At 41.5% G+C, this 1,153,433-nt stretch overlaps 3 protein-coding genes, 1 long non-coding RNA gene and 3 other non-coding genes across 28 annotated transcripts; 5 read left to right on the forward strand and 2 right to left on the reverse strand.

Annotated features, from left to right (window-relative positions):
• The first annotated feature begins 6,319 nt into the window (after nucleotides 1-6,319).
• LRIG1 (leucine rich repeats and immunoglobulin like domains 1) lies at nucleotides 6,320-117,622 on the forward strand. The gene is made up of 19 exons (XM_045514415.2): nucleotides 6,320-6,546; nucleotides 42,607-42,678; nucleotides 52,313-52,387; nucleotides 81,354-81,491; nucleotides 83,731-83,874; nucleotides 85,420-85,563; nucleotides 87,836-87,979; nucleotides 90,907-91,050; nucleotides 93,081-93,161; nucleotides 98,647-98,718; nucleotides 99,528-99,599; nucleotides 103,357-103,520; nucleotides 110,709-111,029; nucleotides 112,369-112,650; nucleotides 113,234-113,653; nucleotides 114,074-114,199; nucleotides 114,730-114,879; nucleotides 115,656-115,898; nucleotides 115,993-117,622. Exons 1-19 carry the CDS (start codon nucleotides 6,320-6,322, stop codon nucleotides 116,250-116,252), a joined length of 3,279 nt encoding a protein of 1,092 aa, XP_045370371.2. The 3' UTR covers nucleotides 116,253-117,622.
• Nucleotides 117,623-118,431: 809 nt separating this feature from the next.
• SLC25A26 (solute carrier family 25 member 26) lies at nucleotides 118,432-231,415 on the reverse strand. 6 transcript variants are annotated; one of them, XM_045514418.2, is made up of 11 exons: nucleotides 231,080-231,385; nucleotides 220,371-220,527; nucleotides 217,099-217,208; nucleotides 214,358-214,471; nucleotides 198,485-198,589; nucleotides 197,303-197,350; nucleotides 145,235-145,279; nucleotides 130,066-130,135; nucleotides 123,937-124,001; nucleotides 122,858-122,931; nucleotides 118,432-118,795 (listed from the first exon to the last, which is right to left on the reverse strand). In XM_045514418.2, exons 1-11 carry the CDS (start codon nucleotides 231,110-231,112, stop codon nucleotides 118,678-118,680), a joined length of 939 nt encoding a protein of 312 aa, XP_045370374.1. In that variant the 5' UTR covers nucleotides 231,113-231,385; the 3' UTR covers nucleotides 118,432-118,677. The 6 variants fall into 6 exon arrangements, with proteins under 6 accessions (XP_045370374.1, XP_045370378.1, XP_010950244.1 ...); XM_045514422.2 differs by lacking the exon at nucleotides 220,371-220,527 and having other exon boundaries at nucleotides 231,080-231,397; XM_010951942.3 differs by lacking the exon at nucleotides 214,358-214,471 and having other exon boundaries at nucleotides 231,080-231,345.
• On the forward strand, nucleotides 214,399-214,471 carry TRNAT-GGU (transfer RNA threonine (anticodon GGU)). The gene has a single exon. It is a non-coding gene; the product is annotated as a tRNA-Thr (tRNA).
• A 3,542-nt stretch (nucleotides 231,416-234,957) lies between the features above and the next one.
• LOC141573769 (uncharacterized) lies at nucleotides 234,958-363,557 on the reverse strand. The gene is made up of 12 exons (XR_012499894.1): nucleotides 363,292-363,557; nucleotides 362,907-363,089; nucleotides 358,690-358,889; nucleotides 349,026-356,332; nucleotides 322,826-322,955; nucleotides 274,580-274,704; nucleotides 272,940-273,097; nucleotides 257,099-257,267; nucleotides 253,002-253,208; nucleotides 251,572-251,676; nucleotides 251,273-251,486; nucleotides 234,958-235,305 (listed from the first exon to the last, which is right to left on the reverse strand). It is a non-coding gene; the product is annotated as an uncharacterized LOC141573769 (long non-coding RNA).
• Nucleotides 266,611-266,717, forward strand: LOC123615969 (U6 spliceosomal RNA). Its single transcript, XR_006723827.1, has one exon. It is a non-coding gene; the product is annotated as a U6 spliceosomal RNA (small nuclear RNA).
• On the forward strand, nucleotides 363,342-941,175 carry MAGI1 (membrane associated guanylate kinase, WW and PDZ domain containing 1). 17 transcript variants are annotated; one of them, XM_074344506.1, is made up of 25 exons: nucleotides 363,342-363,360; nucleotides 364,047-364,784; nucleotides 709,870-709,986; nucleotides 823,666-823,785; nucleotides 836,997-837,203; nucleotides 844,023-844,224; nucleotides 848,417-848,499; nucleotides 852,936-852,974; nucleotides 858,375-858,432; nucleotides 860,889-861,007; nucleotides 863,392-863,484; nucleotides 868,870-869,052; nucleotides 869,596-870,216; nucleotides 897,357-897,388; nucleotides 907,117-907,333; nucleotides 910,962-911,045; nucleotides 913,897-913,988; nucleotides 915,791-915,983; nucleotides 918,734-919,027; nucleotides 922,029-922,232; nucleotides 929,816-929,909; nucleotides 930,044-930,104; nucleotides 931,072-931,215; nucleotides 933,392-933,530; nucleotides 937,596-941,175. In XM_074344506.1, exons 2-25 carry the CDS (start codon nucleotides 364,469-364,471, stop codon nucleotides 938,348-938,350), a joined length of 4,467 nt encoding a protein of 1,488 aa, XP_074200607.1. In that variant the 5' UTR covers nucleotides 363,342-363,360; nucleotides 364,047-364,468; the 3' UTR covers nucleotides 938,351-941,175. The 17 variants fall into 17 exon arrangements, with proteins under 17 accessions (XP_074200607.1, XP_074200622.1, XP_074200623.1 ...); XM_074344521.1 differs by lacking the exon at nucleotides 363,342-363,360 and adding an exon at nucleotides 935,583-935,671 and having other exon boundaries at nucleotides 363,815-364,784; nucleotides 852,939-852,974; nucleotides 937,596-937,798; XM_074344522.1 differs by lacking the exon at nucleotides 363,342-363,360 and adding an exon at nucleotides 935,583-935,671 and having other exon boundaries at nucleotides 363,815-364,784; nucleotides 852,939-852,974; nucleotides 922,032-922,232; nucleotides 937,596-937,798.
• Nucleotides 614,307-614,381, forward strand: TRNAD-AUC (transfer RNA aspartic acid (anticodon AUC)). Its single transcript has one exon. It is a non-coding gene; the product is annotated as a tRNA-Asp (tRNA).
• Nucleotides 941,176-1,153,433: the final 212,258 nt, after the last annotated feature.

The raw sequence follows: 1,153,433 nt of genomic DNA on the forward strand, positions 1-1,153,433 counted from the left end.
GATGTTTTGAATGCTCCTCAGTTAAGGGGCAATAATGCCAACCACATGCTTGCCTATACTTTTGAAATTATTTTATTAAGGGCCTGTGAAAGTATGGAAAATGTAAACACAGACACACAAGGACATAAAAATGCTCAGAGCACACAGAGAATGGTGTATCCTGACAGCAGTGATGGGAAAGACAGTCACAGGAGGCGTGTATATGGGGTACATGCGGTGACCTGGTGCTTCTTAATCGTTAAATGTGCAAACGAATCGCCGGTGGGCCTTGTTTAAAAGCAGACCTTAAAAAAAAAACAAACAAAAAAAAACGGCAGACCTTGATCCAGTGGGTCCGGGGTGGGAGCTGAAATTTGCATATCTGACATACTTCCGGTGCTGTTGGTGCTGCTGGTGCATGGAATTGAGGGGCAAGCTTGCATAAGATGGGGGACAAGGAGGGTCCATGGTATGTTTCCTTCCTCACGAGCAGACAAGGGTCAGGCAGCAAGTGTTGCCTCTGTGCCTACCCTGATGCTTGAAACTGTGCTAGACAACCAGACTCCCCAGACGGGCTGAGACTCGGGCTCTGAACCTAGTGAGCTGCCATGTAGAAGGTAGTGATGGACACAAAAAGTCATTCCAAAGGAGAGTGCTGAGAGGGTGGCAGCTTCACTATTTTTTGTTTGTTTGGGGTTTGTTTTTTGGGGGGGTGTGGTAACTAGGTTTATTTATTTATTTTTAATGGAGATACTGGGGATTGAACCAAGGACCTCATGCATGCTAAGCACACGAGGAGTTCTACCGCTGAGCTGTAACCCTCCCTGCTTGGGTTCACTGTTAATTTGCATGGGCTTTGGGTACTTACCTAACTCCTGGCTAGGATATGGCTTAGGTAAGTTGATTGACTAGAGTCTTAGTATCTTCGTTGATAAAATGATCTTTACAATGCCTGCCGCATCGAACTCTCATGTGACTTCAGTGAAATTAATCCATAAGGGGAAATAACGCCTAGCGCATAGTAAGTGCTCAGTAATTATTAACCTTTACTACTGTACAAGTTCTGCAATGTATGGTTGGAAACAAAGGCCAATATATTTATCTTAAAATTATTTTGCTTGTTAATCATAGAGGAAATTCAAGAAACCTCTTAGCTACTATGGAAAGGAAAAGAAATGATGTCTATTCTCTCAAGATCCCTGGGGAGCAAGCATCATGACACATCTCCTTAGACGTTTATTGGCTATAAAGTGTGTGTGTTGATGGTTGAGATGGAACTTTGATTTAAGGCTGTATTCATTCTTGACCTACTAGGACCCTGACACATCATTCAGCCTCTGCTTTCTCATCTGTAAAGTGGGAGCAATAACAACCGTCGTATTCAAAGTTTATGAGGCTCAAATGTCATAGTGGATCTTTGGTGTCCTCAGAGCTGGCTTGACATCTTGGCCTTGTCATGTATGAGCTTGCGTGGCCTTGAGCATTTTTCTTAACATCTACCTCATTGAAAAAAGTTTATAAAGCACTCCTCCATATGACAGACACGGAGTAAGTGCTCTGTAAATGACAGCTGTTGTTATGATGTGACACTGCTTTGAAAAATATAAGGTATATGACTTCATGAAGATTACTATTGTAAATTAGGATAAATGTGCTGTTCTCTGTAAATGTTGAGGTGTTGCTTCTGAGTGGCTGGCAGTATAGCATAAACTTTGATTTCCCTCTCCTTCCCCTGCCCTCCTACTCCTCTTTCACGTGTGGCTCCAAGTGATAATTGGAAAGGTGGCAGGTTGAGGGGAGAGGTACGGTCTCTGGTGATGATATAACTGGCCCGACCCTTCGTCACTGGAGCCAAGAGGTTGCCTCTTACACTGAGCTTCACTCCAGAATCTCAGAATTTTGAAATGCTCCTAGTTTTCCTAAAACTTGTCTTTATCCTTTCAGTGAACCAGTTAAAAGTGCAAATTCACAACGCAAGGACAAGTATGCAGGTTCTGGTTTGTGTTGGAGGGTGGACCCAAGTGGTCTGGGGGCCCCTGGTTGACACTGCTCTATAGAAGCGGGCAGGGATGCGTGCAGGGACATCGGTGGAGATGCAGCAACTGCAGTTTGGCACTGTTTGGGCATTAACCAATATTCCAGTCGCCAGAGATCGCGCAATGAAACACACCTCTCCCCTACTTCCACCAAGGGAAAACGCTGGGATGGGAGAGAGAGAAATGTCAAAGTTGTGTCTTCTTATATTCCGCTTCCTCTTTTACCTCCTCCACCCATCCATCTCATTGACAAGATTATTGCGAGAAAGGAGTTAATGAGTACACAGCTTTATTTTCCTTGGAAGAGAGATACAAAACAGGCTCAAAGCAGGGCTGTCATCACTCTGCAAGTCTTCAAGGGGTTTATAGGTAATTATTAACCCTTTGTGGCATGCCTGGGGTAGGGGGGAATCCTCTATGCTGAAAGCACCTAAGATTTTCCATCTACAGTCCGTACATGGACTCACATTTTTTTAGAGTTAAAATTCAATAATATTTTAAAAACAAGCCTCTGTTGTATGTAGCCCTAAACAGCTGAGATAGCCCCTGTAGTCCTACGTCACCATGGATCCCTCCTTCACTGTCTTTAGTACTCAAGTCGGAAGTACCATTCTCCTTGTTTTCCATTTGAGAAAACTGAGGCTTAAAGACAGGAAATGACCGGGCAAAGGTTTCATGGGTAATAAGGCTTGGCTAGAATCCAGGTCTCCTGAATACTGCCCTGGTGCTCTTTTAATGTGCTGAACATAATGTAAAATTCCTTCTAGCAGTAAGAAAGCACATCTGAATCTCAGTGTTCTTTAAAACCACCAATTATCACCATCTAGAACTGCCATAAACCGCCACTATTTGGTCCACTGGAATTTGTATTTTTTAAAAAATCCATGTGATCAACCTGCTTTCTGGTACTTTTATCATTTGCTTCTCTCCTGCTTGGTGATTTCAGGCTATTTAGATCTTGGGTTTCTCTCTTGCAGTGGGTTTGGGATGATTAACTGCTAGAGCTCCTGTGTTTAAGAGAGCCCTGCAGGGACTTTTTTGTGGGGGATTTGATTCCATGCTGGCCCTGGAGTTTGGTCTCTAGTAGATTAAAATGAATGGGAAAATCTAAAAATCCGTGAGTGACCTCTTCAAGCAATAAGTAACTCTTCAAAATTGGGTAAATGGCAGTGGAGGAAAATGAGAACCCACAGTGCCCAAATCAACTGTCACTGGGTGCTGAAAGGACCAGTACATGCTCTTTGATAAGCGGGGACAGAGACTCCCTTAGAAACTTGTCCTTGCTGTTACTCAGGTCTTTGTGAGTTTAGCTTGTGGCCCCAGATGAATTCTCCCCTGAGCTCTCCAAGCCCACACTCTCCTTTCAATCACAAGCAGGTTGCTAGCATATGGGCAAACTTCCATACATGGTACGGGGAGCAGACATGACTTCATGCTCTGCTGTAGACGAGGGTAACTGCCAAGGCTCAGGCGCCCAGTCCCCGCAAGTGTTCCTCGGTCTTGGACTCCTTCTCTCTGGCTGCGTGGTAACCAGACCACAGGGGCTGCTTTACATTTGCAGGCACATCCTTACCTTGCCAATTTGCAACTCCTGTCCTCCCATCCTCCAAGAAAACATCCCACAGGTATACCCACAAACATTTGGAAAACACCTGACAATAAGTCTGCATTTTACCATACTGATAATGAAACAAACGCGAAAGATCATTTTAGGTCAGCACATTACGGGGTTCTACGAGTTCAATTTATTTCTGCTGCACATGCTGTTTCATTTGAGGTGAGGTGAGGCGAGGCAGATCTGACAGTTCGTTTAAGGAAATGCTCCTGGGTATTTTGCATTAAGTTACTGTCTTGTGTTCTTTGGTCTTGAAAATTTTAAGAAATCTGGATGTAGAGGACTATATCAATTTGGGGTCCTTTAAATTCCATCCCTCCACTTATTATTATTACTTTACCAAAAGGCATGACAAGAAAAAGATGTATTTCCTCTTCTCCTGGTGGACAATGTATGTTTAACGTGGATTACAAATGAAACATAAAAGCTGGCTGAAACCCTAGCTGGAACGGGTCAGGTACAGCCTGATGTTTCTTGGGAATCTTATTTGGATTGATTTACAAACATATTTGAGCATTGAATTGGGCATCCCTGCTGAGATCATGCAGAGAGAGAGAGAGAAAGGAAGAAAGAATGGAAGGGAGGAAGGGAAAAAACGAGGCACCAGTATCTCATAGCATAACAAATCTGAGAGAGGAGGAGGAGGATAAAGAGGGGAAGGAGGGAATAAAAAGAAAGGAACCCAGCAACCACTTGACTAACAAGCCCAAACCCAGTTTTGGTTAAAGAGATGACTTAGGGCTGAGGAAAAGTTTAACATGTCAATTAAAACAACCCTTACAATGTGTCAACAATGGAACAAAACTCTTAAAAATTTGTTTTTCTTTCTGGGAATATCTCCCCTTCGTTTCTGTAACACAGAAGTCAGATTTCATTTGTTGGAGCAAATGTTTTTGAACAGACATGGCTTGCTTAATTTTCCTGACAGTGTGTGCAGTGGTATTAGAAACTTGGATACTCCTGGGAAGGGACATGAGACACAAGCAAACCAAAACACCAAGAGGGGTAGCTTTATCGCATTGTACTAACCTTTTAACTTTTTCACACTATGTGTGTACGTGTGTGTCCCCGTCTGAGTGGCGTGCCTGCCTTATGGTTTCAGTGCACTGTTGTAATACATGGCTACTATGTTCAGACCTGTAGGAGCCAAAGTTAGTAGCCTTGTAACAATTATTATTTCTTTTCTTTCTGTCTCTCAGGAGTACTCTATCCATTGCTTCTCTAAAACTGTCTTTAAAGGGCTCTGATTTAAACACACAAAGCAACCCATTTATCGAAGGCTGGAATGGTTCCAGAATTATCTTTCAGTTCATTAGGGCGGAGGTGGGAGTGGGAGTGTGCGCGCCTTTGGGACCTGGTTCTGCGGTACACCTTCATTTTGGTAATCAAGGACATATTGCTGGATTTAAGAGGTCCAGAACAAGTCAGGAGTTGAAAGGAGCTCCAGGTTGTGAGAGAGGAAGGCGGCCACCCCTAAAATAACTTAAGATGATCGGCAGGACATTTGTAAAGTTTTAAACCTGCGTTTTTGCTTCGAGAGGGCATCTGGAAAATGGGCGCAGACTTGCTCTAAATCACCGGCCCTATTTGCCGTCTGGGGAGGAAGAAAGAAACCTTGAGGCCGGACCGCTCCAAAGCGGGGGGGAGGGGGGGCGTTACCCAATTAACCAACTTTTTCTTCTCTCCTAGACCCAGAGGGCATACCTTTACTCCTCTCCCCAGCGAGCTTCCCCCTTCACCGTCAGTCGGCACGTCCCCTTTAAGAGCCGTAGGACATCTCTTCTTTTCTCCTCCTAGTCCCCCGCCCTTCACACCTTGGGTGGGAAAAGGGAGTGGGGTGGGGTGGCCAGAGAGGCGGGAGGGGCGGGATCATGGAGAACACTCCAATGGTCGTCCGAGCTGGCCGCCGTGGAACCCAGGCAGCCAATGAACAGCAGGCGGGGGGCGTGGTGGGGCGCTGTTGCAAAGCATCCAACGTGGGCCGGCAGGAGGCCGCGGGGTGCGGAGCCCAGGGGGTGTGTGAGGGCGAGCGGCTGGGGGCGGGGCCTGGAGGACTGGCCCGGGCTGGGCGGTGGGGAGGCGAGCGGCGAGCGGCTGATTGTTCGGCCGCGAGGACTGTGGGATTCTCGCTGCACGGAGGAGCCGTGCGGAGCCCGGAACTGCGCGCGCGCACGCTCTGCCTTCTGCTGTGGGACAGCGAAGCGCACCGGGCCCTTGGAGCAGCGTGGGGGTGGCCGCGCCATCCAGCCCGAGGTCTGCAGCTGGGCGCTCGTAGCCGCGAGGAAGATGCCCACGGGCGCGGAGCTCCGGTTGTGAGCCTGAGCGTCTTTCCCGCAGTGGCGGCGGCACTTGGCGTGCGCGGGGATTCCGGAGCCCGGCCAGAAGCGCAGCGGGAGGAAGAGGCTCACCAGCCGAACACCCACTGCCCGTGGGGTTCGCAGCGAACACGGGGTGGGGTCGGCCTGGATGGGCGCGGGGTTTGCGGCCCCCTCTGGGCGCTGCGGAGCGGCCCGGACGCCAGGGGCCCGCTGAGCGCCGGAGTCGCAGCTGCGGAGTGAACTTGTGCGGGCAGCCATGCCCCGGCGCGGAGCCTAGTGCCAAGCGGAGCCCCCGCGGGCCAGCCCGCGCCTGCAGTCGTCCCGGACCTCGCAGCCCCGGCCCCCGGAGTTCACAGCGCTCTCCAGACAAGATGGCGCGGCCGGTCCGGGGAGCGCTGGGGGCCCCGCGCCGCTCGCCTGGTCTTCTCTTCCTCTGGCTGCTGCTGCTGCTCGTGCTTCGGCTGGAGCCCGCATCGGCCGGGGCCGGCCCTCGGGCGCCCTGCGCTGCCGCCTGCACTTGCGCTGGGGACTCGCTGGACTGCGGCGGGCGCGGGCTGGCGGTGCTGCCTGGGGACCTGCCCGCCTGGACGCGGAGCCTGTAAGTGCTGCCCTTTGAGCCCTCCCTGCACTCTGGGACGCTGTCACTTGGGGACCGGGCGGTGGGGGTGCTTCCCCGGGAGAGGGGTGCGGATTGAGTTGCGTGTGTGCAAAATTGAATGCGCTGGAAAACTGTTAGCGTGGAATCCCGCAGTGGTGAGACCGTCCATGGGGGTCCGGAGGAGAGAGGGCGTGCGGGAGAAGTCTTGGTCAGAAAAGTGTGCGTCTCCTGAGGGTCCAGAGGTGAGCGAACGTGAATCATGGGGTCTGGAAGTGAATGAGTGGATCTCGAGGTTCTGGAAGAGAAAAAAAGTGTGTGTCGTGGGGGTCTGGAGGTGAGTGAGTGTGGGTCATGAGGGCGATCTGGGAGTTAGTGAGGTGTCTGGAGGTAAGAGAATGTGAGTGAGAGTCTGGAGGTGAGGGTGTATGTGTGTGGGTGGAGAGTGGGAACCATCTGGAAAGGAGAGTGTGAGGAAGTCTGGGGGTCCGCAGGTGTTTCTTTTTTTTTTTTTTTTCCATCTCCTATAACCCAGCTGTCTTGTGTCTGAGCTGCTGGGCCTTCCAGAGGGTAATGAATGAAGGTGACTTTTGGCTCCAGTCTTCCATTTACATTATTTATTAGTGAGAGTGTGTAGCCACGTCCTCATCCCCCAGGACCTTTGTGGCCTGATGTGGCTCTGGGGCCGGGGAGAGGTGGGGAGCCTTCTCTGGAGGACCAGCAGTTAGGGGGCTTTGAGTGTTCCTGGAGATCTGTGACTGTTGGAAGTTTGTCCTTTTCCGCCTGGTTGGCATTTTAGGGAACTGTTCTAGACCCTTCCTGTCTGTTTCCTAAGGGACCCGTTAGTCTCGGTGATCCGGTGGAGTGGGGCCCACCCTCTAGCATTTCTCCTCTGTAAATGGCGCAAATCAGTTTTGGAGTAGTGCTACTACAGGAGAGGGTGCCAGGGACTGGGTTGGTTTAAGCAGAGTTTGTTTCACTGGAAAGAGGCTCTTTGCTCTCATTACTTTGGCCTATCTGGACTTAATGGGGCACCTCTTACAGGAGATTTGGCAGGAAAAAAAATACATTAAGTTTCTGTAAACATGGTAGAATATAATAGCCTTTAAAATTTTCTAACAAATCTGGTTCATGAGTCAAATTATTATCCAGTTATCGGTAATTGGCATCTCTGCAGAACTTTTGGTACCTTCCAGAAGAGGCCTAGCTTGAATAGTCTGCTTTTTGGTCGAATAATTGGACATCTTTCCTACACTATATTCGAGGCACAGTAGTAACCTCAGGCATGACATTCACTGTTCAAAAAGGAGAAAAAAAAAAAACTGGTGACACAAGTTTTAACCAACACCTGTGGCTTGATCTGAGAACATGTGGTCTGGGAATCTGGCTGCTGTGAGGCGAAAGAAGGGAAATTCATTCCTTTTAAATGTGAAGATCCTGCAGCTTTGACATTGGGGCACGGGTCTTTAACTTGGGCTCTGCTATACATCGCTTTGTGGTCAGGTGCTACAGAGTTCTGAAACTGGACCCTTCCCTTATGGGTAGGATTGCTCTTCAGTATCCTGCTGCTTCTGTGGAATTCCCTGACTGAGGGAAAACCATTGGTCACAGTGTGGGTTTTAACACAGGCAGTGGCTGTGTTGAGTAGTGGCAGATAGAGCCCAGCATTGCTAGTATTTTCAGGTAGTATTTTATTTAGTTGGTGTATTGTGGTTTTTCTTTACATACTCTTAAAGTAGCTTTATTTAAAAAATAAAATGTGCTGAGCATCAGAGTAACTTCTTGAGTGTTCACCTGTTGGAAGAGTGACCCCCAGTGCCATGTGACAGTGGCATTGTGGGCAGGGCACTTAGTTCAGAAGTCGTGGCTCTCTGGAGAGGACAGGGTGTCCTCTTGTTTGCATTTTCCTACGGTGACAAGATCCACTTTGCCTTGCTCTTTAATTTTTGGAGCAAAACTTCTAGTTGTTATGGGGGCTTTCTGTCGCCTAAGGAGTGACATTTCACATGTCATAAATACCTTTAAAATTGCAGTGTTTTCTCTTTTCCTTACACATTTTATGATCAGTAAATACCAAACTGGCTATTTTGAGCTTCAGTAGTCTTGGTTATACTGATTACAGTGTTAACTTACTAGATTTTGAGATGTGAACAGTATGGCTTCTGGTTAGTAGGTGTCAGTACAAAATGGGTATCCTTTGAAAAATAATTGGGAAGTTATTTTTTTTTCCTGATTAAAGAAAAATCAAGGAAATGTGGGATTTTTTTCCACCTACACTTAAGATTTCTCCATTTAAGTCTTTAGTCTTCTTTTGAATTTTCCATCAGGATATTTATATGTTTTATATTCCTGGCTATGATTCAGTGAGACTTCAGGGGAGAAAGTCTCTGTATGTAATATAATAAAATGTCTTAGAGTTTCACCAAGTTTACACCCTCTGAGTCTATTGTGTCTAGAAAATGCTTTGAGCTAGTTTATAACCCCATGAACTAGATTTACGGCAGCTACTTCAAACAATTTCAGGCTGTGGGTTTGAGATAGAAGGGGACCTGTGGCTTTATGGAACTTTTTTTTTTTTTTTTTTTTGCTTTTGTAAACAGTGTATCTAATTTTGGAGTTGCTCCTAGGCCCAGCATAAGGAAAGTAAAATTTCTTAATAGCGAATGTAAATGCAGTTGGAATAGAAGAACGGGAATGGCGCTGGTAGAAGGGAAAATATTTTCATTCCTGGGGCCTGAGGATAACTTACTCAACACAATAACTTATAGTCGTAATCTTTGGGCCATCACCAAGTCTGCCATCCCATTACATAGGTGCAATTGGCATAGTCAAACCAGCACATTCATAAATAGCTCCCAGCACTGCCAAACCCTGTTTCAACTTCCCAGAACCTTAGAAGAAGTTGAGCTTCTTAGAACTCGGATGTTGGCTTTCTTTGAAATTGTGAGAGCATGGCTTCAGAAGCTGTTGAAGAAGCATTCAATACAACTTACCTTAGACTCTGGTCTATGGCATAAAGCTGAGCACAGCGTTGCTTGCTTAAATGGTCGGGCAGCTACATGATGCCCTAATGGAATTGTGATGGGAAGACAAGCCCAGGTGGCAGAACAAATGATTCTCTTTGTCAGTGTAGAGGGAACGTGATGTGGCCTTCAAAAGCAAGGACGTTCCCTAAAGGTCACCAAGTGTGGTTATTCTGAGTCACATTAAGACGAATGGATTGATTTGGGTCTCTTTGTATTACTTCTCATTACGGGTTTATGGTACCAAACCCAGGTGACTTAAATCGAACCTGGTCGGTTAAGGCGCCTCAGGGGAGCTGATGATCATGTTAGAAAATAAACACGAGGCCCGTGGTTGCCATTGTAGTTGAAAAGCAAGGAGGGCCTTTGTCTTTCAAATTTTCCAGCTGTGCTGGAAGGCCCAGGTGTGCAGGGTATTGTGAACTAAGGGTTTGGAAAATACTTCCCATCCTGTTTATGCAAATTAGAATTAAAGCGCAGATGACCAAATTGTACCAGAACCTAAGCTGAGATTTGTGTGTGTGTGTTCTAAGAAGTAGGTTATTGTTTGCATTGCCCTGAGGTCTCCCCTCTTGCACATTTTCCTCTTTGTGTCTCTACACCACTTAAGAAGAACTCAGCCAACCATGAACATCTTCCCATTTCTGGGGATGGGCGAAGGATTGTTCTGAATAGGATGCCTTTCAAACACAGGGTCATGGCAGAGAGAAAATCTGAAAAGTGCAAGTGCTTTTAAAGTTTTCAGGAGCTTGATCCTGAGCTCAGAGTCCCTTTCTTTGCAACAAGGGTCAGAATCCTGGCTTCACTTCACCTGCATAATGGAGTGCTTAGGTGACACTGACTTTGAGTAAGGGGACTTCTCTGGGAAATAACTTTGGTTGGCTTTTTAAGGCACACAGTTTAAGTCCCTCTGATGTGAAATTATGGCCATAATATCTCATTTTTGAGGACTGTGAAATTAGGAAGTGCCTGGAGACCCCCAGGGCCCAATACAAATGAACTATGTTAGCAGTGCCTCTTGCCCTCAGGGTAGGTCAGATAAGTTCTTGCCTCTTTTTTTTTTAAGGGACTTTTTTTTTTTTTTAAAGTGCTCATCTCTCCATAATCATGTTGGGTCGTGGGACTTCCCAAACTGTGGACTTTTGAATGTATTGTAGGCACAATTCTTTACCTCCAAAAAATGATGATTCAGTGCAGAATAACAAGAGAGCTGGTTCCCAGTGGATGTCCAGGATGCTCAGGCCCTCCCCCTCTGCTCCGAGGGCTGCAGTTTCTCTCCCCGCCGTGTGAATGCCTTGGCCTGAGTTCCCCACGCAGCCTTCCCTGACAGAGCACGTTGGGTTGGCCTCTGCCTGACCTTCTCTCCCTCAGACACCGTGCTCACAATGAAAGAGCCTCTCCCCCATTCTGCAGAAGTGTCTCCCTGGTGCAAAGCCTTTTCAGCATCCTCTCCTTTGGGGTAGACAGGAATGCAAGAGTCACTGGAATTTTTTGTGACTTAACAATGCACCTGGCCCCGTTCTGTGCACCTGCTCCAGCTCCGAAGGTCTGTTACCCAGGGAAGGAGGTTTAAAAGTGACACCCACCAGCGAGGGAAGTCTGGAAAAGGGATTCAATGAATTGAGTCACTATAAGCAATAAAGGATGTTGGTTGTACCAGGACCATTTATTTGAAACTCAAAGGGATTCCTCTGACTTACCCCATAAGTTGAAATACTTCAAGTTTCATGAGCAAACCTAATTTTCAACTACTTTTGAATGAGCTTGGTGACATCTACTCCCTGGGGACCTTCCCCCTCCTCAGCGACTGCAATTTGAAACCCTGGGGGTCTTTTAGAGCAGGACTGGGGCTGTGTTAATATTCAGAGCTGTTTACAATGGATGCAGTTTCAAAGGCTGAAGGCATTGTCTTGAGACAGAAGGGAGAAGGGGTGGAAAGAAAATTCCCAGGCAGAGGAGGGGAAATATCTAAAAATCCCCAATGTTCCCTGGCTAGTGGGAAATTTAGGAACTGTTCATGGCGTTTTTTGTTTTGTTTTGTTTTTAATGACTTAAGCATGACGTTGAGCCTGTGGGTCTGTTCCATGTTCCTCATGGCTTTCGTTCATGATGTGTATCAGTGATGGGAGTGTCTTCTGCTTTTGTTTCAAGTCAAAGTGTAGGAATCAGTCAGAAATTCAGATCTGTTCTTACCTCCCCATGAAAAGAAGTAGGACTTTGAAGACCAGAGCTTTAAAATTTTCACAATAGTTTACCCTCTTGGAACCTGCTCTTATTTTTTTTTTTTTAGTAACCGCAGGGTTTATAATAGCAATCCAGACTGACTTACTAATTGGCCAATTATATGACTAAGGTGGAGAAATTTTCTACTGAAGAACTTGATCCATGACCATTGTTGCCATGAAGCAAAATGGTTAAATCAGGATTGTATTAAAAATGAAAATTGTGCTTTGTATGTGGTCTAATTGAAAGTTGCCAGTTTGTAGCCTTTTTTTTTTTTTTTGGAGGAAGCATGCTTATGAATTTTTCTTATCAAAAGGCTTTATGCTTTATACATTTCTGTACTATTATGCTTTACATAATTTAATATTTCACATGTGGTTTCAATCTAAGTACTTTATGCATACCTTCTGAAACACAAGTTATAAACCCAATCTGCTTATAGAAATCACTCTTTTTTTAGAAAGCTGTTTCCCCATTTCTCTGGGTTTCACGCTTTTCATGTCTTGCCTTCAGCTCTTTTTGTCCCTGAGGTGGGCATTCGTTGCCCGATTATACCCCAAGTCTTGGGTTGGGTTATTAATGGGGAAAAGAGTGGGAGCGGGTGAAGCTTCCTTCACTCTTATTTTCTTAATTATCCAGATGCCTCATCCCATATGATGACACCCAGTGCTCACCACTCACTAGGGGATAGTCATGAAGAGAGTGGGAATTATTTCTAGGGTCCATTCCTGGCTTCACCACCATACAGCTATATGTGTGATTTGTGGCAAACCTCTTTCCTTTATTTTCTAAAAAAGAAAAGGATCATAATAGTCTATCTTTAGCTGCTGGGGAGACACATATGTTCATCCCAATCCAACATGGATCAGTCAACTTGCTAATGATTCTAAGTGCAAGTCACAGATTAAGGGCCGGTAGCTCACATTTTGCATCTTCTCATGGCTAGTCTCTCCAAGTCGGAGATCCTGGTGACAGAGGCTTCCTGGGAAAAGTTGACTTTTCTGATATGAAGGACTCTTGGAGTAAGCAAGTGGCAGGGCTCACAACCCAAGTAGCCTTCTGCCATAAAGTTTTTGGTGATCTGCATAGAGTAAAACAAGTGAAACTTTATGTATCCTTGGGAATCTCAGGCAAACTCTGGAGGGACAGGCTATGAACAGTTGCAAAAAATTATACAATTAGCAAAAATTTTTGAGGTGGTTTATAAATATATTCCAGTTGTGCAAATATTTCTGTCTATTAAGCATTGCCTGGGAGGTGGGGTGTGGGAAGGAGGCAGAGAAGTGAGAGGGCCTTAAACTAATAATTTTATCCCATTATTTCCCAGGGTTTCATTGAAACTGAGCCCCAGGAGATGCTCAGTCAATTGCTTGGAAACATGCAGGTGTGCTCTTCCAAACAAGGGTTAGGTTACAGACTTTGGGGCCAGCTGAATCCTGCTCTGTAGCCACTTCTCTTTGGAAATGTTTGAAGGGAGGAGGAGGTGTGAGGGGAGATGTTGTTGGGTTGAATGCAGAGGGCTGGAGAGCTCTGACATTTTTCGTTTGTTTTGGTTTGTTTGCCATCCTACAGTAACTTGGTAGGGGACACGGGCAGTGAGCATAGGGTCATCTGAGGAATCTGGCAAGGATGCCACCTGAAAAGCCGTTTGCTTTTGCTCCTGCACCTGTACCTGCATCCCTTCCCCAGTGAATGGCCGTGATTCACAGCCTTGCCCACATGAACGGCTACGATTGTTTGCATCTTTATTACTATTTAATCTAGCATAACCGGTAAAGCCCATTGTGCGAACAACCAATCCGTTCATCTCTGCAAGTCCTAATACATCTCGGTTTCCTTATAAACCAGGATGCAGGTTCCAATCACTGCTTGTTCAGTTTGTTTTGGCCAAAGGTGGCATTCAGAGTTTAAAGAAAGCATGGTCTGTCTCTTTTTAAGCACTTTGCATTGATTATTCTTTAAACTTTTATGGTGCCTGTGTCTCTAATCTTTAATGATCTTCAGGTTTTTGTTTTTTTTTTTTCTCAAGGTCTCTTATTAGGAGGAAAAGGAATGGAATGAGTGAGGATCTATCCTGCAACAGAATTACCTAAAGGTTGTGAAACAGGGTTGTGATTATGGAGGATTTTTTTTTTTTAGCTGATTAAAAACAAATCACACAGCTTCATCTTTTAAGACTCTTTTATGTGGCATTTAGCAAGTGCCCCCACCTTCACCTCCACTTCCTGTCCTTTCCTCCTTCCACCAGTTGATAATTTGCCGTTCAAATAATTTGCTGCTTGTCTTTGTCAAAGCATACGTTGTACTGGTAAATTCTTTCTCACTGAATTACCTATTTGATGTAGCCTGTTAAATACAGTGAGAAGGACTGAGCACTTTTGCACCGGGGGATAGATAATCTTGCTTTAGTTCCATATTTTGTAGTTGGCGCGCTCTTGGTAGGAACGCAACGCATTTATACCTCCAGCATTAGCACTTTGGGCTGGACGGAAGGAAATTGACACGCTGGCCTCTGCCTGATCAGTGACAGGTGTACAGACTGATTGGGAGGTAGGCAGCTGCAGATATAGCTGCTTTTTCTTGTGAGGGGAAGATCTGAAAAGTCTGATTTAAAAAAAAAAATTCTGAAGTAAGGGAACACTAGCTCTTCAGCCAGGTACTTGAAAAAACTAGCTCACTTCTGTTACTGTGGGGTGTTTTTTCTTACCTTTTCATTATAATGGAAGATAGCAGACATCTGTCTACAGAAGTGGACAGGGTACTGTAACAAACTGTGTACTGTCCTCCAGACTCCACATATGCCAGCTCACGGCGTCTCCTGTTTGATCTACACCCTAATACACTTGTCCCCTTCCATGTTTTTGGGAAGCAAATCCAAGCATATCATTTCATCTGTAAATGTACATTAAAAAATTAATATGTAATTATTTTTGAGATATAATTTAGACATCATACCATTCACTATGGGATGGTTTTAAGAAATGTGAACCTGAACAATCTTTGAAAAAAGTCAACATTTATTTTAATTTTTTGGGGGGTGGGGAGGGAGGTAATTAGGTTGGTTGGTTGGTTGGTTTATTTTAGAGGAGGTACTGGGGATTGAACCCAGGACCTTGTGCATGCTAATCATGTACTCTACCACTTGAGCTATACCCTCCCCTCTACCTTTTAAAAAATTTATTTCATTACTTTTTAAATCAATATTTAAGTGCGTTTTTCAAAGGGTATTTTGGTAAGCTATACATTTACAGAATGTTTCTTGAGCACACACTGTGTGCACTCTTAATTTATACGTTCTGTGAATACAGTTTTTTTTCCTTGCCTCTATCTTGTGGGAGGTACTTAGAAAGTTCTTTTGTCCTAGAGTCCTTTGCCAGAAAAGCAGTTCTGATGAACTCTTCCCTCCCTGTGTAGCTCTTAATTGGGAGATTTCTACTGTGCTATTAATTGGTGATTAGAATCCTTTAGTGAACAAGCGTAATTCGGAATGGGTCATTTGAAAAGTGGTATTTCAGATATTGCTGGTTAATAGAGGGCTAATGAGCCATTGGTTGTAGTTAAGTCGTGAGTCTGAGTTGAGTTAACTCTTGTTCACTTTGTAAGGCCTGCCCCTCCCACTGCAGCCGCTTGAACCTACTTTAAATAGAATCAGAGGCACCCTGTAAGAAAAGCCCCCAAAAGCAAAGAACCGTGTTCCTGGACCCCTGTCTGCTCGATTTAAACCTTGAAAATGCCTTTCTTCGAGTAGCTGCAGAATGGTTTTGTTTTGTCAAAGTCTATCGTTTCATTTCTCCACAGCTTGTTACTCTGTTAGGAGTACCCTTTTAGAATAGATTTCATGCTGGTTGCCACTTAATTAGGAATTCATATGGGAGTTTGATAGTCATCCACTTTATCCAAATTTATGGAATGATTTCCATATTCTATTTGTGAAAATCTAATTCTCCGTGGATTATGTAGTGTTCATTGGTTTTAAAGGCTGTCCAACACGGTCGGGTTAAACTCATGGATGTATTAAGCTTAATTAAATTTATGACATTTGATTAGATACCATCTTACAGTGGATTCCATGTTTAGGAAAATGGAAGCAAACAGCAAAGGATTTAAGAAAGATTTACAGGGAGGGGACACTTAAAATGGAGAAAGATCGACTATGAATTTAATTTCTGTTTTGCAAATTAGGAGAACTTCATTCTTTCGTTTGATTTCAGCAGTGCAGTACCTTGGTCCAGCACCATGCATCTTGCCTACATGTTAGTTTTCGTTTTATTTTTAATTAAAAAAAAATTTTTTTTTTCCCTGTGATTTCCTCCCTCCACCTGGGCTGGGGTGAGTTTCTGGCACACAGCTCCCAGGGCTTGCAACCCTTATAAACAGCCAGAAGAGCCTGTTGCTTCCAGGAAGTTGGTTGTTGATCCAGCAAAGTGATGGATACAGAAGCTGGAGCTCAAATGGGATGGGGTTTCCTTTCGTCTTCGGAGGAGAGGAGAGCCAGAAAGCAAACCTAAATGCTCTGTAGCTGCTAAGGTCTGTCCCATCCCGAATGCCTCTGAATGTTTTCTCAGATCTGGTGTCTCTGTAGGACTCTTGGCCACAGTGGTTTGGCCTCATTGATGGTTGTGTTTCATCCAAGAGAAAAATCTTCCATGGAGATTTTTGGATTCTTTTACAAGTTCATTTGAAACAGTCCTTTGAGATGATTAAATTATATTGAATTCCAGGCTGTCCTAAAATAAAGACTGGCTGACCCCAAATACTATTTTTGGGGGGGAGGGGTCTAGGGAACTTTATATGTGAAATCTTAAGCCTAAGTACATCTTTTCATTAAGCTTCTTAAAGGTGTTATTGACCAAAGAGGGATAAAAACTATTGAGCTAAAAGGAAAAATAAAGTTGTCTTATAGCTGTGAAGGCAGGAATGTGGATGGATGAGAAAGTGGCCCATGGCTGGTTATCAGGAGACTTTGGGGTTTTGACCCAGTTCTTCCCCTGGTTGGCAGTGTGACCTTGGGCTGATTAATTAATGTCCTTTCTGTAAAGAGATGCATGACTTCTAAGGCTGCTCATTTTCAGATTTATGATTCTGTGTGAATTGAAATGAAGAGGGGGTACACTTACTACTCATTGGATGGTAAGAATTAGTCAATTAATCTGTGTCTCTAGAATATTTACTTAAAAGTCATCTTTGCATGTTTCGTGCTTCTGAGCTGAATCCCTCAGGTGGATGCCCTGGGCAGCAAAGGTAAACTGGGTGTGTGTGGAGGGGAGACTTAATGAGGGAACCTTTTGTGGGCCGTTAGGTGTTATTGAAGGGGAGCAAATACTCTACCATATTTCTTTCTTTGGTCATTGCCTTCTTTTTCCCTTTGGCCTAAGGAAAACTATGGAAGCTGGTGCAGACCTACTTTAGATCTTTGATTTAGCTTTTTCAGATCTTAGGTCAAAAAAGGCAAACAAAGTAAGGGCTTATTTTCCCAAAGACTCTTTTATCTCTGCCTTTCTTGGGGCCACTGCGGGCAGCATCTCTCTCCAGCCAGGCTTCAGTGCACAGTTCCAGTGAGTGAAGTTGTAGGCGATTTTGATAAGCTGCCTTAAATGACTAGATGGATGGGCCACCTGTGGCAGATGCACTGGTCATTGCCAAAGGAAGGGCAGCTACGTACCACCTTGTCCGTCCTTTCTGAGCTGGCTTGCCAGTGACCACGTGCAGGGAACATGGTGGATATCAGAGGAGCTTTTAACCCTTTTACCAGGGAGACCTTTCATTTGTACTTTTCAAGGTGGAAACTCAACAGCCTAATATGTGTACAGTCCAGGACTTGATTTCTCCAATTTTGAAGTCTCTCATTCTTTTTAATTTCCGGTCAAGTTCATACTAAATGATTCATCTGCCTAGGTTTTCATTGGTTCCCTCTTGGTCGAACACTGGTCTTGAAAATCGTGATCCCTGTCACAGCTCGACTCCTGAAAAGACTATCATTCCGAGTCTGGTTGCTTTTATTTTCTGTGTTATGAGTAACCACCTTTCTTCTGCGTGGAGCTGAGTAGTGCTTTCAGAGAAAATCCGTGGGCTCTTCTCCTGCCACTCATTCTTTGTCACATACACCTTCATCAGGTGGAACCTTTGGATTTTTTTTTCTCTGTTTTTCCTTTAGAACTAAATCTTGGAGTTTGGAACCTTGTTTGGGGATACAGCTAAAATGCAATGAAGTTGGAGGCACAGTTAGTGGTTTGGAACTTCACAGAAGTTTCACAGGAATTAGAGACTACTTTAGGGCTAAAAGAAATAGTCCAAAGAGCTAGACTTTTTTTTTTTTTTTTTTTTAACATTCTCCCTTTAAGACTGAACGATGGCATTTTCCCATGTGCTTTTTGAGGTCAAAATAGGCCAGAATTTCCTCCTACCCTTCCACGAGTTTCTTTTGTCAATGTTAGACACTCTGTTATTCACTTGACCTTCTTCCAGTGGATTTATCATCTTTATATACTGTCTTCTCCCAGAGGATTCTCAGAGTCTGTCTGGTTAGGTAAGTTTTCACACATCACTATCTTTTTTCCTCCACTTAGCTTTGAAAGCAGCAGGGATTGTTAAATTTCACATCCCTAGGAATCCCTTGCTAATTATTTGTTTATTGCCTTAGAGCTCTCCTTCCTGGGGCTTGGTGCCTTTTTTTTTTTTTTCCTGGGCAGAAAGGATCCCATGTTTTCATTGTTTCTGAAAGGGGTTCTGAAATTTACCCCCGAAGTGTGATTACTCTTAATTGACCTGTGTGGAACACTTGACCAAAGTGTGTTTGAAATTTAGATAGAAGGAGTAAAAGGTCATTTTCTTTGTGTTGAAGATCTGTTTTCCCATGAAAAGTCAGCTGATGGGTAAAGAGCTAAATTCAGGAGCTTTCTTCAGTGTGGACCTTCATGAATAGGTCATAGCTTGTGGTGTATGTCAAAGAGCCCTTTTGGAGAGAACATTTGACCTAAAACAAAGGTTATGGATGGGCCTCCCTTCCTTTCCCCTTTCTCCTTATTTCCTACCCTCTGCTTGAGAACCACTTCAAAGAATCAGATGTGTTGGTGCCAGACGCCATGCAGTTATTGTTCAAAGAATTTGGAAATATAATTGAAAACAAACTTTGTTGAACAGAGCAGATCTAGGCGAGCTCTTACTTTGAGGGAGAAGGGAATTCCAAGTTTTTGCTCTATTTGGAGCTGATGTCTCCGAACACTTGTTCTGCGAGATGAATCATCTGTGAATTCTACATCTGGGAGTTATATGCTGGGAAATGGCATTCTTTTTACATGTAGAAGAAACACAAATGCTTAAAGTTACAGCGTAGTTGGAAAATTCTAGTCAGAGTTTTTTTAAAAAATGAGCATTGAGGTGAAATTGGCAGGATAATCGGACATGAGATTGTGATCCCTAAAATAGACATGTCCATACATGGAAAGCAATATGACGGCCACACTTGTTTATTGAGACCCCTCTCTTTGTTTTGAGACAGATGACATTTAAAAAAAATTTTTTTTTAAACATCAACTAATCAGAATCATTAGTTAAGGCAAATGTGACTTGAGAGTCTGAATTTATTTTAGCATTTGTCTTGAACTTTTCAAGTAAATTCAAACCACATTAGCCAACAAAAAGGCCAGAACAGTGCAGTGTTTCAGGGTCCACTGGGGAAGATAGCACTGTACCCTTGTCCTCTGCAGCGCCCCTCCTCATTTCACCTGTGTGATGATGAGGCCTGGGGGGGAGGTGGCCATGTTTGCAGGTGGCACAATGGTAACAGTGGTGGTTCTGGGGCCCAGCTTCCTGGGTGACACCGTGCACAATTTACTTAGCTTCCTTTTGACTCCGTTTCCTCTTATGTTAAGTGAGGATAGTTGTAGTGCTTACTGCAATAAACTTGCTATAAATGACAAAATTGAAATAATTTATAATTTTCAGAAGAGGGCCCAACACATAGCAGATGCTTGAGGAAGGTTAGCTATTACTGTTCCAACTCTAGCAATACTACTTGGCGTGTTTGCATCAAGACACCTGGACATGAACTAACTGAATTATCATCTTAACTGGGAAATACATTACCTCTTTATCATACGTGAAGCCCAGAGTGGTTGAATAACCTGCCCAGAGTCTAGCCAGAGTTAGAACCCAAAGAGCGATTACACTGACTGGTGTTGTCTGCCTTCTTGTTTTTGTCTTGCCTCCTTTTCTAGTCTGTCATTCCTTGAGGCCTATGATAGGCCCTTCATCTCTTTGGTGGCCTGAAGCCCCTGACATGGTTCCAGCCACGTGGGCGGTGCCCCCCAAACAGTGTCTGGCTGTGATTGGGGAGCCCCCGCATCTTTGTTGGCAGGCTGGCGTTGTCAGCACCCATTTTTGGTGTGCCCCTTTGGTGGAGGGGGTGGCAGCCGGCACACATGTCTCACCATCTGTTGTTTATTGTTTCTGCGAGGTTGTGGTTTGTGTTCCTGTTCTATGTTTCTTTGGTTTCTGGAGCAACTGCGAATATTATATGCCCGAGGATCAAAAAAAAGTAAACTATTTATAAACAGTAAAGTATCCTTGGGTTTGGAAAGTGTTTTTCTCAAATGCGTGTATATTTGATGGCTTTATTATAATCCCCCTGATGTATCGGCAGACAATTTGCAGATCGAGGCACATTTGAAGGATGGGCGCCCTTGTGTAACCGGCTTACTAACAGCCTTGGTGATAAGACCCTGGTGTCAACGCTGACCTGAGTGGGGTATTTTTAACTCAAGAACATATAAACAGTTTAGCCAGCCGATGCAGTTTATACTGTGCCTGAAATCCCTGGCGTGCCTTGGGTTGTGCGGCCCTGTGAGCTGTACGTGGTCCTGGGAGACTGCTGCAGCCATCAGTGACCCTCTGCCCCTCCCCACCCTCCCAGCCTTCATTTAGAAAGGGAGCACTCAGAGAGATGGAGAGAAGGTGGGATTCATCAGTGATTTGGTTGACAGATTTGATGTTCAGCTTGTCTTCTGTACTCTTTCGCCATGTGGTCCAGACTTTGGGGGAGGTAGGGCACTTTTACTCTCGCCGCTCTTTGACTCCGCTCCCAACCATGGGGGTCTTGGCGGAATCACAGACTGGAACGTAAGACTCCCACTGCCTAACACTCTGGCCGCCCACCTGCCTCTCCAGCTGCTTCGTTCCTTCCTACCTGGCTCCGTGTGCCCTGGCTGCCACGTGGGACTTTCTCCAGGCTCTTAGAATACTGTGTGTGTCACGTGTCCCTTACATCCCGTTCCCTCTGCCTGGAGGAGTGTTCTTCCCTGTCTGCCCTACAAACTCCTCCTCATCCTTCTTCAGTGTCTCTTCTCCAGGAGATGTTGCTGACCTTCCCTCTGGGTGAGATTCCTGCCTTGAGCCCTGCGGTGCTTCATCCAGGAGTTCCACATCCTGATGTGATTAATCTCTCACTTTCCCATTAGATTGTCAGCTCCCTAAAAGCAGGGATTGTATTTGCCTCTGGTCCACCATGGTTCCCAGAATCTAGCACAAAGTCTGGAACACATTCAGTGCTCAGGACAGGTGTTGACATAGAGGGAGCAATTGGTATTCATTCTGTATAGGCCTGGGCATCCTATGGAAGTACCTTTCCCAGGCAGGTGGGATAATTTAACCCTCCTAGGGGTTCAGATAGCTGTTGTTTCTGTTCCTTGTCTGACAGTTTCCTCCATCCTCCACCAAATGTTAGTGTTAAGGAGCTTAGAGGGAGGGAAAGGAAGAAGAAAGAAATGCCACCGAAGTAGAAAGATGACAGGCGGCTTCCGTGCCACCCAGAGAATTGATTGTCTGTTTAGTCCCCTACTGTGGGAAGGTGGCTGTTAAATCCCATATCCAAGAATTGTTCCTGAAACCCCTTTTCAGTTGAAGCACTGCGTGGACCCACCCCACTTCTGGGTCTCTCGCGGCTAGTGGGCCAGGCCTGCAGCTCAACTCCGTGTTGTATTTGGAGGAGCTCACCATGCATTTCCCAGCTGCCTGCATGGTCTCTCATCTCCTCTTTTGCTGGAGCCGATGTTTGGAGTCCTTTTTTTCAGAATTGACACTGCTGGGGAGGGTGGCTTCTAACATAGACCGAGGCTGTCTAGACGCCCTTCCCCTTGTGGTTATTCCGTGCAGTTCATGCTGAGCCCTGGCCAGGCAGCTGGTTTGGGTTGCCTGGCTCTCCCTTACTTTGCTAAGACCTCGATGTTGACAAAAAGGATGATCAGGCCAAGGTCAGTTTTTTTCTCCTTCTCTGCTGGCAGAGGGAAAGGCTGCTCTCCCTGCCCAGATGAGTTGTAAGAACACTAAGGACAGGTTTCTATGAGTTCAGTGGGTCAGTCTGAAGTAGAAACTTTGTGTGATAGGAGCTGCCAGTGGCAGGAGACCCTGGGCAGATGGATTTCTAAATGTGGCCCCTTTTAGCATGGACCTCAGGTATGGGCAGTCTCCCAGAGGAGCTGCTGAGAGGCAGTGGGAAAACTGTCTTCTGCCTGATGAGCTCTGCCTCAGATGTCTTACCAGTGTCGAGGTCTTGGGCTGTGATTCTGTAGGAAATCCCTTTTGTACCCATTAAGCTGGGGAAGGTGACTTGATTAACTCATGGGGTTTTGTGCCATTAACCTGTTAGCCTATTACCATGCATTTATTTTAATTACTTTTAATTTTCTGGTGACACATGGTAGGTATGTATATTGGATAAAAAGGAAACTGCAATAAAAAAGAATAATTGATCTTACTATCCATTGATAAATATTATCACTTTGATGTATAAATTTCCAGCAATGTCTGTAGTTGGGTACTATTTCAAGTTCTATTTTTTAAAAACAAAATTAGGGTTACTATTCATTTGTAATTTTGCTTTCTTAAAAAAATTCTACATTGAGCGATAATTTAGCATATAACATTATATTAGTTCTAGGTGTACAACATATAGCATGCTTTTTTTTTAAAAACAGTATCATGAATATTTTCTCGAACTTTAAACATTAAAAGCAACATGGTGTAAGTCATCATTAAACTTTCCCTGATACTGGGCATTTAGGTTTTTCCTTAAACTATGGTAAACATCTTTATATGTTTATACATTTCTTATTTCCTTAGGATGAGTTAAATCTAAATTGCTGTGGGCATGTAAATTCTTAAGACTTGGCATTGCTGCTCCTAAGGTTTTTGATTTACAGTTGAAATTGTGCCCATTTCCCCCACACCCTCACAAACAAGCATTACATTGCTTTTTCTTTTTTTTCCTCTGACCATACACCAGTTTAATACAAGAAAATGGCCTTGGATGACTTTTATCTGCATTTCTTCTGAAGGCGAGGCTGAAGATCTTTGCTCACAGACTCTTCCTTTTTAACTTTGCTTCTGTTCCTCATGCTCATTTGGCTAAATAAGTTATCTTAGTGCCCTCAACTGCGAACTCTGGGCTGGAACACAAATCCACACCCCTAATACTTGGAGGTGATGCGTTTCTGAGCACATGAAAAGCCCCCCTCCCCAGGTGTGATTGCCTAGAAACCTGTGCTTCTGTGTGGGCGGGTCATCAGTTTGGCCTCTGAACTAGGAAATGTCCATGTGTTCTCCTTAAACCGAAGTTGGTTGTGTGTCCCAGAGGCGAAGGGCGCAGTGGCTTTGCGGGTCCCCAGAGGTAGCCCCCGCCTGCCGCCGCCGTCCCCGCAGAGCCAGCCTGCCGGTGCCCAGCCCACCCCGTCTGTGGCCGGCCTGCCTGGTACCTCCAGCTGGTAGGAATCAGAGCAGATTAGCGTGGCGGAGAGCCCTTCAGGAACAGCTTCCAGCAAATGGAAATTATTTTAAAACAAATTGATGTGGTTTTTCTGTCAAACCTACTTGGAGCATAAACACGGTTGGACTGGAAGCTGCTTCCCTTCTCCAAACGAGCCCATGTTTAGAATGTGGCTTTCAGCAGAGTAAACACGGTCTGGAAAGTGAGTTGTCATGGTGTGTGTCTGATTTGAAAAGTAAAAGTCATGCCCTCCCCAGCGTCCGCATAGATCGTCTGATGGTGCTTGGGACGGCCCTGCTTGCTCATCTGTCTTCCTGCCCCAAATATTGTGACTTCCTATAAAGATTTTAAAGGTAAGGAGTAATTTGATGTTGAAAGGGAAAGAAATCCCAGGTCCATTTGTGTGGTCAGGTAAGCATTTTAATCTTACCCCTTTGCCACGTAGGAATATCAAAAACATCTTGTGAAATACCTCTCGGGTGAGTGTGAGTGTGTGGACCTGTCCGTGCCCTCTGATCTGTGTGCATCTCTGGATTGTCTGCCAGTGACAAGGTAGTTCCTCCATCCGAGGGTCAATGTCAGCTTTATTAAATTGGCCACAGCCTCCCTAGAAGGAGAAACAATGCTTTTAATGTTCTGATTATATATTAATGAACAACCAGCCCAAGGGACACTTGCCAAAAAAGCTACAAAGTGAGAAAGCCACCAATATCAGAGTGAACTTTGCACTCTGAAAGTGTGAATGATGTCGGGTGAAAGAAGTTTATTGCACAAGGGGAGCAGCTGGAATCTCTTTGATGTTGGTTAGCATCCTGGCCTCATTAGACTTTTGGACGTCAGTTAACTGCGTGTTAGCTGGTGAGGGCTGTGGTGCGGTACGTGAACTCTAGGGGACACGCTCTTGACCAGAAGGAACTGGGACACCTGTGTGTGTCGGGGGTGCGGCTAGGGGAATGGCGGCTGTTGGCCATTTGTATCTGCTTTCAATCAACTTGAACAAGTTTTAATATAAGACTGAAACCCCCACCATCCCAGCTTTTCCTCTGGAAGGACTTTTCCAGAAATAGCACGCTTTTTCTAAAATCTGCCAGCCCCAACCACAGAAAGGGGTCAGCTCTTAATCAATTAGATCTTAATCTGACTAATTTATTTTCTCCCCATTGTGGTGACATTTCCTCCTGCCTTCTGGCTTGTTCTTAATTTCTGAATGGCTGACCATTGGGAACCCTACTTTCCACAGCCTTATTAAATAATTACTCAAAAGAAGAAAAAAAAAAACACTCTTTGGAAATCCTGAGAATTTGTTTTCTGCGGGAGGATAAACTCCAACCGAGGCTTTCCACTTCTGATGGATTCCTGGCAGCACTGTGGTGGTGAGGGCAACATAGTTTAGGAAGCAAGCAGTTGATTGAGTGGGAGGGATTCTGGAAGGTGAGATGTGGATGTTTTGCCTGCACCTCTGCTTCATTTATCCACTAGCATTTAGAGGAAGATTATTTCTGCATTTGTGTGATATCAAAATAGCTAGGTGGCATTTTCAGTCTGCAATTTTGAAAGCCTGCCAAGGCAGAAGGTGTTGCATTTTGTTTTTGTTTTTATCACAGATTTATTGAAATATAATTTAACTATCATAAAAATCATCCTTTTAAAAACTGCATGATTCAGGGTTTTTGGTATAGTCACAGAGTTGTACAGTCATCACTGCTAATTCCAGTGCATCTTTGTCCCCCAGGGACAAACCCTGTACCCATTAGCAGTCCCTCTCCACTCTTTTTTCCTCTCACCCCCTGGCAACATCTGCTTGCTGTCTCTATGGATTTGCCTCTTCTGGACATTTCATATAAATGGAGTCATGCAATTTATGGCCTTTTGTGTCTGCCTTCTATCGCTTAACACAATGTTTTCAGGGCCCTTCCCTGCAGTAACATGTATCAGCCATTCTTTCCTTTTTGTGGCTGAATAATGTTCCCTTGTTCAGATACACCGCGTTGTGTTTATCCATGCATCAGTTGATGTACGTTGGGTTGCTGAGACTGCGTGGCTAACGTGAATAATGCTGCTGTGAACGTTGGTGTGCACGTTGCATTTCTCTTGGGTAGAAACCAAGGACTGAAACTGCTGGGTTGTATGCTTATTCTGTATTTAACTTTTTGAGGAACTGCTAGGCTGTTTTGTACGGAAGCTGCATGCCCCCTTTTGCACTTCCATCAGCAGTGTATGAAGGTTCCCATTTCTCCACAGCCTCACCAACACTTGTTACTGTCTGCCTTTTCATCACGGCCACCCTGGTAGGTCTGGAGCATGTCTTACTGTGATTTTGATTTGCATTTCCCTAGTGACTGGTGATGCTGAGCATCTTCTGATGTGCTCATTGGCCACTTGTATATCATCTTTGCAGAAATATTTATTCATTAACTTTGCCCAGTTGGGTCATTTGTCTCTTTATTGAGTTGTAAGCAGAGCACGCTTTAAAAAGGGATCATAAAATTTTGGATGAATTGAATTCCCCAGATAGAGGAGTTTCTGTCTTGCTTTTCTCAGGTGGGCAGAATTTTATTTTTAAGATTTTAAAGACTTTTAAGATCTTCAGCTAGAAATATAATGGGCACTACTTGCCTGGTTTATTTGGTTTACTTGTCCTTGTTTGTCATCCCAAGTGAAGGAGGAAACACAGCCGAAGAGAACAATCGTTGTTCTTGCAGTGAGTCCAGATTTCAGTCTCTGGGGAGCTTATCGCACGGTGTTCACCACTGGGAGACTGGGAGAATTCGCCCTCCTGTAACCTAAGGAAATTTGCTCTGCATATGCATTTATAGCCAGGTCTGACCATTTTCTGCGCACTTCCTCTGCTCCAGGGCAGGGCTGCCTCTGCCGACAGAACTCTGCAGCTATAAATTAGGCAGAAATGCGGTCCTGAGGCTGTCCAAACGCAGGCCGGGTAATTGCTCTGGACAGGTTTACAATAGGGAGGTGTGAAGTGCTTGCTGGAGACCAGAAGCTTGGGGGGAGGGACACACATTGAACCTGGGCTGCTTCGGGGTGGTGGGCTGACACAGCTAGTTGAAAACTATGGCCCTGGGTGGCTTTTAATGGGAAAGGAAGCCAAGGCTTTGCAACGGTTTCCTTTCCAGCAAGAAACCAGAGGGAGAGTGGCTGGTGGGGTTACCCAGGGGGTCAGGACTGCAGCTCTGCCAGCATTTAGAACCTTGGACCTGGGTGTAGAGGACCCACTCTCTTGTCATTTGTTTTTAATTTCTTCCTCTCCCGCCCCCTTCAAGGTGAGCTGAGTGGGTAGAGTCGGGGAGCCTAGGTGCTGGTGTGGTGCTTGAGAGAAGGCAGGCAGGTACACCTGGGGAAGAGCATTGACAGCCCACCTGTGGTGATCCACTGATGGAAGTGGACGGGCCAGTGGGCTAATCTCCCTGAACAGTGAAATAATCATTACACAGTCGCCTTCTCTTAGTCCTCCAGGCAGCCATTAGGCATTTTCTAACTCTTCCCTTAAACTTGTAGTCTGGATTTGTGGAGACAGGGCCTGGGAACCTGCATTTTAATCAGTTCTGAGGGGCCTTGGCATCCGAGTCTTCAGTGTGGACTCGCTACCCGCAGACAGTGGGCTCTCTCAGGCCCAGCTTCACGTCCTTGTGGTCCATGTCCCTGTTGCCCTCCCTCCTGCCTCCATCTGAAGTTACTTGATACCAGGCTCTTTGTGAGCTCGGGCGATGCAGGACTGGGTCTTCCTTCGCCTCCGAGCCTCTTCCTCCCTCCCGGGCCTTTGCCTGTGCTCTCGTCGCTGGGCCTTTTCTACGTGACTTGTATTGTCCTTCTGGTCTCAGGTTGAACCATTCCTCAGAGGGATCTCCCCGCACACCCAGGTGAGGGAGGCCACGGTCCCATTCCAGGGTGGCCTTTGGAATGTGTCTCTGGTCAGTGGCCTCGTGATTGCACACTCCTTGAAGTTAGAGACCACCTTAGCGAGGTGTGAACCCGTGTCCAGCACCATTCCTGGTACTTAGCAGGTGCTTAATAAACCTGTGCGTGTTCCTGAACTTCCAGACTGAATGTGGGTGACCACTGGCTTTTCTGCTGTGCAGAATTACCCCAGGCACGGTTTCCCCATGTCCCTGAAGCCCCTCTGGAGGTGACCACACACTGGCTGTCCTCTGTGTCTGCCCTTTGGGCTTTACTGTCATTTTTGCCCTTTGGGAGTCAACTCGATGCCTCTTCAGGACCAGCTGCACCCCCTGAAATCACTGCTTATTAAAAACTAAAATGAAGTACAGACCCAGCTTTGTTTCTTTCCAACTCTATGGTAGCAACTTCCAGAAAGCACTTTCAAAGGCGGGATGTAAAAGGTGTGGAGATGGTGGGGTGATAGGCTCTTGCTTGAGACTCGTGGTTAATGTGTAACCTCCTTAACGTGTGGCCTTGCAGCCTGTCATGTACATAAACCCAGGCGGTGGATCCTGGGTTTGTAGGAAGTTCATGGCTTTGCAGATAACACAGATCCCTAAGGTTTAATTTCGCTTTCCCTAGAAAAGCAACCACCACTACCCCTACCCACTGGTGACTGTCCTATCCCCTAACAGGCTAGAGACGCTCACACCGGGGCTGGAAGAGGCTGCCTAGGTTCCCCTTTTCCCCATTCTCAACATACATACCCACAATTTTAGAGGGTAAAGTTAAGTGAGATCAGGAAAGAGTGGGGAGGAGTAAGGTGTGAGCAGAGAGTGAACTGGGCCCTCCTTTCTGGGGGGGGTGACAGTCTGGTTTGAGATCCTCTGGCATGAGTGCTGTCCCGCCGACCCTCCTGCGTCCTTGTGCACTAGCGTTTGGGAAATTGTCCACCTGGAGGGGCCAGGTTAGAAACAAGAGAGCTTGGTTGCATTCGAGTCTTACCAGCAAACCAGGATCAACTCATCCTGGATTTTCGCCTTCCTAGAATTGTATAACTTTTCCACCTGAGAGAGAAATAATGGCTGTGCTTTTGAATGACACGTGAGCCCAGGGGCTAAGCGACCCTGGGTAGTGGTGTATCTGTCTTCACACATCACCTTTTGAAGTGCGACCTGCCCCTCATGGCAGCAGAAGCCATCAGTTAAATAAACCAGCTGTTAAGTAAGAGCAGGACCAGGAGTGTTTGAACAAACCACCTTTAAATTTTCTGATCCTTGATGAATGTCGGTTGGTTTGTGAATTATTAACCTCAGTGTGCCTGAGGAAATACTGGCCTCTTAAGTGTCCTGTATGTTTTTATGTAAAAATAAAACTGCCCCTGCCCTCAGCTGCTACTCTTTCAGCTCGTGCTTGCCCGCTTTCCCTCAGCAGGCATGTTTCCAGCAGACGTGGGGGTGTGGGCCCCTCACAGACCACACGTGCGCCATAGCCCGTAGCTCATCCCTTGCTATTGCAATTTTGCTCAGGAAGGAACTCAAGTGAGTTGCAGCCCGTTAGCGGATGTAAGTCTGATGGCCCTCCTTGGGCTGCACGTTGTGTTCAGAATCCTTGTGAGGAGTCTGGGAGGGGCACCCACCTAGTTGGGAAGCGCTTTGTGCATGGGGTCTGAAAAGTAGATTTAGTGAATCAGAGGAAGCTGGCTTCAGAAGTCTTTTCAGTGTCACTCCCCAGCAGCTTTGCAAGAAGACTTGAAGGCAGTTTCTTAATTTGTCACTGGCAGGAGAGCCATCTTTCTCTAGTATGTTGATTTTTTTTTAGCATGAAAACCTGGAGTCAGCCTACCCCACGAGGCCATCGCAGTGACTCTCCTTGGGAGAAGCCAACACAGCTGACGGAGGGGCTCCAGTTCAGCGTCCTTTGCAGAAAGAGGGTTTCAGGTCTTGGAGTGGCAGGAAGAAGCTTGGAGGAATCCGGTTGTGCATCTGCTTTCCACAATGCAGAGCTATTTTCAGAGGTCCCAAGGGCCTCCTACCATTGATATTAAGGGGCTAGTTATCTCTTTGGACTTCGACCTGGAAAGAGGGGTTGTGTATGGGCCTTTATTTGGGGGGCATGGGGAGGCCAAGGGAGGAAGACCGCATAAAGGGTGAGAAGGAGAAGTCTGGGAGAATCAGAGCTGACCTAACAGGGCTGTGGAAGTCACACAGGGCTTGCTTTGAGCTTCCCATACCTTTGGCGCTTGGCTGCAGGATGAAACCGTGCCGTGCGAGTAAGTCACACCTGGAAATGCCTGGGCGTGGTTCTAGGGGTTCAGTTACTTTCCTGCGAGGCCTGAGCTTTGTTCATTTCCAGGGCAGAAGACAGTCCTGCCGCGGGGAAGGGGCAAGGCAGGCGCTTTGTCTCACTTCCCCGTCTCTTTATTGTCCTCAGGGGCAAGGCCATTTGATATCGGCAGTTCTGAAATACATTGAACGCTTTCTTCTTCAAGCTCCCGGGATCATTGCTGACCTGGACCGTGGGCCCTGCCACCCGCCTCCTCTACGGCAGTGGAAGGAAAGAAATTCAAGCCGTAAATGAGTCTCTGTTTGGGGGTTTTGTAGTGGCAAACGACGTGAATGAGTAAATGGAAAAAGTGCCCGGTTTATACCACGGTGAATACCTCGGCCTTAGATAAATATTGACACCAGCAGGGTGGCAGGCCTACCATTTGTCTCATGCCCCTGGGAAGAAAAGATCTTTTCTGAGGCACTTGTGACCTTCCAAACCACCCTGACGAGTTTGTGCAGGTGCTTTGTGCAAGAGCGCTTTGGGTTTGAGAGAGTGGGTGGCTTTCTCTCTGGGCTTGTGCAAGCCTGAGCCTCCCCACACCCGGACCGGCTCGGGCTTAGCGGTCGTGGCCGAGTCTGCTGCAGGTGAAGGTAGTGGCCAGCGGAGTTTTGCAGGGTCATGGCTCGTGTGGCCATGCGGACCCAACCCGAGATTGGAGCTCCTTTTATTTGCTTTTGACTGTCTTTCAGTGTGGGTGAGTGAGGAACCAGTGGCGGGGGGAGTCTTAGCTGGAGGACAGGAGGGGTCTGAATGCACTACCCTTTATCATGCAAACTCGGCCACACTCCAAACTGTACTTTGTCTGATTCCCTATCTCTCCATGTGTGGAACCGAACTGGCCTCTAACTGAAGAGGGTTTTGGATGCCAGTTCTGTTAGTGTGAGGTCTGCAGGAGCAAGTCAGTGTCACCCCCACCCCCCACCAGAGTGAGGGAGTCAATGGACCAGGGCAAGCAGAGCAGAGACTGGGACTAGTTTGGATTTGATTATGTCATCTTTAAGAAGGAGGGATGGTGGAAGCTGGGGTGTAGTATGTTCAACAGATAACAAGTGTTAGGCAAAGAAGGGCTAGCTGTTCATAGAGCAGCTGCCTCTGTGTGGCTGATGTCATGGATGTCTGGGTTTGGTAAGACTGTGGGCTTTGATTTCCTGCTGGGGTGGAAATTGAGTGGCTTTTGTCTCTCCCGCGCACTCAGAGAGGATGTGGACTAACTAGGAGTCCACGTGGTGTTTCTGCAGTCTCTCCAGGTTGTAACTGGGACTCTCAAGGGTGTTACTTATGAATGACTTCTGGTAGAGCTTTTAATTGCCTTTGCTGGAGACCTGCTTTAAAAAGGGACTCACATCCCCATCGATACCAGTGGTCATTATTTGGTTGAGATATAGTTTAGCAGAATTTACCCCTAGGATCCAACCTTTAAGGCACATCTTTGGGAGTAAATGACGTGGAACTACAGACGATAAAGAGGCAGGGAGGAGATGGGGAGGGCGTGACTGTGAGGATGGTCTAAGGATGCCCTGGGCCTCCATGAGTGGAGATGGACCATGTGGAAGAGGGGAAGCACTTTTTTTTAGAAGCCTTGAAAAATGATTTTTTTTTTTTTTTTTTTTAGCTGCAACAGCTTTTGCAGCTCCATGATTTTCACAGCCAGTTTTCCATTTGACACAGTACAAGCTGAGGCTGTCCAGGGTGGAGATCACAGGGATCATCTGATTCTTTGTGTTTGTAATTTTGGTGAAGAAGATGCTCCGTGTTGCAACAGCAGAAAGCACTCTGTATCAGAGTTGTGCTGAAATACTGTGTGGCTGTCACACCTTGACATACTTAGTATCTATTCAGCTGTTTCAACAACCAGAGCCAGAGGAATCACCACGGCCCCAGGACAATGATGTACAGGGGCTTTTAATTTTACGGTGACGTCTGAGCATCGTGGAAAGAAAAACTTTGCCTTTTGTCTTCAGCCAGGTATTTCATGACACACATAAACTTTAAAAAGCCCAATGGAAAAATTGACAGAACGAGATCCCAAGTCGATAAGCTTGCTAATAAAGTCAGCGCCTTCACTGTTAGCCAGGAGGCTGACCTTTCCAAACTGCATTTTCTTTAAAATCTGTAGCTCAAGACGCTCGCGTGCCTTCCTGTAATACAGCGGATGTGTTCTTGAAAAGTTGTGGGTAAATTCAGTTTTTGAATTTGGCTGACTTCATTCCAGAAATCTGTTCTCTGTATTTGAGTGGTCTTAATTTTTTAAGTCTGGAGGTAGCTGGGAAAGGAGGGGAGGATAAACCTGGAAGATATTATTTGACTGTTTGAAAACTAGAGGAGGATATAGAAAACCCAGAAGAGAATGTTTGATAATATTTGCAGGAACTTGGCGCTGAATCCTTTGGTAATGCAAAGTATCATGGTAAATGCAAGTAAACTTGGATTTTTATGTTCACTTTGTAGATTGTGGACGCTTGGGCTTTGCATGGGTACAAAAAGATGCCTGAGACATTAGTGAGTCCTGGGTGTGATTTCAGTTGGAAAAATAAAAGATGCGTGTATGTTCCAGTGGAAACTGAGAGGGGTCTCCAGAGCACACCCCTGGGAACTTCTGGCTGTCCAGAAGGGTTTTTCCGTATGAGCAGCTCTATTCTGGGAAGGTAGTTATGCCTACTTATGTCATTTGTCCCTTACATTTTTTTGTGTGTGGGTGAGAGAGGAAAGAGATGCTTATAACACTAAGGGAAACTGTTTTCTGTATAGATATATTTTCTTAAAAAAATTTTTTTTGTTTTCTTCTTCCTCCCCTTGAAGGGGGGAGACAAACAGGCAACTTACTGTATATTGCCACTTTGTAACCCGAAAGTATACTTGCCTAAAATCACCCTTCTAAATACTTGTTTCAACAATATCGTTAGACTCTGATCATCACACGTCCAGAGTTTAATTTTCATCTTTTGGTATATGTTTCTGTAACGTGAGGCTTGTGTACAACTATGTTTCCTTGACTGGATTATGTTAGAGTGTGAATTTTCAGAAAAGAGGGTTAAAAAAAAGCCGCCAAATGAATGCCTTGATCCTTTCCTGGTGCTAGGAAACATCTAGACAAGAGTGTTTAGAATGGTGTGCGATGACTCAGATGGAGGGAGGTTTTTTGTTTGTTTTTAATATTTCAATGTGTGTCTCTTGTACTCAGGAGAAGTAATCCGTTATTGGAGGTTTCATTTCTGAAGAGTCTCGAGGCACTGGTATAGAATTTCTTTATTCTTTTATCCCAGTGAAATCCTCCGTTGTACCTTCTGCCAGCAGGACAGGCTTGGAATTTGGCCACCCTGTTCTTAAGACCAGGAAGGTTTTGTTTTGTTTTGTTTTGTTTTGTTTTTACGGGGGCTGCGTTAAAGTAGTTATCTTCCTCTCTGATAGTGCCATTCCTCTCAGGGCCCTCAGGTGCGGGCGCGAAGTATGTGAAATCACTTAGCGTTCAGTGGAGAAGCGTTTCAGTGTGTCGGAAAAGGAAATCGACCACAGTATCCCTTGTGGCTGGTGGTCATGCCAGTGCTTCACAGTTACATTCTGTTGGGTGACACATTCAGTCAAAGAACTGTTCCTAACGTGTTACTAGTTTGCATTTTGCATAGGCCCACCCAAAGTTAATTTCAAAGCCCTATCACTCTTTTATTTTATTGTTTGTTTGGCAGGGGAAGGTAATTAGGTTTGTTTATTTATTTTTAGAGGAGGTACTGGGGATTGAACCCAGGACCTTGTGCATGCTAAGCATGCGCTATACTGCTAGAGCTATACCCCCCACCCCCATTTTAGTAAACACCCTGTGGTGTGCAGTGGTTGGTTCCACAGGAAGTGAATCTCCTGAAAGTGGACATTCGTCGGGGCACAGGGGTACAAGTGGAGGTGTTAGGACAGGAAAAAGTCACCTGGGCGCAGGGGAGCACTGGTGGGTGTTACAGAGCACTTGGCAAACCAAGGATTCCAGAGTTATCCACCAGATTAATGTGTCTCTCACTTCCTGTCCTTTTGGCCCGACTTGTAACGACTTCAGAAACAAGAGCCTCCGTTTCCTGCCTCAGTAGAGCATGGTTTTCACTTAGGAAAATCCTCCTCCATTTTTTAACTGAAGGAACTCCAGTCGCTGAGTGTGTCGCCAGAGGGGGCGTCCTTTGGGCATGTCTGTCCCTTTGAGGTCACCATCAATGAGTCCTCTGCTCTCACCGGAGGGCCTGGTGCCTTAGGACATCACAGTTGGTGGGGGTTGTGGGAGCGCCTGGCTCTGAGGCCCCAACCACCCTCTTTTCTGCAGGATGGCCGGGCTTCCAGGAGGTGAACTTTTAAGTTGTGTGTGCAGTGGTGCCCAGATGCAAGGGTCCTCTTGGGATGGGGAGGGCTGAGTTTGGCAAGTCCTATAGAGCCTCAGGACTGTCTGGAAGGGTCAATTTGTGGTCCCTCTCCAGAGATGATAGGTTGGAGAGCAGGTGAGGAGACTCCTGACCTCCTGCCCGACTTCCCCCCCAGCACTCCCCATTCCCAAGTCTCTGCAAAGATGCTTCTCTGATAGCAAAGCCAAAGGTGGCTGCAGGTACATCTTCTCTGCTGGGGTGCTCACGGGTGGCGGGCTCTTTGTGGCAAGTTTGTGGTAAGGTCCACCTGGGGCTGGCAGCTCTGCTTTGCCCAAATTGCCCATGTTTGCAGGGTCCCCACCAGCCTGCAGAGCTGCTGGAGTGCCTCCTAGTGAAGTGAACAAATCTGTGAGGGTCAGGGATGCACGTACCGTATTTCATGAGTGACTATTACAGGAAATTTGTTGGCTTCCCTGCAGGACATCCCCCACAATCGATCAAGCGTGATATAGCTTAAATAAGAAAATCATATCATGTCCAAGTACTTTGTCTCTTTTCAGCCAAACTAAGGTTTGGGCAGGAAAAACAGGTCCTCAGATCTTCTGTTGTAAGCGCTGTTGGTAGAAAGCAAATGCTGATGGCTCTCAGCAGGGGTGGGCCTCCAGAGCGTTTTAGTCAAAACTTGAAGTAGATGAACGAGGAGATACTCTGTTCCTGTGGAAATCAACTTTAGTGACCCTGTAGATGAACGTTCGTGAGGGACCTGGCATGGGATTTGTTAAGGTTTGTATAACCCTTGACTTAACTGCTGGCTGGGTTGTGGATCTGACAACGTGGGGCCTCTTCTTGACTTTGCCCTACAACTGTTTGTGTCTTGCCTCCTCTCATTTGTAGGAGGTCCTGACTTTTCTGCTTTTTAAATTTTTGTTTTGCTTTGTTTCATGCCCTCCCTGCCTTATTTCACTTTCCTGGCCTTATTTCCTGATACTTGTCCTCGAAAACCATGCTGTTCTTCTACTGTTCTCCCAGGTTTAGGTAAGCTCTTGCGTTTTCTGATAAACCTTTCTCATGACACCCCAGTGGTACCTGTACCAGGATGACAAACTCAGATGCTTGGAGGGCCAGGGAGATACTACACATGAGTCAGGAGATCCTGGGTGAGACAGTAGGTGCGGTGAGATCTGTCCATGGTCAGCTGGGGTACTTGCTAAATAAATGTAGCTGATTGTGCTGTCAGGATTCCAGCCTGGTGATGACAGGCATACCCTGTTTTTATTGTACTTTGCTTTTTATTGCCCTTTTTTTTTTTTTTTAAACAAATTGAAGGTTTGAGGCAACTCTGTGTCGAGCAAGTTTCTGTTGGGGCCATTTTTCCAACAGTGTTAATGTTTGTTATTAAGGTATGTAAAAAAAATTATTTTTTAGACATGGTGCTATTGCTCACTTAATGGATTACAATTATAGTGTAAAGACATAATTTCATATGCGCTGGGAAACCCGAAAATTCGTGTGGCTTACTTTATTGTGACATTTATTTTATTGCAGTGGTCTGGAACTGAACCCGCAGTATCTCTGAGGCATGCCTGTATTTTCAAGAGAAACTGAAACTTTTTTTTTTTCCTAAAAACGTTTGCAAGTCCTGGTTTACCATTCATGAGACGCTTGCCATGCTGGAGCTTATGGCTGGAATTATTTGGTCCAGAGTCTTATCTGACCCAGTAGGTTGTAAACTCTTTGAGGTCAAGGACTAGATCTTAACCCAATTTGTATCAGAATTTAGCACAGTGCAGTATACACTGTAGACAAACACTCAATAAATATTTGTCAAATTTGACATCTGTTGGGTGCTAGAGGACAAAAGACTAGTAAACCATCATTCAAATTAACCCCAGACCTGGGTGAGCTGTGTGAGCAATTAAGGCAGAGAAGCACACTGAAGACGCGATGGGATTACAGAGGTGTGCGTGGCCGATTTCTCCCAGATAGTGTCTTAGGCGTTAGAATTCAGAGACCCACACTGATTTCTAAAGCTGATTTTAAGGAGTGACTGACTCTAGGAGTTTTTATAACGTTCAGTGCATATTATCTCTTTTTTTTTTTTTTTTTTTGGAATGGCAACATGTTTATTACTTGGCTGTACTTAATATAAGCAACAGTTCATAACAAAAAAAATCCAGCTCGTAACAAAATAGACACCATTGTTTGGTTGACTTGTCTTTTTAAAACATTCATTATTTTTTATTTTTGTTTTTAAGTTTCTCCCCAAAAAAAGCTAAGTTGGTTTAACATTTGCTTGTTAAACTACTATGTCTTATCTCTTCTTTTGAGTTGTTTGTAAGCCTCATTTGCATAGAGACTTATCTATGTAACATTTTCAAAAATTGGAATAACTGTGACTCATTTCTGATTTTCTCCAGTGTGACTGACCACAGGCTTACAAGGTGAGCTGTTTGGATCAAGCTGAGATAAGAGTGGTTTTACATTTGATTGTCTATGGAATGTGTTTCTTTTTCAGGCTTCAGTTTAGGGAATATGTGGTGGATCGGCTTCCCGAGGAAAGACAGCAGCAAGTCCAGAATCACCTTCTGAGTGGGAACTCATGGGTGGGGATGTCAGAGGAATGAGTCCAGTTTAAGATACAGTTTTTATCATTCTGAATATACACGTTTAATGTGTATTATCAGGCTGTTCAGTTGTGGCTTTTGGTTAATGAGGGGAAAGCATCACAGTAGGAAAAAAACAAAGATAAAGACACTTGATATTCTTGATTTAAAAGCAATCTCTTCTCATAAAACCTTCTAACGTAGGCCCAGGGAACGCAGTGTGGTGATTTTATTGGAACTTGATGTGTACAGCACATAATTCCTCAGAAGGTAAAAATGCAGCTGAAACGGCCTTAGAAGCTTAAGGGATTAACTAACTTGAACAAGTTGCATGTTCTTCCTCACTCGCACCCCTTGAAATCTGAAAGGACTGAGTGTTTTTTTTTCCACTTAGTCGTAAACAGGTGACTCCCTTTTTAATGGGTGGCCGACAGCACAGCTCATGAGGCTCAGGAGAGATGCCCAGCTGGAGCTCACAGCTTCCCGAGAGAAAAGAGGTTCCTAGGCTGGTCCCAGGCACTGCAACTGTGCTTCACACTTTCCTTCCCGACCGTATTCTTCATGGGAGCAAACATCTGAGAGCTTAAAATATGCAAAGTCCCGTGACGTTCAGGAGTCCACACAGGGTTGAGTAGTGGAAGGAGAGACTGGCCTGAAAACCAAACTGAGTGGGAAAACCTCATTCCCTAGGGAATGCCTGTCACAGATTTGGGACCATTCACGATGCGTTATTATTCTTATTAGCGCTGAAAAATACAGCCCTGCTTTACGCCGCCCTTCCCAGTGAGAGATTTTGCCCACATCGTCAGTGGTCTAGGAGCAGGGCCTATTTTTGAGGATTAAGTGCTAATTATGTTGTCCGCTGATGTTGGGGTTATTTCCTCACCACAGCTTACTCAAAAGTAAACGGAACTTTTTATCCCTCAACCTCCAAGGAGTCAAAGAATTATTGTTTGCCAGCTTTGAATAGCATTTGCCAAGTTTGTAATATGTGGTCCTGGTTGTAATCCAGGAAGATGCTGGTCAGATTATGTAAATACTGATTAAGCCTATAGAATTACATTCAGAGGGTTTTTTTTTTTTAAGAGCATCTTCCTAGTGGGTTGAGTTTTCCAAGGCCCTTTCCTCTCTTGGGGTTGGTAAAGAACTTTGTGTGCCTGAAGGTTGAGGACTGATATCCCTGCACCCCCCCATGTTTCTAACAAAGCTGTTGAATTATTGGGAAAATCAAATTTATTTTTAAAGTTTCACTTTAAATGTTTGTTGATTTCCTCGTGATTTTAGAGACAACATAGCTTAATAGCAATTTCAGGGATGATGGAAATGTTCCCTCCTTGCATCTTGCAGTCAGTACGGTAGCTGAGTGTCCAATCTGTGGCTGTTGGACACTTGGAAACTGCCTAGTGCCACTGAGACTCTGAGTTCTTAATTTTATATAATCTTAATTAGTTTGAGTATAAATATCGTAGCCATGGGGCTAGTGGCTACCAAACTGGAGAGCACAGGTTTACAAAATAGTGGGGGGTTTCTCAGCTCTTTAAAGACTTAGCTCTTCTGAGTCTGTGGAGTTGAGGTGTGGGGGTTCTTGCCAGGAAGAGGGCTCAGAGAGGATGTTGTGCACCGTTGAACCGTTTGCTTTTCAGATGAAGCAAAAACCTGAGCTGGTCTCTGCAAAGGTGCCTCTTGTGTGTTCGGCAAATGGTGGGCCGGACAGTCATCTTTCAGCAGATTAGCAGAAAGAATATCTACGGCCAGGCTCCATTGTTTGCAGATATGCGCACCCTTTGTGCAGGAACAAGGGGAATTTGTGTTATGACAATGGCTGACAGACTGTTTCATGAAAGCTGCAATTGGCAGTAACTAAATTCCCTGAGGTTTCTCCCCTCTGCGCTTCGCTCCTGAAAGGTGCAGAAATGCTTTTGACAGCATCTGTCCTGCTGACAGATGAATTGTTTTGACAGGAGAATCTGAAACCTTCCACCAAAGGCACATTCAGATGTCGGGCCTGGTGCGGGGCGATCGTGTCTGTAGGAATAAGTGAGATGCTTTAGGCTTGTGTGCGTGTCAGCTGCTACCTGGAGGAAAGGCCTCGTTCAGGGTTTCTCACTGATTAACTCTTGCGGTGCTCTTCAGACCTGACATGAGAGTTCGTACCCCTCTCTGCACAGTCCTTGGGCCGAGTAAATGGATTTCCTTAATCGTTGAGAAATGAATGTTGTCAGGAAGCATAGCAGTCAATGGGTTAAAAAAAAGCAACAACTTTATTTTTATATTATAGCAGGAAAAGAAACGGTGTTCATAGCGGCAGGATTCACAAGAACCAAAAGATGGAAACATCCCAGAGATCCATCAGCTGTTAAAGTGGGAAATTCATATATATATATATATAATATATATAAATCTCCAGATAACAGAATAATGGAATATCATTCAGCTACAAAGAGGAACAGGAAATACTGACACAGGCTACAACATGGATGAACCTTAAGGACATTCTGCTTAGTGAAATTAACAGACACAGAAGGCCAGATACTCTATGGCTGCACTGATGCAAAGTACCTGGCATGGTCAAATTCACGCAGACACCAAGTAGAATGCAGGTGGCCAGGCCTAGGGGGAGAGCAGAGTGGGAAGTTAGTATTTAGTGGGTATAGAGTTTCAGTTGGAAAAGATGCACAAGTTCTAGGCGGGGATGGATGGTGGTGATGGTTGCACAACGAAAATATATTTAATGCCCCTGAACCATACACTTAAAAACGGTTAAGATGGGACATTTTATGTTGCGTATATTTACCACCATAAGAAATAAGCATGCTGGGAGTTTGTCTCCCAGAAATGAGCAAATAAGAAGATGTCTGAGGATTTTACTCCGGGTTGTATTTATTTGTCAGGGAGACTAAATATTTCCCCCATTTCTTGATAAAGTGGTTGACGATTAGTACCTTATACCGGAATTCAGGACTGGTTTATTTCTCAGGCTTAGACACGAGGCCGCACTGCGCTCAGAAGCAGAGCTGTTCCAAGGACTGGAGCTTCAGCGCTGTCTTCTGTCTGTTGCTCCTAGGCGCTCTGAGAGTCAGGAGAATTACTCTTCAGAGCCAGTCCGCCGACACTTCCGTTTGTTGATCCATGGCTTCTCTAGTTCACTGAAAGTCGAAAGGTCCCTGCATCCAGGTGGACCCAGTGAGAGCTGAAATTTCCACTTGCTGGTATCTCAGTGTGAAGTCCTGATGCCATCTGGCTTCTTGATGAAAGGAGCTTATGGAAGCCCCCTTTCTCAAGCCACCTAATCCAAAAGCAGAATTTGTGTGTTTTTTAGTTCTTTTTTCTTTTTTTAGCTTTCTTCTTCTTTTTTTTTCTTAATGGAGTTTCTGGGGAATTGAACCCAGGACCTCATGCTTGCTAAGCATGCACTCGACCACTGAGCTATTACCTACCCTCCATACAACACTTTTGAAATGTAACTGTATTTTGTCTGTTTTTTCAGGGAAAGATGGACCAAGGGGTGTTGTGATTTAGGGTGGTTTTATTCTCATACTGAGTTGCTGAAGGATATGGCCCCTTGTGGGGTGGGAATTAAGGGCTGTGGTTTCATTTCAGATTGTTCCAAAATGGAGCCACTGGTCACTAATGGAGACCTGGAGCCTGTGAGCCCCAGCTTCAGCCCTGGTCACGTATAACAAGCCAGAAGCAAGTCATTCATTTTGAACCTAGATTGGAGATTGAAAAATGGTCGTCCTCAGGCTAAATGTGGTCTGCAGATATTTATGATATATATATGTGTGTGTATATATATATATATATCATATATAGTATACCTATATGTGTTTATAGATTTATATGTTTATGTTTATTTTTAAAATATGGAAAAGATTGCATATAAAAGTTCAGAGATTGAGCTTCTCTTGAAAATGGAGGGGACTGGCCTGTGTCACCCTTGTTTCTGGAGACAGGAGCAAATGCACTTTTCAGGTCAGTGGATGGGCATGGCTGTGTTGGCCTCATTCCCTACCTGGAAGGTGACCACTGCATTACTTGCTTACCCTTCCAGGCTCTTGCTTTTGTGGTTTCTGTGTCTTTCTCTTTAATGCCTCCTTCAGCTCAGCAACTCGCACTACCTATGATGGTATAAATGTCACAGTCATTATAAACTGTGTCCATAGACCCAGAGGCATCCCCCTTTGTCATGCTAGTATGCTCACCGTAAAAGAAAATTTCAATCTGTCCAGTCCTTTTTGTGATGGGAAAGAATTCTCTCCATCTGTGGATTTCCCGTTCCAAGTCTAACCTGTTGATTTTTGTGTCTCCCGTTGTAAATACCTCCAAGAACAGACAAGCTCACACTTGACTTGAATAGGTAGTTTAAAAATTACCACCTTCAATTTTTACGGTAACATAATCCTTGGACAAATTGCTTTTAATTCAGGCTGCGCCCTGAGCACAGATGTACCATTAATTTCAAGGGTAGTTTGACTTTTATTTAGATGAATGTCTTGAGTTGACAGTGAAATGGCTCTCAGCTCTGGGTTAGTATTGATTGGAATGTCTCTGGAGAAAGGTTAAAAGATAGTTGCCACTTAATGTGTTGCTGGGCCCCTTAGGAGACAGACTTTAGACTCACGATTCGTATCGCTTATTAATTGGCAGTAACGGCAATGGAATTAACATCTGAGATGAAGAATGTTAGCCAACCCCTTCGGCATAGACAAGACTGGGTGTATTTTGCTGGCAGGGCGTGAACACAGTACACAGTAAGAGGGCAGGGCCCCTGGGGACCACATCTGTGGCTTCTGTTCCTGATTGATTAACCTGGTCTGGGTTGAGGGGTGTGATCCGAGAAGCTCAGCTGATCAAACATAGACCACTTTGCCCCTTGTCTACCTGTGAGGGAGGAGTCTGGGATGAAGAGGAGAGAGATGTGGTTCTGAGTAATTGTGATGGCAGCTGTCATCTTGAGAAGCCTGCTGGCCTGTGAGGCTTTCACTGCGTTTGGGTAACACCAGCATAATTTTCCGTGTTTATGGCTTCTCTCCTATATGATTATCCCTTGAAATAAGTACTCATTGATGGTGGAAATGCCTCTTTCATTATAGCCTTATGATTAGACTCTACAGTGCTCACTAAACAGTCTAAACAGTCCTTTCAACTTTGACTATACATCTGAGTGATTTTTTAATCTTAAATTCTTGTTTAGACCAGGGTTTCTCAACCTCTGCATACTACTGTTGACACTTAGGGCTGGGAAGTCGTCTGCTGTTCAGGGCCGTCCTGTGCATTGTGGGACGTTGAGCAGGATCCTTGTCCTCCACCCACCTGAGGCCAGGAGCAACCCCCTCCTGCTTCCCCTGCAGTTATGACAACCAGAAATGTCTCCGCACTTTGCCAAATGTCATCCCTGGTTGAGGACCATTGATTTTTAGACAGTGAAGGGTCAGTCCCCTGCTCCTCTTTTCCTTTACTACTGCTTGATATTGTTGGATGCCTTGGTAAGCATTGATTTTAAAAATGCCATTTAGAATAGCCTTGGACTCAGTATAGTCCAGGGCCCTGGGACCAGCCCACTCTAATACAGTGTAGGAGTCCTGGCTTCCCTTAGAATGTCTTTAAAAATTATCAGGTGGCCAAATGGTATTGATGAGAATCCATTTAGATTTAGCCTCAAGTGATTTCCTGTTTTCACAGTGGCTTGTTGATGGATCCAAGTGAAGATGAGGTCTATCTGTAAGTCTCAGTTCTTAGTAAGATTACAGAAAGTAGAGCATGAGATAGGGGCGATTATGAGGGAGAAGGATGGGGTTTTTCCAGGGAGACAGGCAGACGATTCCTGAATTTGGGGTATAATGCCGAATGTTGCTTCAATTGTTTTCTCTTGTGTTTTGCTCTCCTTTTACCAGGAACCTGAGTTACAACAAACTTTCTGAGCTCGATCCTGCTGGTTTTGAGGACTTGCCGAATCTACAAGAAGTGTGAGTGCTTTTCCCCTGGCTTTGTGGATGGGTAGGGCGTGGGGAGGAGCTCTGGGTGTGGAGCTCCTTGGGAAGACCCTCTGCTATCGCAGCATCGCTCTCACTCCTGGACCAGCAGTCTAAACGTGTTAGAGGGAACGTCTCCATACAGGCTGTCGGTGACAAACTGGCCTGCTTACTTAGCTCCCTTCACTGCCGCGCCTCTCTCCTTCCTGGGCGGTCAGTGGTGGGTGTGCTGCGCTCCTGCAGGTATGGAGTTGCTGGAAGTCACCGGTTATCAGTGGGTCTATGTGAAAGTCCCCTCCCTTGTGGGAAGCCTTGTGGACCAGCTGGATTAACACACCTGGTCGGTACTTCCCCCAGTTCCCAGAGGGGTCGAGCAGCCTGTTTTGCATGAGCCTATGAGCCAGCCGCCCACCCCTCTGTTTCCCAGGAAACAAGGTGTAGGAGAGTGGACAGTAAGGCTGGCTTTCTCGCTCCCGTATCCAGACGGAGCTAGGCATTGCTGCCTTGGGAGCTCTAGGCATGCTGTCTCTTGCGATTTCCTTTAAATCAGGCCTCAGTCTTTTTCCTCTTCTTAATGTAAAAGCGTTCTGTTTTTAACATGGGTGTTAGGATTATCAGGATTTTAACTCTACAGAGACTTTAGAGAAATTTTCACAGAAGTCGTACATACATACCCACTGCAGAAAATTTGGAAACTGTAGAAATCTGTAGAAATATATATAAATCACCAGTATTATCACCAGACCTAGTAACTTTTGTAAACACTTAATGAAGAATATATACCTCTACACATACAATTTTAGAATCAAGCTGAATATATATCATGGTTTCGTATCTGCTTTCTTATTCTTACATTTTTGAACACTTTGCCATATAAATTAAGTTTTTGACTGTCTCATCTTAATTTTTATAGAAAACTACGACACATGAATATGCCGTAAATGATTCACCCAGTGCTTCTATTGTCAGATCCTTTATTAGACAGTATTAAGTGAGTGGTTTCCATATTTTACTTATTATAAGTAAAAAGTCCTTGTTCATTATTCTTTGATTCCATTATTGATGATTTATCTAAAGGAAATTTAATTTCATCAGCTGATACAATTTGTAAAATATCCTGCCTCTGTCCTCAAATCCTCCAGATTGGTGGTTATGATTTCCATGTCTGTTTACAAAGTGTTGAAACTTCCAAAGTTAAAAAGACATCAGAGTTGGAAGGGGCCCTTGGAAGTACTTTGTCCAGGACCCTCGTTTTCCCGTAGGGTCAGTAGGCCAGTGGTTGGGGCAGGGAAGTTTGGAGTGGGTCACTGTGTTAGTTTGCCATAATAAAATGCCAGAGACTGGGGGACTTACACAACAGACGTTTATTTTGTCATATTTCTGGAGGCTGCAAGTTCAAGATCAAGGTCCTGGCAGAGTTGGTTTCCCCTGAGGCCTCTCTTCCTTGACGTGTAGACGGCCGCCTTCTTGCTTCGTCTTCACATGGCCTTTCCTTTACATGCACGCTTCCCTGGAGCCTCTCCCATGTGTCCTAATGTCCTCTTCTTAAAAGGGCAGTCCTGTTGGATCAGGGCCCATTCATATGACCTCTTCAAAGACCCTGTCTCCAGGTACAGTCACATTCTGAGGTACTGAAGGCTAGCACTTCAACACAGGAATTTTGAAGGGTTACAGCTCATCACAGTCCCTCAAGATGGTAAACCCAGTCCATCAGGGAGCCAGTTTGCTTCCTAACCCATTGCTTTTCCCCTGATCCAGGCTGTCTTTAATGCTGGTGGCTATGATACTCAACTTTTTTTAAATCTCAAGGCTTAAGGGTTTTAGACTTGAACAAAACAAAAACTGGGGTCTTTCTTCTGGCATCATTCAAGCTTTCATTTAACATTTCGTTGAGAACCTACTGTGTGCCAGGCGCTGCTCTGGATCCTGGTGATACAGGAGTGAACAGGACAGACTAGCAGGGCTACGACTGGGGTCAGGTAAGTGAGGCATTTGCCTCAGGTGCAAAATTTAAGGGGCCTCCAAAAACTCAGCCTTTGAGATAAAGGATATCTTAATGCAATATTTAAAATACCAAAATGAATGGCAAAAAAACCCCGTGATGAACAAAATATAAAAAGTTTAAGTGAAGTCAGGATCAGCGTTACTGACCCCTCTCCTTTTGCCTCGGGCCCCAGTGAGACTTAACACGGCACTGTTGCTGGTCCTATCTGGGTGTGAAAACTTAGGTATTTTGTTCATCATGAGTTTTGTTTTGCACTCACTCTTATATTTAAAAAATACTGCGTTCAAATATTCCTTACCCTGGCTCCTGAGATTTTTGGTGGCCCCTTAAATATTGCTCCCTTCTCACTCCATCCTGGGCTGCAAACAAACCTCGCCTCTCATAGAACGTGCATTACAATGGGGACAGACATGCTGGGAACAAGGAAACCAGTAGGACTCACTGGTGGTACGTGTCAAGGGGGAATAGAACGGGGCCATGTGAGGATGTTCTTCTTTTGTGATTTTGGAAAGGTGATAACGGTGGGACTGGCATAGCCAGGACGGTGACGATCAGAGTAGGCAGATGTGAAGGATGGGGACAGGACGGACGGCAAATACAGGCCCCCAAGGAAGGGACAAGACAAGGGCCACTGTGCCTGGTGTGCTTGGAGGGGGGTGTGGCCAGAGCCTGTAGGGCCCCGTGGGCCACGTTGAGGTTATGATTCCAGCATCACTGACAGCCCTCCCGCACATCTAAATTGGGCGCTTGGTAGATGCTCCATTGAGCATTTCCTGTGCTGTTCTCTCTAGTTCTCTTTTCCCGTTTGTTCTTTCCCCAGACAATCTTCAGCTTTCATCAGGTTTGGTTCCCTTGACCTCCGGCCTTTAATCCCCCTTCTACTTGATGCTTTTTTGGTATTTAAACCCCACCCATTCTAGAACAGAGAGCATCTGACTTGCACCTGTCCTTCACTGGGGATGCTGGTTACGGGTCTTAAAAATAGGTTTCCCGACTCACAAAAGCCACTGCCTTCACCGCAACACGGTGCTGGGCCTTTGGGGAGGACTGCCTCATTTAATCACGACACCAGCTCTGTAGGATTTAAACAATTTTCTTTCCAGTCATTTTCTCCTCTTTACAGAGGAGGAAACGGAGGCTCAGAGAGGTTAAATGAACCTGTGCCGTGCTACCCAGTTGGGAAAGCCGAGAGTTGAACTTAAAGCCATTTGATTCCCAAACCTGTAGATTTAACCCTGAATCTGCACTGCTCTGAACCACCGCACCCTGCCTCTTAGCCTGCAGCCCTCACACCTGACGATATGCCAAGGGCAGAGAGCCCTGGATCTCCTTGTATCACTCTTCCTGCACCGGTCTTCTCTTTCTGGGTACCGAGTATTTCCTCTTATTCCTCCAGACCCGTTGTCCAGACCCACACTACCCAAGCCCAGCCTCCTTGCTCCCCTCACAGTCCTCCTTTGAACTCCTGGTGCGTTTAGAGACAGGAGGAGGCTGCTCACCCAGTCCTCTGCTCTCTCCGTGTTGTGTGTGACTTCTCTCCTGCCTCCTGCTAGCGGGCTCAGGAGTGTTGACCCTCGCTCACCACTGTGCTTAGCCCCAGGCTCCTTATTGTCATTCTACTTTTTTTCAGTGGGAGGAACCGAGGCCTGAGAACTTGGCTGGAATTGCACCTCTAGTGAGTGGGAGAAGTGGACCTCACTCCCCAGTCTAACTCCCGTCCCAAGCTCTCTGTGGCAACATGACCTTACTGGGTGTGGGAGTTGTAAAAGACATGAATTGCATCTTATGGATACAGGATGGGAAGAATGCACATTTGGTAGCAAACATTACGGGTTTGAATTCTGGTCCTGCCCCCTTGCTGGGCCTTTGTCCCTGGACAAGTTACTTAACGCCACTTCTGTAACATGGACAGAATAACACATCAATAATATAATAATTAAACACATTATCAGTGTTATAGTAATTATTCATTGGAGGGGACATCCAGGGCCTTGCACATGGGAAGGGCCCACTGCGTGTTATTTCTCTTTTCTTTTGCTGCTGTCAGAACCACACGGTATCTGTGAGCTGTGGGTGCCTTATTAAGAAATAAGTCCTCGCGGGCCAACAGGCTGAACCGTTTACCACCGTGACTGCTTCCGTTCCCTGGTCTCACTGTGGGAGGGACAAGACGAAGTCTCTGGTGCCCAGAGTAGTGGAAATTCTCGCTAATGAAGATCCAGACCTTTCCCAAAGGAAATTCTCATACATCGTGGAGGCAGAGAGGCTGTTAGGAGTGAGGGGTGGGGATGTGGGGATGGATATTGAAGAAAAGAAAAAAAAAAAATCACAGTTGACACACAGTTGCTTCTAAATTCTCGGGGCCTGAGGGTCTCCCAGGAGCTGTCAGTGCTCCTAAACCCTGCATGGCCATCCGAGTTTGGAGACCTCAGTACGAGGGGAACCACAGGCTGGTAAAGCAGCAGGCAGTGGTTTAGCAGCGGTTTTATTTTGGAGGCTGGGAACCACAGAGCATCGTGGGCCAGTTGGAGAGAGAAAGCCAGCCCATCGGAGGCCCCTGGAGGACATGAGGACACTTGTGCAGCTGCTGCCAAGCCACATGGGCCTCACCGTCCGCAGCTCCGAGGAAAGCCCACCAGGGAGGGCCTCCAGCCAGGGGCCCTGGACGGCGAGGCTCCTCTATTAATAAGAGGGGCTATTTATATTGTCGTCTTTAAAAACCTGCAGTCGGATCGCGTTACTGCTGCCTGGCCTGGCAAGAATGCTTCATGTGGGTGCTGCTGTGTGCTGTCCAGGGCCACTGACCTAAAACGTTCCTGAAGGCGGCGAGGAAGCCTGAGTGTGCCCTGCCTTTGGGTATTTATGGCTCACCCTCCTGTGTCCTGGGCTTACGCTCCCATGCACGCGCATGTGGTGTGTTTAAGGGAGGGGTGATTTCACAGAGGAGGGGGCATCATTTGAGGCCTTGCTTTTTGGCTGTGAATTACCAGCACCTGTTAAGCATTTAGTATATATCTGGCTCTCTCCTAAGCTGTTAGATTTAATTATTTCAGCCAGATCCTGCCAAAACCCTGTGAAGTTGGTGCTTGGAATATTCACATTCTGAGGGAGCAGGAAACTACGGTAGAGTGAGGTTAAGTGACATGCTGATGGCCATTCGATGGGTGCAGGGTAGGATTGGGTTGAATGGATCCTGGTCTGTCCGATTTAAAAATCCAAGCTGTATAATCCCCTCTGAATAACCCTTGATCTGCTGCGCCTAACCGGGCCTCAGTTTCTTCTTACAAGGTGAGCTGATCACATAGTACCTTCCATAAAGGGGTGACATGTAACTCAGTGGGACGTGGCACGTGAAGCCCTCAGCACAGAGCTGGGCACAGAGTACAGCGCAGGCACTTAGTACTGTTTATATAAGTGTCGACTGAAAGTAACTATATCCTATGTCATATTAAAAAAGCTGTATCTGGCCATCTGGTTACAAACTGTATCATATGTCTGGCCAAACTCATGATTCAGTCTACCTTGTTCTCAAGCAGCTAAAGTCACTAATAACTGGTGAAGTGGCCCTGACTCCAAAACCCGGGCTCCTACCTGCTGCTGACAACTTGCTGCTGCTCCGAAAACGAAACGAACTGACTTCCAACCCCCGGCCCACCTTTGACTGCTACATAAGGCCGCTCTCTGCCTTTGGAAACAGCCAAAGTGTCTGTGAGTAGTGGGTCAGCTAAATAAGATTCGTTCATACCGTTCATGCCTGCAGAGGAGCTCCCTGCCGCTGGGTAAAAGAACTAGGGGGATCTCCAAGGCCTGTGACTGAGAGAAAAGCTGGTTCAGAACAGTCTGTGCGATGCACAAGCATGTGTGTGGAAGAAGAGCACGTGTACACCTTGAGTCGCAGGCAGCGGGAGCGTCCTCCTGGACCAGAAGGCGAAAGGGCAAGGGAGCCGTGTGTTTCCATGGATGCTCCCGGTGTTCTTTTTTGAAACTGTTTGAAAATTTCATGGTGCCCTTTGTCAGCTATTCAATATATAAATAAAGATGGCCAAAAATTTTAAAAAGACAAAAAACCCCAAAAACTGAAAAGCGCTTTGACTCAAAATGACTCCATGAGTTTGATTTTCATTGTCTGTTGATGCCTAATTGGATTGAGACAGTCACAGTAATTTAAGCACTCTGCACCATCCTTTTTAACATTTTGCATCTTGCAATTTTGTAAAAACTTTCTTTAACCAAGTTGAGTAAATGGAAGTTTCACACAGAACTGAGGGGGCCCAGAAGGCCGGTAAGGGCCTGACTCCAGGTTCTGCCTGTGGATGGGTGAGTGGATGGGGGAGACAGTCCATGCAGCCCCACCTGCCTTTTTCACACCTTTTCCAGCTGCAGGGTTGGGCCATGATTTACATTCTGATGCTTCTGGAGCACTTCTTGGTCCTGAATCATCGGGAGATGTTAAGTTACAGAAGCCAGATACTGTAGAAGGAATTTTTCAGGCCTTGGATGGAAGCGTATTTGGGAGGGGGGTGGAGTGGGAAGTGTGGAAGTCTGCACCGCCTCAGACAGTCAGAAGATTGCATCAAACACAGCCCTAAACGCTGACAGTGTCCTTACGCGTGGAGACTGGGCTGAACTTCCCGGGGGCCCGTTCCTGCCCGGCTCTGGCTGTGCTATTTTTGACCAGTCTCTATTTCAGTCTGGCGAGTTGGTGGTGTCTCACAGCAGGTTGGGCCTCCGTCACCTTCTGGGGTTGGTGTTCTCGATTCAGCAGGGGACAGAGCGAACAGAGAGAGCCAGCAGTGCCGTGCGTGGAGCGAATAGACCTAAATTTACTAGCAGTTCTTTTTAAGTAGAAACGATGGAGAAGAAAGCTAGCCTCATAGGTCTTCTCCAAGCCTGACTGTCCTTCTCATAAATCAGGCAGCCCCCTTGAGATCAGAGCCTGCGATTTCCACCTCAACATGTTGACTCCAGGCTGCTCCTCCTGACAAAAAATGCCCTGTTTGTCTTTAGCACTGGTCCCAGCACCGTCCACTCTTTCCAGCATTTTTGGTCGGGATTGGAATATTATTAGGGTGCCCCTTTTCCTTGTTCATTTATTATTCCAGGAAATTGGGTGGAGCAGTTTGTCATGTGCACAGTAGGCCTAGTTTGAGAGCAAAGCTGATTCAGCCAAAGTTCCCCTGCAGAGAAGGCCATACTAAGTGTTTGGGGTTTAGAATCAATTCAGACCCTTAAGCAGCAGACACATGGCTGCCATGTTACCTAAGGGATGATCAGCTCCGCCTGCTGACCTTTCTGTTTGTGGCTCTCCTTTGACTTGTGGTTGTACTTGGGTGCAGCTCTTGTCCATGTCTCTCCCTTTGTGTCACCCTGGGGTGGCGACTTAGAAAACTTACCTGTTAAGTTAGGGATCAGTGCTAGCACCTCGTTCCCAACTCAGAGTTGTAATAACGCAGTTACATAACACACGTAGAGTTGCAGCTGTGGTTATAAAGAGAGAGGGTTCCTGGTTAAGAACCTAGACTTCAGGGCTAGACCTCCAGGGCCACGCCACTTACTGCTGGTGACCTTAGTCAAATTACTAAACATCTTAATGATTCAGTTTCCTCACTGGTACAGTGGGAAGGCTATGGGGTCCACCTCATAGGGGGTCTAAAGATGAGTTAATATATTGAAAAGCTCTTAGGACTGTGCCTGGCATGTAATAAACCCTCAATAAGTTAGCTGCTTCTGTTATCATTATGACCTCCAACATCTGGGTTTTAGAATAAGTCTGAGAAATGAGTTCTTAAGCAAGCTGCCTTCTTGGCAACAGGCCCCTAACCTTAGTTTTCCTTGTTCTGCTAAGATCTGAGGGTCTTGTCTAGTAACGCGTACGTTTGCGGTACCATGAAAAGGTATTAGTCAGGAATTAGACTGATGGAAGGTTTTCAGCATCCCTGTAACCAAGATGGGAGATGGATCACAGCAGGGTCGGAGAGATAAAAGGTGAAGCAGAAGCAATCTGATTTAGGGGGCAGTCAGATAAGAGACTGTTAAAGTAATTAATTGTCTACTTCAGCACACAAACAAGGGCCCATTAAGTGGAGAAAGGATTTGCCACATGATACGGATCTGTTCGCTCTCTGCCAGATGCTTCAGTCATGAAGCTATTGAAACAGACATTCTGTGTCCCTCGGCCCAGTAATTGGCAAGCTTCGTCTCTAACTGGCTTTGGTGCTGGAGAAAGCCAATGGGATAATCCAAAGCCTTTTCCCTTTTTTTTTTTTTTCTTCCTATTCATTTCTGTAAAAGATGGCAGACAACCAGATTATTCTGTTCAAGCAAATGCTAGCTGTATACTTGTACAAATACAGCTGTCATTTCAGTGATGCTGTCGGCACACCATACATAACAAGATGCCCTGTGGAAGACACAGTCTCTTAAAAAATGAGAATAAGAAAACCCAGCTTTATCCCCTTGATTCTGCATCTCAGATACAATTTCTTCCCAGCCTGTCACCCGGCCAAAAGCCTGATCACTGTGCTTTGGCTTTCTTAAGGATTTTTGTGCTCACTTCGCAAATCTGATTTTGGATTCTCTTCCCCGATTTGGAAATGCATGTCCTTGTAAGGAGGCCGGGTTGCAAAGCCTTTGGGGGTGGACCAGGCGAGCTGTGTTCTGGTTCTCGGGCTTCCCCTTCTATTAACAGTTCCGAACTATGGAAGTACAGAATTAGAGTGTTGGAACCGGAAGGGGGCTTGGAGAGCATCTCTGGTCTGGGGAGGATTTTCAAATTGTCTCCGTGCAAAAGTGTGTGTGTATATGGATGTATTCCTGGAAAACAGGTCTGGAGGCTTCACTGGAGTCCAGAGGAGCTGGAATCTCAAATAGATGGGAGTCTCCAAGTCCAGCTCTTTGCTGTTACACAGATGAGGCACTGGAGCAACTGGCCCACGTGTCCCAGGCCCCTGGGAACCCCACAGGCGTGTGTGAATCTCTGGTGCTGCATCCAAGCATGGCACTGTTTGGTGAGGGCAGAGCCGGATCTTGGACGTGTGAAGAACAACCAGGAGAGGGGTGGGCCTTCCTCCTCTAAATCCCCCCCCCTTTTTTATGATGTATAGTCGATTTGTGATGTGTTAATTTCTGGTGTACAGCATAGTGATTCATATGTAGATAGATAGGTATTCCTTTTCATGTTCTTTTTCATTATAGGCTGTTACAAGGTATTGAATATAGTTCGCCCCAAACCCTTTTCTGACCATTCTAGCCCATAGGGAGTGCTCTCCCTCAAGGTCTGGGATGCTGTTACTCTTCTTCATGCATCTTGGTGTGTTCCCGTGGTTCCTTGTCTGTCAGTCTTGATTTCTGAGCTAGGTTGGAAGTTTCTGGAAGACGGGCAGCATCCCCTGAATGTTTAAGTCCCGAACCGTGTGGGTGGTAAATGATTGGATTTTGTGACCTGGGATAACTTCTCTCCCACTTAAAAACTCGCTTTTAAAGTATCTTGAGTTCAGCGTTAACAATATAGCAGTCTTCCGGCAGCCAACTCAGCACGGGTTTTTATTTCCTTTGTATGTATATGAGTTCACACCACTAATGTAAATGATCTAAATGGTCCGTTTCTTCTCGTTGCCCCTACAGGTACCTCAATAACAATGAGTTGATGGCTGTACCGTCCCTGGGCGCTGCTTCATCTCACATCGTCTCTCTCTTTCTGTAAGTGGCCCTGTTCGGGAGACCCTGGGCTGTGTGGTGAGCCCATGCTGTTGTCCTGCTGACCTTTGGTGGCAGGAAAACTTGTGTCTCTAGGCTTGCTGGTGAAAACAGGCCTTTCTCCATGGAGTGCTAATGATTGTGACAATGCCCTGCTGGCCATTGTGGGGTACAGAGAATTCAAACCTGCAAGTTTTATCTCATCTCTCACTTAGGGGAAAATATGGCTTTTTAATCCCTAGAGGTTGCATAGAATTAAAGTTCTTGGTCCTAGCAGGTAAGCTGCAATTTGGGCGAGTAAGTCAGACTTCAAGAAGCTGTGTGAATTACAAGACAGCAAACTCATCCACGTGGCCATGACTTTCATGGCTTAAAAAAGAAGCTCTCAGGCCTCTGAAATCAACGTAAAAGTAAGGTATTCACTGTCAGGTCAAGTGTTAGACAACACCCAACCTATCAATCATTATAGACAACGCACTGGAAATGAAAAGTGGTATCAAGGGACTTGAATGAGAAAGAAAGGAGGGCCCTGGGGTTGGGGGTGGGGGGCACTGTCATCGGCAGAGCTGTGAAGAGCCTCTGCTGGGTAGTTAAGTTAAGCGCCATGAGTTACCCGCCTTCTGTGGCCATCAGGTGCAGGTACTCCCTTGTTTAGAACTCACTCACAGGTCTTTCCAGATAAACCAGTCATGAGTCCAACAGTTTTCTAGACTAGATTTTATTGGCCACTCCCCCAGCTCCTTCTTCATGCTGCATTTCCTTGTCGACTTCCGCCCTGCCTGATTCTATTTGTTCTTGATTTTGCTGGCGTTAGATCTCTTTGGTGCACCTGTCCGGATCTTTTCTCGACACTGAGCCAAGCACAGGGACTTGGCGGGAAGGCGTCATCCGTCCAATGGCTGGTGTAGCTTGCAGGTCTCCAATTTTTGCTGGCCACGGTCCCAGCGTTCAGAGGATGCCGTGTCCTTGTGAAACATGATCTTGGGCTTAACCTTTTGCAAGGCACTGTGCGGCTGGGGAGCAGGGTTTAGAATCGTAGCCCAACTCTGTGTTCTGGACAGCTTCATCTCTCTGAACCTCATGTTCCTCATTTACAGAATGTGTTCTTGGCCCATTGTACACATAGGGAAAGTGAGCCCGGGGTTCTAGGGGTGTACGATCTACAGGAAGGTCCTGGTGCCCTGCATGACCCATAGTGGGTGATTGACAGATGGTGGCTCCTGCTGCTGGCTGGTGCTTAGTTGTCGCCTGGCCCCTTGGACCTTGGCATGATCTCACCCTTAAGGCCGCAGGACCTGAGCATCATTTCTCATACCTGTGAATTGCGAGAATGAAGGTTGTAGCTTATCGTCCCAAAGGTGACAGTCAAGGATCTGACCTGCTTATTCTGTCCATTTGGCCTGTGTGTCTGGCATCTGGAAGGTGTTTTATTGCTGGTTGAATTAAATGAGTCACCCGTACGTGGGGCCACCTGGGGACATAACCATCCCTCACAGAGGGATGTGTGTGCTCACAGAGCAGTGCACCAGAAGATGCTTTTATTCCTCGCTATTTAAAGGACAGTTTCTGGACCAGCAGTATCATATCAGCCCTGAGCTCGTTAGAAATGCAGGATCTCAGACCTCATAGCAGCCCCACTGGATCACAGGCTGCCTTAACAAGGTCCACCGGCCATTTGCCCACTTGCTCAAGTTTGAGAAACACTGCGTTCCCTCCTCTTGCTCCTCACTTGGTTGGGAAGCCAGGGCCACAGAGAGCATATTTGCGTTACCAGACAGGAAACGGAGGCTGCCCGAGTTCCTGGAAGTTGCAAAATCACGAGGTGAAGCGGGAACTGGACACAGGTGCCCATGTGCTGCTCCTTCATCATCACCCCCCACCCCCACCCCCGCACTGGGTGCAGGAGTGTGGCAGGTGATGTGGACCCGCCCTGAGCCAGCCGCGGGCAGGGCCCCCAGCTTGCCCCCAGGGCCTGGGGCACTTTGAATCACGCCTTGCTCCGATGACTAAAAATACATTTCTGTTCCTTGGCCCAAGTGCCCGGAGCAGTGGGGTTGGCTGGCCTTGTTCCTGCTATTCCATTAGACAGCATTAAAATATGTAAAGTAGGAAAAGAAAAAAAAAAAGACTCCCTCCCGCTTTTGATTCAGTTTGGAAAATGCAGGTTAGTATTGGCGGATATCACCTCTGGCCTGAAGCTGGTCTCCATCAGGCTTGATCAGTGATTCTCTAAAACTACAAACACCGAAGTGTCTTTATCTTCCTTTTCTCTGTGGGCCCCTGGTCTTAGATACCTGGGTTTAGTGCCTGCAGAGTTGGGCTAGCAGCATGACATAGGGGCAGCAGGATTGTAGATAATTTTGCTGTCATCCTTCATGCCTTCCCATATTTCCCAAGTGGATCATGCAAGGGACGGGGAGAAAATAGCAGAGCAGGCGACAGCTGAACATTACTACTTCCTCACCTTGACCTGCACGGGGGATGAGCCTGGCATCTCCAGCCACGTGATGATTCCAGCCATTCCGGCTTTGAAGAGCATGTTTTGCTGGTGTGTTTTGTGGCTTTTCAGAACCATAGCATTAAAAGATGTCACACGTTCAACAAACATTTAGTGGGTCCCTGCTGTGCCCCTGCATTTGGGGGCCCTGAGGCTGTCCCAGTGGGACCTCAAAAAGATTTAATGCCATCTCGTGTGGGAGGCTCCTGCCACACTGTGTGCAAATGTGGTTGTTCAGTGAGCTTAATAAATGTTCCCATCAAGAGCCCTTAGTCTCCAGATTGTCTCATTTGTGGGCAGGAGGAGGATGAGATAAATAATCAGAATGTGGAAAGGGACCAGATGGCTGAGGCCATGTGAGTTAGAGGAGCGGGGACAAGTTTCTGGGGACAAGGTTATGGGCAGGTGCCAGGAATAGGGGGGACCAGGCATGTATCCAGCTGTATCTCTGATGACGTGCCCTGGGACAAACTGCCATTTTTTTCTCATTAGTTGAAATGAAGGGTTTGAAACACATGGTACAAGAACTCTTGCAGCTTTCACATTCCTTCCGTGACTCGGAAACTAAGAGTTGGGGCAGTAACGTCACAAAAGAAATACTGATGCGGCTGTCCCGTTACCACAGTTGCTGCATTCTGTCTTTTAGGAGAGGTAGCAGCTTTGTGGTTTTCAGCTCAGACACCTGTAATTAGGGACTTTTTTGCCTCAGGATTTTGTTTGCCGGTTGAGGTCAGCTCTCCATCTCTGTGTTTGGTGTTCTGTCTCCCAAGTCCGTGTCAGTAAGCCTGGTTCTTTGCTCACAAGACAGAGCGCTGATCCCCCGGACGGCAGCACCCTGTTTCACTGAGGTCATAGTGGGGAGGACTGCATGGAAAAGGGGTTTGTCTCAAGTCTGACTTTACTATCAGGGCCTCAAGACACAGTTTTTGAGAGTTTGAGGACCTGGAGTCATTCAGGAAAAAAGGTTAATACTTTCTGCTTAAAGGAATCTAATTCAATTAAAGTATTTGTCAAAGAGCGGATTTTTATTTGCATCATATTCTAAGGATAATACCAAAGCCATTTGTCCTTAATAACAAAAAAGCATTAAACTCAAGGAAAGCTTTTAATAGGATTGGGTTGGAGCGAGAGAGCTAAATTTGATAAAATAGTTCTTAGAAAAAAAAAACAGACTTTTGTTTAACGGGGGCAGAATCTGCCGGTAGATTTTCATGTTTGAGGGTTTTTTTTTTTTTTTTTTAATTTGAAGTCCAGGAAACTCAAGTTACAATTCCCACAGCAACAGTAATTTTGTGTGATGCATAAGTGACATTTCTGGGGAAGAAAAATTTCCGCTTTTCCTGTGGTGTTACTGCTCTTGTATCGCTGAGAAGATTGGTTCCAGTGGAAATGGTTGGGTTTTCTTTTTCAGTCCTAGGAGTAAAAAAGCTTGCTGTAAAATCAACTTTAGTTTTAAAGCAGGGCAGTTCTTTGTCTCATGCATATTAGCTGCAGCGTGTTTCCCATAAGGCCCTTGGCTTTGTCCATATAACTTCTTTCTCAGTTGGTGTGTTTTAGACCCTGTCCCTTAACCACTCCTGGTCGCTCCTTCTCCCCTACCTTTGGCCTGGATCGGGTAGGAGGTCTGGCTTAAGATTTGTTGCAGTTGCCTGTGACATTGTAATTGTGCTATTAAAACCCTTCAGTTTATGTTGCATTTGAAAACACGTTGAAATACCTTTCACTTTGAATCTTGAAAAACACTTTGCTGAAAACTTTCTTTTTGAGAAAAAAACTAACACAACATGAAACACTGTTATAACTATTTTAAAGTGTGCCCTTCAGCAGCTTTTAGTACATTCTCAGTGCTGTGCACCCCTCAACACCCCATTCCCCCTAAGCAATCACTTCTACTGGCCCCTTCCTCCCAGGCCCCTGGCACCAGGAATCTGAAACGTAATCTGTTTTTTTTTTTTTTCCTTTCGAGGAAAATGTTTTTCTCTCATGTTAGCAAAGGTACCTGAAAGACTGAGAATATGAATAATTTAAGTGAAAATATCAGAGGTGGATGTAACTACACAGCTGTGTATTTTGCTGTGGCCTCTTCACTGCAGAGAAACTGATTAAATAGAAGGGATGGAGTAGTTAACATCTCTTTATTGTAACTTCCGGAGAGTAAAACCTGGCTGGAAGGAAACCTGGTGTCCTGTCTGTGACCCCACTCGAAGCAAGTTAAGTGGAAGGAGCACTGGGCCGGGATGAGGGAGCCCCAGGCTGGGAAGGGAAGGACGCAGGGAGCTCTCCTTGGCTGGATCTGCTGGGAAAGTCAAATCAAAAGCAATCCTTAACTCTCCGTGTGCCGAGCAGGCCCTCTGGAAAAAGGTGGCCCAATCAGTCTTCTTTACAGGCTCATTAATGGGAAGATCAATTCACATTAAAGTATAATTAAAGAGCAAGGCTTCACGGGGAGGCTGTGATGAGCTGGGCTGGAGGGACGAATTAGTTTTGCTGAGAGTCCAGCCCAAAAGCCAGGGAGAAGGGGGCCCCGAACTCCAGAAAATTAGGCTCAGCTTGGGGACCTGAGCTGAGACTGTTAATAATCAGGTGAAAGTACACCGAGTAATAAACAGTCACATGGCATTGCTAAACTGTGTGTGTGTGTGTGTGTGTGTGTGTGCGTGCGTGTGCGTGTGCGCGCAGACAGAAGAGAGAATTGATATTAAAATCCTTTTTTTTTTTTAACCAAGATGTTTCTCCCCGTAAGTATGAAATCATAGTTTGTCTTAAGAAGCGGAGTGTTAACTTCAGACTTCAGACTTCCATCCTGAGAGGCAGCTGGACCTGTGAGGATTGTAGGTGTGTGTACAGGTGGGGTGGACGTAGCCGTTCTCCCCAGGGTAATGGAGCATCTTCCTGGGGAGGAATTTGCTGGCAGGTCCTACTCATCACCAGGTGAAAGGTAGACTTAATCAAGATTGATAGGAAACGTGCAAGTGGGCAGTTCTTTCCTCCTGCGTCTGAGCGGCATCCTCCAGCAAGAACTCAGTTTGTCCCTGCTGCTGAAGGAAGGCCAGTCAGCTTGGGCACTGGGGTAAGAGGCAACCCTATCTGGGCCATTGGCTTCTTATTTGCTGCGAGCCTTCTGACACACTGACATCGGGATGGTGGAGTTAGCAACAACTGAGACACTTCAGGAAGAAAATGAGAACAATGTTTGCGAAGTCCCCAGTCAGGCGTGAATGTCCTTGTTCTTGAGCTGCCTGTGGCCAGTTTGATTCCCAGACCCTGGAGGGAAGCCATGGCCCCAGCCAGAAAGCAGCTAACAGGAGAGTACATGTAAAATGGGGGCTGTGGCTCCTCCTGTGTCTTCAAGAGATGCACTCACTTTTCCTCCAGATAAAACATCACACCTATTTCCTGGGGAGATTGTGGCTGCCCCATCAAGTGTGTGGTTCTCAAACTGGACCGTTATGAGAATCCCCTGGAAGGCTTGCTGGGCCCCAGCCCGGTCTCTGATTGGGCAGGCCTGGGGTGTGACTGGAGAGTTTGCTTTGCTCACAGCTTCCCAGGTGATGCTGATGCTGATGGCTGGGACCCCTCCACTGAGAACCACGGCCTGAACTTACATAGTAATGTGGGGCGGGGCCACAGGCCGCGTGTGGGGTCCTTATCAACCCAGCCGCTTAGCATTTGGAGGGCAGTGCAGGAGTTACACTTACCCCACGTCACTGGCAGGGGCATGGACACGCAATTGTCTGGGAGGTGGAGCTCAAAGCCCTGGTTAGGGTATTTACTTCAGAGGAGAGTGCTGGGTGCAGTGGACACTCCGGAAGCGTGGGCGGCACAGATCTGCCTGATTGAGGCTGCAGGCTTGAGGCTCATGGCTGTTGTGAGTTTGTCTCCTCTTAATTCATTGGTGATCACGCCAGCCTCCCCATCAGATCTTCACCAGTTACTGGGAGGCAGGGAGACCTGCTGTGCTCTCCATTGTGGGTGTTCCCGCCGCCACCCCCCAGCCCTGCCTCTGTGCAGGGAGTGCTCTCAGCACCACTGACCTTTCTGCTGATAATCAGTCACTTTTATCAGATAAATCTTTGCCTGCGACTGAGACTTGAATGGTGCTGCTTTGTTCCAGGTGGAAGTTAAAAGGAGCATCTGAGAGGTGAGCAAAGGCATACTCGTCTGTCCTGACGGGGGAGTCAGAACTTGGGGCCCACACCTGCCCTCCGCTCTCCAGGTTTTGTGACCCACGTAACGCCTGTTTTTCCGGCCTTCTGCCATGGGGAGGCTGTCATCCTGGTGGTCAGGGGGCACAAGAAGTGAGAGGAAAGCGGAGGGAGCCCAGATTGGGGCCCAGGAGCTCACGTGCAAGGCCGCTGGGAGATGCACCAGTGCAGGCTCCACGGGAAGCCCAGGGTGAACAAGCTCACCCCACGGACCAGAGTCCCTGCCCTCAAGGGACCCGCGTCTAGCTGCAGAGGAAGATGAGGAAACAGTTGTCATACAGGCAAGGGCCGGGGAATGTGTCACCACTGTCACCGATGGGGTGCGAGATGGGGACAGTGCCCAGATGGAGTGACATGACGTGGACCTCCTTTCTCTACCCCGCTACAATTGACTTGTCAGTTGTAGGCATCAGACGGAGCCCCGCCATGCTCAGCTGACACGCCGGGCACTTGGAAGAGCCCCGGGAGAAGCTCTCGTTGGACATGGCTGGTTCCATTTTAAGTCCGATTTGCTCCCTGCCCGTTTTCCCCTTTGTCAGCGGGCCGGCTGTTGGGCAGGACCAGTGAGCTCCTGTTGGAAGACAGAGCAGGACCTCTGGCTCTCAGACCTGCAGCCTCATCAGACGCTGGGCACCCCCAGTGAGCCTCACAATAGGAAGTTCAACACCCACTTTACAAAGAAAGCAGCTCTCTGTCCCGGAAGCTTCCCAGGGGTTCTGCAGTGCAGACTGCCTCTTGCCCCGAGTCTCAGGGAGCCTTTCGCTGGGAAAGGAGTCGCTGAGGCCTCCGTGGCGAGCCTGCCAAATTACACACAGTCCTGACTTGTCATTTTCCTTCTCTCTTTCCTTTTTTTTTCTTTCTTTGAGAGCGGGGGTGGTGAGGCAGCCAGATGAGCAGTCCATCTGCAAATCATTTGCTGGGAAAGTGAAGCGAACACCAGCTGTGGGGTCTGGGGAGCCGAGGAAGGGGCGAGCCCATGGAATAGGAACTTGGTCACGGAGGTCACTGCCTTTTTTGGGAACTTGGTGGCGTAGGGTCTGTCGTTGAGTTGGCCTTTTGTTTATGTGTTTGGCTTTTTTTCCCCCCTCTCTGTCTCATTTTTTCTGAAGACCGTGTAAGCTTTAAATGTAGACCCAGTGGGAACAGTGTAGCTGGTGCAGCATGGATGGTCTGGGAGGGACGTCCCTCCTTCCAGCAGTGGGCGCCGGAAGCCCTGCGGGGCCATGTGACCTGAGGCCGGGAAGGGAAGCGGGGCGCTCTGTGCTTTGTCAGTTGCACAATCTCCCGTGTGAAAGGAGCTGGCCCCTGCCCATAGCCACAGCCTCCTTCCAACAGGGACCATTTCCTCCTCCTCCTCCTCCCCGCGCCCACTTCCTGCAGGTGGCTGCTCTAATCCACTTACCCCGGGGGGAGCCTCCCTAGCGTGTGCACCTAATCCGAAAATGGCCGGCTCGACTTTGACCCCCATGGTGACCTTGTGGAGAAGGCCGGGCCCATTGTGTCTGCTCACACCTGGGAGCCATTTTCAGCTTTTACAGCCCAAGTGGAAGAAATGTGTTTGCATTTATGCCGGGCCTTCCTTTCATAAGGCCTGTCATTGTTGGGCGAAACGGAGGGAATACTAGATTCACCCTGCCTGTTCAAAAGCAAGGGTTTTTAAAGATAGGATCACTTACTCAGTGTATTAAGTCGAGGCGTATGAAATTGCTGGGTTTTGTAGTTCAAAAATGGTCAAAACTCACAATGGTTCAGCTTTTGAGGTGGAAATTGGGATGGTCCCTGTATGTGGATCACTGACGTTGGCAGGCATTGCTCTGCATGCCTCCCCAGGCCTCGTCTCACTCTGTCACCTCTGCAGTACTAGGAGGCCCAGGGTCTGGTCTGTAGATAAGCACCATTTTACAGATGATGTGCCTGAGGCACAGAGAGGGCAAGACACTTGTCAGAGTTCACACAGCAAGTAGCAGAGGTGAGTCATGATCTCATTTCTCTTTACCTCTGGAGTTTTGTGTTCACTGTATATGGGGAATTAATGTGGTCTGGGAGCCTGAGAGGGTCTTGTCATTGCAAGTGCTGACATATTGAATTGAATTAGGAGGGGGAAGCCTCAGAGGTGGCCGGAAGGCTCTGATGTTGCTCTGGGGTGTGGAAGACAGGCTCTGCCCTAGGCAGGGGCATCTCTTAAAGCTGTGTGCTCGCCTCTGAACACTGGGCAGCCCTCCATACGCTTTTCATTAACTGATGCAGAGTTCTAAGAAGGCCTCCTGCCCTGAAGATTAGCCTCCCCCTCTCTTCACCCCCTAATCACACCCACAAGTTGGTTACTCTGAGCTGGTCCTGGTTGTCCGTCTTTCAAGGGTGCAGTGAGAGAGACTCATCTTGGTGTCAGGTCTCTGCAGAGCCCAGGCGTGTTGTGTTGTCTGCCCTCGAACATATCCCTTCAAGGCGAATTCCTCTGCACTTTCCTCACTGCCTGGATGCCTCTCAGATCCAAACAGCTGAGATGATGGTGCCAATTGGTAGTTCTTCCTTCCCAACCCCTTTAACCAGGAGGTGAAAATGTGTGCTGCCAAGGATGACAGGGGGGTGGGGTGCAGCCAGGTGGCACCCCTGGGGTGTCTTCTCTGGGCACTGCTGGTGTCTGCTCAGCTGTATGGCTTTGCCCCTGGGGGCAAAGAAACACTTTACCAGTGGGAAGGGGTACGGGGGAGGGGGCAGGCTGCTGGGATGGGAGTCTGTGCAAAAGCCAGCACTCCTTCCCTGAGTAGTAGAGGGAAAATGTAGGTGCCAGTGGATTTCTTCACCGTACGGTGATTCCTGCATCCCAGGGCTTTATAGAGAGGGGACGACTCTGCATAGTGGTTTAGAGAAGGCTCTGGAGTCACTGGACTCCAGGTGTGAGTCCTGCCTCCATCTCCTGTGCTGTGTTCTCTCCGGCCTCAGTTTGCTCACTCACACAGCGACATTTGCCGAGACACCCACTTGTGAGGATTCGCTAAGTACGTGTCTCAGTACGATGTCTGGTGTCTAGCACAGGTGCACCAAGTTGGAGGCACTGTTTTGCCACTGACCCACCAGGGCCCTCCGGGTGTGGGCGGAGCTGGCCTAGCTTTGGCTGCTGTTTTGAGGGCGGGGGTGTTGGTCTTCTCCAACCAGGAGGCCTGGTATTGGAGACGGGGGCAGAGTCTCTTCACAGCCCCTAAAAACAGACTGTACTTGCAGATGCCCATTGTGGCTCACAGCCTTGTGAACCAGCTGAAGCTGATGGAGAGTCTCCACACTTGTATGTGTGTGTGATCCTTCGCTTTCTGGTGTACAGTTCCTGCCGTGGGAGCTGCTGGGTGCGCCAGGAGAACTGGCTTCCTTCCCTCTTCCCATCGCCCTTTCCTCTACCTGGGGAAGGTGCAGCAGGCGGCAGAGCACCATGTGGATGTCTAAGCAGTGGCTCTCATCCTTGGCTGCACAGCGGGCTGACCTGGGGAGCCTGAAGAAACCTAGATGCTCAGGCTGCATCCCAGGCAGGTTAAATGAAAACCTTGGAGCTGCAGGGCTGTTGGGGAAGGGGCGTCAGGTGCAGGCATTGGTTTTGTTTTTGTTTTTGTTTTTGTTTTTTTCTTTTTTAAAGCTCATCACATCCTTTCGATGTGTGGTCAGAAGTTTTAATGAGCCACAGCTGGGCAGTTGCAAGTGAACATTTTTGTCCCCTTCTTCCCTCTGATACCTGCCTTCCTGCCCTTCACGCCTGCTTTTTTGTTTCTTTTTCTCACCAGGTAGAGGAAAAATAAATAGTCAGGCTGTCCTTTAGTTTAGCACTTAAGATTCTGGGGGGTCCCCAAGAGAGATTTTGTTACCTCTTTGACCACTGATTTCATGGGACGATCCTGTGACTTGGGCCATTTAAAGTGACGAGGAGACGCTTTTGCCTCAGTGGTGTGTTTGGTCTGATGGGGTGTGCCCACCTCATTCAGTGATCACAGACCTTGACTGTGCGATTACTGCCTAGTCTGGGTCGTTACTTTTCCCCTGAAAGCCAGCCCACCCACCGCTCAACTTGCATTCTGCCTGTAAATCAGAGCAGTCCCATTATGATGGTGCCAAAAAACCCAAAACCCTCTTTATAGTAGAAACTATAGGCAGAACTTACTGAAGACTCTGTAAAAACTGTTTTCTTTATAATTCCAAAAATAAGATGTTGTTCTTCTTTAAAAACAAAAAAAGAAAGAATATGTGAATAAATGCTGTAGAAAGTGAAGGGTCCCTCTGATCTCACCCAAAAGCTGTATCGTAATATAGCAAAATCCGAGTGCCGACGTTGAGTTTGTATAATCACCTGGTGGATTTGGTGAGGGTTGTGCTTGGAATTGGACCCTTCAATAAGTCACAAAGAGTAACTCGAATTTGGGAAATAAGGGGGGGAAATTGCCTTGGGGTCTTTGGGAGCCTGACGTTTTCTCCAAATCAAGCGTGATTCCTTTTTGTAAGTGGTTATCAGCACGCACAGTGACGTTTTTCTGCCTCGGAATCCACGTGTGGCAGTCAGTGTGAGAACAGGCCTTTCCAGGGGCTCCCTGTTCTCCTGGCCTTGCTGACAGCAGCGATCACCCCTGTCACCGCCCTCCCTCACTCTCTAGTGTGTTTACAAGAGCCCTGATGTGGGGCTGCTCCTGCAGTTATGCGGCTCCAGGTAAGAGCTGAACGCCTGTCTTCACTTTCCGCCATTGCCTGTAAAAAAGCTCTGAGCTCCTGGGAGGCTCAGGAAGTTGACCAGGGACATGGGTCCAGGAAGCAGCATGCTGCTGTGCCTGGTAGGTCCTGTCAGACCAGTTTCCTGGTGAGGCCAAGATTCATCCTGTCCTTCCTTGCCCTGGTGGCCTCGGGGGTCGCCTCTGGGAAGAGACAGCACATTGGTGGGGAACCCACCTCCCTCTAGTACGGCTGCTCCTTTCAGGCGTTTGATTTGAGAACCTTGGTCCATTCTCTTTCCACCTCCAGCTGGACATGGGCGTGCTAGGGCGGCTTCTCTCCTGGCGGGAAAACTGCCCTCGCCGTTCTCTCATCAGGATATCACCCTTGGAGGCGCTCCCTACCTCTTCAGCTCAGGATGCAACCCGTTCCCAGTGAGGTGGTGCTGGGGCCAGGAACAGGAAGGAAGCATCCCCTCCTCCCGCTCGGCCGCTCACCCTGCCTCTGCCAGAGACACCCTCCAGGATCTTTCACAAGTCACCGCTCCGCTTTGGGCCTCTGTTCTGCCAGCTGGTTCCACTTCGACCACAGTTAACCCGGGTCAGCAGTACACACGGCTACTTTCTCTCCTACAGACCTGGGGCGGGATCTGGGCTCTGTGTTCTTTGGAGCAAACGTCCATCTCTAGTTGAGAGCTTCTGTTGTGGGTGAGCCACGAGGTAAGGGACCCCGGGTTCCTGGTAGAGGCTCCGATGCTGTTAGTTCTGTCTCTTGGGCCCACTGAGCACCTGTGTTGAGAAGCTGCTTCAATGATGCAAGGTCAGCATCGTCGCTCTTCCTGTCCACTCCCACCCCTGAGACACGCTCCTCGTGTCTGAAGGGGCCCTCATGGCCTCGGCTCCAACAGCCTTCAGACTTGGCCCTTCTCTTCCTGTCTGTCTTCCCTCCCACGTGACCCCCACAGAGCCCTCCGCTCATCACCCCCAACTCCACACCTGCCACCCAGTGGGGAGCCTGCCTTGTGGTGGCCCCAAAGCCAGTGTTTGGTGTAGAAATGAAGGGAGGACCCCTTCTGGCTTCCCCGTCACCTACGAGATAAAGCCTCAGCTCTTTCAGAATTGGTCCCTGGTTCCGTTTCATCCTGGCCTCTCACCACTTCCTACCTCGAACTTTACATCAAACTGCCTGTGATGTGAATCCACACAGACCATGGCTTCAATTCCAAGCCTTGTTCATCTTGTCACATTGGTCTGGAATGGCTGTCCATTCCCGACCTCCTCCCTAAAAACACTGTGTCCCCATCTGTCCACGAGCCCATCACTTCTGTGTCCTTCTCCTCGACCCAGGGATGTGGTGTGTGCCACATAAAACGAGCCACCTGGACTCTTGTGCCTTGAGATACTGTCAGTTGCTTCATGAAGAAAGGGATCTCGTGATCACATAAGTTTGGGAAATGGCAGAATTGAGCAGAATGAAAGATACCTCTTTTTTTTTTTTTTTGGCAGGGAGGGTAGGTAATAAGGTTTATTTCATATGTGTATTTAGTTTTTAATGGAGGTACTGGGAACTGAACCCAGGACCTAGTAGTGCACGCTACGCACACACTCCACCACCAAGCTATACCCACCCCCCGAAAGTTATCTTTCTTACACCTGCTTTGAGGGTTGGCCCGCGCTGACCAGGGAGGGATAGATGCAGCCATTCCAGAGCCTTTTTGTGAAGCTCCTCCCACAGTCAGGGTTCCAGGGATGATGTTTTGAGAACCTTGTGTCTGGCAGTGCAGGCCTGACCTGTGTCCACCACCGTCTAGTGTGGACGCCCAGCAGGCCCTCCTGCTCCGCCGGGTGTACTGTGCAGGGGCACGGCTGAATCACAGGACACAGAGGCGCAGCAACTCCTCATACACCTGGCAGGGGCCACTGGGCCTCTCATCAGCTTGATAAACACCTTTCTCAGCAGATCCACACCACCCCCACCCCCCGCCCACCAATTCCTTCCTATTCGGTGGAAGGTAATTAAACAGTTCATGTGTGTACCTAGATTTCAGAAATTTTACAAAGCCCAGGAGTTCTGGTGCTTGGCCCTGAGAACAGAGGTGTACTGTGGACGTTTCTGCTTGAGACCAACTGAGGCAGCGGGTCGGCTTTCGGCCGTTGGATTCCGCCGTGAATTCCACCAGGGCTTCTGTCTTGATTCCATTGTGAATGTCTTGCCATGTTTCTGCTGCTGTTGTAATTAGTCTTTTTGTTTCAAGGTGACTAGTCTCATGCTGTTGTAACAAATACTGTAGAGAGGTCCTAGTATCCCCTTAACTCCATTTCCCCCAGCGACAACCTCTTGCAAAATCTCGTGCAACCAGGGTATTTACGTCGAAACAGCCAAGATGTAGAGTGTTTCCACCCTCACGAGGATCCCTTGTGTTGCCTTTTTATATTCACACCCTTTTCTTTCCTGCCCCCACGTCCCTGGCAATGTCTAATATGTTCTCCACGCATATAATTTTTCACTCAAGGAGTGTTGTATATACATGGCGCCTGCAGCTTCTCACTTTCCGGGACTTGCTTTTTGTTCGGTCGGCATCGTTCCCTGGAGATTGGTCTAGGTTGTTGTGTGTGTCAGTAGTTTTTTCCCTTTTTACTGCTGAGCAGTATCCGTGGTGTGGAGGGACCACACTTTGGTTAACCATTCGCCTCTTGAGAGACATCTGGGGTGTTGGCGGATTCTGGCTATTATGAATAAAGCTGCTGTGAGCATTTTTGAGTGACCATAAATTTTCATTTCTCTGAGAGAAATGCCCTAGGGGATAATTGCTGCATTGTGTGGTAATTGTACGTCTAGTTTTTTTAAGAAAGTGCCACACTTTTCCAGAGCGGCTGTACTGTCCCACCAAGCAGTCCCGGAATGATCTGGTCCTCCGCATCAAAGCTAGCATCTCTTATTACCAGGATTTTTTTTTTTTAATTGAAGTATAGTCAGTTTACAGTGTGTCAATTTCCGGTGTACAAAGTAATGTTTCAGTCATAAGGTTTTTTAATTTTAGCCATTCTATAGGTGTGTACTGAAATTTCATGGTGGGTTTTTTTTTTCAAAATCTGTAATTTTATATATTCTAGACTATAAATACCTAGAGAACTCATTACCACCATGAAGGTAACAAAATTACCCGTTGCCCCAAAAAGTTTGCTGGTGTCTCTTTATAATAATCTCTCCCTGTCCCTCCTCCCCATACCCCTTCCCATTCCCAGAAAAATCACTGGTCTGCTTTTTGACGTGAAGCGCTTCCCGAATGACTGATGATGTTGGTTTCAGTCACTTCATGTGCTTACTTGTCATCTGTGTGTTCTTCTCAGAGTACTGTCTGTTCATGTCTTTTGCTCATTTTTTTTCCAATTGGATTGTTTGGGGGTTTTTTGCCGTTGAGTTTTGTAAGTTCTCTGTATACTCTGCATACTAGTTTTTTGTTCGATACGTGGTTTGAAAATATGTTCTCTCAGTCTGACACTTGCCTTTTCATCCTAACAGGATCTTCCCAGAGCACATGTTTTTAATTTTGCTAGAAGTCCAGTGTGTTAATTTTTCCTTTTATGGATTGTGCTTTTTTGTGTCAAATCTACAAACTTTCCCTAGCTTTAAGATCCCAAAACATAGATTTCTCTTATGTTCTTTCTTAAAAGTCCTCAGTTTACATTTGACATTTAGGTCTATGATATGTTTTTTTTTAAAACCTGAAGCAATAAACAACAAGGTCCTACTATCTAGCACAGGGAACTGTATCTAATAGCTTGTAATAGCCTGTAATGAAAAAGAATATGGAAAAGAACACACACACACACACACACACATATATAACTGAATCACTATGCTGCACAGCAGAAACTAACCCAACATTGTAAATCAACTATATTTAACAAACAAAAACCTGCAGCAAAGAAGAAAATGGCAGCCTGTGGTTTCAGGGAAGAACAGAGCAAGTGTTGGCTCCTGTGGGAACCCTGAACGGGGCGGCAAGGCAATGGTGTGGTTGTGGGTGGAGAACGGAGGTGCTGGAGCTGGTGCCACTTTGATGTCGTAGCGGGTCTTTTCATCTTCAGAGTGGTTAAGAAGGACTGCGTTAAAGGGCCAACTCCTTAACCCCACCTGCACACATCCCTAACCCTCCCACGGTACAGTCAAGCCGTATGCTGACAGCTTGGGAAATTGCGTGGTGAGAGATATCCGGGGTCATATGATGTGGAGATCAGAAGTCTTCCAGATGGGGCAGGAAGCAGGCCTGGTTTTATTTCGAAAGGCACGTCAATGGTATCACTCCCCAGAGGGGAGGATCTTGTCCTGGGGGCCGCAGCCAAGTGCTGAGACAGCCTCCTCCGTGGTGGGACCTGCGGAGCGGCTGGGAGGCTGGCATGGGAAGCTTGGGCAGGTGCCCGTGGCCAGCAGGTGGGGGAGGATTCCTTCTTTGGCCCCTGAGAGAATTTCAGGAGCACCCCAGCACCCACTGTCCTGTCTCTGTTCTGGTAGCCACAGGCTGTCTCCAGAAAGGAGCATAGCCTGGAGGCAGAGGACTCCTGGGCATGCATGCTGGTGCGCTGGGTGACCCCGGACCAGCGTCTTACTCTCTCTGAACCTGAGTGAGCAGGTGCCTTCTGTGGCGTGGCGAATAGCAGTAGGTGAACAAGTTTCTTCTGCTCCCTGAAAAGTGCCCAGTTCTGTCTTGTCATCCTTATTGCCTGAGGGTAGGAGAACCGCTTTGACTCACCTATTTAGGGACGGCGCCAGTCATCTTAAATATAAATAGGGGAGGTCTGGTTGGGCCTCGAAGCCGCTGTGCGTGGACCTGCGGTGGGCCAAGGGTCTGGGAAGCCCACGTGTGCTTGTGGAAGGGGCGTGAGGAGGGGCATGAGTGCCGGATGATGGCAAGACATGCCCTGTCTGCCTCTGCAGTCAGCTCCTGCCTCTGCTCGGATTACAGAATCAGTGTGGGGGCGAGGGGCACACTGGCGGATGCTGAGGAGAGGCGGAAGGCACGGGGTGGTGTCCAGAGAAGCCCTTTTCCCCAGGGTGGTTCTGCCCACTTCTGTAATGAGGCGATTGGTTTCACATTCGAGTAGGAGTGTGGCATCAGGATTCGTGCCTCGGCTCCAGTCCCAGCTGCGTTGCTTCCTGCTGGTTAACCTTCCTACACCTCACCACCCCCGTCTGTGAAATGGGGATGGTAACACTATCCACCTCTTGGGTTGTCATGAGGCTTAAATCAGCTGAGCCTGAGCCTGGTTCCTGGTGAGCAGGAAGGAAATGCTAGATGGGTTAGTGCTGGCCCAGCTGCTGTTTCTCTTGAGAAAGAAAAGCATGCCTCCTCGGTGGGTGAGCAGCAAGGGCGAGCTTCCCAGGAGGTCCTGCTGCCCAGTGGGGCCGACTCTAGCCTCTAGCATGAGACCCGAGGTCCCCAGGGCGCCATTCCAGGCCTGGAGCAGGGTGTGTGCATGAGAATGCTGAGGTCCCGGGATGTGAGAGGGGACTGTGGAACCAGCACCGTCCCTGACTGGGTGAAGGGTGCCTGATAAAGGAGAGGAAGAACTCTGCGTGGCGGCCCTGGGGCCCCGCCCTGGGGCACCCTTTAAGGAAAGGCCACAGCTCCGTGGGCTGGTCACACGGCTGTGCCCACCCCTAGGACCCTCCACCTCCGAACTGTCAGGCGGGCCAGACATTTGTATGCTTAAGGATCAAGTCCCAGAGTTCAGTGTCTGAGGTCGAGATAAGTGCTTTATAAAATATCTATTTAATTCATTTACATAATTGACAAGCACATTAAAAGAATATGCAAAAGAGAGAGAGGAAATTCTGGCACCATCATCCTACGCTGTCCCAGAGCTCCGAGTTGGAGTCCTCCAGCCTTCTCCCGCTGGTATCGTTTAGAGAGTGCAGGTCAGATCTGAGTCCTGCCTTCTGCTGTAGCAGGTGGTATGGACAGTCTGAGCACCTGAGTGACTGAGGCAGCTTGATGGCCGAGGCTGAAGTGGGAGCCCGGCCCTGAGAGGGACGAGGCTGGAAATTTTGAGTGAGGCCTCCATATAGTGGTTACATTTATTCAAGTCCTGAATGGTAAGATCGACAAGAAACGAAAACCACCAGATCTGTGAGGAGCTGGTGACACAGCTGAGGGTCTTAGGTCCCTGGGTGACCGCCGGTGCTCTGCCCCACCCTGCCAGCTGCTGCCTGGCATTTGTGGACCTCAGGGAGAGGTGCTTGCTCTGTACAACGCAGCGGCTCTCTCGTGCCACATGCGGCGAGGACCCTCGTTGGTGGAAAGCGATCCATTAGAGGGGATCAGCCCACTGCAGCATCTTCTTGAAGAGGGCCTGTGTGGACACCCTTGAGCCAGGCCTTCGCGGATGCTCTGACCACCAGGTTCCTAATTGCAGCTGTCACCATCTTTCACACCTTTTTTTGCCAGAGTGGTAGCTCTGCCCCTTGGGTCTGGGAGAGTCTGTGCCTAGAACTCATGTTTAGGCTTTCTGCCAACCTTGCCTGCTCCCCTCAGGGGGCGGAGCCGAACAGGCATGGACCCACGGGCCTCCAGAGTTAGGAGAGATAGGGTGAGTCCAGTTCAGCCTTGTAGCACCCACAGGCTCCCTGCTGGTGCTGCTGCATACGGTTCACGTGGCTCCATCTCGCAGCCGGGCCCCTCCTCTCTGAGATGCTGAAGCTCACACCCGTGCAGTGGGACATGCAGGTAGCAGGTTGCCAGGGAAAGGGGAGAAAAGGAGAAGACAAAAAGGGCCAGATTGACTCACTGAGGGGAAGATCAAGCCAAGAGAAAGAACTGAGTAAGCATGTCAGTGTGACCAAAAGGGAGAAGCTCTCTTGGCTTTTCTGCCCCAGGGCTGCACCTGTGTGGATTGGAATTCAGGGGGAGGGGCTCACCATTCCTGCTCTCCATCTCCTGGACTACCTTGGTGCCAGATGGCCCTGCCCAGACCCAAGGCAGGCTACCTCCCCGTGGTCTCGGAAGTGAGTCCCCCGACCGCCTTTCCAAGACCCTGCCAGGGAAATGGCACAGCCCTTCTCCCCAGGGAGCACAGTCCAGACGGGGCTGGAAGGACTTCCTCAGGTCAGCATGTCTGGTGGGAACTCCCTGATGCAATTCCTCCTCATCCTTTTCCACCGTGGCCAAAGCTGGAGTGGGGAAGAGTGTGGGGATGGAGACCTCGGTTAGGGCCGCGCTGCCCTCACTGCTCCTGGGCCAGGGAAGGGGGACCGTTGGCCACCCTCCCACCACCACCAACCCCGGCTGATCAGTGAATGTCCATGTCTGGGGTCACACTGAACTCAGGAAATGCACAATCATCCTGAAAACCCATTTCACTTGACATTTCCTTCTTAAACAGTGTTTGACACCTTCTGTACCTGGAAAGGGCAATTCTCCGTTACACCTTTCATTTCTCTCTTAAAAAAATTTTTAGTTGGATAATTGATCTTCCCTCAGAGTGTTCTTTTTTTTTTTTTTTTTTTTTTTTTTTTTTTTTTTTTGCTAATTAACATTCCTTTATTTGGGAATGTGGTGGTGAGAAGGAGACCGAACTAGAGTTGTAATTGTTTAGCAGGCATTTATTGTCTTTTATGTTCTACGCAAGGTTTTAGGTGCGAAGGCTATGGTAGTAAAGAAAATGGGCTGAAGCCCTGGTGTAGCTTACATTCTAACGATGTAATGATCTTGGGACTGCTTAATACCTTAGGAGGTTTTGTTTTGTTCCATTTATAATTAATAGGCTTTTAGAACAGTTTTCAGTTTACAGGAAAATGGAGTGGAAAGTACAGAGACTTCCCACATGCACCCCCACCTCCAGCTTCCACTACTGTTAACATCTTGCATTAGTGCTTTGCTGATGGGACATCAATGCATTATTATTAACTAAACTGATAGAAGGTTCACTGTTGGTGTTGTACATTCTGTGGGCTTCCGCAAATGTCTGGTGATACGTATTCACTATTACAGGATCATGCAGACGAGTTGCACTGCCCTAGAAATCCCTTGTGCATCACCTGTTCGTCTCTCTCCTCCCAAAGCCTTGGCAACTTCTGGTCTTTTCACTGTCCCTGTAGTTTTGCCTTTTCCAGAATGGCGTATATTTGGAATCATAAATAGGTTGCGTTTTCCCATTACCTTCTTCCCCTCAGTAGTGTGGGTTTCCTAAGGGGTTTTGTTTCTGTGTTGGTAGTTTACGCTGCATCCTGGTGATCTGCAGGCCTTTGTGGCTTGGGTCAGTCCAGACTTCACAGAACTGTGGTGACTGCCTCTTGACTGTGCCTGAGCTTCTTCATTCCAGATCTTGGGTTTCCAGCTTGATGTGTGTAAGCCAGTGGGTGGGAGGACCAAGCAGGATCTGGTGCATCAAGGCGCCGGGCGGGTGCCGGGCACCCCCATAGGGATAGGGCCTCAGGCCCCCTTTGCAAGGAGTGAATGGGAACAGTCCATTGAAGACCCCGAGGGGAAAGTGACCCAAAAGGAAGTGAACAGGTCGGGAGGTTGAGTGACCCGGCCCAGTCCTGCCCTCGGAGGGTTGACCCCGCCTGGTGGAGGCTGTTTATCCCGCCACTGGGCCGCTCTTGTTTTTTATCCGATCTCCACCTGAATAAACAGATCCGGAACGTCATCTGCAGCCAGGCTGAGAATCGGCCAAAATTCCCCAGGGAACTGGTGATTCACCAGCAGTGGGTGGGGGGAGGGGGAGTGAGCAAGAGACAGAGGAGACCTGCACATTCCCAGTCTCATTTCCTGTCCGGCACGGAACCCAGGCGGGGCCGTCCTGACGAGGCACTGCTTTCTTCGAGCACATTATCGATCTGCGCAATAGAACAGATGGTTTTGGTTTTCATTTTTACAAAGATGAGTGTCAAGCAGGCTAGGGAGAGGCTGATGCTTTCAGCTCTCATTCTGAGATGAGAAACTTCTTCAAGTTGGCTTAGGAGAGCTCTTCTGGATTCACGTGTTGTTTTTTAAACTCTCCTTATCTTGATTTTCAAGCTGCATCTGGTCTTTGGTCCTGACCTCAGGCATTTTCACGTTTTTCTTGCCAATTTGAGACTTGGAATTATTAATTCTCTCTCTTCTTTTTCCTTTTTTGGTGCTGTTTGGCCCCCACTTAGAATAAAATTATTCTGTTTGACCCCTAGATGAGATTAGATTGAGCTTTGTTGAGCTCTGTGGTCCCAGGCCATTTCCATTTCCCTGATGCTTTTTTGGAGGTAGTGGTAGGGGGTATGTACAGGAAGCAGAGCCCACGAGGTCAGTGGCATCTGAGAATGTGGTTGGGTGAGGCAGCATGGAGCATGGTCCTTGGATCAAAGGACGTTTCAGATTCATTTCGACCTTGGGGGATTTGTCTTAAAAGGAAACCTCCGGTGTCTGCTGAGACCTCACCTGCCTGTGCTTGGGGACTGGAGCAGTGCTACCTAGACTTCACCACTTGCCAGAGGGACGTGCAGGTGTGCACCAGAAGGCACATGCCAAGGGCACGTCCCCACACATAGCTGCGATTTGTGCAGTAACCCAAACAAGATAGAATTTGGTGTCCATCAGCAGTAGATGGGAAAATAAATGACAGTATATTCCCTCAAGAGAAATATTACACAGTGATGAAAAAAATTGAGTCCTGCTAATGCACCCACATGGATGGGTCTCATCATGTTGAGTGAAAGTTGCCACATACAGAAGAGGCTATATGGAACGATTCCACATAGATAAAGTACAGAAATAGGCAAAGTTCATCTTAGGTGGTAGAAATCAGGGTTCCCTTTGGGAAGAATAAATGATGAGGAAAGTGACAGGAGGGAGCCTGCTGGGAGTTGGAAAGGTCTGCGTCCCTCACGTGGGTACGTGGGGACAGGCATTGTGTAAAACTGCACTGAGCTCTGCGCTTAGCATTTATATGGCTCTCAGTACGCCTGTGATAATTCAATTAAAACATTTGCATGTGAACAGAACAGCTGTTACCACTGGACTGCATGGCCTGTTGGATAATGCTGTATTTTTCAACAAAGGAGAGATTGTTATCTTCCTGTGGGCCCTTGACATGATTAACACCTTTTGGCGCTTGCAGTAACACAGTGAACCCCTTTGGGTAGACATCAGAGCGACTCTACTTTGCGATGAGTTTTATGCTAAATCAGTAATACCGTGTGCACCCCTTCATCCTGATCACGTTGATCAGATCTTGGAGCGCCAGGTCCACTGGGCAGCGGGGTTGGGTGCGGCAGTGCAAAGCCACAGTGAGATTTCCAGGGCAGTGCAGTGATGGGCCAGGTGCACAGTGCTGTGGGTGCTCAGAGGCTCCAGGGTGTGGAGTTTAACTGTATCTGCCAGATTCGCTGTGGGGAATGGGGTGGGTGGGGAGTTAGCTTTTACCCCCATTTCCGGGCTGGATTGAGTGAAAATATTTCTTAACCAGAGACTCAAATGAGGCAAGAGCTTACCTTGAATTTTACTGAATTGTTAAGTAAGATGTTTTATAAGTTTGATGTAGGTAGCATTATGGAAGGTCTGCTGTTTCTAGGAAGAGTCACACTCCAGGAGCCGACCACACGGGCTTCTGCGAGTCACCATAGCTGTCCGGGAGAGCCAAGTGCCTGCCTGCGTAGCTGTTAGGGCTGGCGTGTTGGCCAGCTCTGATGTATTTCTCTCTGCCTCGTTGGATGAACTAAAAAGAGTGAGACGATACAATGTGAATCTCTGTTCCCTGTAAGATCACCCTGCTCACCAGCCTGTCTCCACTGGCTCCGGTCAGGAAGGAACCTGGGTCATCTTCCAAAGAGCATAAAAATGTTGTAAACTTCGGTTCCATTTCACTTCCTGAAGGGGGAGAAAAGAGCTCATTTGGAAAGATGATGATTAGTGGTGCCTGATCTGGGCACTGGAAGGAGCCGAGAGGGTTTTCTCTGCTGAAGAGAAGCATTTAGCCCCATTTTGCAGGTAGTTAAACCACATACAGAAAGTGACTTACACGCAGTTCATACGTTACATCAGAGCTAGAGTTAGAATCTGCGTCCCTGCGCCCCAGAAACCCAAACTCCTTGCTGTAATGTGGACCAGGGCTCAGTAAACTACAGGCAGGGGGCCAAATCTGCCTCACAGCTTGTTTTTGTCAATAAAGTTTTATTGGCACACAGCCACACTCTGGTTTACATACTGTCTGTCTACTTTCAAAATTGAGTTGTCAGAACAGAGACCAAATAACCCACAGAACCTAAAATACTTAAAATCTGATGCACTGGAGAATACTTTGCTGAGCCCTGGTATAGATAGTAGGTGCATAATCTCAGCAACTAGCTGTAATCCATCTGACCCACCTTGACCCTGTCTCCGTTGATCTCCTCACCCTTTCTTCCTGGCTGTTATCTGTGACATGAGATCTTTTCCGCCACTAACGGGAATACCTTGTAAACCCTGCTTTACTGAACCGAAGTGGAAAAATCATTTCTGATAAAAAGTTTTACATGTTGGTTTCAAATGCCTCCGTCTGTTTTACTGTCTAATTTAACATCGGCTCTGAAAATGTAGCCAAGTGGAGAGAGCTTATCTTGCCTGCGGTCCGCCTTTGAAGACTGATTTTATTTGTAAAGCCTTGAACAGGTGTGGGTTTAATAGACTCCTGCTGTATTAAGTTTTCCGCGCCCCAGAGGGCAGTGCAAGGGGGAGACCAGCACAGGGTGGAGGCGCAGGCTGCGTGACCGGCCCCCACCCCCCTCCCCCAGTCCCTGTCACCACAGAGCTGTTCTAATTCTGTTGGGTGGAAGAGAAAGGGCTGGACTGCTCCTTTGATGAGGCCGGTCCGAAGTCCTCCCATAATACCATCCTCTCCCCTTCCCTCTCTTCCCTCTTTCTTGGTAAACCTAAGGGCATCCCTTTGCAGCGTATCTCAAAGGCACTGTTCTCATCTTTCCGTCCAGGATGTCCATCAGTAAGGACCAGGGCTTCATCTGCCTGACTTGCTGAGATTGGCCCTCCGCAGATGGGAGATGGGCCACTCACGCAGGACTCTGGGAGGCTGGGACCAAAGCAGGCCTGGCTGAGGCCAGTGATGCAGACCAGTCTGAGCTGGCCTGGGAAGAGCCAGCCAGCATTCAGATCCACCGAAGCTTTGCTGAAGGTTGATGGATTGAATCTGGGGAATTGCACTTCTGATTCTGCCTGGAGAGCCTCTCAGATGGGCTGGCTCGTTCCGCTCCCCTGGGTCTGTGTGCTGGCTCCTCTCGCATCCCAGCTGTGTGACCTCGGGCACAGTCCAGGAGAGCTCTGAGGCTCAGTGTCTTCACCTGTAAAGTGGAGATGATACTAGTACCTTCCTCGTGAGATACTGTGTCATTTCACAGAGCCTTCACCCAGGACCTGCTGTACAGAAGTGTTCACTCATTGGTTGCCTAGTGGTAAAAAGAACTTGGACAGGGATTCACAGGTTAGAAGGATGACTGTGGACCATCTTGGGACCTGACCGTTAGTTACTTTAAAGGAGTGACATGACCACCCGTGTTGCACATGGCATGTAACACATGGAGAGTTTTAGGAAAGTGGTTCCCCTCTCGAGGAGGTGGGAGGATTCCCCTGAATGCTGGCTCTTTGCTCTAACCTTGATGAGTGGGTGTCTGGAGGAGATGTCCCTGGTGGGGTAGGGTTTGGTGGGCTGGGGTCAGGGGTGTGGGCCGGAATCCCGCTTGCTGCAGGAGTGAGAAGGGGGGTGTAATCTAGCTGGTCAGGAACCCATCAGATCTCCAGCCCCCCCGAGTCTTACAGAAGTTTCAGTCTGGGATTTGATTTTTGAAGCACAGCTCTCTGACCAGCCTAATCTCCTGGAGGCTGGGTTTTTGACCCACTCCAGCCGGAGCAGCCTTGTTTCCATGTATGAAGCTAAGCGTGAGAATGCCAAGTCAGCCCTTTGCTCCTGAGAGAGGAGTCAGGCCTGCCTGTTTGTATTGAAATGTGGCAGAGGAATAGGGACCATTCATTCCTTCTTCTTCCAGAACACCCCCTGCGAAGTAGATACCGGGCCTGGCTCTGAGGTTCCAGGTACGGCTGATGAAAACAAGAACTTGTTTTATGGAGTACCTGCTACATGTCAGGTCACATCAGCCCACAGGCGGAGGAACTATACACCCTGCTTTACAGCGGTTCACACCTATACATGGTGCGAAGGGGATTTGAACTCTTGGCTTGTTTTTCTCCAATGCTGTGCCGTGTACCAGCTCACGAAGAACTCCTGGCCTTGGGTGGAATTGCCAGGGTCCACAGAGATAGCTACCAAGGTGTGATCCTTGTTCTGTGAGAGAAGGGGGACAGAGCTCTCCACGAGCACAGAGCTGTGCGGTCAGCTTTCCTGAATAGGAGGAATTCAGAAAGTTTGATCAGGGTGCTGGGCTAGAGCCTAGCAGAGACACCAGACCTGGGGGAGAAGATAGCATGTGCATTCTGTGAGCCCCAAGGACCTCTGAAGCCACTGCAAGCTAGGTTGTTGCCTCTGGGCCGTGCTGCCACAGGGCTGCTGGCAAACTTTCTTCCCTTCATGTTTTCTGATGGCACTCATCTGCTTACATGACTGTCTTCTGCTTAATTGCTCATGAGTCCCAAACCTGTGTCTACCCTCAGCCCTACTGAGTTCAACCTGTGTTCATTCTTTCTGATTCATTCAGCATGTTTGTTGAGGACCTACTGTGTGCCTCACAGTGTTCCACTGGTTGGAGACGCAGTAGTGGTCCAAACAAACAAACATCTCTGCCTTTGTAGAACCACATCCTGGTGGGAGAGATGATGTTAAAGTAGAAATAAGCAAAATACTGGGCATACTGGGTGATAGAGCTATTGAGAGAAATAAAGCAGGCAGGGGAGTGGAAAAGTGTGTGTGTGTGTGTGTGTGTGTATGAGGTGAGGAGGGAAAGGAAGAAAGGGGCTTGTTATTAGCTTTAGACAATAGGGCCTGGGTAGCCTCACTAAGAAGGTGACAAATGAAAAAAGATGGGAAGGAAGTAAGGGCATGTGACCTGCAGATCACTGGGGGAAGAGCATTCATTCTAAGCAATGGAAAAGAAAGTGCAAAGGTCCTGGGGCAGGAGTCTGCCTGCTGTGTCTGAGGGCCTGTGTGTGGGGCACAGTGCCAGGTGGAAGATTAGGAAGTGAGGCAGCAAAGGCAGGTGCGTGGCCAATCACGTGGGCCTGGGAGACCGTTGTCAGGACTGAGTCCTGAGTGAGACACGAGAGCCATCGTTTGAGTTTTAGCCCCACACGTCTGTGACCTGACTTGATTTTTGCTTTGTTTTGTTTTTAAGCTGTAATAAAATACATGTCATGTGAAATTTACCATCTTCATCATTTTTAAGTGTACATTTCAGTGGTGTTAAGAGTGGTCAGATTGTGTAACCAACCTCCAGAGCTTTCTCCATCTCAGAAAATGAAAACTCCATGCAGCAACCTATTCCCCCTCCCCCAGCCCCTGGCAGCCACCCGTCTGCTTTCTGTCTCAAAGATTTTGACTCCTCTGGGGACCTCACAGAAGTAGAGTCACACAGTATTTGTCTTTTGTGACTGGCTTTATTATCCATTAACACAATGTCCTCAAGAGTTATCCATGTTATAGCCTGTGTCAAGGCTTCCTTTTTAAGGCTGAGTAATAGTCCATTGTACATGTATACCACATTGTGTTTGTTCATCTGTCCGTCCGTCCGTCCGTCCGTCCGTCCGTCCATCCATCCATCCATCCATCCATCCATCCACCCACCCATCCTTTGGGTTGCTTCGCCTTTCGGCTACTGTGAATAATGCTGCTCTGAACATGGGTGTGCAAACATCACTTGGAGATCTGCTCTCCATTCATTTGGATATACACCCAAAAGTGGAACTGCTGGATCATGTGCTGGTCATTCTGTGCTCAGTTTTTTGAGGAACAACCGTACCATTTTCTTCAGCAGCTGCACCAAGATTCCAGTTTCTCCTCTTCCTCGCCCGCACTTATATTCCTTTTTCTTTTTTTTTCAAATAGTAGCCATGCTGTGGGTGTGAGGTGGTATCTCGTTGTGTTTCCCTAATGATTAGTGATGTTGCACATCTTTTCATGTGCTCAGTAGCCATTTTTAAATCTTCTTTGGAGAAATGTCTGTTCAGGTCCTTTGCCCATTTTTTAAATTGGGTTATCTGAGGTTTTTTTGTCTGGTTGTCATTGAGTTTTTGTGTTGTTGTCAAGATACTTAGAATATCTAAATATTGTAGATACCTCTTCCTTATCAGATGGATGATTTGCAGGTGTCTTCCCCCATCCTGGGGGATGTCTTCCTGGACCGGATCTCTCTGGCTGCTGGGCTGAGAATAGACCGTAAGAGGGCAAGGATGGAAGGTATAGCCTGTAGCCTGGTTATCTCAACATTTCTGGATCAGGAAATTTAGGGACACCGTTCGATGCCCATGCCTCCAGCTGTCATCTCCAGATCCCATGGATCCATCGCTGCTGCTTCTCTTGTATCTGTCTCTCTGTTGCTGCCACCACTCACCTGGCCCCCAGTGACAGGGATGCCCCGATGTGGTCCCCCTGCCCTCCCAGCTCCATGATGTGATCATGGCCTCTGCCCTGCCTGTCTGCTCCCAACATCCGCATCCCACCCTCTGGAGCTGCCCCCGCAGCCTCTTTGGGCGGAATTCCACATGGCTCCCTCCCTTTCTCTCCGGGCATGTCTCACCCATCCTCACTCCCACGCTCCTCCGTTGTTCCTCATCTCCATGGCTGCCTCTCTGGCTCAACAGGGAACTCCTTCCAGCGTGTGAAAGAGACCCGTCTTCATCACAGCATCCTTCCTCCGGCGCAGGCCTGGCACAGAGCAGGGGCTCAGAATGTGCTTCACTCGATGAATAAATACACTGACGAGACAGAAGAAGGAGGGTGTGAGGTGAAAGAGACAGGCGAGGACAGGGCAGTGGGAAAAGTGCGGGGGACTCGCAGCTGTCCCCTGGCCCCTTGGACCGCGTTCGGTCCCTCTTTGTGTGACTTGGGGCCAGCGGCGCCCTTTCCCTTTTCTCAGACCTTTTCCTGGCTCCCTGGTCCTGCATTCAGAGTTCCTGGATGAGGCTCAGCTCTTTTGCTTCTATGCCTTGTTCTTTTTTTATTTTTCCCATACTTTACATAATAAAGGTTTTTCTTTTCTTGTTTTCTTTTCTTTTTCTTTTGGAGTCAGAAAACTAAAGAGACCATCTTTATTAAGAACTTAATAAAGAACTCAAAGGAAGTAGCTTAGGTGGGGGGAGGGATGGAGGGAAAAGTCGCCTTTCATTCTGGGGAGATTCCACAGTGTGTGGAGCTGTCCCCTTGTAAATGCGTTTTTGGGTCCAGGGCCGAGGAGCGATGGGAAGGAAACAGAGGCGTGGACGAGAAGTCCCAGAGCTTCTGGGAAGGAGGGCCTTGTTGATGCCTGTTGGAACGGATTTGGTCAAGTGTTTGTTTAAAAGAGATGCCGCTTGGTTAGCAACGCCTGGCTCGCTTGGGTCGTGTTCGAGAATACTTTGGCCGGAGCCCCCGACACTGTTGACTTAGAAGTTGACCGGAGTGAGAGCCCGGAACCCAGAGGCCCAGCGCTACACGGATGCTGAAGTACCCGAATATCGGGATCGGGGCTGTGGGGGTGTGAATCTGCCAGGCAGCGCTACACCCACAAGGGGGCTGCCGGTCCCCTCCAGCCGTGGTTGGCATTTGTTGAATTTCTCCTGATTAATAAATACTGGTCAGTGGGTTGTACTGGGGGTTTTTCAGAAAGAGGGTTAAAGTACAAATAGGCCTTGGAGAGGGATAAACACTAAGCACCCACGGGAACGTCTTCCGGACGCGTCAGTGTGGTTCAGGTAGGATCATCTGTATCCCTGAAGTAACGGGTTTGGCCCCATCTTCCAGATGAGGAAACTGAAGAACGGACCTGTCAAGGGAGTGGAGTCAGGAGGTGCAGTGGATTCCATTCCCATTGGACCCAGTGCTGAGTTCCTGTTTCCCTTAGTAGCTTGTCAGGATTTTGTCTTTTGCTTCCCCCATCCTTTGTGCCTGTCACCACGCCTGGTTCATGGCATGTGTCGATAAAATTTGAGGTGTCTAATGATGTGTTAGGCTGGATTAAACTGAACTCTGGGCTCTGGTGCCTGCATTCTTGTAGGTGGTGGAGTTGGACTAGGTTCTGAAGGTTCTAGATGCGGGCTTGTTACACCAGGCACATCCTTTATGGGAAAGTGTACCTGTGAGTTCTGAGTTCTGATCCTGCCAGGCTGGTCTTCACACGTCCAAAATACCACCCATGTGTTCTTGTCCTTGCGGAGAGTAACCGAGCTTCACACTTGGGCAGACAAACTTGTCACAGACAAAGACTTTGACATTCTGTCTAGCTCCTGGCCTGCAGATTGTACGTAACTTGACGGAATGAAGGATGAGTGATCTCATTTTAAGAGTGTCACTGCATTGGTATTTTTCTGGAATTGCAAAACAGCTCAGAAAAAAAAAAAGGTCTGGAAGAAATGGAGGAAAATAGTAGTTTCTTTGCAAGATGACATGCTCAAGTCATGCCCCTCTGTGTGTCGTAGGCAACACAACAGGATCCGCAGTGTGGAGGGGAGTCAGCTGAAGGCCTACCTGTCCCTGGAAGTGCTGGATCTCAGCTCCAACAACATCACGGAGGTCCGGGGCGCCTGCTTCCCGCACGGGCTGCCCATAAAGGAGCTGTAAGTGCCTCTGTTCTGTCGGCAGAGCCCAGGTCTGGACGCGGGTGGGTGTTACCTCCTCTTCTCTGTGGTCCGGCTGCGGCAGCAGGACAGGCGCAGGCCTCCTCTGTCTTTCCCAGCAGGGCAAGGGGCAGGGGACCCAGGTCCATTGTCTTCTGTGAGCCTGTTTAGGGAGCATCTCCAAATCCAGCATGTTGTCCTGACTTTACAGGTGGGTGCGGAAGCTGAGGCCAGGAGAGGTGAAATGACCTAACAGACTGACCCCTTAAGAGGAGGATCTAGCCCTTAAAGGCAGGGCTCTATTGGCCACGAAGCCGCTTCTCTGTCCCCTTCACCGAGCTGCCTCCTAGGAAAGCTTAAGAGACATGCTCGGGGGGTGATTAGAGCAGTGACGTAGGAGGGAGACCTCTCTGCTGAGGCTCAGCCGGTCAGGACTTATCCATCCTCTGAGTTCTCTCCACCTTCTCCATCACTTTGTTGAGCTGTTTCTCTTCTTCCCATCCCAGTGCCCGTCTCACAGCTAGCCGATGGTAGATGGAAGGAAAATCTTGCTTTGAGGAAAACGTTGAAATCTCAGGCTAAAGAGACAGGTTAGGGGACACGCGAGTTCCCTGCATTATTACTGCGTATATTTGGGGGATCGATTGTGAGGCTGGTTGAGGGGTTGACGTGACCCGTCTGTGCAGAGGCCAAGGTTAGGCACACAGATTTCTGAGACCACAAGAAGAGGCATGGTTTCTTTCTCAGGCTGTATCCAGGGGCGAGAGCCGGAAACAGGTGGCCTTGCCCACTCCGTAAGCCGATGTAGTGGTGCTCAGTCCCCATGGAGGGCTTTCCAAAGGGGTCCAGCTGCCACCTGGCACTGCCTTGCTTGGGACAAAGAAACCACAGCTGCTAAACTGAATTGCAGTGACCTTCTTGCTGCACGAAAGCAGGGAGGACTTTCTATTTTGGCAGATGCTGGCCAGGATATCTTCGGCACACAGACTGTTCTTTAATCTGAAGTGTTAAGAACAAACAGTCCAGGTCCATTTGCAAAGAATCCTAATGTGCCCTGTCTTGGCCGCTGTCTGGTGGAGACAAAAAAAATGCCTTCTTCGCTGCCCTGCTCTGATGGAAAACATCCTGTCTGGTCCTTTTCCATTTTGCTTAAGTTGCAAAAAGCATCACTGGCCTGGGGAAGGCTGGAAGGAGAGAGTTGAGGGTAACTTCTCAGAGGAATGACCAAATTGTTACCCCCTTTTCTCTCTCTCTTTTTTTTTTTTTTTCTTACTTGATATAATTTACATGCAACAGAAATCTACAGCTCTTAGCTGCCAGGCAGTGTGTTTTGGGGGGGGGGGCTTGCATACCCTCTAAGTGGATGTCCTTTGCAAGTATTGCTTGTTTTTTAAAGGGACTCCATGCAGATCTCTGTTTTAAAAAAATTTTTTATTGAGATTTAGTTGGTTTACAGTATTAGTTTCAGGTGTACAGAACAGTGATTCAAAAATTCTTATAGATTTTACTCCATTTATAGTTCTTAAAGCACTGGCTACATTCCCTGTGCTGTACAATAGATCCTTGTAGCTTATTTATTTTATACACAGTAGCTTGTACCTCTTAATCCCCTCCCCATGCCTTGCCCCTCCCCCTCCCTCTCCTCCCTGTTAACCACTCTTGCAGATTTCCATAACTAGAATGTTTCTTTGACATATTTAAGATCATTAATATGAATTGGTTTATGCACATTTATTATATAAATCGTACATTGAGACCCGCTTCAAAATTAAAGGCTGTGTCCTCAAATTATCCACTCTGATCTTGCCTCGCAGTGGACTTTCTGCTAACTAAAGCTCTTCCCGCCCACCTTGAACTCAGACCCTTGCGTAGCAGGTGGTGAGGAGGGACTCCTGCAGGCCTCCCAGCTGGGGTGTGTGGACGGCTGGGGTAGAGGGCATAGCCCCACCTCCCTCTCTCCTGGGGTAGCCACACCGATAGCCACACCGACCACAAGCATGGCGAGCCCTGGGCTTCCGTCAAGACTCCCATGGGCGGTCCTGATAGCCGTGTTCCCCGGCCCTCCTGTCTGGGAGTGATGATGGGCTTTGCAGCCTTGGGATGACAAACGTCTCACTGGAAAGCCATCCATCTGGGTGTGTTTTAGCTCCTTTTCCCAGCGCAGCCAGGTCTGGTGTCTGTAGCAGAATGAGGAAGGCCTTCTCCTGACCCCCACCTTTTCTCTCCCAAATAATTTCAGCAACCTGGCGAGCAACCGGATCAGCACCCTGGAGTCGGGAGCATTTGACGGTCTGTCAAGGTCACTGCTCACGCTTCGGCTGAGCAAAAACAGGCTCACTCAGCTTCCTGTGAAAGCATTCAAGCTACCCCGGCTGACACAACTGTGAGTACAGAGCCCCGCACTTTAGTTAAGCTTGGCCAAACTTTATGGAGGCCCGATTTCCCCCGGGACCTTGTTCCAAACGCACCCCCTTCCCTGCTCCGCCCCACCAGCATGCTCTGCGTGAGCTACCACGGATGGCCCTGCGGCAACAGCTAATAAAAGCAGATTAGAAGCTGGGTCTGGTGCCTGTGGGCTGCCTCAGGTTGCTGAGAAAAGGTCACTGAGGACACACACGCTTGTCCTCGCCGGCACTTTCCAAAATGCATAAGAATCCTGCTACGTAGTGATCTCAGCCGACACTCGGCTGTGTGCATTGGGGTCCTTATTTATCTTTGAGGTTTGGGTGTTTTTTTTTAAAGGCACCCGTGTAATCCCAGCTGTGGGCGTGATGGGGTCCACTGCTCCTTGAGCAGTTTGAGAGGAAGTCAGTGTCCTCAGAGGTAGGGAGCAAGAGATGGGCCACCATCTCCATCTCCTCAGTCTCAACGTAGTTGACTGATGATTTTTATTTTTACAGAAAGGATGTGTTTTTTTTTAGTTTTTTGACCACCACAGCTGAGTGCCTTCCTATAATGGCGCAGGGTTTGGAGTCAAAAGAATGTCTATTTACCAGAACATGATAGAATGTTCGTTCCCTGTTTTTTTGTTTTCCTGTGTACCCCTCCTCCTTTTTTTTTTTTTTTTTTTTTTTTTTGAGCAGAAGGGTGTATCTCAGGAAAATAAGCTGATGTTGGAGATTTGCCTTAAACTGAACAAAACAGTTGTTCATGACCAGGTTTGGTGGCAAGGTGGGGTGCGCCCCCAGGCTGTCACTGCAGTGTTTCCCCAGCACACCCCAGGCATTGGGGCCCAGCCGTGCTCTCTCTGCTCCTGGAGAAGCTCTCTGGATGCTCAGGAGGTTGTTTGGGTCATGAGACACTGTGAAAGTATTCAGGGGAAACCCAGGACTTTCTGGTCAGGCCGTATTCTCCCGCCCCTTTCCCCTGTGTTACTGGTGGAGCCAGCCCATCCGGACTCCTGAAATCTTTTGGTTAACGGAGGTTGCATCACACCGGGGTTGGAAGCCCACATGTGTGCTTCGCAGTGTGTCAACCCGCCCCACCTCCGGAGTGTAGTCACGTCTCTCAGTCAATGGAGACTCAACTAATGCCTCGGCGGGAGGTGTTGCTGTTTGATGGCCAGTGGTTGGATTTTCCTGGGTTGAGGCAGCTGGTGGGGGTTTCTGCTGCTGAGTTAGGAGACAGCTCCCCCAGGACATTCACATCCTGAGTCACACCCACCTCCTCGCTGCAGAGTCATGGGAGTGCGGGGAGGAAGTGAGAGCACTCATCACGTGGCGGGGGGTGGGGCGTGGTGGGACTGGCCTCTGGGGAGCTCTGCGCCCCGCTTTCTCTCCGAATCAGTGCCCGGTCAGGGTCAGTGTCAGTGTGCACATCCATGCTTACCGGGACCTCCTCCTGGTGTTTTCCCCGGGGCCCTCGTGGGGATGGTTGCAGATGGGATGTGTGCAGGGGATGCTCTGAATCGCCGACTTTGTCTCTTTAGGGACCTCAATCGGAATCGGATTCGGCTGATCGAGGGCCTGACGTTCCAGGGGCTCGACAGTTTGGAGGTGCTGAAGCTACAGCGAAACAACATCAGCAGGCTGACGGACGGGGCCTTCTGGGGGCTGTCCCGGATGCTCGTGCTGTGAGTGCAGCCTGGCTGGCAGAGGGCGCCACAAGTGGGATGACCCCACCCCCTGCCCTGCGGGACTTTAGCCCCTCCCCACTCAGTGTCTTGGGGGACTTTGCCACACCTCAAGGGGTTTTCCTTGCAGTTTAGGAAAATCTCTGAGCAGGAGTGCCAGTGGATGCGGGAGAGTGAGTTGGCGGGTGAAGGTGGAGGAGAGGGCTGTTTTGCTGGAGCCGCCTCCCTATCCCCGTTTCCACTCCCCCCGCCCCTGCCTCCTTGGTGAACAAACCGTGGGCTCCCTCCCCACATCCTCTCCCTGCTCCCACTCACCCCAGGAAGTTCCTTCTCTCCCTGTGTCGGGTTTGACCGTCCTTGATGTGCAGGTGGGCCAGAAATGTCTAGTTCATCCTGAGAGATTTGTTTATGTTTCGTGAGTGAATCAAGCCGCTCCGTGCAGATGTTCCACTTTTATCAAGGGAGCGCTCGCTCCAGCCAGATGTGGAGCCTGCCTGCCACAGCCACAGAAAGCGGCGACAGAAAACCATCTAGTTGGGGGCAGAGAAGGCAGTCATGGATCTCCAGTTTTTAAACACTTCAGTGTGTTTATTTTTTATCAAAAGAAACATGTACTCGTAATTGAGTAAAATCAGATAATAAGACAAGCGGTCTTTACCCTCCATCCCCAAGCCCCCATTCTCTCTTTCCCCCAATTACACTCCCAAGAGGCTCGCCCTCACTCATCATTTCTTTTTTTTGTGTTTCTCTGTAGTTCTGCCTGTGGTTATTCCCAGTCGATACACTTACACCACTATCTTGACGTGTCAGCGTGAGATTTCTTGCTTTACAGGCAATGGTTTAACTTGCTCAAGACACCCGCACCCGCTTCCAGCCTCTCCAAGCCACATCACTCCATTTATGTCGTTCAGTTGTTACCTTTGCAACTGAAACAGAAAACAGAAACTCTAGGTCTAGTTCCATCAACTCTCTGTCCTCATTATCAGAACTGAATGTTGATGTCCACACCACACACCCACACGCCCCCCCCCCCACACCCACACACACACGGTAAAATGACGGTGAGCACCATTGTTTTGCTTCCTCCTCTCATCGTTGTTCACCCGTGAGTGGCTCTACCTCTGTTTTTACATATTCAAGAACACTTTTCCTTAACATCCTTGAAGCTGTCATTTTGGACTTTGAAACCTACATGGTCGTGTGCTGGGTGAGCTGGGAGGCCCAGAGAATTCTCAGGACAAAATGGGGTCGCACATACCGTTTAGTCTCTATGTTGAACGCATTCATACAAATTGGGGGGTGAAGAAAGAGTTGCCTTAGAGGCTGTTTGTAAATTAAGGGCTTATTTTTTGAGCAGAAGCAGAAAGTAAGGTGGGTGAAAGCGAAACCTGGTTGCCTGAAGCCCTCATAGTACTGAATGTGGCGCAGCACTTGAATTACCAGCTTGTGTTCACGAGGCCAGTCCCGTGGGGCGGCGGCGTCCGTGGCCGGGCTGTGTGGCATCGAGAAGCCGGGGAGTAGTGACGTCCTTACTTTAGAAACCGAGCAGGAGCTGCGTTCTCAGCACAGTGCTGAGATTCTGACCTGCCTTTTCGTCTCACGACAGCCCTGTGGAGTTGTTGGGCACCTCCGCTTGTTGGATGTTCAGGCTCTCCCAGCCAAGTGGCAAAATTGAGATTTAAACCCAAGGAGTCTGTCCCCAGAGCTAAAGCTGTATGTCTTGGCTTGGGAGTCCAGAGCCCAGATTGGTTATTAGCCAGACCTGGGCTTGAATTCTGGCCCCTCAGGGCTGGCTGAGCTGTGGAAGGGTCTTAGGTTACCAACCTTCTCTCAGCCTCAGTTTCTGCATCTGAAAGATGGGGATAATGACGAGAGCTTGCTCCCCGGCTCTCATCTTTCTCTTCCTTGAATGGGCCCCGCCTTCTGCTCGGAGCTCCTCTGCCCACAAGTGTGCCTGGTTCGCCTGTACTCAGCTAAAAAGTTCGCTTCTAAGAAGCTTCCCCTTGGCCTCTGAACATCTAAAGCATCCTGGGTTCTCAGCACCCTGTGCGTTGCTTTGCTTGTCACTACCCACCCCTTGCGCAGGTGTGCGCACATGCACACACACGTAGGTGCACATCTCACACATCTTCGGCACTGTTGTGGGATCCTAGGTGCCAACCGGGCTATGCTATGACTCAGGGAAGCTGCCCCTTGGCTGGCTGCTCGGGGGGTGGGGGGGTGCGCCCCTTGGGGGTCCGTCCTCACCCACCCTGTGCGGCTGTCCTTGCAGGCACCTGGAGTCCAACAGCCTGGCGGAGGTGAACAGCGGCTCGCTCTATGGACTCTCGGCCCTGCACCAGCTCCACCTCGGCAACAACTCCATCTCCCGAATCAACCGCGACGGCTGGAGCTTCTGCCAGAAGCTGCACGAGCTGTGAGTGTCCCCGCTCCGCTCTGTGGGTAGCAGTGTTCACAGACACGTGGTGGCTCCTCCAGGGAGGCTCGAGGCTGGCACATCCCCCAGCCCAGCCAGCTTGCGGGGAGAGTGGATGGAGCCCCCTAGGCGGGCCTGGAGGGAGACCCCGCGGGCCTCAGTCACTGGAGCCTGACTCCCACCTCATTTCCAGCCTGCATCCTGTTTCAGTTCAGCAGGGGCTGTTGTGAAGGACAGCTGTTCTTTTGGGAGGGGGCCTGGGGGTGAGGTAATTTTGGTTGGTTTGTTTATTGCTGTATGTATGTATGTATGTATTTAATGGAGGCACTGGGGTTGGAACCCAGGACCTCATGCATGCTGAGCATGCGCCCTACCCCTGAGCTGTGCCCTCCCCGCTAGGGACCGCTTCTCAAGAACGTCTGCGCATGAGCAGCTGCAGCAGGTGACATGCGTGTCTGTAGTGAGCGGGCCCACGGGCGGATTCAGTCCCAGGCACCACAGTAAAGCAAATACTGTGATACGGTATCGTTCCCCAGCACATGTAAAAGCATCTATAATGCTTCACTGTAGCCCATTGAGCTTGCAGTAGCATTATGTCTAAAAAAGTGATGGGCAGCCTTAATTAAAAAATACTTTATTGCTCAAAAATGCTTTCCATCCTCTGACCACACAGAGTTGCCAAAACCTTCCATTTTTTTTTTAAAGGCAGCGTCTACAAAGCACAATAGAGCAACACAATGAACGAGGTATGCCCGTATTTGGGCTCAAACACAGAAAGGACAGTGACCCCGAGAGCTGGCACACGGACAGTGGGAGAACTGCTTCAGTGTAGTTCCCCCCGTCCTTCCCTCAGACATGTAGCCCAGGCACCTTTTCTTCCCCTACTTGCGTCCCCTTTGGTCGTCTGTTAGGGAGGCTCCTGTGCCAGCAGGAATGTGTGCGTACACTTTGCATAAAGAGGTTCCCCAGACAGGCCTCCAGGCCAGGGCTGGATCTGCTGCGCTGGGGCCTACGGGTCCTGACACCAGCAGTGAGCGACAGGCTCTCTCCTGGGTGGGGAGGGCTGGGGCCTGGGCTGTCCTGCCATGTCCCGGTGGGTTGTTGCTCATGGAAGTGGGATGGCCCAGGATATGGAGGACACAGCCCCATGTCTATAAGGTTGAGATTTCTTGAGGAAAAAAGCAGCTCCTCACCATGGTTTTGGTTTCAGTTTTATATGTTCAAGGTTTCTCCATTCTAGTCTAGTCCAGTATGTTCCTTTACTTTTTTTTTTGAAGAGAGGCTGAATGGGTTTTCCTTTTTTCTAGGCTTCACTGTGGGAAAAGATTCAGCCACTGAAGTGAATGATGAAGGGGGCCAGGCCTTTGTCTGTCTTGTCTGTCTGTTGACCTCACCAGGCAAACTTAAGAATATGTTTAATGTTCATGCTGAGTCTTGCAGTTGGTGTTTTTATCTATTCATTCACGTTCTCCCCCTTTCCCTCATTCTGCCCCCTGTGCCATCCTCCCCCACCCCCTCCACACCCGCCCCACACTGACCTGGAGTTTATATCTCAGTGAGTCTCTCATTACCTAATGCAAAAATCAATAGTCCTGCCTTTTGCCTCCAGGCTCACTTTCCTTGGGTTCTGTGACTGTGCGGGTATGTTAACCCTTTGAGTTTGCCTTCCTGACCATCCAGGCAGTGCAGCTGCCCGGTATTCTCACGTGGAACGGGATGGCTTCTGAAAGGCTCTGCACTCAGTAGGCTGTGACCCACTAGGGAGCTCCCTGCAGGACCCACGTTTTCCTGCTGTCCAGGCCCAGGAGCCGGGGGAAACAAATGAGGTCTTCCCCGCCCTGACACTGAGCCCGAGCCCACGCACTTGCTCAGGCGAGGAGCCGCCCCGGGTCGTGGCGGGTGTGCGCGCCCTGGTGCTGAGGCAGTGGTGAGAGGCACGCTCCCTGTGCCCTTCGGAAGGGACGGAGAGGGTCATGGAAGTTTGCCTGACACCCAGGGAGCCTTGGAGCCAGATTTAGGGTTGTTCTGCAGCATGTGTGTCCCGCCCCTCCTTTAAGCTAAATTCTTTAATTGCAGGTGAGGATGTAACTTTGGTCTCCTGCCAGGTCTTTGCCAGTGACAGACACCATGACTTATTTCTCCTGGGGAGAAAGACTGTCACTCCCTGCTACCTTTGAAAACTTACTAATCTTCTCCAAATTTATTTTCCTTCCTCCTGCCCCAGCCCAAAGCTCCCATTTTTCAACGACAGTTGACAGATATGCTAAGTAAGCAGCTTAGGGCTGTCCGAGGTGCAGAGGGTGTGCTGGAAGGAAGGAAGGTTCGATTCTGATGCTCAGGGAAGGTGGGTGATTTGGGGGTATGTTCCCTGTCCTGCTTACAGTAGGGGGATCACGGTAAAAGGCGGGCGTGGGTGAGGGCAGGGACACCCAGATGGGAGAATCCAGTCCCTCAGGTGCTGCCCAGGTTAAGGCCTGGTGTTTGGGGAGGAACGCTTGCTCCAGGCAGTGGCTAGTGGTGCCCTCTGCTGGCCGATTTCGAGAGGCTAACCGGCTCCCTTACTCACTGTGAGAACCCTCTGGGGTCCTGTCCACAGTATCAGGCCGCAGCCATGACAGGTCTTGGCCTCAGTCAGGACCAGCCATGGACACCAGGAGCATGAAGGGGATGGAACTTTGTGGGTCTTTGTTGTGTGACCTTGTGTAGTCCTCACAGTTTACAGACCTCCTTCCGGGAGTCAAACTGTATGGGTTTCGGCCCCAGTGGGTTTCTGGCTGTGAGATCTTTTTGCCCTCAGGATTCTTGTGGGCCTGACCCTTCTCAGTCTGACCCAGATTACTGGCCAGCCGTGATTCCACATTCAGGAGAAGAGAGAGGGCGACCATGTGACCCAGTGGTCACGTTTGCTTTCCCCTTCCCTTTCTCAGGATTCTATCCTTCAATAATCTGACCCGGTTGGACGAGGAGAGCCTGGCCGACCTGAGCAGCTTGAGCATCCTGCGCCTCAGCCACAACTCCATCAGTCACATTGCGGAAGGCGCCTTCCGGGGACTCAAGAGCCTGCGTGTCTTGTACGTCCTTCAGCGTTGGGTTGATGGGAGAGCAGAACAGAGCAAACCGGCGGCTCCGCCAAATTCTCTTCTCACTGGTTTTGAGTCAGAATTGAGGCCAAAGCTGACCCTGTGGTGTGTGCAGAGTCTCAGACTTTCATGTAGTACATCAAAAAAGAGCTGGTTGAGCCGAAAAAGGTCACGCTCCCCAGGGTGGTGCCTGACATGATGATGATTCAGAAATCTTGTTGTCCCCAAGTGTCGCAGTTGCACCTGGCGGGGCGCGGGGTCCTGCAAGGAAGGCGTCCCAGGCTGTGCGCAGCCACTCCCAGCATGGGTGCCAGTGGGCCATCTTTCCATCCTGCGCCTTCCCGGGTGGCGTCTGTGTTGAAGTCCTGAGTGTTTTTACCTGAGCCAGGTCAGTGCTGAGGCGCGTGTCTCGGGCTGGCATTGCAGCTTCTTCCGTGTGCAGGACGCCCGTCTCCCAGAGAGGTGGTGAGCGAATCCTGTCCCGCCTTGAGCCTCTTTAGGGTCACTTTGACAAAATCATGTCGTCTCCATCTAAGTTCCCAACAATGTGGAAGAAGTTGTCAGAAGTTGCTGCAGGGGGCTTTATTGGGGTTATAGTTTTTCAGTTGTTGGGTTCTGAGAACTTTCAGGCAGCAAGAACAGAAGGGCGTCTGGATTTCGACGGGCAGTGGCTGTGGGTTCCGAGGCCTCCCTCCCAGGCGCGCCCCCTGCAGGAAACGCGGCCCGTTCGTGTGCGATGGGAAGGAAGGCCTTTGCACTTGCACCTGGCAGGGAGGGCAGGGGAGGCTTGAATGCCGGGCCGTTGCTGGTGGGGGGCGGTGTGAAAGGGCCTGACGCCAGGCTATTCAAGCTGAGGTCGGCCTCCGAGCCCTCGCAGTGCCGAAGAACAAGGCCAGGAACATTCAGACCGAGCGAGCCAGAGAAGAGAGAAAAACTCTGGCAGCCAAGGCGAGGAGCAGGGGGCAGGCACACAAAGCACAGCCCCATGTCCTGGGTTTTTCAGCACAAAGATAATAGGGAGGGACCCACTGAAAGGAAAAGTCCCTTCCAGCCCCAGGATCTCGGCTCTCGGAGCTTCCTGCTGTAAAATAAAGGTCAGAGCGAGTGTTTCACTTTGCAGTCAGAGCTCCCCTCCCTGCTGCCAAGAACAGCATCCCTTTCTGTTCTTGGCCTGTGCCTGGCAGGGCTTAGGAGAGGAAGGTGTAGGAGACCTTGTGGAAAGTTGGAGAGGGCCAAGCCGGGGCAGCCGGGGGCCCTGGTCGCCAGGTGGGACGTCTCCCCTGGCGCTGTGACCTGCCCTTGGAAACCCCAGGGCAGAAGCTGAGTCATCGGCCTTGTGATGTGCATTGTTGGAGGAGACTGGGCTGAAAAGTTGGCCTCATCTTCCCATCCTGGCAGGCGAGTCGCAAGTCTGACTCAGCACCCAGATGTCCCTGGCTGGGAGTCAGCACCTGTGCAGGCCCCAGGGGGAGACGGGGGCTCCGGGCTCCAAACCCACTTGCCAGCATGGTGGTGGCCCCAGGGAGGGCCCCGTGCCCGTGCCTCTTTGTTCCCTCACCGTTTCCTCCATATGCCTTCTGCGGTTTCTCGATCAAGTCCAGGAAAGGGACCCTGGTTGCTATGAAGGCACATGGGAGCCGCAGGGCACCTTTCAGGCTCACTCTCAGAGCTGTGGCCAGAAGTCCACTCTTTGGGGACAGAATTCCAAGCAGACTTCCCTCCGTGCCTGCCCTCTGTGCCCGCCCTCTGTGCCCCTTCCCCTGGGGCTGGCCTTAGCCAACAGGGGCGCAGCAGATGGAGTCAGGATGCTGTTGTCTGAGGCGTGTGTCAGGTCTGTTGAGGGGCTGAGAGAGGCAGGCCGCGGGGCAGGGTGGCTCAGTGGTCACGCCTCTCATCTTCACCAGACATTCCGTCTGTGCACCTAGCACACCCCAGGACGGTGCGAGTGTCAGGCGGCCGCCTGGGTGGGAGTCTGTTCTCCCACTGCAGACCGGATGGTGAGCTTTCTGTCTCCTCCGCAGGGATCTGGACCACAACGAGATTTCCGGCACGATCGAGGACACGAGTGGCGCGTTCACAGGGCTTGACGGTCTCAGTAAGCTGTGAGTATCGGGCGCGGGGCCGGCTCCCTGGCCCCCACACCTCCTTGCCGTGTGCCCGCCCGGGGGAGCCCTTGCACGCTCATCTTCTCTTGTTTGGGAAGAAAAGCCCGACTCAGGGCAGGAGACATGGCGACCTCTCGGGCCCGCGGTCTCCTCGCTGCCCTGGGCGTCGGTGTCTTTGTGGCCAGAGAGCCGGTGTGGGGGCTGTGGGGGCTGCTCTCCCGCTGCGCTCTGGACTGAGGCAAAAACGGCCAAAGTTTTTTCTTGTTCTTTGCTCAAAGGAGTCTTGCCCTCTCACTCAATTTCTAGAAATCCTAAACGTCTAAAACCAAGCAACTCTCAACAGTTTTGAGTCTTCAGGCAGGATTTTTGTTGTCAGTCATAATCTTAAACGGAAACAGTTATTACCGGGGGTGGTGCAGTGGCTCTTTTTTATTCAAGGTTTCCGGTGTTTGGGGTTTTTTTTTTAAGCTTCTAGAATTCAGTAGTTATTTCGCGAGGCGCACGCGCGCGCGCTTTGTGTGTGTGTGTGTGTTATATCTAACTATCTCAGGAGGCCAGGCTGTGTTATGCAACCTTCTTGTAGTTGAGGAAAGAGAGGTGAAGGAGCTTTGCCCGAGATCACACAGCTGGTAGGCGGCAGGGCCAGGAGTCGCCTGTGTGGCTCCGAAGCCCGCGTCGTGCGTCCCTCGTCCTCCCTTCTTTGTGCCTCTTACCAGCACTTTCTGTACTGCCGCCCCAAGAGCATCCAGGAGTGGGGATGGGAGCGATGATGACTCGGGGCAGGTTTGGAGGAGGACAAGACAGGAGACAGTCACCCCTCCATCTTCCCCGGCCTGTTTCGGTGACAGTGAGCCAGGCGGAGCACAAGCGTAAAGTAAATATTTGGAAAGCAGCCGTGGGAGGCGAGGCTCCAGGACAGTCTGTGGTGGGAGGGTCTTTCTGTGGAGTTAATGTTCCTAATTTGTTTTGAAAAGTGGGGTTTTTCACACCTCTGATCCTTCTGAGAGTTCCAAGTAAGCGAAAACCGTTTTGGCTCTCGGAGGACCCCATCTCTTCCCGAGCACCCTGTGTGCTGTGGGTGGGTCAGGAAGGCCTGTCAGTCTTTTCACCCCTAAAAAAAAAATGCTGCCTCCTCCCCCACCTCCTGGGCCCTTTTCCCAGCCAGCTTGGGAAGAGCCAGGACAGCAGACGGGGGTGTCTTGGATCAAGGGAGCCTGCGCTCAGGGTGCGGCTGCTGTGGGGAGGGGGCGGTGGGCACCTGGATGGCCATGAGGCACAGGCCTCACTCTGCGTGCCTGCCTGGCCTCTGCCTCTTTGTGACTAATGGATGGCTGTGGTGGGGACAGTGGACAATGCCATCCAGTCCTTCACAGACATGTCCTTCTGGTGGAACCTGGAGCCATTTCTGGGTGTCGTGGCTTCCAGGAGGCTCAGCCCTGCCATGGGGGGGAGGTGAGACCCCCGTGGGCACCAGGGCGCCTGGTTCTGCATAAAGCTGCAGAGTCCATAGCCTAGAGCCGCCTTCCTGTTGCCTGTTTCTCTCCCCTCAGTGTTTTCTCCTATTCTGACCTGCTGGACCACGTCCGGCCGTTCCACGTCAGGTCCCGGCAAGGTGGCAAGAGCGTCGTGTTCCTTGCTTGTGCTGGGCTGTTTGCCATGGGCTCCCTGGGAGCAGTGGGTGAACCTTGACCTGTGACGTCCAGTCTCCTCCCACCCAGGTTGCATAACACAGCCTGGCCCCTGGAGAGGTGGATTCTGATCAGAAGCTTGGGGCTGGCGGCTTTTGTATGCTTTTGAAAAAACCAGATGCACACAACTGGGGGAAATTGGGACAGTAATGGTCATTCCTTAATATGATTAAAGATACAGTTACTTAGGTGGGATGGTACCGTGGTTACATTGCAAGAGAAAACAAAGAATCTCCTTGGGTAAAAGAAGAAAGCTGTGTGCTGCTGATTCCCAGTGGTCCAGCCGGGTGGGGACGGAAAGCGGGTACAGATGAAGCAGGTCTGGCCAATTCGACGACGGGTGCAGCCGTGTGACAGGCACATGGGGTGCACGACACTCTTCTGTCCGCTTGTGACGGTGGATGAAATCTTCTATGTTGAAAGGGAAGAAGGAAAGCAAATGCTTTCCTGTGAAGCTGGTACACAGCTCTGGGTAAAAACCACTGTGAGCGGCATGTGGAGGCCCTTCCTGCCTTGTGAGGGGTGGCTGGTCCCCCCCAACCTCTGTTGGGCCTGGACCCACCTTCCTAATTGCTCATTGTGTTGAGTCAACATTCGCTGAATGGAGGAAGGCTTTGGTCTTGGCACAGCACTGCCTGGCACGGCGTCACTGCCTGGACATGGTGCTGACACTGCATCACCTGCCCTGTTGGAGCGGCCTGGTGGCGAGTCTGTTGGATCCATTAGATGTGGGGGGTGTCTGAGTGGAGGAAGCTGCCCCCCCAGAGCTGCCAGATCCCACGAATGCCTTCATCCCACGAGGCTGCTGTCAGGGCTCTGAATCCCCTGGACTGGCTGGGTTGGCCATGGCAGCACCTGACAGGTGGAGGCCAGGCCTCTTCCTTCGAAGGAGAAGGTGGAGACACTCTCTGGCCTGCCGTGCCTGAGGCCAGCCCGAAATTGTAACATTTCCCAGGAAAGGGACAAGTGAGCAGCAGAGCCATGGAAGGCTTCATTCTGTGAAGAGCGCCCAGCCCTCATGTGTCCTGCTGCTAGACACAGCCATTCTGGATTAGTTCTTCAACCCAGAGCTTGCTGGCAAGGCATTATCACCCTCCTACCCGACAGCCCCTTCCAGAATGTTCATGGAGCACCTGCTGGGGGCCCACCATGCGTCATAGCGTGTGAGGAGGGAAGGGAGACTTTCTGAGCACAGGGCAGCTGCAGAGAGGAGCGTCAGTCACTTGTGTACGGCGGGGATGCAGGTGTGTCCCCGCGGTTCCAGCTCTCTCCCTGCATCCCTGGGGGCAGGGGCTGAGTGACACAGCTCATGGCTGGAGGCGGGGTGCACAGGTCACGGTCACTCCTGGTCAGGGTCTGCAGGGCTGCTTTAGTGAGAGCCAGAAGGCCCTTGGCCGGGTTGGCTGGGGATGAGGGAGAGGACCTGACAGATGCTTCCCAGGGTGTCTGCTTCATGTGGGTGATGTGGGGCCCTGCTCTGGGAGCCCTGGGTCAGATGCAGCCTTGTCCCAGGAGCCCCCAGCGCGTGGGGCGGCAGGAGTGTCCTCCTGGTCCTTGGGCCCCGCCCTCCTCTCGCCACACAGTGGCCTCTGATTGGAACCGTCACAGTCGGCTAGCCCAGCCCTGCCCCCGCCCCCAGACGTCTGCTGGGGGATGTGAGGACCTAGTTTAATCCAGCAGCCAGATGATTAGTCCCTGCACAATTGAGAACTTGGGAATTTGTTTTATTGCGATTGTCACCATTAGGAGTAACAGCTTGCCCTCCTTGTAAAAGAGGTCAGTGTGACTAATATTTAATGGGTGAAATAAAGCACAGCTTTTTTCCTGAATCTCGTAGACAGAAGACTCCACTAAACAGTTCAATACGTTTTCCTGGGACCTGGAGCCTGGGGGGGGCGGTGAGTAAGTGGGAGGCTGGCCGCGTGCTTAGGGTGGGGTTCAGTGCCCCATGGGCAGTGCTGGCTGGGCGCGCTCGGGGATGGGGGCCGAGGTAGCGCAGCCACCGGGTTCCTGGGTGTTTGGCTTATTTGTTTTAGAATAAAAGCCTCAGACTGAGTGATTGTAGAAACTCTCTCAGGACGAGGTTGTTTTCACATCCGCGCAGGCGGCCTCCGAGGAGGGGAAAAGGCTAAGAGGTGTTTGATGTTTGTGCGCCTTTCCCCTACAGAGGCTGGGGACAGAGCTGGCTTTGTCTAAGGGCCGAGACCAGAGTTCCTGGTGGGGCCACGTCAGCCCAGGACCTGGAGAAGAAGCCTGTCGGGACGCAGGGGGGTTGAGGCAGCCTGGGGTGCAGCTGTGTGGGGAGCAGGTGGTCCCCCGGGTCTCCGGGCGCAGGCTAGGTCCTCTGCACGTGTGCACCCATCTCCCTGGAGGCGGCCTTCTGGTACTTGCCCACGTGTGCAGTGCCAGGCCGTCGTGCCACCTTTGTCTTTCTTCCCTCTTTCCAGGGAAGGGTTGGTGCCTGCCGTTTCCCCTCGTGGGTCCCCACACGCAGGTCTGAAGGTAGAGCTGGCCTTTAGTCGAGATCTTTCCCCTGATCCTCAGTGTGATCTAGACAAGGAGTCCCCACTCCTGGTGAGGGGCTTAGCCGGCGGGGCTTCCTTGAAGGCTTTCTGCCCTAACCACCTGCACTTGTTTCCTCAGCGTCCCTAGCCCAGACCAGCGGTTCTGAGATGTCCCAGGAGCTGACTCCCAGCAGCCCATGTTGTTCCTCACCTGCCCATCAGAGAACCCTGGTGGACACACAGAGAGCCCCCGCCCCGTCAGCCTGACGTCAGCTGTTGGCTGGCAGTTTCCCGGGCTCCCATGGAAGCACCCGATAAGGGGGAAGGGAAACTGAAACCACGATGCTTTTTATCCCCAGGGTCCAGGCGCTTAGGGGCCACCCCCACCCCACGTCCAGACACTGCCCTTCTTTCCTTTGGATGACACAGCCCGTGGAAGAGGCCGTCGTCCCTTCGACGCGTACAACGCAGGGGCCAGTCTTTGGTTTCTGAGAAAACTCTTGGCAGTCACTGCCAAGACTGTGGTCGGAGTTGCGTGGAGACAGGACCCCTTCTCACAAGCAGATGGTCCAGGTCCAGGCCTTGTATAGCCTTGGAGGTTGAGCTTTGAGGACTTGTCTATGTGGGATGGATTTAACGAACCCTGGGCCATTGGCATCATATAAAATCTGGGCTCTTACTAAACAGCTGAGGGGCCTTCCCGTAGGCAGGGATGCAGCTCACGCAGCCCATGTGCACTGAGGGTGCAGAGAGCTGGGGGCCTTCTCCATGGTTGCATGCTGTCCTTTCTCTTGACTCCTTTGGGTTCCTTTTTCCCAGAATGCAGTTTTTAGAAGTGGGTGGTAGTTTTCAGTCCCAAGAGCTTGCTCTCTAGACCCAACTTCCGCTCCCTAAAGCAGTGATGAGTTCACCCCCTGATCCACGAGACCAGGGCCATACTTCACCCTCACCCGTGGGTGGTCCCTGGAGAGAGACTGCCCGGGCTGGACCGGGTGATTCCCACTTAACACCACAAGGGGCCTTGCTAGGCGAGACGATGCGTGCAATTCCTACCTGTCATCACTGTTAAATTCTAATGAAGATAAAAGTATTTTATTTCAGAAGGGGGAGGGCCCACCTGCTTCAGACATGTAATCTCAGCGCAGGTCAGATTTCCACCTGCCTCTCTGCGGACAGACTTACCAGATAGCACCACCCTAATTGTGTCTTCTGTCTCCCCACCCTCCCTTGTCTGCTGCTCTCCCTCCCGCGGCCGCCTCACCTCTGTTCCTGGCTGTTTGGAAACTGCAGAACTCTGTTTGGAAACAAGATCAAGTCCGTGGCTAAGCGAGCGTTCTCGGGGCTGGAAGGCCTGGAGCACCTGTGAGTATCTTGCCAGACCTTCCCTGACCCGCGGGCCTGCCAAGTGCGGCTGCCGGGGAAGTCTGCTAGCAATTTAATCGCATCTTTGTAAAGCGAGAAACAGGCTATTTGGAAATGCCAGCTGCTTCCTGCTCATTATAAGTCAGCTTCATCTCTGGCCTTCGTGGTGCCCTATTATATGCCAGGAACGGTTTCAGAACGTATGTCCACTGGGTGTTCAGATGTGCCCCACTGCGTCCCCCCGCCCAGCCTCACCGCCGCCCGCCCCTGCTCGGGCCCTGCCCCCCGACACTTCCACGAGGTCGCTGTGCCCTTCCTCAGGCCGGTGCCGCCCTAAAGCAGCCCCGCAGCGCTGAGTCCACCCTGGGCGTCGCTGGGCATTCCGTCCTGTGCTCGCCGCCGAGAGCCCGGGGGGAAGGGAGGGGAAACCGGCCCGGAGAAGCTCGTGCTGTCACCTCTGAGGGGCCGCCTGTCGTGCTTGACTCCTAGTTTGTCTGTGAATCAAGTGCAACCGCAATTCTGTTGGGAATGCTTTTTGCCTGTTGACTCGCTGAGCGGGCCTCGACTGAGCGCTGATGCTCCCCTAAAGGCTGGCGTGGGTCCAGAGTAATTCCGAGTGCCCGTGTCGCTGTGGGTGAAGTAAGAGCCACCCGCGGAGGACTTAGGACACGGGTGTCCGGCTAGTACCTGTGGTTCATCGGCAGAACCAGGGCTGTCGGGCAAAATCCCTGAGCATCTTGCTGCAAACACGTGGCTGACTTGAAGGAGCACTGCAGCTTCTCTGCCTGACGGAGAGTGTTCTTTTTCAGAAACCTTGGACAGAATGCGATCAGATCTGTCCAGTTTGATGCCTTTGTGAAGATGAAGAATCTTAAAGAGCTGTAAGTACCTGGGGTTCCGTGGCCCTGGTTAACAAGAAGAGCGAATTTCAGAGTAAGAGGTGCCTTCGTTGCGTCTTGCCCCCTTTCACAGGACTGCTGTGATCGTTTATTGCTGTGTAAGTTAGATGGTCTCAGCCTGCTCTGTAGGGGGCAGATTTTGGATCGGGGTCAGCGCACTTTCTCTTCCAGGACTACAGTGAATATTTTCAGCTTCGTGGGCCGCAGGGCGAGCCTCTGCCAGGACGACTTGAGTCTTGTAGCAGAGAGCAGCCATAAACAACGCACAGACGACAGGGTGTGGGTTTGGGCCAGTAAATTCCTGTTACAAAAACAGGTAGGGGGCCTGCAGGCTATGGTTCACTAACTGCTAATAAACTCTCCTGTAAAATGGATAATCAGCCCTTTAAGTACGTCAGGGACAAGTTTTCATCTTTTGGGGGTGCCCACAATGAAGGGTCTGTATTAAAGAGCTGGGTGGGCTGTGGCCGGGGCAGAGCTATCCATGGGATGCTCACCCGAACTGTGGGGCAGCGAGGCGGCGCCCAGCCCATGTCTGTGTCCAGGGCCCCCCGGGGGGTTCCGAGGCCGCAGTGCTGCCCTGCGGACTTGCCCCGCAGGCCCACGGGTTCATGGGTTAGACAGCTTACCTGTGTCCTGGCTCTAGCAGAGGAGCCCGTCTGAGTCTTCAGGCAGCCACACCCAAGTTTCCTTCTCCTCCGTGTCTGGTAATGTGATGCTGCAGCCTTTGGGTTTGGATTCTTAAAGCTCTGGCAAGATGGCAGGTGCCAGTGGCTGTCATCTCTGCACCCTGACCTCGTCCTTGTTCCCGAGGCCACTCCTTGACAGGGGCGGGAAGGGTAGGAATGGGGAGACAGGGAGGCAGAGTCCCCGCAGCTGGAAACCACAGCAGGAAGAGGCCCCGGGGGACGGTCCTCTGGGTGAGTGCAGGAGTGGAGGGGAGGCGGCCTGGGCCCCGCCGTGCGCCGCTCAGTGTGCTGTGAGATTCGAGTCTATCGAGTTGATCAGTTCTTTCTCAGAAGGCTTGTGATCTCAGGATGGGAGTTTGTGGAAGGATTGCTCCACGGATAGATGTGTGATAAAGCAGGTATCGCAATGCGTTCATTGTACAATCTAAGTGGTGAGTCCGTGAGTGTTCACTGTGCGTTTCTTTCAGTGTTTCCGTTTTTGAAACTTCCCAAATACAGTGTTGGATCTGATTAAAGGGAAGAGGGTATTTTGAGAGAAAGAGGGCAGGACAGGGAGCGATTTTCCTTTTTGCCTCCAATAAACTCAGGTTTCCTGAGGCGGTTTTCTAATTGAGAATAACTGGACCCTTCCAGGTGCCTGGCACCCCCCTCTCCCCCAGGCTTCTGCGTGGTTCTGAGGACTCAGCCTTGGCCCCCCTGCCTGGGCTTCCCATCAGTCGCTGCATGTGCCCAGCTGTGGCGGGCCCTGGGCCCAGCCCTCTGATGGGAGAAATGGTTAATCCCACTTGGTCATTTTCTTCCCCCATCAGATCAAGGCAGGTTGTGCTGGGCACTTAGTCATCCTCTGGGTAAATTTCCACGAGCGATGATTAGAAACACACTTGGAGTTGGAACCATAAAAAATGCACAATGGAAGCCAGTGGTGCTGGGATGGCTGGAGGCGGCTGCCCGGACGGCCGTTCTGTTAGCAGTTGACAAGGCTGCACTTCTAGTTGGAAGAGCAGCAGGAGTCTGCAGGGCCTTGGGGTCACCGCCAGACCCCCGTCGAGTCATTCCAGCTGGCCCTGGTCTTGGAGGGAACGTGTGTGTGGAGGGGAGGTCAGGGCCCTCACTGTTTGCCTCCGTTTCTCTCCGGATAATCCTAACTCATTCTTTAGGACAGCCTCTTCCCCTCAAGTACCCACTGCCTTCTGAGGTCGGGACCCCTCTGTTGGAGGAGTTTCAGGTAGGAGGTTGGAGGTTCTCCAGGGAGCTCGGCCCCGCACATACCCTGAATGTGTGATATGAAGCTTAACCCTTTCCGTGCACACTACTGGTCATGGATAAATGTCAGATTTGTTTTCCCCAGTTTGTTCTGTGGTTCAAAGGAAATATGTCCCTGTCCCCAGCAGAAGTGCCTGAAGTCTCACGGGATGGCCCAGCGTCACCTGCTGGGCTTGGAGGTGCAGTGCCCAGGCCTTCCTGCAGAAACAGGCAGGCGCATCAGCTGCCCCCTTGCTGGGAAGCTGTAGGTGCTTCTGACAGTGGGAGAGGCCCTTTCCTCTCTTCACTCGGGCACCCTTCCCAGCGCCACCCACAGCCTGTCTGGGAAGCTCTGCACGTGCTGCGTGGGACGCGGGTGTTTCATCCCCCCGCCTCCGCCTCCTCCAGTGACTCCTCAGCAGAACAGCGTCCCACGTCTCTAAGGACAGACCTACCAGCCCATCAAATAAAAATGCAAAACCTAGCGCTGATTTTAAGGTCTCATGTGGGCAAGCATCCCAGTTATAATGGCTCTGAGCTCAGTTATTCAGTCTTTGAGAAAGCACTTTCCACAATGATTTTAATGGATGAAAATGCCCCGCCCATCTGGGAACGGTGAGAAACAGGAGGGAAGAGCAGATCGTGTATGTAAGTTCGTCAGCTGCGGGGCCTGTGCCGTCCAGTGCATGGCCTGGCCCGGGACCAGTTCGACGGGTTCTGTACTCAGTAGACGAAGGCCAGAGCATGAGAGAAGAAAACAGGACACGGGCCTGAGGAAGGTGGTGGGTGGAGGAGCTGTTGCTATAGCATCAGCCCGCGGGAACTTTGTGGAATTTCTAAGCATCCCAGCGCCCCGCTTTATCCCCACGTACCAGAGACAGTTTATTCCAGGGAAGCCCATGCAGTGACTCCTGTCTCCGTCTCCATCCTCGTCGCGGGCTGCCCTCCCTTCTGCAGCCCCCGGCCGGAGGTCTTCCAGGAACAGGGCCGCTGTGCTCCTCGGCTGACTTATCTTCGAGTGACTCCTCGGGAAGGAATGTCCGCTGAGATGGCGATTCCGATTTCTGTTGAAAAAGCTTATCCTCAGTTGTTGAGAAATGAAAAAGAAAATATCCTCTGTTTTGGTTGGAGCCTCCCAGAACCCAAGTTGTGCGTTCTCATGCTCCCTGGGCAGCGGCAATTAACTAACGAGCACTATTTAGGGAGCAGGGCCGGATTCTGCGGGCCTTGTGAGCAGTGCTGGTGTGGACAGACAGGGATACACACGCGCATGCACGCACGCACGCGGGCGAGCTTACATCTGGAAGTAAGAAAACACAAAGCTTTGCCAAATGGAAGTATGACAGCCATGGGGAAAAAGAGCCCTTCTCAGGACTCGTTTCAGAATTTAGACCAGAGTCTGAGCGGAGAAGCTCCAAGCGTATATCAGGAGGATGGGAAGTGGTGGGTGCTCCTCATGTGTGGCGGGGTCAGAGGCCGGAAGACGACGTCTGGGGCCCGTGAGAGCAGCGGCTGGCTGAGCGCGTGTGCGAACCCTGGGTTGTGGCTACTTGAGGTGTGGTGGCTCGTTAGACATGCAGACCCTGACCTGCTGGGCCAGAGCTGCCTGTCATCACAGCCTCCAGGTAGATTGTACGTACTCCTCTTGGTCCCCAGGGAGGAACCGGGACAAAAATCATCTCCCCTTCGAGCTTGCTGACGTTCACGACAGAAGCCGGTCGAAAGCGATGGATCACTCCGGACCCTGCAGGGGGAAATATCCCTTCTTTGTGGTCATGCCTCACGCACCCCTTCTGTTTTGCTTTCAGCCACATCAGCAGTGATAGCTTCCTGTGTGACTGCCAGCTGAAGTGGCTGCCCCCGTGGCTGCTGGGCAGGATGCTGCAGGGCTTCGTGACGGCCACCTGCGCCCACCCAGAGTCGCTGAAGGGCCAGAGCATCTTCTCTGTGCCACCAGACAGTTTCGTGTGCGGTAAGACGGTCGTTGTGATTTCTAACTTTTTTTCACCAAGGGCAAGGAGGCCAGGAGGAGCTCTTCGTTATGGGAGTGATTCCTGTGATCAGAGTCAACCCCAACCCATGGTTACCAATCAGCCGCTGGATGCAATTTATTTCCCAGTGAAACCACACGGAGTATTTACTGTGCCGTTGCCTCATTATGTGGTTTGTGGAGTGCGTGCGTTTAATCAGGGGGGAGCCTGAGTTGGTTCAGTTACAGGGAGATAGTTGTGTTGTTTCAAGACGGCGCTGGTGCCCGGGTTGAGCTGTGAATTTACTCAGCGTATGAGGCCGGGCCTTTAATGTGTGTTTCTTTCCATCCCCAAGAATGAAAGGTTAAATGCAGGAAAGCACGAGTCTCGGGAGAACAGTTACTATAGTAAAAGAATTCCTTCGTGTTGACTTGCACTCTTGCTGTGTCTTCAAAGCCCTGGAATCTGCACTTACAGCTTTAAATTCTTTTTTTTTTCTTCTGATTGTTGGAATGTGGTGCTTGCCGTGTTTTTGACCAGGGGTGGTCGGGATCCAACTTCAGTTGCAAAGAGCACAGAAAATGGTGAACAGCTGAGCACAGACACACGCGCACACAGGCACTCACTCACACATGGCACGGACGTGCACGACACACGGCTTCGTGGTCAGTAAGATGTGCTCAGAGAATGAGATCAATTTAGAGTTGTTGCTGGTTTGTGCTCTAAGCAGGAGCGAGGGGGGCATTCCTAGTCCTGGCCGGAACTGCTGGGCAGGTGGGAGTCCTGCTGCCTTTCGTGCCCCTGGTCTGCCCTAAGCCTTGGGTGTGATGTCCCGAACAGGAGCTCCCCTGGGGTAGGGGAACCCCCTGTGATCCACTTGTTACTTTTGGGGCACAGCAGTAGCCAGTGTGCCTGCCGAAGTCCAGGCACAAGGGCTCCTCTTCCACGTGTCCGCCCACCACCACTTCTGAGAGCAGGCTTGCCTTCCCTTCTCCTGATCCAGTCCAGCAAGAAGCCTTAAAAGTACCGAGCTTTTTCTTACTATTCTTCTCATGGGAACTGTGCCCACAGCCCGCATCCCCCAGGATAGCTGTGCCATCCGTGGTTCCTCGGGTTCCTGGCCCCGGGCCGTTCTGCTGCAGTAGAGCTCCCTGAAGTTGAGCCTTCGGCCCCTTCCTGCCACTCAGCTGCCGCAGGGCACGAGCTTTCCCTTTGGATGTGAGCCAAGGCAGGACTTGGGACACGCCGCACCCAGCGTCCTGCCTGTGGCCCTGGCATAGTCTGAACCGCAGCAGCTAGGACACATTGCTCAGACCCACATGCACATTGTCAGTCAGGCTCCCTCCCAAACAGTTAGCAAGTACTAACAGGTATCACAGAAACACTTGCGGGAGAAGAGAGTCTGAAGCTCTGGGGGGCTCTCCCACTGCTGCTTTTTTGTAAAATAGAAACAGAACCACTTCACACCTACTAGGACAATCAGAATCAAAAAGTCAGGTACCAACAAGTGTGATGGAGAGAAATCTGAACCCTCATACACTTCAGGTGGGAACGCAACGTGGTGTGTGTCGCTGCTTTGGAAAAGAGTTTGGAAGTATCTCAAACAAGCCCAGAGTGACGGTATGACCCAGCAATACTACCCTTAGGTAAATCCCCAAAGCATTCGAAAACTTATGTCCACATAAAAACTTGTGCATGAATGTTCATAGCACCATTCATTATACTGGCGTTAAGGTGGAAATGATTTAAATGCCCATCAGTTGATAAATGTATAAATAATATCTGGTACAGGCATACAATGGACTGAAAATTACTAGGTCATAAAAGGGAATCAATTGTACAGCATGGATGAACCTTGAAATACAAAGCTAAGTGAAAGTCGTCACAGAAGAGTGTCTGTTACACGATTCCATGCACATGAAATGTCCAGAGTAGGGAAGCCTACAGGGGTAGGACGGAGACTCCTTCCGCCTGGGGAGAGGTGGAGGGAGAAGGGATGACAGCTGAAAGGTACGGTTTCTCTCTGAGGTGATGAAAATGTTCTTGAAAATGACTGTGACGATGGTTGCACATAATTATGAATATAATAAAAGCCATGAAATTGTACATTTTAAATAGGTGAATAGTATTGTAAGGAACTTACATCTCAATAAAGGTGTTTTAAAAAAGAGAAGTGTAATTTACATACCATAAAATTCATTCCTCTAAAGTGTGCAAGTCAGTGTTTTTTAGAATACTGAAAGTTGTGTAACCCTCACTATTGTCTGACTGTGTAACATTTCATCACCCGTGAAAGAAACCCCATTGCCATTAGCAGTCACTCCCTGTTCTTCCCTGGCAGCCTTTCCTCTATGTTACGTGTCTGGTTACCTCTTCTGCACATGTCATGTAAGTGGAATCCTACAGGACAGTCCCTGTGACTAGCCTTGTTCACTTTGTATAATTTTTTTTTTATCATGTAATAGTACTTATTTTTTTAAATGGCTGAATAAATATTCCATTGTATGGGTAGACATCGAGCCATTCGTCAGATGATGGACATTTAGGTTGTTTCCACTCCTGAGTTATAAATAATGTCCTGTGAACGTTTGTGTACAAGTTTGTGTGTAACCTCTTGGGTGTGCACTAGGAATGGAGTTGCTGGGTCATACGGTAACTCTTGGCTGAAGTGTTTGAGGAGCTGCCCTGCTGCCTTCCAGAGTGGCCGCACCGTTTTACATGCCCACCAGCGCGGTGTGAGGAACTCGGTGTCTAGCCATCCGTGTCCGCACTTGTCACTGCCTTTCTAATTCTACCCACACTGTTGGATGTGGAGTCTCCCTGTGGTTTTGAACTGCATTTCCCTAATGACTAATGACCTTGAGCATGTTTTCATATGCTCATTGGGCCTCTGTATATTTGCTTTTGAAAAATGACTGTTCAGATCCTCTGCCTGAGTTATAACTGGACCATTAGTCTTTTCATGGTTGAGTTAAAAGAGTGTTTTATATATTACGGATAGTAGATCGGCAGCAGATAAAGTTTGCCGATATTTTCTACCAATCTGTGGAGTTTTTTATCCATTATTTTATTTTATTGACATTTGAAGCAAACGGTTTTTAAATTCTAGGTCCAGTTTCTTTTTCTTTTTTTTTTTTTTCTCATTTGTAATTTTGATGTCATACCTAAGAAATTACCAGAGATGAGGTCGGGAAGATTTACACCCATGTTTTCTTCTAAGAGTTTCACGACTTCAGCTTTTATATACTCCTCCAGTTTTGTTCTTGTTGAAGACTTTTTTTTTTTTATTGAAGTGTAGTTGGTTTACAATGATACGAGTTTCTGGTGTACAGTACAGTGATTCAGTTATATACACGTTATTTTTCATATTCTTTCCACGATGGTTTGCCGTAAGATAATGAATATAGTTCCTTGTGGGAGAGTGTTTTGACTATTCTGGTTCCCTTGCGTGTCTCCATAAACTTGTTGACCAGCCTGTCAGTAACCACAGGTGGGATTAGGGGGGTTACCGTGAACCTCTAGATGACTCTGGGGAGTCCTGCCGTCGTCATGTTGAGTCTCACCAGTCTGTGAACATGTGCTGTCTCTCCGTGGTTTTATAGCTCTTCTTCAGTTTCTCTTAATGAAGGTTTATAGTTTTCATTGTACAGGTCTCACATGTCTTTTGTTAAATGTATTCCTACTTTTTTTCTTTTTTGGTGTTATTTTGGATGGAGTTCATATTTAATTTTTAAATTTTTCATTGCTAGTATATAGATATACAATTGAATTTTATGTTGATTTTTGTATCCTGCAACTCTGCTGAAATCATTTATTAGTTCTAATAGCTTTTCAGTGAATTCCTGAGGATTTTTTAAAATATATGATCATGTCATTTGCAGAAATACAGTTTTCTTCCTTTCCAGTCTCAGTGGTTTTTGTTTATTTTTCTTATCTAATTGCTCTGGCCAGAGCCTCCAGAAGTGTTGAATAGAAGTGATGAGGGCAGACATCCTAGTGGTTTTCCCGATTTTAGGGGAAGAGCATTCAATCTTTCACCATTGAGTATGATGTTAGTGTGGGTTTTTCATAGATGACGACTTCTATTGAGTTGAGGAATTTGCCTTGTATGTCTAATTTGTTGAGTATTTTTTCTAATTAAGAAAGGGTGTTGGATTTTGGCAGATGCTTTTTCTGCATCTGTTAAAAGAATCATGGATTTTTTTCCCCCTTTATGTTATTGATATGGTGTATGACATTTCTGGATGTTAAAACAACCTTGCAATCTTGGGAAATTTTGAAACTATTTTTACTTATTACATCTACTAAGATTTTCTATTTTTTCTTGAGTCAGCTTTGGTAGTTTGTGTCTTTTTCATAGTTTGTGCATTTCAAGTAGCTTATCTAATTTGTTGGCATGCAGTTGTTCATAGTCTTCCCTGTAACCTGGATTGTTGCTGTACGGTCGGTAGTCATGTCCTCTCTTTGATTCTTCATTTTAGTATGTTGAGTTTTCTGTCCTCCTTTCCCACCATCCCCACTAGCGTCACTACAGGTTCTTCAATTTTGTTGATATTTTCCGAGAAGAGGAACAGAAGAGTTACAAACAAAAAATACACAAAAAATACACTGTCTTTACATACTTACTCATGTAGTTGCCTTTAATGGTGTGTTTTGTCTCTTTCTGTGGATTTGAGGGTTTTTTTAAGATTTAAGTATTGGAAAAATGTATTGAGCTCTTCCTGCAAACTAGGGTCTAAGATAAAGCACGGTACTGAATTATTTCACTTAATACTAATATTAATACTTACAACATCCCTATTAGGCATCATTCTGATTTTACACATGAGAAAATTGAGGGTCAGAGATTGTATGTAGCTTTTTTTTTTTTTTTTTCTTTTTTGGATTTGAGTTATTACGGTGTGTCGTTTCTTTTCAACCTGAAGGATTCCCTTGGGTATTTCTTGTAGGGCAGTCTGGTAGCAATAAATTCTCTCAGGGTTTTTGTTTTTGTTTTTAAATCTGAGAATGTTTTAATTTCTCCTTCATTTCTGAAGAATAGATTTGCTGGGTATAGAATTCTTAGTTATTCTCAGGACTTTGAACATCTCTTCCTACTGCCTTCTCACTTCATGGTTTCTGGAGAGAAATCAGCTGTTAATGTTGTTGAAGATCCCTTGTGTGTGATGAGTTGCTGTTCTGCTGCTGCTTTCAAGATTCTTTGTTCTTGGCTTTAAAGAATTTGACTATGAAGCCTTTCGGTGTAGATCTTTTGAGTTTATTCTATTTGGAGTTCATTGAGCTTCTTGGATGCGTAGATGTAAATTTTCCATCCAGTTTGGGAAGGTTGAGGCCATTACTGCTTCACATGCTCTGTTCCTTTTCTTCTCCCTGCGCTCCCGCTCCCGTTGTTTGCACGTGACTCTGCCTGAGGCCATCCCACAGGGCCCTGCGGCTCTGCTCACTTTCTTCATTCTTCCCTCTTTGTTTCTGGATAACTTCAGTTGACTTGTCTCAGTTTCCCTGACTCTTCTGCTAGGTCAGTTCAGCTACTGAGCCCCTGTAGTGAATTTTTCATTTCAGTTACTGTACTTCTAAACTCCAAGATTTTTATTAGGTTCATTTTTACAATTTTGGCTCTTTATTTGGTGGGAAAGTATTCAAATGAATGCTTTTCCTTTAGACACTTTCTTTGACAATTTAAAGTTTTTTCTGTAGTAAGTACCAGATCTGGACTTTCCTCAAGGACAGTTTCTGTTGAGTGCTTTTTTTTATGTGTCTTCGCATGTTTTGTATTTTTGTGTTGCTGTTGAAAACTGAGTATTTAAAATAATGTGGCAACTCTGGAAATCAGATCCTCCCTGTCCTCCCCTGGGGTTTGTTGTTCTGTTTATTGTTGAAATTTCTTTCGTGACTTTCCTGGACAAATGTTGTAAAATCTGGTTGTGTAGCCACTGAAGTCCCTCTGTGGTCAGCTAATGACCGGACAGAGTCCTTAAATCACTTCAACCAGCGTGTTGGGGATGTGCCATCCCTTCCTGTCTGCACTGATCCTCAGTGAGGGTCAGTCACAGGGAGGAGAGGAGGACCCTCTCTGTGCTTCCCTAGGCATACACCAAGCCCTGCACATGCATGTGGCCTTCTAGGTCCACAGGAACATGTTGGACCTCTTCAAAGGCCACTATTGACATTTCATTCATCTGACATCTTTTTTTGTTTTCAAGCCAGCCTCCTGTTAGTTCCAACTGATATTCCGGCCTCAGTACTGACCGCTGATGGGTTTCATCACATGCCTTGGGGATAGGGCTTCCTCTGCTGAGCAAACTGTGTCAGGTCACATAAACGCAAGCCCTGAAGATGCAGCTTTTGGGGGTGTCCCCAGCCTATCCTGCCCCCGTCAGTGGTTGCTCAGCTGCCCACTTCTCATGCCACTGCAGAACTGGGGAGAGAGGGACGGGACTTGGGATAAGTTACAATGCTGTAACACTCACTTTTCTTCCTGAGATTTGGGTGTTTTCTTGAATCAACACTCCATGGGTTGTTAATAGCCTTTAGTTTTTCTCTCAAATCCTGAAGCAGTTGATAGTGATCAGCTGTGCTGTTGTTTTTATTGCTTTAATGGAGGTGCAGATGTTCTGAAGTCTTTCTCCTGCCGTTCTGGAAGGACTTCATCCTCCACCCCCTTTGGAGGCGAGTCTGTGGATGAGGTCTGTGCAGTCACCGAGGTTGCTGACTTTAATTTTCTTTCCTTTTTATTTTTTAAATTGCAGCTATACGTTGATTTACAATGTTGTCGTAGTTTCTGGTGTACAGCAAAGTGAAATCAGTTATACATCCATATATTCTTTTTCATATTCGTTTCTATCGTAGGCTATTACAAGCTATTAGGTATAGTTCCCTGTGGTAGACAGCAGGACCTTATTATAGTAAAGCCGACTGGAACCTTCTCGTGGAAAGTGCTGATTGCTGGCCAAGTCCTGGTGGACGTGTTTGGAATCAAGGAGTGTGACCATACAGGGGTCCCTGCTCATGGATGTATAACTGGATACGGTCAGGGAGCCATGCTGCAGTCCCTCACGGGGTTTGGTGGAGCCGACGATGCGCAGGGTCCCGGCTCAGCATCTGACTCAGTTTCTCATGAGTTTCAACAGCAGCTGGTTCCTGTGTCCTCAGGAGTCCAGGTGACTTAGAGGTGGCTCTTTTCTCCCCAGATGACTTACCAAAGCCCCAGATTATCACCCAGCCGGAGACGACCATGGCCGTGGTGGGCAAGGACATCCGGTTCACGTGCTCGGCCGCCAGCAGCAGCAGCTCCCCGATGACGTTCGCCTGGAAGAAGGACAACGAGGTGCTGGCCAACGCGGACATGGAGAACTTCGCCCACGTCCGCGCTCAGGACGGCGAGGTGATGGAGTACACCACCATCCTGCACCTGCGCCGCGTCACCTTCGGGCACGAGGGCCGCTACCAGTGCGTCATCACCAACCACTTCGGCTCCACCTACTCGCACAAGGCCAGGCTCACCGTGAACGGTAAGCGAGTGCTGTCTCTTTAGTTGGGTGTCAGAGCCCTAGAGAGCCACACTCGTGATTGCCCCGACACCCGTGTGGGAGTGACGGGGCACGCCTGTGTTGTGCGATTGCCTGGGTCAGGCCCAGAACAAGCATTGTAGACTGTAGGGTTATTCTCAGTGGATCCTTTGTTTTGGGTGACTTCTTTAATCCAGTTACGTCAAGTGACATTGTAGGCTCAAGCCTTGCACTTTTTTGCACGTATTATCCTACTTAATCCCAGATGTCTGGGGTCCAGAGTCCAAGCCTGCCCTGATCCTGGGGGAGCTGCTGCCTTTTGAGGAGGTGGCACAGCCTTGGGGCCAGAGCCACGGAGGGCAGGGCAGGTGTGCATGCTGGCCTGATAGCAGAAAGGTCTGCAGGTGTTTGACAAGGATTTTCACTCCGTAACCAGCTTTGGAGCCTGTCGAGGTGGCTGGAGGACTGCTGCTTGTTGTAGGGAGTTTAGGGTAGGAGGAGAGAGGTGAGCGGCTTGAGCAGTTGGCCCACCACCCCACTAACCTAACAAGATTCTCTTGATTATTAAACTATAATTAGAAGTGATGCAGCCACCGTGATCTTTAAGCCCTTACAGATCACACACACACAAAACCCAATTTTTTTTTTTTTTTAACCGCACTTTGGCTGGTGGTCTTGGTTTATTCTGAAGGTGTCCTCACTGTTTCTCACAACCTCCGGGCCCTGTTAGACTCTCCACTAAAGCACTCCTGCGTGCACCTGGAGTGACACGGATTCCCGTGTCAGGGAACATCAGGAGAAACACGCTGGCGGAATGCTTTCAGCTCAGGAGAGTGCAGTGATGTGGGTCTAGCCCCATCTCTCCTCCACGGGTTTTTCCCAGGAAGGAAGAGGCAGCCCATTGCTTTCCCCAGGGTGAAGGCCCGTCACCCTGCCCTCTATCACTGCATCTTGCAGGAGCAGACTTTCTGTCTCCCAGGCGCTCCCATGGTGGTGAAGGCAGGCAAGCATCCGTTCCTGGCGCTTAGGGGTCCTCCTGTTCAGACTGACCGCCACGTGAGGGACAGCAGGGGACCGTTTCAGGGAAGCTTTACACCTGAGGGGGTCAGAGCCAGCCTGGCCTGCGCAGTGGGAGGGGCTGATGAAGGCAGCGCCTGTGCCAGGGAGAAGCTGGGCGGCCCTTGGAAAGCTTTGCTCCTGATTCAAAGGGGCCAGTTAGTGGTTCTAGGCCGACAGTGACAAGAAGGGTGGTGAGGGAGGGGGGAAGGTCGGCTTGCTGGAAGACACCTCTGGCCTTCCACCATCTCCACCGTGCGTGTGTGTGTGTGTGTGTGTGTTGCAGTGTTGCCGTCATTCACCAAAATGCCCCATGACATTGCCATCCGGACCGGCACCATGGCCCGCCTGGAATGTGCGGCCACCGGCCACCCTAACCCCCAGATCGCCTGGCAGAAGGACGGAGGCACGGATTTCCCCGCCGCCCGCGAGCGCCGCATGCACGTCATGCCGGACGACGACGTGTTCTTCATCACCGACGTGAAAATAGACGACATGGGAGTGTACAGCTGTACCGCCCAGAACTCGGCCGGCTCTGTCTCAGCGAACGCCACCCTGACCGTCTTAGGTTCGGCTGTTGATACGCGGAGTATATGTGCGTGTGTGAGTGTGTGTGTGTGCGTGTGCATGTGAGGGAGAGATTGCTTACGTGTTGTACGTACCTAGAGGCAAAGTTCTCAAGCTGTTCTGTGAAGCCTGGGGGAGCTGAGTGTGGTGGGCTGTTTCTTTGTTGAACACGTTGGGTTGCTTTCTAGGATTTTCTAACAAGATGCTCTACTTAGGAAAAAAAAAAGGATAGCAGGCTAACGGAGAGAGTCTTCAGAGGGCTTAGATATAAAACCCTCTACATCTCTGCCCCCTAAGTGGGCAGGAGCGGGGTGGGCTAGGTGGGGGACGAACATGGGCCTGTCACAGGGCCGTGTGAGAGCCGTAGGGGCTTCTGTGGCTGGAGGTTAGTTCACCCTCCTTGTTGAAGCCCCCCTGGAACAGTACTGACGTCATTGTGGCAGAAGGTCTCCTGCCAAGCGTGCCCCTCTGCTCTTTCATACGGCATTGCACTCATATGTTGGAATGTCCTTTGGGAGACAAGGCAGATCTCTAGTCGCTGAAGCCCACAGAATAACTGTAAGATCGCCACTGACTTCTTGCAGAAACCCCGTCCCTGGCGGTGCCCTTGGAAGACCGTGTGGTATCCGTGGGAGAAACAGTGGCTCTCCAGTGCAAAGCGACCGGGAGCCCTCCGCCCCGCATCACGTGGCTCAAGGGGGACCGCCCCCTGAGCCTCACCGAGCGGCACCACTACACCCCTGGCAACCAGCTGCTGGTCGTTCAGAACGTGGTGGCGGAAGACGCGGGCCGCTACACCTGCGAGATGTCCAACACCCTGGGCACCGAGCGCGCGCACAGCCAGCTGAGCATCCTGCCCACGCCGGGCTGCAGGAAGGACGGCACCACCGTGGGCATCTTCACCATCGCCGTGGTGTGCAGTGTCGTGCTGACGTCGCTGGTCTGGGTGTGCATCATCTACCAGACCCGGAAGAAGAGTGAGGAGTACAGTGTCACTAACACAGGTGAGCCGCGCCGGGGAGGCAGCAGCCACGTCCAGAGGGCTTTTTGGGAAGGAAGTTCAGTATATTTGGAAGTTGAGAACCCCTGGGAATATGGAGTCCTTTGGGACAGCTGAGGCTTTGGTCTCAGGGACTTATACTCTCTCTTGGGAATTGCACCTTAAAGGGGCATAAGCTCAAATGTAAGAACATTACGACTGCGGTGTTTGGAGGCCTCCCTGGCGGCTGCCCCAGGGTGACTGGCAGTGACCCCGGCCGCCGCCCTCCTCATCTCCGGCCTGTATCTTTTGTTTACTCAGACATCTGACTGCTGCACCCTTTTCTCCCTGGGTGCACGGTAAGGCTGAGCCTGTTGTGGGAAGGCTTCCCCAGTGCAGGCTGCCCACCTTGACACCCGCTCCTGGGCGTCCTATCTCCTTGCAGATGAAACCATCGTGCCACCAGATGTTCCGAGCTACCTGTCTTCTCAGGGGACCCTTTCTGAGCGGCAGGAAACTGCGGTCAGGGCTGAGGGCAGCCGTCAGGCCAACGGGCACGTCGAGAATGATGGTAAGGCTGCAGTGCCTGGGGCGGCGGCTCCTGCCCTGCCGGGGACAGGGGCTCAGCCTCATCCTGAGCGCAGCTGGGGAGCCAGCAGGCTGGTGACCTGAGGCTTCTGTTGGTTTGTTTTTGGACTTTACCCATGCAAGTTGTGCAAGGTTTTAAAGTCCTTGTCTCCCAGGAAGTCCCTCTCCTGGGCTTGGTACCTCCTAGTCAGGATAAAGTAGGACTGGCTGACGTAAGAGCCGTAGACACACTCCAGTTCCTGCTGGAGGAGGGGGAGTGCCCAGAGGCCTGGGGGAGACTGAGCGCTTGCTTGGGGGCAAGTTTCTCCTTACAAAGAACTGCTGTGCACGCTCAAAGGCCTGCCTGCTGGGAAGGCAGGATTAGAAAACGATCCTCGCTGGGCCTCTCGAATCCAGCACTGGAAAGAAAATGGTTTTAAACCATCCCCGTGCTGACAGCCTTGCCCGTTCTCCTCACTGGGTGCCCAGTGAAGTGCCAAGCCCGGCGTATCTAACTGTGTCGGGCTCTTGTAGGTGTCGGTCCAAGAGATGCAAGCCTGTTTCCAGAGGTGGAAGGTGACAGCCTTATGTGCAGGCAGCCCAGGCTCTGCGCTGGGTTTATGCAGGAGCCATGGAAAGTGATGGAGAAAGCCAACGGGACGGCTGGGCCGGAGAAGATGCCGGGTAGGAGATGCTTCCGTCAGAAGTGCTCTGTCCTTGGAATGAAAATGTGGGCTCCCAGGGTCATCAAATGAAAGGAGAAGGCGTATCTTAATAGTCAGATCTTGGCATTCAACTTACTAACAGGCCTGGTTGTGTCTTAATTCCAGAAGATGGCCTGTCAGTAATAATGGTGTGATGACAAGCCTTAAGGTTTGTATGTGATTGGCCCAAACGGGAGGAGGAGGAGGAGGAAAACTGATTTTTCCTGAGGAACCTAGGACCCAGCATACTCCCTGAGGTGTGCTGAGTGTGGGGAAAGTAAGGTAGCTAGAGAGGCTGTAGGTCAGGGGTGGAACGTAGGCCTAGTGTGTAGGAGGGCGTAGGTTCGATAGGAAAGCAGGAGAGCAGGCCGGGCCCTACTAGGCACATACAAAGAGGGATTTTAGTCACTACATTTGATTTTTCCGATCCACTTCCAGCTGAATTCATCATGAACTTCATGACATTTTCTTGGGGGCAGGGAGGAAATCCTGTCATGCAGGGTGTGTGTGTGTGTGTGTGTTCGTTCGACATCAGAGCGTATGCTCTGACTGAGGCATTGATCTGAAATGTTTAAACGTGGAAGCTCTCTTCTCCATTAAGGGCTTAGTGTCTGCCCGGTCTTGGGACAGACTCAGGGGACAGAGCTGCTGAAAGCCAGACTGAGGCCTCACGACTCTGTAGGGGCGCAGTCTGGTCTCTGCCTGGGCCAGAGACTTCAGGGCCCGGAGCTCACCACTGTGTGGCTCTGTCCGCAGAGCGCAGTGGCCCGCGGCTATGCGGTGACTGCAGCCCCGACTCGGACAGTCACTCGAAGGAGCCCGCCATCTGTCCCCCTCCGGCGCCCAGAGACGGTGCGCAGCCTGGGACTCTAAGCAGCCGGAATGACCGCCCACAGCATCTGAGCAGTGGGACTGCCGAGGGCGCCCTCTACCCCAGTAACCATGACAGAATGCCGACAGCCTGCAAGAAAAAGCCAGCAACGCCTCTGGAGGGGAAAGGTGACCAGGCGCTGTCTGGGGAGGAGCCCCTGGCAGCAGGTGGGGAGCGCAGGATGCAGGGTCTGACGTGCCCCCCTCCCTGCCCCCCTTCTAGGGTCCTCCTCTCGGACTTCGGAGTCTGGCTCTCACAGCCGAGCTAGAGACCTCCAGCCTTCCTCTGCGTTGACTCCAGGCAAGCCTGAGCTGCCAGAAGCCGCCTCAGGCTCTCCTGACGTCCCCAGTGAAGGCCAGCACTTACTTCTTTCCAATGGACACCTCCCCCAGGCCTGTGACTCCAGCCCTGAGGCCACGCCACTGACAGGGCAGCCCCCCGGGAAACGGCGCACGCCGCTGCTGTTTGCACCGAAAAGCTAGGCTTCGTCTACCTCGGCTCTTGTCGCGTCGGTCTCTGCAGGAAAGAGGTAGGAGAGGCGGTGCGGAAGCCCGGCTCCAGGCGTCCCCAGTCTCCGCTCCCACGTGCGGCACCGGGAGGGAGATGGACTCGCAGCTGCAGCACAGCAATGCAAGAGGCTATTGTGTACACAAGGCAGAAAAGTATTGGATACCATTGTACATAAGAGTTTTCAGAGATTGCATATATATTATATATCTTTTACAAAGGATATTTTAATCTTTAGTGCATGGTTAACAGAAAAAAAAATCGTACAGTTTTGACACTTATTTTTCATACCAGGTTGCTGTTTAATTTCAGAAGTGGGGAATAGTTCTGGTGCCTTAATGCATGGATGGAGTTTCTAGGAGCTACAAACCACATTTGCTTCCAGGAGCCTTTGGTGGGTGGGAAGGAAGGGGAGTCCCTGGATTTGCACTGCACGTCAGGGCGGACCCCCCAGGACAGAGGCTGGGCTGGCGTGGGAAGTGACTCCAGTCGATGTTGCGCATGAGTGGGTGCCCTTGCAGGGAAGGACTGCTCGTAGGGTTAGGTTCTTTCTGGAACAAGCGGAACAGGGGTTGTTAAGCCACCACAAGCAACTGGCTCGAACAAGGAAGCACTGCCTTTCTTCTGTGATAAAAGCAAATGTGGTTTTGTCAGTATCACTCGACTGCCATTTGAGGCTTTTTAATATGATAGAGGCTGCTGGTGTTGGTACCTGTGGATTTTTCAATAGCGATTTTAGTTCTGCCAATATAATTCTTACATTGGCCTTGGGGGGAAAGAAAAGAATCAGAGGCCTTACTGTTCAGGGCTAGCATGTCTCTCCTGAGGATCCAGAGCAGGCCTGTCCTCGTCCTGTCCTCGCACAGGCGGACCCGGGCTAGGACCCTCAAGAGGTCTAGTGCTTGACCTGGGTTCTGGGTCTCATTTGCACTTTTTGGAGACCTGTAGCTAACCATCTCGTGAGTGCCAATGTGTTTACTTCAGGAAGAATTACGTTGAAACAAACACGGTCCTTCAAAATCTCAGAAAGCAAAGTTCCTTTAGCCAAACAGCTGAAGGGGAGGTATTGACTAAATTGCTGTCCAGTGCCGTCACTGTTCCCAAAGGTAAGAAGCACATGTAGAATTTTGTTCTCGACAGTTAACTGATTTTTGTTACTTCCACAAAATATGTGAATTTGCTGCTTCTGAGAGGCAATGTGAAAGAGGGAGTATTACTTTTATGTACAAAGTTATTTATTTATAGAAATTTTGGTACAATGTACATTGAAAAACATGTAAAATATTGAAGTGTCTAACAAATGGCATTGAAGTGTCTTTAATAAAGGTTCATTTATAAAATGTGAGGGGTGTGGTAGGGTCCTTCTTACACTTACGTGAACCCGCACTGCTTCAACCCCACTTAAGTGCAGAGATCCCCTTACAAAGGCAGACATTCTTCTGCCTTTAATTACCTTTTTCCCCCTGAAAAGAAAAAAATGGTTTTAGTCAAAGCAGAATTCTCTCTGTTGCTCCAGGGATGGCACCGTTAGATTCCTGAGGTTTCTTGTTGAATTTCTCTCACACCTGGAGCCTGTTAGCTCAGCACCAAAATGGTGGCCTTCCCTTCTCCTCTCTGTGACTCCCAGTGTCGAGCCTGAAGCTCCAAGGAGCAAACTTTACCGAGGAGAGAGGAGGAAACCACCCTGTTTCCAAGGCCGGCCCCGGCCCTTGCTTAGGGTCTGGAACAGAGCCAGGTGGGCGAGCGAGGGCTCCACCTCCCCCGAGGACCCACCGTGCCCACCCTGTCCCTGAGCCATGACTGCTTTCTCCCACACGTGGGCCGCTGGACACTTCTCTGTAAAACAATACAGTTGTGATTTTAGAGGTGGAATCTGAGGGTAATTGAGAACAGCAGCCTGGCTGCCCAGCAAGAATGCTCGCTATGCACCTGTAGTTCCCTCTTCACACGAGGCTGGAAGCTTATGCAATCGAACTACCCAAGGGGAAAAACCCCCCCCACACCCCCAGCTTTTCCCCTAAGTCTCCTTCCTTTACCCATTCTAGCCTTTCTCTGAAAATTGTAACCACCTCTACCTTTGGCTGAATCCTTCATCACGTGGCAGGAAATGAAAGCTCAGATACAGATCAAACGAAGGCTCTGAAGAGTCTGGACTTAGCGCTGCCACTGATTTATTAAGGGTCTGAGAAAACTGTTCAAAGTACCGCTGAACTCCGCGGACAGGCTGAAGACGCCACTCCCGCCAGCCTGGAGCACGGAAGACAGGTTCTTGGTGTCGTAATCCAAGCAGGACTGGATTTCAGCGCCGTGTTCTGCGGTTCAGATGGCCCAGCAGCTGCTCACCGGAAGGGAGACAGTTCTCACAGCGGGACCCTTTCCTGAAAGAAGGGGCCGTCTGATTCAGGGCCTCTCTCTGCCAAGTTCCAACAGAAAGCTGCGAGTTTGGTCATAAGCACCAAGAAAGATGAAACCTCCCAGACTGATGGCTGCCATTCGAGGGAAGACACCTGCAAATAATCTAGGAGGGGGGAAGGCAAGAGGAAAGATTTTTTAAATTTTGTGTTAAAAAAGAAAAGGTTAAATTCCAACACCCACAGGTTGCTCAACACACCATGCTCATTAAACCCCACACAGCACTTAGAATTTGTGTGTTTTTCCTTTCAGAATGGCACTAAATTACTTTCCCAAGTAGACTTGTGGAAGTTGGAGCCCAGCTGTTTGCTGGCTGAAGGGGCTAAATACCAAAGAGCTGACTGAGCACCCACAATTACGTCCAGCAATTAGTCAAGTCACAGTAACTCTGTCCCCACAATAGTTCTGTGTAAAACTTTCACACCGTTTTTGGCTTGGAGAGATGAAGTCTACCACACATCCATATGCATGCGCGCGTGTGTGTATAAAGGAGTCGAAGGGCTGAATCCCAGGGAAGGCTGGAGGAGCGGAGGTGGGTGCAGGGAGTTAGGAGATACTCCCCGACCACTCTGCTGCCCCTCCCAGTGACTCACTCAGTCACATTTTATCCCTAGAGACCCACAAAATGTGATGCCACGAAGGGGAAATTGACTGCACAGATTCCTTATTTTCCTTCCCCTCTAATGAAGGATAAGAAGGCGAGTGGGCTCCAGTAGGGAGGGAGGGGAGCAGCGCCTCGTTACTGGTTCTGTCCCCGACTGCCACAGAAGGCCTGTCATCGTCAAAGGTGCATTTCATTGCTCGTTCCCAAAGTTGCAAAGTAAAAGAACAAAGTTACTGGGGGACGCAGACTATGGAGTCATTCTTTAAAACTCTCCCAACAGCGACACACGGGTATTCGTTCAAGGATGGTGTTGCTGGTAAGAGAAAACCTGCACAGAACGCCCTCTCCAGTTACACAGATCCTGACAATACACACACGGGAGACCATGCAGCTGGGAGGACAAGGTCGTCCAGGGACCAACACAGGACGGACACACAGAATGTTCTGAAAGAAGCCAGTCGCACAGCCACACGGGTAACATGACGGCACAAACACGGCTGAGCTGCATCCTCAGCTTCATCTGGAGGTAAGGATACCGGAGAGCTTCCCTGCCTGCGTTTCTGTAATAATCAAACCTTTCACCAAGAGTATTACTTTTGTAAGCAGGAAACAAAAATCACCAAGTCAGAACTAGTGGATTTATTACTGAAAGAGGATTCAGGTCAGATGTAGGGAAGAAAATGCAAAGTGAGGAGGAGATGCCAACAGTACTCAGTGTGGCCTGTACGGTCCGGGAAGAGCCTCCGTGCTCCGCTACAGGGGGGCTCGCCAAGAGAGCGGACAGGAAGAGGAACCCCCGGGGCCAGGTCACAGCGGCCCCGGCTGCCTCCTTCCCGCGTGCCTGCTGGGAGTGGCCAGCCTGCCTCCCCCTGGATGTCGCACCCAGCACTTCTGAGAAAAATGGACTGCTGGAGAGCAGTCTTAGGGGCCCGGATTTTAGTTAGCTAATGAAGGATTTAAACCATTAAGTAAGGTACTGTACACACTGAGAATCTCTCTGTTGTCCACATAAAAATTCTGTAGACCAAACTACACTTGTAAGGGAAAAAGTTGTTCAGCTCGGCCTCAAATTGTTTTCGCATGAGGTGGCAGGTCATGGCACAAACCCCACAGTTACTGCTTTGAGACCACTGTGTCCTTCTGGCCCTAGAAAGAGATTCCTCTCCCTGCCCCTACCCTACAGAGGGAAGGAGGTCAGCAGCAGCTGGGCGGGGGCAGACCCCATCTGCCACCGAGTGCCCCCCCAGCCCTCCTCCCGGACGCCGGGACTCGCTTCTACAGCCAGCGTCCTGCTCAGCGCTCACTGCTAATAAGCTCAGCTGCTCCCTGCAAGGGGCAGATGGAAGCAGTTTATGGTTTCACTAGATGACAAGTGAGTCTGTTAACATAATTACAGCCTTAAAGTAGAGTAATTTGTACAGAGAGCGCCCCAACCCAACTCGGAGGCGGAGACGCGTGCTGAGCAGGGGGCCAGGCAGCAGCTAGTCTAGGGAGGGCCTGGTGGAGAGAAAGCAAAGGCCAGCTGACGTGCCAGAGCAAGCTCACCATCCGCTCTGGCTCCTGGACTGAGGGAGCGTGCGGTATTTTCATTACGGAGAACCCAGTCTGCCCAAGAGCATGGATTCCAAACCTCACCAGGACGTGGTCCTCCCCCGTGTGAACCAACAGGGAGAGACCCACACATCACCATTTTCATTTATGCCGAGAGCTCAGCACCAGCCCCAGGCGGGTGGGGAGACTACGCACCCGGCATCTCAGACACTGTCCACCCGGCAGGATGCTCCGGGGCCGCAGGGGGAGCCCGCAGCGGCTCTGCATGGAAGGCACACAGAGGACGTGGCCAGGGACGCGGGGACCACTGTCTGGGCAGCTGCCCATGTCTGCAGGGGGTTCTGTTGGTGTCTTCTTATTACAGCCCTCCTGTCAGATCATGTGGTCTTTTATCACACTGTCATCAGCTGCCTGCGATGCTCTGCTGAGCACCCCGCTGTGCATACTACTGAGAGCCCAAGACTTAAGAAGCTTCTGGGAGATAAGCACAACTCCAGACCACCTCTCAGGGCTGACAGCAGGCACAGGGACAGGCCTCTCGGACGCCCCTCCTGTGCCTGGAACTCTGGCACTGCCTGGCTACGGAGCACCCAGTGACACCAGCACTGGGACGGGGGACATGCAGTTTCACTCATCTCAAAGACACGTCTTCTCCACAAGCTCGCGGTGACCACGGGTCTGCCAACTCTGCCAACCCCACACATCGCCACTTCCTCAGGAAGGGCAGGTAGGCTGCAGCTCCACCTGACGCCACGGGGTCAAGGTCAAGAGCAGAGGTTTGACCAACAGGTGCCAGTGACTCTCGTAAGAACTCTGTCAAAACAGGTAAGAGTGGCATCTGGGAGTCTGGCCATGTAACCTGCAACAGTGGCCTCACGCAATACCTCTCTGGCCCAGTCACTCTGTGAAGCCCTAAGAATCGGCCCTGCATTTCAGAGCTCATTTCTTCCCCGTCACACCAGTTCTTTGTTCAGTGAGGAACTGGTGTCAAAGTCAACATGCCTCTGCTGTGAGCACCCAGATTCCTATTTCCTCACCAGCTCTTAGCCAGAAATTGCTGGCTCAGGACACAGAAGCTCCCACCCTGCCCCTCCCAGGCTCAGTTACTCCTTCCTGGTAAACCCAGCCCTTCTCTCCATACCCTCTGTCCCTGAGGTGACCAGAGGTGGCACATTCCACAAAACCACAGAACGGCTCCTATTTTGCCTAGATGATAGCGCCTCCTGCAACACCTTGTCCGGGGCCTGACTGACCTGTGTCGTCCTCCCCAGACTGTCCACTAGGCTGAAATTAAACCTGTCAGATGCACAGAAAACCACAGTCAAGTGAATGAGCGACACGCTGTGGGGAAGACGGGGTGGCGCTGCAGCAGCTCTGCTGTTTCACACCAGGCCTGTCGCTAGGCTCCCCCCACCGTCCCCAGGAGGAGGCTGCTGCTCTGCTCTCTCAGGAAAATCCCTGGTAGATGATCCCAAAGCCAGTCGTGCCTTCTGTCCAGATCCCAGCCTTTCCCCAGGTGTACAGGCTCACGTTGGAAAAGCAGTGTTGAAACAGCACTCTGAAGGGAGCTCTGCGGGACCTGATGCTAGAGGTCTGAGGCGCTTGGCTGATAGCACAGAACCCTGGGTTTCAAGGGAGGTCTCGTGCACTGTGGCATGTCGAAAGGGGTAACTAGTAACAGTAAAAACTGCCCCCAAACACAAATGCTCGCTCACGTGCTATTCCTGTAATTACACCGGAAGCCGGTTTTCTTCCTGCTGCAGCCCAGAACTCAGCAGCGGCCATATATGTGGACAGCGGGATGGGAATCACCTGGCTAAAATGTGACATCAACTTGACTGCAACGGTACCTCACATAAGCAACATCAAATCTAACGTTTTGTCCAAGAAAAATAAAGACGATCTCAACCAGGACAGAAGCAGAAGGAAGGAATGGTGTTCCTGCGAAGCCGGGCTAAAGGAGGGGGAGCTGGGGAGAAGCGGAGGCAGCTGGGCCTCCCCTCCCGGCCTTACCCTGACAGCCCCTGCGTCCGCCAGACACCGTGCAGGGCGGAGAGGACGTTCCCACTGGCAGTGCTGGAACCGGCCTGCGTGGAGAGACAGAGAAAGCCATCACCTTGTGAACCGCCCCCCACCCCAGCTGGCTCTCGGGGACCCGCGGACGCACGGCTGCCCACCACCCTCAGCTAGCACGGAGCTTCACACAGACTGAGGGGTGTCTCGGGGAGCAGGACCTCTGGATCTCACTAGACCAGAAGTCCTTACATTCAAACCCACAAGCAAGCACTGATTTGGACAACTTCCTGCTGGAAGCGGCTTTTCTAGGTTATTTCTCTCACCAATGAGCAGAGCTTACCCGGATAATTCACATCCAACTGTTTAACAGGAAAAAGACTGAAAGCAGTATTGATCTGAGCAGGATGGGGAATAATCAGTATAAACGGTACAATTATGAAACTTGTCTAAGTGGCCAATAAACACATTTAATACAGAGTACTATGTTCAATTTACAACAGGCTTTTCCCTGTTTTACAATTCTGCTCTTATTTGTCTGACTTTTCCACAAGGGTGTGACTTCTTTTTATTGTTTTCATCCAGATGTGTTATAGGTATGGCATTCCCTGAAGTCTAGAGCCAGCTTTTTTGAAACCTATTTTTCTTAACGACATTTTTTTAAAAACAATTTTGAAAAATGTCCTAAGTGATAAAGGCACAGTAAGCGTGGTGGAAGTTCAGAGCCTGGGGCGTACTCGCTGCCTGGCACGAGGCAGACCAAATCCCTCAGAGGTCTGTCACCAGTAAAAACAGAGATGATAGGAAAACCATCACCAGGCAGAGGCTCTACCAGTCTTACCTGCTCACAAAATGTCAACGAAGATGATGTCGAAAAGCTACAACGCTACCCAGACAGCGGCCACAGCGATTCCCGCGGGACCCGCTCTGTCCGGTGGCAGTTTCTTCAGTGCTTCCACAGGCAGCGTAAGGCTGCTAGTTACAGGTGTCACCCTGCTCCTGTTCACTCTACAGACACGCAAGCCCCAGTGCAGACACGAGCATCTGCTGGGTCTGCGTTACGCTATTTTACCACTCACCTTAGCCAACATGATTCTTGTTTTTGCCACGTCCAGAGGCGTGGTGACTGCAGCTGCAAAGCCACCTGTGCGTATAAAAATACCCAGCACACAAGTGAGGTATTGTTTACTGCATTACACGGGGTTTTATAATTTTTCTTTTAGAATTCCTCATAACTCTGCCGAAAATACTTCTGGATCCTTATGTCTACTTGACTGATTCAAGAACGGGATGCACACGTGCAAAACCTGAAGCACGTGCTCCACTGCGTTTGCAGTGAAGCCGAACTGTGCGTGCAGGGTAATGCTTTACACACGCAGGCAAGACAGACAAGAAAAACAAGGCCCCACGATCTATCTTGCTCGCCCTGGAGCCACAGACAAGCCCACATGTGTATGTGGGGGAAACGTCTGTGGTCAGACACCCCCTCCTCAATGTGAGCAACTGCTCCCCGAGTCTCAGGGCTCCACGCCTCTCGTGGGCCACGTTCTCTAACCTGACGCCCAAATGCTGCTGTGGGTTCTGCTCTGAGGCCAAACTGGCAAACAGAAACGCGAGTCACTGTAGGGATTCCTGGTGTGAGTCGCCAGATGCTCAGGGTTAAAAGAGTAAACTTCTCTGTATTTCCAGGCTTCTGGCAACAGGTGAGTTAGAGGAACAAGATTCCTAAACTTAACTTCTGAATCTTGAGAGTAAGTCTTGATTCAAGCCCCCACTCTTCCTGACAGCTTCTTTCCTATCTTTTCTCTCCTGTCCTTTTTACTTAAATACCATAACTGCCAAACTAGTATTTTTTTTAAATCCACACATTTTAAAGGGGTCCATATCTGCAGAAAGAAGAATGGAGGACTAGCTTTTTTTTTTTTTAAACAGAAACCACAAGGGCTTTCTAAAGGTTCGGCTTCCACGCACCAGAGTGAAATGGGCAGTTTCCTAAGCACTGAACACAGCGTGTGTGAGGTGCGCTTCAGAAACAGCACTTTCCCTCTGAGGTTTGTGGTGTGTGGACAAGAAGGCCATTTGATCTCTGCCAAGTATCTTTCTAAATATGTTGCTGAACTAAGATCATTTAACTGAACCTCCTCCGTTTGGGAACATTTCCTATGACGCTGACTTTTGCAAAGATGTACCCATTTATGCCCTTTATGCTCCATTTTTGCTTACTCGTGAAGAAAACAGACGTTAGGCCTAAGGAGTAAATAACCATATACATGAGTATTAAAGTCCCTTTTCTTTTAGCCACCTGTGTGTTATGAATATGAGACGTTGTCCTCCAAAGTGAAAAGCTGCCTGAGATTCAGAGACTTGCTAAACTCCAAGTATTTTAAAATTCTGTGAACCCAATTCTGAAATCCTACTCTTTTTGGGCTTTTTTAATCACACATTCTGCCCTAAAGAAGTAAATATCCTTTTCATTATAGAAAAGGGTCAGGGAAGACTTCACATCCATAAACATTTTATTGTTTAATCCTTAGGAAGGAAGAAAGGAAAAAAAGGAAAGAATAAACCTGTAATATCTCAAACTTCCACCCCAAATCTGACATTCAGTTTTGTTTCCCTTACTGGCTGCAAGGGTTATTAGCAGGGCCCTGCCTGAAAGAACTCATCTTCAGAATCACAAAGACCAGGGCTTAACTCCTTGCTCTGCAAGTCGACTGGCCTTCAGTCAAGTTCTTATTCTCTAGTTAAAGTCCTATAGGAGACAGGTACTCTCATTGTCCGATGCTGCCAGTGGGGACACTGAGGCTCAGAAGGGCTGAACAAGCCATGGAAGGTTCTACTCAGGGCCCAGCTGAGACGTGAACTTGTCTGACAGCCTCTAGGACCTGATCTCTGGGCCGCTGGGCCCCCTGCTGGCCTCACACAGCGCTGTGACCCAGAGAGTGAGCGAGCACAGGCCAAGCGTCTAGGACTGGGCCTGGCTCACACTAGCGCTCCAAGTAATGAGACAGAGAGGGTGTGAGATTTTCCTTCAAGTCTTCAGCCCAATAGAAAACAGTAGGCACTCAGAAGTGCCTACTGGGTGTCCTGGACAAGTGACTTTAATTTTTGCAGACTGAAGATTTCACACTGTCCCCCTACAATGGAGCTAGGAACACCTGGGCCTCCTTCATGGGCACTCTAGGACTGTGCTGGTATACCCGCTGATTGCTTTATCTCACCTGCACGGGAATCACTGTTCCATTTGAAAGACAGCTTGCCCAGGGCCACACAGACACAAAGTCATGCGTATCTTGGCCCCAAAAGTCGCGCTCTTTTGCTACACGGTGACTCTGATACTTGATTAAGACACATTCAAATTTGTCTGATTGTCAACATTCAGCAGTGCATACACCGTTTTCCTATTTGAAAATGTTCACAAACTGACCTAAACCAACTAAAAAGACTTAAAAATTGACAAGGACATCATCTGTCCCCTGTCTGACCACCCAAGCTCTCACGAGTTACCTATGTTGCAAAGTATCTGCCTTCTGCTAAATTTGGATACTGCAAATCGAACTTATTTTTGTCCATTAGCAAAAGTTCACTGTTCCTTTACTGGAGACGCCTGCCAATATTCTCCCAGTGATTTCTGTTTCGGGAAAGTAATATGAAGAAAAGTTAGACAAAAACACATATGCTGAAATCGGCCCTAACTTTACTACCATGATGGAAACCGTATTTTATGAAAGTTATTAATAAGTCAACTCAGATGTCTTCAAATATCAAAGACTGCTTTAATGCACAGGCCTCACAATGCTTTTTATGAGGCTGTAAGAAGGACTTGTGAAGATCATGCCATAGGGTAACTGGTCATAATGGGGAGGGGGCAGGGGACCTGTATTTTCATTTAAAATGTAGTTATTTTCTACATTTTACTTAAGGGAACTGTAAACTGCTGGTAATAAATACAAGGAACATGCTAACATATTAGACAGGAAATAATTATTTGGTACAGCAACTGCAGGCTTATTTAGTGCTCAAATCACACGTGAAACAATTTTCTATGGGTTCCACCAGAGTGAGGTTTTTACTGAATGTTAAGCTAACTGCTTTCAAGGACCAGATTCGGGGGAAATTAGACTTTTACGATGAGACTGCATCTTACATGTCCTTAGGGGACAAATGCAGGTTCTTTGGCTTCTCCAGACAAAGGGGCCACTCTCCTACAAGAGGCCCGGAGCTGTCACCTCCAACAGCAGCTGTGAATGTGGTGGGGGGCAGCTGTGGGCAGTGCTGCCATTCACTGTCCCTCCTGGGCCTCCCCTCCCCCCAGATGCGCTGGGAGCAGGAAGAGCATCTCCACCTACCACCTCCAGACAAGCGCCCAGGCTCGGAGGGCTTCCACAACAGCAGCAACAAACGTTTTCTTACGTGTTTTAAAGACTGTATCAGGCCTTGTCATTTGTTACGCAGATAGTCCTTCACCCTAGTTTAGAATTTCAAGCCATGGGGGGAGATCTCGCTCTCTCTCCCTCCTCTCTTAGAGAATGTTAGTTAAGTGTTCATTATAACAAACTGATCAAAGAACACTAGCACAGCAAATCTCACTGTAGTAGCAGATGTCGTAATTACTTACAGTGAACGATGGTTTCATGTTTGGAAGTTAACTTGAAGTGAGCAAGTTGGCAAAGTCCATTTCCCCCCCCTAATTTAACCCCTGACCAGAAGCCAAGGGAACTTCTGAGCATGACAAGCCATCAACACCTCCAATCTCAAGGGACATTTTTGGATATTTGCGCCAAGTGGTTTATAAAGCAAGCCTGGGCACTGGAGAGTGCCGAGGACGGCCAGAGAGCAGTTCGCCCACGATGATTAACCAGTTTACACTTGGAAAAAGCACACAAGGATGAGAAATCAGATTTCTGGTTCAAGGGCAAGTGTTATCACTGCCTTTCTGGCCATTAAGGCTAAAACGCCTGAAAGTGCGGAGGGTAAGCAGATGTCAGGGGCTGCCCAAGGTGGCAAGTCAGAATTCATTTCTCTATGCTGTGCAATGCACAATCTTGCAACAAACTCGTACAGAGTATCACTTTTTCACAATTTGGAATACTTTCAAACTATGATTATCTTTCAGAAAGGTTTTAAAATAATACACTTGTTCCTCAGGATCAAAATTTATCCCAACTAAAATTTCAAGAAACGTAGGTATTTTATCTTTTGCTAAATACACATGTAGATCTACTGACAACTGATTTTTTCTGGCAACCCTTGGGCAAATTCCTATCAGAACCTCAGCTGGAAAAATAAGATAATTGTACTGGAGGAGTCTGGAAATCTACACCCTATTAGAGGAAATGATTATGTATAGTAAGTTTATTAATGTTATTTTTTCAGTGCAATTAAGAGTATGAATTACTGTGGTGATGACAGCTTTTCACTTTCTGGGTGCTGATTGTTTTTAGTGAGCTAGTAATAATTCCTTAAATTCAGTTTTAACGATTACAAAATACTAACACATTATCTCACCTATCCCAGAAATGATCCCTTAACAGAGGGAGGGTTGCTTCTACGTGACGAGTAAGAAAACTGCTGCACAGTAAGGCCCCGCGGTCTCAGCCCTTAGTTGGTGATAGACCAGAGATCTGACAGCTCTCGGACAGGTCAGCCAGCACCACATCTGTGGCCCTGGGCAAACCCCTTCTCCGCCCTGCATCCCAGCTTCCCCGCGGCCCCGGGATGACAGTGTGGGGTTGCTGCGCTCCTAGGGTGAGCCACCTTAACTGCCAAACGCTGAACGTCTGATAGCAAGTTTCTTCTTTCCCTTCCTCTTCTGACTAAACTAAATGCCTAGTATTACAAAGCACTATTCAAAAAAAGGAATTGTAATGAACGCACATTTCCTTAATACAAACAATGAATTTGCAAGCGAATCTTTGAATTAGCTACTTAAGGAACCAAAGAATATTTGTATTTATCTCCCAACACATGGAAGTTCTACAGTATGTTAGTTTTAAGAAGAGGCCTTCCTTATCCAGGATGACTCAATTTTCAGAATGGTCACTTTGTCCCCAGGGCCCAGCAGGGAGTCAACAAAACTGCACATTTCTCTCCGGGACCAGGGAGTAAAGACACGAGACCTCTGGCAAACGAATCAAGGCCACCTACCCGTTTAACACAGCTATGAGGACTACGCATCATGTGGAAACAATTACCCGTCATGATCAATCTGAGCTGCCTTCATGTCTAAAGGCAAGAGTCTTACTGTGGATTATCAATTCTGCAAGTCAGATGGGTTCCCTTATTAATAAAGAACCCTATAAAATGTACGTTTTGTTCTCATACTCAACAAAAAAACAAACCATCCAATGGCCATGAAACAAACGGGAAACGAGTTATTTTCTACCAAGGCTGATATCCTAAAGCCACACATCTGCCAGTTTATGGCTTCACCCAGGAACTAGCAGTGTACGATTTTCTGCCACATCTCCATTTCAACTTATTTCAACTATAATTCTCACTTACCTTTATTTGCGACAAAATCTAAATCTCTCTTAGACTGTTACACCTATCGCTTTATTACATTAAATTCCTTCAAGTTTCTGAGCTCTCATTAAAACCTCACTGGAACATCCACATGACTAAGTGATGGGTAACATGCTTTGCGTATTGTCACTTTGCTCTCGGTTTAACGTCTAGAAAATGCCCAGGTGTTTACATCTCTGTATTTTCGACACTGAGCAGTTTAGCCTTCAGTAAGCTGTGCAGCAGCCTCGGCTCTCCTGACACTAGGTCATCTGCAGCGCTGTCAAACATGTCACACACACCGTGAATCACTGCCTTTGGCAGGAATGGCTGAGACCCCGCAAGCACTGCTCAAGGCAGACAGCTGCACAGGGAGTCCTGCGCCCACAGCCCCTCTCCTCCCACAGAGGCCTCGCCAAACCATCTAGAAGACAATCCAGGGGCCTGAGTGAAGGCTTTAATAAAAATAAGTAAATAAAAAATTTGTCAAAAACAAATTGGCTGTCTCTCTAGCGGACACCGTTTTAGCGGGTCTTCCCCCCACCCCCCCAACCCGCCCAGGACTCTTTCTTTTCTCAAACAACTGGTGGAACTCTCTTCTAACCAATCTGGAATTTCTAAAGAATGTTGTTTTTGCATAGTTAATATTTTCACATTTTTCTCCCCGTCTTTGCTCTTTCCCAGTATAATATAATCCTTTGCACCTGCAAAAGCTCCACAGACTCCTGACTGCCAAGAATCCACCACATGATCCTGCCTCCAGGACCAGAGGGCCTGTGTGGAAGGAGAAAGAAAAATACAAGTTATTAAATATTTGAATTTATCGGAACCTCCTGTGGGTTAGCTCTGGGGATGGGAACTTAAGTGAGAAGCTATTTTGGTGGCATTCCTCACTGGTGACGTAAGTGATTTTCCCAAGGACTTAACTGCATTCTAAAATAAGTCAAAGGAACGAGGGTGACAGCTACATTAGAGTGCTCAAAGGAAACCATTTTCAGGGAATATGTGTGACGGACACATACACACACATTTATATGCATGTAACATTTTAAATATTTCCCATATAACTCTAACATACAAATACCATAATTCACAAATTAGTCCAGAGCAGTATATTCCAAAGTCCGCAGTTCTTTTTTCAATCTTTTTCCATACTGCACGTTTGAAGGATGCTAATTCCATTACTTATCAATTTAAAGTTCGTCAAAGCACTGCTTGCACTGTTCATGTAGTAAGCGGAGGATCACACAAATAAATACCCGTGCTGAGTCTCAAACTAGGCAAAAGGATGCCAGAGACATGGTGCCGTGCTTGCTGAGAGTTTACGATCTAGTAGACAAGATACAGTCATAACAAATGGTGAACAGCGCTGAGTCAGGCCCCGGTCTAATCTCTGTACCAGTACTGAAACCCACAGTCCTCACAACCACCCTCAGAGGTGGGTCCTGTTCTGATCCTCTCCCCACAAGGCTTTCTAACAGCACAGCCTGCACTCTTTGTTTTTAGCTTTACTGAGATATAACTGATCTCCAACAAACTACACGTATTTAAAGCATGCAATTTGCCACACATACGCGTGAAATCATCACAAGTAGGACAGTGAACATACCCATCACTCCAAAAAAGTATTCCTGCATCCCTCTGCCATCTCTCTTCCCTGCCTGGCCTTGCCACCCCCTGAACAATCTGATCTGTCCCTCTAGGTGACTGTGCCTCTTCCAGAACTTTATATTGATGTAATTGTACCTTCATTTCTTTAACCAGAATTCTTTCCTTCAGAATTTTTGTACAATTCATTCATGTTAGTGTGGAGATCACCAGTTCATTTCTTTTTACCTGGTAAGTAACATTCTACTGTGTAGCTGTATCATTACCTGTTCATGTATCTGCCAACTGATGTACATCTGGGACTTTCCCAGCATTTGGCCGTTACAAGTACAGTTGCTATGAACATTTATATTCATGTCTTCATAAAGACACATGCCTTCATTTCTCTTGTGGAAATACCTGTGGGTGAAATGGCTAGGCCACGTGGTAGGTTTATGTTTAACTTGTTAAGAAACTACCAAATTGTTTTAGAAAGTGGTTGTACCATTTTACAGTCAGACCAGTTCCAGTTTCTTTATATCCTCTCTAACACTTGGTGTTGTCAGTATTTTTAAAATTAAACCATTTAAACTGGTGTGTAGCATCCTGGTTTTAGTATGCACTTCTAGAATGACTAATGATGTTGAGCTGCCTTCTCAGGTACATTTTTGCCATGCATAGCATATCTTCTGTAGTGAAATGTCCCTCATGTTTCAAACATTTTAATTGGGTTGTCCATTTTCCTACTTACTGAGTTTTGAGAGTCCTTTATATATATTCTACCTCCAAGTCACTTGCAATTACTTTCTCCTAGTCTCTGCCTTGTCGCCTCATATAGTGTCCATCAAAGAACAGATCTAATTTTCAAGTCCAAATTATCCTTTAACAGATCTTGCATTTGGTGACATGTCTAAGAAATCTCTGCCCAACTCATATCACTAAGATTTTTCACCCATGTTTTCTTCTAGAAATTTTATGTCTTTTGGTTTTACCTTTAGTCTACCATTTTCAGTTGAATTTTAGGTATGCAACAAGGTTTGCATTAAAGTTCTTTTGTTTTGTTTCGTTTTGATACACGGATATGTAATTGTCCCAGCAACTGCAGATTACCCCTTCTTCAGTGAACTGCCTTTTCACTTTTGTCAAAAATCAGTTGCCCATAGATTTGTGGATCAATTTCTGGACTCTCTATTTTGCTCTCATCTACAGATCTATACTGATACCAATTCAACACTTTCTTGACGTTAGCTCTAAAATAAATCTTGAGATCAGGTAGTGTTAGTTCTCCAACTTTGTTCTTTTTCAAAAGCTTTTGTGACTATCCTAGATTCTCTGCACTTCCATGGGAGTTTTAGAATCGGCTTATCAATTCCTACAAAACAGCCTGCTGAGTTTTTGATCTGCGTTGCAATGAATCTATCAATCACTCTGGAGAGAACAGAGGTGCTAATAATATTGAGTTCTCCGCCCCATAAACATGTTGCATCTCTCCATTTACTGAGGCCTCCACTGCTTTCTGTCAACACTGTTTTGTAGTTTTCGGTATACAGGTCTTGCACATGTACTGTCAGCTTTATCCCTAAGTATTTCATGTTTTTGATGCTATTATAAATGTCATTGCTTTTTTTAAAAATTTCCGTTTCCAATTGTGTGTTGCTTAGTATGCAGAGATACAATTGATTTTTTCCATACTGACCTTGTATCCTGTAACCCTGCTAAATTTATCAGCTGTAGCACCATCTTTGCAGATGTCATCACATTTTCTACATGGGTGATCATATTGTCTATGAATAAAAACTGTTTCACTTCTTCCTATTCAATTTGGGTTATTGCCCTTCATTACTTTTTCTTGTCTTACTGCACTGGGTAGGACCTCTAGCATAATAGTAGGTACTGCAAATAATGACGAGAAGACAGACCCCTTGAACATATAAATTACAGTGGTTAAAATAGTATGACCTACTGATGGCAGCATGACATTTCTATGGGTGATGAAATGTACCACAACTGGAAGAACAGCAACAAAGTTAGTACCGGTCTTCCACTCTGATTCCTTCCCCCTGAACACACACCTGGAGGTTTGAGAGGGTGGCTTCAAATATGGAGAAGAGGCCCCATATACAAACCAAGGCACACATGGCCCTGCTTGTCAACTTTAACAACTTTTCTTAAGTCAGACACCTAACTATGCTAAGTACCTAACAAGTCAGATATATGATAATGTGCGGTGTCTGAGGACTCCAACATTTCCTTCCAACCGACTAATGAGAACAGTTACTTGGAGAGTGTATTTAGTAAACTCACTGGACTAAAAGTGCAGGTATCAAATAGATATTTGTAACTTCACTTAAGGAAGCAGATGGGCTAAAAAAAAGGTTTTACCACAAACAGCTTCCTAAAGATAGTTTTGCCATTCAGCATAGTATTTGTTTATTCCCCCCACTCCCCCCAGTTAAATGCTAGAATGTTCACAAATATATCTGTGTGCTTTTGGAGAAAACACATTTTCTCCGGAGCTCATATGAGCACTGGAGACAGCATAAGAAACAAAATTGTAAGACAGCACCTTTCTACTTTAAAGGTGGCAAAGTGTGTATCTTATCAGGCCAATGCCAATTTTAACACCATTGTTTACTTTGCTGACTTTTTAGAAACAGATACAAAACATAAAATAGAGTTTTGGCAATGAATGAAGGTCATACCTTCAGGGATTCCAAAAAGTAGAAGTTTACTCCAAACAGACTTGAAATACTACCAATATTGCTTAAACTACTACAAATAATGCTGAATTTATATGCAGTAATAAAGAACAAATAAGATGTGCATTACATGTAATGCAGGAGAAGAAAATTAAAGACACTACGTAACTCATAAACTCAACATTTACTCAATACCTACTAGATGTCAGGCAGTACAGGGTCCAGGGGAAAAACAGCCCCCCACCCACTCTCCACTCTAATAGTTGATGGGGGTCGAATGAGGACAGAAGAGGGTTATAACAGACACAAGGGAGGTGATGGAGAAGGCTTCAGAGGTGCCTGCTGTAATCTAGGGAGGAAAAAAATTGGTTGCCGGGGGAAAAAAACATTGGATCAAAATAGACTCAGATGGCTGAAGACTCAGTTTTAAAAATAGAATCTCCAGAGATAAGCATAGCTTTCCACTATCACCTGGCCAGGAGGATTTAGTCCAAGAGCATATAAAGAATCATTTTGTATTTAAAAGGATACTAATAAATACCTTAAACAAATAAACAAAAATCTCTAGAACCCAAAGGTTTAAAATCAAGTGAGAAACGTCCATGGCAAACGCAGAGCGTAAGAGAAGTAATGATTACACCAGCAACCACCACGCACACTTACACAGAACTTACTACGCTCCAGGCACCAAACACTTTACACGTATTAACTCATGTAATCCTAACCACAATCTTCTCAGGTATGTGCCATTTTATCCTCATTTTACAGACAAGGAAGTGGAGGCTCAGAGGAGTTAAGTACTTTGCCAAAGTTTAAATAGGTAGTTAGGAGCAGGACTGGGCTCTGAATGAGACAATCTGGTACAGAGTGTAGAAACCCTTGGACTTGGCATCTGTGTGTTACAGCTCTCCCAACAGCAAACAGAATGGTATTTATAAGACACTTCACTTCCAGAGAGATCATAATTTTTCCTAGAATGATATTAAAATATCCAAGTGAATAAACAAATTCTGTCAACATCCAAAACAACTTGCTTTAAATAATACGAGTTTGTAACTTTTCTTAATGAGGAACTGTTTGAGTACAGAAACTTTGGAAAAGTAATATTGAGACCAAGCTAAAAATATGAGTGCTATATACAAATGATTCTCTTGGGAGCAACTTTAAATTCATTAAACAGCAACAAGAATAATGAAAAGGCTCTGACTGGTAAAAAAGTACTGCATATGAATTATGACAGTATTTTGAAATTACACACAGGCCCACAATAGATGGAGGGATGGGGGATTGTGATCAACACACAACTGGCTGTAGACAGGAAAGACTACTCACAGGAAGTGTGATATGATTGCTAATGAATTTTAAATAACTTAAGACTAGGTTGGAAAAGGTAATAAAGATGTAGTGTATGCAACAGTATGAACAATTGCTACAGACAGTATTAATTACTACTTGCTGAGTGCCTGGCATGATCCAGGAACTCTGCAAAAGATTTCACATTTCTCATTTACTTTTGGAAGTGTGTATTATCACCCACAAAAAGGTACAGAGTGGTGCCAACAGATGTCAAGTAGCTTGCCTGAGGTCATACAGATAGAAAATGGGGGGAACTGAGGCTGGTAGTTATGGTCCCCTCAAAGCCACGTGTCCTGTAGACAGAACAGTATATATGCAACATTTATAAGATTCCTCAATACACAGCTCAAATTCTAATCAAGCTACATCATAATATGCAGGTTATTAAAGAAAGTATTTTTATATCAATAAAACTTGTTTAAATCATGTGGGTTTGTAATGGAGGATTTTTTTTCTTTTGGCCCTGTCTGAACACCAAAAGCTTTTAATTTGCCATAATTTCCCAACCTAAGTAAGTATTTCCATTGGCGCAAGGCTGAATGATCGTGCTTGTAAAGGCAAGTAAATGACTGGGGTCGGGGGGAGAATAAAGGAGGTCCAAATGTGAAGAAACACAACGTTGGACTCTCAACTGATGTGATACTTAAATAAGACTGAAAAACACGAGTGGTCATGCTTTATATATTGTTTGCTTATTTATCCCAATTCAAAGTCCTGTTTCTGTTTTCTTTTCAAATAAAAAAATGAAATTTTCAGATGAATCCACACACATCTGTTTATATCTCATGTTGATGAGACACTGCAAGTAATGAGAGTGGCAGTCAGAAATGTTACTCATTTCACTTCTGGTAGCTTTTTAAAGTCTGTTTAATACAGGATGATTGGAAGTGGTTTCTAATAGCTTATACAGAAAATTTCATCCTGAAATAATTTTAGACTTACAGAAAAGTTACAAAAATAGTGGAAATCCCACATCCCTCCTTCACCCAGGTTCCCCTAATGTTGGCGTCTTACGTAACCCAAGTTAATCATGAAAACAGGAAATAAAAATAGGTCCAATATTACTAAGATACAGACCTTAATTGAATTTCACAATTTATATTGTTTAAAGGTTCTTCAAGTTTTGATCAAGGCTGGTTTTTTTTTTTTTTTCAATTAATGCTATTTCTATTAACCTTAGGAGAAATCCTCAATACTTAGCGGTGTTGCTACAGAACAATCAAGTTGTTCTAACTGCCAAGTGAATCTTCATTCACAGCTCAAGGCAGAGGAAGAACAGCATGGAGTAATTTCAAGGCTCCCCCCACATCCCCACCAGGGGAACAGCAGCAGTATGCATTCCCAGGACAGGGAGAAAACACCAGGCCCAATACGAGGAAATGGCTGGGTGTCCAAGCCTGGGCCGGCTGTCTTCTCCTGAAGTACAGCATGAAGAGAAGACTGTGTTTATCGCTTTGAAACACCCACCCGAATGTGCACTGTTGTCTAAAGATGAACAACAAATTGAAAATGACAGTGCAGGGAACTTACATTTGGAACTTCTTCAGTTGTTGTACTCAAAGTAGTCACATGGCTTCCGATCTTGCAAGATTATGAAACTTTACCACATGACTTTTACGGTACAACAGGTATGTGTACTGAATCTTCTACTCAGTTCCAGAGTAATAACATCACGATAACGGATGATAATTTATTTAAGAAAACAGAAAAGACAATCTTCCGTGTTAGGTCTCACTGCTGTTCGTCCAGCACCAGAATTTCGTAACACATTAAAGCCAGCAGACAATTCCATGCACCTGCTCTCCTCACTGTACCTGATCAAGCGACTGTGCAGCTCTGGCATATATACTTTTAGAAACAACCAAAATGACAGTTGCCTATAATTTTATTATTCAATTAAATGAACCATCTCTCTGTGAAGTTCTCACATACTAACATGACTTTAAGAGGTTCCCAAAGCAAAGTTTTAAACTGAAAAGAATATTAAATATAATTGGAAACCATGATTAAGCTTTCACTTCTGCCAGACCAGGGCTGTAGCAATATAACCAAGTGGCTAAAGGGCCAAAATGAACTTCTCTTAAAAAGAACTAGGTTTCATAATTAAAATTGGATTCAACTAAGTAATAATTAGGAAGCACAGTCCTGAGGCTAAGGCAGTTGGATTGAAACTATTCTGAGACGTGTAAATAGCACCAACATTGTGTGGTTAACCTGTACCTTGTTTTTGATTAAACTGTTATTTGTTGGTTGAGATATTTAGACACCTTCTAGACAGGTAAAATATCTTTGGTAAAGGCAGTAAGAACCTGTGAAAAAGTCTTTAATGAACAATTGTGCTGGTAATTCAGGAAAAGAAATTTCATTTATTATTCTTGACCAAATGGGCTCAAATGCTGAGTTTGCTGAATGATAGTTAGGTTTTACAACTACAAAGTAATATTTTTGGATATGCATGGCTAGGTTTCATTGGGGAGGTGCTGATTCCAACTGGGGGTTCTCTGAGCTTCCTGGATCTGTTGTTTGATGTCTTTTATTAGTTTTGGGCAGGGACTAAAGGTCCCACTCATGCTAATATCTAAAAATATCACTAACAGTTACCATAAGACAAATTATTGTAACTGATGCTCATGATTTAAGTTTTCAGTCAACAAGAAAAGGTGTAATTATTTTTCATACCTCTGCCTGGAAAGGCACACTTGGCTTGCTAATGTTTAAATATGGAACAATCTTTTAAAAAACAGATTTTTTATCAAAAACGGTGCACAGGGAAAAGCTGAGGGGCTCGCACTAACAAGCTCCATTCACCCGGGAACAGGCGCACTGACAAGCCTCCCGCCTCAAAAGCGCCCAGAAACACGAGTGACGGGGAGTCCCTTGCTTTCCTTAGCCTTCAAAAGCTCTCTCATTGGATCCCTGATTCTACAGGTGAGGGACCTCATGACCACAGGGCCTTGCACAGTCCCCTATACAAAGAAGGCAGGCAAATATTTAGTGCCTATATGAACACTTACAATGTAAGAAGTGTTGCATAACTTTACCCTTGTGTAGAGAATGAGGGAAACATAAACTGGCCAAACATCATAATCCCAAATGTTCATTCCTGCCTCAGTAGAGAGTCATACAAACCAGGAACAGCCAACAGGTTCCACCTCAAGGATTAATCTCTTCTTAACTTCATAACTTAATACGGCTTTCCAGTGAGCAGTGCTAAGATTGTCCCAAGGTTTGGTTTAGGTACAACTGGAAGGAGGGCTATGATCAACTGGTGATGGCTGAGACAGCGAGATCAGAGCAGCACAAATATTATCCTATCTCATATTTACATTACACATACCAGACACACACCACATATACTCACAAACAACCAGGAAGCAGGTCTGAAGAACAAAGAGAAACAAAGCTCTTCTTTCTCGCCGTTTTTTAAAGGAGTTAGGTGTGATCTACAGATGGCTCCCTTGAAATCAAAGACTAGCAGGGTTTTCTATCTCCAAAGGAACTAGGAGTCATTACAGGCACTTGTAAAAAGTGCTTCTCAGTATATATATGATAATCTGATTAAAACAAAGTGTGGTGCATTCCCCTCTTTCTCACACTTTGTCTCAGCCAAAAAATAAGTCAATATGACTCATCACAGGAATGTTGTAGCTAACTGATCGTATTTATCTCATTTTAGTCACACACCTGCAAAGGCAGAAGAGAAGCATCTAAAAGGAAGAAGACAAAAGAGGAATCCTGATGTGTTTTTCACTGTTGTATGATAAAGGACCCTAACCTACTACCCTGGAGGCTGTGGGACCCAGGAGGCACAGTTAAACCTTAACTTGGGTGACAGTAATGAAAACAGCAAGGAACGTAGTAGGTTCCTGTAACTACAGCAGGACGCCAGGCAGTAGAGCACACGCGTCCAGAGGAGGAGACGGGACAGGGATCCCAGCCCCAGAAGCCACACGGTTTCCATCCAGCCTGCCAGGCCTTCGCTATACACAACGTCCCTCCTCCCATACTCAGTTTTTCGTTGTCATCTTTTTCACCATCTGTCTTTAAGAAATTCAAAAGTTCTCCTGTTTTTTGAGTTGTTAAAAGATGGCTGCTTCATTATAATGTGATTTTGCTAAAATCCTAATCAGCATCTCAGGCTGTGACTTTGCTGGTAGTCTGGACATAAAAATATTTTGCTCTTATTTTCAGGCGTTTTCTTCCATGTTGACATGTGCTATGTAATTTAGGGTATAAGCTTAGTACGGTAAAAATCTCACACACGCATTTTTACTCTTGTACTCGTTACCATTGTGGCTGGGAGCAAAACTATTTAGACCTGACAACATTCTCAACAAACCTCTACACCGCACTAACACTGACGTTAGACATACAGACACTAGAACAAATGTGACATTCTTACAGGAAATTTTATCATATCCTCTCAAAACACGTGTACTGTTTATCTAAGGCTCAGTAAGAGTACGTGTGTATGTTATAGCTGTGGTCATACTTCTAAAAGTAAGTAATTATAAATAAAACAGTTATTGTATACAGTTACCCAACTTTGCACTGACCTTCAAAAAGAAAGAATGCTAACCTTCAAACAATTAGTAAAGTTATAAACACCTGCTGTGTAAAAGACAGAATTATAAAGAATATAAACATAAATAAAAATGATCAGAAGACAAAGTTCCTTCCTCTAAAAAGCAAAGCCCTAAGGAATTAAAACACAAACACGGGAAAATGCGGTCTGGCTCCACACATCCCCAGTAACTACCTGTGCTCCACAGTGTCAGGCACTGAGCGCTGAGTCCTTCCTGAGTGAACGCTGTTTAATCCCTGCCTGAGTGCCAGAGAATGGGGTCGGAGGGGCGGTTTTCTAAGAAACATGGTAGTCAAGGATTTTAGGTTTTATGCCATCAAGTTAAAGAATCAACACAATTTGCAGAAACACCTTAAACAAGCTGATTTGATATAATACAACCTCAACTTTTTACCAACTTTTAAGCGTACAAAACAGCAATATTATTAAAGACATGGTGAGCTACTGGGCAAAGTTATGTGTAAAATGATTAAGAACATCAACTCTAGAATCAGACTGCCTGGGTTCAAGACCTGGAAGTCCCCTTAACACTGAATATTCCTGCAGCCTTGGGCAAGGCACTCAAACTCTTCTTCAGTTTTACATCTACAATATGAAGACCATAACACTCCCTCACACAGTTTATTTATTACACAAAAATAAACTCAAAATGGCTTAAAGACTTAAATATAAAACAAGACACAATAAACCTCCTAGAAGAAAACATAGGCAAAACATTCTCTGACATAAATCTTAGCAATGTTCCCATAGGGCAGTCTACCCAGGCAATAGAAAGAAGACCAAAAATAAACAAATGGGACCTAATTAAACTTAAAATCTTTTGCAAAGGAAATCATAAGCAAAACAAAAAGAAAACCTATGGGATGGGAGAAAATATCTGCAAATGATGTGACTGACAAAGGCTTAATTTCCAGAATATATAAACAGCTCATACAACTTGATAACAAAATAAACAACCCAATCCAAAAATGGGCAGAAGACCTAAACAAGCAATTCTCCAATGAAGATCTACAAATGGCCAACAGGAGCATGAAAAAATGCTCAATATTGCTAAATATCAGATAAATGCAAATCAAAACTACAATGAGGTATCACCTCACAGCAATCACAATGGCCATCATTCAAAAGTCCATGAACAATAAATGCTGGAGTGGAAAAAAAAATAATCCTCCTACACTGCTGGTCAGAATGTAGTTTGGTGCAGCCATGATGAAAACAGTATGGAGATTCCTCAAAAAACTAAAAACAGACTTACCATATGATCCAGCAATCCCACTTCTGGGTATATACCCAGAGGGAACTCTAATTTGAAAAGATACATGCATCCCAATGTTCACAGCAGCACTATATACAAGAGCCAAGACACAGAAGTAACCTAAATGTCTGGATGACTTTATCCAGATGACTGGATAAAGAAGCTGTGGTATTTTATACAATGGAATACTACTCAGGCATAAAAAAACACCTTTTGCAGCAACATGGATGGAACTAGGGATCATCGTTCTAAGTGAAGTAAGCCAGAAAAGAGAAAAAAAAAGAACATATGATAGCACTCATATGCGGAATCTTTAAAAAAAGGAAAAAAAAAGTCACTATGAACTCATCTACAAAACAGAAACAGACTTGCAGACATAGGAAACAATCTTATGGTTACTGGGGAAAGAGGGTGTGAAGGGATAAATTTGGGAGTTTGAGATTTGCAAATGTTAGCCACTATGTATAGAAATAGATTTAAAAAAAAGTTTTTCTGTACAGCACAGGGAACTATGTTCAATATCTCAATTAATAACCTTTGATGAAAAAGAATACATATATGTGTATGAATGCCTGGGACATTGTGCTGTACACCAGAAACTGACACACTGTAACAGACTGTACTCCAATTTAAAAGAAAAGAAAAAAGAAAAAAAAAAAAAAAGATGGTATCCAGAGCCAAGAACAAGATACAATAATAAGCTCTGGTTATTTGTCAGGTAATAGAACCATGTAATCTAACATGTTTCTCTTCTTGTTCTTCAGAAAGTTTCAAAGTCAACATAAATATTAGAGTAAAATTATCTTCTCAGAGGTTCTGGATATGATGATTTATTCTTTTAAATTCCCTCCTCTTCATGGTGCCTAGTCTTCTTTCATCTAAATCTTAATTTATTTTTTCTTCATAAGTATATGTACTACTGAAAAAAAAAAAGAAAACATAAGAAACGAGGTAGTATAGTCACATGACCTGGGGAGTCAGGGAGGCTGGCTCCCATGCTGCCTTGAGTGGTCTTCAATCACAGACACGCTACCTTGGAGTTATCCATGGGTATGTGACTCAGAGAGACTGAAAGCTCCTCAGGGGCATCAGCCACATCTTACTCATCTCTGAAATGCTGTGAATGGACTAGCTCACAGCAGGCAGGCAATACAGGTCTACTACCTGCATTGCTCTTTTCTGTAGGGGGAAGGGGTTGAGGCCTTATTAGAATACTCTCAGGCTTAGTTCTAAGATGTTTCAAACACAAGACAGCATATGATTAAACACCAATCGGCAACAGAGATAAACGTTAGGTTAGAGTCTAGATTGGAAGACTTAAAGCAGGACTGAGCTGGCTTTGAAAGATGCATAGTATTTGGACCTGCAAAAGCACATTTCAGAAAGAAGCCAAAGAACAGGAGTAGTAAGGAGCCATTCCGACTGGAGGGAAAGCGGGGGGAAAAAAAGGATTAGTATAAGGGGAAGGTAGCTGGAAAAACCAGATAAGGGCACAGCATGGACATCCTTGAGCTCCAACAACTTCATGTTTTAGAGTTTTAGAAAGTTATAAATTTCTGAGAACTCCAAAGAGATGTTTAAGGAAGATCGTACAAATTCAATGTGTAGAATGGATGAGTATTCACTTAGTTCAGGCCCAAGTTAGTAAGAATCTGATAAAAGAGTTTGATACAGGTGCCTAGAAGTCAGAGTCAACCCCGTCTGGTGCGTGATGTCATGTGAAGGAACGGACAATCAGATTTAATCTGGGTTTTGATCGAGGAGTCAGGAGAATAGTAACAGGACGAAGAGGAATCAGGGAGACAGCTGGAGGAGGTGATTTTAGAAGGTGATCCCACTGATTGCAGGCAGAGTAAGTTTAAAACGGTAGTGGCTACCCCCTACACTCCTTACAGCACAATGTGCATGTAATCTGCTCAAGTTCTCGCTGAGAAAAATTTTTCTGAGCACTATTTCCACATAAATGTAACAGAAAAAAGCTTCAATATAATACAATCTCTCTATGGTTGCAAAAGTGAATTTAAACAGAGAAAATACTACAGAAATAAAGGACATGCCAAAAACTGTCTACTTTTATAAGGCACTGTGACCTCATATCTAGATGTTTAAAAAAAAACACTATTATATGAAAAAATGCTCATCATTATTTAGCCCTGAGAGAACTGCAAATTAAAACCACAACGAGATACCAGTACACAACTATTAGAACGGCTCAAACTTTAATCAAATAGTAACAAGTAATGACATGGGTGTGGAGCAACTGGAACTCTCATGCATTGTTGGAAAATGGTACAGCCACTCTGGTAAACAATTTCACAGCTTCTTATAAATTAAACTTACATTTTCCCTATGACCCAGCAATCCCACTCCTAGGTACTTTACCCAAGAGAAACAAAAACATATGTCCATACAAATACCCATATGCAAATATTTACAGCAGCTTCATTCATAATCATCGAGAACTGGAAACAATTCAAATGTGTATCAACGAGTAACAGGCTAAACGAATGACAGTACACCCACACAATGGAATACTAGTTGCCCAGTGCCAGCAAGGAACAAACTGCCTGTACTAGGATAAAACAGGGACAAATCTCAAAAGCATCATGTTAAATGGAAGAAGCCAGGCACAAAATACTGTGTAGTGTGTGATTCTAGTTTATATGATACTCTGGAAAAGGGAAACCTACAAATATTTTATATTTTGTTTAAGGTGGCAGCCCTATTTGTCCAATCCTGCAAAAATGTACAATGTATGAATTTTCCTGTATGAAAAGTACTCCTCCATAAACCCAACTTAAAAAAATATTTATAGCATCTTAACATTGGCTCAAAGAAAACTGTTAAAGCTCCACATTGTTAATTTTGATTATTCTGAAAAATTCTAGACATTTCTTTACTTGCTAGAATACTGTAAATGTCCTGAATACTGAAAAGAAAGAAATCCTACGCTTTTCCCCTTTTTGGGCCTCAAAGCTTTCCTGGGCACAAGGATGTTAGAGGGTGTGCGGAAGCCATGTGAATGCTCGTTACTGACACCCTAATAAAGTGAGTCTTGTTTGCTGGACAGCTGTTGCTTCATTGTTCTTCTGTCACATGACACAAACAGTGAGCTGTTATGCTTATGGAATGTGACCTTCTCATTGGATAGCTGTTACATCACGCCTGGAAACAGTACTGGAGAAATCCATTTTCACTGTGCACCACACAGAAATAGTAAAAAACAAAAACAGAACAACCAAGAAAGACCCAAGAACCTGCATTAAATAAACTGTACTATTACTAAAATCAGGTCACTTATGAGAAGTATTTCTCAGTACTCAGTACAGCAGTTTATTTTTTTGAGGAATGTGTTATCTCATTTTATTATCTCCTTAGAACATAACCTCAACAGAGTATTTTTCAGAGTCCAAGTAACTGTTATTCCTCAAAAGACATTTTCAATGGGCACCCCATGATTACCAGTCCTATACAACTATGAGAGTCATTTCTTTATTTTTTGTATTACCAAATGCCTACCAAAATACTTGGCCATTTTACAGCTTGGTCATTTATAAACCACTTTCACTTGAACAAGGGCCTTTACATTCTTCTGATCATGATCCACAGCGAGAAACACACTCCACACTGCAACCCAGCATAGAGATGCACATGCAACGCTGAAGTCGGACAAAGTAAGGCTAATCTTTACCTCATGAGATGCTCTCTCTGATTTTATACCATGACCCACAGACTTCCAAAACCACTGCACCAGGAGATGAAAAACAATGTCTCTGCACAATTATTAGAACAAAGCCTTTTAAAATTCCATTTAATTGTTTTTAAACATGTGAGTGACCTTCCCCAAGGCTGACTGCCAATCCCTGACACCCTACCCCTTTTCACTGTGGGTTCCTAGGAGGCGTACGGGTGAGCAGCAAAGATGGGAGTGACCTGCAGAAACCATGCCCCCCGCTGCTCCTGCGGCCATTAGATGTGGCGGAGGGGAGGCTTCTAGGCCTACAAACATCCTTCCTTTTCCATTTACCCTCGACACACATGTACACGCACGCAAGCATGCGTGCGTGCGCACACACACACACCCGCCCCGAGGTGAAACAAAGTTCGACCGGGTACAAGAAGAGTTGCAATACACAGGAAAGTCAGGTTTTCCCTTAACCTCTGAGGACTTGAGTGATGCCTGTCATGCTTAGTGCCCAGTATCACAGACACCTGAGCAAGTCTGAAAGACTCAACCGGCATGTGAATTCCACTCATAAAGTATTTCCAATTGTTAATAATTTTGAGTTTTTCAACTGCTAGTCAATATTATATTCTACTATTCCATACTGAAACTAGCGGATATTTATGATAATTTGAGAGACATTTTACATGAAGATTCGGAAACTTACTTTTAAGGACTCCCACAAGGGAAATTGGACCAGTGAGAAAGGAATCTGAAAAGGAAAACAAAGAAAAAAACAAATTAGGGCAGGAATGATCAGTCTGCTTAACATTACTATATGAACCTGTAATTCTTATTTAGAAACATTATTTCATTTTCACTTTATGTACATAATAAACTGCCATTAAAAAAAACAAATTAATCAGTATAGTATGCACAGTTTCTAGAAGAATAATTAAACTGAACTGCCAATAAAATCTACTTTTTGAGCCCAAGGGACATAAAATGGTGCTGTAAAGCCCACTTGAAAGTGAAAGAGAAACATAATATGAAGAGGGTCTGGCTACTGAAAAGAGAAACAAAAATATTTTCCATCACAAGTAATAAAGACTTGAAAGACTTGACACTGTTCTGTTACAAAGCTAGAGCTGTCCTTGGCAGGCCAAGTGTCAGGGCTGGAAAGAGAGATGGGGAGGGGGAGAAAGAATGGGGTGGGGGGGACAGCAGGGAGGAGGGGAGGACAGGGAAGAGGGGAGATGAGGGGAAGGCAGGGGAAGAAGAAAGGGGAGACAGGGAGGGGCAGGAAGGGAGAGGAGTGAGGAGGGATGGAGGGGCAAGGCAGGTGGAGGGTAAGAGAGGGGAGTGAAGACAGAAGAGACAGATTTTCACAGAAGGAAGCTGAGCAACAGGCCCCGGGGACAGAGTGGGCGTGGGAAGAACAGCTTCTCAACGCGGGACAGGAGAGGGCTGTGAACAGACAGGGGTGGAGGTGGGCTGGACGGGCCACTTCTGTCCCCAGCCTGGTCAGGGAGAGGAGTCGTCTCCAGGAGTGGAGATAATCACCACGCTTACAGGAAGGCCGCACAGCTGGCTGTGTAACAGTAAGCTAGAATTACCAAGCATAGCTCATGTGTCCGGCACCGTGCCAATAAGCACTCCATAAGTTTTATTTCCCTGAATCCCCACAACAACCCTGTAAGACATGTATTACTAACCCCATTTTACAGAAGAGGAGGTTCAGAGATGCTGCTTAACTTGCCTAAAGGCACATAGGAAGTAACAAGCCCATACAATCTGACTCCAGAGCCCTATCTGACTGCTACCCTACCTAGAAGACATCTAACTGGATTTATCAACACAGAAATTCACCCACAGTATCATCTATTTGCTTCTAACTAAACTCAGATAAAATTCTAAAACAGAATCCCACCTCCCTGTTTCCTAAAATAAAAACACCTGAACTCCAAGGGACCCCGCCCATTAGCAGCGGTAATGCCCACTGGGCCTGTCAGGGATGGTGCTGCTCAACCCGGCCGGGGCCGGGGGCTGTTGCTCTGCATCCATTTCAGCTGTAAATGGAAAGTCACTGTGGACTATGGCCATTTACAATATGCGTATGCGTATGGGTGTGTGTGTGTGTGTCACAACACAAATTTGAAGGAATTAATGGGTATTTACCTTCCCACAAATTAAGGGTACTAAACTATTTCTAAAATGTTTACATTTAATCAGAAACCAAGAGTCTAGCATCATCTTTCTTATTCTGCTGGCACAGAGATGGCCCTGGGCTTGACAGTGGCCACACAAAGAAAATCTGTCTTCCATTCAGACAGGAAATGGCAGTGAGGGGAAAAAAGAAGTGTCAATAAATTAGTTTAAGTTGACAAACTAGAATCTCAGAGAAGTCTGTCAGCTTCATAAATAAACAGTACCCCAGCCCATACATCACAGTTCCATAACAGATACCAAATTTAGTTTAGTTTTTTTGACAACACAACATGAAAGCATCTGACCCTGTCCATTCCGACACTGAAGTCCTGTGTTTTCAAATAAATTATCAAGAACTCTAAAAACTGACTATAGTTTTCTAAAAGCTTTTCTAAATTTGTGAAAATTGATAGAATGTAATAAAATATCCAAGAGGACTAAAAGTTAGTGGGATAATACATGACTTTAATTTTCTTCTTCGTATTCTCTCCTCCCAAATGTAAATACATCACATTTTAACAAGAATATAAGTATCTCACATTTATAAGAAGAAAAAAGACCTTATAACTTATTGTAAGGGTCTATGCTAGCATTCTTCACTTCTTGATTAAAATAACCCACAAAACTACATCGTATGTTATTGGCACTTTTTTGGTACTTAATAAATACTACCAGATTTTGAATCCTGCAGATGAATATTTTGCCCATTTTCCTCTATTAAAAGTTAGTCATTAAATTGTTCCTTCAATTTAAAGGAGTAATTTTAAAATCACACATTTGAAATGGCCAAAACTATTCCACTGGGTATTTATTTTTAAGTGAGCCAACGGTAAATCCCAGCTTTATTTTCTAAAACAAGATTAAGTGACAGTCTCAGGTAATTAAATGTGCTGTAAATGCTTGAATAATTAAATGTATTTCTGGCTTCCGGTAGTGAAATATTCCTCATAAGATAAACTCCTCATGTGTGAAAAAGTTTCCAATATTCTTCAAGCCAAAATCGTACTGAATGTGTCTTGTCATTTACAATCTGAAGAAATAATGAAAATGTGTTTCACACATGTTAAAGTGCAACTGCCAGCAAATACGGCTCCACGCTAAGACAAATACTTCGCCCCAGCTTCTACAGGACGTGGGCCAGTCAGAGAGAGAGTCCCCTCCCCATGCCTGGTTTGGAGTTTCAAAACAGTGATGTTTCTTCAAAACGTGGAATTTTAAACCCCAAACAGATGTAAGCTGTTATTCTAAAATGTTTTATAGATGAAGAAAATGAATAGCTGCACTCAGAGGTCTTATATTCCAAAACACAACATACCCATTTTATTGCACCAAAAGTTACAAAATGGCTCACTGTTGTGACCTTTTTAATGCCTCCATTTAAGATGTTTTGTTTGAATAAGGCTGTTAAGACCCAGGGCACTAATAAGTGAACAGCAGTAAACCTAGCTACCATCAAAGAGGCAGATGTAGAGGGGAAAGAATCTGCTAAAATTCAACATGGATTCCACCAGTAATAAACTGAGCAATAATTCTATACAGGAGTACATGTGAGGATTCCACGTGAAGCAGAGAAAAACGCAATCTGGGTGGTAAACAGGGCAAGGAAGGGCTGGGCACTACTCATGGAATAAAGAATTTACAAACTAATGTTATGAGCACACTTTACCTACCACCAAGTATTTGGACTAGAATTATCCTTGAAACCAATCAATGCTTATAATCCTGTGATCTTAAAATAAATGCCTGTAACCTTACAGTCCTTTAACAAATAATGTGACTCACAACTGAGGTGATATGAAAATATGATTTCTAAGGTATTATTTACCTCTAGAATCCTATGTCTCAATGGAAAGATCAAATTAGAACACCAATACATAAAGAAAGAAAGGAAGAAAGGAAGGAAGGGAGAAAGGGAGGAAGGGAGAAAGGGGGAGAGGGAGAGAGAGAGAGAAAGAGAGGAAGAAAGGAAGAAAGAGAACCCAGAGACCTGACTGTAAGCCACAAAGAACACAAGGAACCCCACAAGGGACCCAAGGGGACACTCCTTTTTGTTGTACGACAGTGTCCAGATTCTGTGCTTGCTTTCAGGTTTCCCATTCTAGGGTTACAAAGATAACAAAGCCATTTTACCTCTTAAATACTCTCTGCCTTTTCTCATTCAACCCCAGTGGTTAACCAAGGAGAAATGAATTTGAAGATCCAAAAACATTTTGCCCCAAAGTGACTACATTTCATTAAAAAAAAAAAAAAAAAAAAAAAAAAGAGAGAGATAGAGACCCATTCAAACCTGGTCTGCTAGCATTTAACATACCAGGAAAGAATTGTAACAATATATATTTACTGATTTTTAAATTTAACAACTATAATTCATTTACATGCACTGTACACTGAGCAAAGAATGTATACCTAATAAAGGAAATTAACCTAAAAGTAGAAAAAATTTATACTGACTTACTCCTCAGGTATATAAACCATACTAAAATTGCTAAAGCATCTTTCCAAAGAAAGCACTGAATGGACGCAAGAGTATCAAAATCTAAAATAGAAAAGGAGATGAGCACGAGCAGTCTGATTCTCAAGTAAGACTGATCTCAGAGGCAGGGGCACCGAGGGTATCAAAACTTACTATGAAGCTACAGTAAGCCAAACAGTGTGGTACTGGTAGAAACACAGATACACAGACAATGGAACAGTACAGACAGCCCAGACATAAACCCTTGCATATATGTTCGAATAATCTTTGACAAGAGTGCCAAGGCCATTCAATGGAGAAAGGACAATTTCTTAACCAAGCAGTGTTAGGAAAATGGATATTCACATGAAAAGGAATCAAGCTGAACCTTTATGTTACCCCATATACAAAAATTAACTCAAAATGAATCAAAGATCTAAATGTAAGATCCTAAACCAAAAAACTCTTACAAGAAAACAGGGGAAAACCTTCATGATACTACATTTAACAATTAATTACTCAGATATTACACCAACCCACAGGCAACAAAAGCAAAACTAGACAAAAAGCACTACATTAAAATTTAAAGCTTTCCATCAAAGGACAAAATCAACAGATTGAAAACACAACCTATGAAATGGGAGAAAATATTTGCAAATCATTTACCTGATAATGGGTTACTATTTAGAATATATAAAGAACTTCTACCACTCAACAATAATGAAAAAACTATTTTTCAAATGGGCAAAGGACTTAAATGGACATTTCTCAAAAGAAGATAACAGAAATAGCCAGAAAGCATATGAAAAGATGCTCAACATTACTAATCATTAAGGAAATGCAAATTAACATCAAAATGAGGTATCACTCATTAGGAGGGAGGGAGGAAAGGAAGGAGAGAGGGAGGGAGGACGGAAGGAAATACCAAGTATGGTCAAGGATGTGGAGAAATTGGAATCCACATGCTGTATTGCTAAGAATGTAAAATAGTGTACCCACTTGGAAAATAGTATGGCAGCTACTCAAAATATTAAAAAGAGAATTCCCGCTTGATTCAGCAATTCTACTTTTAGGTATATACACTAAAGAATTGAAAGCAAAGTCTCAGAGAGATTTGTACATTTATATCCATAGTAGCATTATTCACAATAGCCAAAAGGTGGAAGCAACCCAAGTGTCTATTTATGGACGAATGGACACACAACACATGGGATATACATACAACGAAATACTGTTCAGCCTTAAAAAGAAGGTAATTCTGAGATCCTACAGAATAGATGAACCTTGAGGACATTATGATAAGTGAAATAAGCCAGTCACAAAAAGAAATACTGAATGATTCCACTTATATAAGGTATATACAGCACAGTCAAATTCATAGAAACACAGTGTAGAACGGTGGGCTGCAGCGGGGAGTGGGGAGCAGGGAGGGGAACCTGGGATAAGAGGTGAAAGGGGAGTTGTTTAATGAGTATTAAACAAGTTTAAGGGTTTCAGGTTTAAAAGATGTAAAGTGTTTTGAAGACAACTGCACAACAATGTTAAAATGCTTTATACAACTGAATTATACACCTCAAAATCATTAAAATGGCATGTGTTACGTGTATGTTACCACGATCTTAAATTTAAAAAATTTTTAAAAAAGACGTTAATAAAAAGGCAAGCCACAGACTGAAAGAAAATATTCACAAAACATATACCTGAAAAAGTACTTCTATTCAAAATAAAGGACTCTCAGAACTCAGTAATAAAAAGAAAGAAAAACTAGTAACACAATTTTTAAAATGCACAAAAGACGTGAACAAGCACTTCACAAAGAAGGTTATACAATCACTAATATAAGCACATGAAAAGATAGTCAACATTCTAAGTCATCAGGGAAATATTAATAAAACACACTGAGAAACATTTGATGGCTCCCCCAAAAGTTAAACATAGAATTACCATACAACTTGGCAATTCTGCTCCTACAATAAGTGACACCAGGGACTCAAGCAGATACATGAACACCAATTTTCACTGCAGCATTATTCACAACAACCAAACAACCTTCGTGTCCATCAACAAAGAAATGAATAAACAAAATGTGGCCTACCCATATGATGGAATATTTTTCAGCCATAAAAAGGAAATGCGGTACTGATACAGGTACGTTCAACAGGGAGGAACCCTGAAAACATGCTATGCGAAACAAGCCAGACACAAACGGACAAATATTATGATTCCACTTATATGAAACAGCTAGAACAGGCAAACTCACAGAGACAAAAACTCGATTAAAGGATAGCTGGGACTCAGGGAAGACGAGAGTGGGGAGTTACTGCTTCACGAGTACAGAATTCCCATTTGGGGTGATGAAAAAGCTTGAGGAGTAGATTGCGGTGATGATTGCACCACATCGTCAATTATAACTTAAGTGTATACTTAAAGTGGTTAAACTGGCAAATTTCATGGGATATGTTTTGCCACAATTAAAAAACTATTTCTTAAAAAGCATACACTGAGGTGCCATTATACAACCACTAAAATGGCCAAAATGAAAAAGGGCTGACAAAACCAAACAATGGTAAGGATGTGGAGCAGCCACAACTCTCGTATTTTGCCAGCGGGAACTTAAAATGGGACAATCACTTTCAAAAGGGGCTTGCCAAGTTTTTATTTGATGCAGAAATTCCATTCCTAGGTATTTATTCAACGAGCAATGACAGTATCTGTCCACAGCAAGACCTGTACGTGACTGTCACAGCAGCGTTAATCACAACTGCTAACGTGCACCAACAGGAGAAAGGCCGTACAAACTGTGGTACAGTCAGTCACACAGTGAATACTAGGGGCGAGGCAGAAAGAACTGCCGACACGCTGTTAACACTGATGATCCTCACACACACTATGCCAAGTAAAAGACGCCAAACACAAAAAGGATTTATATTACAGGAGTCTATTTATAGACGCTAGGAAAGGCAAAGACTATTTATAGTCTAGGAAAAGGCAAAACTAACCTGAGTGGGCAGAGTTACTGGGACAGAGTGTTAGGAAACATTCTAGAGATAATGGAAATATTCAATATCGTAATAGAGGTATGGATTACATGAGTGTATCCATTCTTCAAAAGCATACAACTATGATGTGTGCATTTCAAAGTATACAAACTTTATCTACAAATATACTATAAAAAATACAGTAGTAATCGTTATGCTAAGTGAAAAAAGTCATACAGAGAAAGACATACTTTAAGATATCACTTACACATGCAATCTAAAATACTACAACAAACTAGTGAATATAACAGAAAAGAAACACAGATGTAGAGAAGGAGCTAGTGGTTATCAGCGGCAAAGGGGAGGGGCAAAACGGAGGGGGATTAAGTGGCACAAACCGTCAGGTATAAAATAAGCTACAAGGCTGTACTGAACAACATGGGGAATAAAGCCAATGTTTTATAATAACTATAAATGGAGCATAACCTTTAAAAATTGTGACTCACTATACTGTATACCTATAACATACAATATTGTACATTAACTATACTTCAATTTTAAAAAATGATATTGTAAAATAAATACATTAATAAATAAAAATTTAAAAAGATAACTGCATATATTCTGGACTTTAACAAAGGTTAGTCAAGAGAAAACAATATTGTAAATCATCTATAGGGTAATTTTTCCTTAGAGATATTTTTTCATAATACAATAAGAAAATATTAAGATTTTCTTTATACATTTTAAATGATGCCATTTAGACACCAAATGGGAAATTAAGATTCAAATGTAAATGCAAAATACTTATAAAAGAATACCTTATAAGGAGAAGCATAATGGTATTTTACTGACACACCACTTATTATTGATTAAACAATGCTTAATACTCTTACAAATACATCTAAGCTATTTCTTGAACAGTGAGTTTTTAGGTAAAAAGTTTGTAATACAGTAGATGACTTTAGCAGCTCTAGATAAATGGAAGTATTGTTAAATAGGAAACGTAAGTGTGTCAGATGGCAAATCTTTCAGACACCCATCGTTAAAGGAAACAGGATTACAATGAACCATCTGAAAACATGTGAGCTGCTCAGGAATATACATAAGCCACAGCTGATTTCCTATTTACCGGTAGGTAATGCATCAGACCACATGTGCTGAGTTTGAGCCCACAAGCATCTAACACTGAGTCATATGAGCAGCACCTCATAGAAGCAGTTTTTCATATTAAATAAAACTTGGGAAGAAAAAGGGTTGAAGTCTAACTATAAAGAAAAACCTCTGCTACCAAGTAAATCATTCTTTGAATTTTCATCTTAACAGAACTTTTATCCTCTTCCCACACCATTATGGGGAAAATGCAACATCATTTCAATGCTAAGAAAAATCACCATAATTAAAAGAATCTGTGAAAACTTCGCTTCCAAAAATGTAATAATAAGAGACAAAGAATGATCAAATACTACGAGAATAAAACCATATTTTTACAGATTTACTGTTTCAAATTCATAATAAAGCACAGTATATTTATGAATGTAAATCCAAGGCATATTACCTTTATTACATGTTTTTTTCAATTTGACACAGAAGATTTTGTTACATGTTAATACCTTTACTTTCTTGATGACTAAACCATTACTTGCCTTTCGATCATTAAGTTCAATCAGAAAGAAATGAATGGAAAGGACAGTCAAGACAGAATGAACTTTGAAAAAAGTAAGAGACCTTTAAAAAGTGTAACTTTTTAACAGAAAAAAAAATTAAGTAAAGCATGATACAAAATTTCAAGAAGTCTTAGTTTACTTCTATCTCCATTAACACTCTGAACATTTACTGAAGGCCCATTAAGCATCCATTGCTAAGCTACGCCTGCAGGATAAAAGGATGATTGATTAAAAAGAGGTCTTTGGCCTCAAGGAGCCTCCATTCTAACAGTATTTTTTTCTTCTAAGAACTAATTAAAACAGATGTTCCTCTGCTGAATAAAAGTCACTGGCTCCACATCCTGTGACTATCCCAGGTCCACCGTGGGGACTTCATAAATGAGCACTGAAGTGGCCGAGCTGAGCGTGGCCCGGCCTGAAGCGGCACTGAAAGGCCAACAGCATACAGGCAGGCGCGGACGGACTTTCCTTTCTGAAAAGTTGGCCCTTCTCAAATTCCAAAGCTGAGAGAACATCGAGATGGATGTTGTAGTTTTGAGCCCTTTTCCCCATCCACAACACCACACAGCTGCAGGAGCCACTCCTTCCCAGAAGCTTCTCCTCTGAGTCCCAGCTCTGTGGTGCCCCTTGGTCAGTAGAGGCAGATGATCCCGCCGACCACAGGGAGGATAACCAGCCTATTTCAGCTACCAAGTTTACTAACAAAGATGAGAACTGGTTTTGCCTCCATGTTTTTCAATTGTTACCTGTATTCTTAGGAAGACAAGAAAGTTGGGCAGCTCACATTGTAGATTTGTCTAATAATTGCACCTCAACTTTGGTCCAAAAAAAAAAAAAAAAGAAAAAAGAATTTGCAAACAAGTAACTTTACAAAAAAATTCAAAGGAACAGGGAAAGGAGATGGGGATGGGGCAGTATATATGCAATTGGGAAGAACAAATCTGACTCCCTATTAGATCTGCTCCTTTGGCTCTAACCCTGTGCTCTGTTTTCTGTGCTTAGTCATTCTGGTTCTGCACCTTTTGTAAAAGGATGTTGCCTACAGACTGAAATATACAGGGTAGTCCATTCTCAAGGCTCTGACCTTTAAGGGCATATCACCTTCCCACTCATATAAAGATAAAAAAGTTGCAGAATAGAAAGTAGCCCTTGTCTTGTTGGAGGTTTACAGAGATACCAGGACCTGACCTACCTGGAAAGCAGCAAGAACACAGGATTCAGGGGTGACAGTTACAAAGAAAAGGCACCTCAAACAGAATTTGCAGACACTTGTTAGGAACAAGGGATCCAAAAAAAAAAAAAAAAGGTAGAGAAACCTAATTGGTAACTTAGTAACTAAGTTTCCACTGTTATTTCATGCAGTCCGTATATCCCTCTGTTCAAGGCAAAAGCAATAATGTCTAATGGTTATCTTCAGACAACAGAATCCTCCTTTAGGTGGTGAGACACACAACTAGCAAAGGTTCTTTATGTTAATTAATGCATCCTCCAGTGCAGATTTAGAATAGTAATATCTCAAGTCCTTGCCACAGCTGTAGTGGGGACTCCTGATCAGGTTCCTTCAAATGCAAACTCTTAAATTCATGTATTTCATAAGTTAATCATCTTACGATATGATTAGTTAACTTGTACATGTATGCATACACAACATTTAGAAGTACTTTTTAATAAATTGCAAATAATACGACACTGAAGTAATGGCCTCTACAAAATTATTTACACAGAACTAAAGAAATACCAATGCCTCAAGATAACAAATTCCCAATGATGTGATCCACTTCCATCAAGCCTTTGTGACTCCAACTGCCATCATCTCTGATTCCATCCCTCAGGACCCAGGAACAGTGACAAAAGTGATGTGAAAACCAGACACAAACTGTAACCAAGTAAGATGCCATGGGGCCTTCCTGGGACAGACCCCTCTCCCATATTCTCTGTTTAAACTCCTCTCTGAAGTACCCAGAGAATAGCACCTGATGGACATTTCTTGAGTTGTTTCACAGATGCTAAAAATCACCAAATGGAAAAAAATCAACTACTTGAGGACCATGAGCATCCATGTAGCATGAGCAACCATAAGGATTATGCAGCCCCCTGACCTACTGGAGCCCAAGGGTTGATAACGTTAACCAATGTGGCACTGCCCTGTTACCTCACCACGAACCAGTCAGAGAATTGCGCAGGAGCAGACCACATACACTAGGACTCCCCTCCCTCACCTTGCCTTTAAAGACACTTTCCTGAAACCCACCGGGGAGTTCGGATGTTTTCAGCACTACCTGCCCTGGATTACTAGCTTAGAGCCCTGCAATGAACGCTGCACTTTCCTTCACCACAATCCGGTGTCAGCAGATTGGCTTTACTGCACGTGGGCGAGCAGACCCAAGTTCGGCACAGTAAATATGTAACAGGGAAGAACAACTCTGACTACATGCTGTACCTGTTTCTTTTACTTTAACCTTGTATTCTATTGCTTTTGCTGCAAGTTAAGAATGTTGTCTACAGCCTGAAATATATACAGGATAGACCATTCTCAAGCCTCTGACCTTTAAATGTATAACACTTTTCCATTCACATAGAGAACGCTGCAGAACAGAGAATAACACTTGTCTTGTTGGAGGTTTACAGGAACATCATGACCTGACCCACACGGACAGCTGCAAGAACAAAGGATTCCAACACCAAGGAGCTAGCACCAACCAACCACACCCCTCTCCACCTTTTAGTATAAAAGCCTGAATTCTAACTCAGGTAAGAGGGTTCAAGAGGGTTCTTTCGAATACTACTCCACCATCTTCTTGGTCTGCTGGATTTCCAAATAAAACTGCTATTCCTTGGCCCAACAACTCGTCTCTTGATTTACTGGCCTGTCACTTGGCGAGCAGTACGAGACTGGACTCAGTAGCAAACACATGTGCATACTGGAGAACTTATCAGAACTCCAAAGATATTTATAGTCTTAAAATCCAAATGACTGGAATAAATTTAATGTCCTCTTAAGAAAATGCAACCTTGAAGGAAAAAAGAATGACACAGCATTTATCTGACAAACACAGATTTCCTACAAGACTCCAGGCCCCATGGTAGAAGCAAAGATAAGTGAGAAGAGACACAATACTCTTAAGTGCTGCGAGGAGACCTCAGGTAGAAGTGGTCATCTGTGCCATCTGGTGGGAGGTGCATACCCAGCTTTGAAAAATGGACAGTGTTTTGAAAGATGAAGGTGGGGAGTGGGATCCTCTGGCAGAAGGAACAAATAAGTAGAAAAGCAGAGAAGGAAAAGCCACCGAGGAGGAGTGACCTGTGTAGGTTAGCTGGCAAGTCGGGGACGAGGACTGGTGGGCACACAGAAGGGGAGTGTGCAGGCTGGGGCCCAACTGTAGAGCACCATGAGCACCAGTCTGAGGAGCTGTGATGCGCAACAGGAGGCTCTAGGGAGAATTCAATGCAAGCTGGAGAGGGGCTTAGGCACGTGCGGCTTTAGGAGAACGCCAGTTAGTGGGTCGCCGCAACAGTGAAGGGAGACTGAACTAGGCTAGAAAAATTAAGAAGTGGAGGTGGCAACAGGTATGCAAGGCCTTACAGAAGAACAGCAGACGGGGCTTCGGCACTTAAACGTGAGTGCTGACAAGGAAGTCAAAGATGAGATCAGTAGTGCACACTGGAAGGAGGAGGGACATGGAGTCTGATGCTTGGGCTGCATTCTGACTTTCTCATTAGCAGGCTCTGTGACCTTGAGGTCTTTGTTTCCTTATCTACAAAGTAAAGCTATTAGACATGAAGATCTTACAAGCCCTTATCTGACATTAAAGGTTTAGAATTCCCAGGTTCCGAGGTTTAAAGTTTTGCTGGCTGAGAGATCGCTGGTACAAGGGGCTCACAGGGAAGTCAAGAGCCATGCTGTTAAGAGAACATTCCAGGTATCTGTGGAATCACATGTGCTTCAGAAAATCGTTTTAAACTGACTGAAGATTATTCTAGTTTAACTTTTCTGGATTGCAACAGGATTAATGGAAAGAACAAAAGCTATGGAGCCAAGAGATTCTTGTTAAAATCCAGATCTGCCAAATGAACTTGTGAAGTTACTCAATGTTCCTAAATCTTAGTAGTTAATTCATCAGAGAGGTATTACCTGGGAGGATGAGATACAAGGAGCTGGGCATCACGTTTGGCTGGCATGAGGATATTCAACAAATGGGAGCTTCCCTACAGCTGGCACTGCAGATGCCCTTATTTTAAGCTTTCTATCTCTGCACTTTCCCTCACTGCTGCTGTCATGCAAGGTATCTCACATAAAAAAGAAGAAAAGGTTTCAAGCTGCATTGTCAGCAAATTTCTGCAATATTGGACATTCCATTAACAATTACAGGACTTGCAAAGCTGCTGCCTAAGCCAAACAGATGTTTTCTTTAAAAAACCGTCTGAAATGTCTCTCTAGCCCAGACAGCTCCTCTAGCTTCTGATCCATATGTTCACTTCCTCACTCAGTTTCTCCACTTTATCTCACAGCAACTCATTCATTCTCAGTATGTCCCACAATCTGTCTCACAGCCTAACACCCCAATCTCCAAAGCCCATCCTTCCCCTGGGTTCCCTGTCTCAGTCAACATGGCCAGTAGACAACCCGGTGATTGTGCCAGAGACCTGTGGGTTGTTCTTGGCACCTCCTTTTGTCTTCACAGACTAGTAACCAATCCTAATACGTCAATTTGCTCTCCTAGATGCCTCTTCAACCTGTTCTCTCCACTACACTCCTAATCCAAGCCACCACTACCTTTCACCTGGTCAGCTGCAACAGCCTGACATCTCTGCCCAGCCTTCTTTTCATTCTCCCCACCATGATCCACTTCCAAGAGGAGCCAGAAGCAACATTAAAACAGCAGGTCAACAAACAAAAGTGGTCACCTTCTATATAAAGCTTTCAATGACCTATTATTTTTAGGATAAAATTCCATGGTTTTTAAGGCTCTGCATGAACTGGCTGATTTCAAGCCACCTGACCCTCCTCTGTGCCCTCAGCTACACTGGCCTTTCCCCCTGAGAGCCTTCACACATGATTCCCTCTGCCTAGACTACTCAGTCTTCACTGAACTCCTTTTTCACCTAATTACTATTCATACCTTGGAACTCAGACCCAATAGCACTACCTTCAGGAAAAAGCCAGTAACTGATCCCAGATTAGATTAGGTGTCCCAACTCAGACATTCTCATACTATGCGTGCTTCTCCTTTGAAGATCATTATGTTCAAACCCATGTCTGTTTCACCTACTAGACTGTGAGCAAAGCAAGAGCAAAGAGCAGGGACCATACTTGTCTTGTTAACGAACATCGCCCTATGCACATGCTCTGTACACGTGAACGGCTGAGGGTACATTTTAAAATGAATAGATGAACTAACCATTCATCCATCCATCGGTCTGAAATACCTCGTGTAGCTGGACATAACTTTTTTTTTATTACTGAAATATAGACAGTTTACAATGTTTTGTCAGTTTCTGGTGTTACGGCATAATAGTTCAGTCATACATATACATACATGTATTCATTTTCATATTCTTTTTCATTATAGGTTACTATAAGATATCAAATATAGTTCCCTGTGCTACATGTTTATTCTATATACAGTAGTTAGTATCAGCAAGTCTTGACTACCAATTTATCCCTTCCCACCTTCTTTCCCTTGGTAACCATAAGTTTGTTTTTTATGTCTGTGAGTCTGTTTCTGTTTCGTAAGTAAGTTCATTTGTCTTTTTATGTCAATCTCCAGGTCCATCCATGTTGTTGCAAATGGCATTACTTTATTCTTTTTATGGCTGAGTAGTACTCCATTGTATAAATATACCACAATTTCTTCATCCAGTCATCTGTCAATAGACATTTAGAGGTTGTTTCCATGTCTTGGCTATCATAAACAGTGTTGCTATGAACACTGGGGTGCATCTATCTTTTTGAATTAAAGTTCCCTCCAGATATGTGCCCAGAAGTGGGATTGCTGGATCATATGGTAAGTCTACTTTTATGGACTTAACTCTTAATGTATAAACAGGGTAAGGCTCATCATCTCACGTTTCCTTAGAATTTTTTTCTTTTATTCCAATTGCATTTTCTTTTTTTGTTGAATCTATGTCTTCAATCTCCCACAAACCAGAACTGGATGAGTGTTCTGAGAGAAATGCTTGCACTGGAATTGCGGAAACATCAAAGGAGACCAGGATGAGGCAGGGGGTAAGACAATCCTCTAGCACAAAGAAAGAGAAATCCAAATAAAGAGAGATGTACAAGTAGAAAGCAAATTATTAAGCTGAGTAGTGGCACCTAGTAAAGGAATAAAGAAAATACTCAAGTCAGCTCAAAATTTCCATCAATTTTTCTTACCTTGCCCTTCAACTTTAAGAGACCTGGTTTCATACAAGCAACCTTGTAAGTAATGCATTCACACTAAGGTATGAGAACCAGTGAACTAAAGCACAGAAAAGAATCAAGTCAGTGCACATCTATGAGCATTCAAACCACTCTGCCTTTAGGACACTAGCAAATTCATAGGTGAAAAGAAGATGAAGCCATTTTCTCAAATGGCTGACTTGCCTGTGGATTTTCTCTCAATTTGTTTTATTATCAAACCTCTTCAACCTTAACATATGCTTATAGATGTGTTATGATTCAACAAGTTCCTGTGTGTGGAATGTACTAGCAGAAGGCCTGGAACATAGGAGGTATTGGATTTAAATCCATGGTTTGCTAGATCAAAACCACATACATGCTGCACTTCAGAAATGAACACAGTCAACTGCTTCCTCTCCTTCCCGGCTGGCATTTCTTACCACAGCCCCACGAAAGAGCCATGACTCTTATGACTTTGAAACCATCTCAAAGAAGTCCCATTTTACATGGGGTTAGGCTCTGTGGGTCTATGGGTAAGTTAAAAGACCACATAATTTTATTCTATGTAGTGGGACTTCTTGCCAGAAACCAAAGCAACTAAAAACAGAAGAGAAGGGGCCAAGTTTGGATTTGTGGTCAGGGACCAAGGGCACCCTACAGCATCTGTGCGAGAGGCCTGGTGCATGTGAGGGCACCGTGAGCAGTCACAGTTTGCTCCTTCTCCTTACTCTTGCTGCCTCACCTGATTTGGGGGGGGGGGGTGTCAATGCCAGCATGTCCAAGAGTGAAAAAGAGGCAAATAAATTCTCATTCATCTCTATGTCTTCATGAACGTCCTTAGGAACACAGAGGTAAAAACACAGAAGCCACTGAGCAAAATGAGGGACTGGGGATTCATCCCCCTGGCAGGGCTAAATTATTTATTCACAGAATCTAAGCCAGGGTGGAAAAAAGACCCGAGTCAGTAACTAACAGAGACGGTGGTCCCATCTTTGGAGAATCCCATGATCTTTATATTTGATTTGAAAGACATTCTAAGCACTTCCACCGTTCCACAAATAATAACACCCAAACCCCTTTCCCTGTGCCAACACCACTTGCTAAACAATTCTCTCCGATCATACCATTTCACTCACCAAGACTAAGTACAAGTGATGTGTGACCACAGCTCTCTTTACAGGGGACAGTAGAAGACTCAGATAGGTTTGAGGGTCTCAAATACATTAACGAAGTTATTTTTCCAGAATTCCAAGTTAAAGAAGACATCAGAGACAACAGACCAGTATTCTTTCATATCCTTAAAGAAAGAGTAAACCATTTTTTCATTTTTAATTGAAACATAGTAAACTAAGATATACAAAAAGCCCCTCTATGGCTGGGACATTTAAATAAAACCGCAGTAAAATTTTACCTGACAACACCCTCTATCCCACAGAAAGAATTTACATAACCAGAAATGAAGCTGTTAGAGGAATGTACTGACCTAGAAATACAATAACTGCTTTTCTTACACAACAATATTTTGAGAATGCTGGGATATGCCAGAGGTACTAGGGTCTGACTGCCTGTCATATTTCATAGAGCTGTGTTGTGTCACTCAATTACACAAAGTAGTATTTCTCACAAGGGATGTTATAGTTTGAAAGTGAGCTAAAACAGAATTTTTGCTAAAAATAAGTAAAACAGAAAGGATCTCTTCAATACGAGACCAACGAGTATGTGCTTTTTGCAAGGGAGCTGCAAATCTGTTCAACCACTTTGGATGAGAGTTGGCAGTATCTGTTAAGTTAAATACAGTCCGCCCTCTGTATCTGAGGATTCAGTCAATCAAGGATCAAACCTATTTGGGGGGAAAATTTCCACAAAGTACTGAAAACCAACCTTGAATTTACCAGCAATTATTTTCATAGCGTTTACATTGTATTAGGTATTATAAATAACCCAGAGATGACTTAAAGCATATGAGAGATACACCTCAATGTTATATATTGTACATCAACTATACCTCAGTTAAAAAAATTAAGTATATGGGAGGATGCACATAAGTTTTATGTAAATACTCCACCATTTTATGTAAGACACTTGAGCATCCAGAGATTTTGGGATCCACGGGGGTACTAGAGACAAACCTCCACAGATACCAAGGGGGTATCCATCACACCCTACAACACAGCATTTCTACCCCTATGTGTACACTCAAAAATAGGTACCTAAACTCACAAAAAATCATGTACAAGAGTGTTTGCAACAGCTTTATCTCCAAGAACCCCAAACTGTCAACAACCCAAACATCTATCAACAGGAGAACCGATACACAAATTGTGGTATATCCATACACTGCAATCTATAAAAGAAAACAAACAAACAAAAAAAGAACTACCATACATATCACATGGCTGAATCTCACACTGGAAGAAAGCTGACACAAAAAGAACACATAGTCTGTGATTCTATTTACTTGAAGGTCAGGAATAGATTAAAACATCTATGATGATGAAAATCAACACAGTAGCTAACTCCTGGGGACATGGGTGTGAACATGAAATGGGAAGGGGCCCAAAAGAGCCTCTGGGTAATGAGGAAGTGCTGGGTCTTGATCAGAGTGGTGATTATGGGGATTTGTACATAAGTGCAACACACCAAGCTGCACACTTAAGATCCGTGCAGTTTGAAATATGCAAATTATACCTCAAGGAAGAAAAATCAGTACAGGGCTTCTCATAAAAGCAAAGAAAGAACTAATGATGGAAGGGAAAATGATACAGTTATCTATATAAAAACGTAAAACTTCCATACGGAACATAAAAGCCTTAAGGAAAAGTAAAAGGCAATTGACACAACTAGGAATATATTTACAATGTACATGATAAAAGACCAATATCCTAAACACGTACCTCAAAACCTAAATAACCTCTCAGAACATACAAGGATAATAGATCTCAAACACAAAATTAATAATGGATGTCACCAGGTCATTCTCAAAGGAAACGCTAACAGGCTGGCGTGAACTCTGGGCAGTAATCTCAAGCTGAGTAAGTGAACCAATAAATACAGACTGCAACAAGGCCCCAGACGACAGTCAGTCATCTGACACGGAATCAGTCATTTTCCTCATAACAAGCTCAAGAAAATACAGTACTCTGGTTTTATTTTCTGGCTTTCTCCTAGTGGCAGATGACATTTTCCTATCATAATTGCAAGACTGAGGTAGGATTTCTATGTTCCTCCACTAGCAGCAGTCAACCTTCGCCAGCTACTCAGGATGGGGGGACGCGGGGGGGGTGGAGAGAAGGGAGGTGTTACCTGGCCCTCCTCCAGCAGGTGACTACTCTTGTATCTCAGGTTCTGGGACATGGGTGAGTTTCATGCCAGGGACAGCTGATCAACAGCTGTACCCAGGCAGGGTCCAGAGCACAGATGGGCTTTTCTGGGTTCTCCTGTTCCACCCTTAAACTCTGTCACAAGGGGACTCTGCAGGGTCTTCTGCCCTGTCCCTAAATCCTTCTGATAAGTACCTGGTGGAGTAACATGGAAAGAGCTAATCAATTGGTGCAGATGGCTGGTACCCGAGACTTCCAGGAATCCTGCTCTCTCACAATAGATGACACTGAGCCTTTAAGAAGGTGTCAAGATTTCAGTGATTTCCTTCTTACTCACTCTGGTGGCTGCCACCTCTTCCTGTCTACCAAAGATGAAACAGTCTGTGTGTCCACCCAGTCTCTTCTCATGGCTCTCTGTAATTCAGTTTGCCTGGTTACCTTGCAATCTTAGCTCTAAAGGGCTCAAGAAAAGGAACTCTGATTTTATATATTATCTGGCTTTTTTCTTGTGACTTTATACATGCTAGAAGAGCACTTGAGAAAATATTGTGAAACGAATGAAAATGAAACCACAACCCATCAGAGTTTAGGAGATACAGTTAATTTGGTGCTGAGGGGAAATTTTATAAATTTAAATGATTATTTACATGAGGGGGGAAAAAAGATCTTCATAAATCAATGATCTAAGCTTTTCAACTTAAGAAGCTGGAAAGAGAACAGAAAATTAAATTCAAGGTGGTAGGAAAAAGGAAATGATAAAGATAAAAGCGGAAATCAGTGAAATAAACATACCAAGAATACATAAAATCAATTATTTAAAAATTGTTTCTTTGAATAGATCAAGAAATTCACAAACTTCCAGCTATACTGACCATGAAGAAAAGAGAGAAGACACAAATTACCAATACTGGGAATAAAAGAGGGAACATCACACATCAAAAGGATAAGACATACAACTCAGATGAAATGAACAAAAAAATGACACAAAATAAATAGAATACCTTGATAGGCCTGTATTTGTCAAATATATTGACTTTATCTAAAGCCTTCTCACAAAGAAAACCTAGGCCCAGGCGGTTTCACTGGTGAATCTTAGCAAACAGTAAGGAAGAAATACCAATCTTACATAAACTCTTTCAGGAAATAGAAGAGAATATTTCCTAACATATTTTATGAGGACTGCATTACCCTTATACCAAAACCAAATAAAGATATTCCAAGAAAAATCTACAGATCAGTATTCCTCAAGAACACAGATGTAAAAATTCTTCAGAAAATATCCATAAGTTGAACACAGAAATACATAAAAATGAGAATACATCATGAGCAAGTGAGGTTTGTCCTAGAAATACAAGGTTCTGCCATCATTCTAAAAGTAACTTTAACAGAAGCAGAAAAGACATATAATTTCAATAGATGCAAGAAAAGCATTTTAAAAAATTGAACACCATTATAAACAAACTAGGAATAATAGGAAACTTTTCTAATCTGATAAAGAACATCTATAATCTATAAGAAGCACTCAGCTGACATAGTACTTAATGGTGAAAGACTGCATGCTTCTCCCCCTGAGACTGGGAAAATGGCAAGGATGTCCATTCTTGCATATCTATTTAACATTTTATTGGAGGGTCTGGCCAGGAGAAAAAAAAAGGAATGCATATTGGAACAGAAAAGTAGTAAACTCAGACTGACAATACCAGCTGTCAGCAAGGACATGGCACAACCAGAACTCTATACACACGTAGCTGGTAGAAGTGTATTATAGTACAATTACTTTAGAAGAGAGTTTGGCAGTTTCTTTAAAAAGTTAAATACATACCACATGGCCCAACTACTCCACTTTTAGGTATTTGCCCAAAAGAAATTAAAACATTCACACAAATACTTGTATAAGAATGCTCATAGGCGCTTTCTTTACAAGAGCCAAACACTGACAACCCACATGTCTATCTACAAGAGAACAGACAAATTGTAGCCTATTTGTTCAGCTCAATACCCCTCAACAACAAACAGGAATGAGCTACTGATACATGCAACAGCATGGATGGACTTCAAAAACATGGAGCTAAGTAAAAGAAGCCAGACACTAAGGAGTACATACTGTATGACTTCACTGATTCTAAATTCTTTAAAACAAACTAGACCTCAAGTGCTAGGAAGCAGATCAGTACTTGGCCAGGGACGAAGATATGACTTATCTGATGAAGAACCTTTCTGGGGGTGATGAAAGTGTTCTATCCTGGGCGTTGGCAAACTAAGGCTTTCCAGCTGGTGGCCTGTTATGATGAATCAAGTTTTGCTGAAACACAGCCATGCCGATTTATTTATGTGTTATCTATGACTGCTTTTATACTGTACGGGCAGGACTGAGTAGCAGCAACAGAGATTTTACGGCCCACAGAGTCTAAAACATTTACCATGTGGCCCTCTGCCTAAAAGTTTCTGACACCTGCTCTTTATTTGTATCTTACTTGGGATGATGAGGTTATAAAGCTGTACTGAACTGCATGTTTAAAAAGGACCTCTTGAAGGCAAACTATACCTCAATAAAACTGATCTAAAAGGAACACGTACTTTGAAGAAGGTTAAGTCATAATGTAAAAACAAAATATGAGCCCAAGAAGTTAAAAAAAAAAAAAGGCTAAGACAAATTATAAAACAAAAGGACTGAAATTGAGCTTATAAAAGAACTTCAACAACTGAAAACATCTTTTAGATAAAATGCATTATTTATTTTTAGGCTAGACTATCCTTTTTATTGTTGTACAGATAATTGGAAAATATGGTTTTAGAGTAGGTAAAACCTGTGAAAGGCAAGACAATTCCATGTGGCCTCTATTAACTCTCTTTCTCTCAACACCCCTTGTGTCTCCCCCTCACCGCCTGCCCCACAACCCATCTGAGGAAAAAAACACATTTACATGGACAACTGCCTCATGCTGACCCACCAGAGAGAAGTCATCTCCACACAGTCCACATATTAATGCTCTGAACAGCAACCAGACTAAATTTCTACTTCAAAAGCCTCATTTTCAGTGGGAACGTTGTAAAGTGAGTTTTTATAATATTGAAGTAATTTAGATCTTGTCTTTTTTATGCAATATAAACCATAATAATTAAAAACCAAGAAGGTAAAAAAGAGCTCTGGGGGAAATTTGTCCCCATTTAATTATAAAACCCGGCTAGAAATTTACTATGAAAAACTTGTGGAAAATTGTTTATCAACAAATGTGTGATTTTCAATCATCAATGGACACCCCCAATAACTGATGCATATAGTGAAAATTTTCATATAGTAACTGACATATTATTTAACACTGAGTGCTGTGCTATAAATCAACAAGTCATGGTATATGTATATATAAAACTTCAAATTCTAATTCAACTTTCATTTGCCCATGCTTATTTGTTATTAAAAACACGTGTTGGCACCGAAATCATTTTATGGTTCGAGACAAACATGCAGAAAACTGTGGGGAACAAATCGAGTCATAGGAGTCTGTTAAAGACAAGGTACTCAACTCCAGTGCAGCCTCAGTTATGAGGCCTTCTGAAGCCCAGGCTTAACAGTGTCCCTGCGGTTGAACAGACTTAAGACTTTGTCTTAATAAGAAAATTTCACTGCAGCTATAATGAGAGTGAAACTGTAGCAACTAATCACTAAGATTTTATTTTTATCCCCAAAATTGGAAAACATGGATCCCATTATCTGTTTATTGAGAGAATGTGGGCCAAAACTTCAAATGACATCTTCGATTAGCTGTATACTTAAATTCTGCATGGTAAAAGTGTGCTGTTTAAATATATATATATATATATATATATATATAAAGCATGTATCAAATTAGTGAATACTGATATAATTTTAATACAAAGGACTCCTTTCTGGAAAGACACTTTTCTACACCCTAAAGACAAAAACATAAATCATCACAGAATGAGTCCCCCATACAATACTTCAAAGTTCATTTCAGGCAACCTTGTATGTGAAAGCAAGTTCCTCCTGATAATTCTGAATTCTCCGTAACATAACACACTTAAAAATGAGACAAAAAACAATGAAGTGGATAGAACACTCAGCAATAAGAAAGTGTAATAAAATCCCCAAGAAAAAAAATTTTTTTTCAATTTAAAACCACCTGTTGCCATGGTTTCCACTACTCAACAAGTCAAACAACAACCGACTTCCCTAAATCTTCCCATAAACACTCTTGTACTCTGTCCCTACCCTCTGGGCACACAATTCAAATTAACAAACCTTTAAAGAACCTCTACAATTTGTTAAGCATTATGATAGATAAGGAAGTGACAGAGATGCAAATCCCTACACTGAAGGGCTTCTCGCTCCGTAGGGGATATCCAACTAACTGTCAGCACTCTACAGTATAGCACTGTGGGAGCCCAGGGCAGGAGGTGGCTGGGGTTGGGGAGGGAAGCCTTCCTAGAAGAGACAGGACTGCAACGGAGTCAAGACGTACAGACTCTGACCCTCCTATAAAAGACAAGGGAAGTACTGTAAAAGGAGAGAATGGTATATACACTTTGGCGTACAACATAACCATCTGGATTATCTGTGTCAAAACACAGACCTGGGGACCTATCTCCAGACTTCTGACTCCAGAATTTTCATTTAAATTCTCAGGGATGCTGATGCTCTTGGTCCATGGACCACACTGTGAGAACCACTGGTAAAAGCAGATGTGTATAACCTGTTCAAAAACTCCAATTAGTTTCCAATGGCTGGACTGTAGGCCAACCTGTAGGTTGGCATTAATATATAAAAGTTCCTCTTATCCCCTTCCAAAACTGTTTCCATTTCATTAATTTACTTTTCTTTTCTTTTTTTCCTTTTTTAGGTGAGACACAAACACTTAAAAGACCATGAGAACTGGGATTAAAAATGACCAGTGTTAACACAGAAAAGAATTAGAGGGTCTAACAGTAATTTTTATTTAATTGTTGAACTCAGGGCAGTTTTAAACAAAGCTTAAAGCTTTCATAAACAAATTATTACATTTACTTTTAAACATTCAAGTGGTTTATACCACCTCACACCTCCTAGGATGGCTATAATCAAAAACAGAAACGAGCAAATGTTGAGAGAAATCGGACCTTCATATAGGGTTGGTGGGAATGTAAAAAAAATTTTTTTAACATTTTTTATTGATTTATAATCATTTTACAATGTTGTGTCAAATTCCAGTGTTCAGCACAATTTTTCAGTTATTCATGGACATATACACACTCATTGTCACATTTTTTTTCTCTGTGAGTTATCATAACATTTTGTGTATATTTCCCTGTGCTATACAGTGTAATCTTGTTTATCTATTCTACAACTTTGAAATCCCAGTCTATCCCTTCCCACCCTCCACCCCCCTGGTAACCACAAGTCTGTATTCTCTGTCTGTGAGTCTATTTCTGTCCTTTATTTATGCTTTGTTTTTGTTTGTTTGTTTGTTTTTGTTTTTTAGATTCCACATATGAGCGATCTCATATGGTATTTTTCTTTCTCTTTCTGGCTTACTTCACTTAGAATGACATTCTCCAGGAGCATCCATGTTGCTGCAAATTGCATTATGTTGTCGGTTTTTATGGCTGAGTAGTATTCCATTGTATAAATATACCACAACTTCTTTATCCAGTCACCTGTTGATGGACATTTAGGCTGTTTCCATGTCTTGGCTATTGTAAATAGTGCTGCTATGAACATTGGGGTGCAGGTGTCATCCTGAAGTAGATTTCCTTCTGGATACAAGCCCAGGAGTGGGATTCCTGGGTCATATGGTAAGTCTTCCTATATGACTCAGCAATTCCACTCCTAGGTATACATGCAGAAGAATGGAAACTGGAGTCTCAAAACAGGTAATTGTACACCAATGTTCACTGTATGCTACAGTTTAAATGTGTGTGTCCCCTCAAAATTCACATATTAGATTCTTAATGCCCAATGTGATTGTTTTAGAAGGTGGGACCCTTGCAGGTGATTAGGTCATGGGAGTGGAGCCCTCAGTAATGTGATGAGTGCCCTTATAAAAGAGACCCCACAGTGGTAGCTCAGGGCAAAAAAAAAAATGTGACAATGAATATATGTATGTTCATGTATAACTGAAAAATTGTGCTCTACACTGGAATTTGACACATTGTCAAATGACTATAACTCAATAAAAAAAAGTTATATATATAAAAAAAAAAAAAAAAGAGAGAGACCCCACAGGGCTCCCTGGCTCCTTCCACCATGTGATGCTAAAACGAAAAATCTCCAATCCAGAAGAGGGCCCTCACCTGACCATGCTGGCACCCTGATCTTAGAATTCCTACTTGCAGAACTGCAAGCAATAAATCTGTGCCTTTTATAAGCCACTCAGTCTGCAGTATTTTGTTACAGAGCGCAAATGGACTAAGACACGGCAGCACTATCCCTAACAGCCAAAAGATGGAAACAACCCAAGTGCCCATCAAAGATAACTGGAATAACAAAATTTGGTATATACTTACAATGGAATACTATTCAGCTGTAAAAGGAAATGAAGTTCTGGTATAAACTATAACACGGATGAATCTTGAAAACACTACACTAATAAGCCAAACACAGAAGGACGAATATTTTATAATCCACTTATATGAAATATCTAGAATAGGCAAATTCAGAGAGACAGAAAGGGGATTAGAGGTTACTACGGGCTGGGTGCAGCAGAATGGGGAACTATTGTTTAAAGGTTAGAGTTTGTTTCAGGTGATGAAAAAGTTTTTCAAATAGTGGTGATGGTTGCACAATACTATGAATACAATTAATGCCACTGAATTAATTAGACTTAAAAATGGTTAAAATGGCACATTTTGTGTTATGTACATTTTACCACTAAAAAAAAAAAAAAAAGATGAAATATTTTAACTCAATTATTTGTTCTAAAATCCCACTAGAGATTAAATTCCTGACATCAGTACTTTGGTTTCTGTTTAGATGAGCCCTTAAATAATAAAGACATGTTATACTGGTCCCAATTTGTCTAAAGTATTTACATGCTTACAAAACCCACTTTACAGGAGGCTAGCCAACAGCTTTAACCAAATTTAGTCACACCAAGTGTGAAAGAAAGCTACAAGAACTAGGTCACTAATCAGACACCAGGAAGGTCTAAGATGTTTATCCAATCATCTTGTTCCAAAGAAAATTTTTTTAATTTCATTTTCTCCCAGTCATATAGAAAATCAACTGTCTAGTGTAAGCACATGAAGTGTTTTGATAAACACACTGACGGGATACATCATGTATCACAATGGTATCTCTGCCCACAATTTTTATTTGCTTAGCCATAATATGAATTTCCAGTTGTATGTGGTCTTACTTGTTTCTGGCACCCCTCAAGTTTTCAATACTTTTGAGTACTTAAAAAAAATTATATTAGACTCAAATTATATAATAAGGCCCCTACTATACAGGAAATGTGTAATAAGCTGTGCGTCTGACACACTTTCCTACTTCAGTAACTTTGATTCTACAACCCCTAACCTGTGTTAAACGATGCAGGCTCTTGGTTTCCCATCTCAAAGCAGTAAGCTCCTTGAGGGTGACTGTGATTCTGCCTTCACTCTTTTTATCCACAGCCTCTGGTATATACAGAATATACCAGTGTTAAATGAAAGTTCGTATCATAAGTCACATGGGGGAGTGAGGGTCACTGAAATTGATGAATCTAAAAAATCCTTCTATCCTTAATAAATAAACTTAATGTTTGTTAATATCATCGTAAAATCCTAACCAGGAGTTCCAGTTTTTATACCACTGATTAAATGATCCCAATCATTTTACTCTCAGAGAATTATTTTGAAGAAAACTATGTAGATCCACTTAGGAAAAAAAGACAAGTTCTCATATGTCTATAAATTACAGCAATACACTTAATAATGTAAAAGAACTCCTTTCTCTAAATTCAGACTCTGCTTCTCCAAATTCCTCTCATCCATGAGAAAACCAAAGCATGACATGAGAAACCAAGAAACTTAATGAGCTTGTGAATTATTATTTTGGAGGAGAGAGATAAAGATCATTTGGAAATAGGTGTGGCTTTTGACAGCTGCAAGTGTAAAATTCAGCTCCTAGGAAATTGTCAGTTGCTTAATAAAAAAAAAATCCCAGGATTTTAACAATTGATACCTCCGTGTTTTAAAAACTCTAAAATGAATGCAGTGACAAAAATTTTCAAGTTTCTTCACATTATAGCGTAAAGGGTCAGTGAGTTTAGCAGGTCTTTTATGATCCTAAAAATCATAAATTATCATCATTTTGATAATAATGCATAAATACAGCCACAAAGGAAGAAATCCACCAGCGGCCACGTGGGCCTGGCAGAGAGCCCCGAAGTATAATGAGGGTAAATGAAGAGGCTCCTAACAGATGGAATTCAGGGCATATTCAGGGAATGCTCGGGACAACAGACGGAGGGCTAGGAGCCCTCAGGGTGAAGCTACTTGATAAGGCTCCAGGATGAAGCCAGCAATGACGATGGTGACATCATAACCGTAACAACAAATCATAGCAGACTCTTCTTCAAGACTGTGTTTCAGGCACCAGCCTAGGCACTTTTTATGTATGAACATGTGCAATCTTTCCAACAATCTTATGAGGTAGGTATTATTATCACCCTTATAAAGATGAAGAAAACAAGGTAAGTGAGATTAGATAATTGCATAAGGACACAAAACAGTGAGCAGTGGAGGCGAGAGCTCAACCAGGGAGGCTAACATCAGAGGCCAAGCTCTAACCACCAGCGCTCCCCATTCTCACACTGACACCTGCAGGTATTAAGCGCATCTCTCTCACCACCTGTACCTACAGATAAAATACGTTTCATCAGTGTAAGCTCTTACCTAAGTGCTAATACTGAGATAAGAAAAAGCTGAAATGATGCTCAGTGTATTCTGTCTGAACATGTATGGAAACGCAAACATTTTTTCTAAGTGAAAATGTTAACCCTCTGCTCTCTAGAAGTTATGATGGCCTAGCAAGAGTCAGTCCTTCATGTTAGCTGAAGTCTCACTTTCCAAATCATAATTTGTGCTTCTGCTTATGTCAGAATACTAACAACCAGATATAGATGTCACAGGTTCTTGCATTTAAGAGAAAAGGCAACAAGAATTCGTCATGCTCTCTGACCAGAGTGAGAACTAGGGCAAACAATCCTAAAGTCACCAGAGATTTATGGCATGAACTTGCTCTAACACATGGCGATTGCACAGACACTACATATGGCAGCATCATTACGCAAATTCTTTTAAATGTATGTATTCAAAATCCATAACAATTTAGCAAGCAAAATTATACTTCAAAGCAGATAGTATGTCAATTAACTTACATTTCACTTCATTTTAAAACAAGAGCCCTTACTATAATAAATGTAGGGACACTGGCAGTTTTGAGCTGAATGCAAAAAAGAAAATTCGATTTTCACCTTTAAAAGCTTTGTTTGCAATTTGCTCTTCCTCACTGAGCCTATTTTCCATTTTAGAAGCAAAAGCTCCAAGAAAAGTAAGAGTTGTGATTTTATTCTGGCAGATCAAAAATTGGTCCAGTATTATTCAAATGTATAGCTTCTATTTAGACATGAAAAGGAACTCAGAGTATTTTAAATGCCATTACTGCCAAAACCGCTTAGAAACCCAAACAAAATCTCATTTGGGAAAAATAACTCTGAATATACAGAAGTATAAATACAGATTAACAAGTAAATTAAACAAGATGCTAACATGTAATACACATGTGTTGGCAATCATTTTGAAGAAAGCTCTAAAAACATGAGAACTAGTCCACCTCCCTTTAATACATGCTGCAGTCTAAAACATTTAATTTCCTACTTTCTCTCCAGTAAATAATACTGCTCAATCTTTTTTTTTTTTAAATGAAGCAAAAAGGAAGAAAAAACAATTTAGAACACCAGGCAAATATGGATAAACCACAGTGGTGCTCCTAGGAGGACGTATTCAAACCCCGAGTCAGTCTTAGATCTTCAAAACAAACAGAAAACAAGCATCAGCAACAACCAAACTGAAGGGTTCTCTAAGAAAGTAGTTTTTGGAATTTAACTGCTCAAACTGTTAGAGATGAACAGAAAAAGATCACCTGAAATATACACAGAGAGAAATTTTACTTGAGATCAAGTCAATATTTTATTTAGAAATGAATAAATGTTCAAATCATATTTACCAGTGTCAATATAACAAAATCTGGACATTTCAAAACATCTCCCAAAATACATTCAATAGCCCACTCACCTCTAGTAATATTGGTAATGGCTGAATTCCAGTATAACACACACACACACACACACACACACACACACACACACAAATAACCTACCCTAGAAGTCTACTGGAGTTCACTGTAATAGGATTTGAGCTATAATTAAATTTGATTAGTTTGGTTCAAACCTCAAGTTCAAAAGAATTATCAGCATGAATGGATGAAAAGCCCTTTTACACGGGCATTTTGAAAATATGAAAAGGGCTGACCCAGCAAGCATCAAAGACTTTAACAGCAATTGACCCTTCCTAGAGCAAAGCAGAAATGCTAACAGCTGAAACTCAGATGCTGCGTGCAAAGAAAATAAAGTTCCAGATGCTTCCAAAAGCCTGGTAGTTTATTAAATATTAAATACTATCATTTTTAACTGGATTTTGCCCAGAGATAGTCAAATGTGTCATCTAAAAAATGCGGAGGAAAAAAGTCTGACTCTCCCAGTGGAAAACTGAAGCAAATAAATGAGCCCTTTCCAAAAATCACTGGCATGGAGGAAGCTTCTCAAAGAGTTATATGACGTTCAAACAATGATGTTTAATTAAACAAACAAACAAAACACCTATAACCTTAAAAAGTCAAAACCGTTTATCTAAAGAAAACAAGACTTCACCAAATTTATCCTATTCGTATCTGGAAATAGTTAATTCTTACTCTACATTAAAGGATGATCACACATGCACATGTACACACACACATCCTGTCCCCTTAAACCACATCATATTTTTGGTGCATTTCAGAAAGCAGAAAATAATAAATATCTTTTTAAATTTTAAAGGAGAAAGTAAAAGCAATTGGCATAATAAATTTGGCGTATACAGCTTTGTTAGTGACTGAGGGTTAACAGAATTTCAGAAGCAGTTAAAAAACAGTTTTAGGGAGTTATACATATAGAGGTTTGTTACATGCAGTATTTTAAATATATATACATATATGGAAGTGTGTTTATATACATTGACAAAAATATCAAATGAACTATATATATGTCTAGGTATACATACAGGTACAATGTACTGTGTATATGTGTACGTTATATTATGCACACACACACACAAGACCAAGGGTCCCTTTTTAACAACATGAAGTTAGATAATTCAGCTTACATACCCTGCATTTTTAGATGGCACCTTTAAGTGAGCTTTTGCGTTCCCTCTTATTACCACACTGTATCTATACACTTGGGGACTTGGGGGAGGCCAAAGACTTTTTCATGAGATGGAAACAGCCTGTGCCAAACGAAGGAGGTGTGAGATACCTCCAATATGAAAGCAATTCCCCAAATAACAACGCCATCTTGTAACGCTTTCTTTACGTGTGCAATTTTGCTACTCCTCTCTTTGAGACTTAATAAAGCAGTATGTTTGTGATCTCTCCTAACAGAGATGTGTAGTCTGACTGGTGCTCATTTTGAGTGGCTTTCAGCAGTGGGAAAGTCAGTTCAACGCAGATCTGATTAAATGGGTAAGAAAGACAGCCACAGCAGACAGGCTGCTGTACCTCCTAAATGCTCTTTTCTTAAAGCATTTGCTTTACAAGCAAAAAACAGAACAGAAAAAGCTGTTAATGTAATTTTTATTTTCTTTTACCCTGAAATCTGTTTATTTCCAATCACTAAGTTCAAAATAACTCAAAGTAATCCCTCACCACCAACTACAAAAAAATCCCGAGAAGAAACCAATCATACTGGTTACTTTTCGTCCATTAAAATATATATATAAATATGCTGAAGGTAAGATAGACGTACTTTTCAGGAATGACAAAAGGTTTTCCTGAAAAAGAAAAAATATTACTTTTTCCAGTTTCTGTAATAATATCCAACATTTCATTTTTCTCCTGATTTACCAAATAACTGTAGAATTTAACTTTCTTATTTCAAAACAAACAGAACAAGAAAATCTTTTAACTGAACTTGGTGTCATCTAGCCTAGTGGTTCTCACACATTAGTGTGCATCAGAATTATCTGGAAGGCTTGTAAAGCAAAGGCTCTGGGTACCCCCATTCCTGGAGTTTCTGATTCAGAAGGCTTGGGATGGGGGTCTGAGAATCTGTATTTCTAAATAGGACCCCGGTAAAGCTGCTGCAGTTGGTCCAAGGACAACACTTTGAGAAGCAAGGATCTAGTCAATGTTTTCTTTCTCTTGATAAGTAACAAAGCTGGTAATGGGGAAAAATGACCACTGAAACATGGTACATGATACACTATATCCTTAAAAGGAATAAAGACTTCTGACCGTTAAGTATTAAAGAGAAATTGACATAAAGGAAATCTAAGATAGGCCTCAGAGATAGATCTAGTCCAAGATTCAGCAAACTTTTTCTGTAAAGAGCCAGAGAATAAATATTTTAAGCCTCGCGGGCCACAACTACTCATCTCTGCCACTGTGCTGTGAAAGCAGCCCCGGACATGACAGACACGAATGGGAGTGGCTGTGTGCCTACAATACTGTATTACAAATACAGGGTGTACTCTGGTATGGCTCACAAGTTTACTCACCACTTTCAACATGAGAAAACCAAGCCCTCCAGAGAGAGTAAACAACTTTAAAAGGCATAAGACAGTAAGTGACACTACTGCTACTAGAACCTTGGTATCCTAATACCTGATACAGTAAAGTAGTTACTATTAAAGTAATGTTTTCACATAGGCAAAACATCTAACATAAACCTTATCAATGTTCTCCTACGGCAGTCTACACAGATAACAGAAATAAAAACAAAAATAAACAAATGGGACCTAATTAAACTCATAAGCTTTTGCACAGCAAAAGAAACTATAAATAAAAAGACTGGGAGAAAGTATTTGCAAATGATGTGACTGACAAAGGCTTAATTACCAGAATATACAAACAGTTCATACAACTTAATAAGAAAAAAACAAACAACCCAATCCAAAAATGGACAGAAGACCTAAATAAGCAATTCTTCAATGAAGACCTACAAATGGCCAATAGGCACATGAAAAAATTCTCAATATCGCTAATTATCAGAGAAATGCAAATCAAAACTAAAATGAGGTATTACCTCACACCAGTCCAAGTGGCCATCATTCAAAAGTCCACAAACAATAAATACTGGAGGTGTGGAAAAAAGGAAACCCTCCTACACTGCTGGTGGGAATGTACTTTTGTGCAGCCATTATGGAAAACGGTATGGAGATTCTTCAAAGGACTAAAGAGAGACTTACCCTATGATCCAACAATCCCACTCCTGGGCATATATCCAGAGGGAACCTTAATTCAAAAAGATACATGCACCCCAATGTTCACAGAAGCTCTATTCACAAGAGCCAAGACATGGAAACAACCTAAATGTCCATCGACAGGTGACTGGATAAAGAAGTTGTGGTATATTTATACAATGGAATACTACTCAGCCATAAAAAAGAATAAAATAACACTATTTGCAACAACATGGATGGACCTGGTGACTGTCATTCTAAGGGAAGCCAGAAAGAGGAAGAAAAAGACCATATGATATTACTTATACATGGAATCTGAAAAAAAAAAAGACAAATGAACTTATTTACAAAACAAAAACAGACTCACTGACATAGAAAACAAACTTACGGTTACCAGGGGGGAAGAGGGGGAAGGGATAAATTAGGAGTCTGAGATTTGCAGACACTAATATATGTAAAACAGATAAACAACAAATTCAGACTGTATAACACAGGGAACTATACTCAATTTCTTGTAGTAACTTATAGTGAAAAAGAATATGAAAATGAATATATGTATGTTCACTTTTGACTGAAGCATTATCCTGTACATCAGAAATTGATACACTGTAAACTGGCTATACTTCAATAAAAAAATACAATAAAAGATACAACACATTTACCAAAAAAGTAATATTTTGAAAAAGAAAAGCCACAAAATAGAATGTTATGAAACCTCACATAGTTTCATGACCAAAAAGAAACTTTACTAAAATAAAAAAGTATATTTAATACTCTCTAATTAATGTAAGACATTATTATGTAATATTGCTAAGATTATTTGTAAATAGGAGGTTTAAACAATAGAGGACACTGTCTGGACTCTTGTCACACGAACCTTTTGCATCTTACACTGGGTTGGAGCACAGCCTATGATCAAGCCTTCTGATCAGGGACTGGGGAAACTGGGGAGTCATGGGTTTCTCAATTCTTCCCCTCTGGTCTTCCCCCTCTGTTACCCAATCCTCCCTTTGTTCAACACAACTCCCTACAAAAATTATTCCTGATGACACTGAAGTCTTCTACATTAAAGCCAGTAGTAAAGTGTAAAACTTAGGTTAACAATGTTTTGCACAGACAACTAGGTCTGCTCTTAATTCTAGTTATTAAATAATTATTAAAGTGAAAGAGAATATCTAGCTAACAAAAATAAATCCAGTATGTTTCTTTACCACATATAGCTAAAAGTATGGGATTATACATATATACATAAGCAATCACATGTGCCTGCATGTACACACACTTTCTGCTTTCACAGTTGTCTAAGCTTTTAGTCTTAAAACTGACATTTGAATAAGTGAATATATTTTAGCAACTGATAAAATAAATTTTATGTGTTGCCTTATAACTTACTTATGCCAGTTTATTAAAAAAAAAAAGGCCTGTGCATACATGTTGTGAAAAATAAAATATGCTGTGCTTTACGTATCAAATACAAATTCAAAAAAGTTTTTTCTCAAATTGCTGGACAGTTACAAGTGTGTATATCCAATTTTAAATACAAATGATGAGTTCTAAATCTGAGACAAAGTTTTAGACATGTTTGATGTATCCTGAGCCATGCATGAAAAAGCATGTTATTTACAGATCAAAGCAAGCCTGAGTATCCTAAAACAACTAGAGTGAAAAATGCCCAAATCTAATTTCATCCCTGTCCACATGCTTCTTTGAACTAATAATTCAGCGAATTGATCAGTATGTTGAACTAATTAGCATGCTTAACGCCTGCCAACTTTGATGGCTCCAATTCTGTAAGAAATAGCATATAAAAAATAGTTTTTGCACACACAAGCAAATCTGAGAAATACAAATGCTAGTCCAAGTTCACATATGTCAAATAATGTCTCAAAAAGCCCCCAAATACCGGTGACACCTGTTTAATGCTAAGCTATGAAATGGATTATAAATCATTTTGAGGTTTTGATTTGCATGAAACTAATTCAACAACATTTTTTTCCATTTTTTTAATGAGGTTCAGCACACATCTAACTATATTTTAACATAAGGAGTCAAAAGTAAAGTTCCTGAAAAGAGTTAGTGCCTCAGGTTTTTAATTGTATTGAGAGTCACTTCACTCGAGATCTTTGAAGTGAAATCCCACACCTAAGAGCCAAAGGCAGAGGGTATGTCTTTACTACTCACACATTTGAGCCTCAAGGGACACATCTGGTACAAAGCTCTTCATAACGCTTATTTGCAGCAATCAATGAAAAACCCGTAATAAACAGGTTACTAAGTATTCTACGCAGAATGTTAATTAGCTAAAATCGCCATGATTTGGGGAAAGGCCTAGTACTAGTTTTTTTTTTTCTAAGTTTTTCTTTTAATGTTGATATTCTAAGACCCATTCCTATAATTTACATGAAAACATTATAGACAGCCCTCCAAGCAAATTCCACCTTGGCTTGCAATTCTGCTTTCCCCTTCTGACTTGAGGCAAGAATGAGGCATTTAAAAAAAAAAAACGGTTAACAAAGATCCCAACCCCAAAAGAGGGCTCGATACATGTGATTTCAGGCAGGAAGTCCAAGCTTAATGTGTTAGTGCCACTTGAAGTATAAAAAATACTCTTTAAAAGGCAGTTAGCGTATTTTTTTAGAATGCTTCCCAGTACTGACACATGGATTCCACTACTCTTCTCTACCTTCTTCTATTCTGTAAAATTATTACCCAAAATTCAACTCCTCCAGAGGTCAAGGGTTTACTCCCTGACTGACGACTCATTCCCATACTTGCCAGCACTTCCACTATTATTTTCCACTATTGATGAACTGCTTTATAAATGCATATAACGTGCTTTTCCACACACAAGTAACAGAAGCTATCTGAGGGTAGACTCTTTGATCTCTTCTGTCTTATCCATACACTGCTAACTCCATAGCTCTGGACCCCGTACATAAGAAATGTTTTCAGGTGAGCTAAAACCACTAGGTCACCACCTCAGTAACATTATTTATTGTCCAACTATGCTGAACTTCTTCTAAGCTGCAGGATACAAAGTAAATGTCAATGATCTGTCTTTTGCATTAAATACTTCATATTAATTCCATGGTTTGTAGACTTTGCATTCCAGGAAGGCAGTGCTGGATTAAGAGTCAAATAATCTGGGTTCTCAACTTATCTTCTCCACAAGCTAGCAGAGTGATCTTGATTAGTCATTTCAGATCTTGTATTTCATAGGATTGTGTGAAGAGAATAACTCAGAGCGAAGATGCTTCATGCTTAGATAAAATAAAATACATAGCATCTTTTCCTTCTTTAAGTAAAGGTCAAGATTACTTACACTATTTGGCAATATCACAGCAACAACAACAGAGTGGTCCAAATTATATGGAAATACTACTACCTGTTGAATCACAGTCAGATGAAGAACTGTGGATCTAACTCACTGATGTTTACATATTAAAAGTACAGTAATTCAAGAAAAAGAGGCCACTCCTACAAAAATGGAAGAAAAAAAAGGACAAAAGATACATAAAGGTTTTAGAAGGTTTTTAGCCAGTTTTTCCTATCAGTTTTTTAAGAGATGGTTTATAAAGATAAAAGATGGAAAACACGTAAGTTTGGGGGTTGTTTTTCCAGACAGCCTATCAGTTAAAAGAAAAACAAAGGGGAATGTCTTTGAAAATCAGAACAATATCTTTCAAGACTGGGATGTTCAAAAATATGAACACAAATATCTGAGTAGGAAGAAAAACAAACACAGTGCTTGGCACCTAACAAGGAACCGAAAGAAATCTGTTCCACAGACAGACACACACAGATATAGCAAACCAAGTTTTTACAAAGATGCAAAGGCATTTCAATGGAGAAAAGACATTCTTTTCAACAATTGTTTTTGGATGGACACACTGCCCAAGGCAATCTACAGATTTAATGCAACCCCTATCAAATTACCCAGGACGTATTTCACAGAACTAGAACAGATCATAATAAAATTTACATGGAACCACAGAAGACCTAGAATTGCCAAAGCATTACTGAAGAAAAGGAAAGAGGCTGGAGGAATAACTCTCCCAGACTTCAGACAATACTATAGAGCTACAGTCATCAAGACAGCATGGTATTGGTACAAAAACAGACATACAGACCAATGGAACAGAATAGAGAGCCCAGAAATGAACCTACAAACTTTTGGTCAACTCATCTTCAATCAAAGACTTAAACATAAGACAAGATACAATAAATCTCTGAGAAGAAAATATAGGCAAAACACTATCTGACATACATCTCAAAAATGTTCTCCTAGGACTCTACCCAAGCAACAGAAATAAAAGCAAGAATAAACAAATGGGACCTAATTAAACTTACAAGCTTCTGTACAGCAAAGGAAATCATAAATAAAACAAAAAGACAACCTACGGAATGGGAGAAATTTTTTTGCAAATGAAACCAACAAAGGCTTAATCTCCAGAATAAGTAGCTCATACGACTTAATAAGAAAAACACAAACAACCCAATCCAAAAATGGGTGAAAGACCTAAACAAGCAATACTCCAAGGAAGAAATACAAATGATCAACAAGCACATGAAAAAATGCTCAATATCACTAATTATCAGAGAAATGCAAATCAAAACTACAATGAGATATCACCTCACACCAGTCAGAATGGCCATTATTTGAAAGTCCACAAATGACAAATGCTGGAGAGGCTGTGGAGAAAAGGGAACCCTCCTACACTGCTGGTGGGAATGCAGTTTGGTGCAGCCACTGTGGAAAACAGTATGAAGATTCCTCAAAAGACTAGGAATAGACTTACCATATGACCCAGGAATCCCACTCCTGTGCATCTATCCAGAAGGAATCCTACTTCAAAATGACACCTGCACCCCAATGTTCATAGCAGCACTATTTACAATAGCCAAGACATGGAAACAGCCTAAATGTCCATCAACAGATGACTGGGTAAAGAAAATGTGGTATATTTCTACAATGGAATACTATTCAGCCATAAAAACTGACAACATGCCATTTGCAGCAACATGGATGTTCCCGGAGAATGTCATTCTAAGTGAAGTAAGCCAGAAAGAGAAAGAAAAATATCATATGAGATCGCTCATATGTGGAATCTAAAAAAAAAAAAAAAAAAAACATAAATACAAAACAGAAACAGACTCATAGACATAGAATACAAACTTGTGGTTGCCAAGGGGGAGGGGTGTGGGAAGGGACAGACTGGCAGTTCTATACTGACAGGCATATGTAGAATAGATAAACAAGACTATACTGTATAGAATAGGGAAATATATACAAGATCTTGTGTTAGCTCACAGTGAAAAAAAATGTGCCAATGAATATATGTATGTTCATGTATAACTGAAAAATTGTGCTCTATACTGGAATTTGACACAACATTGTAAAATGACTATAACTCAATAAAAAAAATGTTTAAAGATAAATAAATAAAACTATCCAACTTTTAGAGGGAAATATGGTAGATGACCTTAAGACCTGGAGTGAGACAGAGTTCTTAGCTTGACACTCAAAGTACAATTCACAGAAGAAAGCATTGACAGACCTTCAATGGGTGAATGTATTAACACACTGTGGCATATCCCAAAAGTGGAATGATTGAAAAGAATAAATACAATACAGTATGCAACAACTGGGATGAGTCTCAACAGCATTATGGTGACAGGAACTTCTTTCAAACATTTTATATTACATGACTCCATCTAAATGACATTCTCAAAAAGAAGACACTGTACTGATGGAGAACAGATCAGTCATCACCAGGGATCAGAAGCAGGGAAACGAGTGTGACTATAAAGGGACAGCACGAGAGAGTTTTGGGGATGATGGAAATAGCTGGTACCCTGACTGTACTGCTGGTATATGAATCTGTGTATGTGTTAAAAAACTTACAGCTCTGTGTGCTAGTAAGTCAATTTTACAGTGTGATAACTTAAAAGACAAAATAAACAGTAATTGTTGTTCTTGCCTGAGATAAATATAGGAAAATGGGAAGGAGGGATAAAAGCAATGTGTTTAGTAGTGTCTCAGCCCAATAAGAGAACCTACATGCAATAATACACCTGGAATCCAGATCTTGGTTTGTGAACACCACTTCCCCACTAAAAGGAATCCAGGGCTCCTTGGAGAGGCAGCTGATTACAGGATTAGGCAGGGAAGTACAAAGGAAGACTGCGACACCTTGTTACACTAATAACAAAGTTCTCAAAGACTAATGGGGGAATGTTTTAAGAACAGAGAAGGAAGTTCAAAGAGGCCAAAAGTCGGGCAATGTGAGCATGGAAAAGTAATAATGGTAATGGATTGTAATTATTATATAACAGAGAATCCCTGACTGTGGTGATGGTTGCACATATCAGTGAATATACTAAAATCCAATGAATTGTTACTTTAAATGAGTAAATTGTACGACACATGAATTATATCTCAATGAAGCTGTTTAAAAAAAAAAAAAAAAGAATCCATCAGTCCTTAGGGATGTTTGAAAAAAGAGCTGGGGAGGGGGTGGGGAGCAAGGAGTGAGGGAGGCAGTAAAGGAGGAAAGCTCTTCTTTACAGAAGAGTGCCGACTAATAAATTTGGAGAAAAAGGACAGTGTGAGGAAAATCAGCATTTTGCAATCACCAATGTAATAAATGCTTCAAGCAAGAAGCATCCACAGATGTTAAAAGTACTGGGTGAAAGATTATTGGGGAACAGGATATTCTCAAAATATAACCCCATAGATTTCTTCATAAAAACAAAGGAGAAATGAACGTCTAGAGTACAGAAAGCCACGGAATGCCAACTTAATCAAATGATTATAAACTTAGTTTCACCAAATATGGGACATTATGTCACTCCTGGTACAATATTATGAAAGCACCCAGCATCATCTATGTGGTATCCATGCACACACACAATTTAATATATAACCTGAATGCAATCATAAGGAAATCAAACAATCCACATTATAGGAATGTTTACAGAGCAAGTGCCCCGGACTGGGAACATCAATGTCACGGGGGTGGGGGGGTAGGTTTGGGGAAACCTAACAACCGAATGCAGTACGTGATCCTTTACTGGGTCCTGGAGCAAGAAAAGTTATAAAGCTTTTATTATTGGGACAATAGGGAAAATTTTTAAACTGATCATACATTAGATAATATGAATATACCAATGTTAAATTTCTTGGGAATGACAATGGTATTGTTATGACAGGAATGACTCTATACTTAGAAAACATGCAGAGTATTTAGTGATGATCTAGATAGAATGTGTGCTACCTCCTTAAAAATGTTTCAGGAAACAAACACTGTATCGAGACAGACAGATAAAGCAGATGAGGCAAAACGTTAATCAGTGAATCTCAGGCAAAGAGAATATGTTTTAACTTTCCCTAAGTTGAAATTTTTCCAAACAAAATGTTGGAGAGGGAGAAGAAAAGAAAAAGAAGGTGTTCTATTCACTTTAAAATCTACTTACAACAGAGAAAAGGAAATGCATGCACTGATACGAAAAGAGCATTAAGAGTTCAGACAAAGCATTCAGAGCCCAACTCTGCCCTCTCTTAACTGCGTTATTTCATGTAGGTCAAATTAAACCACTGAATGTCAGTCTGCTCCCTGGTATTAAATAGGCAACTATCTGCTAGTTCAAAAAACGGTTTACAAGTTAGACAAACATTATAGATTAGTTGGGAATCAGGACCAGTTACATAGGGCGTACACACTTTCCAAGCATTCGGTTGACAATCATGACTCTTTGTAGGATTACTGTAAAGATTAAATGAAAAACATATGAAGAATTTCTGCTCTGGCAAGTGGCAGATGCTGGATAAATTCAATCCACCTCCCTCCTTCAAATAAAGTGACAAGAACTTACTGACAAGTTACTAAGTGCCAGACCCTTTGTTTGATGCTTTACTTAATCAAAACTAGTCCAAAACTTAGTGATTAAGATGTGTTATCCACACAATTTTTTCACACTCTTATTAAACACCTATAAGGACGAAGAAAGAGCTTTTGTTAACAGTTGTGTGAATCAGCATATAAATCAGCAGAGCGTAACTCCCACAAGACCTTCGCCGCTCACTATGAGATGTATCATTGTCTCCCCCGAACACAGATACTACTGGTATCGCCTACCAGACAAAAGACATACTTAAAAGAGATACTTGATTTATCCTCTGAAGAAAATTAAACTTCATTCCAAAGTGATTTTTTAAGTCGGTCATCACTCCAGCTCCCAAAACAGAAGTCTGGAATAATTCACAGGTAAACAACAAAAAGACTCCTCACACATGGATCAAGATATAGGGGAGCTTTATTAGAAAACCTGGTGTCAGTTTAAAAGATTCCTAAACACAAATTTAACGCCTTATTTCCCAAGTATAATCAGGATACACACAGAACTGGTAAGATCCACATGCTTCTCTAAGAATCATAACTTATTGACTAATTCCTTCCCATTTTAAAAAAAAAAAGAATAAATGAAACATAGCTGAGGCCAGGGAATCATCACGAATGGTTATCACAAAGCGTCCTGAGTAAGAACCCTGGTAAGCTATATTAGGAACTAGAGAAAGATAATTAACCTGACAAAACATCGTGATCAAATAAAGGACTTCAAGCAAAGGAGCTATGTATCATTACACTCATGCCTTCCAATGTTTTCATTAGATGGAGACAGTAAAGAGCCAGAGGTGTAAGCTTTGAGAGGCAGAGCTGTGGTCAAACTCAGGCATTTTGGCTGCAAAGCCCACATGGTCTAAACCACGGTGCTCTGAGGCCTCCAGGCAACAGCAAATCCAGCCCATTAGGGCGGTGAGGAGAAGTCCAGACACAGTGAATGATCACAGCGGATCAGAACAGGAAGACAGAAGATTCCAAGATTCCCAAGGGAAGAAGAAACACAGTGCTACAAAAAAAAAAAAACTACGATTTTGAGGCTGCCACACTCAAATATATGAAAAAGGCACAGTGCACCCCAAAACAGCAGTTAGAAACTCCAAGAAAAAAACATTAAAAAGTTCACGTCCCAAATGTCCCACAAATTAAAATACAGGATAAATTTTAGCAAGTGATGGAACGCAAGAAGACAGTCTATTTGTTCAGGTGTTGGAAACAGCTCTTTCAGGGTAACGCAGGGCCGACACAAAAGGAAGTATAACCCTAGCACGCTACTTGGCCTGGCGAGCACGAATGAAGTCTCAAATACTGCAAACACGAGTTCACTGGTGGTCAACTTTTAGAATCAATCCAGAAATGCCATGAAAGAAGTGACGGTGGCTGAGGAACAGGAGGAAAGTGTCAGCCGTCACGGAAGTGCAGACGAGAAAACATCACTTCTGAAAGTTAAGGAGGGTAAGGCGAAAAAAAGGACCTCATCTTACAAGAAGAAAATTATAACATACTGGGAGTTTGCGGGATAAGAAATACATGGTTTGACATTTCTAAAATAACTGGAGGAGTGAAGTTCATGTAACTGGATGGCTAGGATGAGATAAGGCTGGCAAGGGGCTAAATCCCATCTTCCACTCCAGGGACTCAACAGAGTGCACCTAAAACTAAGCAAGAAAGAGACGTATAAACACATCACTCAGAAATATGGATGTAATAAGGAGAAATAAAAAAGGAAACAGCTAAAAGCGGTTACCTCTAGAAAGTGGGACCAGGATGGAGAGGGACAGGGCAGGAGACATGCTTTTCATCATAAAAATCATCTATATTTTTTGAATCATTGCTAGTTATTACTTTGATTAAAAAATTTTTTAATTAAGTGGTAAATTTACATTTTCATTATATTAAGAGGTCATTTTAAAAATAAAAGTATTTCATACAATGCCCAAATATGGCATTTTTTTCAGCTTTTTATTATAAAAAAAATTTACAGACTTTCATACAAGTTGCTAAAATAATATAGGGAGTTCACATATATCCTACACCTAGCTTCCCTAATGTCCAGAAATTAAATCACCAGAGTATGATGATCAAAACTAACTATCAGCAGTGGCGGGGGGGGGGGGCAGAGGGGTATAGCTCAGTGGTAGAGTGTCTGCATAGCATGCACGAGGTCCTGGGTTCAGTCCTTGGTACCTCCATTAAATGAAGGAGGGAAGGAAGGAAGAAAGAAACCTAATCCCCCTCTCCTCCAAAAAAGCAAAACAACAACAACAAAACCCTACCGCTGTACCACTGACAGCTGTAATACCACTGTAATACTAACAGCTAAATCATAGGCCGTATTTGGATTTCCCCAGTTTTCCCCCCAATACCCTTTTTCTCTTCCAAGATTCAAACCAGGATCCCTCCCTGTGTTTGCTTGTAGCGCCTCCTTAATCTTCTCCTATATGTGACAATTCTCTTCATCTCGATTTTTCATGACTTCCACAGCTTTGTACAATGTCCCTCAGTTTGGGTCTGCCAGATATTTTCTCATGATCAAGTTGAGATTATGTATTTTTTGGCAAGAAGAACAAAGAAGCTATACTGTGCATCATATTGGCAGTGTATGACATCATACACCTCATTACTGGTAATGTTAACCTTCATCACTTGAACAAAGTAGCATCTGCCAGTTCTTCTAAGCGTAAAATTACTATTTTTCCCTTTGTAAATGAAAAATTGCTTGAGGGGAAATACTTTAAGACTGTGATACTCATTTTCAGTAAGTTAAATAATACTTATTGGTTCCTATATTTTAGAGATACATAATGAAGTATTTGTGGGATTATAAGATAATATTATTCAAGAATCTTGGATTGGAAAGCACTATTTATTGATCTTGGAATTTAGTTTTTTAATTCAAAACACTTTTTAAAAGGTGCCAAGCAATCAATTCAAGAGCTTTTGAGGATCAGGTACTGAAGTTTGTCACCAGTATTTAAAACACAGGCATTGCGCGCCCTCTAGTGTACATTTCTATAACACAACTTTTGCACTGACAAATTCAATTAAAAAGTATTTTCACCAAGGCAAAGAAATAACCTCCCTCACACTATTTTTCTGCTTCTCCACTAGTCAATAAATTATTTATCAATTATTTTGCCAATTAACAAAACCATCTCAATGCCAAGTATTATTGACTTCTTCCCATCTTTCGGGCTGTTTCTCCGAACACAGCCCAGCGAAGAAAAGAGGACAGAAGGCTAAAATCAAAGTATCTTTAAGCAACCTTAACGAACGAAGGCTAGAGGAAAGATGTTGAAATCAGTTTCAGTGCCTAATTCAGGAGCACAATTCATTGTGTTCTGCCTGTACACACAGCTCCACTTCCATCTTGTAGAATACTCTAACATTCAGAAATTGTGCTCCACCTCAAGTTAACAGATTTGGTCCACATCTCAGATACTACCACTTTATTTTCCTATGATTTACTGAAAAATGCGGAGAGCAATGAACTGTGAGTTTATCTGCAAAACATTAGCAGGAAGTGTAACCAGAAACACAGGCTTTGGAATCACACAGGCTGGGCCTCAGCTTCCAGACCTGCCACATACTGGCTGTACTGCTTAACCTTTCCACGCCTCAGCCTCCTGGTTTTCTTTCAATTAAAAAGAAAAAAAAGGGGGGGGGGGGGAAGGGCTAGTATCTTATGGTTTTATTTGAAGATTAGAAAAACACAAGTGAAGTACATGATCCGAATTCAAACTGTTAACTATTATCACTGTGTGATCCCAGGGAAATCTAGCTCCAGATTGTAGAACCCACAGGTTAACATTTTCAACAGTTCTTTTAAATGACTCCCTGCAACCACAATCCTTGATAAAAAATTCTAGATTTTACCTTCATATTTGGTTTTCTAAATACATATAGTTTCTTCATTAATATCCCTTATAAGACAGTGTTTGGTCAGACAACAAGATAATATACAATCCTAAGACTCTCAAGAGTAATTTTTACCCACAGTGTTCACTGTACATAATTTGCACATATCTGATAAAAGATTCTCTTCATGAATAAGTTGTTTGCTATTTTCATATGTCATTTCAGAAAGTGCTTCACATACATAAAATATTCATAGGAGCAGCCCTTAACAAGAAATGACCAAATTAAAATAAGGGCTATTTGTGGAGGACACAAGAATACCAGGAATGTGATGAGAAAAGACAAGGGGAAAATTAAGCTCGCTGTTAGGGCAGAAAGTTTAGATGGCAGAAAACACAAACTTGCCTCGGAACTGAGAACTCCGTAATTCTGGCCAAACGCATCTTAGCCTGAGCATCTGTTGGAGAATTTAAATATCTAAGTACTTAAAACCAGTCTACTTCCGTAAAGTGTGATTAAGTCATAGGTTTGTTCATTAAATATTTTCTGACTATGCTGAATATCAAGGACTCTCCTAGGTGTCGGATTAACGGAAGGAAAGAAAACATGCAGGAGGCACTTGACCTCAAAGCACAGATATTCTAGCAGGGGAGGAAGGCAGGAAGCAAGTTTACAAACGAGAAATGAAGATAATTTCAGATAATGGTACCTGCTAGAGTACCAAGCGAGTGTTGGGGATTTGGGCAGGTGTATTTTAGGCCGAATGGTCACAGCAGGCCCCTGAGAGAAGGGACATGTGAACTAACACCTGAATGCTAAGAACAAATTACGCAAACATGCAGAATAATATGCTCTTTAAGACACTATTCTCCATGAATATCACTATCAAAGCCAATTCTCTGTTTACATCCTCTGATCAACTTTTCTTTTAATGCCATGTGGGCTTCTAGTTGTTGAGAACTTATTTTCTCATTTTGTCTACTTAAAGGTTTAAAGATAAGAAAGATATAAATATGGACTATCAATTTTAAATATTTATTTTCCTCCCCAGAAAAATCTGTCTGCATATAAAATGCAAAATATACAGCTCACCTCAGGGGTTAATATCATGGGCTCTCAAGTCCTCGATCTTCTCCCTTACTGGATGCGAGACTCGGGACGAACCACAGCCTCACTAAGCCTCAGTTTCTAAAAAGCAGGGGTTGCGTTTTGGGTTACTATGAGGATTATATGAAATAAAGCATGCTAAGAACTCAGCGCAGTGACAAGCACTGTAAAGACTTGCAAGTATTAGCTATTATTTCAATTGCGATTTACGTGTTTTTAAAGAAAAGTATGTATATATGACTATCAAGACAGGTATATGAGATCTTAACTTCATATTCAAAACTATAAAAAATAAGTAACTTTGAAGTAATTTCCTGTTTTCAGAATAATAATTATAAAGAGACAAATGATTTTTAGAAAGAGGTTCCGCACTGGTGCCCGAAAGAACAAAGGTGACAGAAAAAGAATAAGAGTAGACAGACATCACAATTTATAGAGTAGAATTACATGTCCAAAAATTGCAGTCCAGACAGGTGCCCTGGATGTGAACAACAGGGTCCCCAACTATGGTGCTGAAGTCAGAGATGCATAAAAAACTGAGCTTAAACTAGAAGGACTGGAATAGACAGAAAACAGCAGGCTTTGTAGGGTGGTGACTCAGTGTCCCAGCCCCCTCTCTGCATGCATCTACCGATCACACTACAAAGCTACACACACATTCAACTTGCCAAGTCCTGCGCAACTGAGACTGAAGACACCTGGCCCAAGGAAGCTTTTGTTTCCCAGCTAAACAGAGTGACAGGTAATGCCTCCTGCCCTTCCCACTTCTTCATGCTTGGAAAGGGGCCACGATGCCTAAAAGTGCAGCAGCCATTTTGTAACCATGAGTAAATGAGCCCGAGTATTGAGGTTTGTCAAGCAGGATGAAAAAGCCTGGAGCCTCAATGCCTTTATGTAACTGGGACACCAGCCTCAGAGTGACCATCTCCAGATTTCTTGTTACAGAATGAGAAAAACATTTTTTGTTTAAGAAAAACCTTATTTACTGCAGCCACTGTAGTCAGATTTTCTGTATTTTGCAGCCTAAATGCCATCTAAACTAACACACAAAGATGAAGGAAAAGGATCCTTCACACGAGATGAAAAGCAAAAGGAACACCACAGACAAAGCTACTTCAGTATTTTGGTTTATGAGGCTCACATTTAAAAAGAAGAATTAAGAGCTAATTTATTTCCACCTTTATCCAATAGCTTTCCCGTATGTTCACACTGAAGGCGCATGCTACTGCGCGCACTTCCCAGTGAGCCCTACCCACAGGAAGTGGCATCCCCTCAGGACAGCACGGCCAACGTGCAACAACGGAAGTGTGCAGCCTCCCCACGCTGCACACTGCGAGTGAAACTTACCCACAGAATGAGGAGAGTAAATAGCAGCTGGTTTCATGTAAACAAAACATGTGAAAATATGTACCAAAGGGCTGAAGCAATTTTTCTACATTAATTTTACTAAACTGTTCCTTCTAAAAATGTTTGTTTATTTAAGAGACGATGAAAAACTGTAGGCTAACATCCCATATTTGAGAAGTAATAATCTTACGCTCTAGGATTAAAGAATGAACTATTGCTCATTCTTCATAGACCATCTCTACCGTAAAGTTATAATAATGTAAATGCAATTAGGTGACTCATTTTATAAACCGCTTGTGATTAAAGGCAGTAATTCATTTTCATTTGTTTAATATTCCCATTAATAAGAATGTCTCATTACGCATTTACGGAAAGCCTGAACAATAAAACAATGGACAGAAGCCAAGAGCAAACGGATTTTTTTCTTTTCCCATGAAGTTAACATTATGGAATTTTAACAGATGTTCTATTTGGTCATAGTTAATAAAATGAATTATGTAGGATTAAAACAAGGTTCAATGTGTTTGCATTGGATTTTAACTGAAAAGCAATTTCACATTAAAAGTTTGGAAAGATTTATCATCACTTTTTACCGCTTACTGTGAATTACTAAGATGTGGGGAAAAAAGTGAATTACTTTTTGAAAGAAACTAAGGCTTATCAAAACTAGTTTTTCAAGGTTTAACAAGATTGAGATCTTAGAAAAGAGTATGCTCTTTGGTATTTCATCACCTATAATACAGTCTAACAAAAGGCTGAGCCACCACCCCGCAAACGTCCAAGTCGCCTTAGAGCCCCCTCAGCATTCGGAGATGGTCACAGTGTCCACAGCACCTGAACAAAAAATAATCAAACTTTAAGGAATGAAAAAAACAAATATTTACTGAGTGCTGACTTTGTGGAAGGTGTTAAACCAGAGCCTCCACCTCTTACAAAGTGGTAAAAATCTAATCCCTGTCTTCAAGGGGAATATATATGCTGTCTGGAAAGACAAAGCATAATTACATGTAGCCAGGCAAAATGTAAAGACAGACCAAAAAAGAAAGGAAGAGATAAAGCCAAGAAAACCGTTTCATACACACACACACACACACACAGACATGCAACACTGATAAAGGAGGAAAATTCTCATCGTTTTCTGACTATCATGAAAGCCTTAAAAGCACAGACTTAAGAACAGTAAATAAGTAATAGAAGTTCTAGCTATAGTTGCTTGAAAACAATTTTCAACAGAAAACATTCAAGTGTTGCAATCTTAATCAGAAAGCCTTCTTCTAAGTGGGTAATCTTATTCAGAGAAAAAAAATTCCAGTAAATTACCAATCTGACCCAAAAAGGAATAATCATAATAACTTTCCAACCAGTTTACATTAATAATTTTGATCAATTCAACCATCAACTAAGGTAACTGTACATTATTATAACCAATATGTTGTTTTTCCTACAGAAGTAGCCAGCGAACAGAAAATCAGATGCAAGTTGCAATTTGTTAACTGAATAAACAATTCCATTCCACAAGACATTTGGATAAAACAGTCTCCAACTGTTAGCTGAGAAACTTTTTAAATCCTAAAGGTTAGCTGGCCTCCAGTCCAAACACAACTATTGTTATTCATCCTCCTGAAGTGGCATTCACACGTTCCACAAGGTTGCATCCCTTGACCTGAGAGCCTGGAAGCAGGCTTCTTCACCTGAGTCTCCCAGCAGACCACACAGCTGTAACACCTCCTTCCAGAGACCACAAGAACCATCTACGCGAAGTTTCCAGCGCAGAGGGGCAAACATGAGCTCAAAGACGTTAAGTAACTTTTAAGTAACTTGCCAAGAGCAGGCAGCTGGTAAGTGGCAGTGGCATTCCACACTGGGATGTCACTTCCTGTCAGAAGCCCCTTCTGTTACCAAGAATACCACCCGTTACAGTTACCATATTTTGGACACACACGTGCGACAGGGTCTGTGGAAAGCTATTCACATTGGATCTCTTCGTTCAATTCTCACAATAACTTCAATACGATTCAAGTCATCAGTTCTCAGTAAAGGAATAAAATTGTTCCCAGATATATGTTCATGTGCCCAGGCTCACTTAAAATAACAACTACAGTGAGATCATTTATCACCTCTGAGATTGCAGTGGATGAGGCACAGGAAAACAAGGATCCCCCACATTGTGGGCAAAAGGCTCGACTGGTACTTCCGTGATGGACAATGTGTTGATGTGCATCAAAATTATAAACTCCTCGACACCCTAAACCAGGAAATTCTACTTTTCAGCATGTAATCTATGAACATCCTCAACCATGTCCGAAACAACACAGGAACAGTATTACTATAGCGCATCTGTCATGCCCACCAATGAGGGAACTGTGGTACAATGATTCGTTTGCACAGTGGAGTCCTATACAATCATAAAAAAGCAAGCATGCTCCTTATACAGTGATATGAAATGATCTCTAAAATATTTTGGTTAAAGAGACAAGATGCAGAACACCTAGGATAGGGAAGCTCTGGAAAAACACTCAAGAGACTCCTATAACACAAAGACTTTTGGGGAAAAGGCACTGAGTGGGTAGACGACAGAGCTGGGAGACTTTGAAGGACGATCCTTAAGGCTTGATTCCTACATGTTCATGTTCCCAGAGACTAGATATGGGGAAACTCTTACTGAAACAGACAATAAAGGAAACTAAGTTTGGAAAGCTGCCACATCTACCTGCGAGTGAACTTTGTAATCAGAGTGGGGAATTTTGCACCTAAAGGGACAGACTGAAAGCTTCAATGAACCTATCAACAGGATGAATGGCCTGTTTTGGCCTGCCTGCGTGCTTGATTTTGAATGCATGTGTAACAGAATTTGTTGAGAGACTTGCTTTACTGAAGGCCTGGGAGCAAAAGTGGGGTGAGAGGGGGAGATTGCCACCACCTATTTCAAACCTCCGCAGTGGCTACTCTCATCCACCAAAAAGAAGCCAGGAGACCCTCACTACCAAAACGGCAACATCCTGCCACTGAGGCCTCTCCAACCAGCACCTGACTGTCAGATTCATGCAGGTGAGAGTTAGAAACCAGTCATCTGTCCTCCAAACTCCAGTGGACATAAGTCAGGCTTTTCCAAGGGCTTTTCCTATGGGATCGACTCCAGTGCCCTGACAAATATCCAGCTGGGTTGAGAGGGTCAACCTTTCCTCTCGGCAAATGCCCCACTCAGTTGAGTGCTTCCTTGAAGCGCCCTCAGCAGGCCTGAGGTAAAGGGGAATCACTCCTGACTCTTCCCTGGGCGTGAAATCCCCAGTTCTGCTTCCATAAGCAAGGTACACACAACACGTGTTCTCTCACAGCCCTGGGCCTTTTCTTGTGTTGCTACATGTGCCTGTCTCCTTGACTAGTTCTAATCGCCACTCCTTCAAGTATTAAGCCCAGACTAATTTTTTTTAACGCAGTGAAGTCCGAATACCGCTGCAGCACTGCTTCCTCGGAGCCCCAGCTGCATCTCGCACACGCGAATCACTGCAGGCCTAGCACACCGCACTGCGGTGTGCCTACTCCCCTCCTGGACTGCCCCCCAGAACGTGAATCCTTCAGGGCAGAAATGTTCTGTGTGGTGCCCAACACACAGCAGGCACTCTTAAAACAACAGTCAAGTAGAATTTGTGGGTAAAATGCACTTGATGGGCTTAACTTTTTTTGGGGGGGGGGGGGACAACTTGTCTTTCTCTGCTTTCTTTTGCTTTAGAAAGTCCTGATTCACATCCCAACATCATGAGGCTGGTCTCCATAGAACTTTTGGGACAACCAACTCTCTGAAATGAGGCTGGCTATGAAAGCAGCTGGGATTCTGCTCCCCATTTCCATCTTACTGAAATAACAGCACTGGACCACAACGTTTGGCCACATCTCATTCGGTCTAGATCATGAGGAAAATGAACACTGAAAGTGTAAGGTAAATAGTGTAATCTGTTGACCTTGCTTAGACTCCATCTCAAATTCACAGTAACTAAAGTAATTTAGGAGAACACAGGGATAAGCACGCAATCTCCACAAACATCAAATACAGAGAAAAAATGTGACAGCATTCACAAAATCTAAAGAACACACATAATCTATTTTATAATGCATGGATTCAAACTTCAATCTCATTCTAATGGACTACTGCTAGGGAGATAAAGCTATTTTGAAGGAAAAATTGTACACAGAATAAATGTGTAGGTTTCCTGGTGATTCTCACTAAGGCTTCAATGTATTTTCTTATTGAAACAATCAAACAAGCTCTTGGCAAAAAGATTAGATACTGGTGTCAGAACGATGTAAGAAGCAAAACTATTTATAATGCAAAAATTTTGTTTAAAGCAGATACATCACTTTTTATTTTACTCATTTTGAAAAGAAGCTATGTTTTATTCAGCAATAATCCTTCTCTCACTCTATCAGAGAATCTGTACAAAAGCAATATTTCAACCAAAATCAGTTCTGAAGGATCTTTTATGAAAATGCATAATGCAGAAGACCCCAATTAAATTTCCAACAAAGCACTGCCATTTTGAGTAAACAAAGTCATCTCAGTAGGGTCACACTTTCTACAAGAATTGCAGCCCAGAAATTAATTACTAGTGTGACATATGTCAAAACAGATTTTCAAAAGAACAGAATGCAGTTGTAAGCATGTGTTTTATCTATTTGTTTGTATGCACAACCAGTATTCCCTGGCATGTGAATATATTCATTTATTCAGTATCTCTCAGAAAAATAAAAAGGCTCACTGCCCCCCCCCATCCTGCACCCAGGTGAAATCCGAGTAAATAACACATGTTTAGTGAGTCAAAAAACAAGTACAGAATGAAGATACAGTGCGGGTGATATTTTTGAAAGGCAGAAGTCATCTTCACACAAATAACTAATTTTGAAACATTCAGTCTGCCTTCAAAAAAGTTTTTCAAAGATATACATCAACTACACCACACTACACTAAAGGTTACTACTTTGTGGAAATCAAAGCTTCAAAATAACACGTAACCGTGCTGGTGGTTCATAAGGAAGACTAATCTAGAGTAAAAACAAACAAAAAGACTTCCTGGGAATAAAATTAGGATTCTGAAGAATCTCAACATTCTGCTGATTATCACAATCATTATTTAAATTAAAAACATTTTTATAAATGAAAACATTTTGGCACCTAAGGGAACTCCAGACAAAACAAAGATTGAGAGCAGAGGAATGCAGACTCTCTTCTGTATTTTAACAGAAAATCACATCCTAATCCTTTTCACAGTGTATATACCTACATCAAATCATCACACTGTACACTTCAAATATATCACAATTTTATCTGTCAATTATATCTCAAAAAACTAAAAAAACAAAAAAAACCTAGCATTTAAACTCATAAAAAAAAATCTTACGTCCCAAATCAAGATTTCTCTCATATTTCAAGTATCTAAAAATCAACTTTCGAACTTCAAAATAGCCTCTTCCACATGAGGCAAAAATTAAAACATGCTTCCTGCAGTAATACAATCACTTTGCTTTTTCAACCAAAAAAAGAAGACACTGATCACATACTGAATCCTAGAGTTTCAGGGTTGGAAGGCCCAGAGAGGTGGACAGCTTGCTCTGGGGCACACATACTGCATGTCACAGGAGGGCCAGCACTCCAGGCCAGACTCAACTTTCCAGGGCATCATACTTTGCTATTAGGAAGACAAGAGCTAATGGCTTGATTTTTCACATAAAAACAGACTATTGAGACGCTTGTCCGCTAGAGTGCTTCTTTCATTGCCAATTCTTCATGAATTCTGTGTATACGGTAATTAACTCAATATTTACCCTTAGTAGTTACTTCTTAATATTTCAGCTATCACAGACATGTAGCCACCCCCGGTGACAATGAAGCTATAGGATGGAACGCTCTGACCCCTGGGACTGCTCTCTGGCCAGACCCAAGCTACCCATTCATTAGATGTCAGAGCCGAGATAAGATGAAACAATGTTTTACAAAGCGATCATAATTTCCCTCTGTAATTCTTTTAAACCAGTTTCTCCAAATACATTTCCTGAATGAAGCATATCATTCTTTGACACGTAAGTACTGGAAAGTAAGTTCCTTACCTCTCTTAAAACAGTGCTTTTGTAGCCTCTGTACAGTCCTTGTATGCCCTGAAACACACCAAAGGCCAAGAGCTCAGAAAGTTAGAACAGTAAAGACTTCTGAATGACATTCTGCATAAAGCAGATTCACCTTTTCTAAAGTTTCAGTTCTAAAACACTCATAATTGCCACAGTTCTGTAACCGGTCAAAGGTTCTGAACTGGCCTAAGGCATATAAAGCTCAAGCCACCTCCTGTGAAAATGGGACCATCTCTCATAATAAAGCTGACTAATATTAGTTAAGCTTTATTTGCTTTCAACATTTCTTCTCTTGAAAAGAATACTTGAGCAGATTTAGATAAACATATTTCTAAAACCAAATGCACAGAAAATGCCAATTATCTTTTCATATAAAAACAGATTCCACGGTTGTAATCATAAGGCATCACAAATTCACGAATAACCTCGCAGTAGTGATCGATACCTCTGAACAAGCCCGATCTATTTAATTAAATACACATGATTCAACAGGGACTTTTACTGGATTGATCTCATTCATAAGATTAAATATTTAATGTTCTCCTCACCTAGGTGACGGAAGGATCATTAAGAATAACTTTTGTAAAACTTAGACTCACTGAAATTTCCATGTGATTGATTTCCATTTTTTAAAAAAAAGGCTTCTGTATGAACTATAAAGAAAAGCAGGTACGTGGTCCCTAGTCACATGGCCAGCAAGAATGACTTCTGACCCACAGCTTAACATTAACCAGTACAAGAGAAATTACATTTTTATATAAGCATTACGACACTGGTCACAACTCAGTCCACTACCACAGGTCTCTTCCATGGCTCCTCAAGTTCTGTAGTGCTATTTTAGTACAGGAGCTTTATTCACTTTATATATTCACTATTTATTCCATATCTGACTCTAAAAGAACTGCAGGACGACTGCAACACAGGACACGTATTTAGTAGTGGCACTCACATGTGTGTTTAGAAAAAAGGAAAAATAAAAAATCAAACTAAAAATTTGAAAAAATGGGAAGGCAAAGATAATCTTAGCATAAAAAGTTGCTGTAACTGAACACTAAATTTAGCTAAGGTCTCTTCTAAGGGTTCTGGAGTTCCGTGGTGTTCACAGTAGCTGTCATAAAACCATTCTCAATAAATAAAAAAGAGAGCTTAAAAACATATTCTCACCTCTTGACATAAGATGTTAGAGAAAATGTGAAATGTTCCTGAAGAAGCAGATACCTGTGCCCTCTGCTTAACCACTTCAGAAGGGACTCGAATCAGGCAGGCAACCTGCAACACATCAATTTAATTATATCTTAGAAAAAGAAGTAACTCCTATGAAAATGAACATTTTTTTCTAAGCAAAAATTATAGTTAAAAAAAAGCATAATGTATAGGCTCAATGCAAGACATCAAAAGGTTTTTTTTTTAACCTACAACACTTAGAGCGTTACTGAACATGCACTGTGTTATCAGCCCAGAACTTTGCCTCCCTTGTCTCGTGAGGATCCTCCTGCTTCAGTGCCCCAGGCACACTGGTCCACAAGCCCCATGATGGGAAGAAGCACATTTACTCATTCTGAGCTCCTAGCACCTAGGACAGCATCCGGCTGCTCACATGACAGCCATTTCAAACAGTATGATCAAGGAGTGAAATAAAAGGGTCTTTGTTTGCTTTACTGGAGAAACACATAAACACGTAGAGGCAAAACTGAAAATCACTGGGCATAAATCCAGAAGGAACCTTACTCCAAAATGACACCTGCACCCCAATGTTCATAGCAGCACTATTTACAATAGCCAAGACATGGAAACAGCCTAAATGTCCATCAACAGGTGACTGGATAAAGAAGAGGTGGTATATTTATACAATGGAATACTACTCAGCCATAAAAACCGACAACGTAATGCCATTTGCAGCAACATGGATGTTCCTGGAGAATATCATTCTAAGTGAAGTAAGCCAGAAAGAGAAAGAAAAATACCATATGAGATTGCTCATATGTGGAATCTAAAAAAACAAACAAACAAAACATAAATACAAAACAGAAACAGACTCATAGACGTAGAATACAAACTTGTGGTTGCCAAGGGGATGGGGAGTAGAAAGGATAGACTGGGATTTCAAAATGTAGAATAGATAAACAAGATTATACTGTATAGCACAGGGAAATATATACAAGATCCTATGGTAGCTAACAGAGAAAAAAATGTGACAATGAATATATGTATGTTCATGTATAACTGAAAAATTGTGCTCTACACTGGAATTTGACACAACATTGTAAAATTATTATAAATCAATAAAAAATGTTAAAAAAAAAAACCCTGAAAATCAGCTGGTCACCCCGAACCTTCCATTCCACCCCATCCCCAGCCTCAACCAGCTCCCAACCCCTACACCCCCAAACTCCCCATCACCCAACAGCTAAAGAGTAACTCTCGGACCCTGTTCCAGCATCTGAGTTGACACAGGTCCTGACTGGTCCATACTCACATCTGACCAGTCAACAGATAACTTTAACAACTCCCTTGGTGATGGGTCAATCATATACCACCTTGAACTCACAATGCCAAGACTCTGCCTTCACCAACCTACTTACCTTCAGCAACAGTAACAATAAAGATGGTAACAATAAAGAACTGGTCAAACTAGAAGGGACTCTGCCCACTGAAGGACAAAAGGCGGGAGAAACATACAAATAGTTTCCACAATACATGGCTGCAGGGAACAGGGAGGGAGACATAAAACTGATACTTTAAACTGTTTGAAGGGAAGTCCTATATTTACACCTCCCCATGCTAAGCAGCCTGCCAAAGATACAATCTTTTTCTTCAACTTGCAATTCACACACCTGACTCCAGTGTTCAGTGTTTTGCAAATGATTGAGATCAACTTTAAAACTTTAAAAAATACACCTATTTCATACATAAATAAGCACATTTGAGGCACAGTAAAAAATGTGAACAATCTCTCTTCAATGACACATGCAGCTAAATGGAAAGAACAAGATATTTAACAAAACCATCCCATCCAACAGGGTCCACAAACTCAGACTTTTGTCTTTTTTAATCTGTATTCTCCTAACTCCTAATTTGAGATTACTGCTCAATTTGTATATTATGTAAGGATCTGTCTCTCCAACATTAAGAAGCTCTAAGGTACAAATCAGCAAATTATTTATGTAGAAGATCAAAGAGTAAATATTTCAGACTTTGCCAGCCACATGGTCTCTGTCGTAACAGTTCAAGTACACTGTGGGAACACAAAAGCAGTCACAGATGACAGGTAAATGAATGGTGTGACCATGTTCCAGTAAAAGTTTATTTCTCTTTCCCTTCCCCCGGGGCTACTGCTGGCATGTTGGCTTTTCATCCACAGGCTTGTGCTGCCTCAGGAGTAGCTCGGCTCACACAACCTCCAGCACAACCTCGGCACACAACTGGCTCGAGGCTAGAACAGGCCTCCTTTGTTTCAGATGACCCCCAGCGGGTGTGCCCCCTGGTCAGCATTATGTGACATGGCCACCCCTTAGTAGGAAGCTGAGAATATGCACATTTAGCAGAGGATCAGGGATGCTGCCACCCAAACCCCATCAAGGGAGAAGGAGGAAAGCAATTTAACAGTAACTCCCAACTTTCCAAAAAAACAATCTTTTCCCCCCACATGTTAGGCAAGATCAGTTTCAACTAAGACTGCTACTTGATACTTGAGGGGACCAGAAGTCTCAGATAGGGACTTGCAGAGCAGTGGATCAAAGGTCTGAACCAGCGCACACTTGAGGGTTAGTGGAGTTCACAAGAACGGTTTCAGTGGAGGGCTGGGCCAGGAGACCCATTACGGTGAACTCATTAGTGATTCAGAGATGGAGATGGGCAAGTGCAGACAACTACCACAGGAAGCTGGCGGAGACTCAGCAGAGATGGGCTCATAGCTAACGGCAGTTCTCTGTCTCATTTTATTTAAGATATTAAGTATCTGCACGTAGGATGGGGGAAAGTGAAGAGAAAGGCAGAGGCTGACAATCTAGGAAAGAAATGGGATAACACATGAAGACCCCAGAGGCTATAAGAATGAGAGAGCCAGGAGCCTAGCACATGCCTCCACTACCCTTTGCCTGAGCAGCTCCTCAGCATGGGGTACCATCCTGCATCTAAACTGGGCTTTTCGTGCACGGCACCCCAGGAGGGGAGGAGCAGGGGTCTGCGTGAGGGTCTCCAGACCTAGGCTCTGGCCTCGCCTGCGGAAGTGAACTCTCAAGCCTTCCTACCACCTTCCTGGGTCTAGTTTTCCTTATTTGACTTGGACCACAAACCTTTACGGAATCCTTTTAGGGTTTTGTTTTGTTTTGTTTTGTTTTTTAATTGGAAGTATAGTTAGTTACAATGTGTCGATTTCTGGTGAACAGCATAATGTCCCAGTCATGCATATACATACATATATTCATTTTCATATTGTTTTTCATTAAAGGTCATCACAAGATATTGAATACAGTTTCCGGTGCTATACAGAAGAAATCTGTTTATCTATTTTTATATGTAGTGGTTAACATCTGCAAATCTCAGACTCCCAAATTTATCCCTTCCCACCCCCTTTCCACCAGTAACCGTAAGATTGTTTACTACGTCTGTGAGTGCTCTTAGGTTTTGACTTCTGAAATCCTTTTCTTCAATCATACCTTCTCTCTTTTTTTTTTTTTTACCTCAGAAGATCCTCTATTCTCCAAATAAACTATTTCTTCATTATTCTTATTTCCCAAAATAGACCGTTTCACTGGAAATTTTTTACTAACTTATACCATATAGTTTTTTTGGGGCGGGTGAGAGGTAATTAGGTTTATTTATTCATTAATTCATTTATTTAAATGGAAGTACATGAGATTGAACCCAAGACCTGTGCGTGCTAAGCACATGCTCCACCACCGAGCTATCCCTTCCCCCCAAATTTTTTTCCTTTTTTATCTCTATTGTTTTTTGTTTTTTTTAATGGAGGTACTGGAGATCGAACAAAGGACCTTGCGCACGCTAAGCACGCACTCCAACACTGAGCTATACCTACCCCCTCGCAGTTTTCTCAACATAGGACTTTCTCTTCTACTGAACATAAACACTGTGAGGGCAAAAAGAAAACATGCATCAATGTTACTAAGCTGGAATCACCGGGGGGGAGGGTGGAGTTTTTTCCCCCCACTGCTTCATTTAATTTTAATTGAAAAAAGTGTATCTACTATTTTTTGTATTGTTTTACGTAGCAAGTAAATAAAACTACCCAAGAGGAAGGGAAATGCCAAAAATTAAACATTTCCACAGAAATACCTTACCGATACTTCAGATTTTTAAAAATGTATCTTTTTCTTTGAACTGAATAGACTATCTGTATAGTTACATAAAGACTAGAATAGAGTGAGATTACAGGTGATGCTTCTCCTTTTCTGCCCACCTACATCTTCTAAATTCTCTACAATGAACATGTATTATTAAGTTTTTTTAACATAATTTCAAAGGGCAAAAACATTTGTTATGGACTAAAGATTTTAACAGAGAGAGAAAATGAAAGGGCTAATTTGAAATAGGCTTTTAGATGCAATCCTACTTACTAGCCTTGACAGAAACAACATTTAGTTTTAATTTAGCGACAGTAACACACACACACACCAGATTAAACGCCTTACAACTATAGCCTAAAATTGGGTATAAGTTATGTGATTTTTATTAAGAGTGCTAACTTTTAAATTCATACTTATAAACCAGGATAGAAAATAAAGTTCACTGAAACTTACATGAACCTAACCAGGCAGCTCCCAGCATCCAAAACTCATTAAGGAAATGAAAACAAATAAATAAGAAAGAAAAGAGAAAAGAAAGAAAAGGGTACCCTAACTCCTAGTATTTTTCAATTCAAGAGGTCAAGAGTGAAATATGACCCCAATATGTCAAGAAAGTAAGAACTGTCCACTTTTGTGGCTTGGCATAAATATTTATGGAACTTCATGCTTCATAACCCTCCATGTTCTTACATTATGTTTTTATTTCTTAAAAATGCAGCAGCAGAGAAGAAATTCTGAAAAGGTTCTCAGATGAAGAACAATCTAACAGAAGAGGTACAAAGCACCCAGCACGGCTCCCTGACTTCCACGGTGTGGCGATTTTGGCCTGAGAGAGAGGCCACAAAGTAATGCCAGTATTTCCTTCAGCAACTCCACAGCCTTCTGTTTGGTTTTCTATTAACTCTGATCTTTTAGATTTGAATCTGAGCACCAGAGTACTTCACTGCACAGGAACAAAAACATGTTAGAGCATCGCAGTTCTATGAAAGGAAATAAAGGTAGTGTCATCTGTGGGTCTCGTGGCAAATCTGTTCTTCAGAGCATCCTTTCCTCGGCCACCTGGGGTTCAATATGAATCCATGACAGAGGAGGTGGTGGCATTTTCATTAAATCCCAAAATGTTTTATGACAAATAAGGTTTTTCATAAAGAAAATACATGTCCCCATCTTTTATCAAAAGTAAAATGCAATGCTGGCCTCGGTGGAATTTAACGTACCAAAAATTTGATGAACTTTAAATTAAAAATGACTATAATAATAAAGCTGCCACCAAGACTTTTCCTTCCTTGACATAAATAAAAACTTTTCTGATATGCTTTTTATTTGTTTTTGAAATGGAGAGTGGGATGTCTCCTTTTCATATTTATTAAAACACCAAGATGCAAAACTTTAAGTCCTAAGACTAAGGGTATGAAAGGAAAAAAAAATTACAGTGAACTTTGGCCTCACATTAGGTAAAATGAGTGAAGGTAGAGAGAAGGGGAGCGGGAGAGAGAGACTCTTAAAATCTCTGGTTCCTCCGTTGCCACAGGCAAGCTCCACACCTGCAACATCCCCTGCCGTGTTTTAGTCTCAATTCCATCTTCTCACTCTTGACATGCTCTTCAAAGTCACTGGGCATCAACCACAGTATCTTGTAGTAACACTGTGTCTTCTACCCAACTATTTCAACACTGACCACAAAAAATACCTGAATAAGAAACTTAATCAACAATCTATAAATATTCCTCTCATATTAGAAGCTAATTATGTCAGTACTAAATATATAAGTCAACCTGAGATGGAAGTTTCCAAAGGTCAGGGAGCTACCTAGCTTAGGAAGCAGGGGTAAAACCCAATTCTTTTGATTATTGTCTCCAGAATTATTTTTCATCAAAGGTTTATCATATTCACACAAAGCAAATGAACTTAAAATCTTCAGGTTTAATCATCAGCTAATTCTTCATGTTTAAACTGGCAACTCCATAACTACTTCAACAGAAACTTACATAAGTTGAATAGAGCCCATCAAAGTTTAATCACATTCAAAGAAAAAGCTGCTCTGGACTTTGCAGAGTAAACTCCACGTGTCAAACAGTAAGAGGGAGAAAGGCGGGGAGGGGAGAATAAGAATTCATGGCACCCTATAGATTTTTAAAATGCACAGTGATACTGACTTGTATTTTATTCCACATTCTTTGTGTAATTCCCAAAATTCTTTCTAGAAAGCAGGTTTCCAAATTAAGAATACCTAACATATCTTTCCTCCTACACCACCATTTGAAAACAAACCACATACAAGAGAATAGTTCATCTGTTTGTCAATTCTGCCATCTTCTGGTGACAAGTGGAATCACAGCTGTTGATAAAAGAATGCACTCAACAATTGATAAATTCTAACGTACTTTCCTCAGGGTTTATATTTAATCCACTGATACTGGGGCATAAGTTTACCACACCTTTCTTCCTTATAAGACTCTTTCCATGTATACAAGTAGCCAATAGGCATATAAAGAAAATGTTTTATTTTTTGCAGGTTATTAGCCTTCTCTTCCCTGACAAAACTAACATCCTTGATAAACCAGGCTCTAGACAAAAAGTTAATAGTCTTCTTAACAAAAACAATTATACATCTTGGGCCCTGTGTTTAAAAGTTGCTCACAGAATTTTACACAACCCAAGAGGTAAGCCTCACAGGACTTTTTCACTTTTATAACTTTCCATAACAGAATGGAGCCATGACTTCAAATTTGTGGATAAAAGCCTCATGGATGGATTTATAAATTTCTAACTATAAAATCTGAAAATGGAGATCGTTAATGCTAACTGTTTGTTTCCTATTGCTGCTATAACAGATTACCACACAATTAGTCGTTTAAAACAACACAAATTTATTCTCTTACATTTATGGAGAAGTCCAAAATGGGTCTTACTGAACTGAAATCAAGGTGTGAGCCAGGCAGCATTCCTTCTGGGGGCTCTAAGGGAGCATCCACTTCTTGTTTCTAGAATCCACCTGCATTCGTGGTTTGTGGTCCCTTCCTGCATAACGTCTTAAAACCTCACACTCCTGCTTCCCTCCTGCTAGGATCCTTGTGATCACACTCGGTTCACCCAGGTAATACCAAAGAATCTGCCATCTCAAAATCCTTAACTTAATTATATCTGCAAAGTCCCTTTTGCCCTGTTTGGTAACATATCTGCACATTTTGGGGATTAGGACATCTTGAGGAGCCGTTATTTTGCCGACCATCATAACCAAAGGCAAATTTTAGAACCATGCCTTGTCTTACTTTAAGAAACCCAGAGTAATCTGAGTTCCCCACTACCCAACTAACACACTTCCCATCTCCAGTTCTGCATCACTTCTGCCATCTTTAAAAGAATACATGAAAAGTAGCAGATGAAAGTCTAATCTTCGTCTAACTATTCATTCTGCAATGGTGTTTTATTGGCCACAGCAGCTGGGAAACCTTCAGTCACTAAACTCCTCTGAATTTCAATTTCTTCACCTTCTGAACTGATAGCCTTCCCAAAATTATCCAATTCTGAAAACGTCCTCAGTACAGCATTGTGTGTGATACGGGACGAGAACCAGTACTCACTGAACACAGTATGTATCAGATGCCAGGCTGGGCACTTTGTAAGTGTTGTATCACTTAACCTGTACAAGACCTGTGAGTGGCATTAACCTGATTTTTCAAGATAAGGAAAACAGCAGCTCAGTGAGCTTGAGTAAGCAGCCTACAGACATAGAAAAATACATGGACAAGCCACAACTCCGAGTCTGACCTGGGTAACCTGACAGCCCATGATCCATGCCCCGCCTCCTTACAGACGTTCTTAAAACAGGCTCTAAATACTGAACAAACGTATCCAACTTCTTTATATACTCAAGGATGGGGGTCAAAATTTCTTATTCCATGTTTCTTAGCACCAATCACAGTGCGAGATACAGAAGAGGCACTCAGATATCTAAAAGCACACAATTACAAGTCAAAGCACATTTGTGATAGTGGCATTTAATTTATTATGCTACCAGGAACCCTACTCTTGAGGAGATAACATGCTAAAGAATAAGGGTTTGTCACTGACAAGGTGCAGACTCGCAGAGAGAGAAGCAGCTAATCTGATCTTCAGTAGCTTGGTCCTTGGAGAGAAGAATTTGGTTTTTCTGCGGACCATACAGGGGCAGTACTAACCAACTAACACTCTTGTGGCTTCAAACGGCTTCTTCAACTCTATCATCCTATATGAAAACCAGACTCATTGTTTCCATAAAGCTGAAATTGATTTGTGGTCCAGAAACTGACGCTGCTCTTAAATGAAAAGCCAACACAGCAGTCCCCTTCCTACATAAGATCATCAACTGCACCAGCCAGGGTCATGAGTCACCATACCTGAACCAATGCTGCAAACATCGTTTGACAGGCAAGGCCCATCCAACAGCAGACAGTCTGGAACGTGCTGGGAGAGGGAGCCACCGGGAAGACGGAGGGACGAAGGTAACCTGCTCCGTGGCTAGCATCTCCGTGAAAAGTCTCCCAGCACATCCATGCTGGTTCTTCAGATGAGTAACTACCGGTAGGGCCAACACGGCAGAGGGTCACGCCAGGCCCTGCCCTCTCCCTCCCCTTCTGCCATCAGCTCTGCCCGGAGGGCCGGGCCAGCTGGAAAGCTGGGGTGTGCTGCCTGCGCTCAGCTCAGGGGACTCGGTGCACTCAAGCACATGCACAACACAGAGACATGACCAACTGACAGGCACCAGTGACGGCACAGGCGCTGAAGGAACGCGGCGGGAAGGACTTATACAGGAAGAACCCCCAGCTTCAGGCTGATTCTGGGGACCTCAGCTTCTCCCTCCACATCCCCCCGAGCTGCCTTCACGGAGGCTCCGATAATCTCTCTCCTTGGGACTTCCAGAATGGACTCCTCCCCTCCATTCACATCATGCCCACCTCCACACGGCTGCCAGGGGACAATCTCAAAAACCCACCAGTGGTGCTCTCCTGCTCAGCCCTACAGAGGATAACGGCCAAAAACTCCCTACCACGGCAGGCAGGGCCCTCCACAATGACCCCGTCAGCACGTGCGCTCCACGTGGAACTTGAAAGTGTCCAACAAGGGCTCTGTGTAAGTTCACTAGCCCTCCTGACAACCACCCACCCAACAATTCCACTCTAAAACTCAGCTCAAGGATGAGCTACTCCATGAGGCCTTCCCTGAATCAACATGCCTCCACCCACTCTCACCCACGTCCCTCCAGGCTCTCACTGTACTTTGTACTTACTTTTCTTAAAATATCTGTAACCCTTTGGTGTACTTACACACTTACATGTCCATCTGCACGTCTACACTGCAAGCCTCTAAAGGCAGTACCTCGTTGTTTTATCCTCAATGCTGGGAACATATTAAGGATTTCTTAAGATCTAAATCCACACCACCAGGTAAGGACAACAGAAGGGATGGAGGACATGAAGAGCGGAACAAAAGCAACTGATGTAAATGGAATCAAAGAGGTCCAAGTGGTGAAAGGATATAAAAGGAAAGCGTTTAATGACAGCAGTAGAAAGCAGGTCATTTTTTATATTCTGGAGGTAACTTTTTGTCTTTACAATTTAGCACTCCTAAGAATGAATTACAAAGTCTGTCTGTCTTACGTACTTAGTGTCCTGAAGTGGAAAAAAGGTTCCCGGGCACAATGGAAAATGAACAGATAGGAGGCAAAAGGCCCCCAGTCACAGGCATGTGCTCAAATACATCAAAGAGCACAGTGCTCGTGTGAGTGTGTCTGGGTATCTGACAGTTCGGTTTCAGCTAACTGTACAGCAAGCTTCCTTCCAACTTAATAGCGACACTTCAGTGACACGATCCTATTTTCCACTCAACTTCTCTTCCATGACTCGATTATACAACTGCAAGAGAGTCTAACTACTATCACAACCGTAAATGAGAGGTAATGTCTCTTAACTTACAGGGATTTCAAAACCTATCACCATCATTTCAAAAGATAAAACACATTTCAAAAGTTGTCAATCTTTCTTCTATTATCTTGCTCAGTGGTTCTTCTTAGAAAAGACCAGTAAAGATCATGAAAAACACTATGCATACAATTTAAAACACAATGTTAACAGTGTAATAAGAGTTTAAATCCCCACTGGAGGAAACACAATGATAAGTAACACGTGCACTGCTGTGTAGCTGGTAACACTCCTGTCAACAACGCATCGAACCCTCCAAGCAGCCAATTCAGTGAGGAAGAGAAATGGATGGATGTGTGCAGCCCACACTGACACTCAGCGAGACCCTGCAGGACACTGACACTCAGCGAGCCCCAGAAGGACACAATGACACTCAGAAGCCCCCGCAAGACACACTGACTCTCAGCGAGCCCCGAAGGACACACTGACACTCCGTGAGTGCCCATAGGACACAATGACACTCAGCGAGCCCCTGCAGGACACACTGACACCTAGCAAGCCCCCGCAGGACACTGAAACTCAGCAAGTCCCCGAAGGACATACTGTCACTCAGTGAGCCCCTGAAGGACACAATGACACTCAGCGAGCCCCGAAGGACATACTGACATTCAACGAGCCCCTGAAGGACATACTGACACTCAACGAACCCCCGAAGGACACACTGACACTCAGCGAGCCCCCGCAGGACCACAGTACAACGCAGGTCCACTGACCTTGTGAGCTGCTGGAAGAGCTGATCATAGCCTAAGTTGCCTTTACTTTCAAGGCTCTTCAACGGCATTGGCCTTGGAGAAAACGGTCAGAGCTAAGTGCAACGCTCACTCTAACTTCAAAATTCAAATTTACACTTCTGAGTATGCTGCCACCCTCAAAATCAACCAGTTTATTAAACCAGGATTTTCGTAGGCCTTAAAGTGTATGATTCTGATGAAGACAAAAGGAATCACACCTTTGACTGGCATGTTCAGCACCTACTAAAATATTCTTACGCATGTGACTGCCAAGCCAATTCAGTCAAGATGTTTACTACTGGGGTGTGAATTCAAGTTTTTGATAAACCTGTATCAGTGGTGCCTAAGTGTCACTGAACACCAGAACCAGCTAAGAATCTTGTTTAAAACGCAGAGCCCTCAATGCCATCTCCAAAAATCTTCATTTGTAACCTGCTGCCCAGGCAATTGATTCTAAAGTAGGTGCTCCTTGGGCCGCGCTATTATGTGGCAAAGTGCTGTCAGAAAAGCATTTACAAAACACGGTATCATTTAGTTCCTAGCTTCGTCAAATCCAAGTTAGAATGAGACCAAAAAGAAAAACCCAGCAGCATCTATGTGTTTGAGGACAAACACACCCATGAGCACATTAAATTCAGAGGCTGATTTTAGCTACGAAGAAATTCAGTGTTCTTTTATTTCTGAAAACAATGTTAACTAAGGCCAAAAGTAGGGTAAGACCCAGAAAAGCTTTAAAGAAAACCAAACAGAAAAATCACTTACCACTACAATGCTACAGCGTCTGTTGTATTAAAGTAAACCTGCTCCGACCCTTCTGATCTAATTACAGATTCTACTTCTCACAGGGCCTTTTCTGTGGCTGATGAAAACTGAGCTGTAAAATAATTGAGGTAGGGACTTCGAGATTTGGTACAGCAAACTTCCTAATAAAAACGGCACAAACGGGACTCTTCTTACTGTTGTTACATATTAAATCTTATTTGATCGATTTTTACTGTATTGCAAATTACAAACATAAGGTAGAAGGTTGTAATTACAGTTTTATTGATTTGTCATTAACTTTTAATCAAGCTGCTGCTACAGGGAATGGTTATTATGGCAATGTTCTTCTGTTTCTAAGTTTCACACACGCACACTTATCATCCCTACAAAAAAGTAACTGTGAACAGATTCAATACCAACCAAATGTATTACTTTTGCAAGGTATCTGTTTGCAACATAACTATCTTATGTCAGCACAAATGTGTTTCAGAACATTGACTACACTAAACTATACCCTGACTTTCTCTAGGTCTCTATATATCTTTCTGATCATTGACAAGTTTTACATGTGTTTAGTTTTCTGTTCCTTTTTATTTTACTTATTTGTTTCTCCTAAATTCACCTGTTTCTCTTACTTATAGCCAATACACTTAGATAAATCTGAAACCAAAAGTTTATGCTCTGTGAAACTGAAGCAAGTTACTAAAACAGGAAGGCAGTACACACACAGCTGAAGCATTTACTAAGGAGACTGATATTGAATGGTTTCAGGACGTTTTTCAATAAAGTCCTAAGATTACTGGAGAACCAGAACCAGCATTTTCACAAACATCATTAAGCTCAGCAAACTTTTGAGCATACTAAACTGTAATTGAATTTAAAATCAGAAGTCAACATCAAGAGATGTTTTCACCAGTAAAGTCCTCAATCTTGCACCTGCTGCTGATCAATTCTCCTCTTAAGGTTCTCCAGGCATCACAGAAACTATAAAAAGGCATCTGACATTAGGGATAAGAATAAAGATAAGAAGGTCCTATCGAGACACAATAAAGATAAGAAGGTCCTAGAATGATTTATTTCCACTCTTATGGATACCTATTTCCTAAAGTCCACCTACCTCACCTCCTATGCCCAACAATTCAAAGGACATTACATTTAAAAGGTTCTGAGCTTAAAAAAATTTCATTTACAGATATTATTGTATTAGAATATATACCATATTTCATACAAATGAAATGATGTATCACTAACATGAGTGATCTAACAGCTATCCTTTGCTCTATTTAATTATATTACTTTATATATTCTTTGTAAGTCTAAGAGACAGAAGTTTCATAAATTGAAAAAAGTCTATCCTCCAACATGGCAAACTAGCTTTCAGGCAAGATGGGCCTGTGTGAAGTGAAGAAAGTGAAGTTTTTTTGCTGCTGGCTCTGAGCAACATACTAGAAAATGTAAACCAAGTGCTGAATTTATGAGAATATATTTAACATAAAGCAACAGGCAATTCTAAAACAGCAGGAAAAGCAGTCATAAAGACAGAATTTTTACAACCTGCGAGACACTGAAATTCTCACACACAATATGTTGTTCTCTAGTGTATATCCTGGAAAATAACTGCATGTAATGAGGTTCTAATGTCAGAACATAATCACAAAAACACAACCTAAACCAAGGACAATAGGTTAAAAGATTTTTTTTTAACATAAATCACTTTTAAATCACAGACTACACTAATTTTCAGGCAGCATTCAAGCACTGCAGTCCTTACTTTGCATACGTGTGAGGAAAATGAAAATCCCCAGAAACTGTATGCAAATGTCCCTATGTTCACTTTACTAGAGAGAGAACCAAGTTTTCATTAAGTTCCTAAAGGGGTCTCTAGCTCATAAAAGGAACTACTACTTTATATTCTTTGCTACTCAAGAATTAATATACTGTTAGTTCCATTACATTTATAAGTTCAGTAAATTATGAAAGCAATTTTTTTTTTTAAATCCAGAATTAGCTTGGGTTCTGCAAAATCATTTTTAACCAATGTCAAAAGGAAGTTTTATAGAAAACACTTTGGTGAATTTAGTGTCTCTCTAGCTAATTTCTTTCAACATTCTCTTCAAGGAACCATCCAAACGATTTCCTAGATCAAGAAATCCACTGCATAGTAATGAGAAAGTATGAAATTACATACATCTCAGAAATAAATACATACATACATACATACATACAAGCCAAAGTGCCAAAGAGGACCAGAGGTCATCTTTTTTCCCATATCAAACATCATAATCTCAACAATTCATATTATCACATAAACAAATACCTTGCCTTTCTTTAGAACTGAGATTTCCTCCATAATTCCTTTTCTCCTGGATTGTCCAGATACATTATTATTGGATACGTTTTCATCAACCAAAAAGATACATTAATATGATTTTTTCTTCAAAATAATTTATAAAGAAATTATCTTAACACCTCCCAACTCATTTTATGAGGCCAGTTTTACCTTGATACCAAAACCAATAAAAGACACAAGAAAAGATAACTAAAGATCAGTATTTCTTATGAAAAAAGAAGCAAAAGTCTTCAACAAAGTAATAGTTAAGAAATCTCATACTATATAAAGTTTTATATACCATAATCAAGTGAGATTTAACATTCTGCTTTACAAATGCAACAGTAGTTTAACATTTAAAAATTAATGTAACACATGGTATCAATAAAACAAAGAACGAAAATCACATGACAATCCCAACCCTTCACGGTAGAAAAAGAAAAATTTCACTAAAGAAACTAGGAACCGATGTCAACTCTTTCCCTTGAAAAAGGGAATCTCTGAGAAACTTAACTGAAACACTAAATACTTTCTCCCTAAGATCAGAAACCAGATAAGGATGTCCACTCTCACCATACTACTTAACACTGTCCTAGAGCTTCTAACTAGGGCAATTCGGCAAGAAAACGAAATAAAAGACATACAGATTGTACAGAAAGAAGGAAAACTATCTCTATTTGCAGATGATATGATCTTGTATCATTTCCAAGTAGACAGAAAATCCTAAAGAATTCACTAAACTTTAGAACTAATTAATAACTTCAGCAAAGTTGGAGAATACAAGATCAATATACAAAAATCAATTTATTTCTATATAGTAGCAATGAACTAAAAATGAAATTAAGAAAATAGCTCCATTTACAATAGCTTCAAAAATAATATATTACTTAGGCATAAATTTAACAAAAGAACTGTAAAATGTATACTCTGAAACTATAAGCCATTACTGAAAAAAATTAAAGACCTAAGTAAAAGACAGTCTATGTTTATGGATTAGAAAATTTAATACTGTTACAGTGATAATGCTCACCAAATTAATTTGCAGGTTCAGCACAAATCCCTATGAAAATCTCAGCTGCCTTTTTTGCAGAAACTGACAACCTGATTCTAAAATTCACATGAAAATGCAGAAGATTCAGAGTAGGCAAAACAATCCTGATAGAGAAGAACAAAGTTGAAAGACTCACACTTCTGATTTCAAAACTTACTAAAAAGCTGTGGTAATCAAGGCTATGTGGTACTAGCATAAGGGTAGACATACAGATCAACAGAATAGAACAGAGTCCACAAACAAACTTTACATTTATGGTCAATTAGTATTTGACAAGGGTGCCAAGGCCATTCAATAGGTAAAGAATAGTCTTAAAACAAATGGTGCTAGGTCAACTCGACATACACCTGCAAAAAGAACGAAGTTTGACCACAGCCTCACATCAGATAGAGAAATGAACTCAAAATGCCTCAAAGATCTAAATGTAAGAGTTAAAAACTATACAACTCTCGGAATAAAACATAGGTACAAATATCTGCATGATCTCAGATTACACAATTGTTTCTTAGATATGATATCAAAGCACAATGTAAAACTAACTGGACATTATCAAATTAAAAAACTTATGCTTCAAAGAACACCATTAAGAAAGTGAAAAAACACACAGAATGGGGAAAAAAACTGCAAATCAAGAATACAAAAAGAACTCTTAAAACTTAACAAAAATACAACTTACAACAAAAAATACAACCTAATTAAAAAATAGCAAAGGAGATGCACAGACATTTCTCCAAAGAAGATATACAAATAACCAGAGAGATGAAGATACTCAAAATCATTAGTTATCAGGGAAATGCAAGTCTAAATCACAACAAGATGCCAATGAACATTTATTTGTTGGCTCTAATTAAAAGGACAGGTAATACCAAGTGGTGGCTGAAAAGACTGGAACCCTTACACATTCTCGATGGGAATATACAACAGTGTGGCCTTCGGATAGGAGGTTATAGCTCAGTGGTAGAGCACGTGCTTGGTATGTACGAAGTCCTGGGTTCAATCCCCAGCACCTCCACTGCGGAAAAAATAAAATAAATAAAATGCTTATGGAAAACAGCCTGGCCAGTTCCTCTAAGGGTTAAACATAAAGTTACCATACAACTAATGATTTCCACTCCTAGGTATATTTCCAAGAAAACTGAAAACCGAGGTAGCTAATGAGTGAATAAATAGAATGTGGTACACCCATACCGCATGGATTATTATTTGGCAATCAAAAGGGATGAAGTTCTGATACATGCGACAACAGGATGAAATCTTGAAAATATTATGCTAAGTGAAAAAAGCCAGTCACAAAAGACCAGATTGTAGGACTGCATTTATGTGAAATGACCAGAGCAGGCCAGTCTGTAGAAACAAAGAGTGGATTAGCGGTTGCCTATGGAGAAGGTTAGGGACAAAGGGGAGTGACTGCTGACGGGGAAGGTGTCTTTGTGGGGTGGTGATGATGCTCTAAAATTGTGGTGACGGCTGCACAACTCTGTGAACATAGTTAAGAAAAAAAAAAACAAAAACAGTGAACTGCACACTTTAAATGGGTAAATTATATGGTAGGTGAATTACATCTCAAAAAAGCGATTTTTTTTTTCTTTAACAGTCTTCTTAATGTTTACTTTTACTTTGCTGTCAGGATCTCTCTCCTTTCATTACCCCCATTCACTGTATTCTCAAGTGAAGAATATTCGATTACAAAACAGTTTGTAGATTCTCATCCAAATTTTCCAAAGGAAAATAGTGAACAGAAAACAAAACCACAATATATCATCGTTTTTTATATAAATCTTACAAAGTCTGATACATTTTTCAAATTTACTAATGTAAATATATACAATTTTTATAAATGATAAACATATATATGTATATATATATATATGTGTCACTTGATAAAATGATAAAAGGCTTATAAACTGAGACCCTTCTCTTCACTTTGCTAATTCTTGTTAACGTACCCTGCCCGTAACAAGGTTCTAGGGCTATTAAGATACATTAGATAGATACACAGATACAAAGATACACACATGCATACATACAAAACAACATGATTTGGAAATAATAGTAAAGAACAATTTCTGGATGAATACACAAAAATAACTTTAACATAGGTTGTCCTCTAGTACTGAGCAGGAGGGGCTGGAGAAAGTTAAGTGGGTGAGAGGAGAGGGAAAGCTCTCTTCCTGGCATACTCTTCCGTGTTAGTTTAGAAAAAATATATATCCCTGTATTATTTTTTACTTACAAATATTCTATCACCTACATTATGATTTCTTTTTTCGCTCACCAATTATTTACAAGAGAGAGATAATTTTTTAAACACATGGAAGGGATGGACTGCCTATGTTTCTGTCACTGCTTTCCAATTTTACTTCATTATAATCAGACACCAAATGATCTGTATGACACTGTCTCCACGTGATTTGTTGAAAGTCGCTTTGCAGACTACTGGGTCATATACTTTTATTAATGTTCCAAGTATGCGTGAAAAAAATGAATCATCTTTAACAGTTAGGCAGAGAACTCCATACACAGCCATTAGGCCATTCTTGCCACTGTGTTGTTCAGATCTTTCAAGGTCTTAAGTTATGCCTGCCTGGCTCCAAGACTTTTACAGAGAGATGTGAATATTTCCAATGGAAATAACAGTTGTATTCGTTTCTCATTATAATTCTGGTATTTTGGGGCTTGATATTTTGAGACTATTATTTAGTCCAGGTTCACTGTATTTCCAAGGAGAATTGTTCCTCATATCGTTATACAATGGTCTCTTTGTTATTTGCTTTAAGTCTTTTTTATTTTTTTTGGTCTAATATTAACATTACTCCACCAGCTCTCTTTCAGTTAGTATTTCTCAATCAGAGTTGATCAGAGAAGTAGAACCATGAAAGATGATAAGAATAAGGAGTTATTACAGGGATGTGACCAGTAAGTGTGGGAGCTGGTTAGGCCGTTTACAGAGAACTGCTGCTTCTGCATCTAGCATTTAGACAGAAATTCAGAGGGCAAGTCATCAGGAAGAAAAGATGGATGTGAAATGGGGAAGAGCAAGGTCAAACTGGAACTCGTAATCTTGCTCACCCATCTCGATGATGTAGAGGATAAACTGGTACCCGTCACCACAGAGCCCACACACCCGACTCAAAATTCAGACCAAGTGAAGGAGACAATCCAGTGCAACGTGGAGGAGCTAGCGGCCCGGCTGCGGCCTGATCCTGCACCAACCTCCTGAGCATGAGCACAACTGCTGCTTCACTTCCGCCTCACAAATCTTGTGCAAATTTCTCTTGCAGCCAGGCTAACCTGGAACCATCCTAGAAAAGGAGTTCTAGGAAACAGAGTTCCAGCTCAAATCCTGTTGACACAACACAAAGCCACCACAATCTGCATGGATATTTTCTCCTCTCTCTTTATTTTATTCCTTCCATTATAATTGCGTTTGAGGTACATAGCTGGATTTTCTCCTTCATCCTATCTAGATTCTATCTTTCAACTATCATGTTTAACCCGTTCACATATATTGGGATTTATGACTTTCATAATTGCAAAAGGAACTGTCTTTTAAAAATGAAATACAGTAATACTTGTACTGAAGACATCTGCACACTTTGCATTTCTTAAGTATTTTATCCACATAAACATATTACTTACCACTTCTCCAGCCGAGGCAGCCAACATGTGCTTCACAGGCATCAAATATGGAGATGAATCAGAGTGCAAAAACCATTTCACATATTCATAGGTGATAAAAAAGGCAGCAGCTGAAATTTAAAACAAGCCAGTCTTTCACAAAGTTTAAATATATATTCAAACTGTTAAGAAACATTATTTCTCAAAAAAAATTACAACTCTAATTATTAATTTATGAGATTACAGATTTGTCTGACTCCATGTTATATGCCTGACTTTGGACTTACAGAAATGCAGAAGACATGAATCTCTGCCCTGAGGAAGCCTAACAGCTAACCTGCCATTTATCAATTTGTACTGACAAGTCACTTAAAACTTTATAGTAAGCTTTTTAGAAAAGAATATGAATTTCTGTGATCCAAAATATCTTTACACGTGATCATAAAACAATCAGCTACGCCAATTTATAGATGGTTAAAATTGCAAACATATCCCTTAACTAAATAAAACATCTACTCCATAATGTTTTACTGCTGGTTACTCAAAATAACCATGGCTACTTTATACCATATCAAACTCACCTTTACATCAAGGAAACAATCAACTATTTAATTAAAATTGGAAATCAAAATCTCTAAAAAGCTGCTCCTATCACCATGAATAATCCTAACCTCATAAAACACTTTAAGACTTGCCATGTACTGTTAATCAAAAGATGTTACCACCTGCATGAAAGATAAATAAATGGCACAGTCATCTTTCAAAAGACATTTGAACATGTCACAACAAAGTTGAAACAGTCAGGAAAAGAGTTGGATAGTGAAAACCAGTTCCTCGTCATGTGTAAGCACCCTTGAGCTGCTAACAACAAACATCAGACCAAATGAAGAGGCACGCTGTCCCTGGATGAGTAAAGACCATGCAAGTCATTTTATCTAGTTACTGCAAGTCGCTATTCCCACTTGTGATTCCTAATCAGGCTGAACCTACTCTGGCCCACTCACTAAATGTACAGCTAGAGTATCTCCAATCGCATTCAGCTCTAAGCTCTACCTGCCACACGTTCCACCCGCCCACCTCTACCTCCCAGGAGAAGGGAGAAAGACAGTCCTAAAAGTTTCTAGGTTGTCATGGTTAACCACCTCAATCTGGTCAGAACTGTATTGCCACTTTTTTGACAGACAAAAGACCTTTAGAAATGTAAGTCCCAAACTCTCCTGGGTGTCACCCATGTAAGCCCCTGCTACTTGGAAATGATGGCACAGTAAGGTTCCAAGTGAGGTTCTGAGCAAGTGACAACAAAGAAGGGGGCTGATCTATCCAATACCTACAGTCTCTTCAACCTCTGAAAAACACACAAAACACAAAACCCCAAAAACTGAAAACAAAGAAAAAACGATGGTTCTTCTACATTCCCTTCTAAATATGGAGTAAGGATCCTGAATAAAGGTATTTTCATCTCCTCTTTTGACCCTCAATCCTTTCCATCCCCCTGCAGAGTATGTTCCCAAAAAAGGCTACAGCCACTAAACGCTACACTGGTATATTGTACTCAGACTAGAGGCTTAACCAGCAACAAAAAAAAATTTTTAAATGCCAAGTAGAAGGTTTCAATTCACCAAAAATTTGCATAAAAATCAAGGCCATTTCTGAAACCCTGGCGGCACTCTGATGCTTCACTCAGCACCTCCCATTCAATGATGTGCTGTGGATGGCAGAGAAAAGCAGGGCAAGAACACCACTTTCTCACACGCGCACACACACACAAATTCAAAACCACATTCTGTGTGTGAACTCCTGCTGACAAGAATCTAAAAAAGGTCTGTGAGCTTAGTGGAGTGCCATGTATCCTGTAGACCATCACCAATACCTCTTCTACCAACAATTCCTAAGTGTAATATGTATGAGAAAAATAATACTTGTAACAATGAAGGAAATATCTTAAGAGCTGATGACCAAAAGACTAGGACTTAGTAACATATTCCTTTGCAATTCCCTAGTTCAGAGGTTCCAAAACTTGTTTGCATATTAAAATCACTTGGGGATTTTTTTTTTAACCTCCAAAGCCCAGGCCACACCTCAGACCAATTAAATCCCAGTCTCTGGGAAAGGGTCACAGGTACCAGTACTTTAAAAAAGGGGGGGGGGGCTCTTGAGGTGATTAAGTGAATGCGATGTGGACAAATAGGAACCAAGGCCCATCTCCTGCACACAGAGCTCTACTTGGCACGCAGCAGGTGCTCAACCGTAACTTGCTAGGATCAACCCCTGAAAAGTAAGGCATAAAAAAATCAAGGATAATCACAAAACAGTTTCCTGTTCTAAGGATGGCTCGGGGAGAGGGAAGAAGGGATAAACTAAGGGACCAAAGAGATTTGCACTCCAAACCTTTAGGTGAACACTGTGTTCACAGATGAGCATACATGGGCATTTAAATGTCAAGTTAACAGGGGAGAATTTCTCATGAAATATACTGAGAAAAAAGAAATCAAACCCCAGGATTTAAGGATATTCTGGAGCAGTGGTTTGTGTGAGTGTGTGTATATGCATGTGGTGGTGGTGGTCATGGTTTTCTGTTTGCTTAGTTTGCTTCTGAGTGCCATGCAAAGCATCAGTAAACAATTAAAATATACTGAAAAGAAGTATACCAAATGGGTGGATTAAATAAAATAGATTATAGTGATTACAGAATAAGAGGGCCATAAATCACATGTGACTTCAAAACCAAAACAAGGCACTTCAAAGAGGTTAGTGGGAATAAGCTGCATCGTCTAAGAGCAATTCAGTTAAAATAAAGATTTCATGTCTCTTAGGTTAGTCTGCTTCACAAGAATCTCGAAGGCAGTCATTATTTAACTCAGCTTCACATCTAAATCCCCTGGGAAGCTACTAAAACTCCTGATACAGGCAAAGCTCAGACCAATTAAACTTCTGGCATCAGTATGCTGTGAAGTTTCCCAAGAGATTCCAACATGCAGGCAAGGCTGAGAACCACTGCTCTAAGGCATCACAATCAATGTTAGAGTAACTTTAAGGATTCTAAGTAGGAGTTTTAACAACACAACCATTTTAAAAAGATTGCTCTTTTTTTTTTAAATTACAAATACACTAGAATGGAATCTACAGCATTAGCTGAGTCAAAAATAATGGGTTAATGAATAGAAAACAAATTCAGAAGGTCAACTACAGCATATAAGGAGTTCTTCATAGGGTCGGACTACATACCATTCTAAAAATAAATCCCATTATCTTGGCTTTATATAAAACAGTGAGAACATCAATATAATTTTTACCATTAGGAAAGGATCCAATAGCAGTCGAAGGAACGCCAGCATATATTCCACGAAAACCACCAGCCTTATTAAATCCTTGGGGACTCTGCAGCCTGGTTTTAATGGTATCCAGAGGAAATAATATCAAGTCAACACAGACACCTGCTACCCCACCAGCCTTTAAAATAAAAAAAAAAAAGAAGAAAAGGGAAAAAAAAAGTTACAATAAGACAAACTCTGCCATTTTGGGGGTAGGAATAAGAAGGCAGTTTTTAAAGCAATTTCTTTAAAGTATAGTTTTAAAGTAAACCACAGTCTACTTCAGTATAGTCAAAATCTACAGCTTGCCCTGGGAAAATAACCGTTATTGTGGTATATTTTCAAATTGTAAATTTTAAATTATATATTCTGCTTTAAACAAAAGTTTGATGATTTTTAATAAATTTATTTTAATATAAATTTTAAATTCACTTTTAATGATTTCATATGCTTCAGAAAAGTAAATAAGCCTCAAAAAGGTAGAGTTCAAAATCTCCTTCCCTGACCCTAAAAACTCAGGTAACCACTTTAATTGGTTTCTTATTGTATCCTTCCAAAGTTACTGTAGGCATATATACAAGCAAATATGAATATGTATTTTACCTTCTTTTAAAAGTAAAAGGTAATATGCTGCACTTTTTTTCATCTGGTCACTTATCTCAGTGATCTTTTCATGAGACCAAATGTTACATGTGTCTTTTTAACTAATGAGTAGTGAATCTACATTAAAAAAAACTAGGGGGACTTCCATTTTAAACAAGTAATGCTCCTTGTAAATTGACATCCGTATTTCAAAACTCACACATCTGAGGATTTCTATGGTATCTTCTCTACTTTGTGTATATTTGAAAGTTCTTTCATCATTTTTAATTTAAGTGAATAAATGGAAAAAAAAAAAAAAAAAGAGGTAAATTACTAGAGGACATGAAAACCTGGCCCAAACTAGTCATCTCCCAAAACAGACCATGTTGCTTTGGAAAAGGTGCACTTTAAAAAACTAAGTTTGCACACTGTGATTACAGTAAAGCAAATGTAGACTTTTAAAAACTAGTTACAGTTTAGTCAAAGCACAAAGAAACTCAGAAAAATATGAACTCAGAAACACTGGCAAAGAAAGGTCAATACACAAATTCTAACGGCATTATTTAAAGAGATGAATCAACACCATCTTACAGCAAGCAAGGGGAAGAACTACAAAGAGGAAACTCACAACATGGTTCCTACATGGTAATGTTTGAACTGAACTACCTTTTCCTATCTTTCACATTTTGAACAATGTGAATACATTACCTATTCAAAAAGTAAAAGGAGACATTAAAAACTATATATCCCCATGACAAGGAACAAGAGTGAGTACTATTTAAACATACAGGCACAGTCCAAAAAGATCCCATGTTTCCATCCTTTAGGTTCACAAAATGCTCAGGTGGTACAAGGGTTAGTACCACGTAAACACTTTCTGCTCTAATTACCACTTACCATAAACCCACTGCAAGAGTTCACTGGAAAATGAAATCACTCTGATGAGAAATGCAGTAATGCCTATTTCTCAATTAGCTAGCACAGGTAAAGTATGTAAAGTTAGTGTACAGTAGGAAAGTCCATTTCCATAAACATTAATACTATATGATCAGACTAAAAGGCATGACAGAACCCCAAAGACCATGAGGGTATACTCGGCAAATGACTTAAAAAGTTGTCACCAGAAGAACAGAGACGGGCTAGTGCAAAATCCCAAGTGGGAGTAAAAGAATGGCAACATAGGATTTCCTTCTTGATACAAAGGTGGCCTAAGTCATGAGGGAAAGTTCACAAGTAATGCAGGAAAGTTAAAAAAAAAAAAAAAAGAAAAAAAAAGTCAATCTTTCTCAATATTCTTCTCACTTATTTTTTAAGGGCTTTATAAAATTCAGTACATAATAAACTATCTTGTCTGTCTCCTCATCTTCTCAAAACATGAGGAGAACCAAAATCCTGGTGAGAATGCCTGATTCGACTGGTTTCTTTAAAAATATGCTGTAATTCATTATAATTTTCTCTTTTAATCTTCGAAGAGGGTTAGAGAGATGCGTGCTGTCTACTGCTACATTTTAATCAGTAAGTTAATTACTCTTTTAATCTATTTGGCTACTTTGCATGCATTGATTCTCTAAACCCTTCTTTCATCAGAATTCCTACCTTCTGAGAATAAAATGATCAGATTCAATCTACTTATCTAATAAATCAAGAATCAAGATTTACTAATTGCTTCTGTGGATTTCAAATTCCTGTAACTCAAATGTCATTTACATTCATGGGACTGGAAAAAAATACAGCTAACAGAAAAATAAGAATACCTATATATCTAGTCACAAAGCAACATATTTAAGATTTAAACAAAAACTTTAAGGAACACTTATAATTTTACATCAATATTGCTTTATACATAGTTACATACAAAGCAGGTAAGCCAACATCAACTGAATTACATGGAACTCTACCATATTCTTTTATTCTTTAGCCTGAGAAATTTGTTTCATTTAATGATCACTTATCAAAAGGGTTATCAGGCAGGGGGAGGGTACAGCTCAGTGGTACAGCACATGCTTAGCATGCATGAGGTCCTGGGCTCAATCCTCAGTGACTCCATTAAAAAAAAGTTATCAGACAAATGGTTAGTTTCAAGATTTAAGGTAGCTTACACTGAAAATTGTAAATTAAGAGCTAGATAAAATCCTAACAGAACATAACCCAGATAACCAGCAAGCCTTACCACAGTATAATAATTTATTGAGATCTTGATATCATATAGATAAAATACACATCTCTACCTTAATTTAATAAATGTAAAAAACGCTGGCAGGCTATAGATAGGAAGTGCCGACTCAGGGCTTTGAAATTCCTCTGGGAGTTGAAAAAAGTCAAGATTACATGCTATAAAACCTTTATTTCTCCAAAGGAGACTGGTAAAACGAGAAAAAGTCACTCCTGCTCAACTACAGGACAAAACCAAATCACTTGTCTAATTTAACTAAGCAAAGTCATCACAGGTCCCTGGCCTAAATCACAGCTAAGAAGAACCAGGCAAAAAAACATTAACATGGCTTCTCTGGGGAACATCCCTGACATTCTCAGTTTTCTCCATAATGATGTGGCCACCAGTGACTTTAACCCTCTCACCGCAAAGCTGCAGCTTCTGCTTCCTGTGAGACTTGCTGATGAGAATTTTTATTCTCTAGTTGAGCATCTGACCCTTTCTTCAAAGCCCATAGGTCTCACTAGATGGTAAGATCCATACCTGTTTTGTTCACCAGTATGCTCCCTGCACCAGTACACAAGATAGGTAACTCAATAACTATTTGAAGAATACATGAATTAACGGCTATCACAAAGCATTACTAACCATATTTTAGAAAGTACTACAAAGCAGTCTAAAAAAGGTACATCAATTTTTTTTAAAAAACTGCACACCACAGGACCAAGCAGTTCCCAAAAGAAAAATACAAATGGCCAACAAAATTATGAAAATGTACTTTCTCATCACCAATGGTCAAATAAAAATGAATGAAAACATTTTCCCAATTAAATTAGAAGTCGTTAAAAATACGAAAATAGGTATGGGTACTATTAGGAGAAAGAAATTATTACAATCTATTAAAGGACAATTTGGCACAATGAAAATTTTAAACGATAAAACACTTGACCCATTTATTTTATTCTAAACATTTCTTCCACAAATAAAAGTGCATAAACATACAAGAAATTTCACTAAAGGATTGTTTATAACAGTAAAAAACTGAAAATAATCTACAGGTCCCTCCTAGGGGGTCTTTATAGATAAATTATATCAGAGTAATGGATAGCTACACAACCTGGAGAAGAATGAGGTCAATCTGAACTCACCGGCAGAGAAACATGTTGTATTCTTAAATTAACCATAAAGCGACTGAACAATACATGCTGTACAATCATACCTTTCAAAGAAGCATATATTTACTTGTATGTGCATAATTAGAAGTCTGGAACCATACACACTAAAATGCCAGAAGTTATTACTTCTGTGGAAAAACATTCAGGATAAGGTTTTTTTTCCACTACCTTTTGCATTGTTCAAGTTTTGCAATAAATATTACATACATACAAAAATAGAGATACTCAAATTTAATACTCTCTCACACATACACACAAAAATCCAAATTCATTGGTCACATTTGGCATACAGTAGGCACTCAGTAAAGGATAACTCAGAACCTCGAACCCTGGGCCCTAAACTATCTGTGCAGCTTCATTTCACACACTCTTGACCTTGAGCCTCATTCAGCCTGACTACTCTGTTTCCCAAACACGTCCTGAAACTCCTCATTTCTGTGCTCCTCCTGGGATTTTTCTCTCAGCCTGGAAGCCCTTCCAATGTCCCTTGTCTCCTGTCTATTGCAGCCAGCAGACCACCTGCTCCCCCGCCAGCGCCCCCTCCCCACACATTCACCCTGACAGAATCCATTTCATTGTTAAGGCTCTAACCAAATGCTACAACCCTCCTAAAGCCTCTCCCAGTCTCCCAGCCAGAATTAAAGGCTACTTCCTCACCTCCCCTTACAACTTTGTTCACATTTCACTCTGGGTGCTAACCACCACGTCTGACACTAACAGCCTTCAGAGCAAAAGGCCGGTCAGTCCCCTGGGCCCTCCTAAATATTGAACCCAGTGCCTGGGATGGAACAAGGCTTCTGCACTTGTTTGTTGGTTTGAACTGTATGGAAATGTGAGATGATAAGAAAACACTTTAGGAAAAGACTCAACATTCAGAAGAAAAACTGCAGCAATCACTCTTTGGTTGTCCCTGCTGTGGTCTGCCACAGCACTGTGACAACTGAAAGCCGGTGTCCCCTGCTGCTTGCTTCTTGGCATTCTACAGACACGCTGACAGCTCTGTGGTATACTCAGGGTGACTTCTTGAGAAATCCTCTGCCTATCATCACCTCCTGATGGAAAAGCCTGTGTAGGATCACTTTCGTTTAGAGAGGATACTGTGAGGAATGCAGTAATGGTTCTGGAATTGGACTCGAGTATGTTTCCATTTGTCCAGAAATTCTTTCAGATTAAATACTGCTTAGGACAGCAGCTTTGACATCAGACAGGCAGACCTGGCTTCAGTCTCAAGTGGGTCTCTTTAGGAAAGCTATTTAACCTCCCTAAGCCCACATTTCTTCATGCATGAAATGGGGAAAATAACAGTATCTACACTTCACAGAGTTTTTGAGAACTAAGTGAGATTAAATTAGAATTAAATACAACTGCATGCTTAGCAAAAGGCTTGCCCTTTATCAATTATCAATAAATCTGAGTTATTATTTTTAGTGTTACTATAAATATCCTTCCAAGTTTGCTGATGCCCTATTTCTGACATGCCAATAGCAAAAATACTAAAAACCACATGAAAGACGCAGGACTTGACCAAAGACTGAAGATTACATTCCTATATTAAACTGAATAAATGCACATATAAAATCAATAAATTCAAGTCTTTCCTTAGCAATAATGAATGAAAAGCTCTCCTCAAATTCTGCTCCCTGGACAAAGATCACCCATGGTCTCACTCAACAGAAAGCCAAATCATGGGATGCGTGTCAGGAATGAGCATCAAACTCAAAAACCTGAGAAATACTACTGTTCAGATTTATTTGCGACTGCTGGATTTGAAATAAAGAGTTAATTTTTTTTTTAAGCAGAATACCAAAAAAAAGAAGACAAAATTGTAACCATACGATTCCTGCTCTGAAAAAACTGCATACGCACTCGTTAAAATGCTCAATAAATGGTTACTTTTTATCACCATTCTCAATTACACAGTTAATTTTTGTTTTATTTTCTGTTAAATGTCTGCTCCTACTTGACTGCACACCCATGAGGGCAGGGACCATATCTTTGAGGCACTCTTTCCAAGTCCTAGAGCAAAGGCTCACACATATGTCTGGTTAAACATATGGGTGATGTAAAAGATACCTGATTTGTGGAGGTGGAGAAACTGGGCACAACTCTTATCTTCCCTCTATTTGGTATTTCACTAACATTATTCAAATTCTGTCTGTACCATTAAAAATTTAACATTTCAAACTTTATTTGAATGCACAGCATTTGGTTTGAAAATGGTGACAAAAGCGTATTAGCAAGTCATTCACAGCTAAATTACCAGATTTCAAAACTTTCCCAAGACCCCTTCTCACACTGAAAGAAAAATGAGAAAGGAAATGTAGTCCCATCTCCTGGTACTTGAGATGCAAAAGAAATGCCTCTATCACAGCAGATGTTCTCAGCTGTGGTCCCAGGAAACTGGTGGTCTCCAAGGGCGCCTTGTATGCTCCAGTGATCGATCAAAATTGAGACTATACCTGTCTAGGTGACTGCCTGCTCAGCACAAAAACAAGCAAAAAGGAAGACCTGCCCACTCTGACCTAAATGCCAAAAAGAAACAAGTCATATGAAGCAAGCTTGAGAAGGTGCAGTATAATTCCCAACCCCTTTTAGATTTAGAGATCACGCTTCTTCATCAGATACTAACCTGCCTTGACTCCAGCAGGCAATTAGGAGGCTGCCTTCCAGAAAAGAGAGACATGGGCCAAAAACACTGAAAACGTCCCCTAAACGTATGTCCAATACTTCATTCTTATCTTTTCTTCTGTTTTCTCACCTCACCTAAGAAGCCCTGGCAACATAACCCTTGCCACTGCCCTCAAGTCCCTTTCTGCCAGTGGTTCTCAACCAAAGAGCAGGTCCAGTGAGACTTGAGTATCACAAAGAAGCTTTTTCAGAGTCATTTCATGAAAGAAAGAGAAAAAGCAAAACGATTTTCACAAGAAGAAAAAAAGAAACGGTATTAGCAGTCCCTGCTTCACACAGCACCAACATACGTGAATTTCAGTTACCAAAAGAACACAGCCCTCCAACACCATGGTCCACGTTACAGTTACCACAGTGATAGTCTATAAAAACAGATCCTGGAAAGAGGGAACTGGCCAGCAAAAATCAAAGTACAGTAAATAAATGAAAAGTGGCGAATACCAAAAGTGAAATTCAAACCAAATATAGAAGGTGTTACAAAAACACGAGCTGGCTGTGCGAACACTGACGCTGCTGTCTCTGGAAACCAGACCCGCAGCCAGAGGGAATTAGTGAAGGCGAGCTTATCACCATATATGAAGAAAGTGGATGTGATGAAAAGGACGAAGAAGGCCCAGAGAAAGTTGTGCCAGCAAAATCAACACATTAAAGGAACTCTGGGAGGTTTTCACAACACTGAAAACACACAGGATAAAAGGCTGGAAGTTGATCCAAACTTAGGAAGCAGATCACTTTGCCAAGGCATAAAACAATACTTGGTCTGCACTGGAAGTTATATGACTCACAAATCACTTTTGATTTTTTTTTTAAACAAAGAAATAAAATCTTAGCGTTTTAAATTACAATGTATTAAGTGTTGGTATTAATTTTTTCTTCCATTTCTCTGCACATTTATAATCAACTGTAAGAGAGTTCTTAACATTAACAAGAATTTGTAAAGGTTATTAAATAATCATAAGACCACTTTGCATGATTCCCATTTGCACATTCATTTTTACAGTCCACACTACCACGCAAAGAACGGCCCGGACTTCACACTGCATAGCACAGACACCTGCAGAAGCTCTTCCACCTGCAACCTAGGATGAGTTAAAAGTGACCGAGGCAGGGATGCTTTTGGTTTCCTTCAAACAACAAGCCAGGTGAACCACAAGAGCAATGAAATAGTTAAATACTGAAGGAGAGAAGAGTCAGGCAGAAAAGAAGACATAAAGGGTGAAGAGTGGTTTGGGGTTTCTTGTTGCTGTTGTTGCTTGCATTAAAAAAAAAAAAAACTAGAAGGAAAAAAAGTAAGGCTACTATCAAAATTATTTTCTATAATCTTGGGGAATTTCAATATAGCTGGTTTTCATAATGAATGAAATAAAGCCAGCCAGCCATATCTTGGGGTTCTGCACGCTGGGATTCAACCAACTGCAGATTGAAAATATTCAATAAAAGAATTCAAGAAAGTTCCAAAAAGCAAAACTTGAATTTGCTGCATGCAGGCAACTATTTACATAACATTTACATTCTGTTTACAGCTATCCACATAGTACTTATGCTGTATTAGGCATTATAAGTAATCTAGAAATGATTTAAAGGGTGCCGGAGGATGTGCCTAAGTTATATGCAAATACTACACCATTATATACAAGAGACTTGAGCGCCTGCTGATTTTGGTATCCACAGGGGTCCTGGAATCAATCCCCCTTGAACAGAAAGGGACAAGTGTATTTCTGTATGGTTTGAATTAGGAATGAACAGATGTTCATACAGTGTTGTATTTTTTTAAATCTATAACCCTTTTCCAGGTTACTATTGTAGCACATACTCTTCGCAAATACTTGCCAATGGCCCCCAAATTGTCCACAAAATGCATTTGTCATCATTTACCTAACCATTCCAGTTGACTGTTTCACGTTTAAGTGGCTTCCTATTATCTTCACTGAGTTGAATGTTAGCAACATCTTTACGTGTTCTAAACTTTACGTGTTCCAAACTGCTTTCCTAAAAGCACGCACAGTCAATGTACTCTTTGGAGGTTTTTTCCTAAACAGTTTGCTCCATGCTCCAAATAAAAGCTAACATCCCAGAGGCCCTCCCCTTATTCAACTCTCCAGCCCTTCAATCCCCTTTTAAGAAACTTTAAGCAGTAAACAGTTAAATGTCTGCTACCTGCCAGGCTCTGTACTATACCTCTAATGTCAACTCATTTAATCTTTGGAATCTGAGTTTCAAGACTTCAGCGAACAGGTGAAGGTTCGTTCATTCATTCATTCAACAAGTTGTGGTGAGGGCCTACGAAGTGTCAGGCACTGGTCCCACGGCAGTAAGCAAAACAGAACTCCCTCAGGAGTGCTCAGCCTGCCTCAAACACGCTCCAGCCTTAAATAACAACCACTCCATTTCTGGGCTACTTCAGTAATAAAACTTTCTAATGGCTTCCATTATGCTTCAAAATAAAATATCTTTTAGCTGGAATGAAATTTAACTTCCCTGAAACTTCTACTCACTGATCCTAATTCTACCCTCTTTAACTACAATGAAAAAAGAAGTATGCGTGTGTACCATATATTACTAAAATAAATTTTAAATAAATTTAAACACCACTGTTCTTTGCTAACTCTGGCACACCCCTGTTTTTAGCAACTGCTACTGATGCTGACTTCAGAGACAGTATCAAGGAACAGTCAAAGGTGTGGAATCCCATGTTACACTGCCTGGAATCTAAGCTCACACACGTGAAGTCGATCTCACTATGTAACTTTGGACAAGTTATGTAGCATACTATATCTCAGTTCCCTCGTTTGGAAAACTAGGATAAGACTCCAAGTTTTGTCAGAATTGAGTGAGATGATGTATGTAAAAAGCTTACCTAAGCTCCCAGCAGAGCAATGTTAACTGAAAAGTACTACTATCTCACCAGTTGGACAGGAAAACTCTTTCAAAGTGGTAATGCATTTCTTTGCAACTCTAAAACCTAGCTTATACAAGCTAGGTTTAAAACCATCATTCCACAAGTCTGGCTAAGATGCCCCCTTCCACATCTTTCCGTAACACGCTGAAACTAGCCCTCATTATTTCACTCTTTCACCCCCCCCACCTGACCCATGTGGGCAGCTCTATCTTGTTCACTGATATCTCCAACACCTGCAAAAACAATTGAAAGTTAAATGAAGGGGGCAGGGTATAGCTCAGAGTAGCAGAGCACGTGCTTAGCATGCACTAGGTCCCGAGTTCACTCCCAGGTACCTCCTCTAAAAATAAATAAACCTAATTACCTCCCTTCCCACCTCCAAAAAAAAAATTTAATTGAAGACATTCCTCTGAGCCTCCGTTTCTCAGGAAAAGCTTTCAGAGCTTTTTTTGTCTGCCTCTGCCCACCACCCTACAATAAAAACATAGGCAGCCAATCTGTCTTCACTACTGTATCTAGTATCCCCTACCAGACCTGCCATAAGAAAGGTTTCAAAATATTTATTAAAGGATTTGGGGGTCTTTTTGTTGCTGGTTTTTTTGATGTTAAGACACGTTGGTTCTCACTGTTTTCTCAAGAATTAAACGCTTACTGACTTAACTAGCTCCAGAGAGCAGCTGTTTCTGCTCATCCGTATACCCAAAGGCTCAAAGAATGCCTGAGAGCAGAATAAACATTAATTATATACTGAATAAATAAATACGTCGTTTTCCGAGACTTAAAAAAAAAAAAAAGCAAAATGAAACCATAGTCTCGAACAGGTCTGTGAGTGTCTTGAGTGAGCTTTGTTTTGTTACATATATTTCGTTAACTACCAAGTTCTGCAGCCTGTGGTTTATACTACAATTGAAGATTTTCTTTTCCCTTTAGTTAAGCCGTTGCGCGGAAGACAAGTCAAGTACCCCAACCCTTTCCCACCTCCGTCCTTCTGAAATACGAGTAAGGAACCCGGGGTCTCGACACCAGGCCCGGCGCGGCCCAGGAGCCCGGCACTTCCCGCCAGCCCCGGTGACCGGTGCCCCGGGACGATTGAGCACGCAAAACCGGGAAAAGGAGCCAGGGCAGAAAAGCCACCAGGGACTCCAGTGCGGCACCCCGGCGCTCTGAGTACCCCACCCTGCCACCCCGTACTCACCACCAGCGAGGCTGTGAACCCGGGCCGGTCCATGGCCCCACAGACACAGTCAGGGATATCATTCAAGGCTGAGCAGAGGCGGCTGGCATCTCCCGGCACTGGTCGCCGCCATCTTGCAGACGCCTGCGCTTCCGCGACCACGTGAGACTGCACCACAACAACTACACGTGCAACCCGGGACGCTGCGCTGGGAGGTGCTCGCCCCGGAAGGAGGGGCGGGGCCTGAAAGTGTGGTCGCGTCAAGTCTCGCGACTCTTCTCTGCCTGCGTTTCCTACAGCTTCTGAGTGGTCTAAATGGAGGAACTCTCACGAACAAATGAGCCTCTGATGGGAAATCGTCGCGGGGAGCCCCGCAGTGAGGGCAGCGCGAAGCCGAAGGGGGCGTGGCTATGGTGGAGGGCGGTGCCGTGGAGGGGAAGGACTAGTTCCTGGGGGCCAGGCTCGTGGTTTCCATTTTTTTGCTTTATCTCTTGGTTTAATCTGTAGAAATTTTGTCTGAATTTCATAAAATAGACTCATTATCAGAAAATTATTAAGTATAGAAAAATATTTCATTAGTTTCTTTACTCGGGCTAAAAATTAGCGTCCTCCACTTCTCGTTACAGTGAATTTTGCACTTGTTTTCACTTGTTCAGTTAATTACTTGCTTATCTTGTTAACTGAGATACCAGTTGCATACCTCGAAGTCTACTTTATTTAAGCACTTAATAAAAGCTTCTTGGAGTGGACCTGTCTTTACATTTATTAAACAAATACCTTCTAAGTTTCCTCATGTCAAGGGCCAATTACATCTCAGACCTGATGCTCTAATACAACTTAGTAAGGTAAGCACCATTGCAATCTTCATTTTATGGAAGATCCTAACGCTCCAAGAGGTTCAGCAGCCGACTCAAAGCTACAGAGAGCAGAGCACAAGCTTGAGATTTTACCTCATGCCCTCATCATGTTTCCTCAGAGCCCTTGCAACAGCCTTAGCAGGCTCTCTGTCTGCCTTTCTTCAATCTATCTTTCATATCACTCCTAGAATCTTTATTGTTTTCTAGATGAGATGATCTAGAAGTGATTAGCAGGATACCTGGCAGGGTTTCAAATTCTGCTTTCCCAAGAATCTGGGAGTGGCTTCCCTGAGTGGCTCAGACTCGGCTTCTCTCTGATGAGGTTGCAGTAAAGGCATCAGCTGGGGCTGTATCTGAAAAGTTGATTAGGGCTGGAGGATCCACCTTCAAAATGGCTCGTTTTCATGATTGCCAAATTAGTGCTAACTCTCGGCAGGTGGCCTCAGTTCCTCACCACATAGACCTCTCCATAGGGTTGTTTGACCATCCTCCCGATAACGACAGCTGGTTTTCCCCAGACTGAATCATGTAAGAGAGAGCAGGATGGAAACATTATGTTCTTTTCTGTTGTACAAAGGTAAAAGCTTCATCAGATATTTCACAATGCCACTAGAAATCCTTTAGGAAATACAGATATTGCAAACATGACCTGGGGCCTCCTTTTTCTGATATACTGAGGGAAAGATCCATTACCACGTGTGCATGTCTTTTAAATGGAGCATTTCAGTGCATCGTCATTGTTACCACATTGCAGGCAGAGTGTATCCTCAAATCTTCTATTTTAAAAGATACAGGAAGTAAGTTCAGTACTGGTTTGCACTAAAGGTGTGAAATTATACTAATAAAATTGTCTTCCTCAATTAAGTCTACCACTGTAAGCCAAGTTTACTTTTAAACAAGTTCTGATATATTTTTAAATTATTGAGATAAAGAAATGTTTATGCATTAAATGTTTTTAAACTAGGAAAAACATTTGCAGCACATATGACAATGAATTCTTAATTCTAAATAGCTCCTATAAATCAGTAAGAAAAGACCAGTACCAACAGAAAAAAAAAAGGCTATGTATATTTGTTATATATATGGCTATATATATGTTATATATGTATAAATGAATATAAATGAATCACTATGCTGTACTTCAGAAATTAACACAACATTGTAAATTGACTATACTTCAATTAAAAAAAGAAAAAAATAGCCAAAGTCACAAAGGAAGAAAAACAAGCAGCTAGTGAACATGTGAAAATATTTTAAAGTCATTAGTAACATCAAAATGAACATCAAAACAACAATACAGCATATTTTTTTAACTTATCAAATAGGCAAATACTTTTCTAGAGGGAGCGTCAAAGCAGCTTTTCTGGTGAGTGAATATGGCAAGATCTATCAAACCCTAAAAAAATGTTCTTTGTCCTCCATTATTCTATTTATTGCATTGTACTCTAAGCAACTATTTTTTAAATCCATCAAAATACATCTATGAAGATATTCATTTCACTGTTTACCATAGCAAAAGGAGATTTTTTTACAAAACTGTTCATCAGGGCGTGATTGAGATAATTTGGCTATAGTACTCATAGGTAGCTATTTAAAACCATGATATAGAAGAATCTCTAATGATATGGAAAGACAGTAAACATAGAAACAGGTGCATAAGAGCATATGCATACGGTGTTTTCTCTCTCTATGCCCCAGCAGGTCCAGTCTCTACTTTTCCGTCTGTGTGCTCTGTCTCAGGGACCTGACCCATAGGAACTAGCCCCTGGTTTCCAGTTGGGTTTGGCCAGTGGAAGTCATGGGCAGAACTGAGGATGGCAGGAGAAAGAGGTCAGGGTATTTCTTCTCTGCTCCCTCCCTGCCCCCATCTGAAACACTGCTTCTGTGAAACAGCCTCCCCTCTTTGGCTCCCTTTCTCCTTCAGGTCTAGGGAGGATAATGACTCCCTACTGTGGGAAATACTGACTACCTCTCCATATGTCACTGATTTTCCTAACCCTGCCCACGGTTCTCTTCCCAGCTGAGTACCCTCTATTTGCTGCTAGAACTCTGACTGACAAAAGATACTATAATCCAGTTTTGTAAACATTTACATATTAGTTATCTGTTGCTGCGTACGTAACAAACTACCCAAACACTTAACAGCTATAAACAACAAACATTTACTATCTCAGAGTTTCTGCGGATCTGAAATTCTGGAATTGGCCTAGCAAGGCATGACTGCCTCAAAATCTCTTAAAAGACTGCAATCATGCTGTCAGCCAGGACTGCAATTCCATTTGATGGTCTGAATGGAGATCCACTTCCAAGCTCACTCACATGTTTGTTGGTGGGATTCAGTTCTGTGCAGGGTTTTGGAGTGAGGGGCTCGATTCCTCAATGTCTGTTGACTGAAGGCCTCCCTCAATTCCTTGGCACATGGAACTCTCCACATGGGAGCTTGCAACATGGTCCCTGGCTTCCATCAGAGTGAGAGAGAATACTGAAGATGAAGCCACAATCTTTTGTAACTTAATCACACCCAGTGGGAGGCGATTACACAAGGGCATGAATACAAGGCAGCAGGAATCAACGCGGACAATCTTAGAGGTAATTTAAAACTTAACAATGCAGAGAAAAAAAATCTATATGACGACTGGTTATATTTGGATGCCTTAAAAAAGATCTTTTTGTTTTCTTCTTACATTACTGGCCATTTCTAAAGAATAAAAACTACTTCTGCAACTATTACCATCATATATTGTTGCTGACCTATCTTGAGCTGACAGCCACTCACATGATATTGCTTATCGCTTAATTTCTTAGGCTTTTCTCTGAGCAAGTTGATATAAACCTGCCTTATTTTACGAAGCATGAATCAGTTATCTTCCATAATTGGATTTTGTTCAATATTTGACCCAAAATGAAGTTCTGGCTAGGTTTCCAAAACATATATAGGGGGAGGGTATAGCTCAGTGGTAGCGTGTGTGCTTAGCAGGCACAAGGTCCTGGGTTCAATCTCCAGTACCTCCACTAAAAAATAAAATAAAAAATTAATTAAAAATATATAAAGAAACCAAATTACCTCCTCCCCCCAAAAATATATATAAAAATAATCAGGATGAAATTTGCTCGGCTCATTTTTACATTCTCTGACAAAGACCCCCACTCCGTTGGATGTGGAAAAGCCTTGTGCCTTGTGCGTTTACTGCCCATCAGATTGGCAAGCCTGTCACACTGAAATGTAACACAGAAGTGACCTTGCTGTAATCGCTCCCCTCTGTCGAAGTGGCAACTGGTCATTATGGGTCAACTTTGTGACACTTACCTGACACACATGATGACAGCAAACAATTCTTCTCAGCCACCGACTATTGTTATACTCAAGGGCAATTTGAGCTGTTTTTTTCTCTGCAGTAGAGGAAATAATGGGAGAATATAAGTGGAGTTCATGATCTTCCCATTATAGGAATTTTAAGCAAAAATGTCCACTAGGAAACCACAGTCTTCTGGCTAATCACAAGTAAGAACTTTATCATTCTTCAAATTAACTCCATCAACAAGTGCTAAGCACCACCTGTGTCCACAAAGCCTTTTTTCTTTCTAAACCTCTCACCCTCCCAATGTCATTTTTTATCATGGTTCCATAATTGTTACAATCTTCTAGGTTAAGAAACCTGCCTCGTGTCTCAATTTCTCATTTATCCCTGATACCCAAACCATTACCTAATCCTTCAGACACACTCCTCCTCTGCTTTCTGCAGCACATCTTGGCTTAGGCCTTCAAAAATCACAACTTAATGACTGAACCTGTCATAAAAACCTTCTCCTGACTCCATATCCCCTTTTCCAGTTCACCTGGACAGTTTTGCATGAGGTTAAAAAAAAAGAAAGACAGAAAGTAACCATTTTATATCAGGTCCCGTGTAGATGACTGACCATTTCCCTGTGTACTTTCCCAAATAATCCAAACTGCCACCCCATGACTCAGGACTTATAATCAAGCCTGGACACCTGGTTTCTGAAAGGAAATCAGTAAAACCTAAAAGGAGATCATTGACACATTGGAAGACGGTATGACAGTGTCTTACAAAGCTAAACATAGTCTTAACATATGATCTGAGAGTCATGCTCCTTGGTATTTACTCAAATTAGTTGAAAACTTATGTCTACACAAAAAAACTGCACACGGGTATTTATAGCTGTTTTAGTCATAACTGCAAAAGCTTTGAAGCAATCAAGATATCCTTTAGTAAATGAATGGATAAATAAACTGTGGTACATCCAGACAATGGAATAGTATTCAGTGTTAAAAAGAAATGAGCCCTCAAGCCATGAAAAGATGTGGAAGAACTTAAATGCATATGACTAAGTGAAAGCAGCCAATCTGAAAAGGCTGCATACTGTGTGATTCCAACTATATGACATTCTGAAAAAGGCAAAATTATGGAGACAGTAAAAAATTCAGTGGTTGCCAGGGGCTGGGGGAGGGAGGGTTGAATAGATGCAACAGAGAATTTTTAGGGGAGCAAAACTATTCTGTGATGCTATAACAATGGATTTATGTTATTATACATTTGTCAAAACCCATGAAATGAGTGATCTACCTAATGTAAACTATAGATTTTGGATGATAATTATGTTTCAGTGTAGGTTTATCAACTGTAACAAATGTACACTCTGGTGGGGGGTGTTGATAGCGGGGGAGGCTATGGGGTGGGGTGGAGGGGAACAAGGGAGTATACGGAAACCCTCCACGGAGTACTCCAAATTGAGTACTTTCTGCTCAATTTTGCTGTGAATCTAAAACTGCTCTAAAGGATAAATTCTATTATAATAATGAAAAAAGGAAGTCATTGTACTATACCCTGAGATTCCCAATGATTACACACTTCAATTTTTTCTATGGGGGTAGGGGGCAAAGGAGGGAGGGAGGAAGGAAAGGAGAGAGATGGAAGAAAGAATAGGAGGAAGAAAGGAAAGAAGGAAGGAAGTGTGCAAAAAGGAAAAGTAAGAGAATATAAGAAAAGAAAAATATCATGTCTCTGCTCTCCATTTAAAAAAATACTTTTTCTCCAACCCAAAGGTTCATTGACAGATAAATGGATAAACCAAATGTAGTGTACACATAAAATGGAATATTATTTAGCCTTTAAAAGGAAAGCAATTCTGATACATGCTACAACGTGGACAAACCTAGACAACATTATGCTCAGTGAGATAAGCTGGGTACAAAATGACAAATACTGTAGGATTCTGCTGATAGAGGTATCTAGGGTAGTCAAATGGCCAGAGACAGAAAGTAGAAGTGTGGTTGGCAGGAGCTGGAGGAGGGGAAATGTTTAGTGTTTGATGGATAGGGAATTCCAGTTGGGGAAGAAGAAAAAGTTTCAGGAATGGATGGTACTAATGGTTGCACAGTGTGAATGTGCTTAACGCCACTGGACTGTACACTTAATATGGTTAAAATGGTCATTTTTTTTAATTTGTATGTATATTTTACCAGCTAAACAAAGATTTTTTTTTCATAGGAGGTGGAACACATTGAACATGTTTCATTTCAAAGATGAAATGTTTCTCAACCTCTCCCAAAACGCTGATGCATGATATTCTTTAATCAAGCAGTAATCAGAGTTCTCCCGACTCCTTCAATGCCATTTTGCTTCCTAAGTCTGAGTGATTGGAGGGAAGGCGGGCAGGGGAAGCTCTAGTACATGCCGCAGGGCCCCAGATAATTCACCAATTTGGAAAATGTTTCAAGAATGAAAGATACAACTTTGAATTTCCATTCACCAACTCCCTCATCATGAGGTGCCTCTCCCAGATTTGTTCATTTTATACCTTCATCGTGGCCAATCTTCCACAAAACTCTCTGGCACTGTGGTCTTTTTATGTATGACCTTCCATCAAACAAACAGCAGTCCTTCATTCAAAAGGGCACAACCCCTTATTCCTCTGAGCTACCAGCATGGGTCCTAAATAAACACTGTAGGCTTCCTGTTACAGGCTGAAAGTTAATCGTCTCCATCTGTCCCCAGGTGAACCCCTTAGAGTTCAGAAGAATCACTTGAATAAGGTGAGCTTTATCTTTGGTCATTTCTCAGGTTCAATGCTGCTGATGTTGCAAAACAGCTGCCATTCCCCCAGATAGTTACCAGAGAACATGTCACCCCCTCTAGGGTGACGTGTCACTCGAGTGCAGTCCCACATCTTCTACTAAGTTTTAGTTTTGTTCCTTTTGCAGATTTTCTTTCTCAACAGACATTTTATATTTTTTACCTGACTATTGCTTCAGCTTCATGGCCTGCCAGTCACTTTTCTCTGCCCTTGGGCCCCCAGGTGGGTTGGTCTTCTCCATACCTGCTGTCTCAGGGCGTGGGCACAGGCCACGCCCCCACTTCCACATCTCTCCTTCTTGCTTGACCTCCGCTGACAGCTCCGCTTAATGTGGCTTCCTCAGAGGGTGTCTTCTCCTTCACGTCACCCTACTCCCACCATATTTCTTCCCCAGCACTTAATATAATGTATAATTCTCTGTTTGTGTGCTCATTTGTTTAACATCCCTCTCCACCACTAGACTATAAAATCCATGAAGGCAAGGACAGTACCCAGCAAGCTCACCACTGTACTCAGTGCTAGATACAGAGTAGGAGTTCAGCCGTTGGAATGAAGAAAAGCAGAGAAAGGAGAGAGGAAGGGAAAGAAGGAGACATACATAGTTGCACCTTCACTCCTGTAATAAAGCCGATGTGCACGGGGAAGTTTCATTAGGCGTTCGAGACACCTGGAGACCAATGCTAGAGGGTTTGTAATGCTATGGAAACCTTCAGGGTGTCTTTTCCTCCAGAAAATTATTGCACTTCTATTTTTGAGAGTGGAAAACAAAGGATGTCAATTCGCGGCATATGTTCCTAGCAAAAGAGCCTGTGGAATCCATATAGCAATCCCCAGCCTAATTCCCCTGGCCCCTACCCCTCCCAGAGTTCACTGCAATCGCCCTGCCATGATAGCCATTCAAGAAGTGAGCTCTCTCAGAAGCAAAGCTGAATCCAACCAGGGCAATGAGAAATCAGTTCTGTGAGCCAGTTGGCAATACGTTGGCCATTTCACAAAAGCAGGTAATCATCTCTCTTTTTCAAAGTCATTGTGATGATCAGTGAAACTCTATGTTGCTTACAGATAGGAAATGAGAAGATCAAAGAAGAATCTAGATTTTTATCGTAGTAAATCTGGAGAAAGAATGGTCAAAAATAAGTTTCAACAAAGGAAGCATACAGTTGACCAATCCCTCAGAAACAGAGTCATTTTTCTACAGTGTTCTGTTTATAAAGTCTTTTCCTGTGCAATATGTGGTTTACCCTAAACACTCAGAGAGTACTGTCCTTACACAAGTACATTCACTTCACGCGTGCATATAGTGAATTTTTAATTCATTAAAAATAGGCAGAACTAGTGTAGTGTTGATAAACTGTTTCAACAACTGATCAATAGCAATAGTAGATTGTCTGTGATGCTGACTTTCCCACCTGTGTTTCTCCTCAGTTTCTAAAATACTCCTTAAGAGAAAGATTATAGGGACAAGACAATTGGGACAGAACTTACGATCAAGATTTAAAATTAAGGCAAGAAATACATTCCTAAAATACATATGGTGTGCCTATTTTCTTTCCCAAACGAGACTTATTTGTAATTTTTAAAAAAAACTTGGTTTTAACCATGCAGTTGTTTATATGAAAGTTTATAGCATTTGTCAGTTGCTTGGGGTAGAGGTATGGAGATGAGATCCATTGTTTTACAGGCATTGTGTTCTTAATCATCAAAGAATCATGCAGAATATTGCAAATATATCATGTGGAATATTGCATCGGGCCCTGGGCTGAACCACGATCTGCCTTTGAAATAAATTCGGGGTCTGCCTCCATGTAGTTCTGTCTCAATGGAAATGATAAACTGATACATTAATTGTGGAAGGCTGTATCTGCCTCATTTGCTGTAAAACCTCTAATTGCTGGGACCACAGTAGACCAGAAGGGTCTAAAGGATTGGTAGGAAACTGAGGCTGCGAACTCTCTGAGCTAGTGTGACACACTTATACCTTGTATGCAGGGTGGGGATACCTGTCCTGTGTAGGTGAGGAACGCCAAAGGGCTGGGAATTGAGGTAGCAGTCGGGCCTCCCAGTGAGGTGCAGATGCTGCACTTGTGGTCTCTACCCAACCAAAAAGCTAAGAAAAGACGGTGTTAGGCAAAGCCCTCTGGATCTCCTGAGTCTGACTGCCATTTAGAATCTATAACTATCCCTAGGCTGATCCAAATATATTAACTGAAGTCCCTTCTATTCTGAAATGTCCTCTGTCTAATGCTTTACTATAATTTATTCACTCTTCTAAAAACAGCATCTACTCTTCATAAGAGGATTTTTTTTTTAATACGAGACACTGGGTTTACAGCTTTGCAGATTGTGCACTGCATGGCTCCAAGGGGGTGCCAATTACAACGTAGTTCGTGTGAATGTTTCACAGATTTTTCATTGCACAGCTCTGGGGAACCATAATTACACTGCATTCTATGTAAGTGGCAACCCTTGGAGTGGTGCAGTGTACAACCTACTCAGCCTTACATGGCGGCACTCGATCACCCTCAGTCTGAGATTTGTTAGCTCCAAAATGAACGCTGCCTTGGGGTAGAGGAAGTAAGGATTTATGGTAAATCCTATTGATGCAATGCCCCATATCGCCTTGGCTCACCTGCAGTTCACATGCAGCTATGGTCTCTGGCACACTGACAACATCCCACCTCAGGTATCAGTGTCTCTCACCCCCTACCAGAGTGCTCTCTCCTGCGTTGGGAGCTGTGCTGGCACCATCAAGGTATGTGGGTGAATCAATGCCCCAGCCTTTACTCTGATAGGCCGACTTTACACATGTTCCACATTGTTTCTCAGGGGTTCACCGGGAGAACTGAGCCCCCATTGCCTACAGCACTAACCTACTGTTTTATGCACACTTTATCACCATTTCCCCCTTTCTTGTCTCACTTTTTCCACTTTCTTTTTTAGCCTCCCAGGAATTGTCTCTCCCACAAAAAAACTGTCTTAATTTGGGTTTCTTCTAAAATAGACCCGATGCCCTTAGGAACAGAAAACCTTAGTTGGTTCTGTAACCTGAGTGCTGGTCCAGGGCTAAATACTTGTTGGATGAATAAATGAATAATTCTTGCACAGGGAAGTGGGCTGCCTCCACTTAGGAAGGTGGGAAGCGAGAAGAACAAATTAGGCAGTGAGTTCTCATGCCTCAAACTGCATCTGTGACAATGTGACAGAAAACTCAACCTGTCCCTCACAAATGCAACAAAACATGCTCCATTCCAGATGCAAATGACTGCTGCTTTACACAGCACAGACATAGTTCAGATTGTAGTTTTGAGTGGGGAGGAGGGTAAGACCCTTTGTATTTATGCAATAAAAGGTCTCTCTCCACCCCTCAAATTCTCTTCAAGCTCTTAATAAAATACCTGCAAATACCCCCATCCTATTCTTGGACACAAAGCCTTGAGATAATCCAGCTTTGGAAAAATGATGCGTGCATCTGCTTCTTAACCAGAAAAAGATATAAGACTCTGGGGACAGGGAATTATAAGTCCATTTCTTTGTTCTTTAAAATCATTCCTTTATCTCTGAGCCTCAACAGCGCTGTTTTTCTCTCTAATGTGAGGAGGAATACATGTGCAAAGAGTGTGAAATTAACAGAGTGCATGCACAATCTCAATAAATAAACATGAAAACCTTTCCATTGCACCTCACTAGCTCCATTCAATTAGTGAAATGTTAAAACACTGTTGCATTGCACAACCTAAACGTTTAATTTGGGGAAAAGCTAAATAAAACAAACAAAAAACCAGCAAATAAGAAAGCCTGAAATTCTTCTGTTCCCGCCAAAGTACTCAGTCAAACATGGAAGCAGCAGAACCTGTTGTCCAGAATTCTCATTACCATCTCAGAATCCCTTTAGTCCTCACCTCCTAATATCACAGTCTTCCTGTTTGCAGTCAACTAACTGCCCAAAATGCTAGCTGATAGCTAAGGCAAGCAGAGTGGTTTAACACATTTATGGCAAACACATTACAAAAGCCCTCACTTTGTCTTATTGCACACATGACAGACATTGCTAATCTATTGCTGAAACAGCTTCATACTCCTCAATAAATTGCTGCCAGCAGACAGCAGCAGTCAGTAAGAGTTGGTACAAGAAAGTCATTCCTTCAACTAATTTTTATTGAACTCTTACTGTGTTCTAGGCACTGTTTTCACTCTAGGAACATGATGATGAAAAAAACAAATATTTCAGGCAAAGTATCAGAGACATGGTGAAGGTGAGAGTCAGTGTCAGAATGAGGTTGAGGGTGTGGGTGAGGGTTAGCAACAGGATCATGGTGAGGAATAAGGTCAGGATGAGGGGGTCATTAGTGTCAGGTGAGTTTCAGGGTCAAGTAGAGGGTTATGATGACTGTGAGTCTAAAGTTCTAGGTCAGGGTCAACGTCATGGTAATGGTGAGGGTCACTATGTAAGTCAGGTACACATCAGAGTCAGAAGGTGGATGTCAGGGACATTGTCAGGAATAGGGTAGCGTCTAGATGAGCAAGAGGGCAACTGTCAGAGTTCGATAATGTTGAAGTTTGAAGTCAAGGTTCACTCACATTCAGAGTTGGGGTCAACTTCAGCATCAGGGTTAAAATCAAGCAGAGGGACAAAGTAAAGGTCAGTGTCTATGTGAGTTTCAGTTAGGAAGGATCTGAGTCAGGGTCATGATAAGTGTCAGGATCACAGTGGGTGTTAGGTGAACAAGAACCTGACCTTGATTATCACCCTATCCTGACCTTGATCCTGATCTGGATGCTTACTTTAATCCAGATACTACCTTCACACCGACCCTGATCCTGAACTAGACTCTGAGCCTTACCTGACCCTTACCTTCACTCTGACTTTACCATGACACTGACTCCAGCCTTGACCCTATCTAACCAGACACCCTATCAAGCTGACATTCTCTCTGAAATACATACACACTTTCCCTTATCCCAACACTGATAACGACTCTCTCTCTGACCCTAACCCTGTTGGTGACCATCACCTGACCTTGACCCTTACTCTGACCCTCATGCTCACTCAGATCTGACCTTCACCCTAAATCTGACCCTGATCTTCTCCCTGAACTTCACTCTCAAACTCACCATTTCTGTAACCTTAACCCTTATCCTCACACATACACTAACTCAGAATCTCCCATTCTGCACTTTACCCTAACAATGATCTTCAGCTTCACACTAACCTTATCTCTGATCATTAACCTCACATTGCCACTTACCCTGATTCTGGCCCCCTTTGCCCTTTCCCAAATCCAGACACTCACCTTCAGCGTACATCTGACTCTGACCCTCATCCGAGTCTGAAACCTACCCCCACATTGACCTTGACTCTGTTGATCACTCTGACAATTATTCCAACCCTCACCCTTATCCTTAACCTGAACTTGACCCTAACCCTGGTCCTTCCCTGATCCTGATCCTCAACCTCATGTTAATCTTACTCTGATGCTAACCCTGAGACTTATTCTAACCCTGACCCGTTACACAGATCCTGACTCACAATGACCATGATTCTCATTATAATAATCAACTGTGCTGACCCCATATTAAACCTGACCCTAAATCACCATGACCTAAACCTAACATCCTCACCCTCACCATGACCTTATCCTTCACTGTGCCCCTGATGTCTGCCTTCACACTGATCCTGATGCGGACCTTCACCCCAAATCTGACTCTGACACTTGCTGGGCACCTCACCCTTACAGTGACCCTTACCATTACCACGACCTGGACCCCAACCTAGAACTTTACCATCACATTCAACCTGACCTTGTACTTGGCCTTAAAACTCACCTGACCCTCACCCTCACTCACACCCTACTCCTTACCATTGTCCCGACACTGGCCATCTCACAGACAGCCTCAACTTTGTTCTGACCCTCAGCATGTCTCTGATTCTGCATTTGACCCTGACCCTCACTTTCAGCTTGACCCTTTACCTGTCCTAGTCCTTCTCCCTGGCCTTCAGCTTGATTTTGATGCTCACTTTTGCTGTGTTGCTAACCCTGAGGCTGGACCTGAACCTCACCCTCACCCTAACACTAACACTCTTACTTTCACAGTGGCACATTGTGACACTGGCCCTTACCTTGACTGTGAGCCTTTCTTTGACCCTCATCTGAACCTGATCTTCACCCTGACCCTCAGCTGACTTGACACCAACCAACAGTATGAACCTTACCCTTATCATGATATGACCTTCACCCTGACCATCAGATCCTCACCCTGTCCATGACCCTTATCTTCAATCTGACTCTGACCCTGATTCATAGTCAGATAATTTAGCCCTTATTTGGCCTCCCTCTGACCCTGCTTCTCACAGTGAACCCGAGTAACCTTAATTCTCAGCCCGAGCTTGTCACCCTGACACTGGCCATCACAGTACACTCACCCTCACTCTGACTCTGACCTCTACCTTCACTCTGACAATAAACTCTTCACTCACCATGACCCTTGTTTTGACCCTGACACACACTTTGACCCTGATTCTGAACCTGCAACCATACCTAATCTTTTCTGTGACTCACACTCACACTCACCATGACAATGACCCTGACCCTTACCCTCAGCCTGTCTGTGATCCTCTCCTTGACACAGAGCTTGGTCCTGACCCTCATTATTAACTTCACCCTGACCTGAACCCTACCCTCACCCTGAGCCTGACCGAGCCCGACTCAGACCTTGATACTGACCCTGACCCCTATTATGACCTGGCCCTGACGTGAGCCTTGCCATCACCAAGATGAGTTTGAATATGAAATCTTGTACATTTACACTCTAGTTTTATCTAGATTCCTTGTAAGTCAAGATAAGAGTGTACTTTTGAGAATTATGTATACTTCTGAACTTGCTTACAGTTGCTTTCAAATATGTTACTTTTATTTGTGTTAATATGGTCTACCTCAAAGTAAGAAAGTGCAGCTGAGAAGAATGTGTGGTTTTCATTGATTTGTCTCAGATAGAGCCTGGGTTCAACTCTGTTGATTCTAACAGTCATTAAGAATTTTCTTATATATACACAAAAAAAGAACCCCCAAACGAAACAAAAACAGAAACAACAACAAAAAAGAATTTTCTTTATAGACAAGCTTGATTTCTTCTTTACAGTTTGTCTTGTCTATACACATATATGCAATTTATTTGCTTTAACTTGCAGTAAGAAATTACTGATGGGAACAAGGTGTACATCTGCGCTCATTTTCACATACACAGCTTGGGCTATCTTGCTCTAACTCATAGGAAGAAAGAGCAGTTGAGATGAAGCGCATTTGAGTTTTTGTTTTTGTTTTTCCTCACATAAATCTTACACATGTCTAAGTTTAGGCAAACAAGAAGTCATACTGAAAAAAATTCATGTTGGTGCAAATTGGCTCAGCCTCAGACTTTCCTTTCATAAGAAAGTCCTTGTTGCTCCTTAGTGTAAACTGAGAGAAACATAAGGACAGCAAAACGCATTCATTTCAAAGCACATTTTTAGTTAAAAAAAAAAAAAGATATAAAACACTGTTTACAAATCATCATTTTAAATGACCTCTTATTTAAATGATCAGTGATTTAAAATATGCAAATGAATTTGGATGATAATACATAAGTATTTGTATTTGCCTTCTCCAAAACTTTAATTAACATGAGATAATGCTCACATATACACACACAAAAGTACCTGGATTGTTTTTAACTTTCTGTCCTCTAGGTGTCACTTTTGTCTACAGAAAAAGTAATGGTGACTTCAACTAAAGCTAATAATTAGCGTAGACAGTTGATTATAGTGAGTAGAATTATAGAGAGAGCTTCTACTTGATTTTCTATTTGTTTATTTTTAAAAGTTGCAGCACTTCATTCACATCATAAATGTAATATGATCTATATATTGTTTTGCTTAATAAACTAACAGATTACATTTTAAACCTATCATTATAAACTTCAAATTATTACCTGATTCTGTGTCTCTGTATTCACAAAAATACCCAGAGAAATGGCCTTGCTTTCTAACAACACCCAATTTAGAGCAAATACTCACTTCTTTAGACCTTCCCCAAATCACCCAACAAAAGACCAAATTCTATAGTAGGTACTTTCTAACAGTCTCTTACTTAAGACACTCTCTGGTACTCCAGTGCTATGCATTCTCCCTGCAATCAGTAATAAGGCTAATTTATTCAATCACAGGTATGTTGCCAGGAATCAGCTTGGCCAGGGTTAGAATACCTTGTTTCTTTGCTATTTCAAAAATGTTAAAATAACAGGATATAAAAACTTACTATTAAAAAAAAAGCGGGATGGTTTTAAACTTTCTGTCCTCTGAGTATCCTTTATGTCTAGAGAAAAAAAGGACGGGTTGCTTGCTTTAATTAAAGATACGACTTAATATAAATCCTGATTACACTAGGTATAGGGATTTCACAGATATACAGATCTATACGTAGGACAATTGTATTTTAAAGCTATTGTCAGAAACTTTAAATTATCACCTATTTATATGTTTGTATACCAATGTATGCATAAATTCATACAAGTAAATGTACGTCAACAGACCCATTACTAAAATTTGTAACATAAATAATGTTTCAAAGGAATTAATTAGAGTTTAGGGATTTCATGTGCAAATTATTGAATTATTTTATGCCCGGATCAACAAAGGTTCCTTTTGTCACCAATTTATTGTTAATGCTCAATGCTTATGCACACCCTTCAGCTGTTCTTTTGAGATCCCCTCGAGTAGCCCTGACTTATTTTTGTTAATGTTTTAAAATGCCGTCGCACACTTTAATTCACCCCTAAAATGTGGACCACAGTTCCAACAGGTGGAGACGCTGAGAGCGTGCGCTTCTGGCACCGAAGCATCACCTTTTGAGTTGCTCCTTTCTTGAAAGAACAGGTGATCACAATGTAGTATTTATCTGGGCCCCCGACCCTGTGCCGTTCTTTCTTTGAGGAAAGAGAGAGATGGCAACAGAGATCCCTGCTAACCCCTGTCTTCGCTGGGCCGCGTCAGCGGCAGGCGCTCCTTGGGGCTGCCGAGGGCTCCCTCGCGCTTGAACTTTGCCAACAGCAATTTGGTAGCCGAGGAACCTGGAATAGTCAAAGCATGCTCTATAGTCGCACAGGGAACTTTCCCCTAATGGTCAGTAACTGGCATGGTCAAGAGCATTTCCCAGCATCGGGGAGTCCTGACCAGCCCAGGTTTTGAGTAAAGTGTGCAGAAGCCTGGGCTCCTCTCTGCAAACTTTGCCAAGGACGGCAGTACCGCCTGCTTGCGAGTATGCGCATGCGTTGAGGAGCAGTGGGAAGATGACTTAGGCCAAAAGAATTAAGTTGCAATAGGATGCTGGGTAGTGTAAAACTTGCGGTCCGTCACTGGCTAGGATTATTCGGGTAAGCAGAGAGGTCTGTTGCAGCTCTCTCCCTTTCCCCAAGGTGGGAAATGGGTGAGAGGCAGAGTTGGGACCCCAGATAGACCGTGGAAATCCAACCACTTGTCCCTTTAAGAAAGGGTCACCCTTGCAGAATTACGACAAAACGTTAGGGTCCCAGAAAGCGTTGGTCTTATCTATTTGAAAGCTAATGGTATTTAGGGCGATGGGAATTTCAAGGGGTTTTGAGAACTTTGTTAATTTTAAAGATTCCGTTAGTTCTCTGGATTGTTCTTGAGGATTTGTAGGTGATAAGGACAGTGCAGTTTCTGTGTAAAAGTACTTAATCACAATAAGAGTAAAATAAGTGTCTCAGTCATTAGAGGGGTCAGTGGGAATTCCCCTGGTGGGAAAACAAAACCAAGCACTCCCCCACCCCACCCCAGGTATAGCTATAATTCTCCAGCAAGGAAAAATTTAGATGCACTATGACAATCAATACACAGTGAACTGAACGTATCTCTAATTCACTGCAAAAAGTATTTGTATGAAGTCCATTTGGAGATGCTTAAAGGCCCCGGGCCTTTAGTTCCTGTCCATGGCCCACCTGGACAGTTTAATCTGGATTGTACAGTCGGCAGGTAAGACTTGCTTTGGAAACAACCTTGGTGCCTACACTGGTGTTGGTTTAATATTGCTGTTGGTTTATCTTTGCTTTATGGGTAATGTCGTGAAGAATTGTTGTTAAAGTCCATTTTCAAGTGTTTTGGCATAATCAGCCATCCAGAAACATAATGGGCATCCTAAGTTGAATTGGAGAGTAGTTTCTGACATTCTTTGAATTTCTCCAAGACTTTTCTTGCCTAATGATTGTAAGAGTATTTATCTAGGTTAAAATGTTTTTTGTTTTTTTTTTTTCAACATAGTAGTGGTCAGCTGAAGCAATACGTGAGAATCTAGGTCTTTGACTTTTTATTTCATTTTATTTTTGTGTGCTGCTGCTTCTTTTTTTTTTTTTTTAATAGAGGTACTAAGCATTGAACCCAGGACCTTGTGCATGCTAAGCATGGGCTCTGCCCCTAAGCTATACCCTCCCTCTGACTTTTTATTTTTTATTATAGCTTTTTTCTTAGGTAATAACAAAATGTCTAAAAGTTCTTTAATGTGTTGTCCAATTTATTTAGGTTTTTCAAGGTTAGAAACACCTTTATTTCTAAATAACTGAATTTGTGAACTACTCAAAAGCACATTTACTATCAGTATGAATATTTGCACTTTTATTTTCTGTGAGCTGGCAACCCTGAATGAGGACAATTATCCTAGTCAATCTGAACTGATTCAATTTTTGGAAATTGTCAATGTCTAAAGGATGGCTTTAACTTTAGCATTTTAAACTTTGAACAAATTAGGTCAAGGCTATCCAAGGGAATTGCTGAGGAAAGGGTTGAAGAGTATGCAAAAAGCATGAGCATTAATAGTTAACCAACAGTTAGCAGTTGGTGACAAAAAGGAACTTCTGTTGATCTCAGCATAAAATAATAAGTTGTTTTACACAAAAGGCCCAAATTCTAATTTCACTTTTTTGGCACATTACTTGTGTAACAAACTGAAGCAAAAGATATGTACCTTTTTTGTATGCATCAAGACATACATAGATATAAAACACAGAAATAGGTACTAACTTAAAGTTTTAAACTATAGATTTAAAATATAATTGTCAGTATACTAAATGATACATCATCTTAAATTTATTATGTAAATGAAGTGTACAACTTTTAAAAATAAACAAAAAGAAAATCATCTCTTATGCATATACCTATGTCTGCAATGCCTGTACCCAAATAATCACATATGAACACCAAGTACTAAGCACTTCCTTTTTTTTTTTTAATTTTTTTTGGGTGGGGATTAGGTTTATTTATTTATTTAATTATTTTAATGGAGGTACTGGGGATTGAATCCAGGACTTCGTGCATGCTAGGCACACACTCTACCACTAAGCTATACCCTCCCTTTGCAAGTACTTTCTTTAATTACTCATTCTTTTCTTTTTTCTCTAGGCATAAGAGATACCTAGAAGACAGAAAGTTAAAAACTGTGTAGGTCATTTTCTTATGAGCATTTATCTCAGATTAATTAAAAGCTTTGAGAAGGCAAATACGTATATGTATTACTAATCAAAAGTATTTCCATACTTTTTAATCCATGGACATTTTAAAAACAAAGGGTCAATTAAAACTTATTTAGTAAAAAAAAAAAGTTATTTAGTAAACAGTAATTTTAATCTTTTTTTCCTCTGAATAAGAATCTGCTTTTTAAAGTACTGTGCTGTCTTTATGCTTATCTTGCTTTACTCTGAAAAGCAATATGGAGTTATTTTTGAGAAGGATGTCTGAGATGGAGCTTGTTTAAATGGATTCTTTTCACTACTACTACTTCCTCTCTTGCTCATTTGCTGTACCTCGAAGTAAGAATGTGCCTTTGAGATGAACATCCATGCTTGTACTCATCCTAGTTCAAAGAAGCACTAAGGGGTTTCTTTTGAGAGAAATGTCTAAGATTGAGCTTCTGTGCACTAATACGAATTTTCTCACCTCTGTTTGCCTATGCTGAGATGTATATGAGATTTATATCATCAAAAAAACCCTTCAGAAGCTCACATTCGTCTCCATTGCATTTTCTTCCTGTGAGTTAGAACAAGATGAGAAGACTCTAAGCCATACATGTGAAAATGAGTTCATATTTATACACCGTTCTCTACAGTAACTTCTTATTGTCAGTTAAATCAAATATCATTGGAAATAATACTTGTGTGAACAGGCAAGCGGTAAACATGAAATCAGACGTTAATCTCTAAAGAAAATTCTTGTTGATTGTTAGAATTAACCCATGCTTCTTCTGAGGCAAATCAATCAGAACCACACATTCTAAAAAGCAGACCATATTAACATAAATCAAAGCAGCACATCTGAAAACACACAGTACAAGTGTAAGCCAGTTCAGAATTGTACATGGTTCTCAAAACTATGTTCTTACTGCTAGTTATAAGAAATCTACACGAAACTAGTATGTTCAGTAACAGAGTGAGGTTAAGGAGCAGATAAAGGTCAGGGTGAGGGTCAGGTTCACAGTCAGGCCCAGGGTTATGATGAGTGTCAGTGTGAGGTTCAAGTTAAGGGTCAGAGTTCAGTCAGGAAGAGAGTCACACTGAGTGTCTAGGTCAAAGTCAGGGTCAGGATCTTGGTGAGGGTCGGTTTCAGAATCTGAGTTTTTTTGTGTTAGGGTGAGAATTAGGGTCAGATTCAGAGGGAACATGAGGAAAATGCTTAGGATTATCCTTAAGATAAGTTCAAGGTCAGCATGAGGACTCCAGTCAGGTTCAGGGACATGGTAAGGGTCAGGGTGAGAGTTAGATTTCGGATCATGGTGACGGTGAAGGAGGGGGTCAGAGAAGTTTCAGGGTCAAAATTAGAATCAGATTCAGCCTCAGGGTCAGGGCTAGTGTATGACAAGTTCAATGTGAGGGTGAAGGTGAGAATCAGCACAGTCAAGGTAGGATCAGGGTCAGAGTCTGGATCAGAGTATCAGGCTCAGGGACATGGTGAAGATCAGACGCAGGTTTCGGAGAAAGATCAGGGAAAGGATTCAGTTCAGCTTCAAGCTGAAGGTCAGGTAAAGGTGAGGGTGTAGGTCAGAGTCAAGGTAAGTATAAGGGTGAAGATCACCTTCACTTTAGGGGTGGTTTGCTTGCAGGATAGATAAAAACCCTACTCCTTGGAGGGGCATTATTTATTTGCACAGAAAGCCAACAGCTGCTTCCTGGTCCTCCACATCCTTTCCTGTCCAATTCACTACTTCAGGTCTTTGGAAGGACTTACCTGAAGAACCGTGGACTCAGAATTCATCTGGAACAGCATGAGGAATCTGCTTTTGCGGTCCTGAAACCCTCCATTGCAATGTCTTCCTTCAGGCCCATTGAGCCAATGCCCTCGGATTGGTCCCAGCTTCCTACAGGCGTGTTTTAATTCTCTATAGTAGAACTAGAGGATGACTTCTTGCTCGTTCCCTGGTCATTCACCAGTACCCCCTCACCTGCAAGGGTGAAGCACGTAAAGGGTGAGGCAATGTGACCATCAGCCCTTGAGCCAGTGACATCTCTGCGCCTTAGCTGCCTCACCTGTAAAATCGGGGATTTGGATTTGATGGTCTTTTCAAACTCCATGGGAACCTTTGAGGTACTGGCTTCTTCTAACTTTCAGATCCTGCTTCTCTTCTGAGGACTCTGTAGAATAATGTTTCCCAGCTTTTAAAGTTCATGTCCCAAATAGCCCAAAACGCAGGGTAATGATCTCATCTCACCATTCAGAGCCTACCTCCTACACAGCTTCAGGGGTCAAGGAGAGTCGGCTAAGCTTTAATTTCCATAGTTTGTGCTATAAGAATCAGAGATATTTTTTGACATTTCCCCAAATATAAAAATTGTAACATGAAATCTGCTTTTTCAAACAACACCTTGTCCGTCACCCCCTTAGGAGAGCCCAGAAAGCTATCTCAGGCTGTCATTTTCAGGACTCCTTTCACCTCCCTTTTGGGAATCTCTGCTCTCCTATCATTTAAAGATATTGATTATCTGCTCTACCACTACCCTGTTCTTTTTTCTTTTTGTCGTGCTTGCCTGTGTTTGGTGTCAGTTTTCAGATAAGAAAAGAGAGTGCTGTTGAGGCTCTATTTATAATATGTCCTTGAAAGCTCAGTGCTGACTTCTTTGAGCTACAAAGCTGGCAGATTAGGACAAGAGACACAAGGCAGGGGGTCATCCCCAGTGAGATGATGGCACGGACGCAGCAGCGCGGGCACGCAGGCGCGCTCCCGGGCAGGCGCGCGCGCACACGCAGCGCGCACAGCATCCAGGTCAAAATGAATAAACAGAAAAGAAACACAGGTCCAGGGAAAAGGGGGAAATGACAGGATCATAATAGAAACTCGAGAAACATATCTGGTGAAAAGAAGATGAGAAAAAGAACGAAAGGGGAAGGGAGGAATTCAGAGAGAGCAAATTTAGTTCGGAAAGCACAGAACTTGGAGTCAGGGGACTTCAATTTGAAGCCTGGCTCTGCTTGATTCATTCGATTTATTAGGAATTCGAACTTGGGAAAGTTTCTTGGCCTCTCTGAATTTTGGTTCCCTCTTCCCTCGCGTGGGTGTATGTAACATTCTCTTTCCAACTAATCTCATAAGATTGCTATAAACATCGAACATAATCATGGCTATGGAAGTTCTTTGTAAACTGAAAATCCTGTCAACACACAAGGCTTTCAGCCTTCTCATCAGAGCTAGCATTTTGCAGAGCTGTTGGCCAGCTGCTGCGACACGCTCTGCGTTCATTAAAGTGCGTAACCTCATCACAATCTTGCAGGTATAAACTATTATTATTCCTCTTCTACAGATGAAGGAACACACAGAGGGATGATAATGTGCTGGACGTCACACACTTGGGAAGCTGTTAACTGGGATTTGAACAAGGCTTGCCTGAGTTTAATAGCCAGTTCCCTTAACCAAGCTGCCACCTCTTGGACCTTAATATGTATCCAGTGCTGGTTACCTTACCCAAGTGAAATGAAATCCACCTCCCAGCTCCAGCTAACACAACAGAATGCCGCAGATGAGGTGTCTTCAACAATAGAAATTTCTTTTCTCACAGTTTTGGGGTTGGAAGTCCAAGATCAAGGTGCTGGTAGGGTTGGTTTCTGATGAGAACTTTCTCTCTGGCTTGCAGATGGCTGCTTTGTTTCTGGGTTTCCATGTGGCTTTTCTCTGTATGTGGGGAGACAGAGTGGGATCTCTGGTGTCTTCCTCTTCTTACAAGGACACTAATCTCCTAGGATTAGGAGCCCACCCTTATGACCTCATTTAACATTAATTACCTCTCTAAAGGCCCTATCTCCAAGTATTGTCACATTGAGGGTTAGGATTTCAACATATGAATTTGGGAAGGACACAATTCAGTCCATAACTGACATGCAATAGACACATACTCCAAAAAAAACAAATACTGTCGATTTTTTCTCCCCAGGGAGGAATGTTTTAAAACCCCATCGGATAAACAGTGGCCACTGCAGCAGAATTCTTCAGCTCTGAGTCCTGCCCAGATAACTGCTTTCCCAGCATGCCAAGCAGCTCTGCTGTACAGGAATGAAGTGGGTTTCATGCAAAATATTTATGCTGTTCCTGCTCCCTCCCTCCCTCTTGCTTCAGAGAGCATTCTGAAGTGAAAGATCTGTCCCTTGCTCCCCTCTTGCCAAGCCTTCCTATTTATAGTTTCTGGCACTGGTGAGTCTGAAGGAGTCAAGAGTTTTCAAATCACTTCCATGGCTTTTGCAGCATGCCTCCCCACCCCCTCTCCTTGGCCATTAGAAATTACTATTCCTGGTTCCCACAGGGTGGGCATGAAGGGAGAAGGGAAACAAAGAGAAAGAAAGATTTGCAGTGTGGGAAGCCACAATTCCCTTTAAACAAACAAAAAAACCTCAGAGGAAAAGACACTGTGGTTTTATTCCTGAAGTGTTTTCTGCTTAGGTCTGCTGGTAACCAAGGCCTCCTGGTCTGTTCCTTAAACCTTAGAGGAAAAGTTTTATGTGGACTTCATCCTTGAGTCCTGCTTCACAGAGATGCTGATGAGTCCGAGGGCAAAGAGAGACAGGCCAGAAAAGTTTGTTGCCTGGATGTCAGAAGCCATTAAAGGGTTTTACTATTTATCTCTCTACTCCTGGCGGCACATGATAAATGACCAGCATCCATCTATCTAACAGGATCAGTCTTCGGAACTTGTGAGCCGTATGTTCACGTCATTGCTTTGTGCAAATAGATACTCTAAATATGCAACGATCTGGCACATTTCATGGGTATTTATCAAAATGTTCTCTTGTCTCCCAACACGTATATTAATAAAAAATAATACTGAATAGTTCCAAATTGCAGCCATGCACGTGATTCCAAACTGTAAGTTTAGTTTGCACATTTAATGAAGGTTCTTTGTAACCATAAGAAGAAAAAAAAAATAGCCCAGTAATCAGAAGTACTTATGGAAGATAGAATAAAGCTTGTATGTTACAGTTTTTATAGATGGATTGTAGAGAAAAGATAGAAATATGGTTAAACTTTTACTGGTTGTTCCCAGTAAAACTTTGGGGTTGGGTGTTCAGCCATCTGGGACAAGAACAAGCATTCTTTACTTTGGCAACCTTGTCTCTGTGACCTTGAAATAGGTCACACTCCATCTTTAGTCCCGTAATGCTAATTTCATATTTTCTGGAAAAGAAATTAATATATTTTAAGAATTTCTCTGTTGCCAACGCTTCCTCCCTGTTTAGCATAATCAATAATAGGAGTTCTTGAGCTTCTAAAGAAAATAAGGCTAATAGTTACGTTTCAAGTCAACAAATTGTAAGTTAGAAAAAAATCTGGAGGAACAAATATCAAATAGTCAATTTTGGTTGTTGCTTGGAGGTGAGTTTATGTAGGTCATCTTAATTCTGTTTTAGAGTTCTGAATTCACTGACTTATTAGAAAACATTTAAAGCTGTTTTAACTTTTCCATTTGGGAAAAAATTTAAATACATAATACAGGAAAATATAGTAAATGCATGCATACTTTCCAACCCAAATGAACAAATGTTAACATTTTGTCAAATTTTATTTTTATTTTATTATTAAACCTTTTCTTTTCTTTCTTTTCTTTTTCTTTTTTTTTTTTTTTTTTTTTTTGGTGGGGGGAGGTAATTAGATTTATTTATTTATCATTGGAAGAGGTACTAAGGATTGAAGCCGGGACCTCATGTATACCAAGCAGGTACTCTACCACTTGAGCTATACCCTCCCCACTTTAAACTCTCTCTTTAAAATACGTAACAAAAGTTACAGATTAAGCTGAAATCCTCTCTATAGCCCTTGCAAGCCCCACTTTTCTGTTTACCTCCACGGTAGTGGCCACCACCAGGAATTTGGAACATATCCTTCAGCCATAAGCATATGTAGCTATCAATTATGTAAGGTATTGCTTTGCATGTCCTTAAACAAGTGTATAAACATCTTACTGCATCATTCTGCAACTTAATTTTGCATTCTCATTATGCTTTCTCAAAGGCGTTCCTATTACTTACTGGCATTATAAAAATAGTTATTACATTTCTTAACAATTTACATTTTTTAACTTCAGTTTGCAGGGGGAGACATTTCATAACCTTAATAAGTCAAAATATTTGAGAGACACCTATAGTACCTGCACTTCACAGAATATTATCAGGCAGTGCCACTCCCTCAGTGTCTCTGTTTAGGAACCTCTAGACAAGGGCTTCTGTGCAATTAATTAATCTATTGGGAGAATCCCAGGAAGCAAGAGTGAGGAAGAGGGGGGTGAAAAAGCCAGTACAGATGTGCATTACTGAAACTGCCATTGGGTGGGTGGGGTCACAGGGGCTCAGTTCTACCAGGACCTCTTGAAAAGCACATGAAATGCTGCCCAGATTGTCCATCTAGAGGAAGGGAGGATGGTTGAAGGTGGACCCCAGGGCATTAGCCTCCCCACACTCTTGAGCTGCACCTTCCATGGGCCATGAAGGCATCAGGAAAGTCTCCAAAGCAGAACAAGACAAAAGCAGAACACGGCGCACACTCCAATGGGACGTGGCCAGTCAGGGTGGGTCTGAGCTCACCCGGAACTCCTGGGCCTTTGGAACCCTGCCTCCAGCTGGGACCATAAACAGTGAGACAACAGCTGATGGCACGACTCTTTCTTCCTTACAAATGCATCTGGTCTGACTACACAGAATAGGCTTTGTGTGTATTTAAACAAGGATAGAAACATTAGTGTATCATTCTTCACCTGAACTGTGCATTCTCATCATGCTTTCTTGAAGGCTCTCCTCTGTTGTTACTTGCTGGCATTTAAAAAATATTTACTAATTTTTAACAATTTACATTTTTCACTTTAATTAGCAGGATGAGACATTTCATAACCTTAAAAAAGCCGAAGTAATTGAGAGCCACCTCAATTACTTTGAGGGTAAGCCTACTTTGAGAGAGTAGGCTGCTCCCTCAAATGCAACAAATGTCAGGAAAACCAAGGTTTCCAATTCTCAAGAGCCGTCTCAGTCAGAAAATTCCAAACAAGGGCTCACCATCTGTGAAGTCACCCATTTCTTTCAGCCCAAACGCCAACAACAACAACAAAATCAATTCTGTTCAGTCTACTCATCTCACCACTTTCTTACCCATAAGTAGAGGGGAGGAGCAGCCAGCCAACAGTGTGAGAAAGCCAACGCTGCCTTCCTCTCGGGCCTGTACTAGACTACAGTCAAAGGGGATGAGCCACACCCATTTCTAAAACCCCAGGACATAGAAGATGCTCAGCAAATGCATCGCGAACCGTTGACCCCACCTCGTGCCTAAAACACCAGCTTTACTTAGCATGACTCTTCAAGGGATAAGTCCATTACCTGACAGGGTTTCATACACCATTCAGGTCACCCACCGATCCCACTCATTCCCATCCCCCGGGCAATCACAGGACAGAGGCTGAGTACTTCAGAGAAATAAAGGGCTCCAGACGTAGGGCAAAAGGCATCGGTGGGGATCCACAATGAGGCGGAGGGGAGAGGAGATGCTGGCAAGGAAGGATATTAGCTCAAAGGGTGAGAGCTACTCACCAGAAGTGTGAATTGTTGCTGAAAAAAACGTTTCTGTATCTTCAGTTTTGCCGGGGGTCCACTGTGATTCCTTTTATGTACAAAGGCAATTTTTTCCAGTGGATTTTGGAATGACTTCTTTGTTCAGAGCCTTCTGGTCACTTGTCATTATCAGTAAGATGGCCCCAACCTGTAAGACAATCTACTATGTTCAGTCTTGCTATGTCAGCACTTCCAAAATTCTGCAGGGCAGAGATCACATCAGCTGACATTCACTGTGATACCCAGTGTGTCTACAGTTCTCAGTGAACCCAGTTAGCCATCTGTTCACTCAGTCAAGAGGGCCTCTGTTTTGATGAAACATGCCAGGCTTCCAGTGCCAAAGGAAAGCAGAGGATTATAGTAATTATGTGGATGACTCCCACCATAATCTCACTTTTGCCTAAGTGTGATCCTTACCTTAATTGCCTTGATAGCTAGAGGGAGACTTTATTCTTGGAATTGCAAAATTATAGGGCTAGAAAGAGATCTAAGAAGGTCATTAATCATCAGGGTAATAAGCTCAATTATCTGGTACAAAAAGATTTCAGACACCTCTTCCTTTTCATGCTTGGTGGATAGCGGGGTAGATTTCTCAGCATCTTCCCCTCACTCCATCTTACCACCTATCACTCTGTCCCCAGTGAAGGTAAACAAAAATGAAATCTCATCAGATCCTACAAATGAGAGATCCCTTTGGAAAAAAGGACAATATGGGTAGAGGGATGGTCAGAATAAGTGAAGGGGATTAAGAGGTACAGACTTCCAGCTACAAAATAAGTAAGTCACGAGGATGTGATGGACAACATACTGAACATAGTCAATAACATTGTGACAACTCTATATGGAGACGACATCACTAGACTTATCATAGTGATCATTTTGTAGTATCTAAAAATATTGAATCACTATGTTGTACACCTGAAACTAATATAATATTATGTGTCAACTATAATTCAATTAAAAAAAGAGAAAGAATATAAGGTGTCCTTTGATTCCTGTCCACAGTAGTACCAATTTGTGTGTGTGTGTGTGGCTGAATTCTTTTTATTTTTATTTTTTTAATTGAAATATAGTCATTTTACAATGTTCTTGCAATTCCTGGTGTACAGCATAGTGTGGTGTATAGCATAATGTTTCAGTTATTCATATACATATATATATATATTCCTTTTCATATTCTTTTTCAATATAGGTTACTATGAGATATTGAATATAGTTCCCTGTACTATACAGAAGAAACTTGTTTATCTAATACCACTTATTTTATTGGTTAGGTATAACGTGATGTTAGGCTTTGAAACAGTGAATTTAGTAAATACAAACGTCTGAGACCTTCTGAACTCTAACCATCTGTTTTTGTCTGGTATTTTTTCCTCAATAATCCTAAATTTCAGGTAATATCCTGTGACTGCAAATAGGTTTCAGGAGAAGACGGATTTGATTTTTTTGTATTTAATCAATAAGGTTCAAATCTGTTTTTGATTTACTAAGCTCCAAGGCGTCCTCTGAATTTATATTAGAGCAGAGAATTACAGGCACAAGGACTGTCACCTGTAAAGGATGCCACCCTCCACCAGCTCCCTCAGTGTTTCCCCCCGCTGCCGGCTGCAGAAGCGATCATCGTTCCTAGTTTTTTTATGCTTATATAACATCTCAACACTTTCCTCAGGTTTGAGGGAAGATGCAGAGTATTTGCTCCAGTTTTTTTCTTAAAGAACTCAGTACTCGGTGTAAGCATGGATGGCTTTTCAAAACAGTTACTTAGAGGTGTAACATTCTTATATCACAGACTAAATACAGGATGAAATACTCCCTTTGCAATTTGATAGGGTACCTCTTTCAAGATGGAAAAAAAAAAAATTACCCAGGTGTGGTTCTTCAAAGATTCCCTTTATCTGAACATCATGTTCAAGTCAAAGCATCAAGTGCACTTACGGTTTTCTAATTATTAAAGGAAAAAGCGTTGTTGTTTATTCAACTCCGCAGTGGTTGCCATTTTGCTGAGGGCTTTCTATCTGCTGTGTCGTATGACTTCGTAAGTTAACGTATTTAATCCTCAAAACTACCTTGAGAGCCAAGTATATTTATTTCCATATTGTAGGTGAGGAAACGGATGCTTGGAGCAGTTCAGTTACTTCCCCAGGAAGCAAAAGGGCTGGAGCTGGGATTAGAACCAGGTCTTCTATGATTCAAAAGTCAAATCACCTTTACGTGTTTCATTTCACAGAGAAACCCCACATGCAATTCAGCTTACTTTCTGAATTAACTAGGTAACCTGAAATGGACTGACTATCTCTTTAAAGCTTTTTGAGTGGCATCGGCTGCATAGCAATATTTGGTGACTTTTCATAGTGCATTTTCATATGCCTGACAACATCATCTCATTTTGGTTTTCGTTTAGAAATAATGATGAATATTAATAAGTGCTCAAGGCACCATGTCTTTTCTTATGAGAGCCCTGTCACATGAGTGAGTGAGCTTCTAGAAAGTGTGGCTGAAAATGGAAATGTGGATAGAAATGCTGAAGTAGGGAGACATGAGGCCTCTGGGCTCCGAAACTCAAATACAACTTCCCAAACTGCTGCTTATCTCTGATGAGGAGTGTGGGGAGACCCTGAATTTTCTGGGGAGAGCTGTTCATTGGCCAAGAACGTCATCGTAGAGGAATTAAATAAGTCTCATTTTGTAGAATACTGAACCGCGGCATCTTATCCGTTCTCTGCAACTTGATAGTTGAAGCAGACTCATTCCAAGGAATGCTGAAGACTGCCCGCAAACCACCAGGAGCTAGGAGACAGGCAGGGAAGAGACTCTTCCTCACAACCTCAGAAGGAACGAACCCTGCCCGCACCTTGAGCTTGGACTTTCAGCCCCCAAAACTGAGACAGTAAATACTGCTGTTTAAGCCCCCAAGTCTGGAGTATCTGTTACAGCAGCCCTAACACACTAACACAGAGCCACTGACCAGTCTTGCCTAAAGTTGGCTCACCCTAGAATTTCAGTTTCCTGAACCAATATTTTTTTTTTTTGACTTGATCCAGTGTGATTGAGCTTCTAGCACTTGCTACACAAGATTCCTCACAAATACTCCATCAACCTCAAGAGCATCCGAGGAGGGGGACCAAGATGGTGACAGGACCAAAGCGTGTCACCCGGGAAGGGCGGAAGGAGCTAGGGGATACTAAACCAGCTGAATGACAATTTACAGGAAGGAAGGGAAGGAGATCGAAGGCTTTTCTGCAGAAGCTCCATGGGAGCAGGAACGTTTTCCATGTGGTTCCCTGCTGCACCTCCAGTGCCTGTCACATACTGCTCTATAAATACTTGATGAACAAACAAAATGAAAATGAAAGTCCCTGAGTCCTTGGTTGCAAGCAAGAGCAGCACATGCTTAACAAAAATAAGGTTGGGGAGAGGGTTTATTGAAAGGATTTTGAATAAACCAAATTATTACTGAGATGACTCGAGAATCTGTCCAGAGCAAGCAGGAAGGACCATAATCAAAATCATGCCACAGAACCAGACGTGAGGACTCCAGAGCTGCTGACCATGAAGATGGCACATCACAGTTTGGGGGCTGCGTTTGTCACTGTCCCCGAGGACAGAGAGAAGTGTTTCAGAAACACTTTGCAGTCCAAGCTTGGTTTACCTGTCCTACCTTCTGGTCCACAAAAGTAAAACATTCATAATGTCTTCAGGGATTGGGCTCCATTTAGGGTAGCTCTGCTGCCAGTTATTCCAACGTGAAGAACTGCTTTCAAAGAAACAACATCTATTAAGTGCTTGCTCTGCGCTGGGCTTCCCGTGCTCGGTTCATTATTCCATTTAGTCATTCCAACAACTCCGGAGGCCAGGTGATATGCCCACCATGTGCCAGGCACTGTGGAACTGTATATGTGCAGAGAAACAGTTTGAATTCTGCAGAGACATTTAATAGCTGTGTGTCCTTAGTCAACTTACTTAACTCCTCTGTGCCTCCATTTCCCATTCTGTAAAATGGAAATTATTTTTAAATGACCTATCTCATAGGTTCTTATGAGGATTATATTATATTGTATTGTAGTATGTTACATGATGTTATATTACCAAGTTATTAGATATAAAGTAGCTAAAACTGCTTGGCATATAGTACCACATTCTCTTCATCACAATCCTGCAAAGGCTAGTGCATCATTTTATGCTGCTGAAACTGAGGTCCAGTGAGAGAAGCCTGTGCTTGGTGGAACAAAGTGGTTGGACCCAGAAATCCATCTGACTTCAGAGTTTAAAATCTTCGACATCCTCAAGGTTGACAGGAGGAGCAAACTGGGTTGAAATGCTTGAGTCATTCCTGAGGTGCAAAACCATGGAGAGTTTTGGGCCACAAAGAAATGTAGGAAGCTTTCAACACGGATTTTTTGCTCTCTGTTTGCACATCCTTATACAAACTTCTTATGAGCTTCAGTAGTTTAAAATCTCTCTTTCATATAAAGTCAATTTTAAAAATGTGAAGGCAAATAAAATGACTGACTGGGAACTTGCTTAGAGCCTAAGGCAGGCTGCCCAAGCTGGAAAGGCAGAAATGCTGGTTGCCCAGGTGTGTGCTTAGTGCTGCAGAATTGGGTTGCACTGGTCTAGGCGACCTCAGCCAGGGCTGCCCAGCCCACTGGGATCATGAAGAATGTCATTGCCCTTTTCCTCCCAAAAATGTGCATAGAATTTCATACTCCTCTCAAAACCATCTACGAGTTCCAGGTGAAGAACTCTTCTTCCTGATTAGTGACTCTAGAGCTTTTTAGAAACCTGCAATCCTTTTTTTAGAACAGTCAAAAAGCACCACAGTCCAGCTGTGCTGCCTGCTCCCAGCGTCCGGTAGGAACCTAACATCTGTGTGTACAGTTGCAAGGAAGCCAGATTTTCCTCATCCAGTTACTATTTACTGAGTGTCTACCATGCATCTGGCATAGTTTTGAGAAGCTGGTGATACAGATGTGAATGAGATGAACACGGCCCTTGTCCTCATGGAGCTAAAATTTCAAGGGCAAGATTGACAATAAACACAAAAAGTGATGTACAGGACAGAACTGGATAGGGCAACCAAGACTGACTGGTGGGTGGTGATGTAATAGGGTGGGCAGGGAAGGTCCTCTGAGGTCATTTGCATTGATATCTAAGTGGCAAGGTGGAGCCAGATGTTTGAAGAACTAAGAGACTGCTTTCCAAGGCAGAGGAAATAACAAGTGCAAAGGCCCTGCACCAGTAATGAAGGTGGTCTTACTGAGGAATAGAGACGGAACCGGTGTGGGTGGCCTATTAGCGTAGGTGGTAAATTAACACCGAATTTGAGGCTTCAGTAGCTCTCATAGAGCAATAAGCTTAGTTTCTGATATCAAATTTGAATAAGCATTAATGACTACTTAGTAACTATTTAATAGGTTTTTAGGAGTAGACTCTGTGTGTAAGAATGAAAATCTAGGAAACCAAAAGTCCTTGTAAAAATTCAAGATAGGACCAGCATTTTCTCAATTATTAAGTACTATATCAGAAAGACCTGTGGGCTATGTATAGATCAATTTTTAGACATTACTGAGCCAGGGGGCTTCTTAAGGGCTCAACACCAGCTCCGTCAGCTGGAAGCTCAGATCCACCAAAGTTTTAGACTCCACTGCAGCCGCTGCTTTTACTTCAACCATCACATCTTCAACATTTCTACGTTATACTCCAAACAAGTGCCCACTTTGAGAGAAAAGGCAAAGTTCCATGTTTCTAGCAGAGATATTTCAAGTTTGGAGGAGAAAACAAGACTGATTACAGTTCTCACTATAAGTAAGTCAAGGCTCCAAAAGGACTTCCTAAAAATTGCTTTAGAAATGCAAGTTTTTCTAAAAAGCACCCCCTCCCTGAAAAGAGAGAGAGAGAGAAGTTAATTCGAGGAAACATCTGCAAAAGTTTTTGCCCTGCCTCAGAATTTCAGGAATGTCATTGTAACGGATTCCTCTTAGTGCAGATGAAATCAAAGGCAGTGAACGGTGGGGTGTTATACCATCCAAAATGGCAGCCACTTCCCTGCAATTTAAGCAAAACATTAGAGCAGCAGTGGTTTCCTTAAGGTTCTTGTTATGAAGTAAAGCAGAAAGCTGTTTGCACTTAACTTTGAGTAGCCATGCATTTTTAACCCCTACGGAAGGAACACAGAGACCTTTCAGGTTATTATTTAGATCACTGAGAAACTGAATAGATGAAACACATTAGCTTACTATCAAAGGAAGGAAAACTGAATGTTTCCCCCATCATCAGGGCACCAAGGTGCAGGACAGAATTGAAGGAATAATATTTATTACGTACTTAAAGACATATGAAAGGATTAGCTCCAGAGAAAATTACTGCAGTTTTTATTTTTTGTATTTGACAAAAAGCTTTCAAATTTTGGCTTGGCCCTCCTAATAACTCTCATAGTTAGCATGTTACTCAGGATTCTTTTAGTAAGTGAAAGACACATATCTTAAGCATGTATAAGCATAAGAGAGAATGTATTGGCATATATAAAAGGGGATACATTCAGGTCTGGCTGGATTCAGAGGCCAGACAACCTCTCTCTCTCTCCCTCTCTCTCATTATTCTCTCTTCCTCCTTCCCTCTCTGTATCTTGGCTTCATTTTCCTCTAACACATTAGTGTTATCATCTCCTATTGTAAACGACTTCCTGCAGACAGCTAAAGCTTACATCATCCTTGTAGATTGCAGGTCCAGATAAAGCAGAAATCAGAGAATGTGGAGAGATCTTCAGTGGCCCTGCTTTGGCCATGTACCCATCCCCTAAGCCAACCTCTTTGCATTATGGAGCGGTTTATCATCACTGGCTGGGCTCAAGTCTATGGCCACTACCGTGGCCAAACAGAAGGTGTGATTGACAGTCCAGCCAGAGCCACGTGGAATTAGGGTTGAGTGTTCTATTTCTGTAATGGAAAGAGGACTGCTGAGCTGACAAGCTACAGATAGGCAGAGCCAATATTGTTAATCCCATTTTGCAGAGGAATCAATTTTAATGGCGGACTGGACCAAGTTTGAGAGTCTGTTAATCATGGCCTCATTAACCTTCATTCCATAATTAATCATGGCCTCATTAACCTTCATTCCATAAGACAGATGAGGTTTAAAGGGCACAGTAACACAGTAAATTAAACTTACATGAAAGTAAAAATTCCAAGATCCTTCTTTGAGAGTCAGTCTTACGTAAGGAAACGAGTGGATATATGAAGGAGGAAGGAGAACCTCAGTAAAGAGGGTTATTTGAGTCCTTGTCACTTCCCCTCTAGGCTGCAGGCATTTGGAGGAAAGAATCTGTGACTTTCCTCCTTTATCCCCTGCAGGGTTTGGCAAATGATAGCAAAGAGCAGTAAATGTGAGCCAAATAAAGAGAAGTAAGTTAGCACCCTTTGCTTGTCCTCTTTTCCTTGGTAAATTGATGCAAATTCAATATATCACTCTCAATGCTATGTCCGTGCGATAGACAAGGTTGACCTTCTGCATTGGCAGAAACTGAAGCTGTGTGACAGGGCTTTGAGAGCAGTGCAAATAACCTGGAATCATAAATTTACAGATTACAGCTGAGTTTTAAATAGCATATGATTCAATTCCTCTAATTTTACATATCAGAGAATGGATGCCAGAAAATGCATATCAAGCCCCAAATTTTCTGTGGGGGGAAATGGCAGAAGTATGTAGGCTACTGTCCTTGGTTCTGAACCACTCCTCCGTGCTGATTTGCTTCTCCTGATGTTAGACCCTTGAATTCTTGTCCAACCTCTCCTGGTCCTCTGGGTGTTTATATATGTTTGTATTTAAGATGGATGGAGTGGGGCGGTGGGGGTGGAGATAAGTTATTTACTACCTCAGAGAAAGTAAATGAGACTTGTAACCCAATATATAGGTTATTCTACAAACTTCTAAGAGTTCTCTAATCTTTCTGACAATTATTACTCTCTCCTTCCCAGGATGTGCTTATGCCATCCAAAGATGTGAATCAATCTGTCCCGAGTTCACAAATGAACTAGAGATTCCAGGCTTCCTAAATTATAGTCTGTTGGGTTTCCACCCCAGCCCCCCCGCGCCACCACCACTACACCTTACTATCCCATTGATATTTGAAAATTCTATTCCAAGAGTCTTAAGACTAAGGCATTGCCACCTCTCTTAGACACCTGTGTCATCTATGGCCGTGTAACTAATCACCCCCCGAACTAAGGGACTTCACACAATAACTATGTATTATCTTACAGTTTCTGTGGGTCAGGAGTGCAGGAGCAGCTGAGCTGAGAAGTTCAGGCTCAGGCTCTCTCAGGAGATTGCAGTTAAGACAGAAGCCAGAGCTGCTGTCGACTGAAAGCCCATCTGGGGCAGAAGGAGCTACTTCAGGAGGCTCGTTCACATGGCTGACAAGCTGGTGCTGGTTGTGGGCGGGAAGCCTCAGCTCCTCACTGCGTGGGCCTCTCAACATTTCACTTACGTGGTTCTCCCAACAGAGTGCCTGGCTTCCCCCAGAACGGGCACTCCAAGAGAGTGAGGTAGAGTGATGGTATCTTTTATGACGCAGCCTCTGAAGTCACCTACTGCCACCTCCATCAGTCCAACAAACCAACATAATACAAGGATATAAATACCAGGAGGCATGGATCATTGTCGGGGGGGAGCTAATGGCCACGGGCTCTTTTCATGCATTCATATCATAGCCCTTGTTTCACTGTCTTATAATTACTTTTTACCTGCACACCTTTCTGTGGCAGACAGATTTGTCTGCCTACCAAGTCAATGTCCCCATTCTCCTTGATAACAGAACCCTGATTTTGTTCAGGTGTTGGAAAGCAATTTTCCCAGGGATTAGCAAACTATGGCCCATTGTGCTAGGAATAGTTATAACACGGTTAAAGGCTATAAAAATTAAAAGAAGAATGTACAGTATAGACCATATATTGCATACAAAGCGTAAAATATTTCCTACGTGGCCCTTTACAGACAATGTCTGCTAATTCCTGGTCTAAGTCCATGATGATAATCTGATTCCCAACTCGCCCTGAAGGGTTTAAGGATAGGCAGGTGTCCCAATTCCGGCAGGAAGGATAAAGAGAAAGCCTACTGGGCTGGGGAAGCTAATGGAAAGATTTTTTTTTCTCCTTCATAAGAAGCAAAATAGATACACGAGAGGAGATCCCACATGCCTTTCATCTAGCCTGTCTTGGGGGTTGCCTAGTGAGAGTGGAGCTGTGGCAGCCATTCTGTAACCATGAAGGAAAAGGTGAAAATATTCTGGAGAAACTGACCCATACTGACATAGTTGAGTTGCTCAGTTAACCAGTCCTAAAATAACCTAATTGCATATTTTTGTTACATGAGAATATTAAAGCTATCTTTAAACCAGTCTTTGGGAATCCTGTTACCTGCAGCTGAAAACACCCTAAATTATATATACCCCACTCTAGACAGTGAACTTTTAGAAGGCAAAGATGGCATGTTCAGTGCTCGCTTCGGCAGCACATGCACTAAAATTGGAATGATACAGAGAAGATTAGCACGGCCCCCGCTCAAGGATGACACGCAAATCTGTGAAGCATTCTGTATTTTTAAAAACAAACTATCGTTACCAAAGGAGAAGGGGCAGAGGAGGAGGGGCAAGGAGGGATAAATTAGGAGTTTGGGATTAGCAGATACAAACTACTATGTATAATATAGATAAACAACAAGGTCCTATGGTATAGCACAGGGAAATATATTCAATATTTTATAATAACCTATACTGAAGAAGAATATATACTTATATTATGACTGAATCACTGTGCCATACACCAGAAACTAACACAGCATTATAAGTCAACTACAATAAATTTTTTTTTAAATTTAAATGCATGTTTATCACAGAATCCCTTATTTCTCTAACAAGGCCTTACATAGAATAAAGTCTCAAGTATTAGTTGAATCATTGTTTCTTGACCCTAGCACTATTGGCATTTGGCACCAGATAATTATTTGCTGGTGGCGGGGGGAGGGGGTGTTGCCCTGTAGATTGTAGGATGTTTAGCAGCATCCCTGGTCTCCCCTCACTAGATGCTGTTAACACCTCTTCTCTTAAATTGCAACAAAAATGTTCCCAGACACTTCCAAATGCTCCCCGGGGTCAAAATGAGAACTGCTGGTCTCATGGAATGATTGTTAGAATATTAATTTCTAGTGTAAATGATTTATTATGTAAAACTGTAGATTAAATGTGGATTTGGTCCCACTCTGGAGTCAGGGTGGTGGGGGGTGGAGATTAGAAGGTAGCACATAAAAGTGGTTAAAAAAACCCCACAACCCAATAATGAGAAAAATCATTGTATCTGAGTAGTTCCCTGCAACATGCCTATCGCTTTTGAAAATAGAACAGAAGGATTTCCATCAAGCTGTTCCTGGCCCCTGACAGATTGTGGCATATGGAGTGTAGTTTGTCTTTTAAGTCATTGGAGTTTTCTCACTTGACGTCACCAAATGGTGGCTGTAATTATGGCAGTAAACGCTTCTCAAATGACAGCTTTCTTGCTTCCTTGAAAGGGTGAACATCTTAACAAGGCCGTTGGGCAGACCACAAAGAAATATGCGCTGCAGGGCTTTTTGGAAGGGAGGCTAGAGAACGCAGCTCACTACTCAGAAAGGAGGCTGATTTCCTAGAAAGAGTCTGGGGCCAAGAGGTGAGAAGCTGCTGTTCCAATCCAGGCTCCCCACGTGCTACTTTGTGACCTTTCTTGGGCAAGTCCCTCCATCTCTCTGAGCCTTGGTTTTCTCAGCTGTTAATTTGGAGGCCTGAACAAAAACATTGGCATGAAAGAGGTTCCTTAACTGCACCTACATATGCAAGGAGGATTACTGTCCTCATCACCTCCATGACCGGTGTCCTTCTATGAAAGGTGAACAGCTCCTGACTGCTTTTGCAAGTTATGCACCCATCAGTATTGATGCACCCATCAATGGCCTCTAGATACTGGATTAATATAAATCTGGTCCCCAGCCTTTTGCTTAAAATCCTTCCATGCACCCTGTTGGCCCAGCATTGCCTTGGATGGCAGGACCTCTACCGTCCAGCCCTTCTCATGCCCCAGGCTCAAATCTTGTTGCTTCTAATGTTACATCTAGGCTCCTGCCCCCACCAAAATACATGTAATTGGCTGAGGATGCCACTTCCTCTCATGTGCCTTGATAGATAGACAAGATACATGGGTACCGTTGGCACAGAATGTTCTCCCTCTTAGCCAGCCCTTCACCTGACGAAATCCTACTTTTTCTTCAAGCCCCAGTTTACAAGTTACCACCCCTGTGTTATGGGTGGAATTGTGATTGCCCTCAAATTCATATGTTGAAACCCTAACCCTCCCCAGTTCTCAGATGGTTAAGTATTTGGAGAGAGGGCCTTTACAGTGGTAGAGAAGGTGAAATGAGGTCATATGGGTGGACTGTGATCCAGTGTGACTGGTGTCCTCATAAGAAGAGATTAGGACACAGACATACACAAAGGGAAGGCCACGTGAAGATGGCTGCCCGCAAGCCAAGGAGAGAGGCCTGAGGAGAAAGCAACCTGCCGATGCCTTGGTCCTTGGACTTCCAGCCTCTAGAACTGAGAGAAATAAATTTCTGTTGTTGAAGCCACCCAGTCCGTGAGACTTTGTTGTGGCAGCCAGAGCTACCAAATTCACCCTAGGAAGCCTTCTGTGAATTTCAGGAGACCAGCCGTGACCTTCTGTCACCATCCTTTATTTTCCTTTTCCAAACACTTATCATATTGAATTGTCTCCCTTTTATGGTCTGTCTCCCTCTTAGTGTGTGAGTTGATGGGTTGGCTTAAAGGGTGGGTGAATGACTGAAGGTCTGGAGGTCAGGGATTGTGTGCTTCTGTGCCATCAAGACCTATCTGAATGCTGACAGGCCTATAGAAAGCATGCACTACGTTCTCCAGAGTTGGATGCATGGATATGAATGGAAAACACCATGTCAGTTATCCACAGAATTTGGGTAAACAAAAACTCTCTCACTGAAGAGAAGACCTGGCTTTGGAGCAGCAACTCCCTAGTGAGTTTACCTAAAGTCACTAACTTCTAATGAAAGTATTTCTACATCACTGGACCGAGTAAGTTACACATTTCAAATGTCCCCAAATTTGGTCCTAGAATCATTGGTAGTCAAAAAAATTTTTGGTGGGTTTCTCATTATTTATCTTGGTCCTGTGTCTCTCCATCTCTGTATCACTCACATTCTCCATAGAAGTCAGGATCAATGATGTGGGAGAAGAAGGAAGAGAAAAAAGATTCTTTGTGCATTTAGGAATCCACAGGGAACTGTCGGGTATCCCACTTTGATACCTCCTGCTGCAGCTAAAATCCATTTATACTGATTCTATGGGAAAGCCATTGGTTTCCACTGTCTAGATAACCACCAGTCATAGTACGAAATGATGAGGGTTTAAAGGAATAAATTCAAGATTAGAGAAATTCTTTAGAAAATAAAATCTCAGGATGGGAGGGTATAGCTCAGTGCTAGAGCACATGCTCAGCATGCACGAGGTCCTGGGTTCTGGGTGCAATCCCCTGTACCTCCATCAAAATAAATAAATAAATAAATAAATAAATAAATAAATAAATAAATAACCCCCCTCTAATTACCTCCCTCCCCCTTAAAAGAAAAAAGAAAAAAGAAAAGAAAAGAAAATTCCAATTTACGCTTTTACTTATTGAAATCACCCAATAATATCCAGGTTAGATCAGCTTTCTTGATATCTGGGTAAGGAACAATTGAAAGCCATGGCAGCCAAAGGGAGCAATTAGGGAGAAAAAGAAAATTAAAAGGTTGCAAATATATTCTGTTCTGTCAACTTCGTCAGTGAAGTGTTGCCTTCTATTACTATTGATTTTCATAATCGTTTATTAACACAATATGTCAACTCAAAATTTGTCACAGATTACTGTGCACACAGAATAATTCATTTTGTGGGATTGGAGGGAGGGAGGGAAGGCCACGTGGAATGGGAATAAATGCATCCCTTTACACGTGCGTGTCTGAGTTTTAAAAATTGTTTTGCTTGGGCAGAACTTGATTTTTTTTAACTGAACTGATCAGTCATCCTGACAGTGTTTTGGCCCCAAGCACGAGCTTCTGAAGCACTCTATCTACCTATCGGCTTTTTCGGGTGGTGGGACAGAACTGATCTGACAAATTACGTGAATAAAATCACCTTACAAGTTTCATTATTAATAGGTTATAAATGCAGCACAGGACTTGTGTAGGATTGAGAGAATCAGGGTCGAGGCTCACTTTTTGCCACTGGACACCTTTTTCGAGCCTCAGCTTTCTCATAGGTTAAGCTGGGGCTTCGTGATACCTGCCTTATCCTGCCTTCCTGAGGGGGCACAGAGTCCACATCAGACAGTGGGAGGGCTTCTTAAAGTTTAAAGCCCATGGAAAGTTGGGATGTTACAGGCTTCCTTCTTTCCCAAAAGGTGTCATTAACAATCATTGAAGACAAAGCCAAGTCTTAGAGTAAATGCCTGGAACCAGAATCTCCCAAGATTTACCAATCTTGTTTAATACAACGGAAATTAAACACCAATTACCGCAGGAGTGAAATCAGATTAACGTGTTGGTGCTTTATCTGAATATTAATTCTGAATTAGGAGATTCCATTACAAGGCTCAGGCAGGGCATGCTTTATTGGTTCATCAATAAGGCCCTGGTTCTAATGGACTGGCATAAAATGCGCTCTGAGGAATTGGCTCTGGCTTTCCTGCTGGAGATCATAAACTCAAAATAATTTATACGGCACAAAATCTATTTTTTTCCAGTCTGTAAAACAGTAATGACAAACACCAGGCTTTGTAGAAAAATGAAGATTTAAAAGGTCACAGATGCATCCATCCATCCTTTCTTCACTGGGGTCAAAGCTACTCATACTTGTTAGGCCGAGAGTTCCCTAAGAGGCAGAAAATAACAACTTGGGTTTGCACAGGACCTTTGAGGTGGGACCATAAGGACATGGTCCCAGAGGTTGCCAGCCTGTGGGTCAAAGGTTCATTTCCAAATTGGGCTAACTCTTACCCCCAAAGCAAGACTTAAGCCTCGCTATCACAGTGTGTTCTCATATCCTGGTATCCTGGGGGAAGCCACTGCCCAGCCGCTATTTGGGGAGGGTTCCCAGACTCTGCTTCCTCCCCAGGGCCCTCGATGAACATGTGGTGGCTGTGCGACTGCTGTGCTCATGTCCCTCAGCCCCCTCCATGCCGTCCTTCATTCCAGCACTAATTCCAGAAGGTCCCCACCACGTTGAACCTGGTCCCTTTGGGTCTCAAAGCATCCTGCTGCTACACAGAGTTTTACCAGGTGTTTCAGGAACTTCTTGAGCTCTTAACTATCTCCTCTCTACCCCGAGACTCAAGAGCAATTCATTAGACAAGGTTAGGTCACAAGACTGTCTACTGTCCCTATCTCCACCTCTTCAAGTATAAAGAGATAAATAAACCCTTACTTTAGCCAATAAAACAAAAGCTACCCAATATAACAGTTCATGAAGCAAATACCTATAAGAATCAACAGCCTATAACCAAGAAGAAGAACAATACCACAAAGGAATGTATTCAAGGGAATTAAAAACAAACATCCACACTATATACAAAATAGATAAACAACAAGGTCCTACTGTATAGCACAGGGAACTATATTCAATAGCCTATGATGAAAAAGAATCTATATCTATATCTATATATATGTATAACTGAATCACTATGCTGTACACCAGAAATTAACATTGTAAATCAACTATACTTCAATTTTAAAAAATCCATACAAAAACTTATACACACGTGTTGATAGCAATATTATTTATAATAGCCCCAAAATGAAAGCAACCCAAATGCCCATCAATTGATGACTGGATAAATAAAATGGGTTATATCCATACAATAGAATATTACTAAGCTATAAAAAGGAATGAGGTACAGAAACATGCTACAACACGCATAAACTGTAAACACACGCTAAGGGAAAGAAGTCAAACACGAAGACCTCATGTTGTATGATTCCATTTATATGTAATGTCCAGAAGAGGTAAATCTGTAGAGACAGAAAGTCAGCTGATAGCTGCCAGAGGTTAAGGGAAAGAGGGGAATGGGAAGTGACTGCTAATGGGTATCTTTTTGGAGTGAAGAAAATGTTCTGGAATTAGATAGTGGTGATGGTTGTACAACTCTGTGAATATACTAGACTTCAAAAGGGTAATTTTATTGTACATGAATTAGATCTCAATTTAAAAAAAAATTTTTTAAGTGAGAAATGGGGAAAAAGAAAGAATCACCAGCTCTCAGTTCTTTCTAGCAAAATCAGACTTGGGCACCGCTGATACATTCCACCACATTCACCAAGGATTGCAGTTAGGTTAGAAGCCCCAAAAGGCTGCCTGCCTCCAAACCCTTCCTACTTACTTACTGGGGCCTGAAACTCTTCTGTGGTTCCATTCTAGCCAAGGTATTTTAATACTTTAGTCATACTCTTCACATTTGTGGAATAATCTCTTGGTCCAATCTTGTCTCTAAATAAACACAAGTATAGTGTAATACTTTCTCCCTTCAATGGGTTTCAGGTTATAATGGTTTGATGGAAAGTTTGCAAAAAATATCATTCTGCATTTGCCCTGATATCCATGCTTTTTCACTCTCCTTTTCTATACTTGAATAGGAGCTTTGAAAGATACTAGACATGCACATGGCACTCATTTGGTAGAAAATTCAATAGAAATAGGAAGCTTGATGTTGTCATTTAGTTGTCCAATACTTACTTTGAGGGAAGCCAGAGGCAGGGGTCTGAGTCAGCTGGGACCGGATGTTATTCATAAGAATCGTGGATTTCGGAGCTGGAATGCCTAGATTTGAAGTCCAATTTTACCACATGACTTTGAGCAAGTTGTATAAGCTTTCTGCGTCTTGATTTCGTCAACTGTAAAATGGAGATAATAATAGCACATACCTCATAGTAACAACCGTAGACAGTAAGTTAATACGTGTAGAGTTTTTAGAGCACAGCTGGGATATATGATTTATAAGAAGAAATATATATTTGGTTTTCATCCCCATCTCTGGCTTAGAACTCCTAAAACCCTTGGAATTTCCAAAGTGACAAGTGACAAAGTTATCTTTTGTTACCATTAATGAGGCGACTTTTGGTTTCACAACTAAGGAGGGGGTTCCAGTTGCCAGGAGAACCAAGCTTGTGATTAGAGAGTTGGAAGTTTCAATCCCACCCCCTGACCTCCAGGAGTGGTGAGGGGCTGGGAGTTGAAACAATCACCAATGGCCAGTGATCTAATCAATAATGCCTGTGTAATGAAGCCTCCATAAAAATCCAAAAGGAGGAGGTTCGGAGAGATTCTGAGATGGTGAACACATACAGATGGAGAGAGAGTGGTACCCTCGGGTAGAGTATGGCTGCTCCATGCCCTTTCCCCAAGCCTTGACCTGGGTGCCTCTTCCACCTGGCCGCTCCTAAGTTACATACATCCTTTCATAATAAACCAGTCATCCAGGAAGCAAAACGCTAGTCCTCTGAGTTCTGTGAGCCACTCTGGGGAATTAATCAAACCCAAGGTGGGAGTCGCTGGAATCCCCCATCTGCAGCCAGTCCGTCAGAAGCACAGGGGAAAACCTGCACTTGGGATTAGCCTCCGAAGTGGAGGGCAGCCCTGTGGGACTGAGCCCTTCACCTATGGAATCTGATGCTGTCTTTTGGGAGAGAGTGTCAAAACTGACATGAATTGTAGGACACCCAGCTGGTGTCCAGATTGCCTGGTCGTGTGGGGTACCAGGTCTCACACTGAAACTGGTGACCAGGATGGTTAATTGCCTCGCCCCTGCTAAGCATTCAGTAAGCCTTAGCTGTTGTCATTTCTGAGGACAATGATGGAACCGCCCTGCCCTTTGCTGCATCCTTTCTATGGAAGACTGTTGGGCAAAGTCCAAGAGGCCTGAAATTGAGACCAGCAGATGAACCACTCACCTACTACATTCCCTCCCTTCCCCTGAAGCCTGCACTTGGCAGGCCCCCAGCCCCCAAGTCAAGCATAGGCAGGTGGCTCTTGGAATGTGGTAAGTCCCGGACCACTCAGAGCTGTGTTAATAGGTTCCAAAGGGGGGTTAGAGGGAGTGGCTTGCAGGACTGGTCGTCCCTCATCCAGCCCAAGCTTGATATTTGCCCCTAGTGGTTCCCCACATCATGCCAAGCACAGGGAGAACTGAAAGGGAACATTCTAGACTCTACTCTTACTTCCTTCTCTGTAAACAGAACAACCATATCTTGGCACTATTTTGGGTATTTTTGGCCAGTATGACAGAATAGAACATTCTAAATGGCAGTTAAAAATAACCTTCCCCCGCCCTTGCCCCATCACTCTGCATCCTACTGCCAATTCCTCCACGCACTTACCATGATCTGAAGTTATCCTGCTCGTGTTCATGTTTGCTCTAGTGTATAATTCTTTGTATCACAGCATGAGGTTTCGAGGAGGGCAAAGTTCTCTGTCTTCCTTGTCATTGCTGGGTCCCCAGTGCCTGGAACAGTGACCAGAACATAGTAAGGACGCAATGAATATCTCCAGAATGAATGAATGGCACCTGCCCCAGCGCTCAGCACAGTATCTGTGTTATAGATAGGCCTCCACCAGTCATCACCGCTCAGCCTCCATCTCCTTTCTGAGAGAACCTGTCAGTATCTTCACTCTGCACCTCTGCTTCTGGGGCCTCTCCCCAGTCAGGGGCGGGTCAGAGGACCTCCCCCACCACACACTCTGCCCGTGACATCATGGCTGATTGGACCTGGGGTGACCTCCTTCCCTAAGCTGAGACACTCATTATCTTGCCCTGGGAGATTTTAGTTTGGCACTCAAAAGATTCTGATTAATGAGAGTTGGCGCTTAAGATGAGAGGCTGCAGTGTTTCAGTCTCAAGTATGATCAAAGCAGAAGGAACCAGTACGAAGGAAAAGAGAATAAAACTCACTGCAGAGAGGAAGTGAGGAGATGGGAGAGGGGAGAGGTAGAGAGAGGGAGAGACAGAGTCCGGGCGAGTGAACTTGCTGATTTGAGCACAATGATTTTTCAGTTTTTCATCTGGTCCCTCAAGACCTTGCTGTACTTTCAGCCTTGATTTTTTTTCTTTCAGTTCACATTAGTTTGGTCAGGTTTCTATTTCTGGCACACAAATAATTCCTGAACACAAAACTCTGGCATGTGGGAGGAATCCTCAAAACCTTTGTTGATTTGACTTCGTTTCTCATTCATTCATTTTTCACGTGTTCACTTACTCAACAAATATTTATGGAGCCAGGCACTGGGCTAGAAAGTAGAGGCGAACAGGTATGCAAAAAGTTAGACACTGTCCCTGCCCTTGCGAAATTTTGGCAGGGAGACGGCCATTAATCAAGTAAAGTCAAGAAGACAATCATGAATTTAACGATGCACATTTCACTGCCTGGTATGTGCCGGGAATGGAGTCGTAAGACACGTAAGTCATCATCTGTACTAAGGGGACCACAATCTGCTCAGAAAGGGGACCCTCGTGTGGTTCTTTACCAAAGAGCAAATACACATTTTATCTGATTTGCCCCTAAACTGATTCCAGGATATTGGTCTTAGAAGATGGCCATTTTACAGACACGTCTGTAAAACTGAGCCCCACAGGGTTAAGTGGCTTAGCTCTAGTTAGTAAGGCTGGTCGGAGACAGAGACAGAACTTAACTGCTGTCTTCTGTTTCCAAAGCCCAGTACGTTTTTTCCTTCCTCCTCCTACAAAATGTTGCCTCTTCTGTGAGATGGCAAGTGTGGAGGAACCACACACACTGCACAACCCTGTGGAGTCTTCAGGCAGAAGGCATCCCGGCAGGACTCAGCTGTGCTATTTTTAGGATAAACTCTGCCGAAACAATGCAGGCAGCTAAGGGAAGCAGCATCTAGTCAGCTCTCTGGACTGAAGCAGCGGGTCTGTCTCTAGTGCTGGATCTCTGACAGCAGCCCTGGGGCCCCCTGGGAGGCAGGGCAGAAGGTTGAAGTTTCTGAGGCCTGCTGTCTCTTCCCCAGATCTCCCGGGCTGCCAGGGTCTGTCTGGTACCCAGGTTTCATATTCAGGCACCGCGGTGAGATGATAAACACAGCCTGGCCACAGAGCTTCTGAGAGGCTCACACCAGGCCCATCATAATTACATTAAAGGACTCGAATAAACTGTACACTCCTGGGGGAATCTTGTTTTCCTCCCTACTTATCTTACAACACTCACAGAAAGGATGGAAACAACCTCCTGGCAGCTATAAAAACGAATGTCAGTAAAACCCCCAGAGCTTTCTCAGTGCACTGGAAGCAGTAACCCTGTGTTCAGACACTCTCCTCCGAAGAAGGTGAGCTCATGAACTAGCTGGGGCTTTCATCTGACTTGACAAGACCAAGTCCTGCAAAGGACAACAGAGGCGCTGGCAGAGATCTCCCCATGCACTGAGGATACCCAGAGTTCCAACAGCAGACCTGCATTCCCAGCTCCAGACACCGCCTCTTATGAGGCTGTTTCTGGGCTCAGCCTGGGGTTGTACCTGAGCACACAACGTGAGATGTAGGTTGGCACATTCTGTTACTTTTTCTCCAGATGCACTCTGTGGAACACCCTCATTCAAATCAACTTTATCAGAATAAGCATTCAGCTGACTGGACCCCATTCCAGCTTGGATGAATCAATACTTCAGAGCATGGGACCTAGGAACCTTCATTTTAAACAAGTACGTTAGCTAATTCTTAAGTACAATAAAGCTTGAAAACTACCACTCTATACTATATGTTTCCATACCAGGGTGCCAGAATAATTGCAAATAAATCACCAGTTTTAACATTTTGTCCCTCTAGGTCAATGGTTCTCAACTTCGATACTATCAACATTTGGGCCAGGTAGTTTTTGTCTGAGGGAAGGGGATGTCCTATGCATTATAAGATGTTTAGCATCAGCCTACTAGATACCAGTAATAACTCCCCTCCCGTTGCGACAACCCAAAAATGCTTCAGATATCAATAGAATGCCAAGGACAAATGATAAATGTTCCCGGGGGCAGAATCCTCCCCTTTTCCTCCCACTGAGAAGCACTGCTCTAGGTATGTGGTTTCTGACCCTTGGAATCACTGTACATTGAGATCACTCAAGGATCTGTATAAAACTTGGATTATTGGACTTTTGTTTGTTTGATCTCAGGTGGAAGCTAGACATCTATGTTATTAAAATTTCCCAATTAATTCTAACGTGGTAGAGTTGAGAATGACTGCTCTAGGGAGACACTTGGAGGCAAGGGTCCACATGGACGTTTGTGACTTCATAGAAGGTATAAATACTCAAGTCACATGGCTGAGATTATTTGAGAACCTACGTTTCATCAGCACCAGGAACCCAGATAGGACAACATGAGCCACATCTTCTGAAACTAACAGATAACTTTGGCCAAATACATTATAAATTCCTCCCATTTCACCCAATGTATAGCCTAAATCAGAGTTAGAAATAGAACTTTTCTTGATGGCTAGGAAAACAGATAACCTCTTTTCTACTGGGTGGTAAAATTCAGAGAAATGACAGCTGAAAAAGCAGCAGTTATTTTGCCACCAGCAAGGAAGTCAACCAAAAATGGAAAGGGCACCCAGAGGAGGGCAGTACTAGGAGAATCACAGAGAAACAGAGCTGTGTTCTTGATCAAACTGTACCTGAATTCCACCCTGTCAAGTTATATTCAGTTCCATGACAATATAAATTTTTTAGGTAAGCCAGCTTGAGGTGGGTTTTTTGTTACCTGCAACCAAAAGAATCCTAACAGAAGTACCACTCCAAGCCAATATCCCTTTGCAACTACAAATGGTCCCCAAGTTACACTGGTTTGACTTACGATTCTTCAACTTTACCATGGTGTGAAAGAGATACTTTCAATAGAAACTGTACATCAAATTTTTGAATTTTGATCTTTTCCAGGCTAGCAATAATGGGGTACAATACTCTCCTGTGATACTGGGCAGGGCAGCGAGTGCAGCTCCCAATCAGCCACATGATTACTAGGGTAAACAACCGATCTGTACCCTTAGAAACATCCTGTTTTTCACTTTTAGTACAGTGTTCAATAATCACATGAGGGAGGAGGGAGATAGCTAAGTGATACGGCGCATGCTCAGCATGCACGAGGTCTTATGCTCAATCCTCAGTACCTCTATTAAAAATAAATGAATAAATATACCTAATCTCCCCCCAAATTTTTAAAAATTAAAAATCACTTGAGATAGTCAGCCTTTTATTATAAAACAGGCTTTGTGTTAGATAATCATGCCCAAATGCAGGGTAATATAAGTGTCCTGAGCACTTCAGGTGCGAGGCTAAGCTAGGATGTTCAGCAGGTTAGCATTAAATGCGTTTTCAATTTGCGAAATTTTCCACTTACAGTGGGTTAATCGGATATAACCTCATTGTAAGTTGAGAAAGATCTGTAGAATATATTGCTGAACTGATGAAATAAAATTATTTTTAAGGCAGGACAAGAAAAAATTTAACATAAAAGTTTTTCTGCCTTTTGAGCCACTACCCCCAGTGCGCATTGTGCACCTGCATTATCCATTAACTAGGTCCCCTTAGAAGACACAGGAATGCCTACTTTAAAAACAAAAGAAAGCAAGCAAGAAATTTCCTCCTGGCACCAGCAAGGTAACTCCTTAGGAGATAACATTCCTTTCTCAACCCTGTAAGGGGTTACAATGACCCATTACTCGCCTCGTTGGACTATGTAAACTGTCAGTATGTTACTTTGATATATAACCCTGTGTCTCAAAAACTTTTCTAACTGCACTTTGACCTCTAACAGGCAGAACAGTCCTCAGAGATTTCTGAAAGACTGTCTCCCAGGCTATAATCTATAATCCTCAAGTTGGCCTGAATAAAATTTTCCCTTTCTTTCTTAGATTGACTATGATTAATATTTTGTATTGATGAGCCTTGCTCCTACAGGTGGATTGAGCCTTGAGCCAGAAAGCTCAACATCACCTAGGAACTTGAATAGAAATGCAGAATCTCAGGCTCCTCTCCAGATCTACTGAATCGAAACTGCCTTGTAATAAGATCCCTGAGTGACTCACATGATCATTAAAGTTTTAGAAGCATGAGCTTAGATAACTCGTCTCCCAAGCACTGGGCTAGGTGATGGGAGGACAAGGATAAGCAAAAACCAGACTTAGTTACTTGGCTTCCCTGACTCGGTTAGATGCCCTGTTTTATAATTGCCAACATATCAACTTCATCAGTTCATTTATTCTTTCACTCATTCAACAAATATGCATTTAACACTACATTTATGAATTTAATGAAATTAGCAAAAATATTAAAAAGCACGCAAAGAAGAGAGACGAGGCAAACTCTGCCCTTTAAGATGCTCACTGTGTATTTGAGAAAACTGAGCTCTTAATCGCACAGATAAATGTTAAGGTGCCAGTTATCTAAGTATTCCCCTGGGGAGATGCCCTGGGTGCTCCATCCACAGGGTGGGGGGTGTGTGGATATTTATCTGACAGGGTGGTCAGGTAAGCCTGCCCTGAGGAGATCTGAAGGGCAAGCAAAGAAGGGTGGGGCAGGTAAAGAGGCGAATGCCTGAGGCAGAAAGAAAGTATGATACGTAAGCCTTTCCAAGCAGGAGGAAGGAGAGTGAACTCTACAAGCTGCCAGCAGATGGGGAGGGCGGGATGCAGAGAGCTGAGCTGGGAACAGGGAGGGTCAAAAGGACCTTGGACGGCAGCCAACACTTTAAAACTCATGTTAGGGAGTTTCCCCCCTTAATCCTCAGACTAACAGAAAGCCTCTGATGCATTTTATTTTATTTTATTTCAGTAAGAACGCTTAATACAACATCGACCCTCCCAATCAATTTTTAAGTGCGTACCACTTAATTGTCGATTGTAGGCTGACAGTGTTGTGCAGCAGGTCTCTAGAGTTTATTCAGCTTTCCTATCTGAAACTTAATGCCCATTGACTGGTATCCCCCCATTCCTCCACCCTCAGCCCTTGGTAACCACTCTTTCAGTCTTTGATTCTATAAATTTGACTATTTTCTATATCATAAATAAGCAGAATCAAGAAGCATTTCTCTTTGTGTAACTGGCTTATTTCACTTAGCATAATGTCCTCAAGGTGCATCCATGTTGTCACATATTACAGAGTTTCCTTCTATCATAAGGTTGCACAGTATTCCACTGTGTGTCACCTATCACATTTTCTTTATCCATTCATCTGCCGATGGGCATTTAGGTGGTTTCCACAACTTGGCTATTGTGAATACTGCTGTATTAAACACAAGGATGTTCATCTCTCTTTGAGATCCTGATTGCAATTCTTTCAGTTAAATACCCAGGGTTGGGACTGCTGGGTCACATAGTAGATCCATTTTTTAATCTTTTGAGGAAACCCCATACTGTTGTCCATAGTGGTTGCATCAGCTGGCATTCCCACCAACAGAGTGAAAGCCGTCCCATCTCCCTACAGCCTCACTAACACTTGCTGTCTCTTTTGATAACAGCCAGCCTGACAGGTGTGAGGTGATATCTCATTATGGCTCTGATTTGCATTTCCCTGATGGTTAGTGACACTGAACATTTGTTCATCTACTTGTTGGCCATTTGTATGTCTTCTTTGGAGAAATGCCTCCTCAAGTCTTTAGCCCATTTAATCAGGTTTCTAGTTTTTTTTGCTATTGAGTTGTAGGGGTTTCTTATATATTTTGGAGATGAATCCCCTATCAGCTATAACTTGCAAATATCTTCTCCCATTCCATAGGATACCTTTTCACTCTGTGGATTGTTCCCTTTGCTGTGCAAGAAGTCACGGATGTATTTTAAATATAGTGCTTTCCCATGAAACAGAGTATCTCAACTGAGAATGTGCACAATACACGCCCGGGTCCCAACACCTTTAGTTTTTGTCTTCCTCTTTCCTTTCCTTATCACTCAGCAGAGTAGACCAGCATAGCTTAGCACGTCCATAGCACGCTTATTATTCAGGACTAACAAGCAGAATGGAGCTGTGTGGGAGGCTGACTTGGATTGAATCCATTTCTACATCTTCTCTGCTATGAGGGCCACAGTGACAGTGACTAGAGGCAACACCATCATCGCTCCATGCTAAGCACCCCACCACACACCCGGCCCACAGAAGGATGGACTCAATAACTTGGATGAATGGCTAAGCCCAGGCTCCTTAACCTCGGTGAGCCTGTTTCCTCATCTATAAATTAGGACGCTAATAGTACCTGCTTCCTAGGGGTGTGTTAGAAATGTGACCATGTAGGTACATAGCACAGTGCTAGGCACATGCCACATGTTCCCCCACCCCCATACACACACAAACACACACACGCACAGTCACAAGGGATCCTAAAGGAAAGAGAATATGAGCCCCACCAGCAGCTACCATAACCACAGAGGGTCTATTAAATATTGTCCAGGTAACTCCTGAATATCCAGCTGGTTTTGCAAGTGGATGGACAGAAGGAAATGTCCTCACTTACTGCTATCTCATGGTTTCTGAAACCATCTCAAATTCACCCTGTGAATTGCTATTCTTCTAGGTGCCATATTATACTTTTTAAAAGTGGGTATTTTTCTTGCTCTAACAGCTCAAAAACTACCTTTTAAACAGGCACCTTTGTTTGTCAAGTTCCTCTGCTTTGGAGACTTGAGGACAAGCCTTTGTCACAGCCTGAACTTCGATCTCCTGGGCTTTGTACTGATCTGTCACGAGGAGGCTCTGAAGCTTGAAAAGCTTCACATTGAGTAGTAACTAGACACTTGTGGCTGATTGCTACCTTCCCTCATCCTTTATGTCCCGACCAAGGAGCTCTGACATGTGCAAGCGTGTGACCTTGAATAAATTACTTGTCCACATGTCAGTTTCCTAAATTACTTAACAAGTCTATACCTCAGTTTCCTCAACAGTAAAGCAGAGAACAGAAGAATCGTAGTAGAATGGTAAAGAGCTCGGTGAACCCCAGGTGGCCTGGGACAGTCCTGGTTTGTGTTTAATTATTCCAATGTCATTATAAAAGTGTCCTGGCCTGGCTGATAAATTACATAGTTATTTTATTAAGAGCATAGGTTTTGCAGCTGAGCCAACTAGGGTTTGAAGGACAATTTAGTCCCTTAGCGTCATTAGCACGTAACTTAACCTCTCTGTACCTCAGTTTATCTACCTGGAAAATGGCAATAATAGGGTTACTATAAGAATAAATGAAAACAATACAGAAAAGAGCATCATGAACAGTAGCAATGACCACCCTCGTCCTCACTGGAGACTATTACTCAGGACCCTTTCAGTTTCAACTGTGAGAACACACCTTAAAGAAACATAAGCAGAAAACAAAAGTTAAACATAAAAACTAAGATGTCCAGGGGATTTCCCACCTTCAGGTGCCATAGGATTTAGGTGCTTAAATGAGGTCATCAGGAATCTATGTTCTTCCTTTTCCAGTTCCATTTTCCTCTGTATTGGTGGCATTCACCAAAAGGCTCTCTACATGGTGGCTCTACATAGCCGCTGTGCACTCCAGATTTAGTCTTTAGAGTTCCTGATTTCAGAAGGAGAGAGATCCTTTATTTCCCAGCGTCCATGCCAGTCCTTGGGACTCTGAGTGGCCCTAGTGAGGTCCTGAATCCACTTATCCCCATAGCCAAGGAGGTGGAGCATGCTGATTGGCCAGCCTGGGTCACATGCCTCCCCGACCCATCCCATGCAAAGGAAACGGGTTCTCTTGATTAATGGCTCCATCAAGTAGAGTTGGGGAGAAAAAGTTGCCCAGAAGGAACGAAGGATAGGAAAAAAAAAAAAAAAAAACCCTAACTCATGTCTTTCATATATATCCTTAACAAATAATTATTAAACTACACTCAACTCTCAGTGTTCTCATGTTGAGAGAATGGCCTCTGATACAGACACACCAAATTTAGTTCAATTCCATGAAGAGCCAAAAAGAAGAAAATAATGGATAATAAAAGAAAAAAATTTTTCAAAATGGTTGGAAGACGCAAGAGACATAGCCCATACATGGCAGATAATGTATCTTTATCACATGGTTGTCTGTTCTTCTTCTTCATTTGCTCCAGCACATCCTTTATCCTTAGCTCTCTGCCCTGCTCTGTTCCTAAGACCAGCCTCTTAGGACCTAAGTTGGGTTCCACTGGGATCGGATCACGGGGAAGAAATCAGAGCTGGGGTGACAGTTTCCCCTCACTCAGTCTCCGCCTTGCCAAGATCCTGTCAGTCTCCAGCTTTCTCTAGGCTCTGGAATCACGTTTCCTCCCTTTGGACTTACGTAAGATGGTAACAGCTTCCCACACTATGTCCTTGGGTACTTCATCATGAACTATTGGTTTTTCAACCTGCCCATCCCTCTCCATCAAGTGATTAAATTCAATTCAGCTCTCTTTGCTGAAGCTCTGGGGTATGCCCTCTGTTTATAGCCAAGACCCTGACCGAGTTTTCCTACATTAGTTTTCTCCTTTCCCCCCATATTAAACAACTTAAATGTATCACTTTAATCAAGATGTGAAAATACAAAAAAGAAAAGACAAATCATACCTTATCTCACCTCTAGATGTGATGGTTACACCGATTTTGGGATATACCCTTCCATATTTTATTCTTTGCAATGTAAATACATATACACACAATTTTTTTAAACAAAAAGTGTAATGATTAGTTTTTAAGTAGAAAGTTCTCAAAAGTAAAAAGTGTGTAAGCATAGTCTACCTTTCCTGTTAAAACAGGTCATAGGAAGCTAATGTCCTCAGATTAAACTTTAATCATACAAAAATTAACTTTATATTTGTAGAACATTATTATTAAATTATTATAACTTCACTTTTTTTCCAAAACAACTACAAAATAATTATTTTCGGAGTTCTCTCTTACAAAGAAGTGACTTAACTTTCAAATTTTACTCAGGCCAGGAAAAATAAATGTGGGAAATATTTTTTTACTTAGCTGGTTTTCAGTGAATTTCTTCTAATTATCAGAGCAGAGAAGGAAAAAAAGAGAATTGAAATGAGATGGAACATTTTCTAATTTCTATTTCCATCTGGTTGGGTTATATTTAGCTCTACACAAGAATATAACATTTTTCCCTAGGTATGTCACTTTCAAAGAATAAAAAGAAAATTGCCAGATGGGGATGAGTATTTTGAAAAACACAAAAGATACGTATTGCGCAGTCTGAATGGAATGCTGATTCAGCAATGCCTGTCAAACAAGGCAAAAGAATGTGGGACTTTGTATCTTGCCAAGAATTGTCTTATAACTGGACTCCCAGGCATGGATGAAACCACTCAAAATGTTCGCACCAGTCGGGACTTCCACAAATGTAATGAAGTCCACTTCAGAACCTGATACGGTCTGTGATGAGCTGAATTATTTGTGTCCCCCGTAAATCCACATGTTGAAATCCTAACCCTCAGTGTGATGGTATTAGAGTGAGGGAAGCCTTTGGGAAGGTAATTAGTTTACGTGAATGGAATTTGTGCCCTTATAAAAGGGACCTGAGCTTTCTCACCCTCTTTCCACCACGGGAGGGTACAGTGAGAAATCTAGCAGTTTTGAAGCCCAGAAGAGGGCTCTCACCAAAACCCAACCATTACTGGCACCCTGATCCCAGACTCCCAGCCTCCAGAACTATGAGAAATAAATGTTTGTTGTGTAAGCCACCCAGTCTCTGGTCGTCTGTCACAGCAGCCTCAACTGACCAAGGCAGTGTCCTTTAACATGAATATGACCACATTTAGAGGTCCAAGTTACTCAGAATGATCTGAGATAACTGAGTGCTCATCCACCAAAAAGAACTGGGAAACATTTACTCATGCAAACCTTATAAAGCATTTACACTCCCACTCAATCACTTCTGTGATGTGTTATCTTCATTTACTCCTGTTAGATGATATTCATTGCTCTTCTGTCGTAGTTTCTAATACTGCTTAGGGAGGACGTGGTGGGTATAGATTTGTTTTTCTCCCCTTGCTAAAAGAGAGCCCCCAGCCCTATTAACCCCATTAACTCAGGTTTTTAAACCACTGATTTTACAGTAATTCCTAAGAGATTCCTTCTGGACTGCATCATCTGACTCAGCCGCCGCTGCCCTCGTGGCTCCAGAAAATTCTTGGCTTGGGTGTAAACCCTGCTTCTTGGGCTGGGGCTTCCCCAGTTGCAAAAAGAACTGTTAGGTCAGCCAGCTGTCTGCCTCCTTCACCTATACAGTCTTATAAATGGTGTCTGGAGCCGTGTTCTCTACATTCTTTCCAGTTCCCAGAATGTTACGAGCATTGAGCTTTGGAAGTCAAGCTAAGAGAGATGAAAAGACGGAAGCCGTCAGCAGGGACGGCCATGCAGGGTCGACCCCCGCTTAACCATGTGTGGTGGTGTCTACGACAGTGTGCACAAAAATCCCTCTATGCTCTTGGCCTCAGTTCAGCCTCCTTTATTGCCAAGACTCTGCTCTTAGAATCCCACATTCCCAGTACATCCCAGGAGACAGTCTTTGGCACTGGTTGACATAATGGCATGCTTCTTATCATTTGTTTGCATCAAATTGTCCTCCACACACAACACATCCTGCCACCCGTCGGCTCAGCTGGCCTACAGAAGCTATGCATCCTCTGTGAAGCAGAATATCTTTTATACATTCAGCAAAATCTGGGACCCACCTGGGAAGTACCTGGGAAACACCAGGTGCCGTGTCCTGCTCGTTTACAACCACTGGTCCAGAGCCCGTTACCGAGACAGCTTCGTTCCAAAGAACAGGCCCCAATTTTTATCGATTAAGAGGGTAAAAACCCAGGGGCCTTATTCACAGAGCGTCATGTTGGAAATCACACTTCAACACAGGCTGAGGTCACCCGGCTGCAGCTGCACTAGCCTCATTTTGTTGTTTTGGTTCTTCAACTACACGAAGAGCATTCACGCCTTGGGGGCTTTGTTCAGTGTGTTCCCTCTGCTGGATGCTCTGCCCCTAGATCTTGAGAAGCTGCTTCCTTTTCATCACTCAGGTCTCAGTTTGAACATGACCTTCTCAGAGAGGCCTTTCCCAAACCCGTACTCAAAGCAGCTCCCCAGTCCCGACTGTTCTCTGTCACGTGACCCCATTTTATGTTCCTTGTGGGTGCTTGGTATCTGAAATTACTGTATTTATGTTTTTATTGTCAGAGTCAGTTTCAGAGCGAGTGACATGTGAAGTCTCTCAGGACCACATGCTTAGAAGAGTCCTCCATGTGGTTTAATGCCCTTCTGTTGCTGTCTTGAAATTCTTAACAATTGCTTTCCACCAAGATCTGCATTTTCATTTTGTACCACAAGTTCTGCATCGCTCCTGCTTACTGTTCACTGTCTCTTTGCTATTAAGGTATTAGCCCCAGGAGACCAGGGATTGTAATCTTTTTGGTTCAACATTGTGTTGTCAGCACTTAGAACACTACAAGGAATACTGTAGCTGCTCAGTAAATGTTTGTTACGTTAAATGCAGGCTTATTATGTGACCCAGCAATTTCACTCCTAGGTACATACCCCAAAGAACTGAAAACAGAGGTTCAAGCAAATACTTGTATACAAGTAATCCAGTGGCACTATTCATAGTAACAAAAAGGTGGAAACCACCCAAATGTCCATCGGCTGCTGAATGGATAGATAAAATGTGCTATATACATATGACAGACTATTATTCAGCCAGGAAAAAGAATGAAGTACTGATACATGCTACAACATGGATGAATGTTTTCCTTCGCAAAACATTATTTTAAGTCAAAGAAATCAGATACAAAAGGTCACATGTTTATTATTCTATCTTAAGAAATATCCAGAAACAGTAAATCTGTAGAGATAGGAAGCAGAGAGGTGGTTGCCAGAGGGGAGAGGGGGCAGAGGAGGGAGGGGAGACAGAAAGTAACTACTTAATGAGTACTTTGGTGGGATACAAATGGTCGAAACTGGATAGAGATGGTGGTTGCACAACATTACGAATGTGCTAAGTGCTGCAGAACTCTCACTTTAATTTTGTTTTAAAATGATTAATTTTATATTATATGAATTTTACTTCCATTTTTAAAAAAGAATACTGAAAAAAATAAATATTTGTTGAATGAATATATATTTATAGAACTTGTGTCAGAATTCTTTCCACAACTAAAGTCCAGAGTATTTTTAACGCAGACCTGGGCTTCATCAATTTCCGTCCCCAAAGCTTTTGAGTCTACATGAGGATAAGGACACATTCACATCATCATTTGGAAAAACATTTCAAATATTTGCTTCTATCAAGATGAGATAGGACAGGGGGAAGATATAGCTCAGTGGTAGAGTACATGCCTAGCATGCACAAGGTCCTGGGTTCAATCCCCAGCAACACCATTAAAAATAAATAAAACCCTAATTACCTCCCCCTGCCCAAAATAAATAAGAAATTAAAAAAAAATTTTTTTAAAGATGACATAGGACATTGTTATCATCATAATGCACACCCTTTTTATTTTTTTGGTAGTTCTTTTGTCTTTTGCTTTATTTTTATTTTTATAAATTTTTATGAAAGAATTTTTTGAGATAATTGTTTGTGTAGTTATAAAAAAATATTATACAGAGACATCTTGTTCCTTCCCCCAGTTTTCCCCAATGGCAACATCTTGCAAAACTATAGAATAATATCACAACCAGGAAATTGACATTGATACAATCCATCTATCTCATTCAGATTACAGTGGTTTTATATGTACTCGTTTATGTGTGTGTCCTGTTTCTATACTGAAGTGTAACAATAGTTCCTTTTAGTACTATAATAAGTCTGTTGACTAGTAAGACATTCCAGAGAGATTGTGGCACCAACAGGATAACCACAAGTAAATGGCCCCGAGTACAAGTTAAAAGAAAGAAACATTTCTAAAGCAGTAACAGGGGCTTAGCAGTCTGGAACCTGTTAGTTCAACCATGCCTTATTTGCATTCACTTGACCCTTTCAGCACCAGGATTCTCAGAAAGGCTGCTGTACATTTTGGTTAATTACACAGATTGAGGGATGGGGTAGAGTAAGACGATCTTCTGTCAACTGAGAAAATGGGAAACTTAAAAGTTGGCAAACATGGAGTGGTAGCAAAGATTGTTTTTTTACTTAAGAAGAACACTGGTAGTTCAGCCTGCTTATAAATGTAACTTGGAACTGGAACCTCAGGCAAAGAAACAGACTTGGGGACATTTCCAAGGGTTGACTGTCGGATCCATCCTGTGTGCTAACTGAATTCCATTGAAGGTTCTAGTGAATGTCCCTTTCTACACTGCATTGGCTGAAGGATTAGGCATTCTTTTTACCTAGTCCACATCCGTCCCACCAGCATCTGCTATCTCCTCTCCTAGTCTAGATGCTTTCGTGGTGCTCTGCACAAACCCCCTTTTCTCCCACCCTTCCCTACTGGCCCCCCATGCACACTCATAGCTCGCTGGAAGGACCCCATCAATACATTCCACTCTTCTGCATGCAACAATTGATTCAGAAAAAGCACGTATCTGAAACTGGTCAAAGAGATATAATTGATGATTTTTTCCTACAGTGATTAGGACAAAGAATCTCTTTCCATTGGACTTGAAGGTATTAATACACAAGCATGCAGCACCAGTGAACACCAGCAGTGGCATCGTGCTGGAAATGAACCAACGTGGAAGGAAGCAGACCTGACAACCTTACCTGGTGGTCTGGAACCAGCTACACCTGAAGCTCTGAATTTCTTAGTTACATGAACTAATAAGGTAATGAATTATTTTTTCGTGCATACTTAAACATTTTTGAGGGTTTTGGTTTTTTTTTTGCACTTGCAACTCAGTGTGAAGGATCAAGGCAAATAACATTTATTAGGCTAAGCTTGGGGTCATAAATCCTTAAGCTAATTTAGTATTTGTGCTCTCATCATTCAATAATTCCCCTATCTTCTCATCTGACTACATTACTGCCTGCAATAATTTACCTGACCCTGGCTTTGGCGCTTAGTGTAAAGGAAGTAACTCAAGTAGAGTAAATGAATCGCACTGTGAGTACACCAATGCTTCTGGCCCTACAGTGTCGTCTTTTAAATAGGTTATGCATGCGTAATGCTGCAGCTGACCATCTGTACTGATTATTTAAGTTCTGTAGTGAAATGGCCGGGGCCCTCATTGTTTATTTATGTGATGCAGGCAGCCACTCTCTAAATCCTAATTCAATCATCAGTCACTGTTTTGCAGGCAAGGAGCTCTAATGACTGCAAAAGAAATGTTTGCTGCTTCAGACAGTGCTATTAAAAGAAAACTGTTCCCAAAGAAATTCTCATCTCCTAATGGGGGCGGGGGGAGCTAAATCACTATAAATTATGGAAAAGGAAATTGCAAATTGGGTCTTGCTTTCTCTTTATTGGAGGCATTGTTTTATCACCGCTGTCAAGGAGAGCACACACCTATTTTGAAAAGCTTTTTGCAGCTTTGAATTAATCACAAGTGGAGAAATAAGAGGCTGCACAATTAGAGCAGCTCGCGGAGTTCAGCTTTGCAAGGCAAAGGCAGGGTTTTGCCATTACTTTTTTATTCACAAATGGCAACAGCAAGGCGGCGGGGAGGGGCCAGACGGTGAAAAAGCCGAGAAAAGCGCCAGCAAAAATAGTTAAGAGAAAAGACCAAGGGATCACCGGAGACCTGGCAGGAGAATAAGAATCTTGAAAGGGAAAGGGGAGACCTTTAGAATTTCATTATAGGCTGGGGGGGTGGGGTGCGGGGAGTAGGCTTGCGGATTCTAATTTGTTTCAACTGAATAAGCACAATCAATCCATCCATCAGTGTTGATGTAAACTTTGATCTTACAGAAATTGCATAAAGGGTGGCTGTTTCGCTTCTGTCCAACAGAGATGATTTCCGTGGACTGGGCTCCTCTGGAGTCACTGCTCACGTTAATCACGCAGTGAATGTGTTCGGCGGAGCCAGCAGAGGGAGCGCACGATTAATGGGTGGGTTCCCAGCTTTACCAAGGCAACCCTCGCCCTCACTCAGGACCTCCCAATCTAGTTTGTGAAGGGGAAACCCCGACTCCCAGGCCACCTTGCCTACCCACCCTCCTTCATCTCCTTCTCTTTCCCTACCCTGACCCCCAAAGGGCCCTGCTCTCCCCCCACACACTGTCTGATTGGTCATCTGGGAACATTCTACCGAAGAGCTCACAGGTGGACATCCTGTTGGCAGATCCCAAGATGGATGAAAAAGGAAGACCCTCACTGTGGGTCAAACATTAAAAATCATGCTGAATGAAAGAACCCTGAATGTCAAGTAAAAGCCCAAGATCTAACGTTATGGGAAAATAATAGGTTATAAAAACTGTGTATGTAACTGTGTACCTCAAGTATGTAAAGGGTTTTTTTTTAATTATAGGGAAAAAAATAGAAGTTTGTCAAGTCAAGAGTGGTTGACTTTGAGGTGTGATGTGTGTGTATAGGGAGGTGGGATCTGAGAGATGACTTTTTTTCTAGCTTTATTATCTATTTCTGTATTTCCAATGTATAGTCTGTATAGTTCCAGTGTATACAATGTATACACTGACCATTTACAGCTTTGGTAATCACAGGGAAAAATAAAAGATAGTAGATGCTTGCATATCTTTTATGTGTTCATATGTAACACTCTCTGCTTTATAACACAGGAAATCATGTGACCATTCTCAGTGGCACCACAGAAGGAAAGAAGAAAATGAACTCTAATTAAGTCCTATATGTGAAGTCCTCTATGAGAGGCTGAAGTATAAAAAAGACAAACTGGGTATTCTCTGTGAACCCAGGAAGCTTATAGCCACTGACACACCTTATTTCTTTGTCACAATGACTCTGTGAGGAGGAGAGTAGCATCCTCAGTTTAACAGACAGGTTCCTACAGGTAAGTGACCCAGGGCCACTGAACTAACCCATGGCCGGCTGGACCAGTCCTGGATTTTCACCTTCAAAGACTCCCCCCATCCCAAATTTGAGGCATCACAAGAGTCATAGTTTTTGCCGTCTCCTAGCTCATAACTATTATCTCAACCTACCTTTTTTATTGACATATAGTAAGTTTACAATATTGTGTCAATTTCTGGTGTACAGCATAATATTTCAGTCATACATATACATACTCTTTCTCATTATAGGTTACTACAAGATATTGAATATAGTTCCCTGTGCTACACAGTATGAACTTATTTATCTATTTTGTATATAGTAGTTAGTATCTGCAAATAACTGCAATCTATTTTAACAGAAGCTTTATACTACCAATGTAAGTGCAAAACAGAATGATTTTCCATAAATAAAAGACAGCCATTAAATAAGCACAATAAAAACAAAAGCTCCATACTGACCCTACGGGGGAGGGTCTGAAGCTCTCTCTTTGTTGTAAGAAGGAGAGCAGCAAGAGTGAGAGAGATGTTGAAGGCACACGGCCACCTCACTGAGGCTTTCTTCTCCACATAATCAGAAGGCCTGAACAAGCACTGAGTGGGAGTAGCTAAGTATGCAGCTTAACACATGCCTTAAATGAGACCAGCCGAGGCTCTGAGAAATATGGCATTATTTGCTGCAAAGCCAGGAAAAATATTCCAGCCAAAGCAGAACAGAGAGACCTAGCAGTTAGAAAGACAAAGCAGAGGTTCAAAGACCATAGAAATCAAATTTCACCACCATGAGTCTCAAGAATATAGGAGTATCATTTTTCTTTTTTTCTGATAACAAGTAATTACTTTGAATATCAGCCTCAATGGAACATGAAACTTGAAGCAATTTTTTTAAAAAATGAAAAATACATTTCTCAATGAGAAGACAGTGCTATGAGATGCAAAAGAATGTCAGTTTAGGAACCGAAGAGCCGTGGATTCAAATCCAGCCCAGCAACTGATTACATATACACCCTGAGTTTCTATGAGCTTCAGGGTCTTCATCTATTAAGCCTAGGGAGAGGGACAAGTGGTTTTCTATTATGCAATGGCCATTTGTATAATATCTTAGGTTAAAGGATAATTTTCCCAAAAAGGTAAAATCATGATTCTCACATGGATATAAAATGAGTACCTGGTAAATATTTTCTTTAACTCATCATCAGTGAAAATCAGTGAAATGTGACAATGCATTTAAAGGAGACATCAAAGAGGAGAGGCCTGTACAGATGAGGCAAGAATTATTTGTATTACTACAGTTATCTCATCAACTGCTGAACTGTTCTGGTCAATATAGAAATGCACAGTGGAACAGTTTCCAAGTTGACTTGTATCTCAATAGACTTGTCAAATAACTTAGTCAAAGACAAAAATATATATTCCTGTAGGGGGATATGATCCTCAGAGGCCTCAGGATTCTGCTGAAAGAATAGCCAGTCTTCCCTTTTGTTTATTTCAAAGTTTAAATTTTTCCTTACACTTATGTCAAGACCTGACCCGCAGAAGTTAACACCACTTTTGAAAACAGCAGATTTATAATACAAAATAGATGAAGTAGGGGGGAAATATTGTTTGCCTTTAAAATATAAGCACTGTTAATGATTCTGTAGTCATCATCTAACTCACAGGAAAGATGGAACAGAAAAGGCCACTTTCAGTTCTAAAATTATATGGTTCTATCCTCTAGCAGATTTCAAGGTTTAGTTATATTTTACAAAAGTTAAGCTTCAAAAAGGTTAGGAGTAAACTGAAAGTCAATCTGATGCAGCCACTGTGGAAAACAGTATGGAAGTTCAAAAAAAACTGAACACGAACTACATGTGACCCAGCAATTACACTCCTGGGTGTATATCCAAAAATACAAAAAAAAAAAAAAATGCTAATTTGAAAAGATACATGTACTCCAATATTCACACCAGCATTATTTACAATTGCCAAGATATAGAAGCAGCCTAAGTGTCTATCAACAGATAAATGGATAAAGAAGATGTGGTATATATATATATATATATATATATATATATATATATATATATATATATACACACACACACATATATGTATATATATAGAATACTACTTAGCTATAAAAAAGATGAAATTTTGCCATTTGCAGAAACATGGATGGACTTGGAGTGTATTATGCTAAGTGAAATAAGTCAAATACTGTACGATATCACTTATACGTGGAATCTAAAAAACACAAACAAAAAAGAAGCAGACTCACAAATATAGAGAACAAACTAGTGGTTACCAGAGGGGAGAGCTGGGGAGGGGCAAAGTAGGGTGGGGTAGTGGGAGGTGCAAACTACTGAGCATAAGATAAGCTATAAGGATGTACAATACGGGGAAATAGCCAATATTTTGTAATAACTGTAAATGGAGTGTAACCTTTAAATACGATATTAAAAAAGGAAGATAAACACTTAAGTGTATTATATTACCAAATTCACCTTAAAGAAAAGAAAATCAACCTGAAATAAAAATAATTTCTCAAATTAAAATGTAAGGCATTAAAAAAATATGAGTTGAAAATAGAAAAAATTAAAAGAACTTTCAGTAAAACGTGAATTATATAATCCCAGAGTTTTCCTTATTTAAGAAAAATACTGACAAAGAATGACACTATCAAAGACGAAAGATGACAAAAGCTCTAACTCAGTGTCCTGATCAATATAGAAATTTATGGTAAAACAATTTGCAAGGCTTTCTTCAAAGTGACCTACATAATGATTTTTATCTCATTCCTTTGCAAGTTCTTAAACAGTGTTTCAATAACAAAGAGTACCATTTTATACAGTAAAAATGTAAGTCAAGGTGCATTTTCTAAGCAATTAAGATAGCTTGTGAATATTTAGAAGCTGATCTCTTAGTTTCATTAATTTAATTCCACTGTGAACTCTGATTTCCAATGAAGTACTCTAAGTCTTAACATTTCACCACTGCCCCCAAGTTGGCTGGTTCTTACTGCTAGTGAAGGAGCAGTTCCCAGTGACAGATCAACAATTCAATGATTCTCTCTTGGCCACTTAAACCACCCACCCCCTCAAATAAATTTAGCAAACAAAGCTAAGGAGTCCAAATGACATTTCCTTCTATTCACAAAAACTTCAACTTTTATGTTCAGTAATTAATGGCACTGTTTAACTGGGAACGGCATTACAAAATAGGGGCAGTTGTTATTTATCAGAGCCATGTAATAAAGGGGCAAAGGTTATCACAACAGGATATCTGTGTTTAAATGGAAAGAGATAAAGAGAGAAAGTCAAGCTCATTACCTCTGTTTGGTTTTCCAACTGGAGGGAAGTCTGCTAAAATAGACTTCTAAATACCCACAGCTGTCATCTCAGCACAACGGTCATTGTAACGTTCTAGTCCTTTCCTTCCAATCGGGGGGTGACAGAAGCAAACATTAGAACAGCAATTCTAAGTGAGCGCCTGCAATGGGTACTATTTTATTGGCCTCTTCTCACGATCTGTATGTAGTATGGATTTCCATTCCATGCATTTCCACTCCTGTCCTAGAGTAAGTAGGTTCCAGAAGCAGTCTGGAAAGCCTGTGCTGCTGGTGACTTGGAGCATGGACATCGCTAAGCCTTCAGGTTGACCACCTTCTCTCTGTGTCTCAGCTCATGATCGTGCTTTCTCACAGATTCCTCCAGGACCCTCTCTTCAGGATTCTAACACCTGTCATTTCAACCCTTCATCTTTATGTTTATTGAAAAAGGCACGGCCGTGAAGGACCACGCATCCCTCTCCCTGGGCTTAGCGAGGAAAGACGTGGAGCTTAGAGGTTTAGGCTGCATGTGTAATAAATGGTCAGTTGGATTTGAATCCACATCGATTCAGTTTCTAAGCTGGTATTCTTTCTCCCTCATGCATCACCTCCTCGCTGAAGAGTAATTTTATATTCCTTTTTAAATTGCCTTTACCTGTTCGTTGTAAAGATAATTCAAACTATGCAGGAAAAAAGCACAATAAAGAAGTAAAAATTACTCAGACTCCCACCACACAATGGTTAATACTTAAATATTTTGTTTCCCAGTTTTTTAGTGCATCTTAAATAATTGGACTCATCCAGTAATTACGTTATTCTACATCCTCCTTATTTTTACGCAACATGGCATTAACACCATTTCCTCATTAGTATTTTAGGAATGTGGTTGCTAACCATTGCACTTAGCTCCTTTGTACCAGTTACTTAACCAGTTTATTTGAACCATTATGTACCAGTTTATTTAAACCATTCAAGGAACGTTTAAAAATCATTTTGGTTATCAAAATCCTTCATCTTAGATGTTTATTCTGTTAGCGGAATTATTACATGAACAAGCCATGGAATTCAGAAATTAGAGCAAGGGGTTTTAATGCCAGCAGTTGCAAGTATAACAGATAAGCAGCTTGGACTCCCTATAGAGAGAAGAATGTAACCAAAAAAGCTATAGGTAGTAAAAACATTAACAGGTCAGAATTCTTTAGAACATAGATTTCTCACAATTAAAGAGAAAAATGTTTCCACTTCGGCAGCCTTTACACAGTACCAAGACATCCAGATAAAGAGTGAAAAATCACCTGGATGTGGCAGTTTTGCAGAAGTGCCGAATCATCTGGGCCATCTTGGTAACACCTGGGGTGAAAGGGCATGACACCCAGCACACCACCACCACAACCTAAACATGAAATGTGATGGAGAACATTTAAAAGATTCCTAAACGGAGCATAAAAAGTCACTGGTGACTGTCACGGAAGGTATAGTATGTTACACCCTCATTATAACCCCAATGTTCACTGATGTTTCTTCACCCTTTTCCCTGTTGATTCTCTTGAAAGTGGGCTTAAGCACACCCGCTGATTTGCGTCTAGGCAGGATTTTTAGGAGTCATAGTTGACAAGGTCCACAAAGGTGCAATTATAGCATAAAACGATTGGAAGAAAAGAACCAGCAGCAAGAGACTGCACATCAGCTGCATCCCAAGAACAAATAAATCCAACAACATCTGAATCCATTACTGTGGCCAGCAAACTGTCCAGAAGTAGAAATCACATTTCCCCATAACAACTGTCTTACAACACAGGAGCGCTTAAGAACCTTCCCAAGGCTGTGTGTGAATTAGAACGTAACACAAACACACTTTCACCCAGCATCACAGCCTCTTGAAGCCAAAACAGGGCGCTCTCTAAATGCACCTTCTTTAATATTACCTACATTCACCAGACAGGCTTATGGGTTGAATACAATTTCTCTAAAATTACTCCCTCTCTTATAAATTGCCCACATCTGGTTTATTTTCTGGGAATATATATATATATATATATATATATATATATATATATATATATATATATATATATATATATATTTTCTGGCGTTAGCCTTTACCAGGCTTGAGAAAAAAAATCTCCCTTTGACTCCTCCACCTCATGATCATTCACCATTATTGCCAAGGATCAGAATCATTTTTGCTCTGCGTGTCAGAGAGAAGAGAGGAGAGAAGAAAAAAGAAAAGAGAAGTATCAGAAGGAGAAAGGACCTCATCACAGCTTTGAGAGAACGTTTAGGAAAAAATAAGGGTGATTTATCCCACGTCTTGAAAGCTGGATTTTATAGAACTAGGCAGACATGGCTATACTGCTTTCTTATCCCAGATTAAATTATAACCAACAAAGGATCCGTAAACTTGCAGTTGATCTTGGCAAGGCTGCCTCTGTCTCGTCATTCAGCATTCAGGTGCAATGTCACTTCTTTGGACAGCTGCTCCCCTGACTTCTAGGGACAATGTGGAATCTGAGTCACACCGAGGCCTCCCCTTTTTTTGCTACTTTGCACAGCACTCGTGGCTATTTGGCATTTGTTTTTTTGCAAGTGGGCATGTATGTTTTAGTGGGTGTGTGCTTGCTTTCTGGTTTTCCGTTCGCCTGCACGACAGTGACAGCTTCGAGAAAGTGTGGGTCTTACGAGTCTCAGGGCAGCAGATACTGCTAGCCGCTTACTCAAGGATGCATTGAATTGGACCCTTCAGCCCAATTTTGTTTACAGAAACAAGCAGCCCACCAAAGAAAACAAATGTACGACAACAACAAAAAGCTTCTTAGCTCCCTTGCTGCTAGGTGGCTAAGAGATGAGTTAAGAAGATGTAATCAGGGTTTGTCCGGTGGCACTTTTCAGAAAGGGGTGGTCATAGGGTGTGGAATCCTCTGGAACACACCTTTTCCTTTCGCCATTCCCCTCTTCCTGCCTGGAAGGCAGACACTGCTGGAGTTAGAGCAGCAAACTTGGGACCACAAGGAGGAGGCAGAAGCAGACAGGGTCCCTGATGGCCTCTTGGAGCCACGGCACAAGCCCTGACCGCCTATGTCTAGACTTCTAATTACATGAGAAAAATAAAACCCTCACTTGGTTTAAGTCATTGCTTCTGGTGTTTCTGCCACCTCCTGCCAAAAGTCATTCCTAGCTGATATATAGCGGCATTCCCAGTCCCTTAAACAGCGCCTGGCACGTGGTAGACGTCCAGCATTTATGAAAGGGAGAGACTGAGGGCCATTTAAGTAAGGCTGCTCATAATCAGGTCCTAAATAGTATATATTTCTGTTTGCAGATGTCAATTAATCACTTTTTTTTTTCATCTCTGAGGGTTATAATTGACAAATAGGAGCTAGAGACTTTTAAAAAATTGGGGGGATAATTAGGTTTATTTTTATTTTATTTATTTATTCTGGAGGTCCTGGGATTGAACCCAGGACCTCGTACATACTAAGCATGCATTCTACCACCAAGCTATACCCTGCCCCTGGGAGATAGAGACTTTTTAAAATGAACTTTCATTCACCCCTTTAATATTTACTGAAGTCCTACTGTGTACCAGTCACCATGCTAAACACTAGAGATGAAGCTACAAACATAACAGACCAAAATCCTGCCCTTGTGGTGTCTCCGTTTAGGGACAGAAGAAAGACAATAAACCAGACGCGTGTATGTGTTAAAAGTCAGGTGGCAATTTAAAGAAGGTGATCAGAAAAGGTCTCCCTGAGGAGTTACCTGAACACAGACCTGAAAGGCTAAAATGCAAACATCAGAGGGAAGCGTGTTCTAGGCAGAGGAAACACCAAACACAGGGGCCTGCAGTGGACACATTCAGGGTCTTGTCCATATGCCTCCAGCTTTATTACTTGAGCGCCAGCCTGATGTGGAATTACCAGCATTTGCATCCTTTTTACTTAAAGGCTGTCTCTGGGCACTGGAGTCTGCTATGCCCACACAGACACACAGAAACACACACCTGGCTGGCAGTGGTGAGACCAAAGCTTGCCAGAGACAGGAGAGAGTCGGGGTATTAACCCCCAAGCCCCTTGCCTCTCGGGAGGGGTAACCCTGATGCATGTTGCACACTGGCTCCCAGACTTTGCCATCGGACTGAGATCAGTCACCCACCGTGGTAGCTGGCTTGGTAACATCCTGTATTAGGAGACTTCTGGTCCCTATCTCCCTTCCCAATGTCCCATGGGTATTTCATTTGCTTCTGCAAATAAATAATTTACACTCAAATCCTTGTCTCTAGGGGGCACAACCAGAAGGGCCCTGAGTCTGGGCATGTAAGGAGGACAATATTGCTGGGTTGGGGTGGAGGGGAACGACGAGAGGAAATCAGAGAACAAGATAAGATCACGTGGCACAACGCCTGGAGGATGCTTAGGTTTTACACCAAGTAAGATGCGAAGCCACTGGAGGGTTTGAGGCAGAGGGGGAATGTGTTCTGAAGTGTGTTTTAAATGCTCGCTCGAGCTGCTGCATTGCAAACAATTTTAGGGAGAGATGATATTGGAAGCAGGGAGACTTCGCAGGAAACTTTTATAACTAACACAGGTAACGGATGATGAGAGCTTGGACCACAGTGGTAGCTTTCCGACCGTTAAAGCTGGAGTGAAGAATGCCGCCTAGACATGGTGCCTCAACAATCTTCCCATCCTCATCACCTCACATGAATTTCTCCTCCAAGTAGAATAGCTGGAAAAACCGCAGACCTCCCAGCACTGGGTGGTCAGTATTCAATCATTTCCACATCCCTTAGTTTGCGCCCTCATTCCATCACTAACCACCATGGTAGCTTTGCACAAGGTACCTAATTTCTCCAGGGCTAAAGAGATTACATACCACATAGGGCTGCCAAGAAGATCAAATGAAATGAGAGAAAGTGAAAATTGCTAAGGGCAATGCTTGGACCAATCAATGGCAGCTTTAAGATTATCATTCTAATTTTCCTATATCATCAAAATATGATACCATTGTCAGTAAATGCGCTGTTATTTATATACCTCCAAGGAAGAGTAAAAATGTGCCAAGCAAATGATGACACAAGGCCTCAAGGACAGTCCTGCGTGCCACGTGAACAGCTTCTAGCTGCTCTGAGATTTCATTCATCTATTTCAAGGAATTGGACTGTCTCCTTCCTTTGGCTGCATGGGCTGATGTGGGATGGGAAATGCTTTTGCACATTTCTGAGAAACGGCATGAACTCACGCATGATTGGCAGCTTCATTTCCTTGAGGGGATCTGTCTTCTTAGGTTCCTTCCACAAATATTTACAAGAATCGATGTAAACCTCCCTTGATGAGTATTTGTTTCAACCACATCATTTGCACCCTGCTACTCTGTTTCTGGATCCACAAAAACTGTAGATGTAACAGCTTTCCAATTTAATGCTGAATCATTATGTGCTCTTTTGTAAAGTACATCAAAGGTGAATTAAACCCAAGGTGTGTGGTTCCAACAATGTATAAAATGTCACTGAAGCAGCAATTTTGTTGCTGTTAACCAAGTTAATAGATTCACAGGGAAGAACACCTCCAGCATGACCCAAAAGAGATGCATACCTGTGTATACCAAAACTCACGTACTAGAATGTTCACAATAACCGTCTTCCTAAGAGCCTCAAACTGGAAGCCTCCCAAATATCCATCAACAGTGGAATGGGTAAATTTCGGTACGTGCAGACTACGAAATATACAACACTCAGTAAGAATGAATAAAGCACTTCCAGCAATGACAAATATAAATCTCACAGACATAACGTGGAGAAAAAGAAGGCAGATACAAAATATAATTTTATTTATATGAAGTTCAAGAACAAGCTGCCCTCACCTATGCTGTCAGAAGATGGGAGAGTTGTTTCTTGGTGGGGGCTCGGGGGCAGTGGGTTTGGGCACAAGAGGAGAGTTGGGGCACTAGTAAAATTCTGTTTCTGGAGCTGCGTGCTGACTACCTTTGTGTGAAGAGTGTATGAAAATAAAAATTCATTCAGCTCTACACGTATGACTTGCACACTTTTCTGTAACTATATTGTAGACCAGAAAAGTTTAAAATAGGGGTGAAGCTCTGGAATATTACCTATACACATACACAGATGTGCATATAAATGCAAAACTGATTTTTTTATATTAGGCGGAAAACTGGCACTTGAGTAAAGAATGACTTGTCATGCCCTTTATCGTAAAATTTCACTGATTAAAACCTAATGCCAAGCAAAACAATAAACCCTTGCTTCATTCTCTGCCTCTTACATGTAGTTGCAATCAGAAAAAAAACATTTTCTTGAGTGAGGAATCATTTCTTTTTATAATTTCTTTCGGGGTTGAGTCCCGTTAAGCCTGCCCTCACACCAAACCTACGTTCACACTAAGCACTGAGGTCTGCTGCTTCTTTGAGGTTTTTATCCAGTGCCAGTTTTCCGCAGACAGTGAAGACCTCCTGTGGGTACAAAACACTGCAGGAACACAGCAGAACAAACGGCCGCTTCTGCCTGGAGGAATCTGGAAAGTGTGCAGCACAGTGTGCAGCACAGCAGCTTCTGCACAAGGATTCCTAGACCACGAGGCCAAAACTCAAATACTAGATGAAATGGGAGTGATGAGCTAGAGGAAAGTCCACGCTCCAATGGGATTCATTCTGTTTCCCCTGTGCATGAGTAAAGTTGCCTCTTCTTCTTTACGCTGCGATTTACCAAATTTCCGGTCATGTCCCCCAACTTCTGTAACAGCTCTGGGAGCCAAGAAGACTTCAGTGCTCTCCCCAGGAGTACCCAACCCTCTCTTCCTGCACAATATAGAGTAACTTATTTTCATCGGCTTTTACATGCTTGGCTGCAAGATTCAATTTACATCTCTCCTCAGTGAACACATTAGTTTACGCCCCAGTTGAATACCACTGACAGACCTCCAGCTGCCCCAGATGGATCAGAAGAACCACCCAGCCCATCTTCTGCACCCCCAAAATCATGAGATGTAACAAATGTTGGTGTTTGATGTCACTGTTTTGGTGAAGCTTGGCATACCGCAAGAGATCACAGAACAGTTGACAACTGGATTCAAGTGATGAATAATTAAAAGGAAATACACTGAATTTGGGAAAAGACTGAGAAACTTATTAGCCTCAAGAGGATGACAGGCTAAGATAATGGCAAGGAACCTTAGAGAACCATTGAGGAAAACCTAGTTTAAGTTTCGGTGGTCTCGAAGCTCAGTCCTTGGTCCTCTGTTCTTTAAATACTCACTCCCTGGGTGATTTCTTTCAGTCCCATGGCTTTCAACATCATCTCTACGCCAATCACTCCCAAATTACATCTCTAGCTTAGACCTTTATCCTAAAGTTCAGACTGACTTTTTCAACTACCTACTCAGTTTCTCCTTTTGGAGGGCTAACAGATGTGCTGAAATTAACATGGCCCAAACTTCACTCCCATTCCTTCGCTCCACCCCTGACTTGTCCCATCTGCAGTCTTCCATATCTCAGCAAATTCCCACTTCCTCTATCCAGCTGTTCTGGCCAGAAACCTTGGATTCATCCTCATCTGCAATCTTTGTCTCATTTTCATATCCTATCTACCAGGAAATCCTGTTGGCTCTATCATCAAAATGTAGCCATGGTCTGTGTTCTTTTATGAGATGGTCAGTCAGGCGTGGCCACAAAGACAGGTATAGGAGAGGCTCAGGAAAACAAGGTTTAATATCCTCACAGGGTCCTAGAAACAGGAGGCAGGGCAGGCCACCCTGGGCCATGTGAGGAGCACCAGGTTTGGGTCAGGGGAAAGAAGACAGGAAGGAGGGGAAGTCTAGGTCAGAGTCTTTGCTGGGGTTTCCGCAGAAAAGGCAAAACAGGGCACGGCGCAGTAAACAGTTTAGGATTGGCAACTCTGAGTAATTTCTCCAGACTTTAAGCTCTAAGGGTGGTCTCTAGTTGCCTGGTCCCCGGCTTGGGGAAGATTAAGGCAGAGGAATATTGCCTCCTGGGATACAATGATCTGGCTCTGGACTGGTTAGTTTGCATATCAAAGGCCAGTGGTGCCCTTTACTCAGAATTGGCCAGCCCTGGGAGGGGCAGTCTCTCCACAGCCAGAAAGGTTTTTTAAAGATGTCAAAACATCATAACACACAGAAAATTAAAAAATATAAACAATTCAATCCAGAATTGGATCACTTCTAACACTTCTACTGACAGTACCCTGGTCCAGGTCATCATTTTCTCTCATCTGGATTAAGCCGACACTTGCAGCCACTAGAAGACAGATGCCCCTCTAGTTAAAAGGGATCAGGGTAGGGGACCGATGGCACCAACTGCAGTGATATCACACAGAGTCGCACCTATGTCCCCATTCATCTGACTCCCCGTGTCAGAGTGTTTTGCCTTACAGCACAGACACGCATTCATTCAACAAGCATATCGTGAGCATCCACTCCATGCCATGCACTCCTCCAGGGACCGTGGACACAGTGGTAAGCAAGGCAGACAAGTTTTGTGGAGCTCATAAATCCGGCCTGTCAAATTCTAGAGGGGGCAGTCACAAGCCTGGACTCGGCAGTGATCCGATTGATTCATCTGCCTTATCTAAATGTGACCTAGAATTATTCTAGACTCTTCCTTCTTACTCATATATTCAACTGGTCTCCAATGAATACAAAAATTCAGAAACATACATATATAAATATGCATACATGTGTTTGCATATGTGCATATATATATAAGTATGTATACGTCTTTAGGTGTGTGTATAAACATTCTTCTGGTTTTCTTCCTTTTCTAAATGTTGAAGGGACTCGGGGTGGATCCTGGCCTGGGCCACCATCTTTTCCTCTTTCTCTATCTGCCTACTTCTCTAGCTGACTCACATAGCCCCACAGCTTTAAAATCCACTTACTCATTTGTGGACAACCTTTGGTCAAAGAAAAAGGAGACATAGTAAGGGAATTGCTTAGCACTATGTATGGTCAGTGAAGGATATGACCAGTTCAGATTCCACTGGGGGGCACAGTCTTAAAAGCACTCCTTGGTGAACTGATCGCAGAAATTAAAAAGCCTTTATCTAAAGCAAAGGCTCCACGAAGAAGAAGCAGCCCAGAGTGTGAAACTGATTGTCCTATCTTTTTCTATTACATAAAGGCATTTCCCACTGGAAGAATTTAAGAATATAAATGTGCTCCAATGGCCCACATGTACCACCAGCCTCTCCAGCCCAGACGGGCATCTGTGAAGTAACAGAACCTCTAAACACCACTACGGCCAGGGCCACTGTTCTCAACTGGGGCTGTTTTGTCCCCAGGGGACATATGGCAGTATTCAGGAGCCATTTTTGGTTGTTACAACCAGAAGGGAGGTACTATTGACATGTTGTAGGTAGAGGCCAGGGAGGCATCTTACCATGCACAGGACAGCCTTCCCAGCAAACAGGCTAGAGGTAAGAACCTTCTCTCCTCCCCGGCACTGCATCCCACGGTGGGCCTCTCATCCCTTCAGTGATCTGCTAAATTAAATACTTAGACTCTAGCAGCTTAGACAACTAGCTTTCACATCCGGGTTAGTCAGTTTCTGCATAGCTAGTGTGCAAAGCCTACCCCCAATAAATCACACCTTCTGATATTTACACCCTTGTACACTCCTCTACCCTAGAATCTAAATGGCCCTGAGACTCACTAACCAGTAGAATGTGGCAAATGGGACAGGAGGCCAGATCTTGGCCTAAGCCTGGGGAAGGCCTGGTGGCTTCTACTTTTGCGCTTTGGGGAAACCTGAGGGGCTATGTAGGAAAACTAACAGGCTACAGAGACCAAATGGAGAGACTATGTGGAGAGGCCACGCGGAGAGGGAGAGGCTCTGAGAATACATGTGGAAGGAAAGAGCCCGAACTTCCAGCTGTTCCTGTCCAGGTAGACAAGTAAGTCCGTTGAGCCCAGATAACTGTAGCTCCAGAAGGCATCACAAGGAGCAGAAGAACGGCCTGGCTGAGCCCAGTCAGCTCGCAGAATTGTAAAAGATAATAAAAAAGCCTCTAAGTTTTCAGGTGGTTTGTTTTGCAGCAACAGACAATTAAAACCCCTTCCCGATCTTTAAAATGAGAAGATGGGACAAGATCACATGTCTCAAACTCTTTCTAGCCTCAGAATCCTTGATCTAAACAAAATCTTATCTGAAAGCATAGTATGTGTATGTCAGTTAGGAATGCTTTTTCAGATGCAAGTGACAAAAACCCAAATGAAGTAGGTGAGACAGTAGTGGGTTCCTTTCCTCACATGACAAGAATTCTGGAGCCAGATGTTTGCTGGCATTGGTTCCGTGGCTCCCTGAGGTCAAACTCAATGTCTCTGTGATTCCAGGCATTCCTCTCGTGCTTACGGCCACATGGTGACAAGACTGCTGATGGAGCAGCAGACGTGATGTTGGCAGTGAAGGGAGGGGGAAGGGAGAAAGGCAAGGTGAGTAACAGCCACACGTGTCACCTTTTAGCTCTAATTCCCCCAAAGCTTTAGCATCAGGGACGTCTCATGTTTCATGAGCCCAGCCTGGGTCATATACCAATCTGTAGCTGCCAGCAAGACCAGGAATTGAGAGGCAGCATTGTCCTGAATGGCTGTGATCACACCCAACACCTTGACGTTGGCCTATTGCCACTGCACACAAAATCAGGTTGTAGGAAGGAAGTAAAGGATGAGCAATAAATAACTAGCTTCTGAAACAATGCAAAAAGCATAAAAATGGAGTTGAGCTGACTAACTGAGGGGAGGAGGGGCATGGATTCCTGTCAACTCAGGCTCTCCTTTCCTTCCGATTTCTCCTTGACCACAGTGAGACTCCAAGGGGGCTCCCAAGAAACCCAAAATCTAAACATCACTTGACTACAGCTTGACATCTCCTTCTGCTTCAACTTTCTAGAATTTGTACAGTCTACTGGTGTAATTTCTTAGGGTAGTAACTTCCATACTTTCTCTGGATGGGTAAGTATCTTTTATTGTATCTGTCTGATGGTAAGATGCCCCCTTCCACTGCCATGAGATTTCATTCAATCATTCACTAATCAAGGTCCTTTAGGAAATCCACATGTAATAATAACAGGTTAAAAAATATTTTCAGGATCATCGTTCTAATGATCTTCACAAGTACTCTGTGAGGTAGGTACTGTTACCTCACTTGACAGATGAGGGAAGGAGGTTTGGGATGATTGGGGAATGAGCCAAGTTTGGGTTGCACCAGTGCTGGAAATGCCACCCACATCGTCTGACCCCCTGTCAAGCACTCTTTGCACTTACTAAGCACCCAGTCTCTTTCAGGAACTGGGGTTGGAGTGGAAAACAAGGCCAGTGAAGGTGTTGCTTTCATGGGCCTCATGTGGTTGATGGAAAAGACATAAAATAAGTGAATGGTGAATAAGTGAATAAGCCATACTTTCAGATAATCTGATGGATTAAGAAAACAATAAAACAGGGTGAATGGTTAAAAGAATATTGTTGGGGTGAGGTGGGGGCGCTCCTTTCAACTGGGTGATTGCGGGGGTCTCTGAAGAAGTGATCATTGAGCTGAGAACGTGCCAGACATGAGAAGATCTGAGGGGAAGAGCTCCAGGTCATCTCGAAAGAACTTGCATATTTGAGGGAGTGTAAGGAGACCAGTGTGCTTGGACTGGAGGGAGGGAGAGACACTGGGTCACGAGGAGTGGTCCAAGAGGCCAGCAGAAGCCAGTATGTTTATTCGTCCACAGCTTCGTACTTCTCAAACCTCACCTTCCCCATCACCTTCTTCATAGGACTCATTCTGGTTTCACTTTTGTCTTCTTTGAGGGTCAAGAGCTAGGAAGGTCAGGTCCAAGAGTTCTGATCCTGGAACCCAGTGGTTTTATAAAAGTAGGCTTGGAGGAGAAATGGTAAGAAAGAGCCTATGGGTGAATCTTCCTAATGCTCTTCCTTTTTTTTCCTTCTCAGTTGGAAGCTGGCATTGACCAGATGAATCATTGTCTTTGCAGCTAAGAATTGCTGAGTCAAGAAAATTTAACACTGCTTTATGGGACGTACAGTCCAACTGTAATCCATCTATCCTGAGCTGGAGGGGTGGGGAGCCACTGCAGTGATACATGCTCCAAAACAGGAAGGGAGAGCCTTCACGTCCTCAGTTCCACAGCTGCCACATTTATGGGATAAGCTCTTGGTTTCTGTTAGAAACCAATGAACAGACTTCATAACTGCCAAATTATCCTAAACCAAGTGTAAACAAATTGATTAACGATGCCTGTCAGCGATGAACAATTCCATAGGAATATTGCCCTGACAAACTCTGTTACCATGAGGTAGGGGTTTTTATTTTGTTGTTGTCACTTTTAAGTAAAATAAAGGGTAGAATTTCAATGTTAGATGTGATCCTTTTGAGCCCTGAGTATCAGGAAGTTTCAGTGGACAAGGAGAGTCTTTCAGTGCACAAGGGAGACCCAGAAACTCTGCAGGGTTTTCAACAATCCCCAGGCCCTATTCACAAGGCTTCCTAACAAGATAGTGGGAAATAAACCGAAGGTAACGACACTTGCCCTTTGAAGTGAGAACTAAAATGACTTCTAAAGGGAGTTTAACATGATGGTAGTATAATCTGTGATCAACCAACTACTGGAGGATTGACAGGACAGGCACCACCCTGGCCTGGCCTCACGCCATATAACCACTGCCATTAGTCCTTGACCGAAATGAAAGGTTGCAAAAAACCCCCAAATGTCAACAACAGGGAACCATATGTCAACGAATGGAACAATAGCGAGCCATACCATGAAATGATGATGATGATAATGATGATTGTGATAACTTTTGCCATTTATTAAGACCTTATTATGTGCCAGGAGCTTGCCATGTTTTATCCCATTTAGTTATTACAACATCCCTGTGGAGTAGATTCTAGGAGAAGGATGGATACTATTATGGGTCTAGACACTGTAATAATCCTCATTATACAGAAAATAAAACTAGGAGTCTGAATATTTGGCAACATGCCCAAGGTCACCGAGATACTCAATTCTAGGCCTTCTGATTCCATAGGAAGTGAACTTAACCACTAAGCATTCTATCCCCTAAACAGCATTTGTGCCAATAAGATCACATGGCTGCTTTTAAAGTCCTTTGAAAATAGGTGTCGCAAAATGCACAGAGCCTGTTTCTTAGTGGAGAGGGAGTCTTTTAGTTATGTTGTGATTTGGTTGTAAATCTAAATTCACAGATTTACAGTAAACAAACATGTCAAGCTTGGTCAAAGACGACCTGAAGTCATACTAATTTGGTTGGCTAGGCACCCACGTTCGATGTCATTTGAAATGGTTGGTTTGCTCATGGCTTGTTTTCCAGGAAAAATCCCATGAAGGAGTTTAGCCATCTTAACAAAACAAAGGCAATCACACATGAATCTTCCTTTGGGAGGAATAAGGAAGGAAGGAAGGAAGGAAGGAAGGAAAGATGGACAACCTCTCACAGCATCCTAACTGGCATCCATGGGGGGAGGTGAGCAGGGAGAGTAAATCATCCTTGAGGTTTCTCAAATGCCCAACAAGAGCATCCCTATGGCAGGAGAGCTCTTGGCCAAAGATGAAGGGAGACTCCCTTCTCCCTACTGGCCTCTGATCAATTTGTTCATTCTGTAAGCTATGGGAACAAGAAGCTCAGAACTCCAAGAGGTAGACTTCAGTTAGAAAGTTTACAGCAAAGGCCCATTAATTGTCCACTCAAGATGACAGTATGTACTAAAACACACATCTTACACACTTTCTCAGATTCTCCTAACTGCTCCTTCCTCTCTCCTGGTTAGTGCCTTATTTGGATGGGGTCATTCTTTTATTTCTGGGGCAGGGGATCTTCTTCCTGAGCAGTTGCCAAGGGGTTGGGTTATTCAACAGGAAAACAGGAGAATCAGCTCCCCACGAGGGTGAACCTTGACAATGGGAAATGGGAACTGGGAAGGAGAGGAACAGATAAATCCCCTTCCTCTTCCTCTTCCATGGAGTACCCCCAGGCAAACTGCCTCCTCGCAACTTCTCTGCAGAGAAGCACAGTGTGCAAAGCCAACAAGCCTGATGAGTGGTCCATGTGTCTCTTCGTGACCGGCTCAGAATGCAAAGCATCACACTGCTTCCCATCATTCCTTGCCTGGCTTCACTTTGCCCCTCACCATCACCTCCCTGGGTGTGAAGCTCCCAAATCAAAGTTTTAGTGCTTTATACCTGGCTGCTCAGCAAAAGACCAAACTCTCAGAGCTGGATGTGGCTGTTTGACTACATTCTTACCCACAGGATGTGAGCAGAAGTGGTATACAAATTCTAGGTCTTTCCCTTAAATGATTGAGAATACGCCTCCCTCCCATCCTCTTTCTTCCTTCCTTCCTCCCTCCCTCCCTCCCTCCCTTCCTTCCTTCCTTCCTTCCTTCCTACCTTCCTTCCTTCCTTCCTTCCTTCCTTTCTTCCTTTCTTTCTTTCCTCTATCACCCCACTCCCCAATGGCTGGGAAGCAGCAATAATTCAAACAGTTTTGGAGGCCACAAATCAATGATGATTGAGCTGCCATGCCTGTAGTGAACCATCCATCACTGGGTTTTTACGTGAGAGAGATAAATTTCGATACTTAAAATGAAAATGTCCTAGGTGCCTCAATCTTTGCCGCAGGCTCTCCTTTCTAAAGAACTCAAGCCAGGACCAGTAATAAGCAGGTATTATCTGCGTTCTGTTTGCCAGCTTTCTTCTGGTGAACGCTCCTCCCCTGAATTATACCAAACAACCCCGCTGAACAAAAGGTGCTTACTCTGACGAAGGAGGGCAGATACATCTGAAAATAAATGCTTCCATGCTCAAGCATCACAGCCATAACTTGAACCCAGATTTCCCCCCTGCAGGGTGACCTTCTTTCATCTCTGAGATGATTGACAGATGACATCCAAATGCAAGCATTGATCTTTGCAGCACTGAGCAGTTGGTTTCTTTAAGTCACAAAGAAAAACATGATGAAGATACAAAGCATGTTCAAATCCTCATGATGCAGAGAAAGAAAGACTTAAGAAGCTCGCAGGCTTCCCTTCACTCCCCCTGGTAAAAAAAAATCACTAAATTAACTCTCATGAATGGAATGGCCCACGCCGTGATCTTTAGTGGTCAAGTCTTTTAACATGAAAGAATGATCACTGCAAGGCAAAGGGCCAAGGTCTTGACCTGCTGAGTCATGATCAACCAAAAATCCTCCGACAAAATACCAAAACCTAGCAGCAATGTATCTGGAAGTAGATTAGAGGGATTATAAAGACAAAACATGAAGGATAAAAAAAAAAACCCAAATAACTCGCCTTGATCAGCTACTTCTGATACTTCTAGGAATTAACCTTAAGGAAACTACTAAACAGTCAGGATCACTATAAAATGATATTGATGACAGGACTGTCCATGTTCATATACTAATACAAAATCCAAAATAACAGAAGTGTCTATTATTAGTAAGATGGTTTTGCAAATTCTGGTATAGCCACACACGTAATACAAGGCAGTCACTCAAAATGATGTTAAAGATCTGTATTCATTGACATGAAAAAGTCCATGAAAGACTTGAGTTTTAAAAGCACGTTGCTAAGTACAGTAAGATGATGTCTAGATTCTAGAACAGTGGTTCTCAGAGTGTGGTCCCTGGACCAGCAGCATCAGCATCACTTGGCAAAATGCCCTATTCCAGACTCGCTGAATCAGAAACTCCCTAATGGGTTCTAGCAAGTTGTTTTAATAAGGCTTGCAGGTGATTCTAATGCATTCGTGAAAGACTGAGAACCGCTGGTCTAGACAAAGAGGAGGTTGCTACATGTATTTATAAGGGATTAATAAGAGCATCTCTTTATTTTCACACAGCGCAATACCAGGGTTATTCATTACAGTGGCCAGTAATAGAAGAACTCAGCCCAAATGGTCTTAAACAACGTGTAAATATATGAATTCACATGAACTTGGATGGGGCAGGTTCCAGGACCTCTATTTAAGGCTCCATCTCCATTTCTTGTAATTCTTTCATGTATGTGTTTCATCTTCAGCCTGGCAGTCAGATGGCTGTTGCAGCCCCATGTATCTCATCCAGATACACCACATCCAGAGGCAAAAAGGGACCATTTCTTCTGGAAGCTCCTTCTTAATAGTAAGGAAACCCTTCCAAGGAGCCCCTCCGTCCCTCAGCAGATCTTTCTTCCTTTGTCATTGACTAGACAAAGGTCACATGCTTATTCTTTAGCTAATTACTGGTGAAAGGGATGGGAAAACCAAAATGGGCTTAATCAGGATTCACCCCTGAGCTGGCACTCCTTCCCTGACGGATGGCTGCTGAAAAAAACTGAGGTCCTGCTAGTGAGGAGGAGAAGAGGAAACGACTTTTGAGTGGGGAACAAACTGTGTGCTGAATCTAGACTAACTGCTTTTTCATACTCTTCTATAAAAATGAATTATTCATCACTGCCATGAATAAATTGTCAGTTGTGATGAAAAATGAGACCTGCTATGTGTGTGTGTGTGTGTTTCCTTTCTAGGGGGTTCCTTGCTTTGGAAATGGCTCCTGAGTTTCAAGGAGAAGGATTTATGTCATGCAAAGTTTTCCTTTTTTTTCCTTTAAGGCAAATTAAAAGACTGACAGTATCAAGTGCTGGCAAGGCTGTGGAGCAACTGGAAATCTCATACTTGCTAGTAGGAATATAAATTGGTCAAATACTTTGAAAAACTATTTGGTCATATCTACTACAGTTAAAAATACACTTATTCTATGACCTAGCAATTTCATTCCTAGGAATTTCTAAGAGATGTGTGCATAGGCAAGCATAAGAAGGTCAATAGTACCTTTCAAATTGGAAACAATGCTTTTGTCTATCAACCAAAGAATAGATGAGGCAATTGTGGTATGGGCAGGTAAAGGAATACTACACAGCCATGAAAATAAACGAGCCACTGGTCCTTCCAACCATGTGGGTGAATCTCGCAGATTTAAGATTAAATGAAAGAAATCAAACATAAAACAATACACACTTCATATAAATGGAATTGTATAGTTCCATTCATATGAAGATCAAAAATAGGCAAAATTAATCTACAGTGATGGTAGTCAGAATAACATTACCCACACTAAAAAAAGAAAAATTTCAAGTGTGGTCTTGCTCTAACAGATAATTAGCCTTTATAATTAAACCAGTGTTGTACTTGGAAATGAAAAGACACATAGACCTGTGGAATAGAACTGAAAGCCTCAAAAGAGACTCAAGGACAAATGAAATTTTAGCATTAACAGAAGTGGCCTCTCAAATCACGAGGGCAAAAGATAGATTTTTAATAAATGGGGCTGAGAAAACTGGGGAGCCAACTGTAAAGGCTAAAATATAATACACACTTCACACTGTGCAGAAGAATAAGCTTCAAACAGATTAAGAAGTCAAATGGAAAAATCAAAAGGAAAATCAAAAGGAAACTCTACAAGTTCTAGAATAAAACATGGAAGAATTCCTTATTAACCTTAGTGTAAGGAAAGGTGTTCTAACAATGGCTTCAAAATTCAGAGGCAATAAAAGAAAAGTTTGATAAAATTGACTGTATAAATGTTTAAAAATTTTCACAACTGGAGAATACCATAAACAAAATGAAAGGACAACTGACAAACTGGGAGAAAATATATGCAACATAGATCAAAAAGACTTCTACTCCTAAAATGTAAAGAGCTTTTAAAAATTGGCTTCCAAACACAACAAAAGAAAGGAAAAGACACATGAGCAGACCACACACACACACAAACCCACACAGACAAAAGCACACACATCCACATACAACTGGCCCTTAAACTTATGGAAAGATGTTCAAACTCCCTCTTAATTAGGTAATTAAATAAACGTAAATTGAAACAATGTTAAAATACCATTTCTTACCTGTCAATTCATAGTTAAATTTTCATTTAAAATCAAATTGAAAATGATGACAACTCATTTTGTTAGCAAGCCTGTGAGGGAAACAGGTACCTGTACGTTGCTGGTGGGAACGCACACTAGTAGGAGCCCTGTGGAGGGGAACTTGAAATATCTAATGAAACTACATAGGAACTTTTCTTTTGACCCAGCAATCCCCCTTCTAGGAATTTATACTGAAGATAAAGCACCATAAACTCATACACATAAGTTATTTATTATAGCCCTGTTTGGAACTGCAAAATACTGGAAACAATCTATGTGCCCCTCCACAGGAGACTGGTTGAATAAGCAGGGTGCATCACAGTGGAGGGCTGTGTTGCTGGATGTGAAATAAAAAAATGAGGGAGATCCTGATGAATTGATTGAAAGTGACGTCCAGAGCATGTTTTCAGTGAAAAACAGCAAAGCGCAAGAGGGTATCTGTAGTCTACCCTCTTTCATGAAGAAAGCCGCAGATAAGAGAAAATACACAGGTGGTTGCTCCCTTGTCCAAAAGGCACAGAGGAAAGGTAAAATGGAAACTAATGGAAATGGCTCCCTACAGGAGATGGGTGGGAATGGGCTGGGAGGAGTGGGGAAATGGGAATGGGGTGGAAGAAATGCAAAGGGAGTGACCCTTCTGAGTTCAGCTCTGGATTTTAGAACCCTGGTGACTTTGGCATTCTCAAAGATAAGTATGTACTTGAAATCCACCAGGATGTGGGGGGACCCCAAAGAGAATACAAACAGTGACAAATGAACCTGTTTTACAACTGAGTAACAGAATGACTAGGGGTGAGGGGTGCGTGAATTTTTTTTTAAAGTAACTTTAGAAAATAGCATTTTCACTATATGTTGTGACACTAAAGAAATATTTTAAACAGGGCTATGTTAGCAATTCTGAAGCCATCTTATATGTATTCAAGGAGAGAGCAAGTTAGTTGAATATATTATAGATGAGATACGGGTTTCTCACTGTCAGAGAACAGAGTCATAAATAAGAAGAGGAGGAAGACTAGAAAATCTAAACCCTGTGGTGTTGAACTGGCACAGAATTATGAAACCATGGTACATATGTACACACGTGCACACATACACAGATAGCTATATGCATAGATAGGAGACACAGATGGAGATGTGTGTGTATATACATGTATATTTCCCAGTGTGTTGTGTTGGGAGGCTCTAGAAGCAATGAAAACAATGACATTCAGTGACAGTGAGCATGTGTAATTCCCAGGTTGTGATCTCTGTGCCATTCTCCCCTAAAAGGAACCAGGACTTCTCTAAGAAATGGTTGATTCCAAGGCTGGGGCAGGGAAAACACAAGATGAGCTTGGAACTTCTTCCAGTTTTACAAAATGAGAAACTGCTCAAATAGATAATGGAGCACATTTAAAGGGCACAGGAGCCAACACGAAGGGCATTCCCACAGCCAAAGCTGCCCAGTGGACAATCTGAGCAATAAAATAAATTCTGATAGTAATGAATTATAACACAGAGAACAGAATAAATCTCCGTGAGTACAGATTGACACGAATAAATCATTAAATGAGGAAATAAATGGAAGAGAAAGGACAGCTCTTCCTTGCAGGAGAATTCTAATTCAGAAATATAGAAGGAATGATAAAAATAGAAACCCACCGTCTGGCAAATAATGGATGCTAAAATTAGCGGTGAATGTATGATGAGTAATAAGATATTTGCATGGTCTGAAAAATAACTCCCAAAGAGATAATTACTAATTAGAAAGGGGAAAAAAAAACTTTACAGTTGAGAACTCTGGGAGAGAGTTCCTTCATCATGTGATCAAGGCTGAATACTACTAATTAACAAGAGATTATCATGTATCTCCAGTTAGAAAGCAGGAAGCAGGGCACAACATCACTTCTGTGGCTTTCTTGCCAAAAACGTATAACGTGAATTTAATTGTGAGGAAACATCACATAGACATAAATTGAGGGACATTATACAAAATAATGGGCCAGTCCCTTAAAATGTCCTGGAAGACAGGAAAAAGGGAGGCACTGTCCCAGATTGGGGTAGACTAAAGGGAGATGACAGCAGGATACAATGTGTGAACCTGGCTTGGATCCTGGGCCAGAAAAAGAACATTAGTGGAATAATTAAGATAAGGTCTGTAGTAGAGTTACCAGTATTGTATCAACGTTAATTTCCGGGTTTTGATTATTGTTGGTGATTAGGAAACACGTTATCGCTTGGGAAAATTGGATGACGGGTAAGCAGGAATTCTTTGTCCTACTTTTGCAATTTTTTTTTCGTAAAGATGAGATTATTTCAAAACACAAAGTTACAAAAAACATAGAAGAATTTTGGTTCCCCCTCGGGGAAATTCTGGCTAGGGATGGGGTTATGAGGAAACCTGGGGTACTGGATTCTCTTTGTCTTGATTCTGCTTGGGGATACATGGCTGTCTACACATTTAAATTTCCCTGAGCACTATGCATAAGACTTATGCATGCTGCGGTAGGCGTGTTATTCCTCAATTTTTTAAATTTAATTTTAATTTTTTCTGGAGGGGAGGTAATTAAGTTTACTTATTTATTTTTAGAGGAGGTACTGGGGATTGAACCCAGGACCTTGTGTATGCTAAGCATGCGCCCTACCACTTGAGCTATACCCTCCCCCTCTCATTTTTTTTAAACGTTAAAAAAGGATCAAATCATCTGTAACCAAGAAAAAGTGGTGAGCAAGCCCAGTGATTTGCATTGGGCTACGCCCCCAGTAAACGTCCAGAAATGTACTATTTATTATCATGGTGCTAGCAATGAACATAGCAAATCCCCAGGAGAGACATCAGATGTTAAATTCAGAGCCCAACTCATCATTTCAGGGGTGCTTATAATTGGCAGACACTGCGTGAAGTGATTTTTATTTCATTGATTTTTTTCATGACAAAACACTGAAGGAGAGATTTTAGTATCCATCTCCCTCTTTTTTTAAGATGAGGAAACCAAGTTTCAGGGAAGTGAGCAAACATTCACCACTCAGGCAGAAACTGGCAAAGCCAGCACTGAAAAACCAGATGTGTCTGCTTCAAAGTCCTGGATGTTTCCTGCTATCCCACACTGCTTAAACCGGAAGATTTTGATTTGTGTTTTAAAAGAATGAATTCCAAGTCATTTTATAGTTACAGCTCTTAACACCTGGATTATGGTCATGATTTTTAGTTGCACTCTATCCAAAAAAGAAAATGTCTAATTAAATAAAGATTTGGACATGACCCTTTATAAAGAAATGTGACTTCAAATAGTTGGGGAAAAAAATCTTCAGATTTAGTTTTTTATCAGCTTGATTTATTTTTCTCCTTTTGCTAACTTTTGGACTTCACTTCATTAGCTTTCCCTTGAATTTAAGTTGAACGCCTATCACTAATCGTAATAAAACACAAGTTCAGACAGACTCATTGTCAAGTCAATGGACAATGACTAAGTGCAGTAATTCCTTCTCAAAGTGATTCCTTGTATCTCTTTGCCACACATATTAAAGACGGGTCTATTGCACCTCAAATATCACTTATTCCCATTAGTCCAGGAATCCTGAAATCATCTCAATCTGTCCACACAATTCAGCAGTCTCCTCTGAGGGTAATATAACCTGGTGTTTAAGACTTTGGCACTTAAAATCAGGTGCACTTGGGTCAAATTCTAGCTTTTTCATTTCTCAGTGGTATGACCTTGGGCAAGTTATTGAATTTTCCTGATGTCCAGTTTCCTTATCACTAAAATGAGGTGACTGCTGCTGTTACTACTGCTACCCGCTGTCCTTGGATTTGGGGCAGGTGGGGGAGGCATGTAAAACACTTTGCACACCCTTCAGCATGTAATCACTGTTAACTATCATTATTTTCTGGCACTAATCCAAGCTGACTGATATTCTGTTCATTGTTCAGGTGTTCACTCCTGGTATTTGTACTGAGGACTTACAAAAAGCACTTTGAGGGACACAAAGAGTAATCCTTTCAGTATATCAAAGTGAAATGATTTTACTTTGCAATTCATTCTAAGGATAAAGAATTTGCATCTGCAACACACCATTGTATCAGGTATGAGAGAAACAGTAGCAAATAAAAAAGTCCCCAAACTCCAGAAGCTTATATTCTATCGGGAGGGAACAGACAACAAACGAGTAAACAAAGAGGTAAGGTGAGGACAGCTAGTTCCCACAGTAAAGCAGGTTCACACGACAAAGAGGACGTGCGGGAGTCACCGGGTGATTTTACGAAGCATCCTGCTCCTTGCCCTTTCTGCTCTGAACTTACTGATTGCTTAACTGCAGACAGAGCCAGAGCAGCCCCACTGGACAATAACGCGAAAGTGGGAGACCCAAGACCACGCGAGCCACCAGCCTGGGTGCGACGATGCACCAGCTACTCTTATCTGAGCCACTGTGGTTCTGTTTTTTATCACCCCCAGACAAAACAACTACTCATCCTCTCCTGAGGACGTTTCTGCTTCCAACCTTATCAAATATGGACATCTGGAAGAAATTCAGAATTAGATTCACAAAAGGAGAGAGGATGCCAGAAACTACCCGTCAGTAACAATTTAGATTTCTTTTGTACATTTTAAAATATTTATTGAGGGGGGAGGTTAAAGTGCAATGGTCCTGGGTTCAATTCCCAGTACCTCTGTTAAAAACAAATAAATAACTAAATAAAATTTATTACCTCCTCCCATTAAAAAAAAGAAATTAAAATAAATAAATAAATTTTAAAAATACTTACTGAGTACTAATTTGTGAAGCGTCATTCATACGCATAATCATCACAGTAATATTATTGATTCTCTACCTCAAGCCTCATTTGAAAGATCGAACACAATCCTGTTAGCTAAGCACTTAAATAAGTGAGTGAAACATGATTTAAACCCAGGCGTGAATGAGCTACAAGGCCAAACTTTCACCCCCTCCCCTACACTGTCTCCAGGATCAGCCAGGAAAGCAGAGAAAGCAAACTGTAAAGATAGAGGCGCATGGCAGAAGAAGAATGAAAATGCAGCATTGGTGGAAGACACCTCCATGGTCCTTTTGGTTGTGTTCAGTTCAAATTTTGTGGCTGTTATTCTCACAACTTGAAGGCACTGCCCAGAACAGGATTCCCCACCCAGGGAACATTTTGCTCTATAGGAAGCTTAGGTATGGCTGTCGGGCCAAGTCTTACCCATTGCCTGGTTTCTCTTTAAATAAAGTTTTATTGGCACAGAGCCACTCTTGTTCATTTACGTGTTGGCTGTGGTTGCTTTTGTACTACAACGGCAGGGGTGAAGAGTTGTGACAGAGACATTAAAAGCCTTAAGTATTTACTATCTGTCCCTTTTTTATTGATTTTTTTAAAAATTGAAGTATACTCAGTTTACAATGTGTTAATAGTGATTAGTGATTCAGTTATATATATATTACATACATATTTCTTTTCATATTCTTTTTCATTATAGGCTATTACAAGGTATTGAACATAGTTTCCTGTGCTCTACAGTAGGACCTTGTTGTTTGTCTATTTTATGTATAGTAGTTAGCATCTGCAAATCCCAAACTCCCACTTTATCCCTACACCCCTCCTCCCTTTCCCCTCTGGTAATTCCAAATTTGTTTTCTATGTCTGAGTCTGTTTCTGTTTTGTAAATAAATTCACTTGTGTCATATTTTTTAGATTCCATATATGAGTGATATCATATGGTATTTTTCTTTATCTTTCTGGCTTACTTTAATTAGTATGACAATTTCCAGGTCCATCCATGTTGTCGCAAATGGCATTATTTCATTCTTTTTAATGGCTGGGTAGTATTCCATTGTATAAATATATCACTACTTCTTTATCCAGTCATCTGTTCATGGGCATTTAGGTTGCTTCCATGTCTTGGCTATTGGGAATAGTGCTGCTTTGAACACTGGGGTGCATATATCTTTTCAAATTAGAGTTCCCTCTGGATATATATACCCAGGAGTGGGATTGCTGTATCATATGGTAAGTCTATTTTCAGTTTTTTAAGGAATCTCCCTACTGTTTTCCATAACAGCTGCACCAAACTACATTCCCACCAGCAGTGTAGGAGGGTTCCGTTTACTCCACACCCTCTCCAGCATTTGTCATTTGTGGACTTTTGAATGATAGTCATTCTGACTGTGAGGTGTGAGGTGATACCTCATTGTAGTTTTGATTCACATTTCACTGATAATTAGTGACATTGAATATTTTCTCATGTGCCTAATGGCCATTTGTATGTCTTCATTGGAGAATTGCTTGTTTAGATCTTCTGCCTATTTTGGGATTGGGTTGTTTGTTTTTTTTGGAATTGAGTTGTATGAGCTGTTTGTATATCCTGGAAATTAAGCCCTTGTCAGTCGCGTTGTTGGCAAATATTTTCTCTCACTCTATAGGTTGTCTTTTTGTTTTATTTATGGTTTCCTTTGCTGTGCAAAAGCTTATAAATTTAATTAGGTCTTAATTTGTTTATTTTTGCTTTTATTTCTATCTGTGCCTTGTTTAAAAAAAAAATAAACAGAAACCTCAGTTAAATAGAGTCGGGAGACCAGAAGGGGGAGCCCTCATGCCCTAGGACAACAGAAGAGCCCAAAAGGAAGAAGACTTTTCTTCTTTCCTGGCAAGGACTCAGTAAATGAAAAGCCATGGATTCTTTGTTTACTCTAGCCCTCCCAACTTCCCTTTCTCCTCTATAAAAGCGGTCTCCTTCCCTTGCTGAGCAGGGGACTTGCACGTGGCTTACCATAGTTGGCAGGCCCCGAATGGCAAGTCTCTGCTGATCTGAAAAAACCTATTTTCGCTGGAGAAATAGCTGGCAGTCAATTTATTTCAAGTCAACATCCTTTGCAGAAAAGTTTACCAACCTTTGTTTTCTGATGTGCCTACAGTTCAAAGATCTTCCTGGTTACACTATACCTGCTCTCCTATAGTATCAAGCTGAAGCCTTGGGAACAATACTAAAAATCTGTTTGCAGGACTTTTTTCCACTTCTGAACATACACATTGAGGGGAAATGCTGGACCTCAGTATCTTAATGAAAACTTTAATTAAATGCTTGGCAAAACAAAACCCATTCAGAAACCCCTCCTGTGTGTGAGTGATCAGTCTGTACACCAGGGGACACCTCCTGAATCTTGTTAACACAAGCCCTCATACACACATATTACCTCCCTAAAAACCATGATGGCAGCCTTAATTAAGTTTAAATCCACTGGATTCATATTTTATCGAGTCACCATAAACTAAAGTGAAAGAAAATGAGGAAAGTTGCCTTAAGGAAGATGGATTTTAGAACGGTAAATAGAGTGAAAATGGGCATCTTGCCTGTATTTTTGAACTGGCAGAAAACTGCAGCAACTACATTATTCAGTCAGTAATGGAATGTTCTCACACACTTATTCTCGGAGGGGAGAACCTGGGGTTTTAATCATGTGGTAATGCACTTCTTCGAATCTTGCAGATTTGTCAAACGCTGTAAATGAACCACAGTTTTATCTCTTTGTCTCCTGGGGCCAGCTCTAGTGTTCAGTCACAGCACAACTTTAAACAGAGGGGACAGCTGGGAAGGGAAATCCTCCCTCCCAAGAACTCCTGAGCTGCAGGAGCTGGCCCCAGTTGTTTGAGGAAGAACTAGGTGCAGGACTTTTTAGATGGCGTCTGTAACTTGGGTTTTCCTGAAGCCTCCTTTAAGACAGCAGCGGCAGATGAAGCTGCAATGTTTAAAATTTCCCTGGGCTCCTAATGGGAAGACACTCGTGGTAAAGTCTGATGTCTGTGCTTGGTTCACAGCGCCCACACACATGCTTTGATGCCTGATTCGGTGTGATCCTTTTCCTGTGTAATTTCAGCCACTTGTCATCTCTGTTTCCTCTTGGCTTCAGATGCGATGTGGCAATACTTTCCTGGGGGCGGGAGGTACAATCAATCTTCCTGTGGATTATTCACTGGGTGGATTATGCAAGGCATGTTTCTAATCCCAGCTGGGCTTCCACATGCCACCCAGCATGGTCTCAGCAAAACCCTCCTCTGTCACCCTGTGTGCTTGGGAAATGAAAGCCAGTTTGAATTAGTTAATTCTGGTCTCTCCCTAAGAGAAACAGTCCTACTGGGGGATTAAGAGGAAAGGCTTTAGGAGTAGGATAAACTTGGATCTGAACATCAGTTTTGCCTCTCACTGGCTGGGTGGCCTGCAGTCAATTACTTAACTGTTTTGAATCTCAGTTTTCTCACTTTTAAAATGGGCTGGCCATACCCAGCTCCCACACTTGCCATAAGGATCAAACAAGTGCACATAAAAAGAAGTCTTAGCTCTTTAACACATGTTCATGAATAAGAGCAAATCCACCTAGAAACTGTGAAGAACAAAACATCAACAAAGCAATAGAAATACGACGGGAACACTTGACAGGTCACAGAAAAAGAAATATAAATGGCTCTTACCCATTGGAAAAGATGTCTGACTTCACTTACAGTAAGAAAAATGCAAGTCAAAAACTACATGAGGATATCATTTGTCACCTATCAAGTTGGCAAAAATTCAATTCAAAAATTTTACACAACACATTCTGCAATAAATAGCAGAATTAGGCACTCACACGCTGCTGGCAAGAGTACAAAATGGTACATGCGCTTTGCGGAGCTCACTGACAACGCCTATCAAAATTATGAGTGCATTTACTTTTTTGCTCAGCAATTTCACTCTCAAGAATTCTTTTTTTTTTACAGCTATACTTAAACCAGCATGAAGTCAAATGACAGATAAACCCAATATTGATTGCATAGTTGTGTGCATGCTTGAGCAAGTGGCTGGAAATACCCAAGTGTCCATCTAAAGAGGAGCAGATAAAGAAACCACGGTTCTTTCGCACAGTATTACACAGCAGTGAAAAGGAGAATGCAATCTTCAGTGCCCTGTCAAAATAGCTCAGGAAAACTATTAAGTGAAGAAGGCAGGATACGAAACAATACAGATAGTCTCCTATTTTCTATGTAAAAAAGGGGGGTAAATAAGAATATATTTACATTGGTTTATACCTGTGCAAAAATAAACACCAGAAGGCTATCCAAGAAATTAATGAGTGGTTACAAATAGGTGGGAAATTGGAGTCAGGAGTTCGAAAAAGACTTCTTTTTTTCGGGCAGGGGGTAATTAGGTTTATTTATTTATTTTTAATGGAGGTACTGAGGATTGAACCCAGGACCTCGTGCATGCTAGGCATGTACTCTACCACTGAGCTATACCCTCCCTGTTAGAAGACTTCTTTTGACTTCATTTTTATTTCTGAGCCACGTGAATATATGATCAACTCAAATAGTACAATCAAAATGAAGAAAATAATACACATCTTCTAAAATGAATATGAATGTCCCACCTCAGTTAGAACCCATATTTGAAATGTCTATCATTTTGAATATATTTATGGCCCCATGCTAGGTTGTGTGCAGCCCTGAAACCTGGGTGGCCAGGCATGTGTCTGACTCTCAATCAGGGAGTTCAATGCGTACTTTTTACGGAACCAATGAATAAATAAATGAGCTTGGTGCTTTCAGATGCAGAGAGAATGACCTGTCAAAAACTATTGAAGAACCAAGGAATGGCATGAAAACAATGCAGTTTTCCTTTTTAAAATGGGAAGTAGAAAGTAGACCACTGAAGTAAGAGCTAATGACCTAAAAGGGAAAAAAAGAAACTCTAAATGGATTCCTTCTCTGCACTCGAAGGAACACTTTAATCCAGCTCCATTTTGGAGATTTACATTTGAAACTGAAACCCAAATGCCAGAGCGGTGCTCTCTCTACAGGCCAGAAAGGAGGCGCTTATCTACCTGGTCATGTTAAACCAGAGGAGGAACTTTTTAGGTCAAAGACCATGTTTCTCTGCAGAACTTTCAACTCTTTCCTCATCACCAACCTCTAGGAAGAATGGGAGGTGGGGGGCGGGATCACTCCAGACAGATGACGATAAAATTACTTCTATGCCCACGAGCCTATAAAAATTTGTTCATCCAAGCTTCTCCTTCCCAGATCCACAATAATTTATATAGAAATGCCAGCTCCTTACTGCAGGGTGTCTGATTTATAGACTGGGCATCTGTTTCGTATCAAGGGCCTCTGAATGGAACAACAATCTATGTTCTAACAAAACAGAGTACTCATTTCATAAATCGCTTTCAACCTATCAGATATCTCACACTGAATTTCTTTTAAATCCAGGCACATTTTCCTTTTCCTCAGAGCTTGCCCTGCATGTTGATCTCTAGAACACAAAAACACACATGTACCTGAAGCTTTTAAAAGATTCCAGAAGAGCCACAGCAAACCTAGTAATCAGTCTATTTCTCTTTTGTTTTTATCCTATAGGAAGAACCTTTTATAAACACTTTCAGGAGGAAATATTTTTTAAAAAATCGATATCCTTAGAGAGCCTCCAAGCCCAGGAACTTACAAACAAATGGAACTTACTTTGTCACGTCCTTTGCCCACAGCAGACATTACTAATCGGTCAGCTCCTTCCTACTGAGATTGCATCAAGTCCTGCTGTCTTTCTCAGCTCAAAGTTCCAGGCAACCTCTGTTAGGGAGCAGCCATTAACCTGCAGGATGGAATAGTCCTATCAGATCACTTTTAAGATAACAGCACTGAACCATAGAAGGAGAAAGAAATTTTGCTACTGTCACACAGTGATTCAGTGATGTACCTGACACATAGATTCCTAAGTACTGAAACCCAGTGATGTCTTTCATCTACACCAACACATGACTGGCATTCAGTAGGTTGAGTATGATTATTATGCGCAATTTTTTGATTTTCAACAGAGCTTTCTTCCAAAGAAATCCGTACACACCAGACTAAACCCAATTAGCCACATTTTTCAAATAAAGAATTTACTAATCATTCCGATACCAGTGATTCAGAAGCTCCTGGCAGGCTCTTGCTCTAAATATTATTTTGTTTTAGCAGTAATCTTCCTTTCCCATCAAATAAGCTTCCTCCTCAATGAAGGAGAGATAATTGTTATTAAACAGGAAATTACTTTTCATTTGGGCTAACACAAAGGACTGTATGACAGGCTTGGATGCATGGACAATACCCTCCATCACAGTTACACAATGACGTGGGAAAGCTGCAGTGGCTCTTTAATCAATTTATTACCCAGTTTATTAAATCTCAACTGGGCTTTATGCTTTTTCTGTTGCTTCACTGAAGTTTCTTAGAAGGACAGAAAGTCAGAGCCAGATGGGAACTTACAGTTCATGAGAAAGCAGAGGGTGGGTCCTAGAAATGATTTGCCCCGGGTAACACAGCTAGCACCCAGGTCTCATAATTCCAAGCTCCTTCTAACTCAGCATCTCACAATCTGGAGATCAAAATGAGCAATTTCTCATCTAGCAGATAATCCAAAACATACTGAGTTCTCTGATCAGTGCTTCTCAGATTGCCATGTGCGTGTAAATCACTTTGGGAACTTGTCAGAAGATAGATTCCTATTACATAGGTCTGGGATGGATCCTGAAATTCTGCAATTCTGTCAGCTCCCAGAAGACACTGATGCTGCTGATCCCTGGACCAGTCTTCTGTTTAGTCAAAAGAGAACCATCTGGTCCTAGTAGAGAATCTTCACTTGATCCCAGACTAACAAGTCATATATGATCGTTGGGTCAATCAGGTTATCTCAGGTTGTAAAAAACTGAGAGAGAGTTTACATAGTAATGAAGGTTTACAGGAGGAACTGGCTAATAAATGAATTGGCCTTGAAAAAGGATAGAAGAAAGCTAATTCGTTTCCCCCATTGCCATCTTCAGATCTTCTCTGCCGTGCTTTTCTCCTCTACCCCAGGTCAATATCCAGGGCAGATTCCATGGCTTGTTCAGGGACACTCAAGTATTGAGAATCTCCTCTTCCAGTGCAAGCACTCCAGTTCCACCCACCACACAACGCAGCTCAGAAATGGGTCTGGTAGCCTCTATTACAACAACAGGGGAGCAGACCCTCTCCCCATCAGGGCTGTGACAACCACAGAGCAAAGAGGAGGCCCTGCGCAACAACCAGTGCAGGCTTCACTCACCACAACACCAATCACACCTCTAGTCAAGGGGATAACGGCCAGAACACATAGGAGAAAGACGTGGGAACCACCCATACTAAAAACAGCCCTTGTGGCAAAAGTATTCCATGCATACAGTCTACACAGCAACGCTCCCTCATTAAAACAAACAAACAAACTAAACTAGCCTTTCAAGATGACAGTAGATACCTGTTACTCCTAAATTCACAGTCAGAAATATAAGTAAAATGAAGAAGCACAGGAACCACTCCCAATTAAAAGAACAAGTCCCCTGAAAGGACAAATAATGACACAGTCCTCCAAAGTCCACTACATCCTTTCAGACTTTTTTCCCCAGTAGCTCAGACCGAACCCCAGATGGCAAAGCAGAATGATTTGTTGCTTCTCTCCTTGTTCTTCCTCCAATTTTAGCCACTTCGGGCTACTTCGGAACCACACAGAGTTGTGGCCAGGAGAGGGGAAAGAGCTTACAGAAAGGGGACAATGTGGTCTTACTGAACACCAAAACTAGGGACTTCTGACAGCGCCCTAACACGCTCTCTCCCTGACAGCCTACGTGTCCCCTCCTGGCCTGCTCTGGTGGTGCAGCCTATGCTGAGCCACGTTCAGCTACACTCCTCTTCAGAGTATCTCCATCGTAGACAGAAGAGGTCAAAAGTCAGTGGTTAGCAGTGCCAATGGGGCATCCACGCTGTTGGCTCACAGCCCACTCTACATGCTTTTCCAGGAGGGAGGGTCCTTCAGCTACTCACCTTTGGGCTCTTCCATGCCAGTCAGGTTCTGGACCCTCCAAACTCCAGGAGAAACTAGTCAAGCCCTTCTAAGAACATTTCTATTGTGCTCCAGAAGGTGACATTTGCCTTTTTGTTTTCTTTCTTTCTTTTAACTCATGACGATTGTGTAGTATAGAATGATAATCTATGGACCTTAAATCTCTGGAGGTTCATGTTAGTAGACTGAAACATGTTTCTGAATACAGAGTGGTTTTATATGTCTAATAAAATGGTGCTAATTCTACTAGCATAAAGGTTGGCTGGATAGCATTGAATATTTCTTCTAATTCAGTTAATTACAGCAATTGAGCACCTATTAATTTCCAGGCACTCCTCGAAGACTTAAAACCCTAAAATTACTATGAATTAATGATAAAAGTACTATTAGAACTTAAGTAGGTAATATTGTAATTTTTTTCTCCATGAAAAATGTATCATATAGAATCTTTATCTCATAGTACATTCACATAATGAAGTATCTACCTAATATATTATTATGGAAAGAAGTCTATGATAGATTAAGTAAAAAAAATGTTTATAGAACAGACTATATACAGTATATATATATACATATAGTTTGTAAGGGTCAAGCCATCATGTTAACAAAGATGATGATTTGAATTTGGGAGAGCTTTTGCTATGTGATTTATTCTTTTCTGTAATTTTGACTTTTTAAAAAACTGCACTATGATACACTTACAATCAGAAAATAAAAGATTATTAGGAAACAAATAATGATGCCCTGGAATTAAATCCCCAGTTTTTTCCTTTGCAGGCATCTTTTGTGAAACTCTGTATTAGGCGAGATTAGCCTACCCAATGGAAATATAATGTGAGCCACAGAAAAAAATTTTATTCTAGTGATAAAATATTTTACTTATCCAATACATCCAAATGATCATCATTTTAACATATAATCAATATAACACTGCTGAGGTATTTACATCCTTTTTTCCGAAGCCTTTGAAATCTTCTGTATTTTACATAGCATATCTTGGTGTGGCTGGAGGCTACTGTAGTGGACAGTGTGGTTTTAGATATGTACAAGGCATTCTTCTGCATACAACAGGAGAGCCAATTCCGGTTTTTGGTAAATTTCCACTTCCTTTTTTAGTTCAAACAGATTGATCATTATGTAAAACAAAACAAAAGACCTGCCCAAGAGTTAATAGTGGTTGTTTTTAGAAGGAAAGTCCTTAAATTTACGGGTTTATAATTTCTAAGGCTGTCTGATTCCGTTAAAATGATCGTCTATTATATCAGTAAACTTTTAAAAAGACAGTTGTTGGGTTTTCGTTTGTTTAGAGGAATTGCTGCTGTAAGGGATGCCTTTCCCTGAACAAACACACCTTGGCTGCGCCCCTACTTCTCCTCCTTATCTGTGCTTTCATTCTCCATTGTAGACAGAAGAGGTCAAAAGTCAGAATCTTCCGTAGCTACCATTGTTGCTGGCCCCTGGAGGAAGGAGTGGCAGTGAGACAGCAATAAAAGGCCACATTTATCAGAGGTCACTCACTGCATCATGAGAGAATGACTGGAATTATTATTAAGCTTCTCTGAATAACTGAAATGACATCTCACAAAGGTCTGCTTCCTTCTAAAGAGTTACTCCTCTTTTTTCCCCTTTTATTTATTTATTTATTTGCAGAAGCACCAGCCCCAAGGGGATATTTTTATTGCCTGAGAGGGATGGGCTGCAGTGTTGACATCACAGCACAGTGTAACCAGCGCTTCCATTCCTCAACTGTAAAGCAGAGTATCACATACAACTTACTTCATAAGATTGTATCATAATTTATGAACATTTCATAATATTGTATTGCTACGTTGTGTCAAATATCCTATACAGACAGAAAAATGCACACATCTTAAGTGCAAAACACAATGAGTTGTCACAAGTTAAAAATATACTCATGTGACCATCACCTAGATCAGGAAACAGAACACTCTCAGCGCCCCAGGAGCTCCCTTCCAGTCCCGACCATCTATACTAATTTTCTACTGCTATGGAACAAACCAACGTAGAGGCTTAAAACAACCCACATTGATTGTTTCAGTTGTTATAGGCCAAGAGTCCAGGCGTGGCTTGGTTAGATCCTCTGCTCGGGTCACAGGTGGCAATCAAAGTGTCAGCCAAGGCTTGGGTCTCATCTGAGGCTTGAGCTCATTCATTGTTGACAGCAGAATTCAGTTCCTTGCGGCCGTGTAACTGAGGTCCCCCTTTTCCTGCTGGCTGTTGGCTGGATGCCACTCTCAGCTCCTACAGGCTGCCCACAGGTGTTGCCATGTGGCCTCCACCCAGTTCACACTGTTGCTTTCCTCCTGGCCAGCAGTAGCTCCTCTCTCTGACTTCTATCTCTGACCTCTAAATGCACTTTTAAGAGCTCACCTGATTATCCTACCCAGGACAAGCTCCTAGGTGATTGGTGATCTTAATTACAAGAGTAACATCCCATCAAATCACAGCTTCCACTATATTCAAGTGGCAGAGATCATACAAGGGAGTAACTCTACTAGCAGAGATCACCTGGCAGCCTTAGAATTCTACCACATCATCCTCTAAGGGTAACTACTATCTGATGTTTTATGCAGAAGTTTTACCTATTTTTGAACTCTATAAAAATGGAATCAGATGGCCAACAGACATATGGAAAGATGCTCAACAGCACTAATCGTTAGAGAAATGCAAATCAAAACTACAATGAGGTATCACCTCACACCAGTAAGAATGGCCATTATCAATAAGTCTACAAATAATAAATGTTAGAGAAGGTATGGAGAAAATGGAACTCTCCTTCACTGTTGGTGGGACTGTAAATTGGTGCAGCCACTATGGAAAACAGTATGGAGGATTCTTAAAAAACTAAAAACAGATTTACCATATGATACAGAAATCCCACTCCTGGGCATATAACCAGAGAAAACTCTAATTCAAAAAGATATATGTACCCCAATGTTCATAGTAGCACTATTTACAATAGCCAAGACATGGAAACAACCTAAGTGGAGAAGTATCCATCTACAGATTTTTGGATAAAGAAGTTGTGGTATACACACACACACACACACACACACACAGGAATATTATTCAGCCATAAAAAGAATGAAATAATGCCATTTGCTGCAACACTGATGGACCTGGAGATTATTGTACTAAGTGAAGTAAATCAGACAGAGAAAGACAAATATTGCATGATATTATCCATATGTGAAATCTAAAAAATGATACAAATGAACTTATTTACAAAACAGAAACAGACTCACCGACAAAGAAAACAAACTTATGGTTACCAAAGGGGAAACAGTGGGAGAGGGGTAAGTTCAGAGTTTGAGATTAACAGATAAATGCTACTATATAAAACAGATAAACAAGGCCCTACTGTATAGCACAGGGAACTACACTGAATATCTTGTAATAACCTATTACAGAAAAGAATCTGAAAAAGTATGTATATATATATATATACATATATATATCTGAGTCACTTTGCTGTACACTAGAAACTAACACAACATTGTAAATCAACTATACTTTAGTTAGAAAAATGGAACCATACAGTATGCCTCTTGTGTCTGGCTTCCTTTATTCAACATTATGTTTGTGAAATACACTACTTCTGTATGTAGCTGCAGATGGCTCATTTGCATTGCTGCAAGTGTGACTATACCACAGTTTACTCACCCATTTAAAAGCTGACGGGCATCTGGGTAGTTCCTATGGGGCTATTACTAACAGTGCTGCTGTGAACATTCTAGAAGACGTCTTTTGGTGAGCACTTATACACATCTGTGTTGGGTATATACTGAGGAGTGGAATTGCTGGGTCACGAGGAATGAATTGCATGTGCTTAGCTTGGGAGATACTGCCATAGAGTTTTCCAAAGTGGCTTTGCCAAGCTGTATACCCACCAGCAGTGTCAGAATATTCCATAAGCCTGTTTTGAAGGACATAAAATATGACCATGATAAAGAACCCACGGTTCAGGACCTGGGATGTAGTAATGAATAAATAATAGTATTTGCAACAGAAATTAATTAATGCCAAGTGTTATATTCTGTTATACTAGTCAAGTCTTTGTGACGTGTATGTCCGGCTTATACCCCTAGTGCCAAGCCAAAATGTATTAAAGAGCCCAAGGAACACATTTGTGTTGAGTTGTTTCCTGATCAAAACCAACTTCTTCAGACTTGCATTTACTTCCCTTTTCCTTGATCCCTGCACCAAGGCACACAGTAAGAGGAGACTGAATCGCCTTTGCTCAGACGTAAAACTAATCTGTGCAGGCCTCACTGAGGAGGTAAGTGTCTTTGAACTACACGAAAGCCAGCAAGATTAAAACAAAGCACCCGGATGTGTTTGCATACCGCATCTATTTCCAGACCACTCAGGTTGTGTCTTTGCATGACACAGATTTAAAGAAGGTAGGTCAGTTGGTGGGATCATCAGACCATTAAGAAATACTTTGCTTTAAAACCTAGCCTAGGGAAAGATGTTGCCCTGTCGTTCTGCAGGGGATTAAGACTTGAAACTCAGGCTACTTAGCAGCAAGGAAATGCTAATCTTCTGTACTAGGCTATCTTTTTATCCCAGGGCTCTGGCATGCCAATCAGCTCTCCCTAATTGTTTGTTTGTCATTAGTCCTAATAGGGGCCATGAGTCACCAAGTTCAGCTGCTCGCTGCCAGGCCTTAGACAGCCAAGCCAAATCAAAAGCAGCAGTAGTAATAGGGAGATCTGTAACACCAGCCTTTCGGCAAATCAAAGTTCTTACCTAGACCCAAAGCTCTTCAGAAATTGGGTCTTTAATTGGTGGTCTTTAATTGACCACACTAATTGGTGGTCACTTAACACCTCTAAACTTATAATTCCTCGTTTGTAAAATAGGGTGAATAAAGGCAACAACTTTTTGAGTATCAATCATTCACGGACTTGCGAAATATTTAATTCTCATTATACACTAGGCTCTGTGTCAGGCAATTAATAATGCTACTCATGTATCAGCTATTATTTACTAGCTTAATTATTAAATAATTAATTATTTGCGTTATCAGCTATCCACTTCGTGGCAAAGTATCTGAAGAATTTGGAGCCTTAGGCTGGCTTCATGATACCCACCCCCTCCCAAAACTCACACCCACTCACATAATCATATGCTCACTGTCCACCACTGGGGTAACTCCAACGCCTTAAGCTTATAGCCTCAATTGTTGTGATCTGAAAATGAAAACTAATTTTCTTATTGGCCTAGTGCTTCATAATTAAAAAGGCAAATAGGCCACATTTCAAAGTCACAGAGGAAAATTTGGGGGATTAACCATCATTTTGATTGTGTGCCCCACTTTCCCCCTCCCATTAGCTAAGAACATTAGGCGGAAGATCATGAGATGGATCTGAAAGCAGACAGATTGGTGTTTCCAGCAGATTCTCACCACCCCCACCATTCGCTTACCTCCCCCTCCTCCTGTCCCCCTCCCCACCCTCATCTCCACCTCCTAGGACACTACGTGAAACTGTCAGTGAGAAAACATCTCCAGAATGCTGGGTTTTTTTTTTTTTTCCTTTGATAGAGAAGTCTTCAAATTTGCTTATGGCCTGGTTCACATGGTTAAGGAACAAATATAAAATTAACAGTGGAAGAGAGACAGAGCCACAGAAGCAGGGGAATAATACTAAACAGAATCTTTATCTCTGGAGCCAGAATACTTGGGTTCAAATCCTGGCTACTCCATTTCAGGGTTGCCAGATAAAATGCGGGGCACCTCGTTAAATTTAATTTTCAGTTAAACAACAAATACATTTTTAGCAAAAATTCGTCCCAAATCTGCTTACGAGATATTCTTATTTATACTAAAAAATTACTTGTTGTCTGTCTGAAATTCAGATTTCATTGAGCGTCCTGTATTGTCATTTGCTAAACCTGGTAATCCTACTCCATTTACTGCTTCTGTGACCCGGGGCAAGAAAGTTCCATACACTGTGTTTTGGTTTTGTCATCTGTAAAATGCGTGGAGTAAAAGAACATGGAAAAAACATTTTTCTTGTTCCATAAATGTCTGCTTCTCTTCCTTCCAGAAACATGGTAGGATAGCACTTTCTTGTCCTCCTCAAGTTAGGTGAGGTCTACGACTGGCTTTAGCCAATGAAAAGTGAGCAGAAGGAAGGTGTCACTTCCAGGTAGGAGTCTGTGAGAACTCCCGCATAATTTGCCACCTCTGTTCCCTTGTCCCAGTGGCTTGCAATTTGCCAAGTGCAGTCAGGGTACCTGAGAGCGGATGACGTGGAGAGGAGTCCCCCCACCTACAGACACATACACCGAGTCAAGTAAGACTTAAGGGTGGAGGAGAGACAAACATCCGTAGTTTTAAACACTGAAATGTGAGGGTTGTTCATTACTGAGCATCACTGAGACCACCACGATTGAGAGTCATCATGAAGATGATGTGACAATAATTGTTTAGCTTTGAGAACATCACAGGCACATAGGAGACCCTCCGTAAGTAATTATTAGGTTAAGGAAAAGTGTACAACACTTTTTTTCATACTAAAAAGGGGTTGAGATAGGCCTTGCCTGCTGTCCGAGTTTTGGTAATAAACATGTATTACTGTCCAGTTTCCTTCCTCCAGGCAGAAGGAATCGAATCAGCCCCTTCTCCAGGGTGTTTGGTAATAAACTCTGTAAAGTCAGCAGCATTGAGCTCAGGAAGTTTCTTTAATCACTAGACAGAATTTTTATGTGTAAAGCACTCCCGATACAGGTCCACTGGAATTGCAGTGTGGGTTCTAGGAGAGAGGCGGACGGGACTGGAGATGACCGGGGCTGAGCGGCCTACGGAAGCCAGCCATGTGCGCAGTAATTCAGAAAGGGCGGAGAAGCCGGATCCAGGGGGGAAGCCAGGGGCAGTTAATGAGAATCAGATGCGGTGTAATTCAGACCGCAGCGCTCGTCCCCGTCTCTGGGCACAGGGAATTACATCCATAAACAGACCAGGCTTGATTTTATACAGCACTTTCATCCCCCAAAGAATTTCAAAAGCGTTCCAAACGAATGCTCTTGTTACAGGTAGCTCAGTGATGGAGAAGACAAACGGGGAAACTGTGTCCACAGCTTAGCCTCAGAACCTTCCTGAGAATCCACGCCCTCCACAATAGGCTAGCTTGGGATGCCAGGGACCCTTTCCTGTTACGAAAAACATACTTAAAAAAAAAAAAAAATCCTTTCCCAATGTAAATGTGCTCATAAAAGAAATCCAAGCATGCACTCAAGAGACTCAAATTTTGACCAAGAACCACAGTAAGAAGTACATAGTTCATGTCAGATTCAGTGATTTGCTATATTGATTTCCATGTACACATGGATACAGGTTTATTTTTATTTACAACTGAAATAAAACTTTACAAAATACTACTTATTCCTCTTACATGTGATGTAGTCGGATGTTACCTATTCTATTTCATTAATTTGAAAAAGCTGGCCACTTCCTGTAAGTTGATATTGCAATCCACTTATGTGCAGGATCTTACATTTTAAAATTCATCTCATTGGGAGAGGGTATAGCTCAAGTGCTGGAGCTCAGTGGTAGAGCACATGCTTAACATGCAAGAGGCCCTGGGTTCAACCCCCAGTTCCTCCTCTAAAAATAAAGAAAGAAATAAACCTAATTATCCCCCCAAAAAAGTAAATAAATCACGCCTCAAAAAAAAAAAAAAAAAAGAAAGAAAGAAAAGAAAAAAGAAATTCATCTCATTAAAAGATAATGAAAGAGAGTGGAAGACTCCTGCACCCAGCACTTCAGTTATAACACAACATATGGCCCTGGGATAGACATTTTTCTTTTTTAGGTCACAGACATTCTGGGATTCTTCCAGGTTTAATTTGCTGAAATTTTTATCTATTGCACTTGTGTACAGATAAAGCAAAATATGCTGAACCCAGATTTGTGTGTTGAGACTACTTTCAAATTCCTATGTTGATTTAGAGTTGGGTATTAAGGTAGGGAGAAAGTCCATTTTCTTCTAGTACAAAGCACAGCTTTGGGTGACCCCTAAATCAGTCATATATATATATCTTTTTCTTTTTTATTTTAGGTAACAAAACCCTCCTTTCATCCAAACACACACAAAAGAAATGATCAGTTCCAAAAAGTGGGCTAGTCCAGGAGCTATATAGGTGTTAGCATAGTTGGCCCTGGATGCTGTGATGATGCCCTGGTACCCTGTCTTCCTCCATCTCTGGGTTCTACTTTCATCTCTGTTGGCTTTATTCTCTGCTGTTATAGACAGTATCCCTCCTTGGAGCCAGAGAAGGTATTCATCAGCACCCCTACACTGAAACTCTTCCAGCCTAACAAACTGAAGGAAAGATGGCGCCTCTTTCCTGACTGTTTAAGCAAAAGCTCTAGACTTCTCATTGGCCCAGCTTGGGTCACAGGTCCATTCCTGAACCCATCATGGCAACCAGGGATATGCACTGGGGCACAGAGATGGTGTCAGAACAACGAAACTACAGGAACTTGGGAATGGCAGTATTTCACAAAGGAAAACCAAGGGGCCACTGCCGAAAGTTAGGGACATGAATTTTAAGTAGATGATGAAAAAAAAAAATTGCCCATTACTGATCTCTGTCCAGATATACCACCAATCCCTGCCTATTCCCCAATCTTAAAGTCCAGGGACAACGCTGGCATTCTGTCACTACACTTGGGAGAATACTTTGTTCATCAAGAGAAAGCCTGACATTTTCTCTCTCCAATAGAAAGCTATTTCTTTAGAAGCTGTGGCAAGGGATTCTCTTAGCTTTCAAATGGAAAACTTAATGTGCCATGAACTTCTGGTCATAAGCTAAGAAGTAAAAACTCTCTCTGGGCCTTTTAGAAATCAGCTCTCCAACTTTATGTCCGTGGTTTGTAATGTCGTAATTGCCTCCACGGTTATACTGCAGCTGCCTTTGCAAACAAAGTTGAAACCTGCGGGTCACCTTGGATTAATCAATGGATTGTGTGCACAACTGCTGGAGCCCTGAATAAACTCGCTCTGTCTTGCACTGAAAAGCACACAAAGAGGGAGAACACACAGGCACACAAAGCAATTCTGACTAAATCTGACAAAAAGGAGGAAAACATATTGGAGAAAGATGGCTCGGGTATGATGATTTTCCTGCGTTTTGCTGAACATCATTTGTCTTCTGGGAAGCAGGGCAAACAGAGCTGTGGCTTTCAGATGCTGCAAACATTATTGCTATGCATGTGAGGAGGTGAACTTGCTGACACATGGAAAAAGGCAGAATAGAAGCAGTAGCATAGAGTTCCCCTTTCGCCTTGTGCCTGTCTCAGATCAGCAGGGCCAGAGTTCTGGATTTTGTTTGCTTGCTTTGTTTTGTTTTTAGTTAGTTTGGGTGTTTTTTGTTTGTTTGTTTGTTTTAAATGATTTCTTATAGAATAGTTCGACCCAAACTGAGACAAGGCACCCTTCCTGGGATGCAGGCACATTTATCACCTTCAAGAAATTGACAGTTTTCCTTTGATAACACTATTTTGCCTTGGGTTTGAAATACAAAATACAGTAGTTATCACTTTATAGGCACCACAACAGAAACAAAGAAGCTGGGGCCTCTCCCACTGCCTAGACCATTGTCCCTTCCCCCTTCCCTGACTCTTCCTTTTGTCAGCCTTTGGATCTTTGCTGAACTGTCAGGGCCTAGTTTCTTAAAAATTAAACATAGGCAAAAGTGAACAAAATTAAAACAGCTGAGCAATTCTATTTCTAGGCGTCTGCCTAAGAGAAATGAAAATGTTAACGTCCAGACAAAATCTTGTGTGTGAATGTTCATAGCAACGTTATTCCTATGAGCCCAAAGGTGGGAAACATCCAAAGATTTGTCAGCTGGCAATTGGCTAAACAAAATATGGTATAGCTGTAGATGGAAATATTATTCAGCTGTAAAAAAAGGAAAGAAGTACTGATAATGCTACAACGTAGATAAAAAAAAGTTATGCTAAATGAAAGAAGCCAGTACAAAAGATCACATATCGTATGATTCCACCTGTATGAAATGTCCAGAAAAAGCAAATCTATAGAGACAGAAAGTAGATAGTGGTTGCCTATGGCTGGATATAGAAAGAGCAATTAATTGTACATGGAATTGGGGAGCTTACTGGGGTGACAAGAATGTTCTTAAAATTGGATTTTGATGGTAATTATACAATTTGGTAAATTTCATGAAAATCACTGAATTATTCAACAACAACAAAATTGTTTTTTTGGACCTTTTTAAAAAATTCTTTCTGCCGTCCCACCTTCAACAGAGGCACTGGGGATTGAACTCAAGACCTCATGTGTGCCAACTATGTGCTCAACCACTGAGCTATACCCTGACTCCCCTAAACATTTTTTGGATAACAATAATAAGCCCAAGCCTTTCTTAGCCCGAGATTAAATAAAATGCTCTTGCTGTACCTTCTATTGACCCCTAATTTAGAAAGCCTCATCCCCCTTCAAAGTACTTGGATTTGGTCTCAGACAAACATGGATTCTAGCCTCAGCTGTGCCATTTACTGGCATGATCTTGGACAAGTCACTTACCCTCCTTAAGACTTCAGATTACAGGCACATTTATACTAAGTTATTTGTCACAGTTTCAAAATGTTGCCTATGTTTGTGTCTCTTCCATCTACTAGACCACGTGTTCAGGGCCAACTCTGTTGTACCATGCCCACTGACACAGCACAGATCTCTGGGCCGTGCCGCATGGTGGGTAAAACCAGGGTCCTTGCTTGGGTTTGGATCCACTGCCTAGCTGTGTGACCATGGCCAAGGTATTTAACCACACTGTTTCATTATTGGTAAGTGGGTTTTTTGTGAGTTATTAAGATTCTTGTGAAAGTTAAATGAAGCAAGCTGATACACACACAGTGCTTAGAACAGTGTGTGACCCATGGGAAGTGCTAAGTGTTAGCTATTATCTGAATACCCTGCATCTAGACAGATACAAATAACATACATCTGCCTGGCTTTTCACTTCCCAGAACCATTTGGGTCCACTCTAGACATGCATCACCAGCATTGGTAACACTCTTCAACAGCAAAGGCCCACCTTGACCTCTGAACCTGGTTGTATGTGCTTCTCTCAACAAATCCTTTAACTCCTCACCCCAGTTTCTCATCCAAGTAGGTTGTCTTTTAGTAAAAACTTACTCCAGAATTGTAAGAGAATGAATTTGTGTTTTTTTGAAGCCACTGTGTTTGTGGTTATTTGTTATTGCAGCTGCAAGAAACTAATAGAGGATTAAAAAATAATAATACAGTTGACCCTTGAACAAAATGGGTGTTAATCCACCTGTAGTTCCTCTGCATCCGCAGACTTAACTAACAGTGGACCATCTAGTGCTGTCGTATTTACTGCTGAAAAATATCTACATATAAGCACAATCATGCTGTTCAAACCTGTGCTGTTCAAGGGTCAGCTGTACAGAAATATGGAGGAGTGAAATCGGTTAGATTTGGCAGTTGGTAGGATATAAAAGGTTTAAAAGAGAGAGAGAGAAGGAAGAATCCGGAATGAGTCTAGATTTCTAATTGTTGATGGATTAATTGGTTGCTGATCTCCAATTAGAGGAGGAGGTGAAAAACAGAATGATGTGTTTAGGCTTTTGCTCACGGGATGTAGAGGTAAAGATGGTCAGCAGCAGGCAGTTGGATATACAGGTTTAAGGTTTGGGTTCCATCATGTAGAAATGGACAGAAGGCAATAGTCCATGTCTGGTTGTTGTGAGGACTAAAGAAGACTGGCGGGTGAGAGGAAATACCTCCATCACGACAGAGTTCCATGATCTGGGGTCTGTTTCCAGGCAAAGCAGGCTATGAGATGCCGCCACTTCTCCCCACCCCCACCCTATCGGTCCATATGCCAGAGAACAAAATACTAACTGGAGTGGTCATGAAAACAAATCACTAACCCCAGCTAAGGTTTAAGTGCCTGGTGAGAAGTGTCTCTCTTGACCCCAGAGGAAGACACAGGCTAATGCAGCTGGTCAATATTTCTTAATTGAGTAAAGCCTCATTAAATGGGACAGAGAGAGGCTCACCTAGAGTTTATGTTTTCCTCTTTTTTAGAGAGAAAGAGTTTGGGAAGTAAATGAAGAGTTTAACAAGATTTCCAGAGGGAATAGTTAAACGGCTTAGATACACAAACTGCTTTTAATCACCTTCAAACACTTGGCGAGGCACCATTTGTGGTCCAACCAATTTGTGAAATGCAAACCATTTCTAATTCTTTATTAAAGAAGCGCTCAGAGCAGACCAAGGAATAATTTTATAGCTTGGTTCCATTTCCTGGAAATGATGAAACTGTTTCCTTTAAAATCTTTCACCATTCTGACCTTTCACTCACTCTGACTGGCTTTCCTCTAACAAGGAGTCAGACAAATGAGGATTTCATTAGATCTTTTCCTCCAGAGCGCCTCCTCCACCACCTATCCTAGCCGTGTATTTTGGGATTCCTAGACCCAATTCCAACCTATGGGTGTGTGTTTAGGGGTGGGGCAATTCTCAGGACACCAGCTGAGTGTCCTACAATTCAACTCAATCCTGACACTGTCCCCCCAGAGGTAGCATCAGGTTTCACAGGGCAAAGGTTCAGTCACAAGCCTGCCCCCCACTCCCCACTGCCCCACTTCAGTTGTCTCCTGAGCTTCTGAATAAATACAGATTGGAGCTTCCAGTGACCCCTCCCAACTCAGGATGCCAATCACAAGTCCTGGATGTCACCTGTGCTTCTGACCAACTAGCTATAGATCAGACGTTCTCATGGCCCCCTTCCATTAATTTACTAGAGCCACGCAGAGAACCATCTACTTACTAGGTTACTAATTTATTATAAAATGATGCAATTCAAGAATAGCCAGGTGGAAGAGATGCGTAGGGCAAGGCATGGGGAAAGGGTGCAGAGCTTCCACACTCTCTCTGAGGGTAACACTCTCTGCATCTGTAAATGTTCCCCAACCTGGGAGCTCTTGGAATCTTGTCCTTTTGAGTTTTTATGGACACTGTATTACATAGGAATGATTGACTTAATCATTGGTCATTGGAGGTTGATCTAACCTTTGGTTCCTTGTCCTTCCCTCTTCCCCAGGGGTTAAGGAGGTGGGACTGTAATTTCCAACCCTCTAATCACATGGTTGGTTCTCCTGGCAACCAGCCCCTACTTTCAGTTGTGATCCAAAAATCATCTCATTACCATAAAAAAAATGATCACTTTCATTAGCTAGGAAATTTCAAGGGTCTTAGGAGCTCTGTGCCGGATGAAGACCAAAAGCGTAATTCATAGTAAGTCAAGGAAAAATCTAGGGCTAAATCTCAGTACTACCCTCTCTTGCATGTCCTTATCAAATCTATCACCAAGATCTGACCATCTCTACATACTTTCCTCTATTCTCGTCCTCAAAATTCTAGTCCTTAACATGCATTTATGATAAAAACTCTCAGCAAAGTGAGCATAGAGATAATGTACCTCAACATAATAAAGGTCATATATGACAAGCCTACAGCTAACATCATACATAACAGTGAGATGCTGAAAGTCTTTCCTCTAAGATCAGGAACAAGGCAAGAATGCCCAACTTCACCACTTTTATTTAATATAGTATTGGCAGTCCAAGCCAGAGCAATTAGGCAAGAAAAAGAAATAAAAGGCATCCAAATTGGAAAGGAAAAAGTAAAACTGTCACTGAATGCATATAACACAATATCATATATATCATTTATCACATATAGCAAACTCTAAAGACTTCAGCAAAAAACTGCTGTAACTAATAAAGAAATTCAGTAAAGTTGCAGGATACAAAATCAATACACAAAAACCTGTGGTGTTTCTATACACTAATAATGAACTAACAGAAAGAGAAATTAAAGAAACAATCCCATTTACAATTGCATCAAAAAGAATAAAATGCCTAAGAATAAACTTAGCCAAGAAGGTAAAAACATGTATGTTGAAAACTATAAGACATTAATGAAAGAAACTGAAAAAGACACAAATAAATGGAAAGATATTCCCTGCTCATGGATTGGAAGAATCAATATTGATAAAATATCCATACTACTCAAAGCGATCTACAGATTCAATGCAATCCCTGTCAAATTCCAATGAAAATTTCCCCCCAAAATAGAACAAATAATTATAAAATTTGTATGGAACAACAAAAGACCCCAGTAGCCAAAACAATCTTCAGTAAGAAGAACAAAGCTGGGGGCATCATGGGCCTTGATTTTGAACTATATTACAAAGCTATAGTAATCAAAACAGTATGGTATTGGCATAAAACAGACACATAGATCAATGGGACAGAACAGAGAGCACAGAAATAAACCTACGAATATAGAGTCAATTAATTTACAACAAAGGAGCCAAAAATATACAATGGAGAAAGGCCAGTCTTTTCAATAAGTGGTGCTGGGAAAACTAGCCAGCCACATGCAAAAGAATAAAACTTGACCCCTATCTTACACCATAGATAAAAATTAACTCCAAAAAATAAGGACTTGAACATTAGACCTGAAACCACAAAACTGCTAGAAGAAAACACAGGCAGTAATCTCCTTGACATAGGTCTTGGTTGAAGACTTTTTGGAATCTGACACCAGAAGCAAAAGCAACAAAATTAAAAAGAAGTAAGTGGGATTACATCAAATGAAAAAGCTTCTGCAGAACAAAGGAAACCATCAACAAAATGAAAAGGCAATCTACTGAATGGGAGAAAATATTTGCAAATTTTATATCTGATAAAGGGCTAATATTCAAATACGAAGAACTCATCAACTCAAAAGCAAAAAACCAAAAAATACAATTTAAATATGGGCAGATATGCTGAATAGAAGAAGACATACAGATGGCCAACAGGTACATGAAAAGATGCTAAATATCACTAATCAACAGGAAAATGTAAATCAAAACCACAATGAGATGTCACCTCACACTTGTAGTAAGAATGGCTATTATTAAAAAGACAAGAAATAGCAAGTATTGGCAAATATGTGGAAAAATGTTGGTGGGAATATAAATTGATAAAGCCACTATGGAAAACAGTATGGAAGTTCTTCAAAAAATTAAAAATATAATCAACATATGATTCAGAAATTCTAGTTTGGGTACTGATCTGAATAAAACCAAAACACTAATTTGAAAAGATACATCCACCCCCATGTTTTCATACACACACAGACACACACACATACATGTATACATACAGTGGAACATTACTCAATCATAAAAAAGAATGAAATCCTGCCATTTGCAGCAACATAAATGGACCTTGAGGGTGTTATGCTAAGTAAAATAAGCCAGAGACTAGTATCACATGATCTCACTTATTTGGGGACCTAAAAACAAAAACAAAACCCAAAAAAACAAGATCACAGGTACAGAGTACATAAGATTAGTGGTTGCCAGAGGTAGGGGGTGAAGGATGGGAGGAATGGGTTAAAAACAAAAAGAGAGAGAAGAATTTATTTTAAAAAATTCTCGTCCCAGTTCTATTACCTTCTACCTGGAGTACTGCAATAGTTTTTCCTCTATTTTGTGGAATCTGCTCAACGCCCTTTCAGTTCCCCCTTCTGACAAGTGCCAGTGAGATCAAAACAAAATACAGCCTCTATAGTCAAACTGAATGGACTCACTAGTTGCAGGGCTTTTGCTCACCCGTAGTCTTTCTGAGCTTCGTTGTCTCATCTACAAAACTCTGAGGTTTCAGGTGAGGATTACATGAAAGTAAACTGCTGCAAATAGCAACTGCTCAGGTTTCATGACCATGGCACGTGGCCTGTCCACCAGCCAGTCCCCTGGGACAATCTCACCCCAGTTATTACGGAGAAGCACACGTTTATTCTACAACATTCATTTATCGGTTTATATAGGTCAAGTCCAAAAGGAGGTTTATGACTTGTTTTCTTTCCCATAATTTTTCAGCATAATTAGGAAAAATGCATATATGAAATGAAACCAATAAATCACAGATACAAAAGGAGCATTTAAAATATGAGTAGACGGGCCATTTCATGACTCTTCCTTTAAAGTTAACATGATTTCTTTCATACTCCTAACAGACTCTTCTTACAACTTACCCCTCTATGGCCCCAGTAAAAAATAAAAACATGTTCAAAGAAATTAAAAAAATCAACTATAAGTAGAGCGGGCCATTAAATATTCAGAAGGACACTTTATCTGAATTTGAAGAAATAATTTAATCCTTAGCTGACCAGAGATAAACAATGAAAAATCAGCAAGTAATGCTACTCTGAAATCTTCATTGCAACTCTCTCTAAACACAAATACGTGTTTTTCATCAAGTGACTCCTTTTATCTCAGAAGCTGTTCTAATTGCTCAGAATGTGCTCCAAGTTGGGCAATTCAAAAGCAGAGTGTCTCAGCACTGTATTTTGCAGGAAAAAACTCATTAACTCCTTCCCTCATGTGAGGGAAGCTTTCTCTAAAACGATGAAAAGAATATTTTTAAATGAAATGCCATTTTATCACTTTTAAAGGACTCAGGGCTGGAGTTAGTACCTTAAGAGGCTCTAAGGACTGAAGACATTATGGTGGTTATTTCCCACACCCCATCTTGTATTTCAAGATTAAAGCAGCACTAAAGTAAGTGGTGGCGGGGGGGCAAAGTTCTACTTTTCCCACAAATACTACATTGTTGATTTCCTTGATATGGCAGACATTTAATTCTTTCACAAAAATTTTTTTCTCGGTGAAGTTGCTTTGCTGGTTTAATTTGCCTACCAGGGACTCAGCAGTGTAAGGACTCACACAACTCAAACTAGCTTGGCACACAGTGGTCCAGCTAAGGTGGAACTTAGAGACCTGGATTCAAATCCAAGCAAGCCACTTACCACCTGTGTGTCCCTGGACTAGTTCCTTTTCTCTGAGCATCAATCATCTTATCTGTGGTTGAAAGGTGGTTGTGTGCAGATAAGAACAAGTAAACAGAAGTGCAGTCCCCTAAATTTGGTAACTAAATACAGTATAAGGCTATTTGTAACTAACCTATCACTTGTATGTAAATAGTGCCTAAGCAAAGCACTAATGATTTCCTTAAGTAAACTAAATGGGCACCATACACTGTTTATTTATTTTTTCGTTTGCTTAGCATGTTCAGATGACAGGGAATGTTTCAAAAACTCCATGAATTTCAATTTTGCAGAATTGAAGTTAATGAGTTTTTGGTATCCAAACACATAGAGAAGGAATGGACACAGAAGAGAAGGAAATTATGTATAATGACTGTTAAAGACAACACATCACAACCATGCCAGTGGATTTTAAGCATTTGGGGAGTGAACAAAATCTTCTTTGCAAAAGTATGCTTGACAAACCCACTTTCCTGAGAAGGTGAAGGCTTTCAATACCCGCTCAACTATTTCATGTCTTACCACCACATTACGTGATTTAAAAAAAAAAAAAAGGGAGATGCTACTAGTTAACACAACTCAGTACACCTCATCCTTGAGGGAGTTATTCTTTCAGCAAACTCTACTGAGTCTACTCAATGCCCGACCACTGTGTTAGATAAACAGGATGAAATGACCTATAAGACTGATACATGGCCCTAGCCACATGGAACATACATGTTGGGAGGGGAGAAGAAAGGTGTTCCCAAGGACTTTTCTTTCCCAGGAACTGTGTGTGCCAGGTACTGCTTTAGCACATCACATGTGAATGGATCTGTTATTTACTTCACTGGTGGTACTGAATTAGATGCCATGCAATTTCCATCTCTCCACTTCTTGCAGTTACCATCAAAAGCAATGACCACCACCATAAAACCTACATTTCTCCAAAGCTGCTTTCTATGTAATCTATTTAAAAATGGACCTGTGTTCTTCGAAAATGCCAGTGTCATGAAAGACAAAAAAAAAAAAAAAAAAAAAAAGGCTGAAGAACTGATCAAAATTAAAGGAGACATAATAATGAAATGTAATATGCAGTCTTGGACTGAATCCTATACTGGAGAAGAAAAATACAATAAAGGTCTTTATTGGATTAGTCAACAAAATGGGAATGTGGACAGTAGATTAAATAGAAGTTTTGATCAACATTCAATTACCTGAAGTAGTAACTGTAGTGTGGTTATGTGAGAGGACGTCCTTGTTCTTGGGTAATACATTCTAAAGAATTTAAGAGTAAGGTGGTATAATGAATGAAACATAACTGCAGATGGTTTGGGAAAAAAATTTTACGTATGACAAATAACAAAGTAAATGGGGTAAGACATCAACAACTGATGAATCAATGTAAAGGGTATGTGGAGTTTTTTGTACCATCCTGGTAATTTTTTTCTTGACACTTGTAATCCTTTGCAAATAGAAATTTAAAAATTTTGTAAATCTAAAATGTAGGGTCCCTAGCAGCACAAAGGTAGGGATGAAAATTCCAAGCACATACTCTCTGCAGCTGGGGATCATTAAGAATGATGTCCTGTTGTGTCCAGATATTAAAAGTCTGATCTGCCATGGTGAATTTCTATGGATTTGGGTAATAAAATGGAACATTCTCCCAGTCTAGGATTTTATTATCATTCCTCTGAGAATGTATACTTGGTCAGATATTCTTTATTTTGGCTCCAGATCACCTACAACTTCAGAATGTGTTTTGAAGTCAATTCATCTCTTAGGCCATCCAAATATTGAAAATGTCATTAAAATACGAAATAGAAGTGAGCAGATTTTCCTGTTAAAATTCTTCCAATTCATTCCCATTTCCACTCATCACTGGGGAATTTTACTTGAAATCTGAAATCCCTAAGTAGCTTATTCTCTTGGTAGCTCAAAAGTAACTTTTCACCCTGATTTAGAATCGTCTTTAAAAAATGTGATTTATGCGCTAACTCGGACATATCTCAGGAGGTGAGGGATTCAAAGAGCAGCCATGACTCGGGACTCTGGGAGAAATAATTTTATGGAGGCTGTTATAAGTGGGGAAAATAATTCTTACCTCAGAGGGGATGATGTAAGAGATAATTATCATTTGCAAAATGCCTAAGGTCTTGAGATAAAAGGGGCCACTTTGGTGTATCAGACTGTCATCTTTATGATGTGTTCTCTTACATTTCTTTTATAGACTGCAGAGTACAATCATTTTAAATGAAGAGAAGGTGGTTGCCTTACTTCGCCTATTAAACAAAACAACTTACTTGCCCTTGGCCACAGGCAGAGGTCTTATCAATGGAAAGAAGAATAAAGAAATTCATAGCCTTGTTGCTTCTCCTTCTTTTTCACTGGCTTACTAAGTGAGCTGTTTTATTTTCAACTTATTATTTCACTTTGATTTTTTTCATGCTATTATTTTAGTTTAATTTTATTATACAAGTGATGCTCGCCTTAGCACATTTTCATGATAAAGTGCATAGCCAGATAAATTCAATTTCACTGTCTTAGTCTGTTTGGGCTGCTGTAACAAAGTATCACAGACTGGGTGGCTTATCAAGAGCAGAAATTTACTTCTGACAGTCTTGGAGGCTGGAAGTCTGAGAAGAAGGTTGCCAGCATGGTTGGGTTCTGGTGAGGGTCCTCTTTCAACTTACACAGACTGCCCTCTTCTCATTGTGTTGTCACATGGTACAAAGTAGGCAAGGGAGCTCCCTGACCTCTTCTTAGAAGGGCACTAATTCCATTCTTGAGGGTGTCACCCCATGACCTAATTACCTCCCAAGGTTTCTGCCTCTGAATTCCATCACACTGGGGGTAGAATTTTCTTACGGGGGGACACAAATATTTATTGAACACCTTTCATGTGTTAGGCATTGAGAGAAAACTGGTGGACAAATAGACCCACTGGCTGAACTCATGACATTTAGAGTCCACTGAAGCAGAAACACAAGAAATAATCACAAAATAAGCATTCCATTTTAAAGTTTGACAAAAGACATAAACAGAGATCTGAGACTATTAGGATGGGGCCTGATAAAAATAAACTTCTAATAGATCTTCCTAGTACTGTTTGTAATAAATGTGATCACAGATGTCCTCCTAGGTAAGACATTTTAATAACACGCTGATTTGTCAGGAACAGTGAACAGTGTATCTAGGTCAAAGGAAGAGTTCGATCTCATTTGTCCGCATTGCTTTTGATTTTCTGAGTTTTAATATTCTCGAGGATACGATGGAACATTGCAACTGCAGAAAAAAAATTGCAAACGCTGAGCCAAAATTGGTTCTTATATATTTGACAGTAAGAACCAAGAGGAAATTAAACATAATTTTAAAAAGAAAAATACAAAATGAACAATATTGCAGTAATGAATTTAGGGGCGAAATATTTATGACTCATTGCAATTCCCGAGTGAACATCTAATTATCATTTATTGAATGCTTCCTATCTGTCCAGAATAAGGGCTCAACAAGTGATATCTATTACTATGTTTAATTTTTTTGGCTCTTATTGTGGTAAGTACTCACTCAGATTAGCTCAAATAATGTGGAGATGCCATAAGGGCCTGAAGAAAAATAAAACCATCAGGAATTTTAGCTCTGTGGTAGAATGATCTCACAGGGACCCAGAAAATGGAGCACTCCAGCCTAATGGGAAGCAGAGGACCTATCTTGCTTCACAGAGACTTGCATGGATGAAAGATTTCTCTAGAGCAGTGGTCCTCAAGGTGTGGTCCTTCCTTGGATCATCAGCATCAACTAGGAATTTGTTAGCAACACAAATTCTCAGCACCACTGCCCAGACCCAGTGAATCAGAAATGTTGATGGTGGTACAAGCATTTGTGTTTCAACAGGCATTCCAGCAAGGACAGAAAATTATTTTTGGATTTCCATCACCCTTAGCATCTACGATGATGTAGACATCAGCCACCAATTAAATAGAAGTCTCAATTTCAACAATAAAAGGAACGTATGGACTGACTTAATGGAAGAGTTAGGAAGCCAGGACTGTCTGCTCAAGTTTGAGAACCATTGCCCTGACCTGACTTGACCTGACCTGGTTATCTCTGGCTAGTCACTGGGTTTGAAAACCTTGACCATAGTACTTCAAGAGTTACATGACTCAGCCTCTCCTCTCCTTTGGTTTTGCCTCTTGGCCAACATTTATTTTATTTCTCCTGTATCTCAGTTCCAGAGGATCTGATTGGCGCAGTGTTGTTATCAACACTCCTTTTAGGCAAAGCTCTGGAGCCAGGTCAGCTCACAGGCCTCCAGCCAACCTCTAGAGTGGCTGCCCTGAGGTCCCATGCCCACCCATGGTCCAATCAGCCATGGCCAAAGAACTGTGGCTCCAGGGAACCCACATGGGCACTGGTGCTTAATGAATGGCTTGGAGCTATTTCTTGCAAGAAGGGATTGTATGGAAGGCTCTCCCTAGAGAGGGGCTGTTGGTCCCTTGCTTTTATCACCTAGAATGCTGAATGATCTAGCAGAGACATGACCCCTTCTAACACAGGTCCAAGACTGAGTTGGTTTGTACTGATAACTGTGAAGCTGTTACAACTAAAGTCCCTGGATGTTCACTGACCTATTATCTCCCTCTCCAACGAACATATCATGTCAGGCCCTTGAGGGAAGGATTAGCACCCCAAATATTCCCTAGCACACAGTGAGTGCTCATTAAGTATTTGTTAAATAAATGAATGGATGGATGAGTGAGAAAAAGGAATCCACCTGGACCCAGAGATTATCATACAGAGTGAAGTAAGCCAGATAGAGAAAGACACATATTGTATGTCATCACTTGTATGTGGAATCTAAAAAAAAAGACACAAATGAACTTACATACAAAATAGAAACAGACTCACAGACATAGGAAAAAAGTTTATGGTAGCCAAAGGGGAAAGGGGATGGGGGGATAAATTAGGAGTATGGGATAGACAGATATACATCACTATATACTAGAATTCACTGTATAACACAGGTAACTTTATGTAACATCTTGTAGTAACCTATGAGAGAAAAGAATTGAAAAAATATATATGTATAACTGAATCATTTTGTTGTACACTTGAAAGTAATACAGTATTGTAAATCAACTACTCTTCAATTAAAAAAAAATCCATCTATTTGTAGGATTAATGCAAAAAAAAGCAAACAAAAACCAATTTTTGAATTCTTGTATTCAGGGTCCCAAATTTAAAACTTTTGATTCAACAGCCTATATTTATATTTATATAGGCTGTTGTTTAGAACATTTTATACAGTTTTCAAACGAAGGAGCATATATAACAACATTCCTGGCAGCTTTGTGTAAAATAGCTAACGGTTACGGCCTAAATGACTCTCTATAGGAGCTTGGATAAATAAATCACAGAACCAGAAAATGGAATAGTTTGGAGTTGTTTAATAATTTTAAATGAATTTCCTCAGAAGTGTGCAAAAGGTGTTTGCTACCGTTGCTTCATTTCACTGATTAAACAAACTAATTTACTCACCCTTGTCGGCAGGTTGCAGTGAAATGAAGAAAGAAAAATTCCAGCCATGTTGTCATATTTAAGAAGCAGCTTTTCAATTAAAAATAACCTGAAACATAGTATTGCACATCAATTGTATTTCAACTGAAATAAAAAACAAAGTAGCAGCTTAAATATTTTCTGATATGGAATAACCTCTGAGATGTATTTGTGAGCAAAGAAAAGCAAGATACTGACAGCATATGGCACTATTTATGTAAATTAAAAGGAGACTGAGGTACAGAATATCTTCTTATGCATACGTATAAAATATAAAACATACATAAGAAGCCTGTAAAGGAATTAAAATGTTGCCTTTGAGGAGGGCACTGAGAAGTCTGGAATGGAGACTCCCTTTTCACTGTCTACCCCTTCATACTGTTGCCATTTTTAAGAAAAACACATGTAATTTTACTTTTTTTAGCTTATAGTTTCTTTAAAAAATTTTTTAATTGAAGTATAGTCAGTTTACAATGTTGACTTAGTTTCTGGTGTACACCATAGTGATTCAGTTATACTTATATATTACTTTTCATATTCTTTTTCATTATAGGCTATTAAAATACATTGAGTATAGTTCCCTGTGCTATACAGTAGGACCTTGATGTTTTTCTAATTTATATATAGCAGTTAGTATCTGCAAATCCAAAGCTCCCAATTTATCCCTCCTGGTCCTGCCTCCCCGCTGGTAACCGTAAGTTTGTTTTCTATGTCTGTGAATCTGTTTCTGTTTTATAAATAAGTTCATTTGGCTCATTTTTAAAGATTCCACATATAAGTGATATCATATGGTATTTTTCTTTCTTCTTTCTGGCTTACTTCACTTAGAATGACAATCTCCAGATTCATCCATGTTGCTGCAAATGGCATTATTTTATTCTTTTTTATGGATGAGTAGTATTCCATCTCTATATATATACCACAGTTTCTTTATCCAGTCGTCTGTCCATAGACACTTAGGTTGCTTCCATGTCTTGGCTATTGCAAACAGTGCTGCTGCAAACATTGGGGCACATGTATCTTTTTGAATTCACATGTATTTTTACTTATTCCAGGTCTCAGTAATATATTTAAGGTATTAATTCTTAGAAGATTTCACTTAAAAAAAAAACTAAGAGAAGATGGATCTTACAAAAATTGCACATGCATTCTTTTTTGCATTTTTTTAAAAAATGTGACTTTAGTTTTGTTTAAACATATTTTTAATTGAGTTATATAGTCATTTTACAATGTTGTGTGCACCTGCATTCTGATCTACATGCTGTTATATTTTTGGAGGACAGAACATTGCTTCTGGATTTCTATCACCCGTACCATCTAGGATGACTTGGCCACCAAATACAGAAGTCTCAGTTTCAATAATAAGCAGAACGTATGGACTTACTTTGCGGAAGAGTCCAGAAACAGGGCAGGATTCCAGTGCGACTCGTTCTGTGGTTCACAATGTTTTCAGGGCTCCACTGCTCTTTTCAGTCGATTCTCTCAACTTTGGCCTCCTCTGAATTAGCACCAGTCCCAGACTGGCACGCTCTATTGGTGGCAAAAATCACCACTGCCGTTCCAGGCCCTGGAGCTGCCAACCCCATGACACAGTCCAGTGGGAAGGGGCACCTGTCCCAGCCTTCTCAGTGCAGTGCCCGAGGTTCACTCCACAAACCAGCCTGTGTCACATGTGCAGCCTGGAATCAGCAACTGTGGCCAGTGAGCCAAATGGGCTGCACCTGGGTTCCCTGCCCTGCCCTGAGGACAGAATTCACTTCCCCGGAACCACAGGTGGTTTCAGATACACGATGAGGACGGTAGGGCAGGAGCAACCCGGGAGTGGAAACTGGTCCTCCAAAAGTTGATCTTCAGGTTTACAAAAGTGAGGACTTGGCTAAACCTCTGCCCTTTATCCCACAGTGGTGCTACACCCCTCTCCCTGCTTTTTTTCCTCACAGTGAAGATGCCTTGACAATCAGTCTACTGGCTGGGCAACGGTATCTTAGATAATACCACACATGTTCTCGAAATAAAAGAACAATCTTGTTTTCTTATCTGACCGTTTTCCTCTCTAAGGCCCATCCTAGAAGTGCTCCATGGCCAAGCAAGATGAGAACATTGTCTTTGTAATGACGAAGGTAGAAAAGTACCATTTGGACCCTGCTTCTCAGTGGGAGGCGATCTCCATGGTCACAGTCAGCTTTTATCCATGATTTTGAAACAGAAACCACAGCTTTGAATACTGCCGAGTTTTCTGGCCTTTTCTAAACCCAGAATCTGGCAGAGCCAACCACTCACAAAACGCGAGCTGCCTGTTACTACTGAGGTTTTTTTGCTGATTGTTAGATGGCTGGTTACCTGTTAGCTAGCCAGCCAGTCCACAATACAAACTGTGCCCTTGCTGGGGGCCATGCCTGGAGTAGGAGCTGGGGATACAGTCACGAAGGAGACAAGGTCCCAGCTCCTTGGCACGTGCTCCCGCAGGGAAGGCAGACAGTAAACATATTTACTTAAATAGTTAATTATAAACTGCAGAAGCCCTGTGTGATTTGTCCCCTGCTCATACCCTCCAGTTTATCAAGGATGCTTTTCCCCTCATGCTCTGCAAGGCAGACGCCTGGATCTTTTATGTCTTAGAACCAGCCCTGTTCCCGTCCACCCCTTTGAACACACATCATTCCCTTTACAGGAAATACCCTCCCTAGTACCCCACAGTCTCATTCCCCTTCACCAAGTTAACCTCTCTTTCTTCTTGGGATTTCAGTTTAAACTATATTTTCTAAGGGAACCTTCCCTCAGATTCAATTGGTATGTTTATAGGATCTTCCCGCCCCGTCTGTGTTTCCCGCCTGGCACATTGGGTCTTCAGAATGAAACATCTGTTTGGGAGATAACTGATTACTATCTGTTTCCACAACCAGACTCTACATTCCAAGAAAGTAAAAGCAGTATCTAGACTTTTCACCTTTGTATTTCCATGCCATATCAAGCACGCTGTACTCCAGAGCCTTTGGCTGTGGCTGTGCTGTTCCCTCTGCCTGGAACACTGTCTCCTGGACAGCCATCTGGTCCACTCTCTTATTTCCTTTAGGTTTCTGCTCAGATATGAACTTTCCATGAGGCCTTGCCTCCCTTATACAAAATAACAGTCCTAACTCTGGGTGTCACAATTCCCTTTTCCGCATCCTGCAAAGGAATTCGACTACTCAAAGACTCTTCATTTCTGTATTGCTCCACTAAAATTAAGCTCCATGAGAACACAGCTTTCGTCCATTTAGCTGACAACTTTTTCCTTCAAAGCTCATCTCCCTGATAGGTATTAGGTGCCCCATAAATACCCACTGAATGAATGGCTGAATCGGTACTTAGTACTTAGCACACTGTTGGCACATGGTAGGCACTCAGGGAAATATTTTTGAGTGAATGAATGCCTGAATGAAAAAGTAAAGTATAGGTGCCACTAAAACAAATACAGGACATTTAATAGTTGGAGAAGTCACATAAGGTATACAGAAAATAAGGGGTGTTTCAGCCACTTTGCGTTCATCCAGTACAGGCAGACCTCGGAGACACTGCGGGTTTGGTTTCAGACTGCACAATAAAGCAAACATTGCAATAAAGCGAGTCACACAAATTTTTTGGTTTCCCAAAGCATATAAAAGTTATGTTTACACAGTTGCAAGTCCATTAAGTGTGCAACATCATTATGTCCAAAAAAACCAATGTACATACCTTAATTAAAAGATATTTGATTGCTTAAAAATGTTAACCATCATCTGAGCCTTCAGCAAGCTGTCCTCTTTCTGCTGGTGGGGGATCCTGCCTTGATGTCAATGGCTGTTGACTGATCAGGGTGGTGGTTGCTGAAGGCTGAGGTGACTGTGGCAATTTCTTAAAATAAGGAAACAATGAAGTTTGCCACGTCAGTTGACTCTTCCTTTAATAAACGAATTCTCCGTAACACTCAATGCTGTTTGATAGCATTTTAGCTGCAGTAGAGTTTCTTTCAAATTGGAGTTAACCTTCTCAAAACTTGCTGCTGCTGTAATCAGCTAAGTTCATGTCGTATCCTAAATCCTTTGTTGTCATTTTGACGATCTTGACAGCATTGTCACCAGGACTGGGTTGTATCTCAAGAAACCACTTTCTTCACTCATCCATAAGAAGCCACTGCTCATCTGTTAAAAGTTTTATCCTGAGATTGCAGCCATTCAGTCCGATCTTCAGGCTCCCCACTCTAATTCTAGTTCTCTTGCTATTTCTACCACATCTGCAGTTCCTTCCTCCCCTGAAGTCTTGAACCCCTCAAAGTCTGCCATGAGGGTTGGAATCAACTTCTTCCAAACTCCTGTTAATATTGATATTTTGACCTCTTCCCATGAATCATGGATGTTCTTAATGGCATCTAGAATGGTGAATCCTTTCCAGAAACTTTTTGATGTATTTTGCCTAGATCCACCAGAGGAATCACTATGTATGGTGGCTATAGCCTTATGAAATGTATTTCTTAACTAATAAGACTTGAAAGTCAAGATGACTCCTTGACCTGTAGGCTGCAGAATGGATGCTGTCTGTGCTAGCATGCACGGAAACAATGCGAATCTCTCTGACCATCTCCAACAGAGCTCTTGGGTGACCAGGTGCATTGTCAATGAGCAGTACTATTTTGAAAGGAATCTTTTCTGAGCAGTAAGTCTCATCAGTGGCCTCAAAATAGTCTGTTAACATGTTGTTAGCAGATGTGTTGTCATCCAGGGTTTGTTGTTCCATTGATAGAGCACAGGCAGAGTTGATTCAGCATAAATCTGGAGGGCCCTAGGATTGTCGAGATGGTAAATGAGCATTGGCTTAAACCTCAAGTCATCAGCTGCATTAGCCTGTAACAAGAGAGTCAGTCTGTCCTTTGAAGCTTCGAAGCCAGGCTCTGACTTCTCCTCTCGAGCTATGAAAGTCCTAGATGGCTTCTTCCAATATACAGCTGTTTCACCTACACTGAAAATCTTCCATCTAGTGTAGCCATCTTTATGAATTATCTTAGCTAGATCTTCTGGATAACCTGCTGCAGTTTCTACATCGGCACTTGCTGTTGCATCTTGCACTTTTATAGAGACGGTTTCTTTCCTGAAACCTCATGAACAACCACTGCTGGCTTCAGACTTTTCTTCTGCAGTTTCCTCACCTCTCTCAGCCTTCATAGAACTGAAGAGAGTTAGGGTCTTCCTCTGGATAAAGCCTTGGCTGAATGAGGTGTTGCGGCTGGTTTGATCTTTTATCCAGACCACTAACACTTTCTCTGTATCAGCAATAAAGCTCTTTGACTTATCATTTGTGCGTTCACTGGAGGAGCATTTTAAATTTTCTTTAAGAACGTTTCCTCTGCACTCACAACGTGGCTAACTGGAGCAAGAGGCCTAGCTTTCAGCCTATCTCGGCTTTCGACACGGCTTCCTCACTAAGCTTAATCATTTCTAGCTTTTGACTTGAAATGATTGATGTGAGATTCTTCCCTTCACTTGAACACCAGGAGGCCATTGTAGGATTATTAACTGGCCTAATTCCAACATTGTTGTGTCTCAGGGAACAGGGAGGCCGGAGAAGAGGGAGAGAGATAGGGGAACAGAAGGCTGGTAGAGCTGTCAGAATACACACAACATTTACCAGGTAAGTTAACCACCTTACATGGGCACAGTTTGTGGTGCCGCAAAACAATCACAATAATAATATCAAAGATCGCTGGTCACAGATCACCACAACAAATGTAGTAACAGTGAAAAAGATCAAAGAACTGCAAGAATTACCAAAATGTGACACAGAGACTTGACGTGAGCAAATGCTGTTGGAAAAATGGCGCCGATAGACTTGCTGGAGGCAGGGTTGTCACAAACGGTCAATTTATAAAAAAATACAAGAAAATGAGGTTTGCCTGTAGGTCAGAGGCCAGTCAAACTTTGTTACAGTTGTTGGTAGGACGTGAATGTTCCAGCAGGAAAGGAAACTCTGTTGAAGCCTTCCCTCCCCAGATACCCATCAGACCCACCGCCCTGCTCCTCACACAGTCACTCAGCTGCCAGCTTTTGTTGTCCTACGGTTTCTTGCCAAGAGCAGAGACTGAAACTCTCCCATAGAGCAATTAGCGTCAGGGTTGACCAACTGGAAGCCAAACCCTGCAGCTATTTCCCCGCATTCTTCAACTCCCAGGGGGGACTCTGAGAGGAAGAGGAACAGAGGTTAGAGGGCAGGGTTCTAGAAGTTTCTTTCTCTTCCCTGAGAGAGGCTGAGCTGTGTGGGTGGAGGAATTGTATACGGTATAGAGCAGAGAGTGCTCTGTCTGAACCTTTGGGAGACGGATTTCCTCTGCCTCTTTAAACGTTTTGGACTTTGGATTACTAATGATACTAAAGGAACTATATGGTTTCTTCCGAAGCTGTGTCAGGATATGCTCCACAAATTACCTGGGAGGATGCCATATGCAAATACAAGAAGAAATAGCAGTCTTGATATTCATGGTGACAGCTTTGTTATTCTCAAGGGGAAGGGAAGGAGAAGTAGGTATCTTTTTTCTTAATAAAGTCTTCCCTAGCAACTCCCAGATTCCACAACTGTTTTTACTTGGTACCAGGTTGGGACCAACCCAGAAATTTTTGTAACAACAATGTAGCCTAATTTCAATATCACCTCACATAATAGTTACAGCGGACTGCTCAACTCCTTCGGAAACTGCTTTAAAGATCTGTTCACAGGATACTTTTCCTGGGTTGTAGAAGGCCACATATGGTGATAAAAATATGATTGTTATCTCCCCAAACCCTGATCACTTTGCTTCTAATGTAATGATCATCGGAAAGACTAGCAACACTCAATTCATATATACACAAGGGAAAAGAAAAACAAAGTATACATTCATCAACATCATTTTTAGGCTAAGTGACAACTTATATAAAAAGTATTTCATTATAACTAACAGCAATAACACACAGTATATGAATGAAGACAGTGAGTCTCAGACAGGTTATAAAACTGGCTGAAGGATAACCAGCCATTATGTGACAGCACAGGGCACTGATTTGAGAGCTGCCAGTTCTGACAGTCCATGCTCTAAATTACAATGCTGTAGTGAGCGCTGGTATTTCATGTGATATTTAAATTTTTTTCCTTTGTAAGTTGGATTGCGTACCCCAGCACATTCTGTATTATTTTAGTAATCACCTGTTTTCAATGGTGTCAGAGTGTTTTTTTTTTAATTTAGCTAAAATTCACATCACATGAAGTTTACCATTTTAACCATTTTAAAGTACACAATTCAGTGGCATTTAGTACATCCACAGGGTTGTGCAACCACTATTTAGTTCGAGAACATTTTCATCATCCCACAAGAAGTCCTGTAGCCATTTACCAGCACTCTTCCTGCTTCCCCCCAGCTCCTGATAACCACTAATTTATTTCTTGTCTCTACAGATGTGCCTATTCTGGACATTTCATATAAATGGACTCACACACTACATGGAATTTTGTATTTGGCTTCTTTCACTTAACATCATGCTGTCAAGGTTCTACCTTATAGCAGATACCAACACTTTGTTCCTTTTTATAGGTGAATAATATTCCATTGTACGGATAACAGCATTTTGTTTATACATTAATTTGTTGATGGACATTTGGGTTGTTTCCATCTTTGGCTATAGTGAATATTGCTGCTATGAACACTCATGTACAAGTTGTACACCTGTTTTCAATTCTTTTGGATATATACACCTAGGAATTGAATTGCTGGGTCATACAGTAATTCTGTTTAACATACTGAAGAACCATAAAACTGCTTGGCATAGTGTCTGCATCATTTTGCAGCAATCCGTGTTTTAATTTCTTCGCATCTGCACCAACAGTTGTTACCTTCTATTGAAAAAAATTATACCCAATCTAGTGTGGGTATAGTAGTATCTCATTGTGGTTTTGGTTTGCATTTCCCGAATGACTAATGAAGGTAAACATTTTTTTCATGTGCTTCATAGTGTTTTTTTAAAATAAAAATTTAATTTTAGAATAATTTAAGATATACAGAAAATTTGCTAAAATTATATAACAATATTTTAATGACACAATCTTCATATCAAATATACTGGAAGGCATCTCTATGCCTTCTCTATTTCTTCCACCTTGTGTTTTTAACTTTTTGATAGAGAAATATGTCATTGAAAACATTATAGTTATTAATGAAGATTCTGATACACTGTTCATTTTTTGTTATAAAATCATGGGGTAGACAGTGTTACAGTGACATTACAAATTAAAAAACAGTGGTACATAGCACTGTAATTAAGAATATCATCTTTGTCACACCAGGTTTAAATACTGGTTGTGCCATCTTAGGCAAGGTACTTAACCTCTCTGAACCTCAGTCTCTTCCTCTGTAAAGTAGGGAAAGCACCTACCTCACAGTGTCCACGAGGGTCAATTGAGAAAATGTATTGAAAGCACTTATATGCAATGTTCAGCACTCAATAAATGTGAGACTTACTTCATTTGTTTGTTTGCTTGCTTACTTTTTAAAGCACCGAGCAATTACCTAATTTGTCTGTGTTGCCATACTTGGTCAGGATCTACAGGAGACCATCATTCTATCTCTGCAGCCTTCATTGATTCATACATATATTCATTCATTCTTCAAATATGCATCAGGCCCATGTTATGTTTCAAGCTGTGGTCAAGAGGCTGCAAACATCAAAAGCATTAAAAATTATAAGTTTGGAAGCAAAGAATCCTAGGATCAAATCTCAATTGTCACCTCCTAGGTGTGTGATCCTGTGCAAGTTAGATAGTATCTGTTTTCTCATCTGTAAAGTGGGACTACAAATACTTCCTGCCTCGTAAAGTAGACAGAATTAAATAAACGCATCATCAGAAACATTTACCAAAGCATTTGGCACACTGAGCGCTTGCTCAAAATATGCTAACTACTAAAGATTTAATATGATAATAAATGAAAAGATTTAGAGGAGCACATGACATATTGTAAATATGTCTCCATATGAATGCTTTGTTTGTTTTTAACCACTGAAAAACATAAAACCATTCTTAGTTTGTAGGTAACACAGGGAAAAGTTAAGGAATAAATCTGGCTGTGGGCCATAACCCAAGGCATAGTGCATCATACACAGAAAGGATACATTTAGTTTCACAAAAATTTTGTTTCAATCGTATATATGTACGTATATGCGCTGATGAAACTAAACGATTTCTTTTTTTTTCCTTTTTTAAAAATGTATTTCTTACTCTGAACAGCAATCAAAAAATTGGAAAACATTAACCTAGAGAAAAGTCTCAGTTATCTGGAGAGCAGTGACAGGAAATGACAGCTTGCCTTAGCAGGTGGATCACATGGCTTTAACAGTTTTAGGCTTTAGTGGTGTCAATTCAAAATGTAAAATCATACCAAGATGATAGGTTAAAATAAAATTAATAACTGAAGGGGAAGTTGGGTCTAATATAAAACAGAGTAACCTAAGATTTAAAGCAAAAAAAAAAAAAAAAAAAAAAGAGAGAGAGAGAAGAAAAAAAAAGACTTGCTTTCTGTCTAGTTTTTGCTCCCATCACTCAGCTGTGAGTGTTCCCAGCACACTCAGAATTCTAGAGGAAAGGTCACAAGATCAAGGTCAAACATCTGAAAAATGCAGATGCTGTGACTTTGGAAGCAGAAACATTCCCAAGCATATGCCAGCTTGTGCAGTCACGAAAGCAGGGGGCTAACTTAGTAATGAAAACTGCAATGCCTTCCAACACTTAGCTTAATTCAGCTGTTCCCCGCTGCATGTAAAATCCTCGGGGTACCCAAACTCAGTCAAACTGAACTTCTTAGCCAGGAGTCTCAGGAATGGTCAGGACACAAGCACTCCAAATTTGGGCACTGACTTCCTAGGGGATGTTGCTCATAACCACTCCCTGTATGGCTAAGGCTCCCTTCACCTGGGCAACAGTCCATAAAAAAGAGCTTAAAATTCAAGGAATGTGCTAAATCTGGAAAGGGAATAATACATTTTTGGGGGTCCGCATTCATCTGGCTACAATATTTTATGGGGAACAATTTTCCAAAGATGGTACAGTTCAAGGAGCAAGGTTGCTCACATTCCAGATTGCTGAGTCACCTTCCAAAACTCCACCTCGTGTTTGCTGGATCAGTTTTGTGGCAAGACAGAGTTGTCCTTTATGGAACCATATATTCACACCGTGGGCAACTGTAACCATCTGGGAACTCCATGAATAGCTCCATAAAACACACCTTCAAGTATCATAATGTGATCGTAAAACTGGACTTTGCCCTTCACTTATTAAAATACCATTAAAATAAATTATAGAGGGAGGAGGCAAGAAGTTTTTCTAACCATGGCTCCTTTAACTTCTGAAGCCATGTTTGCAAATTACAATCCTCCCTTTAAAGAGACGTCCTCCAGGATCACTTTGGGTTCCCAGTTATTGAACTCACCTAGCACTATTGAACTGATCTGTTTTCTTGTCTCAGTACCCAATTAGGAGGTAAGCCAGCCAAAAAAAAAAAAAAAAAAAAAAAAAGGATCTTTTAGTTCTGTACCATCAGTGCCTAGTAGGAGATGATAAAGTAAGTATTTAATCAATATTTGTTGAATGAACAAATGAATGGAAACAATCTACCAACTGTGATGGGCCATCCTAGAACATTTTTCTTTTTCAGTTTGGCTTCAGAAAAACTTATGGCTCGTTTCAGAATATTGGAAATTGACGTTATGTCGTTTAACAAACCATCTGTGTTAAACAAGTGTAACACTTGACTGGCTTCCTTCGTAAAGGGTACAATCCTGCACTGTTGCCAGAGTATCTTCAAAATATCTACAGACGTGTGGGCCAACCACTGCAGCTTTGATTGAAATCAAACTCCCACTACTTTTGAATTCTTGGAACCTTTAGTTCACTGTAGAAAAGGCGACCATGATAGGAGCTTACAGAGGAACCCATCTTTGTGGGGTTTCCCTGAGTCGTCGTAGGTCCACACACGCTCTGCCAGACCTGATTAAGCAGCTGATCATGTTGTGACTCACCTGCGTTTATTCTCAAAGGCCCTGAAAAGGAGGCAGACTCCATCTCCACTCTTCACAAATGCAACTGAGAGCTTTCATACAGACGGAAATGTCTCTCATCGCTTTTCCCATCTGTTAGTGAAAATCTCCTTTCTTCTGCCAAAACGTGAGGATGTCAGATGCATGTGGCTGTCTTTCCTGATTGTCTGGAGAAGGCCCATCTGTAGGTCATAGGGGAGGATGAGAGTAACAGGGAAAAAAGAACCAAGAGATGGAGAGAGAAAGCTGAGAGCATTGCTTAAGTCTTGCTGAAAGCAAGTTTCGCCTCCAGTCTTGCCATTTATATGGGGGAATATATTTTTCCTTTTTCTGTTGTTAGTGGCAGTACTGGGGATTGAACCCAGGACCTCAGACATGCTAATCACGCTCTCTACCACTGAGCTATACACCCTCTTCTACATTTCCTTTTTTTGCTTAAACTAGTTCAGCTAGGTTTCTGTCACTGGCAACCAAAACATACTAATACAAAGAATTACTTTAGCACCATTCAGAATACTAAATGATCATTAACAGGGCATTGTTTAAATACATTTCGGAACATTCAAAGAAGGGAACATTATTGCGCTGTTGAAAGTGATAAATGTAGGTGATGTTTAAGAAAATTGAGGATACACTGATGAGTGATAAAAGAGTGATAAAAAGAGAAAAAAGATTAATTTATCCCATAAATTAACTATAAATCCCAAGGGGAGAGATGGGGAGAGAGAGAGAGCGAACTTAAGAAAATAGATTGTGTGTGTATAGTTCTATTGGCCAAAGTCCAGGAGGAGATACACCGAAATGTAAAAAGTCGTTATCTTGTGGCAATACAATTTTGAATGACTTAATTTAATGCTGCCTTTTTACTTATCTATTTTTAAAAGTGTTCTGCAAAAACATATTACGAGAATATTTTTTTAAATATGGGCATTCCACCCTTGATTTCAATGTGTAATTTCCTTCTCTCTCATTCAGTTCCATTTCAGTGCAATAAGTTGTTGAAAATATACAATAAGAAAGAAGATATATAGTGAGTGAACACCCTCAGTAGTAAAATCTTGTATTATTTAAGCATCTACCATGTTCAAGTTACTATATTTTCATACAGTTGGTGGGAGACGAAATAAAAGAGATACAAATACCTATTGCAAAGAAAACACAAACACTCTGTTCTCAAGGAAATTAACAATATCATCAGGTATGTTTTCAGTGGAATCATGGGGGGATGACAGGCCACATTGCAGCTGAACATTTGAGACATTTTAGGGGAGATTCCCATGATAGATGCTTGGGTTTCTCTTGGTTCCTCACACCCAACATTGAATTTCAAAACTTCCAGTCACCAACATTCATTTTTTTCCCCATGGAAGTGAAGCAGAACATTAGCCAGGATTAATCTCTCTTCCTGGAGTTCCTTCTCTGGGGTATTAAAATAATAGTTGAGACGTGGTATCTTGAAAGGTCACAAGAATGAAAACTAATTTATTCTTGCCTTGCTGAAAGGACTAAAGAGAGGAGTACTATGGTCAGGAAAAAACCCTAACCGAGCTGCCTCCCTATGAGGAAAAGAACAAATTATCAAGTGGATTATAAAAGTGCCTCCCAGGAGCTGACTAGGAAAGTGGCTCACTGTCAGTTTCCTTCTAATCTGAACTGAGGGCTTCCAACTCCTTTGTTGAACTTCTGCTCTAAATCACCATTTTGGAGTCAGTTACCTTAAGGAATACGAAAGTGCTTATATTGGTGTCTATAATGTACACCTCTTGATGGCATTCTTCAGAAATTAAAAGATAACCAAATTGATACGTCCTTTTTTGCCCCACAGCTGATCAACTTACTCACCATCTTCACACTTTCAAAAAAATGAGGTCAATTACTACTTGAGACTGCAAAAATGAATTTCTTTACTCATAACTAGAAAACTTGTATAATGGTTTCTTTCCTTTTTTTGCAGAGGGAAGTAATTAAGTTTGTTTGTTTATTTATTTATTTATTTATTTATTTATTTATTTATTTATTTATTTTAAGTGGCAGTACTGGGGATTGAACCCAGGATCTCATCCATGCTAAGCATGTGCTCTACCACTGAGCTATATACCCTCCCCCCAAAACTTCTGAAAGAAATGTATTTGGGAGAAAGAAAAGCAAAACACATTTTATATTTGTGGGTTTTTCTTCCCTTCTGTTTAGTGGAACTAGCTGTATAAAAATAAGATCATAATTTGTGCAGAGTGTATCATGTCAGAGTTTACTTCTCATCGGAATCTACTGTGTTTATTAAGAGTTCATTGTTGAAATGCTTCTGGAATAACAGTATAAGGACGTTTGGCATGTCACCTGTACCACAGCTCACAGACCTCCAAACACTTTAGAAATGTTTGCAAATTAATCCTCTTTACAGTCCAGTAAATTATTCGATCTTCAGAGCCCACAGATGGGGAACAGGAGATTGGATTTTGGAGTAAAACACTGTGGTCCTTCATATTAAAAGGAAGAGATAGGAGAATGACTTAACTGGTACACACCTGCTATGTGGCAGATTCAGGAGCCAAAGAGTGCTGATACCCAAATATGCTAGATGGTGAAGTGGCCACATCCTATAGATTCTTAAGCGCAGTGGTTCTAAGCATGTGCTTTGGGTGGTACCTCTGGGGTCACATCCTATAGCATTATCACTTCCAAGCTCTTGAGTGAGTTTCTTTCCTTGCCTAGCTTCACTGTCCTCAACTGTAAAAATCAACATCATTTATGTAAAATCAAGGTCATACCTACTTCGTACAATTGCTGGCAATGATTAAATAATGCACAACTATCGTGGCACACATGGTAAACCTCAAAGTTAGGTATTTTACGGCATTCTTTTCCCCACTGGAATGTACTGTCAAAGTCATAACATAAGTGAGAGAAGCCAGAACACTAGGATCTCACTTTATATCTAGTCAAGAAAAATCTACTTCAAGATAACTAAAAACTCTTTCAAGAAAACAATCTATAAATACAGGTTGTAGCCACCAAATCTAAATGGGCTTCATGGCAAAAGTCATATATTATACAGCTGAAGGTCACACTTCATCCATGCATTCTTGCATTCATTTATCAAGTGTATGTGGTGTACTCTCCCCTCAAGGCATGGGTCTAGGTGCTGAGGATTCCTTCTTCCCTTATTTTTATTAGCTGAGAATAGCACCCTACAAAGAGTGCTTTAAAATATTTAAATGTATGCCTATATATTTTAAACTAGAAAGCAGAGGAGGAATTGTCATCATCATCTAATTTGAAACCCCAAGTAATTCCTAATTCTGTTTCCAAATACTACTTTTTTTTTTCTTAATTTTATTTTTTACTTGAGGTGTAGTTGATTTGCAGTGTTAGTTTCTGGTGTACAGCAAAGTGATTCAGTTACACATATAAATACATTCATTTTTTTTCAGATTCTTTTCCATCATATGTTATTACAAGAAATTGAATATAGTTCCCTGTGCTATACAGTATGTCTTTGTTGTTTATTTATTTTATATATAGTAATGTGTATCTGTTAATCCCAAACTCCTAATTTATCCCTCCCTGCCCCTTTCCCCTTTGGTAACCATAGTATGTTTTCTATGTCCGTGTTCCTATTTTTGATTTGTAATTTTTCTTTTTTTAGATTCCACATATAAGTGATCTCATATGATATTTGTCTTTCTCTGTCTGATTTACTTCACTTAATACGATAATCTCTAGGGCTACCACTACCAGTACTAAGTTTTTATTTATTACATGCCACTTTACAAGTGTCCTCCGGCGTAATACTCCCACGAACCTTGCGGGGTATAGTTATACTTACTTAACATCGGAGAAATGAAGGTTCTGAGGGGGGTCCTGGTGTTTGGTCAAGTTCACACAGAGATTGGACTGGTAGGAACCTAAACCCCAGAGGCCGGCTCTCAACCGTGACCAAAGTGGCACCCATCCTTTCTGAGTCCCTTACACTCACCTCCCTTATTAGCACTTGAAACGTCTCCTGTTACAAATCACGGTGGAAAAGAAAATGCCTGGGAGACTACCGCCCAGGCCGACTGGGGAGTGTTTGGGAAGGGCAGCCTTGTCGGTGCAGGGTATATGCTTTGGTCTGCAACCGCGGAGCACGTCCTGAAACCCAGCAGGGACAGAAGCTGGCCCTACCCACGCCCCCGGGCGGCGCCGGTGGCAGCACTCACCTCCTGGCTGCGAATTCCGCGAGGTGGCTGCCGCGCCCACGCCCCCGCGGGCGCTAGGACGCGGGTGCAGATCCCAGACCCAGGGGTGATTCTTATCTCCTGTCCCCGGGGCGGGTCCAAAGGCTGCCAGACTCAGCCAGGAACTTGAGCCCGGGACAGACGGCTGGCTCCCGAAGTCTCTGCCTGCAAGGGAGTTAAAAAGCTAGACCTACTTTCAGTTGAAGACTCCAACCCCCTTTTGGCTTCTTTCCCTGGCCTATAGTTTTCACTGTGTCCAAAAAAGTTGGCCCCAAAGTTTAAGGATGCGGATAAGTGTGTGTGTGTGTGAGAGAGAGAGAGAGACAGAGAGAGAGCGAGAGCGCGCGTGTGACATGGCTCCCCTCACCAGAGCCGCAGAAACCGGCAGACCCCTCTCCAGGACCCGAGCCCGCGGGCTCAGTGCAGGCGGGAAAGGGTAGGCGCGCGCCTCCAGGTCGGGTTCAGGGGTTTTTGAGGAAAATGCGGCGGCGGGCGGGGGTGCGGCCGACTCCCGGGGCTGGCTGACCGACAGCGTGGCCAGCCACTGGCCGAGGGCGATGAGGAGGCTTAGGGCGGCGTGAGTGCGTGCGTGTGTGCGTGAGTGTGAGCGCGAGGGTGAGTGTGCGAGCCTCCCCAACCCCCACCTGTTTGAAATGGTCTTAAAATGCCAAAGCCAGCTTGCCTGTGTCTTCAAAAGTTGAAAACAGTTAGGGTAATGCACGTGCGCGTCCCTCAAACCTCCAAAGGGATTTGCTGAGGAGAAAGCACTGAAAGAAAAGGAGGAATAAGAGGGGTCTATGAAGGGGGCGGGGGTAAATTGCTTGCTCCTGAAGGGTCGGTTTTAGGACCCAACGGGAAGCACATTGGAATCTCTCCCTTCGGGAAGGCGGGGTGGGGCGGGCCGGCCGGCCGGCGGCCGCGGGGCGCATGCGCGCGCGTCTCCTCTCGCCGGCCGCTGCGCTCGGCGGCGCGGAATAGAATGAACTGTAACAAAACAAGCCGAGCCTTTGTATCTGCTTAAAGGGGCCGCAGGCACTTCCCTCTTGTCCCCTCCACCCCCTCTCCGTAGCCGCGTCTCCAGGGCTCCCAGCAACTGGCTGGAAGGGCTTTCCTCACCCTCAGGAACAGCCCGCCAGCGAGGAAAGGCGAGCCAGGCGGGAAGCAAAGAGGAGACACCGCATTTCTAAGAGGCAAGAAAGAAAGGAAGGAAGGAAAATAATAATCCAACCGGCGCAGAGTGGACTCTGGTCCGGGAGAGCACCGTCAGACGCCGGAACGTGGACCGAGAAGCACCGGAATGCAAACAAAGCTCGCGGGCGCCTGTGGAGGGCTCGCGGGGAAGCCCAGAAAGTTTGTTTTATGATGGCTTGAGTGCGCGAGTGTGTGCAGGGAGCGAGCTGCCAAGTTTCTCTCTCCGTTTGCGTTATTTGGGGGGAGAGGTCTCTCCCATGAACCAGCGGGGGCTTGGGGACTTGTGCTGTGGGGGGCACCTGTCTCTCATTTTATTTTTAGTTTTTTTGGGGGGAAGAGGGACGTAACTCATCATGTCGAAAGTGATCCAGAAGAAGAATCACTGGACTAGCAAGGTTCACGAATGCACTGTGAAGCGGGGTCCCCAGGGCGAGCTGGGGGTGACGGTGCTTGGGGGCGCGGAGAACGGGGAGTTTCCATATGTCGGAGCGGTGGCGGCGGCTGAAGCGGCGGGGCTTCCCGGCGTCGGCGGCGAGGGCCCTCGGCTGGTCGAGGGGGAGCTGCTTCTGGAGGTGCAGGGGATCCGGGTGTCCGGCTTGCCCCGCTATGACGTACTGGGAGTCATCGACAGCTGCAAGGAGGCCGTCACCTTCAAAGCCGTCAGACAAGGTAAGATGGGACGCGCCTCCTGGAGGCGCCCCCAGAATAAGGGAGCGGCCTGCGGAGTGCCCCCCACCATCTCTATTTCCCGCTTTCCTCCTGCGAGCGCAGCTGAGAGGGGAAGCTGAGGCTATGCGCCCTGTGGTGGTGAAACACGAAGTTGTTGGCAGGTCGTGGGTTATTTGCCCCACCTGCGTTGGGAAGAGGGGCTCGGGTTTTCGCGGAGAAGCGCGGAGATTTTTCCCAGGCCTGCTTTGCCAACCTGTTCTCTCAGCCGCCAGGTGCAGCGCTGCTTCGCCAGCACCTGGAGGAGAGTTGGGAAACTGAGGCAGGGGTACAGTGGACGCTCTACTTGCTCCCTGGGGGAGTGTTGCAGCAGGCGCAGCTGCTGCGATCTTTGGCCACTTGTCCGTTTCCAGACCTGGAGAATGGGTCTGAAGGGGATGAGGGTCTTTGGTTATTGGACGTCCTCCATCAGAAAATTCAGCTTCATCTCGCAATCATCCAGGTGGGTTTGGGCATCACAGCCTGGCGGTTCCAAAGACGGCTTCCTGAACATCCTGCATTCACTACACAGCTGGATGACGCATGTCTGCACCGTGTGGTCCGGCCCCAGGCTTGGGGGTGGGGGAGGGAATGCCGGGGTATTTCAGCGAGAATCAAGCCCAAGTTTATACTGCCATCACCACCACCACCACCACCACCATCATTATCACTGCTATTTCTTGTTACCTTGCTACTTGCCAGGCTCTGTGTAAAATGCTTTCCTTGCACTATCTTGTTCTGATTTTCAACAATTCTGAGAGCGAGTTGTTCTTATAAGACCCATATTACAGATAAGGAAACTGGGACTGACCGTTGGTTCAGCTACTTGCCCAAGGTCACACAGATGCCAAGAGTGAGGGTTTGAGCCTTTGCTGCAGAGCCTTAAGCACGTAGGAGGTGGGGGGATGACCCTCGGAGACCAGAAGGGGTGCACTTGAGAGGAGGGAGTGGAAGCAAATTTGTCTCTCAGAAGCCTGGAGAGGAGCGATGACCTTTTTGATGGCTGCTGGTGGTGGGGAGTCCCTTACATCTTGGTTTGGTGCAGGAAAGGGGTTGGCCCTGATAGAGTCCAACAGAGAAGGACTCCATTCACTTAAAGGAATCCCTTGTACCACCGATCACCATGAAGCAGGTTCTCCCCCATGGACGCACTGATGAAAAATTCCCATATGTGCCTGTGGCCTGGAAAGGCAAGCAGCAGCTGGAGGAATGTGAGAGAGGAAGGAAGGGCTGGGCTGAGTTGGTCCTTTCTTGGAAACAGGCCCTTTCCAGATGAAATGGAGGAGAGAGACAGGGAGAAGAGTCGGGCCTTTTGGTAGCTTTGGGAGCTGAGGGATAGACAGTTACCAAATGCTCATCTTCCACTTGGACACCTCCTCCAAGAAGCCCTCCAGGATGAACAAATCCTTCTTCCTCTAGACTCCCTTAAATGTGTGTCTTGTAATTTTTTTTACTTACCCCGAAGTATGAGTGGTTCTCTCCTCTCATTTCCATACAAGATAGGAAGCTTATTGAAGGGAGAGACTATGCCCCACTCATTGCAGGTCTCCCCAGCTTTGTTTGAGGTCCAACACCTGAAAGGTCTCACCGGAGAATGTTCTCTTGCATCTGTAAACTGACTTTCCTCTGAATATTACATAAACTAATAAGTACAAAGGGTGCAGAACAGCGCCTGGCACATAATAAGTGCTCGATAAAGATGAGATGTTATTGTTATGTTTAAGTTGAATTTGGGCAGTTATTTATTTATAAGTTGAGCTTTTAGTGTCAAGAAGCTGAATTACGTTGTTAATGCCAGTACTTGGATTATGATGACTTAACAGAGTTGGAGAAAAAAGACTGGGTCACAGCATTTGATGGAATCAGCGGTGGCTCTGCAGGTCAGTGACATTTGGAGGAGGGATAGGCAGGGGTACCTGCCTATCCAGTGGGGGGTCTACTGGTGTCTGCTAGGTACTGTGGGGGCTTGTTTTCAGGGTGCAAGATGCTGTATGTGACTGAGCCTCCTCCCCCCGCCAGTATCAAAGATCAGGAGACATTGTCCCAGGGCTGCCTCATCATGGAACTTCAAAAGGGTTGATCAGATAACCAAGTGTGTTTGGAATCAGACACGTCGGGGTTCCAAGGAAACTAGTTTCTCTCCATCATATCTCTTGTTGCCCGGAAATATCCTGTTTGCTACACAGGACTGCTCACAGAAAGAGAGAGAGAGAAAGAGAGAGAGAGGGAGTGTGTGTGTGTGTATGTGTGTATGTAAAATCTGCTTGTTCTTGTAATGGGATAGAATAAAGGTGTGGATGGGAACACTTAAATGGCCTGGAATCCAGTACAATGTGACTGCTACGATTTCATGTAATGATTACCCTGGCGCAGTTAGCTCTTCTAACATCTTCATTACAGAAAGATGGCACTAGAAAGCATTTCACCAGTCTTCTCTTTCATATCAAGAATATGATTTAAATTATACTACAAAATTGCTCTAAGTATGTTTTCATTACTGTGCTTTAATCATGTTAGGTAGGCTCAGACTTGGCATGTGGTAAAGGAAAGTGTGACTTTTGTCTTGTCTGCACCTTGGGCTAGCCACTGCCAGGGACATGGGTCACTGTGGGTGCTGTCTGTAGGGAAATGTCATGGTCTTTTTCTGGAAGAAAATTCTGCTGTTTCTATTTCATGGCAGCTCTGTGGAAAGATGCACCAACCAAAATAGTCTGTAGCAAGTGGTATATGAAGCAGGACTAAATTGTGAAGAAATCAAGCAAAATGGATCTACCAGGTTGGAGGTGGTTCATTTTTAAATGGAGAGGACAGTCTTTTGTCACAAAAGTACCTAAAAAAGTTTACATGTATATGTTATATATATAAAATAACATTTTATTATGAAAAAGCATATTATGAAAATACATTCTGTATGACATATATATGTACTTTATAAGTAGGTATTTACCTATAGTAAAATGCACAGCTCTGAAGTATATAGTTTGTTGGGCAAATCAAAAAACAAATGTATACGCTCATGTTAGCTTCACCCAAATCAAGATATAGAACATGTCCATCACCCCAGAAATGTCCCTCATGTCCCATTCTAGTTAGTTCCCCCCACTTCTTCTGGAGGTAATGGCTGTTTAATTTTTCTCACCTTGGATTAATCTTACTTATTTATTGAAGTTCATTTAAATGAACTTCTGCGGTTTATACTCTTTTCTGGCTGACTTCTTTGACTCAACAAACTGTTTCGGGGATTTCATATTGTTGTGTGTATCATGGTTCTTTTGTATTATTCAGAAGTATTCCATCATATACATACACTAGTTTGTTTATATTTTTGCTTGTCAGTGGGCATTTGGACAGTTTATTTTTTCATCTGTGATGAATAAAGCTGCTATAAATGTTCCAGTTGTGCTACATCTTTGCCAATCTTTGATATTGTGTGTCTTTTGATTTTTAACCATGCTAGTGTATTGGGAAAAAGAGGAAAAGTACACAGTCCCGCTCCTCCTTATCTGCAGGTGGTATGTCCGAATTAGGCCCAGCAACAACAGCATGAGAGAACAGAACAGTTTTAACTATGTACCGTAAGAAAGGTTCTGTGAACGTGTCCTTTCTCTCTCAGAATGTCCTGTTGTACGTAGTTAATGCCTTTTCCATCTTAACTAAGCACTTCTCATGCACTGTGGCTGTAACTTTTGGAGTTTGAGGTACAACAACAGCAAAACTAGCATGAATTTCTTTTTCCTTCACAACTTCATGGATAGAAAATTCTTCCTTCTGGTAGGTCTTAGCAACCTCAGCCTCTGATTTTTTTTTTCCTTTCCTTATTGAGAACTTTCACCTCTTCACTGAAAGAAACCACTTCATGGCTTCTCTTTGGCAGATCCGAACGGCCAGGGTCACTTCTCCTGCGCTTTGGGGCCATTATTGAGTAAAATGAGGGTCCCTTGGACACAAGCACTGTGATACCAGGATCTGCTACCTGAGCTACTAAGTGCCTAATGGGAGGGATACCCTGGACAAAGGGATGATTCACGTCCTGGGCCGGATGGAGCGGGAAGGCGGGAAATTTCATCACGCTACTTGGCTCGCCATTTAAAACGTAGGTATTGTTTATTTCTGGAATTTTCTATTTAATATTTTCAGACCGTGGTTGACTGGGTAACTGAAATGGCAGGAAGTGAAATAGCGGATAAAGGGGAACAACTGTCATTAAGGAAACTTCGTTACGGGAGGCAGCTAGTGATTGTTGAGCCCTTGGCTAAGCTTCTGCTTTATGGGCATTTTGTTCTTTACTCCTCACAACTGGACTCACGTGTCAGAAACTGAGGTTCAGAGAGTTGACGTGGTTCCAAGGGTCGTAGAAGTGGCAGAAGTGGAACTGGAACTCAGTCGTGTTGGATTCTAAAACCCATGCTCCTAGTTCTTGGCTCATTGGGTCTCAAAGTAGGATGCCCAGACCAGTGATGTTAGTATCTGCTGGGAGTTGGTTAGACATGCAGATTCCCAGGCCTCCCCTGGCCCTACTGATACCTAAACTCAGGAGGGGTGGAGCTTGTGGGGTGTTTTTAACAAGCCCTCAGGTGATTCTGACGCATGCTCAGTTCTGAGAACCACTGTCCTAGGGTACACACTGACATTGAGAAGATGGTACCAAATGAGGCAGGTGATCGGGTTCCGGAACAAGCTATGCCGCCAATGCTGTCATCCCCGGCAAGCCGCTCTTTGGGCCTTTCTTCACACTTAAAATAAGTGGATGTGCCCTTTCAGGTCCTTGGTGCTCATAAAATGCTAAGATTCCATGAATAACCCAGACTCCAGAAGTTTTAAATGGTGTGACTGTAGTTTTCCAAACTGGTAATATTCATAGGTCACTCTTAACGTATTTTTGTAAGTGAGTTGTGTGGTTTTGCAAATTACCCAGGACCCAAAATTGTCCCTCAACTTTTTTTTATAGACAGAATGGTGACAATAAATAAGACAATTCGAAAACCACACCACCACCACCCTTCCCCTCACCGTAACGAGGAACTTACGACCACAGACAATTGAGTGTAGTTCTCGGTGCCTTTTTGGGTTTTGTTTTGATGTTGTGTGTTTATTTTGACCAGTTGGAGTGTATTGCACCAGCTCTGTAACAAAATAATTCTGTTCTCATTTTAAAACACAGCACCTTGTCTTGCTTGGTTTCCTGTGAATGCTGTTTCGAGGTCTCTGGGATTGCTTTTTCTCCCCCGCCAGATGGTCACAGGATTGACTCCTGACCTTAGTGTCTCTTCAACAAAACCTTCATTGAGCTTCTCTTCTGGTGGTGTGCTGCTAAAGGCTTGATAGCTAGTTCTGGGGAAGGGGAGACTCTGAACTGCAACATCTCTGGAGTTGGAAAGAGATGCATATAACTTGGTTCTCCTGAGCCAGTATCAGCCGGCTCCAGCATCCCACTGACCCCATATCAGATCACGTGCTGGCCTCTTATCCTGCTTCCTGTCTTCGTAGCCTTGGCATAATTTCACGTTATCTTCTTCTGTTTCTTCTTTATCGTCAGCCTCTCTTCTCACTGGAATGTAAGGTCCCTGAAAACGGGAAGTTTTATCTCACTTGTTCACCTCTGTATTTCCCAGCACCTAAGATAATACCCGGCAAATTAGGTGCTCACTAAAATGGCTTGGCTGCGTGAGTGAATTTTCTATTGTCACTTCTTATTCACACGATAAGTGCAGACCAGACTATCAACAACATCTTTCCTTCTTTCCTCCCTGTTCCTCTTTTATTGCTTCTCACTTAGGATCCTCACATGTTCATTTTCTCATCACCAAATATTCCGATCAGCTGAATCCCTGTGTCTAATAATTTATACTGAGCTATAAATAGATAAATGACCGACAAGACTTAATGAGTTAGTTATATTTAAGTATTTCTGCCTGTTGACTCTTAAGTGGAGTTCAAGAAGTGAAAATTCAGGTGTTCGTTCAACATGCAGGATGTGGAAGGGCTTTTCTGTTTTGTCTTCATGTGGGACCTGGTCTCTGTCAGCATCCGTAAAAGTGACACTTTACCTCCGTTTTCTTGTAGCAGCGTCCCTGTGTACAGTTTTCCCAGCCAACAGCAAATCAGATCTTTGCTACAGAAAACTATCTGATTTTTGTCCTCTCTTGCTCTTACACTGTGTTTTGTGTTGATACGTCTTTTTTTTTTTAACTTAAACTTTCAAAAATCAATCTGTTTTTGTTCTTGGTGCCAAAAGACCACTCTCTGAAGGATATTTTTAGGTCACTCTGTGGAACATTCTACAGATTTTGCAAAATGCAAGGAGAGACAACCCAACACATGCATTGTTTCTAGTGGCCACCCTTTGCCAATGGCTGTGTTATTTAAAAATAGATTAACTTGACCTTATGATGCAATGGCCTACAGTTGGGTCACTGCATTTGTTGGCATTCATTACCCAGCTAGTTTCGGATGGCAGAATTGATGATATCCACCAAGGGGAATTAAGTGGTTTATAAGAGAAAACATTCTGACATCTCCTTACCACAAGGGTTTACATGAAGGATGTTGCTTTATAAACGATGGTTATTTAATGCAAAACACCAGTCTCTGATGTTAGTGGTCCCTTCCTTGAGTTTGTATATATGTGTAACAGGATATACTGATTTTGTATACACTGAGAATAAAGGCTGTCAAATTCGTTAAGGGCTGACATTCATATCCCAAAAAAGTAGGTTACTGCCTTCCTGCCTGTCTTTATGCAGCTTATATGTGAGATATGTAACCTTGAAAAATCCCCAGTAAACACTGGAGCTTTGCTCTACTGCATCTGTATAGTATTTCTGGTGAATTTGTTTTGGTGTTTTCACAGCTGAACCCCCTTGGATGTCAAGAACACACAAGTGATGCTGACTTCTGCTTTATAGTAAAGTATCCTCCGGAGGCTCCAAAGTGACGTCCTTTCCGAAGGCACGTAGCAAAATGAGAAGCTGTGATGTGAACAATGTCTTTTATGATTAAATAAGTCTTCTCTCTTAGGGTCAAGTAACTAAAGACTGGACTAATCCACTACTTACAAGCATTTCTCTGGTCCCTCTCTCCAAGTGAAACTCAAGTCCTCCCAGTCACTCACAAGGCCCCTCACGATCTGGCCTGTGACTTGTCTTCTTTCTCCTGGTCCATAGCCTGCTGGTCCCCACCTGGACATCTGGAAGGCTGACTCTCATGAACTTCAGGTCTTTTCCAGGTGTCTTGTCATTCCCTATTCTCCTTTGCCACTTTATTTTACTTTATAACATGTAGATCATTTCGAAATAACCAAGGTCCTGATTTTGTCTGTCTCGAATATCAGCTCCCAGAGGGCAAGGCTGTTGTTACTCTGTTCCCAGCAGCATCCCCAGTACCAGGAATACTGCCTGATGCATGGTAATTGCATAAGTATTTCTTGAACATCCACTGCCAAGGTTAGAACTAGAATAACTCTCTCCTGAGCTCGGTTGCCTCTGAAAATTACAGTATTTGAAAGTCTCTGAAAATGTAGGTAATTTGTGGCGGATCCTGTTAAACTTGCTAAGGGTTTAACATTTGCAGTTTCTGACTAGGGCTAAATAGAGCTTCACTGATTGATCTAGGAATATTCTTGAAGATAATGAGCATTGCTGGTCTGTTTCAATTGGTCTTCATTTTCGGGATTTAGGGCAGCACTGGGCTGAGTGTGTCAGGGAACTTTGCACACTCTGTCACTCTCCAGTGGACTGTGAGAGGTTCTGGGCACCGTCAGCTGTGTGTAGAGGCTTCTCCTGTTATCATCTGCAGTGTGGTGAGAATGAGTTACATAAGAGAATTACATTCTCTGGGCTAAGGAGTTAGCCCCGCTGTTATTGCCAATGGAGGCATTACTGTGCACCTGTAATGATATGCAGTTATGCTTTCCACAATAAGGCTAATTTTTCAGCCCGTTGTGAGGTGAGGCTCGAAGCTCTCTTTATGGACAGTGGCATTAGGGTGCAATCAAAAGGCGATTTTATACCCTGATTATAAGCTATGTTTCAAAATGATTGCTCTAAACAGTGTTCACAGGGCTGCAGTGCTGCTCCTGAGATAATCCACAAGTATCCATTTATTGACATGTTGTAGATTGGCAGGTTTTGGACTCAGGCTGGCCTGGATTAGAGGCCAGGCTTTTCAGTCTACTAGCTGGGTGACTCAGGGCGAGGTGCTTCACCTCTTTGTGTCAGGATCTCCCCTTCTGAAAATGGGGATAATGATACCTACTACCTGAGGGTGATGGGGGGGGATTCAAATGAGGAGATTGAAGTAAAGCACATGGTGCAGGGCCTGGCACGTGGTGAGTGCTCACACAATGTTGGCTTCTGTTCTTGTTTGAATGTTTCCCGTTGGAAAGCACTTGGGAGTGAAGAAGGAATCTTTTGAGAGATAGATATGGTGGTGCACAGTTCCCTGGAGAGCTTTTCAAGTCTAGAAAAAGCCCTGATTTTTCTCTGTGATTCATATGCCACTTTTTTAAAAGGCTGAAATTGGATTAGTTTAGACAAGTAGGAAGGAAACCTCTAGATCTCACCATGTGTTACTGGAGGTCTGATCCGCCCTGACTGCTCCCATATTGTCACTGGTGACGAACTGATTCTAATGACTGTCATCAGAACCCAGGCGCGGTAGGGTGTAGAGGGGGGCAGGTCCTCGCCTGTCTCCTGGGGGTCCTGGGCAGGGCAGTACCAACAAGGGCGATCTTGGAGCACTTGACACTGAGGCCCTCTGATCCTCCCGGCACCATCCCTGGAAAGGCTGGGGAGGCAGTGGGGCTTGGTGTTACCAGTGGTTAGAGTCGGGCTGGTTGGGTCTGACTCCAGCTCCAGAACCATGGCCCTGTTAACCTCCCAGGACCCGTCCCAGTTGAAAATGAGAATAATACCTACTTCACAGGGTGGCTGTGAGGAGTCAATGAGCAAAAGTATGCAGAACACTTTGTCCTCCGCTTGGCATGTAAGTAGTGCTCACTGCAGCATGTACCTAAAAGCAACCATGATAATTTTCAGTTGAGAACGGAAGACCCATCAGTGAGTTCCTCTAAAGCAGTGATTTTCAACTGGGGGTGGTACTGACCCCCAGGGGGACATTTGGCAATGTCCGGAAACATTTTTGGTGGTTACGGCTCAGACTAGGGGAGTGCTAGTGGAGCTGAGGGAGCAGAGGCCAGGGATGCTGCTAAACATCCAGCAGCGGACAAGGCAGCCGCCATAACGGGAGTTACCCGGCCCCAAGTGGCACTAAGGCTCCACTGTCTGCCTTCGTGGCTGGGCCTGGGAATCTGAACGAGTAACAGTAAACTAATACTCATCACTATTGTGTACTGATCTTCTGACATGTCACCGAGACCCAGGTTAGGATTCTGCCTGGGCAGATGATGTCATCCTCGTTTCAGCCATGAGAAAATTAACTGAAAATTAAAGAGGTCAAGTAATTTATCCTGGCCCCCAGGCAGCTGACACAGGTGAGATTCAAGGTCGTATCTGCCTGGTTCCAAAATTTTCCTGTATTTCCATATTAGAAGTGTGTTGACTTATAGCTGGGGGTCCCCTTGTCTTTTTACGGTGGGGGGCAGTATGGATGCACCTCTTTTAGGCTGTACCATTTCATTGCTGTCTGAAATGGCATAACACGCCTGGGGACCCCACCAAAAAGAGTCCAGGAAATTAAAAAAAAAAAAGAATTTCCAAAGTGTTTATTGGCCAGAACACAGAGTGTGCTGCTGCGTAGTTTCAAGCAATTCTGCTTATGTGCCGTCTCCTGTTTTCCCTGGTCTCCCTCACCAACAATGTTGAGTCCTTCCTGCCTCCCGCCCCCTGCCCATCATGATTTCAGGCATCACGATAGTGTCTTGTAATGTAGATTTGCTGGTCTGTCTCCTGTGCTGGATTTTGTGTTTCTTGAATTCTTGAAGGCAGCATCCCTGTTTTGTGTCTTTATTGTAATCTCTGACCTCTCTCGGTACTCAAGAAATCACTTTTTGAATTGAATTCTTTTGAGGTAATGAGTAGGCATAACTTTAAATAAATAAGAAAAATTCTTGCCTAAGATCTTGTTGGCTGGAAGATCCACGGCTTATTTTTAAAGCATATTAAATATACTCAGCCATATGTCTGACTTTTCCGTGATGATTTAAGATGGTTGTCTGCCAGTTGTTGTAGCATTTTGAACTGTAGAGAAAATATTGAATTAATTGTGTTGAAGGTCTTGGAGGGCCTTTATTCTGACCAGATGTGTGCAGTGACGGAGCTTTTGCTTATGTAATGCGGCCGCAGAAGACATCACTTTGGCCTGATTTAAACAGAGTCAGTATTTTACCACCTGGATTCTTGGCCAGGCATTGGAATTTACATCTGATAGGGAGAGCCTGTTCATTTCCTCCTCCAGCTATCAGCCTGTTTAAGTCTGTGTGACTTGGTTAAGAATTCAAAACTAGAGATCAAGTTGTTAAAAAAAAACACTTTCTTTGGTGTTGGAGCATGGAGTTGTTTTTTTTTTTAAGGAAAGCTTAGATATCTAGATTTTTTTGGTTTCTTATCTTTTAAAAACTCAAATAGTGTTGTGATCTCGTGTGACTGTCAGACACTCTCCATAATTGATCTGTGCTTCCAGATCTTATGTTTTTTTCAAGGTGAAATTTAAATTTAATTTTTCCCCGCATTGAAACGATGTATACAATGCTAAAGATGTGACTATATGGAAAGGAAATGTATCCACGTTGCCCATAATCCCACCTTGGAGAAATACATGTGTTGCTTTATTTTTATCCAGACGTCTACATATAAAAACGTAAAAATACACACACATTTGTTTTTTGGTAGTTTTTTTTTTCGGAGGTTCTTTTTCATATGCAAACTGGATAATAAAACACGTACTGTTTTAGTAAGATTTTTCTTTGTGGCTAACAATATATCACGGACTTCTTTCTTACACTACATGTAAATCAACCCTACCATTTCAATGGCTGTGGAATCAGTTTCTGGTTGTTCTATAATACATTAAACCATGCTTTGAGAGTGAACGTTTAGGTTGTTTTCAGCTCCTATTTTACACAACATAATGATGAATACCCTTATATGTATTTTCATGAAATTCTAAAGATATTTTCTTCAGATAGATGTCTAAAACTCTTGGGTCACGCAAATTTTTTTTTTTTTTTTTTAGGATACACATGATCATCTTGCTCTTCAAATAGCATATCAGCTTAAATCCCTCCTTCCTGTATGGGAGAGTCCTGCATTTCTTTACTTACCTCAGTTATAACAGATACTACCAAGCACTGGAATTGTTTATTTATAGTAGTCATCAGGAACTCAATTACCAAGTAGGTCTTTTAAAGGGCATTAGGGAGTGGTGGGGACTAGGGTAAATTGGGGGGACATGTCTCGTTCAAAGGGAGCAGTTGCCCCTCAGCTTCAGCCTGTTGTTGACACGTGGGGACATTGGCCCAGCATTGCCAGATTTTAAAGCTTTTAAGACAATGTAGAAGCTTGAATTGTTAAAACAAAAAAAACTTGGCCAATTGAAAAATCTTGGTTCAGAGTTTTTCAAAAGCATGAATAAACCAAACAAAACACATCTGGGAGCCATATTTGGTCCTCAGGCGACAAACTTGCAGCCTCTTGTTTTTGTATTTGTTTTTCTCACTTGACTTCTCTCACACTTCATCTTTTCAAGAGCGGTAATTGCATTTCTTACTCTTGTCTGTGTTCTCAGGGCCCAGGACAGTGACCAGCTCACAGTGAGGGTTCATAAATGTGTATTGAAGTGAGTAATAAGTTCCAGAAGTGGTCCAGTTGGTCACTGTAGTCCATGTAAGTTTATTGGAGGTCCAGCTGGTGACAGCTCCCCAATTTGAGTTGTGAGAAGCAGGGGAGAGGATATATTTGGACAGCTGATCATGATTCTTGGAATATTTTATTTCAGGGTCCTGGTCTGCTGAGTCTTAGGACTGGGTGCAAAATAGCTTCTGCTTCTGCTTCTTCGTCTTCTTCTTCTTCTTCTTCGTCTTCTTCGTCTTCGTCTTCTTCGTCGTCTTCTTCGTCTTCTTCGTCTTCTTCTTCGTCTTCTTCTTCCTCTTCTTCTTCTTCCTCTTCTTCTTCTTCTTCTTCTTCCTCTTCCTCTTCCTCTTCCTCTTCTTCCTCTTCCTCCTCTTCCTCTTCTTCTTCTTCTTCCTCTTCCTCTTCTTCTTCTTCTCCTTCTCCTTCCTGAAGTACAGTGAGTTACAATGTGTCAATTTCTGGTGTACTGCACAATGTCCCAGTCATGCATATACACACATATATTTGTTTTCATATTCTTATTCATTAAAGGTTAGTATAAGATACTGAATATAGTTCCCTGTGCTATACGGAAGAATTTTTTAAAATTACTTTTATATAGAGTGGCTAATATTTGCAAATCTCAAACTCCCAAATTTATCCCTTCCCACCCTTTTTCCCTGGTAGCCATAAGATTGTTTACTATGTCTGCGAGTCTGTTTCTGTTTGGTAGATGAGTTCATTAGTGCCCTCTTTTTTCTTTTTAGATTTCACATATTAGTGATATCATATGGTATTTTTCTTTCTGTCTCTGGCTTACTTCACTTAGAGTGACAATCTCTAGGTCCATCCATGTTGCTGCAAATGGCATTATTTGATTCCTTTTTATGGCTGAGTAGTATTCCATTGTATAAGTATACCACAACTTATTTATCCAGTTATTTGTCGATGGACATTTAGGTTGCTTCCATGTCTTGGCTATTGTAAATAGTGCTGCTATGAACATTGGGGTGCATGTATCTTTTCGAATTAGAGTTCCCTCTGGATATATGCCCAGGAGTGGGATCATATGGTAAGTCTATTTTTAGGTTTTTGAGGACCCTCCATACTGTTTTCCATAATGGCATCATGGAACAGCATCTTGATGATGACTTTTATGTGAATCTAAACTGGAAATATTCTCTGCCCTAAAGTGATTTTATTTTGAAATATGTGGCCTTACAAATAAATGAATAAATGCGTGTTATGTATACTTCTTAGGGAGTTTTGAACTCCTAACAATCCTACTTGTTTGGACATCCAGCAGATAAACCAGGACCCTGACCTTTCCTCCAAGAGTGGATGCTTTCAGAACACGATTAACCTCTAATACTGGTGGTTGTGGCTTCTCTGGGGCCAGCGTTATCTAGTAGAATTTTGTTTTTTGAAAACTAGCATAGTCCTTCTTCCTTTCCTGGCTGTGTAATGGTTTGTTCTGCGTTGCATAGTTCATGTTGGGCACCAGTTCTGCTGCACCAGGATGGTGAAGGGGACTTAGGTCATTCAGGTGAGATGTTTAGGCAGTGCAGTTTTTCTCCCAAAGAGCCAGGCAAGGGAGGGAGGGCCTCAATAAAATGAAAACTGTAGAGTCGGCAGTGAAAGCCCAACATGGAGTTTAAATTCTGCCAGCTTTGGATTGGGACCGTGTTTCTATTCTCTCCTTCTCTCGTCCGCTTCCCTCTCTCTGTAGCCGTATCAGAATAAGAACATTCCAAGAGGCTGTCTAAGAATTCAGATTTTAGGTAGGATCATCTGCATGTAATCCAGGACTTGGGATGTGAGACAAAACTAAGGAGCATTTTCAAGGTTAGACTCTTGTGTGCCCTGATCCACTTTATTCATTATGATAACAACTTTTGGGGCACCCAGAATTCCCCCGAGCTGGTGTGAAATTTGGCTTCTGTTCTACTTGAAAATGCTCAAGGATAAGATGTAGCAGGAAAAGCTTGTATTCCATGGTGTTTTAGGCTGGACAGTCATTGATAAAGTTCCTGAGCTTTGGTCTTTGGTAAAGAGAAGAGTCCAGCCATAGTGAATCATGTCATAGTGCAAAGTCACAGTTAAGTACTTGCACAGGGTCTATGAATACTCTTTAGAAGGCACAAAGTGTTGTCTCAGTATTGATGCATTGTACACGTATCGTTATTTGTAAAAGACAGAGAGAGGGGATCCTTAGCAAAGGAAAAAGTCATGTAGCTCTTGCCTATTTTTGTCTAAGTCTGTGGGAAAATACTGCCATAAGGAAGAGAGGGCCTGGCAGTGAATCTGTTTCTGAGACATTTGAGTTAAAAATGTGAGTTCAGGCTATTCTGCGTGAAATAATTATCTCAGAGGAATACAATTGTGAGAAGACGGCACTAATGGGAAGATGATAGCTGGTTGTCAATATTGGCGTCTCTTTTGGTGGAAGGAGCCTTTCCATGGGGTTTAATAAAACGTGATGAGTCACCCTGTTGCCTGAATTCTCGAGGGAAGAGAGACATCCTGAAAAGGCTGTGGGGGAAATTTGCAGCCCTGTGCACCTGTTACCAGGCACTTACATTCACCTGCTGGCTGCCACCAGATTGTAGGCAGAGCTGCTTGGAGAAAATGATCAACTTTGGAAACAGTGGCCCACAGATTGGGGTTTAGGTAGATGGAAAGTGCATCAGGATTAACTGGGAGAGTTTTCAGGCCCCGGGCGTCTGGGGGCCAAATCATTAGTGATATACTGACTTATGTCTCCTTGCGCAACAGAGTCCTGATGCCCCACGTCTGAAGAATGGTCCACAAAACGGCCACTAATTCAGAATCATCCAGAATGTTGATTAAATACAGGAATTACTAGGCCCCATCTCAGACCTGGGGAGTCAGGAACCCAGAGGGTGGGCCCCTGTGGAGCCACACTGTTTAAAAAGGTTCTGGTGGGTTGCAGGAACTTTAAAGCTTGAGGCAGCAGGCTCTAACATGCTGGCCTTTTCAAATCTAGTTCCCTAATAAATGATGGTAACAGACCCCACTCTACACTCGAATGAACACTGATAGGGGAAGAGAGTCAAGGATAGAAAGACTGATTGAGTTGTTTGAGCTGCTAGTTCTCCTAGTGTGAGATACTGGCTGTGTGCACATGTGTTTGTGGAAGGTCACTTTCTGGCTTCAGGATCCTAGTATTAGTCTGGTAATTTAGAGAGACCTCTTCCTCAACACCATAGTTGCTTTTTTATAATTCCTCATTTTTTTCTTTTTTTTGTGGGGGGGGGAAGATAATTAGGTTTATTATTTATTTATTTAGTTAGTTAGTTAGTTAGTGGAGATACTGAGGATTGAACCTAGGACCTTATACATGCTAAGCACATGTTCTACCACTGAGCTGTACCCTCCCCACCGCTCCCAATAGTTGCTTTTTTAAAATAGGAAAGGAACTCTGGCGGAAGGACAGTGCAATCCACTAGACTTTTCTGCGATGCTGGAAATGTTCTTTATCTATGCTGTCTAATATTTTATCCACTAGCCACCTGTGGAGATTGTGTACTTGTAAGGTGCCTAGTGTGGCTACCTTTCACTGGCCACACTATGAAAATGAATTTTAAAGTTTTATTTCCATACAATTAAGTTCAGTTTAACTCTGAGTAACCTTCTGTGGCTAGTGTCTACCAGAGTGAACAGCACAGGAGACACTGTCTTTATGAATGGTGAGGACAGTCATAGTTGTTTAGTGTCACATCCAGCTGCTCCAAGAAGAGGCTGGAGTGACAGTTTGGGTTGATGTTTGTTAAATGTGAAAGCCTGGGATAGGTAGTTTTTGAGTGTCCTTTTGACCTTTTTATCAATATGTTTATTGTTGACAATTTTCTTAAAGAAGCTCAGTGTATGGCAGTGTGCCAGTTCTCCCAAATGCAGTGGTTTATATGGAACACATATGTTCCATGAGGCTAGGGATGATGTTTTTCCTGTGGACTACTCTGTCTCCAGCACCTAATAAAACAGATGGTTGAATAAATGATTTCAGTTTGAGTATTTTATTCAGAGGAGACTCTGAGTTACCTTCGAGTTGCATAAACCATTTTATCACCTTGATATTTTCATTTCCAAGTCATAAGAAGACAACTCAAATGGCTTAAACAACACAGGGGATTAGCTGATGCTTGTAACTGAGAATTTCAGAAGAACGAGGGCACTTCAGGTAGAGTTTGATCAAGGCATGGGTCGTTTCTCTGATGTGCTTCAGAGCTGCCACTAGTCCATATATCTTTGCTCAAAGAAGAAAATATATTTTCTGGGCAAACACATCCTTGTATGGCTCGTTCTTTTTCAGATTCTTTTCCATTATAGGTTATTACAAGATACTGAATACAGTCCACTGTGCAGTACAGCAAATCAAATCCTTGTTGTTTATTTTATATAAAGTAGTGTGTCTCTGTTAATCCCAGGCCCCTAATGTATCCCTCCCTTCACAGTAACTTTTGAGGTAGATATTATTTTAACCATTTTACTAATGAGGAAACTGAAACTTAGGTTAAGTTCTTTGTCTCAACACAACAGCTAATAAGCAGTGATTCTAATCTGGTTCTACTCTAGATCCTGTTTTTTAGGACCTGTGGTTTTCAACTGGCGATGGTTTTGCTCCCACTCTCCCCTCCCCAGCCAGGGGACATTTGGTAATGTCTGATTACAGGTTGAGTTGTTACAACTGGGGAGGGGCTCCTTGCATATTGTGGATAGAAACTAAGGGTGCTGCTATCTAGACATGCTACAAGGCATAGCACAGCCGTCCACAACAAAGGGTTATTTGGCCCCAAATGCCAACAGTACCAAGATTTAGAAGCCCTGGTCTAGACTCAAGTGTTACCTCCTCCTAGAACGTTCCTCCCCTCCAGTGACTCAACACTCCATCACTCTACTTTCTTCTTAGCACTCATCTGAAATTAGCACATTTGTTTATTACCTGCCCCACTGGAGTGTAGTTACCCTGAGGGCAGGAACCTGAATCATACACTTTCCTAGTCTTATGGCCAGGCAGTACCTGGCACCTGCCAGCTGAGCAGCATGAACATTTGTTAAATGGACCAATGCATGAATGAACCCACCCAAATCACTGCCTTCTCATGGTGGGTAGGTGCCTTTGGATATGGATGTGGCTCAGGGAAGAGATGAGAACCAAATAGGAGCTTTGAGCAGTGCTGGAGAGCTATAGAGACATGCTGTGGATTCCCAAAGAGCAGAGTGAGAGAGGAGCAGACAGGTTTCTAGTCTGCTGGCCAAGCCTGACAAGCAATGACTTGAAGAGGAGCACGGGAGATAAGTAACCAGGACAAGCCCATATTGTGCTGAGTGAGGTAAGAGGCTGAGCTCGGGTAGCTGATTAAGACCATTAGCTCCCAGAATGCAGGGGATGCAAAGAAGGTCACCAACCCCATCAGCTGGAACAGGTCACCTGAAAGCCAGGCCACAGGGACCCATGACCCCTGTGAATCAAAAGAGCTAAGTGGTTACAGTAGGCTGCCCTGTTTCAGTTCCAGCCTACTCCTTACCAGCTCTGTGACCTTGGGCACATTACTTAGCCTCTCTGTGCCTCTGTTTTCTCATCTGTAAAGAGCAGTGATAATACTTGTGCCTGGCTGGAGGCCACACAGCTCCCTGCTTAAGAGTTTTGGAATTGCAGATTGGGTTCAACTCCTGGCTCTGAATACCCTGTTGGTGGGTGGAGAGGGGGATGCCATCTTTAGGGGATGAGAGCGTGGCCAAAAGCTGTTACCCAGGCATACAGTCTTTGGAGGAAAATAGTCTGCTTTTACATTCCCTGAGCGGAGGTAGCAGAAAGTTAGAAATGTGAGAAAATGCATGGGCCGCTCGTGGGTCTATGGGGAGATGGGGGTTGGGAGTGGTTAAAGGTATTTTGTTCTAGGCTTGTGAAATATAATAACATCAAATGTGCATACACACACACACACACACACACACACCGAAGTGTTCTAACCTTACCTTTGTCTCGTGATTGTGTGTGTTCCAGAAGGACAGTTAGCACTAATTAGGGACCCCATCTCTGGCCAAGATAAAAGGTGGAAAGATAAGTGAATCCCAGATAATAAAGCAGGTAAAGATATTAACTCCTCAGGAAGAGTAAAAATGCTTGCTCCTTCTTTTATCACGTTGGTTCCTGGCATTCTCACTGTTCGACTTCAGTGGCTTTCTCCTGCTTCAGCGTGTGAGCCTAACAGTCTGTCTGTCTTGTCAAAGTCGGGAAGCCTTCCAGCTCTCACCTCCTCACCCCTCGTCCCCTCCTGTCATCTGCCCACTGGACGTCAGGTGTGGGAGTGAAAGCCGAGGGGGCAAGGCTAGCACTGAAGATGCCAGCAGTAGCAGAACTAGATTTAGTGCCGTCAGGTCAGGCTTTGCTGTGAGGACCACACGTCTGATCTTCAGTCCTCAGCACGAGCCATGAAGTGTGTGCGCCACCCTCCCATTTCAGAGGTCAGGACACTGAGGCTGGAGAAGTTGCGACTTGTCCTAGGTCACTCTGCTGCTCGAGGGACAGCGATGGGTTTCCTCTGGCCTCCCACCAGGATGCTGTGTGAGTGCCTCATGGCACAAGTTGGGATCTGCTTCAGACGGCACTGCACTGTTGCGTGAATTCAGGGTGTGGAAGCTTCTGGAATGTGGCCTGGGGAAGGCCAGAAGCCAGGCACCCTTTCTTGGGCTCGGGGAGACTGTAGTCCTCGTGCCCTCCATGGGGAAGGAAATGTCTGTGGCCTGGGGCTGGTCTGGGCTGAGTCGGCTTGGCCCAGCCCAGCTCAGAGCCTCTGTTTGTCCGTCTGCAGCCATGCCCTGAGCAGGTCCAGATGCTAGTGCCTGCCTCTCCCAGCGCTGTCAAACCCAGCTTTCACTTTAGATACGGTTCCAGGCCATACAACTTGCACTTCACAGCCACAGCAAGGTCCTATTTGCCTTTTTGAAAAATGGTGGGGAAAAAATACATAACATAAAATTTATCATTTTAACCATTTTTTAAATGTACAATTCAGTGGCATTAAGTCTGTTCACATTGTTGTGCAACTGTCACAGTCATTTGTCTCCGGAACTCTTTCATCTCCCCAAACTCTGTACCCGTTAAACACTAACCCGCCCCCCAACCCTGGCAGCTCCTGTTCTACTTTCTGTCTCTAAATCAGACTACTCTGGGGACCTGACAGAAATGGACCATACAATATTTGTCCTTTTGTGCCGGACTCTGTCACTCAGCATAGCGTCCTCCAGGCTTATCCATCATGTCTTAGGATTTCCATCCTTTTCACGTCTGAATAACAGTCCCTTGTATGGATGTACCATGTTTTGTTGATTAATTCATCTGCCAGTGGACATTTGGGTTTCTACCTTTTTCCGTTTGACTTTCATCTTCCCACTGCCCTCCCGAAGCAGGTGCAGTTAGATTTTCTTGATGTCTTAGTGTCCTCCTCTCTGCTTTTTCTCCTTTCTCATAGCTTTGCCTGACTTCCCCCAGGTTTGTCAGGAATACCCTTTGTCGCTTGTCTCTGGCTCTGAGGATGGGGAATTTATTGCCTGGGTTTGCCAGCTTTGCCAGCAGCGTTTCCTTGTCATCTCTTTGGCACTTAGAGGAGTTTGCAAAAGGGGATGCATATTGGTCGTCAGGTCTTTTTTTTTTTTTAATCACCTGGTCTTAGAGGCTTCAGTCCCACCATCAGCTTTGGCTGGGCCAGCATTTCACCTTTCTCTGTTAGAGGCCACATGCTCAGTAGTGATACAGGCTTTGCATTTCAAATAGTCTGGGTTCAAATCCAGTCCACTGCTCGCTTGTTCTGTGACCTTGGGTGCATGATTTTACTTCTGTGACGTAGTGATAATAAGAACACGCCCCTCATACGGTTGCTGCAAGGATGAAAGGAAAGGTTACAGTGACGCTCTCAGCATGGACCACAGAGCAAAGGCAACACCGAATGAATGATAGTGAGTATTATATTAAATTTGTCAGTGCTCCTCTTTTGACTCCGATCACTTTTGATTTTAGGTCTGTGGAGGCGCTGAATTTACTGCATAATTGAGTCAAAACACTTCTGTTTAACACTCTGGGTTTTTATCCTCTTTCCTGGCACTGACACCTCCTCTTAGATTTTATGGAGCTGAATTTGTTGGACCAAATGATATGGAGCAGATTTGATAGAGACACAATCTAAGTATACTGTCTTTATGTCTTCACGTTATTTTTCTTAGATCTTGCTCTTGAAGTCTGAATTTAGTCACCACTCCGTAGGAAGCTACAAATGATTATAGAGCAATTAAATGATTCCTGGGGCTTTAGAATTTTAGAATGACTGGTATCAAGATAGAAGGATAGCAAATGCATGTAGGTATTTTCCAGTGATGCCAGGGTAATTGCCTGGTTTGGTCAGTTTTTCTTGCAATTGATTATTCCAGCTGTGAGGGGGATCACACAGGAACCACTAGACATTTATTGCTTATAATTTTTTGGTATACTTTTATCTCGTTTAATCTGTCTTAGAAGTACTAGTTAGAGCCTTGACTCTGCTGTCCTTTGCTGTAAGTGCTCTATATTATTTCATTTACTCCTCAGACAACTCTCTGAAGTGTGGGTACTGTAATCATTTCCATTTTACAGAAGAAGCTGAGGCTGGGGAAGTTAAGGTATTCTTTGCCATTGCTGCTAATGGCAGAGCTTGGATACAAACTGGGTTCTCAGGTCCAGGAATGATGGATGCCCTTCTGAGCGCTGGGAGGTGGTTGGCTGCATCTTCACTTACTGATGAGGAAATGGACCTCACTGGGATCAGCAGAGCCCGAGCTCTGTATCCAGGACTTTGATGCTGTGACCTGAGCTGATTGTGATTTAACCACAGCTCTCTCCATTTATTAATTAGTACCTGTAAACTATGTCTTCCATATTCATTTTTCCAAATCAAGAAAGACCATCGAGATATGATAGGGGCAGTTAAAAGAAGCTCTGCAGGTAATGTAACAGATCAGCGTGGCTCTTGTAGGGAAAACATTGCAGTTTCCCGGCTGTCCCATTTTAGTCCTACTTTCAGAAGGTCTGGGGCTCTGCTGCTTTATAACGCCCATGCCTGAGTATCCTTATCTGTGCAAAGACTACCGCACTGTATTTATAGATGTCAAGACAAAGCACTAGAATTCCTGATGTTATCACTTGCATGTCTACCGAGGCCAGGCAGCTCTCGCAAGGACATGGTCTCTGCCCCATGAGTGCCGGCAGTGTCTGTGGCCGAGGCTGTGCAGTAATCCCCTGTGGGACTAGAAGTTGCTTATACGGTGATGGTGCAAGGCTCATTTTGGAATTGCTCCCCAAACTGCTGCAGTGCCCCATCCTGTTTCCTGTCTTGGGGTCATGTGTTGCCGCTGAGCTCTGAATATGTTCTTGGACCTGCAGGCTGCAGTGTGGGTCAGCTCCAGGATCCGGGGGATTGGTAGATGCCTGGGCTGAGCCTAGCCTCAGTGTCCTAGCTCCCACTGCAGCGTTGTCTCATCTGTCCCTGCCCTCTGGGCTCATTTTATTTTTAAAGTAAATACTTGGTTTCATCGGAGGGGAGGTCTGGCGAGGGGTGGGTGAGTCAAGGACAGGGATTTCTGAGCAATGATTGCACTGAGCAGCAGGTGTTTTCCCCTCTGAATATCCAGGCCCCACACACTGATAGGTATTTTATATCCTAGGAAGGAATTTGTATGTAAGACTAGGCGGTCTTGGGGCTCCGCTGACTTCACTCTCTAATGTGATACTGGGTGCAGTGTGGGCCACAGTGTACGTACACAGACTCGGGAGTGTGTTACGGGTACAGACTCTGGAATCACTTAGTTGTGGGTCTGAATCCCCTTTCCATCTCTGGTGTTGGGTGAGATTTATAACCTCTTCAAGTATCAGTTTTCTAATCTGTGAAGTACCTACCCTGTAGAATTGCTTGTGAGAATGAAATGCGATAATGCATGAGAAATATTCATCAGAGTACCTTGTACATAGTAAGTGCTCAGTTCACGTGAAATGCCATTATTATTATTATTTGATCAGTGAGCAACAGAATTAAAGTCTCCATTCAACAAACGCATATATTATATGAATTCTATGTGCAAATAAAAGTGCTGGATTCCAGAGGGCTCACAGTTGAATGAAACATGCCCTCAAGGGACCAGTTCCACAATTCAATAGTAATAAATTGTCAGCATTTCTTTATCTCATCTCATATGTTAAGTATTTTCTGTACATTTGCTCATATACTTTTCAAAATAAACCTTAGGGTAGGTACTGTATAAAATTCCTATTTTACAGATGCAGAAACTGAGGCCTGGTGATGGGGGCAGGTCAAGTCAATGTGCCTGGACCTTCCTGTAGCCACTTGTCTGTGAGTCCTCATGATTTAGGGGTGACTGGACTCTGATTCGGGTCATAGAGAAGGGGTACAATTGAGGGGAATTAGCAGTGCCGTGGACATTCCCGGGAGGAAAAGATGATGTGAAGATGGTTTATGGTCACTCAGGCTCAGGGCAAGCTTTATGGAGGAGATTGTGTTTGTTGTTGGTAGGATATTTGTAGAAGTGGGTGGAAGGTTATATGAAGTGGAGGGAACAGCAGGAGCAAAGGCCTAGAGGCAGGAAAATTCCAAGTACCCCCACAGCCCAGACTGTCTGGAGTTGAGCGAACACATAAGGCAGTCATGGAAAGAGACAGCCTGTTCCCTTGATTAACTTGGCAGAAATTCAAAACTGTGGATTAACTGTTGGTCTTGATGCAACCTGAGAAAGCCTTTGTGGAGACCTCTGGGGAAGAACCCTTCCGAGATGGTAACATTTTGACCTAGCATTTCCACCACTAGAAGCCGATTCTCAAGCCCATAAAATATGTGTGTAGGATTATGTGCCCTGTAGCTTTGCTTGTCAGGATGAGAATTTGAAGTTGACTTACATGGGTTGTAGGTGATTGAAAAATGATGGCGCTTCCCTTACAGTAGCATATTTTCCAGTTAACTAAAAAAAAAATGAGGTGGCTGTCTGAGCCCTGACATGTAAACACATCATGATGTATTAAATTACAAAAGTAAGAGGCAGTACAACATCTCTAGGATCATCCCATTGGTATAATTTGTGCACAGTTGACCTGCGTGGTGTGTGCCTTGAAAATATGAAGGTCTGGAATGATGGGGGAACATTAGCCCTGGCTGCCTCTGAGGAGGGTGGCCATCTGTCCCAGTTCGCTGGAGAAGTATCTGGTCTACACCTGTGGTCCTGGTGTAATTATTATTGTTGTCCCTTTCAGTCTTTAGTGGCCTGGTTTGGATGGTGAATGATGTGGTTACCCTACATTCTTCTGAATATTGGGTTTTGGGCTAGAGTAAAGGGAAACTGGCTGTTACACACATGACTTGGTGTAGTTTACAGCAGGCAAGTAGCATTTTTTTTTTAAAGGTGCATTGAGGATTATGCCCCTAATACATTATGCAGTGGTTCTCCACTGAGCCACCATGCATGGTCATCACTGAGGAGGAGGTTACTTTTTTGTTTTGGTCAGATATCTGAGCATCTACTTTGTTCTACCTAAATGAGTCTTCAGTTAACTCAGTAAAGATATTCCTTGTCTGAGAAAAGTGCTTATTAGCATTCACACCAACAGGCTTTTTCAGGGACCTAGTGGGGATTTTTGCATTTCCTTCTTTCATTTGGCTCCTAAGTCACTGCATTGAAATTCTCCTCTGGAAAAACGACACACCTTTTAAAAAAATGTAAAAACCGTGGCCTTCTCCACCCCCGGGTTCCTCAAACCATAAATTTAGACACAATAGGAGTCGAAATTATTAAATGAGTTACATGCAAACTCTTGACCTAGAGTGGGCTTCAGAGTTGGCTGGGTTCCTCTTTTCTTTGCTTCCCAGTAAAATCCTAGAGGAAATGGGGATGAGGGGGAAGTAGCTGCCATTAAAAAAATAGCAATGATTCAGAATGAGCAGACCTCACGGTCACCTTTGATGGGCCAGGCACTGTACTGGGTGATTTCTCATCTGTCACCTCATGTATTCTTTACCAAAACTCTTCAAGAGTATCATTAGCCCTATTTTATGCCTGTGGAAACTGAAGCTCAGAAAAGCTAAGTGCCCACCTCAGGTACGTGGGTTTGCAATCAGCGTCCTTTTTGTTGAGACTTTAATGCTAATTCTGTGCCACTAGAATTTCTCCCCTCAGCACTGTTGACATGTTATGCTGGATAATCCTTTGTGTTGGGGGCTGTGGTGGGTGTTATAAGATGCTTACCCAGATCCTTGCATCCTTGGCCTCTTCTCATCAGATGCTGGTAAACTCTCTCAGGCCTTAGTTTTAATAGCCCAAACAAAACAGTTTTTATACATTGCTAAAAGTCCCTGGGTGAGGCCTGGGTGTGCAGAATAGGCCCTGGTTGATAATGACCATACTCTACTCAATGGAAGAACATCATAGGATCCAGACGAATCAAGAGTTCATTTCTGTTACCTGGGAACTAGGAAAAAGCAATTGAAAAGCATATTAGTTAACATCGATTCTGGTGAAAATGTTGAAAAAGAAGACATTTCTTAGTTTATTCATCTCGCTCATCCTCTGCTCCTCTTCACCCTGCGGCATCAGGAACCTGCTGTAACTGTGACGGCTCACGTTACAAATTCTGTGTGACTCCATTCAGAGTTGTAGCAACAGGCTTTGGTGGAAAAATTCAGTGATGTTTGACCTCGATGCCACGCATTTATCCTTAAAGATTGTACCGGTCTAGTGCTCAGCCACCTAATGGCTCGTTCCTAGGAAATCCCCTGTAAGTGAGTGAACAACGTCTCATCATCTGCTTTTTCTCTCTCATCCATTTCCACCTCTGCTTTTTGTAATTAGCTGGTTATCACTGAGCCTTAATATCTTTGCTTTGTGTTTCAAGGCAAGGCTGGTGATAGGGAACTTGTCATCCATCTCTTCTCATACTTATATGTCTAAGAAAAACTAGGAATGAATGTTTGCTAGATAGAGTGTAGTTTGTATTATTCACATTTAGCAGATCGTGGTATAGTTTCTTTCCTTTATCCTCTGCTAAAAAGTAACTTGAAGATCTTCCTTGATTACTTGTCCAAAAAAAGTTTTATTTAACAGATTAAGGTATGCATTTTCAAGTTGGGTGTTTCAGGTTAGCTGACTAGAGACTGTGTCAGTACCTGTCATTCTTTTTCATTTAAAGGATGTAACTTCCAAATACCTACTTTGCTTTCAATCCAGTTGAAACAAGAGCAGATTTGATGTGGACAAGTTTATAGGGAGAGTTAGAGCTAAGGAAAGAGGAAACGTTGAGTGTCTGTTGGGTACCATATTGGCCCTTTAAAAAAATTATCTGTTTTTTTTTTCCCCCCAGATTTGTATTTTACTTAACCTTGGAAAAAGGGCAAATCAAACAGTATTGTGAACTCTTCATAGTTTACTCCCTCTCCTTCTGATTTCTTGGTGAACTATGTGATTTGGCTCCCGGGAAAGCGAACTCAGAGATGGAGATTCCCATATGGGATGTTTGTTCGGGGATGCTCTAGGGATCAACCCCCATGCAGGGATGGGGCTGGAGGGGAGGTTAGGATGTGGAGCAGGCCCAGCAGAGGCCCCAGCTCACCCGCAGGAAGCTCTGAAGTTGAGATGGTTCTTCAGCATTGTCCTGGGTTGGAATGAGTAGGTTGGGGTGGTTGTACCACCTAGCCACTGGAAGCGGGCTGTTCTGGGGAGGGGGTGTGACCATGGGGAAGACAGCTCCCTATAGTCAAGACAAGTCTTGATGGGGTCCTGGCGGGAGGCACAGTGTTCACTGCATATGAGCATGTAATGCACGTGCAGGTGTGTGTGTGTGTGTGCATGCACGTGCATGCGCGCATGCGTGTTGATTGAATCAGTGCCACCTTCTTGAGTAGCTTGACCAAGAACACACCTCTGGAAAGTAGATGGGTTTGGGTTTGAGTTCACATTTGACTAGTCTCCACACTGACGCTTTAGCTGCTAGGACTGTCGCAGTGTTAGTTGGCACAGAAAAGAATTCCCAAGGAGGGCAGTCCCTTTGATTCTCCATGCGCCTTTATGTCTGCTGCAGTTTCGGACACCCTGGAAGTTTGCTGAATTGGCTTTTTCCAACATACCTTTTGTCACAGGGGGTTGAAAGGAAAGGTAAAATCATGTATCCTAACTGAATTATCAGCTGGAAGAAAAGTCTGAACTCTGACTCTCTGTTAAGTTCCTGGGTGTCCGTCCAGTTCCCTGGGGAAGCACCTGACCCTCAAGCCCCTGGCCATTTAAATACCACAGGTAACCCTCAGCTTTGTCTGAGAAAGCTTTCAAGTCCTGGGAACTTTGCTTCTAGCTGGCTGGCATCCCGCACGCCCCCCACCAGCACAAAGCACGACCAGCTATCAGACATTCCCTCTGTGCTTTTATCACTGCCTGGAAATCCTGAGGGCAAAGATGTTCTGTAAATACCATGTTGGTGATGGCCATCATGTGCAAAAAACTGGAAAATAAAGGTAGCTCAGCTCATAATTGAAAGAAAACAAGAGACGAAGCAATTCCTCTAAATACCCAAAACAGGAAATTCCAAAGAGGAAGTTACATTTTACCAAAACTCAGTCCTTAGGGGTTTTCAGGTAGCTGGCCTCCTAAGGATACTGGGGTGCAGCCAAGCCAGAGAAAGCCTCTCTTCTCTAGAAAGGTATAGTCAGGTCCTCCTCGGAACTACACTTGTCTTAAGCCTTTCTTATTACTCACCTGGCTTTGAGGGTCAGATTCTTTTAGGGGCGGCTTCCTTCATCCAAGATTTCACTTGGGAAGAATTTGGGTGCACCAGGCCTTGTTGGGCGTTGGTTAATTTCACGTAGATTGAGAAGCCCGAGCTTCATGGGGCTCAGGGGTGAGTGGGAGAGCCCTTCGTGGAAACTGCCACCGTACCATGTGGGGTGAGCCTGGTGGGAGCCCCGAGGGGCCATGAGCCTGCTTAGAGCCTGGACTCCCACTTGGCTGAGCAAGCTGCTTTCCCTCTTTGTGCTTTGTTGTAAAATGGGGTTAATAGCAGCACCCACTTCGTAGAGCTGTTGTGACGATTTCATGAACTAATAAAGGTGAGGTGAGGGCTTAGCATTGTGTCTAGGCATTCGCCACACAGTGATGATTATTAAAGCCACAGTTTATTTTAGCTTCAGGACTTACTGTGCTCAAGGGGGCAGGGTGGGAACCTGTGTGGTCAGTGCCTTGCTCAGGGCTTGTAGACGATCCGCCTTGTGATGTGGGGATTCTTGCCCTTTGAGTAGCAGATGGGGGCTCAGAGACGTCACCTTGTCCAGGCAGTCAGTGGTAGAAGCAGGTCTGGATTCAGATATTCCTTGTTTCTAAGAGTTAAGTACTCAGCATCCCTCCAACATCCCAGACAGCCATTAAGGCTTATTCACTGGTTATCTGAGTATGTTTTTCTTGCTTTAGATTGGGCCACTTCTTGCCTACTTCTTTGGTAGAAAAGGGGTTCATTTTATCTTGTAGGTTTGATGGCAAGCAGGATACAGCCCAGGGTCAAATGGAAGGAAGGTAAATTGTACAGACAGGGTTTTTCTGGGGACTGAGTCTTGCTTCCCGAGTTAAATCTCTGGGATCTGTCCACTTCTCTTGACCCTCTTCCCCCCACCCCCCAACCTTATATAACCTACCTAAAACCTGTTAGGGGCTTCCTTCTATTCTTAGGGTCACATCCTTCCTGGATCTTCAAGAGCCTGTATGGTCTGGCCCCTGCCTCTCTTGCCAGTCTCATTTTGCGTGTGCTGTTTCCCTGTAGTTCATTTTATGTGTGGTGCTCCTAGATGCCACAGGGCCTTTGCATATGCCTTTCTTTTCTCTGGATGCTGTTCCCTCCCCTCCATACCTAGCTGAAGTCTACTCATCCTGCAAATCTCAGGTCTATCTTCGATTTCTCTGGGGAGCCATCCCTGACAGGATCTGATCTCCTTGTTGTAGACTCTCATAAGACCACGTTTCCCTTTTACAGTACTCATTACACTTTTTGTGTTGCACTTTTGTGGGTATTTGTGATTGTTTTAGTCACGTCTGTCCCCACCCCCGCCCACACCCCCCTCTGTGCTCAGCTTTAAGCTGCATGAGGGCCAGGAGCCCTCTGTTATTTCCATCACCACTGTATCCACATCCCCTGCCAGGGATGGTGCCCACCTGCCGTGGGTGCTCACATTTTGGAGATTAACTGGAAGGAAGAGATGAAGAGAAGGCTGAGTCCTCTGGGCTCACCTGATGGTGTAGGGCCCACCAGAATAAATCCACACACAACTTGAATGTGGATGTGATTCACCTTGGGGACGCGGATTCTGATGCAGTTGGTCCAGGTCGGGCAGTGCTAACAAGCTCCCAGATGATGCCGATGCTGGCCCTGGGACCACACTTTGAACAGTAGGAATCTGTGCAGCCAGATAAGACCCAGAGAACAGGTGTGGCTGGTGTGCACCCCTCCCCATCTTTCATTCTCTTCTGCTCTTGGGGAAAGTGTAGCAAATACACTGGCATGATTACCTCTACACTGTGGCTTGTCACATTTAATTGTCCTCGGTTTTCCTTCTTGTTTGCAGTATATTTTCTCTTTTGTGTCAGGATCAACCATCTCATGTCCCAACACCCATGATGAATGGTCCTGAAATGTTTCCTCCAAAACAACACAGCAACAACAGACCTTGCTGACTACAGCTGCTTGGGATGCAGTTACTATTGTTCTTGTCTCTACGTTTGCGCAGCTGAGTTTCTTGGTCCTCTCTCCTCCTCCCCCGTCGGCGTTGGACTGCATTGCTGATGTGCTGTGTCAGAGGACTTGGAGGCAACTCCTGGTGTCTCAGGCACCGATGAGGTTCTGAGTGTATGGCCCAGCTCCTCTGCTTCTTGTTTTCCTAATCCTCGTTTGCAACCTGATTCTTGCCTCTTAATTGATAATACAGGAAAGGAGACAGTGCCACATTGGCAAGATAGGAATGCCACTGTGACCTGGGGCTTAGAAGAGACAATCAGATAGGACAATAAAGATCTACCAGGACAGGGCCAGGGACTCACTCTCCTCCCTGACCGTGGAATCTGGCCTCTGTTCTGCGCCCTGAGCTTAGTAGAACTTAATACAGTTTATAAGAAGTTCATACTTTTTAGAGATAAAACTGCTGAGCTAAAAACAAAGCAAAACAAAATTTAAAAACTCATAATCCCATTCTCCAATAATATTTATATGTCTTTGCATTCAAATATTTTTATGTCATATTCTTTAAACAGTATACTACGTGACATCGTTAGAAACTTCCTGAAGTCCTGGTACCGGAGGGTGGTTAGCTTTAAACAAATAAGAAAGCTTTACTTCAGCTTTGCCCATGGTTTGGAATTTTCTGAAAATAAATCATTTTAGTTTGACTTAGGCACACACACAAGCACACACACTCACACGTATACCCAAATATATACATACATGTAGCTGTGTATAAACACATGTAAATATATATGTGTGTGTGTGTGTGTGTGTGTTGCAGGTAAAAAAGGACTTACTTGACATTATGAGAGGTTTTTAAGACTTTAAATTTCCAAACAAATTCCAAATAAAATCTGTGGCAACTTTCTCTCTTAGAAGGTGGAGATTCCTTTTACTTCGCATCCACCACTGGCAGTAATTTTTCAGTCCCTGGCAAGTTAGTTCTCTTTGCTGAGGTTGTTTGAGTAATAACAACACGAATGCTTCCTTTCCTGGTGGCTGGTTCTGGCCTGGTGAATAGCTAATCCTCAGGAACAATTGATGATAAGGGCTTAATGAATCTGCATAGATATCTGTGTACCTGGAAGTGTGATGCAGAAATCACAAACTTCTGTGATAGGCAGAATTGAGTTGTCACTTTTCCAGTGACTGACCTCTCCAAGCCCCATTTTGATCAGCTGTCTGGATCCCAAGGAAATGCAAGTATCTAAGTGACTAACTCTTGGAGCGGTGTCTCATTCAAACAGAGAAGGTCCAGGAGCCCATGGTAGAAGTGATTCCAGTCTTGTGTCTCTTGAAGAACATTTAGAGGAACTCAGGTGACTCCCTCCTGCTGCACTTTCCTTCTCTGATGATTTGTCTTCAGTCCCATTCTTGGCACCTGGTAGGTGCCTTGAAGGTCTCCTCATTGTATGTCCTTTATTCTCTAGCAAGTCTCTCCTTGATATTATGCTGCCCTTCCTCTTGGTCTCCTCCTCCATTTTCTTCTTTATCCTTTAGTTGCTCTTTTCTTATCTCCCTTTGCTTTCCCCTCCTCCACTCACACATACCCACTGCCTCAATATGTAGAGTAAGACACAAGGAGATTTAGGAATGGGGTTAGTGCTAAGCGGTCAATGCCAAAGATCTCAGCAGGTGAAGGGAGGCAAAGAGACTGTGACTACTGAGTATTGAACAAGTGGGGGTGGTGATGTTACTTACAAAATAAGAATCTTGTCTTACTATCTGATAGTGATGGTGGTCCTGGTTAGTCATGGCACTAGAAACCTGAAAGATGAGTCTGTTACATCCTTAAAACAGAAAAAGAGGGAAGAGAAGGGTTTTTAGGTTTAAGAAGGGGGAGAAATGCTGAAAATCACGGGATTCTCAACACTGATCATCTCCTCTGTCTCTCCTCCCACCTGTCCTCCCCTGCCGTCCTGGATAGCAGGGGTGCTATGAGATGCTACATTATTGAAGACTGAGGTCTCCCTTACAATACATCCAGAGATTTGTAGGTGACATCAGCTCCGAATTAAACCTAAGCCATGGCTTTGCATATGGGGTGCTTTATAAACAGCTGCTCTCTATATTCTATTAAAAATAAAACAAACAAACAAACCTACTTAATATGGTGAATTCATAGTTTCAGAGATTTTGTCTCAATGTCATCTGAACTTTTGTAATTCACCAGATGTTTTATAGCTCTTGTACATTTAACTCATATGTCAGTGGGATGCAGAAGGAACCAAGCTGTAATAAAATAGCAAAGGTATAGAATGTATGTCGAGAACCCTTCTAATTGTTACCAGGACCAGTGTTTGTAATCACAGCTTCAAAGGCAGCTTGGTGGGTTTCTGTGGCTGAAATGCCGTTCTTCTAGCTCTTGGCTGTGATTTTTGCTTATCAAAGTGTTTGCTTGAAATCTCCAATAGTCAGGCATGCCTGAGACCCAGATTTTTGTACCGATCTTACTGGTGGGAGTCTTGTCAGGGGTCTGTCTGCATTACAGATTGCATTTTCCAAAGATGGCGGCAAAACTATGTAACATCCCCCATACATTCCTTCCTTTCCTGTACATAAATATTAAATACATTAAAAAATGTTTGCCTGTCCATGAGCACAAAATAGGAACAGCTAATATGACAGTAGATTTCCCCCCTTTCTGTAATGTGATAGTTTTTTCTCATGCCCACCACCGTTTAACCTTAGGAGTCAACAAGCCAAGTTACTTTCCGTTACGCTGAGGCCAGGTTGTCAGTGCTATAGTGTGTCCTTGTCTTCATGCTCATCTTCTACCATGACCTTGACTCTCCTTCCATAGAGTAAGGGTGGGGGGTGCCTGTATCCCCTCCTCTTGAACCTCGGCAGACCTTTGTGACTGCCTCAACGAGCAGAGTATGATAGAAGTCACACTGTGACTCGTGAGGCAAGACCATAAAAATGCCCTGTGTTTCTGCCTTACTCTTGGAACCCAACCACCATGCTGTGAGGAACCCCAAACTAGCCCATGTAGAGAGACCACGTGGAGAGGCCATGTGTAGGTGTTCCAGCTGATGGCCAGTGTCAGCCTCTGGACATGTAACTGAAAGAAAGTGCCTCCAGATACTCCAGCCTCCAGCCCCACACACTGTGAAGTCCAGTGGTCTCCACGGTGCTCCATCTGAACTCCTGAACTCTAGCACCAGTGAGCTTAATAAAATGGTTGTTTCATACTACAGAGTTTTGGGAGGGATTTGCTTTGGAGCATTAGTAACCACAGAGACTAGAAAAAGGCATTGCATTCAAGTGAATTCTGAGTGGGGTATTTTTTTTCTCCTACATCTTTTTTTTTTTTGTAACATGAGGCATCATCTTAGGAATCATTTAGCTTGCCTCCCAGGTATAAAGGAAGTAGCAGTATCAGCTTACAAAGAGGGTACAGGTAGATTATTGTGATGTCCTCATCTTCTCTTGGTACTGTTCCGTTATTAAAAACAATCGGAAAGGTGAGAATTTGCTCCAAGCAGTTTGCAGGTTAGCCTTAAAAGCAGTTAAAGTTCTAACTTGGAACTTTTGAAAGTTTTTTGGTTTCTTGACTTCCAATAAGACCTGCTGTATTCCTGGTTTTCAGTTAATCCCTTCCTTTATAGCTTCCTACCCAGGATGATGTAAATGTTATTTTCAGGTGTACAGAAAAGCGATTCAGTTATATATATATGTATGTATGTATCTATATATTTATATAGATACACACACATATATATATATACAAACATATATATACACACACACACACATATATGTTTTCAGATTCTCATCCATTATAGCTTATTACAAGAAATTGAATATAGTTCCCTGTGCTATACAGTAAGTCCTTGTTGGTTATCTATTTTATATATAGCAGTGTGTATCTGTTAATCCCAAATTCCTAATTTATCCCTTCCTGCTCCTTTCCCCTTTGGTAACCATAGTTTGTTTTCTATGTCTGTGAGTCTGTTTCTGGTTTGTAAATAACATTTGTGTCTTTTTAGATGCCACACATAAGTGATCCTGATAGTTCTTCTAAACCAGATTTGACAAATATTTTGTCGAAGGCACTTTCTGGTTAAGTGTCTCGGGGCTAGAAGGGACCTTGGTGGTCACCTCATCTGTTATCTTTGTCTTACAGAAGCCAGTGCTCAGAGACAGGTGACTCTACTGGGGTTCTGGCCTCCTGCCTCTCAGGCCAGCATTCTTCCTGGGACAGCACACTGTTTTTAGGCACAAGTTGCCTAAAGCTGGGTTTATTGTCAGTAAAGGCTCTTTGGATTCACAAAGGCTCTTTGCATTGCACCACTTTTGAATAATTGTCCATGTGGGGCTGGCAAGCCTTAAGTAGTACCCACTTGTCTTGGGAGAAGACAGGTCATCTTTCCCACTCCAGAATGTCTTAAAAATAGGCCCTAATTCTTGCCTGAAACCTGTATCCTTACAAATGTCTTCTGTATATGTGCATCAAAAGGAAACAAAAATGTCATATGATTAAAATGGGTAAGTAGGAAATTCCTTATTATAGGGACGTTTTAAAATAGTGAGTTCTCACTTCCCCATCCAAACATAACTTTTTTCTCTTGTGCGAATTTGCGCTTTGTTTCTAAAAATGCTAATTCAAAATGCTTTGTTTCTAAAATGATTGTGGAAGTTACTGTTTTGTCTGAGGAAAATGAATGTGAGTCCCTTCACTGGCAAGACATTCTGTGCTTTTGTTCATGAGACTGACTCTGTGATAGAGAAGGCAGCAGGCATGTCTGCTGGCCACTGCTGCCTGGAAGGCTCAAGGCAGGAAGAGGTGTGTCAAACCTGAGCTTTCTGCTGGGAACAGGTACAGAGGCTGCAGAAGGTTTAGACCTTGACTGTCATAGAGGGTAGCTTTTTGTTTTACATACAAGAGAGCTTTCAATGTCCATCTTTTTCTGAGGGCTTTGACCTTTCAGCTTGGCCCCTGGGCAAGCATTTATTTCATTAAAATTGGCACAGATGTCCAAAATTTTCCACTGTTCTTCAGACTACTTGTTTTTGGTTAGATAGACACATTATTACGAACTGGACAGGAAGCAAAATCTCAAGGGCAGGTAGGAGCCATTTTTAATGCTTTGATTATGTACGTTTTTGCATTACATATAGAAATGGGGTCTAATCACTTACTTGTCATGTTACTTAACCTCTCTCAGCCTCAGTTTTCCCCTCTGTAAAATAGGAAGAATTTAGGCTTTGCCTCCTTTAGTGATCTTGAGGGTTAAGAGAGACTCCTCCCCCGTTACACATTTATGACAATGTCTGGCACATAGAAATCAGTCATTTTTAGGGGGGAGGATATAGCTCAAGTGGTAGAGTGCATGCTTAGCATGCACAAGGTCCTGGGTTCAATTCCCAGTACCTCCTCTAAAAATAAATAAATAAACCTAATTACCCCCGCCCCCACAAAAAAGTAAATATATAATAAAAAAAAAACTTTAAAAAAATCAGTCATTTTTAGATGTTATACATTTTTAGGGAATATTCAAAGTTTATTTCAAAATTTTCCTCTTGGAAGCCCCACGGAGGTGATTTCTTCCTTTCTGGAAGGTCTTCACTGCCTCCCCTCCATCCCCCATCCCAACAAACCAGCCCCTAATTGTCCTTCAAGACTGAGCTCAAATACCAGGGCCTGGGGAACCTCCACCCCTGAACACCAGCTTAGGGGACTCCTCTGGCCACCTTGTTCTTGCTTCTTAGTTTTTCTACGTTCACTTACTGTCTGAAAAGCCTTCCGTCTCCTCTACTTGATAGCAGGCCCCTATCTGGAGAAAACAGTGCCGTCTTCTTTGTTTCACTGCCTCCAGTACCAGGACCAGGTGTCTTCATGAGGTCTTGCTCTGTGCTGACTGCGACTCTGGGAGCCTCCATTTTCCTCGTGCCCACTGACCATTGGGTTGATCACACGGAATAACAGGTGTGAAGCCCTTTAGACGAGACTTAGGCTGCCATGGATTGTCACTGAGGTTGGTGGTCCAAGGGAATGAATACTTGCTGCCCTTTCATAAGAGCCTGTTGGAGATGATTGAGCCCACGGCACAGGGGCCCTGTTGCTGATATTAAGGGCCCGCTGCTGGCTCAGCCCTTCGTGCTCAGTCCTGCCCCCTCCCCCTCCAAAGAGGAAGATGGGGGCTAAGCCAGGTTCTCAGCCTACCTCCTTCCTTTTTGAGATACCCTAGTTTGGAGCACCTGCCGTCTTGCCTGGTGCCATCGGATGGTGTTCATTTTCATTCCCTACAGGCGCATCACGTACTGTCATTCGCTCTTGGTAAAATAACTGGGGTGAAGCATCAGTGTGTGTATTGGAAGTATTTATGCCTTAGTCATACTAGGTTTTTTTTTTTTTTAAACTACTTCTATTTCAGTAAGAAAATGTAATTGGGATAGGAAGAAAGAGAAGGGAAATTAAAGATTAAACCTGCATGTTGGCTCTCAATCTGGATTCCTGCATCTCTTTGGTGTCCTTAAAAACCCTTTGGGGAGGGAATCGCAATTTTTTTTTTCACACTACTAAATGAGAGCAAAACCCACTGGACAAGAATACAGTTTCTAAAGATACAGTTACCTAGGCTAACTAAAATGTCAAGTTTCTTTACTTTTAGTTGGAATTACCTCAACTCTGTTGGTTTCATTGGTTATCTTGGGGCAGGAAAGTTACTCATTAGCTCATAAGTGCAGCGGGGGAGCCCAGACTTATCATGACTGGGCTGTGTTTGCAAAACATGATGCAATTAGTTCTAGGAGGCAGAAAGATGACGGACCACTGGTTCATCCTATCATGGCTTAAAAGGGAACCGAGAAACTTCACAATGAAGAAAGTAATAAACCAGCTTGACTTCCATGTCTTAAAAAGTGATTTGAGCTTTCTGACAGAGAGAAAGTGATGGACTCCTAAGGCATCCTGGAGAGCATTTTGAATTAATCTTTATTTTAGGTCATTAAAATCACTGACTATTTCACCACAAGGCCTGGATATCTTGTTAGGTGCTTCCCTCATACTTTTTTCATACTTGGAATTGGGGGAAGGCATTGATAGATTATAACCATCTGCGCGTATGGAATGTTGGTGTTTCATATGCTCTGCACACTCCAGTTAAGCGTATCAGTACCATAGCTTGGGAAACATATTGGTCTCAGATTTTATTGGTCCTCTCCCCTTCCTGTCTGTCTGTCTATTCTCCACCCCCTGAAACTGTAATTTCATTCAAAAGGGATTCTTTCATAGCTGTCGCCTTGAGTGGAAAAGGGTCAGAATGGAAAGGTACTTGTAGAATGTAACAGAGTTTTACCTCCATTTAGAGGTGATCCTGTTCTCTGCTAAGAAATGAAGTAATTATAAATACAATATGTGAGTGAACTGAAAAACTACTTCCACCAAATGTTTCAAATGATGGAACTACATCAACAGTAACCCTACGAAGCTATATGCCTTAAAAGTTTACAGCCTCAATTTTATGAGCTTCAAGGCTTTTTGCACTAGATGAAAGGGATACTACCCCATAAAAATTGGTATCTTATGAGCTTGAAGCTTTCACCAGCATTTTGAGGAAGGAGAAGGTATAAAAACCCATCAGTGGTTTCAGAGTATAATGTATAAATGGAAGAAGTAGTCATTATCTTTTGGCTCTGGTTAAATGAGGAAGACCAAACAGATCAGTGTTGGTCTCTTTGGTCCCAGTTTCTGAACATGCATTCTTTATTCCACGAAGAAGTATATTCAAAAGCAAAAACCAGGCTTAAAACTTGAGGTGTTGCAGAATTGTCACCATGAATGGAGTTTTGAAAGTACTCATTATAGTGAAATGTTTTCTTTTGTTAATTCAACAAGTAGATATTGAGAGCCTGCTGTATTAGTCATCTGTTGGTGCCAAAATGGTGTGTAACAAATCACCCAAAACTTCATAGCATTCACCAGTTAGTATTTATTCTCACACACCCAGGTCTGCAGGTTGGCTGGGGAGCTCTTTTCTACGTGTCTCATTCTGGGGCACAGGCAGGTGTGGGCGGTGGGAATCTGGGGCAGGTTCTTCCTATGGTAAGAATCTAAGCTCCTAGATGGGTAAGCAGGAGTAGGGGTCAACAAAGAAGCCTGGTCTTGGAATTGACATGTCATTTAGGCATCTACCCAAGGCATTAATGAAGTATATTTCTCCCACATTGGTTGGAGGAGAGGGAGGGAGAGAGATTTGCCAGAAAATAATCGGATCCACCACAAGTACTCTTGCTATGCCTTGTGAGATCAGAGTTATGATGGTGAACACGACTGGTCAAAGTTCTTGCTTTTGAGGATTTTTTGTTCTTGTTTTGGGGTTGGAGGGCAGAGGTGAAGGGTAAAGATCATAAACACAATAGCAAGTACTTGATCAAGATCATTTTAGACGGTGAGTGGTGTGATGTGGTCGAACATGCTGGCTGAAATGGCATAGATGGATATTTTGTGATTTTTAGTGAGTTCTTTAGGGCTGATATTCTTTTCTTGCTAATGTGACTTTGCTATAGTTTTATATATCTTGGCAAATCTGAACTTTGGTCTGTGGACAACTCGGTGGAGGTTTTAGTGGTTTGGATCTTGTGTGAGGTTTCACACATGCTGGTCAGTGTAAGTGAGGAAGTCAGCTGCCAGAGCACGTCCATCAAGGCAGACATGTGCACTCATACACATTTTTAAGTACTCCCTAGAGCAGAAACTGTTTTCTAGGAAGGGGAAAGGGCTGGAGGCAACATAACCTGCAGAAGAAGATCTAAAGGACTTATATCCCAATTACATGTTTGCTTCCACTGAGCAGATCAAGGAGCCAGCAGGCTAGTTGCTGTTCAGCTGTGAGAAATTGCGAGTTGAACATCTAAAAGGGTGTGTATGGCCACCTCAGCTGCTTAAGAGGCAGGCATGCTGGTCATTTGGTGACTGAACCTTTACCCTGGCTGACTGGGGCCCTCACAGGTCAGGGTGCTGATAGCATCAGAAGGAAGCCAGAAAGAATGGTGGACAGCTTCCTGAGTCCCCAGCCCTTCAGCTGTCCCAGCTGTCGAACACAAGCTGGAGTGCCTCTTGGTTTACCTGGCAGAGGGCTCCCGGCTCAGAACAGGAAACGTGGGAGTTCTCCACCCAACCTTGACAGACGGGAGTGGAAAGGAGCAAAGCTAGCGGAAGTCTGACTTCGTTTGGGGTTTTCAGACCATCAGACTGGGAGGGTGACTTGAAGTCGGGGATTTTTTTTCTTAGTTTTTCATTTATAGTTATCACTAAATATATTCCAATGATGGAAAATTACAGCTTTTTACTTGCCACTTGGCAGCTGTGCCTGTCTCTCCTTTTTAGTTTTTGGTGTGTATTTTAAATTCAGTTAGACTTGAATGGGATGGAATGATGAGACTTAAAAAGAATGAAGTGTCTCACTGCTAATGTAGGGTTAGGTGCAGTATAAAAAGACAAGTTATAGTAGTAGCTAGCAATTACTGAGAGCTTATTGGGTGCCATGTCCTGGGTGAAGGACTTGACAGACATCATTTTTTTTTTTTAATCCCAACGTCCCTATGAGGTACATGGTATAATTATTCCCATATTATAGATGAGGAAACTGAGGCTTAGAGAGGTTCAGGGTATCTAGCTAATGAGTGGCAGGTCCTAGGTTCCAGTCCACACGTGTATGTCTGGGGCCCAATAACTCTGGTTATTATTATTTTTTTTAGAAAGCAGAAAAAGAGCCTTTTTAAAATGCTTTTTTGTTTTTGTTTTTGTTTTTGTTTTTAAGTGGATGTTTTGGGAATTGACCCCATGATCTTGTGCACACTAAGTATGTGCTCTACCACTGAGCTATACCCACTCCCTGAAAAAGAGCCTTTTGAATCAGTGCACAAACGTCTGTCACGAAGAACCTATTCCCAGGATTCCCAGAGCATGGATCTGCATAGACACTGAGCCCCATGGGAACGAATGTATCTGAATAATGACAAATAGGACTGGAGGCCCCAGCGGAGCAGTGCACTGTCAGCTGGAAGAGATTATAGGAGGTTGTTAAGTTGGTGTCTTAGGAATGTGTTTGCTGCTGCCTTCATTTGCCCTCCTCCCCTGACTATAGCTGGAGTAGGATTTGAATTCATTGTTTGGAGCCCAGAGGCACACTTTGGACCTGATCCCTATTTCAGAAAACCTTTAAGGGAGCCGTCATTCCCTACCTGGAAAATGAGAGAAAGGAATGTGCCCTCTTGCTTCTATCAGCTATAGTGTTTAAAAAATATTTTCGATTTCTAACTAGCTTGAGCTTTCAGTGGGACCAAATCTGTCTGTCTTTTAGTATTTCACGGCTCCCCCATGTTGGGACAACTCAAGGCACATACCCTGCTAACGACTCATTGTAGTTCCTGGTCATCACTGAACCCTCCGGACAGGCACCATTGGGCGGCAGATCCATCCAGAGACCAGGTTGTGTGTGTTATTTATGCTGCTGCTTATCTCTGCACCTTTATGGAAATGTGTTTCTTGTTGTCTGTCTGCACCAGGGAGAAGCCAAAGCTGGGTGACTCATCAGAGGGTCACGGTACTTCCCGTGCTTGTCTGGGGCCTGCAGCGCGTGCGCCCGGGGATCAGTGAGGAACAGGACATTGTTCTTGCCCTTGGAAGCTAGTATGTTCGTAGGGGAGCTTCCCGTTCAAGACTCTTACTCCTCAAATTTAGCCCCTGGCTTCTTGACCCGTTGTAAGCATCTCTGATCCGCCTTGGCTCTTTCAGCCATTCTCGTGGGGGCCCCACACTCATGAGTGGAGAAGGCGTCTTGGAGGCCCCAGCCCCAGCGGATGTCCCTGGGGGCCGAGACGGAGCATCCTGTCATTGGCTGTCCAGATTTCGAACTGCCAGAATTGTGCGAAATCATGAAATGGTGGTTGTTTGTTCTAAGCCACTAAGTTTTGGGGGTAGTTTGGCATAAAAATGATAATTGACGTAGATGCATCCAAGAGATACTTAGTCAGCACTAAGTGTGGGCCTGTCCTTGGGCTGGTCTCCCCACTTCAGGGAGCTCAGTGTATGGGTAGGAAGAAAGGTATTTGATAACATTTTCCAAGTTAAAAGTGTCTTGGAAAGGGCAGTTCAGTGGATGCTGAGTTCTAGAGCATTTTGTGTCGGAAATGTTTACTTTGGCCTACCATTTACCATTTTATGCGTTTGTTTAACTGCGTCCCAGCTGTGAATTGTTCTCTGTTTTTCATAAGATGATGAACTTCTTGAGGGCCGGCTGGGAATTACTTTTCTCCTCTGAGGAGGGAGTGCAGGCTAGAGATTAAAAGCATGAATCTTGCAATCAGGCAGGATTTTGTTCCTTGGTATTTACTAGTTGTGTTAATTGAGAGACGTTGACTTAACCTCCCCAAGAGGTGTGTGTGTGTCTGTGTGTGTATCTCTTAACTGCAGATGATGTTAACCTCCTGGAGTTTGAAAACTATGTAAGATGATGTAGCGAATGGTTTGATGAGATAGTTTTTGCACTGCTATGCACAGGTTAGTTGTGATCAAATTTCATTCTGTTTGATTAAAAAAAAGAAAAAGTGTCTACCAAGGATGTACGGGCTACAGTAGTGACCAAATCTGGGGGTTTAGAACAGTAGTTGGCACACGGTTAGTACTCCGCCAGCATCTGTTGAATGAATAATGTGTGAAGTCTGTTTGGATGTAAGTTATTCTTGTTCAGTAGGTGTTCAGTAAGGGCTGGTTCTTTCAGTTGCCTGTGGATTCCTACAGCCACTCAGCAGCCTCTAGCCACGTGGGTTCTTGTTCTGCCAACACAGGGCCACACCCTGCGGACTAATAGGCAGAGCTTTCAGTTTGAGGTGTCAGTGGGGAAACTGACATCAGATGGATTGCCGGTAAAGTCATGTGAAGTAAGCACATTAGTACTTCAATGTGTCATCATAACCAGCTCCATAAGACCTGTTGCAATGGTTCTCCATTAAATGGGATGTCCTGTTAAGACATTTTATTCCCCTCTTAGAACATCTGGAAATAAAGCTGAAATGACAGTCAGACTTGTGAAAAGAGAAGGGAATTTGAGAGAAACTGACAAGGCGTGTCCCTTCTCTTCCCTAGTTATACGTGGTGCCTCTGGAAGGTGTTGGTGTTGTCGAGGGTTTTGCAACTTAAAATGTGGTCCACGGACCGGCAGCTTCAACATTTCCTGAGAGCTTATTAAATATAGAATCTGTCCCCTTCTCAGTTGCATTAGATGAGAATCTGCATTTTTAACAAGATCCTCAGGTGGTTCCTTGCCTTGATAAACCTGTGCTGGGAGGGGAATTGACAAGTTTTGGTTAGATGGTCCTGGTATCAAAGGGAAGGAACAGTGATGAATATTAAACAGAAGTGCTACTTTTAGGCAGACAAGAGACACTATTACTGTACAATTAACTTTGATCACAAAGCTCTTCACTGTTTTTTGGCTCAGATTTTCTTCCCTCAATCCATGTATGGGTATTTTCATCACAGAGAACGAAGGATGTCACTCAGGGACTTGGGGAAGGAGAGCCACTACTTGTCCTAAATTATTGATGGAATGAATGTCTGTGTCAGGACATTGATGAGGTATTGTTTCCTTAACGTGTAATTGACTGTTTTATTCACAGAAGGGAAAGAGGGCTAACGCTTACTAAGAGCCTATTACACGTCAGTTAGTGCATGAGGCACCTTCTGTGCGTTGTTTTGTTTAATCCTTTTACAGCTTCGTGAGGGCATGGAGGCTTTGTGAGTTCAATCAACTTGCCCATGAGCAAACAAACTCCACATCTCTCTGGCACCTAAACCTGTCCGTGCCATCACCCTGCACAATTCTTGCTCATGGCATTGGGATTAATGGTTTTCAATTGATATCAACGGGCAATTTAGGGGAGAATCTGATAAACGAAAGAGTCTGCATCAAAACACCTAGTTGGTTGGTCAGAGCAAAGTCTTAAATGCAGTAGAGGTTGGTAAATATTTGAATTTCATTGCATCAGAAGCAGGCCAGGAGGCAGTCTGCTGGGATGAGCTCATCCAAGCTATTTTTTCAGTTTCCTGGGAACGAGAAAGAGTGATGTCTAGTTCTGCATTTCCAACACCTACGTTTCATAAATACACTGAAGCTGTAGAGAAACACTTAAATGCCATTGAAGAAGAAATCTAAAACAGGGCTCTGAAACAGAAGTCCTCAAATATGAGTCACTTGGAAACTACTTTCACAATTTTTCCCCTGTTCACATTTTCTTATTGTACTATTGACCTGTTTTTCTGTAACTGATTCACTTTGAAAGAATTCAGTGTATTTTAAGGGCAAACTTTATATCACAGTCCTAAGTGGAAATCTGTACTCTTTACCCTGAATATAACCCACACATAAATACAAGCCTCTGAGCCTGATGTTGTCCATTCATTAAAAAGTGAGATTGACCAGTGTTAGGTAAGGAACATACCCGCTTACAGTTCTAGACCGTGGCCTTCTGAGAGCCAAAATCTGAAGGGTTAATTGAAAGAGAATTAGACAGGAAATCATTGTCTCAAAATGTGATTCACTCTTACTTGTGTCTGGCACATATGACTGAAGACAGATTTGTTTTCAGAGTTGGAATTGTCTTTCTAGAGCCACCTCTGAGCAAGTGGTTCAGTTTGAATAGCACGTGGATTCAGGAGCGTTATGTGAGTTCACTCTCATCAGTTACCCTGAGTGAGGAGGCAGGCTGGCTCAGAGGAACATCGCACCATGGTAGGAACTGAGCTGGAAGAATGAAACTTGAAGCATGTGCCCGAGAATGGCCTGACAGCTCTGCTCGTCCGGTTTTAGAAGCTTCAGCTAAATAAGGAGCGTCTCCCTCACCATGGGCCGGTCTCTGGCCGACCGCCAGGGTGGGTGGCACCATCCTCAAGGGACTTGGAGGTCTTTCTATGGGGAACAAGCACTGAGCAGTTTTTTTATATGTTGGTCTTCCATCACTAACCTCCTTAATCTTCGGCTTTTCCATTTCTGTCCGTGGTGGAATGCTTACTGAAAACCTACCAGGTATTTATAGCACTTGGAGCTAGATGTAGAACTTAACTTCATTTTCCTGCACTTTGGCATGATTCACTCTGGTTAACTCCTTCCTCCTCTTACCTGCCACCGGTCACTCTGCGCGTCCTGCCGGGTCCTCCTCCTGTGTCTGCTTCTTGCTCCCTCCTTTCTCGCAAGACACCCACCACCCTCCGTCTTTCATCATCAGACACCCAGACTTCAGCCGTGCTTGAATCACCTTTGTAATTTCTTCATATCTGTCCATCACCCAGACTATTTTTCACTTAATGTTTTTCTTTCAGTCCAAAGCTTTTTAAATGTTAGTCTGTAAAAGTCTGTAAAACCATTGGTTTTATATGACAACTCACTGTTTTCAAATATGCCTTGAAATGAACACACAACTGTCAATATTAAAAAAAAGTTATACCTGATATTGCAAAATCATTTCACATACCATCCTTGCCCATGTGCAATGCATACCAAGCTCTGACCTGAAGCAGCGTTTTTTAGCTGAAATGTTACATTCATGTGGGAAAATGTTAAAAAAAATGCTAATGTCTCAATCAGTTAAGTTGAAATTTTGGGGAATGGAATACAGGTATAGAGACTTTTTTCTAAAAATTTTCTTGGCACAGACATAGAAAACAAACATGGTTACTAAAGGGGAAAGGACGGGGAGGGATAAATTAGAAATTTGGGATTTACAGATACACACTACTATATATAAAACAGATAAACAACAGAGTCCTACTGTATAGCATAGGGAACAACATTCAGTATCTTGTAATCTATAATGGAAAAGAATATGAAAAAATACATATATATATAACTGAGTCACTTTGCTGTACACCCAAAACATTGTAAATCAACTATATGTCAATAAAAGATGAGATTCTCAGCTAAGTCTAGTGTGCAGCTAAAACTGAGAAACACTGAGCCTAGGATAGGGTCAAATAATCTTACTATCTTTAGTATACCTATTTTAATCCACGTTTTATATTATTTCTATGTTAATGTTCTTAAAACTGCGATTTTTGAGACTTACTGGTTATACAGAAACAATTGCAGTGCTCTGAATAGTATCAGCAGAGGAAACATTTTAGATAGATCATTTTGTGATACTGGAGTTAAAGTGAGCAGACTTGAGTTCTAGACCCAGTTCTGCCCCTGTTTAACTTGGGGGTTGCAGGCAAATGGCTACGTCTTTCTGAGCTTTAGTTAAGTCACTGGTCACATGGAGAGACCAGTCCCTACCATGCATAGCTCCCAGAGCTCACTCAGTAAGAGTCAAATGAGAAAATGTATTTTTAAAATGTGCCAACTGTCTTAAGGGTGTCATGGCGTATGACTATTATTAATTAACGAGTCTGGGGGAGGATGAAAAATAGGATAGGGAGAGTTTGAGGAGAAAATATTTCCCATTAGTGGTGGTGATTTTAAAAAATGACTTCTTGCTAATTTTAGTTATAGAACTTACGCTATATTTTCGCTCTTGGACGGCTCATAATCCTCAAAATGGAGCAGCTGGACTCATTTAAGTACTTGAACTGAACAGTGGCTGCTAATTGCAACTAAAATAAAATATATAGGCTGGCCTGATTACAGTGTCTAGAGGTTAGACCCCCTTTCACTGTATCTCATTGTGTTTGTTTTGTTTTTGCTGTGGTAAGTTCGCTCTGCATTTGCCCTCGTTTGTGGTGGTATCCTGGAAGTTGTGTGTTTCAGCATTAGTGGTAGAAGTCTTGCTATGCTGTGGACAGTGGAGGGATGTGGGTGAAGAGAGACATCCACCTTCCTCATCTCTCAGTGGACTTAGGGGGTGTTGTGTGGATTCTCCATACTTGGGACAGTTGCTGACATGGTCAAGAACATGATTATGCCTGGTTTAACCTTCAACTTGAAAATAGCTGGCCTCCCTGGCTTCTGGAACCATAGGCTGAAAAATATTGACTCTCATAGACAAACAAATACCTTGAATTTCAGGACAAGTGGAGATTTGAGTGGCTTGGAGAGGCTCCTGACTATTTCCATTGATTACTGACCCAGGTTTCCTATTTGATTGGAATGTCATAAGTCACCACTAATAAGCTCTGAAAACTAAAGAGGATTTTTGATTTTCAAACTATAAAAAGGTATTCAGATACCTATCTTAGATTTTTCAGTACATTTTCAGATCCCTGGTCTCATTTTATCCTTGTGATACTTTGAGGTAATCTGGAAAGGAATCATCCTTGTTTGACACAAGTAAATGGTGGCAGTTAAGGTCCAGCTTTAAATATGCTGGAGTCAGAAGGTAAGTGTTTTGAATTCTGGCTCCTGCCATTTATTAGCTGTGTGACACTGTGCAGATTACTTAGCCTCTCTGAGCCACATGTTCATGGACTATAAGAATATAATACACAGACGTATGAAGAATAAAAGGATAACATGTGGGAACCCCTGTGACTTGGCACAGAATTGCTAATTACTTAGGTAAGTTTCACATTGGTTAAATGATGGATGTGGGTCAGAGAACTAGTTTGTACATGGAACTCACAGATGTTTGATACTGAGGATGTTTGGTCTGAGAATTTGAATGTTCATTTATTAGCGCTGACCAGGTCACAAACATCCATGTGCTTTGGAGCTCACCCTGTCCTGTGTTTATACTGTTTACATTTAAATAATTACAGGTAAATGAATAGAAATAAAATAAAATAAAGTAACATATTTAATTTCATAGTTAAACTAGCCACATTTCAAGAGCTTGGTAGCCCCCTGTGGCTGGTGGCTGCTGTATTGGAGAGTTCGTGAGACATTTCACTCATCACTGTATGTGCTGTTGGACAGTGGTGCTCCAGCAGGTAGTCAACCGTATGGTCACCAGTTGGCCTTTTTGGGGATTTAGTAAAATGCAGCCTTTAAGAGTAGATCTTTGCTGGAGGGAACTCTAATTTGAAGAGACATATGCACCCCAATGTTCATAGCAGCTCTGTTTACAATAGCTAAGACATGGAAACAACCTAAATGTCCACCCACAGATGACTGGATAAAAATGTTATATATATTTTACACACACAATGGAATACTACTCAGCCATAAAAAGAATAAAATAATGCCATTTGCTGCAACATGAATGGCCCTGGAGGTCGTCATTCTATGTGAAGTAAGCCAGAAGAAGAAAGAAAAAGACCATATGATATCACTTGTATGTGGAGTCTAAAAATAAGACACAAATGAACTTATTTACAAAACAGAAACAGACTCACAGACATAGAAAACAAACTTATGGTTACCAGGGGGAAAGGGGATGGGAAGGGATAAATTGGGAATTTGAGATTTGCAGATACTAACTGCTATATATAAAATAGATAAACAACAAGTTTCTGCTGTACAGCACAGGGAACTATATTCAGTATCTTGTAGTAACCTATAATGAAAAAGAATATGAAAACGAATGTATGTATGTATATGTATGACTGAAACATTATGTTGTACATCAGAAATGGACACATTGTAACTGACTATACTGCAGTAAAAAAGAAGACAACAGCAACAACAAAAAAGAGTAGGTCTTCGGCATTATCCTGTCTCCTGGTTCTAATCCTGGCTTCTGCTTCTTATCAGTCAAATGAGTGACATGGACAAACTGCTTTTCCTCTTTGAGCTTCAGATAGATCATCTGTGAAATTGTGATAGTAAGAGCCCCTTTACAGACCTGTTGTAAATATCCTATGAGATGTTGTATATACTAAGTGCTCAAAAGATGGCTTATCCATATTTCACATAGAGCTCGGCACTGGCCCGGGGTCTTGTAAGTGGGGACCTCTAGCTGCCTCCGGAGCTGGAGCTCTTTAAACACCACTGCAGTGCGACACCTTCTGACCTTGGGGGGGTGGGCATCTTAATTATGGAACTCAAAATAGTGAAGGCATCTTTTCCCTGCAATGCTGTTTTGGCTGCAGCTGGGTTTAATCTGAAGACAAGTGCCTGCGCCTCTTGGCCTGGTCCCCTGGGCATCTGGCCCTTTCCCAGTGGCTCTGGGAAGAGCTCTTGACTTAGGGACACAGTTTCCATGACCACTTAAGCCTGAATCCGTCCTGGGCTTTAATTCCCACCCTCTCCTGATCTCTGGGGCTAACCTTGGGCCACCCAAGTGCTCCTTGTCTGGTGCTAGGTCCTCCTCTGCAAGGTTCAGCTTCAAGGACAGAGGCAGAGCCCTATTCTGTTTCCTTTCTCCTGATCATTGAGACACTTCAACCATAGTCCTGGGTAGAGGTCAAGAGACACTCTGGCAGTTTCCACTATGCATTCATAAAGGGAATAAATGCCAAACACAGCTATAAAAGTGATGATATATTTAAAATATTTATGCCTAATAAATTAGTGCTCTTAATGCATACATAATATACTGTGTGGAGTAACTGCTATTCTTAGATAATTATTGTTTCATAAAAATATTAATTATCAATGTCTTGCGGGATGTGCGGTCTGGTAATGGGGCTCCGGTGTGAAGTTGTCATGCCTGTGATGTAATTTCATTCCTATCAGTAGACTTGAGTCATGTATATGTTAAGCTCTCAGTGTGAGACAGGGCTGGAAGTATGAATTTGAAGCCCTCTGTGACCAAGAGACCTCCAGGACGAAAAGCTCTTAAAAGCCCCCATGATAGCCCTGAGGGCACGGTCTAGCCTATAAAAATAAAGAAATGTGTATTTTTTACCAGCGAGGAACATGGATATTTTAATGCCTGGAGTTTCTTAGAGAAGGGGGAAAGAATTCCAGGATAGCCCAGAAAGAAAAACTGGTTTGCTTTCTGACATAAATATTTGCTTCTCTTTTCTTTATTCTGTGGATTTACTATTTATTTCTCTCATCTTGCTTTCTGCTTCAGTGGTTATTGATTTATGGGCCATTGTTTACTTGCCTTCCCCTTTGAAGTTGTGAAAATTAAACGGAGTTCTTTTATCCAAATAATGCGGAGTACAGTGTGGTTCTCTGAGGTTTCTGTGAAGTGACTTTAAAACAACTGGTGAGCATGGCAACGCTGGAATTTTCAGTCTTTGAAACTTTGCTCACATAATTTGAATTAAAAGAATTTGAACCAACAACGAGGTTTGCATAGCATGATTCCAAGTTTGAGTGCTTTTCTCTAAGTACATTTTCTTTTTAGATAAATACTGTGTTTTAAAAAAAAATAAATTGAAGGGTTTGGTGGCCAGTCTTTTAAAGAAGTCATTTCTCTGACCCTTTTTATCTCCCTCTTCTTCCCAGCTGTCCTCTCACTTTTCACTCACGCTCTCACTCATGCATTCACTCAGCACTCCTAGGGTGGACGGAAACATTAGTTGGGGGCAGCTACTTCCTTGGTGGGTGACTTTGTCAGAGTACTTAACCTCCGTGTCTCAGTTTTCTGAATTTGTTAGATGGTAGTAGTGATTACTAGCCCCAGGAAGTAAGTACCAGAGGTATCTTCTAAGTTGGTGGGAAGTTTCAATGAATTAATGCATGTAAAGTGCTTTGAGAGGTACTTGCCACTCAGAAGGTACTCAGTACATTGTCACTGCTATCTTTTGTTGCTGTTATCATCTTCATCATTGTCATTATCCTTTCATTCGCTTGCTCCCTCATTTATCCAGTTTTAATTGAATGCCTTCTTAAAAGGCAGTGTGTTGGGTCCTGAGAATGTAGTGCTTAATGGAAAGATGTGGTTTTGCACTCGTGGACTCTTGAACCTAATATTTACTTATTTTAAAAAAAATTCTGTGTATACTGGGATGGAAGCGCTTAAGGGAACTGTGATGGCCAATCTGCATGTTTATATCTACCCCTCCTTACACCGTTTTTTCAAAATAGGCGATCATTATATTCTCAGATGAATGCTGTGTTCCAGAGCAGAGGGGAGGTTTTACCTTTGTTTTGCAGGTGGAGCGACTTGAGTTCTCCCTGAGTCCAGTTCTTTGCAGCAGCCCTTGCAGCCCCGCTTGTGGTACTGATGGCAGCCCCACTTCCTCATTTACTGAGCATACGTCTGAGCCTTTTGAAAGACTGTTAGCCTCTCAAGTTCCGCAGTGAGTTAGATAGCCATTCTCTTACCCTGAGTGTGTAACTAGAAGCATGCTGAGTTTCAGGTGGAGTTCACAGAATTTCAGGAACATACAAGAGGTTGTTCTTGACATCACCTGAATAGAGGGTGGCAGGTCAAGGACTTGCGGGAGATAGTGTTTAAGCTGAGACCTTATTCATGAATTCAGTCTCTTTTGAGAATGGCCAGAATGATTGCAGTAGCCAATTTGTTAGTCCGATCATTCTGGTCACATGCAGGGATATTGCCAATGGCTAGTTGGAGCTAGTTAGTGTTCTGCCTCTTCATTGTTGGAAATGTACATGATAAATGATTGGGAAAAGTTGGAAATGCCTATCCTAATTTCATTGGAAATTCCTTTACATAACACATTACAAAAAAGTCAATAGAATTGAAGGTTATTGAAGTGAATACAAGACTGATAGATTGTGTAAAGTCTGGATCCCTTGCCTTTTCCCCTTGGTACTTTGAGAGGCTAAAATAAACTTTATTTCCAGTCTTTGATTGTTTTTTTTACTAACTACCTTTTTGTAGGAAATGTCATATTGTCTCAGAACAATGGGGCTGTGATTTCAGACAGTGATTTGGGATAGACCCAATTTGGCTCAATTTTTTTTTTTTTTTTTTTTTTTTTTTTGGCATCTGTAAGTCCTGGTGAAGAGGATGCTGACACTGCAGAAAATCCAAGGGAACTGGAAATGGAAAACTAAAACAATTAAGATGGTATCCATTTTAAACATGCACCATGACTCAGTTGAGAACTTTTAGTCAAGAAGAATGTGTTAAATGCTGCAGGCCTCCACTCCAGTTGATAGATCCCTATCCTTCATTGGCTTTTGGATAATCAACTCAAGGCCAAGGTTGTGTTGTGTTCCCATGTTATTGGAATTGGCATGTGAAATGAAATCTGTGTGCTAGTCATGATATTATGGCATTGTTTTTTCCTGTTGATGTGCCTTAGATTTTACCCATATTAAACTAACTAAAAAAGATTGCCTTATCTTAGTAGAAGAGTTAATATTTTCAGAGATCCTGAGGTTCAGCCGAAGAAATAGATTCTATAAATACATTTACAACCTGTCCTAATTTTATCCATTCATGAGTCGGGTGTGCACCTGAATTTGTCTCTTGCATCTGAATCGCGGCCAGCCTCCAAGCTGTACTAGAAGTATGTAATTAAGGTACAGGGATTCAAACAGGCCAGCCAGTCCTAAAATTAGCTCTTGTTTTTATGTTCCCCAGGTGCAAATGCACATGTCCCTGCCCCTTTCACCCATGATGCACTTGATTTCTTTTTCTCAGGCGTGTGCCTGCCCTGCCAGGGTTGCAGCAAGTTTGGTTCTGGCTCAGACTGGAGAACAGAGATGGTGTTCTCCTGTGGTTCATTAATCATATTTGAAATGCCAGTTGGAACCTTAGAAGTTTCTTTGTCTAAATACTCTTTTAAGGATAAGTATAATATTACTTATATTTAGCTTGTAATATGTCCAGTAGTCTCTTTTCAAGCTCTTTTTGGGCAATACTTTGAGAATTATGTTGTATTCATTGGTTACACTCTCTTTTAAATGAAGGTAGACAGTGCACTTAAGGAAGGGATTTTAAGCTGACCTGTCAAAGAGTACGAGTGTACAGCTACAAATTTCTCTCTGGATGCTTCGGGGGTGAAGCCCTTGGACTCCCTGCTATTAATAGTGTGCAACCTTGGGCAAGTTGTGTTACCTGTCTTGAGTAAATGGAGACAATAACAGTACCTACCTCACAGGGTTGTCATGAGGATTAAATCAAATGACATAACAGAGATGAGTAAATCAACTGGCACATGAAGGTTAAGATGTAAGCAGTTACTCCATGGAGGTGGGCTGCTGGGGCAGGACTGGGATGAGGCACTCACCTTGGGTGCAAAACTTAAGGGGTGCCAAAACCTCAGTGAGCAAAGTAATAGGTGAATATTGCAATAGTTCTAAAAATCAGAATGAATGGGAAAAATCAATGAGGCCAAATATTAAAATTTACAATAGTTGCAGGATCTGATCCTTCCTTTGGATGCCCCAGCCTGACTCTTCTCACCCAAATCTGGCCCTGGCAGTTGCTCAGGGATGCTCCCACCCAGGGCCAAGGGCTCGGCAGCTCATTGAGGAATGGCGATCCGTTGTACTGACCCACTTTGTCGATCAGTTCCTCCTGAGTCATCAACACATACCTTCAAGATGACGCTCTAAAGCCAAGGGTGCAGCTGAATCCTGCAGTTTCGCTGAGCTCAGTTTTTTAAGGAGAGTGACTCTGTATCCTTGGTCTCCTAGCCTGGTGCAGCCTCAGGCCCTGGAGTAACTGGCATATCCTATGATTGCATAAGCTATTCAGTATTTAAGAACTCCTTTGGACCCAGTATGATCAAGTGTATCAACACAGCTCTTCTTTGGAGACATGCGGTGTAGGTCCCAGTTCCTACTGCTGACCTGCATTCAGAAAACAAAATGAGGAACAGGGAAGGAGAAAGAATATTCTGGAAGAGGCATCAATTTTTGCTCTTGTTTCTCAGGGTATTTTACCTCTGTAGTAAAACGGAGATGCTGCCATTCTCTTCCTTGCAGTGAAGAGAGCAATGAGTTTTACAAACGCATCCCCAAAGGAGCTAATCAGGGTTCCTTGGGGTTGCTGGGCTACATTGCTTTGAGGAAAAACAGCGCTACCCTGAAGAGTAAGAATAGCTGAAACCCCATGTCCCAGTGAGCGTTCAGCCAACTGCTCCTGAAGGAAACCGAACTTAACCGCTAGGAAGGTTTTTGTTGGATGGCATTTTGATTAAGCAACAGGCTCCTTCCCAGTCCCAGGAATGTGATCTCTTGAAGACAGAAGTATTATGGTCCACAGAGAAGCTGGAGGAGCAGCAAGGGCTTGTAGGCTAAGGTTGTGACTTGTGTAATAAATTATTCTCAAAAAATTGGACTGGGCTTGTAATGTTCAATTCTTATTTATTGTTCCAGAGATCCTGAGATCTCTGTGTGCTGGCTGTGACAAACAAAACAAAACAAAACTGGCTGTTCTCTCTCGCTTGACTCCTTTGTCTGGAATGTTCAAAAAATGAGTGAAGAAAGTGGATATTTGGGCTCTTTGGATGAAAGAAGAGATGCTTTCTGGATCATTCAAATCATGGCCCTGTGAATGAAGAAATGTAGAGCTGAGTCATCCGTGTTACATCATTTAAGATGAAACCTGGCGATGAAGAAGCTGAGTACATTGGTGGGGATGGGGGCTCCCCAAGTTTGAAGTATTTGGAGGTTATAGGAGGGGAGGAAATAGACCTGAGGTAAGAGATGAGGTGGCTCCCTTCTAACCCATTCCTCTAAGCATCCAGCAGTGAGCAAAACAGAGAACATCTCTTTTCTGACGGGAAGGCAGCAGGATGTGATGGTTATGAGCGTAGATTCTAGAACCACACACTTCTCGATTGGCATCCAGCTTTACCACTGAGTAGCTGTGTGTCTTGGGCAAATGATTTAACCTCCATGTGCTTTAGTGTTCTCATTTGTAAGAGGAGGAGGATACTGTTAGCTGCCTTATCGGGTTGTTGTGAGAACTGAGGTGCTTAGAACTATGCCTGGCACCTAGTGAATCCTGTATACAATATCAGCCTTAGTTTTTATTAACTGCTCTTATTATAGAGTTTGCCACCTTAAGTGTCCCCCATATGACAGATTACAGGCATGTTAATGAATAAATGCAGACAAAAGTAACAGCTAGGGATAAGAGATAATGGGAGATGCAATATTAGAGTGGCTGGTCAGGGAGGGCTTCTCTGAGAAGTTGATATTTGAGACAGGTCCTGGATTCTGAGGAGTCTGCCTCATGATGATCTGGGGGCAAAGGGACCAGCACATGTAAAGGTCCTGAGGCAGAAAAGAACTTAGTGAGTTGGAGGAGGAGCTAGATCAGTGTGGCTTCTGTGGTGTACAGACGACCAGTGGCTCAAAGACTAGGCAGCGGTCCTTTTGTATAGGGCTTTGTAGACCTTGTAAGTGAACTTGGACTTTATTGTAAGGGTATTGTAAGGTGGGTGTTCAGGTAAGCAGTGACGTGATCTGGTATTGGATCTGGAACTGGTACCTGAGTATGCTCTCAGGATGAAGTCAAGTGGAGTTTCCCAAAGATTTAAGGTGACAGTGACACTGGCAGTGATGTTGACGAGCTTCCGAGTATACCATTGGGTTGGGGGAGGGGACCACAAAGTTAGTGTATGATAACCTCTGGTCTCCTTTCCAATGCTGGGATGCCTCAAGCACAAATTAAATGGAAGGAAACCCTATAATGCCACCATCTTTTATAAATAGGTTATTGAGCATCACTAAAAAGGCCCGAGGTTAAGTGCTTTAATTGACATTTTGGTTTCCTGCAATTAGAATTTGAATGATTGCCTGCTGGAGTGGTTTCCATTTCGTATTAACTTAAAATAGTCAAATGATTTCTGCTTGAAAATACCTGTAAGAGATACCACTGAGAATGAAGGTGGTGTTTGTTTGAAGATGCCTTCTGCCTGTTGTTTCTTTTGAACAAAGCTAGTATGAAAGTGTGTGATTTGAATTAGGGCAGATAATAAAGCTTCAACTAATTTACTATCATGCTGCACAACGTCTAATACCTTTTCTTGGTTTACTTGTCCTTTAAGTTAAGTGCGTTTTGATTGATTCTTCCCTGTAATTGAGTTTGGTTCAAAAGAGTAACAGAGTCAAATGCAAGAGTAATTAACTCTACAACATGACCAAAAATGCTTTACCATCAATAAACTCATTGGTGAGAAAGGTCTTTTATGTCTTTTTTTAATTGAAGTATAGTTGATTTACAACGTTGTGTTAGCTTCAGGTGCATAGCATAGTGATTCAGTCGTGTGTGTGTGTGTATCTGTCTCTCTCCAGACTCTTTTCCAATATAGGTTATTATAAGATATTGAATATGGCTCCCTGTGCTATACCACAGCAGTAGATAATTGTTGTTTATTTTTTATATAGTGGTGTGTATCTGTTAATCCCATACTCCTAATTTATCCCTCCCCACCTTTTCCCCTTTGGTAACCATAAGTTTGTTTTCTATGTCTGTGAGTCTGTTTCTGTTTTGTAAGTAAGTTCATTTGTATCATTTTTTTTTTAAGATTTCACATATAAATGATATCGTATGATATTTGTCTTCCTCTGAGAGACCTGAGAAAGGTTTTTTAAAAAAATTTCACATGGCCTATATTTTAGCACCCCACCTCACTTCGTTTAAATAATAGTTACATACATACCGCAGTGGGTATAGCTCAGTGATGGAGTGCATCTTTAACATACATGAGGTCCTGGGTTCAATCCCCAGAACTTCCATTAAAAAAAAATCCCCTCTCACCCAAAAAAGAAAAAAATAGTCATGTACAGTAAATTCCATCATTTGAAGGTGATAGTGATGATTCACTTTAATTATGAATTAAATTTATGACTTAGCAGCTCTTACAATATCAAGTGTCACATGTGGGCTGACTATGGAGGGGCAGCAAAGGGTGACAACCCACACAGAGAAACATGGCTGAGGTTGTCAAACACTTCCAGCTTTTTTAGCGCTTGGAGTAGAACTTGGATGAAACATTTGCACAGGGCAGTTGTGAAGGTACCAGGATAAGAAGCAGCCATGAAGTCTGCCTTTTGGGAGAGAGACCCCCTCCATCCTTCAGCGGCAGCTGAGCTCAGCCTGGCATTTGTTTCGCCTTAATTCCAGGTCAAAAATAGTATTTAAAGTATTTTGTATTAATATATACTGGCCACTGCCACCATCCTCTGCAAACATTTGAAAAGAGGAGGAATGTGCCCTGTAAGGATACCCAGGGGCTTGACCCAGTCATGGAAGAGCTCAAAAACAAGAGTCCACATCTGTCAGCGACGACTTAATTTTAGTCCCAGTCTGAGTGACATTTGACTACAGATGAAGAAGCAGAGAGAAATCAGCACAAAGCTTTTGGTGATGTAAAAACCATCTTCCAATTCAGATGCCTTGGGTAAGAAGGCATTCTAGAAAAGCGTTTACTTCTATTTCATGCCTTACATAAAAATGAGATGTGTTTATACCGGGCTTTGAAATGACAGACCATTTTGTGGTCTAAACTGTTTTTTTGTTTTTTTGTTTGTTTGTTTGTTTGTTTAGATCTAACCTGTGCTCCAGAAAGAGCGAGATGTGATTTTGGAAATTTGCCTTCCTGGCAGTGATGTGTTTGCTGAGTTAGGTCCTGAATTTTTAGAAAGAAAATCACTATTGCCTTGAGTTGGAAGTTAGGCAGCAGGAACATTTCAGTCGTTTTTGGATCAGGAAGAAAATCAAAGTTGACATTTCTCGTAGTTACTTTTCCTTCTTTATAGATATTTCCCTTTTTATCTTCGCAACATAATATAGATGATTTGTATAAGCTTTTGCAACAGTGCAAAAATAAATCTGCCTCGGATGCTGTGTTAATTTGTCACTCTCTGAGCCTGGCCCCAGGATTTAGAAGAATTTGATGATTCAAACTTCATAGCCTCCAAGATGCCCCACAGTGATTCCTGGTATTTGCATCCTTGGGTAGGTTCCCCCCCCCCCCCCCCACTGTCAGGACTGGTCTGTGTGACCAGTAGTGTAGGTGTGGCAGAAGTGCTGGTATCTTTATAAAAGTCTGCTTTCTTTCCTGAGCATTCTTTCTCTTTCCTTCTCTCTTTGATTTCTCACTCTGAGGAAATTCATGCTGTGAGCATCACTATAGAGAGGTCCTCCTGGTGAGGAACTGAAGCCCCCTGCCAGTAGCCATATGAGTGAGTTTGGAAGAGCATTGTCCAGACCTAGTTAATCTGCAGATGACTGCAGTCCCTCTAAAGCTTTGATTACAAAGGGTGTGAGAGATCCTAACCCAGAACCACCCAGCTAAGCCACTCCTGATTTCCTGACTCATAGAAACTGAGATGATAAAGGTTTGTTGTTGGAAGCCAACACATTTGGGGTAATTTGTTGCACAGTGTTAAGTAACAGAACTGATAATATAGGGTTGGTTAATTTATCCAAGCACTGATCTGCCCATCCAACCATCCATCCATTTGTCTGTCCATCTACCTACCCACCCATTCACCTACCTATCCCCCCACCTTATCTATCCATCCACCCATCTATCCATCCATCCATCCATCCATCCACTCATCCATTCACCCACTGCACCCATCCATCTGTCCATCCATCCATCTATCTACCTCACTCTATGCTTTCGATAAATATTTGAAGACCTACTCTGTCCTAGGAAGTGTGCCTGGTGATTAGGAAGCTAAAATAAATGCCACAATCCATGTTCTCAAGGAGCAGAAGACTGGTTTTCTCCATTAAAACTGCAGTTGAATTCTCCATGGCCTCTTTGCTAGGATTAGATTTAACTTTTAAAAGTGATAAATATTTAAAGAAAATTCTTGTTTTTCTCTGTCTTTCCTTTTTTGGTACATAGCAGAGTAAGAAGTTTGCTCCTTGGAGGAAAATCTAACTCATTCCTCTTCCTTGGTCACTTGGTAGAGAGGTGAAGGGAGGCTAGAGTAAGCACCAGAGCTCTTAAAAGCCCAGGGAAGCACGTCAGATGAGAAACTGGGAAGGCTTCTTGCCAGCAGGGTGCAGGAAGACATGTCTGTCTTGTGGAAGGGAAGGTGCACTTGGATTGGCTTCACGAATCCCTGTGGATGATGACAGAGCTCCTGTGAGCCCTCTGATTGTTCATGGTTTGGTTTCTTTGATTTGCCTAAAAACATGTGCTTGACTTGAATGCAAATTTCATTCCCTCCCTGAGTGAAGGGTCTCAGATAGTAGAGTCTGTTGGCTGCCAGCTCGGAGTGACTGCCAGGGACTACTGAGAGAAGAAATTTTGAAAGGTGAAAGCTGAGTGAGATGTGAAATGCTCCAGGGAGCATTTCAAATTGGATCCTTTTAAAATCACATGGTCTCCTGGGATGGTAATACGTGATGAGAGGTGCCAGGATTTGTTTTCTTCAGGTGTAGCACCACTTAAGATCATAAGCCACAGGCTCTTAAGGAATGAAGCACAGTTCTACATTGGACTCACCTTCTTCAAGGCTCTGAGGCCTAGTGGGCCTTCTCAGTAATAATTCATAAAAAAGTTTATAGTTCAAGGTATTATATTTAAAAGAACTGATATGTGTATAATTCTAGAATGCAACTCCTCCTTAAGCATCCTTGTGGCATGTATTCATTATTCTTTGATGATTCTCTTGGTGGCAAAGCCATGACCATTGAAACCCATTGTATCGGGTAGCTCTTGTCGTAAACATGCTGTGGAACAAACTGCCCCCTCAAACCATAGCCTACAACATCAGGGATGTCTTTCTGTTGCATTGGTGAAGTAGCTTTACATCAGGCTGTAGGTGGGCTGGTTTTGGCTTCAGAGTATGGGGTTAGTTTTGGGTCTCTTCTGTTTATTTCTTCTTTATTCTCTGACTAGCAGCTAGTCTGACGTATTCTTCACATGGTGCATCACCAGAGTGTAAGAGGGCAAGTCAGACTACAATATAAAAAGCACAGTGGAAGCCTTTGCTTGGGTTATGTCATCCTAGGAACATCCTGTTGGCCAAAGCAGATTGCATGGCCAAATCTGACATTAATGGTGCAGGGAAATAAACTCCATCCATGTCAGAATAAAACTGTAAATGTACATGGGGAAGGGCATGGAGGTATAATTTTAGTACAGGGGCAGCATAAAGAATTGTGAAGGATAGGTCAGTCTACCATACTGTATTAAGTGTTGTAGGTCCATCCATCCATCCATCCGTCTGTGCTCTCTCCCTCCCTTCCTCTTTTCTTCCCTTTCTCTTTCTTTTGTGGTAAAATATAGATAAATCTACAGTTCTTCCTGTGGTATTAACTACATTCACATTGTTGTGCAACCATCACCATCATCCATCCCCAGAAATTTTCACCTTCCCCAACTGAAAGTCTGTACCCTTTAAACCCATTAAATTAATGTAAACTCATTAAACTAACACCCCATTTCTTCTTTCCTCCAGTCCCTGACAACTTCCCTTCTCCATTATATCTCTATGAATTTGACTATTCTAGGTATCTCATATATGTAGAATGATACAATATTTGTTATTTTGTGACTGGCTTATTTTACTGAGCATAATGTCTTCGAGATGCATCCATATTGTAGCATGTATCAAATTTTCCTTTCTTTTTAGGGCTGAATAGTATTCCATTTATATATCTATATCTATATCTATATCTATATCTATATCTATATCTATATCTATATCTATACCTATCTCCACATTTTGTTTATCCTGTTATCTGTTAGTGGATCCTTGGGTTCCTTCCACTTTTCTGGTTCTTTGTCACTGATTTTCCATTTTCCCTGTGACTGGAGCCATCTGACTTGGCGTAATAAGCCTTTTCACTCCAGACCCTGTGTTCAACCTTGTCCATTCATTTATTCATTAATTCAGTAAATACCTATTAAGCACCTAGTATGTGCCAGCAGCTTTCCTAAATGACCTTGAAATTTCTCACTATATAGAGCTGTGCTTTCCTATTTGGTAGCCAGTAGTTACATGTGGCTGCTTAAATATAAATCCAAGTGAAATAGAACTTTATGATGGCCTTCTTCAGTTGCAGGAGCTGCGTGTCAGGTGATTACTAGGCACAGGTGGCCAGTGACTACTGTACTGAGTGGTGCAGATGTGAAACACGCCTATCATTGCAGAAGGTGCTACTGTGCAGGACTGACTTAGCGGGGTTCAGGGAAAGCCATAGGGCAGTGGTAGAGAAACAACTCTCTCCTGGAAACTTCCTTCTTAAACCACCTATCAAGGGGTTAGTCACCTTGTGAGTGAGAAATTGGTGTAGTTTTTTTCTTCCAGGTCTGAGTGATAAGCTAGCCAATCAGAGCCCTTCCTCAGCACTCAGAAGGTAAACTGGACAAGGGATTCCAATTTCTCTAGGTCCGTGATAATTTTTTTTCCCCCAGGAGGCCTTTGGCAATGTCTGGAGACAATTATTTTCTTTTTAAATATATTTTTATTGAAGTATAGTCACTTAGCAATGTTATGTCAATTTCTGGTGTACAGCGTAATGCTTCAGTCATACATGAACATACGTATATTTGTTTTCATATTCTTATTTACAGAGCAGAAACAGACTCACAGACATAGAAAACAAACTTATGGTTATGGGGGTGGGGAAGGGGGTGGGAAGGGATAAATTGGGAGTTCGGGATTTGCAGATACTAACTAATATATATATAATAGAGAAGCAACAAGTTCATACTGTATAACATAGTGTACTATATTCAGTATCTTATAGTCATTTATGGAGACAGTTTTGGTGGTTGCAGCTGCGGGGAGAGGGCGGTGCCCCCAGCATCTCGTCTAGTGTGGGAGGCCAAAGATGCTAGTAAACCTCCAGCGATGCACAGGGCAGTTGCCACACCGAAAAATTCAAACAATACAAAAAGTTATATAGAACAAAAATCCTCTGATTCCTTAACTTCTCCGGTTTTTTCCCAGATCAACCACCTTTGGTAGTTTCTTGTTTTAGAAATTGTTTATATTGTACAAGCATATTCTTTTTCCTCTTCCCTTTCTTTCCCTCCTTTAATACAAATTATAGAAAAAATTTATAAGAAAACAGTACATATATATGTGTATTTATTACACACACACACACACACACACACACACATGTGTATTTCTTGGTGCTATGTTTGTATCAGTTTCTGCTCCTTATTATTTTCAGTTAGTATTTACAGCTCTATCTTGGAGCTGTTTTTCCATCAGTACTGAGATTGGCTTCATTCTTTTCAATGACTTGGAGTTCGCCTCCGTGTCAGTGTTCCATACATAATTCATTGAACTAGTCCCCTGCTGATGAGCAACAAAGTTCTTGCCAGCCTTTTGTTTTCACAAATAATGCTGCAGTGAGCAATATATTCTTGTATCTTGATCTTTATGCATATGTAATTGTATTTATAAAATAAAATCCCAGTAGTAGACTTTCTGGTTCAAAAAGTAGGTACGTTTTATGTTTTTATTACATATTGCCAAATTACCCTTCAAAAAGATGCAACATTTTCTACTTTTACCAGCTGTCCATGGACATGCCTAAAATTATATTCTCGAATTTCTTTAAAAATCTTTTCTGCCCTGTCTCTTTCTCCAACTCCCCTTTCTGCCCTGAGACCCAGTCTAGAAAGTGGGAAGTCTTCAACTGAAGGGTTTATCTCGTTGAAGTCTGTAGATCACCAATCACAGGAGCTTTCTTGAAAGACACAACCCTGTCCCCTGCGTGAGCACTGCCCGAATGTCCTCCCTGGCCGGGGTAGGCAGTGCCCCTGGACACCTGCCCCTCCCCTCTTCCTCTTAAACTGCTGGCTCAGCCTCATCTGAGTGAAATCCCTTTCCTTATGCTTTCCTCTCTTCCCTCCTTTGGGAGGCTTTTAAGAGCTGGTACTCATCTGCAGTGCCCGAAAAGTCGAAATCTGTTCACTTGTCTTGGGTGTTGGCCAGGACGGAGCGACAGGCATGGTCGCACCCCTGCGTTCTTTACCATCACGGAGGAAGCCGTGTCTGTTTGCATGTACGGTGTCAAGAAACGATTTCCAGATGACTGCTTGGCCTGGCATTTCCATTAACACTTTCAGTGGGGAGACGGTTTCTCTAGCAGAGCTGGCTGAGGACCAACGTCTTCATCCCCCCCAGCTTCTCTGTCTTTCCCAGCCTTCCACCCCAGTCGGGGTTACCTGTAACTTGATTCTGTGGCCTATGGAATTTAACTGGGACCTTAAAAAAAAAAATCCTTTCACTATGACATTATTGGCAAGTTCTCTTTCCAGTGTTCCTCTGTTTTTGAGCAGGAAACTAGATTCTGGGCTTTCCCTTGCTCTCTTCGCAGTATTTTATTATGAAAAATTTAAAACATACAGCAAAGTTGAAAGAATTTTATAGCGAACATGCCTATGTCTCCTAATACATTCTACCATAAACATTTTACTATACTTGTTTTATTGCATAACTGTCTCTCCATTCATCATTTTGGGTTCTTTTACTGATGCCTCTCTGGCATTTCAGAGGTATCATGGCATGAGGTTTGGGGTGTGAGCTGTGGGGCCTGGGTTTGAATCCTGGTTCTGCTGTCTGAACCCTGTGACCTTGGGCAAGTTACCAAACCTCTTTGTTGCCCTATAAAATGGAACTAATCTCTTCTCATCTATAAAATGGAAATAATCATAGCGCCTACTTCAGGGGGTTTTGTGGGAGTAAATGAATCAGTACATGTACAGCATTTAGAACAGAGGCTGGAGTATTGTAGTCATTTAGTACATGTCGTAAAGTAAGTGCTAAAATTTTAATTTCCTGGATTAAAAAAAAAACTAACAGATTTCCTGGATTTTAGAGAGAAGCAACTGTGTGCTGGTAATGGGCCAGACATTTTTTGTACATTGCCTTGTTTGAGTCACAAAACAACCTTAAATAGATGATCCCATTTGCAGAGGAGCAAGGTGAGGCCAGTAAGTGCAGGAATGAGATCATACTTCAGTGGTCGGGATCTCTAGGCTTCGCACTTTCCCTTTTAGTCACAAGATGGAGAAACTGCAGGATTGTAATAAGGTGGTAGAGATTTCTGTGGTTGGGGAGAAAAACCCTTCCTCTGAATTTCGGAAACAGGTAAAGCACCCAAGGTCTCACCACTTTGGTGTTGCCTTGAGCTGTTGAAGTTCAGTCTTGCAGAGCAAAGAACTCCTTGCTATTTTTTTGGTGGAGGGGGGTGTGTGGATATCGTATTAAAATACTTTTCCTTCCCATTAGCATTTCTAATTCTGGGTCCTCTTGCTGTCTGGCACTGTGGGGGACCTCGCTGGGTAGGAAGTACATTGGAGTGCTTTGGACTGCCATCATTTGTCCACTCCTAACGGAGGCTAGATATAATTTCTACTGTGCTGCCCACAATCTTCTGTGGAAAGAGGGGAAGAAAATAGAAATAAACTTGACTGTTGACTGTCTCACAGACCTGGGTGTTTGTGGAGGAGAAGCTTTGCCCTAGTTGCTCACCTGAGGGTAAAAGTTGTGGTCTTGATAGCATCTCTGTCTCCGAGAGGAGGTCTGCCAGGAGTTGTGTGATGTGCATTCCTCCGGCGGTGAAGAGGAGATTGGAATAGAGCCCCTGGCTTCTGTCGTCTCACTAGAGTTCCTTCCTCCATTCAGATTCAATTGTCTCCCCTTTCCTCCTCCATTCCAGGTGCTAATATGTCTTTAATACCCTTTAACATTTGCTAATCTTTAACACTGGCTAATCCCTTTTCTAGTGGAGAGGCCATTGTCTTTAATGCCCTCATTTTGCCTTCATTGTATTTGCCTTTAGAGTTACCTTATTTTTATGGCAGCTAATTCTCTATTTCTCCTTACAAAAGTGATGGAAATTTTCCATTTAAAATATACTTAGTTACATAAAAGAAGCTTTTTTTTTTTTACCCCCTAAAGCTAAGATGGAATAGTCAAATAATACTCAGACATGGCAAAAGTCTTGAGGGTGAGGATGCAGGTGGTGACATTTTTTAAAAACACTGACGGATCCTGAGGGTTGTGTGTCCAGTCTCCGCCACAGTCAGTGCTCTGGGCCGAGGGAGCCTTTATCAGATAGTTGCATCTGTTTTGAAAATGCTCACTGGAAAATCTTTTACCCTCTATGTCTGTTTCTTGGCTCAGAAAAATGTGTGCAGTAGGTTTTGGCCTCTTTGGAAGGTTTCAGAGCAAGGCTAATTATAATTATGCCTTGGGGCTTTGGGCGAGGATGCTTATTTTCATGAAACAGTCCTTGGTATCTTTGGCACCTTGAATAGGGGAGTTGCATGCTGATGTGTCTGACTTCTCATTGAAATTCTTTGCATTTCTTATGTGTCTGGACATCCAGGTAATGGGTCCTGTATGTCTGTTAGTCTTCGGTGGGTTCATAAGGCAGAGGAAGAGCAAGAAGGGGTGTCCCCAGGGGGTGCCCTGAAAGTGAATCCAGGATAAGCCTGAGGATTTGCATGACTCTTAGGGACTCTGTTCAGGAAGATAAAGGTGTGCAGCTGCTCACAAAATCTGTCTGAGCTGGGTTAGTGCTAACTCACATGAAGTTTGGAAAAGAGGAGAGGTAAGGGCAAAATCTTACCTTGGAAAGAAAACTAGATGCTCACTGGTAAGAACTTGTTGGCAATTCACGGAGCCTTGAGAATGGGAACAAATGAAAGAGAGAGAGAGAGGGAGAGGGGGAGGGAGAGAGGGGGAGAAAGGGAGAGAGGGCCAGAGAGAGAGAGAATATGAATGATTGAGACTGATTGGGAGGTACTGAGAGATTTTTCGGTATATAAAAAGGAGACTCCTTTTCTTTGCATCTTTTGGTAAAAAGGAGCCAGTGACTCATGCCCCTGCTCTGTGGAGTCTTCTCTCCCTTTGATTCAGTTGCTGGCCGAGGGGTCTGGGGCCCATTTGGAACATCAGCGTGATTTCAGATGAGCCCCCTTTTACCTTTCCTTTTTCCTTCTTATTGGGACTGATTTTGTTGTCAGTGTAGAAGTGACTCCTCCGACAGGGACTGCGGTAGCCACAGGTCCGCAGTTTGGCTTCTGTTAAGCCCTGATGGTCTTTAGTTCCCTGTGGAACTCTGACTCAAAGATAGTTCTTGGGGGCCGGGATACACTGTGAGACAGCCAGTGAAAGGATGGATAGTCATGGGCAGGGCAGTTACTGGGTTAATGGGTTAAAACTGTTGTTTGTTTCTCAGTCTGCAGGATGGTGTCTTATAGCTGCCTTGCAGAGATGTGCTGTGATCTTAAAAGTGGTATCAGAAGGGCCAGACTCACAGAGTGGTTCCATGCCAGATGCAGGGATCCCACTGCCTTTCATTGAATGCCTGGCCTAGCCACTGACCAGTCTTGTGGTCCCGGACAAATTGCTTGAGTATTATGAGCTGCATTTGTCTAACATATGACCTTCCGTCAACAGATTTTATTATATACCTACTGTATGCCTGGCACTGTGTCAGATCTTGAAATAAATGAGTAGAGGGAAAAAAGAGCAGGCAAAGCTCCTGCCCTAATGGAATTTTTCCCCATCTTATTTAGAGTTGTTGTGAAATTTAAATAAATTGGTGACTGTGAAAGGGAATATGGCTCTTTTTTGGGTTACCTTTTTCCCTACATTTAAAAATTTTATTTTTTTACTGAAGTGTAGTTGATTTACAATGTTAGTTTCAGATGTACAGCAAAGTGATTCAGTTCTACATATACATACATATATATTTTTTCGGATTCTTTTCCATTATAGCTTATTACAAGAAACTGAATGTAATTCCCTGTGCTGTACAGCAGGTCCTTGTTGTTTATCTGTTTTATGCATCGTAGTGTGTGTCTGTTAATTCAAAATCCCTAATTTATCCCTCCCCCCTTCTTCTTTGGTAACCATACTTTGTTTTAATAGGGCTCTTCTTTTTAAAGATTTTTTTCATTAATTATTTTGGGGGGGGAAGATTATTAGGTCTATTTATTCTTTTAATGGAGGTACTGGGGATTGAACTCAAGGCCCTGTGTGTGCTAGGCATGCACTTTACCACTGAGCTATACGCTCCTACAATAGGGTTCTTCTTAAAATTTGAAAATAACTGTCATGGAGAAGTTGTGAGCTGCCAGTTCTACATCAGGCTGTCATTATTTAACCACAAAACTCTTGCAACAAATTAACTTTATTATGCTATACGTGGTATTTTTTTAAATTGCTAGTCTTTTAACTTTCTTTTTCTTTTTTGTCTGTTTATGAGCTGAAACCTAATTTCTCTGCCTGTTTTGTCATGACTTTTGCATCGGCATTTTAATGTAATAAAGTCCAAAGAAATGAGTTGGCAAGTACATTTTTTTTTGCGTGTGTGCATGCATGCACATAACTCCTGGAAAAATGTGAATACACTGGGGTAACATAGTTCAGAGCAGGGTCTGTGAGAAAAAAAAAACAAGCCAAATATGCTTCCTTCTTACCCTGAAACAATGAGATGAGGTAGATAGCAAAAGAAGAACAACATCTTGTTACATATGATGCCGAGCAAATCATGGAAACTGTCCCAATTGGAGAAATAACCTTTTCCAAAGAACTTGAGCTGCTTTGCTCAGGTAGCTCCCAGGCGCTTTGCTCAAATCAAGCAATTTGATGTGAGCTGCTTTCTTCTGGGCACAATGGTATATTCATGATGTTTATCAGGCAGAAACTTCATTAAGGGAAGCCTGACAGGAGGGTGAGGGTGAAGAGGAATGGAGCCTGTCTTTAATGGGAAAGCTTGTTTTTTGAAACATGTAAAATGACATGAATGGATATAGTTCTGTATTATCAGTTCAGCTCCTGACTGTATTGAAAATGCAGATACCTATTCACCATAAAGTGCCTTTTGAGGCATGATCTAGATACTAGACTTTCCTTATCTCAGGAGTGTCTCCAAAAGGGCTCCATTTTTTTTTTAACAGAAGGATTTGTTTTAAACAAAAGTTGTTTTTTTTTTACAGAAGTTTTTAACAGAAGTTTTTAAAAAGGGCTCCATTTTAATACGATTTCCCAAGCTTCCCAGCATAGCATGTATACAGAGGTATTTCTGCTGTTCAAGCCAGCAGTGCAGTACCCACCAATTATTTTTCAATGGATTTTCCCAGTTTTATACTTTCTCCTCATTTACATAAGGAATCTTCAAGATCCTAGTAATTTATTCAGTGCTGACAGTGTACAGTTCATTTACGCATGTTCATTGTTGCTTAAGGAACTTGAGTTGAAAATAACAGTAGCAACTACCGCCCAGGAAGGGCTGGGCTGAGTCACCGAATGAGTTCACAGAGGTAAGGGGAAGTGAAATGCATGCTGGGTAAGTAGCACCAGCTCAAGGTGACTCTTGTTTCTATAGGTTTGTGTTGAACACTTTTTTGACTTGATCGAGAGTGGTTTATTTCCTGTCTTTCCTCCTTCTGATGCATCTCAGCACTTGGAAATAGCCTGATGCAGGGACATACCAGATGGCAAACAGAAATAATCTTATCCCTTCTCGTCCGTGGAAGCATGGCATCATGGAAATTCAAAAGGTTGTTCTGGACTTTCATGTTATTTCAAAGCATCAAAGGAACCTAATTCACCCATCTAGCTATCAGCTTTTGCATGCCCGTCTTGTCAGCATATAGGCTGTGCTCCATGCTGCCTAGAGCATGGAAAGGGCAGTTGAGTCCCTGCCCACCAAGAGCTTATAGCTTGGAGACAAGGTGCTGAAAACCTATAAGAGTCATGGGTTACTGACAGTCAGGAAGGAATGCATGTAACTGGAGCCTTGAAACTTATTTCTCAGAATTTTTTTCCCTTGTGGCCACGTAGGAGGAAGGATGGGGAAATTACATGCAAATGAAGCTGGGAAGTCTTAGGGAGAAGTAGGAGAATTGAAATGGGTGAAGGATACAGAGCCCACCTCCCTGCATAGTTCTTCTCAAGGGCAGGCTTGTGTATGTTTGTATGAACAGTGAAATCCTCAATTCCAGCTTGAAACCTGGGAGATTTTTTTCCTGTATGATTTCAGCATGAAATACTGTCATTAAATCATGGTTAAGCACTTTCTGTGTTTTTTTGAGTCACCCCATAGGACAGCCCTCCTTTTTGTTTAGCAACCACAGAGACCAGTGACATCCTAGTCTTCTTAGAATTGTTTGTACTAACTGGTTTGTTAGAAACCACTCCAAAGAGAGACGTCTACCCTCCATCCTCCAGCTCTCTTCTCCAAAGATGTCAAAACCCTCGTGAGGAATCTGTGAAATGTGAACTATGACTTGGTTATATGAGGTTCAGTGAAATAGCTGGAGGTTTTCCCAGCAGAAGGCTAAAGCAGAATTGTCTAGACATCACTTTCTCCTTATCTAGGCAAGCCTTCCTGGGAGCTTTTCCGCACGAGGAATCCAGGCAGAATGGGAAATGAACTTGACTCTCTAAAAACTCTTCTGAGTTTAGATCACTCCTGAAAGGTACCAGGCTGCAGTCGTTGGTTTGAATAGAACAGAGAGAATGTTTGCCTTTGTGGTTGTTGTTGGTATTTAGAGAGACTTTATTCATTTGTCCACTAAGACTTTATCAAGCACCCACTGTGCATAGATACTATGCCCTAAGGAATCAAAGATGGATAGAAAGTTGATGTTCTTTGCGGTGAATCAAATAATTGTGCAGATAAAGGTATAATGACAATTTCAGTAACAGGCTGTTAGGACAGAAACAACATTCTAAGGAGCTAAAATTTGAAAGGAACCAACACAGGGAAAGGGGAGGTCAGGGACGGCCTGGAAGCGGTGAGCTTGAGGTGGTTTTGAAGTGTTTCTGAGAGTTAATCAGATGAAGGGGCCAGAGAAACAAGCGAGTTTACAGTCCCAGGGTCTGCATCTTTCTGAGCTACTATGCCCTCAGAGACTTCAAGTTTGAAACCTTATTTTGCTTTGGCAGGTGTGAAAAGCATTGGAATTCTTTCTCTCCTGGACAAGGGACAAGGTGTTTTTCTTCACTAGGACCATGGACATCAAAAAAAAAAAAAAAAACAAAAAAACTCACATGTATGGGCCACGTCATATGATGCAGAGCCCTGTTGTCTTTTCTGGGATTGTTGGAAGTAAGGCTTTGTGCTGAAGAAGACCAAGCTGGCCCTTGCTTCTCTTAGTAGCCGCTGCAGAGAGTAGTCAGTTTTTACCCCGGCACAGGGTATTTTGTGCCAAAATACTAAGTGACTTCATCACTGCAACGGGAGACTTATACTTCCCGACCCCAGGCACTGTGTGTGTATGCCTCTTCTAGAGATAGATTGCATGTGTGTCTCTTCGATGCCACAATAAGCAGGTCTATATTGAATATAAACACTGTTTAAAATCCTGCTGCACTGATTTCTCGGTAGAGCTTTTCCTGCACGGTAAGAATACTGAACTCGGTTTAAATGTCTCATACTGTACCTCTTTTTCCCTGTGCAAGTCTTAAAAACCTGGTTTAGATTTCAAGGTTTCATGAATTTCCTTACTTTTTTTTTTTTTTGGGAGGGGAGGGAGAGAAAGATTATCTGATAAGAGAGTCACATAAATCTGAAGTGTGCAAGGGGTGAGTTTTCAGAGTCAGCCTACCTGTGTAACACTGGCTCAGTCTAGAACTCAAACACGACAGTAACCAAGCAGCTCCCTCTTGGGCTTGCTGCCTCCTCCCCAGAGGTAACCACCATCCCACCCTCTCTCCCCATGGATGAGTTTTGCTTGTTTTGGAACTTTGTATAAAGGGCGTCATTCAGTATTGTATTCTTTTGCACCTGGTTTCATTTCCTCATTTGTCCATGTGTGGGTAGCTGTAGTTCACAGATTTTCATTTTTGTGTAGTGTTGTAAGAGGGAGCTAGCAACATTCACTCGCATGCTCTTGTGATGACGTTTGTGTCGCTTGCGGTTTGCTTTTGAATCATGTTACGATCATTATGGACATCCATGTCTTTTGGTACACAGGAAATGTGCTTGCATTTTTCTGGGGTGGACCTGGGGTGGAATCGCAGGGCCATCAGGCCACAGAGTATGCGTTCATCTATTTCCTGTAGATAATTCCAAGCAGCGTTCCAAGGTCATGGTTCCAGTTACCATTCCCATCAGCCATAGATGAGTTGCTGCTGTTGAACATTCTTGAACATTCTCACCAGCCCTTGGTGCTGCCAGTCTCTTAATTTTAGTCATTTAAAAGGATGCCTCCTTTAAATTTTAAAAATTGATTATTATGGAGTCTGGGTGTTGTGCTGAAAAGAAATGAGGTTGGGGTTTGGAGCCCAGAAACCTTGAGTGAATTTCGCTTAAACCCTGGTTAGGGGGCCACTGGGTGATCGCTTGAGGCCTTAACTCAATATGAGCCGATCTTACGAAAGTTCAACCTCCAGAATCTTAACAGGCTAGCGTCCCAAAGCCAGTAGCAAATTATGTTAACCTACACTGTGGCTTAACCTCTGTGAGCTTCACTCTTCTCAGCCACAAAATGGGAACAATTTCAAACTCCTCACAGTGTTGGTGTGAAGATTATTTGAGTCAGGCCTCCAAAGAGCACGTGGTTCCTGGCCTACAGTTATTACAAAAAAGAAGCTCGGAGAGCGTGGTGAGTCACAGGAAGAAGTAGCTGGCTACACTGCTTTGGAACACTCCTATATTTGTTTTGCTTTATCTATTTTTAGGGGAAACAAAGTTATTTCACTCAGCACATTCGACGTCACAACCCAGTGTATCCTTTCTGGAGCGACCTCGCTTGTTTGATGTTGAGCGGCTCTGTGTGTTGTTTTGAAGGATGGTGTGTTTATGGCTCAGTAAGACCGTAAACCCTCCTGGAGCCCCTGGCAGCCCTGGGTTGGTGTGCAGTTGACACAAGGGCAGTGGAGAAGGAAATCATCTTCAGCTTGTGTTTGACACAGAGGAGTCTTGCTTTTCCTTTGTCAACGCTCAGCATCCCCCACTGAAAACAAACAAAACATGGCAGCCCTGGTAAATATTGTGACGGGCAACCCATGTGGTTGTTTTTTCCTTTTCTGCTGTGTAACACGGTGACCGAGGGTGGGAGGCATTTTGAGAGGTCGGTGGTTGTCATGCTGATATTCAGAGGACAACCACCTGGAGCAGTTCCAGAAATGGAAAAGGAATGTAAAGAAAAATAAGAAGTGCAAGTTAAAAAAAAATTTTTTTTTTTTTTGAGGGACATCGGAAAGACTTTCAGGGAGGAAAAAGTGGAGTGGAGTGGAGTGGGGAGGGTATAGCTCAGTGGTAGAGCACATGCTTAGTGTGCACAGGATCCTGGGTTCAATCCCCAGTACCTTCATTCATTCATTCATAAATAAATAAATAAACAAATTCAATTACCCCCCTCCCTGCAAAAACCAAAAAAACACCAAAAAATGAAAAATAAAAAATTAAAACAAAAAGTGGAGTGGAGTTCTGTAGGTCCACTATGTAGGAGTCATGTGGTCAGGTATGCCTTCCCTTCCCTGAGTGCCCAGGGGTATTATGCCTCCTTGCCTGAGCCTTAGGAGAGACTTTTCCAGACAGCTGAGCTGAGGCGTGTTTGGTAGCCTCCCTCTGAGCACGGCCTTCCTCTGTTCAGATCAGCTAGAATCGAGGAGCGAGCCCGGCCGGGAGGTCAGGACATGGGTAGCTCCTCATCTTGCAGCCTCTGAGAGTTTGACTCGGTGGAATTTCATTTGTAATTAATCAAGTTTCTTTTTTATTCATTAAAAAAGTATAATATAACTAGTACACTTTAAAAATGTTATTTCATTTTACTTCCCCCCATCTCTTTCATTTTTAAGAGAAAATAAGTAAGGAAAGAATAGCCGGATGAGGGAGGCTAACCCAGCTCTGAACTTACAGATTCTGGTGTGCATCCCTCCACGTGGTCCCTGATTAACCACACGACGTGGGGCAAGTTCCTTAATGTCTCTCAACCTCCGTTCTTTCATCTCTCCAAGGATCCTCCCCTTTGTTATGAAGGTTATGGCCAACGTGAGAAATATCACAAAGTTAACATGTGAGAATTGCACTTCCCTAAGATCTGTGGTGTGTATCCATTCATTCATTCATTCTCACAACAGCCCTCTGCGCTGTGTGCTCTAATTTACAGGGGAGGAAACTGAGGCAGAGTGCTTAATTAACCTGACTGAGCATTACTCAGGGAGGACGGAGCAGAGCTGGGGTTTGAATGGGAGGCAACTCAGTTCCAGAATCTGTGTCCTTTGTCACAGTGTTACCATTTCCCTACTGTCCTTCCAAACAGTGTACCCTCTTATCGAGAGAGAACTGTTTTGTGGGTTGGCAGGATCCCTCCTGTGTAATTGGAAGCAGCAAACCTGGTCCACTCTGTGTATCCTGTGTGTTCCCTGATATGTGGTCACAGACATTTTTCCATGTCAGTACCCGTAGCTCTACCTAGGTCAAAAATTAACCACCTTGGCAAGAGCTGGCCATTTGGCCCAGCCTTGGCGGGGGCTGGCTTGCTTTCAGAGCAACCCAGTTCTAGCTGGCTTACTGCCTGCGAACTGGCTTTCTTTCCCACTAAGTAGCTTCTGAGAAAAACTGTGGGAAACAAATGACTTCAGAGGTTTTTAGAAACAAAAGTGCAAACTCTAACAAATTTCATCTGGCTTCAGAATGTTATTATCCCAAATCTTGAAAATATTTTCTTATAGGATTATTCCCCTAAGGTTGTTAATCTGAGAACGAGCCAGGCCTATTAGGCCTGACTTTTTGGCCCCTGGTATTGGAGTCCTGTGTATCTGAGTGCCAGAGTGTGGGGGTCGAGGCACAAATAATTCTCTGGAGGAAATGAAGTCATTTTATTTAATATTATAGCTACCACTGGGACTCTATCATTTCGGAAAAGGGATGGCTGTTCACACAGCCAAGAAGCTTTTAAATTAGTCCAAGAGATCTTTTAAAAAAGTAGCAGTTGGTTTTTAGAACCACAAATGTTGGTTGATTGTATCTACCCTAAAGATTCTTGCTGTAGTTACATTTTACCTGAGGAGCATTGTCTTTCTAGATAAATACTATTGTGACATCATCTGTTTCTTTCTTTTAGTGCTTGGCATTCAAAGCCTCTTAACTTGCCCTGTTACAGAGTGGCAGCCTGCTAAAATGCTTCTAGGTTGAGATGACTGACTGTGTGAAGGAGGTTTCTCTGGCCCTGGGAGCCCAGCACAGCACGGAGACAATCCTGCATTTGTTCACAGGAGGGAAGAATGTGGCCCTTGTACACCTGCCTCCCTGGATACACCTGTAGGGCTGGTTTCGCTGATGAAACCTCATGGCTGAGGGCCTGACAGAGGCGGAGTTTACTCGGCCTTGGCGACAGAGTGTCAACAGTGACTGGACCCCTAGGAACTGAGTTCAGTCCCGTGGGTATGTGTGTAATCTCTCTTAAGCTGTTGTGGTGAAGTTGAAACTTGGTTTATCACCAGGCCTGGATTCTCCTGGAACATATTTTAGATAAGAGTGGAAGAAATGCCAGGTCCAGTATTCTCTGCCCTAAGATACAGAGATGCTTATTTTTTTCACAAAGAAAGGCATTAGGTTTAATTTTGGAAGCTGTTTGTGAGTAGAACAGAAGGTATAAAGGTAGCCTTTCTTACCTCACCTAGCTTTATTTTTTTTAGCGAGGGATTTAGAAGCAGGGAATGAAGGTGGTAAAACAAAACAAAACGAAACAAAACAAAACAAAACCTTAGCTCACTTTTCATGACTAAGTCTTGAGGTTGCATTGTTTGGTAGTGTCCTCACCTTGAAAATACAGTAGGCAACTGTGTGACTTTGGGAAAATTGCTTAACCTCTCTGAGCCTCAATTTTCTCATCTGTCATTAAGGGATAGTACTAATAGTACTCAAGTCATAGGATTGTGTTAAGGATTAAGGAGTTAATACTTAGTCATTAGAACAGTTCCTCACACATAGTAAGTATTGTAGAAGTGTTTGTAAATGAAGATAAACTGGGAGATGCTTTGTATAATTACATTAAGTGCCCCTGAAATATATGTGTTATTTCTGGTTCCTGAATATTCTTGACACACAGAAATTAATCATTATATCAAAAGAATTGGTTTTTGGTACTATGTAGTTAAGTTTTGTTTTTTTTTTTTTCCTTTTAAATGTACATTTCTCACTGCTCTTCCTGTTCCCTTTGGTGAGCAAAAGTATCGGAAAAAAACAAGTGTAGGCGCTTCCTTATAATATTGGTTTGGTTGTGGTCAAAAACAGGAATTGTGAGTCATGAACTCCCACTGAACAGGAATGAGCCAAGGTAAAATGACATCCTAAGGATAGGGGTCATCTCTGACAAACAGACTCGGGAACTCACCAGGTACAAAAACAGCCCCCTTAACCTGGAGCCCTTGGATCCCAAAGGGGGGTCTTGGGGTGGAAATCAGGGGATTCCTACATTTGGGTGGGATGAAAATGACATCTGCATTTGCCCTCACCCCGAACTGAACCGGAGCATTTCCTTCAATTATGAATGAAGGCAGCAAACCACAGCGGCATAAACAATACCCCTGACTTGGCCATCAATAGAGATCTCAGAGATTTTTATATGGCATGAGAGTTTGATGTGTGTCTGTCTCTGGTTGAAAGTACACTAGTTAGTAGAGTCATCACTTTTTATTTATGTTTTTTCAGTACCTTAATTTAAAAAAAAGCATAATTATTAAAATAATAAAATTATTTTTCAAGTATTTGGGCAACTGTGTTTTAGTATAATTGGTTTCCTTTGTACTCTTACACATTTTATTTTATACGTTATAAACAACATTCCGGGCAGGGCTCATAGGTTTCCTCTGACTGTCAAACTCCAGGCGCAAAAAAGATTGAGGGAGGTTTTTTTGTTTGTTTTTATTTTAAGAAGAAGCTTTAAAGCTGAAAGTTTAAGCTAATTTGAATCTGAGGAATGGTACTACCTACCAGAAATATAATGTGAGCCACATGTAACTAACATTTTTCTAATAGCTACTTTAAAAGAATAAAATGAAGTAGGTTTAATTAATATTAGCCATGCAATTTTATTATTGTATAAATAAAATGAATTTTAATTGATTACTTATATTAATTAAGTTAACTTTAATGATCTATTCAATTTAACTGACTCTATTCAGGATATCATTTCAACAGGTACTCAACATTAAGTTACTAATGGTATTTTTACATTTTCTTTCGTATCAGGTCTTTGAAATGAGGCGTGTCTTATGCTTAACGTACGTCTCAATTCAGATGCTATGATTTCATTGTAAATATTTGATGTGTATGTACATACATTTATAGAATTTAGTTGGAAAAGTAGGTTCATATGGTTTTAAATATAGTGAAAAGTTTTCCATTAACTGCACTGTCATTTTAATTTAAATCAGTGAAGATGAAATAAAATTTAAAATGTGGGTCCTCAGTCACACTTACCACCTTACAAGCACTCAGGCCTGTGTGGGGCCTGTGGTCATCGAGTTCGCCCAGCTCTGGTGCCTGACTGGACGCAGCCCTAAGCTCGCATTAAGACAACACGTGCTTTTCCGTGACTTTGTTTAGTGAACTAAGTGCTTGCTTTGGTCCTTTCCTTAAGGTCTCCCCAGCACCCTGCCTGTCCCCCGTGGACCCTCACCCTGCCTGTCCCCAGTAGACCTACACAGGATACAGAACTCTGGCTGCAACTTTGTGTGATGCAGGGGAGGAATTTTCATTTAACCAGTGGCTTTCGCACTTCAGTGGGGGGTGGCATTTTATAATTTCCTTTCCAACCGGTTGAGGAGGGATTTACAAATTCTTGGAGAGGAAACACTCTAATTTGGCATAATAAGGGAATTTAATTTACATATGAATTTATAGTACTCGTATTGCACACCCTCCACCCCCGTGGTATCTTGCAGGACTCCATTTAATAATTTTTTTTTGAATTTTTATTTCCGGGGTCAGGTAATGAAGTTTATTTATTTCTTTATTTTTTACTGGAGGTACTGGAGGTCAAACCCAGGACCTCATGCATGCTAAGCATGTACTCTACCGCGTGAGCTGTACCCTCCCTATGGATTCCATTTAATAACTTAATGTTTTACCTTAGTCCTTACTTTCAGGACTCAAAGCCTATCTTTGACTATCATTCACCAGGTAGGGCAGGTGCAAGCCTAGTATTTTGGGATTTTTTTTTTGTGTGTGTGCATATGTGTGTGTGTGCATATGTATGTGTGTGTGTATATTGAGGTGTAGTTGATGTACAATTTTACAGCAGTTTCAGGTATGCAATGTAGTGATTCACAATTTTTAAAGGATTTTTTATTCTCCACTTATACTTATTATAAAATATTGGTTATATTTCCTGTGCTGTACAATAGATCCTTGTAGCTTATTTATTTTATTTTATTATTATTGTTTTTAATTTTGGGGGTAGGTAGTTAGGTTTATTTATTTGTTTATTTTTTTTAATGGAGGTACTGGGTATGGAACCCAGGACCTTATGCATGCTAAGCAAGCATGAGCTTTACCACTGAGCTATAACCTCTCCCTTTAAAAAATTTTTTTTAATTAAAATATAGTCAGTTTATAGTGTGTTAGTTTCTGGTGTACAACAGAGTGGGTACATATATTTTCTTTTTTTCACAGATTTAAAAAAATTTTTTTGAAGAGTGATTTACTTATTTAGTTTTTTTGGTGGGGTGGGTAATTAGGTTTATTTATTTCTTTATTTTTAGAGGAGGTACTGGAGATTGAACCCAGGACCTGGTGGATGCTAAGCTTGCGCTGTACTGCTTGAGCTATACCCTCCCCCCTTATTTTATACATAGTAGTTTGTACCTTTTAATCCCCCACGCTTATGTTGCCCCTCCCCCTTCCCTCTCCCCACTGGTAACCACTAGTTTGTTCTCTTTAGCTGTGAGTCTCTTTCTTTTTGTTGTATTTACTAGTTTGCTTTTTTAGATTCCACATGTAGGTGATAACATACAGTATTTGTCTTTCTATGTCTGACTTATTTCATGAAGCATGATACCCTCCAGGTCCATCCATGTTGTTGCAAACGGCAACATTTCTTTTCTTTTCTTTTCTTTTTGTAAATGACTGAGTAGTATGGAAGCTAGTGTTTTTAAGTCTTTTGGGGGCTGAGAGGAGAGGCAGATCCACGTGGAGGACCTTTACCAGGAACGTTCCGCCAGGCTCCAAGTTTCCCACCGCTGATAAAGCTGTCAGATGTCTCTTCCCTTCCAGGAGTGGGTCTCTGAAGTTAAGCTAGATAATTTCAGCCAACACTAAGCTCTCCACTTGGGCGGTCCAGCTCTACTTTCTTATCCTAATGTGTGTGCCTAATTTTTGATCCTGGTTGTGGCTTTTTCATTTCTTTTGCTTAAAACTGACAAGCTGTAAAAACATTATGAAGCAATAAAGTTGCTATTCCTGATCCAGTTTACGGTGTCCTAGATATAAAAGTTTAAATATTTGGGGTTTACATAGATGTGGAGGGCAGTTGGATACTGTCCGTAAGTGAATTCTGCCCGTGAGTAACTCCTGGATGTATTTGGCTCTTTGGAGAGAATGTTGAACTCTTTGGGACCTTAGAAAACTGGAAGCACGCCTCATCCCTCCGCTGAACACGGGGCCTGGGTATTGACTATTACACTGTGCTTGGGCTTCTCAAAGGGAGCAAAAGGCACATTTCCTGTGTTTGACGAGTTGCTAGAGGTGGTAAGATGAAGCTGTAAATTTGGATGAGTCTAAGTGATGATTGAGACAGAAGATAACGTTTGTCATTACCTTCTGTAGATTCTGTTTTTTTGTTGTTGTTGTTGAAGTGTAGTCAGTTTACAATGTTGGGTCAATTTCTGGTGTACAGCATAATGCTTCAGTCATACATATACATACATATATTCATTTTCATGTTCTTTTTCATTGTAAGTTACTATAAAGTATTGGATATAGTTCTCTGTGCTATACAGTAGAAACTTGTTTATCGATTTTATGTATAGTAGTTAGTATCTGCAAATCGCAAGCTCCCCATTTATCCTTTTCCTCCCCCTTCCCCCACCATAACTGTAAGTGTGTTCTCTATATCTGTCTTTCTGACTTGTAAATAAGTTTGTTTGCCTTTTTTTTGTTTGTTTTAAAGTTTCTACATACAAGTGATATCATACAGTATTTTTCTTTCTCTTTCTGGATCCACTTAGAATGACATTCTCCAGATCCATCCATGTTGCTGCAAATGGCATTATTTTATTTTTTTGTGGCTGAGTAGTATTCCATCATGTATATATACCACAGCTTCTTTATCCAGTCATCTGTCAGTGGACATTAGGTTGCTTTCATGTCTTGGCTGTTGTAAGTAGTGCTGCTGTGAACATTAGAGTTCATGTATCTTTTCAAATTAGAGTTTTCTCCAGATATATGCCCAGGAGTGGAATTGCTGAATCATATGGGAAGTCTATTTTTAGTTTTTTAAGGAATCAGTGGATTCTGTTTTGTGTATTTGATTCTATACCCAAGAGAAACACAAGTTTCCAGCCAATCAGTAGTAGTAATGGCAGAATTGGGAGTTGACCGTCATTGATTCATTCAACAAGCATTTAGTGAATGCTTCCTCTGTGTCAAGCACTGTTCTGGAATATAGCGACCCATGCAATGGGTAGTGTTTGCTCGGGTTTATTGTCCATGTGTTGGGAATGTATCTGATATGACAGAGGTACACTTGCATTTTAATGAGATGAGCAGATAAAAATTTATAGCAGAATGTTATCATGGCTGCTGTGGAAGTGTGCTTGGGGAGTGAAAAATGCTTTGAAGAGTACAGAGTGATAGGTCTGCCTTCTTTGCCTGTCTTTTTTTCCTGTGCATCCTTCACTCTGCTCTTATCCTCTTCTTAGGTTGGTTCCTGGGCAGTTAAAGGAGACTGTGGCTGATTCAGTGCCATCAGTTTTGCTTTGGGACATAAAATTCAGCTGCATGGTTCATGGATAGTGTATCTGCAGCATCATCTTCATGCCTCGTAGAATTTGTCTCTTATATGACTGCTAAGAGATTTTGTGATGCTAAAATCAAACCAGATTATAAATTGTTCAAACAATTTCAAGCAGTTTAACTTGTTTGTAATTTAACTAGTTGCTTTCATATTAATCCTAGGCATATGTGGTTTTTGAAGTTGAATACGCTGAGCCAGTTTGAATTCTGTCCTTAGTATCTTTTAGAGGAAAGTATTCCAAAATTCAGACCTCGGTTTTAATTTTTTGAGTTAGCCCTCAGTGGGCAAGTTCAGTGACTTTCTGAGAATCTTCAGGCTCTTGGGTCTAACACAGACTGTAGTTTAATGAGGCTGGCCAGGTGACTTTCAATCCCAATTTCAAAGTTTACCGTAACTACTTGAGCAATTTGGATTTTATTATAATAAAGGGGCAAAGGTACCAGGCATTTATTCAGGCTGTTGCAGTAGGGAAAACTTTCATTAATTAGTAAAGTCTCAAAGTAGAGAGAGAGAACTTTCTTATAAAACTAGAGAACCACCAAGGAAGGGAGGAGGTCGGTCTTATCTCAGAATATTCCAGGCTGAGTGGTCCTTTGCTCTTAGCCTTTTCTTTGAATACAGAAGAGTCACAAAAAAAGAGGCTTATCTTGAACTGGTCTCCCTTTCTTGGACTTAAAGTTCCACAGTCAGAGCACACAGGGCGAAGAATTCTTTAAAAGGGATTGCTGATTAAAGCTTTCACTTAAAAGCTTCAGTAGTTAACCAGAGATGTGCAGTTTATAATTCGTGTTATTTGATCATAACAGTTTCACAATAGCTTGTCTCAGTGTAGTCATTTGATGATTTTAAGATAAAAATATCAGATTTTTTTTTTTAAATTCCTTACAGTTTATCTTAAGCCAGAATGTAGAGAAATGCTGTTGTTTATTTTCCCCACTCCCCATCTTAGGTTGGTCCTATGATTTTTCTAGGTTCTTAATTCTAGGAGGAGGATGGTTAAACCTGGCAGTATAGTCTGGGGTTTTACAAATTCTAATCCCAGCCTTAGTCTAGGTGAAATCATACATATGAAAGGACAGAGGCCTGCTCTCCCGGCATTTTGTTGGTTTGCTTTTAGGAACTGTTTACTGTGGCTTCCAGATCTAATTCTCTTATAACCTCCAGATTTTGTTTCCTTTACGGACTGCGCGAAGCACAAGCTGGGGAATTATTTTACATAACAATCGGGAGAAAATATTGTTTATTTATAAATTACCCAGGGCCTGGAGTCCTTAGGGCACCAAATGTAATGCAATATAGAAAACGAACCAGTTTTCCTTGACATTTAGCTGCAAATTGAAATTAATTCATATAAAATACCTGCAATGAAACACTTCAGCGGTGGAATTTCGGGTGCTGCTTGGCATTCATGGTTTTGTCATTTTCGATTTAACTTGCAAAATGTGTCGTATCAGCTCCTTGGCTGGATAAAATTCTCCAGCCATCCACATTTTCCTGTACTGTTCTCTGTAGGTGAAAAAATGTTTGAGCATTTACAGTTTTTATGTGTTTTTGTTCTATGTGGATTTGTATCTTTTCTGTTTTTTATTCCCATGTGCCTGGCCCTGCTTCTTCTGGAGTCAGAGAAGGCTGGAGGAGGGGCAGGGAGGCAGCATACTGCTGGGTGTCTGTGTGTGTGTGTTTGTGTGTGTGTATGTGGTCATGGGACCGTTTTTGGGAAATGGATGACTGCAAAACAGCGAGGCCTGCCTGCATGTGGACCAATGACATAACCAACAGCTTACTGCGTGCCTTGCCAAGAAAAATAGGATGGAGTTGTCCCTGTTGGTGGCTGGTCCCGCCCAAGCTAAATTTCATTCCACCCTTAGCTCTGCCTTTGTCTAACCTGAAGAAGCTTGTTGAAATTTGTACCCCAAAATTGGGGAGGGAAACACCAAAAACAGGATGTAGTGAAGCTTTAATATTCTAAGTCAGGAAATGAACGATAAAATGCACAAAAGGCAGGGAACAAATTCTACCTGCACAGAGTTCAGAGGGCAGCGTCAACAACCAGGAGGAGGTGGAGGAGGACTTGCAGTTCCTGAAAGTTCCTGAACTGGGGCTTCTTGGGAAGTGAGCTGACACGTTTTTTGTTCCCTTTCTGTCGGCACCCTTTCTGATTTCCAGTGATCATCCCTGGGAGGGCACCCAGGGCTGGCAGGAAATGCTGGAGCCTCTTTTGTAGAGCCCTCTTCAGGTGGCCAGCTCATGCCGCGCCCTCCCAGTCTCCATGCCACAGGCTGACTTTAGGGTCAGCCCCAGAGAGCTGCCTAATGTGTTTTTCCTCTTAGGTAAAAAATAAATGACAGCAGTGAAGTTTTGGCTCTTGAATTATTTTTTTTTAATTTGTTTGAGAAATACTATTTTCATTTTAATTTATTAAAAAAAAATTATCGCTACCCCAATGCTTGTTTGTCAAGTGTGTTTTATTCACTGCTCTGTTTTAGCACCTGGAGCAGGAATTGGTACAGTTGAGGTACCTAGGAAATTTCCATTGAATGTGTATGGTCCACAGACCACCAGCCTCAGAAGATTCCGGTGGGGGGGGTGTCATTACAAATGCAGATTCAGAGGCACACGCTAGGCCTTAAGAATCAGCACGTCTGGGAGAGAGGCCAGAGAATCTGCATTTTAAGATAGGCTTTCCCAGCAGACCTTTGTGTGTGCCCTCAAATTTGAGTACTGTTGCCCTAACATGCCAACTATTTTGAGTTTTTCTATTGTGACATGAAGATTTTAGTTCCTGTTCTCCATTCCCCACTGCCCCTCTCACCACAGCAATATGGTGTAATGAGTATCCCCCGTATAACAAATGAGTGCTAATGTCACACAATGAATATTTACCCGGCTTGTTACATATTTTGATGTTACCAACAGCACTGGCAACCTCTGTATCACCTAACCAGTTCCCTGTTTTTGGATAACCTTCCCCTTCTCCTATTTTCCGTTATTCATTAATGCTATAAAGAGTGAGTCATTTAGGCATATAGCTTTTCATTTTGTGAGCTGGCGGTTCTTTCTAGAAGTTTCTTGTGGAGAGGAGATAGACCAAAGGGCTCCCTTCATGGTTTTAAAATTTATTTAAAAGACTTCATTAAGAAAAAAAAAATTTCTAACTCTTTGAAGTGGTAAATGTTAACTAATTAACTCGTTGTGGTAATCATTCACAACATATATATATATGAAATTATTATGTTATATACCTTAAACTAATACAACCCTTATATGTCAATTATATCCTAATAAAACTGGAGGGTAGAATGCCAGATCCCCCCACCCCTATATATATATGTACACACACACATGCACATATGTATATATATATATATATATATACATATATATCCACACATAGAAATTTATACACACACATACATGGATATATATATATATACACAAACACAGACATACATGGAGATGGATGGATGGATGTATATGTGTGTCTATATATAGGCACCTAGTATAGGGCTGGGCACACAAAAATTTGTTAAGTACACTGCTGCCCCCCTCCCAAAAGACTTTTGAAAGCTCTTAGCTTCTCAATCTCTTGCTCAACTAGTACATTCCTTTTTAAGGGAAAAACAATTCAGGATCACATTTCTTTAAAAGATATTAAGAAACTGCAAAGCACTTAATGGCACTGGGCAAGAATTCCTAAGCATTTCCCTGGAGCCAGGCACAGGTTAGACACTTTAAGGCTGAGGCAAGAAGAATGTTTCTCTCTGGGACTATTTTTTTATTTTCCATTTTGGAAATATAAACATTAGCGAGGATCCCTCCAGCTCTGTGATGCTAATTTTGTTACCATGGAAGAAGAAATGTTCCCAGTCAACAAATAAATTTGAGTCCTTTGAGTTCTACAGAAGTAATCGATTTCTTAATTGCAGAATTTCTTGACTTGCACTGTTGTTGGTGTATACAAAATAAATGGTTTCCCTAACTTATTTGACCTCAGAACCCCTTCTTTAATACCTGCTGATTCTGCTGCTTGACAGAACACTCTGGGGGAATACCTGTCTGAAGTGGTGTTTTGTAAATTGTAGGACAAGATTCATGAATGATGGTGGGAAAATCTCTGTGGTAGGTTTCAACCAGAATTTACATGTACGTATGCATACACGCACACAATTAATGCATCACATATGGGGGACATTGTTTCCTGAAATGTTTTTTGCCCCCAAGTTATGAGTGCGTTCTGAGAGATCAGAGACAAAAAGACATATTTCAAAACACTGTTTCTGTGTCTCCTCCTAACAGAAGCAAAACAACAACACAAGAATACAGCTGATTTGCTGTGAAAAATGGAAGCATAACATTAAAATTTCATCTTCAAATAACAGGATGATGTTAACTTTATTTATCTATCCTTATGTAGTATTCACTATGTGCCAACTCTGTTGTGAACATTTTACAAATATTAACTAATCTGATCTTTGTAACACCCTGGTGCTATTTATCCCCATTTTATGGATGAGAAAAGCAAGGTGCTTGCTAGCGTTCCATAGGATGACAATTAACTGTAAAATCGAAAAGCAGCGGTCATAATTACTCTAGTATGTATGACTTGGACCTCATATTTAATAATGGTAATGAAAAACCCAAAAGAAAAGCCAGCCATTTTATATTAGAGTTGGAATCATGCCAGATGTTCTTTCTGGCTCCATAGTAAGGGGGTTGAGGGAGAAAGCAAATTATGCTCAGACCCTGGAATGAGCAACTGTGATTATAAAATTATACAACATGACAGTTGTTCAAAAATACAGATAAAATGTCTTCAGATGTTGCCAGTCATCCTCAGTACAGGATGTTTTTGTTTTATAATGGAGTATTTCATAGTGCCAGGATTACTCCTTTAGTTGGTTTTGTACCTGTCTTCCCTGCAGAGAGTATAAAACATTCGTGAAAGTAACACTTCTTACCAGCTGTACCGTGTATGTAGTGACATGCTGAGTTGGCCACAGGTGAGGAAGGTGACAGGATTCAGGACACACTCCCTCAAAATATGGTACCCTGGCCTGTTAAATATTTTAAGCTAAAGGAGTCTGAGAAGTAGCATTTGCCGGAAGGACTCTCTGACCTTCCTTTGAGCAGGTCAAGTCACCCTTATGTTCCTTCCCTAGCCCTGGAGGAAGGAGCATCCTTATCTCCTAAGATGCAGGGACACCCAGGGGCATCTGAATTAACACATTTTGCTACGTTTCCCCCAGCTCACTACCCTTTGTCCTCTCACCTTTTTCTATGACTACTCTCATCAAACCTAGTACTACATTGTTGGGTCTTCCTTTCCTTATGAAGGCCCCTGTGTCATGTAAAACTTCTATTAAATCAATTTGTACCCTTTCTCTTGCTAATCTTTCTTTTGCGACAGAGTTGCAGCCGAGCACTGAGTGGGGATAGAAGAAAAAGGTGTTTGCCCTCCTCTGCAAAGGAAATTGGCATTCTCTAAAAGAGTTAATATTTCTTCCTTGAATGTCCCAGAGCCGGTGGGAAACACTTTTTATTTCTGAAGAGGTTATTTGATTCACTTACGAGAGAAAGCTCAACCTATGAACTTCAAACTTTACGAGACTTATGATTCTCATTTCAGTGATGTTAGACTAGTGGTGGTTCTCCGCAGGGGCATGGTGGTTCTCCGCAGGGCTGATGTGCCCCTGGGGACATCTGGCAATACCTGGCCACATTTTTGATTGTCACACCCAAGAGGCTGCCTTTGGCACCCAGAGGGTAGAGGCCAGGGGTGCTGCTCAAACATCCTACAATGCACAGGACAGTTCCCCAGAGCAAAGAATTATCAACCCACACAAGCAAATAGAGCCGAGGTTAAGAAAACCAATTTTGGAGCAATTCAATACAATTCTGTGCCTGTGAACTCAGGGCAATAGAATTTCAGCTCTTTTGCACCTTGATTCTATTAAAATGTTTTTTTTCTTGGCTACACTTTCGTATCTCATTACAAATTTGGGGGAGATGCTACTGTAGAGAGAGAGGTAAAAGATAGTGTCAGTTGCCAGGAAAATTGTGGTACTTTTTAGAATCTCTCTAATTTTTGGACTTTGGAATGAGAGGCTATGAATAAACCGAATCTTGGTTAGTGCCTTTTGAATTGTCCTTGGGTTGAGTAGTGTGAAAAGTGCTTTGCGTGTATTATTTTGCTTATTGGTAATATCCAATAAAATTCAAAATGTTACCCATTTTAAAGATGCATCTCAGTAGAACCTCAGTAGTAAAGTAACTGCATACCTTAATTCTATTTTTTAAAATTGTACCATCAGTTACAGTGTATCAATTTCTGGTATACAGCACAATGTCCAAGTCATGCATTTACATACATATATTCATTTTCATATTTTTTCATTCAAGTTATTGCAAGATATTGAACGTAGTTCCCTGTGCTATACAGCAGAAACTTTTTTCCAAATCTGTTTTTATATAGTGGCTAACATTTGTAAATCTCAAACTCCCAAATTTATCCCTTCCCACCCCTTCTCCCCGGTAACCGTAAGATTGTTCACTATGTCTGTGAGTCTGTTTCTGTTTTGTAGATGAGTTCATAGTGTCCTTTATTTTATTTTATTTTTTTAGATTCCACATATGAGTGATATTACCTGTCGAAGCCCAGGGCAAACAATAAAGTGTTTGAGTGGGCATTCCTAAGTGTTGCTTCCTTTGTGAGCTCTGGTCCGCTGGGGATAAAGAGAAGTAAGGTTTGGAGACCTCCTTCCTGAGTGTGACTCTGGTGCTTTGAGACCGCCCCTCCCTGATGGCCTCTTAGCCGAGCTCCTGGTACTTGGTTGCTAGTGTTGTGAAAATTCTGTTGCCAGAGAATCTACGGGGTAAGGTTGATAACAGGCATAACTTACAGCCTCTACTGCGTAGATATGTCAAGATTCTTCTCTGATTTTTTTTTTTCCGTTTTAGTCACTTAAAATTATTCTTTCTCATTTTATTCTTCCTTTATCTCTAGAGACTATAAGATGATCCAGAAGCTTAATAGTATTTTGAACAGCCATTTGTCAAGTGGCCACAGCATACTTACTAATGTCCAAAGAATATGAGGAGTGTCAGCTTTGTTTCCAAATCCCCATTAACCCCAAACTACTTGATACCATGACAGCTTAAGTCTTTTTACTCCCCAAATCAATCACCCTTTCTTTCTTACAGAGTCTTAGATGCAGAGGATACATTCCAGGGAAGATCAGAGGGGCTGGTCTGAGTGATGGAGAAGTCAGAGTTGGTATTTTATATGGTCCATGTCACTCCTACTTACTAACTTAGATGGGCTCCTCATTTACTACGCACCACTGAAGTATTTTCTCTGAAGTTAGAAAATGAACCACTTTTAAAATCACTGGACAGTGTTTCTTTGGGATAGTTTTGCATTATTCAGTCTATGAGTAATTTGAAATCAGCTGCAGCTGTCTACGTTTAGCTGCTTGTAATTTGTTTAGTATTAGTGGTGATCTGTCTGGTTATTGATCCCCCCCCACCCCCGCCACAGTGTGTAAACTTGAAAGACTATGACATAATGATCTAAAATGTAGTTTGTATGTCTTTTAATAATAAAGATTACACATTTTGCTATTATATTGGTCTTCCTGCCTGTAGTACTGGAAATGTGGAAACCTACAGGACTTGGAAAAGACAATTAAAAACGGGGGTGGGGAAATAAATAAAAAGACTTCATGTCCAGCTGTGGGGCCACAGTAAGTTCAAATGGGTGTATTTTCATTGATAATCTGAATATCCTATTTTTTGCCTGTTCTATGTTAGTGTAAAATGTAAGTAGACTGGTTTATGTTTTTCTCTTTAGCTGTATAGTCATAGTGAAATTATTTGAGGGCTGGTCAAAAAAGGAATTATTAATGCTAGTGTTCACTCTGTCTGCTTAGGATCTCCTAAATTAATGAGTTCAACAGGACAGGATATAACAGCTAGAGAAGAGTTCTTGCTGTTTACCTACGATGGCTGCATCCTCTGTAAATAGTTTACCCCGCCCTCCGCTACAAAGACTGTGCTCTGCCAGCCTACCACAATAAAATGATTTCAGTGAGGTGGTCTCAGTTCAGGAAATGTTTAATGCGTCTCAGGAAAACTATAAATAAATCTTATGTCACTGTGACACCAAAGGACGAGGACATCTCGAGGCTTTAGGTAATTAGGATGTCCCACCTACGTTGATGACAAGCAGTCTGCATCCCGAGGGGTGCGTGTTTGACACTTGGTTGTAATTTGTTCCCTTCAGGGCTTTAAATTGCTGTGTCTAAATGCCGAAAGGGAAAAAGTATCAAGCCTCCCTGAAGGTGGCTAGTGGGGAGGTTGTCACTTTGAACAATGTCATCCTGAGACCGAAGGAGACATTCAGAGTTTGGTCATCCTGTCCTAGCCTCTGTGTGGTGCGTGAATCACCTTGAGCAGGTGAATGAGAGCAGAGCCTTTGTTAAAGATCCTTAAAGAAGCGTGTTTCACAGTTCGCCCCCTGAGTAACACTTTATTAGTTAACTTAAGCTCAATTGAAAGAAATTGGTCCTTCCCATGAGTCAAATTCTGTATTTCTCAGGGCAGCTCTGTTTTTATTTTTAACATGAATAATTGAAAAAGAAAAATTCTCAGTAGCTTGGAGTTTGTCTCCCTTGTTCGTATTTGAACTTGAGAGCAAGGATCATCACACTGACATTTAACATGGAATATACCTCTGAAGGTCAAGGTGTGTGGTGAGTATTTCATCCCTAGAAGAGGATTGTTTTGCTCATATTCTTTTAATTCTGTCAACTGCTTTTTAGAAAAAAAAACCCCTAAATACATAAATAAAATGAAATAAAAAGTAAAAGAATTGCCATATTTTGTTTTTCATTAAATTGATAGCCTGACTTTCCTATTTATAACTCTTTTGGACTGTAGTAATCATCAAACCGAAGCATGTCCTTTAGGGAAAATTCTTAGTTAATTTTGATGTAATTTCATTCTCTCTCTCTTCGTTCTGCTTTGAAAGAAACATCACTCTTTGCAATAGCCCTCCTGTTTGTAAGAAGTTAAGTTGGAAGTAAGAAAAAAATAAAATAAAATAAAATAAAATAAAATAAAAGGTATGATTTAAAAATTCTGTTTTGCTGGTGAGGGATAGTGAGTCGTGGGTTGTGCTTATGCAAAGCAGTTCACATAGCAAATAGGTAGACAGGGAAGTCACACTGCTGGGGCTGCCCTTAGCTGGGTGGTCTGCCCATCACCCACAATTGGCTGGCCAGGGGAGCCCTCTCAGCTCCAGAGACAACCTCCCCTCCTCACTGTGGCCAGTCTGGCCACCTCCAGGAAAAAGCTGACTTCCAGACAATTTCCTGGTGAGCCAGCTGGGGAAGGGGGGATTTCCTTAGCTGAACACTGTGCACTGCCATTCAAAACAGATAAAGCTGGCCAGCCTTGGAAATAGGAGGGAAAAGGGCCAGAGAGGTGTGGCAGGGAGAGGGGCAGGCCGAGATCTGCAAATTGGTTGAAAGCATTTTCAAGGTATTCAGCTGTCATTCTTTTGATAGCTCTTTATAATCTCCAGTAGTGATGACTTGCTATTGGAATTGAGATTCCAGAAAATAGGTCTTCCTCTTTTTTTGCAGATTTTCTTTCCTGATGAGATTCTTTCTGTGGTGTAGCCTCACTGGTGTAGGTTTGCTCTTGGTCATCTGTCCCAATTGGCTCATCGTTGGGAGGAAAGATACTACGTATAGAGAAAATTAGGTAGACATCTTTTGATTTTTAGCAATTTGACTCGGATTTGCTGACTTTTCTTTATCTTGGGGCTTGCAAGGGAAATACAATTTGTTCTTTGCTGTACTGATGGATTAGCACCTTGGTGCGATAAGCCTTTTTGTCTCTGCCTGCTACTCTCACTCCGAGACCTTCTCTCTATTCCCAAGTTTACCATTTAAAGACAATCAAGGACCAAGGCATTTTGGACAGCCCCAACCCCCTCCCCGTGGCTAATCCAACAAGTTAAAATGTACCCATCTCCCAGGTAAAAAATACTGCATGTAAACTAGAATTGATTTGCAGTTGGCCTGCTATGGACTGCAGGCATCTCATGCAACATGGCTGAGTTCTGATCCTACCACTTTCTTTCTGTGTTCATAACCCCTCTCCTTTCTCCCACCACCTTTACAAGATTTTTAGGCCTTTGAAAAGCTTGTTGGCATAGGCCCTGTGTCTAGGGTGCTAATGGATCATGTTTCTCCATTCTTAAAACCCTTCCATGATTTGACATTGATTTCAGGATGAAGGTCAAGATCTTTACCCTGGTCCTGAGTGGTCTGGCTTCTATCTCTCTGCTAACTAAACAGTTTTTTAAAAAAATTCAATAATTTGTTATTTCTCATGATTTTGGGGGGGGGGGTTGGCCAGATAGTTCTGGGTCTGATTTCACCTGGGTTTACTAACCTATAGTGTTTAACTGGAAGGGTGACTGGGCTCCAGAAGGTTCCAGGTGGTCTCCGTCATATGTTTGGCCTTTGATTCTGGGCGCCCCCTGAGGTATCTTGGTTCTCTTCCACATGGTCCCTTTTCCTCTGTTAGGCTAGACCGGCTTCCTTACCTGGTGGTTTCAGCAGCATTCCAAAAGAGTGAAAGCAGATGTGGCAAAGTCCCTTGAGGGCCAAGCTACAGAGGTCACACCATGTCACCTTCACCACATCTATTGATCAGAGCAAGTCCTAAGCTAGCCAGAACTTAAAGGGTCTACACTACACCTCTTGCTGGGATTTTCTGCAGAGAAGGCAGCCTGCCAAACCGTCCCTCTCTACTTTTTCCCCTTGCCTCCTTTCACTGTACATTCTAGTCTCTCACTTCTCACAGTTCCTTAAACTCACCTTGTTTTCCAGCTTTGGGCCTAAAACATGTATTTCTCTCCACCTGGAATATTCTTTCTGGCCTATTTTTTTCCCCAGCAAACTAATACACATCCTTTAGATTTTAGCTTCATCGTCATTTAATCAGAGTGCCCCTCTTTGACAGAATATCCGAGATTTAGGAAAATATAACTCCTTGTCTATAATCTAATAGTTCTCTTTGCTTTCATTATCACAGGAGCTCTCATCACTCCCTTATTAGAGATAAAAAAAAAAATTGGTGAAGGGCCTTTCCTGATAAACTGGAACTGTGAGAAGGCAGGACTGGTATCCGTCTTAGTCTTACTGTGTGTCTAGTACCCAGAACAGTGACTGGCTTGTAATAGCTGGTATTAAGTAAGTATTTGTGGAATCACAAGATGAAATTGGTGCAGATTCCTTAGTGGTGTTTGCTCACAGGATGATTTTGATATTCCCCTTGGAATACTGCCCTCTTCCACCTTCTTAAATTTTTTTTTTCTTTCCTGCTTAGCCCAGCAATCTGGCATCAAGGAAACAGCCCAATAGAAGAGGGACTTGCATAATTAGGGTGGAAGCCTTTTTCTGAGACTTACTGAGTCATTAGACCTGTTAAATCACTTGCTCATTTCAAATGAATGTTTGGAAGAAGTCCTACCTGTAGTCCGTGAAATAGGTGGTTAAAGATGCAAACTTAAGCTAAGCCTTTGTTTGTAAAGAGTGGAGAAAGACTTTCTCCTAGCTCAGCCACCCTATTATTTCTTCCTTTTTTGAACCTATATTGTACTTAGAGTCAGTTTGTCACCCTAATTACTGTCTAATTATGCCATGTGTAAGCCTCAGCTTCTCACCTAGATTCAGCTCTTTGATGGAATAGGAGCATGTTTCATACCCCATTTATTTTCTCCACGGTGCATACTATAAATAATTAAGCCCTGGCTCAGCTGTGACATCTTCCTCCTTCTTTTCCATCAAGCGTTAGGTTTAGTGTTGAGAGTTCAATGAATCTATATTCTAATCTAGCCAGTTGTGGTGGCCAGCCTCCAAGACACCCTCTCCCCACCTCAATAGTTCTCGCCTCCTTGTAATCATGCTCTTGCATAGTCCCTTCCTGCACCAAATAGGACCAGTGTTTGGAGCCAATAAAATATGGTGGAAATGGCAGTGTGTCACTCCCAAGACTGGGTCATAAAAGATGTGGTTTCTGCTATGCTTTTTTTTTTTTTTTTTTTTTTTTTTTTAGTCTCTTGCTCTGAGGTAAGCCAGCTGCCCCATTAGGATTTGCAAGCAGCCTTTTGGAATGGTCCACATGATGAGGAACCCATCTCTTTTGCCAACAGCCATATGAACAAGCATCTTAGAGGCAAACCCTCAGCCTCCATCCAACCTTGAGATGATCATAGCCCTGGCCAACATGTCGACTACAGCCTCATAAGTGGCTGAGCCAGAACCCCCCAGGTAAAGTGCTTCCAAATCCTGACCCTCAGAAACTGTGTGCAATAATGTTTATTGTTGTTTCAGGCTGTTACACTTTGGAGTGATGTGTTACACAGAAATAAAGAACTAGTATATAAGCCATTTTGCATTCTCTCTGGACTCCAAGTAATGAGCATCGCCTTTGTCTGAAAAAGCTTAGCCCTGGAAAAGATCCTCCCAGCCATATGTATTTACACAATATAACTGGTTGTTGGGGGAAGCATAACTCTACCCTTTCTGGGATGCCCAGTTTTCAGTAGAATGTTGGATTGGGTTCTACTTAGAGACAGGAGGGACTGCATCACCTTTTATATCATTCATATCCTATAAGATTAATACTTTGAAAAGACAGAAATGTTAAGTAAATGAAGTCTGGTATAGGGTAGTATAGCATAGTGCTTTATTCAAACTTATGAATCCACTCTGGTTTCAAGTAACAGTGTAAGCAGGAAGGAGAATTTATTATTTAGAAAGAGGAACGTCTCATGCAACCCCAGGTTGAGGCTGGCATAGGATCTCATGAAGGGTCTGGAACTGGGGTAGAAAGTTGCAAGGACTCTTATGTCATCTCTTCTTTGCTCTCAATGTCTTTCTCTCCAGATAGTCTTTCTCTGACTTTTCCAATTACCAGGTGGAATTTGAAAGTCCTACAGCTCCCTAATTTATTATGTGACAGTCTTAGTTGCTTAGAGACTCTGTGTTCTGGTTTCTCCCAAAGAGAGAATTTGATTGGTAGAACCTCAGTCAGATGTCCATTCTTGAGCCAATCAGCCACTGCCCTGGGCAGGGCTGGAGGTGGTGGGTGGGACTCTGGGGCTGGCCAGGTCTCTTTCCTGTTGATGGTACATGTATGTGGAGGGGGAGATGTTAAGGGGAAAGTTAGTTTCTAAAGGAGCCCGGGGGACAGACAGATACCTCAAAGGGATCTGCTCATGTAGCAGAGAACCAGTTTTAGAAAACATAATGTATTACTGCAGCTTTATGAAGCCACGGATTCTCAGCTTGTTGCTTTACAAAGCAGTGATCGATGATAAATCCTGTGTGTAATTTCCCTTTTCTCCTTTATTCCCACTTAAGTCCTGGATTATAAATTTTACTGTCAAGAGCTTCAGTGAGATAATAGCTTATTACACCTGCTAAAAGTCAAAATCAGAGACTGTATCGATTACATACTTTGATGACACCTGTGAGGAAAATGGATGTTCCTGGCTATTCCAAATCATCACTTGTAAATATATGTTTGAAAGACTAAAGGGAGGGAGAACAAGTATCCTCCTTCTGGTCAGCATAAACTCAGGCGTTGTCTGGGAGTTTGGGCTGAATACACGTGACAGTTCTGATGTTCTTATTTGCCACGTACAACTTGGGGTCAGGATGTCTGAAATACTTCCTTCTTGAACAATATAATGAAGTTATTGGCATAGAGCACTGGTCTCCAACAGGCTTTTCTTTGCATTGTTTTAAGCAAAACAGAAGAGAAAATGAACTAGAAAATGATGTACCAATCTGATTGAAAAGTGCAAGTTTGAAACATTTTCTTCACTGAAAAAAGTAGTTCATTGCAATCTTTGGAAATACTTCTAAGCATTTGTGTCCACACAAGGTTTGATAATTTAATGAGGTTTATTTCTGTTTCACAATGCTTGCATTCTCAATCTCTTGACTTATCTCTGGCTTATTTTCTGGAATATTTGGCAACTCCCAGTTTCAATGAAGTACTTCTATATGTGATGGTATTCCAGTGGGGTGGGGGTATTTTAAAACACATAGTTTAATTGGTGTCATAAGGCTTTTCTGTGAGTGTATGTATACACTCAGTTATAGTACAATGAAAAGTCAATTATAAGAAAATATAGGTCGGGATTTTCATTGTGCCGTGCACAGAATTGGGTCCAGATCCACTCTTAATGGTAGGGTTTTTGTTGTTGTTGTTGTTGTTGTTTTGTGTGTGTGTGTGTGTGTGTGTGTGTGTGTGTGTGTGTGTGTACGCCTGGGGAATAATGTGTAATCTGTTTTTTACCCTGTAATATAACTTGAAAAGAAGTTGAGCAAACACAAGAGTGCAGGCAGTCTCTTTGATAAATACTCTGAGTGCATCTGACTCGGAGAAGCTAGTGGTAAAGGCCAAAACATAATTCAAAGAACCTGATGCTTACTTTATATACGATATAAGCTTTGTTATTCAGAGTTTGTTTTTAAAGAACTTATGCTGACATACTTTAAGTGATTTACCTTCTAGGAAAGGTGTGAGGTCCACAGGCAGTCTTTTCCCTTTTGCTGATGAAGAGCACTAGAACTTCATTTAATTGCTTACCCATGTAGCTAGTAAGGCAAGGAATGGACTAGAAGCCCGGATTTCTGACCGAGCACACTCCCCGTGTTACCGCCCTGTGGTGGCTCTCAGCTTCTCATCCTGATTTATTACCCTGAGCTGACGTGCTTTGAGGGGCCCCGGGTTTGTGGCTTGTGGTTTATGGTACCTTGTTTGTAAGGATTTGTTTTTTGTTTTTTTCTTCTTCCACTTTTAGAGCTTTTGCAGCATGAAAAGGGCTCAGTTCAATAGGTAAAATTGGCCAGTATCTAATGTAGATTGCATTGAATTCTTGATAGAAATCACTTGATTCCATTCTTGTACTCAGTGTGATGGCTGGGTTTTTGTCAGTTTGAGAGAGGATACTCCCCAATTGTGTGAAATGAATTTTAAGTCAAACTGAGGAGAGGGGATGAGTGAAGTATAGATAGGTTTCAGGACAGATGCTCTGCAACAGGCTCATTGTCCCAGGCTTCCTTCATTGAGTACTTTGAAAGGCATCAATGATAACCTGTTGTGTCCTGCCCGCCCACTCATTATCTTCGTATCTCTGAAAACTCCTGCAAATTGCATCATTTTCAGGGTCCTTTTGAGGAATAAAGTGATTTCATTATTTTGCCTGGAGGCTGGAATGATAACCCTGCAAGGTGTGGTTTTCCTTATGTAACAGCTCCCTTTGTTACTTTTTTATTTGAAAGGTAGGTTTTAAAAGGTGAACTGCACCTTTTATATTTAAAAGGAAGCATTGGCCGATTTTCTCTAGAGATTTTAATTAGACCTAATGCAATTTGATATGTATCATAGAATTTTAGAATCTTGAGGTAGAAGGAAACAACTGAATCCAGCTGCACATGCAGCCTGCTTGCCCCTGGGGAAGTGTTGGGAGATGCGGGGAAGTGTTGGGAGATGCGGGGATGTGGGAGATGGCTGCACTCAGAGTTTGTTGAGTCAGTGGGAAAACAACGCATCAATTACATCTCGTGTACTCCTGACAAATCATGTCCAGTTTCTGTTTAAACATGCTGCTGGTTCGAGGCTGGAGAACTCTCACTTTTGTTTGTCCTTTTGTTGCTCTTGCCCCTAATTTTGTTCTCAGAATTAATCAGCGGTGTGCTGGTTAATGGTTATCAAGCTGCTCTGGGCAGTGAGCGCTGATGGTAATGTTTGCCAACCCACCTTGGCCAACATTAAGTGACTAATGCAGAGGCACTGAACGCAGGGTTGGAAAGAGTCGCATACCGTTTGCTCCTTGGTGTTAATACAGGTGGCTCCTGCCCCTGCTGAGCGCCACACACAGCAAATTATCATGACTGATAATGTAATAGTCGTAAATGAGGATAGATAATGGTTCACTGGGAACAGGAGTTTTAAAAGCTCTTTTACACACATTATCTTATTTAAGTACCATGATAACACTGAGAAATAAATGCTATTACTCTCCCGATTTTAGTAAGTCTCTATTCCCAAATACTTGGATTCTCAATCTCTTTATAGTTCTCTGTGAAACCTGACATTATCCAAATATTTATAGTGTAGCTGCTTATTATAAATTGCAGATCTGAGATTCCATCCTGTATCTTTCTGATTCCAGAGCCTGCATTTAGAATCACTGTACAAAATACATAAAATAAAAAGTTGATTGTATTTCATTCAAGCTGTCTTATTTCTGCTTGTAAACATCCATAATTCTCATGAAATAGTTTATTCATTGATTCCGTTTTCTGAGCATCTTTGTGTGTCAGGCACGTTTCTCCACACTCATGGTGTATCAGTGAACAAAACAGGAAATGTTTTTGTCTTCATGGAGGCAAATAGACAACAAACATTTAGAAAAGCACTGAATGTGAGAAGATGAAAATGCTATGAAACAAAACAGAACAGAGTAAAGGGGTTTATGTATACTGGAGAGACTTGGGTTGCTATCAAGTGGCTTAATTTTCAGACCTTTGAGCATCGCTGATTGCCTTTTCTGTAAAGGGCACGCTGTGTTAAGTAGCTGTGCGCCCTGAGCACTAGGTGTGTTCCGCCAGGCTCACCGTGCAGTCGGGGCTCCCTGCCTTCCCTTGATTTGGTCCCTAACAGGTTAGGAATGCAGCCTAAGAGGCTCTTCTCTCTCCAGGGACTCAGGTCCCCTTCTTGGCTGCTGTTGATCTTGTGGTTAGTGCAAACCACAGGTCCCCTGCCACAGGAATGCCTGCCCGCCAAGCCAGGTTTCCCCTCATCCTATCATTTTACCACTGAGTGGCTGAACCTAGAGGCAGTACTTTCCATTTATCCCTGTGGTTTCTCATTCTGTAAAATACCCACAGGGGCAACTTGATTTAGTGGCAGATAAATCTGCATTTGTGACATCTCTAGGTCTTCATGTTCCTTAAAGCAGTGTTTTCCAAAGTGTGGGACTACCCATGATACGTGATGGGCATTAAATGACATTGAATCAAAGTGAGAGAGTCACTCTCCCTTGTAGTTCACTGTCAGTAGGCGTGATTCTGTTGAGATGGTCTAATTTTGGTGCCAGTGAGTCTTTAATATCTTTTAGCATTTGCTCATGTATCTTTTCACAAAAGAGAAAGAGAGAGAAAGAAAAATGAACTTCAGCCTTGGGTTCTCTGCAGGTAACAGTTTGCACCTAGAAATTAACAGCATTCCTTTATTTACATTGTATTTATTTATCTTTAGGTCTGTCTTTTACTTAGAGTAGTTGATACTGATTTTCCTCTCACAATAATGAAATAAAATTTCCTTTCAAATTAAAACTGTGTTAAAATGTGCCTAAAGAACTATGAAGTCAGTAACAGGTGTTTTTCAAGTATGACCGGGTATGAAGGTGGGTCTTCAAGGTCTAAAGTTTGGAGAATGTTTGTCTAAATAATGCTGCAGGCTCAGAGATAGATATAAACTCCTTTTAAAAGCCCAGGTTGTAAAATCAGTAACAACGTTTTAAAACCTAAAAGTAGCTCATCATAATCATAGGAGTGAATAGAGGTCAAGAGGGTGAACCCTGGAGCCAAGTCCTCTTGGTCTGAGTCCTTCTTTGACTAGTGTGATCTTAGGTAAGGTACTTAATGCTTGGTGCCTCCTGAGTTTGCTTCTCCGACAAATGGGGATAAAAGGGCTTACTTACATCAAACAGTAGTCGTGAGGATTAAATTAGTTAATACATTAAGGATAGTTACGGCTATATAAGTGTAAACTATTATTTTAAAAATTTCTTTGAAAAGGATGAGGTCCTTCAATTTAATCAGTCTAACTGACATGTTCTAGGAGTGTTACTTAGTGTTCTAGGTTATGTAAGTAGAAGATGAGAATAAACCCTATTGGGTTAATATCATGAACAAAAAGTTCCTGTTTTTCTCCCAGCTCTGCGTTGGGGGAATTATGTTTCCACTGGTCCTGGATTGTTTATAATTGTCCTTGTTGGGTCAAGGTGGGCTTTTTCACACTAAGTCTGGGCAGGGTGCCCTGTATTGTCATTTCATGTGACCTTTCAGCCCATGTCTTATGTATAAATAATACATAAAAACACCACCTGGATTGAGGCCTTTTCTTACTTTGGAATTAAATTCCAAAGGAAATATCAAGGCCGATTCAGTAGATAAGAAAGTGGACATTTAAAGGTGGCTTAAATCTGGGTCTACTTTTCCTTCTTTAGCCATTTTGTGACTTAAGTTATGAATAAAATCTCCATATGGATTACTGGACGAGCAGTGGGAAGTAAACTGGGCAAAAGACACAAAGCTCAAAGCAGTATATTCCAGGGTGAGCTCTGTAGGACTTGAGCTCCCCTAGTGATAGAAAGTGGTTTATGGGGAGATCAAAGGATCCCCTGGCCAGACAAGTTTGGGAAAGACTGGGACACATAAAGCTCAACAGATTTATCTATTTGCAAGTGCATTCAGAGGGTTTTATGTAAGGAAGTCCATCATGATGCTCAAAAAATGAAAATAGTAACAAGAGTTAACTTAAAAAAATTTTTTTACTGAAGTATAGCTGGTTTACAATGTTAGTTTCAAGTATACAGCAAAGAAATTCAGTTATATTCATACATACATATATATATACATATATTTTCAGATACTCTTCCATTATAGCTTATTACAAGAAATAAAATATAGTTCCCTGCACTGTACAGTAGGTCCTTGTTGTTTATCTATTTTATATGTAGTAGTATCTATCTTTTAATCCCAAACTCCTAATTTACCCCTCCGTTCCTTATTCCTTTGGTAACCATAGTTTGTTTTCTATGTCTGAAAAACAGTTACCTTCTATTTAGCACTATGTACCAGACATGGTTCTGAGCACTTTACATATATTAACTTGTAAATCCTTCAACAGCTCTATGAGGTATTAAGCACATCTATTTATTCTCACTTGATTTTTGAAGAAACTGAAGCCTGGAGTGGAGGATGTGGGATTTTCTTATCTGTTATGATCAGTGGCAGGTTTTGTGAAGCACCTTGTGTGGTTAGAGCTGTGGGAAGCCTGGTCTAAGCTCTACGCACACTGACTCACATGTAGATAATTTCGGATGTAGGATGACCTCATGTTCCTAGGCCTCCTGGTTTCTGCCCAGGAAATGATGGCTTCTCTCAGAATCCCCATGTTTTATAGATTTGTTTCCCCATGATATTCTTGCTTGACTTGCTGCTAGAATTTCTGGAAGTGTGGGATTCATAAATCTTAAAGTGACAGCTTTAATTTTCCAACATTACAATCTCCTGGATGGGGAGAGCAGATCTCATTTCTGGAGACCCTTCTTCATGTGAGTGTTTTAGTAGCTTCTCTAGAAGGCGAAAACTTGGTATATGGAAAGGGAAGACAGGTTTGAATATGGCCTGTGATCCTACTTGAGTCAAGTGGCAGAGCATCTCATTAATAAACTGTTTAAATCTGCCTGAAGTTAAAAGAATGAAAAAAGCCACATTTTTTTCATCATGGTTTTAAATGCACATCAACTGGTAAAGAGCCAAAATGGCATTTTTACAGATGGTCTTTGCTTCAATTATTTATACATTTCCTTGAATTATTTCAGTATTACACAAGTGATGAAATCATGTTGGGTAAATTACTGCCTCTACTCCCTAAGACAGCTGAGTCTAATACTTAAAAAACTCTTCCATTATTTCCCATTACTCTTAATGTAAAATCCAGATTCATTCATGCTGCCTGCAAGATCTGGCCCCTGTCCTTTGCAGCTTCAGGACTGATGCCAGTTTGAATTCCTTCCTTGTTTGTGATAATGAGAACAGTAACACTCCTCTGGTCAGGGTGTACACATGGAAAGGGCTACACTTTAGCCCCAGCGCTTTCTTCAACCAGGTGCCCTTGTGCAGTGCACAGCCTGTACAGCTGCACATGACTGATCAGCCTCATCTTGTATTTCCCATAGCATCTGTTATGTTTCCTTGATAATTCTGATCACACTTAAAATGACTGGTTGAATGTCTCTCCTTCCTGCTATAGGGTAAACTCCCTAGGAAATGGGCCTATATTTGTCATATTTGCTATTCTATCTCTAAGAACAAACAAAATGCCAGGTACTTAGTAGGCTCTGTATGATGTTTATTGAAAGCAGGCTTGACAATTGCATCCCTGGGTGGTCGCATGGATACAAATGGAATGGATAGAGCAAGTGTAGGTCTTACATGGGAGGATGAGAAAATCATCTGCCTGGGGCACATGAACCTGGGATCTTAGAATCCAACTTGCAGGCTGATATAGAAAAATAACGTTTTATCCAGGTGCTTCTCAGCCCTTAGGGAGGCTGTATTCTGCAAATCTCTTCTGTGGTGAATCTCTTACGTCCACCATAACCAGATGTTCCTGCTATCAGGAAAAAAGGGTATGCTTTCTCATTACGTGCTGTGCTGCCAGACTTCAGCATAGACATACGTAGTTGCAGGCTGGGGCTTCCAATGTTGGAAGGGGCTCTTAATACACCAGTGGTGGTTGTTTGACACTAACCCGGGGATCGTCTAACCTGTTCCTACTACAGATTTTCTTGGGGATGCAGTGCCGTATTGGATCATTCTATTCTCCTCCCAAACATGTTGATTTCCTGGGATTCCTGGCAGAGAACCACCAGTTGGGGGCTTAAAAGGACAAATATTGAATCTCTCCCAGTTCTGGAAGCTTGAAGTCTAAGATCAAGGTGTCTCCAGGGCTGCTCTACCTCTGAAGGCTCGAGGAAGGAACCCTTTCTCGCCTCTTCCCAGCCTTGGTTTGTTGCTGACGGTCCATGGCATTCCTTGGATATATTCCTTGGTGTATTGTTCCAACTTGTGCCTCCCTTTTCACACGGCTGTCATCCCCTTATGTATCTGAGTGTCCTCTCTCTTCTTACAAGGGTACCAGTCATGTTGGATTTTGGAGTCCATCCTAACCCAGTAGTACTTCATCTTAAATAATAATATCTGCAAAGACTCTGTTTCTAAATAAGGTCACCTGAGGTTCTAGGGGGATGTGAATTTTGGGGTCTTGGGGATATTCTTTAACCTACTACACCAGGGTTCAACTCTTTCCTTGGCTGCTAGACTATGAGGTTAAGTCTAGGCTCTGCTGTTCTCTACGTGACCTGTACACGTCATGTCCTATTTTAGAGCCGAAGGACACTAGTAATAGTACTGATTTCATAGGAGGTTTTTGGCATTAAGTCAGATGACGCAGATACACAGTGTAATGCATTGCCAGCACAGGGTAAAACATTTAATACACTCTTAATGTTATTCTTCTCCTTCATATCTAACCTGAACCCTCAAGTTATTTTCTAAAAATTTTTTTTTTGTTTTTCAAAATCAATTCTGATTTTTTTCTGTGTTTCCTTAATTTTTATTAGTAGGTTGCATGCAGTTACCAGTCATTTTGATTGATTACTCTGTGATTGGGCAGAATGATCGCTCTTTGAGGGAGAATGTATTATGAGAGGTGATGGTGTCTGTGTTGATCAGAGATTATTCCAATCTGGTGGTAAGGTTTTTAAGAAAGTTGTATGTCAAGGCTCAAACGCAGACTGAGTTAAGAAAATTGTCTTTTCAAGTCAAATTTTTCTGATTGCACGTTGGCTGGAGCAAATATCATGTGGAGTAGGGTTCTTCCAACTTGGCAAAACCATGTTAAATAATTTTTGCAGCGGGTTGAAGTGGTAATAAAAGTCAAAATCATGTGTTTGCATTTTTCGTGCAATTATAATTTGAACTGAACTTATTTTGGCAGTGGAGCAGATTATAAGTATAAAGTTGCATCCCAGTTCCATTTTGTACTTAGCTAATGTAAATGTTGTAACATAAATTAAAACCAATGTATAAATAATCAGAAGGGATAATTCAGTTTAATGTTAATTTTCATTTTTTTCTGAAATGTAAGATTGAATAAATGTTGTTAAGAATTTTTTTTGAGAAGGGGCAAAATGGACTAAATTTAATTATACTGTATTGTTTAAAAATATATAAATGCCAGGAGGGAATGAAGTTTATAAATACGGAGTGCCTTAAGGTGATGAAACTAAGGGAAGAGAGATTACGTTTTCATCTGACCCATGTATTATAGCCTTAAAAAGAGATGGCTCAGGATTAGAAATTCATGTGGTGTTTGTATGTGACTGTCAGAGTTTGATTGAAGATCCAGTATGTTTTGTTCCACGCTGCTTAAAACGAAGAGGAAGGTAATTTGAGAACCACTTGTTCCTGAATATCACTGTCTTTAATGACTAACACAGAGGTCTTCTAGAAAATCAGGGCACAGCCTGAGGCATTTAGTTGGAAGAAAATAATTCAGCACAAAAGAGGTAGAGACCAGTACTTCAAATGGGTGGATGGCTGCTATATGTAAATGAACTTGGGTTTGTTCTCTGTGGACCTAAAAGATGTGAACAGGACTATGGCAGTAATTGGCAATGTGTGAAGCTCTCTAGAATGAGATGTGGCCACCTCGAAAGGTGGTTCATTCATTGGCTTCTGAGCTCTCCAAGCCCAGTCTGGGTCATTCCAAGCAGAAGTTGTGAATGGACTCACACATTGGATGAGAAGTTGGACCAGGTGACCCCTTAGATCCCTGTCATTCCTTAATGTCTAGGAATCTTAAGTTGATGACCAGCGGATATGATTGAAAAATGTAAAGGGAGCATCATGATCAAAGTTCTACAATATTTCACTGAACGTGGAGTTTTGATATACAGAGGAGTAGGTGGATATTAGGGAGGAGGCTAAGAATGTGTTTGAGGAAAATTATTCCAGTAATATTTAGAGGTCATTGTCAACAAAGCCTCAGATGGGGGGAAATTGCCTTTTTCTAGAGAAAGAAGAATGAATATGAATGAGAGTATGTCCAAGTTTCCTCCTGGACACCTCTTGGGTAAGCATTTTGGGGGTTAAGACATGGAAAAGCTGTATAAAAATATTGACTTCTTCATTGTACACCTGAATCTAATATAATGTTATATGTCGGTTTTACCTCAATTAAAAAAAATGGCGAGGGGAGGGTGTAGCTCAAGTGGTAGAGCACATGCTTAGCATGCAGGAGGTTCTGGGTTCAATCCCTAGTACCTCCTCTAAAAATAAATAAACCTAATTACTTCCCCCCTCAAAAAAATAAATAAAATTGAAAAAGGAAAGTCAAGTTGTTCTTACATACATAGTTTCAGAATGAGAAGTCAGCATTTCATCTCCTGGGTGGAAAAAAAATTTCGAGAATCAATACTATCAATTCACCCTTCTCCAAAGAGATGCTTATGAAGTTCTGTTGAGCAGGGGTCATAAAACTTGGATCATCTCAAATCATTGTTCACCGTATTACCTGATTCCATGTGCATTGAGTCCCCAGTGGACCTGTTGTTGTTACCTGCCAGAATAATATGGCACTCAAGTTTTATGCCCTCTCAGCTAGCTTTCATTTTGTTTTGGTTGTTTTATTTATTTTGGAAAATTAGGCTTACTGTCCTTCCTTAAGAAAACCAGATCTCTCTGAGATACAATTTAATTCTTCAATGCTTTTTACAAGCATTCTTCTTATCTTGCATTTGTTTATTGGTGGGACAATTTGAAGAGGAGAAAAATGTTTGAAATACTCTGATTTTAAGCAAACAGTAATTTTAAGCTGACATTTTTAGCCACCAAGCAAGAATGAAAACAGTTCATTTGTTGCAGAGATCAGTTGAAGGATGTTGTGGAGCTAGACATTTCTGTAGATTCTCAAAAGAGTACAGTGTGCAGGTGGCCATTTCCAACTCCAGATTTTTAATCAAGATAAACAAAAGTAAAGAGTGCAGAAAATTAAGCTGATACAATTATTAAGTCCCTGTTGAAATTACAGTTGTCCTGGGCATTTCATAAAAATGCTTAAGATAAAAATTGATTTGTAATGATTTAGACCCTACCTTGGGATGTAGCCATTCTCTTTGTAACCATAAAATTAATTCAGTCTCATTCTGGTATTTCTCTGTGTAGCTTTTTTTTTTTTTAACATTTTATTTTTTAGGGTAGTCTTAAGTTCACAGCAACATTGAGAGGAAGGTCCAGAGATTTCCCCTATACCTTCTGTCCCCACATATGCATAACTTCCTGTGTTATCATCAACCCCCAGCATGCATTTGTTACAATCGATCAAAGTCCATAATTTGCATTAGGATTCACTCTTGATGTTATACATAGTCTGAGTTTGGACACGTGTGAAATGACAGGCATCCTCTAATATGGTATCATACAGACTATTTTCACTGCCCTAAAGATTATCTGTGTTCCTCCTATTCATCCCTCCTTCCCCTCTAACCCCTGACGACTACCATTCTTTTTATTGTCTCTGTTGTTTTGCATTTTCCAGAATGTTATATAGTTGGAATTGTACAGTATGTAGCCTTTTCATATTGGCCTCTTTCACATAATCACATGCATTTAAGTTTCCTCCATGCCCTTTTCATAGCTTGATGGCTCATTTCCTTTTAGTGCTGAGTAATATTCCATTGTCTAGATCTACCACAGTATATTTATCCATCCTTCTACTGAAGGACATCTTGGTTGCTTCCAAATTTTTACAATGTGAATAAAACTGCCATAAACATTGTGTGTAGGTTTTTCTGTGGTTGTAACTTTTTCCGCTCCTGTGAGTGAATACCGAGGAGCATGATTTTTCTGTTAACACTATGTTTAGTTTTGTAAGAAACCATCAAAATGTCTTCCAAAGTGGCTGTACCATTTTTCATTCCCACTAGAATGAATAAGAGTTGCCATTGCTTCTGTGTCTTTGCCAGCATTTGGTGTTGTCAGTGTTCTGGATTGTGGCCATTCTAATAGATATGAAGTAGTATCTTATTGTTGTTCCTCTGTGTAGCTTTCAATTTAATTTAATTTTTAAATTTTAAGGGTGATATTACTGCAGAAGGATGGAGAAAAAAAGCAAAACCTCTAGTCCTAGGTAACCCCTCATCCTTAGAGTCAGTGGTCAAATGCATAGGTTTCTAGATACTTTATATACAAAAAATGAATTACCCATGGATACATTTAAGAGTTAAAAATAGATTAATGTAAACATTTTTAGTATTAGTAATTTGAGATATAAGAAAACACCTGGCCGTACTGATGAAATTTTTAAAAGTCGAAGGTAAATTTTTACGACCTTTACTATATTCATCAGGTATACAATTTCAAAAGGTAAAAAAGGTATACAATGAGGAGTAATTGCTCCCTCAATCAGCTGAGTTCCCCTCCCTCCATAAGTGGGCTTTTCTTGAGGTAATAACAAGGTATGTATGTGTGTCTGTGTATTACATACATATATGACACAAATGGTAACATTATACGCAATTTTGCATCTAGCTGTTTTACACTGACAAAGCCCTTTGATTTAATATGAACTAAGGCTTGATTTACTAAGCTTTGAGCCTCTTGCTTCAAGGTTACTTAATTATTTTTAGAGTGAAGGAAACACAAATGAACTGCGATGTCCATAGGGAGGAAAGCCAGGAAGCAGAAAATACCATTAGTTACCTGATCGTCATCATTTTACCAAACTTAGAGGAGGCAGTTTTCAGGAAAGCATATGGAATATGGCTCTTGATAGAGCTACGTGCCCCTTGAAGGATACACGTGGGTAGCCCACGGGGATGATTCACTACCAGCACAGCTGTACACTTCTCTTTTAATTAGGTAGGAAGCACCTGTGTGCTATTACTTCATCATTTTTCCTCTTCCCAGTCCAGTTTCTTCAGGGATTAAAATAATAATAATAATGAAAAAAAAAACCCCAACAAGTTGGAATTTAAATTTTTTCCAGGGGAGTGCGTTCAGTGTCTATAAAAGGGCAAGTATACAGCTCATCTGCTGGGAGATGAGGTGAGAATAGTAACATTAATGGGTGTGATTAACGGAAGGCAAATGACTGAGCACATTGCTAGGCGTTTGGCAGGGAGCTATGTATTAGCATCCTGTGTGTGTTTGGATTTGCACTTCTGATTTGTGTTTAAAAATATTTGACAGAATTGTTGCTAAATGTGTACAAGCTGTTGTTCAAATTTGAATGGTACCAGTATTTTTTTTTTTCTTTTGAATCTCCTCTGGGCTCTGAATATTTCCATGAGATGGCATCCACCAGCATCTTTTTATGACTTCTGGAAAGTGGCTGAGATTGGTCACAGGATCAGTCACTTCTTCCAAAGGGCTGATCCGCGTCATTTACCTATGAAATTTACTCCGTCCTACCAGGAATTGTTCTAAACATCACTGTAACTGAAATATACTTCGTAATAAAAATGATTAACTATCATTGAATTGAGTGTGTTGACCTGAAATAAATAGATTGCAAGATATTTCTCCAGCAACGATGGGTTTATTTGGGATCAGGAGAGAACTGAAATTTGGGAGTCTGCAACCTTGGCGAGCCTCCTGCAGATTCCACCCCCCACCCCTCCACCCCCGTGGCAAGGGAAGGAAACCACTTTAATAGGGAGGAAAAGGAAGTAGGGGGAGGATTGTAGTAAACAAAGAGTCCCTGGCTTTTCATTGGCTGAGTCCCTACCAAGAAAGAAGAGCGGTCTTCTTCCTGGTGGGCTCTGTCGTCATAGCAGGGCATTGCTAGCATCAGGTCTCCCAACTCTGTTTGATTGAGGTTTCTTTTTGTTGGCCAAGAGTGTTACAGATGTATTCTTCTGTAGCATACGCTACCATCCAGAGGGGCTGGTATTATCTTTATTTTATAGATGGAGAGACTGAGGCTCAGAGAGGTGACATACCTTGCCCAAGGTCACACAGCAGGTTACTGTCAGGCATTCAGCTCAGTTGTACAGTGTTGAGCACCTATTATGTTTGTACCTACACTTGAAACATTCATCCACCATCAGCAAATTGATTTGACACATCTGGGTTGACACTCTATTCTCAACTTGGCAATTTGTGAATTTAATGTGCTCATCAGGCATTTGTGGAAGAGTAGGTTCAAATCCTCTTAAGGATGGTAGGTCTCTCAGAGGCCTCAAACCAGCAGCCTGTGGGCTGAATTTGGAACACACCTGTTCTGTTTTAGTTTGGAGAGGGGAGGGGAGGAGGGGAAGCCAGGGTTGTGTTGTAACTGAATTGAGCATGCATGCCTTGAGGCTTATATGTACTCTCAAGTTCCCCCTTAGTCCCCACAACTCCCTATTTTCTTAGGCTCTGCCTGCCTCTCTCACTAAGGTTGTCTGCCTGGCCCCTGATGGCGTGTGAAATTTGTGATTGCAGAAACCATTAAACCAGGAAGTATGTCAGTTAGGATGTTTTCATTTGTGGGTTCAGATTAATTAACATTAACAAATCGATTTCTGTCCTGAAATAAACATTGCTCGTGTTTACATTATTCTCTATAAAATAATGGGTTGACTTTCTTATCCATTCACTGTGAACGTTTTTCACAGAAGGCCGTTTGTTGGTAGAATTTCCCACCTCATTTATGTTTGCTGAATATCTGTCTGCTGACTTATGGATGGAGTCATATGGTGCATCTCCTGAAGGCTGATGTTTGGTTGATTAGAATAATATGCCCTGAGGTGAGTCTTTTCATCTGGCTAAACCTATTGCAGGAGAAAAAGAAAAAAAAAAAAAAGAAAGCAAGTTAGTTGTTAATAAGCAGTAGGAGAAAAAGGAAAGTCTGTGATTCTTTTTCCTTTTCTCTGCCCTCTCTTCCTTCCTTTCCTCCCTCCCTCCTCCCTTCCCTGCCTCCCTCCCTCCCTCCTTCCCTCCCTTCCTTCCCTCCCTCCCTTCCTTGCTTCTTTCCTCCCAATTGACTCTCCAGTTTTAGACAGATTGTATTCTGGCCCCATGTGAGTGTCTTCCAAATTATCAATAATGTACAAGAGCTTGAGGACTCCTTGAATAGGACAAAGGGAACGTGGGACACTGGTGGTGGTAGAACTTGCCTCCCCCGCGCTGCTATTTATGTATATTGCTGTATGTTTTCGAAAAAAGTTCTCTTCCATGTGTTTCCATCTTTAAATATTTTCTGCCACATTTTCAATGTGTTTCCCATGAAATACTTCCCCGTAGGATGCTCTGTACAAATAAGTTTGGGAAATGCTTTTCATTCCAACACCTACTTAGAGATTTGAAATGCATACCACGTTAAAGGCTCTGAGCAGTACCGTGTTCACGGAACATACTTTGTTTTGCCTAACAGTGTTTCCCAAACTTAGTTGGCCAGAGAACTTCCTCGAGAACCTGTTCTTTCTGTACACCCTCTCCCTCTCCTTCAAAACTACGCGTACCTCTCAGCTTTCTATAGAACAGACTTTGAGGCTGCCTCCTAGCAGAAGTTGCCAAAAGGCAGAGAACCATGTCTTGGATTTTTTTTTTTTTTTTCTCCTTGGCGGGTGGCAGTGGGGAGCAGGATAATCCCAATTCCACTGCAATGGGTTTATTTTGTGAAATGTGAGTTTTGTCAGATATGAACAATTATTAATGAAGAATTGAACTCCATGGCTTGATAGTATTGAAAATGATTATGCTAAATAAAACCTACATCATTCTTCGTGATCTCTGGTGGGTGGATTGCTTGATGAAATGGGGACTCAGTTTTTTGTTTTTTTTTTTTTTTTCTATTTTGGTGACTCGCACCTGATCCTGCAGTTTATAACACATCAGACAAACTTGTCCAAATGTTGACTCAGTTGGACCTGCTTTGCCTCTTCTGGGCGCATTTGTTAATATCTTGTGATGGTGGAAAATCTTGCCTGCAAAAAAATGCTTCCTTTTGATTCTCATAATCATCCTGTGAGTTAACTACAAGAAACCTATTTCCCCATTTTGTTAAGGAAACTGGTCCTAGGAAATTAGGTCACTTGCTCAGGGTCTCATGGTGAGATAGTCCAGTGAATTAGGTTTTCTAGCTGCACGTCTCCATTTTCCAAACTAACCCTACTTTGTATTATGACTTGAAAAATATTTTTATGTTCCCTAAATTTTTTAAAGCCCAGAGTCAGAGTTTCTTACTTTTTGGCACTCACTTATTAGGCAAAACAGGGAGCCCAAATAAAACCAGATGTGAGCTGTTTTTTTAACCATGCCCAAATCCTAATGATCCAGATGTGAATTATCAACTTGCAGCTAATTTTTATTCCTGATTGGGTTCTTCCCGACTTCCCTCTGTGCTGTTCTGTCTCCCTGCCCCTACCCCTGCCTTGGCTTTGTGAGAGAAGTTTATAAACTGACCCTAAAGTATGAGGATATGGGATGTATGATTTAGGATGCAGAAGTCTTTTTTTAAGAGGACAGGATTTTGTTTTTTCTTAAGGGGTGGATTGTTTCATTTAACCCTAAATTGTTTTCAAGACAGGGCTTGTGGACATTCACCTTGGCAGAGTTTTTTTTAACGAAACCCAAGAGAAGATATGAATTTGCTCATCAGTCGCCAGTTAACAATAAAAAGTTCCCAAGATACAATTATTTTCATATCCATCTCACTCGCTGTCCCCCCAACCCCCAGTCAAATATTATTATTAATGGTTGGGAATTTAGGTGTTTGAGCACATACTTGGGTGTAAGTCCTGGTTTGTTTATTTAATAGCTGTGTGTATATGTTCTTGGGCAAGATAATCTCTTCTTTAGCCTTGGTGTACTCATCTGTGAGATGGGATAACACTGCCTATCTTGTGTGGATTAAATGAAATAATGAATGGGAGTAAGCGCTTAGTAATGGTAGATAAACATTTTTATTACCTTCTAGGTGGTAAATTCAATGCTGGAAAATCACAGGTCAGTTGGCTATAAAATTATACTTTTGTATTTTATTTGGAAAATCAGGGTAAATTCAAAAATAAGAATACATGATAGGACTCTAAAGTTTTGAGGAGAAAGGGTCATGGTGTTGGGGTGGGTGCTTTGAGGGGCTTGAGAATAATCAGGGACTGGGTTTTGGTACCAAGGTACAAAAATGACTTGGGCAAGCATGTGACTTTGATACTTTGGTTACAAGCAGCAGAAAATCTGCCCTTACTCCACTTTAAGCAGATAATAAATTGATTAAAAAACAAACAATAGAGACATGGAGTAGCTTATGGAATCTGAGGGACACCTGAAAAACGGGATTGGAAAGCTTAGAAGCTGGGCACCTCTGGGCGCTGGATGGAGGAATTGATGCACCGTCTCTGTCTAGCGCCCCCTGGAGGTTGAATCAACTCCTACGACGTTCAGTCGTTTTCTGCTGGGGAGTCAAAAGGCTTGGGTAAAAGGCCCGCGTAGAGCCTCTTGACTGGTGCTTCCACTAAACCACAGCCGGGGGAGAAGGGGTCTTTTCCTTCCACCAGGAGCCGGGGAACTGGATGCTGGGTAGCCAAAGTCCACCACGTAAGAAAGGGGCCTGAAGGTAGAAATCCACCCATGACTTTGGGTAGCTGCTGAACAGAGATTTGATAAGATCAAGACTTTTGCATTAGGAGGATGTCGGGAAGGAATACTGGAGAGGAAGTCTGGGATTATGTCCTGAAGGTATTGGGAAGCCATTACAGGATTTTGGTGGAGGTTGAGGGTCACATCTTGTTTTTATAAGATACTTTAAATAAATAGATCTTTAAAATGCAATACTAACTACTACATATAAAATAAATAAGCAACAAGGTCCTACTGTATAGCACAGGGAATTATGTTCAATATCATGTAGTAATCGATATTGAAAAAGAATATGAAATGTAATGTGTATATATATGTGTATATATGTATATCTGAATCACTATGCTGTACAGCGGAAATTAACACAACATTGTAAATTGACTGTATTTCAGTTAAAACAAAAAAGCAGTACTAATTCTTTTCTCAGATTAGTTGATCATCTTCCCCAGCTACCTCATTCCTCCATGTCCCCCATCATAGTAGTTTTTGGCACGGTGCTGACCCAGCAGCCACTTTTCATATAAACAAAAAAGACACTCACATCTTATTTTCACTGACTTTTTTTCTAGGGTGTTTGATTTTTCTGTGACATGTGCATTTGAAAGTCTTGTACGTTGTCACCACAGTATTTATTGTCATTTTCTACATATTTGCTTTGAAGTAACTGGTAGGATTAGCCCTCATATTCATGGGCTCTGCACCCACAGATTCAATCAACCACGGATCAAAAATATTTGAAAAAAAAAATTCCAGAAAGTTCCAAAAAGCAAAACTTGCAGTGCCCTGGCGACTACTTATACAGTGTTTATAGTATATTTACAAGTATTTACACAGCATTTACATTGTATTAGGTATTATGAGTAATCTAGAGATGATTTAAAATATACGAGAGGATGTGCATAGATTATAGGCAAATAAGAAACCATTTTATATAAGGGACTTGTGCGTCTGCGGATTTTGATACCCACAGGGGTTCCTGGGACCAGTACCCTTGCGGTACAGAGGCGTCACTATATATTCTCTTCCAGGGGAGACAAGGTCTCTTCCTAAATCTGGTACTCCTAGTTATATCTAGTTCTAAACAAAGGTACTCCTAAGTCTTTAAATTAATAGTCCAAACTACTTAAACTATTTACTGTTTTATATTCAGTTATTCAGTAAAATTGTATCCAAACACAGACATATGGTTATGAACTAGCATGGTGCTGATAGTATCTGAGTCTGCTTATCTTTGGAATTCCCAAATTTCTGAAATAGGGTTGGCGGCGGCTACTTTGAGAAGAGGTGGTCTATAGTACTGAAATTTGACCCCAGCACTTCATTGATGGTGTCAGCGCAGGAAGAGAGATTTCATCCATATAAATACGATTTGAGGGTCGCCTTCTGGGGAGGGGAGGTACTGGGAGCAGAAAGCATCCCATCCTAAGAATTCACACACTCTCCTTGGAAATTGTTCTATTTTATCTTGATTCCTAGTTGTGTACAGGGTTGGCATTATAAAAGGCCATCCCTAGAAAGTGGATCATTTTATCATAGCTAGGAGTTACCCTCTTATATCTTAAAACCATAAACTTACTACTTCCATTAAAAAATTGATCAGCATCAGCATAGTATGCTAGGGAATGAGCAGACTCCTGAGTTTCAGCCCCACTGTGTTGCAGATGGAAGTGAGAGTGCTGTGAATGGTCCTTGTGGCTAATGACTGAGATAATTCTCTAATGATAAGGCATACTGGAAAGTTGCCCTGAGGGGTCTGTTGGAAAGACAGATTAAAGTTTTCAGGAAGAAAAGATGGCCATGGAGTCCTAATATACTTTCTGTTGGACGGCTTAGTGATCAGTTTTTTCTTAGCTGATTTTTGCAACCTAACCTCTTTCATAGAGGGAGCAATATAGGAGATAATTTGTAGCCACAGTTAAGTCATTTTAGAAACAGTCAGTATTGTGGAGGACAATTTTGGCAGAGGTAAGAGTGTTAAACAGCAGGAAGAAGAGATTGTTGTTTGTTGTTTGGTAGAAATTTTCTGTGTATACCACCTTTGAGTGTTTCTATATGCAAGCTAGAAAAATATTGTATTTGGTGTCTTCTGTTATTTGAATTTACTTAGGAAAACTTTTCTTTCAGGGTATGTTTGCTTACGATATGTGTGGCATCTGGTCCATTTTTTCTGTGTTAACTTGGGTTCCTCCCTCCCACCCTTCCTTTCTTCCTTCCTTCCTTCCTACAAACAAGTCTCAGCTGTCAGCATCACTCTTTGGCTTTTAATGATGCCAGTATCTTTTTCTTCTTCTTCTTTTCTTTTTCTTTTTAATTGAAGTATAGTCAGTGTAGTATGTTGGGTCAATTTCTTGTGTTCAGCATCTTTTCTTTTAAATTGTGTAGAGTTGGCATGTCCAATGAATAAGAATCTCTGATTGTGATAAACACTAGAGAGAAACTAAACTGGGAAGCTAATATCGGGTGATAGGTTAGGAGTAGCATGAGACAGTGTAATCCTAGGAGGCTTCTTGGAGCAGGTGATGTTTGATTTGAAATATTGAGCCAAGCTAGTCATATGGATATTGGAGAAAAAGAGTTCTCTGTAGAGAGTATGGCAAGTGTCAAGGGCCTGGGACAGGAGTAAGTCTGAAAAAGCCATTGGATGTTTGAGGAAGGAAATTGGGGTGGTGAAGGAAGAGCTTGAAACAGGCTCCAAGGATAATAAAATGAAGATACCCAGAAGGACTAGTCGGGACCCTAAATGAGAATTCAGGGCTGGACAATGCGAAAAATCAGATCTACTGATGACTTCACCCTGAGAAATGTCAAGAATTTGGTTGGCTATTTCCGGAGAGCAGAGTATTCCAGATTTTAAAACGGTATGTGCTTTGGCTTTTAATATGTCCTTTTTGCTTTCATACTTACTTACATTTCAGTAGCCAGAGCTTGACTGGCTGAGCTGTTACAAGATCAGGGAAGGTGGTGGGAGTGGAAGCATCTTGCAGGTGGTGACCAGGTGGTGACCTTAAAAGGATTTGGTACCAGAGCCCTGAGTCTGAGTCTTAATTCTGTCATTGACAATCTATAGGATTTTGGAGAAGTAAATTCATCTCATTAGGCCTCAGTCTGTAAAAAGACAGTGATAGCCACCGCCTGGGGTTCATATAAAGTGTTTATTATTAATAATATTATGTATCATATCATATTTGAAACCAGAGGGAGGTGAGCAGTCATATTAGAAATTTTAAAAATTTAATTAAGGAATTTCTTAGGCAGTAGAATGAATAGAACTAATGTTATTTTTGTATTAGAGCTATTTCTTTGTAAGAATCCTTAACCTTCACCGAGGCAAGCTTGTTCCAGTGGTTTCTGTTTTGTTTTCAGTGAAGACGAGGTGAGATTTTTCTCACTGAATTTGTGGATCCACACTACAGACAATAGGGAAATTTCGTTTTTCTCACCATGGTTCAGATGCAGAATACATTCTGATATATTCTCAAGTTCTCCTTTAAGAAACTTCCTGGGAAGACCATGGACTTTGGCTTAGATCATATTTAAACCTTTTTTTGTCTTTGGTTTTTCCCTTGAGAATTTAATGAGAGCATTGAATTTCATGGATATTAAGGAGGGCAGGAATGGGTCCCAGAGTCTAGGGGAACGGTCCCTCTAGGGAATGATGTCTGCTCACCACGTCCTTGGGCTGCAGCTAACCAGTTGTCTGCTGTCCTTCGTACTGTCTCTGCCTGTCCAATCCTAGCCTTCTTTAAGCTCCACCCTTAGTGCTTCCTTCTCCACAAAGCCTTCACATGCTCTTCTGAGCCACCTTCATCTCTCCCATTCTCTAATAAATTTTAGACCATGAATCTCCCTTTCCTAGTTTAGCCCTGATTCAAGTCATACATTCTCTTTATGGTTAGGTGCTTTCATTTTCAGCATGAGCTTTTATGATAACAGCGTATGTCTGGGGGAAAGAATGACACACCTCTATATTATTAGGTAATACAAAACACATGTTTCAACACAGAGACTAAAAAAAAGCCAACAAATGCAAGATAATTTTTTTAAAAAGGGAATACTTTAATTGTGTACAAACCATCCCAGAAATCCCATTCTTTCAGCATCCTAAAAACACTGAGAACTCTTACTTGTATCCAGAAGCAGCACAGAAATCAAGTCTGCTCTGCTCTTTGTGCTCTTGCTCTCCGGTTTAGATACACAGTTGTTTACTGTTACGTAATATAAGTTGAATGAATGGTGTGCAGGTCTCAACTAAGTTGTTAGACTATATATTTTTCCCTTTTCTGTGCCCTCTGGGCAGTGCTGCTCCCAACATGAGTTTTGTAGACTCACGTTGCGGTTCAAACTGTGTTTTAGTTACTGGTGCACAATGGTGTAGATACAGAAATTGAGGGTAAGCATTTAGAAATTTAGTAATAATTACACAGAGCAACTGTACATCAGTTGAGCTTAATAATAATAATAAAAAAACTTGAGCCTTGTATTTTGTATGCATTTTCTTTTTATTTTCTAGTAATTCATTTTTATTGGGTTTGGATACTTTTGGAACTAAGAAACAACTCGTCCTTCCCTGCGGTAGTTTGAGAAGATGTTCTCTAAAGTGGTGGTTGAAACCCTGGCCGCACAGTGGCCTCACTTGGGGGAGCTTTTAATGAAACCCCCCTGCCAGGGGCAATTCCAAGTATCAGTTAAGTCAAAATCTTGGGGATACAACCCAGGCATCATTCCCCCTCCCCTTTTAAAGTAATTCTTTAAGGCTCTCCTTATTGTAATGTGGGGTCAAGGCTGAGATCCTCTGTGTAGAGTCCCTGACATGTTGCTGAGATGTTGATTTCCCTAAAAGATGGAAAGGCCTTTTCTTTTCCTGTTACTTGATTAAGCTTTGTCTCAAAGTGCTGTGCAGAGAGGAGATAGGTGGGCAGCCTTTGGGGGGAGATGGTCACCACTGTACCTGCCTGTTCATCCTTATCATGTGCCAGGTGCTTCCTGTGCACGGGGATCAGCATGTGGCCCTGCCCTCAGGGAGCATCCTGTCTAACGGTGGGGGAGGGGACTGGACAGCAGACAGGCTGTGAACCTGGAGAGGAGCAGAACCTGCCACCCCAAAATGTGTCTCATGCATGAGGATTAATTTAGGCTGATTATTTTTAAGAAACGGAAAACTCAAGAAGTTTTTCTTATTACCTCTTATATAAGTGCTTAAAATTATGTGGATAAAGGGCCTGTTCCCGGAGTAGTGCTATCACCAGATGTGTCTACAAAGAATATGGGCTGGCTGAGATGGGGGAACCTGGGCAGGACCACTTTAGAGTCTGCTCTGTGTCCTTTGGCCTCTGAGTGCCCAGCAATCATGCGTTTACCAAACATTTGCTTTTCTACCTCCGCGTGAATTGCCTTCCTCCCCCTTGAAGTCTTAAACCTACACCCTCCACATCCTCTTTTGTCTTCGGTTACAGACGGTATTTCAGGCAAGGGCTTCAGCCATTTGGGCCAGTTACTCCGTTTCCTGGGTCTCTCCCATGTGTACGTGTTATTAAACTTCTGTTTGTTTGTCTCCTGGTAATCGGTCCCATGTCAGTTTCATCCTTAGACCAGCCAGCAGAACCAAGAAGGGTGGAGACAAATTTCTTCGTCCCTGACAGAACCAAATCAGGAGGGGACCAATATTAGGCAGGGTGGTCTGAGACCTGGAGCCTGAGAAAGAGCTAGGGGTGACATCACAGAGGAACATTCTGGGCTGAGGGATGGCGGGAACAGAGACTTAGTTGTGGGCTGAGCTTGGACTGTTGGATGAGGGTGGGTTTTGGGAGACGGGTGGGAACTAGATTGGGAGGGCCAGCGGAGGCCAGGCCACTGGGCCCCAAAGGCCGTGGTGTAAGGGGTTTAGACTTTGTTGTAACAGCACTGGCCAGCCTTTGGAGGATTTAATGCAGGCAGTGCGCTTCCTGCCACTCAGGTTGTCATCTCCGAGGCTGAAGAACGCTTTGGAGGTATGGTCGGTGGGAAGGGCCTTGAGATTTGGTGGCTTCATAGATCCTTCCAATCCTGAGAATCTATTTCAAGTCAAGCAGGGAAAATGGAGAATGAACCGGGGTTGGTCAGTGGAGGACTCTGGTCCTCCCCGCTCTGTTCACCTCCTTATCTGTAGAACCATCTGCCACCAGTGTGATGATGTTCCTGCACCGTCTGGAATTAGTTGGAAAGGTGAGAGCTGAATCAGAAAGTTATTTCACTGTCTAGATGACTTTCCCAAAGATGACATATTCTGTAGTCCTTTCTCATTTGCTGGATTTACATGGTTTCAGGGAATTGAAAATTATTTTCTGTGCCTGATTTCAGGCAAATTAAAAACTGGGCCATTTGTAAAAGGCACTTGGGAACTTTGATTAAAGCAAACCAATTGGTAAGGAATGAAAACAAAAGCCTTGCAGGAAGTATCTTCCTTCCTCTCCCTTAAGGAAACTGGTCTGTGGGGAAGGCGTGTGGGTGTGGGTGTGTATAGATTCTCCTGAGTTGTATTACCCTTGATAGTGATGTTCCATGAGTGCTTTCTGTGTGCTCAGAATTTAACTCTCACTCCACCCTATGAGGTAGGCACTGCTATTATCCCTGTTTCATAGGTGGGGAAACTGTACCTTGGAGAGGAGTGACTTGTCCAAGGTAACAGCCGACTAGGCACCGGCAGAGTCAGGGTATAAACCCAGGTCCCCTAGCCTAGGGTCTTATCCAATCCATTGCTTCTGCACGACCTTGAAACTTTCAGCTAAGAGCCTCTGGCTGAATGTGGACTAATTCTATGGCTCCTTTTTACCCGTTGGCCCTTGAGGCCTTTCTCTGGCCATTTTAGTGACAGCCATGACCTCTTGTGTTTTCTTCCTTTGATCTTTAACTTCTGATTCTGCTAAAGCTCCTCAGGGCAATTTTAGTTTTCTCTCATGCTTCCAGAGGTTAATAGTAATGTTGGAAGGTCGGTGCTGCTGGCCTGGCCCGTCTCTTAAGCCTGAGATGAGGGCGGCACCCTCCCACTAGCATCTCCCTGGTGAGGGATCCTGCCCGCTCCCTGCTCTCAGGTGTGAGCAGAAACTCCAGCAGCCCCGCCCCTTTCTGGGAGTTGCAGGATGAGCCCTGGCCGCCTGTCCCAAATTGGAATAAGGGGGAGGGAGCCGCAGGCCGGTACAGGTAAGAGAACCTGAGCCTGGTCTGGTTTTTGTAATAGGTAAAACTCAGCCCTTCTGCTTGGGACTCCAGCGGGGGCTGGAGGTGCTTCCTGCCGGAATGAATGACTCCATATGGGGGTTTATTTTTGCATATTCAAGGGGCTGGGGCTCTCCCTGCCTTCTGAAGTCAGTGTCAGTGGGTTGCTACCTACCTACCTTGCTGGAATCTCATTGCGAAGGAGCCATCTTGGCTCTTTTTATTTTTATTCCGCTCTTGGAAGTTGGGCTTCACGGAGACGACTGGCAATCTGCGGCTGCCCTCCTGGAGGGGCAGGCAGTATTCCTGGGACCAGTTCTTTGGGAAGAGGAAGCTCAGAGATGTGGGAGGGCACATCTCTCTCCTTCTGCTTGGCTTGTTTGCCTCCCTTTCTGTTTGTACAATGCTAACACCCCAACCTGTCTAATTATTCAGCAGGCAGGAGCAAATGCAGGTATTTTTTGCCTACTCCTGCTGCATTAGAGGATGTCTTTACTTCGTATCAGAGGATTCTCAGAAAGAGGTTTTATTGTTATATTCTTTAGTGTTTAGTGTCATGGGGAAAAATTAAGAAGTATGTTTTTCCTTTCGGGGAGAACAGTCTTGGTAGTTCTTTTTTGTCTGGTAATAGTGGTTGTTTTTAATAATAATGAATTTTTCAACCTGGTAGGTATCTTCTGAAGCAGAATGAGCGTGTGCTCATAAAAGTGATAATTATTGGAACTCTGTGGGGTAGCAGGCATCTGGGAGAGTTTCTGGCATTCTTGGATATATAAATGCAAATGTGTGGAGGTCACTTAGGAAATGAGAACAGTGGAATGAGTCTACGCAAATTTGCCATTTTTGCAGAATCTGGGGATTGGACCAGAGCCCTGGTGTAGCTTGAACAGAAGTTATTGGTGTATGTAGGTAAATGATTTTCACCATTCTGAAGCTTCAGAGAAATATTTTTCAATAGGAGAGAGAGAAAAAAAAAAACAAAACCCAAAACCCTTGTCACCGCAGTTCTTTCTTTTCCACGGCAGTAGCAAGTGGCGAGTGGGAGAATGTTTTTAATTGAAATCACAGAACTTCATCTCAGCCAACTTTGAATTGCTTCCCCTGTGCAGCATTTGGCCAGAGTTTCAAACAAGACTGTACAAGAAAGGAAAAGAATGTGGTATTCACAGATTCTCAAACACTGTAAAAACACTGCTGATATCTGTAGCCAGTTGAGTCATTGCGTTATCCTCGCCCTTGCCCGGATGGTGAACAGACCTGCAATCGATCCACTTTCCCTGAGCTCTCCTGGCACCGTCCCAACTTTGCCTGGCGGGTTCCTCATCTGCTCAAGGGCCACCTGGGTCGTTTGCCCTCCCCTTTCTCATTTTTCTTATCTGTTCATTATTTTTGTTAATCTTTCATGTATGGCTCCTGAGTTGCAAAAAAAAAAAAAAGAGGCTGTATATTTTTGGGCTATAAGGTTCCTGAGGGATACCCAAGGTAAGGGATGTCGTCAAGCCTTAAAAACACCCCAGGACTCGGGACTTTGCACCTTGTTTGGTTTAAGGGTGTCTATCCTTTCCCACTTAATGTGCTCTTGCTTCATTCTTCTGTTCTCCTCTTGAAAAGAGACTCATCTGTCTTCCATTCCAGAGCCTAGCTGTTCACAGTCCCCAGCATACATTCCTCCCTCTCGCAGGCTCTGCCAGACTGAGGCTGGAATCTTCAATCCTTGTTGTGAATTCCAGCGGGAGAGGCTCTGATGGGTCCCAAAGGACCTGAATCCTTTAAGGATAGTCAGTGCAATGGAGTTCCACGCAAATACTGTAGCTGGAAGTGTTTCTATTGAAACCAATACACAGGGGTATGACGAGGCTAGAAAATTGGGAGCCAGAGGATTTGCCAAGCTGCCCAGTGGTGTTCACCACTGTTGGATTTTATGCTTCTTTGTTGGACCTCTTGATAACTCCCTCCCCATTCTCACTTCGGCTTTACTGAAACCTAGTCAAATAGTAGTGAGTATTTATATGCATGCTGTTAGACAGATACGGCAAAGTAGTTGTATTTAGAATATTATTACAAAGTGAGCATTTAGTGAGTGTCAACTGGATGCTAAGCCCTGTTCAAGTCTAATACTAGACAACAATGAGGTGACTCATATTTTTGTCCACACCTTACTTTACTACCGCTTCCCAATTTTAACCCTGTGTTTTCTGTCCACCTCTCACCCATCATGTTTGATGGGTGAGCAAGATGGTATTTTGAAGGTTGATTAGTGATGTTTGGTTTATACCTTTCATGTCCTGGGTGGTGGATGTGAAATTTTTAAATAGTTGATGAATTCAAACAGGCCAGACATACAAAAGGTAAAAAACTGTATGTGTCCTTGAAGGAATATCCAAGGCATGGTGATTGGTTATATACTGTTCATCACTTGTCCCAGGGGGTTGGGGTATAGCTCAGTGATAGAGTGCATGCTTGGCATGCAGGAGGTCCTGGGTTCAATCCCCAGTGCCTCTGTAAAGAGTGAAAATAAAAGGACACATGCAAAGAAGCATGATTTACCAGTAGGATAGAAAGCTCTTTGTATTTTTGGTCCAAGTAATTGTAATCATGGGACACGTGATAATGTGAAAGCTGATCTGAAATTCTTTTGGAACTTTGATTATTCTTTTTTGATCTAAGCGTTCACGTGATTCACCACAGATACATGAAAAAACTTCCTTGCCCTCTTTGTTTGGAGTCAAGATGTGGATTCCCGTGGACTGAAAGCCATTTGGGTACTCTCACTTTGAACTTGACCAAGACTTCTATGGTCTCCGGAAAATTAATACATCAGGGAGAATTCGTTTTGATTTGCATTCCTTAATTCAGTTATAACTTCAGCCCCCCTTTGCAAGTCTGAATGTAAGCAAGTTACCTTAAGTATATTATAAATTGTATTAAAAGTCTCTGTGGGTCTTTGGTGCATGTATGGAAAATTAACATGGATGCCGGGTACCTGGTCTAAATTAATTTTCCAGCAGAAAAATGAGGGCAGCTCATAATTGTTCCTTCTGTTCCCAGCCCTCTTCATTTTATTCCTCTGGTATTGTTGTCTGTACAGGACTTTAACCCACTCATGTCAGAAGGGCTGGTAGCTTTTGGCATGGGTGATACTTCCGTTATCTGTCAGCACCTCTGAAAGGGTCTCATCCTTTCATGAGGTTGACATTCCTCCTCTGCCTTCCTGTGGTCTGTTTTCATTTCATGATAAGCCTGATTTTTTTTTTTCTGATGAATGATCATAAGGGTACATGTTATGAGGGAGAATTATCGGGAGGAAATGGACCTGAGCGATTGGGAACTTCCTGCCTCTAATGACTGTTTTTGTGGAGCTGAATCCTCTTGGTTTTGATTTTCACAGTATGAATTCACTGGCTGTGTCAAAGACATTCTTTGACAATGCATTGCTTTGTCATTGGTTACTGTTGTTTTTATTTGTTGTCCTACGTGAGTATATTTGGAAGGACTTTGTATAATAAGTGTTTCAAGATAGTAATAGAAACTTTTGTTGAAATGAATCGTACCAGTGAAAGAGTCACCAGCGTAGTCTTATTTTTTGTACTTGCCAAAATTTGAACTTCAGGTTATCCTTTCGTTTTTGTTTCATGTGTGTGTGCATATATAATTATGCACACATACACACATGGACAGATACATACAAACAAGCATGTGTATTTAATTTTTACAAGTAAATCCCTGTATTATGTGATGCCACACTAAATTCTTCTGTTACTGCTTTTCCATAAGGTGTTGTAAAATAGTACTGTTATCTCCCCCCTTCTCCCTGCCCTCTCCGCCCCCTTTTATTTAAAGTTTTCAATGGACTGTCATTTGGGAGGAATAAGAATTTGATCCTTTATATCATAACTAAAGTTGGACTTCTGGGTGAAAACACCAAAAATAAATACATTGAGAAGAGCCCTTTTGAGCAGTGATTTTTTAGAAAGAATCATTAAACTTGCTGGCATGTCAAACTCTCTGTCTGGTGGTTAGTCTTGTTTCACTCATTTATTGCTAAGAATTCTATAGAGAAAAAGAGCTAGTTAGGGAATTATCTTGAGTTAAATATTTGAATATGGGCTGCAAGTTAATTTTAGGGAGCAAACATCTGTCTTCTCTGAAAACAGTATACCTTAAAAAATGCTCCATGTGGTAGAACGTGAGTGAAATGCTTAAAGGCTTTCTATTAATTTTTGGATGAAAAAGATTGGTACATGTTGACCACAGCTTGTACAGATCCAAAACGATTGTCTCTAATTCCACCAATCGAATATAACCAGTGTTATCCTTTTGGGATGTATTGTAAATGTGGGTATAAAATTAATATTTATATTGAAGTATGCACATGTTGCTACTTGAATTTCCACTTCCTCATAAATCATGAATATTTTGCCCTGTCAGAAACACTTCCACGTGACTTCACCCTGTTCCCTTTCAGGTTTGCTTAGTATGCCGCTATGGGCATAATATATAACATATAATTTCCTTATTGTTGGGGATTTTGATTGTGCCCAGTTTTTTTTTCTTTTTTTTTTAAATTTTAAGCAACTAATTGGTGACCATCCTGGTAGCTAAATCTTTGCCCAACAGATGAATGATTTTCCTGGAAGAGCTTCTCGGATGTAGAATTGCTGAGTCCAAGATTTTGCTGATTTTAAGGTAGTTTTTTTTTTTTTTTTTAAGAATCATGTAAAACCCAAATCTCCTCTGTTGATCACCTTCCCATCAGCCCTGGGTCTGGTTGTGCTTTTATTGTTGTGGTTAGTGCTGCTGCTGTTATTGTTATTATTATTAACATCCTGGTGGTTTCAGTTTTGCCTGGGACCTAAGTTTTCTTCCTTCCCCTAGTCTGTTACTTGTGTCTCAATTTGAGATCTTGTAATGTTTGCCTTTTGGCCACTGTCTGTAGGGGAGGAAGGCCCCACAGCTGCTAGAGATGTGATCTGCCTGGGACTTTCTCAGCCAGGCTGTTGGGTGTTATTGATCAGACCCTCTTGGAGCATCCTGAGTGTTGCAGGGATGCAGAGGGGGCGAGTCTGTGGTCCTCTCCCCACTGGAGGAGTGCTAAGCGTTCCCATTGCAAAACAACCAGGGTATCTCTGAGCTTCTAGGCAGCTAAGGAATGCTGAATAATTCATTTCCAGGGAGATATTAATTTTTGTGGTTGAATATTCTTTTGGGTTTAATGCCAATTACAGTTTGATGACCGAAGAATCCACTCAGAAGGGAAAAGCATTTAGAAGTAAGTGGATTGATGACATAGATAGTCATTGTTTTTCAACCTTAATATGGAGGGTGATTTGATATAATTCTGGATGAGGCTTCTCCATCTAGATGTGTTTGTTTTGATTTTAGTGATTAACTATACACTTGGCACGTCAAACTATAATTAATTTATGTTATTCTCTTTGATAAAGAAAGCTGCAGGATAGGTAGATAGTCATTAATCATTTCAAGATTCTTAGGGCTTTGGGCTTGGAAAGAAAAATTCTGATTATTGTTTGGAGATAAAGGTAGTATCTTCTGTGCCTTGCCTACTGGAATGAAGGACAATAATTTTGAGAGTTCTGGCCTCTGACTCTGAGGTGACAGTTTGAACCCTCGAGATGTCACTTGATCAAACCCAGACACAGCAAATGCTGTGTGCATTTCACATGTCGTGTTCTTTAATGTCTTGGTCAAGGCATTGGATGGAGAGAAAGGGGACTGAGAAAGAGGTTCTAAATTTTGAAATAAAGCATTCTGCTTATTGTGCTTGATTGAAACCCATCCAAGGAGCAAGTGCTGACAAAGCCCACCTGGAAGTCACGTTTGTTCAACAGGTACAGTCGCGTTCATGCCTGGCATTTCCTCAACCCAGTGATGATGGATTTAATGTCAAGTTAATGCAAGACCGTGTGCGTATTGCTAAGCCTCGCATGAACATCATAGACACCTAAAAAAGAGAAATCTTGATTTGTTTTCATAAGTAACATTATTAAGTATCTTCATTTCCAACCCTTGTTGTGCTGTTCAGTCCTCTTGGGAAATGTCACAGTGATGGGTGTGTGTTATCTTGACCTCATGTGAAGGCTCCATGGCAACAGTAAATATTCAAACTACAGGTTCTCATAAGGCAGTAAATCTGGATGATGTAAGCAGCCTTGGCCTACAGTAAAGATGTATTGTGAAATTTCCTATGTCAAAGGAGACACTCATCTCCAGGATTGGCACTTCCAAGGCTGGCGATGGTGGGGACTAAGAACTGCCCTCTTGGACCTGACAGCAGATGGACTTGGTAGCTCACTGGGTTCTCTGTGTTGCCTGTGTCTGTCCTGGGGGACTTCACGGGCTTGTTGCATGTCCTAGGTGGCTCCTGTTCTTCTCAAGGATTCTCCCTGTGGAATACTCTTGATATTTTATGTCTCTTTCCTTGCGCTAATCCTCAATTAAAAACAAACAAACCATAGTGTTCAACATATTCAACATGATTGACATGGCTAAGAATATAATAGGATTTCCACTTGCTCCCTTTCCAAAATCTGATAGTTAAATTTTGGATATTCTTTTAGCATTTTTTTCATGGGATGATTTTTTTTTTTCTTTTTTTCTTCTTTTTTTAAACAGCATACATGTGTATTAATCATTTGCAAAGAATAGCGTAATTTCAATGGCATGTTTTACAAAGTAAGGTTGTAATGTAAATTGCAGAGGATTTGGAATCACCAAGGCCTGTTTTAGCATCATTGTGTCATTTATTAGTTGTGTCACCTTGGGCAAGTCACATGGCCTCCCTGACACTTAGTTTTTGTTTTTGTTCTTTTTTTTTACTGTTAGTTAGGGATCATGATATTTGTTGTCCTTTAGGGATTATGGTGGAAGCTGACTACAGGGATGGTTCACAATCTATATACTCTTCTCCAGTGTGCCTGGGATACTGCTTCCATGGGGAGGTAGGGGGTGGTGGTGCCCATGTCTTTGATTTAAGGAGGATTTGTGATTATGGTGGGAGTGGTGCTGTGAGAATCCAGGATAGGATCATAAAAAGTGTTACAGCTGTCACCTGAGTGTCCTGGGACGTTTGATTTTGGAATCCAGCCAGTAGGCTGGGAGGAACCTCAAGCAGCCTCATGGAGATGCTTCCATTAGTGTGCCGGTGGACAGCCTCAGCTGAGCTAGGTGGGTCTGGATTGGCTCTAGCCCATGGCTGTTGAGTTACTTTCAGTCTTCCCTGCAGTGGAAGGTCTGTAGGAGCAGAGACAAGACATTTCCACTGTGATCTGTATAAAATCCTGACACACAAAAATTGTAAAAGATAATAAACATGTTATTGTTGTCTGAAGCCGTGATGTTTTGGGATGTTTTGTTACACAGCCATAAACAACCAGAACAAGTTCACTGTGAGGTTCAAGTGAAACAGTAATTCTCTTTCTAAGTTTGAATGCTATCTCTACCGCTTCATAGCTGTGTGACCTTGGGTGAGATACTTAACTTCTTTGTGTTTGTTTCCTTCCTATAAATGGGGCTCCCTCAAAACTTATCACTTATGGTAAATAGTGACTTAATACTTGTGAGATGTTAAATAAATGCTAGTCATCATTCTTTTCTATTAAACTATACTGTTGGAGTTTGAGAATGTGTGGAAAGATGTATATTGGTTGTGTTAATGACTTTTAAAGGGGCTATGTAAATGTTGTTTAAACATCTTTCTCTAGGTAAGAAACCTGTGGGACTTTTGGATATCAAAGTTTGAATGTCCTTTTCATGAAATGAAAGAGCAAAAGAAAAATTAAAAAGAAATCTGTAACTAGTATCTGCCAAATACTTATTTTATATATTTTGCTAAGTTTGTGTGTGTCCAAGAACTTTTGGTTTCAGTTGACAGAAGGGGGCACAGTACTCCATGACAGGAAGTCAGAAGGACAGATGAGAACAGGGGACAGGAAGGAAATCTTATTTTATTCATATTACACACCAGCAACTGCACTACGGAATTTATCAGTGTCATTTTCATAGATACTCTGAGGCAGATAATAAGAAAAGAATGTTACTAAATCTTTGCTGTCCCTGAGATTGAGTTTGTTACTATTCTTTTTTGTTGTGTTATGGAGAAAGAGGAACTTGGCCACTGCTGGTCACACATCTCTGCTTGTTTCTGCCTCTGATCTTTGAGTGGCTTTGTGTCCTCTCTAAGCCTCAGTTTCTTCAACTGTCAATTGAGTCTAACTGTGGTTCCTACTTCCTAGGGTTGTTAGGAGCCTCCATGAGATAACACAGCTTCCCAAACATGCCTGATTGTCAGACTCACCTTAAAAGCATTTGTGAAATCCCCATCTTAGAGCAACAGAATCAGAATTTCCAGGGATTCTGTGATTTTTAAGTGCCCAGGGCATATCTTATGATTAGGCTGTTCAGGTGACACTAAGAAGGTGCATGTACAGCCTATTAGGTAAGACTTGAAAATAAAAAGTTTCTGTAGTAATTATACTTAGTGTATTTAACGTTTTAGGTTAGTTTCTTTAAGTTACTATATTCTTTAAATTTACTTCTATCATTATTGACAGTTCCTGAAAAATAAACTTGAGAATGGCTATAGATGTTGATAAAGCAGTTAAATAAGATCTATTTCTGGCATTACTTTACATTCCCCTCAAAGTTACGCACACTGTTTGCTTTTTTCTTTCCTTTCTGGAGCATTGACTGTCATTACCACGTTAATGTGTTTCCTCCTAACCAGCAGCCTTGTGAGATTTAGGAGAACTGTAGATGGAGACATTGTTTTCTGTATATATATATATATATATGTTCATGTATGACTGAAAAATTGTGCTCTACACTGGTATTTGACACAACATTGTAAAATGATTATAAATCAATAAAAAATTTAAAAAAAAAGAAGCCAGTCTGAAAAGGCTACAAACTGTACGATTCTAACCAAATGACATTCTGGAAAAGGCACAGCTACAGAAACAATAGAAAGATCGTGGTTTCGAGGGATTTGGGGAGACGGAGGAAGGGAGGAATGAATAGATGGAGCACAAGGGGTTTTTAGGGCAATGAAATTATTCTGTATGATACTACAGTGGTGGCTACACGTCATTATGCATTTGTCAAAACCTAAAGAATGTACAAAATCAAGAGTAAACCCTAATGTAAACTAAAAAAAAGAAAAAAAGAAAAAAAAAGAAGAAAGAAAAAAAAAAAAAGAAACATAACGGCAGGTAGGATCACTGAACCTGAGGGCATTTACCCACTGGCTCCCCACCTGGCTGTGACTGGAGGTCTTCACATGATGTGTCACATGGTAATCAGATTGAGAATAACTATGTTGGTAACTCTAATTGTTGTTGGAGAATAGGTTCTTCCCTTGCACAGGAGAGAATTCAAGAGCAAGGCATAGTAAAGTGAAAACAAGTGTTTTTAGAGAGAGACCCACACCATAGACAGAGCGCGGTCCGTCCCACTCAGAAGGGAAAATGGCTGAGGAGATGCACACTCCATAGGCAGAATGCGGGCCATCTCAGAGAGGCGAGAGGGCGAGAAGCTGAGAGGTGTGAGGTGTTTAGTTGAAAGTAAAAATAGATACATGCTTCATAGACAGAGTGCAGGCCATCTCAGAAAGCAGGAGAGAGAGAGCGACCAGGAGGTGCGGATCTGTTAGGTTTTTGGGCTTGAGATTTTCAAATGCTAATGGGTAGGAGGATCATTCCAGCTACTTTGGGGAAGGGGTGAGGATTTCCAGGAACCACCCCCGCACCCCCAGCACGTACTTTTTGACCTTTTATGGTCAGCCTAGGTGTCTGTGGCTGTGCCATGAGGCTCGAGGTCCCCTGGAAGTTAGGTCTTCCTCAATCTTGGTTCTAACCAGTGTGTCCTGTCGTCAGTCGCTGTGTCATTCCTTCGGTGTTTGCGCCCTGCCCCCATTCCTCCTGTTTCATTATGAACAGCCGTGCTTTCTGTATCATGAATAGCTGTATCTGGGTCTTGATAGTGAGTTTTCTATGTGGAATATCTATTTTGAATAATTTGTGTGTGTACGTATCTCATTGCTCAGCATAATCCTTTTGTAACCGATCACTTGACACACATTTGAACTTGAGCACCATGGGCTTATATTGAAGTCTTCCAACTTCAGAGGGCTGTGTGCCTGAGATGTTGTGTGTAAAGTATGTTGCTGAATGCTTTGAAGTGTGGTCACTTTAGTCACCCTTGCTTGCACTTTGGGTCCCGTAGCCTTCTGCTGTGTGATACGGAAAAGCAACCCTGATATTATATATAATTAATTTATAAAGCAGTGCATATCTCTTTTCTTACCACGTTATTTATTTGTGGTGTCAAATAACCACAGGTCAGCTACCTGTTAAGAAATACAGTGGGAGGAGTTCAATCCATGTAGCTTGTTGAGGTAGTTCAAAAACTGAGTTCTGAGTTCATACTGGGTGGTTTTAAATCATATTTTCTTCCACTGTATAAATAGCCTAAGGTGAATTCCTTAACAGTAGTGGTCCTCAACGTGCACTTCTGTAAATGGATGGGCTGATATCCTGGATTCTTTCACCTCTTTAGCTCTTGGCTACGTGATTCTGCTTGTTTAGGTTGGATATGGATAGAGTGTCAAGGTTGTAATATTCTTGCAAGTCCCTGGATTCTTTGAGAAGTTGGTTCTCAAATATCGGTCTTTGGATCTGAGCTGGGCCTTGTGCAGATGCAAATTTGTTGTAGCTGAATGCACAAGTCGTACGTCTGATGCTCGTGTGCACGTGCGTATGTGCACGCATGTATAGTATAGTAAGTTTTAAATGTCACTGGGGCCTGGGGACTGATAAAATGTTGCCAACTTTTGTTTTCTTCCGTGAATAGCATGAGACCGGCATTAAGATTACATACCTGTTGAAGGCTATAAAACTTGTTTCCACACTTGGTGTTTTCACTAGGAACACTGCAGTGATTGTCCATTTGCATATGTGAACTTCCTTATGCCTGTCTCCTGTGCAAATACACCAGCAGATTTCCATTCTACTCATATTCTTGGTGTCAGCTCAGGTGGCACTTCCTCCAGGAAGTCTTACAACCTGTTGCATGTCCTTCGACACCCCACCTTTCCCAGATTAGGTGCCTCTTTTTGTGTTTCCATTATGGACCACACATACCAACTTGTTGGTTGAAATTCAGGGAGGCATTTCTCATACTCTTCTGTTATGTTATAAGAAAGTATAGATGTGACAGTTTGGATTGTTCAAAATCGTATTGTTTTATTGACAATTTATTTCCAGGAAAGTGAGTAATAAGATGTTTTTCAATGCTGGTGTGAATTTATTAACTCTTCACACATTTTGTTCTATATAGCCATTTCTTAACACCTTTTGGTATATACTCAAGAACTGTACATTTATTTTATTATTTATTGATTGACTTTTAAACGTTTTTTTAATTGACATGTAGTTGATGTACAGTATTATTTTAGTTTCAGGTTTAATACTTAGCAGTCTGACATTTGCGTACAATATGAAATGGTCACCATAAGTCTTGTAACCATCTGTCATCATATGAAGTTATGAATATTACTGACCGTATTTCTTATGCTGTGTATTATATCCCTGTTGACTTACTTGTTTTAAAACCAGAGGTTTGTACCTCTTCATCCCCTTTACCTCTTACCCCCTCCACTTCGTAAATTCATTTTAACACCAACTTAAGCGAGATAAAGTTTAGAAGGGTGGTACTCCAATAATTGCTGTCGAGTGACTTTTGAACAATTTATACTTTTGTTTCCCTTTGATTGCATGGGAGGGATAATGTTGCTATTCTTTTGATTCCAAGACATACATTAAAAAGTGGAGCGCCCAACAGTGGTCTCCTGGTCTTTGGAGCCAATAGACCTGTTGAGTTAACATGTGTAAATTTACCCAATACTGTAGCTTTCCAAAGATGGTGGCAGCCATTATTGTTTGTCTTTTCCTCATTATCCCTAATTTTTGCATTGTTTAGTTACTGTTATTTTGAGCCCCATCACATTAAACTTAGGTGAAATTCAAATTGTCCTAACATTGAAATATGGGCACATATTTCAAGTTGCAGCTCCCTGGCGAGTGTTAAACTCTGAGTCACGTATGTTTAAAAGTCGGTTGGTGTACATTTAGATTTTGATGAGTCACTAATGGTATTCGGTTAATGGTATTCAACAGTAGTCATCGCTGTGGCTCACTGTGTAGCTGAGTAGCTGAGAGGACAGAGAATTATGACTCTGGACTGAACATGTTGAGTGCATTGCTAAGCCCAGAAGAGAAAGTCTGTGCTGGCCTAAATTTTGCAGGAACAGTTGGACCTTTACAAAGACTCTTGGAAACAAAAGGGAGCTCTTGCCTTTTTCAATTGATCTTTCTCTTCTCCTTACACACATTTTCTCTACAGATCAGATGATTGTTCTCATTCCTTAGTTATTTCAGCCCCTTCACTCTGACCCAGGGCTGATTTAGTTACTCTTGCCAGTTATATTATCCACGTCAATTGAAAGGCCACTCTGGGTAAGGATGGTGGTTTCTAGTTTTTCAGACTTTATATTTCAAGGAAAATTTTAAACACTTACTTAGTATTAGTTATACTTTTAGGATATGTTAGGTTTGGAAAACCACTGGTGGTGCCTATTTATTGTGTATTACATCCCTGCATTACTACATCTGTTCTGTGTATGTGTGTTTGATGGAAAATACTTCCATTTAAATTACACTTTTTATTTAGTTTACAGATAATTCTTGGTGTTCATATAGAATACCAAACCCCTTGAAATAACTTTTCCATCTATTGGATTTTGTCATTTACAGTTTACGGGTGCATTGGATTGGAATGTCTTGAGCATCTGGGCAATCTTTATGCTTTCTGGTTTCTTTTAAAATGGGGGAATTAAAAGCCTTTATTATTTTTTTTATAATGAGCATTTTATTTTTGAGTGTTGTTTTAAATTGTAGAGGATATTGTTTCAGCATTTTAAAATTTAATATCTGTGTGTTTGTGTGCAAGTGTGTGTAAGACCATTGTGAATCCGTTTTCCAGCTTTGGTAGGTTCTAAATCTGCATTCATTTGATATTAGAAACTTTATCCCATTTACTGCTGGAATCCTTTTGTTTTCCTAACCCCTGCCAGTAATAACTTACAATGAACACCAACATTTTTTTCTTCTCAACTTAGCCTTGTGAGAGTTCATAAGGACCTTGAGATTTACAATGGGTCTCTTAAATAGTTTGGTTGCCAACATTAGACACACACTAAGTGCCTGGTATATGCTCAACACTTTTCCTTGGTTCTGGCCCTGGAGATGAAAGATACAGTCCTTCTTTTCTCCAGCTCTTGTTTAATACCCTTGGGCTTTTGCAGAGTTATTGAGATGGACTCTAAATGCTTAGTATGTCTCTTAGATTTTAAGTCCCATAAAGATTAAGAGCACTCTTTTCTAGGAATACTCAGTTGATGGCGTCCCACCCCGTTATATGGCTGCTGTTTTACTATGAGGCTGGTAGAGAGACTGTTTTTACAGTAATGAGAATGTGATCTAGCTGATCAGCTGGGCACCTTTTATGAAGATTGGGTATTCCTGATCTAAAGAAGTGTTGGTTTGATGGTATGTTCTTCATAATGTAAGTGTACTATATTGAACCAATGGCGGCCTCAGTGAGATTGCCAGTTACTGGCAATTATATATTCTCTAATAGTTGCTAACATTCAGTGTATATGATGTTAATGTGTATTTGATGTGCTCTGTTATTCAGTGTAGTGTAGCTGCGCTCTTCTTATGTGAGAATAAGTACTTGGCAATGAATAATGTATTGACGCCCAAGGTTCGTAACAGGCAGCCCAACCACATTCTCATCAGGTCTTGATAATCTTCAGACACTGACTGGGACTCAGAAATGAACTAACTTAACATCCAAATTGAAAACACTGTGCCTTAGATCCAGGGAGGTCCTGGGATTGTGAGCTTATTAACCTCTTAACCGTGTATAGAATGTGTATTTTTCTGTTCCTTTAATTTGTATGAGTTTTCTTTCTGTTTACTGTCTCAATCTGAAATTGTCGTATCCATTAAAGAAAGGAAGTTAAAGAAATAGATTTAAGTTTTATGGTGTGATATATAGTTTTTTATGCACAGTGGAAGTTAGAAGTTTATGGATTTTCTTCATTGAATTCAGAAGGCTGTGGTTTTATTTGTAGATGGAAATTGCATTGCCTTCTCCTGCCTTTGCCTTTTTTTTTAACCAGTGTAGCTTGCAGAGTTCTAATATACACTTTATTTTTGTAGTTCTTGTGTATTATTAAAGTAGTACATATTTATTGCAAAAATTCTAATAAAACACAGATAATGTTAAGAATAAAACTACATTTTCCATGTTATCTCCCTCTTGCTATAACCCAAAATTCCATAGGTAAACCAATTTGAGATATATTTAAAAATTTCTTTCTATACATGTAAAATATGCATATGATCTTTAGAATTTTTTTATTTGGATGGCAGATATATTTATTCTCCTCTTGTCCCAAAATCTGGCTTTCCACTTAGATTATCCTTAATCAATATTTTATTATAACTACACCTAGTATATTATGTGTTTGTGCAGAAGCCTATGGACATTAACTAGGTACTCTATTTTCTTAAATGATTAAGAAGTGACAAGGATTATTTACCCATTCTGAAATGTTTTTTGAGGAAGAGATGGGTAAGATTGGGTTTGAGAAATCAAATCGCCAGCTAAATGGTTCCACTGTATTCAAGTGTTTTGTGTATCAGCCAAAACTCAGGTTTAGCAGCATTAGTGGGTGTTCCCAAGTCATAGTGGCTTCAGTATGGTAGAGGTTCATTTCTGTCTTATGTAATGATCTAGCCCTATAATAGTCTAGGGCTAATGTGGTTGTTCTGTGGGGTTGGGAGCTTGCGTTCCATCTCATTTATTACTCTGCCATTTCCAGCATACTGCCCACCATGGCATTTGCTAGTGGGCAAGGGACAAGGGGAGGGCAGGTCTCTTCTCTTCACAAACATGTCTTGGGAATTACACACTTCACTTCTCACACCTCATTAGCCCGACCTCGTTCATGGCCATAACCAGATGCAATGGGAGGCCTTAATCTGGGCAGCCACATGCTCAGCTGAGAATTTGGAGGAAGGCGAGAGGAAGCATTTTAGGAGGCATCTCACAGTCTTTGCCAAAGAGTATGACTTTATCATTTTGTTTAAAAAGAATCTTGAGGCATAAACATTTATTTGAGATTAATTGAAAAAGCCTCTTGATGTACCAAATGTAAGCTAAAAATAGTTTTCTATTGAAGTTTGTTCCTTGTTTTTATCCATTTATGTAGTTTGTCAAAAAAATTACTTATAATTTTGCTGATAATGGAGCATTTGCATATCAATATTCTCTGCAGAATAGATGTAAAGGTAGAGTATGTAAAATAGGGAGATTTGGAATATAATCATTTCTCAGTGTAATTAAAGGTTGGCCCATTAGATACATATATCATTTTTAAAAAAATTGAAGTATAATTGATTTACAATGTTGTGTTACTTTCTAGTGTACAGCATAGTGATTCAGTTGTTATATATGTATATGTTTATATTCTTTTTCATTATAGTCTATTACAAAGTATTGAATATAGTTCCAGGTTCTAACCTTTATAAAAGTGTATCATGTTACCCTTGTAAACTTGTTTTTGTTTTAATCAGACTTCTTTGCTATAGTCAGAAAATATAAACAAAACTGTAACGGGTCTTCTCAGAGGTAACTACCATACAACATTTGATTTTTAAATGTGAATATATATGTATATATACATTGTATATATATTCCACCTTCAGTTACGTAATCATTTGACCCACAGATCTTAACTATTTCATAGCCTGATCTATATTTGATAGGGAATGGTTTTCACAATACATGTAAAAACCATTTGGCATCACTATCTAGGTATTCATTTTATGGGTGTTTTAGAATTTATTTATTGAGTTCTGTTGTTGAATATTTAAGTTGTCTCTGCACTTCTGCTTTTATAAACAACACTGTGATGAGTATCTTTGTTTTTTTGGGTTTTGTTTTTAAACAATTTTATTTTTTAAATGGAGGTACTGGGGATTGAACTCAGGACCTCATGCATGTTGAGCACACACTCTACCACTGAGCTACATTCTCCCCCGAGTATCTTTGTTTATACAGTGTTATATGTTTGTCTGAATATTTCCTTGTATTACATGCAGAATTGCTCAAAAATGGGATTTATACTTTTTAAAGGTTTTTGATACATATCACGTTAATACAGATTTCCTTATATTCTGCTCAATCCTGGAGTTTTATCTTTTACTTAAATCTGTGTTAATCTGATAGTAAAATTAGTTTTTTGATAGTTCATTATTTTGGTAGTTGGGAAATCGAATTGCATTACCTTAAATTTTTTTCTTCCTTGATTTTATCCCACCCTTTGACACCGTGTCCTTTTGTATTTGAGGGAGGTACTTTTGTTCATTGTTTTGCCCATTTTGTGTTTCTTGATGGTGGTGTAGTCAGGTTCTCCCTTTGCTCTTCCAATCACTCCATGTGGCACTATTTATCCTTTCATCCTGCTAATGAACATGCTCTTAGATACCCCATGTTCTGCGTGTTCTGTCGGCAGCTCCCTGTCTTAACTAAGGACAAGCAGCAAATGCGGGGCTATGGGGAGAGGAGAGCGTTGGGCTTGGTTTGGGTCTGCATTTCTTCCTGTTATATTGTGAATTTGGGAATCACATTAGTCGTCCATCACTTTAGTTCCCTTTGATATAAACCCTGGTTGGTTTCGTCTCTCTGTTCTCATTCTTCCTCTTTTCATTCTTGTTCTTTACCCTCTCTTGCTTTTCTACTAGCTTCTCAGGTTCTTTCTTTTTGTTGTTTTTCACCTATTTAGGGAATGATTCTGGAAGAATTCCTTTCTTCTTTCTTTTCGGTAGATGGGAGAATTGAGACCAAAAAGCTTATTTCTTCCTGATGAACAGGAAACGTAGTAGCCCCAGTTGTTTATTTGGGGAGTCACATTTTATTGAATGCCCATAGGCGATTCACATGTACATAAACCCCAAGATAAACCACTGCAATTTTTACAGTTTCCTTTCCCCTTCTGTCTGAGGGTGAGAGACAGGGAAAATAAGATGGTAGAGAGGGTTAGAACAGTGGCAGTCTGGAATGTATCATTTGTCTCACAACTGGATATTCTGATGCCAATGTTTAGAGCATTCAGTCTCTTCCAAAGAATATCTTTTGAAAAGTGTGAATATTAGTAATTCTGTAATTGACACATTCTGTTTAAACTGGGTGGTCTTCCAGCAGTAGAATCTTAGAGCAAATTGCCAGGCAGTGGAAGTCCAGAAATAAGTCTTTGTTATAACTGTTGCAAAGAATTATTTATCTAACAAGTATTAAGTTCTTTGTTGCTCTGACCCCATCCTGCTTGTAAAAGAGATATTTGTTGTTCATTTGGGAGGGTCATGTTTCAGAATTATTTGATTCTATTTCTTTTAGGAAAGAAGTTACTAGTGCAATGCATATGTTTTTGAAACAACTATTTCCAACTTGTTTAGGGAACACAAAATCCAGCTTCAGTAGAGATTGTGTAATGGAATGCTTGAATCCTTTTTTATGACCTTCAGTGACTTTTTGGCTCATTTTAAAATATATGTGTTTTAACTGTGTTCTTCGCATGAGAGTCCATTGTTATTTCCAGACCTGGGCTGACACCTTTTTAGTGTACCTCGACCCACCACATAATTGGGATGTTAAAGAAATTGCAGAGATAAACATTTGTGTAAGTTGTTGTTGTGGGCTTCCTAACTGCACTTGAGATGAACTTGTGCATTTTCTTCCTGGAAGGATTTGGCATATATCTTCTCTAATCATTTCTTCTCATTCTTTCTTTTGCTTCCTTTCCTCTCCCACCCTCACCCCCCACTTTTTTTTTTTTTTTTTTTTTTTTTGAGGAATGTCTCATTTAGTCTTACTGGGATGGTCAACCAAGGTTCCCTGCCTTTTGATGGGCGAACATGTGACTTAAGCCAAGCCAGTAAGACACACTCTTCCAAGAGTTACATATGAAACTGAGTGATGTGAAAACTGTTCACCCAGAGGTGAGAAGGGATCGCGGCTCAGGCTGCCTAGATGTTTAGAGTTATTTTGTTTCCTCTTCTTCTTAAGGCTGTTTTTTCAGCCTTTTATTTTGTAGCCATGTAATGAACTTCATTTTCTTTTTTCTTTTAAGTTGGCCAGACTTGGTTTCTGTTGCTAGCAAAAGAAGCCTATCTGAAATGTACATTTCACAATCCTTTAAAGGAAGCCTGTGCAGCAGCCAGGGGGCCTCCAAGGAGGGTATTTACCCAGCTTCCAGGAGCAAACTCACACTAATTCATCTCACAGAATGATAAATGCGTTAGAATGATCACAGTTGAGTTTATAAAAAGAAAGGCGACCATCAAGATGGAATGCTTATTGTAGCATTTTAATGTGTTCATTCCCTGTTGGCAAGCCATGTGGAAGTCAGGAGTTGCCCAAATAGAAGGTTGCTTGGTAAATAGGATGAGCTAGTTGTATGATCCACAGTAGAAACCCAGTCTCCTCTGGATGCTGCTTGGATGGGCTCTGCCAACCTCCAGCCCTTTCCTCTGATAGATTTCCAGAGGCTCTCATGCCTTTTCAATTCCCACCACCTTAGGGGGAAAAGAACACTTTGAGCTTCCTTTCCCACTCAGCTCATCTGCTAGGAAAAATCCCTGAACGAATTGAGAAAAATGCTAGGAGCCAATGCCCTGTACCATAAACTTGAGAATACTTTCTCCTGTATGCCTAGACTTGCTTAAGGGTAAGTTCAGTCATCTGATAAGTTTACTCCAAATGTGAGATGAACTTAATATATCCATGCTGCTCCTGACTTCCTAGGGTTTCACCCAGACCACCTGGATTGGACTTTGGATGCTCAGGAATTCTCCAGTATACTTTAGAGAAAACCTCATGTTCTCAGAGTTGTTGGCCAAGAGGAACAGCTCTGTTGCCTGCCTTCTCCCGCTACCTTATTTTCCTCCTGAGATCTCGGAGGAAATAGAATTATAGCACACTGTAGATTAGAGGTAGGTAAAAAGACCCAGCCTTCCCAGAAAGATAGCCAGACTCATTTCCCCACGTTTTACACCATGTGTTGGGTCTGGTCAGTCTTACGAAAGTTGGTACCACTGATGTTTATTTCTTTGCTATCACCTTCCCTTCCCTCTGGATTATTTATTATAAGAAGTTTACCTGGTTTCTCTGATTTTAGTCTCGTTTTTTTTCCAATTAATTTGGTTTATATAGTCAAAATAATTTCTGCAAGAAATTACTTTGATCGTACTGTTCCCATGCTCAAGAATATAAAGTGGCTCCCTCTTTCTGTAGAGGAGCAATACTGCATACAGTTCGAGAGTACAGGTTCTGGAGTGCAAGTGTCGGAGTTGACCAGTTGTTCCCTTGGGTAAACTACTTTCCCTTTCAATGCCATGATTTCTTCATCTGTAAAACGGGGAATAATAATAGGACTCATATGGCCATTGGGAGGATTAAATGAATTAACACATGTTGTTCTGACTGTTGTATCTGGCACAGTAAGAACCTTGCGTGTGCTTAATCAATGGTCATAGGTTATCAAAATGTTCTAATTTCTAAGGCTAACTTTGATGACTGCTTATTAAGCATCTGGTATGTGCCACGTACTGGGCTAAGTTTTGCTGATATGTTATGAAATGGACTTTCTGCTATAGCTGTCAGCTAAGGCAGTCTTCAGCTCCATTTTTGATGTCAGGAAAATGAGATTTGGAAAGGTTAAGACCCAGAGTCAGGTTACTCAGCCGGAGAGGAGGTAGAAGAAGAATACAAACCAAGAGCTGCCATCTCCACACTGTTGCTCTCTGTTCCTCTTGATAACCCTGCACCATGTGAAGTTCTAACACACGTGACCATGGTCATCAGCCAGTAGCGTGTCTACTTGTCAGTTGCGTGGCTTAAGAATTGGGCCATGTATTATTTTTTAATGAATGTAAATGCTCTAGCGGAGATGTTAAACTACCTAGAAAAAAAAAATATATATATATACACTTTCTTGGAATAAAATTCCTCTACATCAAAAGACCAAACAACTTTTAAATAGTTTAAAATAATTTTTTAAGTTGACTATATTACTGGATCATTTTAAAGCAGATTCGGTGGTACCTCTTGGCAGTTCTCATAAAATTTCAGGGGTTTTAGAAAACAGGTCATTCTGGATAATTATTTTATAGTCTGAGAATTGAAGACAGACGGTTGTTTATTGACTTGCCAAAGGCCACCTGGTAAATTAACAACAAAACTGGCATTAAAACCCAAGTTTTCCGACTCCTTCTGTGCAGTTTCTACCCTGAGACCATCTTGTCCTTTAAGACAAGAGAGTGATTTAAAATTTATATGCGATGCTTCCTGGGAAGCTAAATCTGTTTGAAATGGTATTTGGAAGGAATTGACACATCTGCCAAGCAGTGTCAGGCTGCTGTGTGTGGATTCCAGTGGTAGAAGAAGAGAAGAAGGTGCCTGAAAATTGGTTACTTTCCCAACGATGGGGCATCTGTCATGTGCTGGTTATTCATAGTCTTGACTTCAGGCTTCGTGTAAATCTGCTGTTCCTTCCATGTGGAGAATCCACACCTTTTCTGTCTCTCATCCTCCTCAACTCACCTACCTTCATCTCAGTCATAGATTAGGTATCAGCTTAAAACTCTTTCTCAGGGAACCCTTTCCTTATCCACTACTCTTATCCTTCCTCATTTGACCGTAGTCCTGTTCTTTAAAAATTTCCCCCCTCCAAATCCCATTCCAGTTTTTCCCTTCCTCTTCTGGTCACCAACACATAAGAACTCGACTTTGAATCATTCTTGTTGACTCTCTTGCTCAGGACATATTTTTCTTGTTGGTGATGTCCTGGTCATCAAAAGCTTCAGACTGAAGACGTTCTACTGCTGACTGTAAAACATGCACAGTGTTTGCACATGAGCATGTTCACATGTTCACATGTTCACGTGGAGAACCTCTTGCAAGGATCATTTTTTTACTTGTTACTTAACCCAACCATTCCTACCCACTGAAACACAGGACACTTTTCTCCTGACCAGTACTACCCATCTGTACTATTTGAGTAGTTAATTCTGTAATGTGGCTCTTCCCATTTAAGAGTGAAGACTGCATGGAGGCTGGTTCATTTCCTGCCTTGGTCATTGTTACCTCCCCAGTGCAATGGATGGCACAAAGTAGGAGCTCAGTATGTATTTGTTGGATAAATGAATGTTTTAATGAATCCATGCAAATATGCAGCCTGTGGGAGGCTGGGGGTGAATGGGAGAGGAGAAAGATGGACCCAGCCATCAGGGAGCTTCTAGTCCAGAGGAGGAGACAAGTGGTGAATGTTAAAATTCATTTACGGGATCAAGGGAACTGAGGGTTAATTGACAGATTAAAGAAAGGGTTGAGTTGGATGTGAGGGCAATCTGGCTGTGACGTTTGTCACCCCATTGATTGCCAGGGTTGATTTGGCTGATCTGGCTGGCTCAGCGGGTGTCCCCTTTCTCCCTCACTGCTCCATGTGCGTCCTTCCTGAAGCTGCGCGCTTGGTCGAAGAAGACCACCATCCCCGATAGAGGAGGACCGTTCTTCTCCGTCAAGGGTATACGGGTAGCTGCGTTCCCCTGCTAGAACCTCGAAACAAGCTCTCAAGAAAGGGTTGAGTTGATGACAGAGAATAAGAGTGATTGGTCTCAGCTGGGCTGGGGAGGGACCGGTAGACTTCACAGAGGAGATGACATTTAATTTGCCCTTGAAAGGCAAACTGATTTAAGAGGGTGGGAAGATGCTGAAACATGACAAATTATGGTTGTGTTTTTGCATCCCTGGCCCACTCACATCTCTCTCTAGTCAGGGTTGGAGAAAGATCTTAGGGTTGGGAATCAGGAGACCTGAGTGTGCCACTGCCCATCTGTCAGACCTTGCTCACTGCGCTGGATTTCAGTTTATGTGTGGCAGAAAGGGGTTACACCTGACTTGAAAGGATTCTTTCTCCTCTAAAACTCTAGAATTCTCTGGATGCCACTTTGTCCTTGATCTCTGTCTGACTGTCTTGAGAAATGTGCTTTTTATTGTGATCTTTCTTTCCAGGAACCACAGAACACGTCAGTGAGGAATGAGGGATGTGTCATGGTCCTCTTCGTGGCCTGCTGACTGCAGTCATGGTCTGGGGTCACTCTGGTTTTAGTTTTATAGATGAGATGTGCGTTTACAGCACAGAGTGTGTGGCGGGACCACAACCTCCTGGGCTCTGGTTGGATCACCCCAGGCACAGGGGGCAGGACTTCGTCAGGCTGGGCTGGGCCCTCTTGACTTGGGGGGACTGCTGACAGTGAGCAACCCCATTGATCGAGACTTGGTCGTTATCACTTCCTACACGTGGATTTGTGAACATGAGCATGCTTTTTGACCTGTAGCTTCTTGTGCATGATTTCCTAGGAGAGGTGTCAAATTATGAGTAAAGTGCACACTGGGGATCTGAAGAAAGGAACAAGGCTATATATAATTGAGTCAGAACTGCAACTATTTACAAGGGTGTCTGTGGCCTTTGTGGACCTAAAGTTATTTTATGTTAATTGCACCATGTATTTGAGAATATTAAATGTCCTGAGTGTGATTTTGTGTTCATGTGAAATCACATCTCTGCTCTCCCTCCATGGGTAAATTGAGAAGTTTAGTCATTAGATTATCTTTGATGTTTCTTTTAGTTATAACATGCTGTGAATTTTTTAATGAAAGTAGGAGTTGGGCTGAGTAGGTAACAGGAAAATTGGGACAGGGGAATCTTTGTTAAAACAGTATTACCTGTCCCCTCCAAAGAAGTCTGTAATGCACTTTGAAATCATCTCCTTTTCTGATCAGCTAGACGCAGCAATCTTGGATTTATGCCTTCTTGACTTTTTGCCCTCAAGGAGTTTGCTTTTTGGTTGGAAAAGAAGAATGAACAATGATGAGCTTCCAGGTTGTGAAAACAATGGTGCCATCTGGTTAATTACCTTTTCTGCTATGTGGAGTCTTCTGTCTTCTCTCGGAAGGAAATGTTCAGTATGTAACACAGTGAACTGCAGGGCTTGTGTGTGTGTCTGTGTATATGATTTGGGTTTGATTTAAGCCCTCATTTTGGGTGGCTGGGATCTGTCTGTGAAATGGTGAATTACGAGTGTTCATCTTTTTTCTTTGTGTATTCCTGAAGCACTGGTGAACTTTGTGTTTAAGGCTTGTACATTGTGAGGATCCAAAGAAATAGACTGATCCCCCTGTAGAGAAAAAATAGAAAATAATAATAATCAGGTACCATTTGTTTAGTGAGTATTTAGTGTTTTCCTGTTAAGAGATTTAAATACATCATTTATGCATTCAGCAAATATTTACTTTCTACTTCGTATGTGCCAGGTCCTAGTCTAGGTACTGGCTGTGTAGCAGTGAACATGACTCAGTCTCTGCCCTCATAGAGATTAGGGTGCGGAAGAGGAGTTGAAATCAGACCCAGAGATACTTCATTGTCCAGGGAAATGATGAAAATGTAGAAGAATGACAGTGATGATGTGGCATTGCGGAGACGTGTCCCTGACCAGCAGTGCTATCGTAATTGTTAATTTAGAAGGTTACACCTATTTCTCGGCGCCGTGACTTTCCTGGGATTTTCTCTAGCAGAGGAAAATGAAGGCCACTTCCCTCCCTGCCTGCGCTGCTGTGACAGTTTCATAAGGACACCCCGCTGTGATTGTCAGCTGTTCATCAGTTTCTCATGTGTGAGGTGTGTAAGGCGTACTTCCATGGCATGAGCATGTGTGATATGCTGGTCCTCCCACCCCATCTGTCATAAAGATCCTTATTTTGGGACAGTTCTGCAATATGTCTTGTCAATAATTATCCTGCCAACAGCACATGGCTCCCTTTCTGTGATGTCACTGGCAAACGCCTGATGTTCTAGCTGATTTGTGACACATAGTCTCTCCGGATCGGGGAGGTGGGGTGTAGACACACACCTTAGCCCACGGTGGCATGACCAGGGTCACTGACTCCTGCTGTGGTGATGACAGCCGCCACCACCACCACTAGTACGACTACTATTTGGGCTTTTGGGGAATTTTAATTTTTCTTCTAATTTTTTTAAGCATACAGACAAGCCAATAGCTGATCTCATGTATCCATTGGGGATGATAAGGGGAAGAGTCTGGGGGCAGAGGAGAGACTATGATAAGAGTCTGAGCCCTGGAGCCTAGCAGACCCACTTCTGCCACTTTCAGCAGCGTAACTTTACACAAGTTTGCCATCCCTCCTAAGCTGGTTTCCTTATCTGTAAAATGGGAACAATAATAGTAACCACCACCAAGTGGGATTATTGATTCCTTACTACCAGGCATTTGACCCAGACTGTCTACTTCAAATCCTTTAACTCCTCTTGCAGTTACAGGAATCATTACTATTCCCAGTTCACGGATGATGCTCAAGCCAGAGAGGTTAAGAGCTTCGTCTGTGAACACACAGCCAGCAAGAAGGGAAGCTGGGATGGGAACACAGGCGGTCTGGTTGCCCTGGGTTGTTGTAAGATGCAAGGCTTTGAGCATCATGTCACTTACTACAGTGACACCTTTATTCAAAGTGCACTCCCATGACCACAGGCTAGGCTTTAGTCATGCCAGAGACCTGCTTCTTCCCTCATGGAGGTAGCCCTGACTTCTCTCCGCACAGAACCTTTACTAACATCTTGGAATTCTGCCCGCGGCAAGTGGAAGTGGGTCTGATATTCCAAATTCCTTAAAGAAGAAGGGTTACTTATCGAGTGTTTAACTGTCCATCCTGGGGCTCCCAGTGAACTTGCATTGCTTCTTCTCACTCTTTGCTTCCCCTTTAATTTCTGGCTTGGCATCAACAAGTTGAGAAATGTTAGCGGGCATTTTCAGCTCAAGTCTCTGGTGCGTTAGTGAGCTGACTCACCCACAATTAGGCTGCAGACCTGCCTGGTGGGGATACTCTTGTTTACTGAGGAGCGTTTCTGTTTTTTTAAGGTGGATTGATGGCATGGAAGCCATTCCAAAGTGAGATCTGTATTGAATTTGATCACTCCAGCTCCCAGCTTTAGGAGGCAGGCTGAAGAAGCTGGGATGGGGTGAATGATGAAGACTTGGAGGAAGAAACTCTCCAATGTGAAAAACAGTTCCCACCTCAGCTGTTTTGTCTACACTCCACCTTTTGCATAGATAAATTGGATGCACCTTCTCTGCAAAGCTGGTCACTAAATTAATCCAGACGGCTTTCCTTTGAGCGGTGATTAGGAGCAGGATTCTGGGTTATTTGTGAACAGGTTGACAGCATCAAGGCAAAGTGCAATATTTGATTAAAGTATAAATGTAACATGCAAACATGGTGGGAAACCTGTTCACTTTGACTCTGGTGTGATTTGTCCTTTATTTTTTTCCAGTCCAATTTTTCTAATTTCTTCTTTCTAATCTCGGAGTATAGGAAGCACTCATTTGAAGACTGGAGAGAAGGATAATTTATCTTGTCTTTTTGGGGGCAATAAAAGAATGGGCATTCATTCTCACATCCAGACTTTTCATCTGTAGCCTGAACCCTGTTAAAGTGCAGATTTTATCTAAAGCAAAAGTGGTTTTGGTTGTACCGTGGTCCTGTTTTTTAATGGGGTGTTCTCTTCTTGCACGTGATCAGATTCTCTCCTGATGACCGGAAAGCTTCTGAACAGTAGTTCACTGACAATCTGGTTGACTGTTCTGGTGGGAAAATATTTCTCTGCCTTCTTACCTTCCTGATTCCGTGCCTGAGGGTTAAGACCTTTTCTCCCCAGATGAGGCCTGCTCTCTGTAGCTGGATGCAAAGCTGAGGTCACCTCTAGGGAACCTGTCCCCATGAGTGGAAGTAGAGAAAAACAAATTAAAATATCTGTAGGCTTTTGAGAGCTGTTCATACTTACAGGGTGGCTGCTGGTGTTTATGGCTCTGCCTAATTACCAGCATTACTTATCCTAGTTAAGTGCTGGTAGAGAAGGAATTGAACTGAGAAGGGTTTCATGTCTTCTGCGGAATGAATGAACTCATACTGGTGATTATGTAAAAAATGACTTAATTTGTATAAAGATGTCCTAAGACATCTAGATGTCCTAAGACATATAAAATGCATTTTGTATACATTTTATATACATTCAGAGGGAAGAAGGTCCCATAGGTTGGGCCACAGAGTTAGTTGATCACAGCATGGAATTTGGGCTGAGACGTGCTTTTGAAACTTAGTTCAAACATGAGTAAGGTATTTTGTTTTGTTTTAACTTAAGTTTCTAAAAAATCAAAACAATTTTTATAGATAATTTTAAGAAGCTCAAAAAGCGCTTTTAAGGTTTGTAACAAAAATGTAAAAATCCCCAACATCACCCCTCAGTGCCCTGCAGTGGAATTCCCCCGGAGGGTACCATTTTTAACTCAGTAAGCTGTTTCTTCCCGTATTTCCCTTTCTAGTTAGAAATCAGATGTTTGTGTTTCTATGTCTTGCAGCTTCAAGTGTAGGTATCATCTATTGTTATCTATTATTATCCCTCGAAACGACATTGAGGATTTAGTTTTCTCACTCCACCTTTCTTTCCTGCATCTACCCTCCTAAAATCTACATATCAGTATCAGTATATCAGCATTTTTGGATGCATACTGGATAGCTGAGTCACATAGTGTACTATAATTGCATTGCTTTTTATGACACTGATAATTGCTTTGCTTTTTTTTTTTTTCTTTATGCTCATCTCTAATTCTTCCCCAAACTCTACAGCAGAACTGAAAAACCCTCCCAGCATCATCAAACCAATCAAATCCATCAGTTCCTTTAAAACACACTTTTGGGAATCCTCTCTCATGTTGTTGACTGTCCTTTTGGTCTAACCTGGACTGGGTGTTTTCCATTCCATAGCTGTCATCCTAGAATTTCCCTTCATAATGTCCTTGAAAGCAAAGGTGACTTAACCCTTCTCAGCCATGGTTCTTCATCTGTGGGGTGGAGATACTATTCTTATGTCAGGGAGTTACTGTGAGAATTTGATGAGCTAATAGATATCGAAGGCAGTGGCATGAAGAAAGAGCTCAATCAGTCTTAGTTATTCTTTTTCAAAAAATCTTCCTCCTCTTCTTCAACATGTTGAATGATGATCACTGATCTGTGGTGCATCTTTAAGAATCAGGAATATCTGTACAGCTGGAAAAGAACTGAGACCTACCCTTCATTGTACAGTGAGACCCAGAGCAGACCCGGTTCTTGACCAAGGTCATGAGTGTAGTCAGTAGACAGAGGTGGAGCCAGAACTAGATCCTGCCCCTCTAACTTTTGTCCTAGTCATGTGTTCTTTCCCTTTTTTCATTCAGCCTCAGTAGCCTGCAGATTTTCCCCTTCTCCCTTTGCCTAATTTTTTAATTAAAAAAAAAGTATGTATATAGCAGCTTTATTGAGATGCAATTCAAATATCAATCACCCATGTAAAGTTTATAATTTAGTAGATTTTAATATATTCACAGAATTGTGCAGCCATCGCCAAAATCTGACTTAACATTTTCACCATCCCAAAAAAGAAATTCTGTGCCCTTTTGCTTTTACTCCCCTGACCCTCAGCCCTAGGTAGCATCTCATTTACCTTCTGTGTCTATGGATTTGCCTGTTCTGAACATTTCATATAAACAGAACCTACAGTATGAGGTCTTTTGTTACTAACTTCATTTACTTAACACAGTTGTTTGCCAGATTCATCTATGCTGTAGTAGGTAGCGGTATTTTATTCCTTTTGTGGCTAAATAGTATTCCATCATATAGATACATGTTCTGTTTATCCATTCATTAATTGATGGACATTTTGATTGTTTCTACTTTTTGGCTGTCATGAGTACTGCTGCTCTGAATTCTCATGTACAAGTTTCTGTGTGAGTGTATATTTCAGTTTATATCTGGAGTGGAATTGCTTGTTCATATGGAAACTCTATGTTTAACTCTTTGAAAAGTAGCCAGACTGTTTTCTTAAGCAGCTGCACTATTTTATATCCCCATCAGCCATATATGAAGGATCCAGTTTCTTCACCTCATCCGCAACATGTGTTATTATCTCAGGTGTTATGAAGTGGCATTTCATTGTGATTTGGTATGTGTCTGTCTGATGGCTGGTGATATTGAGCATCTTTTCCTGTGCTTACTGCCATTTATATGTCTTCTTTGGAGAACTGTATTCAGATGCTTTCTCCCCTTTTACATTGTGTTATTTCTATTATTGCACGGTACAGTTCCTTATGTGTTCCAGACACGAGTCCCTTCTTGGTTGTCTGATTTGCAAATATTTTCTCCCATTCTGTGGGGCCTGGTTTTACTTTCTTGACGGTGTCATTTGTAGCACAAAAGTCTTTTTTTTTTTGGTTTGTTTTATGTTTGTATTTTGGCTTCTTATCTAAGAAGGGTCTTGCCTAATTTAAGGTCATGAAGATTTACTCCTCTTTTCTTCTAAGAGTTTTATAGTTTTAGGTCTGTGATTCACTTGAAGTTAATTTTTGTGAATGGTGTGAGTAAAGGGTCCTACTTTCATTATTTTGCATAGATATATGAAATTGTCCCAGTATCATTTGTTGAAAAGACCAGTTTTTCCCCATTGAATTGTCTTGCCATCCTCGTCATGGTATTCTTCTCTCCCACAAAGTGTGGGTGACTCGTGTGATAATGTGTGTGAAGATAAAATGAATGGGCTCCCAACAATACCCTTTGTCTGAAACCTTTGTGATTAACCCTTTGTCTGAAACCTTTGTGATTAGAAGGAATAAACATTTCAGAGAAATGCATTTCGGAGAAATGCATTCCGATAAGGGAGTATCGTAAGGTACCAACTAAAACCCACCAAATGTGCCAGAAAATATGAAATGGAAATTAATTTTGAGGGTTGCAGAAGAAAATGACACTGAATCAGCACAGGCAGCCCAGTTGTGGATGAACTGTTCTCCAGCTTTGCTGCCAACCCGGCTGGGGGCCCAAAAGATGCAGAGAGCAGCAGATGCACTTGGCTGTGACTCCACTGGATGTGCCCGGATCTACACCATTCCCAGTCCTGCACAAAAGGTTTTCTCAGGTCTTAGCCGAGAGACAAGTCAGCACTTTACCTGTGGACTGTACCAAAGCCCACCATCCTCTCTACTGGCCTAGAACCCTGGAGACCTCCGCAGTGAAATGGATTTAGATATTTTTACCGCCTTTGTTCTTTTTTAAAGAACATTTAAATTGCATAAAGTGCACGTCTGGGTGACCTTTTAACCTATTTATTCTTGTGTAGCCATCACTTGGATCAAGATACAGAACACTGTTAGTACTCCCAGAAGCTTCCCTCCTGCCTCTGCCCATTTAATGCTCCTTTGCCAAAGAAGTCTCTGCTGTTCCAGCTTCTCTTACCATACATTTGTTTTGCCCACTCTTGAATTTCAAATAAACAAAAAACTGAAGTATGTGCTTTTTTTTTTTTTCACTGCCTGCCTTAACTTGTTTAGTCTGGTTGTGAGATACATCCATTTTGTTGTATCAGTAGTTCATTTATTACTGCTTGTGTAACATGGCCATTTCATAACAGATTTATTCATTTTTCTTTTCATAGGCTTCTGGGTAGCTTGTAGTTTGGGGCTCTTTTCAATAAATATGCTGTATTTTCTCTTATCCAGGATGTTTCAGTAGATGTAAGAGGAACTTGAGTGGATGGTGGGTGTGTGTTTGGCTTGGGAAGGTACTGCCAAATGGATTCTGATTTTTGATCCTCATCTCCTGTTTACATCGCTCTCTGAGCTCTGTGGCTCAGAATATGTGTTTGTGGTGCTCAAGTATGTGTAGGTGGGGGACAGGAAAGAGGAAGAAAAATTGATGAAAGCAGAAAGGGGTGGAGGGGAATGGGGTATTGTGTATTAAAGGAAGTTCATGAAGAAAATGGAGAGGATGACTTGGAGATAGTGTAGTTAGGAGTTGGACACTCGAGCTTTCAATCTGGATTCAAAATTTAGCTCTCCCATTTCCCTCCTGTTTAACTTCCGAATCCTCCTTCACCGTGGAGGCACATTTTTCTCACCTGTACAATGGAACTAACAATAACTGCTTGTATTACAGAGAGACTGAGTGGTATATGAGGTATTCAAGTAAAGTGTGTATGTTTTGAGAGCTTCCGATGTGCTAGTCACTATGCGAATGTAATGATCTAATTTAATCTTTACAACAACCCTGTTGTGTTATGTACTGTTATTTTGCCAGTTAGGAAGCTAAAGGTCTGAGAGGTTGTGTACATGCCCTCAGGTCATGCCGCTGGTAAGTCAGTAGAGTGAGGACTCCGATAGGCTGACACCAGGGTAGGGATTACAGAGACTGTGGGAGCCAGACTGACATCCAAGAGAGTGTCCTTACTTGTAGACATGGACAAGCGGAGAACCACTCTCCATACAGGCAGGATGAAAAACCAGCAAGTGATTCATCCAGGGTTTTCTGGAGTAGTCCAATAAGGGACAGTGATGGAGTGAAGGACAAAGGAAAGTTGGCAAATCTCTTTCCATTATACTTAGCCTCATCTCCAGGTTAAGTGTTCAAGTTTCTTTCCCAGCACTGACTCGGGATTTTGCGTGCAGATGATGCTGAATGGTCCAGATCACCACTCCCACCTTTTTCCTGAAGCCCTCTAGCCTGCTCTTTCTGGATTCTCATCTCCAAGTGTGGGCCCAGGTAGAAGTGCCTTCTTATTCCCGTCTCTCCTCCTTGCTCTGTCTGCCACGTTTTGCACTATACTGACTTTAGCCCACCTTTCAGCTGCCTCCTAAGATCCAGCACTTGTGGCTTGGGAGGCACCCAGAATTCCATAATGACTGCTCTCCCTTTTCCCCTGGGCGTTCCCCACATTCTCTTCTCTTCTCCTGAGCGAGGCAGACATTACAGAGATGCAGAAAGGAAAAGTTGACTTTTCCCCCTCCAAACTCAACCTCCCCTCACCCCTACCCCAGACACCCAATGTTGTCAGATTGACGATCTTTTCATGTCTATAGGAACATATAAAAGCATTAAGACCATAGTCTTTCTTCTTTACTAAAATGATAGGATCTCACTCTACACACAGTTCTCTTTTCCCCTTCCCTCCCCTCCTCTCCTCCTTCTCCTTTCTTTCTTCCCTCACTCCTTTCTACCTGCTGCCCTGCTGGTCCTTACTCTCTCCCTTCCTGGCTCCCTTCCCCCTTCTCTCCTCCCCTCCTTCTTCCTAATTTCATTGAATTGCTTCCTTAGTCCGCTCATCATGCAGTGACCTGGGGATGTCAGGATGCAGGAAAGCAAGGCCCTCACCCCACCCGAGATCAAGTTCTCGTGAGGAGATTCGAATGGGAATAGCTAACTGTTACAGAAGTTTTCTCTTTCATTTGGACAGTCCTCCTCATTCCCTTAGAGTGAAATTGAAGAGCCATGGAGGCCCAGCCCTGCAACTCCAGTATTGAATTGACCTTGGGTCCTAGGAATGAAAGAAAAAAAAAATGTGTCCCAGTGCTCAGCAGCCTCTTAGATTAAGTCCTGCCCCCCACCCCCGCCCATGTTTATTTACTGATCATTACAGACATTTGTCAACATTATAGGCTTCTGTCTATGGTAGAAATAAGCTCTCAGCATCCTTGGTAGGATAAATAGCTCTCTCTAAGAGGGATTGCATTTAATGAAGAATGGCTTTCCCAACCTCAGAAGCAACGTGATCCGTTGTAAGGGTAGCAATCAATGATTCCATCTATAAAGCCAGGTATGGAATGCAATGCAGACTTCATTTTCTGGGTTAAAGAACAAGTGAGAGATATTGAACATGTACTCCGTGCCAGACAGTACATCACATGGTTCTCTCATTTCATTTTCATGCATGAAGTAGGGAGCACGAGAACCACTGAATTGCAGACAGGAACGTGAGATGCCGAACCGTAAGAATCTTCATTTCAGTTTTGTTCACATAGAAGTATTTACTGGATGCCTCCTGTGTGCCAGGCTCTGTTGTAAACACTTGGGATACGTCATTAAAAAACAAAGGGTCTTGTCTTTGGGCTGTGTACATTCTAGTGAGGGTAGGATAGATAATAAAGTATAAACATGATCAATTAGTTAATTATGAAGGACAGTAGAAGTTGATAAGGGCTGAGGGGAAAAAAATGAAAAAGTGCAGCAAGGTGAGGATGGAGCAAGGTTGGGGTTTAGCAGATGGTAATGTTAGATGGAAGAGGCAGGGTGGACTGCATGGAGGAGTCAAGAATTCCGTAAAATGTGCAAAACATTTAAAAAGACCACTCTGTCATGTAATGTCACTAAAAGGGCTGAAACTCGTTTAACATTGCCTTTGTTGAGAGAGGTGACACAAGAGTGGTTCATCCTGACACTCATGCCCCCAATGGCTTACGGTTTCTCTAGGGAGATCCATTAGCCCCCAGGAAATGATCAGGTGCTCAGAAGGTTAGGGCTGACCGATTTCTAGTGGAATTCAGAGAAGAAAAGATTGAATGTTAGTAAACACCTCCCAGAGATAGATGCTCAGCACATATTATGAGGGAGACCCTGGGACTGACTCACAGAGACTCTGAGACATTTTTCCAGTGCAGTGGGAAACTCTCTGGGAGGTTAAGTGATGAAGTGATTAAGAGCCTTGTCCTCAGAGTCAAACTACCTTTTGAGTCTGAGCTCCACCATTTAACGATGTCTAGCGTTCACCTCTTTGAATATGCTTTCTTCCTCTGAAAAACGGGAATATTAATACTTAAGCCCAAAGAATTGTTGTAGAGCTGACGTGAGGGTTGTGACAGTGTTCATTGTGGGGTCCGACATGTCACAACAGTGATTATTATTACCTATCCTTATCTGTAGGGTCACCTGAGGTTTTGTTCCAAGACAGGACTCGCCGGCAAGATGGCCTAGAGAGCAGTTGGTCTCATGAAGGCCCCCTTGCCTAGGCTGGGGGGAAGCCCACAGAGAAAGAAGGCTCCAATATGGGGCCAACTTCCCAGAACAGCATATGGACCAAAAGAAGTCATAGAGATTTTTCTCAGCAGGCGGACTCGTAAACAAATGACAGGGCAGAGAGAAGGGACTTGCGGATTCCTGACAGATGAGGGGTTACAAGGAGTCACCCCTGGAACCGCCATCTGTTCCCATCCTGCTCCCCAGACCTGCTGCCTCCTCCCGTCTCCAGCTCAGATTGGAATTCCGAAAGTGCGAGTAAAGGGCCAAGGTCCTCGGGACCGGGCCGAGGGGCAGCGTTACCTGGAGGCTGTTTTCTCTGCAGCCCACTCCCAGCCTTTGCTGGGTCTGGGCTGGTGATGCAGGAAGGAATTTGTGGACCATCACTCTTTAGGAAATAGTCCCATGTATTCAGAGAACACTGCTGCTAACAGCGTGTCAGCGGCGGTGCTAGGGATCGGGTAACCAGAGCTAGTGGAGGCACAGGCCCTGCCCTCAGGCAGCTTCTAGCCCTCACACAGTTGTCCTTCAGAGGTGGCCCATGAGAGCTGGTGGTTGGATGATGATAAACACTGAGTGCTTACCTCGGCTCAGGTCAGTGCTAAGTACCTAGTGTGGATTGAGTCATTTATACTTCACCACAACCCTGAGATAAATACTCTTATTATCTCCAGTTTACAGATGAGGAATAGTACCCTAGAGAGGGCTTAATTAACTCACCTAAGGGCACAGCTATAGAGTCATGGGCACTTAAAATAGCAGATTTCCCAGATATCTGGGTTTTCTGCTTCTCCTTAGAAAGATCTGAAGATGAATGGACACAGCCAGGCTCACATCCTGCTTGGTGATGGCCAGCAGCAGATGAGTGACTGCTTGTGCTGCTGGTTGGCCACAGTCCTCACTGCTCCATAATGCATCACCCTGTTCTCTGTTTGTGCTGACTTACATGGCCTCCTCCACACTTGGTGAGCAACCCTGAGTTATGGTGTTTTTTGTTTATTGGATGAAGATGGCAGGACTCCAACCTTTGGAAACAACCAACCTTAGGACAGAGTGGAGTTGAGATGCCTGGGGGAGGAGTGGGGAGGGGAAGAGGAAACGTACTGTGGGACTGCCCACAGTGGAAATACTATCTTGGCTCCATATACATATAAACCAGATGCCACCTTTCTTTAGTTCTTTAGGTCCAGAGTCAAGATTACATTGGTTATTCTGTCATGACTGGTGTTTCTCAACTAGCTCTTGTGAATCCCAGCCTAGGGAGTCGCTTTTCCTTTTTCCTTTAGAGTTTTCTTTCTTTGTCCCCACCATTAAAAAAAATTGCACATCTAATTTTTAAAGATAAAAATACAAAATACAGGGAAAAAAATGAAGACCACCAATATCAACAATCCCCCCACACATATCTACTCTTTTCTTTTTTTTTTTTTAACATTTTTTATTGATTTATAATCATTTTACAATGTTGTGTCAAATTCCAGTGTTCAGCACAATTTTTCAGTTATTCATGGACATATACACACTCATTGTCACATTTTTTTCTCTGTGAGTTATCATAACATTTTGTGTATATTTCCCTGTGCCATACAGTGTAGTCTATTCTACAATTTTGAAATTGCAGTCTATCACTTCCCACCCTCCACCCCCCTGGTAACCACAAGTCTGTATTCTCTGTCTGTGAGTCTATTTCTGTCCTTTATTTACGCTTTGTTTTTGTTTGTTTGTTTGTTTTTGTTTTTGTTTTTTAGATTCCACATATGAGCGATCTCATATGGTATTTTTCTTTCTCTTTCTGGCTTACTTCACTTAGAATGACATTCTCCAGGAGCATCCATGTTGCTGCAAATGGCATTATGTTGTCGGTTTTTATGGCTGAGTAGTATCCCATTGTATAAATCTACCACATCTTCTTTATCCAGTCACCTGTTGATGGACATTTAGGCTGTTTCCATGTTTTGGCTATTGTAAATAGTGCTGCTATGAACATTGGGGTGCAGGTGTCATCCTGAAGTAGATTTCCTTCTGGATACAAGCCCAGGAGTGGGATTCCTGGGTCATATGGTAAGTCTATTCCTAGTCTTTTGAGGAATCTGCATACTGTTTTCCACAGTGGCTGCACCAAACTGCATTCCCACCAGCAGTGTAGGAGGGTTCCCCTTTCTCCACAGCCTCTCCAGCATTTGTCATTTGTGGATTTTTGAATGACGGCCATTCTGACTGGTGTGAGGTGATACTTCATTGTAGTTTTGATTTGCATTTCTCTGATAATTAGTGATATTGAGCATTTTTTCATGTGCTTTTTGATCATTTGTATGTCTTCCTTGGAGAATTGCTTGCTAAGGTCTTCTGCCCTTTTTTGGATTGGGTTGTTTATTTTTTTCTTATTGAGTCGTATGAGCTGCTTATATATTCTGGAGATCAAGCCTTTGTCGGTTTCACTTGCAAAAATTTTCTCCCATTCCGTAGGTTTTCTTCTTGTTTTATTTCTGGTTTCCTTTGCTGTGCAGAAGCTTGTAAGTTTCATTAGGTCCCTTTTGTTTATTCTTGCTTTTATTTCTTCTAGGAGAAAAATTTTTAAATGTATGTCAGATAATGTTTTGCCTATGTTCTCCTCTAGGAGGTTTATTGTATCTTGTCTTATGTTTAAGTCTTTAATCCATTTTGAGTTGATTTTTGTATATGGTGTAAGGGAGTGTTCTAGCTTCATTGTTTTACATGCTGCTGTCCAGTTTTCCCAACACCATTTGCTGAAGAGACTGTCTTTATTCCAATGTATATTCTTGCCTCCTTTGTCAAAGATGAGTTGACCAAAAGTTTGTGGGTTCATTTCTGGGCTCTCTATTCTGTTCCATTGGTTTATATGTCTGTTTTGGTACCAATACCATGCTGTCTTGATGACTGTAGCTCTATAGTATTGTCTGAAGTCTGGGAGAGTTATTCCTCCAGCCTCTTTCTTTCTCTTCAGTAATGCTTTGGCAATTCTAGGTCTTTGATGGTTCCATATGAATTTTATTATGATTTTTTCTAGTTCTGTGAAATATGTCCTGGGTAATTGGATAGGGATTGCATTAAATCTGTAGATTGCCTTGAGCAGTGTGACCATTTTAACAATATTGATTCTTCCAATCCAAGAGCATGGAATATCTTTCCATTTTTTAAAGTCTTCTTTAATTTCCTTCATCAATGGTTTATAGTTTTCTGTGTATAATTCTTTCACCTCCTTGGTTAGATTTATTCCCAGATATTTTATTACTTTGGGTGCTATTTTAAAGGGGATTGTTTCTTTACTTTCTTCTTCTGTTGATTTATCGTTAGTGTAAAGAAATGCAACTGATTTTTGAACGTTAATTTTGTAACCTGCTACCTTGCTGAATTCTTCAATCAGCTCTAGTAGCTTTTGTGTGGACCTTTTAGGGTTTTCTATATATAGTAACATGTCATCAGCATATAATGACACTTTTACCTCTTCTTTTCCAATTTGGATCCCTTTTATTTCTTTCTCTTGCCTGACTGCTGTGGCTAGAACTTCCAGGACTATGTTGAATAGGAGTGGTGATAGTGGGCATCCTTGTCTTGTCCCAGATTTTAGTGGGAAGCTTTTGAGTTTTTCACCGTTGAGTACTATGCTGGCTGTAGGTTTGTCATATATAGTTTTTATTATGTTGAGATATGTTCCCTCTATATCCACTTTGGTGAGAGTTTTTATCATAAATGGGTGTTGAATTTTATCAAATGCTTTTTCTGCATCGATTGAGATGATCATGTGGTTTTTGTCCTTTCTCTTGTTGATGTGATGTATTACACTGATTGATTTGCGTATGTTGAACCAGCCTTGTGTCCCTGGGATGAACCCCACTTGGTCATGATGTATAATCTTTTTTATGTGTTGTTGGATTCTGTTTGCTAAAATTTTGGTGAGGATTTTGGCGTCTATGTTCATCAGTGATATTGGCCTATAATTCTCTTTTTTTGTAGTGTCTTTGCCTGGTTTTGGTATCAGGGTGATGGTGGCTTCATAGAATGAGTTTGGGAGTATTCCCTCCTTTTCAATCGTCTAGAAGAGTTTGAGAAGGACTGGTATGAGTTCTTCTTTGTATGTTTGGTAGAATTCCCCGGTGAAGCCGTCCGGTCCTGGACTTTTATTTGTAGGGAGGTTTTTAATTGCTCTTTCTATTTCCTTTCTAGTGATCGGATTGTTCAAGTGTTCAGATTCTTCTTGATTCAGTTTTGATGGACAGTATGTTTCCAGAAACTTGTCCATCTCCTCTAGGTTATTCAGTTTGGTTCCATATAGTTTTTCATAATATTCTCGTATGATATTCTGTATTTCTATTTTGTTTGTTGTAATTTCTCCATTTTCCTTTCTTATTTTGCTAATTTGTGCTCTCTCTTTTTTCTTCTTTGTGAGTTTGGCCAGAGGTTTGTCGATTTTATTTACTTTTTCAAAAAACCAGCTTTTGGTTTGGTTGATTTTTTCTATGGTCTTGTTAATCTCTATTGTATTTAATTCCTCTCTGATCTTTATTATTTCCTTCCTTCTGCTGCTTTTTGGGGCTTTTTGTTCTTCTTTTTCTAATTCATTCAGGTGGTGGGTTAAATTGTTTATTTGAGATTGTTCTTCTTTTTTGAGGAAGGCCTGTATCGCTATAAACTTCCCTCTTAGCACTGCCTTTGCTGTGTCCCTATCTATTCTTTTCATATGTAGCATGCATTCATTTTATATGTATCTTATGTATTTTATATCCTATATTGTATTTATATTTTTAATAGGGTAATATGTATATTTTCTTTAGACATATAAGGTATATATTTATAAGATTTGAATCAATATGTAGTGTTTTGAAAACCATATATAGTGTTCTGAAATTTGTTTTTCACTTAATAACATATCATAAACATCATTCCATGTCAGCAGCTGCATCTCTGGTTTTAAAACTAGGCAAAGACTCCCTTTCTAGGTGTCCTGTAACTTCTTTAACTAGTTACTGCCTTGAATGTCTCCACATTTTCGTTTTGGCACACATCCTAGTGTATTTATTTGATAAATTTACAGGAGAAAACTGTGTCATCAAAGGGCAAAGAATATGAGCCTCTGGTGGCTAGTTTCTCCAATTTCTGATTTTTTAAAAAAAACATTAACATAAATTATATATACCTTCTAGGAACATATGTATATGTGTGCACGCATGTGTTGTGTGTATATGCAGGGTTGAGTGTATATATGTATGTGTGTGTGTACACATATGCATGTGTGTATGGCAAAATCACAAATGTACTTACAGAAAGTATTGAAGGGCAGAGCTGCTTTTGTGTATCATTATGAGAGTAGTGAACATTTACATGTATTCTTTTGTCCCTACCTGCCTTCCCTATAAAATCCATGATTTCCCTTTTTCTGCAGCCTCAGTAAAATCTCCATTTTGTGACTGAGGCTTGGATTTGAAAGCAGCAGGGTGAGCAAGTGGGACTTCTACGTTATTCCAGTATTTCCAGTGAATTGCCTGGAAAAACCACCTGGCTCTCCCCGACACAGCCTGGAGGCGAATGGCAGGGAAAGGGCACATGGTACTTTCGCTCCTTCCATTGCCCAGAGTGACCCGGCTCGAGCTGGAAAACTGGAATGCAAAGTGCTGGTTTTTTCCAATTTGATATGCAGCTGGCTATGCAATGCTGGATGCGGCTGGTCTGGCCACTCACACGTGCCATTGTTCCCACCACCGCGCCGTGGCTGATGGACGGCCTGGACTGTCCGCACTTTCCCATGACAGCTACTGTTTTCTCAGTTGGCGAGTAAAGCAGGGAAGCTGGCCACCTCCTCCACCTGCTCCCGGAAATGGCCCATTCCATCCATCACTCAGGGGAAAAGTACCCTGGACCATTCCAGGGGGGAAAAAAAGAGCCTGGAATCTTCTGAACAGGGTCATGATCATCCTACACAAATCTTTTCATCTTGGTTAGAAAAATCCATTGCTGACGCTTTGGTGAAGAATCTTCCAGAGGCTCCTCGTGTGTGTGTGTGTGTGTGTGTGTGTGTGTTTGTGTGTGTGTGTGTGTGTGTGTGTGTGTGTGTGTGTGTGTGTTGCCAGGAGGGTATAACATTTTTCCTTCTCAAAATAGGGTTATGCTTGTATAACCTAATTTTTAAAATTTACAAGTATATCCTATATAACATTTATATTTTTAATGGACTAATATGTATGTTTACTTTAGACATATAAGGTATGTGTTTATAAGATTTATATTCTAAGATTCCAAGGATTACAGAGGTTCATTCCTGGCTTCTTGCTGGGAAAATAGGCTTGGAGAGCAGTTGGGGCTGGATTGGAAGAGACCTTGAACACCATGTTAGGAAGGTTCAGTTTCCTCCTGTAGGTGGTGAGGAGAGAGTGATTTCATCAGACTGATTGTGTAGGGGAATGTTAGCTGATATAACAGATTAACTCCAGAACTTCTGTGACTTTACATCATAGAAATTAATGTCCAGAAGGGATGTTTGTGATTGACAGGCGACTCTCCTCCAGGTGGTGATTCAGGTTCCCAGGCCCTCCCATCTTTGGGGGCTCTGCCATCTTCTCCCTATGGCTTCCGTGTCACTGTGCATATCTGCAACAAGCTGGTGGAAGAAGAAAAAACACAGGGTAGGATGAAGTTTTTTATAAGCCAAGCCTGAAAAAGGTCTCACGTCACTTCTCTGCACATTTCCAGTGGCTCGGACTCAGTTCCACAGCACGGCACCCTGCAAGCTGCTCAGAGGGCCGGGGATTGCTGTCCGGGTGTCTTGCACGGGACGAAGAGGGATAGAGTAGCAGACCCTGCTGTGTTACTGCTTTTGATGAGCTGGTTGTGGTGGTGGTGTTGGGAATGACCTAGAGGACTGGAGGCCCAGAGACTGGGAGGGAAGGGGGCTCAGCGTGCAGGCGTGAATCGTTAAGGCTAACATTTATTTAGTACTCTGTGGCAGGAGCTGAGTTACTTCGTAGGCATCAACCCTAGGAGATAGGGACTGTTGTTTCCCCCATTTTACAGAATTAAAAGCCGAGCCTGGGGGGTGGCTTGTGAATAAAAAATACTGCCTCCCGCTGCAGCCATCAGCTGTTTGCCACTACCGCCACCCCAGCTGATGACAGTGAGCCAGAGGGAACTCAGGATGGAAACAGCCAGGAATGAGGTGACCCATGAGAGCTGGTAAAGCAGTAATTTGGAGGTGACTGTGACCCTACGGTCACAGGGTGTGCTGTGGCTGAGCCTCTCGCACCCTCTGAAATGCTGCTGAAATCAAGACCTTCTTTAAGGGACAAGCTATGCCCCTCTTGTTTGAGTTCCGTGTGTTACTTTGGAAGTAAAGAGAAAACGAGGGGAAAGCAATGAGTATTGTTTGTTACTTTGAAATGACTCAAGGAAGTTACTTGTCATGTCCAACCCAGTTTAAATCTATGCAGGACAGTCTCCCTTCTGAAAGGAGCTGGCGGAAATGGAGGAAGAGGGAAAGTTACTCACTGTGAGCTGACCACACCCATGTCCTGCTTCTCTCCCCCGAGGGTCCCCGTCAGTAGTGGAGGGCAGCGCGAAGCACAGTCCCAGAGGGGCCCTCCCTATGGCACCTGGCTGAGGATTCCATCACCACGGCAGACCCCGCAGCTCCTGTTAGAAATGTCCTCGAGGATCCCTGTGGCCTCCCACAAGGACTTACCCTCTTTTGAGTTAATATGGTGGGATAGGAGGCACAGGGGCTGCAGAGCCAGGTAGACCAGCACTCCCACTGCCCAACTGTGTAGCTTCTGGCCCCTCCTTGACCCAGTGTTTGTCACCATCCCTAAAGATGGCTCTCTCAGTGTGCTTATACAGTTGTGGTATAAGGACCAAATAAAATCACATAATTAAAGCACATAGCACAACTGCTGGCACGTAGCAGGCATTCAACATAAAACCAATCCTTTCTCGGCCTTTTCCGTCTGTGGTTAAGAATTTCTTGCTCTGTAAGGTGTTTGGGGGGGGGGAGGTAATTGAGTTTGTTAATTAATTAATTTATTTTAATGCAGGTGCTGGGGATTGAACCCAGGACCCTCATGCGTGCTAATTAAGCACACGCTCTGCCACTGAGCGTCACCCTCCACCTGCTCTTGCTCTCTGAGTTTGAAGACTCCCCTTGTATTGGTAGTTGATGCAGAGAAACTTGGTGTGAGCTTGTTCGGAAGGGAAGATGCGTTAACTCTGCAACAGTTAAGAAAGCCACTGAAAAAGTAGAATTTGATTTATTTATTGCTCTTTCAATTTACGTGTAGCAGGGGATTCTTTATTTGCGTAAGATAATTCTTGAGAATTGCAGTGTTGTTTCACCCTGTTTCATCACACAGGGGGAGTTTCTTGCAGAGATGGGAACAGGCCTTTTGTGTTTTTAAAAAGCAGAGTTTTGGGGTCATCATGCTATCCCACTCCCGGCTTTTTTCTTCCCAAACCACAGAGATAGTGGCAGTTATGACCTACAAAGAGACAAAGAGTAGAATAGTTTAAAAAAAGGTAAAGGAATTTTCATTTCCTTTTGGGAAGAAACAATGATTTAGTGATCTCTTATGAGAACTGTGAAAAATCTGGTTTCTCATCTTTTCACATTTATTAATAGCACTACCTAGCCAAGCAGAGACACGAATCCACAGGATTAAACAGTTCTTGCATCAACAGTGGCAGTGTCTCGCCGATGTATTGTCTCCATAACAACCGGCTTGTGTCGTAGATGCGCCGGCGGGGCCCGTCTTTTTGCTAATCACACTGTTTAGCTTTGTAAATCACAGCTTCCCTTCCTGTTCGGTCAACATGGAACCGTGAGGTCTGTCTGAAGTCATCCGGAAGCTTCAGTTTGTCAGGAATTTTTGTTCGATGGTGATAATTACATAGCTTATGCCATTATTTAAACATTATACCTGTTATCACCACTTTAGAGTTTACAGTTGAAAATGCTAGGTTTGTAGGAATCTATACATGATAGCAGTAATGTCCTGTAGCTTGGCCAGTTTGTTCCCTCCCGCCTTTCCGTCCTATCTCCTTTTAAATGCCTAAGGGGTGGTTTCAGGGTGCCCCTCCGGGAAGGAATGGGATGCAGGTGGAACAGGACCTGCCTCTGGCTGTCCCACTGTAGTCCGCGAGACTCGAGCACCACCTAACTCGCTTCCTGGTGCACAGCACCTTGCAGGACTTCAAGAAAGGCAGCATCTCAGGTGTACCTTTTTAGCTTTTTAGGGGAGGGAAAGTAATTTTCCTTCAACCCTTGTAGGTTCTTGGCTTATACTGAGCCCCTCTCCTCCATAATAAAATATAGATTAACAGGAGAAAAACAAACAGGAGTTTACTAACATTTGTACCTCTTGTATACCTGGGAGAGCCCCAGGAAAACTGAATAATTTCCCCAGATAACCCAAGCCGTTCCTTACATACCATCTCCAGCTGAAGACAAAAGAAAATGTTGGGAGTAGGGAGAGTCAGTCACGAGAGGTTATCAAAAACCCACAGTTAACAAGGGTATGGTTGTTATGCAGCCTTAAGTCCTTGATTCTCCTTTGATAAGAGTTTCTTGAGTTTCTGTCATCCTCTTCCCTGTACAGAGGGGAAGACACCCTTACAAACGGAGATTTCCCCTATCAGTGTAAATGTCTCTTACAAAGGGTTAACCCCTGCTCAGTTTTCAGAGTTTCATCCACGTCTGCTGGTTCTTAAAAATGATGAGCCTAAAATGATTTTTTTGCCAAAGGGGCATATTTTGGGGTGGTAAAGCCTCCTCCCCTGCAGGTTCTTCTTTGAGAAAAACACTGGACCAAGGAGCCTTCGTGCAGCGCAGTGCAGCGGGTGTCCCCGCCTGCTGGGGGAGTCAGGGCCACAGGCTCTGACCTGTGGGATCTGGCGGGACCCTCGACTCCGGTTTTCTTCCCTCTGAATTGGGTTCCAGGATCCCTGCTCTGGCCCGAGTAATGCGAGGACTAACTCCTGTCAGTTAGAAAATAGCTCTCAAACGTTCTGATTTGCAAACAGTCCTTGAGTGATAATGACAGCATTTCATCAATTTTAAAAGTGGTTAAAAGTGTGAAAAAGAGGACATATCTGAAATTGTAAGATGACTTGGCATCATTTTTGTGTTTGGATGGTTTGTGAAATCTAAAACAGTCTCAGATTTTGGGCAGGACTCATGTTCCCTCCCTCCAGGGGACGGCGTTCCAGTCCTCGTAAAGACCAGTTCTATTTCCTGTTCTGAACACTGCTGACCACGACTCTACCAGCTGACCCTAGGAACAGAGGGCAGCCACCCGGAGAAATAAAGGCTGCCTTTCTGCCAGTGTACTTGTGCATGTGCAGTGGCTGTGAGCCCCGCTAAGCCCCATTACCTCTGTTCAGGCTGGCTGGTTCCTGTTGAGTGAACAGGGCAGGCAGGTTATATTGGTTTTCATCTGGTTCCTGTGTTTTGGTTGACAATTTTTCATATGTCACTCAGTTAAGACAAAAGGAAGTCTGGCTCCAGGGGCCATTTGAGGTCCCCTTCCATTAGGCATCCTGTCAACTTGAGCAGGTACTGAGACTCCCATGGAGAGCGTTCTTCCACGGAGAGATGGTTCCTGCATGGAGAGATGGTTCCTGCATAGAGAGGTGGTTCCTGTCCAGAGATGGTTCTTGCACGGAGAGATGGTTCCTGCACAGAGAGATGTTCCTGCACGGAGAGGTGGTTCCTCCACAGAGAGATGTTCCTGCACGGAGAGATGGTTCCTCCACGCTGCTGGCTGCAGCTGAAACCAAGTTCCCCTAAAACCAAGTTCCCCTGCCAAGGTGATGATTAACCTCTCTCTCCAAAACTTTGTTCCCTTTCTGACCTCACTCCTATACCTCTCAGAATTGTGGAGGAACAAAGAAAAGGGGAATTGAAACCCAGCAGGACCCTGTTGGGCCCTCCCGGGTCTCCCGTTTCTCCTAGGCCTTCCCAGAGCTCCAAAGAGCAGATTCAAGCAGCTACTAATAAGGAGAGTGAGGGAAGGCGGAAACCGAGGAAAGATAGTCAAACAAAATAAATAGGGTAACTTAATAGTTCAGCAATAAAACTGAGTCCTCGTTCCTCCTCAGGGGATGGATACGTGTAACAATCTGACACATATCTTGGAGTTGTTACTCAGAAACTAGGAACCCCCACCCAGGTGGAGGATGGTGACTGCTTGAAGACTGGTTGGAACCAGAGGGTGATGACTGAGATTCCAGAAACATCACTCTGTTGCCTCACCTCTTGTCAGTGAGAAGAAAGTCCAGGAGCTGCAACCCTCACCCCAGATGTTGCCTTTACAAACCCTCCTCTGGGATGTTCATTTCTTCTGAGCACAAGCTGCCTGTTCTCCTTGTTTTGCTCCCGCAGTAAATGCTACACTTCACCACAGCCCGGTGTCAGTAGAGGGGCCTTGCTGCTTGGTGGGTGAGGGGGCCCAGGTTCATCAGTTCCTTAACACAGTGAGGAGGACTTTGTAGCTTGCAGAGCAGGATGAGACTACCAGCCCCTCATGTCTGTGCCCCGGACAGTGTATGGTGGGGACAAGTTGACCTCTTGAAGAAGTACTGTTGACACGAAGGTTTAGCAAGAGATATTCTCTCTTATTCACCCGAAATATGCCAGAAGCAAAGTTTGGTGTGTGCTCTTAGATTCCTTGTTTTCTGTAGCACTGCAGCATTTCTGTCACTCAATGTGAAGATGACCTTGTCATTCTGCATGCAAGGATGTGTGGGAAGGACACAGCATCGGGCAGCACGCAGTCTGGACTAAATTGGATTGGGCATCTGAGTTCCTTGACTCAGTGCTCTGGTGGACACTTTATCGGATAGGATCTTGAGTGTTTGCCACCATCTGCGAGTTGTTCCTAACTGCTGCCACCTAGGGGGGCATGTTACAGGGTTGGAGGAGGTGGGCATGGAAAAGCTGAACATATGAGCTGTTCACTTAGTACAGAAAGCTGAGTACATAGAGGGGTGGGTACCAAGGTAAGTCGCACATTCTGTTTCCCCGGGATCTTCAATTCTCCTTGCTTTTCCTTTTTTCTTTTCTTCTTCCAAGCCTGAGGGCCACATCCTATAGGCTCTGCCTCCACCTGTACCACCCAGTGTGGTGGCCATTAGTCACATGTGGCTGTTTACATTGAACTATAAATGAATGAAAGTTAAATACCATTAAAAAAAACCCCTCAATCCATCCAATGCAATAGCCACGTTTCAAGTGATCAATAACCATGTGTGCTTACCGTGTAGGACAGTGCAGATCTGATATATTTCCATCATTGCAGGAAATTCGGTTGGATGGCACTAGGGTCAGTAAGCTCTGGAAGAGCTGAATGGTGTGTGTGTGTGTGTGTGTGTGTGCACGCACGCACACACGTGCACGCTTGTGCACTTCCATCAAGTCTTTAGTGCTGAACCAGGGATGCCTGACCCATGCAAAGCTCCCGGTGACTGTCTTTTGCACGAGCGAGTGAAGAATGAGTGAGTGGCCGTACATGAACGGGTGAAGGAGTTTCATTCTCCCTGTGCTCAGTTTAACACCGTCCTTTTTTTCCCTCATCCAAGCTGGTGTACCCAGTGGGAGCAATGCCATCCAGGCGTGGTTCTTCTAAATATACACATGCCATCTGCCCCCTTCTGACTTCACTTATTTAATTACGTTTCCTCCCAGTTCTTTACTGCTGTTTGATCTCTTTGCCTGCAGGTCTCCGAGCAAACATTTCACAGGCCATTTTCCATCTTGCAGACCCATCCAGGGTCCTAGTCCTAATGGCGTCTTCTGTTGAGCACATCCTGTGTGCTGGTTAGGGTGCTCAGTGCTGCAGGTAAACATTTTAATGCAGTCCTTGCATTCCTCCTGCGAGGCAGGTTCTACTAGAGCCCCCGGGAAAGCTGAGGGCTGCCAAGACAGGCTGGCCCCAGGCAAGCCATCTCCCTAGAACATGGCAGAGCTAGGGGTCACACCCATACTGCAGAATCCAAAGCCACTAGGCGAGCCTCCTTTTCCTTGTAGCCTCAATGCTTTCATTTCTATCCATATTCTGATTGATCTTAGAAGTACCCAGTAGGGCTCTGTATCAATTAAGAAGTAATTGTATTGGGATGATAATGCAGAGACCCCAAAATAGGAGCCTGAACATGATTGAGTTTTTTTCCCCCAGGAAGTGAAAAGTCCAGATGAAGGTGGTCCAGGCATTAAAATTCCAGTGGAATGTCACCATTTTTGTTCCGTATTGTGCTGTCCCAGGCTCAGGCTCTTACCCTCACCTGGAATGAGACCCCTGGATCAAGTTCATGGCAGGAAGAAGCGAGGAGGATGAGAAGGGGGATGAGATCCAATGACAGCTGTCTGTCCTCTTTTAAGGAACTTTCTGCAAGTTCTACCCAGAAGGTCTATTGACACCTCCTTGGTTTCCCCTCTCTGCAAGGGAGGCTGGAATATGTCGTCTTTCAACTGGACACACTGCCCCCAGGGTATGGCTTCCACCCACAAGGACTAAGAGAAGAATGAGTATTGGATAGGCACCTGCAGCCCAGCATGACCTTACTTTTATAATTGCATTTAAAGGTTGCAAACTCACACCCCAGGAATCAGAGCAGATTTTATCAGCCCAGACCGTAATTCTTCGTTTTTATCCTCCAGGTCTGGCGCACCCTCTGCAGCTGCCGTCAGTACCATCCCCTCTTGTGTCATGCCCAGCACACGTGCTTATTTATGTCACCTTCCCAGTCCCTGCAGACATTTCAGTCTCCAGCCCCTGATCACAGGATGCGATTCCCATCTCGGAGGTGCCACACCGCTCCCTCGCTTGTGCGCTTTTAATAGATATTTCCCTTTTGGATGGTGTGACCACCTGCCACAGCTGGGAGATGCGTGGGACCAGAAGAGCCAGGAGACACAGCCACCTGTTAGTAGGTGCATGCTTCATTTGTAAAACCCATGGAGCTGAGCACCCTCTGGTTTCCCCCAAAAGGGACTTCCTGGAGTGGTGTTTGTAAGACGAGCATCAAGCTTTTCTGTGAATATATTGGAAAGTTGTCCATGTTGCAGAAAAGGAGGGTTCTCCCAAGTTTGGCCTGTGAAACCACTTTTATTTATCTTGTGCACTCTGTATAAATCATATGGCAATGGTGATTGTGGAACTGCTCAGATAGGAATTCCTGAGCTTTTTGAGAGTGGAGAGTTGGGTGCACATGATTGAATTCATTCATTCATTCATCCAAAGATCAGGTGTTTTGTGTGTATAAAGCACCGATCTAAGTTACTGAGTTGGCAAAATCCTTGAGTGAAAGGAAGTATGTTGCGTTTGTTTATGATTTCTTCTTTCTGTCTGCTTAAAGATTTTTTTTTTTAGATAAAAGATTAGAATTTTCATACAACAGATCTGTTTTTGTCAGGGGCATTTCTGAGGGTTTGTGGTTCAGAAGACCATTTTCTCCCACAAGGGTTTTCGCTTTTAGCGTTAGCTACAAGATATGCCAGGCAGAGCATTTTAACGCAGTTTAGTAAAATATGGTCTTGTCTAGATAGAGACTGCTTTTCTTTCCTTGTCATCCCCTTGCCCTTTCTGGATACATTTTAAGGTTTGTTTATTGATCCAGAAATTCACTGTGTGTTTCTCTAATACTAAGTCGATGAGGAGGACAGTGTGGGCAGAGCAGAGAAATGAATAAGGGTTTGATGTATCAGAACTTTCCAGCAGCTGAGAAAAGTGTGGTGCGATAGACTTTGGATATTGAGGCACTTGAGCGATGGAAGGTGTGTTAAAAAAAAATTATCAGCACAGGGAATGCATAAAAGAATGAGCTAAGATCTTGACCCTGCCTGGAACTCACTTATCAGCATTGTAAACATGCACTGGTAGGACTGTTCATATCACACAGACAAGGTCATGTTCACAGTTTCCACTGAGCTGTTGACTCCATCCGCACTGGGTTGGGCTATCCAGAGATTGTCATAAATCTCAAAACATGTCTGTTTGTATCTTGAATTATGAATCAACAAAGGATTCTGGTGGTGTGCCTTGAGAGTAGTGACCACAAAGATTTTCTCATACTTTGCCAGTTACTTAAAATGTGCGTGTCAGGCATGACTTCTAATATATGTATTTTTTATTTTGGTAATGCATGTATGTGCATACACACGTGTCTAGTGTGCGTTTGTTTTTACCTACTAGGTAGAGTGTGGGATTTTGATGCACCATCGTAAACAGCATGTTGGGTGAGTGGTAAAAAGTAAAATGTGTTCGCTCGGTATTCTCTTCCCTTTCTGGGTAGGCTTAAGTCTGATGCCGGCCAAGGGCAGGGAGCCTACCCCCGCCAGCCTGCTCTGCCTGTTACTGGAAGCTGCGTCACCTCATGGAAGCCACCAGGAGAGTCACCTTGGCCAGCATCTCTTCCCTGTGATGGGGTCCCAAAGGAGGGCAGTTGTAGGTGGTGTTGATCCAGGAACACTTGGTTTTTAGGCCAGAGGTAGCGCCGCCTAGTGGAAGAATTTGGCACCTGCCTTGGCAGCACATGCTTTTAAGCCTCCCACCGAAGCTCAATTTATTCTCTATGAAAGCCTTAAGAATCTTCCCCATATGATCTCAGCTCTTGGCTTTCGTCCACATTCCTCTTAGATTCCTCCCCTGTCCTTCCTGTTATAGATCAAAACTGCAGTCTCTTCCTCCTCACGATGCTTATGTCTTCAAACTTTTTTGATTAATCTTTGTTTTATCTTAGTGAGTATCAGTGCTTGATTTCTGCCAGCATAATGTCATATAGAAAATATTCCCAAACATATGTGACCCTGTAAGTATAAGGATACATATATAACTTAGCCTCACAGATTTTCCCCAACTTAAGTTTATGAGTTTACGCCCCACACCACTACCCATCAAAATCCAGATTAGGCAATAACATAATTTCCGTACGTCGCTGAATGGGAGAAAATAAGATAAAGAGATTTGTAAAAACAACAGCAATCACCTTCATAAAGCTTTTATTAATATGCAGAGCACTTCCACAAATATGACGGTCTTTGAGAGTTTCACCGAGCCTGACGTGGGCAGTATTTTATCCCTGGCTGAAGATTCAGCCACTCGTTCAGTAAAGCGTGGTAGAGTGAGCCCCTCCCACGTGCCAGGTGTAGTTCTAGGTACCAGGCACAGAGTATGTCGTGAACCAAAGTCCCTGCCTTCTAGTGAGGAGTGTTTGAAAGAAAGGAAGTGTGATCGAGACCTTGGTGGGGTTCAGTGCCTGATCTAAGCTCATGCAGCAAGTTAGGGAGGAAGGGAGCATTGCACGCTAGGTGTTTCTATGTGACTGGCTTTTCTTCTGCAATCTTGGTTGTCAGTTCTTGCCGGCTGTGTACCCCGGTAAAAACAGAGCCCAGAAAACTCAACATTTCTTTGACTGCCTAAGTTTTTTTTTTCCTAAAAGTTCATGCAGAGTTTATGTAGTATTCTATTACATATCTTTGTTTTAATATAAAACTCTTTTAGGTGATGTAATGTCCCTCCCTGTGTCTTTACACTCCAGGAAGATGGGTCTTGCTTATTTTACGCTTCAAGGATATCTTTGCATTATTAGGGTGACCAACCATCCTGGCTTGTCCTGAATCGAGGGCGCTCCTGGGATGTGGGACTTTCATAAAATAGGGACAGTGTTGGATTGCCCTCCTGGTTTGCCTGGGACTGAGTGGTTTCCTGGCTTTGCAGGACTTGCAGTGCTAAAACTGGGTGAATCTCAGACAAAGTGGCTTGAGGTGGTCATTGTGGATTGCATAGTGGAAGTGGAAGGGGGATGTGTTTACCTTAATTTAGAGCACAACACAAACATGCCAGTATGAGTTCTTGGAACATTCCCCGAATAGCTGCATTTAAGTTAGCATTGTATTTTTAAAACAAAGAAACAGGGTATCCCAAGTAAGTTTGGTTGGTGATATTTTATTTCACTTCTAATATCACTTATTTTGATGGAAAATATTTTATGGCCCTGAGCCATAATAGTTCATGACTGATAAACTGATTTTAGGTACATATTCATGCTTGATACTATACGAGTCAAGTAGCTTAATATCTGCATTGTGGAGAAATTCTCTGCAGTGTGTATGTTTGTGTGTGTGTGTGTGTGTGTGTGTGTGTGTGTGTGTGTGTGGTTTCCTTCTATGCTGAGAGTTTTCAATGAAGGGGAGAAAATGATCTTATAATTTATAAAGAGATTTAAAAAATCCACAGTGGGGAGGGGATTGGCACTACTGGCAGCAGAGTAGCTTAGCATCAGAAAGCTTGGGTCCTGGACCCCGAGAGCCCTGAGTGTGAGCCCTGCCACCTGCGAGTGGGATGCTCTTGGACGTGTTACTTCAACTCTCTTAGAAACTGACTCTGGAGAGAAGAGCTGGTTTCTTTGGGATTAAATTTCTGTAGTTTTCCAAACACCAATATCAAATATTTAGTGGAACCTAGAAAGAAGGAAAAAAAGAAATATTTATTGATTTATATTTTAGTTCAGTTAAATTCCTTCTGTATTTAGGTGAGAAGAAAAACAAAAATGCCTCCAGTGTCCCTGGGGAGTACCATTTAACCTCTTGTACCTGTCTGGCAGAAATGCTTATTTCTTTCCAAAAAAAAAAAAAAGTCACTTATTGAATACTTATGGGCATCTTAACATTTACTCCTTACAGCCCTTTTATAAACTAGTCTGTCCCTCAGTATTGTTTGCAGTAACAGATGCAGCCAATCCCCAAATACCAGTGTAATAAAAAAAAAAAAGGAGGGGTTTGTTTTAGCTCAGGATACATGTGCATCAGATAGGTCAGTGGGTGGGGAGGGGGACTTTCCCATCATAGTCACTCCCAGTGATAGAGAGCCCACCCTCCCAACAGGTTCTTGATTGTCTTGAAATTGCACTTGAGTGTGTGGACTGGACGTGTTACACTTTGTTTCCACACACAGCTGAAGGACCAGAACTAATCACATGCCCTGCGGCCCCACCACCCACCCACTCTTACAAAAGAGGAGACCAGGTTAACCCTTTCATGTCTCCAGTGGCAGGGGGCCAGACATACTTGGTGATCTGCTTTGATGTCCACCACATCCGGAAGTCTTCTCCATTGGAAGGTGAGTAACGTGAGACTAAGAGAGTCCAAGTAACATGACCAAGAGCACCCCGCTCGCAGGTGACAGGGCTCACACTCAGGACTATCAGGGTCCTGCACCCAAGCTTTTCAACACCAAGCTGCTCTGATGTCAGTCCTCCCCTCCCAACTATGGAGTTTTAAAAAAATCTCTTTGGAAATTACAAGATCATTCTCTTCCCCTCATTGAAAACTCAGTGTAGGAGGAAAACACACAAACACACACAATTAGATACAACATAAATTGGGCAACTCTAACCAAAAAAAAAAAAATCTTTTTCTTTGTACAAACTATGCCTCAAGTTATTTTCAATTCATTTTAATTAAAAGTTGCCTGTCAGCTCTTTGTAAGTGTTGTATTGCTGGGAGCTGAGCAGTAATGGGTCCTTGGGGTGAGGAGTAAATGTATTTAAAGGCTGGAGTGGATTCCCAGTCCGTAGGACGTCAGTCTGAGCATCTTATTAAGATTGTTCAAACCCAACATGGGGTGTGAAACATTCTCGGTCACTTGGCTTTGCTTCACTGGCCTCTTTAACTCTCCCATATGTTTCCTATTTGGTTCTTTTCTGATCGAAATTTCATTCAGGAATAACACCCAGTTCTCATAGTCACCAGACTTCCAGTAACCCAGAGACACGTGGTCAGACAAAGTAGATTTCTTCTGATCTGTTTCTCCTTGGTGATGCTTGGTATAAACTTGGCAAATGACCTTCCTGTCCTTTGGGTAATGCTTATCCTCTGCTTATCTCTTTTGTGCTTCTATTTTTTTTTAAACATCTTTTAATTGACTGAGTCATTTTACAACATTGTGTCAAATTCCAGTGCAGAGCACAATTTTTCAGTTATACATGAACATACATATATTCATTGTCATCTTTGGTGCTTCTGTTGAGGAAAGACATTTAGGACTTGAGAGCTACCCAAGGTCAAGTGACCTCTGAACGAATCAGTAGATGTTTGAGCACTTATGTGTCCAGTACAACTGCACCTTGACTTAGTAGGATTGCTAGCAAAGGAAAATTTCAGCTTAACTGCCATTAGTTAATAGGTTGAACAGGAGAACTCTTCTACTGTCGTGCAGATATAATTGGATTAATCAGCATCATGGTCATCATGACGAAGCAGATCTTAGCGTAGCAGTGAGGACTGTCAGAACAGGTAAAAGTGTGTGTAAATCCCAGCTGTGTTACTTACTAGTTCTGGGACAAGCTTCTGATTCAGGCTGAGCCCCGTGGTTCTCATCTGTAAAATGGCGAAGAGGTCAGTACCCAGTGGAGTTGTATCATGAAAAGTGCATTTAACATACATGAAATCATCCCTCTATCATCAGTATGAATGAATGAGTCACATGGGTGCATCCCCATACTGTGTAAATTTAGAAGTGCTCCAACTGAGCAGGGCATGAGTCTCGGGAATTTGCAACTCATATATTTTTTGATATCACTTCTGTATTTAAGAGGATGCTCTATCTAGAGATGAGAATATTTCCGTGTGGATAAAAACTAAATTTGTTCAATGCTTTAGCTAGAGTTATGTGAATGAAGTATAAATTAGAGACTGCCTCCTTTCTTACATGGATAATTCTGACTGCAAGAGTATCATCCAGGTCTTAGTTTTATGATTCAGGGGAACTTAGATTTCAGAGGGAAGAAGAACCACCAGGTGGTGCCAGCCATTTTCTGAACCAGAGAGAAGAAATACAAACTCAGCTAAGGAATTTCCAACCCGGATACCCTTAACAGTTTGGGATTTCTTAAGGCATTCAGTCATCTGCCTCAGATTTAATGTTATTAAGTCCATTGAAATTCTTGAGCTTCAAATCCTCGTGTAGAAGACTGTCTCTGATTTGTGATTTGTCATGCTACACTTTCAGCCGATCGGATTTTTGTATTTACAAAGAAAAAAAAATTGCCCGTAGTGATCAGCTGTTGCTTTTTGCACAGTCATTTCATTATGCGGCAGTGTTTAAATAAATACCTACCCTCAGGGTAGTAAAAATTTGGTTCAAGAAATAATTGTCTTAAAATTAGTGAAAACAGACGTGCTTGGTTTTTAGTGAGATGATTCTCCTCCTGTAGTCTGCAGGGAGAACAAATCAGTGTTTTCCCCTTTTGTTTGCGGAGGGGGAAACAAAGCCCCAGAGGATGAAAAGATCAGATAATTCTCTTTATCAACCTGTGCATGTTTCACAAGTAGGCATTAAATGCTTCCCTGGAGAGGTGATGTAGTCTGATGGCTAGGACCTCAGACCCTGCAGTCAGGCTGTCAGGGTTTGAATCCGAGCTCCAGCATTTCCTAGCTGCTTTGGATGAAGTTTCTCGATCTCCTGGCCTACAATCATCCTTCTGTCATGGGAGTAGTAAGAAAAGCTTCATGGGGTTTGTTACAAGCCTAAAAACACCAAACACTTCTTTTATGGAATAAATGCTCAAACTGTATTGGTGATAATGAATGTGGGTACTTGTAGCCAGTTGCTACTTAGGATTATTACAGGGACCCCCATAGAGTGGCGACTCTATCCCAGATTCACCGCCCTACTGTGCTTTTGGTGGCAGAGCATCATTTAACTCCAACAATCTAGAAGATGCAGACCATGACCCCATCTGTGCAAAGGAGGAAATGCTGCTTAGAGCGGTTAAGTAACTTATTAAGGGCTCTCAAAGGCCAGGCTGCATCCAGTGTCTCAGTGTTGCTCTAGATTTACGGTGTGGTGGAGTCCGGGATGAAATTGCCCTTATTCACTTGAGACCACATGACACCCTAGAATGAGGCTAGTTTTCATACAGCCCCTAGTCAACTTCAGGGACTCTTGTGAGCATCTTGGAAATAACACTTTTACATAAGCTCTGCCTTCTGTTAGTGTTAGGATGGGGCTGGCGGTTGCTGCATTTATAGCTGCCTGATCGCCCATCCTGCTCTGTGTATGCACCCAAGCACCACGTCAGTGTCCGTGGGTTCTGAACTGGCCAAATGAAGGGCTAGTTGTGGTGTTGCTACTGCTGGTTTGTATCTCTGATTCCTGATGTTATCAAATGAAGACTTACGCTTTTTCTTTTTTTTAAGCTTAGCCATCTACCTGTTTTTCATTTCTGAGCTTGATCAGGAGGTTAAAAGGATCTGATAGGCTTTTGCAGGTTGATCTGTCTGCTAGACCACAAGGTCAGGAAAATACTGGGTGGCATCATGAATGATGCTGGAGGTAAGAAAGCAAAGTTTACATTTTGTGAAAGACTGAATCTTCTGAAATTGAGGTGGAGGTTATGGCACTATCTGAAATTTGGAACTGGAGAAGATGGAGACCAGATGTGGCTGGAACACAGGGAGGTGAACAGAGAGCTAAGGACAGCCCTGTGGGAGTAAGGTTAAAAAAAAATCAGATTCTCCAGCCTGGCAATGCAAAGGCATAGCAAGGAAGTCTGTGCAGTTGTGAATGATGGGTTTAAAACACCTTGCGTTGTTGGGACTCTCTTAGAAGCGTACATGGGTTAATTTCAGGCGGGATGTATGGGATGATGACAACTGTTAACAGTAGGTGGCACTTAGTAAGTGCCTACTCTGAGCCAGTCACTGTGCCAACACTAAACATAAATTATTTCATATAATCCCACAAAATTACATATTATCTTTTATTTTACAGATGAAAATGGTGAAGCTCGTTGACTGACACATGCAGTAAGTGATGGAGCTAGAACTCCAGTTCAGAATTATTCCAGGGCCCATCTTCTTAACTGTTAGGCTATATGTCCCAAGGACAGAACAAAGAAAGGAAGGGTTGAGCAGACTCATGCATGGCTGTACTGAATGCTGAATGCTGATGTCTCCCTAACCTTTAAATCTGAAGTGAGAGTGAGCTCATCACCTCTCCCCCCCACCGCCTGTCCTTTAGAGGAAGATTGATAAAGGATAATCAGTATCACTCAATTCAGAATTTCACTGTTGTGGTTTTAAGATAGGATCTCATCTGCAGTGGCAAACATGCTATAAAATAAGACCCAAGGTTTATGTGAATTGGGTTTTCACTGACTTTCTAAGGTGCCTTCTGAGAACGACTGCATTGGATCCCCGTTCTCCAAAGTTTGTTATTCAGAATGTTACTTTAGTAGGATCTTAATAAAAGATGAAAGTTCGGCAGAATGCCTTTGTAGGATTTCGCAGAGTTTTCAATATAATAAAAAACCTTAGGATTCCCCAGGAAGAGGACATAGCTTGTGTTCCCTAGATTTTTTTTTTTTTTACCCTGAAACTCTCTTTTCTCAGAGCTCCTCTTAGACTAGTGTTGAAAACCGACCCAAAATCTGAACCTTACTTTCTTTTACTTCCATCATATTTTGACTGGTTCAGTGTGAAAAACATTCCATGCAGTTGAAGTCATGGTGATGACTTATTCCCCTACACCAGGAACCTAATATGGAGAAGGTCCTCTGAAATCAGAAGCTCTTTGGAAAAGAGTGAGTTAGATGGTAGGTGTCCTAGTCTTGGCTGTAGAGGGCTTTGGCTGGGTTGGTGTATTAGTTATCAATTGCTGTGAAACACATTACCCCTAATTTATCAGTTTACAACAGTAGACATCTTGTATTTCACAATTACTGTGGTTCAGTAATCTGAGCATGGCTTAACTTGGTACCTTAGGCTCAAGGTTTCTGATGAGGTTGCAGTCAGATTGTCAGGGGGGGCTGCAGTCTCATCCAAGGCTTCACTGAGGTGGCGGGGGGACTCTCCTTACAAGATCACTTGTGGTTGGCAGGTCTTGGTCCCTCACCACGTGGACCCCCACACATGGCGGCTGCATCATATGGCACTTGGCTACTCAGGGAGCAGGTCCCAGGAGAGAGTGAGAGGGAAAAGCTAAGACAGAAGTCATGGTCTTCTATAACCTTATCTTGAAAATGACATCTCACCACTTCTGCCCAGTTCTTTTAGGTAGAAGTGAGCCAATACTCTATCCTGCACTCATAGGGAGAGGATTATTGAGGGACCTGGAAGCCAGGAAGGGGTGGTGATTGTTCAGAGCCCTTGTAATACCTACTTACCAGAGTGTAAGAGGGATAGGGTTTTCTTGATAGCGAAGACATGTTTCAACTTTCATTTGCGTTGAGGAGACCGAGAAAAGTTTGACTGAAAGCTGCCATCTTCCATTGTGAGTATCATGTTTCATGGTCCAAGAGTAAGCAGAGACAAGCAAGGTACATGTGGAACTAAATCCGGAGCAGTCGGTCACCATGATTTTGCCCCTGGGAGCCCTGTGGGCTCTGAAGCTTGCTGGAAGGAAGGAAGGAATTATACAGAGAAGCATTTTGCTGCAGTCTGAATATTTCTTTCGGCAGGAAACAATATTAGGTTAAAAGTACCCATTTATAAAATTCAAGGGAGACAGAACTAGGAAAAAAAAAAAACACAAGGAGAAAACAGGTGTGAATTTGTTTATTTGATTAAATAACCTTTTATGCTTCCTCCCTTAGTAGAGTATAAATCGTGGCATTACAAATGGTGGTGTTGTTTATTTGCCATCTCTTAAGGCACCCAGGAGGGAAAAATCAACTGTTTCCTGCTCTCTAGGAAGCAACTCCGTAACTCAGGGCTGTGACATCTGGTTTGACGTTAGGGGAATGGCAATAAAAATTTGATTGAGGTAAAACATTTCTGAGGGGGGAGGTCTGGAGCAGGAATTGGAAAAGTAGGAATGAAGATAAAAATGCTCCCACTGATGTTGAAATATTTAGTCATTTAAATATTTAATTACCAGGATTGGCTTCCTTTGTGTCTATATTATCAAAGTCGATAATGATCCTGTTTTTGAAATGAGCTCCTCCAGCCCTCGCCGTATCCCTCAGGACTTTTAAGTTGGCTCATTTCAGGCCAGTTGTAATATGAATCTTTTGTTCTCTAAATGCCAGAACCCCGTTCACCCCCTCCCTCACCCGCGGGCTCATTTGGTAATGTCTGGAGAAATATTTGATTGTTGCTACTGGTGGTGGTGGTGGTGGGGGATGTTACTGGTGGAGCTCAGGGATGCTGCCTAACATCCTACGGTGCCCAGCACTGGTCCTGCAATAAGGAGCTGTCCAGCCCCCAAAGTCAACAGTGTGAGCTTGAGCAACCCTATGGAAGTGGGAGATTCGCGGTTATGCCTTTAAGGAACCCAATACCAAGATCAGATAGGACATGATAGATGAGCAAAGACCAACATAGACTAGAATGCTGACAAAAAGCCACTCCTGTGAGTCTAAAGGAGAAAAAAGGGTAGCATAAGCGAAAGAAAATGACACGTTTGAGTTACTCTGTGCTTTCCAGCCACACGTGGTTTTTATGCCACAGGTGAAGTACTCATGGTTACCAAGCGGCTGGAGCTCGGGGGAGCCGCTGGCTGTAGGGGCTGCATATTTCATTCAAGCAGAGGATGAAGACCCCTACCGGCTGCGTTTTTCCCTTGTGGTGACCTGGAAGGATGATTATAATGGTGGTCTGACTTGCAGGTGTGTGGGTTGGAGAACGTGGCTGGGAGAACTCCAGGGGCCCTGTCCTCCCTCTGGGAGGCTGTTGCATTTCCCCCCCTCTCTCCCTGTTAATATTGTGCCCTGTCTTCCCTTAGCAGGCACAGCAGCTGCAGCTGGTGTTGACCTGAGGGATTGTCGGGCACCTGCTGCAGACAACAGACTGGGCTCAGGATCGAGGTGGCAGGGCCAGGGAGGCACACATCTGCCTTGGAAACTACATTTTGCCTGGGATTATTTCTAGCAGGAGGTGGCTCCCATATCCCACCTGCGTCTCCTTGGAGCCGAGTTATTGTGGTGTTTCATGAGGAAATCTATCTGATTCCATATTCATTTTTGTGTGTATGTGTGCTTTTAAAAAATTATTTTATTACTATTTTTATTGAGGTATAGTTAATGTACAATATTATTTCAGTTCCAGATGTACAAGATAGTGATTCACAATTTTTAAAGGTTATATCCCATTTATAGTTATTGTAAAATATTGGCTTTATTCCTCTATTGCACAGTGTATCCTTATAGCTTATTTATCTTATGCTCCATCTTCATCTTGAACTTCCTTCTTTTTGTCTTTTCTTCCCTGTCCCTGTCACCAAGCCAGTGGTCCTCGGAAACTTAAAGAAAGACACACAACCTAAGAGTTATGAGTTTATATAGCCTGGGAGACAGCCACTCAGTAGCTCTGAGGAACTTGCTCTGAAGAGGTCAGGGAGAAGCCAGCTTATATATGATTTTTGGCTAGGAAATACATGCAATTAAGCATATATCTTGGTAAAGGATTACTGTTAATCACAAAGAACAGATATCTCAAGGTAGTGATTTGAGTGCTTTTCTATCTATAGGAAGATGCAAGAATCTAGGGTCACTGAAATTCTTCCTGAGGTATGCATCTAACTATCTAAGGGCCTGCTTGTCCAAAGCACAGGGTACCTCACACTGTTTTCTTATCCTGAATTCCTTTCAGGGCAGATTTTTGGTCATCAGCTGCAGTGGGTTACGTCCTAACCCGCATAGAACTGGTTGTGAGCAATACTCTTTGTCTTAGCGCTCTTACTATTTTTCCATGAGTACACCCTCAACTTCTGTGTGTTTTTGAGATTCTTTAAGAAACTAGAAACGCTGTAGGAGCATTATGCTCTGCCTGCAGAATTACATTAACTTCTTTTTTACCATCTAGTTTGTCAGGGACTAGAGTTGTTTACTCTCCTGATTATAATCTCTCATGTATTTGTGGAGCAAAGTTTTCAGATTTTCCAAGGAAAACATCATCCTTCTGTGACTTGGTGGTGGTGGGTGAAGTGCCTTTTTTACCTCTTCCTTGGGACTGGGTATGCCTCACTTCAGTCCTGGGTCACACAGCCTGCTTTAGGCAACAGAGAGCTGGTAGACCACAGGATTATGTACCTGAGATCATGTGGGTGACATGGCAAAGGCCATCAAACTAGAGTCCTGATACTGGGTCCTCATATTGAGCAGGAAGCATGTGCTTGTCTGCAGTGATGTGGACTTCAGTTCCCCTTTCATCTGTTCTCCATGATACCAATTTCATGATTAAAGCAGGAATGAACAGGAAGCCTAAGATAATCTGCAAGGGAGGAACAGGGCAGTTGAACAGAAGGGCTGAATTTTGGTTCCAAGCATAGGGCGGGAGAGTCTATATATGGTGCAGTGGGTGCTAAAATTATAAATATAAATCATTAAATCTGCCAAATAATGGTCTATAAATACTTACTGTAAAATAAAGATGTTCTCATTTACATTTAAATAGTTTAGATTTCTTAGATGTCACTATAAAAATGTAACATTAATGCAAATATTATTTGGCAATGAAAGTAAGTACACCAGACAGAGTTATTAATTTCTTATATGCAGCCATCTATTTTCAAATATTGGCTTACCATGAGTGGCCTTTATCATACTTAGGAATTTTCTATCATAAAATGGCAAGAATCAGAAACTCAGGAAATGCAGATTCATGGAATTAGAAAATTCATTGGCTGTGGGTTGAAAGTAAACCTTTTCTCTAATTGCTTGATATACGTTTACATGCTGGTACATTTGTCATTGCTATTAAGAGACCCTTTGATTCTTTTCTCTTTTTGCCAAACACATCTGAACAAGTGAATTTGTAAATATTCTTATGATATAACTGTAGTCTCTTATTTCCTTTATATCAATAAACCAATTATGTAATGCCTAGCACATAATAAGTTCCTGGATAAAATAAAATATTGTCCCCAAAAGATACGCACAAAAATGCTACAGATAAACAAAATGCTATTGTAAAAAAATGTTCGAGCAACCTACGGGAAGGCAAAAAAAGAAAAGAAAAACAGAAACAGAAAGCAAAAAATAAAAAGGTACACTTAAGCCCTAACACGTCAGTAATTTTATTGAATGCAAATGGTGTAGCTATACCAACTTAAAGACAGAGACTGGCAGGATAGATTGAAAACATGACCCAATTTTATTCTGTCTTCAAGAAACTCACTTCAAATCATACAAAATAGGTAGGTTCAATGGAAAAGGATGGAAAAAGTATATCATAGGAACATTAATGAAAAGAAAGCGAAGGTGGCTAAATTAATACCAGATAAAGTTGACTTGAGAGCAAATAAAATCACCAGAGATAGAGAGGGACATTTGATAATGACAGAAGGGTCATTCCACCAAGTTGATGTAGCAATTCTGAATGCCTATGCACCAAGCAACAGAGCTGTGAACCATGTGAAGCAAAAACTGATAGAGATGGAAGGAGAAGTAGACAAGTGCACAGTTCTGGTGGGAGATTTCAACACCTCTGTCTCAATAAGGTAGAACAAGTAGGGAGAAGATCAGCAAAGATGTTGGAGAACTGAGCAGCACCATGAGCCATCAGGGCGGCATTTATAGAACACTCCACCCAACAGGAGTCGAATACACCTTCTTTTCAAGTGTCTACAGATCATATCCTGAGCCATAAAACGTGCCTCACTAAATTTAGACCAGTTGAGATCATATGAGGTATGTTCTTCAACCACAGTGGAATCACAGTAGAAATCAGTGAGGGGAAGCTAGCTCCAGCTACGTGGGCTTCCCATACTGTTTCTTGAACATGTTAAACCCACTCACACCACTTGAGGTCTCTGTCTAGAATGCCTTTCCTCAGGTTTTCTGCTGGCTTCTTCATCTGAACTCTAAATTCATCACTATCTCAGGAACTTCTATAATTGCTTTGTCTAAAGAAACTTTGCACAGCCCCCCTGGCTACCCTCTTCCTGACTTCACCACCTCCCACCAACTTTTATATTACTCTGTCATTTTCTTCTTCGCCCTCAAGTTCCCCTTTTTGTTTATTTACTTATTTATGAGCCAGTACCACACACAAGAATATTAGCCCCAGAAAAGTAGGAGTTACATGTGCTGTGTTCACTGCAGTGTTCCCAGCCCCAAGGGCAGTAGATGTTGAGTAAGAATTTGTTGAATAATCTGCAGATTTCTGTCACCTAGGTAGCCACATATGCTAATTATCTAAAGATATTCTCTCTGCCACAGAAGGCCACTAGGGATCTTATGAAAGTTAGTAAATAAACTCTTCCCTGCATGCAAATGAAACGAAGAGAACTAGCCTCTCTGTTTAGCTAACCTTTGGTTTCATATATTTGTTTTCTTGAGTAGCGAAACTCTTAGGGGAGCTGGGATTGAAACAGGATAAATATGCTCAAAAGCATTAAGAAACCTGCAAACTTAACTTCTGGAAAAAGGCTGGTAGTTCTCCAAAGATGATTGTGATAATGAAATAAATCTGAAATTTAAAAGTGAGTATTCTCTGTTGTACATAGCATTGCCAAGACTTGCAAATAGCTAAATGATTACCAAACAGTGGTTACCCTATTAAATAGGTAGTTGAACAGACACATTAAGTGAAAGGTCATTCTCAAGCTTTTCAGTCCTTCTGCTTTGGAGTTGGACATACACCGTTGGGTAAATTGGAGAGGTTGTAACACATGGGTGTTGGAAGTTTGATCGATCTAAGACCCAGTCTTTGCTCTCCCACTAATTTTCTTGTTGGGAGATGTCTGAAAAAGCATTTACTCTTTCAAACCCTAGTGACCTCACCCATAAGAATGGGAATGACAAACGCACCCCTCTAGAGTTGCTGTAAGGACTCATATATATATACATGTATATATATATACACACACACATATATATTTAAATAATAGATATCATACATGTTTAATCCCTGTGTATTTTATTATATACAATATATTTATATGTGCATATATATTATATATAATGCATGTTTAATCCCTATAATATATATATTATATATAATGCATGTTTAATCCCTATAATATATATATTATATATAATGCATGTTTAATCCCTATGTATATGTAAAATGCATGTTTAATCTTTCCCTTGATACAGTCATGTACTGGGTGAAAGTAGTGCGTAGGGGGACATGCCTCCCACCCCACTCTCCATCCCCTGTGGATAAAATTAATCAGACTTGCAAACTCAACAGTATTCTTGATGATCCATTTTCATCCAAGTAGATAGAGACGTAGATGGTGACCCTTGAGGCAGACGCTTTGCTTGGTTGACAGTCCTGGCAGTAAATGCTAAGTTCTACTTGCACGCCCAGGGTGGGGCTAGGTTGTGGAGGTACAGAAATGAACAAGAAACTCAGGTCTTTGGAGAAAGAGTTCAGAAAAAGGAACAGCTATGAAACACGTGGTAATTGCTGGAACTGAAGCCATGGGGTGGGCTCTTCTGTGGCAGAGAGAAAGGAACGTCTAACTTCACGCAAGAGTCTCGAAGGCTGAGTGACTCTTCCTCTGATAAAGGTGGAGGAATCAGATGGAGTAGACTTGCAGAGCAGAGCTGTGTGGAAGATCCATTCAGAGATTTGCTAGTGGTTTGGCTCTGAAGAATTGCTTGTAAACTTTTGAGTTTTGTCATTTCCCAATCCTTAGGAATTTTATTTTCAATGGGTTTAGTTTTATGATTTGTGCTAAAAGCACCCTGAAAGTCGTTCCCTATTGTTTTGAAGAATCTCTTTTCGCTCCTCCCTTGGCGTAATTTTTAAAAAGCTTAACCAAATTGTAAGGCACAGGGACTGTGCAGAACCAGCTGCATTTGCAGGCACTGATTTGGGAGACATCAATTCTGCCAATTAAATGTGGCGGCGAGCGGATCTGCAGTGTGATTTATGCTGATGGCTGTGCTGTTGTTCCCTTTCCAGACGCGATTAAATGTTCATCTGTGGGCAGGCAAGAGAGAGGTGCTCTCAAAAAGAGGGATGGTTGGGAACGTCTCAGACCAAAAGGTACTTGGGAGTGATGACAAGACAGTGTTAAAGACATCTTGATAAGCAACAATATGAAGTTTCTCAACAGAATATTGGCATCATTAGTAAGAGCAAGACCCCCCACAATTACTAGCCATCATTCACTGAGTCCAGGAGTGGATAAATTATGTAGCTCAGAATGCTGAGGGTGTTCTCACTGTGACCTTGTGTCTCACATATGTGGTGGCAGGATTCAGATTTGCCTTTTTTATTTTCAAATCTGCAGTGAAGACTGAATACCTGCCACGTCTCTCCCTCCCTCCCTCCACCCATCCTTCCCTCCCTCCCTCTTCTTTAAAGTCCTCGTAGTTCAAGTGGACATTTTATCTAAAAGTCCCATTCTTGCAAGTAGTAAGTGCTTTTCAGATTCTCACTTGCCAAAAATCTTTGTGGAATTTTGTTTTGTTTTGTTTTGCTTTCCTGCCCGAATCTTAAGACCAGGAGTCATTTAGTTCTTTGATTTTGTGTGTGTGTGTGTGTTTTCAGAAACTTGGCACACTTTATTGTGGTTGCATGCCAACTGTCAAGACGTAGAGGCCAATCTTCAAATCTATTTTATGGATTACGTGTTCTGTTTTGTGTACTTTGGAAGAAGAAAGGCCAAGTCCACCGGTCTACTTGGTTACAAAGAGATGTTTTCCCCTCTGTTCTTCTCTGTATTTCTCCCCTCTGCACACCCCATTCTTTAAAGTATAAAGGATTTGTAAATAAATTCAGTTGTATCATTTTTTTCTGATTCCACATAGAGTAATGTCATATGATATTTCTCTTTCTCTGTCTGACTTTATTTAATATATATAACTGAATCACTTTGCTGTATACCTGAAACTAACACAACATTGTAAATCAACTATACTTCAACAACAAAAAGTATAAAGGAAATGGAACTCACTAGCTGGAAGTTTTAGTCTGAGCTTGTTTTAGGTTTTGTAAACAGTGATGCTACTTGGGTTACATAGGAATTTTTCCCAAATTAGCCCTATTCTTCCTCACAGTTAGAAAAGGAAGCTTTTAGCAAAGGGGAAGTTGAGGCTTGCTGGAAAATCCACACTTGCCTAAGGTCGTCCATTAAATCAGGGTTCAGAGCAGTGGGCTGACCTCTCACTGGGTGTTAGAAGTGAAGTTAGACTGTCATCAGGACCCGAAGGTAATAAATACTTAGGGACACTGCTATCCTCCATAGCTTTCATGAATTTAGAATGCAGACTCAAATGCAGACCAGCCTCATCATCTTATAAGTGAGCGGGGAAATCACTTAAGTTCAGAGAGGTCCAGTTACTTACCTAAAGATGCACAGCTGATTATTGGCAGAGCCTAAATGCCAGGCTTCTTGTACTCCATATAACCGTCCTAAAACCATCAAATGCTACCTTCTCTCTGGTTTGACATGCTTATTTGCTTCAATTTAATACTGTGAACCTTTTCATTTGTTATCACCAGATGTCACAGTTGGCATTTGTGATAAACCATTGTCATCTCTTTGCTATTTTACTTACCCATAGTCTTGACATAAGATTATTGTAACCTTGATAAGCTTTGGGCAAGTGTTCTGGTATTTAATCACAGGGACACATCTGATTACTTTTAATGGATTGTGCATATTCATACTCTTAATCATAAACCATTTTGGAAATTGATTGCATGTGTAAGTCTGCCTTGTTGAAGTATTTGGCGTTTGTTGCAGGTGGAACATTGATACAGAGTCTATGTATGAGAGTCTGGTGGAAGTAACGTCTACCAAGAGGAAAATGAGTGTGGTGGCATATTCTCTTAATATTTAGAAAAATAACTGAACCAATTTTTTTTTTTTAAACTTATTTTATGTTTGCCTTGAGAGCTTTCCCCAGAGTCATGATTGACCCAGTTGTGGGCTGGTGATAAAATGAATCATGCCAACTACAGTTACCTCATGTGTGTTTCGGGAAGTAACTTTTTTTTGGGATACTCATCCCTTTTACAATATCTTTTCCAGGTGTGTCTTTAGCAGCATACAAATAGCTTCAGGTAGATTTGTGATTTTTTTAAAAAAATCCTTAAAATAGTAAGAGAATTAAAAATCTTTAAGATATTAAAATATCTTCAGACTCAGCCTTAAGTTAGACATTGCAAAACCTGTGATGCCCCAAACAGAGGTACCTTCTGACAGTAGGTGCCAAGACCCTAATGGTGGTATTCAATCTATGTCATTGGTTTTCACGTTATGGGTCTGGGCAGTGCTGGTGGCCCAGGACCTAGAAGGATCTTTGTACCATGTGGGTACCAGGCTTTGTCTGCAGAAATAGTTTTCCCCCTTGAGTATGGAATGCAGTTTTTCAGCTGTTTGTAGAGGCTGTTGAGATTAGGACGATGCCAACTCATCTGCAAGCACAGATGAATCCTCCCTGGATTTGGGGGGTTGTGTCAATCCACACTTACCAAAAGCAAAACTGTTCATGTGAGAGTCCGTGCCATTTTGCTTTTTGCCTTTATAAAAGCTCCTTATACTTGACAAAAAACCTTGGAATTGCTGTTCAAAGTTAAATATCTTTGCCTTTTAGTGTAATCTGGGAAGATTTAATATGTGGGGTAATAATCTCTCAGAGACTTTGCCCAACACCGACAGCTGTCTTTGGCATCACAAATGTGATGTTACAGAAGCTCTCCCTTACGAAAGAACCTTTGTAAAGCAGTACAGCGAAGGGCTGGGTGAAGATCAGCAATAACAGAGAGGAGATGGGGGACATTAAGAGCCCCAAGCCAGGGCAGGCGGGAGGTTTCTAAGGACTAAACGTCCTCACATATACTACGTAACTGGTTCCGTTTGATTTTAAAGCCTGAGACCCTAAGAAGCTGTTCGCTAGTGGGGTTTGTTTTGCCTGAGCCTGTTAGTTTTCTCTTGCTGCTATAACAAATGGTCTGGAACTTAGTGTCTTACAACAGCACGACTTCATTTTATATTTCTGAAGGTCAGAAGTCTGACACGGGACCCACTGGGCTAATACCAAGGTATCAGCAGGTCTGTGGTTCTTTCTGGAGGCTTGAGGAGAAGATCTGTTTCCTCTATCATTTGGGTTGTTGGCCAAATTCAGTTCATTGTGATTGCAGTATTGAGGTCCCCATTTCCTCTCTGGCTGTCAACTGAGAGCCATTCTCAGCTTCTAGGGGTCTCCCCGACCCCATTTTCCTTTACTAGTGGACTTCTTCTTCCATCTCTAAAGCCAGCAACAGTGGGCCGAGTTCCTTTTGCTTTTGAAATCTCTCCTCCTCCTTCTATCCCATCCCTCTGACCAGGAAAGAGTCTCAGCTCTTAAGCGCTCACGTGATTTAGGTTGGACCTACAAGGCAATCCAGGATAACTTCCCGTCTCAGGGTCTGTACCCATTAACATATCTGCCAAGTCCTTTAATGTAAGGTAACATATTCACTGGGGATTAGGATGTGGCCATCATGTGGACATTGAAGGGGGCCATTATTCTGCCTACCACAGCCAAACGTGACTTTAAAACTTGAAACCATGTTAATTTGCTTAGATTTCTACCCTCAAGATTTGGAAACCAGAGCATTAATCATTAACCACAGGGGGGGCATTGGTGTCCTTGCTCCCAGTCCTCCAGTGCCCCATCTTAAAGAGCTATTTAAAGAAATCTAGACATGGGTTTGAGATTATATTACCCCCGAGCACAGCAACATTGCAGAAAGTAGATTTAGCTATAGAAAAGTGGAGAGAAATGTCAAGAAGTTTCAGTGATGAAAAATCTTCTTGTTATGGGACGGGCCTTCTCCCCTCTTCTTTGGACACTAGCCTCTGACACTGATGCTTCGTGTTCACCCAACGTAGAACAGAATTTAATGAATAAACAGTCCTCCTCTGGCCTCGAAGTCTGTTAGGGTGTTCTGAGTTCACAGTGCAAAGGAGAATGGGATGAGAACTTCCAGTTTCGTGTTCAGATAGAAACACTGCAGGCTCAGGTCTCCCTTAAACTGACTTGAAATCCATCTCTTCCCCACTGCCAAGGAAGCAGATGGGCTCTTGTCACTGCCGAACGAAGCCATGCTAATGAATATAGCATGAAACCGACTCTGCGTGAACATGCGCTTTGTATGAGTGAGTGGCCACTGGTTCCCCTGGAAGGAAGTACTCAGGGAGGTTTTTGGATGGACATAAGTCTCAGCATTGTCATGACAGATATAAAGATACTGTTTATTTTTACATGTAACTTTTTTTTTTTAAATTTTACCACAGGTAATTGGAAGGATTTGATGGGAAAATAACTTAACGTGTGTCACAAGAGTGAGAACTGTACTTCTCAGTCCTGAAATGAGATAGGAGAAGGCTTACTCCTTTCTGCAGTAATTATCTGAGCAATATGATACGACGTCCTCCACGCCAAGGGCTCAGAGCTTGGGAATTAGAAATTTAGCATGTGCTGGAGGGCATGTAGGTGAGTAGGGCTTGAGGTCAAGTTGCGCCTGGTTACACCTGTGTTTGACCTCCTGACTCGGCCAATCCTAAGTCAGAGGCATTCGAAGGTGTAGACCCTGGCCGCCTGCTTGGAGGCGGCAGACTGTAGTGCTTAAGAGAAAAAGCTTTGGAAGCAGGAGTGATTTGACTGTCTAGTTAACTGACTTGCTGTGTATGACTCTGGAATTCTCTAATTTTGCTGAGTGAGCCGCAGATGATAATACTGTCTCCTGAAGGGATTTTTGAGCATTGAGAGACTTTTTTTTTTTTTTTTTTTTTAGTATATTGGCACTGTGCCTAGCTGATAGCAAAGTGATCAATACATGGAAGTAGTTGCTTCCTCCCTCATCTCAGCCCCACTTGATATCTTACCTCCCAGTTCAGCATGAACTTTCTAAAATCCTGCAGATCTCCTAGGCTCTTGATCATGGATACTGCTGTTTTGCCCTTGTATCTGGGAAAAGAATGGAATATAGGAAGGAAAAAAAGAGAGTCACCCAATGATGAGTGGTGAAGATTTAAGTTTATAATCAGCAGTGGGTTTTTTGGGACTGGATAGAGAAAATCCTTCATTTTTATTTATATGTATATATATTTATTGTGTGTGTGAACAATATCCCCTCAGACAACACAATGTGGTAGCCCTGGAGATGGTGTACATTTATAGAGTAAATCTCAGATTCCTAGAACTAGGGCAACCAATGAAGCTGGGAAAATAAAACTATAAGATAAATGACATATCTCTACCAAACATAGCTGATGAGAAAAATCCCAGATCTCAGCTTCTCAAAAACATTGTGCAGGCTAAAAATAGAAATAGCAACAAAATAAATAATGATAATATTGGATGATAGCCCAGAGAATGAAATGTTTATCCACTCGTCCCCAGTGATAACAATGGATGATGGAATAGATGAGTAAATGGGGAAGAAAAGAGAAACCTTCCTTACAGAAGAATTCCAAGTACTTAATTTGTCTTCTCTGAAGTGTGGCAAGGACTCAGTGACTCGATTCCAAAGAATTGACAGGGAGAATGAAAAATAGTGACTTTACAGTGGAGAAACCCAGCGGACACAACTGCACGAAATGATCAAGGTCAACATCGCGTGATAAGCTGTGTTAACATTGTGTAGCCCAATACGGTGTGCCGAGATGTGTACCTCACCCACTGGTATTCTTTCCTCAGATTTATAACCCTAGTTAATCATGATAAAAACATCAGACAAACTTAAATTGAGGGTCACTGTGCAAAATACCCAATCAGTATTCTTCAGAACTGTTAATGTCATAAAAAAAAAAAGGCAAGTCTGAGAAGCTTGAATACAGATAAAGAAATCCTTAATTTAAAAGCCTTTGAATCATACGATTACCCTGGACCATGGAAGGCAAACCCCCGAGGGAGATGCTGATTCTCCTTGAGACACAGGAACTTTGTTACGGAGTAGGGTGCACGGGGTGGCAGCACAAATTTGTATTACGTTTGAGCAAGTCAGCAAAGGTGAGAAGGTGAAGCTTGTTGCTAAGGACAGTGCTCGTAGAATGGTTGAATTTCCTCTTACTCATTTTTAAAGACTTCCTTATTCCTCTCACTCATGTTACTTGTAAGTATTATGTTTGATAACATGTTTAAAAGGCGTTGGAGGTAAAAACTAATATTTGGAATGTGATGTTGGTCATGATTCCACCTTCAGAACCTGTTGCAAAGGGTTTACGGAGGATCTGAGATGATTAGAGCATCTTAAATGGCAGAACTCTTGATGTCTCAATGCAATGCCCTTACTGTAATTAGAGAGAATTAAAAAAAAAATACACTGATAAATGTCAGGGTGGCCTGGTCGTCTTAGTTGGGCACAGGATGTATCAAGCATTGACGGCGGTAGACCATTGTATGCAGTGATAGGAAAGGTCACTAAGAAAAATATTCTTCTCAATTCTATATTAATTTTTTTACCAGTTTCACCAACCGGAGTGACCATGCTTACTTAGTCCAGAAGCAGATGAAGGCTCATTTAGGCCAAAACAACTTTTGAAAATGTACGCAGAACTCTGACATCTAATTCATTTCAGTATGTTTTAAAAATAACACTCCCTTCTTCTTACCCCAATCATTTTCACATATAAGTAGTTCATAATGCTAGCATGGAAATGCCTATACTTGTGCTAGGATAATACTACTAATTACTTTTTATTTAAGCTTTTTGTGGCCCCTTAACCATTTTGAATCATAGATATTTATTCCAAAAACTTTGGAAAATTCAGAAAAGTAAGATGAAGAAATGAGAATTTACTCATATGCCTACTACCCACTGATAAGTTTTTCTTTTCTTTTTTTTTTTTTACCATTTTGGTCTATATATTTCCAGATTTTTTAATATATGTGTGTGTAGATATACATATGTATCTTACTAAAATGGGATACATATATAAAAATACATATGTGTGCATTTATATATAGTTTTAAATTATATGTAATTGTGTCTTAAAAATACTGTGGACATCTTTTCCTCCTTGATACGTATGTAATTCTTTATTACTTTTCAAGGTGTTTTGGAAGTCCATTGTATAATTGTGTCATAATTTATTCAACCAGTCCTTTTTGGATGGATATTTGGCTCTGTAGTGTGCTGGTAAATGTTTAACACCTGGCTTTCTGGGAGGAGAAAAAAATAGAGTCTTGATTTGTAGAGCTTGCTGATTTCCATGGTGGAAACGCACTCACCATGGCCGATTTCAAGCTATGAATATGAAGTCACTGAACACGCAGTTGGGAAGAGATACTGCAAACCAGCTTCAGCATCCTGCTACTACGGTCCAAGTTTTAAACAATTGACGTTAAGGATAGTTCTTTAAGAGAAGTATTGTTTAGATGCTAGACAGATGCAAAACATGATAAATCAGAGACCCTCTCAGCTCACGGAAGAAAAGATTATGCCCTTGGCCAATATGTTTAATTGATAAGCATTAAAGTGCTTTTCATTACTTCTCTTATTTTCCCCCAAATTAACTTCAGGCTTCGATTTTCAAAGATAATCTATTAAAATATCTTAAGATACTCTTTACAACTGGTTAATGCATTCTCTGTGTCTCTGTGCGTTTTGAAGTCGTCACTCTCTCCTCTTCCTCACTTCATGGCTGTCTTCCCTTAGGCTGCTTATGTGTGTCTGTTTGGTGGTTTGGGGTAGGGGGCTGCCAATCTTGCTTCTCTCAGGGAGCGTCTGTAAATATTTGGTATACATTTAATCTTAAAATATTTTTGAATTTTCCCACAGATTGGTTGATTTCTGGGAGCAAAAGAGGATAAGATGGAAAATAACACAGTGCTTTTCAGCAAGCAGATATTTCCTGTAACTAACTGAGAAGTTAAATTATTGATAGGCAAGAGAAAAACCATGGCTTCTAGCAATATTGCCTTCCTGACTAAAAACCCGAGCCCTAAATGCTACATTAGATGCAAAAGGCATTTAGGTGGCCACTTTCAGAGGGAAATGGAGGGCTCTTGTGTCTTGTTTCTTTATTTGTGAGTCCATTAATGATAGAAAGAGGTTGGGTCAGCTGAGAGCAGTGGATGGATTTATCTTTCAAGATAATGAACCTTATGCAAAATCCTTTCAGCAACCCATTTGGCTTGGTCATGCTGCTTTCTTCAGGCTTCCATCACCGTTCGTATATTTTTTAACAGCTCGAAGTTTGGTAATGAACCTTGAGCCTTTAAGACCTGCTGGGCCCCCTCTTTGCCTCCATCCATGCAGCAGGATATGTTCATTTGCCTCGTGCAGCAAGCGTACAAATAAGATGTATTGCTTTGGAACTTGTGGAGAGTTCTTGGCCACCAAGGAGTTGGAAAGGAGTCCAGATGTGATGTGCAGACAAGTCCCACTATTTGCACATCTGCAGCTCTGATGGTTGTTACCTCTCTCCTGAGATCCCCCGAGGGCTTAGGGAAAGAGCACGACAGGGGTTCTCAAAAAATCATGTCAGATTCCAAGTTTGCAGTGGGTAGTGGGTCGATGCGGGTGACTTGGCCAAGCAACCTTTAATCCTTTTTTAATTAAAACAGATTAATTTTTAAAATTTTCCTAGGGGGGAGAAAACTGACTGGTATGATAATCAGTAGCTTTATTGATTGTTTTGACTGGGCAATGTGATCAGCACTTTGTGTTTCATTCCAGCCACAACTCTGGATATTTAAATGTTCTCCATGTAACCAGTGAGGACATGGAGGGGAAGAGAGTTTAAATAGTTCATCTAGTGTCCCACCATCTGGTCAGGGGCAAAACCAGGATTCATACCTGGTCTTGTTAAATTCTGGAGCCCCTTGTACACTACTGCCTTCCATGGTGATGTTGGGGAAGGGCTGCGCCAGGCACGTGTCCATCCTTAAACATGTAAGTGCCATGAACTGGCTCTCATCTTCAGTGTTTAGATCAGTTCTGGCACATAATATGGTCTTGGTAAATATCCATGTTAAAAAAAAAAAGGTGGATTGCTTTGAGTTGGATTTCTCTTTCTTTTTTTTTTTTTTTGCATTCCCATAATAGCGGAGATGATGTACGAAGCTGTGGGTACTGAAGGAGAAGCCACCTGGAGGCATAATAGTAGTGACAGGAGGAGGAGAAGAAGATGCTGTTGACAAGAGTGATGTACGTGGTGTGCATGTCAGTAGAAGCAGGCTGGGGCAGAAGCAGGCTGGGGCTGCCTATGTGGAGTTACAGTCTAGGAGTAGAGGGGACCAGTCATATAAATATATACACTGTGGCCCAAAGTACAGGAGTCCTCAGTGCCTGACACAGTGCAGGGGAAGGACCCAGCCCTGGCAAGTCCACGGGAGGTCTCAGGATCCCCAGGGGCCCCACTCCACACCTTGAGAATCACTGATCTAGATCACTGTGTTTGTTTCCTTGAGTGCTGAGATTCTGTGATTCTAATGCAAAAGCTTCGACTCCTTAAATTCAGTGTCCAGTACCCACGTCCCTGTCTTCCAGCAAAAACTCTAATTTACGTTGAACCACTATGACCTCTTTCTCTGCTGATTTGACCCCCAGCTCCTGGAGTGGGCATGTGGCACAAGACTGGGCAGAGAATCATGTCTCCTTGGCTGTAGTGATTGATTCAGAGATGGGCGTGTGACCCAATTGGAAACGCTTAGAGCTCATGCTGTGAGTTTTGTGCCGTAGGAAAATGGGTACTTTGCTTTAAACTTCAACCTGCTGGGGCATTGGCCTGGAGCTGCTGGGTCTGTGTTACTAACACATAGATCCTGAGAGTGAAGCCCACAGAGATGGAAAAGGGACAATTTTGACGATGCAGCTGTACCTCCAGACTCAAATTGTGTCATATTATTAAATGATGTGTTAGTCATTTTATTTGTATAAGACAATACAATCCCTGTGGTAGGGTGACTTGAGTTGGCGTGACTTAGATTTCCTATTTCTGGGAACCTAAAGCATCCTAACTGGTCTGGATGCATTTGGAGGTCCATGCATGGGGTTCAGAAATTGCATTCCAGATTTTGTGATTCTAGGGAGGCATCGCTCCATGGGTTCAACTGGGTTGAGCCCAATAGGCTAAGGACTCCTGATGAAGACGTTATTTAAATTAGAGTGGAAGTTATACTCCTTGACTCAAACAAAAGAGATCACTGCTCTATCACTACCCTTTCTATCCATCGGCCCCTTGAAGTGAAGGACGACTTCACTGACGTAACTGGAGATGGGATGTGATCGCCACAGACAGGCCATAAAAAGCAAGAAAATCATGGAAAAATCGCAAATGTTAATGAGCAGGCTCTAAAACTGTTGCCATTTGTGGCATGAGCACCAGGAACTCATCTCCAAGGATCTCCCTGAAAATGGTAATTTTATGCAGTGCAAACCAAAAGGCAGAAGAAAAATTGCTACGATAAGTAACACTATTCAAGTGTGGTGATTTTTTTTCTCACTGTGAAATACTTGCTTGGGCAGCAGTAAAGACTTGATTCTCTTTGGGTGCTGACTGTTGGATATTCTAGTAAGTCTTTTTAAAGGTCAGTTAACTAATGTGTAAGTTGCAGGGATGATGCCTAGAGTGATCCAGTGGTATGCTTCTTGAGATACATCCCTGTGCCAGTGCAGTGTATTTGCTGAATGTACAGATACCTAATTCCACGCAACAATTTCTGAATGGATTCTTTTATTCCTCGACTTTGTTTTTTATTGTCTTAATGCTGGGGTGACTGTATCACACGGATGGAACCAACATTGTAAAAAGATGAGTTATCTTGTTACAGGGGAAGATCTGTCTTTAACTCTGACCTGCCACTCTGCAGTTGTATCCATTGATCACTAGGATGACCAATGTGAGGATGGTGGGAAGGAGATACAGTGCATTAGATTTAGGGGAAGCTAATTTAGTGATGATAGAACATCTCAAATCCCATATTCTACCGATGGGGAGCACGGTCTTGCATTGAACCCCATTCAGCTTCTTTCTGGGGGGCAGTCTGCAGGAGTCTTCTGCATTCTGGTTTCTTCCACACCCCAGTCTCCTCTCTCCAAGGCTGCCAGACCAGTTGTCCTATAAAACTCAAGTCCGGCTCCTCCTTGCTGTTAGATAGAAGTTGAGACCCCTTAACAAGATGCACAAGTCCTTCAGTGGTTATTTTGCTCATTTTCTGGACTCATCTTGAACCCACTCTCCTCCCCTTGAGCTTAGTGGCATTGTCTTGTCCATTCAGTTCTGTGCCCACTGTTGAGCTGTTGTACATGGTGTTTCTTGGGCAATTGATGCCCTTCACTTTCCTAACCCTCTGCCACTCTGCTGCTTCTGTTGGCCAATGTGGAGTCACTCTTTGGATCACATTTTCTGGAAGAACTTTCCTCACTCCCACATCTGGGCTGAACCCCCCTTCTCTATGTTCTGACAGCATCCTGTACTTTAGAGCCCTTACCAGCCCTTATTCAACTATAAATCTATATATTGTCCCATCAGACCTTGAAACTTACCATGTTCATTATCAGCTCTCCAGTACCTGGTATGGTGCTTGGCAAACGGAGCCTTAGTAAATATTCATTGAATTAAATATTGGAGATGATGTACAAACTAACTAAAAATTGTGCAGTGAATGCTTTGGTTGAAAAATATATAAGCTAACCCATGGAGGATCATTTAACCAACATTTTCTAGACCAGGGTCGTGTTTGAATAGTAGAACATTGTGTTAAAAAAATAAGACTACAGGTTTTTTTTTTTTTTTTTAATTCTGTTTAAAAAAAGAAAGTGAGAGGAACTCATAATTTCACTTAGTTGTTCTTTGACTGCAGTTGATGGGTTATATCTTTGGCTTTCATTTTGTAACTGGAAAGGAATAATTAGGAGATATCATGGTCTCTTGCATTGGAAATGAATGTTTTAGGTCATTATCATAGTCCAAATTTCTTTTAGGATTTGCTTTTCTTTTTTATTAGACCATTGTGTCTTGTTCTGTTACATTTGCTGTATCATTATCTTGAAAACAAAGGCAAACTCTTCCTTTTCATTACTGTCATAAAGAGAGTATTTACCAGGGCCAGAGCAGTAGTTGTCACTCGGATGGTACAGAGTCGGATAGGAATGGTCCAAAAGACTTGTATCCTCAAAGAGACTGATGACCATGAGTAGACTGGACGCATTTTCCGTGTTACCAATCACTCTTCCTCTCTCTCTTCTAACAGCTGCTCAGTTGTTAACCTGTCTTCATTTTGGAAAATGGGAGGATGTTCATGTATATTGTAGAGTTAATGAGAAGTATGTCAGTGGGGTTTTTGGGTTTTCTCTCCAGACAATTTAATTTACCAGACAAAGCTCTTGTTTTATTTTAGGCTGGTCTCATGCCCATGTTCTAGCAGGACTGCAGTGTGAAGGTAAACGCAGCACCATAGACGATGCTTGCTTTTTGAAAGTGCCATTCAGAGCATAGTAGATCATCTTAAATTATGGAGGCATTCACGTACACATTTCATTAAGTATGATTTACTGCAAAGCATTACGTTAAATTCTAAATTAAATTAAATTTTAGATATAAAATTTGTCAACATTTGGTATGCAAAATTCAAGTGATCTGAGGCTTTTAAAAAAGCATCTCACTTTATGACAACATATAGGGAGATATACACATCTCTGGAATCAGTCTGCTGACATGTAATTTTAAAGCCCAGATTAAGGAATGCTTAGTAGCTTGACACACAGACATGTTGTACACCAGAGAATTTAAAAAATTCTTATTGAAATAAAAGTGAAGTTTTTTTCAGTAGACTGTATTTTTTTTGTAGACTGTAACTTGTGTCTGTGCCCTTTATTCCTCAAGTATGATTAGCTAAAATATTCAGCATATTGGATAAATGTATTTATAATTGCTCTATCATTAAATTATTCATTCATTCATTGAATATATATCTGCACTGGAGTAGGTGCCAGAGATATGAATATACACAGTTTCTCACATACTTAATTCTCTTCATTTCTTTGCATTTTCATTATGACACGGTATATATATATAATGACCATGGCTCGCAGTTGGTACTTGCTTTATACGGTGCACATTAAGAATGATCTTGAAGAGTTGTGTCCTCAAAGCATATTTGGCTGAACGTATTTGACATACTTTCAGTGGCATTGATCTTTTTTTCCCTATTCGTTACTCAGAGCATCTGATTGTTAACCAAACTCCATTTTGGAAAACTGGTCTTGTCAAATACCGGATGTGAACAGTAAGACCTTCTCTATTTTGCCTCTTTGCTTACAGTCCACATCCTTCTTTGCTCACTGCAAACCACTGTGGCTGAGGCACATTGATGGAACTCTGGAGCTGTGCTGTCCAATGCAGTAGCCAGTGAAAATGAATTGAAATTAAGTTAGATTTAAAATTCATGTCCTCAGTTGCACTAGCCATGGTGGCTAGTGGCTACCATATTGGACAGTGCAGATTATAGAACATTTCTGTCACAGAAGGACGTTTTATTGGACAGCACTGCTCTAGAGTTTTCTGAAACTCCATTTGTCATTTAGTTTCTTCTATTAACATTTAAGTTCTGCCCTACATCTTTCCAGAAGATAGTTTCTAACCTTGATTTTTCCATGAAAATCATCTGTGGAAGTGTGAAAAAATTCTGATGCACAAGCCAGTTGGGGTCAGATCTGGGGTGAGGCCCTGGGGCTTTTGGCCAATTATTTAACTAGTCTAAGCTTTTGTTACTTCACAAGTAAAATGTAGATCATAATAGAACTTGCCTTGAAGCGTGTGAGGATTAAGTAAGATAAGGTATATAAAATACTTCTGACAGTCCTTGGCACATAAGCCCTTAATAAATATTAATATACTTTATAATTGAATGTATTTTATAACGTAACACCTATTTTATAATTTTAAAGTATAAAATTCTTGCTAAGATAATACTACAGGATTTGTCTTCATGGATTATGTCCTCCCTGTCAGGGAAATTTAAAATATTCTCCTTACTATATCTTATGGCAACTCAAGATGAGAATTTAGTCACCCTTGTCTAATGAATGAGGAGATATTTTGGAACAGGAAAGCTCTATAAAGTCTGCTGTACCTAACAAAAGTTGCTTGCTCAGCTTGTTTGGTTAACAAAATACAGCCTCTCAGCAGGATTGAAATTGAATGCTCTTAGCAAGTGTTCTGTCTTGAGAGGTGACTGGGCTTGGAAGTATCTGCACTCTTAGAGCAATCAACAACCAGTTGTGGGTCCCAGTTTGGCTTACTCTGGACCATCTCATTCCCAGACACCAGGCTCAGACTTGTCAGACTTGTGGGAAAGAAACTCCCTTCTAGTTCCTTGAGTCACTGAGACGTCCATGAGGTTGGAGGTAGAGGTGGTGATGGAGGGGTGGATATCAACTCTGCTGTTCACCGTCGGCTCCTGGAACCCTTTAGACAACGGGCTTTCATGGCAGCAGCTGGCTGGGAACTGTACCATGTACGACTTAGCAATTTCTCAGTGGATCTGTCAACTGAGTTTCCCCAATGGATGATCCTGCAGCTTTCCCAAGTCAAAACTAAAATGCAGTTAAATTTTATGAGCTTCATCCATCCTTTTCCTCTCTGTCGATAGTAGTATTTTCTTTCAAAAGGTATGTTTTCATAAACTGCCTATTAAGATGCCAAGACGCTTAGCAACTGGTTGTATAAATGGACCATTTTACATCTGTGTTTTAAAATGATCAAGTTAAATTACTATAGAAGTGAAACCTGAATTATCACCATTTCCCAAAGGCATGAAAACACAACAGGCATACTTTTCTCCATAAAAGGCTTCTGTAACATTTTGTGATGCTCTGGGTGTTCTTTGAGTCGTCCTGTGGCTGTAGGGAAAGATGACTTGTGGGGGTTGGTTAGTGAGGATATACACTTGCTTATGAAAATAAAGTGCTTGCTTCCTTAGCTGTAATACCCCTTCCCCCTTCACTCCGCCCTGGCAAAACCTGTCCAGTTCAAAGACTGGAGCCCTCTGGGCGAGATGAGTAATTTTTGACTATGTACAGGGCTTGGTTTCATGAATGCCTTCAAGGGTATCTGAGCTGATGAAGGTTTCAATTGCTACATCAGTGGAAAGTGGAAAGGAATAAATACTGGCTAAAATGTGAAATTCTAAGCTTTAGGCTGATGTACAGCAAAAGAGCTTCCATTATGGAGTCTTGTGTACCGGACATTGAGATAAAAACTTTTAAATCATCTCAGTTAAGATTCATCACCATCTTCAGCGTGACAGTTCATCATAACTGCCTTTTGCCAATGAAGTTAAGGAGTACATTAGGGATGAGAATCCTGGCAGGAAAACCTGTGCCTTTAACTAGTAGGTTCTAAAGACCCACCCTTTACTGGAAGCTACTAGGTATTTGGGGAGCAGACCACCCTTTCAAGTCTGTATATACCTTTATATAACGTGATTTATAACAGTTGCATAATATTCCTAAGCAGTGGAATGATCTCATTATGAATAATTTTAGGAGGATGCCTAATAAGTAATGCGTGTTAAGTCTGGGATGAACAGGAAGGAGACCCAACCACTGAAATTCCCAGGTCACTGCAGAAGGGGACCTTTAAATACATCAGCAACTCCTTGAGCTTTTCAGAATGAACTTTGAAGAACTCTGGACTTAAATATATGTGCTTTATTTCAAGGGGCTATTCCACTATTATAGGACCTTTAGTGAGTCTGCTCTTTTTCCCTTGCCCACCATTATTTTGTGTAAATGTATATGTGTGTATTTCAGATTAACTGCCAATTTGATAGTCCCCAAATAGAATGTCATTGTTTCCGTATGATACATTTGATTGTCAGTGAAAGTGATCAGGAAGTCTTATCACCTTCCTACTTCCTTTGTCCCCCTCCATTGCCTTCTATCAGCTTCTTCTTGAGAATACTTATGCTTCACTGTAGGATTTCTTGAAGCAAGTGGGCAGTGAACAATAGGAGGATTCTCAGCTGTTACTCACCCAGCTGGTGCTCAGTCCATAGAAAAGCTGGGAGGAGTGGGGGTGTGAGGCTTAGTAACATCTAGAGAGAATAGCTTGGATAGCAAATGCTGTGCTGCCCTCTCATTCCTTCTGGATTCTTTCAGAGGAGTGAGGATGCTTCTTTTCCTCAAATGCCATTGTGACTGTGTATTTTTTGTATTGTTTCTCTTTAATAACTAAACATACATTTACATTTTTCTTTTGAAAATATAAACCATACAATGAGGTATCATCTCACACCAGTCAGAATGGCCATCATCAAAAGTCCATGAATGAGAAATGCTGGAGAGGGTGTGGAGAAAAGGGAACCCTCCTACATTGCTTGTGGGAATGTAGTTTGTGTAGCCATTATGGAAAACAGTATGGAGATTCCTCGAAAGACTAACAATAGACTTACCATATGACCCAGCAATCCCAGTCCTAGGTATATATCTAGAGGGACCTCTAATTCAGAAAGATGCATGCACCCCCAGTGTTCAAAGCAGCACTATTTAAAATAGCCAAGACATGGAAACAACCCAAATGTCCATTGACAGATGAATGGATAATGATGTGGTATATACACACAATGGAACACTACTCAGCCATAAAAAAGAATAAAATAATGCCATTTGCTGCAATATGTATGAACCTGGAGATCAGCATTCTAGGTGAAGTAATCCAGAAAGAGAAAGAAAAATACCATATGAGATCACTTATTTGTGGAATCTTAAAAAAAGAAAAGAAAGACACAAATGAACTTATTTACAAAACAGAAACAGATTCACAGACAATGAAAACAAACTTATGGTTACCAGAAGGGGAAGGAGGTGGGAAGGGATACATTGGGAGTTCAGGATTTGCAGAAACTAACTAACTACTATATAAAATAGATAAGCAGCAAGTTTCTCCTGTATAGCACATGGAACTATATCCAATATCTTGTAACCTGCAATGAAAAGGAATATATGTATGTATATATGTATGACTGAAACTTATGCTGTACACCAGAAATGGACACATTATAAACTAACTATGCTTCAATTAAAAAAAAAAAGTTAAATGGAACGGGAAAAAAAAGAAAAAAATGTAAACCAATTTTAACTAGTCACTCTGTGTCATTAATTTTATATCATCTAGAATTCCTTTAAAACATAACGTGCCAAGTGTCAATTGCTAACTTTTATAATTATCCTGTAATTTTAGTCATACCTTGTTCAGAGAAGATGTTTTTATGGATTTAGGGTCACAGCAATTTGTGCTCCCACCTCGCCAGCTCTATTGGGGAGCGCTGGATCAGGAATAGGTAAATGTTAAGGATAATGGTGACAATAACAGTAATTAACAATTCTAGAACACCCACTTTGTGGCGACTTTTATATTGCACCTATGCTGAGTCAGAAGTGCCATGAGAGTCTCCAGCTTGGTGTGGAATTAATTATTTTCACCCTACCAAAAAAAAAAAATTATCATTTGTCTAGGAAAATATGTTTCCTGAAAACTCTTTAGATGGCTTGGCTTTGAGTTACAGAGATACACAAATCAGCTTCAGGCTGAATTAATTCAGAGATCATGAGATTACCTCACCTCCCCCAGAATCTCTGTGGGAGTTTGCCCAAAATGAAAAAGTTTCATGTTTATGGTCATGGGTATGCATGTACACACTCATATATGGGTAAATATACAAAAGATTTTCATATTCTCAGGAAATGAGAACACACATATTAAGTTACAATCAAGGAATTAACTAGCAACGAAGGTAGCTTAAGTAAAAGAAGAAAAAGAGGGAATCTGTTACACAGGAGTGTCTCATGCCACACACAGTCTGGGATGAGCTGGTACTTGGGAAGGGGCTGCCATCTGGACCATGAAAACCATCAGGACTTTCTCTCTCCCTCTTGCCTCTGCTTTTTTGTTTCTGCTTCATTCTGTCTTCTTCTGCAGAGCAGCTTTCATGCAGAAGGAAACGTGAATAACCCCTAGCTCCTTCTAAGTTACAGCCACCCACGGAGACTGCCTGGCTGGCTCTCATAGTTCCAGGTTTCCTGGAAAGAGGTTCTGCTTTGCCAAGGCCGGGTCACGAGACTGCTCTTGGCCAATGAGTGGAGCTTGGATTCCCAGTCTGACATGGCTGCCTTGGTCTCCCCATGGATATCCGGCAGGAAGCTTCCCAAGAGGAGTGCTGGCTTCTGGGTTTGGCAGGCAGTCCAAAAGATGTCTAACATAATAAGAAAAAAGCAACCCAGGATTTATACACTAATCTCGTAGACTCTAAGCAAGAAAATGTTAGCAATTGTAGCCTTCACTGTTTGCTCACGTCATTGGGGGCTGAATTACAGGACCGAGGGAAAATTACCACAACAATGGATGCTCAGTAAATAGTGAGGTACAGAGAGTATTTTATGAAACTGCATGAAGATAAATAATAAAGTATGTTTGACAACTTTTTGCTTTCTTGTATACATACTTTGGTATTATAGAATATTTTCTATGGTTAACTTACAGAAGTTAAAAATCAGAGATGCATTGAGAAGAAAATTGTTCTTTCCTTTGTCCATATGCATTATGGACTGAGTGTTTGCATCCCCTCTGGATTCATATGTTGAAACCCTAACCCCCAATAGGATGATATTTGGAGGTGGGACCTTTGGGAAGTAATTAGATTTAGATGAGGTTATGAGCTTTGGGCCTCCTTGACGCAGTTAATGTCCTTGTAAGAAGAGCAGTAGACCCGAGCTCTCCCTTGATTCACCAGGTGAGGATGGAGTGAGAAGTTGGCCTGTCTGTAAGCCGGGAGAAGAGCTCTCCCCGGGAGTCGAATCATTTGGCACCTGGATCGTTTGCTTCTCAGTGTTTATAACTGTGAGAACTGAATTTCTGTGGCTTAAGCCACCCAGTATTTTGTTATGACAGTTCTAGCTGACTGAGACAGCACATAGCATTTGTTAAATTATTTATCAATCCTTTGTTTTAAACCAGTAGATTAATTGTCCCAAGAAGTATATTAAGTGCGTCCTCTATGCCAGTATTTACGAGGTAATGAGGATACTGCCTGGAGCCCTCCTGAAATATATAGTCTTATGTAGGAGAAAGGAGAGAGAGACGGAGGATGTACACAAATAACAAAACAAATGCAATTTCAAGGTGTGCAGGTGTGATGTAGGACATAAATAGGTTGTTGAAATTGAGAGTCTGTGGACCTGGAGGGGGAATAGGGTTAGTTTCCATACCACTGTTTTCAGGTCCTGAAAAAGACTTCTCTGATAAGGTGATGCTTGGGATTGAGACTGGAAGAATGGGAAGAAAAAATTGGGCAAAGACCTTTACCTTTCCAGATAAGGGGAGGGCAGTCATGTTGCTGGGTCATAAGGAGCAAGGCAGAGTGGGGTGTGAAGGAGCCTAGGTCATGAGGACCTGGTGGGTGGTGAGTTGTTGGCTTTTTTGTTTGTTTGTTTTAAACAAGCCTGTCTTTGGAATACAAGACAGATTTGGCAACAAGCAAATACGTCTGGGGCTGAGAGGTGGTACAGGGGAATGTGGGGTCCCAGCAAAGGCAGCGTCTACTTTTCTCTGGAGGGAGGAAACAAAGTAGGGAAGACTTCTGACCGTCCCAGGCTGGCTGACATGTGTCAACAGGTGTGGATGCCAGAAGTTTTTGTTTCATCTAAAGCATCTGGGCATAGGTGGTGCCTTGCTACCACATTCAGAGGTATGCGTTGAGAATGTCACTGCACAGGGAATACCACTGAAACCCGAAGACAGATCTCAGGCTGACGTTAAAAATAAAATCTGTATGTTGTAAGAAAATAACTCCAGCAAATAGTTAGTGAAATTACCTAGAAGGCAAATATGTCCTTCCAGCAGTAGCCTTATTTTTGAGTTATTTCTGCAGTTTGATTAACTACATCATTGTATGTTAATGTCCATGGGGATGTGTGTGTATGTGTGGTCTGTGTAGCAGAGGAACGAGATTTGAACTTGTGTTGTCTTTATTTAGTGGAAATGGAGAAATCTACTCCTTGCCATATGTCAAGACTGAGCTCTGCCTCCTTTGGCTAATTGAGGAATGCAAAGATACCCAACAAAGGGCTACCATCATTTTTCCCGTGACCTACTCCTTAACGCCACTGACAAAGATGGAACCCTTGCTGGATCCTTGGAAATTAGAGAAGGGAAATGCCCATGGGTTCTTTTGATTTTCTCTGGGGAGCCAAATTGGAGTTCATTTCCATTTGTTGTTGTGTTACTCATTTCTTGTCTGGAGCAGTTTCTGACTTGTGTTCCTAATCAACACTCTAATGGAATTACCCATGTTTCATTTTATGGTCTGTCTTGAAATAACCTTTTGGAAGTATTCCTTTTCTGGATAGAGGCATTACTGGCACACGAATCAGACTTTTAGGTGTGTGGGGTAGGGACTGGATAAAAGAGGGAGGGCTCCTGCGGGCTAGACTTCAGTGGCAGTCTACCTCTGTGGTGTGATTTGAAGGCCATTAAGAAGGAAGGTCCACTTGGTCTCCCCAAAAGTGCCCCAGCATCTGAAATTCCACCATGAGCTTTCATGCCTTTGAGTTAAAAAGACTTTACCTAGCGTGACATTACAGGGAAGGATGAAGAGGGTAGCACCTTTAGATGAATGAATTCATGTCCTGGCTCGTGTTTCTGCCGTAGATGAAATTATAAGATACTTGGGAAAAGAGAAGATCCTGAAATGAAGGAAAATGACAGATGATAGAGAGGAATTGGGGCGGGGGAGAAGTGGGAGGAGGCTGAGAGGAGGGGCATTCAAAATGGAGGTGTAGTACAGTGGTAGAGAAGAAAGGAACCCCTGTGAGTTTGGAAGACTGAGGAACGTATAACATTTGCCATTGTGTGTACATGACACAAGACCAGACTGTGCAGTGTATGTTTTTGCCTTCATCACCTCCATTCCTCTTACTTTGGTAATCGGGTACCACCTCCCCTGGGCATCCATCCTCTTCTTCTTTACTAGCCCCTTCTCTGGCTTCTGGGCTCCAGGACTGAGCATGTGATTAGGTCAGCAGATGAGAATGTCCCATCTTCATTCAGCCTGAAGTTGGATTTTCCATCATAACTGAAAGGTGTTTTGTTTTGTTTTTAAAGATTGTGCAGGATTTCTGCAGGATGGTGGTACTGAGCAGACCAAAGTGAACAGCCCAGTGCAGAGTGTTCCCGAAAGACCCCTAATTTAAATTATTCTTTCCCACCCCAATTGAAGTCTTTTTCTCTGCCACCTTTATTGCCTCCAGTTGTCTGGCTTGTAGAAGCCCTACTATTTCCGTATTGCAAGGGAAATTAGGATGACATCTGGGAAATGAGTTTCTGTGATCCTGGGAAAGGTTTATAAAAAATTCTCTCACCTGCTTATTTAACTTCCTTTTGGAAATGGTGACAATTGTTACTATGTCTTAATGGCCTTAAATTTAAATTTATCTTCTACATTCAAGCTGTTAAAGTGTCCAGAAACCAGTGTAGGGTCCCAGTGTGGTCAATTATCCCAGCTATTAGAGCGTATCATCACGGTCTGTGATGGGAGTGCCGTGTGAAACCTCAGACAGTGTTGTTACACCGCTCGGGTGTGCCGATGTGTGTATGTAGCATAGTCTGTCAGTGAAGGTGCATTTTCATAACTGCCCCTGGCCCCGTCTGGATCATAATCATGGGCTCATTTCTCTAGTGGAATTCCCGTGAGGCAAATATTTCTTTCCGATTAAATATCTGGACTTGAGATTATTCCCACCCTGAGTGTTTCTCTCTTTTTCCCACCATAAATCTCCCTTTGTTTCTTTGTTTCTTTCTTTTTTTAATTTTGCCTCCTTTGGGTTATTCGTGAGATGCGTTCATGGACCTCACATGTCCCAGCTGACCTTCAGCTGTGAAGTTAACATTCTAAAAAAGAAACAGTCTGGTTCTATTTAAAATGAGATATAAAAAGCCAAGACCTATATAGGGCCCAAGTAAGTCCAGAGGGACGGGGTAGGGAGAGGGGTGGCGGTGCCCAGAACAGTCCCCAGTTGGTGAGGTGGTTGGAGCATGAATGTTGGTCTTCTCAAGGCCTCACCACAAAGTGGGACCCGAGGGTATTTACCCTGTGTCCGTTACTACTGAAAGGATGTTGGCTGTTGATGTTATTTCTATTCCTTATCCTGTAAAATCATTGTAAGGATGTTGGCTGTTGATGTTATTTCTATTCCTTATCCTGTAAAATCATTGTAAGGATGTTGGCTGTTGATGTTATTTCTGTTCCTTATCCTGTAAAATCATTGTATTCTAGCAATTGCAGCTCATTAGTCAGACCAGTCTGCCTTTAAGTCGTGGCTCCATCTGGAAAACCATCTGACCTTGAATAATTTACTCAAATCTCTCTGGATGCAGTTTTTTTTCCCCTACATGTAACATGGGAATGCTGGTCTCTCTTGTGGGGTCGTTCTGAGGATTATTGAGATCGTATGTAGAGCATGTGTTATTAATAGAAGCCACACTAGAGTGTCCTGTCCAGTGGTGGCCTGCTTCAGCTGCCTTGAGACATCGACTGTGGTGTCCTTTGGAACCATGTTCTACATTTACGTCAGTTTGGAGTAATGTGTTTGGTGTTGCCTTCAAAGAGCAATCTCACAGTTCTCCCTGTGGAGTTGGCAGTATAGAGCATGATTTAAAAGTTGAACCCCTCATCAGCCTCTTACAGATTGTGTGACCTTGAATGGGGCATTTAACGTTTCTGAACCTTAGTTCCTTTATGTCTAACATGTGGACAATGATAGTACCTATCTCATGGGTGATTTTACAGAATAAAGCATATATGAAGTCCTTAGTACAGTGTCTGATAGAGAATACTGAGTAAGTGGAAATTGTTTTGATTTATTATTATTACTGGTGTTGTTACTGTCACCATCATCATCATCGTCATCTGTGTCACTGTTACAAATTAGTGGTTCTCAGCCAAGGGCTATTTCATCACCCAGAGGACACTGGGGATGTCTGGAGATGTTTTTTGGTTGTCACAGCTTGGGGGTCTAGTACTGGCATCTACTGGGCAGAGACCAGGGGTACTGTTAAATATCTTGCAGTGCACAGGCCAGCCTCCTACAGAAAAGAATTGTCTCATTCCAAGTGTCGGTCGTGTTGCGGTTAAAAAATCGTGAAATAAATCAATTGTCCACGCCAATCAGTGATGTCATCTGGAAGTCCTTCCTCTGTTTTGATGTTCTGGAATCACTGTGTCCCTCTTCTTAAGCCATCTGAAAAAATGCTGTGTTTTGCAAAATGATGAATTCTTTAGAACTTTTTGCCTTTCTTATTTGTGTTCTGTGCCAAGCAGAGTCTGTGCCAGCCTGTGCTGAGGAGCTAATGGTGTGATGCTTCTCTGGGTTTCCACATTGATAAGACAAACGTTTGTTCTTCAGACTCCTTGAAGGTTGTAAGCGGGACTTCGGTGTTCTTGAAGTTGTCCCAGGGAGAGATGGAGAGTGGATTTCCGAGATTCCTTAAATAGTTGTTGCTAGATTCTTGTTCATTTGTCATTATTACCTTAAAGGTTTAAGTAGTCTTTATGGGCCTTCGTTAAAATTTTTGAAGCCGTCATGTTATTATTCCTGTGTCAGAGAGAGTATGAAGAGGGGGAGGGTATAGCTCAAGTAGTACAGTGCGTGCTTAGCGCACATGAGGTCCTCACTTCAATCCCCAGTATCTCCTCTAAAAATAAATAAGCCTAATTACCTCACCTCCACCAACAAAGTAAAATAATTAAATAATACAATAATAAATGTAGAAAAATAAAATGTTAAAAAAAGAGAAGGTATGAAGTATTTTGCCCTTAGCACAACTTATGTAACAAATTATTTTACCTTCTGACATTCTTGAGTGATGGATGCAACAAGTTTCACAAAGGGAACAATTTTAAGATGAGAATTTTGGGAGTGCCCATTTTGTCACATCTGAATATTTCCTTAGTGTATGTTTAATTTATGGTCGAGACACCTGTCAATAAAAATTATCGAAGTGTAGACTGTTGAGAATAAAGGTGTTACAAATAGAAACCTTCAATACATTCTCATTTGCAGAATTCCCTTTACAGTGAATATCACCTGTGTAATTTAAGTCCCAACAGTGTTACATTTTCATCTCCTGACAGAATACTGTTGGACTTCTCATAATATTTTTAGTCCCTACCACTACTAGAGTAGAGATGTTTGCTCTAATTAAAAAAGAAAAAATCAGCTAACGTAACCACTTTCTTCTTCAAAACCTCTTTCACTTTGCAAGTAGCAGAAAACAAAGAAGTAAACAAAAAGTGGCTGGAGTCGTTATTAAAAGGATAAAAGGAGACAATGTTGAGGGAGTCTGTTGGGAGTGTTGGAAATGTCTGTCCTCATCAGCATGATGGTTCCACAGTGTATCCATCAGTAGAAGGCGTTCAGGTGTAGACTCCAAGTTTGTGTTCCTCACTGTGGTTGAGCTAGATGTCAACAAAAGATAGACACACATGAGTGATCCTTTGAGGGGAGCCTTGGAGAGAGTGTTGGAGTCACAAGGAAGGAAAAATGTTCAGCATTTGACCATTGAGGCATGAGACTAAGGGTTTTCAGCTACTCACTTTTTCGGCAGCGATTCCATAATTACATAATTGAACGTTGGTTATATGCCAGCCATTGCGTATTGATGGGGTTTACAGGGATGAACAGAAGAAAGATGGTTCTTGCTGGAGTAGTGCCACCCGTTTACTAATTCTCATTGATATGAAGTGGACAGTTGGGTAGAGCTACTGGTTTTGAATCTCAGCATGTGGTGTGGGGCTTGAGTATTATCTTACATTCTGGGGGCTGGGAAGGGTTGTTAAAGTCATTGCCAATGACTTTAAAATTTTTCTAGACACCTCTTACCTAATTATTTTACCTCCTCCTTTTATGTTTAGTTTCATGACTAATTCATGAATGTATCCATATGGTCAAAAATTAAAACCCTAGGGTAGTGTGTAGCTCAGGGGTAGAGCACAGGCTTAGCACGAGGTCCTAGTTTTAATCCCCAGCACCTCCATTAAAAAACATTAAAAGCCCAAAGACAAAGGGAAAATTGCCTCCCTTTTCTTCTCTTCCCTCCCTGCCTCAACCAGATAGATTCAGAAAGCCCCCTATCTTCTGAGAGACAGGGGTTGGGGAGGGAGGGAGGGAGAGTGGGAAGGAGAAAAAGTTTTCCAGGGCAGAATTTGTATCTCAAGGTCTACAAAAAATGGCTGACACATAGTAGGAGCTCAGATAAATTTTAATTGAATGAGTCTTTGTAAAATGAATGCAAGTGCTTTGAGGGGGTTAATAAAATAGAAAGTCTTTTGGTGAATTTCTTAATGGTGTTTGTTTATATGTATTTTCTTAACCAACACATGGTGAAGATATAAAAATATAACTATTGTCATTCCACTGAACTCTAAAATTTACCTGCATTTTGGGAAAGTTGGGAGCCACTGGGTCGGAGTGTTGGACAGTGGTGAGTGGGAAAGTCGCTGGAAAGCGAGGCAGGCTGCCAGGGACATGGTTGCCCAGATTTGTGGAGATCGTCCTCAGTCCTTGATAATGTGGACCTTTTCCCAGCCATGTTTGCCTAAGATGCGACCTCGGCTAAAGGATCCACCTGCAAAGATTTTTCTCCAAATTTTGCAGTCATCTTGATGGAATCTAAAATCTAAGTAACCTTCTATTTTTCTAGAATGTTACAACTTTGCATCTGATTTCAAGACCTTGCTACTTTTACCAGTTCACAGCTTTGGATTTTTTTTTTTTTAAAACCAGTCCTTTTAATGTACAACATTAGATCTGGAAACCCTCAAGCCATTGATATTGACTACATCAGTGTTTTTGTATAACTGGAAGCAAAATGCCTGCTGTTTTTGAAGTTTCTTTTTTCCCCTCCCTGACTGTCAGTGGTTGTTCCTTGCCATTTCGAAAATGAATATTTCACTGGAAATTTGAGCTCCACAGTGTTAGCCCAGAAGAACTTTACTCAGAGTTGTTCTTTATTTCTCATTTTCATAAACATCTAAAATAGAAGCCAGCGTTGCTTGGCAGTTTGCAAATAAATGTAAGGCAACTGAGAAGAAGAGCCCAGGAAAAACTTGTAAGGGTTGCCTGGGGTCACCTGATCCATCCCAGCCTCTCGCATCCAAGAAAAACCAAGAAAAGGAAAACAAACAAACAAACAAACAAAAACCTATGTAACAAATAGATTCATTCTAAAGCAAAAGAAGTGAATAGATGAGTAAAATGCCAGAGTTTCTGGTAGAATCTAAGAATACTGAAATACTTGGAAACCGTAGGAATGGACACACTTTTATTTTTTTCAGGTTTTGTTATTTCTCTTCCCTAGAGACAACAGTTTTGCCAGTTTCTTGTTTGGCAGTTTTTTTCTCCCCAATTTGAAAATCCGCCTCATGGTGGGAATACCTGTGACCGTGGACGCGTTTCACATCATTTGAAGCAGTTCCTGGTTTGCCCACTGAGCTCCTGTTTGCGGGGCTATTTGGCGGGCGTTCAGGAGACTGTGTTAGTGCCGGATTGGTCTAGCTGACACCTCAAGTCTGGTCTTTTCTAAAGATCCCTCTGTCTCCTCCTGAGGGTAAGAAAGAAATTCCAAATTACTAAAGGGTGCTCTTGAGTTTTAAATAAAATACTCTGAGGCAACGAAGGGTTGATTGTGTTTAATATTTAACACTTTACTCCCTCTCCCCAAATTTTATCTACTTATACATTGAACTTCTCTGGCACCGTTAAATGGATCAAAATCTGATGATGAAGAAAAAATGATGATGATGATGATGATGATGATGATTGGCACTTACTAAGGATTTGCTTTCTGCCAGGTGTTATTCTAAATGCTTTACATGCATTGAGTCATGTCTCTTCCCTGGAACCTGATATGGGGGCAACGTTGTTAATTTCTCCATTTACAGATGAGAAAACAGAAGCATTGGGAGATGAAGTAGCAAACCTAAAAATGGCTCAACTAGTAAGTGGTAGACCTGGAATTAGACAGCCTGAATCTTCATTTGAGATATCAAAAAAAATTTGGAAACAGTATAAAATTATTTTAGCAGTGTGTTAGTTGTATGTTCAAATAATCTGCTCAGTTTTTTTTTTAACTACTAGACATCTTTTCAGCTGAAGAACATTGAAATGTAAAACACTGGGTACACTTATTAATCTGGGGAGAAATGTACAATGTGTTGCAGCATTTCCAAAGCTTTCTGGCACACTGATCAAAAGAATATAGTTGAAACATATTTACATATGGGGTTTAATATGCTTTTGAATCAGTTGACTGATCTGTGAGTCACCCTTTTAGTATAGCTGTAGCATTTCTGGAAAGTGTTTTAATTAAGGGAAACCTCAGTTCACAATGAGGGTTGCCTTAGACCTTGGGAATCTCTATGTGGACAGCAATCTGCCTGAGTGTAGGTAGAGTTAAGTGAAGCTCAAGGCATCCTTCCGAAGCCACAGTGAAGAGGCACGGACTGCAGCAGCAGCTCTGTGCCCATCTTGACGGGAGTCCCACCACTGAAGTCTCTCTTTGGAACTCGAGTGGCATCTTTGATGTACGTTTCAGAATGATGTCTGTGTTCTGGGATCTGATGACTTTAGGTTTCCTGTGAGGAAGAGGGGCATGGAAGGGTGGTGGAGGTCACGTTCAAAGCGTCTGTGGCCGTGTTTTTAAAAGGGAGAACTGAAGGTGTGTTGTAGCAATTCAGGCAAGTTATACCCCTTTCAGGAGCTGTGTCTCATGAGCTGCACCGCCCACATACTAACATTACAGGTTCATCCGATCCAAAGATGCGCTCGTTCATAGCACTGCAGTCGTAACATAATTTCCCAACATGCTGAATGAATTCGGTTATTTTCTCTGTCTCCATTCTGGACTCTGTTCAGAGTTCCTGAATGTTAGGATGGGTTAAAATGTTAATATTTATAGGAACTGGGTTTCTATTTTCTTTGTTTTTCATTATAAATCTGTTTCATCAGAAGCAGCAATCGCCGTACTTACATCAGAGCAATTAAAAAGCTTTTCTAGAATAATGCAGTTAGTCCTAGCTTCTCAGGGCACCTTGGCCCTATTAAATCTTCCTTAGAAGCTTCTTCAGGGTTGGCTGCACTGCAGTGTTTATCTGTCTCCACTCTTTCTTTTGAAAAACGTGAGAGACCACTGAAACTGGGTAATAGCTCGTATTGTTCCCATTAATTAGGCTGGGCTTCTCTCTCAGAGACCAAGGGTTCTAATTTTTTTCCCCTTAGAGGCAAAGAATCACTTAAGCTTCAACAAGTCACAAATAATCACGACTCCTGAGGCATAGCCAAAGTTTTCTAGATAAGTAGCAAGTGCTGTTTAAACAAACAAAAAAGGATGATTAATTTCTCTCCAAGATCACATCCTGAAAAGACAAATGAAAAGTTCCTGAAATTTTGTTGGGAACCGCCAGGGCAAAGATCTTCAGCTGGCCCGTGATCTGCTTCCTAAGTAAAGTTTTAATGGAACCCAGTCATTCCCACTTGTTTCTATGTGGTCTAAGGCCGATTTCCCCCCTGCAACGGCAGGACTGAGAGGTTAGGGTAGACAATGTGTAGCCCACAGGGCCTAAAAATTATTTGCTCTCTGCGACTTTACTGTAGAGAAGATATACCAGCCTGTTGGTTCGAGCATGAGAATCAGTGTAACTATTATTCCTAAGATTTAGGCTTTATAAAGTATTTACATGGAATGAAAAATACCTAAGTTATACTTCATGGCAAAGCTTGACTTACTCACAGTAGGCTTGCCCCACCTAGATTTTGCGGAGGTCGGAGCCAATTCCTGTGGGAGCCCGGGTGCCCTCGTCGCTCCGTGTTCTCTGTTTCGTGACTGAACACCCAACAGAAACGTGCAGGCTGAGGGCCAGGTTGATGCAGGCCAGCTCGGGGTCACAGGCCACCTGGGGAGGCCGTGAGGTGCGGGCCTCACCCCAAGGCGGCCTGCGCTTCCCCAGGAGGACTGAGCACCTTGGCAGCAGCTGAGGAAAAGGAACTGTTGAGTTTTGAGAGCTCCTTATCCATTCTAGATCCCAGTCCTGCATCAGATATGTGATTTGCAGACGTTTCCTCCTGGTCTGTAGCTTGTCCTCCCGTAGAGCAAAAGTTTGACATTTTGCTTGGGTCTGTTTCACAGTTTTTCCTTTTCTGGATGGTGCTCTTGGTCCTTCCACATCTGCTGGTGTTCCTCTCATCCTTTTACTGTTATTATACCTTTTAGCTTCAGAGTGTGGCCCAGGAAGGGGAAAACTTGGGACACAATCCATGTTTTGTGTCTTAGACGTGTGATAAATCCCAGAGGCTGTGACTGTTTATGTCCCAGGAGAAAGAAAGGGAATGGGTTTGCCTGGCATCTGCAGGTTCACGGGACTAAGTCCCCAGTCTGGGAAAGTTGGTTAACTTCTCAGGCAGCAGAAGCTTTATGCACCATCTGTGTCCACAAGATGCCAGCCAGCATCAGCAGAAAATAGACTTGTTTTTGCCTTCATGGTATAGGTGTAGGAATATATCCGTGTAATGTATTTTCTTGATCTTTTCTATAACTACAGCCTCCTTTAGAGTGTAGACAAGACAAACCGTGGGGAGGAACCCAGGCCAGAGGGCCCTGGAATCTCAGTTCTCCCGGACGGCGCGGCTTTCCAGCTGCTTTGCCCAGGCGGGTGGTTGGTCAAATATTTGCTTCCGTTGTTTTCTCTGAAAACATTATCTCTTCTAAATAAGCACCCCAGGTTCTCAGGCTAACCCCTTGAAGTTAGCACAGTGGTTATTTTAATTCTCTGACTTACCCGTAGTCTCTTTTCAGGTAAATACTTTGAGCAGTGGAGCTCACAGTAAAACTACTTTTTTGGTAAGTTTCAGCCCGACCTCTACTCTTCTGTGATTCCAGGATTCACAGCGAAAGGCAGTTGGTTTAATTGCCTCAGGCTATGTCGGTGAAAGCTCATTTCACTAGCTACCGCTGTATATAATTAACCAATTTATATATCAATCCTTTTATTCCTTGCCAGGGCCTGGGTAATTTTATTAAAGACGGCCACAGAGAGATTCACCCCTTGTACCATCTGTCCTAGCTAAACTGGCTTCTTCCCATCAGCTGAGCCCACCGGGTGCCTCAGTGGTACCTCTCCAGTGAATGGGATTCAGCCCTGCCAGCACTGCCACCTTGAGTCCGTGGCTCTGCCTTCCAAAGGCCCTGTCTTCTGAAGCTTGGCTCCCCAGGCTTTCTCAGCAAGAAAAGAAACCTATTCAGCTTAGCTGTTTGCCTGAACGAATCATTAGGGCCACAATTTAACCTTATAATAAACCAGTTTTTTAAACTGAGATGCAGTAGTTCTCCCAGTTTCATTTGCTTGAGAATCAATCACTGAGAGAGACTTAAAATACACATTCTTGGCCGTCAACTCAGAGTTTTTAGTTTAAAAGGATGGAGTGGAGGTAAGAACGTTGTTTTAAAAAGGTACCCACAGGCACTTGCGTTGCTTCCACAAACCACACTATTACAAAGGTCTTAAAGGAATATCAAAGGGTGGGGAGAAATATATATAATAAATATTGAAATATGAGAAATATAAAAATGTATTATATAAAATTATATATAAATTGTTTCTTACTCTGCAAATAGTATCTTCAATATAGAAAATTTGGCAAATGGAAAAGTATGAACAAGAGACCATCAGCTATCAGTAAAAACGCTCACTTTTGTTAATTTCACTTATGGGCGGGGAAAGGATCGCAAATCCTTCATTTCTTCCCTTCCCCTTTCCTTCTTCCTTTTCTTTATCTCATCCTTCCTTTCCCTTTTCTGTTTAAAATATGTAATTTTTATATCCACTGATAATTTTGTGGAAATTCTCATTTGTAAGCTTCCTCCACTTAAAGTCCCTTAAATATTTCCTCACATTATTTTTTTTCCAACCATGTGCTTTTTAATCGCTGTCTGTCATGTATCACTGGGATGTCGGCTCATGAAGGCAGAGACTTCCTTTTGTTCCCAGCTGAGCCCAATGCCTGCTACAGTCCTTGTCTGAGATGGTAAATATTTGTAGAGCAGTATCTGAACACGCAAATCATAATTTATTTAACTAATCCTATATAGCTTATCATTTAAGTCTCCCTCCAGTTTTTGTTTCTGTAACATATCAGCAAACATACTTATATACATATTTGAATCCATATATGTAACCAGCCACTTGCTTGAGAAAATTACACATCAAAATTATACATCAAGGTGGAATTCTGTATTGAAGTGGAACTGTCGGACCAAAGGGTATTCTGATGAGACAACGAAATGAGAAAAAAAAACCTATTCAAATTAGCTGAAGCACAAAAGGAAAAAAGTGGAAGGGCACAGGGTCAGCTTCTAGAACCCTAGAGCAAAGAAGAGAGTTGGGTCTCTCGGGGAATTTGACCTGGTTGGTAGAAATTCACTAACCTGAGTCTCACTTTCTCCTTTCTTGGTTTTCTTATTTCCTTCCATCTCTTTTGGCATCTACTCCATTCTTCTTCCCCCGCAAACCAGCTTCCTCTGTTTTCACATGTATGTGGTGGAATATGGCCACTGCAGCCCTGGCTTTGTGGGATGCTTCAGCCACAGGGCCACAACCAAACACCTAGAATGTGTGTCCCAATCCTGAATAGGGAGAGTCTCTGATGGGCCCAGCGTGGGCTAGGCAGCTCTGATGGGGGCAATCGTGCATCCCTCGCCTGGAAGCGGCCAGTCATCAGGGTCTTGGCGTTGAGAAGTGGGCAGTGATGGAGGAATGGACAGCAAGCACCAGGGAGTGTCTGTTGCCAAAGCATTCATGAACAAAGCACGTTGATGTGAGCATTCTTGTATGACCCCAGCCTCTAATGATTGTAGAATGGTTCTCTGTCATGTTCCCCTAGGAGGCTGAGATGAGTAGGTTGAAGTGTCACGAGGCTACCTTTTTCCTTCTTTATTAGCTTCTGCTTAACATTTTTTATCCTATAGTCAATTTAATAGGACTAGTAAAATATTGTCCTATAAGGTTCTAATTCTGTGTGTTTTGGGGAGAAAAGATTTTTTGGGGGGGAAGGAGGTTGTGGATTTTTTGGTCTGACAGTCATATCTTTTGCATAACCAATAAAATGGCCACCCAGTTTGGCTTTTAGTCCAAAGAAGGACCATTCCTAGACTTCAAAAGGGTTGGATTGAAAATTCACTGAGTCTGGGTTAATAAAAGACTTATTTAGGCAGAGCTGTGCTAGACATGTATTTCGCCAGGAGGCCTCAATGGACTTCATTGTTTTCTTTTTTCCTCCCCAATTATGTGAACTGCTGTAAGTAAGAAGACAGTAAGATCAAAAGGTCAAATAAAGCATTTTATCACTTAAAAAAATTATAGTCCAATGGTCCTATAGTTGTTCTTAATTTTTAATATTGTATCTTGGTTTTTAAATGTTGGGTTTGTTTGGTGAAACTAGGGTAAGCGTAAACTTGCTTTGACTCTTAGGAAAGTTAGAACTAGTTCCCCCCCACCCCACCCCAAATACTTGTTTGATTTTTAAAAAGAATAGTCTCTCTGTTGGTCATCTTTAGTCCTGCAAGTTTTGAAAAGGATACAGTATATTTGTTACAATTACTGATGATGACATATGATTATGCTTATAATAATAATGTTTCTTGTTCTGCGTGCTCTGGGCAACACATCATTTTGAGGACATGAAGGTTTTTGCTTGTGTGCAAGATGTTTCCTTTTTGTGGAAAACAGAACAGAGACAGGAAAATTTGATGGAATGATTGAGACTGTATGTTGTCCAAAGACTTTATAAAAGCAAGCTTTGTGATTTTTCTTTTCCATTTGGAAAGTAATCTGTAAATTTTACATAGTCTTCACCCATTTTGGGTCCCCAGTTGAGGCATTAGGGCCCTGAGGGAGAGAGAAATTCACCAAATCAGTCTCTTGAGGTGTTTTCAATCCCAGCATTTAATGTTTAATGTGCTCAGAGGGTCCTTTCTTGGACCTTACAAGGAAAAGTTTTTCTATAGTGCCTGAGAGATTTGAACCTGGAGTCACCTTTTACTCAAAATGACAGAAGTGGCTAAGTCAGGGCTCAGAGATTTGAGTTTGATTTCTGGATTTTTCTCAGACCAGCTAGTTGACTTTAACTTACCCAGCCTTGCTGGTAACCATCTGTCTCAAGTGTAAAATGGGTGTTACTCAATTAAACCTCTCAGGATTGAGTGAAGAATTAAGTGATACTCAATAATATGTAGAATGCCATAAAAAAGAATGAAATAATGCCGTTTGCAGCAACATGGATGGACCTAGAGATTATCTTACTAAGTGAAGCCAGACAAAGATAAATACCATGTGATATCACTTATATGTGGAATATGAAAAAATGACACACATTTACAAAATAGAGACAGACTCACAGACCTAGAAAACAAACTTTTGGTTACCAAAGGGGAAAGGAAGGAGTGATAAATTAGGAGTTTGGAATTAGCAGATACACATTAATATATATAAAATAGATAAACAACAAGGTCTTACCGTATAGCACAGGGAACTATATTCAATATTTTGTGATAACCCATGATGAAATATATATATATATATATACTCACTATGCTGTATACCAGAAATTAGCACATTGTAAATCAACTATACTTCAAAGAAAAAAATTTCCAGAATGGATGAGTCTTAGAGGTAAGCAAAATATTCTGTAACTTGTGACTGTACACTGTAGGAGGGATTTCAGACTCTGTAGTCAATCTCTTGTCACCCCCAGTACGACTTCCCAAGGCCTTTGTTATAGCCTGCGGGAGCTCCTGACTGAGAAGGATGGAGCATCCTTTGAGGAAGGGGAAGAGGGAGGGAGGAACCCCACTGGACTGTGCAGACTCCCTAGTCCACATGCTTGCTTTTCTTCCTTTTGTAATGAGAAATTTGAGGTCATTGGTGGGGGGGCTTCTTTCTTTTTTTGTTTAGTTGTTTGGTATGTGCGTGAGTCAGGTGCTCGGAGAATAAATAAACTGGAGAATGGACAGACTTCTCTAAATTTTCCTTTTATTTTCACTGAGCAAACCCCACACACAATAGTAGAAGACGTCTTAGGCTAATGTTCCTTTCTTTTGAGGATGCTTCGTTTCTCGAATGTTTGTTTACTCTCTGAGATGCTTCAGTTAGGTATGAGTTGCAGTACAAAGAGAAATCCAAACTGGAAGTAATTTGGAGGGAGCTACTATGTAGCTGATTGTATTACAGCAGAGGATCTTGGGTGCAAGTCAGACTTGGTCATCTTTCTTGGCTGTCCACAGACCTCTGTGACAGAGCTGGCAACAGGGCCCGTGAGGAGTGAATTTAGGTAGAAGCAACTGAAAAAGCAGCTTCCTGAAATAGACTGAAATGCATTATCTAAAATGCTTAGGGAAAAGTGGTCATAACTTATGTATATACTAGCACCTCATTTCCAGGGGGAAGCAGCTGCTAGAGTAGCAAATAAATGATACGTGGAATAAGACAGGCCAGGGTTGGAGTCCCAGTACTGTTACTGAGTTCATGACCTTGGCTAGAACATTCTCCTTTTTGAACCTCAGTAATATTTGTAGGACTGGGATGAGGGCACCTACCTACCTTGTGGGATGGTAGTGCAATTGCTGGGACAAACTGTGTTTGAAAACTCCTTGTAAAACTTTAAAGGGCTTTTAACATACATGTGACCTGTGCGTCCTCCCCAAAAGGGCTTTTGAAGACTTTCTTGTACTTGTCTTCTTGTGAACTTGTTTGGGCACAGTTGAGTGACAATGTGTGTTAATTACTTTTTAAGGTTTCTGGTTTGATCTCAAGGAAATTTAGAAGAGTCTAGAAAATGTGGAAGAAGAGGAAAATGCAGCCTACAGACTTGCAGGCCATTGTAGCGAAGGCTCCCTAAGGATCCAGCCTAAATAAACATGTGTCGTGCCTGGCCCGTCTTTACCTCCTTCAGCCCCGTGAGCCTCTGTTCCATACTGTGTTTCAACCATATTCAACTCTGTTATTTCTTGAACGTGTTAAGCTAGCCCGCTCCCAAGCTTTTGCACAGACTTTTTTCCCTGCCTAGGGTGTTTTTTAAATTATGTCAGTGGCTTGATCCTGCTCTTAAGTTTCAGCCTTGTATTATCACATCCATTTATAGTTATTAGTAACCACTCAAGGTTAAATTAGGTGTTCAGCCTCTATGTTTCCATAACACCACCTGCTTACCCCTGACATTCCAGTCTCCTTTATTAATAGTGCCCATTTGTATTTGTCTATCTGGTCTACCAGGCTGTGCACTCCCAGAGGTCAGGGGATGTGCCCCTTTTTGCTGTCATGTCTCCAAGCATCTAATAGAGCCCCGAGTTACATGGAATAGTTTTTAGGTATATAAATGAATGATGTGTGAGAGTTAGTTTCCTTGTTCTCAAGTACAGCGTGTTTTGGTATTCTATTTAAAGTTTCTGGGCTGCCTAGAACCGGCAAACATAACATCTTTGTTTTGACAGCAGATGCTTCACTGAAAAATGGTAGAGGAAGATTTTTTTTCAAGTTGACTTTATCGTTTGGTGATCCAGTTTCTTGTAGAGTGTGTTTCAATGAAAGTGCTCTTGTGCTTGATAAACTCAAGATGCCTTAAAAATGACTGGGGTCTCTGTCTGCAACAGCTCATCCTCCACCCATTTGTTAATCCCAAAAGAAAACAAACTCTCTAAAAAAATCATGCCTAATTTTTGTTGTGACAGCTTAGAGGGAAGTAGAAGTTTTGCAACTGAACATGACTCCTGGGGAGGAAATAGGGCCAGTGTTACTGTTGCTCCAGATACTATTCTGATGTCAGGCCATTTGAAATATGAGACAGACAGAGAGGAATGTGGTCTCTTCTAATGAAATGTTCTGTGCTTGTGGTTTATTAAGAGGTGCATTGATGGAAGAACTTTAAATAGGAAGACCAAAGATAACACATTGAGAGAGGTATGTCAGTCAATATTAAAGGATTCCTTGGCCAAATGAATTAGATTTAACACCACAGCATGTCCCTGTGAACTTGTTTGGAAGATATTTATCCAGTGAAATGACTGTAATGTTTTATTCATTTGTGGTATGGATCAAGGGAAATATTTTGATCTGGTTTCCAAGGCTTAGCTGATAAACCTTTTTTTTCCCCTTAAATTTAAGAGCTGTGGATTTCACTCATTCATTCCTCTGATTCATTTAATGAATATTTATTGAGTGCCACTTATACCAGGCATTGTTCCAATGGAAACAGAGAGCAAAGAACCAGAGACCAAGTATTTATAACATGTTTTATTTCTTGTAATGATTTTTATTGTCTCAGTGAATTTTATGCTAAATAAATAACCTTGTGTAATGTATTGTATGAATAGAAGGGAAAGAAAGAATGCGATACAATGTCAGCCATAGTTTCTCTGTGATTGAGGTTGAATTTAAATATTTAGTTTTTACCTGTTTTTAAGTCATGATTTTCTAAATCTGTCACCAACTTTGGTCACGCTGTTGGCTTAAATGTATTGGATGAAACATACTAATACCCTATCCCCAAACCCAGCTTCAAAAGGAGGGGAATGAGTGAGGTCAAACTGGTAAACATCACCCAAGTAATGTAGCACCTCCTCATTCTGTAGCTATGGAGAAAGTGCCCTCTTGTGGTTGACTATGGTTTTAAATTATTTTTTGAATATCCGGTTCCTTAGTTTAAAACTATAGAGTAATTCGTGAATACATATGGACTACAAAGTTCAGTCACATTATAAACACCTTTATTGAGATATAATTAATATACCATGCAATTCATCCACGTAACATGTACAATTCAGTGTTTTTTAATAGATTCACGGGACTGTGTAACCATCCCTAGAGTCTAATTTTAGAATGTTTTTGTCCCCTTGTAAAGGAAACCTATACCCCTGAATAGTCACTCCCTGCTTAATCCTTTCCCTGAACCCCAAGCTCTAAGAAACCACAAATCTACTTTATATGTAAGTATCAGTTTGCCCATTCAGGACATTTCATCTAAGTGGAATCATGTAAAATGCGGTCTTTCATGACTGGCTACTCTCACTTACCTTGTTTTCAGGTTTATCTATGTCTTAATACCCATCAGTCCTTTATTCCTTTTTATTGCTAACTAATAATTCACATTATGGATATACCACATTTTTATTTACCCATTCATCCGCTGATAGGCATTTGGGTTGTTTCTACTTTTTGACTATTATGAATAATGCTGCTGTAAATGTTTGTGTATGAGTTTCTGTGTATGCATATGTTTTCATTTCTCCTGTGTGTATACCCGGGGATGGAATTGCTGGGTCATATGGTAATTCCACGTTTAACTTTTTGAAGAACGACTAGACTGTCTTTCAAAGTGGCTGGCCCGTGAGGGTTCCAATTTCTCCACATCCTCACCAATACTCGTGATTATGCTTTTTTGATTTAAGCCATTCTAGTGGGTATGAAGTGGTATTTCACTGTAGTTTTGCTTCACATTTCCCTAATGAGTAATGATGTTGAACATCCTATGTGCTTATTGGCTGCTGTATAGTTTGTTTGAAGAAATGAATATTGAAATTCTTGAGCCATTTTTAAAAATTGTGTATACATATATATATTTATCGAAGTATAGTTAGTTTACAATGTTGTGTCAGTTTCTGGTGTATAGCATAATACTTCAGTCATACATGAACGTACATATATTCTTTTTTATATTCTTTTTCACCATAAGTTACTACAAGATATTGAATATAGTTCCCCATGGTATATAGTATAAACTTGTTCTTTATCTATTTTATATATATTGGTCAGTATCTGCAAACCTTGGATTCCCAATTTATCCCTCTCCACCCTCTTCCCCTCTGGTAACCATGAGTTTGTTTTCTACATCTGTGAATCTTTCTGTTTTGTAAATAATTTTGTTTGTCTTTTTTTTTCAGATTCCACATGTAAGGAATATCATATGGTATTTTTCTTTCTCTTTTTGGCTTACTTCACTTAGAATGACAATCTCCAGGTCCATTTTTTTAATTGGGCTGTCTTTTTACTGTTGTTGTAAGAGGTTTTTTTTTTTTTACATATTCCAGATAATTGATCACATATATGATTTGCATAAATTTTTCTCATTCTGTGGGCTGTCTTTTCACTTTGTTGATAGCATAATTTATAGCCGAAAGTTTTAAATTTTTATGTAGTCCATTTTGTCTGTTTTTTTCCTTTAGTTGCTTTTGCTTTTGGTCATATCCAAGAAAACGTTGTTTAAAGGCCGTGAAATTTACTTTTATTTTCTTTTAAGAGTTTTATGATTTTAGCTCTTACATTTAGGCTTATGATCCATTAAGTCAGTTTTTACCAGTGGCCCAGTAATAACTGTATTTGCATGATAGGTTGTAAGGACTTAATGAGATAATACTTAGACCTGGAACATGGTAAAAATGTTAATTGTGGTGGTTGTTGAACCTAAAAACAGATCAACTTTACTAAAATGGAGTCCTTCAAACTCTCAAGATTATACCCTAAACTATAATAACAGTAAACTTCAATTATTTTGGCAGGCAGATATTTTGAAGAAAACAATCATGATAAAGTGAACCGTTCATCTAACGTCTCACTTTTTTTGCTAAAAAATAATCCTTATAATTACTGAAAAAAAAATTGTATTCTTCCTTGTTTTAAGATGTTTAGGAAAAACTCAGTAGTTACCCCCATATTAATTTCCTTTTAACTGCTATAAAAAGTTACCACAAACGTTGTGTTTTAAAAGATACAAATTTTTAAAACCATGCAAATTTCTGATGTATTACAGTTCTATAGGTTAGAAGTCTGACAGGGTTCTCACTGGGCTAAAATCAAGTTATCTTTCAGGGATGTGCCTTTTCTGGATGCTCGAGGAAAGAATGTGTTTCTTTGACTTTTCCAGCTGCTCGAGGCTCTTTTCCTGTGTCATCCTAACACACAACGTTGAATCTTTCTGTAGCTTTCTTCCACAGGCACATCTCCCTCTGATTCTTTTTGTGCTCCCCTTGTCCCCATTTAAGGGTCCTTGAGATGAGATCTGGCCCACCTGGATAATCCAAGGTCATCTCACTTTCAAGGTACTTATAATCAGCAACCTTAATTCTCCTTTGCCATGTAACATTCATATGTTCTGGACATGGAGATGTGGACATCTTTGGGGACCATCATTCTGCCTTTCATGCTTCTTAATTATAATTTCTGCCAGCTGTGATTACGGAGTATTTCCTTTGGAAAGCTATGGGTTCTAGACTTGGGACATGTGAGGAACTGACACAAACTCTATGATACAGTAAAATCTGCCACTCTCCCCAGGGAAATGTTCATGTGTCTCTATTGTTACCAGACAGTGAGGGACTCTCCGGTCAGATGGTTCAGCCTCCCACTGAGCCTGTGAATTAAGGAGAGCTACCTAAGCTGTGTTTTTGTAGCCTCAGTGGGAGGGGCAGGGTGATGGAGATTAATCAGTATTGAGCTCAAACTCTTACCAAGTCCTTGTCATGGTGGTGTTGTCATTATTGGTGTCGTCAGCATCGCCCCCGAAGCTGTTATGATTCTGTAACAGCATCTCAGTCATGAGATGAAACTGAATTGTCTGTAATAGGAGTTTAATGTCAAGCCAATTTCATTATAGCCTTGGTCTTTGAAAAGCTGCAATTGCTATATAATTTGTATCATAATTCCTTTAGTGAACCTATTTCATGAAAGAAATTATCTAGTGTGAAAAATAAAAAAGACTCTATTCCCTGATCAGGGTTGATAACGGAGTTGGGAAAAGGAAACAGATGCTCGGATGATCAAAGGAAGCCCTTAGCCTAGTGCCTGGCACGTTGATGTGCTCAGTGAATGCTATAAAGTATCTTATGATGTACCAATATTTGTTTTTGAGGATGCTGTTGGCAGGCGTGGTTCTGTTTCCCTTCCGAACTTTTAAAAATAAAACGTGGAAGCCCTGAAACATAAAAACTGAAAAATACTGAAAAAGTAAAATTCACCCATAGTCAGAGCCCTTAAAAAGTATAGAATAAGCAGTGCTGATGCCTCTTTCTGCCCCAGGTGGGCTTGGTTCTCTTCTTCTCTAATCCACCCTCTTCTGTGTACCACTATTGATAAGGTGACACCCATCCTTGTGGTACTCATCCTTCCTTAATTTTTCTGTTTTGACAAATAAATCCACACGTGCCCATAAAATACACAGTGGGTTTATTCGTTCGATGGATCAAAGAAATGATTTACTTTAAATGTTAGACTTTTTTTTTTCAGAAATTGATTCTTTCCTCAAAGAGGAACTTTAATTCGGCTGTTAACACTTTCTGACCTTGTGTAATCGGGAATATGAGTATTAAAATGATCTGTGAATAAATGTGCAAATTAGCCCTCCAAGACTCTCCTTCTAATGGTTTCAGATCTGGTTGTTCATCCTTGGAATCACTTTAGTCGTGTGGGTGTAGAACTTCTCCTACTCTCAGCCTTCTCCGTCTTTAGGACAATGTAGTAATTTTAGAATTAAGTATTGAGTTAAATACTCTGTGTACGTTTGACAGGGAAGTATTTTTGCCTTCCTGCTTGTGTATTTGGTGGTGCTAGCTTTGAGTAAATCTCCTTCTTCCTGCCTCTTCTGGTGACACATTAAGATGACAGCATCGTCTCAAAAAGCACCACCTCTTTTTCGGGTTTGTCAAACTGTTAGAGCTGTCATTTCCCCTCCTCTTAAATGCTGTGATTTGCGTGACATTTCACACTCTCTTCACAGGTAATCGGTAACAGATCTAGCTAGTAAGAAAATGGTTAGAGCTACTTGCTATTGCCTTGGCTTAACAACATACTTGTCACCTTCAAAAGATAGATCTTTTTTGGAAACCTTAAGGAATCAAGATCTTTCCCTCCACAGTGTGAGAAAAATTCATTAGACTGTGACTTTAAAAAAGGCTTGTGTTCCCACAGGAGAACTATTCTTCCAACTAGACCCATAAATCTTAAGTTGAATTTTTCTGGGAAGGGACAGAGGCTATCAAATTAGGGAATAAATCTCTCAAGTGACTGTGCAATTCTTGCTCTTAGAAAACTGATTTAACTTTGCCTTTGCAAAGTTTAATTTTAAATCATTTCACAATTTCTTATGCCAGAAAACACAGGCAAAGAAAAGCACATTGCTGGGGTGAAGATGTATTATATCTGGAAGAATGTTGAATGTGACAGTGTCTGGCATCTGAGAGGCTCTCCTCCTGACCTTCCTTACTTAGGACTGAGCCCTTTCAGCAGCTAATTGGGGACCTTCTGTGTCAACTTAAAAGCAGCTTCAGTCCATTTGTTCACATCTACCTGGAGAAGAGGGCCGTGAACATGAATGCTGGCCGAGCCTAGGATGTGATAGAAGAGGTCATGTTGGCAGTAATGTGTGCTGAAGCAGAAACTTAATAGTGGAGAAAAAATTGAGCGTGCTAAGTGGTTATTCCTGTGAAATTCTAGAGCATGACCCAGCATAAGCACAGTACACCTTCTTGGAACGTCAAAGGTTTTCATTTTATTGGCTAATAAGGGGTTTCTGTTACCTCGGCACTGTTGACGTTTGGACTGGAAAGTCCATTGTTGTGTGGGGAAGGCTGTTCTGGACATTTTGCCACATCCCTGGCTTCTACTTTGAGACACCAGTCGTACCTTACTAGCTGTGACATCTATTAATGTCACTGGAGAGTGACAGTGTCCCCTGGGAACATCATCAGTCCCTGTGAGAACTTTTGGAATACATTGGGAATCTTTGGGAAGTTGTTAATAGCACCTTGAGCTTAGATGAGAGTTCTTTCTAAAAACTACTAACTGTGAAGGTAAATGGTGACTGTTTGGCTTTATTCATCTCTGTACTTCGCTGTTTAGGAAATTTGAAAGAGAAGAGCATGAAGTTGGGTAGATCTGAGCTTGATTTCCACCTCTGTGACTTGTGTGGTCTTGGCAAGTGGCTCAACTGCTGTTTCCTCACCTGTGCAGATGAGGTGGTGGCATTAATCTTCTTGGTGGTCATGAGGATGAAACTAGATGGTATATATGTGAAGGGCTCTGAATGAGGCCTGGAATATGCTGGGTGTTCACAAATGTTGTCTATTGTCCCCTCCTACATTACTCAAATGGTTTTCGCCTTTCCCCTTTCCCCTCTGGTAACTAAGTTTGTTTTCTGTGTCTGTGAGTCTGTTTCTGTTTTGTAAATAAGTTCATTTGTATCATTTTTTAGATTCCACATATAAGTGATATCATATGATATTTTCCTCTGTCTGGCTTACTTCACTTAGAATGACGAGCTCCAGGTCCATGTTGCTGCAAGTGGCATTATTCTATTCTTTTTTATGGCTGAGTAGTATTCCATTATATACCTACACTACATCTTCTTTATCCAGTCATCTGTCAGTGGATATTTAGGTTGCTTCCATATCTTGGCTATGGTAAACAGTGCTGCTGTGAACACTGGTGTGCATATGTCTTTTTGAATTAGAGTTCCCTCTAGATATATGCCCTGGAGTGGGATTACTGGATCATAGGGTAATTCTTTATTTTTTTTTTTTTTTTTTTTTAGTTTTTAAAGGAATTTCCATACTATTTTCCATATTGGCTGCACCAAACGACTTTCCTACCAATAGTGTAGAAGGGTTCCCTTTTCTCCACACCTTCTCCAGCATTTATCTTTTGTAAACTTTTTAATGGTGGCCATTCTGACTGATGTGGGGTGATACCTCATTGTAGTTTTGATCTGCACTTCTCTGATAATTAGTGACGTTGAGCATCTTTTCATGTGGTGCACATTCTTGATCTGTGCACACTCATTCACCATCTAGTCTGTCAACCTCTTGGTGAGCATCTGCTCTGTCCAAGGCTCTGTGCTAGGCCCCTGGATGCCCTTCATGGACTATGGAAAGACTGAAAGAGAGGAGAAAGTAAAGTCCTTTTGGAACTTGTGGTAGAAGCCAGGAGCACTGTTCAGCGCAGACATAACCAGGGTATGAATGAAGCAGCCAGTGGTGGGTGTCAACCAGAGTAGCTGAAATGCAGAAAAGGTCTGATGGGAGAGATCAAATGACTCTTTGTTCATGAATCACACAAATGTCTTTCAGCTGCTCTAGGCTAGAAGCCCCATGGATTCATGTTTTACATTAAATCTGTGGGGTTTTTCTTGGGGGGTGGGTACCGTTTTTGTTGCTGTCAGGATTTTTTTTCATTATGATGCCTGAAAGCTGGCATTAATTATTGTAATGGTGTGTTTGCCTAGAGAGTTCCTGCAGCTGCCAAGAGAACCAAATATTCAAGAAGAGTCAAAATCACCCCAGATGTGTTCTATTATAATTTAGAAATCAGCCTTTACAAAACTGATGTCCAATTTATAATTTAATATGTTTGACAAGGAGATCTCTGTGTGTGTGTTTGAAAAAGCATTACCATTTTTAAAATTGTGTTTTCTAGGACTCAGAGACCTTATACAGTTTTTGAAAATATATCTTCCATTCTTTCACCTCATCACTTTTTTTGAGATTAATGTTTGTGTGGCTTAAAAAAAATTGACAGTACAATTTAAATAATGGAAGGTAAAAAATTTCAGAAGCCATAAAAAAAACCCCAGCAGTTTAATGCCAATAGTGTTTCATGCAGCATGTAGCAAAGAATGCTGCATTGATTTCATTTCTTCTTTCGATACCACCTACGGAGAAGACAGGGAGATGAGTATGAATATTTCAAGGAACTAGTAAAAATTACAACCTGAATAGCAAGGCTGGCCAAAAAAGTGCAGTCATGTAATACATTCAACTTGATTTTGGACACGCTTTAAGTTGGTGGTTTATGTTTTATTTCTTTTATGGAAACAACTTTTGCTAAATTTTTCTTTATTTCAGAAGTAATATATGTTCATCAAACAGCAGTTAGGAAAGGCTATTAAAAAGACCTATAGTCTTACCATAACTTGTGACCGCAATTAACACATCCATGTAGATTACTGTAGATGCTTTCTGTACGTTTCTACTTGCATATGGACTACGTTTTTTTTTTTTAACATTTTTTACTGATTTATAATCATTTTACAATATCGTGTCAAATTCCAGTGTAGTGCACAATTTTTCAGTTATACATGAACATATATATATTCATTGTCACATTTTTTTCTCTGTGAGCTACCATAAGATCTTGTATATATTTCCCTGTGCAATACAGTATAATCTTGTTTATCTATTCTACATTTTGAAATCCCAGTCTATCCCTTCTCACCCCCCGCCCCCTTGGCAACCACAAGTTTGTATTCTATGTCTATGAGTCTGTTTCTGTTTTGTATTTATGATTTGTTTGTTTGTTTTGTTTTATTTTGTTTTAAGATTCCACATATGAGTGATCTCATGTGGTATTTTTCTTTCTCTTTCTGGCTTATTTCACTTAGAATGACATTCTCCAGGAGCATCCATGTTGCTGCAAATGGCGTTATGTTGCCGGTTTTTATGGCTGAATAGTATTCCATTGTATAAATATACCACATCTTCTTTATCCAGTCACCTGTTGATGGACATTTAGGCTGTTTCCATGTCTTGGCTATTATTTAAGGTGCTGTCTATTGTAATATCTATCCTTGTTCCCCAAAGTAAGCAGCAGTATTTTCGCAGGATAGAGGGGAAAAGGAGAAACTTCTGTATCACAAGATTTCAGAAAACTTAGAATGAGAAAAATGCATTTGAGATTAGTGTATTTCTGTGTTATATTAATGTGGATCTTTTGTATGATAATAAGAATGATAATGACAATAAAAATTATAGCTCATATTACTGAGCTCTTACTCTGTGCCAATCAGTAGCGGAGACAGAAATCAAACCCAAACCTATGTAGTTTCAAACACTTGCCTTCTTAATATGGTTTCCGCATTGCCCAAGGCAAGGAGTGAATCTTGGGACCCCTTGTTAGGCACAGAACACATGCTCACTTCCAGTTGGCTCCTAGTTTGAATTTCTTAACTGCCTCTTACCTAAAATTGTGATCTTTAAGTTCTATGGAGTTGCTCACCACTGAAGGGAAACTATTTTTTGAGTGTGCTATAACTCTTTGGGGAGTAGATGGATGTCACAGTAGAGAGTATATCCATAGGCTGTGGGAACAGTAGCTTGATGGACTCTCAGTTTTTAAGGGACTCTTGCCAGTGTGATTCCGAGGAAAGTATGTGGATACTTATTATAAGTCCCTTCCCACCAAAGCCTGGGTATTGAAAATAAGAAGGAACATTTTGCCCCAAGAAGATTTTAAATGTAGGACAAATTTGGACTTTATAAACTAATTATTCCAGAAGCACTACAGGACAAAAATTGTGCTCATTTCAAACACATTTCTAATAAATTCATGGGTGAAAAACATCACAGGGAGATCATGGAGGCAACACTGACGTTATCATGATAATATTCCTGATGAACACCTTCTGTGCCTTGAAAAGCAACATCAAAGGTGATAACCACCGTTTCTCCCTGCTGAGGGCTTCTGGGCTTGTCAAAAACAGAATTTTGGTTCAGTTGGAATTATATACATCATAAATAGAAATACATAGCTATGAACGCTTTCATCCAGTGTTAGAATAAAATGTCACTATATATCAATTTTTTAGCTTTTGTTAGCTAGAGAATCTGGAGCTCTGAAAACAAGTGTCCATGTGCCACTTAATTATTGGGTTGGTTGCATTATGGAATTCTGTAGCATGTAGTTTCTGCAACAGAACTATTTATCCTTTGGAATTTTCCTCTCTTCCTGAGAATTCTTCCTCCTCTTTTTTCTTTGGAAGAAATTATTCTAATTTGTAACTTGTTCAGCGACCACAAGTAATTCGTATTAAATGGGAAGTACAATGGGATATAAAATTCTCATCTTTGTATCTAATTACAAAAATGTCATTAAAATTAATGACTTAAGTATAATTAAGGCATAACCAGTGTAGTGAAGGCGATCCGAGACCTCAGAAAGGCAAATTAGAGTACAGTTATATGTTCCCTCTGAATTGACTTAATTCTCCAGAAGGCAGTCTTGTGTACTTGTTGATCATGGAACAAATTCAAAGGTGACTGTAACTTAGAATTCCAAGGCCCGTCTACCAGCACCACAGCCTCCGGAACTTTCCAAGCTGGTGGCTGATTTTAAACAATCAGAATGATGTTGCTAGATCTGATGCCAGAATATTCTGAGTTTATCAGTGGAGGATCCCCCTCCCCAACCCCTCCACCTTAAGGTCATTAATCTTTCGGACGTGTTACTTGTGATTTGAGCATGTCAGTCCTTTGGGCATAGTGATTCAGGGTCAGTGGGACCTTGAGAGTTCATGTTTTTCTCCTTAACTTTGCATTTCATGGAGGTAAAAGTAGTAATAGTTAACGTTAGTGGAGAACTATTCTGTGCCAAGTACTTTTTGGAAACTCCATGCGTATGATTTCATTTATTTCCTATCACAGCCCTGCCAGGCAAGTAGAGTTTCCCCATTTAATAGATGAGGAGACTGGGCCCTGAAAGATGAAATAAGTATTTTTCAAGTAAGGAGGCAGTGGTGGCTGATCTGAGGCAGTCTGGATCTGAACCCTTATGACCTTCCGACTCTCACCCCCTCACATTGTTTCTCTTCCCTGAATTCTCCTGTTGTTTACTGCGTTCTGTGCGAATCTTTCCCATCACCCTGGAAGACGAGACATCCTCACCTGCTGGTTCAGTAATCAAGCACTGGGTCACAAAAATCAGGTCCCTGAAAACGTGTCTTGTCCCAGACACACTGATTTACGAAGGCCACCCCTAGTTCCTCTGAAGTTTGAGAGCTTCCTGGTTTGAGGCTTTTTCCTGGACTCCTCAGCTTTCTTTTCTCTGCTCCCTGTTCTTGTTGTTTGTGTTTGCTTCAGCCTCAGGAAGGGGTTATGCACACGACAGCTCCAGGCTTACTTTATTCTTACCCCTAGTGATGCTGGCACCTTTATCATTCTCTGAATAGAACCTCGTGGGCTCAGCTGGGTCCTTGGCTTACATCTGGGTCAATTAGCCTCCCTGGATCCCAGACCCACCCCTGTGGCAGGAACGGCAGGGTCCTGTCATTCACAGCTCTGCCTGAGGCCCATGGAGTCTGGGCAGAAGAGACAAAGAAGGAATGGTTTTTCCCCAAAGTCTTGGATACAGTTACTTTCTATAGAAGTTGTGACCGGAGAGGCTACCTCAGCCCTGATGTGTGAGCTATTTTATTGGAGAAGTGTTGCAACATAGGGAAATTGTTCCCTGATTCTCTCTATCCACCAGCACCTGAACTTGAAGGGACCTTTAATCTCTTTCTGCTTCAATTTCCTTCGTGTCAAACAGATGAAATTTATCGCACCAAGATCAAATGAGATGGATAATGAGATTAGGTAGCTGCTTACAGTGGTTCAGAAATATTTTTTAAATTGTGCTTTTGTTTTCATAACAATTCATAGGTAAATAAGACTCATTATTGTCTGTGATCCATGAATCTGCTGTAAAAAGAAATCAGACCACGTTATTTTTTTTAAAAGGCACTGTTATATGGAGACAGTAACTACACATTTGAAACAAGGCGCATATTTATTTCCTGGGTGTCCAGAGATATGTGTTATCAATATTGGATCCTATCTTCTCACTCAAGGAGAATAGGAAATGGTGCTTCATAAACGTCTTATGGCCCAGGGCTTCTTCAACTTTCATTTGCATACAGATCCCCTTGGAACATCCTTAAAATTCGGCTTGTGCCTGGCATGCCTGCCATTGTGTATTTTTAATAAGCTCCCCGTGATCCTGATGCGCTTTGAGCAGCAAAACCAAGGGCAAGTGCAACGTGAGCCCGTATTAGCAAAAAGATCATCCAACAACCTCTACATACACACATTTATCAGGATTATATACATTTAAGTAGTCATTTGGCCTTGCTTACTTGTATTACTTTTGTCATCAGGGGAAAAATAGATTGACAACTTTTAAAGAATATTTTTCTATTTCTTTTCTTCCATGATAAAGTCAACGTTGAGTTCAAATTTTGCGGGAAAGTGTTTTTTCAAGGCACTGCTTCCTGTTAAGGAGTTATTGGCTTTGAAACCGAAATACATCAATTTAAGTTACCAAAAGACCCTTTGCTAGCTTTACATTTCACAAGTTCTTAGCACTGTGTTTGGATCCATGTGCTCTCTCGGAATCCCAGTGGGCTACCTACCATAAGATGGCACTGGAGAGATTTGCCTTGTCCCTGGAGTTTAAAGGGGAAAATATTATTCTCTACGCGGCGCAACTTTTATCTTTTAAAAGCATGTTTCTCACATTTTCCAAAAGATAATGATTTCTTTCAAGTAATGTCACTGTAGAGCTATCTAAAGCAGAGATATTAAAAATTAAATTCTAGGAAGGTTCAAATCCAAGCTCGTGTGTGCTCTACGTTAACTGGGAAAAAATGAGCCTCCACTGCGGCATTTCATCTTTGTCATTTATTTAATAGATGTGAATAAAGTCATTCTTCCCCACAGCTGGCGCTATTATTTGAACCCTGCAGGAGTGATTAGTTTTTCTGAAAGCATTCTAACTTTCTGCTTTTTTATTTCAGTAGTTTTTGTACGTGTGTATGTGCTTTAGTAAAGCAAAAAGGTGATTGAGAAACTTAATTGAGGCGAGTGACCTGTGTTTTACCAGTTCTTGAATTTGATATGGTGGAACCAATGTCCCTAAATAATTTGTTTCCTGCAGTTAGTGTAAAGGATTTCCAGTGGGAAGAGGATGCTTGCCGAGTTCTGTTGTCAGACCTTCATTCTGGGCCATACTGTTCTTGGCAGAAGAAGAGTGTGGCTTTGTGCTTTCTAGATGCTATAAAAGAAAAAAGCTCCAATTTAGGATGATGGGAATTTTGAAAATGCTTTGAGGAAAGTCTTTATTAACAAATAAACCAGAGGGGTGGGTATAGCTCAGTAGTAGAGTGCATACTTAGCATGCATGAGGTCCTGGGTTCGATCCCCAGTACCTCTGTTAAAAAAATAAATAAATAAAAATAAACCAGTGACCCTTGTCCTTCCAAAAAAAATAATAAATTAAATAAACAAACAAATAAACGATGGGTGGGTGACTCAGAAAGAGGAAGCATATATATTTTTGGATATGGAAGAAATATTATAGAACTTAGGGGTAACCCAGGGGTCAGGCAGGCAAGTTAAGTGTGTGACTTGGTGATTGTCTATAGGATGGAGAGGTGACGACTGTGGGGATCTGAAGTGTTCATGCTGGCCAAACAGAACCTGTGTGCCAGTTGATTTTGCGTCCCGTGATTCTGCCATCCGTGCTAGATAACCTAGACCAAAATGCAGAAGAGAAAAAAAGAGAAACTGACACTCTCAGAGGGGGATATGACTTGCCCAACATGGTGGTCTGCTACCAACTGAGATGGGACTAGGACCCAGATATCTTTACCCCGAGGATGGTGGGTTTCCCTTTGCTCCATCACAGTAATGGCTGTCGTGGAGGTTTTCCCTTCACTTCAGCAGGCCACATTCCCTACCCTTTGCGTTTTATCCAGAGATCTCTGGTCTGTCTTTTCCGGTGCCTGGAAGCTCTTGCCAGTTATTAGTAGTTGCCACCAACTATCAATAACTGGGATTAGATCACAGATATCTAGGTCACTTAAACAAAATAAATCTTCAGCATCTATTCCCTAAACGTATTCATTAGAACTTTAATGTTTTAAACTTCAGTAGAATCTTAACCGTTTCCAACTGTTTGGCTATAAGAACTCTCCCTCTTTTTTCATTTTTTAAAGTATGTGTACATCCCATTAAAACACATGTTTTGAGCTAGTTTAAGGAACACTGTTTTAGATGTATACCTAGCGTTCTGCTTGAAGGAACTGTAAAATCCCTTTCGACCTGGTTTCAGATCTCTTTCATTTACATCTCCTTTGGACACAATTCACTTTGTGTCCCTCTTAAAAAAAAAATATGGCATCCAGAGTGGACTGCTGTTACTAGGGTGTATTCTAACCCCCCCATTTCTGTAGTTTCATTTACCCGGGGTCAACACGGTCTGAAAAATATTAAATGGAAAATTCCAGAAATAAGCAGTTGATAAGTTTTAAATTGCATACCATTCTGAGTAGCACGATGAAGCCTCCTGTCGTCCTGGCCCGGATGTGCGCCATCCCTCCCTCCCTCACATCCTGAGCCCATTAGTCACAGCAGCCATCTTGTTATCAAACCAGTTGCATCTGCATCTCGGTGCTTGTGTTCAAGTGACCCTCACTTTACTTAATCATGGCCCTAAAGTGCACGAGGAGTGATGCTGACCGCTCAGGTTTGCCAAAGAGAAGCTGTAGAATGCTTCCTTGAAGTGGAAAGGTGAAAGTTCCGGACTTACTGAGGGAAGGAATAAAATTACATGCAGAAGTTGATAAGAAGAACCGATCTTCTATCCCTGCAGTTGTGAAGAAGGAAAAGGAAATGTGTACTAGTTCTGTTGTGGGATCTCAAACTGCACAAGGGTACCACAGTGTGTGCTAAGTACTTACTTAAGATGGAAAGGGCGTTAAGTTTGTACAATAAGATATTGTGAGAGAGAGAGAGACCACATTCATGTAACTTTCATTACAGTTTATTATTATAATTATTCCATTTTCTTACTAGTTTTTGTTGGTAATCTCTTATTGTGCCTCATTTATAAATTAAACTGTACCATAGGTATGTATGTCTAGGGAAAAACAGCTATATAGGGACTGATCCAACCTGCAGTTTCAGGAATCTACTGGGGGCCTTAGAATGGATCCTCCCATGGATAATGGGGGCAACGATAGTGCCCGCTGGAGCAGGACTGCCCTTCTTCTAGAAGATATACTCTGGTAAATACCAACACAGCTCATTAAAATCCCTCCTTCTGAGTTGAAGCAGGTATTTCCCACATACCCACATGACGTTTTCTGAGGATTAATTTGTTAACTTGTGCTGTGCCTTGTAGAAAGAGCTGTGCTAAATCTCAAGCTTAATTAGTAGTAAATATGTTATGAAGGGAAATGTGAATATTCAAAGTTGTTAATTAAACAAGCAGGGAAATGTTAGGCACAGTTCAGTCCTACCTCTTTATCTCAATTTAATAAATAGCAAGAATAAAGTCACAGATGGGACTGCGAATTGGGATGGTCAAATCAAATTATTGAATTAAGGGCAGCAAATATTTTTGCTTATATTAAGCAGGGCCGTGTACATATCAAGTTAGGGAGATTTTGCAGAAATGTGAATATTGTATAGGAAGTATCATTACATTGCTGAGAAACAAGTTTGAGAAGGACAGAAAATCTGAAAATTTCAACCCATGTTGTAGATTGTCCATTGATTTTATATGGGAAAAAAAAGGATTGATTTCCTAGGGAAGGAATCTGGCATTCCCCAGCCAGTAATTAAATTCACTACAGAATTTATTCTAAAGAGCTGTACATCCTCTTGATGAGTATTTCCTAGGGCCAATCCCAAAACTTCTCCAGGCAACTTTTCAAGGCAACATAAAGATGGAGGAAAGACATCTTAGTTTAGTGGATTTGCTATTAGGCTGTCCTGGGCTTAAATCCCGACTCTTCCAACTCTCTGGCTGAATGGCTTTGAGTAAATTACTTAACTATTTTAAGTAAAATTAATTTAATTAAGTAATTAATTAAATATTTTAATTAATTAATTTTGGGGGGGCGGGGAGGTAATTATTTATTTATTTTTAGAGGAGCTGCTGGGGATTAAACCCAGGACCTTGTGGATGCTAAGCATGTACCCTACCACTTGAGCTATACCTTTCCCCCTTAAATTTTAAAATTCAATTTTTATTATGTAAACTAGAGTTAATAATACACACTTTCTAAGGTTATTAGGAGCAGTAATGGAGCTCTTATGCTTAACAGCACTCAGATATTAGTAAATTGATAGTTGTCATCACCAGGACCTGTTGTTGAGAGAGAACCAAATACTGGCGGTAAATAAAAGTCAAGCCTCCAAACATCAATCATGTAATGGGTTGGGCAGCCGTTCCCTTTGGTATCAGCCCATTCCTAATACCAGAGCTATTAATGGGATTCATCGTGTTTGCCAGAGATTTTTATTCTATTGGAGTTGATTTCATACATTATAATTTAAAAGTAGAACAGGTTAGTCAGATTATGTTAGTCAGATAATGTTAGTTATTACATTCCGTAGGAGTGAGGACAGCACACGAGGGCCATCCATTGACCTCCATGATGAAAAGTGTGCATTATGTACCTTGGGACACAGCCCCCTTATGAAAATCAGCCTCACTGTTTGCTTAACTTAATTTAGCTCCTGTAATTTTTTTTTTATGACTAAGGGTCCATTTTTCTGCCATATTCTTCGCTCAGCGATAAAACCACAAGGAAACAATACACAGTCTGTTGCCATGTGATTTTGAACCAAGTGAAAAAGATGTGAAAATGGACAAAACAAGAGGTGTTGTTTTTAAATGTCTTGAAGAAGTCAGCAGGTCCCAGGTAGATACTGAATCTCTGCATGCAGAACTATGCTTATCCCAGAAACAAACTAATTTCCGAAATTCCTTTCAAAAAGTCATGTTAAATGACACTTTTTCCCCCCCTCACCATATCTTAAAGAGAATGCTTAAAAAAAAGGGAAACTGATTGATGGTAGATGTTGGCTGTCTGCAAAATATAGGGCCTCTGATGAATTTTTCCTCTAAGCGTTTTCTCGAGTTAGGTGATCTTCCCAAAAGGCCTCAGTTATCAGGACTTACGTCTTTAAGGTGAATTGAATTTTGATTTAGAGTAAAAAGGGAAGGACAAAATTAAGTAAAACTGACAGCTCCTTTCTTCTTTTAAAATGTTTGTTATTTTGAAAATGTAGCAAACATAGTAAAATAAATACCAGCAACCCTTGCTAGTTATTCAGATTTTCCCCTTCAGATTTTCCCTTCCATTTTGAGGGAGGGGAGAAGGAGAGAGGGAATGAATTACAACAACAAGCAGTGCTGTGCTAGATAACTGAATGTTTTCCTGAGAGTCTCTTGATAATTCAGTATCATACCATTTTGACATCTACACATTTTTAGGGGGAGGAATGTAAGCTAGAAATTCTGCTACCTGCTAGCAATATTTACTTCATGTACAATATAAAAGGGAAGAGAAAACTATCTTAATACCCAACTATAATAAACCTTGTTAACAATCAGGTTTGTTTTTTTAAAAGTGTGTGTGTATAATAAAATATGGAATACGTTCATAACAAGGAGATTGTGTTGTTTTGTAACCATTAGTATCGGGTAATTCTTAAGAACATAGGCCCTGAGGTCAGGCAGCCTGGACTGGAATCCCAGCTCTTGCACTTGGTAGGCACGTGATTGGGTGAGTTATTTTGTTTCTCTGTGCCTCACTCTTCCGGGGCGGTTGTGAGGATGAAATGAGCTAGTATATGAAAAGTACCTGACAAGTAGTGAGTACTGTATAAATGTTGTCACCCTCACCTCACTTAGCTCTGTTTTCCTTTGTGATGCCTGCATGTGTTACATTTATTGAACCAGCCCTGCTTTGGGAAATAGATGTTTCCATTTTTTGGTTCCAAACTGTGTTGCAGTGAATCTCTTTGTATGTACACTTTTGCCTGTATTTCAGCCACATCGTGTGGGTGGTAGAGTGAACACCACATAGAGAATGCTGCTCTGCTCTTTTTCTAGGTGCAGACCACCATTTAAGTCCTATCTCAGGCCACTTACTAGTGGTGTGACCTTAGGTGAAAAATTTAGCCTCAGTACCTCAGTTTCCTCTTCTGTAAAATGGGAAGAAGTAATAATATCTGTTTCAATGGGTGATGGTTAAGGATTATAAGGAAAAAGCTTGTAGAGCACTTAGCAAAGTGGCTGGCTGGTATGAACATACCAGACATTATGTAACTTATTGTTAATGATAACGTTCTTGCTTTCCTAGAGCCCTGCTCATGAATCTCCAGAGAATGAATAAATGAACATGAGTGGTTCGCTACTTTCTTAGGGTTATTATAGAGTAATGATGGTGTCTTTCTGAGAGCTGTGCATTTTTCCTTGTCCCCACCCCCCATTCTCTGTACCTCACTTGTCTATGCAGTAATGAGAGTCCTAAGAGAGGCTAGATTTTGGAGAATTGCATAGGTGCTCCAAGAGTCACCTCTGTGGCAAATGTCTCTTTTCCACATAAAAAAAGGCTTGCCACCAACTGTACAGAATTTCCCATTATGAGAAGAGAGAGATGGATTTTCAAGGAGCTGCTGATGGGAACCCCCTCCTAGGACGCATTCGTGGTTTTTATTGGAGAGGAAGAAGTCAAACCAGTTGAGCTGTGATTGTTCATGGATTGCCTGCCTGAAAGGACCTGTGCATTTGAAGTGGTTTTCACCTGCTGAAATGTGATCGTTCTGGGGTATTATGAGCACTGGATATGTGATAGTGACTTACTGGAACGGAAATGGGAAGCAGTTCCCACCACTGCCCTGTTGGCCTCCTGAAACTTTCTGGGTTCATATCACCATCTGCTCTAGAGAGGCTTGGATCCTGAAGGGTTAACAGCCCTCCTTTTGTGTCCATTTAGTCCAGTGGATGGACAAGATGGAAAATGCAGCTCCTCATCACGTCAGGAGCATTTTTCATTTCTTGCAGCACCATCCCCTACACCTGACTTATTTTCACCAACACTTGGGAGCCCAACAGTCCTTGAAGTGGAGCTGAAACAGATCACATTCCCTACCAGGTGGTCCTAAGAGGCAAAACCGACCTGTTTTACCTGCAGCCATCACCGGCATCTGTATTCTGTGATTCCCACCGATTTGTGCATTCCAGGCCCATTCTTGGTTGGCTAATGAGGAGCAGGCTGGCGGACAGAATCAAGACTTCTTTTGTGGCATTGTGCATTCAGTTTGTGGCTTGTTTGAAACAAAACGGTTCTCTCCTCTTAACCTCTCTGCCATTGCCACTGCAGAAAAGATGCAGGCGTAAAAGGGTTTGGAGAGGTTAGAAATGAAACCTCATGTAATTGCCGTAGGAGATGGCTTAACAATATTGGAATTTGGTATTTTGTAGTTCTGTGGAGTCCTTACCTGTTAAGACTGCGCCTCGGTCTATTGGAAATTTGATTTTTTCTCCATAAAAATGTCTAACAGTTTTCTTGACTCCATTTGCCTTCTCTGGCTGCACAGGTGTCTCCCGTGATAATCCACATCGAATAATCATTCTTCTGAATGTAGTTGGGGATCAGATGGTGAAGTTGTACAGCTTTAAAGTTGTGATGTCAAAAAGCTGTTTTCCCCTTCACATCCCATCTTTTGCTTTCTCCGTCTCAGGGACACTCTGCCAATGGGACTGACCTGGTGAAATTCTAGATGAGTTGAGGGTTTAAACCACCATACATCATTTTGCTGCATCTGCCATGTGGAAAGTCTCCATCCTTTCATTCTTAAATATCTGCCTGTTTCAGGGATCGCTGATTCTGTCTGTAAGTCATCTGTCTAGATACACTAAATATGTTTAAAATGACAAATAAGCTCACTGCACTCAGACACAGTTTCCTACCTACGTTCACAATTTATTTCAAAGAAGTGTTTCCAAGAAGCTTCCCTCTGACAGACCAGCTCAAGCATGAAGTTTCTTTGCCTAGTTTTCAGGTGAAGTTCACATGTTGAGATTTTACATTTATGAGAAATTTCTAACCCTCCCTTTCTTTCAGTGTTCCTCCCCTATTAGACAGCATTGTCAGATAGCTACGGATGTAGACTCTGAAGCCTCACTGCCTGGGCTCAAATTTCAGCTTTGCTACTTTGTAGCTGTGTGACCTTGAGCAAATTCCTTAACCTCTCTGGTTAAGAAAGCCAGGCACTCTGGTTAAGAAACGGGTATGAGAGAGGCACGCCTTTTTCAACGGGGATAATAATAGTAACTGCCTCATAGTACAGTGTCTAGCACAAAGTAAACAATTAGTAAATGTTAGCCATTGTTAATCAGAAGACATTTATTGTGACCCTACTGTGAGTCAGGCACAGAGCAGGGCTTTATGGCTGATGATAGCGTTGATGACCACCATGGGGATAATCACAAAAAGCAACATCAATAATGATGCTTAACACTTATTCTCAATGGACCGTGTGCCAGACTGTGTTAAGAGTCCTCCATACATTGTATCGTTCGAATCTCAGAACGGCTCTGTGAAGGAAGTACTGTTGTCACCTCCAGTTTTGCCAAACAAACGGAACGTTGCCACCGTTACGTAACTTTCTACTGGTCGGTGCTAGAAAGTGGTAGAGCCACGATTTGAATCCGGGCTTGAGTTTTAACTTCAGTACCACATCAGTTACATAAAGATGAGCTCCATTTTGAGTCCGTTTTCCCTGTCCCCTTTAAACAAGAAGGTTAGACTCAAATCACCTTTATCGGACAGATATTTACAATAGATGCTGCTTGTGGTGGCTTTCCTCTCCCAAGGTATGGCTGCTTGCTCAAATATTATTCTGCTGTAATGACACACGTGGCCTGGGATCCCACTCATGCAAACAACAACAGTGGCTGCTTGTTCTTCTGAGAGCTCATTTTATGCTCACTATGAACTCAGCAGTGTCTCATTTATTCCCCACAGCATAACCCCATTCACAGGTGAGGAAACTGAGACTTGGACCAGTTTACAATGCCTGTGAGTGTTTGGCATTGATGAGGATGGCTACAATTTTAGCAGCTCAGTTCCATATTGACAAAACTATCCCGGAAGGCAGCATCATTGCAGTAGGAGGAAGAGCATGAGAGTTAGGGACAGGTCTCCATCCCCTGCTCTCCTGTGCACCCACTGGGAAAAATCCGGACAAATGGCTTTTATTTCTCTCAAGCTTCAGTTTCCTTTTCTTCACATTGGCCGTGACCCTCCTCCTTTCTGGGACTGTGGCAGGGCATATGTACCTCTGAGGTCATGTGTAAGAAAGCTGGCAAGTGGTAGATGGATTTAAAATGTGAATTCTGCTAACATCACAAGCACGCGTGTCCGTTGAATGTTATTTTTTAGAAGTGGGGGAAAAGGTAAAGATTTGCCTATTTTTTCAGACTGCTTGGAGGGATATGTTGGAATTAATGCAGAATCTTGAGTCATAACATTTACGCTTTTGAGAAGGAGTCCTGTCAGTCAATGAAGGCAACACAAGTGCTTTCCACGGGACAGGGTTTCTCAACCTCAACACTATAGACATTTTAGGCTGGATACTTCCTGTTGTGGGATGTCCATGTGTTGTAGGATGTTTAGGAATATTGGCCTCTGCCCCTTCCATGCCAGTGGCCTTCCCCTAGACAGCCAAAAATGTCTTCAGACACTGCCAAATGTCCCTTGGTAGCGGGGTGTGATATCACCTCCGGTTGAGAACCATTGCTCTGGAGTTATATATAGGCAACTAGCGCACTTCGAATAAAATATTTTAGAGGCTGGGTCAAATGTGACAGTGGGACCATGTGGACAGTTTGCAAAATCTGGCCCACTGTGAACAAAAGACTCTTTCCCCCAGGTATTTCAAGAGTGCCTTTCTTGGGGACAAGCTCCATGTGATTAAAAGAAAAAAAGCTGGCTATCTAATATTTGGAAAATTTTGGATATAATAAAATGAGTAGTGGGAGGCATCTTTGAAGACGATGAATAACCTTCCTCTCCCTCTCTTCTCTTAGTCGTGTTAGTCTCACTCTGCCCCCACCTGCCTCCCGCATCCTTCAGGCTCCACTTTGTTTTCTTAGCATTGGTTTAACAATGTTGTTTTTTTAAGGTGGTCCTCTCTGTACCCTTCTAAGAGACTCAACTAGGACTGAGAGAATCAGTACACTCTTGAAGTCAGCAAGTGTCTTTTTTGTTTGTTTTTGCTAGAAGCACGTAATTAGACTCTAGAATTTCAGGTGCCTTCGAGCTGTGTGTAAGGCACTGAGACATCACAGACATGGGCCTCTCATGTTAGCTCTTCCTGAGAAGTTTCTGGCAAGAGAAGAAATGCTCTTAAGTATCTCCCTGAAGCAGAATGTCTGTCTGTATTTTTCGGAGGAAATTAGTGATTCATTTAGTGAAAATTCACACGTGTCTTGCTTTCTATATCAAAAGATGGAAATCTCAATTCACAAACCAGAGAAAGCAGAAATGAAGATTGTTGTCTGTTCTTTCCTCTTTTTAATTTCTAAACTAATGCATTTTAGAGTTCTGTGTTTGTGAATCAGGTAGCAGAGAAAGCAGCAGAGAAACCCTAAATGGAAGTAGTTATTTGCCCCCCTGTAACGTGAGACACTTCAGAGAAGGTGGTTTAAATCACTAGCAGGGTATGGTTTTCTTTATAGAAATTTAATTTACACTATATTAAAAAAAAAAAACCCAGCTGATCATATAGCTACAGTGGAGTCTCTTTGTTTTCACGTTTCAGAAAAATCTCGTTTTCTGTAAGTGCCCTCTGCCTCACCCCCAGCTTTGGTCCTCTAAGATGGTTATAAATCAGCACTAATTGTGAGGTCAAACTCAGTGAAATGAAAAGAGTCAACACAGACAATCAAATCTATTTTTCTCTCCAAGTTTCTGGTAGAAAATAGCAAATGGAAATCTACGTAATTCGAGAAGGGCTTTTAAATGATTTTACAAACTTTGCATTCAAAACTGGAACAACGCAAAGCTATGATCCCGTACAAGATTCTGAAAGGTATCTTCTTATGTGTCTGAAATAGGATTATTTCATTATGAGTTTAGAGTTATTTTGTTGGATGGAAATGCTTTCCGATTTGACCATCCATGTACGGGTTCAGATAACAAGTTCCAAAGGAATTCTATTTTTCTTCAAGGGTGGATAATAATAGAGTTAAGAATCGTATTTGTGATGATGTTGTGCTTGTGGATATTATTCTGTTTTAGTTAAGACTGAAGTGTAGACATTGTATAGCTTTCTTTTTGACTCTGCTCTCTGAGTACTCTGCATTGAAGACAGGAATATGTACCATTGGTGTCAGAATCTGTCGCTTGAAATATAACCATAATTTTTCATAGACGTAGTTTACAGGATGAGGCTGTGCCACCGTAATTCACTTGGGAGCATGTATGGTGGGCAAAGGGCATATCTCAGGGTGTACAGAGATGCTTAGGAAAGGCTTGTTGTTATAGAGACCTCTGTTGACAGCAGGTACCAAGGACTGGCATGCGTATGTAACGTTTTCTAGGGCTGGACTCGTGCTGTCCAATCCTAGAGCCAGGCTGCATTTAAAGAAGCATGGTCCCCACAAGAATTTTGATCTTTACTCGTGTTTTTATGAGATACTGAAGGAAGTCCAAAATTACTGACTATATGTCAATTCCTGCTGAAATCTTCTGGCTTCTATTTTCGGTGGCTCCTCAGTGCTTGAGAACTTTGCTCTCATTTTTACCATCATGAACCACCATTCAGTTCCTGAGCTATGTGCACAGAAATGTGTACAATTTCATCCCAACAGCTCAAGTTCCCCCAGTGCAATGTAGCCTCCATTCTAACTCTGGTTTGAACAACTACATCAGATTGTCCCTTTTCTTCTCAGCCAGTTGGGTTCAGGGAGGAAGCTCATGTGTGAAAGAGAGGAAGAAATCTATGAACTATCCCATATGAATGTTTTCATCACCTGCATATTGTGTAGTTGTTCCCAGATTTAGAGTATCTTTGGAATCTTTCATTGTGACAGTTGGAAGTATTTTAAAGATTTAAGGTGAGAGCTTATTCACGAGTGGGGAAATGATAATGGAAGAACTATATGAGTTTAAAATGTAAGAGATGGGAAATGACAGATTCTGAATTATCCAGGTTCAGAGATTCTTCATTATTTGCATCACAGCATAATAACGCATAAAGTTGCCCCCGGTGTAACAGTTTTCTCAAATTGGTACTATCTGAAATGAGTTGGCACAGGGTTAATGAGCTTTTATTTTAATAATTATAGTAACTTTGCAGAATAAATGTTGCCTTAATTTTTTTTTAGACTTACTTGATTGTGGTAAGTTAATTTCATTACTTACATGAGAGAATATTAAAGCATTACACTCACCTTCCTGTAGGCCATAAATATATATATTCGATCCTTGGGTTTCATTTACATTTTCTGGGAAGACATTCATTTTTATATGCCTGTATGTAAATTCCTACCACCTCATGCTGAATCCCATCAAGAGGACTGTCTGGAAGAAATTAAATCTAATACTGCACACCCTCTTTCCATGCCTCCTCTATGACTCTGCACAAAATGGTGATTTTTTATTTCAAATAAACTCTCACAAACTTGTGCAAATCTGCCACTATCAGAGACCACAAGTAAAGGGCAAAGCATATGGGCTGCACCTAGTCATAAATGACCATGAACCCTGCCAAGTGAATTAACCTCTCTAAGCTCTTTCTCTTAATTGTCAAAAGGAGATAACTACTTGCTTGGATGAATTGTTGTAAGCATTCATTGAGATGTGTGAACTGGTACATCTACTATGGAAAACATTGTGGAAGTTCCTCAAAAAAATTAAAAATAGAACTATCATAGGATCTAGCAATTTGAATATATTGGAAGGAGGTGAATCACTATCTCAAAGAGATATCTGCACCCTTGTATTCACAGTGATCTTTATAATAGCCGAGACACAGAAACAACCCAAGTTTCCATTAATGGATGAATGGAGAAAGAAGACGTGTTATTTATATATACATATAATATAATACATATAAATATACATACACACACGATGCAATACTATTCAGCCATAAAAAGGAAAAAAATCCTGCCATTTGTGACAACAGGGATGGACCGTGATGCTACAGAGAAAAACAAATACTATATGATGTCACTTACATGTGATAATTCAACAGCAATAGGGTACAGATTGGTATTTGCCAGAGGCTGGGGCTGTGGATGTAGGAAATGGGTGAAAAAAATGTGAATGCATTGTGTTTTGGGGTGTAATAGGTGTTTAACTGGTTCTTCACCTCCACCTTCCTTTATATGGACGATAACTCTCTTTTAAACGTGGGAAAAAGCAATCAACTGCTACGTACTCCACATGGGTTTAACCTCCAAGATAAAGGCCAAATTGGTTGACTAGGAATTTGCCATATGTTTATCTGTAACTTGGCATAGATGGTTTCAAATGAGAGTAAAGAATTTGAAACCTAGTGGGGCTCCTCCAAAGGTTTACTTCTTTTAGCTGCCTCAAACTAACACTGCCTTTGGGGGGAAAAGCTGGTTTATATAAAACCGTTTTCCTTAAGGTATTTCCTTTCACAATAGCGCTGATAAAAAGGTAGACTCAACAACATAAAAAAAAATGCATCATGAACTACAGCTAATAAAATGCTTATTTCAGAAGCTTGTGAAGTAACTCCCTTGCTCTTGAAAAATGATGAGGGTAAAACTCTGAGGACAAAAGCAAGCGAGTGAGCATCAATTTGGGTGACTATGTTTTCGGGTGCCCTGAATATTAGTAAGCCTTTGATAGATGTTTTAAATAGTTAATTTTTTCCATTTCACCACTAATTAGCCCTTTATTTTTTTGCCTCTTGGAACTGTCACTTGAATAGGGATGGAAATTAATTTTTAATGTACCATTGTTTTTACATCAGATCCTGGCATATTTGCCTGATTTACTTTGTGGTAATGGTCAAAATTCTCTCTCTCATTGGTAAGTAGGAAATGTGAATTTTGCTTTTCTGCTTTGAAGTAAGTGGTCAAAAGTTACAGTTTTATAGCAGGAGCCATCATGTGTAAGATTTCAAGTGAATTAAGGAGGGAACATTCCTCCTTCCTTCTCTGGGAGGAGTTTTTGGAAAACAATGAGAAAGATTCTGTGTAATTATAGCTAATGTGGGGGGCAAACTAACTTATTCTGTTAGATATTATGTGTCCTTTCAAAAATTGCCTGCATCCATGTGATCAGTTCCTGTGCCTATGAGGTTGGAGTTGGCTGGCTGGCTTGGTAGTTCTGGGACCCCCCTGCTTTTGCCGGAATTTCAGTTTCCCTTTTACTCCTTTCTCCTGGATATTACTTGCTCCCAGGGAATGAGTTGTGTGTGGTGGTGAAAAGAATGGGCTTCAGGATCAGCCTGCTTGGGTTTACTTCCAGGCTCTGTCACTTGCCAGCTCTATAACTTGGTACAAATTACTTTACGTCTCTAATAATTGGTTATTTCACAAATAAAACAGGGATAGGAATCAAACCTGAGTATGATTCTTTGCTAAAATGGGTCTAGGCAGGCCAAAGACAGGATGAGGACCAAGACCAAGAATAAGATCCCACCTAAAGTCTGGTGAGGGAGAGAGTCTTTGTCAGCACAGGGACACATCAGGGCCTTGTCCTCAGCCAAGACTAGATGCCTTCATGGTACCCCCCCCCCCCCAGTAGCTTGGTTATTCCCTATGCTTAAGAATCGTATCTCTGAGATTGCAGTTGTACCTTTGCAAGGCCATTTCTAAAATTGTATGGGGGGAGGCAACCATTTTGGATTAATTACATGATTAATTTTGACTTTCAATTACATTTATGTGATTGGTTACCATTTGTAAAGCACTTTCCTACACATTATTTCATTTACTCCTAAGAAACCTAAGTAGGCATTTCCTCATCTTAGAGGAGAGAATTTGAAGCTTAAGGAGTTTAAGTCTCTTGCCTAACATCGTGTTAAAGTAAACCACAAAAGCTGAGTTTTGAGTCCAGATCTTAAAGACCTCTTTAAGTATCTTTGAAGACAAATACCTTTAAAAAGTTCTTCATAAGGAATTCTGTGTTTGTAAAAGATGGAACAGAACAAAGAAGGAAATTTAAAAAATTAGTTAACAATCAAGTCTTTTGATTATAAATATTGTATATATTTTCCCAAGCTATTAAAGTGTTACGTGAACTTAATTGCAGAATTTGTATGTATTTTGGTGAGGGACAAAATACATGTAATACTGCACATGCATGTACAAATTCACATGCACATCCATCTTTACACATACACTGTCCACATTTGATTCAGTGATACTTGCAAAGACCATCTTTCAGTGACATTTGGAAATCATCTGTGTCATCGGTGTCTTTTTCCTAAGGCCACTATTAAGTGACACAATCATCGTCTTGTCCTCTTGGTAAGAAGTACTGCTAGCATTTGGAAAGTGCTTTTTAGAAGGCAGCTTATCAGAGCCGTGTAGAACAATGCCCTTTTCTCTGAAGGTCAGTGTGACATCGTAATCTGAGATTGAAAAGAGACATCAAAGTAGACAAAGAGAGACACTGTTTGCTCTTTGAAGCTGACCCTGCCACACAATGAAGCCTCTCTGGCCTGACTCTCAATGCTGCAAACATCTCTTTCTCTCTCTGTTCATACTCCATTGGCCAGCAGGGGGCAGGACAGTTTGTCTCTTTCCTTGTGAGAAGCTGTCAGCTGAAGGATCCTTGCTGGTCCTTCATAGAGTCTCAGGGCTAAGGGCAGAAATGTAATTGACACTCTTCTTATGAATGCAGGACTAGATCCACCATTTTAATCAGATGTTTTATCCAAATAGCTATAGCTTTTTTTTACCCATCAGGTAGTTGCCCTGTGTGTTAGCCGGTTGATCTTTTAAGAGGTTTGTGCCATTATTTTTATTCTTCATTGTAAAGATAAGGAAAGTGAGGTTCAGAGAGGTTAAATAACTTGCCCACTGCATCTTTGTTTTTTATTGGCATTGAGTCATTTTGGGGGGAGGTATATTTCATGTACAGTATTATATGATTCACAGTTTTAAAGGTTATACTCCATTAATAGTTATTATTAAAATATTTGCTATATTCCCTGTGCTGTACAATAGATCCTGGTAGCTTATTTACTTTATACATAGTAGTTTGTACCTCTAATCCCCTACCCCTAGCTTGTCCTCCCTCCTCCCCCCCACTTCTCCCCACTGGTAACCATGTTTGTTCTCTATATCTGTGAGTCTGTTTCTGTTTTGTTATATACACGATTTTGTTTCCACTGCATCTTTATATAAAAGAAGCTTCAGACATTTTTATAAGCTGGTCCTTCTTTGTTAACTCATTTTAACATCCAATGACACCTCCTGTTGTAAAATTCTTTCTTTGCCTACAAAAATTCCAAGTAGTACTTTGTTTCTTGTGTTGATTGAGAACAGTTGAGTATGTCAGAGCTCCTCCTTCAAGGTCTACTTGCTTTCCCTTGATGGCTTTCAAAGTGCAGTGTTTGTAAAATTCCTTAGGGGCGCTTGTGAAAAATACATTCTTGTGACTCAAAGATTCTAATGAAATGGATCTGAATAGGGGCCCTCAATTGGGCATTTTTCACAAATAGTTCAAGTGAAAGAGGTAGAGGCTGTCCATGGACCACATTTGGAGAGATTCTGAGCTCCATAGCAAATTTTGAACTAAAGTCTGGTTCTCAGAGTCACTAATTACATTGCATAGTTCTCTCACATGTGTATAAACAGGCTTTGTTAAATAAATGACCGTTTAGAGGACCTATGTGGTGAGATCTTTTATAAAATAAATGAACTTATTGTCTTCATTCATCTTATTTGTTAATTTGGTTGTTAATGCAAGATATCGTCTTATAGGAAAATGCATCTCTACGTGAGAAACAGTGTTAAAGATCCTTTCCTAACCTGTCTGTGTATAAATCCCAGTTCCTCAGTCCCTTTTTTAAAAGCCTGTTTTTCCAACCTCTTTGTGATGTGTACCTGTTGAACCCCTTTCAGCTTCTCCAGATTTCTGTCCCTGTCTCCATCCGCACACTTTGCAGAATTACAGGGTGCTTGCTATATGGTCCCTGACCATCATTTTACTGATGACCCATTCATCTTGTTCTTGTGTTTGCCTGTAAGCTTCAGCCTTCTGATTTTAATTTATGGCATATATCTTAGCTTCAGCAACCACTGGACCTCATCCTTTTCTTCCTGTCCTTCACCAGAGCCTTGGCCTCCAGGAGGCTGGATTTTCCTCATTGGTGCTGAAGCCTTCCTGATCTGGCTCCCATGGTTTAATCATTTTGACTCTAAATCCTCCCTGCAAGATTAGGGAGCAGGTGGAAGGAGGAAGCTCTGTCTGCATCACCTGGACCTTGCGTAAGGAGGCTAAAACAAAACATATATTTAAAAATCAAGATTCCAGAGTATAGCTTGAACCCTCCCCTTTGTTTGCTTGGCCAACACCTGATTTAGTCACACCAGCTCTTTCTGGGTGTAACTTTCTCCCTCTTTCCCATAGTAGATGATTGGCTTGCAGCACAGTTTTACAGTGGATTTTGGTCATGTTTTACATAGAATAGAATCAAATTCATCTTATCGAACAAGATCAGGACAAATATTGTCCTGATGCTCAGTTATAAGGAGCTCTATACGATAGTAAACAACAGCCATTCCTGACCACCTGTATCAGGCATTCACAGGCATTGGGAATTTTTTCATTTAATCTTTACCACTTTTGCTAGACTTGGCTGGCTGCTGCACCCCAGTGCCTTCCACTCTTGCACAACCAAGTCTTAGCAGCCCATCAGCTCTTCTGCTGTAGAGAATCAGCTGCTTATGCTGTGTTCCTGTCTAGAATTCCACACCATCTGTCATGCCCTGAGCCCCATCAGTGCTATTCCAAAATGTCTCTGAATCCATCAAACCTCTGTGCCATCACATCCACTGTCCTCTGTTTAGTCCCTCTTCCGAGGGCTGCTTCGGGATTCTGTGTTGCGTCTGCACTTTTGCACATGTGCCTCCCCTCCCCCAGTTTTAACACTGTTGTGCATTTCAGCCTCTGCTCCTAACCTGGCCAGTTATTCCTCGTCCACTAGGCCTCCATTTTGACATCTCCTGCAAGAAGATAGGTTCTTCGTGTTGTCCTTCCTTTGGGCCCCCCTTCTAGCATCCTCTCTTGATCTCTCTTGTAACATATATCAAACTGTAATTGTGGTCTTTTTTTAAAAAAAAAATCAGTTCCTCCAATTTGACCACCAGGTCTTTGAAGTCAGATCTGGCACACCAGTCAGTATTTAATAAATGTCAGTTGAAAGAATGAACGGACGGCTGAACCTAGCCTGCCCCGTACTGTGTAGCAGTATAAAGCAGCAGCTACAAATTTATATCATCCTGTGTCTGAGAACTGCATTTCGCTAATTGCGTTTCCCTTGCACTCTCTGGGGGTTATTGCTCAGTTTTTAAAAACCCTAACCCAGAAGAGAGCCAAAAGATCTAAAGGCTCCCACCCTGCCCCAGGCGTTGCATTAATCATGTTCAGAAGACTTGAACTTGAGCATCGGAAAGTCCCTATGCGCATTGCTTCAATTTCCTTCTCTTTGCCGCAGGAGAAGGTAACTTTAGTGGATTCTTTGAGGACATTTTCAAGTTACCTGGCACAGATTAAAACAACCAAATCTTAATTCTCCTAATCTTGATAAGGATTCAAGACCTGAAAAAATTTGGTATCTAAATTCTGCTACTAAGGTACATACATTCCTGGCTTGTCTGATTTTCTCTGAGATTTTTTGTTTTCCTTGTCCCTCTTAGCTACCATTATTTTAGGAAAGAGGAGAAGTCCTGTTTCTGGTAGTCATGCTGCCAAGGCTTTATCTTGTTGACAGCTTTTTTTTTTGACAGCCACACATCAGTTCTATGTACCACCACCTCTCATCTTGGTCATTCGACACTCTGCTCACAGGATTCTCTGCCCACCTCCTTACATAGCTTACATTCTTTATTAATAGGTGATTGGTTCTCAAACTTTTTGATGTGAGCACTATTTATTCTCTCTCTCTCTCTCTCTTTTTATTGAGGTATAGTTGATTTGCAGTATTAGTTTCAGGGGTACAACATAGTGATTCAAAATTTTTATAGATTATGTGCCATTTATAGTTATGATAAAATGTAGGCTACATTCCCTGTGCTGTGTTTATTATTCTTGTTGCTTATCTGTTTTATACAGAGTATCTTGTACCTCTCAGTCCTCTGCCCCCATCTTGTCCTTTCCCCCTTCCCTCTGGTAACTACCAGTTTGTTCTCTGTATCTGTGAGTCTGTTTCTTCTTTGTTATAGTCACTACTTTGCTTTATTTTTAAGATTCCACATATAAGTGGTAACAATAGTATTTGTTTTTCTCTGACATACTTCACCTTATAATACCTTGTAGATTCATCCATGTTGTTGCAAATGGCAAAATTTCCTTTTGTATAGCTGAATAGTATGTCATAGAATGTATATGTGTGTGTAACATCTTTTTTATCCATTCATCTGTTGATGGACCCTTACATTGCTTCCATATCTTCGCTGTTGTAAATAATGCTGCTATGAACATTGTGTTGCATGTATCTTTTTGAATTAGTGTTTTTGTTTTCTTCAGATACATATACCCAGCAGTGGAATTACTGGATTGTATGGTAGTTCTATTTTTAGTTTTTTGAAGAACCTCCATACTGTTTTCCACAGTGGCTGCACCAATTTACATTCCCACAAACAGTGTACAAGAGTTCCCTTTTCTCCACATCCTCACCAATATTTGTTATTTGTGGTCTTTTTGATGACAGCCATTCTGACGGGTGTGAGGTGCTATCTCATTGTGGCTTTGATTTGCATTTCTCTGATGATTAATGATATAGAACATCTTTTCATGTGCCCGTTAGCCATCTGTATGTCTTCTTTGGAAACATGTCTGTTTAGGTCTTCTGCCCATTTTAAAATCAGGTTTTTTTCTTATTTTGTTTTTTGTTTTTTGGGTTTTTTTGCTGTTGAGTTGTATGAGCTGTTAATATATTTTGAATATTAACCCCTTATTGATCATATCATTTGCAAATATTTTTTCCTATTCAGTACATTGTCTTCATTTTGTCAATGGTATTCTTTACTGTGCCAAAGCTTTTTAGTCTAATTAGGTCCCATTTGTTTATTTGTGTTTCTGTTTCCTTTGCCTTAGGAGACAGATCTAAAAAAGAAAATTGCTACAATTCATGTCAAGGAGTGTTCTGCCTGTGTTTTCTTCTAGCTTTATAGTTTCCCGTCTTTAGGTCTTTAATCCATTTTGAGTTTATTTTTGTATGTGGTATGAGACACACACTCTCTCTTTAATAGACTTTAATTTTTAGAGCAGCTTTAGGTGTACAGAAAAATCGCCCAGAAAATATATAGAGTTCCTCATATCCTTTTCCCACTTACCCTTCAGTTTCTCTTATTATTAATTTCTTGTGTTAGTGTGTGTTTTTGTTACCATGGATGAACCAATATCAATATATTACTTAACTAAAGTCCATAGTTTACTCCTTAAAACTCATAAATATATTTGAGAGTGCAAAAAAGGCTTTGTTTCTTGTATATTCACCTTTTTAGAAGTTGAAATTGAGGAATTTAAAAAAATTAATAGCAGTCCTTTATGTTTTTGCCAACTTCTTTCTGGTTTGGTTGAATAGAAGACAACTGCTGTCTCATCATTGCTTCTGCCTTCATTCTGTTGTGATGTCACTTGTCACGTAGCCTCTGGAAAACACCGCTGTATACTTGTAAAAAAGATGAGAGTGAAAAGGGCATTTTTGTGTGAGTATTATTAGGAAATGATTTTGAGCTTGTGGATCTCCTGAAAGGTTTTGGGAATACTTATGGATCCCCTGACCACACTTTGAGAACCACTTCCATCCATCTAAATGATGCTGCCTTTAAGTCCTGTTAATCCTTTAGATCTCAATTGACATTGCATCATAAGGAGACCTTCTCCTAGCCCAGACTAGATCTCCCTGTTGCACGATTCCATCACATGAGCTTAGAACATCTGTATTTGCTACTGGACTGTAAGTTCCCGGAGGGCCAAGACTAGGCTTCTGTTGACTGTTGTATTGTGTGTTCCTACCACGCTTGTTCTGATTATACTTACTGAGTCAGTGACTAAGTATGCAGAAGAAGTAGAAACTAATGTAATTATTTTTCAGGAATTTACTAGCAAAGAGGGAAGAGGCTTGAACATAATTTATTTCTACGTTAGAGTCTAAAGTCTTTGGTGGCTGGAATCATGCTTTTTCTCTGTGGATTATCGATGGATTTAGGTAGTGTTCAGGACATGTTGTGATGAGTGAATGGATGGATATTCAACTAGTGAGTGAATGAATTCAGTGTTAGCTGGGATTTCAAGTGAGAGTGAATGGCTCATTTGATTATGTCATTATTGTGTCCTGGAAATGACTAATTGCACTTGTGTTAGGAGTACTTATCAAATATATTTCCTAGGTGGGGACATTTCTATCAAAAGAGTTGTGAATTCAGGGGAAAAGGTGCAATGCATTAAGAATTTAGTATCCACTTGCCATTGCCAGCAGCCTTCCACAAGAAGAAGAAATAATTGATTAAACATGGGGCCTAAATGTCTGAGAAAGCTGTAAAATTATACCGGTTGAATTTTAATATGTGTTATGTGTTTTTGTTTTTCAGGTAAGGAATTATATTTGGTTCTGCCTGGTTACCTAAGGAACTTGACAGTTGCTGTCTTCTTGTGTTCATTTGTAACCTGCCAAATCATGCAAAACATGCTTGCCTGCAAAATCAGGGCTTCGATTGTAAGTAATATGCTCTGTGCTTTTGTCAGTGGAGTGGATCTGGAGGTAAGCGCTCTGCAGATTCTGTGGGTTGTGTCTGTTCTCTGTTAGGTTGATTTCACAGTGGGAGACCGTCCAGCCCCTGCCCCTTGTCTGCTCTGTTCTTTCTGTTTGGGATGATTCCCCTTTACTCTTCTGCATCAGTGTTTATCACTCATTATTAAAACACAAAAGCCTGGTGATTTCCCATATATCACCTTTCCACTGTAAAAAAAAAAAATTCAAATATACGAAAATAAGTTTTTTAAACATACCAGTTGTAGAGGAACCTAGAAAACATTATGCTAATTGAAATAAGCCAGACACAAAGGGGCCTATATTATAGGATCCCGCTTCTATGAATGCTTTAGAATAAGATACATTCATCGAGACAGAAAGTAGACTAGAGGTTACCAGGGGTGGGAAGAGGGAGGGAATTTGGAATTATTGCTTAATAATTGTAGAATTTCAGTTTGAAGTGATGAAAAAGCACCCCCCTCCAGTTTTACTGAGACATAATTGAAACAGTTTAGGAAATAGATAGTGGTGATTGTTGTACAACATTGTGAATATAAATAATGCCATCCAATTTTATATTTAAAAATGGCTAAATTGGCTAATTTAATGTTTATATATATATACATATGCATATATATAATCACATAATTTTACATATATATATATATATATATGTAATCACAATTTTTAAGATGTTTAAAAAAATAAATCAGCTATAAAATCCTACCCCTCAGGGATTTCACTGTTAACACTTGAGCACATTTTTTTCTTACTTTTTAAAATTTTAACTTATTTCCTGATAGTCGTTCTTATGATTGAAGTTAAGCTCATGGAATACAAGAAATGCTGTATCTATTTTTTTTAATTCAACCTTTTTTTGTTAGTATTTTCCCTGGACCATTGGAAGCTTGGCATTCAGACTGTCAGCTACATAAGATTTCATTCTCATCCATCCCATTCATTAAAGACCAAGAGCCACCATGCTTTCTGCTCCCGTTCCTGGTCATGCCTGACTTGTCCGTTTCATTTATTAGCACGTCTTTGCTGAGCACTCACTGTGTGCCAGTCATTCTTCTGGGCCCTCTGAATGAGGGGGAAGCCCAGTAACAGGATTTGACCAGTGGAGCTCCATCCTCTGACCTGGGCAAACTAGTTCTGTGGGGTGTGTTTTGGGAGCCCCTGGGCTGGATGGTCTATGATTCTGTCCTATTCCTCTGGTCCGAAATTGTCTGATGTAGGACATTTAATTCTGACACTTGAAAATGAACTGCCAGTACCCTGCCATGAAGAAACGATTGTAAGCATTTTCCAAAGTCAGTGCTCCTTCTTTTCTCTGTGGGTGGATGCTCAAGGTGCTCTTGGCCTCTCCTAGAAACTGATTTGTCATATAATGAACAATTTGAAAGAGTTGTTAAAAAAACCCCACAAAACCCCAGTGCATCCCCTTACCAGGATTCTGATAAAGGATGTGAAGTGTCTTTTTTTTAAGAAGTAGAAGGAAAAAACTCGCACACAATAACGGTGTCTTGGTGAATATGGATTTTTCTTATGTGTAAATTAATTCTTTGCAGACTTTCTTTTCTTACATTAAAATGTATCCCACTCAGGATTAAAGAACCAATATGAGAAAATGAATATATTCTCAGTAAACCCTAGGGACAGGAGAAAAAAATACTCATTTTAACAAAAGCCTTAATGAAACTGGTGGAAGTGTTTTTTAGAGTTTCTAGATACTGGCAGAAACTCGGTCTGCTTCAGAAACATTTTTATTGGTTGACTCATAAGGGGGATGGCAGCATATGAATAACTGGATGGACAAACTCTTAGGGGTCTTCTAGACCGTATCCCTGGTGTGTCCAGTGGTACCAGGCAAATAGAAGAAATTGATGTGCAATTGAATGAATGGATGGATTTTGAAAGGATAGAACTTTTTATGCCAGGATATGAATATTATTACCACAGGAACAAAGATATACTATTTAGGGGAGGTTTTATAGCTCAGTGGGAGAGTGCATACCTATCATGCATGAGGTCCTGGGTTCAATCCCCAGTACCTCCATGAAAAAAAAGAATAAGTAAATCAGTAAATTAAAACACCTAATTCCTCCTCCAAAATTTTTTAAAAAGAAAGAAAAAAGGGTATGCTATTTATTTGAACATGTGATCTCAGGAAAATTGGAGTGGTGGTAATGGGATGGTGTGACTCATGTTTGTATTCCAGTGCGCATCCACCATTCAGGATGCTGTGCGGTTATCTTTGTATGTAGCAAGCAGATAGCAGTCTTTTTCCTAGAGATTGGTAAGATATTATTTTACCCTCCTACCTATTTACCCACTTCAAAAGCTAATTTTCGTGTCTGTTTTCAGGCTTGTATGCAGGCAGATGTTTCAGAGTTTGTTGACAGACTTTTCCCAGACGTATTGTTGATCAGCAGGTTTCCTCAATTAGCAGCCACTTCTTGAGTCTGTTCTCTGTATGACAAATGTTATGGGTTTTCGTCCATGCGGGGACAGAGAAGTTTGCCAACTCGGCAGAACCCAGGGAAAGCCGGATAATGAATTTGAAGACAATTTGTGTAGAATGGAATTCATTAAAAGGGTTGAGAGCCCAGGAAGCAGTTTGATTGCAGGTCTTGTCCTGAACAAGAAAGTGGCCCCGCGCACTTACCATGCCCGGCCCTGGGCAATCCACACACACCCTCACATCCTATGTAAACCTCCGAAGAGTTCTGGGAAAAGAAACTGGAACCTTCATTTCACAGATGAGGACAGAGAGGCTCAGAGACTAGAATTTGCCAAAGTCTGCTCGACAAATTCGCCAGGCAGCCCCAAGTCACAACCTGATCTGTTAGGCTCCAAAGCCCTTACTTGCTTTCTATAAAAAAGGATTTATTGAATGAGAAGGGTGTTCTGGGCTGTGTTGTGCTTTTGTAAAAGGGAAAACATGCATGCATCATCTCAAAACATGAACACAGGGCTTCTGAGACTCATCTCTTAAAAGTAAATGAGATGATGTAAAATGTTTGACGTGGTACCTGATCTCTTGTAAGTGCTCCATACGTGATGCCTGCTGTTGCTGTGGTTTTTGTTATTGACACGTAACAACAGAAGCCTGTGCAGAACAGCCACTGTTGTTCTTGCGCTTGATGTAGTGGGCATGGCCTTAAGAAACCCAGGCATGCGAGTCAGGCTTTCCAGGTTCAGATCTCAGCGTCTTAATTTCCTGGGTGGGTAGCCTTGACAAGCTCATTAAGCTCTCTAAGCATTGCTCTCTGTACCTGTACAGTGGGGATGGTATTTGCACTAACTTCTTAGGATTCATGCGAGGATTCAGTGTCAGGGTGATGTACGTAATGTACCTTGTATGGTGTCTGACGCTCAGAAAATATTATTCGTGTCTTCATCAGTCGTTAGTGTCATTATCAGTTGATCATCATAACTACCTAAAAGGCACCCTCAGTGGAAGGTGAATCGTGAGTTACTGGCTTTGTGGGTGTGTTTGGGTGGGTGTGTTTGGGGGTGTGTGTGTGTGCATGTGGAGTACCTGTGTGTAGTGAGTGTACCTTCCTATCAGAGACGTCGGGTAAACTAGCACAACGAAACTGTTATACGTCTGCTCGGAGGCTCTGGACAGGATGAGTGCTCGTTTCAGTGTAAACCTGTGATTTAGACACTTTGGTCATCACGTGTTCTTTTTTTTTGGTCTTTTGTAGGCTGTTGATAATAATCACGATTGATTTGCTGCTCTCGGGGGGGGGGGTGTATTTTTACACCAGCTCAGGGATTTTCTGCTGAGTCGGAGTGATCCATAGCAAGAGCCGTAGATCCCAAATTCAGTGCTGTCTGTGAGCATCCGTGGAGTCTTCAGACTGCCCTTGACCCTTTGACAATATTATTGATTACTCTGATTTATACTGTCTACATGATACAGCAAGTCCACAGAATCCCACCGATTCCACTTACTGGCCCCTGGGTTCCTCTTGCTGTCTTACATAACCTTAGGTGTCATTTCCAGCATTTATATAGTCTCTTAATCTTCTGTCCTTTTTTTTTTTTAATACTTTAAAAAGTGAGTTTTATCCACTTTAAATGAGAGACCAAAACAATACATAAATTCTGCTTTCATCTGCCTATTATTAGAACACTTGCAGACAGCAATTGAAACAGTGAAATTATAAACGAAGCAGTCTGCCTGGCTCTCATTCTTGCATTTTCTTTTGTTTTTTAATTTTATTTTTTTATTGAAATGTAGTTGATTTACAGTGTTAGTTTCAGGTGTACAGCAATCATCCATTCATTTTTCAAGGAAAATATTATATTCTGGGAATGTAACACAATTCCAGTAAGGATCTGAAGAAATCTTTGGAGGTTAAATGACATCCCTAGGTCTTTAAATTTGACTTTGTATCTCCTTCAGGAATAATTTATTTTTAAAGGATCAATAAAGATTTGGCCAGATTTTCAAGTAACTTAACCATATGCACAGGTTCATATATTCTTTAGTATGTAGAGAGAAACTCTCCTGTGAATCACAGTGGTCAGTAGGGTAATTTTAGGATTTGTTCTCTTGCTCTCTGTCTGTCTCTTTCCCAGACACTCGTTTTTTCCCAGAGCTGTTAATCCAGATATGATACTGGATTTAGTTCCCTGGGAATTTCTAGTAAATGCATAAATATATTTCAAAGGATTGGATCTTTTTATTAAATTTTAGCAATTCTGCTTCCTTCAGGAGTCTTCAAAGGTCATATATTTGAGTTGGAAACAGTCGCTAAGGAGTTTTCCAGGCTGCTTGCTGAAATAGAGATTTGACTAATGATAGTAAAGGTTATGTAGATAAGACAGTGCATTTAACCTGCAAATGAAAACGAGTTGGCATCTTGCCAGCTCATCCTCATTTGCTAAATCTCTTCTCCATGCCTTGCTCTGTCAGCCTTGGAGAAAATGGACTGAGAGTATGTAGTCATTTTTGAAAAAGATAAATGGATGTGAGAAGGAGCCATTATGCCAATAGGTAGAGTAGATTGGAGTTGAAATCAGACGCAAGATGTGAAAAACTAACAGTAGGAATCATGGCTGGGACTTTTCTGTTTAAGCAGACGTGCAGTGCCCTTCCTTGGAAAAGGACTGGTAACAGCAGTGGCGACATGGCCTCCTGCCAACTGAAGGCTGTTCCACTGCCACCTCTTCCTCCTTGGGAGTGTCCATCTGACTCTCTATTGAGTTTTTGGACTGAGCCAGCAGGGAAAGAAATAGCCCAGACTATTCGAGTGATTTATTTATGCTTTAATATGCCATATAAAGCTATTTTCTTTCAAAATTAAGATGAAACACCCAACTAAGGGACTGGCTGAAGATTTAAGTAGTCTTCAAATTACCACATGTGCTACATCTGTCCCTATTAACCAGATGGGTTTTTGATAGGATGAATCTCATTTTAGGAGAGATGGATGAGTTTTCCTTGTCTTTTTTCTCTTGGTTTGCAGTTTCCATCGACAGATGATCTTATAGAAGAGCTGTCTGCTCTGGTGGGCTAAATCCAATTTCTTGTCATGATTTCTTTTCCCCAATATGGTGTTTTGTGGTAATTTAAACATCTAAATTATGGAGATTTTACATACTTTTGGGGGGGATTTTTCTTTAAAAAAAATCAGGTGATTTTGTAACCCTGGGGCCACATAATCAGCAAGAACTAAGTAGATCTTCACCCCTTTAAGGGACATGAGATCTTCAGTTTGTCACAGTCCTCACCATTCCCTAATGTTTTATACCTGGCTTCTTTCTTTCATTTAAGTTTCTAATCAGTGAATTCAAGAATCACTGAGGCATACTTTTTTAGAACTTAAGAGACACTTCCTAGAGAGCATAGATAGGGTACCACCTTCATTTAGTGGATGTGTGAACTCCAGGAAGTGGACCAGACCTGGAGAGATGGGGTAATGGGTTCACTATGTTGAAACTATGCTTAAATGTGCTGTATAGTCTGTGACAAGATTATTGCATGATTTCCTCATTGTAGTCGAAGTATAAAAAGCCTACGTCTCAGAAGAGTTTTGAATGTTTTTTTTAAGAAATCCTCATTTTAAATCAATTTCACATTCTTGTTCTTAAGTCAGCAGAAATAAGTGAATAATAAGTATGTGATGATGTGTAAGCATTATGTCTTCTTTCCCTGCTGTAATATCGGTCTCCTCTAGAAGGCAGCAGAGAGCAGCTTGATGTTAGAGTCTAGGGCTGGGATACTGGAGTAATTCAGACCCTTTTCCTTCTCCCTGTCTTTATCGCATGGCAAATTCTGGGAATACAGGCAGTTCTTGAAGATATGAGAAGAGGAACGAAAGTTGGATTCTCTGCGAGGTGATGTTTATTAGCATCCCTAGGAATCAGTCAAATAAGAAGTGTGCCTGTACAAAGCAGTCACAAGTTTTTGTGTCTTTTAAATCAAAGTGACCAAATACCACCTGCATGTGTGTTCTGTTTGGCTGCCAAGTGCCAAACAGCCAGACTGTGATCCTAGCATAGAGACAATGAAAAGAAAGGCAGGAGCTTTTCCTCTCTAGAGTCTATTTTTCCTCTTAGATTTGTGGCCTCTATCTTTAGGCTAAGACTGAATTCATTTTATTCCTGAAAAGGTTGGCCAGAGCTCTTTTGCCTAATTGATTTACATGGTTATTTTCTGCTAGGAAGCAAAGTAATTTAAAGGGGAAAAATTTCCTCAAGACTCAGAATTGTTTAACTGTGACATTTTATTACCATCTTAATATGATATCTGAACCCCAAATAATCACTGGTAACAATATTTGGCAGTTTCTAAAATTTGGAAGCTCATTCTGCCCTGTGCTTATAAACTCAGCAAGAATGGAGACTACACCTTACATTTCAATTTTGCTACTGTTTAACATTTAATGTTCAACTTGGTCCTTGATTGCTGGGGATAAATATGCACAGTTTGCTCATTGGCAGAGTTTTAAGAAGTACCATTTACTACTTAAGGGACTAAAAATTGCTAATTTAAGCATGATAATGTAAATTTCTTCGTATGTGGCTAGAATTCAGTTTTAGCCAGACTGCAGCCAAATGGGAAGGTTGGCTGCGTGATGGTGTTTTTAGCTGTAACATGGAAACTACTTATATGTGTGGCTGACTTGGCAAACAAACATCCTCCTTCATATTTCTGAGGACAGGTTTCCTTCAAGAGCGTTTATAAGTGTTACCTTCTCTTGACATGCTTCTTGTTACTATCACTGGGGATGTGTTGTACATTTAAAGTGGGCATTTAAATCACCTTCCAGGGAAACGGGATGAAATACCCTGTTGCGCTTTGGTTACCTGTTGAGTTATCCAGTCACAGCATTGGGGGCTGGAAGATACTACCAGAGGTGATTGGACTTCATCCTGCTTCCTTGAGAAAGATGGTAAAACTTGATATGGAGATGACTGTCTCTGTTTTTAAGAACAAAGCCAAAAAAATCCAAGGAGAAGAGTGAGACAATAAACTCATCCTCTAATGCAGCTCTGACATCACCTCAGCTTCTCATGATATTTTTAGGCTTTACAGGAAAAGATATGCTATTGCTTTTCTTCTTTAAGATTCGTGTGTTTATGTGGTTTTTCATAGATACCTCCATTCAGTGTAACACTTGTGGCATAAACAACTGTCTTTCCTTACCCAGCACCTATCTCCCCCTTGTTTCTACTGCCAGAATCCCGATTTTGTGTTTAATCAGCACGTTACTTGGTTACAGGCAAAGCAGTCCTGTCCCCAGTCGTACTTGATGAATCGTGATTGATCTAAGCCAGTCTGCTCAGCCCATTCTGCTTTAGCAGTGATTGGTGTAGAGATGTGCCCGTGACCCAACTCTGGCCAATGAGGCGTAATGGAAGCAGGAGAGATTCCTTTCCTGAATGAAAATGACAGACACCTGTGAAGATAAACCCTTCTGCCCCCCTCTCTCTTGCTTCCTGCTTTGAGTGAGGATATGTTGCTTGGAAATGTAGCAGCCATCTTGTAACAGTGAGGTGACAGGCTTGGAGAGGAAAAGGACCATGCTCAGGATGGTAGAATAGAAGGAAACAGTTGTATCTCTGTCAGCATTGTTGACTAGCTGAATCATCCCCAGGGAACACCTCCCTCCAAATTTCTGGGAGAATAATAAACTACTCATTATTGAAGCCACTGTTATTCAAGGATTCTCTTATTTGCAGCCAAAAACATTCCTAGCTGATACCACCTAAAAGGCAAATTACGCAATGGAGATGCTCACCCATTCAACTGGATGAAAAGACAGCAACGTATTTTGTCTTAATCTGCCATTCTGTAAATATTATTTTCTTTTGGCCTGGAATGAGAGACAGATGTTGAGAAATGTAATTAGATTCTTGGTGTAGGTGGCCAAGTTTTAATTTTTAATTGAACGTGAAGTCTCAGAGTGTTTGGCCACAGAGAGAAAAATAATCTGGCATTTCTTATTTAATTAAATCATCCTGTCCTACTGTACAGCTGAAGATCAGAGCTAGCAGGATTGCATTACATGGTGATTTTAATGTTGCTGTCTTTCACTGGTAACCATTTGTTTTAAAATCTAGTCCAGTCTGCTGCTTAGACAGCAGTACTGTATTTACAGTCGACTGATTCAGCGGTTGTCTCGGGAGACTCTGGTTGTGGCTGGATTCCTGGAACAGCTGAAAAGGTCAGGAGGTGGAGTTCACTTCTCTTTAGGGATGGGAGCCTCAGAGATGGGTCCCAGAGAGGGCAAGCACAGGTCTGCTCAAGGAATCTGGCCCTGCTGGGCAGTTGCTATGTTTAGATAAAGCAAGATTAATATTGCCTCCTCTGAGTTAGACTCACCATTATTTCTAAACTTGAATAGCTGGAGTTTACTCCACTTAAAAATTCACGTAAAACCAAATCTATAAGATAGAATATGTCTGTGTTTTTTTTCCTATCTATTGTGCATAATGTTGTACTTAGAATGTTAAAACACACTGATGTCATGTGATTGGAACAAACCTCTAACTTTTGTACTAACTATATTATGAGGCTAGCTAGCATTGCTGGAAATTTTCAACTAGGAAATATTTTTAAGTGAATGCATTTATTTTCTATCATATAGGGCTAGGCAACTTCAAAGTAGGCTAACAGCATAATAGAAATCTTTAAGTGACCTGTGAGATTGAGTAGCTTAAGCAGTTTATAATTCATGTGTTATTTCTATATAGTTTGTTCTCTGCAGATTGAATGCTGTCATCCCTACCATTGTTTCTTAATTTACAGAACAGAATTTTCAAAGATTAGATAAAGCAGAATACAGTTTCACGTTAGCCAGGTCCAAATTTTTACAAAAACCCATTTAATAGGGTCAGAATTAATCAGGTTTTACAGTATACCTTTTTTTAGTTTTAATCTCCGGAGTTATTAAACATGGTAAGTTATCATTTTGTGAGGAGATGTCATATGGGTATTGATGAAGAATCAAAGTAAAGCCTTCCTATTTTAAAAAATAATTGGCTTCGATACATACTTGAGTTCTATGAGATGAAAATGCTTATGTAGTTAAAGAGTTTTATCCTCAAGTTCTTTTTCCCCCTTTCACTTACAATTCAAAAAAAGATTCTTACTAATAAATGATGCCCTAGACAAAATATTATTAAAGCAAATGGATTTGTTTCTTTGCATCGCTTCTTTGACCATATCTCCTCTGACAATACTGAATACACTGAAGTGTATTTGAACGTCTGGTCCTTCCTTAGCTGGGTGCATATCCGGTCTGACTCATTCCCCCAGGATTGGCCCTGAGGTTGAGGAGGTGATCTACCACATTTAGGTGTGAATTACTCTGCTTCATTTCTTTAGCCTTTCCGACTGCTGTCTCCTGCACAGCAGCACCCATTTTTAACAACACAAGTCATGTCATGGCATTTTCCTGCTAAAAACTGCTGAGTCATTTCCTTTAGATGAATATCCATATTCCTTACCCTGAGCTCAATGGTCCCATGTGATCCCTTCCCTCCCTGGGTCTCCAGACTCATCTTTTGCTACCTGTCATTTGCGTGGTATGGAAGTCTCTTTCCCCAGACCTTTGCTTGTATGACTTACTCTCACGGTTCCAGACTCCATTCCTTTGGAAGAGTAGCCACCCAGTCCTTGTTTCTTTATCACATAACCCCGGCTGATGGGTCACACTTAAAAGCGTAACATAATTTCATGTCTGAACGTATTTTATGTATCACCATTTCTATTGTCTGTCACCCTTCCTGAAGATGGAAGTTCTGTGCTGCCTGCTTTGTTTATCTCTAAGGGTGATGGGATTCCCCAATGCCTAGAGCACGTAGTAGGCCTTCTTAAATACTTTCTGAATAAAAGGAAGGGAAACAGTGTACAAATAATACCTGGAATATTTTAGAAGTAAAGTGGCAGAATTAATTTAGGCCATCCGAATCTAATATTACTCTCTCCTCCCAGATCACATTCTGACCTTTGAATCATAAAAAGTCTACCTCACCAGGAACTCCATCTGAAATAACTCCCCCTTTCTTATGTATTTATTTTTCAAAAATAGTTCAGATGGAACTCAAGTGCTGATTGAAGCCCCTTCATCAGGTAAGAAGTTAAATACTTAGAGCGGCCGTTCTCAAACTGGATTCTATGCCTGTTTCATCCTGATGAAACTCCATTAAAATCCAAGTACTGTCAAATATGTTGGTGAATTACGGCAGTACCGTATTGCTTTAGTCTACTGCAGTAGCATAGTAAGGAATTTTTCAAGGTCCTGTACTGAAGAAATCCCTTACCTCTTTGTCTCACTGTTTACTAAACTTACTTGGCCACAGAATCCCCATCCCCATGTATGCGATTTTCTTCCAAATTCCTGTTAATGTCGTGTGGAATTATATCCTGCCCTTCTGCCTCCCCACTTTGGCATGTCGTGGCTGAAATAGACAATGGTGATACTTGCATGACATTTCAGAGGGAACTTAGAGCTCTGACAGGATGCACATAGGGTGAGACCATCCTGGGGCCCCCAGCTCCCCGAGTCCGCACCCAGAGCTGAGGGCATCAGTCTTCTTAGAAACCCTGGTGGAGAAACTGTGCTTTATAGCACATTTATGGATGGCAGCCCAGAGAACGTATGGCCGTCTTTCAGGTCATGTGTACAGAAGACCATCATTCTCTCTGGCTGTTTCCTAGAGATCATCTGTGAACTAAGAATGGCACTATTCAGAGATGTCTGAGCTTTCTGAATGCTGCAGAAACTTGGTGCCCTGACTAGAAAACATGCCATTATGTCCTTGCCTTGTGGTATGATTATCAAAGATCTGGTAGAGTTTCTAAGTCCACTTCCCAATCGTAGGAAAATGTCCACTGCAATAATTATCCAGTGTCAGAGACTCAGTGTCTTCACCAGAGTGAATGGTGGGCATCCCACACACTGAATTTTCTGTTCTCCTAGACTCCCATTTTGGCATAATTTAATTTGAGAGCAAGGTTTCTCATTGTGAAATATTAAGGCAAGGTGTTTTATGTAAAAATCATCGAATTATTTTATTCTCCAGGTGGCACAGTTTAAATAAGATGGAAGTGTAAATCTAATCAACTACATGACCATGTCCATTTTATACTGTGGAGCTTCTTTAAAAAAGACTGATTCATATGCAGCAGTAATTCATTTAAGCTCAACAAGTCTTCACATAATTTTATATTTCTCTACTATACTCTCTCTGCCAAGAATATGTTCATATAAATCACTTTTCCCCTGCTAAACTGACTTCAGAAAATATTTGAGTATTTTCTAGACTAGACTATTAACCCTTTAAATAATGGCTTCTTTTTCTGTTTTCTTTACTTTGTTTTTATTGCTATTGTCTGGAGCCAAGTTTTCTGAGAGGTTAAGTTTCCCCATTTTTCTTGCTATGCACAGATTTTTCTAATATTGGAGCATCCAGCTTGGAGTATCTCAGAATCCTAATCTCCGGGTCTTTTGTCTATGATAATTGGCTAAGGCTGGCCACGTCCATGTTTTTAGTTGGCTGGAATGGGATGTATTGCCCCTCATTCTGGGGTCTGGGTGGAGAGTGACAGAGTCACAATTCCTGTCCATCAGCACCCTTGACTTGGACTCACTGAGGTCCCTCACATTCCTTCTTTTCCCTGCTATGGATCAAAGAGTAAGCCCACACGTTTGCTTTCCAGCCGTAGTTTCTGAGTAGCTGTTCTTTGTGGCATGATCTTTAGAGATTTGGTAGATTTTCTAAGTCCCACTTTCTTACCGTAGGAAAGTGTACCAGCTTTTGCATAGTTAATATAATGGAAGGCTATCTGATGATTGCCATTCTGCCCCCTGGTGGTGAGAGTTAGACATATAACAAGATACCTAATACGTGGTGGTGCTGTAGTAGGAACTTGGGCGTGCCTTAGTCATCTTTTTATCTATAGTGTGTGCTCAGGGATAACAGCCAACATTTGAGGTAGGTCCTGTTACTGTCCTTCTTTATCAGATGTGTATGTATATATTTTTTTTTTTGAAGTGTAGTCAGTTTACAATGCTGTGTCAATTTCTGGTGTAGAGCACAATGCTTCAGTCATACATGAACATACATATATTCATTTTCATATTCTTTTTTGTCGTAAGTTATTACAAGATACTGAATATAGTTCTCTGTGCTTTACAGTATGAACTTGTTATCTATTTTATATATACTGGTTAATATCTGCAAATCTTGAACTCCCAATTTATCCCTTCCCACCTCCTTCCCTGCCAGTAACCATAGGTTTGTTTTCTATGTCTGTGAGTCTTTTTCTGTTTTGTAAGTAAGCTTGTTTGTCTTTTTTTTTTTAGATCCCACATGTAAGTGATATCATGTGATATTTTTCTTTCTTTCTGTCTTACCTCACTTAGAATGACAATCTCCAGTTCCATCCATGTTGCTGCAAATGGCATTATTTTATCATTTTTAATGGCTGAGTAGTATTTCATTGTATATATAGATCTATATACCACAGCTTCTTTATTCAGTCATCTGTCGATGGACATTTAGGTTGCTGCCATGTCTTGGCTATTGTAAAGTGTGCTGCTGTGGACACTGTGGTGCATGTATCTTTTTGAATTAGAGTTCCCTCCGGATATATGCCCAGGAGTGGAACTGCTGCACGAGATAGTAAGTCTATTTTTAGTCTTTTGAGGAATCTCCATACTGTTTTCCATAACGGCTGTACCAAATTACATTCCCACCAGCAGTGTAGGAGGGTTCCCTTTTCTTCACAGCCTCTCCAGCATTTATTGTTTGTGGACTTTTGAATGATGGCCATTCTGACTGGTGTGAGGTGATACCTCATTGTAGTTTTGATTTGCATTTCTCTGACAGTCTCTCTTTATCAGATGGAGACACTGGGGCACATAGAGGTTAAATGACACCTTTAAAGTCATATAGTGATAGAGCCAGGATTCAAAGCCAGACACTTTGGTACCACAGTCCTCCCACTCCACCCCTGTACTCCTGTCTCAGTTGAATGACTGCATGATGAATGGAAGGGATACAAAAATCAAACTATGCTGCATAGGACTCCTATTTGGAGTTCTGAGCAGATTGAAAAATTGAGTTCTTTTCACTCAAATCCTGGAACTTGCGATTTTACAACAAAGTGTGGAGTTTTGTGGTTCTCTGAGTGCTATGTTTTTCATTGTGATCATTCATTCATTTAACAAATATTTGTTGAGCACCTAATATATGCCAGACATTATCCTAGGTAATGGAAATTCAGCAAAGAACAAAGCGAGGAAAAACCCCACTCACTCTCAGGTAGCATACATTCTAGTGGGCAGTTCTGATTATCTTCTGAGCCAGACATGCAGTAAAATTTTATCTCTGAAGACTTTATAGTTATAGCCACACTCAGGTGATTGAGAACAGTCAGAGTCCTGTGCTTGGAGGACTTTCCTCTGCATGGCTGAAGGATGACTTGAGCAAGTCATTCTGGTGAGAACCTGAGAGATGAGACAGAATCACTCAGGCATCTCCAGTGTGGTGGCGATTTTTTGTTGCTATGGTAACCACTTCTAGCATCCCTCTCCACCGCTACATCAGAATTTTGACAGGACAATGTGAGTTTATGTACAAGCACATGTCCTTTTCATAAAGCCCAGTTGGGGTGGAAGAAAGCTTTAACACCTGTGTTGTCTTTTTAAAGATACACAGTGTTCAGGCTAATTAAACCTGTGCGCAGGCTTCTAATTGTCAGTGCTTCGCTTGGAGTATCAGATTGCTTTGTTTGTAATGATGGTATGTCTTCAAGTGATGGGATTTTGAAAATATTATGTTCACAGGTACACCTAGCAAATTCTCACCTTTTCTAATCCCCAAACACACTAATTTTCACACCAAATTCTTTGAGGTTCACACTGCATCTCAGCAAAGATGAAATACTCGAGGGTCTAATGAGGCCCTCCTCTGTGATTAAGATTTCATTCCTCTCACTTCAGCCTAAGTTCTTCACCAAAACTGTGATTATGCTGCGCATTTTACATGTCAGAACTACTCATTTCGTCATCTTTTGTCGTTGTTGCTAACTTCCTAACATTAATGAGAAAGTGTTACTTAAAGAGGAGGTATGTGTTGAAGAGGCATGGATGACAGCCTGTTATGGGTGATGGCTGGACGTTCTGGTGAGTTATAAGCGTAACATTTACAGAATCCAGTCCTCTTCCCAAGGGACACTGTGAGCAGGGCAAGGGCTTGATAGAATATACTTTGGAAAGTATAAAGCAGTCCTGCGTGAAAGATCCAGTATTAAAGGTTTTGGTGAAGTAGCTCTTTTTTCCTCCCACACAGCCACACATTTCCTCCCTATGGTGTGTCCACAGTGTCACAAGAGCAATTTAGCCGTCCCCTGTCCCTCCTCTCAGGGCCATCATTCATTGGTTCGTGTATTGATTCATTGATTAACAGATGAATATTAATTGGTATAGAGCAGTGTTTACATCGTGTAGTGTAGGTGGTAGAAAATCACAAAACAGCACATAATATTCCTTTGTTTATTAAAACTATTCACTCTATCCATTAAATATAGTATAATGTCTGTTTTACAAAAATGAAATTGTATCTAATAATGTATGTGTGCTGTTAACATATGCATATGTTCTATGTATTTTATCTGTGTTTGTATAATGCACACGTATGCACAGTTTGAACAAATCTATGGCAATGTTTATCTTTATGTGGATGGCCTGCCACTTGTGGATTTCTTTGCCCTTGTGTCTTCTGGTGTTTTTGAATAATGAATATATAATATATAATGAATGAATATACAATATTTTGGTTTAAATGCTATTTTGCAAATAATTTTTAAAAAAAATCATGCTTAGTATCTAGCAGTTTAGGCATTTGCTCTATGTCCTTTTGTTTGTAGGGCTGTGTGCTGCTGGTTCGAATTTCTGAGAGGCAGCTCATAGGCTGGGGTGAGGACAGAGGACCGGGTGGAGTTGACTGTCTCTTAGCGAGTTTTGGAAGCGGGGAAGGGAGGGAGAGAGGGAAGAAGGAAGGAAGGAAGGAAGGAAGGAAGGAAGGAAGGAAGGAAGGAAGGAAGGAAGGAAGGAAGGAAAAATAAACACAGGAAGGAAAAATACTGCATTCCAGTTTGAAATAACAGGAGCACCTCTATGAAGGCACCTAGTGAGCCTGATATGGGAAGCATGAATCCAAACATGACAAATACATTGCTTCAGGGAGATTCATATGAAAAAGGGAATTAATCTTAACTTTTTATGTTCCCCTCCTTCATGTTATATCAACATGTAGGTTCATCTCATGTTTGTGTGTGAATCTTGTAATAATTTGACTTCAGTATGTGCTCAGAAATCTACACCATCTTGTTCACTAGGCACTTTTGACTATTTATACAAGAGTTAGGAAAAGGTGAAGGCATTTGAAGGCAAGACACATCACTAATATTTAACTAAAATGAACTACCTACGCTTTACAGAGAGAAAAATTATGAGAGAAGTCAGTTTACAAAGGTAAAGCAAAGAAAAGACAAAGCAAAGATTCACCCTTGCAGGGTTCAGGCTGGGGCACTGAGGTCATTTCTCTTTCCCCTGTCTGTTACGATGACTGATCAAAGATTGGTTCATCTTTGCCTTGATCTAGAAACGTGTATTGTGAAAAGAATTGCATCAGGTTCTCAGACTAATCCTTTCTTCATCATTTTAGGAAGTTGTCTTTTAGATTCAACCACAATGCTTCCAGCAATTCTGTAATGCCTGCTTTTCCTGTGAGTCTGCCTGGTCACGGCATTCTTAAAAAGAAAGTCTTTGTTGACCAAAGTCATGTCACATTAACCTCAGACAACACAGCCAATCTGTTGTATGTGGTTGTGAACCCTTGAGAAACACTTTGATGGGGAGTTAGAGTCATAGACCAGTCGATTCAAAGACCCAAGGAGAGGTGTGGTGGTTCAGAGACCTATGCATAGAAGATGTTGTTGTGCAGTGTTCGTAAAACCCCCCAGAATGACTCTGCCCACTTGGTTAGACAGAATCTATTGCAGCAGCAGACACTTAAAAATCTTTGTTATATTATTTCCTTTTGATGACCATCTTCTGCTCTTGCATTAAGGTTTATGTGGAGCTGGAGGTGACTCAGGGAGAACATGTGACTAAGCTTGGCCAATCAGGATAGTGCTCCATCCTCACGGTCGCTGTGATTAGCTTAGGGGTCAGGGAATGATCCAAGACAAGCCAATCAGTATCAACCTGAGGACTTTTGCCAGACCTATCAGAGAAGGGATTTCTGAGATTGAAAGTTACAGGCTTGAGCCTGTATGCAGCCACATTGCTGCTGGGTGGGGAGATCTTACCTGGGAATAAAACTAAGCAAAGCTAAGACTTGCAGAGAAATGTGTCCGTGTTCTGTTGTTTAAGACAGAGCACTACTGACATTTTGGGCTGGATGAGTCTTTGCTGTCTTACACATTATAGGATGTTTAGCAGCATCCCTGACCTCTCTCCACCAGATGTCAATAGCATAACCCTAAACTCCCAGTTGTGATAGCCAGACATTTTCCTGGGTTTTGCCAAATGTCCTCTGAGGGACAAAAGTGTCTCCAGCGAAAACTACTGGTGGAAGCAACTGGGTCTAACTGGTTTTGAAGACAACTCTTGGACTTTTTAGTTATTTGTACTATATTAGTTTTCTGTTGCTACTGCCTCTATGACCTTACTTCTGTTGTCATATCTTTGACTAAAGCCAGGAAAGATTATTCTCTTTTAAGGAGTCATGTGATTAGATTGGCCCATCCAGGTAATCCAGAATAGTCTCCCAATCTCTGTCCTTTACTTAATCACATCTGCAAAATCCTTTTGCCCTGTAAGGTGATATATTTACAAGTTCGGTGAGTAGACATAGACATCTTTGGTGGGGGCCTTATCCTGTGTACCATGTGCACTGATAATTTTTTTTTTTTTGCTTGAACTAGATTGACTTGACTTTCAGTTACTGCAATCAAGTGTTCACAGTAAAACGTTTGACACCTAGTGTTTGAAACCTCTTTTTTTTTTTTTTGAAATCTCTTTTTAAATCTAGCTACAGATGATAGAATCAGATTTTTTTGTTTCTAACCCCCAGCACCTAACATGAAGCCTGATACACAGTGGGCCCTCCCTTTGGACTCAGTAAATGCATGTTAGCTCATCTTAGGTGCCAGGAAGAAGAGTTGTTAGAAACTCCACCACATGAATTTTTAGGCAGGGCTCTGGGAGAGAAAATGCAGAGAAAGGAAGTAAACATTCCCTGCAAAGAGAAGCAATTAAGTGCTTCTAAAGAGCTGGGGTTTCAGAGTCAGGTAGCAGGGAACAAATTGCAGTTCCCCACTGCTCCCACCACTCTGAGAAATAAGATAGTCGGGCTCTGTGTTGGCCTAATTGCTGCTCTTCCTTCCCTTCGGTTTTTTGTTTGTTTGTTTTGTTTTTTGGGGCGGTTTTTGTGCATTGCACTTTAAGGTAAGTGACTGATAAATCAACCCTGGGTGGAGAAGAATTTATTACTTTTGTTTTCCTTCTCAGAGCAATTTCTCAAGAGGAAATATATTTCTGGTCTCAGCCTGTGTGTTCTGGAGTCTGTGAGTTTTCTAATAGGGAGATGACACAAATCCCCAGGGAATTACAGTGCACTGGCCTGTAGCACATCCAACAGGCCCTCTGATGCCTTCTGTGTCCTCAGAGACTCTCCCAGAGCCTCAGGTTGGTCCTGCATCTTATGTAGCATCTCACTGCAGAAGGGATGGCATGTGATGCATCAGCCCCCAAGATGAGAGGACCAGAGGATGCCTTTAATTTAAAGCAATCTAAGGGAGCCTGACTGCTTTGGTTGAGCAAGTATTTCTCTTGGAAGCTCATTTTTTGTTTTCAAAGACCTTAGAGAACAGAGAGACCTGAATCTCACATCCCTTGACTTGTAACATGGAACTTTTTGAAAGCTCTACTCTAGAAAGCAGAATAAACTGCGGCTAGCACCTCCGGTTGCCCAAAGGACAGCTGATAGGGGAGCTTCCCTGGCTTTAGTTGACTCGTCCCAAACAGAAGGAATTCGACAACCTAAACTCCTGCTGTTTCACTAAAGCAGCACAAAATCTTGGTTATAAAACGGAGTGTTTTCCTGTAATGAGTGCACATAAATATTTCATTGATGCAATTATCTTTGACGTGAAATAATTCCACAGCCTGGCTGGTGCCTGTGTGAAGTGATAAATCTACTTCCTTCCCCCAAGTGATTTCTTTTTTTAAAGAAACAGACTGTGTGTCTGAAACTGTGGTTTATGTGTGTACGTGGCTCTTGTACCTGCTGTTTCCTTCCCTGGAATGTGCACGTGACTCCTAGGAGTAAGTGGTAATGAGAAAGGAAGACAGTGGGTTGTTTTTTGTGGTTTTGTTTCCTTGCGTTTTTTTCTTTTCTTTCTTTTTTTTTTTTTGGCAGTCAAGATGAAATAGACAAATGCTGGTTCAGTTGTAATTTCCAAACTCCCAGCAGCATACTTAATTAAAAATGCATTTCAAATTCTGAGCTCTGGCTGTATATAATAAGAGCTAGTAAATTCAGCTTTGCACCTTTGCACTTAAAAAAAAAAAAAATTGGCCTAAAGAGGAGGAAGGAAATATGGTAAGGAGACCCAAAAAAAAAAAAAAAAAAAACTTTCTGGTCCTGCAAAAATTATAACTGCTGCCTGCCCATGTTTTACTTTTACCTGGGATACAGAAGATTGTTACATACCATTTTTACCGTCTGATAAAAGTGATTGGCCCTTGACAAAATGCCGTTTTGCAAAGCATTGCTGATTAAAACTTATCTGAGTTCATTTTTCTTCCTAGACGGGTCTCCGTTTTGAGGGCATATCTATAGGCTTTACCATATTTGCAAATTTGCCACCTTCTTTGTTTTTATGTTCTTCGGTGCTCTCTCTCTCACTCTCTTCTGTCATCTTATATCTTTGTCATGATGCTGTGTGCTGATTCTAAAGTTGTATCTGTGGTCCCTGGTCTTTCTGACTTTTCTAGGAGAACAAAACACCATCATTAATATATGTAGTAATTCTCCAGGGCAGAGGAACAAAAGCAGCTGCCAGGTTTGGTGGCGGTGGGAAACATATTGGAGATGATTTAGATCCGTGTTGTGTGATGTGTGTGTCTGTATGTGTATTTCATGATCATGGTACCTCAGAACCGTCATTCAAAGAGACTGCTCTGTCAGGGAGGAAGTGACTGAGGACTTGACTTATCTGTTGAAAACTAAGTTAAGGGTCACTGATGATCGTGGAAGGATCTGAGAGTCTACCCCACGTATGAGCTAGTATCGCCTATTATGGTTTCATGCGTGCTTTCAGAAGACATGAGACTCCTGGGTCAAAGATAGAGGACTTAATCACTTACAGCACAACAAGCAACAATAACATCACGTATGTGTCAGCTCCCCAAATTCCAAGGGGGCGACGTGAAGGGGCCCAGGTGGATATCTTGCATGCTGGGTTTGCTTGGAAGCCCAAGAACCCTGAGTTTGCGGAATCTGCCTTTTTTATGCAAACCTGCTTTTTGTACTGGGTGGAGACAAGACCTTTGCCCTCAAGATTGCTCCCTGCAGGCACATCCCTGAGCAGTGGCCCGGGCAAAGAGTGATCAGGGCTTAGCATTCTTTGCAGAGACACTCAAGGCTTAGGGCCTCTGGTGGATTGCCACTCCCAAGAGTCACCTAAGGCACTTTGATATGTCATATTGATTATAAAGCTAGCTGCCATTTACTGAGCATCACTGTACTCCAGGCTCACCGCACATGCTCTAAATGGTTTAATTTGCATCCTTGCAAAGCCCAGTGTTTTAGTGTGGATGTTTACAGATAGGCAAACTCAGACTTATAGAGTTAAAACGGCGTTGCCTGCTCTGACCACTGCCGTAAAGTGAGACTCAATTACTTTTTCTTTTAGCTCCTTATATGTCTCTTTCCTGGCCCTTAGAACAGTATGTCCTTTTATTTAAATTTTTTCCCCCGCTGTCTCCACCATTCGAATGAAAGCTCTTAAAAAGTCAAAGACTTCATTTTGTTTGCCTTTGTTTTCCCAGCAGCTAGATTATGTGCCTGGTGGTGTGTTAAGAAGGGGTAGATCTTTTGAAATTCTGTCTGATTTGTATCCCAAGGGTTTGCTCAATGATTAGCAAAGCACCTGTCATGTAGTAAGTGCCCCCAAAATGTTTGTTGAATGAATATATAAATGAGTGAATGGACTTCCCCAGCTACTTAGTAACAGAGTCAGCACCGGAACTCGGGTCTTTCTGGCTCTGAAGCCTCACACTTGATTATTCGTCTCTACTCTTTTCAGTCAGTGATGGAATCAGCCCAGTGCACAAAAATCCTTGGGACTTAGGGTTCTGTATCGCTTGCTTTAGTGGTTCCTACAGGGTAGGCAATAAGTATTATTTTGGAAGTCAGTTAGAAATGAGTTCCATTTAGTTTTATTTTTTGAATCTCTCTTGCAACTTGAATAGAGAGAAACCAGTGGGCGAGAGCAATGGGTGCCTCTCAAAGTCAGAAAGAACCGTTTTTACTTAACACGAGCCTCTCTTTCCAGAGCTTCCTGTGGGTGATAACATAGAGGGTATGACCAAGAATGTTAGCTTCTTCCCCGGCTAGTTTCCATGGTGACGGTTGCAGCTTTGATAGAGCCGGGCTGGCAGGGAGAGGAAGAAGCAGCGGACCGGGTGATGTCATGTCACGAGGTAACCAACAACCTCATGACCACAACCAGTAGGGTCTGTAGCCAATGACGATGGACAGAAACTGGCTCCTAATGTGTGAGGAATGGGTCCTGAAAAGCTGTTTTTAATCTGTGAAAGCGAGATTTGCCTGTATTAAGGGTCAAGACTTAACAGTGCGGTTACTTCTCTGACTATGAGTTGGCAAAATCTGTATGAAGTTGGAGATTTTACCTGTGAGAGAATAAAGGTGGACGGTGCTCACCTGGTAAGGTTCCCGGAGACATCCCAAAGCACTCATGGACAAAATTTGTAGAAATACCCCAGAAAGAATTTCACTGACAACATATTTATAACGTGCTGTTCAGATAATCTCTTGTTATTACAACAAACCATCCCCAAACAAAGTGATTTGACACAACAATTTCATTATTATCTCTCGCACTTTGGGGATTCTTCTTGCTCTGACTTCTCATGTGGTTGCGGTTCAGATGGGAGCTGTAGCTGGATTCATCCTGTGGGATTCCTAACTCACGTGTCTGGCCAACGATGCTGGCTCCTAGTTGGGACCTCACCTTGGACCTTCAGCCTGCACGCATGCTCATGGCCGCTCCACCTGGCCTGGTTTCCTCACCCAGTGGTGACTGGGGTCCAAGAGTGGGGGTGTCCAGGAGAGAGGAACTAGAAGTCTCTTAAGCCGTCAGCCTGAAAACTGGCACAGCATTGCTTCTGCCATATTTTGGTGGTCGTGCTGTCCAAAAGCCCACATTGAAGGGGAGGGGACGGAGACCCTGCCTTTCACTGGAGGGAGTGGGAAGAAGCTTTTCAGCTGTCTTTTTTTTTTTTTTTTAACTGAGGTATAACTGATTTACAATGTTGTGTTAATTTCTGGTATACAGCATAGTGATTCAGATATATATGTATGTATATATTTATATATATTTTCACTTTCAAATTCTTTTTCATTATAGGCGACTACAAGGTATTGAATATAGTCCCCTGTGCTATATAGTAGGACCTTGTTGTTTATCTATTTTATATGTAGTAGTTAGAATCTGCAAATCCCAACCTCCCAATTTATCCCTTCCCATCCCCTATTCTCCCTGGTAACCCTAAGTTTGTTTTCTATGTCTGTGAGCCTGTCTCTGTTTTGTAAATAAGTTCCTTTGTGTCCTTTTTAGATTCCACATGTAAGTGATATCATATGGCATTTTTCTTTCTCTTTCCGGCTTTCTTCACTTGGTACGGCAGTCTCCAGGTCCCGTCTCATTTCGACTGTCTTTTGAAACCACCGAAGTGTGAACTCTGTTCTCTTACTGCCTTCATGGGGCCTAGAGACAAATCTGAAAACTCCCAAGTGCTCTAAAAATGTAAGGAGGAAAGTAATACTCAAAATCGAGGGTCTTCTAAACTTACCTAGTTTAAGGCTATGTCTTTTCAGTTATGCTTCAACTGTCTCCCTCCTGTAGTATTTTGCTCTTCTAAATCAAGACTCAAAAGGCTTGCAGAATCTTGGGGAATAGCTTCTTCACATACTTTCCTTAACAAGGAGGTGATGGACAAAAGAGAACTTTCAGAAGTCAGAAGCTTAGACTTTTATGGGCCACAGTTCACTATTTTCTCATCAGGTAGTGCTTTTTGGAGGAGCTTTGACCATAAGGTCACTGATTTTGGAGATGGTTATGCCTCATAATTTAAAGCACCCCAGACAGTTCTAGGCAGAAGTGTCTCGAGTATGGCCTGACTGACACCAGTTATAGTTTGTGTTTCAATTAATACAGAGGCTGGTGTCATAAGTAAATTAGAGCTATTCAGATTCTTTTCAAATTGCTCAACTCAGAAACCACGTCTGGAATTTTTAACCTATTACATGCAATGCAGAAAGTGAACACTCTTTTTTTCTTTTTTGTCCTTGTGTATTTTATTTTTATTTTTTAGATTCCACATGTAAGTGATACCGTATGGCATTTTTCTTTCTCAGAAAGTGAACACTCTTATTTGCTGACTGAGGTGGCCATATTGGACATCAGCACGCTTAAACACATCTCTACTGGATAAGAAATGGAAAGGAAGGCACTGAATGCATCGGGTCTTGCTAAAAGCTCACGTTGGCAAAGAAATCCTGATGTTTTTGCTTTGTCTGTAATTTTGCCTCTGTGTTTTCCCAAAACTCAACTCTGATGTTTCTTTTTTAAAAAAAAGAAAGGTTTAACTGTTTTGGCCTCCAGTCTGGTTCTTCCAATAGCTCTTAAAAATGGAGGGAAACCTCAGAAGAATGAATACAGGTGGATGAATCAGCTTGCTTTTAAAGGCAGAGACCTGGCAAAAGACAGAGCTTCAAAGATAAGTTTTCTTAAAACTTGGGAGGACTCTGTTATCCAGTGTGCTAGGCTTGGATTGGAAACAGGGATGGCAGGTTTTCATTTCTGGTGTGTCCGTAGCCCCCTCTGCCTCAGAGATTGGTTTAAGAAATGTGTCAGGCTGCCGTGTTCCCCTCATCCTTTTTATATCTGGACAAAGCTGAGAGGTGGTGATATGGAGGCAGAGCACACGTTTCTGTCACACAAAAGGGGACAGAGAGATACTACACATATATCTGTATCCACCTGTCTCTATGTATCCATCTTTATTGGAAAACGACTGACTAGTTTTCAACTTAATTTCTACCAGGCTGAAGCTGCGGTGTGGGGTCTGGCCCATCTTCTGGAGTTCAGTTAGATGAGAACAGTTTGTTACCTCTTATGAAACCTCAGGTTTCTCCCTCTGAGGCCACAGAGGATTGAGAGAGAGGGTGGGAGAAGTGGCAACGATTCTTCCCTGCTTGGCTGGATTCACCCTTCCTTCAGATACCTTGGCAGGTGGTGGAGAAAAATAGAAGAGAGGGACGTGCTAACTGAGATGAGTGCGGGGTCTCTTCACAAGCCGTCAGAAGGCATGGAGCACTGTCTTCTGTCTGTTCTTTCTCTTCCTTTCTCTCTTTTCTTTCTTCCTTTGTCTTCTTCTGCACTCTCATCCAGCTACTCTTCTCCTGTCCCTTCCTCTCTTCTCAATTTATTTTCCTTTCTTTCCCCTTCTTCTCTGCTCTACCAGTAACACACTTCCTAATCGTAGTGTTGACTTAAGTCCTAATTAGAAGAAATAAATGACTATACCCTTCTTCTCAGATTCATTTTTAAGAAGATAAAGCTTTTCTGGATTATTGAGAAAAAGTCATCTCTCAGCCATTCTCTCTTTCCTCCATCACTGAGCACTGTGGCTACACCTCAGACCTAATTCCCTCTCTTCCTGCAGGCATAGGGACACTGGCCATTCTCCTCACTTAATTTCAAGTGGTCAGAGGCTACTTATCCCAATGAAAGCTGGCCTTCTCCCTCTCCTGGCCCTCACTATCTTCTCTTAATTCACTTTTTTAGAAGTCCCAGCATTTAAATGGGATTAGTTTTTTTTTTAAGAAGGTTTTGAAAAGCCAGGTTGCATCTCATCTGTAAATGGAGCCATCTTGAAACTCAGGGTGAAGAATGTTTAGTTGTGCGAGAGGCATTGATTTTGCCAGACTGATTCTAAAGATGATTTTTAACTTATAGAAAGTAGGTTACATTTGCCGGGTTGATGACTTTGGTAAATAGGTCATGTGTAGAACTACGTCCAACTCCATGCTGTCTGCTGATGAAATGCTTTTTAAAATACGTTTACAATGATGCTCTATCAAATGATACTTAACTCTTTGCACCTGTTCAGTTTCATATGCTTCACACAGTGTCAGCCCAGGGTAGGACTGGCATGGCCATGACTTCGGGTTTTTACAGTCTGATTGTCAATATTTTCTTGGCTTGCTTTCCTCTCGTTCAGCTTTCGATGCAGTTTAAAGACTTGACTGAGAAAGAAACTTGAGAGAGAAGTTTTTGAAAGGCACAGCTGGTGAAACATCTTTTATCTTCGTGGTTTAATAACTCTCTCTTCTCCAGAGATGCTTTTGCCATCGTGATTGTATATTTTGATTATTTACAAAGTGCTTCCTTGGGGCATAACATCAGCCCTGCAGCATATGAGTAATGAAATATTTAATTTGGAAGTGTGAAATGGCAGGTTTAGTTTGAAAGTTATACCTTAGGAGCCCTGCCAATCATTAGTAGAGAGAAGTTTCCTACATCTAAGGTTTGGTCAGACTTTGGGGAAAGAAGTTCCTACGCTATCTGTGATAACTAAGGCATACTCATTCATGTTTGATCAGTGAGCTGTCATCTCCCCAAATCCCTTGCCAGGTCTTTATCCTGTTGCCATGCTCAGACTGTGGTTCACTTGAAATGATGAGTGAGACCTACAGGTGGTTTGTGTATGGAAATTTTTTGTTCATGCCTCACAAAGATGGGATTATAGGAGTGGATTTAAAGCACGTTGAGCATCCTGCCTTCAGTGCGTCCTGTTGAAATGAAAGTAAGATGCAGAAACTCATTCTCATGGCCAAGAGGGCCCTGTGGGGTCTGGCCCCTTACTGCTTTATCAGTTCTGTCTCATGGTACACCTCCCTTCCCCTACCCCCGCAACCCCCCACCCCCCATCCATTCCACTGAACTCAGCAGAAGGGCCACGGTTTTCCTCAGAATCTTTGCATTTCCATGTCCTCCTTCCTGCATCTCTCCCTTCCCGTCTCAAGCCTGGATCCTTGTCATCTTTTACTCCTGTCAGGAACACCCCTGGTTCCCCACTAACATCCCAAGCTTCCCTCTGCCCTTTTCACTTGGCGGATTCTGTTGTCTTGTTGTCTGTTTCCCAGCTCATTGACACAGGGGACCTCAGCGCATTTTGGGCAGTTTCCCCTTTTGTAGCACTGTGCTTGGCACCTGGGAGGTGCTTAATCCACACTTGTTGAATCCGTGAATGGAGTTGTCAGCAGATAGGTTGGGAGGTCCCTGGAGAAAGAGAAAGCAGAATGGCTTTCTTGACATAAGAGAAACCACTTTTGGCCTAAGCCATTTTGTAAGCTAAGCCTGACCACGATGCTTGCCCTTTAACAGGTCTCAGTAATTAGTGGTCTTAGGGGAAGTGAGGGAATGCAGAAACAAAGGAAAAGTAGTCAAGAAACAGTAGCTCAAGATGACAACTGTACACTGAGACCCTAGACTGGTTGGAACATAAGGCTTGATCATGTTGGCCTTTTCTGACCCTCGTGACTTCAATCAGCTAAAGCTTGTACTCTGTCGAACTTGGCCCCAATTCCATGCTGAATTCTCTTCTGCCCAAGTTCCTTCTTGAGTATGGATGCATGTGCCCTTAGCTTAAAACTTCCCCAGTTTTGCTGTTTGAGGAGCCCCTGCCTTGGAACAGATCCCCGGTGTTCTCCTTTCTTGCTGTAAATAATAAATCCTTCCTCTTCCCTTCTTCCTTCCTTCTCCCTGTCTTGGGTGTGGTTGTGTCTTATGGCTGGACACCCACCAGGAGGTGAACCTAGCCATCAGGTAACAGCCTGGCTAATTTCATGAAGACAGAGGCTTTAGTATAGGTAGCTCCTCATTCTTTCTGGAACAGTCACTAAATACTCCAATGAGGCTTTTAAAAAGGCTGTTCAGATTTTGCTCACTCATGTCAACAGTTGCCATGGGTTCCTATTTCAGAGCACTGTTTTTTGGTTTTTTTTTTTAAGCAAAAATTTTGGTCCTTTCAGACACAGGCTGCATTTTGATAAAGATAAGATTATATTGTTTTAAATCCCATCTGTAAAGCAAGGTGAAACTTAAACTTACCTGTGTGCCATCTCATGGTTTCCCTAACAAAATGAAGCAAAAGTGCTATTTTTTAAAAATATCTCTTAGAGAAAAAATGGATTGGAGAACTTACTTTAAGCCTGCCGAACTGTTGAACAGAAAGTACTGAAAGGCTTTTCTTTACACCCATAGAGTTTGTACCTTTAGAGAAGCATTTGTTAACTTGTGGACTCTGGATAGGGTTTATGCCAAACCTCCAGTTCATGCACAGAACTAGACTGCAGATAAGGAAATAATCTTTCTACCATAAGAATTTTCCTTTGTTAATCCATGAGATTATGAGCATCCTGTTAGATTCCACACTGAGAGCACACATATGCGTTAGCCCCGTCTAAAGAAGAAAGTTGAAGTTCTGTTCCATGCCACTGAGCTCGAAGTTCAGTAGGTTGTTAGATTTTAATATTCCTTTTTCACACACAAGTCATCTTTGGAAGGGGACGCGTTAAGGTCTTGTCATCTCGGAGGGTGTGAAGATGTCCAGCATCTTTTGTGGCTTGGGTTTGGAGACTTACGGCTGTAGATTGAAGGTTCTGAGGTTGGTTAGGATAGTCATGAGAATGTCACCCAATGTGTGTGAAAAAGAAGCATCATGATCAGTGACTGTTTGGATTGCCTTTGCACTTAACACAGTGTTGTTGTTGTTTTTTAATTGAGCTAAAATTCATGTAACATTACATTAACCATTTTCTCTAAATTATGCATACGGGCATAATTGCTTTTTAAGGGGTTGGGTGTAATAGTTAGTATTGCTCCTCTTAGGGGTTTACCGGGATACTCTAGTTAGAATTTCAGTAGATTCCAAAAGCATCTCATAGCTGGCCTTAGTATGCCCCTGAGTACTAACCACTTTGTGAAACTTTGTAGGGCAGAAAAAATAGTTACGCTAACACACTAAGATTTTTTTTAAAAAATTACTTTGAATATCGCTTTATTATCCAAACGTAAGCTTAGACACCATTTTCTCTTACTTCAAACGGACTTTGATTAGAACATAGCTTGATTTAGCACCATGAGATTGAGAGTTTCTATGAAATCTTCTGAAATTCTCTGTGTCATTGTCCTACCTAGCATTTGTATGAAAGTAATGTGAGATGAATTGTGACTGATCCTTAACCTCAGCAAAGGTTTCCAAAAATTCAGCCAGGCAGAGCCATTTTTAATTGATTGGGGATTTGGGGAAGCCACTAAGGAGTTTGTGCAGCAGTAGAGAGCCATATTTGGAGTCTAGGAGGAAAGTAGGGATTAACGTGGGGGGTAGGTAAATAGGAGACTCTGTGCGCATCGCCTGCAGAATGGAATGAGATGCGGTCTAATGCATGCCGGAAACAGAGGAGAAACATTTAGCTCGTTAGACAGTGTTAATGTTAGTGCTACCTGTGCCATTAAAAAGAAAAAGGAATCTAAAAAAATGAATCTTTACAAGGTAATGCATTCAGGTGCACAGGATTTCTCAGAAATTGATGAAAGTAACTGTTGACAAAGAAACTGACCTACAGTAGCATTCCTACATTTCAAAACCACAGAAACCCCCATCGACTCTTTTGTCAAATGTGCATGGTCCTTAGTGCCAAGTCAGATGAGAAAAAAAAATCAAAATAATCTGTCTGGACAAAGATAATTGGAAACAGAGAAGATCAGGGGCAGGAGAAACCTGGCAAGTGGTAATGTCCAAAACAATTCTGAGGACGTGTGTGCAAAGGACGCAGTGTAGCATAGCCCGCCTGATTGGAGCCTTTCGCTGGGAAGGATGGGTGGTCGACCCTGGGCAATGCGGCTGAGTTGACACCTGGAGGTGGTGCTCGTTTGGTAACAACTGTGTCTAAGAGAATTGGAAAGAGCTGAAGCCTGGAAACAAACTGCAAATGCACTGTGTCTTCTAAGTGTGACAGAGCACTGTTCAACGATGAGGTAAGTAAACCTATTCATGTTGGTGAACTCAAACATAAAGAGAATGAGGCAGAACACATGGCCAGCTGGACCTGCACAGTATTGCTCAAGGAACTATATTTTCCTATGAGGATTGTTAAAAGAGAACAGCGAATTGGTGACCCGCTTCTGTCTTCCACTCCTCCTCACCCTCTGCTCTGTGAGATCCTTCGTTAGTTGAGACACTTAAAAAGCAAACTAAGCAATATAGGGCTGTTAGGTTGTACCAGCTTTCCCCCAAAACCAACAGAATTCCAGGCAAGTGAATTTCCTGCAGCAGCTTTAAGACCATCGATGTCTAAGAAATCCCCAGCTAACACCAAAGTTAACAATTCCCAGGTTAATGGGAATTTGGGTAGCATTTTAGTGAGTGTTCACTGCCATTTGTGATGTAGAACTCATACCTCAGAGGTTCGTTTACCCAAGCAAATCATTACAGTCGCGCCCTGCCTCCTACCCACCCACAGGCATCCCCGTCCACGAGGGGGTTAGACTCTGTACATTCTTCAGTGTCATCGCAACCTGAAGCGAACCTATCACTTTCTATCAGTATGCCCTTAGGCAAGGTTTGTACATTGTGAGTTTGAGATGCCCGCAAGTTATCCACGTAGCAGTGTCCAAGGGCAGCTGGCGATGTGGAAGGAGCTCAGGGGAAGGGTCCAGCCTGGAAGACTCATTTGCATAAAAAGAGTCATTGATGCCTTGGGCTCAGATAGAATCTAAAGGCAGTGCATCTAATGGAATGAGAAGGGGCATCAGGAGTGTATTTAAATTGTCTTGGACAAGGTTTTATTGGGACTTCATACTAATCAGGGAGAGAAGTTGTCCAGGGCAGTCTTGGTAGTATTTGAATAGATAATTGACTCACTAGTCATGGGTCCCCACTCACACCCCACTCTTGGGTTCAGCGTCTGCCCTCCTGGTGTTCATTAGTCTATACTTAAACTCACTCAGCGTTGGAGCAGCTGTCAGCTTTGCTCATCTTCTGGTTCAGTAGTTATACTGCATGTGCAGCAGCAAAGACTGAAAAGCCAGCCCCCCTCTGCCCAAACAGTAGGAGAAGCACATCACGCCTTGAAGCCCAAATGAGGCAGATTGGCAAGTACCGTGTGGATCTCCTGATCGTGGGGGGCGGCCTGCCTCCCAAGGCCCCTCCTCTAGGTGTCTCTGCTCCAGATTCTGCTTGAAAGTATCCTGTGAAGGCAAGTACCTTCAATCATTCTTAGCGGGGAGGCAGCCCTGCATCTCAGAGATCTAAGGGAGAAAGTTTCTCACCACCATATGTAGAGCCCAAGCTTTTAGGAGTGGAAATTTTAAAAGGGAGCTGCCTATTTATTCATTGACTTGACAAGCACACACTAAAGGCCACGGCTTTAGATTTTCTGCTGCCAGTACAAACAAGGTCTCTGCTTTCAGGGAGCTGAGATTCTGGAAGAGATAGGCCATAGGTAAAATAAATAATTACTGGTGGTTGAAGTACTCTGATAGAAAATAATTGGGTAATCTTCTTTAGCTAGGGAAGGGCTCTCCAAGGAGGGACATTTAAGCTGACTCCTGACAGATGCAAAGGGGTAGATGTGGGAGAATCGAGAGCAGATAAACAATTGCAGGGGAGGGTATAGCTCAGCGGTACAGCACATGCTTGGCATGCACGAGGTCCTGGGTTCAATCCCCAGTACCTCCTCTAAAAATGAGTAAACCTAATTACCTCCCCCAGCCCAAAAAAAAAAAAAAAATAATAATAATAATAATAATAAACAATTGTAAAGGCCAAGCTGGAGAGGCCTTGGTAATTCTAGGAAGTGAGAAGAGTGTACTGTGTGTGAGATGTCTCTTGGGGGTAGGCTACGAGTTACCCCATGACAAATGACAACAGTGACCCAGAAGAAGGCGATGGTGGCATTAGACTTTCCTTGGTTTCCATTATAGTCCTCATTTCAAAGGCATTGGGTTCCACTGTGAAAACCCTTCCCGCCTAACGAGTCTGTCCAAGAGGTGGTTTGTTGTGTGCGTGCGTTGACTTTTAAAGATGCAGGGTGGCAAAAGTCTGCCTGTAGCCGGGCTGAGGCCTTTGAAACTGACACTTAAAAAAATATGTGTATACAAATTCTTCTTGACGTTTGGATTTAGTGCTGCCGTTGTAGGAGACCAGCGAGCATATGTACCGAATACCGATCAGAAAGTTCCCTCAGATTTGTCATCTCCACTCCAGCAAACGCTCCATCCAGAGCACTGAGCTAAGAGAGCAGTCAGAGCTCCGTTGTTTCAACTGGGATTTCCCAAGGGCCACATCCTAGGGAGAGGAGGGTAAAAAGGAAAAAAAAAACCAGGCATGGGCATATATGCAGGCATTGTGTGGGATTTGCATGTGATTTGCATAGCGCTTGACAAGCTGAAATCTGGCCTCAGAAAGTGTTCAAATTAAAATTTTATCACAGCTACCAGTGCAGCTATTTCTTAATATTTCTCTCCTTTTTATATTCTTTGGCTCAGACAGACTGCCTGTGATGCATGTATCTTTTTGTTAGACGTTACAGCTATGATCCAGAACATCAAAGAAGGAAAAAGGGGAAAAGTCAGGATCTGCCAGAGACCATTTCTTGGCAAGTGAAGTTTGTATTCAAGCCCTTCCTAGTGCTATCGTTCTCGGTCCTATATAAAGTGCCTTTATTTGGGGTCCTGTCTTGGAAGCTCAAGGAAGCCATATGTGTGATAGGGGAAAAAAAAACAAAAAATGAGTCTTGTGTTGTAAACTACTTAGATGCCAGGTCAAGCCCTAGTCTTTCATATTGTGCAATTTTAGATAAATTACTTTGTCCAGCGGGACCTCAGTTCCTTCATTTGTGACTGAGGATAAATACAAACTTCAGGGGGCTATTGTGAAAATGAAACAGTATTTACTCCGGATGGAGCACCTAGCCCAAGGCTGGCAATTCATATTGCTAACTTGTTTATGTAAACTGTCTGCAAGCCATATGGCGGGACATGGTTTTTGTCTCCCAAATTTGGTGATGAGCACCATGGTGGTGGCTGCAGTCCGCTGACAAGTGATCTGCGGACCCCAGCCCTCCGTGTTCTCTAGAGCTGGGGAGTGTCTGGAACACTTTGGTTATCTGAAGAGCTGTGCACATCTTATAAGTACTCACATTTGTGCTTAATATTTAATTAACACATGCATTGACTTCATTAGAAGCAATTAGAGAAACAGCTTCAGATAAAGATATTTTGTGAAATTTCTGGACGTGGGGTTGTTAGCTACTTATGTTTTCAATCCTTCGAGGGTTTCTTGTACAATGTTTTACAGTCATTTTTAAATTTGCTGATTCCTGCTAATTATCAGAACTGCTACCTGAAACAGTCACAACATTGGGGTGAAATTAGATACACTTGTTCTGTTTTATTTATAAGTAGATCTCGGGCAGCTATGGAATCCAAAGCTTGATTTTTAAAAATATTTAAAATGTTAGATCCATTTTGTGCAGCTGTTAGCCAAAACGACACCCCCTTTAAGGTGACAGCATAAAATTTGTTGTGTATTATTTAAGAGCGTTCTCAGCCACCGTAGAAGGAATCATGTTTTTAACTTACAAGCCGAAAGAGTGAAATTGTGCCTAATTAAAATAAATTTTGAAAATCTTACTCCTCCCTTCGGGGCAATGGTTCTCAAACTGGGGTATGTATCAGAATCATTTGGAAGACTTCTGAAAACACAGATTTCTGGGCTTCCACCGTCAGAGCTTTTAATTCAGGGATCTCGGGGATCCCTTGAATCTGGGCCAGGGAGTCTGATGCTGAGTTCAGGGACTGTATTTTGAGAACCACTGCTCTAGGGGAAATCTGTCAGGGCTTATGCAGGAGAGTTTATCTCTATCTTGTTTCTTTATTATGCCTGTTTCATGTTGGGGAACATTACTTTTTGCTGAGAATCCAAATGTGTATTTCTGTTTGGCTTTTCACTATAATTGCTTCAACTTGGGAAATTGGGTTTATGGTATCTGGTAGGAAGGAAGCCAGATATGAGGCTCATATAGACATGTTTTAATAGGTGGATAAGCTGTTCTTTAGATGAAAATAGGCTTTAATCATTTTTAGTTATCAGTGGGAGTTCATTTGTTCATTCATTCAACACATATTTATTATGGACTCCTTATGTACCAAGTATTGTTCTAAGTGTACAGGACACTCCATGAATAAGGAGGATAAAAATCCATTTCTAATGGAAAAGGAATTCACTCCCTCTCTCCCTCCCTCCTTCTCTCCCTCTCTCTAATGGGGTTGAGGTATTAGCTGGCGCATGGGAAGGGGTGGAGGGAGGAAACAAACGATAAATAAATCATGTCAGGTAGGAAATGTCCTAAAGAAGAAAGCTGGATGTGATTACAGAGAGTGATGGTGACGGAGGGCTATTTCACACTGGGACAGCAAGGTGGGCTGCTCAGGTAAAGTGAGTGTCAGACCTGCAGGAAGGAGGAGATGTGTGTCTGGGAATCTTGAGGGGAGGAGGGTGTTTCTGATGGAAGAAAATGCTTCCAGGATGGGGCATCAGGAGTGTCCCTGCTGCATTTGGAGAATAGCAAGGAGGCCAGTGCATTTGGAACCCACTGGATGAGAGGGAAGTTGGACGATGAATGACCATTGGATTTTATCCTAAGTGAGAAGGGGTGTCCCTGAAGGGTTTTAAGAAGTGCAGTGGTAGCATCTGCCTCACCTTGACAAGGAGGAGCCACCTGGCTGCTTGGGGAGAGCGGAAACAAGGAAAGCATCCGAGGTGATGTAGGATGAGAAAAGGGTGAGTACGACCCTGGCATACTTGTGTGACACTCATGGCAGACGTCACCAGTCAATCACAGAGCCCTTCCCGGTGGTCTGAACCTGGATTGGGATGACTTCTCAACACAGCATGCAGCCAGAACTGAGCTCTTGGAGTCTGCCCAGAATATGAAATCTCATTCTGTCCGTCCCAACAGTTCATATATCAAATGGCTTTCCAATGCCTTATCTATCCTTAGAAGAGCTCCAGACATCTGCCCCAGTAGCGTTCATGAATCAACAGGGTATATTGAGCATGGTGAGGCCGGAAACTTAAAAAGTCCATAAATAAGTAAACTTGGTAATTTCAGATCATAAGTGCTATGAAGAAAAATGACAGGATTGAGAGCTGAAAAATGGGGAGTTGGCTATTTACATAACAGAGCAAACAGAGAAGGTCCTACGGCAAGATGGACGGAAGGAAAGTGTCTAGGGCACGGAACTGTTTTCTGTCAGTTCCCACGTATCCTTCTGGTCCACACAGACTTGAGCTCTGCAGTGCTCTCCCTGTGACGTGATTGGCAAGTCTCTGCATCCTTTGATGGGAGTGATGCCTGACTGATTTCTGGACTTTATCTTAATACAGCTCTCCCACCTAAAATACCTCTCTTCTTCTGCACTGTGTCATTTCTCTAATTCATTTATTTCTTATCGTCCTTTTTTCATTTTGCCATTACCTACATTGAGGAAGATTGTGTGGGGGAATATCTCAGAACGGATTTCACATGACATTTATGTATTAATAGGTTTATTAGTTTGGGGACTGTTTCCCCTCCCTGTTTCCCTCCATAATTATTTTTTGTAATAAATGCTCATTTAATTTACTCAATTTTCCCTTGCATACAAGCGACCTCATAAACAAAAGAAATTTCTCATCTTGTACCCTGATAATGTGTAGGCTCAAATAGACACACAGAAAAAAAATCATTCAGTGGGAAAAATAAAATATAAAGGAAACCAGTTGTTTCCTCTGTTCAGAAAGACGTCCAGCCAGAGTGGTGAGTAGTCATTGCAGTATTTTGTCATGGCAGTCTTTGGTTGTAAATAATAGATTTCTGCTCTGTTAGTATACATTTGTTTTATTGCCCGTTGGAGGGCCTTGCTTTGAGAAATGGAACCAAGGGCTTAGTCACAGGAGCACGGGTGAGGGAGAAGCGTCAGGGCAGCCACTCTTTGAATCTTTGCAGCCTAAGTGTTTCCAGGTGTGTTAGACTCAGCCAGAATCAGTTGTCAGTGTTGTCAACATCTGTCTTGATTAAAGAACTTAACATTGAGTCATTTACGTTCGCTCACCTTGAGGGTGGCTCTCCAAGCTTTGGTTTACTCATCTGCAAAATGGAATCGATTGAACCTACCTTATTGGGTTGCTGTGAAGGTGAACCCAGGGTGGTCGTGATGGGAACAGTTCACCTTTGGGGACCTGATACCCACCAGGCACTTCGCAGTGCACTTTTACACGCCCCATTTCAGTTGATCCTCACAATAGCTGGTGAGGTCCCCACTGCTGTCCCCATGTTCCTACTGAGGAAGCTATGACATAGAAAGTCAGGTGAGCTGCTCGGGGACACGTGGCTGAGTGCCAGCCCTGACACACGTTAAGTGTTTCTATAAGGGGAATAACTGCTGGTGTAACTGTTTAGATTTAACTTGAAAAGAAACATCGTTTGGATGTGTCACAGAGTGTGGGAGGTCAGACTCCTAATGCCTGTTGTTTTCTGTTTGTTTAGTTGTTTGGCTTCGTTTCACAGCACTAATTGTCGTCTTTATTGTTTGTCTGCTGATTAAAAAAAAAAGTCAGTTTACAGTTTTTTTTTTACCCGTTTTTTCCCCTCCTCTAGATGCTTTGAATATGGGCAGTACATACTGGTCCTCTTGGCTCAGGCCATCGTCGGGCCATCCAGGAAGACGCACCTTGACTCCCCTTTGCGGGGAGGGGAGTAGACATTTCAAATAAGTCCATAAAGATCCTCCAGGAAATTATGATTGTGAACATTCCTTCCATGTCTTCTAATTTTTTAGCATCCTCAGAATCTCACTTGGCTTTCTTGGAAACATGGCCAATTTGTGTGCAATTTTTTATGTCCCAGGTGTCTTGGAACCCAGGAGTATATAGGGCAGTGAAGACAAGGGTCCAGGTCTTAGCTCTGCACATGAAAGTCACCTGATTTTAGGCAAATCTCTGTTTTACAGTCTCAGCCCCCATAGCTACACCTTGAGGATGGTGGTGATGATGATACCATGATAATGTTGTTATAACTGCCTATCTCATAGGGTGATATGAATTAAGTAAAACTTTGTAGGCTTTTATTCATCTTCTCAAATAATATACTTCATCTTCTGTGTGTTCTGTTTTCCCCTCAATATTTAGTTTCCCCTACAATGTTCCTTCCTGCCTCCTCCACCCCTTCTTCCATTATTTCCATCCTTCCATCTGTCCAACAATCCATCCACCCATTCTTCCTTCCACACACCCATCCATCCATCCATGCATCCATCTATCCCTCTCTTCAACTTTGAGTACCAATTTTACCAAATGCCCTTTTGCACCCTGGACTTGCAGCAGTAAACAACTTGTCACCAGTTACAGTGTCATGGCTACAAGGACGTTACTCTGTACAATGATCATCTAGATGTATGTTTCTCTTACTGTCTTGTGTTTATTTTCTGTCTCCCCCTCACCCCCTAGATTTTTCTCTTAATGCTGTAGGTGTATCCCCCATGTCTAGAACAGTGCCTGGCACAGAGTGAACACTCAACAAATGCTTTGAATAAATGAATGGATCCCTGCTGAAACTTAACATGCAGGCAAAGTGAGAAATGGATGAGCCTGTACTTTACAAGGACCTGATTTTTTTTTTTTTAACAGCTTTGGTAGTTTCAGAATTGTTGTAGCAGAAGATAACTGTGAACAATTTGCAAATTATAGTCTTTGGAGGTTCAGGAGGTTCTTGTATGTGTGGTCACAACTGACTTTCCAGGGGAGGGAAGAAGTGCTGAGCTGATGTGACTCTGGGGTCTCACACCCGACTTCGGTCATGGGGATTCCGCTCTCCTCTGATTTAGGTATCTGGCTTCTACCTACGATTTGATATGAAGAATGGTTTCCCCTACTGAAAAGTTTCGTTTTAGATTAGAAACTTCTTCCAGGCAGCCCTTCTCTGGCAGTCTCCTGTTGTGGCCACTCTCTGACCTCTTTTGGGCATTTTCCACATTAGAGCCAGAATGATCTTCCAAAGTACAAACCTGACAATGGATTCTCATCAACAATAAAAACAATATCTACTGTTTATCAAGCTGTACTAAGTCCGTTCTAAGCATTTTCTGCATATGAAGTCTTTTGATCCTCTGTGCTAGACAGAGTCTTAGAAATCCTCATTTTACAAATGAGGGAATCAAGACTCAGAGGTGTTAGGAAACTTGACCCCCAAGTGATGCAGCTAATAATTAATCTTAGAATAAAGGCAAAACAAGGATCTTAAAGGATCCTAAACTTTTTGTGCCTGGACCCTTCTGGCACTCTGGTAAAACCTATGGAAACTTTCTCAGTGTACTGTTTTTAACTGCATAAAGCAATGCAATATTACAAAGGAAGCAATTACATTGAAATATATTTAGCAAAATATTTTAAGTAAACTTGGAGTTTATGGATCACAGAAGTAATATATCAGCTTCTTTAAATACATTACAGAACAAAATCTACAGCCAGGCATAATAACTCCATAATATTTAAGTAATGATGAGCATGTGTGAATTTCATGGTATCTTCAAAAACCGTAATGAGATATGAAAATTCTAATTTCTGTTGGTGAAAAAGTTGCAGATATTGCTAATAATACTATCACAATGTGTTGCCTACATTCATAATAGATGGAAATGCTGACTTTTAATTAAAGGTTTGTAAAAATAAGAATGTAATGTTTACCCATCTACTATCTTAGACCCTTGGAATGTGATCTTAATAACTCCTTTCTTGTCTCATACACGACTGCTTGGCCTCTGATGACCTTGCCAGGCACATATCTCCTACCACATCCCCTTGCTTTCTGCTCCTCAGCCACACTGCTTACCTTTGGTCCCTTGCATTCTTCTCCACAGGACCTTCGCACATACTGGATCCTCTGCCTAGAGTGTACAGCCCCTCCCTTCTCACTTTGTTAACTCCTTTCCTACTCGTCTCTTTTTAAGTGTCACTTCCCCAGGGAAGACCTCCGTGGTCTCCCCTCCAGGTCACTCTCCTCTGTTACTGCTCACCTCTTGTTAGAACTCAGTGCTCCCGGTCAGAGCTACAGATCTGGGTTTATTGTGTGATTTTTTTTTGATCAAGGTCTACCTCTTCAAATAAAGTTCAAGCTTTATGAGTGTACTGGTTTGCTAGGGCGATCATAACGAGGATCAGACTAGATCTTGTAAGCAGCAGAAATTGATTTTCTCATAATCCTGGAGGCTAGAAGTTGGTTTCAAGCAGGGTTGGTGCCTTCTGAGGCATCATTCCTCACCCTGTAGATGGCCATCTTCCTCCTGTGTTTTCTTGTGGTCTTGCCTCTGTGCATGCCTGCATCCCGATTTCCTCTTCTTACAAGGATCATACTGGATTAGGGCCCACCGTGATGATCATCAAAGTGGCCCATCAAAGTGATGATCTCATTTTAACTTAACGATGTCTTTAAAGACCCTGTCTCAAGATACAGTCACATTCTGAGATCCTGGGGTTTAGGACTTAAAATGAATTTGGCCGACGTGGGAGTCGGGCCACAATTCAGCCAAAACATAGGGAAGGGAAGAAGCCTGTCTTGCTCACGAGTCTATCTCATCCAGCATCTAGCAATTAGCCCAGTGTAGACCATCAGAAAATGTCTACTAAATGAATGAGTTTGCATGCAAGTATGAATGAATGAAACCATACTTTGTTGACCGTTGAAACATTTAAAACATGGCCTTGTATTGCATGTTCGAACATTGAGCTTACTCTTGAAATTTCATTTTTCACTCTTCCTGAGTGAGGACATCTGTTGGAGGAATGTCTGAATTACACTGAACGAAAACTCTCCCCTGCCCGTACTTGTCTGCTTGATTCCGCTCACAGAGTGTTAGAGTCATGTAATTAAATCACAAACTGAGCATATTTAAATTTTGATTCTGGAGTTGATTAGCTCCAATCTGTATTTTATTCTGTTCTGACCTGCAGCCTGTTGGCTTTGATTGTTAAATCAAATAGCTCTTTAGTGGTAGAAAGCGAGGTTTTAGCTTCTATGAGGAGCTAAGTAGGTTGGAATTCGTTGAAGCACCTGTTTTCTGGGATTTTTGCAGTGTAGTGACGCATCCCTTTTTCTTCTTGCTCAAGTGTAAGCACAAGTAGCCGCAGCAGTCTCAAATACAACATAACTTCCGGAAGTGTATGATCCTGTAATATGCTCAGATAGTAGGATTTAAATCCTGTTAGGTTTTGAAAATCAAGGTTGTTGCCTTTTTTATTAATATAGCAGCAGACTGAGAAGAACAAGAAGAGGGAGATAGAGATGGAACTGGTGGGTTCCTGAGTGTGGTGATTCCCTAATGAAATGTCAGAGTATTACTAAAAATACAGAAATTGACACAACATTGTAAACTGGCTGTACTTCAATAAAAATATATTTAAAAATACATAAATAAAAATCGTCATAATAAAAGAAAGTCACATGGTCAGAAAACACTAGGAAGCAGGTTTCTTACATGCAGAATGTCACAGAACCCTGCATATGTTAATGTCCACCGTGAATTTCCAAGGAGGGAGTACAGGGTGCAGACTTACACACATTTGCCCCCACACTCTTTTTTTCTTAAGGCGCTGGTGTCCTGAGAAACGTGCTTTGAGAATGGTCTCTTTAGACCGTCTGCAACTAGTTCACACATTCTGCTGGTTTGGTAAGAGGAGGATATTTATCAGAATTTCATTTTTTTACCTTTCAAGATACGGTAATATTCTGTGTTGGTATTTCACGGGCATCATTGCAAATATCAATTTTTAATGTAGACCACTGTAGTGGTTGAAGTTTTTATAGATCTGGGTGTGAGTTTTTAAAGTACACTCAGCAATTAAATAAAACCCTCAAAGTTTCTGTGTTGTTGTTTTTTTTTTAATTGCAAGTGTCAGAAGGCCAACTTCAGCTGGCTTTAGCAAAAAATAGTGTGAAAGCGTCTGGAGAGGGATGTATTAACTGGAAAAGAGTGTGTGTCATCAGGATTCAGCCCCGCTCTGTCTGCTGGATTTTCTCTCCCTCCATAGTCACTTGATTCTCAAGGAAGATCTTAGCCTGTCCAAGATGTGGACTCCAGTAGGCCTACTCACTTAGCATTTTCGGTGGAAATTGAATTTTTCTTTGCCTTTCTTCCAGCGAAGTCCTGGATTTCAATCTCATTGGCCTGGTTTGGGTCCTGGGAGTCCCTCCCTCCCAGCCCTTTGTGGGCAAAGCTGGATTGTGAGCGCTCCCTGATGCCAAGGGGTCAGGGCAGCCCCATTGAAACTCCATGTACTGAGCTGGGGAAGGGACCTGGGGTTTGGATCCCTAGGAGAAAATGGAGGTACTACATGGCCCAGAGAAGCAGAGAAGTAAGCCTGTCAGGTGAAAATAACAGATACCCCATTTGCCTGCCTGCCTGCAGCTCACTAGCTTGTGAAAACTTCTTTTCCTGTAAGTCCAGTGAAAAAAGATTTCAGTTAATTGGGCTTCTAGTTAGTTAAGCTGCAGCTAATTAACTTTTTGGATAACTAGGTGCTGATGAAGTAAATAAACAGAAGAGATGCCACAGAAATAAAATGAACAGATCATGACGGTTGACTCGGGGTGGGAAATAAGTGAGAGGGACAATTCAAGGATGACTTTCAATATTCCAGATTACATGAATAGACCATGATGATTTCCCACCTGTGAGCTTCTCCACCAGGGGTAGGTCCTCTGTCTTTTCCGTCTTGGTGGGCCTGGCACACAGCTAATTGTGACTTTTTTCACTGTTGTAGAATTAGGAGATTGAGATGTGTTGTGTTTTGTTTTTGTCTTTTTGGCGGAGAGTCATTAACAGAAATAAGGGAGCATAGGAGAAAAAGCAGGTTTAGAAGAGAAGATGCTGAGTGTGACTTAGAAAGTGAAATGCATTTAATCTGCCGGTGGGACAGTTTGGCACTTGGGAATATGAAACTCAGGTCCACTTGATTGTATCCTGGGAAAATCCAATCTCAGCGGTACTTCCATTCAGAACATAACTTTCTCTGGTAAAAGTACAGGCATGTTCCCTCATGAGAAGCAGTAGGTGAGAAGCTTGATCAAGGAGTAAGGCCATTCAAGAGACGTGTTTATGGAGCATTTGTTTTCTTCTAAACTTACTGATGTCTGGGTCTCAGAGAGATTATGTGTTTCCAGATGTTTCCATTTGCGAGTGGCAGATTGTGTGCTCATGCTGTATTTTAGTGACATAACATCCCGTGGCCTCAGTGAGGACAATTCGGGGCACAAATATCATAGTCGGGGAAAAAGGGCATTTATTTCTATTAGAATTAGCTGTAGTTCAACTATTTTTCCAGGGCTATGGGTAATGTAAAAAAGCAAACTACAAACAGAGCTAACAAGGTGTAAATAGTTTCTCACCCCTAAGTTCTTGATTCCGAGATTCTCTGTTTTTATAATAAATATTTTTAGTTTCCCTTTATTATCCTAAAAAGAAATTAAGAGGTAATATCTTCTTTAGTATACCTAATTCTTAAAATCATGCAGTGACCTAAGTAACCATAGAAAATAGAAATAAAAGGGATTGATGACACATGGCGCATGTTGCAGTACAGGTAACTTCGGCACAAGTTTACTGGAGCAGCGCTTCTCTTAAGAGTCTTGTTGAAATGCAGTTAGGATTCAGCAGGTTGGGGTGGGGCCTGAGATTCCGCATTTCTAACAAAGTGCCAGAGGATGCCAGTACTGCTGGTCCTGGTCCCCAGTTTGGACAGCAAGGCTCTGGAGGACTTAATGAGACATCAGAAGCTTGTATTTATCCCTCTGAGTGTTCCAGCTACGGAGCCCACTGCCACAGATGCACTGAATGGGCGCCCCTTGCTGTTGGTGGTGCAGTTTCTAAAATGGGAACCCACCCTTGGTAAAGCTCCCGACAGAGCAGAGCAGCGGTGTCCTTTCACTTTACACAATTTTGCATGCGGTGTGTATTAAAACTGCAAAAAAGGCCAAAAAACAAACAAACAAAAAAACACAATCCGTGCTTTGCCTTTGTGTGAACCGAAGGAAGGTTGTAGGCTCAGATGCTTGGCATTTTGTTTCCTGCCCACTAGGGCCGTCCTGAGTCATGCATTCCCCCCCACCCCCACCCCCGAGTAGCACATGTCTCTGCGGCACCTGCCCACCAGCCCCCAGTTTAGCCTCTCAGGGGCTGTGACAGCTCCCCTTCCCTCTTGATTCAGAAAACATCCCCCGCAGATTTCCATGATGCTCCACAGGGGGAGGTCCATCTTTTGAGGACTTTTGAACCCACAGACCAATAAATGTGAATAGGCCACAGAGCCATTCCTAGGGGAGGTGACCTATGGTTTATTTAGGTAAATTGTCCCCTAAGTCAAGGCCCAGAGGAAATAGAGAGATCCCAGGCCTTACACAGTGCATGACAGCCAAGTGGCACATTCTTTTCGGAGGTGTTTCCTCTGCTGTTCACTTTGTTACCCTAGTAATTGGGGGGGAAGTTGCTATGGCCAGCTCTGCAGCTGACAGATTTGTTTTGCAGCGGGCTGTGAGAGGGTGTGAAATGCAGGCCCGGGGAGAATCTGAAGCAAATGGAGATGATTTGGGGGAAGAAAAATAAGCGCGTGTAACTTCCTGGTAACGGCAGGCTGAATTGTTTTTCCAGCTTAGCTTCTACCTCTCCCAAGGGTCCTGTATTCGCAGTGTCAGAGACCATTGGTATTCCCAGCCGCCCCCCGACACCAGAAAGGAAAGAGGGCAGTTGTTCAGGGCTACACAGTCCTCTGAAGTCTCACCTTTGTACCATGTAGTTCTGCTGAAAGCCTTATTTCTAAAATAGAAGAGATGGGATTGAGTGGAGGAAAGCAGGAATATGTAGAGTAGGTTTTGTTGGTTGTCTCGTGGGAGGTATTTAAATTCTCGGGCTTACCGCTTCTAAGTTCAACGTTACTGCCTCAGATCGTTTCTTAACTTAAAAAAACATCTTAACCCTCAGGCAAGCTGCATTCTCTGACCTTGCGCTGGCTAAGAAATACATACAATAAAGATGATTTTTTTTCTCCTTTTGATATCAAGCATTTTTAATACCATGGAGTATGAGAACTGTGTATTTGGTTTTAGACTATTTGAAAAAGACATTAAAATTTTGAGAAAAAAATTAAAAAGCAAAGTAACTATGCATTATCTCACCACCCAAAAATCACAGCCACTAACAAATATTTCCTCCCTTTTTTTTTCAGTGCAGAAATACACAGGCACATGCTCACATTTTAACAATATTGGAATAGTTCCACTCATTTTGTATGCTAATATTTTTACTTAGTGTTATAAAGTATACATCTTCATGATGCTTCGTTAAGCATTCAGTTTTTTAGCACTCATCTTTTTACTAATAGAAACATTTGAAACAATTGTAGATTCGCATGCAGTTTCATGAGATCCCTTGGACGCTTGGCCCAGTTTCCTCCAGTTGTTAACATTTTGCAAAACTCTGGTATAATGTTGCATCCTGGATACTGACATTGATAGAATCTACCAGTCTGGTTCAGGTTTCTCCAGCTGTGCCTTTGTGTGGATGTTGTGTATTTAGTTTTGAAAAGTTCCATCACTTGTGTAGGTTTGGGTGTCCACTTCCACAGTCAGACAGGAACACCGCCATCATCACAACTGTCACTCCTGCTGCCTTCTCACAGCCGCACCCATCTCCCTCCTGTCTGCACTTTTTACCCCTGATAACCACCCCCCTGGTGTCAATTTCTAAAATTTTGTCATTTCAAAAATTTTATGTTAATGGTGTAGTATATATTAACCTTTTGGGATGAGCTTTTTTCCACCCAGCCTAATTCTCTGAAGATTCGTTCACATTGTTGTGAGTATCAATAGTCTGTTCCCCTCTTTTAATTGCCGAGTGGTTTATCACGATAACACACACATACACACGCACATACTGAAAGGGAGCAGGGCCCTGTCCACACACCCCACCGGCTCTTGTTTATAGAAAAGCTGAAGTCTCCCAGCGTCCCTGAGCCACAGAGGAGCAGGCTCAAGTAGCTGATTGGGACTAGCCTGCAGGCACTGGGGGATGGTGATGACTCCGACCACTTATCTCAACAATTAACTGAGATTATTCCTTCATTTCCCTTTAAAACTTTCATGTTCCCAAGGCCCGCCCTCATATAGAAACCAATGACTCTTGAGGGGAGGGTATAGCTCAAGTGGTAGAGCACATGCCTAGCACACACAAAGTCCTGGGTTTAATCCCCTGTACTTCCTCTAAAAATAAATAAATTACCTCCCCCCCAAAAAAAATTTTAAAAAATGACTCTTATCTAAGTCTCAGGAGGCAGCTGCAGAGAAGAAGCGAGAGCTGGTTAGCACCCACCCAGTACAAGATGGGGGAGAATTTGACTTCCAGTGGACCTTAAGCCTCACTGTATTGCATTATATGCTCATTGTAATGTATTAGCATGTTAAGTGACACTCCCACCAGTGGTTTGACAATAACCAGAAAAGCTCATACAAGGACTGAAAAATTCGAACAGGGACTGATTGTCTCCGTCACACCAGAAGAAGGACATGATGGCAGAAGCCTCTTACAAAAAAGCCCAGAGCTGTCCCTACTGCCCATCTTGGCTGACGGCTCCCCATTCAAGCACCTTTTCCTGCTCAAGCGCTTTGCTTCCCTTCTCTCTGTGGGAGCACTTTCCTTCACTTTCCCCTTAGGGGCAATAAAGTGGATGTTCACTTTGTCCCTCTGCCTGTGCTGTGCAAATTTTTCACAGCCGACTGCAAGAACCCACACTTTGGGGGGCTTCCTAATTTAGCCCTCCATTCACTAACAACAACACATATATATATATATAACCAGTGTGTATCAGTTTATCATTGCACATATATATATGGATGTATATATAGGTAATTCCTCAGTTTGCTTAACCACTCACCTGTTGAAAGACATTTTAACTGGATCCAATTTTTAGCTGTTACTAATGCTTAGCTGCTGTGAACATTCATGCACAGTGTTTTTGTTCAGTTGCTTGTTTGGAATAAAAGTTTTCTTTTTTTTTTTTCTGGAATAAATGCACAAGAGTACAGTTGCCAATGAAATACTTAGTTTTATAAGAAACTGACAAACCATTTTCCAGAGTGGCTATACCATTTTCCATTCTCACCAGCAGTATATAAGTGCTACCCAGTTTTTTCACATCCTCGCCAGCATGTAGTGCTGTCGCTGTTTTCATTTTATCCATTCTGATAGGTGTGAAATACTCTCATTGTAGTTTAAATTTGCATCTCCCGAACGCCTAAGAATGTTGAACATCTTCTCAAGGACTTGCCATCTGCAGATCTTTGCCAGCCAGACATCCGTTCAGGCCTTTTGCTTATTCTTTAATTGGACTTTTTTTTTTTAATGTTGAGATTTGAGAGTTCTTTATATGTTCTGGTTACTAGTCCTTTGTCATGTGTGTGATATGAAATATTTCCTCCCCATCTGTAGGTTGTCTTTTTCATTCTCTTCACATGGGCTTTCATAGAGCAAAAGGTTTTCATCTTGATAAGCTTCAAATGATCAATTTTTCCTCTTATAGATCATGCCTTTGGTGTCAAGCCTAATAAATAACTCGAATAGCACTGGCCCTAGATCGTAAGGATTTCTCTCTTTTTTTTCCCCCTGAAAGTGTAATGGTTTTCTAATTTACATTGAGGTCTATGATCCATCCTGAGTAAATATTTGTATGAGATGTGAGGTTTAGGTCAGTATTCATTTTTTTTTTTGCCTGTGGATATCCACTTGTTCTTGCACCGTTTGTTACAAAGGCAAATCCTTCCTCCATTGACTGCTTCTTGCATCTTTGTCAAAAATCAGTTAGGCATATGTGTGTCGATTTACTTCTGGGTTCTGGATTATGTTCCGTTGACTTAAGTGCCTCTCCCTGTGTCTTGATGATTGTAGCTATGTAATAAACCTTAACATTGGGTAGAGTGAGTCCTCCCACTTTCTTATTGGTCACAGATGTTTTACTCATGTAGGGCTGGACCACTTATTATAGTTGGGTCCCCTTTTCTGGTTTTATATGCCTGTCCATGCCATTCATTTTCTACCCTGAATTCATTTTCCAGTTTTCCCTCCAGAGAGCATTTTGTTTGACAAAGGGAGCATTTTCCCTTTTCCAGCAAATCCTGTTTGTCTTTTTTTCCCCTCCCCTCGGAGTACGTAAAAAATTAAAATTGTGGATGTGAATGATTTTATTTATGTCCACCTGACACCGTCAAACTCTTCAACACGTTGTCATGGGCTTATTCTGCCTTTTGTGGGGGGGGGGCATCATCTGCTCACCTGGGTATCTAATTTTTAACTTTTTAAAATTTTGTTCAGGTTTATCTACCTGACTGGGAATGGGGATAAAGAGATGAAAATTACCCACTGCCCATCTCACAGTGGTCTGTTCAAAAGCAGGAGGGCTTTGCACTGGAATCTGAGTGAACTTGAGCATAAATCTAAGTGCATAGGGTCTGTCAGTGTTTATTTAAACAGAAACATTTTGGGAGTTATCTTCTGTGGAAAATGTTGCCAAACAATGTAACAGCAAAGTGATAGTGTCAATTGTAATGTCTGTCCCAGTTAGATTTATAAACACATGAAGAGCCTTTTTCTTAAACATGTTTGGGTTGTTCACTTAGAGTGAAAATGATGTAACCCTCATTTAAAAATAATGGCAGGATGAAATAATGATTTTATCTTTGAGGGTCATGCAGGTCCTGCGTTACTTTTTAAGGTGTCTGAAGGAATAGCTTGTTTGGGGCAGACATTTTTAGATTGTGGTCTGTAAGTAAGAGCCAGATCTTTGGAAGAGTGAAGGAATACATTCAGAGAGAAATGATTTAGAATTATTCTTAGTGTTGTAAACAAGGGAATGGATGCTCTCAAGTGTCTGTGATTGTGCGTTAGCCAGTACACTGAGGAGTACCTAAGCTCTCAGGGTTTTTGAGACACTTGTGCACAGAAGATGACTCAACATACAAGAAAGTAGATGCTTTGTTCCCAGGTTCCACCCCCACCCCCCAATTTGATTTAAACACGTCTGGACCTATGGGCTTGTGGAGAACTCCTTTCCTGAGCCCTGTCAGTGAGCCAGGGTGGCTTAAAAACTAACATGGGCCAAACCCAATCCTTCATCTTTCCCAGAGCCCAAACCCAAATAGCCAATCTTTCCACTCCTTTATGAGGAAAACTCATACCTTACGTTCCCAGTTTGCCTGCGACAATTCTCGTATATATCCCTGTTGTCCCAGTATAATTATTAAAAGTACTCCCTTTTAACTCTCAAGAGTGATCCTGTTTGGATGATTAATTACATGGTCCCTGTAGCATCAGCACACGGAAGTCAGAGACAAATCAAAAGGAAGGCATTAGTGACAGCACAAGACTGTGCTTTGGGGGGAGGGTGGAGCTCAGTGATAGAGCATGTGCTTAGCATGCACGAGGTCCTGGGTTCATTCCCCCAGTGCCTCCATCAATAAACAAATAAATAAGTAAATAGACCTAAATATCACCCCCCCCAAACAACAACAAAAAAGACTGTGCTTTAATACTTGGTAGAGAGCTCCCGTAGCTGGCTGTACCAGAGGTGAGTTTGGGGACAGGGCATGGGAATTCAAAGGAGCTACCTGCAGACCTGTTCTACCTTATTTCATGAAAGAACAGAAAATGTAAAAGGAGAAAACTATGACCTGTAAAGGCTTTTCCTAGAAGATGCCTTTCCAGTTTTCTTACCCATATTTTGAAGGGGAAAAATCTTTTGAGATCAAGAGAGAACTGGGCTTGGTCTGTTTTCATCCCACTTCATCAAGAGAATAAAGAATGCCAGAATATCAGAGTCATCTGGGCACGCCATGTCATGGTAACATGCTTGCCTTAACTCTGCCTCTGCCAAAGAGCCTTGTGGAAACTATGGAGGTGGGAAGGATACGATAGCCCTCAGACTTCTGATGGGCAGAAGGCAGCCCTAGCCAGTCGTGGAGACGACTGAAGCCTCCTTTACCCTCTCCACCCATTGCTGTCCTCTTTCGGGAGGGTAGAGTGAAAGGGAGATCTTACGGTTTTCTTAAAGCCGCACGTACCAGCTGCTCTTGATAAACAGCCCCAAGGTCTGGTCATTCTTCTGCCTCTAAGATGTGTGGTGACATGATGGTACTTTTCCATAAGATTACCGTAGCATCCGTGCCTCCACTCTTTTTTAGGTATAACATTTTTAGCAGTATTTTTAAAGCACATAAGTAGTGCTGTCAGCAATTTCTATGTCTCCAGAAGTTTCATGTGAGCAGGAAATTAAATTGGGATTGTAAAAGTTTCATTAGGACGTGTTTGTTACTATTGATTCCAGCAAAAATAAGGAGTTTGTACAACATTTGACATTTGAGTTATAAAATTCACACATCTCTCATTTAACTCAAGAGGACTTGTTAGAATGTGGATCTGAGAGTGGTACCTTGTTTATGAACATGTCCTCAAGTCATTCTAGTTTATGTGAAGCATAGAAAACAGTTTGCAAACCTGAACCCTTGATTGTTAAGTTTCTTGTGATAGTCTTTCCACCCTTGTGGGATGATGGTGGGGTTTGGGAACTGCTGATCAAGAGTGGGGACATGACCCAGTTGTGGGCCTTGAGTCATCAGTACAGGTAACATGCAGAACCTCTGAATGAAGCTCCCTCTGTGTGATCCTGTGCTTTGGATTTATTCTTGCTTCTTCTTGACAGGTTTTCTGTGTAGTCCAGGGGAGGCTTTCATTAGGCCATGGGAATGCTGCTAAGGAAATGGTAAGATTTATCAAAGCATCCTCAGGGAAATGTCGATCACAGTTTTTATCACAACGGATGGCTATACAGGGGTGATCTAAAGATGATATATCCACTGTGCATAGATTGTAAGACCCAGCTCACTCTGTGTAATTCATGTTTGAAATGCAATGCAAATGCAGAGCATGTGAGACAATTGAGTATATAATGCATTCACATTTTTGAGCTCAAGGATGTAGGCAGGTAAACAGAAAACCTTCCCTGAGGAAATGACACACTCTAGGGACAAATGGCTTTGTTAGTCCAAAGATATGCTTAACTGATGAGAAATTAAACAACATGATTGAGGAGGAAAAGCTGAGCAAATGGAACATGGGAATAAAAAAGAGTTCTGTCACCACGCAGGCCGTTATTCATGTTGGAAGATTGGATGGCTCTTAATTACTCATTTGGGTATCAGTGAGGATGGAGAACAAGTATCTTAGGAGAAAAAGAGACACGTTGACATGAGTAAAAGATTGTCAAGATTCACAGAATGAATACGTGTGGAATTTTGCAGATGTTCAGAAACCTGTTGAGTTTCGGGGTAGGGGAGAGATGTTCCACTGGTGGACAGCTTTCTTGTTCAAAGAGCATTAGCACAACGGGCTGATGAAATCTGAAAAGCACAGTGCTGATGAGCAAGGGGAAAAAAGATGGTTCTGAGGTTTCAGCGTTGAGCAAGGCAGGCCATGGGTTAGCATCACTGAGACCAAATCCGACTACGCTTTCCTGAGTCTTCATGAAGCCCGAGAACATAGTGTGGACACGAGGAAGGGTGAGTTTTCCATTCCCTCCATTTACAACCCAAAAGATTTCTGTACATTTCCCTTCATCCCATGGCATTTTAACTTGATCTCAAGTAACGCTCCCTTTTATTTTGTTAGCAAGGAAGCTTGATTGAATTTGTATTGCACAAGGTGGATGCTTAAAGAAAATGCAAAAATACTACCACTTTGCAGCGTGAGGAGCTCATGTCTTAAGAGATGGGAAACACAACCTACCAGTAGTTTGTAGTGTTGAATTTTGTCTTTACGTGCGGCACGTGCCCTGATGTCTGGTCTTTAGTGCATTCCTTTGTGGATTTGGATTAAGCCCAGGTGGGTCTTTTGGTATACTAAGAGTTTAACTTTTCTGAATGGATACAAAAGGGTAAGATCAGGTGGGGAAGTAGCCACCAAACTTCCATGCTAAGTGAAGAAAGCTGTCAGGTGCAGACAATGCAAGGCAGCATAAAGTGGTGATTCCCTTTCCTAAATGATAAATCTGGGCCCAATTTTGTCTTTTTGTCCTTTTTTTTTTTTTTTTTTTTTTTTTTTTTACTGCCTTTCCATTTCCAGTCTCCATTACCTTAAGCATTCTTCTGGAGTTCAGCATTTTTCTTCACTTGCTTCTGTCAGTTACAGGAGCATCCCCTGTTGCTGCTGATGTGACGAGCGAACCTTGCTAGTCTGTCATCAAGCCAGGTCAAGTGTTCTTTGATATGTCTGGATCACTGCCCTTAACCCAACTGTCTGGATCACTACCCTTAACCCATGGATGTCTGTCTTATGACTGTAGAAGCCTCTTTCTTAATCTTTCTGCCTCCACCTTGCTGCACACCCTGGCCAGAACTTCAGCGCTCTCCTTCCCAAAGCTTGTCTGATCTTGCTGGCAAATAGTAAACATCAAAAAAGTTTAAAGAAGGAAGACTGAATAAAATAGTACATTTTTAAGAAGTCCTAAAAGTTCTCTCTCTTCACCCTATTTAAACTAGTCACAACTCTAAAGATCTTGTTTGTGCTGTAATAGTGATGATAATGAGTGCATTCTCCTAATTAGCCTTAAACTACCCTGAATTGTTTACCTCTCCACCCTACCCCACCACCAGCACCGACCATGAAATTTTGAATTTGTAAAGGGCCCTCCACAGATCATAATAAAATTCAAAGTGCATGGGAGACACTGAATTAATATTTGTTGAATTAAATTAAATACATCTGGTAAAATCCCTTTGAATAGCTCATTCGTAATGAAATCTGGTAAGTTTCTGCGTGAGGAGCAAACTGGGAGATGTCCTTCTGTGTTGTCGAACACAATATTATCCCTTCAGAAAAACACTGTTGGTTTTGTGTGACTCATTGACAAATTCAAAGGATGGTAGGACCATCTGTTTGCTGCCGCTCCTGAGGAAAGGACAAAAGGATTGGGCTCTGAGCTGCGAATGAGGAGAAGAGAGCAGATAAAAGGAAGTTTTTTTTTTTTTTTCTTCCACTGTTCAGGTTGTATAACCATTGACTGGATTATCCAAGAACTCTGCTATCTTTTTCCCTAGAGTCTTAATGAAAAGGCATATCTTCTTTGATGGAGATGATGGACATGGTCTTTTATAGATGAACTCTCTGGGCTGGTTTCAATTCTCTGGTTTTTAATTCAGGTTTTTCCCCCCTTTATCTATCTGTCTGTCTGTCTATCTATCTATATACATATACGCACAAAAGAAATATATTTGTTGAAAAAAAATCTGAGATTTTAGAAGCTTATAAAATAAAAAAAGAAAATTCTCTCCTTCAGCTTCTTTCCCTAGAGCTAACCACTGTTAATGGTTTAATGTATGTCTTTCCCTGCCTTTGTTTAAATATAGAAACATATGTATGTGCATGTAATGGCTTTTATAAAAATGTGATTAGTTTCCCTCCTGACTTTTAGTTGGCATCTTTCCTCTCACTGTTCTGTATGAGTGTGTGTTTATTTCTTTTTAATGGTTATGCAGAGTTTCTGTGTACAGATATACCACAATTCTGTAACTGCTCTGATATACATGTATGTTGGGGTTGTATCCAGAATTTACTAAGGGATATAATGCTGCAAATATCTTTGTGCTTTACTAAAAGTATGTCAAGAATATGTGTTCTGTGTTATCAAATGCTTTCTTTACATGATATGCTGAGGAAACCATATTTTTTCCCCCTCTAAATGGCTGATACGCAAAGGGTATCAAGGTTTAAAGTCATCAAACAAGGTGAAAATTGAGTACAGAGGGTCCCTGACTTACGATGATGCAACTTACGATTTTTTGACTTTTTGATGGTGTGAAAGTGATACGTAGTCAGTAGAAACCATACTTTGGATTTGGATCTTTCCTGGGGCTAGTGATACACAGTGTGATCCTCTGTGGTGGTACTGGTCAGTGGCAGCCACCACAGCTCCCGGGCAGCCATACAATCACGTGGCTAAACCTCCAATACACTCACAACCACTGTGCACCCAGCCAGCCATTCTGTCTTCACTTTCAGTGTGGTAATGAATTATATGGGATACCAACACTTGGTTAAAAAACAGGCCTCATGCTAGATGAGTTTGCCCAGCCGTAGGCTAGTGTAAGTATTCTGGGCACGTGTAAGGCAGTCAGGGCTAAGCTATGATGTTTGATTGTTTTGAGTGTTTTGAGTGCATTAAACACATTTCGACTTTTGGTGTTTTCCATTTACAGTGGGTTTATCAGGAACATAATACCATCGTAAATCGAGGAAAAAAGTGTATTGCCGTAATTGCTTTTGAAAATCCATCAAGTCATCCCCCATTGTTGCTGTAGTGTTTCTCAGGGAGAACAGCTCAGCCAGATTTTCCTCCGGTGTTGGAATAGATTATTGTTTCTTTGAAGCCCATGAAATGGTTGGCTTGTGTTATAGAGCCATCTTTTATCAAAGACAGTTGTTCTTGATTTTGTTATCGCTGTTTTGTTTTTGGCTGAGTTATACAGTTGAAGTTCCTAAATCAGATGCGGGTGAGAGCCTGTACCATTGTAATGAACCACCTCAGGAGATCGCTCTACTGTAATTCCCTTGGATTTTTGGATCAAGCCCTACCTGGCTCATGGTAGGTTTGCTTTTGTTTTTAATATACTGTTGAATTCACTTTGCTCTATTTTTATATGAGTTTATCTCTGCCTAGTTTTAACAAGCTCCTTAACAAGTAACCTGTTCTATAAACTTTTTCAAGCAGTGTTTTCCTGGCACCTTTTTTTCTTCTTCCTGTGTTTAAATTGCCATTTATGATTTGGCAGAAATTACTTTGAGACTGATGACTGCAGTTTTCGAAACTGATTTATTCTAAGCAAGCATCTTCCATTATCCGTGAAGTTTAGAGGCCATGCGGGTTCCATCTTTAAAGCTCATACGTTGCTGTTTTAAATTATACTGAAAACTCTAAACATATGGAGCTTTTCATCTACCCTTCCATCATACACATCAATGAATGTTGTAATTTTATTTTCATTTGGCCTCGTGAATCTCAGCGCCCCCATGATGTGATTGAGGCTGACGATGTGGTTGGAGGTTCATTAGGGAGATCAGAGAGCATCAGGTCAGAATGTTTCTCCCCCCTTCTCATTTCTGATCCTTTTATCTTGTGAGATACAGCTGAGTCAGTCGGCTGCTTGAATCCTTGGGTAGTGCAGCCTTGGAATATCAATGGCACACTCTCCCCTCCTCTGTGTTAGGAACCAGGCACAAGAGCAAATTGGGAATGCACTTTACAGTGTCTGCAGGAAGCCTGAAGTTTATTTATTAACACTAAACGCATGTGTCAGGCTGCGGTGATGAGATTAATCCTCATTTTTAATATTTGATTTGCACCTGATTAATGGCTTGAAGCTTTCGCTGTCGTACAAACTTAGACTGCTGATGTGACTGGGAAGTGTACCAGATTGTGAATCTCACGGCAGGTTGTGCGGTGGGCGGCCTTCAAACCACGGGACACCTGGAGCTGGGCTGGAGTGGGAATAGTGACAGGGTGAAAGGGCACGCTGGAGTCTTTTTTCCCTTTTTTTTTTTTCTTTTTTTTTTTTTAGTGGTGGCTCTAGAGAAATGGCAGTGTTGAAACTTGTCTGGGAAATAGCTGCTGTAGGAATGAGGGGAAGCTGAATTGTGACAGTAAAAGGAGAGAAAGAAGGGGTTCTTCCTGTGATCACTGCCTCTGACACGGTGGCCTTTTCCCTGAAAATACAGTCCCCTTATGGGGACCTGCACAGACACCTCATGGGAGTGGGTGGGGCTGTCTGTGATCATAGGGAAGAAATAAAATGGCTGGGTTTTCTTCTTGGAAATACATTTCGGGGCTTGCATGCTTCCGTGTTGGCAGCAACCTTCACTGAAGACCTCTAACAGGCTGATCAGGCTGTGATTGGCTTCCCTCTGCTGGTGCATTGTCTTGTTGGGCTTGTCAGAGTGAAAAAATCCGCAGGCCAAGTGGGGAAATTTAAGCTACTTAACATCTTTTTTTCTTTAGGTATGTATATTTTTTTTGAAAGACTTTTTTTTTTTTTTAGGACAGTATTAGGTTCACAGCAAAATTGAGAGGAAGATACAGAGTTCCTATATATACAGTCTGCTCTCACACATCTGTAGCCTTCCCCACTTACCCACTTCTCCCACCAAAGTGGTACATTTGTTATAACTGATGAGCTTACACTGACAAGTCATAGTTACCCAAAGGCCACAATTTGCACTAGGGTTCATTCTTGGTGGTGCGCATTCTATGGTTTTGAACCAGTGCATCCTGAGATCTATCCACCCATCAGTATAACATATATATGAGCATTTTCACTGCCCTAAAAATCCTCTGTGCTCTGCCTGTTCATCCTTCCCTGTGCCTTAACCCCTGGACACCACTGATCTTTTCCTAGTTGGAATCATACAGTATCTAGCTTTTCAGATTGGCTTCTTTCCTAGTAATACACATTTAAGCCTCCTCTGTGTCTTTTCATGGCTTGATTGCTCATTTCTTTTTAGTGATGAATAATATTCCCTTGCCTTGATTACGTCACAGTTTATTTATCCATTTACTTTACTCAAGGACATCTTAGTTGCTTCTATGATTTGGCAGTTATGAATAAAGCGGCCATAAACATCTGTGTGCAGGGTATTGTGTGGGCATAATTGTTCAACTCCGTTGGATAAATACCAAGGAGCGAAATTGCTGCATCGTATGCTAAGGATACGTTTGGTTTTGAAAGAAACGACCACACGGTCTTCCAGAGCAACAAATGAGAGTCCTCGTTGTTCCTCATTCTTGCCAGCATTGGGTGTTGTCAGTGTTCCAGATTCCAGCTGTTCCAATAGGAGTATAGTTGTTTTAATTTGCATTTCCCTGATGATACATGATCTTTCTGTATGCCTATTTGCCACCTGTATATCTTCTTTGGTGAGGTGTCCCTTAAGACTTTGGCCCACTTTTAATTGGGTTGTTTCCTCATTGTTGAGCTTTAAGAGTCTTTGTATATTTTGGGTCTTCACTTCCTTTTTGGAGACCTCTTTTGATATGGTCCTTGCTTACATCTTTAGCATCACCTTTTGCCTCACCCTTGAACTCTAAGTTTAGCCTTACTGACATAGCATGTATGCTTCAAAATGAGGTAACCCCACATCTAAGGCATTTCTCCATTTTGCTAATGATAAGAATTGGGGGGGAGCTTTTACTTTGCCAACTTGAATAGAAAAGCTTTTAGGAATATAAGTGAAAGAGGAAATGTCTGTTTATAATATTTATTAATTTAGTTATGTATTCTATAAAAGAGCAGGATTGTTGCATTTTTCTATGCCCACATTTTATAAGAATATGTGCCCTTGGCTCACCAGTAGAGGGAGAAGAGTGAGGCTTATGTCTGGAGATCTGATGGTCATTGTTGCAAAGGTGGAAGCACTCTTAGGATTCTGTCCAAGTTCCTTACCTTACAAATAAGGAAACTGAGGCTCGGTGTGGGCACACAATGGACTGTGGCAGAGCTGAGCTTGAGTTCATGCTGCTGCTTCTCCAACTGGGGCAGGCATATTTCTGGAGTTTGTAAATATCCAGGGTTATGTGAAACCAGGGTCTAAGTATGGTACCCCCAAACAAATCATCAGTTTAATCTGAATATTTGGTAATAAAATGTGAGAAGTAGAATTGTAAATAATCTCATGTATTTTCCCAGAGAACCAGAAGTAGATTACTCTGGTGGTGAGCACAAAATTCTTAGGAAATTTTAAGGTAAAATATGAGCCATCAGGAGATTTGAGGCAGCTTTACCTCCAGGTCACTACAGGGAATTCATTCAGTGTCCGGACATGTTAGGGGTACAGATATTGGGAGAAATATTTAAAGACTTCTGTACTACACCATTAAGAATAGGATCAAGATCCTTCCATGTATAAAACTTCAGTTAAGGAACCTTGAACCAATGTGAACAAAGAAACTGCAGCTCTACCAACTACCAACAGATGGCGGTAGTGGTTGTTTAGTTGATGCCCTTTTGGACTTGGAAGCAAGTATTTTTTTAGCACTCACCCTTTTAGAACCTATTTAATACATCAATTGAGAAGGTGGGATAGAAGAAAGGAGTTTTTCATACTTGACTATGGCCTAGTGGCATGCTACTTAAGATCAATTGATTCCCTTCTGTAATTCAAGAATGTTGGAACAGTTTCTTTCACACTGTCATACCGAGTAAGACCTGCCTTGATACAGTGTACATGGTAGTACATTTTTAAAGAAATGGATTTAAAATTACAGCTACAAATCTGTTCCCTGTGAGATTAGTTTCTCGTAATTGATTTAGCAGTATCTGATCATCTCTTAATTAATTGATAACATGCAGTTTCTGGGCAGAAGACTGTATCATGGTGTTAAAATGCAGGAAAATCTCCCCTTTCCTCTCTGCCCCCTGCAGGGACCCTTCTAGTCAACATTCTTGCAGGGATTTTGTTTTCCCCTCCTACTGGAAGAATGGTTATTCTCATTGTTACTTTAACAACCCCAGACACTTTCAAATATAACCATTTTCATTCCATTTCTACACATGGCCATATAGAGTACAAGGGACCTAACTGATCTAACATGCAGATTATATACAAATTGTTAAAAGCAAAGAAAAATGGCTTCTTTTAAAGATACTGGTATAATCCCTCAGCAGTTTCCTCCCTGTGCACCTAACTAGTGTTTACAAATAGAGCGACGTCCATTTGATTCTCTAAAGTATGTTTTCTTTCTTGTGATGGAATGAATTTTGTCAGGTTGGAGTAGGATCTGGGATTTTCAGAAGAAAGCCTGCAGGTCTATAGTATAGATAATGTCCACTTTTTTTCCTTTGCATTTTATTACATAAATGGCAAGAACACATTTCTTGAATCCAAAAACATGAGCACATGTCTCTTCAAGTCACAGATTGCTGGTGAATACAGTGTATGGCAACACTGGTTTGCAGGATTTTTTTCCCTTAAGGATCCAACAGATACTTTGCATGATAGAAAGATGCTTTTCTAATTTGGGATTAAATTTTTAACCTCCCTCAGATGCATAGTGGAAACTAGCCTTTTTCCAGCAGTGATTCCGCCCCGGCTTTGTGTGAGTGGTGAATAGATGGTATTTCTGTCAAGGAATCTGTCTTTGGTCAGATTGTCTCATTAGTTATATGAAGATTGGAGTTGCATCAACTTTTCTCCGTTGGGGATCTGACCCACTGTGTGCAGGGTGAGCTGGAAACCTGGGGAGAGGTAAAGCGATGGGTATCAGGTGATTGCACAGAATAGATTGTTAGCTGTGGAGAGGTCTTACATAGTCTGCCTGTGTCCAGTCACTGTGTAGATCAGGTATCTGAGGCACTGAGAGGGCAGGTTTCCCAAGGGGACACAACTAATGGGTGACAAATGTCTCCTCTTACAGTTTTTCCTGAACCATTATGTTGGACCCCTAGAAGCGATGATTCTTTGAATTAGTGACAGGGCTTGGTGTCTGCAGTTTTTATTTTATTTTAAAAAGTATCTTGTAGGTATTTCTAATCTATAGCCAGGTTTAGGAACTTCTCTATTCCATTTCTCTTAATTTACATTAGTGCTTCTCAACCAGGGGCGATTTTGACCCACAGGGATCATTCGGATGAGTTTGGTTCTTACCAGAGTGACTTCTAATTGTCACAAGTGGGAATTGTTCCTGGTGTCTAGTTAGTAGAGACCAGAGATACTGCTAAACGCCCACAGTGCACGGTGATACACAGCAAGGAACAGTTCAGCTCCAAGTGCTAATGGTGCCAAAATTGAGAAGCACCTGATTTACAGTGATTCGTAGAACAGGGTCTAGAGTCAGCCTAGCTCCAAGTTGAACTTGAGTTCTTACCAGCTCTGTGACCCTACTAGGCAAGTTACTAAATCTCTTGAAGCTCGGATTTCTCATCTGTAAAATGGGTATATTAACAGGACACTTTACAGAATAATGTAAAGTGCTTAGAAGAATGCATGGCTGGTAGTAAATTCTCAGTAAACATTAGGTGTTATGATGAACTAGCATTATAAGGCTTGGTTTTTAGCTTTGATACAATGTCATAAGACATAGCTAAAAACAGGGAATGAATAGCCTCCAAAGGTGGAAAGTTATAAAAAACACTTTGCCACATTCTGGGGGCTTAATACATGCTTGTTGATTTTTATTAAGTTGAAAAATGTGAGTGAGTGTGTGTGTGTATACCATGGCTTTTGTTCTGTACAAATTTAATAGGAGTGATGAGCTGCAAATATACACAGCCTCAGGCTGTGTTGATCCCTATCAGCTGTGGAGATAGCTGAGATTCCTGGGGGGAGGAGTAAAAGCAGGTGTGTTCCAGCAGGAGCGTGGTTGGACCTAGAGATGAAGTCAGACAGAGCAAGACAAATATCATATGGTATCACTTATATGTGGAATCTAAAAAAATTGATACGAATTTTATTTACAAACCAAAAAATAGACTCATGGACATAGAAAACAAACTGTGATTACCAGAGGGGAAAGGGCGGGGGGGGGGTGGATAAATTAGGAGTTTGGGATGAATAGATACACACTGCTATAGATAGATGAACAAGGACCTACTGGGAACTGTATTCAGTTTCTCATAATAACGTATAATAGAAAAGAATCTGAAAAAAATGTATATATGTCTATGCAGAACTGAATCACTTTGCTGGACACCTGAAACTAACATTATAAATCAACTACACTTCAGTAAATGTAAAACAAATAAACAAACAAAAAACCATCCCAGGGAAAGCTCTGCTTGCTGACTGCTTGGAGCCAGAGTCCTGGTTACTCTTCCTTTAATCCTGTGAGAGGAGAATAAGGAGTGATGGGCCAGGGGGGTGGGGTTGGGGGGGGTGAGATGAGTTCTGGCACTTTCTTTGCAAAACCCTTTAGCTAGGTTGTAAGCTCCTTATGGACAAAAGACCTTTGTTATGTGTCTTGTGTAGCCCATGATGACCAGCCCTTAATGTGCCAGACATGTTGGCCTTCTGTAAGCGTTTACTGTGGGGTTGTGGATTGCGGGGCAACATCAAAATCGCCACGTAACCTGTGTAAAACCTGGCAATTCCAATGTCCCAGTCTTTGCTTGAGTCATGTTTAAAAAAATCTTAGTAATAATAATAATAGTGATGGCAGACACTTATGTATGCATGCACATACATGCAGTTGTATGTATATACACACATACATTTGTATGTATGTAAATACGATGCACTGGTAAATGTTTAGCAACTGACCCTAGCTTTGGCAGCAGATGACTGATGTCACCGAATACAGAGCTGGGAAAAGAACTGGCTCACGTGAGCCAGTATGAGTCAGTTCCAGTACACAGCTGTTTCATAGCACTTGTGTGTGCCAGGTACTGTCCTAAGTGTTACAAGTGTATTAGCTCATTTAAACCTCACGGCAGCCCTTTTAGAGGTCGATGTACTACTGTCGCCCCCATTTTGCAGGTGAGAAAACTGAGCACAGAGAGTTTAAGCAACTTGTCTAAGGTCACACAGCTGGTAAATGGCAGAGTTGGGATGGGGACCCAGGCAGCCCAGGTTCAGAGTTTTACTCTTTCCTCTTAGAAAACTCTCAAGAGTCCAGAATTACTTCTGGAAGTCACGCACTTCTCCTGGCTGTCTCTTTCTCCCACTCGCGCAGTCCTTCCTTCCCTAGTCGGTGCCAAGCACACATCACGCTCCTCCTGCAGGCACGTCTCTGATGGCTTCACAAAGTATAATTAAGTTTTACCTTCTGGCTGCTTTTCTCACAGGAGCTGGCCACTGTGGAATTCTGAAGAACCAAACTCCTCTCTGCGTTACATTTGTTCATGCTATTTAAACCACTCTCGAAGCTTCCCCTCCCATCTCAGCCCACCCCATCCCATGTCCCCGCAGACTGTAGCCCCACTTGTCCATTTCCAATTGTCCCTCAAGGCCTACCCCGTTGCCTCCTTCTTCATGCAGTCTCTCCTGATGTCACCAAATAATTTAAATAAAGACTTCTGAAAATGAAAATGTCTCAATTTGAAGACTCTCCTCCTCTGTTCACATTCTAGGCCGAAGGAAGGCTGTTTTTACTCAATGTGAACAAGTGAACGAGCAGTCTTGTAGAAGAACATTCTGTCGTGCTGGTCTCTCCCAGTGGGATAGTTGCAGGGATTTCCAGAGGGCTTCCCCTGAATCATCTGTCTGCTTTGGGATAAGTATTGTCATGGAGAAAAGGGAAGTGAGACCCAGTGCTTGTCTCCCCCCAGTGACCCTTTACTGTGGTCATGCAGTGAATCATGCAGCTGTTGAATTTTTGAAGGGGTCCCCATTTACACAGCAACTGACCTGCGATGAATCCTTCCAGTGGGCAGAGGAGAGTGGGGAGTCAGAGGAGCCGTCAGAGCATTGAAGAGGCCATTCGTGGTGGATGGTTTTGTCTTTCTCTGTGGTCTCTGGATAGTCAAAACTTGCTCCCTGGTGTTTATAGGTATTTTTTAAAAATCCATTGTCAACGAAGTCTGTGAACTGCTTATTGAAACATATTTTGGATATATTTCATTCCTGTCTAACCTTTAGAGATTCTCCATGCTTTTAGTATGTGACGGAGCATCTATAAGATTTTACGTAGCAATTTTCCCAGCCTCCCTTGCCGTAGAATTCTTTCTTCTCACAGCACGTCATGCGACTTGAGTCAGGCAGAACAGCCACTGGGGAATTCTGTACTGAAGATAAAAATTGCTGGACATGTGATGATGGCACCGCAGTCCACACTGAGCAGGAGTCAGTCATTATTCTCTTAAGAAAAGACAATGTCTCTGGTTATCTTTTAATGCTCTTTATGTATTGCTCCTTTGACTAATGCAATGGTATGTGGTAAACACATGCACACATGGGAAGTTTTAAAGAGGTGGGAAATAGAAACTTGCTGAGAGTGACCAGGAGTCGGTGATGAACCCCTGCTATGTATTGATCTACGCAGGTCAGTGTGAGTATGGTTAGTACAGAAAGCCTTCTGCCTTAGCAAGTAGACTTCTGGCTAGAATTTGGGGTGGGGTTATTTTTTGAATGACCGTATGGAAGTTGTTTGAGGTTTTTGTTTTTGTTTTCCCCCCTAATAATTTAGGTAAATTGTTGCTTGGAAGAGATTTAATACAAATAGTTTCACTGCATCAGCTTGCATGACTGTAGGCAACTCTCTGTGCCATCCGATTCAAATTCAGGGCTACTCCAAAGGCTGGGATAAATAGATATATTTGTTAGTGAGCATCGTGTATTGTGGAGATTCATAAACACACATTTGTGGATGAAGAGCTTTAAAAACATTCAGATTTCTGGGCTCCAGTTCTGAAAATTTTAATTCAGATCTGAGGTGAAGCTCAGAAATGTGTCATTTCTAAGAGCAGTGCAGGCGCACTTGGTGCTTGTTATTTGCAGTAGTTACGTTCTGTAGAGTTGCCAGAGGGCTGAACTTGTGAAAACTGAGCCTTTGCTCCTAGGAGAAATACAGGATTAGGTTCCTGCAAGCTTCTGGTCACATTTTCAGCACTCAGTACATATCCTTGTTTCATTTGTGTTTCTCTTTAAAGATGTTTTATTTAACATATACTTCTTAAAAATCATATATGCAGCATTTTTATAATAAATAGAAGAGGAGAAAGATTTAGTATTTTCCTGACCCTGGATAATGTGATTGTAAATTTCTTTGGCTTTCAGTTTCACAATACTGTTTACTGTGCTTTTTTTTAACCGCTTGTCATCTCAAGAATTGTCAAAATGTAGCCACTTTTCCACTTTTTCTAGCGCTCCATCACCCACTGTAGATGTTAAATTTTAGCGCTTTCTAGAGCAGCCTCTTGTACAGGTTGGCAAATTTGCTCTTCCTTTTTCTAGATGTACCTTACTGTTGATTTGTTAACGTTGGACGCATGGCTAACGGCACTCTGTAGTCCCTTGATATCTGAGGTGGGTTGGTTCTAGGACTCCTGGGGACACCAGAATCTAAGGTTGCTTATATAAAATGGCATAGTATTTGCATATAACATAAACACATCCTGTAATTATCTCTAGATTACTTATAGTACTTGATATAATGTAGATGCTGTGTAAAAAGTTGCTGGTGTGTAGCAAATTCAAGTTTTACTTCTTGGAACTTTCTGGAAAAATGATTTTTGAGTATTTTTGATCTGAGGTTGGTTGAATTCTTGCCTGAACGAAGCTTATCTAGTGGGTATTTTGCTCTGTAAGGCACTTCACAGCCTTCTTGCGCCTTGAGACACTGGATGGCACTTTATCGCTATGCTTGACGGTTATTTTAAATAGAGAAATCACAACAGAAAGGGCAAAAATGTGAAAATGTGGCACTTAATAGATCATGAAAAGGACACATGTTTGCACTTTGAGAGCAGATACAGGAAGGTAGAGCATCATCTTACTTATCTCTTCCTGTAACGTGCTTGTTGGTCAACTAAAATTTTTCACTGGTCTTCGTATATCTGCAGTTCACTGGGAAAATACCACGAGTGTTGGTTTGGGGATTATAGATAAACTTCAGTGAATAGGCAAATTCACAAATTCACCGTGAATAATTAGGAGTAACTATATTCTGCATTGGGAAACCACTGGTGTGGCAGAATTCAAATTCCTCTGCCACCACTTTGTGGAGAGTGGTACAACCACAGACAAGTTATTTACTTCTCTTAGCCTCAGTTTTTCATCAGAAAAATGTGGCAACTTCAGATGCTACCTCAGGGGATTGTCATGAACATTAAATGAGATAAGACTCTTGGAACAATAATTTACATATCTCCATACTCAAAACATGCCATCTTTTGTGTTACTGGTGCTGAGAATGATATTAGACCTGGAGTAAACCTAGGTGCAGAGCTATTTCATGCAAATGCCTTCATTTCTGTGGATCTTTTTTTTTCTTCCAAGCAATTAGTATTGTAATAATTAGAGGACCCTTGTACAACGTGGGGGTTAGGGGAACCAACCCCCAGTGCAGTTGAAAATCCATGTATAACTTTATAGTATCTGCAGATTCAACCAGATTGTACAATAGTTTCATTATTTACTGTTGGAAAAAAAAATCTGCCTGTAGGTGGAGCTGCCCAATTCAAACCCGTGTTGTTCAGGGGTCAGCTGTACTTGGCGGGGCTGCTGTGAGCACTCCATGACATACCATAGGTGACAGAATTTGGTTAGTTCTGAAACCAACACATTGGGAATGGTTGCAGTGCCATGGAGCCATATGAATGCGGTCCGCCATTTTCCTAATAATCATAAATATCACATAGTCGACATTTACATTTTATAACAGGTAGTATTTTTCCATGAGGATTTAACATTTGGGGGCTAAAGCCCTTTCCTCACCACTTGGCATATTATAGTTCTTGCTAACTTTATCATCCCTTTGCTGTAGGCCAGTGGTTCACAGTGGAAGTAATTTTGATTCTCAGGGGGCATTTGGCAATGTCTGGAGAACTTTGCTGGTTGTCACAACTGGGGGAGGTGCTTAGTGAGTAGAGACCAGGGATGCTGCTAAGCCATTCACATACACAGGACAGCTGCCCACAGCAGAGAACTATTTGGCATTTATAAATAATAAATGAATGAATGAATGAATGAATGTCAGTAATGCCAAGGGTAAAAAACCCTGAGGTCAGGCACTATGACTTACTCATCCTTCTGGAGTGGATACCGAGTGGGCCTTCAATAGATATGTCTTGAATGAAGGAATCTACAAACGTTCTTAGATCCTTGGTTTGGCATGTCCGCACATCAGCCTCATGACCTCCAAATCCTAAGAGGCAGTCTTTGACTGATATCCTCCCTTCTGATTTTATTATTTTAAAAATTTCAACTTTGCCATATTTCAAACATAAGGAAAACACCAGAAAATAGCATAAGCAGTGCTCACATTGTGGTCTGTGGACTGTTGCCAGTCTGCAAACTGTTATCAGTCCAGAAGGAGGCCAGTAGAGAACGTGGGAGTAAGCGTTTAGGCATTTTGACAACAATTGGCCAATCCTGTGATGTCTCTGTTGTATATACAGAAGTATCAGGCTGCAGCAGTCTGGAGATTTAAAACCCTGGTCCTTCCCCGCTGGTAGCTGGGGAAGCACAGATAGCCAGCACTCAGAGCCCCACTTTCCAGACTGCACAGATGTGAACATTTTGCTACCTTCAGTTCCTGTTTCTGTCTTCCTTTCAGTCTCACTCTGTCACCTTTGTGCCTTTTTTAAAGAGCTCAAACATTGCAGATGTACTTACTGAACTCCCAGCATGTGCTCGGCAGAGGTAGGCGCCCTTCTTTGCAACAGGTGTGTCAGTGCTCTGCCCAGCCTCCCACCTCTCTGCTCCACCCTCTCCCTGCCCCTCCCTCAATGGTGCAATCAGAGGAAGGCGACAGAACCAACTGCTGGAAAAACAACAAAAACATACCTGCCCTACTGACCTCTCAGACTTCCATTTAGATCCAGGAAACCACCTCTGTTTCAGTGAAGTTTTATTGGAACACAGCCATGCCCACCCGAGCAGGCATTATGACTGCTTTCGTGCTCAACGGCCGAGTCGAGTGGTCGAACAGAGTATATTCTGTAAAGTCTCAAATAATTAGCGTGGCCTTCTAGAAAAAACGTTTGTTGATCTCTAAATTACACAAGTCCTTTTTCATGTAGAACCAGGCTAGGGCGCTCATTTGCATGTCAGCTCTACACAATTTGGATTCATCTTAGACTAAATAGGTCCTACTTGTTACAGTGGAGCAGTGGATCCAATCTAATGATCGTTTTTGATTATTTTTCTCCTTTATTTTCTCCTTTTGATTTGTTCTGATTTGAGCTACTATCCTGAATTTGTTATTGGAATTCCTAGTAATTCCTGTTTTGTTTTGTTTTTTTTTTCAGTATGTCTGTGGCTTGCTCTCTTGATAACAATAATAAAGAAATACAAACCTGGTGATAAGACTAGGAATCACAGACAATACCATGTGCCAGGTTACAGACTTCATATGTTTCACATCATAGCGGGTCTGTCATGCCCTGTTTTCAGATGGGGAAACTGAGGCTCAAAGATGAGATGCGCAAGGTCTCCCAGCTTGGAAGGCAAAGTGCAGGGATTTCAACTCAAGAGTCTTGACCTGAGTCCAGTCGTAACCCTTACACAGCAGAGCCTCTTCATTATTGATGTGTCGCTTGATTTCTGTTTCCCCATGTCTTTTTAGAATGTTAATTTTCCAGCTCTTTTCCCGAAAAACCAAGGTGTCATTTTAAACGGCTGTGTTCCACTGAATTTGTCCTTGTTTAATTATGAAAATGACTTGTGTGTTTAGTAAGATGCCACTTCCAAAACAATGTACAGAATTCATTTTGTTGACAGGAAATCATTTATTCTGTGATTTACATAGGGTAATGGAGGCACGCTTTGACATTTGCTTTTCTCCCTACTCATTCTAGATTCTAGGCTGCAGATCGGAAAAGACTAGTCATACCCCCTGGGAGGATTTATACCCACAATTAATCTAGTTGCAAACCATCCGGTGAGCAAATGTGTAGACAATAGACTTTTGGGCTTTTCAATTTGTTTTTTTTTCCTAGATGTCAGGAAAGATGGTTCTGTGTCCTGAAGGGTGCCTAATTTGCTTCAGAAAATGAGTATTTGTGCTGGAGTCCTGGGGTTCCGTTTAGTGTTTTGTTTGATGTGCCTACGAGGTGCCAGTTTGATGAGTGTGTGTTTGTTTGAACTCGATGCTTTCCCCCCTACCAATCTTATTCCCAGAATTAAATTCTAGTAGTAATTGGTCCTTTGGCATCATAAAGATGATTCCAATGTGTTGTAATAGCTTATTATGGAAGACTAGACACTGTGGCCTCCCATGAAGATGGTACTCCCTGTTCATCTTGTTTCATTATAGCAAAATTTGTCTAATCCGAAAGTGAAAAGAGTAATTAGAAAACAGATGTCAGAAAACTTTTTGACACTCTCACTGTCTGTAACTTAAAGCATAGTTACAAGTAATCATATGATAAGAGCAGAAATCTGGTCCATTTCCACCTAATGAGGTCCGGAAACGTTTACAGAAGACAACAATGTTCTTTGTTCCCAGTGTTGATTTTAGAGTTATCAAGGGACAGTCACTTTGTGTAACTAGACAGCTCCCCCAACCCTGGAAAAAAAAAAGGTTAATAAATGTGGGTGTTTGTGAGTATTTATCTTAACCTTGTCTGGCTTTTCTAGGAGGTGCTGTCTGTGGCCCTAGACAAGGCCACGTCTCCCCCAGCATTTTGTACTTGACCCTTGTTGCTCTCACCACAATTGTGATTATTTGTATAACTGTACATTTAATGTCTATCTTGGCTGCTTGACTGTGAACTCAGAGAGCGTCTTAGTTCTCTGCAGAGCGGGTGACCTGGGACAGTCTCTAGTGAATATTTATGGAATGAATGAATCAAATCAATGAAGTCTTACTGCACCAAAAATACTGGGCTCCCTTGGAGGCTGAAACTCTGCGCTGTCTTTCTTGTACGTGTCGACTGAAATAAATGCACAACCTAAAAGTTGAGAGTTATGTTTTATTTGGCGGACAATTCTGAGGACTCAGCCCGGGATGACAGCCTCTCAGATCGTTCTGAGGGACTGCTCCGAAGAGGGAGGGGAGGACCTAGGATATATAGGAGCTTTCCAGCGGAAGACCAGGTAGTTGGAACAATTAAAGATTACGTGTTATCTAAAGAAAACCAGGCATCTCAAGTTAAAGAATTTAGTGCTTTTCTATGTATGGGAGGAAGCAAACATTTGGGCTTATTGAATTCATTCCTTGAACAAGCACCTAGCTGTCTAGGGCCAGTATCCTGTCCTTTCTTATTCTGAGTCCCCTCAGGGTGCGCCATTGTGAGTGGCTGCAGAGGCTGGGCTGCAGGCTTGTCTTCACTGGGGTGTGGCGGCAGCCGCTGATGACTTGATGGCTTCAGCATTCTGTGTTTACTTATTTGGTTTGCAGTATTTTTCATTCACAGACGTACCCCACAACAAAGCACGGGTGAGTCATTTTATAAATACCTGTTAAATTGGATGACTAAATGGTTTCTATGTGGCCAATTTATAATCTGTGTCTTTTTAGTATTGTTGGAGCAGTCCTGCCAACCATGGGCTCAATCCATCTCATGGAGAGGGCCAGCCAAACTCTGGGAACTTGCCTTCTTCACCATCTACTCACGTGGAAATTCGGGGCATGTGAAATGTAGAACCGGGGCCCATACCACTGTGCCACGGGGGGAGGTTTGGTGCTGATTTTCACCAGAAGCCAAGTTGGAAGTTGTGAGATAACTGTGCACGACATTGTAGTGGTTGTGAGCCTGGACTTGGGACTCAAAGACTCTGCACTTCCTATGTGGGTGACACTGGGCAAGATACTAGATCTGGCTGAACCTCACTTTCCTCTTCTACAAAGTGGAGATACACATAGGACCTACCTGGTGGTTGTCGGGACTAGAGAAACATAAGGAACTGGCAGGAAACACACACATAAGGAGCCAAAATCATTAACCCTTAAAGGAAGGAGATGGGGATGTAAGTTGTGGCTGATTTCTAGTGATTATTGTGTCTTTGTCCTGATGTACGCCTATCAAGGTCCTGGGTCTGAAAACCCTCAGAGTTAGATCCAGCACGGTTTTGTACTTCATAAGTGTTTCATTTGGTTTTGGCATTGGACAGGAGCTTCGTATGAGGTAGGAGGATGGAAAGTGGGTTAAGAGCTGATAAAAAATTTCAGAACTGTGTTTCAGAGAGAGAGAGAGAGAGAGAGAGAGAGATGGATGGCGTGTCGTGCAGCCTTGCTACTCAAAGTAGACCAGCGGCATTGACATCACCTGGGGGCTTATTAGAAATGTAGAATTTCAGGGCTCACCCCAGTCCTGAGGAACCAGGATCAGCATTTTACCCAAATTCCTAGATGATTCAAGGGCACGTTAATCATATCTGAGAAGGGCTATCCTGCTGAAATCATTTGTTCATTATGTTAATTTGGTTACTGGCCAGCCAGAATCTTAGTGCTTATAGACGGTAGTAGAGGACAGAGAAGGTTAAAAAAAAAAGTCATTATTAAATTAAACTTGATAGTTAAAATTAGCAGCATTTTACTGGACCACTTGGCCACAAAGTGGAGCTTTTATTCCTGCATTGATATCTTGATAGTTGATCCATCATGTCCTTACGAAAAGTCAACAGTGATACTTATAAAGAGAACTTTGCAGTTCTCTAGAATCCCAAAGAAAAGTTTTGTAAGTGATTTTGAGCCAAAAAACCAGAATTGGTTAATTTTAAGAAACCATCGCCTCATTCCACCTTTGCAATACAAATTGTTCTTTTTAGCATTAAATCTCTTTCCTCAGGGAACATGGAATAAAGTTAGTGATTTTCCTTGATGTGGCTTCCATGTCATTTCAGAGCCATAGCGTATTGAATTAATGTTAAAGCACAAATTATTTTCTGTGCGCACACTTAATGATTCCGTGATAAATGTATCAGACGTGGTGTAAGCGATTCACATGCATTATCTCAATCAACAATGACCCTCTAAGGAAGGTGTTGTTTTACTAGTTTGATAGATGAGGAAATTACACTTAGAGAATATTGGTGACCTTCACAGTAGCAGGTAACAATTCAATGGCTGACTCAAGATTTAAACCAAAGTCTTAGTGCTGTCTCTTCTATTGGAAAATATTATGCAAGGCGGCTAGATTTTTATTGGGCTTTGCTACAGACTTGGGAACAAATGTCACTGCTACCAGACTTCGGCTGCACAAAGATCAGTCTAATTAGCATCCAGTCAAGGAGAGACATTTATAGAAACCAAAGTTTAACCAGGCTGTTGAAGCTGGGGATGGGGATGAAGGTGGTGGTGGTAGGGTAGATTTCACTGTACTATCATTACCTAATTGCTCGGGGTTCCTGCTATGTGTTCCCTTTAACAGAGGTATTCGTTTGGGAAAGAAGTACAGTTTTCCCCCTAAGTAACTAGCTCCACGGAGCTCATGTGCATACAAAATAGAGAGCATCTTCCCTCACCCCTCTTAATTCGAAGGCGTATTTTCTGTATGTTTTACCTGGGAGGCGCTGCCAGCGCCGATTCTGGAATTTGAATCCCAGCTCCACATTCACTGTACGCCTTGGGCAAGGTACTTAGCTCGCCTCTGTTTCTTGTTTCCTTCTCTTTAAATTGGGGCCACCAATAGTGTTTTACCTCCTGGGGATGTTGTGAGTTTGAAGGTAAGGATGCAGATAAGGTTCTTGGTCCACTACTTGGCAGGTGGCAGGCATTCCATAAACACTCTCTAGTGATACCGTTATCCTGAGCCTTGTTATCATCGTGTTTGCTGCCGTATCTCTTTTTTGATACCTCCAGATATATCCTGTGTTTGGTGTGGAACGCAGTAAATGTTCTTTCATTTACTCCCGTTTTTTGTTAGATAGCCCTTCTTTATTTTTCCTCCCTAGAATAAGAAGTTTGTGTTAAAAGAGTCCAGTGTCCTTTTACTTCTGATGGTTATCTTAATTTTATTATCCTTTTTTATATTCTGTAACATTTTACAGGCATAAGATTTAGAATTGAGAATTGCTTTAAAGATGTACATTGTTCTGTGTTTAATGACGGTTTGATTTTCTATAGAATTTGATTCCCTTTCAATCTGAGACAGAGTTTGAAAACTGACAGCAGACTTCACCTCATTTCCAATACGAAGCCTTCTGGGAGGCCACCTGGAAAACGCAAACAGAGCTGATACCATTAGTGTCATATGTAGTTTGAGAGACGGTAAAATGCATCAGAGGCAGAGGGGCTTTGAGACCGATGCAAGTTTGCTTACTTTTGATCGAAAAGAATGAATTTTCTCAACCTATGGCCTGGAATTTCCTCGGTGACATTGAGGAAAACTTTTTTTTTTTTTTAATTTAGCACTTCTGAAACTTTGTTTCTCTTTCCCTGATGCAAACTTAATGACATTAGAGGATTATGTTTTTATTACAAAATTAACATCTGGAATGATAGCAAGAAGACATGCCTTTAGGTAGAGACAGCTCCAGGGTCTTTGGCACAAGAATTTTCTGGGTTGTCAGTGAACTCAAAGTACAGCCAACCTTTGAGAAGAAACTAAAAACAAACAAACAAACAAACAAACATGAAAAACCTAGGAAAATTATTTCCTTGCTAAATAACATGACTTTTCACAAGTGTGTGAGAGAGCCTGGATGCTGAAATTCATTTGCTTACGTTCATATCCAGTTTCTACCTCTTCCTGAGCTGTGTGAGCTTGGATAACTTGCTCGCCTTGTCTGTGCTTCAGTTTCTCATTCCTCAGAGATAATGATAATTCCCATTTCAAAGAGGCGAGGATTGAATTCAATAATGTATGTAAGCCCTTAGCCCCGTCCCGCAATAAATCGTAGTCATGGTAGTCGATGGGTAAGGACAACTCAGAATTCTCTACATGTCAAAGTGAGCAAAAGGGAAAAACTCTTTGCATTAATAAATCTGTAGGAATTCCATGGCACCGTCAGTGGAAGAAGGAACAAAAGGGCACTTTATTTTCTCATCTCTGTTTTGTGAGAGTTTGGATTCTCTTGCAGAAGTCACAGTTGACTGTGTACAGATAACCTGCACCATAACTCTGTGTGACTGGATGTCGATTTCTTCCTTTTAATTAGTGCATGGCTTTCTATTTTTTAAAGCCTTTGTGGGCTTTCAATGAAGTGTCTTCCAGTGCCATCTGGGACTACAGGTGGTGAGATGCTGTTTTTCCCGTCTCCTCTCTCTGTCTGTACTCCCAAGTCATACTGTTAGAATGCCAGGGAGTTGAATGAGACCCCCCTGCTGGCCCTCACACTGGTAGGAAAATGCATTGTGTGTAATAAAGGGAGCTCATAAAGGCTCCTGTAATGATTGCAACTGGGCTTGCTGTTCTAAGGCAGGAGACAATTTTCACTTTTTGAAACTGATGTGAAAGAAATGGGGTAATAGCGAGAGGCATCTTCATGTTTAATGTAAGTTATTTGACAGCTGCAAAATACATATAATCACCTCACATGTGCTCTGTGCTTAAGATTTTACGTTCCTCAAACCACTGGACAATGAAGCCTATGTAACTTGTATTCTTACTCCTGGGCCGCAACACTCCAAAAATTAAGGAAAAGAAATGCATTGGGCAGACGGAGACAGATGGGTTGGTGGTCTGTGCACAAATGTGCATTTCTTGCCCTAATCAAGACTCATACTATGGCTTTGGGGTAAGTAGAGGTAAGAGCAGGTAAAATTTGCCCAATTGGCATATCACCATATCCATAACAAAAAAGACATACTTCAGGGCAGAAAACAGACACAGAATGAGACCCAATAGTGTGTGTTGAATAAAGCTGTGAATTTGAAGCTTTTACTGTTCACGGAACCTTTGATTTGAAAGTGACAAGGAAACTTTTTCACTGATTATTATCAGGCAGCCGTACTTCAAAACTGCTTCTCCTCTTGTTTATATTCAGGACGGGTCAGCATTCCACAGCTGTCTATACTTTTAACATTTAGCTAGCATTCTACTGCAACCATTTAACAATTTTACTGGAAATTTCTGTGCCCCCGGGTTTGTGTATCTCTGTGTGTGTGTGTCTTGAAAACCTTAGGGATGATTGATCTTGGGAGCTAGCTTGTGAATGCACCAAATGCCAACCGTTTCTTTTCTGTTCCCCCTTATCTGGGCACAAAGATCTGCAGCTTAGAAGAATAAGGGCAAGTGATAAATCTTTCTATCCTAGAACAGTTGGATGTCACCTTTGCGACCCGTTCCATGTCTAGGTCTGTATGTAAAAATTTATTTTTGAAGTTGCCTTTTAGAGTTTTTATTTCTTTTTCTTATTCCATTATTGAAAGTGGAAACTACATGAAAGTGTTGAGAATCAAATGAATCGTCTCTAATCTCACCATCCGGAGATATTCCTGTTAACATCTGGCTGTTTTTCTTTTCTAGTTCATTTGCCTTGCATGTGACTCTCTCGGTATCAGCCCCCTCTCCCTTCTCCCACCCCGTGGAAATATAATGTGTCTCCATATTTTGAACGTAGCTGGAGTTGTGTTTTATATTCTGGAATCACATCCTAAATAATGTTTATCACCAGTGTAACTTCCCCAGCCTCTACTCCTGCCAGATTTAAACTCGTCTTGGACTGGCTCCCTCTTCATGTCTCAGGGAAAAGAAAGACAGAGCAGAAATTCAGAGAGAAACTAGAGAGGTTGATTCTTGGCCTTTGATTTTCCGAGAGCCCAGGTCCTGGCAGTGTAGGGGGATTTTCAGATGTAATTTGGATTATCAATGATTCTGGCTTCTTAAACTCTTTTAGTACCAAATCCCGCATAAGATCTGATTCCACTGCATATGATACTGTTCTCTGTGTCCCTCCCCTCACCCCTCATTGCATTAAATGCTGGTCCAGATGACACAGAAGCTTGAAGGTGTTTGGATTCCATTTGAGAACATGGGAGTGCCCATGAAGAAATACAAACTGGAGAAAGGTGGTCAGATTTGTGCTTTTGAAGGACTGCTTTTTGTCCCGTGGAAGAGGCCAAAACTAGACGCTAGGTGACTGGTTAGGAGGCTTCTGTAGCAACTCAGCAGATGGCAAGAAGTTCAAGAGAGAGACTAGGGGTGGAATTGGAGGAACTGGGCAGTTGATGTGGTTTGGGGGACATGGGGAAGGAGGGGAGTCAGAGATGACCTTCAGGTACAAGAAGGTGCACTTTCCTCCTCCCCAAGTTGTGAGTTCATTGGGAAAGAAATTTTAAAAAGTAACATATAGGGTTGCTTACCCTCTTGAATTTATTTTGTAACCACAGTGACCTCTGGATGCTTGCTGGATGACTTAGCTCACCTGCTGGGCCTCTCCTAACTACTCAGAGTTCCTGAACTCCAGCAATTTAGACTAACAGGGGGTTGTGTTTTGATGATAACTTTGCTCAGGACTAGTCTGCTTGCCCACATTTTTGGATATAGTGACTTTTTCAGGTATGCCTCATAGTAACTGTAGTCATTGGCTTCAGCCTTCAGAATTACACGTTAAGTCTCTAGAAAACCAGTTAACACCATGATTATTTCAAACACTGTAAAGCTGTTGCCTCTTCCTGCGTGGCTTTGCATTGCATGAAATCTGCGAATTCTTAGATGATTCCTAAAGTGTGGTGGTAGGAAGTTGAATGGTGGCAGTCATTCTCTTGCGTTGGCAAACCACAAAACTCACAGAGGCCAAGGGAGATGTCAGTTCCATCTCAGGGTTCAACTAGGCTCCCCTGCCGCTTAAGTTAAAGCAGTGGTTCTCAACTGAGGACAGTTTATTCCCCCCGAGACGTTTGGCAATGTCTGGAAATGTTTTTGGTTTTCACAACTGGTGGCAAATGAGTACTGGCATCTGGCGTCTAATGAGCAGAGACTGAGGATGCCTCAAAACATCCTATAATGCACAGCACAGCCCCCCACGACGAAGAATTATCTGGTCCCATATGTCAGTAGTGCTAAGGTTGAAAGCTCCGAATTAAAGTAATACTTTATTTTTTCCAGGTGTTGTTTCTCCCCTCTGTTACTCACTTTGAATGACTATGAATCACTCTCTCTTCTTGAAATCTTTAAATAATGGCAAGTGACTTCATATTTAGAAGTGAAAACAAATTTTTTTTAGAAGAATGTTTGCTTATCTACCCTTCGATAACCTGAGTTTTAAAATGTGTAAATAATGACTGCAAAGCGTGAGTGTGACTAGTACAGAGACAATAATGAAGCTCATTTGGTTTTCAGTCTGGGTGGCATGTGTATAAATACTGGTTGAAGTTTGGAAGTAGATATTGTTTTCTTCAGCCAACTTAGCATTATCCCTTTAATGAAAGTGGTTATGTTTCCTTTTCCCTTCAGTGTAACAGTTAAAGAAGACAGGTTTTTAGGTGTTTACATATAAATATTCCCAGAACATGTTTGAACCAGGGCACTGTGTTCCCTAAAGATGAGCTGAAAAGTTAATCTAAAATGGCATTTTAAGATCCGAGGGGGAAGAAGTTGGCTTACAGTACACACCACTGGAAAAATGAACTTTGGGGTTAAGGGAAGCATTTAGTTGCTTTCAACTATGGGAAAAGGATTAGCTCTTGGATCCTCTGGAAATCTGGTGATTTTTCTTGGTGCCGTTTACAAGGATGGCGTGCTTGGCGTGTCTGCCTGCAGCAAGAAAAGGGAAGGAAGTAAAGAATTAAAAAGTTGAAACACTGATGAGCAGTCATTTGATTTCTTTGTCTGGTGTTGCTGATTCCATGTGGCTGGAAGAATGGGCGGACCTAAGGTACAAGCACCCAGGCACACGGCTGGCCACCATCCCCATCAGGACATTGAACATTTCCAGTGGGTACTGAGCTCTCGCTGTCCGATCTACATCCTGGAGCAAATGTAGACCCAGAGACTCTGGACATGCAGGGAGTATGACTGTACTGGCTCTGACCTTACCTCCAGAGTCTGTTTGAGTTGCTTTGGGTGCTCCTTCAAATGAGAATCCCCAGGACCACTCATTTGTTTTGTTCTTTTTGCAGGTAGTCAGACTGGCTTAACCAAGCCAGGGCCCCCTTGTAGGCTTGCTTGTTCACGTGCCTGGTAAACCCAGTATGTGGGATTTCATTCCAGCAGGTCTTCGTGATCCCAGGTTAGCAATAAGCAAAAAAAGACTATTGTTGATCCTCATATATTGGCCTTGAAAAGTTCTCATAACCATATTAGCGGAATGATAAGAAGTGTTAAGGACAAGTTGGGATGTTTGGGGAGAACGTGTCACAAACCCTCTGCCCCTAAACAGCTACTTTTTTGAAATATATTTTTATGAAAGTATAGTCGGTTTATGGTGTTGTGTCAGTTTCTGGTGTACAGCACAATGCTTCAGTCATATAGGAACATACATATATTTGTTTTCATATTCTTTTTCACCATAAGTTACTACAAGATATCGAATATGGTTCCCTGTGTTTCTAACACCTGTACATCTCGAACTCCCAATTTATCCCTTCCCACCCTCTTTGCTCCCAGTTAAATAGCTATTTTTATGTTTTGCTTATTTCCATCCTGGCCTTGACTTATACGCACACACACAGAGTACACTAGCGATACAGAATTTCAAGTGTACCCTACTTACTTTGCATACATTGATATCATAACAGCTTTCCATGTTGAGCCAAAGTCATCGCTATGATGAGTTTAGAATCGCGTAGTAGTTTATGTCAGTGCCCCTCAAACTTCAGTTGCATTCTCAGCACCTGGCAATGTTGTTTAAATGCAGATTCTGACTCACTTTGTCCTGGTCAGCACCTGAGGATCTGGATTCCCACCAGGTTTGTTTCCATCAGCTGCTGATACGGCTGGTGTATTAGCTTCCCGTGGCTTAAAGTCACAGAAATTCATTCTCCATAGTTCTCGAGGCCAGAAGTTGGAAATCAAGGTATCGGCATGGATACGCTCCCTCCAGAGGATGTAAGGGAAAACCTCTTCCTGCCTTTTGTCATTGCAAGAATGTTATGTAAAGGGAATCATACTGAAGGTAACCAACCATTTGGGATTGGCATCTGTCAGTCATCATACTTCTCAGGAGATTCCGCTACACTGTTGCACGTATCAGTAGTTCCTTCCTTTTTATTGCTGTTTCCATGGTGTGGAGGTACCACGTTTGTTTAACCATTCAGCCAGTGAAGGGCATCTGGGTTGTTCTGTTTTTTCTGTATTACAAGTAAAGTGACTACAGGTTTTTATGTGAGCATGATTTTTCACTTTTCTGGAATAAACATCAGGAGTACGTTGCTGAGCCATATGGGCTGTTGCATGTTTAGGGATTTAAGAAACTGCAAGACTTTTCCAGAGCAGCCGTCTCAGGCTGCAGTCCCCCCAGCAGTGGACGTCATCCACTCTCTGTGTCCCTGTGTCCCAGTGTCCCAGCCGGCGTTCGGCAGTGCCGTTCTTCCAGCCATCCTGACGGGTGTGTGGTGATACCTAGTGGTTGTAGTTTGCATTCCCCTAGTTGCTAATAGTGTTGAATGACTTTTCATATGCTTGTTTGTCATCTATAAATCTTCTGTGGTCAAATGTTCATGCTGGATGTCTTTTTGGTGTCTGTTCATACCTTTTGCCTACTTTGTGCTTGGGTCATATGTGATTGGTGTTATTGACTGTTGAGTACTGGGAGTTCTTTTATCAGTTCAGAGACTAGTCCTTTGTCAGACATGTGGTTTGCAAATATTTTCTGTCTTTTTCTCCTCATAATGGTCTTTTGGAGGAAAGACAGTTAATTTTGATGAAGCCCAGTTTATTCAGTTTTCCTTTTGTGGATTGTCCTTCTGGATTCATGTCCAAGAACTCTCTGCGTAGCTCTAGGTAACAAGATTTTTTTGGTAAATGTTTCATAGTTTTACACTTTACATTTAAAAGGCTGTCATCCATAAATGAGTTAAATTTTGTATAAGGTGGAAGGTTTAAATCAAGGTTCATTTTTTTGGCTCTGGATGTCCATTTATTTCAGCACCATTTGTTGAAAGGTTATCCTTTCCTCACTGAATTGCTTTTGCACCTTTTCAAAAAATTAATTGGGCTTATTTGTGTGGCTCTGTTTCTGGGTTCTGGATTCTGTCCTTGGATTTATGTGTCTAACCCTCCATCAGTGCTGTACAGTCTTGAAATCTATAATGATGTTATAATAAGTCTTGAAATCAAGTGAACTAATATCTCCAACTTTATTCTTCTTTTTTCAAAAATTATCTTGCTATTCCAATGTCTTTGCCTTTCCATATACATTTTAGAATAATCTTGCCTATATCTGCAAAAGACTTCCGTGGGATTTTGATAGGAATTTCATTAAACCTGTATGGCAGATTGTGGAGATTTGATATCTTTGCTATGATGTCATCTTTGATTTATTTCATCATTGTTTTCTAGTTTTCAGCAAACAAGTCCTGTACATGATTTGTTAGATTTATGCCTAAGGGTTCCATCTTTTTTTTTTTTTAAGGAATTGTAAATTATATTGTACTTTGAATTTAGATTTTATTCTGTTCTTTGCTAGTACAGTTGACCCTTGGACAGCACAAGGGTTGGGCTGCTGACCCTCTGGGCAGTCAAATCTGTGTACAACGTACAGTCGGTCCTCTTTATCTGCAGTTCCTTGGTGTCCGTGGAGTCAGCCCACCAGCAGTTGTAGTATTGCTGTTTCCTGTAGTATTTACTATTGAAAAAAATGTGTGTGTCAGTCGACCCACACAGTTCAAACCTCCAGGATCAACTTTATATAGAAATACAATTGAATTTTGGATGTGTTTCTCGTATCTTGTGATCTTCCTGAAATCACTAGTAAGAGGAGGTTATTTTTATTTTTGTTTTTAATAGATTCCTTGGCATCTTCTATGTAGACAATCATGTCATTTGCAAATCAGGACAGTTCTGTTTCTCCCTTTCCTATCTGTATGTCTTCCCTCTTTTTCCATTGATGCACGATGCGAAGGGTGGCTTCTTACTATTTCTGGGTGGGGCACGAGTTGTGGCTTCTCATGAGGTCTCCACACACGAGGGAGGGTGGGAATGGGATGAGAAATGTTTCATTTTAGCGCAGTGGGATTGAAAGTTCTTTCTCTACACTTAGTGGTCTTTGACATCACGGTGGCATGGGGAGGGGAGGCTGGGTCACCCCATTACAGCCTAGAAGGGGTGGAAGTTTAGACTCCTTCCTTGGTCATTTTCGGACTGGGTCGGGGTGGGACTATGGTTGTTTTTCCTGTGTGTTTGGGTGGAGTAGAGCATTTATTGTCTAAAAGTTTTCTGTCTTGCTAGTCTGCCTCTGTCCTTGTTCTTTAGGTGGAGAGAGCGGAGTTTTGTTGGACTTTTTTGTTGTCTGCACCCATTGACATTTACCTGTGGTCGCCTTCTTTAGCTCCGATGGAAGAGTATATGGGGCATGAAGGAAACCCATGGAACTCACCTGCGTGCTGAAGTCTTTCCTGAGGTTCCGAGCTGGTCTGCCACCTTCTGTTTACATTTCAGAGACTTCTCGTTTGTTTTATAGATGACATCCAAGGTCTGTTGTTGTACTTAGTGGGAGCAATAGGGAAACGTCCATCTGCCCCCATCTTCCCAGAAGGGGAAGTGTTACTCCGTTTCTTTTTACAGGCAGCAGGTGAGACATTGACTTGGCTCTATAATCCAGAACATTTATTAATGAGAGCTGTTGAGTTGGCATGAGACGTTTGCTATCAGCATGGTTTTAAAGGAGATGATAATGACGAAGAAAAGTGGCTGGATGCTTTTATGCAGTTCTTTTCTTTCCAGCCTTTTTAAGGGACCCTGAACTGGATAGGTGCTAATGGAAGGACCGAGACGGTGAGAAGCTGGGAAATGAGTAACCTACTGCACCATCTGGCCTGCTGCAGTTCAGAAAGGCACGTGGCTCAGCCCAGTTTCTTCTTCTCCTCTGTGTTTATTTGAGGTGCCAAATGCTAGATTTAAGCCAAGAACCGATTTTGAAAATATTTTTCTACTTCTGTTTTGTCAAACGTGTTCCTTGGCATATTATGTTAGGGCTGGTTCTGCTAAAGCTCTGCAGAGCCTTCTGTTTCTCCAAGCTGATTTGGCTTGTACAATTCAAACATTAGACCCCCATTCTGGAACAGAAGCCTTCTCCAGGGATAGCACAAAGTGAGTTTTAATTTCCAGGCAGGTAATACTTTTCAAATGAGAGACAGTGCTTTTATCCTTTAATTGTTATTTTTTTATATATGGCACTTCTTTTTTAGCTGTTTTCTGCTGAAGCCTGTTTGGCTATATTTTCTCTTTCCATAATCTTTCTAATTATAAGGAGAAAAGCAAATGTTCAGCTAGCCTTCTTTTAACAAGAGAAAGAAATGAAAGTGTGACTGCTTTACTTTCATAATTTGATTCTGATTGAACTTTTAAGATATTGGTGTGATTTTAGTATAAATAAATAAAGGCTACCCATCAAGGTTATAGGTAGGATAGATGTCTCAGTAAGACAGTACAGAAACGCTTCGTGGAAAATTTTGGTCTCTGGATGAGGAAAGGGTTTCCTCCTGGGCTCAAATATGAAAAAAGTTTCAATCCTTTTCACTTATTCCCTGGAAGTCTTTTGGAGAGATGGATGATTTTAGCAGCTTCTGTATCTCTGACTAGTGGCAAAATAATATCTCATGAAAGGGAGTTGATTGTTCACATTTCCTGTATGCGTACGTACATACTCATAAAATTTTGGTAAGATAATAAACTTGAATTCTCTCATTCTGTATGAAGATTTGAGGACCAAAGGAAATAAATGACTTCTTCAAGATTATATAAACAATCGATGCTAATTGACACGACATTGTAAACTGACTATACTTCAACAAAAATACAGATATACAAAAAGAATAAATAATGGTAGAGGGTGAGCTAGAATGGTATTATTTTGATTTCAACTTTTTTTTTTTTTTACTAAAATCATGTATCTTTTTTGTAAAGAAGATTTAAATAATTAAATAATAAAAAACAATACTCTCAATAGTCAAAAACCAAAAGGGCCTCGATCAGGATTTGGGGGAGGCTGAAAGCATCACTTGGTGTTGGTTGGTTGAAGAAATGAGGCAGCACATGGTTCAGCGTTAGTTTGAGTGTAGGTAGACTCCATCAACAGAATAATGACCCAATTCACAGCAGTTGCATTTGAGTTGTGTTTAATTTGGCGGGGGGTCCTCTTTTTGTTTTTTCATCTTCTCTGGTTCTGTCTAAATGTGGTGGTGCCTTATGCAGCCCCACAAGTCAGCCTGGGCTGCTTCTGAGACATCGGTATTATTATTTCAGCGTGGGAAAGCCTGCTTCCGTGCTCTCCGCCTGTCCTTTGTCACTTGCTCTTTGTCACCAGTTACAGCTCCTGTCCCACCCTTCACACGATATGTGTTCTTCAAACTAAATATATGTAACGTATTACTTTTCTCAGGAATCGGTGTGAAAGCAAAGAGGATGGCTGAACCACAGTGAGAGACATCAAAGTCCAGGTCACCCAGAGCCGCCTGATCCTCTGAGATGAATTTTCTACCCAGCTAATTTGAGTTTTCTTCCCTCCTCTGGGCAGGCAGGAACCCGATTTAAACTCCCAGGGCTGTGATTCTAAGAGGGTGTTAGAATTTGTTTTAGCTCTTTTTCGCCTTGTTGTTCTTCACTTCCACCCACCTTTCCCTGCTCCGGGTTCAGAGTCTTCTTTCCTCTTTGAAGCTCAGGGCACTTCATCTTAGGAGGTCCTCCAGGATTCTCTGTAAACAGAAGGTTCTGCATAGATATTCTCACCATTAGTTAATCTACTGAGAATTCAAGATCAGAGAAGTAGCCTAGGCTTAGAAACTTGGCAACATACTGAAATCAGTAGGGGAGATTAAAAAAAAAAAAAAAAAAAACTGGCCAGTCCCTGGGCATAGATTCTTACCTAATTGGTCTGAGAGGGGACCTAGGCACTGATAATATTTTAGGTATTCCCCAGGTGATTCTTACGTTCAGCAAGCTTCATACCCCTCCCTTCCAGGTAAGGTCCAGTTACCACTTAAATTCTGAGTAAGCCTGGCTGGTTCTCTGTTATAAGAACGTTCCGGGTCCCAAGGAGAGAGCAGCTCTCTGCTTTCACTCTTAGAGCCATGGACGGGAAGCCCGGCGGGTTCGGTTCTTTGAGGGTCTCATTGTGACTCTAAGTCACCACCCCTTAATTTTCTTTTATAGTATAGGCTTATTCTAAAGCAAGAATTCTCAAATGTGGTTTACTGTCTCCCTAGAGGGTCTCAAAAGGCACTGCAAAATTTATTTAAAGTCACTTTACTCTCTAAAGAAGCTTTTCTCTCTCCTAAGGACGGGACTGAAATCAAGCAGTGGAAAAGGGTGTCACAGGTTTCCAAAGTCTAAAGTGTGGACATGCTGCAGTTTGTTCCTCTGACAAATGTTGGGTCCCCTTCTTTGTTCTGCTGACAAAGTGTCAGCAGTGAATTGCTTGCCTCGTAACAACAGTCGGCAATTGGGTCTGTTGCCTCCGTTGGCATCTTTGTTGTGGTTTTTAAAATGTCGTTACAGAAGGAAGGTGAGTCTGTCTGAATATCAGCAATACATTTAGAGGAGAGACTGAGAGAATTCAGCTGCCGCAACCCCTCGTGTGTGTAAACACCCCAGCAACTTTGTCTGAACTCCTTGGTGTTGCTTTCACAAGGTGGGGACAAGCAAGCCGGAACAGGCTTCTGTGTAGCAGGGGCCTGTTAGAATGAGTGCTGAGCTGATGAGCCTGGCGGGTGCATTGTCACTTTTTCTGAGAGGCACAGCTGAATCAATTTTTGGAAGAGGCCACCCAAGGGAGAAGCCCTTGCTGGAATAGAAAGGTGAGACCAAGATAAGTATCCAGTTTTTAGAAGGAGAGAGACATCTGGATTGTCAGATCCAGCCTGTTCATTTACAGGTAGATTTCGTAGGGATTTCTGCAACATTCATTAAGCACCTATTAGAATGCTACATGCTGTGTTAGAGCTCGAAAACGTAGAAGAGATGCTAGGGTTCTCGGGAGAGACAGAACCAATAGGAGATTTTATGTATTTATATATGATGTATTATTAGAAATTGGCTTATGCAATTGTGGAGGCTGACAAGCCCTAAGATCTGCAGTTGGCAAGCTGGAGATCCAGAAGAGCTGTTGATGTGGTTTTGGTTAGAGTCCAGAGGCCAGACCACCAGGAGAGCTGATGGTCTAAGTTCCAGTCTGAAGGCTGGTGGGCTTGAGACTCAAGAAGAGCTGATGTTTCAGTCTGAGTCGGAAAGCAGGAAAAAGTCAATGTCCCAGATTAAAGGCTCAGGCAGGAGGAATCCCTCCTTACGTGTGGGAAAGTCCACCTGTTCAGTCCAGCTTTCCTTCAACTGATTGGGTGAGGCCCTCCCATATTGGAGCAGGCCATCTGGTTTACCCAGTCTGTCAGTTTAAATGGGCAACTCACCCACGGTCATTCTCACAGAAATATGCGGAATAATACTAGACCAAACAGCTGGACACCTTGTGGCAGGGTGACACATAAAATTAACTCTCACCAATGGCTTTTGCAAACATGTATAACACAGATTTAGGTCTCAGATCCAGGTCCCCTGACCTTTGCTCAAAGTTCTTATATCTACCTCATGTTGCTGCTTTCTGACTTATCTGTAACAAATGAATAATCAAGAAAAAAATCACCAGGAAAATTGATAAGTTAGACTTCATCAACCATCAGAACTTCCACTCCATCAAAAGACTTCTTCAAATTAAAAGAAAAAAAAAAGTAAAGGGGAGGGTGTAGCTCAGTGGTAGACTGCATGCCTAGCATGCAGGAGGTCCTGGATTCAATGCCCAGTACCTCCATTAAAAAAGTAAATAAATAACCTAATTACTACACCCCTCCCCCCCAAAAAAAGCCTCAAGAAAGTGAAGACAAGCCACAAACTGGGAGAAGGTATTTGCAAACTAGAGTTCTGACAAAGAACTGGTACCCAGGATGTCTAAGGAGCTCTTAAAGTCAATATTAAGAAGACAACCTAATAAAAAATCAGCAAATATTTGAATAGAAGCTTCACAAATGAATAAACATTCCATTAGCACATGATAAGATACAGAACATCATCAGTCATCAGAGTAATCCAAATTAAAATAACGAAGAAATTGTATGACACATACAAAAAGAATATAGAAATACATGAGGGAATACAAAAATGATTGCCAGATTTCCTGATACCTCGTGCTGGACGGAAGGGTGGAGGGCAGCTGTCTGATGCTCTGCTCTGTCATCACAATTCATAGAAACCTGGAAAGCCTGTCTCTTTGCTGCACACCTTTGGCCACACAGTGTACTACGAACGCGTCTGTTCTTCAGTGTTTGGTGTGTGAAAACAATCTGGTGATAGCACTTAGGTTTTAATTAGTTTGCAGCCTAGTGATATGGAAAGGCTGGCTTGTTTAACTTGTTTGTTTTATACGTTTAGTCATAATCATGAATCTTTGGGAAAAAAATTCTCTCCTTGAGAACAAACAGAATTCCATGCAAGGTGTTTTTTTGAAATATGTTACTTTCCAGTCGGGGGAGGGCTGCTGGTATTTATTGAGAGTCGCATCACATGTTCTCATAGGTGAGCAGTGACAGCCCCGTTGGGTGGGTACTTTCATTATTCCCATTTTCCTGATGAGGAAATAGAGACCCAGAGTGATGAAGGAACTTGTCCAGGCACACGGAGGTAGCCAGTAGCAAAGTCAAGATGGGATCAGAGACCTACCTGGTCCTGGGTTAGCCACTGTGTGTGTTATTTTCATCCTCCATCCATTCATTTCGTCATCATGAGGTCTATGCCAGTTTCACCTCTAAGCTGAGAGAATCCCAGCTCTCAAATGAAACTCTCATGGTGACAGATAATAAACAAGAAAAAGGAAAATAAATCATTTCAAAGAATGATGAAGACTGAACATAATAAACCAGAGCAGTGGGGTAGACACTGACGGAGGGGACTCCTGTCGAGAGGCTTGTCAGGGAGAGCCTCTGCTGGCCAGTGAGAAGATGAGCTCAAACTTCTGGTCTCCGCACTAAGCTTTGCATCCTCTTGGTCAGCAACCCTATACTAAAAGACAGGTATGTTTCTGTAAGTGTGTGCAGAGCAGTTTTTTCAAATCACCCCCAACATGGATCTTCTTGGATTTAAAGAGAAAAAAAAAAAAGAGTATTTCAACAGTTCACCAATAATTGTCCCTGATTGCTATTCATTTACCCATCTCCCAGGGTGGAACTGCCCCACTGGGGTTTCACAATGACTGGGGAGCCCTTCGGGCATTTATTTGGGAGCTGCCAAGAACAGAGATGCTGATGTCCAGAGCGGAAGACCCACAACAGCAAAGAACTGTCTCGCCCATGATGCCAGTGGTACTGCTGTAAGAAACACTTGGTGAATCGTGCAACGGGCTTAAGCTTGTGTCTGCTGACGTCCCATGTGTTGATGGGATGAGATTTGGCTGGCTAGGTCTGAGTCCTTTTGTCCTTGGATTCGTTAAAGTCTTTCCCATTTTGTGACCAAGGCCAGGATTTTGACCGGATCTAGTTGATTAGATTCTGAGCTTTCCCTCGTGTTATCTGGATACACGAAATGGCAAGTCAGAAAATGGCTTGTTGGGTTTGTTTTTCTTTCCTTGTATATAAAATTTAAAAAGCTGTAGCACTTTGGCTTGCAGGTCTGTGCTCTAGTTGAGAAAAAGATGGCCATTAAGAGCCATGTTTTAATCTGCAGTTGGAGAGCCCGTCAGAGGGAAACAAGGCTGGCAGATGTGACGGGGTTGCCTTACATAAATCACCTTCCATTGTCGGGGTGGGCATATGGCCAGTGAGTGTCCTAATTATTGAATGGCTTTTATAGCTCCATTATTTATAATCACTTTCGAATAGCAGCTGGATGACAGTGAGATGGAATGGAAATAGTAGAGTGTGAAAATGATAATCACTGATGGAATTATGGGGATTAGAGATACCTGATGATCAGCCTATGAGTTAAGAACTCTCTCTCCCAATACTTTTTAGCCAGGTGTACTATGTGCCATACTCTCTAAAAATGAGAGCTGTGGTCAGTCCAGAGAGATGAATCTCTATAAGAATTCTTACCTCTTAGATTTGCAAGAGTCAAAAACAGCCCTAGAACCCTGCAACAGGCACATTCATGTAATAGGTGCAGTGTATGTTTTTTTAATAGAGAAATTCTACTTTGGATAATTTCTTTTTTTTTTCTTTTACTGACGTATAGTCAGTTTGCAATGTTGTATCAATTTCTTATGTACAGCACAATGCTTCAGTCATACATGAACACACATAAATATCCATTTTCATATTCCCTTTCACTGTAAGCCTCTATAAGATATTGAATATAGTTCCATGTGCTATACAGTATAAACTTATCTATTTTATATGTGTTAGTCAGTACTTAGAAATCTCGAACTCCCAGTTTATCCCTTCCTACCCTCTTGCCTCCGGGTAACCGTAAGTTTGTTTTCTATGTCTGTGAGTCTGTTTCTATTTTATAAATAAGTTCATTTGTCTTCTTTTTTCAGATTCCACTTATAAGTGATATCATATGGTATTTGTCTTTCTCTTTCTGGCTTACTTCACTTAGAATGGTATTCTCCAGGGACATCCATGTTGCTGCAAATGTCATTATTTTATCATTTTTATGGCTGAGTAGTATTCCATTGTATAGATATACCATGACTTCTTTATCCAGTCATCTGTTGATGGACATTTAGGATGTTTCCATGTCTTGGCTTTTGTAAATAGTGCTGCTATGAACATTGGGGTGCAAGTGTCTTTCTGAATTAAGGTTCCCTCTGGATATATGCCCAGGGGTGGGATTGCTGAATCATATGGTAAGTCTATTTTTAGTCTTTTGAGGATTCTCCATACTGTTTTCCAGAATATTTTGGATTATTTCTGATGCAGAAAAGTTGCAAAGATAATACAGAGAGTTCTTGAATCTCCTTCACCTCATTTTCCCTAATGTTCAAGGCCCGCATAACCATGATACATTTGTCAGAAGTAAGTCGTTAACATGGATACAGTACTATTTACTTAACTCCAGTCTTAACTCATATTTCCCCAGTTTTTTTCACTGGCATCCATTTTCTGTCCCCAGACCCAGTGCCGGACACTGTGTTGTATTTAGTTGTATGTCTTCTTGGACACCTCTAGCCTGTAATCTTTCCAGGTTCTTAAGATCTTTCCTTATTTTTCTCTGATCTTGATAGTTTTAAAGAACATCAGTGTATGATTTTAATGAAAAGTTTCACTTTTCAGTGCTGGATAAACACCTTTTTTGATGTCACAGAGATGGAAAGGGGGAAGCAGAGGGCTTCGGAGTTAGGACTTGTAGGTTCTGATCCTGCATCTCATCACTTCAGCACTGGGGGTCTCACTTTCTTTATCTGTTTTAAAGTGGAAATAATACCAGCTTTCTCACTGTTTTTTTGTTTTTGTTTTTGTTTTATAAGGTTTAAGTGAGATAATGTTGATAAAAGAGATTTATGATAAAGCATCCAACATATAATCATCAAAGGGAAGTTTATATTTATAATGGGTGAGTTTTTGTATATTGCAGATTTGTGTAGACTGGAGACTGACACCAGTAACGGATTTTATCCTAGGAATCATTTAATAAATTTCTCAGAAGGCTCTCCAAGTCTTTAAATACGTGAAACTTCTCTGCTTTCTGAAAGACTTAGAGATGGGATTTTCTTTTTTAATTGAAGTAGAGTTGATTTACAATGTTGTGTTAATTTCTGATGTATAGTTTTCTTTTTCTTTTCCCCTTAATGGAGGCACTGGGGATTGAACCCAGGACCTCGTGCACGCCACGCCCAGGCTCTACCACTGTGCTCTACCCTGCATCCGAGATGGGGTGTTTTTAGCGTGTTTTCATGGAAACCCCATCAGTACAGACCCATGACTCACCCTCCTCCCCCTTTTCTAAGAGAATGCTTCACACACCAGAGCTACCTGCACACACACACATGCACAATCATACAAACCCTGGCAGTCTTAGGGAGATGTAGCATGTTTTTCAGGGACACAGTCCTCTAGAAGGGGATGTGGTGGCAACCACAGCTTGTGGACCAAGTCCAACCAGCTGCCTGTTTTGGTAATAATGTTTTATTAGAACACAGCCATGCATGGTTGTTTACATCTTGTCTAGAGTTGATTTTCTGCTTCACAAGACCTTCTAGCCTGCAAAGTTATCTGCCTTTTCAGAAAAAATCTCCCTGCTTCTGCTGTAGGATCTTACTGACACCTGCCTTGCTTTCCTTTCCCTTCTCGCCTGTCTGGAATCATACACGTGTGATTCTTTCTTTTGTTTCCACCTTTGAAACATATTTAAAGAGGGCTGCTGTGCAAAGAATAGATTCATAAGGATGCTTTGCTCAGGGGAAATGGTCTCACCTTTTTTTCAGACCCATCAAATGGTATGTAGATATTGCTGGTGGTCTCTGGTCTCATAATCTAGCAGAAGTTGGAGTGGCATGCTCTGATGTAACCCTGCTTGTATGAGATTGCCCAGTGTAGGTCAGAGGACCTGGAACTCTGGCCCCAGTCTACTGTTGCGCGAATGATATCAGACCATGTTAGAATATAGTTTGCGACCCAGATTATCCATTCCTGTCTGAGACAGTGTTGGGGTGAGGCTGTGAGGGTAGGGGAACAGCTGTGGTAACTACTATGGATGTTCAAGGCTATGGAGTATCAGTGAGATCTCAGTTTGTATTTGCATAAACACGTTTAAAACATCTTTAACTGTCAGCAGTACAGGGCTTAAATCTGGGGTACAGGTCCCCTGGGAAGGAACCTCACTTACACTCCCTGGCTGAGTGTTCTCTGGAAGCTAACGCTGTTTAGATAATCACTTTATTGGTTTCTACATATTTCGGGCATCAGGAAGGTATTGGGAAAATTGTTCCATGTGGGAACAGTTTACGTGGGAAGTCACTCTTGGGTCTTTATATTGAGGTTCACATAGATATTTTCTCATACACAATTCATAGTGACTGTAACTACTTAAGAAAAATAATTCTTGTCTTTTACTCTCTTTTATTTGAAAAATTTCAAACCCATACTGCCTCTGGAAAAACAACATAATATATGCCATCATTGACCAGCTGTTAGCATCTTGCCACACACATTTCATCTCTATCCATATTTCTGGGCGATGGGGCAATCTGAGAGCCTCAGTTTATTCTTCTGTAACATGGGATTGGAAATAGAACCAACCTCATTGGGTTGGGATGAAGATTGTAAAGTTCTGACTTAGCCCCATGGCTGGCTTGTCAGAAGTGCTCGATCAATGTTCACTGTCATCACTTGAGTCCAGCAGGTCATAGCTTTAGATCCTACTGGAGTGTCTTTCAAAGAGTTTAGTGTCTTCTTGAAGGGCACACACACGTCTTCAGATTCCACTCAACCTTCTGAGTGTAGAGACGTGTGACTTCAGCTTTTGGTGAGGTCCTGCAGCTGTCTGTTGATGAGGGCTGAGCATAACCTCACATCAGTGATATAATCTTGCCGACAGGGAATGTTGTCTTTCTGCTTTCCGTCCATAAATCTTTTATTTTTTTCTGAACAGGTGTTATTCTTCTACCCCGGTTTCAATGGCATAAATATAAGAAGCACAAAAGGCTGGAAAATAATGGGAAAAGTAGAGATGATGGAATTTAAATCTTACTTTTCTTTCCTTGCTTAATTCAGGTTTCTTCTTGCTGTGAGATGAAATCTGTTATTAAAAGATTGACCAGAAGAAAAGGAGCAGAGGAGGCAGGCGGGAAATCATTTAATAAAGCAGATATCCTAAAGGGCTCGCAAAATGTTTCATGCTTGTCCACGTGGGGAGTTAAATGTAAACAGTAGTTTCTCGAGCTTCATCAGCGTACATAAATCTGTCTCACCGCCTCTCTTTCATATCCTACACTCACTGCACATTTTTCTCTTCTTTTCTTTTCTTTTTTAAGTTCCATGGATACAAGACTGTAAGAACAACAGTCTTTGTACCACTAGGGGAAAGGATGTAGTCTCTGCCTATCTGAGGAGGTACCTCCTGCCTGGAGTCATTTGTGTGGTACCTCTTATTACCTGGTGTCACTGCTAACCCACGAGTCGAGTGACAGCGTTTCCTGAGGTTTGCAAGAGATGGGAGAAATAGGGAAATGAGCTCCTTTGCAGAGTCTAGCTTCCCGCGTTTTGTTGGGGGGCTTTGCTGGGCTTAGACCAAGGGTTTTGAAACTTTAACATGTATTAGAATCACATGGAAGGCTTGGCCAACCATAGATTGCTGAGCTTAATCTTCGGAGTTTCTGAGTCAGTCAGTCTTGGGTCAGGCCAAGTAGTTTGCATTTTCACAAGTTTCTGGGTGATGCTGCTTAGGCTAACCTTGGAGACAGCGGTACTTTCAACCCCAAGAATTGCACAAGGAGAATTGCTCATCTGGGGATGCAGGGTCAACATCTGGATCAGGGGTTAGCCAGCTCTGGCCCCTGGGCCAGATCTGCTGCCTGTGTTTGTAAATAAAGTTTTATTGGAAAACAGCCTTGTTTACATATAATCTATAGCTGCTTTCATACTACAAAGGCAGAGTGGACTGGTTGGACAGAGTCAGGAAGGGGGCTTAGAAGTCCTTCTGTAAGGAACTGGCGCACTGAGTGTTCCGCATTTCTATGTCTTAGATACAAGGGTTCTTTTGTTTTGATTTTTTTACTCAAATACATACGATAATGGAATCCATTCATTATTTCTCAACAGCCATTCTCCAAATTAATTTTCTCATCTGAACCAACAGTTTCTCAGAAAGAAGGGAAACATAATTTTACCACCCCTGCTCCCTCTCTCTAGTGCAGGATTGGCATCTGATTGAATTATCGGTGGAAAACAATTTTTTTTGCTCTTTTTTTTTTCCTTTAGGAAAACTGTTTAAATCACATAATTAGAAGGGGGAAATCATTCTCATTTGGACTCTGTAAATGTCAGATAAGTAATATTGTATTTCTTCCAGAAACTACTGTATGGAAAGCAATTTGTCAATATGTATCAAGAATCTTTAAAAATAATGTTCGTACTCATTGCTCCAATAATTCTACTTCCAGGAAATTTCAGCAAAAATTCATATTCAGGGTTTTGTATTACAGCATTGTTTATAATAGTTTTTATTTTATTTATTTTTTTGAAAAAAGGAAAGGCATCTAAATGTCTGTTAATATGAAGCTGATAATATTATGATGAATCCACACTGCTATTTTGGAGCCATTTAAAATCAAGCTGGATGAAGGAAAACTGATACATTGTTTTTGGAGGGAATTTGTATTAAGAATCTTAAACATTTTAATGCTTTTTGTCCCAATATTTCCACTTTAAGGATCACAAGAAAGTAATCAGAAATACAGCTAGATTTTGTACAGGAGAGTAGTCACAGTGGAAACAATTCCTATGCTTAATAATTGATAGTGATTACATAGGTTGTGATGGATCGATAAGCTGAAATACTATGTAGCTATTAAAACTATTTTTGATACACTAATAGTATATTGGAAATACTAATGAATTATTTGTTAGAACATTTGGACATAAATCACACATATCACATGATCCTGCACATCTCCTATTAAATAAGTGTGTCTTATTTAAGGAATTTTGTGTGTTACTCACACCTGCTCATCACCAGTTAAGCTCAGACCCTGGAGTCATTCTTGACGCCTCCCTTGTACTTGGTATCTTCCTCTATCACTTTGGTGAGCCTTATCAGTTTCAGCTTTAAATTACATCTCCTCTCTGCCCCTCTCTCCTCTCCTGCCCCTCTTCCAGGCCATTTCTTTAATCCAGGTCACTTCAGGTGGTATTGTGTCAGCTTCAGAGATTTCATCCCATCACCTGCCTCTACGCTTGACCCACTGTGTAGCTCCAAGAGTTATCTCGAAATTTAGACCAGACCTTCCCACCTCCCTGACTAAAATCGCTTTGGTGGACTCCTACTGAGCTGAGGATAAAATGCAAACTCTTCCCTATGGCCTGTGAGGTACAAAATTATCTGGTCTTTTGTTAACCTCATACTGAGCCTACCCCTTGTCTGAGCTAGCTACTTTTTGAGCATGTCAACCTCATTTCTACTTTGGAAACTTTTGCACATGCTGTTCCCTCTGCCTAGAATGCTTTTCCCCTACACTTTGCAGAGCTAACCAGCTTCTTGTCTTCCCTCTGTTCTCATCTTTTCAGTTACCTCTGCCCAGAGGCCAGTGCTGTTCATCCTTCCTAAAACAGGCATGTCAGTGCCTACTTAGGAACTCAAGGGTTGCCATGTTGTGTCTTCAGGGCCCACAGAGTATCTGGCTGAGAGCGCCTATGAAATGTTTGTTGAGTGAGTGAATGAATGTTCTCAAATATCTAAGTGTATTATAAGTATATATGTATGTATACATGTGTACACACATACAGGACATATAGTACTAAATGTTAATGGTGGTGCAAATTAAATACCAGATGGTTTTTAACTTTCTTTGTTGTACTTTTGTGTATTTTTCAAATCTTGTCATTAATCTATGTTACTTTTTTGTGATAAAATATACACAACACAAACTGTATCATTTTAACCATTTTAAAGTGTATAGTTCTGTGGCATTAAGCACAGTCACATTGTTGTGCAACCATCACCACCATCCATTTCCAGAATTTTTTCATCTTTCCCAGCTGAAACTCTGTACCCATCAAATACTAACTCCCAAGTTATTTACATTATTTTTACAATAAGAAAAATGTTAGGAAAAACATGTTATAAAGAAACAAATAGCAAACATTGTTTTTCAGACAAAGCCCATTTAAATATATGGCACATTGTAAGTTTGAGTGACTGTAAAACTAGTAAATTTGTATTTCAGTTTATAATTTTGTGTTTTAAACACTAGCCTTTATAAATCTAAACTGCTGTGGGTTAAAAAAAATTTTTTTTGCAGGTTTTTTTCCAGCTTTTTTTTTTTTTTTTTTTTTTTGCTATAATAACTCTACTTCAGTGTAAACCATTTATGTTACTTTAATAAGTAAAGCTTTCCTACAGCTATAGTCATTTCTTGAGAAAACAGTATAGTAAAGCAGGGTCACCTGGAAGTGTGATTAGTTTAACATCGTTTTGCAAGCTTTTTTCTCAGACTTGAAAATTTGAAGTGTATTAAAGTCTGAATTCTAATGACAATGAAACACTATTCTTTGGCTTTCTAGATATCCTGGAGCTTGTATGATGCGAGGAGAGTTGTATTTTGGCTTCTCAGTCAGAAATGGATGGATGAAGAGGACTCAAAAATATCCTCTGTAGAAACCTAATTTCTTGAGCATAAAGATTATTTCTGCTGATTAGCATTTTCCCTTAGGGTCTACATTCTAGGGTATAGAGATCAGCCCAAACAGAGACCCCTCATAATCTGTCACCTTAAAAATGATGCTTCGGGTTGAGTTGGCAAACCACAATCTAGCATGGGAGAGGAAAATCTGGAGCAACAACACAACTCAATTATCTTAGGGGATTGTTTCCTGTTTAAATAATGAAAAGCAAAATTTGTAACATAAATAACTAATGAGGGAATCATATCCAGAATATATAAAGAGCATCTTATCAAGAATAACAAGACAGCCCATTAGGAAAATTCACAATGTCAACAGGCAAGTTATATGAGAGGAAATATAAAGACAAAAAAAAAATGATAGAATGTTCAGTTTCACTAGTAATCAATAGCTGTAAATTACGATAACAAGAAGATACCATTTCATTTTTATTAGATTAGAAAGATTTTCAAAAGACGGACGGTGCGGAAAGAGTTAGTGACTGTTAGTTTGAAGGCTGCCTTACCAGGTTGGCTCTGGGCTAGAATTTGGGAACTTGGATTTCAGTAGGGTTCCTTCCGTTCCCAGCACTAATAGTGGCTCACTGCGCTTTAACTGTCATGCAAAAGATAGACTTTATGCTTTCCTTCTGTAGTCTGGAGCTTGGTTTCATGCCAGGCAGAGGCTGCCTACGTGACCATTTCCTAATAAAAACCCTGGGCCTTTATGTGTAATGCCTTGAGTGTCTAATGGGGCACATTTCACACAGTGCCCTGGGAATTAGAATGACTCCATTGCGGAGGGGATTCTTGGAAACTTGCATCTAGACTTTGTTGCCCCTTGAGTCTTTTCCCTTTGCTGATAACTGCTTTGTGCCCTTTTGCTGTAATAAACCATAGCTTTGAGTACAACCATATACTGAGTCCTGTGAATCCTACTAATGAATCTTCAAATCAGGGAGTGGTCTTGGGACCCCTGACACACTAATAATAGCAAATGTTAGCCTGAGTGTGGGCAAATGGGACCTCCAAGACTTTTGGTAGAAAGGTAAATTGGCACCACCAATTTGGAGAATTTAGTGATATCTAGGTAAGTTAAAGATGTGGATCCAGGTTTAAATAGTTTAGAGAAAAAGAACATTCACACATTTGTTAAAAATAAAAAGTACTATAATGACACTTATTGCAGCATTGTTGTATTGTCAGCAGCATTGGAAATAACCTAATTTTCTCCAAAGGAGAAATAAAATTGGTATATTTTTAGATGGAATATTATGCATTATTTAAAATAATTAAACATTACATTGATTGACATGGGTAAATTTCTGTAAACTAATGTGAATTTAAAAAGCAGAGCTATATTGTAAATCTAAAAGGTACAGAGTGCCAGAAACATACATTGGAAAATACAAAATAATGGCTAATCTAGGACAGGGTCTAAGCCCTCACTTTCCCATTTAAATGTATGAAATTGTCTTAAAAAAAGCTCTGAACCCTTTTCTTGGAAAAAGTTCCACATACTACTGACCTATGTTCTCTTTTCCATTTGCAAAACAAATCTTGAATTTCACAGAAAGTCAAGATGCTATGACAAACTCTCTAGCAATTTATTATTTCATTGGCTCATTGCCCTTGACAATTAGGAGAAGATTTATAGACATGTCCCCTGAATAATTGACAATTAATTTGAGATTAGATGCCCCAAAAGTACAGTATTTTTAATGTAATGTGAAGGTTGAGGCTTTTCACTTATAAATGTCATGGAACACAGAGTAAATGTTAACTGGCAGCATAGTTAACCCTGCCCTTTTGCACATCTGTAGTAGAGAGGAGTTTCAGTTTGATGATCATAAAGTTTAGCTAGCTTGGCTAGTTTTAATGTAAAGCTCAAATGTAAACAAAGAGTGTTTATGTCTTAAGAATGCTTCCAATCTGTATGCCCCTGATTCATCTCGATGGATACTGCATATGATCCGTAAGGATCTATGTGGGGTAAAGAGATATTGGATCCCATAGCATCGTTATGGCTCAAATGATAACTGGCAATGCCTTTTTATTGTCTAGAACTCTGGTCTCCTAAGAGGAATATAAATCCTACGTTCTAAGAAATGGAGATTTTGCTGGAAAACACTCTTGTTAGCCTTTTGGTCAAATTCCAGAGCGTCTAGACCTAGAAGTAGAGTTGTCAGGTGTGACTATCAAATATCAGTGATTTACCAGTTGGTTTTATTTTCTGAACTACGCCTCCAGTACAGTGCCAGGAATATACTAAGTATGCACTAAATGTTAACTAGTTTACATGTGTCCAGACAATTTTAGCACAAGTAGAGTTTTATTCCCTTCTAAAACCTCTAGAAGTCTCCTTTAGTCCAAATTTCCCTACACCTGTATTTGTTTCTTGTCATTTCTAAGGTTTCACATTTGTGTGCATTTTGAAAAAGAGTTAACAGTCCATCTTTGGACTGATCTCAGCTCTTCCCCCAGTTACTTCAGCAGTTGTCCACTCTGCATTACTATGATAGTCTCCATCTTTCATTAAGTGCTTTTCTCTTAGCCAGGCACCGTCTGAATCTCATTGAATCCTCACAACAGTCTACAACAGAGCTACTGGTACCTCAGTGCTCTATTTTTACAGATGAGAAGAGCAAGTTTCATAACTTGGGTTCACCAGCTAACAAATAGTGGAACCAGGATTTATACTCAATCGTATCTGTCTTAACCACCAAGATTTACTCCACCTTTCTTACAGTTTATCTCTCTCATGGGAAATTGAAGACTAAGCATGCAAAACAGAGCCTACCACATAGTCATTCAATAATTATTTATATTTTAAACTTTTGAGACTGATTTTATTATAGTGTAATCTACATGCTGTAAAGTGCACCGATTTACATATAGTCCCGTAAGTTTTGATAAATGCATAAAATTGTGTTATCAGTACCATGGTTAAGATTTACTGTATTGGAACCACCCCCCCCCCCCAAAAGTTTCCCCGGACTCCCCTTTTCAAAAAAGTTTTTATCTTGAAATCACTGTAGACTCTCAGTAAGTTGTAAAAGATAGGACAGAGATCCTGTGTACCCTTCACCCAGGTTCTTCCAGTAGTAACATTCTTACATAACTGTAGTACAGTTGGAAAGCCAGGAAATAGACTTAGGGACACTCCATAGATCTTATTCCCTTGTGCTTCTCTGCGGTTAGTCTTTGCCTGTCCTCAGCTCCAGGGAAGCCTGAACTGCTTTCTGTCACTGTGGTTTAGCCTGTTCTAAAGCTTTATATGCAAATGGAATCATTCAGCATGTTCTCTTTCACATCTAGCTTCTTTTGCTTGGCATTATGTGTTTGAGATTCATCACTATTACTGTATTAGTGGTTTGTTCTTTTTAATTGTTGTGCAGCATCCAATTATTTGAATATAATAGTTTGCTTATCCATTGACCTGTTGATGGACATTTGGGTTATTTTCAATTTGGGGCTATTATATAATGAATAAAGTTGCTGTGATGATTTATCTACAAGTTTATGTGTGTGTGTATCACTGAGTCACTATGCTGCACACGAGAAACTAACACAACATTGTAAATTGACTATGCTTCAAATAAAAATTTTTAAAAAAATTTGTTTTAAGGTTTAACTTGGAGGGAGGGTATACCTCAGTGGTAGAGTGCATACTTAGCATGTATGAGGTCCTGGGTTCAATCCCCAGTATCTCCATTAAATAAATAAATACATAAATACATTAATAAATTTTAAAAAGGTTTAACTTTGTAAGATACTGCTATATTGTTTTCCCAAGACCAAGAACCATTTTCTATACCCACTAGCAATGAATAAGAGTTCCTGTTGCTCCACAATCTTGATAACACTTGATACTGTCAGTCTTTTTAGTTTTTGCCATTCTAGCTGGTATGTAGTGGAATCTCATTATGGTTTTAGTTTGCCTTTCTCTGATAACTCATGATATTGAATATCTTTTCATGTGCCTAATGGATAATCATATATATTCTTTTATAAACTTCTGTTCAAACGTTGTGCCCATTTTAAGCTAGGGTGAGAAGTTGGGTGGGTGTTTGTTTCCTTTGTTCAGTAAATGTTTGATGAATAAGTGAATATTTATTGAATGACCTAAGATTGACCTGTGTATTTTCCTTTTGGCTGCTTGAAACCTTAGGTATACTGCAGCTCAAATGGAATAGTTCAAATTGGGTTTCATTAGTCTATTCTAAAATGGTCCCCTGTAGCAAGGAATCTGGTTTTGAACATGGTATTAAAATAGAGATCAGTAATTTCCTCCCCTAGGTAGGACATACCACTGTCATCCTCGCTCCTTACTCTTTTTGACCATCGGAAAATGAACATCTGACAACGTGAACTTTTGGGTTCTCATGGATACTGCTGCATTGCTGCATTGTTTCTCTAATGCTAGAAATGCTCTTACCTAATTTTTATCTTGCCTATAAATGGAAGGACAATCTTAGCCTTGTTATTTTTAGCTGTCAGTGAAGCAGTTTTCTCCATTAAGAGTGAATGTTAGCTAGAATGATCTACCAGCCTTCTGTTGATCATGTAGACTCTAATTTGTGCTTATAATTTTTTAAAACCTTTGATTACTTTCTTCTTCCTATGATACATTTTTTTGTAAGTTTTTTTTTTTAGCTTTTGTTCTGTTAACTGTAGAGAATTAAAAAGAAATAAACACATAGACATGTCCAGGTAACAACTGTTTAGTTAACAACAATCATTAAAGAAACCAGCATGTATCTAGTGTCTGTAAATCAGCGCAGGACAGTCAGGTCTACATATCTCTGTCTGTCTATATAATGAAAACTGATGTCCCCTTCTTTATTTCCCAAACTCAAGTCCTTCTCCCTACAAACTGTCATTAAGATTTTCTGATGACTCCTCCCGTTAATACAGGTCTCTCCTTTTCTTTACTCCTTTTCACACAAAAGGGATCAGACAGCGTGAACTATTCCACATATTTTCCTGAAGACCTGGCTTTCGCAAAGTGGTTATTATATGGATGAACTATACTTTGCTTAGTTGATCCCCTGGTGGTTGTTTCCAGGTTTTTTTGGATTTATTTTTATTTATTTGCTATTATAAAAATGCTGCAGTAAACAATACTGGAGATTTTAGCAGACTTTTACAGTTACGCCCATAAGGTAAATTTCTTCCAATTGGATCCCTGGTCAAAGAGCATTTTGTAATTTGTCAGCTATTGTTTGATTGTCATCTTTATGTTTTCCACTATTCACTCTCGGTCTAATAGTGGCTGTAAGTGTCTGTGACACTATTTAAAAGGGAATAGCTTTATTTATATTCTTTTTTATTTTAGCCTTCTGATATTATACGAACTGGTACCTCCAGTTTAATGCTGTTTCAGTGCTGTCTTATCTTTATTACGTTCTTGCTTGTTTTTTCCCCTGCAGGGGAAAACCTAAAGTAGGTCTTCCTGATAACAGGGTGGCGGACTGGAGTGGCTCCGTGTGGCTTTCCCACACACAGCTCTCAGGCCGCTCAGCCTTTAGGAAGCCCCACCGTTGATGCATTCTGTTTTATATGTTTCCTGCAGGAGGAAAGCTGAACAAGGACCTGCGGCATTTTCTCAATCAGCGGTTTCAGAAAGGGTCGCCCGATCATGAGCTCCAGCAGACCATAAGGGATAACCTTTACCGCCATGCTGTGCCTTGTAAGTAGCCAGTTTGGGGCATCTTCCTGCTGGGTGGGTGGGTGAAAAGCCCAGGGTAGAAAGAAGAGCCCAACAGCTGGTTCTGGAACCCTTGGCAGTTTGGTCAGTTAGAAACTCCCTAAGTCCAGGGAGTTGTAATTGACAATGGGACGTAAGAGGCTGTGCAAGGTAAATTACTTGACTTTTGCATTCTGGCTCTGCCACTTACTAGTTGAATAATGCCAGGCAAATTATTTATCCTTTAAGGTCCAGTTTTCACAACAGTAGAAAGGACATCTCAGTCATGCTAACTTCATAGAGCTGTTAGGAAGTCCATGGGGCGAGGCACGCCGATGCCTTTTGTCCAGCATGGGCGTGGTGTCAGTCTCCATAAATGTTAACCATCCTTGCCATCAATGCAGGGGACCAGGCCAGAGGCCTTCAGACTGACCTCTGAGGAGATCCCTGAATCTCTAGGGGTCCCTCAGGGGGCTCCCTTGTCTTCCCCGCCTTTATCAGATTCAGAAATCACGATCTCATGTGTCGTTTTGTTTGAGAAATAGTTTCCACAGGTTAAAAAACCCAAAGCTCCAAACCCATTAGATCAGGCCAGACCTAAAAAAGTAAGACTTAGAACATAGGGACAGTGACATCAGAGATTCTGTGTTCAGAGAAGGAAGGAAAGAAGGGAGGAAGGAGGGAAGTCAGTCCACAGGGCAGAGATGCTGGCAGCTTAGTGGTAATGAGATCCGACTGTGCTCTTCCGAACTACCTCCTTATATATAAGGTAAAAATCCTGGGAAGACATACAATTATTTATTTTCATTTAAAATAAGAAGAAAGAATGAGTCTGGTTTTCTTGCTTGGAAGTTTTTTTTTCTCCTCTCTATTACACAGTCTTTCAAATTTTGAAATTTATTTCTTAGAAATACCATTTTTTTAATCAAAAAAGGTGGAATAATTTGAAGTTCAAGGTACCCTGCTTATATTGGTATGATTTGTTTGCTATGAATGATTTTTCTTAAAAAATAATATTCTTTCAGTGATGTGCAAAAGCATGAATGTTTCCTCATACTGCTGCAAAATAATAAACAGAACTGATTTCAGGCATGCCATGGATCTGCAAGGACTTAGACTGGATGTCTAGACTGGGAGCTTTAGAGATCAGGTTTTAGAATAGCCCCTACCCTCATTTCACTCATTAAATAAAACCGAGGCTCCAAGAGGAAAGGAGGTAGACTACGAGTAACTTGGGTCAGGACCCCAAGGTTGCCTCTTTTCTGCTGAGCAGTAGAGCTGCATTTGACAGAGAAAATGCGATAATGTATCAGTATGACTCTCTGGCCCTCAGTTCTTTTAGTTGCAATGTTAGAATTGAAAACTCTAGCCCTAATAATATCCTAATAATAATTCCTTACACTTGGATTAATAATAATTTCCAATGTTAATCTCATGGATGAGGCAGGGTTTACCTTTTTATCTTTATTGGTCAAGAAACCAAGACAGGAAGATTAGCCAATAAAAACAAGACTAAAGGTGACCAGGACTTCAGGTCATGGCCCTGCCTCTGATGTACTGTCTAGTTTTAACATCCCTTTGAGGTTGGGGCTTTGAATACCCATTTTACAGATGAGGAAACAGAGTCACTGGGCAATCAAGTAACTGTTAAGTGGCAGAGCCAGGGCTTTAGGACTCGTAAGCCATCCAGGGTTACTTTTGTAGCTCCACCATGGCTGCCTCTGAAGTTCTAGGACAGCAGGTTGGATGCTGTATTGCAGATTTCAGTAATTGCAGAATCATGATTGTTCTCTGTGTAATTTTTCCCCTACTCAGATTCCAATTTAAGAAATGGGGAATGAAGCAAATGAGCACACCATTTCTTGACGCATCTGTGGTGTTACTATGGTTACATTTTGGCAAGCTTTTCCATTTATTTTTTCCACTGATTTATTGGACCTGACTGTGAGCTAACTGGCTTGATTTTAGCTTACCACTATGTAGGAACTGGGGCAAAAATGACCTCAGCCTTTTAAAAACAGTAGAAAATCACGTTTTGTTTTTGCTTGTATAACGCCGTCGGTATTGGTGTTTCATTTCTATGAAACCAGTCAATCAGGAATTTGGAAAGGGTCTTCCTACTAGAGAGAAAACAGGCAACATTTCATTTTATATTTCCTGCCTAAGACGGGAAGGAAATTCAGAAGAGGTCTGTTTCCGAGTCTGGCGCAGTGTGTGCCTTTGAACGTGAGTAGACCAGGGGTGACTTGGGACTCAGTTTTGGGCTTGGATAACTGGGACAACATTTGTATTTATTTTGATTCTTTGGCCCATGTGACTGGTAGAGACTTCTCTACCAAGCTGTTGTGCTCATGAATTAGGACCCCCTTGATTTGGAGTGTGGGTCCTGCCAATGGTGCTTGTGATGCTGCCCCAGGGATTCAGGCTCCTGTAATCTGCGTTTCCCAGAACTTCCTGCTGCTGATATTTCAGTGACTTCAGTCTTTTGAGAACGGATGACCTCATGAGCAGGTGCTTGCGAGCTGGAGCAGACTTCTTTTCCTGTACATTTTAGGAGGCTCACGTGTGATGAGCAATGAACAAATAAAGCCTGTTTGTTCTCAAGTTCTTTTTCGTGTCATCATAGTGTATTAGAGCCGTCTGGGCACCGTGATGGACTTTGCCATTCAGGATTTCATTTTATCCTGTCTTTGGCAAAGACAATGCAGGTAATAGCATCCTTATTTTATAGGAAAGAAAGTGAAGCAGCAAATGTAACTTCCTCAAAATCATACCAGTTCTAAAAGCGACATTACTCACTTCTCATCCAGTGCTGGCTTTTTTATCAGCCTTATTGAGATACAATTCAAACAGCATACAATCTGCCCATTTAACCTGTTCGTCCTGTGCTATTTTTGCTACAGTTACTACGATTCTCCACTCTTTTTTTTTTTTTTTTTGCCTTTATTCAAAAACTTGTATTATTTCCACAGTATGAAAAAGGTCATTGTAGTTGAAATTTAATTCTGTTTACCATTGAAAATCACCACCCCCCAAAAAAAATTGTGGTGAAAAAAGAGAACTAGACGCAGGATGAGTCAGAAGCTGTGATGTGGAGTCTGAGGGCTGTTTAGTAGCTGTTCAGCCTGCTGAGAGTCACGTAACCTCTCTGAGTCTCCTTTACTCCTCAGTATCATGAAACTCAGAATACCCACCTCAAGTATTGTTTCTCCAAATACTGACAGCAGCCCTAGGAGATGGGTCCGTTAGAGGAAACAGAGGTGCAGAGGGGTTAATAGCTTGTTTAGAGTCACACAGAGAGCGCATGGCATGGTCAGGGTTAAGCCAGTTGTCTCTCTCACTCCTGTGATGGGTATAATTAATAGTTAAGTGACTAGAGCAGCATAACACGGACCATTGAGAATGAGAGAAAAAAGAGAAAAGTTTCTCAGTGCTGAATTTCATGGTTTTAGCTGTTTCAAATCATGGGGCTTTCTGTCTTGGGGTTTGGTGCTAGAAAAGGCGCCATACCTCAAAATAAAATAAAATAAAAACAAGTATCTTCTGTCTGATTTTCATGTGGCTCACTGGTGCTTACAATTGAATTTTAATAATCACTTAATGATGATTCAGCTTAAAAAAATCATTATAGGTTTCTCTTGGGACATCTTGGTTTATTTATCTTATTGTTCATTAGTTCTTTGGTTTTTTTTTTTTAAGTGTACCTATGGAAAACCACCTTAAGATAAATGGATTTGTGGTGCATGTAAACATCATCTCTGTTGCTCGCTTCTCACATTGCTCAGAATCATCTGGGTCGTATTCCTGTCTTCTGCCTCTCAAATTCTCTTTACATTCCCAATCCCCTCCCCCTCAGTTCTTTACTCATATATTCTTCATCCATTTCTCGAATACACCCGCTGTCTTCCTGTACCTGAGTACGTTTAATTCCTCCTGTTTCCCCATCTTTCCATCTGACCAGTTCACAGTCTTCTTGTAAGTTTTAGCCTAGTTGCCGCTTCCTCCAGGAGGGTCTCCTTAGATTGGGCCTGTTGCCTTCCTCACTGCTCCCAGAGGTGCACCCACATCCCCCTGACCCTCTTAGACCACATAATGGGCCTGCCATGTGTCTGTCTGTCCGATTAGAATCTTAACTCTTCTGAGGTTAGGACGGTCTGTGCCTCAGTGGGTTACCCACAACCTAGCTTACTGCCTGGACCGTGGGTTAAGTATCTTGTTGGATGAATGAACAAATAAAGAAATGGGTAAAGATGCTCTTTGTTTTTCCTGTTTTGTATTTATTTATTTTTCTTGATTACTTAATATTTGGGAGAAAACAGCAGAACTGCTCTTGCCATAAAGTTTTCAGAATAAAGGGCAGGTCCGCTGCTTGCGCTCCGAGATGGCTGATAAGGACTCTGCTGATGACTTGGCTGGGAATCCAAACCCAGAGGAAAAAAATCAAGGCTCCTCGTGAGCTTGGAGCTGGAGTGCCCATTCACAGCTCCTCCTAATTACAGTCTAGATATTGCTGTCCCTCCTGCACTGATAGCCTTCCTGCTTTATGACTTCTTGTCCTAGCTGATGTGACAACATCTGAGATTCTTGCTTCGGAGTGGCTGCTTTTTCCTCGGAGATAAATGTCTCACTTGACAGGCCTTGTCATTTGCTCTACTGCTGCTGTCAAAACGAGCTACAACTCATCCGGGCGTCCCGGGGCTCCGGAGTGCTGAACCACACCCCTCCCACTCCTCCTGCTTTCTCTGAGCTCGACACTATGCAACGCATCTTTCTTTTCAAGCAGGGGTCGTCTGAAAGGGGAAAGGGTAGGTCAGTTTTGTTCTGTAGCTTAACACTTTGTTGATCGAGGCTCTCACGGACCCTGAGACCACCGTAACCTGTGTAAGAGGCCCTGAGCATTGTAAAGGTACCATATTCTAATAGGCATGTTAGCATCTGCTAACCAACAGTTGGCATTACTTACTGTTTTGAATGTGACTGTGATGTCTGGGGCATAGACTACCTTTGGTACTGTTTGAACCTGTTAGCTTCTCTGAAGCACGGCCGTCTCCTGTACTGCTTGCCTAGAGTCAACCCCTTCTGCGATATGAACTTGACTAGTGTATCCGCGAGAGGCCAGGATGTAGAACAAGGTGTTGGAACCTGGCTTCTTTCCTGGAATGTGCGTCTCTGTGCTCAGGCTGTGTTTGACCCAAGAGGAAGGTTTCAGGTCCAGCGTTCATGAGGTTGACAGTTCTGTAAGCAACCCCAGGACTGATCAGATGAAAGTCACTGGGAACTTTCTCAGGCCATTGCCCTTGTCTGCTTACCAGAGTAAGTGCTGTCTAGTATTAAAGGACAGCTTTAGCCTGTATGAAGCCTAGCTTCTTTGCAGAATTCTGACAGGTGACAGTCGGAACAGCTCTCTAGGTTTTGGACTCCTGCTGTGTACCAGGTACCCGACCATGATGCTTGTATGTATGTCACCTCTCACTCTGGCCTCACGGAGGACACACAGACTATTAAAGATCTGAACTCCAGCTCACTGGACTCCCAAACTCTCCCCCTTTTCTATTCAAATGCAAATGTTTGTCGCCTATAATACGATCAGTGTATGTCCTCATCCATCCTCCATCGGTTTCTTGTCTTTCTCTCCCCTTCCTTTTTACCCATCAGTATTCTCCCATGTGCCCCTGGCTGGTCTGCAATCCGGGGACTCCTCCTACCCACTGACCAACCCCCTTACTGCCTACATCTGATTTTGCCTTCCTTCTCCATCAAAACTTTCTTGTTCTACGTTGGTCTCCCATTGGGTTTTCCTCTAAAAAGCCAAGAATTAGAGCAAAGAAGTGGTGAATGACTTATATTGCGGTGTTGGGTTCTCCATCCTACATACTGTGTGTATTTTAACACATAGGTTTACATGTGGTGCTGCTAGAAACACCCTGTATAATGGGATGTTCTGGCAACAAAGCAGATTTATAGGTAGGGATGAATTCTTATGCTTTTGGTTTGTTTCTGTACTTTTTCTATTGTACACATAGAAAACCCTTGAAACATGAGAGTGTCTGTATCAAGGGGACTTCCCCCCCTGCTTGCAAGTATAAACTGAGAAAGTAACCCAGTAGTCTAGGCAAAAGGTTTTGTGCCAAATTAAAAAAAAAAATGACGGGATTGGGAAAAAACCCTTTTTGTTTAGATGTAATCCAGAGTTAGAGTTTGGGCTCGGATACCTAAGACAAATGTTCATGCAGGTGCATGTTGGGTCGGGCATTGAAAGGTCATGAGGTAGGCAGGACGGTTCTCTGATATTCTCATGACACCCATCTGCTGAAAGTCAGGAGCATACCCCTTCTCATTCCTGCAGTCCCTCTGAGCGGCCTTTGAAACCATTGGTGAGAAATCTATTCTTACTTCCTCTCGCCAAGGGGGAAGAGAGTCCTCTCATCAGTGAGCTCATGAGAAGGGCTCAGACATTCCTGAATCAAACATTTCCTCTTCTTCTCGGGGCTGGAACATCAGATGTGACGGGCTGTCTGGTATGGCGGACTGGAGAGGCTGGCGGGCTCTACCACCTGCCGGTGATGTGGACTTGGCCTTTCTGGGGCTCCGTTTTCTCATTACCTGTGTTGATGGGCCCTGAGCCCCCAGCAGTGATCGTGGCACTTCATGGTCCTCTGTTTAAGGGTGCTCTATCTAGACCAGTCTTCTTTCTTCCCCTTTTCCTTCCCTTTCTAATGTGACACAAGCCCAGCCTTCTCCCTTTTCTCTTTCCAAGATCTCATTAGGCTTTGGGCCTTATTTATATGATTCTCATTTTTATGAGTTTTATGATTTATATGACTCTTTCTTGAGGGGGAACAAAGTAAGTTAAAAAAAAAAAAGATTTTTCAGCGTTTGTTGAGTAACAACCCAACAGTAGCTGCTAGGTGAGAACGTGGTGAAGATGCATAATGGGATCATTTAGCCAATAACAGGCATGCTTGAAATAGCACGTTCTCTGCATATTCCCAGCACAGCCAATTCCCTAGTGTTCTTTTTTCTTTGTATTTCTTATTATATGTTGTTAACCCTAATTGCCATTGTATATTTGCTGAGTGGATCGAGTCATATTAGAGAAAGAAAAAAAAAAGGGGGGGAAAGAAAAACTACAAACTTAAAACCTCATTCCACTGGACTTGATTTATATGTGCCTGTTGATAGACTCATATAAACACGGTTTGGCTGGTGTTCTTTATTCTAAGGTTCTCAGAGTTGTGGAACAAGGGAAAGCCATAGGAGTTTAGGTTGAAGTTTAATTAGAGTTGATGTAATTTATAATCTTCTTCTGAAAAACATGTTAGACCAGCCCTATTGCTTAGTAATAACATTTATCGTTAATTGAGTGCTTACTGTATGTACCAAGTACTGTGCTAAGTGATTTACAAGTTTTGACTTTTGACCTTCACCAAACTTGGAGAGGCACAGTGTTATCGTCCTTGTGTTAGGAGCGCGGCAGTTGAGCTGTGAGGAGCTTAGGTAAGTGGCTTGTTCAAGATGCGCAGTTTAATAGATGGAATCCAGATGCAAACCCAGTTCTAAACTCCTCCAGGAGTCCACGTGCTTGGTTCATTTCCCTGGGTGTAGTCACCTTAAAGACCATTTGAAAACTTAATGTGCTGATTTTAAAAAAGAGTCTTCTCTTAATAATATATGGATTAGTCCTTGGCTGGGTGTAGGATACGAATATATCTATTTGGCAGCCATGTTAATTTATTTAATTGCTTTATAATTTTAGCTGACATTTTTCATCAAGATTCGTTGCAATTATAAAGCAATTTCTACAGCGATTAATGTAGGGACATGGAAGTTTCACAGCCTCCTTACCATCTATTATATATTTTAAGAAAAGTTTTTACCAAAGTTCCATAATTGTAGATTTACCAAGAATTTTATTTTTAATTCTTATTTTTTATTGAAGTGTAGTCAATGTATGATGTTAGTAAATATGGCAAGAATCATTTAAGTCAAGAGAATGAAATACCGTATATTTCTAAAGAAATCTTGTATCAAATGTACTTAATAAAAATAAGTACAAATAAAATTTCTGGCTTCTCTAATGTATCATGTGCATTTTGGCTGAGATCTAACTAAGAATGCTTCACCAGTTATGCCCTGATGGACTTGCCTAAAGTCCTGATGAAATGAGCTACCCAAAATGATTACCTTAAATTCAAACTACAAGAAAATGTCACTTGTATTATTTCAACCATAATATGAATAATATAGACTTATTAACCACTGAATGACATATTTTCCTATTGCATTTAAAATTAACCAACTACACATCTCTATTTTTAGGAAATATACTCTAATTTAGGGATAAAGAGCCGTGGTAAATGCAGCTTACTCTCGAATGGCTACAAAATATTAACAATGGTTAAAAATATATTATGTGTGGGAGGGAGAGAGAACAAATGAGAAGCCAGTAGGTTTAAATAGTAATCATAGGCGATTCTGGGGAAAGGGTATACAGCATTCTTTGCACCATTTTTATTCTTACAACTTTCTGTCAATTTGAAATTATTTCTAGGTAAAATGTCTTTAAAATAAACCCATACCCCCCCAAAAAAATGTAAAAAGCAACCAATATAGTTTGGGGAAAGGGGGATTATATGTGGATGTTATGTTTTTGCTTTTCTCTCTTATTAATATTGTATTAGTACTTTGATGGATCTTGTCTTTTAAAGTATAGTAAGACTAGCCTGAAAGACATTTGGTATATATTAAAACAAAAGTCTAACGCTTATGGAATACCAAGTACATACTGTGTGTTTTAATTATAGTTCTTGTTTAATCCTTGTGGAAATCCTATGAAGAAAGTACGTACTACTGTTATTCTCATTTACAGATGAGGACACTGAGGAAAGGGTAATGACTTGTCTTACAATTGGGTAATGGGACTGGAACTTAGGCAATCAACACGGATACTAAAGCTCCCACCATTTTCTTTTCTCAGACTATGTATGTATATCTCTATGTGTATAGATAGACATATACATACTCAATGTATTTAGAAAATAAATTGGGAAAATTATTTTAAATGGATCCTAAGTATCTGCTAATGGGATTCTAGACAAGTATAACAGTCGTCATTATAATTATTGGTGTATATTGAGCCCTGACCATGTGCTAGTTTTCACCTCTTTATTAGGGTAATAACTCATTCAATCCTCGCAGTGGTCCTTAGGTATATGCTATTACTCTCTGCATTCAAGGAAACGAGCAACAAAAAGGTTAGATAACTTGTTTAAGATGTCACAGCACAAAAGTGGTAGACCTGTCCTGTGCTGTTCTAGAAGTTTCACTCTTAGCCAGTGGCTCTGTTGCCTATTATTTATAGATCTAGAGAACATTAAAAAAAAAAAAAGGAAAAGAATCAGTAATTAAATATATTCCTTTTCTGGAGGAAGAGAGGAGGTATCTTTTGGTTTTCTTTGTAAGATAATTACCTCCTATTCTTAGATCCCATCCAAGCCACCACATTATACAGCTCGAAGGGGCACTAATCAATTTGTGATTTGTGTGAATGGTGCCCTTGGTGGTGGGCAGCACTCTGACAGCCTGGCTTTATGCAGTAGCTGACATCAAGTAGTGGACACTCACCTACACGTGAACCCCGAAAGATAGAACCCAGCTGCCATTGATTTGGAAGGTATGTGTCTCAATCATGGTGACGTGGTACCTTACTCAGTGAGGATAATCCCCACCAGATCCTTGAATGCCAGAGCCCAATCCAATCTAGTTACAAGACCTTTTCATTCTTAATTCAGCAAATTAAAAGATGGAGACAGCATTAAAATGAGATCTTACTGGATGGTAACTACTGTTTCTTTTGTTTATCCTTCTGTCCATCAGTTGATTCATCTACTTACCTAGCCATTCTCCGTTTATTCCAGTTATCTGTCCATTCAACAAACATATGTTGAATACCACTATGAGCAGGTCCCAGTGATGTTCAGTATTTCGGGGTAAACTGGCTGCCTGTCCCTCTCTCGGGGAATTCAGAGTACAGTGGGCAACCACTGTAGTAAACGAGGGGCAGCTGTGAGACAGTGGGGTAAACCCCACGGTAGGGTAAGCCCAGGACTGTAAGACATACAAGGACAGGCACCAAGCTTAGCCTTGAGACCTATGAACCATCATGCCCAGGAAGTGAAGTAAATACCAAAAGAGAGACAAAAGGAAAAGTAGCAGAACCTCTTCTGGGGAGAATCAGGAAACATCTGTCCATGTTACTGTGGGCAAGTGACTCTATTTAACATCTCTCGGCTTAATTCCTCTTTAAAAAGGAGTCTGCTTTTTAGGGGTACAATAGACTTACTAAGCATCTTGGTCTCCCAGGTGCACCCCAAATAATGTAGTCCTTTGGACTGTGCTCTTTCTGTCCTTAGAATGCCTTAGGGATAGACCACTTATGTATTTGAGTCTCCTGAAATATTTTAAAACAACAACAACAAAAACCAAGGCTATAGCAAATGGTAGGACATGGTTTGAATGTTTGTATTGAATTAATGCTTTTAATATGTAACACATGGCAATGAGGTTAATTGTGCTGTTCAACAACTGCACGGATGTATAAAAACATTAACTCAAGGTGCACTAAAGGTGGAACAATCTGATAATAGACCCTCAAAGTTTAAATCCTTTTCATTCCTTTTCCTACATCTTTGTAGCTGTAGACACATCCTTGACAATAACAAATGTCTAAATTTAAGGCCCTTCATGACTAGAAGACCTGGGTCAAAGATCTTCTTACCCCTTCCCCTCCTCGGCAGCCTTAGGTGTGGGATGCTATGGGATGACCCTTTTGACCGAGGCTTGGCTGTTTCATCCCCCAGTTCAGTTGCTTGTAAATGGAAGAAGTCGAAGTACAGTAAGTGACAGTGATTCAAGGGACTATCTAAAGAAGCAAGATGGGTCTCCTCCCGGAACCCCAGTTTTCCCGAGGCTCAGCCTTCTCATTATATTTCTCACACTCCTGTCATCAGAAGGAAAACTCTTTACTCCTTGGACCAGTTCTTCTGAGGTTGCCATGCTTCCAGTTGGGACTTCTCTGTTCTTTTGACCTGCCTGTTAGAAGCCAGGCCATACTATTATCTTAACCGCTTTGCTTTGAAAAGTGAGACAGAATTTGGTTATACTAGAAATAAAGTCATTTTCAAGGTCAGCAAGCATGAAAGACATTACTTTGTGTTTCTAATTGTAGTTGCTGTGCATAAATGAGCTTGACATTTTTCTCCTTTTCCATCTCATAGGATAAGATCGTTACGCACAGACCTTCCAGGATTGTCAGGAGCTAACAACTTCTGTAATCTCCGTTTTCATCAGTTGATTTGAGGGATGCATATTCCTTACTTCAATCTCTAAGTGGTTTTGCACAGTCTCAACATCACTTAATTAGTGATTTGGGGGGAAAAACACATCTATTTTAGTGGAACTTTGAAAAAAAAATGTTGCTTGAATTGTAGGTAAAGTATTCTCCCAACATATGATATGACTTGAAAAAGTGACATCTTGTAAAACCATCAGAGGGACTGAAATTTGGCCCAAGTTTTGATGGTGTGCTGCGTGACGGTGGCTAAGTCTGGGAATCCACATGCTTTTGTCCCAGTGGATAGACGTTTGTGGCTAATGCAGGTTTGATTGAGTTTCAGGTTTGCTGCTCAATCTAGTCCTCCTGTCGGCCACCTGCTGAAAGGTGGGCATTCTCACTGCTTCATGATGCTAGAATCAGACACCCCATACAAATCCGCCACTGTCTGGGACCCTATAGGAGAAGTTTATGCCTTCTCACTGTAGGTGTGGATCATTTATAAATTGAGAAACAAACTGTCAGGTGTAACTAAAAATATGGTATCTTTAAGGAACATGGAGGAGTTAAAAAAATAATAACTTGTTGTTATAATCCTTGCTGGGGGAAAGCACAGGGGAGGGATAAATTAGGAGTTTGGGATTAACAGATACACATTACTGTATATAAAATAGATAAACAACAAGGTCCTACTATATAGCACAGGGAACTATTTTCAATTTCTTATTATAACATAATGAAAAGAATCTGAAAAGAAAAAATACATATATATATATATATAACTGAGTTATTTTGCTGTACACTTGAATTTAACATTATTAATCAACTACACTTCAGTTAAAAATAAAATTTAAAAAGTACTTGCTGTTTTATTCTGAATTCATGTTGTATGCTTCAGAGGCCTGGCCTGGCATATCAATCTTGTCTCTCCCTTCCTCTGTTCTTCCCTTCCTCCCACTGTCCTTCCCACCCTCCCGTTTCTTTCCCTGTCTCTCTCTTTCCTTTCCTTCCATTGCAGAATGGTCCATGTCTTCCCTTTGTTCCAGACTCTGCCAGTAGAACATAACAGCACATGATGTTAATGGAGCTAGCTGTATTTGGGTTCTAACAGAGACCTTTAAAAAAAAAAACACGTTAAGGTATAAACTACATTTAATAAGTTACATAAATCTTAAGTGCATAGCTTGATGAACTTTTACACACACATATACACACACATACAAACACCCACACATAACACACACACACACACATCCATGTCACTGTTACCCAGATCAGTATCTAGAACACTTTGAGCATTCCAGCAGGCTCTCTCGTATCTCCTCCCTTTGCATACTTCTCCCTCCCCGAGGTAAGCATGATTCTGACTTACTGCCCTAGATTATTTTACCTGTTCTTGCATTTCATATATATGGAATCATACAGCATGCCTTCTTTCATTCTGACTTCTTTCGCCAACATTACTTCTGTGATATTCATTCATACTGTTTGCATGTAGCAGTGGTTTGCTGTTTTTTTTATTGCCGTGTAGTCTGGCATTTTATGAATATACCACCGTCCGTTTTTCACTTCTTCTTTTGATTTAAATCGTCTCCAGTTTTTTAGCTACTGCTGGGAACATTCTCATACAATTGGTCGTCTGTACTCAGTTCCCACCTAGGAGGTGGTTGTTGGATCGCACTGTAGACAGATGGAAGTCACGTGCGGCTCAGCTGCAACAAATGTTGCCAGTTTCTAAAGTGACTGTACCAGTTTGCACTAGCACCTCCATACGTGAGAGTTCCGATTGCTCCCCATCCTCACCAGCATTTGCTGTTGTCAGTCTTTCTGAGCGTTCGTCATCCTGGTAAATGTGCAGTGGTATCTCATTGTGATCTGAATTTGCATTTTCCTGATGTGGGATGATTTTGCGCCCCTTTTCAAATGTTTATTGTCTCTCTGGACATCTTCTTTTGGGAAGTACCTGTTGAAGTCTTTTCCCATTTATCTTTTTCATTGGGTGGTTTGTCTTTTACCTTGCTGATTTGTAGGAAGAGCTGGCTTTTAAATCGTGACTCTGCTGCTTATTAGCTGTGGGTAGACAGGTTACCTCATCTTTTTGAGCTTCATCTATAGGATAGGGCCAGTAATACCTGTTTTATAGGTTGTTGTGAGAATGACTTGAGGAGGTAAATGTTAATTACTAGCCACGGTTCCAGGCACAGAGAAGGCCTGGATGACAAGTGTCTAAATTGGAAAAAAGCATCAATTCTGGTATCAGACGAACAGCCCATGAAGATATTTTAATGCTTTTTCTTTTTTCTCTTTCTCAGTGTTGTCTTCTCTTTTTTTGTACTGTAGTACAAAAGGAAAGACAGTGGCACTGTGCACAGAAAATACACTATAGGCCAAAGTGACTGATCTCTTACAAAGGAACACTGAAAGTCCTGTCTGTTCTCCTAAGAATTTTGTCCTTTCAGTTGGGACAAATGAGAACCAGAAGAGAATTGCTGAAAAGGAGATTAAAGATTTAAGATAAAATGCAGATATAGGACCAATTAAAGAAATCTGCCTGCCCTGCTTGGTGGGGAGAAGCATGTCTTATTTCTTCTCTCTTCCTTGTCAGTTAGGTTCTTGAGACTTCCTCATTTGCAAAATAGGAATAGCAACACCTTTCTTAAAGGGTTGTCACGAGGCCTGGCACAGTCTTGGTCTCCCGTAAGCACTTCACATCTGGAGGGTGCTGGGACGGCTCATGGTCCTGGTGACAGTGATAGCCATGATGGGGATGCTGGTGATGATGTTGAAGATGCTGTGTGGACCACTTCTGGTAACAGACTTGCTGTCAGCCCAAATGAAAAGCTGCTCCAGTGGCAGAGGCGGTAGCAGCTTCAGAGAGTGGTATGATCTGCCGCAGGAGCTGGGAAATCAGAAAAGAGCAAAGAATCCTCTACTCTAGGGGAAGCCAGTGTAGGATGTCCATTTGTACACTAGATTCATGTGCGTCGCAGGTGACCTGGGCATCCCACCCCATATTTCTGTGATGGATTGTATATTTCTTAGGTGTACAGAAATCAGAACAGGAAACCGAACAGTGGCACAGGCAGTTACTGAAACTTGCCTTAAGCGCCCATATCAGCATTGACCAGAACCTGCTTTCAGGGGAACCGCCTGGAGAAGCAGCCTCCTTCAGCTTTCAAGACGCTGAGAGGCACAGGGCTGTCTGTGACTGCTGAATAAACGTCGGCTTTGAATGTGAACTGACCTGGGTTTGACTCACAGCCTCTCCACTCCCTGGCTTTGTGATCTTGTATAAGTTAACTTCCTGAAGGTTTCTTAATTTCTAAAATCAGGAGAGTAATATCCTCCCGATAGAACTGTGGTGAGAGTTAAGTGACATAGTACATGAGAAGCACCAAGAGAGGCCCTGACAGGTAATAGGTGCTCAGGCTGCAGAAATATATCCATGTATCTGAGGAGTAGACACACTTACTCTATTTCCATGACAACTGCTTAGTGAGTGGAGAGAAGCGATGCAGAGGAGGAGGAAGGGGTCCTTCGATGTCACCACCATGCTGCAAAGCAGGACGTGCTTAGCCCTCTTCTCTGGGTTGTAGGTGAAAATGGACTTTCTTGCAGAGTTTGGTCTCTGTAATTCTTCTGCTGCAATGCTTGATGTTAATTAGCACAATTAAAGTTGAGGTGAGTCTGCTGTGTAACTAATCCACCATCCAGACCAAGTTGGACAATTTATAATTTACTAGCATAAGGCACACTGATGGGCACATTCAAATGGTGTGTACTGTAGAACCATTCTTCCCCCATCATTACCATCAGCCTACTCTAAAGGGTCTAGTTGGCCTCCAAGGGTTAGTTTTTCATTTATTGCCAACTCACTGAGTCTTTGCATATCTACAAGAAGATAAACACGCCCTCCACTGATGCATGGCCCCCAAGAAACACAGTTGCCTTTCCCATCACACTCCCATGCTAAGTACCACATCTGTATTTTATGCCCTCTTTACTTATTCATTGTAACAGGTTTATTCAGAAGCTTATTTGGCTGGTATATGAATGGAGTGAAAAGTTCTAATGTACCCTTGGTGAATTTAATGTTGGGAGCCCTAATTGGTGTCCTGAAGCCAGCAAGAGTCAAAAGACACAAAGATGATACTGTAGGTTCAATGTAAGTTGCATGGTTTTAAGGAAGAATGTGGTCATTTGTAGAGAGATGTAGTCATATGAATGTAAAGAGTCAATTTTAACAACATCTCTTGTGCAATAAAAGCCTGAAATTCCTGAAACTTATCTTTGACAGTGCCTTACCAGAATTATTCTTCCCTCATTACCTATCTTAAATTGCATATTTACATTGGGCATGATAACTGGAAGCTTGCTTTTTCTGCATTTTTCTTGGAAAACGTGTAAAAAAGCTCATCTGGGTATCATCCAAGAAGATGGTCATCTTTCACACCTTGAAGAGCAGTAATGTTAGAATAGTGACATTTTTAAGATGAATGTTCCGTGTCTGTCCTATTTCCGTTTCTTGTTGAAATTTACAGCAATAGGAATTCTGTTTATTTCCCATTTGCTGTTTGGGTCCCTTGTTGACTAACAAAAGCCAAGGAATTGTCAGTGGAGTTGTTTCTTCGTAAAGGAGTCTGTTCCTCACATTTTCATAGCAATTCAAGTTAAAAATCCAGCTGGAAAATACCATCTCAAGCTGATATAGATCTTTTTTTAGTGGTGGAAACCAAGGTTATTATAAGGAAAATACCCATCTCTTTGGATATATAAATACCCAAAGCCAAGTGATATGTAGTTTGTCTTTGACATATGTAACTTATTATCTTCTGAAAGTCATGAGAAAACATGAACAATGGAAACTCTAGTATCACTCTTCTGTTATATGTTGATCTTATATTCAGGCCCCTTGACCAATTTAAAAAGCAATCAGTTATAATAAGACACTTTTGTTTTCCTTCCTAAGCAACACTATTTTCCTTAATGTCCACAAATATTTGTTATTTCTTTAATCATTATAAACTAATGTCCATATCTAACTAAACATCATTTTCCAGGCAGAACTTGGCTGCAGAATCTAAACAATACAGATTAAATTATTATCATTTGAAGAGTGTTTCCTTTTTATCAATGTCTCCCTTGGTCAGATAGAACCATTATTTCTTGATTTTCAAAAATCCATAAATCAGTATTTTTTTCTGCATTTGGCTGTTGTTGAACATAGATGTACATATTTAATGTGGTAGATATCTTTTTTCCTGAAAAGCTGTTAATTCAAAGATGTACCTTATAGTTAATGACATATTAGATCTAAGGAAATTTTGGTAAATTATAAAAATTACAAGACTACTGCTTTGACTATATATTTTTATTGAAATATAGTTGATACACAATGTTGTGTATATACACACACATACATACACCATTTTATATTCTTTTCCATTATTGGCTATTACAAGGTATTGAATATAGTTCCCTGTGCTGTACAATAAGACCTTGCTGTTTATCTGTTTTATATATAGCAGTGTGTATCTGCAAATCCTGAACTCCCAATTTACTCCTCCCTACCCCCTTGCTCCCCTGGCAACCCTAAATTTGTTTTCTATGTCTGTGAGCCTATCTCTGTTATGTAAATAAGTTCATTTGTGTCCTTTTTTTTAGAGTCCACATATAAGTGATATCACATGATACTTGTCTTTCTCTGTCTAACTTACTTCACTTCACTTGGTATGATGATCTCCAGGTCCATCCATGTTGCTGCCAAGTGGCATTGTTTTATTCTTTTTTATGGCTGAGTAGTATTTCATCGTGGAAATATACCACAGCTTCTTTATCTAGTCTTCTGTCAGTGAACATGTAGGTTGCTTCCATGTCTTGACTATTGTAAATAGTGCTGCTATAAACATTGGGGTGAAGACATACAAATGGCCAATAGGCACATGAAAAAATGCTTAGTATCTCTGATTATCAGAGAAATGCAAATCAAAACTACAGTGAGGTATCACCTCACGCTGGTCAGAATGGCCATCATCGAAAAGTCCGCAAACAATAAATGCTGAAGAGGGCGTGGAGTAAAGGGTACCCTTCTACACTGTTGGTAGGAATGTAGTCTGGTGCAGCCATTATGAAAAACAGTATGCAGATTACTCAGAAAACTGAAAATAGAGTTATCATATAATTCAGCAGTCTTGCTCCCGGGCTTATATCTGGAGGAAACTCTAATTCAGAAAGATGACTTTACTTCTAAGCTTGCAAGTATGGTGCTCAGGAGACTTTAGTTCCTTAGGGATTTTGCTACTATTAGAATAAACTGACATTTAGGTGACAATCATGCCTCCCTCTTATCTACTCTCCATGGTTCAGTCAACCAGACATAAAATTTAATCCAAGTCTCCAGTGAATACTTAATTTTTTCCATTCCAAATAACTGTCAAATTAAATTTTCTCTTATATAAGCAATTAATACAATTTTTTAAACTTAAAAACAAAAGCATCACAATGAATGTCATCATCCTCTTTGGCCATCCCACCCTCATTCTATTTTCTTTTGTCTTCCCAAAAGTTAACCACAGATCGTCATTTAGAAATATTCCTTTGAGATAATTTTCTAATCATTCCATATGAATCCATAGAAAATAGACATTATATAGTAGAGAGAGAATGTATGTTTGGATTAACATAAAAGGCACCACACTCTTCTTTGAAGTCTTGGTAAAATCTGTCCATAAAACATGCTGTGTATGACATGTTTTTTGTTTTTGTTTTTTCCCTTATGAAAGCATGGAAAAGGGAGAGAGGAGATAATTATTTAACTTCATTTCTTTTTACTCACAGTCATTACTCTACTCAGGATTCCTACTGCTTCCTGAGGTAGTTTCATTAGTTTATTGCCTTAGAAAATGATCTATTCTTGCTAGATTTTGAAATGAACTGGTATAAAGTTGTACATGGTATTCTATTATACATGAAGATAAACCTCTTGTATGTATTCATGCCTCCTGTTCTACAGTTGATTTCTTTGTGTGATTTCTCCTCTCCCCACCTATGGTCATATTTGCCAAAGGCTTTTCAATTTTATCGGTCTTTTCATAAAAACACTTTTCTCTCTTAATTTTTTTTCTTTATTGCCTACAGTTACTTACCTATATCTCTACCTTAATTTCATTATTCCCTCTCTACACTTGAAAATAAATTTATGGAAATATAATTCACATACTATACGATTCACCCATTTTTCATAAATTCAGTATTTTTTAGTATAGTTATAAGGTTGTACAACTGTCACCACAATCTAATTTTAGAATGTTTTTCTCTTCCCCCTGAAGCATCCTATACTCATTAACAGTTATGCCCCATTTCCTCCCAAATTCCATAGCTTTAGGTCACTACTAATCTATTCTCTGTCTATAAGTTTGCCTGTTCTGGACATTTCATATCAACGAAATCATATAATACGTAACATTTTGTGTCAGGCTTAACTAAGCATAATGCTTTCAAGATTCATCCAAGATGTATCAAGTATCAATACTTGATTCCTTTTTCTTGCTGAATATATATCCCATTGTACAGATCTACCGCATTTGTTAATTAATTTGTTTTCTGATGGACCTTTGGTTGGTTTCCACCTTTGGCTATTAGGAATAATGTTGCTAGGAACATATGTGTCCAAGTTTTTGTGTAGACATATGTGTTCATTTTTCTTGGCTCTATATCCAGCAGTAGAGTTGCTGGGACCTCACCAATACCTGACTTTTTAATGATAGCCGTCCTTGTGAGTAGGAAGTGGTATCTCAGTTTAGTTTTGATTGTTATTTCCCTAGTGACTAATGATGCTGCACTTCTTCTCACGTGCCTATTGGCCGCCTTGTATTGTCTTTGGAGACATGTCTAAGTCCTTTGCCCATTTTTTAATTGGGCCGTCTTTTTATTGTGAGTTATAGGGGCTCTTTATATAGTCTAGTTGCATGCCCCTAATCGGGTACATGATTCCAAATACCCTCTCCCATTCTGTGGATTGTCATGTCATTTCACATTATTGGTAATATTGTTTTCAGCCCCAAGCTGTTTGATTCTGATGTAGTGTAATGTACCTATTTTTTCTTTTGTTGTTCGTGCTTTTGGTGTCATTGTCTAACCCAAGGTCATTTATTCCTATGTTTTCTTCTAAGAGTTCTGTAGTTTTCAGTCTTATGTTTAGGCCATGGATCCATTTGGGGGTTACTTTTTTGTGTATGGAATGTGGTAGGTTTCCAACTCGATTCGTTTGTATGTAGATATCCAATTGTCTCAGAACTATTTGTTGAATTTTCTGTTTTTATAAATTCATTTCATTTTTATATTTATAGCTTCATGGGCAGAAAACATTAGTCATTAATTTTCTGTCTGTCTTGTTCTGTAACAAATGCGTGTAAGGCTCTAATTTCCTTCTGTGTATGAATCGAGGTACATCCCACAGATTTTATTTTATTACAGTTAATAATTTTTGCTTTCTTTTTTCTGTTAATTTGTTTTTCTTGCATTTTACTCCATGAATTTGGCCTGTAATGTGTCACATAATAAAATTCAATATAATTTTATCCAAAGGACATTTCTATTAAAAATAATTATAAGGTCTCTATAAAGTCTGTTTTTCCAACTCTATAGATGTATTATAGTACTTATTACACCCAACAATGCTATGTACTTGGTATGTGCTAATAAATATTTATGGAAAGACAGATGCAGAGCAAGCTTTTACAGGAAATCCACACCTAAATTTTAAACGTGATTGATGGGACAGTAATAACTAACACTGAGTACTTTTCTCTGCACCAGCCACTCATGTAAGTGCCTTGCCCGGTGTTTAGTCACTTAGCCTTCATAGCAATCCTGTGAGGCAGGAACTCTTTATCTCCATTTTACAAGTGAGAAAGTGGAGGTGTAGCAAGGTAGTCTCTTACCCAGTGATTCCTACCAAGATAGACCCAGACGTGGGTTTTCAACCCGGCTAGTCCGGCTCCAGACGCCACTCTCTATCATCTGCTGCCTCCCAAGTGGTCACTTTTCCACATTTAATTGGTCTGATTCCTAATCATTCCTATAATTGCTTTGAGCATAATCAGGGAAGGAATTCTTGGCCCTTTTCTTTCAGCTGTTGGTTAAAAATTGTAAAGAAGTGTCTACATTTCGCTTCTACTCTAAACTGTGCCCTCAAGGCACTGCATAGCTTGAACTTAAGGTTTAGAAGTCAGGTACCCAAGTGAGGGCAAGGTATAGCTCAGTGGTAAAGTCTGTGCTTAGTATTCACGCCATCCTGGGTTCAATCCCCAGTACCTCCATTAAATATATATATATATATAAACACCTAATTACCCCCCCAAAAAAGAATTGAAATAAAGGATAGGCATTGGAAAAAACAAAAAGAAAAAGAAGTGAGGCACTCAGAAAGAAAGGCTATCCCAGGACCGATCGGTTTTAATTTTTTGTGTGTGACAAAAGAGAATTCAGGAGAAATGCAATTAAGCATCTCCTCTGGCTTAGGCTGGAGACCACACAGGCTCAGAGAGCCTCAGCTTCTGAGATCAAGTGTGTACTCCAATAAAAGCCAAGTTGATTTTTCATGGAATCTTTTCCTTGTGTTTCACTTACACGTAGAGAAACCTGGTCTTAGGTGTTCTGATTGAAAATAATTTGTTATTGTTAGGGATATTTCCAAACCAAAAGAGGGCTATTTTTCTCCCCCTATTGAAGATTAGAAAGCTACATCCTTGAATACTTACTGAATAAAAGTTCCCTTCTTTCTTTCCTAAAGAGAATGGCTTTTGTATTTTTGTTCCCTTTGGTGCAATCTGTATGCAGCTTCCTTGCAAAAGAGCAATTTAATTTGTACTGCACAATCATTTTCTTGGGGAAAACTAATAACATACAGATTCCATTTTTCAGCATTAGGTTGTGGCTAAAGGCTTTTGAAAGGTTTATGTAGAATCTGCTTTTCTTTTTCTTTTTTCTTCTTTGATGATGATTGACAGGGGAAATGATGTAAATGTTCACATATATTATGTATATGGTTGATAAAGAAACCATTCCCTTAAGTTTGCTTCTCGCAAACCAAAAATGTAAGCTAATACTGCACATTCAGCTCTCAAGGCCTTTCCATCTTCCTAAAAGTAGATGTGAAACAAGAGTGAAGCCAACAAAGCTGTTTTCCTTCTAAGGTGCTCAGGTTTTCTGACAGGTTGAGTGACATCTAGGGTGCTGGTGTCTGCATTCTGCTAAGTGCTGGGAGCAGTTCCAGTTTGCAGGTGTCTGCAGGAATAGAGGATGGGGGCTTTCATTCTCCAGGGACACCCTCCATAGAGATAAAGCCATAATAATAATGATAGGTGACATTTAGTGAGCACCTTTTATGTGTGGTGAACTGTGCAAGGCACTTGGTACATATTATCCTCACAAGTGGGTAGTTTTTGTACATTTTATATGTGGAGAAACAGATGTAGAACTAGCAAGTAACTTACAGCCCCGCAGGAGGAAAATGGAGAGATGGGGCTAGAACCCAGGGAGTCTGACTCCAGAGTTGAGGCTTTTAAGCGTCATGAGCGACCAGAAGCATCGCGAGCATCAGAAATGCAGTTCCTCCACATTCCTCTTTGTTCAGGGAACAGACAGCAAGACGTTACCTGCACACAGTGACTGTTTACTGAATAGCTAATGTGAAGGGAACACAGTTTTGTTTTCTCATCTGCCACAAAATCCAGCTGATACTGCATTTGAGGGAAAGATCTACGTTAGTTACCTTGTGATTTGAATGGCTCTGCTATCCTACCTCTTTTCCTGTGTTACAGTCACAGAAAATCTGGTCCTCGCTCATGTGGAATTTAGCTTCTGCATTGTCCTTGTCCTCCCTCACCCCCAAGAAGAGAAATGTCCCTTGCTTCCTCCCTCCCTTTTCTTATTTCCCTGTCTTTCTTCCCCTCAGAACATTCCTCCTGCCCCCTTATCTCCTCCTGTCCGAATTGAGTAATGAATTCTTGGAGGATGGTTGCACGTGACTCTGTAACACCTGGGTTAGGGAAAGGCAGGCCGCGGACTGACTGCCTCCTTCGACAGCCTGTGGGAGTTCTCTGCTTTGCAAGGAGTGGCTCCAGCAGTTCCCAAGGACTGAACATTTGACAAGAGAGAAAACTTACCTCTTCAAAGCCAGAGGTCTTTCAATAAAGTTTGCTCACTAAGAAGGGTGGGGGTTGGGGAGGGCTGCCTCATCAGAAGCAGAATGGAGATAATACCATCAGGCTCTTAGAGGTTCTTTGAAGAGTGGGCTTGAATGACATAGTGATGAGCAGTAAAGAAAAAGCTTGATTCTGAACCAGTTTCTCCCCTTAATTCTTGAAGTGACTGTTCCTTGAAAGTAGATTTCACAAATTAATATTCTAAGCTTCTCCATCCACCTTTAACTCCCAGGAAAAAACTATTAATTTCAAGCATCAGAGTTATCTTTGAAATTCCCTCCAGAGTTGGGGAAAAGGCACAAGGGCAGGTGTGGGTCCCACCTGAAGGTGCTTAGAAGCTTTTCTGCCCCTCCCTCTTGGGAAGTCAGGGTTGCATCCCTAACCAAAAGAATCACCACCTTCCCCCGCCCTCACCCACCCACCCACCCAGCCTCCAGTTCCTTGTGAGTGGAGCAGCCCCATTTCCCGCCTTTCCTTGGCCAGGGGCTCCCCCAGGACCTCGCGGGCGATGTGGACCTGACACTCCTGGCGGGAGAAGCAGTGCCCGCCTCGCTCGGCTCCCGCCCGTTCCGCAGGTGCGGCCCTAACCCCCCTGGCCTAGATATCCAGCAGCCTCTAGGAACCCGGGCTCTGTGATGTAATGCTCTTTTTTCACACTCGCGGCTTAAATACAGATGGAAATTGTTGTCATGTGTTAGAAATGTCGCCAGTAATATAAAAGGCGCAAGCTTCGGCATCTTCGCTCCCTTCTCGCACCGTCAGCTGCTCCTGCCGCCAGCGCCTTCTTCCCTCGCAAAACCTCTCCGTGGTCAGGTGGTCGAGGCGCCCCCAGCTCGCCTAGGAAGGGGTTCGGATCCCACACACCCCCCAACCCCCGCCTCTCTCTACAGCCACCGCAGAGCCGAAGACCAGCGTGGTGGGAGGCTCTTTCGGGCTCACAAAGAGAAGGATTAATCTTGGCGATTGGGCTGGGGTTTGCAGGCAAGTACAAGTGGTCCAGGATCGTCTCCTTGCCGCCCCCGCCGCCCCCTGCCCACCTCTGGAATCGAACGCTCGGCCGCGGGAGGGAGCCTGGGCACAGACAGGCGGCGGCGGAGGCGCCCCGCCGCCCGAGGTTTGCGCTTGGGTTGTGGGAACATCTATGGAGGTGAAGATGTCGTGTGTGGTGTGTGGACCAGGGAGGAGGGGCGGGGAGAAACCGGGCCAGCTTGGGAGGGCCAGATGGCTGCGGCTGCGTTCTAATTCACCGGGCAGGCCCGTTTGGCCGGGCAGGGTGGGCGGGGGAGGGGGGAGAAAAAGAAAATCAGGGGTCAGTGGATAGGGAGAGGCCGGGCTCTGGAGCAGATGCCTGGCGAACAATGGGGCTTTTGAAGGGGATGCTGGAGGAAGTGTGGCGCGCGCTTTGTATTGCCTCCTCCGCAATGCAGGTTGGAATCGGGCAGCTAAATTTTAATGAAGTGCATTCCAAAGTGTGCTCGTCAGCCTGGGCTCTCGGAGCAAGGGGGTCGGCTGAATGGGGACCGGCGGTGGAAGGGGGAGGGGGCGGCCGAAATGAGTTCCTGATGGATGGTAAAGGAGGACATGAAAGCCTCCTCAGTGTGGAGGGCAGGGGAAGGGACCGGGGAAAAAATCAATACGTCCCCGTGCATATTAATAGGCTCCAGCAGGTGTTGGGAGATGTATGTTGCTGCATTGTTCCGGCGCCCAGGCTGGGGAAGGCGGAGGAGAGGGTGAGCGGCTACTTCTCCGCGGGCGCGGTGGGCAAATGCCTTTGCACTTTGGAGGGCTTTGCAAGCTCCCAGGGAAAGCAGAGGAGGAAAGAGCTGCCATCCCCGCCTCCCGTTTTCCCCATTTTTAAAAGAAAGGGAGGACATGCAGGAGGCTTTATAAGTTTCCTTCCTGGAAATTAACATGTGTATATCCGAGCTCTGTCTTATCTAGGTAAGATATGCTTGTCCGGGGGCGACCAGAAAATGGAAAGCAGAATCTGGTCTCTGGCTTTCTGAGTGCTTGGGAGCTGAAAGGCTCTTCTCCCTATCTGGTTCTTGTGAGTGAGTGGGCCGATCCAGGAAGGTTTGGTGGTGGTGGTGGTGGTAGAGGGGGTGGTTTAAAGAGGTTTGAAGGCTGGCCCTTCCCCTTCCCAAGTCCTGAGTCCTTCTGACCTGAGTACCTGGCAGCCATGGAGTGTGCACGGCGGCTGTCATGTCCGTGATGTTGGAACACAGACTTTGCCTCCAACACAAAGGGAATGGATTTGTGTCTGAGCCAAATTATGTGAGGGCATGTGTAGCGTATTTATAAGGATTAGGAGGTGTGTAGTATCCTTTTCTCTTTCCTAGAGTTGATCATGCTCTCAGGCTTTGTCAGTTGAGAATGATTTAGGAGACTACTCATGAGAGGGTGCTGCCCAAAAAAGCCTTGCTGGGTTTTATTGTTGTCTGTCTGTTTGTTTTACTACTTCTCTTGAATAAGTATTCAGTGCTTCCAAAAGGTTCGAACATGTTTGTTGGGGGTTCCAATAAAACTGGAAGCTTTTGCATGAGGGCATTAGGATGTTTCTATATTAAAAATATTTCAAGTGTGGACAGATATACAATGAATATGCTCTTGGTAACCCCCAGGATAACATATTGTCTTTCTGGTTCTGGGAAAATAAATGCATTTCTTAGTTGAGAGAAGCTTGTCTTCTGAAAATTGGTGTTTTTGGATAACTTTGGAAGCCCTCAAGTGTTGGTTGGATATGCTCTTAGGTTCTTTTCGTGATTTAACTTGCACTGTAACTCGTCAACAAGACGTAGCTCATCACTTGCCAATGAATTTTAGTGCTGTTGAAAGCTTTAGCAGATTAATGATATCAACAGACTTGATTCCTCCATTTCTCAACTGAGCAAACAGAAGCAGTCTGCTCTTGCCTCTTCTGTTTTGGGAAAAGGGGATGTGCCAGAGGGAAAGGATCCCTCCTGAGGATACTGGTCTCAGCCTGAACCCCCATACCCCCCTCCCCCGACCCCACCAAATTAAAAACTGAAGGGTACTGGTTTGTATCCCTATGTAGTTTCTTTCTTAGGATGTATGTCTGTGGCAGCATTTAAGACCCAAAATGCTTGGGTTTTGGTGTTCGGATTTGTTGTGTTTGTAGTAGAGAGATGGAGGATCAGTTTGTTGTTCATTTCACTTAATTATAGCTCCTGAAAATGGGTTTGTTTCTACCTTCAGACGCGAGTCTTACCTGCTGGTCTGTGCTGAGCAAAAACAGGGGCAGTTGTATTTATCCTGAGACCTTCCCCAGGGGACACCAGAGCCTCACTGCCTTTTAAGTCAGCTGTGGTCAGAAGAAGCACTTTGTGATGTGTCCCATGGGGTGCCTCAAGCTACCAACCATTGAACCCAGATGCTCTAAAAACTTGCCGACAACAGTTTCATGAAGAGAAAGGACCAGTGTGGTTTTTTTTTTTTCCCTGATAGCCTAGGACTGTTTTTGTGATCAGCAGCTGTAGATCTTTGACATTCTTAAGTATCAGAGTAAAAACTATGCCGGTGCATTAGAGGCACCACGGAAGCCATGACAACAGCTGATTTTACTAAGATACATGTAGCAGAGGCTTTGGGGGAGGTCCTCCTCTGTGTCTTGTTTTCCATTCTCTCTTAGCATATAGATGTGGGTAGAGGAGATGAAAGCGAGAGAGAGAGAGAGAGAGAGAGAGAGAGAGAGAGAGAGAGAATGAGAGAGAGAATGAGATCTCCATATTCACAAAGGAGCCAGTCACTGTGATGAAGTGACACCACTGATTGAAAACTGAATTGAAATTTCTGTTTGACCCTACGCTGTGTCATATAAAGCAGGTGATGTGATACCAACAGAGACGTCTGAGTTAATGATCCCAGTAAGTACACAGATCCATGATGCTGGCTTATTAGAGTTGCTGTAGGGAAGAGAATTTGAGAGACACCTGTAACTAAAGGGAAAAGGACTTCTAAAGAGAAAAGTGAACATAGAAATGACAGTACTAGAAAAAGCTAAACCACAAGATCTCCCCACCCCATCAATACACCCTAAGTATTTTTTTTACTTTGCAACTATATTTTCATGGCAAAACCCAGTGAGTTTGGGAATCACCATTTTCTCAGCATGTTTGTTTCTTCTTCTTCTTTTTTTTTTTTAAATGTTTCTTATGTTGATAATCAGACCCCAAATATTTGAATGTAAGCACATCCCTTGTAGTCATACTGACACCCTCTGGCACCAGAAAAACTGTCAGAGCATTTTTTTGAGTTGTGTGGTGGGAAGAAAAGACAGCCACGCCAACCGTTAATTCAGTCGCCCAGCTCATGGCTCTGTCTGACAGCCGGTCGGCTCTGGGTGACTTTTAGGCTTTTGGAGTATTAAAAACGCTAAGCGCAAAGATCTTGCTGGCTTTCATTTTGCTGACTGGGTCTTAGAGACAAGTCTCTGCGCTTGGAGACAAGTTTCTGCCCTTGTGGATCTCCAACTACATGATCATTTTATGCCCAGGAAGATCATGCCCAAACAGTGCCTCTGAAACAGTGTGATGTGTCAGTTTTGGCTGTTACACCTGTTTGATGTGTGGTTCCATAGTGATAAAAATGTCATGAAATCCACTCACTCCCTAACTGGTCCATTGAGTTGATGACCGCGTGCTATCTAGACACCTGTTTTTGTTTTCTCCCTGTACAGTTCTGAAGCTACTGCTACTGATTTTTATTCCTTCTTCCAATGAGCTTGACCTCCCTTCAAGTTTCACTAGGTTATCAGATTTAAGGGTGAAAAGAGAAGGGGGAAAATAGTCCCTAATTTTTTCTGAGATGTTTGGGAAGATCTTTTTTTTTTTTTTTTAATTGAAATGAAGTTGATTTACAATGTGTGTTGGTTTCAGGTGTACAGCCTAGAGATACAGGTATACATGCATATATACATATATTCTTTTTCATATACTTTTCCACTGTAGGTTATTACAAGATATTGAATGTAGTTCCCTGTGCTATACAGTAGGTCCTTGTTGTTTGTCTATTTTATATATAGTAATATAGTAGTTTATATCTGCTAATCTCAAATTGCTAATTTATCCCTACTGCCCCCTTTCCCCTTTGGTATCCATAATGTAGTTTTTTATGTCTGTGAGTCTCTTTCTGTTTTGTAAATAAGGTCATTTGTATCATTTTTTAGATTCCACATATAAGTGATATCATAAAATATTTCTCTTTGACTTATTTCACTCGGTATGATAATCTCTAGGTCCATCCGCGTTGCTGCAAATGACATTATTTCATTCTTTTTTATGACTGAGTAGTATTCCATTGTGTGTGTGTGTTTGTGTACACCACATCTTTATCCAGTCATCTGTCAGTGGACATTTAGATTACTTCCATGTCTTGGCAATTGAGAAGATCTTAAGCATGAGAGTAAAGAGGAACTCTTGGTCCTAAAAATTATTGATTTTAGGCTGAATGTTCTTGAATGAAAAGATTTTTAGTGTTGACATTTGTAGTTTTCAGACCTGAAAGGGGAGCAAAAAAGCAGAGCACACATAACTCTGTTTTGGGAGGCTTAGTAATTTTGTCTGTGGGGGGTTTTGCTGTTTCTCTGTCTATATCCCAGTTCTAAGCCTGTGCTTATTAGCTCATAGTATGCGTTCAACATGTACTCAAATGAGTGGATGCATTGAGAACTTGGACCAGTCATTGTTTTGAGTTACTTCCTAGAGTGGAGCTACTGTTTGAAAAACAGACCAAAGAGCACAACTCCATGAAAACATCATTTTAAAAAAAGAAAAAAAGAAACACCGTTTTCCCTCCTTTTAAATAACATATATTCTTTCCAACAAATCAGTTAGTTTTTCTTGTAGTTCTGTTGGAAAGAAAAAAACATTTAGATTTCTACTCCCTGTTTAATTGATCTTCAATGCCGATGCTCTTCTCCTGGTTAAACAATCTCCTTTTCCCACCACCTGTCCCACTGCAGTAGACTTTGGGTCAAAATGATCATACTGGGTATATTTCTTTGCCCCAGTGAAGATGAGATGAGTGGGAATTTACAGATTTGACAACAACCATATGAAATAACTTGCCTGTACGACAGTAAGTGCCATGAACTTCTAAGTAATTGTGGAGCAGTGCCAAAGAGAATTGCTTTAAATATACGTAATGATTGTAGGTAGAGACCTGAAAGGAAAGCAAAAAAGTCTAAAATGTTTAACTCCTTATTTTGAGGCTTAATATGCTGGTTTGTGGTGGCCTTTGCTATTTCTTTTTGGTACCTTTTTGGACCCTTTCATTCATGACTGACATTTTGACCTGGAGGTGATCTCATAGTGGAACTAAATTACTTTAGAAGCATTCGAACACCTACTATGTGCCAGGCCCTTTTTAGGGATTAGGGATAGCCCAGTGAACCAAACAGGCAAAATCCCCCTGCCCTCCCCCCCCCCAAGAGCTTGTATTAGAGTTTGTTTTAATTTAGTCCTTATAAGGTCTGGGAATAGGGAATCAGGTTGAAATGATTAGTTAAAATGAAATCTTTCAACTGTGAGAAATTTGTTCCTAAAAATTACTGTGATTGGAAAAACTGAGGTTTGCTTGATTGCTTGCAGTGAAACAGTGCAGTATAACATTACACACCAGCCCTCCTTCTGTCCTCAGCTCCACTCCTCAAAAATAACATATATAGGTTTTATATATATATGTGTGTGTGTATATATATATATATATATATATATATATATATAAAATTTGGTTTCCTTCTGAACCTCTTTGCATTAATACATACACACACAGCTTTTTTGTTTTTGTTTTTTTCTTTCAAAGACAGTGGTATCACTCTCCACATCCTGCTCAATCATTGTCACTTTTTTCTACCTGAAATTGACATCTTAATATGATAAAACAAATATTCCTACCTGATTCTTGGCAACACCTACCTGGTCTCCAAAGCATGGGCTTGAGGTTTGGTATACTCTAATTAACTGTGACCGGGATGGAGAGAGTTTAGATTGTTCCTGTTTTTTCAGTGTTACTAACAACGCTGTAATGACTGTGTTTGCACGCTGGTCCAGCTTGGCGTTCCTTATTGCCGTTACCAGTGGCCAACTTTCCACATCGGTACATGGATGCTGACTTCATTCCTTAAAATAATTAGAAGCTACATTTAGTAGGTGACTGTTTTGCTAGGACTGGTTCATTTTATTCTCACAAAAACTCTAAGGTATGTTTATTTATTCAGCAAACATTTGTTTGGCAGCCTTTATGTGGTAGGAACTGTTCTGGGTACTTGCGGTATTATCGACCAAAAGGGAAAAGATTCCTCATGGGGTTTATGTTCTAGTCAGGGAGACAGACAATAAATAGGAGATGTAGTACATAAGTGAATTATTTTGTATATTAGAAGGTGGTATGGGGGTACGCAGAGCAGAGTAAGGTGATCAAGACTAGGGAGACTCAGCATGTTGCAATTTTAAATAGGGTTGTCAGGATAGACCTCACTGGGAAAGTAGCATTTAAGCAAAAATTTGAATGAGTAAAGGAAAGATCCATGTTTGTATCTGGGTGAAGTACACATGCCCTGTGGCAAGAGTACAAAGCCCTGTGCAAAGGCCCTGTGGCAGAAGTGGTACCTGCATTGTGGCCAGAGTGGCTGGAAAGGAGAAAACAATGGCTCCAACTGTGGAAGGAGAGGTCAGAGTGTAAGGGAGAGCAGACAGATCGTGCCAAGTGTGTTAGACCATTTTAACCTCTTTCCTCAGAGTGATATGGTAGTCATTGCAGGGTCTGGATTGGATAATGATATGCCTCAATTAACATTGGGTAAGTCTCACATTAGGTAATGTGTTAAGATTATATGGAGGGGTAGAAGCAGAGAGCACAGCCAAGAAGCTGTTATTGAAGTCCTGGTGCAGGATGGCGATCGTTAGAGTATTGGTAGGGGAGGCGGTGTGAGAAGTGATTAGGGATACTTTGAAAGTGTACCCGAAAGAATTGGCTGATCGATTAGATAAGGGATGTCAGAAAGTATGACTGTAAGCTTTTTTTTTTTTTTTTTTCAACTGAACACCTAAAACGGTGGAGCTGCTGTTTGCTGGGTAGGGAGAGCTGGAGCTCTGTCATCTTTTGGTTTAAGATCTGGAGTTTTATCTTGGACTTACCAAGTTTGAGATATGTTGTAGACATGGAAGTGGGCTGTTAGGAACGCAGCGGGCGTGGTGTGGGGAGTTCATGGAGAACGTCGCTGCACCGTGTTCCCCAGGTTTGGAATGCTAGAAACGGTGCTGAAAGGAGCATTCCTGCCCATATGCCTGGGCACCCAATTGTGAATCTTAACATAGGTTAAACTGAAAGTATCATTGCTGAGTTTGAGTGTGTGCCTTTTGGGATTCAAAAAGCACTGCTAAATTACTCTACCAAAAGACTTGTATAATTTATATTCCTATCAGTGTGTACAGGGGTGTTTGCTTCCCTTCATTTTTGCCAAAACTGAATATAGTCTTTTAAAGTTTTACCACTTTGATAGGTCAAAGACTTTTTATAGCCTTTTAGTACGAGCTCACATGTCCTCTGGCCTTAAAAGTTCTATCTGGCTTCTGGAAAACAAAGGAATTTTCCCTGCTCTGTGAAGATTTGCCCATGGTGGGCCCAGTGGTGGCGCCGGTCATACTTGGTAGGACAAACTAATTGCTTGAGGACTTAGCTCTCTGCAAGAGGATGTAACATATTCAGTATTGTTCAAGCCACTAATTAAAGACTAGCGGGGAGACAGCTCAGTAGCGGTTTTAAAGTACATCTCTTTTAAAAGGGGAAAATTTGAATTATATTATCCTGAGAAAGAACAGTTCATTGTGACATTGGGACAACTTTTAATAGCAAGTGTTGAATTCAAACCATTGGCATAGCCAAAGTAGTTAGAGCGTCGAGTGAATTCTGATTTCTTTCAAGTTATACAAGGTCAGATGAGCACCAAGTTGGAATTTCTGTGATTTCTATTTTTTTACTGGTTAATGAAACAAATCATTGCTATGACACAGCTGTGTTCTAGATATTATGTTAGGTCCAGAGGATACAAAGATGTACAAAACACAGTCTTTATTGTCATAGAGCATCTATTGGAGAAGTTAGTGGTGAGAGATACATAGAAAGACAATGACAGCTCTGTGTCACCTGGGCTATAAAAGAAATATGTAAAGGTGCTTGGGGAACAGAGACACTGGCCTGACTTCTGTCTAGAATTCAAGTCAGGGAAGATTTCGTGGAAGAAACATTGGTTATGGGTTTGAAGGACAGAAGTGAGTTTGCCAGATGTGCAGGAAAAGACATTCCAAGGAGAGGACCCAAGCATGTGCAAATCATGGCCTGAGAGGCTAGTATTTCTGGGAAGTGTCAAGTCATCGATTGTTGGATGTGCAGTCGTAAGAAAGAGTTTTGGGGGACCGGCCAGAGGAGAGACGCGGAGGCCCTGGATGTCCTGCCAAGGAGCCTGGAACTTGTCCTGAGGGCAGTGGGAGTCTTGGAAGAGTTTAGAGTGGGGAATAACCTGGTCTTATTTGTAGTTTTTGAAAACCATTGAAAGAACAGGGCCTTCAAACTATGATCCTCAGGCCACTGCCTGTTTTTGTTAAAGAAGTTTTACTGGAACACAGCCCCATGTTTATGGATTATTTATGGCTATTTTTGTGTCACGAGAGCACTGTTGAATAGCTGAATCAAAGACTATATGATCTCCAAAGGCTGAACTATTTACTGTCTGGCCCTTTACAGAAAAAGTTTGTCAACTTTTGATTTAGGGGATAAAATTAATGCAGTGGGGTGGAGGGGGCAACCAGGAAGCTATGGCCAGTGTCAACCCTTAGTTTAAGGCAAAGGGGAGAGCCAAGAGGTATTCAGGAGAGAGAACCTAGCGAATGATGGGGTGCGAGATGTAAGAAGAGAAAGGAGTCTACAGTGGCACACCAGGTCCTGGGAAGAGTGATCAGGCAGACTGGAAGGTCACAAAGGACATCAAAGTAGAGATGTCCATCGGAGTATGGGATAAATGAGCCTGGATGTGGCTTACCTGGGTGTTCAGAAGGGCAGGTTTGGACCTGTTTTTATAGTTTCTTGTTAATACATAAAAGTCTAGAAGCACCATATCCTGCTGCCCCATCTAATACGCTGTTCTGGAAAGGAGTCCCCTTCTCTGCCATTGTTAATCTTGTCCAGTCAAGGTTTCGCTTCAGGTCCATGCCCTTGAGGAAGCCTTCTCTGCGGACTGCAAGCTTTCTGCTGTGACGTGTCCCTGTTCTGGACCCTTATATATTATTCCTGGAAACTCTTTACTGCCTACGTGGTTCCTTTCTCAAGTAAACATTTCTTGTTTCCTATCTGGATTATAAGTTCAAGGAAAAGTTCCATGTCTCATACATTTTTGTGTGCCTACCGGGTCTACCATGAAGTCTCAAATTAGGTGTGTTTATTTCTTATTACAGAACCAGAAAAGATGGAGCAAAGCAAACTTACCCTGTCCCTAATATCATTTGTTCAATCATTGAACAAAAATTTATTGAGCACGTTGTATATGCCATACACTCAGCTAGACACACAGGTACAGTGATTGCCCCTCGTGGAACTTACATTTTAATAGAGGAAGTTAGAAAATATGTTACCGTCCATGTTTCTCTAATTCCTAAAACTGTAGAGCATAATATTGCGAGAGAACTCTGAGATTATATTCTTGCTCAGCCCTCTTATTTTGCCTTTTTCTTAATTAAAAATTTTTATTGATGTATGATTGGTTTACAATGTTGTGTTAATTTCTGGTGTACAGCATAGTGATTCAGTGATACATGTATAAAGACGTTTTTTTTTTTCATATTATTTTTCATTATAGGCTGTTACAAGGTATTGGATATAGTTCTCTGTACTATAGAGTAGGACCTTGCTGTTTATTTTATATATCATACTTAGTATCTGAAAATCCCAAGCTCCCAATTTATCCGTCCATCCCCACCCCTCCCCCGATAACCACTGGTTTGTTTTCTGTGTCTGTGAGTCTCTTTCTGTTTTGTCAATAAATTCATTTGTCTCATTTTTTTAGGGTCCACATGTAAGTGATATCATATGGTATTTTTCTGCAGGTGTTTAAACTGTATAGAGATAGAACTTGAAATGCCCATCTCACCAATAGAGTAGAGAGGTTTTTCATCCGTGTTGTCCAGATTGAACTAGGTGATTTGGTTTCCACTCAAGAGCATAGTAATTCATTGTTTTAATGCACGTTTGTATACAGGGAGTTGCTTGTCATCTTTACTCTGGTGATTGTCTATTCTGAAGTTGTTTTTTGTTTGTTTGGTTGGTTGGTTTGGTTTTTTTTTGTTTTTGTTTTTGTTTTTTTCCTTTTTGCTATCAATACAACCCTACCTAACTGTTGTTTGACTGCAAAAGCTCTGCCTTAATGGGGTCAGATTTAGGGAGGAATGCTTCGCTCTGGTTCCTGTTCTGTTCTCATATAATATACTAATATCTGTATTCTTGGAAACTGACATGGAAAATGAAGGAACGTGGAGTCTCTGGCAGCTTCTCGTTTTCATCATTACAGGAGTTGAAGGCATCAATTTTCATTTCATGCTTTGAGTTGCTTGTAATAGAGGTTTTTAGCAAGTCTTTGGGAGGCAGATGAGCCAGAGCTTTGGGGCTGTTCACGAAAGGAGCCGCTAAGGAAAGCAAAAGAATGGGCTCTCGAGCCCCAGGGGGGGAACCGTTTGTGTGCTGGGGAATTGAGATCTGAGAGTGTTGCTCTCCCAACACTGCCAAGGGGAGCTGCTCTGGCTTGCCAGACACTTCATAAAAGTACTTGCTGATTGAGTGCTTCTGCTTGGTTTCTTTGTGTTTATCATCTGTCATGCAAAGAAGTGGGATGGCGGGTGTGGCTAATATTCCAGTGACAGTAAGAAAAGCATCAAGCTAAAGAGAGATTTTGGAGCCCAAGGATATCTTATTGGGGAATGGTGAAAGATGTCAAAAGGAACTAACCAAGACTTTGATAGCAAAGCACTTACGCAGCAGTAGATTAGGATGGAAACTCCCAGGGCAATTGACCAGGTTATTCTTATGGTGCATCTTCCCTAATGGGAAACCAGCAAGCCTTTGGAAAATTACAGCTTCATGGCAGTTTCTCCTCTGTAAAGACATATATTAGCTACAACAGATTTTGTGACTTATTACAGGCTGAGGAGAAACCTACCTCCCCTATCCCAGAAGCTCCCCTGCACCGTGTTTTTGCATTTTCCAGCATCCAGTGAAGGTGCTGGAGAGAGCTGTTCTGCTTGCCAACCAGAGAGAAGGTGTTAAAGAAAAAAAAAGCCTGTTACTTGTGAGTTTGAAAACGAGTATGTTCCAACATTTTGTCATTAAGAAAACTGCTTGTAGTTAAAGATGACTATAATCTAGATGAGCTTTAAATATTTTTAATGCATCAATGAGAGGTGTTTAATTTCTCATGTTAAAAATCAAAATTTTTTGAGGTGAATTTTATTCACCTTTTAGAATGTACTTACAATAAAGTTTGCTCTTTTTGCTGTACAGTTTGCTGAGTTTTAGCAAATGCATAGTCTTGTAACCATCACTTCATTGACTGGCACTTGGTATTGTCAACTTTTAAAAAAGGTTTTTTCCCCCTAGACTTTCTAATACATAGTGTTGGGATATTGTTGATTTTAATTTGCACTTTCCCAGCGATTAAGATGTTGAACATGTTTTCATGTGCATGTTTGCCATCCATGTATCTTTGGTGAAGTGCCTTTTAACCATTTTTTTAAGTTATTTTTTTTTCCCCAACCACAAATTTTCATGCCATGCACAAACTATCACTCAATCCTGCTAATGTTTGGCTTGCCTGATTTTTTTTTAATACCAAAATGATATTTTTAAACACTCCTTATAAACCTCTTATTTTCAAACATTCAGCTTTTGATAGGAATGAGACAGATCTGGGCCTACCTCTTCTCTTGGCTGTCATTGACTCTCGGGCTGACCCTGGCAAGTCAGTTGACCTCTGGTTTTTGTTGCTTAACAAACTGCCCCAAAACTTAGTGGCTTAAAGAAAAAAAAAAAAAAGAGAGAGAGAGAGAGAGAGAGAGAGTGGTCTTTTTACCTCTGTAAGATTCAGTTACCTAATCTGTAAGATGGTCTCAAGGACTAATTGCTGATGGTCGTTAGGATTAATTGAGTGCCTTGCGTAGAATGTTACACATAATGAGTTTCATCAAATAATTCTTATTACAGATATCAGTATCATTGACTCAGGTGAGCTTACGTAGGCAGATCCTCATCACATGTAGTTAACATTCTAGCACCAGTGTCTAGCATGGTACCCAGTGCGTGAAAGGCGTGAATGAAGTGGTTGAATGAACAGGTGAGTAGAGGGAAACATGCCTGCTGTGTATGCTCGACTCACCGAGAACATCACAAATACCCTTTTGTGAGGCACTGTCCTGAATGTCGGAGTATTTGCTGAGTTGTAACTGTATTACATTTTCCATTTATTTTAGTGCTCTGGTTATTGGTATCTGTTTACCCACACTCTTTAGATTTAATTTTAAGGAGGCTGAGGGCATAAGGCTTTTGGGATACCACATGTGTTTCTTTTCTCTGCTTTTATATGCTGTTTCAAAGGTTGAAGAACCATGACCCATGACTTGGTCTTAGGTTGCTGTTTCACGTGAATGGAATACTTGCAGAAAACTGCGGATCACTCAGTGGCCTCCCAGCTTTGCTAAACACTGCTTATCACTCAGGTCTCCTGGAGCTTGCTACCAATCATGTCTTGGTTTTTTTTTTGTTTGTTTGTTTTGTTTTGTTTTGTTTTGTTTTGTTTTTTTTGGTTAGTGGGGGTGTGTAGACGGGTCTTTCTTTTCTCCAAGAAAGAGAGCCTATAGATAGAGCATGTGAATTCCTATAGCCTGACCCCGTTTTTGAAGAAATTACTGACTCAGGCAGGGTGCTTTCGGAGCCTCACCAATCCCAAGGTGAGTCTCCTGAAAACCACTGTTCCAGCGGATCTCTGCTGAGTTAGTTGTCAGAACTGGGCCAGAATATGTCATTCTATAGGCTGAGCAATACTTGAAGCCAGTCCTCCACCTAAAGGGAGAAATTTAACTTTAAGCCAGTTGACTTTATTTTGCCAAAGGAGCTTTTTTAGGTCATGGGAAATGGAAATAAGGTTGGAGAATGTTTGAGTCTGGATGCTCTGTGATGTGTTAATTATTTTATGTTCCATCTAGCTGCGAACTTGACGCCACTGTCACTGTGGAATGTTCTCCAAATTGAATTGCCTTTCATATTCTGGTAATCCATTTTGCCTTTGAGAGGCTAGTCGAAGCAGTATCTTATCTTTAAGGAGAAAATGACAGAGCTCTTTTTGGTATAGATTTTCAAAGCAACACTCTGACCTAGTGAATTCCCACCAAACCTGAAAGTGTTTTCAGTTCACCTTAATGAAGGGTCATTAAGAAGTTGGTTAGAACATTCCTTTAAGTTCTTACAGAGTTTTGTTCTTCTTCTAAGACTCATCTTGGTTGTACCTATTAGAACACTTAAGAGCTGGCCAACAGGGGTGCCATTATACTGAGAAGGTAAATGCACTTCAACTCTCTCCTGCTCCAGCCTCTTTACTGTTGTCATTCAGCTTATCGTTTGCTGATGTTGGCATAGCTTTTTCAAAAAACCTTGAAGTCACCGCACACTTGTCCTTTCCATCGATAAGAAACCCCACTGTAAGACGCTTAAGGAAATTGATGGAATTCAATGAAACGAGTTCTAGTTAGAGATCAGAGAAAAACACACATTATTTCCAAATAACAGAGACAGGTTAGCTCAGTGTATCTGGGCTGCCCTTTCACACTGTGATGTTGCTTCATTTCATTGCCTTGGAACAAGCATGTTTTTAAAACTGAGAATAATGTGAAAGTGATGTCATTATGGGTTAGAAGACATCTTCAGATCAGTCATAAGATCTTTAAATGGCGCTAGTCTGAGAGCAACAGTAGCATCTTGACAGAGAAGGAACTTAACATTCTAGACTTGGGCTGTCTAATATGGTAGCCACTAGCCACGTGTGACTGTTGGAGCACTTCTGATGTGGCCAGTCTGCATTGAGATGTGCTGTCAATGTAAAACGTATACCAGATTTTGAAGGCTTAGTATGAAAAAAGGTAAAATATCTCAGTAATAATTTTTTTTATTGATTTCACGTTGAAATTATAGTAGTTTGGTTTTATCAGATTAGAGTAAATACAACATTAATTTCACTTGTTGCTTTTTATGTCTTTTTAATGTTATGTGTGTAATTTAAAATTACTTATGTGGTTCACATGCTGTCTTCATTAGACGGTGCTGAGGGACTGGATATGATAGTGGTACCCATTGTTCCAAAGATTGTACTCACTGTAGTCCTATCTCACGGTAGTGGTCATTTGCTGAGGAGGTCTGTCCATCTTGGGAAAATTCACACTCGTGAAGCAAAGCCTGTGAAAATTGTGGTAGATCAGAGGCCCTTAGGGTAGATGATGGCTGAGGTTTTTTCCCTGAATGGTTGGGCTTGTGGCAGCCTTAGTGTGAAGTTCAAGGTAGAGAAATGAGGTAACGGGGTCAGAATGTGAAGGGAAGCCCCAGCAGTTTCTCTGGAGAAGCTTGCTTTCCACAGGAGTCTTACTTGACCTCATTTTTGTGCTTGGAATCCTCACACATGTCAACATTGGGAAGGCTGTCTCTGATGTGATGTGCCTAATAGGAATTCCAGAGGGCTGCCACCTGAACTGAAGTGCCTCTGTGCCGTGTTTCAAATCGTCCTTTTCACTGATGTGCTCAAGAATACTGAGGGAGGCCTGCATGTTGTGCTGCCAATGGGGATTTTTGGGATCTGGCCATTAAGAGATTAGGCTGAGTTTACCCAGGGCTGAGCCTCCGTGCTTGGTGTTCCTTCTGTGTGCTAGGTGGGATCAGAAACTCAGAGCCTCTTTATCCAGTCACCTGTTGATGGGCATTTAGGTTGCTTCCATGTCTTGGCTATTGCAAATAGTGCTGCCATGAGCATTGGTGTGTATCTTTTTGAATTAGCATTTTCTCTCGATATATGCCCAGGAGTGGTATTGCTGGATCATATGGTAACTCTATTTTTAGTTTTTTTAATGGAACCTCCATACCATTTTCCATAGTGACTGCACCTCTGTATAGTGACTGTACATCCGCAATGGAATACTACTCAGCCATGAAAAAGAATGCAGTAATGTCATTTGCAGCAGCATAGATGGACCTAGAGATTATTGTACCAAGTGAAGTAAGTCAGACAAAGACAAATATCATTATGTCACTTATATGTGGAATCTAAAAAAATGACACAGGGAAGGGAAATAGCTCAGTAGTAGAGTGCATGCCTAGCATACATGAAGGCCTAGGCTCAATCTCCAGTACCTCCATAAAAAAAAAAATATATATATATATATATATTAAAAATAAATTTTAAATGGACACAAATGAATTTACTTACAAAACAGAACTCACAGACCTAGAAAACAAACTTATGGTTACTAAAGAATGGGGGAGGGATAAATTAGAAATTTGGGATTAGCAGATATAAACTACAAAATAGATAAACAACAAGGTCCTACTGTATAGCACAGAGAGCTATATTCAGTAGGTTATAAAAACCTGTAATGAAAAAGAATGGAGGAGAAGGGTATAGCTCAGTGGCAGAGCACTGTGCTTATTAGCATGCACAAGGTCCTGGGTTCAATCCGCAGTACCTCCATTAAGAAGTAAGTAGATAAATAAACCTAATTGCCTCCCTGCCTCAAATAAAAAAATTGAAAAATAAATTAATTTAAAAAATTTTAAAAACCTTAAAAGAATATGTATGTGTGTGTGTGTGTATATATATATACATAAAACTGAATCACTATGCTGTACACTATAAAGTAACACAACTTTGAAAATCAGCCATACTTCAATTAAAAAAAAAAGTAAGAGACTCAGAACCAAAAAGAGCTGTATTTCTTGTCCACGGGAGCTTACTCCTTCGCCAAATATTGAGCACCAAATATTGATATGCCATGTGTTGTTCTAGGGCTGAAGATGCAGCAGCTAGAAAGCAGACTAAAACTCCCTGCCTTCAGGGAGCGTGCATTCTGGTGGAATGTATATAAACCTATAGTACCGTTTAAAATTCATTTAGAATGAATTTGTGAGCTAGAGAGGGGCTTGGGGATTATGTAGCCCAAACCATTTATTTAACAGAAAAACTGTCATTCTACATGTTGAATCTGTCACAGAAACTAGTACAATGCCTCACATATGGTAGGCCCCTGCTGTGTACGTTCATGTATTCAACAGATATTTATTAAATACCTACTGCATTCTAGGTGCATTTCTAAGCATTGGGGATATATGGACAAACAGAAGGAAGATGATTGTTCTCAGGGAGCTTAGATTCCATCTGCTTGTGGGTTATGGGGAGTCAGACAATGGCCATGAACTATAAGTAAGTTATATGGTATGTCAGAAATTGATAATAATCTATGAAAGGAAAAGGGCAAGTAGAGCAAGGTAATGCTGATGGATGATGGGTGGCAACTTTAAATAAAGCCTAACTGGGAAGGTGACTTCCATGTAAGAGTTAGAGTGGAGGATGCTAACTTTGCAAATATCTGTGCTGGGTGAGGGGCGGTTAGGGCAGTGAGGACAGTACATTCCAGGTAAACGGAACAAGTCAGTACAAAGTCACCAAGGCAGGAGCCTGCCTAACTTGTTTGAGGAGCAGTAAGGGGCCAGTGTGTCTGGACCAATATGTGCAGAGAGGAGAAAGAGTGTTAGAAGATGAAGTCGGAGAGCTGACTGGAAATTGGATCCTGTGAGAACCTCAGTTTCACAATACAGCATTTTGAGCAGAGAACTTCTGTGATGTGACTTCCATTGTTGGTTTAATTTTCTTAACATACTGCAAAATTCTTTTGAATTGGAGGGCAGTTCTATGAACTTTAACAAGTGCACACAGTCGTGTAACCACTATCCCAACGAGCATTACCGAGTCAGTCCTTCCATCTCTCCAAAAACCTCGCTTGTACTGACCCTCTGTTGACTTACAACATTTTAAAAGACAGTTCTGGATGCTCTGTGGATATTAGACTGGGGGAAGTACCTGGGATGCCGGAAGACCAGTTGGGAGGTTTATGCAGCTATGAAAGTGAGCAGGGATGGAGGCTTGCCCAGGGTGAATAGGAAGTGGTCAGATTCTGGGTCTATTTGAAGGCAGAGGTTTGATGGGAGGTGCAAGAGAGAGAAAATGATGACACCATGATTTTTGCCATGAGCCAAAAGGAAAGCTGGTACCATCACTTACTGAGATGGGGCAAATTGCCCTTCTGAAGGGGAAGAATGTTCAACCTTGGACATTTGGGTCTCATTATCTATTAGATATCCAAGCAGAGATATTGATGTGCAAGTCAGCTGAACTGGAATGCACAATTGATGTTTAGAAACCAATTTTCACATCGTGAAACAGCTGGGGGAAAAATATCTCTGATTCTTACAGGAACCACTTATCAGTCTTTAGGATTCAGAGGTGCTTGAGTAACCTGACACCTAAGATTGTCCTTCAGTTTGCTTCTTTAACTCTTTGGTAGAAAAATATATACCCTTTCCGTTCAGAGAATACTGCAAAATTCAATATGACTATAATGGTCCTGGTGTTTACTTGACTTGTTAATTGGAAAAGTGACCTGTGTTAGGAGTAAGGGAGACCTGATTCAGAGGACTCTTTCTTCCACCAAAGATGTTTAACTCCAGGAAGAACTTCTGGTGTTTGACTTTGGGTCACTGTGTATTGATTTACTCGGATCTGGTGCCTTTAGCTGCCAATGCACTTGAGCTGGAGAAGAGAGAACCGAAGAGAAGGCTAAAATTAAAGCAAGATAGGATGTTAGTTGGCAAAGAAAAGTAGGATACAGAATTCTATATATGGTCTCACCTCAAATTAGATTAAAAACTTGTATGTACATGTACAAAATACCTTCTGAACAAAATATCCTAAAATATAACAGCCATTATCTCTATGTTGTGACATGATGGGGGAGTTTAGCTTCATTTAAAGTATTTTTCTGTGTTTGGGGGATTTTTCTCAGTAGATGTATTTTTATTTCTGTTAAAAAATGTATTCAGAAAATGTTTATTCAGCATTAGATTCAGACCTGGATGGGAGTAGATGGTTGAATAAAAGGCTTTGCAAGTTCAAGGGGCAAATAGCCTTATGAGATCGTTATAGTTTTTAATAATTGGAAGAAAGATACACTAATTAGTGAAGAAAGAATGGAAGTGAACTTGTCTAGTTTCATTGGCTTTTAACTGGTTGAGTTTTCTATGAATCACTCTACATCCACGTCTCTCCCTGGGATAGTCTCAGAGTAGTGAACCTTTGTGTCTGTGTGACTCTTGGCTGCATTTCCAAAGCCACTCCTGTGATATGTTGTATCTTGTAGTGCAGGGGAGGGGGTCTCACTCCCCTTACCCCGAAGAGGGACTGCATGAAGCCCGGACATGTGCTGGCTTTGGGCTCAAATGATCCTACCACCGGGCAAACGAAAACATCATGGTTCCTTGGCACAAGCTCTGGGGGAGGGTCACGCCTGCTGTCACTATGACCTAAGGTGATTTACCCAGCCTTGCTAAGCAAGCCTCTGTATCCTTATCTGGAAAGTACCTGGGACTAGTCAAATCTGATACTCTGCGACTCTAGAATTTGCACAGTGGTGGTACCAGACAATGTCTGATTCAAACTTCAAGAAGGTTCACCTCGCAGATACTTACACGGGCATAGTTACCCAGCCCCCCTTCTGCTAAGGAAGGCCCTGTGCCAAGTCCGTATTTTGTTTCAGTGACCCAAAAAATGGAGTTGATTTCAGAGCGCTTGCAGAGAATATCCGTTCTCGCTGAGAGACTTGGACCAGGGGAGTTTCATTTTCCCCCATGACTGTCTCTCCATGTAGGTTTGAATCTGTCTAATGGAATTGGCATTCAGCGCTTGTATTAGTTGGTACCTGGCTCGATTCCACAAATTGGGAACAAAGAGAAATAGGAGACGATCTTTTGTACCTCAAGGTTTAGAACCTGCAAGAAATATTTTCTTGTATCTTCTCTGTCCTGGATCTTGTAGCTGGTTGAGTTTTGCTTTCTTCCTTTTTTTTTTTCTTTTTTCTTTTTTCTCCTTTCTTCTTGTGTGAAAATGTTGATATGGTGAGTTCCTTCTAATTTTATCAAATACAGTATGTCCAGAAACAAAACAGAACCATGTTTCCGTGTGTGATTCCTGGCAGAAGTGGTGCGATTTCATCTCAGGATAAAACTGTGAATTCGTGGGAAGCAATATGGTTTGGGTACTTAGGGAAAGCAAAAGAAATACATCGCCTGGCTGCCAGAGTCGCCTTTGTCTTGGTGGCTGGAGGAAGTCTCTTGTGATCTCCGGGAGCTGAGGCTCCTGAGGATAGAGTCATTCAGTCAGCAGGCAGGCAGGCTGGGTGGAGCCGAGGGCAGGCGGTACTGCATTTCCAATAGGGTCGCATTATTTATGCATTCAAATTGCATGTGCATATGTGTGTGTGTGAGAGAGAGAGAGAGACACAGAGAAAGACTGAGACAAAGAGATACAGAGACCCAGAGGGAGAGGAAGAACACAAACAAACAAGAACAAACACAGACAAATAAAACAGTGTAATTGGGTCCACCTACCTTAGAGGCTGTGCCTGGAATCAAGGGGACATGGAAGACATGCGTCTGCAGGTCTCACTTCCTGGGAGCCTCCCACAGCATCAGCACCTTCTGAGCTGAGTGTGACGATGCTGGTTAAAGACGTATTTTGTACATGGCGTGGCTCCTTGAATGTAAGCCACCTTCTTCATGCGGCATTCACCTGGGGAAACAGTGAGCTGTTCCAACGCTGGGGACAAGTTGACGGAGTTGAATTGATTTAAGAGTAGAATATTTTATTTCATCAATGGTCTCAGGGATTTTTCAAGGGCACTTTTGATTGTCGTGCAGGACTGGGGTGAGGTACAGACAGTGAGGCACTCACTGGGGCACAAAATTTGAGGGAGGTGGTAAAAACCTTACTAATCAAGAGGAATGATATTTTAATGTAATATTTTTAAAAAGTCAAAATTATTTTAAATAAAGATAGGGTCAGTGTTCCTATTTTTTTTCTTTTAGCCTCAGGCTTCAGTATAAGTCAGCATGGTGCTGTTAACTGATCTTGTCTTTCTTTAAAACTGATATCTGTTTCCTCAGGGATTTTTTTGCATTCATTTTGATTTTAAAAATATTGCATGAAAGTAACTATTTCTCCCAATTACTGGGTTTTGGGCTCACTTCCTTAACATTTGCACCCAAGTGTTGTGCCTTGTTTGCTTCACTCTAGTCTGGCTCTGATGGCGATGTTTGCCTTAATTTCTAACTTTAGAAGCCCTGAGTAAAAAAATGATTCCAGGGGACAAATAGAGCACCTTCAAGAAGCTCAGTTCTTATGGAATATTATCTATGTACGTGAATTAAACCCCTTTTTATATGCCATGATATGGGGAAGGCGATTTACGTATTGATTTATTTAATAGCTATTTTTGCAACACTATGTGCTTGGCACTCTTACAGATGCTGGGTTAACAGTGATTTAGACAAAATCCTAGGATTTGTAGAGCTCACATCTCAGTGGTAAATGTGCATCGTCTCTGGTCTTCAAACAACTCTGTCATATCAGTTTCACCATTTTACAGGGAGAAAAGTGAGGCTCAGAGAACAACCCCAGTTGCAGATAACTAAGTATGGCATTATCTAGCACAGCTTCTAGTGTTGAAAGGATTCAGAGAAAGTCTAGACTTACTATACCATGGGCTTAGTCAATAGAAAGCTGCTGGAATATATGAGTCCTATATTGGTTCTTAAAGGAGAACATTATATAAACCTGTTTAAATACAAAACTTAATGTAGGCAACTGTACAAAATGCATTTTCTTTGATTTTGGCACAGCAATAACATGGCACAGAGGAAACTAGGCAAAAAGATGAAGATAGAGAAGTATTTACCTACTTCAATCAGCAGTTCAGCAGTGTGTACTAGATGTCTGGAATTGAAATGAAGGTTCACCTTTTGTACTAGCTCCAAGCTATTAGAACTAGAACTCTTTATCCAGGCTTGAAGAGGAGGAGTGTAGTCATTGATTAGTAATGTCTGCATGGTAACACCATGGACCATCACTAGTTTCATGCTTGTATGTTACATGCATTATGATACTGGTATTGCAATCTTGATTGTCCTAGTGCCCTGAGCTGAATTTCCAGATGGCCAGTTTTAGGATATGTAAAAGTTATTGCTGAATGGGTTATTAATAATTGTTACTTGGTGGGAGAGCTTGTGCATTTCTACAAAAAAAAAGTATGGTTGAATTTTGATTGTGATTGCATTGAATATATAGATATAGAGTGATTTAGGGGAGAATTGACATTTTAAAAATGCTGAACATGAACAGAGTACACCTTGAAATATTTTTCATAGTAAATCTTTTTTTATATAAGTCATTCACATTTCTAGTCAGATTTATCCCTGAGTATATTTTAGTTTTTAATGCTATTTTAAATATTCAGTTTCCAAATACAATTTACAAGTATAGGCATACCTGTGAGATATGGCAGGTTTAGTTCCAGACCACTGTAGTAAAGCAAATATCACAACAAAGCGAGTCGCAAAATGTTTTGGTTTCCCCATGCATATAAAAATTATGTTTACGCTATTCTGTGGTCTATTACGTGTGTAGTAGCATTATTTCTTAAAAAATGTGAATACTGTAATTAAAAAAACAAAGCAAACAAGAAAAAATTGCAATCATCAAGTATCCCTGATCACCAAAGATCCCCAATCACAAATTACTGTAACAGATAAAATAATAATGAAAAAGTTTGAAATGTTCCAAGAGACACCAACATGTGACACAGAGACATGAGAACTATAAATGCCAGGATATTTATGTTGGTTATTTTCGGCATATGATTCCGGGGTAGGGATAGGATAGTTTAACTTTGACTTCATGTACTGGAACATGTTTGCTTTTCTTTTTAATTGTGAAAAAAAATGTGCAAACCTAAATTGAAATTCATGATAATTTCTGGAAAATTCTTTGGGAGCTATGTAAGTTGAAGTGAAACAATCTGGGCTTAGGTCAGAGTTAGATCTTTCCTAAAACTACTGAACAAATCAAATGTTCCTATGGTCAGGTTTCTCCTTTGGGAAGGAAAGCAGTGTAGTGGGCAAGGGCTTTTGTAACTAGACAGATCTGACCTTGAATCTTGGTCTTGGTAACTGACTTGCCTATGGGCTTTTAATTTTTCTGTGTTTAAAAATTGGCATAATAAAGTCTACTGGACAATGTGGTTATAAGGATAAAGGGTACTATAAGGAAACTAGCATATAGAACATTTTTAGTAAATAATAATCTCTACTACCACTGTAACTGCTGGTCTGTTTATAGGTCAAAGAAACTCAAGATCTCTAGTTAAACTTTACACTCAGTCTCTAAGTCCTGTCTTCATGTTTAACAGGTGCTCTCTTGCCTCTGCTTAACCACTTTGAAGGACAGTTGTTCATGACCTTGTCGTCTTTTCACTCTTGCACTGCAGTGGTGGGCAGTAACTCCCCAGCTGGTTGTCCAGTCTCCCCTCATTTTGTGCCGCACATCATGTGCTACTAGCACTGGCTTCCTTTCTGTCCTGGTAACACCTTTAGCTTGTTTTTAGGTTCCTGTGTTTGTATTACCTGCTCTCATAGACTGGGATGCAAATCCAGCTCTACTCACTTAAAGTCTTGTGACCTTGGCCCATCCTTTAAGTTCTTTGAGTCTAAATTAACCTATCCACAAAAATGAGGTAATAGTGGTACCCTCCTCGTTGAGTGATATCCATGAGGTGTTACAGGTAAAGTATTGACAACCAATAGTGCTTGAAACATAGTAAGTGCTCAGTATTATAAACCAGTCTGATCTGCCTCATTCTTGTTAGTTACGATTCAGTAGGATTAGTTCCTCCCTTGTTTTTCACATGACTTCTCTGTTAAAGGAAAATTCCTTCCTGTCCCTTTCTCCTAAATGGTCCCCCCCACCCCACATTGGTGTATGTGTGCTATGTATTTTTTTCTTTATAACCACCCAAAGAATAGGATTTTTATGTTTTTAATATTGTAAGCTTGAGTATATTTGTCTAAACTGACAAAATGATTTTAAATCTTTTATGCAGCAAGTTATCAGCACCTTTTAGAGCTATTTTTGATCAGCATGCCTTTTAGTTTTTTAAGGCATGCACACATTACGAGGCCAAGTCAAATATGGAGGTTGGTGACATCTCTCAGAATTGAGCCATCAGTCAGTACTTTGTCCAGTCACTTTTGGCTCCTCTCTTATCAAGCATATCATAGAAAAACGCTACCAAGTGGCTTTTGAAATCCAGATACCGTTTGCTATATTCTTTGACCTATGATCTGTAATAAAGAACCCTAGGAATTATTTAAAGAAGTTGGTTGGTTATGGTTTTTTTCTTAATTCCATGATATATCATAGTAATCATTATGTGCTTTTGAAGGGTACATTTAACAAATTTATGAGGTGGAAAGGTCTGTTTAATAAAGTCTTCAGAAAATTTCATCTAGGGATTAAATTAAAGATCGTCTGGGTGCTTTCATAGATAACACTATACAGTTTTCTTGGAGTGATACACCTCCATTATATGTCTTCATGATGTTTAAAACCATTTAAAGAACCCTTACGTTCTGCATTTTCCCAAATACAAAATTTGGAAAAAATTTCCTGTTATATTTTTGTATTGCCTTGATAGAAAGTTATACGAAATAATTCTCATACAGTTGAGTGATGGGGGCGGGGAATGCCCCTTGGTTTCAACCACTGAGATTTTTTAAATGGAATTTTCCAAGCAATTAATCTCTAATGTGGGCAGGTGCATTTGGGTTTTTCATTTTCCGGAACATATTTCATGTTTAAAATTTTAATGAAAAACAATAAAAGGCATACTGGTTTATAGGTTTCTGGAAAACGGATGACCTTTCTGTCTTCCCTCTTCGAGGCAGCAAAATTAGTAAATGCATCTAATTTAAAAAAACATTTCAACCCACTTTTCTATGGATACAGTGGCAAAACTGAACTTGTTATTTGGTAGTTAAGGGTTTGGTTTTCTTCTCTCTCTCTTTTTTCAATGGTTCTTTTGAAGCATCAAATTTAAAAGAGACCCTGAACAACCAGGCAACTAGAAATAGAGTGGTGCAGTGGGAAAAAAAATTGTTGTTTAGTCTCTGTTCATTGCTAATTCTGTTTTCTATTTCTAACTTGATTTTTTCCCTATAAAAATAGAAAGACTGTTGTAATAAATCTAGACATACCCATCACTTGTTTTAATAATTTATCAACTCTTGGTCATCTTCTTGCTTCTGTACATCCATTCATTTTACTCCCTCGACACTGGATTATTTTGGAGCAAATCCTGGACATCGAATAATTTCATTTGTGAACATTTCAGTGTGCTTGATCTGGTGTTGATAGGCCTTACAGATAAAGAGCACTTCTTAATGTTTGGTATTCTTTATTTTTTAGTACAATTTTAAATTTCTAATCCATTCATAATTTCTTTCATGGTTAGATTTTTAATCTGATCTGATTGAACATGTATTCCTTAATAAGTATTAGAGAAATGCAAAGAGATCACTTAGGTGTTAAGGGAAAGTATTGTTTCTCACCTTTCTTTGAATGCTGTGAATTCCTCCTTGCCTAGATCCCTCCGAGTATTTCAGTAAAAATAGTATGAGAGTCAACATTCACCAGATAATGTTTTCCTGAACATTTTTAATCTTAAAAGATCATTAAAAGAGAAAAAAATCCTGGGAGGATTCAAACCAAAATAAGGAGTGTGATTATTTATGAGCTGTGTAAGAAGTTCTATTTTCTTTTACTTATCAGCATTTGCTTGTTATATAATACACGTAGATTCATTTTTATAAATGAGGAAGCTTTTTTAACTTTTAAAATTGTAGTTAAATATACATAACAAAATTGACCATTTTAACGATTTTAAAGTGTACTATTCAGTTACAGGAAATACACTTACACTGTTCTGTAACCACTACCATCATCTGTCTCCAGAACTTTCTCATCTTCCCAAACTGAAACTATGTACTCATTAAACAATAATTCCCTGTTCCTTGCTCTCTCCAGCTGATGGGACCCATGTTTCTCCTTTCTGTCTTGTGAATTTGACTATTCAAGGTATCGCATGTAAGTGGAAATATTTAATATTTGCCCTTTGTATCTGGCTTATTTCACTGAGCCTGTCTTTAGGATTCATCCTTTGATATATATCACATCTTAAAATTTAAAAATTTTTAACATTTATTCATCCATTAACATTTGGACTATTTCTGCAGACTTTTTTTTTTTTTAAGTAACCCTTTAATTGTGCCCTTTGCTTTATAGTTGTAAAACCTCTTTGATAGCCGTGTTTTAGCTGAACCTCCAGAAAACTTTGGAGGTGAGCAGGGGTCACGGGCCTCTTGTTGTAGATGTAGAAACTGAGATTCAGAAAGACTACAGGCTTGCGAGGGGGCACAACGTGTTCTTATTTACAGCCAGCCCTTAGGGCTCCAGCTCTTGTATTCTGACATTGGTGCCCTAGTTCTGTACCCCGGGTCACATAGTGAAAGGCCTACAGGTGCCTAGTAGTTAACATCAATCACCATGGTCTCCTCCTTTAATCTGAGGATCTTACTGGCCTTTTGGATGGGACAGTTCCATTGTGTGACACCATCTCAGGCATTAGAGCTCATTTCACATCTCTGCCTCTGCACACTAATTGCTAGTAGCACCCAGCCCTCATCACGGGACAACCCAAATTCCATCCACACATTTTCCAAATACTTCCAAGTAAAGGGAGGTGGTGCTGGTGGTGGGAGGCATCACCTTTCTGTGAAATCTATAGGGTCTGAGACCTGCAAACCACTTAACATTCTTTCCTGGTGATCAGACATAAAAGAATGTGGAAACCGCCCAGGAGTACACTTTTCAAGTGATTTCTGTTGTTACAGAACTATTCAATGCAACAAAATGTTGCCCAACATAAAATGAATCTATCTAAACTACATCTTCCTATTAATACACACCACGCATCTGTTCCTGTGTGCCGGGTCACGGGCCACAGGGCATCACGTCTGTGTGGGTGTCTGCAGTGGGCCAGTGGTCACCATGGAGAAGGAGAGGGATCTTGGCATAGCCAGTGCCCACCGAGGACATCCCATGAATTGTCTCTGATTTGAGGGCTCTTGACAGAGGGAGGTCCAGAATTTCTGCCCATGGGCTGGCCCTTACAGTAGTAGGAGAGGATAGGGCTGCAGTCACCCCAGCAGGGAGACTGTCACTGAACTATGGAAGTTCAGGGCTTTTCATCTTTTGTGAGTCCCAGTGAATCGGTCTTACTCGCTTATTTCCATCCATCTCTTTTTAGGCATCATGTGTTCACAAATCAGGCAGGCCTAATATACTGGACCCGATAAGATGTGGTGTCCTTCTCTGGAGACACCCAGAATCTTATAGGTACTGGTAGGGCCCTGTGGCTAGAACTGGGACTGAGAGTCACAATTCACACATACAAGCAGTCTACACACCCCGTTGGGAACTCCTGCCGTAAATAAATGAAATGTGCTATGCAGGGTGACAGCAGAGGTGGTGGGGACTTGGAGGAACTGGGGCACATAAAAGGCACGTTGCTGCTCCGCTCCGGCCATCCATGCCGGGCAGCGGGCAGGCCCCCTGCTGTCATGTCCTCTCCGTTTTTTAAGGTAAGCTGGAAATCTGGGAGTTTTTTTTCCTGTGACTTCTCCCAATTTTTAAATATTGGCAACTGATTTGTTTTAATTGTGCTAAAATACCTATAACATAAAATTTACCATCTTAACTATTTTAAGTTCTGTTGCATTACATGCACAGTGTTGTGCAGCTCGTCTCCAGAATGCTCTTTATCTTGTGGGATCGAAACTCCTCCTATAGAACAACTCCCCATTGTCCCTTCCTCACCTCCTGGCAGCCAGCCTTCTACTTTTTATCTTTAGGAATTTGACCATTTTAAGTAGGAATCAAGTAGTACTTGTCTCTTTGCGATGGGCTTATTTCACGTGGTGTGAAGTCCTCAAGGTTCATCCATGTTGCATCCTGGGTCAGAATTTCCTTCCTCTTTAAGGCTGAATAATATTCCTCTGTGTGTGTGTGTGTGTGTGTGTGTGTGTGTGTGTGTGTACACCACAATTTTGTTTATCCATTCATCCATTGATGGACACTTGGGTTGCTTGGCAACTAATTTGTCAAAAGAACTGGAAGCACTGCAAGATCCAGACAAAAAATTTCTCAGCTGCCCAGATTTAGCACATGGGGCTGCCATTTGCATCAGCTGCCCTGTACGGATAATAAAATTACACATGGACATTTTTATTAACCCATTGCTATCAGTCATAGAAACCTTGAAAGCGCAGAGGATAAAGTAACCCTGGAAATCACACTAATGGGACAGGCCTCTGTCTACTAAAGGCTCGACTCATCCTGTAACTGAAATTTATGGGGCACTATCAGAGACTTTTCAAGATGCCCTGCACTTCTATTTAATACTTAATGTGGTTAAAGTCCTAAAGCAAACTTGGCACCAGTTCTTCTGTGGGAACCAACATACAGCACCTCGCACAGAGCTTTGCCCAAAGCAGGCGCTGAACAGGTGCAGAGCAAATGGACCCATCTCAGACCAGAGTCGTGCGGTCCCTCTTATCCAGTACACGGCTGGAGACATTAAATCTGTTGCTCAAGCAGCCAACCTCAGCGGAGCACAGGAGGTAATCACGTCAAAGCTTCCTGCTCACGTGCAAAGTTCCCTGGCTCACAATTCCACAAAAATGACTCTATTCTGCTCCCTGGTTTGATGACAGCTAAGGGTGGACAACAGAGTGTAGGCACAACCTGGATTGCTTGGATGGATATGACAAGGCTCCTCTAAGCTCCTGTGAACAACCGGGGGAAAAAAATCCCTCAAAAATGCATGTTTCCTTGTCAAAAGTTATTTCATTTTCATTGCCACAAAGCTTGGGATATCAATTAGAAAAGGAGGGAAGGAAATGGGGAAACATTTCCTGCTTCAGTACCAACAAGAACACTGCCTGAGGGGGAGGGTATAGCTCAGTGGTAAAGTGCGCACTTAGCATGGTCCTGGGTTCAATCCCTGGTACCTCTGTTTAAAAAAAAAAAAAACAAAAACACTGCCTGAGACTTACCCAGAAGTGTGAAGAATTTATGAAGAGTCAGTTTTTTGTTTTTGTTTTTGTTTTGCCTTTAGACCACTAACTTCACCTATCTTTTTTCTTTTTTTTAATTGAGAAGAGTTAGTCTTAAGGTGAAGGCTTGGTCCTTCAACAGTGTTTCCCATCAGTTGCCTCTATGTCCTGTCCTTTCCCTTATAAAGAGGCTCCCTCGGGACTCTACTTTTAAACGTTGGTGTGTTGTTGTTGACATGGATGCTGATAACAGGTCCTAACATCCCTTTGAAGGACATATTCAGTTGCTAAAAGAGATTTGCTCAAGTCACAGTTCAGCCTAAATTAAGTGTAAACATCACATGCCAGTGGGGACCCTGACAGCGCTGTGTGAGGAGTGCTTGCTGCTGCCCCGCCTCCTCTTTTTTATTTTTTTCTTCTTCTTAGTTGGATTTGATGCTATGGTTACGGACAAGGTTGTAGGACTTTTCACCAAATGCTTTTAGTACTAGAACATTTTTTTCTTTTAATTTCAGTAGCTAGCCTTCTATGAAGTCCTTTTCTTTTCTTTCTTTTTTTTTTTTTTTTCTTTGGTCGGTGGCTGGGCAGGGCATTTCTTTTCATCCTTCAGAGTCAGGGTAGTTATAGAAATTTCGACTTTTGAAGTTACCTACAATTGAAGGTTGACATAGGCCATGCATATCTATTGACAGGATTTTAACTAATATACCTAAAGGTAAGCCACAATTTCTATAAACATTTCGGGGTGTTTTGTACTAAAGGCCTCAGAAATCATAAGCCTCCTGGGCCTGTTCTGACACCACAGAGGCCTTGTCAATGTTGCCTGCTTTTAGAGAAATACTGCTAATTAAAACTGGGTTGTACCTGGGCTTGCTTTTTGCTAAATGCCTTAACTCTTGGGCCCAAGCATACTAGTCACATTCCAAAGCAAAGAAACAAACGAAACCCCAGTAACACTGACTTGGGAAAACTGACCTTTGCATTAACGTGTCATGTTAGCCAAAGCCTTAAGGAACTCTGAAAACAGATCTCTCAGGTTATGAGTATGAAGTGTGTACTTTTGCCTTGACACCATCTGCAGTTCAGATAACTGTCACTTGTGTCAATTACCCTTTGTGTTCACTATGGAAGGAAAATACAGATCAGCAAAATGAGGGAACTTAAAACCCCCTGAATCCCACTACGTAGCCACTGTTAATGTTCTCACGTTGGCACCTTTCCTGTCTTTTTCCTGTGAGTACACAGATGATGTATACAGATATGCAACGTGTACACCTGTGTTAACCAGATTTGCTTTTTATCCCTTTTCCTGATTCACAATATGCCATTTTTCTCTTCCAGCTATAACGGCCATGTAACAGCTCCCTCTGAAGCCATTGTATAATAGCCTTTCCCTTAGCTGCTACATGCCCCACTTATAGGCACATAGGCTGTTGCACAAATGTTTCTTTTTTTAGTTCTTATTTTTTATTGAAATGTAGTCAAGTTACAATGTTAGTTTCAGGTGTACAGCAAAGCAATTCAGTTATACATATACATACATACATGTGTATATTTTCAGATTCTTTTCCATTACAGCTCATTAGAAGAAATTGACTTTAGTTCCCTGGGTTATACAGTAGGTCCTTGTTGTTTATCTCCTTTATATATAGTAATGTATATCTGTTCATAAATGTTTCTTAATGGGAGTCATTTTACCCAAACTGAAGAAGGTGAGGTTCTGAGAAATTAAATCAACCAAAACACTGTGACTTAGTTGTCATGAAAGCAAATGGCCACTGCATGCTTTTTTTTTTTTTTAACTACTCCTGAAATCTTTTGAAGTATTTGTTGTCCATGTATGGACCTACATATTTTCTGGCTAGTACTGGCATGCTAGATTTGGCTATAAATTGTGGGTTAACAGCATGGAATATGACAGGCCATTGATAAAGATATTTACTATTGGAGTTAGCCTGTATCGCATATAGGCCACAGCATTCGATAATGAGAAAAAAAGGGAAAAGGTGTCTTAAATCATGTGAATTTTTTTCTCTTGCTCATTAGTCACTAGAGCTGTGTTTACCCCTTTAATGAATTGCTGTGCACACACGTATGTGTATGTATACGCATGTGGGGTTGTGTTGGTGCCTGTTGGTGAGTGTCGGCAGTTCAGCTGGCCTTGACTGATAGCCTCTTGCTTTTATCTCCTCTGGGAAACCTGTCGTCTGGATATGTACCCTGATGGCTCATCTCTATTTTAAGCTGTTATCCCACTTGGTCTGAAGCCTTTGGAAACATACAATATTTCTGCCACTGGTGAGTTGGTTGGCAGTGAGAGGCTGGTAAACGCGGTCTCTCATAGGCATTTAATGATGTTCAAACATTAGTGATGCATTTAAGAGCAGTTTTGACAAGTAGTCTCTCTGCTCAAGACCCTGGCTGCAGGTTAGAATACTGTTAGGCCATCAGCATATTAAGCAAATAAATCTTCAGTTTGCTATTGAATCTGAGATGAGGTTGAACCTATTTTTAATTTCCTGGAGGATTAAGGAGTAGCCGTTACATGGCCCACTAATTTTTTTTTTTTTTTTGTCTTCTTGTTGTTACTATTGTAAATTGGATGACAACTCTTGTCCACAGTTATTTCAAGATTTCTGCAGGGAGTTATTTATAAGGGATTTTTAAAAAAAAATCAGATTCATTTGTATGCCATCTAATTGTCTCTTTGCCTTGGCTAGATTTATTCAGCGAGCAAGAAAAATCAGAATTAGATGTGGAAGGAGGCCAAAAGCAGGGGCAGAAGATGGCAGTGGAAATATCAAAATCAGGGCTCTTGTGAAGCACATTGTGATTGTAAAAGGAAGGAGAGAATCTCTAAAATAGATTTGTTCTGCCTTTTCTTTAAAGATGTGCTATCTATTTTTGTAGCCTTGTCTCAGGCAGGGCTCTGGTCCAGGATTCGTGAGGTCACCTGCCAGCCCTGCACTCTGTTCCAGTCGGTTTTTAATGACCTAGTCAGGAGGGCTGTTTTGATAGGAGGGCTATGGAAATGGTACATGCAGGAGCTCGGATGGTCCATTTGGCTGGAGGGGACCTGTGTCTTGTTTCCCCGGAGCGCAGCCTCCAGTTGTAGGAGTGTTTCCTTATCATACGTGCTGAGGCTGGATGTTGCGTTTATTAAGTACTTTCCGAGTGCTCCACACTAGTACCTACCTTAGTAGGTGAGCAGATAAGGACTTAGAAGGCTTATTGCCATGGTAATGAATGCAAACCTAAAGGCTTGGCAGAGTGATCAAAGTATGCATCCAGTAGCCATTAGTTGTTACTGAATGTATAACAACAACTCATAACAACTCAATAAATTGGCACAGTTGTCAAACCCACTTTCCTGATGAGAATGTTGAGTCTTAGGGAATTGGAGTACCTCACTTACCCAGCTAATCAGTGGCTGCATCTGGGTTTGAACCCAGGGTTGGAATGGATACAAACCTTATGCTCATAAACACTGATAATATTAGTGATCAAGACCATTTGTGCGGTGAGTGTTTGCTGTTGGCAACTATATTATAGACATTCTTATGTAATCTTTATGGCAACCTGGTGAGGCTGGTCTTCTCTGACTTACCCAAGATCACAGCTTACAAGAGGTGGGGTGGAGTTTTGAATTCAATTCTCAATTCTACTTTCTGTGCAGTCAAAACAATTCCAGCACCAAAGACCAAAGAACGAAAGGGTGAAATCTGTATTTTTATCAAAATTAGGCTCCTAATTTGAGCTGAAGTTGAGCTCTGATTTTCCTCTTCAGTTCTTCCTGCAACCTCTCTACCCTCCTTATACCGGGTGAAGTCGGCAGATAGTTATAGGGAATCTACCACATCCCAGAGAGTGAGCATCTTGAAGGCCCCTGCTCTGACCAGTGCCAGTGGGAGAAAAGACCAGAAGAGAAGCATCTTTGCATTAACTGCCCCTTCTTAGTGTAGAGCAGGAAAAATGGGTGCACTGAAGCCAGGCTGACTGGGTGATGTGGAGTTAATTCTTAATCTCCATGGCCCTTTTCCCTATCTATAAAATTGTGATGACAATATCTCCTTTATAGGGTAACTATAAGAAATAAAGTATATTCAGGACACATGAGAATCATGGCATGTATTTCTGTTTTTGCCAATCAGAACCCGACCTGTGAATTTTGAGGTCTTAAGAGCCTGCTTCACCTTACACAGGCTCATGAAATACGTTAGCCTACTTTTGTATTTCACAATATGGATTTATTTAGCTAAGCCTTGACCGTGATGATTTGAATAAAACATCAGTAGTTTCTGCTAATCGATTTTTCTTTGCATATAAGATGGACTGGATTGGCTATTTTGAAATATAAGTATTTTCCAGATCACATTTTCCTTGTTTCTTCTGCCCCTGATTTTGTTTTGTTATGAAACAGGTATGTATGTGGGCTTCAGGGACCCACTTTTTCAAAGCCTGACGCTTCCAAGGGTTCATCACTCCCCGATGTAGAGCTTTGGAGGTGCAATGCAGTGCAAGAAGACAGGAGGGCAGACAGGATTGAGGTTCTTGGCTAGCAGCCCCCCTGTAGGTGTTAAGGTGTGGATATTGCCTGTGGACACTGGTTTGCCATCATGAAGACTGCAGATACGGGATAGGTTTGGTTTTCCCGTGTCCTCTTTTCTCCCCAACTTCCATTTGTGTACAGGGCTCAGTCATCTTCAACCCAACCCTGTTGCTTACGGGTGCCATGATCACATTCTTTTAATTTATTACTCATCTTTGGTTCAGTACCTTACTGGAGAATTAAGAAACGAGACAAGAGCCTCATATATGAAGGGATATTTGGTAGCCTCCGGTAGTACAGAAATTCAGAGAACCTCTCTTGAGGAAGCTTCACTTAACCAACTTGCTCATCATTCTGAAAGGTGCCGGGAGCCTGCCGACTGCCCACATCGGCTAGAAGGCTGCTGCATGCGTGATCACTTCTATGTGACAAACTATCCCCAAACTTAGTAGCTTAAAATGGTGCTTTACCTTCCATAGTTTCTACAGATGAGGAAACTGGGTGTGGCTTAGTTGGGTGGTTTGGGGCTAGGTTCATCCCAGTGGATGTCAGCCTCGGGTGCTGTAGTCCTCTAAAGGCTTGACTGGGGCTAGATGACCCACTTCCCAGGTATGTCAACGTGTATGCCTGGTTAATTCGTGCTGGTTGTGGGCAAGTTGTTAAATGAGGTGTGGGAAAGACTAAAATATAAAGAGTAGCTGTAAAAACAAAAATCTCAAACACTCACATTGCTTTGCAAGTGTCTTTACATTATCACTCCATTTCAAATGAACCCAAATTGGAAGTTATAGACTCTAAATTGTAAGTATAGTTTATACCAAGGAAGAGCCAAGAAGAATCCTAAACTGGTAACATAGGTCCAAAAAAAGTTCTCAATCTCCTTTAAAAGATGGATGAAAGAATGAACACTCTGTGTTAAAATAAGATACTTTAAGTATGTATGAATTAATTTTGCATGATTTCTTCTTTTAGGCAACTCTTGATTAACTCAGTGTGTGCTGGTCTCAAACATGATGGAAAGAGGACTTTGAGCGTATGAGATATTCCACAGGCTTTTTCTTGCCTTTTAATTATTACAAAAGGAAGTTTACCACATCCTGTTCTTTCAAGAGCCATATAAATCAAGGCGTTACTTTTTTGCAATATCATATGTCATCAGATCTAAGATGCATAATGTTCCAGTGTTTTAGAAACTGAAATGCATTCTACTATCCATGGCCTGTTGTCATTTAATTGGCAATATTCTTCTTGCCTTATTGCTTCATAAATTATCATTGATAACCTTAGGTTTGATTGAACGTGGTATGTTTTATGATTTTATTTTCTGGGAAATATGTTAAATACTTGTGAATTGCTTGTTTTTAGATGAGGTGGGCATGTCTGCCCAGCTGTGGTTCAGCTGAGTCTATCTAAATGTATTAATAAAGTTTTATAAAACAGTGGCTTGGTTTAAAAAGTGAGAAATTCATATTTCATCTCCTTTAAGCGAAGGTAGTACACATCACAACCGTGTCTCAGTTTGCTCGTGTAAAATAAGAGTGGACGTAAATTATGTCTCAAAATCCTGTCATCTTGAGCATCCTAAGATTCTGGGTCTTTCCTGGAAGGAACCAGAACTTAGTTCTTAATTTGTTGGGAGGAGTCAGATGGTTTTTATACTAGGATGAAATCCCTCTGCAACAAACAGTGGTCATGGGCTATATTCCCAGAGTTTGCCCTATGATTTCAGGGGGTTCATGCCACTCACCCCCAGGTGCTTCCCTGAACATCCATCCCAGTGTTCTTTGACCTCATGTCCTTGAGTGCTAAGCTAAGCATGTCCTTGAATTTTGCTTCTTGAGTGGATTTTTCTTTGTGGTGATCTTGCTCTCTGTAAAAATATATGATGTAGATCTTTTTTGAATTCTTCTTAGGTAATAGATTGCTCCTCAAGGCTCAAACCTTTGCTCATGTCCTCCACTTGAGTCTGGCTAGAGTCTCTATTTTTCACTTGCCCAGCCATAGATATTCTAACTTGGGGCCCTGGTGTTGAGGATAAAGGAGTGAATAAAGTATGGAGGCGGGGAGAGGGGAAGCTCTCAAATACTTTAATAAAATGATCTTTTCTTTATAACTCAAAGCTCTGCCAGATAGGAAAGAGTTATTGCTAGAAAAAAAACCCACTGTTATACATTCCAAGTTTTCTTAGTAGTGTTTGAAAATCTGTGAAAGCTTTATCTACCTGGAGGTACAAAGGATAAAACCCTCAGGTATAGCGCCCATTACAGAAATAGGGAAAACACCAGGCTTGACACTCAAGTGCCTCAAACAGCTTGTTTTTATCTTTCGCTGCATATCTGTCCTCCTGGCTGTGTCAAATCAAGAAGACTTACGGAAGGAATGATGTTCCTGCTTGAACATTTTCAGAAACTGGGCTTCGTTGGTACTGATGCAAAAATTTATCTCCATGGATCGCCTTCTTTGATGCTCAAATCTGCAACTTTAGCATTTCCCACCTGGAGTAATCACCAAGCAGTCTTCATCCCAGACTTCCCGAGTGTTTGGAGATTTGCCACTTGGCTCTCTGTGTCTTTGGTGGGCACCATAGCAGGAAGCCCCCACCGCGTAGGCAAACCTCATCACTGTGGCTGTGTACAAGATGGGTTTTCCTTGGTCGCTTTTCTTTTTCTTCCCAGTGTTGCTGCTTGTATGTGTCTATCCTTCCATATCTAGTAACTAGGAAGATAGAAAATGGTTTACGTTCCCTCTCATCCTATTAAATTAATTACAGGTGACCAGCTTCTTTAACATCCAAAACTGTCTTTAGAATTTGCTCCAGCAACTGTAGTCTCTCCTTATTAAAGGATAGAATCAGTGAGAGGAGTACATTTTCCGTTGCATCATCCTAATGGACACTTTTCATTTTTTTTCTCTTTATTGAAGCATAGTTGATATACAGTGTTATATGTTATAGGTGTACAACATCGTGATTCACAATTTTTTAAATTGAAGTATAGTTGATTTACAATGTTTTGTTCATTTCTGATGTATAGCATAGTGGTTCAGTTATAGACATATATATCTTCTTTCTCATTATGGGTTGTTGCAAGCTATTGAATATAGTTCCCTGTGCTATACAGTAGGGCCTGTTTATCTATTTCATTCAATTTTTTACTTTTATATATATGTATTTTTAAAATTGAAATATAGTCAGTTTACAATGTGTCAATTTCTGGTGTGCAGCATAATGCTTCAGTCATACATGAACATGCATATATTCATTTTCATATTCTTTTTCACCATAGGTTACTACAAGATATCAAATACAGTGCCTTGTGCTATGCAGTATGAACTTGTTGTTTATCTCTTTTATATGTATTAGTTAGTATCCGCCTATATCTACCAATCCCAAACTCTCAATCTGTCCTCTCTTTTCCCCCCAGTAACCATAATTTTGTCTTCTATGTCTGTGACTCTGTTTTTGCTTTGTGAATAAGTTCATTTATATCATTTTTGTAGATTCCACATATAAGCACTATCATACGATATTTGGCTTTCTCTGTCTGACTTACTTCACTTTGTATGATAATCTCTAGGTCCATCCATGTTGCTGCAAATGGCATTATTTCAATCCTTTCTATGGCTGAGTAATATTCCATGTGTGTGTGTATATATATATATATATACACCACATCTTTATCCATTCATCTGTCAATAGACATGTAGGTTTCTTCCATATCTTGGCTGTTGTATACAATTTTAAAAGGTTATACTCCATTTATTACAGTTACTGTAATGTGTTGGTTATATTCCCCGTGCTGTACATTATATCTTCACGACTTATTTTATATGTAATAGTTTGTACCTTTTAATCTCCTACTTGTATCTTGTCCCTCCCCACTGCTCTCTCCCGACTAGGAACCACTAGTTTGTTCTCTGTATCTGTGAGTCTGCTTTGTTTTTGTTATATTCACTAGTTTGTTGTATTTTTAAGATTCCACATGTACGTCATAGCATACAGTATTTATCTCTCTCGGGACACTTTTAATTTAAAAGAGACTGATTTAAGTGGCAATAATGTGTTACTTTTTCTAAAGTAATAGAAAATCAATATTGGTATGTGCCAGGAAATCCCTATTTATGTGTCTTAAGCCAGTATTTTTAATGTTACAATGGGAAGATATAATTTTTATTCCATAATATGGAATTTGATATTTTGCCAAAAAAAAAGCTTTGAAGTCAGACTGGTTTTGTTTTTATATTTCCCCAGTATTATTGAGGTGTAATTGACAAATAAAAACTGTGTATATTTAAGACATATGACGGGATGATTAATAAACATGCACATTATTACATGATTGTCAAATCAAGTGAATTAACACGTCCCTTACCTCACACAGTTAACTCCTTCTGTGTGTGGTGAGACTACTTTAAAAAGACATACTCTCTTAGCAGATTTCAAGTCCATAATACACTATCATTAACCACAGTCACCAGACTGTACATTAGATCCCCAGAACTTGTTCGTTTTATAACTGTAGTTTGTCCCCTTTGACCACCATCTCCCCATTTTCCCCACTTCCCAGCCCCTAGCAAACACTATTCTGCTCTCTGGTTCTATGAGTTTTTAGATTCTACATGTAGATGAAATCATATACTATTTGTCCCTTTATGTCTGGTTTATTTTACTTACCATGATGTCCCCTAGGTTCATCCAGATTGTCGAAAATGGCAAGATTTCCTTCTTTATTACAGCTGAATGATATTCCTCTGTGTGTGTGTGTGTGTGTGTGTGTGTGTGTGTGTGTGTGTGTATAAAACTTTTTTTTTATCAGTTCACCTGTGGATGGACACTTAGTTTGTTTCCATATCTTGGTTATTATGAATAATGCTATAATAAACACAGGAGTGCAGATACCTCTTTGAGAAACTGATTTCATTTCCTTTCAATACCTACCCAGAAATGGGATTGCCGGATCATTCTGATTGGTTTTAAATCCTTGCTCACCACCTGCAAGCTGTGTGTACTTGGACATGTTTGGTAAACTCTATGAGTCTTCATTTTCTGGTGTATACAGAGGGAAAAATCTCCTTTTCATGGGGGCTTGGGGTAGATTAAAAGAAGTAATGGATTAAATCACATAGCGTGGCATCTGACACACACGAAGCAAGCACCAGGAATATTAGAGCCATTTCAACAGAGAGCAACAGAAAAAAATTATAGTAAAAGTAAATTTAAAATTTTGAAGTACAATATAGACAGATATCTTCATGTAGATAACTGGCATTTTGGAAACTGAAAACACTGCAGTACCAGCCATTTACATGGAAATCTCCCTCCATGTAAATGTTTGTTTAAAGTAGGTTGAGTGGGTGGGAAGGGACAGACTGGGATTTCAAAATTTGTAGATACTGACAGGCATATGCAGAATAGGTAAACAAGATTGTACTGTATAGCACAGGGAAATATACACAGGATCTTGTGGTGGCTCACAGCGAAAGAGAATGTGACAATGAAGTATGTATGTTCATGTATAACAGAAAAATTGTGCTCTACACTGGAATTTGACACAATATTGTGAAATGATTATAACTCAATTAAAAAAATGTGAAAAAAAAAAAAGTAGGTTGGAAGTTGGGGTCAAAAACAGCTGCTTCTTCCTGACCCCTGATACAACAAGTAAGAGTGGCTAAGAATTGTGCAAAGATTATTCAGTCTGCTGCTTTGGAACACTATTTTTTATAGTGAAAAGTGACATTAAAATACCTTCTGATAACTTCCCTCAAATGCTCACCTTCTGAAGGAAGATATTCTGAGGCGACATTAGAGTTGATTTCTTATTTCTGAGTTCACTAAGGAAGGTGAACTCTAAGAGGAATATTTTTATTCTCATTGTTGTATGACTTTTTTTTAATCCCCACCTACTATGAAAAGGAACTCATCTATCTCTTGTGAGCTGTGTGTATAATTTGATCCTTTCAAGTCCTTTGTGAGAAGCCTAATCTAGCAAAATAGTTGTATTTGAGAATGAAGTTCCTAAAGCAAGAAGGTTCATTGTTCTTAGAGCAAGCATGTGCATTTGTGAGATCACAGCCCCATATAGCGAAGTGACTTTTACGTTACATGGGAGCTTTTATACCTGGTACGATAGTCCATTTCTTGAGTTACTTATTAAAAATGCAGATTCTTAGGCTCTTCCTCTGGATGTAACAGGATGAGGTCCAGAATCTGGTTTTTTTGTTTGTTTGTTTGTTTGTTTGTTTGTTTTTTTAAAGCAAGTACCCCTGTTGAAAATGTGGATTCAAGAAAGGCTGGACAAACCTCACTTCCACAGTCAACCCACTGGAAGTAATGGCTAAACCCATATGTTTGTTGGAGGTGAATGGTGGGCTTTCTCAAACCAAAGGACCTGAATTGGGGAAGTGACTGGGAGAGGTAAAATTGTACAAGTCTGTCACCAGCTTTGAGTAAACGCTGGGTAACGATAGTCCATCAGATCTCTTTCTGGCAGTATTGGCTGTATTTTACTTAGAAGATGGTTCCACTTATGACCAACAGTTTTAATACTACACAGGGGAGTCCACCAAAGTGGTTGTCATCTGTGATTGAATAAAAATCAACCAATTAAAAACAGACACAAATTGGGCACTTAGTCCCCTGGTTGGGTGTCGACAGCATTTACCTTTAGTTCTTAGGAAGACCTTGTATTTAACATGGAGAATGGTGGTTAATTACCCTTCAAGGGTGAGAAAGCCCATTAGTGCCCCGGACGTCCATAGACCTGCAAGACAGTGACAGGAGGGAGCGTGCAATCTGGCCAGACCTGGATCAAATGCTATTTGATTGTTATTATTAGACTCCTGGGCTGGATACCAGGTGTTTTCCTATTGAAGCATACTGCAGAGTGACTTCAATGGTGGATGAGGCTGTGTTTGGGGGACTTGTCTACATGGCTATCTGAAATTAATTACTGACTAATTTTAGGGCTCATATTATGTATGGTGACTCCCTACCAAAAGCAAGTTTGGCAAGGTGATTTCATTATTGAAGGAAAACCTTCTGGGGTCAGACTATGAAAATTGAATCACCTCATGTTTTTCAGGGTCCATTTTGTGCCTGATACAGACTTCTAGATAAGCCATGGTGGGATGGGGAGCCAAAACTGATGAGACTAACACTGATCAATTTACTTCCATGAATACATAATTACCAAATGGCATACGCTTGAGGAAAGAGAGGAACAAGGTTCTGTGAGAAGGTGTGACAGTGGCATCTAGCCAAGTGTATTCATTATCTATTGCTGTGTAAGAAATTACCCCCCAGGTTACCCTAAAACTTAGCAATTTAATACAGCAAATGTTTAATCTCAGATTCTGGGGGTCAGGAATCCAGGAGTGGTGCAGCTGGGTGGTCCTCCTTCAAGGATTCTCATGAGGATGCAGTCAAGTCATTTGTTGGGGCTACAGTCACCTGAAGGATGTACTTTGAAGATCATTTATATGGCCCTCGGCAGGAGGCTTCAGTTCTCAGATGCTTCCAACATGACAGCTGGCTTCCCTTAGAGAAAATCGTCCAAGAGGAGACAGACAGTGTGTACACATGTCCGAGATGGAAGTGGTAATTTCTTATAACTAATATTGGGAAAGATAGACCATCACTTCTCCTATATACTGTTGGTCATATAGACCAACCCTGGTACTCTGTGAGTGGGGAATACACAAGAGTCTGAATACCAAGAAATGGGCATCAATAAAGGCTATCTTCGAGGTCACCAGCTCACTGAGTCTGGGGGATGGTTGAGGGGCTTTTCAGAGAAGGTGCTGTTCAAGTGAGACACAAAGACTGAGTAGGTGGAATGGGGGTGATTTGTTGAAGAGCCTTTCCCAGATGATCACAGTTTGGTATGTTTTGAAACAGTGAATGGAGGCGAGTGAGGCTAGAGCCGAAAGGGCTGAGAATCATGAGTTAAGAAATAATGTTGGAGACGTTGGCAGAGATTGGACCAAACATGGCCTATTAGGTCAAATTAAGGATTTTGTTCTTTGAAGCCTTAAGCTAGTGAATGATATAATCAGATTTACTTAAAAAACTTTTTTTTCCCTTTTGTTTAAAGATCTCTCTGCCTGCTGTAAGCAGGATGGATTATAGGTAGGGAAGCCAGTTTAGAAGCTATTGTAATTGTCCAGGCTAAAGATCGTGGTGGATGAGAACATTGGCAGTAGAGATAGTAGTGGATGGACATGAAATAGATTTAGGAGGAAAATTTGTCAGAACTTGGGGATGCACCTGCAAAGGTTATCCAGGATGATTGGTGAGGTTCTGGCTTCTACAGTGGGGTGGATGGAGGTGACATTCACTAACAGAGTGAACCCTGGGAGAGGACCAGGTGTATGGACTACATGGCAGAACTGACCCTGAGCTTAGCGACATCATTGTGTGCCATGAGTAAATGAGTCGGGCGGTTCAGGTTTGGGGACGAGCTGGGAGGTCTTTGCCAAGAAAAATGTAATCCACTGTGATTCACACAAGTCCACTGCATTTTTAGAACCATCTGACAGGTTTTGTTTTTGGTTTTAATGTATGTGTAAGGAGCTAAAGTCTGGTGTAAGGTCTGACAGGAGATTCTTGGTGCTTCTCTTTTGACGATCATCCTTGTCTTTTAAAGCAAGTTGTTAAAATCTTTTAAATCCCAGTTTAATTTATTTTTTGAAGAGTTAGGGTCCATTGGGATGTATTCATTTAGGTCTCTAGTCCTCTTTCCCACTGTCTCCAAAATGAATTCACCAGTGCTCTCTCACACAATTACAAACACACATAAACTCTTACATGTCAAAGAATTAAGTATGACATGTCATAAAATCATAGCATTTAAGTCTAAGGAGACCAACAGACGATCATTCTTAAATTCTAGGCAAGAAATCTGTTAATCAAACACCTACTTTGTGCCAGTCTCTATGTCAAAAGCTTTCATATTTTTATTATTTATTCATTTGCCTCTTTATTTATTTATCATTTAAGGGAAGTACTGGGGATTGAACCCAGGACCTCATGCATGCTAAGCATGCACTCTCCCCCTGAGCTAGTCCCCCTCCCCATATTTTTTAAAGTGGCACTTCCTCTCATCTATTAAAGATCTAGTCTGTACCAAGCATTGTTCTAGGTGTGTGTTACATCCTATACAATGGATTTAAGAGCTCTCTCCTCTCCCACCCAGGCCCCTGGGGAGAGGCAGAGGACAAGACCCATACTCTGTCACAAGCAACTTACACTCCCGCCATGGGACATGACCAGAGCACACAAACGCGGCATGGCAACAGCAGACAAGACCAGGCCCATAGGTATTGCCCCGTAGTTATTCTGAACGTGAAATCCCTAAAATATAATAATATCCATGATGTTCAGGATTTTGGTTCATTGCTGACTCTCAAGTCTCTGGACAAACTTGCTGCAAGAATGAGTGAACAAATCACCATCTTTTTAAAACTTTTCATTTTGAAATAATTTAGACTTGGAGAAAAGTTGCAGAAATAGGATGGAGAGTTCCCATATCCCGTATATCGTCTAACTAGCTTCCCCGGTTAATATTTGATGTAACCATGGTACAATGATCAAAACCAGGAAATTAACATTCTGTTAATTAAGTACTATTTGGATTTCACTATTTTTTTTCCAATGAAGTCTTTTTCTGTTCAGGACCCCATCTAGGACCCCACTTTGTGTTTAGTTGTCACGTCCCCTCCATTCTGGGACAGTTCCTCAGCCATTCCTGGTCTTTCATAACCTTAACACTTAGGGACAAAAGCTGTGATGAATTATTCTGTAGAATGTCCTTCAGCTTAGATTTATGTGATGGTTGAGGATGGGAAAGACCCTGTACTGGAAAAGACTTCATTAAGGAAGTGGGGCTTTTCGCGGGTTTGATAAAGGGATAAGACTTGGGTGGACAGAAAGGTGGGAAGAGGACTTTTCAGGCAAGAAAGAAAAAAAAAAACCAAACAGACCTCTATGCGATGTATCTATCCTGGAGAACTTTGCTGTTGTCTTGGTTCTTTGCGTGTGCAAGTGATGAGTGCCCGAGCTGACTGGTTAAGAGTTGTAATCCCCCCTTGTCCAGCCGCCCTGCTGCTCTGCATCTTGCCTTGTTCCCATCAGCAAGAAGACGGTCTTGATTCGGGCTCAACTCCAACTTCCAAATGCTGCCTGCTTGTGCTGTTGGATTTGGACTTTGGCTTCCTGGGTGTCAGAGCTAATGGGCTTCTTGCTACTTTTTTTTAAATCAGACTTTATGCCCTTCTCCAGTCTGGCACACAGGTTCTTACCTTTATTTTATTTATTTTTATTATGACTATTACTCTTGGCTAAGATTTAGCAGGCATTTATGTGCCAGGCACTAGGTTGTCTTCTGAGCGGGGAGCAATACCAGCCCTAAGGGGGGAGTGTTGGTTCTTTAGGGAGAGAAGAAGAATCTTATTCTTTTTATGTGTGAGTACAGATATGCCTACAATATGTAAATAGTCATGTAGGATATCTGTGGTATTAAAATGTCTTTGGAAAGGGGGACTGATTATGGGAAAAGAAATCTAAAAAAGCTGACTGGTAGGATCAATACTGGGGGAAAAAAAGTTGAGAAACATTGATCTAGGCCAAATGATTTTGCCTATATTATCTCATTTAATTTTATAACATGACTATGGGGAAGTATTTTTATTATTGCCATTTAAAAATACAAATGAGGAAACTGAAAACTAGCAGAACTGAGTACCTTGCTCAAGGTCACAGAGCCAAGTGTGGACTGAAGATACCCACCCAAGACAGGTAGAGTCCAAAGTTCAAGGTCTAAACAGTGATCATGCTGGTCAATTTGTAGCCTTATTCATATTAGGAAAAACTCAGAAGGTCAACAGAGAAAATACAGAGCACATCCTAAAACTGAGGAAAAGTTTTCTAGGCTTACTCATTAATTAGAATGTCCTGTTACATTATTACCCCATGATGATGGTTAATAATTGTGGACCCATGTGTCTATAATATTGGTATTAGGAGTCTAGTCAGGCACAAGTATATAATCACATGAAGGCAGGGCTTTTTGTCAGTTCACCGTTAAATCTTCAGTACCCAAAACAATGCAACACATAATAAGTGCTCAAAAAACATGTGTTGAATAAATAAAAAGGCAAAGATACTACATTTTAAGAAAAAAAAATTCAAAGCCAAACTGAATTAATTACTTCTGTTTGATGTTAGGGCCATGATGTTTGCACTTAAAAAAATAAACACCAACCACCAAAATGGAGGACAAGACTCATACCTACCACAGAGAAAATAAGTTCTGGGTGGCCAGTTGAGCAAAAGCTGCCTCCAGCTTCTCAAACTCCAAACATATGACATAATATTGTTATACCATGCAGAGCGGAGGGAGATTAAATCAGACTTAATTTTTCCATCCATTTTGAGGGGCTCAAAAGAAACACCAGTATTACTGTTTGAGAGAGATTGTTGATCATTTGACTGTGTGAAATACAGGATGTCACCTTTTCTTTTTCCGGTAAATATCAATTATAGCATTTCTGCTTGAGCTGGGGACCAGACCTACCTGAGATGTACTGTTGCCTTGGACAGATGAGCAAAAACCCCAAGTTGTGTGAGGCTGTAGTTTACTCCCCCTGAGAAGTTTTACATTTACCATCTGTGAACAGGAAACATAAATTAGTCAGTATATTACATAAAACCTAAAATTCATCTCATAATCCTTACCGAGGCACAGCACGTGCATCTGCTTGAGATAGACTGTAGGTTCAGGAATGGCTACAGAATTGAGTTGGATTTGCCAAACCACCCGCGACAGGCAAATGCAAATTTCAGTTTTCACAGAGCCTTCCTAAAGTAAGCAGTTCAGAGGATCAGGGCCCGAGACAGGCGAGATTGGCTCAAAGGACGCCCATTTTCATATATATGAGTGGAGACAGACAAAAGAATGGTGACATCATCACCAAGTCCTTATTTTTTTGTTCCCAGTGGCATTTACCGGCAGCTTTGAGAGGGCTTCTAAGAAAGTTTACCAGGAGTGCAAATGAAATGAGAAGTTGTGTAGCTCAGAATCTGAGAGCGGGTAAGAATTTTGCTGGCTGCTTTAAAGGATAAGCCACCCTTCCACCCCCATGTTAAACGCAAGCTTCTTTTGGATGTGGGTTCAAATATTGCTTTCTCTAAATCACATTTTTTCTAGTCCTGTCAAGTGGCTTTTTTGTTCCCCTTTGCTTTTAATTCTTCTTTCCACAATCCCTGGAAGCTTATAAGCCTTGACATTATATGGTAATTAGATGGTAATGCTGGGAAATAGGGCCAGGGGATACGCGCGCGTGCGCTCACACACGCACACATTCAGAGCCTTATTACCTGGGCAGGCTCTCCTCCAGCCTTCTTCATGGAGAGGTGGCTGCTTCAGGGCTTCTAATTACAGGCTTTCTGCCTCCTAACACTTAGCGTTCGAGAACCCTCTCAGCAGGAACGCCATGTACTACAGCCACTCCATTCCACACACTGAATGGCCTAATATAATTATTTGAAACTGAAAATCACTTTCACTTCAACAGGAAGATCTCAACCACCTCTAATTCCTACCTTTTGGAATGACTAGCTTAGACATTTCTTTACTGCCTCTGATCAGAATCAGACTTACCTAGTCTTCCGATGAGCTCCACTTAGGGAAATTGTACCATCTTTGCTTATGGAAACCACTCATGTCAAATCCTTACCCTGTGGCTGCTAAACACACACATACACACACACACACACACACACACACACACACACACACACACACACACACGAGAATAAATGTGTTTTAACTCACTCTTTCGGTTAATGCATTCCTACACCTTTGAGGGGAGACCCGTTTCAGACCCTTAGTGTGGATTTTATTTTGCTCTCCACCTATAATTCACATGGGAACATCATTTTAACATTATGTAAAGTGTATCAAATAATTGCCTTTTGGCTTTCTCCTTGGGAGATGCTTTGCTGTCCCAGGCAATAATGTGCACACACTGTGGGCTAACCCCAATGTAGTCAAACTGATTATTTGCCATGAATGCCCCACTCACTATTGCCACGCTCCGCCCAAAATTACAAGTAAAATTCTATATAAATCACAAAGAAGAGCTGGGCTGAGGTGACAGGTTCAAAGGGAGGCTGTCTGGGATTTTTTTCTTGGCCCAGGGAGTTCAGCTTTTTCTGGTTTTATTCTTGCCAAAGAAGAGGTGAAGTATATTCCAAAGCTCAAAAGGCATGCCTCTTGGACTTAAAAGTTTATAAAAGGCAGGAGCATGGGGAGACCAAAATCCAGGAGTTTGAGCTTGGACTGACCTGGGACATTGCTCCAAGCACTAGGCTGAGTGACCTTTGGCTGTTACTTAACCTCTCTGAGTCATATCCTTTTCATCTTACAGGGGGAAGACAAGTAATTGCCCCTTTTTAGGGTTGCATGATGGTAAAATGGACCAGTGTTCAAGAGTAAGGCCCCTTTTTTTAGGATAGTATTTTTTTAGGGACCTTGAATGTTAAGCTAAGGTGGTTAGCTTCTATTTTGTGGATTGGGGCCAATATAGGTTTCCAGAAGAGTGAAGATATGATTTGTACTAACCAGAGTGTCGGGGTGGTGGACTGTAACACCAGCACAGTGCTTTCCAAATGGTCTGCTGCAGTAGAGAATATTTTTGGCCCATAATAATCACTAGTAAACCGGCAGGTGCTATTTAATCATTGTTGTAAGTTAAAAAATGATGGTGATGATGGGGATGATGATGGAAGGTTCACTTTATTCCTGCTGTATTTTAAAGTAAATCCAACTCTCCTGTTTCACCTGCATCTCCACATCCATTTCCAAGGTTGTAGCAACTCTTAGTGGGTGCATAGTTCTCGGCTACCATGGGCCAGGACCACGTGACCTCCCCTCACCCGCTGGGTACCCTGAAAGCCCTGTTTGTCGCCTCGGCTCCCCCCACCCCCCCCTCCGCCGATGGGGGCGGGCGAGAGGCCGGCACTCCCGGGGGACCTAGCAGCCGCCCTCGAGTGTGAATAGCGCGCATTGACACCGTTGTCGCCGGAGCGAGCGGGCTGGGGACGCCCGGACAGTGCCTCTGCCTGCGGGCCCCATAAAAGGAGCAGCTGCCTCCGGGGCCGCTCAGATGCGCGGGGATGAGGCGGGCGGCGGCTGAGCGCGCGCCTGGGCTCCTGCAGTGACCGAGGCGGACCTCGGGGCCGCTTGGGGGCCCGCAGGTAACCGCGCACAGGCGGGCGGGTTTTGTCCTTGGGCTTGGAAGTGACAGCAGGAGGAGGGGAGGGGCGGGGGTCCGGGAGGCAGGAAGGAGGCTGGGCAGGGATGAGGAAGAGGGGAAGCCAGGAAGACTGAAAGGAGAAGGAAAGGGGGAGGGAGGAAGGAAGGAAAGAAGGAGCCGCTTCAGGGAGACGCTGGAACGCGCTGCGCTTGCCTCCAGCCCAGGCGTTCAGGTCCCGCACCTCTGACCTCCCCGCCGCCTGGCGCCCGCCGCATCCCTCCCCAGAACGCTCCGGCACCGCGCGCGCACCGCGGATGCTCAGCCATGTTTTCTGGGCGAGCATCTCCGCGGGCACAGCTGAGCGGCAAGGCCCGCACGCGGGGACATCCTTGGATGTGGCATGGGGGCAGGTGGAAGGGGACGAGAGCGGCCGGTCTCCTCCGGGCTCGCGCTGCTTAGGGCAGGGCGGTCCGCTGGAGGATGCTTTCCTTGGCCTCCAGGAGGGTAAAAGCCGAGGTGCCTCCCTCATCAGCGCCTCCGGTTCCCGCCGTCCCCACTTCACTGGCCTGCTACCACTTAATGAACTGTTGGCTCACCCTCCTGCTTCCTTCCCCACGCCTCCAGTAGCCTGTGTTTTGAGCTGCTTTTCCAGACCTGTTTGCATAAAACTAGACTCAGCTGGAGGAAATGGAGAGAGACTGAAAAGGAGGAGGTCCTTTTGTGCGGAGCCCCATTGTAGAGCCGTCTTTCTCTCCCCAGCCTGAGCTGCTGGAGGCCCCCAACACAGAAACAGGGGTGCTTAGGCACCCTGGACCGCCTTGGCTTGCTGTCTGTCAACTGCCCATCTCCTCCCCTCTTGGGATTCTTCATCTGTGGGTAAAAGGTCGCTCTGAAGCTGGGAGGACTCCACTTCACCTGGGATGCCCCCAGACGCCGGTGGCTCCAGTTTCCATGGCTTCCCTGCCCACTCAGAGGAAATGCAACTCTTGGCAATCATGCCTGTCTGCCAATGGCAGAGTTTCTTCCTCCAGCCCGGAGCTGATGCACCACAGCCGCCGGTGTGATTTCTAAGCTATGTTGGGAATAGTAGAGACCTTTGCTTGAGGAACTCTGGGATGGGAGTTGGGGAGTTGCTCAGTGACTCCAATTCCTCCTCTGTGGACTGTTGTCCTTAGTTTTCTCCTAATAACAAAGCTTCAGAGTCGGCCTTTTCTCCAACATGTGGTGTGTTTTAACCCCAGGCTGTGCTCAGTGTTCTTGTAGTGGTTTATATGTGGAATAGAACACACGTGATGGTAGCTTTATTATTAGAATGAGTATGGGCGGAATAACCACTGCAGTGAGCTGTACGGAGAGCCTCAGCATTGGCCGCTTTACATGTCTTATTCTCTCTGATACACACAGCTACCGAGAATCGCTGGTTAACAGATAAACAAAAACATGGAGAGATTAATTTGTCCAATGTCCACAGCAGCCACATGACTGTGCTGGGATTTTAATCTAGGCAGTATGAGTCCAGAGCCGTGTCTAACTCTGCCTCTTTGCGGAAGGTGGGCGGTAAAACCTCTCCATGGCATCACCATTTGGAGGTTCCATGAGGTGTATAAAATGAGACAACCGTAGGGTCAGACAGATTGGGGTTGAATCCTGGACCCAACATTTATAGAATTTGTGAGTTACCCTTTGTCCGTCCTACATGATAGGTTTTACAGTAATGAATTTTAAAAGCCTAGCACATAATCTACAAACAGTTACTGTTAGATGTATTTTGTAGTTGCAAGAAGAGCACAGCGTCCTAACCAGTGACAGATTTTAAAGCAGAAGCTGTCTGTGTATCACTTAGGGGCTGAATGAACTTGGCAAGATATCTACACCCCTCTGCACCTCAGTTTTCACATCTGCAAAGTGGATCGTTGCATAGCCAAATGAGAAGAGGTACTTAAAACAACACAGGGCCTGGCATACATAGTGCTCAAGGAATGTTTCTGTTGGGATTTGTTTTGTTTTGTTGTTTTTATAAATCAATACAGGTTCCTGTGCTGGGTTTGATTTTGTTTTGTAATTCCCGGATTAGTATAGCTCAGCAATTACCCCTTGGACTGCAGTGCATCATAGACCCTCTATAAATGTTGCCTGCATGTGCGCGCGTTTGCAAGCGTGTGCTCACGCACACACACACATACACATACACATACGCACAGAGCCCAGAACGTCTACATTTGAAATTATGAGAACCGAGTGAGTTCTGCCTTGTTCAGTAAGAGCTCTGTTTCTCTTGGCAAAGCAGTCACTCTGACTTTTAAGGGTTAGGGAAACTTCAAAGTTAGTTTTAAAGCTGTCTGAAACCCAGCTGGAAGAATTAGCACCACACCTAACAGTTGCAAGGGGAAAAAAAAATGGATTGACGATGACATTTGCTTTCTTTGTAAGCTCTTAAAAACTGTAACATGTTCTGCTAAACTGTTAAAAATAATCGGCTGGAATCTTATTTAAACAATTCTAAAAGAATAGTTTCTCCCATGTGTTTTTATAGAGGTTGGTTAAATGAAAAGAACTCAGTGAATGAAACATTTTCAAAATACAACGTTGGCATAGGTTAACTGTTTTAAACAGCTATTTAGAGTTTGACTCAAACATTTGTTTATAAATGAAGAGGATGCTGTAAGATCAATATTTATAAAAAAAGAAAAGAATGGATTAATTGGAAAATGACCTAAAATCCTATCAATAAGGGGTGGGTTAAAGAGATTGTAGCATATTCACACAGTGAGATGAATTCGCCCCACTGAGAGAATGAAGTGTGGTTTGTATGGTGATGTAACATTGACCACCGCAGTATCAACTCCATGCGTTCAAGAATTTAATCAATTTTGATCAGCTCCCTAGCACCTTTTAGACAATGCATGCTGCGTAATAGTTGCTTAGTAAATCACTGAATGACGGAACGAATATTGTTCAGTGGGACAAAGCAAGGTATTGAACAGTGTGTATAGTTCATTACCATGTATGTTTTTAAATGAATAAATACGTGTTTGGGTGCATACGTATAGCACATAATGGTTGTCTCTGGGGAGGAACTGGAGGGCTGGAGTCAGGGGAGAGAATTTTTGTGTTTGCTGGTTGGTTAATTAATTTTTGCTACCCCACCCCATTATGTACATGTCCTAGTTAAAAACAAAAAAAAGGTAAGAGGATCTGATTTCCCTGAGTTTGGTCTTAATTTTTACTCTGTGTAACTCATCTTGCCTGTTACCCCTTTATGGTAGGCTTTTTGATTTGTTTGCCTTCTTAAATTTCTGCAACCCTTTGATAAGATGATAAGCATGGATTTTCTTTGGGGGGGCGATATTCCAGATGGAATTCCTGTGTAATAAGCAGTGCATTGTCCCGCCTGTGAGATAGCTCGTGAGGGAGATGCTGTTGTTGCCCATTAGGGCAGTCTTTGTGGACCTTCATGCCTTATACAGAGTGTGGTCCCTCACGTGAACTCTGTAGGTATTTTCCCCTTCTAATGAGTGGATGGCTAGATTATGAGTCCCCTAGGAATTTACAGTTTCACAGAAACAAGGGCAAGTCACAAATGAAGCAGTTTTTGCTTCATGACAGTTACTTCCTAGTCTTTGAGAAGCTTCTTGCGTGTACTTCCAGAATGCTGACGTCCTTAAAGCTCCTTGAGGGAGGTGGCCTCCAAAATGCAAGGTGACCCATGAGAGTACAGGAAGACACTATCAAGAGGTCTTTATCTTTTGTTTTTTTAACTTTTTTTTTTTTTTTTTTTTTTTTTTTTTTTGCAGGGGGTAGGTAACTAGGTTTATTTATTTATTTGTTTTTTCGATGGAAGTACTGGGGATTGAACCCAGGACCTCGTGCATGCTAAGCATGTGCTCTACCGCTTGAGCCATACCCTCCCCGCAAGTTCTTCATCTTTTTAATATCGTTTCTACTCCAGGTGTTAATAGTACGTGGCACTTACTTTCTCTTAGTGTTTACTTTTCTTTGGGCTGAACCACTGCAAGTTGGTTGCCCATATGTTGCTGCCTCACTTCTTATTTTAATTCTTAAGTTTCCTTTAAGTTACTGTATTCTGGGATAAGAGTTACACTTTTTTCTTTCTTAGGAATTTTTAAGGAGAGAGACATGCGAGAGTTAGGAAGAAACACGTATTGTAAAACTTGTGTCTGAGCTTTTAGTTTGTGTCCATTTCAAAGATTTGCGTCTTGATTTCTAGCATCCTTAACCATCTCAGTAGACTGAAACTAACATACAAGTTTCTTTCGCTGCCCTCCCAAGGAATACTGATTCTTAGGTCTTGGAAGAGATTGATTAGGATGACAGTGATGGTCAAGATGTTAGCAACATATTAATACATATGTAGCAGCTAATAGCTTTTTAAGTCACACTCACACACATTACTTAATTTACACAGTAACCCCATCAAGTTTGCATTGTGCTTGTTGTCAGAGGTAACTCATCACAGTGCTTTTTCCTCAGTATTTTTCACAGCATATATATTCCTTGACATTCTGGAGCTGGCCTGCTACTATCAGTGAGACGTTTGTGGTAGATTGGGACAAGACCACTCAGAATCATCTCTTAACACAGGCCACAACTTAAAAACTGTCCCGACTACAAAAATGACCATTCATCCTCCCCTCCTGACTAAGATGACTCACCGCAGCTTCTTGCTTTTCACCATTACAGATGTGGCAGTGATTCATTCCTCCTGCTTTCTAGAGAGGATTTATTAGAGTATGCAAGCAGAGAATTAACTCCATTTTTTTCCCTTCCATCAATTTTATTTTATTTTTATGTTTTTATTGAAGTATAGTCAGTTACGATGTGACAATTTCTGGCGTGTACCTCCACTTCTTAATAGCATCCAGTCCGGAAGGAGGCCTTGCTTCCTTGACCCCTCCCTCAAATCACTTGAAGTCACGTGTCTCATACCACCCAGAGCCCAGGTGACTCGTAACCAGCGCCCTTTGCAGTACCCTCTTCTTGAACCACCACCCCCATCCCCACCGCTCGCCCATCTCCATAGCATGCCCTCTCCCTGTTGTAATGAGTAATAAGCCAACTGGCTCGACTACAAATATGTTCCTGGCGGCCTTTAAACCATTTGCTATTGAGTTGTTCACAAACAGGAGAACTTTTCAGAAGTGTTTGCCTAATATTTCAAGTACAGCATTTTGTCTGTAAAACAGTAATTACTCATGATAGAGAATCTGAAAAGTACCAAAAGGTGTCAGGAACAAAAGACTCTTACTCATTTTATAATCCAGGAATAATCATTGTGAACACTCAGCTGTATTTCCTTTGTGATATCTGCATTGACTTCTGCATCTCTCTCTCCATTTATATACATATTCTCTCACGTATACACACGTATGTATCATACATTATGTGTGCACATCAATGTATATGTATGTTACGTGTGCACATGAATGTATACGGGCATATACATGTATATATGTCTATATATGCATATACATTTATGTGCACACACAACTTGGATGATTGAAATTATCCTGTATATGTAGTTTTATATCCTACTTTTTTCATTAACATATCATGAGTATTTCCTTATATAAATCTGATTTTTCCCCAAATATGTTTTTTTTTTTTTTTTTACTATTGAATAATACCTTATCGTATGACACTGGACAGTTGCTCACTAATTATCCTATATGAAGTTATCAGTTTTTCCTTTTTAACTAGCTGTGAGAGACAGCTTCATGTTTTAGTGTATGTTCAGATTTCTTTTTATTTCTCTAGGTTAGTTTTCCCTAGCAAAATATATACTTTAACAAAGTTCTTTGTATCTGTTGCCTAGTGATGCCCATCACCTCCCCCGACCACCTCCCCCCACCCCAGCACATGGTGGGTTCTTGTACCACCCAGAGCTTTGGTAACAGTTGGGAATCCGGGCTCACAGCACAGGAGGGAGCCTGGAAGACCTCTTTCAGCCTGGCTGCTGCTCTGCGCATCTGCTTCCTCCGTCCCTCGCAGGGCAGACTGCAGGTTACATTTTATCAGCACGGCTGCATTTGCTCTCACCTCTCCCACTGTGTTGGGAGACGGGAGAGGGGCAGTTCCCAGTGAAGGAGGAATTACTGTGCATTGATGCACCCCAGGACATAGGAACCGTGTTCTTCTAAAACCTGTTTAATGGCAGAATCTGATTCATCATTCAGCGCCGAGCAGTCAGTATTGTAACATGTGCTGTCCAGTAAATATTTGTTGCCTAAGTAGGTGATAATCCTGTTTCAGACTTAAACCAGCCTGCCATATTAAAAATCCTTTTAATCAAAATTCACCCGTCTCCCCAAAACAAATACATAAAATATCGTATTCCTACATTTTTAGACTTCTATTCATTCTAACATCCTGTGAATATTTATCGAGGGCCTCTTCTTTGGCTGGGCACTCTTGGGGGCACTGGGGCTGGGCACAGTGACCTCAACCAACCTTACATCATGGAGTGTGGATACAGACAGTAAATCCCAAATAAATGCAGAATACCAGGGAGTGATGTGAATAATAGAGCAGGGTGAGCAGACAGGCATCCTTCCCTTATCCACAGGTTTGCTTTCCTTGGTTTCAGTTACCTGGGGCCAGCCAAGGTCCAAAAATATTAAATGGAAAATCCCAGAAGTAAGCAACTCATAAGTTTTCAGTTGCGTACCATGCTGAGTTGTGCAATGAAGTATCATACCATCCTGCTCTGTCCCACCTGGACGTGAGTCATCCCTTTGTCCAGCGCATCCTGCCTGTTGGTCACTTAGGAGCTGTCTTCAATTATCAGATGGACTGTGGAGGTATCGCAGTGGCCGTGTTCAAGTAATGTTTATTTTACATAATGCCCCAAAGCACAAGTGTAGTGATGCTGGCAGTTCAGATACCCAAGAGAAGCTGTAAAGTGCTTCCTTGGAGGGAAAAGGTGAAGGTTCTCAACTTAGTAAGGAAAGGAAAAAAAAAAATAATATGCTGAGTTTGCTAAGATCTACGGTAAGAACAAATCTCTCCGTGAAATTGTGAAGAAGGAATAAGAAATTCATGCTGGTTTTGCTGCCACACCCCCTACTGGAAAAGTGATGGCCGCAGTGCATAAGTGCTTAGTTAAGATGGAAAAGGTCTTAAATTTGTGCAGTGAGATATTGAGAGAGACCACATTCACATAATTCTTAGTACCGTATTTTGTTATAATTGTCCTACTTTCTTACTAGTTATTGTTGTTAGTGTCTTACTATGTCTAGTTTATAAGTTAAACTTTATCATAAGTATGGATGATAAGAAAAAGGATGGTATGATAGGGGTCTGTACCATCTGCTGCCGTGTTAGGCATCCCCTGGGGGTGTTGAAATATGTCCTCCTTGGATAAGGAGGGCCTGCTGGAAAGGGGTTGGTGGTCCAGGGAGGCCAATATCAATTAAGAAGTCTCCCTCCTGTTTGCTGGTTGTGATAGTTGATCTAGAATATGCATCATCGCTTAGATGGTGCTAAACAAGTAACTACCCGTAGTCACTGTGTGTGGTTTGTGACTCTCCCTTTGAGCCCATCTTGGTGACAGGCACTTTCCATATGTTATTTAATCTAATATTCCCACTGCTCTTACGAGAGACCTATCATGCCTTTTCTATGGAAGTAAGGGTGTGGGGAGCGAGAGAGGTTAAGTTCCCGGCCTCAGCTCACACAGCTCCTAACAGCACAGCCCGATCCTCAGGTCTGGACTTCACAGCCCCTTAAAACCCAAGACTGCGAGTCTAGAGCTAGTGCTTCCCCAGGTTCCTGAGGCTCAGAAGGAAAAGGCACTTGTGGTCAAAACCACTGGTGAAAGGTTAATTAGAGACCATTGGTATGTAAACTGTGTTGATGACAGAGTGCTTTTGTTTCCAGAAAGTGGGTGCAGGCACGGGCCTCTCTTCATATGCTAACTGGTTGTACACCGTCTGCTAAAGCTCCGAGCAGGCCAGCTCCCTTTGTGTCTAGAAACCGCACCGAAAGGCTCGCTCTGCTCTTGATCCGAGTTGTGCTGCAGTGAGTTATTTAACATATGTTTCCTTACACCCCCGTTATTGAGCACATATGCTTTGGCCCACGATCACAAATGCGGGTACAGGTTAAAAGGACACAGGCATCTTTCTGTTGTTGTTTTGTTTGCTGGAGAACGGGGATCTCCATTTCAGATGGGCCCTTGGCCACAGTGCGAGGAAGAGACTTCGCTGTTTGACGGTAGCTGGTGTGTGTGTGTGTGTCTTGTTTCACAAAAGAAAAAGATTGAGGGCCAGGTGGAGAGAAAGTGGCTGCCCTGCCCATCTGTCTGCTTCTGACACAAATCTTGCTCTTTGAGACTTGGATGATGGTGCAGTGTCTAGTGCCTGTTGCCAGTTGAATTACATTGAAGCTGTAGTTAATTTTTCAGCTCCATTACATATTTCTTTTGATAGCCCTAATGTTTTACTTTCCAGATTTCAAAGAGCTTTGGTAATATTACAGTTAAACCCAGCCTAACTTGGGGTGAATCTACCTATAGGGGATTTCAGAATATGCATATTTCTTTCAAAAAATGCTTAACACGAGACAGTACGTTCCCAGATGAGATAGGGAGAGAGATGGGTCTCCCTGCACTAAAAGTGTGGTGTGTACTTTTCAGCCTGGCCAAGCAATTTCCCGTTGAGTCTGTCCCAGTTAAGGGATAGTTCTTAGCTGGGGCATTTTGTTGACTATATTGAGAATGGGGAGGTCTTGAGGCTGTTCCTTTCCTGAATTCTAATTCTGCCCTCTGGTTTCATCCTTACGCTCCAACCTACTTTAGGGAAAAAGACAGAGGCAGATAAACGCTTGTGATTACATTTAACCTCATTAACTTCATTCTCTCCTCTTTAAATGTGTGTTTTTCAAGAGTTTTGGAGGAGAACGTGGAATCCTAATTTGACTGTTAGTTTAACAGTGATTGTCTCTAGTGATTCTTCAGTCTCAGTAAAAGGGTGGGAAGGTTATTTTGGAAATATTTGAATCTAATACTGATTTCCAGATTTTTACTTATAAGGTGTATTCAGGCCCTAGAGACTCTTTTTCAGAAAACATCCCTTTTCTCTGTCCCCCTTTCTTTACTTTCTTCTTCTCACAATTGATCATTGAACATTAAACTATGAGGAGACGAAAGTGAATAAGCTAACATTCTTGAATATGGACTGTTGAGCAGGCGGAGAGACAAAGGAACAATAAACAATAGTCCAGTGTGGCAGGTGCTATAAGCTGCAATATAATAGGGAAAATGGCTAAGGGAGCACAGAGAAGGAAGTGATCGTTTCTGCTTGTGAGTATTGGATATGGTTATCACAGGAAAATGGGCTTTGTAGTATTAGTAGGAGTTCGTCAGGCAGAGACAGGAAGAAGTATCTCATGAGGAAAGGAATATCATGAGCTAAGGCATGTTGGCATGAATGTGCATGGTCTTTTCATGCACAATAGATAGTGGAGTGCATTTAATATTTAAATGCATGGAATGTGTGGTGGTTGATGGCAGCTGAGGTTAGAGAAAGTCGGTTGGGAAGTATAGTGAGGAATCTGAGTGTTGCAAACCTGTACTTATTCTCAGTAGCATCCATGTTTCACTTAGAACTCTTCTCCATTACCTTAGCCAGAATCTAAGCTCATGCTGACTTAAACAGAAAGGATAATTTATTGGATTATTTAATGAAAAGGTCTAAAAGTAGATTTCCCTTCAGGCATGGCTGGGTCCAGGCACCCAAAGGTTGTTGTCATGAATCTGCCCCTGTGTCTCAGCTCTCTTCTCCTCTGAATTCACAGGCTCATTTCTGGTGGGAATGGGATTGTTCCTCGTAGCTGTAGACTCCCATCCTTGCAGTTTAGCAACCTCCCTGAAAGCGAGTTTCTTTTTCTTATTGGTTACAATCAGAGACCCGAGATTGAGTCCAGTTGGATTAGCTTGGGTCATATGACCATCGCTGAACACGTTGGCCAGAGAACAGACCATGCTGAGAGCTAGGTCGGGGTTACTCGCTGACCTCTTGAGCTTGAAGCTGGTTGCGTAGAGAGGAGAATGATGACTAGATAGACCAAAACAGTACATTTCCAATACAAATTCTACTCCACTCGGTTAAAAGGAGTATCTCCTTTGAACAGACCCTGGAATCCGTTTGGATGTGTTTTACCTTCATAACTGTTGTAAGGGGGCCAGGCAGAAATCCCTAGGAAGGGTAGGCTGTAGCCACATTTTCACAGCTTTTTTAAAAAAATTGTATTTCATTAGCAGATCACTTTTTTTCCCCTTTCATATTATCCGGTATAGGGCTCCTGAGAACCTCCTATGTAGGAGGTACTAGAAGCTAGAAACTTAAAGTGCTAGGAGTTATACAAAGATGGACTCTACCTTCAAAGAACTTACAGCTTGTTAGGAGAGATAAGATGAGAACAGAAATAATAATAATAAATAGTGAATTGTTAATCTATATAAAAAAAGAAATCAACAGTCTATAAGGGAAAACATCTAAATAATCCAGTCCATGCCAGCTGCCTTTCAACACTGTGGGTAACAGCCCCAGAGTGAGCAGAAATGGAGGCATGAACCAGCCTTTTTCGTTTGTTTTCAGTTTTCATGTGCCCCTTATGGTGTGAGCATCTCACCAAGTGGGTGTGAATCGAGTACTTTTGTGTGTGTGTGTGTGTGTGTGTGTGTGTGTGTGTGTGTGTGTGTGTGTGTGTGTGTTCTAATTAAACATGGTCCTTGAATCCAAGCCAGTTTCCTCAGCTGCTATTTAACCAAAGCAGCAGCAATCAAGGGTGATTTTGACTATAAGCTGTCACGAGAAAAATATTGAGGTGTTGTAATTAAGAAAGGGATTGCCTCATTGATCTCTATTTTAAGAAATACTAATTTTCACATTGCCAAATCCAGCCCTCAGCTGGTTTTTTTTTTTTTTAATCATCCCTCAAAGCCAAATACATAAGAGAGCTTTCAGCTGAATGAATGAATGATGGTATTTGCATGTCATTGATCATTTCATTCCATTAGAAGAGAAGGAAACTGAACACTTGGGTTACTTTTTGGGTTTAAAAGATGACCATGATTGTTGTTTTCCTGGTGTGAAACATACCTGAATATTCACAGATATACACTTGAGACCTTCACACATTCTTCTGGATCCTGTTGCAAGTTTCCCTGCCCTTTTCCTTGGGACATAAAACTTCACTCCTAGGAACAGGTGGGATCAATCTCTGCAGCTTCCTTTCTCCCCTCTGCCATCTCCGGCGCTTGGACTGCGTTCAGAAGCTTATGTCAGAGCTGCAGAAGATGAGCCATCTCATCTTATGCACCTGCCTTTTATAGGCGAGGAGAGTGAGGTTGTTAAGCTTCCTCAAAGTTAGCAATGATCTCTCGAAGTAGCTCTTCCCTTTGAAGAGTTGTTCATGCACCAGGCTTTTAGGAAAGGGGAAAATTGTTTTAATGACCTGGCCTTAGAAATAACCCGCTATCATCAGACTTCCTTTTCATCTTTCAGATCCTTTTCAAATTCATGGTCAGGAGTGACAGTAAAATCTCTTGGGGAACAGGAACATCCCCAAGAAGGAGCTGACCTGGGCTGACATCTCCTACCAGCCGTGCTGGATTTTGCCAGGGCTATTTTTGCCCTTGGCAGTCTTCTTCCTCCCTAATTGCAGGGCCATATGGTGCCATGTCCCCCATGTGGAGAGCTGGCGTTTCCTCTTCAGTCTCTGTTCTTTCTGCTGCACAAACTACCTGCCATGGTGATGGGGATGGACGGACTCACCCCCCCAGAGGCTTTGCATCTTCTGCACCCTAAAAATCAGAGCTGAAGGCTCCGCTGGATGCTCTAGACCAGCGACCAGTGATGAGAAAACTGTACAAGGAATGGTGAAATGAGATTAAGTTTGGGAGGCAATCAGACCTGGGTTCAGATTCTGGCTCATTCTTGCTGTTACTGTCATCATTCTCACCGACAGCACAAGGAACGTGATGCCAGGCACTTTCGTCTCATTCCCTGATCTCATTTATTTGTCACCTGAATTCTTGTGGAACTGAGACTTGGAATGGTTTTTGAGGTACTCACCCCATGTCACATGGCTCGGGCCAGTTTCAGACTCTGGTCTTGCTCTTTCCAAATCTTTCCAAAAAGATACTCTTTTTTTTCGTATTTATTAAATTATTTTATTTTTTATGGATAGCAACATTTATTTTATTGTAGTATAAAAAATTGACTTGTCAATATCTGATGTACAGCATAGAGTTTCAGTCATATATGTACATACATGTATTCCTTTTCATATGGTTTTTCATTATAGGTGACTTCAAAATATTGAATGTAGTTCCCTGTGCTATACAGTAGAAACTTGTTGCTTATTTTATATATAATAGTATCTGCAAATTGGGAGTCCAAATCCGATACTCCTAACAGTCCCTTTTAACTCTAAAATATTATCTCCTATTACATTGTGCTTTTATAATGTGCTCTATGTCTTAACATAATCTGAAAACAGGACCATTCTAAAGTCTAGAATTTATGCACACAATCTTAGTAGTGGGAAATTTGAGATTGGATGGATATAGTAGGTGGGATGGTTTCCCAAGACTTCGTAGACTTAATTTTCAAGACTCCCACTTTCCATAGAGTTAGATCAAGAAACCATCTTAAACTCGTGGATAATTCCTTATTCAAATGCACAGAAAATGTTTTGATAGAGGAGCTCGATTTGAAGTTGCCTCTTGTGGGAATATTTGGTCTCATTAAAAGCACTTGGTAGAAGCCTATTTGTTAGTGTTCTCAGGGGGTAATCAGAGTCTTTGAATTCTGGAAAGTGATTTTGAAGGGAGAATGGTGCAATGACAGAATTTTTCAATAATTGGGTATTTTGTGACATTTTGAAGCTGTGTTTTGGAAGAAGTCCATATCTTGTGATAGTCAAAACACTAACGTAATGGTTGCAGTGTTTTTCAAAACTAGATCCAAAAATGAAAATAATGGGTAAAGTCTAAGCTTCTTTCTACGTATATGCAGAGCAAAAGTTACCATCAACTTAGCATTTACTCCTTGAATATTTAATGATGTGCTAAGAAACGCGGAAACCATTATTGTCACACCATGAAGTCCCTGACCACGCTTCATCTGTCTTTGTTTCTCCAGTGTCTCTGCCCCATAGGTGCTCAGTGAATATTTAGCTGAATTAAATCCACTAATTTTAGATGAGAAAGCCGCCCAGTATTTGGAGGAAACACAAAACCAGACCACTCACAGACAACATAACTCAGTCAAAAGATATGTATTTCATTCTTTTTGTGAGCCGGGAGCTGTCCTCCATGCTGGGGTTAGGGGGATAGGGCCAAAGAGGACCCCCCAAAGGTTTATTTTTGGTGAAAGGAGACAGAAATTTAAAAAGTTAAATAATTCCTTATGCTACAAAGTAAACAGCAAGGAGCATGTGGTGGAGACACTGGGAGAGAGAAGGAGGGTCTTGCTGAATCTGGGTGGTCAGGGAAGGCTCCCTAAGGTGGGGTCATTTGAGGAGAGACTTGAATGATGAGAAGGAGGCAGCCGTGCAGGGATCTGTGGGGGAAATCATTCTGCAAAGAAATGAGGGGAGAACTCAAGTTAAAGTAGCTTAAACAGGATAGGAGAGCATTCATTGCGTTTCTCCCTCACGGGAGCCATACAGAGGTAAGTAACCTAGAGCCGTTAGTGCAGCTTGATTACCTGGACTCAGATTCCTTCAATGTTCTTGCTGTGCTCGCCTCAGATTTTGCCTCTTTCTCTCTCGTTGCTTTGCAATTTTTCAACCTCATGTTCCAAAATGGCTACCTAAGCCTGAACCGCTATAAATGCACCACAGCCAGGCTGACCAAGGATGCGCTAAAGGGAGATGTGCCTTCTTGGCTTCAGGTCTTTTCCTGAAAGTTGCGCATAATTATTTCTGCTTACATTTTATTGGCTGGAGTGGAGTCCTCGATCTGAATCTAGCCACAAGGCAGTCTGGAAATGTAGTCTCTATTCTAAGATGCTATGTGGCCATGAGAAATGGGAACTTCTGTGACTAAGGAAGAATGGGAGAGTGGATGTTGGGGGTCAAGCAGCAATCCCTGCCACAAACTACAAGTGCAGAAGCTTTACCATGTTTAGAACCATTGCGGCTGGGAATTTGGATCGTAGGGGATTTTTGAGGCCGTTGTTAAGATTTTTTTTTTTAATGTTGTTCTCAATGGGAAACCATTGGAACATTGAATGGAAACCATTGGAGTAGGAGATGAAATGATCTGAGGTTTTAGAAAGTGTACTCTGTCTCCTATGGACAATGAACTGTAGCAAGGCGAGAGTGGGAACAGAGGATGGGAGGACTGGCAGATTTATGGGAATTGATGGTGGCGGTGGGTGATGCGAGAACTGTTGATGGTTGAAAGAGCTGGGAGAGATCAGCTTTTGAACACATGTTGGATGTGGGTGCAAGGCAAAGGGAAAATAGTAATAGATAATTATTTGCTGAAAACTTGTAATGCCCCGTGCACTGCTTGAAAGCCTTTATTATATCAACTGGCTCATCTAATCCTCATAACTCTGTGTCATAGGTGCTGTTCATTTTCATTTTACAAATGAGGACACTGAAGTACGGGAAGATCTAGTAACTTGCCTGAGGTCACTTGGCTGGATAGTGGGGGAGCCAGGACTCAAGCCAGGCAGTCTGGCCGCAGGGCATGTGCTCTTAGTGCCACCTGAGGCTGATGCCCAAGGGCTTCCCCTGGTCTGTTGGATGGGCCGTGGTTAACTTACTGAGATGGATGGGGAATTGGGGGCTGGAGAGCAAATCTACAGTAGTTTAATTTGGGCTGTGTTAATTTTAATAAAATTATTAATTACTTTTACTTTTGAAATCAGTTAAGAAGCACATAAAGCTGTAAAAGTAGTGCAGAGAGTTTCTTTGTATCTTTCTACCAAATTTTCCCAATAATAATACCTTAAGACATGTGCTATATTATATTAATTCTAAGATATCTCCTAGAGGTCTAAATGGAGATTTTTATATAGACAGATGGCTAATAGGCAAGTCTCATTCAGTCTGCCGCTCTAGCTACCAATTTGAGGCAGGAATTTGAGATTCATCAGTACAGTCATCCCTTGATATCCGTAGGGTATCAGTCCCAGGAACTGGCACAGATACCAAAATTCGTCGATGCTCAAGTCCCAGAGTCGGCTCTCTGTATCTGTAGGTTCTGCGTCTGCAGATTCAACCCACCTCAGAGTGTATTGCATTTAGGATCCACAGCTGGTTGAGTCTGTGGATGCCAAACGCGCAGATATGGAGGGGTGACTGTATACAGATGTAGAATCAGGGGTCTGGATTGGAGCCACTGGAGTTGATTTTCCCAGAGAGTCTGGCATGTCCTAAGATAGTTTAGTGTAAGAAGAGAGATTTAGTTTAGGCTTGGAACCTGCTTACTGAATGATACGAGGGCCCCTTGGTTGCGCTGTGTGTGCCAGCGCTTTCTTAAGTACAGCACGTGGATTACATCATTTAGTTCTCACAGCAACTGGAAGGCATGGGGATTATTATCCTTACATTTTATGCAGGCAAATGGAAGCTTATGGAAACTGTTAGCAGTAGCTTGGCCCGTGGAGGTTCTAACACTGGACTATCTCCAAACCTATATTTTAAACCACTGTGCTGTGTACCACTTGGAGGAGTTTTTTGATGAAGGGAAATCGAGGTCAGTGCTAGCACTTGCTTAATTCAAAGACGTGAGTGACATTGGTGACAGGTGTTCAGGAAGTGACATTCAAGGCAGCACTCTGAGCACTAAAGGAGGGCCTTCTTTATTTTGACCTCAGATATGATTATGGAGTGAATGTTCCTTCAGGTGCTCAGTTTACCTTAGCTGTACACAAAGTACTGCTCCGTTCATTCATCCATTAAGCAAACATGTATGGAACACCTGCTATGAGCTAGGTACCCTCTTGGACGTATGGGTAATACATAAGCTGGTGGGCTGTGGAGAGGACATAAAATTGTTTCAGAGATTACAAATGTGAAGGTTGCAACTGATCAAAATCAGCTAATGATGGAGAAGAGATCAGGAAAGCCTTCACCAAACAAGTATAGCAAAGGTTACTATAAAAGTTCCCTGCGATGTGTGTGCATGTTCAGTGTAACTACTGATTAACTCTATTTGTTACATTTGTGTATATATGTCCATGTTATACTTGTGTCTGTATGTTTTTGTGTTTTATGTATGGATATCTTACAGAGATGTGTATATGTTTTCAGTATTTACAATCTACTCTACTCCTAGGTATAGACTCAAAATGATTGAAACCCATGTTCAAGCAAAAACTTGTACATGGATGTTCACGGCAGCATACTATTCACAGTAGCCAAAAGGTGGCAGCAGCCCAAATGTCCTTCGACCTATGAAAGGATGAACAAATGCAATATATCCGTGCAACAGAGCATTCTTTGGCCACGGAGAGTAATGAAGTAGTGATACCTGCTACAACATGAATGGACTTTGAAAACATCACACTCAGTGCAAGAAGCCAGACGGAAAAGGTCATATATTGTGTGGTTCCATTTATATGAAATATTTAGAACAGATGAATCCATGGTAGTGGCCAGGAGCTGGGGGGAGAGGTTTAGGATAGGAGTGAGTGCCTTAATGGCTTTGGAGTTTGCATTTGGGGTAATGAAAGCGCTTTGGAACTAGAGAATGATGGCTGCACAACATTGGGACTGTACTAAATGCTGCTGAATTTACAGTTTAAAGCGGTTCAAATAGTGAATTGTATGTTTTTTCCTGTTTTACAACTGTCTATTCAAAAACTTGTGCTTTTCAAATGGAAACAGGAATTCCAAGATTTCTTTCCTTTTTTTTTTTTTTTTAAGAACAGAAAGCATTCTGACTAGACATTAATTAATGGCAACATTTTGAATAGCTAAAAGTAAGTGATTGGCACAGTGGTGAATTTTTACCTTGGGAAGAAGGAGAAGAAATGTGAGTTCACGTTTGCTGCACGTTTGCTTAGCTAGGTTATCAAATTGAAATAACCACGGCAGCCCTTTGAGGGGGGCATTTTCTGCGTGGGACTGATTCAGAAATGGAGGTGCAGGTGTTCCATAACCAGTCCAGTGTGTGGCCCAGAGAGTTACAGCCCCTGTGTGTGCCCAGTTCCTTGGATGTTGCGCTCCTTGGGGACAGGTACCCCTCTCCTCGTTCATCCATGGTGGCCTCAGGTCCTGACCCCTGACCCCGCTGTGGGGTGTGCACTGAATCTGCTCAGTGAATGGACTTAGAACTTCAGCTATGTTAAAGTAGCTCTGTGTTTGATGACAGTTGCACCACTCTGAAAAAATCAGTTCTCAGCAAACAGATGAATTTTGTGCCATTGGATGAGTCTGCATTGATTGACATGGAATAAAAATGAGGTAAAGGGAGGAGGGGTATAGCTCAGTAGTAGAGCGTGTGCTTAGCATGCATGAGGCCCTGGGTTCAATCCCCGGTTTCTCCATTAAAAAAAAAATGAGGTGGAAATATGCTATTGTAGTTAATTTTAAAAAGTAAGTTTCAAGCCACCTTTTTCAAGGTGTTTCAGGTTTTCCTCGGTGTAAATGATACAAGTGGAGCTAGAAGGAATTAATAAGGAGTTTAGGGTGAAATGTATTGTTCTCTTTTAAGTCTTTGTATTCTTTTCAGTCAACCAGAAAAGGCAGCCTATAAAATTAACTTTATATGTAGCTCAGGACTGCACACATTTTATAAACTTTCGAGCTGGTCCTTGTAATCTTCCTGAGATATAACTGACTTTGAAAACGACATTGCAGATATCTAGATGTGAGACTCTGCTGAGTGTCTCCATGGTAACATCCCAAGCTCAGCAAGCTGTGGATGGGCTGCGACCACTGGCTGGGACTTGGCTTCTTTGGAAGAGGGTGGCTGGTGTGACCAAGGCATAGTTGCTTTTTCTCTGCAGGTTCAGTCTAAAAGCAATGATTTAGGCCAGCTTGGGAAACCAAGAAAATCACCAGAGGAAGAGGAAATGTGTGACTGTTAGCCTTCTGGAAATAGAATGACCACTGTACATGGTTTAAGCCTGAGTTCTTGCCTTTGTGCATGTGTTTTAGGCCTGGAATTAAGGACTTGATAGTCCTTTTTTCCCTTCTCACTCCTGCCTGCTGGTAGCCTTTACAGTTCCCAGGAAAAGCTGGGGGTGAACACCTGTGGGTCTGATGGCCTTGTAGTTTTTTAACCTTTAGAGAATTGTGGGGCTACTTAATCACCCAATTACCCATATTGACAGTTGAGGGCACACTCCTGTCACTGCATTGGAAGGGTCTGCCTGTCAGAGGTAGCCTGGAAATTCCCCTCCTGGCTGTTGTACTTATTTAAAGCCTCGAGAGTGTGGGTCAAATGCAGCGTCCCGTGTTTAAGAGGAGAAGCAGGCTCTTCAGCTGGTGAGCGATTGCAGGTGTATGCAGTGTGTTATTAGAGTCATTGAATTGTATTTCCATAAAGAGAAGAGTTTCATTATCAAGTTCTTGTTTTAATACTGTCATAATAGCAGCTGTAGCACATACGAACTAATCTGCATGCAGATAAGGAATTCTGGACAGCTTGGTAGCGTAATTACTGCATGACATACGTTGCTAGTGAGAGCTGGAGCTTTTACCAGGGGTATGCTCGTGGGACCCATCTCCCTGACTTTGTTAAGTTTCAGATGATAGATAAGCAAAAAGTAGCCATTTCAGTGATGCCCCATTTGTTTTACAGGCAATAACCTCCCAAGTTACCTTAATTTGTGCAGCCCTTTTGGCATAATGTGGCGGTGGTGTCAACAACACCTTCACGGTGAACTGAGCCTCAGGAGGACAGAAAAAAAAAAGAAACAAATATCTCATCCTGTCTTTGGAGTGAAGCATAATAGATACTACTAACTTGAAGGTCAAATTAATTAGGATAATGTAAATTATGATGAAAATGGAGAATACAAGATTAAGTCTTTAAAAAGTAATTATATGCAGCAAAAGATTCTTTGTTGCTCTCGCAAAGATCAGGAAACCTTCTTCTAATCACATATTCTACAAACTGTCATCTCCCTATGGCTGTGTTTTGGTGAAGTCACTGAGGTTCCTGTAGGAGTGGCCATTGTAAGGACAGGAGACTGTTTGCATCCCTTATACCAGGCAAGGTGACTAAACATCGTAGGTGCCCTGTACATATTTGTAGAATGAAGAATTGGATTCTCTCATTGTCATCAAAGAAGTCTACAAATAACAATTGTTGGAGAGGATGTGGAGAAAGGGATACCCTCATACACTCCTGGGGGAAATGTAAATTGGTGCAGCCACTATGAAGAACAGAATGGAGGTTCCTCAGAAAAACTAAAAATAGAACCATCATATGATCCAGCAGTTCCAGTCCTGGGTATATATCTGGAAAAAACGAAAACACTAATAGAAAAAGATACATGTACCCTGATGTTCATAGCAGCACTATTTATAATAGAGGCTTGAAACCAACCCAAGTGTCTGTCAACAGACGATTGGCTTAAGAACTGTAATAAATACATGTATACAAAACAGAGTATTACTCAGCCATAAAAAAGAATGAAATATGCCATTTTCAGCAACTTGGATGGACCTAGAGAAATATAATGCTTAGTGAGAGAAGTGAGACAGAGAAAGACAGATGACGAATAGCATCACTTACATGTGGAATCTAAAAAATAATACAAATGAATGCATATACAAAACAGAAACAGACTTACAGACAATAGAAAAGAAACTTGTGGTTACCAAAGCGGAGAAGGTGGAGGGGGGACAAATTAGGGATATTAGGGATATGGGATTAACAGATACAATCTACTGCATATAAAGCAAGAAGGATATACTGTATAGCACAGAGAATTATACCTATTATCTTGTAACAGCCTATAATGGAGTATAATCTGCAAAAATACTGAATCACTATGTTATACACCTGAAACTAACATCATACTGTAAATCAACTGTACTTCAATTAAAAAGGAAAGAAATGGATTCTCATCACTGAATCTGAAGATGTTAAGAATCAGGCACCTTTTACTTTTTCATAAATTTTCACAAACTAGAGGTTCTTTGTATCTGTGATTGGAAAACTTCCATGATAGTGATCTCAAAAGATAATACAGTGGAGCATATAAACTTATTCCAGGCATTTGTACATGTCTTAAGATGTCATTTTATTTCACCTTCCTCTAAGCTACTTTAGTGAACTTGAAAACTTAGAATACTAAACTTAGTCTTTATAGTTCTCAGATTACCGCTGATCCTTTATGGAAAACTAAATCTTTGGGTATCGTGAGTTTATGTAGGGGTATCAGTCAGAGCTGCCGATTTGAGGAAGGTGTTCTGTTCAGCACACGTTGGAATTTTCCCAGGAACATTATCCACAAATGAGGCAGCTTTGACATTAGAGCTGGAAAGAGACCACAGACTCACTGTAGGGAGATGAGAATGTTTAAAATTTGAGTCTAGAAATGTAGCTGCAAATAGGTGTTTAAAATTATGGCTGAGGGAGGTGGAGCAGAGGGGAGCAGAGAATCTTTTCCAGCAACAGTGCAAATGAACCTTTATTTTAAAGTAATTGTTTCTGGAAGACATATGTGAGGCTGCACATCCAAGCCCTGTGGTCTTGAGTGCTTGATCTGAAGGGCACAGTTTGCAGATTATTAATGGGCTGTGCTGGGAGCTTTGCCAGTTTTCCTATTACATTTTTTCTGGATCCCAGCCAAAACCTTGCAGATGAGCTACGACCTCCAGAGACAGCCCCATGGAGCTGAGAGAGTTAGAATGTGAGTGGCTGCAGGAATTCTGCATGACCTGAATGATCAGATATCCACCTGGTGTGATATGTTGTTTGGCTCATTTTGTGTCTATAGTAAGAACCACACACTTGGTTATTGCTCACTTGTCTTCAAACTCACCAGCAGGCCAGGGGAGCAGGATGTGTGGACACTTTGTGAAGTGGGCTGCATTTACCCAGTTTTTCTATATCCCTGTTTTACCTGATCCCACTGTGTTGTAGCATGATCTACAGTGAAAGTGAATGATGCCTTGAAACACCTCAGCATTTGCTCTAACAACTGGACAAAAAACAGCTACATGCCAATCCGTTTTCTATAGACAAGAGCAGAGTTATAGAACTAGAGGATTCATTAAATCCTGTGAAGTGCCAAGCCCTGTGTATGGAAAATGTTCTGTTATCTCAGAAGTCTCAGAACAATTCTATGAGCCATTGATGAGAAAGGAGCTCTTCTGCTTTATGGTGGCACTTTGTCTATGAGAGATTCCATTGTTTCCAGATAGAACATGTCAGAATGTTTCCATTGAGTAGTATCTATTTTCATTTGTATAGACTACAATTTTAGTTGTAACAGATTGCTGTGGAGTTAAAGAACCACCCTCAAAACCAAAGCCAACTTTCCTTTTTTCTTTCTCTCCCTCTTTACTTTTTTTCCCTCATTCTTTCTCTTCCCCTTTTCCTTTCCTTCTCTCCTCTTTGCCTTCCCTTCCTTCTTTCCTTTCTCAGCATTTCATTGATCATGTTCTTCTTTAACAGCCACTGGAGTAGCGTGAGGGCTATGTTCTTTGTGTTCTTTACATGTGAATTTCTGTTGGTGTCAGGAATGCATCATTGACTCTTCCGTGGTGAGATCTCCCAGGATGTGCGCTCTGGAAATACTCAAGCTTGTTTGAATGACACACAATTATGAAAGGGGTATTTTTGCCCCAGTGCTAATCTGTCTTTGCGTATAAGTTCCAGCCACTACTTCCAGTTTTTGCTAGTCCTGAAAGAAGATTGCTTATGTAGTAGAGTTTTAACTTACAAACAAGTCTATTTTCAGGCACGCAAGGCAAACAAAATGGCTCAAGGTCAAGATTTCCCTTGAAATTCTCTTAATTTGTAAAGTTAGGATGTGGGCAGGATGCTTGCTTTGAGATGCACATGGAGCAGGGGACCAATGAGAGAGCAGCCTTTCATCTCCTGGTTACTCTAGGACAGAAGTTCATTTCAATGGAGAAACAAGAGCACTGTTTTCGCTGCTTTTCTCTCTTGTGGTTTTTCTTTTTCCTCCCCCCCCCCTTTTTTTTTTCTGACTTCACTCTTTAAGTTGGCCCACATCAACTGATGTTTATAGTGATTGCCCTCTAACCCTCTCTTGGACCTTCGTAGTGTGTAGAATAGAGCATTGTCTCATTAAACAATCTTCGCATTTTAAGTAGAGTTTTCTATGCCTGAGATCAAATGGCAGGAATACAGCGGTTCAACAACAATTTTATGACTCTCATGGACTGTCATACATTCTGGGCAACTACCTGTGCTTTGTTGCTTGTTGTGTAAAAGACCCTTTACAAGATGTGATGCATGTGCCCAGATCCCATCATTAGCGCTCTGGGAACGGACATGCTCATTGAGGAACAAATAAACAGGTCCTTTCCCCGGAGAGTGGTAAGTCCTGTGGTGTGGGGAGGGACCAGATGCCTTGAGAAGCCACCGTAATGATACCCAGCCCAGGCTTTGTGTATCAGCTAAGGTTCCCTGGAAGAAGTGATGTCTAAGCTGAGTCTTAAGCCAGAAGAACATATGGGAGTCCAGCAGGAATTGGTGGCGTAAGTGTTTTGTGACAGAGAAACAACAGGCCTAAGGTCTCCAAGTATACACCGTCACGGCAGGTGCCACATTCAGAAATCAGTCGAGACTGCTCTGCCTTTGGAGCATTTACTTGGGAGGGGGTTTTGGGGAGCCAGGAGGACCAAAACAGAGATGCTGAGTGCTGACAGACAGGACCAGGGAAGAAAGCACACGGGCAGGTCACAGATCAACTTCCAAGAACTCTACAAAAATTGAGTTTTATTTTGTAGACTTTGGGAAGCCATTGGAGGACTTCAAACAAAGTGAATAATGTAATTAGATTTGAATATACTGTTGTTGTATCCTGGGTCTAGAGGGTATAGAAGGTTTGCCCTATCTCATAAATCATTGGGAGGTTTCATCTAAAACTTAGCTTTATGTCGAGGGGGAGGTGGGAGAGAACAGGGGTCATTTCTCGATACTGAGTTCCTCTAAAACCTTGAGGAAGCTGCCTATTTGAGTAGGGAAAGTGATTCTCAAACATTGCCACCCTATGTTGGTGTTTCCCAAAGTGTGCACCAAGGAGCAGTAGTCCTGTGCAATACCCAATAAGGAAAGATTTGGGTAAACTTAGCATAGTGTATCCTTGGGAGGGAACTCTCAACCAGCATATTAAAAATTTTGAAGAAGTCTTGCAGTGAAGAATTCTGTTAAATTGGATTAAACCCAGTACTTTCCAAAATCATTTGACTTACACCTCTTCATTGCCGAAAATCTGTTAACATTTACAGGCCACGCTGTGGGAGAAAGCATTGTTCTGTTAATGAAGAACATGATAAGAGTGAAGGAGGAATGAAACTCTGGGTTTTTTCTTCCTCTGTGACAGTATGTTTTCTCTTTTTAAAAAAATTTTTTTACATTATTTTTTCATTTATTTGTTTGGGGGATAATTAGATTTATTTATTTATTTAAGTTTATTTATTTTTTTGCTGTTGGGGGCAGAGGTAATTAGGTTTATTTAGTATTTATTTATTCTTAGAGGAGGTACTGGGGATTGAACCCAGGACCTCATGCATGCTAAGCATGCGCTCTACCACTGAGCTATATCCTACCCCCTGTGGTTGTAGGTTCTCTTGATTGCTGCCTCTCTATAGCTGTAAAGGAGATCAGGAACCCACTGCTACCTTAAGCTTATCCAGCTATAAAGAGGAACAATGGAAAAGGTAGAGGAACACATCCCAGATATGTTAAATCCTACTGAACTAAGCAATAAGATTAATAGCCATTGCAATTTTTTTTTAAATGACAAAACTGGTTTATGCCTTAGAAGATAAGTAGTGGCTTCTTTGTAAAAATGAGTTTTATGACTGTTCGTCTGTAATGACTTTCTAACGCATTTCACCATTTTGCAGTTTAAAATGATAACTTGACTCTTCATAGAGCTCTGGTGCCTTAAATTACTCTTTAACATATGGTAAGAGGTACAATATTTATCATAATCTAACAACCACGAAATAGGAAGCTAAATCACTCAGGAACTCAGGTATGTGTATTTACATTAAAACTGTGAATTTTCATGGGTCATGAATATTCATTGTTCTTTGTATTTACTCAGTTAGTAGTTCAAGCCTCAAGTCAATATTTTCTAAAATCTATATTTTACAAACTAATGATGTGTCAGCATACATATTTAAATATTTATTAAGCCAGTTCTAAACATCTGTTTTACTTGCTCCTAAATCGGGGGCTTTTAAGCAACGTTCCTTTCTAACGTTCTTCCAGCGATGTATGTCCAAGGCTGGTTGTTTAAGTTAGAGAGATATGGCAGTCGGTTCTTCTGTTTTGGTATAGTTCTTAGGTCAGAGTTTTATTGCTTCTGGCTAAATGCCACTGAAAGACTTTGACTGCTAAAATCAGCTCTCTATTCAATGTTATCTCTGTAATAAAGTGGAAATAGGGTGTAAGCATCTCAAGCAGTGATCTGTTATCAGGCCCAGGTTAATGAAGTGGTAAAGTGATGCTTCTGTTTGAAGTCTCTTCCACTCTCTGTGGTAGATGTTATGTTGTATGTTTTGGGTTTTATAATGGAGTTCACACTAATTATCAGCAGCAAGAATCTGGATGCAGTGGTAAAATCATACTCTTCCTTTTATGAACTTTTGGAGTCTTATAACTTGGTGTCATCATGGTTTTCTCTCCACTGAGTTGGCTAAAGTCTTTGCCCAAATAGATCTGGTGGTCTTAAATTTGAGGAAAGGTATTATGCTGAGAACTGGTAGTATTCAGTTAGCTCCTTCCATTACCACCATGCTTCACCAGCCACAAGAGGCTTCTGAATGGAAGTTTGGCAGATAATAATGAGATGTCTTAATAATAAACACTGTTCATGCTCAGAAGTTGGGTAGTCAGCTGTGGCTGCAGATCCCTCTGGGACTAATTCCTTTTGCATTTCAGCTCTTAATGTAATGCAAATCAGAGAGTCGTGCCACAGAAGTTTCCATTTTGGAAATGTTCAGTGGTATAATGCCATTTTTAAAAAGGGGAAAAATCAATCCTTTTGCTAGCTTACTTTTTTTTTTTTTTTAAGATTACTCATTATATGCCAGGCACCAGCAAAGTATTTTATGTACATTATCTCAGTATAACCAAACAATATCTCAAGGAACCAGGCCCTATTATTAATCTCATTTACAGGTGGGGAAGCTAAAGTTCAGAAGAATCAGTTAATTTGCCTAGGGTCACTTGTTAAGTGGCATTGCTGAGTTCAAATACAAATCTTGCTGACTCTAGAGCTCAGGTTCTTAACCATGTTAATGTAATGTCTCCCCAACAAGTACGTAGGAACATATTTTTTTCCTTTATGGCTGATTGAATCCCCGTTGAGTTCTGTTTTGGTTATCCATTGCTGTATCACAAACCACTGCAAAATTTAGTGGCTTAAAAATATTTCAAGCATTTATTTTGTTAATGAATCTGCAATTAAGCCAGGGCTTGGTGGGGTGCCTTGTGTCTGTTCTACTAAGAGTGGGCTGGGTGGTTTAAGTGGAGCTGGAGTGTTTACTTCTTATAGGTGCAGTTGTGCTAGCTGTTAGCTGGGCTCTCAGCCGGGACTGCTGGGTGGGGACTGCACTTCCTCTCCGTGGGTCTCTCCAGCTCCCTCCTAGCATGGCTGTTCTGTTCAAAGAGCAAATCAGCAAATCTAAGAGACCTATCAGAAGCTGTAAGAATTCTTCTGACTAGCCTTGGGGATAAGATAGCATCACTTTCTCTGTATTCTCTTGATCAAGCAGGTTGGTAAGCAGATTCAAAGTCAAGGGAAGGAGAACTAGACTCCGTGTTTTAATGGGTGGGACTAGTAGCTCTTTTACCTTCTCAGAATCTATTACTTAAATTAGTATACTATCCTCTTAAGTGTTGTTCCTTTTTCCATTCTAATCCATCATCGAGTTCATTCTCAACCCTGTAGACAGAGCGACCTATTTAAAATCACAATCTGTAAAGTCTCACAACTTTCCTTTGGTGAAAACCCTCTAATAGTTTCCCATCTTACTTGGAGTAAGAACCAAAGTCCTTATGGTGGCCCACATCTCCCTGTCTTATCAGGTCTTCATCATCTTTCTGCTCCAATGTTTGACTGTCTCTGCTCCATCCTCTAATTCAGACACCAAGCACATTCCTGCCTCAGGGCATTTGCTTTTGGTGTTACATGCTGTGTGCCTAGAATGCTCTTCTGGGTTTTCTGTCTCACTCCCGTCCTTGCTTCCTTTAGACCTCTGTGCATGTTTTAGCTTCTCAGTGAGGCATCCCCTGACCAGAGAAAATTGTAATTCCAGCTTCACCACCCAGATTTTCCCATCCCTCTTGTTCTACTTTTTCTTCCTTACATTGAGGGTCACATGACATATGTATTAATTTATTTGTTGTGTATCTCCACCCATTAAAATTTAAACTCCATGAGGACCAAGACTTTGGCTTGTTTTTTTTTTTGCTGTATCCCAGTACCTTGAAAAATACCTGGCACATAGTAGCTGTTGCATAAATATTTGTTGAATGCACAAAGGAACTTGATTTCAACGATGATTTAAATTTTTCATGGTATTGATGTGTATGAAGTATTTTAATTTATGAATGTAATTTCAGATCTCACAATGCTGTGGGATCAAATCTAGTTTAACAACAGCCATTTGGGATTCCAGATCTTCTTGAAGAGTTCCACAATGTGATCACTACGAATTCCCATCTTCTCCTACCTTTTCTTTTTGGAAACATTCATGGGGGATATTTTCTTGTGACATGACCCCAGTCCCAATGTACCTTTCTCTGTACCTTCTTAGATTGAGTCAGGGGAGGCTTCAGGTACAAGGGGGTCTGTAGGCTGAAACGTAGGCAGTGACTTAAGGTTGCTTTGAAGCTCCTAACAAGAAGGAAACGTTCATCCAACTGATGTTTGCTCAGCACCTCCCGTGTGCCGGGTGCTCTTCCAGGAGCTGGGGATTCAGGACTGACCAGACAGACAGAACCACCTCTTCTCACGGAGCTTACCTTCCATGGGGAGAAGATATTTCCTAGATGTCGTTTATATTCTAAGATTAAAATATATTGGCGGGCAGTCAGGAAAGCAAAGCCAGCACTAGGGATTTCAACAGAGGGAATCTGTAGTAATATAGGGAGTTGGGGTGGGAGGTGTAAAAAGGCAAAGGGGAGCTCTGAGTTACACCGAGATTAAAAAATAACATCATGAATCAGCTTAGGCTCTCAGGGAAGGAGGATCCAAATCAAGAGGGTGGGGTTGTTCAGGGCAGGGGCCCCGTGGCCGAGAGCTCAAACCTCTGAGGAGGCAGCACCACCCCTGGGGTACAGGCACCTCTCAGATGGGATGAGGCTGCTCCTGGGGAAGCTGTGGCCTTGGAACCAAGTGCTACTGCCAGGTGAAGGGCCTCTGCTGGGGGCACAGTGACAGGAACAGCAAATAAATGAGAAGAAGCAAATCCCTTCTCCACTCCTCCGGCCTCCCATTCTGCCTCAGCTGGCCTCTGTTGCACAAGAATGCGGGGAGACGCAGTTTGCCAACTCCTACCCAGCATCACGGTGCAGAGTATGGAAGGGTGGATTTGGGGCTGAGAGACGACTTTAATACCCAGCGCAGATGGTACTGTGTGCTGTGAAGGAAGGTAAAGCAGCATAGGTAGCCCAGGGCTAGAGGGAGGAGGAGAAGGAGTTTGCAGTTTAAAATAGGGCCATTTAAAATTAGGGAACTCCTCACGGAGAAGATGACTTGTCTGTTCCGGCTGCCAGAGTAAAATACCATAAACGGTGTCTTAAACATCAGAAATGTATTTTCTCACAATCTAGGGGGTGGAAATTCAAGTTGTGGTGCCAGTGTGGTTGGCTTCTGGTGAACCTTCCTGGCTTGCAGATGGCTGACTTCTCACTGTGTCCTCACTTAACAGATGGAAAGTGAGAGCGAGCTTGGGTGAAAGCTCTCTCTGGTGTCTCTTCTTATTTGGGCAGTAATCCCATCACGAGGGCCCCATCTAAACTTATTTACCTCCCAAAGGCCCCACCTCCAAATACCATCACGTTGGAGGTGAGGGTTTCAACATGTGGATTTCGGAGGACACAAATCAATACATGGCAATCTATCGTAGTGACATTTGAACAAGTACTTGAAGGAGGTTTGGTAGCAGTCCTGAGGTTATCTGGAGAAAGAGTGGCCACTTGGGGCAAGAGCCTGGTAGAGGTGAGTTATCTATAGCAAGTGCAAAGGCCCTGAGGCAGGATCCTGCCTGGAGTGTTCTAGGAACAAGGAGACCAACACAGCTGCCACAGAGTGAGACATGAAGGTACGTGGTGTCAGACCTTAGAGTTTAGGTTCTGCAGTCAGGAAATCCTGAATTTTAATCCCAGTTCAGCCCCTTCTTTAACTGTGGGGTGGTCTTAGGCAAGTAATATGTCCTTTCCAATGCCCCGTTTCCCAATTTGAGAAGTGAGAATATTAGTCCTGTGTTCATGGTTATGATGAAGTTTCAGGGGGAAAAGAATGTGCTTCTGTGCATATAGTAAGTGCCGACATACAGTAAGTGCTTAATAAATACGTGCTTGTGGTGGTGACCATGGAAGACCTGTATGATTAATTCACCATCTGCTATGACTGCTGCTGCTGCTTTTCCTCCTCCTCGTCTTTACTATTAATCCTACCCGCAGTCAAATTTATTTAATGGCCCAGGGCTTGAAGCTTGGGGCAAGAAATTGCTTCTGATAAATTTTGGGATGTTTATGGTTCCAATCCCTCGACTCCATGGGAAGATTTCTGTCTTGTGCATCAGCCAGTACGACTTCCTCCAACAAACTTTGTGATGTGTCCTCACTCTGTGTTAGTGTTTGTGTAATTGAAGCATTTGGGGGGGCAGGTGTCCGAATATGGTTGTGAAAAGCAGCAGCAGCTCCTCTGGGTCATATGTGGCCCACGGTGGTGGAGGGTTGATAGTGATGGAGCTGCAGTGGTTCATGACGATGCTGGTGGCTGAGAATTTACCTGCAGACTCGAGGGCTTCATCCCTGGGCCTGGAGTGGTGACTGGGGACTTCAGGCCCTTAACTATTGATAGTGTTCCTCCCTGGATGGTAAGGATGCTTGTCTTCTTTGTGCTCTTTTTTGATGGGTTCTAAGTTTTCTAGAACACGTACTTTTTGTATCTGAAGAGAGAAATAAGAGACGAAAGGTCATTGATTTTTAAATTAGCCACTGCTACCCCAAATTTGATTGGGCCCTATTTTGTGAGTTTCATACTTTGTGTTTGTTCTGGTCTAAATGTCATTAATTGACATTAGCTGGGGTTCATGTAAAGGTTTAGAAAAGCATTCTTCCCTCTTAAATGTCTCATTTCCTGTTTCACGCATGTAGAACAAAACTATCCTCGTACAGAATTTTGTGAAATCGCTGACTTGAAAAACGAATAGCCTTCATCTCTGATGACTCCTTTCAGATGTTACAGGTGTTACATGTTGAGAGTAGAAGCAGCTTTCTGGATTTCCTAGCTGGCTCCATCAAATACCCTTTTCCTTTTTTATTTTCGGTTTTGTTTTGAGAAGCCAAGCCTGTGGAAGGCCATGATGGGAGCCTCTGGATTTATTAAAGACATTTACTCTTTGCTCCCTCTAGGCAAAAATGTGGGTTTCGGAGAAGATGAGAGTGTAACTGCTGGGTAAATAGGTTAGGAGGCAGGTATCTGGTGAAAACTCCTTTTAAGAGCTCCGGGATCATCTAACACATCAGCACGTCTTCACCTGCTGACAGGAAGCTCATGGCAGCCTTGGCCGCGCTGCCAAATTGATAAAGATCGCCTCTCCCCTCTCCTTGCCCTTGGTCAGCAGGCGCTGTTGACAAGGATGATTAATTAGATGAAACCCAAGAGTGAGGACCAATGAGCGCTGTGTGATACGACATTTAATTAATATGTGTGAAATACAACCACACCAAACCAAACAAAATCACTCGATTTTTTTCCCCCTAAGAATAGATTATTCATATGTCACAACTAAGATGTCATTACCTTTTAATGAATCAATTTTAAAATTTCTGTCTCTAATAAAGAATCATTGATTTGATCCTTGATCTGATTTTATCTGGACTCACACTGGGTCTAGGTTGCATAGATGACAAGGGCATAATTTGCATACTTGGGTTACGGAGAAACCTGCAGGCTTAAAATGAGATGGCCGTTCCCACAAAAAGCGTGCTTGACTCACCTGGCATCTCTGAAATAAGGTTTATTTGAAAAGGGCCAATTTCTGTTAGAAGCCAGAGAATAACTTATAGTTTTGATGTAATAAGTAACTTATAATAATACACATTTCTACTTGGTTTTACTTTTTCAAAACTGGCTGCTCATTTTCTAATAATGCCTTTGATACCTCAAATGATATTCTAATGAAATAATTCCTTTAAAAGTCAGTGAGGGTGAAGACCAGATTTTTGGTTTATCACATCAGCACAGGTTTCTTTCTGTTCATCCCTGTCTGCCTTTCCCTAGCACATGTTTAGGAGCATTAATAATTTCTGTTTAATTTCACCTCTAAAAGCTACCTCATTTGGCTTAACAGTCAGGGTGAAAAATAATAATTTATATGACTCATCTATCTGGGAAGTGTGGTCTCTATCATAAAGTGAACCAGAGTTGTAACAAGTATGACAGAATGTGAGGGTGTAATTGCTCGTTGAGAAATGAACTAATCAAAGTGAGGGCAATAACAGTTAATCAGCTGGGTCTAGACCATTTTGCAGTTGCTCCCAGTTCTTTTTTTTTTTTTTTTTTTTTTTTTTTTGATTGTGACTTGTAGTTAGAGAGATAATTGGCAAGCATTAGATAAGGTAATGGATGGTCTTAGGGTGGGGGGAATCAAGGCAGTAATTCAGTTTTCTGGGAATCTGCCAACGTCATCATTGATGGGGGAAAAGCCTAAATGGCTTATGAACAATTGCAGAATCTCAGCTGCCTGGGTCCCCTCCCTTAAGTGATGTTCACACACTCACGTTTCTCACACTTTGCTCCTCAGATACTTTCTGAACATTAGCTTTTGGTGCCAGTGAAGCCTTTTCAAGGTCAATGCTGATATTAAGGAAAATAAGAAAGGCGGAGAGGCAGTACATGTTAAAAAACAGAAAACATCCGTTTTTAGGCTTTTTTGCTCAGTAAGCCTTCAGCACTGTCCTGAAACATAATCTGAGAAATTTTACTGTTTGTACTCTGTTTTCTATTAGACTATAAAGGCTGTACTCTTGTGTGTTTCAGTAAGGAAACACATAAATAATACAGTAGCGTGCATCTCTTTGGTATAAGCTTCATGTTGTACCCAACTCCCCTTCATTCTTTTAGCATATCAAAGACTGTTTTCCACAGTGTTCCCTCTTGTTTACTTTGACATAACAGTGTACATACTTGATGGGAGCCAAAGTAGAATTTACATGGTGATGACAATTTGCCTATACACTTAAGAAGGCTTTATGAATTATCATGCCTAGGTCATGTGAGGACCAATGTATTTATTAAATCAGCAGAAACTCCTTTTTTCTTACATCCATCTTGAATTGCTCTCAAAGCTGCTCTGTGCCTTGGTACTAGATGTAAATTGACTTCTCTCTATGTGTATCGAGGCATGTAGTGTTTGCTCAGTAAGTAAATATATCCTTTCAATCAGAAGGAGTTAGTCATATGGAGAGTAACATGGTAACATGGAATTAGGGGACTCGAGGTCCTCAAATTCAGACACTGTATTCCACTAAATAGGCATTTTCCTATAGATAGATAGTAGTGCTTAATGACAAATGAGTAACTAAAATCATGGTATTCACGGAATGTGTTGACTTTGTGATTTCTTATCAAAAGACAATGCAAAGAGTTGTGGTTGGGGGTGTATGTATTCATGTGAGTGGCTTTGAAAAATAATTAAGGATAGAAAATTTTGTGGAAAATAGTGCTCCTCTTGGGAGAAATGAACTAAGCATTATGTATAGTAAAGCTATTCCGTGGTAGCAGTATAATAAGGCATCAGTAGTGAGGTTCTTTACTTTTAAAGGGAGATAGTTGTGAAAGAAAGAGGCGGATGTTGTGGTGATGATGGTAACAGTGCTTTTGTTGTTACGGCCAGTGTTCATCTAATGCACATTACAATGAGACCTAGTGTGTTATATGTATTGTCTTATAGAATCCTTACACAATCTTATGAGGCAGGTGTTAGTATTCCCATTATAGAGATGAGAAAACTGAGACCCAAAATGTTTAACTTGGCTACGACTGCACAGTTTGTAAATATCAGAACTGGAATCCCCAAGTCTGATTTTAGATTTTGTAACAGTTTCTCTATATGACCATTCTGGGAGAACTCCAAATGCCTGCAATTTTTAGGAAAATAAAATAACATGGTCAGTAATTTTTTTTTCTTAAACAATTGTAATCTCTTATTAAACTTGGGTGCTACTATGCACATTAATACTTGAGTTTTTCTATACTTCCTCTCAAGCAGGAAGTACGTCCCTCAAACAGAAAGCCAGTAATTTATTTCTTAGAATTCCTCCCTTTCCCATCTGTCTCTAATCCTAACATGGTCAGTAATTTCTGATCTCAGGCTGGCAGTTGATTCATATATTGGGAGGACTTTTGGAAACAGCTGATTCTTGAGGAGCCAAGTACACCAGGCACGTGTAATTCACAGAAATGGAACAACTCCTCTACTGAATTGTAACATCATTGAGGACAGAGACTACTCTGTTTATCTCTGCATCTTTGTAGCGTAATAGTATTTTAACTGCTTTATTGATAGACACTGTACACTCCATAAAATTCATTCTTTCAAGTAGTACCATTCAGCATTTTTATTATATTCTTAGAACTGCAACATTTGCAACTGTCTAATTTTAGAATATTCTCTTTACCCCAAAAAGAAACCATCTACCCATTGGCAGTCACTCCTGATTATGTTTTTTATTTTTTTACTTTTTTTAACTAAAGAAAGATACCTGCCAGAGATTAGAAGCATTCAGCATTGGGCTTGCAAAGTCACTTAATTTGTGGAAAGTTGATATTCTTAATTAATTATAGCTTTTCACCAAAATAATCATTTTCTTTCACAGGCCTTTGAAATTATCTGGTTGAAATCGTTGGAGTTCGTTCATTTCATTTTATATAAACGGTTGCTGTCATACATTCAGAGAAAGTAAAAAATATTACCTGTCATAATGGAGAAAGTCTGTCTCATCTAATCCTCTTTTATCACGGACAGCCTTTAGGACTAGACTTGGGCATTACTGATTTTCGGAATTCCTTTCTGAACAAAAATGCCTCAAGATAATCCTCAAAAGTTGATTTTTGGTAAGTGTGTATCCAGGGGTGGAGATTCTTATCCTTTATTGCCTGAATGCTGAAGGTTTGAAATGAATCAATGACAGCTTGCGGATTTTCACTTTCCTGTTTTTAATGAATGCAGAATTTCCTTGCCAAAGCTTCCTCCCCCACATCAAAGAGGAAGAGGGGTTAATATGCATATTCAAGTTCCTACTTGACGTTCCTATTCAATGAATTCTGGCCTAATTCGCCGCATTATTCTGATTAAGAGATAGTAAGACATGGATCCTGGGAGTTCAGTTTGGCATTAAGGAAGTCGTGGGGAGGGCTGTCCCCCCACCCCGGGCTCTCAGCTCCATCAGCGCCCTTTCCTTTCTTTGATGAGGGCAGGTGATGAAGACGTGTGAAGACTCAGCTGTCCCCCCTCCTCCCACCAATGTGTTCCTGTCCCCAGTGTCTTTGTATACAGGGGCTTTCTCTGCCCTGGCAGTAAAACCTCAGGTTCAAATCCTGGCTCTGTCACTTCACCAGCTGCTTAATTTTTGGCAAGCCACCTAATCTCTTTGCATGTTTTCTTATCTGTGAAGTGGGGATGATAATAGCAGCTACTCCATAGGGTTGTTTTTGTTTGTCTGTTTGGTGGATTTGAAAGGACACAAGCGGGGAGCTGGGTGGACTCGTTTTAAACATAAGCACATTCTCTTAGAAGGAAAGATCTTCTGTTCTCTGTGCACACCTCCTGTTCACTGGCAGGATTGGTGAAACAAAAGCTTTGGTAAAAGCAAGTGCTTTTTATCCAGGAGGAAGCATGCAATACACATTTAAGTGGCTCCCTACTTGGGTGCCTAATGCCGTGGCTACGGCACCATAGAAAACTCACTAGTGTTTTGAGTCTATTAAACACGTAAGGCTGTGGTCAGCATTTGTAGAGATACTGTTTCTAAATCTCTGTTTTGGGAGTAAGGGGATTTAAATCCTTGTGGTTGGTCAGGCTCCCTAGAAAAAAAGCATTTACTCACAGAAAAATGTTTGCAATGCACAGGCTGTGCGATTTGTATTTCTGGGCTGGTGAAAAGAGGACAAGATTATTCATGAATCGGAGCCCAGGAGTCAGGACTTATCCTGACAGAGTAAAAACATAAACATCACTTAGTTGTAGGACATACATTCCTTCTGTTTTTTAGGTTGAAATGAAACAGGATTAACATAGTAAATAGGCAGGCAAACTCCTAGCCAGAGTAAAGAAGTTTTGCATCAACTGAAGGCCAGAAATGATGCGGGTTTGACTGTGATGGTATCTTCCAGGAATTTAAAATAATGTGTATCTAAATCATATGCAGAGAGATTTTTCTCCTTGAGCATATCTTCCAAGAGTGTTATGGAAATTCACATCCCAGGTTCCAAGCTAGCCAAATCCAAGTCAGCTGAGCATCTACTCCTGGTTTGTTTGGGATGCTTGCTCCCTGCAGGACGCTGTGATGGGAGCGGCATATGCCTTGTCTCATCTGGTGCTCACACAAAGCCTGGCGGTGTAGACATTTTTAGTAATTCCACTTAAAAATTGTAATTATTTTTAATTTTTATGGTTTTATTTTTTCCATCCTCACTATAGGTGAGAAACCCAAGACTTAGAGAGATTGAGCATCCGAAGTTCTTTAGAGAATAAGGTGGTGGAGCTGGACTTTAAAACTGTGTTTTTCCAGCTTCAAAACTCAAAAGTCCTCACCTCTGCCCTGGGGTTTTCCTAGGGTCCTAGTGGTTCCCAAAACGACTTCAGGGACGATGTGAGATGATTTTAGGCAGTGCTCTAGGTGCTACTGGAACATCTAACCCAATACTGAGCAGATGATTGTCTTTATAATTTTCCGAAAAAAATCCTGTAAGTATGTTAAGGAGAAATTCTAAATTTGGTGCTAATAGGTCTCCAATAACTTTCTAAAATTTGTTAATCTCCGTTTGTAATAAGAGAATGGAAGCCTCAGGCTCAGAGCCTCAGGCTCTAGATAAAATGAAATGACGTTATTTTGGTGGTGTGTATTTTTAGTTACTGTTTCTGGCAGGGTGAAACTGATTCTTCATTGGAGGTAATGCTAAATGTTTCCTTTTCTAAAGTTTTATAAGCCGTGAAATTCCCTCTTTGGTGTACAGTTCTGTCGGTTTGGAGAAATCAGCCTCCACCACAATCAGGATGCAGAGCACTTTTGCCTCCTCAACCCTGTCCCCTTCCCCAGTCCCTTGGGCTGTCCTGTGGTGGTCAACCCCAACCGCACATCTGGCAACAGCTGGTTTATTCTCCACCCCTATTGTGGTTTTTGCCTTTTGTAGAATATCATTGAAGTGGAATCATACAGTGCGTGGCCTTTGGAGTCTGGCTTTTTGTGTGACTTACCGAAGTGTTGAGATTAATCCATGTTGTTGTGTTCATCTGTGCTTCTGCTGAGTGGTGCCCATTGTAGGGAGGTACCACACACTTTATCCGTTCACCAACTGAAGGACCTTTGGGTTGTTTTCCTGTTTTGGGTTGATCATGCTTACAACTGCTACAAACATTTGCTTACAGGTTTTTGTGTGAACGTAGGTTCAATTTCTCTAGGCTAGATATTCAGGAGTGTGAATATTGGGTCATATAGTAAATTTATGTTTCACTTTTTAACAAACTGCCGAACTCTTTTCCCTGTGGCAGTACCATTTTGCACCCTTACTAACAATGTATGGGAGTTCCAGTTGCTCCATATTTTTGCCAGCACGTGGTACTGTAAGATTCTTTTTTTAATCCATTCTAATAAGTATGCAGTTGTTAAGCATTTCCTTTTCCCATGAATGTATTTAAGTTTTTAAAATAACTTTGACTTGTAGGGAAAATAGTGAGTAAATAGTAATGGTGGTCCTGAGATATGGCAGAAATTGTGCTGTGTGAATTCGGGGAAACAATATATTCTACTCTGCTCCATCTCCATCAACTGAAGAATTAATAATATGAGGCTATCCTGGATATTTAACCAACTTCAAGCAGTGCAAACACTTGTTTTATTATAGAAAATGATGCTCTTTTCTTAACACAGAGACATTTGAGAGGGACTGTAATTCTTTGAAGTCTTGTTAGATTTTGATAAGCGGGACCCAGACTAATTTAACATGAGGTGCTATCATTGAGAATTAACAGGTTAATCCAAGTACAGTAGTGACTGCTCTATTAGCAATCTGACCTTGAGACCAGTTGGACAGGTGCTGAGTGATGGCTTGCCTCGAAATCTAATGGTATTGCGAACACCTAGCAGTAGGCAATAGCATATTCGTGTCTCACCTCTAGGATTTTTTTTTTTTTTTTTTTTTTTTTTTTTTCTGCTTTAACTGGATATTTCAGGAGGATTTCTAGAAGGAGAGAGAGCAAATGAGTTCTGAATTCGGTTTCCTTTCTGTAGTCATCCTTTGTGGAGTCTGATGATAAGGAAGGTCATCTTCTGATTTCCTCAGCAAGGGTCACTCATGCCACCAGGTACGCTGAACAGTTATGAACCGTAAAAGATGCTCAAGGAGCAAGCAGCCACTCAAGCTTTACGGGGCAAACTTTTCAGGGCATTGCTAATTCACATCGAGACATTCAGTAGGGCATAGCTCAAATCAATTTGTAATGACCTGATGCCAAATAAGGCTGATAGTATTCACTACTCTGTTGCAAATCTTGTTACATTTTAGCACTTTAAAAGGACTCTGTTTAAGTCATGAATGGTTTGAGGTTTAAAAACCAAAATCAAGCAGAAAAAGAGTGCCACCTTGTCCTTAACTTTCTTTATTCGTAGTATGTTCCTATTCATAGCTAAAGGCAAGGGTTGTGGACATTGGTGCGGGCTTTCTATGAGATGGAAAACCTGGGGACCTATTGTGTCTCTGATTCCTTTTGATCCTGTATTCTTTGGCATGTTTTTGCAAGGACTAGTTAATATTGAAGATGTTTGAGTAGGATGCCCAAAAATTAGGACTTTCAAGACTTTTTAAATAATTACTTAACTCAGTTTATAAAATGCCACAACAACTACATACACATTGGTGCAATTCAGAGTATGAGAGGGATTTCAAGAAACAGTCGTTTCTTCTCTTCCCATTTCTGAACCCACCCTCCTGAGGTCACCATTGTGAAGGCTTTATACCATCCATTTAACTATTCAGTCACTCACAGAACATGCAGCCCCCATAAGGCATTCTTTTTTATTTTTCAATAAAATGCAGTGATTTTTTTTTTGCACTTTATATTACTCAAATGTACATTATAGATATTCCTTCTGGTAACTGCATATACCTCTAGCTAACTAGTATTCTTTACAAAGTGAAAAAAAAATTTCCTAAGGGAAATCCTTTTTTGTTCGATGATTCCCATATTCATAGACACTCAGGTTGTTTGTTTGTTTGTTTGTTTTGGAGGGCAGCTTTTATTTTGGTCTTGTTTTGAGTTTTTGTTTTTGCTATAGTGATGCTGCAAATATCTGAGGTTTTGGGGTTTTTTTTTTAGACCAGTATGAACCAAACAGAACTTTTAGTACAAAATATAAAGTTTGACTAGATCATTTTTCAAAGCATATAAGAGTTTTTAAAAGGATAGTTTTCCTGTGTGAGTACAGGATGTCTGCAGTTTGTTATGTTTCTTGTTTTTGTTTGGAGACTGGGAACTGCTTGGGGGGCATTGTACCAAATGTTGGATTGGAAATGCCCTCGTGGCTTAGAGCTGTGCTCGCCAGTCCGGTTGCCACGAGCCCTGGGTGGCTCTTTAAACTTAAAGTAATTAAAATTAGATAAAATTTAATTTCAGTTCCTCTGGCACATTAGCCACATATCAATAACCACATGTGTACAGATGTTGAACTAGGATGCTGTACAACTGAAATGTATGTAATAAAAAAAAGGTAATAACCAGCTGTGTCTGGCGACTACCATGTTCGATGCACAGCTGAGGAACACTTCCATCATGGAAGAAAGATCGCTTGGACAACAATGGTTTACAATGAGGGGTGCCCGAGTCAGATTATCTACTTTCAAATCACAACTCTCTGCCCAGCTTCCTTGTCATGTGACCTTGAGAAAATTACTTTTCTGAGGATCGGTTTCCTCATCAATGAAATGAATGTAATAGCAATCCTTCTATGTCTTAGGGATGTCTTAGGAAGAGTGACTACAGTCGTATTGATTAAATGTTTAACACCTGGCCTAAGATATAACTAAGCATTCAATAAATGGAAACTATTATTTTTTTCCTAGTGTTTAATAATCTATTTCTTTTTGTTTGTTTGTTTGTTTGTTTCAGACCAGGAGGTGGGCACTGTGTTTGTTTGTCTAAAGCTAATAACTCTAAGATATTGTTGGCCTGATTTCTAGCTAGACAAGCATAAGACGATGTTGTTAGGCTGTAGAAACCCAGTTTGTCAGCCTGGTGTTTTTTTGTTTTTTGTTTTTTTTTGTTTTTTTTTGAAATACGCTGTCCCTGAAAAAGATGATAGAATTTGTTTTACTTCTCTTCTGCCAGGAAGTAACCCTTCTGGCTTTGTTAGAAGCGTGGTTTGTAATAATCGTACCCACCCCAGATGGCTCCTGAAAACCCTTTGAAATGCCATCTGCCAGGCGTGTGTCCAGCAGGCAGCCTGTCATTCTGCGGGAAGAAAAGCTGGGGGCGGGGTCCCCTCCCAGGCCCTTTCTCCCTTTGCGTCACTGAATAGAGCCTGGTCATGTTGGCCAAGACCCAGGGCGGGTTGCTCAGAGGATAACTGGGAGTCCACCTCCTGCTGGCCTGCGGAGTGGAAAGGTTTTGTCTGGGTTATAAACCCTGAAGGTTTTGTGGGTGGAGACTTACCCGCCCCCACCCATTTCCCCTGCTGCTCAAAGGCCATTCTAAGCTTATTTATTTCCAGGGGAAAATGGTCTCTGTTAGTTTCCTTTTCCCTCTAAAACATAGCGTTTTTGAAGCTCCTCATGACTTGGCATCCTTTCAGGAAATGAAGACCCAGTGGTTGTCATTGTCTTTAAAGATAATCTGACAAATTGATTCTGAAAATGTGGTTGAGAAAAATGGCAAAGAGAAGATGGCTACAGGAGGGGGAAAAAATACCCCAGTATTTTCTGGTGTAGAAGACTTTAAAAACGCAGCAAATCTTTTGTTTGGTCTTATTTCTCCTCGTTGTTTTGTTGGCGTAGGGGGCTGCGGGGGGTAAACTAAGCTAATGGACTTTTGCTCTGGAGGCTGAGTATTCGAATTCCCGTCTAGAACATATTCAGGACAGATTTCTTTCACAGCAAGTTTCAAAGAGATTCTATTCTTGCCCTGCACTGGAATTTCCCAGTATGATGTAGACTGTTTGTGTTTTCCAACTAGCCGGCTGGACAGCTTTTTTCACTTGGCTTTAAGGCATCACACCCTCCTCATTTGCTCCCGCCTTGCTGACTGCTGCCTCCTAGTCTCCTCTGAGGAGCCTCCTCCTCTTCTCAGTTTCTAAAAATTAAAAGGTTCTGTGTTCAGCTCAAACTTCCTGGCTGCTCTTTCTACGCTCTTTGTCCCTGAATTATCTCTTTCAGTCTCTTCCCTGCAAATGCCAGTGGTTTACTGATCACTCCTCGGTTGAGAGCCCAGCCACTCCTCTGATCTTCAGACTTAACGCAGTCCGCTGTCCACAGCTCTCTCCAGCTGGGTGTTTTGTAGGCATCTCAAACTTGACCTGTCCAGAAGTGAACTCTGAATTTCTTTTCCCTAAAACCCATTTCCCCCGTCGTCTTGATCAATGTTAATGGCACAACACATCAGCCCAGGTCAAATAAGATGTCAGTCCTTACTCTTCTGTTGTTCTTAAACACTCCATCCACTCCATCAGCAAGTTGTGTCCTCAAAATTCAGACCTAGCGTGGCCTGATGAGTTGATGTACTTTTAATGCGTCTCTTGTGGACTATCTCACAGCTATTGTAAATGTTCACAAATTGTAACAGATTTGACTGCGTCTTACCATCTCTGTCCTCCTCTACTTGTCTGCGCCCAGATGTTTTCTCACCTGGACGCTGTGGTAACCACCTAACTAGTCTTCTTGCTTCTATTCTTACCCATGTCCCCCTCCTACTCTGCCCATAGGCTGTCCTCTGTAAAGTGCAGTGATCTTTTAAAAATAAATCATCGCACTACCCTGCTCAAATCCCTCTGGTGACTTCCCATCATCCTTCGAATGAAACATGAAATGTTTGCTGTGGCCTGCATAATCTGGCCCCTTGCTTTGCATTTCTAACCTCATTTCCGTTGCTCCGACACAGTTACTCTGGATTTTCTGCCCTTCCCCCAGCATCCTAGACCTGTTCCGACTTCAAAGCCCTCGGCCTTTTCCCCCAGCCTGGGATGCTTTTCACATCACCTTCGCATGGCTCTCAGTTTAGGTGACACTTCCTGAGCCAGGTTTTATCACCTCTCTGTAGGACCTCTGTTACTCTCCACCGTGCTTCCTTCCTCCAAGACACTTTCAAACGCTTGAAATTACATGCTGTATTTATATACATGTTTGTTTTCTGGCTTTTGTAGAAAAATAAAACTTTAATTAGGGTAGGGGCTTTGGCTTGGTCTCCAATGCCTAAATTGATGCCTGACATGTATTGTGGCCTCAGTAAAATAATTCTTAAAAAAGAGAAACATAATAACATATGTAATTATGTATATATATTATAATTTGAACTATCATATTTAATCAACACGTTTCATTCTGCTAATAGCATGAGCTATAATATCTGGTAACAATTACTGAGAAGCCTTCTAAAATTTAATCTCACTCGACACACAAGACAAACCTATGGTGTAGGTAGCATTATTATTCCTATTTCACGGGTGAGGAAACTGAGAAATGGCAGAAGCTCAGGAACATGCCCAGGACCACTAGCTGGGAAGCCAGGTCATCACTCCCATTCTACATACCTGCTCGTCAACCATACATGGTACTCTTGGTGCTTCTGGAGTACCCATTGTGTGCCTGACACTGGAGACAGAAACTTAAACGTTGTGAAGTATCTCAAGGGACTTGTCATTGTCTGCCAGGGAGCCAGAAATGGGAGCCAATTAGGAAACAGTACAGAAGTTGACTTCAGGACACTATGAGAGGGCTGCTTGACCACAAAGTCCTAGCACGCTGGCCATGATGAGCCAACATTTGTAATACAACTGTTCTTTATAACACCCAGATTTCACATATTAGAAAAATTGGGGTTGTTTAAAAATGCCTTTAGCCTGAGTAAAACCTGCAACAAGTGTTGAGTTTTCTGACTTACGAGAACTCTGGATTTCCACAGGACGTGCCTGGAAACTCATGTAGGCACGTGGTCAGAGACTGGGCTGTGCCACGAACAGGGGAGCCACCAAGTACAGAGAGTTGGTTATTGAATTGCTTTAGGGAAAATCAGGACTAGGACCAGGGGAAAATCCCTGCTTATTAAGTTCCTAGGCAGATGGAAAAAATTCTGCTTATTTTATAGGAAAACAGTGACCCGGAGGCACCGGAGGTAATGGGACCTGGCAGAATGGGTGCCGCTGGTCTATCCCCTAACCTGCACGTAGGAGCAGAAATCATGAGTTTTGCTCTTTTTCAGTCTCCTGTAACATCTAACATAGGTTCATATGCTACTTAATTGCTTCTTGGTTTATTTTCTTTCTTCAGTTCGTGTGTAAGCCACATTCCTTCCCACTTTTGGTTGCGGTCAGGCTGAAATGACAGCCCAGCCCCTGAGCTACGTGACTTAAATATTCTGAGGCTCTGTGTTATTTCATAAGAAGCATTGTTATATTTATTAGTCCTTGAGAGAATGACTAGATGAAATCAGGGAGAGAATTTTCTAGCAAATGCAGTGTCCTTTTTCTCTCGTCCAAAACCGTACGGGTGGCCTCTTTCTGCCAGACATACTAATTACGTGGAGAGCAGCAGCATTTTAATCCCTGGAAGATATCCAACCACAGATCTTGGGCAATCAAATTTCTCTAGTGATGTGTTTATGCAGTGGGTGTCATTTTCTTCAAAGGGCTTATTACCCTGGAAGTTGCCGGATGTATTGAGGAACACAAGAATTTCGAGGCCTGTGATAAAAATATAAACCCCTTAGACTCTGGGCTTAAGGTGGATAACTTTTTAGTATTTACTGGAGTCCTAAAAGCTGCTGATTGTGAATGTTGTCTGTAAAATCCAATTTACCCTTTGCGTCCAGGGCATTTTTTTTTTTTTTTTTTTTTTTGAAGGATGAAAATCTCCCTGGGTTCCCTAGCTGCACTCTGTTTTCTTTCTCATATTTGAGGGGCCCTGGGCACTAGAGGTTGGAAGTGAGGATACTGTTCTGTAGAAAGAAGTTGCCTTTTGCCAGGTCCCCATCTCAGTCGGTGGCTCTGTCGTCTTAGGTACACCAGCTTACTGAACAGGTTATTTTAATTAGCCCTGCATGGACTGCTTCCTGTTTCAGTTGACTGATGACTTCTTGTGCCTTTGTCTTCCCTGCTGCAGGCACAACCCGATCTCCAAGAGAAGGAGAGGTGCCTGGCGTGGACTATAACTTTCTGACTGTGAAGGAGTTCTTGGACCTCGAGCAGAGCGGGACTCTTCTAGAAGTCGGCACCTATGAAGGTGAGCTCATGCGTCCGGCAGCAGTGAGGATGCCTCTCTCCTGGGCACGTGAGGGGATCCAGGGCCATCCAGGCAAAAATATTTTGTGGACTAGCCAAGTGTCATCTATGGGAGATTGCAGTTCACCTTAATGGGATTAATAATAATCATAAAAATTATGGAATAAGGTTTTGTGGCAGTCTTTAAAAATACTTTTGTGCAGTGTTTTTTGTTTTTTTTTTTAACACTCCAGGAGTTTTTTTCCTGTAAGTTATTGATTTAAACATGTATGTGTGTTTAAAGGGGCATGTATGGTATTAAAAAGAAGAGGAAGGAGAATGATGGTCAGTCATAAAATGTAACCTTTTTAGGCAGTGTTGTTTTCCTCTCGAAGGACTGGAATGTCATTTTGACCAACAATGGATATTTAATGTATTTTTTGGGTAGAGAATACGTTTATATGGCTCTTAAAGCAGAATATTTCAAAAGTATTCAGTAAGTCAGCTCTTGCATAGACCTATCTTCCACTTGCCTAATTTCCATTTCTCCTGTTCCCAGATATTTCAACTAATGTTATTGGTCTCTGATTACGCTGATGAAATTTTTAATGTAGAGACAAACACACCTGTGTGGGTGTACGCATACTCATAGGTGTGTTCTTATCTCTTCCCTGTTTTACCCAGAAGGCAGTATACATTCCATTGCTGTTTGGCACCTTGCTCTTTTATATAACAGCTTGTCTTAGAGGTCTTTGTAGTTCACTAATAGAATGGTTCTTGTTTTCTTTAAGTGGCTATATAATCTCTTTGCATGGGTGGACCATAATTTATTTAACTAGTTCCCTTTGGGTAAATAGTTTTAATATTTCAAAACACAACTGCATTGAATACCATGGACATAAATCATTTCCCACAGGTGAAAATGAATCTATAGGATAAGATTCAAAAAAAAAAAAAGGGCTTGGAAGCTCAAAACCAAGCATGAGGGAAAAATTAAAGTCACATTTTCCAGAAACAATATCATAGCTTGCTTACTCTTTTGAGCATTACTATTTGAGACAGAAGGGCATAATATGATACTATTAATAATAACTAGGTCATGTTATTATGTTTTGTTTATTTTACAAACTCTCAGAGTTTAGATTTATTGGATGATGATCACACTGGCATTTTCAAGATTAGTCTTAAAGACGAAGGATAAATAAAAAGTGGACTATAATTTTTGTTAACATTTTTTATTGATTTATAATCATTTTACAATGTTGTGTCAAATTCCAGTAAAAGTGGACTATAATTTTATTAGGGATTTTATAGCTTTGATGTAGTAATCACCCCTATTCCAGGCAATGGCTAAAAGTGAAGTTATGATCATGAGTCTTAGGGATGCTGATTCTGGTTTGATGTTTTTTTGCAGGGGAGACGGGGCCAAGCATCACCTTTGTATCTAGTATGCATTTCCACATTGTGTATATGCATTGAACAATGTTTCACTATTAATCAAATTCCTGATTGTGAACCCAGGAAGATTTCCTCTGAGTATTGCTGATGATCAGCTGCCATAGTTTCCTTGAGATGTTGGGATGTGACTGGAGGTTGGTGGCTGGGGAGGGGATCTGAAAATGCCCCAAGCAAGGAGGGTTTATTAAAGCCTAGGAGAGAGGTGAGGGAAGGGAAAGAGGTTGGGTAGGTGTACCGGGAGTTTGTTCAGTGGGTTGTCTTGTAACTGTGACTCCGGTTACAAATTCAAGTGGCTGAGAATAGAGCCAGTGTGGTTCCTCTTTGGTGTAAGAAAGTGAATCGTCCTATCTGGAATCAGTTACTATGCCCATCAGGGGAGCTCAACTCCCTAATATCAAAAACACCCATTTGCATTTTTGGAGAGGTTAAGGGCATGATCGTGCAAAGCCAGAGAGTAGTGGGTTGAAAAAGAAAATGTGGTTAGACCACTGCTTGTCTGGGGAAAAAAGGAAAGTCAACACATTGTGTTGAGGTGTTTTTTTTCCAAGCGATACACAGGTGGAGTCACTTTGTTCTCCCATAAATTCTACCGCTCTGACAGAGGTAGCTATTATCCCCGACTTTTTAGATGGGGAGGCTGAGGCCAGGTAGCATTTAGGAACTGTCTCAAGGTTGTGTAGCTGGTTCTAGAATGCTCAAGCCAGGAAACAAACCCAGCCCATTTGACTTTTGGATCCCATGCTCTTCCCTGAAGACCCCAAGAAGAATATCCTGGGTGTAAATAAAAAGTTGTAAAAATAGCCCATCAGGACTTTCACTTAACTTCCTGGTGGGTGGCAACAGGTCAAAGTTTTTCAGAAAATGTCTGATCCTCCTAACGTAAAACTGTCTCTCTCTGAATACCGCACAGTTATTTCGGAGTCGAAATTCTCTTCTGCTCCGTATGAATCCACTCCATTTTTTCGCCATTGGACTGTATTCTCCAGCCTTTGCCCTTTGAGCTGTAGAACTTCCCTACCATATGAGGTGGCTCATAATTTTTTGGAATCAACTGGGGTATATATCATGTTGACTTTGACAAGCTGAAAGGAAAGTGGAATTTTTATGAAATGCCAGATACAGTCACTGGAGTCTGGCTGCATAGATCGTATAGAGCTTCCGCTGGACTAGCCTCTGGATGGTGGCTCTGTGTATTGGACAGTGACAGGCATGTGAGCTGGGCTGTGGCTCCACTGGAGTGTGTCCCAGCCCCTCTCCCTGTTCAGCTGTGTGCCCTCCGGCAAGTTGCTTAATGCTCCTTGTCTCCATTTTCCCTTCAGTAAAATGAGGATAATAACAGTGCTTTCTCTTAGGTAGGATTAAATGAGACAATAATTGAAAAGGGCTGAGCACAGCGTCTGACACACGTAAGCTCTCAATCAGCGTTAGCTCTTATATTTACACACACGACTGGTCTGAAATTGCCACCCTGCTGGATTCCCTCCTCATCCAGTAGATCAGTGGATTTACCAGTAAAATATCTTTATTTTCTCCCCAGGTGCTCAATGTCTGTTTCCCCGGCTCACATTGTTTTTTTCTTGGTCTGTCCTTGTTCTGGAGAGGGAAAGTCTGCCCAACAACACAAGGCACTCTTTAAAGCAAGACACTTGAATCATTTTTAAGTAAAAGTAATAAAAGTACATGATGGAGGGAGGGGGATATAGCTCAGTGGTAGAGCACATGCATGAGGTCCTGGGTTGAATCCCTAACACCTTTAAAATAAATAGATAAATAAATAAACCTAATCACCTCCCCTCTCAAAATTTTCTTTTAAATGTTAAAAAAAAAAAAAAAGTATACCAGGATGGAATACTTTCTAGAGTAAAGAACTTAATCATATTTACGTCAAAGTTGCTTCTCCTCCACCTCACAGAAAACCCACTATTAAAGGGTTTAGTGCAAAGATTCAGGAAACTTGAATGACATAAACGTATGTGTCCTTGTTGATTTCACTGTATTCTTGTCCATTGTGAGTAACACATCTTGGAGAGCTCTCCAGTTACCCCACGCAGTTCCACCTCAGTCTGTATAAATGCGGCACAACATCCCATTGTATGGAAATACGTAATTCATGTAACTAGTCCCCTGCAGATGGACATCTGAGATGCCCCCTACCCCCACGTTTTTGAGTGTTTTGTAAACAGTGCTGCTGTGAACGTCCCTGTATAAATAACTCACAACACTGTTTTGAAGAGATGTATAGAGTAAGTTCCTGGCAGTCTTAAAGCCAGCCCTTCTCCGCAGACACAGTAGATTTCAGCATTGTCCCGAGACACAGGATATGATGCACAGGGCAGAAGACCAAAGCAGCTCTGCCTTTGAAGGTGCTTACATTTTTTAGTTATTTATTTTTGCCAGCGTTTGTCCAGTGTATACTATGTGCGGAGTGCTCTTCAAAGTGCATTAGGCGCACCACTTCACTTGATCACCCAGCAATCCGATGAGCTGGGTACAATTTACCCCCATTGTACAGAAGAAGCGTACGAGGCCCAGAGATGCCTGTTGTCTTTTCTAAGTTCACATGGTGAGCCCCAGGTGGAGCTGGGATTCAAACCCTGGTTGTCCGGCACTGGGGGCTGTTCTTTACAGCCCCTCAGTCTTGGGAGGCCAGTAAAATTTAAACAGTTTCAAGAGATGGGATGAGTATTCTGAGAAGGGTGCCCTAGAAGCATAGAACAAGGATGTTACATCTAATCTCACATCAGAGTCGGTCCCCTTGAGGAAGTGACCTTTGACCTGAAGCTTGTCAGAGGACCTGATGAGTCCAAGTGTTTCAGTTTCTAAGTCGGCACCAGCCACAAGGCCTGGATCCAGAGAGAGCGAATGAGGTGAACCAAGAGAGGGTCGGAGCTTTGGTCCTAGAGAAGGAGGAACAGGGAACCAAGGTCTGTTTCCTGTAGAACCAATGCCATCCTGGGGATTCAGTGATGAAATGTGCAATATTCTGAGCTGTCCAATGTGGTGGCCACTGGCCAATGTGGTTATTATGACTGAGAAACTGGATTTTAAATTTAATTTAATTTAAACAAATTTAGCCTTAAATAGCCCCATGTGTCTGATGGCTGCCATATTTCACAGGGCAGTTCTAGAATGATAGCTTCTCCAAGGGAGGGTGAGGACCTGTTCAAGATCTTTCCCTTCTCACTTATCTGACTTCAGAGAGCTAAGCACATCTTTCAAAGTGAAGCTTCTTTAGGAAACGCATAAACTTGAATCCTCCCAAAGAGGATGTTACTATAGAGGAGTGGTGATCTTTTGTGGATTCGCCCAGCAACATGTGACAGGGCAGACAAGCGGAGTGAACCCATAAAACCCGAAGGCCTGATGACCTGCAGAATACTTGTTCAGGTCCAATACTTGTTTGGGGTTGAGAATTGCAGGGCTGTAAAATTTTAAAGCTAGAAAGGCTTCATCATGGAGCTCATCTCTTCAGAAGACAGAACTGAGATCCAGAGAGAGACTGGTCTAGGACACTAGAGGGAATTGGGGACAAAGCCTGGCCAAATGCCCGTCACTGCGGTCATGTCCCAGGCAGGACTAGGATGCCAGTCTTCCCTGTGTCTGCTGCCTGGAAGTGGATACTTCTTCTGCAGATCTCTGACTAGTTTGTTCGTTTGTTTATTCATTAAAAATAAAATGAAGAGCAAAGCCAGATACGATCATTGTCCTTACGAGTCTTACCGTCTAGTTCACAAGACACATTATTCAAATAATCACAGAAATAAATATAGATTTTAGGTGTGTTACAGTTGTCAGGACCTACAAAAGGGGACCTAAAATGGGGGGATTTGATGTCTATGGAGTTGGGAAGCACTTCCTGTGTAGAAGCAGTCATTGAGATGAGCTTAAGATGGTGGTTAAGCTGGAGTTAGGTTGCTGGATTAAGCAAATCAAAATACAGAACACCAACCTTGCATTTTATCTGGCACCCCTACGCTGAGTTAGCTTTAGACAACATTGGTGATGGTGGTGATGAGTTGACTAAATCTTGAGATATTCATGTGACTTTTTTTTTGACACATGTTTTTTTTTTATTAATGGTGTAATTTTTCTATTAATAGTGTAATTTTTAGAGGAGTTTCACATTGTTACATCAACAGTATGAGATATTTTTGTGAACTTGGTACTATATTGATGATCATAAGAAGGAGGTAGACAATGGCTTGTAATAACCTATAATAAAAAAGAATATGTGTATATATGTATAACTGAATCACTATGCTATAGACCAGAAATTAACACAACACTGTCAATCAACTATACTTCAATTTAAAAATGGGGGAAAAAAGAGGGAGGTGGAAGATTCAGGTGATGATATTTCTCCTAGGATATCTTCTCATGTCTGTCTTACAAAACTGGATAGATGCCGTGCCATTTGCTGAGATAAGAAACACTGGGAAAGGCCAGGTTTGGTGGCAGGATCGGGGGATCCATGATGAAACTTCCCCCCTCTCCCTGCACCTGCTCTCGCACTGAGAGTTACACTCACCCCAGCAGAGCACGAGCCCTTCCTGACTACGGAAGGAATCTAACTATTGCCCCTCACAAGGCAGAGACGTTATTAGTGGAAATTGTAATTGGTCTTGGCTTTGCAGTTGGAACCAGCTCCTCATTCTGTCACTAGATGGAATCTACATCAAGTCAAGACAAGAAAAAGAACAAGAATAAACGTGTCTTTCTTCCTTGGCCCAACTTCCTAATTGTGGCACCGAGCTCATTAATTTGATACGGTTCTTGAAATAAATCAGCGGCACCATCTCCTTTTTGCCTTGCTTTCCCTTTTTTTTTTTTCCCCTGTTGACATTTTTGCTCAGCAAGACAGGTTGCTGCCTCAGCCAGCCCTTGGGGCTTCTCTCGGAGAGAGTTTACAAGGGCTGAACTATTCAGTGGGGGGTGCTTCCAAACATGCCTGTTTTACAAATGCTTCTGGGTAGAAGAGGCTGATTATACACTCTGAGCCTTGCAAAGATTTTTCCCTCGGCATGGAAGTGCGGTGCCAGCGTGACATTTCAGAAGGGAGTTTATGGGTTGCATATCTCTGCATGTTAATTAGGAAAGGGGATGTCAGCGTTCAGTAAGGTTACTGTTCTGTGTCCTAGAAGGTCTGCAGAAAGGCAGCTGCCAAGGGTCTACTTTGGGGGGGATGCAGAGATAAAGCCTGGGTGAAGAGAGTTCTTGTTTGTCGTTGAGGAAAACGAGACCGTCTGGAGTCCTGTTCCTTGGCAGGCCCAGGAAGCCGTCTGTTGCGATAAGCTCTGTTGGCAAACTCCGCCGTGGAGTGTTCTCTGTTGATAATGAGAGTAACCAAAGAAAATCTGTGCGACAATTGTCTGTTCCTCTGCCTGTGAAGACGGGGAGGCTGAGGCCAGGGATGTTTGGCTTCATTCCCTGCTCAGAGATCCCCAGCGATTCTTAGAGTTGAGAGCCTAGATGCTGGAGACAGGCAAATCCGTGTTGAAATGCCCGTCATCCCTTACTCACTGTGTGAGTCTCAGTTTTTTCCACCTGAAAATAGCACTGCTCAGGGATTTTTTTTTTCTTTAGGATTGTTAATAAAGATTAGAGCAAATGAATGTGTGGGTAGTGACATATGGTAGGGGCAATAAAGGTAACTTTTTGTTAATGTTCTTTAAATATATACTTTGATTACAGTATCATCTTTTACATGTCAGAGCTGTCATCTGCCCCCAGCATCGGGCACAGTGGAAGACTGCTAGGGCTTATCACATTCTACCGTCGTGCCAAGCGCACTGCTGCACGCTTTACACACGTGATCTCACCTAATCGGCGCAAAAACTGACACGTGATCTCACTTAATCGGCGCAAAAACTGTTAGGCTGGGACTAGTCTTACCCTTTAAACCGTGAGAACTGAGGCTGGAAAGAGAGAGGTCCCTGATCTTGCCCAGGGTCCCAAGGTTATTAATTTTTGTTAACCTTTTTTGTCTTTTATATTCAAAGCCAAATGACCCTGGCAAGAACAAACAGCTGATTATAGGACATGGGCTGACTGTCTGTCCTTCAGTGCATGCAAATCGTAGTTTTGTAGGGCGGAGCAGGTCAGAAAAGGAAGAATAAAAAGAAAGTGATGGGAGTTTTAAGAATGATGCCATCGTGAGTTGAGCAAGCAAGTGGCAGAGAGAAGTGATGTGGCTCTGAGGGAATTCAGATACAACTGAGGGACTGGAAAGAAAATGCCATGAGTCATGCTATTAGAAACCGGATCTACAATATAGGTGTTGAAGAGCATCCCTGGCTGGGATTCACATGTCCGATCTCCACTTGTTCACTGACTGGTTCTGCAAAGAATGACTGAGTGACACTCTGTGTCTGGCACTACGTTTGGTCCAGGAACGCAGTGGCGCACAGCACGCCTGTGGTTCCTGCCTTCATGGAGCTGGCAGTCTAGAGGTGAAGACAGACGTTGATCAGCTCAACAGTCTGATAAATTCAGCAAAGGGTGTTGGGAAGGGAGGGGTACATGCTTCCCTGACAACGTACAGGAGGCTTTGATCTAGTCTGTGGGGTCCGGGATGCAGTCCCTGAGGACGAGCAGGTGATAAAGAGACAAGAAGCAGAGGGAAGCGTGTTAAACAGAGGGAGCAGTGGATGCAGGAGCTGTGAGCTGAGCAGGGCACAGGTTGCAGGTGGGGCCTGGGAAGCACTGGTGGGATTAGAGTAGCAAGAGCAAGGGAACAACTGTAAAGTGCCTGCGGAGCCCACAAGGGTCGAACATGCACGCCCTGGAGGCCGAGGCAGAAAAAGATGCACCGGATGCCTGTGTCCTTAGGTACCGGCTGTATGTCTGTGCTGTACCCAGAGTGGGAGTCGGCGTTTTCAATGCACACAGCCTTTCCCCCAAACCAAACCCTATTTTTGCCCCTTGGGAGCAGCGTTGCCCTGCTGATAACATATGCTCTAGATTCCCCGCTGTTGGTGGTCACTGTCATCCTGTTCTGCAGCTTATCTTCAAAAGCTTGTTCTGTAGGAAGAGGACAGACAAGGCATCCTTTCCACATTCCTCTCCCCCATTTAAAATTATTTTAAAAAAACATGGGACTAGGGGACAAAGGGCCTCAGTGTTTGACCCCGCCTTGACCTACTAAATCCCAGTCTCCATCTAATGTAACTGTTATTTGCACAAAGTATAAGAACAGTGATGTCTACCATGCAGAGTACTTGTGAGGATCATGTTTTAGTCCCATTTTCACCACAGGTTCTCGGTAAGGAATGAATGAATGAATGAATGCTAAATCTGTACAAAGTGAGAGACTGCAAAGATTTGATTCATTCTGGCTTAAAACTCAGGGTTACGGTCCTCCTTAAATATTTTATCAAGCTCTAAAAATTGATTTGCAGTCCCCATTAATTTTTCAATGCATGTCAGAAAATATTTTCTCTGGCTTGGTTGTGGCCGAAGAGGGTGCCTGTTAATTAAAACCAGCGGTGGCTTCCTCTTACGTCTTCCCCACCCCCTCTTCCCTCCCCGGCCACCATTCCTGCTGAGTTTTATTGTGGGGCCAGTTCTGAAAATAGCAGCAGGGGACACACACTTGGGAGGGAGCCCGGCCACCTCTGGACATGTGTGTTGGCTCACATGGAGGCCGTGGGATGGTCAGGCTGGTGTCTCTTAGAAACTGTGCAGCCTGCCAAGCGATAACCCCAATTAATCTTTTATTCATTTATAATGCTTCAGATGATTTGTATTTAATACCATTAAGTGAACTGTTCATTCTTCACAGGGAGTCTCTTGGGCATACTCTCTGTGAAGTCTGTCTTTCTGCCATGGCTTGGCCTGATGGTGACAGTTGTGGAAACTGTTGATAAGGTGGAGAGTTTCTCAAAGGGAAGGAGCTGTGAATTTAAATGCCCGGGGGCCCAGGCAGGTAGAGTTGAGACAGCGAATAGGGCACATGGAAGCAGTGCTGGTGGGAACTGTGGCCAACGGGGGCATGCCGGTCCCATCTTGTCCTTGGTTGTATGGAAAGACAACGTGGAATCACGGCGTTACCCCCTCAGCCAAGAGCTCAGGGGCCAAAACCAGATTCACCCCAAATCAGTTCACTCAAAGTCCAGTCTGAACTACCGAGGGTTTTTTGAAATTCTAGGTTTTCTTCCATCCGTCCTGTGTCCACGCCCCTTGATCTGCCCAGACCTTGGCATTTCAACAGCATTAAGGGCTCTCTTCTGGACTGGGTTCATGGTGTTCGTCTGGTAAGGGCGGGCACAGACCAAGCATAGGAGCCAAAACTTCGCTGCAGAAATCCTTAATTTAGTGAGTGCATTCCCAGTGAATTGCCTTTGGTCACATACTTGTCACCAACATTGCCTGTAAGAGACAAATCCAAGGAGCCAGACCTTACAGTTTGGGAAGCAGCTCTTCTCCATTTATCCATATTTTAATCAGAAATACTCCATTTTTAAATGTTGGTCGCTAATTCACTTTATTTAACATGCTAAAAAAAAAAATCTGTGAAGGAAAGTTGAACCCTCTCCCGTTAGAAAACTACTAGATAGAAGCTTTCCTGTAAAGACTGTAGGCGTATGGGAAATTAGAAATGTTGGAGAAGTTTGAATAATTATAACATCTCCTGTTTATAACAACTTATGGTTTACAGGGAACCTTCAAGAAAGTTACATCATTTGATCTTTGGATAATCCTGTGAGGTCATTAGGGCTGGAGCTGCCATTCCCAGTTCACAGAGGGAGTGTTAGACTGAGTGTAAATAACTCGCCCAAGATTATTCGATCACTGGCGGGTTTGCTCGCATGTTTATTTACGTTAGTAAAAGAACGGTACTCGGTTACCATGTAGCAAGCACTTCAGACACACTGTTTTATTAATCCTCCCAGTAAGGTGTAAGAAGCCTCATTTTAAAGATTAGAAACATGTTTATCAAGCGTGGTACAGTGGCAGCCCTTCCTGTGGGCTGCAGGCATTAAGTGGACCGTCTCACTGTAGCCTCATAATGGGCACTCTAGGTAAATACCAGGCATTCTTAGAATTCCCAATTTTACAGAACAGGATGATGACTTTAAAAAAAAAAAAAAGTTAAATGACTTGTCTAGGGTTATATAACCAGTTAGTGGTGAAGCTTAGATTTTAAACCCTAGGCTGCCTCTTCCAAGGTCTTTGTCAGTGCTGTGAGCTGAGTACTACCAACGCCTGCGCATTGAATTAAGCCAAGTGAAATTGTTGATATTCGACAGTTTGTTTTCTACAGCAGCAACTGAGTATGGTTCAACCTAATAATACGTACTTTATCTGTCTCCAATCAATCTTAAACTAATTTCCAGAAACAGGAAACAACTGTGAATAAGTGGGTTGTGCTGGGGAGTTTGTAATTGTGTTGAGAAATCTGCTCATCATTTGTTAACTTAAGGAAGACCCGGAACTTGACAGCTGAGGAAAATCCACACAAATCTGTCAAATTTAGGTAGAATTCTTCTTTTCCAAACATTTATTTTTGTTGTAAACTGAGGATATCTAAATTTTAGTTGATTTTTAAATGACAGTAGTTTCATGAATGTTGCCTTGGTTTAATGGCACTGAAAATGAGCGATAATGATTGTAAAATTACAATTATAAAAATACGATAAGAGAGTCCCGTCTTTTACTCATATCTCTCAATGAAAGATTCTTATTTATAGACATTGGTCTTACTTTAATCTCTGACTCAAAAATGTACAGGATGTTTTGATGCAATAGTGATCAGAAGGAATAAGAATTAAATTCAGTATAGCTTTTGTCTCTATTTTTGGTTCACGGTGAGGATTACTTTTTCAACAGCTGTTTAATTTACCTAAAACCTCACTAACAGTCTTCAGTTCCTGAAAATAGTCAGCACTGCGGCAGCCTAGTTTCAGCTTCAGCAAAGGCAGGGGACATCCTCTGGCGTAACCTAGAAATGCAAGATGAGTCTTGGTTCGTACATCTGCTCATTCTTCCCTCTGCTTGTGTTAGTCCCTGAAAACACAACGCGGATGCCTTTTCTTCAGGCTGGTTCTATTCAATCCCTGTATCTTGAAGTTGGAAACATGAAAGAAGTTTTTTGAAGAGGTTTAAATACCACGTTCTGTGAAAGAGCTATGATTGAGTTGAGTACAAGCCACCAGAATGTGCTTTACCAGGTTCTGTCTGGTTTCCTTCAAAATCAAACATGGCGCCCATTAGTCTCCTGCTCTTTTTGTGTGTTCAGAGTTTCCCTGCTGACACACACTACTACACCACTCCCAAAATGTGTATTCATAAATTCGGTGATTCAAAAAATACTTTAAAGAAATATTACTAAAAAAGAAATTTTAATAATTAAAATAAAGCTTAATGGATGCAAATTCTCTGTCACCTGTATATCTCATGCAAAGTAGTATTATATTACTGTTTCCTTTTGCTTTTGAGCTTGTAAAATAACTATTTTTTCTAACTCTTTGCGGAGGTTAGACAATGGGGTGAGATTCTTGGGAAGCAACAATGTATTCAGGATTTGTTATTATTTACAAATTCTCCTTTACTAAGCATAGAATTACAAATGTTACTTAGGATTTGTTAAAGGGCTTAATGTAATTTATCTTCCTGGCTTTACTGTAAAAGATGTGAAATTCGAATAGATCAATGCCATTCTGATGCTGATGTTTTATATCATGTAGTCACTGAATATTATTGATTATAAGCTATATTTTTCAAACCTCAGCTGTTTAAAGAATCACCTTCATGATTTTTGTCTCTATCTTAAAAGTGTCTCTTATTTGCTAGAAGTTTTCTTTAAAATAACTTAATTTCTAACTTGTATTTTCAAAAGGAAGCTCTTATCACTACCATTGCTATTGTTAACTCAACGAATTTCTTACTTTATATTTATATAGCTGCTTTTTATACCAATTTTGGAAAGTATTGCTTTATCACTTAATTTTTAAAAGTAAATGTTATATTTTACTACCATAACTTGCTAGCTAGATTTTTCTACTGCACATGAAAAACATACACATATTAAAATAAAAAATTAAAATGTAAAAACCCGTCCAGGCACTGGGCAGAGTCACTTAGCAAGGGTCAGACCTGTTCAAAACTCTGGGGGGAAGTGGCTAAAAGTGACAATGGGCAACTCCTGCAAGAGTGACCCAGGATGGGTACCACTGTGCCACCGTGGACACAGAGTTTTCTCTTCAAACTTGGCAAAGGTTTCTTCCAACCCCACACGACCTTGTGAGTCAGGCCTGCCATTCAGTTAAAGAGGCGCCACGTGGTGTTCCGCCTCTTTTTTTGAAAATTATTGCCCTGGTTCCCTCTTGAGGTGTCCTCTTATTGAGGGAAGGTGACCTCAACTTTGTAGGCCTGTAAGGGTGCTGACTGTAATGAATTCTTTATTTCCTGTGAGGCTCACTCTAAATTGGATTCCGCATTATGCTGGTGCATAGATGTAAAAAGGCAACCAATTGAAATTCAAATGTAATGAGGAGAAGCCCTTCCATTCAGCACAGTCCCCTTTGTTTTTAGCCCTAGTAGGTTCTTGGCACTCACAATGCAGCTTTCCTCCTGGCCTCCATGTCTAGCTGGGTAGGACCAACACCTTTTCTAACTCATTCCAGAAATGAAATACAGTCTGTTCTGATTTTCCAGTGAAAAAAACAAAACAAAACACAATTTTTTTTTAATGTACTGAAAGAGTTGGATTTGCAGTCCTGAAAAAAAACAAAGTATTCTTTCTGAAACATGCAAATGTGTCTCTCCATCACCTAGGAAACTATTATGGGACACCCAAACCTCCTAGCCAGCCAGTCAGTGGAAAAGTGATCACGACGGATGCCTTGCAAAGCCTTCATTCTGGCTCCAAGCAGTCAACCCCAAAGCGAACCAAGTCCTACAATGATATGCAAAATGCTGGCATAGTCCACGCGGAGAATGAGGAAGAGGATGACGTTCCTGAAATGAACAGTAGCTTTACAGGTAAAGACCAGCCAATATTCCCACTCAGCAGGTTTGGGGGAAAAGGGCTGGGGGAGGCTTTTGCAAAGAGTTAAGAGAAGGTTTCTAGTCTCAAGAGGAATTTGGAGGGGTCACCAAAATTCAGACTCTGACCTTGCGAAGCTTGGGGAAGAGATGGTCTTTTCTTGGGTCTTTTTCGTGCTTCTCGGCAAGAGTATTTGAGCTTCACGCAGCTGTCTTAAAGGGGCAAGAGGGAAATGTTTGTAGTAGGAAATCAAGAGTATTCAGCATCCTTTATTTCTTTTCAAAATGAGACCTGTAAGAATCTGTTTTGTTCGTTGATTTCTTGGCCTTGACACTGCTCCATAATTATGGCTGAAGGCTTAGAGAAATATGAAAATTTGTTTAATAGTTTAATACGAGTTGATGCTGTTCAGAAGACTAGCAGCATCCTTTTATCTCATACCTTTGTAAGTGGAGATGCAGTGGAAATAAATGATGAGTTCAATTAACTTGTGCAAACTTTACTGTATTTCCTCAGAGGGAAAAGATGGATTATATATCCATTAAGATGATTTAGTACATAAGTATTTTATATTATATAGCATGTATTACTCATTGCATCATAGTTTTATACATATATTCAGGGCTATCTACACTCAAGCTTAGGTAGGCTGCGTTTAATGAAGGAATCTTCAAGGAGAAGGCGTCTGGGTAATGTTCCCAGGAGACACCATTCAGAGAGGCCATGATGTACGTTCCTTGGGTTAGTGCAGTGACCCAGAGCTGTTCAATAATATTTTTCATACTACATGGGAGTTTGGCCTTAAAGAGTAACTCAAAACGTAACATCATCATAAGACATGAGTGACTCCGGGCTATAATGTTGTGATTTTGAAGACCATCTTGTGTCTTCTGTTTTTCCTATCCTTAAATATTTTCTTGCATACTTTGAGTCACAGCTCTGGAGTTGTTGCCCATTGGCTGAACGTGAGATTTTCTTCCTCTCTCTCTGTGGCCTTTTCTGACATCACCACACTTTGGTCATTACTTGATTAAACTCAGTCCCAATAAAGGGAAGATTAAACTCTATTTTCCTCCTTGTGATAGTAAGTCCAATAGAATATTGAGGAAAAAGTTTGCATTAGTTGAATGCTTTCTACAGCCTGTAAGGGCCTCTCTGAGGCGTTCTCATTCGCTGAGTTAAGAAGCGTAAACTTTTTCAAGATGACAATTTAAAATAATTTTTGAGCGCTTATCATCATAACAGTGGCCCAAGCCTTCTGCAAGAAGCATTAGACACAGAAGGGGGAGACCTGTTTTGCTGCCCTTGCTTGGTCCTTGGTAGCCCATCTTATGAACATAATATCTAACTTCCCTCATCTATAAAATGACTGATTAGGATTAAATCATGTCTGGGTGCCCACTTCCAGCTTTAAGAATTCAACTCCATGAGAATTTCCATTTTCTCAATTAGAATGGATTAGGCCAGTAGATGACCTTTAGTTGCACTATCTAGGAGAAATTTACCAGTTTTTACATATACATTTATCAAAAGCAGCTAGTTTCATCCACCTCAAAAAATATTTTATCCACATATACTAGTCCTCACTGAAATGAAAGCAGATGATGAAAAACAGCATTTCTTTTTTAAAAATAGCCAATATTTTAATGTCTTGGTTTTTCAGCAGATAAGAACAGTAAATCATGATATAACCCAAAATACAGGTGTGGACACAGAGATAGAAAGACCTTGGGAGTAACATGCATTGAAACAGTTCTGCCAAGCCAACTGGATGGTCCCCAAGAAACTTCGTACCTTTATTTGTCCTCCATTAATTAAGTATATTTCTTGGTACAACACAAAAATAGAGTAGGGGTGGTTGACTGTAGGTCTTGATACTTTTCCTATTTCCAGCTACTATCTATCTATGTCTACAGAAGCCAGACCTCAGAAAATCTAACCCCATAAAAGCTCTACTTGAAATCCATGGCATGAAAGAAAAATTTCTGGGCTCAGGTCATCATGGCTAAAGTCAGCCTGATTGTTAGTTTCTGCACAAAAAAAAAAGAAAGCCAAGTGGCACCTGATAGGATGTGCAGAGAGAGAATTGGTCTTGAGATATACTTGTGATGTGGCATCTTCAGTATGTAAGGGATATGTTAAGTAAATGCCTCCTCACTTATCAACCTATAGGTATGACAGCTGACAGCCTGTCATACCCTAACTCATATCAGTTATCTCAAGTAATTGACACTACCCGGTCTATGATACATGTATCAAACCAGCGATGTCAAAGCGTTTTGCACTCTGAACCACTTTAAGTCGCAGTTCACCAGCCACTCAGAGCAGAGAGTGGCAGTAGCATAACGAGATCCTGGCTCCTGGTTGGACTGATAAAGGCATGAGCATCAGAATCAAATGTAGTAATACTCTGGAGCTATTGTAAATGATATTTACCAGGAGATTTTTCATAACAAGCTGTTGCTACTATCTCAGCTGACTTGTGCTTCGGTCTTTTGAAGGGGCACAAAAATGCCTAAATCACATGCCTGCATAACCTGGGACTGTCTACCGGCAAAGAGCAAGAAACTTAAGGCCAGGAGCATCCTGGAGAGGTAGCTTCTCCTTCTGCCTTTCTGCAGCCAGTGATAGAGGCAGGGGCTGAGTCATGAGCAGGCATCCCAGATTCTCACCGTAGAACCTGAGTGTTGAGCACAAAGCAATAGGACAGTCTTCTATATATTACACCCAAATTATGGGCCTAAAGGGACCCTGGAGAGAGAGCACTCTTTATGTGTATTTCATGAAGGTAGACTTACTGTTAGCCAAAAGCACACAGTTCTTTATACAAATAAATTTAAAACGTTTGTAAAAAAAAAAATCTTCTGTTCATCATAGACAACTTGGAGAATATATAACAAACCACCACAACTGAAAAGGAGCTGAGTCACCCATTAACCACCTCTAAGTGACAGCAAGAATGTCATTGAATTGTGTTTCTAGACTTGTTTTCCCATCCGCCCCCCTTGTCGTTGAACATTAGGCTGCCGCTGCTTCTTTTTCATTAGTAAGCAATGATAAAACGTTGCTTCGGGATGTCAAGAGATAATGATATTACTCGAAGAGCTAATGTATCCCCAGTACGCTGTGGCAGGCACTTTGCTAAGCTCTGATGCCTATGCCGGGGAGGTCTAATAGCGTGTCCAGTATCTCACAGCCAGTGAGTGTCAGCGCCGTCATTTCAGCCCCAAAAAGTCTGACTCCAGAAGCTTTGTGGCTCTTCATCCACTGTGCTATTTATGTTTTAAATCAAGTTTATTGAGCTCAGAGGTTTTGACTGACTGTGTATACTGTGAGGGATGCACGTACATCTGTGTGATTTAATTGGGTTTTTATTTTTATTTATTTTTTAATGGAGGTACTGAGGACTGAACCCGGGATCTTGTTTGTGCATATTAGGCACGCACTCTACCACTGAGCTATATATACCGTCTAACCCTGTGTGATTTAAAATAAGCTCCAGAATGGATGTTTGACATGAGCTTATGTTCTCACAGTCACCTTCAAAAGCTCACTGACTTTGGCCATTGGCGTTTCCAGTAGCAGGTGCCCGTCCTGAGCACCGTCGAGTGCGCAAATGAGTGCCGGGCACTTTCACAGACACTTGGCATGTACTTGAATCATTCTGTTCTTGTGGCGTGTGCGTTATGCCCATTTTACAGATGAGACAGATGTTTCAAAGTCACACAGCTAGAAACAGGCAAACTCTGATTTGATCTCTGGTCTGATGTCAAATCCATCCTTTTTATGCCTATTTGTAACAAACTGGCAGCCTGAGGGGCAGCTCTGACCTGAAGACAAAAAATAATAATTACAACCTTGATGAAGAAGATGATGTTTCCTGTATGCTAAAAACTGTACTGTGTGCTTTACATAAACTATGTAATCCTCCCCACAACCTTATGAGGTAGGTACTGCTGTTGTCCCCATTTTACAGATAAGGAAACTAAGGCACATAGAGGTTGAGTGTGTTTCCCAAGTTAGTAAACAGTAAAGCCAGGATTCAAACTTAAGCAGTCTGGCTCCAGAGTCCGTCCATCCGTCCGTCCTTCCTTCCTTCCTTCCCCACACTGCTGTATTTTTTAAAGGAATTAAGATTGGAAAATTGGCACTTTTTGCATAAAAATAAAGATTTCCACCTTCTCTTGAAACATCAGAGATCTGGAAACACTGAATCCACTTTTCTCTGGGATGCTCATTGCCTGGCACCAACTTCCCTGCTCTCTTCAGACAGGATGCATCCTCTCCAGCATCCTGGACACACATCATCTCAGGCCTGTCACCAGTGGGCATAGGAAATTGTACCCTGAGGTTACACCATACCCTGGCACGTTGCCAGCTGGGCAAAACCCTTCCTAGAAGCTGAAGGTTCTAGTGATTCTTTTTTTTTTTTTTTTTTTTTTTTTTGAGGACCCTCTGTATCTCTACCCTCAAAGTGTAATTCTTGTACCTGAATCTCCATTGCCTGGGTCCCCTAAACATACACATTTTTGAATTATTCCAAATCTGTTCTCTGAAGTAGGGAGCCATAGCTGTAGTTTAACAAATTCTTCAGGTGTTTCTCATATACGCTGAAGTTTGACAAGTATACTTGCCAATAATATATCAGAAATAAATATGTGTTGGCTCATAGAGAATGAAGAGTGAATCTTTTTACTCTTGCCAAGTTTTGAATTTGTTTTGTTATTGATTAGTAATTTCAAAATGTTTCTTCTGTGGTGGCCCGATTTTCTTTTTTTCCTTCAAACTTACAGTTGCCTCATTAATCTACACTCGTGGATACAAATTGTAAAAAGCAGCTCAATTGGTTTAAGCAGGAAGGGGATTTAGGGGATCAAGCAATTGAAGAAGCCAGGGGTACGTGAAGTCAGAGAAGCTCCTCAGGGGCATTAGATGACTTTCTCTGTGTGTCATCTCTGCTTTCCTCTGTGTGGGTTTAATTCACAGGCCAGTATTGTCAAGATTTGTCAAGATGGCACGTCCAACATGGAAATCTCTCAGCTGAGTGACTTCAGCATCAAGAGGCTACCTCTTAGTGGGGAGGATATAGTCAGTGGTAAAGTGCGTGCCTAGCATGCACAAGGTCCTGGGTTCAGTCCCTGGTACCTCCATTATATATGTATAAATTAATAAACCCTAATTACCCCCCAAAATTTTTTAACAAATTAAAATTATCTAAAAACTAAAAAGAGGCTCTTGCTTGATAGTCCCAGCAAACAATTCTATGCTGAAAATTCATTAGTTTGCCTTGGATCATGTGCCTAATCCAGTCATAATGACAAGAGTGATATGACTATGACTTGGGCCCACTGCATGAGCTGGGAGTGGGCTTAAGTCAGTCCCCACCTGGGCCACATGGACCTTGAATGGAGAGAGTGATTTCCAAATGGAGATCTGAGTGGTGGTACCAGAAGAAGAAGGGTTAGTTGCAGGGCAGGGAACGACCACAGCCAGTGGTCCTCAGTGGCCTTGGAGTTTTGGTGGAGGTGGTTGTTTAATAGGCTTGACATGTCCCCCATCCAACTTTTGGATTACCTTTATTCTCTTGTGTGTCATTGGGAGCTACTCATCAGAAAAAGATTTGAAAACAGCCTTTCATTATTCCTCAGTCTGCTTTGAGTAAATCACAAATGTCTGCAGGAGAATTACTGTGGGAGACAGAAAATGACTACATGCCCTCATTTTATGTTTTAAAGCCCCGTGGAGATTGACATTTAATATCATCAGCCTCTATAAAAATTCAAGCAGAATGTCAACAGTGCCACTTGTGAAGACTTTGATGACATCACCCCTTGATGTTTCTAGTTAATAAGAAGGCAGGGAGGCTCGTGTGCTGAGATCCTTCAAGACCCAAGTCAAATCAGTCCACCCACACAATACTGTTCTGGGGATAACTGTCTTGGTTTTCACAGGAATATTCTCCTCATTTTTCTGAAAGAGGCTTGAATCTGAGTCCCTGGTAGAGCTGTCTGTATATTCTAAACTTTTATAGACTTTTTAGCTTGATTTTTCAGTCTTTGATCTATGCCACCATGTACCAAAAATGTTTTAAATAATTTTACAAAATGGACAACAATGCCACTCTCTTGGTGTTTTCAGCATGGACTTTTATCTTTCCCCCAAATGTCCTCCGAGTCATGAAACTAAATGATACCTAAGGAATGAGAGATATTTGATGGCCTTCTTAGTTTAAGGGATTTGAGGGTTTGAGTCATGAGTGTGTTTCTTCTTTGACATTTCCAAGTTTGTGAGCAATGCATTATTTGAGCATATTTTTCTCTTTTTTCTTTTTGGTAAAATAAATTTGGTTCTTCATTTTGATGTTTTCAATAAACTTGCAGACATAGTAAACAATCTTATGGTTACTGGGGAAAGTGGGTGGGAAGGGATAAATTTGGGAGTTTCAGATTTGCAAATGTTAGCCACTCTATATAAAAATAGATTTTAAAACACCCGTTTCTTCTGTATAGCACAGGGAACTATGTTCAATATCTTGTAATAGCCTTTAATGAAAAAGAGTATGAAAAGAATATATGTATGTATATGCATGACTGGGACATTATGCTGTACACCAGAAACTGACATATTGTAACTGACTGTACTTCAATTGAAAAAAAAGAACTTTTATTTAAATAAAACAGAGTATAGTTGATATCCAGCAATTAGGAAAGGATGAAGGTTTTTAAGAATATATCTGCACACAGTAGTGAACTCCCCAGTTTGGGATATGATTAATGAATTTTTTCCTCTCTCTTTCTCTCCCCATGATTAAACAGCCGATTCTGGTGACCAAGAAGAGCACACTCTCCAAGAAACAACGCTCCTGCCTGTGAATAGTAGCATCATCGCTGCTCCCATCACGGACCCTTCTCAGAAATTCCCTCAGTACCTACCTCTTTCTGCAGAGGATAATTTAGGTCCTCTACCTGAAAACTGGGAGATGGCCTATACCGAAAATGGAGAAGTCTATTTTATAGAGTAAAGTACCATTTTTTTTCTGCCTAAACCTCTCCCCTTCTCCCCATTTCCCTTCTTTCTCTAGCAGCTACAGATGTTAAGTTAAATCTGAAAGGATTGATCATGTGCTTTTGATATTATTCTCTTTTACAATTTAACACGCTTTATACAAAAAAGCAATTAACAGATCATCCTAATCATTGAATCTGGAGAGCTGGAGGAAGCATAAAATTAATAATTTCCCTAAAGAATCAGACAACTAAATTGTGGTGTATATATAAATTATGATGTAATATAGGAAGAATAGATCCAGCCGCTTAGAAGAAGTAAATCCCCTGCTTATTTTTCCTTAATTGGGTTGCAGTTTTCTTTTTTGAGTTTTAAGAATTCTTCATATATTCAAGATACAGTTCCTTTATTATATATGAGATTATAAATTTAAGTAAGACAGAGAAAGACAAATATCACATAATACCATTTCTGTGCAAAATCTAAAGAAAATGATACAAGTGAACTTATTTATAAAACAGAAATTGACTCACAGACATAGAAAAAAAATTTTTGGTTTCCATAGGAGAAAGCAGGGTGGTGGGGAGAGGGATAAATTAGGAGTTTGGGATTAGCAGACACACACCACTATATATAAAATAGATACTAACAACAAGGACCTACTGTCTAGCACAGGGAACTATATTCAAGACCTTGTAATAACCTATAATGGACAGAAGAATATATACATATATATATGTATAACTGAATCACTTAGCCATACATCTGAAACTAACACAGCTATACTAACTTTATATACATATAAATTAACTATACTTCAGTTTAAAAAGTGGTTTAAAAAGACACACAAATATCTTTATAGAAAATCTTAAGAAATGTACAAAAAATTCTAGAATAAATGAGTTCAGCAAGATAAAAGATAAGTACACAAATGTCAATTGTATATCTATATACTAACAATGAACATACAACAAAATTCAAAATAAAATATAATTCATGGTTACTTCCCAAAAAAAACCTCCCTTAGGTATAAATTCAATGAAACACTTACAGGACTTTGTGTGCAGTAAACTACAAAATGGTGATGAAAAAAATCTCCAAATAAATGGAGACACATACTCTATTCATGGATTGAAAGACTGGGAATTGGTGTAGTAAAGATGCCAGTTCTTACATGTGTGTGCATGTTTAATGGAAGTCCTGTCAAAATCTCAGTGAGGATTTTGTTGGTAGAGACAAGTTTATTCTGAAATTTATATAGAAAGGCAAAGGAACTAGAATAGGTAAAACAGTCTTGAAAAAGAAGAATAAAGTCACAGTCATCAGTCTACCCGATATCGAGACTTACTCCATAACCACAGTAAGAAAGGCTGTGTGATATATTGATGAAGAAATAGACACATGGATCAGTGAAAGCCTGAAACAGACCCACATATGTGTCCAACTGATTTTCAAGCAAGAATGCAAAAGTAATTCAATGCAATGAAGCGGTGCTGGAGCAAGTGTATAGTCAGAAGCAAATAAATTAACCTCAACCTAAACCTCACATCTTAGACAAAAAAATTAACTTGGAATAGATCATCATAGACAAGGGTTAAATGTCAAGTAATATAATTTTTAGAGGGAAAAAAACCTAGAAAACCTTTGAGGTCTAGTAATAGGCATGGAGTTCTTAGACTTGGCATCAAAGACATGATCCTAAAAGGAATAATTGATAAATTCACCTTCATTAAAATGAAAAACTTTTGCTTTGCAGAAGACTCTGGTAAGAAAATGAAAAGGCAAACTATAGACTGAGAGGAAATATTTGTAAACCCAATATGTGAAAATGGACTGGAATCTAGAATATATAAAATTTGCAAAGCTCAACAGTTAAAAAAAAAAATCCAGTTAGAAAATGAACTAAAGACACGAACAGACATTTCACTGAAGAAGATATACAGGTGGCAAATAAGCATATGAAAAAACGTTCAACATCATTAGCCTTTAAGGAAATGCAAATTAAAACTACTAAGATATCACAGGTATGGCCTTTTAGGATGGCTAAAATAAAAATAATAATAATAATAACACTAAATGATGGTAAAGATGTAGAGAAACCCAGTCACTCATACATTGCTGGTAGATAAGTAAAATTGGGTGGTATTCTTGAAAACAGTTTGGCAATTTCTTAGACTAAACATGCAGTTACCAAATGACCGAACAATTGCACATTTGTCTACAGAAGTGAACATTTATATTCACAGAGAAGTCTGTATATAAATGATTATAGTAGATGTATTACAAATAACCAAAAATTGGAAGCAACCCAGATGTCCTTTAGTGATTAAACTGTAGTACATTCATGCCATGGAATACTACTCAGCAATAAAAAGAATTAATTATTGATATTTGCACCCATCTCTATGAGAATTATGCTGAATGAAAAATGCAAATCCCCAAAGATTACACCCTATATGATCCCATTTATAAAACATTTTTATAACATTTATGTAATTTTATTTTATAACATTTGGTGAACAGTTGAGTAGTCACCACGGATTAAAAATGAGTGCTGTAGAGAGGGATTAGAAAGGAACCAGATGTGGCTTAAAAGGGCAACAAGAGAGATCCTTGTGATAATGGCAGTGTTTTGTTGTGTTGACCGTATGGGTTTCAGTATTGTGGTTATGACGTACTGCAGTTTTCAAGATGTTACCCCTGGTGGTGTCTGGGAAAGGGGAATGTGAGATCTCTCTGTGACCGTTCTTATAACTGCATGTGAATCTATAATTATATTAAAATTAAAAAGTGTTTTTTAAAAAATTCACACATAATCTTCCCTCCCACCAGTGACCATTTTTACAGTCTTACTGTGTAGGAATAGTGCAGACCGTGGGTTCTAGTGTGGAACTCCCTGAATTTGATTTCACTTGTGCTGTGTATCAACAGAGCATCCTTGGGCAGGTTTTTTCATGTCTTTGTCCTCAGTTTTCTCATGCGGAAAATGGGGAGTAATCATTTTAATACGAATAATACTCCTCTCATAGGGTTCTTGTAAGGATTAAATACATTTTGCCTTATGTGTAAATGTCAAAACAGATTATGATAGTTTTAGGTGGACAAGTAAGTAGGTTTGATGATGATAGTTGTAACGATAGTACCTTTCATTTGTTTTTTCTTCTTTTAACCCAGTTGAGATAATGTCCGCATACATTTGCGCATTCTGTTTTTCATTTAAGCTTCAGTTTTTTCCAACAATTCATAAGATTTGAATCAAAAACAAAAAAAAAAAGACTTTTTTTTGGCTTATTTACAACTTAAACTTCAGACTTCCAAAAAAATTTGAGGTTACTACCTAAACTTAAAAATTTTTTTTTAAATTTTTTTTTCGCTTCTGGTTTGCAGCTTGAAGTATTGGACTTGTAGATCTTTGCTTCTCTTATTTAGTTTGCAAAGAATGGACTCATAGTTCTGCTCAAGCAGACCTTTGTCCTAGATCTGCATTAGATCACTCGTGATGTTTGTACCATGTTTGAAGGGCAACTGTCAGTGTCTGTTGAAACACTTTGTCTGGAGGTGGGCTAGACCCTCCAGAAGGAAGTGGGGTGGCACGTCAGCTTCTCCAAGCTTCTCCGTGGCTTAGGTGCTATTTGTGAAGGTAACATTGGGTTGCCTTAACTGTGTCAGAAGCATAATTTAAGATGCTGTGATTAATGATATGTCTTGGCATCTCCGAGCCACTGGCGTGAACTGATAGTTTCACACAATCGTGAGAGTTCTTATGTAATATAATGAGTCAAATAGCAGAATTCTTTGTGAATCCCAGCACCCAAGATTTAAGTCATCGACAAACTTAAAATAAATTGGAATTTGGTCTTTGCCAAATGTAAAGACTAAAATAAGCCTCAATGAGAGTAGATAGCATAGATAAGGGGTGTGATTGGGAGCTCATTTGTCAAAAATAAAACTGGTCTTAAAATTTTAAGCTCTTCATATGGGATGTTTATGTCTTAGGTAAGAACAAAGCCTGCCTAAGGTCCCTCCCAAGGCATTTTATAATTCCAAACTGGAGCTTTCTTCTGCCCTGGGTTTGCTGTTGGAAAGTATCATTGCTTTGATTGAAGACTGAATGTTCAAGACTGTGTAAATCTGTCATTGAGCTTTTTTCCTTTCTATTTTAATCTTTTCAAACATATTTCTTATTTCTGTTTCTGGATTTCAGCCATAACACAAAAACAACATCTTGGTTAGACCCTCGGTGCCTGAACAAGCAGCAGAAGCCTCTGGAAGAATGTGAAGATGATGGTAAGGGGCTAGGAAGGTCTGGGTTTAAGTGAGCTGGGGGCGTGTTCACACATGCAGACTTTAAAGAGTTGTAGCCAGGTCAGCCGGGTTTTAACAGTGAGCTTTCAAAAGCTAGTTCCGTTTCTAGTAAATGCACTGTGGTTTCCAAAAGCAAGAGGGAAATGCATAAAAGAGTTTAAAAAAATAATTTGTTTAAACATAAAGGCATGCTAAATTCTCCATTAGAAACAGGGCTTCAGTCCTGTCAGAAACTATTCAGATGAAGGTGCAGCCTCTCTGCCTTCAGGAACTTGGAGAAAACTCTAGAAAGCCTCTAGGAATTTAGAAACCAAAGATGTTCTGATCACTTAGACCTATTGGACCCTGATCCTATAATCTGATAGTCTTAGAGAAAAAAAATCAGGCCCTTTTCTTGAACTCTCCATGTTCCCTTTTATTTCCCCATTTTTAGCATAAAGAAAGCAAATCTCGCTTTGTTTAGAAATATTTGTGTATGTGTCCTAAATATCTGAAAGCATATTCTTCCACAGAAGAGACTGAGGTGTTACCCTTAGCCCCACTCTGCCTGTTAATTAAAAACAAACAAACAAAAAAATCAACTGGCTATAAGAGTTACTATTAAAACATTTATCTCAAGGCTTTGGAATTTCTATTTACTTTTACAAAATGAAAAAAAAAAAAATTAAGATAGAACAAATGTGTTCCCTTTGAGTCTTCGCTAAGTTCTACCAAAACTGCTTTTTGACGTGGACAAATTAAAAGGGAAATGGCTTGCTTAGCTGCTTATTATTCATTCCTGGCATTTAAATTAATAGTATAATTTTTTAAACATTTTTTTATTGAGTTATAGTCCTTTTACAATGTTGTGTCAAATTCCAGTGTAGAGCACAATTTTTCAGTTATGCATGAACATACATATATTCATTGTCACATTTTTTTAGTAGTATAATTATTGAGTACACATTTTACTATGAGATAGTGAAACTTTATTCATTCATCCTTGAGGGCAGAATTGTTGTGTGTATAAACTGGAGGTTTGTTTGAAAATGTAAGCCAGTAAAACAGTATCCTGTCATAGCCTCCTACTTCAGATCCTTCTGTTACACGTGGCTTGCGGGTTACGTGAAATGAACATAGAATTGCGTGTTCATGTTTATCTGAGTGACTTCAGGTGGAGATACAAATCCTTCTGACTGAGGAGGGACGACTGAGAGGCTTGTTTTATTTTGGTTGCTTACTTCTGAAGAGGAAATGATCCAGGCATGGGCAGCTACATTATTTTGCATGCTTAAGGGATAATGGCCATCCTGAGTCTTCACATATTCTATTTAATGTATAATACATTCGTGACCAGTTTTCAAAGATCTGAACATAAAATACATCTAGCCATAAAACTTCTCAGAATAATCTTTATTTGATGCATGGTAATTTTGAAGCCATTTTGGGCACTCTTAATACCATCAGATCTTCAATGTCAGTATCCATTATAATTAAACTGGGAATGTATAAAAATGCCTGTTAATATAATTTTGTAGATAATAGAAGACTTCAATAGCTTTTACTGAGAAAAATGGAGTAAAAATATTGAGTAGAATTACTGAACGTTTTTGTTACCAAGTCTAGTTAATTTTTAATTCTTAGAATTCATATCATTGGTTTTAATGTTATTTCCTTTGGAACAAGTGTGTATTCATACCAAAAGCAGTTCATTTAGTAATTATGCCCTCACCATTAGAATTCACGTCGTCTTTTTCTAGTAGAAACCATATTATGTCTGTGTGCTTGCATACACCAGTGGTATAAATATATAACCAGATTATTCCAGTATGGCAGGTATTCGTTCCCATACTTGTATTTTTCTCTTCCCACTCACCACAAAGCTGCCTTGACAACATGTTGTTTACATTATACACAAAGAAGAATTACATTGTTGGTCACAGTATTTCTCCTGTGTTTCTTTGTACCCTCTGTAGGTTTTATTCATTTCGAATGTAACAGTATAGCATCACATTTATTGTAAAAATTTTAGATTTTCTTTTTCCTATCTCACAAAAGCCAGAAACTAGTTTGGAATTTTGATCTTCAGTGTATCACGTGTGTTGTCATTTCTGTGTTATCTAGTAGTTCAGTTAGAAGCCTTCAATCTTGCCTTTGAGTTCCAGGCCAATATTTTAATCTTTAATAACACTGTTTGTCTCAAAGAAACTTTAAACTCATTCTGATTAAAACCCAACTAATGATTTTTCATCCCGTCCCAAAATCTGGTCTTCTGAAAGTGTTCCCTCTCTCAGTTGAAGTTAAATTCATGCATTCTTAAGAGTTCTCCTTGACCTTTTACATCCTGAACACCGGTTTCTAACCCATGTCCTACCAGCTGAGTTCTGTGTGCTTCCCAAGTGTCTCTGGAATCCATTCTCCATTTTATTCACCATCTCTTCCATCCTAGTGAAGGTCATGCTCACCTTCCATCTGGACTCTTGAGCCCACTCTCCGTCTTGCACTGTGCTCAGAGCAGTCGTATAGAATGTGACCTTGTCATCACTGACTACCCCCATCAAGTCCTGTTGATGGCTCTCTGGGCTGCTCAGTAAATGCCAAGTTCCCAACTTGCCTCTCCAAGCGCCATATGGTTCAGCCCCTCAGCTTGTTTGACTCTTGTTCCATCCTATGCTCAGCCCTTCACCCCACCAGTCCTCATCACGTTCCTGCTCCAGGACAGTTAGATGTGCAGTTCTCTTCTTAGAATATTCTTAACACCCCACAAATATTTCCTATTGAATGCCTTCTATGTCAAGTGCATTCTAGAAATTTCAGATGTATCAGTGAACACAATAAACCAAAAGCCCTGCTCTCAGAGAGCTTAAATTCTATCATTTTTCACTCTTAACTCTTTTCATTAAATTTTGCCTATCCTTCAGGGTACAGCTCAGGGACTCTTCCCTTGACCTTGCCCCCAGCTATGATTAGATCATTCTATTACGTATCATAACTCCAGAGAACTTATCGAAGTTTTAATTTAATTTTTATTTATGTGAGCTTTGGCTGTGTCTCCTTGTCCAGAAGGATAGAGACGTGCCTGCTTGTGCTCATTTTGATGTCTCTGTCACTTGGCATGGTGACTGGCACATACTAGGTCTCATTAAAGAATTACTGAGGAAGGGCGGTGGGTATAGCTCAGGGGTAGAGCATGTGCTTAGCATGCACAAGGTCCTGGGTTCAATCCCTAGCACCTCCATTAAAAAAGTAATAATAAATGAATAAATAAATACATGTAATTATCTCCTCTCCCTCCTCCAAAAAGAATTACTAAGGAAATGCATGAGTGCTCCCAAAGACATTGTTAAGTCATGTCCAAATGGGCTTTTTCATGAAAGATTTTACATAAATCAGATTCCCTTTTTAAGAAACAAGCTGGTGTCGAACCTTATTATTGGTAATTGGATAGTTTGTAAATCAAGAGTTTACAAGCTGTGCAGAGCCAGGTTGGTCATGAAAGTCAGTAATCCATTCATTCATTCATTCATCCATTTGAGAAGCATTTGAGACTTGTCATGTATCAAACACTACAGCAGCCGTTGCAGTAGTGGAAACAGGCTCGATCCCTGTGTTTGTGGACCTCCCACCTGCTGTGTAGCTGGAATGACCATGTAGGAGATGACTCAGTATGTGCTGTCCTGTGTTCTCTTCTCAGTTATAATAAAATGTACTGACAGCAAGCAAAGGTCAAGAATGGAAAGGGTCTCGACTTGTTTTGCTCACCGAAGCTACTGAGAACATTTTCATTCTAGTACCTCTGAGCCATTTGACTTAGAAATCTTCCACAAAGTAAACTCTGCCTCCCAGTAGTCCTCCCAGGGCAGCCTTTAGGGCTCACTTTCCTGATGTACATCATCGTGACGTAGTTCATTTCTCTAACTCCTTTTGAATGCCATGGAAATGGAGCTCACCTTAGAGTCTGCATCCTCGATTTGACCTCACCTTCCGTTTTTCAGGCAGCAGTGTTACTTATAAGTTAAGTAATGTGAGGATAATTGCCTCGCTGATTAGAAGATAATTAAAGGATTAAAAGGGCTAGTAGTGAAAAGTCTAACAGCTTTCTTTGCTCGAAATAAGGTCTGTAGGAAGTGACTTCCCACGTAAGAACAGTGAAACCGCCAAGGTATTTGTCATCCTTTACAACCAATCAAACCCTACTTTGACATGCAAGGAAATGAGCCATGTAATTATGTTGCCAATATCAGCTCTTAGCGTTTTGTGATTTACACTGAGGTCTCTCGTTGACTAGCCAAGCCAATGAAAAAAGCCACAGTGCAGGTAAGGACAAAATTAAATGATGTGTTTGCTGCTGTTTTTCTGGAGGGATGTTTCTTTCTTGGTGCTGGTGTCTGAATTTTTCTTTCTCTCTTTTCTGTCTCATTCCTGCTATTCCTTTGGAGAAGAAGGGATCCATACCGAGGAGCTGGACAGTGAACTAGGTAAACCCTCCCAGCCTGCATGACTTGCCCTGGATGCTTTTGTCCCCAGTGAATTGCTTAATCCCTCCGTTTCTTTAGTTTGCACTTCTCCAATTATGATTTTCATTCCAGCTCATCCACCAAAGGGCAACCCTACAACCCATGGGTCTGACAGCAGACATCACGCAGAGTTGTAATAAATTGTGTCTACAAAGAAAAAGTCTAAGGGAATTGGGACTTGAATGAGAGTTAGCACATCGATGTTAGGGACTCTCGTAAATTGAGGATTAAGAAAAAACTGAGTGGGGTAGGTGTTTGCTGTGTCCCTTGAACGCTCCTGTAATCTGTCTCGGTCTCATTTCTTTATTTATTTGGTGTGGGTGGCTTTCTCCATGGGGAATACAGAAAAGCAAAACAAACAAGCAAAAATTCACCAGACTAATTTAAAGATCTTAGTGGGAGTAACAGCGATACAACAGTTTGCTGATTAACTGAATGGTTACTAAGTCTTAGTGTTACATTGTGATTCAGTCACAGACTACATGTTGACTTTGCAACTGTAGTGAATGACTGAAAAACCGGATGCTGAGTTTATATGTGTCATTTTCCTTAGAGCGTGTATATCGATGTAAATCAGGTCTCGACTACTCCAAGCTCTCGCCATTCCGAAAGAATTTCCATTAGCAGATAATGCCAGACTCTTTTATCTTGGCTGTTGGAACGTACTGAATTATGTTCCCTGCTAAGTTAAATGTTTTATGTTTAGCTTTGAACAATATTAAAATTAGTTTGCATTCCATCTGATGCATCTACAGAAGGTTAGATGGGAAAGCCCAAGATTCAGCTAAATTGCACATGAAAGCCTTGGCTGATTGAAAATTGACCATAGAATATTTTTTTAAATAGAAGATGGTTTAACGTTAATATGAATGGAACTGTCTGGGGATAATTGAATCAGACTAGCAGTTTTGAGATTGCCTTAAGAACTGAGAATATAAATATTTAATACTGATTATTGTTTCTGTGCAGTTTGATTTGTCTGAATTATCTAGATAAAGATAATCAATCGTGGTTGGCTAGAGTTAGGATATAATAGAATTTGGTTCTGTTTTTCTTATTGTTTGGAACATACCCCATTGTAATTGGCGGATAGACCAGCAGAGGTCGATAACTACTGAAAAGATCTATTTTTCAAGACATTTTAATTAGTTGTCCTTGTGGTCTTTGTGGTAGGAATGACTTGAGATTCAGCCCGTGTAATAGAACAATATGAAATTAATTTTGTAAAAAAAAAGAAAAAAGTATAAATCCAGTGATAATGTATAATTTAAAAAGACAGAACTAGATTTTCCAGATGCAAGATGAGTGCCTTGATTATTAGTGGAACCAATTTAAAGCACTCTGGCTACCTGACTCCTGTGTGTGAGTGACCCCCACCGTGTGCGGGTGGTTGGTGAGATAACACTGCTGTGTATAGGGGCACAGCCTTATTTCTTTCTATGGAAGTTCAGTGTTGAAAATTTTAGGAAAGAATCAACTGTACCCTTTTTTCTTATGTAACTGTACCATTGTGGACACTTTCCTATGCTATTAAAGACTCTAAAAAGTAACTTTTACTGGCTGCATAATATCCCTTGTCACAGTCATAGCCACCATTCTGGGGGATGGTTTGGTGAAGTGGGAGCTGTCTCTGGGGTCAGGGCAGGCTGCCTGGCTTCATATCTGGGCTCCCCCACCTACTGGCTCTGTGACTTTGGGCAAATCACTCACCTTCTCTGAGCTTCCCTTTCCTTATCTGTCAAGAGGGGCTGGAAGAGGAGCTGCCGTGGTGCTTGAAAGGAGATTTAATGAGAGTGTGTCTTAATATTTATCCCTGTGATCAGGACAGATGTTGTGTTTGCCAGTTGTCTTATTTATTAACTGTCTCTTGTTGGGCTTCTCAGTAATTCCTATGGTTCTTTTTGCCTTTAATGTGGAACCAGAGAGGAACATGGATACTATAGAAATGGCCCAAATGTGTCCTGGGTAAAGAGTGGTACACACACACACACACACACACACAGTTTTTTGTTGCATTCACTCCACATTCTTTTGACAAGTTCACTGCCCATTTTCTTAATAAGAGGATCCTAACTTCACACAATAGCAACTGTCAGGTTTTCAGTGAACAATACATTTCCAGATGTGACAAGGAAAGCCTCTCTGTAATCTGCCTCCACGAGGCGGGGGCACTGGGCGTGGGTGTTGGACAGAGATAATTTGATTACAGAGTTGTCATTTCCGAACTCTGTTGTTGGGCTGGGTCCGAAGCTCCATTATGCATTTTTGATTTGTAGAATTTATCACCTCATTGGCAGATACCTCCCCAGAATTGAAAAGCCCTTGAAGAACCATCTTTTCGAATTACCGGGAGTTCACGTGCTGCCACCAACTAGGAGAGGCAGAGACAGGGAAATGGGGTCCCCTCCCCTCTCAACCAAAACTAAGTCACAGCTTTGAAATTTGTCTCTGATTGTGAAGGTGGCTTTCAGTCTCTGTGCCTGTAAAGCTCTTGTGAAAAAAGATACTGGAACATCCGACTGCTCCATATTTGCTTCCGTGGTGGCGATCAGTACAGCATGAGATTTTTAGTGGCAGGGACAGCAAACTAGCAGGCCACGTGTATCTGTCCTCTTCCTTTTGAGCTTTCCTAGAACATGCCATGAGTTGAGCCTAGGTGCCAGGTACCATGTAAAGTGCTTTACAAACATCCTTATTTAATCTACAGTCTACTTTGGAGGTAACCAGGAGAAAGATGTCGTTTCAAGATGTTAAGTAACTAGTCCAACATCAGACTGATAAACCCATAGAGCTGAGGTTCAGACCAAGATCTGGACAAGCCCAAAATGTTCTTAGCCACCTGAAATCTGGGTGACAGCTTGTACAGTCTGGCCTGCTGTCTGACAGGTGCGGTTCTCCAAGGATCTTCAGAGCACTTCAGAAAAAATACGGTAATGTCATCATTTTCTGGGCTTCAGTATTTTCTGCCATTTTCTTTCTTTCTTTTTTTTTTTTTTTAGAACCAAATGGCCAATTGGAAGACAAACATCTTCCTTTTTTAAATCGATGACCCATTTCTATTTTAAGCTTTAGGAGACTAATTCCTGTTATTAAGTTAATCACCACATTGGAAGTGAGAAATCTATCTTTTCAATTTCAAATGAGTTTTAGCTTGAAAAACTGGAACATTTCTGGAGTTTGTTAGTCTGTCCCAGAAGATGTGTTTCAAATACACAAATGTCCAGAAATACCAGTTGACAGGCCCCAAGTCTCATCTCTAGAACATAAGTTATTGAGTAGGTTACAGGACAATGTCAGAGGTGGCTTCTTCTCTTGTACACTCCTCAGGCCACCATCAGACCACTTACTGTGTGCTGTTTGAGTCGTCTGCTCAGACGGTGCACTTGTAATTATCTTTGTGTCCCCGGTGCCTAGCATGCCCTCTGGCAGACAGTAGGCACTCAATAAATGTTTGACAAACTAATAATGGAGTGAATTGAATTCTTAATATTTTTCCTATTTTACCTAAAAATAACCAGGCAGGCCCTGTATTAGGACTGCAAATTTTGGTAAGAGGTTTTCATTCATTAAACGTGATGTAGCACCCCCCCCCCAACACACACACCCATCCACTCTTCTGCCCCATGCCAGCGCAAACATATGCCAGGGCACCAATTCACATTTTCTCTAATCTTCGATTTCCCAACTCTTTGGAAATATTTTCCCGGGTCTTTTTCATTTAAATGGTAATTTCCAGCTTTGTAAGGGGAAACCATTTCCCAGGCATTTGATTTGCATCAATCCACAAGTCTCTGCGTATAAAAGTGCCAAGTTGTGTCAACATCTGCGCATTGGACCTGCCTTGCATTTGAGTAGCTTATATCTCCCAGAATTCAAAAACTTCTTTAAAACCTGCTGTTTTTTTTTTCTTTTTTTAAAGAAAATTGGAAGAAAGAGGGGGAAACCTGTCTCTTTGTTTGCAAACAAATAACATGTGGAGCAAAACCCATGAAATTAATGCCTTTTGGTGTGCAGCCAAATCTGAACAGAACATAAACTTTGAGTAATAGCCTGCGTGTTTTTTTTTTGTGCACGCGCGTGGCTCCATTTCAGCAGGGAACTCTCTGTGGCTTATGGAGGCCCTGTGCCCTGATGAAAAGGTCACTGTTTGAAAATAGTGACCACATGATTCATTGAATTTTTTTAAATCTCATTTTTCAAAAGAAGCGCTATTTCAGGTGTTTGTAGTATTTTATTCAAGTCAGTTTTTTTTTTAATTGCAGTATAGTCATTTACAATGTGTCAGTTTCTGGTGTTCAACATAATGTTTCAGTCATACATGTACATACATAGTGATCAAGTCAGTCTCGATAGCTACTTCTAGGAATCGGGCTTCGCTTTGGAGGACATTGTTAACACAGGCTCAACTTAACTATGTGTCTATCAGGGTGGCTTTGAAATTCAGTTAAAAATGGCTGCTCTGCCTGAAGAATTATTTGGTGACACAAAACGTGTGGTAGGTGTTTCTTTTGCCATGTCAAATTATCTGGTGCAGTGGGCTTTTTCACATTAGATTATTGTTAGAACAGAACTGACTGTTACCCAGTTAATAAAGTGGCAACCTTTGATAGGAAACCTCATGAAGGAACATTCGATCTTAGAGCACAGTTGAGTTTTCGGAAGGGCACCTAGATCCCCCAAAGGACTAAAATCAACCCCCCCAGGTCATGAATTCCTGGGGGGCAGCACCTTTGTTTCTGCTTTCAGAGGCTCAGTCCAGGTAAAGAGGGCCTGTCCGGATGTGGCAGTTGAGTGATGGATGTGTGCGATTCAAAAACTCAACTCCATGTGGGCATTTTTATTTACTCAGTAGCATTTTAATTAGGAACAAGGAGAAAATAAGATGCAAAGTTTAATTTATTCCGGGGAGAGCAAAAATGGTATTGAATTGAAAATGAAAGGAGCATTCATTTTCATCCATTTTTGCTTGGGTGGTAAGGTAGTCTAGACATAAAATGAGAAAACTGCAAATATTTAAGATCAGAACGAGGCATTCAAGGCAAAATTTAACTATATTTCCATTAAAATCTAACTTAGTAGTCGATTTAGAATGAAGGCACCTGGGACTGCATTTTATTCAGTTTCATTTGCTCATGTGAAGTATCCGTAAAACATTGCTCTTCATGTAGAAAAATACACTGATAAAATAAAAATAATGCTCACTCTTTTTTGTTTGTTTGTTTGTTTAGAATATATAGTTTTATTTGGATTTAAGGCATTATTTTAATGAGTCTTTCTCTTGTTGCCTAAGCCAGTTGTTGAAAATCCCTCGGCTCTCCCAGAATATGCTCTTCTTGCACTCAATGTTCTTTTATTTTTCAGAACTGCCTGCTGGTTGGGAAAAGATTGAAGACCCCGTCTATGGTATCTACTATGTAGAGTAAGTGCCTATTAAAACACACTGTAGTTTGCACCCTCCTGTAATTATGTCCGTTTATGCTGAACAGAGTTTGCCATCACGATAAGGCACAAACAGAACAATAATGATAACACAATATTAGTTTTATAATGAAACAATAGAGAGATTTTAATGGGTAAGAAAATATTCAGTGAATCTGAAGACGACAGATTATAATAAAAAATTCGTGAGGGCAGGATTCATGTCTTCTATTTATCACTGCATTACCAAAGCTCAGCATAGTCCTGCCGTATGGCAGGTACTTAATGAGTATTAGTTGAATGAAGGAATGAATGAATGAATGAATGAAGCAAGGATTCAGTAGATCAGTTGTGTACAAGTTGTTTATGAGAAAGAGGATTTGTCTTGCCTATTTTTTGTCCTGCCCAAGTCTAAACTTCTCAGTTATTTCTTGTTTATTCATTCAGACTCTCTGAAAGAGGCAGACAAGTCTAAAATAATGTGTGAAGGGCTGCCACAATTAAGAAGGAAGTTGAGAACTAGCTTGAGTTGCAAGACCTTGTAAGCGTCTTTGCCTCTACCACACGCGTGGCTCCCGTTTGCCATCTTTAAGAGTCTCAAACCCTCAAGAGTCACCACCTCTTGACTATGTCCGTATTCTAAAATGGATATGCACTTCACCCTGTACAACCGAATATTGGTAGGATGATACTCAAAGAAAATAAAAGAAACCTAAGTGAGTAAACACTGAAAAAATGTTTTATGCCATTTCCTCTGAGAAAGATGAGAAATAAATAAGAAAAGTCCCTTTGGAAGCAACAGATGTCATATAAATGTTCTATCATCAAAATCCTACCTGCCACAGTGGAGATAACTTGGCAAGTTTTCTGTCCGTCGTGCTGCTGGCAATGAAAAGTCCTTCGTATGATGCCCTGGTGATAAGGACACACGATGCCAAATGCCAGGCCATAAAATGCTCAGCATCTTATTGTAAAAAATTATGAGTTCCATAAAGCAAGTGTCCTTAGTCAGTACTCACATTGCCACCTCTGGACCTAACAAGAGGGATTGGGGATTTGGAGCATTAGAAAGGCAAGCTTTGTCATCTTTCTGACCCTCATAAAATGAAATTCCCTTGTGTGCCCTGCAGATCCTCTTTCTCACAGATGTACAGTGAGGCTTCTCTCTGTCTGGGGCTCATTTTGAGTTCTCCCTGAACTAACTTGTGCATTCAGAGAGAAAAGGAACAGGTGACCACAGCTTTGATGGATGAACAGACTTGGTTTAAGGGGCAAGCCGTTATCTTACTTCTCTTCCCTGTGTCTTTTCAGGTCCACCTGCCTATGAATGTTAGACTGTTTCTTAGCATGAGATTGCCTACCAGAGCTAGGAAATAAACATGTAGTCCAGTCGTAGGATTTAAGGGTCATCAGTCTTTCCACCCTACTTGGCAAGCCTGCCTTTAAAAAAAAATTAAGCCTTGCTTGAAAAAATATTTTGAGTTCTAAATAATCACATAATAGGATGTTTCCAGACATCTTATGAAGTAGTATTTTGATGAAGGAAAAAAGATGCGAATATGTGTGTGTGTGTGTGTGTGCGCGCATACATATACATACACTAAATAAGGCTATGACAGAAATGATGTATTTGGATTCGTGTGTGTGTGTGTATTTTTATCTTGCCTTGGCCTTATGATTTTTGGAGCCATCTGAAGTATCTGGGTCTTTGTCACTTCGAACACATCACATTTGCTTAGGTTAGCTGCATTTGGAGTCTCTTTGCCTGAGGCTTATACTCTGAATCCTGACTCGTGCCTGTTGATCAGGATAGTTGACAGATGCTGGTAGAGTCCATCTTTTAATATGATCGTTTTGGGGGAATGCTTGTGCTCCCACGAACAGTACTGTAGAAAGTTATGCAGAATTTCCGGGATTACATGTTACAGATGACACCGCATCTCCACTTTAATCTTATTTTTAAATAATTTTATAATCCACTTCTTGTTGATTTAAAGAAATGCCCCCGGTCTCATGGTTCCTTGGACATTTGGGAAAGTCCGTGGTTAAAATCATGGGATTTGAAAGGAGGCCATTTGGAGCTTGCAGGCCTCTTTACTGTTTACTAGGTCTGTTTTGTTAGGGGAGTTATTACTTAACTGCTCAGAAACTTAATTTCCTTATCCGTAAAATATGAGTAAAAAGAGGACCAACATCCTGGCATTTATTGAAGGTTTTGAAAATAAAATGCGTGTAACACTGGTAGCACAGTGCTTGGAACGGATAAGCACTGTGTGGAAACCATTCATTTTTATTTTTATTTTATTACATCTTCCTAACTGTGCATTTTGACACAAGATGCTCAGCATCTCAGACCACCTGCTTTGCTCAGTTCTTGTCAAGGGACTTGCCCTGGTGGGCGTTTTGCTTGTGGGATGAAATGCTTCCTAACTGAATGCTCTCTGCGTTCTGCTCCAGCCACATCAACAGGAAGACACAGTATGAGAACCCAGTTCTAGAAGCCAAACGGAAGAAGCAGCTGGAGCAGCAGCAGCAGCAGCAGCAGCAGCAGCAGCAGCAGCAGCAGCAGCCAGAAGGTTGGCTTTCCCTTGATCTGTGGGCCGAGAGCTCCGGGCGAAGCCTGGGCGCTGACACCCCCGTGTGGTCAGAATTGGCCTCAAGGATCACTTCCTGTCTTGCGGAGAACTTGATGTCCGGGGGGCGGGGTGGGATGCAAACCTTCTGCTAGAGTCCACCACCCGGGTACCCAGACAGTTCTAAAGTGGCGAGCCCCACTTAAAGGCACCCCATCTCCACCTTCATTTAGAAAGGGATTGCCATTCGATTGGAGAGCTTTCTGACGGTGAAAGAATTCCCTTGCCCCAGTAGCTTTTGCACAGCAACTGGTGTCTAAATCCCAACCGCTTTTCACATTTTAAAGGGGAGGTACAGGGTGTGAAACTAACTTTTATTTTTAGGAGCATTACATGTGAGACTCAGAAAAGGCTGACAATTTTGAGTGCTTTTAAAAAATCCCAAGTTAACTCATGCTCTTTGCAAAAATATGAACAATTCAGAAGTGGAGAACATTTAAGTCATCCCTGCTGGTTCCCGTCCCTTTCTCAGCAGTAAACACTGCAGAAATTTCCTGGGGATGTACAAATAAGCGTATTTTAACAGAAACCAGATTATAATTTATATATTAATACATTATGTATTTATATGCATTAGTTTTGTGACTTGTTTTTCTCACTAAAATTTATTTCTTGCACATATTTCAAAGCTGCTTAGTATAGGATTACCTATATATATATATTTGTTTACATTCTTTTTTATTGAAGTATAGTCAGTTTATAAGATTGTATAAATTTCTATTATACAGCCTAATGTTTCAGTCATGCATTTACATACATATATTCACTTTCACATTCTTTTTTATTATAGGTTATTACAAGATATTGGATATAGTTCCCTGTGCTATACAATAGAAATTTGTTGTTTACCTATTTTGTATATAATAGTATCTTCAAATCTCAAACTCCCAATTTATCCTTACCCACCCCTTTTACTCCCTGAGATCCACCTTATAATTTTAATGACTGTAAAATATTCCAGTTTATGAATCTCTCCACTTCATTTAGCTGTCTATTTATTAATAGAGGCTTAGATTTTTTTCCTCATTTTTCATTGCAGTCTTTAAAAATAGAAGGCTTAAATAGTAGGCTTAGTACCCCCTCAATATAATATGTGAATATCAAATACATGGCTATCAAATATAACACTTATTATCATATAGACTATAACGAATATAGACCATAGCTTGAAAGTTGGCAAACTTTTTCTATAAATGACCAGATAATAAATATTTTAGGCTTTGCTGTTCATACAGTCTCTATTAAAAACTACTCATCTCTGCCCTTATAGTGTGACACCGGTTATTGTATGTAAACAAATGGATGTGGCTGTGTTCCAATAAAATGTTATGTACGAACACAGAAATTTGAACCTCGTGTACTTTTCATGTGTTTCAGAGTATTCTGCTTTAAAAAATTTTTTGACTATTTAAAAATGTAAAAACCATTCTTGACTTGCAAGCTCTGTAAAAGTAGGCATTGGGGCCAATCTGACAAGCCACAGTTTGCCAGCTACTTCCACAGACAATATTTTAGAGGGAGTGTGTACGTATGTGTCTACGTGTGTGTGAGTACTCTCCTATTGAAAACTTCTCCTTCCTTCCTGAATCTCTTTCTATGTAAAAAAAAAAAAAAAAAAAATTTTTTTTTTAGTATTTTTTCTGCATTTGGGAAATCGGAATGGAAAGTTGAAATATGAGTATAAAATTGAGTGTATATACACGGTTGATTATGTTACCTTAGCTGGAAAGTGACTTTGGGGTAAATCTCAAGGATCGCTCACAGTGAGTTACTTCTGGGCGTCCAGAGTAAGACTACAGTTAGGACTCTGGAGTTTTGGTAAGGGGGCCCATTTGGGTTTAGAAGATGATAAGAGATAACACATTAGCAAACTGCTGAAATCCGCCTTCACTGCCACAGACAAGCAGGCTTCAGCAGCCCAGCTAAGGGCTCAGTTGCGTTAGAGAAATTTGTCCCATATTGGGTCAGCTTGACTTTATATCTTTCCTGATATTTTTCACTTGGACTTACTGTGGACTTTCCAGCCAGAGAGAACTGGAGATTTTATTGGTTGTCTTATAGTATTTCTTTACTCAAAGGTCTTAGCAGAAACACACAGAAACAGAGGCACATACGTAAACATACATACAGACGGAGGGACCTTGATCTCCTTAACATAAAATGGGGTCAAATACCAATTTCTTTTCAGTCTAAGCTCTCTGCTCTTGGTTTTATGGGTCTGAGTAGTTTTATGATTAACTTTTATAATTAAGAAGAAAGGGACCCCTCAGTAAGTTGACCAGCGATGTGAAGAAAAAACCGGAAACTGTTTCTGCTCTTCCTTGTAGAATGGACAGAAGACCATACATCGCTCGTGCCTCCTGTTATTCCAAACCACCCCCCGAGCAATCCGGAGCCGGCCAGAGAAGCTCCACTTCAGGGTAAAGTATTTTTATAATTGCATCATAGTTTGGCTCAGATCTTTAATTTTTCTTAAAAGAAACTTTGAAAAAGTGGTGTCTTGTAACTCCCAAGTCATTCCAAAGAATTGTTCCCAAAACAGTTCTTTGTGGTGGGGGCTTGTCCTGTGTATATTGTAGGAACTGTAGCAGCATTTCTTGGCCTCTACCCACTAGGTCCCAGCAGAACCCCTCCCCCTTGTTGTGACAAACAAAAATGTCCCCAGATATTGCCAAATGCCCCTGGGGGACAAAATCATCTTAGAGTTGTGAACCATTGATTTTGAGACCACAGGTATTCAATACTGTGTTAAATAAGATACGTTGAAAACTCAGCACTAGGTATTTTAAGATTCTAGTCAACATATTTACTTATAACTAAGGTTTTCCTGTAAATGGAAAATGGCTTGACATTATTCTGTTTAAAATTCTGACCTCCTCTACTTACTTGCTGCGGTTTATGCATGTTTTGCAACGTTTCATTGGATCTCCCTTATTTACATTCACAAATAGTATGTGCCCCTACAGAGGTTCATTTTCGAAAATTGGAAGTTCCAGAATCTTGCTGCTTTCAGGCCTCATTACTCTCAAGTGATAGAAAAGATTTTGGGGGCTCTTCTAGTTTTTTTCTTTAAAAAAAAAAAAAAAAAGAACAAGCATCCTATCTGATAGTATTGGGGAATTTATAGTACAGAACCATTAAAAAAAACCCTGTAAAATTCATCTCCCTCCTCTCTGCATTTTTTTTTTAAGGAATACAATTGTATTAGATGTAAAAACATTGGTAGAACAACTTTTCCCCCTAATTTCTATTCCTCCATTACAGTTTTCATAAGAAAGAAATTGTTTCCCTGTTAGCTGACATTGTCATGAGATTGGTATTAATTTACGCAAATTTACGTATTTATTGTGATAATGGTTTTAGTAAAGATAGGATATAGTAGATAATAATAACATATGAATTAATATCAACATGATTGTGGCCTCCTCTGTAGTTTGTAAACATAAAATTCCTTCCGCAGCATCATGTTGTCTTATTTCCCTGTCTCATGGTAAGTTAGCTACACTAGCTTTTCAGTTCCTTGAATGAGTGAAACTATGGACCACATCAAAGCCTTTGCATATGCTGTTCCCTGTTTGTGGGTGTCCTTTCCTCCCACCCCTTGCTTTGCTAACTTGCACTCATCTAAGATTTCTGCTCGGAGTCTCCTGTTGTGTTGACTCTTCCCATCTTATACTTCTCATTTGTAGAATTTAACAGTTTATAACTAGTGTTCATTTGTGTTCAGTTATTCTAACAACATTTTCCTCTTTGGATGTTAAATTGCATGGAAATGGGAGAGAGTGTATTTTTTTTTCCACTGTGAGATACCCTGAACTAGGCCTAATCCCCTCTGCTAAAATTTATTTTTTCATGAAACGACATGTGTCACACGTGGTAACCAGCCTAACTTCCTTAAAGAATTGTTTGAGAGTAAATAAATCAGAACTTTCAAGTTTCAGGCTCTGGGTGCCAAGTGCTAATGCACCAACTGAGCTAAGAGTTCAGATGGTGTTTAGATTACTCTCTCTTTTGTAGACATTTTTTTTTCTTTTATCTTTTTTCTTCTTTAGTCCTTTTGGGTCCCCTAGTGGTTTGGGGTTTGGGAGAGGCTCACTGAACTCTCTCAGGGAACTAGTCATTATTCTTTTTAATTTTTTTTAAGTTTATTTTTAATTCTTTTGTTGTTGTTGTTGTTGAGAGGAGGGAGGTAATTAGGTTTATTTATTCATTCATTCATTCATTCATTCATTTATTATTTTTTAATGAGAGTACCAGGGATTGAACCCAGGACCTCATGCATGCTAAGCACACACTCTTAACACTGAGCTGCACCCTCCCCGCAGTCATTATTCTTAAAACCCTTGTACTGTATGGCCTCTGTATTGATGTCTTTCAAATATAGTCATAATCTTTGCAATGTAATCGATGCTAAAGAAGCCAGTTTAAATCCGTACCCTTTGACTCCAAGGTGCAATTGTGAGCAACATGAACTTGGACTTTGCCATCATGGGTTACAACCCTGGGTTCCCTGCCTGTTGGTTATATATTGTGATCTAGCTTCCTGATAGTACCCTCAGGAAGACACTATATAACTGGGTTAAGTTGTTTGGTATTAATTTTGCTAAGTTCACTGCTCAACTAAACTTTCCTCTGTTCAGAAGTAGACTTCTCAGCCCAGCAAATGATAATTCTAAAGAGATTTGCTCTTGGGAACTCTCTCCAGCTCCCAGCTTATATTTAGAGATTTTTGTAGCCACCCCTTCACCCCACCCACGTCACAAAATAATAACTTCCATTTATTGGGCTCTTTTTATGCACCAGGCACCTCCCTGGGCACATTACCTATGTTACCTGTCGCAGTTCTTCCTTACAATATCATGTAAATAGTGAGGTTGGTACCATCATGACCTTCACTTAGACATCCAGCACTCAAGCAGAGAGAGGTTTAGTAACCTGATGGCCACACAGCCAGGAAGTAGTAAAGCACAGATTTGAATCCTAGGTGTCAATAGGAACAATTGAACTTCCGGCTAAAAATTTTTTGTAGTTGTTTCGTGTTTCGTGGGATACCTCATTGCATAGTCTAAATCTGTGCCATCCAGTCCGGATGCCACTGGCTACTTGTACCATTTAAATTCAGGTTAATTACAATTTTAAAAAAATTTAAAATTCAGTTCCTCAGCTCCGCTAGGAACTGAGCGGGCTCAACAGCTGCATTTGACTCGCGGGTGCCATATTGGACGGCACAGACATAGCTCATTTCCTGCGTCACGGCAAGTGCCACTGCACAGCACTGGTCACAGGGTTGTTCAAGAGTAGATTTTTGGGTCAAGACTCAGAAGATCTTGATTCACTGAGTCCAGGGTAGGCCCTTGAAAGGAGCACGTTTTTAAAAAGTTATTTTCACATATAACCAGATCTTACAACCGGCGACTAGTCAACAGACTGGGATCTCTTAGAAAATTACGTGTGCCCCAGGGCTGCAGCAGAGAGCTCCAGACTGCACCGCTCTTGGGTAGGAAAGTGCTTCGTCTCCAAAGCTACGTTAACTGATGACCTGCTCATACATAATACGTAATAAAACGTGCATAAATGTGAAACCCTCTGATCAGCCCTCCCTAGATAAGTGTTGAAAAAAGGAAGTCAGCGGTGTAATTTCTAAGTCCTCTTCATGTCTCTTTTAAGATGAAAACATTCTGAGCTCAGGATATGCTAATGGAGTTTTAAAAAATTCATTCAGATAAAATGCCAGGCACATTTTTATATTTTCGAACTTGGCTTATAATCAGGGGGAGAAGTGTAGACACCCAACTACCTCTTGCCGCTTTCTCAAAGACACGTTAAATCTCGTTTCTTTATGCTGTTGTTGATGCATTTACCACAAATTTTTGGAGCACAGAAAATGAAACACACCGTGTTCTGCACACTGGGTACCCAAGCAGAAGTCCTCCTGGAGTTTCTATTGCAGTGTGTGTGTATGTGCACATGCATTGCCCGTCACACAAGAGATTGGAGAGAGAGAGAGACAAAACAGCCAGCCAATAAGTTAGATGTATACCACGTGGGATGGTAATAAATGCGAAGGACACAAATAAGGCAGGTCAGGGGATTGTGACTGTTGGAGGAAGTACTACAGGTTTTAGGAAGGTGGACAGTGAGAGCCTCACTGGGAACGTGATGGCTGTTGATGTCTTTGCGGAAGCGAAATGTGTTTCCCTTCAAGTTCTCCCTAGTAGCCTCTGTCTCAAGAATGTTGGCTATTCACATACGCCCCAAAGTAAAATTTGGGGACTATCTCAATGGTCCTCAGTATTCCATCTGGTTGTTGCCATGGCAACGGTCTCCCTACAAGCCCTGACTGCACTTGGCATCACCTCCCAGATGCCCCAGCAGACACCTTTGCGTGGGGCGAATCCCACTGGGTCCCGCCTTTCTTTAGCCTTGGTGACGGGGCTGTAGCTTGTCACGATTCCAAGCAGCCTTGGGATTGCTCTAGAGAGAAGGAGGCTAGTGGGCAAACCTACGACTCGAGGCAATTTAAAAGAGCCTTCTTAAGAGCCAGAGTGTGCAATTAAAAATTGTATGTGTGCCCAGAGACCTTTTGAAAAAGGCCTGTTAGATAGAGCTCACCAAAAATAACTTTCCTTCCTGGGCGCCAGCCTCCTGGTGCAGGGGTATATGGAGACATGGAGAATTTTGCTCCTTTTTTTTTTTTTTAAAAATACCGTTTTCGATAGAAAAGAAATAGGGCAGGTGGGGAAGTGGTGGCAAGGACAAGAGACAGGAAGTAGAATTAGGGGAGCTGAAAGAGTCTGAGTATAGAATAACGTTCACGACTTGGGATAATCAGAGAGATTCCACGGAGCTTCTCAATTACAGAGAAATGTCCAAACTGAAAATAAAATCTTTGGCTTATGTTATTTGCAGAATGTTATTTGCAAACGTTATCAAGTAAACGCAATCAAGTAAATGCAATAAATTTGGGTAGCATGTTTGGAAGGTATTTAACTCTGTATCTGTTCATTTATTTTTAAATCAGACAACTGAATCTGGAGCTGTAGGGCTCTTGCTAGTCCCTTAGTTTAGGTTTTTTTTCTTTTTCTTTTTCCTTAAATATGCGAAGTTGTGTGCCCTATACTTTTTTTAAACTTTAACAGTGGACATAGCTAGGCTATTTTACAAATTATTAAAAGATGCAGATGAATAGGAAAAATCAGTTAGTTTAGAATTCACAGTAAAGTTATGACGATTTTAATTTTTTAAAATAGTGATTCTCCACTTTTACTGAGTTATTCTTTGTGATCATACTGTGTTTTCTAGTATTACCTATTTATTTGCAGAGTGAGTTGTCTGATTGAAAGCTAAAGTTTTTGCTTAATTGGTTTTATAAGTAGAAGCCTAGTCTAAGGCAACATATTGGAAGCCATACTGGAAAATATAAACCATAACAAAACAAGAGACACAAAACAAAGACCCACATCATATTTTGTGCAGGACCTCATGGCAGCTCAATTGCTGTCAAACTACATGAACCAAAACCAAGGAATTGTATCAGACGATGGGCACTAACTTAATCCTTCTCTTGTATTTTCTTTTGGGTCTTCATGTTGACACGCAATGCACCCTATCCCCTTCCTTAAACAAAGGGACCCAGGAAACACCCTTATTACTGAAATCGAGAGAGATCTTTCCTAAGACGCCTTTGTGCCCAAATGCCCAAGCTCAGGACCTTGGAGAGTTATCTCTTACGTCGTATCATTTCTCATTTAATTCACTTTTTCACTCATGGTGATATTGCTTATATGTTTCTGGTTTTAATCCAGGCAAACCCTTTTTTACACGAAACCCTTCTGAGTTGAAAGGCAAGTTCATTCACACAAAGCTGCGGAAAAGCAGTCGTGGCTTTGGCTTCACGGTCGTTGGAGGGGATGAACCTGATGAGTTCCTGCAGATCAAGAGCTTGGTCCTAGATGGTCCCGCCGCACTGGACGGCAAGATGGAAACAGGTGCGAGACGCCACGTGGTCCTGAGTGGTCAGACTTCTCCCTGGCACATGAGCAAGACCAAACAACATCATGAATTCAAGAGTTTGTAAATGTCCTTTAAAAAGTTTGTGAATGAGCAGGGTACCTCCATGGCATAAATGCATTCCCTGGGTTGGATGAAAAGCTTTGAAGCTGCTCTAACATTTCAGGAAATTGTTAGGGTTGTATTGAATATAGTAAAGCAGTAATTTACTAAAAATGTAGATCCATTTGAATAAATGAATTCTAAACTTGGTTTTCTGCAGTGAGAATTTTTTGTGAGAGAGAGCTCCAGTGTTCTTTCAGTGACCATTATATTCTCATTAGCAGGGAAGACACTAGATGCTACAAAAATGCCTTATTAGCATAAAATAAGTAACGGAATCAGTCTCCTTGTGCCTTATGGTACCACCCCCAAATCCAATTTCTGTTCAGCATCCTATTGATCGGATTTTATATTATAAAATTGGTAAAACTTTTCTGGGTACTGTCTTGTTTTTTTTTTAACCTCTAACTCTTTTGCAGGAGATGTAATTGTCAGTGTGAACGACACTTGTGTTTTGGGACACACGCACGCACAAGTTGTGAAAATCTTCCAGTCCATCCCCATCGGTGCCAGCGTGGACCTTGAACTCTGCCGAGGTTACCCGTTGCCTTTTGACCCAGATGACCCCAACACAAGTTTAGTCACCTCGGTGGCCATTTTGGATAAAGAACCAATTATTGTGAATGGGCAAGAGACCTATGATTCGCCAGCTAGTCACAGTAGTAAAACAGGCAAAGTCAACGGCATGAAGGATGCCAGGCCAAGCAGCCCCACGGATGCGGCTTCAAATGGTTCCCATGGTTACCCCAATGACACTGTCTCTTTGGCTTCCTCCATAGCCACTCAGCCGGAACTCATAACTGTTCATATAGTCAAAGGGCCAATGGGCTTTGGTTTTACTATCGCAGACAGTCCTGGGGGTGGCGGCCAAAGAGTGAAACAGATTGTTGACAGTCCAAGATGCCGAGGCCTGAAAGAAGGGGATCTTATAGTGGAAGTTAATAAGAAGAACGTGCAGGCTCTGACTCACAACCAGGTCGTGGATATGCTGATCGAATGTCCAAAGGGAAGTGAGGTCACATTATTGGTGCAGCGAGGAGGTATGTAGATTTATTTTCTTTGATTTTGTTTTAACCCTAAAGTCACTGTTTAACTTACTGACCATCTGGTTATTTGGGGCTTTTTAAATTTGGGGCTTACTCCTTTAAGATCATTTTTTTAAAAATACTTGGAAATGTATTCAGAATGCCTTCTGATTTCTCCAAATGCTAGTCTGTTTAGGATAAAGGTTGTGTTTATGCATGATGTGTTTTTATAAACGGACATGTGTAGCTAGAGTGATACCTTTACGTGTAAATCAGATTGTGCCTTTTAAAAACCATTAAGATTGGAAAACTTTTATTCCTTATGTCTCCTGAACCTAGCCTGCACTGGGTGCGTGCAGAATGTGGCTCTCAGCCTTTCTCCCAACCTCATCTCTCACTCCTCAACCCCCCTCATTATGCTTGGCCACCTGGCTTCTTTTCTGTAGTGCCTTCAGTGCTCCATGCCCTTTCTGCCTCAGGGCCTTTGCACTTCCTGTTCCCGCTGCTCAGAAGGCTCTTTTCCCAACTCTTGACTAGGACAGCTCAGTCTTACTCAAGTCTCCTCCTGAGAGAGGGTTTCTCTGATCACTTATCTAAATTAGCCCCCAGAACCCCCATGTAATCTCTACATTTCTTCATAGGTTTTATCACAATCATTGTTTTGTATATTTATTTATTTTTCTCTGTTGCTCTCCCTTTTTCATTACAATGTAAGATCCATTAAGCCAGGGCCCATGTCTGCATGTTGACAGCTGTATCCCCAGCATTTAACAGGGTACCTGACTCCTGCTAGGTATTCATGAATGAATGGGGGATGAATGAGTGAATGCATGAATGAATAGGTATGTGATTATTTATACTTGGCAGGCCCAGCAGCTCCACCAGTCATATTAAAAATATCTCGTCATACCCATACCCATGTTTTAATTAAGTAGTTAAGGACCTCTCAGAACTGGGGTATTCTAAATCTTGAGATAGTTGGCTTTCTTTTTTCCCTTGCCTTCATCCCCCCTCCACCTTCACACCCATGCCGCACCTGAACTCCCAGGGCCTCACACTGAGAAATATTTCCCACATGTTGAAATGTCTTGCTCCTGGGTCTGTATTCGTGACTAATCTTGATTGATCACCTCACACTGGGGCTGAGATTGGTCAATCCCCTGATCCTTGCCAACATGATGTGTTTCATGCACAGTGTATTTTGACCCTTTGAAAAGAGATCAGGAACCAGACTTCTCTTTCTTCTTGGTTTCACTGTGACAGAAAAGCTTGTTCATGTCACAGCTTAGGTCCTCATGAGGCTGTGTGTTCTCTGATCAGAATGATTGGGGTTGTTGGAAGGAAATCCAAGATTCAGAACTGTCTGTGTGAATCAAAATGCTCAGTCCAGCCTTCTTGAAAGGGTGTAGAAGCCATTTGAAGATTTTATATTTTAAAAGTTATTTCTACTCATAAAATTTTCTACTCATAAAATTTAGAATATAAGTCTCTTCTTGTACCTAGATCACTTGACCGCGCAGGTAATTGTGTTTTAAATGGTGACTAGTGACTGAGATGTAGTAGGAAGTGACTTGATGTTAACAATGAGGGGGGAGGAGGAGGAGGAGGTGAAGGAGGGACAGGATGATGATACCTGGCACTTACAGACAAGTTAGTGGTTCAACTCACTTTCAAACTTACACACGCCTCTCATGTTATTTCTATCACATCCCTGAAAGATAGGAAGGTCCCAACCAACAGCAGAATTGGGAAGTTCACCTGGATTCTTTGGTTTCCAGTCCAGTGCCCTGCCCCACTTAAGTCTGAATACCACTGATTTTTGCATAATGGCTGGTTTCATCGGCCAGCAACTTGGGACTTTTAAATAGCTCTTGGTACATCGGGGCATCTGTGATTCAGCCGCTGCTCCTTTGACACCACAAATCATCCTGCTCTCCTTCCTCATTTATTTGCTTCTTTGTTTCTTTTGTCACTGTGATGAGTTTTTCTTTTCCACTCATTTCACTTTTAAGGAGACCAAAAAGCACAGTCTCATTATTATCTCCTAACTTACAGTAGCTCCTGGAACCATATTGTAATGAATTTGCCCAGACTCGCAAACAGCTCGTTATAAAAACATACACCTTGATTTCAAATGTGTTTACATTCTCTCTTCTTAATTCTTAAGACTTTCTTTTGGGTAATGCCATTATGTTTTATAACATTCAAATAATAAGGGAAGATTCAGAATATATTGTAACATTAGTCAACATCTACAGGGTTTATTCCAAAAGCTGAGTAATTTTAAATCAGTGTAACATCAGAAGCCCTTAAAATACACCATATGCCTTGTGTTTGATTTATGTATCAGATAGAAAGTTTGTACAATCTGTACTTGGCAGGCCAGCACCAGCTACTATTAATCTTTCTAGAAAGCATATAAATATATTTGTTTCTGCCATATATCAGTTGTTTGAATCGGGGCTGGCATTTTAATCATTCTTCCTCTATGAGGGAGTGTAAATGAGAAAGTTTGATGATCAGCAAGGATGCAGCTAGCTTAAATGAGAAACTAAATGGCCACTTCACTGATTCTGTCTAATGAATCTCATTTCTGTCATAACTCCTGGTAAACAGATGGATAAACTCATTAAATCCACACCATTCTTGATTCTCAGAAATTCACATCTCAAGGATAGGTGTTTCTCTGTTTTAAAGAACTAGCCTTTTCTACTTTGGGGCAGAACTAGCTATGTTGGTATTTTGGTTTTCACTCTTAATCTCCCTGGCTCATTTTTGATACTGGTTCTTGTCATGATCAGGTGCATTTTGGTTTTAGCTTTTTTCTTTTTTCTTTTTTGTGTCTTCTTTTCGCCAACGTGGGAACAAGCAGAACTTGAAATATCATTTGTAAATTTCTGGAGACAGTTTCTTAGGTCAGGCTCAGAGTTTGCTGGGGGTGTCCATCCACATGTCTCTTCTCTATAAACGTGTCCCTGCCTGCTGATGTCAGTCAAGTTCTTTAAAGGGCAGCGCCTTCTTCCTGTGCCTGGCTCCCCATCTTCCCACAGTGAGTTCGTTCCTCCTTCTCCCTCTGCTGTCCAGTGAGGAGAATGCCTTTTATTTTTCTGAATTTTTCACTTAGCATTTGCATGCAGACAACTCGTTACCTGATACCAGTGTGAGTCTAGAGGCTTTTTCAGGTATTTGGAAAATCACACTAGAAGGTGATTACTGTTTTTTTGTGCAGTTTTTTTAATTTACAAAAGATAAAGAATTTGTCACATAAAGGTTTTGGGTTTTTTTTTTTTTTTTAGCTTACAAATGGATTATATTATTTGTAGCATAAACTACCTGTGCCCCACTGTGCAAAATATTTTGTATGTTTGGCTAATTTATACCTGTTAGGAGGTGAGATACTCTTGAAGATCTAATTTGGAGCTAAGTCAGAATCCTCAGCTTTAGAGAAGATTTGGAATACTTTATGAGAGTGGAGAACATATGTTTTACTTTTGAGAGAAAATAGATATTGAAGAAGAAGTTGAATTGGGGGTTTCAGAAGCCCATCTCTAGTTCAAACTCTGGCCATAACTCCTCTCTACCTCTAACTCGGTTACTACTCCTGCCATGAGACTCATTTCTTTTTTTTTTTTTTTTTAATTCAAATATAGTTGATTTACAATGTTGTGTTAGTTTCTGGTGCATGACATAATGAACTAAATATAGAGTTATCATATGATTCAGCAACCGCTCTCCTGGGCATATATCTGGAGATACTTCATTTCTAGAAATGATAGATCATTTCTTTATTCCCCCCCGAAAAAAGAATGTTTTGAGCCAGATCATCTTTAGGGTGACCTCTTCTAGCTCTAATGTTATGCAGAGAATGACCTCATTGATGTGTAGAGGGAAGAACACCAGCTTCAGGAATCAGAGGATGCAAATTTAAATTCCAACTCCTGCCTTTGCTGCCTGCATGACGTCAAGCAAGTCATCTGGGAAAATGAGAATACTATTACTTATTTGCATGTGCGTGATAGAGATGAAATAAGGTAGCATTTGTGCCAATTCCTGACCTAAAAGCAGTCGCATGATAAATCAGTGTTTTACTGATAATGCCTAATATCAGAAGCCACTGGGTGTGGTGGCTTTTTATTTAAAAAAAAAAAAAAAGGAAAAAAGACTGCAGTCCGTACCTACAGAATCTTAATCTTAATATCCAGGCACCTGTATTTTTTAGAAGTTCCACTGGCGGTTCTGATGTAAAACCAGAATTGCAACCAATATTAGACTGCTACCCTCTTGGTCCCTTCTCGTATGAGCCTGTGGCATATAACTTGGGAGTGAAATACAGTTTCTGAAACTAAACAGTTGTTTTCATTTCTTTTTTTTTTTTTTTCTTGAGGGAGGAGGTATTAGGTTTATTCATTTATTTATTTTTAGAGGAGGAACTGGGGATTGAACCCAGAACCCCCTGCATGCTAAGCATGCACTCTACCGCTTGAGCTATACCCTCCCCCCTTCATTTCTAAGTAATACTCTTTCAAAGTCTGCTTTATAAGCAACAGACTTCTCCATCTTCCCTAAGGTCCATTTCAGCTCCCAAATTTGACATTTTTCTACTTCAGAGGGGAAGAGAAGGGAGGACTTGGTCTCAGAGAGGCTACTTTTAAAGATGACCTCCCAGTGGCTTTTGCTGACCACAACAGAGTGAGAAGTGATGTTTTGTACATGGAGCGCTTTTGTCTGGGCACTGAGTGCCGTTAGGATTTGAATATAAAGGAATGAAATGTTAGGATTCCTGGAGGGCAGGACTATATCCAACTTTGACTTTTGTATCCTTGGCACGTCAGGGAGAACCTATAAGGTCTTAGTAAATACTAGCCAAAGAAATCAGGCTTGCTCCACAAGTCCCAGTAGAAAATTAATTATATAGCTTTATAGGCACTCTTTATAAGTAGAAAACTAGTAAAGACATGTTAAAAGACAAAAATGAAATAGGAAAATGGTGGCAGTGATAGTGAATGATATGTTACTACTGTCATGGATTGAGTACTTACTGCGTACCAGGATTGTTACCATGATACATGCAATACACACACACGCGCGCACACACACACACACCACACACACACACACACACAAATAAACATCCCAACATCCTACTGTTGTGACCACACTGGAACTTGCATCCATTTACAACGGGATTCTCAGTAGGACCCTCTGGGAAATGAGGGCAGCAGTGGGTGGGGGAAAAACAATGAAAGAACTGCTTTTATTTTAGGTGTTTAGACTCCACAGCTAAATTTGCTTAGTAGAAAGCAAAAGGGGAGATTTCCGGTTTAGTTGGGAAAGCATGTATAAGACTCCTCCCTGCTTAAAGCATTTGTAATAAAAAACCATAAACACTTCCACAGTGCGCCAGGCATAGTTGATCCTAAACATTCTCCATCATAATGCAGGAGTCCTCTGAGGTTGGTAAAACCTTGCCTGCATGTTAGGGAGGCCCAGAGAGGTTCAGTGATTCACCAGAACCACACAGCCCATTTGTGGCAAGCTAGGACTTGAACACAGGGATTTCAGTTGCAGAGACTGATCGCTTAACCACTATGCTAAGCAGCCATTTGACTTTAGACAAGAAACTCCAATACCATAACTGTTGAGGAGTATATCTTATACATAAAGGAATGAATAAGGTCTGAAGTCCATGGCAAATTAATGCCACTTAATTTTCATTCACAATTACTGATGATATTTAGTTCATTAAATCGTCATCGATCCACAGAGGGAAAGCAGCATCTAATCTCATCATCTAAGCGCATGATTAGCACTCAATTGTCTTTGTGTGTGTTTTTCCCCTTCTGAAACGATGCAAAACCATCATAATTAAAACCGCAGTGAGCTGGGGGCCGGGAGAGTTAAACCCGGGCGATCAGGCACCTCTCTTCTCTCTGCCCTCTGGTCACAGACTGGAGAATGAATTGCAAATTGCACCACTTAAGTGTTTGACTGCCAGAATCTCTCAAATTGAGCTGCAGGGCCTCAGAAAGGAGAATTCTGGCTGCTGGCAGAGTGGTCGCCTCGTCCTGGTGGATTGTGTGTATTCACAGCAGTGGCACTGTCGGCTCTCCCGCCTCCCTCTTCCTCCCACCTCATCCCCAGCCTCTGCCATCCATCATGCGACACCTGGCCTCACCGCGGCCTTGCGACAGGTCTCACGCTTCTTCCTGTCCATTCTCCAGCTACGGAGATTTAAAGTCCATTGGATCAAGTCACTCCTCGTGTCAGGATGGCTTCCCATCATTCAGCGTAAACTCCCAAGTCCTGTGTCAAGGCCCTCTCGCCCGCTCTTCCTCCTGTCTGTCTATTTCCTTGCCCGGAGAGCCACAGGGTCTGTCCCTCGTGTCCTTCGGGCTTCTGCTCAAAGGGCCTTCCTTCCGAGAAGCCCGCTCTGACCGCGCCATAGAAAATGACACAGCATCACAGCACCCACCGCCATCAACATCCTGCTCCGTCCTGCTCCCTCATGCCGTGTCCCCTTCCCTGTGGTCTCCATGAGAGCAGGCACTGCGTCTCCATCACTCCCGGATTCTCACCACCTAAAATCGTGCCCGGCACATGGTAGGTCTTCAGAAAGTCATATCTATTAAAGGAAAAATAATGAAGTAATGCTGGGCCCGTTGTTTTCATGAATGCTCATCCTCAAGAGAACGTCCTGAGGGGACGGGCAGCGGAAGACTGACCACCTCAGACTCACACAGTGAGGAAGTCACATAGTGTGGATCACAGCCCAGGTGTGCTGGCCTGCTCAGCGCACGGCTGCATCTAAGGACAGGGAAGTGCATTTCATGGGGGTGGATCGTGTTGGTCCAATTAAGCATGTTCTCCAGCGTCCAGGACAGTAGTCACTAGCCACATGTGGCTGTTCAGTTAATTAAAATTAAATTTGATATAAAGCTCAGCCCCACTGGCCACATTTCAAGAACCGAATGGCCACATGCGGCTAGTGGCTCCCACACTGGCCAGTGCAGTGATAAAGCATTTCCACCCACCCAGAAAGTGCTGGTGGACAGTGCTGCTCGAGAGATTTTGATTATTTTGCCCTCAAAGGCAATATGTTGGATATCCTTAATTTTACCTTTTCTCTTATTTTTGTACCTTTGAATAGAAGAAAAATAGGGAACTGAATGCAGCCTCGTGGATTTCTTTTTGTGCAGAGAATAGTAATAATAGGTCCTATTTATTAAATTCTTTCCACGTGTAGGTACAGCTCTAAGCTCCTTTCATGTGTTAACTGGATGGTAGGGGGTCACGAGGAACTGAGACTCAGAGAACATGAAAGACTTGTAAAGCATGAGCACTTGGGGCCACCTGCTCTGTCCCAGTCCTGGGACGGGCTCATCAGGTTTTAACGAGGATTATAGATCCTCCACCTGGCCAGGAGGCATCTCATCAATGGGCCGATGTTGTTGAAGGAGCTTAATTTAAATTATTTTTATTATGTAAAGTATCTTTAAAAGGGGGAAGAAACTTTTACACAAGAAAAATCCATCTTAAAAACCTTCTGTATAAAATAATGTATAATCCACCACAGGACCTATCAGCAACTTACAGGTTGTCAGACCTCTGTTTAAAAAGGAAGAGGTTAAAGTCTTGGTGTGTTTATCTGATGCGGTATCTGAGACTAACTGACCTCCCTGCTTACCTGTGGTGGTTAGTTTTTCTCGTCATTTTGGAAGTCGAGTCCTCTTGTCAAATCCAGTGTGCTGGCTAATGTCTTCCTAGCCACTAAACGATGTTCAAGTTAAAATTAGCAAACTTCCTATCACTTCCACGGGGCTGAACGGGCTCCCGTTCATATTTGATATTAAGGAGCCTTCTGTCCTTTATTGTTAATGCAGTTTTAAGTTGCTATTTTGGTTTATGGCCGCAGTTGAAAGTTCTCAAGGATTATATTTGAGAATTCTTCATAGGATGGTAAGTCATATCTATATTTGAGAAGAGTCTTAGCAAAAGATGAGATAAATATAAAAATGTCTCTATTTTGGTTCCTTCGTTATATAATGGATAAAAATTACCCGCTCTCTTTCAGCATCCTAAGTAAGGAACTCTGATGTTTGGTCTTAAAATTTTTTAATGGATTTTGGTCCTATCATTTTTGAACCTAAGCAGACTTCACTGATTTGTTCTAACATTTACATGCCGGTTTTGATTGGGTTGGATGGTTTGCATTGTATTCCTGTTATAGTCATACTGCAAAGTGGTCAGCACATCTAAAACTCCCAGTTTTGGTTTTTTTTTTTTTCTTTTTTTCCTGTAAGAGAACATCTCATCCTCCTCGAAGGTAAACTTAATGCTTTTGTGCATTATTTATTATAAATGTGTGTGTGATTTATAATTCTCATTAAAGAGTGGTGACGCCCCCTCCCCTTTCTGAAAGAGTGTAGGATTTCAAGTTAGAATTATTGGCACGGCCAGAAGGCTGTAGAAAATCACTCTGTGTTTCCACTTACAGGGCCGAATTGGAATGTAAAAAGGTCTTTTTCCCTTTTTCGGGGACACATGCGTGAACATTCCAGGCCAAGGCACTGTGTAGACACTGGGAATGGAGCAAAACCGTCCGCAAAGAAAACAAACAAGTTTGCTCCTGGTTCAATGAAGCGTTTATTCTAGAGGAAGGAGGGAGGAGGGCAGAAACAATCAGATGAACAAGAAAATGTCATGCAGAGAGAGGTGCTCTGAAGAAAATGAAACTGGATGACGTGAGCGGGAGTGAGATGGGTAGGGGGTTGAGAGGCCTGCTTTCGAATAGGCAGTGAGATTTGAGTGACCACAGGGAAGGAGACAGCGTCCCAGGAACGAAGGACAGTTAGTGCAAAGGCCCCAAGAGAGAACTTGAACGGGGGATAGTGACTGAAGACAAGTGAGCAGGGGGAGTGGTGATGGGTTTCGGATTCTGGCGACGAGGGTCAGAAATTCAGATTTTATTTTCAGTATGATGTCCTGTTCCAGGGAGTGAAGGGAAGAGATCTCATTAACAGATTTAGACAGTCCCCCCAGCATAGGGTGAAGAAGGTATTTTAGAGGAGCTGGCGTGAGAGGGGCAGACCCGGCAGGGCCATTGTGGTGCTTTGAGAAGGCTGTGGGCAGCGAAGAATAGAGTGATGGCAGAGGGGACAGAGTGAGGTGGGAGACTGGGGGTGTGTTTAGGAGAGTCAGCAGGAGTTGTTACGTGGTCTGCAGAAGAAGGGTTGGCAAACTCTTTGTGTGAAGGGCCAGATGGTAAATATTTTAGCTTTGTGGGCCATGTGGTCTCCGTCACCACCACTGTATTCTGCCGTTGCAGCAGATGATAGGGGAGCAAATAGACTGGTTGTGATCCAAGAAAACATTATTTGGTCCACAGGCTATGGTTTGCTGACCCCTGCTGAAGAAGGAAAGGAAATGACAGGAGCCAAAAATGATCCCTAGTTTTCTGGCCTGGGCAGTTGGACACACAGAGGGGCCAATTGTTAAGATTTGGATATGGGGAGGAGGGTGGATATAGCTCAGTGGTGGAACATGTGCTTAGTGTGCGTGAGGTCCTGGGTTCAATCCCCACTACCTCTGTTAATAAAAGAGACTTGGATACTGAGGTAGGAGCAGGTGGACCTTGATCTCTGGCATCAGGGTTCCTTCTGAGACCTGTTAATTGTGAAATGCCCATTTGATGTCCAAGTGGAGCAGACACGTAGGCGGTTGTCTGGGGTCTGGGGTGCATTGCTGGCGAGGTTAGAGCAGCAGATACATGCATGGCTGAGACATTATCTTATCAGTGAGCTTGCTACATGCCGTGAGCTGTGACCCATTACTGGGTCCTGAAACTGGTATATGGGGCTATAACCTGTGTTTTTCTGAAAAGTGGAATGAAATAGAAAACAGTGAGAGTGTCATACTCTGTAAAAATAAGCACTAATTCACTAAACTTGGACTTGTATGTGTGCCTTCACATACACAGTCACATACAAACGCATATATATGTGTGAATGTATTATAAAGTATATTTCTCATGCTCAGCCATGTTCAGGACAGTTTGTAAAACACACACATAGACAGGATTTAGAGCCAGAAGACCGAATGGAAGGACTTAGGGAAAGAGTAGGAAGATGAGAAGGAGACAGGACAGAACCCTTAGACACACCATCGTTCAGGGGTCAGAGTGAGCAGGCGGGACCAGTAAAGGAGACGGTGATGGGGCGGCCCGTGCCAGTAGGAAGTATGCTGTTATGAATCCAAGAGAAGAAGGCGTCTCAGGGAGATGCCGTCCACACTGATGGCATCTAGAAGTAGCGGCATAGGAAGATGGACATGTTGCATGTGGCATTGGTCACCTCTGAGAGCTCAGTCCATGAAGTGTGGAAGTGCGGCAGCTGGGAGTGGGATTGAAGGCAGAAGTGAGATGGGGATTTGAGCAAGCTGTTCAAGAATTTTCCCCGGAAAATGGAACAGAGAAAAGACGTACTAGCTAGAGAGGGCTGCGCAGTTGAGAGAGTTTGATTTGCTTTTTAAGATGGGAGATACTGCAGCATCCTGATGTGCTGCTAGAAATACCAGAAGACAGAGAAACCGGAGACGTGAGGGGCAAGGGGAATCGCTGTAGGAGTGAGGGTTTTAAGAAGGGAAGGGAGATAGGGCCCAGCATTCAGGAGGAGTGGCTGGCTTTTAGAATCGTATGTGTTAATTGCAGAAAATGGGACTAGCTTTGGTGCTTCTTTTTTCTCCTCAAATTAAACTAGTGACATTTCTATATATTGATGTTTCCTGTTGGTAGAATCAGTTGAAGTTCTAGTTTAGCTGTTCTTCTACTCTGTATAATTTCATAGTTCTGAATTGGTGATGAGTCTTTTTCCGGTTGACCCATTCCTGGTCCTAATGGAGGACTGGGTGCGCTCTTTGTGCACAGCCCTGGGGTAACGAGAGAGAAAACAGGGTACTCACCGCCTCGTTAGGGAGGCAAGACTAGCAGGTGAAGATTACCCGCAGATAGTCTGAATCTGTGCAGTACAGATTTGGACAAGAGGTGTGTCAGGGAGGGTGGGGGTGACAAGGGAGCCTTTTTGAACGACAGGAAGCTAGAGCAGAGTGTCTCAGCCTCAGTGCTATTGACATTTGGGGCCAGATAATTCTTCTTTGCAGAGGTCCGTCCTGAGCGTTGTAGGATGTTTAACAGCATCCATGATCCCTGCCCAGCAGCATGCCTGCCTCCACACTCCCTCCCCTGAGTTGTATTAACAAAAAAATGTCTCCAGACGTTGACAGATGACCCCCGGGGAACAAAATTGCCCTCTGCTGAGAACTACTGGACTAGAGCTTTGAAGTATACAGCAAGGACTGAGAAGTGTGAACTGGTGGGCCACAGGCAGTATTTGGCATGACCCACTCATGTATTTTTTTTTAGCAGTCTCTTTAAAAAATATTTTAAAATTTGGGTGCCTTTAGTTGGCGCCATCAATTCCAATTGGCCACAGCCCTGCCTTTTCCTTTTATTGTCCATCTGGTCTCACACACCCTCGTACGTTACCTGCCAGTTACCCACGGACCCACAGACAGCACGTGCGAAGGTGCTGAGTGTGGGGCATGGACCTGCTGTGGACCGGTTTCCTAGGAATTTCTTTTTAACCATCATCATCATCTCAGAATTTCAGGAACTGGCTACTTTCCCTTTCTTTTCGGTTTAATTTATATTTAAACTGTATTTTTTAACACCTTTATTGTGGTATGGTTCCTGTGCAGTAAACTACACATATTTCACATGTACAGTGTGATGAAATTTGATAGATGGACACACCCATGAAACCACCGCCACAGTCAAGATAGCTCACATCTCCATCACTCCCCAATAGGTGCAATTTTCGAATTCCTAATTTATTCCTTCCCACCCTTTTACCCCCCCCCCCCCCGTAACCATACTTTTTATTTTTAACAAAAGAAATAAGATATCTTCAGACTTAGGTTTTTGGTTGTTTTTTGGGGGTTTTTTTTTTTTTTGGTTTTTTTTTGGTTTTTTTTTTTTTGTCTTTTTTTTGTCTTTGGAGTTTATTTTCTGCCTTTACTTTGGTTCCATATGAAAATTAATTAGGCATCCCTTCTTCGGCTGGTGGCTCCCTTGTGCAAAGTGTCTGCTATGAGCAACACAATGATGATCGCTTTTCCCCTTTCTGATCCTAGTTTGGCGACCTCACTTCATTGAGCTTGTCTTAATTGCAAGAGATAACTTCCTAGTCTCTACTCTAAGCATTTAGCAGTTCTGAACGTTGTCAAAACTGTTATCTGAGGCAAAGAGTTTACTCTCTGTAATATTTTTCCACCTTCCTTCATTTTCCTCAAATTAAATCACACATTCTTTACCACCATCTGGAGTTAAGTGGCTGCTGTGGTTTTTATTTAGTCTCTCTTTGCATTGCCACCTGCAAATTTTAAAACGTTCCCCAGCTTATCCCTTGCCTGTTATTTCCCATTTGTATTCCTGCTCGGATATTAGTCATGTCCCCTATTTGTGAACATAATCCTTTTTAGTTCCGAAATCCTGTTGGTGGAATCTTAACGTCATTGAAAATAGCATTGAGCCCTTAGGTGTCCACTGGCAACATGGAACCTGCCTTTTTTATGCCAAGTTGTTGCCTGGGTTCATTTTATACTCCTGTTCCTTTTTGTGTTTCTTGTGTTCTCACTGTTTTTTGTTTCTCGCCACAGGCACCAAACGCTATTCATTCTTTCTCTCCACAGAATTTCAGCAGTGTGCTAATCTCTCGCTATAGATGAATGACGTGCAAGTAAACATGTAAAATACAGCGTGGTGAATCACATCCTCTCCATTTTCTCGCACTTAATTCTTTTTCTAGAAATTTCATTTGGTTTCTTACCTTTGCCTTGAAAACTTCCAATATACTATTTTTGTGATTTTTAATATTTAAGGCAAAGTTATTTAAAAGATCCTTTTGCACCATGTCGTAGAGTTGTAGTCCTCAGTGTTAGAAGACTGCAGCAGCATGGAGCAATTTCAGATTCACCAACAGAGGGAATCCCTCTCTATCTCTGGTATCAGCTATCACCTCACCTCATTCAGCAACCTGTGTTTTTATTAGACGTTTATTTTGACAGTTGCAATGTTCAGGGACCATGACATCAGGAACCTATCGGAAACACTGTATTTCAAAAAGCTTTCCTCTAGTTGTGTAAACTCTAATCAGTTTATTTTAATCATTTGGAGATAATTGGAGTTAGGTCTGTGCTTCCTTAGTTATTTATGTTGTTTCTAAATTTTAAAATGTTCTCCGTGGTTACTTTTACCATAGATACCACTTACCAAAGTGGGAAATGCTTGACTGGGAAAAATGATGGGACACCCTGTGAATTCATGGGATTCTTGGTGTCATTTGCCCCTGCCAAGCAACTTTCACTTTGACTGTGGTGATTGTAGGAGGAAGAGATAGTTTTTTTTTTAGTCCCAGAGTTTCTCAAACTCTGGGATTAATTATTGATACCATGGACTGGCTAATTCTTTGTTGTGAGGGCTCTCCTGTGCATCAGGGGCTGTGTCACAGCATCCCTGGCCTCATCCACTAGGCACCAGGAGCATCTGTCCCCCTCCTGCAGGAGTAATATCCAGCAACGTCTTCAGACCTGACCCACATCCCCTGAAAGGCAGCAGCAACCTTGACTGAGAACCATGGCTTTAACCCCTTCGACAACCTTTATTTTTTTCCTTCTTAAAACTGCTGTGTTCTATTTAAGAAGCAAATGAAATCAGTCTATGGATCTTTGTTGAACTTGGATGGAAGAGATTTCATGTGAGAAGGCCCAGTTTCTTCTCTGCCGTTGCTTCCGCATTGGCTCCGTGGTGGAAGTGTTCCCTTGGCCAGTTGTCACGATTTCCCTCAGTCCTCTCTGCCACTAGCTAGCAGTGCACCTGGGCCAGCCGTGGGCAGTGTCCTCGAGCCTCCTGGGATTGTCGTCTGGAATATGAGTGGAACTGTACCTTCCTCAGTACTGCGGTGAGGATGGAAGGAGAGGAGGGCTCGTTGTACCCGCACTGCCGCCCTGCCTTGAAGGAGGGTTGACTGCTCTGTCATTGGATGGGGCTTAGACGAAGGAGCGGGACGAGATACGCAAGTGGTCCTACCATTCTCAATACTTTTGGTGTAGTTTTCTGGGGTAGAGAAAAGATAAGAGAAGGTAAAAAGAAGTGCCTCGAGAGAAAACATGGCAGGGGGAGGGTATAGCTCAGTGGAAGAGTGCATGCCTAGCATGCACGAGGTCCTGGGTTCAATCCCCAGTACCTCCATTAAAGATAAGTAAATTTTCTTAAAAAACGTAATTACCTCCCATACCCCCAAAAAGTGTGCAATCCAGTGGGTTTTAGTATATTCACAATTAAATAGGAAAAGAAGAAATGTGGTTGAGATGTTCCTTCTTCTGGTCTGACATGATTCTCAGTAAACAGGACAGTGTTGTAGATTATTTATGAAGTGCAATTTTTCTAAGGTGGAGGACTCTTTTACAGATGATACCCTTCCTATTTTATTTTATTTTCTTCTGCTGAAATATCCTTTACTAATGAGAAGGTGGTTGGCTGTTATTTATCTCCCCCTTTTTAATGTTCCTAGTTTGCAAAATAAGGAATTGGCACCTTGTGGTCAGGGGCTCAAATGGGTTGAGTGGAACTCTGCTGGTCTGTGAAATCTGCAATGCAGGAATGACTGCTGTAGGGAACGAGGCTGAGGAGAGAAGAGGAAAGGAGGGAAGATGCTTGGAAGGAGTGTGTGAGTGGGAGTCCAGAACCCAAACCACAGGAAGGGCAATGGGAACCGCCTCTTTTGTCTTACAGGTGCTTCCACAGTCTCTTAATTAAGGGAGAAGCTGAGTGTGAGATCAAGGCCAGGGATGGAGCCATCACTTTCCTGTGTGTTGCCCTTAACATAATACAACACTTATTGGTCAGTCTCTTCCAGGAATTCTTTTGTCATGTATAAGTTATTGAGGTAACCCCAGAAAATGTTAAATCCAAAAGCAAGAGAAAAATCATGTGAGCTGTACACATTCACTGTGCATGGGGCATCTCAAAATATCCAAGGCTAATTTTTTTGTATGTGAAAAGCAGTCTCAGAAACTTTATGACAGCTTTGAAAAATCAGTTTCCAGTGGGTTTGTTTGCATTAAGTTCTGCATCTGCATTGACCCTAAGCCTAAGTAAAGCCTCATTCAGTAAGAATAAAGAAAACCCCAAAAATCAGACAGGAGAGGGAGCAAAAGGATTCTGGCATTTGATCTCCACCATGAGAAACTCGTTGAGTATCTTCTCTGTAAATGCTGACTAGGGGAGCGTGGATATCATTTCCAGTGTGAGTTTCTCTTCCTTATTCTTGCCTGCCATGGATGCAGTGTCCTTCTTCAAGGCAGTGCCCTGTTGGACATCTTGTTCCCAGCTAAAATGTGTCATCAAATGGCCTTGCAGTCCTTGGAATTTTCCCTGCATCTTCAATCTACTTGACCTGTAAAAGTTATTTCTAATTGAGATTCATCCTGAGTGGGCCAGTATGTGTTTGGGGTGGGTGGGCAAAACTGACCCCCCCATATTCTGCCTTTAAACAAATCCAGCTGGCAACATGAGCACTGACTCCCTGAAACCTGAAATCTAACAGTTGAGCAAAGCATAAGCCTCTAGGACTTCTCATTGCTCTCTGGGGCAGCAATCATTAGAAGTTGACAAAGTCAAGGAAACAGCTTTGTTTCCCTCTGTAATTCACATAATCACTTAGACCAGAGCGGATAGTGTTTCAGCACAAGGATTTTGAAGACATTTAATACCTCCGTGGGGGATGAATGGGGCTGCTCATCCTGTGTCCTTTGCTCTTTGGGAGAACATGACCCTTCAGTAAATGGCTCTGTAGGTCTGACTTGCAGACACTTTGAATAATGCAGAGCTACTGGACTCCCAAGTCGGATCACCTTGCTGTTGTTAACTGTGACCCATGCTTTCCAAGGCTAATACGATTTTCTAAATTTAAGAGATCGGAGTAAAGTTTGATACGGTGCCAGGGGTGGCTTCCGTCGCAATTAAGCAGTTCAGTAATGAAGTTAATTGAAATGGCCAAATAATAGACGCCCTTACAGAGCAGACGGCGAAATTGCCCTCCTATTTGGCAAACATACATTGTGACAGAAAAGTGATTGTCACACCAATGATCCTGTTAAAACTGCTTAAGAGATTCGTGGATTTGGCTGAGGGAGAGAACCTGAAAGAATCTTTTTTCATCAGTGTGTGTTTGCTTTCTGTCGGGAACGGTGAGGCATTTGGAGCTTTTTAACTCAGTGTTGTCCTAAAAGTTGCTTTTCTAAGGAAAGGCGTCAAAGTGTCCTTAACTGAAAATCTATTTCAACTCTTAAAGAGTCCCTGAGAACACGCTGATTTGCTGGGACCAGAAGCTGCCGGGCTTGGGGTTGCTTGATGAGCCTCGAGTTAATTCTGTGACTTGAGCCGTTCCTATCCGTTGTGATAAGGAATTTAGAACACAAGGGGGCACAGCGGAACCTTGCTCTCCTCGTGCAGGGAGGCAGCGGTGAGTTGAGCCGAGCCTGGCAGCTCACCAGTAAATCAAGGAGCAGCCCAAGGACCACGGCTGTTAAGTAGTCACAGCAGTGATGACAGTGATCAAAAGAAAGGCCATGCCGCCTTCCCCTCTGCCTCATCAGCTCTTCCTGCAGCCCTCAAGACACAGACTCACTTCATAAGTTCCCAACGGTCATGCCTTCCTTCCAAAGATGTTTATTGGACTGGGGACCAGATACCGTTCAAGGCCTGGGAGACTAGCCCTAGTTTAAGATATGAGGTCCCTGAAATGGAGACAATAAACAAGCAAATGATAATAATAAACAATATAAACAGCAAACAAGTAACCAGACATATTAATTTTAGAGAATCGCAGGGTCTATGAAAACAAACTGGGCCATGTGAATACAGTGCGACAAGAAGGGTCGCTTCAGATCTGCTAATGGTCTGGATCCCCGAAGGGCTTCTCTGAAGAAGTGACATTTGAGGAGAGCCCTGGGTGATGAGAGGAAGCTGCCTGCACATAGATCAGCAGGCACAGTGTTCCAGGCAGAGGGAACAGCCAGTGAAAATGCCGAGAGGAATGAAAGGAATCAGCCCCCAAAGTGGAGAATGCCAGCCTGGCTGGGGCCCGGGGTCGGGGGGAAGAGAGGGAGGATTTAAAGAGACAGGCAGGGTCGGAGCGAGGGGGGCTTTGTGGGACACAGAAAAAGACTGTGTTGCATTGAAGCTGTTGGGAAGCCATGGAGACATGCAGTCAGGAGACCATATAATCTGATTTATCCTGTAGACAGATGTCTCTGGCCCCTGTGTGGACAATGGATTAATGGGGATGAAGAATAAAACAGAGACCAGTTTTTTGGCTCTTGCAGTCACCTAGGCAAGAAAAGGTGGTGGCAGTGGGGATGGACAGACATCATGGATGGATTCAGGCTACATTATGGAGATGAACACGGCGGGAAAGATAAAGAAGGACCTTGGATTTTAGAGGTTTGGTGTCCTGTAAGGATAAAATTTGGGATACCTTTCTGGATCTCTTACTTGGCCCTGTGCCTAATTTATATTGCTGAAAATAAGCAGCCAGGATAAGAATCATCCTAAAAGTCAGTAATCCTGAAGTCAAGGACCTGGCATGTATTTTTTTTTTTTTTTTAACCTAGAAACATCTCAGCACCAATTACAGTGATAGGTTTCCCTTTGGGGCCAGTGACCTTAAAATAAGGGCCCACACAGCATCCTGTTTTTCCACCCCAGAAAAAGAATCCTTGTCAGGTTTTTCTTTCAATGAGCTATTTTGAGCTATTGTTTCATAATCCGCCCCTCCCCCCATACGTCCTCTGCAGCTCAAAGTCAAACTTTTAACTTTGGAGGGACTGCCTTGGAGACCTGTTGTCTCTCCTATCCTGGGGAGACTTTGATGAACGGTTGGTAAGAAGAATGAGTGTAAACAGGGCGAACCCTTAAAGCATTTGCACAAAAAGCAACTGACATTTGACATCGAGGTGGTAGGAAAGCCAGCCGGGGCGTCTTCCTCAGAGGTAGCAGCATTTATAGACTAAGGGGAGATCTTAGGCCCAAATACCCAAATTACAAACGTTTCCAACCCACAGAGAGTTAGAGAGCTTTCCTGGAACCATTTGAAAAACTGGCTTAATTCACCCTTAAAAGGAGATCTTGGTGGGAATATTGTCTCGAGAAGGGAGGTCAGTCTCATAGTACCTCATGGCAAATTAGTGGGCTTTTTAAGCTAACGGTTCTTTTTCTTTTTCCTCCTGGAGAGAAGATGCTGTAACTCACTCCATTTTGCTCTCTCCATTTTTTTCCCCTACCCCCTATTTAAAAAAAAAACAAAAAAGATCCTGTTATCAGTTACTGTCAGAATACATTTTCAAGCTAAAACACTTAGAAGCTTTCCAAAGTATTCCACAGGACTTGGTGTCCAGCCAACCTGTTAGTTGTGTGGCTTTGAAGACTTCATTGCCTTCAAATCAGCTACCCATCTTGTTTTATTTTAGCATGTGTAACTTTGGATGCTCAATGATTTCCATACTGTGACTTGGAGTAAACTGTCACAGACATCTTAAGAACTAGATTGACTATGCATAGACTCCCATGCTACTTGTAGAAAGGAAACTCTCTCCCTAAATTCACATCACAATTATGGGTCCAAGATACCTGGATCCACTGACCTGTGGACCGACCGATATCCTTATAGTCCATGAAGCTGTATGCAAAATTTGCTGCGAGTGCATTTTGCAGGTACAAACACTGGCATTTTAATCCCTTCCTAATGGCCTGTGATCCCAGATAGATGAAGCACCTTTGAATGAGACTGTGTAGTTAGTTCAGTGTTTAAAAGCTCAGGCCTGGCATTAGACCAAGTCTCCTGTCAGTTGCTCACCTGATCGTGTGACCTTGGCCATGTTATTTAACCATCAGTGTCTCAGTTTTCTCATCTGTAATAATAAGGATGATATTAGCACTTAGACAGCAGTTATGAAGAATAAATGGGTGTCAAAGACAAGCTCTCAGTTCCTGTGATTTTTGCCCTCAGCTCTTCCTTTTAAAAGACCCCCCTTTATATTTCTTTACTTTTTAACAAATGACAGGCTGAGTGTTTGACCCTTCAAGGTGTATTACGGAGTTTCGGAAGTCAGCAACAGTAGGACTGTCCGTGTTATTTCAATGATACCTTCTCTGAAGTGAGCATTTATCTCTCAGGAATTGCATGATGACAGTCCATCCATCTTACCTGGGTTTTTGAGCAGCCCAGTGACTCCAGGCCTTTCCTCACCTGTGCCAGTTCAGGGCTCATGACTTGGAGGGGAAAGGCTCCGTAAACCATTAGCAATCACCAGCCTCGCAAGCCATTTATTTCTCTTCGGGACATATTTATTAAGCTATATGTACTGTGTAATTGAAGCCGACTTCTCCGTAGCTGTAAAGCTGTACCACTCTATTCTTAATCTTCTTAACACAATGCCAACTGACACCGCATTGGGAGCTACTTATTCTGTACTTCTGAAGTCCAACCTTCTCCTTAAATTATGATGGCCGTAATATTTCATAATAACCATTATAAGGTTCCCCAAAGGAAAGAATGTCTTCATCTTTTTGGAGACATTCAGTCTGAAGCTCCTCTTCTTGGCAGCTGGTATCATATTTGCATTGAAAAATTATACTGCAGGGTTGATAATGGTATTGGGCCAGAGGAAAGAGGAAACAAAAAATCAAACATGTCTAAATTAGAATCATTTTTCACTTTCTTTTCTGGATACAACTTTGTGAAAGATTGTGTTTGTAAGGTCCTTCTGTGGAAATGTACTCTAGTGTAAACTTGGCCTTGAGTTTATGCTGGCAAACAATTTAGTTTAGGAAAAAAAAAAAAAAACCTTACAAGAAGGTCATCACCATTATTCAATCAAACATCATTTATTGCATGTTGCCCCCAATCCCAGGACTCTTCAGTGTCCCTTGTCCTTTCTGCCCCCTTCTTCACTTTGGCTAAGCTTTCTTTTCCCATGCTCTCAAGAGCAATGGCGCACCCTTCCATCATGGCCCTTGGCACTGACCATACTGAATTATAATCGTTGCTTTGCTTCTTTCTTTTTTAAGACAGACTATGAACTCATCCAGGTCAGGGCTGTGTCTGATTTACCTTTATCTCTTCAGTCATGCTTTGCTGGGCACATGGCAGGGCTCAGTAAACTTGCATGGATGGGTAGGCACCCTCCTCAAGATTCAGGTCATGGCTCCGATACTCTCTCTTCAAGAAAGACGTGCTTGGCTACCAAGTAGAAAGTAGCGGTGAATCCCAAGCACTGCCTGTTCCAGGATCCTGCTTCATTTTCATCACCAAAGTTATGACTCAAAGTTATTTGCAAAGTTGTCTATTCTGTCTTCCAAAGAATGTGAGCGCCGTGAAAGCAGCCCTTTGGGAGTTCGGTTCACTGCTTTATTTCATTCCAGCTCTTGGCTCATAGTAGGTCCTTACTTAGCCCAGATTGCTTAAATGAGTGAGTGCATTTTTCCTAATTTTCTTCCTGCCCTTAGTGGAAAAAAGTTAAGGCTGACGCTACCTACCTTTTTCACTTTCTGAACTGTCTTTATTAGCATTTCACTGGTAAGGTGAAGGCAGTTTAAATTTATTTCATGGCTTATATATTATGTATTAAAACAAACAAAAAACTAATGGACAGAGAACGGTACAGATGGCTTTTTTAAGAAAGGTTACTGGCCATTAATTGTTTAGAGCCATGAGTTTGCAGTCAAATATCAATTCTGCAGTGCCAGGGCAATCACAGATTTTTCTCCCTGTTTTTCCTGCACCCCTTCCCATCTTTACCTCATTGATCTCTCAGTATTTTGAGCCATCATCATACTGCTCCCTCCTCCCCAGTAAAAGCATTCCCTACTAGGTTCAGAATTTTTCATACTGCAGCATTTTTGCTGATAAGTATTAGTGTTCTGGAGTGTTCCTGAACGCAGTATCTCTCCTCAGATTTCCTTTAGCTGTGTCCTTTAGATCTGCTCAAGAAAGGGGAAGCAAGCCACTTTTCCCTTTCTCCTTAATCCTTCTCATGGTCCCCTCTATTTGTAGATAAAATATTTTGCACATATTGTTCTTACTAGAGGCACAAACTGAGCTGAAGTGACCGTCACTCTGGGGATAGCTGCTAACACCATAGCCACGTGCTTGGACAAGGCTTTAACCTGAGGGTTGTCGACCTCAATAGAATGGGTTTCTTAGAGTCGCCAGTCAAGGTTTCAGAGGCTGTATTGAATTTGTATGCCATATTGAATCGTGTGCTTCTGTGCAACTCTGCTCGAGACAGGCTCTAACAGCTTTTTATCCCATTTTCAATCAAGGCCATGGCCCAGTAATTAAGTAGCACAGACACTTGAGTAGAAATGGCAGTTCACTGAGCCAAGAGAGAGCTAGAACGAACTCTGTTATTCTTTAGTCTAACACTGCACTACAGCCAGTAAGTCCATCCCATTGTCCAAGCGTCCTCAGTATGGCTGCATTGTTCAATAATGCTTACCTGTGTATGGTTATAGCTGGATTGTATGTAAAATCTTGGAAAATACCAAAAAGAAGAATATGAGTCACCTATTCATCCTAGAATTCAGAAACAGTATTTTAATACATTTTCCTCTAGTCTTTGGGTGTATGATGCATATGTGTGTGTGTGTGTGTGTGTGTGTGAGTGAGATACATACATCATACACATAGATCTATTTCTTAATAATGAATTTCTATTCTATGGCAGTTTTTAATCAGTTTTTCTTGTCTTTTTCCCATGTCACTAAATGTTCTTGTTTTTATAATCCGTTTTTAATGGATTCATAATTTTTCATCTTATTGATATAACAATATGTTTACTCATTCCTCTGTCCTTGGAAGTTCTGATTGTTTCCACTTTGTCTTCTTTAAATAATGCTGTGTTGAGCATCTTTTTATATACATTTGTGTGAAACTCTCTGATTACTCCTTTAATACAAACTCGTAATGATGAGTTTCCTGAGTTAAAGTCTGCTCTAATCTTTGAGTCCTGCATTTAGGATTAGGCACTGATAGGTTCAGAATAAGAGAGAAGGCTAGTAGTGTGTGAGATGAAAATGTGCTCAAAGTAGTCTTACCCTCTGGAATCTAAGTCTAGCCCCTGACCAAGTTCTCACAGTCTCCCTCTTGGGGCTTTCAGTGGGCTCTGTGAACACTCTCTCAATCTCTCTCTCTAAATATATATATAAGTTCCCTGTTCTTTGCACATGGCATTACCTTATTGAGCACCAGTCCACTTGTTAATGCAGCATTCTGCTGGGCAAGCCTCTAAAGAATCCCATGTGTCAGATGCCATGTGGATTAGCGAGTGGTGGGTGTTTAAATGCTAAGGAAGAAACCAAATGTTTCCATTAAAATGCTCCAATCTAGAGACCAAGTGCAAAGGGAAATGAATATCACAGTGAAAAAAAAAAAAAGGGAAATTGATGACATAGTACTTTTTTTTTTATTATTTGTAGATATACTTTGCATTTGACAGTGATTTTAGGATTCATCCCTTCAAAGCCCTTGGCATGATTTTTCTTGATTCTTTCAGCTGGTGAGGTTGGTTGACATTCTCCCTTCCTTTAAACCTGGAGGAAATTGGGTCCAAGGAAGTCCAATCTCCTTCCCAGCGTCTCAGGTTTTGTTCATCTCGGTGCCCCAGTGGCAGCGATTGGCTTCTGTTTGGCTTCCCCTGACAGCCCAGCTGAGCTATCTGGTATCTCTCCTTTTTCCATTAAGTCAGTAGGACAAACACAAGTCTTAATCTCAACAGGATGCTTAAAGAAACTCTATATGTATATATTCATTTTGGGAATAAGTAACCAACTCTTGGAGGACGTAGAGGTCAGTGATGGCTCTAGAGATTTAAAAGCACGATAAAATGTTCTGAAATTTGCTGCATTTGTCTTACGTAAAGAGGCATTGTAGACTTTTGTTTATTGTGGAATCTGTATGTATATGTGTGTGTATGTTCATTAATAAATGAAGCTTTTCTTGTTGCAGAAGATACTAAAATAGGTAATAAAGTTCCCCATGATCCCATGAGCAGCAGAACACACAGTTTTGCTGTGTAACATTCTCGGCTTTGTTTCCAAATGCTTACGTGTTCTGTTAAATTTTTACTTTTTTTGTATAAACTTTTGTGTCCAACCATTATAAACTTTTACCAAGAATAACATTTGCCATTTAGTTCTATGAGAACATGTTTAGTAGCTTAGTTTATGGCCTTGATATTTAAAAGGAAAGAGATTCCTCCTCTTCATGTTAATTGGTCTGATCCCAGCCACCAGCAGAGAAATTACCGTTTGTTTTCTCCAGAGGGACACCTTTTTCATCAGGAACTTGAGAAATTCAGGTCCCAAGCCTTTCTCACTTCTGTAGATCACACTTAGGCTCACACTTGGAAGGTGCACGTTCCCGTGAAAGTTTCCTGGGGCCCCTTTGAAGTAGCATTTGCCACCTTCCAGGCTCTCAGAGCAGATGGTTCTCTCCAGGGATTTCTTCCCCCAGTTCCCCTTCCTTGCCCCAAAGGGAGCAGGCTGTTTCTGCCCAGTATGCTCGTATGTAATCCATGATACGAGCTCTACAACACAAGCTTCCCGCTGCCACTTGGCACACACAGTGTGCATTTGTCCTGGGGAAAACCAGGGACATGTGGGATTGTGCTGTCCTCTGTCGCCCGTCCAGTGGGGATGGCCCGCAGACCACCCCAGCCAGACAAGAGCCACCTCCTGTGATTTCTCAGTCTTGGAGATTTCTCCCAAACAGTGATCTCTTTGGAGTGGTTTCCGTTAGGTCTGCCCGGCTGTTTCCAGTCCATCTGAATAGCTTTGGCTGAAATAAATTATAAATTGTCATCAGGAACTTGGTGCCAGCATTCATATTCATTAGATTTTAAGATTTAATGACTATATGGGCCTAAAACAAATCTTTGACTTCTTCTTTTTTTTTTTTTTTTTCATGTTGTCAAGTGGAGTCTCTTGGTTTCTGACTTTTTAAATACTAATCTGTGGCCACTTTTGGCTCCTGTCAATGGTGTGGCTTTTTTTTAAAAAAAAAAAAAAAAGGTTTTTTTTGGCACCTAGCCAGCAAAGAAGAACAGATTCCTCTTTAAATGAAAAGAAGCTGTTCTTACTTGTTGTAAAATGCAACTTGTCAGTTGAGCCTGGAACTTTTGGAATGTTCCATGGACGGCTGCTTCAGAGGAAACAGACTGTAACTGGTTACCCCATAAGCTTTAGAACAGTTGATTCTGAACAATTAAGGGAAGGGCCATTCATTAAGTAATGTTTATTTTTTAATTAGTATTTTCTGGCCTCGGCAAGATGCAAATATGGTATTCTTGAAAAAACTCTAGATTGAGGCCAGAGTCTGTTCAAATGAGTCCATGTGATCCCTGCCTCTTCTTTCCCCACTGGAAATATTTCAGTTACCTGTTTCATGTGGACAGTCATGGAAGGTGGGTGTGTCTGAGTGTGCTGAACACCTGTCTGCTGTACCCGCCCGTCTTACCTCATCCTGTTCTCATTCATGGATACCATCCATACTGTTACCCATAGAGACAGCTCATGCCTTTTAACCTCTGCAGATGGCTTTATAGGTTGGTCATCCCTTAGTTTATTTAGAACTTAAAGTCATTGCCAGGTTCCCTTTATACCAATAGTACTGCGTTGAGCATCCTGTTACCTCCATAACCTTTAAATGTGTGTGCGAGTGTTATCATTTTGATAGCAAATTTAAAACGCCCTTTATTTTATATATGAAAATCTTAAGAAATTGGAAATTTAAGATGATCAGAGTTTTATAAATGATTAGCAGAGCGTGGATTGAAGTCATTTTCCTCCTAACAAGTTAGAGATTCTTTAAAAATTGTTGTATTGGAAGCCTAGGAGAAATCAAGTTTAGTAAAAGCCCACTACAGTGAAGTGTTATTCCAATTAACTAAGAAGTTCAGTATGAATTAGAGAAAAATCTGTATTTAAAGATGGACTATTATCCCATGTTGAAGTGTACACAGTGACCCACCCTAATATAACTTGATAAAATTCCTTAAGGGAATCACATTAATGAACAAATAAAGGTGCCAAATACTTATTTTTAGGAAAAATGACACCTCTAGATTGCTCAGCACAGTTAGTCTCGTCCCTAGACAGAATATTTCCCCTACAGTGTTTTTTTGCATTTTAACATGCTAGGCAAATGATTTGTCCTAGTTAGAATAAGATAACCATAACGACTTCTTTTTTTCCTAAGTGGTGTAAATTAGCAAAGGAAGCTAAAAAGGATTGACATTTGAGGGCCGAGGTAGGAGGCTTTTAAACATTTTGTCTGTTCAGTTATCACAACCATCTTGTGCAAATGAGCCTGAATCTTTCCATTTCATAAACTGAGAAACTGAGGCACAGAAGGCTTCAGAACAACTCGATGAAGGTTGTCTATCGGAGTTCGCAAGACCCGAAAGTAATGATCCTCTTTCTACTGTATCATAGTTGCCTTAAATGGGGTCCTCATACCTTCTGCATCAGAATCTCCTGAAATGTTCATACTGCAGATTCCTGGGATGCTCAGGGTGGGTCCTGGGATTCTGCATTGATGAGAAGCTGCCACCTCCTCCTTAGGCACTGTGAAGTCTAAGAGCCACTGTCCCAGATCGTGGTGACCTCCTTTTGGTAATGTGATGAGCTGTGCCAGAGGAGAGGACGAGTGGTCCCTGTCACACGTCTCTTGCAATCGGCACATTAGCAGTGCTCCTCTGGGTGGCTTCCCCTTCATCACCCCACTCTGTTGCCTCCTGTTACTCACACTGAACTAAACAGCTGCTGGCTTAACAAGTCACTTCCAAGTTGAAATCATCACACCACCCAGAGATCATTTCCTAAAAAAGGTTGAAATTTCCAGTGCAGAATCATCAGATCCCAATCCATCAGGTCCTGGATTGTGCCTACTATAGTTGGAACCTGCTTTTGCATTCTTATGTTTGCTCAAACCAAAAATTTAAAAAAAAAAAAAAAAAAGTGAGAAGGCAGCTTGCAGAAATGATTACTTTTAAAACACCGATAAATGCTTTTATTTTCCTTTCCAGCCCTCCTTTGCTATGCTCCTTTGGTGGCCAATTTCCCATAAGTCTGCCCCTAATGGCTGCAGACTTCTCTAGGAGTGAGATCAGCGGTCCCTTCCAGGTCTCATCCTCTCACCAAAGACAGGGTTTTGGGAGAGCCAGCTAGGTTCAAGGAGCGCTTTTTTCCTCCCCTGCCTTTCACTGTCTCCATTATTCTCTTTTTTTCTCTCAGCTCTGTGAAATTTCTCTTTTTCACTCTCCAACAACCTGCTTTTGAGGGGCGAGTCCCAGAAAACTGAATAGGCGTGTGCTTGGATGAGTGACATGTGGAGAGGTGTGATTGTGATTTGGAGGGGGTCCTAGACCAACTTGGATCTATGTTCTGTGTTGGCAGAAGAGTGTCTCTGTTTTGGTGCTCAGCTCATCCAAATAAAGAAAGCATTTCCTCTCCTAAAAGGCAGAGGGGAAAAAAGAGAGAAAGAAAAGACCAAAAAAAAAAGAAAGAAAAAGGAAAAAAAAATTAATCTTAACCATGTACTTCTCTGAAGCTAAATATACACCCCCTTCCTCTGTCGTGATTGGTCCGTTTCAATTAACAAGTGGATCGTATGGAAAGGAAATATCCTGGACTTAATTGTAAGTTAAGTCTCTCTTAATCCAGAAGAGCATTTGAGATTCTGTCCAAGTGTTCAATTTCCCAGGCCGCTGAGGTCTGTGAATTTCTTTTCCCAGCCTCCAGGCTGCTGCAGTACAAGTCAGCATAGCTAATGCAGATAGATCTCCTGCCTCTCGCTCTCCTCCTCCCTCTGCTTTGATTCGATATGAACAGCCTGGTAACTCCGATGCTGGGGAGAAATCTGACATAACTCTGCAGATGGCTAGGTTGCCATGAAACACCTGGGGATTGTTCTTTAAGGAAAAGGTAACGTTCATATGCTAATGATTTCTTCCCCCTTCCCTTCTTGTTGCATTTTTTCCAGGGCTGCCAGTTCCCAAGAAGAGCCCAAAGTCGGTAAGGACTTGTCAGTTACTTGATGATTGTTTTGGGGGGTGGGGTTGGGGGGCTGGTGGTGGGAAGGGACGCTGTCTGGCTGGACTTGACTAAATGTGTTTTAGAGTGGATGGAGGAGACAGCCAGGGCTCATTTTATTAAGTTCTGGGGATCCGTTTGGTATAGAAGGTATTGGGGTTTGTCTTTAGCTGTCTAGTGATTTGTAGGCAGTCTGCAGGAGCCTGGATAACGAATGCATGTTTGGAATCTTCTCATATAAATGCATCACAACTCTCATTTGAATGCATGACTTTCTTAGATGTTTTAACTTGATACAAATGCTATTGTTTCTTTTGGGAGGAGGGAAAAAACAAAAACAAAAAACACCTACCTGCTTACTGGGTAGCATTGCTCTCAACTGGTGTTTCCAGCCATTCACATGGATAGATTCTCTCCCTAAGCTTTCTTATACATTGGATGATGAATTATTTAAAAAATTGAAAGCCTGAAGGTTTACGGAAGAGTTGCTCTGCCCTGTATATATGTCCGTGCTCACATGGAAGATGCCCCAGCACTAAGAGTAAGACATTTCCTTGCTGTGGAAACGTCCTTTGTTGTTTTGCCAGCTTTTAGCGGCATTATGCTGCAGGTATAGGATTCTTTAAAAAAAAAAAAAAAAAAATCAATGTTATGCTGTCCTTTCTAATCTGGTTTCCTGAAGATGCATTACCTAGTTGACATGTTAGCTAATAGCTTAGAGGCTTTAATGTTTTGCTTGGTTTTGGTGAGCTTCTGCTCCCGGGGCACTGACAACAAATTAAAATGCTACTTAAAAACTCAAAATCTGGAACTCTGATGCCTGTGGAATCGATCCGGGTGAAAGAAGCTTCCCAAATTATTAACATTAGGACGAAGAGGGGTGTATTTCCTTGTGGCTTAGAATACGAGGGCGCGGGAAAATTGATAGCCTTCCGCCATCCAGGGATGGAAAGCCTTTAAAACTTTGCAATTTAAGGTGCTGCAGCTGAATTCCTTCCACCTGTCTCCAAGCTTGGCCGCGAGAGGCAGAAGAGAAGTTTATTCTGGAGATGAGAGAGGGAGCTGCCTGCATTCTTAAGCCCCGCTCCTAAGTTCTCCAAAGAGAAGAACCTGCAATAATTGATGTGATTTCAGTGAAACATAGTGCCATGGTGATGGGGACATGTGGTTTCGGGGCTGCTTCTCTTGTCATTTTGTGTTAATGTCCAGGCTGAAGAGTGCTGGTAGGTTTCTGCGTTGGAACCACAGAGATGCCAAAACCTGTGAGTGTGTGTGTGTGTGTGTGTGTGTGTGTGTGTGTGTGTGTGTGTGTACAGGCATGCATATGTGTCTCCCATCCCTGGGTCATAGTTAGAAACCTATTCAGCCTTCAGAAAAAATAGCAGCAAATCTGTAAGGTATGTCACATGAGCTTGAGTTAGCAGGACTCATGCTTTTTTCTGCCCCACCCCCCGAGCCTGCTATGTGATGCAGACTTATTTTACACACTCCACATGGAATGGAGTCTTGACAAGGAGCACACTGGGGGAGATAGAGCAGTTTTGCACAGGCAGCATGGTATCAGGTAGCAAGGTGTTCTGTTTTGTTTTGCATCCCCTTTAAACTTGCTGTGCAAAAGGATTTTTGTAGCTTCATTTGCATCTCTTCTCCCCCGAAGTGTTTTGGAATTCCCTGCTGAACTCAAAGGGTATCAAACAGGTACAGAGCCTGCATTCACCAAGTCAGTTAAGAGAATTCCCTGTGACCGTTTATTTTTGTGGAAGCCATGTCATTAGCAAGCCGCAAGCCAATTATTCAGGCTGCATTCCTAGGAAGAAAGCTCTCTTAACTGCTTTGCCCACAGTCTGCTGGCTCTTAATTACCACAAGCTAAGAGACTGGTGTATTGCTGGGTTAGAAATGAACAAGCCCCCGGCTTGGGGCTTGTCCTTTGCTGGCTTCTCTGCCAGGACAGGGATGATGGTTTTCACAGCACTGCTGGCACACTCTGGCAGCTGCCGTACAAAATTTGGGGGCTATCAGCCAAGGTCTGCTGTTGCCGGTAGAGCTTTGCTCGCATCTGTGACCAGTGGGACTTCTGCACAGGTGAATTGAGAGCGACTTCCCTTGCCCAGTGTGAATTTTGATGAAGTCCTGCCAGAGAGCCAGATGATGATGGAATTTTTTGGTAGGGTCACAGGGAGTCCACGCGGAAGCCAGATGTTGTGGTTCCAGAAAGCCATTCACATAAAGACAGATAGGGTCAGCTCTGCCGGCCACAGAATGGAACACACACTGCTGAAGCCTGGGTTGTGATACGCTGAGTTACCAGCAGCCCAGAGAAGATGCTGCCTTCACCCTGGACCATGTATTTTCTTTATTCTTAGAAGTTCCCAACACTGTTGGCTTGCTTATGTGACTGACAGCTTCCTTTGCCCTGGTACCTTTTTTTTTTCCTATAAATATTTTCAATAATTCAGTAGTTGGGTTTTTATTAGCCCAGAAGGACTTCTCTTTTTGATCTGACTTCCCCTTCTGGATAGCCTCTATAACTTACCCTTAATAAGCAATTTCACCTACTAGATTTAGTTTAAATGTTAAATTGATGGTTGATATCCTCGTGGGAGGTGATGGCTGTCTTCATAAAATGTTACTAATTGAATGCCTAGACGTCCCTAACATCGGAGATTTTTTTTTTTTTTAACCAAATGGCAGGGACAAAAATAAGACATATCTGCTGTCAGGTTCTAGGCCTCACTGGGAAGCTTGATTGTGGGGCCCAGTTTAATCATCCTGACTGGAAACTTGTTCAGTGAAGACTCTTGGTCTAAATCACACACAAGGACTTGGTGTGTGAGGATCGGAAACTCTAAATATCACACCAAACCCTGAACTTAAAGTCAGTATTCACCTGTGTTTTCTCACTAGTTCAGTTCCCAACTGGTACTTCCTTTTCACCCTTCTTTCATCTGTCCATCTGTCCATGTATCCGCTTATCCATCCACCCATCCATCCACCCATCCATCCAGCAGGTTGGTGCTGAGAAAGTGCTAAGTGTCGGGTTTGGTGTGAGGCACTGGAAATGCCTTTCTTCTTGGAGCTGACAAATGATTTATTGATTGCTGCTTTCACAGAAAGGATTCATTGTCACAAATCACCAAAATTTTTTATGCATTTGTTCCATCAACAAACATTTATTGAGTATCTCCTTTATCCCAGACCCAATACTCGTCTACAACAGGAACTAAAACAGAACACATTCATGCCCTCCCAGAACTGGGGGGAGACAGATGACCACATAAACAAGGCACATCCACACAGACCTTCCCCATGGGGCCTCCAGTGCAATGAGCATATACTTTCAAAAGGTAACAAAGCAGAAATATAACGTAGAACCAAGGACACACGTAATGAAAATCATTCAGCTCTTAATTATAATGACCTAAGGGAAGTCGCCATACAAAGCCATAAAAAGGACCCAAGATTGAGTTAGATGCTGTGATGCAGCCATGGAATTCTTTCAAGTTCTCCAGCAGCCTATGCAACGTAGGGAACCACAGTATTTACTTAGTTTTTATTTTCAGATTAAAAACAGCATAAAGTGTTCACTAAGGAGACAACATTTTCCCAGTGACTACAAAACTTCTTATGTAAAGTTTTCTCATAGGGGACACCCAATGATGGGTGGGGAAATCTCTTAAGCAAACGCAGCAAACAGAAAGGTAGCAACAGAGACAGGTTTTTGTTCCATTGCCCTCTGTTCCTCACCCCTGGAAGGGCTGCTGAGGACATAGACAGCTAGTCACTAAAAAATACGGCGGACAGGTTGCTTAGTGTACACAGTGAGTGACCCTGACCTGAGTCCTCCTGAATGCTGCCTCTTAAACCCTCCCGGTGGCCTTAGCACCCCAGTGCCACTTGTCCCAGAACCAGGGCAATAACACCATCCACCAAAGCTCCAAGCTACAGGGAGAAGCAGTGAGAGTCGTAGATGGGAGAAGGGTTATGGTTACTGGAGTCAGTCCCGTTGCCTGCCACTGCACACAGCAGCCATACCCTCAGCCCTTTGAAGCCCAGGAAATAGACTTTGCCGTTGTAGTAGATTCCATGAAAACATCCAGTCTGAGCTTAAAATTCATTTTCACATCCAATCAATACCTTCCTTTTCTTCTCCATTAACTCCTCTTTTTTGCCTTTTGGGAAGAAATCGTTTGACTTAGACCCATACATGCTAAAAGAAAGAGGCAAAAGTGAAGGACCGTCCTCTGCTTTGGCTTGTTTTTGAGACTGATTTTCATGCAACCTCTAATGACATTGGCCTGATACCTCATCAGCACTTGGAGTTTTTCCTGTTGTCCACGTACATCGCTGCAGTGGCCTTCAGCCTTGGCAGATACGTGAACTGTAAATAATTTTGCTTTAAAATGGATCGATTTGTCATTTTTAAGCCACATGAATTCTTTTCATCATTTAAGCTCCTAAGTGCTGCCTGTATTCACTTGCTGTTCCAAGCAAATATTTTCAGCTCACTTTATAAGTACGTCCATTTTGAAATCATTCTGGGAAATACTAATGAGCTGATTTTTTCCCCACCATTTCCATTTATAGAGTCCGTTGCATCTTCCCAGTTTCCCTGGCCTGTCGGTAATAAGGAAATCATCTGTTTTAGGGAGGTTGGTATAGGTTTATTTTAAAAGGTCCTCTGATACAGGTTCACAGCTTGTGTGTGGCCAAGGACTTCTGTGGAGTTTTCACAACTGAACCCATTTCTTTCTTCCTAGTTGGTCCTGATTTGCTATTCAGAAATTTAAAAAAATCTTGCTTCAAAACTATCTGCATAGTGAAAACAGCTAGTGTTGGAATTATTCATCTCAGTATGTGGTGTTCCTTTCCAACCATTTTTTTTCAAGCTGGAGACCTGGAGGTGGAGGTCTGTGTTTCTAAGATCTCTTCCTTTCCCCCTTCCCTTCCCCTTACCCTCCTTCTCTCCGCAACCCCCTTCATTTTCTTCTCCCTTGGTCCCCTCCCCTCCCTCCTCCCCCTTCCCTCCCCCTCCTCTCCCCCTTCCTTTGGCCCCTCCCCATTCACCTCCTTCTCTCCCCCATTCAGCCTTTCAGCATTGCCTATCAAATATGGCACCAAACTGTCCTTTGCCTTTACTTGTCCCTCTCCTTTGTCATTTCTTTTCCCCTTGGTACCAACCACCCTGGGTCCCTCAGACAGTCTGCATAGTAGCCTCTGGACTGGCTCTTGGCTTTTACTCCCACCCCCACCACCCTTTTCAGCAGCCAGTAGCCAGACCAAACTTCCTGGAAGTAAGTGGGCTCCTGGCCCACCCACCCTTGCTTTGAAGTCATGAATGGATTCCTCCTCCCCTGAACTAAAAAAAAATTTTTTTTTGATAAGTGACAGTTTTGGGTTTTTTTTTTTAAACATTTTTTATTGAGTTATAATCATTTTACAATGTGTCAAATTCCAGTGTAGAGCAGTTTTGCAGTTATACTTGAACATATATATATTCATTGTCACATTTTTTTTCTCTGCCCCTGAACTACGAATTGAAACCCAAACTCCTTGCCCCACAAAGCCCTTGCATTTTGGGGTCTCCAAGTTCATCTCAGCCTCCCGGCTCCCCTGTTGTGACACACTCTTCTCCTCCCTGTTCTTCAGACAGTCCAAGCTCAGTTTTGCTTTGCAGACACAGCACATGCTGCTTCCCTCAGTGGCTGTTCTTCCAGAGGCGTCTCCTACCTACTTATCTAAAGGACATTGCAGTATATTGTCCTCAGTCTTTTATGATTATTGGATTAATATCTATCACACACACATACACAAACACACACTCCTGGATACACAGGTATAAATTCTAAGTGCTCAGGTACCATCTCTTTCTCACTGAGACATTGTATCTTTCAGAATCGGGCTCACAGAAGGTGATCTGTATGCTTTATTGGATGAAGGAATAAATATATTACAGGTACCTCCTTAAGAGGGGCTGCCCTGGGTGGTCTGTCATTGGTATTCTGGAAATTGCTCCATCCACATTCTTAGAACGTAACGAACTCAAAGTGCATCTTTAACTACAAATGCTTATCTTCAGGCCAGTTTCTCACCTAGAAAAATGAAGTGATAGACAGCCACATTAGATGCACGTCAGAGCCTCTGTGAGCACTAGTTCAGATGTGGATTTGTCCTCCTGCCCCAAGTCTTCGGAGACGTGATCCAGATTGCTGAAGAGGCGTGCAAGGTGACTTTAATTTGAGAGATATATAAACATGGCTTTTCTCCTGGACAGTTCTGGACTCTGACCAAACAAAGGACAATGTCATAGCTAACTAGACGATAAAAAGGCATATTTTGAACTTTCCACACACACACACAGAGCATAACTTCACAAAGGGCCTAGGTGCCAAGATACTACACACACAATGCATCTTCAAATTAAGTTGTTTTCATAATTGAACTTGAGAAGAAACATCAAGGGAGGTCAAATCTTATCAGGGGAAAATCCAAAAAGCTTCCAGATGCTTGTGTATTTAGCCCGTAGGGGTGGGTCAGAAGATGCCATTTAGTGATAGGTTTTGTGGTGGCATAGTTTTTAGAAGATCTTCCCAGGATGCTGCTTGCCTTTCATTTTCCAAATTTAGGGACAAGGTTTAGACGGCATTAAAAGGGAAAGGATGGGTGCAGTTTGATGGAGAAACAGTTCTGCCAACTCATTCTGTATTGTAGCTGTCATTTGGTGATAAATTGGACCTCAATGTGTTGTTTTTTGGGGAGGGGAGAAAAGGTGAGAAAATTTTTTAAATGGCCCCAGGTATTTCTTGTAAACGTCATTTGCACAGTCTGGTTTTGGCAAAGCCGTCTCTTCAGTTAAACTCAAGGTTTCCAGGTCCTCCATGTCAGATTTGTTACACTGGGACAGCCACCGCAGTCTTGGAAACCCGTGAGGTGACATACAGAATCAGTGTGCGTGTCTTTGCGGGTCTGTGTGTAAAAAGCGTGTGTGCATTCTCTGCTGGAGGAAGGTCCAGACTCTCTTAGTGGGTCAGGGTTGTCGGAAAGCTGTTTCTCCTGTTCAGGAAGAGGCAGTGATTAGAAGAGGTTAAATTTAGAGAGGTTACAGAGTAAGCCCAGGAAAGGAAGAAGGAGAGAGGTGTGGCGTTTCCCTCAGGTGATCCTGCAGTGCGGCTCACTGGGTCCCTGCGAAGCTTTGGGAAGAGGCGCCTCAACACCGAGGAGACTGGTGGTTCAGGGGTCAGAGATTGACTTTAACTGGGAAATGAATTCAGTGTCAATGGACCAACCCCACATCCAGCATTTGCTCCTCACTTGAGAAACCAGGAGAGGGTGGGCGCTTGAAGGGAGGGGTACAGCTCTCAGGGTAAATCCAGAGGTCCTTAATCTATTGAACTATTTGCTTTTACTTGTAAAATATCTTTTTCCTCCCTTCCAAAAAGAGAGCAGAAACAAAGCACTACCACAGTGTAAAAAAATAGAAACTAATAGTCTCATTAATTTTCCTTTCCAAGGTTCATTTCAAAATGAAAATAGCTTTGCATTTTGTCTTGATTATACAAAGCATTCTCTTTACGTTGTAAAAATAAGAAGTAGGCAGTACAGGAACATATAAGAGACGGGACAACCCACCCCAAATCCAACTTGTTTCTCTGTCTGCTGGGGTGTGTGCACGCCCGACATGGGCTGACACCCCACATGCTTGTTTATAACAGGGACCCTTGTAAAGATCACAGTGAGGAGGCACGCAAATTCCCACGCACAGGGAAGGGGGTGTGGGGACTGTATCCATCATTGACACTTTCCTGCATCTGAAAATCTTCAGCATGTCTCCAGGGGAAGCACAAGGCAGGTACTGACTTTCTCTGGGCTGAAATGGGAGAGCTGGTCCCGAGGGCCGAATTCACTTTGGTGAGGGGGTGGGACGCTTTTGGAAGTTGCAGAACCAGGTTCTCTCCCAAGTCTTTGGAATACTGATGCATCCAGGTCGGAGCTGAGCACATTATCTTCAAAAGGGAACAATGGGGACATGGGGGTGAAGGTGATGGTGTCCTTGCCCAAAGGTCCATGTGTTTCCTGACACCTTTCCCAGAGTAATTTGTCTCCTTGAGTCCGAGTGAATTGAGCTTTCTCGTACATTCTTACCAAGACCTCTTTGCTAGGTTAGCATATGGCCCTCGTATTTCTCCCACAAGCACACCAAGCATAATTTCAAATGGTCTATTGGTCTTTGCTAAATGCATGCCCAGTTTTCCTCAACTTTGAATCTTCACTGAAACCTATATTCAGAGCTGTAATCTGTAAAAGTCAGGGATGGTGAAGTTTTTGTCCTCCTTGGCCTTTCTTCAGATTTCAAAGCAAGGACTAGAGGGAGGGGGAGTAGAGAGGCCTGAGAAATGAATGAAAGGGACCTTAGAAATGTCCATCAAGTTGGGGAATGGAAGATGGAGGCCACCTGAGGAGAGAGCAAGGAAGAACCATTGTTCTAAGACTGAATTGTTAAGACCCAGGGCAAGAATTTGATGCTTTTAAAGAACTTGAGGGAAATGGAATGTCTGAGTCACAAATCTTATAAACTAAAAACTCCTAAGCTCTGCAGGACCTGTAAGAGAGGTTGGCAGTGTCCAGTTATGATGCTCTGAGGTAGATAAATGTAGTGACGTGGCATCTGTTGTGTGAGAGACAGGAGTCTAGGATTTTTATTTTGAACAGGGGGAAACTAAACACCTGGGCTTACCACATCTTTTATCGGAGAAAGTAAGAGCTGAAATGTTCCATGTTTTCCCCCTCCAGTATTTTTCCTTCCACTAGATTTTGTTCTCCATTCAGTTGCCCTTCAGACCAAGAGCATCTCAAAAAACGGGAAGGGTCTTTTGCTGAGCAGGTTTTCAGGATCAGGAGCCTGCTTATTGCATTGGAATTCAGATGAAACTCTTTCCCTTTGGCTGCTACTCGGACTTTGGACAAGTTGCAGATCTGAGAAGGCTGACCCCCTGAGGTCAACACATATATAAAAATGGATCTCAGTTTTCAACCAACAGTAGTGTCAGGAGATCAAGAGGTGAAATGTGAGGCCTCAAAAATTGATTCGCTAAGAATTATGAAAGCTCTTCAGATAATAGTTATGTATATACTTAAAAGTACAAGGGCACATCAGTCTTAGATGTGATTCTTTAAAGATCTGATTCCTGTTTCTTACAGGCTACAAGGACTGATGGTAAATCCTTAGATAGAAGTTGAATATTTTATTAATGAAAGGTGGAAGATGTGGGGTCCCAAGGAGCGTTTTTAGCCCTGGTTGTGAATTCCTTTCAGATATGAGAGCCTTCTGTTCAAACCACTCATGGTCTTTGGTGCCACATGTTTTGTTTCAAAATGAAGATGTTAAAACGGATACAGCTTATAATAAGCGAGCCCAGTGTCTTAGCAGAGAACCTGTGATGCAAATTGGATTTGTTTTCTGCTCCAGCCCAGAAAGCCGCCCGGTTTGTGATTATGTGCTTCCATCTGGCCCGCCCCTCTGTCCGTCTGCCAGTCTCCTGGGGATGTACTGCCTTCAGCAGGAGCTGGGCGAAGGTGGAAGCCAAAATGTTGCTGATGTGTCTACGTACGTGTGCAAACAAGTGCCCAACAAAGACAGGCTGATGGAAAACACCCACTCGGGGAACCAATAATAACCTTCTCCTCTTGCCCCTCTCACTCGCTCCCTTTCAGCAACCCCTGGAAAGGAAAGACAGCCAGAACAGTTCACAGCACAGTGTTTCCAGCCACCGAAGCCTGCACACGGCCTCCCCTGGCCACGGCCCGCAGGTGCTGCCCGAGTACCCACCCGCAGACGCCCCGGCTCCCGATCAGACCGACAGCGCCGGGCAGAAAAAACCAGATCCTTTTAAAATCTGGGCGCAGTCCAGGAGCATGTATGAAAACCGACGTGAGTAGCACCCGGGCTCTTGTCTTCCCCAGATCACGCCGCCGGCCTCCCAACTTTCTCTTGAGGCTTATTGAGAATAGATTTTCAGAGTGTAAACCGGAGAGAGGTGAATCCAGGTGAGAGGTGAAAACGTCTCAGAGCAGCGTTCGAACCTGCTGGATATTCGCGGAGCCTCTGTTAGGTCCTCAGTTTGGGGAAGGGTAGATATGGACGGTCATCAGATGAAGGGTCTGGGTAAAAATTGATTTTATTTTTCCTTTTTGTTAAAAGAAGTGGCAGATCAGAGCTGTGGCCTCATTAATTCTTCCCCGCATGGAGATGGTGGCTGGCTCTGAGCACCTGTCTTCTGAAACAGCTCTGATACACAGTTGAACATAAATCTGATTGGTTTGGATGGCAGGAGTAATGAGAAGAAATTAAGTGCTTTCTTAGTGGTCTCCTGGTTTTTTAAGGATAGTGGTAATTTCTTTTTTTAACCATTATCAGTCTTTCTAAACATTCCCCTTAAAAAGGGGGAAAAAAAAAAAGCAGTGAGTGCTTTGTGCTTTAATTATTTATACCGTGGTTGAGCATGTTCCTTTGACTTTACCTTTTCAATAAATATGAGCTAGTGATGTCATACCTGGTAACTTTCTGGCTCTTATAAATGGAAAAGGCCCTTAATGTTTAATTTTTTTACTTTTTATGATGAAATGATTGCCAAAGACTATTCCCCATGAATAACATTCATTTATCTTACTATTCCCTAAGTTCTTAAAATGCTTTCATCTTAGGGGATGCAAATAGGCCCTGTTTGGGGGTGGGGGAGCTGTTATTCTTAGTGACGTTTTCTCATGAGGATGCATGGTCACGATGAACAGGTATGAAGTCCATGCTCCTCCTTGTGTTCTCTTTTTGTTCTGGGACAGGAGAGAATGTCTAATGAGGGAGGAGGCCGGGTTTGGTGAAGGGTCAGATGGAAACTGGAAGAGAGCAGAGAATCATTCTTACCCTCTTCTTGGTTGTAGTCCCCTCATCAGTGGTTACTTTTGTAGCCACAGCTGTGCTTCTCTCTCAGCAAGGCCCCCTGGAGAATCCAGGCACAGAGGTGGTGGGAGGTGTGGGAAGTGCTCCTGCCTCCCGCCCACCCGCTCGTACTTGGCCATGAAGCATTTCCTTTGCTGGCTGACGCAACTCCTCTCTGACCCAAAGAAAACAGGGGAGCGAGGCCAGCATCCCCGCCAGAGGAGAGCTGGCCACACTACTGGTGAAAGTCAGCACTCCGGGGACACAAGGCACGTCTGGGGTCTTGCTGAGTATCAAATTCTAGGAAGTCACTCAGGGGCCCCCCCCGGTCCTTTCCCCCTTCAAGGGAGAGAGATCATTGCCTCCAAATTATAATGGTGTGTGGAATTATGCAGGCTGTTTGGGCTAAGGGTTCACTATGTCAGCAAAAGTCTAATCATTTGAGAAGGGATTTATTTAGGAAGACCCCAGAGTACACCTGACCCTTGGCGAGAGGAGATGCAGTTCCCCGGGAGCATCCTCGTAAGCAGGCATTGCTAAGCTGATGTTACTAAGCGACTTTTCTCCCTGTGTCCTCTCACTAACCGTAGTGATTTCACTGGAGAAACGCTTTCCAAAGCGGAATGTTTTCATGTTCCATTCACATTTCTCTCTAACCACGGGGCTCCTCGAATCAATGGCCCAACTCCAGTTGACGTGGAAATACTGCTTTATTGACCGCGCCCCTGCTTCCCTCAGTGGAGTACATGCTGATGACTGAGTTTCCATGGATGAATCTTTTCATGATAAAGTAAACCGTGTTCTGAAGGGCCGGCGGGGGCCGCACGGATCGACACTTCTGATGCACCCAGTGAATAGGGGGTTACAGCTCAGGGGCCGTTTTCACCTTGACAGAAGCAGTATTTCTTCAGAACTTGGTACTGAATCCAATTTTTTTGAAAAGTTTTCACCGGGGGGAAAAAAAAGCATCCAATGAGAGTCAGACTGAAATATCTGGATTAGCACCAGGGTGGGTCTCCACTTTCTCTAACATCTAAAGACGAGGACCTGGCAGCACAAATGAGAATCCATTTTTTGGCGATTGGAGGCTCTGTAATTGAGTGATCGCAGCAACCTAATAGATGTGAAAATTCACATAGGTTTCCTCCTCACAGTAAACGAGGACCATGGTAGGACTTTTCTCTCCAATGGTGATTGTTCCATATCCATCAATGGTTTTCTTTTCTTCACAGTACCTACAAATGAACCTACGCCAATCTTGTCTTTTAATCAGTATTTCGCTTTATCCCATCAGTCTCTGCCATTCCCTTGGGCTATTTTTTTTAACCTTGTCTTTTGAAAAAAAAAAAAATACAGCATGTAGTCTGGTTAGGAATGATTCCCTGCCCGACCCCTCAAGGCATATTAAAATGAGCAGAGTACTCCAGGGAAAACAGGAGAGCTGAAGTCAGCAATAGCACCTTCTTTGTACCCTTAACTTCTCCCCGTTTTTTGGGGTGAGGAGGACATATATTTTCCTTGTATTTCATTTTATTGTGAAGGTTCTTAACATGGTCTCCAATCCAACTCCTTCACGTGGTCTAGATGCTGTGCAAAAATAACAAATTCTCGATACGGCCATCTGTCGAGACAGGAGTGTCTGAATGAATCAAGTGGAAGTACAGATGTGCTCATAAATCCCTCTGAAGAACTCAAAGGACACATGAGAGTCCTTTAGAAGCCACATTGCCTGTTTTGTGTTTTCTGTAGATAACAAGCCAGTGGTGCCCATCCTTAAGAAATGACAGTGATGCTGTCTCATTCATTAAATGTTCAGGAAGAACAGCTCGTATCCACTAGTGTTGCCTACAAAAGAAAGTCTGAAGCTTTTTGCAGTTGAAACTTTTGCCTGTTGATAAAATAGTTGGGAAAGAAAAAAATGACAAAGCTGTCCTATTAACCACAGTAAACCTGTCCCTCGAGAGCGACGTGCTTACGGATCTGGAATTGGGGAGCGGCTCCTTTATCACAGTGAATTTGAGGAGCTGAGCTGTGCATCTAGATTTTAAGAGCTGTTATGACAGTTCTTATTTGTGTGTTTGTTCAGCTCTTGGCCAGATCTGATGATTTGTGTCAGTAAATAAAAGACTGTTCTGCCTGAACTGCCTAGAATTTATCCGAATAGGTATTAGCCCAAGAATTAATCCCATCAGGAACTTGACACGACTTTAAATAAACGTAGGAGTGTGGCAATGACAGAAGTATGCTTTAAGTTTTTTTTTTTTTTTCCTTCAAAAGGGAAAAAGGGTTTAGACAAATCTAAAGTTCATGACATGCTTCAAACAAGGTCATACAAGAATGTGTACTTCGGGGTGTAATTAAATAGGAAGAGTCTAAGATGGTAATGGAAATTCTCAAACGGTACAGTTTTAAATTCTAGCTTTTTGACAAGCAAAGTACCATGAAAAAAAAAAAAAAAGAGGGAAAAAAAGAATCAAACCATAGTCTTTTAAAATCCACAGCAGCCTTGACCTTTACTGTGAAAGCTTAACTGCACGTTCCTTATCAATCAAAACTAAATTAAAGTGAACTAAGAGAAAGCACATACATTAAGCTTTGCAAAATTGTGAAATTAATATTCCAGCTATGTCACCTTCGCCTTCATCGGGATTGAGCAAGGGTGAAAGAGAGAAAGAAATCAATTCCACGAATTTTGGAGAATGTCAGAGTAAGGATTCACTGAAAACTTTCATTTCTCCATTATTATTCATCCTGTTTGATGTTCCCATTGGTTTGGGGGGCTGGGGAGAAACTCAGAAAAGGGAGGGAAATAAGAAAGATGCCATGAACCGAAGTGTTTGAGGCATTCTTCTTAACCAAGCAAAGAGCAAAGACAAGATGAAATAAAAAATGTTGGGCATGTTCAGCCAAGTCTGCAAATGTGTTGTGTCTGTTGTAATGAAGTCACCAGGACAGTTCTCCAAAACCCTGGTGACTCCATCCTTTCTAATTATCAAAGGAAGTCTTTTGACTGCTTCTTGGAGTCGTTAGTGGAACTACCAAAGGAAATTAGCTGTTCAGATGTCCCCTATGCAAGGGCCTAGAAATGAACAAAGCTGGACAAGATTCTCTTAGCTCTTTTTGATTTAGTCTCACTCCAAAAAAAAAAAAAGTGATAGTAATATCAGAAAGATGGCTCTACCTCACTGCCTCCTAGAAACTTAATTTTAATAAAATCTGCCTGAAATAGAGAAGAGAACAAAAAACATTTTGGGGGAGTAGTTTAGAAACTTTAGTGCCCTTGGGAAGAAGTGGCAGCAGAGGACAAAGAAGGGAAAAATCATTCTATAAATCTGTAATATGTTTCAGTACTGATTGATGACCGAAGTTGTATATTTGGGCAGATGGTGTTTGGTCAGTAGAAGAATATAATTATCAAAATGCCACAGTTCAAAGGCCAAAAGACTTTCTTTGTAACGTGTCTGTGTGTTGCTGTATTGTGTTTGTGCGTGTTTTCGTAAAAAGCTCATCACTGACGTCTTCTGCATCCTTGGTATCTGTCATTGGGCATCTTCCTTTCAACAGGAAGCTCTTTAAATAAAATTACTATTTGCTTATTGATTCTCAGAGAAGCAAATTTTTTTCCAATGGACTGCACTGTATGATAAGCCTAGATCTGGTGGCTACAACTGCCCAAACCATGGTGGCTTACCCCTCAGTGGGCAATAATAAGGCAGAAACTTGCTACATTTGATGTCACTGTAGGAGGGGCACGTGTTCCTATATTAATTGATGCTGAGAAAAAATTGGTCTGGGCTGGAGGTCTCCGCAGAGGTCCTTTCCTTGTTCACAGACAGGCACAGCGGATTTAAAGCAAACTCAGCCAAGAACCGAGTGCTGACTGGAAAGCACTCGGGGTCTATTTGGGTGATAATCCTCCTGCTTGAGTGAACCGAAGACAGAGACACAACTTGATTTAATTTGTTGTTTCAATGAGGCTATTACAACAAATACCCTTTAGCCAGCTACTCAGACAGAAAGAAAATATTGTTACCTTAGCGTGCTCAAGAAAATATCATTCTCAAATTGTGCTTCTGGGCGTCCTATGATGTAGCTTAACTCCACGTTCCACAGCATCTTACAGCTTAGCCTCAGCAATTATAATAAGAAAGCGCTGGATTAGAAGCACCATTTAAAGCACAGCATTAAGATAGCTCAGGCAGAAATATTGGATTCAGACTCCTCTGACTTGGACTCACCTGTTCATTTAGTTTCTTCTCTCTTAGCGTATTCATTCACTATACATTTTAAGCTTATGGGTGAATCCTGAAAAGGGAACATCTCTCGGCAGCTTGAAATCTAAACAACCAGTTTCTTCTTCCCTGTCCCACTGTACAAAATCAGAGAAGATGGGAATTAAATTCTTAGGCCAATATGGTCCTTCAGCCTCAAAGCCAATGAATTAAATAAACCCAGAAAGTCTGCAGAACAGCATTTGAAAAATCTCCTTTAGGATTCATGGTCGCTAAATTATATTTTTTCCCCTTAAATAAAAGATTTGTCATTTTACAGATGATAAAATGCACTAGTTATACATTAAAATATTAAGTAAGAATTAAGTGGAAATAACCCTTTTTTAGTTCCCTTAGTTAAGTAACAGAGTGGTATATAGAACAATTTCATGTACAGTAAGCATGTTCTTATGGAAATTACTTTTCTGTAAAAAAAAATGAGATTTTCATTTTAAAGCTCTGGACTATCACAGGGCTTTTAAAGTAAAAAAATATCATGTTGTTGGGTAATAAATTAATACTTAAAATGTTGAAACATTAGAGGCACATTGTGGAGTAAGGCACTCATATTAACAATGAAATATAGTTCCCTGACATAGAACAATTTTGTTGTCACCGTTGATCTTAAGGATATGGAAGGCTGGATATTTTTTGGTAATAGTAGTGAAAGAGGAAATTTTGTAAATTTGGAAATCTTAAGATGTTTGAGAGTAATAAAATGATCTAACAAGTCATATTATTAGCTTTGCTAGTCTTCATTACTTTTAAAGCAAAAAGTGATTTTTTTTTTTAATGGAAAACACTCATTACCTCAAGCTGTTTTCTTTCATCTCCTAGTTGATGACATCAGGTACTTAACAGGTCTTCTGATCCTCGGAGCAGCCTCCACTCCAAAGGTCACTCTGACTTAGCCTGCACTCCTTCCTCGGGCACAGGCACCCACCGTGTGCCGAGCGTGATGACGTGAATTTATTTAATTCCCCTCGTAACAATACCAGGGAGAGTGGTGAGTGCTGACTTCAGCCTTAGTTAGGGATAATGGCTTGGGTTTGATTAGGAGTTATCAAACAGTGACTAGTCCTTTGAAAAAAACTTCAGGCTCAATGACTGGTCCTACTGTTTCCTTTTGCCCAGCGTCCTCTGTTACTTCGCCTGTCCAGATTATCTGTGTTGGAAAGCTTTCGTCTGCACAAGCACCATCAGTACTGGTGCTGTAACTGTGTCCACCTTAGGGCTCTGATTCCTTTTATCAGAGGAATAATCTCTCTTCCTCTCCCCTCTCTGCAGTTCCAGATTACCAAGAACAGGACATCTTCCTCTGGAGAAAAGAGACTGGATTTGGATTTAGGATTCTCGGTGGAAATGAACCAGGGGAACCTGTGAGTCGTCTTTTGTCTACCTGTCACCCCGCCTCCCACCCCCAGTGCTATTTTTTAAGACTTCAAAGCAAATTGGCAGTAGGGACAGATCGCCAAAATTTTGAGTCCAGCTAGGTGCACCCCTGACTGTTTCATCTCAGGCAGTGGGGGTTATTCTTTGGATTTTGTGAAGCTCTTTTTGCCTTGAAGAAGAAGGAAAGTTGGTGTTTGTGCTTGTGGAAAGCGGCAGCTGTGGCATCTGAAGCTCCCCATCAAAGGAAAGGAAACCTAAAAGCAATATAGGGATAGACATCAACTGAGAGAACAATGGCCCGATCCTCCTGGCCAGTTCTGTTCAATCTGCCAGCAGGTAGTTTGGCTTTGTATACGGAGTAGCTAGTGTATAGAGAGCACTTATCAAGCATTACGAGAGATTTGAGAAAGTAGGACCACCAACTTTACAAAATTAGAGAAAGAACCCTGAACAAGGGTTAGGAGATATTTAACCTCACCAGGGCTCATCTTTAGGATCAATTGAATAGAACATCACAGGATTCATTTGGAAGGGGAAAAGAGAACTAAAGTTAAGTATTGTTCATTTCTTCATCACAATTAAATAGCTATTACTTATTGAGTGCTTACTATGTGCCGGATGCTATGCTAGAGGCTTCTAACATACAGTCTTCTCCTTTATCCGTCAAATCCATGAATTTACCCGCACTTTTCAAATCCTCAAATAAAGACCCAGAAACATTGATGAACTTGCCTGGGATCACAGAGTTAGTAAATGAAGGGGCTGGAAAGGGTGTGATTCCAGAGTCCATATTCTTAACCACTCTTGTTTTATTTATTTTTTTTTTTTCTTAGCCACTCTTGTGTTGAAGTTCTTTGTCAACAGTAAATGCCACATAAAGATTGTTATAGCATTATTATCTAGTGAGAAGGCAAGCAAAGCACAAATATTTTAGCCAAAGTTGAGTGAGTGATTAATGTAACAGCAAGACACTGACTAGAAAAATCTGTTCTGCATACAGCTGTTACAGACTACAGAAATGGGGATGTCAAACCAGACTTTGCCTGATTTATCCCTTCATTTAACAGTATTTATTGTGCATTCCCTACTGCTAGGCACACACTAGCCTTTAAAGAATAGTTGTATTACTACTATATTTAGCATAGGAGGGTTCTCAGGTAGACAGAAAAGGAAAAAAATGTTTTGCCATTTAAGGAAGTAAAATGATTAATTTCTACAAAAAGGGGGGAAAAGTCATCACCAAACCATCAGTAGATGTTAAGGAACCAAACAAGAAAAAAAAATTTTTTTTTCACCGTTTAAGAATTGTTGTAGCACCTAGCACAGCACCTGGTATCCAGTGGGTGCTCAATCAGTGTTTGTGTCATGGCTTGCAGACACGAGTGAATGAACTGAATTGCTCTTACAAATGTTCAGGCCATCATTTGGTGCAGGGCAAACCTTGTTTTACTGCGCTTTGCAGAGAATACTTTTCTTTTGTTTAAGAATTGAGGTTTTGTGGCAACCCTGCATTGTCCGAGGATGCGTAGCAATTTTTAACAATAAAGTATTTTTTAATTAAGGTGTGCACTTCTTTAAAGACAATGCTATTGCACACTTCATAGACTACAGTATAGTGTAAACATAGCTTTTATAGGTACTGGGAAACCAGAACGTGCACGATACTCGCTTTGTGATGGTATTTGCTCTATTGTGGTGGTCTGAAACCAAACCCGCAATGTCTCTGAGGTCCGCCTGTAATAGTAAATCAAAAGGTCTATGTTTCATCCATCATCCAATTACTCAACAGATTTATATCGGTCACATCGTACCACTGGGTGCTGCTGATACCGACGGCCGCCTGAGGTCTGGGGATGAATTAATCTGTGTGGATGGGACACCAGTAATTGGAAAATCACACCAGCTTGTGGTCCAGCTTATGCAACAAGCTGCCAAGCAAGGCCACGTCAATCTCACGGTGCGGCGTAAAGTGGTGTTTGCGGGTATGTTTTTCATTCATTCTTTTAGACAGTGCCTTGTCACTGGATTCATAGAAAAGGCCCCTTCCTGTGTCTGCCTCCTCAAGCATCTCTTTTAGCAAATGTGATTAAGCTCAGAATTTCCAGATGGTTTGCTTCCCTCAAACCCTGCACAACTACTGTCATTCGAAAGTACTTTAATGTGCTATCCCTGTCTGTTCAGCACAGGCTTGTAGAAGAAGGCTCGTTGAATATACGTTACCTTCCCCCATCCCCTTTCCCACTAGAACTTAGTTACTCTCTTCATTTAATGGGAATTCTCAACAAAATAGGTCATTTAGGACAGTCAGGAGCCTTGTAGCTTCAAGTTAAAAGGTCAAAATTCAGTTTGTGCTGCAAAATAAGCTCATTAAAAAGCTACTCTGTTGTTGACAGTCATATGAATTAAAGCGAGATTTTAATTTTTTAATTTTTCTCTATATGGAAGTTGTAGAGCTGGCCAGTTCTACGTCATCTGTGCTTCCTTCCTCCTGCAAGCTTCGAAGTACTCGAGTTCTCAAAATACTGCATACCTTTCAGGCCCAACTCAAATATAGCCTTCTCTGTGAAACCCTCAGAAGTTCCCTCCTTCCTCCCACTGCCTTCAGATTTCAGCATCCTCTTCTTGCCATTCTTGGGAATCACAGTTGACTTCTCTGTGATTCTGCCATTTTGAGACAGTTCACTGTGTGAGTGTCTGTCCTTTCCGTTCATTCACCAGCTTTGTCAGCAGCCCCCACACCCAGTTATTCAGGACAGAATGCAGAATGCAGGAGAGACAGATCTTGGGTTGTATCAGTTGAATTATTGAAGAAATATGCCATGAAATACTATGAATTCTTCATAGTTTTAATATTAGTGAAACAACTACATATGAGATAAAATCACCTGGCAACTTGTTTTAAAAACAAAAAGTTAGTAGAGCTCATTTAAGTGGTATATAATTAATTACAGAATTAAGATATCAGATTTCTTGCGTGACAGTCCTACCTCCTGCAGCCACGGGAAACACTGTTAATTAGTTATGTCCCTAGAGCTCATCGATGGCCTCAGAATCTTAACATTGAATTCCATGCAACCAACAGCAGTCAGAAATGGCTTTTGAGATGAGATGAAAACTTTTTGACTCTACTGGCCCAAATAAAAATAGGAGATATATGTGATACTTGTTGGTTTCACATTTATTTTTACAATGTTAAATATTGAGGATTTTTAGTTCTGGGTCAAAGGCATGTTAAATCTTTGAAGAGACATAAGGCTAAGTGAAATAAGCCATTCACAGAAGGACAGTATTACAGTCTTCCATTTATATGAGGTACCTAGAGTAGTCAAATTGATAGAAAGCAGAATGGTGGTTGCCAGGGTCTGGGGGAGGGGAAAATGGTTAGTTGCTATTTACTAGATACAGATTTTCAGTTCTGGAAGAGGAAGAAGTTCTGGAGATGGGTGGTGGTGATGAGTAACAACAATATTTCTGTACTTAATGCCATTGAACTATTTACCTAAAATGGTTAAAATAACAATGTTCCATATATTTCACTACAATATAAACTAAATCTATGAAAGGAGACACTTTGGGGAATAAATGTAGTAGTTCTATCCAAAACCCAAATATGCATTTTGCTTTTGGCATGAAATTTAAGTAAGTTGATACCACCTACTACTGTGGCTGTTTAGGAGTGCCCTACCCTGTCACTTGACAAAGGAGAAAAACTGGAATTTGCTGAAATGAATTCTGAGGGAGGCTAATGCATCCAGATGTGTGATCAGAGTAGATAATTGACATCTGGAAGCTGGGAAGAGGTGCTAAGTATACCTCTGGCTGGCATTGCCAGGAATCCCACAGTCTGGAAAATCTTAATGGTACTGTCAACTTACAGTCTCTCCCCTGACGGAAAAGGCAGAAGCAGAACTGTTTGGAGAGCTGAACAGAAATGGGACTTGAGGGTCATGACAGTTTGAGTGCAGCAAAGGGCGTGTCTCTGAGGCACAGATGGTGGCGTCACCTACACTTCCTTCTTGATGGGTCTTTTTTGTTTATTTGTTTCATGGAAGTATAGTTGCTGTACAACACACTGTAAGTTATGGGTGTACAGTACAGTGATTGACCATCTTTAAAGGTTATGCTCCGTTTATAGTTATAAAATATTGGTTATATTCCCCATGCTGTACAATACGTCCCTGTAGCTTATTTTATACCTACTAGTTGTACCTGTTACCCCTCTACCCCCATATTGCTTCTCTCCCCCACTGATAACCATTAATTCTGTGTGTCTGCTTCTTTTTTTGTTATATTCACTAGTTTGTTGTATTTTTGAGATTCTACGTGTACGTGATATCATACGGTATCTGTCGTTCTGACTCATTCCACTTAGCATAACGTGGATAGGTTGTTTTTTGATTCGTGCTCCAGGAAACATTTCAGAGTGGGCCGATTTTGCTGCAAACTTGAGTCTGAATGCAGGTGTTGATACACAGTAGGCAGTGAATGGAACAGAATTTGGTGTCCGTTTGTGTTTTGCCATGGGGTGGATGTCAGTAGATCCTGAGTGGTAAATACTTATCGGGAGAAGAGGTTTGAAACTGCTCTCTCTCGGTTCCGTGGGGCCAGAGGCTGTCTCGCCTGTTCATCGCTTGCTTACCTGCGCGTGGGGGATGGGTAGGGGGAGGAAGACGGGGGCGCAGGGCGCGTGGCCGGCCAAGGCGGGTCACCGAGAGGAGCATCTCTTGCACAGCCCCCAAAACAGAGAACGAGGTGCCCTCGCCGGCCTCGTCCCACCACAGTAGCACTCAGCCGGCCTCGCTCACCGAGGAGAAGCGCACCCCGCAGGGCAGCCAGAACTCCCTGAACACGGTGAGCTCGGGCAGCGGCAGCACCAGCGGCATCGGCAGCGGCGGCGGCGGCGGCAGCGGCGTGGTGAGCACCGTGGTGCAGCCGTACGACGTGGAGATCCGGCGCGGGGAGAACGAGGGCTTCGGCTTTGTCATCGTGTCGTCGGTGAGCAGGCCCGAGGCCGGCACGACTTTCGGTGAGTGCGGCCGCTTCTTTCTGTGCGTTGCTTTCCTGCGATGCCCGGGAGGGTCCCAGGGCCAGTGAAGAACGGCCACTGTCTCATTATCAGAAATGCTTTTCGCTTTAGGGAATTCAAGTCTTAACTGGGGATGGAGTGTATTTCGATAGCTTTTCCCCTCCTGAAGGTTGGGACTTTTTTTTTTTAAACCCTTCAGCTTGCACTCTGAATGTGTGTTCACAGGCAGAACACCTCAGTCGTAGGTGAAGTATGCAAAGCAGCCCCTCAACGGTATAGAGCGGGAAAAATTCTTGCCAGAGAAAGCCCTGTGCCAGGTCCTGAGTAGGAGATCATTTATAGCAGTAGCCTCAGAAGGTATAAGAGTTTTTAGAAGCCCACAGTTGAAAAAATAAATGCCTAGGAGAAAAAAAATAGAGGTGTAGGGAGTAAAAATATACCTGAAGTGCCCTTTCCACCTTATCTGTGTCCTTTCTCTACTCTCTCCCCATCTGAAATGTTTACGTTTTAATTTTTAAATGATATGTTTGCTGTTGCCTGGTTAAGAATGTAATTAAAATCCAAGTTAAGAGCCATTTGTCTTCACTGCCCTTGAATTCTAGAAGGGGTGATTATCCTGTCTCATCCAGAAGTTGGGGGCTTCAGCAGAGTATGGGGAACCATAGTTGTCCCGCCTCTGCTGGGGGTTAACGCTGCTGGGTGCACTAGCCAAGGTAAAATAGGAAGCCAGGTGATTCCAGGAACTAGGAATCTATGCATCTATTTCCTTTTAGAATGGAATGAACTCTCAAAATGATCCATCTTCTTCATTAAATAAAAAATCATTTGTCATTTTCCCCAAGCACATTTATTAATTAACATGGAATATGACTGGCGGACAGGGAAGGGCTGGACAGGCTTTGAAATTTAATCTAGCTCTGTCTTGAAATGACTTGTCCACATGGAACCTGAGGACCAGTGGTCACTTGCCAGCTAACATCTGCTAAGTGCTCCATCCCATTTGCTTCCTGCTCCAGTAGAACTTCACTTGCCTCCTTTAGTCTTGGTATATTGCTTCCTATTAAAGCCGTCTCCCCCGAGGTGTGTTCATTAGAGGCAGTGAGTCAAGCCAGGTCTATGCATGTGTGGCTGCGGTAACAAACACCCCATTACTAACCGTGTTTTTCTGAGCTATATTAATAATGTTATCATAGCATGTTGTGGGTGGGTGACTTGACCTCAAGGCAGGGTTTGGGGGGCTTGTTTTTAAGTTAATTTTAAAATATTGATTTCTGCTTAATTTAAAAATAAAAAAGGCAGAGAAGGGAAAAGAAAACACAAGTTAGTTTCTTTTGAGGTACAATTTGCACTCTGATGTTCTCAGGATTTTTGACTTCTCAGTGTCACTTTCTAGAATGAACTAGATGTTTCAGACGGGAGGCTATGCTTTATTTAACAAATATTTAATGTCTTCAATTCCAATTTGATCTTTGATTGTTCTCCTCCAGCTCTTATAATGAACAAATTAAACTTTCCTTAATACCTTGCACAAGACTTCTGTTCTGAGCTATACAGAGCTTCCCTCCTACTTGCCGTATGCTACCTTTCCCATGGGATTTGTCCTTGGAGATAGGCTAGACTTAATCAAGACCTTGAATTCCATCCAGTAGGAAGGCTTCCCCCTGCACCTGCTTCTTGCCATTCCAAAAGACTGTTTAACTTCCTTTTTGAAAAAATTCTTTGACTTTGATCTTACATCCAGTAATACAGACTCAGGCAAATATTCAAAGGAACTGTAGCTCATTTTCCCACACATTTTATCCTTAAGCACTAAATTATGATGGAAGAGCCTGCTAAGTTAGTTTCAACATCTCCTATGTTAATTTTGTTACCCTTTCCCAAAGGTGGCTCGACTGTATTACTCTCTTTACAGTCCCCAGAAAGACAAACTCTCAGTTAGTGAATATGCACAAGAAACTTTGAAACACAGTATATGATTATCTGGAAACCCTATGTCAGGCCTGCAAGCCAGCTTTCCACCTCTCTTCTTAAAGTTATCCACACTCTTCGTTGTGACACGAAATGTCTTAGAGCGCATGGTCAACCTTCAAATGTGCGTTCCTGATTTACCCTCTCGTAGCTTGTGTAGGAACTGATCAGGAGAAAGGAAGTGTTTAAAGAAGAGGGTTGAGGAATGATCTGAACCTAGCTTCGGTTCCCTGTCCTCAGCCTGAGTAGGTACCAGATTTTCTTACTCCTTTGAGGGGATTTTTGTGACCAAGGAGGAGGACGTCAGAGCTAATGGGCCATTTGGGCCCTTCTCTGAAAGCCCACGACACAGACTGATGGAGCAGAGGTCATTAAAGGAAAAATAGGTGTCAACGTTGGGTGCCTTCTTGGCTCATCTCATAATTATGCCCTTTTTCTAAAGCTTTCATCATTCTGGCTAGAAATTCAGAAAGTCTGTTTGTCCATCAGGTGTTTTCAGTTTGAATTTTCGGTGCTAGCAGACTCGTATGCCTCACCAGACACCCGGTGATTATTTTTTCTAAATGGAGAAAGAACAAAACATTGGCAGAAACTTAAGCAACAGCTGGCAAAAAAATGAAGTGATGTGAGCGCAGGATGGATAAAAAAACCTCCCTCCCAGCTCTGGGTTTCACATTCGCAGTCTCAAAATAAGCCCACAGCAAGTTATTTTGGGGCTTTTGAGAATCTTTGAAGTTGCCAAAGATCCCCAAATTGGCCATTAATGTAAGGAGGGAAGCTGGGGTTTTCCCCACGGTTTGAATCAGGAAAGGACGGGAATGATGAGCTATCATTTCAGGGCAGTAACTTCTTACAGAGACGCCCTGAACTTTGCCAATGTTTTGACCCTCGGCACAGAGTTCTCCTTAAATAACATTTGCTTAATGCTTTAATTAATTAACACTTAACCTTCTCTTTCCCTTTTCAACCCTTTTTCTCCTCCCTTCACTCTATTCCCACGTAACTCAAAAAAAATTAAAACTCAATATCAAAGCAGGCAATGCATGTGTGGCTATGCCTCACAAAATAGGTCGGATTATTGAGGGGAGCCCTGCTGACCGATGTGGCAAGCTGAAAGTAGGAGACCGGATCTTGGCGGTAAATGGCTGTTCCATCACCAACAAGTCCCATTCCGACATTGTCAACCTAATCAAGGAAGCGGGAAACACAGTTACCCTTCGCATCATTCCCGGGGATGGTAAAGTATACCTATTGTCTCTCTCTCTGTCTCTCTCTCTTTATGGCATTAGTTTCATGAATAGTGAATAGTGTTGACTTAGAGGCAGCCTTATCCATCCCTAACTGAACATGCCCATCAAACAAACGTGAGCCACTGTTACTAAACCTTACCTCGCCCTCTTGACTTAATCCTCTAGCCCTGGGACCCTGTCTTGCTGCAGAGAGTCTTAAATTTTCCCCAGTTTATTTTGGTTTTGGTGCCCTTGTCTTTCAAATGACAGACTAGTTTGAATACAGGTGGTGAAGCTTCCCTGATACCTGGAAATTATTAATGATGTTTTAAAAACAATTACTAAAACTTAAGTGTATATAATATGACAGCACAAAACTTATATAATGACAATACAGAACCAATGCTATGGTAGTTTTTGTTTGTTTGTTTGTTTGCTTGTTTTGTTTTGTTTTCAGAATAAGTAGATATATTCAAGTGTTTTACTTAATGAGAGAGTCTTAGGATTTGTGTCTGCTTAGTTTGTCCCTAATGTTTTGCATGTGGATAAAGAAAGAAAAAAAAAACTCAGTATTTTTGATAGATTGTATCTACTTTAAAATAAGCATGTTCTTGTTTGTTTGTTTGATTAAATTCAGATATTTGGTTCTTATATACCAGTGGCAATTCTGCCCTCCAAGGGACATTTGACATTGTCTGGAGTGGGTGCTAATGGCATGTAGTGAGTAGAGGCCAGTACACATCCTTTAGTACACAGGCTAGCTCCCCCCACCCCTCAAATTAAAAAGTTATCTAACAAAATATATCAATAGTCATTATTCGTATTAATTAAAAATGAAGTTAATATACTAATGTCACTAAGTATAGATCCTTCAGAGAATTAAGTCCTAAATATTGTCTTCCTTCTAAGCAGACTTTGCCCTTGGGAAGAAAGTGATACTTGTCCGAGAATGTTTCAGGGTCTTTTTTTTTTTTCATTCTTCCTATGTAGGTTATAAAATAAAATGTATATGTTAAAAACTAGTGTGTTTTTCTAAAGAGGAAAATGTGGTTTGTGGAGATAGTGTGATAAAAATTCTATGCCATTGATCTGTAAAATAAGATAATCAAAGATGTTATCTGAAATTAATTCACAGATGAACAGTTACTAATTGTTAGAAAATGAGCTTTATTAGTTTAAAATTTGAGTGATACAGACTGTGCCTTCCAGAAAAAGTCAATCCAAAACCAAACAAAAAATATTTTAAAATTGTTCATTCCAAGAACAGAGAAGTTTCTCTGTGCCAAAAATATCCCATACCAAATGTGGAAGGAAAAAATAGCTTCTTGAATGATGGTCTATTTCAGCCTGCCTCAGAGGCATGGTTAGTAATTTACCATCTGGTCTGGAGTCCACTCTACCAATTCACCACTCTGGGAAGCTATTACAATTTAGAAGAGTGATCACAAGATGATCGAACATAGGTTCCTAATGGAAAAGATGAAGGAAGCCAGAAAAATTCATTGACAAATGGTTGAGAGAGCCTAACGTAATATATAAATTGAGATACATTCATCTGCATGCTGTGGCGAGATTTCAAAAAACTAATTCAAAAGAATTGGACACAGGAATTGACTTGCTGGGTCTATGTTAAGTCAGTCTTAATGTGAGAATGAGAATTTCCAAAAAGGAAGGAAGGGAAGAAAGAACTTGAGAGAAGGGCTTAGAAAAAGGGTTCACAGTCAGAAAAGACATAAATACGCAGAAGTAACTTATACAACTGTGCATATATTTGTTGACTTAATTCAATGTTGTGCAATCGAAAATATTTTTTGGAAAATCTGAACATGCAAAAATATAAAGCAGGCTAGACTATGCAATAACAATTGTCAATAAAAAGACATTTTTTAAGCTTCAGTACTTGAAATATGTTACAAGAAAGTAAACATTAAAGTTGATACAGCGTAGTTAAGGATTGGTTTGCTGCTGAGGATGTGATTTTTATCCCAAGATGTTTCAGGAATTCATTGCCATGATAATAAAACTCTTTATCAATTATCTTGTAATTTTCAAAGTCCAGGTGAAGGGCATCAAGTCTGGCAGATGGTGGATTTGTGATTCTCATCTTTTAACTGGGGCCCAAAATTGCCAACTTGGAAATTAGAGTGAAGGCAGACATGTTAGTTTTCTAGAGAGATGTCGCAGCAATCCAGGAGGGTTTTGCAAAAACTTAGGAGAGAGGGACTGACCGTTACATTTTGATGAAGAGGAAATTGTGCTGGATCCACTACCTCTCCATGAAAAAGTGTGTTTGACGTGATAGACTGAAAGGTAAACGGCAGGTGTTCTCTCCATGGTAGGGACCTCTGGTCTCCTTCAGGTCTCTCACTCTAGTATTTAATCAGTCAAATAGCCGAGAGACATTTTACTGCATGATCCTCATGGGGAGACTGAAATTCTCCATCAGAGTGGCTTTGGAGCTCTTTGAAATCCATCTTGTCTGGGGTACTGTTCTCAGAAACCCAAGGAGGCACTTCAGAAAGATGCGTTCTGGGTTGTGCAGTGCTTGGAACCCAGTCCAAATCACTGCTTTATCTAGCTCATGCTGCCTAATTTTTTTTCTTGTTGTATCACTTCATTCTCCATCTTCACTTCTCTCAGTCTCCAGTTTCCCTCACTCTCCTTCTGCTATTTCTCTCTTACCTTTCTTGCTCTACCAGCCCTCCTCTTACAAAAGCTTTGAAACATGACCCCCTTGGTTTGGCATTATTGTGTTGTTAGAAAGCCTACCTTCAGAATTGCCAGACAGGCCTAGATCAGGGCAGTCCTGACCATCTCTGCTTTTACTACCTTGGGGACAAGGTTGGGAGACAAAGTAGGGGCAGATCTTATTCTCCTCTGAGATATGGCTGAGGGATAGGAAATGGACAGTGACAACACAGAAAGGCCTAAACAGGGGCTCAACATTACTGAATCTTGAAATTCGACAGGTCAAACCACACATGCTTCCTACCACTTGTATAGAAATACCCTCTAAAGTCTGGGGTGGGAGTGAGACTCTAGTCAGACAGGGCAGACCCTGACTAAGCCAGGCTAACATAGAATCATAAGTCTGAATGAGGTTCAAGGTACTGAAAATATTTATGAGCTTAAAGATGTATTATTGAAATATGGTCTTAAATTTGTAGTTCACATCTCTCTATTTTAAAGTATTTGCTTGTCAGTGGTAGAGTGTGTGCTTGGCATGCACGAGGTCCTGGGTTCAATCCCCAGTACCTCTGTTAAAAATAAATAAATGAACCTAATCACCCCCCCAATTAAAAAAATAAAATAAAGTATTTGCTCATATAGGAAGTAGGACTTGGAACACAGATACTGCTGTTTCCTTGGCAAGGGCATGAAAGAGTTTAATTATCTTAATAGGAGGCTCTGTGGATATGATAGCTAGCGTATACTCTGTCAGAAAGAACAGGGTTTCAATCATCCATATTTAAAAAGTCTCTCAAGACTCTTCAAATCTTTACGGGATTCAGATTTTCAGATGCTCCCTTCAGAGCATTTATTAAACATGTGTTTATGCATTAAAATATGTATGAAAGGAGTGATTGTCTCCTTTGTCGATTTGCTTGGCCTTGTAATCTGGATTCCGTAAGAGAGGCTGAGGACATGAACATGGGAGCAAGGTTAGAATTGTAATCACTTGTCACAGAGATAAGTTGAAATCCAAGATACACGCTCTTGCCATAGTTAGTGCCCTGATGTAGCACGGCACCGTGGCAGTGCCTGGAGAGCTGGGACATGCTTCTCTTGATGCACAATTGCTAAGGAAAGAGCAGTAATACCCATTTTCATTCCTCTGGGAGAGCTAAAGCAGGTGTAACAACTGTTTAATAGAGGGTAGAGGGCGCTCTGGAATTTATTGCAAAAACAGCCAATCTGTCTGTCCATCTTGGAGTTTGAAAAGTCAGATACATTGACATCCCTTTCTAAAACTGCTGCTGGAGTGCATTCTTATATCAGGCCTTTCTTTTATTATTTTTTTCCTATTATAGGGGACAAAGTTTGCTTTGGGATAGAGATACAGATTTGTGATAATAGGCTTCATCTCTGTATTTTAAAAGCTGGAGAGAATTTTAACGCATACTGTCTTGGTTTAATTCTCAATGAAGACTTAAAAGTTCATTAAAATAAATATAACTTTATAGATATTAAAAAGCATCCTGGAAATCCAGGGTATACTAAAAATTATTTTAGTGCTTGGAACGTGGCCCATGTAATCTCCAAGTCAAAACCAGGGTGTTTTGTATTTTAATTAATTTGTGATACTGCTTAGTGAAGTTGGTTGTATATGTACATGAAGATAAAAGTGCTTACTTATTTGAAGGGAATGTACCAATTAGCTACGATTTCCTTGAAACTAACACATAATTCCCTTGTAAACGGAATAAAACTGAAAGTTAACCATCAGGCAGGCTCTGGGTTTAATTCCTAGCACCTCCACTTACTCTCTGAATGTCCTTGGACATGTTGCCTACTTCTTCTAAACCTCAGTGTCTCCATCTCTAAAATGGGGGTAATAATTGGACCTGTCATTGGGTTGTGAGGATGAAATGAAATAGTCCATGTGATAATCACATAGCACAGTCCTTGGCACATTGTCTGATTGAGAAATGGTGGTGGTTCATAGATTAAGAAAGACAACCAAAGGAGGAAAATTCAGTGGGCTCGAATAGGCATTTGCAAACTTAGTGTTCATTTTTGAAACACTTCAAGTTAAGCTTCAATCCAAATCAGATTTGCTTACAAATACTCAAAAAATAGCAAAGGAATGATAGGAGGAAAATTAATAAGAGTTCTACTTATACGTGTATTGAGTGATCGTTATACCTCATCAAGTCTTGAAAATGGCAGAAATATTAAAATTGTTTGAGAATAGAATCTGATCTGCCTAGAAAACTCTGGCTACCAAAAGCACCCAAGAACCTAAAGGCAAGCCTCTGCACAATTCAGTAATTATAATCACTTTAATTACAAGGAAACGTTCTTTTTGGTATCCTGATTATGATTTCCCCATGGCCCGAGCAGTCTTCTGATCTCCCAGAGAGTCTCCATAAAATTAATTACAATGAACAATAAGAAGTTTTTCTTCTTTTCTTTTTTTAAAGAACAAATACACATGTTTATGGAACTTCTGGCAAACAGGCTGTAGTCTCTTAGTCCTCTGTACTGACACAGGGGGCGCACTTAGATCCATCACTTTGGTTGCACTAGTTAACTGCAACTAATAATATGCTCTTACCACTGTGCTAACAGTAATAAATCCATGCCACCAAGAAAAAAATATGCTCACCTTTTTTGAGCAGCTTTTACGTGCCAGGCACGAACCCAAATACTTACTTCCCGCATAATCTTTGTGCCCATTTTCTTAGATCTTTCTGTTATCTCACATGGGCGGTTTGGGTCGCAAAGCCCGTCAGTCTGACTGTAGAATCTGACCTCATGACCATGATGCTGAACTGCCTCCCGCCAAGCTTGAAACGCACCACCTGCTCCCCCACCTTAGAGAGTCACAAGGCTCACTGGCGCAGTTGAGGGCCCTGAAGAGTCCACAGGAAAAATAAAACGCAGTCACACAAAAACCTTTCTCTCTGTTTCACCCATATTTCTCACCCTTATTTGACCACAGGTTACTGTTCCCTCAGAATCTGGAGCAATGCTTGATCAAACAGATTTTGTGGGTGACATCGTCCTAAAGCATGAACGAGATTCACGTTGTTGTTCACTTGATCTGGTTCCATTTTCTTACTCATCTTGTGCCTTAGCTGCCAAAATTAAGCTCTAGGGCTAGAATCTAAACTGTTAAAACCATACTGCAACTTTCTCATTTTGCAGAGAGTTTAGATAACTTATACAAGTTCCCACAGTAATAATTACAAAGTAGAAGTAGTCGCAAGGTGAGGGGGTGGTATAGCTCAGTTGGTGAGCACATGCTTAGCATGCACAAGGTCCTGACTTCAATCCCGGTACCAATCCTGGTACCTCCAGTAAAACAATTTTTTTTAAAAAAAGAAAAATAGTAGCAAGGACCATAGCTGCAGTAAGTGTGAATTGAGTGCCTACTGTTATGTCAGGTACTGTGCTAAACCTTTCATATACTTTTATCCAGGAAAATGGAATTATTGTCATCACCCTCTTCTATCAGATGAGGAAAATAAGGCACACAGCTAATGAGGGGGTGGGAAGGGATCTGAACCTGGATTTGAGTCTCCAGCCCATGTTTTTTAACAACTTTGTGTAATGAAGATAGAATAACAGGAAGCCAGCCCCAAGCTGAGTAATAACCTCAGAAATTAAAGGAAGATAGACCACACGTCATCGGAATTAGTGGGATGTCTTGTCACCCAAGACTGCAGTGGAGGGATGTAGTCCAGGTATCCCGGATAGGAATACTTACCATGCACTTCCCATGGGAACTGTGTTGTATGTGGTGGGGAGATGCATGAATTCCACAAACATCAGAGCGCCTACTGTAAACTATAGGACTTCTCAAAAATTCTAGACTTCAGGGCACGCTATGAATTAACTGGGCATCTGTAGGCCAGTCTTAGAATTTCACCACCACATTTAGCATTTTCTTGATTAAAAAATTTGTGCTAAGTTCCAAACTGTCAACCTAAAAATAAATATTAAAAGTTTAACTCACTCATAGTTGCTTACTATCTGCCTTAATCATAATGGAGAAATAATTAGTGAAAGAACATATAACCATTACTACGTGGATGATTACATTTTCATATATGCATGTTGGTTTACAGTCTATAGGCATGTTCATGAGTGTTTTCATATCCTGGGTCTCCAAACTGTCAGAGATTAATGAAGTTGTTTATGAATATATTTAGTGGAGAAGAAAGTCAATTTACATAAGAATATAATCATATTCATTACATTAGGATGACTTCCTGATTTATATGACTGAGATTTACAAACTCTGGCTCTAACTAATGAAGTTTTAAAATGAACTTTTCATGAGTGATATTAGATGAGATCTCACGGTAATTTCACATCTTCAGTTGTGCTTCATTTAAAAGCATTGGCAAAAGAAAGTAGATGTTGTGTGCTTTTGTGTATTTAGCAAGATCTTAGCACACTTTTGGTTTTAATATTCACATGAGAAAATCAAGCAGACTCACTCCGTATCGCTGATAAGTTGCAGGGCACATTAGCAGAGACATTTATTATCAGCCTGTAGAATTCTGGGAAATAGTCCTTTTGGGGCCCAGTATTTTGATAGGACTGTCCTTTTTAAGTAGTGGGAGAGGAGTGCGAGGCACCTACCTTGGCTACAATTTTAGAGGACTATTTTCTTAGGCAAACTCTTTATTTCATTTGTGGAGATGTCTGGTTGGGAGGAGGGTAATGAGGGTGTATGTGGCTCACATCATAGAACATCTTAGAATGGTCCTTGGACTCTTGTTTAGAAATTCAAGTCAGAAGTGTTGGAAGTGGTGACAGAGAAGCCAGACGTCATTCAGATGTGGGGCTTGTGCACACCTCCTGATTTGACGATGTCTCCTCTGCAGCCCGTTTCACGATGCTCTGTCTCACCCTGCAGAGTCTTCGAATGCCACTTTGCTGACCAATGCGGAGAAGATTGCCACCATCACCACCACACACACCCCTTCTCAGCCAGGGGCCCAGGAGACCAGGTCAGACATGGCTTTGCTTTCTTTTGTTACTTTAAAGGGGAAAAAAGTAACTCCTTGGTTGGACAATACTCCTCCTTGATTCTTTCTCAGTCTCCCCACGGGTTGCTCTTAATTTATTTCTCTCTCTTTGGCAGGAATACCACCAAACCAAAGCCGGAATCTCAGTTTGAGTTCAAAGCACCCCAGGCAACACAGGTGAGGGCCGTTTATCTTTTTCCCTTGTTTGCTTTTTACATTTCCTTACAACTTTCTGAAGCTATTTTTACCAGATACCTTTTATAAGGTACCTTCAATTAAAATAAATAACCTTTTGTGAGGGGGATGTACTAAATATGTACTCACATTTGGTGGTCAAGGTAATGACATTTTACTACCTTTGAAAAATATTCCTAGACATCCTTTTCTAGGAAGGGGGGGAAAAAAGCAAAATAAAAAACTATAATTATCTCAAGGATTGGTGATCAGAGAAAGAGCAGAACTACCTGTTCATGGTCTTCACAAAGGCATTTATGTCAAGAGCATGTCTTTTTGTTGAGGTGTTTATTAGACTTGTGAATTTCAGATAAGACCCATAATTCTACCTCCCTGTCCCCCAAGGTGGTAATGGAGGGCACCCAAGTGATAGCAGGCGAAACAAATTTGGGAAATGTTGGGTGATACCGAGTTAAATCAATTCCTTGGTAGCTGGTCTTCTCAGAGCCTTCCCTCACCCACTCCTCATTCTCCTCATCCAGGATGGGAACCACTCTCTGGACATGTGGAAGTTGTTGGTATCCCAATGATGGGCCCTGCTGGCATTTTGGTGGGGGAGCATTCTTAGGGCATGGGGCAGGGAAGCTGAACACCCAGCAACGTACCTGGTGGTATCCTAATGGAGGATTTTCCTGCTGCAAATGTGAGTCGCAGCCTCACTGATTAAGTTTTAATGTATGCACGTCGGTGTGTATGTGCGCACGTTCCTGCGTGTTTTCACATACTGAAGCTCCGACTCTTAAGCTTAATGGATATTAATAAACAATGGAGAACCATCAAGAAGGGGATAAAGATGGTGCCTTTTTTGTCAAGTGAGCTTAATGGAGAAGAAGAAGAATAATTGGAGGAGATAGAAATGTGTGTGGATTTAAGTTCTCCCAGAATGACTGCACTTAATTTCTTCAAATAGGAGCAAGATTTTTACACTGTGGAACTGGAAAGAGGAGCCAAGGGATTTGGCTTCAGTCTTCGAGGGGGCCGGGAGTATAACATGGACCTCTATGTTCTGCGCTTAGCAGAGGATGGTCCTGCAGAAAGGTGTGGAAAGATGAGGGTGAGTAGATAGAGGAGTCTGGAGTGGATGTAAATAAGTCAGCTACAGTGACTGCTTACATCTTATGGTTGGAATCTACAGCTTTCAGGACATTCTTAACTGCATGACCCCCACCCTGGCATGAATGTCTTCCTTGATCATTGGTCGTTGTTACTGGTGAAGTTAGGTGAGCTTTTCCAGTTCTGAGGATGAATGAAGGATTAAAATGACTTATAAACTTATTAAAGTAGATATTTTCTGAATCCCCTTTCCATAATTCATATACTTAATCTCAGGGGACATGCACTTCACAGGAATTCCTGGGAATACCAGCGTTCTTAGAGAGCCAGAAGGCTGGGTGGTTCTGTAGGTGCTGGGTGGAGAGCTCCATTCAGTCTCTATAGTTTGTCACCAGCCGCCTTCCTCTGGCCTCAGCAACAGCAGAGATGCCATTAGCAGAGAGCCAACAACTCCATGGCGTAAATATTCAAAGTTGGCTGATAGTAGTTAAAGCTGCAAATTTTAAATGCACTCATGCCAGAAGTCCATTCTGTTCTGTTCAGATATCTTACATCTCTTACCACGTATGAATATGATGCTCTCCTGGGCAGATCAGATGATTAAAAGAGGAAGAAAACATCTGCTCACTAAAGATACGGAACATAGATGGAGACATACACATAGGGAGCAATTTGCTATGGATTGAAAGAAATAGAGAGTCAGGTCAGGAAAGGAAAAAAGCGAATAAAATTAGTCCTGAGCAGAAAGAGGGGGAAAAGTCACCAAAGGTGGAGAACTTAACACTTGGAACTTAAGACAGAATCTTGAATTTTAAGTTTCTTCAGACTGAATTTTTTAATGAGCTTTCTTCCTTTTTTTTTTTTTAAGTTGAGGAAGTAGACCATGAATATTGTTTTTTAAAAATAGAGAAAAATAGTACATAGTAAAAATATCATTTCCAGGGTCAAACTATATACCAGTTCCTTATATGCATACACATGCACAATCTGCATATACAAGGGAATATGTACAGTGGTGTACTCCTTTTTTAAAAATTTCAAACACATGGCATATGCTTTTCAATATCTTTACTCACTTAACACGTTGATCACCCACTGTGGATTGGGTGTTAAAAAAGTCTCTGACTGAATGAAATACTGTTAAGATATTTTGTATGATGTTGTATAATTCACAAGACACGTTGACATGTAGTATTTGATTGGACCTGCTCAGCTTGGTAGGCATGAGTTGTCAGAACCTCCACTTGTACGGATGAGGAAGTGAACACCAAAAAGGCAGAGGACTTGGAAAAGGTCACTCAGCTAAGAAGTGGTGTAGGACTCAGAGCCATTGCTTTAAACTCCAAAGCCAGTGCTTTTTCTCATCTGCCTTCCAGAGTACGTGCTCCATGCGCCCAGCGACCTTGCCTGTCTTCTTCACTCCTTTATCTTCAGTGCCTAGAACAGCAGCTGACACATAGTGAATGCTGCAGTCAGTGTATCAGCCAGGAGTTTAGCCTCATCTCAAAGGCTCGGCTGGGGAAGGTTTTTGCCTTGAAGCTCACTTATAAGATTGTTGGCTGGGTTCAGTGCATCCTGGGCTCTTGGCCCAAATCCTTCCTCATTTCTTCATCGTGGATGCTGTAGGACAGCTCCCAGCCTGCATCAGAATGAACAAGTGAGAGAAGAAAAGAGGGCCAGTAAGACAGAAGCTGGCATTATTTTGTAAGCTTATCCTTGAATTGACCTTCAGTCCCATTTACCATACTGTTTGTTAGAAGCAAGTGACTAATTCCAGCGCACACTGAAAGGAAGAGAGATTACACAGGATGTGAGTTCACGGAAGCAGGGACCATGGGGAGCCATTCTAAACGCTGTCAGCCACATCTCCCTTCCCTCAAATGTTCATGTTCCCCTCTTCTTTCTTTTTTTCCTTAGCACTTGCACGGCCCAGTAAGCCTGCACTTTTATAAGTTTCCTGTTGTCTTTCCCCCATTAGAATATTGTCTGCATGAGGACAGGGATATGGGGCTTTTTTTTTTCACTGCTGTCTTCTAAACAATGGAAGATCTTTCTGGAGTTCGTTTCATAAATGGTTGGCGAATGAATTAATGAAAGAATTTCAAATCATAAAGCGCCTCGAGCGCTCGTGGAGCCCTTTTGTGGTCTTCTCACTTTGCTCTCTCTTGCTTTGGCAGATTGGCGATGAAATTTTAGAGATCAATGGCGAGACCACCAAAAACATGAGGCATTCTCGGGCTATAGAACTGATTAAGAACGGTGGCCGCAGAGTGCGTCTGTTTCTGAAGCGGGGAGACGGCTCGGTACCAGAATATGGTGGGTCAAACTATGAAAACATTCCTTCCTTCCCTGGCATGACTCCATGAATTTGTCTCCAGAACTGCAGCAGGAAAGTCTTTTTGTTTCCCCTGTTCACCAGTGTCTTACCAGCCTTTCGCACCATGTGATTATTTGCCTCGCTTGTTGTGAAATCTCTACACATTTCATCCTTTTGCTTGCTTACGTGGACTGGGGCGTGGCCTAAGACAAGATCTCTGTAGCCCCCTTTCTGATAATCAGAGAGAACGTTTTGTCTAGTCCGACCAAGAGCGAAGGAATGTTTGTTTGAACTGTGCCAAACTGTTTCTCAGATCCAATTGTTAGCACAAAATGACTAAACGCCTTTTACGAAGCAGGAAAGCAGGTTTCCTGAGTGATATATTGAGGCACAATTCTTTTTTTTTTTCCTCTCTCTCTTTTTTGGTTAATTGATGTCTTAATTTAAGAGGCGTGAAATTTGGAGATGATTTGGGGGCCTTGCTCACCTCCTTGATGCTCTGTATACAGTACGTCTGCATCCCCCCTACTGGTCCCTACCCCAAATCAGACCACCTGAGCCCACTACTACAAAACAAACAAAACTGTTGATATATTAGCCATACGTTTTTAGGTGATAGAGGATGAAATAGCTTCCCAGTGCTCATCATGAGGGAAACACGTCACTATACCTTTCCTGTGAGGAAAGCCAGCTTATACATAGAGTTCCTTTGTCATATCCATAGACATAATTTGACTGAACAGCAATGATCTTTACATAGCTTAGTGTTCTGATGGCAAAATATTGTATATTATAATAATTATGTCCTATTTATTTGAGATTCTTGTTTAAAATTTAAAAAAAAAAAAAAAAAAGCTATGCCCTCGATGTAGGGCTCTTCGTCCCAACCAAAGGTCTACAGAAGTTTCTATAGAAACTGTGATTGAATGACCCCCATATACGTTGGTCCCCTTTATTAGGGATTTATCTGTTATCACCCTCTTTTCCGAAAGTCATTCCGCTCAATTCCCAGTTGCGTTTTGGACTTGATGAGATCATTAATTCAGATGCAGCTCAAGGAGGATGACTTCTTTGAAGGACAGCCTTCCCAGGTGTTGGACATTCCTGCAGGTGCACAATACGAGGGGCCCGAGGTGGGGGATGAGCGGGTAGCAGACGAGGCCCCTTTAAACTTGGCCAACCACAGGGGAGGTATTCTGACGACATGAAGATGCCGCAGCTGTGCATTATACTAAACCTTGACCGTAGGTGTATCTATGCCACTGAAACTGTGTAACATTGTCTCCCCTTTCTGTCTCCCCTATGCTTCTCTGTTGGATGTGATATTTCATTTGAGAGTCATCGTCAGTAACCTGTGTACCTTCTCAAAACCTCTGTCTGTTGCACTGAGGATGAAAAATCCAACACTAACCACTGTTCTTTGGGCTAAAAATAAAGATCGTTTAAATACACTGTTTTCCAAGAAGGGTGGAACTTGCCAGGGTTGTGCTGCTGTAATGTCACCATGTGTCATTGGGACTCAGTCTCTCTAATTCTATTGATTAGAGTCACAAATGGGTTATAATATGTTCCGTTCCAATATTTTTCTGACTTGATTGGAACCTGCTTCTCTGTGAGGCTATTTTTGTAATGAGTTTTTTGTACTTAATTTAACTGCCGCGATCTTGGGGAGGGAGGGGTGGGGGGAGGGAGGGAACTCTGTTCTTCTGTTGTTTATTGTTAATGCTCTCCTATGCCAGCCTGTCATTGTTCCAGTTGTTTGAAAAACAAAAAAGAAAAAGAAAAAAGGATGCATCCATTGTCTGGGTTCTCGAGTCACCTTATCTGGCTGTCTGAAAGCGTCACGGTTCTGATGTCGGTCTCTGCAGCCTTATTTGAGTGTTGCCTTAGACTGTCTGACTGGACAAATAAACTCTCTTTGCCCTATGTTAACAAATGCAGATTTTTTTTCTTTCCTCTGTGTTATAGGGAATCTAAACGTTCAACTTTTTCTCTTTCTCTCTTTCTCTTTCTCTCTGACTGTTCTTGGTGCTGGGCCCTCCCTTCTACAGCGATGATACCTCCTAATATCGCTGCATGTATGAGAAATGAAAAGCTCGGGGAGGCTTGCTTCTACCTTATGGGCCATAATCAAACTACGGTTTGTAGCTCCATCAATACTAGGTGTTTCTGTGCTGTGGCCTAATTTCCTCATTGCTTCTGCTTTAGCTCTATTTTGATATGTTTGGCATTCATTCTGAGCACCCTGCGTTCTTGGAATTGTAAGTACACCACTGACCCTGTGCAAGTCTTACTCTCCCTTCTCTTCCAAGTAGGTGTAAGAGACCCCAAGTTAGACGTAGGAGAGTCAGGGAAGCCCCTCCCCTCACCTGGATCTTAAAATGACTTCCTAAGCATTCAGCAATGCCTACTTAGCATTCAGAAAGAACAAACCTCAGATCACAAAGCTTTCACCTAGAGGGATAGGACTTTGCTAGACAGGAAGAGGAGATTTCCTGCTCAGGCCATGATCTCTTGACAAACGACAGCCCCCAGGCCAGATCTCGTCCACAGCCTGTTTTTATCAGCCACGTTTTATTGGCACACAGCCATGCCCGTTTCTTCTATGTGTTGTCCATGGTTGCTTTTGCCCTATAGTGGCAGAGGTAAACAGTTGTGATCAACTCTGCAACCTGCAAAACCATAAAAACTTCCTCTTTGGCCTTTTTTGGAAGAAATTTCCCAACCCCTGCTCTAGACTACATTTCTGCTTTTGTTAAAACCCACCCTAAGTTTTGGGAGGTCATTTGTCAAAGAGATGATTTGCTTAAAGTTGACCTTGTTGGCTCATGGAAGACGCTTAAAGGGCACCTGTGACCCCTTGGTCTCTGACTGTGGCCCTGGGTTTGCCCTGCACACTACAGCACGTCATTTCAGGTGCCTTGCCTGGGATGGGGTCATGTGTATGAGTCACTGGGTTTAAGTGGGACAAAGCATCCCTGTTTGGAAGAGAGATCTCATAAATCCCAGATGCTACCTAAAACATTTGCAGTGTCATTTCAAATAGTGTAACAATAAATAGGAGCCCTCAGGAGCTGCTCTGCTTTTTAGTCTACAGATGTCTTGATGTAAGAAGCCATCCAGTGACCCCATGGCTCATAGATGTAATGATGGCAGCTTCTGTAGCATCAAGAAAAGCACCTCTATCTAAACCGCACACAGTATCAAATGTGTACCTGACAACCTCTCTTCCACTCCTTTTTTATCTGTCAGAAGACTCCATGTTTTAAAAATAGTTCCTTAAACTTACGCAGAAGTAAAGAAAATAGTTGAACCACATTCACAAAGGTAGAGAGAATGTTTAATGAACCCTCACATAATGTCACATTTACCTCTCATCAACACCTGGCCTTGTTGCCTCTATAATACCCCTGGCTCACCAGCCCAGATGGTTTGTTGTTGTTGTTGTTGTTTTAATATAAGTATACTTTGTATACAGTAAAATGCATAAAGCCTGAGAGTACAGTGCCGTGAATTTTTACCTCTGTGTAATCCCCACCCAGATCAAAACATAAGTTGATTCCATTTCCCTAGAAAGTTTTCTCCAGGTCAATAGCCCAGATTATTTTTAAGCAAATTAAAACAAATATTCTTTAAAGAAAAGAGTATTTTCTGTCATGGGGTGGGGGAAGGGGTGGGCAGGGGTGGGCAGGGGCCGGAGGGGTAGGGAAAGGAGCAGGAGCTAGTTCAGGGTGGGGAACATTTTGATCCTTCTAGACAGATGATTTGGGGTGTGCCTTTAAAAACTAAACTCCTGACACGGATGTTACAAGTTCTTGAATCATCCTCGAGTATAAAGAACAGTAGGCTAGCTTAGCTGCTGAAAGCCACGAGAACTAGTTTTTAACCCTGACTCGTTGCAGTAAATTAAAATTAAATTAACCCAAGATTCAGTTGGCTTTGATTCTGACCGCTTTAACAGTTGTCTGTTTGTTGTGACTAATGGGATCACAAGTGTGCGGGTGGGGACAGGAGCCGGAGGGCCCTGGTACCAAACTGTCGCTCTCCGTTTATTTCCCTCGCAGACCCCGGCAGCGACGGGAACGGCCCCGCCACCGGTCCACAAGGTGTTCCGGAAGTGAGGGCGGCGCCCCCCGACCGCCGGCAGCACCCACCATTGGAGTCCAGTTATCCACCCGATCTTCACAAATCATCACCACATGGGGAAAAGCGGGCACACGTGAGAGATCCAAAAGGCAGCAGAGAGTATAGCAGACAACCCAACGAACATCACACATGGAACGGAACTTCTAGAAAACCCGACAGCGGGGCTTGCCGACCCAAGGACCGGGCACCCGAGGGACGAAGAGACGCCCAACCCGAGCGGATGATGGCCAATGGCCCCAAGAGGCGATCTCCGGAGAAGCGGAGGGAAGGCACGCGGAGCGCTGACAACACTTTGGAGAGGAGGGAGAAGCACGAGAAGAGGCGAGAAGGGTCCCCCGAGAGGAGGCGGGAGCGGTCCCCCACCCGCCGGAGGGAAGGCTCCCCCAGCCGGCGGAGGCGCTCTCTAGAGAGACTCTTGGATCAGAGACGGTCTCCCGAGCGGAAGAGAGGGAGCTCGCCCGAGAGGAGAGCCAAATCCACCGACCGGAGGCGGACAAGGTCCCCCGAGCGGAGGAGAGAGCGGTCCCTGGAGAAGAGGAACAAAGAGGACAGAGGCAGCCACCGAGAGAGGGATGAGACGAGTCTGAAACAGGATGCCGGCAGGAGTTCCAGACATCCCCCGGAGCAGAGACGGCGACCTTACAAAGAATGTAGCACCGACCTCAGTATCTGAGACTCACATTCCAGCCTTTACCGTGTCAAAGGTTCTAAGAAGAAGCTCACAAACCTGAAATAATTTAGTTTCTTACCTAATGAAGCATCTGACGCCTAATGATCCTATGACTAGCCACAAACATTTTATGCATTTGAAATCTTATAAGAAAAAAAATATATATATGAAAAGTGTTGTGCCTGATGTATAATATTAAAGAAAGTATTTTTAAATGCATACTTTTTTTGGAAATTATTTGCCAAATGCTGCCCCAAAGGGATATACATTTTCTTTCTACGTAAACTGTAGAATTGTTAAGAGTTGTTCCCTTTTGAGGGGTGATCTTTTCCTCTCTGGTTAAATGGGGCTGTTGATCATTTTCTCTACGTAAGGAAAATTATTAAGGTTAATTAATATAGACTGTTATGTAGTGATGTAGTGCTATCCTGTAGTTAGGAGTTTTTCTTGGGGAAAAAAAAGAGCAAAAAGGCAAAAGTTATATTTGTAAAAGCTGAGGACTCTTTGGAATGGATTAGGATTGCTGATGATCCTAAAATTAAGCAAGCCGTATGAAGAGACTACTATTGCAAATGAAGGATATTTATCGCTAAACTACACAGCACAAAGAAATTTTATGTTCTCAAGTTAGAGCTGGTGCAGAAAACAGTTTGTACTCTCCCTGGCCATAGAAAGGCACAGAAAGGAGAAGGTTGGCCGCCAGTATCCAAATGCAGCCCAAGCACAGATGGTCAGGTTCATTAGCATTACCAACATCTATTAAGATCTCATTAAGGCAGTGCCATCACAGCTTTGCTCAACTACTAGGAGGAACGGACAACAAACACCTTCTGTGTTGTCTTGCCTCATCTGAGGCTGAATAGTGGATGGGATGTGGGACAGTGTGCCTGGTGTGAGAGAGCCATTAGACTCCCCAGTACAGAAAGTATGTTCCCCCTTGTTAGCATAAGCCTGCGGTTGCCCTTTGCCAAGTTGGGGAGAAGGGCATAAGCCTTGGTGGAAGGAACCTCTCTGTTGATATTTAAAGAAGGGTTGGGCATGCTCATTCTTAGAAATGCCAATTTTTGTTTGAAACCATAACAAAAGTCTCCAAGATGATTGAAAGGGACAGAAGGATGTGACTTCTAGATCTAGTTGGCAAACCTCTACCCTTGTGACCTTGTCCTTTAATTCTTTGGATAGAACAAAGCATAGTGAGTTTTTCTTTGAAAACAGACCCATTCTTTTGCTATTCCACAGGAGGTTTGGTTGGGTCGGCTGTAGCCCCGGAATGTGGTTGAAATGGATCACTGCCTAGCTGAGCCAAAATGTTTGCTTGTACCTGTTGGACCACTACAGCAAACCGCTGCTTATGATGCATTGTGTATTTCCGTAGTACTGTTTTGCATTTTCCATACAGACACGAAACTTTGCAAGTCCATCACTGTTGTTCTCATGGTACTGTTAAAAAAAAAGAAAAAAGAAAAAAAATAGAGAAAACCAGCCGATTATCATGTATACAGAGTTAAAAATTGTAATTAATAGAGCCTGTTTAAAAAAAAAAGAAACAACTGTTGCCTTTTTTCTTGTATAAAAGAGAATTTATGACAAAAAATTTAGCTGTGAGGAATGTGATATGTGTTTATATTTGAATATGGAACAAACTGATTCATTGGGATATATTTTACTGTAAACTAAATCAGGTATGTAAAGTTGTTTTAAAATGGGGGACTATATAAGTAATTCTCTAAAGCTTTAGTTAGTTTGAATATCATCGTTTCCTCCATGGTGAACCTGCCTGTGAATTATTAATATTAAGCACTTGTTTGCATTCTCTGTTCTCCATTCATTTCTTGCCGTGTGCTATGGACTTATGCTCTTTCTGTGTTGATGAAAAGCAGTATGTGGGCCAATCCTTTTATAAAACACTATGCATATATAAATATTACATTGTTCATAGCTTTATTTGACTTAAGGGTTTATACATAACATTAGAATGAGTAGCTGTAGTTGTGTGGACATGCACAAACCAAGTTCCTCTCCTGGAACAGACACAATATACTTTCTATAGCTATAAAAGAGAAAAAACTCTGTGACTGCTATTTTTATCACCCAAGTTTTCCATACAAAGCATACATTGAGCTGCAGTAGGAAGGCGGAGGGAAAACCCAACTGAATAGTGAAGTTCTTTTTTCATCAATTTCATAAGCACTAACATTTTATTCTTAAGTCTCCACTGCTCGAAATTCTCTCACTCTTTATAGCCAAATCCATGATGTTAAATGATCGATGCTCTCAATTGCGGTCCAGAGTTTTAAATAAATGAAATCAGGAGGGGGACTTCTGGAGTATATTGTGACGTTAACATCTTGATGGCTTTCTTTTTGTCACAGATGGTAGTTGACACTTTAAAATCTATGTGCTATCTATTTGGGCTTGGCTCCGTCTGTGAAGACTTTTGATGTGGCAGTGACATCTAAGTTCCATACATCAGATTAGCTTTGGGAATATTGTACTGTATAGGGACTATGCATTAAGCAGAAAGATATAGTTTTCTCTGAACTGCTGTAACCTTAAATTGGAGATTGATTCTTTTGAGCCTCCTTTCCCTAATCCCCCACTTCATTTGTAAATGTCTTGATGAGAGATGATGTGGATGAGTGTTTTGTATGATTAAATCAAACCATACAGGAACTCCCCTCCCACCCATTACACAGTTGATGCCTGAAAGAATGTTGTGGGGAGAACTTAACACCCTACTTGTATTTTTTAAGTTTCTTTTGTGAAAGATTTTTAAATGCATTTTTACTGTAAAAAATATACATGGAAATGTATGCATTCCATAACCACGACTGTTTCTGAATTGATATCTTTCTTGTCTCCGTGTTGTCTCAGATGTATCAGGGTCATACAACCAAGTGTGAGTGCCTGGCTCCCAGCTCAATGAAATATACCATTCTGTTGGAAGAGAAGGAATTATGGCCTTGCAATAGTGTAGTGCCTTGCTACTCACAGTGTGGTCTACCACCTCATCACTGGGGAGCATATTAGAAATTCAGAGTCTCAACCCACCCCTGCCTAGACTTATTGAGTCCAAATGTGCATTTATCAATAGCTCCAGCTAATCTGAATGCCCGGGAAGGTTTAAGCTGCATGGTGTGGCATGGAACTCTGGTAATAAAGCCAAACCTTCCAAGCCAAGAGCTTCACCACTTGTTAACTGTGATGTTGGGCCAGTTCCTTAACCTCTTTTTAAGAATGAGTTTCCTTGTCTTCAAAAGGGCAGACCTCATAGAGTGGGTAAAACTAAATGCACAGTGCTTAACACATCTCTGACAATCAGAAAAATCTTCAATAAATGACAGTAAACTTTTTTTTTTCTAGGAGGATTTTCTGCATGGCAATCGGTATTCTGCTCCTCTTCATTGTCCCGGTTTACTTATTTCCCAATTAAAACGAAGAAATATTTTCTCACTCTATTAAAACAGGGAAGAAGGCCTTATGTTTTAAATATAATGTTAACAATGTGGCTTATACGACATCACAAGTATAATTACACTTACCAGCACTTAGAAATATGAATCCAAAATGCCATGCTGTGAAAGTTAAGATGAAAATAGTCTCAAAATGTATCTTTTGGTGAGAGATGTATATGGAATTGACATACTTTTAACTAGATGAAAAGGTTAGCCAGTTAATGAGTGATTCAACATGTGTCCTGGTTGACCAGGTGCTAGTACTTTCCAATTTATGCAGTTTTTGGATTGTTCCTTTAGTATGACTTAGTAATTAAGAATTTCCTACTGAGTTCCTGGGCATTCAAAAGGGGATTGTGTGTAATGGGCCTTCCTACAATTCATCTCTTTTGCTGTCTGCTGCTTTATTTGGTCACCAGCATGGGAATTAGGAACATTGCTCACTTCCCACGTATCTCTGTGGTTAAAGATGGCGTCTGGAATAGCCCCTGGCTTAACAGACATTTGAAATTATTTGTCAAAACCTTATGTTGGTCAAGTTCTTTGCCTGCCTTAAAGAGCCACAGCAGAACGAAGGTGCTGACCCTCAAAGCTGTCAGGATTTTTCCTGCTGGTGGGCAATCTGAGACTACCTTAGGTGGGCTGCATTAATCATGAAAGGAAGAGCCCTTTCAAGTTCCTCTGGGTGATTTTTCTTATCCTCTCCAACATCATCAGCATGTGGGTGGGTGTTCAGCACAATAAGATGCTAGTGCTTTGGGAATACCTGTCATGACAAACTTCTAATAAGAAAAATGACAAAGTTGGCCCTTACCAACACTATTATTTGGGTTTAGGTTTGGGTTTTGGTTTTTTGCAGAGGTGGGCCTTCTGTGAAAATGTTTTTGACTAGTTCCACCCAGTGAGGCCTTTAATCATTGTGCCCCTTATCCAGGACAGGAGTGCTGTCGTTTGACTTCTCTAGTGCAGGCATTAAATCACTAGGTCATCACTAGAGCCAAAGCACGAGGTCTTTTTGGAAGTACATAGACTTCAGCAAGGTGGGAGTAACAGTAAACACTCGAGTTTTGTATGTGACAGCTCCCTTCTACTCTATTACCTTTCCACCTCACTGAAAATGTCTTTATTGTCACGTCTGTCCATCTGTTTGTCCCTCGAGGACAAATTGGTCTGCATAGCACCAGTAAGCACTGTCCTTTTAAGTATATTTCTCTCTCAGGGAAGAAATTCTCTTTGATCTCAGAAGATCATAGAGGTGAAGGGAAAAAAGCTCCAAAAGACTGCTGATTCCTACATGTGTAACAGGCAAGGCAGTGGCTCGTTTATTATTTTAATAATCGTGAATAATATTGAGGACCACTCTGGGCCAGGCACATGATGGGACTAGAAACACCTGTTTCCTGGTCTCAAAAGCGTATAGTTTGGTGGGGGGAAGCAAACAGTCAAGTACATCCAAACCCCATTTCATGCAAAATAGCAGGGTCCTAGGAGAGAAAAGTCCTGGGGAGTTTAGCCAGACCAAGGAAGGTTCAAATTCCAGAAGGACTAGGAGTTAACTGGTGAAAGAGGGAGGGAATGTGGTCCAAAAGGGAGGGGGTGGCGCGCCTTGAAGGGCCAGAGAGGGGCCTTATTCTGAATTTTAGATGTAATAGGAGACCAGTGGAAAGTCTAACAGGGCTCCCAGTGAGCTGTATGTGCTGAGGGAGGGCTGGTAACCAGCTCAGGACTGAGCTTGACGAAGCTGGCCCTAGAGACATGCAGAGAGCAGACTAGAGGAGGTGAGGGGTGAATCTACTAAAGCCCTAATGTGGGTCCAGAGAGCAGCCCTTATCATGAAGCCTCATCCTAGGTAAGGCAGGACTTCTCAGAGCTGAAAAGTCCCCAGGCTCTTGTTTAAGAGCCTTTCTTTAAGAGAATTCATTTTCTTTCCAACCTAATCCTTCTGCTTCCTCTTTGCTGTACCTTTGCTAATACATGTGGAACCCTCTGTCCCAGTGTCTTATGATAGATCAAGTCAGTCATTTATTCTTTCACCTGCTTTTCTCCAGGTTTACAAGTTCCCCCATCACTACCATTTTTGGTGTTTTGTTTTGTATTTTTCAGATTCCGGTTTCAAACCTTGTCATCTTGTTTTCACTTTTCTTTTAATTTTAATTTTAATTTTTTGAGATTAGCTACATCTTTCCCAAACTATAGAAGCCCAGCTAAGTATTAGCCAATCTTTATCAACCGTCCCCATATTTGTGTTAAGAGAGGCACTGCTCCTAGAATAGCCTACTTTGAAGAGAGATTTTTTTTTTAATTTACAAATAACAGTTATTAACAGCATGGTTCATGACATTCATGATGTTTCCCTACTTATATATAAACGTATAAAGGTAGTTTGGGGTTTTGTATTTATGCAACAAAAAATGGGCCATTAAGTACAGAAAATGGGGCCACATAATACATATTATTTTATGTATTGTTACTTGTATATTGTGGACAGTTTTTCACATTAGAATATATATATGAAAGGGAGGGTATACCTCAGTGGTAGAGCACATGCTTAGCATGCACAAGGTCCTGGGTTCGATCCCCAGTACCTCCATTAAAAAATAAATAAACCTAACCCCCAAAAGAAAATTGTTAAGAAAGCATATATGTTTTTTTTTTTTTTCTCATTCTCTCTGTCTTCCCTGCTCAGTTACTGCAATAGCTTCCTTTCTGTTCTCCCTGCCCATCTACACTCTTCCCCACGCAGCAGCAGCACCCCAAGCAGTTCTTTCAAAATGTCAAGGGAAAGGTCAGAGTCGTTACAATGGACTATAAGGCCCTGTGTGATGCAGCCTTTCCTTCTTCTCTGACCCTTCTTTCCTCTCCAGTTCTTCCTCCACACTCTAGGCATGCTCCTAGCCTTATAGGGCTTCACTCTACCGAGTCTCCTGGCCTGGAAAGCTCTTGCCCCAAATATTCACAGTTAACTCCCTGGCTTTGTTCAAATCCACTCAGACTTCCCCCTGCCAAGGGGGCCCACTCTGACTAATCCACTTAGATTTACAACTTGATTTCCTTTCTTGGTTCTACTCTTTTCCCCTCCATGGCACTTTCGAGCTTCTAACATGCTGTACAATTGATGTACTTACCCATTATCTTTATTGGTTATCACCTGTCTCCCTTCTCTTGAAACTGGGGTGTCTTTATGGGCCTGCAACCGATACCATCACACGGGACCCTGCACGACAAAGGAAGGACCCCATGCTTGACTTAATGCTCTACCATCACCATCTTCAAATGTTAGTACTTTCTGAATAAGGAGCAACACATTTTCTGTTTCCACTGGATCCTGCAAATTATGTAGCTTGCCTTGTCTTGAATGTAAACTTCCCAAGAGCAGGGAGCTTGGTCCTGAACTCCAATGAATTCCAAGTTCCCAGAACAGGATCATATTTACAGTAGATGCATTAATAGGCGCTCAGTAAATAGAAGTGTTCTATCTCTTAGCAGTCTCATATTCTGAACTTGACCATTTCCTTAACTAGTCCCTCATGGATTACAAAAACATGCTGTAGTGAACAGCCATATACGTAAAACTTGGTACCCTTGACTGCTTTGGTTTAAGTACTTTTGAAGGGATACATGGTGACTGCTAGTTCTTTTTTATTTCTGGTGACACCATCATTGCTGAGACTTTGCCTGCTTTCATGGGGAACAGCTGTCTTTAGCAAAGTGCTTGCAGGCTGCAGACCTATATCGCATCAGTGTGTTACCAAGCACCGTGTAGCCACTGCACAAACAGTACATCGCCTTGGCTGCACATGGAAATCACCCAGGAGTTTTAAAATGCTGATGCCTGGGCCCACCCCCAGAGATCCTGACGTAATATGGCCTGAATTTTTTAAAGGTCCCATGTGATTCTAATTGGCCACCATTGCACCTTCATCTGCTTTAACCTCATAGACTGCGTGGGATGAATCTGTTTTGCTTCTTTCTCTGCTTAGTAGCATCTACCATTGTCTTTTTTAGTTTGCAATCTAGCAGCAGCTCAAAGGAACAATGGTTAGAGATGGTTTTCCCAAATTAAACTAAAAAGCCTTTTGATTATCATTAGCCAAATATAAAGATAAGCATATAGATATCAGTTGTGAATTCTGTTTAATGTTCCTGACACTGCTAAACTTATTCATAATAAGGATAATGGAGAGACGTCTATGTTCTCAACGAGAAGAGATTAGAGCAGCATGATTTAAGCCAAGATTTAGCCAGTCCTTTCACTTAAATTCACTTAAGAAATATGTTAATGCTGTTATGAAATGGGACATGTGTTATGTTAAAACCTAATGAGAGAGGGAGAGAGAGGATACTGAATAATTAGCACTTAGCAGTCATGAAGATGAAAGATTGTTTTCTAACAAGTTCTTCTGAAGTATTTATGAGTCTTCTCTCTCCCAACCCTACTTCCCCAAAGCTACTTTTAGCAGACAACTTTGGGGCTGAAAAGTAATTATGTCATCACTGAATAAGGAGACTGTGACATGCCGATGACCAAAACAACATGCATGCCTTAAACTTTTAGGGGAATAAAATTATTGGGAAAATAGTGCTGGGAATAAATGATATGTACCTGAAGCTCCTGTATTAACATAAGAGTCTGACATTAATCCAGGCCAGTGGTGTGGGCTCCACCATTGATAGGACCACCCCTAAATCTGGACCAAAGGGAAATATGTTTGAAATTGTCACGGAATCTAGGAGGCAGTACTCATCTTTGATTGGCTGTGGAATGTAGCAAGACCAGTGAAAATTGTATCTGTCTGTCTAACCCATCAACTTGACTTGTCCAACCCTCCCTGTAGTCACCCCCTGTGGAAGGAATTTTATAAGGCAGATTCTCCATGTATCCTGGGAAATTATAACTTAGTTGACTTTAACTACTTCCATTACCTCCAGAAAATATAGCTTAGTTCAAAGCAGTTTGTTAGCAAATACGTAGGAAGGACTCTTTTCTAGGCACAGTACTGGGCACACGTTGTCAACAAAGGCTACAGAAAACCCAACGTTCCTGAAGTTTAGAGTCCAGCAGGATGGATGGACATTAAACAATTGAGTTAAATTGTGGTAAGAGCTGTGGACTCTATGTGGGGCCCGTGACCGTCTCTGAGAGGGGGACTTATTCTGAACCGTGAGGACAGGAGGCAAGGAGGAGGGAGGGCTTTCCAAGCAGAAAGGAGACCCAGGCAAAAGGAGTGCCCCTTGTTCTAGGAGTGAATTGAAGACCCATTGGACCCTCGCCCAGCAAGGGATGGAGAGGTAGAAGCAAAACTTGGAATATGTGAGGCTGAAGGAGAGAGACCCACAGCCTATTTCCACTGGAGAGAAAAGAGACCCCAAAGGAACAACTTACAGGGGAACTAGTGACCCCCATCACTAAAATATCTCCCATAAAAAAAAATGAAACAGTGAGAATGGACCACATTTGACATCTCTATAATCCTGAAACCTATTAGAATCACCATAAATATTTGAAAGAAAAATCTTGTGTTAGTCTCCTTTTTACAAAGAAGCAAGTCTTGTATTTATTCTTCCTGCAAGAGCCAACATTTGGGTTATAGAAATTGCACTTAAGATGAGAGTACCTTTGCTGTCAGTCACCTTTTTATTTTAATTTTTTCAGTCGGGCAAGCCTTATTGGAACCTTGTAACACAGGGAAACACTTCCTGCAGAGAAATGGGCAGAATTATTGAGCGATGTCACAAACCCTGTGAAATCACCCAGTCTGGTTTATGATGTCTTTTCTCCACAACCTGTTTCAGTTTTATTTTAGATATCTATTTTATGGGGGTTTATTTTTATTACTTGGGTGTATTTGGTTTGGATGGCTTTTGTTTCAGTCTCTATTTTTATTAAAAAATGTGTGTTCTCTCTCTTCCTGAATTCCATTGAAAGGAACTGAAAAAGATCCCAAAGGTGCATGCCTGGAGAATGAAAACATCTTAATTGTTCCCCTCTACTAATGAACTTTAATTTGGATTTTGAGGAAGGGTTTCTCCCTTTGTGCCCCTCCTCCGTGATGTCACAGATGGTTACACTCAAAGGCTAGAAAGTGGTCTGCTCCGTTTATAGAAGTTAGACCCAAAAGAATTCCATACTCTCTACCATTTTAGAATACTTTTAGAAGGAGCCAGATGTAGGCATCACCAAGAACATGGCTCAGGTTCTGAAAACACTGGAAGGGCAGGCAAAACAAAAGCTTTACCTTTTTAGTTGTTTTATGATACAAGTAATACATACTGTATTAGCTTTGTTTTAAAAAATGCAAATAGTCTAAAACGAAAGATCCTCTTGACGACTCCCCTCCCAAATTCCAGTCTTACCCCAGAGCTAGAAACTGTTGTCAAATCGGGTCCCTCCGTTCAGACACATCCCTGTACATGGGCAGATGCATGCATACATATATACCTAAATAGTTTTTGTCTATGGGACCCTAAGATGACAAGTGCACGATAATTATTTTTTTTCTCAGTTAATATATCTTGTTGATCTTACCAGTTTAGTCAGTATTCTCAAGTTTTTTTTTTCTTGTTTTTTAAACTGTTGAGTAGTAGTCTATAGTGTATTAGTCTGTTTAAGCTGCCGTGAACAGGACACCATAGACCCAGTGGCTTAAACGATAGCAATTTATTTTCTCATAGTTTTGGAAGCTAGAGGTCCAGGATCAAGGTGCTTGGGTTGGTTCCTGGTAAGGACCCTTCCTGGCTTACAGGGCCTTTTCTCTGTGCTTAAGCCCTCCTGCTGTCTCTTCCTTCTCTTGTAAGAGCAGCAGTCCTTTCTGATTAGGTTCCACCCTTTTGACCTCATTGAAATTTAATTACATCCTTAAGGCTCCTATCTCCAAATACTGTCACACTGGGGATTAGGGTTTCAACATAAGAATTTTGAGGAAACACAATTCAGCCCAAAACCTTTGGTCTGGATGTAGTACACTTTCTTTAATCCCTTTAGCTTTATCTGCCACAGGAGAAATTCCTTTACATTTTTTTCCTTTTAATTTAACTACAGCAAGATACCCAATGTGACTGTATTTGGAGTCTGAAAGAGACCAAGATTTCCATCACCTCTGGGGGTACAGGAAGTCAAGGGAGAGGGATTGGAGATGGGGAGGGAAAAGGAAGCAGTTTCTAAAGGGCTGATACCCAATTATTCATTCTCACTAGCCCACGGAATTTTCAGCTTTTTCTCTCCCCACTAAGGAAGTGGGAGAATCTGGCATTTGAAGATGCAAAGTTGGAGGAGGCAAGCAAGGCCAGAAATGTCCTGTGTGGGCTGCAAGCCTTTCTGAAAAATTAGCATTGCCAGTGGGAAACCTCGGAAGACTGAAAAAGCTCCAGGCCACCAGCGGACCATCCCCCAACCCTTCCAGCTCAGTTTCCAGCCACTCTCCAGACACAGTTGTCCAGGGGGATGTGCATGCAGTTACAAAATGCCACATTCACCATTCTATGCATCTTTTAGGAATCCTCTGTGTGGGTGCACATTCAAGTCCCTTGATGCCCTGGGAAAATTTGGAATTCTTCGTTCATTTAGATCAAACAATAATGACCCAGGGAAGACAAAGAAAAATTATTTTTTCTGGTGAATCTACAAGGGTCCTCTGAATGTGAGCACAACCAGAGAGACATGCTTTAACCTCATGTCTAAGCCAGTGGTTCTCAATTTTGCCCCCCAAGGCACAGTTAGCAGTGTCTGGAGACATTTTCAATGTCATAACTAGGGGAGGAGGAGGGGGTGTGTGCTACTGGCCTCTAGTGGGTAGAGGCCAGGGATGCTGCCCAACATTCTCCATTGCACAGACAGCAACAAAGAATTATCTAGCCCCTGATGTCAGTAGCACCAAGGTTGAGAGAAACTGCTCTAAGCCAAGTGATAAGAGATTTGCTGGGGGCTTGTAGCTGGGGGAATAATTTTAACAAATATTGACATCTAATTTTGTGGAAAGATGTAACTTTTCAATGAGCCTTGAAAATTGCTGATTTGAATGTTTCTTTGAAATGGTGCACATCTTCAGTAAACAATCTCCTTTATTTTTTCAAATGGCGACTGAGGCAGTCTGATCAATTTCTTTGTCAAACGTAGGATTTCTGGAGAACAGTTTGTGACATCTCCAGCCCTTCTAAGTTTGGTTACAGACTCAGTTGGATTATTTCTCACTATCACGTGGCTTTGATTTTCAATTTCAGCCACCAACTGAAGCTTCACCTTGAGTTAATTAATAATCCAGGCTTCAGAAAGTGTGATAAGAAGTAATTAGTTAACTTTTGTAAGGTGCTTTAAAGATAAAAAAAAAAACCCGCTTTGAGTTCTAACTTTTATAATTAGGCAAATTAGGCTCTTGTTAGCCATTAGGAGTAGCTTTGATCCCATCTGCCTTTTCCAAGGCCTGAGCAGTTAGTTTGCTGTGAGGATGGGTATTGGAATAAGTGGTAGTTACCCACAGTGGAAAAATGCAAACCTCATTTGTGATGGCTATTTTCAGATTCTCTTTAAGCGGAGAGATGAGGAGGAAAAAAAAAAAAAAAACCCAAGGGAAATTAAAATCCCTTACTAGTGATGAGAGACTTCCAGGTATTACTTCTGAAACTCCAATAAGTAAGTTAGATAAATGGTGTGTGTTTTCTCATTTACATTCGTCCATTCATTCTCTGCCCTCTCCTCTGTCTGCCTTACACTCCCCATAGAGAGGAAAGTATGATTGGGAGATTCTGCTAAAAAAATCTCTCAATTAAACCACAACCTATATCAGAGAAATCTTTATTTTCTGTATAGACTCTATCTTGTCACCCCTTTGGCATTTGCTTCCCTCTTCCCTTATAACCGTCACCACTGTCATTGTCATCATCATCTTATATTTGTATAACCTTTTGCAGTTTGGAGAAAAAAATCGAAGCCAAAATGTGACAAGCCCTGTCCTGGGGGCTGCATACTGCATCTAATCCTCACAACACTTACTGAGGGGGACGACTGGCCCCCGTCTGCAGGTGCTGTAGGCGCCGGGCGCACAGAGGCTGCTCCTAGGGCCCTTCTCACAGAGGTGGGAAGTAGTGATACTGGGACTGATTGTTTCAAAGTCAATGTTGTGTTCTTTCCAGAACCTTATGCAAAAGAAATTTCACTGCATCATTGTTGTTGTTGTTGTTGTTGTTGTTAATCTGGCTTTTGTTCCCCTGGGAGTCTCAGAGGAAAGGTGGCACATTCTCTGTTCTTCAGATAAAGAGACAGGAGATAAAGGGTTTGCCTACAAATGCCAACAAATCCTGGTGAGTTCACCGGCTCACCTCACATACACCCCTCAGCCCCTGCAATTTGGCTTCCATGGTGACCCCTTGCGACGCAGAGCCCATTAAGGCAAGTCCGATAGACAAGTCCTATGAGACAAGTTCAATGCCATGTTCTTGCCTTGCCTCGCTGCCCTTTCTGCAGCACTGAACGCAGCTGACCACTCCCTCCTTGATTCTCCACCTTTGCTGTTTCCTTCCTCCCCCCTGACCTGTACTATCCACCCCTCTTTGTTGTCTCCTTGCCCGTGTACCCTATATGCTGATGGCTCCCCAGGGAACCATCTTGGGCATTCTTTTCTCCATTGGTGATTTCACCTATGTCCATGGCTTAATCAGTGCTTCCTAAACTTAGCTGAATGTTAGAATCACTGAGGGATGAATCACTCCCAATGCCCCGACTGCACCATAGACTAATTAAAACAGAATCTCTGATCATCAGTGTTTTAAAAAAAATCAAGTGCAGCCAAGTGTGAGAAGTAGAAGCATGGATCAGCCTCTGGAAGTGACTCTCAGGTATGTACTTTCAGCCGTGACCTCTCCCCTCAGTGAGACATGTATCTCCACCTGCTCCCTGTGTCCCACAGACACCTCAAACTCAGCACGCCCACAGAGTAGGGCGGCCAAATTGAGCGGGGAAGATATGGATGGCTCCATTACATGTGTACTTCAGATACACAATGAATCACTTTTTAGTATAAGTATGTTCCAAGTATTACATGGGACGTACCTACTCTAAAAAAATTATTTGTTGTTTACCTGAGAGTTATGTAGCTGCGCTCCTGTATTTTATCTGTCAACCCACCTAAGAGAAGATGACCTCTCTTTGAATTCCCTTAGCTCAGGGAAGAGCTTCTCCATCCTCCCCACTGTCCCGAGTGAACCTCAGAGCCTCCTTGGATCCACTTCTGCCAACCCCACATCCAATCTCCAGCTCTCTTGACTCTTCCTCTGCTATCCTGAAATGCTCCCGAAATCTCTCCTTCCCACTTCTTTGCTGGCACTTCTGCCTCAAGCCTGCCCTCTTCCTCTCATTCTTTCAGGATCGTATCAGTTTTGTAACTGGACCCCTTTGCTCGTTCCTCAGAATAATCTGATTTCCATGATTTACCCAAAAAGACTTCATGAATCAAGATCCGATCATGTCACTCTTCCCTGTAAAAGCCTCCCAGGGTCACTCACTGCTAAAGACAAGGCAGTGTGTGGCCCTCAGAATCAGACCTCAACCTAACTTTCCCAGCAGCTCCCTCAACTCTGAGCCCCCAAGCATCCAGTCTTAGGAAACATCATAGCCTGGCACTCACCTATGCTTTGGCTGCTGCTTGGCCTGGAATACCTTCCGCTTCCTAACAAAATAAAAACAAACAAACAAAAAACTCTCCTTGAAATCATCCTTCTCACTTTCTAACCCGTTAGTAATTCCTGTAGATTCTTCCTCATAACTCTTACCAGCTGTGCACCACTCCGCCCCTGCCTTGCCATTAACGCTCTTTCAAGATACCAGCAACATTAGCAAGGACTAATGTAAAAACTTTCTCATTGGTCTCACTTGCCCCTTCCAGTGTGGGCCTTTTTAGAAGCAGGTCCCATCTTAAACTTATCTGTCTGGGTGGCCCCTCCCTATATCATCACACCCACTCCTCTTGCTGCTTACGGTCATTGCACACCAGCTGGACTTCAAATGGCCAGAACCTGAATTTCAAAGCCTCTGGCCTATCTCTGACCAGTGGAACCATTCTTATCACGTAAGTAGCACGTTAGCAGTGCCAGGGATTAAACATCCCAATCCCAGCAGCCTTCAACCAATGCTGGACAAGCCTTGAGTGTATGACCAATACTGTTTCTCAAGAGTTCCCCAGCAGGATTAAGTGTCAGCTGCCCACAAGGGTAATCTGCTTGTTAATTCCCCATTCATCGGTTCCTCCTAGTCTCTGTCTGGCTTTTCTCACTCTTGTAATTGCATTTATTGGGATCATTTCCCAAATAAGGTAACTGCCCTTGAATCCTTGACTCAAGGTCTGCTGTTGGGGACTCCTAAACTAAAATGAAAATACTTCTCTTAAGCATGGCTAAATAGAAGAAAATAAGCAATGCCACGTTTCAGCTGTTCTAAAAATGTGTTATATTGGAACATAGATTTTTCAAAGAATCAGAATGAATGAATGCCTTTTTATGATTTTCACTAGCTTTTTCTCCTTTTTATTGAAACTCATTCCTAAAGCTGGGGGAAATTGCTATCAGAAGCACTTTGTGGGTATGCCTATGCAATTCCCAACAGCCTCTTAAGTGTCTCCTTCACCTGCAAAATGAGGGGCTGTGAGAACCATGATTATAGTGTTTTAATGCTGGTCACAGGCAGCTGGAAAAGGGTGGCCCTCTGATCCATGCTGGACCAATAAAATCCACTTTCTCAGAAATATGAAGTTTGGCCTTAGGCCTTCTGGTTCAGTCTGAGCTGAGAAAAAGAAACCTTAGGAAAAAGGGGACAGACATCTCCCCCCTCATATTTTCTACCACGTGGGTTAAGTCACAGAAAAAGCAAGTCTGCAGAGAGAGGAAAACAGTCGGCAGAGATGAGAGAAAGAGAGGACTATCTTGGTTCCTGGCTGTTTTCCAGCCTCTTCCTGAAACTCAGCCAAATCTCTGTCCGTAGATTCTGAGAAATAACTATCCTTATAAGCTTTTATTTTTTTTTATGCCTTAGCCAGCTCAAGTTGGTTTCTGTTACTTGCAACCAAAGAGTTCGAATGAATACAGCTTCCATGGAGCTTGATAAAAAAGAAGGGCAGCATCTTTGACGTGCTTTCCTGGTGGAAGATTTTTGTCCAGATCACTCAGGTGGCTAAATAAAAAGCATCCTGTGCCCATAGCAGGACAGTCTGGATGAAGGCGGGGAGCACAGTAACCTGAGTTTTTGTTTCCTGACAGGCTTTTTGTTTTTGGATTTTTTTTTTTTTGCTTTTGTTTGCCCCTCTAACCAGTGTATTGGGAGTGGATTTGTTACATACTCTCCCTGTAGTAATAGATAGAGCTGATAGGCTACCAAATCTTTCTTCTATTGGAATTATAAATGCTTACGTCCCTTACATGAAACTTGAAAGGAAAAGATACTATAGTTCTGTTCATAGATGTTGTTATGGATTTTCAACAGATTTAGAGGCTATATTCTAAATGATTGTCTTAACGTGGACTCTTTTGTATACATGAAAGTCACTCTATGGATGACTTGTGAGTCATGTGAAAGAGGTTAATCCTACGGAGCAGAGCTGGCCAAACTGTAGCCCATGGACCAAACCCCACTTGTGGTCAGTTTTTTTTAAATTTTACAGGGACACAGTCACACTCACTTGTTTACATATTATGCACAGTTGCTTTTGTGCCACAATGGTCGAGTCAAATAATTTTGACAGATACTACACGGCCTGCAAAGTCTAAATTGTATACTTTCTGGCCCTTAAAGAAAGCATTTGCCGATCTCCACACCAGAAAATCTAAAACTGATGCCACGTACTCATGATTGGAAGAGATGTGCCGTATGGGTTAAGATTGCATGGGCAGAGCCAACAACAATTTCAAATAAGAAGCAAAACCCTGAAATTGCAGAGATAGATGCTCCAAATGGCAGCCACCCACTTGGTGCTTCTCCCACGGACACATGCATGCAGCATGCTCCCTGGGGGAGAGACACCAGGGAGTTGTTTAATTAATGACCAGCACTTTGTCTGCTCCACAACAGAAAGCCCAGCTTGTTCTAAATATAAACGTCACCCTTAAACTCCTTGAAAATCACTTTTCTCTGTAGTGTGCAACTTTTTTTTTTTGGCATGTAAGAAACCATAGAGAAAAAGATTGTAAAGAGGTTGGTTACAGTGAACTGTGCCACTGATTTATGGTCTAATAAATAAATGGAGGGAGAATCGTGAAGATGAACCCAGCTTCTCACAGATGATGGATCCCGGATACCCAAATAATTCCTCCTATCAATGATCCTATTTTAGCATGAAAATATTGGGAACCAAGATGTATGGGGTAAGTGATGTGGATAAAATTTTCTTCCCAAATTTGTGTTAAGTCAAAATGTACGAGGAAAATGCAATGTTCGGGTGAGTCTGCCTTTCACTCTTTTTCTCTTGCCTCAGTGATGGAACTCTTGCTATGTGCCAAGACTTGGGTAGACCCCCCCGCCTGAATGCTGGAGCAGCATGTCAAAGTGAACATGTCTAAGTTGGCACTCATGGTTCCTCTACCCAAATCTGCTCCTGCCTGGTCTTGCCCTGCCCATGTAATGACAGCAGCCCCAGTCAGCTGTTCACGCCCCAAACTACGCACTCCTTTGGCTTCTCTTCCCTTGATTTCTCCCATCCAATACATCACCCAGTTCTGGCCATTCTTCCATCAAGATATAACCATTTTTTGACAACTTCTCCATATCGCCATCAACATCACCACAGTCTCCACATCAACATCTCTCCTTGGATGCCTGAATGAGCCTCCATTGTGGTCCCATTGCTTCTGTTCTGCCCTCAAGGCTCTGTTCTTCCCATGGCAGCCCAAGTGTTCTCTTCAAGATGAAAATGAAATCATACCCTTTCCTTGTCCAAATTTTCCAATAGCTTCTCTTGCCACTCAAATTCCAACCCTGCCATCTTTGAGGCCCTGCATGATCTTGCCCCTCACTGCTGCTCCAACTGCACCATCAATCACGTCCTCTTCTCCATCATCAGTGCTGTGGCTTCTACACTCCTTCCTGTTCTTCCAAACCACCTGCTCAATCCCACCTGATAGGTGCCTTTGCACCTGCCCTTCCTTCTGCCTGGAAGTCTCTGCCCTTGAACAACCACATCACTCTCTCCCGTATTCTTTGCCAGTGGTTCTCAGTGAGGGCAGCTTTGCCCCACAGAGGACATTTCGCAGATGTCTGGACACATATCTGACTGTCACAATTAAGGAGGGTGCCACTGGCCTCTAGTGGGTGGAAGCCAGGGTACTGTTGAGCCTCCTACCTACACAGGATGGCCCTGTGACGAGGGGTTACCTGACCCCAACTGTCAGTAGTGCCAAGGATGGGAAACCCCACCCTGCTCAGTTCTCTGCCCAGTTGTTTCTTCCTTGGAAAAAAACATCTTTGATGCCCTCTTTTCAAAGCAGCTTTCCCCATCTTCTAGCCCCACTCACTCTCTTATTCTCTTAATTCAGCTCAATTCCTGGAATTGGAGTATGCATTTATATTTTTTGGTCTCCCATCCCCCCCTTATATGTAAGTTCCCTGAGGGCAAGAGCTTCGTCTGCCTCACCACTGGGTCTTCAGTGTCCAGGGCAATGCCTGGCCCACAGTAGGCCTTCAATAGATGTTGATAGATCTCTGAGGTTTGGAGAGGTTAAGTAACTCGCCCAAGATCACACAGAGCTAGTAAGAAGCAAAGCCGTCCAGGTGTCTATCAGCCCCTTTTCAGCCACTGCATAGGCACATATAATCCAAGGAGCAGCTTTGTGCTGGTTACACAAATGCAGCTTGAAGACAATTTTCTCAACTTTCTCCTTCCAATTTTCCACATTCTCCCCATGCTCTATGGCAAGTCCCTACTATGCAGAAATCCTTGATCCATTAAAACCCAAATCCTCTGACCCCTTGGCAAATAGTTTTTGTACCTTCTCTTCCTAATCCAAAAATGGCCAATACAAGTGAGATGGAAATGCGGGGCAGCTAGGAGCCAGATCCCACGTGAGCTGTCAGTCTATCAGCAAACCCCACTGTCAATATTGGATTCATTGCCTGCTTAACCTCAAATTCTCTGTAGCTTTTCCCTCCCAGGCAAAAATTAGTGGTCTTCTGCGTCAACTTGGCAATAACAGAGGAAGACCTGAAATGATTATCCTCATTTAAAGGTAGCATGAATTCCTGGCTCTTTTTTTAATGAACATAAAATAGTGAGTATCCTTTGTTCTTGCAAAAGCCATGAGCTTTTAAAAAAAAGTGATTTATTTTCCCTTCTTGACTTTTCTATGCCTTAAAATCGCTTCAAATTTTATTTCACAAAGCCTTGACATTTCTATATTTTAACATTGGACATACTCACCTTGGGCTTGGCCCATTTCTTCAGATTTTCTTCCAACTCACCTCTGCCCCCCCTAGTCCACTCACCCACTCACACACATACACAGACACACAGACACTATGTAGTCATTTCTGATGATGAATAAACAGCCATTGTAACTATGGAAATGGTCTTGAGTGAGAGAGCCAGTTGTCAAAGGGAGCCCCCAACTGGACACCACCCAGGTTACAAAATGGAGGAAGCTACTTCCTCCTTGCCAGGAGGTTCCCAGACTTCTGGCCGTGGGCTTGCCTTTCTGCCCTTATTAAAAGCTGTGTGCTTTTCATGGCGCAGGAGCCTGTTCTTTAATGAATTAATTTCTTGGCGGCCCTCTTGGTGTGCAGCTGAGCACTTCAGTTTCTCATTTGGGATTTCCTGTTGACCTTGACCTCCCCCGGCTCTGGCTGGGAAAGTAGCCTGCAGACTAGCCTGATTTCAGCCTCGCTTAGTCTGAATTACTTCTTTTTAGGAGACACACTGCATTTGTTCCCCCTCCATAATCCCTCAGAGGTCTTCAACTTGAGAAGGGCCCTGAAGCTCTTTGAATCACATTGGAGCAGCTGCTGTCTTGGCTGCAAAATTTAAATTAGCCAAGCTTAGAAGAAAGTGGCTGAGGCAATCCATGTTTCCAGGAGGTAGGCTATATTGAACAAGAGGCAGGATGTCACAAGGTGGAAAGAATCTAAGCCTTGGAGAAGGCATTGGTTCACATCTTATTCCACTGTGTACAAGCTGTGTGACCCAGGCTAAATCACTGAAACTCTCTGGGCTTCCATTTCTCCACAAAATGGCATTTCCTATACCTACCATTTTAGAGTTTGGGGAAAGATTAAGAACACAGTATATATAGTGCCTAATAAAGTGACTAATGTGTGGTGGGGCTGTTTGTATTTTTACTGAAAATCTTAACTACAAAAATATTTATTTTCTGTTAAAAGCCCAGTGCTTATGTATCCATCTAAAGACAGTCCGTGATTGGGTTCTCATTGGGTTTCTTCACTACCTACCTGTGACATTGGGTCACAAGCTTCCCCTTCCTGGGCTCTGAACTGCCATTCTTTAAGGAAAGAGGTATCTTTTTAGCATGTGCACTCGCCTGGACCCCATCAGCCTTGGGTGGGCTGAATTACTTGGGTGGCAGACCAAATTTTTATTCTGATTCTCTGAGCTCTCTAGTTCTGTGTGTGTTTGAACTGCCTCGGCTCAGCCTCTTCTGCTGAACACCTAACAAAGAGCAGCTACACTGACTTTGGAAAACCACAGCCTCAGCATTGGTATTGAGTTAAAGCTTTGCCAAGTGATATGATGATAAAACGTCTCATTTACAGTTCCCTAGAGCCCTGGGAGGTGGAGATGATCATTCTGTGCCCATATTATAGATGAAGAAACTGTGACCTAGAAGCCATTCGCCCACAGGTTGGAGATGAAAGCCAGATTTCCAAGCCCCACGGGCCTCCCCACTATGATATGAGGGATGCTCTGTGGTCCTGAGCCTCAGAACAGCCAGACATTATGCTGATGTTCAGCCTCATTAAAACACAAACTGCACAACTCATATTGGATAATGTCACCAGACCACATCCCTTCAAATATGGGGGATTATTTTCTGGCTCTCTACCAAGGTATAGTCAGTAATGGCTTTTTAACAGAGGATATGGATGTGAATGTCTTTTGGCCAAGTGTGAATGGATAGTAATGATGGTGAAAGCGAGAACAGTAGCAGCTCTTTCTTATTCAGGGCTTGCAAAGGCCCTGGGGTAAGTGTTTAAAAGAGACAAACTTATTTAACCCTCTTTAATGGCTTCATAACAATCTCATGCAGAACTTGGTGTGTCTATCCCCATGTGACTCATAAGGAAATTGATACAGAGAGGCAGAGTAACTTGCCCAGCATCACAGAGAAGGTGTTGGAAAAGCCAGGATGAGCACTTGGCTCTTCTCTGATTCCAGAACCCTACTCTTAACAATTTTATACTGCTGTTGCAATACCAGCCTAAACTTGCAATGGACAGACACATTTAGCAAAATATTTCTATGTCTGCTCGATGCCCAGTACTCTAGTAGGTCTTGGGCAGATGTCACTGCTGCCTGGAGAAGCTATGAATTTGTGGGGAAGACAGACAGATGAATAAACAGGTCAGTCCAACTTACTAACAAAGTGTTATTAGACAGAGCACAGAATGTTGCAGGAACACAGAGAAGGGAACAAGTCACTATTTCTGAGAATGTCATGGACAGTGTCCCAGGAGCACTTTTAGATGAGAAGTTGATTTGGAGGAGAATCAAAGTACATTCCAAGGAAGAACAAAAATGTATCTAAAGGCATGACAAAAACATGGCTTATCTTTGTAAATATTGATTCCTTTTTTTTTTTTTTTTTTGTTATGGCTGAAACACAAGGACTAGGGAAAAGGAGAGAAAAGGAAAACAAAATGGAGGGGAAAAAAAAGTCTGAGGCAAGAGAGGGGACGACATTCTATATCAATCTAGAAAGTTGGACTGACTACTTAAAGAAATAAGAGCATACAGTGTTTGAAGCAGGGGAGAGCCAGGACGAGATCCAGTTTTTGGAAGGTCATTCTGTTGACTGGAAGACAGACAGCAAAGGGAAGTGATGGTAGAAATCTCAGCTAGCAGGCTACTGTCAAAGTCCAGCAAAAAAACAAAAACAAAAACAAACAACAACAACAACAACAACAAAAACAACACATGGGCTGGATCTAAGACCGTGGAAATTAGGATGAAAAGAAAAGAGGGTTGTGGGACACATCAGTTTATTGACATGGAGGTCAGGTGGAGGAGAGGAAGAAGCTGACTCAAGAGCTAGCTCATGGTAATTAGTTTTATGCTCTGTTAAGATACCAAAAACAAGAGAAGGAGCAGGTTCAAGAGGAAATACTGCTTTTCTTTTGGTTTCATGATATCTAGGTGGAGAGGACCACAAGGCATTTGGGAGTAAGAGTTCGAAGTTCAGTGGAGAAGTCTTTTTAGTAGACACAAACTAGGATGGCTGCCCAGTTCACCCCCCATCTCCCAATGACCCTGTTGGTGTTACCTGTTCCCAGTCACACCTGATCCATCTAAGGCAATGGTTCTCAGCCAGGGATGACTTTGTCCTGCAGGGGACCTTGACAATACCTGGGCAAGTGCTACTGGCATTTAGTGGACAGAGTCCAGGAGGTTGACAAACACCCTGCAATGCCCAGAAAAGGCCCCCTCAGCAAAGAATTATCCAGACCCAAATGGCAATGGTTCTGAGGTTGAAAAATGTTTGTTGAAGGGTGGAGACTTCTTACCTAAGTAGGGCTAATCAGAAATTTTCCTCTGAGGCATTTGAAGACCCGAATGGTGGTACTTCAGAGATGGGAGGCAGCTGGAGCCAAGTCATATTTTGCGGCTATCTCAGAAGGAAGGTGAGTGAGGACCGGCTGATGATGTCTCCTAGCCTCTCTGGTTGTTTTATTCTTCCTTTGCCTCTGTATATCATCTTAAGATGCTCCAATACATTTATTTTATGTTCAAGATGTGCTTTTGTTAGTCCAAGTTTGCCAATAACCGAATAACTTGTATTAGTGAGTGCTCTTGGTTGCTGATGGCAGAAATCCAATTCAAGATAGTACAAGTAAAACACCTACTTTTTAGCTTATGATTCCAGGAATTTTGGACGTTTGCTGCCTCCAGACACATTTAAATCCTGGATCTCAAATAATGTCGACAGGGATCTTTCTCCCTCTTCCGTTGCATTTGGTTTTCTGCTTGCAATCAATGTTGGCTTTGGATCTCTGTGTTCTGCCACCAGAATAAGACAGAGAGAACATGCTGGACCAGCACAGACTAGAATTTCTACTCTCTTCTAGAAAAACTGGAATCTTATTTGGGAAAGTTTTTTTTCAGTTCTGTATCCTTTATTTTTTTCCTTTTGAAGTACAGCTGATTTACAATGTTGTGCTAATTTCTGGTGTACAGCATAGTGATTCAGTTTATGCATATTTATATATATATTTTTTTCTATTCTTTTTCATTATAATCTATTACAAGATACTGAATATAGTTCCCTGTGCTATATAGTAGGGCCTTGTTGTTTATTTTGCAGTTTGTATCTGCTAATCCCAAACTCCTAATTTAACCCTCCCCGCCCTTTCCTTTGGTAACCAGTTGTTTTCTATGTTTGTGAGTCTATTTCTGTTTTGTAAATAAGTTCATTTGTATCATACTTAAGATTCCACATGTAAGTGGTATCATATGCTATTTGTCTGACTTCACTTAGTATGATCATCTCTAGGTCCATCCATGCTGCTGCATAAGTTATTAATTGTTGAGCGTTAGAGCTGGAAGCAAACTTAGGAATCTGCCATTGCCTAATTCGTTCCACCTTAGCGACCTGCGAAGCCACACACCGCCATCAGTGCCAGGAACCCAACTCCAGATTCTCAAGCGGCGGCACCTCCCGCAGAGCCTTAGTGGAGTCTCCCTGGGCGAGTGGGGCTGGAGCCAGACCGGAAGCTGGCTGTGTAGTTTGAGATCCATGTTGTAAAAACACTCCAAGCTTCTCATTTTGATTCAGGGATGCCAAGTTACTTTTTCACTGCTCATTAGTACCTAGGTCTAGAAGTCAGGGCCGTTAAATCAAAACGTATGGTTCTGTGGAAGAGACTGCTGACGGCACACTTACGCTCCCATTGGCTTCCCTTTAAGTACCGTGAGACCGTGAAACCGCGCGAGACCGTGAAGCCGCGCGAGACGCGAAGCCGCGCGAGACGGGAAGCCGCGCAAGTCCGTGAAGCCGGGCTCTCGTCAGAAGCTGAGTTCTCGTCAGAAGCCGGGGTGTCGTCAGAAACCGGTTTCTGGTCAGAAGCTGGATTCTGGTCAGAAGCCGGGTTCTCGTCAGAAGCCGAGTTCTCGTCAGAAGCCGGGATGTCGTCAGAAACCGGTTTCTGGTCAGAAGCTGGATTCTGGTCAGAAGCCGGGTTCTCGTCAGAAGCCGAGTTCTCGTCAGAAGCCGGGATGTCGTCAGAAACCGGTTTCTGGTCAGAAGCTGGATTCTGGTCAGAAGCCGGGTTCTCGTCAGAAGCCGAGTTCTCGTCAGAAGCCAGGAGCACTGCTTCAGCGCTGGCCCCTAAGCCTCCTGCTTACATGCCTCCAGGCCCTTTTCCCCACTAGCTGGTGCAAAGGAGACAACTCCCTCCATGGAAGTCGTGTGTGGATGATGGTAGAGCCTCCACCAACCTGGGCTTCCAAATAACTGTGTGGGAAGGACCCCCTGCGACCCTGTTAACCTACTCAGAACTGCTACACCAACAAGAAGTCAGCCTCAGCGTTGGTGCTCCTATACGTTGTAGGCTCTATGCATTACAGTAGTTAGCCGCGCTCAGACACAAGTTTATTCGTTTGTTCCGTTGTACCACGCTCATTTTGTTAGATGGGTTACTGCCGGGTTGCCAGAAATACTTCTCTTAACGCAAAATGGAAGAATTCAGCTCCATGGGGGTCCGATTTTGAGATAGATATCGTTCTCTTGATCTGTCTGTTGAATTTACGGTGTGTTTCACTTGTCCTGATGACAAAGACAGTGAAGGGGAGAAATGACATCGTCTCTTCAAGATCTCCAGTCAGCTGCTGTGGAACTTAAATTAGAAGCAGAGACCCGTGCCTCATTTTTGCAAGGAAGCTTTAAACTTCATCACAGTAGCTTTTTTCTTGGGTTTTCCGGAGCCCTCGGTTCTGTTCCCAAGGGCTCCTCCCTTCAGGTTTGTCAGCACGCTCTCTATTTTTAGAGGACTGACTATCTCTCTCTCAGTGACTCAAAGGCAGTCTCCAAATGATTCTTTCCTCACGAAAGGGGAGGAAGGCTTGCTTCTGTAATCCTTCGCTGAAGAGTGCCTGCCACCTGGAGAAAGAGTCTCCAGAGGCCACGCCAGTGAGGACAAGTGAGGCGGTCATAAAGCAGCAACAGCCGCAACAACCACACAGCACAGCCAGAGCTTCATTGCAGCTGCTGCTTCCTGAGCTCTTCCTAAAGGCCGGTATGTGTATTATAGACCTTGTATTGTTTAATCAGCACATTATTGGAGGCAGCTGTTACTACCCCATTTTACAGGTGAGAAAACAAGCTGACAATGGTGAAATAGTTTATCCTATTTAGTGGTGGTACTGGAGCCTGGTGTTGAACTAGCTTTCCTGGCTCTAAAGCTTGAGCCATAAACGATCTGAAAGATGTCCCTCGCTGCTCACGTGTGGGGGAAGGCAAGTGAAGGACTGAGCTTAGGAATATACATTTGAAGAGTATGTGAGGACAGGGAGGTTTTTCTGGGAGAAGGAAAACAGGATATTCTGTGGGTTGGCAGAGTTAGGGGTATGGGATACTGTGTTGTGCTGTGGGACTGTCCACAGAAGGGCTACAGTGACTTTGCCATTCGCTGAATCTCTGACTCGGAGACTTGCCAGGGTACTTGAACTTGAGGTTTTCTAGGCTCTGTGACTCCCAGTGACCAGTTCATACTTTCTGATTCAACTCTCTGTGATGCCCAGATACTCTGCAAGCGGTGTGTTTTGTACTAATATTTTCCTTTTATGTTATTCCTCCATTTACCCCCTCTTCAAACAGTCATCCTAGAAGTGAGTGTCTTAGATTGTGTTGCCCCAGAAACTGACCACTGAATGCAAATAGGTGATTTGGAAGGTGGTTCCAGGAACACTGGAAAGGGGTTGGTGAAGTGAGACAGGGAAAAGGAGGAAGCCCACACAAAGTAGGGTGGTGAGCAGGCTACCCCTCTAGGTGCAACTGGAGCCCAGTCCCAGGGGCAAATCCCTGGGGGACAGTGTGCCACATCCTCAGAAATGTCCCACCAGAAGTGGAAGATACAAGCTGAGAGATGATGGCTGGGGCACCGAGAGCATCTGCTCCAGTGGGAAAAGGTACAGAAAACACTATCTGAGAATGAGGAGGGCTTTGTTCACGGAGGGGATTCGTTAGGTGTTGCTATAGAGACCCAGACCAGGAAATAAGGAGAACTACTTTTTTCTTTAAAAAGTTTTTTTCTTTTTAAAAATTTTCATAAATTGAAGTATAGTTAATTTACAATGTTGTGTTAGTTTCCGATGCATAGCCTGGTGATTCAGTTATGTGTATATATATATTCCTTTTCCTATTATTTTTCATTATGAACTATTACAAGATACTGAATATAGTTCCCTGTGCTATATAGTAGGACCTTGTTGTTTATCTATTTTATCTAAAGCAGTCAGTTCTCCAAATCCCCAACTCCCATTTTATCCCTCCCCATCCCCCTTTCCCCCTGGTAACCATAAGTTTGTTTTGTATTGTTTTTTAATATATTTTTATTGAAGTATAGTCAGTTTACAATATTGTGTCAATTTCTGGTATACAGCATGATACTTCAGTCATATAGGAACCTACATATGTTTGTTTTCATATTCTTTTTCACCATAAGTTACTACACGATATTGAATATAGTTTCCTGTACTATACAGTATAAACTTGTTCATCTATTTTATATATATTAAACCCCAATTTATCTCTTCCCACTCCCTTTCCCCTCTGGTAACTATAAGTTTGTTTTTTACGTCTGTGAGTCTGTTTCTATTTGTAAATAAGTTCGTTTGTCTTTTTCTTTTTGATTTTTTAGATTCCACATATAAGTGATATATGGTATTTTTATTTTTCTTTCTGGCTTACTTCACTTAGAATGACAATCTACAGGTCTATCCATGTTGCTGCAAATGGCATTATTTTATTCTTTTTTATGACTGACCAGTATTCCATTGTATAAATATACCACAACTTCTTTATCCAGTCATCTGTCGATGGACATTTAGGTTGTTTCCTTGTCTTGACTATTGTAAATAGTTCTGTTGTGAACATTGGGGTGCATGTGTCTTTTTGAATTAAGACTCCCTCTGGATATATGTTCAGGAGTGGGATTACTGGATCATATGGTAAGTCTATTTTTAGTTTGTTAAGGAATCTCCATACAGTTTTCCATAACGGCTGCACCAAACTATATTCCCACCAACAGTGTAGGAGGGTTCCTTTTTCTCCACACCCTCTCCAGCATTTATCATTTGTGGGCTTTTGAATGTTGGCCATTCTGACTGTTATGAGGTGATACCTCATTGTAGTTTGCATTTCTCTGATAATTAGTGATATTGAGCATTTTTTTCATGTGCCTTTTTGCCATAAATAAGTTCATTTATGTCATTTTTTTTCGGATTTCACATAAAAGTGATATCATATGGTATTTTTTTTTTCTCTTTCTGACTGACTTCACTTAGTATGATAATCTCTATATCCATCCATGTAAGGAGAACTATTTTCTGATGCTCTGCCTCTACCTAGATGAGTAAGCTTGGGCAAGTAACTTCCCCTCTCTGGGCCTCAGACTTTCTCATCTGTGAAGACAGGAGCATGGGGTAGATGGTCATGGAGGCCCCTTGCAGTTTAGAGAGTCAATGGTTTTTTGAATCTAAATCCTATGGTGGACTCAAAGAAGCAGGTCAGCGTTCCACAGGAGCATCTTAACCAGAAAGATAAATCATGATAGCCACCTTCTGTTGAACACTTCCTGTGCACCAAGGACTGCATGCTTTACATGCAGTATTTTATGTCATCATCATGGCAGCACTGGGAAACAGGCACTGCCTTTCTATCTTTTTAATAGAGGAGGAAACAGCAAGGTTGTCTCATTTGTCCATGCTGCATACAAAGTAAGTGACAGGACGAAGCTTTGACCTCACACCAGTCTGACTCATAAGCACTATATTCTGCTGCCTCCCACTTTTTTGGTGATGGCCCAGAATATCTATGCTGTAGCATCCTTTCACATGTGGGTATATATGTGGAAATACAGTGGAACCCCTTCATCTGTAGCATAATAGGACATATAAATTATGAGCACAATCCAGATCTGTCCTATTACAAGTTGTGTCCTAGAATAGGAATCTACTTCAAGTACTCTTTTCCCAACATCTTCTCATTGTCAGTGTCATCATAGGGTCAGTCACTTTTTGATGAGTTACTACATTCCTGGTACTCTTGATGCTTTACATTTGTCAACTTGTTTCATCTGTACAATGACCTAATAGAAGTAGGTACAGTTATTATCCCTCTTTTAGATATAAGGAAACTGAAGCACAGAGATGTTAAGTAACTTGGCAGGGTCTCAAAGCCAGGTATGATCTAGTAAAGGGGCAGAGCAAGGAGTCTGGTTTCAGAGCCCACATGCATTCCTCTATCACCAGTTTGCCTTTCCAGAGTGTCTGGTATGTACCACTTTGGTCTTTGCATTTGCATTTGCAGTGTCCTGCTAAGTTGCTGCTCAGACAGCATTTCACTGCACCATCTAGAAACCAGCAGATGAGTGACTGAGAGCCATTTCAACCAGGATTATCCAGGTGCCAAAATGTGGCTTGAAAGGGAATACTTCCATTCTGTCTTTTTTCCCTGGTACGTTCTACGTATTGTAAATACTCTTTGCCTGAAAGAAGTGGGTAAAGTCCAAAGAGACTTTTAAAAAAACCCATTCAGGAACGTGGTGAGCCCTTGTTATTGTTTGAAGGCTGTGTTGCATCCTGTTGTTCTCACAGTATCTCTCCTTCATCTGCTCCCAATTACTCCTGAGCTGGGATAAGCTGGGTTATTCTGCAACCGAGTCCCATTGGTAAAAGTGCTGCTGGATAGATGCAGGATCTGAGAATACTCTCCAAGTGAAGACACACAGGACAAGACTGGCCATTCAACAGACACCTGCCATGATGTCTTTGCCTAGTTACTCTGTATCCATTCATTCATTCATATATTTATTGAAGAATTCCACATCAATTCATGGTCAGATTCTCTGTGAGGTGCCATGAGAAACACAAGTGAACAAGACTTATTCAGAATCCTCACAGGTCAGCTTTCTAAAATAGAGACTTGAGGCATAAATAAGGGAAGAACCAATTAATCATGGAACAAGATTAGAACACAATCATGTTATTCATGAAACAAACATTAAATAGTGAAAAATCACCATGTTAAAAATTTGGCCTTTAAAAAGTGATAGGAACATTTTGGCTGTGAAATAACTCAAACTAGAAAAATGAAGGGAATAAAACACAACATGTTTTCAAAATAAATTAATTTTAGTTGCAAATTAAAAACCAGCTTGAGTACTTTTTTAGAAGCTGGCTTAATTTTTTTCCTTCAGTTATTTAGCAGGATTAAAATGAGGTCAGATTGTACTGGTATCTCATTTGAACTTGACCTCTGATCTCAGCCTTGAGGGATCTCAAATCTTGTTGTCTACCGGGATTAGGTATAGTACCTTACATAGATATGAAAGCAGTTTGTAATTAAACAAGAAGGAGAGAGACGGCGGTTGTTCCTGAAGGTGACAGTTATAAGTGTTGAATTGCAGACTTCCCTCAGCAGTGACAGATCCATTTGTCCTCAGGAGAGGAGAGAGCCGAAGGCAGGCAGGGAAAATACTTTATTTTGAAGGACGTTTGCCTGTCCTGACCTCTGCAGGTGGCTTGCTGGATTATTTGAAGAGCATTGGAGGATATCATTGATGAAGCAGTAAGAGGGTCCCATGACCTGCAGAAACAGAAACTGATGACGGGCATTCTAATTCATGTGCCTTTTCTTCCTGGGTTCCTTCTTTTTTTTTTTTTTTTTTTTTTTTGATGCTCTGTTCATTTTTAATATTGTTCTTTGTGTGCATGAAAGTTCTGTGTGTCAGTAGTTAACAGGGTCATAACATCTTTGTCTATAGTTAAAACTAAAGAGAAGTCCTGTAGAGACTGTAAGTTTCTGTCTCTCCTGTACATTTTTTTCTCTTGGTGGTGATGGGTAGCTTCCCCTTTCTTACTTCTGGATCAAGCTGTAAATCATGTGTATAAACCATGTTCCTCTACTAAAAATACAGAGTGTGTGTTTATCCTATTGTAATATCCTGTCTACGTATCTTCATATTGGTCCGCTTCCTGCCTTCCTACCCACTTACTCCTCTTCTGATCCCCAGCCACAAAGAATCTTATCCCCCTCCTGTCTTTGTTCTGACAGGTATCCCATGTCCTTTATCTTCAAAGACTGGCAAAGTAGAATTCTGAGTTAAGGAGGCAATTTTTATATGGTGGAGGTGATAGTGTAACAGCTAACCTATCTATAAGCTGTCTACCCAGAAAATTTATCACTTTGGAACAGCAATGAAAAGCCAAAATGAAGAAAGAAAAGATCCTGTGGGGTGAAGTCAGAAAGCCCAGGCACACAATCTCAAAGGAGAATTCTTAAGACCTTGATTGATACTCAGTTTGTTCTTAGTATATAGAATTTTAACAAGTTGACTTAGTTGGTCTCTCAAATCAGCAGATTAATTATAGTAATTACTTGGGATAGTCAGAGTGGATGTTCCAGAGCAGTGCTGGCCCGTAAAACTTTCTGCATTGATGGAAATGTTCCGTATCTGTGCTATCCAATATGGTAGCTACCAGCTACCTGTGGCGGTTGAGAACTTAAAATACGGCTAATGTGACTGAGGAACTGAAGTTTCCATTTTACTTAATTTTCATTGGTGTAAGTTAAAATATAAAAAGCCACATGTGGCTGGTAGCTACTATACTAAACAGTGCAGCTCTAAACAGACTCATTGGCTATAGTGAAGAAAGCAAAGCATTATCGTACAAGGCCATTTAGTATAGGGACAAAGAGGGTCCCAAAATACCACCATTTGCTGAGCTTCATTGAATTGTAGCTATGGTCATCCATTTGTTTATCTACTCTTCACTTGATGAATATTTATTAAGCAGCTGTCATGTACTAGCACTGTTCTAGGTACTGAGTATATAACAGTTAACAGAATGGAGAGAAATCTTTGCCCTCACCCAGTGTATATTTTAGTGGAGGGATGTATCCACCAAATAAATAACAAAAATATACATGATGTTAACTGATGATGTTTATATGTGCAAGTCAGAGAAAAGAGTTAGGAGGAGAGGATGTGGGAGTTTTGATTGTAAATAGGAAGGTGGAGAAGGTCTCATTGAGAAGGTGAAGGAGGAGGGCCAAGCTGTGAAGTTCCCTGGGGACAGAGCACCGGCGGCTAGAGGGAATGAGAAATTCAGGAGTCCTGAGTTGTAAGGGTTATGACAGGTTCAAGGAGCAATAGTGGGGTGAGTCTAGTGGAAAAGGAAGTAGTAGAAGATAGAAACAGACAATGGTGAGTTGGATGAGGATGGAAGCAGTGGAGGTGGATATACATTGCTAGAAGAGCCATTAGCATTTGCTGACAATTTGGATGTGGCCTGTAAGAGTGAAAGAGGTCTAAGATGATTCCAAGGATGTTGGCCCAAGCATACCAAATGATGGAGTTGTCATTTACTGACATGGTAGACTATATTGACAATGTAATCTTGACAAGATGGTCAGCCACCATTTCTTTGTGTTGGATCCGTGGTAAACTTTGAGCATTGGCTTGAATGGGGCCTCAGAATCATACTTAACATAGTTCTCCTGGAGGCCAATTTGTGTCAAAATTGTCACATAAGATGAAACCGCTGGATTCAGCTGTGCATATGATTCCATTAGGAAGGTGGGAAAATATGTGTCCCACTTCATGAAGAGTTCTAGCTAAAAAATGACTATTTCTATAAAATATAGTTGATTAATAGGCTCCATTTCTCTGTAATTCCTTACCCTGGGAATCCATGCAAGGAAAAGATTGGCAGAAGTATACAGAATTATCCTTGGAACCTCTGCCATCCTGCTGTAACATCTTTTGCTGTAGAGTGGAATCTCATAATATGGAGCTGACTTAAGCCACTATAGCATGATTCTTTGAAGGGCAGGAGCCATGTTCCATTCATACCCATCTGTCTAGTACTTGGATCATTATAAATGATCGATAAAGTTGGTTACTTTGAGCATGTTTGAATTAGCAAAGGGCCTGATTTTATTTTTTTTTATTTTATTATGTTTTAATTGAGATATAGTTTGCAATGTGTCAATTTCTGGTGTATAGCATAATGTTTCAGTCTTACATTTACATATATATATTCCTTTCTGTATTTTTTCACTGTAGGTTGTTTCAGTCTTACATTTATATATATATATATTCCTTTTTTTTTCATTGTAGGTTGAATATAGTTCCCCGTGCTATACAGCATAAACTTGTTGTTTATCTATTTTATATATTGTAGTATGTGCAAATCTTGAGCTCCCAATTTATCTCTTTCTATCCCCTTTCCCCTCTGCCCCTACCCCCAGGTAACCATATGTTTGTTTTCTATGTCTTTAGTCTGTTTCTGTTTTGTAAATAAGTTCACTTATGTCTTTTTTTTTTTTTGGTTGCACATATGAGTGATATCATGGTATTTTTCTTCCTCTTTCTGGCTTACTTCACTTAGAATGCAATCTCTAGGTCCATCCATGTTGCAGCAAATGGCATTATTTTATTCTTTTTTATGGCTGAGTAGTATTCCATTGTGTATATGTATCTATACCACCTCTTCTTTATCCAGTCATCTGTCTATGGACATTTAGGTTGCTTCCATGTCTTGGCTGTTGTATATAGTGCTGCTATGAACATTGGGGTGCATGTGTCTTTTTGAATTAGAGTTCCCTCTAAATATATGCCCAGGAGTGGAATTGCTAGATCATATGGTAAGTCTATTTTTAGTTTGTTAAGGAATCTCCATACAATTTTCCATAATGGCTGCACCAAACTACATTCCCACCAACAGTGTAGGAGGATTCCCTTCTCTTCACTCCCTCTCCAGCATTTATTGTTTGTGCACTTTTTGATGTTGGCCATTCTGACTAGTGTGAGGTGATACCTCATTGTAGTTTTGATTTGCATTTCTCTGGTAACTAGCAACATTGAGCATTTTTTATGTGCCTATTGGCCATTTGTATGTCTTCATTGGAGAATTGCTTGTTTAGGTCTTCTGCCCATTTTTGGATTGGGTTGTTTGGTTTTTTTATTATTAAGTTGTATGAGCTGTTTGTATATTCTGGAAATTAAGCCCTTATTAGTTGCATCATTTGTAAATATTTTCTTCCATTCCATAGGTTGTCTTTTTGTTTTGTTTATAGTTTTCTTTGCTGTGCAAAACTCATAAGTTTAATTAGGTCCCATTTGTTAATTTTTGCTTTTATTTCTATAGCCTGGGTAGACTGCCCTAGGGGAACATTGGTAAGATTTATGTCAGAGAATGTTTTGTCTATGTTTTCTTCTTATGTTCGTCTTCAAGCCATTTTGAGCTTATTTTTGTCTGGTGTGAGGGAGTGTTCTAACTTCATTGATTTACATGCAGCTGTCCAGCTTTCCCAGCACCACTTTCTGAAGAGACTGTCTTTTGCATATTGTATATTCTTGTTTCTTTTGTCAAAGATTAATTGACTGTAAGCATATGAGTTTATTTCTGGGCTCTCTGTTCTGTTCCATTGATCCATATGTCTGTTTTTGCACCAGTACCACACTGTTTTGATTACTGTAGCTCTGTAGTCTGAAGTCTGGGAGGGTTATTCCTCCAGTTTTGTTCTTTTTCTTCAGTATTACTTGGCAATTCTGGGTCTTTTGTGATTCCATATAAATTGTAGGATTATTTGTTCTAGTTCTGTGAAAAATGTACTGGACAATTTGATGGGGATTGCATTAAATATGTAGATTTTTTGGGTAGTGTGGCCATTTTGATAATATTAATTCTTCCAATCCAAGAGCATGAGATATCTTTCCATTTCTTGAAGTCATCCTTTATTTCCTTAATCAATATTTTGTAGTTCTCCATGTATATAAGTCTTTCACCCCCCAAAAAGGGCCTAGTGATGTCACCACAGTATGTAACACTATTAAGCATTTATTAAGTGCCTACCTTGTGCTAGATTCAAGAGGTCTGGTAGTGTCAATCGTGAGAATAAGAGTATGGGTAATGTGTAATTATAATTAAGTCAGTATTTATTGAGAACCTACTTCATGTCACACACTAGGCTAGATTCCATTCTGGCCTCAAGTAGCTCAGAGTTTCATAGGGATGCCTTGAATCTAATTTCATGGCTTAATTAAGGCTCCCAGATTCACATAATCATAGAAAATAGACAGAAATCTCAGAGAATCATATCGTCCAACTTCCTCTCCTAAGGCACATAGGATAACATTATCCACACTGTCTACTTAAACAATGGAGGGTCAGAGGATTAGAAACTTCCCCCAAGGACACACACCTGAAATTTTATGGAAACTGTTCTCAACTGGGGCATTTTGCCCACTAAGGAATATTTGGCAGTGTCTGGAGACATTGTTGGCTGTCACACTGGGAAAGTGTTACTGGCATTTGGTGAGTAGAGGCCAGAGATGCTATTACACATCTGATAGGTCACAGTACAGCCCCACAGGAAAAAGTTATACTGGCCAACAGTGCCAAGGCTGAGAAACTAGCTTTATGCTTACACTGCAGAGCATCAGAGCTTTGGGTCCACTTACACCGAATCTGATGGAGAGGGTGAAGCAAGAAGTATAGTTTTAGAAACGTGCACGGCTCAAAGCTTCTATCAACTGTAAGGAGCCCTGTGTGCGCACTGACGGTGTAGGGGGTTTGTGTACACAGGTGCTCTTCCTGGCTTAGCTTTGTCTTCGTTGGATGGGGCTCTGGACTTTAATTTGGCTAATGTTTTTATATTCACAGTCAAATTGGATATTGTTTGTTCAGAGAAAAATCAGGAAGATTGCTTCCAAAAAGAGGGAAAAAAAAACCTCTGCTGTTTTGTTGGCAACTTGCTGTTGACCTTTCTGATGAAGCCAAGAAGAGAAAAGGAGCAAAGGCTCTGATGTAAGGAGACTAGGTTCACGATGGTGTGTGGGTATATTACATGCTGATGATTTGTAAATTCTCCTTCCTTTGAAATAGATGAAAGAAAACCTGTCAAAGTCAGGACAATGATGAGGGTCAGGAAAGACTTTTTGTTCTCTTTATACATAACCTTGTCTTGAAAAGAAAATTTTAACCCTCCAGCAGCTTCTTGACACTCTTCAAGTAAAGCACTGAAGTTCTGACCATGGTCTGCAAAGCCTTGCCAACCTCTCTGACCTTCTTTCTCCCTTGTTCGTTACCCTGGCACCTCCCTAGCTTTCTTTCTGTTTCTTAAGCACACTAGGCATGGTCCTACCTCAGGGCCTTTGCATATGCTGTTCCCTTGGTTTGGAACTCTCTTCCCTTACATCTCCATCACTTGCTTCATGTCTCTACTCAGAGTGGCAGTCTTTGTTACCTCCCTCAACATCTCTCTTTATTCTCTTATCTTGTTTATTATCTGATATAACTTCACAGCTTGCTTGCTTATTCTTTGTCATCTGTCAGCACCCAGGACAGTGCCTGCGTATCACAGGGGTCCAGTACATATTTGTTAAAAGGATGCCTATCTCAAGATAGAGAATGCTAGCCATGAACACAGGCAGATAAAAGATGCTGTATCAGTGTAGAAATACTGGAAGTGTTCTGCACATCTGTGTTCTCTCCTTTGGCCACTGTATAATGTTGTGTATAAGCGGCTTCAGAAATGGCTCACCGTGATCCCTGCCTCCTGGTGTTCATCCCCTTGTGTCATCAATCCACTCTCCCTGAGTGAGGGTTGGACCCAGTAACTCATGTTAACAAATCACATGTGGCAAAAGTGATGGGATAGCACTTCGGAGATTAGGTTTTTAAAGACCATGGCTTCTGTCTGGATTCCATGCTCTTTCTCTGATGCCTCTGCCCTGCTGCCCTGATGAGGCAGGCTGCCACCATGCTGTGAGCTGCCCTGTATAGAGGCCCGTGTCACAAGGAACTAAGCACAACTTCCAGCCAACAGTCAGGGAAAAACTGAGGCCCTCATTTTAACAGCCCACAAGGAACCTAGTCCTGCCAACAACCATGGGTGGCTTGGAAGCGGGCTGTTCCCCAGTCAAGCTTTGAGATGGGACTGCGGCCCTGGCAACCCCTTATTATAGCCTGTGAGAGAATGTGGGCCAGAGATTCCTTAGTACCCAGATTTCTGACCCATAGAAACTATGAAAGATAAATATTATTATATTAAGCTGCTCACCTTTGTGGTAATTTGTTATGTAGCACTAGATAACTAATACATCTTGAATGATTTCTAAATCAGTTTTTTCCTTACCTGTAAAATGTGGATAATAAATGACACCCTCACATAGGGTTACTGTGGGCATTACATGAGAAAACAGTAAGAAATGATCCTTCCTATCAAAGAGAATGCAGACTAGTGGGAGGTTTTATGTCAGTGGTTGAGAATGAGTATAGAAATGAGATGGAAAAAGCATTTCTGGAATAGGAAACAGCACAAAGGAATGGTAACTTGACAGTGCACAGCAAGTAGCCTTTGGCACAGAGGTTTTTCAAAGAGGAGGCAAGAGTTGAGCCTGGAACCAGGCCAAGGCCTGGAGAGGTCTTGTCTGTCCTGAGAAGGGGCCTGGGAGAGCTGTAGGTAACGGATACATCGAAGTAATTTGAGCCCTGGAATATGTTGGAAGGGGCTTTGGCCTTAAAGGATTTTAAGCTCTTACCGAACTTGCTTTTATTTTGTATTTTTCAACGTATGAGTGATGTATATATTCTCACTGTAATCAATTTGTTCATATAAATTGAAAAACACCCTTTTTATTTTTCACTCTCTCCCATTTTCCCCACACCAAGGGCATCAGAGTTTCAATTTGTATGGCACACAGAAACACAACCAACAGTGATGTGCCGGATCTAGCCTCTAACAATCCTTGTCTTTAGGGACATCACATTAGTAGTGTGAAACTGGGCATATTGGCATGAGTGAAATTGACAGACTACAAATCAGAGCCCCCCTCCCACAAAGCTTGTTTACAAAGACACCACTGGTTGTGTGTACCTTTTAAGATCCTTTTTCACTTATTTATATGGAAATATGCAGTAAGTGATTTAGAGCATGAACCCTGGAGTCAGGCAGCTTGGGTTCAAATTCTGAGTCTATCCTAGGTGACCTAGTTTGTTGTGAGTCTAGGCTAGGTGACCTTGGCTGAGCTATCTAACCTCTCTGAGCCTCAGCTTCCTTCTCTCTAGAATGCAGATGATATTAGTGCTTACCTCATAGACTTAGAGTGAGGTTTAAATGAGTGAATGTTTACAAAGGAATTGAAACAACACCTGCTACCCAATAAATCTACGTAAAACTTAGGTATTATTTTTAGCACAAATGGGGCCATACTTCAGGTAATGTTGTACAACTTACTTTTTAAAAAACCGTATCTTGAAGAGCTTAGAAACAGTATTTTTTTAGGTTAAACTTTTATTTTTGAGATAATTGTAGATTCACATGCAGAAAAAATACAGAGATCCTGGGTATCATTTCACAAGTGTTGCCCAGTAGTAATAGCTTGCAAAACTACAGTAAAATATCACATCCAAAATGTTGACATTGACATAGTTTAGATACAGAACATTTCCATTACAGGGACCCCTCATGTTGCCCCTCTGTAGTCACACCTGCTTCTCTCCTGCACTACCCCCTTCTCAAACCCTACTACTGTTAATCTCTCTCCATTTCTGTTATTTTATGATTTCAAGAATGTTATATAAATGGCATATTACAGCATATGAACTTCTGGGATCAACTCTTTTCACTCAGTATAATTCTTTGGAGGTTTGTTTGGATTATCACATGTATTAAAGATTCCTTTTTATGCTGGGTAGTATTCCGTAGTATGGAGGTACCACAGTCGTTTGATTTTTTTTTCACCCATTGAAGGATGTCTCAGTTGTTTCCAGTTTGGAGCCATGAGGAATATTACCAACATTTGTGTGCCGGTTGAGTTTTGACTTCTTCAGCTCCAACTGGGGGATATATGAGGTCAAAAGAAAAGCCAGGGCATTGACTACCATGTCATTCCTTTAATCTCAGATCCCTAGCTGAATTGCCTTGTTCATTCCTTTTAGAGTTTCCTTATGTTTGTTTTATATATAATGTCCAGGGTTTTTAATTACACTTAGCAGGAAGAATAGGGAAAATTATGTCTGTTCCCTTTTTCCAGAAGCAGAAGTCCCAGCATGATTTTTAACTCATGAATATCACCCTTTAGTATGAATATATCATAGTGTATGCCACTCATCTTCAACATTTTCCCACATTTTTACTTTAAAAACCATGCTCCATTGAATGGCCTTATACTTGTCTTTTTGTGCTCCTGTGAAGACATTTTCCATGATATTAACCAGAGTGGAATTGTTTGATCAAAGGGTATCAACTTTTTTGTTGTTATTGTTATTAGGTAAGTTTCATGTGTACAGCATTATAATTTAATGTGTGTAAAAGGGTGTAAACTCTTATATTTTGATAGATACTCCAAACTGTTTTGCAAAAGTGCTTTCCCATTTTACACTCCCATCCATCTTAATATGCACTGAATAATACCTCATGGACATTGAAGCCTAGCTTTATACTTACCTGATGCTTAGCAGGTAGATGCAGGTGAAGTAAACTGAGGTGACTCTCTTGTGACCTGGGTGTGGACTCAAGCTGGGCTCATCTTTTCCTGCATCTGTGTGTTGAGTGTTTAAAAAGCTGGCCAGGTGACTGATGAGTGGATGGTTTCATAGCTGTTTGCTCCAGTATACCACTGGTGAGAGCCTCGTTGAGTTGATTAGAGAGCTGTGTCCACTGATGAGATGGTTTGTAATTGAGCCCTTCTCAAGCTTGTGAGAGAGTTTGGTTGGTTGGAGAAATCAGCCTAGGCCCAGAGCCAAGAAGAAACTAGGCCACTAGTCTAAAGGTGGAGGAGTCTTATTAAAGTTAAGGAAGATGCCGGGGATGGCCTTTGTTGTGCAGAGAGCAAGAGAGTTGAGTGGTAAGGAAAGGAGAAGTAATGGGCCCATGGAAGCAGGACCACAAAACCATGAAGAACTTGGTAGGCAGAGGGATTGGATTGTGTAGATATATTTGAAGTCAGGGCAATCTAGGTGGAGACATTCAGAGACATGCCTGCAAGAATACAGGCCCCAAGTCACACCTGTGGGAATGGGGTGTTGGGAAGAGGCTGAAAATCAAACTGCTAGGGATGCCCTGGGACAAACTGTTAGCTTTTAGATGAGAAATAGGCAGAGGAGAAATCCTGGATCTGATTCTTCACAAAGGGACAAGATTTCAAAGAAGAGGGAGAGCATTCTAGAGAGACAGCACAGTACTTAATTGTATTCATTTTTCTTTGCTGTGTAACAAATTTAGCAGCTTAAGGGAACACACATTTATTCCGTCCGTTTCTGTGGGTCAGGTATTTGGTCAAAGCTTGGCTGTGTTCTCTTCTCAGAACCTCAGTAGGCTGCAATCAAGGTGTTAACTAGGGCTGGGTTCCCATCAGAGGCTCAATTCAGATACGATCCACTTCCAAGTTTCATTAAATTGGTGCCAGAATTAATTTCCTTGGGGCTGTAGAACTCAGGGCAGTTTGCTTCTTTAAAGTGAGCGAGCGAGTAAGAGAGAGAGAGAGGGATGTGGGGAAGGAGGGAGGGAGATTCCAGAATGAATCTGCTAGCAGTACAGAATCTTATATAAATGACATAGGCATGGTGGTGACATCTCAACCCCTTTGCCATATTCTGTTGATGGGAAGTACACACTCAAGGGGATTGGATGAGACAAAGATGTGAACACACCAGGCACACTGTGGATGATGGTGGCCACCTTACAGTCTGTCTGCCACAGCAGCAAAGACATGGAGAGTTATTAGAATATTCGCTTCAAGAGGTAAACAAAGAGATAAAATGGCTGTTGAGGAATATTGGACATAAGGACGGACCTGAAGTTTCGTCTTGCATTTTAAGGGACCTTGAAGGCCAGTTTGAGAGATTAGTCCTTTTGGCATTGTGGGATTGTTAAAGGACCTTTCCACCCTTTTGCCTCATGTTGCTTCCTGAAGCATCATTCTGGCAAAAAACCCATTTTTGATTTCAATTCTCTGCTTAGATACTCATTTCCCAAGCAATCATTTCTCTTTAGAAGTGATTTAGGAATGAAATGACAATTGCGTTTAAAGTGAAGTATCTACATTGAATTAACCTTGACCATTTTCTGTAGTTTCATTATTTGGGGAATTATTGAAGCCAAACACACAGAATCTTCCTGCATTGAGAAGCGAGGAAACAGGTAACCTTTTCAACCTTTCCTCTACCACGACTCCTCTGTGGGACTAATTGTAGAGACTAGAATGTGCTATTTGCTCAGTGCAGCATGTCTTTTATCTTTTCCTATGAGTGTCTGCTTAAGGAGCTGTGTTAGAAAAGAAAAGATCCTTGTGGAAGTGTTCAAGAAGATAAAAATTTATAGAGATGGAGCTCATTTAGACTATATCATAAATAGCTCTCAAATATTACAGAAAAGATTGAACAATAACAACAGTGCCAAAGGAAGAAGTTCCCTGTAGGCAAAATTTATAAGCCTCTAAAATAGTTATTTGCACTGTTTTAATTGTCAGAATGTTTTGTGAACTTCCATATTATGGGGAGCATCTACCTATTAGTGTTCCTTGGTTGGTAAGATATATATTAAACCAAAAGTAAAATCTATATAATGAATGTATAATTTTTTGAAAATGACAACCACACTGGTGATTAATTTTTATATGTGTACATGATGAGGACTTTTTTTGGAATCTTGTTGAAAGCTGTGAACTCTTCTGAAAAATGTTTATAGGTGGAAAATGACATGTAGTTTCAAAGTGTTCATGGACCCTCCCTGAAACCACCCATTGTGGACATCTGAATCCTTGAGTCATATATATTTGGAAAAAATAGTAAATTCAGATATAAAGTATATAACTTATTGATTCTATACCCAATGATAGAAGTACCTATGGATTTGAGGATCTCTCTAGGAATATTTTGGACTACTGGTCTAGTGACAATGAGGGCCCTTCATTATTTGCTTGGGTCCTCATGTCAAATCCTAGATGCAGTGCATAAGGAAGGCCTTTCTTGTGTTTGTATTGGGATTTTGTTTTCTGATACTGTATGAAATTTTTTCTGCATGGGAACTTTGTTTTTCATTGTAATAGTGTGGGGGACATTTAACAGTTTATTGGGGTTAATAGGGAAGATAAAACAGTAATGTCACTGGCTGTGTATGCATGCACATGTATATATGAGAGAGAAACAGGCAGAGAGACAGAAAGACAGAAAAAGACACACATACATACACAGACATACGGAGAGACATAGAAACAGAGAAAGACACACAGAGAGATAGAGGGAGCCAGAAAGAGAGAAAAGAGGGAGAAAAACAGAGAGACAGGGAGAGATACATGTAGAAAGTTGTGTAGAGAGAAAGGCAAGCAAACAAAGGCAGAGACAGAGAGATTCACATCGGGACAGAAACAGAGTTAGGGAGGGAGGAAGAATAAGAGGTAGAGACAGACCCAGGGACAGAGTCAATCAAGCAGATTGTCATAGAGACCCACAGACAAGCGTGACACAGGCAGCATGAGAGGCAGAGAATTTCCTAGCCAGTGAACACCCAGAGGTGCTCCAACCTGCTAACCAGCAGCAGAGTGTGTTCCAACAGTGTGCTTCATCAGCACCGCTGGGCTGCAAAGGGGCTCATGGATGATTCAACAAAGAGGCACCCCTGCCCAAGCTGGGTGAGTTACTTCCTGGTTATAAATTAGGCGACTGAGAAAAGGCATCAATTCAGAGCTTGCGCTATCATTTATTAAGTGCTTGTCTGAGACTGTGCTGCTGAGCTGGAAGGAATCGATACTTCTCAGCTTTCCAGGAGTTTTTGTTGAATTTCTGAAAAAATTTGGCTGAACTTCTGGAAATGTGGTTATCATCTTTTCGTGAACGCAAGGAGGAACATCTAAAACAAAACATGCTTTCAACTCTTCCTAGAAATTTGCTAAGTTTTTTTTTTTTCTGAATACCTGGTCTGTGAATGTTACATAAGGCAAAAAAAGTCATTTAAAAAGACATTATATGAGCCTTTCATGGGGGATCAGTCAGGGCCAGCATTAATGTCCAGAGAGAGATGGAAAATTTGGTGGCAACATCTTTTGATGTGCGGAGAATTACCCATTGGTTCTCCACACAGTAAACAGCTGTAATTCACACAGTGACTTGTTCAGTGCCTTTAATGTCTTGTAACATGAAAGTCCTTGGAGTTTAAAATCTTGCTTGGAAAAATGATAGCTCACGTCTAAGTGCATATGTCCCTGATAAACATATGCTTTGAGCAGGTATTCAATCTCTCCTACCTGCTGAGTTGATAAAAACCCTAAAGAATTTGCCAGAAATCCTCCTTTTCATGTGTCATCATCGCAATACATTACAACCTCATTTGTGTCAGAGGAATGACTTACTATTCAATCAAACCTTGACACGCACGGTTTTCCAACCACTGAAATTAAACATCAATACTTCTGTCCATCCTGGGACACACTAACTCTAGAAAGGGTGGATGAGCAAGTAGAAATAGAAATGAAAATCATCCCGATTTTTGAGATGAATTGTAGTCTATAAATAAAGGTGGAAGTTTAGTGGATACTTAAGTTATGGACCGTTTTTTAGGGATGACATTTTACAGTGATTGGCCAGGAAAATGTATGATATGAAAGAATCTGGAAGATATTTTGGGTTACACTTAGAACAGTGCCTGGCTCTTAGTAGGTGTTCAAATCATACTTTTAATGAATGAGTGAACAAATGAATAAGAGTGCTGTTATGTTAATCAGAAACATGAATGTGTTAAAAGAAGGACCTAGAAAATCATGTTGAGCAATATGGAATTGTTCATTTTAAAGAGAAGATGAAGTGATAGGAATTTCAGAAGATCAGCGATTGATAATGCAAAACAGACGGAGCTAATTCCATGACTGGCAAAAACACTTAAAGAATCACTTAATTTGGTTTCTTATTACATCTTCAGCCCCCATACTATTTCCTTCAATGAAACATTTTGCCTTGATGAGAACTGAGTCACTAGGGACAATTCAGGCTCTTTGGTAGAAAAAAGGTTTGCCTACATGTACATAGTAGGCAAACTCTTTACTTTTCTAGTGAGATTAATGTTATTCAGGTAATTGTCATAATTTTAGGAGCAGCTATTCAAAGTACTCTCCATTACTCTGTGCTGGATACTGTGCTGTATGTTTTATAAGCTGTTATTTAATCATCAAAGAATCTGCCGTGTTAGATATTATTATCTTTATTTTCCTCACAAGGAGAATGAGGCTCACAATTTGCCCAAGGTTGCTCAGCTAGACCAGGAATGGAAGTCTACGTAGAAACACATTTCATTACATGTCAGTTACTCTTATTTGCAAACATTAACTTCAATGCTAAGCTGATTTATCCGTGACATAAATACTTCACTGTCTGAGAATGTCCTGGATGAATTCTTTTATTCTGCGCCGTGAGGTCTGTGCCTGCATATCAGTGTTCATATTAGATTGTTAACTCTTAGAAGACAAAGCTGGCTCCTTAAACTTCTTCACAAAGCGTCTGCCTTTGTGTCCCCAGAGCCTGATGCTTAGAATGTACTCAATACTTTATCCCACAAGTCAATGAATGAGTGAGCAAGTGTCACGTGTAAATTAGGACCTGTCCTTTGGGCCCATGAAACCACTTTTAATGTATAAATAAGTTTGTATTTTCCATGCTGATTGTAAAGAAATTCAAAAGTCTTAGGGAAAATTATAAAAAAGAATGTTGAATTTCATATCAGAAAAGCTTTTGTAATGCTGACGAGGTACATGGATCCGCTGTCTCTTGTGAGGCCAGTGGTGGGACTGGTGACTCCTGTCTCATTTTCCAGATTGAGCATTGGAGATTTCAAATTCCTTTGGGAGGAATTTTGAAGGAATCTGTAGGAAAAGGGCCAGCAATGTTTTCTGTATGCACTCCCAAGACTTTTCCTATAGCTCTTCTTTGAGGGCTAGTTAACATTTTAAGCCACAATAGCCAGTTTCCTCCACTGTCCTTCATTCCCTTAATATTTGTGTTCATGTTCTGCTGTTCTTCCTATGGATTTTCTAAAGGTAAAATCATAGGGGGTAGGAATACCTCATAAACAAACTTATTCCTAAATGAAGGCTTGGATTTTCCTTCACAGGTGCCTGTGAGGTGGTCCAGACTGGTGTATCAAGACTCTCTGACTGCTTTGTGATGGTTCAATTTGTCTGTCAACCTGACTGGGCCACAGGGTGCTCAGATATGTGGTCAGATGTTCTTCTGGGTGTATCTGTGAGTGTGTTTTTGGGTGAGATTAATATTTGAATGGTTAGGCTGAGAAAACCAGATTGTCCTCCCTAATGTAGCTGGCCCTCATCCAGTCAGTTGAAGGACTGAATAGAACAAAAAGGCTGACCTTCACTGATTAAGGGAACACTCCTCCTGCCTGACTGCTGAGTTGGGACGTGGCTTTCTTCCTGCCTTTGGATTTGAATTGAAACATTGGCCCTTCTTAGGTCTCAAGCCTGCCAGCTCTTGGACTGGAGTTTATACCTTGAGCTCTCCTGTTTCTCAGGCCTTTAGACTCGGAATGGACTTACACTGGCTCCTCTGAGTCTCTAGCTTGCCGATCTCAGATCTCACATCTTCAGCCTCCATTATCATGGGAGTCAATTCCTTACCAAAAAAACTCTTTAGACCTCTATCTCTATCTATCTTGTTGGTTAGTTTCTCTGGAGAACCCCAACTAATACAGCTTGTGATGGAAACGCTTGTAAAACTTAAATGAGGAAGAAGTCTATTTGTCTCTCAGGAGTCATGTCTGGGAGTAGGCAGTCCTGGGTGATCAAGGACCAGGGCTCCCTCTGTGTTTCTTCTTTGCCTCTTTGTGTGGCTTTGTTCTCATGCTCACAAGGCAGCTGTTGGACACCCAGGAGCTGTGTCTGCATTCCAGGCAGGAAGGAGATGGAGGGGCAAAAGGTTATAGGGGCTTGTGGGGAACCTCACTTGGCATCACGGCTGATACTTTACTGGCCACATTTACATCACATGGACACCTCTGCCTTCTGGGGGTCTGGGAGGTAAAGCATTAGCTCAGCATGTTTCTGCTACAAATGCTTTTTGGGTTCTGATAGAAAGAAGAGGGGATGGATATTGGGTACCTCACTAGTAATATTGCCCACATATTGTTTGGTAGTCATGACATAATCAAAAGGAGATTTCAGTACTTCATTGGCTTTGGAAAGTATGTGGATTCGCTGTTTATTTGAAATTAAATATTATACATAGGTTTCTCCAAGTCCAGTGCATCAAAAGTTTTTTTTTTTAGTTAATGAGGCAAGCATACTTACACTTCATGAGCATCCTCTACATGCCATGAGTCCTGGCATTGCTTTTTTTTTTTAGCTTTTTGACTTGAGCTTTATTATTTTTTTTAACATTTTTTATTGATTTATGATCATTTTACAATGTTGTGTCAAATTCCAGTATAGAGCACAATTTTTCAATTATCCATGAACATATATATATTCATTGTCACATTTTATTCTCTGTGAGCTACCATAAGATCTTCTGTATATTTCCCTGTGTTATACAGTATAATCTTGTTTATCTGTTCTACAGTTTTGAAATCCCATCTATCCCTTCCCACCCTCCACCCCCTTGGCAACCACAAGTTTGTATTCTATGCCTATGAGTCTGTTTCTGTTTTGTATTTATGCTTTGTTTGTGTTTTTTTTTTTAGATTCCACATAGGAGCGATCTCATATGGTATTTTTCTTTCTCTTTCTGGCTTATTTCACTTAGAATGACATTCTCCAGGAGCATCCATGTTGCTGCAAATGGCGTTATGTTGTTGGTTTTTATGGCTGAGTAGTATTCCATTGTATAAATATATCACCTCTTCTTTATCCAGTCATCCATTGATGGACGTTTAGGCTGTCTCCATGTCTTGGCTATTGTAAATAGTGCTGCTATGAACATTAGAGTGCAGGTGTCTTTTTGAAGTAGGGTTCCTTCTGGATAGATGCCCAGGAGCGGGATTCCTGGGTCATACGGTAAGTCTATTCCTAGTCTTTTGAGGAATCTCCATACTGTTTTCCACAGTGGCTGCACCAAACTGCATTCCCACCAGCAGTGTAGGAGGGTTCCCCTTTCTCCACAGCCTCTCCAGCATTTGTCATTTGTGGATTTTTGAATGATGGCCATTCTGACTGGTGTGAGATGATACCTCATGGTAGTTTTGATTTGCATTTCTCTGATAATTAGTGATATTGAGCATTTTTTCATGTGCCTATTGATCATTTTTATGTCTTCCTTGGAGAATTGCTTGTTTAGGTCTTCTGCCCATTTTTGGATTGGGTTGTTTGATTGTTTCTTATTAAGTTGTATGAGCTGTTTATATATTCTGGAGATCAAGCCTTTGTCTGTTTCATTTGCAAAGATTTTCTCCCATTCCGTAGGTTCTCTTTTTGTTTCACTTATGGTTTCCTTTGCTGTGCAGAAGCTTCTAAGTTTCATTAGGTCCCATTTGTTTATTCTTTTATTTCTATTGCTTGAGTAGACTGTTCTAGGAGAACATTTTTAAGATTATGTCAGATAATGTTTTGCCTATATTTTCTTCTGGGAGGGTTATTGTATCTTGTCTTATGTTTAAGTCTTTGATCCATTTTGAGTTGATTTTTGTGTATGGTGTAAGGGAGTATTCTAGCTTCATTGCTTTACATGCTGCTGTCCAGTTTTCCCAACACCATTTGGTGAAGAGACTGTCTTTATTCCATTGTATATTCTTGCCTCCTTTGTCGAAGATCAATTGACCAAAAGTTTGTAGGTTCATTTCTGGGCTCTCTGTTCTGTTCCATGGGTCTATATGTCTGTTTTTGTACCAATACCATGCTGTCTTGATGACTGTAGCTCTATAGTATTGTCTGAAGTCTGGGAGAGTTATTCCTCCAGCCTCTTTCTTTCTCTTCAGTAATGCTTTGGCAATTCTAGGTCTTTGATGGTTCCATATAAATTTTATTATGGTTTGTTCTAGTTCTGTGAAATATGTCCTGGGTAATTTGATAGGGATTGTATTAAATCTGTAGATTGCCTTGGAAAGTGTGACCATTTTAACAATATTGATTCTTCCAATCCAAGACCATGGGATATCTTTCCATGTTTTAAAGTCTTTAATTTCCTTCATCAGTGGTTTATAGTTTTCTGTGTATAATTCTTTCACCTCCTTGGTTAGGTTTATTCCTAGGTATTTTATTACTTTGGGTGCTATTTTGAAGGGGATTGTTTCTTTACTTTCTTTTTCTGTTGATTCATTGTTAGTGTAAAGAAATGCAACTGATTTTTGAATGTTTATCTTGTAACCTGCTACCTTGCTGAATTCATTGATCAGCTCTAGTAGTTTTCGTGTGGACTTTTTAGGGTTTTCTATATATAGTAACATGTCCTCAGCGTATAGTGACACTTTCACTTCTTCTTTTCCAATTTGGATCCCTTTTATTTCTCTCTCTTGCCTGATTGTTGTGGCTAGGACTTCCAAGACTATGTTGAATAGGAGTGGTGATAGTGGGCATCCTTGTCTTGTCCCAGATTTTAGTAGGAAGCTTTTGAGTTTTTCACTGTTGAGTACTATGCTGGCTGTAGGTTTGTCATATATAGCTTTTATGATGTTGAGATATGTCCCCTGTATACCCATTTTGGTGAGAGATTTTATCATAAATGGGTGTTGAATTATATCAAATGCTTTTTCTGCATCGATTGAGATGATCATGTGGGTTTTTTTTTGTCCTTTCTCTTGTTGATGTGATGTATTACATTGACTGATTTGTGTATGTTGAACCACCCTTATGTCCCTGGGATGAACCCCACTTGGTCATGATGTATAATCTTTTTTATGTGTTGTTGGATTCTATTTGCTAATATTTTGGTGAGGATTTTGGCATCTATGTTCATCAGTGATATTGGCCTATAATTCTCTTTTTTGGTAGTGTCTTTGCCTGGTTTTGGTATCAGGGTGATGGTGGCTTCATAGAATGAGTTTGGGAGTATTCCCTCCTTTTCAATCTTCTGGAAGAGTTTGAGAAGGACTGGTATGAGTTCTTCTTTGTATGTTTGGTAGAATTCCCTGTGAAGCCGTCTGTTCCTGGACTTTTATTTGTAGGGAGATTTTTTATTGCTATTTCCATTTCATTTCTAGTGATCGATTTGTTCAAGTGGTCAGTTTCTTCTTGAGTCAGTCTTGGTGGACTGTATGTTTCCAGAAACTTGTCCATCTCCTCTAGGTTATCCAGTTTGGTTCCATGTAGTTTTTTTATAATATTCTTGTATGATATTCTGTATTTCTACTTTATTTGTTGTAATTTCTCCATTTTCATTTCTTATTTTGCTAATTTGTGCTCTCTCTTTTTTCTTTGTGAGTTTGGCCAGAGGTTTGTCGATTTTACTTACTTTTTCAAAAAACCAGCTTTTGGTTAGATTGATTTTTTTCTATGTTTTTTTAAAATCTGTATTTTATTTATTTCCTCCCTTATCCTTATAATTTCCTTCCTTCTGCTGCCTTTTGGGTTTTTTTGTTCTTGTTTTTCTAGTTCTTTTAGTTGGTGGGTTAAATTGTTTGAGACTGTTCTTTTTTGAGGAAGGCCTGTATCACTATAAACTTCCCCCTAAGCACTGCCTTTGCTGTGTCCCATAAATTTTGTTTGGTTGTGCTTTCATTTTCATTTATCTCAAGGTATTTTTTAATTTCAGCTTTGATTTCCTCATTGACCCATTGGTTTTTTAATAGCATATTGTTTAATCTCCATGCTTTCCTTTTTTCCTCCTTTGTTTCTCTGTTGATTTCTAGTTTCAGGGCATTGTGGTCAGTAAAGATGCTTGAGATAATTTCTGTCTTCTTAAAATTGTTGAGGTTTCTTTTGTGCCCAAGTACATGATCAATCCTAGAAAACGTTCCATGTGCATTTGAAAAGAATGTATATCCTATTTTTGGGGGGTGTAATGCTATGAAAATATCCACCAAATCTCATTTTTCTATTGTATTATTAGTTTCTCTGTTGCCTTATTTATTTTCTGTCTGGAAGATATGTCTAGTGATAATGCGGTGTTAAAATCTCCAACTATGATTGTATTCCCATCAACATCCCCCTTTATCTCTGTTAGTAATTGTTTTATGTATTTAGGTGCTCCTATATTGGGTGCATATATATTAACGAGTGTAATATCCTCATCTTGTATCACTCCTTTAATCATTATAAAATGTCCTTGTTTATCTTTCTTTATGGCCTCTGTTTTAAAGTCTATTTTGTCTGAAATCATTACTGCAACACCTGCTTTTTTGGCTTTTCCATTTGCATGGAATATCCTTTTCCATCCTTTCACTCTCAATCTATATGTATCCTTCTTCCTTAAAGTGGGTCTCTTGTATGCAGCATATTGAAGGTTCTTGCTTTATTATCCAGTCTGCCACTCTATGTCTTTTGACTGGAGCATTTAGTCCATTAATATTTACAGTAATTAATGATAGATGTGTGTTTATTGCCATTTTGAACTTACCTTTGCAGTTGATTTGGTATTTCCTCTTTGTTCCTTTCATCTTCCTTTTGTGGTTTGGTAATTTTCCTTTGTGTTATCATGGATTTTATCTAGTTTTTGTGACTCCCTTGTAAGTTTTTGGCTTGTGGTTACCCTTTTCTGTAGGTCTATTAGCCCATTACTGTATCTCAAACCCATCCTACTGAAAACAAAAAATTTAAAAAAGAAAGAAAAAAATACTCTATATTTTCTTGCTTCCCTCTCCCACTCTTAATGATTTAAATGTCTTCTTTTACAATTTCTTGTTTATTTTATTTGTAATTCATGAGTTATCACCTTTCCAGTTATGAATTACTCATTTCTGTAATTACTCATCCTGCTTCTTTTCTATTTAGAGTAGACCTTTCAATATTTCTTTTAGCATGGGTTTAGTGTTGCTAAACTCTTGTAGCTTTTTCTTGTCTGTGAAATTCTTTATGTCTCCTTCTATCCTAAAGGATAGCCTTGCTGGATAAAGTATCCTAGGCTGCATGTTTTTTTCATTCAGGACTTTGAATGTATCTTGCCACTTCCTTCTGGCCTGTAGTGTTTGTGTAGAGAGATCAGCTGAGAGCCTTATGGGGGTTCCCTTGTAATTCACTCTTTGCTTTTCTCTTGCTGCCTTTAGGACCATTTCTTTATCCTTGACTCTGACCATCTTGATTATGATATGTCTTGGTGTGGATCTGTTTGGGTTCTTCCTGTTCGGGACCCTTTGAACCTTCTGTACTTGGGTATCTGATTCCTTCTTTAAGTTTGGGAAGTTTTCAGTCATAATTTCTTCAAAAACCTTTTCAATCCCCTTTGACCTTTCTTCCCTTTCTGGGACCCCTATTATGCGAAGATTGGCATGCTTTATATTATCCCATAGGTCCCTTATGTTGCTTTCATTTGTTTTATTTGTTTATATTGCAGTTGTTCTAATTGGGTGCTTTTTGTTGTCATGTCTTCTATGTCACTAATTTGTTCCTCTGCATTATGTAGTCTGCTTTGCACAGCCTTTAGATCTGTTCTCATCTCAGCCAATGAGTTTATCAGTTCTACTTGGCTCTTCTTTATAGCTTTGATTTCATTTTTGACATATTTTATATCTCTAAACACTATCTCTTTTAGTTCCTTCAATACTTTGATCACTCCTTTTTTGAAATCTTGATCTAGTAGGCTATCGATGTCTATTTCATTGACCGTTCTTTCAGGGGATTTCTGTTGTTCTTTTAATTGGGAATGGTTTCTCTGCTTCTTCATCTTGCTCATATCTCTCTGGCACTGTGGCTTATGGAGTATCAGTTATCTATTGTGGTCCTTAAAGGAGTTTATTTATTTATCTATCTAATGCCTATGTAGGAATAAAACAGATTTTTGGCGTCTTTGTCTTTTGAAGAGGACAGTGTTCTGTCGGAGTTCCGCAGGTGCTCTGGTTGGCTGAGTGGGTCCTTGGATGTGAGTCTTGGTGTATCTGTGGGAGAGGGTGAGCTATGAGTGTCCTACTACTCTGCCATCTTGGCCTCGTCCCCTGGCATCATTTTCTGTTGTCTCTTTTGTTTCTATTGTCCCCGTATGACACACAGAGAAAATGAGCCTCAGGGAGACTTCACATAAGTTGTCCAAAATTTCACAGCAAATAGAAGAATCAGATTAGAACTCAGGTCCATTGTGCCCTTACAAAACCCTTATGAAACTCTTGTTATTATAACAAAGAACATATAATATGTGATAACATGTATTTTTCACTCTGATGTTTAGCACAGCATTTTGCAGTTAGTAAATTCTCAGTAAGTGTCTGTTGGTCATATCAATCTTTCCAGTTGAAGCCACTGAAATTGATGCTTCCTTTACAGGGCTTCTTCAAGTCCCAGTCTAGAAGAGCTAGCTCACATCTTAAGCCAGGTAATAATCTTATCAGTAAAATCAGAGCATCTTCAGTTTTTAAGAGCATCTGATGACTATTTGTTGAATACTTATTCTGAAGCAGGCCTCTCCTAAACCTCTTATTTTTCCAGTTATTTGTTCTGTTTGCTGCATTTTGATTAGAGATCTTCTCTCTTCTAGTTCATTTACCCTCTTTCTATGTGATCTGCTGCCCAATCTGTATATTGTTTTAAATTTTGGTTATTGTATTTTTAATTTATGCAAGTTCAATTTTGTTCTTTTCTTTTTTTCAAATCTACCGCAACACTTTTTATGATTTCCTGTGCCCTTCATTTTTTCAAATTTATCTCAGTTCCTTAAACGTAGGAGCATAATTTAAAAAAAATCTCTGTGTGACAACCCCAATATCTGAAATATTTAGGTGTCTGTTATTTCTGCTGGTTCTCACTTATGCTATATTCTTTCCTTATGTACTTGTTCTCTTTGTGCAGCTCACTGCCCTTAAACAGCTCTGAGTGTGTGTGTATGTGTGTGTGTGTGTGTGGAGGGAACTTCCCGATTTAAGATAAAACCATAGTGTATATTTTTGGACCAGTTAGATGCTGCAAAATTGGAACTGTAAACCCTTGAGAGAGCCTCTCCGTGGTTAATACCCTCTCAAGGACAATTATCTTTATTTTCTCCTTCCTTTCTTTTCTTCTGCTCTGCTCAGTGCCAAAGTACTTCTCTCCAAAAACTAGTGGGGTAGGATTGTGGTGGATATACTGCTGGTTGATCCTTTCCGTGATGCTGTAGCCCTTTGCGATCTCAGCTTAATGTATATATGAGAGGTGGTTTACCAGGCACACAACACTGATTGGGCCCCATGCTTTAACTTTTGTTTCCTTCATCCCACAGGGTCACCAAAAACACAGCCCAGTTTCTTCCAGATTAGCAAATGCCTTCACAGCTAAAGTGATTTGTAAGTTTTTCATTTACCTTTCTTATTTTAGTACTTATTTGGTGTTTCCCTTCTATTTTGTCAGCTTTTTGATGCTGTTAAAAGAATTACAAATGTTTAATGCAGCAGTTTCAGCTGTTTTCAGTGGGAGAGCAAGTCCACATAACCTAGTCTGTCATTGTTACCTCATCAACCTTTTAAAAAACCATCTTCAATCATCTTCAATAAGTTTTTCATTTTATAATCAGAAAAAAACCTAAGAAATCCAGAAATTTTTATTTTCTTTGTCTGACTGATGCTCTATTCTTTTTCTTTCTTTCTTTTTAAACATTGAGATTATTTCTCACTTTCTGGAATTCATTTTTTTTCCAACGGTACCACCAACTTCAGAGTGCAAAGGGGAAATGGAGTGAGCATATGGTAACTACTGCAATGAAATTTGGTCCTTTGCTCTTGTCTGTACCGGATGTGGGATTACATACATAATCACCATTTCTTTTTAAAATTGACCAAATTGGCTAATTTACTTAATTTATTTAACAGATTTCCATAAAGAAAGTGATCTGAGCTGAATTAATCTGGTAGAAAAAACAGAGATATCCATGAAGAGGTAAATTGGGAGGGGAAGTTATAAGCTACCCACTTCCTTAATATGAATGCAATTCCAGATTGCATAGATTTTGCAGGTCTTAGAACTAATGCCCTTCACTTTGGCTTTTCATTAACCTTTAGCTGTTTTTTTTTTTTTTTAACCCATGCTTCATGAAATGCAGTTAGGACCTCTGTTTTGTTATTATGGGAATGTTATGTAAGATGTGTTATCCTCTGTTTAATGAGTTTTTAAGATTATGACTTCCTCCCTCCCTCTCTATTATAAATGTCTTTTCTTTATTTGTAAATTCTCTGTGGTTCTGTTTAGACTTTTTATGTTTATTACTCATCTGACACATACTCAATTTATTTTTCTTCTCCAAATGAAGATAGTTGCACTTTTATTTTCTCATTATTTGAGTAATACATCTCCATGAAAATGTAGATCATGATCTTCTTTAATAGTGCTTTCCAACAGTAACTTCTCTGACCCTTTATTAAGAGTTTTGGTAAATATGATTTCAAATTTCTCCTCCATACATGTATGTAAATTTGTGTGTATAATGCATACATATATGTATATGAAGTGTGTATGTGTATGTACACATATACGTATTTATAAAAATGTGACCTCGTGATACATCTATAAGAAGGTGTGAGAAAAACAAAACTCTTCTCGACTAATAAAACATGTATAGCCGCATCTTTTTCTTTAAGGCGTAGCCACATTTCTTTCTGGGTCAGATAACCTTTTGCTTAGCAAAATACATTAATAGGCCATTTATCAACAAAATGATGGTCTCTGTACAAGTCCTAAAGGTAGAAAATTGAAACAAAGAGAATTAGATTCTGCTCATAATAAAAAAAAGTATGAATCTGATAGCTCTCAGGAGCCACTGTGGAAAAAGACAGAAGGGGCTCTGGAGGAAATAGAGCTAGCCAGTGAATTAGCTAGAGCAAACCAAAAGCCAGTGCCAGATATAGACGGATTTTAAAAAGTGATGGCCAAAATTCAGCCCTTTGTCCACCTCTCCAGAAGGGTTGTGAATCCCCCTTTCCCTGACTCTGCCCCAGCACTCTTTTTTTTTTTAACATTTTTTATTGATTTATAATCATTTTACAATGTTGTGTCAAATTCCAGTGTTCAGCACAATTTTTCAGTCATTCATGGACATATACACACTCATTGTCACATTTTTTTCTCTGTGAGTTATCATAACATTTTGTGTATATTTCCCTGTGCTATACAGTGTAATCTTGTTTATCTATTCTACAATTTTGAAATCCCAGTCTATTCCTTCCCACCCTCCACCCCCCTGGCAACCACAAGTCTGTATTCTCTGTCTGTGAGTCTATTTCTGTCCTTTATTTACGCTTTGTTTTTGTTTGTTTGTTTGTTTTTGTTTTTGTTTTTTAGATTCCACATAGGAGCGATCTCATATGGTATTTTTCTTTCTCTTTCTGGCTTACTTCACTTAGAATGACATTCTCCAGGAGCATCCATGTTGCAAATGGCATTATGTTGTCGGTTTTTATGGCTGAGTAGTATTCCATTGTATAAATATACCTCATCTTCTTTATCCAGTCACCTGTTGATGGACATTTAGGCTGTTTCCATGTTTTGGCTATTGTAAATAGTGCTGCTATGAACATTGGGGTGTAGGTGTCATCCTGAAGTAGATTTCCTTCTGGATACAAGCCCAGGAGTGGGATTCCTGGGTCATATGGTAAGTCTATTCCTAGTCTTTTGAGGAATCTCCACACTGTTTTCCATAGTGGCTGCACCAAACTGCATTCCCACCAGCAGTGTAGGAGGGTTCCCCTTTCTCCACAGCCTCTCCAGCATTTGTCATTTGTGGATTTTCCCAGCACTCTTTTCTAACTGTCTGTAGAGGGGTTCAGACATTATCTTTTGTCTGGGATACTTTGTGGAGTGAACGCCCCGGGATGGTGTTCAACATGGCCTGACACTCTACAGAAAAGCACGAGAAGGGAGAGATTTAGACCAGTGCTGGAAAATTCGGCATGAGATAGAAACTGGAACCAGAGTTGGTGAGCAGACATGTAAGCTGGTACTCAAACAGGAATCCCTGTTCTTAACCACTAGAGTCCCAAGTGGGGTGGCCTCCATCCTTCCCTCATACTCCCTCCTGCTGTCCTTAGCTATAGTTCAGTACCATTGTTATTTCCCAATTAGTACTGCATCCCTAGCCATTTAGGGATTTCTTAACTCCATCTATTACTGTATCCTCACTCCATTCCTGTCCTTGAATTCTCTAACACAGCTTTGGTAGATTATTAGCAAGTGCCATTTTTTCCTTTTCATATCATATAAGGTAGGACCTTTTGAGTCATTCTTCTCATCATTAAAAAAGGAATATTTGAGGAGATTATTTGTCTGATGGCAGCCTCAAATGTTAGAAATAGAACTTTCTAAAATGAGCTAAAATGTCTGGTACACACTGAGCTCTGAAATTAGTAACTTTTTTTTAAACTCTGTATTCAAAAAACTGTTACCAAGAGTAGGGTAATGAATAGGTTTAAAGAAACAGAGATTGGTCAAAAAAGAAAATAATATGAAGCTGTCAGAGCCCTAATTCCCTGTTCTGCTCTGCTCAGCTGGCAGATTACCCTTCCCTCTGCACTGCTGACAAGAGACAAGATATTTGTTTTCTGGAGAAATGACACTGTCATACTTGCAAGGTATTTACTTTTGGGACGGCAAAGTATTTACTTTCAGAACCTTTTGTAGGAAGATTCTGGAGGGTGTGCTCCTGTGAACAGTTGGGTAAAAAACAACAACAAAAAGCAAACATGGAATTCAGGGATTGACACTCCAACACAGGAGACTTGCAAAGGAAAAGACGTGGAATGTCAGTTGAGTAGCAGGCCTAGAAATGAAGGTTCAGAATGGAGCCACGTGGGTGGAAAGCTCTGGGAAGGAGATCTTTGGGGAGGAAAAAAAATGAAACTGATGTAAATGGAAAATATTATTCACAGGTGTGTGGCAGAGAAGTTGAAGCCCTTGAAAAATATTAACAAATTATACTTAGAAAAATCAAGCAAGAACAAGTAAACAAACAAAGAAACCCAAGGCAGTGATTGACTCCAAGAAGTATGAAGGACTGTTCAAGGAAGAAGGCATGGTCATAAAATACAGATTGGCTCAGAAGGAACATAAAATGTGTAGATAATGTCTAAAAAAGGTAAGTTAAGAAAGAATAGTATAGGCCTATTATTTATAAACATGGGAGTAAATATTAAAGAAAACAATTAGAAGAGTTGAGTGTTGGTTACCTACAGGGAGTTGGTATGAAATATACAGAGAGGTTAGGCAGAGGAATATAATTTTTCAGTATGTCATTAAGTGTACTATTTGACATTTAAAACCATGCATGTCTACTGTTTTGATAAACATCAATTTAAAAAGTGAGACAGTATATATTTTATACAGCATGGCCCCTGAACACAACCCAAAGACTTCATTTGGTGTTCAACTAAGAACTTTTCAACACTGAGGAAAAAATGATCTCTTTCGGAATCATTAAGACATAGTACAATGTATAAAATCAAGTAGACTACACTTTGAGTGATTTAAATAATTTTTCGTGATAATTTTTAAGATAGCCAGTTTTTCATTACTCACCAACTAAGAAACTAACTCCATGTGAAATGGGGCCCTACACTAATAGAGACTAAAGTTGCCAGATGTAGAAAAATATACAAGTAAGCAAACAAGCAAAAGAAAAAGAAAAACAAAACAAAACATACCAGGATGATCAGGTACTTCTGAATTTCAGATAAACAATAGCTTAAGTATAAGTATGTCTCAAATACTGCAGGGAACATACTTACACTAAAATATTGTTCATTGTTTCTTTGAAACTCGAATTGGGTGTCCTGTGTTTTATGTGACAACCTTATTAGATGCTCAAAAGATAATTGTTGGACCTCTTTATTCTTTAGGACTGATTATGATCTGTCATCCAAGAAGTATCAAAACCTGCTTGCAATTTATCTCTATTTTCAAGCTCTATCAACTTTGGGGATTAATGAGTTCCATAAGGTGACTAACCACCTACAACTCCAGAGGAATGAGTCTATCTGTGCTGCTCTGTCATAAATTTGTCTGTAACCTGACAGTGACCAAATGAATGACTTGGATGTGAAGCCTTAAGGACAAATCCACTATGAGTCATCATAAAACAAATCTGATAGCACTTTTTTACTTTGGAGGGTGAAGAAAGGAAATATGACATGGAATGTCATATCTGAGTAAATTGGCATATCCTTGGTAGAGGGTGGTGACCTTGTCTTAAGATTGTCAGACATAAAGTTGGTCTTGTCCTTCCTTTGAACTCAGGCTCAACATCTTAATAGTCATGGCTGTTACCAATCAAGCTTTTATCCCAAGTCAGCCCCCCCCCCCTTTTTTTTTTTCTTTTTGGTTAGATTTCTTCTCTGGGACCTCTTTCACCTTTAATATAATTGCAGAGTAATTCATTCTTCTTCATTGGCAATTAGCTGGTCAGGATTGGTATGCCCACTTTTCAAATCCTTTCCAGAATTCAGCTCTTCAGACAGCCTGGAGGAATCAAAGAAGCCATAAAGTGGTCAATTGCATGACTCAGCTTTTCAGTTATTTCCAGCATGGCAAAGATTCTATCTGTAATGGACTTAGAAGTATTAAATCCTTGACTTTATAATGTGGTGTTTTCTGGTTATCAAAGAACTTTTTCTGAAACTAAATGTATCCTCCTATAATTACTTCCCTAGCTTATGCTGCTCTTTTTTTCCTCCTTCCACTCATTTATAAATGGCAGAATAATTTTCTCCTCATAATTCCTATCTCTTTGATTTTCCATATCTATCCAAAATGTCAATAAGCCTCTCTGTTCCAAGATTATTGGCTTCTGAAAGTTTTGTGGCTTCAGCAATTTTATTCCTTTCATTTTTTTTTTCAATTTAGTCTGTGTCAGTGATTTGATTCATCTTCTGATAGTTCACCCCAAACTGTAAGATCTAAAATGGCTTGAGTTAATGCGTGTGTGTGTGTGTGTGTGTGTGTGTGTGTGTGTGTGTGTGTGCGTGTGCATGCACACGTGCACATGCATATGGGCATGTTTCTAAAATAATAGATTTATCAGGGGAAGACAGGGTACTAGAGTAAGTTGTTGAGTTTCATGTAAAGATTCAAAATATTACCATGGGCAGATCTGAAGGACAGTGAGGTGTTCTGGAAAGTAGGCAAGACTAGAGAATACATCTACAGGCACTGAATTTGTGTGTGTGTGTGAGTGCACGCACATCACTAAATAAAAATAATAATCCTGTGGTGGAAAGAGCCATTCAAATCCAAATTTGAATCCTAGCTCTATGATTTTCTCTCTGTGTCATCAATACTAAGTTACTTTAGCTCTTCAGATCCCCGGTTTTCTCAGCTCCAAACTAGTAACAACAATGTCTACCACTTAGATGGGGCTCAAATGAAATGAGAGTGAAGTGTGCATTGTAGAGTCTTCCACAGACTCGTTAGATAATAAAAATGTAGCTATTTAGAAAGCACTTAAACACAAAATACCATGTTTTTTGGTCAACTTCACGTTCACCACTCAAACTGTGGTGTTGGTAGATGACTGGCTTCATGGCTTAGGGCTTCTAGCTGGACAAAAGGGGCTTAGACCATAGGAATTCTGATGCTCTCTGCTTTTTCTAATAGATCATACCACCTCATAATTTCAGTGGTTTGGAGATTTTTTTCAAGCATCTGCTTTCCCTGAATTAACTTAAAAAGTCCTCTGTGTTGTGCTTTGATTTGATTATCTGAGAAGAAGGTTCATTGTTTTTAAAGGCTGTCTTGTCCTTTTGTGAGCCTTTGGCAGTTTGTCCACTCTACAGTGTATCTCCGGGGGCTCTCCGGCCCCACAAAGAATGGAGAATGGTTACAAAAAACTTCGAATGTGAAAAATAATGAAAAAAGAGATTCATCCTCTGTTAGAGGTTGATATGCATTAATGTCTGTGGCTTAGAATTGTGAGAACGTTTGTTGCTGCCTACCAGGAGTAAGAAATGGGATCCTGAATTACCCCAGAAGGAATCAGTGGGCAGTGCAGTCCTGTGGTGAGGGAAGGAAGGCTAAACTCATGTGCAGCAGTGACAGTATCATCTTGCTGGATTGTCGAGTGGTTTTATCGCTTGGTACCCTATCAGTTGTCTAAAAAAGACAGAGGCATTTCTATTTCCGAAAATGGAACCCAGATTTTACTTGGGCGGTGATGTGTCTAGGGTTAGGGGTGAATTATGATTGGTCGAAGCCATGCCTTTGCCACCGACCCCTGTACTAGGAGAGCCACTGCTACAGTTCTACCTGATTAGGTGTAAATGAAAGCTGAGGCATCTTGGAGAGCAGAGCTTGTGGGTCCCACCCTTCTCTCTTCTGGAATTGTGAACGTGATGCTGGAAGCTACAGCAGTCATTTTGTAACTATGAGGCTACAAGACTGAAGACAAAAAGCCAAAAGGTAACTGTCAGATTGAAAGCTAGCAATTACCTATTTTCATACTTGTTTAAGCCAAAGAGAGTTGGGTTTTCTGTTACTTTAAGCTGAAAAGCATCTGTGATAATTTGTTTGGTTATTGCCAGTGGAGTAGATTTTGAGTCTTCGTTTGCCTTTATTCCTCATGTAATTTAAATTTTCTGATTCCTGATTTGGATTAGTCTTCAACTCTTCTATCCATCCTTTCTGTGGTATTTAGGAAGCAGCACAGTAAAATAAAGAAAGAAGCTATTGGGTTCAAAAAGGTTGGATATAATTATCATCTGTTGCAGGGCTATGGACATCAGTGAGTATTTAAGTATGGAAGGCTCAGTTTTCTCATCTGTAAAATGCGGATGATGATGACAGCCACATCAGCGATAATGATAACATGCGTTACTCATTTATGGAACGCCAGACATTGAGCCAGAGAAATTTATTGACATTATCTAAGTGTTCTCAACATAATAATGGTGTCGATAGTTAAAAAAATTTCTAGTGTCTTGATGGGAAAACTGAAACTTTTAAAACTTAAGTGATTCGTGTGAAGTTTTGTGACTTTGAGCTCATGTCTTTCACGTATTTATTCAATGTCAATGTTAGCCAGCCCCCAAGGAGGCCCCCCGTGATCCTGGTCCACCCTGCTAGTCTCCCACAATGTCCCTCATTTCATCTGTGTGACCAAAGAGCGTACAGCAAAAGGGATGGCCTGTCGCTGCTGGGGTGATATAAAAACCTGTGGCTTTCTTCTTGAGTTTTCTCTTTCATCATTTGCTCTGGAGGGAGCTCACTGCTGGATTGTGAAGGCTGTCAGAAGCACACAGAGACGTCCACGTAGCAAGGAACTGAGGCTTGCCAAAACAGATTGTTCAGCTCCAGGTCAGCCTCAGATGCCTGCAGCCCCAACTGACAACAACCTGATGAGAGACCGGAGTCAGAACCACCCAACTAAGCTGCTCTCAAATTCCTGATCCACAGAAACTATGAGATAATAAATGTCTGTGGTTTTTAGATGCAAAGTTATAGGATAATTTTCTGTGGAGTTAATTGATAACCAATAAATACAGTTACCTTCTTAGGGAGTCTCTTCCTGACTATCCTACTTAGAACTGACTCCTTCTCCTGCTGTCACGGAACTCCCCAGCCTCCTTACACTTTTCTCTTCTTAGCCTTTACCACCACCTGAGGCCTCTGAAGACAGAGGCTTCTTGTCTGTTTGATTTAATGCTGTATCCTCAGCTCCCAGAACGGTTCACCGCACATAGTAATGGCACTCGGTATTTGTGGAATCAGTGCAAGTTCTGCCCCACAATTGCCGCTTTTTTTTTTCTTTTGCGTTGTCTGGATGTAAATGCTTGAACATCCAGTTTTTCTTATTTTAATTTTTTTATTGAAGTATAGTCACTTGACAATGTGTCAATTTCTGGTGTACAGTATAATATTTCAGTCATACATATACATACATATATTTGTTTTCATATTCTTTTTCATTATAGACTATTACAAGATATTGAATATAGTTCCCAGTGCTATACAGTAGGACTTTGTTGTTATCTGTTTTATATATAGTAGTTAGTATCTGCAGATCTATGATTTCCACTCTTAACAGTCTGGCTTGGTCCCCTCCCTGTCTCATATGCACAATAATATATGAAAATATCTACTAGAATATCTGGTTTAGGTTTTCGAATTTGCGTGACCATCTGCAGTAGAAGGATACCAATTTTAAGCCATATTTCTGTCAGTATTTATCCCTACTATCTTCTGTCTTCTCAATTTGGAAATCAATAAAATGGAAGGAATTTTAGGTGGGATGTCTTTTAGAACAAGTAGATCTCAGTTCTAAAATCTGTTTTACCTCTCATTTATCTGTGACTTTGAAGAGAACAATTTTTTCCAGCTTATTTTTTCTCATTTCTTCAATTTTATTTTTGTTCCAACATACTGTCTTACTTAACTTTGTTATCTTAGAGAAAAAAAGAAACACCTTTCATAATTTTCTAAAAGTTGTGCCTATTTTGTCTTCATTTATGTTGTAAGTTTTGCTTAATAACTTCCTGATGATGATCTTAGGGGAAAATAAATGCCAGAAGGGTCATAATTCCTTGGTCTTGTCACTGGGGCCAAGAGTTAAAGGAGCTTTAGATGAGATACTTGGAAATTTACAAAGGTTTTGTGTTTGAGGCCTGGCACTGACCACCGCAGTAGAATTTGTTGAAGAATTTAGGCCAAGGATATCTGCCCAAGGCTTTGATCTAGAATGACTGCTAACTTAATAAGGCTTTTTGGTTAAGGCATTATCTCACCAACAAAGTCTTTTCTATGGAAGAGGGTGCAGTGCGGTGTGAAGTGACAGTGGGGTTTAATCCCCGCTAGCAATTTTGGAAAGAATTACTTAAAACATACTTCTTGGCTGCTCAATACCAGTTGTTCTTTGTCATCTCTTCTTAGTTCTAAGAAGATTTGCTAACATCTGGGTCTTTCCCTGCTCTTGTTAATATTCAGTGCCTCTGTTTTAAATAGTTCATACCCTTTGTGTCTCTGAAAGTAACTTTCGTCAAAATTTTGTGTCAGTGGCTATCAGGCATCTTTCAGTGTTTATCTCAGTCTTTCTCCTCATCTCTTTCTCTGTCCCTTTCTCATTCTGTATCTTAGGGTGTTTTGATTAAAATAAGAACATCTCAATTCAAGTTCTTTCAGAAAATATGGGAATTTACTGGGCAACATAAGTGAAGTCTGGAGATAGAGCTTCAGATGTGGTTTGATCCAGAATTTTACGATGTTACCAGATATCCAGACACTTTTCTCTGTTATTTGCTTGATTCTGTCCACTTCTATGTGTCAGCGTCATCCCATTGTTGGTTTTTTGATGGTTGCCAAAATTGCTACTGTCACTCGGGTTCCCACTTCAGCAAACCATTCATCCAGAGGGGGCATATTTTCTTGGATTCCAAGCTACAACATGAGAATCTGGAATGGTCTGGATCACATGCCAGAAAGAGGTTACTGATCGACCTCTCATATCTATTCTCTACTTCTTTCCTAGTAACAGAATTTTAGCTGGGCACGTATATTCCTGCAGAACCCTTTTATTTTCCACCTCTTTTGCTGCTGGTGTGGCTGTGTGACTGAGTTCTAGCCGATGAGTTGTAAGGTAAAGTATCATGTGCAGTTCTGGTGTTTGGTCTTTAAAGTGAAGAAGAGGAAACATGTGAGCTTCCTAGTTGTAAGTAGTCTTGGTACTATGCAGATAAGAGCGGAACTCTAGGAATAAAAGAGCAACAAGGTAGAAGGAGCTTGGGCCCCTGCTGTCTCCATAGAGCAGAGTCTTCGTACCAGCTAGAGTTTTATTTGATAGAGAAATAAACTTTGATCTTGTTTAAGTCGCTGCTAATTTTGGATCTCTGCCCCATTCACAGCTACATCCTTTTAAAAACACCTACCTAACCCTGAAGCAATCACTGACCAGGAGGGTGGAATACATGGACAGATTGGCTCAGCTGAGGTCACACACTCCCCTGATGGAGTTTGAGGTGAGTCAGCTTCCCGGGACCACACAAATCTCCAAATGTAAATTGAAGGCTGTTCAGAAAGAGAGGGAAGAAGCGTGGGGAACTACCACCAATTGTCTTTGTAGGCTTTAGTTTCCTTCCTCTCTCCCTATTATTCTGATTTTAGCTCCCATAACCAGTTTGCTTGCAACTCAGGGTCAGTTGGCTTTAAGTATTCCAAACAGATAAATAAACAACAAAACCAGGAGGTTACCACAACATCTTAGAAAATGGTATTATTCAAGTGAAGGTTTGTTGACTGCTGAGAAGGGAGTGCTGCTCCTCTGGAAGGATAAGGGAAGATTGAGATGCATGCCTTCCTTTGATTTTGATTTTAGGTGAGCCAAGGCTCTATCTTCATCACAAAGGATGTGCTCAGTACATGTTTGTCACTTGAAGGTGTTTAATCACTGTGGCACTGAGAATTAAACAGGCTCTCTAAAGTGAATCCTGAATGTGCCATTAACCAGGAAAAATAGAGGGAAGAAATAGATTGTGAAAATATGGAAATAACTCTTACTAAAAGAGAATTAATTTCCCCAGTGGCACAAAAGTATAAGTTTTAGGACACATGAATAACAGTACGTACTTGTACTGAACACATTAGGAGAGGAATCAGAAATTGGGATAGAAAAACCTTAGAGCAGACACCCCCCCAAGTTCACCTGCTTACTTGGAATTTCATGGTTTGCTTGTTCAGCTGGGAATTCAGGGATGGGGGTTTTAACGTGCTGTGGATTTGTTTTCAGTATGTATCCCAGGAGGAGAGGTGGAGTGGCCTGGAAGGCATTTCACTTTTCTGCTTGTCCACATACATCCTGAAGAAACCCATTTCACAGATGGAAGTCAGTTGCTACCAAGTAGCATTGTTAATCCTTATACCTTTCCTTGTATAGAAAATAAGGTGTTTTTTTTTTTTAAGTTTCGAAAGACACTGCCCCTAGATGTCTTGAATAGAGTTAAAATTCAGTTTCTCTTTAATAGACATGAAAATTAATTTATGTTTAACAGAGTTAAAAATCTGTGTTAAAAATACATGGAACTCAGCAGAGGAAGTCCCTAAAAGTACTCTGTCAAGAAGGGTGGAGGAATATCAGTAGTTCAGGAAAAACCACCAGCAGATAATGAGGAAATTGCTGTGAAGGTGCTCATGTTCATATTTGCCTAAGAGCTCCATGTATATTGTCTCAGCTTACTATTTTATAATGTGTCACCTTAGGCTGTATCAGACATCAGTCAAATCCCGGAGCTTTTCTCAGTGTCTCTCTTTCCATTGTTGTGTGAACAATGTACTTCAAACACTTGTCTAAACAAGGTTTATTGCTGCTGCAGGCAGCAGCAGTGCCTGCCAGGATATTATGCTAGAAAGGGGGGAAAGGAGTTTAGCAGCTGAATGGTTCTACTGCATGTAAATGCCTGGCCTGAGTTAAACATGTCCTTGGGACCCATTGACTCTGGATGCTGTTGGATATATTTGCCTGAGTTTATTAACCTATGGGTGTGGTTACCACATGTCTTTGATGACTAGCTAGGATCATATGGTCAAAGTGATAGCTTCGTTCAGACTGAGCCACATGTATACAGCCCTCAGCTCTGGTGGGTTTTGCAGAGTATAGAGAACAATTTCCGGCCTTGGTTAGGCAACCTGCTGAGAGCAGCGTCATTCTGAATGTTCCCAGAAAATCATATAGAGCTTTGACTAGTCATGGTGGGTCTGTGCCAGGTATATAACAAGACCACTTAAGCAGTTAACTCCTCTGCTCTGAGTCTGTGCAGAGAATCCCAGTGGGACCTTTTGGCTCTGAATCATGTGGAGAACGTTTCCTGTCTCCTTGCAGTTTTTGAGGGGCTCGTGCCTGACCACGATCTGGGGGACCAAGGATGGTCATTAATGGACAGCCTAATGTTGTGGGAGGGAGTGGGATAAATCAAGGGAGGGTTACAGACTTCATCAGTCCAGGAATCTGGGCACATGCTTCAACTCGGGATTTATAATGGAACTGAAATTAATATTTGAGTGGCCCTTACAGCTGGGCAGAGAAAGCTCTTGACTTTGATGCAGGGTATTGGTACCTGGAATACGTCCCTGCCTGCTGAGTTATATTGGTCCCAAACTACTTCATAGAGCAGGCAGTATTAGTATCTCTATTGTTTAAAAGAGGTATCTGATAATCAGAAAAGTGGGGTCCTATACCCAGAGTCTCATTTCTTACAGCTGGTGAATGGCAGTGCTGGGATTTGAACCCGGGGGCATCTGACCCTAAAGCCCTTGTACCTAAGGCTTTGGAGCCTTCTCTTGCTGTTCTGTCAGCCGTGAACCTCTCCTCTAGATGAAAAATTTCTAGAACTTTTAAAAATTCATGTTCCCTCAATACTTTTCACTCTCTTCTGTGTGTCTGTACCAGCTACAAACTTGTTTAATAAAGCCTTCTGTTTTTGTGGTATTGAATGCTTTTTTCAAATATCAAGCCTCTCCTTCCTCTTTGCTGAGAATCACTGTCCTTGGACATGGTTTGTCTGCTTCACACAACCATGTCCTTGGATAAACTAACTTACTGTTTCTTCTGTACAAACATTGTGAGCTTCTTAAGGACAATGAGGGTGTTTATGGTCCTTCTTTTGCTTCCCCTCAGGGCCTTGCCCAATGCTGGTGAAATAAGATATGGACAGATGCTCAGAGTGTCCTTCGCTGAAAACAAGCTGACCAAGTTTGGGTTCATTTAGAATTTTTGTTACGACATTTCTTTATTTGAAGCTGAGACTATATTCCTTGTCCTGAAACAATTAAATTTTCTTATTCTCAGCTCTCTGCCCAGGGTCTATGCTGGGGAGCTTTAAAACGGTCCAAAAGAACTGAAATCAAGATCTTGAAGAGATATCTATACTCCATATTTATTGGAGCATTATTCACAATAGACAAAAGTGAACACAACCTAAATGCCTATCACAGATGCATGGGTGATGCAGATGTGGTACATACATACAATGGACTCTTATTCATCCTTAAAAAAAAGGAAACCTTCCATATGTGATGGATGAACCTGGAGGACATCATGCTAAATGAAATGAGTCAGTCGCAGAAGGACAAATACTGCATGATTCCATTTATATGAGGTATATATACTGGTCAAATGCATAAAAACAGAGCGTGGAATGGTGGTTTCCAGGGCTGGAGGAAGGGGAAATGGGGAGTTACTGTTCAACAGGAATAAGATTACAGCTATGCAAGATAAATAAGTTCTGCTGGATAACATAGTGCCTATAGTTAACGATACTGTGGTGTGCACTGAAAAATTTAAGAGAGTAGATCTCATATTATGTGTTCTCACCACAGTGAAAAAGAAGAGGGACACTCAAATAAATGGGTGTGAACTACCTTACCTGTCTGCTTTCAACTGCCTCTCATTTCCCTTGATCCTCTTTACCTGTAGACATTTCATCATCTCTTTTGTGTCCAGGGAATAATCAGATAGGCCATCTTTATAGTCCCTTAGTGCTCTGTATTTTCCTTCTGAGCACTCCTCACCATTTTTGAAAGCATCTTTACCTGTATCTTTCCTTAACCCATGTCTCCATCCCCAGACAGTAGCACCTATGTCTGTTTTGGACAGTACAATATCTGCAGTATCTATCAGAGTGCCTGGCACTCAGAAAATAACTGCTGAATGAATGGATGGATTTGTCATTCTTAGATTTGTGGAAAACAAGCATGGAGAGAAATACAACTCAAATGGACTCAGTCACAAAAAGGGAATCCAATTGAAAATTGAGGTTTAGATTCAGGAAGGGAGGCAGGAATGACAGCGTGCAAATGCTCACACACTTCACCCACTGAGGATCTCAATCTGCTTTTCTCCGTCTCTCAGCTCTGCTACTATCTGTTACCCTCTTGCTTAGGCAATCTGTTATCTTATGGTGAATAGACTGCCACCAGCTGCAGGAAGGTATTCTCATCATTGAATCATTTCAGTGTAAAAAAGCTCCTCTTTCTCGATTCTTTAATCAGAAGTCCTGGGCTTGAATGTTACTGGCCCCACTTGGATAACATACTCATGTCCCAACCAATCACTACGGCCAGGAGGGAGGATGATGGGACTTGTCCAGACTTTGATCATGCCTGTCCCTGGATCAGGGGAGGCTGTGGTTGGCCCCACCGGCATCAAGAATTCTGAGAATATAGAGAAGTGTTTGTCCCCCTTGTTAGAACCCAGATGTTATTTCTGGAAGGAAGAATATAGGGTGCTGGATAGACAAAACTATCAATTATTCACTGTGATGCCAACATACCCCTAAGTCTGATGAGTATCCCTGAAGTTAACAAGTAGGAAAGGTCTTAGAAAGAAAAGCTCATTGACTGGAAGAACTCACTAGATCACCAGGTGAGGCCCTCGTAGGCAAATTCCCAAGTAAAGGTGAAAATTACCTATGCCAACTTAGTCTTCTTTCTTAGTGAGAAACCCACTGTAGTTAAGAGTTGTGGTTTATTATGGTGATGAGGAGTACACTGAACTGGGAGCCATTGTGAAGGACAGTGCAGTGTGGAACAGGGCTTAATCCACACAAGGCTTTGCAGATGCATGTTTCCTTAAGCAGGATTTAAGGCATCTCCTTCTTTACACATCTCACAAAGTCAACCAGGTTTTCCAGCATTCTCTGTGTCCTACTGGCTTTTGTTTTCCCTGCATTACTCCAGGGACCCCCAGAAGGGTTCAAATGATGGGAGGTGGCCCAGCTTTCTACACTGAGGCTTTAACTTCCTAGTGAAATTCTCTTGGGTAATATATTTATCTATAACCTGCAAGAGCAAGCACTTGACTTTGATTTTTGGCTCAGTAATCATTCATCTTCTTAATGCCATTAGCTTCTTTCCCCAGAGAATTATCCCTCCTCCATTGGATGTAGGCTTCCATGTGCCTCTGTCCTTTTACAGAAACTGAGGGGTGAGGAAAGGAAAGCAGATTCCTTCTCTCCCTGCTCTCTGAAAGAGCCAGGGGTTGAATGTGTGGCTTGAGCTCAGCCAATCAGGTGCTCTCTCCTGGGACTTCAATCTTGAAGTAGTGATATAAGCCTAAAGAGAATGTTTGGAGGAGTTTTCATGGTTCTTGGTGGCAATAGGGGTAACAAGAGTGGTGTCACCTGCAATATTCTGAGTAGACTCTAGAGAGAGAGAGAGTTGCTATGCTTCCTGCTTCCAGCAGATCAGCTCCCCTAGAGTCCTTGCCATCCCCAAGCCCCACTTTCCAGCTGCCCATTGCAACTGGGCCATTTATATCCTTCCAATTGATCATTCTCATGGTCACAGTAGGTTTATCTTCCTTGCAGCCAGGAATCCTAACTGATGCCTTTCTTTTTCTTTTTCTTTTTTTTTTTTAATTGCTTTAACTACATATTATAGGTAAGGAATTCTAATTCCAAATTCATCTACTTTGTAGAAGAACTTCCACCTTAGGGTCAAGCCACTGGGCTAGGCGTCAGAAGCTCTAAATCTCACCCTTAGGGCTGTAGCTGTTTAGCTCTATGATTTCAGGGAGTTATTTAATGTCCATCTCAATGTCTTCACCTGTAAAATGGGAAGAGGAAAATTTTCTGCTCATGGGGATGTTGTGAGGGCCAGGGAGAGTGTGCAGCAGAGCCCTGAAAAGCAAAAATGCCATCTAAATTATCAACGGGAGCTATAATTCTGTGGATCATCCATGAGTGGATGAATTTGATTTAATCCTTCAGTGTTGCAACTTTATTCTACCTCCACTCAGCACATGCTAAATACTGACGTTGGGATTCAGGTATTCATTCTAGAGGCTTTTATTAAATGCCCACTACATGCCAGGCACCAGTTTCTAATTAGTATTTTTATAAGGAATTTATCACTTGCTGTGTGTCTGTCATCTTCCACTTTTCTGGAACACACTATTCAGATCTCTGTGGTTACAAAAGGAAACCATTGACTAGTTTCCAGGTGTCCTACCTCCTTTGCCAAATTATCTTTTTCTTTCTGAGAAAGCACTGATGAAACAAGGACAACCAAGAAGCAGCCTTTTTTCTTGCAATATCTTTACTTTCCCCAAATAAAAAAATTTTTAAAGTTTTTAGTTTTATTTTATTTTTTGGGGGGGGTAATTAGGTTTATTTATTTATTATTATTTATTTATTTTGATGGAGGTACTGGGGATTGAACCAGGACCTTGTGCGTATGCTAAGCATGCACTCTACCACTGAGCTATTACCTCCCCTGCAAGAAAAAATTTTAACTACGTAAGTCTTATTGCTGTATTTCCCCCCAGCAGTTTCTCAAGGTGTATATGCTGCCAGGGGGAGAAAGCCTTGATTCACAAGCTTTAAGACTTTGATGTCAGTAAGGACTGGCAGAATAACCAAGAGGGCAGATGATAATTTCAAACATCAACCACAGCTGGAATTGCTTTTTGGGGAAAAAAAAAATAAAGGAAAAGAAAACCAATATAATGATGTCATAAACACTTTGGCAAATAGAAAAAGGCACAGTACCATGAGAACTGTTCTCAACCAAGGAGATATTTTTTTTCCAATAAAAAATCATCTAAAAGCAAAGAAAAAAGATGAGGTCCTCAGTTCAATAAATGAGTGCAGTGCACAAGTCCTGAAATCAAATTTATTTGATCTGCATTGAAAGCTACATCGTGTGATCAGCAGCGCAGTATTTCAGAAGATGGTTGCAGTTAATGGTGATGACTTGGAATGCTTGGAAAGTGGGGTTTATCTGAAATGGGCTAAGGATCACTCATTCTTGTAGGAACCTAAGTAGACTCTTGTTTCCCCCAAAGTAGAATCAGTTTTGCTGGGAGATTTGTCTTCCTTAATAGAGCTACAAAAGATACTGTCTGCAAGTGCTGATCTCTAGCTAATTCCTCTGATTTTGGGAGTGAGAGCTGAGGTGAAGAGCCATTTTTAATGTCGACTGTAATTGTCAAGAGAACACAAAGAAGGGAAAGTTTCGCTGCTGCCTAATTATTCTTAGCGATTCAACCTCTCTGGAGTGCCAACTCTACCACTCACACCTGAGAGTGAGCACAAAAGCTCATATGGAGAGGAGCCTTTTTTGCCTTTGTTCCAGGAAGCTGATGGTTTTAATGAGAGGTGGACCAGCCTCCCTCTGCTGCGACTGGCTTCAGTTAACCACTAAAAGCAAGCCTTTGCAAAATGTGACACATTGAAATGTGGAGTCTCAAAATGTGGGGTCTGAAAGGGGCCTTGGAGATTGGTACTTAACAGAGTCCCTCTATTTTTCCAGAAACTATGAGCTGGAGGACCTAAGTGAGTCCTAAGATGCTGACAAATGGCATCCTGGTATCGAAGGCTTTGAGAATTTCAAAATCCTTGTCCCGGCCATATTGTCTCTTCATTTCTGAAAAACAGAACCATTTGAAGATACAACATAGTTTAAATACCAGGTAACCGTGGCTCTATCAGTCTATTCAGTTGGGTCTTTGCACCTTCTTTCTTCAGGATTATCTTGTTCCTTTTAAAAAGATTGCTTTCTCAAGTCACATGGAGTGGAGGAAGGGAGAAGCAAATGTCATTTTCCATCAAACGTCTTCTGTGAGAGCAAACAGAGGAGAGTAGCCTGGAGAGTGTGAGAGATTCAGCTTCCTGAGTGAGGCTCAGTGGTCTTGATGACCTTGATGTTCATGCTATAGTTGTTATGGCAACAGGAAAGTGAAATGATGGTTGCTAAGGGACCCTGAACTGAAGCGGTCCCCATCACTTATTGGTCACTCCACTCTGGCACTCAGAAATCCACCCAAAACCAGGGATGAGTCAGCAAAACAGATTCAAAACATGGAGCTAAAATTGGGCTATACAGAGTAGTATTTGTTCCTGAAGAAAGTCCCAAGATTTGGTAATGGTTGGGGCAATTGTTTTAAAATCCTCAAATGACTTAAATGTGGTAAAATCTTCCAAATGGGAGGTGTCCTCATGTGGTCACGTCTGCAAACTTCCCTGGGCACCACGACACCATTTCATTTACAAACATGATTTTTGAAACAGGTAATATATTCACAGTGTCAATCTTTGCCTCCAGAAAGGTCAGTATAATTAGTGAAGAGAAAGCTCAGGCTGTTCCTGAAATTGAGTAATGAGTCATTAAGTGGAATGTCTCCCTGTACCGTCTTGGGAGAACTGTGAGCGACATCACTGTCCATTTTCTCGAGCGATGACCCTCAGCTCACCCTTCCTCACATCTGTCAAAATCTACAGTGTGCAGAGAATGCTTTGTGGACCAAATAGTCCTGGGAAACAATGACACAGTAGAGTCACATACCTCTGTGTTTCAGTGCTGAGGACAGAGCCCGCATGGATGACTCATGTGGAGATGTTCTCTGCTCTCTCTCCATCTGGTACCCAGTAAGCATTCAATATATTTTTGGTAACTGTTGGGTGGATGACAGTACAGGACAGACTACTGTATACATGCAGCCTGTATACATTTTTGGACGTATGCAGAGATATTTCCAAAATGGTTCCTGTCCTTCCGCTTCATTCTTTCCCTCCTGCCCCTTCTTCTTCCCCCTTATATTTCCTGAGCATGTCCTAGCTGCCAGGTGCTGCCAGGTGCTGGGGATACAGAAATAAATAAGGGTATGCCCTTAGCCTCCAAGGAGCATCTTTAAAGTGGGATCATGGACTTGTAAACCACTGGGAGAGTGTGCTGAGTGTGATGATGGTTGTGATGATATGATGATGGAGTATGCTGATGTGATGATGTGTGATGTGATGATGGAGGGACGAAAGATACAGTGGGGATAGAGATAAGCTAGTGTTGTCTGGGGTTGTCTGGTTGGTGCTCAGAGGGGCTTCCTCATGCAGCATCCTTAACCATGGGTGTGTGTGCGCACGTGTGTCCCTTCTCCCATGGTGTAGGGGAGAACTTATTTGTGAGGGTTTTAATGATTTATGACTGGTAGATTCTTTGGGAAGCAAATGCCAAGGTAGAGGTAGGAATATAAGAGGTTTATTCAGGATGATACCTATGAAGGCTAGGAGGAAGGGTAGGTAGGGAATACCTTTAGACCATGAAGTAGGCCTGACATCTATGAAAGTAAAGGGGAAAGGAAGGAGGAAGAGCCTCAGAATAGAGGACAGTGCTGAGGAAGTCTTGGCCGGTCCACAGGGAGCACTGATTAAAGGTTACCTGTCCAGCAGCCTGTGCTGGTGAGCCCTGTGCTGGTGAGTCCTTATGCTTTGTCATTGGCTGATGTGCACCTGGGAACTGGGTGTCCTGCGCTGAGGCAGATTCTGAGGACACCCACCGGTGCAGACAGCTAACTGCACTCCCTCTCTTTTTCTTTCTCCTTTCCTCCCCCACCCCCATCCCCTGTTGTGGTCAAAAACATGTAACATAAAATTTACCATTTTAGTCATTTTTTAAATGTGCAGTAACGTTAACTATGTGCACATTATTGTACAACGCTCTCTAGAACTTTTTCATCTTGTACAATGCAAGCTTGATACTCTTTAAACAACTTTTCTTTTTTCCCTCCTACAGCCCCTGGCAACCACCGTCTATTTTCTGTTGTTAAGAGTTTGACTTTATTAGATACCACATGTAAGTGGACTCATGCAGTATCTGCTTTTCATGACTGACATAGTTTTCTTAGCATACTGTCCTCCAGGTTCATCCATGTTGTAGCATGTTTCAGAATATCGTTCTTTTCTCAGGCTGAATAATATATCCTCATAGGTATATATGACACTTTTTAAATTTGTTCATCTACTGATGAATATTTATGTTGATTCTACCTGTTGACTGTTGTAAATACTGTTGCATGGGTGTGAAATTATCTCTTTGAGATGCCAGTGTCTTTCTTGAAGGGAGATCTGAGTGGTATACCTCCATGGCTGTGGCACTGGTAAGACTTACATCTCTTTTTGGATAGATTGCTATAATGCATAAATGGAGATACCCATCATTGAGATATTTGGAAGAAGCCAGATGATTGGTACAAGGCCATCATTTTAATTTCCAGGGTTATTCTAGCAGTTACTTTTGGGCTGCTCCTTCTGAAAAATCATCAGTCTCTGCACATAAAGTGACACCCTGCAATCATGATTACATTACATAACTATACTCCTCCATGATTGCAGCAGCTCAGAAGAGGATAGACATCTGAATAAACTGAGTCCTTTCATTGGTTGGGCTCAGCCAATCAGATGCTCTTGAAACTGGGACACAGGGATGATAGTGAGCTATTTGGTGGCATTTGAACTGGGAAGCAGTGCCAGGCATTCAAGCAGCTGTGTTTCAGTTATGGTTAAGAAGAAGCAGAGAAATCTGGGCTTGAGCAGAATGTGCACACATGGAAGAGAAGCAGAAGTGAGAGGCCAGGAGCCAGCATGGTGGTGAAGGATGGACAAGGGCAGGACAGAAATAGCTTTCTTGGTTTGAGCTAGCTTTCCTAGTTTCAGTTTCTCAACAGGCTTAAAATTCTGTAAGATACTCCTGGTTCTTAAAACAAAACAAAACAAAACAAAACAAAACAAAACAAAACAAAGGTCTTCTCATTTAAGGCAGTCTGAGTGGGTTTCCATTTCTGGGAACCAAAATAACTTTGAACCTTTGCTAAAATGACACTAACATTAACTAACCTCTTCTTTTCTGTTGTACACCCCAGAGTTTTCACCTGGGGCTGAGAGAAATCTAACTTGAGTAGAAGTAACCCTGTTTGTGGACTAGAGGAAGAGATGTTGGATCTGGACTCAATTTTAGTTCCCGTTCTACTTTATGACTATGTGACTTTGGGCAGTCATTTATTCTCCAGGCTGAAGTTAATACATCTTCAAAATAAGAGTTTCTCCTAATTTATAGGATACTGTATCTTGGTAATACATACAGTATAGTATATGTTAATGGACTGTGATGATCTGTAACAATCACAGACATACAAATGGCTGCTATTTTTGATGCACGGTTGATGGAAAGCCAAAAGGATTAGTTGGTGTTTTGTAAAAGGTGATGTGATTGAAATATATATATATGGGTTTGCATCATGTAGTCAGCGCTAAATACATTTTTAGTAACTATTTAGTAACATATCAGGAGAATGATACTTGATGCTGTCAATCAAGTTTGGTGTGCAAACTATAATCACTTCAGTAGCTTAGTGAAGGGCCAACCTGGGATGGAGGATTCCCAAAGGACACGACAGAGGAATGAATCGGGATGAGTCATCTCACATCTCCAAGACAGATCTCCCTGTCGGTAAACCAGGAATAGCAGTATCTATTCTGCCTTCTTCATAGTGATTTTGTGAAATCAAATCAGTTAAAGTATATTAAAGCACTTTAAACTTTCCAAGTGCTTTTCAGTTGTGAGGGATTGATTTTATAAATAAGAATAGGTAGGATTTCTACTGGCAGAGAGAGGAAAGGAGAAGGAATTCCAGGAAGGGAGAAGATCATGAGGACAGATGGAAGTAAAATTGTATCTGGTCCCTCTTCTGTCTGTCTCTCTCTTTTGTCCCTGTATCACTATTTCTGTTGCTGTCTCTCTCTCTGTCTCCATCTCCACTGTTACCATCTCTAGAGACAGAGATAGCTGTATAGAGAGATAGAGAAATATATAGGTAAGGAGTGAGATACAGGAGGGAGAATGGGGAAGGGAGGGGATGAGTGGGGTAAGGAAACTCATCTGACTTGCTAGGAATTTTCTAGAATTTAAAAAATTGACCTATAAACTGGAAAATATTTGCTAATGGCAGCATCTCATCTTGCATGTAAAAGTCTTTGAACATGAAATGAATATATGCCATTTTCTTTGGTTACACAAAATCCAAGCCCTGTTATATTTACTACAGATTTTCCTGTCAAGTGTAGTTCTTTTTAGGAAACTGAAGGGGGCCGTTATAGGTTGGAGATGACCCTGAGACAGACATTTGCCTGTGTGTGGTTTACTTGGGTTCACTATTAGGAACAACAACCGTAAGGGAGAGAGGAGAACCGGAGTGCCTAGAAAGATGTTGAACTGTGATGAAGTTTGCATAGACATGTCAACCAACCCTGTAAGAAACACTGAGTCTGGAATGGTCCTTCAGAGATGTCCCCAGTTGAGGCACAGGGGCCAAGTTTTTGAGTCTCTGTATCCACACAGCATTGAATACTGGCTGCCCGTAGTAGAGGGTGTACCCTTGGATGAGGCAGCTCTTCCCAGTGGAGGATGATTCCTGGGGAGGGACTCACCTGTGAGCCATCAGCAGGCAACATCCCCAGCAGCTGGGGGTTGAGGATCTGACCCCTGCAGGGAGGAGCTTTCAACGTACCACAGCATCCACTCCTGGGACCAGTTTCCCTGTCTTCGTGTTTCCTGGCTGGTACTGTGTGTGTACATGAGCGAGCTCAGCCCATCATATTCTCTCACCAAGGACTTTAAGTCTTGAGCAAGGACACAGAGAAGAGGGAGGGGTCCGTTAGCATGCACATAGGGTGACACCAGCAGCTGTAGTCATGGATGTCTTTTGAGGTTTGTGAGGACAGTAACTAGCCAAATTGTTTCTGATACCCAGCTTCCCAGTGTCTCATGGTTACTTAGCATTTTCTAGTCCTTGCTGTTGAATCTCTGGTTGATACCCTGTTTCCAGTTTCTTTCCAGTAAAATCCACTTTACCTCCAGACGTTGAGAGTTCATTTTGGTTGCTTGGAATTAGGAATTCTGATTGATAAAAGGGAATAAATGCCAAAAGAGAGAGAGGAAAGAAGGAAAGTTAAATTCTAGAATGATGCTTATTATCTATACTAGTATTAGTCTGAAGAAAATATCTTTTAACAGAATATGATAGTGGAAATAAGAAGTTGATTGTTGTTCCCCCCACCCCCAGACTTCACTTCTTTAACCCTAGAGAAGGATAAAAAAAGAGAGAAGTTCTGTTTAAAAAAAAAAGATTTAAAAACTATACAAAATGAGCAATTTGATGGACTATGTCAGAGGGGGCATACATCGTATAGGCCTCTTTTGCATCATGTTCTCAAGCATATTTGGAAAAATGAGTGAGTTTGCAGACGATGGATCTGATTAAGTGGCTTAGGATAATCAGTTGAGAAAAATGGAAAGTTGCCACTGGAGATAATAAAAACTTTTACAGGGCCAAGGCAGGTGAAGTAGGATGAAGAAATATGGAATTTGATCAAGACTTTGATTTTCTCTTAAGGCCTCTTTGGCTAAATCAGAGTTCAGGGCTGAAGAGTGTGTGTAGAACAGGAGGTGAGATGGGGATGCCATTGGTTCTTGGGGCAGGTACCCAGAGGCAGCAGCCCCTAGAAGTCATTCCAAGAGGGGAAAAGAAAGCTGAGAGATACATTAGCTTAAGTATTAATGACAGCGTGTTTGGGGTGTTGAAATCTTTGACTAATGGCTTAATAAATCATGGATTAATAGTGAGGTCTCCAGTGGGAAAATCAAAGTTCTCAACCAGTCAACTTCTTTGTAGATAGAGTGCTCCCTGTGTTAGGTCATTAAAACTGTTAGAATGTGCTTAGCAAAGCAAGTGGTACTAAATGGAAGGCTAAATTGCCTCGCCTTGTTGACTGGATTGAAAGCAAATCAGCTCAAGTGGGTCCCCTGCCATCTGAATGCTACCCTTTTTGGAGCATGCCTGCTGATAGAGGAAATGGATCCCAGCAGGAGCAGATCTCTGAGTTTTTAATCTCTTACTGCAACTTTAGCAGCATGATGAACTTGAGAGAGCCAAGATAGAAATGCAGATTTCTGCTTTTCGGTCTCTTGAGACAAGCTAAAGGGGATAATGTGGAGACCCTGGAAGAAGGTAGTGAACTTTCTTTTTGGGGAATGGTGTTGCTTGGTGTTGGGCTTGGAGTAGGAAAGAATGTTTTTTGGGTAGGGTGGTCAGAGAAGGACTCATTGAGAAAGTCATATTTAGGGTGAGACCAGTAAGATCAGAAGGAGCCAGTGATACACAGGTTGGGGATGAGGCTGGTGGGAGTGGGGAAGAATGTTCTAGGTAGAGGGAACAGCCCTGGAAGGAAAGAGCTTGGTCTATTTGAGTAATTGAAAAATGGCTAATGTGGCTATAATTAGTGAGTAAGGGAGGACCATAGAGGGGGAGTAGGGGCGGGGAGGAGGAATAGGGATATTGGGCACCAGATATGGTTAGAGAGGCAGGAAGGGGAGCATTAAGCTTGGCCAACTGTATGATGATACTAAGTTTGGCTTTTTGTAGAATCTAAAAAAAAAAAAAACAAAACAAACAGCCTAGTAAATATAACAAAAAAGAATCAGACTCATGGATATAGAAAATAAATTAGTGGTTACCAGTGGGACAGAGGGAAGGAAATGAAGGGCAAGATAGGGGTAGGGAATTAAGAGATAAAAATGACTATGTATAAAATAAATAAGCTACAAGGATATAGTGGACAACACAGGGAATATAGCCAATATTTTATAGTAACTATACATGGAATATAACCTTTAAAATTTGTGAATCACTATGTTGTACACCTAAGGCTAGTATAATATTGTACATCAACTATACCTTAATTTTAAAAAAGTTTGGATTTTGTATAGCACAGGGAACTATATTCAATATCTTACAGTAACCTACGATGAAGAAGAATATGAAAACAAATATATGTATGTTCCTGTGGGAAAAAAAAGTTTGGATTTTACTCAAAGTGCAGTGGGAAACTACTGAGGGGTTTTACGGTGTTAACATGATCTGATTTCTATTTATAAAAGCCACTATGGCTTCTCCAAGGACAATGGATTGGAGGGAAACAAGTGGAATCAGGCACACTAGTATGGAAGCAGTTACAAAAGTCTGGTGAAGACATGGTAATGGCTTGGTGTAGGGTGGTGATGCTAGTAGAGGTTGAGAGAGGCTGATGGATGAAGGGCATCATTAGGTGGCAAAAAATGAGGATCTAGTGATGGACTGGCTGGTGGAGAGGGATCATTAGAATGCGAGGAATATAGGATGATACCCAGGCATCTGTCTTGAGCCAGTAATGGTACGTGGTAGAGCCATTTTCTGGCTTGACTTCTAGCTTCTGGCCCAGTTGTATTCTGACGTTTTATTCTCTTGAGCTCTCGCTAAGTCAAGGTTTGTCATTGTTCTTCCTCACCCTCATGCCTGCTCAGTGTCCAGAAATTAAAAAAAACAGCTCCTCTCCTGAGCGAGTTGTGCCTCTTGCCAATAGAATTGAAAAACGGAGCTCCTTTTGGGTTATCAGCATCACGTGACTAGCCTTTCCTGCATGCAGTGCTGGATTCTTGAATGATTTAGAATCAGCTCTTCCTTCTCAGCCCTAATATGAATGAATTGCCTGTTGATTATCTTAGACACAACTTATTACCCTGAATTTAAGACTCCTCAGCGCTGTTTCAATTAATGCAGCGATGAGTGTGCGCATTAGAATGGCCAAGCACAGCCAGGATTTAATTGATTTAATTTGCATATCTCATTCTGAAAGAATTATATGTTGTAAATTCACCTACTAGCAGGACCTGACCACTGCCGCCTCCTTTATGAATGTAAAATTAGCTTCCCTGAAGGTTTGTCCAGCCCTGGTTACCTTTAGATCACTTAAGATTCGTAGTGTTTGTTCCATCTTTCAAGAGGAGAGTTTTGAACTTGAGTTCAGGGGAAGCTATGAGTACGACTAGATTGCTTATGAGAGGATCGAGGGCCATGGAGAGTAACCTCATCTGGGAACCATCTCCAGGGGATCTTTCAGGAACTACTGCTTTGGGAGCTGAAGTCAAAGCAGAGTCCTCTTTGATGGAAAGAATAATGGGAAAGACTTACTGTATTTTTCCTGGCAAAGATACCTTTCTCAGAAATCTGAATACCTGGATACCATTGGAAGTTTTTGATAAGAGAATGTGTAAAATGAAAACTGATAGAAATCTTATATTTCATACATACATATGTATATAAACTATATTATATATATAAATACACACAAACATATAAATAGCTGGTAGTCACCACGTATGCACCAGTACAGCTATGCTAACTGATGAAAGGCTGAAGTATTTCCGTAGCACTTGGTAAATAGCTGCTGTCTTCAGGTGCTCCTCTTGTCCCCCTCCCCTTCCCCAATGCCTTGTTTTCCCCATGATTCAGCAGCTGAAGTGGCAAAACTTGGCCCTTGGAGGGTGCCTCCAGGTCCCTGCCCCAGTCCTGTAGCCAGTGCCCTTTCTGATTGGCCTGGGAATTTGCAGATTGTTAACTATTTTGAAATCATCCATGTCTTTGTGTATGTGTTTGTATAATTATTTGGCATCTGACCTTATGTTGAAATTTCTTTCATTAATTCATTGACTCAACAAGGCTAACTGAATGACTACTAGATGTGAGATACTGTGCTAAATTCAGAGGATGTGAAATTGAGTTAGATCATTCCTGAGCTCAAGGAGTTTAGTGGAGGAGTGAAACTAGTGCATAAATGGATAAGTACTGTGATAGAAGCAAAGGGAATTATAGGATTGCTGGGGGCTTCTAATCCAGCCTGGGGTTGTAGTGATGTGAATAGTCAGGGAAGACTTCTTGGAGGAAGTAGTACCTGAGCAGAGTCTTACAGGATGAGGGAAGATTACCTTTTTGAGGGATGGAAGAGAAGAGGGGTATCCTTGGGTATCATTAGCTGGGAGTGTCCAGAGGGGTGGGAGAACAGGGTGGGGCCAGACCAAGGAAGATCTGGTGTTTGCAATCATTGTTCTGCTTGCACAGCATCCCTTCTGTTAATAGAACATGTTACTTTCCTTTGGATTACTGTATCCCCCACTCTCTGGTAGTTTGGATGTCATTGATTCCCACTTCCTGTTATCTGAGATGGGCATGTAATCCAGGTCTGGCTAAATATACCTTCGTTCACCTTGGCATAGTGATTGATTTAGTGATGGACATGGGACCTAAGTCAGTCAAGTAAGAGTCAGCCCCACGATATATGATGGAAGTGTTAGAAAAAGGACATTTCTCTGTCTGCTGGTGTTGCTAAGTAGATCAGCATCTGGTGGTCAACGTGCAGCTGTGAGGAGAGCCGGCCACCATCTTGGAAAACAGAGTTGAGTTTAAGAACAGATTCCTGACGGATACCATCTGACATCTGGATTCCACTGTGCTGATTCCCATAGACCCCTTGACTTTTTTAGTTTTTTTTTTTTTTTTTAACAGTAATACCCCTTTGAGTTTAAGTCATACCAAGGTAAGGTCCTGCCACATGCAAGTGAAGAGACCCAACTAGTACATCTATCCAGCCAGTGGTACTCTCGGGAACAATATAAATTAAGAGGCAAGTGGATATAGAGGACCTTGCCAAGGATGTAAAAATGGAAATGTCAGAGAAACGGGAGGAGAATCCACACAGTTTCTTGTACAAAGAGCTCTGTCTGCCAAGGCAAATACAGTTTATTCTCTTACGCAAGTCCAGGAGCAGAGTCACCTTTGTATACTGACCAGGCACATAGACTCCTGTTTCTGTTGAAGTTGGTCATATACAATTCATATAATCTGCTTTCCATTATTTTATTTGTTTAAAAAATACTTCAAATAATCAGCACTTCAAAGGGAAATGCCAGTAAGGCGTTTTCCTTAGCACTGCTGGATCTGAAGAAGAGGATTTGATTCAAAGATGTTTTATCACAATGCCTTCATACACTGTATTCTTTTCCTCCTTGGCTAATGTTATTTTATTTGGGAACCACTTCATGTTGTCTTTTGTACTTTTGATTTCATGGCAAACTCGCTTAATAACAATGTGGCAGTATCAGTAGTAATATTGATATCTTACTCCATAGCAAAGACTATTCTAAGTGCTTTTTATGCAACTGGCCTGTGAGAGTGGCAACCATTATTAACCCCATTTTAGAGATGAGCAAACTAGAGATGAGCAGGAAGACTGTGAAATGTGCCCAAGCTTGTACAACTAGTATGTGACCAGGCTGGGTCATTGAGTTTTTATTTCACTTCTGTAGGAAAAAAAAATTTTTCCCTGTTACATACATACATATGGAAAAACTAACCTTCAAAGGCCTAGATTTTATGCTCTCTGACATTCATTTTATATGACTTTTAATTTCTTAGTCCTTGGACGATGTCTCATTGCTCTCTGTATCACCTCTAAGTCAGTAATTTACAAGGCCTTTCATTAACAGCAAATAACTCTTTCTTTTCCTGGGCCACTCTGATGACCAGTCTCAGTAGCCCTCCCCCACCTGTAAAAGTTATTGCCGCCCATGGATCATATTGTGTGATTTCTGAAACATCGCAACCAATATTTTATCCTTAGTTTCTTAATAAATACAATCAACACTGCAGCCCTTAGTATTTTGTGGGAACCACGCTCTGATTTCTCAGCAATAATGAATCTGTCTACCAGGGGAACAGCCTGGAGGGACTCTATTTCTTGTAGAATGGAATGAAAAATTTTGCCCATAAAACAAAACCAGAAAATCTGGGGCTTCCCTTGGTACTATTTCATGATTTTTCACTGCTCAGATGGCTTTAAGCTTTGTGATTGTTATCCCTCTGCATCATAACAGATGCAAATAATTTCTCAAGTGACTGTTAAGAGATCCAGGCTTAGATCAAGTCAGGTTTTTGAAAAGTATTAAAGTAAGCATACGTTCCTCCAGAGAAGTGTTTCTTGCCAAATGCCGAAGCGAGACATACAAAAGATGATAAAGTCTTGTATCTTGAGAGTTTAAATTTTTGTAAAACATGTTTGAGTCAAGCCTCCTCCTTATTTTTATTTTTATTCACTGAGAAGAAATTGTTTTTACCCAAAACATATCTTTTCTGAACTGCCAACTGAAAAAGAAATAAGACAAAACAAAACAAAACAAAACAAAAAACAAACCTTCATGGGAGAACTATTCCAGAACCTCTCAGCTTGTTAAGAAGGAGGAGACAGCAAAACGGTTGTCAGTAATGAAGTCATGCCTAGCAGCTGCTTCATGTGTGAGACCTGCTTGTCTTAGCATCAAAAGAATGCTCCTTGACAAAAGAATTTGTCTGTTGGACTTTTTATCTGTTGGAGGGAAGAGAAAAGTTCTTGACTGGTAACTCTCAGAAAGGTTGATTCATCCTGTAAATGTACACAGGCTGATTTTCTACCACTTAGGATCAAGTGCTTGGAACATTCTATACAGGTTTCTAATTTTCTATTGAGTCTCTTTATGGTCTGAGTTGGGCTGACTCCTATCTACCAATTAGATGAACCTGTCCCCCTGGATACTGTGATTGGTTGAGAGATGTGCACTTGGTCCCTTTTAGATCTGTAGAGTCTTCCTTCTCCACCCCACAAGGCTCCTCTGCAAAAGCTATGAAAAAAGGCTTGTTTTTACTACCAAGAATCCTAAACATGTGAGATACGAATGTGGGACTACTAGTGATGCTTTGCCACCATGAAGAGAGGACCTATCTCAAAATGACGGCATACAGATTTGGGAAGATACAAGAAATGGAGAGAGATGCAGAATTCATTTGAGTTTGCTTGGACTTCTGGCTCAGACTATGCCAAAGTCTGTTAACCTTTTGATTCCTCAATTACATGATCCTATTCATCCTCCTCCCTTTTTATTGAAGTATAGTTGATTTACAATGTTGTCTTAGTTTCTGGTGTACAGCATAGTGATTCGATTATACATACATATACATGTTTTTTTATTATGTCTATTACAAGGTACTGAATATAGTTCCCTGTGTTAGACAGTAGGATACCCTTTTGCTTATACCAATTTCACTTGAGTTTCTGTCACTTGCATTATAGAGTTCTGACTCATAATTAGTAACTTAATGTGTTATGGTGTGCCTCCTCCTGAATTTATATGTAGAAAGCATCTCTCTTTGTAAAAACCATCACAGGGATTATAGCATCTTATTTCTCACAGAAATTCACATTTCACTGGTGAAAGAAATCTGCATTTCACTGTGGGAGGAATTCTGAAGAGGCTCACTTCAGGTAGAAATTGGAGCTCCTTGTGGGTGAGAGTCTGGACAGTTCAGCCATTTGTGGTGGTAGAGTGGACACTGGGTGAACGAGACTGTGTCATTTAAAACTGGGTGACCACATCAGCAATGAGTGTTAGATTTCATCTTGTACTTTTCTCAGGAGTCTTTTTGACAGTCACCTTTTTAGGTGGAAGGCTTGTAGACTCATTCAGAATTTTGGAATCTCAACTTATGGATGAGTGCAGTTAACTCACAGACAAAGGAGTGGCTAAATAACTCTACTGTTTACAAACTGTAGTGGCTCCACATTGCCTAGAAAAACAAAAGGTCAAATTTTTGCTTCTTTTCAATCCAGTTGTAACCTGCTTTGGATGCCATAGCTCCCACCACACTTTCTCAGAGAGGTTGTTCTGTGTTACATTGTGTACTGTGATATTTACCTCTTAACAAGTCTTGACCCCCTCCACCCGCCAACCACTACTACCTTTGCTCACACGAATCCCTTGGATATGGATGTATTTTTTGCCTACTAAGTTTTCAAGGTAGGGATCAGGGGACCATTATTTCATGACCTGATCATCACACTAAGATCAAACCTTTCTTTAAGCTCTGAACGTATTTTTTCACGTTACTCTTATTAGACATATCACATCATAATAAAGTTAATTTATATGTTTTTTTCCTTATTGTGCTATGAGTGTACATCCCGCTTACCCTTTTATCTTCAGTGCCCCAAACAAACTAACTAGGTCACTTCCTCTATTATATTCCATTGTGGCATCACATATTTCTTTACAATATTTGTCACCATTGAAATTTGATAGTTGTTTGTTTGACTTTTGGATTAATTTGTGTCTTCTCTACTAGATCAAAAGCCTAAAATGGCGAGGATCAAGACTAATTTTGCTCACCAGTGTATCCCTTCTGTGTAACATAGTTGCTGACACATACATAATAGGTGATAAAACCAGTTATTGGATAGATGGGTAAAATTGTGTTGAATGAATGAACGAATCAATCATAGACAGTAGAATATGTTGTTCTCCTTCGGGAATTTTAGTAGTTTAAAAAGAGGAGCCAAGAGAAGGTAATATTTTCTTCTAGTGAAAACATCAACAACGGTGGAATTTTAGGGTGAGGATTGTTTAAAAACAATTTGTAAATTTCTGTCATACAGAAAAGTTGAAGATACCATACACAGAACTGTTTTTCCCCCTTGAATCACTTGAGCATAAGTTACACAGTGCCCAATCACCCCATCCCAGTACTTTAGATTATAGTTGACCTAAACTAGGACATTCTTCTGTATAACTACAATACAACCCTCAACATCAGGAAATTAATAAATGACTATTATTTAATCCACCCACCCCATTCAAGTTTTTTCAGTTGGTCCATTAATGTCCTTTATGGTAAATGGATCTAATCTTTGGATACATATCACATTTGCTTGTCCTATCTCTTTAGTCTCCTCTTATTCAACTGAATAAGTTTGTTAGCTTGATTTATAAAATAGAAACAGAGGATGAGGGCCTCCATTTGTACTTTTGCCCTGGGCCCTGCAAATGTGGACCTTTCCAGATCTCCCTGTCTACCCCACTGCTTATGTAACACCTTAAATTTATCATCATCTTGAACTCTAGAGACAACTCAGATTATTTTCAAATTCGGTGCTTTGGAGAGAACTGGATTTGCTTGTCCATAGAGTAGTCATTGACATCTGCTTCATTGTCAGACAGCCCTGTGGACTATCTGGGGACTCTTGTGAGCACAGTGTCTCGTTTTGGTTAAGGTCTGATGGCAGTTGGTGGTTAAAAAGCCCAGCTTTTACTAACAAGAAGGTTAATAAACTTAAAAAATGAATCTAGTGTTTTAGAGTTGCCCAGTGTGTTGTTTAATGATCTCTTCACTGGTTGGCATTGATCTGCCACACAATGGTGTGTTTGTGCCCCTGGCTCCTGTGGAATTGCAGTTTAAATAGTGCAGTGTGCAAGTGTTACTAGAAAGGATGCTCATCCCTTCATAGAAGGGGCTAGTTGACTTTAAAGAATTGCCTTCACTCTCCCCTCCTTCCCACCACCACTTTGATTGTATGTTTTTTTTTCCTTATCAAAAAAGCAATACATGTTTATAGGAGGGAAAACAAAGATAAGCAAAGAGAAGAAAATAACACCAGCGATCCTACCAGGCAGAAACAGTCACTGATAAACATATCAGTTTATGTCTTTAGAATCACTTGGGGAGCTTTTAAAGAATACCAATGCCTATCCCTCTTTACCAGAGATTCTGATTGCAGTGGTCTAGAGTGGGCCTGGGCAGGGATGGCTTTTTAAGGTCTAATGTGCAGATGAAAACCACAGGTCTGGACATTTAGTATATAAAATGTATACTTTACCAAAATGGGCATTCTGTAATATAGTTTTACAACCTGATTTAACAGTTTGTTACAAACATCTTTCTCTAGAAGGATGAGCTACCTAACCCATCTTTTCAGTGACCTCATAGTATGATTTAACTCACTTAACCATTCCCTTGTGGTTGGATAGATAGGAAGTTTTCACCCAAGCTTGGGGACAGAGGTAGGGGGAAGAATTCAGGGTGGGATGGAAGGAGAAAATGTATCACAGATCTTACTGCTGCCAAGAAAATGGAGCCAAACTTGGTTTGGGTTCTGACAGATAAAACAAAGTCTGGAATTCTCTGGCTATAAGGCTATGATTTTCAGTGGGACAGTCTCTCAGTAATTGCTCACTAGCCATAGACACATCTGGAAATTCTTTCAGTCATTTATTTCTCATTCTTAGTCTGCTTGCACTGCTGTAACAAAATACCATAAACTGGGTTGCTTAAAATTAACAGAAATCTGGAGATTGTAGGTCCAGGATGAGGGTGCCAGCATGCCCACGTTCCACTCAGGGCTCTCTTCTGGAGTGCAGACTTCACATGGCAGAAAGAGAGAACTAAACTTCTGGCCTCTTCTTTTAAGGGCACTAATCCCATTCTTGAGGGCTTTTCACAACCTAATTACCTCACAAAGTCTTCACCTCCAAATACCATCACACTGGAGATTAGATTTCAACATATGAATTTGAGGAGGGAAATATTTCTGATTATAGAAGCATAGATGTCTGGTGTATTTATTCTGCATACTCGAGACGGACTAGGCTGCCTTCTCTGGGTGATCAATGGGAAGGGCAGTAAGGAGAAAGATTGGTGGTGTGGCAGGAGCCCTGATGTGACTGTTCTCTTGGTCCCCTGTCTTCTAATAAATTCTTTCTTGTTCTCAGCATTGCTTTTGTAGAAACTGGCAAGGGGCCTAAATTCTCATCTGAGTTGACAAAGAGGGGAACAGAACACAGACAGAATCTGGGGATATAGGAGAGATGGGGAAGTGCAGAAGCCACTGGGAGGGCAGTGTCATTGTGGGTTAAAACTGAGTTAGTCTAAATCTCAGATGACGAGAAGTCTTAGCAGCAGCCATAGGGGTGACAACAGGACAACTGCAGAGTGTAAGATTTTTACCTGAAAGCATCATCATTCCAGATGTTGTAAGTAACACTAAGAAAAGCACCTTTAGTCTGGGGGAGACTTAGGATTTGTGGAATTCTCTGGGTGGTTTAATGTGTCATTTACTAACTACCAGAACACGTGGACTCTCCCCCACTGCTTTAATAAAATAAGACATGGAAATGTAGAAATTCAAGCCTATCCAGGAGGGTGAGAATCCCAGAGGTCTGGATGGGAGCTGGGGCTAAGTTAAGTGTGAGTGACTCCCTAAGAAATAATGCAAATGTTTTTCTGTCAAGGAGTTTTCAGTGATAAACATTCCCAAAGTTCTGTCCAAATGAATGTCCCAAAGGTTTTGATGTGCCCAGGGGGACCAGAAACATGTTCCTCTGGAGGTACTGTGATGTAGAGGTTGAAAGTATGGCTTCTGAAGTCAGAGTCCTAGGTTCCAAGTTCCATTCTACTTCCAGCTGTTTGACCTTGAGTATCTAACTAAATTTCGTTAATCTCAGTTTCTTCATCTGTATCATATATCAGGGTCATCATGCAGTTTGTAAGAGATACTTAAAGTAATTAAAAGTGATTGACAGGGTTCCTAGGTGGTAAAAAGTGCTTAATAAAGTCTAGCTGATCTTGTTACTATAATTTAGTTTATAACACAGCAGCTATGGTGGTAGAAGTTGAGATGTGCTTTGTGGATTATGTAAGGGTGAATAAAAGCACCCACACACAAGACTGTGGAAGAAGATACTCTCAAATGGCTTTTTATGAACATATTATATTGTCTAGCATGGTTGGAAGTCAAAATAGAGGGCATAGTGCCCTTCTTGGGAAGAAGAGCTCTGCTTTTAGAGATGCTTGACATTTTTTTGGTGAGATTTTAATCACACACAGTGATTTTGTCATCATGTATTTAGCTAAATGTATTTCAAATAACTCCTAAGAATTTTGTTCAAGTAAAACTTCTGTACATGTCTAGATGAGAAGACTGATCTGCCCCTGACTCATTCATTATCTGCCTGCCTGTCTGTCTGTCTATCTGTCTGTCTGTCTGTCTGTCTGTCTGTCTGTCTGTCTATCTATCTATCTATCTATCTATCTATCTATCTATCTATCTATTTATCTATCTTATCTATCTCTGTCCATTCATCCACACATCTGTCTGTTTACCCATTCCTGGCACTGGGTATTGTCCATGTGTATAAGTGACAAAGAATTTCCTGTTCTCAAGTAGCTCACAAGCTGTGAGGGAGACATTCAAGTATATAGAACATTAGGGTTGAAGTATTCATAGGATACTTGAAAGCAGCCCAGAAGGGTACTCATTCCAGATTGGCAGCCACAAAGGCTTGGAGTGCTCACAAGAGAGAGCTGTATGTAGTCTCTTGCTCTTCAGAGTGTGGTCCTTGAAGAAGGAGCCTGAGCATCACCTGGGAGCCTGTAAGAAATGCAGAATCCTAGAGCCCAGACTTGACCTTCTGAATCGGAATCCGCATTGTGACAAGACCCGGAAGCAATGTGGTTCCCATTAAAATTTATGAAAGATTTCTATGGAGTTACTGATCAGGGGCGACATCAAAATGGTCTTGTCAGTAATGGTTAGATACTTGATCTAATTGGGGATGGCATGCCACTGAAAAGATGTAGTTTAGGGATGTGGTGTGGTCAGATTTGTTCTTTATTTTATTATTATTAGTTATTTTGATATGTTAGCATTTAATATATTTCTTTTTTTTAATTGAAGTATAGTTGACATACAATATATTAGTTTCAGGTTTGCATCATAGTGATTTGACATTTATATGCATTACACATTTATCACTACAATGTCTAGTAACTGTCACCACACAAAGTTATTACAGTATTACTGACTATATTTCCTGTGTTGTACATAATATCCTCATGACCTTTTTATTTTATAACTGGCAGTCTGTACTTCTTATATCTCCCTCACCTATTTTGCCAGCCTCCCATGCCCCTCCTTTATGATGATCACCAGTGTATTCTCTGTATCTATGAGTCTGTTTTGTTTTGTTGGTTGGTTTGCTTTGTTTTTTAGTTTCTACATAGAAATTAAACCATGTTGGAATTAAGCTTTCCCTGTCTGACTCATACCTCTTAGCATAATACCTTCTAGGTCCATTCTTGTTGCAAATGGCAAGGTTTCATTCTTTTTGATGGCTGAAAAATATTCCATTGTAAATAACACATTTTCTTTATCCATTCATTTATCAGTGGACATTTAGGTTGCTTGCATATCTTGGCTATTGTAAATATGGCTCCAGTGAACATAGGGGTGCATATATCTTTTCAAATTAATGTTTTTGTTTTCTTCAGATAAATACCCAGAAGTGGAATTGCTGTATTGTGTGGTAGTTCTATTTTTAGTTTTTTGAGAAACTTCCATACTGTTTTCCGTAGTGGCTACATATATTTGCCTTCCCACCATCAGTGCACGAGTGTTCCCTTTTTTCCACGTACTTGCTAACACTTATATGTTGTCTTTTTGATAAAGCATTCTGACATGTGTGAGATGGTATTTCATTGTGGTTTTAATTTGCATTTCCCTGATGATTAGTGATGTTGGCCAACTTTTGAGTTGCCTATTGGTCATTTGTACATCTTCCTTGGAAAAATGTCTATTTAGATCCTCTGTCTCCTTTTTAATTTTTTTTTGATACTGAGTTAAGTAAGTTCTTTATATATTTTGTATATTAACCCCTTATCAAATATATCATTTGCAAGCATCTTCCATTCAGTAGGTTGCCTTTTTGTTCTATTGATGGTTTCCTTCACTGTGCAAAAGCTTTTTAGTTTTAGTAGTCCCATTTGTTAAGTTTTGCTTACGTTGTCTTTGCCTGAGGAAACATATCAAAAAATATAGGTAAGACCAATGTCAGAGAGCTTACTGTCTTATGTTTTCTTCTAGGAGTTTCACAGATTCATCTTACATTTAAGTCTTTCATCCATTTTGAGTTTATTTTTTGTATATGGTGCATGAAAGTGGTCCAGTTTGATTCTTCTGCTTCTGGTTAGTTTTCCTAGCACCGTTTATTAACAGAACTGTACTTTCTGCATAGTATATTCTTGGCTCTTTTGTGACCTAACATGTGGTCTGTACTGGAGAATGTTCCAGGTACACTTTAAAAGAACATGTATTCTGCTTTTGAGTGGAATGTTCTTTACTTATCTAGTAAGTCTATGTGCTCTAATATATTTATCTAGTAAGTCTGTGTGCTCTAATGTGTCAATTAAGCCCAATGTTTTTACTGATTTTCTGTCTGAATGATATATTCATTGATGTAAATGGGATGTTAAGGTCCCCTACTGTTACTGCATGACTGTCATTTTTTCCCTTTATGTCTGTTACTATTTGCTTCATGTATTTAAGTGTTCTGATGTTGGGCACGTAGATACTTAAATGTGTTTTCTTGTTGGATTGATCCATTTGTCATTATGTAATACTCTTCTCTGTCACTTGTTACAGTCTTTTTTATGCCTATTTTGTCTGATGTAAGTACTGCTGCCTCATCTTTGTTTTTATTTCCGTTTGCATGAAATATCTCTTTTCCATTCTTTCACTTTCAGTTTGTTGTTTCTTTAGATCTGAAGTGAGTCTTTTATAGGCTGCATATGGATGGGTCTTGTTTTTTTCATCCTTTCAACCACCCTATGTCTTTTGGAGCATTTAGTTCATCTACACTGAAAGTAATTATTGATAGGTATGTACTTACTGCCATTTTGTTCATTGTTTTCTGGATTTTTTTGTACTTGGTTCTCTTTTTTTCTTCTCTTATTCTTCTCTTGTCTTCCCTTGTGATTCGATGGTTTTCTTTAATGTTATGTTTGTATCTCTTTCTCTTTATTTTTTGTTTATCTTCTACAGGTTTCAGTTTGTGGTTACCATGAGGTTCGTATACATTAACCTATGTATATAATAGTCTATTTTAAGTAAATGGTCACTTGAGTTTGAGTTCATTCTAAAAGCATTACATTTTTACTGTCCCACGATATTTTATGTTTTTGGCATCATATTTTGTATCTTTTTTTTTGCATATTGCTTAACTAATTATTTTAGATATAGATGATTTTGCTACTTTTGTGTTTTAAACTTCATCCTAGCTTTATAGGTGGTTGATCCATGACCTTTACTATGTTTGCCTTTACCAGATTTTCTTCTTTCATAATTTTATTATTTCTAGTAATTGCTCTTTCTTTTTCATTTAAATAAGTCCCTTTAACATTTCTTCTAAAGCTGGTTTAGTGATGGTACACTCCTTTAGCTTTTGCTTGTCTGGTGAAGTTGATCTCTTTTTCAGTTTTGAATGATAGCCTTCCTGGGTTAAGTTTTCTTGGTGGTTAGTTTTTTTTTTCTTTCATTTCAACACTTTGAATCTATCATGCCATTCTCTTCTGACCTGTAAATTTCCACTGAATAATCAGCTGATAGTCTTATGTGGGTTCCCTTGTATATTACTAATTGTTTTTCTCTTGCTGCTTTTAAGATTCTGTCTTTTATTTTAAAATTTTGACATTTTAATAATAATGTGTCTTGGTGTGGATCTCTTTGGGTTCATCTTGTTTGAGACTCTCTGTGCTTCCTGGACTTGAATATTTCTTTCCTCATATCAGGGAAATTTCAGCTATCATTTCTTCAAATAGATTTTCTGCCCCTCTCTCTGTCTCCTCCTTCTGGGACCCCCTATAATGTACATAAGTTAGTACACTTGATGTTGTTCCAGAGGTCCCTTAAACTGTTGTCATTTTTTGAAATTCTTTTTTCTTTTTGTTATTCCAGTTTGATGATTTCCACTACTGTCCCAGATTGTTTACCAGATTTTCTGCATCCTCTAATCTGTTGTTATTCCCTATAGAGTATTTTTCATTTAAGTTATTGTGTCTTTTAGTTCAGATTGGTTCTTTTTTGTGTTTTCTATTTCTTTGTTGAAATTCTCACTGAGCTTAGTGAGCATCTTTATAACTATTACTTTGAATTATACGTTTGGTAAAGTGCTTTTCTCCAGTTTATTTTAGTTCTTTTTCTTAGGTTTTGTCTTGTCCTTTCATTTGCACAGTGTTCCTACATCTACTCATTTTGCCTAACTCCCTGTATTTGTTTCTGTGTATTAGGTATATCACCTACATCTCCTTGTGTTAAAAGAGTGGCCTTATATAGCAGGTGTCCTGTGCAGCCCAGTGGCACAATCCCTCTTGGTCACCAGAGCTAGGTGCTCCAGAGGTATCCCCTCTGTGGGCTATGTGTACCTCTCTTTTGTGGTTGGGCCACGATTGCTGTGGGGACACTGGTGGGTGGGTTTGGCTCCGAGGCCACCTGGCTGCAAGTCCAGCCTTGACTGCTGCAAGTTTATGAAGTTTATCCTCCTTTGCTTCATGAGATAGGTAACTTGGGCTTTCATTGTGCCTGAGCTGGAGATGTGCACGTGACTCTAAGGTGAACAAAAGGCTTATCCCTTTTCCAGACCACTCCCACCTAGAATGCCACCAGGACTTAGTCCTTTTGCCTAAAGCTTTGTCCCTAATTGAAATGCAAATAACAGCTGAGATTATTCTGCTCTGACACTCAAGGCACTGTGCTGAGCACTTTAACATCTTGTAAATCCTCACAAAAGCCTTGTAAGAAAGATACTGTTACTATTTTTGCTTTACAGCTGAGGAAATGGAAGGTCAGAATGAAGCATTGGACTTGAACTCAGGCATCTGCAGATTCCATGGCTTCTGTAGTTTGCTGAGCCTTCAGAAGCTACTGTGACTCCACACTTTTATAGTCACTTGTTCATGTAACTGAGTTTTATCAGCTCTGTGATTGATATAGTTTTGATAGGTGGGGAGAATTGCTGGGTACAGACTCTGTGCCCTGAGAACGAAGGTACTGAGAATCAGCAAAAGGAAACCTGATAGTCTAATGATGCTAAGAGTTCTTACTCTCTCTCGGAAAAATGGCACAGAATGGACTTTCCCAGGTTTGTTTTGTGACACTGTTTCCCTCTTACTTATTTGATTTTAACTGTGTTTTAAAATTTTCCCAACGCATTGAGCTCTTTCTTTTATTACGATGTTCACCTTTGCTGTACCTCTTTTTGGAAATAGTCCTTCTCTCCTTTTTTCTTCCTCTTTCCCTACCCACCATCAGGGTCCCCTTTCTCCGAGAAAGTGAAAGTCCCTCGGGGAAACCTGTCCCCATCTGCTTAACTAGGTAAGATGACCCAGCTATCACCTTTCTGAACACTTTGGCTTGTCTGTCATGCAGCACTGATGGAGTTCTATGTGAAGGAGACCAGCAGGGGGCACAATACTTAAAAAAGTGGGAATAGAAGATAAAGGGAAAGGGGGCTTCTTGGTCATTCAAGACATCAGGAATGTACTGAGCCTTGGGCAAAGCCCAAACTTGTGGGCTTGATAAAAAGACCTCACCAGAAAGCAAAGTATGGTCTAATAGGGAATAAGTAAGGGAGTGGAAGAGAAACACATGGACTTGATTTTTCAGGCATCCCTGCTGTGTACATTTCTCAGACATCTATCCTGGCCAAAGTGTTCATCTTCTAAGATAATCACAGAGATGGATGGTGGAGTTAGAAAACCAAATGGAAATAGTAGATCAGTTCTCAGAAGGTCTGTCCCTGGAAGAGTGAAGAGTGCTTCTCCAGAGGCATTTATGCAGTCCCTGTCTGTTTCCTTATCTTGCAGGGTAAACTAGGTTGCATACTTTTGCTTTTGTGATTTATAGAGAATCCACTGTTTTCGGGATCATTTTCCTACTCATCATTTCTTGCCCAGAGTGCTGAGCAGTGGCTAATCAAGAGAAAAATACTAAGACCCATTTTTTTGAGCTAGGAATAGGACTCAAAAAGTGGCAATTTGTGTATAATTGGATGTTAGGTTCTGTCCTTACATTATGTATTCCTTACAAATAATCTTCTGCAAACTGGAACCACTGACCATCAATTTTATGAGACACACTGCTTAGAAGTCTCAAGAGTATACTACCATTATAAAAAAAAATTCTCTGATCTGTCTTATTGAGTTTACTTTTAGGTTGTGATTGGAACTCCTAATTAATCTCTGCAAACATGGGGATGTGGAAAGGAACTCAGCAGAAAAGCAATTAAAGGGCTCTCTGATTGTTTTTCCCATTAACCAAGTCTATTGAAATCACTAAGCCAGCTGTGGCGAGTCTATTTAATAACTTTCTTTTCATTTCCTGATTTCTTACTCAGTTTCTCCTGCACTCCTCATTCCTGGGCAGCCTGGATTCATTGTTTGCTATTTCCGTCCATATGCTACTTTAAAATAATCGCATGTGGATTTATGTTAAATTCTGCCCTTAGAGTTGATTTCCTTGGCTAGCAGTTATCAATGATGGAAACCGGTGTAACAAAAGACTGGGATAAATGATGAAGGGGGATAAATAAGAAACACCCCCCCCCAGCATAATGTTCAATAAGGTGCTGAAATTATAGATTTTATTTTTAATTACAAATAATTTTCTCCAGAAAGGCCCCTCGCGTGGTGAGGCACAAGAGGGCAGTGTTACGTTAAATTACGTTAAATTAAACTTTATGAAGATTTGATGAGTTGCAAAAATCTGGAGGGTTTAGATTAACCATGATGTTGGAAATGAGACTCTAGTAGCAGGGAGAACGTGAATAATGCAAGAGGAGAGACTGGAACCCATCTCCCAGTGCCCAGATCCACTGACTGTGCTTCATATTAGCCAGTAGACTCATCTGAGTGGAGGTGAGAAATGAGTCCTCTGCAGCTGAGCCATATCAGGGATTTTGTAGGCCATGATTAATCTGAAATCTGTTTTTAATGACTCTTGGATTTTATAAGTCATGCTTATCTTTATAATTTGATACTGTGCTAGAGCTCTCTGGAGAGAAGGCATACGGCCAAGTAAAAGCTGGGGTTTGGGGCAGGGGAGGTGAATAGTTGTGATGAAAAGAAACTTCATTATTGCAAGGATTTGTATCTCACTGTTCTAGGTTCAGTGGACTTTAGGGCTTCATCTGAGGAGCCAAATGTTTGATTCAAGCTTCAAAGCCAAGAAGCATTAGTGTTTCAATTCCTTCAGGGTACTAACCAAGGAGTATTATTGGCCTTGAACTAAGCAGACCTCATTGTCTCTGCATTTTGCCTATTTGCTGAGCTCTTTTTCTTCTAGTATCTTCTCCCTTCCTTCTGGCTACCATGACTTTTTCTTCCTTCTACTGGATACTTCCACTTACCCTTGATGGTTCCTCCACAAGCCACTTCTTTTGTCTTGTGCCTCACTTCCACATCTGTAGAAATTGGTCAAAAATGATACTACAAAGCTTGTATATGAAATAAAATGAACAAAGTCGCTAGCATAATGACTAGCATATTTGCCTTTTATTAAATGATAAATAATTTTATTATCTCCCTGATACTGTCAATCTATGATATGTCAATCTAAGATAAGTTGAAAATGAGTTCAACTTATCCTACAATTTTAAAGTATTTTCAGCATCAAAATACCCTTAAAATTTGTGTTTTTTATAAATTTTAGAGAGCTTTTCTGAAGTCAGGTTGACTGTATAATTGTCATTTATCATTCAAGCTGGGACACCTTTGCAAATGAGAGGTAATACTATTAGTAATTACTCTACGACAACAGGAATAAAGCTAGACTGTCGTAACCAAATTGGGATGTATGGTCACATTAGTATAATGTACAAGTTTTGCTGAAGCTATAAAATCAGATTCAAAATGCAGGGAGACTGTCAAATGAAGCTTTATGACATGAGCTTGCAGTGAGAAACCACTGCAGAAATTGTAGAAAGAAGGAAATACAACAATTGGAATTGTTTTCTAGGGTTATTAGAATAGAAGCTCTATCCTTATGGTTTTTAATATGATTATCTCCAATGCACAGGCAAGAAAACCATGACTATCTGAAGATCTCAGTTCCAGTGCCTTAGCATTTACCCATGCCTCCTGGAGCTCTTTTCTTCAGGCCAGTTTTCATAGCACTGAAAGCTCTGTAGGAAGTGTTGCTTTAATTTCCTAACATCTATGGAGTGGTGTTTGCAGGTCCTGGTGGGGACAGAGCAGGGCCTGGGAAGAGGGTTCTATTCAAATATTACCTACTCAGGGTCAGACCGCTGGAACCCTCCTCCCTGGTGCCATGACCCTTTTTGAGTTACTTTCTGATTGCATTATATTCTGTGTATTGTCTCTTGAGGAAAAGGAAATCTGTCTCATTCATCATCATCACCAATCTGTGAGGATAGTGCCTGGCACATAGTGTAATGTCCTTGAACTAAAGAAGGGGAAAATAATGACTTGAACCCTTAAAGAGTTAGAAAGGAAAGGGCTAGCCAACCCAGATAGATGCCAAAGATCCTTGCAAAGAAGACCTAAAAATTGTAATGTTAGTAGCTAAACATTTAGAGAGTTGTGACTATGTGCCAGGCCTTGCTAAACTCTTTACATTTTGATTTCATTGAATCTTTATAATAGCCTTAGCCCTGATTTATGGGGAAACTGAGGCTCAGAGATTTTAGGTAACTTGTCCAAGATCATATGGCTGATAAGTCAGTCTGGACAAAAGCAGAGTTTTCAGACACAGCTGCTGAAGGAATTGCAGAGGGGGTAACATGAGGCATGGGCTCCCCAAGGTGGGGGAGAGCTGTTTCCATGCTGCCCCTCACATCATTAACCAAAATTTCTGTGATCCTTTCCTTCTAATATAGACCCATCCATCACACCCTTTACCTCTTCTTCCTCTATTCTCAGAGAATCTTTGTTTTAGTGAGTTTGAATTCCAGGTGACTTCTCCATTTTGAAATAATTCCTCTTTGGAGAGGTCACTTGAGCTACCGAAACAAAAAATCCAATACTGACCTATCAAGTGCCACTTGCCACAATAGGTAATGCTTGTGAAGTTGGTGCAGTAGGTTTTGAGTAGTTAAGAAAGATGACCTCTAAGCGGTGAAGAGAAGTCACTTACTTCTCTGGTTGGTATTGCCGGTGAAGTCACTCTAATTCCATTTGCCTGTTAAAAACCTCTCCTTGGAAGCTTCCTAAAGGCTGGGTACATTTGCACCCTTTTTTTTGTCTCACAGTTAGATTTAATGGGCACTGATCTGCCTGCCAGTGTGCTGGCTGCCCGCAGCCTTGCTGCCAAGTCAAAAGCAACCAGCTAATAGGACAGATTCTAGCGTTTTGTGTAGGTGCTTGCCAGCTGTTCTGACACCATTCTGGGGTATATTCTTGGCAGATAGAAAGGAAAGAAATACAGCAATTGGAATCATTTTCCCAATATTACTTAACAGCACAGATATATTAAAAGAACGATCACATTACATTTTGTATTGGGCCACAATTTAATCAATCCTTTGAAACAAGAAGAAAATCAATATATTTTACCCCACTCCAAGTGTGTGCTTGAAAGTTCCTATTTAGGAATGGTCCGCAAGTGAAAGGTTATGGTTAAAGCTTCCTGTTATTACAGGATGGACTATTGCTTTTCCTGCACAGTATCTATTCTCTATCCCTTAGGATGATCTAGGGGTTGCTGCTGTAACAAACAGCCCCTAGATCTATTTCTTGCTTGGCTGCATAGCCACTGTGCTTTGTCTGGGGGTTGTTCTCATACAGTCTTTCAGAGCCCAGGGTGAGGGAGGTTTTATCTTAACATATGCTTCCTCAGTCACTGCAGCAGTGGGGTGGCAACATGGAGAATCACAAATAGACCTACAAAGCTTCTTCCAGAAGTGATGCTAACTTACATCTCATAAGCCAAAGCAAGCCGCTTGTTCACATCTAAATTCAAAGAAGCTGGGAAGTATAAACTCGCTGCATGCCTAGAAGGCAGAGAGCTAAAAATGCTTGGTGAATAGCACTAATGACCTCCATACCTTCTCTTTTTCACCAACTTTTCATCATGAAAACTACAGATGTATAGAATTGTTGAAAAATCATACACTGAAGTGAATATCCATGTGCCTTCCACACCTAGATTCAACAGTGGTTAGTTTTTGTCATTCTTGTGCTCTTCTCTGTGTCTGTCTGTCTGTCTGTCTCTCTCTATAGATGCATCTGTGTGTATGTATGTTCTGCCCTCTCATCATGGTAACATACATGGGTTTTGCTTTGGTAAAAAAAGATTTCCGACTTTTAATCATGTGATTGTGAGAGTTTGACAACTTGACTTCTACCAACTTGACTTTCTTGGTAGGAGCTACAAGAGGAGACTCATCTTCTTCCTCTGGATGGTAACATCTGAGGAGGTGATGCTGGAACTGCTGCAGGCATTTTGTATCCAGGAAGAGAGAGCTTGGAACTACCAAGGGCCCAGCAAGTGAAGCCTGAGGTTAAAGCCAAGATGGGCAGAATCAGACTGAAGAGATGGGGAGGAACCAGATCCTTGATGATATTGTTTGAGTCCACCTTGAAATCAGCATTACTTCTGGTCTTTTCATACAGGTGAGAAAATTAATTGTTTATTTTGTGCATAAGAATATAAAAAGAAGACAAGAAGAGAGGACCTCTGTCAGTGCCATGATGTCTAAAATGTGTTAAACGCTTTTTGGCCCATGAATGATGGCCAGTTGCTTAAAGCTCATGTATCATGTCTTCCTTTCTCACATATCATCACCAATTTCATCATCATCATCATCATAATACAAAGAGTTATGATTTGTATAAATAAAACTCATTTTCTAGGCCTTCTATTTCTTGTATTTTTCAGGACACTTGAAATTGGAAGTGGCCAGTACTCAAATGTGTGTAAACTAAACATGGCTCATTTAACAGGTTAGTCTTGTGGGGGATTCATGCTTCAGGCATGGCTGGCTGAATACAGGGGTTCAAATGCTATTTTTCTCATCCTACATGTAGGCTCTTTTCTCAAGGTGAGGAAAAAAATGAGCTCTGACCATACCTAAGTCACACTGTCCCAGTTAAGCCATTCCAGAAGAAAGAGTTACGTTTCTCTACTTGTGTCCATATATTGCAAAAGGGAAGGAGTTTGCTTGGTTCAGCTCCCCTTTCTGAATCAATTGCTGCAATTCCTATTGCAGAGAAATTGAGAAATCCATTTGTTCATGTGACCAGGGAAGAGAGTAGACACCATGGTTGAGCGAGCACTCATATACTAGGTAGTGGTGGTTGTGGGTGCCAGTTCCAGAAATAAGGATGCTTGGCAGAGGAAAGCAACTGAGTCCTCTCCATCCACCCACCTATCCATCCAGCCAGCTGTCCAAAAAAATTGGGTAGACGTTTACAAAAAGTGTCTTATGGGGATAAGCAGTGTGCTAAGCCCTGCATGAGACTCCCAAGGAGAGTTGAGCACAACTCACACATCAAGATAGTGTAAGGTCAGAAGTGCTAAGTAGGGTAAGAGGGACATAGTTGAAGGGCTACACAATTTCAGAGGAAGGAACTATGACCTCCAGGGGAAATTGAGAATGACTCTTCAAGTAATATTAGCATAATGATGAAATGTGTGCGTTACTGGTGCTTAAAGCTAGAGTCTGATACTTGGCTCCGCTGGTTATTAGCTGTATACCACTGGCACTTTCTGACCTCACTTCACTATCTCCAAAATGGGGGGGGGGGTTGGCAGCTGCCTTAGAGGGACATGGCCTGGGGAGGAGGCACGTGCCCATTTTTAGCATAACACCTAGCAGGAAACAAAAGCTCAATGAATGGCAGATGTCACAGTTTTATTGTAATTGTTTTGAGAGCTTTATTTGAAAAGTTCCACCTGGAAAAGCAATGTGACATCCTTAATGACATTTGTGAATGTGCCAAGGATATGGAAAACTGGCATGATTATAAAAACACCAGGGTTTGTTCTATGAAGATGAAGGAGGAAGGGGTCTCTCTTTTTACATGATGAGCAGTAGCTGCCGGGTGGGTGGCAGCTGGATTGTGTCATGCCCAGTGTGTGCCTGGGACTTTGTGTTTCCTACTGAAGGGGATAAAGAGACAACTAAAGAAAAATAGACATGAATTATAGGGGAAAGGGCACTGAGTCTGTTTTGGATTAGTGGAAATGAAATGGGTGGAAAACATTTGGTTGTTTGATCATAAGAAGAGCTATTTAAAAAGTCCCAGGTTTATATGTTCTCCAGAATGTTTCTTCTAATAATAATGCCAGGGAAGTCGTGTGATGTAGGGGAGAAAATGTAAGCTGAGTTTGGGAGAACTGATTTTAGTCTTGACCTCCACCAGGTGCTGTTATGGAATATGGCAGGCTCACTTAGAGTTGTCAGCCAGTTTCCTCACCTGGAATTCAAGGTGATGCTCTGCCTTATTTGGAAGGTTTTGAGGGAGAGAATCAAGTGACACAGTAAACTCTGAGTCACTAGCACTGTGATGCAAGGAGTTTTGGATGCAGGGTGCAAGGGTTGTGTCTGGTCAGCTCAAGACAGCACAGAATTTCCTATCCCCATGTGGAGCTTTTCTATGTAGGGTGTCTGCCAAAGCCTGGAATTTGGAATTGATAGCCCTGTCTTTAGAGGATGACTTGTTTGCTATGAGGGTATTTCAGTATTGTGTGTTTTGTTTTGTTTTGTTTTGTTTTGATGAAAATCTAACAAAACAGTACAAACATTCTGAATCATCTGTTTCTCCTTATAATCAAGTATTGCCACGCAATTCCAGTGCCCACATTTGCATTGGTTTTGTGATGGTCTTGGAGCCAAGAAGAACTACTTTGACTGTCACAGCGTAAGGAGTAAAGGCAGACCTTACACATACATTCTGAATTCCTGCCAAGGGACGGCCACATAATATCGTGGCAAACTATATGAACAACTCAAGTAAATTTGCAAGTGGTGATTTTGGGGTCAGCTAGCAGCATTATCTCTCCTATTATTATTTATATTAGTGTGAATTTTTAATTTTGTTTGGATTTAGTTTTGAATTTTTATAATCCTATAAAATTTATAAGTAAAAGAAATGTTTGCCTGATTTTATATTGGTATTTTGTTAACATAATATAAATAAGTACCCCCAAATGTCATTTAAGTAAAGTTTGGGCATTGGTATGATTTTATTATTTTCATTGAAAAAGAATCACATTGTATTTGTTTGGGAAACAGTGATGTTGAATATAAAAGCTTTCATTTGGAATAAGCACCGAAAAAGATGCTCAATATCATTAGTCACTAAGGAAATGACAGTTAAAACCACCACAAGATATGCTATATATCCATTACAATTGTTAAAAAGACTAGACCATACCAAGTGTGGATAAGAATGTGTAGCCACTGGAGCTCTCTAAGCGTGCTGGTAAGAAGGTAAAATGGTGTAGCCCCTTGGAAAGTAATCTGGCAGTTCCTTAAAAAGTTAAATGCAGTTAATATATGATCCAGCTATTCCACTCTGACATATTTATCCAAGAGATGAGAAAACATATATTCCCACAAAGATATTATGTGATTGCTCTTAGCAGTTTTCTTTGTAATAGTCTCAAACTGGAAACAATCCAGATGTTCATCAATAGGAGAATGGATAAACAATCTGTGGTATATTTATAAAATGGGATATTACTCAGCAATAAACAGGAGAGAACCATTAATACCCTCAATATTGTGAATGAATCTCACAATTTATATGCTGAGTGAGAGAAAGCAGCCCTATAGATACATAGTCTATAATTCCATTTAAATATAACTTTAGCAAATGCAAACCAGGGTGTAGTGACAGAAAGACCACTGGTTTCCTGAGGGTTGGGTGGTGACGGGGAGAGAAGGATGATACAGGAACGTGAGAAGGCTTTTAGGGGAGATAAATAGAATCATTTTTTATTGTGATGACAATTTCATCACTGTGGGCATATTTCAAAACTCATCAAATCATCCCCTTTATGCACAATTTATTGTGTATCAATTATACCTCAATACAATTGTTGAAAAACAAAAAACACACACTGCCAAACCTTGCCCTCACACTGACTTGGTTTTGAATCCCAGCTTTGCCTCTTGCTGTTAGTGTTAGCTTGGGCAATTGTTTACTTTTTGAGAGTCAGATGTGCAGTGGATATAATGATACCTGCCCCAGAAAGTTGTCTCTGAGTCAAGTGAAATGCATGTGCCTTCTAGCAAAGTCCTTGGTATTTAGTAAGTGCCCAGTAAGTAGCAGTTTACCTGGAGTGGGATTCTACCTGAGGGAAAGCAATCTGGGTCATACGTTTATGTACATATCTGTTTTCTTATTTCTGAACATCACAGTATATTCCCTGCTCTCATGATCTGTGAATACGTCAATAAAAATGTGCAACCATTTTAAAAAAACTTGTATGCAGAGCTCCTAACAACAAAAATGCCCACTCCTTAGGGTGCATCCTACCTTAGTGAAATCTCTTAGTTGGAATCTCTACGGGAAAGAACCAGGCAGCAGTATTTTCACAGCGTCGAGGTACCTCAAATACCTGGGGGTGTTTAAGAACGAGGGCTCTGTGGCTGTGCCACTCAAGGTGTGACCCCTAGACCAGCAGCCTCACATCATGTGGGAGTTTCTTAGGAGTGCAACAACTCAGGCCCAAACCCAGATCTGCAGAATCAGAAGCTGTGTTTTATTTAATAAAGGTAATGTGTGTGCACGTTAAAGATTGAGGAACAACAGGAGGGATTATCTCAGAGGATCTTTCCTTCTTTCAAATACCGGGCCATGTTTTTTGAGTCTGATGTAACATAATATCCCATTTTGAATCTTGTCAGGCAGAATCAAGGAGACCAGGAGATTATAGCTCAGAGGGAAAGGCAGGTTAGAGAAACGTTTGCTAGAGGAGATGCTACTTCCCAGAACAGAAGGCCCTCTATTAGCCCTGTATATAATCATAATTTTGGATGATTGGAGACAAATTGACAAATAGAGAAACTCAGTATGTATATACTTACCAAAGTGGCTCCATTTATGTGGCTCATTTTCAGACAATTTCCAAAGGTTGCTGTTAACACAATACATTTTTCTTTCATGAACCTGATTTGATGGGCCACTATTTCAGTTCAATTATAATCAATTGAATTAATTGTATGCATGACAGAGCAGAGAGGTAAGGTGCTTGACTCTGGAGTTGGCCTGCCAGGATTGGGATCTTGACTCAGTGTAGAATGGAAGAATGAATGAATGAATGACTTAGCTGTACATAACATGACTGTTGGGCAGGGGATAAGGTCCAGAACACTATAGATGACTAGCAGAGATGAGGTAATAATTCTGGTGAACAGGAGGGCAGCATGGTGGCTCTCCACTCCTACCTCAGAGGGTTGAAAGTGGGGGACAGGTGATATAGTGTAGATGGGAAGGATGGAGTTGCCTGGGAGATGGAGGTGTTCATGAAATGTACCTGCATCACATCTTTGCCCAAATTAAATGATACACATAACAATGACACCTAGCACATGGCCTGACATCTAACAGTGCTTTTAAGTGTTAACTATCACTAGGCCCAGGGACAAATCTGTTGTTACTGTTTTCTGTCAAACAAGAATCTCTGCAGGAACCAGCTGCCTCACTATTGTTATTTCATTATCCTCCTTTTCTAAAGGAAGTTACTTTTAACTGGAAAGCCCAGCCCCACATGGCTCCATTCTAATGCTCTGTTTCAAAGATCATCAAATACTTCTTTTATTAAGACATTTTTATGGAAGTATAGTTGATTTACAATGTTAGTTTCAGGTGTACAGCAAAGTGATTCAGTTATACATATACATACATATATATCTTCTTTTTAGCTTCTTTTCCATTATATGTTATAACAAGAAACTGAATATAGTTCCCTCTGCTATACAGTAGGTCCTTGTTTATCTATTTTATATAGTAATGTGTTTCTGTTAATCCCCAATTCCTAATTTACTGCTCCCTGCCATTTCCTCTTTGGTAAATACAGTTTGTTTTCTATGTTCATGAGTCTGTCTTTAGTTTGTAAATAAAATTTGTATATTTTTTTTTTTTAGATTGCACATAGAAGCGATATCATATGCTATTTGTCTTCCTCGGTCTGATTTACTTCACTCAATATGATTATCTCTGGGTCCATCCATGTTGATGCAAATGGCATTAACCGTGAAATACTTCTTTGCAATTGCTCTCCTGTATTTAGTTATCTAACTTGATTTTTAGTATCACTTAATAAAAAAAACTTAAATAAATACATATTTTTCTGGAATAAATAGAAAACACATATAAGAAAAATAAGAAAAACATAATATATAACTCTAATCTTTTGTTGTTTAGTATTTAGGTAGTTGGCAATGTGTTACCATTTTAAATCATGCTGAGATGACCATCCTGGTCTGCAAATCTTTGTGCATATCCTTTATTATTTCATTACCATATATTTTGCGAGCAGAACCAACAAGGTTATTTGTCACCAGCTTTGGTTTTGATCTCTAGCCCTAGATTCAGGGTGTAAGTCCCAGGTAGAAATTTAGGTCTGTCACTGGGGAGGGGTTTGATAAGTGTTGAAAATTTGCCCTTACTGATTTGTATGGAGCTTCCCCTGAGACAGAGCCTGCTCTGGGGTGTCTTGGAGGTAACATTTCAAAATAATATTTGGGAAATTCACCTAATAAAAATACCTGAAGACTGCATTTTCAATTCTGCAGGTATTTTTTCCCCAGGGTATTCCTGCATAGCTGCCTCTAAACCCAAGGTCTAAAATGCTGATAGGAACGGTGATCTCTCTTTTGAGTATGGAAGTTTCTTCCCTCTTCAAGAGAACTCAAACTACTATTTTTGTCAGGTTTTGCACAGCCCCGAATTTTGGAAAATTGCATCATTTTACGACCAACAAAGACATACTAGTTCAAATTGGTCATTCCAATGATTAATAGAGCATCAGTTTGAACAGAAACCCAATCTAAGCCAACCAGTCATACTTATTAGAACAAAATATTTCCTCTAACAGTGAAGTAAGAATTAGAAAATCACTTCTTTTTACTAGAAGAAAAGACATAGAACATTTCAGGAATTCACATTGGAGAAAGCCTCACCTCTTTCAAGACAGTGCAGTCTTTGATGGATAAGTTCTCCATAAGCTGAGAAAAAAGATAAGCATTTTAGAGGACCCTGCACATTCAGGGGTGCTGCATTCAAATTACCAGTGAGAAAGGAAAGCGAGAAGTCGTGGCTGCTGACTTGGAAATTAAGGATTTAAAATATTCCCAACTGGCTTCCAGGGAAATTCCACAGCGTGTTTGCACAATATCTCCAGCTTTGAGGCCCCATATGGACTTCTAGCCTCAAGACACAGCTGTCCAACAACAAAGGGAGGTAATCGAACCATATAGCAAAATAGAAATTCCTGTTCTCAGCCTCTGGTTTACAGTACTCGGCCAGCTAAAATGTTTTTCATGTGATCTTTCTAAAATACTTAGGTGGAAAACCTGAAGCTAAAAATGTGTTACAGGTAGCAACCTAACTTTTTTGTTAAATGGAAAGATTTGTACAGCCACCTCATGAAAGAGGATAACCAAATGGACAGTCAGTATTTGAAAGTACTTGAAATATACTCAACAGCATTAATTACCATAAAAATGCAAATTAAAGCCATAGTGAAATATCACTACAAATCCTTCAGTATGGCTCAAATTGACTGTATGTCAGAAAGTGGAAAGTATATATGGATAGCTAACGCCTTCATAATTCAACACTAATGTGTTGACTGTCCCAAAGGAAATGTGTTCACATGTGCACCAAAAGGCAGATATCAGAATGTTCATAGAAACATTATTTTTAATGGCCACACAATTGGAATCAACCCCAATTTTATCAGCAGTAGAATGGGTAAATAATTTTGTGCTGTATTTACATGGAAATACAAAACTACAAACTATTGTGCATGCAACAACATGGATCAACCCCAGAGATGCAATGTTGGGCAACACAAGCAGAATACGGTAAATACTGTGTGATTCTGTTATATGATATTAAAAACAGGCCAAACTAATCAAAGGTGTGGGTCAAGATGGTGGCTACCTCTCATGGGTGAGGGAGGAGGAATGATTGGCAGGGGGTTAAGAGAGAGATTTCTAGAATGCTGATCACATTCTATTTCTTTCCTGATTCTAGGTGTGTGAACAGTTTGTAAAAGTTCACTGAATCACACAGTTATTTATGTAGGGTACTTTTCTGTATGTAGGGTATACTTCAATGAAATAATTCACTTAAAAAAAAAACCGGATCACAAAGGCAGCCATCTGTTTTTATCAGGTGAGGAAAAGGACTGTGTTTTATTCAGGGACGATGGTTTTTTATAATTGCATCTTATTCTGCTAAGTGTGGGATAAATGTTTGTGGGTAAACACATTTTGCTAAATTGAATCTTACTCCTTAAGGAGACCCTGCGATGAATCATTCTGAGAAGGTCTTTGCTCTCTAATTCATCTTGTCTGTGAATTAAGACTTTTACTCATTAAGCGTGCCCCCCAAAAGGTGCATCATATATGGGTCATTTGCAGTTGTTCTGTTTTTATTATTTTAAGTTAAGCTGTCTTCTCAAATGGTATCTACATTCATTACTGTATTGGATTCCTAGGGCTGCCATTACAAATGACTATAAACTGGATAGCTTAAAACAATAGAAGTGTGTTCTCTCATAGTTCTGGAGACCAGAAGTCTGACATCAAGGTGTCATCAAGGATACATGCCCTATAAGGCTCTGGAGGAGAATCCTTGCCTCTTCCAGGCTCTGGTGCCTCCTGGCATTCCTTGGCGTATGGCATCATAACTCCAAAGTCTTCCTCTGTGTCTGCACATGGCCTTGCTCTCGGTGTTGCTCTGTGTTTTCTCCTCATTTTAAGAGAAAGGCCACCCTAAATTCCAGATGGTTTTTTAATCTTGAAATCCTTAAGTACTTACATCTGCCAAGACCATCTTTCCAGATAGGTCACATTCTGCGGTTTTGGGTAGACATGAATTTGGGAGAGAGATGAGATCACTATTCAGCCAACTGCAGTGGGCTCAGCTCACCACAGCCTTGCTCTGCATGCACTTGGCTACATGGACTGAAGGCTCCCAGGACCCCCATCTCCTAGAACATTGATTTTCTCTTTAGTCGTTCAGCGCAAATTTTTGAGCCTCAACTGTGTGCTTGACATTACCCCAGACATAGAAGATAAAGAACTTCATAAGTAGTGTTAGGATATCACTAGGTACCAGGATTTTTATCATGTAATCCTCTCCACAATCCTGTAATTTTATTGATGGTACAACTATTGGACCCACGTTCTTCTAAGTAACTTTCTCAGAGTCACACAGTTAATGAATATAAGCTCAGGTCTACCTGCTCCAAAAGGCAAGATGCTTGTTCATAAAACTGTAACACATGGCAGTGAGCATTAATTGCATACTCACTTTGGGTCAAGGCCCTGAATTAGACAATAGGGCATCGGAATGAATGAAACATGGGCTCTGCCTCTAAGAAGCTCATGACCTATATACCTACTTAAACTGAGAGTATTAATGGCAAACCATTCATTCATCAAATACATAATAAAAGCCTTGCATGTGCTGCTCATGGTTTTAAGTAGGATTAGTCACTGGCAAACATGACACACAAGATCCTTGTTCTCTTGGAGCTTACAGTCCACTAGGGAGAACAGAAAAAGAGGAAGTAGGCAGAGAGGAAATAAGTATGTCCGCATTTGTAATCAATATCACATATCAGTATCTTGTGACCTTGCCCTCTGTGTTGCTCTGTGTTCTCTCCTTCTTTTAAGAGGAAGAAAGTCTACCGTAAATTCCAGATTTTTTTTATCTTGAGATTCTTAGCTAATTACATCTGCAAAGACCTTATTTCCTGGGAACTGGGAAATCAATAGTGGTTCAGCGTCACCCCTTCTGGAGAAATAGTAATTTAGCAACAGCCTTTGAAAGCAGAATCAAGTGTAAACACTTGTGGTGGTAGAGTCTAGAGGTTAGGGTATAAGGCCCTACATAAATCCTGGCAAAGCTACTCAAGACTTGGGTGATGTCAGGAAAATTACTAAAAACCTCATCTGTAAATTAGAGATGATAACGTTCCTACTTGGGAGAGCTGTTTTACAAAGTGAAACTAACAAACTCAAAGAACTTGTCACAGTGCCTGCTACATAGTGAAGGCTGAGCAAAGATAGGACTCATAGGTATAATGCAGGCTAAGGTTAGAGAAGAGGATGGGGTGGTAACTAGGTGCTCAAGCTTTCCTGCCCGCCTCTATCTCTGATACTACTCTGCATTTGACACACCTCCCCTGCACAGGAGGCTGGGATGCAATAGCAAGGTCACACTCAGTTTAGGAAGACAATGGCTGACCATGAGGGAAAGTGGTTGCAGTGTGTGCTCTCTCTCTCAGAATCCTGCTTTTATTTTCAGTTTATGGGCTTTCCACCAAGCCCTCCTCTCATTCTCTGTGCGCTGAGACTGTTTCCTACTACATCGAAGCCACTTGCTGCTCAGTGGAGCCTCCCCTCCCTCTTGGCCAGTACTGTGGCGCATGCGCAGATGTTGCTGGTTGCATCTCAAGTATTCAGGGAATAGTTTGAATATTGACAGCAGTTGCACACTGTTCGCAATTGCAGAGCTGATTTCTCTCTCTCCCCCCGCAGTGATATGATAGATTTCATTCCCAGAGAGCTCTGCAGGTAAAATTTAAGTATGTTTTTCCCTGCTGTGAGTCTGGAATAAAGTCTTCGCAGACTGCTGAAGCAGGTTCCGTGAATCAGTCCCGCTTACTGGTGCTCCTCGTTCCTCTGCATGGAGGATACAACCTGATTCAGTAAATGTCACTCTCCGCTTCCATTTGTCACCAGCCTCAGACATGCTGCCGGGCGGTGATACTCAGTTCCTATCGGCGCATTACAGAAGCAGAGAGTCTTTTCCCAGTGCAGCCTTTCAAATGAGAGGTGGTTCTGCAACATGCCAGGGCCACTCTGTGTGGCTTAAGAAGCCTGTGATCCCTGGGACCAATACAGAAGCATCACTCTGGATAAAGTCTGTCTCAAAGCTGATGATGGCTTCTGTCAAGATGTAGAATTTTCTTCTTTTGTCTTTAAGAGGTGGGCCATCTGGATTGTTTGGACAAAATGTTTACAGAGGATAAAAGTACTGACTCAGGAATGATGTGGCTCATGTTTGACTCTGCCGTTTACCGTTCTGTAGCTTTGGACAAGTTTTTTAACCTTTCTGACTCTCTGTCTGTCGAATATTACTTAATTGGGGAGTTTGTTAAATGATACCCTGTGTGAAAGTATGGTCCCTGACACCTGGTAAATGGGAGATAGACACTATCTTCAGCTTAAGGTGACTCCACAGCCTTATGTTTAACCACTCACTGTCTGGTCAAATGAGATTGTGTTTTTAAAAATGAAAAATCTCCTCAAAACTCTTTTTTTCTCAGAAGATTTCTTAAACACCTTTTGGTGCCCTGAGTCTTTTACCTGGCATGTAGGGACTGTTGAGGGCTGACCCAGGCCACATTTCCATCCTCAAGCCCTAGTACTGCTGAGGTCTGTGCTTTCTTACTGTCACTGTAATATTCTTACCATTCTCACACAGGCCTTTGAGCCTTTGCATATCTCTTCCCTCTTTCTCTGATGTCCTTTCCCTGTCTGCTTGTTTGCCTAAAAAACTTCCTTTTCTTTTACACCATTATTGTGGTGTACATATTTCAGATGTACAATTTGGTGAATTTTGATAGCTGTATGCACCAATGAAACCACCACCACAATCAAGATAGCTTAACATTTCCATCATTCCCCAAGAGGTGCAAATTTTGAATTCCTGACTTATCCCTTCCTTTACCCCCTGGTAACCATAAGTTTATTCTATGTCTGTGAGTCTGTTTCTGTTTTGTGGATAAGTTCATTTGTATCCTTAAAAACTTCTGGTTTTTTAGGCTCAGATTTGTTGACCTTCACTATGATCTGTGACTCTGACCTCTCAGGTAGAGCCTGTTATCTTGTCCTTTGTGTTTTCAGGGCACCCTGCACATGACTCACCCAGCATGTATTATATTCTTCCAGGATTAGTTATTAGAATCTGTGATTATCTCTGTTCAAATGTTAGTAGGTAAACTTTGAATTGCCAGCACCAATCGCAGTACCTGGCACAAAGTACCTGTAAAATCATGCTTCTCGAATGAATGAGTGGAATGTGCCTGGTGAGGGCTCTGCCCCCCTTCACGTTATTGGCCTTCCCCTATCTGACCTGTGATGGGGAGGAGGCCTTTCAGCTAAGTGATGTGCTGTATGCTAGAACAGGAGATCCGTATTATTTATAGAAGGCTGGTTTGTCTGATAGTTACTCCTCTTTCATGCAAGGACCTTGGGCAGATGGACTGGCCAGGGACCAGGAACACTTGGTATTATATATATCACAAGTTCACACTTGGCCACCAAATTTCACATCAAGAAATTTATCCTGAAAATGTAATCATTATTGGTGAAATTATTTTATATTTTTGTTGTTCATGATTGTTTTATATAGTAGCAAGCAGTTTATGAAAAACATTGAAATTGCCAGGGTGGAATTGGTTAAAGACATTTTTGCAGACCTTTATGATAGACTTCAAGTTATTGATTAAAAATAAGATTGTAGATGAAAAATTTTGATTTAGGAAAAAATGTACACATGTAGAGTAAGAAGAGCAGATTATAAAATGTATCTATAGCATGATGCTTTATCAAAGCATATTTTGTGTAATTTTATAATGTTTCTTTAAGATTTTTATCAATTATACAGTACCAATATACCTGAGAGAGAGAGAGAGATACACTTAGAAAAAGATTTGGAAGGTTTTATACCAAGGTGTTAACAATGCTTCTCTCTGACTGGTGGAATTAAATAAGCATAAAAATTCTTTTTTTGTAACAAAAATATTCTGAAGTTATATTTAATTTTAAGATATGCTTATATCCAAAGTAGTATTCAGTAGGGTTTGTTTTCTAAATACTAATGTTTCCATTCCATTGAAACAAAAATCCTCTTTCACAGTAACATAGTGAAGTGAAGCTAGCTATAATTCATCAAAGTTTCCTTTTTTATTATTTGTTACAAACTTTGTGAAAGTGATGTATTTTTGGCAATTCACAAATGGATTGCTGGGGTGAAAAATTATCTTAGTACAGGCAGAAGGAGAGGACAAATTATAATCACTCCTTTAAATGGATTTTTTTTTGAGAATTCTGATTGATTTATGGTAAAAATCAGGCTTTCAAAAAAGTTCCCCAAATATATCAGCTGACAAAAATGGTTAAACCACCCAGGCTCCAGAGATGGTAATTTAATAAGACATTTAAAATAAAGATCATGAGAAACTACTCAATGGCGGGCACGTTGCCATCTGCAAGGCTAATGTAATTACAGAGAACAAGTCTCATATAGTTTTTCTCTTCACCAAATTTCTCTGACACTCAGCATCCTTTCTTCACAGTCTTCCCCTTGATTATGCATTGTCTTTTATTTTTCCCTTGTTATTTGGAATTCTGTTCTCCTCATCACCCTGGGAGCTTCTTAAGTAAGGAGATGCCTTATACTTTTTGACCAAGCTGAAACCGAGCTAGGGCTTCATGAGTAGAGAGTAGTGGATGAGAATCCTTGGTCTATTTTTAGTATTTCAAAATGTCAACCAGACATGGTATATTTTCCCATCCTAAAGCTATGTAGGCCAACTAAAATGTCAATTGTCTTTGCTCTCTGCTGGAACTATACCAACAGGATGATCATCCTAGTTATTTTTTGTTTGCTAGATGTACCAGTTGGCTGCTGAGGACAGTACAGAAATTTCTGGGATGGTTGTGGAGAACTAGTTATCAGAGCCGTATAGTTTGACCGGGAAGGAATGACAAACCATTGGCTGAGGACATAGGTGAACACAGTGTTAATGTGTAATATATATTAGTTGGCTTGGATGGGGGAACCTTTATTTCATTAAGATAAGTTACTCAACTTACTTGACATTAAATCAAGCAGTCCAAATAACAAGTTATTGACTGAGATTTTCAATTCCTCTTGCTTGTTTTGAGGCATAGGTTGCATTGGAATCTCCTGGGGGAACTTTTGACGATATAGATTCTCTGGCTTTCCTCTTCTGTCTTCTAAGATTTTGATTGAATAGGTTTAGGATACAACCTGGGAATCTGAATTTTAAGCAAGCCTCCAGGTAATTATTATGCACAGTTAACTTCAGGAATGTCTAATGTGGATCAACATTAAGTAACTTAAAAAACCTAACAAGTGAGGTTTAAAGTTTCTTTTTAAGTCTATAAAACAACAAGGATGCCTACAAGTGACCTACCTTGGATGATCGGTAGAATGTTCTAGCTCTTGCTGACTCTTCTTTCTCCCTGATCTTATCCCAAAAGACAGCTTCTGTGGAACGCTTCTTGCTTGAAATGTGAAGACCATGTCACCTGCCATGAGGTTACTGCAATTCTCTGCTGATAATATGATTCTTTCCCCTCTGGTTTGAAGATTGTGGAGACTCTAAAAACCATTAAGAGGAACAAAAAGATGACCAGATGGCATTAGTGTAAATTCTTAATTCAGTAGGAAAAAAAGATATAATTTGCTTACAGATTATATTCCAACAGATACATATAACCTAACTATTATTATCTTCTCCTTATAAGATCATATGTGTTTCCAACAGTTTATAGGAAGGAGACTCTTATCTGGGATGGGTTTGAATCCAGGTTGGTTTTCCAGTTTGGAAAGAGAACCCCTGACAATATTCTATTTACTATAGTGATGCAATGAGAAGTCCCACTGCTGTTAAGAAAGTTCTATCTAAATTACCAAAACCAATATAATTTAACACAAATAAAGCCTCAATTAAATTGAAAATCAACACATGAAAATCCCTATAAAGGAATATTATTTAGAATGAACACATATAGGGGGAAAATGATGACTTTTAAAATGTTTAAGATACAATGTTAAGTGATTAAAAATAATTACAAAATATATACTGGCATAAACCAAATTTGAGAGAAATCAAGCAGAAAAAATAAATTGGCTATCAAGGAACTCACCCAAAAATATTATCATTGGTTTTCTTTGGATGATATAATTGCAGTCATTTTTATTTATCTTATTATAATTACTGTAATTTTCCCTTAATTTTCTAGATTTACTACACAAAGCACATTATAACTTTCTGATCAGAAACAAAGTAAATTGAATTTTTAAAGATTACCTGCATATACATTGGTACTGACCTAACTTTTATTTACCTACACTCATACGAAGATTGGAATCCTGGATAAAGAAAACAAATTAATGTTTCATAAACAATATGAAGCTGTTGGTGTCAAATGAAAATGGAGCTAGGGGCTGAGTTAACAAGGAGGCAAGTGCCTGGCCAACTTGGGGTCACCCAGTATCCACCGTATGAGACGAATGGCAGGTGTGACCAATGACTTCAACCCTCTTTTCCACAGAGCCCTGGCATCAAACTTCCCAACATCCCACCAATTAGCACCAGTTGTTTGGAAATAGCAGACAGAGAATAATCTATTTATCACAGAGTCCCTGTCCCCAGGTCACTCTATCTAATTGGCAGATAAAGCAAACAGAAAAAAAGTAAAGTATAAATTCCTGGTTCTAAATAACCAGAGAAAGAAGTGTCACAAGGCAGTCCATGATTAATTACCAAATGGATCGGAGGAGGAGGACATTTTATTTGGGGATGGTGAGAACATCAATTATTTTCCAATATGTACCAGCTTTGTGATGTCAAAATATGCGGAAGAAAACTATCTCTGTCTCCCACTTCGCAGGTCAAAATCCTTTCCACTCTGGGATGATCAGAGCTGAGACATACCTAGTCAAATAGTGAAACTGAACATGTTGGTTTCTCCCTCTTGGTCTTTGTTTTTCTTTACAGTGAGTTGGGAGGGTTTGCTTTGAGAGGTTGTGGCAACTGTGATAATATGTCAATATTTTGAAACTGTAGTAGAAAGGTATGAGGTTACCTAAGTATAATAAAAGCCCCTTTAAAGCTTTTATTTTCACAGACAGTGTATCCCATGAGTCAATTGATGGCCTCCCTGTGTTTCTACTGTGAAAAGGCATCTTTTCCACTCTTACTTGGAAAGGTTTGCAAAACCAGTGGGTTGAAAGATGATCATTAGACTTAACCCCATTTTAGAGTATATGTATTGCTTCTCATTTCTGTGCTGATAGAGTCATAGAACAAATTAAGTCATGTAGCGGTGGCCACAAGATAGTTACGGAATGAGTGAATGCAAGTTTTGTTGCTTCCCTGTAATGGGTGTTGGCTACTTCACATTAATTTGTGAAAACACAGTATTTTTTCATGGGGTTTCACAGCAGCAGAACATTTTATATATATATATATTTAAAAATTTTTTTTAACCAAATAGGAGGAAGAGTACAAGGGCAGAAATGAATAGACCATAGTATGCCAGGATGTGGAATGGCTTTTTCTGGTGCTGTGCTAGGAGTCAGAAGACCTAGGAGTTGGTCCTAAGTTGGTCACTTATTAGTTAAATGTCTTTAGGAGTTGTGAGCCTCTATTTTTTTCCCCCTTCTTAGGGTAACAGTAGCCCAATTTTCCTTTGAGTACAACTGCCCTTTCTCTATTTAGTGCACATCACTGAAAGGTGGTGAGATGAGAACAGGCCTGGCCAGTAAGAACTGCAGTGATTGCATGAAAAATGGGCATGTAACCCAAACTGGGCCAGTTAGGGTGAATCCTGAGACTTGGCCAGAATTCTTAGGAAGGGAGAATTCTCTTTCACATGGGAAGTGGCTCAACCTCCCATCTTGTCACTGTTAGGAATACATGCCTCGGACTGAAGTCAAACTAGAAGAAAGGAAATAATACAAAAGAGAAAAACCTATTCCAGACAAATCTGATTTGAGCCCCTAAATTCCACCCTTACTGAAACTGGAAATACTCTACCCAAGAACTCAAGAGTCCTGTCAAGGTAGCTGATTTGATCAAACTTTCAGTTAGATTTTTGTCACTTCCAGCCAGAGCTCTGGCCAACTGGGCAGTTCCCCTTCAGAGCTTAGTTTTCTTCTCTTTGAATGGTAAGATAGTTTTAAAATCTTTGTTTTACTTTTTGATTTAAAAAGCAACATATACTCATTGTAAAATGAAAACAATGTAGGAGAGAATTATTAGGTCCTGTCTACACAAGCATTATTAGGTTGTATCAGTTAACACTTGTTGCATAACAAATCATACTCAAATTCAGTGGCTTGAGATAGTAAGTGTTTATTATTGCTCATGACTCTACATAATAGTTGAGTGGTTTTGCCAGTTTGGTCCGAGCTTAGTAGATTACACTTGAGCTTGTTTATATGTCTGTGATCAGCTGGTATATTGAATGGGACTAACTGATATAAGATGTACTCATTGGCAGATCTGGTGGTGCTGGCTGTCAGGTTGGGTGGCGGCGATGTCTGAAAGGCTATGACTTTTTTATCCACACAGAAGGCTGGTCTGGGGCTTATTTTCAAGGTAGCTGAGCAGGGCCCTACAAGAGTAAGTGGAAGGCTTTTGAGGTCTGGGTTTGTAACTGCCACTCCTTGACTCCTTCTCTTGGCCAAAGCAGTCACATGGCAAGCCAAGTTTCAAGGAAAGGAGAAACTGACTCCATATTTTGGTAGGAGGAGTTGCAAATCACATTTTAAGCAGCATATATACAGAAAGGGGGGAATAACGTGGGCTATTTAGTAATCACTATGTAACTTTATTCCCTCAGAAATAATCACTGTTTGTGTATGTTCTTCTGGATTTATCCAGAATATTTATCTTCTATTTTTATTTTTTAGAGCATATTTTCCAGCAAATATATTTTTAATTGTTTTTACTTTTGTGGTTGTTACATTTATCAAAAGTTGATATTATATATATTGTTTTGCTGTTTATTGTTTTCAACTTGACAATATATTTTGGACATACTTCCATGCTTATGCATATCAACTTCTTTTGAAGAGACTGAATGTAGATGATTTTCTTAGATGTGACCTTCTGAGACCCTGGGATTCTGTGACTCATTACGAACCATATTTCCCAAATCCTCAGGCTAATTTCCTCAAAATGATAAGAGAGCTGTTAGATTCCCAAGTAGCTAAAAAATTGAGCCTGTAATTCTGACTGAGACTGTGTGTCAGTTTCGAGTGTTGAGTGATTTTATCCTTGCTGGTTAAAAAATTACTTATCGTTTTTATTATTAATTACAATGATAATTAAAGGGCTGCTTCTGTTGAAATTCCAGCAATTGACTCTTAGCCCATGGAAATACCTACTGATTGTTCCAGTTGTACTGCCTCTCTTCTGGTTTGCACCAATTTAGCACATACTCTGAAACTGGAAGACAGATTATGCTACTAAGAACAGGTAACCCAGTTATAGTAAGTTAAGTGCTCACCATGTGGATTTCACAACATCAAGTTAAAGAAGGATGATGGTCTGAGGGTTATTGGGCTCTGGCTTCTTTCTGGCTCTTTGATTCTGAGATATCGTTCACATTTGGTTCTGAGAGTTGTTCACATTGCTTCCATGCATGCTCTCATAGTTCATAGGAACTTCAGCCTGAAGAAAGCCCTGATTGTTACGTTTATCAGAAGTTGACATTATATTTATTGTTTTGCAATTCTGTAGTAACTGACTTTGGAAACTGGAAGATTCTTTTTGTGTTATGATTAAGACCTTTTGGGAAATTTTAGCTAATGGATGTTAGCTAAAGAATGACAAGGCAGTTATGGATCCTGTAATAAGTAACTCATAACTGAAATAGTTGCTTCTAATCTCTTTTGGCATTAACCACAGATTAGCCATCAGTTACATTGGCAGAATTGATCAGATTAATGTGGCATGAGCTAAGAACAAGTAGAGTTTTTTGCCTGCTATAGGGCAGAGTTTTTTCATCCTTCCATTCATTTATTCATTCAAAAATATTTATTGATTACCTGCAATTTGCTATGGGAATGCAAAGATGGATAAACCAGTTTTTGTCCTTAAGGTCTTACATGTTAGTAAAGGGAGAGTGATACCTGTAACAGAATTTGAAGTGTCCATGGATAGAATTGATGTAATAGTCCAAAGAAAAATTGAGATGGCATATAAAGATACCTAAAGTAATGAAGTACATTGTAATATTATAATGATTCATGCTTAATTCGTGTTTCCATCAGTCACAATTCTCCAGAGAAATAGAATCAGTAGGAAATAAACAAACAAATGAACATATATTTTTTCCTATTGGGAGGAGAGAGAGGGAGAGAACAGGATTTATTTTAAGGAATTGGTTCACAGAACTTTGGAGGTCAGCAAGTCCAAAATCTGCAGGGCAGACTGGCAGGCTGGTGACCCAGGGAAGAGGCGATGTTACAGCTCAAGTCCAAAGGTAGTGTGGAGGCAGAATTCCTTCTTCCTCAGAAGACTTCAATCTTTTTCTCTTACGTCCTTCGACTAATTAGATAACCCACATTATGAAGGGTTATCTGCTTTGGGCAGAGTCTCCTGATTTAGATATTAATCATGTCTAAAAAATAACTTCTCAACAACACCTAGGCTGGTGTTTGATCCAAAAATGGATACCATGGCCTAGCCAAGTTGACACATAAAATTAGTTATCACAGTCTACTCCTTTTCAACTTGGCACCTGTACACATTCCCTTAAACTCCACTTAATCTCCAAATAAAGAGAACAACAAGGTCAAACATCTGCCTAACATGATACAAATGTCTTGCTTACAACCAAAAAGGCACTAATACTTTCCCCAGAGGAGGGTACAAAGTTATCACTGGGTGATGTTCATTGTTCTCCTCAGTGTCCTGTAACTTAAGTACTATGATATAAAGTAAGCCGTATGTATATACTGTGACGTAAAGTTAATGTATCTTATATGAGAACAAAATAAGAAAAAGATATTTGTTTAGTACATGCACATGCATTTGTAACAGAATGAGAAAAAATACTCATGACAATTAGAGTCCCTGTTTCTGTAACTGGTCTCATGGTCATAGCTGGTATTTATAACTACTTTCCTCTACTACCTGTTCTTTATGCCCTTTGTCTTCAGTCAATACCGTAGCTGGTTGTGGTTCTTTACCTGGTGGGGTAGCCCAAACCTTCATTCCTGAAGAGTCTTCATCTTGAACAGTTCTGCCTGAATTGAATTGTACTTTTCTATTGACTTTAATCACAAAGCAAAGGAGCTCATTCTAAGAGACATCCTCAGGGCTCTCCTGTATTTTGGATATACTCTTCCTTGCCTCCATGGTGGAGTAGCAGTCCAGTTACTCGTTGGTAATGAGGATCAGTCACCCCAGCCAGCACAGTAACTCTCTTCTTTGCCTGTAAATTCAGAGTCATTAGGAGCCCAAAGAGATTGGGCAACAGCCTTAACTTTCAGTTCAATAAAATCATTTTTGTGTCTTCTGGTAGAAGCATTCCTCTGGAACTAAGACCTGCAGATCTGCAGAGGGTAAGGTTCAAGGAACAGGGAACACAATTTGCTAATGGATCATAGGGATATTTGCTAGTGGATCTGAGAAGTAATTAGAGAGACTAAACTGGAGGGTTTCTGCGGGTCTCCCCACCACCAGCTCTACTTCAACCAGAGAAACTTAACTTTTGTCTAGTTTCATATGTGAGAGGTTGAAGACTCCTAGACTGGAAGATCAGGTGCCTTCTGTGTTCACCATTATAGAGGAATGAGACTGAGCTTCTGCCAACATTTCCTGTACTAAAAGTTCCTCTACCAGGAGCTTTAAACCTAAAACCCGTTAGTGGCTTACAATGTTGTGGGGGTACTGAGTGGTTCTTTTGCTCCACATGGTGTCAGCTGGGATACCTCATGAAGTTCCATTCAGGTGGTGGCTGGGCAAGGCTCTAAGGCTCCAGACGTCTTGTCTCACCTCTGGCTGATGGTTAGGAAGCCCTGGTTCTTCATCTTGTGTCCTTTCTTCCTCGAGGTCCTCTCCTGGAGGCCTCTCTCACAGCAGGCTAGCCCAGACCTGTGTAGCATGGTGGCCTCTTTAATAGCCACTTCTGCCGTATTTGGTTGGTTATTGCAAGTTGCCATGACAGTCCAGATTCAAAAGGAAGAGAAATAGACCCCACCACTTGATGGGAGGAACGATGTGTATGTGTACAGGGCAGGAGGAATTATTGGTGACTTGTCTTTGGTTTCATTTTTCTTTACTTTTTCTTTCAAACACTCTATAGTTCTATATGTTATAGGTCCAACAGTACAATTATATACATAGTTTTTGGACAGTTGCCTTTTAAATGAGTTAGGTGAAGAAGTAAAAGAACTAAGCATTCATAATATATTTTATAATTACATAATTGCCTTTACTGGTGTGTACTTTTGTGTGTGTGTGGATTCGAATTACCATCTGGGGATACTTTCTTTGAGCCTAATAAACTTCGTTTACTATTTCTTGTAAGATGGGTTAGTAACCATCTTAGGAGACAATCTACCACAAATTGTTGTAGAATTCAGCAAAGCCATGCACTAGACCAGAAGCATACCAACTCTACCCACCACCAACAGATGGCATTAGAGGTTGCCTCAATAGCATCCTAAATGCACTAATGATCACTGTGGTTGGAGCTTAAATTGTAAGTAGGGGACATTTCAATAATGCCAGGCAGTGTGCTAAGCTGGCCTTCTGGGAAGGGGCCTAGGAAGGTCAGAGGAAGCTCCCAGGCTTAGGTCAGGGCCTCAGAGCTGTCAAAGAGCCTGCCTTGGTTGTTCTCATCCCCAAAGCAGAGGAGAGGAGATTTCCAGCTCTGATTCCTCCTCAAGACAAAGAAAGTATTCCCAATTATGCTGTGGCAGCTTAAAAATAGGTTATATCTACAGTCTTAGCTATTTTGTGATGACCCTGTAATCTAAACCAGCTCCTTGCTCTCTATTTAATTTGGAAGATCGTTGAAACAAAGCAAAACAAGAGCCCAATTTAGGAAAGACCTGCTGCATAACAGATAATTACTGCTTTTCCAGAAAATGAGTATCTTTGGGTGTACCTGGACTGGAAGAGGCAGTGACAAACATGATGGGCCGGGCACTCTCCTGGACTTTGTCAACAGTTTCTCTCTAATGCCTCATGAAAACAGCCCTATGAGTCAGATGTTATTATCTCCTGTTTATAGAAGCAGAGTCTGGATCCCTGAGAGTTTAAGTAACTGGCTCCAGTCACATAGCTAGTAAGTGGAAGATAGTTGAAATGTAGGTCTTTGTGTCCCAGGTCTTGTGACCTTTGTAAGGGTCAAAATGGTAAATTCAGAGCAGTGAGAGCACCTTTAGTTCTTCTGTTTAGCTTGAGCCATTTTTATTAATCAGCATCCCTCACTTCCCCGTTCTGTCTGTACCCGGTTTGTGTTCTATGCTTTGCTCTGTTGTATGTATAGATTGTTGCCCTGGTGTAAGTACGTTCAATTTGATGAGTCAATGGTTTGGAGATTTTTCCATAATAATATTTGCTTTCTGTCCTTCTCACAGATGGAAAGGAACTTGTGGGGCCTTCTCAGTAGTAAAAACTTAAGGGGGAGTTTGTGCGTAAGGTTGACCTGCAGGTCATGACACCTTGAAAACTTTAACAATAGCATTATGATCATAGTTAATTAGATTCCTGGTTTGTGGGTAAAAAATACTGGCCTGGTGTCATGAGATCTTATGGTATCACTAGTTCTTCCACAAACCATCTGCTTGACCTTGGGCAAGTCATTTCACCTTTCCAGACCTTCATTTTTCCATCTTTGAAATTAGATGGTTGTACTTGATACTTCTGTTTCTATACCGTAGGCCTAGGAATCTATGTTGGCCTCATCAGACTGTTAGAAGTTGGGAGAAGAATTAACTCAAAAGGTCCACAAGCTTGTGTTTTCCTTATCCCACCATCACTCTAGCCGCAGGACACATACTTTTAATTGTTTGGCTACTGGCCCGTCCATGCTCTCTCTTTCCCACCCAACTTGAAACCTTATGTCTTGTTACTGAGTTTTTTTTTTTTCTGAATGCAAGGACTCACCCTTTCCACAGGTTTAGTACCACCAACATAAGGACAGTGCTTCCTGCCTTTTCCTGAGCCCGCTATATTCCCATGTTATCCCATGTTTTGAGCATTCACTGTATTCACATAGATTATCATAGATAATCTCATTTAACCCTCGTAACATGCTTGTAAAGGGGATACTACTATTATCTGCAGTATGGTAAGATGAAGAAAATTAAGGCCAGAGAGAGAAAGAGGCAAAACAAGGATTAGAACTCAGGCTTTCTGACACTTGAACCTGTACTCTTAGCCACCAGGAAAAGTGAAAGAATGGGAAACCTCAGCACAACTCACCTGTGCATAAGTCCAGCTTCCCAAATTCTGTGTCTCCTTCCTAGTTGGGAATAAAATGAATATTTGGAGGTAACCACAAAGACTAATCTGGACTAATCTGGTCTTTAGATAAAATTGCTAAAAATAATTTAAGTCCAGATAGGAAGTTATCAGTAATTCGTAATTAAGAGCTTTCCACCAAAGAAGGGGGCTAAAATTAGAGAAAAGACAAGTTGATGTTTCCATGGGCAGATGGAAAGAATAGGACTCTCCCATTTGAGTTGGTGAATCTGAAAATGAAAACCAGTAAGCCAAGTTTTTGGCTATCATGGCCCTGTTACATTTGCATCCAGTGGAATTACATATGCAAGTAAACCACTTCAAATGGTTTCATGGACCATTTCCACCGTGGAGTTCCTGGAGGTACATGATATTTATGGTGTCTCTCCTCTAGTCAAAAGAGCTGAGAGCTATTCTGACTGTTGCAGTCTCCCACCCACATGAGATGCTTTTTAAGGACAACACTGAGTGAGACCACAAAGTGGAGATGCTTGTCCCTTCCAACCTTGTTTCTAATCTTTGGGTTGAAGGGTGTAGGCAGAGAGAGAAGCATTCAAGCCACTTCTCAGAGAAAACTCTTAAGTCTTAGATTTTGTGCTCTGTTTGTAACTAGTTTGGAAAGGAACATTAAGGACGGTTGAAGACAATGTTGAAGGTCAGAACCACATATAAAGTATCAATGATCATAATGTTATTTTGGTGGTGGGAAGCAGTTTTGTAGCAGAGCTCTCTGCTGATATACAGTATTCCTCTGTAGATCACATATCTTGGTTTACAAACTAGATAGGAGGTTATTTTTCTTTTCTTGAATGATCTTGTCACATGCACAGCTTGAGTCAAGGTGAGAGAATTGTCTGTTGCTACTTTTCTCTCTACTTCAACTTTGGCCTTCCCACATGGGAAACACACTCACAAGAGTGAACTTCAGGCTACTGGCTAGTGCTTATTGTTCTCCAGGGGCAGCCCAGCACTGCCTTCTACATAGGTGGGAAAATAGAGACAGTTATTCAAGAATAGCAAATGTGCCAAATCTAGAATGTACCACTCCATCTGGAGAAAAAAGTAACTAAAAATGTAAATAACTCCTTCTATAGATGCTTCTTGAAAAAAAAGTGAAACTATTTTCAGAATAAAGCACCCTGAAATCTAAAACTTCTTTTAAAATTCTACATTCAGTAATTTTTATGCAAATGATTTTATCTTATTTCTTGCACCAAATACGAATAATGGCATTTCTTTTTTAAAGCTTAACAGAGAGCTGTTTGAATGGTGTCAGTTTGGTTTTATGGTTTCATTTAGCTGGAGGAACAATAGTCAAATAGGATTTTATGGAGTAATTAGGGGTTAGAATGGAGGAAGAATGACCGTTTTTTGAAATGGAGGGAAACAAAGTGCTTCTAATAAGCAGATAGCTTGCGATGTTCTTTCTACTCCACCAAGTTCACTTCTTCTGACCTCGAGCTACTATTCCTAAATGTGCCTGTGTTTCTAAGCAGTGGTGCCAGGTGAGAGTGACCTCAGTGGCTTGAATAGGAAGGCCTTGCTCCAAGGCCAGTCTTCCTTTAGACCAGGAAAGTTGTGGCTTTTGTGTTCTGGTTCAGAAATCTCTGACTCTGGCATACATGAGGCTTGGAGAGGTCTAGTACCATAATCTCCATCCACTAGTCTCTCACTGACAAGCTAAAAGGAAATGAGACAAATCTAGTTTTCACCTTCTAACAAGACTGTTGACTATAGTCCCCTAATACAGTAATAATAATTCTAAAGCAGCCTAGGTTTGGGGGAACCCCTCCATTCAGTTTCCTAAGAGGATCTTTCTGCCATCATTAGTTTCTGTACCAAGAACTCTATCATAAGATACTTGTGGCTTTAAGTTTGTCCTCAGAGAAAGTAGAAGCCTTTGGTGAATTAAGAATATCCCTGGAGAAGTGCTTAGCACCTAAAATGACTTCCATTGACCCCTGCCTTGCAGTATTTGTGTCATTGTGCAAGAGTGGGCTGGACCTAGTGACCTGCTTCTAAAAATAGAATAGGGCAAAGTGATGGGATGTCACTTTTGGGATTGGGTTATATGAATGACTTCTGTTTTGCTCTCACTCTCTCAATCTTACTTGTTTGTCCTAATGGCAGCCTGCTGCCACATTGTAAGCTGCCCTCAAAGAAGTCTGTGTTGCCAGGAACCGAGGGTTTCTTCTTCCCAACACCCAGTGAGGAATCGAGACTCAGTCCAAAGCCCATGGGCATATGAAACCTGCCAATAATTACATAAGGGAGCATGGAAGTGGATTCTTCCCCAGTTGAACCTTCATATGAGACCCTAACTCTGGCTGATACTTTGATTTGATCCATTGAGATCCCAAGACATAACACCCAGCTAAGCTGCTCTTAGATACCTGACCCTTAGAAACTGTGAGATACTAAGTGTTTTAAAGCACTTAGTTTGGGACTGAAAGCGATGTTTGCATTCTAATGTAAAATAATTAATAAGTCAAATTGCAATTTTTATCTAGACCCTTAATTTTATACTTCTAATTCCTTTGTTTTCAGTTGGATTAAATGTTATGTGTATTAAAAAAATGAATTGCATATTTTGTTTTCCAATGTTGGCATGTAGCATTTATATGAATAATTATCATTACAGTTTGTTTTTGGCTAAAATTCTGACTCTTTAGGTCTTTTCTGACCCCTTTTCCCAAACGAATATTGAATTAGAACTCATTTTGCAAGTATCAGAAACCAAACTCAAACTAGCTTAAGGAAAAATGAAGCCTTATTAACTCATGTATGTGAAAAGTCTAAGGAGGTAGTTCCTGGCTTCTGCAAGACTAGATGCATGGATTCAAAACATTCACCATGACTCAGTCACTTCCTGTCTCTCCACTCCCCTTACTCTCTGCTTTCCACTCCTCTGTTTGTGCACTCTACATTTGCTTATCCTACCTTTGTTTCCCGGCCAACTCTTTCTTCCTGTCAGCATAGATGCCACCCCCAAGTTAGAGAATCCAGAGACAAGGTCAACATCTCCCTTTTCTAGAGTCTGCATTGATTTCTCTAGGGTCTTTGACTGGTTCTCTTGGGTCGTGTGTCCCCTGCCTTGGACCAGTCACTCCCTGCAGGGTGAGATAGTCATCTGATTGGCCAGGTTAGGCCACGTATCTGCCCATGAGGCTGAAGACTCTTGAGTTACCTGATGGACAAGTCCAGAAAAATCATATGGGATTGGAGAGGGGGAGAGTTTCTAAAAGGAAGAAAATTCCAGGCAGGTAAAAACTACCAAATGTCCACTAAGTAGAAAGATAATTTATTTCTTAGGATATTATGATTCTTTATTGCTATATGACACATTATTCCAATGTCATTGCCTAAAACAATAATCATCATTTATTATTATCTTCGTAGTCCTGTGGGCTGACAGGCTCAGCTATATGCTGCCCACTTGGGGTCGTTAAAGTAGTTGCAGTCAGATGGTGGCTAACCTGGAGTCACCTTAAAGGCATCATCATTCATATATTTGGTGCCTAGGCTGGGAAGACTCAAACACCTGAAATTTCTTGCTCATATCTCTCTCCATGTTGCTCTGCCAGTATGGTGGTTATAAAATAGCGAGGCTCACAGGGTGGTTCATGGCTCCAGAGGTCTTTGTCCCAGGAGGCGAGAGAGCCAGGTGTCTCTTATGAGTCTGTCCTCAGAAGTGACACAGAAGTACGCTGCCCTCTTGGGAACCATGTTCAAGGAGAGTAGAATGAGAGTCCACTTTTGCTGAGAGAAGCATCAAAGAATATAATTTTAAGCCATCACTTCTGAATTTTTTTAAAAAATGCTTTTTTGTCTTTCTGAGCCAGGACTTAATTATGAATTATCCCCTGATGAGACCAAGATTTGACTGAGACTTATGTGTATTTGACCAAGTGAGGTGATAAAGTCACTAAATCCAAGGATTGAGGTTTTTAATTTCCAGTCTAGAAAAAAAATTATATTTATTTCCTTAATCAGTACTCCAAATCCCAAAGAAATCTGATTTAATACTGAGTATTTATACACACACTGGTAATGTGTTTGCTTTTTTATTTATTGACTTGAGCCATCCTCACAGTGGAGGGAGGGCAGTCTGCTTGCTCAGTTATAAGCCAGTGTGTTTCCCATGTGTACAGAGAGTCCTGGATATCTTCAGGGGTTTGCTTTCTTGTGTAAAGCATCATTTTTATTGAAGAAAGATATTCCGAGTGGTAGAATCACTTTTTTGCTCTCTAAGGTTTACTAATTTCCTTTCATGCCATTATTTGTAGTCTATTTCCCAAGGATTTCTAAATTTATAATTGTATTTGTGTTTATGTGTGTGTAAATAAATGGTTTAAAATGTTTTATTAGCAAAACCAAAGTGAAGCAGCTATCCTTTTCTGTCTGAGAAACACTTTAATGGCTGGCCTTATCAATTTGGATTATGTCTTTGGGCAAGTTCTGTCATCTTTCTGTACTCCAGTCTTTTTCTTGGGCTACATTGGGCATAGGGTGTAATGTATTCAGGAGCTCATATCTAAAACCCATAAACCTTTAAGCCTGAGGTTCTCAGCCTCACACACATAAAACAAAAGCTCTGCTATATACATATCTTACCAGATTCCTTCTAGATGTGCCTGAACCCCATAAATCTTAAAATAGACCAGCTCATCCTGTCAATAATTTCCCACTGCTTCTGTGTCACTGCCTTATGCTTCCTCTCTTCTCTTGCTGGTAAGATATAGGAAGAGATGGGGCATGCAAGACGGATTTTATAATTCCCTTTCCTCTACTGGTAGGATTCAGGAAGAGAAGCAGCAAGATGAATTTCATGAGATCATTTGGGAGTTACCTGCTATGAGAGCAGGAGACAATGAAATATGAATTTCATGACAACCTTGTGGTACTCAAACCAGACTCCCTGTCAGTGTGTCTCCACAGGGAGGTGGGGAACTGGAGAAGGTTGAGAGGCCCAGGCCGAATAGGAGAACACATCAGTGAGCTCAGGTAGGATGTGTTGGTGAATTGGAGTGGTGGGGGTTGTGGAGTTTAGAGACCCTTCTAACCATCTCTGAGCACAACTGCCTCTCCTGATGTCATTGTAAATGAACAATGTATTTTCTGTAAATTAGGAGATTCTTGTGACTCATTTCTTGGACATTGAATTCTGTTAAATAAGCACCCCTTCAGTGCCTGATTTGGCCTTTGGACTATGTGGCCAAAAGTGCAGGGAGAACCGTGAACCAAGCTGACTCCTGGGAAGGAAATCCTCTTAACACTTTCATCTGTAAACACTCGGTCCAAGCTAGGGCCACATCTGAGGTCTTTGTCAGCTGTAAGTCTTTGCTTTTGGAATCTCATTCACTTCCTAGTACAGTGCCTAGCAGACAGTGGAAACTTAATAAATATTCACTGAATGAGTGAATTTATCCAGGCAGCAAGAAACAGTGGAAAAACCATGGCTGTTGGTTGCACTCAGTCTTGAGTTTAACCCCCAGCTCAACTTCTTTTAACTGTATCCTTAGACATGTTGGGTATGATCTCTGTTACAGTTAGGATCCAGCCAGAAAAACAGAGCCCTCTATATATTTCAAATTGAGAGGATATAATGCAGAGAATTGGTTGCATGGGTTATGGAAGATGGGTTGAGAAGCCAATGGGAGTTGGACCCCAGGCAGCAATTGTAGGAAGCTCGTACCACCCTGAGGGGTGAGGGACAAAGAGAAGAGGCAGAATTACTGAAGCTCAAGGTCTAAGGTCAGCTGGCACAAGGCCACCGGCCAAGAAGATTTTGGTTGAGTTTATATCATGAAAATAATAGGGTAATTACACATTTTTTTCAAATTACTTATACACTCTTCCTCTTGCCCCCCTGCTTCTCCTTCAACTTAATTCTGATAGCCTTATTCTATTAAAAGTCACTGAAATGAGACAAGTTTAATCAGTGAAAAGAAAGCCAGGTTCATAGGAGATGTTTAATACGTTTTTCAGCAAAATGAAATTGTAATGGTAACATCTGTGGGAGAGGTAGCAGATTAAGTCACCATCACCTTGGGGTGAAATAGCTTATAAGGTCTTTTCCTGTATGCTGGGTGATAGATGGGCCTGGTATCCCTTTGGGCTCCTCATTCAGAGGCACATAAAGAGGTCAAACTGTCTCAAAAACATGTCCAGCCCAGATCTTTTGACATAATGGAATTACGAATGCCTGGCCGAAATTCTCCCATCTTCCCCAAAGGTATTACCTGGCAGGTAATTCCTCGCTCTAAATGAAGATTTGGTGTGTGTCTCATACACATTTTAAGGATTCACAACATCTCTCTAATAAAAGAAAATATATCCAGTAAAACAAAGACCTGCAGTAACCATGAATTAACACTTACCCTTTGGGAAGAAAGGCCACTGGGCTATCTTTTTAAATTCTTCTCGAGAATTAGACCTTAACCTGTTTATTGTGTAAACCAGTCCTTTTTTTTTTTTTCTTTTGATATTTGTCAAGAAGACACTTCATTTGCTTAATCCCTATTTTCTAAAAGGGTCAGAGATGGACTTAGACAGGGATAAAGCCTTTAAAAAATCCAGATAAGAATCTTCCTGGGGGCTAGAAGAGGGATGGATTAGCAGTCCAATTTTCTTTTCCCCAGACACAAAATACTGGTTGGCCTCTTCTGTCTTACTATAGAGAATGTTCATGTTCAGAGGAAAGAATTTATAAATCTATAAGAACACAAAGTCTTCATCTCATTCTGTCAAATCTAATAAACAGCATTGGAAAGAGGAGTTTTGTTTTTTCCGAAAAGAAAAATGCCAGCATTAAGAAATAATTTTCCTTATTTCCCTATTTCTCAGAATGGCCAAGCCGAGTCCTGTCTCAGAGTCTTTGTTTGTGTCCTGACAGAGTCTCTTTTCCCCTATCTTGATCCCTTGTGTTATTCGGGGGCCCCTGAGTTCTCTGCTCAGATGTCACCTCCTCTGAGAAGTCTTCCTTGATTACCCTACTGATAGTCTCTGCTGTCACAGAGCTGACCTTCCAGGGATGACAAGTAAACCAATTAACATTGATGTTTAATATGAGAAGAAACCACGTAGGGGTAAGGGAGCTAGGGAATAATCTGGGTGGGAGGAGAGGGCTTTATTTGTTAGTCAGCAGAGGCCTTCCTGCTGAGTGGAATTTGAGCCAGGTCACAGCAGGAGCTCCCTCTATGCATGCAAAGAAAAGAAAGAAAGCCAGAGGTCTGAACTGGAGTCACTGGAAGGGGGCATTTTAGCAATGAGATCAGTGACGTAGCAGATCATGGAGGCCAGGATAATACTTTGGAATTTATGTTTCTGAGCAGAGGGGTAACATGGTCTCATTTCTATTTGATCATTCTGGTTACTTTATGGATAATAGATTATAGTAGATTAAGGGAAGATGCAGAGAGACCAGTGAATGGGTTCCTAGTTTGGCATATCTTTGGGTGACTATATAAGGAATTTATGTACTTGAATTCCGTTTCGATTTCTGGACTGTGTTCCATTGACTGCCCTGGTCTAAACTCTCACAAGACTGGCCATAATGGACCATGGGATCTATCTCGTTTACAGGGTATAAAGTACTCCCAGTGTACCAGCCTCAGTGCCAAGCACCAGGGTAAGAACTTGCCAACCCACTGTTGTTAATAAAACCAAAGGATGGCATAACCCCAAATAGGGAAAAAAATCACAAGTTTTCAGATATGGCTCTTGCAGCCAATAATCCTCTCCTCTCCTCTCCTCCCCTCCCCTGCCCTCCCCTGCCCTGCCCTCTCCTCCCCTCCCCTCCCCTCTCCTCTCCTCTTCCTCCCTCCTTTCTTCCTTTCCTTTCCTTTCCTTTCCTTTCCTTTCCTTTCCTTTCCTTTCCTTTCCTTTCCTTTCCTTTCCTTTCCTTTCCTTTCCTTTCCTTCCTTCCTTCCTTCCTTCCTTTCTTTCTTTCTTTCTTTCTTTCTTTCTTTCTTTCTTTCTTTCTTTCTTCCTTCCTTCCTTCCTTCCTTCCTTCCTTCCTTCCTTCCTTCCTTCCTTCCTTCTTTCCTTCTTTCCTTCCTTCCTTTTTCTCTCTTCCTTCCTTCCTTTTTCTTCCTTCCTTCCTTCCTTTTCTTCTTTTCTTTTCTTTCCTTCTTTATTTTCTTTCTCCACCCCCCCAGGCTTAATTAGCAGAAGAATGTTTCAAGGGGTGGGGTGAGAAGATGGGCTGCTTTGTTGTTTCTCTCTTTGCTCTTCTACTTGTGAAAATGTTAGTGAGATGCGCACGACCTGAACTTCAGAAGGATGGTTAATAGGAAGGAGAAAAATCAGACTCATCTTTTGAATCATCTGGTGAGGCAAAGAGGTTCTGAGCTCAAAGGAGTCTCTCCTGCCTGAAATAACTCGTTCTGTCCACTCAGTTCAGTGGCAGGAAGAGCTTTCAAGGCCAAGCTTGGGTCCAGGCTCCAGTTCACTTGAGGGAAACCCCCTACCATTATTTCTAGCAGGGACACAAATTCTCTTGATTCAGTTTGAGGCCACAATACCAAGAGGAAAGTGTCTATCTGGTGTGATATCATTTCTAAGCCCCAGTGGCTGGCAGCCAACTAGTAGACATCCTGTTGCCATGACAACGAAGGGACCACACCTCCAGTGACACCCAGGGATGGCAGGAGGCCAAAGGACCCAGAAAAGATCAAGCTATAAAGCTTTTCAACATCGTGTGTAATTCTGCAGAGCCCACTGTCTTGAGCCTATTTGAAACAAAACAAATTGCAGGCAAAGTTATAAGAGGGTAGTTCTGGAGCAAATGACTTTGGAGGCTTAGAACATTCCTGCCCACTCTCCCTCTTTACTTGTTATCAACCATTAATGAGATGGCTCGCATTCATCCCAGGTCTCGCCTTGAACTGGAGTTGAAAGTGTCTGCGGTTCTGCCAGGACCAACCCTTGTGGAGATAATAAAAAGAACAGACGCCAAGAGCAACACATAAATTAAACCAGTGTCATGGTCACACTGTTTTGCCAACACAGCCTGGTGCTCAGGTTAAAATTCATTACATGGAGCCTCTCAGAGTCTAAATTCTAACGTCAGCCTCAGTGTCCGAAGATTTAAAGAACTACTTTTTGTGGCTTATTTTGCTTAATTTCCTTGGGGGAGGGGGCATCAGTGATTTGTACAATGTTAGGTCAAAAGTCCTCGGCATATATGAGAGAGGGATATTTTGTAGAACAGGAATCATCTTTAGGCTGTGAAAGAAGCCAGACAAGCAACAAGACTTCATACATTGACCTCAAGACTTCACCTTTGCTGACTCTGTGACTGCCTCCATTTTCTACTTTCCTTTTGAGAGATGGGAAACGAAGACTCCAGCACAGGGCAGACGACAGATCAGGAGGGTGTGACATAAACCAGACACTGCAAGATGGCATCAGCTGGACGGCTCCTAGAAAAATATGAGCAGGCGCTATCTGTAAAGTAATGACTCACTGACTTGGGGCGTGGTGATGAGTCCGGTTCGAGCAGTCTGATGGGCACATGAAAGCTTTTGTGAAATATCAAACCCTCTCTTCTCCTAGTGGTATCAACTTGCCTTTGATTGGACTCACTCCATTTGGATCCCAATTTTCATTTGAAGTCTTTTAGTAGTAGGTAGATGGAGCAGGGCTGCTGCCCTAGCACGATTCAAAGGCTCCCTGTTCTCCTTTTAGTCTATGTTGCTCATTCTCAACTGGGAATGATTTTGCCCCCAGAAGATGTTTTCCAACGTCTGGAGTCATTATAGGTTGTCACAACTGGGAGTGGGGTGCTTCTGGCACCTGGTGTGTAGAGGATAGGATGCTAAACATCCTACAGTGCACAGGACAGACCCCCCTGCCCCCCAAACAAAGAACTATTGGGCCAAAAATGTGTATATTGAGAGGTAGAGAAACCCTGCTCTAAATTAGTGATCTGACCCCTTTCCTCCCCCTTCTCCACACCCTACCTCCCCACTGTCCCTCAGTGTAGACCTTAAGGGGATTCAAGACAGAAAATAAATCTGCATTTGGTTTTGCTTTCACCTTTTGTTTGTCTATATTAAATAGTAATGTTACATATATTCAATAGTCTATTGAATACAGTTGCCTGGGCTACACAGTAGAAACTTGTTATGTATCTATTTTATATATAGCAGTTAGTATCTGCAAATCTTGCACTCCCAATTTATCCCTTCTCACCCCCTATACCCCCTGGTAACTGTAAGTTTGCTTTCTATGTCTGTGAGTCTGTTTCTGATTTGTAAATAGTTCATTTCTTTCTTTCTTTTCTTTTCTTTTTTTTCCCTGGTTCCACATATAAGCAATATCATATGGTATTTTTCTTTCTCTTTCTGGCTCACTTCACTTAGAATGATGATCTCCAGTTCCATCCACCTTGCTGCAAATAGCCTTATTTTTTTAATGACTAAGTAGTATTCCATTGTATATATATGTACCACATCTTCTTTATCCAGTCATCTGTCGATGGACATTTAGGTTGCTTCCATGTCTTGGCTGTTGTAACTAGTGCTGCTGTGAACATTGGGGTGCATGTGTCTTTTTGAATTATATTTTTCTTCAGATATATGTCCAGGAGTGGGATTGCTGAATCACCTGGTAAGTCCATTTTTAGTTTTTTAAGGAACTTTTCCACAATGGCTGCACCAATTTACATTCTGACCAGCAGTGTAGGAGGGTTCCTTTTTCTCTACACCCGCAGCATTTACTATTTGTAGATTTCTTAATGATGGCACAGGCTGAATTTTTAACAGGCGCTGCTAGTAAACATCTGTGCTAAGCAGAATGAGTGATTGCTGCATTTATTATTTTCATTGTCCTTGGTTAGGAAAATATATGGCAGTTTCTGTGTCAAATAAAGATCCCCTGATCACCATCCCCTCTAGGGAAAAATGTTGCTTTCTGTATGGTGTATGATCTTTGGGATGGAGGCATCAAAATCAAGAGAAAAAATATTCACAACTACAAACAAAAGCAACTGAGAAGATAAGAAACATTGAACCCATAAAAATTAAACAATCACTTGGATTTTTGTGGTGATATCATTCTGGAAAAACTCTAATAGAAAAAAAATGCTATTTTAGGGAAAGATTTCTCTAATCCTAAGCCATTTAGCTTAATGATTCTTGCCTGTACCACCATCCTTAACCCTGACTCCCCAGAAACATTTCTGAATTAGCAGAATTTCCAAGCAACTTTCTCTACGTTCACATGAGCGGGGATTCTAATAGGATTCTGAGAATGCCTTCAACATGGCTTATGACGGATGTCTGTGATGGAAGGCCCCTGTGGTTTTCATTTTGGACTTGACTTTATCGGAAACAATCATGCTAACAAAAGAGGGTAGGAGGGAGTCTGCTTCTCCCAATTTTTCTATTGTGTGGCAAATTTAATGTCGGACTTCTCAAAGGGCTTTAAAATATAAGCAGGAAAAACAATTTAATATAGAAATGCCAGCATGGGCTAAACATAAGTAGAGAAAATCAAGCATGAAGAAGTAGAGCATCCTAAGGGTATAGATTTTGCTTTTTAAAAATTTTAAATTTTTATTTCAGGGCCCATAGCCCAGGACCTTCTATTCATGAACATAACCGTCAAGAGACGGCTTTCATCAGACACACCCCAGTAGGTACCAGTGCACCTCTCACCAGAGTCTTCAGCCAGTCTGATTTCCCTGTTGATTAAATAAGATGAGAATTTCAGACTCAATCCTGGCATCCCTTGTCTAGGTAGAAGAAACCGATTATATCATGTTATATCTGTATAGATTCAAAATATTTCCTCTACTCAGCTAGAGTGCCTGAAATCTCTCTATAAAATTTTCCTTTGTGTTAAAGCTCTGTGGACCCTAAAGCACAAGATACGGTATTCTGTCTGGAAACAGTAACCTAGTAGTTATTAAGTAGTTATCAACATGTGTCTTGGCTGCATGTTAGAATCAGTTGGAGAGTCTTTAAAAACGATTGATGCCATTCAGTATCTATAAGAAAATATCATTTAGTTGGCATAGGGTAAAACTGGGCATTGGTATTTTTAAAAAACTCTCTCACACAATTTTATAACCTGCAACCAGGCTTGAAAGACCATTACAGTAACAATTTAAGCGCTGGTCCTTGGGTATTTTTTTCTGAATCAAAACACCTACAGGTGACTACACACCTTCGTTGGTCACAGTGACTCCCTTTGGCATTGATTCACAAGATAGCATCTTGGGATGGGATAGGGGAACAGAGAAACTGGAGGGAAAAGAAGGAATGGCATGGGTAGCATGAACACACTCCACATGCAGGGTGATATTAAAGTATTTAACCATGTGGCATGGGCACTGAGCTGTCATAATAGATGCTGCTTAATACCAGGTCTGCTTGTTGATATACCCCTAAGTTTGAGAATCTGGTTATTAGACCACTGGCACCTCCTGACTCTTTCACACTGTGAATTCATCCTGTCATTTGCAACCTCCTTGCAAAAATCCAAGTCAGGGGAGGGAAGAAGAAGTTGAGTATTTGGGGACCAAGGATGCAGGGTGTGTGCCTTGCTATCTAGTCAGAAAGAGGAAAGTTTAGTGATAGAGCAGAACTGGACAGAAGGCTCATAGGTTTGAGCTACAAAAACAGATTTTACCTACTTCCCAGGATTGCCTTGGTTCAGTCAAGTTCCTGGGTGTTGAGATGTCATATGAATGTAGTGCCCTTTATAAGGATTTTGGAGATGAACTATAAAAAACCTGAAGCTTAAAAAAAAGTCTTCTCATGTGAACTAATAGTTCTTAGTAAACTCCCTCAGGTCACATAATAACCAAACTTTAAAATGTGGAGCCTGAGGCCCAAGCAAGCGGTCACCATGACATTGTGTACATCATTAAACTAGTGACCTTCTGCTTGCCTGTTGGTGGCCGAGGGCCTCTGTCCTGCAGACTCAATCATCTGTGTTCTTTGCAAGTCCAAGAAGTTCCAGGGGAAAGAGCAGTCCTGCTTTCAGCTGCCCCTCCAACCCCAGCTTGGCTTTAATCAGTATTTTTCTCCCTGAAACCTTCCCCCTTTACTGTTGATACAAGGCAAAAGTTTGAAATTCAAGTTGGTGTATAATTGCCAGTTCATCGTTAAAAAATCCAGTGTGTAATTGTCCTCTGACACGGGAAATTTGCCTTGTTCCACATTAGTCAGAGATGCTCTTTGACTTTAGTCCACCTTTGACTCAATTCAAATTGATTTGACAAATGATGAGCATTGCAGTAGATCTATTTTTGCAGGTATTGAGTGTGTTCAAATCTTTCAGATCAGAAATCTAAAAATCAGTTTATCCCGTGAACCTTTCACACACATCTCCAGGCTGCGGTGATTTATTAAAAACATTTGCCAGATACTTTCTTTTCCCTCTTTTCCTACAATTGCTTAACTGCTCATGGTCAAGATTTTCCTTGACAACAATGAAGCATTACATTGCTGAGTTGGTATTTATGTGATTTTTGAGGTCAAGAGGATATTTGATCTTCCCATCACTACCACCTTCAAAGAAAAGAAGAGTTAATCTTATTTCCTAGCATCTCCTAGTAAGTGAAAAATATCCTGGTGGCAAAGATAGGTTGTTATTTAAAGGTCATTTCAGCTACACTGTATAACAACCTTCATTTCTGGCTCAGAATCAGTATTTAATGTCTGCACTAATGGTAAGTGACATGTCTTCCTATGCACCTTTGAAGCTGTCTTCTCAGCCTGAGATCCCCAGTCTTTCTGAAACTGCAGCCATATAAGCATTTATTTCTTTTAAAAATTTGTGGATGACCTATGGAATGGGAGAAAATAATTGCAAATGATGCAACTGACAAGGGGTCTGTATCCAAAATATACAAAGAGCTTATACAAATCAATATCAAAAGAACAAAACAATCCAAGTAAAAAATGGGCAGAAGACCTGAAAATAGATATTTTTCCAAAGAAGACATATAAATGGCCAACAAGCACATGAGAAGATGCTCACCATCAATAATGTACTAATTATTAGGGAAATGCAAATCAAAACCACAATGAAGTATCACCTCACACTGGTCAGAATGGCTATCATCAAAATGAACACAAATAACAAATGTTGGAGAAGATATGAAGAAAAACGAACCTTCCTACACTGTTAATTGAAATGTAAATTGGTGCAGCCACTGTGAAAAACATAAGGAAGTTTCTCTAAAGCTGAAAACAGAGCTACCACATGACCCAGCAATTCCACTCCTGGATATATATCCAAAAAAACCCCAAAACCCAACCAACCCAAAACACCAATTTGAAAAGATACATGCACTCCAATGTTCATAGCAGCATTATTTACAATAGCTGAGACATGGAAGTGACCCAAGTGCCCATGAACAAACGATTGGCTTAAGAAGCTGTAGTATGTTTGTATGTATGTGTGTGTGTATTACACATGCACACACACCCAACACACACCATGGAATATTACTCAGCCATAAAAATGAAATACTGCCATTTGCAGCAATGTGGATGGACCTAGGAAATATTATGCTTAGTGAAGTAAGTCAAAGACAGATACTATATGGTATCACTTATATGCGGAATCCAAAAAACAATACAAATGAATGTATATGCAAAACAGAAACAGATTCACAGATAGAAAATAAACCTGTGGTTACCAAAGGGAAGAGGGAAGGGGAAAGGGACAAATTAGGAGTATGGAGTTACCAGATAAAAACTTCTATACATAAAATAGATAAGCAACAAAGATTTACTGTACAGCACAGGGAATTATATCCAATATCTTGTAATAACCTATAATAGAATATAATCTGCAAGAATACTGAATCACTATGCTATACACCTGAAACTAACACAATATTGTAAATCAACTATACTTCAATTTAAAAAGAGGGAAAAAATGGTTGTGATTGTTTCTGGACTTCCAGTAGAAAGCCTTCAGTTAATTGGACTTGTCAGTTGCTGCCATGTTACCATCATTGTTCCATTCATCATTCATTCCATTTCATTCATACCTGCCCCACTCCCATTTATGCAAATGGTTCTTTTTTTGATTTTATGGATCTTTTTCTATTCCCTACCTGTTTTCACTAAGCATTGGGCATTTGAGAATTGCAGTGACCAATAGTATGTCAATTGCAGGATCCAACATTCTCTTCCCATTAACTGGAAACAGGCTGGCTTGGACCTGGGGGTCCCTCCCCTCTCTCCAGTGGGATGGGCTGCACCTCGCCTCAGTTTCCCAAAAGGTATCTACAGATACTATCGGTGTGGGCAGCAAGACCCTTGAAGAGTCACCATATACGCATAGCCTGGTTTGGCCCTGTTTTGCTACATGCCAGGTAGCTCTCACAAATCCTGTAAAAAAAGGGTGGATGTCCCTCCTGATGCACAACCCTGGCTACATCTGGCTGCACTGTGACCCAAGAACTTCTCTCCATGGGATGCTGCGGTAAAGGGCAACTGTGTGTCCAACTTCCTGCTGCAGCCCTTCTCCCTGAGACTCCTGATCTGTCTGTATGTGGCTTACATATTGTGTGACAAAGCTCCACACTCAACAAAGATCTGCCATGTGGCTCTGTGTAATCCTTTGCTTCTAACTGCTGCATAATACTCTGCCACGTGCATCCACCAAACTTTACCTAATCTCCTCTGGCAGGAATGCACATGCAACTTCTTGCCAACACAGTGTGCAGAGAACATCTTTATTCATGTCCCTTTATGAACTTGTGTGAAATTTTCCTTGGAGTGAAATTTCTAGGTCACAGGAAATGCACACACATAATTTGCCTGAGTAGTTCCAGATTGCTCCTCTATGAAAACTTGCTCCTCTGCTGAAAACTGATGGACAGTTGGAGTCCATGTGGAAATTCAGAGTCAGGAAAAGTCATTTGTCTAATCATTTGAATTGGAGATTCACAGTTGTGTGAGAGGTAGGAATGGCCAGTTTCTGTCATGCATACCTAGAGTGGAAGAGAAAGCTATTTTACACAAAGAAGACTAAAGTGGACTATACAGAGATGCAGAGAGGATAGAGCATCATGCATAGAGACTTAGATCCAGAGACTGCCTGTCTAGTTTGTGGATGCCATCCAAGAACTATTTCCTGCCCTGAGTTCTACAATATATTCTATCCATCTCCTACTCCAAAGCAAGATTCAAGGAATTTCTGTTACTTGTGACCAAATGAGTTTTTAACACAGCAGGGATAAATCCTTGTAAAAATTAACAACAACAGAAACACCAATGTAAATGTTTTTCTAAGTTTGTTGAAAGCTGTATTCTAGGGATTCTTGGAAATGAAGTTTTGGTTTTGATTGAAAGTCAAGTTTTATCAGTACTTTTCTCATGAGAGATGGGATTCTTCTATCAGATAAAGGTAATTCTTGAACTTCTACTGAGAGATTTTTAAAAAAGAAGACAAAGGTATACATCAGAGAAGCTTTGTAGGACTAGGACCCCGTAGAAATTAGATAACAAGTCTCTAACGTGAAGACAGCTGTTTTAAAGTATGACTTTCAAGTAAATGTTTTGGTATTGGGTAGGCATCGTATATAGGTAGGTAGGTAGGTAGGCAGATAGATAGATGGATGGATGAATGAATTGAACTTTTCCATTTAAACATTTTGTGTTATAGTATAAATCATTCTTCTGCCTTTAATCATGAATTTTAACATACTTTTAAGATTTTAGGTTCTTCTTCTGTCACTTGATTCTGCTCTCACTTGTCCTAGAATGTTTGAATGGGCTAGATTTCAGTTTGAGTGGACATTGATTTCCATATGTCTTTTTGCAAGGCTGGTTAAAGATGTCTGGTGAATTTTGTTTCAGGGAAAATGCAGGGTTGAGTCAGGAATATGGGACTTGATGGATATAACATCATTAAACGTGGTTGCCCTCTTTTATGATCAGTAAGTATACAGAGAGCAGTGAAAAGAAATCCTTCATGGTAGAACATAAAAGTATGGTTGCTATAATGCCAAGATATCTTCTCTGTTTCTGGGTTGCAGTAACATTATAGTGAATGTTTATACAGATTTATTAAGAAAATGTTTTTCTTCACTTAAAGTTAGTTGCCAGATCTTTTTTTTTTTTTTTTTTTTTTGGTTGGAACTGCTTCTTCCATCCTGATTCTGTGCTATCTGAGAGTTGTTTCATCTTCTGTATAGTTTTTGCCCGATAATTTTATCTTTTCTTTCCTCCCATTTTATTTTTCTTGGTACATAGCCCATCTGTTGTGAATTCCAGATAAAATGTAGTAAAAATTCAGATTTATGGCAAGGGAAAATCAGAATCAGGTGGTTTGCAGTTAAAGAAAAACAGATTTGTAATGGCAAAAATCTAGCAAAATCACATGTAAACCTAGAATATATTGAGTTCTCCTCACAGGAAAGCGTAAGAAAGATAAGTGAAAATGACCTTGATTTTTTCACTTGAACATTTCTACACAGTTAAGGCATAGATCAGCAAAACACATTTGAGGTTGTGAGGATGCAAGAGCCAAGGTCCTGTGAGTTTTTCAAAGGAAACTAATTTTTTCAGCTTATAAGCTTTTGTTTTTCCATGAAGATAAAAGGCAGCATTTCAAAGCCACAATTTTCCTTTTGCTCCCAGGAAATGTTTTTGCCTTCATTCTGTTGTTACAAAGTTTAACATTTTTTTCTTTCTTTTTTCTTTTTCTTCTTTTTAAATTGAACAAGTGAATTGCTGGGGTTGTAACACATATTTGCATTTTAAACCTCTTTTAGTCATTTACACTTCATGAAATGAGTCAGAATAAGTGGAAATGGGAATTCTAGTCTCTGGCTTCTGGGTTCTGGGATAGCCTTCTTTACCAGGCTTAGACTTGTATGAATACCCTTTGCTCCCTGTAAACAGAACTTGCCTTCAGAAAGCAGAGGTCTTAGGGGAGAGACTGTGCCCTGTTACCTCCAAAGCCCTCCTTCCTCTCCGAGGGGTAAGTAAGAGGGGCTTGAAGGAAGAGCTTCTTGGAGTCTCCTCCAAGGCCTAAATTAAAAGCTGCAACAAAGTGGGCCAGCATTTTGTGTGGCCAACCTAGAGTTTTAAGAAAATTTTCAATTTCAGTGCATTTCCCACTATTCCTTTTTACTAATGTTCAGCATAATTTGCACATTTATGCTACGTGCTTGGTTCCTTTGGGGATTTTGGCATGCCTGGCTTAGATGAAGAAGACAGACAGCACCTCAGACTATTCATCCATCCATCCACCAATCTATCTGCCCATCCATCCACCCATCCATCCGTCCTCGGAAGTTTACTTAGTGTCTTCTGTATGCTAGGTACTGTGTTACGATATGTTGAGGATGTATTGGCAAACATGAAAATACCAAGTATGTGTACTCCAGGAATGTAGAGTCTGGGACAAAAGATAGGCATTACTCAAGCAACCCTACTGAATGAATATATAATTAGAAACATTTAGAAATATATCTAAACCCTGTAAAGCAAAAGAACTGGCTCAAGACTAGGGAAGGGAATGTAGTCACAAAAGGCTCTCCCCAGCAGGACAACTGAGCAGGGATCTGAAGAGTGAGCAGGTTAGTGGGGAGGTGGGTGAGAGAGCACTGTAGACAGAGGAAGCATCTGCACAAGGCCGTGTGACACCTAGGGCTTGGCATGGCCACAGGTCAGTAAGATGGCCAGAGTGGCTGAGCACATGGGCAGCTGGCTCCATTTGAGGTGGGTGAGGGGCACAGGGGTCATCTCTAGAAGGACCTCATAGACCAATGAAGGCTCTTGTTTCTTATCCTGAGAACAATGGGAAATCATTGAGGGCAGTGATGTTGCATGACAGATGTTTCACTAGGGACATTCTGGCTGCTACATGCAGAAGGGAGGGGAAAGGAACTAGAGGGAAGCAGTGAGACCAACTAGGAGAAGGCCATTGCTGGAAGGAAATGGTGGCCTGGACCAGTATGGTGAGGGGGACTTGGAGAGTGGTTGGCAGAGCCAATAGACAAATGATGAAATTGATAGTCCTCAGTGATAGGTTAGCTGTGAGGGTGAGAGAGAGACAGTTACCAAGAATGATTCCTAGACTTCTAGCTGTGCAGTAGAAGGATGGTAATAGAGCGTTGTATGTCAGAGAGACAAGTTATATAGAAGAGGGGCGATCTTACTGCATCTTGGTCATTGGTGTCTAACACCCTCCCTCTGGTCAGCTGTGTTTCATCTCCACATCAGCATACCCTGAGACACAACTTGAGAAAGATGATGCAGTGGGGCAGAGTTTGAGAGGTGACAGGTAGCAAAAGAAATAACAAATCTGTATTGAGTACTTACCACATGTCAAGTGATGAGTTAAGCATTGGGAGTCTAGTAGTAAGGAATGTTAAATCATGTCCTTGCCCTCTTGGAATGCCTAGTCTAACAGGAGAGACAAACAATATATAATTACTTCATTAATTATTTTTGTTTGTGTTATAAATACCATGAGAGAAAGACAAAGTGAACTAATCAGGTCTGCTTGAGGAGGCTGGGGGGCAAGGTCAAGGTCAAGGCAGACTCTCAGGGAATGATGAGAAGAAAAAGAAGTCATTCCAGAGGAGGGAATAAACATTTTTTGAAGTTCCCAGGGATTCTGAAGTCTGGAGTGATTAAAGAACTGAGAGAGAGGCATCCTTCTCCTTGGTGAAAGGGGGTGGGGAGGATACAATGTGACAATGACGTGGACAGAAATGCGGTGTAGACACGGTCCTGGCAGATCAGTGCGTCACTGCTTTCACTTACCCAGACATCTGAAAGTTGTTCTTTACAACTTCCCATTCAGAGAACTCAAGAGAAAAAAGAAAGACTAGACTGGAAGGGGTGTGGTACTGACAAAGCAGGAATTGTAAAGGGACTGGGAAGAGAGACTGTGTAATGGTAGAAGCAAGGAGGCAGGTCTAGAGGAAGAATTTGGACTCTGTGTATTTCTGACTCAAGCCCGGATTCATCCCTTTTCTTTTATGCACTTGACTTCTTGGTCTGGGATAATTTTATTGGATTACCCTTTAGATCCCATTAGTTCCTGAGCTCGCTTTTTGACCAGAGCTATAGGGAATGTACCAGCTGGTATCCAGTCTCTTTAAGTCACCCACAGAAGGGCCTTCTCCAGAGGATATGGGTGTCATTCTTGTCCTGGGTGAGAAAGGAGATTGAGATGATTCATAAACAAATAGATGCCACAGTGAGGTAGCCTTGTGGTATAGTGTGCCCTGCCTGCCTTCTGTTCTAATGTGTATTTTGGTATGAAGATGCCCTATGATTCTCTCCTGATTTTTTAAATTAATTTTCTCTAGTCTCTTTTCTCAGTTTTAGCCTCCTTTGCCCTGTCTTTCATCATGCTGTAAGCGCCTTCTGTGAGCTACAAGAAATATCGGCCTCACAAGGAGCTCTGTCTCGTTTAAAAACTGGCTTGAAAGAACGAAAAGTGTCAAGGAGCATTTTAATCTTTCCCATTTTCTAGATACACTCAGCTGAACATTAATTTGAGGCACCTCTTTTGAAAAGAGATGATGGCTTTCTTATCTTCATGGCTTTCCTGATAATTTGAGTTATGTGCATGTTCTGAGATTGGGAATTTCTTCTTGGTCAGTTCTGGGGATGGCATGATTGGTTCTGTCTTGGAAATGCAATAATCCCCCACTTCTGCAACTTCTGCTGTCACAGATGTTCAAGCAATAGCTTCTCTCTGCCTGAAGACAGGAAAACAGATAGCTTTTAGATTTGTTGTGAAACAGATTAGGCACCCTAGATTTCACTAGAATTGTGTGTGTGTGTGTGTGTGTGTGTGTGTGTGTGTGATTGTTTGGGAAAGGCAGAGAAAACACAGTGCCATGGAAAGAACACAGGAGAAGGAACTTGGAATTCCAAATTAGAAGTCCCCAGACTAAGCCGTACAACCCTGAGCACATCATTTCACTGCAGACACTGTTTCTGCCCTCCTGAATGGAGAAGATTGACACAAACCCTGAAATGACATATTGAATACTGAATGATATTAAGTCTATTATAATGAATAATATAATACATAAATATGAAATACTGAATAACAATAGTGAATTGTTAATTCAGTAAATTAAAATCAGTAAAATAATTTGAAATTAAAGTAATATCAAGTTGTAACATTATGCACAGCTTAGTATATTGTGTGAGGGATTTGGATTTTGGTCTAAGTGCCTTGTGAAATTTCAGGCAAGGGAGTATTGTGACTTGGTGTAAGTTAAAGACTATAATTCTGCAACTGCATAAAGAGTAGACTGGGCAGAAACAGAATAGCCAATAAGCACAATAAACGATGCTCAACATCATTAGTTACTAGGGAAATGCAAATCAAACGATAATGAGATACTACAATGAGATGTCACTTCACATCTACTAGGAAGACTATAATCAAGATGACATACGTGAAAAGTGTTGGCAAGGATGCAGGGGAACTGGCACCTCAGATTTGGCTGGTAAGAATGTAAAATAGTGCAGCCGCTTTGGAAAATAGGCAGTTTCTCAAACTGTTAAAAATAGAGTTAACCATATGATCCAAGGTGTATAGCCAGGAAAATATAAACATATGCTTATAGAAATACTTGTACTTGAATGTAATAGCATTATTCATAATAGCCAAAAAGTGGAAATAATCCAAACATCTATCAGCTGATGAATGAATATATAAAATATGCTCTATCTATACAAGGCAATATTATTCAGCCATGAAAACGAGTAAAGTCCTGATACATGCTACAGCAAGAATGAATTTAGAAAGTATTTTGCTAAGTAAATGAAGCCAGTCAGAAAAGAGCATATATTGTAGAATTCCTTTTGTATGAAATATCCAGAATAGGCAAATCCACAGAGACCAAAAGTGGGTTAGTGTTTGCCCAGGGGTAGAGGGTGGGGATGAGGGCTGACTTTCAATGGGTGTATAATTTCTTTTTGGGGTGATGAAAATGTTCTGGAATTAGGTAGTGGTGATGGTTGCACAACTCAGTGACTATACCAAGAACCACTGAACTGGATACTTACATGGGTGAATTGGTTAATATTTATATTATGTCTCAATAAAGATGTCCAGAGAGGAAACAAAAGAAAAAGGAAAATGAGAGGCGAAATTAGTAAGAACATAGATTACAGGACTGGCCTCTCTTCTTGCTGCAGGTCACAACTGTTGCACTTGGAGAATGAATGTATCTAACGTATATGTACATGAAGGCAGGAATCCCTCTGATTGTCCTCCCTATTCATGTACCAGCCCTACAAAATGACCTCCATTTCTCTGAACCAGCCATGCATGTTTATTTCTGCTTACCTTTGTTTAGGCTCCGCTATGTTTTTCTTTTTCTTCTCTTTCTGTTAGAAAAAAAATTTACTGATTCTACAAGCTTAGTTCAGATTCCTCCTTGAAACCCTCCTTGGTTCCCTGGCCCAGTCGTGGATCATTCTTGTTTTCTGTGTGTTTATTACCTGCGTCTTGTGCTTCTGTAAGATGTCAACCACCTAGCATTTCAAAGACCCGCTTTGAGCTTTATTTTATTTTAGTTTAATTGCAGTATAGTCAGTTACAGTGTGTCAATTTCTGGTGTGTTGCATAGTGTCCCAGTCATGCATGTATATACATATATTCATTTTCACTTTCTTTTTCATTAAAGGTTATTATAAGATATTGAATATAGTTCCCTGTGCTATACCGAAGGATTTGCTTTTTATCTATTTTTATATATAGTAGTAAATATTTGCAGAGCTTTAACTCCCAAATTTATCCCTTCCCACCCCCTTTCCCTCGGTAACCACTAGATTGTTTACTATGTCTGAGCGTCTGTTTCTGTTTTATAGATGAGTTCATTAGTGTCTTCCTTTTTCTTTTTTTAGATTCCACATATGAGTGATATCATACGGTATTTTTCTTTCTGGCTTACTTCACTTAGAATGATGATCTCCAGGTCCATCTATGTTGCTGAAAATGGCATTATTTTATTCTTTTTTATGGCTAAGTAGTATTCCATTGTATAAATATACCACCACTTCTCTATTCAGTCATCCTTCGATGGACATTTAGGTTGCTTTCATGTCTTGGCTACTGTAAATAGTGATTCTGCGAACATTGGGGTGCATGTATTTCAAAGACCCACTTTGAATTCACTCTTTCTCTCCCTCCATCCTTCCCTCACTTCTTCTCTTTTCTCCTTCTTTTGCTCTGCCCCAGCTCCTGTTCCTGCTCTCCTTCCATCCCTTTTTGACAATCAGAAGGAAGTTTCTTGGCCACTTTATAGTCCCTAAGCCTCTCTCCTCCTATTTGACATCTGTGGATCTGCTTACAACTGGTTTCCTAAGACATATTATATACTAGATGTCCCTCTTACAGAATTTCACCTTATTCTCGTCCCAACATTCCTTTCATTCCAGAACTCAGCTGTGGTTGGCAGTTTCCAGAGGATATAATAGGCAATTTTCCCCCATAATCCATTCAACAGAAATTTCCAATGAATACTTATTAAGCACCTACTGTGTTCCAGGTACCACTTCCTAGAGCTGTAGCAGGGATCAAGACAGTTGAAGTCTTTGATATGATTCAAGATCAGAAAATGACAAGTGTACTGCAGAGACATAAAGGGAGTGATATGAGAAAGAGTAGAAAGAGTGAGTGAGAGGCATCTGAAGATCGAATAACCAGGAAGTGTCTGCGATATGTCATTTGAGCTGTGTTCTAAATGACAAGAAGGAGCAAAAAAGCATCCAGGCAGAGGGAAAAGCTCATTCCTAGGCTCTAGTGTCAGAAGATACTCTGAGTGTTAAGGCACCTGGAGAATCTTTCATGTGATAAGAGTATGATGGGCAAAGGAGAGAGAGAGAGGTGGCAGTACAGTTGGAGAACTAGCCAGGGGCTCCATCTTCCTTGGTTTCTCATGTCTGCGGAAGGGGTTGAGATTTCTCCTAATTCCAAGGAGAAGCCACCAGAGGAAATTTGACATGTGTTCTAGTTTCTAAATTTTGTTGAAGTTTGGGATTTCATGTTTAAAAAAGAATATATATACACACACACATACATGTATATGTATATGTATATGTATATGTATATGTATATGTACATATATCCTATTAGAAGTAACATTCTAGTCCAGAAAGTGAAACAGGAAAGTGGAGAGATGGTCAGGAGTGGGTGGAGCTCTTCACTCTAGCTGAGCTAGAGTGGTAAGCAATGGAACTCCCTAAATACTGAACTTCAGGTGATAAAAGACAATATCTGGCGATGCGCTTACCAGAGGTTACAAAGTAGGTCTTGTGGGCTTCATATTTTTGCATAATCCAATTCCAGCTTAAAGGCTGGAGGAAAGGATTCTTTTCTATCAGAAAGAGTTTTAAAAACTCTTCTTATTGCCGCACAGGAGAGAGTGTGGATCTCATAATAGGGCTGAAAAAAGATTCTGTTGGTTAGAGAGACAAAGAACTGTAGCATCACTTTCTCAGCCAAAATTTTAAGGAGCATCTTGGAAGAAATAAAGCATTCCAGCAGAAATGCATTGAAGACACCAAAAGCTTTAATGATGTTTATTCATTTTGGATGTTGGAAAACTTTACTCCTAGGAATTTATCTTAAGGAAAAGATCATAGATCTACACAAATATTTACCAGCAAGTATGTTCAACAATGTTTTAAAAATAGGAAAAATTTGGAAAACTTCTAAATATCCAGTAATAGGGGAGTTGTTAAATAAATACTCCTAAGCAATGTAATACTCTGCATTAGGCATAATAATATTGTAGAAGAATACTTAGGCAAGGATTTTTTTCCATGAACTATGGTTAAGTGAAAAATGTGACATTTTTTCCAATTTTTGATAGTTAATTGGAAACAAATTAGCTTACAAAATACCATGTATACTTTATTCTTAGTTCTAAGATTGTACATTAAAAAAAATTGGAAGAAAACTTTTCAAAAGTGTTAACAGTGAGATTGAGTAACAGATTCTCCCTTTTAATTTATTTTTCTTTTAATTTATTTTCAGAAATTTCTAAAGTGACTATAAGTAAAAAATTGATAAAAGATGCCTCTTAGTTAAGAATTAATTAATTAATAAAAATAGCTGAAGATTTACCTGCTGTTTGTTAGGCACTAAATGTTTTACCTCATCATAAATAAGTTTATGTAATGCTTACAATCATTTTTTGAGACTAGTAATCCTGTTTACTGTTGACAAAATTGAGTCACAGAGATGTTAATAATATGCCCAAATCATACATCCAGTAAACTTTGGTGCTGGATTTAGAATCCCAGGCATTCTGATGCCAAAGTCCACCCTTTTAATTAGGATACTATGCTTCTAGCAAATACTTAACAAACTTTTTTCTGTTTATCGGACATAGAATGAGAACTGTTTCCTCAACTTTATTTTTAGAGGTTATCATAATTCCTCAGTGAGGAGTGGCTAGAGACTGAGTGTTGTTTATTACCAGTTTTATAGAATATGCATTTTCTTATGTAATACGGATTTCATCATTTTCTATGAGCCTCTCAGTTTTTGTGATTAAAAACACACCTAGGTATTCTCGTTTATAGGTACTTAGGTAAGCGGCTCATACCAGACTTAGAGTCAAGATTCTGATGTCTCTCCAATGGTAAAGCCAGGTACACTAATTTTGCATAATTATCATATCTTAACTAGGCTTCTCCCTTGCTGGGTTTGCAGTGTTGCTACACCACTTCCCCTTACTGTGAATTGTATCAGATGGCTTGTCCTGGCCTTATTCATGTTTGTCTTTTAAAAGACTGGGCTCTATTTGAGAAAGAAGAGCACACAATAAAAGATGTGAAAAAGAAGACTTTATGTGAGGAATGAAACTAGAATAAAACGTCAGAAAAGGCTATGGTGAGAATTGTCCATAACCGTGACAGTAGCATGTAACAAATATTATTTTTATTTTTTTAACTTCTCATTTTTTTATTGAAGTGTAGTCAGTTCACAATGTTAGTTTCAGGTATACAGCAAAGCAATTCAGTTATACGTATACATACATATATATATATTTCAGATTCTTTTCTGTTACAACTCATTATAAGAAATTGAATATAGTTCCCTGTGCTATACACTAGGTCCTTGTTGTTTGTCTATTTTATATATAGAAATATGTGTCTGTTAATCCCAAACTCCTAATTTATCCTTACCCATCCCTTACCCCCTGGTAACCATAGTTTGTTTTCATGCCTGTGTGTCTCTTTCTGGTTTATATATAAAACGTGTATCTTTTTTAATTTTAAAATATTTTCTTAGATTCTACATATAAGCAACATCATAGATATTTGTCTTTCTCTAACAGATATTATTAATAAGTCTTTGCTATGTGCCAGGCATTGCACTAAATGCACATAGTATATGTAATTCCCATTACTTCTCACAATGATGTAGAGATGCGCATCACCATTCTCCCTACTTTAGACGGAGGCAGCTAACGCAGGGAGCCGTAAACTGCCTGAGGCCACGCAGCCAGCACTAGGGCTTTTCATCCCACGGCTGTTTTTGCTTTCACAGAAGCAAATGACATCTTTCCCAGGCAACATGCTCTCTCTCTGGTCCTTCCCCAAATGTAAATCCTTTAATTATTATTTTCGTTACTGATTTGCTTCTACTAAGTGATAAAGAAATTAAAGTTTTTCTTTTTGTGGACTTTCAATGATCTTTGTAAGAGAATCTTTTCCCTCGTAGTACAGAAACTCTTCGTTGAAATGTCTGTTCCTTCAGCTGCCCCTGGAGATTCATGATCCTGAGTAGTGCTGGCAGAGAACGTGATGTTTCACCATAAGGGGCTCTGGGAATAGTCTGATCATTGTGAAATGATTTTGGTAGGCACTGAGTCAGGATGGCTGGAAGCCTTTGGAATATGACACATTTACACCCTTCTTTATTTACCTGTCACTGTGGCTTACTCTGGGTGTTCCCAGCAAGGGCTGACAGCCTGGTTACTCTGGCATCTGAATGTGCCTGAAAGGCTTTTTTGCTTTTGCATCTGCCTAGCCTATCCTCCATACGGCCCGTGAGGCTGCCACCACGGGGAGAGCCTGTCACTGTCAGAGGACCGGGCTCTCTCTTGGACTGCTGAGAGATCAGAGCCATGTTTCAAGGACAGCCCTTCTGTCTCTGCAAGCTGCTTACCAGAAACCCATAACTGGTTGTCAGCAGTCATGCTCTGGTTCTTCAAATTGGACATTCCCATTTGAATGCAGCATCACTGCAGCAGAGGTCATTTTCAGCTAGTTTTTAACATGTCACCTTTTCTCGCTGGCATTCTGTCCTGATGTCTGCTCTCCTGTCCTAAGAAAGATTCTCCCTTTCACCTTTCAGTTTAGCACACACTCTCCGTGTCAATGTTTATAATCTCACTTTTGGTATTGCCTTTCTCTTTTAGCCTGTTCACCAGTGAATTATGATGCATCTTTAAAGAATAATCACTCTTTCCCTTTTAACACAAAGGAAAAAGTCTGTTCATTTAAAAAAATCAAAGATGTGAAAAAGAAAAAATGAAAACTACATGTAATCAAAGTGCCCAGAGATGACGATTGTCCTTATACAAGTGTCTTCCCTTTGTATTGGTGCTTCTATTACATATTTTATGGGTGTAAGTAAGTGTACATGTAGCCATATAGCTATGAAAATTTATTTTAGAAATTGACTACAGCTTTGCTGGTTGGCCAAGGAAGATGGGTATGTTGGTTTGAGATAATTTGTTTTGTTTATGATAATGCCTATTTTTCCCACTTAAAAGAAATTATAACATGCATCCATTATAGTGCAGAAATATTCAGTGTATAGTTTGAGAAGGTCTTACATAAGAATTTACATATGTAACAACCCCCAAGATGAAGACAGACTGTTTTTGGCACCCCTCACCCCAGAGTATTCTCTCAGCCCTTTCCAGTCAATTACCCCTCTCCGTTAAGAGAACTCTCCTGACCTCTTTCAGTGTACATTAGTTTTGTGACTTGAGTTTTATATGAATGGAATCATGCAGTAATCTCCCTTCGATGTCTGATTTATTTTGATTCATACTACATTTGTGGAAGTCATACATGTTGCATTGACAGTTTATTCTTTAAAAAAAATGACTTCATAGTATTCCTTGTCTGAATACACCAAAATTGATTTTGTTGTTGAACAATTCTAGATTATTCTGTTTTAGGCTCCTTTGAATAAAGCTGCTATTTTGAATAAGGCTGAGGCCAGTATAGTGACTACATCATTGCTCATCTTCTCCTTTTGCTCAGTCCTGCTCCCTTCCCTCCCCACCCCACTGTCAATTTTGAAGGACTCTAATAATCTTGTCTCGTGGTAATAATCTCTATCTCACAATCAATCCACTTCCTGAAAACCTGACCTTCAACAACAGCCTTGCCGGATATGTTATGTCAAATTTGGCCATGCTGTTTTATTTTGCTTTAAGACTTGGAAAAACCGAACCTTAGAAATCAAGTTTTCATAAGGTCCTGGTCACAAAAGGAACAGAAACTGGCATGCCAGGTGCACTGTTTGATTGAGTGTTATGGTCAAAAGTAATTTTCCAAACACGAAAGAGAGTTCTCTAGATTTTTAGGCAAAAGCTTCATGCAAAATGAGAAAAGTGGGGTTTTAGAAGGTATAATCTGGTTTTTTATGTACGAAATGATTTCAGAAGAAATCTGTTTTGGAGAATTACAATAGTTCTGACATAAGGAAACAATATGAAGGGAGGGAGGAAAGTGAGAGGCTCTGTGAAAGAAGGAACCTTGGTTTGAGGGCATTGAGTCTCTGTGTAGGATTGTCAGTGCAGAAAATGGAGAAGTTAATGATGACACCAGTGCTCTGAATCCAGATGGCTGGGATTGCATTTCTCATTCCATTCACTGGGGCTTTGAGGAAGAGTGAAAAAGAGTGTAAAGGAGCATGCTTTAGAAAAACAACAACAACAACAATAAAAAAAACCCTATGTGGGGGTAAGGAGATGCAGAGTTCAATTTAACAGTATGATGGAACCATAAAAAAATCCATCAAGGAATAGGAGATATGGATCTTTTATGTACAAAGAGATTTAAAAGAGAGAGAGAGATCATATGCTATATTTCTTTTTCTTTCTGGCTTACTTCACTTAGAATGACAATCTCCAGGTCTATCCATGTTGCTGCAAATGGCATTATTTTATTCTTTTTATGGCTGTGTAGTATTCCATTGTATAAATATACCACAACTTCTTTATCCAGTCATCTGTTGATGGACATTTAGGTTGCTTCCATGTCTTGGCTATTGTATATAGTGCTGCTATGAATACTGGGGTGCATGTATCTTTTCAAATTAGAGTTCCTTCCAGATAAATGCCCAGGAGTGGGATTGCTAGATCATATGGTAATTCTATTGTAAGTTTTTCGAGGAATTTCCATACTGTTTTCTATAATAGCTGCACCAAACTACATTATGATATCACTCGTATGTGAAATCTTAAAAAAAAAAAAAAGGCACTAATAAACTCATCTACAAAACAGAAACAGACTTACAGACTTGCAGACATAGTAAACAGTCTTATGATTACCAGCGGAAAGGGTGTGGGAAGGGATAAATTTGGGAGATTTGCAAATGTTAGCCACTATATATAAAAATATATAAAAAACAAATTTCTTCTGAATAGCACAGGCAACTATATTCAATATCTTGTAAAAACCTTTAATAGAAAAGTATATGAAAATGAACATAGTTTTGTGTATGTATGACATTGTACTGTACACAAGAAATTGACACATTGTAACTAATTGTACTTTAATTTAAAAAAAGAGAGAGTGAGGGAGATCTGGAGGCCAGTATCCTGTATAAGTTATCTAGCGCTGCACAGCAAATGACCCCAAGACTTAGCAACTAAAAAAGACAACGTAATTCTCATTTTATAGATTCTATAGATCAGGAATTCAGGGGCAACTTAGCTGGGCCGTCTGGCTACTTAGTCCGGTTTCTCACAGGGCTACAGTCATCTCAGGAATTAACTGGGAAGGATTTATTTCCAAGGTCACTCACATGTTTGTTGGCGGGATTCAATTCCTTATGGCTTGTTGAACTGAGTTTCAGTTGCTCATGAGCTCTTGACCACCCTTGGTTGGTTGCTACATGGGCCTCTACACAGGGCAACAGAGAACATGGTAACAAGGGAACGAGAAGGTACAAGAGAGTGCCAGCAACAGAGAGAGAAAGCTACCAAGATGGAAGTCAGACTCCTTTGTAACTTTGTCTTGGAAATGACATCCCATCACCTGCATTATATTCTGTTTGTCAGAAGTGAGTCACTAGGTACTGTACAGACTCATGGGAAGGGGGTTATAGAAGGGTGTGGGTCCCAGAAGCAAGGATCCGTGCGAGCCCTGCTGGAAGCTGCCTACCACATCTTTATAAAGTAATACTGGAGGACATGGTGCTGATACAGAAAAACTCTCTAAGCATTTTTGGCCACCTATAACTTTTCACTTAGAAACTTCAGGAAGAACATTAGAAATGTTGTCCTTTGCTAGAAGGCCATATGTCAGTGGAGGTGTTTTGGCGTTTATTAATGCACTTAGGAACTTGATTTGAAAAGTGAACTGTGCAATACTGTATAATTTCAACCACTTTTCTAACAAAAATGTATTACCTTTAATTAGACTGATTTAAAGCTGTTAGGATTCTTGTCAGAAATAATTTTTAAGTGGATATGTCATCATAAAAACAGCAGTTGTCAAGTGAAGAAAGCAGTAATTTGTGCCTGTGCTGTCTGGTTTCTGAGCAGTTGGATTTTTAAATACTAACTGAGCATTTGGGCTTCCCGTTTCTTTTAGTGAAGCCATTCTGGCAGTGAGGGATTCAAAGTGTTGGAATGCTATTGTTTGTGGTAAATATTTGTCCTATGATGAGGGAGTTAAATTCTGTTCCTACCCTGTAATATAGACAAAAGCATCACTAAGAAGTGAAAGCATTTAAGCAATTCATTTCACCAATTGGTCAAACATATAGCATAAGCAAAGCATTCTGGGTGATTGCAGAGTGGAATAACAACAGCAATAATGAAGACCACTCTTTGATGAAAGCAAATCAGGTGAGTTGGAGCCCTTGAAAAGCTTCAGTTCTATTTGCAATCTTTTTAGGCTGTTAATTTCTTTAGCAAGCCTTTGTTATTGGGCAGAGAAAAGGAGGGCTTTTACTTGACCTCTGTGGCAGGGTTTCTCAGTAGTGGCACTATTGACATTTTGAATCACATAATTCTTTGTTGGGGGGTGGGAGCTGTCCTGTGCATTGTAAGATACTGAGCTGCTTACAATGGTTTCAACCCAGTAGATGCTAGTACCTTTTCTCCCCCCATCCCAGTTGTGACAATGAAATATATTTTCAGACATTGTCTAGGGTACCTGGGGGTGGAGGGAGAGAGGCAAAATCACCACACTATGGAAATTAACACAGCTTTGGGATTAAAATTCTAAATTCACTGTTATCTTACTTTTATCTGTTGCATTTATGAATATGTTGTCTTTTCTCTTGGTCTTCAAAAGCAAGATATCATATACAGTATAAAAGATCATTTATTTATTCATTGAATTAATAAACGTTCATCAAATACCTACTGCATGCAATCAACTTTACCTAGGCATTGTAAAAGATTCAGGAAAAAAAAATAGATACAGATTTTCGTCAAGAAACTTGAGATCTTAGAGGAGGTGGAGTAGGGATTTAGGTCATGAATATGCATAACTATAATGCAAGTAGGAAGCACTAAATGTGACAAAAAAAAGAGGTAAAATTTATGAAGTATTTTCAAGGAGGGGGAACTTGTATTTTCCTTTTGCAGACCAGTGATAGGTTACAAGTTCATTCCTGAGCTGGAATTCTGGAATCTGGGTTTAATAGAGTGGGGTTGACCTGTAGTTTGGGGGTATGAGAGTAGATGTGGAGTTGGAACTTGATCTCTGGAATAAGACATCAAATCAATGGGGCCAGGCAGAGAGATGAAAACCTGGTCTGAAGCCTTAGTATGGGTTCTCAGCCAGAAATGGCAAGATGGAGGAAGCATATTAAGAACACCAGAAACAGGAGGAGCCGGGGGAAGTTTCCTGAGACACTGCTAAACAGCACATAGTCCCTGGAAATAAAGGCTTAATGGAATAATTTGGTGAATATCTGTTATTTTTGTTTTCCCACCCACGTTCTCAGAACAACAAACACTCCCCTTCTTCTAGGAACTATTCCTCTTCCACTCCATGTGGTTCTGAGGAGCTGTCAATCACAGGACCTAGCCCTGTGATCAAAGGAGTGGGCGCATAAAGAAAGACTGGCAATCATAATCACCCATTTATATGGCTGCAGGGATGAGCACGTGACCCAGTCCAGGTCAATCAGAATCCTTCCCTGCAATTTTATATATAGAGAGATGGTGGGCCGGAGAAGCTGTATTGTGATTAAGCAGGGATGATGGAAACCTGGAATTGTCTGTATTCACACCCCTTTGACCATTCCATCCCTTAACCTGGCCGCTAGGAAGAAGCCAATCTATAGAGGAGGACATGAGCAGAGATAGAGGGAAATAATAAAACAGAATCACATTGTCTAAGTTACTGGGCTCCCTGAGGCCAGTTTCCCCCTGGACACCCCCACTATTTGGGCCATCCATTCCAGTCTGTCTTAACTAATTGTAGCTTCTGTCACTTGCAAAAGGACTCAAAGGAGTCCTGGGGAATTTTCCAGCAATATTCTAAGTGCTTTGTGGGCAAAAAGGTATAAATGGCAACAAGGGAGAAAGGCTAAATGGAGAGAGAAGGTATAGGTGTCAACTTTCTCATGAGCTCTGTTTTCTTGGAGCAGAACCCAATGCGAGCCTAAGGGTATAGGGAGGGAGTGGCTATCGTGAAGTGAGGGAGAACTGAGAAACTGATTTCTTCTCCTCGCCCTGAGTTGACTGTCCTTCTGAAGTGATAAGGTGGGATAAGCTGGGTTCCCTGGATGGCGATTTGATTTTGAGTTACTTAAATTTACACTTTAAAGACTGATCCTTCTTTTCTCTGATCTGTTTATCACTGTAATCACTATGGTATATTTACCATATTTACTGTATATATACACCAGAATATATATGGTAAATCTACCATAGTAGTAAATATTCTCATATATGTGGTATATTACCATAAAAAAATACAGGCCCACACATTTTATCAGTTGCTTGTTTTGAGCACATCTTTATGGTTTAAAGAGGCTACAGTTAAAAAGAAAATATGATACTTCATGATACATCTGGCACAGTATTCTGGCTGCTGGCATGAGCGGGAAATAGGGGTAGAGTCTACGCGAATCCAGCTGAGTGTGATTACTTGGCATCCATAGATTCTTCCCACCTACATTCCCTATGTGTCTCTCCTGGAAATTCAGTTCATCCAGCACAAATTCATGTCTCACTTTGTGTCTTTGCGAAAAGCAGTAACTAAGCAGATGATGTGCTTTGAAGTTGGAAGCATTTGGGTTCTGGAAAGAAAACACAGCGATCATATTGACTTTCACTGTGAACCTGAAACACAAATGAAAGTATGATATCAAGGTTTTTTTTTGTTTTGTTTTGTGTTTTGCCTCTTGGCATTTGTTTTATTTTATTTCTCTATCCTTCTGTTAAAAATTAAGTTCTTGTACCACTGTCCCTTGGTCTTCCCTTGTCATCTTCCTCCTCTTCTGTTCCCTAGCTACCTATTAGGGTTGATGTAGTCTAAACTCAAGCTGAATTAGAAATATATTTCCTGGGGCAACTGAACTAGAAAATTAATTGACTCTTTGGTCCGTGAGTATGGACATGAGGTGTGGGCATGGCTTTGTGGAAGGAGGTGAGCAGTAAGCTTTTGGTTCTGACCAGTAAACACCTCAGAAGCTTGGCATCAGGGCTAGGAAACCTCTAACCGTAATCCAGGACCTTTTCTGCCTAGATAAAAAGGTCTCAGCCTCTGTGTGCCATGGAGACTCAATAAAGGTTCATTGAATTTGTGAAGAATTAATACAGTCATGCATTGGTGGAAGAAGCTTGGGATGTATAGCCAAGTGAGTAGAAGAAATGTGGGAAAGTGATGATGATAATGAAGATGACTAATATTTATGGAACACTGACATGGTTTAAGGCTCTGTTGGAAGCCCTCCATGCATATTTTCATTTAATTGCTGCAACGACTTTATGAGGTTTTCCATCTCTCAGATAAGGAAACTGAGGCTCTGAGATGGGCTTACATAACTAGTGTGTAATGAAATGGGATTTAGACCCAGATCTCTGTGACACCAGAGGCCAAATTAGAAAGGAGCTAATTGGGATTCAGCTAGTGAATGGTAATTTGATGTGTCTATCAAGGAATGGCTGTCTTCTCCCAGTCGTTGCTGGAGATACCCAAGCCGAGGCTGAGGGTTATGGTCAGGGCTGTTGTAGGGATTTCACATACACTGAGTAAAGAGGACAGGATGAAGACTTGGAGGAAAGGCAGGGTGTGGGGGAGTGACCTAAGAATTTGGACAGGTAAACCAGGGTCATATGTTATTATAAGGCTTTGATAGCTTAATCCTAAAAGCTTTAAGAAGCATCTGAGAGGCTTAAAGTTGGAGTGGAACTTGCATTTTTGTAAGACTACACTGACTTCAATGATAACTGGATCCAAGTGGCCATACTGGGTCAGCAGGAACTTTTAGCATTTGATAGCATTTGACATGGGAGAGCTAATCATGGCTTGAACTAAATGACTTGATTAAAATAAATTCACCAGTTTTGGCAGTATCCTCCACAGATGTTTAGTCTGCCACACTTGCATTCCCCTCCTGCCTTGTCACTCTCTCCATCACTCACCACTTGCTGCTCAAGGAAACTTGGGGAATTTTCTGAAGAAGCTACTCATCACATTTGCGTAGTCAGCAGAAAAGTGCGAGTAAGTGACTTGATCTCTTCTCTGGATAAAGGTGTCTGGGGGAAGGTGGAAGGCAGGTCTGAAGGACAAGATGTGCTGTACCTGAGAGTTGGGAGGATTGAAGTTACCATTTGTTTCCAAGTCAGACATTTCAGGGGAGTAGAAAGAGCTGTGACTTGAGAATTAGAAGATTCTTCCTTTTAAACTATGGAATCTTGGTCATGTCACTTCATTTCCATAAGCCTCAGTTGTTTTCTAGAAAGTGGGAGTGCTAGTGATTCCTGTCCTCTGTTTCTCATAGTCACTGGCATATGTGAAATGCTTTAAAAGCCACAGATTGTTCTAGACACATTAACTGTCATGTCCAGTCAAGGTGAGAGACAACTGATGGATGCAAAGACAAACTCAGGAGGAAGGTGTGCTCATATTTTGACATTTCAGTTTTCTCAAATATCTGAGTATCTCAGTATCATTCCTAGGATCTGATTGTATCTTCTCTTGTGAATAGCTGCTTATCAACCGGCATTGATTTGGGGGATGCAGTACTATAGAGCTATAGAGCACACCCAGAACACAGACTTTGGAGTCGTACAAATATATAGGTTCACTTCTCCGCTTCTGCACTTTGACTGACAGCTGTATAACCTGGGTCAGATTATCTAACTTCTCTGGATCTCTGTGTCCTCCTCTGCAAAATGGTTCTTTCCTAAACCTATTTTGAGGATTAAATGAAATATTACATGGAAAGTTGTCAACACAGTGATCCATGTGAAAAACTCATTGTATGGTCCTGATTACTATTTCTATGCGCTTTCACTTTTACAAGGCACTTTTCAGCTGCCCTTTTCTCATTTAATCACCCTTAACATTATCAATAAGGTGCTGGTGGCAGGGAGGCCTGATTATTCTCCATCTTACCTCATCTATCCATTGAGGTAGATTTTGCATGGATACATGAATGGTCTTCCCTCCCCACTTCCCTCATTCCCTGGGAAATGCTCTAAGAAAGGGAATCAGATGGGAGAGGGGTGGAGACAGCTTGTTGTTGGAAGGGATAATGGTGAGAGCAAATGACATTAAGCCGCTGCAAACTCAGGATGTTCCCACGCCCCTGGGCACCTATGAGACTATAGAGAAGTTCCCATCAGGCCTTGCGTCATCAGCTGCCCTCCCTCATCGCCGACCCATGGCACAGCGCGTTGGTGCTGCGTCCCAAGGTGATGCTGACGCACAGCCCTGCTTCCAAGCAGTTCTGGGGACATAGTGGGCACTGGGCCGAGCTGGGACTCGTGATGTCACAGAGGAATCTTACCACTTGGAAGGCTGACAGAGCCTGCCTTTGCCAGCTACGCACTGCAAATCCGAAGGGAATTTGACCTCCAGAAAGCACACTCTCACTCCAGCCTGAAGCCAGTCAAAATCAGAACAAGACTCTTAGTGCTTATAGATTTATTTTGCTCAAAGTGAGGAAAATGCTAAAGGGAAGTCTCCCTCTCCCAAGCAGCACCCACTAATCCTCTCTAAGCCAGATAGATTAAAAATTATTCTCATCAGTAAGGGGCAAATGCCCAGCTCCTCCTTCCTGCTTCAGACCTGAGGGTTCTCAGCCTCCTTTGCCAAAGCTGAGGATGTGGATGGACCAAAAGCTGTAGGGGGAGCTATTTTGTTTTGAATGCGGAGTGTAATCAACCTTTTCAAATAAGCAAGATAGTAAAATCCTAAGAGTTTCTTCTGGAGAAGAATTGTACTTTCTGGGGCATTATGAAAATGTTACAGAAAGAAGCCCTGATCATCATATAGGAAACTTCACATAATAGGTGTCAAGGTTGAGTCCAAATTAAGAAATGAGGCACACGTTTTCCCAAATATACCAAATAGAATTTAGGCATTTTGTGGGTAAGGAAAAAGGCATAGGTTTTGAAGCCAAAAGACCTGGATGCAGGTCCTAGCCCAGCTAGCAATGAGCTTAGTATTAGTAGCCCAGGACAAGCTGCTTCCTAACCTTGTGAGAAGGAAATAGGAAAGGCTCCTCCTTCCCCGTTCTTATTTGGATTTAATTTGACAAATGCATTTAAAGCTTGACCTGTAGTAAGTGCCCAACAAATGATTTTTCTACCCTCCTTACTTCTTAAGAGTGTTAGATATCAAGTCATTCATAACCACTTAGGAACTGTACTTCTCTCTTTTTTTTTTTAATTTGCTTTTTAAATGGAAGATGTGATTAGGTTCACAAAACAGGGCACATACTCATAATTAGTTCTTCTGCGAAGCTAGGCATCCTTCCTCCATTCATATCTTTGCTAGAATGGTTTGAGAATGGATTCTCGGCAGAAGAGGGTTGGATGCTGTGTGGAAATGTATTTGTGCTCAAGCACAGGTCAGAGAGAAAATGATGACAGGATGGCATTTGCTTCTGTGGAGAGGCCTGGGCAGTGACTTGAAATGATTCTTGAACAAAAGCATATTTCTTGGCATACCATGGATATACGGCTGTGTCAGCCCAGGGACTGCTGGGCTCCTTCCCAGACCTGATATTCTACTCCGGTTAAGCCTCCTTCAGAACCCAAAAGGCCAGAGGTACAGCAAGCCAATTTCTCTGCCTGCAACAAAACAAAGATTGCTTTGGAATCCATCTTATAAATCACAAATGGGGCTTACTACCTGGCCAACGAAACTCTTAGTAGTTAACCAATAAATAGAATCGAGAGAAGGGAAAAAAACACAGACCCATGAAAGACCAGCAACATATTACAAGGGCAAGTGTGCTACATGTTCTCTCTTTTTCTGTTGGGTTGGGCCCTGGGCGTCTTAATGAGGAGCTGTGTTCCCTCTGGATATGACCCCAGAAAGTCTCTCAGAAGCCTTGCTAAGAGGTTGCTTTCCTTCATTTTTTTTTTCTCCTGGCACATGTATACAAGAGAATTCCATATTTGACAGTGTCCTGGTACTTCCTTTATTTAACAAAGGCATCTTAATTTTTCTGTGATGGTAACATTTAAATTACCTCAAGTCCAGTCTGAAAATAGTTGTTACACGTAAGTGGTATTATTAGAATAAAGCTGGAAGGAAACATGGAGACAATTACTCCAATTCCCTCATTTTATAGGTGACAGTTCAGGAGCCCAAGTTTAGTGCCTTCTCAAGACAATACAATGACTGAGGTCAGGGCTGGGTCGAGAACTCAGATTTGTGTTTCCACACTGATGCTCTTTGGACTCAATTTTGACATACTATCATTTGGCAGTACCCAATAACAGAACATTCAGAACATTAACAGGGATGTGAGTATAAAAGGATAGCACCAAACAGGCCCACTGTGGGAAATCATGACACAGAGAAAGAAGGCACCACAAAGGTCTTGAATCTTACCTTTTATAAAGAAAACATAGCAAAGAGAAGTTGAGGGACTTGCCTAAGGCAACAGGGCTAATAATTGAGGGAGCCAAGATTTGACTTCATTGTATCTGGTGTATCTGGTACTAGTTATAAATTAAGCTGGATTTGGCCAAAGGTTTTACTGGAGTCATCTGTGTTTGGAGTATTCTGAGAGATTTGCTGGCCAGACTTCAGTGGTGGGTAAGGAAATTTGCACTTTGAGAGCACATGGAGAGGCTGGAAATGGGAATTCCACCTAGCCTGAAGGGAGGGAGTTTTCCAACCTCATCTCCATTCCTCTACCACCTGGAAGAGTAAGTTGGCATAATAGGAAGACCCTAAGTGACTTTGAAATGTCTGTGTGTCTTGTTGAGGGGACTGTGTTATGCTTGAGCAATCTATCATTTCCTTTTTTGCCCTTCAGCTCTTTTAGGGACCCTTACTGCCCGGAAGAGCTTTCCTGTCTCCTGTGATTTGACGAGGGGTAGACACAGATGGTGCCCATGAAAGCCTTTCTCCAAGGTTTTTGCTGTTGGGCATAGTGATTGAATTAATTACCTTTGGAGAGATGAAAGTCATATAGACTTGTGATCTGAAACTACCACCTTACAGATGCTATGATCAGATATGTGTTCATAAGCAGAACACAGCTCTGTGGAGCAAAACAAAAATGAATGAATGAACAGATTGAATGTGCTCTATCTTCTAGCTAGAAGGGGTCCTTGAACTCAGATTTTTCAGTGTCTCCATGAGGATTCTGACTATAAAGCCAACAAAATGTAAGACAGAGTGGAGACAGGGAATGAAAATGAGTCAGGATGATATCTGAATCTGGAATCTAGCTGTGCCAAAACCAACCTATATCCTGAATGTTTCTGAAAAAAGAGGTCAAGAACTTATATTTTTAATTTAGGTCAGTTCAAGTTGAGTTTTCGGTTCCATGCAGGAGACAGTTGTTACTGACACATGAACTTCACATTGCCAGTAAGCTACTCTGGCTTTCAGGATGCCCAGCCAAGCTCCAAGAAAAGAAGAAAAGAAGTGCTGGGTTGGCTGCCTTTTAATTGTAGTCGTTTTATTTATTTTTCATTCTGTTTCTTTTCTAAAGAACACATAAGAAACTCTACAACTGAATTCCACATGGTGCCTAGATCTTGATCCTTCTGAAGCAAAAAAAATTTTTTTCCATTCTCTGGATGGTTCCTGGATACTGTGGTTGTAAAAGAATAAGACACAGAGTTGGCTAGAGTAAAATTAAGAAGAAAGTCAGCAAACTGAATGGGGTAGAAATGATCAAAACAAAGAAAAACAAACAAAAAAAGGAGTGAAATATCCAAGTTTGAGGTTGATTTCATTTGCCAAATGCTCCTAGTAAATTGAGAATTTGGCTGAAAGCACAATAAGGAACCGCTTGCTTAAGAAGGGATGCATTAATTAAAAGTAACCCTCATGGAAACAAAAAGTACTTCTTCCAAAATAGTGTCCTGATATAGAAACTCATTGGCCATAATCAGCCTGGATTGAGCTCCTTTGTTCATACCTGAACTAATCACTGTGGTCGCAGGAATGTGATGCTGGGATTGGTCAGGCTTGGGTCACATGTCTGCCTGGAGCTCTGGAGATGACAGACATCCCTCTGTTGAGATGATGGAAAGGGTGGTACCAGGAAAATCAGGATGTGAAAGATAAAGGAATGAAAGTTGGGCAGACAACGACATAAAATATTCAGACTTGCGTTGTCTCTGAAATGGGTATTGTGTAGAATCCAAACTTCTTCAGTGCATATTTCTAAGTGAAACACTACTGCCTAAGATAAGCATTTCTGTGAGATTTATAGTAAACATACTTGTTTTTCTGTGTTGGCATTTTCATACTTACTAGAATAGTCCTGAAATACTGAAAATGTTAGAAACCTATAGAATAATTGTGGTTCACAATATAACACTGAGAAAATAAGGGCTGAATATTATGAAATCATAGACTTCACTTTCAGTTTCTTGTTATATGGCCTTTTTATAGACTGAGGGTTTCCTTCTGAGTGTATTAATATAAATAACTTAAGAGCTACAAAAACTGTAATTTGGGTGAAGCTGTCAGCCCTGGGCTCTTTGACAATACCACATTCAGAACTTTCTCATTGATGCAGCTATAGAGAAAGAATACACTGGTTGGGGTGACTAACTGGCCCAATCAGAATGATTCTTGGAATCATTTGGCCCCCTTCCAAGAAGTTTCTTATAAAAAATTATACATTGTATCTATTCAAAGAATTGAGTTTGGTAATATTCTCATTGCACTTTTCTTATTCCTTTCTCTCAGAAAATTCTGATGCAGAAATAACTCACTAGTTTGAAAATGTTTCCTCATGCCTAGGAGATGTGTCTCATTATGAGAAGAAAATGGATGCTCACAATAAAAATAAAGCATGCAAAAAGTGGGTGCGCATTGTTGGATAAATGCGTTATTGGAAGAAAATAAGATGGTGGTCGTGTCATTCCGGCCTGAACTTTCTCTTCTTTGACTTGATACTCTACCTTCAGAAACAGGTAAGTGTGTCATCCATCATATTCTCCATTTCCTTTGTAGTGAATTTTACTGGTTTTAATTACCATATGTCATTGACTTAATGTCATATGTAGTATTTGAGTTGAAAGGGGGCATGGGCAACTAAAATGACATTTTTTTTTTAAGGGATCTTTGTTCTTAAATACGGGAAGTTGTAAAATCTCCAATAGCAAATTTCATTAGTTCTTAGGCAGTACTGTAAGTGACAGCATTCTGAGTCAATGCCTTGAACATGAATCAGGAGATTAACTTTTGTAGCAAACTGTCAATCTTAACTCGCAAATTATGTTGAGTGGTGTTTTTTTTTTTTTTGCTTTTGACTTTGAAGTTGAATTATTCTTTTTGCTCAGTTCTGTCAGTCAAAAAGGAGACTTTTCTTCTCAGCTGAGCTATGCATGTTTTTTTTTAAGATAATTAACATCTCTTCCCCGTCCTCCACTGTGCCATTACTTTGTTATTATTCTCATTCATCAAGTTCTAAGTATTGCTTTAAAATTCTGAGGGGCTTCACAAGTTAAACTGTATCCCATTATTGATGATATTAAATAACATTTTCTGAAAACTCCTCTTCAGGCTTCCTGTCGGATTTTCAGTAAAATATCGTTATATTTGTATCTTTATTTCTTTGACAGAGAGAGAGAGAGTGCAAGGTAATTTAGAACCATTTGCTAAAGCTCTCCACATGTGTTCTTAGGCAAAATCATGGTTTGGAAAGAAGGAATAAGGAAACTTCTTAGAAGCAGCCTGTACTATCCATTGTCAACAGGAATATGAGCCCAAGTGCTCACACATACGTGTCCAGGAATTTTTATTGCTGCCTTATTTGTATCAGCTAAAAAACAAAAATAGAAACAACCTCAATTTCCAAAGAGATAAAAAGTTAAATAAATCATGCCACAACATAATATTATAAAATATTTAAAAAGAATAAAGTGGATTTACCTGATGTGAAGTTTGTAAAACATTATTAGAAACAAAAAAGCAGTTGCATATTAGTCCATATAGTAGACTCATTTTTAAAATAAAATATGTCTTCTCATATATGTGTGAATGCATGCAAACTGTTAACTGGAGTTCCCCCTGAGCACTGAGAATTATGGGTGATGAATTGGGGGAGGAAGTTTGATGTTACCTTGATATAGCCCTGTAATTTTTTTTATAAGCATATAAAGATTTTAAAATGCATATGGACAAAAGAAAATAGATTATCAAGCACTCTCATTTTTCAAGGTAAGAGAACTGAGCATTGAGAAATTAAATGACTTTTTCAGAGACACAGCTCAGCAGAAACAAAGATGGAATTTGAATCCAAGTCTTTGGATTTCAGTTTCTGTGTGATTACTCCTGTATCAGATTGGCTCTCTCATATTAACTAATTAAAAAATGTTTTAATCACCATCACCCACATCTTTCAAATAAAAAGGAAACAAAACCCACCACCCCCACCGCCAAAAGCTTGGCATTTAAATTTTTGAAGTTCAGATCTTACTTTTCTTCCCAATATTTATACATGTACTTTCCTCTGTGAAATAGAATTAAATTGCTTCTCTTTAGTTTTTCAAATGAGTTTTATTATCATCTAATAAAAAGGATAACCCTAGTGCAGGGAAAAAATAATCTTAATTAACTGAAATGTAAATTGAGCAATCAAATTAATCTGTGGAATTAAGAGGAGGAAGGCAGGGGGAGGAAGGAAAGACTGCATTTGGGCTGCTTGATGTAATAGTCTCTCATCTTCCAACACTAGGAAAAGTCTCCATATGGGGCTCGGCTCTTCGAACGAAGATGCTCATTGTGGTGACAGCTGTGAACTGACTTCACAAAGACCATCTATCCAGGTAAGTTCTCAAATGAACTCTGTTTCATCTACTTGTCACTTGGTCTCATTCATTTCTTCCTCCCTGGCTAACTGCAAAAAGTTGCTCTGGATAGATGCTTTGGGACCTGAATTCACCGTGTCGAGTACTTTTTTTTTCCCCTTCAAGTACTTTGTTCATTATTTTCTTGTAGTCCTCTATAAAATTGCAACATTTAAATTTATTAAATTGTTGATACTCTCCTTCTACCTGGGGTATATAGACCATTTGAGTGTTGACAAAAGAACATTGTAAGGGAGACAGAAAGGAGATGATCAAAAGAATAGGGAGTTTCTTGTATGGAGATTCCTCAAAAAACTAAAAATAGACTTACTAGATGATTCAGCAATCCCACTCCTGGTCATATATCTGGAGGGAATTCTAATTCAAAGAGATATTTGTACCCCAGTGTTCATAGCAGCAATATTTGTAATTGCTAAAACATGGAAACAACCTAAATGTCCATTGACAGATGACTGGATAAAGAAGTTGTGGTATATTTATACAATGAAATACTACTCAGCCATAAAAAGAATAAAATAATGCTATTTGCAGCAATATGGATGGCCCTGGAGATCATCATTCTAAGTGAAGTAAGCCAGAAAGAGAAAGAAAAATACCATATGAGATTGCTCATATGTGGAATCTTAAAAAAAAAAAAAAGAGAGAGAGAGAGACACACAAGTGAACTTATTTACAAAACAGAAACAGATCACAGACATAGAAAACAAACTAACTCACGGTTACTGGGTGGGGAGGGGATGGGGAGGGATAAAATGGGAGCACATGATTTGTAGATACTAATTACTATATATAAAATAGATAAACAACAAGTTTATATTGTATAACACAGGCAACTATATTCAGCATCTTGTAGTAACCTATAGTGAAAAAGAATATGAAAATGAATATATGTATGTATATATGTGACTGAAACATTAACTGTACACCAGAAACTGACACACGTTGTAAACTGACTATACTTCAATTAAAAATACGTGGAATTTCTGAGCTAAATTTTGACGTCTAACAATCAGTATCATCTTCCTTACCAATCATCAATCAGCACTATCCTCAATCTATAAATCTTGTTATCGTCAGAGCTACCATGTATTGGGCATTGACTGGGAGCCAGACACTAGAGTAGGCATTTTACATAACCTTATACTTCAATACAACCCATTAGGGTAGGTACGGTTATTATTCCTATTTGTATAAAAAGAGATTGAAACCAACAAGGCTTCTATGGTTTGTTCACAGTCATATCGGCTAAGGACTGCCTTGCCTGTTTTGGAGGAAGATTGTCTTTTTTCAAGATTTAGGGTAGGAAAACAGCCTGTAAGGGACCATAATAAGAGACTCACCACACACGTGGACTCCTGCAACACTTTTTTCCCCCAGTATGTTCAGCTTATTACTATATAGGGAAAATCTTGGACTTTCTGAAAACATCTGTTGATTTCCTGGTGTGAGGAGATTTACGGAAACAATTTGGAGGTCTCAAAGATGCCATTGAAACATAGACTGCTTTGTCACGGACAGGAAAGATATTTGTAAAAGGAAGGCCAAGTAATGTTGTCATTTGGCCTCATTTGTGCAATGGATGGCTGTGTTCCTGGCACTGATAGAGACACCCCAACGCAACTGGAAAGATAGAAGTGCTTATCTTGACACAAGGTTTTCTGGAAGATCACACACCAACCATCTAAAATGTTGGTTCAGGAAAAATGAGAGCAAAGAACTATCAGATTCTTCACATTGAAATTTCTAATTAGGATTTTAACAGCACGTAGGAAAATTATTCTTGCTGTGGTCTTTGGATTTGATTCTTCTTATAGGAAAGGGAGCAGCTTTTCCTATCCCTTGGTATTGGAACTTCAAAAACATGCAACAATTAGGGTGTTTTCATTTTGCCCAGTTTTGGTATCTGGGCGTTCCTTCTGGGTTCTATAGTCGACATTCTTGTCTGCAGCTTAGGGCTGATTTTAATATAAATAGTAGGTTTGTCCTATCTCAGGTGCTTATTAAAATGTCATTCAGCAATTAGCTGAATCAAAAAAGGAGCATAGTACACCTTTATTCTGCCTCAAAGCTTGTCCATATCTAAGCTGAGAATCTTACTTCCATTACATTGAAACAGCTGTTGGATTGGGTGCCTGAGCTATTAATATATTAAGAGCAAGTGGAGTTACCTGAAGGGGAACAATTTCTGCTACCCTCTCTCTGCTGACATCACAAACTAATTTTGGAAGTGATAGGATGGATTCCCTAAGGCCACTAATGGCTATGTAACATGTTATGAAACGTAATAATTATACTGAAATTTTGCCATTTCATACAGCACGTTACACAAATGTTCAGATTCTGTATGACTTTGAAAGTTGAATATTAAGTGCTATCCTAAAAAATATTTAAAAAAATTTACCCCTACATAATCCCAAACTGCAATAATATATGTATTGTTATTACCAGTAGGATTTTTTTGGTTGCCTTTCCAATGAATTTGGGGAAAATCCCTGAGATGTTGCTCTCACCCAAAAGGGTTCAGTTTTTTAGCACACATCTGAAGGAATTTAATTTTCTCAGCACTTTGCCTCATCTCTAGTATCTGCCACAACATGCTTCATTTTGGTCGCACAATAGTTGAGACATCCTTTGGGCATAGAAACAGTAATAAAAGTAGGGAATCTCCTCTCCTAACTCTCCCTAGCTAGTACCATGAGGCATAAGGATATATATTATATGGACATGAATGTTTAGTACAGTAAAAATATTATTTCCATCTCTGATTCTGAATAATAAGCAAAGGGAAATAAAGCTTATATGTACAAAGAATGTGCCATGTCACTGAAAAAAAGGTTTTAGATAACTGAAACATAAATTTTTCTTTGTTATTTTTTTTAAATTGACAACCACTCCACACGCTCACTTCCTATTAAATTATTTTCCAAGGGAACTGGCTCAAATCTTATCTTTGATTTATTTCTTTTCAAAATTCTAGAGTAGGAATCTCAGGGGGAAAAAAAAAAGGTGTTGGACCAATTTCTGGAATTGTGGAATAAAGACCTCCAAAAATTCACTTCTCCATAAAAGAAATGAGAACACTGGCAAAACTGCCAAAAGAAATCAACTTTAATGAAGTAAAGGCTAGCAACAATTTGATGAAGGTTTAGTCAAGAAAAATGGCTGACCATTGGTAAGAACTGAAGATTTATAGCATTTTAAATTTGCTGTAATTCCATCCTTTTCTTCAGTTCTGGTAGCCTTGACAGACTATGATACACTATGATTGCTATGGATACCAGCAGCCTACCAGCCATAGGAGGGGGAAAAATGAGTTTGGAACTCACCAAAAGCTCAGTCCCCAAAGAATTTCCACTTTTTAGCCTGTCTTGAAGCTTCCTGAAAAACTTCATTTTCAGAGCTTGTTCTTATTTAACTTGATTCAGAGCTTACTCTGTATGAACAGCGTTCTCCCCAGGGTATTTGTTGGAAACAATCAGTGACAGTGGCCTGAGGGACCATCACCATGTGGGACTAAAAAGAGGTTGACCAGCAAACTTGAAGGGAAAAATTGAGGAATGGGAGGCCCATAATGGATTTTGAAAGACTCTGACATATTCCTGGGAATCTAGAAGGCCACAGAAATTGTATGTAGAAAATCCTAAGGAACTCACACACGAAAATTATTAGAGCTAAAAACATGAGTTCAGCAAGATTGTAGGACACAAGATCAGTATACAAAAATCAGTCGTATTTCCCTATTTAGCATGGATTAAATTGAAAATGAAATTAAGAAAGTAATTCCATGTATTTACAATAGGATCAAAAAGACTAAAATACTTAGGAATAAATTTAACAAAACAAGTGTGAGGCTTGTACACTGAAAACTAAAAAATGTCATTGATTAAAGTGAAATAATACCTAAATAGGTGGAAAGATACCCTATGTCCATGGGTTAGAAGAGTTAATATTGTTAAGATTGACAGCACTCCCCAAATTGATCTACAGATTTAACACAATCTCTTTCAAAATCCAAGCTGCCTTTCTTTGCAGAAATGAGCTAGATGATCCTGAAATTCATATGGAAAAGCAAGGGACCCAGAATAGAAAAAGTAAGCTGGAGAAAGAAGAACAAATTTGGAGAATTCACACTTCCTTATTCCAAATCTTACTAAAAATCTATAGTAATTGAGACAGGATGATACTGACATAAGGATAGATATACAAATCAATGGAATAAAACTGAAAGTCCATAAATAAACCCTGAAATGTATTTTAATTGATTTTTTTATTTTTATTTTTGGCAAGAGGGCTGTGACAGTTCAATAGGGAGAGCATAGGCTTTTAAACAATTGCTCCTGGGACAACTGGATACCCACATTCAGTAGAATGAACTTGTATCCCTATCTTAACATCATATACAAAAAATAACTGAAAATGGATCATATTCCTAAATGTAGGAACTTGAACTAAATCTTTGTGACATTTGATTAGACATTGTTTCTTGGAAATGACAACAAAAGCAAAACAATAGGAAGTATAGATAAATTTGACATCATCGGAATTTAAAACTTTCATGCTTCAAAAAACACCATCAATAAAGTAAAAAGACAGCCCAGATGATAGGAGAATATATTTGCAAATCATATATTGGATAAGAATCTAGTATCCAGAATATATAAAGAATTTTTACAACTCAACAATAAAAGGACAACCTAATTAAAAAATGGACAAAGGATTTCAGTAAATCTTTCTCAAAAAATGTACAAATAGTTAGTATGCATATGAAAACATGTTCAATGTCATTAGTCAATAGGGAAATGCAAATCAAAGCCATAGTGAGCAGTGTGTTGGTATAGCTCAACTGGTAGACTGCATTCTTAGCATGCACATGCAAGAGGTCCTGGGTTCAATCCTAGTACATCCACAAAAACAAAAACAAACGAACAAAAAACAAAAGCACAGTATCATTTCACATCTACTAGAATATCTATAATCAAATAGACAAGCAATAACAAGTGTTGGCAAGGATGTGGAGAAGTTCAAAATTTATTTCTTGCTGGTAAGAATGTAAAATGGTGAAGCAACTTTGAATAGTTTGGCAGTTCCTCAAAAATTCAATGTAGGGTGTCATGGCTCAGAAGTTACGACCTTTTATATATACCCTAGGGGACTGGAAACACGTCCACATGTAAATGTTTATACAAATGTTCATAGCGTCATTCTTCATAATAGCCAAAAGTTGAAACAAGCCAAATGTCCATCAAATAATGATGGATAAACAGAATTTGATATATGTATATAATGGAATATTATTCAGCCATAAAAAAGAGTGAATAGCACTATATTATACAGCATAGATGAACCTTGAAACGTGCTAAGTGAAAAACGTCTATCACAAAAAGCCACGTATTCTGTTTCTATGAATTGTCTATAGGCAAATTTATAGAGACATAAAGTAGATTAGTGCAGGAACTGGGTGAGGAGGACGTGGAGAATGACTTTTTAATGGGTATGAGGATTCTCTTGGGGGTGATGAAAATGTTCTGGAATTAGACAGTGATGATGATCGTACAACTTTGTGACTATACTAGAAACACTGAGTTGTATGTTTTAAAAGGATCAATTTTATGGGATGTAAATTAAATCTTAATAAAGCTGTTATTAAAAGGAAAAGATAAAGGCATTCCCCAGCTGTTCTCAGTTAATGCTCTCAGGTCTTCTGTGGGTGAGTGACTCAGCAGAAGTCAGTCGTTTTTAACTTACATTTTTAACAGAGCCAAAATATTTTGCAACACAGCAAACATATTAAACAAAATGTAATCATCACATCTCACTGTTAGAAACTAGATAAACAAAACAGGCTTCTTCACAGGCAACATATGGAAATGGGATTCATCCTTAAACACATCCAAGTTGCTTTGGTCATTTTACACCAAGTTGGAGTTGGCAGTGAAAAAAGAGAGAGGGAAATTAAGGCGAAATAACCTAGGCCTGATGATTATGCTCTTGAACAACGGTAAAAAGGCTTTTGTTAGATCCTTACCTGTCCGGCCCAGCTTCCTCTACTGATTATCTTCAGCAGATAATAGTTGGTTGGCTAGGTACTGATAATTATTTTAGATTGTGAGATTTCACTGTGATTAAGTTAATTAAAATCTGTCTCCTTGGCATCCAAAATGAAGCCTATACCTCTCAGAGTTTAAGTATATATTTTTTTCTTAAGTTGGAGAATGGTTAAAAAGAGATTGGTGTCTCCTTGAAAATGAAAAAAACCTAGACTTTTCTACCTACTGTCATAATAAAAGATGATAATCAACAAAAGAGTTGAGCCTTTTGGCAAGGAAGATGACTTTAAACCTGAACTGTTCCTCTGTATTTCTTGTTGGTCTGGTTTATTCCTTTCCAGATGAATAATTTTGTTTATTTAATGTGCAGATTTTATTCTAACATTCTAATGCTAACATTTTAGCCCCAGCCCCTTGGATGCACAAGAATATAAGTGGATAATATCCTACTGGGATGCTTTTAATTGCCATGAGAAATAACTAAGTGCATCCTTAAAAAGAAGGGGCATATGAGAAATTTCAACAGTTTGAGTTTTGAGGTTTTAGGTTTTAGGTGTTCATATGCATAAATATTTATATTTTGCTCTGTTTGCTAACTTAAGTCTTACACGCTCATATGATTTTGAATATAACCAAGGCCATACCCCTGAGGAAATGAAATTGTGAAATTGGATTCCAATTTACGGATCCATGGGAACAATCTAAGAATACTGTTCATTTTATGGATTGACAACTTTTTTAGGGAGAGGTTGAAACGTAGATCAAGCATAACTCTCCCTCCTGGTGTACCTCTTTAGCCATTTGACAGTTATTCTACTTTGGACATATTTATCTTAGGTTTGTCACAAGAAGTCAAAGAGGAATGCTTTGAACTGTCATCTGCAAGCTGAATTATTTGATATCATTTATATATTTTGAGGAATCTGGGGGCAGAACTTGTTTGTTTAGATCTGATTTATACTATGTAATTCCCATGTGGATATGAATATGGTAATCTTGAAGGGTAATTTAGATTTTCTGTTACTTTTTCCTAGTGACTGGTTTTTGCTAAAGAATGCATATAAATTACAAATTAGGAGGAACAATGTCTTTAGAATTTTGAACCCGTATTGTGACTGAAATAGTCTAGCCTTGTCATAAACAAGAAAGATCTGATAATGTTTCTAAATGAGGTGGAAAGGCATTGTCCCAGACCTGCTCAGCAACATGAATCCCCAAAGGACAAATACATTTGTAGGAAAATTAAAAGTTGGCTTAGTTTTGGAATACTTACATCCAAAATGGGAGTGTGTTTTCAGACTTTGGTCAGAATCTACTTAATCTCTGAAAGTTTTTGAGATTAAATCCGGGAATTTTAGGGTCCCAGCATGCATGACTAAGTGCATGACGGCACTCTGATGTCCCACTCATGGCAGACATCACTAGTGGAACAGGACAGACTTGGCTGTGGAACTTAAGATAAAGTATGATAGCCAGTCTCCAGAATGTCTCCCAGCAATCCTAGCCTCCCTTGCATATCCATGCCCTTGTGTCTTTCCAGCCCATATTGTGTAAGGCTGACCTGTTTGAACAGTAGAATAGAGTGGACTTGACTTACTTCTGAGGCTATGTCATAAAAGATGTGACTCCTCCCTTGCTATCTTGGGACCTTTCCTCTGAGGGCCACCAGCTGCCATGTTGTAAGGACCCTCAAGCAATCCTGTGGAGAATTCCATGTTGTGAGGCCTCCTGCCAATGGCTGGCAGCAACTTGCTGGTCATCTGAGTGAGCCACCTTGGAAGTGGATCCTCCAGCCCCAGTCATGCCTTCAGTTAACTGCAACCTCATGAGAGACCGTGGGCCAGAACCACACAGCTGAGATTTTCCTAATTTCCTGACCTATAGAAACTATAAGAGATAACAGATGTTGGCTGTTGTTTCCAGCTGCTGAATTTGGAGACAATTTGTTATGCAGTAATAGGTAACTAATGCATAGTGATTGATGTGTCCACTGAGGCCACAGGCAAACTCAGGGGTGGATTGAATGGATTAGGAAACAGAATGGGACTTCAGTAACATCGGCCACGTGGCGTCATCATCTTTTTCATTACCACAATCTGAGCAGCCACTCCCAATCAGTTAGCACTGGGATTTGTGATGAAGTCCGCTTGTCTTCTCTAGTCTGGAATATACTCCCGACTCTGTTGTGTCTCCTCTACTCAGCACTACTTTCCAACTGGTGAGTTCTTCCTTAACTGTCAAGGGTCCAAGGTTACCTACTCAGTGAACCTTCCCTAATAACGGCCCCCTCTGCCTGGCTAAGCTAGCCTCCCTTTTTTTTGCTGCTCCCCCGCTTTCAATAGTCACATGAATTGTAATCATTTCTTTATGTGTTTATCTCCCTGACTCACCTGCCGGTGAACTTCTGTTCATCTTTATACTCCCAATATCTGGCATATATGAGGCCCTCAAAAAATGCACACTAAAAGAGCAAGACTTAGAAGATCTGAGGTATAGGCACAAATCTCAGTGTTCCACAGTGTTCTCCCAGACTGTATTCTTCCTACCGAGGTGCTCACAGACAGGTGATTTTACTATGGGTGAAAGAAACATTTACATACTTTTGGATTCCTCAGATTGCTCTCTATAGAAGGAATAATCCAAGTGAAAATAAAGATTCTGCCAAGCTGGGTTTGGGAAAATATAATTTTTAAGCCCTCCAGCCCTCCAGTATCTGAATTTACTTACTGTATGTATTTTTCAAACTGTTGTATTCTACTGACTTGGTAGAGAAACTTTTTACTCAGAAGAATGGACTCTTGCGAGCAAAGTCATGAAATGGCCATGTTGCTGTATTAAATGTGGCGTGAAGTTTGGTTCTTATTATTTAGAGTTTGAAGGATACTATTTGTAGCGGGGGTGGGGGGCGGGGAAGGGGAAAGTGATCAGTGCTATTTCAAAGCTGGCATTGTTTCTAAAGGTCCCTGGGGAATGTTACCATCCCCAAACACTAACATATGTCATTCTCCTGTCCTGGATTGACCTGGGGCCCTTACGCATGGTACACTTGTGCAGTGATTTAGCCCATGTGGATTTCGTCATCTTTCCCTTCAGGGCAGGGCAAACAAAGAGAAGAGAAGTGAGTTTCATTTTGGCTCATTTTGTTTTGTTTTTGTCCCATCAGCATCACTTCATGGCTTTGTTTAGAGCGTCTGATAATCGGGGGATCTGGAGAATACGTTCTTGTTGGATGCCAAGAGTTAAATGGATTCAGGGCATTTTCCAGGGGGCCTTATGAAAGGTGCTAACAGATGTTGATTTCAGCTTTGTCATTCACTGTGCTTCTCAAACGCCACCTGATGTCTCTGAGTTACAGCTTTTCTTTCAGCCTCTTCTCATTACATTTTAGCTGTGTTTTGTGAATAAACCTTTGAAGAAATTTGAGAGCTATTTTGGAAACCCAAGGAGTAGAAAACTTGAAATATCTAAGCTCTGAAATATGCATTTGACCTTATTCCCAATGCCCATGGTCCAGGGAAGGCGAAGGCAGATGCTAAGTATTTTTCTGTGCTCTGAAAAGATGATATTCTTTTAAAAAGTTAACCTTTTTTCCTAATTATATAGTATACACTATATATTATATATCATTATATACACATTAATTCTATTATAATTATACACACACACACTCAACTTTTTCCACTGTGGTCTTTGTAAAAAATCTTTAAAATTTGGTATTAAAAATCTCATATTTGACAGGCATATGTAGAATAGATAAACAAGATTATACTGTATAGCACAGGGAAATATATACATGATCTTGTGATAGCTCACAGTGAAAAAAATGTGATGATGAATATATGTATGTTCACGTATAATTGAAAAATTGTGCTCTACACTGGAAATGGACAACATTGTAAAATGACTATAACTCAATAAAAAAAATTCATATCATGTTTAGAATTATAAATGCCTTTAGTTATCCTTAAGATGGATGTCATAAACTTGATAATATGCATTCATATACTCTTTTTTACTGTAAGTACCTGTAGTAGAGACAAGGAATACATGCCTGTATTAGGCTTAGGGTTTGCATTTTCAGAAGTGGTGTGGGACATAGACATCTTGTAATTCAGCTGATTTCACTTCAGTTCAGTTCTAGTTGACACAACTTGTTTTATTGGAGCCTAACTGAATCCTGATTCAGTTAGGATTGTGAGCAGTGTTTGTTTACATCAGTGGGAAAAAAAAAAAGTAGTGTCATGTATACCTCTGAGGTGCCCTTTTACATAAATAGTCCCACTTGCAGCAAGTAGGAAATGACCTGGTGTAGACATGAAGTGTCAAGGCTATTTCTTGTATTTGCTGGCCAAGCACTCCTGCCCCTTTCCTAGAGAATAGCAGGCCAAGTTTCCATTTCGGAACCACCCATCTCTAATTCCAAGTCTTCCCATGCCCACTAGCCCCCAGATGGGGATGATTCTACTTTGAGGGCTCAAGACTCAGCCTGGACCAATCTAAAGATCATGCTTCCCCTGATCACAATGATTGGTTCAGGCAGATCAAAGCCTTTCTGAAGACTTTTGCTGGAATTACAGTGCAAGAGTTGTTCTTGTCTTCAGGATCTTAGATGTCAAGAAGTTTACTCAGAGTTGTCAGTGGCCATGTTGGTGAAGAGAATCTGCCTTCAATATGAAACAGTTCGGAGGAAAGCTGAGCCAGGAGACGGTGAGAGTGTCTTTTTGCGATGTAGCCATGCCAGGAACAACTGACCTTAGTCTTACCTTTTAAGTGAGCCAGTAAGGTCCCCTTTGTTGTTGTTTAAGCTTTATGAGTTGTAATCCAAACTAACATACACAGCCTGGGAGATCCTTTGCAGGGTGTTATGTGACTTCCAGACTGGATGGGGTCCTGGAAAGTTGGGAAGGGGTATCCATAAAGAGATGCCCTACTCTGGCTGCATTCCACTTCTTTGGCTTGAACAGCCTAGTTTCTGGCAATTCTTTTTAAATCCATTTTTGGGGTAGAGAAAGCCATAGTGAAGGCAGAACATATGCCTGGGTTCTTGCCCTTGCTCTGCGCTAACCCACAACCTTGTACAAATACTTTCCTGTGCTTAAAGCTTTGACTTCTCCTGTGTAGACCCTTGTTTCTTCCACAGTGAATCTAGGTTGGTAAATTTCAAACTGTTCTGCTGAGCCCTTGGGGGAGGAATTAACCTTAGGAGGTAAAGGGCATCAAGTCTTCCCAGTTTGGGTTTCCCTTCTGCATTTCCCATCCTGTTCAACCTAATCTTTTACTTCTTTTATATATAAGATTTCATTTGAAAAAGAAAAGCCTTTTTCTTAAAAATGTTTGAAAACCACTTAGGAGGTCTCTAAGTAAGCTTCCTTCCAGCCTGTTACTCTGACACCTTCAAGATAATAATCTCTGAGAACTTCATGTTGAAGAGTCTAGAGCCTGGTCTGCGTCTCAGCTGAGCTACGTCTCTTGATTGATGCGCTGAGCCAGAGGCACTGTGTTTACCGCTTTCCTGTTTCTAAATTGTGAGTTTGCTTTCCTGGTGATGTTAATGATGTTTAAATCACTGACCTCCTCTCCAAAAAGGGCCTCTTTTAAGTACAGTTGATTGTATTTGTTTCTTTTTAAAGTGAACTGTTTAAAAACAGGTGTTTTTTTTTAAAAATTGTATAATTAGTACTTGCTTAGTTTAGAGATTTTAAAAAATCAAAAAGTTAAGGGGAAAATATCCTCCATAGTCCCACTACCCAAAGAAAAGCCGCTCATCTGCTGAAATCTCCCTGATCGCTTTCCATTGTATTTGGGATCAAATCTCCACTTCCCAGTCTGCCACCTGACCTAGACTGAGCTGAGTCCCCCACTACACCTGGTGGCTGCTAGCATTCTGTGACTTCCCTTTATCTGTCCTTTGAAAGGGCTCATTTGCTTTCACCCCAGACCTTTGTACCTGCTGTTACCCACCTTCTTTACCCTGCTAATTTCTCCTTGCATTGCGGATCTCAGCTGAGATGGCGCTACCCCTGCTTTTCCCAACAGGGGCTTTGTTAGGCATAGGCTTCTGGAATAATCTCTAGTTTGTTGAGCACTACCACAATTTAATCTTGTCGCTTGTTTACTTACCTCTGTCTCCCAGTAGCTCCATGATAACTGATAACTGATACTCATTAAATCTTTTCCATTATATACTGCCCCACTCCAACCCTGCCCCATGCTTAGCAGTAATCTGATATAAAGTTGTTACTCAATATACATTGGTGGAATGAATCTGTTATTCAGCAACTGAACTTTGATTAAGACTTTATGATTTTTTTTCAAGCACTTACTGTTACTGGTATTCTGGATTTTGGTCATTTTAATCAATGTGTAGTGGTACCTCATTATTGTTTTAATTTGCATGACATATGTAGTGCATCTTTTCATATAGTTATTTGTTCTCTTGCCATCTACAAATCTTTAGTGAGGTGTTTGTTATGGTCTTTGCCCCTTTTTTTAAACTGGGTTGTTTTCTTATTGTTGAGTTTTAAGAGGTTTTTTGTATATTTTGAATAATGGTCCTTTATCAGATGTGTCTTGCCAATATTTTCTGTCTTTCTGTGGCTTGTTTTCTTATTCTCTTGACAGTGTCCTTTGCAGAGCAGAAGTTTTTCATTTTAATGAAGTCCAACTTACCAAGTATTTCATTTATGGATTATGCCATTGGTGTTTTTTCTAAAAAGTCATACTCAAGATCATCATCATACCAAATCTCCTATGTTGACTTTAGGAGTTTTATAGTTTCGCATTTTACATTTAGGTATGTGACCCATTTTGAGTTAAGTTTTGTGCAGGTTATAAAATTGGTGTCTAGATTTGTTTCTTTGCATGCTGCTGTCCAGTTGTCCCAGCACCATTTGTTGAAAAGACTGTCTTTTTTCCGTTGTATTTTCTGATCTCAAAGATCAATTGACTATATTTATGGAAGTCCCTTTCTTGGTTCTGTATTCTGTCCTATTGATCATTTTTCTTTTGCCAGTAGCACATGTACTTCTTTATAGTAAGTCTTGAAATCAAGTAGTGTCAGTTTTCCAACTTTATTCTGTGTCTTTTGTCTCTCCATATAAATTTTAGAATTGGTTTGTTGATATCCATAAAATAACTTGTTGGGATTTTGATAGAGACTGCAGTGAATCTATAGATCAATGGGAAGAACTGACATCTTGACAATACTGAGTCTTCCTGTCCATTAGCATGGAATAGGTCATCATTTATTTAGTTCTTTGTGAGTTTTTGATACATTTTTGGCTTCATTCCCCCCACCATAAAATTATCTTTTAAATAAAATTTATGCCAAGAGTTGAAACTTCAGTCTTTCTCTGGGTGTTCTGTTGAACACTGATGCAGTATGTGAGAGCCATCTCTACTTGTTTCAATTGCTGTCTTCTCTGTGCCAAGACATTACCATTATTTATGTGCCCTATCCTGTGCCAAGCACTGTGCTGAGTGCTTGTCCATACATTATCTCTGATGTATTGCCTAGAGCCGTGCAGAGTAGGAAGGTTTTATTACCCCCATTCTCTAGATTAGAAATTGGAGGCCTCTAGAAATTAAAGAACTTGCCCAAGGACAACAAAAAAATTGAGTTTGTAAATTGAGGTCTGAACTGGGGTTCAGGTGTATCTGAATTTGAGGTATTGTGTTACCCCTATGATTGTTCCCTGGCCTGTGAACTCAGGTTAGTCTGTAAAGAAGTTTTTATTGGTCCATGTTGAAGTTTTCACTGGGCTCTAACAAAATAAAGAATTTGAGAAATGGTAGAAATTTTCTCCTAACTAGCTTAGCTAGAGGATGAGGTTATCAATGCAGGACGAATGCATTGTATGTAAAGATTCAACCTGTTTTAATATGGAAAATCTGTTGCTGTTGTTACTACTGCTTTGAAAGAGGTGATTTAGCCCATCTGAGAATGAGGTATCTTCCTGAAGGATGGCAGGTAAATATTTCTTCTCACTTCCGTGAATTGGAATTAAAGAAATCTATTTTAAAGACCAACCCCCTTTTTGTCCTCAGGGGAATAGCAGCCAGATTCTGGCTTGCTGAATTTTGATTCTGCTTTACATGGGGCAGTGAAGGATTCCAAATGGGCCAAAAAAAAAGAAAATAGAATTTGGGGTGGTGTGAAGTTACATGATAACGTATGGGAAGAAAAGCACAGAGAAAGGAGCCTAAAGCCTGTGACTCTGGGAAGAAGGGATTTGGTGGCACTTAGGGTCCACTTGGTGAAATGGCCTTGGAGAACATATGTTAACTCACTGCTCTCTACCCTCAATTAGTAACTTCACGTCGCCTCTGCCAAGACCTCCAGTGGATTGACAATCCAATCTCTACACAAAGGTACTCTTAGCAGTGACTGCCTAGCAGGAACAACATGTGGCCCAAGCCACAAGGCCTTTCTCTGCATCCATCTGAGGACCCATGTGTGTACCTGCCCACAGGTTTCCCAGAGCTACTGTATATTCAAAGGGACCCCTTGAAATGGGACGGAAACATGCCCACTCTTGCGTGTGGAGTGAGACTGAGCATGAAGCAGTTGTCTGTCTGGTGCCCAGTTGGATGAAAGGCCTTGCCTTGGGCAGTTTGGGATTGTGAGATAGGAATCAGAATATCAGCTTCATGCTTCAGACATCCTGTCAACCTGTGTAGAAAGTGGCATCATAACTAAGCCATTAGAGAGCTCCTGCTGTGTATTCTGATGAGATCATGCTTAAGCTGAACCTTCTATGACTCAAGGAAGGTCTAAGCCTTCCCCATGATTTTGTAGCATTAGTGCTTCTGTTTTGTTTTGTTTTCTCTGCTTCCTGAATTTACTCAACCTTCCAGATTTTTGCCTTATGCTTGGTCTTAACATGAAGTTCTGACTCTTCTTTTTCCATAAAATGTTGGTCACTCTCAGTATTTTGTGAAGCATTAGTGATTTCCCTGAAGAGCTAGATGTGCCCCAAGGAATGGTGGCATCAGTCATCCGTGGCTGACTACCCGTTACCTTCATGTACTGCACCTGACCATCCCCTCCCCTTCCCAGCATCTTTAAAAGTCTGCTCTAGTTTCCCATTTATCCACTCTTTCACCTTGTGGTTTTATATCATAGTGTCTGGCACAGTGCCCAGAGCTTCATCCACATTTATTGAAGGAATTAAGGAATTTGTACATATATACATGAGTAAATAAAAATTAAAAAACCTTTCACCTGTGAATACCAAAGTGAAATTGAGAAGCTTACAACATAGCAGAGTGAAAAGAAGTGTTATTGTCTCTAATGTGAAGAGTACGCTAAATACACCAATGAGAGGTAATGTTGGGGACTGCCTCTCATGCCCCAGAGGTGGGCAAATGTCTCATCTAACTGGCCCAGGCCAGTTCTTTTCTTTGTTATGCTGTTCACAGGAAGAGCCTGTCTTAGGCAGCCTTTGAAACAGTGACAGGCTCATTTGTCACTGCTGTTTAAAAGATTTAGTGCTTCAGTCTTTTCTGTCTGAGTTTTAAAACTTATGTAATCTTAGTATCTAGCCCAGCCTCACATTTTAAAAATGGATATATGGGGAATAAGGTCGTATTACCACTTCCACAGCTGGAACCAAAATCCCTTAAGTTCACCTCTTGGTTCAGAATTCTTGCCTCTATAACGTCTCCTTTCCTCTGAATCAGGGCCTACATGCTCAAATACTTTATGAGATCTTAATGGGAAATGTAGAGGAGAGAAGTTGCTAGGTATAAGACAATAGGGACTGGTGGTGAGTATGGCAAACTGGACCATCTGTCTGCCCTATCTAAAGGAAAGCCCTACATTTTCTCTCTCACCAGTGTCAGTGCACGAGGGAGCACTGACAAACCTGCTTGTCTAAAACCTGAATATTTATGTAAAATTTTTCATTCCTCAGAACATTTTTTAAAAACTTAAAAAATATCATATAGGCTAAGCAGATCATGTATTCATAACTTGCCCACAGGTTTTTCATTGACAGTTTGTTCTCTATACCTTGCAGTGAACTTGACCGCAGAGCTAGGATACACAGTTCTCTCTAAGTGTTGTCTCAAGTTATTTGATACTGATCTATGTGTCTCTATACTGCCCTCCGAAGACAGTTTCCTGTTTAAAAGCATTTTTGTGTGAATTTAAAGTTCTCTAAGGCTCACTCTCACTTGCTTGCCTTTGGTTGTATTTTTTTAAGAGGAGTGAGAAAAGGATGCAGTTAAATTTCTGTCTCTTTAACAAGTAGCAGAGTTAGTGGGAGCAGAGGTTCTGGAAACTTTCTGCCTGGATATGTGACCTTGGGCAAGTTACTTAATCTTCTCTTGACTTTGTTTCTTTATGTGTCAAGTAGAGGTAATAATAGTACCTACTTCATAGGGTTGTTCCACTGAGTTATATGTAAATTGCTTAGAATAGTGCCAAGGCACCTAGTAAGCATGCAATAATTTTTGCTATTTTTAGGATTATCTTGTTAGTATTGCCGGTGACTTTTGCTTATCCTTGGATTTACTACCCATCAATTTTGTCATTCATGTGGATCACAGCTGAACAAAGGGTGGGTGTATGCATGACTCTTTATAACAAGTAGGCAGATGAGGGTTAAGAGTAGCAAAACATAATCTCCAGGTCTTCCCATTTGGATATACTTTCAAAGGGATCAGGAATTCATCAGGCTGTGTAGACACAGACCAAAGAGAAGGAATACAGCTGGGGGTGGAAACCCTCTAGAGGTGGCTTCTGAAGTTCTGAGACGGGGGCCCTGGCTGATTTAAAATGGAAACCTCTTTTAAGCTAGTCTATCAGCTGTTTTCTGATTTTATCACCAATATGTCATACAAAATAGCAACCTCTGTTGCTCTGATGGGTTATTGGACTATTCAGTATTCTCAACATTTCTACTAAGGAGTTTTAATATCTTTGCAGTCGTTTTCTGATACCACTGTCTTGATCACCAAATTTATTTATTATCTTGGTCATTATCTTGCAACATGCATGCAGCATCTTTTAAAAAATAGATCAGACATTTATTATTATTTTCCACTTTTATTAAGAAATAATTGACATACATCACTTGTGTAAGTTTAAGGTGTACAACATGATGGTTTGATTTTACATACATTGTGACATGATTACCACAACATGGATGGATGGTTTAGCTTACATGCATCTTCTCAAACAGATGCAATAAACAAAAAAGAGAAGCAGAAAGAAGAAAGGGAAAACAGATTCTCTTTGTGGTGAGAACTCTTAGGTTTTACTCTCTTAACAATTTTCCTATGTATCACACAAATGTTAGCTCTGGTCATTGTGTTGTACTTGACTTCCCCAGTATGTGTCTGTCTTATAACTGGAAGATTGTACCTTTTGACTGTCTTGAAGCACATATGTTCTAGCCAGTTCGACAAGCTGGAATTTCTTGCTCAGGTAGAAGAACAAGCCCATTTTATGTAGAGAAGGAGTGTCCAGAAATAAATCTTGTGATCTGTTGCTTGTGTTTCTCAGCAGTGCCAACAACAGGGGCGTGAGAGCTGCTGTGTAATACGTGGTGGCAAGACCAGTTGAAGATCTGACCTCATAAACATCTCAGAGCTGTACTCTGTGTCTCCCGACCTCGAGCTTGCCTTTGACTTGAGGCCACCTTGTCACGTGCAGAAACCCTCTCAGGAAAGGAGATGAGGGCATCTCTCCAGGTGGCAGACGGGTGTCCTGGGAGAGGAATGTGGACACTTGGGTTGGTTGTTGCCATGATGTTGAAATCACTGTAGCTCATCTTTGGGCTGTCAGAGAGGGGCGGGTGAATCTGTACGGAGAAGGCTCCTTTTCCTTGAGAAAGGCTCTTTCTTCAGACATTCTATCTCTGACCCTTCCTTTGTCTGGATCATAGTTTCTTTCATTAATCTTTTTATTCTTCTTTTTGGGCAGAGGGCTCTGCAGACAGTGGTGTCAGGAAGATATTTACTGGGGTCTGCTCTTCAGACCCTCCCGCCTTCTACACTGACTTTTATGAGACAGAAAGAAGATAACTCAGAGTCCATAAAAGTTGGTGTGGCTGCCTGAAGGGATGTGATCATTTCCTGAGGCAAGGGAAATCTTGACAGGGTGACTGTGGAGGCACTCATGGCTAGTCCCCTCCAATTGTCCTCAGAGCTCACTGGTTGGTGGGCTGTACTTGTGGGATAAGGCATGGCAGACCAGAAAGGGCCCCTGGGCTTGCCCAATGAACCCAGTGGGGTTCCTTCCAGCATATGTCTATGCCTTCTTTCTTCCGTACGTCATGCCTTTCTCTTGATGTAAAAGGCTCAGTGGGAACTAGTCTCCACTTTATCCACACCTCTGCTCAACGGTGCCAAAACCCTATTCCCCGTTTATGCTTGAGATTAAGTTTTTTCTTCAAGAGTTTGAGGCTTTCATCCAAGAATTCAGTTGTCCCTTTCAGAAAGTGTCTTCTCTGATGAGTAGGAAACTGAACTTTATTTCTCTGTTTTGATTTGCTTTTTCTTGAGCTGTGATTTCGCCCTCTCGATTGAAACAGGAATGATTTGCTTATTATACTCTTTCTCCTTCTAGAAACTGTATCAAGATTGGAGACATCATGGGCTGCCTCTTGAGCTATTCATTGCATAATGTCTTCTTGATAGGCCAATTACAACGAGCAAAGCATTTTAGGTGACATCTAACCAGAGACTTGTAAACTATACTGTCACTTTGATTTCTCTTCTGTTACTTAGTATTATGTTTTCTCTGCTTTGCTACAGTCTTCCATGTGGTTTTTAATCCGTCCCAGGTGCTAAACTTTAAAAATGTATTTGTGCGGTCAACATGTTACACCAGAATAGCCTCTCTTAATCTGGAGTAAGTTTGGGGTTTGGTTTACATGTGTTTGTACCGATTCTTGTTTCTAAAATTCAAAGCCCTTTTCATTTTTATGGATATTGCTAAGGCAGCTATTTATATCCTGATATTTACATGATTAATACACACTCCATTTCATGGCTTCTAGCGTCTCCAACTGGAGATGGAAAATTCTTGGTAACTATGTATTCTATTTGAAGTCGTGATAAGAACTGATTTTTATGTTTACTGATGATAAAAGGATTTTTACCATGTCCATTTACTAATGCAGCCTTGGAATTCCTTTATAAGTTGAAAGGAAAATACCAAACCCTAACGTCTTGGCCTCTGTCTCTGCAACATCTCTACCTTACGCCTTAAATGGTGGTGACATCAACGTCTAAGAGATCTTTTCTGCAATTCTAGAAATGTTCTGTTCCGTACCATACAATACGGTAGCCACTAGCCACGTGTGGCTGATGAGCATTTGAAATGTGGCTAGCATGCCTGAGAAATTTTCATTTCATTTTATTAATTTAAATTGGAAGAGTCACATGTGTCTAATATGTGTCCCTTATTGGTCAAGGTATAGTATATTTGAACAGAAGGTGGATTATTGAGATTTCTGTTATGTATGTGAATTATTATTCTGTTCTGTCTTTCCTTGGGTTTAAATCTGCCTTGAAAAATTAATAATATTGGTGATAATGACATTTTTGAGTCCTTATTTCTGTGCTGTATGTTGTCTGTGCTTTGTGTTTTAACATGCATTATGTCATTTAATTTTTACTTCAAGCTACAAAGGAGCTAGTACTGCCATCTTTGCTTTATTGTTGTCAAAATAGAGACCAAGACAATAGAAGTAACTTGCCCAAGGTCACACAGGGTGCTGGTGTTGGAGCCTGAGGCCAAGTGAGCCCACGTGGGTGCTTTTCTCTCTCTCTGCCAGACACTGCACTGTTTATGCTTTCCTCTGGTTTGTGGGTTGTCTAAATGCGAGTGGTGCTAATTCCCTAGGGTTGCCATAAAAAAAAAAAATACCGCAAATTGGGTGGTTTAGAATAACAAATATTTATTTTCTCACAGTTCTGGAGGCTAGTGCCCACAGTGCCATGCTCCCTTTGAAACCTGTAGGGGAGAACCCTCCTGGTCTCTTCCTGCATCTAGAGGTTTGCTGGTGATCTTCGGCATCCTTGTCTTGTAAGTGCGTGACTCCTGCATTTATCGTCACTAGAGTCATGTGGAGTCACGACTCGTTAATCACATAGCGTTCTCCCTTTGTGTCTCTGTGTTCACATGCTTCCTTCTTATGAGGACACCAGTCATCTGGGATTAGGGCCCCTTCCTGCTCCAGTATGACCTCATTGTAATTAATCACATCTACAATGACCCTATTTCCAGATAAGGCCACCTTCTGAGGTGCTAGGGGTTAGGAGTTCAACATATCTTTTGAGGGGAACACAATCCAACCCATAACAGGCACCTGTTTTATTTTGTTAGGGTGGGGACTTTTCTGTATTCTTAGATAATTTTAGACAGATTTTTCTGGAAGCAGAGTATCATAACAGAAGAGCATTACACTGGGAATTGGGAGACTAGGGTATGAATCCTGGGAAAGCTTTAGTCCCTCCGTTCGTTGGTTTTCTATCTGTAAAATGAGATGGCAAGAACAGTGGTGTGGGGTTCCATTTCTCTCTTTTTCTGGCAGATCTTGCCAAGCAAAGAAAGCATGGAGGCTGCAGCAAACACAAAGCCAGTCTCTCCACAGGCAGAGCTTGCCAATTATTGGTTATGGCTCCTTGTCCCATGTCTCTCATCCTCACACAGGTGTCAGGACATACCCCTTCTCACAAGTTCAGGTGAAGGCAGGGGAAGATGGTGGCGGAAGACAGCATGGCTTTGCACTCGCGTTGGTTTTCAGGACTCTTGAGGACACCTCGGTATTGCACAGTGGGTGGTCCTGGTGGATGGGAGCAATGGGGTGGGGCCACCACCACATGCAGTGATGCTGTGAAGAGGAGGCCGAGCAGCAGAATACCTGCTCTGTACCTAGCTCTGCAGTCTCCAGCTGTGTGACCACAGGGGACGGACTTCCTCTCTCTGGATTCGTTTCCCCTACTGTGAATGCAGAGTTTGAGTCTATGTTCACTGAGCCTTCTTCTGTCCCTACATTTATTGATTGATGCAGAGTTAAGTCAAAGGCCAGTGAGGCTTTTTAAAAACTTTGTTTAACCCTGTTTAATCATTTCTTCTTTTCTCAGACTTGGACATTTCTTTGGAAGCATGGTAGAGAAGTTTGACCTTTGCTCATGTCACAATCAGCAACTTAATATCAGTCCCTCCTCAGAAGGTAAGGAAGGTGGTTGTGTGTGTGCCGCTTACCCTCCCCATGTGCAGAGGCTGAATCTCAAATGCTCTGTGCCGATGACATCTAAAAAGTATGGTAGTAATTCTTCTAAACTTCTTCGCTCCTTGTCCTTGAAGGAAGTGTTGTTATGTGTTCTCCTTTTGAGTCTCCATGGCTCAATCTTCTGGTAAAATTTCTGAGTTCATTGACTGAAGTCTTGGACTGTTTTGGTGGCCCCCCCCCCCCCCCCGTGTCTGGCTTATCAGGTAGGAAGACACAGGCATCAGAGAGTAGACAAAGAAGAATTTGGGTCTATACCTAGTCTCATCTCCAGAGTTGTCACAGAGACAAATTGTCATAAAGTTTCTCAGGTATTGGAAAGACAGAAATAAAAGAAAATGCCCGCTGTTCTAGTCATTAGCTGTCATGGTCTGAGCAGATCTGCTCAGGTTGTCAGAAAATGTCTGTTTCCACCCTCTGTATGTTAGTTTTAAAAGAAATTGACTTGCTCAGTAGTATCTAGTGATTTGGAGGATGTCTTTTCAGTACACATCTCTTAACTTGTCATGCAGCATTTCTTCTTGAAATACTACTTTTACTTTCAAGGATTTTGTTCAAAATACATACCAACCTTGTTCCTTGCTTAGATTTCATGAGGGAAAATTTATCTTCCAATTATTATTATACCAATTTTGTACATTGTGCAATAACATTTTAGAGGGGTTTAATAAGTGTTTATTTAATAGTCAGCCCTGGATTACATTTCAGTGGAAATAATAAAAACAAAATCCCCAAATAGCCATGGCTTAAAAAAAGGTTGAAGTGAATTTCTTTTTCATACTTAAGCTAGAGGAGGTCCACCCAGGGATGGCATGGTGGTATATAGCATCAGAGAACAAGATTTCCTCCATCCTTTTTTGTCTGTCACTTGTACTTTTATCCCATGTACATCTCATGGATCAAGATGGCTGCTCACTTCCAGCCATTACATCAGTATTCTAGCCAACAGTAAACAGAAAGGAGTGGCCAATGGCACCCCTTCTTCCATTAAGGAAACTTCCTAAAAGTTTCACACACCATTTTGCTTACATCCCATAAGCCTATTGATGTCAAGGTTATAATTAGTTATAAAGGGGTCTAGGGAATGCAGATTTTATTCTAGGTGGCTTTCTGCACAGCTGAAAAACAAGTGTTCTTTTATTGAGAGAATGTGGAAAGGATTTTTAGAGAACAACTGGTAGCATCTCCTCTAGTGCTCTGCCCCAAGCCAAGTAGGGTGCTGAATAAGTAGAGAACTGACCCAGCCGAGCCTAAAATTCCCTCTGTTACCTGGTCTCTGCTAACCTTTTGAATCTCATCTTTCACTCATCTTTTCATAAATATTCTAATCTCCTCTACATTGACCTCTTCATTTGTTCAACTGCTCTTTCCTGGCATTGAGCCTTCATCTGTGCTGTTTTTTTGGTCTAAAATGCTCTCCTTTTGTCATATCCTCTGTATTACCCTCTGTATTAAACTCTGACTTTTCTTCTAGATCTTTGGTTTAGTTCCATATCCTCAAGAAACACTTTACTGGTTCCATGCATGGAAGGTTCCATATTCACGTATTTACAAAAAACTATGTTCCCTTTCTTCTAGAGCATTGGTCAGTCTCTTCAGTTACGCACCCATTCATGTCTTTATGTGATGACCTCCCTCTCTCACTTAGACTGTTAAGTGCTCAAAGGTGGAGATCATGCCGATGTGTCTCACTGTCAAACCCACTGTGGCCATCAGCATGCTCAGCATGTGATGGACAGTTAATAAATATATGTTGAACCAAGTGAATGTATCAATAAATGCTCTGATACAGAAAATCAGTAGTTCCATTAGGGTAGTATAATGTATAGAGTTTACTTATTATATGCATGAAATACATGCAAATGGCTAAATAATTAAAGAAAAAATTGAGAGAGAGCAATCTAGTGGATCAAGGTCCTTACCTATGAAAGATTCTATTTTCCTTTCTGTCATGATTTTTTTTGCTGTCATTCAGAGTTAGCTTAATAGTAAAGCCAGTCTCCACATTCATGAAAATGGTTGTTTTCTCTCAGTAGTCAGTTCATTTATTGGTTAGCTTTACACTTTTTTAATTGGGTATTTTGTTCTGGTTTTGATCTCACTGTGCACATGAAGGAATGTGGTCCTGTTCCTACCATGAGCAAGTGACTTCATTCTCTGTACATCAGATTCTCACTTAGAAATGGGCATGATAGGAACATCTACCTCTTAGATATGCGCTGGTTTGGATGGAGTGTGCTGCAGTAACAAATCCCCCCAAACTCAGGAGCTCCACCTGACAAAGGTTTATTCCTCATTTACACAAAACCTGCTGTGAGTCAGGTGGCCTCCCAGGGCAAGTACTGTCCACTCACTGGCTTGGCAGTGATCTGGGTGACCTCATTCTTGTGACATTGTCACTTCAGTACACAGCTTTCAAGAACAGGAGAGGGAGCTTAAAGAAAGGAGATCATCATTTCTTAGCTTGTAAAATCTTCAGGTTGGAGGGGACATATGCCACATCTGCTCAGAGTCCAAAGGTCTACAAATCTGCAAGAGGACAGAGAAGTGTGGGAGAGCACACGGATTTCAGCGGGCAGTAAATGCATCAGCCATGGGGTAACAGAGTTGTCACAGAGACTAATCGTCACAAAATTTCTCAGGTATTGGAAAGACAAATAAAAGAAAATGCCTGCTGCTCTAGTCATTAGCTGTCATGGTCTGAGCAGATCTGCTCAGATTGTCAGAAAATGTGATAAGTAAATAATTTGTGATGATGATGGTTTTGATGACATTCTGATAGACATTTCATTAAGAGCACAAGTTTGATTTCTCTTCATCCCTCACACCCATCTCTCCATCCACAAACAAACAGGTGGTAATTAGCACCATAAATACCCTGAATGATACGTTTGCTGAGTAACAGGACACAAAGGAAAAAACAAAAGCCAGTGTTCATTGAGTGACAGCTGTGACGATGATCATGGAATTCCAATGAAGAAAGAAGAAACTGCTGCTAGATGCATCTGAGAAGTCTTCAGGGAGATACTGAATGCCCTTGAACTGGCATGGAGGACAAATAGGATTTGAAGAGTAGAGAAAGTATTCAGAATGGAGCATGTGGGGAATTCCGAAAATATAAGCAGTGTTCCCATGGCATCAAAATGTCACCTGTGAAGGAGAGGGCTTATATGTGGCCAGGCCAGTAGAAAGAGGGGAGGCAGCCATGAGGATCCTCACAAGGGCAGTGTCTCAGGTATTAAGCTGCTGATTATAAAGTCTTCAACTAGACAGACGCTACAGCTTTTCCATCGCTAGATTCCTCATTTCTTCCTGGCTGTCCCTCTCTGCTCCTCCTACTTCCAGTGCATCAGATCCCAAAGAAAGGAACAGTCACATTTTTGTGATCTGTTTATCTGTATGCAGTGAACAGATATGTTCCTATCCTCCACCCCTCCAGACCTACTCTATAATTTTTGTACAGTTTGTAATAAAAATATGGGAAAAAGGCTTTGAAACAAAAGTATCTTCATTTTCTTTGACATTCTCATCAAATCTCCCTCTTACTCTCTAATAGCTGGCAGAGTTGGGTCCGTTCTATCTAGGACTCTATTTCTCTCATCTGTTTAAGAAAAATAGGGTTGTGTGGAGACTTTTGATTTGTCTTTTCATCTGTTGTTTTTAAAATTTCAGAAAGTGAGCAAATGTCATTGGACTCCATCTCTCTTTCCTTCCTGGGTAAAATGACTTTTCTTGTCTCTATGGAAACCCTCTGGAAGTGCTACCAGTATTTTTGGTCGAAGCCACTGATGCTTTATCCTGTTGGAATTATTTCTTCCTGCTGGAAATCTGAGGCATTATCATTTAAATTGGGCAAAGTTCTCTTCAAGTGTATTCTGTTTCTTCTAAAAGTCAGGTTTCTCATGGTATCACAAGAAGAAGGCAAAGATGTGAAACTCATGGTGGAACTCAAGGTGGGGGATGGTTTCCGAGACACCCTAGCTAGAGAATAGAATGCTGTGTCAAGTCTGAGGAAACTCAGAGAAAGAATAGCGCCCCAGGTAGTGGCTGCCAACGTTGCACATCATGGGTGAATTTGAGCTTAATTAGGAGCAAAAATGAAGGCTCTAGGGGAGTAGATTGGTACATTAATCAATGGAATTGAATTCCTCATGCTTTCTTTATGCCTGCTAGAATACATTAAAATAAAAACCAATCCATCATGGCCACTCCAAGGTGCAGGCATCTTGCCTGGAAGATGAAAATGGAGGGAAAGGAATTGCATCTGGTGGGAAGGTGTGTTGCTCTCAGACCAGCTGAATTAATGACTGCTCGGAAGAGGTCTGGCAGCCAAGTATGTTGTTGGTGTGTTGGTATCATTCTAGTGGTTGGGGAGTTTGAGATAATGGGAAAAGTTGGGGAGGACTGGAACACCACAGGTTAAGAGAGAGCAGACTGTCAGAAGCCCTTGAGAGCAGAGAGCTTAGATGTCATTAAAAAAAAAAAAAATGACCTGACTAGCAACAAAGATTGATGATAAGAGAAGGAAGAAAAGGGAAGGAACTTTTGAAAGAGCTTTTGCCTTGATCATATGGTAATTTATTTACTGTTTAATATGGCAAGAGATGTGAAATGAGATCTTAGGTTGGAAAGGGCGATTTCAGATTTGGCAATCAATTAAAGCCTTAAAATAGAACTTCCCAAACCTGTAGACCAGACAGGCATAGCAGTTTAGCCTACAGCAGTGTGGGAGGACAGACATCTGGTAGCTGACACTGTATGTGGACGTGGGGATAGTGGTATGTGGTAGATTAGAAATCAAACCAAACAAAGTACAGTGCCAAAAATATAAGGAGGGAAATCTCTTGGGCCACACTGTAGAATTCCATCAACATAATAACTCTCATTTATTGAGATTTAACCATGTGTATATTACTTGAATTAATCCTTAAAACAAATTATGAATTAGACCAAATTATTGTGTCCATTTTACAGATGGATAGACTAGGGCTCAGAAATGTTAACTGATGTGACAAGAGCACAAAGGTAGGGGGTTGAGAGTTAACTCAACATTGAAGCTCTTTAACTGCTGTCTTTCCTTTGGGGCTCCTAAGGGATAGTATGTGTGCATGAAGATCAAGGTAAATAAATGTGTCCGGCCTCAGCCAGTGGTTTAAGGACAAAATATATGTTGAAAACCTGTTGTTTTCCTATATACTTTACTTGACTCCATCACCTCAGATCCCTGGCCCGATTTGTTTGATTTTGTTGATTTCCTTTTTCCTTTCTTTTATTTGTACCTACCTCTTAGACTGTGGCTTTGATCTGCCCTTTCATTCTGCTTGGCTTTTTGTTTACATCCAAGCAGTCAACAGAGAATAGTGATTAAAGGTGTGGCTTTGGGTGCTGGGCTGGGTTGCCTGGGTTCAAATCTAAGCTTTGCTACTTGAATAGCTATGGTGGCCTTTTGTGCTTCAGTTTCATTGTTGGCTTTAGTCATCTCTGGCTATGTACAACCCACCCCACAATTTAGTGACTTAAAATAATCTTAACTACTTAGTTGCTCACAGGTTGATCAGGGCTCCACACAGATGGCTCATCTCTACTCCATCTGGTACTGGTTGGAGGGTTTGACTGGAGCTGGAAGAGCCATGATGGCCTCATTCACATGCCTGGGGCCTCAGGCACTGGATGGAACAGCAGGGGATTGGCTGACCTTCTGTTTCTGTCTCTCCTAATTCTCTCATCATTCAACAGTCTAGCCCAAGCTTTTTAACACGGTGGTTGGATCTCAAGAGGGCAAAAGCAGAACCTGCCAAGTCTTACAGTATGGCCCCAGGAGTCACGCACGATTACTTTGGCTACATTTTATGGCCAAGAGAGTCACAAGGTCACCGCAGTTTCAAGGAGAGGGGAAATACACTCCCCCTTTTGGTGGGAGGAGTGTCATGTGTGCTCAGGATAGGTGGAATTGTGGGAGGCCATTTTTGCAGATCATCTACCGTGGAGAGGTGATTGGCTTGTTGAGGTAGGTAGTTCATATTATCCTGACAACAACTTCATGAGTTATCAGAAGAAAAATGTAATGAGGTATAGACTCTGGGATTCTGTTTTGAGATGAAATGTACGCCTGTGCAAATTTGGAGCAGGGCATGAATTCACTGGCACTAAATCCTCATTATAAGCCAAATGGATGTGCTAATGTAAAAAATTAAAACATCTACCATTCAGGTGACATTGCATTTCTTTCAAAGGCAGGGTCATGCCAGTCTTTTGTAAATAGCTCGTTAATTATAGTCATCTAAATAGACATCTAATAGTTAATTAAATTATAATTTGGTTTTCATGAGGGTTTTAAAGAATTATTGTTACATGAATGAGAGCAAAATAAAGTTGACTTGCCTAATAAATCAGGAGTTCACAGGTCCTTTTTGAAAGCAGCTTATTGTAGACACTGTGAAATATTTTCTGTCTGCTGCTTTTGACAGTACCTGTGTCAGTGCCTTTTGACAGTGCCTGTGCCAGTTCATCACAGACACTGTGAAATAATTTCTGTCTACTCTTTTGACATTGTTTGTGCATGCATGACAGTGCATGTTATGTGCGTCATAAATATGTGGGCCCAGTGAAATTACACTCATGACCGTGGTTGCTGAAATGTATCACAGCTTTTGAAGAAAAGCCCATGAGTGATGGATATACAGAGTCATCCAAGGCGGGATCAGACAGCAGCCTTAGTGAATCCAGTCAGCTAAACATCTTGAATCTCAAGTCTTGTTATAGGTATGAACAGATTGATTTTCTTTTCCTTTTATGTGGAATCCTGAGGCGCTCTTCTCTGAAGCCTTCCATGCCCCTTTCATAGAAATCAGAGTCAAGCACTGAGTTCTCTAGGCCACTTCCACGGAGAACCGCCATACGCCCACCTGACTTACATGAGTTTGAATGCACACTATAGGTGCGGTGCCTGTTGCTTCCCTCATAAACAGAAATTAGTCTGGGTATGAATCAAATATTATTTCATGGTCTTTTTCTGAGTGTACATTTAGGCTCTGTGTCTTAGAAAATTAGTTCCATGAGAACAAGGAAGAGTTGTTTTACTTGATTTAGCAAAAGCTTTAAGTAAATATAGTCCATATATGTATGTTAGCTGACACAAATTAGTCATCCATGGTCAACAGGTGATTATGAAGTACCCGCTGTGTGCTGCACACTTTTCTAGGCTCTGGTGATATAGTAGAGAATGAGACTGACATCCTTGACCTCCAGGATCTTTGTTTATATTTAATAAATACTTCTAAATAATCAAATAAGCAATTTTAAGAGTACATAGTATCACAGAGAAAAAGTTAAGAAGGCTATGCTATATATGCTATCGATGGCATCTTGGTCTGGAGAGCAAAGAAAACCCTCCCTGAAGGAAGTACATGTTTAAGTTCAGTCAATCCAGAAATAGTTATCAAGTATCCCCTGTGTCCCAGGTGCTTTTCTAGGAACTGGGTATAGAGAAGGAACAAGACAAGAGTAGGGAAGACCCAGATGAATAGAATGGGGAAGAATATCTAAGGCAGAGGAAATGGCATGTGCAGTGACCTGGAGAGAGAACCTGGGATAGTCCAGTAGCTGAAGAAAGTCAAGATAACTGGAGCCGAAAGAGAGAGGGAACAGTAGAATGGAAGGCTGGAGGGGTGCACAGGGTTAGGTCATACCCGTCTTTGTAGGCCATAGTCAGCTATTAGGTCTTCATCCTATAAGCAATGGGAAGTCTTTGAGTGTGTAAGCCAAGGAATGCGATTCATTCACCCATTTTCATTCAACAGATGACTTTTGAGCCTTTTTAATAGGCACGTCTTGGCCAGGTCCTAGGTATAGGGCAGCAAATAAGACAAATGTGAGACTGCTAATTGCACTTTGGTATTAGTTTTTCCCTTCTTTTTTTTTTTTTTAATAATAAAATCCCTGGGTGGTGGTGGTGGTCGTGTTGTTGTTCTTGTTGTTGTTGTTTTTTGCCTGGGCCTGTTCAGAAATAAAGACCACATTTCCCAGACTTGTGGAAGATATGACTGTGTGACTTGGTGTAGGCCAGTGAGTTATACATAGATGGGTATTTAAAAGAAGAGGGGCTGTGCTTCTTTTCACCTGGTCTTCCCTCCTGCTGGTTGGAAAACAGAAGCTGTAACTGAACCTTGTGATGAAAGTCTATGGAAGGCAGCAGATGTAAAAGTCTGAAAGAGCCTAAGCCCCTGGAGGGTCTTGGAGCAACCTTATGAGCCCTGGCCTGCTTACTTCTGGACAACTTCTACATGAAGGAAAAATAAGTTCTTATCTAGTTTAAGCCGCTATTAGTTTGGATTTTCCATGAACAGAGCAAGCTCATCTTAATTGGAACAATAGATAAGGTTCCAGTTCTCATGTGGTTTACACTCTGTTGTAGGGAGTTAGGTCAGAAACAAACGGAAGGGAAAGTCATTTGGAGACAGGTAGACACTGGGAAGACAGTATTGGATGGTGACTTTAGATTAATGGCTCAAGATGTCTTTGAGAAGTGAGAGTTAAGCTGCGGCATGACAGATTTTATGAAACATTGCTTGCAGAGGTGTGGCGAATCAGTTTTAAGAGGAGATACTCTCCTCCTCTTTGAACAGGGCAAAAAGATAGGATTTATGGTAGTTTTCTCCAGTCAGTCCCTACATATTCAGACTTAACTGCATAAAACATCTTTTAACATACAAATACCATCCTGTAACAACACAAATACCTCAAACAGGAGTCCAGAGGAACCTCAGCTCATTGGGTCTGCACCCCTGCACTCATACCAGTTACCAAAGTGTAGTTCTAACTTCCCAGCCACCACCCAGGCAGGCTTCCCTGAGTCTGAACCAGTGATGGGAGGTGAGTGCATTTGTGTGATATTTAGTGATAGATCTTGTGGTCCACCCTGCCAGTCTCCATTGGCAAATTCTAGATTTTAGAAGAACATGGTGGCGCCATTCCATGTTGAAGCTGAGGGACCTTTTGGAAAGGGTCTAATCGATACTTGAGAAAGCAGTGATCTGTGAGGGCCCCTTTCCCTCAGAGAAGTTGTACTTCACCTATCAGCTAGGATATGCTTTCCTCAGCACTGTGAAATTAAGACCGTTGTTACTGGATGAGAAGCCACGGTGAGAGCAGCTGGTATGCACACTTCACCTGTCCTGGCTTGATTTTCTCCTTTCCCCAGCACCAGAGCATCACTTTATCTCATTCACTGGGACTGACAGACTAAGATGCTTTTTCGAGTGATTGCGGAACTGATGTGGCAGAAGCAATCTTGTCCTGTGAACAAAGTGAAACCACATACTTTTGTCCTGTCTTCTCTGAGACAGCAGGAAGAATAAGGACTTGTGTAGCCAGAGCTTACAAGGGGCATTTAGATACCTACTCTGACTGTGGTTCCTGTCCATAACCTCTCACTTGTCTCATTGCCATGGAAAAACCACTGTATTTTTCCTTTATTGGGTTTGCTTTTTTTTTATCAAGGTTAACATCATTACTTGATATTTACTAGGGAGCCATAAGGAGGTTATGCAGATGATGGTGCTAACAACTCCTGAACTTCCTGGAAGGATGGTTTGTTCCTGGATAAGGAATTTCTTGATCTGTGAGGAGAGCAATGGCCCAGGAGTCATGAGACTCTGGGTTTAGTTCTAAGCTCTTCCCTCTGACTCATCTGGTGACCCTTAGTCACCACCCCACTCCCACCCGACTCCCAGTTCTCAGGAACTCTGAAGATAGGGCATCATAATGTGTATAGTCACTGAGCTATTAGGAAGGCTGGAACTCTAAGTATGAAGATGGAAGTCAATCAATGATTCTATCAGCTAATTCACTATAGCTTAGCTTCTAATCTGAAAGAAGATATCAAACAATGGTTAAGCTGTTAAGCATGGACCTTGGAGTCAGATATCTAGGTACAGGATGAAGGACCAGCTCTGCCACTTTTAACTCTGTGGACTTAAGCAAGTTTCTTAGCCTCTCTGAGGCTCAGTTTCTTTATTACAGAATAATGAGGAAGCAGTATCTTCCTCCTAAGTACAATGCTTAAATAAGTCCATGCCTAGGGAGCATTTAGCACTATGCCTGGCACTCAGTAAAAGGCAGCTTTTAAATTTATTTAAATTCTTAATACATGATAATAATAATAACAATAGTAATTAGCTTTTTAAAATACCCTGAATGACCTGGGTTGGAAGTCCCAGTGAGAGGAGACTGAAAAAAACATTCTGTACAAGCAGCAAAGCTGTGATAGAATGCAGTGTAGACAGCAAGCAAAAATGGCCCTGTTGGAAAGGTGTGGCATGTGAAAGTGCTTGAGAAACCCTTAAAAGAAGAAAACTTAAATGATGGGAATTTTTCTGTAGCTTCTAGAAGCCTTATGTAACAGACAGTATTGTTGTCCTTTTCTCCTACTTTCACCAAAAACAAACAAACCCCCCTTCCCCCGAAAAATCTCTTACTCTTTTTCAGTAAAACTTCCTTCTTCTCCCCCGTGACCAGGTATTCCTCCAAGGAAGAGAACCATCTCTCTAGCCAAAAGGTGAACCCTGAGACAATCGAGAATTTCTCTTCTCAATTAATTATTTTAGGAGTGGGAACAAAACCTAGTTCTGGCCAATCAAAAATGAGAGGTTGGCTGGAGAAGTTTGCAGAAAGAACTTTTCCAGAAGAAATTTCTGTTTCACTCTTAAGTTCGGGAAGAGGCAGTCCCTTTTCTACTAGATCTTGTTTCATCCACATATGAAGCCTGGAGCTGTGTGGCAGCCATTTTGTGACTATGAGGTCACAAAGTAAAGCTCCTGTTTTGAGGATGGTAGAGTCTAATAGCTAGAGAAAGATTTTTATATTGCACGCACTGAGTGATTCTCTTGAAATTTGCTTCATTTAGAACTGGGGTCCTGATGTCACTCACTTGTGTCCCTGTTCTGCTCTTCCAACGTTGTAAGTATGGAACTTGAGTTACACTACTGCTCTTAGCTATTGCCTGCTTGAGGGCCAATCACAGAAATTATCTTTCCTCTTCAGGAGGCAAATTATCCAAGAGACAAGAGGGTATTTTCTTGTAAATTAGTGGTGGAATAGAAAGAACAAAATATTCATAGCCTGAATACCTGTCCTTTGTGCATAGACTAATGTGATGCAGAATATATATATATATATATATATATATACACACACACACATATGTATATATATAGTATATATACATACATATATATATGGTATAAATACACCGTTGATACCTTTTTAAGTATGTGTTTGTATCTCAGGTCTACAGCTAAGCAGGAAGCAAACTACTGAGAGCTTATTGGAGTGTTTTGTCTTTTTTTGTTTTATCCTTTTGATTTACCACAGGAGGAATTCAAACTGATTTTTAATCCAGGGTAACTTAAGGAGAACAACCTAGGGGGAATAATTTACCCTCCTCTCTCGGTAGTATTAAGCCTAGTGAAACGTAACAGAATGAACTTCCTCGTCCACTTTCAGAATAGGTGAGAACATTTACACCACCGTCAGCCCCCACTTCACAGTGTGATACAGATAATTTCAAATACTTCACCCCCTAGTAGAGAGTCGAGTTCTGTGTGGAAACCCAAGAGTGATACTGTCCACGTTTGGACACTAGAAAGCTGCTTTCCAGACTCAGATATCACAAGGCAGGTGTCTTTTGGAGTTTCAGAGACCCATCTCAAGGGGAATAGAGAAAACCTTACAGCTTGTGCCTAAAAGCCAAATATCAGAATGTCTTTGGATTAGGCTGTCTCTTTTCCCTAGGTTTGTATTTTCTTCTGTTGGTACGATCATGTGGCAGGCCATGGAATGGGGCAAGTTTCTGAGCTTTGTTCATTAGCGTACTTGTGGAGAATTGTACTTAGACACAGAGATGAAAAAAACTTAAGGTTTGTTCTAAGTTCTCTTCAATGGCTATAGCACTACTAGCTCAAGAAAACAGTGATATTAAAAAGAGATGATCAAACCAACCATTTAGTGTTGTAGAAACAGGGGTTTCAATAAAAGCACCTCCCTCTAGAGGTTGTGTGGGAACTATACGGGTACAATTTTGGTTGTTCCAGGGGTTGGGAGTATTTGTAGCTTTTGTCTTCCTCTGCACAGATGAAATCTTCTGATTCTTTTATTTACGAATTTTAGTTTAATGCCCAAATATATAAGTACTGCAGTGTGCAATACATTATGATAAGTGACTTTTCCCCCTTTGTATTACAGGTAGGGCATATTTGTTTCTTTATTTATTTGATATGTTGGTGTGCTATCTGTGAATTTTATTTCTGAAGAAAGGTGGTATTGCAAAATGAATGACTGATAACCACTGGTTTACTCAAGGAGAAGACTTCCCTATGGTTCAGGAGAATTTTTCAACTTTATAACCAGGTGATTCAGGGTTCTGTGGATATAACCTCTCTCCTTGCAGAAAGCATTTCATCAGTGCCAACTCCTTCCAGCTTGAAAAGTGTTTAAAGACAAGAAAATTCATTCATTGGCAGATAATTTCGTAATGAGTCAGTGGAGAGCTGGTGCATTAGAAGAATAATTTAGAGGACAATTTTGTGTGTTTCTAGGTAATTAGCTAATCTGTTTCATGGTTTACAGTACTGACTACAGGTGTGTATTTGCCACGTGTGACATTTTCCTTCCTCTCAGGTTATTTTTGTATAGAAGGTTTATTTCTTAAGCTGTGTTTCTTGGTTACCAGTTTTTAAAAGAGCTGAAATCTGCATGAGTATTGAATGTGGAATGTTGAGCTCGTTTTAATCAGCAAAGTGCACTGTACTGCAGTAAAAATTGCAACCCTAATCATTTCTTTCTGCTACGAGATACTGTTCTATTCTGTGCATGGATTTCCAGTTCACATCTTATAGGATTTGAATCCTGAGCTTACAGGACTTTCTTGAGCACTGTTTTCATGAGCAAAGAAAAAAAATCATGAGTTGCAGCAGGGCTGATGTAATAATATGGGACTGGCCATTTTGGTATCATGTGATGAGCCACAAAACTCTGTGTGTGCATGTGTTTTGGGGAAAAGTCTATTCCTCAGGCTTTTTAAAGCCCACAATTTGAGTTAAAATGCAAGTGTATTATCTGGGCAGCATAATTCATCATGACATTCTCACTCAGGCTTACTCTAAAACAAATTCCTTATTAAGTTAGCCTGGAAACTGAAGCACAAAAGAATGAACCATGTTGCAGGCAAGCTGAGGTTGAAGTGAGTGTCTAGGATCTATTTCCTTATATGGAGGTAAACTGAAACATATGGAACCAACGTATTCAGTTAAGAGATTCCTGAAGTGATGGGGCTAAGTTCAAGATGAAGTCTGTCAATAGAAAACACACTGGGGGACAGATTGTGAAAAGTTAACTTGTGTCCCTATGAAACTTTCCATTTTTATGGGAGGAAGCCTTGATGATCTTGGCACTCCTTCTTGTTAAAGAAAGATGTAGCCTCAGAATCCTTCTAAACACAGAAGCCACTACCAGCTCATTCTTGGCACATGAAATGAAACATTTCTGTTTTGTGTCCCTTGTAAGTGATGGCAACATATAGATGAACACCAAAGTATAAAAGAACCCAACATTTATCTGGAGAGGAAGAATTCCTTTAATTGATGCAGAGCATTGCCTACTATTTGCAAAGCTTTAGCACTAGAAGTTTTCTCTAGTTGTCAGCTGGTTCCTAGGACCAGCATCCTAAGATAGAGGTTTTCTTTTTTTGTATTTTTTTTGCTTTGTTTGTTTTTGTATATATATATTTTTATTGAAGTATAGTCCGGTTACAATGTTGTGTCAATTTCTGGTGTACAACTTAATCCTTTAGTTATACATGAGCATACATATATTTGTTTTCATATTCCTTTTCACCATAAGTCACTATAAGATATTGAATATAGTTCCTGTGCTATATAATATGAACTTGTTGTTTATCTATTTTATATATATTAGTTAGTATCTGCTAATCTCGGACGCACAATGTATCCCTTCCCACCCCTTTCCCGGCTGGTAATCATAAGTCTGTTTTCTATGTCTGTGAGTCTGTTTCTGTTTTATAAATAAGTTTGTTTGTCTTTTTTTTTTTTTTTAGATTCCACATGTAAGTGATATCATATGGTATTTTTTCTTTTTCTCTCTGGCTTACTTCATTTAGAATGACAATCTCCAAGTTCATCCATGTTGCTGCAAATGGGATTATTTTGTTCTTTTTTTGGCTGCATCGTATTTCATTGTATAAATACAGCACAACTTCTCTATCAAGTCATCAGTTGATGGACATTTAGGTTGTTTCCATGTCTGGGCTATTGTAGCCAAGTGTTGTAGTGCTGCTATGAACATTGGGATGCATGTATCTTTCTGAATTAGGTTCCCTCTGGATATATGCCCAGGAGTGGGATTGCTGGATCATAGGGTAAGTCTATGTTTAGTTTTTTGAGGAGTCTCCATACTATTTTCCATAACAGCTGCACCAAACTACATTCCCACCAACTGTTTAGGAGGGTTTCCTTTTCTCCACACCCTCTCCAGCATTTATTGTTTGTGGACTTTTTAATGATGGTCATTCTGACCAGTGTGAGGTGATACCTCATTGTAGTTTTGATTTGCATTTCAGATAGAGGTTTTATTAAGCCAGAATAAAAAGAAAGGGCTAAGAGATGTAACTTATTTAATATGTCCAAGATTTCTTTGATGGGGAAAAAAAAGAGAGGAAAAATGATCTCTAAGTCTATAGTCACACACGTTGACAGTTCAGTTAATCTCAGGGGAAACAAAAGTCAAAACAAAAATATGGAATCACTTTGCAAGTGAAATCATTTTTCAGTCGTGCTTGCAGACCAGATAAAATGATACCTTTGATTCTGTAGGAACAATTGCCTAATCTATCATTTTGGATACAGGAAACTTTTCAGGTTTGCTATGTAACCATTGGATTTTATAAAAATCCACTGAAGAGATCTAGCTTATTGGTAGCGTTCTCTTGTAAACACTGTATAATTTGTATTCTAATTGAGAACTTTCCCCCGAACCTAGACTTTTTATAAAACCTCCCATGGATACTGCACATAGAAAAATCTCAACATTTCTCATTAGAGAGCTGACTATAAGATGAGAAATATCCCCCTGGCTTTATTCTATTAGAAAACAAAACATCTTCAAACATCTAAATATCGTACCTTTACCACGTCTCCCCTTGTGTTTTCTGACTCATTTCCTGGAGTGCTTTTGTTCTCCTTCTCAGCTTTGCTGCATGTGTGATACGCTGAAGGAACTGAATTTTGACACTGCATGTAATTCAGTCTTTCAGGGCAAAGGCAATGGTGGATCAAACAGAGCCTAGAATCTTCTTAGGGGAGCAAATAGAAAATGCCACAAGTCTACCTACCCCTGGGGCAGATTTATGGCTTAGTGTCTGGTGAATCTTGAGATTAACACTCTCCAACCCCTATTGTCTAGACCTACCAAAGGCAGAAGATTAATGTCAACAGGGAGGCAGCCTGGGCTGGATGTTGGAAATACAGATCCTACCTTTGACTGGGCTATAGATCAAAGATGCTTGCCATTTAGACAGCCCCTGGAAGGATATTTGCAAATCGAGGGAAGACATTCATGTCACGAGTAAAAAAGTCAGCCTCAGGAAAGAAAAAGAAGGTGTGTGAACACTTGAATTCAGCGACCACAGTAATCTCATATTTTAACTTGAGCAACTTCTATTTTATGGGTTAGAGTTAGTTGAAATGGAGGTGAAAATGAGGTTAGAGATCTTGCCTGTGTGTTACAACCTTTGTTCAGTGATGATGGACACAAGGATCACCTCTGAGACCTCAAGGGCAGAAGCAGGATATTTGTTTACCGCCATTAGTTCCCAGTCAAATGTGTGAGTTTGGAAGTTTGCTTTCATCCAAAGAAGTTTAAAGGGGAAGTTTGGAGAGATGATTTACCATCTCTCCTCCCTTGAGGAAAATGTTTAGGTGTTTTACTTCTACAGAACATAGGAGGGTTGAGATAAATCATAAAATACACTCTGTCTGAAATGAGAGCACAAGGCTGGCTGATATCTAGCAGAGGAGTGGTCAGTGGTCTTGATTTCTGACCGGAAGGGTCACAGGTGTACACGGGGTGAGAGTCTGTGGGCTCTAAGTCTGGTTTTGACTGCTCTCTCTTTGGTTCTGAGCTTGGCATTAGGTTTTAAAGACCTTACTGTCTGTTGGAGTGGTTCTCACCTGGTGCCATTTTGGTCCCCTTATGTTCCATTCTCCACATAAAGTCAAACTAAACTCTTTAAAAATATGAATTGGATGAGATCATACCTTAACCAGGTATGATCCTCCAATGGCTCCCCCCCTTCCTTTTAAAATAGCATCCTAACTCCTTCTGTGGACCTTTAAAGCCAGCAGGTGAACCTCACCCAGTAAGTGTCACACTTACTGTGGATGAGTGACTCAGGATGGGTGAGTCACCAGAGTAAATGTATGAGTGGTGCTAATAAACCTTAACTTTTAAGGTGAAAATAAATATAAAGGAAATTAGTGGAGAGTAGTACAAGATGAGTTTGGAGAGGATGGCGAGACATTTTAGGGTAAGGATAAAGAGTTTTACTTTATCCTGAGTGCAAGGGAAATTATTGAAAGGTGATACAATCAGATTTGTGTTTTTTTAAAAGATCCTTCGGGCTGCCATGTTCAGGATGGATCGAAGAGATCAGGAATGTAAGCTGGAAGCCTCCTTAGGAGACATTGTAGTAGCTTAGGGAGTGGGAAACCAGTGGATACAAAATGTATTTTGAAAGTAAAATTCATGGAATTGATTGGGCATAGGGTGAGGTGAAGGAGAGGAAATACCTTGCTTGATTGATGGTTACTAGCTCCTCTGTGAGGTGTCATTCCTATGACCCAGGACTCAAATGTCACCACTTTCACAATGGTTAGTATCATCATTAGTATCATCCGCTGCTATGTGCAGAGTTTAGTTGGCTTTTGCTTGTTTTGGGCAAAAATCTAATTATGTTAGAAATTCACTGGACTTGATTTAAGGGACTTTGTCAAAGCAACGTACTGCAACATCTTTTCTTGAATGTGAATGAAGCACTTACTATGAGATTTCATCATTTCCCTTTTTTTCCCCCCAAAGCATATGATTGTCAACAAAAGTGTGTGTCCTGGGAATAAATAAAATGAAACAAAAAAACCAAGGAGTTGAGACATGTTAATAATACACACCTCTTCTGAAAAGGGAACAATGAACAGATATATTTTCTTGGATAAGTTAGTGTTAATAAAAAGTATAAAGTATTAGATGATTGAAGGTTTTCTGTTGGGGACTATCTATGGAACAAAGCCAAATGCATTTTTTAATTTGTTTCTTTTTTAATTGAAATGTAGTCAGTTACAATGTGTCAATTTCTGGTGTACAGCACAGTGTCCCAGTCATACAAATATATACATATATTCGTTTTCATATTCTTTTTCGTTAAAGGTTATTACAAGATACTAAATGTAGTTCCCCTGTGCTATACAGAAGAAATTTGTTTTTAATCTATTTTTGTATATAATGGCTAAATATTGAGCACATCTTATAAAAATACAGAATGACTATCAACAGTAAAATATCTGCAACATATAGTGGAAAGTTCTGGCACCATAACAACTCTCTGGGTGAGATTCTTTCAGCTAAGGCAGCTGGCTGAATACCATCTAGCAAAGTGCAGTGTCTTTTCACACTTCCACTTAAAATCGGCCAATAATTTAGCCTAACAATCTGGTGCTGCTCAAGAAGTCTTCAGCAAATCTAAGTTTTGCATGTGAACGGTTAGTTGTTAGTCTTCATTCTGTATCACTTACAGCTGGTCCTCATACTGATCAGAGCAAGTGGCATCACAAAATTTCCCAAGAATCATTAATAACAGTCGTGTTACATGGGTTTCTTACTATTTCAAATGCCCTCTGAGGTCCTCTATTCATACCCCCAGAAAATTTTAACCTGAAATAAAAATTATTAATATGTTGAATATTGCCAGCAGAGATTTTAGCCTTCTGTTTGTCTTTATAAAAGCAACTTTTCATAAGTAGTATTTATATGTGGTCAGCATGCCACATTTTTTGGTATGAGCTCCAAAAGTGTTGCATAAGCCTTTTCTTCTTCCAAAGGGAAGTTTTAATCACAAATTTTCTCTTGTATTTGTATTTCGTCTAACTTGTTGTAAGGACTTACCAAAAAGTATCTAGATTATGACTATCTTTTGAGTCCTTAGAAACTCTTTTATTGTTTTTTTTTTCTTTTTTTCGCATCTTTACCTTTTCTGTTTCCTTCTTGTCATCCATCTTCTGTCTCCATGTTTTCCTCCCATTCTTCTCCAAGCAATTTATCTTTAAGCTACTTTATATGTGTCAGGCTCTGAGCTATGTATGAAGGCAAAAGACCCTTTGCCTGAAGGTCATACAATTAAATGGATGAAAAAGATTTAGAAACAAGAAATTGCAATTTCAGTAAAAGGGGTTCTCAGAGATGGGTGAAGTATTAAGATGGCTAATGAGAGTATTTGACTCATACCTCTTCTCTGTTTTATTCATTCAGTTAACAAATACTTATTGAGCTAGACAGCTTAAAGCCTAGAAGTGTAGAGAGTTTAAAAAAATTGCACATATAGCAACATAACAGCAATTGTGGTATACGTCATCTTGGAAAAGTTTAGGGTCCTATGGGATCACATAACAGAGGAAACAAACTACCTAGTTTGAATATGGAAGGTAGACTTCTCCTGAGGATGGACACACACTGTGACTTGAAGGATGGAGAGAAAGAGTTAGAAAGTCAGTGAGCAAGGGGCAGTGATCTATGCAAAGACCCTAAGGTGGAAGAAAGCCAGTACAACTGAAGACCAATAAGGCAAGGGAAGAGTGGTGCAGCAAGAACTAGGGAGCTGTTAGGTCACATTGAAGACTTTAACCTTAATCTCAAGAGCCATAGAAACCATTTAAGCAGAAGATGGACAGGACCTTGTACTTGTCAGCATTTTATTTTATCTTGTCTCCCCAGCCTTGACTTTTGGTCAGTTTCCAAAGTGGAGTTGGTAACTGAAGGATTGGAGATCAGTACCTAGGATTAGTGCATTAATTGCAATTAGAGTTCATATACTGATACCCCAAGCCAGAAAACACGCTGACAGCATGGCCTGAGGATTTGAGCCTACTAAAAGACACACTGCCCGTGTCACTGAGGTTTACACAGTGAGCTTTGAGAGCAGCAATCAGTCCAACACTATTTTTTGCTTTCACCACATTTGTATTATAACTTGTGAAACACCTGAAATATTACAGCCTTGATAAAGTCTTTGAAAAACACATTCAGATCAGCAACCTCCCTTTTTCTCACTCTCTCTTTTTTAAATCTGGAGAACTTCAGTGATACTCACACCAGCAATTAGTGATAATAACTGATAAAAATTGAGTACTCATACCATATTTTCATGAAGTTCAACATTTTTCTCACTATCTGGTATTTGTGTTTATGTGTTTTTTGGGGCCTTTTCCCATTTGCTAATTAAATACCACCTTGGAGAGAAAGAGCACATAGTGTCAAGAGGGTCTTTGAAATTGTTCTGAAATTACATACATGGTAATATATCTAATTCCAGCGAGATTGTGTGTGACCATGTGTAGGTAATGAAGCATCGAAAGCTTTGCTTAAATTAAAACAAAATTCTTTATTTTTTTTTATAAGAATCCCCAACCTTGAGTTCAAATCAGATGAGCACCATAAAGAACAAAAGCCAGGAAGAGTTTCTAATTGTTTTCCCTCATCTGAAAATTGTTTTAAAAATAAATGTTACAATAATTGTTTTCCAAGAAGAACCATCATTTCATATCGAGTAACCTCCAGTAAACTTCAAAGGCTTTTCATGACAGATTTTTGTGTGTGAGATAGATAGATAGATAAGATAGATAGATAGATAGATATAGATGTGCACAGGTTTTATATAACAGTCACAGAGTTGGGGTTATTTTATTCTACCAAGTGGTTTATAAATTCATTTTCCACTATCACCTTTACTCATTTAGGCTCCAAAATCAATACTCTGCTATGTGCATAGAAAGAATAATGGCTGTTCAAAGGAAACCATAAACAAAACAAAAAGACAACCTATGGAATGGGAAAAAATATTTGCAAATGATGCAACTGACATGGGATTAATTTGCAAAATATACAAACAGCTTATACAGATCAATATCAGAAAGACAAACAACCCATCAAAAAATGAGCAGAAGACCTAAATAGACATTTCTCCAAAGAAGACATTCAGATGACCAATAAGCACATGAAAAGGCTGCTCAACATTGCTAATTATTAGAGAAATGCAAATCAGAACTGCAGTGAGGTATCACCTCACACTGGTCAGAATAGCCATCATCAAAAAGACTACAAATAATAAGTGCTGAAGAGGGTGTGGATAAAAGGGAACCCTCTGACCCTGTTTTGGGGAATGTAAATTGGTGCAGCTACTATGAAGAACATGGAGTTTCCTTAAAAAACTAAAAATAGAGTTACCATATGATCCAGCAATCCCACTCCTAGGCATATATCCAGAGAAGACTCTAATTTGAAAAGGTATATGCTCCCTAATATTCATAGAAACACTATTTACAATAGCCAAGACATGGAAGCAACCTAAATGTCTTTTGACAGATGAATTGATAAAGAAGATGTGGAGGGTGTGTTTGTGTTTACACATACACAATGGTATGTTACTCAGCCATAAAAAAGAATGAAATAATGCCATTTGCAGCAACATGAATGGACCTAGAGATTATCATACTAAGTGAAGTAAGTCAGGCAGAGAAAGACAAATATCATATGATATCACTTGTATGTAGAATCTTAAAAATATGATACAAATGAACTTATTTACAAAACAGAAATAGACTCATAGACATAGAAAACAAACTTACTGTAACCAAAGAGGGAAGGATGGGACTGGTAAATTAGGAATTTGGGATTAACAGGTACACAATGCTATATACAAAATAGGTAAACAACAAAGACCTACTGTATAGCATGGGGAACTACATTCAGTATCTTGTAATAACCTATAATGGAAAAGAATCTGAAAAGATACACACACACACACACACACACACACACACACACACACACATAATTGAATCACTTTGCAGTACACCTGAAACATTGTAAATCAACTATACTTTAATTAAAAAATTAAAAATTAAAAAATAACAAGGAAAGAAAAGATTTAGGATGAAATAGTAATTAAAAAAAAGAATGATGCCTGTTGATGCTCAGGCAGTTCATTTAGCTAAAAACCCAGGCCTGAATGTTCTTATTGATAATTTAGTTTCAAAAGTTAGAGATTATGTTAATTTATTCTTATTTACACTAGTCTTAGAAATACAGAGCTAAAATCAGGTTCTGTCTTGTCTCTTCCTCTCTCTTGTAACTGCTAAGTTACAGCTATTTAGGGATCTAGCTCTAATTTAACATTGTTAAATAATTCAATGCAAAATTGGCTGAAAGCAAAAACATTGTGAAACAATGGAAAACATCCTCCCATTTTGGAAATGATGTAGAATTGTCACTGCATATTTGTAGATGGTAGGAGTTGTTTGAATTCTTACTGCTTTTGCCACTGTCCTGCCTAACGATAAGAAAAGCCCACAAACATGTAACTTGTCTAAAGCTATGGTCTATAGTGGTCCCCTCTCATCCAGTTTCATGTAGAAGAATTATCAGTAATGACACCAAAAGATACTGAAGAAGAAATTTACATCTTTGATAAAGTCTTTAAAAAAAATGGCGAATGGAGACCCATTTAACATTGCACAGCAACACCTTTTCACGTTTGCCTTCCCCATCTCTCTCTATATTTATTTATGACTGCCCGACATTTCTCTTTCCTGTCTCTCCATTTCCTTAAACTTCACCCACAAACTCACCCTGCCTGAATCTTTCTCTTTGCTTTTCCCTGCTCTGCTTATCTCTTCATTATGAATGTCTGTTTAGCTTCTCCTATCTCTTTCAATTCTTTTGTCTATCCATTTTAGACAAAATCAAAGGTGGGAAGACTGCAGAATAAGTAAAGAGCCTTTCTCCTTAGTAAGGTGGAGGGGAGAGGCAGATAAAACCTAGACTATGCTTCCCGTATTTGAATGTTCACATGAACCACCTGGGGAACCCTGTTTAAAAAGCAGATTCTAATTTAGTGGGTCTGGGATTGGACCTCATATTCTGCACTTCTAATCGACTTGAGGACAGTCTGTTGCTGCTGGTTCCTGGACAACACTTTGGATTACAATGCCTTAAAGAACAGTCAAATCCTCCACAGACATAGAAAACAAACTTATGGTTACCAGGTGGGGAAGGGAGTGGGAAAAGATAATTTGGGAGTTCAAGATTTGCAGATACTAATGGCTACATATAAAATAGATGAACAACAAGTTTCTACTGTATAGCACAGGGAACTATATATAATATCCTGTAGTAACCTAAAATGAAAAAGAACATGAAAAGAAATATGTGTATGCATAAGTATGACTGAAACATTATGCTATACACCAGAACATGCAACATTGTAAACTGACTATACTGCAATAAAAAAGAAAGAAAAAAAAAAAGAACAGTCAAGTTGGATACCAAGAGAGAAGGCCTGGATATAAAGTAGCTAGCTAGACTATAAGCTCCACAAGACAGTGGTGGTGTCTGCTTTACTTGCCACTGTAGCACATGGCCTGACACAGGCCACCATATTCATTAAATACTTTTTTTTTTCCTGATGATCTTCAATAAAGCAATCCCTGAATGCTTCTGTTTATTTCAATCTAGTCTTCTCTTAACACTTGAAATGCCTGAGCAGTACCCACGTTTCTTGGAGCAACCCCATTTATTCCAGACAGTCATCTGGCATGTGATTTACACTGAATCCAGAGGCACTGAACTACTTTTGTCTGACCCTTGCAGTCTTCAGAGATTCATTGTTGACTCCCAAGTGCACTCACATCCCACACTTGGCCATAGCTCACTTCTGACAGGCTGGTTTGGATCTTAATCACGGCTCCCAAAGTTTTAGTTAATATAGCTTTATCCGTGAACTTAATCAGCAAGCACTCCACTTTATCATTTCAGCCATTGATCAAACAACAGCCACTAAATCACAGAGGGCCCTGGCTGATCCCTGAAAACTATGCCCATTCTTGAGGCTGAGCCATTGATGGAAACTACTTGTATTTTGCTTTTTTAACCACTTATTTACCAGTTTCCTTTGAACAGAATAGCTCCTAGTTAACAGTTTTTAAAATTATTTAATAGCAAATATAAAGCTTGTTTTTTTTTTTTTAATTTTTAAAATGCAAAAAAAAGTTGGAAGGGTAAAATTTTAAATATGGAATTTATTCTTTCTGTAATTTGACTCCCCTTCTCAGAGAGACCCATTAAATATTGTTTTTCCCTCTAGAGCTTTTAATTTGCATTTTCTATTCATATATAGTGTGTCAGAAACATTTACTACTAATTGGATATTCATGTTCTCATCCCATCCCTAGTTCCTTGTAGCTCAGATGGGCCATGAGACTAGTTTAGGCTCCTGTGTTGTAAACAAAAGTGACATGTGTCATTACTGAGCTGTGTATGAAGTAGGATGAGTTCTCCATGAGCTCTGTTCCTTTGTTGCAAAGACTGGAGAGTTCCTATATTCCAAATAGTGCAGATTCAAAATGGCAGACCTCTGTCAGCCTGGGTCCCGAGTGACTGTATGGATTAGAGCTCTCTTATCTGGTACATCTGTGTTATATATTTACCGTGAGCAAAATATACCTTCATTATGTTTAATTATTAAGATTTCAGGGTTAATTTGTTACCACAGCAAAACCAACTATAACCTAATATATACATCTACAGATATTTTTTAATTCAGTAAGATCAAACTATGTCTGTTGACCTGCAGCTTATTTTGTACACTTAACATTTCTAGCCAGCAATCCTTGTCAGTATTATCCAAGTTATAAAACCGTAGGACCTGATTTTGACATTTTAATAACCATCCACTTAAAATATAATCTGAAAAAATTTATGCATATGGTAAATATTGACTATATGCCCGTCTGCAGGTATATAGATGTAAATATTCACCTTGCCATTTAGTCATTAGTCAATGTGTTTTACAATAATTATGTGTAAATAGTCTTATGTGTAAAACATACAACCTTGTAGACTTAAATAGCATTCTCATGAAGAAAAAATGTTGAAAAATTTTTTTAAGATGAAACATTTAAGAATGCAATGAAGAATGAGCCAAAAGCAAAAACAAACAACAACAACAATGAAATTCCTTGGTTTTTTTTGGAAATGATACAGAAGAGCATCAGTTTCTTTCTACATGATAAACTTTAGGATACCTATACCTAATTCTTAACAAGGGAGGGGAGCGGCTTATAAAACTCAGGGAAACATAAGTATAAAAACTACAAAAATGACTGAAGATATAGTTAACTTCAGTTTTAAAGGGATGACGTTTTCACGTTTTTAATGGAAATTCTGAGAAGTCAGAATTTGATTAATGGAAATTTTACTGCAGAAACAGATTCACATCATAGGAAAGCTACATTAAGCTTTTATTTAGTCTTGAACGATGACATTAGGTCAGGGAAAACATTTTTTTAATCATCATTTACATACCTTTGAATTTTTTTTTGTGGTGTGTCTGCTTATGAGCTGTCCCTTCATTAAGTTGTGAGTTGTGAGTGTTTAGAGCTCAATGGAAGATAGGACTAGGTCAGAGAATCATTTCTATTGTGGACATTGATTCATTGATTGTATTTTGATTACCCACCATCGTTTACCTTTCCTACCAGCACCCTGGTTTCCTTCAGGCTGGCTCCATTGAATGCTGTATTATAATAGTGCCCTTTGTGCAAACCCGTTTTTTTGCTGTCTTGGTGGGAAAGAAAATCAAGTTGTGCATCCTTCTTATCATGAAAGTGAGGGAGAACCTGGAAGTATCTCCTGTCCACTCCTTTTTTTGTTTTATTTCGTTTTCCATTCTGGTGTGAGAAAAAGTAAGAAAGAAGAGAAAGTGAAGGCAATGATGGATCAGATATTTAAAGACAGGTTCATAATGTGCTCATCTGTGCCCCTGAAAAGATGGAAAACCAGCCTCTACTTTCTCTTTTTCTGCTTCCTTTCTTCTTTTTTTATCTTCTTTTCTATTTCCTATTCTTATTTTTCCCCACAAGCTTTTTTTTTTTTAAGTCACTTTTAATTTTCTCCCACTTCCTTGTTCTCTTTGTTTTTCTTTCCTTTTTCTTCCTAGCCTATGTTTTTTCCTTCCTTTGGTACTCAAGGCATTCATCTCTGGAAATCTCTGTCTCTTTTCTGCCTAGTCATCCAACAGTGTTTGTGTCTCTAATGAAGTTTTTTCTTTATCCCCTCCCATATCCTTATCCTTTCATTATGTCAAGATACTCAGAGAAGAAAAATGTCTTGACTGTGTTTTCCACGACTCAAACTGAATGTAACTATTGTTTGCTGAGAAAAGAATGTCATGTGACTTGCAGTGTTTTCCTTTGTCTAGATGTCCCACTCATCACTGGCTACTCTGTTTGGCTGTGAGGGACGTATACACGGCCCAAACTATGTTCTCTGCTCAAACATTTGCAACAGAGATTGGTCCTGAGGCCTCCAATCTTCTGCACATAATGATTCTTTTGCTCAATTCTCTGCATCTAATATTCATATTTTAAAAAATTATTTCAACTGGATTCTAGCTGGATCTGCAAAACTCACAAAAATTTAAATGTTTTTGTCAATTGTGGACAGTGGGCCAATAGATTCAAGCATCTTCTAGCCTCCTCAATTGTAGCCTCTACTTCCTGTCTCTCATCCCTTTTCTAGTCCCTCCTGTCTCTCCAACACACTCTCCCATTGTATTTTACAGTAACAGGAGTATTAGAAAAAGAATTCATAAGAGCATACTCTATTGGAAACTGTCACCACTGAGCTGACCATCAGAAGACCAGTATCATAGTATCATGTAAATGTATTATTTTTCAGCAGAGAAAGAGAAGTTGTCAGAAAGTCTTAATGTGTGGACTCTGCAGAAACAATGAGCTTATACAAATGCATAGACTCAAGAAATATGATCAATGCTCTTGTGGTTTGTGTGATCTGTTTCTGTGATGAATGGCAAGCCACTAAGCGGGCAGTTAAAGTAGAAGGAAGAAACCTCAGGTTTATATTAGATAGTGGTCCTTAAGGTCAGCTGTGAGTATTTCCTTGTGCATTTCATCATGAAACTGATTATTAGCCCTGCTCATGATGATGTGTTTTGGCCATCTCAGAGGAAATATTGGGGTACATTATTTTTTTTGATCCAAATAAATGGAAAAAAACATATTTAGAAAGACATTCTACTACTAGAAAGGAGTCCAAGATATCTTTGTCCAACTCACCAATTTTTCAACGTAGAAGCTGAGGTTCATAGAGATTAGAGAGCTGCTCGAGCCATGCAGGTATTTCTGGACAAAATGAGGTCCAGAATCAAGGTTTCTGGGCTCTGCGAGTTGGTGCCTTTGAAATTCCTTGAAATACACATTTATGTAATTTTTCCTAATGATAACTATATTTTTTGTTTTTTTCATACTGAAGTCCTTTTTGGTAGTGGCAACAAGTTCAACAAATATGTATATGTTCACATCTTTACTTTTTAAAGTTTATTATATGCAAAGAATTGCACTTGTGATTTGAATATGTATGGGATGATTTTGTTATATTTATTTTGTTACATTTGTTATACTTGCTTACTATTGCTGATGACAATGACAAACTTAGTGGCTTAAAATAGCACGAGTTTATGATCTTATAGTTCTGCAGGATAGAAGTCTCACAATAGTGGTTAGACTTTGATTTCTAGACCCCAGCTGGCTTGATTTGAAAGAGCTGTGTGACTTTGGACATCTTACTTAACTGTTCTCTGACTCAATTTCCTGTTGTGTAAAATGTGGATATTGATGGTACCTACCACTTACAGCTGCTATGAAGATTATAGGAGTTAATTCACATTAAACACATAGAGCAGTGTCTGGCACATTGTAAGCACAGGAGAGAGAGAGAGCGATTGAGTCTTCTTATTGTCATTACTAATAAGAAAATTGAGCAACAGAATTCCTGCTGTTTAAGAATTTACAGTTGAGTTGTCAAGTGGTGTTTTACTATGAATAGTGTTTTACACTATGAATTATTCAATTTTTTCAATAGTTGCAATGTGTAATGAGATGAATGTGCTTGGTGTATAAGACAGGACATTTCGAGTGGGGGGCCAGTTTAGAAAAGGCTTAAATCAAAAAAGTTTAATCTGAACATTGTTTATCCAGTGAGTAAGCTGGACAAAAGTCAAAAATGAACTTAGTTTGTTGGTTCATGTTTGTCAAGATCCTCTGATGACCAAAACTGGGTGGGAAGTGGATGTCTCTTCCTCTACATATAAATTTTTCTATCAAGTGGTTTCTCATTAATGAACACAAGGCTCAAAACCATTTCTGCCCCACATATGAACGTATACAAAGAATTCTCTTCTGTAAACTTGTAGCTAGCTCTGCTCTTTGTTGTTTTAAGTTCTTTAAACAATACCTTGAGTGAAAGGGTCACTCCAAGACAAATGTGGGATGCTCTGATGGCGGGATTAAGTAACCTAGTTGTAAGAGGCTGCAGAGACAACCATGATGGAGGCCTTAATTTGACTGAATGGCACCCCGGTAGTAGAATTACTAGGCTGCTGGGCTCACCAGAGTCTTAGGCCCCATCTTTGTAAGGCTAAAAGCTCCTGAATAGCATTTGAAATCTACTACATGTCTTGAGTACCATTTACTTCACCAAAGAAAAAATTACCTCCAACATTTATTATGTTGATTTGTGGATCTTGTATTATACTTTTAGATAGAGGTATTTGAAATGCTTTCTGTAGAACTGCTGGATTATGGATTTCAGAATCTAGATTAGATTTAATTCATACTTGCACAGCTATATATTACATGACCTAATAAAATATTTTCAAGGCAATTTTCTACAAATGGCTGTAGTTGAGAGTTCATGTCATGGAGCTGTAGGCTATAAGATTACAAGTGGGTTTTGGCCTATGATGCTCATGCTCTTTCTGATACCTCCAAATTCTCTGTTGCATACAACCTTTAGTATAAAAACATACTCACCAATAATCATCATAATAAAATCTTTCCTTGAGTCCACCTCCCCTATGGCTACTACCTTATGTCTTTGCTTTCCTTCATAAGCAAGCCATAATAATTCCCGTATTCAATTCCCCTTTTTAACTTTTTTTTTATAAATATGAAAATATTTTTGAAACTGTCAAATGTATGTTGTGTATAAGAAGAGTGCATAAAATGTATTTACACAGTTTAAAGAATAAAAATAACATGAACATCCATAAACTCATTTTCTAATTTAAGAAGTAGAATACTATCTGTATCTTATAATCTTCTTTTGTGTCTTTTTGCAGTCAGACCCCTGCCTCTCTATCTTCCATACTCTTAAATTAAGCATATTATGATTTTTGTGTTAATAGTTCCCTTACCCATCTTTATGTGGATTAACTTGTTATTTGGTTTCAAAAATCTCAGAAGCAAACCAGCTTGATCATGTAGGGAAAAGATAGTATTTTCATTACTAGAAGAAGGGTTTAATTGAAGAGAAGTTTAATGGCATTTCTCGGTCAGAGTCTAGCTTGAACTTTATTGAAAATTTATCAGTCCTTTCTGGAGAAGTGAGTGAGCAAGGGCAGAAGATGATCAGGAAAACGTAAGTTTTCCTACAGGTAAGACACTTGGAATAGGTTCTGGCATCAGCAGAAATATGGTCAAATTTGGGTTACTCTGTGTGTTCTGCTTTTAAGTGAAACACGCTCTCCCTTTGAGGAGTATGTCCAAGCAGAATTGTTCTGGTTGGTGAAATGTCCTCAGATGATGCAGGCAGCAGGGATAGAGGGAAGAGCTGAAAGTCATCAGCACTTTTCTTATGCCGGCTATGTACAGTTAAGAATCTGGGGCATTCTTTCCTTGGATCAGGCTAACTAGCAGCAGGTGTCATGGTGATGGCAGCCTCAGGATTCCTATTCCCACTGTCACACTGATCCGCTCTGGACTCACAACCTGAACTCACATGCCTGGTGCATGGCTGTTGCTCTAGAATAGCCTCTATCCTGGGATAGCCTCTCTCCTGTGATTGGTTCTGCTGGACTCATTTCTTTTTCTTTCTTAGCTTAGTTTTTCATTCTCAATGGAACTCATCCTTTGGTAGCTATTGAAGAGAGATTACATAAGCGGTATTGTTTTTGAGGATATGCATATTTAAATGCAATCCTTCTACCCTTGTACTGGGTTAGTAGCTTAGCTGAGTGCAGAATTTTAGGTTGGAAATCATTTTCCTTGCTTGCAGCCATTCTGATTTCTGATTCTTTGTTTCTGACCAATTATTTTTTTCTTTTGTCTATGAAAAATTGGGACTCATGTCTTTATCCTCACTGATATGTTTATTTTCATCTCTTTATTTTGGGCATTCAGTGGGCCCTTTCAATCTGGTGATAATGTCCTTCAGGAAATACTGTAATTTTGTTGATAATTTCTACTCCTTTCTCTCCTTTGTTTATATGGTACCCCTGTTTCTTGGAAGTTGAACTTTCTCTGCTTTTTTACTCGTTTTCTTATTTTTTCCTCTTCTATTTTCCCTCTGTATATTTATTTATTTTGCTTTCCTTTCTGAGTGATTTCCTTAGTTATATCTTCCACTTGTTGCTCTACATAATGTTTCAATCTGGTTGTCTTGTATTTCATTTTCGAGAGCATCTTGTTTTGCTTATGAAAGCAATGTCTTTCTTTTACCATTTGAAAGATATTCAAAACGGTAATTTTTTGAAGTTTACATCTGTGTAGTGTCTGTTTCCTCTGAGTTTTTTTTTTTTTAAACTCTGTATTTTAATGATTTCTGTCTTCCATGTTAGAGACATTGGACTTCTCCACATCATTCCACTCCTTGAAATCACTGACTTACCTTCTGGTACATGGCTCTTTCCTGATTTTTCCCCTATGCCTTTTAATTAGCCTTATTTGCTGGCTTGTCCACCTCTGAGCCAAACTCTAAATCATAATGTTCTTTGGTTCCTTGTGTCTCATATCTGTTCCGTCACTCTAGGTTAGCAATCTGTTCATCATAGCACCAAGAAAACACTTGTATGTTGATTGATAATTTTATCTCCATTATTAATCTCTTCTCTGGGTTTTCAGTCTTAAAGATCCAGTTATTAATTTTCTTCATAGCATATTCCATTTTACATTATGTAGTGATTTGCATATCTAATTACATCCTCATTTTCTTCCCAGACTCTGA

The sequence above is a fragment of the Camelus bactrianus genome, chromosome 17, assembly GCF_048773025.1.
Source record: "Camelus bactrianus isolate YW-2024 breed Bactrian camel chromosome 17, ASM4877302v1, whole genome shotgun sequence".
NCBI lineage: Eukaryota > Metazoa > Chordata > Mammalia > Artiodactyla > Camelidae > Camelus > Camelus bactrianus.

What these genes read in the sequence shown, in the direction of transcription:
- LRIG1 (XM_045514415.2), top strand. Translation starts at nt 6,320, where the DNA reads ATGGCGCGGCCGGTCCGGGGAGCGCTGGGGGCCCCGCGCCGCTCGCCT. An exon ending in CTACCCCGGCTGACACAACT is followed by an intron (nt 83,875 to 85,419) that starts GTGAGTACAGAG and finishes TTGTCTCTTTAG; the next exon opens with GGACCTCAATCGGAATCGGA. An exon ending in CGGGCACGTCGAGAATGATG is followed by an intron (nt 114,200 to 114,729) that starts GTAAGGCTGCAG and finishes GGGCTCTTGTAG; the next exon opens with GTGTCGGTCCAAGAGATGCA.
- SLC25A26 (XM_045514418.2), bottom strand. Translation starts at nt 231,112, where the DNA reads ATGGACCGGCCCGGGTTCACAGCCTCGCTGGTG. An exon ending in CTGCCTCGGCTGGAGAAGTG is followed by an intron (nt 214,472 to 217,098) that starts GTAAGTAATATG and finishes TTTTTTCCGCAG; the next exon opens with TGGAGGTGCTGGGGATTGAA. An exon ending in AAAGCACTGTTTTAAGAGAG is followed by an intron (nt 145,280 to 197,302) that starts GTAAGGAACTTA and finishes TTTCCTTTTCAG; the next exon opens with ATTCCTTTCTCACTGGTCCA.
- MAGI1 (XM_074344506.1), top strand. Translation starts at nt 364,469, where the DNA reads ATGTCGAAAGTGATCCAGAAGAAGAATCACTGGACTAGCAAGGTTCAC. An exon ending in CTTCAAAGCCGTCAGACAAG is followed by an intron (nt 364,785 to 709,869) that starts GTAAGATGGGAC and finishes TGTTTCCTGCAG; the next exon opens with GAGGAAAGCTGAACAAGGAC. An exon ending in TTACCGCCATGCTGTGCCTT is followed by an intron (nt 709,987 to 823,665) that starts GTAAGTAGCCAG and finishes TCCCTGCTGCAG; the next exon opens with GCACAACCCGATCTCCAAGA.